The sequence below is a fragment of the Cetorhinus maximus genome, chromosome 1, assembly GCF_964194155.1.
Source record: "Cetorhinus maximus chromosome 1, sCetMax3.hap1.1, whole genome shotgun sequence".
In the NCBI taxonomy this organism is placed as follows: Eukaryota; Metazoa; Chordata; class Chondrichthyes; order Lamniformes; family Cetorhinidae; genus Cetorhinus; species Cetorhinus maximus.
In genome coordinates, this window is record NC_135879.1 from 188,614,640 (window position 1) to 189,768,072 (window position 1,153,433).

Below are 1,153,433 nucleotides of genomic sequence, written 5' to 3' on the forward strand. Positions count from 1 at the left end.
TTCATGAAGAAACAAACCAAAAGTGAATCAGGCTCTAAGAAGTCATAATTCTGAAAGGCAAATATAATCTAGGCTGGTTTTATTTTCAATGAACTGCATCACTGTATTTGTGAAACTTTCTATGTAAAACCAATTAATACCCCAAATTTTGCTTTCCCAAAAGGATTTCCAAAAGGATTTAATGTATAAAAGAGGCATAGTGATATCGTATTTATTCTGTGTAACACCATTCAATCCTACCATCCAACCAAACCGATTGTTTGATACTGAGAACTTTGAATACCAGTGAAAAAAGGGCTGCTCTTTCTTGTAAGATAATAGCAACCTTTAATAATAACAGGATTTTTGGTGTTTTCACATCATGTCATGTTTGGGCATAGTAGCATAGAAATTATATTGCTGGACTCTAATAATCCAGAGATATGAATTTAAATCCCACCATGGCAGTTGAACATTTTTAATTAAATCTGGAATAAAAACTAACCTCAGTAATGGTGACCATGAAATTACCAGATTGCGGTAAAAACCCAGCTCATGCATTAATATCCTTTAGTGAAGGAAACCTGATGCCCTAATCTGTCAGGTCTATATGTGAGTCCAGACCCACAGCAATTGCCTTCTGGCCTCATGAGCCATTCATTTGTATCAAAACCAGTAAGAATGACTGCAGCTATTCAAGAAAATGGCTCATCATCACCCTCCCTAGAGCAATTAGGGATGTGTAATAAATGTTGGCCTTGCCAGCAATGCTGCATCTTGTGAATAAAGAAATAAATAACAGACTGGTGACTCTTCCAGCCACTGTCCCCACCCCACCATCACCACCACGCCCCCCAACCCCTCAGATTCTTGCTCTTGTAATGGCAAGAACCAGATTTCACTCATACCTAGAGTGGTGGTGTAGCCTGCTAAAGAGTCCTCCCAGAATCGAGGAGCCGAAAGTGAGATTCACCTTTGCTCCAAGAGGCTCACAATGTCACAGCACTGTCAAGTGCCACTGGCATCACTGGCCCACAAGCATCACCATGGCACAGCACTAGGAGAGTTGAAGAACATGACAGAGAAGCACCGTGTGTAGGTATGATCATTAAAAGGCTAACTTGCTGCAAGTATATATATGTGCAGAGTAAAATTATTCTGTGATTTGTTGTTATGAAGCTTGATGTTCTGAAATTAGTCTGCTTTTTTGTTTTCTGTCTGAGAGGATTTTAGGATATCACTTTCCATATTGGAAATTATGAAAGGGTTCAATAGGGTGAAAGTGAAGAAATTGTTTCCACTTGTAGTTGCAAGATGGAAACAGGAAATAAAAGTAGGAGGGGGTTTGTGTGCTCTGTAAACACCAGTATGCAATAATTGGGTTGAATGCCCTTTACTGTGTTGTAGATTAAAAATAATTCTGACTATGTAATCGGAAGAATGGACATGCTATACAATTGTAATCTTTTATCCTTCATTCCCACTGGTCCAAGTCAACAGAGGAACAGCAGGCGAGGGCACATGGAGAAGTCAGAGGAGTAGGAGTTTGGAACTGCTTGCACCTAAATGGAGCTGAGACCAATGTCCTTGCAGGGAGGTTTGCTGATGGCATTGGGGAAGGTTTAAACCAATTTGGCAGAGGGATGGAAACCAGGAAGTAGCATGAGGAAGGATAAACAACGTGCACACAGGAATGAGGGAAGCAGGTAGCACTAGAAATAGTAAGGTATTAGGTGGGGCCTACTTAAGACGTAATGCATTAAGGTCTAAATTATTAACATTCTGGGGGTTACTATTGACCAGAAACGGAACTGGACCAGCCATATAATTACTGTAGCAACCAGAACAAGTCAGAGGCTGGAAATTCTGTGGCAAGTAACACATCTCCTGACTCCCGAAAGTCTTCCCATCATCTAGAGGACACAAGTCAGGAGTGTGATGGAATACTTTCCACTTGTCTGGATGGGTGCAACCCTGACAACACTCAAGAAGCTCAACACCATCCAGGAAAAAGAAGCGCACTTGATCAGCATCCCGTCCACCAACGTAAACCTCGGACGAACAATCTTCAGCTGCTTCATCAATGACCTTCCTTCCATCATAAGTTCAGAAGTGGGGATGTTCGCTGAAGATTGCACAATGTTCAGTACTTCACAACTCCTCAGATACTGAAGCATGTCCAAATGCAGCAAGAACTGAACAATATCCAGGCTTGGGCTGACAAGTGGCAAGTAACATTCGTGCCTCACAAGTGTCAGGCAATGACCATCTCCAACAAGAGAGAATCGAACCATCACCCCTTGATGTTCAATGGCATTATCATCACTGAATCCCCCACTATCAACATCCTGGGGGTTACCATTGACCAGAAACTGAACTGGACTAGCCATATAAATACTGTGGCTACAAGAGCAGGTCAGAAGCTAGGAATCGTGTGATGAGTAACTAACCTCCTGACTCCCCAAAGCCTGTCCACCATCTACAAGGCACAAGTCAGGAGTGTGATGGAATACTCCCCACTTGCCTGGATGTGTGCAGCTCCCATAACACTCAAGAAGCTTGATACTGTCCAGGACAAAGCAGCCCGCTTAATTGGCACCACATCCACAAACATTCACTCCCTCCACCACCGACATACAGCAGCAGCAGTGTGTACCATCTACAAAATGCACTGCAGGAATTCATCAAGGCTCGTTCGACAGCACCTTCCAAGACCACGATCACCATCATCTAGAAGGACAAGGGCAGCAGATAGATGGGAACACCGCCACCTGGAAGTTCCACTCCAAGTCACTCACCATCCTGTCTTGGAGATATATCACCATTCCTTCACTGTCACTGGGTCAAAATCCTGGAACTCTGTGTGTACCTACACCACAGGGACTGCAGAGGTTCAAGAAGGCAGCTCACCACCACCTTCTCAAGGGCAAGTAGGGATGAGCAATAAATTCTGGCCCCAGTCAGCGAAGCCCACATCCCGTGAATGAATTTTTAAAAAATTCACTCCCTCCACCGCCAGCGCACAGAGGCAGCATTGTGGACCATTTTCAAGATGCACTGCAGCAACTCACAAGTGGTCCTCGAGCAGCACCTTCCAAACTTGCAACCTCTACCATCTAGAAGGGAAAGGGCAGCAGGTGCATGGGAACGCCACCACCTGCAAGTTCCCCTCCATATCACTCACCATCCTGACTTGGAACTATATCCAACGACTGTTGCTGGATCAAAATACTGGAACTCCCACCCTAACAGCACTATGGGTGTACCTACATGATATGGACTGCGGTGGTTCAAGAAGGCATCTCTCTCAAGGGCAATTAGGGATTGACAACAAATGCTGGCCTTGCTAGCGACACCCTTGCTAGCAATGAAAGAATAAAACATATTAAGGTTACAGTGCATGTATGTAAACACATGAGATGTGGTCAATAAGGTTGGTGAACTGCAGTGAACAGAAACCTTAGAAGAATGACACAAAAACACAGAATGTTGAGACGTGAAGCCCATGAGAAGGAGAGACAGCACCATCATGCACTTGAAATGGCAGAAAAACACCTAACAACAGCAAATCCAGTATTTGATGGTACAAATAATTCACTCTGGAGGAATCTCTGCCAACTCCAGCGTGTTGCCACCACCAAACAGATCTTCCCCTCACCGCCCCCTGACAGCATTCCCATAGGGGCAGTTCCCTCCGGGACACCCTGGTCCACTCCTCTATCACCCCCAACGCCTCATCCCCTTCCCACGGTACCTTCCCATGCAATCGCAGAAGGTGCAACACCTGCCCCTTTACCTCCTCCCTCCTCACCGTCCAAGGAACCAAACACTCCTTTCAGGTGAAGCAGCACTTCACTTGCACCTTCAATTTGGTCTACTGCATTCGCTACTCCCAATGCCGTCTTCTCTACATGGAAGAGACCAAACGCAGACTGGGTGACCGCTTTGTGGAACAGCTTCGGTCAGTCTGCAAACATGACCCAGACCTTCCCGTCCCTTGCCATTTCAAAACACCATCCTGCTCTCATGCCCACATGTCCATCCTTGGCCTGCTGCAATGTTCCAGTGAAGCTCAACGCAAACTGGAGGAACAGCACCTTATCTTCTGATTAGGCACTTTACAACCTTCCGGACTTAACATTGAGTTCAACAACTTCAGACTATGAACTCTCTCCTCTATCTTCGCTCCTTTTACAATCCCTTTTTTAAAATTTATTTTTATTTTTTATCCACTTATTTTTATTTTTATTTATTTTTATTCATTTATTCATTGTTTTATCCCCCTTTTTATCCTCCCTTTTTTAATCCATTTTTCTATCCTTTTTTCCCTAACCACTGTCCCTTTCTCCCCACCCCACCCCAAAAAGGGCCATCTGTTACTTATTCCATGTTGTTCTACCACAGAGTGCTTATCCTTGTTCTGCTATTTACACACACTGCTTTCTTACCTTTATGCCACTATCAGCACCTCCTTTAGCCCTTACCACTACCATTAACACTCCCTTTGTCTTTTTGTCCATGACATCTTTGTCAATCTCTCCTTTGCCCCCACTTATCGCTAGCCTTGGAACCAGTTTCATCTGCTCCACCCCCCTTAAACAATATAAATTTCATCACATTTCTACTTCTCTCTTGAAGAAAGGTCATACAGACTCGAAACATTAACTCTGTTTCTCTCTCCACAGATGCTCTCAAACCAGCTGAGGTTTTCCAGCATTTTCTGTTTTTACTTCAGATTTCCAGCATCCGCAGTACTTTGCTTTTATATTATTGTTGTTATGTCTAATCTAATAATGGACCAAGTTTTAAAGAAGAAAACAGAACGAGAATGGAGAGTATTTGAAGCAGCTGATACAAAGAATTTGATTACATTTGTACATTTACTTTTAATAAATGAATGACCAACCAATAGGTTACGTGACACTGAATATATTCTTATACCCAAGTGTCTCTGATTTGCTTGTATGTCAGTTATTTTTCAAATCAACAGTTATTTAGATTCAGGAAGTCCTAGTATCTGTTTTAGTGGATATATAAGGAGATTTAACATTTTGAAAATGATTAAATCTGTTTGGAACTTGTAAGATATAAAGCACAGCTCCCTCTGTTGTAAGAAAACAAGAGGGAAAAAAGCACTGCCTGTGAAAGAACAGTATACCATTTAGATTGTCTTTTTTATTGTCTTCCTTTTGAGAAGCTGGACAGAAGAATACTGGCTATATTTATATATTATTGCTGTATATTTGTTCATGTTTTATTAAATAAATTTGCTTAATTGTTTGAACTTAAAACAACAACTGCTATTGTGGTGGTCTAATAATGTTTGGGAGAAAGATTGTGTGGAGCCATAAGGTAGTTCCAGCAGCTAAAATAATTGATGAAAAATTGTTTATTTCGATATCCCTGCCATGTTATCAAGGTTTATGTAGAAATATTCTTGAAGGTATAGAGATCGGAATTACAAAAGCCAAAAGATCTAGGGGAAAAGTTTAAAAGACCGAAAAATGTAACATGGACTACCCAGCAAGGATATATATATTTTTATTCATTCACGGGATGTGGGCTTCACTGGCTGGGCCAGCATTTATTGCCCATGCCTACTTGCCCTTGAGAAGGTGATGGTGAACTGACTTCTTGAACTGCTGCAGTCCATGTGGTGTAGATGCATCCACAGTGCTGTTAGGGAGGGAGTTCCAGGATTTTGACCCAGCGACAGTGAAGGAATGATGATCTATTTCCAAGTCAGGGTGGTGTGTGACTTGGAGGGGAACTTCCAGGCAGTGGTGTTCCCATCTATCTGCTGCCCTTATCCTTCTAGATGGCAGCGGTCGTGGGTTTGGAAGATGCTGTCAAAGAAGCCTTGGTGAATTCCTGAAGTGCATCTTGTAGATGGTACACACTGCTGCTACTGTGCATTGATGATGGAGGGAGTGAATGTTTGTGGATGTGGCAGCAATCAAGCGGGCTGCTTTATCCTGAAAGGTGTCAAGTTTCTTGAGTGTTGTGGGAGATGCACTCATCCAGGCAAGTGGGGAGTATTCCATCACACTCCTGACTTGTGCCTTGTAGATGGTGGACAGGCATTGGGGAGTCAGGAGATGAGTTACTCATTGCACGGTTCCTAGCCTCTGACCTACTCTTGTAGCCACAGTATTTATATGGCTAGTCCAGTTCAGTTTCTGGTCAATGGTAACCCCCAGGATGTTGATAGTGGGGGATTCAGTGATGGTAATGCAATTAAACATGAAAGGGTGATGGCTGGATTCTCTCTTGTTGGAGATGGTCATTGCCTGGCATTTGCGTGGTGCCAATGTTACTCGCCACTTGTCAGCCCAAGCCTAGATATTGTCCAGGTCTTGCTGCATTTGGACATGGACTGCTTCAATATTTGAGGAGTCACGAATGGTACTGAACATTGTGCAATCATCAGTGATCATCCCCACTTCTGACATTATGATGGAAGGAAGGTCCTTGATGAAGCAACGGAAGATGGTTGGGCCCAGGACACTACCCTGAGGAACTCCTGCCGTGATGTCCTGGATCTGAGATGACTGACCTCCAACAATCACAACCATCTTCCTTTGTGCCAGGTATGACTCCATGGAAACAAGAAGCAAAGGTACAGTTTAAGATAACAACTAAGACATAACTCTGTTAGCAAATAGGATTCAGGGCTGTGCAATTTACAAATGCACTAATGTAGTTTTGTGGGAAGTTGATGGGTGACCTAGATACACAGATGGTCAGCTCCTATTTAAAAATTATTGCTATGTTACATACTTCCTGTATCTATTTACTTGACCAATCTACATCCTCATTATCTGAGTAAATCTGCAGCTACCTTTATACCCCATTTACAACAATTTCAGTTCTCCTTAATGTGTAACAGATCGAGGGAATGGAAATTTATTTGTTTCTATAAGCCAAGCGTGGTATCTTTTTTTTAATGCCTTGATACCTTACACATTGAGTTTTCTTTCTAACTTATTCTCAGGACATAAGCACTACTGGCAAGTCTGAATTTATTGCCCACCACTTGTTAGTGACAAGGTAATGTTAGACTTTCTCATTAGTCCACTCACATCCTTGCATTCATAGTGCTCCCATGATGGTCACAGGCAGAGAATTCCAGCATATATAGTATGCGGGTAGCCCTGTGCTGTAGTTTTACTAGGATATTGCCTCGCTCTAAGGGATGCTTGGTGCTGTTCCCGCCATCCTCTTCTACTCTTCCTATTGAATCAGGATTGGTCTTTCCAGTTTGGTGATGTTGGATGTGTCAAATGTAACTAGTAACCAAGTGTGACTTAGGTGATGTTGAACATGTTGAAGAAGAAATCAAAATACAAATAATCAAAAGTTGTCTCTCCAATCAACTATGTCAAAAAGCATTCGAGAAAGACAGAAAGGTGTCAGAGCTACTGAAGCTGAGGCTGCCAACAGTAACTGCAACAACATGTTCAACTCCTGTGAACACTGTTTATCACTCATATGCCAGGAAACCATCTGCAAAGCAACAACAGCAGTCTCATAAGCAGAGTTGCGACTTGACCAAAGAATGTTTCCACTGTAGCACGCTGACAGAATGCCCTGCTGTTGCAAACAATGTAAAGCCTGTGGAAAACTCAATCACTTTGCTTGCATTTGTCAGTCATCAGAAGACCAATATCACCAGAAAGGTGCTGTGCACACATATCACAACAAAAAGGTAAGAGAGTGCAACCAATGTAGAGGCTAATAACCCTGAATATGTTTTGTGCTCTCTTTCCGATACATCAACCAGCTACAGTGTGACATTGGCTGCTCAGAGGTAAATGCTGTCATAGATAAAGGAGCATCTGTCAATGTCATGGGAGACAAAATGTTCAACAAACTTCAGGACAGCCCCGTTCTCCACAAACCATGGAATATGAAAATTTCCCCTTACAACCGTGACAAACCACTGAAGGTCCTTGAGACTTTTGAAAAGCCAGTGTTATGATCCAGTTAGGGGCCAGTAACCTTTTGTTTAAAGTAGACAAAGTTTGAAATCCCAGTTACCTACTAGGAAAATAAAACCACAAGGTTCCATGGCTTTAAACAAACAAAAATAAACTTTAATATGCAAAGTCAGGAAGGTAAAATAATCAACAATAAGTATCTTATACTCTAACATTCAGAATTAACATGAGGTAAATATGAATTAACAGGCAAACTGTGGTCGAACACACCACACTGCACACTAAATGGCATCTGAGACCACGACAGATCCCACAGATTTCTCAACAACCTACCCAGATGTCAGTGACCACAAAATCTCTTTAAAACTCTGTCACCTTCATGAGGGATTTCAACTTTACACTTTTGAAGATCCAGCTTCTGAATTCCCTCAAAAGCTGCACCAACTCGGACTTCCTTAATGACTGCTCACCTCCCAATGGTTCAATCTCTCCTCCTGAGTCTGTGTTCTACATGATTCACAAATCTGTGCTTCTGCCTCCAATTACCAGCATACTTCCAACTCTTTCACAGACCGCTAGCTTCACTAAGCTGACACTACCCCTGGGTTTCTCTAAACACCAGTCTCCTTGCTGCACCAAGTTATAAATGGCTCCCAGGTCTTCTTCTGAGCCCTAAATCTCTCCAGCATAGAACCAGTGACCTTCAACCACCTTCTCAGCTCCCCAGGACTTCTCTTGAGCCCTAACTGCACAGTACAGCTCCCAGGGCATCTCTGTGAGCTGCAGACAACACGAGGTCCAAACTGTAACCAACCCCCTCTCCTAACAAACACACAGATAAATTGAAACTAGAGAACCTTCTTAAGCTGCACACATCTCTGTGATGCTGTAGACTTTCAGAGTTCATTGCATGCTCTTAAACTAATTTAGCTCCAACTCCCAAAACAAATCTCTGGACTGCACTTCTTTGTAAGCAGTGTAAACATCACATCTCCAGTTCTCCAACTAAGTGAGCCCACCTGCTGTTTTATGGCTCCACCTCTTCTACTCTGACTCTATTAAAAACACGGGTAACCTTCTGAGCTGCTATTTTCTTTTGCTGTTTAGGTTTAGGTGTTCTGGCAATCTCCAAAGCACAGCATTTCAGTTACCTTACCTTCACAACAACAATCTTCCCAGAACTAAACATTACCTCAAACATTAACATGAACCATAAACTAGATATTTATTACATCAGTCTCATTCAAAGACACCAGAACAAATGTTGTATTCTATGTCATATCTGGAAAATATGACACACATAATCGGTTTCCACATCTGATGTCAGACAATACCCTAATCGTGAGAGAAGGAGTCCAACATACTTAACTGATTATGTTACAAAGTGAACTATTTTCAGTTGGTGAACAAATCTTTCATCTCACTGTATATCACTGAGTGTATTGTTAATTTAATAGAAATGCTAGAACATATAATAGTGTTACTGGTGAAGTTGAATGTTCACATTATGCTTAAGTTTATTGCTTACACTTTTGGAAACAAACCATTGAAACACACTTTGCCTCTCATTTACTAAGAAGGACAGAGATGTAGTGTATTGGAAATTACATTGTGCATTTCGTCCACTTAAAGCTACCATACACACATGTACCAGCAGAGGGAATCTAGAAGGAGAATGAAGGAATCCATATTTGAACAGCACATGCAGCAGTTCTGCTCCTTACTGAATCTCATTGTTTCTTCCCAAGAGCTTCACAGTGATGATATGCAATTTTGTAGCTGTGTTTGAAGGGCTAAACATTACCCAGTTTTGGCCTGCTAAAATGGTCCTTAATCTTTTCCATTCAGCATAGTTTCATCCTCGTTGTGAAGATGAGACTCAGGCAGCTTAGTCAGTGAAAGAAAAGAAAAAGAAGCCCTTACGTTTGTATAGCACCTTTCATGATCACAAACCATTCCAAAACAGTGGAATTACAGTCACTATTGTAAAGTAGGAAATGAGGCAGCCAATTTGTGCACAGCAGGCTCCACAAACAGCATCATGATAATGAACATACAAACAGTTTTTGTGATGTTGATTGAGGGATAAATATTGGCCAGGATGGCAGGGATAACTTTCCTGGTCTCCTTCAAAATAGCACCATGGAATCTTTTATGGCCACCAGGGAGGGAAAACAAGGCCTCTGTTTAACAAAAGATGGCACCTCCAAAAATATAACATCCCCTCAGTACTGCACTGGAGGATCAGCGTTGATGTTCATGCTCAAGTCCTTGACTGGAGTTTGAATCCACAACATTGTGACTTGGAGGCGAGAATGCTACCAAATGAGCCACGGCTGATATTGTACCAGTGGCAGTACCAGTGAGCCAATCTTTGTGGTGAACATCTTTTCCTTCCCTTGCTTCCCTCAGTGGTTCTACAAAATTAAGCTTCAACATGATTTGGCAGTTAACGCTATTCCATCACACTCCTGATTTGTGGCTTGTAGATGGTGGGCAAGCTTTGGGGAGTCAGGAGGTGAGTTACTTGCTGCAGAATTGCCAGGCACTGACCTGCTCTTTTAGCCACAATATTTATGTGGCTAGTCCAGTTCAGTTTCTGTCAACGGTAAGCCCCAGGATGTTGTTAGTGGGAATTCAGTGATGGTAATGTCATCGAATGTCAAAGGGAGATGTTTAGATTCTCTCCCATTAGAGATGGTCATTGACTGGCATTTGTGTTGTGTGAATGTTACTTGCCACTTATAAGCCCATGTCTGAATGTTGCCCAGGTCTTGTTGCATATGGGCACGGACTGATTCAGTATCAGAGGAGCCACGAATGGTGCTGAACATTGTTCAATCTTTCATGAACATCCCCACTTCTGACTTTATGATGGAGGGAAGGTCAGTGATGAAGCAGCTGAAGATGGCTGGGCCTAGGACACTACCCTGAGGAACTCCTGCAGTGATGTCCTGGGACTGAGATGATTGACCTCCAACAACCACAACCATTGTCCTTTATGCTAGGTATGACTCCAATCAGCGGAAAGTTTTCCTCTTGATTCCCATTGACTTCAGTTTTGCTAGGCCTCCTTGTTGCCACACTTGGTCAAATGCGGCCTTGATGTCAAAGGCTGTCACTCTCACCTCACCTCTGGAGTTCAGCTCTTATGTCCATATTTGGATCACAGCTGTAATGGGGTCATGAGCTGCGTGGCCTTGTTGGAACCCAAACTCAGCATCAGTGAGCAGGTTGTTTTGGAATAGGTGTCGCTTGATAGCACTGTCAACGACACCTTCCATCACTTTGCTGGCTTTGTCTTGCTTTATGTGGACAGGACCTACCTGGGCAGTTTTCCACATTGCCAGGTAGATGCCGGTGTTGTATCTATACTGGAACAACTTGTCTGAGAGTGCAGCTAGTTCTGGAGCATAAGTCTATTGCCAGGGCACATAGCCTTTGCAGTATCCAGTACCTTCAGCTGGTTCCTGATATCAGGTGGAGTGAATCGAAGTGGCCAAAGACTGGCATCTGTCATGCTGGTGACCTCAGGAGGAGGCCAAGATGGATCACCCACTTGGCACTTCTGGCTGAAGAATTTTGCAACTGCTTAAGCTTTGGCTTGCATCCCAAGTTGCTGAAGGAAGACGGGTTGCCATAATCTTCCAACCTTCCCAGATATGGAGAGCTGGCAGAGAATTGGAGAGTGGCAAATTTGACAATCTTTTTCAAGAAAGATCTAAAGCAATTACAGGTCAGTTAGTTTAACATCAATATTGGGTAAGGTTTTAGTAACAATAATCATGGAAAAAAATTCAACAGGCACTTCAAGAGGTTTGAGTTAATTAAGGATAACCAGCAAGGATTTATAAAAGGCAGATCATGTTTGACTAATGTCATTGAATTATAGATGAAGTAACGGGGAAGGTTGATGAAGGAAATGTAGTAGATGTTGTCTATATGGACTAAGTTTTTTTTTTTCATTCATGCATGGGATGTGGGCATTGCTGGCTAGGCCAGCATTGATTGCCCATCCCTAATAGCTGTCTTCTTGAATCGCTGCAGCCCAAGAAGGCAGCACACCACCACCATCTCAAGGGCAATTAGGGATGGGTAATAAATGTTGGCCTAGTCAGCGACGCTGGCACCCCATGAATGAATTTTTTAAAAGTACCATGTAAAAGATTGGTTGACAATATTGAGGCTCATGGAAAAAGAGGATCTGGATAAAAAATTTGGCTTAAGGACACAAAGCAGCAAGTCATGGTAAACAATTATTTTTCAGACTGGAGGATGGTAGACAGTGGTTTTCCCCAAGGGTCAGTGCTAGGACCACAGCTTTTAAAATGACCTATATATGAATGACAAGATCTTGGAGTACAGAGTAGAATTTCAAAATTTGCCAATAATACGAATCTTGGAGGAATGGCAAACAGTGAGGATGATATGAATCACCTGCAATATGACATAGATAGGCTAGCAGAATGGGCAGGCAACTGGCAAACGGAATTATTAATAGAGAAGCATGAGTTGATACATTTTGGCAGAAGGGGTTAGGGAGTAGCAATGTAGACTTAGTGGCACAGTTTTAAAGAGTATTCAGGAACAGAGGTATCTGAGGGTTCATGTGCGAAGATCTTGGAAGATGGCAGGACATATTGAGAGAGCAGTCTGTAAAGCATATGGGATCCTGAACTTCACAAATAAGGCATTCAGTACAAAAGTAGGCAAGTTATGCTGAAAACTTTATAAAGCTCTGATTAGGACTCAGCTGTAACCACATATATGTAACCTGAACTTCCCTGTGTCCATTTGCAAGTGATTGTTTGGGATGCCACTCCAGTCCCAAGCCAAAATTTCTATTTTCCTCTGCCTTTTTTCTTCTTTTCTCTCCTATATCATTCCTCCTTACATCTCTCCCCTCTCAGGTCTCCTGCTCTCTCAAATCCCTTCCCCAGCCCTTCAATACTCTTCAACTTTCCTACTCTTCTGCCATCATCCAAGGCTTGACTCCCTCTTATATACACCTACAACTTCCTTCTGTGCCCCTCTTTGCATTCTCCAAAGGGGCACTCGTCACTGCCTCCTCACAAACAGTAACCCTAGCTGCCCCGTCCTGTTTCTGACCTTCCAGCCAAGTGCATATGGAGGTGCCAATCTTGCCAAACACCTTCTCATCCCATTCATCCCTCCTGATGCTGGCCCTGTGCCCTTGCCAGCCATGAGTTTATTGTAGATAATTGGTTACAGATGATGCAATTGAACTAAATCTTAATGGTGAATGCCTGTGCTTTATTTTGCAATGGCTTCTCTTCCTGCTGTTACACCGTTATCTCTGAAGTATCTCAAGGATCAATTCTTGGCCACCTCATTTTTCTATCTACATGCTGTCTCTCAGCAACATCATCCAAAAACCCATCAGAATCCACATGTAAGCTGATGACACACCCTTCTACCTCACCAGCACTTGCATCATTTCTGATTTGTTACACTGCTTCTCCATCCAGCATCAGATGAGAAATTTCCTCCAACTAAATATTGGGACAATCAAAGACCTGTCATTGACTCCACTCTCTGACAACTTTTTGAGGCTGAAACAGACTCTTTCCAACATTGGTATTTGATTCTGCAGGAGCTTCTGACCACATATCCTCTCCATCATCAAGACCGCCTACATGCACCTCTGTAACACTGTTCAACTCTTTCCCTGGCTCAGCTAAGCTGCCACTAAAATGTTCATCCAATCCTTTATTACCTCTAGAATTCACTACTCCAATGCTCTCCTGGCTGGCCTCTCATCTTCCACACTACTTAAACGAGAGCTCATCCAAACCTCTGCTGCCTAAACCTTAACTCGCACCAAGTCCCATTCATCAATCACTCCTGTGCTTGCTGACCTAGATTGACTCCCAGTCTGACAACATGTCAATTCTCATCCTTGGTTCCAAGTCCCTCCATGGTCTAATCCATCCCTGGGTTTGTAACCTGCTGCAGCCCGACAACCCTTCCAGATGTCTGTGCTCTTCTGATTCTGTCCTCTTCTGCTTCCCCAATTTTAATCACTCTACCAATGTCTTCAGCTGCCTAGGCTCTAAGCTCTGGAATTCCCTAATCCTTTCCACCTCTCTACCACTCTCCCCTGCTTTAAAATGCACCTTAAAACCTACCTCTTTTGATCAAGCTTTAGGTCATGTGTTCTAATATCTCCCTTCATGGTATGGTATCAAATATTGTTGGATAACACTCCTCTGAGACATCTTGAATGTTGCATTACATTAAAGACACTATATAAATGCAAATTATGTTGTTGTTGCTACTGTAATGGGGGTAACTAACTGGGAGAGATTCCTATGACATTCTTTCCCGCAACCATGGTAGAGCCCCGCATGTGAGTACTGAAATATTGATAAGCATCTTCAGCTAATAGCTGCTGGGTGGGAGCTCCTTTCCAGCCTGCTTCAGACATCCCCGCTATGATAGATGGCAAAGCCAAGTCAATTTGCTTCACTCAATGTAACATTAATAATCGGTTAAGTGACATGGGCCTTGAAAACATCCCATTTTCATGCCGTTACCTGTGTTAAAACCTCTGACCAAGTTGTGTCCAGTATAGGTTTGACAATGGCATCTACCCAGCAGCGTTGAAAATATGCCATTTCCACAAAACAAAGATAAATTTAAACCTGGCCAATCAAAGTCCTTCCAACATCTAAATTATCAGTAAAGTAGTAGACAGTGTTATTAATAGTGCCATCAAGTGAATTCTACCCAGTAAAACTTTTATCACTTCAGGTTCTGACAGAACCACTTGGCTCCAAACCTCATCATAGCTTTGATTCAAACATGAAGCAAAAAGAGTAGCTCCCCTCAACATCAAGGCAGCACGCAAATAGTCCTAGCAAAACTGAACTCAAGGAGGGTCAAAAGAAGAACCCTAACCACAAAGCATGGTGGTTATGGGTGTTTGGGGACGATTACTACAGACTCAGGACTGCTGCAGTACTTCAAAGTCCAACCATCTTCAGCTGCTTCATCGATGGCATTGTCTCTGTGTTGTGATCTCTTTAGAGCTAACAACTTTTAAAAAGAGATATGGATTTTCCAGTGACCGGGATCCAAGGATCACATGACAAGATTCCATGTTTTAAGACTTTTACTGGAACAAACACACTAAAATCAACCCAAGCTAAACATAATAGGCAACAAATACACTAAACTACAGGTACATTCCCTAGTAACTTCTTAACAGAACCAAAAGCCCCTCAGCATGATTATACACTCTCTGCAGAATTGTAGTCTAGTGGTTAAAGTCCAAAGCTCCTCTTGCTTTAACAGGCTCTCTTCTCCTTGCTTCACCACGGTAAATCTTCCAGTGTCCTTTTAAATAAAGTCCCCTTCACTCAACCCTTTGAACATAACTGAATAGACTCCCCATTGCAAGGTACCCTCTGGTGATTCCATGTTCTTTAACTCTTCCTCAAACATTGCTTTCTTCCTCACCAGCCCTCTGTTAAGTGATTAAGCCAAAAGCAGTCATATTCTTCTGCCTGGCAGGGCAGCACCTGCTGTGGGTCTTCGTCCCCAAAACTCTTGGTCTGACTACTCCTGAGAGTCTATGGGCTGAATAATACGCTCCGGAGCGAGAGTGGGGTGGGATGGGGTGGGGAAGCGGGACCTGCACCCTGAAGTGGGCGCCGAATTCAAGGCCCGCCGTTGAAAGGTGCCTGATAAAGTGCAAATTGTACAAATTGACTTCTAAAGGCAGGTTTGAGATCGTCAGGTGGTGAGCAACCCACCCAATCAGTGTTGGAGTGCAGGTTGTCCAGTCTTTGGGGTCTTTGGTCAGTTACCCAGACTGAGGTCACAGCAAGTAGTTTAAAGGACCCCCTGGCACAGCGCAGTGTCAGGGGACCCAGCAAATGTCAGGACTTGCCAGAGTTGTGAAGCTCATTGGAACTTCAGAAATTTGCAGACTTTTAAGGTGAGTGTGCATTTTTGTGAGACTTGATGTGTCCAAACTTTGCCACTGAGCAGAGATAGCATTTTATTTGAACCTGAACAAGTTTTCCACATCTTTGTACTGAGGATTTGTCTAGTTGTTGCATATTTCCCTCCAGAGAGCCATTGGATTGAAGGGAGAGGCGGGGAGAAGGGCCAAACCAGCCCCTCGATTTAATGATGATTCCCTGAGACCCTTCCTCTACACAGTCTTGAACCAACGTGAGCTGCTCATGCCATACGGCTGGGAGAAACCCAACCAAAGCACGTGCTGCTTGGGAGGAGGTAGCTGAGGAGATCAGCAGTGTTGAGCTGGTGAGGCAAACCTGGCCTCGGTGTCAGAAGAGGCTCAATGACCTCATCAGGGCGGCCAGGGTGAGTAAATCCTCAGTATGTGTTATCTTGTGCCAGTGTGCTACAGGGTTTGGTCACGAAGGCAGGAGAAAAGTGAGTTCGGCTGGAGTTCCAAGGGATCCAAGGCATCAGTGTTAGCACCAATGTCAGTGTGCACTTATTATTTTGGTCCAGTTGGGGGATGTGAGGTTGGCAGACCGTGCAGATGAGGGATGCGCACAGCACTGAGGCTGCCAAGCCCACTGCTAATAATCTGTGGGCAGCCTGCAATCAAATAAACTGATGGTGCCATAAGTGCACTCTTACACATCTTTTCAGGAGAAGCTTGCCCACAATGTCAGAGAGCGAGGCCGGACTGGAGGGGATGTGCCAAACTTCATGGTACTGAGTCCATTTGAAGAGGAGGCATTGACACTCACTGACAGTGTCATCCAGGACCATTGGTAGAGGCGGGACTGGAGGAAGACCTGGGTCTGGTGAGATGGTAAGAGGACAGAAAGATAGAAAAGGGGTGGGGAAAAGCAGGGGGGTGGATGGAGGTTGGGCATGATGCAATGAAACGTGAAAATATATTGTTCCAAAGCTAAAACCCAGGGAAGCTTCAAAATCGGAAGCTTCAGATGTTGCCACAAGTGTGCATTGTGTCTGCATAATCTCATCTCTCATGTTGGGCATGAGCAATGTTGCAGAGCTTAGTAACTTAGTGCAGATGTGGGAAGGTTTGCAATGACCACTAGCCCCCTCGCTGTTGTCTCTCTGTCACAGGTGAGACCTCTTCCATGGACTCTAGTTTGGATGCTGGGTTGCCACTCTGCTCCGAGGAGGAGGAAGAACCTCAGAGGATGCAGCGTCACATCCTCTCTCTCTGTCCCAAGCACCATTGCAGATTCTGGCACCTCAGGGATTCACACATCAGACTGGGGATATGCACAGACTAGCAAGGGCACTTCACAGTCACACATGCAGCTGCTGGAGAGTGCGGTGGAGCAGGCCTCAGGGAGTGGGAAGAGTGTCCGGAGTGATCCAGGGACTGATTGCAAGTCAGATGATGAGCCTCCGGAGTTGTCCATAAGGCGGTAAATGCTGGATGTCCAGCGTGAGGTCTGTGAAGGTTTGGCAGGTATACCAGAGGGATTGCGTACTCTGGCCCAGACTGTGGAGGTGTCCATCCAGGCCATGTGCACTGCGATTACCCACTCTTTGGAACACCAAGCTTCCTCCATGGACAGGCTGGCAACTGTCCTGGAAGGGCAAACCGAACATATTGCAGACACAATCATTGGTATGTGCTCCAACCTGCACACCGTCGCCCTGGCTCTGAGCTCAGGGGCCCAGAGCCAGGGTCACAAGGGGACTGGGACCACACCAGTTGGCAGGGAGGACCAAACAGTCCTAGTGGCGGAGCATGAATAGCTGCTGTCGCCATCTGGAAGCAACTCTCAGGACACTTCTGATGGGGGCAACATCTCCTCCTCCATCCACCATTGACAGTCCTTGTGCAGTGCCACGGCGACTGAAGATTTTCCTGCCTCTCAGTAGGAGTCTTCTAAAGTGGCAGGCCACAGCTGCACAGAGGATGCCCGCCAAAGTCATCCAGGACAAGGGAGATGGCAGAATAGCAGCCCCTCTCCAATGCAGCAGCAAGGGGGAGCACTATGCCAGAGCACTCTTAAACGCATCATAAAAACTCCACAGTAGTCAACAAGAGGGTCACGTGAGTGAATGTAAGTAACCGTTGTAAGTTTGTAAATAAACTCAGACCTCATAGTCCCTCATGCTGATGTTTTTATACAATGTGCGGAATCGTCCCAGATTTGCACCAAGTGCGGGCAGGAAAAAGGATGTTTTACCCATGGGCCGCAATGGCGGCTTTTCATGCCATATCATCCCAATCCGGCCTCATTAATCATGCATTCCCGGGAAACACGCTGTTTCAATGGCGGGCAGGCGCTCATTTGCCCACCATGCCATCGCCTCACCACTTCCTCACGCCAAGTGCCATATATAAAGTGCAGCCGGGTGCACACCTCTCAGTGCCCAAGCAGCAAGAAGACTACAGCCCCCTGATTCAGTGACGCATCGCTGGGATGTCTTTTGGACACAGTGGAGGCCTGCTGCAATATCCTCTATCCCCGCCCTGGCCACAGGATGTCCAGCAACCTCACCACTCCAGCTTGGTAAGTGATGGCAGTGGTGATCAGTGCCAATGCTACAAAGAAGAGGTTGGTCATCCAATGCAGAAAGAAGATGAATAATCTCATCCGTGCCGCCAAGGTATGGCAGCCATCTCATCACCCTAAACTCACACAATCAAGCCAATCACACATTCACTGGCAACACACTCACTGCCAGCTCGAGGGACATCACCACTCACTCTGTCACACACACCCTCACATCTTCATCTGGCCTCATCTCCTCTGGAGACTGTCAGCCCTCACCATCTTGAGGCCTCTTGCAAAGATCAACATGTGCCCCCACACACACCCTGGGATACCCCCTGCCCCAGTACAGCCCTCGTCCTGCAGCCTCTTCCCTTGCCTGAGGCCACTTCTCCCCCTTCCCCAAGCAAGCCTTAGCCCTGCAGCCATTGAAGAGCCACCTCTGCCTTATGGCTGGTCTGGTAGATAGAGACCTGCCGTGAGCCCCCCTAAAAGTGATGTGGTGCTGTCGGTGAAGCCTGGCGCTGATGACCACGAGAGCTGCCCGAAGCAAGGTAGGCAAACAAATCTCGAATCCCTGAGCAAAGTGCAGTTCACCAGGTGCATGTTGCTTATGTACAGTTGTGAAACACTTTGACGTAAAATCACGCCAATGTGCCCGGATGATCCGGCGTGGGGGAATGATTCCAGCCAGCTGGGCTTATAATGATATGCAGGTGTATTACAATGAAGTTCCCGATGTCCAACGACAGGAAATGCGGACTGCCATTGATGGACAGAGCAAACAATTGCAAACAGGTTTCATGATGTCGTGAAACTGATTTTTGGCCTTTCTCGCCATATTGCCCACTCAAACTGCCAAACACGCCCGCTGCCAATGGGCACAGAAAATTCCGCCCTATGTTGCGGCTGTAGAACTTGTTTTGGGAGATAGAGGAAAGCTTGATAACATCGATGCATGGCAGGATGCTTTGGGTGTAAATATTTGGGAAGGGTAGGTGCATTGACATGACAGTGACATGAGTCGCACATTGCACATGGTAAAAGGTTTGGACAAATGCCATGAACGCATCTCTGCTTCAGAGACTATTGAAACCTCTGCCATATTAAGGCATCCCTGGTGACATGGCCACCCGTGTGATCATAGCCAGGGCCTTCGCCCTGAAAGTCACCGTGTTCCCTCACCTCATCTTTGCCCTCATCCTCTGGGAATGGCCCCTTTCTGCCATGCCCTTATCCTCCAGGGCATCCCCTCTTTAAATAGCGAGGTTATGGAGGGCGCAGCACATCACAACCATCAGGAGCACACATGAGGGAGCATACTGCAATGCCCCTCCAGGTCTGTCAGTACATCTGAATCTCATTTTCAAGGGACTGATGGTCTGCTTGATGATGGCCCAGGTGCTTCTGTGGCTCTCATTGTATCTCCTCTCCGCTTCTGCTCTGGGCATCCTGACAGGTGTCATTAGACATCTCTTCAATGGATACCCCTCGTCTCCTACAAGCCATCCAGCCAGGGCTTCAGCGCTACTCAATACATCTGGCACCTGAGAGTTTTGAAGAATGAGAGAGTCATTAAATCTGCCTGGGTACCTGGCACATACCTGCATGATCTGGAGATGGTGATTTACTATGACACAGCCGATGGTAAAGGCCAAGTTGTTCAAATCCCAGAGGGAAACTTGAAACAACTGTCATAGCCCATTTTTGCAATTTGTATGTTTCGAGATGCAGGCTTTGAATTCAGTAGTAATAAAACCACCGATTCTTGAGGTTTTTTATAAAACTAAATTAAACATTTATTAATACAAGAAAGATTGTAAACATATACATACGTCTACCAAATTACTACTATAATAAGTACAAAAATCCCCTAATTAATCTGACTCTCAATTACACCCCTGGTAAGGCAACAGTAAAACTCATAGATTTAACAGACCTCTGGCAAGGCACATCCTGGACAGTGTTATGGCACAGCAGCTGGTAAAGGTTGAGTTGTTTAAATCCCAGAGGAAAACTTGAACAACTGTCATAACCTATATTTTCAGTTGAAATGTTTGAGTCGCAGCTCTGAATTCAAGAATAAGACCACATTTATCTAATTAACATCTCAAAACTACTATACATCAAGGTACCCAGACTAGCTGGCTTTAACCCAATTAAGGCACACACATAGACACAGAGCTTACTACAATTCCATTTTAAAAATAATTTCCAATAACATTATGGACATTAATATATCTTCATGACAACAGTCGCATTGAAAATGAGTTTCTTTCAGCTCTGGGTCCTTGCAGACACGAGGCTTACAGGCTGGAGGTCTGGTGCAGCTCTGGCCCCTTCATGCACCACCAATGCATCCTGGACCTCCTACTCCGCCCTTCTTCCTCTCACTCTCAATCTCCTCTTCATCTTCCTCTTCTCCTCACTGGAGGTTGTGTCTCCTACCGAGACCACAATACTCATTTTTTTCAGCTAAATGGACTCAGCAGGAGGATAAAAGGCCTCTAATTAATATAAGTTTTAAAAGGAAACTCTACTTGTTGAATGAAGCACTCCCAGCAGTTACAGAACTCCGAACTGCTAACATGAGACTCAGGTCTCAGCTGAACCTTTTAAACCCGGCTTACCAAGCCACCTCATAAAAAAACGGGAACCTCACATGGCGTCAAACAGACTCTGCAAGTGTATTATTGTAGACACTGTATTATTCGAGTCAACAAGATCGTTAATGAGCTTAAACACCTACTTAAATAAAATTTGAATAACGCGGGGGGGCTCCCGATTTTTAAGTCCACCATCTTGCCGTATTATTTGAAACTGGCGTGATGATTTCGGGAACGCGACCCGATGTCATCACACTTGATAATACATTGGTGTGGGCAGGGAACGCTCCCAATTTAGGATCGTATTATTCAGCCCAATGTGTCTGGGCAGCAGTAAGGCCAACTACCTCCTCCTGCTGCCAAGGTGTTAAAGCTCGGACATTATTTTCAGTAGATTTTGACCCAGACCCCTGTCCCTATGGCAACTAAGTCACATGGGCTTGTGTCTGGGGAGACTCGGTATAAGGTCACACGGGCTTGCCTCTAGGCAGATCCCATAGGAGGTCCCATCCTCCCTCTCCAAAATATACAATTTTACCTTGAATTAAAGGAGACATCTTAAAAGATGACGATCTTATAAAGGCCAGCAAGCAGGCTGTTCAATGACAATTGCACAGGTTTTAGGTCTATTCACCATTCCTCCAGCAATGAAGGGCTCCATGCCAACCTGCTGCGGGACCTGGATAACATCCAGGCTTCGACTGCCATATGGCATTGTGGCATTCACACCACATAATGCCAGGCAACATCCATCTCAAACAATGAAAATGGCATTGTCACCACCACCACCTACACTGGAAGAGCTCAATAAAAAAGGAAGGTTCTTTTGGATGACCTTCCTTCTCTATATCCATCCAACAATTGGCACTCTTGACACCAGTGGCGGATTTACAGCTAGTGGGGCCCTGTGCTTAGCTTAAACTTTGGGCACCTCTCCCCATCCCCGGACCCCCTTCCTGGCCCCCCCACCCCCCTCACCCCTGCGCCCCCACATCCAGACCCCCCTCGTCCCACCCCCCCTCGTCCCACTACCACACTCTTCCCCCCTCCAGCAACTGGACCCCCCTGCCCAGCCAGTTTATTTTAAATGCATATTTTGTGATCTATAAGAAAATGAAAATTATATGGCTTTGCATATAGAAGCAATTCAAATGGTCAAGTGCTTTGTTGGATAATTTTAATTAAATGCTGTAAATGACCTGTACAGCTAGTGAAAACATTCCCTAGCAACTCTTTTTTTTAAAAGATTCATCCATCATAATTAGGATTTATTGAGAATGAGTGTGTGCAGGAGCAAATAGTCCAATGAACAAGATACATAGGCTGCCATTCACTGTACTTCACAGATTCTCATTAGTTTGAACAATAAAAGTTAATTTCCTCTGAAGAAATCAAAAAAGATATTGGCATAAATTCAGGTGAGTAGAGTTCAGTGAGTCCAAGTCCAATTTCAGGTGGCTTTGTCTGGCAGAAATCCATTCCTTGTCCAAGAGGAACTCGGTTGAGGCAGTTGAAGATGCAGCAAAGTATTTATTCTTGTGTTCTGGGAATTAGTCCACTTTGCAGGAGATAAACAGGATGCTTTCTGGAGACCAGTCTGGGAGAGAAATGGTGGTCAGAGGCAGACTGCTATCATGGAATTACCAACATGTGACCAGCTGCAGCCATTTTATCAGCCCAGCAATTGTCCATTTTGAAAAACAGAATTTAAACAAGAGGATATGGAAGAGTAACAGATTTTTAAGACTTCTTTTGCTTCATGCCTTGTTGGCATGGCAATTTAGATAGCTTTTTTGCCACGCTTTTTCTTTACAAAATCGTCAATTACATCATCTTAAGCAATATCTTGTAAAGAGGCACTTTCAATTGTCAATATTGCCGAACTTGTCAAATGTTCCTGACTCGCGGTACTTCACAAATAATTTTAACTCGCTTCAATACAGAAAAAGAGCGTTCACCAGGAGCACTTGTGATAGGTATTGTTCAAAATATTTACAGAATGATTTCTACATTTGGAAAGGTTGCCTGTAAACTGTCAAATCTATACAAATCAGCTGGTGATCTCAAAGCACAGACCTCATCAGTTTCGATAAAATCAGTGAAATGTTTCACCTCATCTTCACAAAGATATATGTCTATGTCCTCCCAGTAGTATTCACAATTTCTTACTGTAGTGGCTTTCAGCATTTTTGTCCATGCTTCTATCAAAAAACACACAAAATAAATCAACAGTTTTCGTCAGAAAAACCTCTACTCTGCAATTGCACCATTATTCTGTCACAAATAACATTGACGGTCTCAACGATGATCCTCCCTTTCTCTTTTAAATTCATTTCATTGTCTCTCATTTCATCAAAAGATAACTTCCTGCTTCTTATGCTTCTCATCAGATCTACCAGAGGAATCTATATTTTCTGTTAATGTTAGTGACTCTGCTTCCACTAAGTTGAAGTCATTTCAAACTTCCATGACAAAACTTTTAACTGAGGTTAACGATTGTGCAACATTCAATAAATTTATATCAATCTTTTGCAGCGATGTGCTGACAGCATTAATTTTTTGAAATAATCGGTTCCACAAAAGAGTAAAAACAGCAATATCATACTTTTCAAACTTTTCTGCTGAGGATTTCAGTTTTTGCACATGGTTTTTTTGAATTTGATGTGGCTATGTTTAATAATGTTTTCTTTATATCATCATAGCTCATTTTCAAAGCCACAACAGCATCTGCACGAGCAGACCACCTGGTGTCACAAATTGTTTTGACTGCCAAATGTTTTTCATTTGCCTGCTCCAAGCACGATTGTAGCATACTCCCCGATGCATGGAAACCGATAAAAAGACATACACATTTTTGCACGAAGCCAAAAAAATGTGTAGCTCCCTCACAAGATTTGGCTGCAGTGTTGCAGATTAAATTTAAGGGCTGGTTGGAACATGGAATGAATAAAGCAGAGGGGCTTGCATTGTTCAGTCTTGCCTGTAGACCTGAATATTTTCCTGCCATATTTGCGGCATTATCAAAGCTCTGCCCATGACAAATTTTGATGTCCAAACCTAAATTTGCGATGATTTCCAAAACAGTTGTCTCAGGTTAAAATTTTTTGATTTGACAACGATGACTCATCATGTCCTCTTAGGGCTAGTCCCAAAGAAGACAGCAGCTTGACCGAGGCAACAACACATTGCAGCACTTTCCTCCAATAGGAACACTCCTTTTCAAACTGAGCTGACAACACACAATCCATTCCTCCAGTTAATTTACACCTTTGAACGAACTTACACCCAGCATTAATATGAGCTTTGGAAGTTTCATGATCAGCAATATCTCTTCCAACGTTTCTCCAATTAGAGTGCCTGTCAACAAATGTTTGTTTTCCTTAACTAAGGCCAGGGAATAATTTGCAAACATAACCTTGGTGGTTTCCCAAAAAAATCAACCAAGTTCTCCTCATCCTCAGAAAATGGGACGCATGAAAGCCTCTAAATTGCTTTTGGCCTGCAACCTCATACTCTTTCCTCAAATGCTCCATATTGCCTATGTTTTCCAGTTTATTTAGTAAGAAATATTCTATCGTTTCCAATGAAACAGATTCAGGCCTTAAGGCATTGTGCTCAGGGTAGGTTTCTTCCCTTACTTCAATAAAATCACCAATACCTTGTAGTTCCATTGTCACTTCAGAGTACACTTGTTCAACTTTTGCAGTCATTGTGGTATCTCCACAACTTGGCAAGTGACCAGGTAATTCAGATCTTTCCTTCCCCATACGTTTTGATGAATACCCACTATTCAATACTTCAAGCATTTTAAAATAAGATGACAAATTGTCTTTTTGCTTAGCTTCGTCTTCTTGCCTCACCTTCGTTTTTTTGTGTTCTTGATTTCCAGAGTCATAGGGCTGAATGTTACGTGCACGACCCGATTGAGTGTAAAATCGTGTGGGAAGATGTCAGGCCTGCGACCCAGTGTCATCCCGCTCTGGTGCGATATTTCGCTCGGTGGGCACGCGAAAGTCAGAAGCGCACCCGCCGACAATTAAGACAGCAATTAAGCCCATTAACGACACAATTGAATCGGTCAGGCGGACTTTGCATTTTTCATCAAACCTCATCCAAGGGTAGGATGAGATCTCCGTTATTAAATAAAATTAAAATTAAAATCTGTGGACAGCACTTTTATCATCTATATATTCATGTGGCTGATTGTGATGCTTGGACATTTTTTTCTTGATTTTCAAAATTTTATTTCATGGTTTTCGGGTCTGCAGTTCCCTGAGGCAGCTCTTTGCCTTCAGGGAGCTTTCTCTCAGCTCTCGCTCACGCCCACAGAAACGTCATCGCCCGCCCTCCTCTCGCCCCACCCCAGTAGTGCTGAGTTTTTCAGTGCACGTTTCATGCTGGCTGACCGTTAATTGGCCAGCCAGTGTGAAATCACGGTCAACTGTCCGTTTCCTGACCGCTCCTGGGCCCGCCAATCTAAAAATTCAGGCCATAGTGTCACTCCATATTGCCAAAAAACTGACCTTGATTAAAAATATCTGACAGAGCAGGGTTTCACACAGTCGATCCCAAGTTTATATCAGGCTCTGCAAAAACGGGATTTATCTTTAACTATGAAGCTGTGATTTTGATCATGGATTTCCTACAGCACTCTCTCTCTCTCTCTCTCCCTTCATCACCCTCAAATTCCCTCTCTCCCACCTCATCTGGGGTCCATCCGCTGCCTTGCCTGGGCTCAGACCACAGCCTCACCTGGGCCCGCTGCCTCGCCTGGGGCCCGCTGCCTCGCCTGAGGTCCGCTGCCTTGCCCTCATTTGTGGCTCACTGCTTCGTGCTCGCCTGGGGCCTGCTGCCTCCCCTTCGCCTGGGGGTTGTTGCCTCGCCCTCGGCTGCTGGGGCAGGCTGCCTTGCCCTTGCCTGGGGTCCACCGCCTTGCCCTTGCATACTGGGGCCCGCTGCTTCACCGTCGCCTGGGGCTCATTGCCTCGCCCTTATCTGCTGGAGCACATCCTTTAGCTAATATCACTAACGTCAACACCCCTTTGTCCTTTTGTTTATGACATCTTTGGCAATCTCTCCTTTGCCTCCACCTATCACTGATCCTCTATCCAGCTCCACCTGTCCCACCCCCCTTAAACAGCATATATTTCACCACATTTCTATTCCTCTTTAGTTCTGATGAAGAGTCATACGGACTCGAAACGTTAACTGTGTTCCTCTCCACAGATGCTGACGGACCTGCTGAGTTTTTCCAGCTATTTTTATTTTTGTTTTAGATTTCCAGCATCAGCAGTATTTTGCTTTTATTTTGATTTCTAAGCATATTGTTTAAGGATGTCCCAAACTCACAATGCTCCATTAATTGCTTCAAGCTTGTCACATAGCTTGCAACTGTCTCCCCTGGGGCTCTAATTCTTGAATTAAACCTGAACCTTTGCATCATTACTGAGGGCTTTGGTTGGTGATGGCCCTTCACCAGGTCCACTAATTCATCAAAATTTCTCGAGTCTGGGGCACTGGGTGCTGTCAAACTTTGAATCAAACTATAAATCTTATTCCCACATGTACTTAAGAGGATCACCCGCCTCTTCTCTTCCCCCGAAATCTCATTTGCTTGGGAAAAGAACAAGAGATGCTTAATGTAGTGGGGCCAATCATCCGTTGCTTGACCGAAAGGAGCAATTCTTCCGAATTGCAGCATGCTGTGAGGGACTTACTTCAACGAATTGAACAGAACTTCTACTTACAATTGTTGCGCGAGGTACAGTGCTGATTTTGTTTCTCTTGCTTGCTTCTGTTTAACTTGTTTAATCCTCATCACCAGTTTGTCGAATCCTAGTCACCCTTTTGTTGGATCCTGTTCAAAAGCTAGCTGTAAATGGTGGCTGATTTGGTACTAATGACAGAGTTGAGTAGCAGACACTTCATAGGTAGAAACTCTGTGTTTCTTTACAAAGGTACTCAGCAGCAACTAAACATGTGCTTACACTTCAAACTCTATCTCTACACTCCTGCAACTACTAACTACGAACTACAGAGGTAGCCCGCGCTACTCTGTGATTGGATGCTAAGATCATGTGATCTTCCATTATAACATTCTTCTTAAAGGTATATTACACATCAGATTACCACAGTGATTCAATTAAGTAGGCAAGCTGAGACCAGGAGGTAGAACCGATTGGTAGTCAGGAGAGAGAGAGATACAGCCCAAATTCCAAAGTAACATTAAAAAAAGGAAAGTAGAGAGAAGGAGAGACATGTGGCATGAAAAGCAATTAAAGGCAGCAGCCCAGACTAGCTGGTGTGGAAGGGAACGGCACGGGCGTGGGATTTGGCCTGCCAATGGTGTGCAATACCATTGCTATAAAAAGGTTGGGCATTTTCAGACAAGGGGAGGAATCGTCCGTGCCCACTGGAGTCGGGTGTGCTCGGCGGCTTGAACGGACAATATGGCGAGAAGGCCAAAAATCGGTTTCACAGCATTGTGAAACCAGTTTCAATTGTCCTCTCGGCGGGCTGCATTTCCCACCATTGGACATTGGGAACCTCATTGTAATACATCAACATATCATTATAAGGCCAGCCTGCCAGAATTGTCAACCCCTGCTGGATCGTCCAGCACGTGATTGTACACCGATGTGTTTCACAACAGCATATGAAAGGCGTGCACTTGGTAGGCTGCATTTTTGAGGGGAACTCGGGGGTGAGTGCACAGTAACGTTGTGGAGCGCTCATAATGGACGCCTGTTGGATTTCAAGGTTGAGGCGCATTGTGGGGTGGGAAAAGGCTGTCCTGCAGGTGAGGCAACTTTGGGGGGGTTGGTGCCAAAGGCTGCCTTGCGTTTGAGGCGATTTTGGAGGGGGGGCGGGTCAAAGGCTGCCCTGCTGTTGAAGATAGTGCACAAGCATGTGTGAGGTTGGGGGGGACTGAGAGGGAAGCGGCCACGTATTAGGGAAACTTTGTATAAAGCCACCATTTCTCTGCAGCTGAGACAGTTCAGGTTCAGCCACATTGATACAATTGGAGTCAGGCCCCTAGCTTATCTGCCTACTCAAGCAATGCAGAAGTGCCCCCAAGTGCTCCAGAGCTTTTCACCCCTCAGGCACAGACTGCAAACGAATGAACATTTTAGTGGACTGCAGAACAGTTGGATGACTGGGCATGTTGTACAATCTCCTTGCTAAAGCTGGCCATGGAGCAGTCAGTAGTGGAGGCGCTCACAGCCCCTTGTAATGTCATCATCCCAGTTTGGACCAGTCTGCCCCATGGTTCATGCTAACAGTGCAGCCTTGCAGTGTGGGTTAGGAAAATGCCTGCGCCTGAGCTGAAAGCACCGCATGCAGTCCAATGGGCAAAGCTGCTGCCAATCGGTCAGGTGGAGCGGGGCAGAGGAAGATGGGGTTTCAGGCAGCCATGCAGCGTACTAATCTCAGACCATCCAAGTGGTGGCCAGCACTCTACGCAATGCATTAAGGGGCCTTCAGACTTAACCAAGAGAGGCTCTTCGTATATCCATGCTAACCCACTGTCTCTCTCTTTCATCCTGCAGGAGGAGTACATCTGGAGCATGGAGCCTGCTGAACTAGCTGTATGTCTTGTGGCTTATAGAGAGTGAAGACAATACAGAAAACAGCAACTGAGGTGCCTGGTTGTGCAGAGGGAGGAGCAGCACCCTTTGGAAGAAGGGGTGGCTGGGGCACCCGCACACGGCCGAAGAGCCACCGCGAGCCATTGCTAGTCAGTGCCTAGCTAGACCCAGCGTCTATAGATGCCGCCTTTCATTCCTGCAGAATGAAAGATAGTGTCGCTGAAGACTGCGCATGTCTAGGGAACTGGTCGGTCACACCTGCCAACTGCTGCAGGATTTGGCGCCATGTGGACATGAAGGGCATCCACTGCCAGTGGCTGTGAAAGTGACAGCAGCGCTCAATTTCTACACCAGTGGTTCTTTCAGGGCTCCACAGGTGACCTCTGTTGGATCACCAGTCTCCATCCGCAAATGCATCCATGCGGCCACCTTCGCAAGAGCACATAACTTTGTGCATTTCGCCCGGGACCAGGACAGCCAGGATGCAAGAGTGGCTAGATTTGCCCAGATCTCAGGTTACCCACAGGTGCAGGGTGCCATTGACTGCACTCTAGTGGCACTCAGATCTCCATCACAACAAGGAGTCAACTATGTCAACCTCAAGGGATTCCATTCGCTGAATGTGCAGCTGGTGCCCGACCACCACAAATGCATCCTGCAGGTCTGCGCATGGTTTCCAGGGAGTGTCCATGACTCCTACATTCTCAGTCAGTCACAGGTCCCTGATGTCTTCCAGAGTCTATAGAGGCGGCAGGGATGGCTCCTCGGGGACAAGGGCTACTACCCACAGAGGACGTGGTTGATGACACCAATGTGGCAGCCTCAGACTCCACCAGAGCGACGCTATAACGAGGCTCAAGCTGCAACTCGTAATTTGGTGGAGCAGACAGGAATGTTGAAACTAAAGTTCCAGTGCCTGGACCGGTCTGGAGGAGCCCTGCAGTACAGCACCACAGGCGGTGTCACGTGTCATTGTCACTTGCTGTGCCCTTTACAACCTGGCGCTGCAATGGGGAGAGGAGCTGGCTGAGGAGGAGATGGGGGAGCTGGAGGTCTCCTCCGATGAGGAGGCCGTCGACGGTGATGGGAGTGAGGAGATCCTCGAAGGTGACAATGACAGCGATGAGGGCCTCGCACTGGTCAGACGTGGCAGGTGCACTCGGGAGGCCCTCATAGCTGCTAGACTTGTGGAGGATGATGACGACATGCAGTGAGGGAGACACCATAAGATCCTTAAATTGCATCTATGAATGTTTGACTCCAGTCTGGCTTATAGCAGCGCACATGCCCTCTGTGATAACGCTCCTGTCAGGGAGACACAGTAGAGGCCCTAATAGTCGGTCAATTGCAGGAGGATGATGACGACATGCAGTGAGGACACTACATAGATCTTCACGTAGCCTCTGTGATGTCTGACTCCTGTCTGGCTGAGGGCAGCTCACTTGTGCTCTGTGATCAGGGCCATATCATAGAGACACAGCCATGAAACTTTAGAAGCATCTGATCCTTTGTCTGCCTTCAGCACCTGACCCCTTCAAGAGCACAGCGTCACTGGTCACAGCTGCTGAAGAGATGGGGGCCAGCCCCACCTTAAAGGTGCTGAGAGCACAGAGAGAATGATGGAACTCTGTGACGCCTGCCCATGACATTCTGACAGCAATGACAAGCACCATCAAGCTGTAGGCATCAGTAATGTTTCCAGGGAGTGTGAGGCTGGACCATCACTGTGGTCTGAAGGCCGCACAAAGCACAGGGAAGAGGCCCTGGACTGAGACACCTGCCTTTATCTTGTGCAGAAAGGTTTCACATCTGAGTGACATGAACACTGCTCATTAGAACAAAGAGCCATAGGCAGGGGGACATTCTTGGGAGTTCATTGATAATAGTGGACAGTATGTACAAGTGTTTACCACCCGTGCCCAGGCTGTGCAACCACATCTTCTTAACTTTTCTAACTCTGCTGCGACATCTTGGTGCTCCCCTACAGCGGAGGTGGAGGTGGAGGCAGCCTGCTGACTGCTACGCCCTGTCTGTAATGAGCTTGGTGAGCATCCTCTGGAGTGCTATGCCCTGGAGGGCCCCGGCCTGCTGTTTGGCAGTGGCACCCTCCTCAGCCTGTGGAGCGGGAAATCCACCTGCTGATCCTACTCCCTATGGGTGCCCAAGGGCCCCTGGCTGACTCCTTGAGGAGAAGGGGAAGCTGGAGTGAGATCAGACTGCCCCGCACCCCTCTCATGTATACACTGTTGGTGGCCAACTTTGGCGTCAGTGATGGAGTTCCGTCTGAGCAGCAGTACTGGAGCAACATCCTGGACTAAGATCTCCATGGTGGTCACTATCCTACCAATGTTGACCTCGGTGCATTGGCATGCTGGTGCTATCATCTCAGCCTAAAGGCAGACAGACTCCTCCATCGTGCCTTGCAATCTGAGGAATGCAGCGGACATCCCTTCCTGATGTTCCCAAGCTTGCCTTTGCAGCTCCCGCAACTGTGACATGACCGAATCCAGAGGCTCGTCAGCTGACTTGGACTCAGCAATTATCTGGTCTCCGGCAGTCCTCCGAGACTTGGGAAGTCCCTGCCGCTGCCTCCTGTGGATCAGACAGTGCAATGTGCTCACCAGATTACGATCCCGGGGCTACTCTAAAGCTAAGTCCCACCGAGGTGTGTATCGCTGAGCTGGTGGAGAGTGTGAGTGAGCGCTGTGACGGGACTTCAGGGAGGGTTTCAGCGGATTCCTCTTCTGAGCTTCCCTCAGGGCTTGATTGGAGGCCCTGGGTCATGGTCTCCCTTCGCAGTTTCCCAGATGTGCCTACAAAAGCAAGGGGAGATAGTTAGAGCATGGCAGTGGCCTGCGAAACAGGACACATCACTCACAGCATGGTTATTTGACAGATGTTGCACTGCTGGATCCTCACTTGGTAGAGCAGCGCCAACCTCACTGTTAGCACAGGAACAGTCCAGATCGTCGCCGGCCAGCTGGATGGCTCTGTTTTCAAAGTCCGTGAGGACCTTGATTTAAGGCTTTCCTTCAGCAGTCTGCAACCTCTCTCTCTTGTTGTGTACCAGCTGGTCCTGCATGATTAGAGATGGAGAAAGTGTAAGCAGGATGCCTGTCAGGCCAGATGGTAAGTATGCCTGGCATGTGTGGGTGGTGAGTGGTCCCATGGACGGGATGAGGACAATGATGGTGAGTGTGAGAGAGTGAATGGTGATGTCCATTGAACTGGCAGCAAGTGAAGCTTTGTGGATGTGTGATGGGTTTGTCAGTGTGTGAGTTGGGAGTGATGTGGAGAGTGACTTACCCTGGCAGAACGGAGGAGATTATTCTTGTGGGTGCCTGAACTCTTTTGCTGGGCGTTGGCGCTGACCACTGCTGCCACCGCCTCCCAAGGCAGATCAGTGACATTGTTGCCCATCCTGCGGCCAGGGTGGGGGTGGAGGACATCATGACGGGCCTCCACTGTGCCCAAAATAGCTCAAGGGTGGCATCATTGAACCTGGGAGCTGCAGCCTTCTTGACTTTCAGGGCCATGTCTTCTGTACAGCAGTCGCGGGCTGGAAGCACTGAGAGGTGGGCGCGCAGCTATATTTTAAATATGGTGCCCAGCCCGGCGTGATGAAGTGGCAAGGTGATGGCGTGGCAGGCACCTGCCATGGAAATGGCGTGTTTTCTGGGAATGCATAATTAATGCGGCGGGTTTGTGATGATACAGTGTGAAAAGTCATTTTACCTGCCTGCTACCACACTTAGTGCAAATCTGGAGCGATTCCGCCCAGTATGTCACAATAGAAAATACAAGCAGAACACTCAAAAAGACATTTTTTAAAAAGGAAACAGAGTCTGTGAAGTGAAAGATTCACAAGACATTGAGTTACCCTCTTTAGGAAAGGTTATAGAAGTAAGTGGAAACTATTGGGATGCAGAGATCCTGGTAGAAGGTCACAGGACACACTTTAAACTAGATACTGAAGCAGCAGTTCCAGTTCTTTCAGACACTGAACCATGGTTAAACAAGGGAGTTCTTCAACCATCCTACACAAAAATACAAGGACCAAGAGGAACAGGGCTGTAGGTTCTGAGAGAACTAACAGCTACTTTAAAGCACAGATAAAATGTAATTACTGAAGTGCTGTATGTAATTCAAAACCAAAGTTCTTCACTCTCAAGTCAAAAAGCATGTATGGAATTGAATCTAATCCACAGAATAGGAGAAATAAAGAATGGTGAAGGTCAATCAGGAGATTTCGGAGCAGAATTTCTGAAATTATTTACAGAATTGGGAGAACTAAGAACAGCATATCATATAACACTAAGCTCAGAAGTGAAACCAATATGCTTATATACACCCAGAAAGATTAAACACCCTTTAATTCCAAAGATAAAGAAAGAGATCAGCTCAATGGTAAGACAAGGAGTCCTTTCATCCATAAAAGAGCCAATGAGTTGGTGTCCAGTGATAATACTGGTTCCAAAGCCAAATGGTTACATAAGAGTATGTGTTGATCTCACACAACTCAAAGCTGTGGAAAGAGAAGTCCATCCAATGGCATCAGTAGATGAGAGTTTAGCTAAATTAGGGAGGAGCTCAGTATTCTTTAAATTAGACGCTAACAGAGGATTCTGGCAAATACCATTAGAAGAGGAGTCCAAGGATCTCACAACTTTCATAACACCATTAGGAAGATTCTGTTTTAATAGGTTACCCTTTGGAATAACATCAGCACCAGAGATCTTTCAACAATGTCAAATCTTTCAGAGGGCTCACACGGAGTTGGATGATGTGTTGATACGTGGGTCCACTCAAGCTGAGCATAACATGAGAGTGAGGGCAGTGCTGAGAAGATTACAAGAGGCAGGATTGACACTCAACAGTAAGTGTGAGTTTCACAGCCAACAATCAGATCTCTGGGTCACATAATGAGTGCATCAGGAATAAAGTTTGCTCCACTGAAGACCAGAGTGGCAAAAGGTTTTCCAGCTCTATGGAACATCATGGAGTTACAAAGGTTCAAGCAAATAATGAATCAAGTGGCAAAATTACTAAAAAACTTTACAGAGCTCAATGAGGCACTATGCCAATTGTTCTGCCAAGACAATGAATGGCGTTGGGAAGAAGCATACCAGAAATGATTTGTAAAAATCCAGGAGAGGATGATGTCATCAGAGATATTAACAGATTACGATCTGGGGTTACCTACAATAATAGCAGCAAACACATCCTCTACAGGATTGGTCGCAATATCTTACAGGTACAAAGAGATGGAAAACACAGACCAGTCTATTACACATCACAGCTATTGACAGATAAAGAGAAGAGATACGCAGTAATTGAAAAGGAAGCATTAGCAGCCATGTAGGCATGCAAGAAATTTGCTGACTATGTCTTAGCTTCAGATGTTACAATAGAAACAGACCATATCCTTTAGTCACACTATTGAATTCAGAAGAGCTTGCAGTGATGCTATCAAGAGTTCAAAAGTTTAAATTAAGATGGATGAGGTTTGATACACCTACAGTATAAGTGCAAGGGAAACAGTAGAGCGCAGCAGATGCATTATCACACATTGAAACTGAGAATCAAGAAAAATGTGATATTGAATTTATTGAGGAGTTTGCTATAATGACAAACCATATATTAATGGAAACTACACAAAGACTGATCAAAGATGCTGAAAAATAAGATGAAGAATGTAAGCAGATCAGAGAATTTGGCATTAGAGGATAGCCAACATATATACCACACAGTCCTATCTTGAGACCATATTTCGAGCAGCAAGCACATCTGACAGTGATCGATAATTTACCGGTATACCATGATAGAATAGTAATCCCAAGAGTATTGAAAACTTACATCTACATCAAGGTACTTTAGATATTACCAAGTGCAGAGCCAGTGCATGGTATTCGGTTTGATGGCCTGGTCTCTCAAAGTCATTGGAAGGAGTGATATCCAGATGGACCACACGCACAATTCGCAGACAGGAATCAAAGGAACAACTAATGTCATCTTCTTTTCCTACAAGGTCATGGGACCAAGGCACGGAGTTATTTGAGCATAGAGGGAAAATATTCATAATAGTAGTAGATTACTACTCAAGGTGGATTGAAGTGAAACAGTTACATGGTCACACATCAGAGGCGGTGATTGAAAGAACGTCATTGAAAGAAATATTTTTCACTCCATGGGATTCCTCATACTGTGATATCAGACGACGGTCCATAATTCGCAAATATAGAATTTCAAGAATTTACAGAATCATTTGGATTTGTTCATACACTAAGTTCACTGAGGTTTCCTCAGGCTAATGTAGAAGCTGAGAGAGGGGTCAGAATTGTAAAGGCATTACTATAAAAGAATGAGGATTTTCAACAAGTTACCGATCCTCACGCCTGCAGAATAGATTGGCTGCATGCGAGTTACTCATGGGAGGAGGTTGCAGACACGTATCCTTCACGTACATTGCTGCCATAGGTCTAAAACACAGACTTAGAGAAAGTATGAGAGAGAGAGCAAACTTACCGAAATAAACAGGTGAAATGCAATGATAGTCAACACAGAGCAAGAACATTATCGGATCTTCAGCAGGGAGAAGAGGTTTGAATCAGAGACCAATCGAAATTTGGAGAAATGGTGGAAAAATCATTACACCCGAGATTTTATATTGTCCAGAGGGAGCAGGGCACAGTAAGAAAAAACAGAAGAGCTTTGATTGCAGTTCAGCAACATTGTGAAATTCAGAGACCAAAGGGGTTGCAATCATCACAATTGAAAGAAGACACCAAAGCAGGTGATCCCAAATCATCCACTAGTTTAAATTGTGTTCAACGCTTCCAGAGGACCAACAGCTGAAGGAGAGTTTCTGCAAATGAGAGGTACAGTAGACTAGTGAAGATATCACAACACTTATCAGCGCAAGAGGTGAGAATCTCAAAAAAACAGAGGAAGGAGAAGAGAGAACAAGAGATTGTGGAAAGAGAAAGAAGAATGACATTTACATAAGAGAACAAAAAGAGGCTACATTTCCTACGAGACTTCAAAACACTGAAATGTTCAGAATGACTATAAGACTGAAGAATTGGGTTTCCAGGAACATCAGAGAATGTTGAAGTCTGAAGAACTGGGGAGATGCAGTATCATGGAGTATGTTAGACTAAATTAAGGGTTAACTGTAATAGTCTGTGATGATATACAAGGAAGTGACATATTCTCGTGTGATCTGAAAGTCTAGGAGAAAACAGCATGGAAAGAAGCTAGTGTAAGGGAATGTTCTCATAACTGTAAATATGTTACAATAAAGTTTATGTTTGCAGCTAGCAGTCTTTGAGAGTTATCCAAACCAACACAATATTAGAGCTACAACCTCTCTTCCATTACCTGATGGGGCTGCTCCTCAACTTACGGCTCACTCAGTCCCTCATTCCTGACCTTAGGCCACCCAGTGGAGGAGGTGGTGAGCAAGTCTGTTCTTTTTTCTCCACTCAGAATGCATTTCCTTCCTCCACTCTCCTCACAATGAGGAAAGAGAACAATCATCAATAATTAAAAGCTTTTGCAAAAAGCAATACTTCTAACCCACTTCACGCTCAGAAGGAAATGTTATATCTGCTCCTCATGGTTAGTGAGAACGACCTTTTCAGAGCACATTTCTCAAGTAAAAAACTACAGAAATGATCCCTAAAAGTATAGTCTTACTGGTCTCCTCCTGGGCCTGGCCAATTGACAGCCACCTATAGATTCAGTTGGAGGTAGTCTATGTGAATGGTTGATCTGGCTGCCTGCCTTTCTTTGACTGTCTTGTCAGTGCCTGTGTGGCCCTGGAGAGGGAGCACGCAGTGTCTGCCAGTAGGCTTTCTTGGCTGATGGGCAATGCAGGGAGTGGAGTGGATACTAGTAACATTATTATTTAAGTTTATAGGTTCCTCATTTATGGTTTAGTTATTTATTAGTTCTGCCCCTTTTTCTGTTTGCTGACACTAGGGCAACTCAGTGTCTCCTTACTGGTTTATTTTGAGAAAGCGAACCTCAAACTGACCCACCCAAATCCTCATGATGCAACTTTTGGCTGAACAAACTCATTCAATGTCCAGTTGCATCACTTGGAATTTCCCGCAGCCTCGTATTGTTCCGATGGAAGGAGAACAGGGTGATTGGCATCTTCCGGGGCTTATCCGCAAATGCAAACTCGCACTAAATAAAACCAACCAGGGCGGAGGAGAGGCGGGATTTCCAGCGATGGTGCAAAGCTGCAGGAAGCGAGTGGGCTGATGTGGCACTGGGAGGACAGGCGGCTGTTGCGAGCTGTAGTTTTCTGGCACCGTGTGATTTCTAGAAGTGAGCAGAGAGAGGGCGGGAGGGACTACAATACCCAGGGAGGCACTGCAGCTCCCGCAGTTCCGGGTACCTGATGTCATTTTTGCCCAGTTGGAATTTGCGGTCGGAGAGAAACATCAACAGCCGGAGAGCAGAACAGAACAGAGCGGATCGGACAGCAAGGACCCAGGGTAAAACAACGCAATCGGTACTCCGCATAAAACAGAACAGCCTGTCCCCGGGGTAAAACAGGGGAGCCTGTACCCAGGGTAAAACAGTGCAGCCTGTACCCAGGGTAAAACAGTGCAGCCTGTACCCAGGGTAAAACAGTGCAGCCTGTCCCCAGGGTAAAACAGGGGAGCCTGTACCCAGGGTAAAACAGTGCAGCCTGTACCCGGGGTAAAACAGTGCAGCCTGTCCCCGGGGTAAAACAGTGCAGCCTGTCCCCGGGGTAAAACAGTGCAGCCTGTACCCAGGGTAAAACAGTGCAGCCTGTCCCCAGGGTAAAACAGTGCAGCCTGTCCCCGGGGTAAAACAGTGCAGCCTGTCCCCGGGGTAAAACAGTGCAGCCTGTCCCCGGGGTAAAACAGTGCAGCCTGTCCCCGGGGTAAAACAGTGCAGCCTGTACCCGGGGTAAAACAGTGCAGCCTGTCCCCAGGGTAAAACAGTGCAGCCTGTCCCCAGGGTAAAACAGTGCAGCCTGTACCCAGGGTAAAACAGTGCAGCCTGTACCCGGGGTAAAACGGTGCAGCCTGTCCCCGGGGTCAAACGGTGCAGCCTGTCCCCGGGGTCAAACGGTGCAGCCTGTCCCCGGGGTCAAACGGTGCAGCCTGTCCCCGGGGTCAAACGGTGCAGCCTGTCCCCGGGGTCAAACGGTGCAGCCTGTCCCCGGGGTCAAACGGTGCAGCCTGTCCCCGGGGTCAAACGGTGCAGCCTGTCCCCGGGGTCAAACGGTGCAGCCTGTCCCCGGGGTCAAACGGTGCAGCCTGTCCCCGGGGTCAAACGGTGCAGCCTGTCCCCGGGGTCAAACGGTGCAGCCTGTCCCCGGGGTAAAACAGAGCAGCCTGTACCCGGGGTAAAAAAGAGCAGCGTGTACCCGGGGTAAAAAAGAGCAGCGTGTACCCGGGGTAAAACAGCGCAGCGTGTACCCGGGGTAAAACAGCGCAGCGTGTACCCGGGGTAAAACAGCGCAGCGTGTACCCGGGGTAAAACAGCGCAGCGTGTACCCGGGGTAAAACAGCGCAGCGTGTACCCGGGGTAAAACAGCGCAGCGTGTACCCGGGGTAAAACAGCGCAGCGTGTACCCGGGGTAAAACAGCGCAGCGTGTACCCGGGGTAAAACAGCGCAGCGTGTACCCGGGGTAAAACAGCGCAGCGTGTACCCGGGGTAAAACAGCGCAGCGTGTACCCGGGGTAAAACAGCGCAGCGTGTACCCGGGGTAAAACAGCGCAGCGTGTACCCGGGGTAAAACAGCGCAGCGTGTACCCGGGGTAAAACAGCGCAGCGTGTACCCGGGGTAAAACAGCGCAGCGTGTACCCGGGGTAAAACAGCGCAGCGTGTACCCGGGGTAAAACAGCGCAGCGTGTACCCGGGGTAAAACAGCGCAGCGTGTACCCGGGGTAAAACAGCGCAGCGTGTACCCGGGGTAAAACAGCGCAGCGTGTACCCGGGGTAAAACAGCGCAGCGTGTACCCGGGGTAAAACAGAGCAGCGTGTACCCGGGGTAAAACAGAGCAGCGTGTACCCGGGGTAAAACAGCGGCGTGTACCCGGGGTAAAGCAGCGGCGTGTACCCGGGGTAAAGCAGCGGCGTGTACCCGGGGTAAAGCAGCGGCGTGTACCCGGGGTAAAGCAGCGGCGTGTACCCGGGGTAAAGCAGCGGCGTGTACCCGGGGTAAAGCAGCGGCGTGTACCCGGCGTAAAGCAGCGGCGTGTACCCGGGGTAAAACAGCGGCGTGTACCCGGGGTAAAACAGCGGCGTGTACCCGGGGTAAAACAGCGGCGTGTACCCGGGGTAGAACAGCGGCGGGCAGCCGGGGTAGAACAGCGGCGGGCAGCCGGGGTAGAACAGCGCAGCCGGTACCCGGGGTAGAACAGCGGCGTGTACCCGGGGTAAAACAGCGGCGTGTACCCGGGGTAAAACAGCGGCGTGTACCCGGGGTAAAACAGCGGCGTGTACCCGGGGTAAAACAGCGGCGTGTACCCGGGGTAAAGAAGCGGCGTGTACCCGGGGTAAAGCAGCGGCGTGTACCCGGGGTAAAGCAGCGGCGTGTACCCGGGGTAAAACAGCGGCGTGTACCCGGGGTAAAACAGCGGCGTGTACCCGGGGTAAAGCAGCGGCGTGTACCCGGGGTAAAACAGCGGCGTGTACCCGGGGTAAAACAGCAGCGTGTACCCGGGGTAAAACAGCAGCGGGCAGCCGGGGTAGAACAGCGCAGCCGGTACCCGGGGTAGAACAGCGCAGCCGGTACCCGGGGTAAAACAGCGGCGTGTACCCGGGGTAAAACAGCGGCGTGTACCCGGGGTAAAACAGCGGCGTGTACCCGGGGTAAAACAGCGGCGTGTACCCGGGGTAAAACAGCGGCGGTTTCAAGTTTAAAACTTGATCTTCCTACAGGAGATTGTGCAATGCTGATTCCAGGAAGTACTCCGGCTCTAAATCTGCAAGGAATGAAAAGTTTCTCTCTGGCTTCCAAAGGGAGTTTCAATCTCTTCCTGTGCTATTTGAAATCAGGGTTCTTGTTTCCTTCCATGTGTACTTTGCTAAAAGGGATGAAATAGAGACGCAAGGTTGAAATTCTTACATATTTGTAGGTGAACAATACCCTGTTTGATCGACCTACAACATCTAGGTTATACATTACTTCACGTCCTGGTTAAAGCAATGAAAAGGAACTCCAGTGATATCTGTGTAGTTCTGCAATCTTTGAATATATAATTATTTTTCACTAGCAATTAAGATTTGGCTCCACATTTGTGTAACAGCGCTCCCTGGACCTTATCTATGCTATACCATTGTCGAAATAGTAGTAAGGTAATTGAATTGAGCACAATACAAATTTACAATGTTTACCCAACCCTTGGGTTTTCATTTAATATGCCCTGTTTCCTGTTTGTGCAATAGAGTGCTGTATGCTTTGAAGGATGTAATCCTGTCTTGTGACTGCAGGTAATTTCTGCAACCCCATGCTGGCTTTCAAAAATACTGTACTGCTCTGTTTCATTACTTTGGAATCTTTAAAGAAAGGAGAGAGTATTTGCAGATTATTGCTGCATGGGGGACCTGTGTGTGATGATTTAAAGTGTATCATTTTATTAAAAAGGAGAAGTTTCAAAATGTTTTTCCAGTGCAGATGTTGGGTCTAACTTTACAAGCTTTCTTTGTTCACCTCTTATGTTTTCATGGTGCTGTACTTATTTTAAAAAATAGTTGGTTTTTCTTTGTTCAAAGTAAATTCCTACCGACTCGAGGACAATAAAGTCATTATGGCACAGAAGGAGGTCATTCAGCCCATTCAGTCCATGCCAGCAGTAAGTTAGCAATGTTAGAAAACGTCAACATGCCTTCTAGCAGTGGGGGGCTTCCGAGCTAACTAAGACAAATCCTTTGCACAGTGGACTTCCACATGCAAGAGGAGTCATTGGGTAACAATCATAGGATGGGGCCTCTGTATGGCTCTACACTAATAGAAGAAAGTTTGATCATCTGGCTGCCTCATTTACTTCAGGGAATCAACAGTCCAGTTCAAACCTAAGGGGCTGCTTCTTAATCCCTATTCCTCTTCCACTCCCTCGTACCCTCCTTAGCTGAGGAAGAGCAAGATTACTGCTGATACATCCATCCACAGGAATGGCATTCACTACCTCCAATAGATCTATACTGATCTATTTGGCACTCAAACACCAGCAAAAGAATTGCAGCGACTTGAGGGTGGCAGCAGCTGGAGCTTGAAGGAAGGTTGTGACTCCCACAAAGAGGGCTCAAGTTTTAAGGCAGTTCATCCTCTGGTGCGTGAAAGTGCAGCTCTTCAGCGCCAAGGAGGTAGTCTTGCATTTGTCAAACTGCTTATTTATAAGAATCACCTAATAGTTTAAATTGCTCACTTCAGAAAGGGGAGCAGCATTTGCCTCTTATGGTTTGCATGTATTCAGGTGCAAGAAAACAAAGTTTTTTGTTTATCTGCCCCTTTTTAATTGCAGCAATTTAATTATAAGTAGAGCTTTGCATAAACAAGTGCAGAAATTTCCTGTGAAAGTAAAACGGCGATGTGGCAAGTACTATCTAAGGTGACAGATGTGCATTAGTCTGTGCAAATTTCTACATAATTATATACTTGTCCTGTATATTTCTCATTAGCCTTGTATTTTTAACTTTGTGTGATACACATATGGTCATGGGTCTTAAGATTCTACCGTAGTAGAATCGCTTCCCTGACCTGCATTTAAGGACAGTTTAAATTTCTTGTTAAAGTATACTCTTCTCCCCCTGTAGATGTCTCTTAGTGATGAGCTTGATAATGAGCTGCTACAGTTGCTGTTTCAGCAGCAGTCTGGATCACTTCCGGATGAGGAGTTTGGTGAAGGCACCAATTTCATGAAGGAGTGGGGACTGTGTGAACATGATGTAAGTGTTTAACCCTTATCTCATTTTTTTTCCTTCCTCTTTTCATTTGAAGGCATTGTGGTGTAGTTCCACATGTGTGCTGGCTGTCCTCTAGTTCATCAAGCCAATTCTTTGTGTGTGTCATTCTTGAGTGGGGCTAAAGGACCCCCTCCTACCGCATTGGCCTAGGGCTGCTGAGATTGTAGTACTGCAACTATGCTCTAACAAAGCAGCTAATGGGGTAAACAGTGATGTAGAGGTAATGTCACTGGGCTAGTAGTCCAGAGGCCTAGGCTGAAGATCTGGGGACATGGGTTCTAATCCCACCATGGCAGCTGGTGAAATTTAAATTAGTTAATAAAAAAATCTGAAATTAACCAGACTCAGTAATGGTGACCATGAAACTATCATTGATTGTTGTTTAAAAAAAAAACCTACCTGGCTCACTAATGTCAAGATGAGGCAGAGGTCAGACGCTTCTGTTTATACATCTTTTTCTAAGATCAACAATTTAGAAGCACCTCAGATGCTGGCCATGAGAAGATCTTGCACATTGGTTTGTTGTGGTACTGTGCCTTCATGTATGGTAGTTGTAAAATAAAATGTCCTTTAGGGAAGGAAATCTGCCATCCTTACCTGGTCTGGCATACATGTAACTCCAGATCCACAGCAATGTGGCTGACTCTTAACTGCCCTCTGAAATGGCTTTGCAAGCCACTTGGTTCTAAGGCCAATTAGGGATGGGCAACAAATGCTGACCTTGCCAGTGATGCTCACATCCCATAAAATAATAAATAAAAACAAATATATAAATCTAACCCGGGACCTTCTAAACAGAGCAACTGTTTACCAAATGGCGCATTTATCTACAGGTAATAAGTATTCAGGATAGTAATCACAATTAATTAATTGCACACACTAAAGCAAAGTTCAGGCAATTTTCTTTTTTTAAGAAACAAGTTGCGGGCAATTGCTGAGGCTGCTTGCCACGCTTCATTGCAGAAGGCATAGGGCCTGCTGCAGCCATTCGGCATCTCCTATTTCCATGCTGGCTCCTTGAAAAGAAATGGGAATGCTGCTGGGAGCCCATTAACAATGTTTACATTACCATTTACTTGGAAAGTCAGCCGTAGTCAGGGTTGGACCATTGGGACGGATAGTACTCCCAACCTGCCAAAGTTGTGGTCAGATTTTGCAAAGCCAGAATATTCAAAAGTTTAATGCCTAAATTGTAGGAATGTTTTGTCAAATGTCTGTTTGCCAGCAGTGGATCTAGAAGTTGCACCATCTGGTTTGGAAAGAAACAGCAGTAATGATCCAGTTATGGATAATGTGGGGAAACGATGTTTCCTTTTTCTCCTCACCTTCTCCCCAATGGTCTGTTAGTATTTTTCCACGCTCTATCACATAGTATTGTTGGTACAAACTTCCGTTCCCTGAGTTTGCCTATTGTATTTGCAGATGTTGAATGAACACGACACTGAGGATTTCATCAACTCCATCATTGGTTCTTTTGAAGATGAGGCCCCTAACGCAATGTCCTGGTCTCCATTGGGTAGTGACAGTGGAATATCAGAAGACAACAACAACTGCAACCATGAAGATAGTCCATCAGGCAGCGATGTTGCACTGTCTGATAGCCCATCATTTTTTGAAGTCATACATTCCGACCATAACTATTCACTTCATCAGGACTCACAGAATGAAGCCAATTGTTTGTACAGTGTAAGAACTGAGAACCCTTCAACAGAAGCAGACATCTCGATTGATTTAGGTTAGTGCCTACAGTTGTTCCTATATTGTAAATATTTAACCGTACATTGCTGTGGGCTTGTCTTTTTATTTTCAGATCATCCAGGGACACACAAGAATGTGGTAAGCGGTTGGACTAATGCTGCTTAGAATCAAATGTTTTAAAATGTCTGACAACAGTTGGTATTAACTCATCCTCTTTTGTTTCTTCTTTTCTTGTGTCTCCTTTCTAATCCACCACCCCATACCTCGGAGGTTGCTGTGATATTGGGAACTCAACACTATATGCAACCTGACCAGATGCCACAACATACTGCACTGTCCCAGTATGCTATAGTTTCTCAGTAGCTTTTATTTATGGTAATGACTATATATTAACCCTCAAAAAGGACTAACTGTCGAACTTATATGCTAACTTTAAGGGGTGCCTGTTGTTCAGTAATCAGGAGTGTAAAGGTATGCATTGTTACGTATAGAATCATATAGAATCAACAGCATAGAAACAGCTCATTCAGCCCAACAGTTCTGTGTCAGTGTTTATGCTCCACAACAGCCTCCTTCCACCTTACTTCTTTTTACCCTATCACCATATATGCTTCTATTCCTTTCTCCCTCATGTAATTTTCTAGCTCCTCCTTAAACACATCTGATATTCGCTGCCACTACTCGATGCGAAAGCAAGGTCCATGTCCTCACCATTCTTAGTAAAGATGTTGCTCCTGAATTCCTTATTGGGTTTATTAGTGACTATCTTATATTTATAGTCCCTACTCATGATCCCCCTATGTTTATATCAGGTCACCCCTTCGTCGAGAAAAGAGTCCTAGCTTGTTCAATTGTTCCAAATTGTTCTATACTGTCTGTTCTGGTATGATCTTTACAATTCTTTTTATGCACTTTCACCAGTGCTTTTATATAATTTTGGTAATATGGAGACCACAACTTTGCACTGTATTCTAAATGTTGTTCTATAAATGTAAATATTAGCTTATCATAACTTCTCTGCTTTTTGAATTTTATTCCTCTGGAAGTGAATCTCGTTTTCATTTTTTACTAGCTGTGTCAACCTGTGTTGCTACTTTTAATGATTTGTGAATCTGTAAACTTTGATCCTTGTGCGCCTTAACCCTTTTAGACTGTTATTTTCCAAGGACTAGGTAGCTTTTTTATTCCTCCTGCTAATATACCACCACATTTATATGACCAGGACTGTCATTCTGTAAGGCACTATAGAATCTGAAATTACCTAATGGATTCAGAATAGAATAGTAAAGATTCTCTTATAGCTATGGTGAGTAATCCAACAGGTTTTCTGCCATTTTAAAGATGTGCTTCCTGCTTAATTGTTCACTCAATTTCAAATTGGATCAGCAACAAACTGCTTTTCCAACTTCAAAAATACCCAAATTCTTATCTCCGTAAAGACAATATTATCTTTTTAAATGCATAAACATTTTTTTATTAATGAGTCGTGCTTGAAGCCCATAAGCAACAACAATGGAACTACACAGGCATTATCTAAAGTTTGAAAGAAGCAGTGAGAAAGAGTAGGTTAAAATATTTCCTCTTCAGTACATAGAAATTTTGACAATTAACTTTAAGTTTCATTCTTTTTAAACAAAATGAATGATCACTTGCTATAAAGGTACTCTGCAAAGATTTTATGGTTTTGTCACCACCTCCAACTTTATTTTATACATTTCACTTCTACAGCTTTTTTAAATCATATTTTTAAAATTAAGGTGTAAAATGGAAAAGGTGTATTTTGAAATCTTTAGCCCAAGTCCCATAAGACACCTAAAGGGATAAAATTAAAAATGTATGGTTGTTGATTTGGTGTTTTCAGCATTCACTCTGCAATATTGGCTACCATGTACCTTCCTGCTATCATAAGATCAGAAGTGGGGATGTTCGCTGATGATTGCACAATGGTCAGCACCATTCACCACTCCTCAGATACTGAAGCAGTCCATGTCCAAATACAGCAAGACCTGGCCAACATTCAAGCTTGGGCTGATAAGTGGCAAGTAATGATTCGTGCCACACAAGTACTAGGCAATGACCATCTCCAGCAAGAGAGAATCTAACCATTTCCCTTGACATTTAACAGCAATACCTTCACAGAATCCCCCAATATCAACATCCTGGCAGTTACCATTGATCAGAAACTGAACTGGACCAACCATATAAATATTGTAACAACCAAAGTAAGTCAGAGGCTGGGAATTCTGCAGCAGGTAACACATCTCCTGATTCTGCAAAGTCTGTCCACCATCGACAAGACACAAGTCAGGACTGTGATGAAATACTCTCCACTTGCCTGGATGAGCGCAGCTCCAACAACACTCAAGAAGCTCAACATCCTCCTGGACAAAGCATCTACAAGATGCACTGCAGCAACTCACCAAGGCTCCTTTGTCAGTGCCTTCCAAACCCACAACCATTACCATCTAGAAGGACAAGGGCAGCAGATGCATGAGACCACTACCACCTGCAAGTTCCCCTCCAATCCACACACCAGACTGACTTGGAATTAATTGCTCCTTCACTGTCACTGGGTCAAAATCCTTCCTTCCTGGAAGTTAGGAACTTCCTTCCTAACAGCACTGTCGGAATAACCACACCAGATGAACTGCAGCACTTCAAGAAAGCTGCTCACTGCCCCCTTCTTGAGGGAAATTAGGGATGGGCAACAAAAGCTAGCGACACCCATGTTTCATGAAAGAATGAAAAAACAAGGGTAATCTGTTAAGTGTTAGCAATTTATGTTCAGCCTGGTGGAATAGTGTCTAGTCTCACTCCTTTCTCGTGGGAGAAGGGTTCAAGTAATGAGCAGCCTTTGGATTTCAACCTGCTAAAATCTTCCTGCCTGTACCCCAGCCACCCCTCGCCCATGCAAAATATTTTTTTCTCTAGAAGTTTTCAATTTTGTCATTGTCCTTCTATTTACCAGGTGATTCAATTAGTGTTTATTTAGTGTGTAACAATTATTTTAACATAGCAAATGTCAATCTTTTTCATCATAGAAGACTGGGAACCTGATTTTTTGACTGAAAACCCACAAGTTATTCCTGCGGAAGAAAGCACTGGCCTTGTGACCCTCACCATTGAAGATCTGCAGCAAACCCGTAAAACAAATCAAGTAAGGGAATGCCTATGTTCATTTTCATAAATACATACTTTGGTTTCAGATTTATTTAAAGAAAGCACTTTTTTTTGGCTGGGAGTACAGAAGTGTTGTGGATCTTTATGAAAACAAGGTACGTAATTTTCTATCCCCACTTCCAGACATTATGCAATATACAGCTCATCAATGAGGTGGCCAAGTCCCTCTGTGAAGAGGTGAAGGCTGTACCGTGTGACTATAGGGCATTGTTGAAAAGTGCTCTGTTTGCTTGTCCTGGTATTTCAATTTAATTTGGTCCACTCCTCGAAGAAATAGTGTTTCAAGTGAGTCTTCATCTCCACCAGTCCAGGTCGTGGCGAGATGCAAACTATCATTTTTTTTATTAGTGTAGCACAGTGTATTGCATCAATATGTGAATGGGATAATAGAGGCATACTTCGCCTGCTGTTGTGTACATACGGCATAAATGAAGTAGCACTATAGGCAGGTTGGAAACAAGTTGTCTTCTTTATAGGATGATGGCAGTGCACAGGCTGGAAGTCTTGGTAGCTCTTTTAAGAGTAATGTTGACTGAAGTCTGGGAAACAGGCCTCCTGGTCAACTCTACACAAATGGTGTAGTTTGAGAGTGTACATGGTGTAGAATAAAATTAAAAATGAATTCAGCCAAGAGTGACTGGTCGAGGCAATTGAGTAGAGTAGCAGACATTTTCTTTGTAATAAAATGATACTGTTTCTTACTGCAATTTGAAATTTTCTGAGCTGTGCAGAGTTGCTGGGGATCAGCTTGAAGGTCAGTCGGTTATATTGATGAATTTTTGGAACTCACCCAAACTAGCTACAATCGTACCTAACATCCAGTTGTGTTTGGTTATGTCTGAGTAACCCAGTCTGAAGAGATAATTATAATTAAATAAGACTCTGTTCCTTGGATTTTGGGAGCCTTTTGAATTTAAAAAAATACTGCTGAGGTCCTGCTGTTAAACTTGGCAGCATCTCGCATTCCTGGCATTTTTGAATTTCCTGGCTGCAAACACCAGCCCTAATGTCGCCCCAAAATCCCATGGGAAAAATTTTTCCCCCACTGAGGGGGGAAAGTGCGGGAGCGGGCGGGTGCGCCTCCAATTGGGAGCGCGCCGCCATTTTACGTCATACGCGCGAAAGAGCGCACAGATCTCCCTGAGTCTAAGTGCTGCCTCAGGGAGATCAGTTCCGATTTAAAACTTTCATTAAACATGTTTAAAAATTTTCCCTGCCATGTCCCCATGAGTTGGGACATGTCCACAAGTTTTACTGAAACCTTGCTTAAAGATTTAAATACCCTCATGAGACCTCATCTCGCCTGTGAATGAGGTTTCATGCTTTTTCCGAAGCCTGCCAGGGTTCCCGGCCTGCCCGCCAACCTTAAGGTTGGTCGGGCAGGTCCATTAACAACCTTAATTACTTTTTCAATGGCCTCAATAGGCCGTTGACAGGTCGGCGGGTGCGCAGCTGACTCGGCTGCGCCCCCGCCGACCTGAAAATGGAAATGACGCGGGGTGACGTCGGGAGTTCCACTCGACAGCATCTTGCGTCGGCAAGCAGGCCACGCCCCCGCTCACCAACCAGAAGATCCTGCACCATGTGTCCACACGCTGGAAATGCTGATGTGATGCACTTGTAAATTGTCAGAAATATGTTTTCATTCATCAGAAACATTTGGTTGAAGTGTGTGTCAGACATGATCTCATAACATTTTCCTGTTCTTTTTTCCAGCTTTGCTTTGATGAACTGGTCTTGACTGATGAAGAAAGAAGACTTTTAGCCAAAGATGGTGTGGAGTTACCTACAAACCTACCCCTCACAAAGGTCAGAGCAACTTCATTGTGGTTTACCTACTGAAGAGAGAGAATTCAAATATTTTTTTTAATTAGTCCCCCTCCTTAGGCAGTCTGCCTGGATCGAGGGTGATTTGCTTCCACTCTGGTTCGAAGGGTGCTGAGATGGCTGATAAATCCAATGCGCGACCTGGAGACTCTGCCACATGCAGGGCATGTGGTGCTTGAGGGGTTGGGTAGATGGGTTATTTGGAGAGATGTGCGCTTTCTCCAAAGCCTCGCTTCTGCACGTTCCCAATGAAGTGCCTTGATGTGTTTGCTGCCTTCCCAAATGAGCCTTCTCTATTTTAGTCAGTCAAAGCCAGGGTCTACTATGAGTCACCAGGGATGTTTGACCACTTCAAGAGGAGATCTTTGAAGACATCCCTAAAGTGCTTCCACTGTCCTCTTGGGAGTCCCCTGTCGTGACAGAGTTCCGAATGGAACAGTTGCTTCGGGACCTGGTGACAGGCATAGGAACAACATGACCCACCCAATGGAGCTGGTTTTGAGTGATTAGCATCTCGATGCTCTACAAGTTGGCTTGGGTGAGAACACTGCTGTTGGACTGCCTTTCTGGCTCACGGATATGGAGGATCTGCAAAGGCGCCACTGGTGATACTTCTCCAGTGCATTACTGCATTAGTAAACTGTGTTGTTCAGTATTTATTTTTATTCTTCCATGGTATATGGGTGTTGCTGGCAAGGCCAGCATTTTTTGCCCAACCCTAATTGTCACAACTGAGTAGTTTGCTAGGCATTTCAGAGGGTATTTAAGAGCCAACAACATTGATGTGCCAGACCAGGTAAGAATGACAGATTTCTTTCCCTTAAGGATATTAGTGAACAAAATGGTTTTTACAACAATCAATGATGGTTTCATGGTCACCATTACTGAGACTAGTTTTCAATTCCAGATTTATTAATTGAATTTAAATTCTACCAGCTGTCAAGGTGGGATTTGAACCCATGACCCCAGAGCATTAGCCTGGGTCTCTAAAATACTATGCAATGACCTTACTACTACACCATCATCTCCCTCTTGATACGTTTTCTGTTTAAAATATTACATACTTGAACTTTTGACCATTAATAGCCAAATGTCTGATGATAATGAGTTTCATGTTGACAGGAATGTAATGAATGGAGCGTTGATATAATTTCTAACCTTTTGTTGAGCTCTCACTAATTCATCCAGGACACAGCTTTACAATTCAATTCTAATTTTGTTAAATAACTGCCTGAGAAATTGTACTATTCAGTTATAGCATTTGTTACCTTTTAACTGAGGGTGAGTTATTCATCTAGATTGAGTTTTTGTCCTTGAAGTCCTGAGTGGGTGTGAAGTGTTCAGCAATAGCAAAGGAAATGAACTACCACAAAGCAGCAATTCAACTGACAATTTCAAAACTGTGATGAATAGATTTTTGTTAGTTAAGGATATGAAGAGATATGGGACCAAGATGGATAAATGGAGTGTAGATACCCATCAGCCATGAACTAATTGAATGGAGGGATATTCTTGAGGGCTGAGTGACCATCCCTGCTTTCCTATGTTCTAAAGCTTCCAGCTTGCTGAACTGAAAGTTGGATTAAATGATCTGAGATGCTAAATTTTACAATCAGTCTGCATCAAATTACCACCTCACTTCTTGATGAGGGGTAAAAGTTAAACCGAAACAAATCCTTTTTCATTCAGGTAAAGGTTTACAATGCTGGAACCATGCAGTGTGCTAGGGCATTAACATGCAGCAATGCAGAGATGGAGAATGAAAACATTAGTCAACATCCTACAATGGCAATTTTCCAATGTTACCCTGTTTTACCTAGCACCTACTCCAGATACTTTACCTGCAGGCATTGAGGAGGAGAGAAAATTGAATTCAGCCGTTTCGACATGCTTCTAACAGCTCATTCAAGAATGATGTTGATAGAGGCCTGGGAACAGGTCTCATATCTATCCCTTTAGGCTGACTGTGGGCCTTGAACATGGGTGGACACGTGCATGTGGTGAAGGGGACAGATTAACACTATCCACTCACCTGTGGTCCAACTGATTGGTCCAACAGATTCCAGCTACTTTGTGTTGAGTTGAAATGAAAAGGAAGTGCCTTTTAGTTTGGTGGATGAGACAGTGTCTTGAATTGTTTCATGGAAGGAATAATTCTGAAAATACGAACATAAGAATTTGGAGCAGGAATAGGCCACTTGGCCCTTCGAGCCTGCACCACCATTCAATAAGATCATGGCTGATCTGAATATAACCTCAGCTTCACATTCCTGCCTACCCCGATAACCTTTCACCCCCTTGCTTGCCAAGAATCTACCTGCCACTGCCTTAATAATATTCAAAGACTGCTTCTGCCACCTTTTGAGGAAGCGAATTCCAAAGACTCACAACCCTCTGGGAGAAAAACTTTTTCCTCATCTCTATCTTAAATGGATGATGCCTATTTCTAGATTTTCTCACAAGAGGAAACGTCCTTTCCACATCCACCCTGTCAACTCTCCCCAGGATTTTATGGGTAGAATCTTACCGATTGTGGGCGGGCTGGGCGGGAGTGGGCAGGGGCAGGCACAGAGCCAATCGCCGTTCACAATCGGCTGCATGCCACCATTTTATGTGGGCGGGCCAATTAAGGCCCGCCCAGCGTAACACACGGCCGGTAGCGCTCTGTGCAGGCCAGGGGAGGAGGGACAGCACGGCAATCTCCCTGAGGCACGGAGCTGCCTCAGGGCAATTATGTGGATAATAAAAGTTTTTGAATAATAAAGTAAAAAATTATTTAAACATGTCCTCTCATATGACAATGTCACATGAGCTGGGACATGTTTATGAAGTGTACAAAATTTATTTATTCATTTTGTACCTTCAGGAAAACTCATCCTGCCCATGGATGAGGTTTCTTGGAAAACACGAAGGCCGCTTGGGCTCTTGGCCTGCCCGGGCAGCGTTGTTAATAAGGTTAATTGCTTTCTTAATGGCCTTAAAAACCCACTGAACGCAATATCAAAATGACGCGCGATGGCATCGGGACGCATGCCCAATGTCATCTCGCGTCATTTTACGCGTCAGCACGTCCGGCCTGCCCACGCATACCATCGGCAATATTCTGCCCTGTATGTTTCAATCAAGTCACCTCTTACTCTTGTAAACTCCAGCAGGCACAAGCATAACCTGTCCAACCTTTTTGCATAAAACAACCTGCCCATTCCAAATATTAGTCCAGTAAACCTCTGAACAGCTTCCAATGCATTAACATCCTTCCTTAAATAAGGAGACCAGTACTGTACACAGTACTCCAGATGTGGCCTCACCAATGCCCTGTATAACTGAAGCATAACCTCCCTACTCTAGTATTTAATTCCCCTTGCAATAAACTATAAAATTATATTAGCTTTCCTAATTACTTGCTGTACCTGCATACTAACCTTTTGTAACCCAGACCCCTCTGCATTTCAGAGCTCTGCAATCTCTCAACATTCAGATAATGTTTCTTTTTCATTCTTCCTGCCAAAATGGACAATTTCACATTTTCCCACATTATACTGGATTTGCCAGATCTTTGCCCACTCACCTTACCTAATTTATCTATATCCTTTTGTAGCCTCTGTATATCCTCTTCATAACTTACTTTCCTACCCATCTTCGTGTCATCAGCAAATTTAGCAACTATATCTTTAGTTCCTTCATCCAAATCATTTATATAAATTGTAAAGAGTTGAGGCCCCAGCACTGATCCCTGTGGCATAGCACTCATTACATCCTGCCCACCAGAAAATTACCCATTTATGCCTACTCTCTGTTTTGTGTTAGCTAACCAATCTTCTATCTGTACCAATATGTTACCCCGTACACCATGAGCTTTTATTTTTCGCAATTACCTTTGATATGGCACCTCATCAAATGTCTTTTGAAAATAGAAATACAGTACATCTACCGGGTCCCCTTTATCCATAGCACATGTTACTTCTTTAAAGGACTCCAATAAATTGGTTAAACATGATTTCCCTTTCACAAAGCCATGTTGGCTCTGCCTGATTACCTTGAATTTATCTGAGTGCCCTGCTATAACTTCTTTAATGATAGCTTCTAACAATGAAATTGTCTAAAGTTATCTAAATTGGTGGATAAAACAAACACCATAGTCTATTTCACAAACTTTCATTCAATTCTTGTTGCAGTCAGAGGAACGAGCTTTGAAAAGAATCAGAAGAAAGATTAGAAACAAACAGTCAGCTCAGGAGAGTCGCAAAAAGAAGAAGAATTACATTGATGGGCTGGAGAGTAGGTACGACTGAACAAATATTGTGCCTACTAGAAACTGATTTTTTAAAATTAACACCTTGAGCAACAGTCTTTATGCTTAGATTAAATGATGTGTCTGTAAGTTGTTCAGAGAATTTTGAAATGTTTTTGTATCTTTGTGTGCCTATTGCCAATGAATATGTAAAGAATTAGACCAATGTATTAATTACACTCCAGCAACTTATGGTCATGCAGGTGTTAGCATTCTGTACAGTATAACTGCTGCACTGTTTCATTATTAAGGTTCACAAGTCATAATTTATTGTATGGTTTTAAAATTAGTGTTTGTTATTTGCAGGAAATATACATAAATTTCAACTTGTTACTGCTCCTTGAACAGATTTCCTAGTTTCTGATTGCAAACTTGTATCGTGACTATTCTTTCATTTGTGGGTATTCTAATATAATTCTTGTGGTTTCTTTGCATTCTAGAGTTGTAGCATGCACCGTCCAAAACCAGGAACTGCAGAGGAAGGTGCAGCACCTTGAAAACCAAAACATGTGTGTAGCACCGTGCAGATAAGATTAAGATATTGATATATTTGTAAATGCAATGTTTATTTGTGCTATACCTAACATTGAAATGCTTGAAACTGACACTAGGTGGTTGCCAGCAATTGGAAAAATGAATAATTCACAGCACTAATACTCTTTACCTTGGCCAGAGAAATTCAGCTTTCTTTAAAAATAAAATTAGAAGAAGATAGTAATTGGCATTGAGGGGATAACATGACAAAGCAGCAGAATGAAATCTGAGGGAATCTAAGGGCAGTTGAGCCCCTTCATAAACTGCCTGAAATTACTTCCATCGAGCATTTTTATCCTGGTTCCTGTTTCCATTTTGTTACCCCTTGTACATGATGCCTATATGAGAAATGTAGGTCCATAAAGGTAAAGAGTATGAGTGCTGTGAATTATTTATTTTTCCAATTGCTGGCAGCCACCTAGTGTCAGTTTCAAGCATTTCTTAAACTTCAAGGCAATTATAAGGGCATGAAGACAGAGTTGACTAAAGTGGGCTGGGAAAATAGGTTAAAACGTAAGTCAGTGGAGTTGCATTGGGAGATATTTAAGGAGATATTTCATAACACTCAATAAAGATATATTCTATTGAGGAAGAAAGACTCTACCAGAAGGATCAACATCTATAGCTAACAAAGGAAGTTAAGGGTGGTATAAAATTGAAAAAAAGGTGTGCACTGCAGTGAAGTTCAGTGATAGGGCAGAAATTTGGGAAAGATTTAGAAACCAGCAAAGAATTACTTTTTAAAAAAATAAGAAAAGGGAGAAATTAGAGTACGAGAGAAAGCTGCCAAGAAATATGAAAAAGACAGTAAAAGCTTCTACAAGTGCACAGGAAGGAAAAGAGTAGCTAAATTGAGCATTTCTTAGAGGATGAGACTAGGGAATTAATAATAGGAAACAAGGAAATGGCAGTGGCTTTGGACAAGTATTTTGTATCCGTCTTCACAGTAGAAGACACAAAAAGCATCCCAAGAATAGGTGAAAATCAAGAGGAAAAGGAAGGGAGGAACTTGGAACAGTCACTATCACCAGAGAAACAGTAACGGGAAAACTTACGGGACTTAAGGCTGACAAGTCTCCTGGGCCTTGTGGCCTGAATCCTAGGGTCTTAAAAGAAGTGGCTGCAGAGACAGTGGATGCATTGGTTGTAATCTTCTGGAAGTGCAAATGCAGCACCTCTGATAAAGAGAGGAGGGAGACAGAAAGCAGGAAACTATAGGCCAGTTAGCCTAACATCTATCATTGGGACAATGCTCGAAGCCATTATTAAATAGGTAGTAGACAGAGTCAATATGGTTTTGTGAAAAGGAAATCACATTTGACAAATTTATTAGAGTTCTTTGAGGACATAACAAGCGGGGTGGATAAAGGGGAATCAGTAGTTGTAGGGCAGCATTTTATGTTCCCCACCGTTGGGTTTCCTCAGATGGCTTTCCCACTGGGCTCCCACCCGCCTCAACCTCTCTGCAATTTTACTGTGGGACAGGCAAGGCCTAGGCTGGCTGGCCCACCCACCTGCCCACCCTTCCCCAGTTGAGGCCCTTAAGACCACTTAAGTGGCATTTCCTGCCCAGCCTCAATTTTCAGGCTGGCAGGAGGAGTTCAGGAGCAGTGGAGAGACCCTGGAAGTGACCTTGCTCAGGCCTCAGGCAAGAATGAGGTGGACACCTCCATCAACAGCCTCCTTTCAAAATCAGGTGCCCCCCTCCTCGAGGTCTGGCTCCTGCGGGTGTTCCCTCCCACCCTGGCCTCTCCACCAACACCCCCCACCTCCCTCAGCCCAACCCCTAGGCCTCACCTCACCTCACCTCCCAACCCTGAGCCCTCCACACTTACCTGGTCCTGGACTCCGACCTTGGGGACTGCTTACAGTCCCAGTCCTTCCACTGCAGCTTCTGGCTCTGCTGGGACTAGAGAGCTGCTGGGCAATCAGATTGGCTGGCAGCTCGCAGAGGTGAGTTGTCTTCCCGAGTGAGGGGTATAAAGCCTGCCTCCAGCCAATTGACGTTTATTGGAGCGTTAAATGGCTGTGGGGCAGCTAATGTTAGTGGGCATGCATTCTCTGCCAACTCTTTGGATGACGGGAAGGGAAACACCTTCATCCTAATAATCCTGGTCGTAGTGTATTTGGATTTCCAAAAGGCATTAGATAAGGCGGGTAAAAGGTTACTACAAAAGATAAGAGCTTATTGTGATGGGATAATATATTAGCATGGATAGAGGACTGGCTAACTAACAGGAAACAAGAGAGTCGGGATAAATGGGTCATTTTCAGTTTGGCAAACTGTAACTTATGAAGTGCCATAGCGATCAGTGCTGGGGACTCGATTATTTATGATTCATATTAATTACTTTGATGAAGGGGCCAACTGTATTGTAGCCAAATTTGCTTATGAAGATAGGTAGGAAAGCAAGTTGCGAGGTGGATACAAAGAGTCTGCACAGGGACAAAAGTTGGCAGTAGGAGTATAATGCGGGAAAATATGAATATGTGTATTGCTGAAAAAAGACATTTTGTCGAAGCTTTTTGTCTTGCATTCATCAGGACAATCGCAAGAATACCAATATCGGGGAAGCAACAACTTTATTCGGCATGGGAAGAGAGTCTTGATTAATACACAATGTGGCGCGTTTGTGTGTACTGGAAGCTACATATATTAATACACAGGGCCCTGTTCTTTGCAGACAGAAATATTATGTACACGCATTGCACGTGTTTCAGCTAAACAAAATAAGTGATAGCCATTCCCTGATTCATTCCTCAGGACGATGCCTTAAACAATCAGAGTCAAGCTGTCTGATTTAAATTTTAAACGGTACTTGGCAGTTAACTGTCAGTCACTGTTAACTGGTGCATTCTATTATGACACAGCAGATGGTAAATGCTGAACTGTTCAAATCCCAGAGGGAAATTTGAAACAACTGTCACAACTAATTTTCAATTTGTATATTTTGAGATGCGGGCTTTGAATTTTTAAAAATTCAGTCACGGGATATGGGCCTTGCTGGCATTTATTGCCCATCCCTAGTTGCCCTTGAGAAGATGGTGCTGCCGCCTTGAACTGCTGCACTCCATGTGGTGTAGGTACACCCACAATGCTGTTAGACAGGGAGTTCCAAGATTTTGACCCAGTAACAGTGAAGGAACAGTGATATATTTCCAAGTCAGGATGGTGAGTGACTTGGAAGGGAACCTCCAGGTAGTGGTGTTCCCATCTATCTGCTGCCCTTGTCCTTCTAGGTGGTAGTGGTCGTGGGTTTGGATGGTGCTGTCTAAGGAGCCTTGGTGAATTCCTGCAGTGCATCTTGTAGGTACACACTGCTGCTAATTCAGTAATAAGACCACTGAGTCTTTGAGGCTTTTATAAAACTAAATTAAACATTTATTAATAAAATAAAAGATTGTAAGCACATACATATGTCTACAAATTACTACTATAATAACTTCTAAATCCCCTAATTAATTTAACTCCTAGTTACATTTTTGTTAAGGCAACAGTAAGCCACATAGATTTTTAATAACCCAAGCAAAGTAAACGATACCCGATACCCTGAACAGTCGGATTTAAAGTGAGCTCTCCTAATTTCAGTCCCTGGAGTCAGCAGTTTGGTACATACAGGCTGCAGGCTTTTTCACACTTGTTGGATTGTAAACTGCCTTCCTTTACACACTGCCTTTGCTCCTTTATACATGTTTTCCCCATTGAATGCAAATACCCATTGATTCATTATGTCTTTTGAACTTTACCTCTCTACTAATTAAAAAATCTATCATAGTACCAATTCCACCAGTAATCTTTGGGAAAAATGTTAAATATGAACCAATCCACTTTGGCAGGGAGAATAGAAAAGTAGAGTATTAATTAAATGGAGAGTGACTGCAGAGTGCGCCATACAGAGGCACCAGAACGTCCTTTACATGAACCACAAAGTCAGCATGCCAATGCAGCAAGTCATTAAGAAGGCAAACGGAATTTGATGTTTATTGCAAAGGGATTGAAGTCTAAAAGGAAGGAAGTCTTGCTACAATTGTACAGGGCATTGGTGAGGCCACAGCGAGTGTGTTTTTTTCATTCATGAGATGTGGGCGTCACTGGCTAGGCATGTACTTATTGCCATCCCTAATTGCCCTTGAGAAGGTGATGGTGAGCTGCCTTCTTGAAACGCTGCAGTCCATGTGGTGTATGTATGCCCACAGTGCTGTTAGGGAGAGAGTTCTAGGATTTTGACTTGGCGACAGTGAAGGAACGGCGATATATTTCCAAGTCAGGATTGTAAGTGGCTTGGAAGGGAACTTCCAGCTGGTGGTGTTCCCACCTGTCTGCTGCTCTTACCCTTCTAGATGGTAGTGGTCGTGGGTTTGGAAAGTGCTGTCTAAGGAGGCTTGGTGAGTTCCTGCAGTGCATCTTGTAGATGGTACACGCTGCTGTAACTTGTATGTTGGTGGTGGAGTGAGTGAATGTTTGTGGAAGGGGTGCCAATCAAGCAGTCTGCTTTGTCCTGTGTGGTGCTAAGCTTCTTCAGTGTTGTTGGAGCTGCACTCATCCAGGCAAGTGGAGAGTATTCCATCACACTCCTGACTTGTGCCTTGTAGATGTTTACAGGCCTTGGGGAGTCAGGAGGTGAGTTACTCGCTGCAGGATTCCTAGCCTTTTACCTGCTTTTGTAGCCACGGTATTTATATGGCTAGTCCAGTTCAGTTTCTGGTCAATGGTAACCCCCAGGATGTTGATAGTGAGGGATTCAGCGATGGTAATGCCATTGAATGTCAAGGGGCGATGGTTGTGTTGGAGATGGTCATTGCCTGGCACTTGTGTGGTGCGAATGTTACTTGCTATTTGTCAGCGATCATTAGCTAACATCCTCACTTATGACCTTATGATGGAAGGAAGGTCATTGATGAAGCAGCTGAAGATGGTTGGGCCTAGGACACTACCCTGAGGAATTCCAGCAGTGATGCCCTGAAACTGAGATGATTGACCTCCAACAACCACAACCATCTTCCTTTGTGCTTGGTATGACTCCAACCAGCAGAGAATTTTCCCCTTGATTCCCATTGACTCCAGTTTTGCTAGGGCTCCTTGATGCCTCACTCCGTCAGTTGCTGTCTTGATGTCAAGGGCAGTCACTCTCACCTCACCTTGGGAGGTCAGCTCTTTTGTCCATGTTTGAACCAAGGCTGTAATGAGATCAGGAGTTGAGTGGCTCTGGCAGAATCCAAACTGGGCGTCAGTGAGCAGGTTATTGCTAAGCAAGTGTTGCTTGATAGCATTGTTGATGACCCCTTCCATTACTTTACTGATGGAGAGTAGACTGATGGGGCAATAACCTGCGTAATTGGCCGGGTTGTATTTGTCCTGCTTTTTGTATACAGGACATACCTGGGCAATTTTCCACATAGCCAGGTAGATGCCAGTGTTGTAGCTGTACTGGAACAGCTTGGCTAGGGGCACACCAAGCTCTGGAGCACAAGTCTTCAGTACTATTGCTGGAATGTTATCAAGGCCCGTAGCCTTTGCAGTATCCAGTGCCTTCAGCCATTTCTGATGTCATGTGGAGTGAATCGAATTGGTTGAAGACTGGCATCTGTGATGCTGGGGCTCCCCAGTGGAGGCTGAGATGGATCATCCACTCGGCACTTCTGGCTGAAGATTGTAGCAAATGCTTCAGCCTTATCTTTTGCACTGATGTTCTGTGCTCCTCCATCATTGAGGATGGGGATATTTGTGGAGCTTCCCCCTCCAGTGAGTTGTTTAATTGCCCACCACCATTCACAACTGGATGTGGCAGGACTGCAGAGTTTAGATCAGATCCATTGGTTGTGCAATCGCTTAGCTCTGTCTATCACTTGCTACTTATGCTGTTTGACACGCAGATACTCCTGTGTTGTAGCTTTACATTTTTAGGTGTGGCTGGGGCTGCTCCTGGCATGCCCTCCTGCATAATTCATTGAACCAGGGTTGATCCCCTGACTTGGTGGTAACGGTCGAGGGGGGGATATGCCGGCCCATGAGGTTACAGATTGTTGTTGAGTACAATTCTGCTTTTGCTTATGATTCGCAGCGCCTCTTGGTTGCCCAGTCTTGAGTTGCTAAAGCTATTCGAAAGCTACCTCATTTAGTACGGTGGTAGTGCCACATAAAACGATGGAGGGTATCCTCAATGCCAATGTCATGAAGCAACTTCAACTCCACTGTGCGATGGTCACTTCTACCAATACTGTCAGTACCATATGGTAGTTCAGAACTTGAGTATTGGCCAGGGCAATGTCTTGACCAATCAGGGTCAAGCTGCCTGGTTTACATTTCAAACAATGTTTGGCAGTTAACTGTCAGTCACCAGAAGTGGTGCATTCTCCATGGCAACGCCGCTTGCCAACCAATCAGTACTCTCTTCACACACCATATAAATTGTTGTTTTCGCCCTTATATTCGTATTCTTGCTAGTGTCCTGATGAGTGCAAGACAAGAAGCTTAGACATGTCTCTTTTTTCAGCAATATTAGAATAACTTTCTATTCTTATCCCCCCACCTACCTTATTATGATATGTTAATGAAGAAAAAAAGTAAAACTTGATTTTTAATTTATTTTGCTATAGGTCTCTAATTGAACAGTTGAGGAAGCTGCAAGCATTGGTCAAGCAAACCACCACCAAAAATGCTAACATCAGTACTTGCATAATGGTAAGAATAAGCTATCAAACAGTTAAATTATATGTCGAGTGTGTCTGGGATGGAATTAACAATGTTATTTTGCTCTCTCAGTGGCTTAATACGTAAATATACTGCAAGGTAAAGGTTGTTTGATTATTATAATACATGCAATGTCATGCTGTTTAAAGGCAACAAAATCTCTGTGAGAGATTTACACAATAGGTAGAATTTTACAGACCCCCCACTGCAGGGTTTGCAGGCATGAGGTGGGGGTGCTGTACAATTCCTGGTTGGCCTTCCTGCTGCCCTCCCACCCCGTCCACCCTTGACCTGCCGCAATATTATGAGGGGCAGGTGAGGCCAAAGTCCTGCCCATACTCCTGTTGAGGCCCTTAATGGCTGTATCCCTCCTTGGCTTCAATTTTGCAGTTGACTGGCGGGATTTGGCAATTAGGGTAAACCTAATTTAGTTAAGTCTGTTCAGGCCCTAGATTGGGTCGGGGAGAGCCTTCGTTACTGACCCCTGGCCCCCTTTTAATATCGGGAGCCCCCGCCAACCTCCCAAGATCCCCCCCCCTCCCACTCTAGCATCCAGCCCCCTCTCCTCGACACTCCTGGCATTTATCTGCACCCTGGCTCTGAGGCTCTGACATTTTGACTCTGTGAACTACTTTAAGTCCTAGCATGGCCACCATTCCTGGGATGGGAAACCCCACGATCAGAAAAATTCTGCTGAGTTTCACCTGAAATGCGGTCACTCTTATGCAGGCAAACATGGCAATGCCTTACAAGCAGCCAATGGACATTTTTTTTTTTGTGGATAAGGGATGACTGTTGGGCAGGACACTGACTCCCTGCTCTCTACGTAGTGCCATGGGATGTGTTATGCCTAGTGTCTTTCTGAAACAGCAGAATAAGAAGGCCCTATTCTTTTCAATTTCTTGACTAATGGACAAAACCTGTACCAGTGTAGCAGTCCTTTGGTACTGCATTGAAGTGTTTACCCAGACTATGTGCTTGAGCCCACAGCCATGCGCTACCACATGACCCAGGAAAGTCCCAGTTTAATCTCCTGTTTTGTGGTGTTAGCTAGTAATAACAACAACTTATACGACACCTTTAACACAATAAAACATCTCAGGAGGAAAATATGAGGAAAATATAAACACTGAGCTACAGAAGGAGATGTTAGATCAGATAATCAAAATCTTGGTCAAAGTGGTAGATTTTAAGGAGTGTCTTAAGGGAGGAATGTGAGGTAGAGAGACAAAGCGGTGTAAGGAGGGAATTCCAGGCAACTGAAGGCACGGTCACCAATACTGAAACAATTAAAATCATGAGGCTGGAATTAGATGAGCACAGATGTGAGGGTTGGGGGCTGGAGGAGATTACAGAGATGGGGAGGGACAAGGCCATGAAGGGATTTAAAAATAAGGATGAGAATTTTAAAATCAAGATGTTGCTTGACCGGGAGCCAATGTGGGTCAATGAGCACAGGGGTGATAGGGTAACAGGACTTGGTCCAAGTGAAGACACAGGCAGCAGAATTTTGGATGATCTCAAGTGTATGAGGGTAGAATATGGGAGACCAGCCAGGAGTGTGTTGGAATAGTCAAGTCTGGAGGCAAAAAGGCAAAAATGAGGGTTTCAACAGCAGATGAGCTGAGACAGGTGAAGTTGTGCAATGTTACGGAGGTGGAAATAATGATGGCACGAATATGTGATCAGTAACTCATGTCAGGATGAAGTATGACTTCAAATTGCAAACAGATCATCAAATGTGACACTGAGGTTACGAACAGACTGGCTTAATCTCAGACTGTTGCCAGGGAGAGGGATGGATTCTGTAACTAGGGAACAGAGTTTGGGGTGGGGACCAAGAAAAATGGCTTCAGTTTTCCTGATATTTAATTGGAGGAAATTTCTGCTCATTCAGTGGATGCCAGATGAGCAGTCTGATGATTTAGTGACAGTGAAGGAGTCAGAGAGATGCTGGTGAGGTAGAGCTGGGTGTCGCTAGCCTACATGTGGAAACTGATACTTTGGTTTCAGATGATGCCACTGAGGGGCAGCATATAGATGAGAAATAAGAAGAGGTCTAGGATAGATCCTTGAGTGACACCAGAGGTAAAGGTGTGGGAGCAAGAAGAGAAGCCATTGGAGTTGATTCTTTGGCTACGAGGAGATAGAAGAGAATGAAGCCAGTCAAGAGCAGTCCCACAACGAACTGGGCAACAGTGAAGAGGTATTGGAGCAGGCTGACGTGATCAACTGTGTCAAAGGCTGCCTTCAGGTCGAGAAGGACAAGGAGCAAAAGTTCACCTTTGTCACAGTCACACACAAGATTGTTTGTGATTTTGATAGTTATTCATTGGAATTGTCCTAATTCATATGTTTGTATCTTGACTGACAAGGGAGTCAAAGGATATCAGGGTAGACAGGAAAGTAGAGGCCACAATCCGATCAGCAATGCTCTTATCAAATGGCGGAGCAGGCTCGAGGTGTCGAATGGCCTACACTTGTTCCTAACTCGTATGCTCGTATAAGAGCTGTTTTGGTACTGTGGCAGGGATGAAAACCTGATTGGAGGTATTTAGACATGGAGTTCTGGGAAAGATGGGCTTGGATTTGGAAGGTGACAGCACATTCAAGAACTTTGGTGTGGAGAGAGAAGTTAGAGACGAGGCAGCAGTTTTGTAAGGACAATGGGGTCAAGGGTTGGTTTTATGAGGAGAGAGGTGACGACAGCAGATTTGAAGGAGAGGGGGACACCTGAAGAGAGAAAACCGTTAACATTATCGGCTAACATGGGGGCCAGGAGGGGAATTTGAGTGGTCAGCAGTTTAGCAGGAGAAGGGTAGAGGGAGCAGGAGGTGGGTCTCATGGACAAGATGAGCTCAGAGAGGGCATTGGGGGAGATAGAAGAGAAACTAGAGCAAGGTATGAGTTCACGGCTAGGGCAGCGGGGAACTTCAGTGGGCTAGTGGAAAGGAGGCAGAGACATCTGATGGAAGGTGTAGATCTTAGTGACAAAGAAGTCCATGAGCTCCACACTCTTATTGTTAGAGGTTAGAGTGGAGGTGACTGGAGAGGGATTTAAGAAGACTGTTTGCAGTAAAGAAAAGAAGCTGGAGGTTTTCTTTACATTCCAGGATGAGAGGAGAAACAGCCAGGGTGAGAGAGAGTACTAGTTTTAATGGGGACAAAGGCATCAAAGCTGGAGGTGTGGGTGCAGTTGAGCAGATCAATAGCTGCAGAAGTGTGGCAAATGGAGGGTCCAAGGCAGACAGTTGGGATTTTTAAAGTGCGGTTGTAAGTAAATTGGGGAACAGTTTTTTTCCAGGGACCGATACAGAAGGTGGTGTGGAAGGTGGATGTGGGTGGAAGTGCTCAGAGATGGCCTTATCTGTAATTGATAGGGTGGGACTAAGAAAACTACGTTAGATGACAAGGTCAATTGCAGTAGGGGAGTTGTAGATGTTTTCTAGACTTGGATGAGGATCAGACAGCTCATATTCTTGTGCAGAGATCAATAAAGACAGAATTAGAACAGCTGTGGCACTGACTGTACATTCATGGATACTTTCCCACATGAAGTGTGGCACCAAGATGAAGTACCAAGTGACTGCTGGAATTGTGAAACTGCACTTAAGCATGATTCAATACTCAAAAGAGAGGAAAAAAATTGAAGTAGGAAATTATTCTCTACTTAAAAGTGCTTTCAGTTAAACATTTTCTTGCTGACCATTTCATTTTAGACCTACCCAGCTGTCATCAATATTGGGCCATACTGAAGGATGTATTCAGAGGGCTTTTAAATGGTTTTTTAAATTTCATTCATCTCTACCTCTCCATGTTATTCTCCATCCATTGATTGAACAGGACACTGGGACTTCTGGGTTTCTCATGGGTGGCTTCCTAATGGTGCCCATACCATGAACAAGTCAGAAGCTATCACTTACTCTTGGTTCATTTTATCTATATTGTATGTTTTCATTTATTAATAAACGGTAACATTAATTGCCTCTTTTTTTTTTCTAGGTCTTCCTGTTGTCTTTTACACTTATCATTTTCCCAAGTATCAACCCTTTTGGTGCAAAGCTGGGGGCCCAGGATGAGTCATATAGTGGTGAGAAATCTTTTTTAAATATATATATATATAAAAAGCACCAGTCCATATAGCTGAAGTGATGTAGATCTAAAATCTTGGGAAAAATCAATAAACTGTCTTTGAATTCTTGCTCTATTGATTAATGGTCATTTATTTAATGCTTTCCTGCTTAGACGTTCCCAAGAACACACAACTTTCCTAGTTTCCAAGGTACAGAGTAAAAAAAATGTTAATCTTCAAAACAGCATCATTTTAAGAATCAGCAGCAAAGTTATACTTTATATAAAATTAAATTGCTATGTATTCAATACTGAATTGTGTATATGAGCTAGTAACTTGCTGCTGGATACCTTGCAGTATTACCATACATGTCGTGTGATTTTGAGCATCAGAATCTAAGGACAATTTCAACAGCAACATCTCCCATTTTATATAGCCCTGTTAATGCAGAAAAAGAATCTCAAGGCAATTCAGAGACTTGAGGAAAAAAAAGAATTCTGAGCCAAAGAAGGGGTTATTAAGTGAGATGGCCAAAAGAGATTGGGTTTTAAGGGAGATCTTCAAGGAGGAGAGAAGTTTATGGGTGAAGTTTCAGAAAGTCATACTAATTAGGAGCAGAAGTAGGCTATTCGGCCTCTCGAGCCTGCTTCGCCATTTAATAAGATCATGACCGATTTGATTGTAGCCTCTACTTTCCTGTCCACCCTCTATCCTTTTTGACTCCCTTGCCTGTCAAGAATCTGTCTATTTCAGCAGTGTAATTTACCAAAATAATCCCATGTCTGAGGAGCCCTTTTCAGATCTGAGCCCTTGCACTTTGTTGATGTCAGCCACAATCATTGAGACTCCTTTTTTGAATCAGAAGGGATCGCTATCCTTTTCTAGATGCTGCTCTATGGCTGAGTGCTATATCTTCACCATAGGAACATAGGAGCAGGAGTAGGCTATTCAGCCCATCGAGCCTGCTCCGCTATTCAGTGTGATCATGGCTGATCATCCACTGCAATGCCTTTTTCCCACACTATCTCAATACCCTTTTGTCATTGGTGTTTAGAAATCTGTCAATCTCTACTTTCAAAATACTCAGTGACTGAGCTTCCACAGCCCTCTGATGTAGAGAATTCCAAAGATTCACAACCCTCCCAGTAAAAAAATTTCTCCTCATCTCGGTCCTAAGTGGCTTCCTCCTTATTTTGAAATTGTGTCCCGTGGTTTTACACTCCCCAACCAGCGGAAACATCTTACCTGCATCTACCCTGTCTATCCCTTTAAGTATTTTATAGATTTCAATGAGATCACCTCTCATTCTTTGAAACTCTAGAGAATACAGGCCAAGTTTCCCCAATCTCTCTCCATAAGACAGTCCCGCCATCCCGGGAACAAGTCTGGCGAACCTTCGTTGCGCTCCCTCTATGGCAATAATATCCTTACTAAGGTAAGGGGACCAAAACTGTACACAGTACTCCAGCTGGGTGTGGTCTAACCGAGGTTCTATACAATTGAAGCAAGCCTTCGCTACTCCTGTACTCAAATCCCCTTGTGATAAAGGCTAACATTCCATTAGCCTTCCTGACAGTTTATAAGTTGGTCTCAGAAGGCACACTATTATCCAAAATAAGGAAATTGCTTCAAACTGGCTCTTGCTAATTTCTCATTGATTATGATGCGAGTTCCTTTCCTCTTTTACAGTACTTTCCCGGACTTTACTTCACAGCGATTCATCCCATGTACGCGTTGTGCCAAACGCCCAGAATCTGGATGCTGATCCAGAGGTAGTGGAAAATGATCATGGATTGGATCGAGAAACTCCTGGAGCATTACTGTCAGGAAGCCTGAATAGCACACCTGAAGCTTCAGACTTGGGAAAGGCAGAATCTGCGTCAACACTAAATACCAATTCCTCTTCAGACATGGATCGAATAGTAAAATCTACTGTCCAAGATGATACAAGTGTGGGAAAGGCAGCTTCAGGAAATGAAAAGGGGGGCTATGGCATCTCGGCTTCACCAGTGAACAAGCCAAACTGGACAGAGCACACAGCAACGGTAATAATAAAAGCACATCCACGGTCGGACGAAATGTAACTGGTGTGCAGGGCGTTTCCTGACAGTGAATGATGAATTGTACGTCATTTGTTTTTTGAAATTGAGGAGAAAAGCGAGCATGTGTTTTTCATATACACAGATACAGTATAGGGTTGTTTTTCTGAATTATCTAGTCAGTGAAATAAACTCTGCATCATTTGTGGGAGTGGGCTGGCATAAAGAATTTTATTTTTTAAATTGTTACAAATTGTATAGCCTCATTTTTGTGAACAAGTGACAGTTACCAAAATCGAGTATTTTAAACCAGTACAAATAATTCAACCCTGCAATCAGTTTATAAGTTTGGCCAATCTGTTTAGAAACATTACTCCATATTTTGCACATACTGCTCCCTTTAACTTCCCCCCTCAAGTCCCTCTTAAAAGTAACCTCCCCAGTCCTGGTGGTGTTGATTCATCTTGTTGCACTACTCTATTTGAAGTGTAGCATGTGTTAAGAAGTTTCTTCAGAATTAGATTGTGCAGCTGGAACTGCATTTGGTTGAAGGGATCAAATGTCTTTTCTGTGCATCTCTCAACCAACCCTCTTTGCCTTTGTTACTTATCTCTTTGCCTATTTGTGATGTTTGCTACAGTTATAAACACAGGGCTTTGTGAAGCACGTCCCTATAACACATTTTTCTTCTCCTTTTATTCTTACATGATTTTCCTTCTGCCATATTTTCATTTCCTGTTCATCATCTGGCTAGTGTGATGGCTGGAGCTGGAGAAGGCAAGCCTGCTGTCTGCTCCTGATTTTATTTTTATCTAAGCCTCTTCTAATTAGGAATACAGAGTGCCAGAGATTACCAAGGCATAACTCCTCTCTGTTTTTCTCTTTTGCCTGCTGGGATGATCAATAGTCTCACCTTATGTTTGAGGTGGTTCAAATTGATCACTGAGCTAGGCAGAACTCAGACCTAATTTCCTATCTCTCCATGGCACTATTTGCTTACCAGTGCCACCTTTTCCTTGTTAAACCGGCTGTCTTGTAAAACAGTTCAACATGTAACTTGATGGCTGCTCACCAGGTTAGTTAACAATTGGGAAATGTGACAGTTGGGCAGCTGTCTACAAGAAAGAAGAGTGGACCATTCAGCCCCTCAAGCCTGTTGTGACATTCAGTTAGATCTTGGTTGGCCTGTGTTTTAAATGCATTTACCCACCTTGGTTTCATATTTCTTAGCACCTTGGCCTAACAAAAATCTATCAATTTCAATTTTGAAATTCCTAATTCATCTGCCCTCGACAGCTTTTTGGGGGAAAGTGTTCCAGATTTCTGCTACCCATTGTGTGAAGGATGCTCCAAACCTGATGACTCATGGCTCAATTGTTGAGTTAGGGGATTGATGGGTCACTAGTAATTTTAAAACATTCTGAAGTAGACTTTTTGAGGCAACAATCCATGCTGGCCTTCAAATCACAATTTCTTAGTTTGGTTGCCCTTCAGCTTTTTAGTTGCAGACTACTGAAGACTATTTGATATTCTCAGTGATTGCAGGTATCATTGTAACTGTCAAATAGATCAGACTGCAGCAAGTAATGTTACCATTTGGCAATTAATGATGAATGAAGAAAGACTGTTCCCTCTTGGTTACACTGATTTTGCTATTGCGCCAGTGGTAAATATGCAGTACAATACTTCTGGTTTTGTAGAAATATGAAGTTTGGCACTGGTAGTAAAACTGCTTTCAGAGGTGGTTTGGGGCCACTAGAAATTCAAGGCATCTGCAATGTTATTACAGACAATTCGCAACATACTACCAACTTTATTCTTTTTAGATTAAGCTACCTACTGTAGCTCAATAGATTTCTGAGATTTCCCAGGCTAAATCGGTTTCTCTCTGAGGTGCACCACCTTGTGTTGCAACTCCCATCCTTCTTCCCCCTTTTTCTCCCTCATGCCCCGCAAACACGCTGTTCACCATCAAACTACAGTCCCACATAGGCCTCACATAGCCCCTTAACAAGCCCAACTTCAACCTCCTCTTGAATTACTGCCCCATCTCCCTGCTTGGTTCCCATTATGAAGTATACCGTGGGTTGTTTTATTTTGTTAAAAGCACTATATAAATGTTAGTTGCTGTAGTAGTGTATGTAGAAGCATTATCAGGTGGATGGTTCTGAAGCGCACTGGACAAACTTTCAATGGGGGTGCATTCAGAATTAGTAGGTATCAGGGCTTGATGACTGGTGATGCCCATGATTGTGTCCTGATCAACCTGTGCCCCTAAATGAAAAGACAGAAAAGACTTAGTTTGGGATTTATCTCAATTGTAGAAGGGTCAGTAGGTGTAGGCAAAGGGGAAATATCTCAAAATTTGACTCCTTGCTTGCTGGCAGCTATTTAGCATGTAAATATATAGTGTATCTGTAAATAACAATTAAACTTTGTGAAAAGTACTGTATAGAAGTGCAGCGTACAGTTAGTTAAAGGCATACAGTGATTTGCATAAGTTGAAAATCTAAATAAATAAACTGTTACATTTCATTGTATTTACTTACGATCTGTTGCAGCTGTCTCAGTTGGAATATTTGAACGTTTTTTTTAGAAACTGTTTAATGTTTTACACACACAACTGTTCAGTTCAGCTTTTTATTAAATATAGCCATGTTATACCACTGTTTCCCATTCCATCATATTGGATAGTGTGGAACATTAAAATGCTTTAAAAACTGCATAACAGTAGTTACTAATTACTTCAAAATCATGAATAAAAAGCAGCACATATCAAAATGTTATTCTCAACTTTTAAACCTAGTTTATTTGTTCAAAGCTGTACCGTGACCACAGGGATTATTTCTAAAATGCTGTAGTCATACTGCACTGATGTCTTTCCTCTGCATTAATTCCTGCCTGAAGCTTTGGCTCAGCCCACTGAATATGCTGAAGTTTTTGATTATATCTGCATCGTTGCTCTCAGTTGATGAGACCTCTGTATATATTAGAATATAGTTTAGAAAATTTACATTTTAAGTAAATCTTTTGTGGTATTGAATATTTGCATTGCTCTATAATTTGTACTGTTCACATACAATGAACTCTTTCCATAAAAAGAACCAACTTGTGTTGTAACTTCCTATTAGTAATACAGTATTGTTCTGCATTGGCCACTGCCTATTCAGTGAACACCAAAACAGCCTTGCTTCAAATTGGTATTATTCTCCACGTAGAACTGATCTTGGGGCGCAGCACATCACTACGTTTTAACCAAAATAAAATTCTAAATTGCAGCAGCATTATGAATGCCATAATTGGCCTTACCACCTTGGGAAATATCAGCCAGGCTCCTATTCCTAATCGTTAACCAATGACCTTTGATGGAAATGAGTGCATGTGAATATTAAGTGGGGTGGGATTGGGTTCAGCTATAAAGTCCTGCGATAATACCTTGTCATTTATTGATTTGGCTTGCACGGTGATAATAGGCATTTGAATGAGGTACCTGCATTTGCAGAACTATATCTGAGCAACAGTTGGCGCTTTCTTTGGGGTTGTGGGAGAGAAAGATATATTCTGATTATTATAAATGTCAAAATGAGCCTACGGGATCTGGTAAATATTCCAGATCTATCTCTGCATTCTGATTACCATTCAGTTGTGCTCTCCGATTAACAGAACACAGGATCAATTTCAGCTCATAATTCCCTCCAGATTATCACCGCCTCCACCCACACACCTCCCATTTATTTTTAAATCTAAAAAAACACGGACTGTTTTCCTTACTTGAATTTTTTGTTTAAATAATGTCTCCTTGTTAAAATATTTATTTTCCTCTTGTAACAAGGCAAGGAAATGTAAGGAAAAGTAGAATTCCAGTGAACTGGAGAGTCAGAAAAGCAATAGGGTGCGAAAGCAGTAAGAGATGCATAAAGGGAATACGAATAAAGCTTGAAGGAGGTATCTAATCTAATAGTAAAAGTTTTTTATAAATATAGAGAAAGTGAATGGTGAGAAAGATTATGAACTCATTAAAGGTGCAGGTGATGCCATAATAACTAGGAAATGACAGATTTATTAGGTTAATCTTTTGTATTCGTTTTCATAGTGAAGGGGAGCAAAATGCTGGCGGTACAATGAGAATCTAAAAAATTAGTCAAGAGGAAGAACTTAGTGGATTTACTGTAAATAAAACGATGGTAATGAAGAAAATAATGGGATTCACGGTAGCAAATCTCCAGAACCGAATGGTATGGTAAGAATCAAGTGGAGAAATTGCAGATGTGTTGGTTATAATTTTCCAAAGCACACTAGGTTTACAAAATGTGCCTTTGGATTCAAACATTGCAAATGGCACTCTGTTGTTTAAGTCAGGAGTTATTGGATGGTTGGTGAAGAGAAGCAAATAAGAAACTACAGGCCTGTCCGTTGTGGGGAAGTTACTGGAATCTGCCAGCAGGGACAAAATGACTGAACAAGCATAAGCTGACCAAAGCATGGATTTTTTGACGGGTAGGTCATATCTAACTAATCTAGTTGAATTTTTTGAGGCAGTTATTAGGAAGGAGAAGAGGAGAATGTCTACTTATGCAATCCATATGGACTTCCACAAGGCATGCAATATTGTTCCGCAAAAGAGATTAACAGCAAAAATGAGAACACAGGGAATTCAAAGTATCCTTAGGACATTGATTGAAAATTGGTTGGGAGGTAGGAGATAGTATTGCTAAAGGGAATGTACAGAATGTGACAAGGGAACTGTATTAGGGACACAGCTTTTCACTATATAAATGAATTGCCTGAAACCATAGGGAGGTATATCTAAACGTTTTCCGATGACACTAAATTAGGAGGCAATACGTATGCTAAGAAGGCAAATGGAATGTTGGCATTTATTGAAAGACGAATAGGATATAAAAGTAAGTGAGTTTTACTGCAGCTGTTCAGGGCATTGATGAGACCATATTTGGAGTACTGTGTACAGTTTTGGTCTCCTTATTTGGAAAAAGATATAATTGTGTTAGAAGCAGTCCAGAGAAGGTTCACTTGGCTCATTTGGGATGAAGGGCTTATCCTATGAAGAAAGACTGAATGAGTTGGGCTCAAAGAATGAAGTGATCTTACTAAAATGTATAAGATCTTGAGGGGACTTGATAGGGTAAATACTGGGAGGATGCCCCCACTTGTTGGGGAGAGAAGAACTAGGGACACAGTTTAAGAATAAGCGGTCTCCCTTTTAAAACTGAGATGAGAAGTTTTTTCTCTTGGAGGGCTGTTAGTCTGTGGAATTTTCTTCCCCAGAAAGCAGTGGAAGCTGGGTCATTGAATTCATTCAAGGCAGAGTTGGATATTTGATAGACAAGGGAGTCAAATTTTATAGGGGACAGAGAGGAAAGTGGAAATAAGGCCACCCATGATCTTGGTGAAAGGCAGAGCAGGCTTAAGAGGCCGAATGGCCTACTCCTGTTCTTGTGTTCTACATAAGTGTCGCTCATTCACTTTGGATCCAAGAATGAAAATTCAGCATATTTTCTTAATTGACTAGATTGGCTAAACTAGATACTTGAATAGCAAGGGGTTTCAGGTGTCCATGTGCACAAATCACTAAATACTCACGTGCAAAAGGTAATCAAAAAAGATGAATGGAACGTTGGCTGTTATCTCAAAGGGGCTGGAATACAACGGAAGAAAATTTATGCTTCAGTTGTATAGAGCCTTGGTCTGATCCTATCTGGAGCCTGTGTTCAGCTTCGGGCACAGCATATCAGAGAGGCCATATTAACCTAGGAAAGGATGCAGCGCTAATTCACCAGAATAGTACCAGGATGTAAAGAATTATATTTTGAGGATAAGTAACATGTACTAGGTCCTTTGATTACTTTGAGTTACAGTCAAACAGTGATATAACTGAGATCTTTAAAATTCTAAAAAGGCTTCCATCGAGTAGATAGAGGGAAACTATTTTGTTTGTTGGTGTCTAGAACAGGGATTGTGGGTTTGGTGGGTGGGTGGGGGGAGGGGGGGCAGCACAGTCTTAAAATTAAAGCCAAGCCATTCAGGAGTGAAATTAGGAAGCACTTTTTCACACACAACGTAGTGGAAATATGGAATTCTCCCACAAAAGGTTGTAGATGTTGGATCAAATGAAATTTTCAAGACTGAGATTGACATCTTTAGAGTCATAGAGTTAATGGGAGTGGGAGGGCATTCAACCCATTGAGTCCATCCCAGCTTTTTGTAGAGGGAAGTTTAGAAAATCAAGAATAATCAAGAGAGCAGAGGCGTAGGTTAGTGAAGAGGCAAACGATAAAGTGTGATAGGAAGGGGCAGAAAATACAAGCAGAAGAGTGCAGCAGAAATTAGAACCAGAATGAGTGACAATGGTAAAAAGTCAAAGCTTAAGGCTCTTTATCTGAATGCACGCAGCATTCGTAACAAGATAGATGAGTTGACGGCACAAATAGAAATTATTGGATATGACTTGATAGCTATTAGAAAGATGTGGTTGCAGGGTGACCAAGACTGGGAAATCAATATTCAAAGGTATTCGACGTTCTGGAAAAATAGGCGAAAAGGAAAAGGAGATGGGGTAGCTTTGTTAATAAAGGAAAGTATCAGTGCTGTGGTGACTAGTGATATAGGTGCAATAGATCGTGATGTGGAATCAGTTTGGGTGGAAATGAGGAATATCAAGGGGAAGAAGTCATGGGTGGGAGTCATCTATAGGCCCCTGAAGAGTTGCCTCACAGTAGGACAAAGTATAAATTGGGAAATAATGGAGGCATATAAGGGTGCTACAAATGTCATGGGTGAATTTAACATGCATATTGACTGGACAAATCAGATTGGAGGGGTAACATGGAAGACAAATTTGTAGAGTGCATCAGGGATTGTTTCTTAGAGCAATATGTTGCAGAATCTACCCAGGAACAGGCTATTTTAGATCTAGTAATGTGTAATGAGGTAGGATTAATGAGCGATCTCAGAGTTAAGGATCCTCTAGGGAGTAGTGCTCACAACATGGTAGAATTTCAAATTCAGTTTGAGGGCGAGCAACTCGGATCTCAAATTAGTGTCCTCAACCTAAATAAGGGTAATTACAGAGGTATGAAGAAAGAGTTATCTAAAGTGGACTGGGAAAATAGACTAAATGGAAGGTCAGTGGTTGAGCAGTGGCTGACGTTTAAGCAGATATTTCATAATGCTCAGCAAAAACTTATCCCGGTCAAAAAGAAGGACTTGATGAGAAGGATGAACCACCCGTGGTTATCAAAGGCAGCCAGGGAGAGTATCCAATCAAAAACTAAGCCACACAAAGTGCTGAAAACTAGTGGTAGGCCAGAGGATTGGGAATATTTTAGGAACCAACAGCAGATGACTGAAAAGCAAACAAAGAGGGAGAAAATTGATTATGAGAATAAATTGGCAAGAAATATAAAAACAAACAGCAAGAGCTTCTACCAGTATATAAAAAGAAAGAGAGTAGCTAAGGTGAGCATGGGACCCTTGGAGGATGCGACTGGAAAACTGATAATGGGAAACAGGGGAATGGCAGATAATTTAAATCAATATTTTGCATCTGTCTTCACAGTGGAGGACACTATAAACATTCCAAAGATATCAGATAAGCAAGGAGCTAATGGGAGGAAATATCTAGTAATAGTCTCTATCACAAGGGACAAAGTATTTGAGAAACTAATGGGATTAAAGGCAGACAAGTCACCAGGCCATCAGGCCTGCATCCAAGGGTTTTAAAGGAAGTGGCTGCAGAGATAGTGGAGGCATTGATCAAAATATTCCAGAACTCACTGAATTCCGGGAGAGTCCCAGTGGATTGAAAAACCACTACCGTGACGCCCCTGTTCAAGAAGGGAGGGAGACAAAAAGCAGGAAACTATAGGCCAGTCAGCCTAATATCTGTCATTAGGAAATGTTAGAGTCTATTATTAAGGAAGAAATAGCAGGGCATTTAGAAAAGCTTAATGCAATTAAACAGAGTCAACATAGTTTTGCGAAAGAGAAATCATGTTTGACAAATTTGCTAGAGCTCTTTGAGGATATAACAAGCAGAGTTGATAAAGGGGAACAGGTAGATGTAGTGTATTTGGATTTCCAGAAGGCATTCGATAAGGTGCCACATGGTATTGGGGGTAATGGATCAAGGATTGGTTAACACACAACAGACAGAGTCTTTTTCAGGTTGGAAAGACGTAACCAGTGGAGTGCCACAAGGGTCAGGCCTCAATTATTTATTATCTATATTAATAACTTGGAGGAGGGGGCAGGGTGTAATGTGTCCAAATTTGCTGATGATACAAAAATAGGTGGGAAGGTATGTTGTGATGAGAGCATAAGGAATCTGCAAGGGGATATAGGCAGGTTGAGTGAGTGGGCAAAAACTTGGCAGATGGAGTTTAATGTAGGAAAGTATAAGGTTATGCACTTTGGTAGGAAGAATCAGAAGGCAGACTATTACTTACATTGAGAGAGACTCCAAAAAAGTGCAGCACAGAGGGATCTGGGTGTTCTTGCGCATGAAAAGTTAGCTGCATGCAAGTCATTAAGAAGGCAAATGTTATTTTGGCCTGTATTGCTAGGGGGTTGGAGTTTACAAATAGGGAAGTCTTGTTACAACTGTATCGGGTGTTGGTGAGGCCACACCTGGGAGAAATTTTTCCCCCCGTTGGGGGCGAAATGCAGGAGTGCGGGTGGGGGCGGGGGGGCAGATTTCCTCAGCCGAGAGTGCGCTCTTCTGCACATGCGCGCGAAAGAGCGCACTGGTCTCCCTGAGGCTAAGTGCTGCCTCATGGAGATCAGCTCCAAATTTAGAAATGGCAAGCAAATGATAACAACATTTCCCTGAGATGTCCCCTCATGTGACACTGTCACATGAGTTGGGACATGTCCATCACTTTTACTGAAACTTTTATTAAATATTTAAAAACCCTCATGAAATCTCATCCCGCCCATGGATGAGGTTTCATGCTTTTTCTTAAGCCCGCCAGGGCTCCCGGCCTGCCCACCAACCCTAAGGTTGGATGGCAGGTCCAGTAATGAGCTTAATTGATTTTTAAATGGCCTCAATAGGCCGTTGGCAGGTTGTCGCTGACTCAGCTGCGCCCCTGCTGACCTGAAAATGGAAATGATGCGGGGTGACGTCGGGAGTTCCACCCGCGTCATTTTACGTTTCGGCGAGCAGGCCCCGCCCCTGCCCGCCGACTGGAAGATCCCCGACCGGAAGATCCTCCCCCTGGAATACTGTGTACAGTTTTGGTCCCCGTATTTAAGAAAGGATATACTGGCAATGGAGGCAGTTCAGAAAAGATTCACTAGGATGATTCCTGGGATGAAGGGGTTGACTTATCAAGAACGGCTAAACAGGTTAGGCCTTCATTCATTGGAATTTAGAAGAATGAGGGGTGATCTTATCGAAACATACAAGGTTCTGAGGGAGCTTGACAGGGTAGTTGTTGAGGAGGTATTTCCACTAGTGGGGGAATCTGGAACTAGGGGACATAGTTGCAGAATAAGGGGACACTCATTTAAAACTGAGATGCGAAGGAATTTCTTCTCTCAGAGGGTAGTGAATGTCTGGAATTCTCTACCTCAGAAAGTTGTGGAGGCTAATCACTGAAAGTATTTAAAGGGGAGGTAGATAGATTTTTGAAATATTGGGGAGTTGAGAGCTATGAGGAGCTGGCACGAGAGGAGTAGATGCCTGGGGCAGATCAACAAGGATTTTATTGAATGGCGGGGCAAGTTTGAGGGGCCGAATGGCCTTCTCCTCCTATTTCTTATGTTCATACCAATCAGTACCATTCTCCTGCTCTATCCTGTAACTTTGTAAATCTATTTCACTCAAGTGCCCATCCTGTTTCCTTTAGAAATCATTGACCATCTCCACTTCCACCACCCTCATAGGCAACGAGTTCCAAGTCATTACCACTCACTGTGTAAAACATTTTCTTTTTCACATCCTCCTCCTGCATTGCTTGGCCAAACTTTAAATCTGTGTCCCCAATCCTTACCATCAGCTAACCACAGAATCACACAATGCAGAAGAGAACCTTTGGCCCATCGAGTCTACACCAACACGTGACAAACTCCTGACCTACCTACCTAATCCCATTTACCAGCACCTGTCCCTAATGGGAACAGTTTTTCTTTGCCCACCTGTCATAATATTGTACATCTCTATCAAATCTCCAATGCTTTGCTCCAGGAGAACAACCCCAGCTTCTCCAATCTAATCTTGTAGCTAAAATCCATTATCCTTGGAACCATTTTGGTAAACCTCTTCTGCATCCTTTGAAGGACTGTAACATCCTTCCTAAAGTTTGAGCAGAATTGAATGCACGCTTCTAGTTGTGGGCTAACCAGAACTTTGTATGGATTCAGCATAGCTTCCCTGCTTTTTTACTCAATACCTCTATTTTTGAAATCCAACATCCCATATGCTTTGCCAACCGCTCTCTCAATATGTCTTACCACCTATGAGCATCTATATGCATGAATCCCCACCCTTTTGAACTATGCCATTTATTCTCTATTACCTCAGCCTAATCCCTCCCAAAATGCATCAGCTTACACTTCTCTGTATTAAATTCCATCTTTTACTTGTCTGTGCATTTTGCTAGGCTATGTACTGTTGCAGTTGATTTGTATAATCCTCATTGTCAGCCACACCTCCAAGTCTGGTATAATCTTCAAATTTTTAAACATTATTCTGCATTCCAATATCCAACTCAAAGAATCATAAATTTAGTTGCTTGGTAGTACCGAACTTGAATATTGCTGAAACGAGAGATATTGCTGAACCTTTTTGTCTTGCATTTATCTGGACAAATGTGTCAAATTTCAAATTATCACATCAATTTATACTACAGAAGAAAAGCGCTGATTTGTTGTTGACTCTGATTGGCCAAGGCGTTGCTATGGAGAAAACAGCAGGGAACTATAGGCACCCAAGCTCCCGGGTAATTCAAGAAAAGTGCAAAGATTATTCAGCATGTGCTGCCCAATTGTGGAATCACATCGAATAGCAGGCGTTTTGTGTGGGGTTTTGCAATTGCGGGCTGATTGATTACAGTCTGTACTCTGCCTACTATGATCAACTGAAGGAACGTGCTAATATATAGCAAAATACTGTGGATTTTGGAAATCTGAAATAAAAATAGAAAATGCTAGAAAAGCTCAGAAGGTCTCGGAGCATCTGTTGAGAGAGAAACAGAGTTAACGTTTCGAGTCCATGTGACTCTTCAGAGCTGAAGAGAGGTAGAAATGTGATGGATTTTATATTGTTGAAGGGGAGCAGGGGGGTGCATGGAGCAGGTGGAGCAAAATAGAAGGCCAGATTTAGGTGGGAGCTCAGGAGAAAGTTGACAAAGATGTCATGGACACAAGACATAGGGAGTGTTAATGGTAGTGTTAAAGACTAAAGAAGGTTCTAATAGTGGCATAAAGGTAAGATAGCAGAATGTGTTAATAGCAGAACAAGGGTCAGCACATTGAAAACAAAACATAAGAACAAGTTACAGATGGCCCTGTGTGGGGAGGGGGTTTGGGAAAAAAGTTAAAGAAAGCAAAATGGAAGACAGAGTTCATGGTCTGAAGATGTTGAACTCAATGTTAAGTCCAGAAGGCGGTAAAGTGCCTAATCCGAAGATGAGGTGCTGTTCCTCCGGTTTGCTTTGAACTTCACTAGAACATTGCAGCAGGCCAAGGATGGAAATATGGGCATGAGAGCAAGATGGTGAATTGAAATGACAAGCAACGGGAAGGTAGGGGTCATGTTTGCTAACTGAGCAAAGTAACATGCTGTTTGATTCTATCAGCCAATCTCTGGGATGTACAGCCCATGTACCTGGCATCGTACCGGCGCTGAAACATGCTGTTGCTCAATTGTACAGTAAGCAGAATGTCTTTTATCATATAGATTCAGAGAATGGTTACAGCACAGAAGGAGACCATTTGACTCCTCGTGTCTGTGTTGACTCTCTGCAATAATAATTCACCTTACTTCCACTCCACCCAATTTCCTCCTAGCCCTGAAAACTTTTCTCTTCAGATAATGATCTAATTCTCTTACGAAAGCTGCAATTGAACCTGCCTCCACCACACCCTCAGGCAGTGCATTTCAGATCCTAACCACTTGCTGTGTAAAACAGTTTTTCCTCATGTTGCCATTGCTTCTTTTGCCAATCACCTTAAATAGGTGTCCTCTGGTTCTTGATCTTTACACCAATTGAAAGTTCTTCTGTATCTACTCTGTCCAGACCCCTCCAAATTTTTTATACCTCTATCAAATTTCTTCTCAACCTTCTTTTCTCCAAAGTAAACATCCCAACTTCTCCAATCTATCTACGTAACTGAAGTTCCTCAACTCAGGAACCATTCTCGTGAATCCTTTTGCACTCTCTCAAATGCCTTCATATTCTTCCTAAAGTGTGGTACCCAGTACTAGATGCAGTACTTCAGTTGAGGCTGAAGCAGTGTTTTATACAGGTTTATCATAACTTCCTTATTTTTGTACCTTATGCCCTTATTTATAAAGCTCAGTATCCCATATGCAATTTTAATCACCCTCTCAACCTGCCCTGTCACCTTCAATTATTTATGCACATATATCCTCCAGGCTGTTAAAAGAAGCCAGGGAGGAAATAGCAGATGCTCTAACCATCATTTTCCAATCCTCACTGGATGCAGGTCTGGTACGGGAGGATTGGAGGATTGCTAAAGTTTTACCTTTGTTTAAAAATGGAGCAAAGGATTGAACAAATAATTACAGGCCAGTCAGTCTAACCTCAGTAATGGGCAAATAATTGGAATCAATTCTGAGATGGGATAAGCTGTCACTTAGAAAGGAATGGATTAATCAAGGACAGTCAGCAGGGGTTTGTTAAGGGAAGATGGTGTTAGGAACTAGAGATAGCTTTAAGTAAGTTATATGTGTATTTGTGTGTGTTAGGAATAAGATATATCATTAAGTTTAATTTGTATTTCTGTATTTGTGTGTTAAGAAAGGGGGGAAATTGAGTTTTGGTTTCACTTTAAAAGGTGTCTGCATTCTAATGAAGTTTTATGACTCTTGAAGGGAAATTAAAACAAAGACAAGTTAGAAAAACCTGTGCTATTGCACAGCAACAGGGGTCCAGAGAGAGGGACCCACAGAGACAGAGAAAAACAGAAAAGTATTTTCAGTTCAGTTGAAAGGAGTTGCCAGGAGAAGCAGCATAGGAGAGGCACAGACAATAAATCCCAAAGTAAAGAAGAATCCAAAATCAGGATGTGGAACAGGAATCTGGAAAAGGTCCTGTTAAGTGAAGTTTCAAGTGAGGAGCAGAGGAAGGCTTAAAGGGAGAAAGCTGCAGGTTGCAGGCTTAAAGCAAAATAGGCTTGCGAGAAGCCTGAAGATTCAAGGACACAGCCAAAGGCTGGTGACACCTTACTGTGGGAATGTGAAGCAGTGGTGTTCTGTTGGCATGGCTGAGTATCTGAGACAGAGTGAGTAGAAGGCAAAGTTTGAATGCATGTGGCGATCCAGGGGAGAGGAACATCGGAAAGAGAGTTCAAAACCCTGGAGGTTTGTGGAAGGGGTGAATCATCTGGTGGGAGTTGATGAGAGATCCATAGCATCTGATTGGGGTTGCATCTGTCAGGTTTCAGAAAGTGGTGTGCCTGACTACAGGTCGCCCATTGATTTACATGGACTGTGTACTTACTGTGAACATTAGAGTATAAGATAGCTTTTATAACTTGTGTTATCCTTACGAATCTGCATAGGTATAGTTGTGGGAAGGAGCATTGTGATACAGTTCATGTTTTCCTGTTTAATAAATGTGTTATTCTTTTGTTATCAGCTGACTCCCATGACTCTGTTCAGTGGCCACCTTCAACGTTTCTAAACAAAAAATAAAAATTAGGATCTATCAAGCTGGGTTCCACCCTGGGATCTGGTTTGTCCAGTAGCAGAATCAGCTGGGATCATAACAAAGGTGTCTGTCTAACTTGATTTAATTTGTTGAGGAGATAATGAGGAGGATTGATGAGGGTGTTGCAGTTGATGTGGTCTACATAGATTTTAGCAAGGCTTTTGACAAGGTCCCACATGGCAGACTGGTTAAAAAAAAAGCCCATGGGATCCAGGAGAATGTAACAAGCTGGATATAAAATTGGCTCAGTGGCAGGAAACAAAAGGTAATTTTTGACAAGTGTTTTTGTGGCCATTTCCAGAGGGGTGCCGCAGGGCCCAGTATTATGTCCCTTGCTTAATGTGGTAAATGTTAATGATTTGGATGTAAATCTAGGGTGAATGAAAAAGAAGTTTGCAGGCGACACAAAAACTGGTCATGCGGTAGATAGCGAGGAGGATTGTTGTAGACTGCAGGAAGATATCAATGGACTGTTGGGTGGGCAGAAAAGTGGCAAATGGAATTCAACTCAGAGAGGTGTGAGGTGATGCATTTGGGAAGGTCAAACAAGGCAAAAAAATACAGAATAGATGGGAGGATACTGAAAGGTGTAAAGGAAGTGAGGGACCTTGAAGTGCGTGTCCACAGACCCCTGAAGGCAGCAGGACAGGTTGATAAGGTGGTTAAGAAGGCATATGGAATCCTTTCATTTATTTGTCGATGCATAGAATATGTATAAGTTATGCTGGAGTTATATAAAGCACTAGTTAAACCACAACTTGAGTACTGTGTGCAGTTCTGGTCATCTCATTACAGAAAGGATGTAATTGCACTAGAGAGGGTACAGAGGAGATTTACGTGGATGTTGCCAGAGCTGAAAAATTGCAGATATTAGGAAAAATGGGACAGGCCGGATTGTTTTCCAGGGAACAGAGGAGGCTGAGGGAAGATTTGATTGAGGCGTACAAGGTTTAGAGGGGCCTGGATAAAGTGGATGGGAAAGATCTTAGCAGAGAGGTCAGTGACTAGGGGGCATAGATTTAAAGTGATTGATAGAAAGACTAGAGGGGAGATGAGGGGAGAAAAAACAATTTTTCACCCAGAGGGTGGTAGGGGTTCTGGAATTCACTGCCTGAAAGGGTAGTAGAGGCAGAAACCCTCAACTCTTTTAAAAGATGTCTGGATGTGCAACTCAAGTACCATAACCTCCGGGGCTATGAACCAAGTGCTTGAAAGTGGGATTAGGTTGGTGGCTTGTTTTTCAGCCAACATAGGCATGATGGGCAGAGTGGCCTCCTCCTGTGCTGTAAATTGTTCTAAATATTTTCTAAATATCTGAAAAAGAGGAATGTGCAGGGATGTGGGGAGAGGGTGGGGAAGTGGCTGGGAGAACCAGCACAGACATGATGGACTGAATGGCCTTCTTCTGTGCTGTAACAATTCTATGATTCTATGATCCTGAGGGAAGATGGTGGTGTCGTGGTAATGTTACTGAACCATTAACCCAGAGGCCCAGGCTAACGCCCTGGGAACATGGGTTCAAATCCCACAGTATCAGTTGGTGGAATTTTAATTCTATTAATAAATCTGGAATATAATGCTAGTTTCAGTGATGGTGACCGCTTGAAACCACGTCAATTGTTGTAAAAACCTTTCTGGCTCACTAATGCCCTTTAGGGAAGGAATTCTGCCATCCATACCTGGTCTGCCCTACATGTGACTCCAGACCCAGAGCAATGTGGTTGACTCTTAACAGCCCTCTGAAATGGCTTAGCAAGCCACTCAATTCAAGGGGAATTAGGGATGGGCAACGAATGTTGGCCTTGCCAGTGACACCCACATCCCACGAAAGAATAAAGAGAAAAAAAAAATCCTCAGATGCATCTCATCTAGTCCTGGTGACTTATCAACTTTAACTACAGCCTGCCTATCTAATGCTTATAAACTTTAGACCCATTGAGTGTCTCAACTACCTCCCCTTCACCATGACAGCATCCCTTTCCTTGGTAAAGACAGATGTACTGTATGCATTTGGTACCTCAGCCATGCCTGCTATCTCCTTTGTGGTCCATAATCAGTCTCACTCTTCCTATTACCACCTTTTTACTCTTTGTATACCTACTGAAGACTTTGAAACTCCCCTTTATGTTAGTTGTCAGACTCTTCTCATACTCTGTTTGCTTCTCTTATTTGTTTTTTCAATTCTCCTCTGAGTCTTCTGTATTCTGCCTGCTTCTCAATAATATTATCCACCTGACATGTGTCATATGCACCCTTTCTCTGCTTCATTTTACTCTCTCTCCTTTGTCATCCAGGAGGTTCTGCAGTTATTTGTCCTACCCTTCCCCCTCATGGGAACATACCTTCACTGTAGCTATTAAAGACAGCCTATTGTTCAGATACAGTTTTGTGTGTCAATCTTTGATTCCAATTTATCTGGGCCAGATCTGTCCTCACCCCACTGAAGTTGGCCCTCCTCCAATTAACTATTCTTACTCTGGGTTGCTCCTTGTCCTTTTCCATAGCCAACTCCAACCTTATGATACAACTTGATGATACAATGATCACTGTTTCGTAAATGTCTCCTCACGGACAATTGATCCACTTGTTCCATAAAAAACAGTGGTCCTTGCACTGAACTTTGGGGAACATCACTGTTCATCATCCTCTCATCTGAGAAACAACCATTTACCGTGATTCGCTGTTCCTTGTCATCAGAAAATTTTTTATCCAAGCTGATACTGACCATCCTGTTCCATAAGCCTCAATTTCGTTAATCAGCCTTTTATTTGTTATGCACTTATATCGAAGGGTTTAGATCAAAGATGAGGCACATGGAGTTGAGGTGCAGGGAAACAATTATCTAACTGAATGGTGGGACAGGCAGGAGGTGCTGAGTGGACTATTCCTGTTCTTAGAACAAAAAAAGTGATAAATTTCAATTGCAGAAAAGAAGCCAGTTCCCCATTCGATTTTTCTATTAGCAGCAACTAATAGTCCTGGTACTGTCTGTGCTGGTGAGATTGTTAACTTGGCAGCAACCTGTTGTTCTGTAATTACTGCCCCCATTCCCAGTGGTAGCAGTCGGAAGTTGCTGAATCAGTATGCAGGCAGGGAAGGAATAGGTTAGCAGTAATGCTGAGTTGGTATCTGAATTTCCTGGCTGACTACCAGAATTTTTTATTTTTTTTGCTTTTGTTCCTTTTTGCCTGTGCTTCACCCCCAACCTTCCCAATTTTCTCCTTTGCTGAACATGCTGACTTCTGCAGTACAACCCTGAAAGTGCCAGCTGCCTGTAGTATCTTGATTAGCTATTCTTCATGTTGAATCACGGCAGTGAGCGCTGGCAGGTTTTTCAACTATGGAAGGCATTATAACTGATGTTATCAAGCACATTTTCCAGGAAGGATTACTGGGTAATGATTAGGAGCAGCTATACTGGCTAATTTCTTTCCCTCTGCAGCCTGAGAGAATGTTTCCTCTTGTAGGGCAGGGCATTACTAGAGGCCATCAATGTAAGGTAGTCACCAAGAAATCCAGTGCGGAATTTAGAATAAACTTCCTCACCCAAAGGATGGTAAGAATGTGTAGCTTGTTATCAAAGGGAGTCGTTGAAGCAAATGGTAAGGGAGAGGGGGAGGAAGAAGTGAATAGATGTTTGTGATAGTAGATTTGGATGAGAAAAGATGGGAAAAGGCCTGAGAGGAGCATAAACACCAGCATGGACTAGTTGGGCCAATTGGCTTGTTTTTGTGCCATATATCCGATGTAACGTAATCCTGGGAATGCTGAGGTTGCTTTTATTCCTCATTGCAGTAAAAACGCTCCAGAACACCTTAACGGGTGAATCTTATTTAAATGCAAACAATGTTCAGCAATTTACCACACAAAGTACATACCAAAATAATTTACACTAAGACATGCTCAAAGTAGAAGGAATGTATTTTGAAAGTTATTTTGTATTTTGTAAATGCTTTAAAGCAACTTTGAAATTAGTTTCACCATCACCTTTGCATCAGAAATAATAACTGTACAATCTTTCAATTCAAGTTAAATGATTGCAATTGGTAAACATGCTACTACATTTTGCTCTCTAAATATTGGTTATCTTTTGAACAATTTTGATTATAGATACGAAAGGGATCTGTTCCATTAGATTTTCAATCCATAACTTGTTTCTGGATGGTGCTCATTCCTAGTGCATCCTCAGTGAGGTGTCCGAAAGTGTGGCCAAACTGATATTTGTATCCTGGAAGTGTAATCAGAACAGGACCAGAGTTTGCATTACACTTACTTAAATCTATTAACCTTTGTTTTAAAGAAATGCATTAAACAGTTCAATCAAAATTGCAATGATGAAATGCTACTACTGCTTCAAACGTTCACCTTCTTCTCAATATTAAGGCCCAATGGACAATAAAAATAAGTATGTAATTATTTACTTTTACTTCTTTAGATTTTTGCAATACTTTCTATTAAGCAATTATACAGATGGGGACACACGGAAAAGTAAAACACTGGAGATGCTGGAAATTTGAAATCGAAACAGGAAATGCTGGAAATATCCAGCAAGACTGGCAGTCTGTGGAGAGAGAAACAAAGTTAACGGGTGGAATTTTCTGTTCTGGAGACTAAGTGCGGTGTTGGGCAGGTTCCGCAGCGCATTTACCCCTAGGCAGCAGGGTGGAAAATCACACCTGATTTCACATTGGCGAGTAGTTCTCCGAATCACATGGCAGGGCGGGCACTGATTTGTCCACCCCACCATTACCTAATGGGGTCAAAGGTCTGGGCACCATATTTAAACACCACCTGAACACACACATTACTTTCATTAGGCCAGCTGTGCACAGGAAACTTCTTGATATGGCTCCACCAAAGAGAAAAGCTGCTCCCAGTTTCAGCAATGGCTCCCTTGGGATCCTCATCCATGGAGTCTGCCAACACCGGGATGTCCTCTACCCGAGAGATGGCTCCAGGAGGCCCACCAACCTCACCTCACCAGGCTGGGAGGTGGTTGCAAGGGAGGTCAGCAGGTCGGGCACCCACCCAAGAAATGCAATCCAATGGGGGAAGAGGATGAATGATCTCATCTGCTTCGCCGGGGTAAGTCAACCTTCAGCTCACTCCAATTTCACGCTCTCATAATGGCATCTTGCACTTATTACACTGCTCAGGGATCTCACACAATATTAGTGGGGTTGACATCAGCACTGATTGTCTCACAGACACTTCAGCATCACCAGCATCTCACCTATCATGCTGCACAAACTCCACCCTCAGCCCCTACTGGGGAGGGCTCAGCACGCACCCTCTGCATGCTTCCCAACCTCTGCTCCATCTCTTCTCATCATGTTCCATTCCATTGATCTTCATGCAGGCCCAGACAGGAGGAGGGATGGCAGGTGTCCAGGAGCTGTCCCATTTTGAGCAGGATACGACTGAGCCAGCAGGCGAAGACAAAGATCGTTCCAGTGTGGAAGGGGAGATCGGTCTCTCCCAACAAGCCAATTTGGATGAGCCCTCCATGTGTTGATCACATCCTGATAATCACAGTGAGTGACATGCAATGTTGTATTCTGCCTGCTTATGACCTAAAATGACCTTCTCTCTCTCTTACAGGCACCAACAGGCCCAGGCAGAGCTCCAGGCTAACCATAAGCGCCAGCCCCCAGGCCACCTCAGAGGAGGATGCTGAGGATGCATCAGATAAAGAACCATCACTGCATTTACTCTCACACTCCACCAGCACAGAGACACACACCCCGGTGGGTTATGGATCTAGATTAGGCTGAGGGTCACATTCTGGGGAACACCTCACTGACACGTCTCCGCAGCAGTCAGATTCAGTGACGGCCCAGGTCCCTGGCACTCGGAGGACTGCTGGAGACCAGGCAGCTGCTGCGTCTGAGTCAGATTGTGACCCTCTGCAAGCGGCTGTCTCTAATTTGCTGGAGATGCAATGACAGGCAGCAGAAAATCAAATAGAATTACAAGAGGCAGTCAACAAATTAGAGCGAAGGATGGAAGAGTCCATCTGCTTTCTATCTGATGTCATGGCTCTGACATGCGAGCACCTTAAGGACTCTATGAAAAGGGTGGCGGCTGCCTTGGAGACCTTGGTCTAGCAGATCTGCCGGATTTGCGCTCGGGCCTGCATTCCATTGCTATAGGCATTGGTGGGATTCATCAATGGCTAGGCGAAAGGGGGGTGGGGCACCTTGACCTCCCTCCAGGAGCCCCTTCTCCTCAGGGAGTCAGGCAGGGGCCCTCAGGCACTCAGATAAAAGCAAAAAACTGCGGATGCTGGAAATCCAAAACAAAAACAAAAATACCTGGAAAAACTCAGCAGGTCTGACAGCATCTGTGGAGAGGAATACAGCTAACGTTTCGAGCCCGTGTGACCCTTCACCAGAACTAAGGAAAAATAGAGAAGAGGTGAAATATAATTCTCCTGTCCCACCCTACCTTAAACCAGCTTATATTTCACCTCTTTTCTATTTTTCCTTAGTTCTGGTGAAGAGTCATACGGACTTGAAACGTTAACTGTGTTCCTCTCCGCACATGCTGTCAGACCTGCTGAGTTTTTCCAGGTATTTTTGTTTTTGTTGCCCTCAGGCACTCATAGGGAGGAGGACCAGCAGTTGGATACACCACGGCCATCCACCCAGGTGACTCCGAGAATGTCCAGCCAATCCCAATTCCTTCTGCCTGTGACCCCATCACCTCCAGCTGCACAGGCCGAGGAAGGTGGACCTGCCCCACAGCAGGAGACCCAAAGCAGGCTGGAGCCCTCCAGGTCTCGGCCCTCTAGGGGATGCCCGTCAAAGTTATCAAGAACAACAGGGCGTAGCAGTCAGCGTGCTGCCACCACCTCTGCTGCAGATGTCGGGAATGCGGTAGGGTTAGAAAAATTACAAAACTTTGATATCACTTCAGGGTCATTGGTGTTCAATCACTGTTTATATCATGTACCTTTGGAAATACATTTGCTCCTCATGAGAATGGTCTCATCATTTGAAAGCATCGTGCATATGCATCTATGTGCCCTCTTATTGCAAGGATGAGCCATGCTCCAACTCCAAGATCGCCTCCTTTTGTGAGCCTCACATTCATGTGATGCATAGCTGAGTAGTGATAGTTACTCAGCCCTTGTGTTATGTCAGGGAGATGTGTCAAACTCTTTACTGGAAATGTTTATAAAATGCATTAGTAACCAAACTCCTTACAAGACAACGTGAAGTTAGCGCTCATCAGACTTGGAGAGGTAGCTGTAATTGTCTCTCAAAATGAGACGGCTGTCTTCATTGGTAGTGCCAAAGCATAAGATTTGCAGCCATGATGGTCTCTCTAGCTACATGTGCATCTCAGTGTCCGCTGAAGTTTCTCATTAAGGTGGCGATGACTGCATCAAGTCCTTTAGCACAGTGATTGTGCTGTTCTGTCGACTTTCACTTCCCAGAGCACACAGATACAGGGTTCACCGCTGACCTTTCCAAAGATTAGGGCCTTGTGGAACATGAGGCTTTAAGGTGCAAGTCTGAATACTGAACTTGCTCTCGATGTTGCTGGTTGTAATGGCCTTTCAGTGCACTGGCATGGCACTAAGGGACAGGAGGAATGTGACTGTCTCTTATTGCCTGTTCCTTAATCCCCCTGGAATCTTGTGGCTATCAATATGGTATGGGCATGTCTTCCACACCGTGCTTCTTCAATGGCAACCTCACGTCGTAGCTGACCCTCACCTCCTTCTTCAGGTTCCTGACCTTCCTGCTCTTCATCATCTGAGGAGCTCTCAGCCTCCTCCATGTCTCTCTTTGGGATCTCCCCTTTGAAGCGCCAGGTTGTGAAGCGCACAACAGACCACGATTATGAGGGACACCCTCTGTGGAGAGTACTGCAGAGCCCCATCTAAGCGGTCCAAACACAAGACGCACATCTTCAGGATGTCAATGGTCTGCTCGACGATGGATTGTATTGAGCTGTGTGCACATTGTATTTCTCCTCTAAGGCACTTTGAGGACGACACATGGGCGTCATGAGCCATCGTTCGAGCAGGTACCCCTTAATCCACAAGTAGCCAGCCTTGTAATCACCAAGGCCCTTCGAATATGTGAGGTACCTGGGAGTGACTCAGGATGTATGTCATGGGAACTCCCAGGGTACCTGGTACAAACATGCATGGTGAGCTTCTGATGATCGCACACCAGTTGAACGGTCAGGGAGTGGAACCCTTTCCTGTTAATGAACATCAGGGGCTAATGCCATGGAGCCCTCAAAGCCACATTTGTGCAATTGATTGCACCCTGTACTCTAGGAATGCCTGAGATAGCTGCAAACCCCAGAAATCTAGCAGCCTGGCTAGATTTATTGAGTGTGAACTTCACATAATGATGAGCCTTACTGTAGAGAGCATCTGTCACCTCCTTGATACATATATGTGCTGAAGACTGTGAGATGGTGCATAGTTACTCTATGGATCCCTGGAACAATCAGCAGACAAATAAATTGAGCACGGTGGCAACCTTCAGGGGCACTGGCAGGGGATGTCCTTCCAGTCCATGAGGAGTTAGATACTCCCGCAGAATATGGCAGATATCATCAGCCACGTCCGTGGACAAGCACAGACATGCGTGGCATTGTCTGTCCATTACCTCCATATAGGAAAGTCTTCATCGGTAGACCCTTGGTCGTGTGAGTCGCCTCCGTGGGATGGGTTTAAATCCTGATCCTCTGGGTGTTGCTGGGGCTCCCCTGGACCAAGGATCTCAGGCTAGGCCTCCTCTCAAAGCTGCGCTAGGCAGCACTGGGCCCTTCTCCTCTTCAATTGAATCACTGCCACCAAGAAGGAAACATTGAGTGCAGTCTCCATTATTCAATCCTCCTTCTCCCTGTGGACCAATAGATGCAATGGATTAATGAATACTGGGAAAATATTGTAGACCTTCCACTCGCAAAGAGAAAGCCACTGTCATGCCCTACAGTTGCGTCTGTGCTACTAACTTTTCGCCAATACAGCTTTGCAACTGAGACGCAAACTCACAGATCTAGGCGACCAAAATTCCAATCCTGACTCTTGACATCTCAGTCTTGCAGAGGTTGGAAGAGGTTTAGACGCATTCATGAAATGTGCCATCTTACCAAAGGCGCTCCTGCAAGCCCTGATCTGGTATACTGATTAAGTTCAACTTGCACTTCAGCAATTACTGGACAACCTTTGGCCTATTATCCATGCCAATTGGAGAAAGCACATTAGAGGCTTTCATTGATGATCTGGCAGAAATGCAGCAGCTGTGCTTCCTTAACTGGTGCCTGCATTTTCCATTCTCATGTTCCTCTCTGTTAAAACTCAAATGGAGCAACTGTATAGCGAAGCCAATGACTCCTGCAATCTCTTGTTAAAGTGCAACAAAAGGCAATGGCTCCAATTGCACTTCCTCAAGGACGTCTTCCTCTTTCCTCTCATCTCTGACTCTATTTCAATGCTGTGACTCTAAGCAGTTTGAGGGTGCCCCTGAACGGGCCCCTTAATCTAGCGTATGCTCCTCCCACACTGCCTCAGAACCCTCTTGTGCAGATTCTTTTCCAGTTTCCATTTTAAACTGCGCAATAATTTTGGGGTTTCAAGATGGTGGTGCTACATTTCTACTTCGAGACCAGCTTCAACCCTACCCCTAGGTCCCTCCAATCTTCTTGCAACCTCACAATGTGCAGGTAGACCTCCCTCGAGTTATTCTCCAGCCTTCCCCAATAACCCTGGATCCCATTGTCATTGTGGTGGACATTCCAGCCCTCTGCCCTGAACCCATCACTACTGAGGTCTCCTTGCCCCATGTGGATCTCACCCTTCCCCATCTCGAGGTTGTATGTACGGTGACATACAGAGGAGAACATCCGCAGGAGAGCTCCAAGCACCCCCTCCCCCACCCTGCCACACTTTATTACCTTTTCCCCATTCACAGGCTGCAGGTGCTTCCCCTAACCATGGCCATCCTATCTGCAAGTACCGAGCCAGGCAACCCCATCACCACCGACTGTACGACAATGAACATGCCCTGCACACCAAGCTGTGCCTTATCCCAATTGAGCACACAGGCCTTGCCCTCCATGAAGCAAGACTACAACATGCATGCCACGTATAGCCCTTAGCATGGCCCACAAAGCCCCAGGCCTGCCTTTAATCCCTCACCACGACTGTGAGGTGGACAAAGCCCCAGGACTGCCTTTAATCTCTCACTCCAACCTCTTGGCCACAGACCAGTGGCTATGGCTGTCTTTCAATGAGCTCTCCCATTCCTTCTTGACTGCTCGCTCCAGCTAAATCGTTTCTCAGGAGTAAGCCAACTCCATCTACGGGTAATTTCTGAACAACCCATACCGTCACTGTCCCAGGCATTAGATCACAGTCCAAGTGCACCTGGTACAAAGGTACGGGTATATACTCCCCACCAATACCATTTATTAAAACTTTGACTTTTAATGCACTTTCTGGTGGAAAAGTTATGCTTTCCCCAACAAAAGTGTTTGAATGACTCCTGTATATGATCATGGGTTTAACTGTCTCATTTGAGGGTTATGGGGTTACTTTTCCTCGCGATAAAAATTCTTTATAACTCTTGTGTATCGCATTCACATCTCCTGAACTCACAGCAGTGTTCACACTTGGTTTCACAGATGCAGTTAGTGCTACAACTTGATCTGTTGCAATTTCAGCCAGGGCTCCTTTTCCTGAGTTGCCCTTATGTACCCCAATAAGTCCCATGGATTTCCCATGCAACTTCCAGCAATCTGCACAAACATGTCCCAACTTGTTACAATGGAAACACTTAGGCCTTCGAATATCACTTCCACCCTCAGCACCTTCCTTACTGTCCTGAGGAGGAGTTTCTGGGGAATTCCCAGCTGTCCTTTCTCTTCCCTGGCTACTTGCCTTCCTTTTGCCTTCCCACCTTCCATCCTTCTCGGGTTTGTGGGGGTGATAGAAAAAGGGCTTAGATTTGTGGACCAGTGCATAATCACCAGCCATCTCCACTGCCTGTCTAGCTGTTGCAACCTTCTGGTCTTCAACATGGGTTCTAACTACTGGAGGGAGTGAATTTTTAAATTCTTCCAGGAGAATTATTTCCCTAAGAGCTTCAAATGTCTCTACCTTGAATGCCCATATCCAATGGTCAAAATGACTTCGCTTTACCCTCTCAAATTCAAAATAGGTCTGCCCAGGTTGTTTCCCTATGTTTCAAAATTTCTGCCTGTATGTCTCAGGGACCAACTCATACACACTAAGAATAGTCTTTTTCACTGCATCATAATCCATGTTGACGACAATTTGATTGACACTCGGGCCCTCAAAGCAATGCCTGTTCTAATCATAATGAGCATGGAGTGCCCCAGTTGTGTCAGTGATCCAATTTAAAGAAGAATGTTGGGTTTTTCAAATAAAAGCAAACCAAGATACATGAGTGGCAAAGGCTTCATATACCAAGAGACAGAAGTTAAAACATTTGGAAGTTAATATTAAGAATGGTGGTCCCCAGAACTTTTTGATCCACAGAGCATTTGTGGAATACGTTATCATGGAAGGCCATTGGTGAAGAGAATGGGCTCAAGAGGCAAATCAAATGTATATCTGGAAAATTGAGTTAGGGATATGGTGAAAAGAATGCTAGGGAGTTGAGATTTATCAAGGAATGAACTTGATTGCCCTAATAGAAGGTTCTTGTTTGTTTAAAAAAAAAAGTTCTTCTTATATGTTGCTATTCCTTTCTGTACTTTGTGCTAATGAGTAGGATGTTGGTTCACACCCTGATGTGCTCTTCCTTCAGTCCAATTGGCCTAACTTTTATGGGACTCTCTGGTTTCCGTAGTCCAGGGGGAGCGGCCCGCCCACAATCCCAATGGCTGCCATGCAGCAATTTAAAACCAGGAGCACCATTAATTGCTTTAAGGTGAGACTTCTGCCCTTACCTTGGGAGGAAGACCCGCCTTAGGGAGCTGCCAGCCAATTGGATGGCCAGCAGCTCTGTAGCCACAGTGTGCCAGCTGGAAGTGGTGGTCACTGCTGGGACTGCAGGTGTTTCCACCATGCCAAGAAACCCAGGTAAGTCCGGGGTCAGGCATCTCACCTCTGAGGGGGTGGGAGGGGCTGGGATCAAGAGTCTGGGGGAGAGTTTAAAGTGGGAGATGACCTTTGGGGGGTTGGGAGGGGGAGGCAGTGGTTGCCTCTGTTGGGCACAGGGGACCTGCAAAGGAGGTTCCCCTCCACCCTTGCCCAACACCAGCCTGCGTAGCTAAAGCTGCCGAGCTTCTCACATGGCGTGGGCTTCTCCACAGCTGCAAGTAAAATACCGGTGGGGGCTGGTTGAGGTTCTTAAGTGGACATTAATTGATCACCTGAAGGGCCTCAATAGGCCAGGGGCCGGCATGCAGCCTGACTCCTCCCCTGTCCACCCTAAAATATCAGAAAGGGGGGGGAGGCGCAGGTTGGTAGGCGGTGGGAGGGCCACTGGCTGGATTTTGTGTGCCTCCCTGCCTTCAAACCCACTGGCAGGAAAGCATAAAGTCCAGCCCAGCATGTGGGGGAAGGTAGCAAGTGGAGGTGAAACTATTCCTTAGACCCAGGGTTCTCACCTGGGGGCCCACCAGTCCCTAAGGGCCTGCCAGAAGGTTTCAAAGAATCTGCCACCACTACTGTCGCTGCCCTGTGGCTTCTCCCAACACCATCAATCTAACATAGGGTTTCAGTGTTCAGTTGAAAAGTCATTGACCTAAAACGTTAATGCTGTGTGTCTCTCCACAGATGCTGCCAGACCTGCTGAATATTTCCAGCATTTTCTGCTTTTTTCCCAGAATTCCAGCATCTGCTGTGTTTTGCTTTTGTACCATCAATCTAGATTCCAGATTGACCTCAGCACAGACCTCACACCTCTCTCTCATGAATCAGCAATTCACTCCCAAGTTCAACATTTAAACTAAACTACCAATAATATTTTTAATACGTTTTTTCATTGTTTTGATCTGATAACAAGATGTCATTTTACGACTGCTGGATGTTTGATTTATTACTCCTTCTCCCCTCTTTCCTGTTTTTCTGGATGGTGCAAACCAAGCATCCTGTTTGAATTACCAATCTGCATAGGAATAGAAATTTTGATAAAGAGACATCTCTGGGTATTGCGAGAGGTCTAGTTAGTGGGGACGGTGCAGCCTCTGGGTGTGGGAGGCAGCGAGGGCTCCGGGTGTGAATGCTCCAATGAATACAGCACTGTTTGCTCTGCAACACTGATAGTACTGGGCCTATTTATTATAACCGACTGATGCAAAACTGGATTTTCAGCAATGAGAGCAATGAATATAAAGTACCGAGCCAGGATAAACATTAACCACGGCTTGTGTGTGCTCTTGTCTAAGACATCTCCACGTCTTGATAGAATTGTTGCTCAGCACGAGCAACAAGTTTCACATTAAGTGAGTAAAACAATAATAAATATCTATCCATCACATGTTTATATACATTTAATTGTATAATTAATTTTTATATAGAAAAAATACTTGTCTTGTGTTACAGGGAGTCTGTGGAATTTTAAAACATAGAAGAGGAGCCTCAATAGGTTGAGATCCCTTGCTTTATAACTAAACAACAGAGATAACTGATCCCATAGGCTAACAATCACACAACTCCACTGACTAGAACGAAAGCAGATATCTGGGAACTTGTCAATGATTCACTTCCTCGGCAATGGTGAAGGACAATTGAAAGTCCTTAAGAGTTGGCATTTGAGTCTTAATGGAGGGAGTAGTGGGGCTGTAAGGAGGGATTTCTCTCTTGAAAATCTCTGGTTTACAAGCAGGGAAGTGCCTTTGAGTGTGCCAATGCCCTTAGCAGCAGGAATTCCCTTCACCCATTACCCTTGGCACTGGCAGAAATCCTCTTGAGAACCTGCCAACAATATTCAAATTATACTGACCCTGGGAAACCTGGCAGGTGATTCCTGACCCCTCACTTTCATCAAAGTAGTTGCTGCATGAGACAATCTAGGTCATAATGTCATCTTAATAGGCATCCTGCAAAATTAGTGTTTTCATTAGGTGGAGGACTTGGAGTTTGGAGTCAGTTTTTGCAAATTTTACCTTGCCAAATCTATGTTGCCTTAATTGTTTAATGGAAACTATCCAGTAGTGCACAACCCAGTGTGGTGGTGATGAGGGAGTGGGGAATACATAAGAAAACTGTATCCTGAGGCATCACACACATTGATGACCACCAGAACTTCACTGGAATAGGAGTAGGCCATTTAACCCATTGAGCTCGTTCCGCCATTCAATGGTACTTATCTGTGATCTATCTTCATAGAATTGCCTTTGCCCCACACCTCTTACTGCTTTTGGTTAACAGAAATCTATCAATCAACCTCATTTTTAAAATTAACAAGTAATCTAGCATCAACTGCCATTTACAGAAAGGAGCTCTAAACTTCTACTACCCTTTGTGTAGGAGTGTTTCCTAATTTTACTGCTAAAAGGTCTGACTATATACCCTAGTACTAGACTCCCCAACCATGGGAAATAGTTGCTCTCTATTGCCTTTTCTGCCCCCCTTAATATCTTGAAAACTTTGATCAAATCACTCCTTAACTTTTTAAATTCCAATTCCGGGTTTGTGTAATCTCTCCTCATAATTTAACACTTGAAGTTGAGATATCATTCTGGTAAATCTGCTCTGCACTCTCTCCAAGGCCAATATAGCTTTCCTAAGGTGTGGTTCCCAAAACTGCTCACAGTAATCCAGGTGTGGTCTCTTACCTGGTACATAGCCTGTATATTGGGGCATCATTCCCATTTCTGAGGGATATATGTGCCTAATCCAGGGCAGGGTTTCACCTTCTTTCACTGAGTTCCCAGCCGGAATTGATGCAGGTTTTGACTTATTAACCATCTGGCTGAATTCGATCAAGGCAGAGTGAGTAAGGGTAGGGAAGCTGGTTCCAAGCAGAAATCGGGCACGGGGTACATGCCCTTTGTACCCTGTGAAACAAACAATGTACAGATTTAAAATTACCTGCAACAAAACACAGTACTAAAGTATGCAATCAATAAATTGGCTGCATTTAAAATAGTCTAGATAGTATTTTGGAAGATCAAGTACCATATAGCTGACTGTTTGAATCACTTAGTGCACAATCTTATTAGAACATTCTGAAATGCAGTGTTTACACAGATAATTTTTTACTATTTATGTATATAATTTAAATAAAATTATACACTTTGAGGGCAATTTTAAAGAAGTCTAGGATTGAAGCTATCAAGGGCCAAGGCAAGTGAGAAGCTGTCAAACACCCTGCAGCATGAAGCTTGAAAGATTTTAACTTCCAGGCCTCAGCTACAAAATCAGAGTTAGTCTTTGGCCCAAACCTGCCAGTAAAACTGGCATCGCTGGTGGTCAGTGGCATGACTGGTGAATAGTCTTTCTTTTTCTTAAGGTTCGATTTACTCATGTTAACAAGCGAGGTGCAGTGTCAGAGCTATTTTACCCTCATCACCAATTGTAATGACTCAAGCAGACAGATTTCAACAAGAAATAGATAAACTTTATTACAGAGAGCTTTTCAGGTGCTACATGCTCAATCAGGACTCTCGTCCAGAAGCCCTGCCCCCCGGATTGCCTGCGCTTGCCTGTTGGAGCCTCCCAGACCATCACGTGACTCCTGATTGACAGCAGGAGGGGCAATACCCTCAATTACTACATTTGGGCAGTGAGTTGTGGAGCTGTCTCCTAGGTTGGATATGCTTTGTGGAGCCAATTCCTGCACATCTTGTCTTGCTCAATTGGTATGGGGCTCACTGTCATAGTCTCGAGCCACACATTTGATGATTTTTTATTTAATATTATAAATTATACTTAATAAATTGAGCAAGAAGCTCTTGGGCAAGGTAGTTTGGGCATAATTCTTTGGAAGATGGTTTGTTCCTTTACAAAATGTTGTAGCTGACCAGAAGGCATCTGAATTGAGCACCGAGGGAACCAATTATTGTTGCTGGCACTGCTGCTACTTTCTCACTGGTATTTCCCACCTCACTCTGTCATGGATTTGCTATCCTGCTTTTCAGGCATGCAGTACCTTTAGAGAGGTGATATGCAATAGTTGCAACACTTTAACTGCTGTCACTGCAACTGCATCTGCACATAGCAGGAAGTGTTCCTGGGGGTGTGTGCAAGAACTGTTGCAGCACAAATAAATACAACCAAATCCTAAAGCAGCAGAGGTGTGGTCTTCTGATATGCTGGCCAGGGAAGAACTGAAGCTGAATAAGCAGTAGAACCAGTGGTCTGACAGACACAGGCTCAGCAGGAGACTGAAATCTCTCAATCACAACAGTGTTGGGGGAAGGGCAGGAAACTGATCCAAGATTCTTTAAGTATTGCAAAATTTTAATTCTTGTGCATTGTATAACAGGCGGCTGATTTAATATCGCTCACTTTTCATCATTATCATAATTACCAAAGTGTCTTTGAGAGAAAGAGCTGATAAGGTAACTAACCATCCTACTGTTTATGGGATTATCCTGTAATTTTGCTGATTGTCCCGGATTCCGAATTTTTCTTCCCGGGATAGCATTTTGTCCCAAATTTCTAAAGCTTTGATTGGCCAGCAATCTGGGAGACTGCCTGAAGTCTCCTTTTGGAGCTCCCTGTGCGTCTTTGTTATTTGTACAGCCGCACTGCCACTGTTGGCTCTAGGTGGCACTGCATTGGACCGTCCCATTCCCCCCGCCCCGCCTCCCCCCCCCACCCCCGCCCCACCTCCCCCCACCCACCCCCGCCGCCTCCCCCCCACAGCCCCAACTGGAGATTAGTCAAATTTGAATATGGCAGGTTTGAATTCAATTGTAGTGTAAGGAACTTAAAAAACTATAACTGAGATAGGTTTGTTTGCTTATGTTCATCTTAAAATGTGACTTTGCAATTGCTTACAACTGCTACACCACATGGACTGCAGCGGTTCAAGAAGGCAGCTCAACACCACCTCCTTTAGCAATTAGAGGATGGGCAATAAATGCTGGCCTTAGCCAGCAATGCCCACTTCCCATGAATGAATAAAAAATAAACGGCGGTGTACTGGATCAGTAATCGACGTGGGTTCAAATCACATTACCGCAGCCAGTGGAATTTAAATTCAATCAATAAACCTGGAATTGAAAGCTAGTCTCAGTAATGGTGACCATGAAACTATCATCAATTGTTGTAAAAACACACAAGTTTCACTAATATCCTTTAGGGAAGGAAATCTGCCATCCTTAACTGGCCTGGCCTACGTGTGACTCCAGACCCACAGCAATATGGATGACCCTGAAATGCCCTCGCAAGCCATTCAATTCAAGGGAAAATAAGGATTGGCAATAAATGCTGGGATGGGCAAATAAATGCTAAAGATAAAAAGGCATTGCAAATAGTTTTTCAAAATTCTAAAACATATTAAAGCCCCCTCCCTCCTGCTCTCACATTCACTAGCACTGCCCGACGCCTCCCCTGGTCGAAGTGTCCCTTATTGTATTTCATAAGAGCTGCTCGCCCTGGAGATGGGGGGAGGTGATGGGTAGCAGTATTGTCACTGGACTAGTAATCCAGAGACCCAGGGTAATGCTCTGGGGACCTGGGTTCGAATCCTGCCACAGCAGATGGTGAAATTTGAATTCAATAAAAATCCTGAATTAAAAGTCTGATGATGACCATGGAATCATTGTCAACTGTTGTAAAAACCCATCTGGTTCACTAATGTCCTTTAGGGAAGGAAATCGGTCGTCCTTACCTGGGTCTGGCCTACATGTAACTCCAGACCCACAGCAATGTGGTTGACTCTAAAATGCCCTCTGAAATGGCCTAGCAAGCCACTCAGTTATAACAAACCGCCACAAAGTCACAACAAAGGGATGAAATTGGACGGACCATCCCAGCATCAGCCGAGGCACCAGAAATGACAACAACAATCTCAGCCCTATCAACCCTGTAAAGTCCTCCTTACTAACATCTGGGGGCTAGTGCTGAAATTGGGAGAGCTGTCTCACAGACTAGTCAAGCAACAAACTGACATAGTCATCCTCATGGAATCATACCTTACAGTTAATGTCCCAGACACCACCATCACTATCCCTGGGCATGTCCTGTCCCACCGGCAGGACAGACCCAGCAGGGGTGCCAGCACAGTGGTATACAGTCGGGAGGGAGGTACCCTGGGAGTCCTCAACATCGACTCCAGACCTCATGAAGTCTCATGGCATCAGGCCAAACACGGGCAAGGAAACCTCCTGCTGATTACCACGTACTGCCCACCCTCAGCTGATGAACCAGTGCTCCTCCATGTTGAACACCACTTGGAGGAAGCACAGAGGGTGGCAAGGGCACAGAATGTACTCTGGATGGGGGATTTCAATGTCCATCACCAAGAGTGGCTCGTTAGCACCACAACTGACCGATGCTGGCTGAGTCCTAAAGGACATAACTGCTAGACTGGGTCTGCGGCAGGTGGTGAGGGAACCATCAAGAGAGAAAAACATACTTGACCTCATCCTCACCAACCTGCCTGCTGCAGATGCATCTGTTCATGACAGTATTGGTAGGAGTGACAATTGTGCAGTTGTTGTGGAGACCAAGTCCCATCTTCACGTTGAGGATGCCCTCCATAATGTTGTGTGTCACTATCACCACACTAAATGGGATAGATTTCGAACAGATCTAGCAACCCAAGGCTGGGCATTCATGAGGCATTGTGGACCATCATCAGCATCAGAATTGCACTCGAACACAATCTGTAACCTCATGGCCCGGCATATCCCCCACTCTATCATTACCATCAAACCAGGGGATCAACCGTAGTTCAATGAAGAGTGCAGGAGGGCATGCCAGGAGCAACAACAAGCATACCTAAAAATGAGGTGTCAACCTGGTGAAGCTATAACACAGGACTACTTGCGTATCAAACGGCATAAGCAGCAAGTGATGGGCAGGGCTAAGCAATCCCACAACTAACTGATCAGATCTAAGCTCTGCAGTCCTGCCATATCCAGGCATTAATGGTGATGGACAATTAAACAACTCACTGGAGGAGGAGGTTCCACCAAATATCCCGATCCTCAATGATGGAGGTGCCCAGCACATCAGTGCAAAACATAGCATTTGCTACAACTTTCAGCCAGAAGTGCCAAGTGGAGGCACCATCTCAGCCTCCTCTGGAGGTCCCCAGCATCACAGATGCCAGTCTTCAGCCAATTCGATTTACTCCATGTGATATGAAGAAACGGCTGAAAGCACTGGATACTGCGAAGGCTATGGGCCCTGACAACATTCTGGAAATAGCATTAAAGACCTGTGCTTCAGAACGTGTCGTGCCCCTAGCCAAGCTGTTCCAGTACAGCTACAACACTGGTATCTACCCGACAATGTGGAAAATTGCCCAGGTATCTCCTGCACGCAAAAAGCAGGGCAAATCAAAACCAGCCAACTACCATCAATCTACTCTCCATCATCAGTAAAGAAATGGAAAGAGTCATCAACAGTGCTATCAAGCAGCACTTGCTTAGCAATAACCTGCTCACTGGCGCCCAGTTTGAGTACCGCCAGGGCCTCTCAGCTCCTGGCCTCATTGCAGCCTTGGTTCAAACATGGACAAAAGAGCTGAACTCCCGAGGTGAGGTGAGAGTGACTGCCCTTGACATCAAGGCAGCATTTGATCGAGTGGGGCACGAAGGAGTCTTAGCAAAACTGGAGTCAATGGAAATCAGGGGGAAAACTCTCCACCGGTTGGAGCCATAGCTAGCACAAAGGAAGATAGTTGTAGTTGCTGGAGGTCAGTCATCTCAGCTCCAGGACATCACTGCAGGAGTTCATCAGGGTAGTGTCCTCGGCCCAACCATCTTCAGCTGCTTCATCAATGACCTTCCTCCCATCAGAAGTGGGGATGTTCACTGATGATTGCACAATGTTCAGCACCATTCAAGAGTCTTCAGATACTGAAGCAGTCCATGTCCAAATGCAGCAAGACCTGGACAATATCCAGGTTTGGGCTGACAAGTGGCAAATAACATTTGCGCCACACAAGTGACCATCTCCAACAAGAGAGTATCTAACCATCGCCCCTTGATGTTCAATGGCATTACCATCACTGAATCCCCCACTATCAACATCCTGGGGGTCACCATTGACCAGAAACTGAACTGGACTAGCCATATAAATACTGTAGCTGTGAGAGCAGGTCAGAGGCTAGGAATCCTGCGACTAGTAACTCACTTCCTGACTCCCCAAAGCCTGTCCACCACCTACAAGGCACAAGTCAGGAGTGTGATGGAATACTCCCCACTTGCCTGGATGAGTGCTGCTCCCACAATACTCAAGAAGCTTGACACCACCCAGGACAAAGCAGCCCATTTGATTAGCAGCCCTTCCACAAACATTCACTTCCTCCACCACCGACGAACAGTGGCAGCAGTGTGTACCATCTACAAGATGTACTGCAGGAATTCACCAAGGCTCCTTCAACAGCACCTTCCAAACCCACAACTACTACCATCTAGAAGGACAAGGGCAGCAGATAGATGCAAACACCACCACCTGGAAGTTCCCCTCCAAGTCACTCACCATCCTGACTTGGAAATATATTGCCGTTCCTTCACTGTCGCTGGATCAAAATCCTGGAACTCTCTCCCTAACAGCACTGTGGGTGTACCTACACCACATGGACTGCAGCAGTTCAAGAAGGCAGCTCAGCACCACCTTCTCAAGGGCAACTAGGGATGGGCATTAGATGCTGGCCCAGCCAGTGAAACCCACATCCCGTGAATGAATATTAAAAAAAGCATGAAAGTTGAAATCTCTGAGGGGAGAGTGCATGGAAAAAGTAGAGTTAGAAATGCCAGCTATAACGATGCTCCTTGTACTGTCCCTACCACATCCCTGTTTCAGACCAGCCAACTCAAATTAGCCCATGGGCCCTACCTGAGATTTTCATGGACAGTACAGTCCAGCACCACATTAGGTGGTGCATTTATCCAATAAATTATCAGGACAGCCTCTAAAAAGATTCAATGCCACTTCAATCCTAAACACTACACCAATCAATATTAACACAAATACTTACACCTTCATTCATAAATAAGCAAATCTGAACCTCTCATACTCACCTGACATAAAATGTTTATTAGGGTCTTCATTTTGCATGAAGTATGGAGAGGTCAGTAATTTGTAAGAATGCAATGAGTGGTAAGGAACAGGGTTAGTAGTAATCGCTTTAAGAGGTGTCCTGTAGTTGACCGTTAAAAGCTGAGAAGAAAGAAGAAAATATTAGTTCCGAGTACAAACCCCATTAAAAGAACACAGGGAGAACTACATTTTACTGCAAACAAACCATCAGCCTCCAGCCTACACATGCATACCAGTCAAAGATAGCAAATTTATATGTTATCAAAGTTTTTAAAAGTTCACTAAATTTGGAAGCAATTCTTGAGAAGCGGAAAGATAGTTCAATAATTTTCAAAAGGTCAAAAGACTATCTAGAAACCTACCAGTGTTAACGTTAGTTTTCAAGGACAATCTTTCTTAAAAGATGTAGTGGGGGAAAGCTTGAGAAGGCAGAGCCTGTTAAAGAACCATCAAAGTGGATTCAAGAAGGGGAAATCATGGTTAAGGAACTAGCTGGAGCTTTTGTTACTGTCACGGTGAACAAATGGAATAAAGGATGTTTAAAAAGAGAAAAAACAGAAGTGCTGTAAATTTGAAACAAAACCAGAAAGTATCCGGGTCAATCATCTTCCATACAGAGCAAAGACATGTTAATGTTTCAAATTTCCGCTACTCAAAATCTTTCTCTTCACTACAATAGATGTTATAAACATAGATTTTCCAAATGCTTTTGATAGCATTCCACATTGGAGATTAGTGGCTAATCATTTAATAGGGTAAAATATAGGTAGAAAATAAAGTCAAAAATTGGAATGTTAGAATATTCATAAATGAATTTTTTTTAAGTGGGTAAGTAGTTATGAATGTGGTAGTCGAAGGCATAAATCTTGATCAACAAAGTTAGCGTTTCGAGTCCGTATGACCCTTCTTCAGAGCTGAAGAGAAGTGGAAATATGATGAAATTTATACTGTTTTAAGGGGGCGGGGTGGAGCAGGTGAAGCTGGATAGAAGGTCAGCGATAGGTGGGGACAAAGGAGAGATTGACAAAGATGTCATGAACTAAATGACAAAGGGAGTGTTAATGGTAGTGGTAAGGGCTAAAAAAGGTGTTGATAGTGGCGTAAAGGTAAGAAAGCAGAATGTGGTAATAGCAGAACAAGGATAAGACCATAAAACCATAAGACATAGGAGCAGAAATTAGGCCATTCAGCCCATCAAGTCTGCTCCACAATTCAATCATGGCGGATAAGTTTCTCAACCCCATTCTCCCGCCTTCTCCCTATAACCTTTGATCCCTTTACCAATCAAGAACCTATCTATCTCAGTCTTAAATACACTCAATGACCTGGCCTCCACAGCCTTCTGTGGCAATGAATTCCATAGATTCACCACTCTCTGGCTAAAGAAGTTTCTCCTCATCTCTCTTCTAAAAGGTCTTCCCTTTACTCTGAGGCTGTGCCCTCGGGTCCTAGTCTCTCCTACTAATGGAAACATCTTCCCCACATCCACTCTATCCAGGCCTTTCAGTATTCTGTAAGTTTCAATCAGATCCCCCCTCATCCTTCTAAACTCCATCGAGTATAGACCCAGAGTCCTCAAACGCTCCTCATATGTTAAGTCTTTCATTCCTGGGATCATTCTCGTGAACCTCCTCTGGACCCTCTCCAGGGCCAGCACATCCTTCCTGAGATACGGGGCCCAAAATTGCTCACAATATTCTGAATGTGGTCTGACCAGAGCCTTATAAAGCCTCAGCAGCACATCCCTGCTTTTATATTCTAGTCCTCTTGAACTAAATGCTAACGTTGCATTTGCCTTCCTAACTACCGACTCAACCTGCAAGTTAACCTTAAGAGAATCCTGGACTAGGACTCCCAAGTCTCTTTGCACTCCAGATTTCTGAATTCTCTTCCCATTTAGAAAATAGTCTATGCCTCTATTCTTCCTACCAAAGTGCATGAGCTCACACTTCCCCACGTTGTATTCCATCTGCCACTTCTTTGCCCATTCTCCTAACCTGTCCAAATCCTTCTGCAGCCTCCCCGCCTCCTCAATACTACCTGTCCCTCCACCTATCTTTGTATCATCTGCAAACATTGTGTAAAAGAACAACATGGAACAAGTAACAGATAGCCCTGGAGGGGATGGGATGGGGGGGAGGGGGCGGTGATGGGGAAAGAAAGGATAGAAAATGTGATAGAAGGGGGGATAAAAAAGAGGATAAAACCATGGATAAATGAATAAAAATAAGTGGATAAAAAATAAAAATGAATGTAGAAAAAAGGGGATTTAAAAAGGCATATGGATAGAGGACAGAGTTTGTGGTCTGAAGTTGTTGAACTCAATGTTAAGTCCAGAAGGCTGTAAAGTGCCTAATCGGAAGATGAGGTGCTGTTCCTCCAGTTTGCGTTGAGCTTCACTGGAACATTGCAGCAGACCAAGGATGGACATGTAGACATGAGAGCAGCTCTGAAGAAGGGTCATACGGACTTGAAACGCTAACTTTGTTGATCAAGATTTATGTCTTCGGCTACCACATTCATAACTACTTACCAGCTTAAAAAGAGTTCATTTATGAATATTCTATCATTCCAATTTTTGATTTTATTTTCCATCCACATTTTACCCTATTAAATGATTAGCCACTGATCTCCAATGTGGAATGCTATCAAAAGCATTTGAAAAATCTATGTTTATAACATAGATTGAAATGGCAAGCGACAGGAAGGTCTGGGTCATGCTTACGGACAGACCGTGGGATGTTCCGCAAAGTTTTCGCCCAATCTGTGTTTAGTCTCCCCAATGTAAAGGAGACCACATTGGGAGCAGCGGATGCAGTAGACCAAATTGAAGGAGGTGCAAGTGAAGCGCTACTTCACCTGAAAGGAGTGTTTGGGCCCTTGGACAGTGAGGAGGGAGGAGATAAAGGGGCAGGTGTTGGTCCTTCTGCGAATGCATGGGAAGGTTCCGTGGGAAGGGGATGAGGTGTTGGGGCTGATGGAAGAGTGGACCAGGGTGTCCCAGAGCAAATGGTCCCTATGGAATGCTGACAAGGGGGGGGTGAGGGGAAGATGTTTTTGCTGGTGGCATCATGCTGGAGTTGGCGGAAATGGTGGAGGATGATCCTTTGAATGAAGAGGCTGGTGGTGTGAAAAGTGAGGACAAGGGGGACCATATCATGGTTCTGGAAGGGAGAGGAAGGTGTGAGGGCAGAGATGGGCCAGACATGGTTGAGGGCCCTGTCAGCCCACAGTGGGTGGGAAACCTCGGTTAAGAGAAAGGAAAAAGAAGCGCTGTTTTGGAAAGTAGCATCATTGGAACAGATGCGACGAAGGTGAAGGAACTGAGAGAATGGGATGGAGTCCTTACAGGAAGCGGGGTGTGAGGAGCTGTAGTCAAGGTAGCTGTGGGAGTTGGTGGGCTTGTAATGAATATTGGTGGACAGTCTAACACCAGAAATGGAGACAGAGAGGTCAAGGAAGGGGCAGGAAATGTCAGAGATGGACCATGTGAAGGTGACAAGAACGGTGGAAATTGGAAGCAAAATTGATAAATTTTTCCAGGCCCAGATGAGAGCATGAAGCGGCACCAAAACAGTCATCAACATATTGAAAAATGAGTTGTGGGAGGGGTCCTGAGTAGGTCTGGAACAAGGAATATTCCACATACCCCATAAAAAGACAGGCATAACTGGGACCCATGTGGGTAGCCATAGCCACACCTTTTATTTGGAGGAAGTGAGACAAGTTTAAGTAGAAATTGTTCGGTAAGAGAACAAGTTCAGCTAGACGGAGGAGAGTGGTGGTGGATGAGGATTGCTCGTGCTTCTATCAATTTGATCACATTTCCATTTCTCTTCAGCTCTGAAGAAGGGTCATAGGGACTCGAAAAGTTAACTCTGTTTCTCTCTCCACAGATGTTGCTAGACCTGCTGAGTTTTTCCAACATTTTCTGTTTTTGTTTCAAATTTCCAGCATCCACAGTATTTTGCTTTTATCTTTGATATAAATCTTGACACCCCTTCTGTTTATGTCAATGTCCCAAATGAGGGAATAGAAATTAAAATCCCGCAGGCAATAAAATGGGAAATAGAAGGACTAATGTGGGAAATTGAAACCAGAAACAGTAAAGGTTGGATCATTAGATGACAAATTAAACCTAATGAATCCAAATTGTGGAGGCAGATGCAGTGAAGAGGAGGTGGAGAGGAGGAAGGGGAGAAATAAAGAAACGGGTTTTTCTTTGACGTCAATTCTAGTGTCTATAGGCTAACAGAAATGTTTACATTCCGTTCAAGCAGATAGAGATGAACAGAGATGCTGTTACTTTCTTCTCTTGCTCTGTCTGTGCCCTAGCTTTTCCAGTCTGCAATGCATTTATCAACTCCATCTCCTGCTTCTTTGAGGCAATCTTAAGCTGCTCTCTCTCAAAATCTGAAACAGCATCTGTACAGGTTTCTCTGTAGGTTTTTGAAAAGTAGATATTCCTCCTAGGAACAAAGCCTGTTTGCAAATACGGAAGAAAAAACACAAATATTAGCTAAAGTTCAGTATAAATTCCTAATGTGCACAGTATGATTTAAAAACTTAAAAGAGCAATTATGAAAGAATAGAATAATCATGTCATGTAACAGAAGATTGGAATAAACAAAAGCTCTCATAATTTGTACTGTAGACAGTGATATACAAGTTTCCCTTAATCACTCCTCAATTTAAACATATTTTACCATCTTATTATTCACTTCCAATCTTCTGTCAGACACCCAGTTTGGAGGTGGGAAGATGAGGGTTGGGAGGGGGGAGTGGGGGGTGGGGGGGGGGGGTGGGGGTGGGGTGGTGGTGGTGATGTTGCAGGGGCACTGTGGGGGGGTGGGTAACAGGAGAGAGTTTTCAGGTGAAAAACTGGTAAAACTTGGAACTGACTGGTACTGGTCCAAACTGGAGTTCTATTTTAAGGTATACAAGACCAGTACCAATCATTTCCAAGTTTTACTGGTTTTTCCTTATGGGTGGGTGGGGATAGGCAAGTGTTAGACTTTAGCACCAAGATTAATTTTAGGCTCGCACTATTTTAATTCCTGGGTTCCATTTACATCTTGAAATGAATGTAAAGAGAGAGCTACCTGGCCGCAACAGAGGGAAATGAAACAGCCTAAAGGCTGCTCTCTGCCACTTAGGTACACCATGTTTGGGATCTGGCAGGGTCTCACAGGTGGGAAGATGGAGAGTCCTAGGGCAGCAGAGACTTGTGGGGCCTAGAGGAGCATTTCTGCTAGGTATAAATCTTATCTTCTATGGCTTCCACCTCTTCTGTGGTAGGATTTACTGAGTGGGTGGCCATAATGGGTGTTCTGTTTAGCCAGTGGTTAAAATACATTCAGGGTCCAGTCATTGGACTTTGATTCATACATAATAATGAGACTGAGTCTCAGCCAGGCAGAAGCCATAGCTGCTTAAATAAAGGGCCCAATTAAAACAGCAGTGACTGTGAATGGAGTGGGAACTAGGCGCTGAGTTCTCACAGGCGATCTTAACTACATTACCATTGGCCACCTCTCCCACTCCATTCCTTAGCTGACATGTTATAGTGGTGTCATGCTCTTGGGCTTTTGCCAATGTTGCTTAGTGATTATTTATGAGGCAAGCAAAAATGGCCCACGATGGCCTCCTCTAATTTTCCCTCTCTCTTTAATATCAGGTCTTGAGTGAAAAAATGATAAAGGATATTCTACACAAACAGCATTTAGTGTGTGTGTGAATATATTATTGTCAAGAAACTATCATATTTTTCCTAATATTATTGTGGGATATTTTAAAGCAGGCATATGTGTGTGTGTGTATGTATGGTTCTGCGTGTGTGGCTAAATTAATTAAATTAGAGATGATTAGAGCAAGGTTTAAATTATCAAAGTAATGAGGTGTAAAACAGGCGTTTGAAATTAGGTGAGTAAAACTAGGGTAAAGTCTCAGCAGAGGCAGTGTGAATGAAATTTGCATTTTTAGATAAGTGGAGAAGTGTTTGATTTTCAGAAGGACATGGAAGATGTTTACAACTGGCAAGATAAGTATGGTAAAGTGATTACATTTATTTTCCCAAAAGTACTGGCCATAGTGAGAACATGAAAGTTTTTTATATTTTGGGAAAAGTAACTTCTAAAGCCAAGTTGAAGTAATGGGATTTACAGATCAAAAAGAGAGAAATATATTTAAAGAAGGATGGAAGGCTGTGTGAGGTGTGGCCGTGTGAGATCTTGAAAGGTGGTTGTGTGAAACAGACTTGAGAAAAAGCCTCGAGCCATCCTGCAGAAGTTTGCTGTTCCAGTAACCAAAACAAAACCAAAATTACCTGGAAAAACTCAGCAGGTCTGGCAGCATTGGCGGAGAAGAAAAGCAACTCTTTTGAAGTCACGACCCTTCAACAGAACTGAGTATAGTTAGGAGAGGGGTGAAATATAAGCTGGTTTAAGGTGGGGGGTGGGGGGAGAGAGAGAGAGAGAGAGAGAAGTTGAGGGTGGGGTGGTTGTAGGGACAAGCAAGCAGTGATAGGAGCAGATAATCAAAAGATGTCACAGACAAAAGGATCAAAGAGGTGTTGAAGGTGGTAATATTATCTAAGAAAATGTGCTGATTAAGAATGGATGGCAGGACACTCAAGGTACAGCTCTAGTGGGGGTGGGGTGGAGAGACTGACAAGGTATTAGTTGTAGATTTAAAAATAATGGAAATAGGTGGGAAAAGAAAAATCTATATAAATTATTGAAAAAAACAAAAGGGAGGGGGAAGAAACGGGGTGGGGATGGGGGGAGGGAGTTTAAAATCTAAAGTTGTTGAATTCAATATTCAGCCCGGAAGGCTGTAAAGTGCCTAGTCGGAAGATGAGGTGCTGTTCCTCCAGTTTGCGTTGGGCTTCACAGGAACAATGCAGCAAGCCAAGGACAGACATGTGGGCAAGAGAGCAGGGTGGAGTGTTAAAATGGCAAGCGACAGGGAGGTTTGGGTCTTTCTTGCGGACAGACCACAGGTGTTCTGCAAAGCAGTCACCCAGTTTGCGTTTGGTCTCTCCAATGTAGAGGAGACCGCATTGGGAGCAACGAATGCAGTAGACTAAGTTAGGGGAAATGCAAGTGAAATTCTGCTTCACTTGAAAGGAGTGTTTGGGCCCTTGGACGGTGAGGAGAGAGGAAGTGAAGGGGCAGGTGTTGCATCTTCTGCGTGGGCATGGGGAGGTGCCATAGGTGGGGGTTGAGGAGTAGGGGGTGATGGAGGAGTGGACCAGGGTGTTCCGGAGGGAATGATCCCTACGGAATGCCGCCAGGGGGGTGAAGGGAAGATGTGTTTGGTGGTGGCATCATGCTGGAGTTGGCGGAAATGGCGGAGGAACCAAAGTTGTGTTAAAAGCCTTTGGAAGTTCATTGTCTAGTGGGTGCTTATGGTAAAATTTCTGGATGACTTTATAAATTTGGAATCTATTTGGACTGTTGCTTTAAAGTGTGTGTGTAGTTAGGAGCCTGGTTAAGTATGAACTTTGGGAACTGTTATAGCTGTGTAACTGTAATCTTGTGTGTGTGTTTAAGTTTTTTATTCTTTTGTTAATAAATGTTTTAATTTAATCTTTAAAATCTCTAAAGGTGGTAGTGGACTCATTACTTCTGGCTTCAGTACACAAGCCTTCTCATAATAAATACAAATTGCAAGTTGTTGTGATAGAGTGGCCATGTTTCCCTTGTGGATTTGGTCAGCCTTGCAAATACCACCTGCCGTATCATCACATTATACACATGCATTGAATGTAAATGTAAAATCCTATCAAATATTGCAGTGATGTGGAGCCAGAATTTCATGGGTGATGACGTCTAAAGGAATGTGATTTATATATCCAAGCCAAATGATCCTTTATGCTGGTAATCACTACAGTTTTGCCAGTAAACTTGGGCCTGCGGAAGCGAAGATAGGCTGGATGCTTGGTGGTCTTAATGTTCTGTCTCATTCTTCAGTCACTCTTAATTTCATAAGACAAGAAACATGCAGGAACACTGTTAAATCATTTATTTACTTGTCAAGCTAATTTGTTATAAATTATACTGTTAGCTGTTTCCTGCATTAGTGATTACATTTGCCTAAAGAATTAAACCATGAGCTTCCATGAGCAAAATGCAGTAGGTAACTAACCAGTGTATCCGGAGACCATTAAGTCAGTCAGTTTCTGGCTTTTCCTGCTGACTTTATGATTCTGGTGCAGATTTTGATGTTGCTCAGGCCCCATATTATTGATAATTTCTTGATCCTGGTTTGGCTGGAGAAGTAATTGTCCAGAACGTGCTATTGCAGGATCTGTGAGCAGCTTAGAGGTCAGCTTCCCATAGCTTTGCCCAACACTGTACTTATACTGAGGACAATAACCAGCATATCTATAAAGATATCATAGAGCAGCTGTTACTTTTTCAGAAAGAAGGTATATGTTTGTTGGGAATTAAATCTCATTATAGTTGGACTACAGAACTCATCAGGCTCGTCAACCGGAAACATTGAGCTGAATCTTAAACCTAAAAAATGAGTGGTCTGGGGTCATGTCAGAAGTTAAAATTCAAAATATCTGAAATAAAAATCCAACCCATCTTAAACATGCCCACTTCCAGTTTTAACAAGGGAAGGGTGAGAGGCAGGGGGCCAATTCACTCGCGGGATGCAGTTGGTCATTTAAACATTATAATGAGTCTGCCTGCCTTCACTTTAACAGTTATTCTATTTTTGACACATGTTGACCAAGCTTCTCAGGCCTCTGGAAAATTGGCAGGTAAAAGGCGGCAAGAACAGTTGAATCCATGAGGTAAGTGCCTTTATAGCACTGCACGTGGGTCAGGTGGAACAGGAGCGTTTCGTCCAGCATCAACAAGCTACCCAGTAAATGGCCCACATGCAATATTTCTGCTTCCACCCCCCACAATCGGATCACACCCAACCACCATCGGATCACACTTTAATGCCACTGAACCCTGGACTACCATCATATGCACTGTGCGATCAGGAATTCCCTGTGATTGGGACACCCTTCCCCTCCCCAGATCCCTGGAATTGGGGCTCCCTACCTTCACTCAGGACTCCCAACCCAATCCAAAACTCCCCCCACCCTCATCACAACACTCTCCACCCTACCCCCTCCCCCCCAACAACCAGACCTACTGGCCTTGTTCTCCAGCTTCCTGGTCAACAGGCCTCCAGCCTGTCAATCAAGTTGCTTGTAGGCAGGAAACCGACATAAAAAATTTAAAGGAGCCCAGCAGTTAAAAACTTCTGGGTTTCCTGGCCTCAAAATAACAGCTCTCACCCCTTCCTCACCATTCACTGGATTGATTACTGGGATGAGAGGGTTGTCCTATGATAAGAGATTGAGTAGAGGGGGCTTGCACTCTCTGGAGTTTAGAAGAATGATGGATGATCTCATTGAAACCTATAATTCTCTGAGAAGGCTTGGTAAAGTTAATTCTGAGAGGCTGTTTCCCCTGGTTGGAGAGCTCAGCACTTGGGGGCATAGTCTCAGGATAAGGGGACAGCAATTTCAGTCTGACATGAGAAAAAATATCTGGATGCTCAGTCACTGAGTATATTCAAGGCAGGGATTGATAGATTTTTGAACAGCAAATCAAGGGATTTAGGAATCGGGCAGGAAAGTGGAGTTGAGGTCAAGGATCAGTCATCTTACTAAATGGTGGAGCAGGTTCATGGGGCTGAATAGCCTACTCCTGCTTCTATTTCTTATGTTCTTTTCCAAGGCAGTCCTGGCTGATCTCCCACATTCTACCCTCCATAAATTGAGGTCATCCAAAATTCTGCTGCCTGCATCTTAACTCACAGCAAGTCCTACATTGATTTCTGGTCAAGCAACATCTTGATTTTAAAGTTCTCATCCTTGTTTTCAAATCCCTCCATGGCCTTGCCCCTCCCTAATTCTGTAACCTCCTTCAGACCCATAACCCTCCTGTTCTTTTATTTCTGACCTCTTGTGTATTCCCAATTATAATTGCTCCAACCTTGGTGGCGTGCTTCCAGTTTCCTCGGCCCCAAGCTCTGGAATTCCTTCCCTATGGCCAGGATTTCCTGGTCGGCAAGCGGAGGGCAGGGCTCGCTCGCCAACACGTAAGGTGGCGTGGGGTGATGTCAGGCAGAACTCCCAACGTCACCCCACATCATTTTCATTTTCAGGTCGGCGGGGGCTCAGCCGAATCAGCTGTGCGCCCGCCAACCTGTCAATGGCCTTAAGGTTGGTGGGCAGGCCAGGAGCTCCGGTGGGCATTAGAAAAAGCATGAAACCTCATCCATGGGCGAGTTGAGGTTTCATGTAGGTTTTTAAAAATGTAATAAAAGTGTAACTAAAAATGATGGACATGTCCCAACTCATGTGACAGTGTCACATGAGGGGACAAGTCAGGGAATTTTTCTTTTTCTGTTTTTAACATTTTTTAATGTGGAGTTGATCTCCCTGAGGCAGCACTTAGCCTCAGGGAGATGAGTGCGCTCTTTCGCACGCATAGCGCTTCCTTGCGGATGTCACGCTGGTCGGGCCTTAATTGGCCTCCCCATGTAAAATGGGGACGTGCCCCCAATTATTGGAGACACGCCTCCATGCGCCCGCTCCTGAACTTCCCCCCCAATGGGGGGAAAAATTCTGCCCTATGTCTCCCAGCCTCTCCACCTCACTTTCCTCCTTTGAGACACCTCTTAAAACTACCTCTTTGACCAAGCTTTTGGTCATCTGACCTAATTTCTCTTTATGTGGCTTGGTGTGATGCTGTTTCATAATGCTCCTGTGAAGCATCTTGGGTTGTTTCATTATGTTAAAGGCACTCTATAAATATGTTGTTCTTATAGAATGCACTAAAATCCAGGCCATTAACTCTGTTTCTTTCTCCACAGATACTGCCTGACCTGCTGAGTATTTCCAGGGTGTTTTGCTTTTTGTTTCCCATCAGATTGCCTTTGTGAAGAACGTTTTGCATTAATAAAATCTGAATGACAAATGAAAGGTCAGAAATATCAGTGATGTATAATAGAGAGATGTGTGCCTGTATGTATGTCAGTTTGCAATGGTCACATTTAGTGTTATGATGTAGGTACTTTGTATACAGTGAGAGTATACACAGTGTGTTGTGTGGGAATGTGTTTGTTTCTGTACCTGTCTGTATGACTGTGGTGTGAGTGTGCAGCTGCGTGTGGTAGGTGGTGTATGAAGTTTGCTATAAAATGTATAGTCATAGACTCTGGAGCCTAAATTAATGAACACCCAAAACCAGGCCTGATCCATTACACATGGAGTCATTGTGCACCAGAATGGAGAGGCCTAAGGACTGTTCTAAATTTGTCCTCGAGCCTCATCATTACAAAAGTACTGAGCTCCTTATGTATATATTGTGTGTGATTATGTATACCCATTTACTGGATAAGTTATGTTGCATGTTTTGTGTCACTGTGATGTGCTTTCTGCATTTTAGTAGGGAAAATATGCAGTATAACTGAAACCAAATTGGGGTTAGTTTGGAACTGACCATTAGCTATGAGATACTGTAAAGGCCATAGTACACCAAGGGGCTGGAACATGTATAAGACCTCTCAGGCTATATGCACTGGAGAAAGTTTGAAATGAAATATGTATTGTAATTATAACCTGCAATTCTAAGTGTAGTGAGGTACCTCAGAATGCCAGGTACTGTATTGTGTTACGGACAGGGGATAGAGATAAACTGAAACCCCCAATTCCCCTTCCTTTCTGCCTTGTAGTCAGTGTAGTTTATTTTTGAAAAGGCTGCTGTGTGTGTTCCCAAATCTCTGGTAATGCACAGCCAATTTAAAAGTCACCAGCAGCAGACTTTCATGGATTTAAACAAGGAGTATTATTTATTCACACACTCATCCCAGAAAGCCTGCACTATTTCAATTACACAACATACATCCAAGAAAGATACAATTAAAGTAGACAGTGCACTTCTACATGTATTAAAACCAGAGTGTTTGGCAGTTCACGTGGCTTGGAGAGTCCAGTGAAGAACAAGCTTTTCCCACTCTGGAATTGATGTTCAGGTAAGATGAGTTGGCTGGGGTGGGGGGTTGGGGGTCAGATCCAAATTAACTGCAGAGTTCCTTCAACTGTTCAGCAGGTCATGTACATGGTCATGTATTGAGGCGGTTATAGTTGGAAGTTCCATTTCTTTACAGGTGAACTCGGAGCTTTTCAGAAACAGGCTGGAGGAGGCTTTTTAAAAGACTTAAGCCTCACAGTTCTTGGAAGGCAAGATGGCACAGCCTTTCTCTGCAGCTGTGGTATTGTTGATGTTGATGTTGGTCTGCAGACTGCCCCAGAGCAGGCAGGGTCTTAGAATAAAAAATTCTCAGTTTCAGAGAATAGTTTCATCACATGATACACAACAGAAATGGTAGTCTTTCAGTAGTAAAGAAGACGTTTCAGTAACATGGTCAAAGACCATTGATATTCAATGGAGGTAAAATGCTGGACTTTCACACCTCATTTGCAGACAACTGGTCTCAAAAGCGTCCCGACGTCAGCGCGCAGCCTCATGATATTTCGGTCGGCAGGCGTGCTATGCAGCGGGATGCGCGCCCACCATTAATTAAAGGCCTTGTTAAGGCCCTTAACTTGCCAATCATTGACGATTTTGGGGGCCCGTGCGAACTTTGGCTCGGCGCACGGGCCCCAACGGGCAGGCGGGTAGGTGATTTATTTTTACAAACCTCAACTAGTGGCGGGATGAGGTTTGATAGTGGTTTTAAAAAAGTTTAATAAGATTTTTGTTTATTTGATTAACATGTCCCATCTCGTCTGACATTTTCACATGAGGGGGTCATGTTAATGAATTTTTTATTGTTCTATTTTTTATATTTGCCAGCCTTTCAGCAATCTCCCTGAGACAGCACTTTGCCTCAGGGAGATGTGCGCTCTTTTGCGTGACACACTGGGTGGGCCTTAATTGGCCCACCCACTTAAAATGGCGGCGGGGCCCATTTCGGCGGCGGTGATCGGCTGCCCACCTGCTGCCGAGCCGGTCTGCCGAGCCGGTGGGGCCCGCCCGCCCATCAAGGGCAAAATTCTGCCCTAGGAGTCTATTGTCTCTATGGTTTGGAGTAAGCTTCAACAACAGCAGGTGTAAAAGTCCACAGAGTTAAAGACTCAGATGAGACATATTTTAGAGTTATGGAATAACAGATGAATCAATGGGCAGAATTTAAACGGTGGTGGAATTTCCCACCCCGCCATCGAAGAGTCAACGAGGAACGCATCCCCTCCGATGTCGACTGCCCCTCAGCCACTTAATGCACTGAGGAGTGTTAATTAGCTGCAGGCCAGACTGCCACCCTTCACTTGGAAGGAAGTCCTGCCTCAGAGGGCGGCAGGCCAATCTGATTGCTCAGCAGCTCTGCAGTCCAAGCAGTGCCACCAGAAGCAGTGGCCACAACAGGGACTACAAGCAGTCCCATGAATTGAAGACCCAGAGCCAAGATTCAGGCGATATCGTGGCAGGGACAGGAGTGGAGGCCCTCAGGGAGCAGGGGATGGGGGTTCTTCACAGAGAGATTAAGAGGGGAGGGAGCCCTTGTATTTTTCACCCGAACAAGCCCTGAAACGAGGAACGCAATTTTACCCACATACAGTAGCAAATGCCCCTCTTTCATGAGTTCAAAATAGCCTCTCTGGCTCACAGGATGCAAGTTTCACAGCAGACAAACCTGGGGCTCCAAAATTAAAATCAGCTTGCAGAGTCAAGAAATGGGCCTTTTTTTGCACAAAAAACTCTGTTCATTTGGATATTCTTCATTGAGAACTTTGCTTCAGAGCGTTTTGGAAAAAAATGGCAGTTCCCTCAGGTGCGAATGAATGCCTCCAGTTGCACTCGCTTCAGAATGGTGCCAATCGAGTCATGGGACTCAATGCTACATCAACGCAAAACGACAACGCAAAATAACGTGCAATGACATGTAAGGATGACGGCCAGTGACACAAAATGACATCACAACATCACAAAGCAACAGTAAATCGAAATCAAAATAAAAACAGAATTACCTGGAAAAACTCAGCAAGTCTGGCAGCATCGGTGAAGAAGAAATCAGTCAACGTTTCGAGCCCTCATGGCCCTTCAGCAGAACTGAAGCATAGTTTCAACAAGGGAGAAATATAAATTGGTTTAAGGTGGGTGGGGGGGAAGAGACACATTGAGGGTGTGGTGTGAGCAGATAATCAAAAGATGAAAACAAAAAGCTAAAAGCTACTGCGGATGCTGGAAATCCAAAACAAAATAAAAACAGAATTACCTGGAAAAACTCAGCAAGTCTGGCAGCATCGGCGGAGAAGAAATCAGTCAACGTTTCAAGCCCTCATGGCCCTTCAGCAGAACTGAAGCATAGTTTCAACAAGGGAGAAATATAAATTGGTTTAAGGTGGGTGGGGGGGAAGAGACACATTGAGGGTGTGGTGTGAGCAGATAATCAAAAGATGTCAGAGACAAAAGGGTCAAAGAGGTGTTGAAGGTGGTGGTCTTTGTCTGAGAAAAGTGCTAATTAAGAATGCAAGACAGGATATTCAAAGTACAGCTCTAGTGGGGGTGGGGTGGAAAGACTAAAGGTTTTAGTTTTAGATTTAAAAATAATGGAAATAGGTGGGGAAAGAAGAATCTATATAAATTATTGAAAAAAAGGCGGGTGGGGGGGGGAAAGAAACGGGGTGGGGATGGGGGGAGGGGGAGTTTAAGATCTAAAGTTGTTGAATTCAATATTCAGCCCAGAAGGCTGTAAAGTGCCTAGTCGGAAGATGAGGTGCTGTTCCTCCAGTTTGCGTTGGGCTTCACTGGAACAATGCAGCAAGCCAAGGACAGACATGTGGGCAAGAGAACAGGGTGGAGTGTTAAAATGGCAAGCGACAGTAAATCGAGTAAATCGAAATTGAAGGTGCAATTTGGGAATACTGGCCCTAAAAACTCCGCAACTTTAAAGCAAAATGACTTAAAACGGGGACCTACTGTACAAGATGGGAAAACATCAGACCTGCATTTCCCACAATTAATTATAATTGTGAGTTGGTAAAGATTTACTAATATTGGGTTTTTGTAAGGAATTTAAATATAGATCTGTCTATCAAAATGCTCTGAAAAATAAAAAAAAGTGTACTACTAAAGGGGCAAAGTCCTTTAAAAAATGCAATATTTTGTTAGAGCGGCATTGTCAAAATATATCATCGAATCATTTGTGTATAATATTAGTATGAAGACAGCGATGAAAATTTTTCATCTCCCAATAGGTTTCCAAATACTATGCTTACAAGGAACATAGGAGTGGAAGTAGGCCATTCAGGCCCTCAAGTTGTTATGCTGTTTAATTAGATCATGGCTGATCTGTACCTTAACTCTATCTACACACTTTGGTATCTCCATCATGACGGTAACCATATATCAAAAACAAATGTCCAAAACAATTGACTGAGGTTGTGAAAGGTGTTATTATAAACTGTGATGGACTAAGACTTCACACTGTATATTTTTATAAAATATATATAGATATTCTCATTGCTATTTCTAAAATTTTAAAACTGAACAAAGACCTTTAAAATGGCTGAACCTATGTCTGTCTACGACCCCTGAACAAAAGAAGCTACTTTGCTGTTTCAGGAAAACTCACACCTTGTTATCTCTGAGGAGCCACTACCAACCACCTGTGGACTCTACAGCCCAACTTCTAAGAGAGCTTTACAAAGGCCATCTGCATTTAATAACCCAACTAGCCAGAAGAAGATGGATTGTCTGCTAAGCAAAGGCCTGGCAACCTTCCTTTCAATTCTTAATGGCTGAGACATTTAACTGTCTTTGCAATCTAGACAACGATACACATCCTTTGTCAAAGGCCTGGTGGAGACGTGGCAGTCATGTGACATCATCTGGTTTGTGGAACTAGTAATATTGCCTTTCTGAACTGCATAGCTCAGCCTGCTGTTTACCATCTAACATTCAGCCTGAGTTCTGCCCAGGTGGAATACCTGACCCTCATCTACACTGTTTCTGCTGGAAATTCTGTATCATCAGCTACAAGACTGATTCATCTGTGAATTCATACCTCATCATGTGAAGTCAACACCACAGGAAAAGTGAATTATCCAGCATTGGTTTTAAGCCCACTGACCTCCATGAAGGAATACCTCATTGGACTTTGATTTGGATTCTGGAACTCATGTGAATCAATATTTATTTTCTCAGTGGTCTCTGTACTGTAAAACCTTCCTTTCTCCATCTCTCTCTGTACTGTCTGAGTGTGGAGACCGCTTTGTGACCCTCCTTTCACATTTTGAGCGCATGCAAATAAACTAACCCTTTTGAGTTCATCCTATCTCAAGTTTGCTGTGGGGTAGTTAATAGAAAATTGGATCACACCAAAACCAAGGAATTGGGAAATACTCCACCGTTTATAAATCAAAACACCTTTCTGTTTACGGATGGGTGGTGAGGAGAGAAATTAGTGCTGTTTAAATTAACCCCCTTCTGTCCATAACAAAACACAAGCCCTTCTTTCTTTTCTTTCTCATAGTTAACAAAATTCTATCAATCTCAGTTCTGAAACGTTCAATTGACTGAGCCACAACAGCTTCCTGAGGGAGAAAGCTTCAGGTATTTACTATTCTTTATGTAAATAAATTCTTCCTGACAACCTCTCTGTATGATCCGGTTCCAATTTTTATGCTATGCCCCTTTGTTCTGGAATTCCCCCATTGGAACAAATAGTTTATCTCCATCTGCCGTATCAACCATCAATCTGAACACCCCTGAATATTCTATACTCAAGGGAATACAACCTAATCTATGTAACCTATCCCCATAATTCAACCTTTTTAGCCCTGGGATCATTCTGGTGAATATGCACTGCACCCCTCCCAAGTGCAACAGAAATGAGTGCAGTACTCCAGATGCGCTCTAAACAAAGTTTTATATAACTGTGGCATAACTTCCATCCGTTTCTATTCCAGCCTCCTTGAGATTCTGCACAACACTCCATTAGCCGAACCCTGTGTAGTCAGCAAACTTGTAACTCTCTATTCCTTCGTCTAAGTCATTGCTAAATATAGGGAAAAGCTGAGGCCCCAGTTATAATAAGGACAGAGTCCGTCATTTTAGAAGAACAGTGACGGAAACCCCTCATCTCGACAGGTCCCGGGACCCTGAATTGGATAAAGTGGTTCTGGAAAAGTGAGTGAATCCCCTCATTGTTTTGATCTGTGTGCACTCTGCCAGTCTAGTTGCCATAGCAACATTAAACAGTATCGCCTCTGCTGTTGGGAATTAAAAAGAAGATAAATACGTGCGGAAAAGTTAATTTTAGCTAAATAAAACCAAATACATCTGTCCTTCTGTGTCTGTCCTCAGCCCGAGCAATGAAGCACAATTTAAAATATCCCTACACTGAGCCTCCTCCTACAGTGAACTCGGTGAAGCTCACTTAACTCATTCGCTCACCCAGGTATATAGTGCGGCTCCGGAGTCATCAACAGGGGGCTGCGTTTCGGTGGATAAATGTTTGCCATTCCGCATTAAGTGGCGAGACTCCGCAGCAATACGGTTAACAGAGAAAAAGCGCCCCGAGTGTCGGTGGTGGCTCTGGGCGGCTGCTCTCCGGGTGCCAGCCTGGCAATGGGGCGGAGATCAGCACCCCTCAAGGGGCAGGGACATCGCACACAAGCCTTTTGTATGGAGCGTATTCCAGGGAGGGGTGTCTCGGAAGGGCATCCCACACAGACAGAGACATCCTAAATGACAAGGACATTCCAAAAGGACAATTTAAAAGACAACCGGATCCCAGAGAGATGTAAGGGCGTTCAAACAACATTTCAATAACCTACCAGCAGGTGACATCTCGAGGGTTAGAAACATTTGACCCAACTAGCCAGCTCTGCATTTCTATCAGCCATGAACTGCTGTCTGTTCAATGCCAACTTCCTGAAGACCTGCCTGAAAAGGCACCTTTTTAATCAAACTTGGTCACCTTCTTCTTTGTCTTAATATTGAATTTTGTCTGATAGCATTGTGTCTGTAGCACCTTGGGACATTTTCGACATTAAGTGCTACAGGTTACAAGTTGTTTCAATGTATGATCTGCGTTTTCATAATTTGATAGTTTAAAGCAGTTGTATTGTGGTTGCTGGTTGTTGACTTGTTAATGTAACAACAATTTACAAAATATTAAATAATTTTTGGTATTCATTGTAGAAAATTTTGAAACAGTTTACACAACAATGTATTTCCATCATCTCTTAGCAATTTATTTCAATACCTTTTCAGAGCTGCTTCTTCTACATTACAACAGTGAACACACTTCAAAAGGATTTCATTGACTGTAAAGCGCTTTGGGGAACACCAAGGTTATAGAAGGTGTTATATAAATGCAAGTCTTTCTTTCCAGCATCAGGAACAGGCAAACGTATCTTTTGGAGAAAATTCTTTAAATTGTGGAGTGAATGTATATTTTTTAATTTTTTGAGTCTGATTCCACTTGTAGTTTGCTCAACCAGCAGCTCCAATAAATAAACAATAAACAATGACGATAAATGAGCTGCCATTACAATGTATCTTTTGTGCATCTTCTACAAAGTGCTTCAGGCTGTGCCTAATGCTTTTTCTTTAAAATTTAATAAAATTTTATGAGGCTGCGCCATAGTGGTATTGTCGCTGGACTAGTAATCCAGTGACCCAGGATAATGCTCTGGGGACTTGGGTTCAAATCCCACCACAGCAGATGGTGAAATTTGTATTCAGAAAACGTCTGGAATTAAAAGTCTAATGACGGCCTTGAAATCATTGTTGATTGTCATAAAAACCCATTTGGTTCACTAATGCTCTTTAGGGAAGGAAATCTGCTATCCTTAGCTGGTCTGGCATGTGACATTGTGACACCAGACCGACAGCAATGTGCTTGATTCTTAAATGCCCTCTGAAATGGCCTAGCAAGCCACTCAGTTGTAACAAACTGCTACAAAGCCTAAAAGGAATAAAATCGGACGGACCACCCGGCATCAACCTAGGCACCGGAAATGACAATGGCAAACTCAGCTCTGTCGACCCTGTAAAGTCCTCCCTACTAACATCTGGGGGCTAGTGCCAAAATTGGGAGAGCTGTCTCACAGACTACTCAAACAACAGCCTAACATAGTTATCCTCACGGAATCATATCTTACAGATAATGTCCCAGACACCACCATCACCATCACACCAGTGGTGGCAGCACAGTGGTATACAGTCAGGAGGGAGTTGCCCTGGGAGTCCTTAAAATCAACTCTGGACCCCATGAAGTCTCATGGCATCAGGTCAAACATGGGCCAGGAAACCTCCTGCTGATTACCATGAACCACCTCCCTGACCACCCTCCCCCACAGCTGATGAATCAGTGCTCCTCCCTGTTGAAAACCACTTGGAGGAAGCACTGAGGGTGGCAAGGGTGCAGAAAGAACTCCGGGTGGGAGACTTCAAGAGTGGCTCAGTAACACCACTACTGACCAAGCTGAAGGACATAGCTGCTAGACAGGGTCTGTGGCAGATGGTGAGGGAACCAACAAGAGGAAAAAACATACTTGACCTTATCCTCACCAACCTGCCTGCCACGGATGCTTCTGTTCATGACAGTAATGGTAGGAGTGACCACTGCACAGTCTTTGTGGAGACCAAGTCCTTTCTTCACATTAAGGATACCCTCCATCATGTGGTGTGGCACTACCATCATGCTAAATGGGTTAGTTTATGAACAAGCCTAGCAACTCAAGACTTGGCATCCATGGAGTGCTGTGGGCCATCAGCAGCAGCAAATTGTATTCAACCACAATCTGTAACCTCATGGCCCAGATTATCCCCCAATGCAGTTGACTCTTAAAAATGACCTCTGAAAGAGGGCAATTAGGGATGGGCAATGAATGATGGCCTAGTCAGTGATGCCCACATCCCATGAAAAAAAAACTCTACCATTACCAGCAAGCCAGGGGATCAACTCCAAGAGCAGCTCCAGGCATACATAAAAATGAAGTGTCAACCTGGTGAAGCTAATACACAGAACTACTTGCGTGCCAAACACATTAAGTAGCAAGTGTTAGACAGGGCTAAGCAATTTCACAACCAACGGATCAGACCTAAGCTCTGCTGTCCTGTCACATCCAGTCGTGAATGGTGGTGGACAATTAAACAACTCACGGGAGGAGGAGGCTCACAAATATCCCCATCCTCAATGATGGAGGAGCCCAGCACATCAGCGCAAACGATAAAGCATTTGCAACTCTCTTCAGCGTCAAGTGCTGAGTGGATGATCCATCTTGGCCTCCTCTGGAGGTCCCCGGTATCATAGATGTCAGACTTCAGCCAATTCATTTCACCTCACTTGATAACAAGAAAAAGGCTGAAGGCACTGGATACTGCAAAGGCTTTGGGCCCAGACAATATTCCAGCAATAGTACTAAAGACTTGTGTTCCAGAACTTGCTGCGCCCCATGCCAATCTGTTCCAGTACAACACTGGCATTAACTCAGCAATGTGGAAAATTGTCCAGGTATGTCCTGTACACAAAAAGCAGGACAAATCCAACCCAACCAATTACTGTACCATCAGTTTACTCTTGATCATCAGTAAAGTGATGGAAGGGGTCATCAACAGTGCTATCAAGCGGCACTTGCTTAGTAATAACCTGCTCACTGATGCTCAGTTTGGGTTCCGCCAGGGCAAATCAGCTCCTGACCTCATTACAGCCTTGGTTCAAACGTGGCCAAAAGAGCTGAACTCCAGAGGTGAGATGAGAGTGTCTGCCCTTGACGTGACTGCCCTTGACATCAAGGCAGCATTTGATCGAATGCGGCATCAAAGAGCCCTAGCAAAAATGGAGTCAATGGGAATAGTCATACCTAGCACGAAGGAGTTGTGGTTGTTGGAGGTCAATCAACTCAGCACCAGGACATCACTGTAGGAGTTCCTCAGGGTTGTGTTCCAGTCACAACCACCTTCAGCTGCTTCATCAATGACCTTCCTTCCATCATGTAGGCAGAAGTAAGGCCATTCGCTGATAATTGCACAATGTTCAGCACCATTCGCGACTCCTCAGATACTGAAGCAGTTCATGTCCAAATGCAGCAAGACCTGGACAATATCCAGGCTTGGGCTGACAAGTGGCAAACGACATTCGTGCCACACAAGTGCCAGGCAAAGACTATCTCCAACAACTGAGAATCTAATCATCGCCCCATGAAGTTCAATGGCATTACCATCGCTGAATCCCCCACAATCAACATCCTGTGGGTTACCATTGACCATAAACTGAACTGGACTAGCCATATAAATACTGTGGCTACAAGAGCAGGTCAGAGGCTAGGAATCCTGCGACTAGTAACTCACCTCCTGACTCTCCAAAGCCTGTCCACCATCTACAAGGCATAAGTCAGGAGTGAGATAGAATGCTCCCGACTTGCCTGGATGAGTGCAGCTCCAACAGCACTCGAGAAGCTTTACACCATCCAGGACAAAGCAGCCTGCTTGATTGGCATCCCACCCACAAACATTCACCCCTTCTACCACCGACGCCAGTGGCAGCAGTGTGTACCATCTACAAGATGCACTGCAGGAACTCACCAAGGCTCCTTAAACAGCATCTTCCAAACCCACTAGAAGGACAAGGGCAGCAGACACATGGGAACACCACCACCTGGAAGTTCCCCTCCAAGCCACTCACCATCCTGACTCGGGAATATATTGTCATTCCTTCATTGTCGCTGGGTCAAAATCCTGGAACTCTCTCACTAACAGCACTGTGGGTGTACCTAAAGCACATGGACTGCAGCGGTTCAAGAAGGCAACTCACCACCACCTTCTCAAGGGCAGTTAGTGATGGGCAATAAACGCTGGCCCATCCAGCAAAGCCCACATCCCATGAATGAATAAAAAGGAAATGCATCATAGGTGGAACGTCTGAGTTTCCTCAGCTGCATCATTGTCATTAAAAAGTTTGGCGAGGTTAAACACCCAATCATCCCGCTGCACAGGTGATGGCCCTGCCATGTTTTGTGAGTCAGAGAATATTATGGACAAGCTCCATCTTTTGGAAATGCCACCATCTTCCACAGAACTTTAATTTTTAAAAATTCTTTTTTGATGGGATATGGGCAACGCTGACTAGACCAGCAATCAGTACTCATTCCTAATTGGCCTTGAACTGAGTGGCTTACTAGGCTATTGCAGAGGGCAGTTAAGGCTCAACCACAATGCTGCGGATCTGGAGTCACATGTAGGCCAGACCAGGTAAGGATGACAGATTTCCTTCCCTAAAGGACATTAGTGAACCATATGGGCTTTTATAACAATCAGTGATCAAGGCCACCATTACTGAGGCTACCTTTATATTCTAGATTTTTAATTTTTAAAAAATCATCGTCTTTAAATTCCACCAGCTGTTGTGGTGGGATTTGAGCCCATGTCTCCCAAGCACTAACCTGGGTCTCTGAATTATTCATCAAGTGATATTACCACCATGCCACGATTTTCCCTCAAAAAAATCCTTTAAATACCTTGAAGGGCCAAGTGTTATTGTGGTAAAGCAGGGGATTGTTTGAAAAATACCAGATAAGTCTGCCCAGGGCACTAAGCAACTGCTTCACAGATATTGACTTAGAAGTGCTTCTCCAAGAGGTCAGGGGACCAGAGGGAGACACTTTTTTCACACTGGCGATGAGTACCCCTCAAAAAGAGCAGAGGAGCGGAAGGAATTTGTCACTTCCATTATTAGGTGCAGTTACTGCTGCAAAAAATGACTGAAGCAATAAGACTTAGCTGCTAGTTTTAGATATATTTTCAAGGTACTAATAAATAATTAGTCAGGGTATGTGTGATGCTTGCAAAAGCAAATTTACTGCCAACCCTAAATTTCTGAAAAAGAGGATGCGCATGTCCTTGAACCGCTGCAGTCCTTGTTTCATATTTCTCACACAATTTTGCTAGGTGGGGAAAATTCCTGAATTTTGACCCAGTGTCAATGAAGGAATGTTTATAAATGTTGAAGTTAGGATGGTGGGTGACTTGGAGACAAACTTAGAGGTGATGGGGTTCCTATGAAATTGCTACCCTTGTCCCTCTTGGTAGTAAGCGTCATGGGATGGGGAGATACTGTTGGAGGAATCTCAGTATCTGCGGTTCCTCCTGTAGATAGTACATACTGCAGCCACAATAATACATCAGCAGTGGAGGAGATGGATACTGAGTCTGCCTGAAAGTCTTAGGGAAAAAAATAAAACTATTACAAGCAACACCGCAATTTTATTAAGATGAGTTAAGTCTTCACAGAAATTACCAAGGAAGACATCAAAGAAGATCGGAGAGATAGATGTCCCATATCTGAAAGCCAATCCTTAATTTTGTGTTACTCTCTTATCAAACTCCGTGTGGGTTTGTGATCCCACATATTGCATATGCAACATCTTGGGATACAGTTTCCACTGGATGCTCAATTCACCTGAAACCGGAGCAGAGAGAAAGATTACAGAATTTCAAGCACAAGTCATGTCCAGTGCAAATCAATTTTCCATGATCTTCTATGCTGGTTTAAAAAAGCATTGCCTATGCAAATTGCCCCCCATCACAAAACTACCATGGCCTCCAATCAAATTAATGAAACTGGTGGGATTCCTTGAATTGCATTCATTTGCAACCCTTTAAAGAGGTTCTTCAAATTAAGCAATTTTTCTGCACTAATAGGTATCTTTTAAAACCTCTCAAAAGAACAGACTAGTGTACATCATTGAAACCAATAACTGGTTCCGTATAGTCCTTTAAAGTTATTTCACTTATTTAAAACCAGGTTGCCGACAGGTAGTTTTCTAGATATTTTCATTAAAATTATCACCTTTTGTGATAAACTCAATTTTAGCTGTATTAATAAATTACACAAGGTTACTATGCTTAAATATATCAAGGAGTTTTTTTAATGCCTGTGAAAACAATAAACAATTACATTTTAAAATGCTGCCCGATCACATTTGTGGTTATGCAAATGAGTATCATTGGAAACTTAAACCATAACTTCACTTCAGAAAATTAGCACAACTTCAAGGGAAAACTTGTGCCCAGATTGCTGATTGTACCCAAAGAGGTAATTCAACCCCCTTTTCTTGAAAATCACTCTCTGTACTGCATTCAGGGTGCTAACGATAAAGAGGGTTCATCTGATTCATCGAAGAACTGCTCTAATCCAAGAAACCAAGAAAAGCTACGAGTAGCATTTGCTGTACTGGTGGTTGAAAAGAGTAGACCGCTTTCCATTTTCTCAGACAAGTGTTGTTCTGTTTTGTATTATGTCTGCATTTCTATATTTTACAACCTCACCAAGGTTAGAAGGCTATTTTAGTTCTCAGAAGTGGCATGCCACCAGCAATCATGAAGAAGGTGTGCTGAGTAAGGGAGTAATTGAATCAGTTTATTTGTAAATACATCTAGAGAGTAGTTTAGCCTGTACAAAAGAGTTTGGTCTTTTGAATTGAAGAGATCTTGGGTTCTCTGATAAGCAATTTTAGCATGAATTGGGTTATTAGTTGGAGTTGAGCCAGCTTTGGCCCAGCCAACCAGCACCTAAGCTCTCTGGACTCCAAAAGGACAGTGTGTACACTCCATATCAGGCTAATAGTTGGATTACTGAGCTGTTTGGTTTGAAGACCCTGAAACATCTCAGAAGTTGCGACCAAGAAAATAACTGCTCAAAACTGTAATCAAGCCATTTACAAATGAAAAATTGTCAGATGAAGCCTTAATAATAGGACGTTTTTTTCTTGATCTGAATGGTATTCACCTGATACCAATTGCTTAATTCCCATAATGTTCTTCTTAGTTAACCAAATTGTTCACCTATCTCACTCAATTTTTCACTGAGTCACATGAGACAGTTGGTTAAGTGATAGCTAGCTCACTTGGTGATCTTTTGTTTAGCACTGCATGAGACACTCAGAGCCTGTGCAGGGAAAGTAGTTTAAAAGCCTTTACCAAGTTAGTAATAAGAAGTAAACCAGCCTTCCTCAGGTGCTATTTTGTTGCTTGAGGTTTCAGTGAGAAGAATGAGTTGTCGGATATACAGGAACCAACCAACATATTACTTTAAATAAAATTGTGTGAAATGGACAAGGGGACACAGGTTCAAACTAATAAAAGGTAAATTTTGGATTGACGTCAGGAAATTCTTCTCTCCACAAATACTAATCAATACATGGAATAGTACTTTATATCAGTGTAAACAAAAACCCTGGATCCACTTAAGAAACAGTTGGATGCTACAATGGGTGGGTATTAGAATCTTTCTAGATGGATAAAATAAGTTTGGTTAAATAGCCATCCTTATCTGCTGTTATCTTGTGAACTGACATCACATTCAACAATGTGTCTCTGCTCACTGGTACTTTGCAACTATACATTTTTCAGTAGAATGATCAGTCCGCTTTTCAGTTTCTAATTTGGTACCAGCATTTCAAATATCTGTCATGCTCATTCTCATACTTTGCTATCAGTTTCTTTAAATAAAAACTAGGTTATGGACGCTATGGATCTTAGACAAAACCAGACAAAAATGGTGACGTGAATTTTATTCAGACAGTGATATCTGTAAATGCTAATTACAGTTTGCTCAAAGCTGTCTTGGTTCGCTGCCTGCTGGTAAAATAGGCCTGGCTGAGCTGGAAGGAGGTCCAAGACGAGAATAGGATCCAGTACCACTAGTAATGGCTTGGTATGCGGTATTGTCCTCCTCATTCCCCGACAAGACTGCATTTCGTAAGTTGGGCATTTCTGCAAAGGGCAAGTAAGCTTCACCTGTAACCATTCCAATAATAAAATAAAATTAGGAGACACAAACATATTAGGGGTAATTTTACGAGTTCGTACCTGCGGTGGGAAGTCTCGCATACTGGCAGCGTAAACTGGAAATTTGTGTGCCTAATAACCAAGTGTTTCCGATTGTTCATTTTAATGGTTGGAAAGTTGCAGGCTTTTGGCATCCACATTTCCAACTTATACTACTGATGGGCGCGGTGTCCTCTTGACAGCATGGACCATAAAATTACACCGAATGTATCATTAAAACAAACTGTTACCCTTGTGACTGATGTTATAAGTAGCTCTCACTTAAGGCAGCAGGGAACAAAACATCAGAGGAAAATATATGGTTTTTGCAATTATAGTGTGGTGTGGCAGTGTACAAACACTACTGAAGAATATAAGAAATAAGAGCAGGAGTAGACCATTTGGCCCTTCAAGTCTGCTTCATTGTTCAATATCCTGCAGCATAATTACTAGGCCATAGAAAGGAATAACGTTTAGCCACTGGATGAGATCTTACCTTTACTGGCCTACTTGGAAGACCATTGCAGTTTGAGCCACTCTTTGAACTATTGTTTCCTGGGACCAACGCTGAATTTGCCTTATACCAGATTACAGCTGGTCTTGCTGCCCTGGTCCAAATTAAAATAGTTTTCAGGATTAACTTTTTCTATTTCACTTATATACAGTAAGTGAAATTACCTTGCATTGAAACTGCAGGAAAACCTCGTTGAATGGTTTACAATATGGGTGAAAGGTTGCTGCTGAACACCAAGCATGCAGTAAAGGGAGGGGAAATGGAAACCTAGCGTTAAGAGAAATAAAAGCACAGCTGAAGAACAGCATTTTGAGATGGTTTTTTGGAATGGAGGGAGGTAGTGATGTGGAGGAAATTGGACAGAGAATTACAGAGGGCAGGAGTGTCGTGGAGTGAGGGGCCAGGAGAAATCTCTGCACCTCACTCCTCCCATTCCACTACTGGTGGTGATCACCCATTCAACCACAATGTTTTCCTGCAGTTTCAATGCAAGATAATTTCACTTACTGTATATAAGTGAAATAGAAAAAGTTAATCCTGAAAACTATTTTAATATGGACCAGGACAGCAAGACCAGCTGTACTCTGGAATAAGGCAAATTCAGGACTGGTCCCAGGAAGCAATAGTTCAGTCAAAGAGTGGCTCATACTGGAATGGTCTTCCAAGTATACCAATAGAGGTAAGAACTCATCCAGTCTCAGCTCAACAATTCTGAGTTAAAGTTCCTTGAGATACATACACATGTGCTTGTCTGGTGACAGTCAATGCTCCCTCTAATGTGTGCAGGGTTTCTTTGATAACTCCTCTCAAATCTACAACCTCTACTACCTGGGATAATAAGGGCAGCAAACGCATGGGAACACCACCAGCTGCAAGTTGCCCTTCAAGTCACACATAAACCTGACCTGGAAATACATTGCCATTCCTTCAACACCACTAAGTCAAAACCCTGCATTATTATTGCTGGGTCAAAACTCTACCTAACAGCAGTGTGAGAATAGTTTGGGATTGTAGTGATTGTAGTTTGGCGGAAAGCTACTATTTTCTCAAGGGCACTTAAGAGATGGGCAACAAATGTTGCCCTTGCCAATGATGCCCACATCCAATTAAAAAAAAATCTTGAAGGATTCTTACTCAGATACCGAGGTCATGAACTTGGGCTCAATACCTTCTGTTGTTTGGGTAGTACAGACAATGGTCAGGGACAAAAATGGCATCCGCTATGTGTGTGCACACCTCTGCAGTGAATCGCGGTTGACACCATATTGATGAAGGTATTAATACAGACACAGCTAATGTCCACCAGAAGTATGCAGAGTATCTAGATCATGACATCAATCAATGTGTAAAGCAGAATTGACCAGTGCTGCCATTTTGTAGTTCCGCACTCCAGCCACTGCCTTGTCTGAAACTCATCCAGCAGATGACACATTAAGCAGCAAGAAGGATTTCCCTTACCAATGATACTTGAAAGGATTATCAACTGCTTACAGGTTAGTTGCTAGCTGATTTCTTATGCCTGTTGGTACAATTTTACAAGTATTTGGTGCTTTCCATAGTTGTTTCATTTTGCAAAAGTCTACAGAGAGTGGTTTAGCAGGTGATGAAGCATTTTTTGCTGACTCCAAGGCTTCTGCACAAGCCAGTTGCTGCCAGACATGGATGGTCTAGTTGGGCTTCCTTTAGACATGAAACATGACTCGGAGAATTAGTAGAGGCCATGCAGAGCAGGACAAGCTGCAAGAAGAGTAATCAGGGGGATTTTCCCACATGTCTTGGCTGATATTTACCTCTCAAACAAAATCACTAAAACAGATTATCTGGTCATTATCTTGTTACTATTTATGGGCCTTGCTGTGTGCTAATCACTTTTTTTCCAGTTGTCAGGTTATTTTTTGAGCTGTGCCAGCCTTTCTGAAGATGTTTGCCAGCTTTTGGAATTTTTCTATGTTGTCCTGTGCAGGCTTAATAGGTCAAATGGTTTGTGAGGAATGGCTTCTAGCTGATGCTGGGAGCTTGTGAGGCAAAGAAAGTCTTGGCCTACAAATATGTATTTTAATAAAACAGAACATTTGTTTCATAAAGACAGAAGAAAACTTCATTTTTAAAGCAGAAAAATATCATTCCTTTTTGACGGATTTCAACGTTACCTTCCCATATTCCTCACTCTCTCCAAAAGCATATCTAGCCAACTCTTGAATCTGTCATTGGCCTTCCAGAGGTGTGTCATTTTCTTCCTAACTTTCCTTTTTGGTTATTAATGTTTAACTTATGCACTAGTAAGCAATCCTTGGCCTCTGCGAACAATTTGCCTCAGTCAAGTTTGTCATTCCCCTAAATTACCATAGATCGTGGCTTGTAAGTTGATCCAGCATGTAAGACAACCCCATTTTTTCAGCACCAAAAATTGTGCTTTTGTGTGTACTCAGCTACAAAGTACTATACTCGCATTAGTCAGCCTCAATTTTTCACCCCAGAAATGCATGTTTTACTTTTGAAAAAGCACTGTGGATGTACCTACACCACATGGACTGCAGCAGTTTAAGAAGGCAGCTCACCACCACCTTCTCAAGGGCAACTGCAGGGCCTGCTTGCCGACGTGTAAAATGTCTCGCGGTGATGTTGGGCGGGCGTCCCGACGTCACCGCGCGTCATTTAGATTTTCAGTTCAGCAGGCGCACAGCCGAGTCAGCTGCGCACCCACCGAACTGTCACAGGCCTATTAAAATCTAATTTAAACAGTTAAATGAGCTGCTCATCCAACCTTAAGGTTGGTGGGTGGGTGAATAGCCCAAGCGGCCTTCGCGTTTTTCATGAAACCTCATCCACAGGCGGGATGAGGTTTCATGGAGTGTTTATAAATTCAATAAAAATTACTTTAAAAATCCATTGACCATGTCCCAGCTCATATGACACTGTCACATGAGGGGACATGTTTTAAAAGTTTTTAATTCCTTTATTTAGATGTTTAAAAGAGAGCTGCCTCAGGGAGATTTCTGCGCTCTTTCGCGCGCATGCGCAAAAGAGCACAGGGAACCACTCAGGGAATCCCGCCCCCTCAGCCTGCATAGCTCAGCGCTCTCGGGCGTGCATCACGCTGGACGGGCCTTACTTGGCCCGCCCACGTAAAATGGCGATGCAGCGCCAATTGGAGGTGTGCCTGCCCGCGCCTGCTCCTGCACTTCACCCCCAACAGGGGGAAAATTTTCCCCAATGAATTTGATGGATTTAACGCATTTCGATTATGGTTAAAAGTACCTTCGTATAATTAATTAATTCAATAAACCGTGCTTCATTTCAAAATGGCACCACACGCACCCATGCAAGCAGTTCACATTTTATACTTGTCATTTAAGTCAACCCCTGCTTTTGGAAGGATTTTTGGAGGCTGCAAAGGTCGACCTATACACCGTGATCTATGGTATCTCGAAAACTTTAATTTTGTCACTCTGGAGTTTCGAGAAAAATGAACATTTATCTTACAAATTTGAACCTTGTTTTCTTTTTAGTTCTACACTGATTCATGTTTCCATTTGCCTTATTACATGTCTTCTCAGATGGAACAGTCTTCAGTCAATTGAAACCGATACTCTGTAGTATCAGAAAACGTGAACAAATAAGGGCAACTTTCATGTCACCTTCTTACCATATGGGAGCCCATTTTCTTTTCTATATGCTTCTGTTTCAAAGAATGTATGATGTTGTTCCCAATGTTTATCACAGGCTGCACAGAGGAAATTGGAATCAAAACCTTGGCAAGAGCAACCTGTTTAAAAAGCATAGAGATTTAAAATAATATTAATCAAGTTTAACTCAACACTACAGTATTCTTGGAGTCAAAAACAGAGTTAATGTTTAAGCCCATATGACTCTTCTTCAGAGCTAAAGAAAAGTAAAAATGTGATGTAATTTATACTGTTTAGTTGGTGGGGGGGGGTGGGGGGGAGCGGGGTGGAGCAGGTGAAGCTGGATAGAAGGCCAGCAATAGGTGGGGGCAAAGGAGAGATTGACAGAGATGTCATGAACAAAAGGACAAAGGGGGTGTTAATGGTAGTGGTACTGGCTAAAGGAGGTACTGATAGTGGCATTAGGGATAGAAAGCAGAATAATAATAGCAGGACAAGGGCAAGTACTCTGAAGAGAACAACATGAACAAGTGACAGATGGCCCTTGTGGGAGTGGGGTGTGGGGAGGGGACAGTGGTGGGGAAAAAAGATCAAAAATGGGGGGCAACATTTTCCCCCCGTCGGGAGGGATGTGCGGGAGGGGGCGGCTTCCTGATCAGCGCCCCCGGTCAGGGGCGTGCCGCCATTTTACGTGGTCGGGCCAATTAAGGCCCACCCAGCGTGACGTCCGCCAGGAAGTGTACGCTCCCTGTGCGGGGGGAGGGATTCCCTGAGCTGGAAGTGCGCGAAAGAGCGCACAGATCTCCCTGAGGCAAAGTGTTGCCTCAGGGAGATCAGCTCAGGTTTGAAACATTAAATAAAGATGAGAAAAAATTTTGCTGCCATGTCCCGTCATGTGACACTGTCACATGAGTTGGGACATGTCCATAACTTTTATTTTGAAATATTCTGAGATTTGTAAATCACTCATGAAACCTCATCCCGCCTGTGACTGGCAGGTGGTCCATTGTACGATTGAAAAATCTGAGGAATGAAATGGGAAACAATACCAAGTGAGAGAAAAGATACATGATGACAGATGAGCAACTGAGATACCGCAGTGGAAGAATAAAGCAAGAATTTTGTTGAGACGACATTCAGTTAGCATGTGACAGAGAGAAGATAGATTCTAAAGCGTTAGAAAGACAAGAAGAAGTTGATGAAAGTCTGCAGAAATACAGAGATCATGGGAGAAGAGTACCTCTCTGCACTAAAATTAACAACTGTATAATAACTAAGAATTGTGCAAATCCAGAGAGAAGTACGCATGAAGAATGCTGAGCTGCAATTTTCTCTGATATCTATACTCCGCTCTGTAGGTTTAGTGAATTATAAAACACACAGCAGCACTGAACCCATTGGAGCCAATGTCCCAGACACCACCATCACCATCCCTGTGTATGCCCTGTCCCACCAACAGGACAGACCTGCCATAGGTAGCGGCACAGTGGCCCTACTAGCCCTAGGAGTCCTCAACATTGACTCTGGACCTCATGGAATCTCATGGCATCAGGTCAAATGTGGGTAAGGAAACCTCCTGCTGATTACCAGAGAATCTAACCATCGTCCCTTGATGGTCAATGACATTACCATTGCTGAATCCCCCACTATCAACATCCTGGGGGTTACCATTGGCCAGAAACTGAATTGGACTAGTCATATAAATACTGAAATTACAAGAGCAGGTCAGAGGCTAAGAATCCTGCGATCCTGCGATGAGTAATTCACCTCCTGACTCCCCAACCTGCCTGCCGCAGATGCATCTGTCCATGACAGTATCAGTAGGAGTGACCACTGTACAGTCATTGTGGAGACAAAGTCCTGTCTTCACATTGAGGATACCCTCCATCGTGTTGTGTGGCACTACCACTGTGGTAAATGTTAATATGGCAATCGCCTTGTTAAAACCAATTGCTAGTTAAACAGGTGATGGGCATTGATTATCCCATCTAAATAGAATAAAAAGAATAAATAGCTGGAACACTTTGTGTGGAAGCTATTTGGAAGACAGTAGCACTGAGGAGTTGTCTTGAAAATAAACCAGTTTAAACCAAAAGACCAGCCTGGATCAATTCTTCCACCACAACCTCTTATTGTGAGTAACACTAAATGGGGTAGACTTGGAACAGATCTAGCAGCTCAAGACTGGGCATCCATTAGGCGCTGTGGGCCATCAGAAGCAGCAGAATTTTACTTGAACACAATCTGTAACATGATGGCCTGGCATATCCCCCACTCTACCATTACCACCAAGCCAGGGGATAAACCCTGGCTCAATGAAGATTGCAGGAGGACATGCCAGGAGCAGCACCAGGCATATCTAAAATTGAGGTGTCAACCTGGTGAAGCTACAACACAGGACTACTTGTATGCTAAACAACATAAGCAGCAAGTGATAGACACAGCTAAGCGATTCCACAAGCAACGGATCAGATCTAAGATAAAAGCAAAATACTGCACATGCTGGGAATCTGAAACAAAAACAGAAAATGCTGGAAAAGGTCAGCAGGTCTAGCAGCATTTGTGGAGAGAGAAACAGAGTTAACATTTCGAGCCCGTATGACCCTTCTTCAGAGCTGAAGAGAAGTGGAAATGTGATGAAATTTATACTGTTTAAAAGGGGGTGGGGGGCGGGGGAGGGGAGCGGTGGTGGGTGCAAGGGGAGCTGGATAGAAGGCCAGCAATAGGTGGAGACAAAGGAGAGATTGACAAAGATGTCATGAACTAAAGGACAAAGGGAGTGTTAATGGTAGTGGTTAGGGCTAAAAAAGGTGCTGATGGTGGCGTAAAGGTAAGAAAGCAGAATGTGGTAATAGCAGAACAAGGATAGCATTATGTGAAAGAACAACATGGAACAGTAACAGATGGGGTGGGGGGAGGGGGTGGTGGTGGGGAAAGGAGGGATAGAAAATGGGATGGAAGGGGAGATAAAAAGGGGATAAATCCACAGATAAATGAATAAAAATAAAAATGGATATAAAATAAAAATGAATGTAGAAAAAAAGGGATTAAAAAAAAGGGGTGAGGATGGAGGTAAAGGTTCATGGTCTGAAGTTGTTGATCTCAAAGTTAATTCCAGAAGGCTGTAAAGTGCCTAATCAGAAGATGAGGTGCTGTTCCTCCAGCTATGCTGGGCTTCACTGGAACATTACAGCAGGCCAAGGACGGACATGTGGGCATGAGAGCAAGGTGGTGTGTTGCAATGGCAACTGGCCGGAAGGTCTGGGTCATGCTTGCAGACAGACCTCAGGTGATCCACAAAGCGGTCACCCAGTCTGCGCTTGGTCACCCCGATGTCCACTCCTCCAGCACCCCCAACACCTCATCCCCTTCCCACGGCACCTTCCCATGTAATCGCAGAAGGTGCAACACCTGCCCCTTTACCTCCTCCCTCCTCACTGTCCAAGGGCCCAAACACTCCTTTCAGGTGAAGCAGCGCTTCATTTGCACCTCCTTCAATTTGATCTACTGCATTCACTGTTCCCAATGTGGTCTCCTCTACATCAGGGAGACCAAACACAGACTGGGTGACCGCTTTGCGGAACACCTCCAGTCTGTCCACAAGCATGACCCAGACCTCCCTGTCACTTGCCATTTCAACGCACCATCCTGCTCTCATGCCCACATGTCCGTCCTTGGCCTGCTGCAATGTTCCAGTGAAGCCCAACGCAAACTGGAGGAACTGCACCTCATCTTCCGACTAGGCACTTTACAGCCTTCTGGACTTAACATTGAGTTCAACAACTTCAGACCATGAACTCTCTCTATCCTCACCTCTTTTTTTTAATCCCCTTTTTTTCTACATTTTTTTATATTTTATCCATTTTTATTTTTATTTTTATTCATTTATCCGTGGTTTTATCCCCTGTTTTATCCCCCCTTCTATCACATTTTCTATCCTTTTTTACCCCCACCACCGCTCCCTCCTTCCACCCCCTCCCCCTTCTCCATCTGTTACTTGTTCCATGTTGTTCTTTCACACAATGCTACCCTTGTTCTGATCTTATCACATTCTGCTTTCTTACCTTTATGCCATTATCAGCACCTTTTTTTTAGCACTAACCACTACCATTAACACTCCCTTTGACTTTAGTTCATGACATCTTGGTCAATCCCTTCTTTGTCCCCACCTATCGCTGGCCTTCTATCCAGCTCCCCTTGCCCCATCTCCCTTAAACAGTATAAATTTCATCACATTTCCACTTCTCTTCAGCTCTGAAGAAGGGTTATATGGACTCAAAACGTTAACTCCGTTTCTCTCTCCACAGGTGCTGCTAGACTTGCTGAATTTTTCCAGTGTTTTCAGTTTTTGGATCAGATCTAAGCTCTGCCACATTAATTCTAAGTCCTGTCAAATCCAGTCATGTATGCTGGTGGACAATTAAACAGCCCACTGGAGAAGGAGGCTCCACAAATATTCCCATCGTCAATGATGGGGGAGCCCAGCACACAGTGGAAAAGACAAGGCTGAAGGATTGGAAACCATCTTCAGCCAGAGGTGCTGAGTAGATGATCCATCTTGGCCTCCTCCTGGGGTCCCCAGCATCACAGATGCCAGTCTTCAGCCAACTTGATTCACTCAGTGTGATAGCAAGAAACTGCTTAAGGCACTGGATACTGCAAAGGCTATGGGCCCTGACTTCATTCCAGCAATAGTACTGAAGTCTTGTGTTCTAGAACTAGCTGTGCCCCGAGCCAAGCTGTTTCAGTACAGCCACAACACTGGCATCTATCCGACAATGTGGAAAATTGCCCAGGTATGTCCTGTCCACAAAAAACAGGACAAATCCAACCCGGCCAAGTACCACCCCATCAGTCTACTCTTGGTCATCAGCAAAGCGAAGGAAGCTGTCGTCAACAATGCTATCAAGCGGCACTTAATCAGAAATAATCTGCTCTGCTGCTCAGTTTGGATTCCGCCAGAGCCACTCACTCCTGGCCTCATTACAGCAATGATCCAAACATGGACAAAAAAGCTGAACTCCAGGAGTGAGGTGAAGGTGACTGCCCTTGATATCAAGGCCGCATTTGACCAAATGTGGTATCAAGGAGCCCTAGCAAAACTGGAGTCAATGGGAATCAGGGGCAAAACTCTCCACTGGTTGGAGTCATACCTAGCGCAAAGGAAGATGGTTGTGGTTGTTGGAGGTCAATCATCTCAGTCCCAGGACATTGCTGTAGAAGTTCTTCAGCAGAGTGTCCTAGACCCAACCATCTTCAGCTGCTTCATCAGTGACCTTCCCTCCATCACAAGGTCAGGAGTGGGGATGTTCACTGATGATTGCACAATGGTCAACACTGTTTATGACTCCTCAGAAACTGAAGCAGTCCGTGTCCATATGCAGCAAGACCTATACAACATTCAGGCTTGGACCAGATAAGTGGCAAGTTCCATTTATGCCACACAAGTGCCAGGGAATGACCAACTCCAACAAGAGAGAATCCAACCACTGCCCCTTGACATTCAATGACATTATCATCACTGAATCCCCCACTATCAACATCTTGGGGGTTGACCAGAAACTGAATGGCACTAGCCATTTAAATACTGTGGCTACAACAGCAGGTCAGTGGCTGGGAATTCTGAGGCAAGTAACTCACCTCCTGACTCCCCAAAGCCTGTCCACCTACAAGTCCAAACTAGTGACCTCTACCACCACAAGGGCAGCAGATGCATTGGAACATCAATACATGCAAGTTCCTCCCTTCTTAACAGCACTGTGGGTGTACCTACACCACATGGACAGTAGCTGTTCAGGAAGGCAGCTCACCACCACTTTCTCAAGGGAAGTTAGGAATGGACAATAAAAATAGTGGCTTAGCCAGCGATGCTCACATCCGGCGAAAAGAATAATAAAAAGGGCCACCATCAGATTTGAAAAGTGTAAAAGGTGAGGCCATAGGGGATCGGTTAGCTCGGTTGACTAGAACATGTTGGAAAATAACAACAACAGCATGGGTTCAATCACCATACCAGCTGAGGTTGTTCTAGTGGCCTCCATCTTTGCCTTGTTCCATGGTGATAACATGGCATGAGCCATGATTCGAACCATTAGACAATGAGGATGTGACATGGAGGGGGAGAGCAGATAAACTGTGATTATTTGATACCAATGCTGGATTTTAAAATACTACAAATATTAAGAGTAATGGAAGATAAGAAGTTGTACTATAAGATACTATCGATGAATGAGACAACAATGAATGAAAAGTTATGCATGTAGAAATGATGTAACTTCAACATGACTGTTTGGCATGAGACAAGGCTGAGTGGGAAAACAATTATCAGCAAGGGAAGAAAACAAAACATTCCCATTAAAAAATTAGGCCAAATAATCTTCCATATGATTTCTCTATCTTTATTTACCCCCCTCTCCCTTTATCCTTTTCTTTCTCCTCTTCCTCAATCTGTAAATACATTTATCAATCATCACTATATCTTTTCATTCAATTCTCCATCTAAGTAACACGTGCGCATGTGCGTATACATTATATTTAGATATATTAAAATTATAAATACATTTAGATTTAGATATACATATTTATATTATATATAATATTTTGCACACACATATATGAATATATGTATACATACATATTTGGTCATTTATTTTTAACATGAAGCTTTTATTTTTAGTTCGAGCTAATGGCACGGAAATGAAATTTCCTTTTTGATTTGAGCGAATATGTTCAAGGTTTTGCAAATACACAAACATACGAATTAAGAGTAGGAGTAGGCCTTTCGGCCCCTCAAGCCTGCTCCACCATTCAATAAGATCATGGTTGATCTGATTATGACCTCACCTCCACTTTCCCGCCTACCCCATATACTCTTTGATTCCCTTGTCAATCAAAATCTATCTAATTCAGCCTTAAAAATATTCATTGACCCTGCCTCCACCACTCTCCAAGGAAGAGAGTGCCAGACTCATGACCCTTTGAGAGAAAACATTTCTCCTCTTATTTTTAAACTGTGTCCCCTAGTTCTAGTCTCTCCCACAAGGGGGAACATTCTTTCAGCATCCACTCTGTCAAGTCCCCTCAGGATCTTAAGGGGAGAATTTTCTCCCAATCAAGGGGGTTGGGCTGGAGAGGGGGTGGGTGGGCACGCAGCCGGTTGCCACCCGCCATCGGCTGCTGGCCGCCATTTTATGTGGGGGGGCCAATTAAGGTCCGCCCAGCGTGATGCGCACCCGGAAGTGCTGAGCGCTCCCTGTGTGGGCGGGGGAGAAGACTGAGTCAGGGCCTGTGCTCTTTTGTACTTGCGCGCAAAAGAACGCAGAAACCTCTCTGAGGCACAGAGCTGCCTCAGGGAGATTAGTTTTATTTTTTAAAATTTTAATAAAGAAAAATTCTTTAAGATATGTCCTCTCATGTGACAATGTCACATGAGCTGGGACATGTCAATGAACTTTATTAAAAACTTTCATTCAATTTATAAACAATTCAGGAAACCTCATTCCACCCGTGGATGAGGTTTTATGATAAATGCGAAGGCCGCCTGGGCTCTTCACCTGCCCACCAACCTTAAGATTGGACAGGCAGCTCAGTTAATTATTTCAATTGACATTTAAATGGCCTTAATAGGCCTTTGACAGTTCGGCGGGCATGCAGCCGAATCCGGTGCACGCCTGCCAAACTGAAAATCGGAATGAGGCACGGTGAAGTCAGGACGCACGCCTGACGTCAGAGCATGTCATTTTACACATCGTTGAGCAGGGCCTGCCCCCACTCGCCAACCCAAAAATTCTGGCCTATATGTTTCAATAACATCACTTACCAATCTTCTAAGTTCCAACCTATCCAACCTTTCCTCATAGGATTCCACCCTCATTCCAGGAATCAGTCGAGTGAACCTTCTCTGAACTGCTTCCAATGCTTTCTTAAATAAGGAGACCAAAACTGTACACCATACTCCAGATGTGGTCTCACCAAACCCAAAACATCCCTACTTTTATATTCAATTCCCCTTGCAATAAGCCACAACATTCCATTTGCCTTCCTAATCACTTACTGTACCTGCATACTAACTTTTTGTGATTTGTGTACCAAGACACCCAGATCCCTCTGCACTGTAATGTCTGCAATCTCTCCCCATTTAAATAATATGCTACTTTTTTTTATTCTTCATGCCAAAGTGGACAAATTCACATTTTTCCACATTATTCTCCATCTGCCAACTTTTTGTGCAATCCCTTAACCTACCTCTATCCCTTTGTAGCTTCCTTATGTCCTCGTCACAACTTACTTTCCTACCTATCTTTGTGTCATCAAATTTAGCAACCATACATTCCATGCTGTCATCCAAGTCATTAATATAAACTGTAAATGGTTGAAGCCCCAGCACTGATTCCTGTGGCACTCCACTCGTTACATCCTGCCAACTCAAAAATAACCCGCTTATGCACACTCTCTGCTTCCTGTTAGCTAACCAATCCTCTATCATGCTGATATGTTACCCCCTACATCATGAGCTCTTAAAGAAAGAGAGCAAGTGAAGTGAGGGGTCGCAAAAGAGAGCCAGAGAGAAACAGAAGTGTGGGGGGGAGAGAGAGAGACAGACAGACAGTCAGAAAGAGACAGAGCTGAGGAAAGAGGGAGGAAAGAAGTGGAGACGAAGTGAATGGAAAAGAAAGTGAGGAAAGAAGGGGTTTGAGAAACAAAAGCAAAGAGAAATGGAAGGGGGGCAGAGACAGAGAAGATAGAGATAGAGAAGTAGATAAATAAGGCAACAAGGATGGGGTTTGAGAGAAAGGGTCCAAATTCCCCTTAACCTCAGGATCAGCCCCAGCAGTGCTTCACCTGAAGGCTGTACTTGGTCAAAACACCATGTACAACACCATAAAAATCAACTGAAAAGCTTAACTTGCGAATTCCCGTGCAGTTACCAGTTTTGGTGTGGATATTTTGGGTGCCACAAAGTGGAGAATAAGATTATTCCAAAATACAGGAAGCAGAGTGAAGTGGGAGAAAAATTAATGAGGCAAGATAAATAAACGTATACTCCTCTCATACTTTAAAAGTGGATAGTTCACAGGCTAGGTAACCTAGAAATTGGATGTCTGTTCATCTGACACAAGGAACTAATTCAACTAATGACTATTGTGATATTAAAGTCTGGATGGGTGCCTTTGTTGTTTTTACATGCTACTTTCTGACATTTCAATTTACATGTACACAATATGCATCAAAGTAAACAAAACTCCTACCAGCACTAGGCAATTCTGTTTCGCCAACAGTTACAGCTATAAATCTACAATTAAATTTATTAGTGTTTTTCATGCCAAAATAAGATGTCCAACCTTTTGGAGCGAGGGAAATTGGATTTATATGCCACACCCCATGAGAACTATAGGGTAGATTTTCCAATTACAGCACCTCTCAGGGTACATTGGGTAATTTTCCATCCACTAAAATTAAGAGGCAGAAAATTATAGGCTTCAGAACTGTTTCCAACCTGAAGCACCTAGAGGGCAGAGTTTCATACTAAGGAAAGCAATTGGAAATTTACCCTTACATGTTAAATTTTGTGTGTGACTCACAAGCATTTAAACAAAGTCCCATATCTGCAAAATAATCTGCATTAGTATGCAAAATGTTTGCAACACTGTTCTCTGCCTCACCACCAGTTTTAAAGCCAATTCTTAAAAGTCATTCTTCAAATATGTGATAACCAACCACTGCTGAAACCACTTATTCAGCTGTGATATAACTATTTTCTCACATCCAATAAAGAGGATAAGCGATTCTACTGATTAAACAGTAACATCCATTTCCCTAGTAAAAGAATCATTGCCTGCCTCACGGTATGGATGGATTTTGATGCATCCTAGAAATCTGACCCAACTCTACTGATGATAGAAGATGTTTCAGAACTATAAATCAACAAGGATAAAGATGCTCCTAAGCCTGTTGACCTACCACCAATCTTGCAACTGTGGCTTCCGCTGACATTGTGTTCTTCATGGTTATGTTTACAACGGCATTTGGCTCTCCAGGTGCTGGGATCAAAGTTTCTTCGTTTTCTCAGCCAGAATTCACCTATGTCTTCAGGGCGGGAAGGGATGAAAGCATAAGCTCTGCAATGGCAGCCAGCCACCACACAGGCCACTCGAACACTTGTACCTGTTGTGAAGGAATAAGGAGCACTAGTCAATTCAGCAAACCACAGGAAGCCAGTTGGGAGGTTCCAAATTGATAGATTCAACCTGAAGTTCAGGAAGTTCATTTATGGTGCAGTCTTAAGCAGCCAGAGTGCTACTCAGAAAACTGTCCACTGCAGGCGGTATATTCATTTTGCAGTGCTCCTAATTTCCCAGCCATGGCCAGAAGAATTGTGCAGGCTGATTTCCATGCCTGATTCTCCAATCTGCACTCCTGTTGATGTGCAACAACTTATATTTATATGGCACCTTTAAATTATAAAATATCCCAAGATACTTCACAGCAGCATTATTAGACAGAATACTAGAATTAGACAGAGCCACTCAAGGAGATATTAGGTCAGATGACCAAAAGCTTGATCTAAGAGACAAAGAGCAGTGTATTTTAGACCTTGTTTTGTATCATGAGAAAGGGTTAATAAGAGATTCTCTGGGTAACAGTGATAGAATTGCTCATGGAGTTCGAGAGTGACATACTTAAGTTTGAAACTTGAACTTAAATAAAGCCAATTACATAGTGATGAGGGATGAATTAGGTAAAGAAGATCAGGAAATCAGATTAAAATATATGACAGTGGAAAAATCTGAAAATTGAAATAATTTTAAAAACCAGCAAAAATAGAATACGAGAGTGAACCAGCAAGAGATATTAAAACAGATTGTAAGAGCTTCTACAAGTATATGAAAAGGAAGAGTTGTGAAAGTAAATGCGGGTCCCTTAAAGGTTGAGACAGGAGAAATGATAATGGGGAACAAGGAAATGGTGGAAAGGCTAAATAATTATTTTGTACCTGCCTTCATAGTAGAAAACACAACAAAATAACAGAAATCATAGGAAACCAAGGATTTTAAAAAGATGGAGGAACTGAAAATAATTAATATTAATAAACAAAAAGTGCTGGAGAAAATAAAGGGACTAAAAGTAAACAAGACCTGATGGTCTACAGCCTAGAGTTCTAAAAGAGGAAGCCGCAGAGAATGTGATGCATTAGTTGTAATCTTCCAAAATTCCCTAAATTCTGGAATAAACCCAGTGGATTCGACATTAGCAAATCTAAATCCGTGATTTAAAATAGGTGGCAATAGGTAAAATAGGAGAAAACAAGCAACGACAGGCCAGATAGCCTGACTTCAGTCATTCAGGAAAATGCTGGAATCTATTATTAAGGAAACGATAACAGGACATTTAGAAAATCATAACCTGATTAGGTAACGTCAACATGATTTTATGAAAGGGAAATCGTGTTTGACAAATCTATTAGAGTTTTTGAAGATGAAGTGGATGAGGAAGTGAGCAGCAGGGGTGTGCTCCCTGTGCCTGGAGACAGTGCATCGAGAGGGTCTAGGACCTGAGTGGGGCATAACAGCTGACTGACAGCACACTTACAGGTGCCAACACCCCCACTCTGCCTTTCCCAGCATTCCTCTGCACACTACTCCTCAGGACAATACACCTTGCAGTTCCACTTATTCCTCTCTCTTCAGGCATATCCTCACATCCCCATCTGAACAGCCAACACTGATACACACTCTTATCCTGTTGCCTCTCACACTTGTACCTCAGAGTCATCCTCCACAAATGTTGTCTTTCCCTCCCTCCCACATAAAACCATACCCTCCATCGTGTTGCGTGGCACCACCACCGCGCCAAATACGATAGATTTTGAACAAATCTAGCAACTCAAGACTGGGCATCCATGAGGCGCTGTGGGCCATCAGAAGCAGCAGAATTAGATTCAACCACAACCTGTTACCTCTTGGCCAGGCCTATCCCCCCACTCTAACATTACCATCAAGCCAGGGGATCAACCCTGGTTCAATGAAGGGTGCAGGAGGGCATGCCAGGAGCAACACCAGGCATATCTAAAAATGAGGTGTCAACCTGGTGAAGCTTTCAGCACAGGACTACTTGCACGCCAAACAGTATAAGTAGCAAGTGATGGGCAGAGATAAGCAATTCCACAGCCAATGGATCACATCTAAGCTCTGCAGTCCTGCCACATCCAATCTTGACTGGTGGTGGACAATTAAACAACTCATTGGAGGAGGAGGCTCCACAAGTATCCCCATCCTCAATGATGGAGGAGCCCAGTACATCAGTGCAAAAAATAAGGCTGAAGCATTTGCAACAATCTTCAGCCAGAAGTGCTAAGGGGTGATCCATCTCAGCCTCCTCCGGAGGTCCCCAGCATCACAGATGCCAGTCTTCAGCCAATTCGACTCACTCCACATGATATCAAGAAACAGCTGAAGGCACTGGATACTGCAAAGGCTATGGGACCTGACAATATTCTGGCAATAGTACTGAAGACTTGTACTCCAGAACTTGCCGTGCCCCTAGCCAAGCTGTTCCAGTACAGCTACAACACTGGCAATGTGGAAAATTGCCCAAGTATGTATGGGGAGGAAGAAAGCGGGGTACTATCTTAGAGGGGCAGCCCCTCGATGTATAATGGGCACCTCCTAAAGATAGTGCCCTCCCTTCCTTCCTGCCCTTTTAAAAGGTTTTTTAAAATAGCAGCCGACCCACTCCCACCCAACTGCCTATACCAACCGCTATGGTGTGGGCAGCTTGTTATTGGGGTCATTTGGCTTGTTAACAAGCTCAAATGACCCTTAATTACTTTTAAATATAGCGGGTGGGCTGCCAATTCAAGCATATTATGGGGGTGAGCTCGAGGGTGGGCGAGAAGGTGGTGGAGTGGGCACCCACCCTGTTTTCGTGCCCCCCTGCTGAAAACACGTCTGCCGGGGGCACATAAACTGCAGCCCAATGGTTCACCAGCACCTGGATTCCCGAGGCTGCAGCAACCACAGGAATGGAGAGGAGTTCTGGAAAGGGACTCCCTGGATCTCTCACTTACCTAGAGATCCTGCTAAGGGATTGGAGCACTGCAGTGAGGAGAGCTCTTGCAAGGACAGGAGAAACAGGACAATCTTTAGAACCAAGCAGGCATGGATGGGAGTGGATGAGGAAGTGAGCAGAAGGGGTGTGCTCCCTCCAGCCTGGAGACAGTGCATCGAGAGGGTCTAGGACCTGAGTAGGGCATAGCAGCTGACTGGCAGTGCAATTACAGGTGCCAGCACCCCCACTCTGTCTTTCCCAGCATTCCTCTGCACAGTACTCCTCAGGACAACACACCTTGTCGTTCCACTCATTCCTCTCTCTTCAGGCATATCCTCACATCCCCATCTGAACAACCAACACTGACACACCCTCATCCTGTTGCCTCTCATACTCGTGCCTCAGTTATCCTCCACAAATGGTGTCATTCCCTCCTCCCCACACAAACCATTACAAACATTCACACCTCTCTGCTTTCTCTCCTTGCAGGAGATGAGAGCACACAACTTGCTGAGAGAACCTGGATGGGTGGATGTTGGAGATGGACGTCCAGTAACAGGCACCTTATCGGACCCTGGCAATGCATTCCCACCTGTTCCACTGGGAAGGAAGTCTTGTTCCAGGAGGCTAAGGATGTCAGCAGTGATCTGTCGTGAAAGCCTGAAACTCCTGAGGCACTGGTGCTCAGAAAGGCATGGAAGGATGTAAATCCTGTGTTGGGTGGCCTTGCCTTCTTCCCACTGGATCTTGGTGTCCATTGCCTCTGCTCTGTGAAGGGACATGCAACTGAGGAGGTGGCTGCTGGTGTTCCTTCTGGTGGAGCTGCATAAGCTGTTCCCATGCTGTGGGTGAAGGCTGGCATCAGGGAATGTGCAGCTGAAGGTGAGTGAAGTGAGAACCAGATGAAGGGCCTTCCAAGAAATTGGCAATCACCTCTCACTCTCTCAGAGTAGGAGTGCTTTGAACAGCAGCCTGTCACCTGGCTATGAATGGAGCTCTTTAGTGCAATTGATCAAAGCCATCCCAGCTTGTCAGTTTCACTGAAGAAGCTCTTACTGCTCTACACTCACCTCGATAACCCTAACGAGTTGTTGATAGATAGGGATTTTGGTGCCCTGGCTAGGAAATCCAGAATTGAGGATTAAAACAATTCTTATCTGGCTTTTTAATTACCTTAATAACTTACCCGAATGGTCCAAGGGAATTTTTCGCTCGCCTTCAATCCCAGAAGAGGGCAGGATGACGTTGGGACCCTGACCAAAACCTGCCTCCCCTTGGCTGGGAAAATGCCCCCCCACAAAGAGTCTGCAAAGGGACATAAGGCAGGTTAAGTGAATGTGAAAGAAGGTGGCAGATGGAGTATAATTTGGGGAATGTGAGTATTTTCACTTTTGTAGGAGGAATAGAAAATCAGAATATTTGTTGGGAAATGGTGGGAAAGTATTAAATGCCGATGATCAGAAGGATTTGGGTGATCTTGTACAAGAAACATGGAAAGTTAACATGCCGGTACAGCAAACAATTAGGAAAGGAGATGTTATGTTGGTCTTTATTACAAGGGGGGTTGGAGTACAAGAGTAAGGCAGGCTTGCTACAATTGTACGTGGCTTTGCTGAGGCCACACCTGGAGTACTGTGTGCAGTTTTGGTCTCCACACCTATGGAAAGATATACTTGCTTCAGAGACAGTGCAATGAGGGCCCACTAGATTCTAGATTTATTCCTGGGATGAAGGTTTTTTAAATGAGGAGATATTGAGTAGACTGGACCTATACTCTCTGGAGGTTATAAGAATATGAGGTGATGCCATTGAAACATAAGATTCTGAGAACAATTGAGAAGGTTAGATGCAGAGGGGATGCTTCCTTTAATAGAGACTAGGGAGGAATATTCTCAGGATAAGGGGTCAGCCATTTATGTTTGAGATGAGGAGAAATTTCTTTACTCAAAGGGCTTTGAGTGCTTAGTCATTAAATATATTTGAGACTGGAATTTATAGATTTATGGGCTCTAAGGAAATCAAGAGAAATGTGGATTGAGTGTGAAAGTGAAGTTGAGGTCAAAGAACAGCCATTATCTTGATGAAGCCGGAGCAGGCTCAAGGGCTGTACGACCTACTCCTGCTCCTATTTCTTATGCTCTTATGTGCAGAGTTTAATTGTACTGAATTTAATTTGGGAATAAAACATGAATGAACAAATGAGGTTGTCATCCTTGTGGTTGGGATAAAATTTAAATGTGATTACTGCTAACAAGGAGGCATGCTGATAAGCATATAACCAAGTACATTCTAGAAGGAAAAGGTTCATTTATCCAATCAAACTGTTCCTTCTAGAGTCCATGTATGATTATTCCATCAAGGCCTTCAGTATCCTATCCATCAGCTGGTGAGTCTCTATATTGGAGAACCCAATTTTCCTATCCCTAGTTCTTGTGCAATAAACAAAAACTATTACTAACATCTCTAAAATCTTAAGACGTCAATGGTTTAACAACTGCTATGCTGAGAAATGTAGCGATTAGGAGTTGACCATTCGACTTGAGTCGAAGAAACAGAATTCAATGCATTCATGCCAGATTACTTATACATTCAGCCAAAAATAATCAACTTAGATACAAAGTTCAGTTCATACCGGTAAAACGTTCATGTTCAGCGAGGAAGTGTCCGCAAAAGCATTTTGACTTTACTCCAACTCGGATGCAATCCCATTTGTACTCAGGACATCGCCATCCAACATAGATCCCTTTCAAAGCAACGCAAGCACCCACACATTGGTTACAAATATAATAGCTGAACTATCTATGACGCACTTACAATGCAGGTGGTGAAAATGCCTTAAAGCAAGACTGAAATGTACCAAAGTTCCAAACGAATGTGAGAAAGGAAAAGAGGTATTCATGCTCACACATACTGAAAAATAATATATCTCTCTTTCACATGAAAAGTTGCAATATTAGTACTTATGAAAATGCAAGGCTGAAGCTGTTCTTTCTGGTTAACTTCAGTCAACTTCCTGCTACGCTAACCAAATACATATATTAGGCTAAGGCTTAGAACAAATACCTTCAGCACCAGTGTGATTTTCCATCTTCATATGCAGGGGAAGATTTGCTTTGTGCAGTGCGTGCAGCAAAATTTAGAATGTGTTTATTAAGTTGACAAGTTTTGAAATATAGCACTCAGAAATCTTTGCCTTTCTGAGGCTACCAACTTAATGTCAACAATGAACGTTTTGTGCTGTTAAGTGAATTGAGAGTGTCCAAACTCATTTCATACAGATCGTTTATAACTTGCAGAGGGAACAGTTCTCATTTCATCTGTTTGAATTCAAGCCCGGAGCATTGAGGTGAAAGGATAGTGTGCAATCTTACTGGACCAGTCATATTAAAATTAATGCCCAGGCTAAACAGTATCTGCATTTGCTTCTTGTTGCAATTTAGACACACTCTGGTTCAGTGAAACCAAACAGTTTTGTCTGGATATTTACAAATAAGGGAAAAGAAGCTGCCAGAAGATAAAATTATGGGTAGGGGATACTGAACTAATTGGAAATAAACAAAATAACTGGGTAAACATTAGTACATAGTACATTAGGTTTGCCCCATTCTAAAACCTCTGCTATTTGAATACTTATTCCTCTCAGCAGTGCGGTTGCATCCCATCTAGACTGCATATCTTTCAACTGAAGAGCCTTTACATTTGGCATAGAACAGTGCTGCATTGTCAGAGGTGCCATCCTTTGTGTGAGCTGAACACCCAAGGCCAGGACTGTCCATCTCGGTGGGTGTAAAAAATCTCGGTCTACATCTTTGAAGAACTGTCTTCTTAGTGTCCTAGTCAACATTGTTCCTCAACATCATTACCATCAAATAAAATACTGGTCATTCATCTAATTTTCTGTGATTGTACATTAAAAATAATTCATGGGTTTCAAATTCTTTGATCATAGGAAATAGGAGGAGTTGCAGGCCATTTGGCACATCAAGCCTGCTTCACCACTCAATAAGATCATGACTGATCTGATTGTGTCCTTAACTCCACTTTCCTCCCAGTCCTCCACAACCCGTGACTCCCCTATCAATCAAAAATCTGTCCCACTCAGCCTTGAATATATTCAATGACCTAGCCTCCACTGCTCTCTGGGGAAGAGAATTCCAAAAAAATAATCACCCTCTGAGAGAAGACATTTCTTCTCAATTCTGTCTTAAATGGGAGGCCCCTTATTTTTAAACTGTGACCCCCTAGTTCTAAATTCATCCATGAGGGGAAACATCCTCTCATCAGCATCTACCCTGTCAAGCCCCCTCAGAATCATATATATTTCAATAAAATCACCTCTTATTCTTCTAAACTCCAATCAGCATAGGCCAATCTGCTCAACATTTCCTCAGAAGGCAACCCCTTCATCCCAGGAATCAGCCTAGCGAACCTTCTCTGAACTGTTTCCAATGCAAGTATATCCTTCCTTAAGTAAGGATATATTTGCATTGGAAACAGTTCAGAGGAGGTTCACTAGGCTGATTCCTGGGAAGAAGGGGTTGTCTCACCAATGCCTCCTTTTATACTCCATCCCCCTTGCAATAAAGGCCAACATTCTATTTGTCTTCTTGATTACTATCTATGCCTCCATGCTAATTTTTTTGTCATTCATGTACCAAGACACCCATATCCTTCTGTACTGCAGCATTCTGCAGTCTCTCTCAATTTAAATAATATTCTGCTTTTCTGTTCTTCCTGCCAAAGTGGATAACTTCACATTTTACCACATTATACTCTATTTGCCAAATTTTTGCCCGCTCACTTAACCTATATATATCCCTTTGCAGACTCTTTGTATTCTCCTCACAACGTGCTTTCCTATCTATCATGGAGGAGAGTGTGAGAGGAGGGCCCTGGGACAAGCAGTCAGCAGCACCTAGAAGAGAGCAGAAGTGCTATAAAAACAGTGTAATAAGCGGCAAGAGTTTGAGAGCAGAGATGACTGAGGGAGTTCGGTGAGGAGGCAGGAGGTACTCCTTTCCATTTCTACCTTTCCTCAGAAAGAAGAGCAGTGGCCTTGGTAAGTAGGACCTGCTGAGTAAATTAGGAAAGTATAATATTATTAAACAAGTTGCTATGCTTGGATTATCTGAGAAGTGCTGTGTATAAGGGAAATTTAGGGCCAAAATAATAAAGTAATATAAATAATCTAAAGTAAAATAAAGTTAACGTAAGGGAAGTAGAGTTAAGACATGGCAGGGCAGCTCAGTCGAGTGGAATGTGTGTCCTGTAATACATGTGAAGTCATGGACGCTACCGGTGTCCTAGACGACCACATTTGCAGGAAGTGGGGTTCAGCTCCGGTTTCAGATCTCGATCGGTGAGTCACTATGGCGCATCTGCAAGGCTGAGAGCTCATGGATAGCATGTTCAGAGAGGTGGTCACACCGCAGTTTAAGGGCCTGGAGACAGAATGGGAATGGGTGACCATCAGGTAGTCCAAGAGAAATAGGCAGATAGTGCAGGAGTCCCTTGGGGTCCTGCTCACAAATCAGTTTTCCATTTTGGAAGCTGGTGAGGGTGCTGGTTATTCAGAGGAATGCAGTCAGAGCCATGTTTGTGGCATCACGAGCGACTCAGCTGTCCAGGTCAGGAGGGAGAAGAAAGAGCAATAGTGGTAGGGATTCATTTGGTAGAATCAGAATCACAGAATCACAGTGCAGAAGAGGCCCTTCGGCCCATCGAGCCTGCACTGACATGTGAGAAACACCTGACCTACCTACCTAATCCCATTTACCAGCACTTGGCCCATAGCCTTGAATGTTGTGTCGTGCCAAGTGCACATCCAGGTACTTTTTAAAGGATGTGCAAAGGATGTAAAGGATGAATCCGCCTCCACCACCCTCCCAGGCAGTGCATTCCAGACCGTCACCACCCTCTGGGTAAAAAAGGTTTTTCCTCACATCCCCCCTAAACCTCCTGGCCCTCACCTTGAACTTATGCCCCCTTGTGACTGACCCTTCAACTATGGGGAACAGCTGCTCCCTATCCACCCTGTCCATGCCCCTCATAATCTGGTGCACCTCGATCAGGTCGCCTTTCAGTCTTCTCTGCTCCAACGAAAACAACCCAAGTCTATCAAACCTCTCTTCATAACTTAAATGTTTCATCCCAGGCAACATCCTGGTGAATCTCCTCTGCACCCCCTCCAGTGCAATCACATCCTTCCTATAATGTGGCGACCAGAACTGCACACAGTACTCCAGCTGTGGCCTCACTAACGTTCTATACAACTCCGACATGGCCTCCTTACTTCTGTAATCTATGCCTCGATTGATAATGGCAAGTGTCCCATGTGCCTTTTTCACCAACCCACTAACATACCCCTCTGCCTTCAGAGATCTATGGACACACACGCCAAGGTCCCTTTGTTCCTCAGAACTTTCTAGTGTCATGCCATTCATTGAATACTTCCTTGTCAAATTACTCCTTCCAAAGTGTATCACCTCACACTTTTCATGGTTAAATTCCATATGCCACTTATCTGCCCATTTGACCATCCCGTCTATATCTTCCTGTGGCCCAAGACACTCAACCTCACTGTTAACCACCCAGCCAATCTTTGCGTCATCTACAAACTTACTAATCCTACCCCCCACATAGTCATCAATGTTGTTTAAATAAATAACAAATAATAGGGGACTGAGCACAGATCCCAGTGGTACGCCACCGGACACTGCCTTCCAGTCACTAAAGCAGCCTTCTCTCATCACCCTCTGTCTCCTACAACTAAGCCAATTTTGAATCCATCTTATCAAATTACCCTGTATCCCATGTGCATTTGCCTTCTTTATAAGTCTCCCATGTGGGACCTTGTCGAAGGCTTTGCTGAAATCCATATAAACTACATCGACTGCACTACCCTCATCTACACACCTGGTCACCTCCTCAAAAAATTCAATCAAATTTGTTAGGCATGTCCTCCCTCTGACAAAGCCATGCTGACTATCTCTGATCAAACCTTGCCTCTCCAAGTGGAGATAGATACTCTCCTTCAGAATTTTCTACAATAGTTTCCCTACCACTGACGTGAGACTCACTGGCCTGTAGTTCCCTCGCTTATCTCTACAAACCTTCTTAAATAGCGGAACCACATTAGCTGTTCTCCAGTCCTCTGGCACCTCCCCCGTGGCCAGAGAGGAATTAAAAATTTGGGGCAGAGCCCCTGTGATCTCCTCCCTTGCCTCCCTCAGCAGTCTGGGACACAAATCATCCAGACCTGGAGATTTGTCCACTTTTAAGCCTGCCAACACCTCCAATACCTTGTCACTCCCTATATCAATTTGCTTAAGAACCTCGCAGTCTCTCTCCCCGAGTTCGATACCTTCATCCTCATTCTCTTGGGTGAAGACAGATGTGAAGTATTCATTCAACACTCTAGCGATGTCCTCTGGCTCCACCCATAGATTGCCCCCTTCGTCCCTTATGGGCCCTACTCTTTCCCTGGTTATCCTCTTCTCATTGATATACTTATGGAATATCTTGGGATTTTCCATACTTATACCAGCCAGAGCTTTCTCATATCCTCTCTTTGCTCTCCTAATTGCTTTCTTAAGCTCCACCCTGCACTTTCTGTACTCCACTAATGCCTCTGCTGATTTGGTTCCCTTGTACCTGCTAAAACCTCTCTTTTCCTTCTCATCGTAACCTGAATATCTCTGGTGATCCATGGTTCTCTGGGCTTGTTACTCCTTCCTATCACCCTAGAGGGAACATGTTGAGCCTGTACCCTCCCCATTTCCTTTTTGAACACCCCCCACTGCTCCTCTGTAGATTTCCCCACAAGTAACTGTTCCCAGTCTACCTTGGCCAGATCCTGCCTTATTTTACTAAAATCCACTCTCCCCCAATCCAAAACATTTTTTTGCAACTTGTCGATTTCTTTGTCCATAACAAACTTAAACTGTACCATGTTGTGGTCGCTTTCGCTAAAATGCTCGCCCACCATCACCTCAGCCACCTGTCCGGCTTCATTCCCCAGAATTAGGTCCAGCACTGCGCCATCCCTTGTTGGACCCTCTACATATTGATCTAAAAAGTTCTCCTGTACACATTTCAAGAAATCCACTCCATCCAAGCCCTTAACACTATGTCTATCCCAATTAATGTTGGGAAAGTTGAAATCACCTAATATAATGACCCTATTGTTATTGCTTTTACACACCTCCGCAAATTGTGCACATATTTGCTCCTCAATTTCCCGCTGACTATCTGGGGGTCTATAATAAACACCTAACAATGTGGCTGTCCCATTTCAATTCCTAAGCTCTACCCACAAAGCTTCATTCGATGCCCCCTCCAAGATATCATCTCTCCTTACTGCAGTAACTGACTCCTTAACTAATAATGCAATGCATCCTCCTCTTTTACCCCCTCCCCTGTCTCGCCTGAAGATTCTATATCCTGGAATGTTGAGCTGCCAAACCTGCCCTTCCCTCAACCACATCTCAGTGATGGCTACTATATGACAATTCCACATGTCAATCCTCACCCTTAACTTATCCGTTTTACCTGTAATACCCCTGGCATTAAAGTAGAGGCCATCCAGCCTTGCCTTACTCCCTTGAAGCTTAATGTAGCTGTGCTCCCTCTGACTTGATTATTTTACTGTATTATGATGTGTCCCTATTCTGCTAACATTCTGTGTCCCCTCCCCCTGCTGAATTAGTTTAAACTCCTCCCAACAGCATGAGTAAACCCGCCCACAAGGATGTTAGTCCCGCTCTGGTTTAGATGTAGACCATCCCGCTTGTACAGGTCCCACCTTCCCCAGAAATGGTCCCAGTGACCCAGGAATCTAAAACCCTCCCTCCTGCACCAACTCTTAAGCGCTATTCTCCTATTTCTGAGCTCGCTAGCACGTGGCACTGGGAGTAATCCGGAGATTACAACCCAAGAGGTCTTGCTTTTTAGTCTACGGCCTAACTCCCTGAATTCTTGATGCAAGACCTCATCCCTCTTTCTACCTATGTCATTGGTACCAACATGTACCATGACCTCTGCCTTATCACCCTCCCCCTTCAGGATAGGGTAGGGGAGCAGACAGGCGTTTCTGTGGCCATAGATGTGACTCCAGGATGGTAGGTTGCCTCCCTGGTGTCAGGGTCAAGGATGTCACAGAACGGCTGCAGGACATTCTTCTGGGGGAGGGTGAACAGCCAGAGGTCATGGTCCACATTGGAACCATTGACTTAGGTAGGAAGGGGGATGTGGTCCTGCAATCAGAATTTAGGGAGCTAGGTAGAAAATTAGCAAGTAGGATCTCAAATGTAGTAATCTCTAGATTACTTTCATTACCAAGTGCTAGTGAGTACACAAATAGGAGGATAAGGCAGATGAATGTGTGGCTGGAAAGATGGTGTAGGAGGGAGGGCTTTAGGTTCCTGGGACACTGGGACTGGCTCTGGGGGAGCTGGCACCTGTACAAGCCGGACGAGTTGCATCTGAACAGAGCTGGGACTGAGTTCCTTGCGGGCCATTTTGCTAGTGCTGTTTTTTTAAACTAACTCGGCAGGGGTGTGGGAACCTAGAGAAAATATTAGAGAGGAATACCAGGGTGCACAAAATACTGGGAGAGACAGATAGTTCTAGTATAGAGAATAGTAAGTTAATAGGTGAAGTCGGGGTGAGGGAGAAAGCAACAAAATCTAAATCAGGGTTACTATGCATGGATGTGACTGCACGGAGTATAGTAAATAAGATTGGGGAGTTACAGGTGCAGATTGCTTTGTGGAAATATGATGTTGTGGCTATAACAGAGACCTGGCTCAAGGAAGGGCAGAACTGGGTGTTAACTACTCCTGGGTACAAGATGTTCAGAAGAGATAGGAAAGGAAGGAAAGGAGGAGGGGTGGCGGCATTGGTTAAGGAGAGCGTTGCAGTGAGAGGGCACCGATTTAAAGTGATTTGCAAAAGAAGCAAATGTGACATGAGAAAAAACTTTTTCACACAACGAGTGGTTCGGGTCTGGAATGCACTGCCTGGAAGTGTGGTGGAGGCAGGTTCAATCAAAGCATTCACGAGGGCATTAGATGATTATTTGAATAGAAACAATGTGCAGGGGTACGGGGAAAAGGCAGAAGAATGGCACGAAGTCATAATGCTCATTTGGAGAGCCGGTGCAGACACGATGGGCCGAATGGCCTCCTTCTGTGCCATTAAAATTCTGTGATTCTGTGATCAGCAAATTTGGCTACAATACAGTTGGTTCCTTCATCCTAATCATTAATACAAATCATAAATAGTTGAGGCCCCAGCACTGAATTCTTCGACATTGCACTAGTTACAGTTTGCCAACCTGAAAATTACCCATTTATCCTTCTCTCCGTTTTCCATTAGTTAGCCAATCCTCTTTCCATGCTAATATATTATCCCCAACACCATGAGCTCTTATTTTGTGCAGTAACCTTTGATGTGGCAATTTATCGAATGTGTTTTGGAAATCCAAATACATTACATCTACTGGTTCCCCTTTATCCACATGCTTGCCCTTGCCGCACCCTCACAGAACTCTAAGAAAATTATCAAACATAATTTCCCTTTCACAAAACCATGTTGACTCTGTCTGATTGTATTACAAATTTCTAAATGCCCTGCTACTACCTCCTTAATAATGGTTTCTTGCATTTTCCCAATGACAGATGTTAGACTAACTGGTCTATAGTTTCCAGCTTTCTGTCTCCCTCCTTTCCTGAATAGTGAGGTAACATTTGCAGCTTTCCAATCTGCTGGGAGTTTTCCAGACTCTAGGAAATTTGGAAAGATTATAACCCATGTATTCACACGATGGAATTTTCCGGCCCCATTGTGGTGGGGATGAGGTCGGAAAATGTGGCGAGCCAGTCAAACATCGAGGCACTTCAGCAGGGCTGGAAGATCTCACCGGCAAGATGGGCTAGAAAATTCCAGCCACTATCTCGGCAGCCACTTCCTTTAAGACCGTAGGATACAAGCCATCAAGTCCTGGGAGCTTGTCAGCCTTTAGTACCATTAATTTTCACAGTTTTCCTAGTACTTTTTCTCTAGAGATCGTGATTGTTTTAAGTTCCTCCCTCCCTTTTGAGCCTGGCATTTCTACTAGTCTTGGGATGTTTTTTGTGGATTCTACTGTGAAGACAGATACAAAATACTTGGGAAATGCTGTGGAGATGAATTTGAATGAGAAACAGACAAGTTCTTTTTCTTTTTTTTCTTCTGGAAATTTAATTTGATAAATCTGGCAATTTGTGGCTAGCACAAGAAAAATGACATGAAAGCTGCCATAATAAATCATAGAAACCCAACTGGTTCAGTACTGTCCTTCAGGCAAGGGAACCTGCTACCCCACCCTGGTCCGGAATCTATGTGACTCTAATACACATTGGCCACAAAATTCGATTCTGTAGCACTCTTAGATCTGGGTGCTATGAGTATCATTTTAGTCCTAAATGGTCATGTGTTCTAGAAGCATGCATCATGGTGTGAAGAGCAGGCAGATTGTGATGTCAGTCAGCATATAATGCAAATTTGGCGTCAGCACTGGAAATAATGGGCTCCAAGCTCTGCAAAAAGCCTGGTGCCAAGTCTATACTGGACTACTCCTTGCTCCTTAACAGTGACAGCAGGCTTTCTGGCAGACCTGCCAATGCACCAAGCAACTCAGTGCACATGCCCATCAGCCTTTTTCTGGACACCGCCCATCAAAGTCCACATCTGAGTGCTCTGCAGCAGAACTCGCATGCGGTCTGGCCCTCCTGTGAGCTGGCACCTGTGCTTCCCCTTCCCCATGTCCTGGCTGCAAGCCACTCATGCCTGATGATTCACCATGTGTAGATTCTGCCTCTATGGGACCATGTAAAGTTCACGCAGTGTTATTATCTGAACTGGTGGTTGCTAGTGTGAGATTCAATGATCATGTTTCTTTGTCAACAGTGTCCTGTTCCTCTTGCACTTCATGTTCCCACACCGGTACTTGACCAGGTGGAAGCTCATAGGTACCTGAAAGGAGAAAGGCCTAAGGGCAGGACTACGGTGACAGAAAGGTGCGTGCTTACACCTTTTACAGCTTGTATATCAAAAGACATTGTGAAATGAGGGGAAAGTGGGATATGAGAAAGTGGATTAAAAAGAAATAGGGCTCACATTTACATAGTGATTTTCACAACCACTGGATCTCTCAAAGTGCTTTCCAAAATTAAGTGGCTCCTTTAAGTGTAGTAACTGCTGTAACACAGGAAATGCAGAAGCCAATCACAGCAAACTCCCACAAACAGCAATATGATCATGACCAATTAATTTGTTTATTTGTAATGTTGATTGAAAGATAAACATTGGTCAGGGCACCAGTAATAACTCCCCAGCTTTTCTTCAAAGTATGGGATGGTTTATAGATTTAGAGTCATAGAGGTCTACAGCACAGAAAAAGGCCCTTTGGCCCATCGAGTCTGCGCCGGTCAAACAAGTACCTAACTATTCTAATCCCATTTTCCAGCACTAGGCCCATAGCCTTGTATGTCATGGCATCGCAAGTGCACATCCAAATACTTCTTAAATGTTATGAGGGTTTCTGCTTCTACCACCCTTTCAGGCAGTGAGTTCCAGATTCTCATCACCCTCTGGGAGAAAAATATTCTTCCTCACATCCCCTCTAAACCTCCTGCCCCTTGGCTTAAATCTATGCCCCCTGGTTATTGATCCCTCCACCAAGGGGAAAAGTTCCTTCCTGTCTACCCTATCTATGCCCCTCATAATTTTATACACCTCAATCATGTCCCCCCTCAATCTCCTCTGCTCCAAGGAAAATAACCTCAGCCTATCCAAACTCTCCTCATAACTAAAACTCTCCAGCCCAGGCAACATCCTGATTTGTCCTGCTTTATGTGTACAGGACATACCTGGGCAATTTTCCACAGCCAGGTAGATGCCAGTGTTGTAGCCGTACTGGAACAGCTTGGCTAGAGGCACAGCAAGTTCTGGAGCACAAGTCTTCAGTACTATTGCCGGAGTATTGTCAGGGCCCATAGTCTTTGCAGTATCCAGTGCTTTCAGCCGTTTCTTGATATCACGTGGAGTGAATCGAATTAGCTGAAGACTGGCATCTATGATGCTGGGGACCTCTGGAGGAGGCCGAGATGGATCATCCACTCGGCACTTCTGGCTGAAGATTGTTGCAAATGCTTCAGCCTTATCTTTTGTAATGATGTGTTGGGCTCTTCCATCATTGAGGATGGGGATATTTGTGGAGCCTCCTCCCCCAGTGAGTTGTTTAATTGTTCACCATCATTCACGATTGGATGAGGCAGGACTGCAAAGCTTAGATTTGATCCCTTGGTTGTGGGATCACTTAGCCCTGTCTATCTGTTGCTGCTTATGCTGTTTGGCACACCAGTAGTCCTGTGTTACAGCTTCACCAGGCTGACACCTCAGTTTGGTGCTGCTCCTGGTATGCCCTCCTACACTCTTCATTGAATCAGCGTTGATCTCCTGGCTTGGTGGCAATGGTAGAGTGGGGGATATGCCAGACCATGAAGTTACAGATTGTGCTCGAGTACAGTTCTGCTGCTGCTGATGGCCCACAGTGCCTCATGGATGCCCAGTCTTGAGTTGCTAGATCTGTTTGAAATCTATCCCATTTAGATTGGCAAGGGAGACAAGGGTTATAGGGGCGAAGGGGGCGGGCAGGCAAGAAAATTAGATTAAGGCTATAATCAGATCAGCCATGATCCTACTGAAAGGTGGTGCAGGCTCAATGGGCCGAATGGCCCACTCCCGTTCCTATTTATTCTGATTTTAGGTCATCTTCAACAAAGCTACTAACGTCAAAACGGTCTCAATGTTAATGCCAGGCCTTTGCCAGTTTCTAATCATAACCTCAGTTACATATATAGTCGTTTAGCTGATATAAATAGGTCCAGTAGCATGTTGTTTCCTGTCATTTAAATTGACAAGGGATATAATGAGATTTACTTGAATTAATAAACCCAGTATGACTACATCCACTTGAGCAGGCAGATGGGGCCTCGGTTTAACATCTCATCTGAAAGACAACACCTCCAGCAGTGCAGCACTCCCTCAGTAGGAGAAGAAAGGACCCCAAGGCCTTGGATCCCTGAAGCAGGTGAATCCAGGGTCTTGGGCTGGGAGGGTTTGAGTAGGTTAGGGAGATGGGAAGTGGGAGGGGAGTGGGTGGGTTTGAGGGAGGGAGCGGGTAGGAAGGAAGGGGGAGTTCAACCTAAGGGGGGGCTGCCCCACGATCAAAAAAGGACAGCCCTGAAGAGGGAACCCCCCCCCCAACCTTCTTCTTGCCCTTTAAGCATCTAAGGTAAAAGAATCGAGCTTCCCACTCTCGTCCTACTGCCCACACCAAACATTTTATGGCATGAGCAGCATATTATCAAAAGCCTAATTGACCTTTAATTGTTCATTTAAGTATGGCAGGCAGGCTGCTGATTTTGGCACCTGTCTGCCCACCACCCTCCCCTCCCCCTGTACTATGGGGGTGAGCTAAGGGTTGGGCGGGAAGGGCACTCACCCCATTTTATGTGCCCCCCATGGGAAACATGCTCGCCGGGGGCCTGTAAAATTCAGCCCCTGGACTGAGTTTTGAACCTGGGACCTTACACTTCAGAGGTGAGTATGCTACCAACTGCACCAAAGCTGATCCTCATCAGGTGGGAACATACCATCATTTTTTATGGCTTCAGCCCCACCATTGACCATGGCCTCAGTCATGGCTGCTCCAATAATGGCAAGCACAGTCTCCTCCTCCATGGGAATGATGGCATGTAGCTGTGCCTGTACCTTGCTGGTTAGGTGCTGCTACCTGCAGTTATGTGACAGCTTGCCTTGCAAGAGAGCGGAAAGTGTGTCAGTGGATAAGATGCACTATGTTTGGGTGATGTGCTCATCATGGTTAAATAGTTGGCAGTGTCTGCAAACTGCTAGATGTGGGTGTGGGGCCTGCAGCAGTGCTAAGAATGTCATGATCAGGTGAAGCTGCAAATGTTAGGTATGAGTCATACTTGATATAGATTGTTGTAGGTGAGTGAAGTAGGTTGGTGAATTAAGCAATTTGTACAGCTAATGGTTCATTTTATAAGGATATGGGATTTGAAGATGCATTTCCCAACCCTGACCACTCATGCGAGGTCATCAAACTTCTTCCTACACTGGATTCAGTTCCTCGGGAATAGACTGCTTTTTTTGTGATGGTTATCTGCTCTTAATGCCTTCACAATGTCTGGCTGGAGGGCTGCAGGTACCCAATGGGAAGAGGACCTCTCCCTTCCTGCCCAACTCCTGCACAAAGGTCTCCAGTGCGACACTCAGAGAACCTTGGAGCATGTTCTCTGCCTTATTGTGGCATTTTCACTCTTCTTCTTGCTCAGACTCCCTTCCACAATGACTTACAGTATGTTCTGCAGCCAGAATGCACCACCCCTTTAAGAGGTGCAGGCTACCTTACATGTAGCCACTGAGCAGTAGCCCATGTAGCACTGGGACACATGCTACTATCATATAAATTAGCAGGGAGCACAAAGTTTGCATCCTGTCTGGGTTGCAATGAACAGGCATGGGTTAATCGCACATTGCACTTTTAGGCCTTTTCTAATTCCTCCCCCCCAATGTTTTTGATACTTAATGTGCTTTGAAGTGGCTCAATAATCACTCTGCACTCTCAGGGTAGTGATGTGCAACAAGTGTGGCCTTGCCATTATCTCCCAAATCCTGCCAACAAATAATAAGAATTGAAATCACCTGTTTGAAGTGCATCCAGTGCTGCTTCTCTCTCAGGATCAAATAGTTCCTTTACCCGAATCCCAAATTCCTCTCTGTGCATTGCTTTGGCGACAGAGATGAGCTCGGCCTTTTTGGCTGGAACTATGGGTTTTACTGTATATCCTGCAAGAGATAAATATAGGAAACTGCTCAATAGATTATTTTTACAATAAACTATTTTTTTATTTTTCCTTTATTGGTAAGCAAAGGTGAAGGGCCAAGATCTATAGTGTCAAACACAACCAAGGTTGGAGAGAGGAAGAGAAAATGAGCAGAATTTAATGCTCCCCCAGCAATGGAGTTGGAGGCAGCTGGGCAGTTAATTGGGCCTGAGGGTGCCGGCTTCCACTGCCACCTTCCCACCTCTGCCCTGATGAAGTCTGGGGCAGGAAGGCTTGTTGATAGCCTGGATGCTAATTGAGTCCCTCAAGTGGGCAATTAATGCCCACTTAAGGGCCTCATCCTGCCTGCCACCAGCAGCAGGAAGGAGATATGCCATCTAGGGAGCCCTAATAGCAAACACTTGTCAGGTCTGCTTGCGGGCTCCTGGGAGCGGAGAAGGGGCAGTCCCTCATTTAAAGGCACTCAGTGCTTGGTCGCCTGACATCAGGAAGGGGGTGAGCAGTTGAAAGCCAGGCGTCTGCCCTTTCCTCTGACCCCGCCCCCTCCACCCATCTCCTGTGAACCCAAGCTTGTGGCCCCCAGCCTGCTCCCACTCACATTTGGCCTCAGGTTCCTCATTGATCCGGGGCCTTTTGTGCATGCATTGCTGGCAGCTGTCACCGCTCCTGGTGATGCTCTGCCTGCAATAAGCTGCAGGCCTCTAATTGGCCAGCAGCTCATGGGGAGAGGGATTTCTGCCCCTGGGGTCCGTAATCCCAGGGAAGGCCTGAAGGTAGCCAATTAGGCACTTAATACAGCAGGCATTGTTTTGTGGCTTGTCTCGTAGTCTAATCTATGCTGGGAAGGCTTTCCTCTACTCATAAGTAACTCTGGCCTGATGCAGGTAGGTTACTTCAGAACTACTTTGTTAACACTATATACAGAATAGGCTGGAAGACAAGTACATCTCTCTTCAGTACAGACTATTCCCCCTGCCCTACTGGGTCTCTAGCACAAGACTGCTGATATCACTGTTACACCATGATAAACATCACCATCTCATTACCATTACTATTAACTCATTATACTACAAGCCTTACCAACAGAGGCAATGTGGACCTCTCGCCAGTTCTCCAGCTGGTGAGCAAGAGCCCCATTGCCTGGATTAAATTCCACCCAGTATGGATTAAAAAATGAAAGGGTGATTATGTGACACCAAGCTTGGATTTTAAATGTCTGAAGGTAGAATGAATAAGGGAAGATGGGTTTCAAAACATTGGTACATTTTAATTTGTGTGGTTAAACATATTGTCCCCAAAATCCAACTACCTGTCATTAAAATCAAATCCATTTGTGAAAAGTTTAAGGCCATATAAACCGATTTGACATAAATATCCAGAGTTGGAATTTGTAGAAATCCATTAAAACTAATAATTTTCCAAAAATGTGGGAATATGAAGAGGCTTTCAAAGTTGCTTCAGTCTGTTCACTTTATCTTATTGGGTGAAAATTACCCCAAGCAGTCAGGGGACCACTGGGTTGGTGGAGAGAATGTCAATGAAAATGGCTGTGGATTTTAAGCTAGGCACTGACATGTGTTTTAAATTTCAATTCGTCACTCCCTCATTCACCTTCTATATCTGGGGAATAAACCAAATGTGGGGAATGGAGGCTCTGATAGGATTTCAAACTTTTTTAGGAGTCCAAAATATATAATGCGGGTACATTCCTTTAAGGAAGGGGAGGGAGGTGGTGGCATAGTGGTATTGTCCACGGGTGGGATGAGGTTTCCAACATTAATTTTAAAAAAACTAAAAATATTTTGACAGAAGTTTTACTATGTTTTCGTTCATGTGAGTGAGTCCTATGTGGGGACATGTTGTTCACATTTTCAAAGTCTTTATTCTTAATTTTAAAGTTCTTCATCTCCCTGAGGCAGCTCCCTGCCTTCAGGGAGCTTAGAGTGCGCACTCCCCCGTGCATGCGCAGACTTTGGGCTCGCACTCCTCCCGCCCCTATCCCGGCAGCGCTGAGCTTCTCAGCGCACTTTCACGCTGGATGGCCATTAATTGGGCCCACCCACTGCGCCTGCCCGACGACCTGAAAATCCTGACCAAGAAGGTAATGTAAGAGGCACACGCTGTTACCGCAGCTACACATTCATTTATCAAGGATACTGACGCGCAAGTCTCCTGCAATCTTCACAATAATGAGATTTTCAGAGATGTTTAATAGGACGCAGTGAGCAAAGACCATTCTGTCTCATTTTTAAATGAAGATGTACATGGAAATGGAGTTTGCAATGCTACTTTTTCCCCTTAATTTTTCTTTTGATTGTCCTTCCCATTTACTCTTCTCCTAAAGGCAAAGTTCCCATTAAGGTGCAGTGAGTAGTGCAATTGCAGCTCACCCAAGTGACTAGCAGATTCATAGTTGGTAAAATATAACCTTGGTGGGGATACAAAATGGGCAGTAGTGGGTTCACTACTTGTTATGCACCCTGTTGATTTTGTTCACCTCCTTCCATCTCAGAAGACAATGGTTTGCCCTGTGGTGGTCAAGCATCACTTGGTATGGCTTGGGAGCTCCACACTGGCATGGCAGTCTCTGCTGCATTTGCTGCAGAGGAAGTCAGTGGGCTGAGGAGGTGTGCGATTCACTGGCCTCTGTTTTCTCTGGACCCTCTTCTCGGCCAGTTGAGCTTTACATTTTTGCTCGCCTCTTCCAACGCCCTTCCAAATAGTCAACCTCCAGCGGTCATGGTCAGCGATGACTGTCTCCCAGTTGTCAGTGTCAATGTCCGCCATCTTCACATCTCGCTTGTAGCGGAGTTATGGACAAGCAGGAGGTCGTGACCCAGTGCCACAGAAAAGCTTTGGGTATATGGCTGCCTTCCATCCAATGAATATAGCCGAGCGAGTGTAGAGTTCGTTTGCTTAGCAATGAGTGTATGCTGATGGAATTAGCATGTTCCATGGCCTCTGAGTTGATGAGTTTATCCCCAAGAGAAGCCAAGGATACATCTGCAACAACGAAGGTGGAAAATGTTCAGCATTGTCTCTTGCTTAGCATGTGTTGTCCAGGTCTCACCACTGCACAGGAGTGTGATGAGGATGCAGGCTTGGTAGACTTGCTGTTTGGTGTTCTCAATCAAATTACTGTTGTTCCACACACTCTTACTCAGTTTGGACTTAACAGCTGCAGCTTTTGCAATGCTCGTTGTTGATTTCAACATCAAGTGACAGATTGCTGGTGATTGTAGAGATGAAATATGTGAAGCTATCAACAACCTCCAGGGTCATATTGTCAATACTGATAGATGGCGGTATGGCAACATCCTGGACCATGACATTTCTCTTCCTGAGGCTGATGGTCAGACCAAACTCTTTACAGGTGTGTGAGAGTCTGACCATTTGCTGCTGCAAGTGTTCTCGGTATGGAATGTTAGTGCAGCATCGCCACTGTAGACAACTTTCTGATGAGGACTTGGCGCACCTTCATCTTGGATCTCAGGCTGAACAGCTTTCTGACAGTTCTGGCATGTCTGTAGAAACCCTCTGTAGGTGACCTAAATCATATTAGAACAGCAAAGTAAAGAATATGCCAAACAGTGTCAGTGCCATAACACAACCCTGTTTGACCCCACTGTGGATTTCAAAGTGTTCTGATGTTTCCCTGTCATAGCTGACTTTACCCATCATGTTGTCATGGGAAGAGGAGATCACATTGAGCAGCTTCAGTGGGCAGCCAGTTTACTCCAGCAGCTTAAATAGACCACCTCTGCTCACATGGTCAAATGCTTTGGTGAGATCAATGAAGGCAATTTATAATGGTCTCCTTTGTTAATGGCATTCCTGTTGCAGCTGCCAGACTGAAATCACACTGGGATTCAGGATAGATGCATTCAACCAGGATCTGCAATCCAACAAGAGCAACATGGGCAAATGCTTCTCCCATGATGCTCAGCAGGGAGATGCCTCAATAGTTGTTGCAGTCATTGCAGTCGCCCTTGTTCTTGTACAGGTCACAATATTTGCATCATACATATCCTGGGCCACTGGCCCCTCCAGCTGAGACAAAGACCTTGGTGCTAATGCTGTAGGAGTACCGTTTTCCCATCCTTGATGCGTTCAGGCAGTACAGCACCTGGAGTACTGCTCGTGGCAAGCAAATCAATAGCTTTGCTGAGCTATCCAGCTCTGCCATGACAGGTAGGCTTTCTATTGAGTCAAAAGCTTCCTCAGTGACAATATTCTCCCTAGATAGAACTCAAGGCAGTGTTCCGCCCATCTTTCCAATGGTTTATTGCACTCGGTGATGACCTCCCCTGCCATTGTTTTCAATGGAGCCGTTTTCTTTGCCGATGGACCTGTTGCTGTTTTGATCCCTCCATACATACATGGCACATTCCCTGTGTCAAAGGACATCTGGATACTCAGGCAAAGTTGTAAGCAATAGTCATTGGTGCACCGCCCAGCAGTTTGTTGGACTTTACTTTGAGTGCCTCTTAGTGCATTCAAAGTCTTCTTGCTCGGATCTCTCTTGTGATTAATGAGAGCAGACCGCTTTGCTCCAATGACAGGTTCTATCACAGTGATGTTAGCCTCAAACCAGTCAGCATTTTCCACATATGTTGAGAGTGCAGTATTGTAGGTGGTGTCTTGAAGTATGTTCTATTCTGCCTCTGCCTCTGCACTCTGTGTGAGAATGCTGGAGAGCGCCTGTTCAATTGAGTTGAGGAACTGTTGGTTTTTATATGGGTAGGCAGCATGGCTGACATCGATACGAGGATGACATTCTACTTTGAAAGCAAAAGCTTTGAGGGTTGCATCCTAACCCTGGTGCACACCAGGGATTGGTCTGTATCACAGACAGTGCAGTGATAGCTGTGTGTATTGAGGATGCTACTCAGAGTCACGTCTGGTGATGATCAGATCCAACTGGTGACAATGCCCTGACCTTGGCTGTCTCCAGGACACCTTGTGGCATGGTTTCTTCTGAAGAAATGTTTTTGTTGCAAGGAAATTGCTCCAGAAGTAGAACATGAGGGACAGCTCAAATGGTGACTGTGGCCACCCGAGTCAGACCATTGCCCATATATACTGAACTGTCCTGAGATATCCATTCCTGGTGGCATCACAACCATTCTCACTGCACCAGCTGAAGCTGTTGAATGAGTTGTTAACTTTGACATCAAACTGTAAGTGCTTCCCCAGCAATAGGAGTAAAAAGCTTGTAGTTGTGGCATAGCTCAAGCAGTCCCTGTCCGTATCTTTCCCAGGCCATGATGTCTGAAGCAGAGGGGCCAGGTCTGCACCCACTCTTACGTTGAAAATCCCCCAGTAGGTAAAGCTGAATTAGAAATTCTGCTGAAGCAGTGTCAAGCTCCTCATAGAACTGGCCTTTTGCCTCTGTTGTGGAGCCATAGCATTGAAGCATTGATACTCATGAGATTAAGTGAAAAAAAAATTGGACTGGTACATAATGGGCAACCTGTTGTGTGTGCTGTTTGATGTTAAATTTCACCTCCATAGAATTTTACAGCATTGAAGGAGGTCATTTGGGCTGCTGTGCCTATGTCAGTTTTACTAATGTCCTTTCGGGAAGGAAATCTGCCATCCTTATCTAGTCTGGCCAACGTGTGACTCTAGACCCACAGCAATGTGGTTGACTCTTAACTGCCCTTTGAAATGGCTTCGCAAGCCACTCAGTTCGAGGGCAGTTAGGGTTGGGCAACAAATGCTGGCTTGGCCAGCAGTGCCCACATCCCATGAAAGCAAAAAAGAAAAAAAAGATATCCGCTTTGTTCCAGTGCCAGCCCTGTCCACATATCCATTTATTTTTTTTCCCTTTCAAAGCTAATATAGATTCTCTTTTCACCATTGTTTCTGGTAGATCAATCCATGCCCTGAGAACTTTTACATAACAATATTTCTTTTAACCTTACCATTCATTCCTTTGCTTGCCAGTGACCAAATCACTCACGTGCATTATCAAAACCCTCATGATTTTGAGCATAATCCTGTCTTAACCTTTTACTGCTTTAACAAAAAAAAGCCCGTTTTTCTTCATTGTCCTCATAACTAAAACTTCTTACCCAAAGCATTATCTTAGTATATCTTATCTGCAACCATTCCATGGATATCCTTTGTCGAAGGTGGCATAATCATTTCACTGTGGGCTAACTGATGAGTTTTGTAGGCTTAGCATCACTTTTTTGTTTTGCATTCTATATCCCTATTTATATAGGCTAGAATTCCATACACTTTTTATATGATTTCAGTAAATTAGTCAGCTATGGGAGAACTTACAGTTGCCCTAATTCTACCCTTTTCACTTGGTAGGTTTCCAGTGGGATTCACTTGATGACAATCAACAGCACAAATTTTGGCTCATTTTTCCTTTTCTTAGTTTGTGAGATCAATCCCAATACCTCAATTGCTAAGGTTGGATTGGTCACTTTTAAAAAATATATTTAAGAAACTAAGGTAAAAGATCTGAAACTTAAATATGAAAGTCTGCACTGGAGTGGCTGTAATCAATAATTCCAGACAAGCTATGTCTGGCCTCCGCTGTGCACTGCACCTCTTGCAGCAACAGCATGACAGATTGTGTTTTAAAGGGGTTGTTCCTGGTAACATCAGGAGGAAATGACACTACCCTGCCATACTACAATACACTATAATTCGACGAGGTTACCTCTTTGAAACACTTAGATACATTTCAGAGACTGTTGATGCTTGTGAAATCACTTGCACCTCATCAAGTGTCAGTCATGAAGTATGTGGAGCGGAAGAAAAATAAAACTCTCCAAAATTTGCGAATGGTGGGGTGCATTTGCTTTGCCTCCTTGGATTCTCATAACCAACAAAATTCTTTATAAACTGGAAATTTAAGTGGAAACAAGAAATTCCTGACAACACTGACTCTTTAAGACCCCAGTGTTCTGTGGTACTGTGGACAGTTTTACCACACATTCAGTTTTAGAGTGGGCAGGCTGTTTGTGTGAAAACTTCTGAAGTCTAAACACTAAAGGCCATGAAATAGAAGGCCACATTTTGCACATTTCTATTTCCTACAATAGAGATGCATTCATTATTAAGCTTCTTATGCTTTTAAAGGCTTTTCATCATCACAAAAGAAAACATTAGAACTTAATCCATGACATAACCCATCTCCAAACCTGATGGTTTGAAAAGCTCCTTCTGTGCTATGGTTCTATTGCTCCATTGTTTCCAGGACTGTTACTGACCTCATCTCCTCTGGAGATCTTCCTTCCACAGCTTCCAACCTCATAGTCTCCCAACCTCGGACGGCCCGCTTCTACCACCTACCCAAAATCCACAAACAGGACTGTCCCGGCAGACCGATCGTGTCAGCCTGTTCCTGCCCCAAGGAACTCATTTCTTGCTATCTTGACTCCATTCTCTCTCCCCTTGTCCAGTCCCCTCCCACCTACATCCGTGATTCCGCTGACACCCTACATCATATCAACAATTTCCAGTTCCCTGGCCCCAACTGCCTCCTCTTCACCATGAACGTCCAATCCCTCTACACCTCCATCCCCCGCCAGGATGGTCTGATGGCTCTCCGCTTCTTCCTCGAACAGAGGCCCAAACAATCCCTATCCACCACTACTCTCCTCCATCTAGCTGAACTTGTTCTCGCACTGAACAATTTCTCCTTAAACTCCTCTCACTTCCTCCAAATAAAAGGTGTGGCTATGGGTACCCACATGGATCCCAGTTATGCCTGTCTCTTTATGGAGTATGTGGAACATTCCTTGTTCCAGTCCTACTCCGGCCCCCTCCCACAACTCTTTCTCCGGTACATTGATGATTGCTTCTGTGCTGCTTCATGCTCTTGTCTGGACCTGGAAAAATTTATTAATTTTGCTTCCAATTTCCACCCCTCCATCATTTTCACATGGTCCATCTCTGACACTTCCCTTCCCTTCCTTGACCTCTCTGTCTCAATTCCTGGTGATAGACTGTCCACCAATATTCATTACAAGCCTACCGACTCCCACAGCTACCTCGACTACAGCTCCTCACACTCCGCTTCCTATAAGGACTCCATCCCATTCCCTCAGTTCCTTCGCCTCCGTCGCATCTGTTCTGACGATGCCACTTTCAAAAACAGTTCCTCTGATATGTCTTCCTTCACCGAGGTTTTCCACCCACGGTGGTTGACAGGGCCCTCAACCGTGTCCGGCCCATCTCCCGTGCATCCACCCTCACACCTTCCTTTCCCTCCCAGAGCCATGATAGGGTCCCCCTTGTGCTCACTTATCACCCCACCAGCCTCCGCATTCAAAGGATCATCCTCCACCATTTCCGCCAATCGCATGATGCCACCACCATCTTCCCTTCACCCACCCCGGCGGCATTCTGCAGGGATCGTTCCCTCCGGGACGCCCTGGTCCACTCCTCCATCACCCCCTACACCTCAACTCCCCCTCACGGCACCTTCTCATGCAACCGCAGAAGGTGCAACACCTGCCCCTTTACTTCCCCTCTCCTCACCGTCCAAGGGCCCAAACACTCCTTTCAAGTGAAGCAGCATTTCACTTGCACTTCCCTCAATTTAGTCTACTGCATTCGCTGCTCCCAAAGCAGTTTCCTCTACATTGGAAAGACCAAACGCTGACTGGGTGACCACTTTGCGTCCGCAAGCATGACCCAGACCTCCCTGTCGCTTGCCATTTCAACACTCCACCCTGCTCTCATGCCCACATGTCCGTCCTTGGCCTGCTGCATTGTTCCAGTAAAGCTCAATGCAAACTGGAGGAACAGCACCTCATCTTCCAACTAGGCACTTTACAGCCTTCCGGACTGAATATTGAGTTCAACAATTTTAGATCATGAACTCTCTCCTCCATCTCCACCCCCTTTCTGATCCCCCCTTTTCCCAATAATTTATATAGACTTTTCTTTTCCCACCTATTTCTATTATTTTTAAATGTATTTCCATCCATTGTTTTATCTCTACCTTTTAACCTATTTCAATCCCTTTCCCCTCACCCCACCCCCGCTAGGGCTATCTGTACCTTGCTTGTCCAGCTTTCTACCCTTAATGTCACCTATTAGCACATTCTTTAGATAATATCACCACCTTCAACAACTCTTTGTCCTTTTTTCTATGACATCTTTTGGTTATCTCCACCTATCACTGGCCCTCTATCCAGCTCTACCTGTCCCACCCACCCACCCCCTCCCCCCCCCACCCTTAAACCAGCTTATATTTAATCTCTTTTCTATTTTTCCTTAGTTCTGTTGAAGAGTCATACAGACTCGAAACGTTAACTGTGTTCCTCTCCGCAGATGCTGCCAGACCTGCTGAGTTTTTCCAGGTATTTTTATTTTTGTTCTATTGCTCCTGTTCTGTCAATATTTTGCTTGCTGTTTGGTTATGCACTTGACTAAAGATGGCAGCTCTTAATTTCCAGGGTGGTCATCCCAACTCCTATCACAACTTTGGTATTTTTGGGGGTCTTCTACCAAACTCCCTCTGAAAAGGCAAGAGATCAGCACAACCCCAGTGGAAATATTGAGCTGGCAAGTCTAGCCACAGTCCTTAGTCTTTGCCCTCTTATAACATTACATGCTGCCAGCCTGAACTGATAACTAAAGTGAATCTTAAAGGAAGAAGTATTTTTTGCATTACCTTTTGGAACAACCATTGTGTTTAGTTGCTGGGCTTGTGATGACTGATGTGGGACCAGAGCTTGACTAGCTCCAGATGGGTTGTCTGCCTTGCTTCCTGGCACGATCTGGTTGGATTCATGACCCGCAGCTTGTGGGGTAAAACCGCCCTTCTTTGCTATTTGCTTTCCTGAGCTGTGACCAGAAGACATTGTTTGTGGGTGTTTCAGCTGTACTCAGCCACTGCAGCCAGGCACTGAAACATTAACAATTGAAATTAAGTTTCCATTTTGGAAGGTACATTCAGAAAGTCATTTACATCAGCAACCATGCAATCAGTTTTCTTCAGAGCTTTGCAAAAAATAGCCCTGGTAAGGTTGTAAAGTCCTACCTGTCTGGAAATGTAAACATGTGAGGTGGTGTTAAGTGGCAAAGTTGCACAGTAACCAGGAAACAGTTTGTATTGTTAACAACAATGCAGACAGAGCAATGGGCGGTAAGACTCTCCTGGGCAGCACCGACACTGGAACATGCAGTGAAAAAGGAAAGCCAGTATTATTTTCTGCAGAACAAATTGACACTCTATGAGAGAAGTAGCATTCTAGTGGATACTTTGAGATACACGTTAAGATAGAGAATAAAACACAAAAAAGCTGCGCGGTAGTAAACCAGATACCAATGTGGATTAATGAAGGAAAGCCAGCATGGATTTGTTAAAGACAAATCGTGTTTAACTAACTTGATTAAGTTTATTGATGAGGGAAATGCGGTTGATGTGGTGTACATACACTTTCAAAAAGTGCTTAGTAAAGTACCACATAACAAGCTTGCCAGCAAAGCTGAAGCCCCTGGAATAAAAGAGACAGTGAAAGCATGGATACAAAGTTGGCTGAGTGACAGGAAATAGAGTGATGGACTGGAGAAAATATTCAGTGGGGCTCCAGGGGTGAGCACTAGGACCACCGTTTTTCTTGAACCAGGATTTTACTGCCCTTCCTGCCCAGTAGGATATTACGGCTCCACCAAATTGAATGGAGATTTAAATGGCTCGCCACATCTGCTGGGGGGAGACATGCTGCAGCGGGGACATAAAACCCTGGCCTTGATAGATATTAATGATCTAGACTTGGGGGTGCAGGGCACAAGTTCAGAATTTTCAGATGACACAAAGCTTGGAAGTATTGTGAACTATGATGAGGACATAGACAGGCTGGTGGAATGGGCAGACATGGGGCAGATAAAATTTAATGCAGTGAAATGTGCAGTGGTACTTTTTGGTAGGAAGAATGAGAAGAGGCAATATAAAATAAAGGATACAATTCTAAAGGAGGCACAGGAACAGAGTGACCTGGGAGTATATGTGCACAAATCATTGAAGGTGACAGGGCATGTTGAGAAAGTGGTTAAAGAGGAATATGGGATCCTGGGCTTTTAGTAGGGACATACAGTATGAACAATTATAAAACACCGGGTTGGCCTTAAATGGGGCTTTGTGTCCAATTCTGGGCACCACACTTTAGGAAGGATGTGAAAGTTTCAGAAGATGCAGAAAAGGTTAATGAGAATACCCCCACTTCTGACCATTTGATAGAAGGAAGGTCATTGATGAAGCAGCTGAAGATGGTTGGGCTGAGGACACTACCCTGAGGAACTCCTGCAGTGATGTCCTGGAGCTGAGATGACTGACCTCCCACAACCATAATCATTTTCCTTTGTGCTAGGTATGACTCCAACCAGCAGAGCGTTTTCCCCCTGAATCACAGAATCATAGAACTTTAATGGCACAGAACCCATTGACTCCAGTTTGGTTAGGGGTCCTTGATGCCACACTCAGACAAATGCTGCCTTGATGTCAAGGGCAGTCATTCTCACATCACCTTGGGATTTCAGCTCTTGTGTCCATGTTTGAACCAAGGCTGTAATGAGGTCAGGAGCTGAGTGACCTTGGCAGAACCTAAACTGGGCATCAGTGAGCAGGTTATTACTAAGCAAGTGCTGCTTGACAGCACTGTTGATGACCCCTTCAATTACTTTACTGATAATAGAGAGTAGACTGATGGAGTGGTAATTGACTAGGTTGGATTTGTCCTGCTTTTTGTGTACAGGACATACCTGGGCAATTTTACACATAGCCGGGTAGATGCCAGTGTTGTAGCTGTACTGGAATAGCTTGGCTAGGGGCACGGCAAGTTCTGGAGCACACGTCTTCAGTAATATTGCTGGAATATTGTCAGGGCCTATAGCCTTTGCGGTATTCAGTGCCTTCAGCCTTTTAGGCATATCACGTGGAGTGAATCGAATTGGCTGAAGACTGGCATCTGTGATGCTGGGGACCTCTGGAGGAGGCTGAGCTGGATCATCCACTCATCACTTCTGGCTGAAGATTATAGCAAATGCTTTTGCCTTATCTTTTGCACTGATGTGCTGGGCTCCCCCTTCATTGAGGTTAGGAATATTTGTGGGGCCTCCTCCTCCAGTGAGTTGTTTAATTGTCCACCACCATTCGCGACTGGATGTGGCAGGACTGCAGAGCTTAGATCTGATCCGTTGTTTGTGAGATTGCTTAGCTCTGTCTATCACTTGCTGCTTATGCTGTTTGGCACACAAGTAGTCCTGTGTTATAGCTTCACCAGGTTGACACCTCATTTTAGGTATGCCTGGTGCTGCTCCTGGCATGCCCTCCTGCACTCTTCATTGAACCAAGGTTGATGGTAATGGTAGAGTTGAGGATATGCCAGGCCATGAGTTTACAGATTGTGTTTGTGTGCAATTCTGCTGCTGCTTATGGCCCACAGCACCTCATGGATGCTCAGTCTTGAGTTGCTAGATCTGTTCGAAATCTATCCCACTTAGCACGGTGGTAGTGCCACCGTATCCTCAAAGTGAGGGCAGGACTTCATCTCCACAATGACTATGCAGTGGTCACTCCTACCGGACAGATGCATCTGCGAAAGGCAGGTTGGTGAGGATGAGATCAAGCATGCTTTTCCCTCTTGTTGGGTCCCTCACCACCTGCCGCAGACCCAGCCAAGCAGCTGTGTCCTTTAGGACTCGGCCTAGTAGTGGCACTACTGAGCCATTCTTGGTGATGGACATTGAAGTCCGCCACCCAGAGTAAATTCCGCACACTTGCCACCCTCAGTGCTTCCTCCAAGTGGTGTTCAACATGGAGGAGCACTGATTCTTCAGCTGAGGAAGGGCGGTGCGTGGTAATCAGCAGGAGGTTTCCTTGCCCATGTTTGACCTGATGCCATGAGACTTCATGGGGTCCAGAGTCAATGTTGAGGACTCCCAAGGCAACTCCCTCCTGACTGTATACCGCTGTGCCACCACTACTGCTGCCGGTGGGACGGGACATACCCAGGGATGATGATGGTGGTGGGGGTGTCTGGGACATTATATAAGGTATGATTCTGTGAAGATGACTATGTCAGGCTGTTGCTTGACTAGTCTGTGACAGCTCTCCATTCCCAGATGTTAGTATGGTGGACTTTGCAGGGTCGACAGGGCTGAGTTTGCCATTGTTGTTTCCAGTTTATGGTCGATGCTTGGTGGTCCGTCCGGTTTCATTCCTTTTTTGAGACTTTGTAGTGGTTTAATACAACTGAGTGCCTCGCTAGGCCATTTAAAAGTCAACCACATTGCAGTGGGTCTGGAGTCACATATAGGCACAACCAGGTAAGGACAGCAGATTTCCTTCTCTACAGGGCATTAGTGAACCAGATGGATTTTTACAACAATTGACAATGTTTTCATGGTCATCATTAGGCTTTTAATTCCAGATTTTTATTGAATTCAAATTCCACCATCTGCCATGGCAGGATTGGAACCAAGGTCCTCAGAGCATCACCCTGGGTCTCTGGATTACTAGGCTAGCAACAATGCTACTACGCCATCGCCTCCCCATTATCAACATTGCATTGGTGGTGGAGGGAGAGAATGTTCAAATTGGTGGATGGGGTGCTGATCAAGTGGACTGCTTTGTCCTGGATAGTGTTAAACCTCTTGAGTGTTGCTGGAACCACACTCATCCAGGCAAGTGGAGAGTATTCCATCACACTCCTGACTTGTGCCTTGTAGATGGTGGACAGTCTTTGGGAGTCAGGAGGTGAGTTACTTGCCTCAGAGTTCCCAACCTCTGACCTGTTCTTGTGGTCAAAGTATTCGTATGGCTGGTCCAGTTCAGTTTCTGGGCAATGGTAACCCCCAGGATGTTTATAGTGGGGGATTCAGTGATGGTAATGCCATTGAATATCAAGGGGAGATGTTTAGATTCCCTCTCATTGGAGATGGTCTTTGCCTAGCACTTTTGTGGCGTGAATATTATTTGCCACTTACCAGCTCAAGCCTAGATATTGTCCAGGCCTTGCTGCATTTGGACACAGACTGCTTCTGCACATGAGGAATTGTGAATGGTACTGAACACTATGCAATCATCAGTGAACATCCAGGAATGGATCCAAGGATGGAGAACTTCAGTTACGTGGATAGATTGGAGAAGCTGGCGCTGTTCTCCTTAATGTAGAGAAAGTTGAGAGGAGATTTGATGGAGGTATTCAAAATTCTGAGGGACTAGGGAGAAACTGTTCCCATTAGTCAAAGATTCAAGAACCAGAAGACACTGATTTAAGCCGAATGGCAAAAGAAGCAATGGCAACATCAAGAAAACTTTTTTCATGCAGTGAATGGTTTGGGTCAGGAATACACTGTCTGGAAGTGTGCTGGAGGAAGATTCAATCATGGTTCTCAGAAAGGAATTGGATAAGCACCTGTAGAGAAAACAAATTGCAGGTCAAAGGGAAAGGGTGGGGAGTGGAACGAGCAGAGTTGCTATGAGGCGCACAAACGCAATGGGCTGAATGGCCTCTTTCTGTGCTGTAACTATTCTATGATTCCACGATGTCCATTATGTGCTCCAAATGCAGGTCGTGCCTTGGGCACTGTCATTCCAGTAAACAGTTTGAGCATCTTACATTTAGGGTGTGCCTATATCGGCCAATACCTAATGATATAAGGTGTCACCCAGGATGATAACCATACTACTGTCTTGCCACCTGAACTTGTGTCTTATGCACACTCACCCACATGAGTCTCTTCAATCATCTCAAAGGTGGACTGAGAAAACATTTAGTAAACAAGTTAAGATGTGAATTGTTAAGATGTTTTACCTCATAGCAAATGAACACATTTATGATGAAACAAAAACAGAAAATGCTGGAAAAACTCAGCAGGTCTAACAGCATCTGTGGAAAAAAAACAGAATTAATGTTTCAAGTTTGTATCATACGGACTTGAAACATTAACTCTGTTTTTTCTCTCCACAGATGCTGTTAGACCTGCTGAGTTTTTCCAGCATTTTCTGCTTTGTTTCAGATTTCCAGCATCCGCAGTAGTTTGCTTTTATATTTATGATGAACATTTGTGATGAATAATAAATAAAGACAGAAAATGCTAGAAATGCTCAGAAATGTGGAGAGAGAAAAAGAGTTAAGGCAGAATCTTCTGGTCCCACCAGCAGTGGGAAGCTGGGCGCGGGAAATTTAATTGGGTGTGAGGCCTAAATACAGTTTTCCGATGGTTGGATCAACTTTGGGAATTCTGTTCTCTGGATTTGAAAAGCAGGTTCAAGGTGGGTCGAGCTTCCCAATAAGCAATGTCAGGAAGCTCTTTTGCACGCATTAACATGTCATGAATGTTCATTAAAAAGCCACCTCATCAGAATTAAGTTCCCCCTCCAAATTAAGTCCCCCACCAGTCAGAAGTTAGAACATTCACTTTTATGACTGCATATAAGTGGCATGTGTCTGGTGAGCTTGAATTCTTTCATGACTTTGGGGTGACTAGATGCTGCTTGGAAGCGAGGGTGGCTATCCAGGGATGGAAGAGACTGTCTGGGGAACAAAAGCAGGCTGTCAAGGGAAGGAAAAGACTGTCCAGGGAAGGGGGTGGGGGGTGGGGGGTGGTCAGCAGCGAGGGAATTCAAGGGTGTAGCGATGTGGGATGGAGGGAAGAACCTTTCTTGTTGGGTCTCGGGGTCCCGTGGCTGGGCGAGGGAGGAGGGTTCTGGGCAAGGATGGTGGGAGAGAGATGGTCCCAGAGGGTGGGGTCAGTGCTTTAGATGGTGAGGTCCTGGGGATTAAACTGAGGGTACTGGGCAGCAGGGGGAACAGACACAGTCAGAATGGGGAGTGGGGTGCAGGTCCAGGGTGATAGTCAGGGAGCTAAAGGTTTCATGGGGGGCATGGAAACGGACAAAACAGATGGCTCAGAAAACAGGGCGAGGGTGGGAGGGCATCAGGGTGGGCATGGGAACAGTAACAGGTGTAGGCTCTGAGAAGAGGGAGGCACATGGTGGGTGATGGTGCAAGAGTAATGGGGGTGGGGTTTAAGGGTGACAGAGGGGAGAGAAATGATGATATTGGGTGGGTCATGGGTGATGGGGAGAAGATGGTGGGTGACACGGGGAGGGTAGAAAGTGATGGAGCGAGTCTTAAAGGTAACATACACCATTTTTCGATTCTCAACAATGCAACACAGCTGATGTAAAGTGGAAGGAGGGTATTTTCAGGTGGGTGGAGTTCAAGGTCAGCACAAGTGGCCAACTAAAGGGACATCCTAATAGTCATGAGGCAACTAGATGAGAACCATGCTCAGGTGTGTTCTCCTCTCTATGGTGAAGCCCACATAGCTCCAAAGGGCACAGGTGGTAGACAGCAGCAAACTCCCGATCCAAACCTCCATCCTCCCGGGTAAATGGTCATGTCTGATAAGGGCTCATATGGTTAGTCTTTCTATGCTGCCAAGGCAATGGTCTCTCTATAGAGTCCTGAGGGCATTGGAGGCAAGCTGAATAGTGTCCGAGGGAGGCTTATCTCACATGGCTCTTTATCACCCCAGTGAAAGAGCAATGTCTCCACGTGCTGAATAGGAGGAGCAACTCTCTGGTCCTCAGAATGTCCTTCGCCTGGGAGGGGTGGGATGGGGATGCCACATCTAGATGGAAGCCAGGCACAGGGCTTAGCAATGGCTTGGTGACTCTGAGATGAAGGGAAACCTGTAAAGAATATGTTCACGACATTTATTACTTAATTCATTCACTGATCCACTGAGGCGTAGTTGACTCCAGGCTACCCTATCTTTCTGTTGGCTCTTATCCAGATGAGGGCCTGTCACAGGTTGGCAGAGGGCCAGGAGGAGAAATGGCCTGACCAGCAAGAGGCAGTGAGGCTTCAAGAAGGTCAGGATGTTGGCGAACAGAGTTCACTGCAATGGCGAGTACTGGCCCAACCATGGGTATCGCAGGTCGTGCAGTTATCTACAGATGAACGAAAGGCAATGCCAAAGGCACCTTAGGACGTCCTAGAATGTGGTTGCTCATATCTGCCAACTTCTCCACGTTGACCTGTGGCCACAAGGACTTGGAGGGAATCCAATGACGGTGGCATTGAAGGTCACTGTCGCCTTAAACTTCTTTGTCAGTAGCTCCTTCAGGGCTCCGCTGGGGACCTGTGCATCTCCCAGTCAGTGACACACAAGTGCATGTGGGAGGTGACAGATGACTTGTTCCAGGGAGCACACCAATTTGTCCAATTCCAGCTCGATGCCGAAAGACAGGCTGCAAGAGCATTGGGATTTGCAGCACTCTCAGCTTTCCAGCAGGTGCAAGGTGTTGTTGACTGCACACATGTGACCTTGAGAGCTTCCTGGAAAGAGCCATTCACATTCATCAATAGGAAAGGTTTCCACATTTTGAATGTGCAACTTATTGGGCGGAATTTTCCGGTCCTTCCAGGGCATCGTGGCTTGCAGAACTTGAAAATTCGGAGTGCGGCCAAAAGTCAATTTCCCCCCAGCATGAAAATGGATCACAATTTTCAGCTCCCAAGTGTCATGGCAGTTCGGGTTGCCCACTGTGCGATGTCGGAAACCGTATTTGCATGCCTTTGCATCTCATGAATGCTCATTAAAAACCCAGACAGCTGGAATCACACCCACTCCAAATCTAATGGCCAGGTCGGCTGCTATTCGTCGTGAATAATCGGATATAAGAGTCGTGCACCTGGCAAACTGTGCTTCACTTGCGACTTCAAGGTTTGTGTGTGCAGCTGTTACCTATCTTCCACTGCGCTGAGCTTGTGGCTGCACCCACTCTGTGCCAAGGCTGCTCAGATAAGGAAAGGGAAGGGGCTGGAAGGTGCACACTTGATTTAGGGGTTAGACTAGACAAAGGCAAAGGAAGATGCTGGAAGGCACATGCTCGATTGGGGGGCTGTGTGGCTGGAGCACAAAAGGTAAGGGTGGACAGAGACACATGATTGATGGGGGGGTTAAAGAAGCACAGGAGGGGGTATAAGTCTAAGGCAGTCCTGGGGATGCCACTCGGCCCTTCGAGCCTGATCCACCATTCAATAAGATCATGGCTGATCTTACTGTAACCTCAATTTTAATTCCTGCCGACCCCGATAACCTTTCACCCCCTTGTTAATCAAGAATCTATCTGGCCCTGCCTTAAAAATATTCAAGGACTCTGCTTCCACTGTCTGTTGAGGAAGAGAACTCCAAACACTCATGGCCCTCATCTCTGTCCTAAATGGGCAACCCTTTATTTTTAAACAGTGGCCCCTAGTACTAGAAAGGAAACATCCTTTCCACATCCACTCTGTTAAGACCCCTCAGGATCTTGTATGTTTCAATCAAGTTGCCTCTTGCTCTTCTAAACTCCAGCGGATACAAGACTAGCCTGTCTAATTTTTCCTCATAAGTCAACCCATAAACCTTCTCTGAACCATTTCCAACGCATTTACATCCTTCCTTAAATAAGGAGATCAATACTGTACACAGTACTCCAGATGTGGTCTCACCAATAGCCTGTAAAAACCATAATGGGAGTTATGTACAGGCCTCCGAACAGTAGTCAGGATGTGGGGCACAAGATACACCAGGAGATAGAAAAGGCAAGGTTACAATGATCATGGGGGATTTCAATATGCAGGTAGACTGGGAAAATCAGGTTGGTAGTGGATCCCAAGAAAAGGAATTTGTGGAATGTCTACGAGATGGCTTTCTGGAGCAGCTTGTGGTGGAGCCCACTAGGGAACAGGCAATTCTAGATTTAGTGATGTGTAATGAGGCAGATTTGATAAGGGAGCTTAAGGTGAAGGAACCCTTAGGAGGAAGTGACCATAACGTGATAGAATTTACCCTGCAATTTGAGAGGAAAAAGCTGGAATCAGATATAATGGTATTACAGTTGAATAAAGGCAACTACAGAGACATGAGGGAGGAGCTGGCCAGAATTGACTGGGAGATGAGCTTAGCAAGAAAGACAGTGGAACAGCAATGGCAGGAGTTTCTGGGAGTAATTTGGGAGACACAGCAAAAATTCATCCCTAGGAAGAAGAAGCATACTAAAGGGAGGACGAGGCAACCATGGCTGACAAGGGAAGTCAGGGACAGCATAAAAGCTAAAGAGAAAGCATACAATGCGGTGAAGAGCAGTGGGAAACCAGGGGATTGGGAAGCCTACAAAGACCAAAAGAGGACAACTAAAAAAGAAATAAGGAGGGAGAAGATTAAATATGAGGGTAAACTAGCCAGTAATATAAAAGAAGATTGCAAGAGTTTTTTTAGATATATAAAGGGTAAGAGAGAGGCAAAAGTGGACTTTGGGCCGCTGGAAAATGATGCTGGAGAAGTAGAAGTGGGGAACAAAGAAATGGCGGAGGAACTGAATAGGTACTTTGCGTCAGTCTTCACAGTGGAAAACACGAGTAACATCCCCAGAGTTCAAGAGAGTCAGGGGGCAGAGGTGATTATGGTGGCCATTACCAAGGAGAAGGTGCTAGGAAAACTGAAAGGTCTGAAGGTGGATAAATCACCTGGACCAGATGGATTACATCCCAGAGTTCTGAAGGAGATAGCTGAAGAGATAGTGGAGGCATTAGTGGTGATCTTTCAGGAATCACTCAAGTCAGGTAGGGTCCCAGAGGACTAGAAAATAGTTAATGTAACCCCCCTGTTTAAGAAGGGAGTGAGGCAAAAGACAGGAAATTACAGGCCTCGGTCGTTGCTAAGATTTTAGAGTCCATTATTAAGGATGAGATTTCAGAATACTTGGAAGTGCATGGTAAAATAGGGCAAAGTCAGCATGGTTTCATCAAGGGGAGGTCATGCCTGACAAATCTGTTAGAATTCTTTGAGGAGGTAACGAGTAGGTTAGACAAAGGATAGCCAATGGATGTTATCTACTTGGACTTCCAGAAGACCTTTGACTAGGTGCCGCACAGGAGGCTGCTCAGAAAGATAAGAGCCCATGGTGTTAGAGGCAAGGACTAGCACGGATAGAAGATTGGCTGTCTGGCAGGAGGCAGAGAGTGGGGATAAGGGGGTCCTTCTCAGGATGGCAGCCGGTGACTAGTGGAGTTCCGCAGGGGTCAGTGTTGGGACCACAACTTTTCACTTTATACATTAATGATCTAGATGAGGGAACTGAGGGCATCCTGGCTAAGTTTGCAGATGATACAAAGATAGGTGGAGGGACAGGTAGTATTGAGGAGGTGGGGAGGCTGCAGAAGGATTTGGACAGGTTAGGAGAATGGGCAAAGAAGTGGCAGATGGAATACAACGTGGGGAAGTGTGAGGTCATGCACTTTGGTAGGAAGAATAGAGACATAGACTATTTTCTAAATGGGAAGAGAATTCAGAAATCTGGAGTGCAAAGAGACTTGGGAGTCCTAGTCCAAGATTCTCTTAAGGTTAACTTGCAGGTTGAGTCGGTAGTTAGGAAGGCAAATGTAATGTTAGCATTTATTTCGAGAGGACTAGAATATAAAAGCAGGGATGTGCTGCTGAGGCTTTATAAGGCTCTGGTCAGACCACATTTAGAATATTGTGAGCAATTTTGGGCCCCGTATCTCAGGAAGGATGTGCTGGCCCTGGAGAGGGTCCAGAGAACGATCCCAGGAATGAAAGGCTTAACATATGAGGAACGTTTGAGGACTCTGGGTCTATACTCAATGGAATTTAGAAGGATGAGGGGGATCTGATTGAAACTTACAGAATACTGAAAGGCCTGGATACAGTGGATGTGGGGAAGATGTTTCCATTAGTAGGAGAGACTAGGACCCGAGGGCACAGCCTCAGAGTAAAGGGAAGACCTTTTAGAACAGAGATGAGGAGAAACTTCTTTAGCCAGAGAGTGGTGAATCTATGGAATTCATTGCCACAGAAGGCTGTGGAGGCCAAGTCATTGAGCGTATTTAAGACTGAGATAGATAGGTTCTTGATTGCTAAGGGGATCAAAGGTTATGGGGAGAAGGCGGGAGAATGGGGTTGAGAAACTTATCAGCCACGATTGAATGGCGGAGTAGACTTGATGGGCCAAATGGCCAAATTTCTGCTCCCATGTCTTGTGGTCTTATGGTCTTATAACTGAAGCATAACCTCACTACTTTTGTATTCAATTCCCCTTGCTATAAATGATAACATTCTATTAGCTTTCCTAATTACTTGCTGTGCCTTTTGTGATTCATGCACTAGGACCCCTAGATCCCTCTTAATCTCAGGGCTCTGCAATCTCTCACCATTTAAATAATATGCTTCTTTTTTATTTTCCTGCCAAAATGGACAATTTCACATTTTCCCACATTATACTCCATTTGCCAGGTCTTTGCCCACTCACTTAACCTATCTATATCCCTTTGTAGCCTCCTTGAATCCTCTTCACATCTTACTTTCCTACCTATCTTTGTGTCATCAGCAAATTTAGCAACGATACCTTTGGTGCCTTCATCCAAGACATTTATACAAATTGTAAAAAGTTGAGGCCCCAGCACTGATCTCTGTGGCACACCACTCGTTACATCTTGCCAACCAGAAAATTACCCATTTACGTCTACCCTCTGTTTCCTGTTAGCTAGCCAACCTTCTACCCATACCAATATGTTACCCCCTACACCATGAGCTTTTTTTTTGCAATAACCGTTGATGTGGTACCTCATCAAATGCCTTCTGGAAATCTGTATACAGTACATCCACCGCTTTGCCTTTATCCACAGCATTTGTTACTCCTTCAAAGAATGCCAATAAATTGGTTAAACATGATTTCCCTCTCACAAAACCATGTTGACTCTGCCTGGTTACCTTGAATTTTTCTAAGTGCCCTGCTGTAACATCTTTAATAATAGCTTCGAACATTTTCCCTATGATAGATGTTAGGCTAACCGGCCTGTAGTTTCCTGCTTTCTGTCTCCCTCCTGTTTTGAACAAAGGAGTTACATTCGCTCTTTTCCAATGTAAAGGAACCTTCCCCAAATCTAGGGAATTTTGGAAAATTAAAACCAATGCATCAACCATCTCAAATAAAAACTGAAAATGCTGTAAAAACTCAGCAGGTCCATGGAGAGAGAAACAGAGTCAACATTTCAAGTCCATATGACTCTTCTTTGGAGCTAAAGAGAAGTAGAAATGTGATGGATTTTATACTGTTCAAGAGGGAATGGAGCAGGTGGAGCAAAATAGATGGGAATAGATGGGGGCTCAGGAGAGATTAACAAAGATGCCACGCACACAAGACAAAGGGAGTGTTAATGTTAGTGTTAAAGACTAAAGAAGGTGCTTATCTTAAAGATAAAAAGTCGAATGAGTTATAGCAGAACAAGGGTCAGTGGTCTGTGAAAGCACAACAAAGAAACAAGTGACAGGTGGCCCTGTGCGGGGGGAAGTGCAGGGGGGTGCATGGGCGCGGTTGGAGAAAGGGATAAAAATATATAAAATGTATTAGAAAATGAATGAATAAATAAAAATTAAACTAAAAAATAAATAAGAATTTTAAAATTGGATTAAAAAAGGGGTAAATATGGAAGAGAGAGTCATGGTCTGAAGTTGTTGAACTCAATGTTAAGTCCAGAAGGCTGTAAAGTGCCCAATCGGAAGATGAGGTGCTGTTCCTCCAGTTTGCATTGGGCTTCACTGGAACATTGCAGCAAGCCAAGGATGGACATGTGGGCATGAGAACAATATGGTGTGTTGAAATGGCAAGCGACAGGAAGGTCTGGGTCAGACTGAGTGAAAGTGTTTCACAAAGCAGTCTCCCAATCTGTGTTTAGTCTCCCCAATGTAGAGGAGACCGCATTGGGTGCTGCTTCACCTGAAAGAAATGTTTGGGACTTTGGATGGTGAGGAAGGAGGAGGTAAAGGAGCAAGTGTTTCAACTTTTGCGATTGCATGGTAAGGTGCTGTGGGAAGGGGATGAGGAGAGGGGGTGATGGAGGAGTGGACCAGGGTATCAAGGAGGGAACGGTCCCTACGGAATGTGGCCGGTGGGGGAGGTGTGAGGGGAAAATGTGTTTGGTGGTGGCATCATGCTGGAGTTGGCAGAAATGGATGAGAATGATCCTTTGAATGTGGAGGCTGGTGGGGTGAAAAGTGAGGACAAGGGAGACCCTATCATGGTTCTGGGAGGGAGGGGAAGGGGTAAGGGCAGAGTTGCAGGAGGTTGGTCAGACAAGGATGAGGACCCTGTTAGGGGGAACCCTTGGTTAAGGAAAAAGGAAGACATGTCAGGAACGCTGTTGGAAGGTAGCATCATCGGAACAGGTGTGACAGACGTAGAAGAACTGGGAGAATGGGGTGGAGCCCTTACAGGAAGCAGGGTGTGAGGAGCTGTATCCAAGGTAGCTGTGGGACTCGGTCGGCTTATAATGAATATTGGTAGACAACTATCAACTATCCCACTCGCCACTTCTTCTAAGACCCTAGGATGAAGTCCATCAGGACCTGGGGCTTTGTCAGCCCGCAGCTCCTACAATTTGCTCATTACCATCTCCCTGGTGATTGTAATTCCTCCCTCCCTTCCAAATTCTGATTTACAACTATTTCTGGGATGTTACTTGTATCCTCTATACTGAAGACTGATACAAAATACCTGTTCAATTTATCTGCATTCTCCTTATTTTCCATTATTAATTCCCCAGACACACTTTCTATCGGACCAACATTCACTTTGTTAACTCTTTTCTTTGTTAAATAACTATAGAAACACTTACTATCTGTCTTTATATTTCTAGCTAGCTTTCTTTCATACTCTAGTTGTTCCTTCCTTATCAATCTTATGGTCATTCTTTGCTGTTTTTTATATTCTGTCCAATCTTATGAACTGCCACTCACCTTTGCGCAATTATATGCTTTTTCTTTAAGTTTGATAGTATCTTTAACTTTTTTAGTTAACCACGGATGGTGGATCCTCTCCCTGGAATTTTTCTTTCTCATTGGAATGTGTCTATTCGGTGTATACTGAAACATTCTTTTAAATGTCTGCCACTGCATCTCTATTGACCTATCCCTTAACCTCATTTGCTGGGGGCAAAGTCGGGGCCAGAAAGTAGAGACAGTCCTGGGGCAGTACGCACCATGTAGTCGGGACCAGAAAGCAGAGACAGTCCTGGGGTTGTACACACCATGCTACAAGGCTGTGCCTGGCATGTGCATGTCCTGGTCCCAGTCCAGGGAGGGAGAGGGCCTGTCTGTGCTGTGTCGGTCATGCACAGCATTGTGTTCAGTCCCTCACACATTTCAGTCCTGAGGATTGGTGGTTTGGTATTGGGCTGCAGTTGGCACAGTCACGTTAAGGGGAGGCATCTGCAGCCTGTGAATGGGGAACTGGTAACTAAGAGAGTGGCACTCGATGGTCTCATGGTGGGCGGGTCTCAGCAGGTCACTGTGTGCATAGGGCCTCAAGATGGGGATGAGTCAGGTCGATATGGGGCATCGGGACATCAACAGAAAATGGTTCGGGAGGGGTGGAGGACAGAGATATCTGAATCACCATGGGCTCCAGAGTAGAAAGGGAGGAAGGAAAGTGACCAGGGAGAGGGAAACTTGCACATGATGCTCTTCCAGGACTACAGGAGGGACTTGGATGGTCACGGGGTGGGGGTGGTGGGTGGGGTGGTATAGTTGGAAGCTGGTCTCATAATAGAAGTGGAGCAGTACTATTTCAACTGCCGATGGAATGATGCAGTTGAAAAATAACTTTGGAAAAAATCACCAGGGGAAGTGTCTGAGGGTGCGTGGGAGGAATCGACTACTGCATTTCTGGGCCAATTGAAGGGGCACCCTAATAATAATTGGTTCAGGCATGAGACATGTTAAGAAGACTCAAATGCCAACTGAAGGATTTTTGGCACCTTAATTCACGGTGCGCATTCTTTAGAGAATCCATTGCAACTTGAGGCCAAATGTTGATTGAGTTTGAATGAACATTCCTCTCACAGGAATGCGCAAAAGTCACAAGGATCGAACTGTAAAGGGGCAACAGCTAAAGAGCATATGCAAAAAGCTCCAAAAGACCCCTACACATCACAACTAAGAGGTTCAGGCTTCACATGCCTCAGTGATTACAGTCTTTATATTAGTTCAGGGTTGGGCTCTTGCCTACCCCAAAGGAGCCAGTGCCCTGACTGAGGCTGATGGCGCCTGGCTGTACTCATCCAGATCCAAACCTCTTTGTGAAAGTGCTGTCTTTCCTGGGGCATTTCAGGGGGGTGGGGGGATGTTCAGGATGTGTGACAGCTGTAAGGGAGGACCTGGGGATGGAATGCCTGGACCAAGGGCAGCCCAAGGGCTTCACAATGACTCCCTAGCTTGGTGATGGAAGGTGATCATTGCAGCGTTATGTTTAATCATGTCTCTGTTCAATCCTCCCACAGAGATGAAGGAGACATCAGGCAACATTGCCTTTTTCATGGCTCTCATGGAACTGAGGAGGAGAAGAATGGCCTGTCGCCGTCAGGCATGGCAAAAGGAAGAGCCTCACCCTGAGGAGCATGGGCCAGTGGGGCCCCATAAAGACCCAGAAGCTGAGATGGAGAGACCAATTCTACAGAGGCACTTGGCGCAGCCCATGGTGTACTGAAGACGCCCCTCATACTTGGAGATGAGCGAGAGACAGTGCCGCAGACACCTTCGCTTGTCATGGGATGTTGTGGCTCACATCTGCCACATTCTTCAGGAGGATCTGGTGCCACATAGACTTGGAGACTAACCGTCGCCAGTGGCTCTAAAGGTGACCTCCGCACTCAACATTTTTGCAAATGACTCATTCCAGGGCTCCACTGGGGACCTCTGCAGATTATCACAATCCTCCGCTCATAAATTCATCTGAGAGGTTACCAACACCCTATTCAATAAGGTACACAATTACATCCAGTTCTCGCTGGATGAAGCCAGCCAGGCTACCAGAGCAGTGGGATTTGTAGTGATCTCTGGCTTTCCACAGGTGCAAGGTGCCATCGACTACACGCATGTGGCCTTAAGAGCTCCCCAGCAGCAGCCACTACAATTCATCTATAGAAAAAGCTTCCACTCTCTCAACGTGCAGCTGATCTGTAACCACCAAAAGCAGATTATGCAGGACTGTGCAAGATACCCTAGCAGCTCACATGACTCTTACATCTTGAGTCACTCGCAGGTGCCACAGATCTTTGAGGGCCCTCAATGGGGCTAACCCCAAAAGATGCGGCTAATGGCGCCTGTTTGACGGCCACAGAGTGCTTCAGAGGATAGGTACAATGTGGCTCATTCCGTGACACATTCCTTGATTGAGCAGACCATTTCCGATTTCTGGACCAAGCAGGTAGCACTCTCCAGTACTCCCCTGAGAGGGTGTCCCGCGTCATCGTGCTTTGCTGCATTCAATACAACCTGGTGTTCCAATGGGGAGATGAGTTGCCGGGTGAAGAGTTGGAGGAGCTGCACATCTCCTCCAATGAGAAGAACGTTGAAATGGATGAGCTCAATGAGGGTGAGGATGTTGAGGCCCCAGAGGAAGAGGCCATAATATGGGCCAGACGTGGCAGACGTGCCCGCGAGATCCTTATAGCTACAAGGTTGAGGACAATTAAGACGAATAGCTCACATGAGCTTCTCTCACCTGTGCCCTCCATGCAGGCTGAACATTAACACCTTCTTTGTAATCCTCAGCATCTCAATGAAGGACATCAATCTCAGAATGAGTAGTCATAATCTTGCGTGGCGATGGCCTCATCCTTGGAAGATTAGGCAGCCTGTGGGGTGTGTGGCTGTTCCATTATGCGATAAGAGCTCCACCCACGCTCACTGTGACATGTTCCTGTGTTTTCAGACATCGCACCAACATTTCACTGCCTATGGCAGCCTTCAAAAGGCAGGAGCAGCACTGCAAACCTCAGTGCACCCATGGGTGTATGCCTGGAGGGTTGCAAGGCACCTCAAGGGGGACAATCATCAATCATTGGTTCTCGCGTGAACATCTGAGGACTGATCTGAATCTGGATTATGGCATCTCTCCACAGGCCATCCCTCATGCTAGAATAATGTTCTGGCCTCCTCCTCATACTGTGTCCCCAGCATGAGATCGTTCTTTAGGACGCAGTGATCTGTCACTCTCAGTCATGGCTGCGAGTCAGGTCACATTTGTGTGCACAGAAAGAGCTTCAGCAGCACTATCGTCTGATCATTGGTAAGTGCTCATGACCCAGCCTTCGCTTGGAACTTCCCAAGTTCATGTCCAGCATTGCCTTGACATCTGTGACCCAGAAATTGTCGACACTACATTTAGATGCTACTTAGTAGCTTCGTTGATAAAGCGCACACATCAGCTGCGGTGGAGCTTCGGTCTGATCCCAGTTGGAGCGCCTACATTTTCATTCCAGCAGTTTCAGATATACTGATGACATTGTCACAATCAGATAACCATGCCGATTGCCCATCGGAGAGCTGGCTCAGGGGTTATTTCAAGCCACGCTAGCCAGACCTTCAAATTCAAAGCAGCGTCCTACCATTTAAGAGTCCAGCATCTGGAGCATAGACACACACATAGATCTTGCATAGTTGTGGCCATCTAGCAGATGTTTTAGGAGTCACCAAATGGTAGCAAGGTACATAGCTCTTCATCATGCAGGTGAAGAGTGGGAACTACCATGGGGGTGATGTCTAGCTGTACACGTGGTCACGACATCGCGCTATGGGCCACCATGAGCGCCGACTATTACTTGAAATGTAACCCACACTTAATCCTGACAGACATTATATGGGGGCCTTTGAAAGATGCACCAAGTTAGACTCCAATGCAGGTAGCCATTAAAACTTATAGGACCCACATAGCCTAGTCTTCAGTGAAGCAGCATCAGGAGAATAAACCAAACTGCAAAATCTATACTCATGAGGCCGCATGATATGATCCTCTGACACAAGTCTAAGGTATGCATTGTTCAACTAGCGTGTTGATAGAGCAAGAAGCTTTGTTAATATTGGTGCTGTGGACAGAAAGGTGACCCACTGTACTGTGATTGAGCAAGACACCATAGACCTGAGACACATGATTGCCAATCAGTAAGAAAGGCAGGGGGAGGAGGCATCTGTTACATTTCTATGACCTCAGAGCTTTGCATCAATTAGAAGTGCCATTCACTAGATGAGACTTTCAGATAAGCAAAATATATGTACAGATGTGCAAAGCATGTACAGTGAGTGAACACCCATGCCTTTGTGGTCTCAATATTTCTTAATTTTTCTCACCCTACCGCTGTCTAGGTGCATCCCCAACTTCTGCAGTAGAGGTGGAGGCAGCCTGCTGACTGCTATGTCCTGTTGTCTGTGATGAACCTGGCAGGCACCCTCTGGAGGGGCGAGGCCTGGAGGGCCATGGTCTGCTTTGGGTCTCCTGCTTTGGGGCAAGTGCATCATCCTCAGCCTGAGCAGCTGGTGTTGCTGGGGTCACAGGCAGAAGGGGCTTGCAGTGGCTGGACAGCCCAGGAGGAACCTGGGTCAATTGCCCCGGGGTTTCCGGCTGACGCTCCTCCTCCCGGTGGGTGCCCAAGGCCCCACCTTGACTCCTTGAGGAGAAGGGGCTCCTGGAGGGAGATCGAAGTGCCCCATCCCCCTCTCACATAGCCACTGATACATCCCGCTCTTGGCTATAGCAATGGTGTGCAGGTCTGAGTGCATATCCGACACCAACTGCTGGACCAAGGTCTCCATGGCGGTTGCCACCCTTCCAATGGTGACCTTAATGCGCTGGCAAGTCAGCGCAATGACATCAACCAGAACATGGACGCACTTCTCCATCCTCCATTCTAATCTGCTGATGGTCTCTGACACCTCTGCCTGCTGTTCCCCTGCCTGTCTTTGGAGTTCCAACATCTCTCCAAGGACCGCTTGCAGAGGCCCATCATCGGACCCGGACTCAGCAGGAGCCTGGCCTCCAGCAGTCCTGTGAGTGTCGGTGGCCTTGGCTGTCACTGCCTCCGCCTGCTGTGGACCAGGCTCTGTGCTGTGCTCACCAGATGGTGACCCTGAGCCTGCTCTAAAACTAGGTCCCACCAAGGTGTATGTCTCTGCACTGGTGGAGAGTGTGGATAAACGCAGTGACGGCGCTACATCTAGTGGGTCTTCAGGAGCCTCATCCGAGGTGCTCAGGCGTCTGGTGCTGATGGCTTGCCTGGCAGTGTACCTCCTCCTTCTCTTGCTGGTGGCCGTAATAGAGAGAAAAGTTAACTAGTGATTGGCTAAATAGTCACCTACATTAAAGAGCACTCACAGTTTCAGCGGGTGGGCGAAGACTATCAGATGGACCCTCACTGGCTTGTTGGGAGACGCTGATCTCACCCTCAGCACAGTCCTCGGGAGCCAGCTCTGCCACCTGCTCCTCAAATCGGGTGAGTGAGCTGAGCTCCGGCATCCTCCCTCTGGCCTGGGATCTCTCCCTGTTGCTGTGGGCAATCTTTTCCTGAATAAAGGCAGATGGACAGACTGCAAACAGGACAGATGCCAAAGCATATGATAAGCATGCCACCCTGCTGTGTGCGCTGCGTGGACCTATGTAAGGGCTGAAGATGCAACATGTGCAGGATGTAATAAGAGATGAAGATGTAAAAGTGCTTTTGAGAGAATCAGTGCTGATTGTGCTGGTAGTGTGTGAGGTTCCCGTGGACTGTAACCCTACATATGCTTTATGAGAGTGTGAGTTGAGATTGAGGAGAAGGTTATCTTTCTCTGGGGGAGTGGATGAGATCATTCATCCTCTTCCTGCACTGGATAGCGGTCCTCTTCTGAGGACTGTAGGTGCTGACTGCCCTGGCAACCTGCTCCCAAGCCTTGGTGGTGAGACTGGTGGACTGGTTCCCATCATAGGGGTAAAGGATCTCCTGCTGGTCCTCGACTGCCTTGTCGTTGAACTTCGGAGCACAGCACTTGTCTCTTCTCAGGAAAGTTCCCGTGTTTGCCATGACAAGTCCTGGGCCGCAGAGAGTGAATGTGTGCACGGGTGCTATTTAAATATGGCGCCCAGAAATATGAACTGATGAGGTAACAACGGGGTGGATAAATCCCAGCCTGCCCCGAGATACGACATGCTGCTTGTTTATGCATACATAGTGAGGTGAAAAGCAGATGACCTGGCATGGAGACCTGTCACGCCAGCCAGTGGGAAGCGTGCTGGCTTTCCCGCCCACCACAGCACTTAGTCTCTGCAGCAGAAAATTCTGCGACTCATCTAGCAAATTTAACTCCCTTCTAGCACCCGTGGCATCCATCTACATCTCACATCAGGGCAGCAGCAGCAGGAGATGTAATGATGGCAATGGACACATTTTCAGAGGTCAGAACCTGGTGAGCTGCAAGCAATGGCTTGCATGATGTGTGGCTAGGCAGCACACTCACAAATGATGGCCAGTGCATAATCATGCACATGTGGGATTATTGACTAAGCACTATGTTGATAGTGTGGGAGAAGCCAATCTATAGAAGTTCATTATTGGACTCTGATGGGGGCACAGATTCCACACCCTTCAATGTCCCTTACCATTGAAGCAACTCACAGCAAGATGGAACCCCAGAAACTTTCAAACTGTGCAAGTGAACATATATTTACAAGTGACAAAATTTTTAAATCTTTTGTTGCCTCCCACTACATCTGGGTGCAGCCCCAACATCAGCAGTTTGAGGTGGAGGCAGCCTGCTTACTGCTATGCACTCTTGACTGTGATGAATTTGCCAGATGTCTTCTGGTGGCCCAAGGCCTAGATGGCCCCTGCCTGCTAGGGGGTCTCCTGCTCAGGTGCAGGTACACCCTCCTTGGCCTGACCTGCTGGAGGTGGTGGGATCACCGGTACAGGGGAGGTAGAGTGGTAGGGCACTCTTGTGTCCTGGACTGAAGCTCCCAGGATGTCTGGCTGGCGCTCCTCCTCCCTGTGGGTGTCCGATGGCACCTCCCTGACTTCTTGAGGAGAAGGGGCACCTGGAGGGAGGTCAAGGTGTTCTGTCCCCCTTTCGCCAAGCCACTGCTGCACTGCACCCATGGCTAGAACGATGGAATGCAGGCCCAAGTGTATATCCAACAGCCACTGTGTGTTCTGCTGGACCTGGATCTCCAATGCAGCCACCACCCTTTCCATGGAGGAAGCCAAACACTCGCTTGCCAGAGCCACAAAATCAGACAGAACTCATCCAGCCTTCGGTCCATTCTGTACATGGTCTCTGGCAATTCTGCCTGAGGTTCCCTCACCCGTCTCTGCCTCTCCATCAGGTCTGTTAGGGCCGAGTCCAGAGGCTCATCATCTGCTTGGAGCTGAGCAGGAGCCTGGTCTCCAGCAGTCCTCTGAGTGTCAGAGACCTCGGCTGTCACTTCCTCCACCAGCTGTGTATCTATGTCAGTGATGTGTTCATCATATTGTGACCCCGAATCTACTCTAGATTGTGGACCCACCGAGGTGAGTGTATCTGCATGGGTGGAGGGTGCAGGTGAACGTTGTGAAGGTGCATCCTCTGAGGCTTCTTCCTCAGAGGTGGGGTTGGACATGGAACTGTGTGTGGTCTTTCTTGTTGGCCTCTCCCTTTTTGCTGGTACCTGGAAAGAAAGAAAGAGAGATTTAGTGATTGACTAAGCAGCTCCTTAATTAAATAAATGTCTCACTCAGTGGGTCCAGCTGGATGCATCCTCACTGGCTTCCTGGGGAATCCTATGTCCTTTTCAGCACAGGCAGGGTCCTGCTGCTCCCTGTCTACCTCTGCGACCTGCTCCTCATACAGGGCGAGGACTCGAATGTCTGGAATTCCGCCTCAGGCCTGGGAGCGCTTGCACTCATTGTGGGCGTTTTTGCCTGGCAGAAAGATAGAAGGATTGCTTGTCATCCCAATGGTTGCATGAGCAGTTCCGGAGCGTGCATGCCTATGGCAGCTGCTGAGCCCTCCCCAGTAAGTGATTAAGAAGCAGGATGTCCTGCAGCTGATAGAAAATTGAGAGCTTGAAGTGGCTGGCACACACTCAGTGCTGATGTCCCATCTACTGGTGAGTGCTGCTACCCAAACTCCTGTCTGACATCCCTGTGCACTCGCACACTTACACTGCCTGATGCCCTGGTGAGTGTCAGTTTGCAGCGAGAGTAGACGGTGCATTTACCCTGGCAACGCACAGCAGTTCATTCGTCCTCTTCTGACACTGCTGGGCATTATTGTGCTGGGCCCTACAGGCGCTAACCTCCACTGCGACCTCTGTCTAGGCTGCTGTGGTCAAACAGGATGGCCTCCTACCTCCATCCCGGGGAAACAACATCTCCCAACTTTCCCGGATAGCCTGGAGCAGACTCTTCAGGGAGGCTTTGCTGAACTATGGGGCTACACATTGTTGTCCTCTCAGGGACATTAAGGGCCGCCAGGCTGAAGCTCCTGGCCTGCAGTGAGTGAATGGCTGTCTGGGTGCCCTTTAAATATGGTGCCCAGACCTATGACCCCCATGAGGTAACGGCGGGGATGGCAATTCCTGCCTGAACCGCCACAAGATTTGCCGAGCTCCTCATGGATAGATTGGTAATGAGCTGACCAGCGCAAGATCATGCATCGTCAGCCATTCCACCCCCCACCACCACCCAGCAGAAATCACTCTGATATCTGCTCCTGCCACCAAACTTAGACCCAGAATGGAAGATTCCAGCCAATGTTTCAGGTCATGGGCCTTTCATCAGAATGGGGAAAAGTTAGGTATTAAGCAAGTGAAGGGGGAGAAGGGAAAAAAGAGCAAAAGGGAAGGCTTGTGATATGGTGGAAGACAGGGGAGATTGAATAGCAAGAGTTGGTGGTTCAGGGCCAAAGAGAGCGGTAATAGGAAAAGTAAAGAAACAAAAGATGTGTCGAGAGGAATTGTGAGTGGCAGAATTGCGCCCGAATGCAAAAACAAGAGAAAAACAAGAGTAAAACCAAAGCTTGCAAAGAAAATGGAAACAAAATGGGAGCAGGCTTTACGCTCACATTTATGATTAGACTCAATCAGGAGAATTGTCACAACGTATCCTTGTGTAACAGCGCAAAAGTATTGCTGAGAAAAGAGACATTTTGGTGAAGCTTTTTGTCTTGCACTCATCAGGACATTTCGCAATAATACAAATCCAAGGGAGACAATAAATTTATATTGTATGAGAAGAGAGTGCTGATTGGTTGGCAAGTGGACTCTGATTGGTAGAGGCGTTGCCATGGAGAATACACCAGTTCTTGGTGACTGACAGTCAACTGTCAAGCATTGTTTGAAATTTAAACCAGGCAACTTGACTCTGATTGGTCAAGACATTGCCCCAAGGAATGAACCAGCGAATGGCTGTCACTTATTTTGTTTAGCTGAAACAGATGCAATACGTGTACATATTCTTTCTGTCTGCAAAGAACAGGGCTCTGTGTGTTAATATATGTAACTTCCAGTACACACAAATGCACCACATTGCGAGACCGACTGACAATCTTAAATTGGGTGTCAGCGTAATTCCTGGCACATTGAGGATTATTTAGCAAGTTTTGTCCAATTGCAGAATCACATCTAATGTTGTACACTGTGTTTTGAGTTTTGCAAGCACAGGCTAATTGGGTATGGCCTGTACCTTGGCCATTGTGAAGAGCAGAAGGGGCATGCTGTTTGATAAAATAAGCCAGTCTTTGGGACCCAAACTCACCAAGGCTCCTTAGACAACACCTTCCAAACTCATGACCTCCACCATCTAGAAAGACAAGGGCGGCAGACACATGGGAACACCACCACCTGGAAGTTCCCCTCCAAGTCACTCACCATCCTGACTTCGAACGATATTGCCGCTCCTTCACTGTCGCTGGGTCAAAATCCTGGAACTCCCTTCCTAACAGCACTGTGGATGCACCTACACCACATAGGCTGCAGCGGTTCAAGTCACACACCATCCTGACTTGGAAATAAGTAAAGTGATGGAAGGAGTCATCTACAGTGCTGTCAAGCAGCACTTGCTTAGAAATAACCTGCTCACTGATGCTCAGTTTGGGTTCCGCCAGGGCCACTCAGCTACTGACCTCATTACAGCCTTGGTTCAAACATGGACAAAAGAACTGAACTCCAGAGGTGAGGTGAGAGTGACTGCCCTTGACATCAATGCAGCATTTAACCAAGTGTGGCATCAAGGAGTCCTAGCAAAACTGGAGTCAATGGAAATCAGGAGTTTGGAGCCATACCTAGCACAAAGGAAGATGGCGTGGTTGTTGGAGGTCAGCCATCTCAGCTCCAAGATATCACTGCAGGAGTTCCTCAGGGTAGTGTCCTTGGCCCAACCATCTTCATTGTTTCATCAATGACCTCCCTTCCATCAGGTCAGAAGTGGGGATGTTCACTGATGACTGCATAACATTCAGCACTATTCGTGTCTCCTCAGATACTGAAGCAGTCCATGTCCAAATGCAGCAAGACCTGGACAATATCCAGGTTTGGGCTGACACGTGGCAAGTGACATTCGTGCCACACAAGTGCCAGGCAAAGACTATCTCCAGCAACTGAGAATCTAATCATCGCCCCTTGAAGTTCAATGGCATTACCATCGCTGAATCCCCACTATCAACATCCTGGGAGTTACCATTGACCAGAAACTGAACTGGACTAGCCATATAAATACTGTGGCTACAAGAGCAGGTCAGAGGCTAGGAATCCTGAGATGAGTAACTCACATCCTGACTTCCCTAAGCCTGTCCACCATCGATAAGGCACAAGTCAGGAGTGTGATGGAATACTCTCCATATACCTGGATGAGTGCAGTTCCCACAACACTCAAGAAGCTTGACACCATCCAGGACAAAAAAGCCTGCTTGTTTGACAGCCCATCCCTCCACCACCAATGCACAGTAGCAGCAGTGTGTACCATCTATAAGATGCATTGCAGAAACTCAGCAAGGCTCCTTAGGCAGCACCTTCCAAACCAACAACTGCTACCATCTAAAAGGACAAGAGCAGCAGATAGATGGGAACACCATCACATGGAAGTTTCCCTACAAGCCACTCACCATCCTGACTTGGAAATATATCACCGTTCCTTCACTGTCACTGGGTCGAAATCCTGGAACTCCCTCACTCACAGCACTGTGGGTGTACCTACACCACATGGACTGCAGTTGTTCAAGAAGGCAGCTCACCACCACCTTGCCAAGGGCAATTAGGGATGGGCAATAAATGCTGACCTAGCCAGCAATGCCTACATCCCATGAAGGAATAATAAAAAAAAACTTGCACAAGGAAATTTGTTGAAAAATCCAATATTTAAGTGTAATCCTTTTCTAAATCCTTTCTGTGAAAAAAAGACCAAACAACCTGAAACATATGAACATGTCCTATTGGATGGAGGATTTGATGTTAATTTCAATTTGTGCCTCGATTTTCTTCCCTAGTTTTGACCATGCGGAGTTAATAGTATAGCTTCATACACACGTGAACGCACATTCACACATACACAGGCTTCAGCTGCACCACCGGGGCAAGCCTATTTGATTAGAGACACTCTAACTAAGTGCAGTGCTCTTACTGGATCAGCTAACTCAACACAGAACTTAGAGCATAAACAGACATGTGAGGACTGCATTAACCCATAGGCAGACAGTGATATGTTACATTCCTTGATGCTTCCACTCAACATTTTGTGGTACTGCTTCAAGTTTACTTATCAGCTATCATTCTGCTAAAATAGAACAAAGTTAAATGATGGAAACAACTAAACTCTATCCTCTTTCTCTTCTGTAAAATTTGAATTTAATGGACCAGGAATTTTACTTAATTCATACCTTTTCCCATAGTAACATAAAAAAAAAATCAGAACCCCCTTGGAGCATAAAGATTTAGTAACATAAGCAAGGCTCCCTGATAATTCAGTTGTTAAAAGCATTCCCTACTGTACGAACTAAGAAAGTCCTAACTCCAATTCCACACCAGGACTGAATTAGCTCCAATGGCTGGAGGATTCACCCTCTGATTGGGGGAACTGCCTGCTTGGGCCAGCACATTAAATAAATAAGCTTACCTGGCCTTTGTTGAGATGGCCTCTCCTTTTCCTTGCAGCCTTAATAACAGCTACCTCCATTGGTGGCACTGCCAAGGCTGCTGAACCACCAACCCCCTGATTGGCCAGCAGCACTGAGAGGCAGACACAGTCTTCAATTGCACAGTCATAGCAGCGATCTCTTAATTGGCCACTGCAGGTAATGTCCCGCCTGGTGTTCCCCTGTCCATCCACGTGGGCTCGGGACCTGATTTCAATCTCGGTGGCAGGACAACCAAGGATTTGGGAAAATTCAGCCCATTGTCTCAAAACTTAGAATCTAAGATGGCATTGGATTTCACAATATTGCATTATTTGAAAACTGAAACATAAATGTTGAACTTCGAATTTGTACCTATTGTTGATATGAGTAATAAACTGTCATACTTCATGATCTATACCAATATTCTTGTCTATTGATATTAATTGTTCATATGACATTTTACACTTTTGGGGTAATTTCTTGTCTGACCAGGATGAAATTATACTTTTTTACTAAATGGTGTGACTTTCTGGTGTGGTACAGCTTTCATATTTGAACTGGTGGGGAGTTTTATCGAATTATGACTTTCTGAAGTGACATTGTTTCATCTTAAACAGGCTACATTAGGCAACTACTCTGTTTGCACAAGCTTTCTCAGGTGACAATACACACACATATGAATCTGCCAAGTATCAACAAACATTTCAAATAAACAATAAATCATTTAATAGTCCCTCCAGATCTTGTCACAATTCTCTATGACCTTGATTCATCATCAGTTTTCCCAATAGTGGCTCTTCACTCTCTGTCTGTGCTTGCTGAGACAATGGATGTGCGAGCTGAATTCTTTCATTTTTAAAAATTCATCCATGGGTTGCAGGCTTCATTGGCTGGGCCAGCGTTTATTGCCCATCCTTAGTTGCCTTTGAGAAGGTGGTGGTGAGCTGCCTTCTGTTCATTGCAGTCCATGTTACAACTGAGTGGCATGCTAGGCCATTTCAGAATCAACTGTGGGTCTGGAGTCACATTTAGGCCATACCAAGTAAGACCTGACCAGATTTCCTTCCCTAAAGGACATTAGGGAACCAGATGGGTTTTTACAACAATCATTCCATGGTTGTCATTAGACTTTTAATTCCAGATTTTTATTGAATTCAAATTCCACCATCTGCTGTGGCCAGATTTAAACCTGGGTCCCCAGAGCATTACCCTGCATCTCTGGATTACTAGTCCAGCAACAATAGCACTACACCATCGCCTCCCCAATACAAAGACAGCGGTAAAGTTTAGTTTCTCTTGGGGTTTTTGTTGGACGTCAAAGACTTTCTATTTAACACAGAAATTTTGGTGTATCTTGTTTTTTGACCTCTGCTTTCTTCCATTCTTTCCCATGACCAATGTTTATAACTTCACAATTATGGCACTGCTGCTTCAGAAGATCCACAATGACTGGGTTTTATATATATATATCTATATATATATATCTAGATATATATATTCACACACATATATATATATATGTATATATATATATACACTTTTAAAGGGACATGCTCAGCTTGTACACCACAAAATACCTTTCTAGAAATCTACACACAGTTAAATATTACATGCTTCAGCATAATGAGGTAGCTGTTCATTTCCTGCTAATATTCAGTCGCTATTAATCAGTGCTCTTGATTTAATACATTTTAATGCCATTCCACATGGCATTAACTGGCATGTTAATTTTGTAAACAGCAAATCCCTTAACTTATCATGAACAACAAGGTGAGAGATCAACAAATGGATGAAAAAATTAAAGCACTAATTTACCAAGTGGAAATGGAAGTAGCCCTGAAGAAATTCCCATCCAAAATTTTTTTGATTGTGTCCTGGGATGCTGAGATAACCATGCCTTTTTAAAGTGATGCACAATAACATAAAACAAAGATGGATACCGGTTGCAAAATATTTATTTTTACCAATGCCTAGTAATTAGGAGTCATTCTTACCATGTTTTGTGTTACTGATATGATATGAATTGAGATGAAGAACACTAAAGAGAGAAAGGTTAAGGGGATAAAACCATTTTGTTCTGATGTAAACAGATGGAGAAATCAATTTTAGGGTAGTTCTGCAAAAGCATTTTAACTGCAAATTAAACACACCTAAAAATAAGTGAAAATTATAAAAGTGATGCATCTGGAAATGATTCACACTGAAGTATGCCTGTACACTGTGAGTAATTTTGTGACCTTTTCTACCCAAGTAAATGTAATAAAATTCTATTAGGCAGACTTTGGAAATTTGGACTCCCAGGGCGGGCTTTTTTGAAGTAGGTCGGCTGGTGACCGACTTTCACAACGTGGGGGAGAGAAATACGCTGCCCCACAAAATTCAGCTCAATATTTAGGTTCTTTGCTGGTGGGTTTCCACTCTTGTTCTTGCTATTGATTTAATTTCTCTACTTCTTGTCATGGTTTATTTTTTGAAAAGTAACAGTCTGCCCTTTAATTATCAATTGTTTTTGAAAGTAATTCCATTAGCTTTTTTTTATTGCTGTCAGTAATAGCGTTTGTATCTCAGTTGGAAAGTTGTGGTTTCAAGTCTCACTTCATGGCAGATCCCAGTACTTAGTGGGTGATGCAATGTCTCAAATGCTGCCTTTGAAATTAAATGTTAGACGGAGCTTCATCTGCCCTCTGGTGGATGTGAAAGATTGCAAGGCACTAACTGAGAAAGAGCAAAGGAGTTCTGCTGGTATCCTAGCTAATTTCAATAAACATATTAACTGCCACTCATCTTACCATTTGTGGGATGTTTCTGTGTACAAGTCGGTGCTGTGCTTGCCCATTTAACAATAATAACTGCACTTTAAAAAGCTGTGAGGAGTATGTATAGAGGATTTGGGGCAAAAAAGTCAGTGTACTCAGTAGAACGTTCCTCTGGGAGCACAAAATTTACACTATATCTTTACTATTTGAGGTTAAAGAACATCAATCCAGAGATGCAGGAGTCAATTAATTGTACGGCCAACTTCACCAGCATGCTAATCACATGTCAGATCAAGTGACAGCTTGTGTCACAGGACATGAATGAAATTCTGGACTCTACTAAATGCAAAAAATTCTGATATCCTTGCTTTTTCAAATAAAGTTGTTGGTTACTTCGAGAGACCACGTGTTTGACCATGAGGAGAGCAAAAGAGTGAGTTTCAAAACAAAAGTAACCCGAGGGGCAGGATTTTGCCTTTGTCGGGCGGGTTAGGCAGGAGTGAGTGGGAGCGGTCGGGAAGCTGACCGCTGACCGCGATCGGGCGGTGACTGTGATTTCATGCTGGCAGGCCAATTAAGGCCCACCCAGCATGAAACGCGTGCTGCAATGCTCAGCGCTGCCTGTGTGGGGGAGGGAGGAGGGCGAGCAGGGAACTTCGTGCATGTGCACAGGTGCGCGCAGGAAAAGCTCCCTGAGGCACATAGCTGCCTCAGGGAGATGAAGATATAAGAAATCAAGAATAAAGAATTTAAAAGTGTTACAAAACATGTCCCCTCATATGACTACATGAGCAGGGACATGTTATTAATGAAAAGTTAAAATTTTTATTTTACTTTTAATGGCTGTTGGAAACGGCATCCAGCCTGCGGATGAGGTTTCCTAAAAAATGCAAAGGCCACTCGGCCTTGTCATCTTCCCACAAACCATAAGGTTGGACGGGCAGCGAAAACTTACATTTAATTGGTACTTTAATGGCTGTACTAGGCCTGTTAATTGTTGGCGGGTGTGCTGCCGACTCCCATGTGTGCCGAAGTATCATGCGAATGCATGATGACATCAGGACGCTCGCCCGACGTCATCTCCTTCAGGTTGGGCCTGATGATGTAAAAATTCTGGCCGAGATAAATTATTTAACCAAAACTTACAGTAGTTCAAAACTATTAAAATAGAAATATATGAGCACAATCTGCATAGGACTGAAAACAGTGGAGAGAATTCCATGTTAGGGTGCAGAAGATAAATAAGTTAATCGCAAAAAAACAACAAAGCAAAATTAATACTAGATGAACATTTCCAAAGTTCTACAAGGAAAAGCTTTGAGCTTTGTGTCATAGTATTCAGTATAATTCTTACTAAAAAGACATTGCCATTTAAAAATAATCTGTTTAGGACACACTTTATTTTCACTGGCTGACGATTGAAGGAATTAAAGAATATGTCTCCTCTGTAGTTTTAAAAATAAAAAAATGCATTTACATAAAGCCTTCCTGGGTCTTAAAACATTTTACATCCAATGAAACACTTTTAAAGTGCAGTCATTGTCGTTAAATAGGCAAGCGCAGCACCAATTTGTACACAGAAACATCCCACAAATGGTAAGATGATTGGCAGTTAATATGTTTATTGAAATTAGCTAGGATACCAGCAGAACTCCTTTGCTCTTTCTCAATTAGTGCCTTGCAATCGTTCACATCCACCAGAGGGCAGATGAAGCTCCGTCTAGCATTTAATTTCAAAGGCAGCATTTGAGACATTGCGTCACCCACTAAGTACTGGGATATGCCATGGAGTGAGACTTGAAACCACAACTTTCCAACTGAGATACAAACGCTATTACTGACAGCAATAAAAAAAAGCTAATGGAATTACTTTCAAAAACAATTGATAATTAAAGGGCAGACTATTACTTTTCAAGAAATAAACCATGACAAGAAGTAGAAAAATTAAATCAATAGCAAGAACAAGAGTGGAAACCCACCAGCAAAGAACCTAAATAATGGGCTGAATTTTGTGGGGCAGCGTATTTCTCTCCCCCACATTGTGAAAGTCGGTCACCAGCCGACCTACTTCTAAAAAAGCCCGCCCTGCTGCAATAATCCACTGCCAGTGGGTTAAACGAGCAGAGTGGGATTTCCGTTCCTCAGTGGGAGGAACTCTCGCCCTCGAGAGCTGACGGCCAATTAAAATGACTGGCAGCTGCAGCAGTCCCAGCAGCACAGGATTCAATAGGGGGTGCGGCTGGAACTGCAAGTGGGCTGCGAGATGAAGACAGCCATGGCATCTGGACCCAATCTGTCTTGGATTTTAGGCGGTCAGGGTTCAGGAGCCTTGCGGAGGTGTCAGCTGTGGCTCAGTTCATAGCACCCTCGCCTTTGAATCAGAGGGTTGTGGGTTCATGTCCCACTCCCGGAAACCAAGAACTGTGATTGTACTCGAAAGAGTTGCAATCTGTGACTGTTGATAACTTGAAAGAATTTTTTTTTCAGGAGCCTTGCGGTGGGGGGGGCTGTCGGGGAGGTGGAGGCGAGAGGGGTAGGCATGAGTTTTGGAGGCCACACAGGAAGGAACAAAGGGGTGGGGGGTAAAATCTTGGATGGGGTGCTCCTGATGTGCACAGGGCACCCCTGAATGATGTGCCCCCCTTCCTTCCCATAGTTGTTTTAAAACTGAGTTTCTCACTCCCATGTGTCCGCTCAGGTTAATGGTATTATGGCGTGGAGAGGATATACTTGGGTCAATTAGCTTGTTAACAAGCTTAATTGCCCATTAATTATAATTTTAAAATTGCGGGCAGGCTACCTATCATTTTATGTGGACCAGTTCGGCTAGCCACCGTTATGAGTGGTGGCCGAGTTGGTACTATTGATAGAGTTGATCAGCAGACACTTCTTGGGTGGAAACTTAAAGTTTATTTACAAGGAACTCAGAAGCAACTATATGTGTGCTTTCAACTTAAACTCTAACTGTACAATACTAAGGTAGCCCGCACTACTCTCCTATTGGGTACTAAAGATCATGTGATCTTCCTTAACAAGCATTATTCTTAAAGGTATATTACACACTAAATAAAACCATAATTGCTACATCCCTCCCCATTTACTCAGATATACATATTATATTTACAACTACAAATTTCTCAAGGCAACAAATTATTTACACTGGGCAGCGAATTTACAAATTCAGTCTTTCTGGTGGTTTCCTTATGTGTGTAGAACTTCTCAGCTCTACAGCTTCAGATGCTTTGTCAGGTACCTCCTTTTCTGGAGTTGCCTGAACATCAGGTGCTTTGGTGGGAAAATGCAGTTCTGTATCCTCAACCCTTACAGGAACATCAGACATGTCTGTACTAGGTTGAGTACTCTCAACAGGGAACACCGACCTGGTCATGAACACTGGTGGAATCACTGTTCTTGGTGATCTGTTTTTCACTTCCTTAAATGGTCCACATGTCTCCATATGACTTGGCCTTCCACTTCCACGAGGTAAGATAGAGGTCCAGTCACGGCACTTATTTCAGCCGGTAACCACTTTGGTCCTTCTCCAAAGTTCTTCTCCCACTGTGAATTTTATCTCATGACTATGTCTATGTCTATGACTATGCTAGTTGCGTCTAGTTTTCTGGCTTCCCTGACTTCTTTTCAACTTCCCCTCTAAATTTGACAATATTAATCTCAATCTCATTCTGAGACGCCGTTTCAACAATAACTCCACAGGTATGGCATTTGTTGTTGTGTGAGGGGTGGCCCTGTAATGGAAAAGAAAGTATACTAGCTTGGCTGCCAAAGAATCTCCAGTTAGATTTTTCATGCCTGTCTTGAACATTTGAACTACCCTTTTGGCCAGTCCATTTGAGGAAGGGTGGTACGGTGAAGTTTTTACATGAGTGATACTGTTGAGGCTTATAAACTCAACACTCGTAAATGCGGTGGCATTATCAGAAACGACCACTTCCAGTAGTCCGTTAATGGCAAAACTTTGACTTAGCTTCTCAATTGTAGGAGTCGATGTTGGTGACTTCACTTCATATATGTCCAACGATTTTGAATGGGCATCAACAATGAGCAGAAACATTGTTCCCAAAAAAGGTCCCACATAGTCAATGTGTAACCGCACCCAAGGTCTACCTGGCCACTCCCAAGGGTGTAACAGAGCTGTTCAAGGTAACTTTTGCAGTTGCTGACATTGCACACAATTCTTCACCAAACTCTCTATTTCGCCATCCATCCCAGACCACCAAAGTTAGCTGCGTGCTATGGTCTTCATTCAAGAAATTCCTGGATGGACACTGTGTAGTTCAATTAAAAGTGGCTCCCATCCCTTTGGAGGAACTATCACTCATGCTCCCCACAATAAGATGCATCCTGGCTGGTTATTTCATGTCTTCTGTTGAAGTACGGTTTCATTTTGTCAGATACAGGCTCTTGTGATCAACCATGTCACACTTGTTCTCGTACTTGAGATAGGACTGGGTCCCGACTTGTCCAGTGTCTGATCTGTCAAGCACATACCGACGAGGAATCTAAGAAATTTAAAAGCAAAACAAATTCCTGTGGAACTGGGACGTCATTGTTTTCATGTAACGACTAAGTGTTTCGGCGTTTGCGATTTGATTGCCAGGCCTATATACGAAAGTGTATTCATATGCTGCCAGGATTAAAGTCCTATTAGAATTTCTGTTTCTTCTTTTTACGTGCCTTCTTCTTTCTAGCGCAGACTCGGCCTCCTTTTCAACTTCACTATTAGCAAGACTTCTCTCAGATGCAAGATCAATTTGAGTCAGCTCAGTTGTTGAGTCTCCCAAAATTTAATCATCTGTCTGCTTCTTAGCTAATTTTGCGACTTGTGCTTCCAAAGCCCCTTTGGCTTCATTTAGCTGATTCTTCAGCTCTTCCATCTCTTTTTTGTATTTGTTTGCAGCCTCCTGGAAAATTGAGTATTGTTGAGTCTGCTTTGCCAACTCATCCTTCAGTTTGTTCAGAGAAGTGCTGAATTCTTTCTGTTTCTCTTCATACTTTTCCAGAGGTACAAGCTTTGACATGAGAGAATCTTGTAGTGTGTGAAGGTCTTTCAACAGGTTTTCTTTTTCCTTTCTAAGATCGCCTCGAACTCTGTCATCAAGCAGGGTCTCTTCGAGTTCCTTCTGCTGTTCAACCAGGTTTTGGCTTAAGACAGCCGGCGTTTCTTCAGGTTGTTAGGTCCTTACGCCCTCCTTTTTCAAAACAGGAACACTTCTGTCTTCCTTTTGGAATCTCAGTGGCCAATCAAGGTTGATTTCCCTTAACCAATTTTGCCCTAGGAGGCTGGGCCCTCTGCCTCTCAATACTAACACTGGTAGCTTTGCTGATTGGCTTCCATAATGTACAGTTACTCTGCTTATGCCTTTTACTTGAATGTCTTCACCCATGTAGGTTTTTAGTTTGGCAGCTGTTTCTTCTAAACTTAGTTGATGTTCACCATTATTCAGATATCTGAAAGTATGTTCCCCAGTTGGAAGCTCCCGTGTCCACTTCCATTTTAACAGGTTTACCATTTACTTTCACTGTGACAAATATTGGTTCTGTCTTTCCAACTTTCAGATTAAACAATGAATAAATGTCTGAATTTATTGTTTCAGGATCTTCTACGTTGTAGATTTCATTGGGCTTCTTCTTTTGTTTAAAAGCTGCTTGAATCTTTCCTTGCACTGACTCATATGTCCATTTCTGTGACAAAAATAGCATTCGATTTTTTTAAATTGCCCATCGTTAAAAGACTGCTTGTTTCCACCTCTATTAAAATTATTCTTTGATTTTGCCACTAAGCTTTTTTTTAATTCTTCGGCCAGCAGTGGCTGTTTCCCACTTCTCAGCATTTTCACACCCTTTTCATATTGGGGTTCCCGCCCGATGTGGAGGACAGCGCCATTTTGTGCACCATATATGGCTTTTGAATCTTTTACTGTGCTTTCCATGGCCAGCGCTATCTCTAGTGCCTTTTTGAAATCCAAATTCACTTCGGACAATAATCTCTTCTGAATAGTGTCTTCATTCACACCACACACTAAGCGATCTCTGAGCATATTGTTTAGCGATGTACCAAACTCACTATGTTCCGTTAACTGCTTTAAATTTGCCACATAGCATGCAGCTGTCTCACTTGGGGCTCTATTTCTCAAATTAAACTTGAACCTTTGCACCGTTACTGAGGGTTTTTGGTTGATATTGACCCTTCATGGAGTCCACCAATTCATCAACATTTTTTGAATCTGGGGCACTGGATGCCACCAAACATCGAATCAAGCTGCAGCTTTTATTCCCACATGTACTTAAGAGGATCGCTTGTCTCTTCTCTTCCCCCATAATCTTGTTCATTTGAAAAAAGAACATGAGGCATTCAATGTAATGAGATCAATCATTCATGGCTGGATTGAAAGGATCAATTCTTCCGAATTGCAACATTTTAAGAGGGAATATCTTCATTAATCTAACGGAGCTTTCTACTTGGCGAGGTACAGTGCCGATTTCTTTTCACTTAATTTCTTCTGTTAAACTTGTTTTATCCTCGTCACCAGTTAGTGGTGAGTGGTGGCCGAGTTGGTACTATTGATAGAGTTGATTAGCAGGCACTTCTTGGGTGGAAACTTAAAGTTTATTTACAAGGAACTCAGCAGCAAGTATATGTGTGCTTTCAACTTAAACTCTAACTGTACACTACTAACCACTAAGGTAGCCCGCACTACTCTCCTATTGGGTACTAAAGATCATGTGATCTTCCTTAACAAGTATTATTCTTAAAGGTATATTACACACTAAATAAAACCATAATTACTACGTTTCCCCCACCCCGCCAAAAACACACCTGTTGGGGAGCTGTAAAATCCTGCCCAATGCCTTAATTGTAAACATATACATTTTGTATTAGAGAATAAAAATCAAGTGGACTGTTAAGAACATAACAAAATGAAATAGATTTTGGCCTGAATTTCATGCATGGCCTGTGCGCCAAGTTGGCGGGAGTGGAAGCAGATGTGGTATCTGCTCCCGGCCACAGTCGCGATTTCACACTGGATGGCTCGTTACGGTCTGCCCAGTGTGAAACGTGTTTTCTCAATGGTCGGGAAGGGCTGGGCCTGGGGTGGGGGGTGGGATGGGGGGGGATGGGTGGTGGTGGGAGCCGGTTGGGCACTGGGTCCAAGGCGACCTGGCAGGTGGTTTAAAACCAGCAGAAGCAGCTGCCAGGGGAGAATCTTTGGAGTCTGTCCAGAAAACCATTTCATTTGAACAATGGCCTCACCACCGGCTGGAGACATCAGCGGGAGGGCAAGTCAGGTGGGCACTCGGCCCCCTGTTTCTCGGACGAGTGTCTCACGGACCTTGTGGAGCAAGTCGGTATCAGGCGGGACACCCTAGTACCCGGAGATGGCAGGACGGGGACCACTGCACCTGACCAGAAAAGCCTGGGAGGAGGTGGCAGCTGAGGTGAGTGGCCACGACATTGTGCAGCGCACATGGGTGCAGTGCTGCAAAAGATTCAACGATCTGCTGTGCTCAGCAAGGGGAGTACCAAGTTGGCATGCATCAGTGTGGAGAAGTGTTAAGGGCTGGCTGAACCCTGTGGAGATCAGGGGTGTGAGAGTCTGAGTGCCAACTGTCACTGACATTGGCGCCATGCCTCTCTGTTGTGGAGGAGTCCATGCGGAGCATGAGCACTATGTTGACCCTCATTGCTGAATGCACTGCCTCCTCCAGTGAGAGAGTGGTGACTCTCATGGACAGCCAACTCCAGGGACAGAACCACGGGTTCCTGGGGATGTGCTCGGACCTGCAAGCCCTCTTACACAGGCACTAACCTCAGGTGGTCAGTGCCAGTGTGGGAGATGGATGAGGCACCCAGTATCCCAGCTAGGTGCCCATCCATCAATGGCGAGCAGGGAGGTCCAGAGCAACCTCAGGTTGGCGCATGAGCTGCCTGTCATCTCTGTGGGCTCCTCTCAGGGCGTTCTGGATGATGGCAGTAGCTTCTCCGTCCCACTACCAATGACTGTGGCACCTGGTGAGGCTGTGATGACTGGGGAGATGCCAGCTGTGGCACTGGCCGCTCCCTCCCAGGTGGGGCCAGCACAGGCTTCACTGGCCAGAGGACAACCGGCAAGGTCATCAAGGCCAACAAGACAGCGGAGTCAGCAGGCTGCCTCCAGTGCAAGTGCCAGTGAGGTGGTCGGGTGGGCACCAAGACACAGCACTCACAAACATAAGTTTAAGGCACCATGAGAACAAGAGGGACTGTTCACGGGTGATCTTCTGTTCTGCTATGTTTTGTTAATATGTTTACTGGTGTGACCATTAACACCATATATTGTTATGTTCATTTGATTTGAGTGCCAACATGGTATGAGTTTTGCTTTTGCCTTAATGGCCTGAGTATGCTTCACTTGTTTTGTAGGTGCAGGGTACGCCAGTATGTAATGCTGGACATGAGTGGCTCTAACCTTTATTGCACAGACACTGAGTGGACTTTGGGTTCAAAGGAAAGGGTCATTTCAGACGCCTGGGATGGAGGTGGCAGCCCTGGCGTGAGTTGGAAGCAATGCCTTGGCAGCTTGGCTGAAGGAGCATTGGACCTAGGCGTCTCTGGTGTACCTGCCTTCCTGAAGGATCCAGAGGCCTGCCTCCACATTCTCGCTGTGCTCCTCACCAGGCTCCCCTTCTGACTCACCACCTGTGGCTTGTGGAGCTGTCTCTTCCTCCTTGCCAGAGCCAGATTGTGGAGAGCGCAGCATGCAACCACTATCACTGACACCCACTCTGGAGAGTATTGGAATGCACCCCCTGAAGGGCCCAGGCATCAGAAGCGCACCTTCAGAAGACCTATGGCCCTCTATTTCACTGCCATTGTGGAGGCATAACTCCTATTATAATGCTGCTCTGCCTCTGTTCTTGGGTGGCGGAGAGGTGTCATAAGCCACCTTTTCAATGGATAGCCCTTGTCACCCAGCAGCCATCCATCCAGTCGGGCTGGAGCACTGAATAGCCTCGGCATCTGGGAGTGTCTCAGGATGTAAGCGTCATGGGAGCTGCCAGGGTACCTTGCACAGACTTGCAGAATCTGCGTCCTGTGGTCACACACTATCTGGACGTTCATCGAGTGGAAACCCTTCCTGTTGACAAAGGCTCCCAGCTGAACCACTGATGCCTTGATGGCCACATGTCTGCAGTCGATTGCACCCTGGATGTGGGGGAATCCAGCAATCGCTGCAAACCCTCTGGATCGCTCAGCCTGGCTGGCCTCGTCCAGCCTTAACCTGAAAAGTGTGAGGTGATACACTTTGGAAGGAGTAATTTGACAAGGAAGTATTCAATGAACGGCATGACACTAGGAAGTTCTGAGGAACAAAGGGACCTTGGCGTGTGTGTCCATAGATCTCTGAAGGTGGAGGGGCATGTTAGTGGGGTGGTGAAAAAGGCCTATGGGACACTTGCCTTTATCAATCGAGGCATAGATTATAAAAGTAGGGAGATCATGTTGGAGTTGTATAGAACCTTGGTGAGGCCACAGCTGGAGTACTGTGTGAAGTTCTGGTCGCCACATTATAGGAAGGATGTGATTGCACTGGAGGGGGTGCAGAGGAGATTCACCAGGATGTTGCCTGGGATGAAACATTTAAGTTATGGAGAGAGGTTGGATAGACTTGGGTTGTTTTCGCTGGAGCAGAGAAGACTGAGAGGCGACCTGATCGAGGTATACAAGATTATGAGGGGCATGGACAGGGTGGATGGGGAGCAGCTGTTCCCCTTAGTTGAAGGGTCAGTCACGAGGGGACATAAGTACAAGGTGAGGGGCAGGAGGTTTAGGGGGGTGATGTGAGGAAAAACTTTTTTACCCAAGGGATGGTGACGGTCTGGAATGCACTGCCTGGGAGGGTGGTGGAGGCGGGTTGCCTCATATCCTTTAAAAAGTACCTGGATGAGCACTTGGCACATCATAACATTCAAGGCTATGGGCCAATGCTGGTAAATGGGGTTAGGTAGGTAGGTCAGGTGTTTCTCACCTGTCAGTGCAGACTCGATGGGCCGAAGGGCCTCTTCTGCACTGTGTGATTCTGTGATTTTGTACGGAAATTAATAAATGTCATTACCCACCTGAACGGAGCTTCTGTCACCAACTTGACATAACTGTGGACAGCTGATTGGGACACTCCACACAGATCCGCCACTGACCCCGGCAAGAACCAGAGGCATAGAAGTTGAGGGCCACTGTGACCTTCAAAGCCACTGGCATGGGATGTCCACCCACACAATTTAAGGTGATCTCAGCTGCATTGCTGCCTGTAAACCCTGGCAGCAGGATAGTAGCCCCTTCTGCGGCCCCTTCCGCCCTGGACTTCCTGCTGGCCCTGTGCCCCTTGTGCCTGCGCCTCTCCTCCCACAGGTCGCTCCCCTGGAAGCTGCATTGGGATACCTGGCCTCCTCTCCCTTCTGCCTCTCTCTTCCTCCTCAGAGGAAGTGCCACCAGTTTAGACCACAATCCCCATTACCAAGGTAACAGAAGGCTGTCTGGTGCCTGGAAGGGTCCACATGGTCAAAATCCTCCAGGGGCCTTGGAGACACCAATGAGTCCTGGAATGAAGCCTAGAAATGCTAAGACTTAAGCTCTGAATAGAGATGCAGTTGTCAAGTTCAAATAGGCAACCAACAACTAACTATCTCCTAAACTCCTCAGTACTCACAATGGCAATGTGGCAGACCCTTTTTATTCTGCCCTTGGATGAGGTTTCGTTAAAAGTGGACTGCCTGCCTGTCTGTTTTGTCCGTGCGACTAGCGTAAAATCGCGCAGGCAACATAAAATCAGGATCAATTGCCTTTTTAATGGCCTTAAGTGGCCCTCTAATTGTTGGTGGGTACAGCTCCGACACTCCGCGGTTGCCCGCCAACCTGAAGATTGCTCGCGTGCGGGATGACGTTGCGCTATTTCACATCCATTCAGGTCAGGCGTGCGCCTGCCCTCAAGATGTAAAATTCTGGCCATGGAATTCAATAACAGGAAATATAATCAATTAAACATCCATGTAATTCTGATTTAGAATAGCTACATAATTCAATTTCAAAAAGTTGGAAATGTAGAGATGCTAAAATACTGATTCATTTTCCCCAAACTCAAAACAAAACTGCCATTACTTTTAGGGAAGTACGAATATTTAAACAAAAAAAAAAGCACGAGTAAGAATATCACCAAGACAGACTTTTCTGTTGAGCTTCCCTTCGGAGATTCCCACTCTCTTTTTATGAACGAATTTGCGTGAAATTAGTCTTTGTCAGTTATGTGGTTTAATACAATTCTGATGCTACTGATGGCCCATTTTGCCTCCAGTATGTCCAGGTCAGCACTACCACATCTGTTCTGAATCTATCCCACTTAGCACAGTGTTCGTGGGTGTGACAGGACATACCCAGAGATGGTGATGGACAAATCTGACAGCTGAGCTTTAAGGTATGATTCGGTGAGTAAGGCTACATCCAGCTGCTGCCTGGCTCATCTGTGGGAAGCTTTCCCGGTTTTGGTACAAGTTCTCAAATATTTGTGAGGGGGACTTTGCAGGGTTGCTTGGACTCAGTGTGCCTTTGTTGTGCTCAGTGTTTAGATTGATGTTGGGTAGTTCGCCTGGTATTATTTTTACTAGCCTTTTTTTTATAGCAGCTTGACATAACTGAATGGCTTGCTAGGCCATTTCAGAGGGTGGTTAAGAATCAATTTGATTGATATGAGTCACATGTAGACCAGACCAGGTAAGGGCAGCAGATTTTCTTCCCTAAAGGATATCAGTAAACTATCTAGCTTTTTATGACATTCTGGTTGTTTCATGTTAACTATTACTGATACCTGCTTTTTAAAAAATTGTTTTATTTCATTAACTGTATTTAAATCCACAGCTTGAAATGAGACTTGAACTCCTGTCTTTGGATCATTAGCCCAGGCCGCTGAATTACTAGTCCAGTAACATGACTAGTATTCTAGTGTATCCATGGCGGACCTCCACAGAAGCAATGTAAAAAGGGGAGGAATACAGAAGAGAACCAAGTACAGTGTTTTAGCATTGATGAAGGATATCATCACGCCACAACAATCCTTGTATGTGTCCATAGACCCAGATGATCTCATGAGGGTAGGAACACACCATTATGCCTTTACAGACTTTGATTCGCAAAGGAAATCCTAGAAACCCTGTGCAAATCTCAACACACATACCTGCTACTTAGATCAATTTCCCAAACAGCTCTGTTAGTGACTGTCACAGTGGAAAACCTTCATACATTGGCTCATGAACAGAAAATGAATAGCTTGTGGGAGGTAGGGTTGGATGTTGTGTAGACTGAAGAAGCTGAAACTCAACATCACACATCTTGAGCACCTTAATTTGCAGGAAGCTAATGTCCCAGCTCCTGCCAACATTTTCTGTGAAATTATTCACCACTATCTCCCCAATTTCAGGCAGGTTCATAGCAGTGGATGCCTCCTCCCTGCTAGTGTCTAATTCCAGAGAAAATCAACTATTGTTACATAACCAGTGAAGAAACTAAGCTTTTATAAAGGAAGATCATTTTACTTGTTCCAAGAGCCCAAGAGAGGAAATCTTTCCTCGTAGTGTTTAAGACTGCAGTCAGAGTCTAGGGTGCAGTCAGGTTTAGTGATGATTGTAATAAATAGTTTCAACAAAATCACACTCAGGATGTTAACAAGCCTGCATAGTGAGAAAAAAGCTCTGTCCAATTATTCCATCAGGGAACCTCATTCCAAGTAATATTGTTTGTAACTGTTTATAAATGTATTAGCAATAGCACACAGAGGAAAATATCAGGGTTAAGCTGAGAATAGCTAAAGGTTCAAAGCACAAAAACTCTGTGGTATTCCATTTCGAACAATATGGTGCTCGTGGCCATAGCTAACTTTGAGTTACAACTTGCAGAGAATTCTCTATGAATCAATATTTATGGCTTCCCCTTAAGTTAACCCTAAATCCAGCTAGTTCCTTTCTCTATCATGCTTTTAAACCTAACTCTCTCTCACCCTCTCTTTTCTGCTACCATTATTTTTTTCCATAACTTCATACCTTTGTTAAGTCTTCATTTTCACCTTTTTGATCTTAGCTGAATTGTTTCCACAGCCTCTAACAGCTAATCTGTATAAACAATGTCTTATTTCCAGACCTTTATGACATCATTATGGTTTGTGTTAATGACTCCATAGAAACTCCCAACTCTTCAGCTACACCCCACCAGGCAGCAACAATCTTTCAGTACCTCACTTGAGATAGCACTGGATGGCTCTTTGAGCAAAGGTGGTGCCTGATATTGTTCACTTTCAACATACAAATTTGCAGTTTTCATGCAGAGTCAATGGAGTCAGATCTGGCACTAAATCTGGTTTATTTTCTCCTCACATAGGAGCACTTCGTGCAATTAAGGCTTAAGTTCCACAACACCAAAATCCTGGAAAATGATGCAGGTATGAGGGAGGGAACAAGTTAATTTTAAAATCATAGCCAAGGAAAGAGAATAGGGATAATTGGAATATAAGGGATCAGCACTTAGGGCAACATCTCTCTACTGATAGAGAATGCTCTGTGCAGCTGCACAGAGTTACACTCCATTTTTTATTTATGTATTCTTGACATGTTGATGATACTGTCAAGGCTGCATTTAGTGCCTATCTGTAGTTGCTTTAAGATGATGATGGGCCTTTCGCCTTGAGCTGTTGCAGTCATTGCGCTGATAGTGCCGCCCATGGTCTTAAGTGAGGAATTCTAAGATATTGATCCAGCGTTATGACACAGCAGTTGATAAAGGCTGAGTTATTTAAAATCCCAGAGGGAAATTTTAAGCAATTGTCATAACCTATATTTTCAATTGGTATGTTTTGAGTTGCAGCTCTAAATTCAGGAATAAGACCACCAGTTCTCGAGAGGTTTTTATATTAAACTAAATGAAACATTTATTATTTTACAGCAAATTAAACATATACACATGGCTACAAATTACTACTATCATATCTTTTAACAAATTCCCAAATTAACCTCCACTAAGGCAACAATAACCAATAGTCTTAACCAGACACCAGGCAAAGCATTTTCACCTTATGAATTCAAAATGAGGTACCTTTCGATTTGGTTCCTTTGCAGACAGTTTTAGGCTTACAGTTGCTTTGATGTTACATGCCTCTGCCTTTCACACACAAACACCTCTCAGGTTATAACCAGCACTTCTGTGATTCTATGATTCTCTTTGAATGTAAACTTTCATTGTATCACCAGGCCCTTTAAACTCCTTTCATAGTACCAATTTTATTAGTAATATAAACATTGCTTTGTGTCCCCTAGCTAGGTGCAAAACTTCACTCCCCCTCTTGAATGCTCTATTCAACAAAATGCAAATGTACCTCTACCTCTGTTTACATCTCAAAACTACTATACATCAAAGCACCCAGACTAACTGGCTTTAATCCAATTAAGACACACAAAGACACATTCACAGACTGAACCTCTATTTTAAAAAAATTCCAATAACATTCTATACATTAATAGGTTCATGACACCCAGCAATGTGATAACACTATGGCCTGGCTTTTTGCCAAGTTGGGATGACTCAAGAGCCTGGGATTCTCAACCCCATTCCCAGGCTGTGTGATTTTGAGGAGTTCCTTTTAAGGGTGCAGACTGGTTCTGGTCGTGTGCCTGTACTATGCACTTGTGACCTGGCCAGCTCCAGCACTGGGATAGGCATGTCCTAGTCCTCCGCAATTATCATGGAGTGGGCCAGGTTTTTAAAGAATCGTAGTTCATGGCACCTCAGAGGAGTCATGAACCGTAGCTTGAAGGGACCTTTTAAAAGGTGAGTTCAAAAAGTCCTCCTCATACTCCCATGCCAAGCTATGCCCTCCCACCTACCCTTCATGGCCCCTCATTCCCCATGCCAATCTATGTCCCCCACCCACTCCCAATGGCCCTCATGCCCCCTATGTCAAGCTATGGCACTTCCATGCCCATTCACTTACCAAACACTGTTTGAGAACCAATGAGCCCTATGGTGACAGTAGGATGTGTAAAAAATAAGCTTGTAAAAAGTATTAATTCGTTACTTTCCACTGTGTTAAAAACAAGGCCCTCCACTACTGACCAATGAAATTGTCAATCAGCCAGGTGCTTTAAGGTTAGCAACAGAAACTGCAGACACCCGAAACCTCTTTAACCTTGTGTAAATAAACATCGTGAAAGAAGGCTTTAAATTCCTGGAACATTGGGACCAATTTTGGGGAGATCAGACCTGTACAAACTGATGGATTGTACTTCACTGGGCCAGAACCAATATCTTGGCAGGGTGGTTTACTAGTGCTGTTGAGGAGGGGTTAAACTGGTTTGGCGGGGGATGGGAATCTGAGGCTAGATTTATAAGAAAGAGAAGCTAAGCTGGGTGGGGGTAGGGGGCAGAAAATTAGTAAGTAAGTCTGGAAGATATCAGTAAATAAGGTCCATGTAAAGAATAGTGGTAACATTTATAATTAAAGGCTCTTTATCTGAATGCATGAAGTATTCAATTAAGATAGATGAATTGGTGGCACAAATAAAGATAAATGGGTTTGATATAATCACCATTACAGAGACAAGGTGACTAAGATTGGAAAATAAATGTTCCAGATATACAACACTTCAAAAAGACAGACAGAATGGAAAAGGAGGAGGAGTCACCCTGATAATAAAGGATGACATAAGGACAGTATTAAGAAAGAATTCTGACTCAGAAGATCAGGAAATAGAAACAGTATGGCTGAAGATTAGAAATAACAAGTGCCTTGTAGATGGTGGACATGCTTTGGGGAGTCAGGAGGTGAGTTACTTGCTGCAGGGTTCCTAGTTTCTGACCTGCTCTTGTAGCCACAGTATTTATATGGCTAGTCCAGTTCAGTTTCTGGTCAATGGTAACCCCCAGGATGTTGTTTGTGGGGGATTCAGTGATAGTAATGCCATTAAATGTCAAGGGGCGATTTTTAGATTCTCTCTTGTTGGAGATGGTCATTGCCTGACACTTGTGTGGCGCAAATGTTACTTGCTACTTGTCAGCCCAAAACTCGATATTGTCCAGGCCTTGCTGCATTTGGACATGGACTGCTTCAGTATCTGAGCAGTCACTAATGGTGCTGAACATAGTGTAATCAGCAGCGAACATCCCCACTTCTGACATTATGATGGATGGAAGGTCATTGATGAAGCAGCTGAAGATGGTTGGGCCTAGGACACTACACTGAAGAACTCCTGCAGTGATGTCCTGGAACTGAGATGATTGACCTCCTACAACCACAACCATCTTCCTTTGTGCTAGGTATGACTCCAATTAGTGGAGAGTTTTCCTCCTGCTTCCCATTGACTCCAGCTTTGCTAGGGCTCCTTGATGCCACACTCGGTCAAATGCTGCCTTGATGTCAAGGGCAGTCACTCTCGCCTCATCCAGAATAATTGGAGCTTGTAATAAAGGCAATGCAATAATCATGAAGGACATTAACCTCATATAAACTGGACCAATCAAATTGTCAAAGACAGATTGGGAAATGAGTTTTAGAATGCTTTAATGACAGCTTTCAAGAAAAAAATACCTTGTGAAACCAACTGGGGACAAAGAAAAATATCGTGGATGCTCGAAATCTGGAATTAAAAACAGAAAATGCTGGAAATATTTAGCAGGTCCAACAGCACCTGTGGAGAGAGAAACAGAGTTAACATTGCAAAGGCTGTTGACTTTTCATCAATTCTGATGGAGTAAGCAGAGAGGGACATTTTCATGTTGACAGGCTGTAACGCTGTAACTAGTAGTTACATGGATTTCACTCCCCTGCTGGCAGGTCTGAAGTGGGGGGTGGGGCATGTAAAATCCAGTGGGTGGCCCTCCTATCATCAACGCATCCACTCCCAACCTATCTGAAATTTTAGGGGTGGGCGGGAGAGTTGTCACGCAGACCACCCACCCTTGGGCCTACTGAGGCCCTCAAGTGGCCAATTAACGGCCACAGAGATGCTGAGGATCTCTGAATACAGGTCAGTAATCCATGCCTCTAGGAGGGAAATTCTTGGCTCATCATCCCTCTGAACATGTGCTCAAGTGAAATGAACTGCTGATTAGAGAGTTGCATGTCTCCTTGCCACATATGTCAGTGTCCTGTTGCCTGGACCTCCGATGGTGCCACCTTCATTGAGTGGCACCTCTCAAGTCCAGAAGGCTCTAAAGTGCCCAGTTGAAAGCTTAAGCACTGTTCCTCCAGCTTACATTGAGCTCCACTGGAAAACTGCACCAGACCATGGACAGAAAGGTCACAGTGAAAGCAGAGTGAAGCACTAAAATAACTGGCGACTAGAAGCTCGGGGCCATGCTTGGAGACTGAACGGAGGTATTCAGCAAAGCAGGTACCCTTTCTGCATTTGGTTTCCCCACTGTAGAACAGACCACATTATAAGCAGTGAATACAGTAGACTACATTGAACAGGGTACAAGCTAATTGTTGTTTCACCTGGAAGAAGTGTTCATGGTTTTGGACGAAGACCAGATATTAATGAAAACTGGCTTGGCAATGGAAAGCACAAGCTGCTTATAAATGGGAAAAGCTCTGGCTGGGGTGTAACTCTGCCGTGGAAAATAGGTCCCGATTGTGCTATTTGTAAACAATATTAGTGTCAGGGCAAGTAATGTAAACAGCATTCAGAAGGAACTGAATAAGTAAACAAATGGGTTAAGAATGTGTCATGGACAGAGTTTATGTGTTTTATTGCACTCCATGATCAACTTTAGTGCGCTTTCTTACCCTCAGAGTGATTTCTCCCAATTTAAATGATATCCAGCAGCAAGTTTTTGTGAATTTAAAAATAAACAATTCACCAAGGCTCCTTAGACAGCACCTTCCAAACCCATGACCACTACCACCTAGAAGGACAAGGGCAGCAGATAGATGGGAACACCACCACCTGGAAGTTCCCCTCCAAGTCACTCACCATCCTGACTTGGAAATATATCGCCGTTCCATCACTGTCACTGAGTCAAAATCCTGGAACTCCCTTCCTAACAGCACTGTGGGTGTACCTACACCAGATGGACTGCAGTGGTTCAAGAAGGGACCTTCTCAAGAGCAACTAGGGATGGACGATAAATGCTGGCCCAGCCAGCAAAGCCCACATCCTGTGAATGAATTTCAAAAAAAATTTAGAAGCACACACTTGCTCCAGAGGTTTAAACGTAATGTCTTAAAGATACCATCACACAAAAAGATTAGACACAGACGAAGAAAAAAAATATTATTACAATCTGGAATTATTTCAGTCTTTTCCATAACAGGCATAAATAGGTGGGAAAGTAAGTTGCAATGAAGAAATAAGAAACTTACAAATGGATATGGACAGGTTAGGTGAATGGGCCAAAATTTGGCAGATGGAGTTTAACGTGGATAAGTTTGAGGTTATCCATTTTGCTCGGAGGAATAAAAAGGTGGCTTATTATTTAACTGGAGAGAAACTTCAGAATGCTTCAGTGCAGAGGGATCTGGGTGTCCTTGTGCATGCATCGCTGAAAGCTAGTATGCAGGTACAGCAGGTAGTAAGGGTGGCAAATGGAATTTTGGCATTTATTGCTAAAGGAATAGGGTATAAAAATAGGGAAGTGTTGTTGCAACTGTACAAGGCATTGATGAGACCACACCTGGAGTACTCCGCACAGCTTTGGTCCCCTTACTTGAGGAAGGATGTAGTTGCATTGGAGGATGTTCAGAGGAGGTTCACTAGATTGATTCCAGAGATGCGGGGCTTGTCTTATGAGGAGAGATTGAGCATTAATTGAGCCTAAAGGCTTATACTCACTAGAGTTTAGAAGGATGAGAGAAGATCTAATTGAGGTATATAAGATGCTAAAGGAAATAGACAAAGTAGACATGGAGCGGATGTTTCCCCTTGTGGGGCATTCTAGAACAAGAGGCCATAGTTTTAGGCTAAGGGGTGATAGATTTAAATCAGAGATAAGGAGGAATTACTTTTCTCAAAGGGTCATGAATTTGTGGAATTCACTACCTCAGAGTGCAGTGGATGCTGGGATGCTGAATAAAGTTAAGGAGGACATAGACAGATTTTTAATTAGTGACGGGTTGAAAGGTTATGGGGAGAGGGCGGGAAATTGGAGTTGAGGCCAAAATGAGATCAGCCATGATCATATTGAATAGCGGGGCAGGCTTGAGGGGCTGAATTGCCTACTCCTGCTCCTAGTTCTTATGTTCTAGGCCTGTAGTTTCTTGGATGAATTGATGCTTTAGCTGGAGTGGAGGTTTTGTAAAAGCAAGGATTCCCAGCAACCTGCAAAGCTTCTTGCAGAAACATAGAAACAGAGAACTAGGAGCAGGAGTGGGCCATTCGGCCCTTCAAGTCTGCTCCGCCATTCAATATGATCATGGCTGAGCATCTATTTCAACGCCATGTTCCCACTTTCTCTCCAAACCCCTTGATGCATCTAATATCCAAAAAATTATCAATTTCTTTCTTGAATATACTCAGTGACCCTGCCTCCACAGTCTTCTGTGGTAGAAAATTCCACAGGTTGAACACCCTCTGAGTGAAGAAATCTTTTCTCAACACAGCCCTAAATGGCCTGCTCCATATCCTGAGACTGTGGCCCCTGGTTCTAGACTCCCCAACCAGGGAAAACATCCTCCCTACATCTAGTCTGTCTAGCCCTGTTAGAATTTTATACATTTCAATCAGATCCCCTGTCATTCTTCTAAACTCTAGTGAATACAGGCCCAGTCGAACCAATCCCGCCTCATACGACAGTCCAGCCATCATCGGTATCAGCCTAGTGAACCTTCACTGCACTTCCTCTATGGCAAGTATATCCTTTCTTAGTTAGGGAGACCAAAACTGCATGCAATACTCCAGGTGAGGTTTCACCAAGGCCTTGTATGACTGCAGCAAGACATCCTTACTTCTGAACTCAAACCCTCTTGCAATGAAGGCCAGTATACCATTTGCCTTCCTAATTGCTTGCTGCATCTACCTATTTACTTTCATTGACTGGTGTATAAGGAAACCTAGATCTCTTTGTACATCCACATTTCCCAATATATCACCATTTAAATAATACTCCGCCTTTCTGTTCTTCACACCGAAGCATATAACTTCACATTTAACCACATTATACTGCATCTGCATGTGTTTGCCCACACATACAACTTGTACGTGTTGATCTGTGCAAGTGGCCTCAAGATGGTAAGTGCTGAGGAGCAGAATTTTTCCACGGAATATTAGGTACAGTTCGCCCATTGTCTTTGGGGAGCGGGGCACATTGGTTTATTCATTCGGATAAGTGGGGATAAGAAAGGAACAAGAAACAAATTGTGAGGGAGAGGTTAGCTCAATCTAGGCTTTCCATTTAAAATACCATTACTCACTCAGCTTGGCTGTTCCCCCTAATATAGCCTTCATCTCACCAAGCCTCCTTCAACATCACCTTCCAAGCCTGCAACCTCTACCACCTAGAACGGCAGGGGTGGCAGATTCATGGGAACATCCCCACCTCCAAGTTCCCTTCCAAGCTACACACCATCGTGACTTGGAACGGTATCACTGGAGTGCTGCTTTGGGCTGCAGTAGAGTGCTTTAGTTGGAGTTTGGTGACGAAGGGAATTTAAGTGTTGATTTCTATCTAAAGTCTAGTCTTTCTTTAATTTAGTAATTAACTAAAAGTTGCTGTTTGGGTTGGAAGAAGGTGAGTTTTAGGCCAGCTTTAAAACAGGGTTTTTACAGGCTCTGCTTGCAGATACAACAAGTTAATTAGATAACTGGCTTAAACAGGTTTTCAGAGGCTAGATTCAGAGAGTACAAAAACAGGCCATCTTACAGTGCTGACTTTGCCTGCACTGGAGTGCTGTTTTGGGCTGCAGTAGAGTGCTTAAGTTGGAGTTTGGTGACTGAGGGAGTTTGGTGAGGAGGGAACGAGGTGATCCTTTGAGTACCGTGGGTACGGTCAGGTAAGTATTTACTACTTTTATTGCTTATAGCTTTTAAGGTCTTATTTTGTGGTTCATCGTTTGTAAAGGTGATATTCTGTAACAACGAAGAGCAGGGAAGAAGGGCCCTAGAGTAATTGATATTATTTGATATTAAGTATCTTCCAAAAGGTTTAATTTAATTTAAAGGGGTAAGTCATGGCAGGAGAGCTCAAAGCCATGGTGTGCTCCTCCTGCTCTTTGTGGGAAGCCGGGAACATTTCCAGTGCCCATGGCCAGCATGTGTGTGGGAAGGGTCTCCAGCTGCAGCTCCTGGAAGCCCGGGTTTCAGAGCTGGAGCGGCAGCTGGGGACACCGTGGAGCATCTGTGAGGCGGAGAGAATCGTGGATAGCACATATAGAGAGGTGGTCACACCGTAGGCTAAGAGTCCACAGGCAGGAAGGTAATGGGTGACCACCAGGCAGAGCAAGAGGACTAGGCAGGCAGTGCAGGAATCTCCTGTGGCTATTCCCCTACAAAACAGATATACCGCTTTGGATACTGGTGAGGGGAATGGCCTCTCAGGGGAAAGCAGCAACAGCCAAATTCGTTGCACCCTGGTTGGCTCAGCTGCACAGGGGAAGAATAGAAAGTGTGGGAATGAAATAGTTAAAGTGGATTCAATTGTAAGGGGAATAGATAGACGTTTCTGTGGCTGCAAACAAGACTCCAGGATGGTATGTTGCCTCCCTGGTGCTAGGGTCAAGGATGTCTCAGAGCAGCTACAGGACATTCTGAAGGGGGAGGGTGAACAGTCAGTGGTCGTGGTACACATTGGCACAGACGACATAGGTAAAAAAAAGGGATGAGGTCCTAAAAGCAGGATATAGGGAGTTAGGAAGTAAGTTGAAAAGTAGGACCTCAAAGGTAACGATCTCAGGATTACTACCAGTGCCACATGTCAGTCAGAGTAGAAATAGCAGGATATATCGGATGAATATGTGGCTGAAGAGATGGTGTGAGGGGGAGGGTTTCAGATTCCTGGGGCATTGGGACTGGTTCTGGGGGAGATGGGAACAGTACAAACTGGACGGGTTACACCTGGGCAGGACCGGGACTGATGTCCGAGGGGGAACATTTGCTAGAGTAGTTGGGGAGGGTTTAAACTAAAATGGCAGGGGGATGGGAACCTATGCAAGGAGTCAGAGGAAGGGGAATCAAGGCCAGAACAAAACACAGAAAGGGGAATAAGAAAAGTGATAGGCAGAGAAATCAAGGGCAAAAATCAAACAGGGCCTTAGTGAAAAATAGTGGGAACAGGACAAGTAATGTTGAAAAGACAAGCCTTAAGGCTTTGTGCCTTAATGCGAGGAGCATTCACAATAAAGTGGATGAATTAACTGCACAAATAGATGTAAACAGGTATGATATACTCGGGGTTACGGAGACATGGCTGCAGGGTGACCAGGGATGGGAACTGAACATCCAGGGTTATTCAGTATTTAGGAAGGACAGGCAAAAAGGAAAAGGCAGTGGAGTTGCATTGCTGGTTAAAGAGGAAATTGACCCAATAGTGAGGAAAGTTATTAGCTCTGACGATGTGGAATCTGTATGGGTGGAGCTGAGAAACACTAAGGGGCAAAAACGTTAGTGGGGGTTGTATATAGACCCCCAAATTGTAGTGGTGACATTGGGATTGGCATTAAACAGGAAATTAGAGATGCATGCAATAAAGGAACATCTGTAATTATGGGTGACTTTAATCTGCATATAGATTGGGCAAATCAAATTAGTAACGATACTGTAGAGGAGGAATTCCTGGAGTGTATACGGGATAGTTTTCTGGACCAATACATTGAGGTACCAACTGGAGAACAGGTCATCCTAGACTGGGTATTGTGTAATCACAAAATCACACAGTGCAGAAGAGGCCCTTCAGCCCATCGAGTCTGCACCGACACATGAGAAACACCTGACCTACCTACCTAATCCCATTTACAAGCACTTGGCCCATAGCCTTGAATGTTATGACATGCCAAATGCTCATCCAGGTACTTTTTAAAGGATGTGAGGCAACCCGCCTCCGCTACACTCCCAGGCAGAGCATTCCAGCCCGTCACCACCCTCTAGGTAAAAAAGTTTTTCCTCACATCCCCCTTATACCTCCTGCCCCTCACCTTGAACTTATGTCCCCTGGTGACTGATCCTTCAACTAAGGGGAACAACTGCTCCCTATCCACCCTGTCCATGCCCCTCATAATCATGTACACCTCGATCAGGTCGCCTCTCAGTCTTCTCTGCTCCAACGAAAACAACCCAAGTCTATCCAACCTCTCCTCATAAATTAAATGTTTCATCCCAAGCAACATCCTGGTGAATCTCCTCTGCACCCCCTCCAGTGCAATCACATCCTTCCTATAATGTGGTGACCAGAACTGCACACAGTACTCCAGCTGTGGCCTCACCAAGGTTCAATGCAACTCTGACATGACCTCCCTACTTATGTAATCTATGCCTCGATTGATATAGGCAAGTGTCCCATTTGTCTTTTTCACCAACCCACTAACATGCCCCTCCACCTTCAGAGATCTATGGACACACATGCCATGGTCCCTTTGTTCCTCAGAACTTCCTAGTGTCATGCTGTTCATTGAATGCTTCCTTGTCAAATTACTCCTTCCAAAGTGTATCATCTCACACTTTTCAAGGTTAAGTTCCATCTGCCACTTATCTGCCCATTTGACCATCCCATCTATATTAGCCCAAGACACTCAATCTCACTGTTAACCACCCGGCCAATCTTTGTGTCATCCGCAAACTTACTAATCCTAACCCAACATAGTCATCTACGTCGTTTATGTAAATGACGAATAATAGGGGACCAAGCACAGATCCCTGTGGTACGCCACTGGACACTGGCTTCCAATCACTAAAGCATCCTTCTGTCATCACCCTCTGTCTCCTACAACTAAGCCAATTTTGAATCCATCTTATCAAATTACCCTGTATCCCATGTGCATTTGCCTTCTTTATAAGTCTCCCATGTGGGACCTTGTCAAAGACTTTGCTGAAATCCATATGAACTACATCAGCTGCACTACCCTCATCTACACACCTGGTCACCTCCTCAAAAAATTCAATCAAATTTGTTAAGCATGACCTCCCTCTGACAAAGCCATGCTGACTATCCCTGATCAAACCTTGCCTCTCCAAGTGGAGATAGATTCTCTCCTTCAGAATTTTCTCCAATAGTTTCACTACCACTGACATGAGACTCACTGGTCTGTAGTTCACTGGCTTATCTCTACAACCCTTCTTAAATAGCAGAACCACATTAGCTGTTCTCCAGTCCTCTGGCACCACCCCCGTGGCCAGAGAGGAATTAAAAATTTGGGTCAGAGCTCCTGCGATCTCCTCCCTTGCCTCCCTCAGCAGCATGGGACACAAACCATCCGGAACTGGAGATTTGTCCACTTTTAAGCCTGCCAACACTTTCAATACCTTGTCACTCCCTATATCAATTTGCTCAAGAAGCTTGCAGTCTCTCTTCCAGGTGTGATCTCACCAAGGCCCTGTAATTTTCCTGATCCTCGTTACTACAGAATATACAAACTATAAACCACAAAAAGACCTTAAACTATAAGCGATAAAAGTAGTAAATATTTACCTGACATTACCTATTACTTACCATTTATTCCTCCCCTTGTAGCCTCTACTGCTGCAGCAGGGCAAGACCACTCTCTGAAGATTTAAGAAGTTGGATAGCAAAGAAAAAATGCAAAAAGCACCTCTTCCTCTCTGCACCGAATTCCCACTGTGCACCAAATTGCCAATACCCACACTCAATCTGGCTGTGTCTCACTCAGGATGAGGTCTCTCTCCTGCTCGTGTGCAAGCACACAGATGAGAAAGGAATAATTGGCAATCTAGTTGTGCGAGGCCTCATCCTTGGGGATGAGCGACCATACTATGATATAATTCTTCATCAAAATGGAGAGTGACATAGTTGATTCTGAGACTAAGGTCCTGAATCTTAAAAAAGGAAACTATGTTGGTACGAGGCGCAAGATGGCTATGATGGGTTGGGAAACGTTATTTAAAGGGATGACAGTGGATAGGCAATGGCAAACATTCAAAGAGCGCATGGGTGAACTGCAACAATTCTTTATTCCTGTCTGGCGCAAAAGTAAAACAGGAAATGTGGCCAAACCATGGCTTACAACGGAAATTAGAGATAGTATTAGATCCAAGGAAGAGGCATACAAATTGGCTAAACAAAAAACAAGACCTGAGGATTGGGAGCAGTTTAGAATTCAGCAAAGGAGGACCAAGGGATTGATTAAGAAGGGGAAAATAGAGTACGAGAGTAAGCTTGCAGGGAACATAAAAACTGACTGTAAAGATTTCTATAGGTATGTGAAGAGAAAAAGATTGTTGAAAACAAATGTAGGTCACTTACAGTCAGAAACAGGGGAATTTATAATGGGGAACAAAGAAATGGCTGACCAACTAAATACATACTTTGGCTCTGTCTTCACAAAGGAGGACACAAACAACATACCAGAAATGTTGGGGAACACAGGGTTTAGTGAGAGGAAGGAACTGAAAGAAATCAGTATTAGGAGGGAAATGGTGTTGGAGAAATTGATGGGATTGAAGGCCGATAAATCCCCAGGGCCTGATAATCTACATCCCAGAGTACTGAAGGAAGTGGCCCTAGAAATAGTGGATGAATTGGTGGTCGTCTTCCAAGATTTGATAGGCTCTGGAACAGTTCCTACAGATTGGAGGGGAGCTAATGTAACCCCACTATTTAAAAAGGGAGGTAGAGAGAAAACAGAAAAAAGATTTAATAGCTGAGCACTTGGAAAACAGTGGCAGAATCGGATAGAGTCAGCATGGGTTTATGAAAGGGAAATCATGCTTGACAAACCTACTAGAATTTTTTGAGGATGTAACTAGTCGAGTTGATGAGGGAGAGCCAGTGGATGTAGTTTATTTGGACTTTCAGAAGGCTTTCGACAAAGTCCCACATAAGAGATTAGCATGTAAAATTAAAGCGCATGGGATTCGGGGTAGTGTATTGAGATGGATAGGAAACTGGTTGGCAGACAGAAAACAAAGAGTAGGAATAAACGGGTCTTTTTCCGAATGGCAGGCAGTGACTAGTACCACAGGGATCGGTGCTGGGACCCCAGCTATTCACAATATATATTAATGATTTAGATGAGGGAACTAAATGTAATATCTCCAAATTTGCAGATGTCACAAAGCTAGGTGGGAGGGTGAGCTGTGAGGAGGATGCAGAGATGCTTCAGTGTGATTTGGACAAGCTGAGTGAGTGGGCAAATGCATGGCAGATGCAGTATAATGTGAATAAATGGGAGGTTATCCACTTTGGTAGCAAAAACAGAAAGGCAGATTATTATCTGAATGGCTATAAATTGAGAGGGGGGAATGTGAAACGAGACCTGGGTGTCTTCGTACACCAGTCGCTGAAGGTAAGCATGCAGGTGCAGCAGGATTCCAGAGGATTCGAGTACAGGAACAGGGTTGTCTTGCTGCAATTATACAGGGCCTTGGTGAGATCACACCTGGAATATTGTGTGCAGTTTTGGTTTCCTTATCTGAGGAAGGATGTATTTGCTATAGAGGGAGTGCAGCGAAGGTTTACCCGACTGATTCCTGGGATGGCGGGACTGACATATGAGGAGAGATTGAGTTGGTTAGGATTATATTCGCTGGAGTTCAGAAGAATGAGGGGGGACCTCATAGAAACCTATAAAATTCTAACAGGGCTAGACAGGATGGATACAGGAAGGATGTTCCCAATGGTGGGGAGTCCAGAACCAGGGGTCACAGTCTGAGGATACGAGTTAGACCATTTAGGACTGAGATGAGGAGAAATTTCTTCACCCAGAAAGTGGTGAGCCTGTGGAATTCGTTTTGAGGCCAAAACATTGTATGTTTTCAAGAAAGAGTTAGATATAGCTCTTGGGGTGAAAGGGATCAAAGTGTACAGGGAGTAAGCGGGAGCAGGCCATTGAGTTAGATCATCAGATCATAATGAATGGCGGAGCAGGCTCGAAGGGCCGAATGGCCCACTCCTGCTCCTAGTTTCTATGTTTCTATGACTAGGAGTAACTCATCTCAGTTAAGGTTTTTTAAATTATTTTTTCATGGATTGTGGCTTTGCTGGCTAGGCCAGCATTTATTGCCCATCCCTTCTGAAGGTGGTGGTCATCCACCTTCTTAAACCATTGCAGTACATGTGGTGCAGGTACACCAACAGTGCTGATAAGAAGGGAGTGCCCGGATTTTCCAGGACCCATGCTATGGCATGGCAGATGATGTGTGCCAGGTGGATCAAATCCATGAGGGAAACTTGATCCCGCTATCACAATGGTTTTGCAATTTGTATTTACTTTGAGATGCATGCCCTGAATTCAAAAGTAATCAGTCCACCAAAACTTCAGCGGTTTGTTTTAGAAAGTAAATTAACCATTTAGTAACAAAAGAAAAAATTTCAAACATTTATATAAATCTACAAATTACTACTATAGTAACTTCTAAAATCCCTAATTAATCTGGTTTGCAGTTACACTCCCATTCAGGCAACAGCAAAAAAAGATTTTAAACAGATCCAGCAAGTTAAACACAATACCCTGGGCGGTGGAATTCAAAGTGGCTTTTCCCAGCTTTGGTTTCTGTTGACAGCAGCTTAATGTAGTGGAGGCTTTTCACACTTCTGGTAGATCTTACAATGTCTTCTTCCTTTTCCCATATTCTCTCTTTTAATGTGTAAATACCATTGTACATAAGTCTTTGGAACTTTACCTTTCTCATAGTATTTTCACGTTGTCACTATATTGTCAATAAGCCTTGACAACAAAAAAAAACACATTCCTTAACTTGCTGGTCTGGCTATTTGTAAACAGACTGAGATCCCTTTGAAAACCCAACCCCCCTTTCTATCTAAAAATGCAAACTCCCTTTACACCTTACATGCTAAGACCCCAACCATGTTTACTCATTAACATATTAAAGACACATCTTACTTCTTTTGATAACTTCAATCTGCAGTCCGCTTGGCTACAAAATGTAATTAAATTATATATCCAGACAGGTAACACAACCCCACTACTAACCTGCTTTTACAATAAATCACAATAATATTGTGAGAATTATTATACTTTCGTGACATCCAGCAACAGTGAAGGAACGGTGATATATTTTCCAAGTCAGGAGGGTGTGTGGCTTGGAGGGGAACTTCCAGGTGGTGGCGGTGTTCCCATCTATCTGCTGCCCTTGTCCTTTTAGGTGGTGGAGGTCACAGGTTTGGAAAGTGCTGTCAAAGCAGCCTTGATGAGTTAAGGTGATGTCCTAAGACCTTGCAAGGAGTTGAGTGCTGCTGCTGAGAAGAACAAACCCTTATTTGCAAACATCACAGAGCACTACACAGTGTCACTATCTTGAGGGACAATGCCATCTTCAATTATCTCTCCTGGCAGCCCACCCACCCTCACACTCTCTCCCTCATACTCTCTCTCCCTCACAATCTCTTTTTCTCCCCCCTCACATTCTCTCTCCCCCACACTCTCTCACAGTCTCCACCCTCTCATGCTGACATGTGGACCCCGCCCTGGCTCCCTCATGCCCCGCCCTGGCTCGCTTGGGCCCCGCTCCGGCTCCCTCGTGCCCCACTCCAGCTCCCTTGTGCACCGGGCCCTGGAACTTACCTTCCCACTGTTTGCTGCTCGTCCAATCACAGGCTGATTTCTCTCTGCTTTTGCTGCTGATAGGCTTTTAGTGCAGCTTCACAGCACTTTTCAAATAGAAGTCCAACAAGTTTGGCAGGCGGAATCCAGGGGCCACATTGCAGCCGGTGGGCTGTGAGTTGGGCGAGCCTGCTCTACAGCGATCTGGCAAAGTCTTGATGGGCCAAATGGCCTCCTTCTGTGCCGTAAATTATGCTATGATTCTAAGGCTTTTGCTAGGTTGGATAAAAGGTCATCAATCTGAAATGTCAACTCTGTTTCTCTCTCCACTAATGCTGCCTGATGCGTGAGTATTGCCAGCATCTTCTGTTTTTATTTTAGGTTTCCAGCATCCAGAGCATTTTGCTTTTGAGTTATATTATGTTGGATAAAAGGAAAATATAGATAAGCCAATTAAGCCCAAAAAAGAGTCGCAGGGCCTGATGAAATAATTCTAGGATCCTAAAAGAGATGAGTGAGGGAGTTGATGAGGCCCGAAACATTATATTTCAGGCCTCTATTGAATGTGGATGCACACTGGAGAACTGAAGTTTTGTGGTGCAGTGGGTAGCATCTCTGCTTCTGAGCCAGAAACTCCAGGTTTGAGTCCCAGGCCTCAATAGCCAAGGTAGGTGTGTCCATAATGTGGCCAACAGCTTGAGTATCAATCTGTACATCCGTCCAACACCTGTCAATGGCTGGTGGTAAGAGTGGGTGAGGTTCCTGGTCAGCCATGTGATGGAAAAAATATTGGTGCCTCTACTGTCACTGTCCATATCTCCAAAGTCCATGTTGGCACAACTACTCAGACTTCCTGAGTGAACTATATCACTGGAAAATGGCCAATATAATACCTATATTTATAAAAGATGACAGAGCTAATCAGGCTAATTACAGGTCAGTTATATTAACAATCATTGTAAGAAAAAAATTAAAGTCTTTAATATCTAGATAAAGAGAAAATTGAAGATGCCAGCACTGATTTAAATAGAGACCATCATGCTTGAAAAACTTGTTGGAATCCTTTGAGGAATTGGCAAACATGGTAGATGGGGAAAGACTGTGGGTGTGGTGCAGATGAACTTTAGAATTGCTTTTGATAAGGTGTCGCATTGCAGTTATCAGAGAAGATTACTGGATATGGAAGTTAGTTAGAAGGGACTTAAGGGCTGTTTTTTTTTCCAGCGGTGCTCTTCAGGATTCAATTCTTGGGGCTATTTCTGTTCACACCATTTATCATTGGTTTGGATATAGTTCTAGAGGCAGTGATTTTGAACTTTGCAGATGATTTTTTAATTCATTTACAGGATGTGGGCATCGTTGGCTAGGCCAGCATTTATTGCCCATCCCTAATTGCCCTTGGGAAGGTGGTGGTGAGCTGCGTTCTTGAACCGCTGCAGTCCATCTGGTGTAGGTACACCCACCGTGCTGTTAGGAAGGGAGTTCCAGGGTTTTGACTCAGTGACAGTGAAGGAACGGTGATACATTTCCAAGTCAGGATAGTGGGTGGCTTGGAGGGGAACTTCCAGGTGGTGGTGTTCCCATGTATCTGTTGCCCTTGACCATCTAGATGGTAGTGGTTGTGGGTTTGAAAGGTGCTGTCTAAGGAGGCTTAGTGAGTTCCTGCAGTGCATTTTGTAGATGGTACACAGTTGCTACTGTGCGTTGGGGGTGGAGGGAGTGAATGTTTGTGTATGGGATGCCAATCAAGCGGGCTGCTTTGGCCTGGACGGTGTCAAGCTTCTGGAGTGTTGTTGGAGCTGCACTCATCCAGGCAAGCGGGGAGAATTCCATCACACTCCTGACTTGTGCCTTGTAGATGGTGGACAGGTCTTGGGGAGTCAGGAGGTGAGTTACTCGTCGCAGGATTCCTAGTCTCTGATCTGCTCTTGTAGCCACAGTATTTATATGGCTAGTTCAGTTTAGTTTCTGGTCAATGGTAACCCCCAGGACGTTGATAGTAGGGATTCAGCGATGGTAATGCCATTGAATGTCAAAGGGTGATGGCTAGATTCTCTCTCGTTGGAAATGGTCATTGCCTGGAATTTGTTAGGCACAAATGTTACTTGCCTCTTGTCAGCCTAAGCCTCAATAATGTCCAGGTCTTGCTGCATTTGGACATGCACTGCTTCAGTACCTGAGGAGTCACGAATGGTTCTGAGCATTGTGCAATCATCAGCAAACATTCCCACTTCTGACCTTATCACAGAATCACACAGTGCAGAAGAGGCCCTTTGGCCCATCGAGTCTGCACCAACACGTGAGAAACACCTGACCTACCTACCTAATACCATTTACCAGCACTTGGCCCATAGCCTTGAATGTTATGACATGCCAAGTGCTCATCCAGGTAATTTTTAAAGGATGTGAGGCAACCCACCTCCACCACCCTCCCAGGCAGTGCATTCCAGACCGTCACCACTCTCTGGGTAAAAAACCTTTTCCTCACATCCCCGCTAAACCTCCTGCCCCTCACCTTGAACTTATGTCCCCTTGTGACTGACCCTTCAACTAATGGCTGCTCCCTATCCACCCTGTCCATGCCCCTCATAATCTTGTACACCTCGATCAGGTTGCTCCTCAGTCTTCTCTGCTCCAATGAAAACAACCCAAGTCTATCCAATCTCTCTTCATAACTTAAATGAAGGAAACATCCTGGTGAATCTCCTCTGCACCCCCTCCAGTGCAATCACATCCTTCCTATAACGTGGCAACCAAAACTGCACACAGTACTCCATCTGTGGCCTCACCAACGTTCTATACAATTCCAACATGATCTCCCTACTTTTGTAACCTATGCCTCGATTGATAAAGGCAAATGTCCCATATGTCTTTTTCACCACCGCACTAACATGCCCCTCCGCATTCAGAGATCTATGGACACACACGCCAAGGTCCCTTTGCTCCTCAGAACTTCCTAGTGTCATGCCATTCATTGAATGCTTCCTTGTCAAATTACTCCTTCCAAAGTGTATCACCTCACACTTTTCAGGGTTAAGTTCCATCTGCCACTTATCTGCCCATTTGAACATCCTGTCTATATCTTCCTGTAGCCCAAGACAGTCAACCTCTCTGTTAACCACCCGGCCAATCTTTGCGTCATCCGCAAACTTACTAATCCTACCTCCCATATAGTCATCTATGTCGTTTATATAAATGACGAATAATAGGGGATCAAGCACAGATCCCTCTGGTACGCCACTGGACACTGGCTTCCAGTCACTAAAGCATCTTTCTGTCATCACCTACAACTGATGGAAGGTCTTTGATGAAGCAGCTGAAGATGGTTGGGCCGAGGATACTGCCGTGTGGAACCCCATTGGTGATGTCCTGGAACTGAGATGATTGACCTCCAACAACCACAACCATCTTCCTTTGCACTAGGTATGACTCCAACCAGTGGAGAGTTTTCCCGATTCCCATTGACTCCAGGTTTGCTAGGGCTCCTTGATGTCACACTTGGTCAAATGCTGCCTTGATGTCAAGGACAGTCATTCTCACTTTACCAGATGATATGCCAGAAGTATTTATGGCATCTGGAGGGAAGTGGAAATGCCAACTCCCCCACCTACCCTTTCTCCCCACCTACCCAATACTGCAGCAGAGCAGCGCTGTAAGTGCAGTTACTTGACTACAGTAAGCCAGGTAATACACTGGTTTTGCTTCCCTTTGTAGTATGAAGGGTTAACAGAAGGAATATGCAAATCTATAACATCGATGAAGGTGTATCACTGAGATCATGTCCAGGAGCAACATGCCTACTCCGTAACCTGTTTAGATGTAACACTAATAAACAAGTGTTAAGCAAAAACCAGAGTATGACTATAGTCTGTCCAATAACCAAGAACCATGCCTAGAGTCCATGGATCAGAGGGACCTTCCAAAATGCCTTTTGTTCCTTGGGTATCTTCTTCCTTTCAATCTGCTCATCCTAACAAAACTACTCTTTAGGTTAGAAGCTTCTGTGTTGTGACATTGACCTGTTTCATCTGTGATACCGTGGTCAGTTGTGGTTGTCAGTCATAAGGGTTAGTCAAATTTCTTGAGAGTCAGATGCTAGACATTTGAGCCAGGAATGACTTACAGTAGAAACAAAAGATAGCTCACTTCTGATTTCCTTCGATTAAATACCGAGAAAACCAAAGCCAATGTTTTCGATCACCACCACAAATTCCATTTCCTAACCACCAAGATCATCTACTTTCACATTCATAACACCATCCACCTCCTCCCCTGCTTCAGGTCATCTCCTGTTGAAACACACAAGTTAATTCAAGATGTGACAAATCCAATTTTCTCCCAGTTGGCTTCCCACCTTGAGAGCCCTCCATATTCTCAAGCTCTTCCAAAATTCTGCTGCTCATATCCTTATTCTCACCAAATGCCATTCACCCATCATGCTTGTGCTCACTGAACTACATTTGTCTAGCAACACCTTGATTTTAAAATTTTCATCTTTTTGTTTTTAAATTCCTCCATGGTCTTGTCCCCTCCCTATCTCTGTAATCTTCTTCAGCCCCTGAACTTTCCAAGATCTCTGTACTTATCCAATTTTGACCCCTTGCACATCCCTAATTTTCACCAATCCATTATAGTTGGTTGCGCCTTCAACTGCCTAGGTACTGAGCTCTGAAACTGCCTCTCCAAAATGTTCCACCTCTCTCTCCTCGAAGACGATCCTTGAAACCTACTTCTTTGATCAAGCATTTGGCCATCTACCTTAGTATCTCTTTATGTGGCTGGGTATCAAATTTTGCTTGATACGCACATGTGAAGGGCCTTGGTATGTTCTATTATGTTAAAGACATTATATAAATACAAATTATTCTTAATAAATCAGCTTAAAAGAAACACAGTTCCAGTTACATTAAAAAATCCCTTGGATGTTCTTGAGGTCCTTGAGCAGTTTGTTGAATTTTTTTAAAATCTTGCTGGATTTATGAGAACGATTTTCAGCACCAATTTGCAAATACGCAATACCATTAATAAAGTAAACCATCCCAATGTGCCTCAATCAAAAAAAAACCTGAACCACAGAAGATGTTAAGAAGGATGACCAAAAGTTTTAAAGAAGTGGATTTCAGGGTCTTAAGATAATGAATGAAGAGGCCGAGGGGTTTAAGGAGAGAATTCCAGCACATGCGGTCTAGGCAGGTGAAGGCAAAGCTGAAAATTGGTGAAGTTCACCAGGAGGCATGAGGCCAGGAGACAGAAAATGTGGGTTGGCGGAGAGTTGAAGGACTGGAGGAAGTCACAGAGATAGGGAAAAGCAAGGCCTTGAAGTGATTCAAACAATAGGATGATCATTTTAAATTTGAAACATTGTGGCATCAGGAACATCGGGATGATGAAAAGTACAGTAATGGAAAGGGTCATCAACAGTGCTATAAAGTGGCACTTGCTTAGCAACAACCTGCTCACTTACACTCAGTTTGGGTTAGCTTCTGACCTCATTACAGCCTTGTTCCAAACATGGACAAAAAATCTGAACTCCAGAGGTGAGGTGAGAGTGACTGCCTTTGACATCAAGGCAGCATTTGACTAAGTGTGGCATCATGGAGCCCGAGCAAAACTGGAGTCAATGGGAATTATGGGGAAACCTCTCTGCTGATTGGAGTCATAGCTAACACAAAGGAAGGTGGTTGTGGGTGTTGAAGGTCAATCATCTCAGCTCCAGGACATCACTGCAGGAGTTCCTCAAGGTACTGTCCTCGGCCCAATCATCTTCAGCTGCTTCATCAATGACCTTCCTTCCATCATAAGGTCAGAATTTGGGATGTTCGCTGATGATTGCACAATGTCCACGGCCATTCACGGCTCCTCAGATACTGAAGCAGTCCATGTCCAAATGCAGCAAGACCTGGACAATATCCCGGCTTGGGCTGACAAGTGGCAAGTAACATTTGCGCCCACAAATGCCAGGCAATGACCATCTCCAACAAGGGAGAATCTAACCATTGCCCATTGCTGTTCAATGGCATTACCATCACTGAATCCCCCACTATTAGCATCCAGGGGGGTTACCATTGACCAGAAACTGAACTGGGCTAACCATATAAATAATGTGGCTACAAGAGCAGGCCAGAAGCTAGGACTCCTGCAGCAAGTAACATACCTCCTGACTCCCCAAAGCCTGTCCATCATCTACAAGGCACAAGTCAGGAATGTGATAGAAAACCTTCCACTTGCCTGGATGAATGCAGCTCCAACAACACTCAAAAAGTTTTACACTGTCCAGGACAAAGCAGCCTGCTTGATTGGCAGCACATTCACAAACACTCACTCCCTCCACTATCAGCGGACAGTAGCAGCAGTGTGTACCATCTACAAGATGCACTGCAGGAGCTCATCAAGGCTCCTTAGACAGCACCTTCCAAACCCACAACCACTACCATCAAGAAGGACAAGGGCAGCAGATACATGGGAACACCACCACCTGGAAGTTCCCCTCTAAGTCACACACCATCCTGACTTGGAAATATATCGCTGTTCCTTCACTGTCGCTGGGTCGAATCCTGGAACTCCCTCCCTAACAGCACAGTGGTCGTACCTAAACCACGTGGACTGCAGCGGTTCAAGAAGGCAGCTCACCACCACCTTCTCAAGGGCAATTAGGGACGGGCAATAAACAATAAATGCTGGTTTCCAGCGATGCCCACACCTGTAGATGAATTTTTAAAAAGCTGACCAAGTGAGAATTGGAATTGTTGAGGTTGGAAGTGACAATGGCATCAGTGAGGATTTCACCGTTCACAGGAAGATGGGTTGAGGTAAAGATGGAGCTCATGCTGAGTTTTTTGTTATGGGATGTGAGCATTTGTTCGCCATCCCTAATTGCCCTTGGACTGAATGGCTTGCTAGGCCATTTCAGAGGGCAGTTAGGAGTCAACCACATTGCAGCGGGTCTGGAGGTACATGTAGGCCAGACAGGGTAAGGACAGCAGATTTCCTTCCCTAAAGGACATTAGTGAACCAGATGGGTTTTTATGACAATTGACAATGTCTTGGTCATTATATTCCAGATTCCACTGGTTGAATTTAAATTCTATCAGTTCCATGGTGGGATTTGAACTCATGCCCCCACAGCATTACCCTGGGGCAGCCACATTATCACTACCTTACCATCTCCCCAAAGTGGAAGCAGATGTCCTTTGTGATGGTGATCACTTGGGTAAGAAGCTTAGTTTGGGGTTAAATTGGACATCAAGACTGCAAGTCGGAGACAGTGGTCAAGGAATGGATGGCAAGAACATGGAGCTGGCAGTAGAGATTCATTTTCATACCGGCCAGTCTGATTAACCGAGAAACCAGGGAGGTGACATTGACTGGGTTCAGGGTGTCCTATTAAAAAAGGAGCACAGTGATTAAGGCAGGTAAGGATAACGTTAAACTTGTTTTTAAAATCTAAAATAAATTGAATCACTTCAGGCTTTTGTATTTAATTCGCTCTATATGTCTGTCCATATAAGGATTATTGAGAGCCCAGGCCGCAAAAACAAGTATGACAAGACAGAAATGACGTTTTGAAATGAACCAGTTTCTTTTTCATTACGTAGAAAGTCTAAATATAAACCCGCCTTAAGATAAGCGGCCAGCTTCCTTGTTACATTGATTGAGAGACAGCTTTGCGTGACTGCCGTTGCTTGGGTGCTGTGTCTCTGGGATTCCCCGGCTTCAAGGTACTTTTAAAGGCACTAAAGGCCCTGAGTGTGTCTCAGCAACACAGGAGAAGCCATCGAGCAGCGCGCTTCACATTGCCGCCCGTCCGACACAACTGAAATAGTCCAGACTCCACAGACAGAATGAAAGTTCGCCTGGGCTCCGCAGCAAAGCACCCTGGCCGCCCGCGGCCCACTCCCTGCAAGGGTAAGTGTCCTCAGATCAGCCCCGTTCGAGGGTAAGAGGGATTCACTGGCCTCGCACTGTAAGCGATAGTTGTGAGTTGAGCTGCTCCAGTCGGAGTTGACGCTGGGGCAAAGTAAAATCCGAAGCGCGTCTGCTCGCATAAACATTTCTAATTGCGAAACAAATATCTTTAATAATGAAACCAAGTCGCGCGAACAGCGATGGAATAAGCTGTAGGGGATTTTAAAAAAAATATATGCAGTGCCTCAATTACTGAGGTTTAGTTAAAAATGATTGATTTTGGACAGAAAATTAAACCAACCTGCTATTGTTTTTGCTGCTTTCAGATCCCAAGGCTGTCAAGGAATGTGCATTGGAGCTGAGGAATATTGGAGATGTGTTCAACTTCCTCCAGCTCATGTTGAACACGTTCAAAGTGTTTCAACAGTCGACCTGAGCGGCCGAGCCGAGGCACATCGGAATTAACCCAAGGTTACAACACCAAAAATGGTTTTTAAAAAAAAAAACGTGGTCTCAGCTCTCTTTACCGGCTTTCTACACTGAGCTCGGCTCACTCAAATAGGATTCGTTTGGCCCTTGGAAGAAGTCAAGTCCGGGCATGCGCGGATGGCACCGCTTATAAAGAACGCATATGGTCGTCAAATGGGGAAGGGTTAATAAATAATAGCTTTGAGAGGAACTTGTTTCATGGGATGAATGATCAACCTGCTGGAGGATTAGACTGAATACTACACGCTGGAGAGCAAAAGGTGCGAAACATTGTAAAACGAAGGTTTATGTTGGTATCACACGTTTGTAAAATTGCAATGGCTGAATGTTAAATTGTAAAGTCGACCATAACAACACCTTTCTTGAGCCCAGTGGACAAAGGTGAGATTTTTGCTTGTGGGGGAAAAAAGTAGCAAATACTAGATAACATTTGAAATAAAACAGTTAACTCTGTATCTAGCAGATCTGTTGTGGATTTCGGGAATTTTACGTTTCATCTGAGATATTTTATACTCATTGAATAAGATGTTTGAATTTAAATTATTGTGCTGCATTGATACTAATGTGAAATGTTGGTTTAATGAATCAGATAACTATTTTGACTTTGTATGAACTAAAAGTAGCTATTCATGAGGAAACGTATACTGTAAGCAAACTTTTAAGTGTACAAAGAATCGCCAGTAAAAACACTTTTTAATATTTCATCCTCTATGAATGCCAGGTTATCTTACATATGTATAACAATTCTACTGTGAATAAACCTTGCAATAATTCTGAGTTGTTTGATACTGTAATTCTCTGCAGTTCGAAATAAATGTTTTTAAATCTGCACAACTGTTGTGGTCTGATTTGTGATCTCTGTCTTTATACCTTAGCCTCATTGATATCAAAACCCTAGCTATGGTTACCTCTAGACAGAATGGGGGAAAATTTAGACTTCCACTCAAAATGAATGGATGAAGCCTATGTGGCTGTGCTGTCTCAGTCAGAGTCAAGGAGATCTCTGATTTCTTTGTATCCCTCGGCACTCACAACTTTAATTGTTCTAAACCCTTAGCCCCTCTTGCTCATCACTCCTTCCCACAGTGAATACTTTTTAAAGTACAGGGCAAAGCTGAAACTTATGAATGAGGAATATTTGCTGTGGAAGGCAGGTCAGGGTAGTATAGCACCACTTTTCAGATTTTCAGAGTTGAATGGTTTATGGAAAAAACCATATCTGTAATGGCTGAACAAAAAAACATAACACAGTGCCTTTTGGGCACTCCCTACCCTTCCAAACATCCCATAAAGTTCCGTACCTAAGCCAGTGTAGTTGTAAGATTTGGCCTGGGAGTCACAGGTTACTCAAAAGGGGAGGTCGAAGTCTGGGGTGAATTTAAATAATTTTATTAAGAAGCCACAGTTTAGACATGATATATAAGCTAAATAGGTAGAAAAGACAACAACCCATACAGGTGAGAACAGTTCACTGGTCCTGGATCAGACAAATGGACAGATGAAGCGATTGATGTTGATCTCCATAGCTGACAGTGGCAGTCTCCTCAGAATGTTTCACTGGTCCTGAACTGGACAAACGGAGGGAGGAAGCAGGGGGATGCTGATCTCCATAGCTGGTGGTGGCAGTCTCTTCTTGAGCTAACCAAAATGGCATGGATCCCTATAGAGAAGCTCTTTTGTCTGAAGTAGTTTATGTTCCTCCCAAAAGCCCATTTATATGCTTTATTTCTAGGGGCTGGTGAATGGTGTGAGACAATCACATTGTTCGTTAGGACAGGTTTTCAAAGCAGATCCTTCCCATTTCAGTCAGAAGCCCATGAACTTATCTTGTGGTTTATGGCATGTTACGGCATCCTGTTTAACCTTTACTCAGACAGTTGGTTTAGATATGGGACATGAGATCCAACTTTATCAGGATTGTGCCAGGGCCTGTGCTAGAGCCATGTTCTTGGCAGAGAGGATTATACTGACCTGTGCCAGCCCAGCAGACTGGTATAGAATCTTTCTTAATAAAACAGCTTAAGATTTTATAAAAGCAAAATGCAGCAGGTGCTGCAAATATGAAATAAAAACAGAAAATACTGGAAATAGAGTATTTCCAGCATTTAATGATTTTATTTAAGGTTTTATAAGGTTATTAGACAGCCATTTCGTACAACAAGTACAAATCAGCCATGATCCAATTCAATGGTAGGTCAGGCATGAGTAGCTGGGCAACCTACTCCTGTTCCTATGTACTTGAGTGTTTGCAACTTATATGACCAGAGTTTACATTTCATATTCCCATACATCTTTATATATCCTCTGTTTAATAGAACATTGAGGGAGTGTGATAAGAGCGGGGCCATTAACAGTGAGAGGTGTCTGAGAACTTGTGTGGCGCAAATGTTACCTGCCACTTGTCAGCCCAAGCCTGGATAATGTTCAGGTCTTGCTGCATTTGAACATGGACTGCTTCAGTATCTGAGGAGTCACGAACAGTGCTGAACATTGTGCAATCATCAGCGAATATCCCCACTTCTGACCTTATGATGGAAAGAAGGTCATTGATGAAGCAGCTGAAGATGGTTGGGCCAAGAACACTACCCTGAGGAACTCCAGCAGTGACGTCCTGGAGCTGAGATGACTGACCTCCAACAACCGCAACCATCTTCCTTTGTGCTAGGTATGATTCCAACCAGTAGAGAGTTTTCCCCCTGAATCCCATTGACTCCAGTTTTGCTAGGATCCCTTGGTGCCACACACTGTCAAATGCGGCCTTGATGTCAAGGGCAGTCACTCTCACTTCACCTTGGGAGTTCAGCTCTTTAGTCCATGTTTGAACCAAGACTGTAATGAGGTCAGCAGCTGAGTGGCCCTGACGGAATCCAAACTGGGCATCAGTGAGCAGGTTATTGCTAAGCAAGTGCTGCTTGATAGCACTGTTGATGACCCCTTCTGTTACTTTACAGATGATCGAGAGTAGACTGATGGGGCGGTAATTGGCTGGGTTGGATTTGTCCTGCATTTTTTGTCTACAGGACATCCTTGGGAAATTTTCCACACAGCCGGGTAGATGCCAGTGTTGTAGCTGTACTGGAACAGCTTGGCTAGGGGCGCGGCAAGTTCTGGAGCACAAGTCTTCAGTAATATTGCCGGAATATTGTCAGGGCCCATAGCCTTTGCAGTATCCAGTGCCTTCAGCCGTTTCTTGATATTAGGAATTGAATTGGCTGAAGACTGGCATCTGTGATGCTGGTGACCTCTGGAGAAGGCCGAGATGGATCATCCACTTGGCACTTCTGGCTGAAGATTGTAGCAAATGCTTCAGCCTTTTCTTTTGATGTGCTTGGTTCCTCCATCATTGAGGATGGGGATATTTGTGGAGCCTCCTCCTCCAATGAGTTGTTTAATTGTCCACCACCATTCACGACTGGATCTGGCAGGACTTAGGAGCTTAGATCTGATCCGTTGGTTGTGGGATTGTTTAGCTCTGTCTATTGCATGCTGCTTATGCTGTTTGGCACACAAGTAGTCCTGTGTTGTAGCTTCACCAGTTTGGCACCTCATTTTTAGGTATGCCTGGTGCTGCTCCTGATATGCTCTCCTGCACTCTTCATTGAACCAGGGTTGATCCCCTGGCTTGATGGTAATGGTAGAGTGGGGGATATGCCAGTCCATAAGGATACAGATTGTGTTCGAGTACAATTTTGCTGTTGCTGATGGCCCACAGTGCCTCATGGATGCCCAGTCTTGAGTTGCTAGATCTATTCAAAATCTATCCCATTTAGCCTGGTGGTAGTGCCACACTGGATGCAGGGTATCCTCAATGTGAAGGTGGAACTTCGTCTCCACAATGACTGTGCAGTGGTCACTCCTCATGGACAGAGGCATCTGCGGCAGGCAGGTTGGTGAGGATGAGTTCAAGAATTTTTTTCCCTCTTGTTGGTTCCCTCAACACCTGCTGTAGACCCAGTCTAGTCGTTATGTCCTTTAGGACTCGGCCAGTTCAGTCAGTAATCACTCTTGGTGATGGACATTGAAGTCCCCCACCCAGAGTATATTCTGCACCCTTGCCACCCTCAGTGCTTCCTCCAAGTGACATTCAACATGAAGGAGTACTGATTCATCAGCTGAGGGAGGGCGGTATGTGGTAATCAGTAGGAGGTTTCCTTGCCCATGTTTGACCAGATGCCATGAGATTTCATGGGGTCTGGGATCGATGTTGAGGACTCCCATCATCCTCAATGAGTGTATACCGCTGTGCCGCCACCTCTGCTGGGTCTGTCCTACAGGTAGGACAGGGCATACCCAGGGACAGTGAATGTGGTGTCTGGGACATAGTCTTCTTCACAGAATCATAACTTAGAGACAATGTCAGGCTGTTGCTTAACTAGTCTGAGACAGCTCTCCCAATTTTGGCACCAGCCCCCAGATGTTAGTAAGGAGGACTTTGCAAGGTCAACAGGGCTGAGTTTGCTGTTGTTGTTTCTGAAGCCTGGTGGTCCGTCGAGTTTCATTCCTTTTTTGAGTAGTGGATTGATACAACTGAGTGGCTTATAGACCATTTCAGAGGGCATTTAAGTGTCAGCCACATTGTTGTGGGTCTGGAGTCACGTGTAGGCCAGCCTAGGTAAGGATGGCAGATTTCCTTCCCTAAAAGGATATTCAGAATCACAGAATCACACAGTGCAGAAGAGGCCCTTCGGCCCATCGAGTCTGCACCAACACGTGAGAAACATCTGACCTACCTACCTAATACCATTTACCAGCACTTGGCCCATAGTCTTGAATGTTATGACATGCCAAGTGCTCATCCAGGTACTTTTTAAAGGATGTGAGGCAACCCGCCTCCACCACCCTCCCAGGCAGTGCACTCCAGACCGTCACCACTCTCTGGGTAAAAAAGCTTTTCCTCACATCCCCCCTAAACCTCCTGCCCCTCACCTTGAAATTATGTCCCCTCGTGACTGACCCTTCAACTAAGGGGAACAGCTGCTCCCTATCCACCCTGTCCATGCCCCTCATAATCTTGTACACCTCGATCAGGTCGCCCCTCAGTCTTCTCTGCTCCAACGAAAACAACCCAAGCCTATCCAACCTCTCTTCATAACTTAAATGTTTCATCCCAGGCAACATCCTGGTGAATCTCCTCTGCACCCCCTCCAGTGCAATCACATCTTTCCTATAATGTGGTGACCAGAACTGCACACAGTACTCCAGCTGTGGCCTCACCAAGGTTCTAAACAACTCCAACATGACCTCCCTACTTTTGTAATCTGTGCCTCGATTGATATAGGCAAGTGTACCAGTGAGCCAGATGGGGTTTTACAACAGTCGACAATGCTTTCATGGCTGTCATTAGACTTTTAATTCCAGATTTTTATTGAATTCCACCATCTGCCGTGGCACGATTCAAACCCGGGTCCCCAGAGCCAGGTCCCGTGGGTCTCTGGAATACTAGTCAATGACAATACCACTATGCCATCGCCTCCCCATTTACCAGTCATGGTTCTGTAGCCTGAATTTCGAAAGTTTCAGTTGACCTCAACAGCTTCGTGGGATGGCAAGTTACAGATTTCTATTACCCTTTGTGTGAAGAAGTGCTTTCTGACATCATCCCTGAACAGTCTAGCTCTAATTTTATGTCCCCTTGTAGTGAACTACTCCATCTGAGGAGATAGATTCCCTCTAGATATCTACCCTATCAAATCCATTAAGCATCTGAAACACCTCAAATTAGATCACCCATTAAACTTATATATTCAAGAGAAAATGAGCATAGTCTCCATAGTCCCCATTGCGAGCCGCAGTGACCACATCTGCATCAAGCGTTGGTTGCTGGAGGAACTCCAGCTCAGAATTGATGAGCTGGAGTCCGAGCTCCGGACGCTGCGGCACATCCGGGAGGGGGAGAGTTACCTGGATGCTTTGTTTCAGGAGGCGATCACACCCGGTAGATTAAGTAACTCAAATTCGGTCAGTGGTCAGGGTCAGCAGGGTGTGACTGCAAGTGAGGCAGGTAGAGGGATCCTGTGTTCAGGAACAGAGGAGCCTCAGCTCTTGATCTTGTCCAACAGGTACGAGGTACTTGCTCCCTGTGTGGATGAGGAACAGGGCTGTAGGGAGGATAAGCCAGCTGACCACGGTACCGTGGCACAGGAGGCCATTCAAGAGGGGGGAGCAAAAAGACAAGAGGTAGTTGTAGGGGATTCTATAATTAGGGGAATTGATAGCATCCTTTGTAAGCAGGATCGAGAGTCCTGCATGGTATGTTGCCTGCCCGGTGCCAGGGTGAGGGACATCTCTGACCGGCTTGAAAGGATATTGGAGAGGGAGGGGGAGGATCCAGTTGTTGTGGTCCACGTCGGGACAAATAACATAGGTAAGACTAGGAAAGAGGACCTGTTTGGGGATTATCAGGAATAGGAACTAAATTAAAGAACAGGTCCTCAAGGGTTATAATCTCCGGATTACTACCCGAGCCATGTGCAAATTGGCATAGGGACGCGAGAATAAGGGAAGTAAACATGTGGCTAAAGGAGTGGTGCGGGAAAAGAGGGGTTCCATTTCATGGGGCACTGGCATCAGTATTGGAACAGGAGGGATCTGTACCGTTGGGACGATCTCCACCTGAACCGATCTGGGACCAATGTTCTAGCGAAAAGGGTAAATAAGGTGGTCAACAGGACTTTAAAATAGAAAGAGGGGGGAAAGGGAAGGGTAAACTCCAAGAAGTATGACTAATGGGAAACAAAGCAGCAGGTTAGCGTGTGGAGGGGTAGATTCAACTTCATGGAAAATTATGAAAAAACTGAAAAGAAAGGAGAGCCCAGGAGAGGGTATTAAATTCTCCAGAACACAAAATAGGACAGAGTGTTTGGAAAGGGCTACGAATCTAACTTCAAGCACATCAGATAAAGGGACGACAATGAGAAAGGGGACGGGAAATACAGGACTGAAGGTGTTGTATCTGAATGCACGCAGTATACGAAATAAGGTAAATGAGCTTGTGGCGCAGATTGAAATTGGCAGGTATGATGTGGTGGGCATCACGGAGACATGGCTACAAGGGGATCAGGACTGGGAGCTAAATATGCAAGGATATACATCCTATCGAAAAGATAGGCAGGTTGGCAGAGGGGGTGGGGTTGCTTTGTTAGTAAGAAATAAAATTAAATCGATAGCAAGAAACGACGTAGGGTCAGATGATGTAGAATCTGTGTGGGTAGAATTGAGGAATCGTAAAGGTAAAAAAACCATAATGGGAGTTATGTACAGGCCTCCGAACAGTAGTCAGGATGTGGGGCACAAGATACACCAGGAGATAGAAAAGGCGTGTAAGAAAGGCAAGGTTACAGTGATCATGGAGGATTTCAATATGCAGGTAGACTGGGAAAATCAGGTTGGTAGTGGATTCCAAGAAAAGGAATTTGTGGAATGTCTACGAGATGGCTTTTTGGAGCAGCTTGTGGTGGAGCCCACTAGGGAACGGGCAATTCTAGATTTAGTGATGTGTAATGAGGCAGATTTGATAAGGGAGCTTAAGGTGAAGGAACCCTTAGGAGGAAGTGACCATAATATGATAGAATTTACCCTACAATTTGAGAGGAAAAAGCTGGAATCAGATGTAACGGTATTACAGTTGAATAAAGGCAATGACAGAAGCATGAGAGAGGAGCTGGCCAGAATTGACTGGGAGATGAGCCTAGCAGGAAAGACAGTGGAACAGCAATGGCAGGAGTTTCTGGGAGTAATTTGGGAGACACAGCAAAAATTCATCCCTAGGAAGAAGCATACTAAAGGAAGGACGAGGCAACCATGGCTGACATGGGAAGTCAGGGACAGTATAAAAGCTAAAGAGAAAGCATACAGTGCGGCGAAGAGCAATGGGAAACCAGGGGATTGGGAAGTCTACAAAGACCAACAGAGGATAACCAAAAAAGAAATAAGGAGGGAGAAGATTAAATATGAGGGTAAACTAGCCAGTAATATAAAAGAAGATTACAAGAGTTTTTTAAGATATATAAAGGGTAAGAGAGAGGCAAAAGTGGACATTGGGCCGCTGGAAAATGATGCTGGAGAAGTATTAATGGAGAACAAAGAAATGGCGGAGGAACTCAATAGGTACTTTGCGTCAGTCTTCACGGTGGAAGACCCGAGTAACACCCCCAAAGTTCAAGAGAGTCGGGGGTCAGAGGTGAGTATGGTGGCCATTACCAAGGAGAAGGTGCTAGGAAAATGGAAAGGTCTGAAGGTGGAGAAATCACCTGGACCAGATGGATTACACCCCAGATTTCTGAAGGAGATAGCTGAAGAGATAGTGGAGGCATTAGTGGTGATCTTTCAGGAATCACTGGAGTCAGGGAGGGTCCCAGAGGGCTGGAAAATCGCTAATGTAACCCCCCCTGTTTAAGAAGGGAGTGAGGCAAAAGACAGGAATTTGCCTGACAAATCTGTTAGAATTCTTTGAGGAGGTAACGAGTAGGTTAGACAAAGGAGAGCCAATGGATGTTATCTACTTGGACTTCCAGAAGGCCTTTGACAAGGTGCCGCACAGGAGGCTGCTCAGTAAGATAAGAGCCCATGGTGTTAGAGGCAAGGTACTAGCATGGATAGAAGATTGGCTGTCTGGCAGGAGGCAGAGAGTGGGGATAAGGGTGTCCTTCTCAGGATGGCGGCCGGTGACTAGTGGAGTTCCGCAGGGGTCAGTGTTGGGACCACAACTTTTCACTTTATACATTAATGATCTAGATGAAGGAACTGAGGACATCCTGGCTAAGTTTGCAGATGATACAAAGATAGGTGGAGGGACAGGTAGTATTGAGGAGGTGGGGAGGCTGCAGAAGGATTTGGACAGGTTAGGAGAATGGGCAAAGAAGTGGCAGATGGAATACAACGTCGGGAAGTGTGAGGTCATGCACTTTGGTAGGAAGAATAGAGGCATAGACTATTTTTTAAATGGGGAGCGAATTCAGAAATCTGGAGTGCAAAGAGACTTGGGAGTCCTAGTCCAGGATTCTCTTAAGGTTAACTTGCAGGTTGAGTAGGTAGTTAGGAAGGCAAATGCAATGTTGGCATTTATTTCGAGAGGACTAGAATATAAAAGCAGGGATGTGCTGCTGAGGCTTTATAAGGCTCTGGTCAGACCACATTTAGAATATTGTGAGCAATTTTGGGCCCCGTATCTCAGGAAGGATGTGCTGGCCCTGGAGAGGGTCCAGAGAACGATCCCAGGAATGAAAGGCTTAACATATGAGGAACGTTTGAGGACTCTGGGTCTATACTCGATGAAATTTAGAAGGATGAGGGGGATCTGATTGAAACTTACAGAATACTGAAAGGCCTGGATAGAGTGGACGTGGGGAAGATGTTTCCATTAGTAGGAGAGACTAGGACCCGAGGGCACAGCCTCAGAGTAAAGGGAAGACCTTTTAGAACAGAGATGAGGAGAAACTTCGTTAGCCAGAGAGTGGTGAATCTATGGAATTCATTGCCACAGAAGGGTGTGGAGGCCAGGTCATTGATTGTATTTAAGACCGAGATAGATAGGTTCTTGATTGGTAAGGGGATCAATGGTTACGGGGAGAAGGCGGGAGAATGGGGTTGAGAAACTTATCAGCCATGATTGAATGGCGGAGCAGACTCGATGGGCCAAATGGCCTAATTTCTGCTCCTATGTCTTATGGTCTTACGGGCTATAGTCATTTGTACTTATAATTCAACCCTTTTAGCCTAATAAAATCAAAATTCCTCCTGCCTCTGGTTTTTGTTCTGTGAATCACTCCCTCACTTTTAGTTTCCCTTCTTTCCCATTTTTGGTTTCTTTTCTTCACGTGTTCTCGGATTGCTTCCTGGTCCTCACAATTTCTCACACATGTGCTAGCATAAAAACACAAGTAAGGACACTCAACTGCAGGAGCCCCAACCCTCATAAGGTACACGCAATAACATTTGCAGATGCCATATGATTGATGCTATGTGAGTGGGTGTCATGTGAGCAGATGTCACATGATCAAGTTTCTACAATATCTAAACAGTGTTAAAAGCCGAAGTTGGGTCTGGACGTTGACGGGTTGTGTGACTAAACTAATGACTAGTTAAAGTTGCTGAGCCAGTAAATACAATCCTTGTTATGTTTTCACTGTGGTATTTAGGCGCCACCATTCACTATTTTGAAGGAAATGTGCATTAACATCAGATCATTGTTTTCCATCCTTGCCATTTTGTTTCCTAGTCACCGACTCCATAAGGGGAATTTTACGGCCCCTCCCAGCGTATTCGAAGATGGCAGGGGCACGTAAAATAAAAAGAGAAAGGAAAAGGGCATCTGGCCCACCGCCTTCCTGCCCACCCCTGAGCGGTCCCCATGTTACAGTGGGCATTGTCAGCCGGCCTTAGACCCACCGAAGCCCTTAAGCTGCCTGTTTCTGCCTCCACCGCCAGAACACAATGGGCAGAAGGCAGAAAGAAAGTGGCCAGCCCACTACTTTCACAACTTGGGGTAAAAAGCAGGAAGGGGAGTACCTCTGCTGTAGGCGGGGAGCGATCTCCTGTGACCCTCTCCCCTTATCGAACGTACCCCCACCCCTCCCCATGCAGCTCCCTTGTTCGGGTCCCGATCCTGACCAAAAATCCCGCTTGCCTTTCAGTGCAACGTCCATGTTCGTGCGTCCCGGGACTCTCCTGCAGTCCCAGCGGGGAGAGGAACTGAGTACTGAAACTGCGGTTTTACTGGAAATACTCGCTTGCTGTGGTACTTTCCCAGTCACAGGGATACACAGAACTCTTTGCACATTCGTAATAGCTCCCGTGCCACATGCTATATAAATTCTGCCAAGAGTTCAAAGCTCCATTCAACCCCAGCCAACTGTTCGAGCAAGTGGACTCCTACTGCTGCGTACTTCTTGACTGCTTTATATCCCACTTGGAACAGGAGCAAAGATTAATGAAGCCAGTAACGCGGACAAACTTCAAAGGATCGGAGTGTCAGGAATTCCCTGCAGGTGAGCGCACTTTGCGCCGTCGAAAGATTCAAATATGATCGTTTATCTGCCGATTACGACGCCAATATTGGCAATGGTAGTCCAGGCCTTTACTACGCTTTCTGCAGTCTATATGAGTTAGATTTTCTTTCCTTTAGGAGTTAAGATTTCTTTACTGGTATTGTATCTCATGCAGATATACTTACTACAATTGTATTCAATTCTTTTCTGTGCAGTATTCGCTGTAATGACTAACCCGGACAGCCTGAATTCTGGAGGGTGATCAGGATTAAATACAGTTTTTGCTGGGGGTTCTCCGGGTGATAGGCGCGGTGCGTCAATACAATGCTCTTTTATTTCTGAGACTGAATGGCGTGAAATTCTCTTGTCTGTTTATTGAGGGAGCTATCTGAAATTAGTTTAATTTCCCCACAACGAAGCTCTCTAAATGCAAATTGTTGTTAAGTTTGGGTAGTCATGAGAGCCCAAAACTACACAAAAGGAGGCTGGTGGCAGATGTGGAGAAATTGGCACTGATGTAACAGTTGGAGCAGAATAGTGGAAGTTTAACTCTGCGCATAATCTGCATTACACCAGATTTATTGATGCCAATAATGAGTAACAAAAGTAGAAAAAAATGCAAGTCTTCAGAAATGAAATCCCTAACCCTAATGAACATTATATAAAAAAAAAGAAACAAAAACAGAAAATGCTGGAGAAACTCAGCAGGTCTGACAGCATCTGTAAAGAGAGAAACAGAGTTAACGTTTCCAGTCTGTGTGACCCTTCTTCAGAGCTGAATTTTCTGTTTCTGTTTTTGTTTCAAATTTCCAGCATCGGCAGTATTTTGCTTTTATTACAGAAAAATACTTGATTTAGGGTCAGAATAAGGTTTTATATTTTAGAGTCAAATATAATAGCAATGATGTGTTTATTCTAGATCTAAAAGTCATGAAGGAGTTGGCACAACAGATGAGGAAGATGGGAGATTCCCTGCACCTGAGACATATAATACTCAACTCTCTCCAATCTGAACAAAGCCACAAGAAAACCTGCAGAAAAACAAGAAAAAAATGAAACAATGGCTAAATAAGGTCATTTAATGACTGCTTTCTTGGAAAACAATAATGAATTGATGCCATTCTTGAAGATTGAGAGAAAGTGGGACAGTCAGATTCCTGGTACGTTCAAACCATGCGACTGTAAGGGGCCAGGGGGTGACAGCATTAGACAGCCAACGGAACTGTGAGCGGCTCCAGAGGAAAACCGGATAAAATAGGGCCATGAAAAACCACTTAAAATAAAGACAACATTTTACATCTTACTGTTAAATAATGAACATGATTGTAAAATGATCATAAAATGGAGTCAATTTCTGCACTTGTGGGACATGGGCTTAAATTAAAAAGCTGTGTGTGGATCCTGTGTTAAGTGCTTTAAATAACCCAGGAGACTATAACATTCAGTACAATACCAAGCATGTTGTAAAATTAATAAAATTGAGAGTTGGATGAGTACATGAAAGAAATCAAGTATTCGTGTATCTTGGAACATGCTTTAAAATACGGAAACATATGCACATGTATAATGCAAAAGCTGCATTGTCCTTATGTTTCACTTAATTTATGTAGTGCTTGATTTCATTGTAAACTTAGATTGCTATTATTATTACCTAGTGATTATTGACCTTGGCATGAAGTTGTCTTCATAACTTTCAAGTTGTCAATGCATTAACTTACCTAAAAAATTAAAATCCACAATTCCTATGATTACCTCACATCCTGCTGCCTTGTATTAAGAAAATACTGTAAGGGGAGAATCTTGTTCACTTTTTAAAAAATGAGGATTGGGGCTATTTCCAGATCCCAACAATGCAATGGGTGTCAGGGCACCCACCTTGGAAATCTTCCTGGAGATGACCAATTAAGACCACCTTCAGGACTGCCATCCAATTAAGGATGATGGGTATGCTCCTGTGGCTGCAGGCCAATCAGAGGGCCCGTAGCCTTGGAAGAGGAGCAGCACCACCAGTGGAGGGGCGTGGTGGGGGGCTGCTACTGCAGGAAGAGGAACTTGAGGCGCCCTCTGCAGTGGTGTTCAACACCTCAATATGATGGCCAGCAGCCACAGCTGTGATCCACTGCTGGCTGCGACTCCAGCGGGGTTGCGGGGAGGGTTGAAGGATGAATCATGCCAGTTCACTGCAACTGCCGCCAGGCACCTGCTGGGCTAGACCTTCAGTGGGTGATCCCTCCACAACCGGGCAGATCTCAGCAGTGACCTGACCTGACACTAATACCTCTGACTCTCCTCCCCTTTTCTGCCTTCAAGCCTGTGGGACTGGCCGGATTCTGCCCCAAGGATCATCAGCAGCCTTAAGTACAATCTTCACAGGATCACAAAACAAAAACAGAAACAGAAATACCTGGAAAAACTCAGCAGGTCTGGCAGCATTGGTGGAGAAGAGCACAGTTGACGTTTCGGGTCCTCATGACCAACTTGTTCTCTTGAACAGCTCTCCTCCATTTGGCTGAACTTGTTCTCCTTCCTCGAACAGAGGCCAGAACAGTCCCCATCCACCACTGCTCTCCTCCGTCTGGCTGAACTTGTTCTCTGCTCCAACAACTCATTGACACCAACACCCATCCAGGACCCTCCACCCCTGCCTGTCCCTCTGTCCCCATCCCGTCTTCCAATCCCAGCCCCGGCCGTGTATTCACCATACCCCCTGACCTTCCCCTCTCCGACGCTGAACATTCAGTGCTCAGCAAAGGACTTAGTTTCATACCCTTACGCCCTCATCTCAATGAATTTCGGGCTTGGCACGATGCTGAACTCTTCTTCTGCCGCCTTCGTCTCCGTGCTCACTTCTTTGGGCAGGAGTCCTCTCCCCGTTCAACGGATCCTTTTACCCACCTCCAATAATCTCCCTCCACCTGGACCCCTCCCTCTGGATTCTTATCTTCTCTTGATCTTTTCATTGAGAACTGTCGGCGTGACATTAGTCATCTCATTTTCTCTGCTCCTCTCACCCATTCTAACTTGTCTTTCTCTGAACTTACTGCACTACGTTCTCTCAGGTCCAACCCTAACATTGTCATCAAACCTGCTGACAAGGGTGGTGCTGTTGTTGTCTAGCGCACTGACCTCTACCTCGCAGAGGCTAAGCATCAACTCGCAGACACTTCCTCCTACCTCTCTCTGGACCATGACCCCACCACTGAACATCAAGCCATTGTTTCCACGACTGTCACTGACCTCATCTCCTCTGGAAATCTTCCTTCCACAGCTTCCAACCTGATAGTCGCCCAACCTCGGACGGCCCGCTTCTACCTCCTACCCAAAATCCACAAACAGGACTGTCCCGGCAGACCGATTGTGTCAGCCTGTTCCTGCCCCACGGAACTCATTTCTCGCTATCTTGACTCCCTTCTCTCTCCCCTTGTCCAGTCCCTTCCCACCTACATCCGTGATTCCTTTGACACCCTACGTCACATCAACCATTTCCAGTTCCCTGGCCCCAACCGCCTCCTCTTCACCATGGACGTCCAATCCCTCTACACCTCCATCCCCCACCGGGATGGTCTGGTGGCTCTCCGCTTCTTCCTCGAACAGAGGCCCGAACAGTCCCCATCCACCACTGCTCTCCTCTGTCTGGCTGAACTTGTTCTCAGGTCATGAGGACTCGAAACGTCAACTGTGCTCTTCTTCACTGATGCTGCCAGACCTGCTGAGTTTTTCCAGGTATTTCTGTTTCTGTTTTTGTTTTGGATTTCCAGCATCCGCAGTTCTTTGCTTTTATCTTCACAGGATCACACTTCACTTCCCAGTAAGTGTTGAGCAGATCATCGCTGACACCTTAAAACAAAAGAAAAATATTGTGGATGCCGGAAATCGGTAATTAAAACAGAAAATGTTCATATTTCAGGACTGGTTCTGACGAATGGTACTCCAACTGAAACTTTGGAGGGAACTTTTACTGACCTGACCTGGAGGGAATGGATCAGTCAGAAGGTTGTGGGGAACCCACAATTTAGTATTTCCCCACAGCCTGCCAATATTGTCGTTGATCATTTCCCCACCCGGAGGCTGGTCCGATTAACAGTCTGAGTCTCCAGTCGGCCGGGGAGTCTGTCACTAAAGGCCACAGCAGCAGATAAGTCCCAGTCTGGGATGGGGAGATGGGGGAGTATTTGGGGCTGGGTGTGGGCAGCAGTGATTGGGTCAATCATGTGGGCTGCTGATTCCAGGGGAGAAGTTGGGGGATGTCTGAGGGATGAGGTCTAAGGTCTCCTGGTTGGGGGTGTGGTGTGGACTCAGATATCTGACAGGCACATTGGAGGCTTAGGTGGGATGGTGGTGCAGAGTCGACTGGGCTGAGTGTGCCTTTTTCGTGTCCAATGCTTTGGTTGATGCTGAGTGGTCCATCCATATTTCTTTGTTATCAGTCTTTTCGTAGAGGTTTGATACAACTGAGTGGCCTGCTATACAATTTCAGAGGGCTTTTAAGAGTCAACCACTTTCTTGTGGGTTTGGAGTCACATGTAGGTCAGAAGGGATAAGGCTGGAAAGATTTCCTTCCCTAGAAGGCATTAGTGAGCTAGACGGGGTTTTAATGAAAATCTGATAGTTTCATTGTCATGTGGAGTTTTCAATTCCAGATTTATTTAATCAGTTAGATTTAAATTCCCCAGCTGCCATGGTGGGATTTGAACTCATGTCTCTGGGTCATTAGTCAAGGGCTCTGGATTACTAGTCCAGTAAGCACTTCTCTCAGAAAGTACTTCCACTGCTTGACAGGTGATTGACAGCCTCTTGGAAGGCACTTCACCTGTCTTGCACTTCATTCACCTTCAGTTGCTCTTTCCAGCCGTCAGCCTTCAAAACAGCACAGGAGCAGCTCGTGGAACTTCTAATTCCACCTCTGCTGAGGGGCAGGGGGAGAAGCAGCACCAACATCAACTATACCAGCAGCAGCAGCAGGAGCACCAGCTGCCTCCTCTTCAACTGTATGGCCCTTCACAGAACACAGGGGATACGATGATGTAGTGGATTTGTCACCAGGTTCGGGGACCTGGGTTCAAATCCTGCCAAGGCAGAGGGTGGAATTTGAATTCAATTAAAGTCTGGAATTTAAAGTACATTGTTGATTGTTGTAAAAAACCCATCTGGATGTGATTCAGCCACTCAGTTGTAACAAATCATTACGAAGTCACAAAAAAAGAAATGAAACAATCCACCCAGCATCAACCTCGGTACCAGAAATGACAACAGTAATCGCAAAGTCCTCCTTACTAACATCCAGTGCCAAAATTAGGAGAGCACCACTACTGACAGAGCTGGCCGAGTCCTAAAGGACACAGCTGCTAGACTGGGCCTACAGCAGGCGGTGAGGGAAGCAACAAGAGGGAAAAACATACTTGACCTCATCATCACTAACCTGCCTGCCACAGATGCACCAGTCCATGACAGTACTGGTAGGAGTGACCACCGCACAGTCGTTGTAGAGATGAAGTCCCGCCTTCACATTGAGGATACCTTCCATTGTGTAGTGTGGCACTACCACTGTGCTAAATGGGATATTCTTCTTATCTTGTCCACGGACAGTCTATACATGGCCCAGCCAGAACTGGACATTTTTTTGCGTCTTGTTGTTGAACCCTGCAACAGTGCAGGGTTCCTCTAGCAATAGACATTGCAGGAGATGTTGCATAGTCTGTGGCTCAGTTCCACATTCACAAGTTGTCAGGCAGGTTGTATATCCCCATTTGCTTAGTGACACCTTTGAACGACCTACACCAGTCCTAAGTCTGTTAAGGCACTTCCAGGTTGCCCAGTTGCAATTAGCTCCTGGGGGAAGGCTTTCATCTGGTAGAATTTCCATCGCTGGGGGTTGTTCGAGACTGGCGAGCCGGTCTTTCCACATAGCAATGCGGGCTTCAGATGGGGTATTTAGAACAGATCTAGCAACTCAAGACTGGGCATTCATGAAGCACTGTGGGCCATCAGCAGCAGCAAAATTGTACTCAAACACAATCTGTAACCTCATGGCCCAGCATATCCCCCATTCTACCATTACCATCAAGCCAGCGGATCAACCCTGGTTCAATGAAGAGTGCAGGAGGACATGCCAGGCATACTTACAAACGAGGTGTCAACCTGGTGAAGCGTCAACACAGGACTACTTGCATACCAAACAGCATAAGCAGCAAGTGATAGATAGAGCTAAGCAATTATACAACCAACGGATCAGATCTAAGCTCTTCAGTCCTGCCACATTCAGTCGTGAATGCTGGTGGACAATTAAACAATTGACTGGAGGGGGAAGCTCCACAAACATCCCCATCCTCAATGATGGAGGGGCCCAGCACATCAGTGCAAAAGATAAGGCTGAAGCATTTGCAACAACCTTCAGCCAGAGGTGCCTAGTGGATGATCCAGATGATCCTCCAGAGGTCCCCACCATCACAAATGCCAGTCTTCAGCCAATTCAATTCACTCCACGTGATATCAAGAAACGGCTGAAAGCACTGGATAGTGCAAAGGCTATGGGCCCTGACAATATTCCGGCAAAGGTACTGAAGACTTATGCTCCAGAACTTGCCACGCCCCTAGCCAAGCTGTTCCAGTACAGCTACAACACTGGCTATGTGGAAAATTGCTCAGGTATGTCCTGTATACAAAAAGCAGGACAAATTGAACCTGGCCAATTACTGTCCCATCAGTCAATGCTCCATCATCAGTAAAGTAATAGAAAGAGTCATCAACACTGCTATCAAGCGGCACTTACTTAGCAATCACCTGCTCACTGGTGCCCAGTTTGGGTTCCGCTGGGCCACTCAGCTCCTGACCACATTACAGCCTTGGTCCAAACATGGACAAAAGAGCTGAACTCCCAAGGTGAGGTGAGAGTGACTGCCCTTGACATCAAGGCAGCATTTGATCGAGTGTGGCATCAAGGAGTCTTAGCAAAACTGGAGTCAATGTGAATCATGGGGAAAACTCTCCACTGGTTCGAGTCATACCTAACACAAAGGAAGATGGTTGTGGTTGCTGGAGGTCAGTCATCTCAACTCCAGGACATCACTCAGGGTAGTGTCCTCGGCCCAACCATCATCAGCTGCTTTACCAATGACCTTCTTTCCATCATAAGGTCAGAAGTGGGGATGTTCGCTGATGATTGCACAACTTTCAGCACCATTCGCAACTCCTCAGATACTGAAGCAGGACATGTCCAAATACAGCAAGAGCTGTACAATATCCAGGCTTGGGCTGACAAGTGGCAGGTAACATTTGTGCCACTGGCAGGGGGAACTGCATATACAAAACTCAAAATGAGCCACGCTTACCAGCAAGTCAAGCTAGAAAAGGCCTCTCGGGATTTTGTGAATATCAACACACATAGGGGGTTATACCAGTATACCAGGTTACCCTTGAGAGTCTCATTGGCTTGTGCCATTTTTCAACGGGCTATGGAAAATTTGCTCGAAGGTCTACCCCATGTGGTGGTTTATATCGATGGTGTCCTAGTAACAGGACTAACTGATGAAGAACACCTGGCTAACTTGGATGAGGTATTGAAGCATTTCTCACAAGCTGAAGTGCAGTTGAAAAGGGAAAAATGTATCATCCAAGCTAAAGAAATGGTTTACCTGGGTCATAGGGTCGACTCGCAGGGCCTTCACTCAGTAGAAGACAAGGTGAGAGCTATTGGCGAGGCGCCAGCCCCAAAAAACGCCACAGAACTCAAGTCCTTCTTGGGAATGGTTAATTATTATGGTCATTTTCTCCCAGATTTGTCGACACTTCTGGCTCCATTATACGGGTTACTCAAGAAAATCGACAGGTGGACTTGGCAAGCTCCACAACAACAAGCATTTACAGCAGTGAAGCAGTTACTACAGTCATCGGCCCTATTGATACATTTCGACCCAAAGAAAGGATTGATTTTAACATGCGATGCACCCCCTTATGGAGTAGGGGCTGTACTCTCCCACCGGATGGCGGATGGCTCCGAACAGCCCATTGGTTATGTCTCAAGAACACTCAGTGTGGCAGAACAAAGATACTCACAAATAGAGAAAGAAGGCTTATCCACTGTATTTGGCGTTAAGAAATTCCACCAATACATCCATGGTCACCACTACACCATAGTATCTGCCCACTAGCCACTACTAGGCTTCTTCAGGGAAGATAAGGCAACACCCGCAATTGCCTCGTCACGCATCCAAAGGTGGGCACTGATTCTAACTGCTTATAAATATACTTTTATCCACCGGCCGGGAAGGCAGGTTGCCAATGCTGACGCACTGAGCTGATTACCTCTAGAGGACAGCAATGTGCGTGTCCCCAACCCTCAAGAATTTGACTTAATATTAAACTTTCTGGGTTCATCACCAGTGAATGCCAAACAGATCAGAGAATGGACCAACCGTGATCCAGTTTTGTCTCATGTCAGGGAACAAGTCTTGCAGGGATGGTCTAACGAGCCAAAGTTGGACGAATTGAAGCCCTATTTTAACAGCACCTGCCAGGAGGCATCTTACTGTGGGGAGCAAGAGTCATTGTGCCTCCCAGAGGAAGACAACCATTATTGAGAGAATTGCATAACTTTCACCCTGACATTTCCAGAATGAAAATGTTGGCATGCAGTTAATTATGGTGGCCAGGGATGGACACTGAAATTGAAGACATGGTCAAGAGCTGCATGCAGTGCCAACAGGTGCAGGAATTGTCTCTTTCTGCTCCACTGCATCCTTGGGAATGGCCAGGAAGGCCATAGCTCTGCCTCCATGTTGATTACGTGGGACCTTTTTTGGGCACAATGTTCCTCTTACTTAACGACTCTCACTGCAAATGGATGGATGTATATGAGGTGAGATCACCCACATCTGTCACCACCATAGACAAATTGCATTAGGGTTTCACGATACATGGTTTACCAGAGATGATAGTGTCTGATAATGGAACAGCATTCGCTAGCGGGGAATTCCAAAGATTTATAACTCTCAACGGCATAACACATGTTAAGACCTCGCCATACCACCCTGCATCCAATGGGTTGGCTGAGAGAGCAGTCCAGACCTTCAAGGCCAGACTGAAAAATCTAGAGGGGGACTCTATAGCAACAAAGTTATCACGCTTCCTGCTCAGCTACAGAACCACGCCACATATGACCACTGGTATTGCTCTCGCAGAGTTATTAATGAAGAGACGTCTCAGGACACGGTTACGCCTCATAACGCCAAATTTAGGGAGGAGGATAGAGGGAAGATAGGAGGCCCAGAAAAATGGACATGTTACCACAGTGGTGAAAGAAGCTTCACTGTAGGAGAATGAGTTTTTGCAAAGAACTTTGGAGATGGGCCCAAATGACTATTAGGTGAAGTCAGTGCAGTGACAGGACCCTGTCTTACCATATATCAGTTGAAGATCGGATAATCAGGAGATAATTAGATCACCTCAGGAAACGGGAAATGGATCCACAAGAAATTTCCGTTGGAGTCTACACCACAGGTAGAAGGAACTCCTCTTGCTTTGGAAGTACCTGCAGAAGGTTGACCCTGAGACAGTTGAAGAGGCAAACTTACAGATTCCTACTGGAGTGCCTAGTGGACAGATAACTTCTGAGAGGGAGGCCTGAGATAAACCATCCAAAGTCGTAGAACTAAGACAGTCGACAGGTTTGAAAAAGCCTCCTGAGAGACTGAATTTGTAAATAGTTCATTTTTGTAAATAGTTAATATATTGTAAAATGTACTTTCAAGTAAAGGGGGAGGGGTGTGGTAATCTGAGGTGTGATACACATTTAAGAAACTGTGAGCAGATTGGCCACGTGACTGTAAGGCCCAATGGCTGTGTAGCGTGAACTACCATGTTAATGTTAGTCTAGAGTAGGGTCTGTTTGGAGAAGAACACATCGTGTTAGTGCTCTGTTGTTTGTGTAAATAAATAGCACGTGCTTCATTTCATATTGGTCTCTGAGTCTGCAGTACATTGTAATCTACTCACTTGCTGACAGATAAGCCAGGGGCAATGACCATCTCCAACAAGAGAGAATCAAACCATCGCCCCTTTATGTTCAATGGCATTTCCATCACTGAATCCCCCACTATCAACATTCTGGGGGTTATCATTGACCAGAAACTGAACCGGACTAGCCATATTAATACTGTGGCTAAAAGAGCAGGTCAGAGGTTAGGAATCCTGTGATGAGTAACACTCAAGAATCTTGACATTGTCCAGGACAAAGCAGCCCACTTGATTGGCACCACATCCACAAACATTCACTCCCTCCACCACTGATGCACAGTGGAATTCACCATCTACAAGATGCACAGCTGGAATTCACCAAAGCTCCTTAGACAGCACCCTCTGAACCCATGACTACTACCATCTAGAAGGACAAGGGCAGCAGATAGATGGGAACACCACCACCTGGAAGTTCCCCTCCAAGTCACTCACCATCCTGACTTGGAAATATATTGCTGTTCCTTCACTGTAGCTGGTCAAAATCCTGGAACTCCCTCCCTAACAGCACTGTGGGTGCACCTACACCACAGGGACCGCAGTGGTTGAAGAAGGCAGCTCACCACCACCTTCTCAAGGGCAATTAGGGATGGGCAATAAATGCTGGCCTAGCCAGCAAAGCCCACATCCCATGAATATATAAAAAAGCGTGCAACTGGGTCAGGAACAAAGCAGCCCCATAGTAAAACTCGCCTTTAAAAATCTGCCAAAAATATCGTGGACTTTGGTCACATCTCTCCTGATGTACGGGTTCTGTTGCCCTGGTTTTTTTTTGTGGTAAAGGTGCCAAATAACTGTAGCTTGTTGTGTATTAAAATTTATTTGAAGCTGTTGACAAATCTGCAGCTATGTAACCAGGATTGGAGAGAGGTTAGGTCATGTTTACAGCTGCAGCAAAACAAAGGGAATTTCTCTTTTGAAATGACGAGCGTCGTTTATTGAAAGGGCAGCGTTTACAACAAGGAAGCACAGATACTCTGCGTCATCACAGATGGTTTGCTTGGATCGTGTGACCTTCTACACGCAGTTCCTCAGACACACCCAGAGGAAGGAGCGCTCTTGGGACTTTAGCTCCAAAAGGTCGCTCAGTCTAAATCTAGAAGGTCAGCATTGACCCAAAGTGGGGTAAATTATAAAAATAATCAACAAATACAGCAATAAACTCAGCAGCAACTCTAGAGGAAGTATTCCGTGTTATGAAGGGAGATTGCCGTATAAATCTCTACGCCCTGCTGCAAACCCCTTCAGCCCGGCTGGCCTGGGAGAATTGGGGAATGTATTTATTTCTCTTCTTGCTTTTGCTTGGAAAGTAAAGAAACGCATCAACAAGTACGTACTGGAGCAGAGAAAAATAGTACATCCGTGGGACTCAACACATTAATCAGGAAACGACCAAAAACAGAAGTTAGAAAAACATTTGCAACCGTCAGCCTTATCGACACTCCATATGAGTCAGAAGGTTTGTTGTGAAGACTCGCATTCCAGAGATTCGATCACATAACCTAGGCTAAATTAGTATTTTTTAAGTAGCTTTTCTTTTAAGATTTAGACCTTGACCCTGGACTGGAGCCTCAGGTAGAAGCCATTGTACCGGTTGGCAATACAACTAGTCCCACTGAAGCGACGGGTAAAGGCTCCACACTCCCAAAGGCCACATGCATTTCTCACTATGTTGGGACCAGCTCAGTTTCCTACTCTTATCATGTACTCTTGCTGAAGTTGAGGGTCGGGACGGGGTTGTGGTCCCAGTGCTCCTGGCTCTGAAGAAGGGTCATATGGACCTGAAACTGTTTCTCTCTCCACAGATGCGGCCAGACCTGCTGAGTTTTTCCAGCATTTTATATTTTTACTCCTTGGCAAGTACTTATATGGCCACAAAGACAAAAGCTTGGACACCTTTGCTCTAGGTGATTTCATGCCAGCTATTCTCTTTTAGGCACGAGGGAGTTGTCTGGAGTGTAGGTTTTCAGGGAAGTTCTTTTTCCATTAATGAGGGAATTCAGAATATTTTGCCAGGGTATTTTTTTCAAACAAAACTGCTTCACAACAGGGCTGTTGAAAATCCACAGGACACAATGCTGCCATCCACTGTTGCACGCAATGTGGTGACCTCACTGTAGGCCTCTAATTTGCATAATATGGGTACAAGTGTCACTGCTGGCACATGTCCATTACCTACCTGTCCATACAGCTCAATAATCAGCCTGCTGATTCCTGGAAAGATCTCCTTTCCAAATCTCAACATTGTTCACTTTAGCCCCATGTATGCTCAAAACAAATCAGAAAAAGATCTTTGTGACTTCAGCCTGCTTGCTTAGCATGGAGCCTCTCCCTTCCCTTCCTACATTGGAGCCCATTAACATCCATTTGGGTAAAAGCAAAATACTGTGGATGCTGGAAATCTGAAACAAAAACAGAAAATGCTGGAAAAACTCAGCAGGTCTAGCAGCATCTGTGGAGAGAGAAACAGAGTTAATGTTTTGAGTCCATATGACTTCTTCAGAGCTAACATCCATTTGGAGGTAGGTACGGCTCATCTCACTGGGTGTACTGGCCTCCATTACTACACTATGGCCTGAAATTTCACAATGCAAAAATGGTGGAAGAGGCTGAAATATGGAAGACCTGACCCCAAACACAGTACCTACCATTTTTGCGGGGGTTGGAATGGGCCCAGGTCGGGATTTGCACATGCGCATTTTGTGGAGGCAGCTGCTGTTTTACATGGGCAGCTGCCTCCAATCATGTCTGATTTTCATTAGCCTGGAGTGGGCAACATGATGTGTGCAGGTTAGACCTGGTAGGGAGGTGTCAGCTGTGGCTCAGTTCATAGCACCCTCGCCTTTGAATCAGAGGGTTGTGGGTTCATGTCCCACTCCCGGAAACCAAGAACTGTGATTGTACTCAAAAGAGTTGCAATCTGTGACTGTTGATAACTCGAAAGAATTTAGACCTGGTAGGAGCATGTCTAAACTTTATGCAGTCTTTGGAGAGGTAGGGTATCCCTTTGGATATGGTTCCAGGATACCTTTGGGAGAGGTAAGGTGCCCTTTGGGGTCGTTATAAGTGAACATGAAAGATGGCAGGTAGGGTAGTATGAGTTGGTACTAAGTTGGCATATGGGCCATAAAGAGCTGTGAGAGTGGCTAGAGGAGCGTAGGTTGGTATGGAGACTATGGGATGATGATGGGGGGGCGGGGGAGCTGTTATGGGGTCAGTTAGACGGCATGGATGGGGCATGGGGAGTGTTTTGGGGGTGAAGGAGTGAGGGCTGAAGGGATGTTTTTTGTTTTTAGAAAGCTTTGACAAAAGTGCTGCTGCACCGAGGCAGGCCTCCGTCCAGCCGGCCTCCGCACCTGGCAGCCTCCACACTCATTCCGGGGTCACCCAGCTCGACTCCCAGAGAACCCCGCCATCCCGGAATGAAAATCACAACATTTCAGGGTTGGGTTTGTGGAGCAGGAAATGTCCTGACTCTGCGCTCCAGACCCGGGCGCGAAAATTCAGGGCCGTGTTTCGAACGAATGAGGGAAGTGACAACTGTTTATCAGGAGGAATCTCCATGGTTGGCTACACGTGATTTATGATATTTGCCTTGTTGGCTGGGAGGAAATCCCTCCCCTTGCAACGTAGGCTGGAAAACCCCAGTAACAGTGCAATTCTGCTGCTAATAGATCCTGTCACACCGGCTGCTACAAATCCCTGGCTGAGGGGATTTCCATTGATTTGCTGGTACAGTTTGACCCTTGGGAGGAGTATCGAGAAGCAGGTTCAGGTGTTTGGGTTGTAGGTTTTCCTGGAGGTTTGATCACATGATGATCTAAATCACATGATACCTGATCATGTCATGTCTGATCATGTGATACCAGGCCACGACTTCTGGAAATGTTAATGCATTTATCTTATAAAGGACAAAACAAAAATAAAAATACCTGGAAAAACTCAGCAGGTCTGGCAGCATCTACGGAGAGGAGCACAGTTAACGTTTCGAGTCCGAATGACCCTTGGGCTGGTCCCCTGTGGTTGAGTAATTTTCATTGTGATTTTTCACCAGCAGCTATTGTATGAGAAGGTTGTCACCCATGAGCAGCTGAAGGTGGGAAATTGAGGGCAAGAAAGAGGGTAAATTAAAGGTGAGGAGTTCACGGTAAACAACAGGTGGGAGAAACTCATTCCACCAGTAACTAATAGGTCATTTAAGTTACAGCAACTAATACTAATGACACTCAGATCAGTATTAATCAGCTTTTATCCAAAACTCATTAATAATCTTTATGTAAAAACAGTAATAATAGATAATAATACCTTGCTATTGCACCCTTAATTCAACAACCTGCTGATACTCACTGAAACAACAACCAGATTCTCCCTGCACCATATACAGTGCAATCAGGCTCTCCAGTCAATGCCATGTTTGATAATCCTGATAATAATCCTTATTTCTTTGGATTCTGGCTTTGACCCAGATTGTGTTGGAAGGTGGCAACTCTGAACTGGAAGCCTCAATCACAGCCCATCTATACTTGGACTTCACATGGCAAACCTGGCTGGCACAGACCGACCTGTGGGCTCAGTGTTTAGGCTACTTCTCACTGGGCACATTGTCCCAACACCAAAATTTCTAAAGGTCTCCTGAGGCACAAGCTCAGTTAAGTAAAGTTACATAGAATGACAGATATTTCAGCACAGGAAGAGGCTATTTAACCCATCTAGGCACATTGGAAAACTCAAGACATTACAGCTAGTGGCTGGTGAAAGAGCCACTCCATGAATCCATGAAGTTAGAGGAGTAAACAGGTACTGGGCACCAAACAATTCAGTGAGTAAAAATATCCATTAAACATAAAAGAATGTGGAGTGAGAAAGGACTACAATATATGATTAGGATGCATTTTTATTTCATAAAATAGTGTTTTGAATCAATATAAAACCTTGTTTACAGATTTTTCAGCTTTAAATAATGAGCGCAAAGCCACTTTAAAAAATATACAGTCCATTTAGTAGTATTGCACTCTTTTATTCCCCCATATTTCATGTAAGTCAACTGTTGACAAAGCAGTCATATTCTTACACAAATGAAAAATATTTTTACAACAGTATTTTACAGTTTGTGCACCATAATGTTTTTTGTTGAAACATAAGCAGATTGGTCTAAAATTCTCTATCTATTAGATGTTACTTTTAAATGATTTATTCATTGGTAATTCAGTACTTTTGCAGATTTAAAATGGAATCAATGAGAAGTGTAGAGTTTAATTTGTGCAAGTTGTAATGCTAGAATATGTTAAGTTTACAGAACTATGTTGCAATCCATTTGTAATTCCAATGACTGTCTTTAAATTACAACCAATAATGGTCTCAAAAAAAGTGAGTGAATTCATTACATGACCAAACAGATGCTGGCAATTTGAACTCTTAAACAAAATAATGAAGATAAATAGGGATGGGATGGAGGTTTGAGGTTGTGAATGTTCTTATGTGGCATACACCATGAAATCTGGTGTTCGTTGTTGAGGTCTACATTATGTTTTCTAAATGCAGACAAATGAGCTATTCACTAGTCTCAAATTACACCAGCAGGATTTCTAGGAATACCAGAATAAGTGCGCAATTTAAACTGAAGTGGGATTTATACATTCGGAGTTTTCTGTCTTTGCTAATTTTAGGAAAAGAAATTGACATGAGTAAAAAAATTTCGTCATTGTGGTCCGGATACTCACTTTCATAAATCTCATTTTCTCCATTACTAATACTGTTAATATTATATTAAGATATTCTTAAAATAATTTGGGCAGAGAGGCAGATTCTGGTTAATGTATTGTCCACATCAGCTGTTTGAAACAGTCTCTTCCAAATTTTCAAATCAACAGAGCATACCAGGACGAAGAGAACAAACAGTCTGGAACCTGAAACAGAAAATGCTGAAATACTCAGCAGTTCAAGCAGCATCTGTAGAGAAAGAAACAGAATTAACATTTCAGGTCAATGACCTGATGAATAATCAGAATTAAAAATTTTTTAAAATTAATTTATGGGAGGTGGACATCACTGGCTAGGCCAGCATTTATTGCCCTCAAGGAGGTGGTGGCGAGTTGCCATCCTGAACCGCTGTAGTCCGTGTGGTGTAGGTAGAATTGTTGAAAGCTTATTGACCTGAATTGTTAACTCTGTTTCTCTCTCCACAGATGCTGCCAGGCCCAGAGTATTTCTGGCATTTTATTAGATTCTACCATGTCTTCATTCATAACAATACACACATCTCCTCATCTGATCTTTCTTCTCAGCCTTTGCTAAATTTAGTTTCTTCATTCTTGGAAGCAGTCTGGTTCAATGGCGACGTTTGGGTTGACATGGGTTAAAATACAACAGTTTAAACCAAAATTTAGCTGTAGTACCTTCCTGTGAATGCTAACTTAAAACAAAGGTCATAGGTTTCAATGAAAAATGTTTTGACTGGGTTCAGCTAATTACTTTTTAGAAGCGCAGCTTACTGGCATATTAAATCCTACTTTTAAGTGATGTATCTTTATCCTTTGTAAATGCACCGAGATGTATTCCTGCATGTAAGGGACAATACATAAATGCAATGTGTAATTAATGACCATATTAGGTACAGGGGTAGGCCATTCAGCCCCTTGAGCCTATTCCAACATTCATTTAAATCACGCCTGATGTTTACCTCATCCCTATGAGAAGATCTTGATATGTTCAGTGGGATAGCAGCAGACACCCTACAGAAATGGCAAAAACAGTTGGAAGAATCCCTGTAGAAATCCAAGCTGGTTATATTTATGTGGTTTTGGAATGGTATTTTCTCATTACTTGTTTGCCAAACTCTGGAATACCCTCTCTAAACTTGTCTGCCTCTTTGTCCTCTTTTTAAGATGCTCATTAAAACCTAACTCTTTGACAAAGCTTTTGGTCACCTGCAAGTATCCCTGGAAAACGTTGTCTGGTAAAGTTCCTGTGAAGCGCTTTGGGATGTTAACGCAAGTTGCTGCTGTCTTAATACTGAATACGCTTATGGAATTGTTGGACTTGCTACATAAGACCATTGCAGAAGCTCTATTACCATAAGGACTGTAGCAGTTCTATAAGAATTATGAAGGTAACAAGGGATGGGCATTATATGAAGCCTTGCCATCGTTGTCCAAATCCCATAAAGAATTTCAAAATGTTTGTTATCTTTATAAAGGGAATTATAGCTCCCTTGGCAGAAATGTTTGCAATGACAAAGCATCTGGTACTACTGTCACCTACAGGGAAACAATCTAGTGACATGGCCCCAGGTGCAGAGAAAACTATTGAATATTCAATTGGCTGTTGATATGGAAGGGCTGGTTGCTTATTAATTCCTTTAGATCCACTAGTTGTGTAATTGACTCACTAATGACATGAAATTGTACAGGTGGTATGAGTTACGAATGATTGCACTTCCAAATGAGATTGCTATTCTACTATATTAGCTATATTAGCCAATTTATCTTAATACCTTTTGCATCATATGCTAATGGCAATGAGCATAATTCCACCCCATATGTTTTATTTGCCTTTCTACTTTCATCCTCAAAGGCAGATTGGAATTATACTTGTTGCTTCAGTCAGGTAGCTTGCACAGTGCAGGCTGTTGGTTTCTTCACACCCTGCTCTTGGATCCACGTTTTTTCACTATCAAGTGTGGAGGAGTGAGAGCTGTATTAGATTGTTAGAAGATTTTTTCTCATCGCTACCTGGTTTATGAGGTCTGCCCATGCTGGATACTGGGTGAGTTGGCATAGAGGATTTGAGAGGACAAGGGGTGTGGGTGGGAGGGCATGTGTTGGCATTGAGTTAGCATGTAGGGTATGAGGGGCCAAAGGGCTGGGTGGGGGCATGAGGTGGCATGGAGAGTATGAGGGGCCAAAGGGAGTAGGTGGTGGGGCATGTGTTGGCATTGAGTTAGCATGTAGGGTATGAGGGACCAAGGGGTTGGGTGGGGGACAAGAGTTGGCATTGAGTTGGGTGGAGGTTATGAGGGGCCATGGGTGGAGGGGTATGAGTTTGTGTGTTTCGGGATACTTTTTACTGAAGCAGGTCTGGCAAGTCGAGAAATTTTCCGACTCAAGCTACCCGCTTCAGTAGCAAAACTTCAGCTCTTCATATCACACTGTGATTAACCAGTTTGAAGAAAGAGTCAGGGGAAAGGTGTGACACACAATGCTAGTCTGAACTCCCTTTCATCAATGAAGCACCTCAGAGGACTGCCTATCAAGCCCTGATCTGAAAATTGCAGGATGAAAAATGTAGTAAATTTAGCCTGATTGCAGTGATAAGCAATTGGGGCCTCATAGCGCAGGGTCATGAGCAAAGGAAGAACAGCCTTTTCTCCTTTCAGACCCTGGAGCAGGTTTTCCTCTTCAGCATTCAGGCATAATCACAGCAGGGTCAACCACTAATCACATTAACTGGGCATAAGCTGCTGATGCTATACTGCCCATTAGAATAAATAGGTGGAAGATTGTGAGCAACTGGTATGGCAATTTGCAATAAGTGCTTCCATCTCACCAAGTTCTTATGCCAGGGTCCTAAAGAGGAAAACAGACACACTGTTCTCAAAACAGACACTTAACAATTGATTTTAATAAAGAGAGGATTAATATTATTTGAGAATAGATCCACTTAATACTGCCAATACATGATGCTTTCTTTACACGCAGAGACAATAACGAGGAAACCCTGAGAATTGGAATGACTGTTGCTGGAAGGTGTAACCTGTCCTAGTGGATGAACAAGAGAATGTATGCCCCAAGGTTTGTTACTTCCAATGATTGAGGACAAATGGGTTGCAGATAGACAAGCGACTCCTGTAAGCTTCACATTTCCAACCGGTGGAATCACAGTGCTCTGGGTATGGTGTATGCCATGCTAGGGACAATGCGGTGGCAGAATGTTGCTCATTAGTACTCCCTGGTACCTGCTGCCTGTGTAACAAAGTCTCAAGCTTGTACTTGGCTGATGAATAAAAAACTACTAGTGACTACTATATCCTTCGGGTGCGGGGAGGTAAGCAGAATCACATTGGGGTTGAGAGGTCTAAAAGATAATGTGCCAGCAATGAAAGATTGGAACCAATTCAATTGTCTGCAGCAGAATCGATACTCTGATACGTGAGCCAAGCAGCTCTGCAGTATTCCGGGAAACTCTTGATGATTAGGCAGCCAGTCTAGGATCTGGAAGGATGGACCTCTAACATAGATTGCAATTCTTCCTCCTTAGCTCTAGGTAATTCCATACACCAATATCCTAACTGGCAGGATGGTCCTGGTTGGGTAAACAGCAGGAAGTGCTCCAGTGCTCTGTTAGTAAACTCCTCTGTTTTAGTTAAGTAAACTCTAGCGGTATAACTGTTCACAACTGGAGGCCTTTTAGGCTTTGGATTCTTACCATTGTGCATCTAAATTCTATAAGAGTTGGATAAGTCTCTATATAGAGAGAGTATACACTTCATTTCAGGCAATGAATTTCTTAGCTTGATTTGGAGATCCTTAAGCGTCGTAATGGACTTGTGCAAGCATCAGTGCTGAGTTTAGCAAAGTAAATCCTTGGTGTTGGATTATTTGAACATCATTTGAATTCCATTGTCTGCCCTGGAATACAATTAAAAAATCTGCAAATGCTTTTTTCTCTAGCCTTTTCTTGTAAAACAGATTTATTGTAATGAAAAGGCCCCTGACTCTGAAAGATTCACAATTCTTTGTTATTTTATCAATTCTTATCTTTTCAAGACAAATTTTGGTACAGGTAATTTTGTTGGGATTTGAGAAAATTGCCAACAACTCCTTGGGTTATCACTTCACTTTGGTATGGTGATATTATTGGTTATGCTCTAATGCACCAATAAAACCTCAATCATCAAACTGTTTTAATTTTCCGGATCAGTAACTGGACGGGTCCTTCAGGGACAGACTTGATGATGTTCCAAGCATCATAGTGCATGAGGCCATGCAAGAACTTGCCATTGATTGCGAGCAATTCATCCCCAACGTCGATCATTCCAGACTGCTCAGAAACACCACCTGCAGGTTACAACAGGTAAAATTTAAGATGAATAATGTCATGGAATTCAGTTCTAGTGAAAGATTTGAAGGATGGAATGGCCTACTCCTGTTTCTATTAAAAATCTGTTTATTTTTAAGCGGCTTTGGCCGTTCTACAATAGAGGCAGGGCAGCCAGAACAAAAACCTTGTGTGGTGATATTAAAGGGAGTAACACAGTACCAATTTCACAATTTGCATGCCTTGCGTTAATGATTAGATGAGAACTCTGATGTGCAAACCTGCCAAAATCCTCAATGATTTTGACAATGAAGAACACCAGGGATTCCACCGTATCATCAGAAGATCCAGTGACAAACCTAGAATGGACAGAAGTGCTCTACTGAGCAGAAACACTGACAATTGGGAACTGTTAAGAGGTGGAATTGAGTGATCAGACATTACTGGGCTCCTTCTATGGGAGGAATTTCATGGTTATTAACACCACTCCCTGAGGCCCATTGGTACCAACCCCACGGAGGCCTCAAGGTGGTGATAGCTGGGGAAGACAAAAATCTAAATCTGCTGGGGAACTCTCGCCACCCTACTACTTACATCTGACAGATGGGGAAGGAGCAGGCAGTGGCAGCCTCAGCAGTGGTGGTGGAATCCTGATCAGAGTGGTAAGGCAGCAATAGGTTTAATGTCCCATAATTCCACCATGAAAGAAAATGCTTCCCCCTAGCCCGTAAAAAAATTATTTCAAATTGCGGTTCTTTATTGAAAAGCAAAGGCCTTCACCATGATGAGGAGCTCCATCTAGTGTCCTTGTTGGCAATGTACAGCTTATAAGAGGCAAGCTTTGAATAATCTGCAGCCATGCTTAATTGGCCAGGAGATGAAGCATTATTCTGCCTATGTTATTGAACCACTGGCATTTTCACCCTTCTAATAACATGTTAATGATGTGTTATGATCTGGCTAGGGTCCAGTAAATCTTTTTAGATAGGCAAAGTTTGAAATCCCAGTTGCCCACTAGGATTCCATGGTTTTAAACAAACAAAGCAAATTTTACCATACAAGGTCAGAAAAGTAAAATAATTTACAATATCTATCTTATACTCTAGCATTCAGAATTAACAGGAGGTAAATCTGAATTAACAAGCAAACTGTGGTCAAACACACCACACTGCACATTAAATGGCAGATGCAACCAAGACAGATCCCATGGATTTCTTAGCAACCCACCCATATCAGTGACCACTGTGAACCTCAAAATCTTGTTAAAACTCTGTCTTCCTCACGAGAGATTTCATCACATTTTTGAAGATCTAGCCTCTGAATTCCTTCAAAAGTCACTCCGACTTGGACTGCCTCAATGACTGCTCACCTCCCGATGGTTCAACCTCTCCTCCTGAGACTGTGTTGCGTGGGATTCACAAAGCTGCACTCCTGCCTCTAAGTACTAGCACACTTCTAATTCTTTTGCAGACTGTTAGCCTCACTAAGCTGGCACCGTGGGTTTCTCTGAACTCCAGCCTCCTTGCTGCACCGAGCTATAAATGACTCCCAGGGCTTCTATGAGTCCTAATTTCCATGCACAGAACCAGTGACCTTCCACCTTTGCAGCTCCCTAGGATTTCACTGAGCCCTAACTGCCTGGAGCCTGCTAAGAGCTCCCAGGGCGTCTCTCTGAGCTGCAAACCATACTAGGCCCAAACTACAACCAACCCCATCTCCCAGCCAGCAAACACACAGATAAATTGAAACCAAAGAACCTTAAGCTCCACCCATCTCCATGATCACATGGTCTTTCAGGATCACTGAATGCTTTTAAACTAATTTAGCTTAAACTCCCAAAACAAAACATCTCTCTGGACTACACTTCTTTGAACTTGATTCTTCCCAGGACTAAGCATTACATCTAAAATACTAACATGAAACATGAACTAGATATTCATCACAGATCTACCAGGGGGTGATGCCATATCAGGTGCACTTCATCCTGACTAGAAATCTAGATTTTATTTGAAGGCTAACCTTGCTGGACTTCAGGTAACTTAAATAATTATAACATCAACCCATGTAATTCAGAGCTTTTTGCTAAGATTGCACAGCAGGAAAGAGCTCACCTAACTGGCTGGGTTAGTGGTGGTTGCTGGGGTGGGGGGTAGTACTGGGGTGATGGGGACACAGAACAAAAGGCTACTGCTGAAACTTATTGTGGTAAGTTCTTGTGGGAAATTAGGTTAAGGGATAAATCAGTAGAGATGCAGTAGAAGACATTTAAGGAGATATTTCAGAATACTCAGAAAAGATACATTCCAGTGACAAAGAAGTACTCTAAGGGAAAAACACACCATCTGTGGCTAACTAAAGAAGTTATGGATAGTATCAAATTGAAAGAAAATAAATGGCAGGTCAGAAGACTTCTGCAAAGGAAAGCTTCCTTTCTATGTTGCATTCTTAGTAAGAATACTTACCTTGAAATATTCGCTTAATATACAGGGGCCTGTCTCCATGAATTGAAGCCTTCCCACCATCTAGGCTGAATCCTAGGCCAGCAGAGGTCTTCAGCAGCTCTATGGTGATGGCCCCTCCAAGGTCCACATTCATGCCTGGAATAACCAAGATAAATGCAACTTTAACCGGGTAACATGACACTTTATCCTATTCCTGCCCCCAGTAACATCACTGAACTTTGCCCATGTCAGCTCATAGTCTGGTGATACTCTCATTAATGCCTTTCTCACCTCTACACTCGACTATTCCAATGTACTCCTGGCTGGCCTCCTACATTCTACCCTCTGTAAACTTGAGGTCAGCTAAAACTCACAGCTCTGTCTTCCCCTGGGGAATGGACAAGTCTGCTTAGTGCTGCCTAAAGCAGCAATATATAAACAAATTTCCCTCCCACTAAAAATGGATTGGTGCAGTGCCCATATTCAAAAAGGGTGAATGAAACAGACATAAGCAACTACAGATCTAACAGTCTCAAATCCATTTCATGTAAAATAATGGAATTGATTATTAGGAATAAACTTGAGTATCTGCACAACATTAGCATGGTAAACAGCAGCCAATATAGATTCAGAAAAGGAAAATCATGCATAACTAACCTCCTAAACATTTTGAGGAATTATCCCTAATTCACTCTGGTAACCTCTATGACATGATGGGCTAAGAACTGGATTAGGCACTTTTTTGGGTGTGGGAATCATGATGTGCAATTTCTCTGTGATTAGTGAAGTTGAGGCAAGCAGCACACAAACTTTGTGCTTCTTGCTCATTAACATGATTGCAGTGTGCAGTCCAGCATGAAACATGCTCAGCAGGGGGACCCAGTTGTGTGCATGGCCAGCACAATGTACAACTAGCCTGCACTTCTTAAAGGCAGCCTGCCTCTCTTAAAGACAGGTGCATTCAGGCTACAACAGGAACTGTTTCAGCAAGTCATTGAGTGAAGGAAGGAGACTGCAAATGAAGCAAAATCTTAGAGAGAGTGCTCCTAGTTTCTCTGATGTGGTACTCGGGACTTTAGTGTAAGGGGTCAAGAGGAAGAGAAAATGGTCACGTTTCCAGAGGGGTCCAGGAGATCTCATGGCTTTTCATCTTAAGGGAACGGGGGTAGGTGACCAGGAGGTCAATTTCCAGAGCCTGGCCCTGAGGAACTGGCTGCAGTTCTGGAAAAAGTTCAATGATATCACATGGGTCATCAAGGTCTGTGCATGCATTTTCAAGGACAAATCCTGAACATTGTACCACTGACTCTCACACTGCTCAATGATTCACAGCCCCCTCACTCGACCATCAGCAATAAGGATTCAGATGAAACGTTCAGATGCTCCATCTTATCTTCACATAGTTAACCAAATGCTGCAAGCCTCACACTAACCTCTCGTGGCTTCCATATATCTCTAGCTATGGCAGACATATCACTCAAACACATTACAACATACTCACTGACATTCCTTCCTCTCTCTTGCAGAACAAGTCTACACAGGATCACAGAGATTGGGGTTATAGAATCATTTAATTGTAGGTTATAGCAGACTCACAGAACACCACAAACTTGGAGGGCCCCCTCCTTGAGTAGTCCAGGTATTTGTTTCAGAACGCCAATTGTTTGCTCCACAACGTTTCTGGTGGCAGCATAGTTTTCATTCTAGGTGCCCTATCTGTGTGTGATTGGCTGGTGCAGGGGTGTCAAGAGCTAGGCCTAAAGCAGGTGGGCCTTTTCACCAAGCAGCCAGTCTCTGGTTCATCATGGTGGCTCGAAATTAATGGGCACAGCTGACTGGTACAGTGTCGATGCACCATGGGTGCTGCCAGGATAGCAGGCATTCAATGACACGGTGTCCTGGGCATGGTCATACACCCACTGTACTTTCATGGAGAGGTATTCCTTGCAATTGAGGTACATCTCCCCATTAATCTATGGGGTCCTCGTACCTGCATTCGAGGCTCCCTGCATCACTGGAAATCTCACTAGCCTGGCAAAGCCACGTGCTGTCTTCTGCTTCTATCTGGTAGGATGGAAGATGATAAATTTCCCTTTCCTGGTGGACAGGGCCACTGGCACCTCCGTCATGCGGTGATGCATGGTGAACTGTGAAATATTGGCAATGTCACCTGCTCCTGCCTGGAAGGAACTGAAGGTGTACAAATTGAAGCCATGATGATCTTCACAGCCACTGCCAGTGCTCTCCTCTTGTTGTGTGGATGTAGATCCAGTTGTAGAAAGTGGCAGAGTTCAGTTGCTGTGTGAGACATTGCTCCTGGTTGAGGCGGAAGTAGGAGAAGCGCTCTCTGAAAGCCTTCTCCCTCTGTGAACAGCGATATCTCTGCTGACTATGCTCCATCTCCAAATCATGCTTTAGCCTAAGTATAGGTTCCTTTATTGAAAACAGGCTTTCTACCTACCCTGCATGCTTATGGTACATGCATGACACACTTATTCTAGCATCCTTACAAGTATGGCTAGCACACAGGTCACATCGGAAGTGGTCAGGCCAACATTTCTGGACTTCCCAGCTTCCATAGGGTGTCAGCAACAGTGTTATGGAGCCAGATTTTGCAGCCAGCCTATCTTGGTTTCGAAAAGGAATTTGAAAAAGCATCACAAGAAAGGCTATTAAACTCAAAGCTGCATGTTTTCAGGTTGCACTCAGAGTTGGTAAGAAAGTGGCCAATGAGTAAGGAGGTGGCTGATAACAATGAGTACTGTCAGAGTGGATGAGTTAAGTGCCCCAGGTCTTTGTGTTAGGACTACTTTCTAAAATGATTTGGATCTGAAAACTCAGTGGACAAATTTGATGATGATACTAAAGTGGAACTGCAAGAAGCAGCTCAGAAATGACACAGTGAGTTGGACTAAGTAAGTATAAAGGCTGATTAATGGCAGGTGAAAATGATTGCAAACATGTGCAAGGCATTGTACATGAGAAGGAAAAATAATTAACATACATACTTTCCGAATTGGGGTGATTCCCACTCCAATTTCCCCTTCCTATCTCTGGTAATTTCAGCACTCTGCTTACTCTAAAGAAGTTGCCATGTAGAGGACCAATGTGCTTTAGTCTATGTCCTGTATCATTCTGTCATCCAAGGAGAAGACACTCTTCAAGCTTTAATTTCATTTTCTCAACTTCAGGATTTGTATTTTTTTTTAATTATATCTTTTAGTTAAATTGTATGGTATTTTGTATTTTTATAGCTTACAGATCTGCATCATGAACTAAAATATTCACTCACTTTGATGTAAACTAATTAATTTAAAGAAGATTCACTTTGCTACTACAACCATTGTCACTTATTAATGAGACGAGGTGAAATGCCAGAAAGGAACCAAATTCTTGTTAAAATTTTAGTGAATAGACAAAAATTCAGGACGAATTCATCAAAATGTCTTTTTCCATATTTTGCACACATCAAAGTTGAAGTTGACAGCAGTGTTGGATAGAACTTGTCATTTGATTCCCTGGGTACTGGCCATCCTCTAGTACTCAAAGCAACCATTCATCATGGGGGAACCTAGATAGTGATCACTGGCAGGTTATTCCACCACAGTGGAGCCTGATGTTGTTCTCACCTGAACTCCACACTGGAGTGACCATGGCTGACTTTTCCCCTCTGCAGTCCGGAACACTGACAACCAATCGCAGCACACCACTACTGTGAGGGTTGTTACAAGGTTACTCAATGCAGAATGTAAATGAAGTCTGAGGTATGACTCAGTAATTATACTGGTCAGTGCCTTTTAGATATTAGACTATCAGGGGAGCTGCCGACATGTTGTCAAAAGGCTGTTATTTAATTGCATTACAATGTTACTTATACCTGCCTGCGTGATGGACCCCTACCTGTTCCTGCTGTTTCTGCAGTAGCATCTCTTCCAGCTGGGAGATGGTTTCCTTTAGGAAGCGATAAATCTGGCTTGGAGAAAATTTCTTCCCTTTCCTTTCCTTTTTTAATTACAATGATGGCCTGTTTAGGTAAGCGGGCCTGGTGAAGTGCATTCAGTGCATCTCCATGTGTAGTGCCTATTACAGAGATTCCATTGATGGATAAGATGTAATCACCCCGCTGAATGGTGCCTTCTTGAGCTGCCACTCCTCTTAAAAATACTCTGTGAATCTGCAAGGAAAAATTGTGATTTAAAGGAATGACTTTTGTAATGTATTGAACAAAAAGTACAACATATGCTTTATTTGCAATGTATTTAAGGGACATTTTCAAAACCAATATTTTACTACTAACATTTCCATCAGATGGTAGATTGCTTTGCTTTTTATTTTTTTTAAATTGTTCCTTCAGATTTTAACTTTCAGTTGGGATTTCCCACAATCCACACTACAACAATAGCTCTGCCTTTCTAAAGACCCCCTCAGTGAACTGTAAAATCATTAATAAAAAAACGATGCAGAGCATTAGGTCACATACATAGCACCACGAAGTCTGGAGTGTGCTTTTGGTGTATAACACTTTAAACAGTTATGATTGGCCAAGATCTTCCTGCCTCCGGAGCGTCGGAGACCAGACATATGACTCAGATGTACATTGCGACCTTGTGGAAGTCTTGACACACTGAGCTCCATGGGAATTGTCTGAGAAGTCTGAACTTCTGTTGGGCAATTTCCTTACTCCCGAAGGCCTCTACAAAAGTCTCCGACCCAGAGTTAGAGTCAGAGACTTTGGACTGTTCCATGAGACTTAACTGAATAGTTACTCAGGAAACATTAGACAGAAAAATCCTAGTCTAATTCCTGGGTAACTACACAACTGAACCCCCAACCACTTACACTGACCCCCACCGCCCCCCCGCACCCCCCCCCCCCCCCCAAACAAACATCCTGACTACACACACCACCACCAATCCCCTGATTATCTCCTCTCTGAGAACCCAACTACTCCCATGACTAGCCCCCCCGAACTCACCAGGCGAAACCCTGACCACCAACCCAACCTGACTAGTCTCCGACCTGACTACCCCTCCTGACCTACCTACCCACTCAGCTACCTACCCACTTAACCCACCTGCCACCCTACCCACTTGTCACTCTACCAGCTGCCATCTCACCCATATGCCCCCTACCCACCTGCCAACCTATCTACTTATCACCTCACCCACCTGCCACCTCACCCACATGCCACCTCACCCACATGCCACCTCACACCCTACCCCCCTACCCACCTATCACCCTACCTACTTACCTCACCCCCCTAACCATTCACTCGTTCTTCCACTCACCCATTGATCCATTTACTAATATTCACACTGGACATTTAAACTGACCTTACGGCAGCTAGTGCTGTAAAAAGCTGGGGGGGGGAGGGGGTGCGAAGCTTGTCTTCCCCCAATGATTCAGCGCTGCGATGGAGTTCTTTATGGGACTGTACGCTCCGCATTTCTGAAGAAGCTGCACTCGGGCTTTGAGAGGGAAGTGGTGGGTGGCACCTCCCTCAAAGGCCCTCTTTTCACATCAGGTGCTCCCCTCCCCCGCGACCCCAAAAAGGTCTGCTCCCCACGGGTGCTCCCTCCCCCGCGACCCCGAAAAGGTCTGCTCCCCACGGGTGCTCCCTCCCCCCCAACTCTCCATCCTCAATCCCCATCGGAAAAGTCCTGCTGTATGTTTCCCACTCTCTTTGTATGCCTTTTATAGATCCCTGTATTCCTTCACTGTTTTCCTCAGTCTGTAACTTTAACCTTTCTAAAGTCCAGGTAATACAACAACTTGGGTTGTCATCTATCTAGATCCTGAACTAAACCATCAACTATAAACAACCTACATATTTTCATTATCAACATATATAAAAATACACTGAACTTATTCATTTTAAAATACTGCCATTTGGTTTTGCTCATCACTTCTGGATTCTGTCTTTCTTTGTTTCTGCCACACTTCCATTAGGGCCTGTGCTGATCTCAGCTCTGCTTCTCTCCTATTTCTATCAGTTCTTGTCAGGCTGTTTCCCATTTCCATTCCACTTAGCTTTTTGCCCCCTCTTTAGGAATCATCCTGTTCTGCTCCACTTAAATTTTTATGTGCTCACTTTCACTATCATACTCTCTCAGCTGTGCTCCCCTACAATGTTTCATAGAACCATAGAACACTACAGCACAGAAAACAGGCCATTTGGCCCTTCTAGTCTGTGCCAAAATATTATTCCGCTAGTTTTTATTTAACATGAAATACATAAGTAAATTGTTTTCACAGTGTGATTCATTTATTCCCTACCAATCCTTGGATGTGTTAATCAATAAAACACAATTCTGCGTCTGATCTAAAACAAAGGGGACCATCCATCTTAATGGCCGATGATGTTTCCTTCATGATTCAATTATCCATACCTTTGTTAATTCTAAACTTGACTATTCCATCACAACCCTGACCGGCCTCCCACATCTTACCTTCCATAAACTTGATGTCATAAAAAACTCTGCCGCCTGAGTCCATACTCAGACCAAATCTTGTTCACTCGCCACCCATGTGTATTGAGCTACATTGGCTCCCAGTTCAGCAATGGCTCAATTTTCAAATTCACATCTTTGTTTTCAAATCCCTCTGTGGCCTTGATCCTCCATATCCCTGTAATCACCTCAAGCCCGACAATCCTCTGAGATATCTGTGCTCCTCTAATTCTGGCCTCTTGAGAATCCCCGATTTTAATCATTCCACTATTGACGGCCATGCTTCCAGCTGCCAAGGTCCTAAGCTCTGGAATTCCACCTCTCCCTAAAACTGTCCACCTGTCTTAATTCCTTCAAGATGCTCCTTAAAACCTACCTCTTTGATCAAGCTTTTGGTCTCCTGCTCCAAAATCTCCTTAAGTAGCTCAGCATCAAATCTTGCTCTATAACACTCCTTTGAAGTGCCTCATAATGTAACTACAAACATACATACAAACATATGAATTAGGAGCAGGAGTAGGCCACTCATCCTCTCGAGCCTGCTCCTCCATTCACTAAGACCGTGGCTGATCTGAATGTAACCTCAACCCCACATTTCTGCCTAGCCCCGATAACCTTTCAACCCTTTGTTAATGAAGAATCTATCTAGCTCTGTCTTAAAAATATTCAAAAACTCTGCTTCCACCGCTTTTTGAGGAAGAGAGTTTCAAAGACTCTCAGTCCTCTGAGAGAAAAAAATTCTCTTCATCTGTCTTAAATGGGCGACCCCTTATTTTTATACAGTGACCCCTAGCTCTAGATTCCCCCACAAGAGAAAACATCCTCTCCACATTCACCCTGTCAAGACCCCTCCGGATCTTAAAGATTTGCATTAAGTTGCCTCTTACTCTTCTACATTACCGGTGCAATGTGACTGCAGGCTGTTGTTGCTAATGGCCTCCTGGATCATGACATCGATCCAGGCAAGTGCAAAAAGAAACCACTGGGGCAGCATTAAGAACTTCACATCATAGGCTGTGGAGTAAAGTACATTACTTGGGAGGAGACACAACTTAGGCAATCCCTGTTGCCAATCGATGCTGCGTGTGTAGACTTCAGGCCAATGGTGTGGCTTGGAATTGTAGCGGTATGATGAGTGGAACCTCATCCAATGCCCAACCCTTACTGAAAATCTTTAAAGAGCTGCAACCCCACCCAACCGCTGAAAAACTTATCATCCTGCACCAAACTAATAAGATTCCTGAAGACAAATTTTACCCTCTGCACTATTTCCCAATTTAAAAAAAAATTATCATCTGTCACAGTGCAGCTGCTTTCACTAATTCGATCTGATTGTATGGGTGGAATCTTGTTAGTTGTGTCGGGTGTCCCAGCGGTGAGACCGGAAATGCGTGGGACTTCCGCTCGCAGGGGGAAAGGCTGGCCAGGCACAATCATGGGGTGCCCAGCCAATTAGATATTCAGAATCAAGGGGCCTGGCCAATCGTGTGGTAGGGACAGGAAGGAGGTCAACAACCCCGCCATTACTTGGACAAGCTGATACTTTCAGCAATCCTGCAGCATGAGTCTGGCTGAGTGAGTGGACAGTTTGAAAGTTCAACTGCTGCACCAATATTGATTTGACGCCCACTGGAAAATTGCAACTGCTGCTGCAACCACCTGCTGTTTTTGAATAATGTCTCAGCTCAGAGAATGAGTGGCCCCCCCAGTTGCCTCCCTGTAGGTTCTCCTCCAGGCTGTCCAGAAATGCAGGAGGTCCTGTTGCTTAGCGATGGCAATAGGAGACCCTCCAGCCTGACCAAGGTGGTCTGGACGGAGATTGCAGCGGTGGTGAGCAGCCGTGGGATCCATAAACAAAACTGGGTCCAATGCTGCAAAAGGGTCAACAAACTCCTCCGCTCCTCAAGGTTAAATGGCACAGTGTAGTCACTGCAAAGTGGCACTCATTATGGCATCAAACAATGTAAATGTGCAAGTGGAGAGGAATTCCAGGCAGGAGTCTGGGCTCCTGGCCTCAGCACCAGATGGAACATGTGGATTGAATGTGTGGGAGCCAGTTCATGCTGTGAATGTTGTACCAGTTGTAGGACAGTGCGTGTGTGGAACACTTTCTAGGGAGGTGATATTAACTGCCATAGGCCTGCGTGATGTTAAAAGGGTTTGCTGTCCATTGAGATAATTCTCAATCCTTCTGTCTGCCTGCAAAGAGAGCTAATAACACCAGGAAGTGTTGGAAGACTGGCAGTGGCGTCCCTGACATCCACACATTGACCCCTGCAGAGGAAAAGGTGGTCGACTTGGTTGGGGTGCAGGGCAGACGCTCAATTGAAGACGGCGAGGCTGGAATGTCAACACAACAGACTGATGATGTCTCCAACCTGGTGTCGAGGACTGTGCATACAGGAGACACACATGATACAGCGCTGGGAAATGGCATTGTGCATTACCTCAAGCTTTGCATTCTCCACTACAGGTCATTGCGGTCAGGAGACATGTTACCCATAGTCTGCTGCAAGCCAAAAACGCTTCAGACAATGATGACACAATACTCAGAGGATGCACTGTCACATCATTCACTCATAATATGCACTTGGACCTGCATTCCATCGATCTGGCCATGTGCTCTACACACCGTTGGCTAGGTGAGATGTGGACGAGGCACCTTGACCTTCCTCCAGATGTTTGTTCCCCTCCTGGGGTCAGGGAGGTGCCACAGTGCACTGAAAGGGAGCAGGAGCACAGCAATCTGCCCGGCGGGCATCATCTCAGGGCACTGCAAGAGTGAGCTGCCGCTTCTCCTCCCCTTGCCAGTGATTCGAATGCTTCCAGTAAGTGAGGCTGACGAGAGTGCACCTGCAGCAGTGCAGAAGATCCTCAGCAGGCCAGAGGCCTATAGGCCACAGACCACCATAAGACAGCTGCCAAGGTTATCTCAGATAACAGGGCATAGCACTCAGCCGGCTGCCTTCACATCTGCTGTAGATATCAGGATCACACCAAGGTGTAGTGGTAGAAAACATAAGTGCAAAATCTTCTAATGGCACAAAGATGGTCTGCAATCATTCGATCACATTGGAAGAGTTTATGTGTAAATGCATAGTTTGAGCACTTTATTCACATAGTGTGTTGAATGGTCATGTTGTTGGGACTTTTGAAACCAGATGAGGGCTTTTAAGGGCTTGGTACTTCATTAAAAATCAATTATGTCTGATGTCGGGGTTATGGACACACCACTTATTGTTGAGCCTCCTAGGTAGTGGCAAATCTAAGCTTCGTGACATATAGTGGTTTCTATGTTTGTCAAATTTTTAGGTTGGAACCTCATTGGCAAGCCAGCATATGCTGCTCACCCCCTTATCACTTCTCAGAAGCTGTTGTCACAGCAGTGACTGCAGCTGAGGCAATCCATGTTTTGCAGGTGAATGCACAGAGTTCTTAGCAAGGCCTTGGAATGTGTGATTGAATCACATGCGACCTCCTTCCAAGCTGTGTGCGCGCGCGTGTGTGCGTGGTTTTTACGGGCCTATGCATATGGGCTTGTTCAGGCCAAGCATCTGCAGCCTTTTCCCTTCTGGTGCCAGAGGTCATGGGCCTGCAGGTTAGTCAAGAGGGAGTAGCGCCGGATACGGTGGAACTTTCACAGCAACATTTCTTGAGGTAGAAATCAAGAGATATTGCAGGGGCCTCATTCTAACTGAAATCAGGATTCATTGAGGGTGTCATAGGCCTGTCTGGCATCGCTCCTCCACCCTGGCATCTGCAGCTGGAGGTGCACTATGCATCACCTCCAGGTCATCTGATTCTTCCCCTTCATCTATTTTGGACTGTTGCCTTAAAGAGGGTGTGCAGTTGGGAGTCAGGTTAAATAAGAATTTTGGGGTTTGTTATTGTGTTAAGTAACCGTAATCTTATGTATGTGCTTGAAATCTTTTGTTAATAAATGTTTTAATTTTTAAAAATCTCTAAAGGTGTTAGTGGACTCATTACTTCTGAATTCAGTGCACGAATCTTTTCATAATAAATACAAATTGCAAAACTGTTGTGATAGTATAGCCAAGTTTCCCTTGTGGATCTGGTCCACCTGGCACACATCACCTGCCACGTCATAACACTACTCACTCCAAACCCACCAGAAAGATTAAAATTAAAGCAAAATACTTCAGATGCTGGAGATCTGAAATAAAAACAGAAAGTGCAGTCTGGCAGCATCTGTGGAGAAATAGATTTACAGAGTTTTGAGTCCAATATGGAACCACCAGAAAGGCTGCTGCACATCACCTTTAATCAGTCGTGAATCTAAAGCCATGTGTTTCTCTCTTGCTGCTGACTTACTCGCAAAGATACAATTTAAACTGGCAACCATGTATTTTAATGGGTATGCATGACATGCCAATGTATTAAAAATAAGTTCCTGCTGCTTGCCATTGGGTCCCATCATCTGCCTTTAATCTGTCACCAAATTAATTCCTAACTTTCATCCTGCCCTCGAGAAACTGACATTCTGCTTCCCACACAATTGCCTCATTTCCTGCTCCTGGGAGCTTGACTGAATTCCACCCTGTATGTTACCTTCACAGCAATGTATTTGTAATCCTGTAGATGGCGCCAGCTGACATTTTCATTGCACTAGGTAGTATTGACAGAAACCTTACACCAGCAGAATTCTCCCTTCGGCAAGTGGGGGTGGGGCCCACTTGCCGATGCGTAAAACGACGCCAGCGGGCGTTCCGACAGCACCGTGCGTCATTTAGATTTTCAGTTCAGCAGGCGCATAGCCGAATTGGGTGCGCGCCTGCCGACCTGTCAACGGCCACTTAAGGCCATTAGTGAGGTACTTAAAGCGCTTAATGGACCTGCCCGTCCAACTTTAAGGTTGGTGGGCAGGCGAAGAGCCCGGGCAGCCTTCAGAAAAAACATGAAACCCCATCCACGGGCGGGATGAGGTTTCATGAGGGTTTTAAAATCTTAACATACTCTTCAAATAAAAGTTATGGACATGTCCCAGCTCATGTGACAGTGTCACATGAGGGGACATGTCAGTAAAATGTTTTCTATTCTTTAATCTGGTTTTCACATTTGAGCCGATCTCCTTGGGGCAAAGTGCTGCCTCAGGGAGATCTGTGCGCTATTTCGTGTGCATGCCCTCCTTTAATTACCTCCTCCTTCCCTGGAGCCACAGGTGCCAAAAGGCCACAGCTGCGGCCACTTGGCATCCTCCCGGCTCAGGGAATCCCACCCCCCTGCACAGGGAGCGCACAGCGCTTCTGGGCGCACGTCACGCTGGGCGGGCCTTAATTGGCCTGCCCACATAAAATGGCGGTGTGCCCCCCCAAGCGGGGGCACCGATCGGGAACCCGCCCTCTCCTGCCCGCTCCCGCATAACCCCCCCCGACGGGGGGAAGATCCTGCCCCATGGTTGCTCTGCGAGGCAAGACTAAGAACTGATCAAATAAGACTAACAATATTTGTGTTAACAGACTGCATTAAAAGAAAATGGTTTCACATGATACTTACAGTTACAGATTTATGCTCCTGGTCCACCCCTCCTGCAACACTGAAACCCAGTCCAGCACCTTCTTCTTTGGTCAACACTATGATATAAATGTCTTCTTTACTCTGTTGTCACAGAATAAAACAAAAATAGTGTTCACCTAATTTTGCATGAAAAACAAACAATGCAACATTCTCCCTTAACGTAAGCAAGTGTCAGTCATGGAATTCCACATGTCCAATTCAAGGAAGTACTGTGTAACCAAACACTGGATTTTCCCTCATTTTATTTGTTTAAAACTCTGGTGATGGTTAAGGCAAAAACCTAATAGGTTTGGAAGGAAAACTGGGTGATATATTACATGAAAGGCATAGAAAAAATGGATACGTGGCTTCCATGCTGTTCATTAAGTCCCCACTTGGGGTCAAATTGTTGACGTGGCTGCGAAGATCCCCACAGTTGATGGCCCACCTCCCACCTTCTCAACCTCCTGCTGAGACTGAATCCCAACAGGTGCCTGGAGGTGGCCTCCCAGGGGCAGACTTGGAGGAGCCAGCAAGCCCTCCTTTAATTACCTCCTTCCCTGGAGCCACGGGTGCCAAAAGGCCACAGCTACGGCCACATGGCAGCCTGTGCAAGGGTTCCCCTTCCAAAATGGTGGTCTGACAGCTTTGGCAATGCTTGTTTCTAGCAATTTAAGAAATCTTCATAGGTCTCCCACCTCTCCAGGTTGGTCTGCTGGCTGGCCCTCAGCCTTAGGCACTCTGATTAGCCTGCCCGCCATCCCTAACTGGATAGGGATCCCAGAAGTGGCCTGGTTTTTGGCTACCTATGGGAGATGGGCGAGACTCAGACACCATCGGGGTCAGGACCTGCATGTAGCCCTGATGCCGAGTATCTTCTAAGAGGTGAAAATTCTGTCTATAGTGTCATAGAATGATAACAGCACAGGCGGCCATTCAGCCTGTGGTATCTGCGTCTGCTCTCAGAAATAGCAAATCACCAAGTCTCACTCCCCAACCTTTCCCTGTAGCCCTGCATTTCTTTATATTCAGATCCTGATCCAATTCTCTTCTAAAAGCCTCGATTGAATCTGCCTCCACCTCACTCTCAGGCAGTGCATTCCAGATCCTAACCATTCACTGCTTTGAGGTTTTTCCCTCATATCACCATTGGTTCTTCTGCCATTCGCCTTAAATCTGTATCTTCTAATTCTCAACCTTTCCACCAGTGGTAACAGTTTCTCTCTATTTACTCTGTCCAGATCCCTCATGATTTTGAACTCCTCTATCAAATTTCCTCTCAACTTTTTCTTCTCCAAGGAGAACAACTACAGCTTCTCCAATCTATCAATGTAACTTAAGTACCTAATACCTGGAACCACTTACGTAAATCTTTCCTGCACCTTTTCTAATGTTTTCATGTTCTTTGTAAAGTGTGATGCCCAGGCTGGGATTTTCCAGTCCGCCTGTCGCGGGAATTGTCGCAGGTGGGATGGAAAATTTGACAGACCAGTCAACGCTCCATTGACTTCAGGCAGGAATTTCCGGTCCTGGGGCGGGTGAGCAGAGCTGGAAAATCCCGACTGGAAATTCCAGTTGAGGCCCAACCTGTGTTTTATAAAGCTCAGGATCCTATATGCCCACTTTCTTAATCTGCCCTCCCACTTTCAGTGATTTGTGCGCATATACCCCCAGGTGTCTCTGTTTCTACACCCCATTTAGCTTCATACCCTTTATTGAATATTGACTTGCCTCATTCTTCCTACCAAAATATATCATTTTACAGTTCTCTGCATTAAATTTCATCACCATGTGTCTACCCATTCTACCAGCCTGTCTATATCCCCTTGAAATCTGTCACTATTCTCCTCACCATTCATAATACTTCCAAATTTTGTGCCATCTGCAGATTTTAAGTTGTGCCCTGTACACCCACATCTAGGTCATTAATATAGACCGAAAAAAGCAGTGGTCCTAACACTGGCCTCTGAGGAACCCCACTGTATACCTTCCTCCAGTACAAAAACAATCACTACAGGCTAATATTTAACAGTAAGATGATTAAACCATCTGCTGAATTACTCCTGCATAAACACGGACTTGGCATAATTCATTTCAAGAACAGCAACAGAAAAACAGAAACTAGAAGGTCTGACAAAAATATAAATAATTCCACTGAAAGTTCCTGGCGGAGCCTTGCTTGACGACCACCCAATTTTCCAGTCATTTACATTAATTCTGTTCGTACAGCCTCTGAGAATGTATCATTTTATTTTCCTCAGTTAATGAAATTCAAACCCTTAGGAATCAAACTGTTGCTTCCAGTACTTCACAGTGTTATCTCCTGCAGCAAGAGGCAGAATTATTTTTATTGGTTAAAGAATTCATGGCATAAATGCAACTAGTAATCTGCTGAATCCTCAGTGATATAATATAAAAAGTATGCATATTACTGTTTCCCCTTTTCTCAATATTCTTTTATTGCCCAGGGCACACTGTTGGTGGGGCAAACTAGTAGTGTGCACTGTAACGCAACTGATCAAAGTTGCATCTGCAACAGTACTGCTACTAGAAGCAGCATGCATGCTCCTTTCAAGGCTCTTGCAGGAGAAATGATGCGACCTCGCCATGTGGGTGCCATCTATAATGACCTGGATGGGAAGTGAGATTTATGACATCACTATGTTGTTGCTATCTTATTTAAATATGCCTGCCCTGTTTAGATACTCACTGGAAAATCTTGGTTTCAGTTTCCAGGCCTGCTTGTTAATCAGGCAGCATTCACAGGAATCCTAGGTTTAGATTTGCAGCCATTCTTGGGTTAATCGGGGTAGTGCACTCAGTTTAAGAGAAGGAAAGGAGAGATTTGGAAGACTGGACAAGGCAGTGAGATAGATATGGGACTCTCACCACTGTGACTTGTATTTGAACCCAGTTAAAATTATGTGATGGAAATTTTGTTTCTCTGAAGAAGTTATATCTGAAAGTCATTAGGAATATTCAATCTGTGTCCCTGTATACATGGACCCAGAGCAAAGAACTGCAGTGCCTTATTGCTGTGCCACTATTGTTGGGATCACCATCAGCACAGGAAAGTACAGGCACAATGTGAGATTCCATTCCCTGTCCTCAGGGTTGAATTAATCTTAAGGCAGACACAATCTTAAAAATTTATTTGAGTACATGGTAAAATTCCTTATGCAAGAGACTGAAGAGAGAAGATTAAAGCACCTGCTGAATTATTACTGCGTAAATATGAAAAAGTAACTCAGAAAGGCCACAAAACATATTTGTTGGATAAAAGGAAAATGTTCCATCTTCTGAGGTTGGGGCAGGCCAAAACAGACTGTTGAGGTATAGAAAGAGCTTTACCCATTCGCTTTCTGTGTAACATAAGAAGGAAAAGGAGGAGGAAAAAAAAGTTGAAAAAAAACAGTTGCTGCAGCAAAAAAAGACACTGCTGCACTAAGCTGTTGTGAAAGCTGTTTCAAATTTAGCTGCTGTGCACTGGCCAGTGTAGTCAAGTGCAGTAGTTTAACTAAACTGATCCATATTCTAATTGACAGTGAGTCATTTATATTCCATCTATATTACAGAACTTCTTTGGCTAGGCGTTCCCTGCACTCCAAATTAATCCAGATTATACAGAGGAGCAAAGTGCTGTTCAACAGCTCATACTCACAATTTCAATATTCTAACACAAACCTTCCACAACATTGGTCTGGAAAGCCTAGCAATTTTCAGGACATTATCTTTGGCCTGTACAGGCTGTGAGGTCAACCTGCCTGCGGCTAGAATAAAATGGCTGACCTGACAGTGGGTCTGTAATAGGAATGAGATTACATTTTCATTCAGTGTGACTGAAATGGCCATCGCACATCTTGGTGTCATTTGCAATCTCAGCAAACTCAAAACTGACTTGACAAGATCAGGCTACATTTAATTTAGAGATTTCACTTAAGTGGCAAAAGCAGAGAGCAATCAGTTTAGGTTGCAGAATTGGAGAAACAAAATTCTATTATCTTCAGCCAATCACTTTTTTTAATATTAAGATTCTTTTATCTGTTGCCAGTCATTCATAAATCAGATTCATTAGAAATAGTTCCCTTTTTTTAATTATTGGAAATAAATCAAAGTGCCATTGGCATTGCAACAGCTGTTAAAATACACAGTAAGAAAAGTAAAATTCTATAATATCATTGCGCTGCAAGCCAGTTACAGCTGCAGTGAACAGGACCATCTACCAATGTTGAATATTAAAACTCATTTTTCTATTAAAAATGTGAATGGTATTGTTAGCACAGAATTGACTATGACTGAGGAAGGATTGTTATGAGACTTGGACCGGGTGTGGAAAATATTATTGCATACCCACAGATTTCAAGAAAGGACACAAAGTGGATGAAATTCGTTTTCATTGGTAATCAGGCAGGGTTTAAAGGCCCATTCTGTGCTATCGCCAAAGACCAACTTCACCCCACAAGACAATGGTAGGTAATAAAGTTAGCTGCTGGAATAGTGCTACTATAACATAAACTGTCATTCCTGATGGACAGGCATACAAACTGAGACACAAGGGTCTCCTTCCCTGCTGTTAAATTTATGGTTCAATATTAAACAGTTGGCATAAAAATGACAAACGTTATTGCAAATAGTTACTTTTTCCTGAAAGAATTGAAAACCTTGAATCATGCTAAAATTGGCAACTGATGCCACCCACATTTTTTCAAGTTTTTGCTTCTTGTAATGCCAACCTGGATGGTACAAGCACCAGAAGTGTACCTGCTCGTAAACAATAGGAACCGCACAGAAATCTGCAATGTTTTCCTGCAGCCCTAACTTCTGGTGATTTAGAATGTTTGATTTTCTCACCTCAGCTACTGTCTTGGCTTCCTGAATTATTTTTGTGATATCTGCTTTAGCCATTATCGAGGACAAAACAGCTTGTACTTTCTGTTTCTCCTGGGTGGAATGGGATAAATCTTCCAGACTGAAAAACAGATTTTAAAGGCTTAATCATGCTGTGGGTCAAGTGACATGACAAAATTACTCAAATCTACAATGCAGTTTAACAGAAGTATCTTATCCAACAAAACAGTTAATTTCAGCTCAAACGTGATGCAGCCAGAATGGTTGGTTGCATGTTTCTGGCCAGGACTTACCGGTTTCAGAAATGCTGTTGTGTGGAGACTCAGAATGGAGGTCAGAACTCTGCCCCACAGGGAGAGTGTGCTGTGGAGAACAGACAGGGAGAAGAAACTACCTCAGAAAAAAATACACACACCAACTCTGACTTTGCATCTAGTGTGGAAAGTTTAGTTCTTCTTAGAAGAAGGCAGCTCACCACGACCTTCTCAAGGGCAATTGGGGATGGGCAATAAAATGCTGGCCTAGCCAGCGATGTCTAGATCCCATGAATGAATAAAAAAAAGAGTCTCCACGTGTGATGCAGTATAGTGGAATTCTGGAAGAATCGGAATTCTGCAAAAGGAATGCATCTCTCTGTCTGAGCAAGGAGCTGAAAATGAGCCCCTGCATCTGGATATGTGGTACTCTCCCAATGGATAACTTGAGCCCTTGGCAGCTGCTTAGAAAGGATAATCAACAATTAAAATATATAATAGTATAGAGCTGGCTTTTGTGTAGAATGAGGTTTTGATTCTGACAACCTTGTCACTAGGAATGATAATATGCATCTGACACATCCTCCTTTGTGAAATCCTTCCCTGTATAGGCCTGAGTGATCAAATAAACAATCAAAACAGTCAAGGTGGTTGCTTACAGTCACTCGCCCCAACAAAAGTAAGGCCAGTAACATTTAGTGCCACCCGACAGATGTGGATTTCAAGCCAGATAAACAAAGTCTGCAGTAAATATAATGAAAATGATTGCCAGAGTCTCATTTACATAGTTATATATAGGAATGATTTTCATGTACCTGTATTAGTCATTCCTAAATTATTAATAACTGGTGCACATTGCATCAGAATGGTAATGTGCTAATAGCATTAACACAATTATTCACAGCTCCAAGCATGGTGTTAGATCAACGCAGGGATGTAGAATAATAGTGGAATTGCAAAATTAAGTTTATGGGAAATTTAAAGTCATGTAGACAATTAAAGGGAAATGGAAGAGTAGGGGAGCAAAAAATCCCTTTTGACTTTGCAACGGTTCAAAAGATGTTTCAATTTGGCAGCTTTTGCCTTTTCCAGAAGTGCTAGAGTTCTAAGAAGTGGCAGGTAAAAATAATAAACTTGCCATTTATATAGAGCATTTCACAAACTTTAAGCACTTCACAGCAACTTTTGAAGTGCAATCATTGTTGTAATATCAGCAAGTGGAATAGTCAATTTGTGCAAGCAAGGTCCCAGAAATCACAATGACTTAGATAATCTGTTTAGTAAGGAATAAATATTGGACAGGACACCAAGAGAACTCCCCTGCTCTTCTTCTGCATCTCATCTGACAGATAACCTAAATGAAAAGGCGTGGTGCTGCATAAGGTGTTGTGAGAAGGATAGCCCTGTTTGCCAATTCCACACGGCTGGGTCAGCATTGCAGAGTAGCTGGAAGAAGGTGGAGGCAGGGTCACAGCTGGTCAGGACGTTCATTGGTTGTGACGAGGCCTTGCTGTATGATAGGTTTTGCTACAGGTGTTTTAGTTAGCTATCTAAAACCTGGACCTTGTAAAGGCAGTTCCCCACAGCTGTTATCTCACGGACTTAATAATGTTGGGTAATGGTCGCTGGATGTTTTTGAGAATGGAAAGCGGTTTCCAGTGGTGTTCCACAGGGCTCAGTGTTGGGGCCCTTGCTGTTTGTTGTATATATTAATGATTTAGACTTAAACGTGGGAGGCATGATTGGGGATATTTGCAGATGACACAAAAATTGGTCTTGTAGTTGACAGTGAAGAGGATAGCTGTCGATTCCAGAACTATATCAATGGTTTGGTTGAGTGGGCAGAGAAGTGGCAAATGGAATTCAATCCAGCAAGTGAGGTAAGGCATTTGGGGAGAGCAAACAAAGCAAGGGAATGCTCAATAAACAGAAGTTACTGAGAGGGGTTGAGGAAGTGAGAGACTTTGGAGTGCATGTCCTTGAAGGGACAGGTGGACAAGGTGGTCAAGAAAGCATATGGAATGTTTTCCTTTATTGAGTGAGATATTGAATACAAAAGCAGGGATGTAATGATGGAACTGTATAAAATGCTGGTTAGGCCACAACTGGAACTTTGTGTACAGTTCTGGTCATCACATTACAGGAAGGACAAAATTGCTCCGAAGAGAGTACAGGGGAGATTTACAAGAATGTTGCTAGGGCTTAAAAATTGCAGCCATGAGGAGAGATTGGATAGGCTCGGATTGTCTTCCTTAGAACAGAGGAGGCCGAGGGGTGACCTAAAAGAGGTGTACAAAATTATGAGGGGCCTAGATAGGGTAGACGGGAAAGATTTGTTTCCCTTAGCTGAGAAGTCAATTACCAAGGAGCATAGATTTAAAGTGATTGGTAAAAGGATTAGAGGGGACATAAGGAAATTTTTTTCATCCAGAGGGTGGTGGCCGTCTGGAATTCACTGTCTAAATTGGTGGTTGAGGCTGAAATGCACAACTCATTTAAAAGGTACCTGGATCTGCAACTGAAGTGTTGTAACCTGCAAGGCTACAGACCGGGTACTGCAAAGTGGGATTAAAATGAGCGGCTAGTTTCTTTTTTCTCTTTTTGGCTGGTGCGGACATGATGGGCTGAATGGTCTCTTTCAGCACTGTAACTTTTCTCTGGTTCTATGGTTAATAAATTTGATGGTAATTTGGTGCAAGCAGCCAATTACTGATTGTTACATAGAATATACAGCACAGAAACAGCCATTCAGCCCAACCAGTTCATGCTGGCGTTTCTGCTCCACTCGAGCCTCCTCCTATTCTTCCTTATCTAACTCTATCAGCATAACCTTCTATTCCTTTCTCCCGCATATCTTTATCTAGATTCCCCTTAAATGCATCCATGCTATTCGGCTCAAGTACTCCCTGTGGCATCGAGTTCCACGTTCTCATCATTCAATTTCTTGATGACTATCTTATATTAATGTCATCTAGTTTTGCTCCTCCCCACAAGTGGACACACTCTGTTTATTCTACCAAAAGCTTTAATGATTTTTGAGACCTCTATTAAATCTCTGCTCAACCGTCTCTTAGACCCAGCCAATTGGTCACCTTGCTATACATTCTTTCAACCAGTGCTACAAAAAGCATGGCACACTGTGACTGGGTGCTTCTGAGGGAGTATCCACTTGCAAAAAGCACATATATATTGTAAGGGACAAACTTAGTTTCTGTCCCACTTTCCCATCATCATATAAATACTGTGGCTACAAGAGTAGGTCAGAGGATAGGAATCCTGTGGCGAGGAGCTCATCTCCTGACTCCCCAAAGCCTGTCCACCATCTACAAATCAGAAGTCAGGAGTGTGATGGAATACTCCCCACTTGCCTGGATGAGTGCAGCTCCAACAACATTCAGGAAGCTTGACACCATCCAGGACAAAGCAGCCTGCTTGATTGGCACCACATCCACAAACACTCACTCCCTCCACCACTGAAGCACAGTAGCAGCAGTGTGTCCCATCTACAAGTTGCTCTGCAGGAATTCACCAAGGTTCCTTAGACAGCACCTTCCAAACCCTCGACCACTACCATCTAGAAAGACAAGAGCAGCAGAAACATGGGAACACCACCCCCTGAAGTTCCCCTCCAAGTCACACACCATTCTGACTTGGAAATATATTATTCCTTCACTGACACCGGATCAAAACCTTGGAACTCCCTCCCTAACAGGGTGTACCTACACCACATGGACCACAGCAGTTCAAGAAGGCAACTCACCACCACCTTTTCAAGGGCAAATAGGGATGGACAATAAATGCTGGCCTAGTCAGCAATGCCCACATCCCATGAATGAATAAAAAACACTGAGTTGATAACACCTCTATCTGTTATACATTAAATGTTTTCCATTAAAAACTCATTCTAAGTACCTGCAATACCCATCACTCCTGTAAGTGGCGCTATGATAGTTATTTGGAATGTTAAGGGTATTGCACACAAAGGTGCTTGTTCAATAGTGAGCTTAGATTAATCTGCGATTGTGCATCATGGTTACTGGGTTTACACAGATTGCTCAAATTCCTTCTGAAAACGTTTTTCCCCATAACTGAAAGTTATAATGTCCAAAGTAATGGCTTAAGCAAAATACAAGAACAAAAGAACTAAAAAATAAAATTACATAGTTCACGTTAACACGATGATATTTATCCATTGGATAATGTTGAGTATTTTTAATGCCTTTTTTAACGTTTTTTACATGATGGCACCAGCCATTCCTAAAAGCCTGAGCTTTGTCTTGATATTTTTGCCCAGAGTTGTGCCTCTGAGCCAATGTGGATAGCAAAGTTGGAGAGGATGCAGAAGAGATTTGTGAGGATGCTGCCAGAAATGGAGACTTTCAGCTAATTGGATACAGTGGGCTTGTTTTCTATGGAACAGAGGACGGTGAGCAGAGATTTAATTGAGGTATATAAAATTAAATTTATGAGAGGCCTAGACAGAATGGATATTAATTGGGTCGTATTTCCATTAGCAGAGACACATGCTGGGTTTTACGCTACCCACCCCCCCCCCCTGGCAGGTTTGAAAGGTTTGAAGTCCAGAGGGTGGTCTTCCTGCTGCCTATCTGTCCTCCCCTGAATGTCTGACATTTTACAGGGACCAAAAAAAGGAGGAACCCAGGGACAGAAGTCCCATGACCTCCACCCCCAAGAGTTCCTGTCCAATCAGAAGCCAGCAGCTGTGCACCATGGAGGTGGTGGCTGCTGCTGGTAATCCACACACCTCAGGCCCAGGGTTGTTGAAGGACAGAGGTCACAGGTGAGTGACAGGGGGATTGTGGGGTGGGGATTGTGGGGGAGGGGGGTACCTGCCACCCTCGGACCTGATTAAATGGTGTAGATGTAGATTACAGCTGTTTATGAATTTTGGTTAACTGGTATAAAGTGAGAAATGTTGATTTACAATCACCTGTATATCTTGCTAAAAATGGTCAATAGTGGAAATTATACCTGAAGCTTTTCAAGACTTGGTCTCCCTGTGAGCTTTGATAGGTTTGGACCAGGTTCACCTAAGACTAATCATCTCAGGGGAGTCAATTCACTGTTCCATAATAAGAAAGTCTTTCAAGAGTCACAAAGAGTTATTGAAATAATGTGTGTGCATTGTTCCTTTAGACATTTGCCTGCTCTTGACATTTAGGGGATAACAATGCGTTATAGAACTTCTTTACTTTGAAATCATTGTAATTCAGTACATAGCTTCAGATATTATTGTTACTAACCTGACAGACCAACTTCTACACTTGTTTTCGGACAAATTCTTACTATTTGCCAGCTCATCATCAGACCAAGAATCTAGTGCTCCAGTGCTGCTTTTCCAGGTACTCCGTGATCTGAAATTAGATTTTCCAGATCTATAGATTTTCACTAAACCTGAACCATTAGTAGCAGAAGAGGTTCCAGAAGAAATATTTGTAAGGCTTTCAGCAGCAGGGCCAATTGATGTTCTTGGCTTGACTTCCAGTTCAGTTTTAAAGCTTTGGGTCATTGGATCAGTAGAATAATCACTGCACAATTTGTCAAGGTCTGGCATGCTTAGTGCTCTCAGTTCCCGTAGCTTGGAGCGCGACAAAGAATTTGGTCGATGGTTGACTGATGATCTACTTTTACTATTGTTAACCTTGCATGAAGTGAAATCCTGCTCATGAGACCTTTCACTGTTGGAATCACATTCATTGGTCTTTTTAAGCTCCTCAGTATTGCTCACAGAATGATTTGTTTCAAAGTTCAGAAAAGCTATGCTAGATGGAGACTTTTCTAATTGCGGTGATAGGAAGGCAACCTCAGAACTCCCTTCTACGTAAGAGCTCAAACTACGCCTCAATGCACGTGATGCATCAAAGTCTCGATTAGATGAAATATTAGATGTCATTAGAGGTATTGCACTTCCCGATATTCGCCTTCCTATTGCTGGCTTGGTAGAAGAGCTGGCATTGCAAGTAACAAAGGACGAGTCTGGAAACTGCGTGTCTATTTTCTTGATTACTGGCTTGTCAAAGCTAGCTAGGCTCTCAAAAGACTTAATTCTCTGTCTGACAGAAAAAGAGCCACACTCTGGTGGACAATTCAATTCATTTGTAAAGCTTCCCATATTTGATTTGTCCTTATCCCTTTGATAGAAGATAAAATCAGTGCTAGAGTGTTTTTCTTCACTCAAAGATTTCCTTAAGATTCCATTTGCCTCGATTTTTGGTTGAACATTATCCATATCTTTAACAGAGGTGTGTAATTGTGATGTGTCAAATGATTTTGCCTCTCTTTCCAGTAGCAGTTTCTGTTTTTGAGAAGAAGATTTAATTGCATAGTCAGGTGGATACTTATCAAATGGTGTATCGTCACTACTTAATTGGTCTGGTGTCTGCTCTAACCTCGCAGAAGGTTTTGGGGCTATCTTTGGTTTCTGGGCATTATCCTGTATTACAGAGGATTTGGTTAACTTGTGGTCCAAAAAGCCTGAAGGAGTAGCCATGTTACTAACTTCTTTCCGCTCCAAAGCAGGTGACGTTAGTTTTAGTTCAATAAAGCTGCGTCGGGTTGACACGCATTCTCGATCATCTTCATGCAATGAAGTAGAAGAGAGTGCAGGACAGTCTTTCAATGGTTTAGATCCTGAGGGTGGCAAATGTTCATCCAGCTGTCCTTTATGTAATGGTTTCTGCTCTACTTTCTGTGCTACTTGTGACAATTTCCCCCCGTTTTTATTGGCCATGTTAGCATTTGCACACAGTTCCGATTCTGTAGAAGTTGTGATATGTAGTTCAGTAGATATTTCACTTGACATTTGTGCAATATTTTCTTTACTTTCATAATTTTCTGATTCCCCAAATGGCTTTTGAGAGTTTTTAATCCATGCATTTTTCCTGATATCTTTGTGCATTTCTTTGGGCTCTTCCTCTTTTAGTTTGTGATCCAGTGTTATTTGTTGATCAGTCTCTTTTTGGTCTTTAGATTCTTCTTTCAACACTTGTTTTTGCTTTCCATTGCTCAAATCCATTTCATCAGTGATATTAGGTGTCTTTATTTCACCTTTATTTTTCTGTCTTGTTTGGGGTCTAGTGTCTGCTGCTAAATGAATTGGAAACTGCTCTCCTGACGAATGTGCAGGAACTTTACTGATTTCATTCTCAAGCTTCATTTCAGATTTATTTTTCTCAGCATGTTTGTTTGCTTTTAAATTACAAATTAATGATACTCTTTTGGTGAAGAGCTTTGATGATAGATGATCACAAACTGGTGACTTTTCTGGACATTTCTGCAATGACTCTGATTTTTTGGATCCATCGGGTTTTGTTGCATTCTTCTCACTGGTTTCTGACGATGGTTTGTTTTTACTTTTAATACTGAGCCCCTTTAGTTTTGGTGCGGAATAGAATTTATGGGTTTTGTCTTGAAATTTAGATCTAGTACATATCTGAGATGCTGCACCACTTTCAGGTTGCCCTTTAACATGCATGAGGGGTTTCACATTTTGCACTCCAAATGATTGTTTGGATTGATTTTGTCTTTGGGGCTGGGGACTAGATGTTCTTACACCACCTGACAAAGCCTGTTTTTCCTTTCTGTTGTGAGTCATGGATGAGGCTACATCCTGAGCACCCAGGTTTGACTTATTTGTAGCAGACAGGCTAGACTTGGGCACTGGATACTGCGATGAAAGGCTTGTTTTTATAATTTCTGCATTTTTAGTATGCGTCAAGGCATCTACTGATGAAGAAAAATCATGGTCTGTTCTGCTCAATTCCAAACATGATTCTGTCTGAAGTCTTGATGCAGAAAAGGTAGAATCACTGTGATGTTCTAACTTTTCACCAAATTCCCTGGCAACTTTTCCCACAAAATGGCCCCTGTCTGACTCTTGGTTATGAAAGGTCATCAAATCTGTGCCTTCCACAGAATTCATTGGCAGATCCTCCTTGAAAGCAGGATCAAATCCTACATGTTTGATTTGTGAATCATCTACATCTGTAGCAGTGAGGACACTTGTGCTTTCAGATTTGGTCGGTTCAGAAGGCCTACCATCCACAGATTTTGGCAATGGGCTCTGCTGGGCAATCTCTATTCTATTCTTATCAAAAATGGAAGGCAGAGAGGAAGCAGTTGTCTCTTTACTTGCTTCTGGAGCAAGCTCAGCCATGGATAAATGGCTCTTATGCAGAACATCTTGGTTCAGATTTGTTGGAAGGAGCACAAATTGCTGTGAAGTTTTAGTTTGATCACTAGGCTGGTAGCAGATTTCAACCTCTTCAGTATCTGAATCTGCAACACTAAGGCTTTCACACTGAGTGAAACTAACATCTCCAGGCAAAACCACTGCCACTTTAGTACAAGATAATTGAGGACTATCCAAAGATTCAGTCTCTGAATCAGTGTCCACTGCAGCAGCATACATGGACTGTTGTTTACTTTTTTCTTTGATGTCTGTTAAACTCAATGATTTTTCCTCCTTCTTGGTGCTTAAATTTCTAGAGTAGTTAGTCAGACATGTTTTGTTCACTGAAAATACTTTGCCTGTGTTGACTGAATTCAGAACAGAATAGTCGAGAACTTCCTGTTTGATGTCTGTTGAATAATCACCTTTGTTACTTGTACCATTTGTGTTGTTGGTAGCTTTTATTGGATGAGCAGTAACATCAACTTGGTTCTTTTCCGATTTCAGAGACAAAGTATTTGTAATTTCTTCCTCAGCAGAATTTAGCTGATTGATGACATCATCAATGTCTGTAACTGGGATGTCAGATTTGTTACTCTGCAGTGAGTTATTGTAGGAATCCTGTGAAACTACTTTGTTCGTCTCCAGAGTGTCTCCAGTGGGTTTTCTTTGGGGTTGCACTTCCATACCTGTCATTCGGTTCTGCAGCAAGTCTTCAATTGTTTCCTCACTGCTTTCGTTGGCAGTTAAGTTTCCATCAGGTTCTATGTTGTCAGGTTCTAGCAAATTCGGATTGGTCGAAGATGATGAGATGATACTTGACAATCTGTCTACAGCTGTGGAAAAAAACATGCATTAGAGAATATGGTCATATTTCAAATCTAGATACACAGGTGACTATGAGTCAGTGTTAACTGGATGTGCACACTCCAATTTAGCAGAACCTCTGCCAATCAGCCTGAGAGGCTGCTTGATTTCACAATCTGCCCAACATGAAACTTCTGGCACAGGCATTTGGTAATAAAGGCAGCTTACATTTATACAGCACCTTTCCCAGCCGCAGAGTATGCCAAGGCATTTCATGGTCATGGTGTTATAGTGTAGGAAAACACAGCAGCAATGTGTGCACAGCATGGTCCCACATAACCCGTTTTAACAATATTGGTTGAGGGTTAAGTGTTGACCTGGACACCCAGCTGCACTCCGCTGCTCATCTTCAAATAGTGCCTGGGATGGGATTTATTATGCTTTTTTGAGAGAGTAGATTTTGGTTTAACATCTCACTTGAGGGACGGCATCTTTGACAGTGCAACACTCCCTCAGTACTGCACTGAAGTGTCACCCTGGGTTATGTATTTAATTCTCTAGAGTAGGACTTGAATTTTCTGACCCAGAGATAACAGTGCTACTATCACTGAGCCATGGCTAACATCTATTCATATCCCAGTCCTCTAATTTTCCTTGCTTCTTTGTGGAGAGTACTTGATTTTTCCTATGGTAAGAGTAAGGAATAGCTGCAGAAAGTAGTCAAAATGTGAACCAAGTATGAATCAAAATGACTTCACAGCACATTCTGGTAGTACTCAATTTATGCTACAGTCAGCAGATTCCATTGGTTTACACTGTAACTTTGATCTCAAAACACTTAAATAAGTAACTTAATAGCTTAACTCAGAACCACTACAGTTCACTTAAAGGGCTCTTTCTTTCTCCTTGACTAATATGTGGAATGCAGCACCATCCAGCTATGTGAGTGGATGAGTTTGGATCCCTGTCCTCTGTTTATACCAGGAATAGCATAAGACCAGCGATGATTCATTTTCTCCTCATCCATGTCACGATGATGTGACTTTACATGAGTGATATAAATCTGTAATTTCACTGGCTGATCAAACATATATTGAACTGTTTAAAAACTACTTTTTAAAAGCAAGAAAAGGCACTAACTTAAGATGGCTACCACAAGTCACCTGACATCTAGTGTTGCAGGTTGGCCAGTTTTCTGGAAAGTTCCAATGTGAATTATAATTCATACATGCCACGGCATCCTGCTCTGGAATTTCACACCTGCTGATGTCAAGAACGCTTTCAAAAGGATTTACTCAAAATTGCACTGGGCCTTATATTTGCATTTCTATAAGGCTACCTCTCAAGCAGAGACGGAAAGTCTACTAGGACAATAGCTACATGGAAAGGTGTTTTTCCTGTCTCGTCAAGATGGATAATGGATCTTCAGGAGTTAATGGCTGGGACATTACAGAATCTCATCACCTTGGCCATGAAACTAAAAGCCACAGTCTGTCCAAGTATCATCTAAACAAATGCTTTCTGAAGTCATCATGCGGAGAGAGAACATGTGATGGGGTAGCCATTTTTGAAATCTCTTGAATACTGCACACAATCTGCTAAAGTAGCAATCTAGAAAAACCTGCCAGTAGGGCAGTAATATTCTCCCCCTTCCTTTCTCCCTCAAATCAAGGTCCAATCTCTATTAAAGTTAAAAATCCAGTATAGAGATAGAGGTTAGGATTTTCCGTGCCTGCTGGCAATGGGCGTGTTCAGTGGTGTAAGCAGACAATATGGCGAGAAGGCCAAAAAAAATCGGTTTCTCGATGTCGTGAAACCAATTTGCGATCGTCCGCTCTGCCCACCGATGGCGGGATGCATTTCCCGCCATCGGAAGTCAGGAACCTCATTGTAATATATCTGCATATCATTAAAAGCCCAGCCTGCCAGAATCGTCCCCCACTGCTGGATCGTCTGCCCATGTTGGTATGCCTTTCACCACAGCATATAAAAGGCGTGCACTTGGCAGGCTGCACTTTGAGGGGAATTCGGAGGTGAATGCACAGTAACATCGTAGAGGTGCATTTGTCGGGGGGTGGGTGGGTTGGTGGGGACAAGGGCTGCCCTGTGTGCCCTGTGGTTGAGGTGACTTGGGGGGCAGGGCTGCCCTGTGGTTGAAGGTAGCGCACAGGAACGTGCATGGGGGGGACGTTGAGGGAAGTGGGAAGTAGCCACACTGTAGGGAAACCTTTTATAAAGTGACCATTCCTCTGCAGCTGAGACAGTTCAGGCACAGCCACATTGACATACGTGGAATCGGGTCTCTAGCTTCTCTGCCCACTCAGGCAACGCAGAGGCATGAAAGTGTCTCCAAGTGCTCCAGAGCTTTTCACCCCTCGGGCACAGACTGCAAAGTAATGAGCATTTTAGTGGACTGCAGAACAGTTGGATGATTGGGCACGTGTACAATCTCCTTGCTAAAGCTGGCCGTGGAGCAGTTACTGGTGGAGGTGCTCACAGCCCCTTGTAATGTCATCATCCCAGTTTGGACCCGTCTCCCCCATGGTTCAAGCTAACAGGGCACCCGTGCAGCGCACTAATCCCTGGCCATCCAAGTGGTGGATCTGAGAGCCATTGTTGGTCGGTGCCTAGCCTGATCCATGGTCTATAGATGCTGCCTTTCATTCTTGCAGATGACTGAGAACCAGTGTCGCTGAATACTGTGCATGTCTAGGGAGCTGGTTCGTCACATCTACCAGCTGCTACAGGATTTGGCGCTACGTGGACATGGGGGGCATCCACTGCCAGTGGCTGTGAAAATGACAGTGGCACTCAATTTCTACTCCAGTGGCTCCTTTCAGGACTCCACAGGTGACCTCTGTGGGATATCATAAGCTGCCACCCACAAATGAATCCATGAGGTCATGGATGCCATCTTTGTGAGGGCACACAGCTTTGTGTATTTTGCTCAGGACCAGGACAGTCAGGATACAAAAGCAATTGGATTTGCCCAGATCTCGGGTTTCCCACAGGTGCAGGGTGCCATTCACTGCACTCACGTGGCGCTCAGATCTCTGTCACAATACGCGGTCAATTACAACAATCACAAGGGATTGCATTCGCTGAATGTGCAGCTGGTGTGCGACCACCACAAACACATCCTGCAGGTCTGCGCATGGTTTCCAGGGATGTACACAACTCCTACATTCTCAGTTGGTCACAGGTCCCTGACGTCTTCCAGGGTCCACAGTGGCTGCAAGGATGTCTCCTCGGGGACAAGGTCGTGGCTGATGACACCCACACAGCAACCTCAGACTGCAGCAGAGCAAAGGTATAACGAGGCTCATGCTGCAACTCACAACTTGATGGAACAAACCATCGAGCTGCTGAAGGTGAGGTTCCAGTGCCTGGACCGGTCTGGTGGAGCCCTGCAATAAAGTCCACAGAGGGTGTCACTCATGATCATCGCCTGCTGCACCCTTTACAACCTGCCACTGCAATGGGGAGACGAGCTGGCTGAGGAGGTGATGCAGGAGCTGGATGTCCTCTCTGATGAGGATATCAACAGGGATGAGGGTGAGCAGGTCCTTGAAGGCGACGATGACAAGGATGAGGCCCTCGCACTGGCCAGACAAGGCAGGAGTGCTCGGGGGGCCCTCATAGCTGCTAGATTTGTGGAGGATGAACATGCAGTGAGGAAACGCCATAGATCCTCACATTGCATCTATGAACGTTTGACTCCAGTCTGGCTTAGAGCAGTGCACATACCCTCTGTGATAATGCGCCTGTCATGGAGACACAATGGCAGCCCTAATACTCGCTGGATTGTAAGAGGATGATGGCGACATGCAGTGAGGACACTCTATAGATCTTCATGTAGCCTCTGTGAATGTCTGACTCCTGTCTGGCTGAGGGCACCTCACTTGTGCTCTGTAATCAGGATCATATCATAGAGACACAGCCATGAAACCTTACAAGCATCTGATCCTTTGTCTGCCTTCAGCTCCTGATCCCTTCAGGAGCACAGCGTCACTGGTCACAGGTGCTGAAGAGATGAGGGCCAGCTGGACCATCACTTTGGTCTGAAGGCTGCACAAAGCACAGACAAGAGGCCCTGGACTGAGACACCTGCCTTTATCTGGTGCAGAAAGGTTTCACATCTGAGTGACACGAACACTGCTCAACAGAACAAGGAGCCATAGGCAGGGAGACATTCTTGGAAGTTAATTGACAATAGTGAACAGTATGTACAAATGATTAACACCCGTACCCAGACTGTGCAACTACATCTTTTAACTTTCCTAACCCTACCGTTATGTCTTGGTGCTCCCCAGCCATCCACAACAGAGGTGGAGGCAGCCTGCTAACCGTGACGCCGTCTGTGATGACTTTGGCAGGTGTTTTCTGCAGGGCCGAGACCTGGAGGGCCCCGGCCTGCTTTCGGGGTCCTGCTGTGTGGCAGTGGCATCCTCCTCGGCCTGTGGAGCTGGAACTGCTGAAGTCACAGGAAGAGGGGATTTGGATGGGCTGGACACTCCCAGAGTTACTTGGATGGATGGCTGCAGGTGGGTAAACCTATGGAATCCCAAGGGCCCTTGGCTGACTCATTGAGGAAGAAGGGGTAGCTGGAGTGAGATCGAGCTGCCTTGCATCCCTCTCGCATACACACTGTTGGAGGCCAATTATGGCATCAGCGATGGAGTTGAATCCATGCAGCAGTGCAGGAGCAATGTCCTGGACAAAGGTCTCCATGGCAGCCGCCATCCTACCAGTGTTGACCTCGGTGCATTGACATGCCGGCACTATTATTTCAGCCTGAAGTTGGACGGACTCCTCCATCGTGCCTTGCAATCTGAGGAGTGCAGCGGACATCCCTTACTGATGTTCCCGAACTTGCCTTTGCAGCTCCAGGAAGTGTGACATGACCAAGTCCAGAGGCTCGTCATCTGATTTGGACTCAGCAAATTTATGGCCTCCAGCAGTCCCCCAAGTGCCAGACATCTGGAAAGTCCCTGCCACTACCGCCTGCTGTGGATCAGACAGCGTGCTATGCTCACCAGATTGTGATCCTGAGGCTACTGTCAAGCTAGCTCCCACCAAGGTGTTTGTCTCTGCGCTGGGGGAGGGTGTGGGTGAGCGCTGTGACAGGACTTCAAGGAGGGTGCCTCCAGATACCTCTTCCAAAGTATCTTTGGGGCTTGATTGAGGCCCTGGGCCATGGACTCTGTCGGCTGTTTCCCAGATGTGCCTGTAGAAGCAAGGGGTGATATTTAGTGCATGGCACTGCCTGTGAAACAGGACACATCACTCACGGCATGGTTGATTGATGGATGTTGCACTGCTGGTAGAACACTGTTGACCTCACTGTCAGCACAGGAATGGTCCAAATCCTTGCCGGCCAGCTGTGTGGCTCTGTTATCAAAATCTGTCTGGACCTTGATTTCACGCATTCCTCCATTGGTCTACTACCTCTCCCTCTTGTTGTGTGCCAGTTTGTCCTGCATGAATACAGATGTAGAGAGTGTAAGCAGGACACCTGCCAGGCCAGATGATAAATGTGCCTGGCATGTGTGGATGGTGAGTGATCCCATGGATGGGATGAGGACAATGATGGTGAGTATGAGAGAGTGAATGGTGATGTCCCTTGAACTGACATTGAGTGAGTGCCCGGTGGATGTGTGCTGGGTTTGTGAGTGTGTGAGTTGAGAGTGATGAGAAGAGTGACTTACCCTGGCAGAACGGAGGAGATTATTCATCCTCTTGTGACACTAGGTGCCTGTCCACATTTTTGAAAGGCGTTGGCACTGACCACTGTTGCCACCGCCCTCCAAGTTGGAGTAGTGATGTTGCTGCCTATCCTGCAACCAGAGCAGGGGTAGAGAACATCACGGCGAGCCTCCACTGAGTCCAAAAGGTGTTAGAGGGACATGTCATTGAACCTAGGGGCTTTTTGCCTTTCAGGGTCATGTCTTCTTTGCAGCAGTCGGGGGCTGGAAGCACTGTATGCACGGTTGGACTTTAAATATGGTGTGCTGAAGCAGTGAGGTGATGGTGAGGCAGGTGAATGAGAGACCGTCTGCCATGGAAGTGCCTTGTTTCTCAGGAATGCATAATTAATGCGGCGGGTTAGAGAAGATACAGCGTGAAAAGCCACCAGTGTGGCCGGCGGGTAAAACATCATTTTGCCTGCTGGCTATTGCACTTAGTGCAAATCTGGGACGATTCCACCCATGGAATTTCTCATCCAAGGGAATCTCAGATGAATCGTCAACTTTTTTGGAAAACATGGATTACGTTTTAAAAAGAAATTTTCTCCAGCAATTACAGTTTTACATGGGCTTCAACTCCACTCTTGGAACTTTAAGATCACCGCGAACTGTCACAGTCACAGATACCACAGCAAAGGACTCATAAACAGTGAACTATCAATTATTTTACCTTTCAGCATTGAATTTTAATTTTGCTAAGAAACTAACTACTTACATGATAGCTTATAAACTTTGCATGCTTGTGTATGGTGAGTGTGGGTTGCGAAGGTTGAGATGTGGGTTTACCTTTTTGAATATTTTTATATCATTATCTGGGTGGGTTTTAACTTAATAAAAATGAAACCCTTTTTGTTTTAAAAGAAAGCCTGGCAGACTCGTTTCTTTGCAATCAGCACACAATTGGCTAAGCACAGAGAGTGAGTAAATATCTTCATCCTGCTAAATTCACAAAAAACCCTGTTATGGTCAGACTTGGAATGTTAGGATAGGGGATTCATATCTTACCCTTCCTCATGTGGCTGTAACACCCTGTATGGAAGTAACAAATGTCTGATTTGATCTGGGTCTTTTTAGTCAAAGGCACAAACGATGGGACACTGATGCACTCTGCCATCAGGCTGCCAAATGATCTAAAGACCACTATTACTTTGGGTATACTACATAGAAACTTATTAAAGCCTGATTTTACCTTGGGCCAAGGAGCAAGCATGGGGCTGGATTAGGGATGACAGAGTGATTATCCCACTTGGTCCCATTTGCTGATGTGAGGCCTGGATCATTTTAACTATTGGCCTCATTTCCTTAATCCAGGCCCAACTCTAACTTGAATCCAGCGTTAATAAAAGGAAGAAAGACAGCACTTTTCACAACTGTCAGATGTCTCAAAGTGCTTTACAGACAATGAAGTGCTTCTGAAGTGTAGTCACTTTTGTAATCCAGGAAACCTGCCAGCCAAATTTGTGGCAAACTCCCACAAACAGCAGTATGATAAAGACCAGACGATCAGTTTTTTGTCTCCCTCCGGGACACCCTGGTCCACTCCTCCATCACCCCCTACACCTCAACCCCCTTCCACGGCACCTTCTCATGCAACCGCAGAAGGTGCAACACCTGTCCCTTTACTTCCCCTCTCCTCACTGTCCAAGGGCCCAAACACTCCTTTCAAGTGAAGCAGCATTTCACTTGCACTTCCCTCAACTTAGTCTACTGCATTCGTTGCTTCCAATGTGGTTTCCTCTACATTGGAGAGACCAAACGCAGACTGGGTGACCGCTGTGCAGAACACCTTCGGTCTGTCAGCAAATGTTACCCAAACCTCCCTGTCGCTTGCCATTTCAACACTCCACCCTGCTCTCATGCCCACATATCCATCCTTGGCTTGCTGCATTGTTCCAGTGAAGCTCAACGCAAACTGGAGGAACAGCACCTCATCTTCTGACTAGGCACTTTACAGCCTTCCGGACTGAATATTGAGTTCAACAATTTTAGATCATGAACTCTCTCCTCCATCCCCACCCCTTTCCGATTTTCCCCCTCCTTTTTGTTTTTTCCAATAATTTATATAGATTTTTCCTTTCCCATCTACTTCCATTATTTTTAAGTGTATTTCCATCCATTGTTTTATCTCTACCTTTCAGCCTATTTCGATCCCTTCCCCCGACCCCACCCCCACTAGGGCTATCTGTACCTTGCTCGTCCTGCTTTCTACCCTTAATTAGCACATTCCTTTAGATAATATTACCACCTTCAACACCTCTTTGTCCTTTTGTCTGTTACATCTTTTGGTTATCTCCACCTCTCACTGGCCCTCTATCCAGCTCTTCTTGTCCCACCCCCTCCCCCCACTTAAACCAGATTATATTTCACCTCTCTTCTATTTTTACTTAGTGCTGTTGAAGGGTCATTTGGACTCGAAACGTTAACTGTGCTCCTATCCGCAGATGCTGCCAGACCTGCTGAGTTTTTCCAGGAATTTTTGTTTTTGTTTCAGTTTTTTGTGATGTTGATTGAGAAACATACTCACTGGCCAGGACTCCAGGGATAACTCACCTGCTCTTCTTCAAAATAGTGCCATGGGGTCTTTTACATCCACCTGAGCAGACAGATGGGGCCTCAACTTAACATCTCATACAAAAGATGGTGCCTCCAACAGTGCAGCACTCCCTCAGTGCTGCATAAGCAATCAATGGTGACAGACCAATGGGCAGTAGTTAGGCGAGTGCAGCAGGTGGACAGAAGCAGAGATGGTGTCTGGTAGTCAGGTAAGTGGTTCGTGGCGAGTGTAAGAGATCCCAGTCAGGAGGAAGCCCCGATGCTCTAGATTTGTTCAGTGAGGCCTGCAGGAGCACACCTGCCCACAAGGCATGCAAGGAAACTTTTGTTTTTAAACTACTCATCTTTTTGACCTTCTGGGATTGTGCTCCTTCTTGCCAGGTTTTCTCAGTGAGATGGTGGTAGGTGCCAATCCCCCAATACAAAGCTAAAATAGTCTTGGGGTGTGAGTGACATTATCAGACCCTCACTTCTGTATTTCAACGAGGCACTCAGCTGCTTGCTGCAAAAGCCTCATAAACATTACAATACACGGGTGTTAATAGGCTGACTGTTGTCCATGCGGCATCAAACCGGAGAGTAAGACACTCCCCCATTTTATCCTCTGCACAAACAGGCTAGAACATTGGGCTGAATAATACATGCCGCCGCAGTGCATGGGCTGAGCATCTGGAAGCAGCCAGCATTCAGACTTTCAAGCCCACCACCTAAAGACGCCAATTAACGCATCAATTGGGCCAATTAAGAGTGTAGGGCAGGTTCCGGGCTGCAGACTGAGAGGATCCTGCCCAATCAAAGCAGTAAGGCAGGATATGTAGTGTTAGAGCTCATTGACCATGACCCAGATCGTGGTCACGGCCTGTAAGTTAAAGGGTCACTCTGGCCCCTTTAGCAGCACAATGCAGAAATGGACCTCTTTGCATGAGGTCTCAGGTTCTTAAGTCATGAATTTAAGTCAACATACACCTAATTCTTCCATGAAGCACTTTTGGCCACCAAAGAACACGAACAGCCAAGATTTAACTCTGCCCTCAGACAACCCACCATTACAGCCTACCTGATGTAAAAACGGGAAATATGGCTGGCGTAAATCTCACTCTGAAAGTGTTTTATTCCATTCTGCATGTATTCTGGCAGTCAATTGCCTTTTTAATGAGCACAACTAGCCTATTGTCTTCAATTTCCATAGTGTGGGCAGGCTCCCGATTTCCAGATCCACCCGCTAACCGTATTATCCCAGACTGGTGTGATGCTGCTGGGAACCCGACCCAATGTTTTTGCGCCCGATAATACGTTGGTATGTGTGTGTTTCGCTCCCATTTTCGAAGTGTATTATTCAGGCCATTGTCTTTCTCCATGTATTGACTGGATTTACATAGAAACATAGAAATTAGGAGGAGTAGGCCATTCGGCCCTTTGAGCCTGCTCTGCCATTCATTATGGTCATGGCTGATCATCCAATTCAATAGCCTGCTCCCGCTTTCTCCCCATACCCTTTGATCCCTTGCGCCCCGAGAGCTATATCCAACTCCTTCTGGAAAGCATACAATGTTTTGGTCTCAGCTACTTTCTGTGGTAACGAATTCCACAGGCTCACCACTCTCTGAGTGAAGAAATTTCTCCTCATCTCAGTCCTAAATGGTCTACCCCTTTTCCTCAGACTGTGACCCCTGGTTCTGGACTCCCCCACCATTGGGAACATCCTTCCTGCATCTACTCTGTCTGGTCCTGTTAGAATTTTATAGGTTTCTAAAAGATCCCCTCTCATTCTTCTGAACTCCAGCAAATATAATCCTAATCGACTCAATCTCTCCTCATGTCACTCCCGCCATCCCAGGAATCAGTCGGGTAAACCTTCGCTGCACTCCCTCTATAGCAAGTACATCCTTCCTCAGATAAGGAGACCAAAATTGCACACAATATTCCAGGTGTGGTCTCACCAAGGCCCTGTACAATTGCAGCAAGACATTCCTGTTCCTGTACTCGAATTCTCTGGCTATGAAGGCCAACATACCATTTGCCTTCTTTACCGCCTGCTGCACCTGCATGCTTACCTTTAGTGCCTAGTGTACGAGGACACCCAGGTCTCATTGCACATTCCCCTCTCTCAATTTATAGCCATTCAGATAATAATCTGCCTTCCTGTTTTTGCTATCAAAATGGATAACCTCACGTTTATCCACATTATACTGCATCTGCAATGCATTTGCCCACTCACTCAGCTTGTCCAAATCACACTGAAGCATCTCTGCATCCTCCTCACAGCTCACCATCCCACCCAGCTTTGAGTCATCTGCAAATTTGTAGATGTTACATTTAATTCCCTCATCTAAATCATTAAAATATATTGTGAATAACTGGGGCCCCAGCACCGATCCCTGCGGTACCCCACTAATCACTGCCTGCCATTCGGAAAAAGACCCGTTTATTCCTACTCTTTGTTTCCTGTCTGCCATCTCAATACACTACCCCCATCCCATGGGCTTTAATTTTACACGCTAATCTCATATGTGGGACTTTGTCGAAAGCCTTCTGAAAGTCCAAATAAACCACATCCACTGGCTCCCCCTCATCAACTCTACTAGTTACATCATGGAAAAATTCCAGTAGATTTGTCAAGCATGATTTCCATTTCATAAATCCATGCTGACTCAGTCCGATTCTGCCACTGTTTTTCACGTGCTCAGCTATTAAATCTTTTGTAACGGACTCTAGAATTTTCCCCACTACCGACGTCAGGCTGACTGGTCTATAATTCCCTGTTTTCTCTCTGCCTCCCTTTTTAAATAGTGGGGTTACATTAGCTACCCTCCAATCTGTAGGAACTGTTCCAGAGTCTATAGAATCTCAGATGATGACCACCAATGCATCCACAATTCTAGGGCCACTTCCTTAAGTACTCTGGGATGTAGATTATCAAGCCCCAGGGATTTATCAGCCTTCAATCCCATCAATTTCCCCAACACCATTTCCCTACTAATACTGATTTCTTTCAGTTCCTCCCTCTCACTAAACCCTGTGTTCCCCAACATTTCTGCTATGTTATTTGTGTCCTCCTTTGGGAAGACAGAGCCAAAGTATGTATTTAGTTGGTCAGCCATTTCTTTGTTCCCCATTATAAATTTCCCTGTTTCTGACTGTAAGGGACCTACATTTGTCTTCGCCAACCTTTTTCTCTTCACATACCTATAGAAACTTTTACAGTCAGTTTTTATGTTCCCTGCAAGCTTACTCTCTTACTCTATTTTCCCCTTCTTAATCAATCCCTTGGTCCTCCTTTGCTGAATTCTAAACTGCTCCCAATCCTCAGGTCTGTTGTTTTTTCTGGCCAATTTGTATGCCTCTTCCTTGCATCTAATATTAAGTCTAATTTCCGTTGTAAGCCATGGTTTGGCCACCTTTCCTGTTTTACTCTTGCGCCAGACAGGAATAAAGAATTGTTGCAGTTCACCCACGCGCTCTTTGAATGTTTGCCATTTAATCTGGTCATCTAAGTAACTGGCAACAGCTTCATAGACAGGCTTTTTGTGAAGGTGTTTAAGAGATGAGCAGAAGACTAAGTAATTTCTATTGGGTGTCATAGAGTCATAGAGGTCTACCGCACAGAAAAAGGCCTTCGGCCCATCGAGTCTGCGCCGGTCAAACAATTACCTAACTATTCTAGTCCCATTTTCCACCACTAGGCCCATAGCCTTGTATGCCATGGCATCGCAAGTGCACATCCAAATACTTCTTAAATGTTATGAGGGTTTCTGCCTCTACCACACTTTCAGGCAGTGAGTTCCAGATTCCCACCACCCTCTGGGTGAAAAAATTCTCCCTCTAAACCTCCTGCCCCTTACCTTAAATCTATGCCCCCTGGTTATTGATCCCTCCACCAAGTGGAAAAGTTTCTTCCTGTCTACCCTATTTATGCCCCTCATAATTTTATACAGCTCAATCATGTCCCCCCTCAATCTCCTCTGCTCCAGGGAAAATAACCCCAGTCTATCCAATCTCTCCTCATAACTAAAATGCACCAGCCCAGGCAACATCCTGGTAATTAAACACAATGGAAAGCAATGAAGGTGAATCCTGGTAAACATCCTGGTAAACCTCCTCTGCACTCTCTCTAGTGCAATCATATCCTTCCTATAATGCGGATTCCGGAACTGCACGCAATACTCTAGCTGTGGCCTAACCAGCGTTTTTTACAGTTCCAGCATAACCTCCCTGCTCTTATATTCTATGCCTCGGCTAATAAAGGCACGTATTCAGGATATAATTAGATGGCTGTGCAAGTAATATGAATCTGTACTGGAATGCATAATGTCCTTGCTTGTTTGCTTGCATACACCATTTTCATGAAGATAGCGACAATTACAATCACAAACAGAAACTCTAAGCAAACCCCAACTCTTTGCTTACCTGATACTGGTTTTCGTACTTCGAGTGTGATGGAGGGTGGGAGGTCATACATAAAGTTACAGGTCTCTTGGTAAGACATGCCGAAGACTGGTGAGCTATTAATCAAGATAATTTCATCTCCAGGACCAAGCTTTCCCTTAGATTCCTAGAAAAGTAATGACACATTTATGTGTGTAACTGGAATGTCTTGTTACAAGTGGGCAAAGTGTAAAGTCTATGTATTCAATGGTGAAATTCTAGAAATTCAAACGTCACAAAGTTCAAAGTATACCATAACATGATTCATAAATGAATAATCTGGCTGAGCTTTTGAGCTGTGTGTGGTGCTGACTTTACTGGCCACAAGTGAAACTTCTCTTCTGCAACAGCAAACACAAAATTTATATATGGAAATGTAAGTTCTCCTTATGGGTCAGGGTGTGCTGCTGAAGCACACAATTCAAGGATGTCCCAGGTTCAACTCTGAGATGAGTTACCTGATTTCAGCCAAGATGAGGAGAAGTAAAGCTGGCCTCCATGTCTCAGGTTAATTGTTGGGGATGGGTGGGGGGAGGGTAAGAGCTGGGCTTCCCTACTTGTCCTCCAGTTAACTCAGCCAGCAAACGCTGGATATTGATGAGCAGAGAACCGGATTCAGCTGTGATATTCCCTCGCCTGCTCAAATAACTTGCCAACATATCCTGTTTTGGCTCACAAATGAAGAAAGGTCACTCAAGTGAAGGTTACCAGTTTCTGTGGAAATGTAGCCCAGTAAGGAGTCAATCCCTCAAAGGGGGCCAGAAAACAGAGGGAAGAAAACATTCTATCATACACAAGAACAACATACACTTACTGTAAGCAACTGCTCAGGCTACTGAATTTAAATATATGTTAGCTTCAAGGTTTTTGTTCTTTACACGAGAATTATTTTAGGGTTCAGTGTCACTGGTCACTTCCATAAGGAGACCTCATATCCTCTGTGATCCACTATAGATTGTTCTCTCCATGGCATCTCAATAAATGATAACAATGCCCATAGATTATAACCAAAAACTGATATCTGCATACTTGGCTACCACGACATATCACATGCCACCAAATGATTCTCCTTTTCAAAAGTAGACAGAATACGCACTCTATTTTGGCTAAGCCTTGAGTCAATAAATAATCTTATTTACAAGAGATACAGGAATGAACCCAATAGCACATAGAAATACTCCCCTCTGTTATATGCAATAATACAAATGCCACTCATTTTCTCTTTGAATGTAAACTTTTAACAGAAGTTTACTTGCTAGGGTCTCAATCTGGTCCGAATCCCTTGCTAAACCAACATAAAACTTACAACACGACTGCAGGTGTTGATTCCGAAACCTAGTCATTCCAAACTGCATGTTGAACTACATGTGTATTCCAATATAATCCATAATTAAAGAACTATGGCCACTGAGCTGTCCATCAAAGAAGACTACAGCTAATCATTGACCCTGTTCCCCTCTCAAAGGTCTCAGGCATGTCTGTCAATCACATCCACTACCCAGCCAGAAACTGATTCTATCACAGGGACATGTGACCATTTCTTTGAACGCCACTGGGTGCAGTGGCCACTGCTGAGACTTCAGCCAGCTCACAGGGTGTAGCAATGGATGCCACCCTCAGAACAAACTGAGTGGTGTCAGGGGTCACGGGGGCCAGTCAGGCATCGGCGTGGGGTGGAGTTGCTGTCGTAGGAGTGGCCATTGCCGCTGGGGGCTCCTCCGGGTTCACCAAGTGGTCTCCCCACACGATAGAGGGCCCACCTGCTGCTGCTAAAACGCGAGCAGCAGCGGGAAGAGGTCCTAAATGGGCCACTTAAGTGGCTCAATTGGTCTGTGGGCAGGAGGGCCAATTTCCACCTTCCCCACTGCTGGCAGCATGCCATGGCACAGGGAAGATGATGGGCACTCCACACCTGCTTTCCCTCACCATTTTATAGGACCCCCACCTCCTAGTCCATCTCTAGAGGGCTGGTAAAATCCAGCCCTTGATCGCTGTTGTGAATGTTACTGACTTGGTGCTTCCAGCTTTCACCACTCTTAAAATCAGTCTGTTGAAAGACCAGAGGGTGAAGTATAACGACAACATGAAACAACGAACATCTCTCCAGCAAACACTGCCGGTTCTGTATTTATAGTCCTTCGATCATGTTCATTGCACTATTCTTAATATAAACTAAGGAGACAGGCCCATATTTGCACCATCTCATTGTAACTTAAATTTGCAAAGTTCACGGGCAAAGAAGGTTTGAGTGTTATTTCCAGTTCATCTGCTTAAACATGACAAACAATGATTCAAACAACTGAATTTTACAACTTACTCTCTCAGCAGCTCCACCTGGTTGTAAACCTGTTATCAGAACTCTCAGGGGAGAAGCCTTGATTTCCAAGTCCAATCCAAATGATTCTGATTCCTTACGTGAGAGATGTACTGTTTCTGTACAGTACAGTCCAGAGGTGTCTGTGGTTTCAGCCTTTTTGCTATGAGGCAGTGACCTTGCAATAGGCTTGGTGGAGTGTAAATGAGGCTCATCATTCTTCTGCTTCAGGAGGGTTGGTGGGCACTCGATGCTCATCATGCTTTTTACTCTAGTGACAGCTTTGTGTTCAAGTTTGGGTGATCGTTTGGACTCTACCTGACCCTCCTTGACACCAAGGTTGCTGTGGTTAGTGTCAGTAGAGCTGGAAGATTCAAAGAATTTAAGCGGCATGAAGGGCGAGTCAACCATTTGCTCCATTGAGCTGTCCTCAGACTCTAGTGAGCTGCTATACACAGGTGTGGCTCCATCACTGCTGATATTTCTTAGCAACTCACCATCTTGGCTTTCATCGTCTACTTCGACAGAGGACGTGGCCATAATAATCCCTGAATCTTCCTCAGGTACCTTCTGTGCAGTGTCCCTTTGAGGCCGTTTGAGTCGAACGTTATCCTTGGGCTTCACAAAGTCCTCATCGTCGCTGATGTCATCATAGCAAATGACCCTCCTCTGGCGTAGAAGAGGGCTGCGGATTGATTTGGGACTGTCACTCAGGCTGGCCTGTCGAACAACTTCCACGTGTTTGTTGATAGGTACAACAGGTTTCCCATTGTTGAGGGAGATGGAGGATACTTCTGGCTTAGGCACTCCAATTTCTTTAGGAATTAAAAATACACAAGTAATTTTTTTTTGTTATATCCAAAAAAGAAGACAAATGAAGAAAAAAATTACTGCATGCACTAATGAAACTGCCAGTCAGAGGAAGGCCACGGTTCAAACCCCACTACCAGCTTCTTGGCACATCTCCAGGGCTGTAATAACAGAAGGTTGCTTTACTAATATTGACAGGATAAGCCTTTGAGGATGCTGGTCCTCATCCATCCTTCAAGTGGAGCCCCGCAAATCTTGGGGCAACATTATGGAGTAACTGTTCTTCCTCTCTTTTTCGTGATGTTTGTATCTGGGAAATAGGCATTCTCTGGGAGGGGTGGGGGGGGCGAGGGTGAGGATTGGGGTGGGAGAAGTCAGGAAAATTTGTCCCATCTGCTCTGATATTTTTAAAATTCTTTCATGGGATGTGGGCATCATTGGCAAGGCCAGCATTTGTTGCTTATCCTTAATTGTCATTGGTGGTGAGCTGCCTTCTTGAACCGCTGCATGTGGTGTGGGTGCACCCACAGTTCTGTATACGAAGGGAGTTCCAGGATTTTGACCCAGTGAAAGGATGGCGATATAGTTTCAAATCAGGATGCTGAGTGACTTGGAAGGGAACTTGCAGTTGGTGGTGTTCCCATGCATCTGCTGCCCCACTCATTTATTTTAAAAAAGGCTAATTCCAAAAGCAGCGGAATTTCAGGTAAATGCATTAAATATTCATACTCTAGTATCGTACATAGCAATTTCAATATCTTTATTAAGGTCAGTCACTTAAGTTCTGATGACAGGTCTCTTCTGAAACTTTAAGCTTTTTTCTCTTTCAGATGTAGGCAGGGCTGCTGTGTATTTCCAGCAATTTTTGTTTTATTGCTTCAATAGAAAGAAGTTATTTTTCAGCCGAGAAGTAAAGCAATAGCTTTCTGCTACAATTCCATTGATCTATTTAAAATAACCTAGGAAATACCATTGGCAATATTGGCAAATGAACCTTTAACACACATAAGAGACATTCTCCTGTTCCCTACTTCCCTACACTGCTGCTGCCATTAAAGATGGCCGCCGAGATCACTCTGGGCATGCGCACTGGTTCACATTTGTGCAGAGCCTATGCTGACATAATTCTGAAGGACACAATTTCAAAATTTGCAATGACCTACACCTTGGAAGTATTGCGAACTGTGAAGAGGTTTGTGATAGACTTTAAGAGGACATGGATAGGCTGGTGGAATGGGCAAACACGGAGTAGAAGGAATTTAATGCAGAAAAGTATGAAGTGATACACTTTGGTAGGAAGAATGAGGACAGACAATACAAAATAAAGGGTACAATCCTAAGTGGGGTTCAGGAGCAGAGGGACCTGGGTGGATATATGCACAAATCGTTGAAGGTGACAGGGCAGGTTGCGAAAATGGTTGATAAGGCTTATGGGACTCTAGGCTTTATAAATAGAGGCAGAGAGTACAAAAGCAAGGCAGTTATGGTGAACTCTAATAAAATATATGTTCAACTTCAACTGGAGTATTGTATGCACTTCTGGGCACCACACTTTAGGAAGGATCTGAAGGCTTTAGAGAGGATGCAAAGAAGATTCACGAGAATGATTCCAGCAATGAGGGATCTCAATTATGAGTTTAGATTGGAAAAGCTAGTGCTGTTCTCCTTAGAGGAGAAAAGGTTGGGAGGAGATATGATAGAAGTGTTCAAAATAATGAGTGGTCTGGACAGAGTAGATATGGAGAAACTATTCCCATTGGTGGAAGAGTACCAGGGGACACCAATTTAAGGTGAATGGAAAAAGAATCAAAGGCGACATGAGGGAAAGCTTTTTCATGTGTGGTTAGGATCTAGAATGCACTGCGGTGGTGGAGTTTTTAAATTCTTGTTTTTAAAAAAGGGAAAAATTTGCAGAGCTACAGGGAGAAGACAGGAAGTGGGACTAGCCGTGTTGCTGTTGCGGAGAGCTGGCATGGACACAATGGACCAAATGGCCTCCTTTTGTGCTGTAACCATTCTATGATTAAATTAGAAGATGCAGTAATGGCACATGAGTATGTTAGGTGTTCATCCACCAATATCACTCCTGGTAATTGCTAGGCTAATATTTTTCATTCTCATGAGATATGCAGTAGATACAGAATGTCATTTTGAAGTTGAATCCTCATCATCTGATTCTATCCTAGCACCATCAAGAAACAACACCAGTTAGTATGAGTCAAACCTGGATTCAGAGGGGGAACAACACCATCATCCAATGAGTTACTTGTGCTCTTCTGCCGCAGGTGTTCTTCCTCACTGGCCGCTGTTACCATCGTGTCTGAGAGTGACGAATGGTTAGGAATGTTGTGGGAAAAGTACTGGGAGAGTTCCGTTTCTGAACTCAGTGACCCTTGCTGAAAGAGAATAGAATTAGATGGAATTTTACATTATAGAAACAGGCCATTCAGCCTAACAGGTCTTTGTTGGTGCTTATGCTCCACGCTAGCCTCTACCCACCTTGCTTAATCTCACTCTAATAGATAGCAGTTTAATTCTGACATTGATCACTAAATTCAGGACAAAATTTTGCGAATCTAGCTCATGACTTAGGAAGAGTACTTAAATTATCAGAGCCAGTGGAGCAACTTCATTACTGGGAAAAGCACTAGTGCATTTGGTATTTTTGAAAGTTATTAATTGAGACAATAGAGAAGATTCTCAGTAGTAACTCATCAGCAGACATTCTTATGATCCCTGTACAGACCGATAACTTTAAAAAAAAGAAATCTGAACTTCCAGTCAATAGCTTAAAGGATAACATGCCAAGATTTCACATTTTCAGATCTTTACTGTAACAAACTGACTGAAAACACTTTTGACTAAACACTGTTTTTGTAAGCAACTTATACTTTAAACCACACAAAATTTTCAATACCACCGAAAAAACTCACTATCAGGTATATTTTATACTGTCATTTAGGCAGACATTCAATTCCCCAGATTTGGTCCAAAATAATTCTTAGCTCCTAAGGGTTTACTTCCGATCTTTTCTTTTCCCAGCCTGGAAACATTTATCTCCAGAAATGTCTTTCACAATGTAAGTTTTCCTGGAGACTTTTCCCTCTGCTAAAGCTAGACAAATCATCCAGCCTCATTTTAATTCCCCACAAACTTGGTCTTTCCAATCTGAGCATGAGGTCCCACCCACATTCCTATGGGGTGAACCATAGAGACCGTCGGCCTCTAGCTGCTCTTTCTTTCCTGAACCCTGGCAGACTAACTGGGCAGGACTTTTTGGATGGCAGGGTTTCCCAACCTACCACCCAAAGAGCTGGCAGGGATAGCAAATGCACCGATACTGGCTGCCCCACAACCATTTAACGTTTGGTGGGGTGTTAATTGGCTAAGAGCAAGTCTTCTGAGGAACTGGTCAATCCAACTGGCTGGCAGCTCTGTCGTCTCAGCAGCACCAGGTTCGAGTGGTGGCCACTGCTGGGATTACAGCCAGTTCCTGATGAAGAGGAGCTAATGGAAGATGGACTGAAGATAGGTCTGGAGTATCAGCAGGGCCTGGCTGGCAAGCCTCAGTGAGGGGAATGAAGGGGTTGGGGGGCTGGGCTTGAAAGGCCGGGCTGGAGGGGGGGGGGGGGGCGAGGGTTATGACATTGGAGTGAGGGGGCGGTGCGTCTGATGGGTACAGGAGCACCCCTTGCCCGACACCAGACCGTGCATATGAAGGACCAGGTTTGCCACATGCGATGGGCCTCCCTCTATACCAGGTACAATAGTGGTGGATGCAGGATGAGGCACTTTAATTGGTCATTAATTGGCCACTTAAGGGCCTCAATAGGTCCAAGTGTGGGCGGGCTGTCCAACACCTCCACCAGCTCCCATAAGATGGGAGACAGGTTGAAGCTGGGTTGGTAGGCAGTGAGTAGGCCACATGCTGCATTTTAAGAGACCCCTGCCTTCAAACCTGCCCTGGGCCACCCTGGCCCACCCACTGCTGGGCCTATAGGTTGTGGAAAGCAGCCAAGCATTAACAACGACATGATGATAGACCTTACAAATATGTCAACAAACAGCTATTGTAACAGCTAGAATAGAGAATTTTTCGACTCTCACTGACACAGGCAGCCTAGTATTTTTAATTTTAAAGAACTGGGGATTTGAATAACTTCACAGCTGGGTTTTTTTCTCCCCCCTCACTGGCAGAGGGAGGTTCTTAATGTTTAAATAATTTCACAGCTTGACAGTTCTACAGACCTTCTCCACCTTTCCTGAGCATTTACTCTAAAAAGTTGCGACTCCTACACTGCAAGTTAAGGCCTTTAGTACAGTGAAAATGAATTGAGTTCAAATTACTCTGTTGAGCTTGGGTTTCCTTTACGTACGAGTCACTTCCCACCCCCTTTCCTATATCAGTGAAAATGGGGGTGGGACTTCCACATCTGGGCCCCGCAGGCTCCACAAAAATCCGGGCCTGAGCATCACTGTCTGATTGTACTCACTACTGTGCTGTTGGTTCAAGGGAGTTTGTTGCTATTAAAAAAATTGTATCCGCCTCCATCGGCCAAGTGTCTGAATGAATAATGAATTGGATGATTCAAAGCTTGCAGGTGTTAATAAAATAAAAGAGACAGCATCAGAAATATGGTTCATCTTCCCTTGTTACCCCATTCCCCACGCCACCTATTTCTTAATTTCACTCATGAATCTCTTTAGGTCTTTAGGCCACTTATCAATTTGAGGACAGCAAACTTCTCCCAGGCAAATATTGTTCTTTTGTGCCTATGGCTGAGCATTTGCTGCAGTACCTTATTCTCGCTCTTTGTTGGGATTGTATTCATTTATTGCTTGGTACCACCCCCTGATCCCCCTCATTAATCCGTGGCCGAGATCTGGAACTCACAGGCCCTGATGTTTATGGGGAAGGTTCAGGGGAACACAAAACAAACCCTGCAAAGTCAGGGATGCTGTCAGCAGGACTTCATTATTGTTAGTTTCTTTCATTTCCCATAAGAATTTCAACGTGTGTGTTTCATTTAAATGAAGTGGCCCAAAGTTGAGGATGCGTTCATGATCAATAATTTTAACCCCCTCAATAAACTCCTACCTGTCAATGGTGATGGACAGGGAAAGAACAGTTAAATATTGAGCCTATTGTGTCCGATAATGTGGTCTGTTATACCCAAAGCATTGTAACATTTCAGACATTGGAGCTCTCTATTATCAGGCAGAGGCCTGAGGCTCACCCTGCACTTGATGCACTGAGCACGGGGAAATGAAGGCATAAGTGACTTTGGTGCTAGGGGCATTTATGACTTGCATTCAGAAAATAATGCAATTTGGTTAAAATTGAAGGTGATATCAAAATAGTTTGATTTTAAGAAGACAGCTCAGGGAATACAAATTGAGTTGGACAAAATATTTATGTGGGGGGAACTAATGGCAGGTGAAATAATACAAGCAAAGGAAAAATGGACAGCTGGTATACTCTATGAATGGTGTCAAGATGAAAAGGTATGAAATTTAAGGAGATCTGGGGATCTCAACAATAAACATGGCCAAACCACTGCAGAGCTGCAAACAGAATACACAACTGTCTCTCCAGAACAGAAGAATACAAGTTAAAACTAGCCATGCTCATATTCAAACCACACGTTGAGTAGTGTCCAATTATGGTCCAAGACACATGGGAGACAATCAAGCACTAGAGGTAGTTCAGAGGAAAGCCAAAAAGCTGATTCCTAAGGTTGAAGTTTCAGGCCCAGAAAGGCAGAATAACAGGCAGGTAGACCCGTAAATTGAAGCACCGTGCCATTGGCAACATGCCCGCTGTCAGTTCACCCACACTTGCCCATGCCACAATTTTACAGGCAATGGGGGAGGTGTTGGGTGGGCCGCCTGCCCGTAACACAAAAGAGACCATTAAGTGGGCAATTAATACCCAATAAGGGCCACATCCCACCATCACTTCGACTTAAAGGGGAGGGGGCAAGCCTGCACCCATGTAGCCCTGCTGCACAGTGAAGGAGGTTGGAGGTTGGGGCAGCGTGCCTCCTTCCCAAGGGGGGGGTTGCCTCCTTCCCAAGACTCCCCGTGCCAATCGGTAGCTACCCGCACCTCCCCGACCCCACAGTTTTGCTTCACCGCATTCACCCTTCCACCTGCCCTGTCTAATGAGCTGCCCACCCACCTCGCTAGGGCCTGCCAATTGTAGTGAGATTGCGGACTTACCTGGGTTTCGAGCATCCATTGTTCCTCTTCCTCTTGGGCCTCCTGCAGTACTGGCAGTGGCCACTGATCTTGGTATGGCGCAGAGCTGCTGGCCTCTGATTGGCTGACAGCTCTATGAGGAAGGACTTCCTCATGGAGACAGACGGAAGTCCTGCCTCATACTAATTGGGCCATCACCCAAAAAATTAAAGTGGGGTGAACTGGCCAAGCAAAGGCGGGCTTGCCCCTGAAATTTACGCTGGGGTGTGGGGAGCTGTCCTCAGAGTACATTCCAGCCCCTAAAGTCAGAGGTTTGAGTTATGAGGAAAAGATGGAAAAATCTAGACTTCTCAGATTTGGGGTGTGGTGTTATGGATATGTAGAGGACAACAACTGGTATGGAAAAGACATATCACAAATATTATTTCACATTTGATAGAGTTATTTAAGATCATGAGGAGTCTGGACAGAGTAGATAGGGAGAAACTGTTCCCATTGGTGGAAGGATCAAGAACCAGAGGACAAAGATTTAAGGTAACTGGCAAAAGAAGCCATGGTGACATGAGGAAAACCTTGTTTATGCAAAGAGTTGTTAAGATCTGGAATTCAGAGCTGCTAGAGTCTGGAGGGTTCAACTGAAGGGAAGTTTAAAGAATCAAAAAGAAACGAGAGAGCAGATGTGCAGGGTAGTGAAGAGGCGAACGATAATCAAAGTGTAACAGGAAGGGGCAGAAAATATAAGCAGAAGAGTGCAGCAGAAATCAGAATCAGAATGAGTAATAATGGTAAAAAGTCAAAGCTTAAGGTGGTTTATCTGAATGCACGCAGTATTTGTAACAAGATAGATGAGTTTACAGCACAAATAGAAATAAATGAATATGACTTAATAGCTAGTACAGAGACGTAGTTGCAGGGTGACCAAGATTGGGAAATCAACATTAAAGGGTATTTGACATTCTGGAAAAATAGGCAAAAAACAAAAGGAGGTGGGGTAGCTTTGTTAATAAAGCGGTGGTGGGTAGCGATATAGGTGCAGTAGATCGTGATGTGGAATCAGTTTGGGTGGAAATAAGGAATAGCAAGGGGTAGAAGTCATGGGTGGGAGTTGTCTATAGACCCCTGAAGAGTTGACTCACTGTAGGATAAAGTATAAATCAGGAAATAATGGAGGCGTGGAAGAAGGGCGCTATAATTGTCATGGGTGATTTTAATCTGCATATTGACTGGACAAATCAGATTGGCAGGGCGAACATGGAAGACGAATTTGTAGAGTGCATCAGGGATTGTTTCTTAGAGCAATACGTTGCAGAACCTACCCAGGAACAGGGTATTTTAAATCTAGTAATGTGTAATGAGGTGGGATTAATAAGAGATATCATAGTTAAGGATCCTCTAGGAAGTAGCGATCAAAGCATGGTAGAATTTCAAATTCAGTTTGAGGGCGAGCAACTCGGGTCTCAAACCAGTGTCCTCAAATTAAATAAGGGCAATTACAGAGGTAAGAGTTGTCTAAAGCGGGCTGGGAAAATAGACTAAGGGGAAGGTCAGTGGATGAGCTGTGGCAGACATTTAAGCAGATATTTCAAAAAGTTCAGCAAAAATTTATCCCAGTCAAAGAGAAAGACTCGATAAGAAGGGTGAACCACCCATGGTTAACAAAGGCGGTCAAGGAGAGTATCCAATTAAAAACTAAGGCATACAAAGCGACGAAAACTAGTGGTCGGCCAGAGGACTGGGAATCTTTTAGGGGCCAGCAGTGGATGACTAAAAAGCTAATAAAGAGGGAGAAAATCGATTATGAAAGTAAATCGGCAGAAATATAAAAAACAAACAGCAAGAGTTTCAACAGTTACATAAAAAGAGAGTGGCTAAAGTGAGCCTTGGAGGATGAAACTGGAGAATTGATAACGGGGAACAGTGAAATGGCAGATAATTCAAACCAATATTTTGTATCGGTCTTCACAGTGGAGGACACTATAAACATTCCAAAGATATCAGATAAGCAAGGAGCTAACAGGAGGAAAGATCTTCTAACAGTCTCTATCATGAGGGACAAAGTACTTGGCAAACTAATGGAACTAAAGGCAGACAAGTCACCAGGACCTGATGGCCTGCATCCAAGGATTTTGAAGGAGTGGCTGCAGAGATAGTGGAGGCATTGGTCGAAATATTCCAGAACTCACAGGATTCCAGGAGGGTCCCAGCGGATTGGAAAATTGCTAATGTGACACCCCTGTTCTAGAAGGGAGGGAGACAAAAAGCAGGAAACTATAGGCCAGTCAGTCCAACATCTGTCATTGGGAAAATGCTAGAGTCCATTATTAAGGAAGAAATAGTAGGATATTTAGAAAAGCTTAATGCAATCAAACAGAGTTGACATGGTTTTGTGAAGGGGAAATCATGTTTGACAAATTTGCCAGAGTTCTTTGAGGATATAACAAGTTGATAAAGGGGGAGGGTAGAGGTAGTGTATTTGGATTTCCAAAAGGCATTCAATAAGGTGCCACATAAAAGGTTATTGTACAAAATAGGAGCTCACAGTATTGGGGGTAATGTATTAGCATGGATTGAGGATTGGTTGACACACAGAAGACAGAGAGTCAGGGTTAATGGGCCTTTTTCAGGTTGGAAAGATGTAACTAGTGGAGTGTCACAAGGATCAGTCCAAGGGCCTCAATTATTTACTATCTATATTAATGACTTGGAAGAGGGGGCAAAGTGTAATATATCCAACTTTGCTGATGATTCAAAAATTGGTGGGAGGGCATGTTGTGATGAGGGCATAAAGAATCTTCAAGGGGTTATAGACAGGTTGAGTGAGTGGGCAAAAACTTGGTAGATGGAGTCTAATGTAGGAAAGTCTGAGGTCATGCACTTTGGTAGAAAGAATGAAAAGGCAGACTATTATTTAAATGGAGGGAGACTCCAAAAAAGTGAAGCACAGAGGGATCTGAGTGTTCTTGACACCCAAAAAATTAGCATGCAGGAGCAGCAAGTAATTAAGATGGCAAATGGAAGTTTGGCCTGTATTATAGGGGGTTGGAGTTTAAAAATAGGGAAGTCTTGTTATAACTGTACAGGGTGTTGATGAGGCCGCACCTGGAGTACTGTGTACAGTTTTGGTCCCTGTATTTAAGAAAGGATTTCCTGGAGGTAGTTCAGAAGAGATTCACTAGGCTGATTCCTGGGATGAAGGGGTTGACTTATCAAGAACGGCTAAACAGGTTAAGTCTTTATTCATTAGATTTAGAAGAATGAGGGGTGATCTTATTGAAATGTATAAGATTCTGAGGGAGCTTGACAGGGTAGATGTTGAGATGTTTCCACTAGTGGGGGAATCTCGAACTAGGGGACATAGTTACAGAATAAGGGGACAGTCATTTAAAACTGAGATGCAAAGGAATTTCTTCTCTCAGTGGGTAGTAAATGTCTGAAATTCTCTACCCCAGAGTGTTATGGAGGCTAGATCACTGAAAGTAGCTAAAGAGGAGGTAGATAGATTTTTGAAATATCGGGGATTTGAGGGCTGTGAGGAGCTGGCACGAAAGAGGAGTTGAGGCCTGGGACAGATCAGCTATAATGGCCTACTCCTGCTCCTATTTCTTATGTTCTTATGCACTGCCTGAGTGAGTGGTGGAGGCAGATTCAATCAAAGCATTCAAACGGGAATTGGATTATTATCTGAAAAGGAAGAATTTGCAGGGCTACAGAGAAAAGGCCATGAATGAGACTAGATGAATTGCTCCTTCAGAGAGCCAGCACAGTAATGATGGGCCAAATGGTCTCCTGTGCTGTAACTGCTCAGTGATCCTGTGATTAAATTGTGGGAGTGGAACAAGGAGATACAGATTCAATACAGTAAAAAAAAAGTTTGGAAATTCTTCACACAAAGTGTGATCAATATATGGAATGGGTTTCTGGTGAGTAATTATGACAAAACCACTGCAATCATTTAAGAGAAAAACATTAGAGGCTGCAATGGGATGAAGATGGTGGGGGTAGGAGGAGGGGTGGTTAGAGATGAATGAACTAGAGAATGAACAAATATGGGATAAGAATATTTATGTTGTAATCATGCGAGCCGACTATATCCCAAATGGAGCTCTGTACCTCAAATGTTATTTAATTACTTAAATTATTTTAAAAACATTTTTGTCAGTAACTTTTTTTCTACTCATCAATGGTGGGATGTCAATGCTGAAGAATGCAACATATCTCGAATGTGGGCACACAGTGTCAGCATTGAAAACCTCTAGGTCATGTATAAACTTGGAACTACTTGCAAATGAAAGCTCCTGCTTCTGTGTTTAAACAATGTGCTTTTAGTCCAAATATAGCAGCTTTCCATTGTGTCCGTGCAGACCATTCCATTTTGGCTATGTTTGCTGCCCCAATGCTGTGCATGTGCAGTTGTATGCTGATGACAGGCCCGGGATAATGGCTGCCATATTTATAGGTGACAATGTGCAGCAGGGTGTATGCGTGGTCATCACTGGCCCTGGCAGCAAGAACGGAAAACATGTATTTCCATCCTGGACTGACACTGATGGATTTTGGATATTCCTTTTACAGGGGGTTAGAAGGGAAAGAATCCTAGAAATGTAAGTAGATTGTAGGTTGCTGTGAGTGTTAGACTATATTGCCTCATCTAACACTCACATCACAGGGATAGTGAGACAGAGTTTAGAAACACTAACCAACATGACTGCAGTAAAATATCCCAGAAGGAAAAGATTTTAGTTTCGCATCTGCAGATCCATCCCTCCCACTTCTGCCACTCTGAGTCCCACGCTGCAGGCTCCAGCAGTGCTGTCAGTCGATTTCTGAGCATGTGCGGACTAGTGTGCATATGCAGATGGGTACCGTTGGCCATATTGCATTGGCAGGAGACACAGTGATTCTGTTTCACACATAATGGCCTCTCCAAATAGGTTGCTAATTTGAGTTAGACTTGTGAATAGTTTGTACTGTGGCTAGATACCCACATGCAACTGTCATTTTACATAGCTTTCCTACAGTCAGCAGGGAGGAAAAGTTTTCACCCCATCAGTTCATACTGGATATAATCTAAGCTTCCAGAGGTTAAAAATGTTAAACATCTAGTTAACCAGAAGTTAAAACAGGAAGTGCTGGAAATGCTCAGCAGGTCTGGAAGCATCTGTGGAGAGAGAAACATATGACTCTTCCTTGAAGAATATTTGAACAATAAGAAGAATAATTGAAGAGTATTTCCAGCACTTGGGGCAGAATTTTCTGCCTGTCTGGTGGGTGGGCCCGACCCGACCCAATCTCCGGTGGGCGGGGAGCCGATCCCCACCGGAGAAGCGGACCCTGCCGCCATTTTAAGTGGGTGGGCCAATTAAGGCCTGCCCAGCCTGACGTCCACTGGGAAGTGCTATGCACTTCCTGTGCGGGCGGGGGGGATTCCCCAAATACGAGAGTGCTGCCTCAGGGAGATCGCTGACACTTTTAAAAATATTAAAAATAGAAAAAAAAAATCCTTAACATGTCCCCCTCATGCGACAATGTCACATGAGATGGGACATGTTCATAATTTACATAATAAGTTTATTAAACTTTTTTAAACCCTACATGAAACCTCATCCTGCCGGTGGATGAGGTTTCATGTTTTGTCTATTTCCCGCTGGGGCTCCTGGCCTGCCCACCAACCTTAAGGTTGGACGGGCAGGTCCTTTAATTGTTTAAATGATCCTGTCAATGGCCTCAACTGGCCATTGACAGGTCGGCGGGCGCACAGCTGATTTTGCTGTGCCCCCGCCTTCCTGAAAATTTAAAAGTGCCGGGATGACGTCGGGGGTTCCGCCGGATGTCATCCTGCGTCATTTTACATGTCGGTGAGCAGGCTCCGCCCCCCGCTCGCCAACGGCAAAATTCTGCCCTTGCTGTTTTTTATTTCAGATTTCTAGCATCTGCAGAATTTTGCTTTAATTCTGTTTAACCAGCCCTTTTCTTCTTATTTAAATTTAATATTGTAATATGTAAACTGGATAAACATGCCAATTAATTAAATGTGGGTATCAAATGCACTGCAAGATTTACTATGAAGATTTACTAAAATCTTACTAACCATGATACAACAGAGTTGATTTACTGTGCCCATTTTTATGGTAAAGTTATAGTTGTAAAAGTCCAATAAAGTTTGTCATGTTATAACAATATATGGATCAATATGAGGCGCAATATAATTATTGTTATCTTGAAGAACTATCAAACAGGAATGTTCAAAATGAAACTTTTTACTGCCCGGATGCCTTACCCATCATCATTTATAGCATCAAGTGATAGGTAATTTAATGGGGCTTTGATCCAGAAACAAATGTCAGTCCAAGATCTGAAGACTGCATCATTATACTCTACTTTTGTATGATTAAAAAATTTTAGAAACCTGTTTTCCTTTTACAAACAACATGAATTTTTTTTTTCTTCCTGCCCCTTCCTTTCCTGATGTCTCTAAGTTACAATAGGGTGTAGTTCCATTGGGCGCTGGCATCTTTGCAAAAGGCATGAGTCAATTGGAATCAGCAAGGAGTAAGGCCTCAACTGACTGCTTTTCACCTCCCCATCTCATCAATACTCGAGGCCAAGTGTAACACCATTACTGAGCTCAGCTGAGGTTAGCCAACATAACACAGACCAGTGATCAATCCAGATACCTTCTTGGTCTTTCTGGCTCAAATCCAAATAGGATGTTGCACTTATCCACAGAAACATTGTGGAGTTCCAATTAATTTGTTTCATTGGACATAAAGTGAGTGGGGTTGTGATCCAGATTTTTAAAATATTGGGAAGTATGAGGAATGAAATAGAAGGAACTTACATAACGTATGTATCTAACTGCATAACTAGTGCTCAAGTGAAATTCTGATAGTCTTCAAGTGAAACTGAGAGACTTGGATAATCTTCAAGTGAAACTTAGTCCGGAATTTTCCAGCCCCTGACACTGGTGGGATTTTCCGTTCTCACCAGTGTGAACGGAGATTTCAATGGCTCGCTGGCCCCACCGCGGGAGGGCTGGAAAATTCCGGCCTTAGAGACTGGGGTACAAATCCCACAAAAAAGGATGTATGATATTGGTGAATGACCAGATGCACAAAGATGCTGTGAGTATTTGTATCATAGACTGAATATTTTTCTTTTCATCTGTCAAACATACAAGTAGTCAAAGCAAAACATACAACTGAATTCTATTTCAATAGTATCAGAATCAGACTTTGCATCTTTTTGACTGTAGTCTGGAAAAATGTATAACACTTTTATTCTGCACTTCTCTTTAATGCCTAATGGGAAGACAGGACTGACTTGGCTGTGATGACTTTCTCAGCTATTGAATTGCCTGTGAGCTAGTTCACCCTCTGCTGCTGCCATGTAGTGCTAATTCTGAATTGGGCTCCTTATTCATGGTATCAGCTGTAAATGTTCATTTCTTCTTCACAGACCAGTGATTGAAGAAGCTGTGAACATCTGCATCCTACTAGCACAGTAAAATTATACAAAATTGCAACTCAGCAAGAAACTTTAATTACGTTTTCAGATTAATAATGAATGGAACCTTAAGGTGAAAAGCTTTTGCAGAGATACAATCTAGCAAATAGAAACTTAAGGATATATTACAGTAACTATCACCCTGCCAAACTATAGAAAATAATTTGCTTACCCGACTTGTGGGTTCCAGAAAGCGTTTCATAGTCCAACTGAGAGAAGATCCATCACCCTGCTTGGATTTCACACTAGGTGATGGGCTTTTTGATGATAACCCTGTGGGAAAAGGACAGGAACAACCATATAAATATTATGGCTATAAGAGCGGTTCAGAGGCTGGGAATTCTGCAGTGAGTAACTCACCTCCTGGCTCCCCAAAGCCTGTCCACCATCTACAAGGCACAAGCCAGGAGTGAATGGAATACTCTCCACTTACCTGGATGAGTGCAGCTCCCACAACACTCAAGAAGCTTGACACCATCCAGGACAAAGCAGCCCACTTGATTTGCACCCCATCCACAAATATTCACTCCCTCCACCACTGACGCACAGTAACAGCAGTGTGTACCATCTACAAGATGCACTGCAGCAACTCACCAAGGCTCCTTCAACAGCACCTTCCAAACCTACGACCTGTACCGCCAACAAGGACAAGAACAGCAGAATCATGGCAACACCACCGCCTGCAAGTTCCCCTCCAAGCCATTCACCATCCTGCCTTGGAAATACCATCACCGTTCCTTCACTGTCACTGGGTCAAAATCCAATTAAGGCCCGCCCAGCGGCCTGCCCAACAGGAAGTGCTATGCGCTATGCACTTCCTGTGTGGGGCGGGAGGGCGGGGGATTCCACATCTGTCAAAGTGTGCTCTTTCGCGCATGCACGCGAAAGAGCGCACTACTCCCTGGGACCAAGTCCTGTCTCAGGGAGATTAGTGACATTCTAAAAAAATTAAAAAGTAGAAAAATAAAAATATTATTAACATGTCCCCTTCATGTGACAATGTCACACAAGATGGGACATGTTAATAAATATAATTACATTTATTAAAGTTTTTAAAAAGGAACATGAAACCTCATCCCGCCAGTGGATGAGGTTTCATGTTTTTTCAGAAGCCCACTGGGGCTCCTGGCCTGCCTGCCAGCCTTAAGGTTGGACGGGCAGGGCCTTTAATTATCTTAATTACTCTGTCAATGGCCTCAATTGGCTGATTTCATTGTCCGCCCACCTTCCTAAAAATTTAAAGGGACCGGAATGACGTCAGGGGTTCCTCCCGACGTCATTTTCCTGTTGGCAAGCAGGCCCCACCCCCAAATCGCCGACAGGAAAATTCTGGCCTTTTTGTCTGCCACTAGGCGCGATTGTGGAGCACTGGTTTTCTTTCTGTTCTAGTTGTGATGTATTTTGTATGTTATGCCCATCCGTTGCTTTTAAAATTTAATCTGTGCTAGCAAGAATCATAATCTATGCAAGTTACAGACATACAACAGGTTTAACGTAGCACAGGGATAGAAGCCTAGATTCCTAATGGTTTAAAGAGTTAACCATTGTCCTGTATGGCACTAAGCTAAACAGTGCAGGAAGGTGCCAGTTTTGATCTTCAGTTTATTCAGAATTAGTTGATCTCAGCTCGGATGGCAGTAAGGACAATTGCCCTCATCATCCTTGGGCTACAGGAAAAGGGAAAAAAATAAAGGATTTGTGTTCCTTACTACAATCCAGTGGTCACTACTAGAAAATATACATGTATGAATATTAGGTGAGCAGAGGAATCAAGTTTGGCTGGACTGTCCTGCAAGGTAGGATAGCACGTATTGAATGTTTCGTGTCTATGCAAATACCTGAAGAATGATCACTGGATCTGGGGACTAACGGACACTTAACATGAGTCAGGACGACTTGGGGTGAAAAAAATTGATAAAAGATGAATGACTGCAAGAATTTTTCCGCCTTCCCAACATTACAATGTGAAGAGTTATAACTGGGTTGACTTCTGGAAAAAATTAACAAATTTTTGTAAGAATAAAACAAGAAGGGAAGGGCTGCTCAGTCACAGGTGCTGCTGCCCAAAGATACCTCTGTCCCAAAACTGGTGTCCAATGACCTTCATGCATCTATTGCCAACGTGCAGATTCTTGACTAGGGATTCCCAGGTTCACAGCTATGTCCCTGTCGCCAATTCTCCATTGCCACAGGAGTTAACTGATGGATCCTGGTAGAAGCCTGCGTGTGACTTCATTTGAAGTGTGGACCTTGGAGCGCTGTCATTGTCCACACAATCTTGGCAGGTTGGTGATCTGATTTCAGTGATGCGACAAGCCCCGATGACTGGGACCATCTTGCTGCTGCAGCCTTCTTCCGCTGTTGCAGCCAGTGAGACGCACAGTCTTCCTTCGCCTGTTACACCTTTGAGGACATTTTGGACCGCAGTTTCCCTGGCACCACCCCTGACCTTGTCACCATGGGTGGCCCTACCAGGAGCAAGGACCTCCCGATGGCAACACTTAAGAGATCGTCAGGATACACAAGCCTGTCAAAGTGACGATCCACAGAGCAGAAAAGATGGGAAGGCAGTAGATGCAGCCAAATGTATTGTATAATCTTGAAAATTATGAAAACTACACCAACGCCTTGTTTTCCTTGGTATTCAAAGTAATATCAATCTTCACAAGATTTGCCCTTAGCTGTACTAACTGTATGAAGTTGATTTCAGCAGGATAAGGATCTACACAAATTTGATGCTTCCAATGAGTGTCATCTATGTAAGGGTATTTGTAAATATACTGACACTAAGCTTTTAAAAGGTTAGGGTTTATGCAATGAGGTACTTCCATTGAGCTTCATCCTGGAAAGGTGTACTTGAATGTGAACTTCCACTGACCATCAGCCAGGTCAGGTGTACATGATCATGGTAATTAGATTGAACTTCACTAAAGATTCATCAGATAAAATTTAAAGGTTTTTCCTTCCATCAAATGACATGATAAATGACTCACATGAATAAGGGAGTGGAGGTCAAAAATCTTTTGAGAAAAGTTTGGAATAGACAGAGCAGCCAAGGATCCAGGGAAATATTTTTCAAATGTTCAATTAAGTTACAGTTACAGTTCTCTAAATATGTCAGCTTTACCAAACCATGTATGGTAATGATCAAAGATACAACTCCGTATATCAGCCTTAACACAATTCAAAGTTTGTTTTGAATATAGTATGTTGACAAGAGGAATTTTTTCACCCTGCAACATTTAAATAAATTAACATTAAACTTTAGGAAGAATGTGAAGGCATTTAAGAGGGTAAAAAAAGATTCATGAGAATGGTTTTCAGGGATGAGAAACTTCAGCCATGTGGAGAAGCTGGGGCTGTTCTTCTTGGAGAAGAGAAGATTAGGGAGAAATTTGATAGAGGTGTTCAAAATCATGAAGGGTCTGGGCAGAGTAGGTTGGGAGAAACTGTTCTCATTGGCAGAAGGATAGAGAACCAGGGGACACCGATTTAAGGTAAATGGCAAAAGAAACAATGCCTACATGAGGGAAAATATTTTTTTAAGCAGTAAGTGGTTAGAATTTGGAATGCACTGCCTGAGAGTGTGGTGGAAGCAGGTTCACTCAAGGCTTTCAAAAGAGAATTGGATTATTATCTGAAAAGAAAAAAAATGCAGGGTTACGGGGAAAAGGAGAACGTAGGATCAGGTGAGCTGCACTTGCAGAGAGCTGACACAGATTCAATGGATGGAATGCCTCCTTCTATGTTGTAACCATTCTATGATTCTATAAAATACTTCTTACTTTTGAAAACCCAGACACTTTAAAATGTCAATTGGTCACACATCTAAAAACTCAGTTATTGTTAATACATGAATATGATTAAATATTATATATTAGAAACTCTACAGAAGCATGGAATTTCTTTAATACACTAGCAAATATAAGGAGTTATTTGGGAAATGGGACGCAGTTTTTGATAGTTGATTAACACCACCAATAACAGATTGTCTGGTGATTCATTCATCTGCTGTTAATGGGATCTCACTGTGCAGAAATTGGCCGCTATACTTGCCTACATAAAGTAATACATTAGTTCATCTGATGTCCTTTGGATGTGTTAAGGAAGCCTTGTATATAAAACACACACATACAAACTCTTCATTTCTCCTTTACCATAGCCCCTCTGCAACCTAAACAAGACAGTGACCCACACATCAACGCTTCAAATTTCCTGAAGCAATGTACCAGATGTCTAATGAAAAATAATAAAAATATACGCCTTACTGAGACTGAAAGATGCAGAACCTCACATATTTGTAATACTATTTAACCTCTGCTTTAGAAATCTTGCTTAAATAAATGCTCTAACTCCCAATATGTGAATTAAGATCCAAATACTTCATTTGTTTATTCTTTTCTCATCTCCCCGTAAAACCTTCCTTCTTCTCCTCAGTTATTTCTATGATTATAACAAATATTTCTCCCTCTTTGTTTCCTATGGTGTACTTGTAGTTCTGGATGAAGCAGTTTTTTGTGCAAAGTTCACCAGGGAAGTTTGTCTCACCATTGTGCATTGACTGATCAACACTAATACATAGGCTGGAATTTTCCGTTCCCATTGGTGTGGGTGTAATGGCGGGTGTGAGTGGACAATATGGCGAGAAGGCCAAAAATCGGTTTAATGCCGTAGTGCAACCAGTTTGCGATCGTCTGCTCCACCTGTCAATGGCGGGCCATGTTTCCTGCCACTGCAAGTAGTGAATGTCACTTTAATATATTTGCATCTAATTATAAGCCCTGCTCGCCGGAATCAACCCCCATGTCAAATTTACCAACCACGTTGATTTGACTTCAGAACAGTGTGCTTCACAACTGCCTTTAAAAGGTGTGCACCTGGCGACCTAAACTTTGAGGGGAACTTGGAGGTGAGTGCACACAACCTTGCGCAGAGCTTGCGAGCAGTGCCTGTGGGACATCAAGGAAGAGCTGCTGTGCATTTGCCAGGGGCACAGGCAAGTCACTTTTTCCCGGCTGACTTTCAGTGCGGTGCCAGGGCAAGGGATCCAGTGTGGGTCACACCTGGGTGGGGGGCTGGTGCAAGGCAGCACAGACTGAAGGAAATACTCAAGCACTTGTTGGAGGGGGGGTAGGGTGGAGGGAGGGGGTGAGCGGGGAAGGGGGGAGGGGGTGAGCGGGGAAGGGGGGAGGGGGTGAGCGAAGCTTGGAAAAGCTTGTCAAAAGTGAGCATTCTTCAACAGCTGAGACTGTTTAGCTGCAGTTCCATTGACATGCTTGGAGTTGGGTCTCTGAAGCTTTTCTGCCCACTCAAGCAACGAGAAAAGCATTAAAGTGTCACCAAGTGATGCAGAACTTTTCACCCCTCTGGTGCAGACTGCAAATTAATGTGTGTTTTAGGGGGAAACAGAGCAATTGGCCCACTGGGCAATTTGTACAATCCCCTTGAGAAAGGTGGCTATGGTGCAGTCACTGGTGGAGGCTCTCACAGCCCCTAACAACGTCTTTGTTAAGGTTTAGACTAGTACCCATTATGGTTCAAGCTAACAGCGCAGCCTTGCAGTGAGGTTAGGAGAATGCCTGCACTTGAGCTGATAGCACAGCATGCAGTCCAATGGCCGAAACTGCCGACAATCAGTCAAGTGGAGTGGGGCAGAGGTGGACGGTGTTTTGGACAGCCAAAAAGCGCACTAAACTCTGGCCATCCAAAGCCAGCACCCTCCTGCATGTGTGAAAGGGCCTTCAGATTTAACCAAGAGAGGTTCTTAGTACACCCATGCTAACCCACGTGTCTCTCTTTTTGATCCTGCAAGAGAAGAACATCAGGACCGTGGAGCCTGATGATTTAGCAGTATGCCTCATGGCTTACAGAGATCAGAGAAGAAGAGAGCGGCAGAGGTGCCTGGCTCAGCAAAGGGAGGAGCACCAGCCTCAAAGCTGGGTGGGAGGGTGAGCTGTGAGGAGGATGCAGAGATGCTTCAGTGTGATTTAGACAAGCTGAGTGAGTGGGCAAATGCATAGCAGATGCAGTATAATGTGGATAAATGTGAGGTTATCCATTTTGGTAGCAAAAGCAGGAAGGCAGATTATTATCTGAGTGGCTATAAATTGAGAGGGGGGAATGTGCAACGAGACCTGGGTCTCCTTGTATACCAGTCACTGAAGGTAAGCATGCAGGTGCAGCAGGCGGTAAAGAAGGCAAATGGTATGTTTGCCTTCATAGCCAGAGGATTTGAGTACAGGAACAGGGATGTCTTGCTGCAATTATACAGGGCCTTGGTGAGACCACACTTGGAATATTGTATCCAGTTTTGGTCTCCTTATCTGAGGAAGGATGTACTTACTATAGAGGGAGTGCAGTGAAGGTTTACCCGACTGATTCCTGGGATGGCGGGAGTGACATATGAGGAGGGAATGAGTCGATTAGGATTATATTCGCTGGAGTTCAGAAGAATGAGGGGGGATCTCATAGAAACCTATAAAATTCTAACAGGACTAGACAGGGTAGATGCAGGAAGGATGTTCCCAATGGTGGGGTTGTCCAGAACCAGGGTTCACAGTCTGAGGATACGGGGTAGACTATTTAGGACTGAGATGAGGAGAAATTTCTTCACCCAGAGAGTGGTGACCCTGTGGAATTCGCTACCACAGAAAGTAGTTGAGACCAAAACATTGTATGTTTTCAAGAAGGAGTTGGATATAGCTCTTGGGGGCGAAAGGGATCAAAGGGTATGGGGAGAAAGCGGGTGCAGGCTATTGAGTTGGATGATCAGCCATGATCAAAATGCATAGTGGAGGCTCAAAGGGCCGAATGGCCTACTCCTGCTCCTAGTTTCTATGTTTCTGCATTGCTGCGCATGCAGCTGAAGGTCCACAGCAAGCCGTCGCTCATAGGCACCTCATTAGTCCCAGGGTCTATAGATGGCGCCTGTCATTCCTGCAGGTGACTGAGAACCAGTGTTGCTGAAGACTGCGCATGTCTAGGGAACTGGTCGGTCACATGTGCCACTGCTGCAGGATTTGGCGCTACGGGGACATGGGGGGGCGTGCTTAGATCTCCATGGCAACAAGCAGTCAACTATGTCAACCGCAAGGGCTTCCACTCGCTGAATGTGCAGCTGGTGTGCGACCACCACAAACACATCCTACAGGGTCTGTGCATGATTCCCAGGGAGCATCCACAACTCCTACATCCTTAGCAGGCAGCGCTACATCCATGGCAGCGCACATACCCTCTGTGATAGGGTCATATCATGGAGACACAGCCGTGAAACTTTAAAAGCGCCTGATCCTTTGTCCGCCTTCAGCACCTGACCCCTTCAGGAGCACACCGTCACCGGTCACAGATGCTGAAGAGATGGGGGCCAGTCCCACCTCAAAGGTGCTGAGAGCACACAGAGAGAATGAGAGAACTCTGTGACACCTACCCACGACATTCTGGCAGCAAATGACAAGCACCATCGAGGTGCAGGCATCAGTAATGTGCCAAGTGAGTGTGAAGCCAGGCTATCACTTTGGTCTGAAGGTTACACATTGCACAGGGAAGAGGCCCTGGACTGAGGCAACTGCCTTTATTTTGTGCAGGAACCAAGGTTTCACATCTGAGGGACATGAACACTGCTTATTATAACAAGGAGCCATAGGCAAGACGACATTCTTGGGAGTTTAAAACAAAAACAAAAATACCTGGAAAAACTCAGCAGGTCTGGCAGCATCTGCAGAACGGAACACAGTCAACGTTTCGAGTGCAAATTACCCTTCAACAGAACTGTTGAACGGTTCAACAGTTCTGTTGAAGGGTCAACAGAACGGTTCAACAGTTCTGTTGAAGGGTCATTCGGACTCGAAACGTTGACTGTGTTCCTCTCCGCAGATGCTGCCAGACCTGCTGAGTTTTTCCAGGTATTTTAGTTTTTGTTTTGGATTTCTAGCATCCGCAGTTTTTTGCTTTTATTCTTGGGAGTTTATTTACAATAAACAGGCTGTGCAACTACATCTTCTTAACCTTCTGAACCCTGCTGCTACATCTTGGTGATCCGTTGACATTGTTGACGGAAGTGGAGGCAGCCTGCTGACTGCTATGCCCTGTCCGTGTTGACCTCGATGGGCGTCCTCTGGAGGGCTGAGACCTGGAGGGCCCCGGTCTGCTTTCGAGGTCCTGCTGTGCGGCAGCGGCACCTTCCTCAGCCTGTGGAGCTGGAGCAGCTAGGATCACAGGAAAAGGGGATTCGGATGGGCCCTGCACTCCCGGAGTCACCTGGGTGGATGGCCCTGGGGGGTTTGGGGGTACACCTGCTGATTCTCCTCCCTACGGGTGGCCAAATACCCCTTGCTGACTCCTTGAAGAGAAGGGGAAGCTGGAGTGAGGTCGAGCTGCCCCGCACCTCTCTTGTGTTGACACTGTTGGAGGCCAACTATGGTGTCAGCGATGGAGTTCAGCCTGCGCAGCAGTGTAGGACCGAAGTCCTGGATCAATGTCTCCATGGCAGCCGCCATCCTATCAGTGTTGACCTCGGTGTGTTGGCATGCTGGCGCTATCGCTTCAGGCTGAAGGCGGATGGACTCTTCCACCGTGCTTTGCAACCTGAGGAGTGCAGCGGACATCCCTTCCTGATGTTCCCGAGCCTGCCTTTGCAGCTCCAGCAACTGAGATATGACCAAGTCCAGAGGCTCATCATCTGACTCGGAACCAGCAGATTTCTGGTCTCCAGCAATCCTCTGAATGCTGGAAAGCTGGGAAGTCCTTTCCTCCACCTGCTGTGGATCAGACTGCGCAATGTGCTCACCAGATTGTGACCCCGAGGCTACTCTAGAACTCGGTCCTACTGAAGCATGTGTCTCTGCACTGGTAGAAGGTGTGGGTGAGCGCTGTGACAGGTCTTCAATTAGGGTGTCATCAGATTCTTCTTCCAAGTTGTCTTCGGGGCTTGAGTTGAGGACCTGGGTCGTGGACCCCTTTGGCTGCTTCCCAGATGTGCCTGAGAAAGCAAGGAGAGATAATTAATGCCTGGCAGGGGACTGTGGAACAGGGGAAGTCACTCACAGCATGGTTGTCTGGTGGATGTTGCACTGCTGGGTCCTCACTTGGCTAAGCGCCGCCAACCTCACCGGCAGCACAGGAACAGTCCAGAGTGTCACCGACCACCTGGCTGACTCTATTTTCAAAGTCTGTGAGGATCTTGATGTTGGGCAATTCTCCACCAGTCTGTGACCCCTCCCTTTTGTTGTGTGCCAGCTTGTCCTGCATGAATACAGATGGAGAGAGTGTAAGCAGGATGCCTGCCAGGCCGGATGAGAAAGATGCCTGGCATGTGTAGGTGGTGAGTGGTGCCATGGATGGGATGAAGACACGATTCGCAGGGCAGATGAAGGTGTGTGTGAGAGAGTGAATGGTGATGTCCCTTGAACTGACAGTGAGTGAGATCCCTGTGGATGTGTGATGGGTTTGTGAGTGTGTGAGTTGAGAGTGATGAGAAGACTGACTTACCCTGGCAGAATGGAGGAGATCTTTCATCCCCTTTTGGCACTGGGTGGCTGCCCTCTTTTGTAGGGTGTTGGCGCTGAACACCACTGCCACCACATCCCATGCTGGATCGGCGGCCTTGCTTACTGATCTTCACCGAGAGCTGGGATAGAGGGCTTCAAGGCCGCCCTCCATTGCGTCCAGTAGGCGCCTGAGGGAGGCATCGCTAAATTTGAGGGCAGTATAGAACCATAGAACAATAGAAAAGTTACAGTACAAAAGGAGGCCATTTGGCCCATCTTGTCCATGCCAGCCCGAGGACACCCAGGTGCCCTTTCTAATCCCACCTTCCTGCACCCGGCCCATAGCCCTGCAGCTTACAGCACTTAAGGTGCAGATCCAGGTACTTTTTAAAAGAGTTTAGAGTTTCTGTCTCTACCACCAACTTGGGCAGCGAATTCCAGACACCCACTACCCTCTGCTTCAAAAAGTTCTTCCTCATGTCCCCCCTACACCTTCTGCCACTTATCTTGAATCTATGTCCCCTGGTTCTAGAATTCTCCACCAAGGGAAACAATTTTATCCTGTCTTTCTGTTGGTTAGCCAATCCTCTATCCAAGCTAATATATTACCCCTAACTCCGTGTAACGTGGTAACCAGCAGGAGGTTTCCTTGCCCATGCTTGACCTGGTGCCATGAGACTTCATGGGGTCTGGAGTCAATGTTGAGGACTTTCAGGGCAACTCCCTCCTGACTGTATACTACCGTGCCCCCACCTCTGCTGGGTCTATCCTGCCGCTGGGGCAGGTCATACCCAGGGATGGTGATGGTGGTGTCTGGAACATTATCTTTGAGGTACAATTCCTTGAGTATGACTATGATAGGCTGTTGCTTGACTAGTCTGTGAGACAGCACTCCCAATTTTGGCACTAGCCCCCAGATATTAGTAAGGAGGACTCTGCAGTATCAACAGGACTGATTTTGCCGTTGTCGTTTCTGTTGCCTATTTCGATGCCAGACAGTCCATCCAGTTTCACTCCTTACTGACTTTCTAGTGATTATGATACAACTGAGTAGCGTGCTAGGCTATTTCAGAGGGTATTTAAGAGTCAAGCACATTGCTGTGGCTCTGGAGTCACATGTAGGCCAGACTGGGTCCCCAAAGTATTACACTGGGTCTCTGGATTACTAGTCCAGCGACAATACCATTATGGCACCGCCTCCCCCATTAGTCTATAATAACCAGATTTATCCTTTGCTTTGTCTTAAACAAAGGGGTTACCTAATCTTCCTGTCCTGATTAATCTTATCTTCTTTCGTGAAACTTTACTTCCTACCATTAACAAATTCAAATGTTGTAATATTGACCAATGCATTGGTTAAACAGTGCTTTGCATCTCTGGCACCTGGGTACCAATCCAGCCTGGAATGACTGTGGTAAAATTTGTCTCCTGTTTGTTGGCTCTACTTGTGCTACATGAAATAGGTTTGTGTTTCCACAATCCAGTTTGTGGTAAACATAAGCCTGCAGTCCAAAAGGATCTATTGCCACTATATATCAGGGAGAGATGGTAATGTCACTGAACTAGCAATCCAGAGGCCCAGGCTAATCTTCTGGAGGCATGGGTTCAAATCCCACCATGGCAGCTGGTGGAATTTAAAATTCAATTAATAAAACCTGGAATAAAAAGCTAATCTTAGTTCTAGTGACTATGAAACTATCATCAATTCTCGTAAAAACCCATCTAGTTCACTAATGTCCTTTAGGGAAGGAAATCTGCCAACCTTACCTGGTCTGGCCCATATGTGACTGCAGACCCGCAACAATGTGGTTGACTCTTAACTGCCTTCTGAAATGGCCAAGCAAGCCACTCAGTTCAACGGCAATTGGGAAGGGCAACAAATGCTGGCCTTGCCAGCGACGCCCACATCCTATGAAAGAATAAAAAAATTATTTGGCAGGCTCAATGAGATGGTTTAGGGCAGCTGGTACAGGAAATGGAAAAATAGGTTAGGATTGAGGTACATTGTTATGCCAGGATACTCTGCACTTAGCTTTGCTATAGCTGACGTAGGAGTGCTTCCTGCTGACCCAAGATGGCAGACTTTAACATCGGGCAGCTGACTGGCGCAGTGTGTCAGCTGTCCGCCTGACAGCGCAGATGGGACGCCCTCATTTTAAGGACGGGCATCATTATCATACCACTGGCAGGCTGCAGATTACAAACAGCCAATATTGCATGGCCCGGAGGTTGACAAGGCCATCAGCAAGTTAGGAACCCAAGCAGCACCCTTGTTTTTCCTGGCTCCTCAAAAATAATTTTAAACTTTTCATTTTGGTTTCCATCAGCTGCACTGCCCTACACTGGTACACCCTGTTGTTTACCAGACAAGCAATCAGAGTCCTACATACAAATGTAGAAACGCAGATCACACGTTAAAAAGGCCTATCATCTGAAACAGAGGGGTTCTTCGGTTCCTCTGTGATACATTTGCCAGCTCAGAAATGAGCATGAGGCAGTAATTTTTTTCACATGATTTTCGAGCTATCAGGGCATAACACCATTTCCACCAAGCAGATTCGGCGAAAATTTTACCAGGGTGCCAGAAAAGAGAACTTTTACATTCCCCAGTTTCCTATCCTTCTAAGAGCTTATTTCACAAGAAGAAGAAAGCTAAAAGAAAGAGGGAATTGAAATGCTGTTGGTACCTGGGGTGTGTGATAGTTGCCCATCTTTGCTTATGCTCTCCCGATGAGTTGTCCGTGATATCACCTCATCCATTTCCTGTTCCGAGACCTGTATTGAACAATAGAACAGAAGAAATAAGTTTTTGTAATTAATGTAACTACGTACTGTCTCATTATCAAAACAATTGCAGGATTAACATGTGAGAATCCACTGTAGGATTCATACGCTATTACAATGTGAGGTTTGTGTTCAGAATTTTCAGTGTAGATTATAGGGCAGATTTGACTAAATTGTGCTCCCGCCTAGAGCTTCATGCATCAGGAATGCACATCAGAAATCTGGATGGGGTGCTCCGTGGGTACCACTGGTTTCCATGGCTGAATTTCCAATATGCATTTATCACTGAACAGATGGATTCAATCAGATTCTAAAGTTACATCTGTCAATCCCATTGCATTATTTACTCTTGATTTATTGCCTTCAACTTTTCCAGATACTAACAACTATAAAAATTTTATTTGTGACTCCTGAATAACGTACCCATAGCATGTCATTTCTTCTCAGCATCGGCCTTGTCACTTTTCTTTTGCTAGTTTAAGGATCTTCTCGTTAGTTAGTCTTTGTGACTATCAAGATCTGTAACACCAGGGGCTGGGTTTTCAACCCAAACCTTGCCTGGATCACTTCAGGGTCCCAACCCCGCATTGCGATTCTGAAATGTAAAGGGTCTATTTGATCTGGGGGCGAGTTTGCCACCCAATTAGTGGTGCCAGGAGCGGCCTAGAGGTAAGACCCAGTAACGGAGGGCCCTTTCAGATGAATGCAAGCCATGGCTGTGCTTGCTGTTCACAGAAGCAATGGAGCAGCAGAGACCTCCGAGAGCTAGCGCTAGTCTGGGCAAGGCATCCCCAGGTGGCTCCATACTTTTCGGATGTCCCCCTCAAGGCTTTAATGGATACAGTGTTTAACAGGGGAGTTGTTCTGTTCCGAAAGAAGAAACCCATCAAGAGAGGGCATGCATGGAAGTGGCAATGAAGATCCGCAGCCAGGGAGTCACCAGGAGGACGTAAGCCCAGTGCAGAAGGTGTTCAATGACCTGACCTGATGCCCTGCAATGTCTGTACCTCAGACTCCAGCTCAGCAACTCTAAGCCAAAGTTGCCCAAGCTGCAGACATCCAGATATGACTGCCTGGGATTGTAATGCATTCCAGATTCTCACAGCCTTCCCATGCCCGTCTAATCTTATTTATTTATCTGATTAGGTAATCAGTTATTAATTTAGTCAGCTAATGTAAATTGCAGTCTCCTAGCTTGGAGAAAGAAGAACACTCAGCAGCTACTGCAGGTAAAACAAAAAGAATAAGGAAGTCTTAACAATGCACCTGGAAAACCATGGCATGATCAGGCAAAGTCAACATGGTTTTGTGAAAGGGAAATTGCATTTGACCAACTTATTAGAGTTTTTGAGGATGCAACTCTTTGGGTAGATAAAGGTGAACCATTAGATGTAGTATATTTGGATTTGCAAAAGGCATTTAATAAGGTGCCACATGAAAGGTTAATGGACAGGAAGCAAAGAGTAGGGCAGGACATTCTCAAGTTGGCAGGGGCTGATGGATGGAGTGTGCAAGGATAAGTGCTGAGGCCACAGCTATTTACAGTCTATATTTATGATTTAGACAATGAGGCAGGAAGGGCTGTATCTAGGTTTGCTAATGTTACAAAGCTAGGTGGGAATGTCAGCTGTAAGGCCACAAAGATACTGCAAAGAGATATAGATAGGTTAAGTTGGTGGGCAACAAAGTGGCAAATGGAGGACATGTAGGAAAGTGTGAGCTTATTCACTTTGGTAGAAAGAATAGAAAAGCAAGAGTATATTTTAAAAGGTACGTAACTTATAAATGTTGAAGTTCAGAGGGACTTTTGTGTACTCATATAATGAACACAGAAAGTTAGCATTAAGGTATAACAAGCAATTGGAAAGGGAAATGGTATGTTGGCCTTTATTGCAAGTTAATTCAAGTACAAGAATAAAGAAGTCTTGCTACAATTGTACAAGGCTTTGGTGAGACCACACCTGGAATACTCTGCACAGTTTTGGTCTCCATATTTAAGGGAGGATATACTTGTATTGGAGGTGGTACAGCGAATGTTCACTAAATTGCTCCCTGGGTTGACAGGGTTGGCCTATGATGTGGTGGAGTAAATTGGGTCTATACTCTCTGGAGTTCAAAGGAATGAAATGTGATCTGATTGAAACAAACAAAATTGGGAAGAGGCTTGATAGGGTAGACACAGAGAGGTTGTGTCCCCTGGCTGGGGAATCTAGAACATGGAAACACTGTCTCAGGATAAGGATTCTAACATTTAGGACTGAAATGAGGAGAAATATCTTCACTTAAAGAGCTGTGAATCTTTGGACTTCTCTACCAAAGGAAATGGATACTCCATCATTGAATATATTTAAGAGTGAAACATATTTTTGGTCTCTCAGGGAATCAAACCATAGCAAGCATTGGGCAGGAATGAGTGGGAATGAGTGGAAGAGTGGAGTTGAAGCCAAAAAATTGGCCATGATCATATTGAATGATGGAGCAGGTTTGTATGGTCTGCGCCTGCTCCTATTTCTTACGTTCTTATGGAAAAGTGAGTGGCAAGCGACACTCAGGTGACAGGTCTCTAAACTCTGCATACATCAGCATGGACATGAACTGAGCATACTGAGTGTTAATAGTTCACCTTACTTTTGTCAGATCAAGTGGTCAGTTGCACCACTGAGCTGTCAGCAACCCTAGCAAAATGGGCACAAATGAACAGCGAGCATCACTGAGGAGCACAACATCTCACGTGAATGTCACGTTGGAATAGGTGAGGGAGGGCAGCCTTCTCATAAATCTGTCTCTGCTCATCCTGCAGGAGAGGAAAGCACATCATTTGGGGAAATGTATCAGATGAGATGGTGTGCTCGACCTTCAGACTTTGACCTGATGGAGCTTGCAGCGGTGGACATTGAGACGATGCCATTGAGTCGGGACTAGGGCAATGGCAAGATGGGAAGTTGTCCAGAGCACGGTCATTTATTAGCTCTATCTTCAGGCAAAGGGCATACGGGATACTCCTGCCCAATGCGTGCTGTGGCTGTTCAACTGCTGTCATCCACGGGGTTGGTTGTGCTGAGTGTTTCCAATACTTTCTGCTTTTATTTCAGATGACCCTATAACTGCCTCCCTTTAAAGCCTCAGGTTCTGGGGGATCTGCAGTCTTTTCACCACCCGGCAGCTGTGGTTGGGCTGATGTCCAACATGTAGCATAACAATGACTCTGGATAGTGTGTCTTCAGCACTAAGTTAAGTCCCTGACAGCTCACTTCTGCTCCTGCCAGAAGAGCAGGGCAGTTGAGTTATCCCTAGTGTCCTGCTCATTATTTATCTCTCAATCAATGTCACACAAAAAAACCCAGATGATCTGGTCATTATCACACTGTTTGTGAGACCTTTCTGTGTGTGACTTGACTGCATTTCCTACCTCACAATAGCGATTACTCTTCAAAATTATCTCACTAGCTGTAAGGCAGTTTGGGACATGCTAGCCAGTGACACCCACATCCATGAATGAATAAAAAAATGTTGAGGTCACTTTCACTTTCTCCTCTACTGCCATGGGAGCATTGAAAACAATTCCCATACAGTAAAGCTTTTTCTGTTAGCTGAGAAAGAATGAAATGGCAGTTCCTTCCACATTCCCGAAAGGTGCAATCCCAGGTCACCTGCAATATTATTTTGTATGGGTGGTAACAGCATATCACACATACAATGGGCAGAATTTTGCCGTCGGCGAGCAGGGGGCGGGGCCCGCTCGCCGATGCGTAAAATAACACGGGATGACGTCGGGCGGAATCCCTGACGTCATCCCACCCCATTTAAATTTTCAGGAAGGCGGGGGCGCAGCAAAATCAGCTGCAGGCCCGCTGACCTGTCAATGGCCAATTCAGGCCATTGACAGGATCATTTAAACAATTAAAGGACCTGCCTGTCCAACCTTAAGGTTGGTGGGTAGGCCAAGAGCCCCGGCGGCAAATAGAGAAAACATGAAACCTCATCCACCAACGGGATGAGGTTTTATGTAGGGTTTTAAAAATTTTAATACAGATTTTCTGTAAATTATGAACACGTCCTATCTCATGTGACATTGTCACATGAGGAGGACATGTTAGGGAATTTTTTTTTTTCTATTTTTAATATTTTTCAAAGTGGAAGCGATCTCCCTGAGGCTGCACTTAGCCTCAGGGAGATGTGCACTCTTTCGTGCGCATGTGCGAAAGAGCGCACTCTCACTTTTAGGGAATCTCCCCTGCCCACACAGGGGGCGCATAGCGCTTCCCACTGGACGTCACACTGGGTGGGCCTTAATTGGCCTGCCCACGTAAAATGGCGGTGTGGCCCACTTCACTGGCGGGGATTAGCTCCCCGCCCGCCGGAGATTGGGTTGGGCCCGCCTGCCCGACAGGCAGAAAATTCTGCCCAATGTGTGAAGACTGTAATTTGGTGTGCTAGCCAGTAACAATTAGCACAACACATCCTGTATATGGTTTAACATAGCGCTGCAAGCCACCCTTAAAACCTCCGCAGCAACTTTGCAGGAGATAGAAACTGGGCAGTAAGCACATGAAATCCTACCCTTTCCAAACTCCGGTTTACACCGACAGCAATTTTCAGGCTATGTTTTTGATTTCTAATTGGAATTTATGGTATGTCACATTTACACTGGCATTCTTGTGCAGAACCAGCTGCATGACTGAATTCATTGAGATTCACAAACAGCCCTTATGTAAAGCTATGAAAACTGAACAACATTACTACTTTATCCACCTGCACAAACTTAATTTAATGAAGTATAAAAGGACAAGTAATTATTCAGTACTTGAGCCACCCATTATCCTTTGTGAGGATAAGAGTTGCATGCTTATATTCCTTAAAGGTTGTGTTGGGTGGGGAGGGGGGGTTGGTCGGGAGGGCTATATTAAAATGTCTGCAGTGGGGTTCTGTCATTTTGTTGCCAGTATGCCCAGTTGGCTTAGGAAACTGTTTCTCATTTATCTTTAATGGTATGTACAATGATCGGATTTCAAATACATTGCAGTCTTGCTCCAGTTATTTCCTTCCAGCCAGACCCTTTGGATTCTGCCCAGTAAAGGAATAACTGCCAGAAGTTATGCAAGAGTGACTTGTTCTTTTTTTAAGGAGTTCCTGTCACCACGAGACCCTCAAAAACAAATCAAAGTCCACTGCTTCGTTCTCAGGAAACAAAAACCACCACTTCACTTTAGTTTTTACTGGCAATGAAAGATCAGAACAGGGTCCCAAGGGGGGAAGCTTAAAAGAGCAACATCTTCAATTAAAGTATCTTTTCCTTTGGTTGCAAACACGGATTATTTGAATCATGCTTAAAAACATTCTGCGTGAAATCACTGGTCCTAAAGTGACATGTGGTTCTGTGGCTCATCTCTACAATGAAACAATTTTGAGCTTTTAAGAAGATTGTGCTCCTTTAGGACACAGACAGGATAATTGTTAATTCCTGTTAATGTCCATTAGATAGTTTGTTATGTAACAAGATGGCAGCTGTAATCTTGATGCCGATCTACAGGTCATTAAGCCAGCAACATCAACTTAATTATCTTTTTAAAAGTTTGGGGAATGTTCCAGCATGAGGGTGATCCGTGCTAGGGAAGGGATCAGTTTTGGCAGCCACAATCAGTTTCCTCTAACCCAATAATGAACCTTAACCTCCGCACAATACCAGTCTCTGGCAGAAGTGCAATCTTTGCATAATTAATCCCAATGTATAGGGAAAAACAAGATACACAGAGGGACGGTAGTTTGATCAAATATATTTCTACTAATCATATGCAGGTGAAAAAGAGTGAAAAAAAGAAGCAAATTGAAAATCTATTGCTGATTTAATGGGTAACTGGATCACCATTGAGCCATAGAGAGCAGCAAGTTCGCAGGTTCAATCCCTCATCTCTGCTAAATTAGTTGAGAAATGCTACCTGTGTCCCAAGCTGAGAAGGAGAAAATAAACAGGCAGAATTCATGGTCCTGATAACTAACCAGTGAGACTTCCTGGGAAGTGTATGGATGTGTATGTCAGTTAAAGATATAATCAGAATTCTCCACAGTCAAGCAGCTTGCTGACACTAAAAGCTGGATTCTCCTTCACTATCCACTCCCAAATCAGAAAACAATGGAAAGTAATATCAGGCAGTGAGGTCTGCTGCTCTTTCCCTACCGTGGCCTCAATTTTTCTTTCCCCTGCCCTAGTTTGGGAGGAATAAATTCCAGCAGGGAGACAGAGCAAGGCAGCCATCTGATTTCCCTAGTTACTTCTGCTGTCTGAGCCAACCCCAAAGGTCACCTGGAGAAGGGCGGTGGTAGTCAGAAGTAGCAGTGGCAAATCAGGCTCCTGTTGCAACTCCATCACATTTCACACCTGCCCAGCAGCAAGCTTCCTAACAGTGGGAAAGATTCTGCCAGAAATTCATCGCGTGAAGCCCAGAGTGCTGATCTGGCCAGGAGCACAATGGGGTTGGGGTAAAGGGAAGATTTGAGAAAATCCAGCTCTATTTTTGAAGAAGGGCTGTTCTGGCATAGCGTTGGAAGCACTTGGTTGTTGTGGAACTGTTTTCAGAAGGGAAGAAAAGAAAATAGGGGGAAAAAACACAACCAAACCCATTGCTTCTTGACAGCTTAAATCATTTCACAACGTACTGTTTTATCTGGAGGACTTTGGCTTCATTAGCAAAAGTTCCATAAACATTTGAAATATGTTTTTTACTAGATTGCCAACATTTATTTTTTAAATTTCAAACAAATAATTCAAAACTATTATATCTTTGTAAAAAATGTTCATTTGAAACACTCTTTAATAAACAGCCAAATAATATGTATATATTACATATTTTAATTGTTCTTCATGTTGGAATGGAAACTATTTTGGATCAGATGCTTAAAAGGCCTTCTTTGTACTTTGAACCTAGCTGTAATCTTTTGGGACTGAAAAAAAAACAGTATTTGGTTTCCTGATGATTCACATAACATTTTTTGGGAAAACTATTTATAATAATTTAATTCTTGGATTGTTCATGGAAGAACTAAACTATTATATTCCGAAAGCACATGGGATTTTACCCTCATGATTTCTCCCTAAAAAGAAACCATTTCTGCTACATTATTTTTTTGCTCATGTTACTAAATATGAGCTCCTGTGTTTCATAACCATTAATAAACATGTTACTGAGGTAAAATAGCAACCTGACCTCCTCTGCAAGCGTTGGTGAGTAATCACACCTCACCTCATGATCTTCAGATTGTCTGTAGCCTGAGCTTCAAGCAGGCCCTAACTACTCTGAAGAATAGTGTGGCTCAGTGCCATACCATAATATACCTGTGCCAGTTCTCTCTGCACCAGTTACATGGAAATTTACAGTTGCAATTTGTATAACTCTTTGAATCTTTTATGTGCTTTTATGCTTTCCATGAAATATATTGAATGATGAGTTCACTAAAGAAAAGTTAGAGACAATAGACCATTTCCAAACTCATGACAGACTGAATCCAATCGGAGAGCAGCAGAAGATCCCTCTGGTCTGGGTGCAGCTAGTTGCTGCAAGTGGCCCATGTATTGCTGGGCTGGAAGAAAGGAAGCATCAGAAAATATTCCTGCTCTTGATTTCTATTTGGTGATGCATGCCTGAAACATACACACGTGCATATAGGGGAAGATAGATTTGGGCTTTAGCTGTGCTGCCACTTACAGTGCAACAGCATCCAAATACCCACACACGAATAATGATCCCTTGTTTTCCTACATTACAAGTGACTACACTTCAGAAGTATTGAATTGGCTGTAAAGCCCTTTCAGATATCCAGGGTCATGAAAGGCACTATATAATTGCAAGATTTTCTTTCTTTGTGGTTCCTCCACTTCGGAAATTTATCGGTGGAATGATACTAAAATATATATATGCAGGTTCCCGCACCATTACTCTAGTGTTCCCCAAGAATCTACCCATTGCCCCCTCCTATTTCTCATTTATGTGCTGCCCCTCAGCTGCATCATCTAAGAACACAGCATTAGTTTCCACATGTATACTTAAGATACAAGGCCTTTGTGAGACCACATCTAGAGTATTGCATGCAGTTTTGGTCTTCCTACTTAAGAAAAGATATACTTGCCATAGAGGGAGTGCAGCGAAGGTTCACTAGGCTGATACGGGGGATGGCAGGACTGTCGAATGAGGAGAGATTGGTTCGACTGGGCCTGTATTCCATAGAGTTTAGAAGAATGAGAGGGGATCTGATTGACACATACAAAATTCATACAGACAGGCAGACTAGATCCCCTGGTTGGGGAGTCTAGAACCAGGGGCCACAGTCTCAGGATATGGGGCAGGCCATTTAGGGCTGAGATGAGGAAACATTTCTTCACTCAGAGGGTAGTCAACCTGTGGATTCTCTACCACAGAAGGCTGTGGAGGCAGGGTCACTGAGTATATTCAAGAAAGAAATTAATAATTTTTTGGCTATTAGGGGCATCAAGGGTATGGAGAGAAAGCGGGAATATGGTGTTGAGGTAGAGGATCAGCCATGATCATATTGAATGGCGGAGCAGGCTCAAAGGGCCAAACGGCCTACTCCTGCTCCTAGTTTCTATGTTTCACCATCAATGTCCCTTCTAAATCATTTTCATTGTGCACAGCATGTCCCTTTGAATCGGTGGGATCTTTAAATTTTTTGCACAACTGCACATGCTCTGTATCTTAAAGGGATTAACCTTGAGTAGTCTGTGCATTATCTATTGGTGTTGCATGGCCACACATCTTAGCAGAAACATTACTCACCACAACTTCTCTCAAGCTCCCCACTATCACTAAATTGTCAGACTGCTTGTCTGACTTCCAGTACTGAATGAACAAAAATTTTCTTCAATTAAATATTGGAGAGGATGAAGCTATTACCTTTGGTCCTTGCTACAAACTCTGTTCACTAGCCATCGATTCCATTCCTCTGGCAACTGTCTGAGGCTAAACCAGACTGTTCGCAACCTTTGTGTCATATTTGATCCCAAAATGATCTTCCCACCACATATCTGAGCCATCATCAAGACCACATATTTACACATTGTCAGACTCCGCCCTGGCTCAGCTCATCTGCTGCTGAAACCCTCATCCAAGCCTTTGTTACCTCTTGACTTGTCTATTCCAATACACTTTGTAGGGCTTCCACTTTCTACCCTCTAAATTTGAGAACTTCCAAAAACTCTGCTACCTGTGTCTTTGCTTTCACAAAGTCCTATTCACCTGTCACCCCTGTGCTTCTTGACCTACATTAACTTGGTTAAGCAGTGCAGTGATTTTAAAATTCTCATCCATGTTTTCAAACCCCTCCATAGCCTTGCCCCTCCCTATCTCTGTAATCTGTTCCAGCCTCACAACTCTCCGAGATAGCAGTACTCATGGTCTCTTGATAGGGTGATCAGATTTTCAAAAGTCAGAACCAGGACACGTTGAAAAGCCTTGGGCAGGTGCTGCTCCATGATGATAGATATGTTGGGCGACCAATGGCAGGAGTTTGGGGGAGGGGCAGTTGAAAGTAGATCATCATGTGACGACATCTTCGAGAATATATCCAGCCAAAGTTGGCAGCCCTTTTAAGACACCCAATTGTTGAAGATAACAGTTTTGAACCACAGGCTTATGCAATGACATTTCTGCTTCATTTTCTTAAAAAACTGAACCAAGGCTTCGTTTCTCACAAGATCCCAGAATCCTCTATTCTGCTCTAACTTTTGCTGTGCACAGTAAGACCAGTCTCCATTTTATAGCCTTGTTTATTTTCATTTGCAATCTGGGTTCTGACAATAGACGTTTTCAGCCAGAAGCTGAATTTTAAACTAGCGAACATTCCTCAAGAGATTTTGTTTGCACCCAGAGGTATATAAGCTGGAAAGGATGTGATCTTTCAACAAGAAGTTTGGTTGAATGTGCCATGGCTCAACCAAACTTGCCTTCCACTTTCTGCAATGCTGATTGGTAGTTTACCAACGGGCACCGTCCGGCTACGTCTTCAAGTGTGACTTGCGGACTTGTCAATCTTCTGCTGTCACTCAGGGGCTGATTCCCTCCTGGCTCCCGAGTGGTCACAATGTTAATTTATAGGAGGTCGTGGGATAAATTACTCCCATTACCTCCTATAAATTTCCCCCAGTTCCTCCTTTAAATTATTACCAGCACTATTTCCCCCAATTATTTCACAAACATTTTGCGTTCCAAGTCGATTTCAGAGCGCTTTTTTTTCAGAGCTGATTTTCCCCCCAAATAGTTCAAACAGTGAGATCGGATTTCAAAGAGTTTGGTAAAAGATAAACTCTTCCAAACAGTAACCTCCAATAGGCCACGCATGTGCCTTCACACCAGCACATTCTGTGAAATCCCTGATTGGCCAACTGGAACATTCTGACGGGATGTCCAATCAGAGCACTGAAAGGCGAACAAAGGGGGAAAAAAAACTGCACCCAACTCTGGTTGCCGGTGAGAAGGATTTCGGTGCATACGAGATTTTCTGGTGCAGCATTCCAATTCCTAGGGTGCAGCGCAGCATGAGAAGGGTCTTTTTGGGTTTGCTGATAGCAATTGGAACACAAGGGGCAGGATAAAGGGGAGGGAAAGTGTGGAGACAAAACCAGGACATTTGAGCAATTTGGAGAAAGCTGTCGGGACACTGGTACGTCCCGGTTCTGGTCACCCAACCTCTTGAATGTTCCCAATTTTAATTGCTCCACCATTGGTGGTCATGCATTCAATTGCCTAAGCTCTGGAATTTCTCCCTTCACTTATCTGCCTCTCTAAGATGCTCCTTAAAACCCACCTCTTTGGCCAAACTTTTGGCCATCTGCCCTAATACCACCTTATGTGGCTTGATGTCAAACTTTGCCTTATAATGCTCCTGTAAGTGCCGTGGGGTGTTTTATTATGTTAAAAGTGCTATATCAATAAAATGTTGCTGTTCTAGGAATGATTCTGGCATTGTGATAAAGTGTGTGATCTCCTGGAGATGGTGACTCGTGTAGAAGTTCAGTTCCATGGGTACCAGTAACTAACACACCCCCAGTTTATAGATACTCTCAGGGTGGAAGCGTCCCAGATTTGCACAAAGTGCAGTAGCGGGCGGGAAAAAGGATGCTTTACCCGCCGTCCGTGGTGGTGGGTTTTCACCGTCCCAGAGCACTGCTGACCTGGAACAGTCCAGATCATCGCCGGCCAGCTAGGTTACTCTATTTTCAAAGTCTGTGAGGACCTTGATGTCAGGCATTCCTCCAGTAGCAACCTCTCCCTTTTCTTGTGTGCCAGCTTGTCTTGCATGAAGTCAGATAGAGAGAGTGCAAGCAGGATGCCTGCCAGGCCAAATGAGAAGGATGCCATGTGTGTGTGTTGAGTGGTGCAGTGGACGGGTTTAGGACACAGTCCGCAGGACAGATGAAGGTGTGTGTGAGAGGGTGAATGGTGACATCCCGTGAACTAGCAAAGAGTGAGGTCCCTGTGGATGTGTGGGTTTGCGAGTGTGTGAATTGAGAGTAATGAGAAGAGTGACTTAGCCTGGTGAATAGAGGCGTCCCGCCTCATTAAAAATGCAATCCCGGGAAACACACCGGATTGCTGGCGGGGCAGCCTCTGATTCACCTGCCCCATGTCACCTCTGGCCTTCAGCAATCCAGGCGTCAAATTTAAAGGGCACCCCTACACAGAGCTAGCACTCTCCAAGTGGTTGGAAGCTGCTGCAAAATGGATGCCAAATGGAGGAAATGTGCCACTCCCAAATTTAGTGATACCTCCCTCGGGCGCTTACTGGACACAGTGGAGGCCCACTGTGAAGCTCTCTACCCCTGTTCTGGGTGAAAACCAGCAAGCAAGGTCACCAACCCAGCATGGGAGGCAGTGGCAGCGGTGGTCAGCGCCAACGCCCTCACAAAAGAGGACAGCCACACAGTGCCGCAAGAGGACAAATGATCTCCTCCGTTCCTCGCCAGGATCTGTGACCGGTGACGCTGTACTCCTAAAGGGAGTCAGGTGCTGAAGGCTGACAAAGGATCAGGTGCACTTAATGTTTCACCACTGCGTCTCCATGATATGACCCAGAACACAGAGCGCAAGTGAGCTGCCTTCAGCCAGACAGGAGTCAGAAATTCACAAAGGCAATGTGAAGATCTGTGAAGTGTCCTCACTGCATGTTGTCATCATCCTCCTGGAATCTAATGACTATTAGGGCCCCCGCTGCACCTCCACATGAACCTGAGCACTGAGGGTTTGTGCACAGCCATCAGCCATGCAGGAGTCAAAAGTTCATAGATGCCAGATGAGGATATCAGGACTGTCCTCATTGCATCTCGTCATCATCCTCCATGAATGTTGCAGCTATGACGGCCTCCCAAGCACGCCTGCCTCCTCTGGCCAGTGCGATGGCCTCATCACCAGCATCCGCGCTTTCGAGGACTTCATCATCAAGTGTTTTCAGCAGAAGTGCTGCATAGAGAGCATCCTGGATTGTTTCCAGGTTGTGTGATAATGAGATCAGGCTCATAGATTGAAACAAGAACAGGAAGTTCAAAGGCAGAGGGAAGGTGTGGAAGTCCAATTAGCTGACACTGTGTTTGATAACATTGTTCAGGAGGAAAGAACAGAGGACAGTTCAGCTGAAGTGTTTAATTCAAGGAGATTAGTGGATTTACAGAAAAAGGATTCGCAAATAAAACACTTATATCAGACAGCTTACTCAGAAACAGGCAAAATGTATTCCAGAATGTTATTACCTTCAGGGTAATGTTTCAGTGAGGCCTTATCATGTTTCAGCAAATGACAGCTGGAGGGAGGTGCATCAGATTGTTATACCATTTAGATATAGAAATGAGATTCTGAAGATAGCTCATGAAATTCCAATGGGGGACCATTTAAGAATTAGAAAGACACAGGCAAAGGTACAAAAACATTTTTTTTTGGCCTGGTTGCATAGAGATGTAGCCAAATTCTGTAGAACATGTCACACACATCAATTGATAGAGAAACCACAAGCAGTGATGAAGCCAGCACCTGAATTCCCATTCCAGCATTTGAAGAACCTTTTATTAGGGTCATGATTGATTGTGTAGGACCCCTCCCTAAGACTAAAAGTGGAAATCAATACTTACTGACAATAATGGATATGCCTACCAGTTTTCCTGAAGCAATATGTTTGAGAAATATTACTCACCGGCCTGACCTGCACTGGAGTCCTTGCACACTGAAAGCCAGCTTGGAAAAAGCGACTTGCTTGTGGCCCATGCAAATGTGCGGTGCCCCTTTCTTGATATCCTACGGGCGATGCTTGCCAGCGCTGCACAACGCTGTGTGCACTCACCTCTGAGTTCCCCTCGAACTTCATGTTGCCAGGTGCATGCCTTTTAATGGCAGTCATGAAGTGCGCCATTCTGAAGTCACGCCGTTGTGGGGTAAATTTGACGTGGGGGGATGATTCCGGCGAGCAGGGATTATAATTAAATGCAAATGTATTAAAACGATGTTCCCGACATGCGGTGGTGGGAAATGTGGCCCACCAATGACGGGTGGAGCAGGTGATCGCAAACTGGTTTCACAATGGCGTAAAACCAATTGTTGGCCTTATCGCTATATTGTCTCCCCCTCTCACCACAACGCCTGATGCCAATGGGGCCAGAAAATTACGGCCCTCATGTCTGAATTTTAAAATTAGTGTTTCACTCCTCAATCCTTGAGCAACATAATTCAAACTGATCTGTACCATTCCACTTTACAAAAGCAGCCACTGAGTACCATAAATTTGGCTGATATGCCTCACTTTCTATCGTTCCTTAACCCAAGAGGTTTATGTAAAGCTCTGTAAATCAGGTAGAGACATTCAAAGGAATTGTAAAAAGAAACGTTCCAGTGCCTCAGTGCCAAGAAATATAACAAATAATTTAAACTATGATATTCTCATATATCAACTCCAAAGCATGGTAGTAAACTAAAACGGCATCATAATAAGACATTAGCACTTCAAATGTAGAAATCTGCCAGTAAAAGCTTTTTTCAAATTCATATTTATAGGGACTACCACCGTTTTCCAAGGGCCACTTAGTAAACTTTCTTTTTGTTGGAGTATTTAGCATGTGTTTTTCCTTTTCCTATTGCTTTTATCGGTGCCTTTCCCATTCAGCTAGCCTGACATATCTGGAACCAAGACGTGTGGAATGCCTCCTCCTCGGCTGTCATCGATAGCTCCGTAGCCGGTGATTAGGAATCAGCAGAGATGCTGAAGTTTGATTTCTCTGATTTTGTCATCCCCAATGGGAATTGCCACAGTCTTTGTTGGGAATCTCCCTGCTCAAGATAACTAAGATTAGGAAGTGAGTGGAATGGTACTAAGATCTGTGTCTTGCTTGTGACCATTTTAAATACTTGGAAATGGTGTAGATAGATTAAAATAGACACTGTGAAATGACTACAGCTTTCATAGTTATGACAGCACCAAACAACTATGCATAGTTACAATGCTTAACAATGTTCCAGTTGGATCTTAAATCAGACTAAAGTGTAATATAAATTAAAATGTTCAATACCAGAATGTGAAAAATCCATGGTAATAGTTTATCCAGACTGAAATGTCTCAATCTTGTGCAGTGGATGGAAAAATAGATCAGGAATACTTCATAAAGTTGAGGTCATGGCTACATATGGAGCTTATGCTGTGATGAATTTAAATACGTCTTTAGAAAGCATTTATAGTTTAAATCATTTGTTATATTTCTTGGCACTGAAGCACTGGAACATTTCTTTTTACAGTTCCTCTGAATGTCTCCACCTGATTTATAGAGCTTTTACTTAATATGGAATGGAAGAGGAGTTACATACCAAGTAAGTTGGGAATGAATAACAGGTATGAACAGTGCAAGTGAGACATGTGCTCTATCACTGATTTTATGGGGCACCGTGGTCCCTGCCAGTCCTGGCTAATATGTTGTTGGGGAGCCTACCCACAGAAAGAATGGCTGCCCAATTGTCATTTGGCCATTAATAGGCTGAGGATTTCCACGCCTCAGGTACAGGAAGTCCTGCCACAGAGAGCTGCCAGTCAATCAGATGGCTGGCAGCTCTGTAGTACCAGCAGTGCCAGGCGGGACCGGTGGCCACTACTGGGACTACAGGCAGTCCCTAATGGAGACCGTTGCTGGATCCGGACACCAAGGTTAGTGGGGGGGGGATTTCACCGGGGTCAGGCTGGCACATCCTGGCAAGGGGTTTGAGGGGGCTGGTTTCAGAGGCTGGGGTAAGGGTAAAGGGGGAAGTGTGATCTTAATGAGGAGAGGAGTCCCCCCCACCTTGCTTAACATCAGCCCAGGCAGCTAAATCTGCCAGGCTATCCACTAAGCGTGGGTCTCCCCATGCCATGGTAAATAGTGATGGGTGAAGGATGAGGCCCTGAAGTGTCCATTAATTGGCCCAAGGACAGGAGAGCCACCTGACAACCCCATCCCACTCCCATAAAATTTCATACAGATTGGGGCAGATGGATGAACAGTGGGAAGGCGACGCACTGGATTTTACGAGACCATCCCCCCACCCTGACACCTCACGACTTCAAACCCACTGCTGGGGGGAGTATAAAATCCAACCCATGGAAGAAGATATTAGCCCTACCCACATGATGGAAATGGCGTTACTGATCCACCGGAAAGCCACCTGGATCCTACTATGTCTGGCAGGGCTAAACTGACATATGCAGGTTGGAGTCCAATGACATCGATTGGACACAGACGATATTTTAAACTTAGGCTTGAGCAGGGAAACCACGGTGGCTTTCCAACTGTGGCAAGCCCAACAAGGATTGGGATGAAAATGCCCAGAAAGACAAGTCTTTTATCCACTTTCTTCTAGCTGATCAAGAGGAGCGGGGCTGCTCATTCAGGCTCTGCTCCATTATTTCCTGCATCGGCGGTCCCTCGGAATCGAGGATGATGTCAGTCAGGCTTGGTGAGACTTCAGATGACTGAGGAGCCAATTCTGGATCCACATGTTCTTCCACACTGGGGGCACGTTGTTGCGCAGGGGAGTGGAAATCGCAGCCCCGGGTTGGTTTCCCTTTCCTTCCTGTGGCTCCGCCTTCCGCCTCGCTGTCACGTCGCCGAGCCTCGAAGTGGCTCGCGCCTAGATGGAACAGATGGTGCCATCCTGAGCGATCAGCAGCATTCTCCTCCCAGCCAATGGTATTAATGCCTCCATGCTTTAGGGTAACCTTGAACGTATTTTTGTACCTTTTCCTTTGGCTGCATTTTGAGCATTGGCCAATGGAGAGCTGTGAGAAGAGAGCCTGCCAAGGGAGGTGGTTTTCGGGCATTCAGAAGAAATAGCCCGACCCTCAGAGTTGGTTCCGCAGAAGCAGGGCTTCGGTGCTGGTAGATGCAGCTTCATGGAGGATGCTTGCGTTAGTCCAGTGGTCCTCCTATTTGACCTCCAGCATTCGATGCATGCACCGCTGATGAAAGCTCTCAAGGATCTTAATGTGGTGTCAGTAGACAGTCTATGTTCCACTGCAGTAGAGGAGGGTGGTCAACACAACGGCCTTATAATCCAGAACGCTTGTTGATTTGCAAAGGTCCCTGTTGTCAAAGACATGTTGGCGCAGCTTGAAGAAGGCGGCGCTGCACAGTTGACTCGGCGTTGGACTTCCTCATCTATGGTAGTCCCAGATAAGGGAAGTGCTGCACATACTCCACAGCCACTCCATTGATGTGGATGGTGTGGGGGGTGCTCAACTGGCCCAGGGAAGGTTGGAGAAGGACCTTCATCTTGATGATGTTTAAGGACAGGCCAAGCCTCTTATACAAGGTGCTGAAGAGGTCAAGCGTCCTGTGCATGTTCTGTACAGAGTAAGCGATCACGCAGCAGTCACCCGCAAACTGAAGATGGTGGATGTCCATGGTGGTGAGTTCTGTTTTTGCCCGGAAGCGACCACGATTGAAGAGCTTCCCGTCTAGATGACACCGAATGCTGACATCAAGTGGAAGGTCATCTCAGATGATGTGGACGATGATGGTCAGGTAAATGCTGAACAAGGTGGGAGAGATGACAGAACCTTGTGTGACCCCAGTCCGGATGTGAAAGGTTTCAGATCCACCACTTAGGACGGTGGCGGTCATGTTGTCATGCAGGAGTCTCAGGATGGTGGCAAACTTCAACGGGCAACCAAAGCGTTGGAGGATGATCCATAGAGCTTCATGGTTTAAAGAATCAAACGCCTTCGTCAGGCCGATGAAAGCGAGGAACAAATCTTGATTTTGCCCCTACATTTTTCCCAGATCTGCCTAGCCACAAAGGCCATGTCCACAGTGCCTGGGATGGTCGAAAGCCACACTGGGTTTCCGGAAATATCTCCTCAGTGACCGGGCGAAGGCGGCTCAGGAGGATCTTCCTGTAAGTCCCAATAGAAACCCTCCTTACCACATCTAAATACGTGGCCGTGGGCAACTACAGGACAGTTGATTTCCAATAGACAAACAGTCACACCCCACTAACTACTTGTACACCCGATCCATCAGCATGATAATGAGGCCCAACAGTTAAAATTGCATCATTCTGCTGCCGGGCAGTTCATAAGCTACCTGGTTTCTTTACTTTCTCACTAGAAATATGCTTGGAGTTAAAATCGACCATAGAGTTCCCTCCAGTTCAATCATGTTGGACAAAAAACAAGCCTTTAAAGATTCTTGCAGCCATCAACCATTGGCCAAGACTTTGTTGGAGTGGTGCATCTCACGGTGTACCCTGTACTTGGTCATATGCATTTAGGTTTTAAACTTTTTTGCCCACAAAGCTGCTTGCAATGCGAGCTGATAACAGTGTGAAACTGAAACATATGGTATCCGGGACATTGATGAACAGTGAGCCAAAGCATGCATCTTCTTAAGCAATAAGATTAAACGATTGAGAAATAAACAGTGGAAGGACTGAGAAGAAGGTTGCATTAGAGTGGATGGATTCAATGTCAAATCAGGTACAGAAAGAGAAATAAAGAGAGGGAAAGAAAGATTGCATTAAGAGTGAGAAAAAAATAACAGAAAAGTAAGAAAATAAAATTATAAAATCTCCAACAATTTACAACCTGAAGAAATGAGACTGTATAATTTTAATTTTTCACATGATGTCTACTTCAGTATTTTCTGTTTTCATTTAATTTCAGAATCCATTGAATGGCTGGACTTTGTTATGTTTCTTACCTTTGGGTTTGGATGACGGCTAATAATAAGGCTGATAGGACCTGGACCACACTCACTTAGAATTGCATATGCTTCACTCAGAGCTGCATGTCGCAGGCTTACGGAGTCCACCTCCAAAATTTGATCACCTCGGCTGGAATGAAAGTAAAAGAAAATTACTTATTCTAGCTCAGTGTGTGAAACAAAATGAAGAGGTTATGGTGCCTTGCTGTGATGTATGTAGTTGTGTCCATTTCAAAAGTGCAAGCCCTGGTAAATGGCATGATGGGGGGGGGCAGGGGTCAGTATCTTCCCACAAACACTGCCCTTGCTGCCAATGAGGCCCTCCATTGGGCGCAGGGGCGAGGGGGAGGTGACAGCATAGTGGTATTGTCGCTGGACTAGTAATCCAGAGACCGAGAATAATGCTCTGGGGACCCAGGTTCAAATCCCGCCAAGGCAGATGGTGGAATTTGAATTCAATAAAAATCTGGAATTAAAAGTCTAATGATGACCATGAAACCATTGTCAATTGTTGTAAAAACCCATCTGGTTCACTAATAGCCTTCAGGGAAGGAAATCTGCCAGTCCTACCTGGTCTGGCCTACATGTGACTACAGACCCCACAATAATGCGGTTGACTCTTAAATGCCCTCTGAAATGGCCTAGCAAGCCTTCAGTTGTACAAAACCACTACAAAGTCTCCAAAAATGAACGAAGCTGGATGGAGCACTCGGCATCGACCTAGACATGGGAAATGACAATGGCAAACTCAGTCCTGTTGACCCTGCAGAGTCCTCCTTACTAACATCTGGGGGCTAGTGCCAAAACTGGGACAGCTGTCTCACAGGCTAGTCAAGGAACAGCCTGACATAGTCATCCTCACGGAATCATATCTTACAGTTAACTATTCCCAGACATCACCATCCGTGAGTATGTTCTGTCCCACTGGCAGGACAGACCCAGCAGAGGTGACAGGACAGTGGTATAAAGTCAGGAGGGAGTTACCCTGGGAGTCCTCAACATTGACTCTGGACCCTATGAAGTCTCATGGCATCAAGTCAAACATGGGCAAGGAAACCTCCCGCTGATTACCACGTGCCGCCCTCCCTCAGCTGATGAATCAGTGCTCCTCCATGTTGAACGCCACTTGGAGGAAGACCTCAGGGTGGCGAGGGCATAGAATGTACTCTGGGTGAGGGACTTCAATGTCCATCACCAAGAGTGGCTTGGTAGCATCAATACAGGCCAAGCTGGCCGAGTCCTAAAGGACATAGCTGCTAGACTGGGTCTGCGGCAGGTGGTGAGGGAACCAACAAGAGGGAGAAACATACCTGACCTCAACCTTACCAACCTGCCTCCCGCATTTGCATCTGTCCATGACAGTATTGATAGGAGTGACCACCGCACAGTCGTTGTGGATACCCACCATCATGTTGTGTGGCTCTACAACTGTGCTAAGTGGGATAAATTTCAAACAGATATAGCAACTCAAGACTGGGCATCCATGAGGCGCTGTGGGCCATCAGCAGCAGCAGAATTGTACTCGAACACAATCTGTAACTTCATGGCCTGGCATACCCCCCATCCTACCATTACCATCAAGCCAGGGGATCAATGAAGAGTGCAGGAGGGCATGCCAGGAGCAGCATGAGTACCACCTAAAAATGAGGTGTCAACCTGGTGAAGCTATCACACAGGCAAGCAGCAAGTGATAGACAGAGCTAAGCGATCCCACAACCAATGGATCAGATCTAAGCTCTGCAGTCCTGCCACATTCAGTCATGAATGGTGGTGGACAATTAAACAACTCACTGGAGGAGGAGGCTCCACAAATATCCCCATCCTCAATGATGGAGGAAGCCCAGTATTTCAGTGCAAAAGATAAGGCTGAAGCGTTCGCTACAATCTTCAGCCAGAAGTGCCGAGTGGATGATCCATCTCAGCCTCCTCCGGTGGTCCCCAGCATCACAGATGCCAGTCTTCAGCCAATTTGATTCACTACATGTGATATCAAGAAATGGCTGAATTCACTGGATAGTGCAAAAGCTATTGGCCCTGACAAAATTCCAGCAATAGTACTGAAGACTTGTGCTCCAGACTTGCTGCGCCCCTAGCTAAGCTGTTCCAGTACAGCTACAGCACTGGCATCTACCCGGCTATGTGGAAAATTGCCCAGGTATATCCTGTGCACAAAAAGCAGGACAAATCCAACCCAGCCAATTACCACCCCATCAGTCTACTCTCGATCATCAATAAAGTAATGAAAGGGATCATCAACAATGCTATCAAGCAGCACTTGCTTAGCAATAACCTGCTCACTGATGCCCAGTTTGGGTTCCGCCAGGGCCTCTCAGCTCCTGACCTCACTACAGCCTTGGTTCAAACATGGACAAAAGAGCTGAACTCCAAAGATGAGTTGAGAATGACTGCCCTTGACATCAAGGCAGCATTTGACCAAGTGTGGCATCAAAGAGCCCTAGCAAAACTGGAGTCAATTGGAATCAGGGGGAAAACTCTCCACTGGTTGGAGTCATACCTAGCACAAAGGAAGATGGTTGTGTTGTTGGAGGTCAGTCATCTCAGCTCCAGGACATCACTGCAGGAGTTCCTCAGGGTAGTGCCAAGGCCCAACCATCTTCAGTTGTTTCACCAATGAATTTTCTTCCATCATAAGGTCAGAAGTGGGGATATTCATTGATGATTGCACAATGTTCAGCACCATCCGTGACTCCTCAGATACTGAAGCAATCCATGTCCAAATGCAGCAAGACCTGGACAATATCCAGGCTTGGGCTGACAAGTGGCAAATAGCATTCGTGCCACACAAGTGTCAGGCAATGACCATCTCCAACAAGAGAGAATCTAACCATCGCTCCTTAATGTTCAATGGCATTACCATCACTGAATCCCCCACTTTCAACATCCTGGCGGTTATCATTGACCAGGAACTGAACTGGACTAGCCATATAAATACAGTGGCTACGAGAGCAGGTCAGAGGCTAGAAACCCTACGATGAGTAACTCACCTCCTGACTCCCCAAAGCCTGTCCACCATCTGCAAGTCACAAACCAGGAGTATGATGGAATACTCCCCACTTGCCTGAATGAGTGCAGCTCGAACAACACTCAAGAAGCTTGACACCACCCAGGACAAAGCAGCCAGCTTGATTGGAACCACATCCACAAACATTCACTCCCTCTACTACCAATGCACATTAGCAGCAGTGTGTACCATCTACAAGATGCACCGCAGGAATTCACCAAGGCTCCTTAGACAGCACCTTCCAAACCCACGACCAATACCATCTAGAAGGACAAGGGCAGCTGATGGATGGGAATACCACGACCTGGAAGTTCCCCTCCAAGTCACACACCATCCTGACTTGGAATTATATCGCCGTTTCTTCACTGTCGCTGGGTCAAAATTCTGGAACTCCCTTCCTAACAGCACTGTGTGTGTACCTACACTGCAGGAACCGCAGGGTTCAGGAAGGCAGCGCACCACCACCTTCTCAAGGGCAATTAGGTATGGGCAATAAATGCTGGCCCAGCCAGAGAAGTCCACATTCCATGAATGAATAAAAAAACAGGAGGGCGCCCCCACAGTCCACAAGCAGACTGCCCAAACATAATTGGCAGTCTGCCCACATGGTGTGCACCCCCCCCGCCCCCACCAACAGGTAGCATACTAGTGGCAGCAGGATAAGGCCCTTAATTGGCCCTTTAAGAGCGAGAAAGCCGAAATTGATCTTCCCACTTCAAACTTAATTGGGGAGAGTCTCCACCCCACACCTTCCTGCCCAGTTAAACAGCACCCCATGCTTTTCCAGTGTGACATTAAATTTCATCCATCCAATGCACTACTCCCACTCACTTCAGTGTGTACAACTCGTATGCTCCATTTGATGCCAAGTGCTCCATTTTAGCCTTTTATTGGTTCTATTTTGCACTTCATGGATATTTTCTGGTTGAGCACAATGTTTTTTTTAGAAAAGAGCATTCTCTGTCTTAATAAAGTTGGCACAAGATCACCCCAAAACTCAAATGCTGCTCTCAGTATCAACTTTCCTAGCACAGGGCAGGAAAAAAGCAATATTGGCACAAATACTTTTTGAAACAACACATTTTTCAATTTAATGCTGCCATTTGCCCTCCTTTATTCTGATGCAAAGTGAGGGTCTTTTGTGAAGTTTTGCCCATTGCTTCCCTCCTCTGCTCTCTGATCACGGGTGAATGGGGACTATTTAATTCCTCTGATCTCTGGATCAGTTGACTTCATTGAAATTCAGAATCTAGTTGGCAAATGGCCAAGACTGCGAAACGCACAGGAACTTTAAACTGCAACTCAGTGCACATTGGAAGATTGTTTCAAGGTACACCACTCCAATTCAGAATACAAGGTATTGCTTATCCACTATTTAGCATTTAGCTACCACTTATCATCCATCTAGTTTAAAATCAGGTCAACACACTGCTTTTGACTGTTTAAAAAGATTTCCCCCTAATAATCCACTGTTTAGCATCATTTTTATACAGCATTTAAAACGTTTTTATGATGTCGAGATTGAGATGCTTCAGAACCTTAGACAGATTTGTTGCAAAATCTGCAATCTCATGCTACAGGATTTGGTTGGGGTTGCTGAAAGAATTGGCTATGAACACCCTAGAATTCCAGAGGACTTGATTATGGCAAAACATTGCTGGGATACAGTTAGAGCAGAAGCAGAAAATGCAACTCCCATTAAGCATTGCTCTCACTGAACATACTGAATCACAAAAACTACTTTTTTTTATCTGAGTGAGTCTGGGTCTTGCTGAAGGGATTAGTGTGCATGCAACTCCTACCTTTCCTGGTGAGTGGGAGGGTGGGGAGACTTGTATGGTGAGAAGCTGAATTTGGATGCAACTGAGGTTAAGTGGAAGCTCTGTTAGGAAAACAAGGTGGAGCAGTAGACCTGGGCTGAAGTGGAAAAATCCATATTTCACAGGGAAACAGTACGAACTTCCTCTTAATTCAAAATCCCTGTTGCTGATTGTGATAGGTAATAGTTAAAACTCTCAGAGATACTATTTTCTCTAGCTCAAACATATTACAAAGCGAAAGTTTTCTGGATGCCTCAATAAAATAAATACAGCACATAATAATGAGCTATGTAAACATGATGGTCCACATTCAATTTCCAGTCTGTGCCAAGTCACCTGAACTCTGCCATTGTGGTAATCTGATGTGTAATATACCTTTAAGAAGAATGTTATAATGGAAAATCACATGATCTCAGTAGCCAATAGCAGAGTAGCACGGGCTACCTCAGTAGCCAGTAGTAACAAGGGTTTGAGTTGAAAGCACACAAGTGTAGATGCTGAGTTCCATTGTAAATAAATAGAATGTTTTCTACCTAAGAACTATATGCTGATCTACTCTGTCTATGGTACCGACTCGGCCATCTTGAAACAAGCATGCAACCTGGGTCCGTAAGACCAGCCAAACTAATGACTAGGATCTAACAAACTGGCGACGAGGAAAAACCAAAAGGACAAGAAAAAGCAAGAAGAAAAAGCGAAGATACAGAAAGCTGGCTTTAAGAATAAAATAAGTTAATGAAGGACATCAGGGCCATACCTCGCACGGTAACTGTAAGTAGAATTTCCGTCCTAATCGTCGAAGCAATCCCCTCAAAGCATAGTGCAATTTGGAAAACTTGATCCTTTCAATCTAGCCTCGGACAATTGGTCTCATTATATTGAACACCTCACATTCTTTTTCCAAGCGAACGACATTGCCAGGAAGGAGAAGAGGCGATCGATCCTCTTATCCACGTAAGACCTATGGGTTGATTCGAAGTTTGACGGAACCCAGTGCACTTAATTCGAAAAGTTTTGATGACTTGGTGAACCTCATAAAGAGTAATTACCAGCCAAAGCTCTCGGTGACGATGCAACGGTTCAAATTTAACTCAAGGAATAGAGCCCCAGGGGAGACAGTTGCTTGTATGTGGCAAGTCTAAAACAGTTAACAAAACTTTGCAAGTCTGGTAAATCTATAAATGATATTTTTAAAGATCATTTGGTGTGCGATGTAAATGAAGGTACGATTCAGAAGAGATTACTGTCCGAAACAAATTTGGATTTTAAGAAGGCGCCAGAGATAGCACTGGCCATAGAAAGTGCAGTAAGAGATTTGGAAGCTATACAAGGAGCACAAAATGGTGCTGTCCTCCACGGTGGGCGGGAAGCCCAGGCCAAAAAACGGCACGAAAATGCAAGGGTCTGCTGAGAAGTGGGAAGCAGACACAGACAAATAAAAAGAAATGACTTAGCAGTGAAAACATCGAATGATGGTGGAAGCAAAAAACCTTGTAATTAATGGAAGTTTAAAAAAATCAAATGTTTTTACAGTCATTGAAACAGACATTGTAATGATAGACAAAAACAGAATTACCTGGAAAAACTCAGCAAGTCTGGCAGCATCGGCGGAGAAGAAATCAGTTAACGTTTCGAGCCTTCATGGCCCTTCGGCAGAACTGGAGCATAGTTAGAAGAAAGGAGAAATATAAATTGGTTTAAGGTTGGGGGGGGGAGGGGGGAGAGACACATTGAGGGTGTGGTGTGATGATTGTGGAGATGAGCAGATAATCAAAAGATGTCACAGACAAAAGGGTCAAAGAGGTGTTGAAGGTGGTGGTCTTTGTCTGAGAAAAGTGCTAATTAAGAATGGAAGACAGGATATTCAAAGTACAGCTCTAGTGGGGGTGGGGTGGAAAGACTAGAGGTTTTAGTTTTAGATTTAAAAATAATGGAAATAGGTGGGGAAAGAAGAATCTATATAAATTATTGAAAAAAAAAGCGGGGGGGGTGGGAAAAGAAACGGGGTGGGGATGGGGGGAGGGGGAGTTTAAGATCTAAAGTTGTTGAATTCAATATTCAGCCCGGAGGGCTGTAAAGTGCCTAGTCGGAAGATGAGGTGCTGTTCCTCCAGTTTGCGTTGGGCTTCACTGGAACAATGCAGCAAGTCAAGGACAGACATGTTGGCAAGAGAACAGGGTGGAGTGTTAAAATGGCAAGCGACAGTGAGGTTTGGGTCTTTCTTGCGGACAGACCGCAGGTGTTCCGCAAAACGGTCGCCCAGTTTGCGTTTGGTCTCTCCAATGTAGAGGAGACCGCACTGGGAGCAACGAATGCAGTAGACTAAGTTAGGGGAAATGCAAGTGAAATGCTGCTTCACTTGAAAGGAGTGTTTGGGCCCTTGGACGGTGAGGAGAGAGGAAGTGAAGGGGCAGGTGTTGCATCTTCTGCGTGGGCATGGGGAGGTGCCATAAGTGGGGGTGGAGGAGTAGGGGGTAATGGAGGAGTGGACCAGGGTGTCCCGGAGGGAACGATCCCTACGGAATGCCGTCAAGGGGGGCGAAGGGAAGATGTGTTTGGTGGTGGCATCATGCTGGAGTTGGCGGAAATGGCGGAGGATGATCCTTTGAATGCGGAGGCTGGTGGGGTGATAAGTGAGGACAAGGGGGACCCTATCATGTTTCTGGGAAGGAGGAGAAGGCGTGAGGGAGGATGCGCGGGATATGGGCCGGACACGGTTGAGGGCCCTGTCAACGACCGTGGATGGAAAACCTCGGTTAAGGAAGAAGGAGGACATGTCAGAGGAGCTGTTTTTGAAGGTAGCGTCATCAGAACAGATGCGACGGAGGCGAAGGAACTGAGAGAATGGGATGGAGTCTTTACAGGAAGCGGGGTGTGAGGAGCTGTAGTCGAGGTAGCTGTGGGAGTCGGTAGGCTTGTAATGGATATTGGTGGACAGTCTATCATCAGAAATTGAGACAGAGAGGTCAAGGAAGGGAAGAGAAGTGTCAGAGATGGACCATGTGAAGATGATGGAGGGGTGGAGATTGGAAGCAAAATTAATAAATTTTTCCAGGTCCCGACGAGAGCATGAAGCAGCACCGAAGTAATCATCGATGTACCGGAGAAAGAGTTGTGGGAGGGGGCCGGAGTAGGACTGGAACAAGGAATGTTCCACATACCCCATAAAGAGACAGGCATAGCTGGGGCCCATGCGGGTACCCATAGCCACACCTTTTATTTGGAGGAAGTGAGAGGAGTTAAAGGAGAAATTGTTCAGTGTGAGAACAAGTTCAGCCAGACGGAGGAGAGTAGTGGTGGATGGGGATTGTTGGGGCCTCTGTTCAAGGAAGAAGCTAAGGGCCCTCAGACCATCCTGGTGGGGGATGCAGGTGTAGAGGGATTGGACATCCATGGTGAAGAGGAAGCGGTTGGGGCCAGGAAACTGGAAATTGTTGATGTGACGTAAGGTGTCAGAGGAATCACGGATGTAGGTGGGAAGGGACTGGACAAGGGGAGAGAGAAGGGAGTCAAGATAACGAGAAATGAGTTCCGTGGGGCAGGAACAGGCTGACACGATCGGTCTGCCAGGACAGTCCTGTTTGTGGATTTTGGGTAGGAGGTAGAAGCGGGCCGTCCGAGGTTGGGCGACTATCAAGTTGGAAGCTGTGGGAGGAAGATCTCCAGAGGAGATGAGGTCAGTGACAGTCCTGGAAACAATGGCTTGATGTTCTGTGGTGGGGTCATGGTCCAGGGAGAGGTAGGAGGAAACGTCTGCGAGTTGACGCTCAGCCTCCGTGAGGTAGAGGTCAATGCGCCAGACCCGCTTCTACCTCCTACCCAAAATCCACAAACAGAACTGTCCTGGCAGACCGATCGTGTCAGCCTGTTCCTGCCCCACGGAACTCATTTCTCGTTATCTTGACTCCCTTCTCTCTCCCCTTGTCCAGTCCCTTCCCACCTACATCCGTGATTCCTCTGACACCTTACGTCACATCAACAATTTCCAGTTCCCTGGCCCCACCCTGGTCCACTCCTCCATTACCCCCTACTCCTCCACCCCCACTTATGGCACCTCCCCATGCCCACGCAGAAGATGCAACACCTGCCCCTTCACTTCCTCTCTCCTCACCGTCCAAGGGCCCAAACACTCCTTTCAAGTGAAGCAGCATTTCACTTGCATTTCCCCTAACTTAGTCTACTGCATTCGTTGCTCCCAGTGCGGTCTCCTCTACATTGGAGAGACCAAACGCAAACTGGGCGACCGCTTTGCAGAACACCTGCGGTCTGTCCGCAAGAAAGACCCAAAACTCCCTGTCGCTTGCCATTTTAACACTCCACCCTGTTCTCTTGCCCACATGTCTGTCCTTGACTTGCTGCATTGTTCCAGTGAAGCCCAACGCAAACTGGAGGAACAGCACCTCATCTTCCGACTAGGCACTTTACAGCCCTCCGGGCTGAATATTGAATTCAACAACTTTAGATCTTAAACTCCCCCTCCCCCCATCCCCACCCCGTTTCTTTTCCCACCCCCCCGCTTTTTTTTTCAATAATTTATATAGATTCTTCTTTCCCCACCTATTTCCATTATTTTTAAATCTAAAACTAAAACCTCTAGTCTTTCCACCCCACCCCCACTAGAGCTGTACTTTGAATATCCTGTCTTCCATTCTTAATTAGCACTTTTCTCAGACAAAGACCACCACCTTCAACACCTCTTTGACCCTTTTGTCTGTGACATCTTTTGATTATCTGCTCATCTCCACAATCATCACACCACACCCTCAATGTGTCTCTCCCCCCTCCCCCCCAACCTTAAACCAATTTATATTTCTCCTTTCTTCTAACTATGCTCCAGTTCTGCCGAAGGGCCATGAAGGCTCGAAACGTTAACTGATTTCTTCTCCGCCGATGCTGCCAGACTTGCTGAGTTTTTCCAGGTAATTCTGTTTTTGTTTTGGATTTCCAGCATCCGCAGTAGCTTTTAGCTTTTTGTTTTTATCATTGTAATGATAGAATCAAGCAGACTCAAAGAAAAGAAAATACCCCGTGAGATCTACAACATAGAAAAGCCTGAAATAACAGATTCAGGTATTTATTCTTTGTATAATTTGAAGGTTGGAAGAACAGAACCAATCTATGCAACAGTGAGAGTGAACAATAGACCCATTAGAATAAAGGTGGACATAAGAGCTTCCGCTACGTTAATTGGTGAACGTACTTTCAAATGTTTGAGTTATGGGGAATGTAAATTAAATTTGGACGCAACAGATGCCAAATTGAAAACTTACACAGGAGAAGACATCAAAGCCAAAGGCATAAGCAAGGTTACTATACAGTATGGAAGCCAATCAGTAAAACTACCCTTGATGGCGGTAGCAGGCAAGGGGCCAAGCCTCCTTGGACGAAATTGGCTTAAGGAAATTAAGTTGTAATGGGCTAAAATCTTCCAGCTGAGAGTCAGTGGGCTTCGTGAGCTACTACAAAAATACACCTCAGTCCCTCAAGAACTCGTTTTATTATTGAACTTCTTAGATTCATCACTGGTATGTGCTAGACAGATCAGAGATTGGACAAGTCAAGACCCAGTCTCATCCAAAGTACATGAACAAGTTCTTCATGGTTGGTCACAAGAGCAGGAATCTGATTAAATGAAATCATATTTTCACAGAAGATATGAAATAACCAGCCAGGAAGGTATCTTATTGTGGGGAGCACAAATGATTGTTCTTCCAAAAGGATGAAAGTCATTGTTAACTGAACTACATAGTGCACATCCAGGAATTTCCCGAACGAAGACCACAGCATGCAGCTATCTCTGGTGGCCTGGGATGGATGGAGAAATAGAGAGCTTAGTGGGGAGTTGTATGCAGTGTCAGCAAGTGCAAAAGTTACCTCCAACAGTTCTGTTACACCCTTGGGAATGGCCAGGAAGGCCACGGTGCGATTACATTTTGACTATGTGGGACATTTTATGGGAACAATGTTTCTGCTTATTGTTGATGCACATTCAAAATGGATGGACATATGAGGTGAAGTCACCGACATATTTTGCTACAATTAACAACCTATGCCAAAGTTTCGCCATCAATGGACTACCAGAAGTGGTCGTATCAGATAACGGCACAGCACTTATGAGTGCTGAACTTCAACGGTTTATCAGCCTCAAAGGTATCACTCACGTAAAAACTTCACCATACCACCCTTCCTCAAATGGACTGGCCGAGAGAGCGGTTCAAACATTCAAGGCTGGCATGAAGAAATTAACTGGAGATTCCATAGCGACCAAGTTAGCACGATTTCTTTTCCATTATAGGACATATTATACAACAACAGGTGTCACACCTGCAGAATTGTTGATGAAACGCTGTTTCAGGACAAGATTGAGCTTAATAATGCCAAATTTATGTGGGAAGGTGGAAAGGAGTCAGGGAAGTCAGAAAACTGGACATGACTGGCATAGTCATGACAGGAAGTTCACCGGAGAGACGGTATACGTGAAGAATTTTGGAGAAGGACCCAAGTGGTTATTGGGTGAAATAAGTGCAGTGACTGGACCTCTTTCTTACCATGTGAAAGTGGAAGACCGCGTTATACGGAGACATGTGGATCATATCAGGAGGAGAGAAACAAAGTAGCAAGAAATTATACCACAAGTGTTCATGACTGAGTCAGCGTCTCCTGTTGAAAGAACTCAACTGAGTACAGATGTGTCTGAAGGGTTGGCTGTACCTGCAAGAGTTGAGGAAACAGATCTGCAGGTGCCCACCAAAGAACCTGATGTTCAGACAATTTCAGAAAAGAAGGTTCCTGACGAAGCATCTGAAGCTATAGAGCTGAGATGTTCTACATGCATAAGAAAACCACCAGAAAGACTGAATTTGTAAATTATTTATCTGTGTAAATAACTTGATATTTTGAAAAAAATTGTCACTGTAACTGTAAAATATATTTGAGTAAAGGGGAGGGATGTCGTAATCTGATATGTAATATACCTTTACGAAGAATGTTATAATGGGAGATCACATGATCTTAGTATCCAATAGCAGAGCAGCGCGGGCTACCTCAGTAGTCAGTAGTCTATAGTTGGAGTCTGTAATGTAGAGACAAGGGTTTGAGTTGAAAGCACACAAATGTAGATGCTGAGTCCTTTGTAAATAAATAGAATTCGTTCTATCTAAAAACTGTCAGCTGATCTACCCTGTCTATGGTACCAACTCGGCCATCCTGAAACAAGCATGCAACCTGGGTCCGTAAGTCCAGCCAGACTAGTGACTAGGATCTAACAGCCATTGTGGCAATAGGGCAATGCAAAGAGTTCAACACCGTGAGGCTTGTAAAAGAAAACAATGTTGCTATTCCTGATCACAATCCTGATGGAAAGCATACATTTTAGAAGTTGGTTAAGAGGAGAATTGAGTTCCTCTGTGATCATCTCCTTGGTTAAACAGCTTTATTCAAGGGTCATACCTAAACAATAACCATTGTCAGCACCATGTGGAACTGTATCGCAACATGAGTCAGCACTTTCACAGTGGAGAGAACACTGGGAAAAACAAATTTATACGAATGAGTTCCTGAAATGTATTGACACTTTATCCGACCTACGGCTTCCTTTAACAAGGTTTCCAAACAAAGGCATATCACCTGTAGAAAGTAGCACTCTACCTGTTACCTTCAGTGAAGCGCTGAGCAGTTCACAATTTCAAGAAAAATATTTTCACCTTAATCTGCCATCCAGTTTGGCAACGGATCCTGGGGCAAGGCTGTGGATGTAGATTCCTGGGGTTCCATTCTCCAATGTAAGGCAACAGGCACCAATCCCTAACCCAACTCCAGCTTCTGGAATGAAACAAATAACAGTAGCAATGTTTACACTGTGGTTGTGGTAACATAAAAGGAATAAAATCTTGAAACTTGCAACAGCTGGCTAGAAGGGCAGATCAGTTACAAGGTATTTTGGATATTTTAATGGTATATAGCAAGAATTTTCATCTTATTGGGAAGAATTTGTAGCTCGCTGGGTGAGCGTGTGCCCAACCCTACCGAGCGTAAAATGACGCACAATGACATCGGGCAAGCGTGCCAACATCATCGCACGCTCGTGCAATATTTCGGTTGGCGGGCGCACGCTAGAGTCGGCAGCGCACCTGCCAAACATGAACAGGCTTATTAAGGTCATTAAAGTTATAATTGAAAGAAAATTTTCGCTGCTCGTCTGACCTTACGGTTGGCAGCAGGCAAAAAGGCCAAGCGGCCTTTGCCTTTTTAAGAAACCTCATCCATGGGTGGGATGAGGTTTCCAACAGCAAATAAAAATAAAATGAAAATTTTAACATTTAATTTATAAAGACCCTGTCACATGAGTAGGGACATGTTTTATAACATTTTAAAAATCTTTATTTTTAATGTTTTAAACTATTCACCCCCATGAGACAGCTCTGTGCCTGAGGGAGCTTTTCGAGCGCGCACTCGCACGCATGCGCGAAGTTTGCACTCACCTCCCCCACAGGCAGTGCTGAGCAATGAAGCACGCATTTCACACTGGGCGAGCCTTAATTGGCCCATCAACATGAAATCACGGTCCAGCCTGATCTTGGGTGGCGGTCAGCTTCCTGACCGCCCCCTTCGAACCTGCCCGACGAGGGAAAAATCCTCCCCATTGTATCAAAGTTCCTCGAATTCTCATATGGACCTCCTCTGAAACTTGGCTGAAATTTAAATAAAGGAGGACATTGGCCCTACTAGTTCATTAACTAAATATCTAAAATGTTAAAGTACAGCCTATTCCAGTAAAGAGTACGTTAGTTAAACAGGAATTTATCTCACTTCTCGACAGACATAACTGTTATACAAAACCATTCTCTATACTTGCCCCCTTCATCCCAAAAGCAATCTACTCTACATGCTGGGAAATACAGACTGTCTTGATGTTTGTGAAGTCTCATCATGCTAAATTGGTCAGTAGATTTCAGGCTGAATAAGGTGTGGTTGCAATCTTGCAGGCAGATGGTGGTATTTAATTGAAGCAACTTTCTATAGGATCCAGTTGCAAGTGGAGTCCCAAAGCTGGTTATGTTGGAAATGTTGTTCTTCAACAATTTTATCAACCTTCTGAAAAAATGCATGATGACAAAAAGGAATGTGGGCCGGGATTAGTAATCTAGATATAATATATAGGCTAGAGGCTGAATCAAATATATTGTGGGAGTGGACCCATGTGTGATATATGTCCTTGTAAATGCAATGTGCTGGTTTAAGATCTGGATAATTTCAAGCATGTGCATACCATGCAAGATTACAAGTTGAAGATTCCAGAGCAGGAGAAGGTCATAATAGATAATTTTTTTTTTAAAAAGCAGTGTAGAAACCTTAGGGATAGCAAATAGGATATATTGTTAGCAGTATAATAAAGAACTAGGAATTTTTCATTTTTAAAAAGCCTTGGCACAGCTAGATTTAAAGTTGAGTATCGATTCCAGTTTTGGTCCAGACACATAACAAGGGAGATTGAGGAGAAAGCCCAGGAAACAGAATGTTACCTCATCTTTTGGAACTTAACTATTGGAATAAGTTCAAGAAATTAGGGCATTTTCATTGAAAAAATATAGGCCCCAGTAGTTACAGAGAGTGAGGTATTTAGCACCCTGCACACATGGAAAAACAGACGCTCTATCAAATGTAATAGCAGAACTTCAATTCTTGTCCACCATTGTTCACTTGACGGCTGGCCAGATGAAGAGGCTGACCAGCTGACAGGCTGGAATACCTTCCGAAAAAGGCTGCAGCTGAATACTGGAAAGAGGGAGAAAAAGATCACGGGCGGAGGAGATTGTGATGAGGGAGACCATGTGGACTGATGAGCGGATTGTGACAGGGCTGTTGTTTGGTCTGTAGCGTGACTGAAGTTTGGATTGAAGTGGAGCTGAAGTTTGGATTGAAGTGGGACTGAAGTTTGGATTGTAGTGGAGCTGATGTTTGGGTTGTTGTGGAACTGAAGTTTGGACTCTTTGGACTAGTGTGAGATTGAATTTGTATTAGGACTGAAGTTTGGATTGTAGTGGGACTGAAGTTTGGATTGCAGTGAGGTTAAAGATTGGATTGTAGTGGGATGGATGTTTGATTGTAGTGGAGCTCAAGTTAGGATTGTTGTGGGACTGAAGTGTGGATTCTAGTGGAGCTGAAGTTTGGACTGTAGTGGGATTAAGGTTTGGATTGCAGTGGAGCCAAAATTTGGGTTGCAGTGGAGTTGAATTTTGGATTGTAGTGGGATTGAAGTTTGGATTGTAGTGGGATTGAAGTTTGAACAGTAGTGGAGTTGAAGATTGGATTGAAATGGGACTGAAGTTTAGATTGTAGTGGAGCTGAAGTTAGGATTGTTGTGGGACTGAAGTTTAGATTGTAGTGGAGCTGAAGTTAGGGTTGTTGTGGGACTGAAGTTTAGATTGTAGTGGAGCTGAAGTTTGAACTGTAGCGGGACTGAAGTTTGGATGGTAGTTGCACTGTAGTTGGCTTGTAGTGGGTCTGAGCTTCGGATTGTAGTGGGACTGAAGTTTGGAAGGCAGTGAGATATAAATTTGGATTGTACTAGAGCTGAAGTTTGGATTGGGGAATGGTCAACTGATTCTGGAAGGGAGACAGATTGCAGCAGATAAGCTTGGAGACACTGCAGGAAAGTACTCCTGCTCTGCCTGGCCCACAAGCCGTGCTGATTAGAAACCTTCTTGCTGAATTCAACAGTTCTCACTTCCCTTCAGATACCTGATTTCCTAAGGCCTGGGAAAAGCAAATCTACATGATTGCTAAAATCTGAGTAGTGTGGCCTCATTTAAAAATTATGTCTTCTGATCGGCTTCTTGGGAGCAGGTAACTCACCTAAAACCCAACCTGCCTGCTTGAACCAGAAGTAGACATTTTTCCAGTGGGTTGGTGTTGGGTAATCCACATTTAGGGGTAAGAATAATTTACCCGAATTCTTTCTGAAGTAGTCTAAGGTATCCTTTGGAATTGGCATGTATTGGGAAGATAGGCTGAGTATGCATATTGGCTGCACGATGCCTGCAGGGGACTTGTTTGATGGACCAACTATCCTTTTTGTGTTTTCATTTTTGTTTATTATTCCTTTATTCACAACATTGAGAGAGGAAGTCCTGGCTAATGGCTGGCAGCTAATTAGAAAGGATTTCTATTTTGGAAAAAAGAGCTTCCCTTTAAGCAGTTCCAATTGGTCAATTATTTCTGAATGTCAAACAGAATAGCCTTTGTGTTCAATGATACTTACGGAATAAATATTGTGAGGGCCTTGCTGACCTGCATGCTTGAATTTCTGATATGTATTCCCGTTGGGTAAAATCTGCACAAATTTGTAAAGTTCTCATTTATATTTACCATACAGGTAGAATAACAGAAGTTTTCGGTTATATTTATGGGAATTGGTAAAGGTTCACTGATACTGTTGTATAAACTATACCCCCTGGCTCACAGCCAAAACAACTCTGTGTGAGGGCCACTTTACAAGTCAGATATATTGGTGTCTTCCCATGTCAAACTACATAAGATCAGATACATGTACAACTGAAAGGTAATTTCCCTAATTCACATTCCAGTGTCGAGCTTCATCTAGGTGAGCACCTAATGGGAATTATGGGCATTCATTGCAATTCTCTGGCCACTAATTTTAAGGAATAGCAAAGAACGGGAGCATGAGCTTGAATTTCTTATATTCAGCCCTAGCAAATGATGCTCACTGTCAGCAACATGTATTCAGGAAAGCACATCTCAGTACACCTCAGTTATCTGCTCGTTGCTAGCATGACCTCCTGAATAGAGCTTTCGCAGCTTCTCTTATATCTCACCTATTCTTTTGCAGGGTGAAGCCGATATCTTGACACCATCTGAGATTGGGACGGTTAAACAAAATCATATATTTATGATTAGGACTACATTTACAACCTTTATCCTTTCTCTGGTGCTTGTCAGTCCTCAGGGTTCGTGTAACTTGTGCAGTTTTAGCCATTCTGTTGACCCTCTAATCATTAGCATTACCTTTCTTTAATGTCACCTCCATTATGATACGATCTTTCGGCCCTGGTCCTTTGCGAGAGCAATCTCCCTCTTCTGAGCCCGGCACTGGAGTTCCACCACTGGTATTGGAATTGGGAGAGCTGGACCGGCTCATTAATGTGGGAGTGGGACAAGGAGTAAGGCTAGGACTGCGCAACCTTGTACGAACAGTTAGGGTCACAACTCCTTTCTTCAGTTGCTATTGGGAAAAAATATACATATTAGAATAGATAGATGACTGAATCAATAAGCAGTTAAATATTTAAGGGTAAATTCTGTGAGACTGTGCTCCCAGTGCAAGGTCTCATTCAAATGGAGTGTGAAGTAGAACATCTGCCACGGAGGCCAAGGTACCTGATTTAGAGCATCCCCAATTTGCCAGTCTTTGCAATTAAAAAATGACTTTTAAACACAAACTCAAAAAAGAGGTAATTTTATTATAAGCCAGTACGTTTGCATGGAGATAAAGGCCTCGATTTTTGCTGAGTCAGGATGACTTGGGAGACCTTTAAAAATGGTGGGTGGGTTCAGATTGCAGGATTCCTGACCCCATTCCCAGGGTTTCCAATTTTCAGGAGTGCCTTTTAAGGGTGCGGGCTGGTTTGAGTCACAAGCCCGCATCCTGCATCCTGACCTGACTGGCTCCATTGCGGGAATAGGCATGTCCTAGTCCACCACAATTTTCATGGAGTCGGGCCAGCTTTTCAGAGAGTTGTGGTTCACGCCGCCTCAGAGAAGTTGTGAATCATAGTCTGCATGAGGGAAGCTTTTAAAAGTAAGTTCAAAGGTCCTCCTCATGACCCCCATGTCAAGATATGACCCCCCCCACAACCTACCCACCCCTATGGCCCAGGGCCAGGGAGAGAAAGCACGGGCCCTGATGCTACTCCTGTTTCTGAGCCCCTTATCTACTCACATCATCGTCCCTGCCACCCTTTTAACCCTTGACAGCTCTGTTGAGTGCTCTCGCACTGCGCTTTGGGGCCTATAGAATAGAATAGTGCAGCACAGAAGGAGGCCAATCAGCCCATTGAATCTGCACCAGTTCTTTCAAAGAGAAATTTAGTCAGTCCTGCCATTGCAACTCCCCCCTACACATTCTTTGCCTATTTTTTTTTTTAAATCGAAGTATTTATTCAATTTCCTTTGGAACACTAATTTGAATCTATCCACCACAATATCAGGGAGGTGGTGCATTCTAAATCCTAACACTCTGTGGAAAGGATTTTCTTCGTGTCGCCTCTGATTCTTTTGCCAATCAACTTAAATGAGGTTAAATCTGAGCCATCTGATTTCCGAACCTTCAGCCATTGGAAACAGTTTCTATTTATTCTATCGAAACCCTTCAGAACTTTATACATCTCCATCAAATTCCCTCAGGCTTCTTGGCTCGAAGGAGAAAAACCTCAGCTTCTCTGGAATCCCTCTGTTCTAGTAAATCTCTAGTAAATCTCTTCTGAACTGTCTACAAAGCCTTTACATCTTTCGGGTGACCAGAATTAGAAACCATAGTCACAGTGGGGTTGAACCATATAGGTTTTATATAGGTTCAGCAAAACTTCTTGGCTTTTGTACTCTATGACTCTATTGTAAGCTCAGGTTTCAGTATGATACACTATGTAACCACAGTGACAATTGCACACAACTTGGTCATTCATATTATGTAACCAGCTCTGCATCTTTGAACCTGGCCCCTTGCAATATCCAGGCAACAACATCCAACAGACTTGAACCTCACAAGCACCACAAACAATAATTTAATGTACAAATGAGAATATCTTGAACTCACAGTGACATATTCTATTAGCGCATGACTCTTGGTTTCAATTCCAAGTTTAAAAATGGCAAAACCTTCCAGTAAATAAGCACCAACCAATTTACCTGCAATAATGTGCTATTTCTATTCACACACAAGAGAGCCTTCACAAAAAAAATACACTTTGCATTGAGTGATAAATATTTTCTCATTTTAAATTGAAACTAACCACACTTACAAATGCCCAGCGTGAAGCATATAATAGGAGAGCAAAGTACTGCAGACGCTGGAGATCTGAAATATAAACAGAAAATGCTGGAAATACTCAGTAGGCCAGGCAGCATCTGTGGAGAGAGAAACAGAGTCCACACTTCAGGACCACAATCTGCACTGGTTCTGATGAAGGGTCACTGATCTCTGTTTCTCTCTGCACAGATGCCACCAGGCGTGCTGAGCATTTCCAACAAATCCCATTTCTATTGCAGCAAAAATAACCCTTTTTGCCAGCTGTCCAAAAAACAAACTGAGAACTAAGTTCTACCCTCTCACGTGGTTTGTGCAGGAAGCTGCTTAAGTTTTTTTTTGTTTCCCAGTCTCAAGACATCTTTCCCTACTTTCTCCAGTACTTTGTTAATATTACTTACGTACATGTCAACCGTCAGCATTTTACAGCCTTATGCAATATATCATTACAATACAACATAATAAAAAATTTCTGCTTTAAGAGTGAAGCTAAATATTTGTAAATAACTTTTAAATGAAGAAGAAATTCTTTCCTTTCAATTTCTTCCCAGCATTGGAGCCTAATTAATCTACACCTTTTTGGAAGCTCAAGCTGATTTTTCTCCCTTTCAGCAGTTTCAAACTGATCAACTGTTTTCAATCTTGTTCCTCCAACAAATGGGGCTAAAAATGGAGTCTTGTGGTTTTTGAATTGGGGTGGGGTGGGAGGGGGGAGGTGTCACTATTCGTGACTTACCAGCAGCCATGCAGATCGAGGTGGAGGAGGCCATGCAGTTTTTGTGTACCCACTTCATCTGCATCATTGTAATACCGGCCCAAGGCAATTGCAGCACTGCAGCCTCTTCATCTGAGCTGCTTGTGGGCTCTGCACAAGGCCCAGGAGGGGGGGTGGGGAGGGGGGAGGTGGGGGGGTACACTGGCACTGGTGCATCCAATTAGGATATTGAATAAGGAACAACGGACCCTTTCAGAGTTGGGATGTTCAGTGCGGCCTGTGGATATGGCAATCTGCTGCCTGCACAGAGGGGCGGTGCTGTCAGTAGCAAGAGCTGAGAGGAGCCCCGAGGGCACATGTCACTCACTCACCACCCCTGGGGCGCATGGCGGCCACTTGAGAAGGAGATGGTACTGCCCAAGTCTGGGACCTCCCCCCGAAGTCATGAGGCCCGGTGACTAGCACCATCTGGACCCCCTCTCCTGGGCCCTACCATGACCCCCCAGACCTATGCCAAGGCAAACCCCCAAACAATCCCAAAGGTCTCTCATGCCCACTATGCCTGGATATCCCTACCAAACACCTATTGCCCCTCATGCCCTGTATGCCAAGGTATGCCCCAAACAACCCCTATAGCCCTTATGCCCCCTATGCCAAGCTATGCCCCCAAACAGCCCCATAGCCCCACATGCTCCCTATGCCAAGCTACAACACTTTCATGCCCATCCACTCACTATACATTGTATAGAAGCAATGAACCCAATAGTGACAGTAGGATATGTAAAATTAAGCTTTTAGCAAGTCATTCATTCATAAAATAGCTTTTATTACAGCCAAAAAAAGTGCGGATCATCCAGACCCTCTAAAGTTTCAATGGTTGAAAATGTAAGCACTTGAAACCTCTTTATCTTACTTAAATAAACATTGTGACAGAAGAGATCAGAGAGCCAGAGCTGTCAATCAACCAATGTTTTCTCTGGGGCTCAGGTGTTTCAACAGGCTAATGGATTTATGGGTTCTAAGCCAAGCCTCATTATGTATTCTTAACTGAGAGCCCAGAAATCCATTTTTATACAAATTAGAGTAATAGAGTCGTAGGGCAGAATCTTGCCCTTGTCAGGCGGGCTCGAGGTGGTGTGGGGGCGGGGGGCGACGGTCGGAAAGCTGGCTGCTGCCAGTGATCGGGGCCGGAAGGCGATTTCATGCAGGCCGATTAAGGCCTGCCCAGCATAAAAACGCGAGCAGCAGCACTCAGCGCTGCCTGTGTGGAGGGTGGGTGAGGAGGGCAGGTGGGACGATCGTGAACTTCACGCATGCGTGCGAGTACGCGCTTGATAATCTCCCTCAGGCACAGAGCTGCCTCTGGGAGATGAAGAGTTATAAAAAAAATAAAGAACTTAAAAATGTAATAAAACATGTCCCCTCATGTGACTCTGTCATGCGAGCAGGGACATGTTATAAATTAAGTTTTAAAATTTTAATTTTATTTTTATTTGCTTTAGGAAACCTCATCCCGCCCGTGGGAAAGGCACTTGGCCTTTTCGCCTTCCCGCCAACCGTGAGGTTGGATGGGCATGAAAAATTTAACTTAATTGATCATTTAATGGCCTTAATAAGCCTTTTAATTATCGGTGGGCTCGCTGCCGACACTGGTGCTTGCCTGCCGAAACACCGTGCGACTGTGCGTTGACATTGGGGTGCCTGCCCGACGTCAACACACGTCATTTCACGCTCGAGTGGGTCAGGCATGTGCCCACCCGCCAAGCTAAAAATTTTGCCCACAGGGTTATACAGCACAGAAACAGGCCCTTCGGCCCATCGTGTCTTTGCCAGCCATCAAGCACCTATCTATTCTAATCCCATTTTCCAGCACTTGGCCCGTAGCCCTGTATGCTATGGTGTTTCAAGTGCTCATCTAAATACTTCTTAAATGTTGTGAGGGTTCCTGCCTCTACCACCCCCTCAGGCAGTGTGTTCCAGATTCCAACCACCCTCTGGGTGCAAAAAAATTTCCTCACATCCCCTTTAAACCCCCTGCCCCTTATCTTAAATCTATGCCCCCTAGTTATTGACACCTCCGCTAAGAGGAAAAGTTTCTTCCTATCTATCCTATCTATGCCCCTCATAATATTGTACACCTAAATTGGGTCCCCCCTCAGCCTTCTCTGCTCTAAGGAAAACCCTAGCCTATCCAGTCTCTCTTCATAGCTGCAACGCTCCAGCCAAGGCAACATCCTGGTGAATCTCCTCTGCACCCTCTCCAGTACAATCACATCCTTCCTATAGTGTAGCGATCAGAACTGCAAACAGTTCTCCAGCTGTGGCCTAAATATACAGCTCCAACATAACCTCCCTGCTCTTATATTCTATGCTTCAGCTAATAAAGGCAAGTATCTGAAATTCCCTCTTAACCACCTTATCTACCTCATCTACACAACTAAGTCACCTCCTCGAAAAATTCAATCAAATTTGTCACTATAGGGTTCATTGCTTGTATACAGTGCATAGTTGGTGAATGGGAATGAAAGTGTTATAGCATGGCATCGGAGGCATAAGGGGCCATAGGGGTTGTTTGGGGGGCATACCTTGGCATAGGGGCATGAGGGGCCATAAGGGGGTGGGTGTGGGCATTAGCTGGTATGGATGGGGCATGGGGAGTGTCGGGGTGGGTGATGGATTGTGAGGGGCGAAGGCTGGAGGGCCTTTTTGTTTTTAGTTTAACTGGGACGAAGTCCAACAGCACTGAGTTGAGTTGAGGAATGGGAAATTGTGTAAGTCAGTAATCCTTAATGGCTACTGGGTAAAAAAAAGGATATGGCTTCTTAAAGGAAGTCATCACCATAAGGAGTCAAAAATTGTTTTCAGCTGCAAATATTTACATTGCACTCTTTAAACCTTTGCAAATGTGCAAAGGAAGTCCAGAAATGTGTACAAAAGGTGTACAAAATTATGAGGGGAATAGATAGAGTGGACAGGATAAAATTGTTTCCCTTGATGGAGAATTCTATAACCAGGGGACATAGATTCAAGATAAGTGGCAGAAGATGTAGGGGGGACATGAGGAAGAACTTTTTTACGCAGAGGGTAGTGGGTGTCTGGAATTGGCTGCCCAAGTTGGTGGTAGAGGCAGAAACTTTAAACTCTTAAAAAGTACCTGGATCTGCACCTAAAATGCTGTAAGCTGCAGGGCTATGGGCTGGGTGCAGGAAGGTGGGATTAGAAAGGGCACCTGGGTGTCCTCAAGCTGGCATGGACAAGATGGGCCGAATGGCCTCCTTCTGTGCTGTAACCTTTCTATGGTTCTAAATGATCAAATTTATGTGGAGAGAGGAAATGGCATCTGTGGAGTGACAAAGCTTCTAAATCCCTTGTTTGATGGCTAGTAAAACATGAAGGATATTGTCTTGTTTGACATTTTAAGGCACGATCACCAGAGAATACGAGTGCAACATACTTAACAGGAGGTGATGGCCAAGCTCAAAGTTGTTTCAATAAGTACATGACCTGGGAACAAATCTGAATCAAGTCAGCATACCTTAAGGGAGCTTCCAACAGACTGCACAACAGTACAGTCATCACATAGATAACCCAGGTAGGTCCGTATGACACAAAACTCTTTTTTATTCTTTCATGGAGTGTAGGTGTCACTGGCTAGGCCAGCATTTGTTGCCCATCCCTAACTTCTTTTGAGAAGGTGGTGGTGAGCCACTACCTTGAATCACTACAGACCATCTGTTGTTGATACATCCCCAGTGCTGTTAGGGAGAGGTTTCTAGGATTTTGATCTAGTGACAATGAAGGAACAGTGATGTAATTCCAAGTCAGGTTGGTGTGTGGCTTGGATGAACTTGCAAGTGGAGGTGTTTCCATGCATCTACTGCCCTTTTCTTTCTAGTGGTAGAAGTTGTGGGTTTGGAAGGTGCTGTTGAAGGAGCCTTGGTGAGTTGCTGCAGTGAATGTTGTAGATGGTACACACTGCTGCCACTGGTGGTAGAGGGAGTGAATGTTTAAATTGGTGGAAGAGGTGCCAATCAAGCGGGCTGCTTTGTCCTGGATGGTGTCAAGCTTCTTGGGTGTTGTTGAAGCTGCACGCATCCAGGCACGAGAAGAGCATCCTATCACACTCCTGACTTGTGCCTTGTAGATGGTGGACAGGCTTTGGGGAGTCAGGAGGGGAGTTACTTGCTGCAGAATTCCCAGCCTCTGACCTGCTCTTATAGTCACAGCATTTATATGGCTAATCCAGTTCAGATTCTGGTCAACTGTAACCCCCAGGATGTTGACTGTGGGGGGTTCAGCAATGGTAATGTCGTGGGGAGATGGTTAGATTCCCTCTTGTTGGACATAGTCATTGCCTGGCACTTGTGTGGTGTGAATGTAACTTGCCACTTATCAGCCCAAGCCTGAATATTGTCCAGGTCTGCCTTCACATGGATACGGACAGCTTCAGTAACTGAAGAGTTGCAAGTACTGAACATTGTGCAATCATCCGCAAACATGCCGATCCAAAACATACCGCTGGTCGGCATGCAATAATTCAATTACAATGTAATTAGGCCAAATATTAGATATATTTTCAGGGTCATGAGGCAAGACATGAAAGCTTAAAAAAGTCTTGCACGGGAAAAACAGAACTTCATAGAGTTGCTGATACTCTTAGATCAATATCTGAATGTGTGTTGCTGGCAGCTGACCTCTGCAAATATTCTTCTTGTTACATTTTAGATCATGGGGAATGTACCTGTGAGTTCACGATATTCGCTGCCAGCATGTGAGGTTCTTGACCTGGAGCAGGAATTTGTAAGATTGGCCTTTCATAAAAACATAGAAACGTAGAAAATAGGAGCAGGAGTAGGCCATTCAGCTCTTCGAACCTGCTCCGTCATTCATCATGATCATGGCTGATCATCTAACTCAATAGCCTGCTCCCGCTTTCTCCCCATGTCCTTTGACCCCTTTCACCCCAAGAGCTATATCTAGCTCCTTCTTGAAAACATACAATGTTTTGGCATCAACTACTTTCTGTGGTAGTGAATTCCACAGGCTCACCACTCTCTGGGTGAAAAAATTCTCCTCATCTCACCTAAATGGTCCACCCCGTATCCTCAGACTGTGACTTCTGGTTCTGAACTTCCCCCACCAACATGAACATCCTTCTTGTATCTACCTTGCCAAATCCTGTTAGAATTTTATAGGTTTCCATGAGATTCCCCCCTCATTCTTCTGAACTCCAGTGAATATAATCCTAACCGACTCTATCTCTCCTCATATGTCAGTCCCGCCATCCCAGGAATCAGTCTGGTAAACCTTTGCTGCACTCCCTCTATAGCAAGAGCATCCTTCCTCAGATAAGGAGACCAAAACTGCACACAATATTCCAGGTGTGGTCTCACCAAGGCCCTGTACAATTGCAGCAAGACATCCCTGTTCCTGTACTCGAATTCTCTGGCTATCAAGGCCAACATACCATTTGCCTTCTTTACCGCCTGCTGCACCTACATGCTTACCTTCAGCGACTGGTATACAAGGAGACCCAGGTCTCGTTGCACATTCCCCTCTCTCAATTTATAGCCATTCAGATAATAATCTGCCTTCCTGCTTTTGCTACAAAATGGATAACCTCACATTTATCCACATTATACTGCATCTGCTATGCATTTGCCCACTCACTCTGCGTGTCTAAATCACACTGAAGCATCTCTGCATCCTCCTCACAGCTCACCCTCCCACCCAGCTTTGAGTCATCTGCAAATTTGGAGATATTACATTTAGTTCCCTCATCTAAATCATTAATATATATTGTGAATAGCTGGGGTCCCTGCACTGATCCCTGCGGTAACCCATTAGTCACTGCCTGCCATTCGGAAAAAGACCCGTTTATTCCCACTCTTTGTTTCCTGTCTGCCAACCAGTTTTCTATCCATCTCAATACACTACCCCCAATCCCACCCGCTTTAATTTTACACGCTAATCTCTTATGTGGGACTTTGTCGAAAGCCTTCTGAAAGTCCAAATAAACCACATCCACTGGCTCCCCCTCATCAACTCTACTAGTTACATCATGGAAAAATTCCAGTAGATTTGTCAAGCATGATTTCCCTTTTGTAAATCCATGCTGACTCAGTCCGATTCTGCCACTGTTTTCCACGTGCTCAGCTATTAAATCTTTTATAACGGACTCTAGAATTTTCCCCACTACCAACGTCAGGCTGACTGGTCTATAATTCCATTTTCTCTCTGCCTCCCTTTTTAAATAGTGGGATTACATTAGCTACCCTCCAATCTGTAGGAACTGTTCCAGAGTCTATAGAATCTCGGAAGATGACCACCAATGCATCTACTATTTCTAGAGCCACTCCCTTAAGTACTCTGGGATGTAGATTATCAGGCCCTGGGGATTTATCGGCCTTCAATCCCATCAATTTCCCCAACACCATTTCTCTACTAATACTGATTTCTTTCAGTTCTTCCCCCTCACTAAACCCTGTGTTCCCCAACATTTCTGGTATGTTATTTGTGTCCTACTTTGTGAAGACAGAACCAAAGTATGTATTTAGTTGGTCAACCATTTCTTTGTTCCCCATTATAAATTCCCCTGTTTCTGACTGTAAGGGACCTACATTTGTCTTCACCAATCTTTTTCTCTTCACATACCTATAGACACTTTTACAGTCAGTTTTTATGTTCCCCGAAAGCTTACTCTCGTACTCTATTTTCCCCTTCTTAATCAATCCCTTGGTTCAAACTCTAATAATTCATCAAGTGTATCAATTAACGAGTTAACTCAGTTTATCACACTGGGCATTTAAAAATGAAAACTTAACACCAAAAGTTGATCAAAGGAATCGACATGTTAGAAGTTTATATCGGGAATTCTAGCACGGAGGTTTGCAGACGCTGAGGAATTTCTGCCCACTATAGGTGTAAAGCTCACGCCACTGATTGTGACGTCCAAGTTCTTAGCATGTATATGATCTCAGTGTATAAAATTCTGCACTTAGCTGCAAATTTGTAAAGTCTATCCTTTGGTACTCGGTTTATATTTTACAAATTTCTAGACAGCCTACTTGGGAAAACACTCTTGTTCATTTTTAGCTTGTGCTCAAATTGCAGCAAGAAACAAACCTAACATCAATCTCCTTGGAAATTACTTAAGAGAAAGCACTGTTTTGTAGAGAACATCTTACCTTGAAGGTCTGGATGGCCTGCTGATGGGTTAACCCCTGCAGAGATTCCCCATTAACTTCGAGAATTTCATCCCCTGTTGAGTACAGGATGGGTCTATTAATCCTTAGGAGCATTTACATCCTTTTAAAAATACACCATCAATGATTTATTAAAAGTTTCACTAGCTTCACTATTAATTTAAACTTTTTTATAAAACAGAAAAGTCAAGTCACAATGATAATGTTGAAGTGAAGAAACAATGACGAAGTGTTGAAAGCACCAGTACAACCAGTTATCAACCAATAAAACAAGATGTGCTCAAGAGTCAAGAAATATGTAAATAAAGCAATTTTGCGCAAGAAATTTTAAAATTGCTTCCAAAAAACCTGTGGGACTGCCATCCATTATAATCCCTGGGAACTACCATTCACTACAAACACGGCGAACTGCCATTCATTACAATCACGGGGAACTGCCATTCATTACGATCACGGGGAACTGCCATTCATTACAGTCACGGGAAACTGCCATTCATTACAATCACGGGGAACTGCCATTCATTACAATCACGGGGAACTGCCATTCATTACAATCACGGGGAACTGCCATTCATTACAATCACGGGGAACTGCCATTCATTATAATCACGGGAAAGTGCCATTCACTACAATCCCTGGGAACTGCCATTCATTACAATCCCTGGGAACTGCCATTCACTACAATCCCTGGGAACTGCCATTCACTACAATCCCGGGAAACTGCAATGCCGGGGGACTGCCATCCATTCTGGAGATCTGAAATCCCAGGGAACTGCCATCCACTATAATTCCGGGGAATTGAGAAATGAGGGACAGAAATGAGGGACACTGTCAATTACAGTGTAAAAAATACATAAAGCTACGTAAACATTGTAAAGCTGTACTTTTCTATCTGTTCATTTCCCCTCACCCAATAACAACATTGCCACATGACTAAAACATGCTGAAATTGGAATTATGCCAACTGGAGGGTTATATTCCTGTTCAAGAAAGAAATCAATCTGGAAATCATACATCAATTAGCCTTACCTGAGTTCTGGGTAAATCTCCAAAGGACAGATTCACTAATTAATGCTCTGAAAGTGAAATTCTCCACACCAAAGCCGGTCTGGTAGGTCGGGTGAGCCGCTTAAACAGATGGGAAGGTGCAGGATCGAGAACTTCTTGCCTTCCCAATTTCCCCAACCCCCCACCGATTAAGTAAGGGGTGGGGGTAGGTTAAGGTGGGCCTTCCCCCCACCAGGCCAATTGAGGCCCTTAAATGGCTAATGGTATGTTGCCAGGTAAGTTGCCCTGGCAGCCTGGCTGCGGGCCCAGTTAGGGTGTCCTTCTTATTCAGACAGCATTTGGCCACAAAGTACACCACCACCGGCAAAGGCCACCCTCACGGGAATGTCCAAGCCCTTCACACCAACCCCTCTCCCCTCCATATCCAGGCCTGCCTAACTGGACCCAGTGAGGCTGCCTTACCTCTCCTCCGGGCCTCCATTGCTGCTTCTCATCTTGGGTCTCCTGCAGTCCCAGCAGTGGCCATTGCTCCCAGTGGCGCTGTTGGAGCAGATGAGTGGCCTACCTCTGATTGGCCAGCAGCTCATGGAGTCAGGTTCTTCACCTCCAACGGCCTGGGAACCCAGACAGGATAAGTGTCTGATTCGGATTTAATCCTATTGCAGCTCCGGTAAATGGCTATGGTGGGGTTGCCACCAGCTCTCTGACCAGTGGATGGGAACCACTGCCGTGACTGTTAGATTCAGCCCCAAGAATACATATCAGGAACTCGGGTGTGGGTGTTGATGGATACCATTATAACTATTATAACAATGAACAGAATATCTGCAGGGGCCTCCATTTCCAAGCTAAATACCTAACATGCTCTCAATGCCCTAGTTCTGCATTACCACCTGATCCACAATATGGATGAAACTGTGTAGACAGAGAATAGTGAGGTTTCATCAGGGACTGTCTGCGTGGATTTTCAAAGGGAAGGGCATGTTTAACTATTTCATTTTGTTGCAGAAAACACACAAACATGATAATTATTATACATTGCTGTATAAATTAATTTCCAAAGGCATTTGATTCAGATGCCGTATAAGAGACTTGCCATGAAGGTAGAGGATATTACAGGGAATGTAGCTGCATAGAATGATGGCTAGGGGACAGATAGAGGAAGGTAGGAATAACTTAACATTTTTAGAGTGATTGGGTATGGGCCATCGGGTGCCCCAGGTATCTCTGTTGGGACATCTTTTGTTTCCATTTATATAAATGATTTGAATAAAGGCACGTGGAGGAATTAAATACAGGTTAAAGCCCTGAACTAAAAAGTTGTGAATCCAACCCTAGCTTGGCAGGTTGTGAAAATAAATTCAATAAAGCTGATAATTTGCAACCATGAGCACTGCCAGAATGTCATAAACCCCAACTGTTTCACTAATGTCCATCAGGGAAGGGAACCTGCCCACCTGGTCTGGTTTACACTGGGCTCCAGTATCACATTATGTGGTTGTCACTCAAACCACTATGTTCATATTGAATGTCATAAGACATTCAACTGCAGCTGTTTTCAAGTATACATTTATATTTAATCTATTTGTGTTTATGTCAAAGAGGGAATCACTAAATTTGTGACTCTTGAATATCAGTTTTGTAGTTTAATTTTATTCCAATTTTATATAATTTCATCGGCCTTCTAAAGTTCTAAACTATTGTGTCTCTTATGACTCCTACTAAGAGCTGCCTGACACTTTTCCATCTATCAAGGCAGCATCAAAGTTTCACATTTCTTTTACTGCAGTAGCAGTTGTGTTTCCCTTCCAGCTGCCAAATTTATGCCCTTCTCTGCTGAAGGCTGCAACCCCTCCTGGGATAGGTTCCACAGATTCTGGTCACCATTCAGTACCCCTTTCTACATGTCTGAACATTGGCTGGTTATTTGATTGGGGCAGGCTATTAGAGTCAAACCCCATCCTAAACTTGTTCAATATCCATACATGTGAAATATAGATTCACTGGATTATAATCAGAAATGGGAACTGTGTCAGATCTTACCCTTAGGAAATGTGAGACCAACTGTAGTGCCCCAATTGCTGCCCAGGCTGAAATCATCTAACACAGCACACACCATCAATCAAACCTGGAACTAATCTGGTTTGTACACCACATAGTCCATTAATCTTATCAGCAAATTAAGGATCTTGAACTAATCCTTCCATTAACAGGAACAACATTTGCATTTTGATAGTAACTCTGTTCAAGATAAACTAATTTCATTTTTTCTTGTTTGTAGCACTAGGTTTTACTGCAATTGAGACAGAATAGAAAACAAACCTTGTTGCCAAGTTGCATTGCCTTCACATTCTGCCAGTGTTTATACTCTGAAAGTGATATGCAGTAATCCTGGGGAGGTTAGTGGGTTTCACTGTGTGCAATAAAGTTAACTGATGCCAAGATAAAATGATTTTTTTTGTGTGGCAATTAATAATAAGCCCCTCATGCTGATGCTGACACCATTCAGGTTGAAATGGGTTTGCTCATTAATTTATACAATCAATAACACAGTTGGTCAAAGGAATTGCATCTTAAGGATAATGAAGTGCAGAAAGTTTTTAGTGATAGCAGTTATGTGGAACTTATTACTACTACAGCTCTCGCTATCTGCCTATACATTCAGGAAGAGAGCTGAGAAATATCCATGTACGAAGTTCCATCAACATGATAATAAAGCCAAGTTCAAAGAGTAAATTGGCTTTGACAGAAAAGAAAAGAAAACTCACATATTTGACTCTAATATTCACTGTGATTATATTGCAGAGAAAGACTAGATTTATACAAGCTGTGAAACATTACACAAGCATCCCTCCTATTCATTTCAGAATTCAACCATAATAAAATGGTTTACTGCACTATTGCCTGATATCAAAGCCAGCTTTTCATATTATTTTTTCCCTAAGTAAATTGTTTATTGTCCCAAGCCAGGGCTTTCCATGGCACAGATAGTGCCAACTCTGAAAAAGGGTCATTCTTAGGTTGCTGAGAGTCTGCAAATCATAACACAAGTGGTTTCACATTTAATTGAAGCACCTGAGAGGCATGAATATAATTTTTAAAATGGTTAGCACTCTGTTTTATTGGGTTCTCTTAATGAGCCAAAAATAACAAGCTAAACTGAATAAGACAGTGCAGCGTAACGGAAAGCTAAATCTTAAATTATTTTAAAGCTGATCTTTGGAAGGGACTGCACAAATAATGGGGTCACCAGATTTGGCTCAATATCTTGTCTGCAGTATCAGCCATTGAAGATTTGGTTGCAAGCCACAAAATATGTTTTTAATGTTGTGATACCTCAGCCTCTTTCTTCCCCTTGACCTCCCTTGGTGGAAGTTATTTTCTTTCCCTGTGTTTAAATAACAAACCTGGGGCAGGATTTTACACGTCGGCAAGCGGGGACGGGGCCCATTCACCGACGTGTAAAATGACGCACGGTGACGTCGGGGGGAACTCCCGACGTCACTGTGCCCCATTTAAATTTTCAGGAAGGTGGGGGAGGGGGGGGGGGGGGGGGGGGGCGCGCAGCGAGATCAGCTGTGCGCCCGCCGACTTGTCAATGGCCAATTGAGGCCATTGACAAGGCCAATTAAGTAACTAAAGGACCTGCCCGTCCAACCTTAAGGCTGGCGGGCAGGCCAGGAGCCCCGGCGCGAACTAGAAAAGGCATGAAACCTCATCCACGGGTGGGATGAGGTTTCATGTAGGTTTTAAAACATTTTAATAAAGGTTTTGTAAAAATTATGGACATGTCCCAACTCATGTGACATTGCCATGAGGGGACATGTTAGGGAAATTTTATTTTTCTATTTTTAGGTTTTTAACATTTTGAGCCGATCTCCCTGAGGCTGCACCTAGCCTCAGGGAGATGAGTGCGCTCTTTCGTACGCATGTGCGAAAGAGCACACTCTTGATTTTGCGATTACCCTCCCCCCGCCCCGCCCACACAAGGAGCACACAGCGCTTCTGTGTGGACGTCACGCTGGGCAAGCCTTAATTGGCCCGCCCACTTAAAATGGCGCCACGCCTCCGATCGGGGGCGCTGATCGGAAGCGCACCTGTGCACACCCGCCATTCAACTTCCCCCCCAACGGGGGGAAATTTCAGCCCTTGATGTGCAGTTTGTAAACTATCCTAAAAAGCCTCAAAACCAAAAGTGACCAGAGCCCCTCCCCACCTTTGGTCAGTGACACAGGCTGTTCATGAGAATGATATTTGGAATCAACATAGTTTCAAAGATTGCTACATCAGAAAAGTTACTAAAGTCAAATCTTGTGAGTCCATCTTATTTCAGGGTAATTTAATATTAATGTAACTTTAAAACAATTGACGATTTGGCTTCTTGACTAACTCTTATCACCCAAAAGAAAGCCTGGATTCTTGCCATCCTCCCAAATACTGACTGTCATCCTACCTTCTCCGATTAGGGCCTAGCTGATGAAATCATTAACAAAAAAAAAAGTTAAATGTTACTGTACATTCACAGTTACAGGTGTAAAATAGATACTGGTTGGCAGGAAGACAGACATCAGATTATGGACTTAATCCAATGGTAAATGGAATCTGAAACTCTGGATCGAACCCACGAATGGCAAGGTCAATTAAACTTTGGCAATTGCTTGTACTTTGCTGAAATTTAAAATAATCAATGACAATCGGTCCTTGTAAAATTGCATTGCTCTAATCCAATAAATTAATCAGTGAGGCTCAAAGAATCAAATTTCAGACCTTCCTTCAGTCTCCCATCGGCAGCAGCTGCTCCATTTGGAAAAATAGTTTTGACAAATATTCCCATTCGCCCTCGGGCAGAATCCTGGCCACCAACTATGCTGAAACCAAGTCCCTGGAAAATACAGTTAAAATGAAATAATTAATCTTGCCACAATCTCAACACTTATTCTGATTAACTTTTGAAGTTCTCTCAGAAACTCTTCAGCAGTTCCTTTCTTCTGCCCAGGTAGAATACACCCAGGGAGGCAGCATTTCCAATTAACAAAGTTTTTAAAAGAAATTTTTGAGAAACTAAAACGGAAGGTCAAAACTCGTGAAAAGATTAGGAGTAGAAAGGAGAAATCACAAAGTTTCTAAAATGTTGAAGATATCCCCTCTCACTGGAAACACGGCCAACTGTCAATCTTAAAGATTAAACTACACATATTTCAAAAATGAAATGCTGCAAATATACACACAGCTTAACTAATATTTCTGGTGGAACTCTGCTTCAGAATGCTGTTTTTCTCTTTCAGGTGCTGACTTCTTAGACCATAAGACCATAAGACATAGGAGCAGAAATTAGGCCATTCGGCCCATCGAGTCTGCTCCGCCATTCAATCATGGCTGATAAGTTTCTCAACCCCATTCTTCCAGCACATTTAGTTTTTATTTTGGATTCCCAGGATTTCCTTTCATCTCTACCATATGTAACACACTGTATTTAATGGGGATGTTTTTACTGAACCTCTCCTGTTGCTAAAAAGTCATGTGCTCTTACGCTGATATATATTGCCAGAGCAACACCAGGGGAAAGAAATCGAAACTTTGCTGTAGCATTATCTGTACCAGTATTATCAGGTCACTGTTTTCAAATTGTCGTGGTTTGAGAATTTACATCCACTACCAGTCAGCTAGCTCAGTGGCACAACTGTAATCTGGGAAGAGTATTTTTATCTATCTCACAGCCACCAGACAAATTATTACAGCTTATGACTCAATTCTTTAAAACTGACGAGAAACTTGGATGATGTGAATGTAGGTGGGTAATTTAAGCTGGCACGGGGTTTTGAGAAGTCAAGAATACACCATACAAAATTAGCAAGACTAGAGGAAATGCTTTGTACCACAGAGTGGTGGATTCACAGAGTGGAGGTCTAGCTGATTGTTAATGATGTTTTCAATTAATTTCTTCAGAAATCAGAAATATTTCCAGCTCTTCAGTGGTAGACTGAAGGTTATAAACCTACATTCATATCACCCAAGTTTCTCATTAGTTTTAAAGAATTGAGTCATAAACTGTATTAATTTGCCTGGTGGCTGTGAGATAGATAAAATTGCTCTTCCCAGATTACAGTTGTGCCACTGACTGGTAGTGGATGTAAATTCTCAAACCAAGAAAATTTGCAAACATTGACCTGATATTACTGGTACAGATAATGCTACAGCAAAGTTTCAAATTCTTTCCCCTGGTGTTGCTCTGGCAATATATATCAGCATAAGAGCACATGAATTTTTAGCAACAGGCGAGGTTCAGATGAAGAAATCATGGTCAGATGTGCAGTAGCAGATCAATCCTTCATTATACACCCTGCCCAACTTAACATTCCATTGACATCAATGGAGGATAGTGGGCATCCAATCTGTTACTGTCATTTTTTCGTCCCCTCTGGGGCTGAAAGTTCTGCCCGTGATTTTCTTATCTGTATCTATCCTTATACCCAATCCAGTACTATTCCAGTACAAATGGAATACTTTGTTCATGCACTGCTTAGTTACTTAAGGAATGCATCCAGTGAGAGTTATAGTTATTGGTTGTAAAGCTGAATTCTGGAGGCTACCTTTTAGGAACTAAGAGTAACTTCAGAGATTTTTTTATCCACCTAGTGACTGCAGTCTTTTATAGTCCTGCAACCTCCCATCTCCCTACTTTTCTGTAGGTTTAATTTTGGTGTCCTTAGTACTTTAGGTGCATGAATCTACATTACAACTTATACACAGTAGGGAACAGACTTGGTGGGCTGAATGGCTTTCTGCTATTCCTTAATTTCTTATAGAATCAATATTATGTGAAGAGTTTATTTACTCTCCAAATTTTTCATCTGTCTCTTGGGGATCACCTTGATATACTGGAAGCCTAAATTAAGGTTTCTTACATGAAAAACCATTGATGGTTTAGTGAGATATGCATATGAGAAAATGTCCACATTCAATCATTGATCTATGTTGAATTAGCTGATCTTAGTTGGGTTAGCACCATGGACCACAAGTTGTCTCAGTTTCCTGGGGCTAGATTAAATTAATTTACTCTGCTTGCGCAGGCATTGGCATTAGGCACAGCCCAATAAGGCAGAACATACAGCACATCAACTGGGATGGCCGGATTGTCTTATGAGGAAAGATTGAGGAAACTTGGCTTGTGTTCTCTAGAGTTTCAAAGAATGAGAGGTGATCTCATTGAAACTTACAAAACTCTTATGAGGCGTGACAGGGTGGATGTAGATAGGATGTTTCCCCTGGCTGGTGAGTCTAGAACCAGGGGACGCAGTCTCAGAATAAGGGGCAGGCCATTTAAGACTGAGATGAGGAGGAATTTCTCCGCTCAGAGGGGGGTGAATCTTAGCAATTCTCTACCCCAGAGGGCTGTGGAAGCTCAATCATTGAGCATGTTCAAGACAGAAATCAATAGATTTCTGAACACTAATGATATCAAGAGATATGGGGATAGTGGGGAAAAATGGCATAGAGAGGTTAATGATCAGCCATGGTCTGTTTGAATGGCAGAGCAGACTTGACAGGTCGAATGGCCTACTCCTGCTCCTATGTTCCTACGCTCCTAAACTATACAGGAGAAAAATGAGAGAAGTCCAAGTAGCCCTTAACGGAGTAGACGCTTACCTTTCCTTGTCCTTTCATTAAAACAATGTTAGAGATGATTGAAGGCTGGGCTAGTCGCCATGGTGATTCCACTTGAACTGTGCTTAAGGAACGCGCTGACTTTTTAACTATTTGATACTCCTGAAAATGATGTATAAAGAACAAGAAGGTATGTTGTGGACATAATATCTCACTCAACAGTTTACAAATCATCCTATAACTGAGATTTCTGGAGGGCTAGTAACTCACTTTATCAAGATGCAGTGCACACTATGGGCTGAATAATACGGGGTATGGGGAGTGGACGGCTTGCCACCCCACCAACAACCCCCGCCGCAGGCAAAGTTGGCGTGCAGCTGACATGCTCCACACTGACCCGCCCCGCAGCTAAATGAGGGCCAAGTGCGATTTCCACCCCTCACTGGGGAGGAAGACCCGTCCTCTGGAGCTGCCAGCCAATCTGACTGGTCGGCAACTCCATCAGTCCCAGCAGCGCCAAGAGTGCATCAGTGGCAGCTGCCAGGGCTGCAGGGGAAGAAGGAAGAAGGCCCATGGATCCATGGAGAGTAGGTAAGTCTGAGAGGGTTTGGGTAAGTCAGGGAGTAGGGCAGGGTTGGGGGGAGGGTTGGGTTTAAGGCTGCTTATGGGTAGGAAGGAAGGGGAGGTTCACTCATAGGGGGGCCACTCCTCCGATCGGCAAAAGGCAGCCCCTAAGAGCAAACACCCCCACTTCCTTCCTGCCCTATTAAAAAAATCTGGCTGCCCACTCATGCCTACGCAAAACATTTTATGGCGTGGGCAGCATATTATCAGGGTCAACTGGCTTGATAACAAGCCTAACTGACCCTTGATTACTTATTTGAATATGGTGGGCGGGCTGTCGATTTTGGCGCCTGCCCAACCCCTGTATTTATGGGGGTGAGCTCTGGGGTGGGCAGGAGGGCGGGGGTGGTTGGGCACCCGCCCTATTTTACATGCCCCCTGCACAAATCACACCCATCAGGGGCACGTAAAATACAACCACATATTAGAGTGTTGGACTCCCAACTGCAGAATGACCTGGAAGGATAAATTTTACACAGAAGTGCTTCTGGCATGGTCCTACATGCAATGGGAGCATAGATCAGTAGTTTTTGCATTGAGATCAGCATGTTCCATATGATTTTCTATCCATTAAAATTAACCATTGGAAAATCATACCGGTCTCCAGAATGGAATTCTCAATATGTAGCCATGAACCATAAAATTAACCCTTAAGTCAGCCTTAAAGGATAAGTTTGCCAATCTCAGCTGAGTCTTTAAGGAAAGAAACAGCAAGAGTGTGTTCACTCTGAAACTAAACAAGTATGATCCCAAGACTGAGAGCCTGACTACCCCAATCAGACGAGGCCAAAACTTTGGTTGTGGGTTTGAATATAAAAAGGAGGGAATGAAAATAGAAGTGGATAAAATTATGGTCTCATCCTCCAGAAGGACAGAAGTTATTCACACTGAAAATTGCATTGCAAACCGAACCATTCGCCTCAAAAGATATACTGTTGGCAGAATGGAGTATCTCAGGAAAGCTTCTCCGAACGAACCCTCCCCTGCTATCCTCAAAGGTTCCTAAATAATGATGACAAAGGCATCAAAGCAAGTTACCTTTACTGCTAAGCAAATATTTGGTGATGTTCTGTGAATTAATGAGTAATTTGCTATTCTGACCAAGTTACCGCTCATGCATTCAAATTCAGAAGGTCTGGAGAAAAACCATTTGGTAAAATTGTTACCATCTTAGCTGTAGCATACCTGATGGCTCAGCTAGATATAGAAAAGAGCTGGGCACACACACACACCTGTCTGATACCAACTGCATCCAGCTGTTGGGGAAGGGAATGTTTGCGGCCTCCTCGTGCTGGCTTTTCTGCCATGTCACAACTTGCTTCACCATTTTCCACAATTAGCTCATCATCTTCACCAACAGATTCCAAGCGGCTCCCTCCGCCTGTCAAAGGAAGCAGAAGTGGGAATCAGAGGGGAAATTGTACACGTTTTCACTGGGAAGTTTGCTCATTAAGAGTATATGTCGGGCATTTGGGTTTGACCCCTACAATTTGTCGGCCATTCATTTATGCAGTTCCATGCCTGAATTCATACAATGCATTCCTGACAAGAAAGGTTATATGTCGGGGCAGGTGCAATAATGCAGTTAAAACATTGCTGCTTCACAGTTTACAATTTCAGGCAATGTCAGCCCAACTCTGCTAGTCTGTGAGGGATCTCTTAACTTTCAAAGAACAACTTTAGACCAGACAACCAACCTGCAATCCAGAATAATTCCAACTAGGAAAAATTCCAACATTCAGGAATGGATCCAACAATAAACCAAATATGAATACTGTTCAGCACTTGTTCTCAAAGCAGATGCTGACAAAACAGAACAAGTGACTCAATTTACACATTTCTTAAATAGGCTTTTCTTTACTGTTAATAAATATTACACATTAGGAAATGATGAATTTATACAAGCCAATCTGTTGTGACATTGTATCACATGATGAAGTTTCAGATAAATTAACTCAGTTTTAATTCAGATTTCTTCCACTGTATGCCCTGGGAAAATTCTTTTTTTATTCATTCATGGGATTTGGGCGTCATTGCCTAGGCCAGCATTTATTGCCCATCCCTAGTTGCCCTTGAGAAGGTGGTGGTAAGCTGCCTTCTTGAACCGCTGCAGTCCATGTGGTGTAGGTACACCCACAGTGCTGTTAGGGAAGGGGTTCCAGGATTTTGACCCAGCGACAGTGAAGGAACGGTGATATATTTCCAAGTCAGGATGGTGAGTGACTTGGAGGGAAACTTCCAGGTGGTGGTGTTCCCATCCATCTGCAGCCCTTGTCCTTCTAGATGGTAGTGGTCGTGTATTTGAAAGGTGCTGTCTAAGGAACCTTGGTGATTCTTGCTGTGCATTTTGTAGATGGTACACACAGCTGCCACTGTTTGTCGGTTGTGGAGGGAGTGAAAGTTTGTGGATGGGGTGCCAATCAAGTGGGCTGCTTTGTCCTGGATGGTGTGAGCTTCTTGAGTGTTGTTGCAGATACAATCACCAGAACAGAATGACATGTGAACCAGGGTGTCATGGGCTGAGGTGAGAATTATTATAATTATCATACTCTTCTAGTCTGTAGCTGAATTTGAAATAAGCATTAGGATTTCCTCCATTAGACATCTCTAAAGCTCGTGCCAAGCAAAATGTTAGCCTGTACATATATTTCAATGCCAGTTCTTAGCCAGGAAATTAATCCTCAGTCACTTGTATAGAGGAAGATTTTTAAAATTATCCATTCATGGAATGTGGGCTTCCCTAATTTCCCTTGAGAAGGTGGTGGTGAGCTGCCTTCATGAACCGCTGCAGTCCATGTGGTGTAGGTACACCCACAGTGCTGTTAGGGAGGGAGTTCCAGGATTTTGACCCAGCAACAGTGAAGGAACGGCGATATATTTCCAAGTCTGGATGGTGAGTGGCTTGGAGGGGAACTTCCAGGTGGTGGTAATATCATGTGTTTGAGGCAACTTTCTTTTATAAAATTGCATGAACACACATTGGAATAGACATTTTTTAGCATTCGGTTACATGTACAATTTGAGGTATACTAGAAGAGGTCATAACTCTATTTTTTCCCAATTTTCTCTTTTCCCCTGCCCTAAAAAAGACCCTGTGTGGAGTACAGTTCCGTGCTGGGTGCTTTCTTGTACTTTAACTAAAATGTTAGCCTTGACACTGAGTGTTGCAAGGCTATTTGACAGTGGAGGGCATCAACAGAATCTGAGCCTATCTTCAACTGATGTCCTCAAACCAGCATTAGCATAAGTAACAGTGCATTGGCAAGTCTAAACTCAGGCTGATTTTACCAAATTCAACACAAATGCCTTAGGATTTGGCTAATATAAAGAAAAAACTTTCATTATACAACATCTTTCAGAGATATTCAGGTTACGATGAGAAGGAAAAGAGAGGCTTTTAGCAGGTACAAGGGAAGCAAATCAGTGGAGGCATTAATGGAGTACGGAAAGTGCAGGGAGGAGTTTAAGAAAGCAATTAGGAGAGCAAAGAGAGGATATGAGAAAGCCCTGGCTGGTAAAAGTAGGGAAAATCCCAAGATATTCTATAAGTATATCAATGGGAAGAGGATAACCAGGGAAAGAGTAGGGCCCATAAGGGACCAAGGGGGCAATCTATGGGTGGAGCCAGAGGACATCGCTAGAGTGTTGAATGAATACTTCACATCCATCTTCACCCAAGAGAATGAGGATTACTCGGGGAGAGAGACTGCGAGGTTCTTAAGCAAATTGATATAGGGAGTGACAAGGTATTGGAGGTGTTGGCAGGCTTAAAAATGGACAAATCTCCAGGTCCGGATGATTTGTGTCCCAGACTGCTGAGGGAGGCAAGGGAGGAGATCGCAGTGGCCCTGACCCAAATTTTTAATTCTTCTCTGGCCACGGGGGAGGTGCCAGAGGACTGGAGAACAGCTAATGTGGTTCCGCTATTTAAGAAGGGTTGTAGAGATAAGCCAGGGTGCTACAGACCAGTGAGTCTCATGTCAGTGGTAGAGAAACTATTGGAGAAAATTCTGAAGGAGAGAATCTAACTCCACTTGGAAAGGCAAGGTTTGATCAGAGATAGTCAGCATGGCTTTGTCAGAGGGAGGTCATGCCTAACAAATTTGATTGAATTTTTTGAGGAGGTGACCAGGTGTGTAGATGAGTGTAGTGCAGTTGATGTAGTCTATATGGATTTCAGCAAAGCCTTTGACAAGTTCCCATATGGGAGACTTATAAAGAAGGCAAATGCACATGGGATGAGGGTAATTTGATAAGGTGGATTCAAAATTGGCTTAGTTGTAGGAGACAGAGGGTGATGACAGGAGGATGCTTTAGTGACTGGAAGCCAGTGTCCAGTGGCGTACCACAGGGATTTGTGCTGGGTCCCCTATTATTTATATAAACGACATTGATGACTATGTGGGGGGTAGGATTAGTAAGTTTGCAGATGACACAAAGATGGGCTGGGTGGTTAATAGTGAGGTTGAGTGTCTTGGGCTACAGGAAGATATAGACGGGATGGTCAAATGGACAGATAAGTGGCAGATGGAATTTAACCCTGAAAAGGTGTGAGGTGATACACTTTGGAAGGAGTAACTTGACAAGGAAGTATTCAATGAACGGCATGACACTAGGAAGTTCTGAAGAACAAAGGGACCTTGGCGTGTGTGTCCATAGATTTCTGAAGGCTGAGGGGCATGTTAGTGGGGTGGTAAGAAAGACATATGGGACACTTGCCTTTATCAATCGAGGCATAGATTACAAAAGTAGGGAGGTCATGTTGGAGTTGTATAGAACCTTGGTGAGGCCACAGCTGGAGTACTGTGTGCAGTTCTGGTCGCCACATTATAGGAAGGATGTGATTGCACTGGAGGGGGTGCAGAGGAGATTCACCAGGATGTTGCTTGGGATGAAGAGAGTTATGAAGAGAGGTTGGATAGACTTGGGTTGTTTTCATTGGAGCAGAGAAGACTGAGGGGCGACCTGATCGAGGTGCGCAAGATTATGAGGGGCATGGGCAAGGTGGATAGGGAGCAGCTGTTCCCCTTAGTTGAAGGGTCAGTCACGAGGGGACATAAGTTTAAGGTGAGGTTTTGGGGGGATGTGAGGAAAACCTTTTTACCCAGAGGGTGGTGACGGTCTGGAATGCGCTGCCTGGGAGGGTGGTGGAGGCGGGTTGCCTCACATCCTTTAAGAAGTACCTGGATGAGCACTTGGCATGTCATAACATTCAAGGCTATGGGCCAAGTGCTGGTAAATGGGATTAGGTAGGTAGGTCAGGTGTTTCTCACGTGTCGGTGCAGACTCGATGGGCCGAAGGGCCTCTTCTGCACTGTGTGATTCTGTGATCTTTCATGACCTCAGGACATCCCAGAGCATTTATTGCCAAAGAAGTATTTTTGAAACAAAAACAGAAAATGCTGGAAAAACTCAGCAGGTCTGAAAGCATCTGTGGAGCGAGAAACAGAGTTGACGTTTCTAGTCCATATGACCCTCAAATCAACAATATCATAGTTTGCTATAATATATCAAAAAAAGTAGGTAAAATTTTTCTTCTTTCCTTCAGATTTAATTTCCTCAGAATCGAGTCACTTAAGGATAAATCACATGCTGTGTGAATTTATGTCCACACTGATGAGCGCAGGAAAGAAAATCTGACTGGGAGAGCACACACCAGAACAGAACCCAGTTGATTTTTTTTTTCCACTGAAATTAATGTAAGTAAAATCAAGTAGGGTCTGCAGGAGGGAATGCAAAACTCCACACCAGACTTTCCTTTCAATTCTCTGGCTAGACAATGCAGCATCCAGGCGGCAATGGCAAGAATCAAATCCACTACCTCAGAAACCTCAGATGGTTCCAAACGAACATTTTATTTCTACGGAAACCAGTTTGGCTTTTGATTTGCTTTGTGCTCTTCTATGTTTCTCTGATATTTTGTTTGAAATGTGTCTTCTTTTTGGAAAACCATTGAGGAATATATGGACTAAAAGAAAAACATGGTTAGCAGGATTTTGACAACAGCATTAATTATACTGCCTACCTTGGGACCTGCTCCTGAATTTCATTACACTACTGCCTGGTGTTGGACTTCGACAACAGTGCTGAGGTGCTTCCACACGGTCACGGTCATCGCTCTTCTCAGTTTCTGAAACCTGCAACACAAGGTCAAACAATACAAAAGTAATTAGAAGTAAAAGAAAGAAACACTTGGTTTTATGTAGCGGCCTTCACGACCTCAGGAAATCCCAAAACATTTCACAATGAAGTGCTTTTGAAGTGCAGCCACTGTTGTAATGTAGAAAGTACGCTAGCCCATTTGCGCTCAGCATGCTCCCATAAAGAATAATGCAGTAATGGACCAGATAACCTGTTTTTGTAATGTTGATTGAGGGATAAATATTGGTCGGGACACCAGGGAGAACTCCCTAGCTCTTTGAAAACTTTTATGTCCATGTGAGAGGGAAGATGGTGCATCAGTTCAATGTCTGATCTGAATAACAACACCTCCAATATTGCAGCACTCCCGCTGTACTGCACTGGGATGTTAGCCTTGATTTTTGGATTCAAGTACCTAAAGAGGGACTTGAACCCACAACCTTCTGACTCAGAGGCAAGAGTGCAACCAACTGAGTGATAGTTGGCACATAATGGCTGCTGATCTTGAACATAATCATGCTTCTCAACCTTCCTCCCTCGTACCATCTATAATTAAAATAAAAACTTTTAGAAAAATTAACTGCTAAAAATAGATCCTTATTGATATCCAGTGTTAATAAAAAATACTTCACACATTTTGAAGTTTGTGATTGGACTAAGCATCCTCTTTCCAGATGGATCATCCTACATAATGATGTCATGAGTCAAGACATTGCATAGATACACCCAATAATCCTGAAAGGAACAATCGATCAATTGTAATGTCCTTTTGATGGTAAATTTAAATGGCGAGACACCTATTTTATAGGAATGAAGAATATTTTTATTGGTAAATTGGCTGTAATAGGGCTGTAATGGAAAACGTTAGAAACCACAATGGTCATGGCATTTTATAATGATTTACTAATGCAGTGTTTATATTTCAACTTGAAGCCAAACCACAGGAACACTTCTATTACAGGAGCTATTTTCTGACATATTTATTGAGTTTATAATATTTTACTTTGACCAGTTTACTTTATATCTGTAAACATCACTATATTCATAGTAATGAGGAGGCAGTCGTGTAGTGGTATTGTCGCTGGACTAGTAATCCAGAGACCCAGGGTAATGCTCTGGGTTTAAATCCCACCACAGCAGATGCTGAAATTTGAATTCAATAAAAATCTGGAATAAAAAGTCTAATGATGACCATGAAAAACCCATTTGCTGTCATTACCTGGTCTGGCCTACATATGACTTAGACCCACAGCAATGTGGTGGACTCTTAAACACCCTCTGAAATGGCTTAGCAAGACACTCAATTGTATCAAACCATGAAAAAGTCTCAAAGGAATGAAACCAGATGGATCACCTGGCAACGACCTAGGCACTGGAAACGACAATGGCAAACTCAGTCCTGTCGACCCTCCAAAGTCCTTCCTAACATCTGGGGGCTTGTGCCAAAATTGGGAAAGCTGTCTCGCAGAATGGTCAAGCAACAGCCTGACATAGTCATACTCACGGAATCATACCTTACAGACAATGTCCCAGACACCATCCCTGGGTATGTCCTGTCCCACAGGCAGGACAGACCCAGCAGAGCTGGTGGCACAGTGGTATACAGTCGGGAGGGAGTTGCCCTGGGAGTCAACAACATCGACTCCGGAACCCATGAAGTCTCCCCCCCGTACTGCCCACCCACAACTGATAAATCAGTACTCCTCCATGGACACCACTTTCAGGAAGCACTGAGGGTGGCAAGGTACTCTGGGTGGGAGACTTCAATGTCCATCACCAAGAGTGGCTCGATAGCACCACTACTGACCAAGCTGGTCAGGTCCTAAAGGACATAGCTGCTAGACTGGGTCTGCGGCAGGTGGTGAGGGAACCAACAAGAGGGAAAAGCACACTTAACTCCATTCTCAACAACCTGCCTGCCGCAGATGCATCTGTCCATGACAGTATCTGTAGGAGTGACCACTGTACAGTCATTGTGGAGACAAAGTCCTGCCTTCACATTGAGAATACCCTCCAGCGTGTTGTTTGGCACTACCACTGTGCTAAATGGGATAGATTTCAAACAGATCTAGCAACTCAAGACTGGGCAACCGTGAGCTATCGACAGCAGCAGAATTGTACTCGACCACAATCTGTAACCTCATGGCTCAGCATATCCCCCACTCTACCATTACCATCAAGCCAGGGGATCAACCCTACTTCAATGAAGAGTGCAAGAGGGTATGCCAGGAGCAGCATCAGGCATACCTAAAAAAGCGGTGTCAGCCTGGTGAAGCTATAACACAGGACTACTTGAGTGCCAAATAGCATAAGCAACAAGTGATAGACAGAGCTAAGCGATCCCACAACCAACAGATCAAATCTAAGCTCTGCAGTCCTGCCACACCCAGTCGTGAATGGTGGTGGACAATTAAACAACTCACTGGAGGAGGACGCTCCGCAAATATCCCCATCCTCAATGATGGGGGAGCCCAGCACATCAGTGAAAAAGATAAGGCTGAAGCATTCGCAGCAATCTTCAGCCAGAAATGCCGAGTGGATGATCCATCTCGGCCTCCTCCGGAGGTCCCCAGCATCACAGATGCCAGCCTTCAGCCAATTTAATTCACTCCATCTGATATCAAGAAACAGCTCAAGACACTGGATGCTGCAAAGGCTATGGGCCCTGACAATATTCCGGCAATAATACCGAAGACTTGTGCTCCAGAACTTGCTATGCCCCTAGCCAAGCTGTTCCAGTACAGCTACAACACTGGAATCTACCTGGCAATGTGGAAAATTGCCCAGGTATGTCCTGTGCACAAAAAGCAGGACAAATCCAACCTGGCCAATTACTGTCCCATCAGCCCACTCTCGATCATCAGTAAAGCGATGGAAGGGGTCATCAACAGTGCTATCAAGCGGCACTTGCTTAGCAATAACCTGCTCACTGATGTTCAGTTTGGGTTCGGACAGGGCCACTCAGCTCCTGACCTCATTACAGCTTCGGTTCAAACATGGGCAAAAGAGCTGAACTCCAGAGATGAGGCAAGTTGACTGACTTAACATCAAGACCGCATTTGGCCGAATGTGGCATCAAGGAGCCCTAGCAAAACTGGAGTCAATGGGAATCAGGGGGGAAACTCTTTGCTGGTTCTAGTCATGCCTAGCACAAAGGAAGATGGCTGTGGTTGTTGGACATCAGTTATCTCAGCTCAAGGGCATCACTACAAGTGTTCCTCAGGGTGGCGTCCTCGGCCCAGCCATCTTCAGCTGCTTCAGCAATGACCTTCCTTCCATCATAAAGTCAGAAGTGGGGATGTTCGCTGATGATTGCACAATGCTCAGCATCATTCGCAACTCCTCAGATACTGAAGTAATCCAGGTCCAAATGCAGCAAGACCTGGACAAAACCCAGGCTTGGGTTATCATTTGCGCCACACAAGTGCTAGGCAATGACCATCTCCAACACGAGAGAATCTAACCATCGTCCCTTGATATTCAATGGCATTACCATCGCTGAGTCCCCCACTATCAACATCCTGGGGGTTACCATTGACCAGAAACTGAATTGGACTAGCCATATAAATACTGTGGCTACAATAGCAGGTAAGAGGCTAGGAATCCTGCAGCGAGTAACTTACCTCCTTACTCTCAAAAGCCTGTCCACAATCTACAAGGCACAAGTCAGGAGTGTGATGGAATACTCCCCACTTGCCTGGATGAGTGTAGCTCCAACAACACTCAAGAAACTTGAAACCATCTAGGACAAAGCAGCCCGCTTGATTGGCACCACATCCACAAAAATTCGCTCCCTCCATCACCGACGCATAGTGGCAGCAGTGTGTGCCATCTACAAGATGCACTGCAGAAACTCACCAAGGCTCCTTACACAGCACCTTCCAAACCCACAACTACTACCATCTAGAAGGACAAGGGCAACAGTATCATGGGAACACCACCATCTGGAAGTTCCCCTCCAAGCCGCTCCCCATCCTGGCTTGGAAATATATCGCCGTTCCTTCACTGTCACTGGGTGAAAATCTTGGAACTCCCTTCCTAACAGCACTGTGGATGTACCTACATCACATGGACTGTATCGGTTCAAAAAGGCAGCTCACCACCACTTACTCAAGGGCAATTAGGGATGGGCAATAAATGCTGGCCCAGCCAGTGATCCCACATCCCGTGAATGAAGAAAAATTGTCCTATATGCGATTTCAATAATTTCCTAAAGCATATTCAACAGGAAATTATGTTAGATACCCTTAATGAAATACTAGGGCCAATGCAATTTGTAGACTAGAGAATATGTCAATTTTAATAATTTCTTTATAGAAAATGAGATACAAAATGTATTTATAGAATAAAATAATATTCTGCAATTGTCATTGGGGGTGGGAAATTTGATATCGGCTCAATATTAAGCTACCAGATGCACCATGCATTTGCAACACTTTCTCATTTTAGATCATATTTCCCACTTTTACTGTCTCTTTTATGGTTACAAAATGTTTACATATGTTTTATTTATTAGCCCAACAAAATGGTTCAACATACAGAGAAGATTTCCTTCTATCTATCACAAGCCACTATCCATCAGCTGAGAAATGTAAGAAGAGGAACATGTCACAGATGAAATAGCCAATTATATTCAACTGAAAACAGCCTGTTCCTATGGTTACCATCCTTGATTAGTCTCAGCACTTCAGCATAATGATATACTCATTTTCGTGTGATAAATGAGAGAGGCAAGTTAGTTCGCAATGTACAACTTTTTGAAGAGGCCTGTATATTATTTTCATAGAAGTATTGAATTTACAATGATGAAGAGAATCACACTTTATAATGTTTCTGCATTCAAGTGGTTAAATCCAGATACAATAAATGTAAGTATTACATATTTTTAAAATGTACTCAACACTAAAAGTACTTTCATAAAGATAAATAAGTAAATTACTATTATTAACAGCAAAGGTCCAAGACAGATCGGAATAGACTCAACAGGTTGAATGGCCGACTCCTGTTCCACTGTAAATTCTTAAGGTCGCAGCTGCTACATTAGAATTGTTGCCATTGATAGCTACCTTCTGTTTCCCATTAGGCACCCAATTAGTAATCCAGTTTATCACTCCTTCCTGAATCCCATGGGTTTCTTCCTGAACCAGGACGATTCCGAGAATCATTAAGTGTCATAATCACCAACTCCGTTATTTCCTCAAAGAATTCCAGTAAATTTGCCAGTCACAATTTGCTTTTCGTAGTTTCTGCTGATTTGGATTCTATGAACTTATATTTGCATCGTGCCTTATCATATGTCTCAAAAACACTGCCAGAAAGACAGCGGGGCAAGACTACCTCAGCAGCAGCCAAAGTAATGAAGAACTCAGCTGGGTCCTCTGAGGCTTGAGCACCCATTGAGGTTACTGCCAAAAGCATCAAAAGGGTCTCACATGGCAGCAGCATCATTATACCAGCTCTACTAAGCTCCTTTTAGGACTTATCGAGTTAGTAAACCTTATACAAAAAGCACGTTGATTGGTCAGTTACGGTGATAAACAAATTCATTACAGCATTGTGTTTGAAATTAAAATTAATACCTCCTTTGCAACTTTTTGATGGGGGTTAAATGATGGGGTTTTGTGGGAGCTAGGCTGACAGGCCCCGGTGAGGAGGATGGAGGACCAATTTCAGCAGGGCTGTTGGAGGGGTGGAATATACTGGGAGGGGGATGGATTACCTTGGGGGATGGGTCCTCTGTTGGGCACAGGGTGCCACAACGGGAGGGACGCCTCTCTTAGACCACAATATATCAACAGTGGCGGGAAGAGGCTCTTTAGCGACCATTAATTGGTCACTGAAGGGGCTCAAATGACCCAAAGGCAGGTAAACAGCCTGACGTTTCCCCTGCTTCTGGTAAAATACCAGAGGAGGCGGGCAGATGGCAGGCATGGCACCATCAACATAGCAGCCAATCTTATGGCCCATCTGCCAACCCACTCTCAGGCGGGCCGTAAAATTCCACCACAGGTTTGTTGCTACAAGGGTTTCATAAGATGTTGCCAAAGCCCTTTTTAAAATTATTCAAGAGGTACTTGTCTGTTTCTGGTGGCAGCATTTCTGATTTGTCACCTCCTAGGGTGCAGATTGCCACATGGAAATATAGGCCAGAATGTTTCGCTCAGCGTGCAGGCATGTGCCTGACACGCTCGAGTGTAAAATGACGCACGATGATGTTGGGCAAGCATCCTGACATCATCATGTACTCACGTGATATTTTGGTTGGCGGGCGTGCACAGGAGTGACAATTAACAGGCCTATTAAGGCCATCAAAGTAACAATTAAATGCAATTTTTTGCTGCCCGTCCAACCTCACGAATCGGCCAGGTGGCCTTTGGATTTTTCATGAAACCTCATCCACGGACAGTGTGAGGTTTCCAACAGGAATTAAAAATAAAATTAAAATGTTGAAATGTCATTTATAACATGTCCCTGCTCAAGTGACAGATTACCATGAGGGGATATGTTTTTAACATTTTTAAATTCTTTATTTATGTTTTTAAAAATTTTCAGCTCCCTGATGCAGTTCCGTGCCTTCAGTGAGCTTTCAGAGCGTGCACCCGCATGTATGCGCAAACTTCCACACTCGCCCTCCTCCCGCCCCCACCCCCGCAGCGCTCAGCGTTGCAGCACGTGATTCATGCTGGCTGGCCAATCACGGTCGGGGCCCGATCGTGGGCAGCGGTCGATTTCATGACCGCTCCCAGGCCCGGCCCTCGAGCCCACCCAACAAGGTAAAACTCCTGCCCGTGATGTTGTGGCAATAACGGAGTCCTGGCTAAAAAAAAAGGGCAGAAATGGGTATTGAATATTCCTGGATACAAGGTGTTCAGGAAAGATAAGAAATGACATAAAGGAGGAGGGGTATCAGTATAGTTTAAGGTGAACATTACAGTGCTAGAGAGAGAGGATGCCCCAGAGGGGTCAAGGGCAGAATCTATTTGGTTAGAGCTCAGAAACAATAGAGGTACTATCACACTGCTGGGTATATTCTACAGGCCACCATTTAGTGGGCAAGATATAGAGGGACAAATTTGCAAGAGAAGTACAGAGAGGTACAAGAATTATAGAATAGTTTTAATAGGGGACCTCAATTATCCTAATATAGGCTGGGATAGTAGTAATTCTAGGGTGTGTTCATAGCATTTCCTACATCAATATGTTTCTAGTCCAACAAGGTAGGAGCCATTGCTGGATCTGGTTCTAGGTGGGTCAAGTGGATCAAATATCAGTCGGGCCACAGTCTTACGCTGATTGGGCAACGCACGTGAAATTGCGCAAAATTATGTCGAGCATGTTTCCTGACGTCATTGAGCATGCGAGCAATATTGAGGTCGGAGGGCGGGCGCAGGAGTCGGAGTTGCGCCCGCCAACAATTAAAGGACCAATTAAGGCCATTCAAAACCCTATTGTCCACGATTTTACATTGTCCTTGCAATTCCATGCTCGTTGCATGGGCAAAGTGGGCAGGTGGGCAGCCTGTTTTTAACGAAACCTCATCCAAGGGTGGGATGACATGTCGGGGGTGAAATATAATAAAAAATGATATCTGCGGATTGATGTTTTTTGAGTTCTGTCAGGTGCTTGAATGTGCTGCATAGACACAGTTTGGTGTATTTTTTTCTTGTCATTTAATCTGTACAGCTCCACAGCAGCTGTCTGCCTTCAGGGAGCTCACCAGAAGTGCCCACTTGCGCCCCCACTTTTGTCGGTGCCTGCCCTCTTCCCACCGCCCCCTCAGCAGTGCTGAGGTTTTCTCGGTGCGTGTTTCATGCCGTTAATTGGCCAGACAGCATGAAATTGCATTCGATGGCTGATCGCGGGCCGAAGCACATTTCACGTCCGCTTCCAGGCCTGCTGACTTGGTGCCCACACCAAGCGTAAAATTCAGGCCTAGAAGAACATTGAGGGGACAGTGATCATAATATCTTTAGGTTTAGGTTGGCTATGGAAAAGGACAAGGTGCAATCTAGAGCAAAACTAATTTATTGGTGGAGGACCGACTATATTTGGGTGAGAGCAGATCTGGTCCAGTAAAACTGGAATCAAAGACTGGCAGGCAAAACTATCAGAACAATCGGCTGTCTTTAAAAAGGAGATTGTTTATGTACAGTCCAGCTACATGCCCACATAGGAGACAGGCATTGCAAACAAACCCAGAGCTCCCTGGATGAGGAGTGTGTAAGATGAAAATGAAAATGGGTGCATATGACAGATGTCAGGTGAATAATATAATTGTGAACCAGGCTGAATATAGAATGCTCAGAAGGGAAATGAAGAAACAAATAAGAGAAACAACGAGAGAGTATGAGAAGATACTAGCAGCAAGCATAAAAGAGAATCCAAAAGTCTTCTATAGGCATAGAAATAGTAAAAGAGTGGTAAAAAGAGGAGTGGGGCTGATTAGGGACCTAAAACAGGGTTTACACATGAAGGTAGGCGACTGACACACTAAATGGGCTGAATTTTGCCGTCAACGGGCAGGGGGCGGGGCCCACTCACCGACGCGTAAAATGACGTGGGGTGTCATCGCGCCCCATTTAAATTTTCAGGAAGGCGGGGGCACAGCGAAATCAGCTGAGGCCATTGACAGGATCATTAAAACAATTAAAGGACCTGCCTATCCAACCTTAAGGTTGGCAGGCAGGCCAGGAGCCCCGGTGGAGAATAGAAAAAACATGAAACCTCATCCACCGACGGGATGAGGTTTCATGTAGGGATTTAAAAAGTTTAATAAAGTTTTAGTGTAAATTATGAACATGTCCCATCTTATGTGACATTGTCGCATGAGGGGGACACGTTAAGGATTTTTTTTTCTATTTTTAATGTTTTTAGAACTGTCAGTGATCTCCCTGAGGCAGCACTTAGCCTCAGGGAGATGTGCGCTCTTTGTGCGCATGCGCGAAAGAGCGCATTCTCACTTTTGGGGAATCCTCCCCTGTCCGCACAAGAAGCGCATAGCGCTTCCCACCGGACGTCACGCTGGGTTGACCTTAATTGGACCGCCCACATAAAATGGCTGCAGGGCCCGCTTCTCCGACAGGGATCGGCTCCCTGCCCTCCGGAGATTGGGCTGGGCCCGCCCGCCCGGAAGGCAGAAAATTCTGCCCAATGAGTATTTTGCGTCTGTCTTTACCAAGGAAGAAGATGCTGCCTAAGTCTTGGTGAAAGATGAGGTAGCTAAGACACTAGAAGGGCTAAAAATTGGGAAAGAGGAGGTATTAGAAAGGCTTACTGTACTTCAAGTTGATAAATCAGCAGGACCAGGGGAGATGCATTCAAGATACTGATAGAAGTAAGGGTGGAAGTTGCAGAGGCATTGCCATAATCTTCCAAAAACTCAGGGGTGGTGCCAGAGAACTGGAGAATTGCAAATGTTTCACCCTTGTTCAAAAAAGGGTGTAAATATAAACACAGCAACCACAGGCCAGTTAGTTTCACTTCGATGGTGGGAAACTTTCAGAAATAATGGACAGAATATTTCGCTTGTCGGGCAGACTTGCGCCAACCTGAACGAGCGTGAAACGACGCGCGATATTTCAGTCGGCGGATGCGCGTGGGAGTCGGTAGCCAACAATTAAGTGGCCTATTATGGCTATTAAAGTCATAGGGCAGCATTTTCCTGTCAGCAAGCGGGGGGCGGGGCCCACTCGCTGACACATAAAATGACATGTGGTGACGTCAGGCGTGCGTCCCGACGTCACCGCGCTTCATTTAGATTTTCAGGTCGGCGGACGTGCAGACTTAATTAAGGCCTTTAAAAAAGTAATTAAACCAATTAATTGACCTGCTCATCCAACCTTAATGTTGGCAGGCAGGCGAAGAGCCCAGGTGGCCTTCAGAAAAAACATGAAGCCTCACCCGTGGGCAGGATGAGGTTTCACGAGGGATTTAAAATGTGTATAAAATTTTTAAATAAAAGAAATTGACATGTCCCTGCTCATGTAACAGTGTCACATGTCCCTGCTCATGTAACAGTGTCACATGTCCCTGCTCATGTAACAGTGTCACATGTCCCTGCTCATGTAACAGTGTCACATGTCCCTGCTCATGTAACAGTGTCACATGAGGGGACAGGTCAGGAATGTTTTTTTCGCCCTTTAATAAAGTTTTCAAACTTGGGCCGAGCTCCCGGAGGCAGCACTACGCGTCAGCGAGATCTATGCGTTCTTTCGCACACATGCACGAAAGAGCGCACTCCCGGTTCAGGGAATCTCCCCCCCGCCCGCACAGGGAGCGCACAGCGCTTCCGGGCGGAGTTCATACTGGGCGGGCCTTAATTAGCCCCGATCGGAAATCCGCTTGCCTGTGCCTGCACCCGCACAACCCCCCTGACAGGGACAAAATGCTGCCCATAATTAAAAGAAATTTTTTGCTGCCCAGCCAACCTTGTGGCCTTTGGATTTTTTGATAAACCTCATCCACGGGTGGGATGGGGTTTCGATCAGTGATTAAAAAAAAAAAAATTTTCAAACTACTTTCTAACATGTCCCTGTTCATGCGTCAGAGTCACATGATAGGACATCGCTGTGCCTCAGGGAGTTTTTACTGCACGCATGCGCGAACTTCCACTCTCGCCCTCCTCCGCGCACGCACTTTCCCCCCCACCCCAGCAGCGCTGAGCACTGCAGCACGCGTTTCACACAGGTTGGCCATTAATTGGCCAACCAGCATGAAATCATGGTTGGGACCGATCGAGGGCAGCGGGCTGTTTCGCGGCCACTCCCGCCCGCCTCCGCTGAGCCTGCCCAACGACCAGAAAATCCTGGCCAATAATTCAAAACACATTTAACAGACACTTGAACAAAAGCTGGTGAATTAAGGAAAGCCAGCACAGATTGGTTAAGGACAAATCATATTTAACTATCTCGCTTGAGTTTTTTGATTAGGTAACAGAGAGGGTAGATGAGGATAGTGCGGTTGATGTGGTGTACATGGACTTCCAAAAGGCATTTGATAAAGTTCAGCATAACAGCAAGTTAGGGCTCATGGAATAAAAGGGCCAGTAACAGCATGGATACAAAGATGGTTGAATGACAGGAAACAGACTAGAGGTGAATGGTTGTTTTTTGGCCTGGTGGAAGATAATATGGTGGAGTTTCCCAGGGGTCGGTGTAGGACTGATGCTTTCATTGATATGTATATCAATGACCTAGAATTCAGTGTCGGGGCACAATTTCAAAAGTTTCAGATGACACAAACCTTGGAAAGATTGTGACTTGTGAAGAGGATAATGATAAACTCCAAGAGCTCATACACAGGTTTGTGGAATGGACAGACAAGCGGCAGATAAAATTTAATGCAGAGAGGTGTGAGGTGATTCATTTTGGTAGGAAGAACGAGGAGAGGCAATATAAAATAAAGGGTACAATTCTAAAGTGGGTAGAGCAGCCAAGTTGTGTTAAAATTGAGGCCAAAGTATTGAACACAGAATGACTCACAATGTGCAGCTACTGTTGTGAAATAGGAAAACATATATTATCATTACTCATTAGAATGTGTATTCAACAAAATGAAGAATTCAATCTGCAGCTGCCTGAAGCAATCTATGTCCAAATGCAGCAAGACCTGACAATATCCAGGCTTGGGCTGACAAGTGGCAAGTAACATTCATACCAGGTAAGTAACAAGTACCAGGCAATGACCATCTCTAACAAGAGAGAATCTAACCATTGTCCCTTGACATTCAATGGCATTACCATCGCTGGGTGACATAGACTGGGACCTGAATATTGAAGGATATGTGACATTTAGGAAGGACAGTAAGTTAGGAAATGGTGGAGGGGTGCCTCTGTTAATTAATGATAGTGTTAGCACATTAGAGAGGAATGACTCAAGTTCAGAAACCAGGATGTAGAAACGGTTTGGGTTGAGATGAGAAATGATAAAGGCAAGAAGACAATTGTGGGAGTGGTGTACAGGCTCCCTCATTGTAACTAAATAGTAGGATAGAGTATAAAGGAAGAAATAATGGGAGCTTGTTCAGAAAGTTATGGTGATCATGATGGGGGATTTTAATCTACATACAGACTGGAAAAATCAGATGGGTACAGGTAGTCTACATGAGGAGTTCATAGAATGTTTTTGGGATAGTTTCTTAGAACAGCATGTTCTGGAGCCGACCAGAGAGCAGGCTAAACTAGATCTGGTGTTGTGCAACAAGGTAGGATTAATTGATAACCCCATAGTGAAGGCACCCCTAGGTAACAGCAATCATAATATGATTGAATTTTACATTCAGTTTGAGGGGGAGAAGAGTAGGTCCAAGACTTGGATTTTAAACTTAAGGGCAATTATGAGGGGCATGAAAGCAAAGCTAGCTAAAGTGAACTGGCAAACAAGGTTAAGGGATAGATCAATAGAAGATGCAGTGGTAGACATGGTAAGTGTTATTTCAGAATACACAGAATAGATACATCCCAATGAGAAAGAAAATTTTCAAGGGGAGAACCCATCATCCGTGGTTAAAAAAAGTTAAAGACAGTATCAAACTTAAAGAGAAAGTATATAATTGCACAAAAATGCGTGGCAAGTCTGAAGATTGGGCAGATAATAAAGAACAGCAAAGAATGACAAAAAGATTAATAAGGAGGAAAAAATTAGAGTACAAGAGAATGCTTGCTAGAAATATAAAGATGGATAGTAAGAGTTTCTATTGATAATTAGAACCATAGAACACTACAGCACAGAAAACAGGCCATTCGGCCCTTCTAGTCTGTGCCGAAATATTATTCCGCTAGTCCCATTGACCTGCACCTAGTCCATAACCCTCCAGACCTCTCCCATCCATGTATCTATCTAATTTATTCTTAAAACTTAAGAGTGAGCCCGCATTTACCATGTCAGATGGTAGCTCGTTCCACACACTCACCACTCTCTGAGTGAAGAAGTTCCCCCTAATGTTCCCCCTAAACCTTTCCCCTTTCACCCTAAAGCCATGTCCTCTCGTGTTTATCTCTCCTAATCTAAGTGGAAAGAGCCTACTCGCATTTACTCTGTCTATACCCCCCACAATTTTGTAAACTTCTATCAAATCTCCCCTCATTCTTCTACGCTCCAAGGAATAAAGTCCTAACCTGTTTAATCTTTCCCTGTAACTCAACTCCTTAAGACCCGGCAACATCCTAGTAAATCTTCTCTGCACTCTCTCAATCTTACTGATATCCTCCCTGTAGTTAGGCAACCAGAACTGCACACAATACTCCAAAGTTGGCCTCACCAATGTCTTATACAACCTCACCATAACATCCCAACTCCTATACTCAATACTTTGATTTATGAAGGCCAGTATGCCAAAAGCTTTCTTTACAACCTTGTCTATCTGTGACGCCACTTTCAGGGAATTATGTACCTGAACTCCCAGATCCCTTTGTTCCTCTGCACTCCTCAGTGCCCTACTATTTACTGTGTGTGTCCTACCTTGGTTTGACCTTCCAAAATGTAACACCTCACACTTTTCCGCATTAAATTCCATCTGCCATTTTCTGGCCCATTTTTCCAGTTGGTCCAGATCTCTCTGCAAGCTTTGAAAGCCTTCCTCGCTGTCCACAATGCCTCCAATCTTAGTGTCATCAGCAAACTTGCTGATCCAATTCACCACATTATCATCCAAATCATTGATATAGACAACAAACAACAATGGTCCCAGTACAGATCCCTGAGGCACACCACTAGTCACAGACCTCCAGTCTGAGAAGCAATCATCCACTACCACTCTCTGTCTTCTCCCACACAGCCAATTTCGAATCCAGTTTACAACCTCTCCATGGATTCCAAGTGTTTGAACCTTCTGAACTAACCTCCCATGTGGGACCTTGTCAAAGGCCTTACTAAAGTCCATGTAGACAACATCCACAGCCTTTCCTTCATCTACTTTCTTGGTAACCTCCTCGAAAAACTCTACAAGGTTCGTTAAACACGACCTACCACGCACAAAGCCATGCTGACTATCCTTAATCAGCCCTTGGCTGTCCAAATAATTATATATCCGATCTCTCAGAACACCTTCCAATAATTTACCTACTAATGACGTCAGGCTCACTGGCCTGTAATTACCTGGTTTACTTTTGGATTAAATAAGAAAAGAGTTAACAAAGTGAGCATTGGTCCTATAGAGCGTGATTTTGGGAAATTAAAAATGAATAAGAGGATGGCAGATGAACTGAACAGGTATTTTGCATTGGTCTTCACCAGAGAAGACAAGTAACATCCCAGAAATTGGTGTAAATCAGGATTTGGAAGGGAGGGAGGAACTCAAGAAAATTACAATCACTAGGGAAGTGGCACTGAGTAAATTGTTAGAGCTGTGGGCTGACAATTCCCTGGGTCCTGATGGACTTCATCCTAGGGTCTTAAAATAAGTGGCTAGTGAAGAAAGTTGACGCGTTGCTTTTAATTTTCCAAAATTCCCTAGATTCTGGGAAGGTTCCAGATTGGAAAATAGCAAATGTAATTCCTTTATTCAGAAAGGGAAGGGGACAGAAAGCAGGAAAATACAAGCAAGTTAGCCTAACATCTGACAGAGGGAAAAATGTGGAAGCTACTATTAAAGATGTTATAGCAGGGCACTTAGAAAAATTCAAGGCAATCAGGCAAAGTCAACATGGGGCAGAATCTTCGGCTCAGCAAGTGGGGGCGGGGCCCGCTCACCGAGGTGTAAAATGACGCACGGTGACACCGGGCATGCGTCCCGACATCACAGCATCATTCAGATTTTCAGTTCGGTGGGCACACATCCGCTCCCGCTCCCGCCCAACCAAACAGAAAATTCTCCTCATGGTTTTGTAAAAGAGAAATCATGTTTAACCAATTCAGTAGAGTTCTTTGATGGAATCACACATTCTTTTAAATTCATTTTACAGGATGTGCACAGCCTGGGCACGGGTGTTAATCACTTGTCCTTAATGTTCACTATTGTAAATTAACTCCCAAGAATGTCCCCTTGTCTATGGCTGCTTGTTATGATGAGCAGTGTTCGTGTCATTCAGACGGGAAACCTTGGTTCCGGCACAAGATAAAGGCACGGAGTCATAGCCCTTCACATAGATTTCCCAATTGAAGATAAAATGATTGACTCGCCTGCCAGCGCATGCAATCTAGTCACTCAGGTAAAGAATCTTGGTTTGGTTGAGATTCTGGAGGACTGCTAGTGCCTGTGAGGAAGAATTTTTTCACCCAGAGGGTGGTGGAAATCTTGAACTCACTGCCTGAAAGGGTGGACGAGGCAGAAACCGTCATAACATTTAAGAAGTGTTTGGATGTGCACTTGCGATGCCATGGCATACAAGGCTATGGGCCTAGTGGTGGAAAATGGGATTCGAATAGTTAGGTACTTGTTTGACCGGCACAGACTCGATGGGTTAAAGGGCCTTTTTCTGTGCTGTAGACCTCTATGACTATGACTCTATGATAAGAAAACTAGTTATAAAGTGCATCATAAAATACACTGCATAAAACATTTCACTACACAAAACACCAGTTTACAAAGGTCAGCAAGCTTTAAACAAAATATACTGTATTTTTATTTTCAAACAACCTGGTCAAAAACTTGTGCTATTTCAATTATTACACATTTGAATCTTGTGTCACTCTTATCTATTAATGATACTAAGTGGTCTTGCTCATGAGGTCTGCCTGCCATTTTGAACTGGGTTTTTTAATGTTGTAATTGTGGTGCAATGAGGGGGAAGGGCTCTCTAATGTGAGCAATTAGAATGAAAAGTGTACTTTGGTATGATAGTAATTGTGAAGACTTCACCTAATAAGTAAAACATTGAAAAAAACTTCTGTAAAACAAAAATATTGCGGTTGCTGGAAATCTGAAATAGAAACAGAAAATGCTGGAAATACTCAATAGGCCTTGCTGAATCTGTGGGAAAATTCAGCTTGTGAACTCTGTTTCTCTCCCCTCAGGTGCTGCCAAGCTTGCTGAGTATTCCCAGCATTTTCTTTTTATTAGAAAAAGAGTTTGTATTTACCCTTCACATCCTCAAGATCCTGCAGTTAATAAATTGCTTTTGAAGTGCATACATTGTTGTTGTATATACAAGTGCAGCAGCCAATCACGGTTCCACAAACAGCAATGAGATAAGCTGTGAATTAATATGTTTTATCTGGCATTGCTGATTGAGGGATAAATGTTAGCCAGGATACCAGAATAACTCCCTTATTCTTCTGCCAAGTGTGCCACGGGATCTTTTGTATCCACCCAAAGGTAGCACCTTTGACAATAGAACACTTCTTTAGTACCGCACTGAAGTGTCAACCCGGGTGGTGGACTCAAATTCCTGGATTCAACACGTGACCTCCTGGCAGCAAGAGTGCTGCTACTGAGTCAAGTTACCACATACCCAAAGCAGTGGCTGCAAAGTAAAAGTTGGAACTTGAAACAAGTTATTTCATTTTTATGATTATCTATATGGATTACTTCAAAACAAATAGTTATCATCATCTATCTTTTTCTCCAGAGATTAGCAAACTTCTCAACCTGCAAACTTGCAGGCCTTAAGTTACAGAATGATAGAATGTTATAGCACAGAAGGCAGCCAGTCCTATTGTCTGCTCTCTGAAAGAGCATTTCAATCAGTCCCACTTTCTTGCTCTTTCCCCATAATCCTGCAGATTTTTTCTTAAGTATAGATCCAATTCTTTTTTGAAAGTTACTAAAGAATCTGCTTCCACCACCCTTTCAGGCAATACATTATAGATCATAACAGGCAGGCCCAGCTCCTGCTCTGTTCATCACTAATCATCTTTGATAAGGGAACCAAAAATGGGCATTACACCCCTTGTGAATCCAACCAGGGATCAAGCTATTTTGGATCTAGTATTGTGCAATGAGACAGGTTTAATAAATGATTTCAGAGTAAAAGATCCCCTTAGAAACAGTGACCATAACATGATGGAATTTAGCATTCAATTTGAGAATAAGAAACTTGGGTCGGAAACAACTGTGCTGAACTTAAATAAGGGTAATTACAAAGGAATGAGAGCAGAGTTGGCTGGAATGGACTGGGAAAGGAGATCAGCAGAAAAGACAGTTGATGAACAATGGCAAACGTTTAAGAAAATAGTTCATGACTCACAACAAAGGTATATCCCAGTGAGGAAGAAGGATTGTAGGAAGGGGATAAGCCAACCATGGTTAACAAAGGAAGTTAAGGTTAGTATCAAATTGAAAGAAAAAACATACAATGTGGGAAAAATTAGTGGTAAGCCAGAGGATTGGGAAAGTTTTAAAAACGGACAGAAGATGACCAAAAAATAATAAAGGGGGAGAAAATAAACTTTGAGGGTAAACTAGCAAGTAACATAAAAACAGACAGCAGGAGCTTCTTTAAATATATAAATAGGAAGAGAGAGGCCAAAGTCAATATAGGTCCCTTAGAGAATGAGGCTGGGGAAATAATAATAGGGAACCAGGGAATGGCAGAGGAGTTGAATAAATATTTTGCATCAGTCTTCATGGTAGAAGACACTAATAGCATACCAAAAATATTAAATAATCAAGGGGCAAAAGGGGGGAAGGAAAGAAATACAATAACTATCACTAGAGAAGAAGTTCTCGGGAAAACTAATGGGGCTAAAGGCGATAAGTCCCCTGGACCTGATGGGTTGCATCCTAGGATATTAAAGGAAATAGCTGCAGAGATAGTGGATGCACTGGTAGTAATCTTCCAAGAATCCTTAGATTTTGGAAAAGTCCCAGAGGAATGAAAAACTGCCAATGTAACACCCTTATTTAAAAAGGGGGGAGACAAAAAACTGGTAATTATAGGCCAGTCAGCTTAACATCCATCATTGGGAAAATGTTAGAGTCTTATAAAGGATGTAATAACAGAGCATTTAGAAAAGCACAATATAATCAAGCAGAGTCAGCATGGCTTCATGAAGGGGAAATCATGCCTGACAAATTTATTAGAATTCTTTGAGGAGGTAACAAGCAGGATAGATAAAGGGGAATCAATAGATGTAATATGTTTCGATTTCCAAAAGGCATTTGATAAGGTACTGCACATAAGGCTACTTAATAAGATAAGAGCCCATGGTGTTGGGGATAGTATATTAGTATGGATAGAGGATTGGCTAACTAATAGAAGACAGAGAGTTGGGATACAGGGGGCATTTTCAGGATGGCTACCTGTAACTAGTGGAGTGCCACAGGGATCACTGCTGGGGCCTCAATTATTTACAATATATATTAATGACTTTGATGAGGGAAATGAATGTACTGTTGCCAAGTTTGTGGATGACACAAAAATAGATGGGGAGGCAAGTGGTTAGGATGACATAAAGAGTCTACAGAGGGATATAGACAGGTTAAATGAGTGGGCAAAAACTTGGCAGATGGAATATAATGTGGGAAAATGTGAGGTTATGCACTAGTTAGACCACACCTAGAATATTGTGAACAGTTTTGGTCCCCTTATCTAGGGAAAGATATAGTGGCATTGGAGGCATCTAGGGAAAGATGTAGTGGCAAAGAAGGTTCACTAGGCTGATCCCGGGTATGGAGGGATTTTCTTATGAGGAGAGGTTGAGTAGGTTGGGCCTGTATTTATTGGAGTTTAGAAGAATGAGAGGCAACCTTATTGAAACATATAGGGCAGAATTTTACATTCCGCGTGCGGGCGTGCACCCGACACACTGGAACATAAAATGGTGCACGACGATGTCGGGTATGCATCCCAACGTTATTGTGAACATGCACCAGAGTCGGCTCCATGTCCGCCGATAATTGAGAGGTCTATTAAGGCCATTAACTACGTAATTAAGTTGAACTTTATGCTGCTCGTCCAATCTTACGGTTGGCGGGCAGGCAAAAAGGCCAAGCGGCCTTCACATTTTTTAGGAAACCTCATCCATGAGCGGGATGAGGTTTCCTAAAGCTAATACTGATGAAATAAAAACTTTATTTAGAAAATAAAAACATGTCCCATCTCACATGACATAGTCACATGAGGGAGCATGTTTCATTAAATTTTTAATATCCTAATACATTTTTTCAAAAAGCGCTTCAATCTCCCTGAGGCAGTCCTGTGCCACCAGGATATTGAAGTGCTCTTTCGCGTGCATGTGCAAAAGAGCACTGGACCTGACTCCCCCTCCTCCCTCCACCCGCACAGGTATTGCTGACTGCTCGCAATCCACGCAGGGTGGGCCTCAATTGGTCCGCCCATGTGAAATCGCGGTGTGGAGCCGATCACGGGCGGCCGTCGGCCCCGCAACTGCCCACACCCACCGAGCCTGCCCAATGACTGGAAAATCTGGCCATAAGGTTCTTAGGAGACTTGACAGGGTAGATGCTGAGAGGTTGTTTCCCCTTGTGGGAGAGTCTAGGACCAGAGGGCATAATCTCAGAATAAGGGGTCCCCCATTTAAGACAGAGATGAGGAGGAATTTCTTCTCTCAGAGAGTAGTGAATCTGTGGAACTCTTTACCGCAGAGGGCTGTAAAGGCTGGGTCATTAACTATATTCAAGGCTGAGATAGACAGATTTTTAATCAGTAAGGGAATCAAGGGTTATGGGGAAAAAGCAGGAAAGTGGAGTTGAGGATTATCAGATCAGCCATGATCTCATTGAAAGGTGGAGCAGACTCGATGGGCTGAATGGCCTACTTCTGCTCTTACGTCTTATGGTCTTATTTACATATGAAAAATGGACCTGATAAGTTTATCAGTGGCCCAAACACGCACACAGATTTGTCGTGAACGGTCCTACTGCTAAATTTCTCATGGTTGAGGCCATTTAACATCTCAAAAATAAGTGCTATAAATACCCTGTGAATCTACTTCAACAAGCAGAGTTTGTCAACAATTAGAACATTCTCCTGCATTGGAATAGCTGAAGTGGTTAAGAGAAACAGTGATCCACCCTTGAACAATAATGACTTTATCAGGGTCGCACAACACATTGGGATCAGCCCTCATGGCCTAAATCTAATAGCATGCCTGAATGCTTCTAGACAACTCCATGGAAAACCATCTCTGCTGCTTCTGTCAAAAGAAATTGATTGAAGCAGGATCTCCATACAACATCCCATCAATCCACTGGCCAGTCATTTGCAGAACTATGCTTGACTGGAAACTCTGAATGAGGCTCCTAATTTGTACAATACTAATTTCTGATGCTATTCTTCACCAAATAGGCAAGACAATGATGACAAAACATACACTGACCAACAATCCTGAGGTAGGCCATCTAAAGTTGTCAAGGATTGCCTACATTTGCTTTGCCAGCAACCAGCAGACAACCCATCATCTTTATTTCCTGCCCAACAATTAATTTCAAAGATTCTAAGGTTTCTGCTGAGCAATAGTGATGAGTGGTCATGAGAAAATTTAACCAACCTCAACCTCCTCTGAAAAAAACCAAAAGCTTCCATTTCCATTTGCTTCCATAAAAGAAATACAATGATGAATCGTCACTTGGAAAGTTTATGGCCATGGGTCCAACGGAAGAGCACCTGAACTGCTACACCATAGGACACATTAGGAACTGGAGATAGTTTAAATAAGTTATATTTATATTTGTGGGTGTTAGGAATGAAGTTTGATTTGCATTTCTGTACTTGTGTGTTAAGAAAAATGGGAAGTTGAGTTTTAGTTTCACTTTGAAAGATGCCTGCATTTTAATGAAGGTTATACGACTCTTGAAGGGAAAGTAAAACAAAGTAGAAAAAAAAATGCTGTTGCCTAGCAACAGGGGTCCAGACAGGGGGCCTCCACACAGGGACAGAGAAAACCAGGAAAGCAATTTTAGTTCAGTTGAAGTCAGGATTCCAGGGAGGCTGGACACAGGAGAGGGAACTGCAAGGAGCAGGTTCCAAAAAAACTAAAGAAGAAAGTCCCCAAATCCTGGGGAGTGGTACAGGAAAGGTCCCAAGAGGTCAGTCTAGTCAAAGGACAGGGGCAGGAATCTGGAAAAGGTCCTGATAAGTGAAGTTAAGAGCGAGAGACAAAGAAAGGCTCCAAGTTTAAAGGGAGAAGCTGCAGGACACAGATTTAAAGCAATATAGGCTTGCGAGAAGCCAGAAGATCCAAGGAGACAGCTGAAGGTCTGTGGCTATTTAGTATGGGCATGTGAAGCAGTGGTGTTCTGTTGGCATGGCTGAACATTTGAGAGCAAGTGCATAGAAGGAAGCTTGAATGCACATGGCGATCCAGGGGAGAGGGACATCGGAAGGAGAGTTCTGGAGGTGGAAAGCGTCTGAGAGAAAGCATCTTTTGGGAGAAGATTGCAAAGTGAGTTCTTTGAGAGTGGAGATTGGAAACCCTTGTGTGAAAGACGGAGTTCAGTGAGACCAGTTGACTCAAGGTGTGACAAGCGTCGAGGGGGGAGGAGCTGGGGGGGGGGGTGGTGGAGGATAGTTGATGAGGGATCTATTGCATCTGTTTGAGTTGGCATCTGTCACTTGGTTTCAGAGTGTGGTGTGCGTGATCACAGGTCACCTACTGGTTTACATGGGCTGTGTACTTACTGTGATCATTAGAGTATAAGATAGCTTTTGTAACTTGTGTTATCCTTACGAATTTGTATATATCCATAAAGGTATAGTTGTGGGTGAAGGAGTGTTGTAATATAGTTAATCTTTTCTTGTTTAAAAATGTTTTATTCTTTTATTAAAACTTCATCAGCTGACTCCTATGACTTTGTTCGGTAACCACTCTCCACATTTCTAAACAAAAAAGAAGTTAGGATCTATCAGTCCGGGTTTCACGCTGGGATCGGACTGTGCAGTAGTAACATCAGCTGGGATCATAAGACACAATAGAAAATCATCATATTTCTTGATCAGTGATTTGAAAATCATGAGTTTTATATTACATCTCCTGGATGATGCTCTTTATACCACTTTAAACTATGCCAAAAATATTACTGTCACTTTTTTGTGAGGTAAACATTGATATTTGTAGAGATTTTTGCTCTAGATAAAGCTTATTTTTCTTCTTCTTAGAACAGGGGAAATATGGTATACTGATTTAGTCCACTTCTTGTACCTAGCAATAGCACAGTCTGATCAATGACTTCAATAACAGGTTAGAGGCAGCAGAAAGGGGGATTTCTGCCTGAAGTCACGATAAAGTTAACCTGCAGGAACCAGTCAAGTGGAGACTATGCTGTGAGAGATGTTCGAACAATGTATCTGAATTATTCTAAAATGAGGGCAATACATTGCGCCTGTATCCCTGGGCTAAGAAGGAGAAATTCATTCCCCAGAATGAGGTTAGGATGTGATGGTCCCATCAATCCTTATTCTATCGGCTTACACATGAAGAATGGCTGTCCGGATGATGTACCAGAAGTAGCCAGGGTTTGGGCAAACAAGAACTGATCATGGATCACTACCTTCAGGAGAGGAAGGGTGGTGTCAACAACAAAGAAAGAATCTCATTCCTTAGCAGAGAAGCTAAAATTATAGAATTACCTGGAAAAACTCAGCAGGTCTGGCAGCATCGGCGGAGAAGAAAAGAGTTGACATTTCAAGTCCTCATGACCCTTCAGCAAAACTAATCTGCTGAAGGGTCATGAGGACTCGAAACGTCAACTCTTTTCTTAATTCTGTTTTTGTTTTGGATTTCCAGCATCCGCAGTAGTTTTTTGTTTTTAGCTAAAATTATGGCTGATGATTCCAGGTTAAAGATCACTTGCTGGTTTCTTCAGGTTTGTGTTGTTCTACAATTCACAGGAAGCAAAATGCAACTTCTGATATAAAGTGGAGCACAGACAAAGCAACAGATAGAACATCAGCACACTTGCATAATAAACCAATACCTGTCAGAAAATCTGCAAGTATGATAATCCACAATAAATTTCAAATGACATATCCATACAATCTGAAGTTTTAACAGAAATAACTTAAAAATCCTACAATGAAGGAATACAACTGCAATTATTCGGAGACACACATGTCTGATTCAACACTCATGACACACATTCCCGCTTTTCCATGCCTGAAACATTTGTTGGGTTTCTAAACATCTGTTTCTACAGTTTAGATGAAAGTAGAATGTCACAGCTAAAATTGAGAAACTTTTAAACATTGCCTGGGCTGAAGTACTGGTGATCCCAGTGTGAGTTACAAAAGGTAGAAGGATATGGGAGCTGGAACTCTTGCTGTAACAAAAGAATGCCTCTGTTACTTTGCAGTCAACAAGCCACTAATGAAATCCACATTTTCAGAAATTAATTCAGAATTGTGTGTTCCCATGATTTCTGCCAGTAAGTTGTAATCATGGAGAACAATGAGTAATTTTTTAAATTCTTTCACGGGGTGGAAGGGGTCAGCAACAGTGCTATCAAGCAGCACTTGCTTAGCAATAACCTGCCCACTGACACTCAGTTTGGGTTCTGCCAGGGCCTCTCAGCTCCTGACCTTATTAAAGCCTTGGTTCAAACACGGATAAAAGAGCTGAACTCAAGAGGTGAGGTGAGAGTGACTGCCCTTGACATCAAGGCAGCATTTGATCGAGTGTGGCATAAGGAGCCCTAGAAAAACTGGGGTCAATGGGAATCAGGGGGAAAACTCTCCGCTGGTTGGAGTCATACCTAGTACAAAGGAAGATGGTTGTGGTTGTTCAGGGTCAATCATCTCAGTTCCAGGACATCAGGAGTTCCTCAGGGTAGTGTCCTATACCCAAACATCTTCAGCTGCTTCATCAATGACCTTCCTTCCATCATAAGGACAGAAGTGACGATGTTTGCTGATGATTGCAAAATGCTCAGCACCATTTGCAACTCCTCAGATACTAAAGCAGTCCATGTCCAAATGCAGCAAGACATGGGCTGACAAGTGGCAAGAAACGTTCGTGCCACACAAGTGTCAGGCAATGACCATCTCCAACAAGAGAGAATCTGACCATTGCTTCTTGACATTCAATGGCATTATCATCGCTGAATCCCCCTCTATCAACATCCTGGGGATTACCGTTGACCAGAAATTGAACTGAACTAGCCATATAAATACTGTGGCTACACGAGCAGGTCAGAGGCTAGGAATCCTGCAGCGAGTAACTCACCTCCTGACTCTCCAAAGGCTGTCCACCATCTACAAGGCACAGGTTAGGAGTGTGATGGAATATTCTCCACTTGCCTGGATAAGTGCAGCTCCAACAACAAGAAACTTGACACCATCCAGGACAAAGCAGCCTGCTTGATTGGCATCCCGTCCACAAACATTCACTCCCTCCACCACCGACGCACATTGGCAGCATTGTGTACTATCTACAAGTTGCACTGCAGGAGAGTTCCTGGTGAGTACCAATCCTCCTTTGACAGCATGTTCCAAATGCACGACAGCATCTAGAAGGACAACAGCAGCAGACGAATGGGAACACCACCACCTGCAAGTTTCTCTCTAAGTCACTCACCATTCTGACTTGGAACTATATCGCCATTCATTCGCTGTTGCTGGGTCAAAATCCTGGAACTCCCTCCCTAACAGCACAGTGGGTGTACCTACACCACATGGACTGCAGTGGTTGAAGAAGGCAGCTCACTACCACCTTCTCAAGGGCAATTAGGGATGGGCAATAAATGCTGGCCTAGCCAGCAAAGCTCACATACCATGAACAAATGAAATAAAAGGATGTGGGCATCGCTGGCTAGATCAACATTTGTTACCCATCCCTAATTATCTTGAGAAGGTGGGTGAGAATGTCTTCTTGAACCACTGCAGTCCATGTGTTGTAGATACCCACAGACCTGTTAGGAAGTGAGTTCCAGGATTTTGACAGCAATAGTGAAGGAATGGCAACATAGTTTCAAGTCAGGATGGTGTGTGAATTAGAGGGAAACTTGTAGGTGGTGGCATTCCCATGCATCTGCTGTCCTTGTCCTTCTAGGTGGTAGAGGTTATGGGTTCGGATGGTGCTGTCATAGGAACTTTGGTGAGTTGCTGCAGTGTATCTTGTAGATGGTACACACTGCTGCCACTGTGTGTCAGTGGTGGGGGGAGTGAATGTTTCAGATATTCTCCTATTTTCTGTTGAGATACAAATTTTGAGCCCTCCAAATGATCACTTCAAGCTATTTTATTGTGCAATATAGTCAGCATGTTGAAGTTTTTGCCTAAAATATGTTTTCTTTGGTTTCTGCTATAATTGTAGAACTGTTTAAATAATAGCATATTAGTAACATGATTGTTATCTGGATAATATAGGTTTGTTCTGAATAATTACAAGCCATTAATACCTAATTAAAACAGATTCCTAGTGGCAATGTATGTTGCAGGAAAGTAGAAAGTGTGCAGAGCAAGCAGACCATGATGCTTAAACAGCGTGCAATGCTGATCTGACACCAGTGGTGCCATTTTGCAGCTCAAAGCACCAGCTAACGCCCTCTCTAAACTTCATACAGCTGAATGTGCATTCAACCGGAAGGAATGATTCTCCCCCAACCCCACACCCCTCCCCAGCTGGCACCAGCACTCCATTCAGGGATCATCAACTACTTACAGATTAGTTTCTGGTTGATTTCCTCTAGCTGCTACTTCAATTCTGTAGCTGTTTGGTGCTTTCCATAGTTGTTTGAAGTTGAAAAAGTCTGCAGTGAGTGATGTGACAGCTGAGAAGGTTTGAGGAGTTAGGGTTCAAATTAAAAATTGCAGAACCTCAAAACTAATAATCTCATTACTGAAGCCATGCACCAATTGGCATAGAGATAAACAGATCTGAATGTTGAATGTATGGAAGAGTGGTGTGGGATGCAACTGTTTTGTTTCATAGCTACTGGCATCAATGCTAGGGAAAGTGAGAGCTGTTCCATTGGGACAGGCTCTACTTAAATCGAGTTGGGACCAGTGTCCTAGCGAGCTGAATAACAAGAGCAGTAGACAGCCCTTTAAATTAATAAATGGAGATAGGCAGATTCAGGAAAGAGTAAATTCAAAAGCAGCAAAGGGAAATGAAAAGGCTCTAGAGCAGAGCAGCGTTTTCAGTAATAAGAAGCAAAGTGGGTCAGGAAGGGATGGTGAGTCTAACTGTCTCCTCAGCTCCTCAGGCTCCTTGCATTAAGGAGACATCAGGGAGAATTGCAAAAGTGCAAAAAGCACTATATCTGAATGCACAAAGCATCACAAAAAATTAGATGAATTAATGGCACAGATAGAAATTAATGGCTTTGATCTAATAAACATTATGGAGACACAGTTGCAAAGAAGTTTGGGAACTAAATATACCAGGATATTTAACTTTTAGAACAGATGTGCAAAATGGAATAAGCAGATGTAGCCCTGTCAATAAAGGATGGGATAAAGAAAGTAGACAGAAAGGACCTTAGATCAGCAAATCAAAAAGTAGAATCAGTTTGGGTGGAGCTAAGAAACAGCAAGGGACAGAAAACATTGGTGGGAATTGTTTGTAGGCCATCCAACAGGAATTCACCGAGGCTCCTTCGATAGCAGCTTCCAAACTCATGACCGTTACCATCTAGAAGGACAAGGGCAGCAGGTAGATGGGAATACCACCAAATGGAAGTTCCCCTCCAAGTTACTCACCATCCTGACTTGGAAATATATCACTATTCCTTCACTGTCGCTGGGTCAAAATCCTGGAACTCCCTCCCTAACAGCATTGTAGGTGTACCTACACCACATGGACTGCAGCGGCTCAAGAAGGCAGCTCACCACCACCTTTTCAAGGGCAACTAGGGATGGGCAATTAATGCTGGCCCAGCCAGCGACGCCCACATCCCATGAATGAAAAAAAACAATAGTTGTAGAATAGGGCAGAGTCTAAATCAGGAAATTAGAGGCATATGTAATAAGAGTAAGGCAATAATCATGAAGGACTTAAAAATCTTCACTTAAATATGGCAAACTAAATTTTTAATAATAGTGTGGATAACGAGTTCATAGAATGTATGAAAGATAATTTTCTAGGCCAGTATGAGGAACCAACTAGGGAACAGGTTACTTTGGATCTAGCATAATGCATTGTGAAATGTATAATTAATAACCTTATAGTAAAGGGGTCTTGAGGGAAAAGTGACCATAATATGATAGAATTTTATACCAAGCTGAATTTTATGGGTCACCTGTTGGCAGAAACAGGTGGGTGGATCTGTAAATTTAGGCACTGTGCCATCAGTGGCGTGCCTGCTGCCGGCCGGCTGGCCTGCCCCTGCCCCCCACCACAATTTTACAGGCGGCAGGGGAGATGTCAGCCCAACCGTGGCCGAATTGAGACCTTTAAGCGAGCATTGGGCCTCAGCCCGGCGCTGCGCCAATCTAATGCATGGTGGAAGAGGCCTATGCCCAATGCGTAGTCTGGCAGCACCGCTGTGGGCTGCTGGTCAGTGAAAGGAGGGGTTCCTCCTCATTGAAATTTATTCTGGGATGGGGTACCTGCCCTCAATGTATAATCCAGCCCATTAAGTTTGAAAATGAATTCATTAAGTCTGAAACTAGGGTCTTAACTCTAAGCAAAGTGCGGGAAGGTGGATTTGAGGTAGAAGGTCAGCCATGGTCATGTTGAATGACAGAGCAAGTTGGAGGGGCCAAAAGGCCTGCTCCTAATTTTTTTCATATGTTCTTATGTTAGTGAATTGCCCAGAGCAGCAAACCTGGAAGCAGCTCAACCGGACCAGTTCCAATTTCCATTGAAAATTAGGCCTATTGATAACTGATTTTTCCTCCTGGGATGTAAAAGGTTGTATGCCATTCCATCCCTTTGCACATATAAATATTCTTGATTGGTATAGTAAACCACACTCATAGATAAGACCATGGTCCACAAAGCTATTATTTACTTGCCATAACTTTTAAATGTCAAATGTATGTTACAATCTGATGGTAAACCAGGCTCCCCAATGCAGCAGGAGGCCAGCAAGTCAGCTGGGACTTGGAATTAAGAAATGCAAAACAAAGTTCTAGTGATTCAAGAAATAATAATTTATGTGTGGATTTATTTTTTCCATCTGCACTGATAACAATGACACTCAACACACACTAAAATAATCATTGCCTCTTACTAACAGATTAATATCCCAACAACCAGAAATGTTATTTTTTTGCAGAACGTTGAGTCCAGTCTGTTTGACCATCACCCTGGCCTAGCAGAAATTAATAAAACTCACCTAAACCATCCATCTAACTAGGTTACAAGAGTACAGAAGTTAACAGCAATCAGCTTCCAGTGAACCACAAAAGACAATAATCCACCCTGAAGGACCCTTCATTATGTCTGCAAGACTGTTAAAATTCTCTTGATCCAGTCAACCATCAGTTACCACTTTATCCCAACCCTTCAACTGTACAAAGGCAAAATACTATAGATGCTAGAAATCTGCAATAAAGATAGAACATTCTAGAGACACTCAGCAGATCTGGCAGCATCTGTGGAGAGAGAAATGGGCTGTAGTTGTTCAGTATATTTTGAGGTAAACATTCCCCAACTCCAGTGATGCTGGCTTTAACAGCTTCTACCAACCACCCTGGGGTCTTGTCATTCCTCATCTAATCTGACCTGAGAAAAAAGCTGCTCTATTGTGCATCATGTAGGATGTAAGGTTGATGAGATATTCTGTGTTTTTGCCAGAAATATCTTGCAGGGGGGATAGGAAGGAAATCTTCAGGAGATTAAGTGGGGGTCAGGAGAATAGAGTTTGGAACAAAGCAAACTTTTTTACAGAGGGAGAAAAGAAACCTGGAAAATACAAAGCAGCTTGTTCAAGATTGAGCAAAACGGGTTAAGATTTCAGGCAGAGCTTTTATCAGAAGGGTTTGGGGGCATGAAGAGTCAACATCTGAACCTGTCGATTCAGGTTATATGGATCGCCAGCTTCCACAATGGTTCTCTCTTCTGCTCACCCATGCTGAAGTTGATGTCAGCCATTTCCCTTCACTCTCTGCTGTGTCCTTGCACTGCTCTTAACTCTCAGACAATGAACAATTCTAAGTATGGTTCTGGACATGATTCAGGATTCTGACATGCTCTGGAAAGCATATGATTATGTAAGAAAGACTGTTCAGATTGCCCTGGTGCAGTTGAACCCTAGTAGCTGTTTACAATATTAATAGTGTCATTAATAAAGTCTCTGCAACAACTTCATTAAAATACTGAATGGAGGAATTTCACTCGAATTCATTAACCAATTTCTTCAAAATAATGCACGGAAGAATTTCTACTTTTTTGTCGTACTTCTGCCTTTAATGTTTTAAGTAACACAGCACATACATTTATACATCAGCACTTACACTTTCTGGACGGTGGTGCACATGGCAGTTGGCTGCAACATCTTCACTGTCTGGCTTTACATTCTCTTTATTTTCCGTAGGAGAAGGGGAGTTATCAGCAACCACAAAGTTAGTCACTAAATCAGGTAAACTTGTGGAGGGGAATTTCTGGAAATGGATCTCAGATTCATCCTGTAAGAAGGAAAAAAGTATAATTAAAAATGGTTTGTTTTGATACTGGTACTGTTTTCACACCTCCACAATAATGCATTTGTCATCTTTGCATTATTAAGAAATATTTCAAAATACCATTTTTTTTGTCCAGTTTATTTTATTTTCCTTAATTTTATAAACAATCTCCTGAGCACTACTTTCAGCCTTGAGAGCAGGGAATCAAGGACATAGGAGGGATGTGAGGAAATGCAGGGGATTTCAAACCCTAAAACTTAAGGGTGGAATTTTCCATTCTGGGGATTGAGTGGAGTGGTGGGTAGGAAATTTGGCATGATTCCTGCTGGGGCAGGTGAACACATGCAATCTTCTGCTTTTCAGCTCATTAAGTATGTGTCAGCAAGGAGCTCAGAAAATTTCAGGGAGGGGTGAGCAGGAAGTAGCCCACCCCACCATTACCTCATGGGGTCGAAGGCCCTGGTGCCAGATTTAAAGGGACAGACATTCACTCATTGTAGGCCAGGAGCTCCACATTGCTTCTCCAGAGTCCTTGCGCCGCAACTCGTACCCAAGAAGCTCGCAGATGTGGGCCTCCGGCATTGCCTGTCACTCATCTCTAGACAAGAGCACCACCGGTGATACACCCATGGTTGGGCCAATGCTCTCATTACTGGTCCATATTCGTCAGCCTCTTGACCTTATAGAGGCCCTGCTACCTCTTGCTGCTCAGGCCCTTGCTCCTCCTGGCCCTGTGCCAACCTGTGATGGGTCCTCCATGTCCTCATCTGGATGAGAGCCATTGCCAAGGCATGGCTGCCTGCAGCCTTTATTATTGATGCCTCAACGGCTGTTGTGAATGAATTGAGTCATAGAGTCATAGAGTTATACAACATAGAAACAGGCCCTTCGGCCCATCGTGTCCATGCCGGCCATCAAGCACCTATTTATTTTAATCCCATTTTCCAGCACTTGACCTGTAGTCCTGTACGCTATGGTGTTTCAAGTGCTCATCTAAATACTTCTTAAATGTTGTAAGGGTTCCTGCCTCTACCATCCCCTCAGGCAGCGTGTTCTAGATTCCAACCACCCTCTGGGTGAAAAAGCTTTTCCTCAAATCCCCTCTAAACCTCTTGCTGTTTACCTTAAATCTTAAATAACCCCCTGGTTATTTTCCGCTAAGGGGAAAAGTTTCTTCCTATCTACCCTATCTATACCCCTCATAATTTTGTATACCTCTATCTTGTCCCTCCTACCACCAGTATCCTGAGTTCTCCCCCCAGGACCCCATCGTCGACACCACCGACCCTGCCTTCTAAGACACTCTCTCCTGTCTCGGGACACCCCATTAATTCACATATACCCATTATTTCTCGATTTACCTTGTCTCCTCTCCTATCCCACAACCAACAGATCAGATCAAAGCTCTACAGTCCTGTCACATCTAGTGGTGGGCAATTAAACAACTAACCAGAGTTGGTGCATTTGCAACTACCTTCAGTCAGAACTGTCGAAAGGATGATACAACACAGCCTCCGGAGGTCCCCATTATCATAGATGCCTATCTTCAGCCAATTCGATTCACTCCACGTGATATCAAGAAATGGCTCAATTCTCTGGATACTCCAAAAGCTATAGGCCCTGACAGCATCCCTATTATAGTACTGAAGACTTCTGCTCCATAATTAGTTGCACCCTTAGCCAAGCTGCTCCAATACAGCTATAACTGGCATCTACCTAACAATATGAAAAATTGCCCAGCTATGTCCTGTCCACAAAAAGCAGGACAAATCCAATCCAGCCAATTACCGCCCCATCAGCCTACTCTCAATCACCAGTAAAGTAATGGAAGGTATCAATGACAATGCTATCAAGTGGCTCTTGCACAGCAATTACCTGCTCAGGGTCCTGGGTTCTGCCAGGGCCACTTGGCTCCAGATCTTCTTATGGTCTGAATCCAAACATGGAAAAAAGAGCCAAATTCAAGGGGCGAGGTGAAAGTGATTACTCTCGACATCAAGGCAGCATTTGACCAAGTCATCAGGGAGCCTTGGTAATATTAAAGTCAATAGGAATCAATGGGTAAACTATCCCCTGGTTGGAGTCATCCCTATCACAAAGGATGATGGTTGTTGAAGCCAATTATCACAGGCTCAAGACTTCGCTGCAGGAGTTCCTCAGGGCGGTGTGCTAAGCCGAACCACCATCAACTACTTCACCTTCCCACCACCATAAGATTAGAAGTGAGGATGATTGCTGGCGATTGCACAGTGTTCAGTACCATTCACAGGGAGAGAGTGGGTGGAGATAAAAGGTATGAAATTTTTTGTGACAAGGAATTATATACACATTGTAGCATAAAGCAGCATGATGGCCAGAAAATTATTGCACTTGTTATGGTGTATAATTAAATGCAAACTGTTCTAGAGCACTTCAAATGGATGGAATTATTAGATTTCAAGTAGGAACACTAGTTTTCCCTTTGTTTACTTTCTATTCCTGTCAAGACTGTGGACCAGTGCATTTGTATAAAATCACCCAAGTGACCTCAGCATTTCAACGTTTCAGCATTCAATGCAATTAGTGCATGTAATACAGGATGAAGACCATACTAACAGAACATGACCTTGCTGGATTATGTATATGTGACATGAAGCAAAGGCTACGGAGAGGGAGAGGCTGAGGTTGGGAAAACATTTCAAAGGGCAATGTTCTATAATTGAAAAGTCAGAATTCCTCCAAAAGGCAGAAATTTCTCATCCCTTCATTCACGGCTGCTCTGGTACCAAAGCAGTCTGTGCCCGCATGCAGAGACCTGACAACATTCAGGCTTGTTTGTACCAAATGCCAGGCAATGACCATCTCCAACAAGAGAGAATCTAACCATCTCACCTTGACATTCAACAGCATGATCATTACTGAATTCTACACCATCAACATTCTGTGGTGGGGGGGGGTTACCACTGACCAGGAACTTAACTGGACCAACCATATAAATGGCTACAAGAGCAGGTCAGAGACTGGGAATTATGTGGCATCCTGCTCCTCAAATCCTGTCCATGATCTACATGGCACAAGTCAGGAGTGTGATGGAATACTCTCCACTTGTCTGAATGAGTGCAGCTCCATCAACACTCAAGAAGCTTGACACCATGCTTGATTGATACCCTATCAACCACACTCTCCACCAATGCACAGTGGCAGCAATGTGTACCATCTACAAGATGCATCACAGGAACTCACCTAGGCTCCTTGGACAGTACCATCCAAACGCTCTACCTCTAGAAGGATAGAACCAGCAGACAACATGGGAATACCACCACCTGCATGTTCCCCTGCAAGCCACACACCATTCTGCTTTGGAAATATATTGCTGTTCCTTCACTGTTGCTGGGTCAAAATCCTGGAATTCCTTTCAGCACTGTGGCTGTTTCCACACCACATGGACTGCAGTGATTCAAGAAGGAGCTCACCACCACCTTCTCAAGGGCACTTAGGGAAGGGCAATAAATGCTGGTCTTCACGGCGAAACAACTCCCAGGAACGAAAAAAATTATTTTCAATCTTGGTGGCGCCTTGCAGTGTATACCTTGATCCTTCATTTAAATTTATAAATTAAAAATAATGCTTTAAAATATCTGGTTTAATATCTATCAGGCTTTATCAAGGTTTTCCAATGGCATCAGGCTACATGGCCAGGATTTTCAGCTCAGCATGTGGACACGTGCCCGACACGCCCGAGCATGAAATAGCATGCGATGACGTCGGGCAGTCCCAATGTCATCGTGCACTCGAGTAATACTTTGGTCCGCGGGAGCGCACAAGAGTTGGCAGCGCGCCCGCCAACAATTAAGAGGCCTATTAAGGCCCTTAAGCAGGTAATCAAGTAGAATTTTTCGCTGCCTGTCCAACCTTACAGTTGGTGGGCGGGTGAATAGGCCAGGCAGCCTTTGCATTTTTTGCGAAACCTCATCCACGGGCGGGATGGGGTTTCCTAGAGTGAATTTAAAAAAAAGAAACATTTTTTTAAACTCATTTTTTACATATCCCTCTTCATGTGATTAAGTCATATATGGGAACATGTTTATATTAATTGTAGATTTCTCATTTTAAAAATCTTCAGCTCCCTGAGGCAGCTAGGTGCCTTCAGGGTGCTTTCAGTGAGCGCTCCCCTGTGCATGCGTAAACTTCAGCGCTCGTGTTCCTCCTGCCCCCACCCCGGCAGCGCTGGCTAGCTGTTATTTGGGGCCCAATCGCGGGCGGTGGACCATTTCACAGCTGCTCCCGGCCCCGCCGCTGTGTCCGCCCGATGAGGGGAAAATCCTGCCCTATGAGCTGTTGTTTTCAATTTATTCTTTGAAAATGTTACAGAAATAGCTATTTGTTCAAAAAATAGAATGGATCCACAAATACCTTCCCTTGTAGAATTGTGATCTCCAGGGGGTAATTAGTTCTGAAAACCAAATCATGTACAGAATTCACAGAATCACAGTGCAGAAGAGGCCCTTCGGCCCATTGAGTCTGCACCGACACTTGAGAAACACCTGACCTACCTACCTAATCCCATTTACCAGCACTTGGCCCATAGCCTTGAATGTTATGACGCGCCAAGTGCTCATCCAGGTACTTTTTAAAGGGTGTGAGGCAACCCGCCTCCACCGCCCTCCCAGGCAGTGCATTCCAGACTGTCACCACCCTCTGGGTAAAAAAGTTTTTCCTCACATCCCCCCTAAACCTCCTGCTCCTCACCTTGAACTTATGCCCCCTTGTGACTGACCCTTCAACTATGGGGAACAGCTGCTCCCTATCCACCAAGTCCATGCCCCTCATAATCTTGTACACCTCAATCAGGTCGCCCCTCAGTCTTCTCTGCTCCAACGAAAACAACCCAAGTCTATCCAACCTCTCTTCATAACTTAAATGTTTTATCCCAGGCAACATCCTGGTGAATCTCCTCTGCACCCCCTCCAGTGCAATCACATCCTTAAAATCTAATATTCAAGTCATGAAGTAAACATAATATCATTGTTCATCAGCACAGCTTTAGCTTTGAAGATATTTTAAACATACATATTTAAGAATAATTCAACATTAACGTAAGGGCACTAATACAAAATGATGCCTATGCAGCCTAATTTGCTCCGATTAAGGCAATGACCGGAGTATCAAATGAAACTTGCACATGAATATTTCATTTTTTAACAAGGATTATTTGTAGAATTAAAAGGTCACACGCCAAACATCCACAGACAGAAGTGTCAGGTTATAAGTGCACCACTCCTCCAGCATTGTGATCGTAAGGTAATTATAGTTAAGGAAGGATATTCAGCCAAGCTTAGTGCATCCACATTTTGAAAAGCCTGCAACTGCATTGCTTCAAATAGGAGATTTAGGCCTCATTTTATTAACTTGAACTCCAGGAAGGTGAGGCACCCAAACAAGATTGCAAATTTGAAACCAGAACCCTTGATTGCTAAACATACAAACATATGAATGAGGAACAGGAGTAGACCATTCAGCCCATCAAGCCTGCTCCGCCATTCGATAAGATCATGGGTGATCTGACTGTGGCCTCAAATCTACTTTCCTGCATATTCCCTTTACTCTTTGACTCCCTTATCAGTCAAGAATCTATCTAACTTAGCCTTAAAAATATTCACTGATCTTGCCTCCACCACTCTCAGGGGAAGAAAGTTCCACAGACTCACGACACTCCGAAGAAAACAATTCTCCTCATCTCCATCTTAAATGGGAGATCCCTTATTTTTAAACTGTGTCCCCTAGTTCTAGTCTCTCCCATAAGGTGAAACATCCTTTCAGCATCACCCCGTCAAATTCCCTCAAGATCTGATATGTTTCAATAAGGTCACCTCTCATTCGTCTAAACTCCAATGGATACAGGCCCAACCTGCCAACCTTTCCTCACACGATAACCCCCTCATCCCAGGAACCAGTCGAATGAAATTTCTCTGAACTGCTTCTAATGCAATTATGTCCCTGCTTTTATATTCCATTCCTCTTGTAATAAATGACAACAATCCATTTGCCTTCCTAATCACTCACTGTACCTGCATTCTAACTTTTTGTGATTCATGTGTCAGATCTTTCCGTACCTCAGAGTTCTGCAATCTCTCCCCATGTAAATGATATCATGCCTTTTTATTCTTCCTGCCAAAATGGACAAGATCACATTTTCCCACGTTATAATCCATCTGTCAAATTTTTATCCACTCACTTTACCTATCCATATCCCTTTGCAGTCTCCTTATGACCTCTTCACATCTTACTTTTCTACTTATTTATGTCATCAGCAAATTTAGCTACAATACAGTCAACCCCATCATCCAAGTCATTAATATAGATTGTAAATAGTTGAGGCCCCAGTACTGATTCCTGTGGCACTCCACGCTTTACATAGTGCCAACCCAAAAATGGCCCATTTATGCCTACTCTCTGTTACTTGTTAGCTGATTGTTAGTATGATTAGTCAATAACTCCATTATTGTTGTACCATGTGACTACTAGGATGGTAGATGGACCTCGGTCACTTTTATCTAGCAATTCCTAGGTTCCTGTACATCTCAATTAATATACTATTTAAAAACAATTTACAATATTCTTACAGGATCATCCTAGAGTGGCAAATTGGACAGTGGCACTGCTCTATGTGTGATTGAGAGTCATGGCCCTGAATTTCTGCAGTGGCGATCCTGATCTCCTTCCATAACTTAAATTTAATCTGCTTGGTCTGCCAAATTCAGACAAGTAAGCCTAGCAGCATAAGCAACAACCCTGCTGGAGTCACCTCTCCCATCTGACATCCAAATTCAGTACAGATTTTTGATGCTGACTTAAAATTAGAACCAGCTGTGATAATACATACCTAGGGAGAAGATTTAAAACCAGCACAGGCACTAGGACTGGAGTCAAGTGGGAGACTTGCTATTGAAATAAAGCAATTAGAGAGAGATTCAAACAAATACATCGTTTTTCCAGGGGTTCTGTTGATCTCTTACTAAGCTTCGACAGGCCAACGGGACAACTTGCCTTTGGAAATTCAAGGCCCAGATTTTTAATGCTACCTATTATGAGGTTCAGGAGAGCACCATTTACAATGGATCAGGTGCACAATCATGTTACCTCTCCTAAAAAGGACCTTCTTCACCTTGGCATGGCATATAGAGGAAAACTGGGCAGTGACAATTGCACACCAGTAATGGAACCTGCCCAATTTTCTATTCATTTAAATGGATGGATATAAAATTTAGTGGGCTAAATAATAGCATGTGATCCTCCTGCCTGATTTCCCACTGTACGCTGCACCCACGTAACCCTTCACTCCCAATCCCAATAAAAAGAACGGATGGAATTTAATGCCCCCAGCCCCAGAGGCGGGTTGGGAGGCATGGGCCATTTAATCAGGCCGAAGGGTGCAGGGTTGGGACCCAGCCACATTGCCACCCACCCCCCGATCAACTCAGGGTGGGAAGGCTGGATGGAGGCCTTCCTGCCCGGAGGCTAATTGAGGCCCTTAAACTGAAGGGCCTCACACCACTGCCAACCAGCAGATGTGGGGGCCTCAACATGTGGGAGATCTGCCATGTGGGGAGACCACAGCAAATCCTGTTGGGTTTGCCTGAGGTCTGGTAGGGGTGAGTTCCTTGTTATAGGCACTCTGTTGGTGGGGGAGGGGTTGGGGGTGGTGGGTGATGGCAGTGAAAGCCAGCCCCTGGTCCTTGCTGTCGACCTACCTTCCCCACCTCCACCACCCTATCCCGGCTTCCCCCTTTCTGCGATGCCCTTCATGTGACCCAATCCAACCCACAATCACTTCTATCTGGGGATCCAGCAATGATCCTCAAAGTAAGCCCAAGTGTTGTACCAGCAGTAGTCACCGTTCCTGCTGGTGCTGCTGGTACTGAAGAGTTTTTCAAAATTTATTCTTTCACAGGATGTGGGCGACACTGACAAGGCCAGCATTTATTGCCCATCCTGAGTTGCCCTTGAGAAGGTGGTGGTGAGTTACCTTCTTGAACCGCTGCAGTCCATGTAGTGTAGGTACACCCACAGTGCTGTTAGGGTGGGAGGCCAGGATTTTGATAATGACAGTGAAGGAACGGCAATATATTTCCAAGTCAGGATGGTGTGTGGCTTGGACAGGAACTTGCAGGTGGTCATGTTCCCATGTGTCTGCTGCCCTTATCCTTCTGGGTGGGTGGCTCTGATTGGCCAGCAGCTCTTGGGGGATTTCCGCCCTGCTTGGGGCTTGATTGTGTGGGAGGCCCGATGCTGTCTAGGTAAGTGCCTGATTGCCTGTTGGGCCTCCCAGCAAGAAACAGTGTGGGGTTCCCATTGGTTTTCCAAAAGATGGGCAGAATCCCCCTTGCTGACATTAAATTCCACCCAGCATCTGCTGCAGTGCTTTGAAGACAAAAGGACAGAAAACTGAAAAAACCTTCCATCCAAAATGGAGCACCTACCCTGCTTGCAACAACTAGCTGTACAAGTCCTGCTGCTGATCGAAGTAAGGCAACTGCCTCCTGGTGTGAGAGTCCAACCAGTGACTGTCCATTAATCATTAGCAGCTCATCACCGGATTTCAGTCTTCCATCCCTGGTAGAAGAAAGAGATGAAACTATCAGACAAGTGATCAGATTAGGCTGTGATTTTAGAGAGCAGACATGATGCATGACATCCCAACATTACAACAATGTGTCTACACTTCAATGCAATTCACTGGCTATAAAGCACTTGGGACACCCCGGGGTTGTGAAAGATGACATATAAATTCAAGTTCTTTCTGTAAGAGCATTTGGAAATAAAAAATGGCACATGAAGCCCTCTCAACAGCAGCAGCCATCTTAGAATTTGTGACATTGAAAACAGAAAATGCTGGAAATACTCACCAGGTCTGGCAGTATCTATAGTTAATGGCCTGGATCTTCTTCTTCGAGGCAGATAGCAGGAATTGGAAAAGATCCTGGCTCAGCCCGCCTGCCTCGGGAGAAAGTGCATGCAAGGACAGGATTTTCATTGTTTGGGGTTCGGGGGGGCGCGGGGATGGGCTGCTGTCAGGCCAGTGACCCGGGACACAGTTTGGAGGCAACCACAGGGGCTACCAAGTGCAGAGGCAAGTTGTTTAAAAATCCCATCTTGGTGCTATGGGGCTTCGTCCCAGTTATACTAAAAACAGAAAGGCATTCCAGCCCTCACCATCCACATGCTACTCATGCCCCATCCATTCCACCTCATGCCCCCACCCACTCCCTATGGCTCCTCATGCCAAGGTATGCCCCAAACAATACCTAATCCCTTCATTTCCCCATGCCAAGGTACGCCCCCCAAAGAATCCCTATGGCCCCTCATGCCTCCATGCTGAGATATTTTCCCCCAAACAATCTCTATGGCCCCTCATGCCAAGCTATGGTATTCCTATGCCCATTCACCCACTACACAGCATATAGAACCAATGAACCCTATAATTACAGTAGGACATGTTAAAAAAAGCTTTAAAAAAACTCATTCATTAATAACTTTCTACTTGTGTCAGTCATCCAGACCCTTTAAAATATCGAAAGCAGAAACTGCAAGCGCTTGAAGCCTCTCTATTTAGTGTAAAGAAACATTGTGAAATTGACAGCATAAATCAGAGGGCCAGAGCTGTCAATCAAGCAACGTTTTCCCTAGGGTTCATCTGTCTTAATACTCAAATGGTTATCTGGGCTCTCAGCAAAGAATGCATTATGAGACTAGGCTGACAGTCCAGAAGTCCATTAGCCTGTTAAAACACCAGAACCCCAGGGAAAACATTGCTTGATTGACAGTTATGGTTCTCTGCTCTATACTGTCAATTTCACAATGTTTATTTACACAAGATAATGAAATTTCAAGTGCTTACAGTTCTGCTATTGAAACTTTAAAGGGTCTGGATGACTTTGGCTTGTAGTTAAAAAGTTGTTCAGAAGTGGAAAATTATGAATGAATGGCTTTTTTAAAAGGTTTTTTATACATACTCCTGTCACTATAGGATTCATTGGTTCTAGACAGTGTATAGTGGGTAAATGGGCATGGAAGTGCCATAGCTTAGCATGAGGACCATGAAGGGCCATAGTGGGTGGGTTGTGGCATACTTGGCATGGAGGGCATGAGGGGCTATAGGTGTTGTTTAGGTTGCATACTTTGGCCTGCGGTACACGAACAGCCATAGGGGTTGTTTCCGTCAGAGCATTTGGAAATAAAAATGGCGCATGAAGCCCTCTCAACAGCAGCAGCTATCTTAGAATTTGTGATAATGAAAACAGAAAATGCTGGAAATTCTCACCAGGTCTGCATAAGGTTCATGAGGAGAACATTTTGAACTTACTTTTCAAAAGTTTCCCTCATGCAGACTATGGTACACATCATCTCTGAGGTGCCGTGAACCACGGTTCTTTGAAAAGCTGGCCCAACTCCATGAAAAGTGCTGAGGGCTGGGACATGCCTGTCCCTACAATGCAGGATGAGTATGCAGGGTGTGGGCTCACGACCTGAACCAGCCTGCACCCTTAAGAGGCACTCCTGAAAATCGGAAACCATAGGAATGGGGCCCAGATTCCCAGAATCGGGACCCGCCTGCCAGTTTCAAAGGGCTCCTGAGTCATCCCAGCTTGGTGAATACCAGCCCTACATTTCAGGTCAAGGACCTTTCTTAGAATTTGTGTCGCTAATTGTAAGCATTGTCCAAAAAAATGTTAGATACAAGATGAAGCTACAGGTTTCATACTTTCGCACCACAAAATTGTGAAAATCAGTCGAAAATTTAGGTTTCGAAATTTGGTTGTCTTGGTTTGCCTGTGCACACTGGAAATGTTCCTTATGTTGAATCAGAAAAGGAGCAGGGTGTTTATTATAGGCACTCAAACAATGAGGAAATAGAGGCACAAATCTGTCATCAAATTTCAGAGAAATGTGAAAGTAATGGAGAAGTAATTATAGAGGACTTCTAAAAACTCTGACTAAAATGGGGAAAAAGAAAGTATAAAGGGCAAGGAAGGTGAAGAATACCTAAAATGTGCACGGGAGAACTTTCTTAACCAGTATGCTTCTAGTCAAAAAAGGAAAGGTGTGCTGCATTTAGTTCCAGGAAATGAAGTAGGACAATTGGAGTGGGTTTCATTGGGAGAACATCTGGGTAATAGTGATCCTAATAAAATTAGGTTTAAAGTAATTACACAAAGGGACAAAAAAGTCAATGGCGAAAACACCCAACTGGAGAAAATCAAGCAGAATGCAGAGTGCAGGGGAAACTGATAAAGGAAATAAGAATGTCACAGGTCTATAACATTTGTAACCCTCTAGTCCTCTGGTACCACTTCCATAGCCATGGAGGACTGAAAGATTGTGGTGAGAGCTTCTGCTAGTTCCACCTTTCCTTCCCTAATTAACAGAAGAGAACATGAGAAAAAAAGTGAGTAACATAAAGGGGATGCCAAAAATCTTTTATAAACATATACAAAGTGAAAGGGTAGTTAAAGAAATGGTGGAATTGATTTGAGGCAAAAACAGAATATGCTTGGGAAGGTAGAGGGCACGACTGAGGTACTGAATGAGTATTTTTCATCTGCAAAAAAAGAGAGGATGAAGTTCATGCTGCAGTTGTGGAAGAAAGAGTATTGATATTGCAGAAGATCAAAATAGATAGAAGGGAGGTGCTAAAACATCACTCAGATGAACAAGTCACCCAGCCCAGATAGAATGTCTCCTCGGTTGCTGAGGGAAGGAAAGGTGGAAATAGCAGAAGCTCTCACCATGGCTATGGAAGTGGTACCAGAGGACCAGAGGATTGCAAATGTTACACCCCTGTTTAAGAAAGGGGACAAACATGGTAACTACAGGACAGCCAGGCTAACATCAGTTTTTGGAAAACCATTGACATCTCTCGTAAAGCACAAATATAAATCTCACTTGGAAAGGCATGGGTTAATAAGGGGCAGTCAGCTGTTAAAGACAAATCATGTTTGAGTAACTTCATTGAGTTCTTTGATGTATCAGAGAAGCTTGATGAAGGTAGTGCAGTAGATATTATGAGCAGGATTTTCCCTTGGGGTGGGAGATGGAGGACAGGACTGCATCTGGGTCCCGAACCTGACCCTGAGGGTAACAGTCACAAACTGTGATTTTCATGGGGGTAGCCAATTAATGTCAGGAGGGCGGGGGTCACCATCCAATTAAAGATGACAAATGGGCTCTCAAAGGTTGAGAGCCAGTCAAAGGCTTTCCAGCTTCAAAGGAGAAGCAGGCTGCAATAGAGGGTAAATAAGAGAGAGAGTGTTTCAAGATGAAAATGCCCTCTCTCCAACTTTTTAAAATCTTAAATTTAATAAGTGTGCAGCCAGGTCACCAATGTGAGTTGGGGTGGGTTGGAGGTGGAGGTGGTGGGCAACCCCTCTACCCAGGCAGGCAGGGAGAGCCTCTTGGCCACCTACCTGGAGCACTGGCTCCCTGGCCTGCCACCGGGAAGCCACCTCCAGGCTGGTAAACCAGTCCTCACCACCTGCGGGAATCTGGAAACCACCTGGAAAATTCCAGCCAGCCTCCTTTAATAGGTGTCAATTGGTCCTTACTGAGCGGTGTCGGCTTCCCGCCAGGTGTGGGCAGGTAGCCCTGCTGGCCTCCCATCACACCTTTGCCAAAAGGGCCTAGAGATGGGATGGAGCTGGGGAACCAGCATGTGGACAGTGGGGCTATTTTTAGCTCCCATCCGATTCAGTACCCAGTCCCAGTGGGAACTGAAAATCCTTCCCTGCACATATAGACTTGCAAAAAGCATTTAATAAAGTCCAGACAATGGACCTTTTAAGAACATAGAAGCACAATGAACTAAAGGGACATTTGTAACTTGGGTGTGTAATTGGCTTGTGGGTAAGAGGCAGAGCGCAGTGGTGAAGGGATGTTCTGACAGGAGAGAAGTATGCAGTGACTCCAGGAGGCCATGAGGATCACTGCTTTGCTTGTTATATATAAATAGCCTTTGTTGCGGTACAGGGAGTACAATTTTGAAATGAACAGGACAGCAGGTTTCAATAAGACATGAGCAGACTTGTGAAATGGATAAACACATGGCAGATGCAATTTAATGATGATAAATGTAAAGTGATCCATTATGCAAGATACAACAAGCGGAAGCAATATAATCTAAATGGTGTTATTTTGAGGAGAATATAACCTAGGGGCACCTATGTATAATTCGTTGAAGGTGGCAGGGTAAGTTTATAAGGTGGTTAAAAAACGCATGGGACACCTGGTTTTGTAAACAGGAGTATTGAATACAAATACCAGGAAGTCAATACTAAACTTTTACAAATCACTGGTTAGGCTTTAAAAAAAGGTTTGCTTTTTTATACCGTCTTTCACAATGTCCCAAAGTGCTTTATAGCCAATGCAGTACTTGTTAAGACCATAAGACCATAAGACATAGGAGCAGAAATTAGACCATGTGTGCACAGCAGGCTCCCATGAACAAGAATGCAATAATGATCAGATAACTTGTTTTTGTGATGTCGATTGAGAGATAGATATTGTCCAGGATATGGTGGATTACTTCCCAGCTCTTCTTTGAAATAGTGCCATGGGATCGCTTATGTCGATTTTAGAAAGCAGACAGGGCCATGATTTAAATCTCATCCAAAAGACAGTACTTCCAACAGTGCAGCACTCCTTCAGCACCAATGATCCCTATTAAGCTGCACAAATGTGCAGTAACCCAGAAGTCTCTGTGCAGTCCATGCACCACTTAACCCTTTAAAGTTACTGCACAAGTGTGGCCATGCAAAAACATTTAAAGCAACTGTGCACTTAAATAAATCACCCGCATGCTCCAAAATGAAAATTAGGGGGAACATTGCTCAGTACATCACTGGAACATCAGCCTAGATTTTGTGCTCAAGTCTCTTAAGTGGGACTCAAACCCTCAACGTTGTAACTCAAAAGCAAAAATGCTATCAACTGAGCCACAGCTGGCACCATGGAGTATTGTGCATTATTCTGCGAAAGATACTTGAAGACGGCTGTCAAGATCCTGGCGAGCATACAGAGGAGGTTTACGAGGACGACAGCAGGGATGAGAAACTTCAGTTATGTGGAGAGACTGGAGAAGCTGGGATTATTCTCCTTAGAGCAGAGAAGGTTAGGGGAAATAGTGGTGTTAAAAATTATGAGGGGGTTTGCTACAGCAAGTAGCAAGTAGCTTGATAACTAGAAGTCATAGATGTAAAATAAAGAACTGGAGGGGAAATGAGAAAAAAATTTCAGATGCATTGTTAAGATCTGGAAGACATGAGGTGAAAGGGTGATAGAAGCAGATTTCATAGGAACTTTCAAAAAGCAATTGGATATATGCATAAAGTGGACTAATCTGCTGTGTTATGGGGAAATAGCTGGGGCTTTGGACTAAGCTCAACTGCACTTTCAAAGACTGAATGGCCATCTTCCATGTTGCAAGATTCGATGATTCTATGTATCGCCTCACATTTACTGATAGCTCCAAAGAAATTCTAAGCTTAATTTGCTAAAAAGTGAGTGAAAGTTTGATGGTTTATACCTCAGGCTCCTGATTTGCTACTTCTTGTTGATTAATATTATTGCTGGCAGCACATATTCAGGTAATCTCACACTCTGGTTTTGAAATGAAAAGTAAACTCTCTACTCAAGGGGCAGAATTTTAAGAATATAGTAACACAAAGGGAAACAGCCTTTTGTTTAACCCTTTAGTTCCCTCACATAAAAAGGCACAAGGAAGTTTGAACTGAAATATTTAAATTCCCATAGAAGAAGAAATATGCAGATAGATTTTAAGAATTTTCTCTCCTGCTGTGGAACTTCACACCTTGGATATGATTGTCAAGAACATGGGTGTAAAGGTTAGTGGTTCTGTGGATGCTCCCCCATTGAAATGATGGATGAAATGTGTTCAGTTACTTGAATAATCGGCACAACCTCAGAGGTATTCCTCTGTGAGCCATTGCTATTTTGGAAAGACTTAAAATGGTGTGTTTAATATGTATTCATAATAAACAATAACTTCAAGTTATATCTTTAAGTAATGTGGATTTTTGTGCTTAGGCTCTGACTCATCTCCTGCACCAGCAGTGTCTGTGCTGTCCATAACAATGAACGTGGAATTGTATTCACAATCCAGAGTCACTCAAAGCTGGCTGATTAATCTAAATTCACTGAACGCTCAGGTCTTGAAAATTCAAAATCCTTCAGCTTCACCTTTGGACCTTTTAGCTTTAAATGAAATGCTATGAACAGTGCTGAAATTACAGCATCACACCTGCCTCAATCCACAAGTACCCCTCATTGTAGTTGCCAGGTGACTGAATGCCTTCTGTTGATGTAGGCAGAATGTCAAACATAATTTTATTTTGCACTTTTTTTTAAATGTAAGAGTTCATTTGGGGCCTTGTAATCAAATGAAGAGGGGCAATGCTGCCTCAGATTGTGTGATTAGTCTCTTGGGGTAATCTTGTTTGGATGGAGTTTCAGCCCTGGTGGATATGTATCTTTCCTTACACTGGAATAACAGGAATCAGGGTATGTATCACGACAGTTGAATGGGTAGGGGATATAATGCTCCACTGTTGCTAGGGCCCCAATATTTACCTTGGTGGAATTTCCAAGTTGGGGGAATGATTCTAGTGCGTGTCATGGAGATTTAACTCCACAGCTCCTGTGCCTTTTATTTTAAACAGGTTCCCAGCCTAAAGGCCTGTTTGATTGACAAACCTGACCTCATATATTGGGCAAGGAATGATGCCAAGAGGAGGCCGCAGCCTAGGACCGAGTAGGTTACCCACTGCTGAGATACACACCGCAAGAGGGGGTGAGGGTGTGGTGGGTACAGCACAATATTGAGAGTTGGAGGATGATTGCAGAGGGTCAGAGAGAGTGATTGATAAAGTTCCAATACCTGCTTGAAATAAAGATAAAGATTAAGACTGGCTTCTTCTATCAGAGTTTTATTTTCAGTCCATAAAACTCGACAGAGAACTTGTCGCACCTGTTTTCTCTTTTATACATTCAAATTGGTACTTAGCTAGTTAACTGATAATTGCCAATTGAACTCCTTGTGAGTTAACTGTTTCCTTCCCCAACAGTGAACAGGTGTCGGAGGAAGAGATGGGATTCAGGAGGATCAGTGATCATGGAGTGTGGTCCAATCTTGGGGAAAGAAGCAGGTTACCTGGGGTTGTGGGTGTGGGTGGAAAGCACTGTTTCATCCAGCAGCCCTTAACCTGCAGGGTTCCTGAGGCCCAGGAAACCAGGCCAGTCCGTGCTTAAGCTGAAAGATCAAATACCAACCCTCTCCGTGGGTTCAACCATGCTGAGCGACACATAGGTGGGTATTTCCCTCAGCGCAAAATATTAGAAAATTTGGGTGGTGAGGTTTATCGTTGCCTCCTGACTATAACCAACACTGGCTGCTCCGTCCCCATCTGCTGCATGCAAATTTCAGGAGAGGCCACAGATTCCAAGTGAATTTTCCTCCTTTCCACCCCGGTTACCACCACGTCCTGGGGCCACCATATGGGAAGTGGCGATAGGTTCCATAGCAATGGTCAAAGCCCAGAGTTCCTCCAATGGAGGAACAGAACCACGAAGCAGCTTCTTCTCCTTCCTATCAGCATCAGACACTTAGCTGCTGAAGGTTTCATTCTCAGATGAAGCCTTCAGCGGGTTTCTTCTGTCTAACTTATGGGGGCATCACTGCTCTCGCCACCTCTTCTGCTGCTGTATCCCCAGCACATTCTCACATACACTGTTAGGCTTCCTCCTGACAGTGGGAATCCCACCACAAATCCACTCGGCATTTACAATGAATCCTGTTGCAGGAAGCGGGTTGAGGCAAAGACATAAATGAAGGGGTGGGTGAATCCACCTACTCCAACAAGGAAACCACCCACAAGTAGGCAAATCTGATGGATTCCTAGATTTACATAATGATCTTCAGCTAAGTTAAACAGTTCCACAACTATAATTTTAATACAGCTCTTTCACTTGCTAAGGCTGGTGATATAGGTGCACTTCCACTGCATCCTCTTACTTTCTGTAAGTGCTCAGTGACACATAAAGGATTGATATATGAGAAATAAACTACTTTTTGATTGAGCAACTAACATTAAAGTTGGGGACTTTCAAACGGTAGCTTTTTCTGGATGAAGTAAAGGGGTTGAATGACCTTTTCTCAGACTGAGTAGTATTTCTTATGTACATCAAATTAATCAATCTTTTGAAATATAAGCAACACCAGATCATTGTTGGCAGAAATTCTATCTGGAAAATCCAGATATTTTCTTCCCATTTATATCGATTAAAACAAAATAGATCAAGATTTGTTTAAAAATTTGCTAAATAATTAAATATCTGCAATATGTCACCTGGCGTTCAGAGCGATCATGGTGTAAGGCTGATGAAGGTAATTTCCCTTTGATTTAATTGATATGTATTCCATCGTCAGCCTCATCATTGAGAAAACAGGCACTTGTTATTGTTACCAACTTTATTCAGGTTATCAGGACACACAACCGACATAGTTGCAGATAAGCTAGAATTTAGGACTTTGTATCAAACCAGAAGCAATTGAAAACCGCAAAAGCAACATGGGGAGACATTAAGAAGACTGTGGATTAATGTAAACTGAGGGGAGGGGTGCACATCATTAAAATCACACCTTTAGTTACTGAACTAAACATTCCAATATTCTCGATCTAGTGATATTTATTGTCTGACTCCAAAAACAATTTCCTCTGATGTGCTCCTGTTTCACCTCACTAATTGGATGCTTGTGCCTCAAAAAACAGTTAGTTACACTGTCAATTATAATTTCCATGTTGCTGTTTGTTTTATAGCCAAGAAAAGGACAAGTGCTTCACAGAGGTCAATGCAAGCTAGTTAATTGATTTCCTGTTTGAATCGAAGGGCCGTTTGGCTTTCTGGATTTCATTTAACAACTACAAGCAAATCAAGTAATCTATTGTTTCGCTCCAGGAGCTGAGAAAAGAGTCAAAACCACAGTTGGCTTCAAACCCGAAAGGAAAAAGGCACCTAACAAAATTATCGTATAATTCAGGCTGACAATCCACTGCAGTACTGAAGAGAAGTTAAACTGGTAGACATAAAAAGTCCAAAGACACTATTAAATTGTCCTGGACAACTTTCGTCCCTCAACTAACATCACTTAAAACAAATTTTGTGCTTATTTATCTCATTGTGATTTGTAGGACCTTGCTACCACAAATAAGCTGCTGCACTTCCTCCATAACAACGGCGACTACACTTCAAAAATACCTCTTTGGTTGTGAAGGGCTTTGGGATATCCTACAACTGTAAAAGGCACTTTATAATTGCAAACCCTTTCTTTCTTTCAATCTTGCACTGAACAAGCTCTGAACAAATTCTGTTCGTTTCTGAACTAGAGGCCTGGCTGAATTTTATCACAGGCAATGGGATCCCTATATTCAGGTGAAAAGCAGGTTCTGAGCCCATGCTTGCCAGCTGGCTTGACAACTTTACCACAGATGGTCTCCCCTCCATCCAATTCAGGATGAAATGCAGGCTCCTGATGCTGCCACCCAAATAGAGAACCGACAGCTCTGAAGCCTCAGTAGCATCACCGGGAGAGGTGGTTGCTGCTGAGGACTGCACCTCAGTAGCTCAGACCGGTAAGTTTTTAAAAAGCATAATAAATTCAGGGGGGCTGAGGGTTGAAGGAAAAACCCCTCTGAGAAGATCGCTGGTGCTGCAGAGGTTGCAGAAGCTGCCTTCCCTGTCCCAAATTCTAGTTTACATCTAATTGTGTGTCCTGATAACCTGAATAGTGGTGGTAAAATTGTCTGTTTTCTCCATGATGGGGCGGACAATGGAATACACATCAATTAAATCGAAGGGAGATTACCTTCATCAGTCTTATATCATGATTGTTCTTAAAGGCATGTGGCATATTGCAGATATTAAATTATTTAGCAATTTTTTAAAAACAAATCTTGATCTATTTTATTTTAATGGCCATAAATAGATATGATATATCTCGATTCTCCAGATAGAATTTCTGCCAACAATGATCTGGCATTGTCTATGTTTCAAAAGATTGATTAATTTGATGTATATAAGAAATACTATTCAATTTGAGAAAAGGACATTCAACCCCTCTCATTGGGCCACTGACCATCCTGCTTTGATGGTTCCCCAGGATGTCACAGAGAGGACACCTCCATTAAGCTGGTGACCTTCCCACCTGACAGGAGTACTCTGCACAGTCGACAAAGTGCCAGTGGCCCTGTAAAATGACTCCTAATAGGGCTTTTAGCTATGCTCATCATCTGCCAGCCTCCTTTGACCAGGCAGCCACTCACATCCGGTACCCTTGCTGGTAAAATACTCCAGCGACAGGATTGCATCAGGGAGTTGTCTTGATGTGACTCTCGGTACTTTACCGTTACCCCTTCCTCCTGGCCTGGCACCCGGGACTGGTAAAATTCTGCCCAGAATGGAGTCAAAATTATTCAGCCAAACATGAGCTGTAGTAAAAAGGCATAACTAGCTCTTATTTCTATTTCTCTTAAATTACAACTACTTCATGCATGTTTGTGAATGAATAACCTAGCAAAGAATGCAGGATAATGTTTATTCTACGAAAGATGGTGATATATTTGCTATTGACCAGATACTGTCACTTACCTTTGCGCTGCTCCTCCTTCTTCAACATATGTCACGATGATGCCATGGGGTGAACGCTTGGATCCTCGGCCTCCGGTAATCTGAATACCAAGTCCGTCCGAACCCTTCACCATGTGCATCTTCCATATTTGGCAACCTTCCCGCTGGAGGGGGGAAAATTAGATAAAAGTGTCTACAATGAATAAATATCCATCGCAATACTTCATTTAAAGAAAGAATATATTGTGCACCAGTATTAATGTGCGCCACCTTCATATCTAGCCCGCTGGTGCCCTTGTAGCAGAGGTATGCTCGCCCAGGAGGTTGACCCAATGGTCAGTTCACCATACAGAAGGTCATTGGGTATACAGCTGTCATCCATCCGATGAACATGGCCGAGCCAGCGCAGACATCGTTGGCTTAGCAACGAGTTTATGCTTATGAAATTAGCATGCTCCAGGTTGGTGATCTTGTTCTGCCAAGACATTCCGAGGATACGTCTGAGGAAGCGAAGGTGGAAACTGTTCAGTATTTTCTCCTGCCCAGCATATGTTGTCCAGGTCAAACGAGATATGAAGATGGCGGACAGTGACACTGACAACTGGGAGACAGTCACTGCTGGCCATGACCTCTGGAGACAGTCACTGCTGGCCATGACCTCTGGAGACAGTCACTGCTGGCCATGACCTCTGGAGACAGTCACTGCTGGCCATGACCTCTGCAGACAGTCACTGCTGGCCATGACCTCTGGAGACAGTCACTGCTGGCCATGACCTCTGGAGACAGTCACTGCTGGCCATGACCTCTGGAGACTGACTATTTGGAAGGGCGTTGGAAGAGGCGAGCAGAAACTAAAAGCTCAGCTGGCTGAGAAGAGGGCCCCGGAGCAAACAGGGGCCAGCGAATCATGTGCCTGCTCAGCCCACTGTCTTCCTCTGCAGCAAGTGTGGCTAAGACTGTCATGCCAGAGTGGGGCCACCATGGTGCAAACTATCATTTTACAAGACGGAAAGCTACCACAAGATATTGTGCATGTTGTTCATTACGGCACTTTTTCAGGTATATGCTCCTAGTCCACTGCCTCACTGACAGACTTCTGCCAGTAATAAGCTACTTCTGCTTTTAAGTTTAGTTGCTCGTTGAAGAAGATGATTTATTCACATTAAATATTAATGTTGATATCAAATTCTGAAAGAAGTAAATTTTCTGATTGACTTTGGGGGGGGGGGGCGCGGCGGTGGGGGTTAGGCAGGAGCCGGCACACAGCTGATTGCCGCCCGCGCTCAACTGCACACCACCAATAATTACATTATTAAAGCAACAGATCAATCTTATCTTCTAGTGAGAAATGAAACATTAATCTAATAATTCTAATTGAAGAGATATTTTAATCAGCAATTTAACTGCAAAAGAGAATTTTCTATCTGTGAACAACTCAGGCAATACAGGGTATCTAAGAAAGTGGGAGAATTCTCTCCACAACAAGTATTAAAATTACAAAGTTTACAAAGTTTAGAAGTGTAAAAGTATCCTTTACATTGAGAGGCATCTATATAAACTCTGCACATCATAAATGCTTCAATGGTTATTATTAAAGGTACAGCAAAATGGTCATCATATGAAAGATAATGGGTGGAATTTTAACTGTAGTGCGCTGCTCCACCTTTAAACAAAATTCTCCTGCTCTGCTGACTTTATCATGAAGGCAGGATATGATTACAAAAACTCTTATTCAGAGTATTGATGGCATGCAAATATAGGAATAGGAACAAGTAGGAACCTGTCACAGAACAGGCCCGACCGGCCACACACACACCGCTGGCCTAATCTCTAAATTTGAACCCGCCATTGGGGAAGTGAAATTTCAGTTTCCACCCCACCCATCACATATGCAGGCCCCATTTACTGTCTCTCCATCTACTCAAATGTCAATCCTATTCTTTCAGATTCTGATTAATACATTACTTTTTTCTAACATTCTCTATGTTTATTTTAGAGTCACTGATTGTCATTTAAATCTACCCCAGCAGCGGGTTTGGAGGCTGCAGGGCATTTAATCAGCTGGGAGGGTGCGTGTTCACGAACCCGCCGCCTTCTCGCCTCCGCCCGATTAAGTCCAGGGTGAGAAGGGTCATGGACGGCCTTCCCACCCAGCTGCTAATTGAGACCCATAAGTGGGCAATTAATGGTATTCAACCAGTGATGGGCAGGGAAGTCGCGACGTGGGAAGCCCAGAAAGCAGACCCAACACCGGCTCCTGGAGTGGGTCCCTCATTCAAAGACACTCAATGCTTGAATGAGGGACCCAACATCGGGAAGGGGAGGACCAGTGAGAACCACCTTGTCCTTTCTTCTGATCCCCCTCCCCACGGCACCATTCTGCCATTTTTTTTTTATTCATTCAGGGGTGTGGGCCTCTGCAGTCTTTCACCATCTAGATAATATGCTTCTCTTTTATTCTTCCTGCCAAAATGGACAATTTCCCACTTTCCCACATTATACTCCATTTGCCAGATCTTTGCCCACTCACTTAACCTATCTACATCTTTTTGGAGCCTCCATATCTCCTCTTCACAACTTACTTTCCTACCTATCTTTGTGTCATCAGCAAAGTTGGCAACAATCCTATCCATCCCTTCGTCCAAGTCATTTATATAAATTGTAAACAGTTGAGGTCCCAGCACTGATCCCTGTGGCACACCACTCGTTACATCTTGTCAACCTGAAAAGACCCATTTATGCTTACTCTCTGCTTCCAGTTAGCCAGCCTATCTTCTATTCATGGCAACGTTATCCCCTATACCATGAGCTTTTATTTTCCACAATAACCATTGACGTGGTACTTTATCAAATGCACTATTGGCATCCAAGAAACCAGCTAACCTAAATCGGCCACAACATTTACAATCAATGCCTCAAGGACAATCAAAGGACACTTAATCGTATATTCTTTTACCTTTTTTATTGGACTCTAACTCCCCTTATTTCTGATATATGTGTTTGTGTGCGTGTGCATGTGTATGCGTGTATGTGTGCGTGTATGAGGGCCAAATGCTTGACGTACATTTTTTTTCTAGGGTTTAGTGGTTACCAAATTTACTCTGATTCCAGAAAACCCTGTTTGATTGGCAACTTATTGCTCACAGCTCAAATAGTTAAATACATTCTGATTTGGAAAGGGCATACCCTTGTAAGAAAGAAACTTAAACTTTTGTTGTGACCAACTGAGCAGGTTGAATAGAGGGGAGCCAGTTCACCCCTTCTCACCTGGTCGTAACAAAATAACCACTTAAAAGTAGGTGGATGGTAAAACAAAATCTGTAAGCAAGAAGTTTCAGCCTAGATGGTGCGATGCAGAATTCAAATCATCAGTTTAATGGGTGGCTAAGTAGAGATGCTGCTTCATGAGCTGAGCGCAAAGGCGAATTGCCTTTTTGGCACTACAGAGTGTCCTCCCTGAAAGACAAAAGTGCACTCTGCCTGGCAGGAGATTTTTTTTTTGTAGAGTCAAAACAATTAACTAAATTAACAATAACAAGGGAGAAATCAAGCACAGCCCCTAATTCAGGTCAGCTGTAAAACCAAGGACAAAGTTTAAAGGAAACTTACAAACATTAAACCAAAATGTGATTAAAGGGGTCAACAAAACACCTCAGTCCCTGCGGTGCCTAGTAACATTTGCATAAGAATCTTAGAGACCTTAATTGCCAAAATGTATCCACACAATTAATACATTCCAGGTAGATGGTGCCATAAAGTCTGGGATACTCCACTCTGATTTTCTGGACGTGAATGCCTAGCAAGTGGGTATTCGGTGCATAAGGAGAAAGAGGTGCATTAGGTAAGGTTTATAGCAATAGGAGATAGGTAATTGTTTTTGTAAGGTTGATGTGGAGCCAGAGGGAGCAGCAGTGAAATTCCAAGAGCCATTGCTGACTTGCGATTGTATCCTATTGTCCTCTCACTCCCCACTATCTAGGGTTTATTTCAGAGATGTTGCCAACAAACCAAGCTATCCAAAATTCATTTGCTTCAAATAGCTGCATAAGGTGTGGCAGGTGAAGGCTGCTCACCTCAATAATGGAAAAGAGGCCACAGGCCCAATTCCAGGCCAGCTTTCGACCTTCCATTTGTATACTGTCGGTTTTGGGTCCTTCTTTATGCTTCTTCAATTGTAGCGCCTCAGATCTGCTTGTTTGCTTGCAGGACAACATAGCACACAAAACAATGAGTGGAGTGTCCCAAACCCAACCATCTTCAGCTGCTTCATCAATGACCTTCCTTTCATCATAAGGTCAGAAGTGGGGATGTTCGCTGATGATTGCACAATGTTCAGCACCATTCGTGACTCCTCAGGTACTGAAACAGTTCATGTCCAAATGCAGCAAGACCTGGACAATACCCAGGCTTGGGCTGACAAGTGGCAAGTAACATTTGTTCCACACAAATGCCAGGCAATGACCATCTCCAACAATTGAGACTTCAACCATCACCCCTTGATGTTCAATGGCATTACCAACACTGAATCCCCCACTATCAACATCCTGGGGGTTACCATTGACCAGAAACTGAACTGGACTAGCCATATAAATACTGTGGCTACAAAAGCAGGTCAGAGGCCAGGAATCCTGCGACGAGTAACCTCACCTCCTGACTCCCCAAAGCCTGTCTACAATCTACAAGGCACAAGTCAGGAGTGTGATGGAATACTCCCCACTTGCCTGGATGAGTGCAGCCCCCACAACACTCACACCGTCCAGGATAAAGTAGCCCGCTTGATTGGCACCACAGCCATGAACATTCACTCCCTCCACCATCCACTCACAGTAGCAGCAGTGTGCACATTCTACAAGATGCACTGCAGGAATTCACCAAGGCTCCATAGACAGCACCTTCCAAACCCACGACCAATACAATCTGGAAGGACAAGGGCAGCAGATAGATGGGAACACCACCATCTGGAAGTTCCCCTCCAAGCCACTCAACATCCTGACTTGGAAGTATATCGCTGTTCCTTCACTGTCGCTGGGTCCCTTCCTAACAGCACTGTGGACATACCTACACCACATGGACTGCAGCATTTCAAGAAGGCAGCTCACCACTACCTTCTCAAGTGCAACTAGGGATGGGCAATAAATGCTGATGACCCAGACAGCGAAGACCACATCCTGTGAATGAATAAAAAAAAACAATGAAATGTATCCAAAATTAAGGATGCCCTGAAGTATCAAGCCCTGGGCTCTGCTGGTGGATACCGCCCTTGATACCCATTCCAATAACAGCACAACAGAAGCAGGGAAGGTTGCAGCTGCAGACCTTCCCAAGGTGTTGAGATGTCAACTTATTTTGGGCCACTAATACTGGCAAGGCCTAGTATCCAAGGCCTAGAATTACAGCAAATGCCAACTTCAAGAAGCCTCTTCAAACAGCGCTTGTATTAGCTTGTGTGATGTTTTTGTTGTTGTGTACGTGCCTGTGTGAATGAGTGCAAAGATGGATAAGCCATAATAAGAACAGGTTAACACACCTCTGGGCAGCCTGATCCAGAGGCAGAAATATTGAGGATCATGCTGGCATCGATTGCCAATGGCAGTCGTACATTGCAGTTTGATGTTCGTGTCCTTGCAGTAGATGGCATGGCCTTGAAACTGCCTTTTTGTCAACCTTGAGCCAACTATCTTCGATTATTGCCAGGTTGATAGTATAATAGCAGGTGCAAGTATGAACCTGGCTCAGGTATCAGGTAATCTCCCTTATATGCTTTCTTTTCACTTGGAACACGCAATATTTCAAGTGCTTTAGAGCAAATTCCGTCATTAACTTGGCAATTAGCATGAGATTCCATAAACAACAGCAAAAGACAAATAGCCTATCTTCTATTGATGTGCCTGTTCTTTTGATGTTTCAATTACAGTGCCCTTTCTAATAATTTTGTAGACAATATTTAGCTGATTTTGTTTTACCATCAAAGTTCTGTACATATCCAGCTAAGCAGACTCCCCTCAAAAAAAGAAAAAATGAACTAGCACAAAAAAGGCGTAGGAGTAAAGAGAAAAATATCTTACACAAAGCCTCTGCCCTTTTAGAACTCCTTTGTGCATAAAACTTCCCTTTAGCCAAACACACATCACAAACCACCTGAAAATAAATTTAAATGTAAATCTCATAGCTTAATAGGAATGAAGTCCTTGTACATTCTACATGACAGCACTTTAAGTCAGCTGGAAAATATTGCATGTTGAAATAATGAGGATTTATTAAAACAGCTCCCAACTAAATTACTCAACACTACAGGGAAGAACTATCTAGCCAGCTGGAAAATCCGTCCTTATATCACTGGGACATGGTCATCACTAACTAGCATTGAATGCAGCTTACATTAGACCAGTCTACTGTAGAAATAGTTTTAGGAACATAAGAAATAGGACCAGGAGTAGGCCATTTGGCCCCTTGAGTCTTCTCCGCCATTCAACTTGGCTGATCATGGTTGATCATGGCTGATCTTCTACCTCGAATCCATTTCCCCACGCTATCCCCATATCCCTTGATATTTTTAATAACTAGAAATCCATCCATCTCATTCATGAACATACTCAATGACTGAACCTCCACAGCCCTCTGAGTGAAGAACCCTCTGAGTGAAGAAATTCCTCCTCACCTCGGTTCTAAATGGCCTACCTCTTATTCTGAGACCGTAACCCCTGGTTAGACCATAAGACATAGGAGCAGAAATTAGGCCATTCGGCCCATCGAGTCTGCTCCACCATTCAATCATGGCTGATAAGTTTCTCAACCCCATTCTCCCGCCTTCTCCCCGCAATCTTTGATCCCCTTACCAATCAAGAACCTATCTATCTCAGTCTTAAATATGCTCAATGACCTGGCCTCCACAGCCTTCTGTGGCAATGAATGCCATAGATTCACCACTCTCTGATTAAAGAAGTTTCTCCTCATCTCTGTTCTAAAAGTTCTTCCCTTTACTCTGAGGCTGTGCCCTTGGGCCCTACTCTTTTGAGCCCTGTAAGAATTCCGTATGTCTCAATGAAGTCATCTCTCATTATTCTAAACTCTAGAGAATACAGACCCAGTCTCCTCAATCTCTCCTTATAGGACAATCCTGCCATTCCAGGAATCAGTCTGGTGAACATTCACTGCACTCCCTCTATAGCAAGTATATCCTTGCTTAGGTAAGGAGACTGAAACTGCACACAATACTCCAGGTGCAGTCTCACCAAGGCTCTATACAACTGCAGCAAAACTTCTTTACTCCTGTACTCAAATCCTCTTGCAATAAAGAGCAATATACCATTTGCTTTTCTAATTGCTTGTTGTACCTGTGTGTTCACGTTCAGTGATTTATGAACAAGGACATCCAGGTCCCTTTGGACGTCTACACTTCCCAACCTCTCACCATTTAAGAAATACTCTGCATTTCTGTTTTTCCTACCGAAGTGGATAACTTCATGCTTTTCCACATTATATTCCATCTGTTATTCTTGTCCATTCATTTGGCTTGTCTAAATCTCCTTGAAGCCTTTTAGCATCCTCTTCACAACTCACACTTCCACCTAGTTTTGTGCTATCAGCAAACTTGGAAATAGTTATTTGGTAGTACAGAACTTGAGTATTGCTGGAAAAAAGAGACATGTCGAAGCTTTTCATCTTGGATTCATCAGGACACTTCGCATGAATACCGATACCAGGGGAAAACAACAATTTATACTGTATAACAAGAGGGTGCTGATTAGTTGGCAAGTGGACTCCGACTGGTAGAGGTGTTGCCATGGAGAATGCACCAATTGATGGTGACTGACAGTTTGACAACTGCCAAGCATTGCACTAGCTGTCAGTCACCATCAATTGGTGCATTCGACATGTCTCTTTTCTCAGTAAAACTTGGAAATGTTACATTTGGTCCCAACATTCAAATCATTGATACAGATTGTCAATAGCTGAGGCCCAAACACTGATCTTTGTGGTACCCCACTCGGCACAGCCTGCCAACCTGAAAATGGCCTGTTTATCCCTACTCTGTTTTCTGTCGTTAACCAACCCTCAATCAATGCCAGTATATTACCCCAATCCCATGTGCTCTAATTTTTGCTTACTAGATGCAAAGGAAAAATTGCTTGCTGCTACTTTGTTCGTCTTTCTTCCCCACTGAGTACAAAAAAGGAAAAGGCCAGCAGACAAGTTCATACGTGATGCCAGAGTAAATATTCATGAAAATAAATTAAAAGCAGCTTTACAGGAGAATAAGTTTTAAGGTTACAGAGGGAATTAACAAAGTTGTTCCAAATAAATTGTTCACTTGTTGAACAATATCAGGGGATACGGTACATGTAAAAGTGAGCAAGGGAAATCATAAGGAGGTTTTCATTCAAAGTGTAATAGAGACTGCTGGAATAAATTATCAGGGAAGACTATTGAAATTGAGAGCGTAAATGGATTCAAGAGGCAATTAGATATGTTTCTGGAAGATAAAACAGATTCAAAGATATCACAAGAAGCTGGGTGGGTGAGGCTGAGAAACAAAAAAGGTTTGAGGGCCATCTCCCAGTCTTAATTTTTTTCTCTTTCATTTGCTGGCCATTCATTTTCTCATAGCATGCAAGTGTCAGCAGGGATCGAGGTCTATTTCCTACCTATTTGTCCCAGGGGCAGAATCTTCTGGTCGGCATGCGGGAGCGGGCCCGACACACCAACGCATAAAATGACGCGCGATGACGTCGGGCGTGCATCCCTACGTCATTGCACGCCATCGCAATATTTCGTTCAGCGCGTGCGCACCGGAGTCGACTGCACGCCCTCCAAAATGTAAACGGACTATTAAGGCCATTAAGAAATGAATTGAAGCACTTGTGTACGCTGCCCGTCCAACCTTAAGGTTGGCGGGCAGGCAAAAAGTTTAAGCGGCCTTTGCTTTTTTCAGGAAACCTCATCCACGAGCAGGATGAGGTTTCCCGAAGCTTTTATTACATAAATAAATACATTTTCATAAATATAAAAACATGTCCCCACTCATGTGACACAGTCACATGAATGGACATGTTTATATAAATGTTTAAATCATTTCTTTAATTACTTCAATATCCATTCAATCTCCCTGAGGCAGCTCCGAAAGAGTGCTGGCCCCAACTCTCCCTCCTACCCCCACCTGCACAGGTAGCGCTGCTGGTCGTGTATTACACTAGGCGGGCCTTAATTGGCCTGCCCGTGTAAAATGGCGGCATGGAGCCGATCGTGGGCAGCGATCGGCTCTGCGCCCGCCTCCACCTGCTCCCACCCACCATATGAAAAACCCTGCCCCATATTACGCCAGTGGAGAAAAAGGGCCTGATAGCTGCATCCTCTCACTCTAAGTCAGGACCATGCTGTGGTCCTTGGTTTTGACTGAGGTCTTCAATGGGAGCCACAATGCCCTCTTTGGAGGGAAGGGTTGCAGTTACCCCTTTAAGGTGCTGAGGTACTGTCCTGGCCACAGCATTTTGCATCCTTGCACTCGTGCACTTCCACCTGATAGCAGGAATCCCACTGAAGGATGGGGTGGGAACAAATTCAGATGGTGAGTGGAAGTCCTTTCCCAGCCCTGCCACTGGAACTCTGCCCTGAAGAGGTGAAACTCAATATTTATTTCCTAAACATTGGAGTGGGAAAACATCAAAGCAAATGAGCTTCCTTGATTTGATATAAAAAGCCACATGTTTCTCAGCCCCCCTCTGAATATCCAAGGAGATAAGCCTCTAGCTTAGACCACTATATTTAACAACCACACAGGAGTCACCTTAACCATTCGCTTCCTGACACCAGGTGTTTTGGCATTGATACAAATGAACTCATGCAGCGAGACTTCATAGACACAGAATTAAAATTTTATTTGCAAGAGCTGTTTATTTTTAGTCCATCAGCATATGGAAAGCACATCTGAGCTGCTTAGCATTTCTTATTCAATTATTTTCCCCTTGTTATATTAGGTAAATATGTCTAGAATCCCTGTTGATAATCATACAGTACAAAATACCCTTCAATGACTGAAAATTAAAAGTAAATGATTCTAGATTCTTGTAATGTTCCAGGACTTACTTCCTTTGTTTTAGCCCTTTTGTATTTCTTTGGCTGCTACACTCACTCATTTCATTGGTGTTAGCTGACCTCCACTCCATTGTTCAATTGGCCTCTCTTAAACTGTAAGACAGCTGAATGCTTCGGTGGTTTGATGGTGGCAGACATTACAGCCAAGGTATGTTCTTACCCATTGTTCACATGCTAACAATTTCCCAGCAGGTTATCAGATACAGAAGGCGAGTGAAGGCCCTGTGATTTTTTTTCTCCCCTCTGCCCACTACCTCGCCAAGGATTGCTGAGCTCAATTACAGATACAGGTCATGTTGTCAAAAAAAACACAGCTTCAATTTGAAGCTCGTAAGATGAATCATGGAAGGGAAATTCCTTATTCCTAAAAAAAAACAGATTCTCAAGTTACACTGACTTACTCATCATGCCTTAAACGTCAAGTGACATTCCTGCCTTCCTTCCATTCTGATGACTGTCATTTGTTTGCACAAATTCATTTTGCCATTGAAGTAAACTGAAGAATCTCCCAGGCTTTCACCCAGAGTGAGCAGAATATGACAAGTTGTTCCAATTCTGTTCCCAGCTGGTTGACAGTATAAGCAGTTGATTTATACCGGCCTATACGCATTTCCTGGTTTTGTTTCCAAGGTGAAGGTCTGCACAAATCTTCACTTGTACAGATTACCGCCATTGAAACTCCCAGCTAATGGCCAAGCTGGGACAAGGTAAAGTCATATGCCCCCATTTTTGCTATCTAGGTGGGTAGCTCAGGTTGGAAAATTTCCTGGATCCGCTTCAGAAAAAAGGCCCCAGAAAGCCGTGATTTTCGCTCTGGAGGGAAAGGGAGTCAGGCCAGTCAACCATGGAAGCAGATTCTAGGCAGCCCCGGGGGTAGCTGATTGCCGAGGCAGGCTAGAAGGTCTTCTTGGTTCTCTGGTACTTTGTCCTAGTTGTATTATAAGCTTTTGGGCCCCCTAGCCCTCACCCCTCACCCAACTCTTCCCTATGGCCCCTTGTTACCTATTGGAATGGAAATGGATGCATCTCCTCAGCTAAAAATGAATTGACAAACATCCAATACTGTATGCCACCCATTTGCAATTTGCTAATACATATTGACCACGGCAAACCCTGATAGCAACATTAAAAAAAAGTTTGCTAATGGGCCTTTATTCACATCACTATCATTTTTAACTTAATGGTATAATACTACTGTTATTTACATTGTGCTTTATGGGTTGCCAACTCTCTAGGAATGTCCTGGAGTGCCACAACCAATCATCAAGTGAATTAGTAGCTAACCATCTCAACAATGAAATGTCATTGTGGACTGAGGACAGTGCACCCTTTCTGTTGTCATCTGCAAAGTATACCTTGAACTGCTTTAAAATCTCCAAAGAAACATAAAACTCATTATCAAAAATACCAGCTATCAGGGAGGAAATTGTTTCTTTAAAAGTCCATTGTAATGTGAGGTCCTCTTCTCCTCTGTATATAAACACAATTCTGCAATGATCTGCCAAATTTTCACACATATATCACCATAAGTGTAATTCTGGAAGTATAAAGTGGCACTTTGTCATAACAACAAAATCTATCCTTTAGTATTCTGTATACTCAGCAAGCATGAGCCTTTATTAGACTGAACAAGTTGTGTCTCAGATTTCATTTCATACAGCTGCCTTCAATTGTCACTAGGGGTTAATTTTGAAGTCTGCACCCCATGAAATTCAATGGCAATTTCATCGGCAGGTGCTCTGATAGTGCTGAGTGTCAGCAGAATAATGTTGAACGACTTGGGTTGGGGAAAGACTCGGGTTGGGGAAAGACTCGGGTTGGGGAAAGACTCGGGTTGGAGAAAGACTTGGGTTTGATTTTGGCTCCACTCAACTCCCATTATGAAGTAAGTCTAGCAGAAGTTCCAGCAGGGCGCAAGGAAAACTAAACTCTTGGGGCAGAATTTTACGTCCTGAGGGCGGGCGCACGCCTGACCCGATCGGGCGTAAAATAGCGCACAATGATGTCAGGTGAGCGTCCCGATATCATCGCACACTCGCGCGATATTTCGGTCAGCAGGCATGTGTGACAGTCGGCAACGCGCCCGCAACAATTAAGAGGCCAATTAAGGTCATCAAAGTTTCAATGAGCAGGGATTTTCCACTGCCCATCCAATGGGTGGGCGAATCGGCCTGGCGGCCTCTTCATTTTTGAGGAAGCCTCACCCAAGGGTAGGATGAGGTTCTGAGATTCATTTAAAAAAAGATTAAAATGTTTGGGCACAAATTTCAGCATCCATATGTTTAGATGACTCATTCTCATACGTGGGCATTTTTTCCGGATTTTAAAATCTGTTTTTATTGAGTTTAAATTCTTCAGCTCCCTGAGGCAGCTCTCTGCCTTCAGGGAGCTTTCATTGCGCGCTCCCCTGCGCCGGCGCTGGCTTCAGCGCTCGCCCTCCTCCCGTCACACCTCAGAGGCTCTGAGCGTTTCAACGCGTGTTTCATGCTAACTGGCCATTAATTGGCTAGTCAGCATGAAATCGTGGTCAGGGACCGATCAAGGGCAGCGGGCCATTTCCCCGGCTGCTCTCGGGCCCGCCCACCACGCCCGATGACCTCAAAATTCAGCCCTTGGTGCATGGCCAGCTCGATGAAAGAAAATTATACAGTTTGATCATTGGAGCTTTAGTAACAAGTAGGGATGGGTATGAGAAATTGTAAGACTGCAATTAATTTCAACTCAGGGCAGGATTGGTCTGCGGGGAGAGGGTCACAGCGACAGTGGACCTGGGAATCTGAAAGTTTGAGAAGTTTGGCTGATTTTAATTTCTAGATCTCACTTTAATTTCTGAAATCCTTCTGACTTTCATTCTATCATAAGGTCAGAAGTGGGGTGTTCGCTGATGATTGCACAATGTTCAGCACCATTCACGAATCGTCAGATACTGAAGCAGTCCATGTCCAAATGCAGCAAAGCCTGGACAACATCCAGGCTTGGAATGACAACTGGCAAGTAACATTCGCACCACACAAGTGTCAGGCAATGACAATCTCCAACAAGAGAGAATCCAACCATCACCCCTTGACATTCAATGGCATTACCATCACTGAATCCCCCACTATCAACATCCTGGGGGTTACCATTGACCAGGAACTGAACTGAACTAGCCGTATCATAGAATCACACAGTGCAGAAGAGGCCCTTCGGCCCATCGAGTCTGCACCAACACGTGAGAAACACCTGACCTACCGTTCATTGAATACTTCCTTGTCAAATTACTCCTTCCAAAGTGTATCACCTGACACTTTTCAGATTAAATTCCATCTACCACTTATCTGCCCATTTGACCATCCCGTCTATATCTTCCTGTAGCCCAAGACACTCAACCTCACTGTTAACCACCCGGCCAATCTTTGTGTCATCTGCAAACTTACTAATCCTATCCCCCACAGAGTCATCTATGTCGTTTATATAAATGACAAATAGGGGACCCAGCACAGATCCCTGTGGTACACCACTGGACACTGGCTTCCAGTCACTAAAGTATCCTCCTGTCATCACCCTCTGTCTCCTACAACTAAGCCAATTTTGAATCCACCTTATCAAGTTACCTTGTATCCCATGTGCATTTGCTTTCTTTATAAGTCTCCCATGTGGGACCTTGTCGAAGGCTTTGCTGAAATCCATATACACTACATCAACTGCACTAGCCTCACCTACACACCTGGTCACCTCCTCAAAAAATTCAATCAAATTTGTTAGGCATGACCTCCCTCTGACAAAGCCATGCGGACTATCCCTGATCAATTGCCTCTCCAAGTGGAGATAGATTCTCTCCTTCAGAATTTTCTCCAATAGTTTCCCTACCACTGACGTGAGACTCATTAGCCTGTAGTTCCCTGGCTTATCTCTTCAACCCTTCCTAAATAGTGGAACCTCATTAGCTGTTCTCCAGTCCTCTGGCACCTCCCCCGTGGCCAGAGAGGAATTAAAAATTTGGTTCAGAGCCCCTGCGATCTCCTCCCTTGCCTCCCTCAACAGTCTGGGACGCAAATCATCCAGACCTTGAGATTTGTCCACTTTTAAGCCTGCCAACACCTCCAATACCTTGTCACTCCCTTATCAATTTGCTTAAGAACCTCACAGTCTCTCCCCGAGTTCGATACCTTCATCCTCATTCTCTTGGGTGAAGATGGATGTGAAGTATTCATTCAACACTCTAGCGATGTCCACTGGCTCCAGCCATAGACTGCCCCCTTGGTCCCTTATGGGCCCTACTCTTTCCCTGGTTATCCTCTTCCCATTGATATACTTATAGAATATCTTGGGATTTTCCCTACTTTTACCAGCTGAGCTTTCTCAGATCCCCTCTTTGCTCTCCTAATTGCTTTCTTAAGCTTCACCCTGCATTTTCATATAAATACTGTGGCTACAAGAGCAGGTCAGAGGCTAGAAATCCTGCAACGAGTAACTCACCTCCTGACTCCTCAAAGCCTGTCCACCATCTGCAAGGCACAAGTCAGGAGTGTGATGGAGTACTCCCCACTTGCCTGGATGAGTGCAGCTCCCACAACACTCAAGAGACTTGACACCATCCTAGGAAGAAGAAGCATACTAAAGGGAGGACGAGGCAACCATGGCTGACAAGGGAAGTCAGGGACAGCATAAAAGCTAAAGAGAAAGCATACAATGCGGCGAAGAGCAGTGGAAACCAGGGGATTGGGAAGCCTACAAAGACCAACAGAGGACAACTAAAAAAGAAATAAGGAGGGAGAAGATTAAATATGAGAGTAAACTAGCCAGTAATATAAAAGAAGATTGCAAGAGTTTTTTTAGATATATAAAGGGTAAGAGAGAGGCAAAAGTGGAGATTGGGCCGCTGGAAAATGACGCTGGAGAAGTAGTAGTGGGGAACAAAGAAATGGCGGAGGAACTGAATAGGTACTTTGCGTCAGTCTTCACGGTGGAAGACATGAGTAACATCCCCAAAGCTCAAGAGAGTCGGGGGGCAGAGGTGAGTATGGTGGCCATTACCAAGGAGAAGGTGCTAGGAAAACTGAAAGGTCTGAAGGTGGATAAATAACCTGGGCCAGATGGATTACACCCCAGAGTTCTGAAGGAGATAGCTGAAGAGATAGTGGAGGCGTTAGTGGTGTTCTTTCAGGAATCACTGGAATCAGGGAGGGTCCCAGAGGACTGGAAAATCGCTAATGTAACCCCCCTGTTTAAGAAGGGAGTGAGGCAAAAGACAGGAAATTACAGGCCGATTAGCCTGACCTCGGTCGTTGGTAAGGTTTTAGAGTCCATTATTAAGGATGAGATTTCAGAATACTTGGAAATGCATGATAAAACAGGGCAAAGTCAGCATGGTTTCATCAAGGGGAGGTCATGCCTGACAAATCTGTTAGAATTCTTTGAGGAGGTAACGAGTAGGTTAGACAAAGGATACCCAATGGATGTTATCTACTTGGACTTCCAGAAGGCCTTTGACAAGGTGCCGCACAGGAGGCTGCTCAGTAAGATAAGAGCCCATGGTGTTAGAGGCAAGGTACTAGCATGGATAGAAGATTGGCTGTCTGGCAGGAGGCAGAGAGTGGGGATAAGGGGGTCCTTCTCAGGATGGCAGCCGGTGACTAGTGGAGTTCCGCAGGGGTCGGTGTTGGGACCACAACTTCTCACTTTATACATTAATGATCTAGATGAAGGAACTGAGGACATCCTGGCTAAGTTTGCAGATGATACAAAGATAGGTGGAGGGACAGGTAGTATTGAGGAGGTGGGGAGGCTGCAGAAGGATTTGGACAGGTTAGGATAATGGGCAAAGAAGTGGCAGTTGGAATACAACATCGGGAAGTGTGAGGTCATGCACTTTAGTAGGAAGAATAGAGGCATAGACTATTTTCTAAATGGGGAGAGAATTCAGAAATCTGGAGTGCAAAGGGACTTGGGAGTCCTAGTCCGGGATTCTCTTAAGGTTAACTTGCAGGTTGAGTCGGTAGTTAGGAAGGCAAATGCAATGTTGGCATTTATTTCGAGAGGACTAGAATATAAAAGCAGGGATGTGCTGCTGAGGGTTTATAAGGCTCTGGTCAGACCACATTTAGAATATTGTGAGCAATTTTGGGCCCCGTATCTCAAGAAGGATGTGCTGGCCCTGGAGAGGTCCAGAGGAGGTTCACGAGAATGATCCCAGGAATGAAAGGCTTAACATATGAGGAACGTTTGAGGACTCTGGGTCTATACTCGATGGAGTTTAGAAGGATGAGGGGGGATCTGATTGAAACTTACAGAATACTGAAAGGCCTGGATAGAGTGGACGTGGGGAAGATGTTTCCATTAGTAGGAGAGACTAGGACCCGAGGGCACAGCCTCAGAGTAAAGGGAAGACCTTTTAGAACAGAGATGAGGAGAAACCTCTTCAGCCAGAGAGTGGCGAATCTATGGAATTCATTGCCACAGAAGGCTGTGGAGGCCAGGTCATTGAGCATATTTAAGACCGAGATAGATAGGTTCTTGATTGGTAAGGGGATCAAAGGTTACGGGGAGAAGGCAGGAGAATGGGGTTCAGAAACTTATCAGCCATGATTGAATGGTGGAGCAGACTCGATGGGCCGAATGGCCTAATTTCTGCTCCTATGTCTTATGGTCTTATCCAGGACAAAGCAGTCCACTTGATTTGCACCAATTCCACAAACATTCAATCCCTCCACCACCGACACACAGTGGCAGCAGTGTGTACCATCTACAAGATGCACTGCAGGAATTCACCAGGCTCCTTGGACAGCATCTTCCAAACCCACGACCATTACTATCTAAAAGGACAAGAGCAGCAAGGAAACTTCCTGCTGATTACCACATACCGCCCTCCCTCAGCTGATGAATCAGTGCTCCTCCATGTTGAACACCACTTGGAGGAAGCACTGAGGGTGGCAAGGGCACAGAATCTACTCAATGTCCATCACCAAGAATGCCTCGGTAGCACCACTAATGATTGAGCTGGCTGAGTCCTAAATGACATAGCTGCTAGACTGGGCCAGTGGAAGGTGGTGAGGGAACCGAGAGGGAAAAACATACTCACCAACCTGCCTGCCACAGATGCATCTGTCCATGACAGTATCAGTAGGAGTGACCACCGCACGGTCCTTGTGGAGATGAAGTCCCACCTTCACATTGAGGATACCCTCCATCGTGTTGTGTGGCACTACCGCCACACTAAATGGGATAGATTTCAAACAGATCTAGCAGCTCAAGACTGGGCATCCATGAGGCACTGTGGGCCATCAGCAGCAGCAGAATTGTACTCGAACACAATATGTAACCTTATGTCCCGGCATATCCCCGACTCTACCATTACCATCAAGCCAGGGGATCAACCCTGGTTCAGTGAAGAGTGCAGGAGGGCATGCCAGGAGCAGTACCAGACATACCTAAAAATTAGGTGTCAGCCTAGTGAAGCTATAACACAGGACTACTTGTGTGCCAAACAGCATAAGCAGCAAGTGACAGACAGAACTAAGCAACCAACGGATCACATCTAAGCTCTGAAGTCCTGCCACATCCACTCGTGAATGGTGGTGGACAATTAAACAGCTCACTGGGGGAGGAGGCTCCACAAATATCCCCATCCTCAATGATAGAGGAGCCAAGCACATCAGTGCAAAAGATAAGGCTGAAGCATTTGCTACAATCTTCAGCCAGGAGTGCCAAGTAGATGATCCATCTCGGCTTGCTCCGGAGGTCGCCAGCATCACAGGTGCCAGTCTTCAGCCAATTCGATTCACTCCACGTGATATCAAGAAAGAGCTGAAGGCACTGGATGCTGCAAAGACTATGGGCCCTGACAATATTCCGGCAATAGTACTGAAGACTTGTGCTCCAGAACTTGCCACGCCCCTAGCCAAGCTGTTCCAGTACAGCTACTACACTGGTATCTACCTGGCTATGTGGAAAATTGCCCAGGTATCTCCTGTACACAAAAAGCAGGACAGATCCAATCCGGCCAATTACCGCCCCATCAGTCAGTAGACATCATCAGTAAAGTAATGGAAGGAGTCATCAGCAGTGCTATCAAGCAGCACTTGCCTTGCAATAACCTGCTCACTGCCACCCAGTTTAGGTTCCACCAGTGCCACTCAGCTCCTGACCTCATTACAGCCTTGGTTCAAACATGGACAAAAGAGCTGAACTCCAGAGGTGAGCTGAGAGTGACTGCCCTTGACATTAAGGCCACATTTGACTGAGTGTGGCATCAAGGAGCCCTAGCAAAACTGGAGTCAATGGGAATTGGGGGAAAACTCTCTGTTGGTTGGTGTCATACCTAGCACAAAGGAAGATGGTTGTGGTTGTCAGTTACCTCAGCTCCAGGACATCACCGCAGGAGTTCCTCAGGGTAGTGTCCTCCGCCCAACCATCTTCAGCTGCTTCATCAATGACCTTCCTTCCATCATAAGCTCAGAAGTGGAGATTGCACGATATTCAGCACCATTTGCGACTCCTCAAATACTGAAACAGGCACATGTCCAAATGCAGCAAGACCTGGACAATATCCAGGCTTGGGCCGACAAGTGGCAAGTAACATTTGCGCCACACAAGTGTCAGGCAATGACCATCTCCAACAAGAGTGAATCCAACCATCGCCCCTTGATGTTCAATTGAATTACCATTGCTGAATCAACATCTTGGGGGTTACCATTGACCAGAAACTGAGCTGGACTAGCCATATAAATACTGTGGCTACAAGAGCAGTTCAGAGGCTAGCAATTGTGTGACGAGTAACTCACCTCCTGACTCCCCAAAGCCTGTCCACCATCTACAAGACACAAGTCAGCAGTGTGATGGAATGCTCTCCACTCGCCTGGATGAGTGCAGCTCCAACAACACTCAAGAAGATTGACACCATCCGGGCCAAAGAAGCCCGCTTGGTTGGCACCACATCCACAAACATTCACTCCCTCCACCACTGACGTACAGTAGCAGCAGCATGTACCATCTACAAGATGCATTGCAGGAATTCACCAAGGCTCTTTCGACAGCACCTTCCAAACCCATGTCCACTGCCATCTCGAAGAACAAGGGCAGCAGATGGATGGGAATACCATCACCTGGAAGTTCCCCTCCAAGCCACTCACCATCCTGATTTGGAAATAAATCGCTGTTCCTTCACTGTCGCTGGGTCAAAATCCTGGAACTCTCTTCCTAACAGCACTGTGGGTGTACCTACACCACATGGTCTGCAGCAGTTCAAGAAGGCAGCTCACCACCACCTTCTCAAGGGCAACTAGGGATAGGTAATAAATGCTGGCCTAGCCAGCGAAGCCCACATCCTGTAAATGAATTTTAAAAAATCAGTCTCCTTCCCGAAGCTAACGGAAATAACACCAAGGCTGTTGGACGGTTGGAATTTAGGCAGGAGGTGGCTGCCAACAGGAACCCAAGAAAATGGTTCCCAGTATAAATAGGACAATCTAGAATTAAAAGGTGCATCACTGAAGGAGGGCTAATTTCAGCGAAGTGGTGAGGGTTCTGGCCTGAGTAAACTGAAACCAGAGACTGGGAGGCAGAAATGTAATGGAGCAAAGGGCAGTGCTTAAAGTGGAGATGATCCAGGTACAGTCTAGATGCATTCCCATAAGTGGGAAAGGAAGGGAATCAAAACCAGTGCACAGTAGATTTCAAATGAGTTAGCGAGTAGGAAGAAGCAGAAAAAGGGGGTGAATGACAAAGATCAACTTAAAACACAATGGAGAATCTGGCTGAACATAAAAACTACACAGGACAAGTGAAAAAAGGAAATAAGAGGGTGTAACATTAAAGGGATTCCAAAGGTGTTCTATTGGAATATTAACAGTAAAAAGGATGTCAAAGGAGCAAATGGCCGATTAGCAAACAAAATGGAGATCAATTTTTGTGGGCAGAAGCCATGGCTGATGTACGATGTGAGTATTTTGCATTGATGCTTACCAACGAACAGCACTTTGCCAAATCTATAGTAAACAAGGAGGTTGCCTGGATACTGCCTAGATACAATGGATAAAGAAGAGGTACTAGAAGGCAAGCCGCACTTAAAGTAGATAAATCACTTAGTCCAGGTGGGATGCATCCTGGTTAGTTGAGGGAAGAAAGAGTATAAATCACAGACATGCTGGGTACAATCTTTTCAATCCTCCTTGGATACAGGGGTAGCACTAAAGGACTGGAGTATTACAAATGTTAAACCCTTGTTCAAAAAATCGGAGAAGGGTAAACCTGGCAACTATAGGCCAGTCAGTTTAACATTAGTGATGGGGATATTTTTAGAAACAACAATCTGGGCGAAAATTAACTGCCAATTGAACAAGCATGGGTTAATAAACGAAAGCCAATCATATTTGTTAAGGGCAATTCATGCTTGAGTTTGTTGATGAGCTAACAGAGAGAATGGAAAAGGGTAGATTCAGTTCATGTTTTGTATATGAACTTTCAAAATCACCTCTGAACGTACCTCATGCCATGTTTGTTAGCAAAACTGAAGCTCATGGGTACAAGTGTTTCCTTTTCTACCATTGAATCTTCAAAAAGACTGTGATGTTTGTTCACCAGAGACAACTATATGGAGTGAATTGAGCTTTGAAGAGATGCCTTTGACAAAGGAACCTCAATGGAAGGGTCAGATCGAATTTCCAACTCAAAATTGATCACATTCCCAACAGAGTATTCCAAAGGCTGGGATGCCATTTGTGACTTGCGAATGTGCTACAAGCACCTAATTTGCACGCCTTTGTTAAATTCTCATTTAAAGTAATGTAGAATGTAATCAAATAAAGCTCTTGTTATTTTTTAAAAAGGGGCAGTAGCAACATGGATACAAAATTGGCTGGGGATTAGGAAACAGAGAGTTGTGGAGAATGGTTGTTTTTTTGGGCTGGATGGAGGTATCTACTGATGCTCCCCAAGGTTCAGTACCTGAACCTTTGCTGTTTTTCATATACTTATTCATGTTTATTCATATTCATGCCTTAGACTTGGATGGGGGGGAGGTTGGTGGTATTGGGCACAATTTTGAAATTTGTAGATGACAAAAAAAATTAAATTGTAGTAAGCATTGAGGAAGGTAGTAATAAACTTCAAGAGGACATTGACATGCAGATGGAATGGATGGACACGTGGCAGATGAAGTTCAATGCAACGAAGTGTGAGGTGACACATTTTGGTAGGAGGATTGAGGAGAGACAATATTAAATGGTACAATTTTAAAGGTGATGCAAGAACAGGGGGACCTAGTGGGGTGTTAATGCACAAGCCTTTGAAGGTGGCAGGACAGGTTAACAAAGCAATTAACAAATCATATGGGATTCCAGGCTACATGCATATGCTAGTTTGGGCCCCACCTGAAGTATTGTATCCAATTCTGGGCACTGCACTTTTTATATGGAGACTTTGGAGAGGGTATAGAAGAGATTTACTAGAATAGTTTGAGGGATGATGGATTAATTACACGGCTGCGGGAGCTGGAGCTGTTCTCTTAGAACAGAGAAGGGGAAGGGAGGTTTGATACAGGTGCTTAAAATTGTGAAGGGTTTAGATAGAGTAAATAAAGAGAAACTGTTTCTAATGGATTAAGGGTAGGAGGGCATAGATTTAAAGTGATTGGGCAAAAATGAGAGGCAACATGAAGAAAAACTTTGTTACATGATGAGTGGCTAGGATTTGGAATGCACTGCTACATAGGCTGGTGGAAACAGATTCACTTGTGGTTCTCAAAGGAAATCACATAAATAGTTGAAGGAAAAGTTCCATGGATATGGGGAAAGAGAGGGGAATAGGACTAACTAGACTGCTCTTCTATGATTCTATAAAGTGCTTGGGAAGGATGTCAATAAGATACTGATGTAGGGAGAGCTAGGGAAAGGGAGGCCCCAGGATTCCTTCAGGAGTTCAGAAGAGGACTCCTAATCCTCCTAGCCCTCAAATAATCCTCCTGACGAATGAGAAGTGTTACTTATCTTGGTATTTTCTAATCACTCTCTTGTACTCTGTTGATTTCTCGGGTGGGTGTGACACTGTGCAGACCTCCCCCCTCAGATCTTGGTTCTATAACATCATGGTAGTGTTGATATCATTTTCCCAACATTTAGGTTTGAATAGGCCCCTGTCTGTTTTCAGTCAGAGTCTCGGCAACTTCAATGACAAGCAAGATAAAGTACTGCCTGGTGGAAACGATGCTGTGTAGACATCCTTGCACTGGCAGGAGGTTCATTCCGAAAATCCTGCTAAATCCGCCAAAGAGAGAGTCATGTCCTGTCAGTCTAGTATAGTGAATAAGCTCATTGGATGGAGTTTCCAATCAACCCCATTATTCTATTTGAATTCCTACAGTATTTGCATAGATTTTGTCCCTTTCAGTTGGAGTTGGCATCTTGAGGTGTTTAATACTAAGGTGAAATACTGATGTCTGTCAATGATGGTGATGGAAGAAATTTGAGATGATGAATTAAGAGTATCATGTAAGAATTGTGTTACTCAATATTCTTATTCAATGGCCTAAGTGAAATTTATTCCAATCATGTATGTGGTCTAGTGACAACACCGAGACAAAAATAGGAAATAGAGAAAAATCAAACCAAAAATCAATATAAAGATCTTTTTAGCATCTTTTTAAATTACATAAATAAAAAAGCAATGTTCAGAGAATAGCCCAAAAAGCTTGCTTGGTAAAAGGAGTAGATTCATCTCAAGTTCCAACCATATGCCTTTTTACAAATAATGAAGGATAGTATGTTCTTCCATTGTTGTTTGGAACTAGAAGCAAAGAAGACAGAGGATGGTACAACAATGTCCAACTGATAATGGAGCGGCATGGTGATTATGGGGGCAATTTTCAAATGAGGTGCAAATAAAATGACACCTAATAACACAAACTCATGATACAAAGGGTTTACAATTATTTGAATTGTTTTGTACCCATACTTAATGCTGTGATCGAGAACTACAAATAAGTTCTTCTGTTTGTAACATTAACTTTAATTTCCTTTTACAAAACAAAATCAAGCCCTGGATTTTTTTGAAAAGTAGGAGCATGGGTCTTACACAATTTTTGGGTAGGGTGCCAATCCTGGTTGGATGTATTCCTGGAGGTTTTATCACATGACCCCCCACTGCCAACAATCCCATCAAACTGTTCTTCTATTCCCTTCTCCACTGTTTAATAATAAGTAAATTGAACTGCTCAAAAAAAATCAGAAAGGCGCACAATTGTTTTTTAATTCTCCTATGATTTTACTTCTAGACTTCTTGCAACAGTGTCCAGGCGATTGCTCTTTAATTCCTGGAAACTCCAGGACAATCCTGAAGCCTTGGCAAATCTATGGTAGGGAATGTGGAGTTGGAGGGACATAAGGAGGGGGATCTGGAAGCCCTACTGTCCACTTACACTACAGTATGCAACCTCTTCTGATGGGACTGGTCACGCACACCAGAGGTCAGTTTTCATGGAATTTCCTGACAGCACAACTTTGACAGGATCGATGTCTACAATTTGCACCAGAGTGCACTTCCTTATATTTTTGGGGCCCTTTTCAGCAACGTCCACGTAGCATCATTGCTGAGAATAAATGTACGTGTTAGACTTCATCCTATGTAATCCTGACTGAAATAAACCAGTTGTTTTCATTCCAAGACTTCCCATTATAAAGGAAGAAGAACAATAAGAGACATTGGCCGGGATTTTCCGGCCCTGCTGTGGGCGGGCCCTGCTGTGGGCGGGACCCGCTGCGGGTGAGGCGGCGCCCCGGCCAGAAGCCCATTGACTTGCGGCGGGACCGGACGATCCCGGTGGCAGGCGGGTGCGGAAAATCCTGCCCATTGCTTCAAATATAGAGATCAGCAGGACAAGCACAGGACACAACTGTTAACACAGAAAGTAGTTATCATAGAGAATAACAGTCCTAACAAAACAATGGGTCTGCAGAAAAATATAATCACGATTCAAATTTCATTTGAAATTGAAATTATAATAAGCTGAAATTTCAGTCCTGCTAAAATATGATATATTCCTATCCAAAGACCATTTAGCATCAGTACCAAGGCAATATATTTCATTCCATTTCCACTATGCATAATCTCCAAAATCACAGTATAAAAATAAATTACCTGAGTAGAGTGTTCACTCTGTTTAGAGTCTGTCTTCCCAGTTTCTGAGAGTTGGGTTCTGTACAGTGCTGTTGATAGGGTAGAGGTTCCATTAGCAAGTTGCTCCTCTGTATTCCAGTCAACAGTTGCATCAGAGTCTTTGGGGTCAGAATGAGAGTCAATGGCTTCTGTTTTTGAACACTCTGCCTCCATGGAGACGTGATATCCATTCTCTTGCTCAGAGCTATGACTCTCCCGACTGTCCAGGCTATCCCGATTGAGGGAAGAACGGGAGATGACACCAAACTTCCGAGTTCGTTTGCCATTTTGTGAGGGACTTTCACTGGGCTCAGAGCTGCCGCTGCTTGTCCTGAGTTCACTGTTGCTGCCATTAGAAGGAGGAAGAGGGGCTTTGCGTTTAATGCGACGCAGCATGATCAGGTAGATACATCCGCCATTCCAGCACTGGTCAGCCAGGTAACTGTAATACAAACAGACTGCCTTCATCAACTAGATGCTTAAAATGTTTAAGGATAGATTAAAAGAAGCATTCTGTATTTAGCAGGGATAAAATTCTTCCTTTCATGAATTTAGCCAAATAGTCAATTTGAATTAAGACTGGGGGCCGAATTTTCTTCTCTCAATGGAGGTGCAGATCCAATTGCAACATGCTAAATTTAGTCTTTTTTTGGCTGAAAAACAAACTTCCTCTGTCTTTTTGACCCCACACCATTTTCGAGTGGCCTTTCTGCAGGTTGGAAAGGTATTGGGTGCAAAACGTGTACCTTTTGTATTTCCTCCTGCACACTATTTTCATGTGCTGGTGATGGTTGAGTGATCTGAGGGGGGATGGGTGGCATGATGGGGGGGTGGGTGGCATGATGGGGGGGTGGGTGGCATGATGGGGGGGTGGGTGGCATGATGGGGGGGTGGGTGGCATGATGGGGGGTGGGTGGCATGATAGGGGTGGGTGGCATGATGGGGGGGTGGGTGGGGTGAGTGTGGGGTAAGATTTGGGGGGCTTTTAAACAAGATTGAAAGCTGGGCTGCTCTCAAGGTTGGAGAACAGAGGTGGGCTTTCTAACCAGGCTGCTCTGCACCCACACTCTTCCTGCACTTTCTCATGGCTCGCAAACTGCACTGTGAACCTGAATCCTGTGTGAGAAAACAAAAATCCCGTACAAAGTCATTCATTGGTTGGGAGTGTGATTCGGAATCTGTGAACATGCACAAAACACGTTTTCCCGAACCTACATGAGAATCCAGGCTGGATTTTGTGCCCAAGCTGATCTTTCCACTAACATTATCAACACTAACAATATCAACACTAACATTATCAGCACTAACATTATCAGCATTAACATTATCAGCCCTCACTCACAAGGAATCACAATCGTCACTGTTCACAAGAATGCATTTCAGGAATTCAGGTGTACTTTCCCCACAATTTTGATTCATTAAAATTAATGAACAGAAAATCTTTGGGGATTGTGCAACCAAAGGAATATGCACCTATATTCTTGCCACATGTTCACACCATGGAAAGTTCCCCATCAGCAGTGAAATTGGATGAAAGGTTAGGAAGACGTATAAAAGCGTAAATGTTATACTCACACACCCAGCAGCCACACTTGATGGAAGCATGGGGGATTGTGCCTCAACATTACACCAAGCAACGTCTTTCATTAACTTTATATATATATGCAGGCAACACTACTGCAATAGATGACCACTACTTAATTTAATTAGTAACATTTCATGGTACACCTCAGTTCAACAACAACTTCCATTCATCCAGCAAGATGTCCCAAGGTATCTCGCAGGAGCTTTGTCAGATAAAATTTAACACCAAGCAACCAAGGACAAAGCTTGGTCAAAGAAGTAAGCTTTAAGGAGTGTCTTAAAAGAGGAGAAATTGAAAAAAACAGATGGATAGGTTTAAGGAGGGAATTTCAGAGCTTCAAGCCTCGGCAGCTGAAAGCCTGTCTACCAATGATGGGAATCATAGATGCAGATGCATAAGAGATCAGAGTTAGAGGAACGCATCGATCTCGGTGAAATTTACAGAGATAGGGAGAAGGCCACAGAAGGCCATGATCACATGGATAAAAATATTAAATGCGAGGTACTACTGGACCAGGAGCCAATATACATTGGCAAGCACAGGGGTGATGAGTTCAAAGGTATAGCTACCTTTCAATGAATAGAGGTATTGGCTCAATTAATAGTACTATCACTTTTGAGTCAGAAGGCTGTGGATTCATGCCCCATTAAGGATGTGGGCACATAATTTAGGTTCACATTACAGTTAAGGACTGAGGAGTTTTGCCTTCTTGGAAGTTTCACCTTTCAGGTGAGATGTTGAACTGAGAATTTTCTGTTTTGGGGATGTAAAATATGTCATGGCACTATTTGACTGACTTGGCAAAATTCCTTGCTCGACAAACAACACCAGAAATCAATTATTGTTTGATCACCCGCTTACTGTTAATGAGGCCGTACTGTGTGCAAATTGGCTGTTAATTTCCTTCTATTACATTCACTATACTTCAAGAGAATTGCATTGAATGTGAAGCACTTTGAGATGTCTTGATGAATAGAGCTGGAAATTTGCTCAGAACCACCACAGAAACTTCACTAGAAATATGGTGGAAACCCTGTTCACTCGCTTAAACTCCAAGGAAGCCATGGTAGCAAAATGGGAACAGCTCCGAGGAAATATCCAGCTATTGCAGTGCTATATAAATAATTGAAATGATCCTGTAGATTATCTGTTAAATGGTTCTAGTAACAAAATCTGATTATAAAAAGTAGAGGACATGCTTCTCCCATCCCTCAGTACTCAATACTCCCAGTTGTTAGACCATTCCCTACACTGAAATATCTACCTAGATACAAGGTACAATTAAACACAATTGGGGTAACTACAAAATCTGCCTCACAAGTGATCCTTTATGGGCAAAAAAGGGGCGAGAAATCAGTGCTGCACACTGAAAATAATTGCATTTAAAAACAATCAGCATAAGTTAATTAAAATTGAAATGTAGGCACAACTTTTTTGTTACAGAATTAGGAACTATTTGTTTTTTTAAGTAACACCTCCCCAAGATAATAACATATACACACAAGGACAGATGCTTCTAATTTTGTTAATGCATTTGCAAAGGCAGCCTGAGTAAGCCTGCTGTGGCAGTACTTTGAAATGTTTCTGTTCATTATGATGATTAACTCAAGGTCTGACTTTCGATTAAATACTTTTTAATTTTCTTCACCCAATGCCCTGTGTATTCTGCATGCAATGAAATTTTAACAAGTGGAAATTAACTTATTCTTCTCAATTTGCACTAATTTCAGTAGAGATGCACTAAACATGAACAAATAGTTCACAGATGTACACACTTTTTAAAAAAAATAACAAGGCTATTATTTTTGAACAAAAATGATCAAACATCAAAAAGTCCTGGTGCTCTGCACAATTCCCATCGAGTTAGAAGGTATGAAAGTTGATTGTCCTATTGTGAAAACCAGAAATGCCTAAAAAGTGTGGAAATTAGTTCATATTTGATATGCTCCACTGTTTCCTTAGAGTTGCCTTCTAGGTGCATCAGCTCCAATGCAGAACTACCAATGTCCAATGCTGACAGTGATCATGTTAACTTCAATAGACATTGTTCAATCGCGTAACCCATGGAATTGCATTAATGTATTGAGTCGTACAAACTCCCATTAAGGAATCCCCAGTATTTAAAAGCAGCTTTGTGATACTCTTTCGAGTTATCAACAGTCACAGATTGCAACTCTTTTTTGAGTACAATCACGGTTCTTGGTTTCCGGGAGTGGGACATGAACCCACAACCCTCTGATTCAAAGGCGAGGGTGCTATGAACACAAGGATCATTCTATCATCCTCATTGGCTCACTAAACACTGTGCTAACAGTAAATCATTATCCACTGCATATGACCATAAGGAAAACTATCGCCCCCAATAAAATAGATGACACAATGCAATTTGATTAGAACAAATGAAAATTCACATCTTACATGTGAACAGGTTTGCCACTGCCTGAAAAGCTGGCACAGCAGAAAACCATCAATTAAACTAGACATAATGTATTTCCATGATTAGTTTTTATCACTTCAGTTACTTTCTTCTCAAGCTCATGAATACCACACACTGCTGACTGAGATTACGCAATCAGACATGTTACCTATCAGTCGGCACCTTTACCACAATATTACCATAACTCAAAGATAATTTACAAACACACATATTATGCTACAGACACTCATGCACAGTCAACACTTACTGAATATTTTTTGTCTTACCTGCCTCAACATCAACAAAACAGATGCAATATTAATTTTTGAAAGAGGAGTAAAGGAGTCTATTTTGAGAATAAAGTATTAAAGAAATGGAAACAAGAAAACAGCAACCACAGCTAACAGCTTCTCTTGCTAAGAGAGAGAGGTGACAGGTGTTCATGAAGCAGTACAGAATCTCGCACCGAAGCTCTTACTTGTATAGCCAAAAGGAGTCTGTACAAAGGCTTTACAGTATTAGCATTTGAAACACCACTTCTAACCTTCTATAAACCCCTTACTCTTGTGGGCAGGCAACTGAATTAAAACTCAATGGATATTGGTTGGCTAAGGGATAGCGTACTATCAGAAGGCTTTTTGTAGATATTCAGTGCATCAATGAAAACATTACGCAGCAGCACAAGAAGAAAATTTTGCAAGCTTTCGTCGTCTTGAGGGCTTCCTCGAGGGAGAAGGTGGGAATGCAAATAAGAGAATGAAGCACTTCACGTCTGTCATCAAACACATGGTTATATTTTACAATTCATGAACATTGACTAACAGAAATTGGAATTTCTATACAAAAGTCCTTATTCTAACATAAACAATAATTAATATAATTAAGTAAAAATGTTGCTTGTTAACATATTTCTGTTCTTTGTTGGAATTAAGCAGCACTATCGGTAAATTATGTGCTCAGCTTATCTGCCAATGTTGCAAACTTTTTTTTAGCTTGTCCATTGTCCCCCACCGTACAAATGTCCAAGTTACCCTTATGCTTAGCAAAATGCAGATATAAAGCCCCAAATCTGATTACCCTATTTATAGAGAAAATATTTGCAAAAATAACCCATTGACATAACCTTAGAAAAACATGAGCAGAAGTGTAGAGTCATAAGTGGAATTCACCACCTAACAGGTTTGTCAAGCATGACCTCTCTCCCTGCTTTTTGGATACCTCCGGGGCTTTCTGCCAGGTGGTCACATAGTTTTGGGTGAGGTGAATAGTGGATATATTGTGATACGTTAGAAATCACAATTGTGTGCTAAAAGCTGAATGGATCAGAGGGTTTGTTTCTGTCCATCATTGTTTGGGTGTTCCGGTATGCCAGAAAGCCAGCAGATTTTCAAGGCTATGTTCACATACTGTAATTGCTGACATACAAGTGGACTGTGACTGTAAAACGTCTGGGGGATTAAACACTAATTCAGAATCAAAAATAGATTAATACAGCAGAAGACAGCAAGTAAAGAGAACATCAGAGGCAAGGCCAATTTTAACTAGCAATTAATTTTAAAATGCCCATATTCTGTTTCTCTCAGTTTACCGTTGAAATGAGCTACCATCTGGTTCCTATAATACCAGACAATCAGTCAGCAAGCACTCAGCTCACCTAAACAGGACTGTTCAAAATTAGTTTGGGTTAAATTGCTGGTTAATGGAATGCATCCCAACTTTAAAAGCAGCTGTTAAAATAACCAGCTGGAAATGTCCTTAGCTCATAGCTCATGAAGGAAGCAGAGCACAGGTAATTTAAAACATAATGGCCTGAATTTCACGCTCCCCCACTGGTAGATTTTCAGACGGGGGTGAGCGTGAAATTGAAGAAACAGCATTCCCCCTGGGCTCCCACCCGCCCCGACATCACAGTGATTTCATGCTGAGGTGGGCAAGGCCTCCAACAGGATACCGCCCTTGACCTTAAGTGACCAATTATTGGCCAGTTATTGCCCATTTAAGGACCGTTTCCTGCCCAGCTTCAATTTTTAGGCCGACGGGAGGATTTACCTGGCATTGGGGAGGCCTAAAAATGAAAGGGCTTAGATCTCAGTTGGGAAGCTGGGGGAAGGGCACCTCCATCAGACTCCCGCTTCTGGCTTTGGGTGCCGCCCCGACCCTTAAGGTCCAGTGGCCGCTGAACCTCCTTTCCCCGCCACTGCACACCCCGCCTGGTCTCTTCCCCGCACACTCCATTCACCAACTTCTCCCCGTCCAGGCCTTCCCCACCCTCCCGGCCCTTGAGCCCCTTCAACTAACTTTGCCGTCCGGTCCTGGGGATTTAGGTTCAGGTATCTTCCTGAAGTCCCTCTTCTGTCCACTGAAGCTCTTGTCACTCTAGGGACTAGAGAGCTGCCAGCAGTTCCCTAAGGTGGAATTCCTCCCAAGTAAGGGGCTGGAGTCCTGCCTGCAGCCAATAGATGCTCATTTGAGTGTGAAATGGCTCCGGGACAGTTGGAGTCAGTGGGGATGTGTTCCCTGCTGACCCTTCAGATGGTGGGAAGGGAAACACTGCCATCTGAAAAATTCAGGTCAATGTTGATTAAAAGTTTCAAGGTATAATGCTCCTGTTACTGTATAAAATGCATACCCTCTGCTTTATCATGAACTATACCTGTGTGAGTCAGCCATAACTCAGTGAAAGCACTCTTGCCTTTGTTCAGAAAGTTGTGGGTTCAAGTCCCACTGTAGAGGCTTGGGCACATAATCTGACCTGATACTTCCATACACAACTGAGGGGGTGCTACACTGTCAGAGGTACTATCTTTTGTATAAGATGTTAAACTAAGGCCTTGCCTGCCCTCTCAGGTGGACATAAAATATCCCATGGTACTACTTGGAAGAAGAGCAGGGGAGTTCCTCACTTATATTTATCCCTCAGCCAACATCACTAAAATAGATCATCTGGTCATGATCATATTGTTGTTTGTGGGGTCTTGCTTTGTTTTATTTGGCTGCTAAGTTTCCTACATAAAACAGCGACAACACTTCAAAAAGTGCTTCATTGGCTGTAAATCACTTTGGGGCATCCTGAAGTCATGAAAGTGTTATGATGTCGGATTTTTTTGGAAATCCAAAACCCAGGTATTTACTAAAAAAATGAAGCTACGTGGTTCATGGTTTAAAACAAAATAATTTTACTACACTAAAATCAAATAATATGAATATTAATAACTACAGTCAGCTGTATAAAGATATTAAAAGTACAAAGAATGCAGCAACTTAGAATCAAAGCTGAACTTCTTAACTCAAGTCTCTGCACCCATTTGACTTATACCTTCAAAAAACTCAAGTCAGATACCTGTCAGAATTTGGAAGATTAACTATTTGGTATGAGTACTGCTTCGAAGATTCGTACAAGGATTGTGATTTCTTGGGTCTAATGCTTATTTCCAACAAGATTTTCCCTTCAAATCTCTTCCAGCTGAAGATTTCCCTTCAATACAGGTATCACTAGTGTCTTAAGCATAGCCACTTCGGGTTGGGATTTTCCTGGTTTTAATGTTCTTTAACTCTGGAGTCTTGTATCTTCTCAGCTTGGCTATCCCAGAATTCCAACTCGTTGTTAGTAGAGTCCTTCAGTTATCAAGGTTTCTAAAACCCTTTCAGCCAACCCTTTCAGTCAACTAAATCCCGTTTGAAAGGGATTTTCACTGCACCCAGCTTGTTCTAACCTAAAACTGAACAGCTTGAACACAGAACCACACCCAGAAATCTATTCACCTTTATAATTAACTTCTGACTGATCTTTTTTTTTCCTGTTGTTTCTCTCCCAGGCAGTTTGGTCACATGATCAGTTACAAGAAGCAAGCTCTTTTTACATGAAATCTTCTTTCAGAGAAACCTAGGGAAGTATTATCCCCCCGTCGGGGGTGAAGTGCAGGAGTGGGCGCGCCTCCGATCAGTGCTGCCATTTTATGTGGGCGGGCCAATTAAGGCCCACCCAGCTTGACGTCCGCCAGGAAGTGCTATGTGCTCCCTGTGCGGGTGGGAGGGAGATTCTCTCAGCCGAGAGTGTGCTCTTTTGCGCATACGCACGAAAGAGCGCACTCATCTCCCTGAGGCTAAGCGCTGCCTCAGGCAGATCGGTGCCAAATTTAAAAATGGTGAAGGGGCAAAAATAAAATTTTCTTGACATGTCCCCTCATCTGACACTGTCACATGAGTTGGGACATGTCCATCACTTTTAATCAAACATTTATTAAACTTTTTAAAACCCTCATGAAACCTCATCCCGCCCGTGGATGAGGTTTCATGCTTTTTCTGAAGCCAGCCAGGGCTCCTGGCCTGCCCACCAACCTGAAGGTTGGATGGGCAGGTCCATTAATGAGCTTAATGACTTTTTAAATGGCCTCAATTGGCCATTGACAGTTTGGCGGGTGCACAGCTGATTCGGCTGCGCCCCCGCCGACCTGAAAATTGAAATGACGCGGGGTGACGTTGGGAGTTCCGCCCAACATCATCCCGTGTCATTTTACGCATCGGCAAGCAGGCCTCACCCCCCGCTCACCGACCTCAATATCCTGGTCCTAGTTCTGAAAAGGATCGTCACCTTGACATAAAAATAGTGTTCTTTCCCTCAAAAGTACATGGGCCATCACAAAATGTAATGTTTATTTGCAAGTCCATCTTTATTTTCCTTTTCTTTTCACTTGATAATTTTTAGGAACAGGGAAAGATTATTATACTCAAACAATTTTCTACATTATCAGCCAAACTTCTGTCTGGTAATTAATCAAAAGCCTTGCTGAAGTCTAGACAAAAAATACCCAAAAATAAATTACAGTTAGGCCCAACATATCCTCTAATTTTATTTTTTGTAATGTGCAGCTGATTTGTTTAAGTACACAGGCCATTTAAATTTATTTGCACACTAACTTAAAGGGGTTGACTTGTGCATGGCCTGCACAGGAACCTTTGGGTGGTGTACATGCAACTGGGAGGAAACATTGGTTTAGGTACTTTAGCAGTGAAAAAAGGAAACATTTCTTCACATAAATCTGGAACCCTCTTCCCCCAGAAAACAGTGGAAGTCTGAGGCTCTCTTTCCTCAAAAGACTAACGGAAATCTGGAACTCTGTTCACCCAAAAGACAGTGTATGCTGGGTCATTTGAAACTTTCAAGACCATGATTGACTGAGTTTTGCTGCATATGGATATGAACCTATAAGGAGCAAAGTCAGGTAGAGTTAAGATGCAGATCATCCATAATCTAATAAATGGCAGAACAGATTCAAGAGTCTGAGTGGTTTACCACTCTTCCTATGTTCTTTTGTAACAAACCCATTCCTTTAGGAATGATATCACACTACATGCCCACCTTCTCAACATAACTCTCAATCCCTTCTCTCTCCAGAAACATATCCAGCGGCTCCTTAAAACCATTTCTATTGCTCACTTCAATATCTGCAAGGGTCACTCAGCTCCAGACTGTACTACATCTCAGTTCAAACATGGACAAAAGAGCTGAACTCAAGAGGTGAGGTGAGATTAACTACCTTTAACATCATGGCAGCATTTGAATGAGTCAAGGAACCCTAGCAAAACTGAAATTAATGGGAAATAGGGGAAAACTCTCTGCTGGTTGGAGTCATACCTAGGACAAAGGAAGATAGTTGTGGTTGTTGGAGGTCAATCATTTCAGCCACAGGATATCACTGCAGGAGTTCTCAGGGTAGTGTCCTTGGCCCAACCATCATTGCTTCATCAATGACCTTCCTTTCATCATAAGGTAGAAGTGGGGATGTTCATTGATGATTACACAGAGTTCAATGCTATTCACAACTCCTCAGATACTGAAGTAGTTCATTCCCACAAGACCTGGAAAACAGTCAGACTGAGTAGGTGGCATGTAACATTCACGCCACACAAGTGCCAGCCAATGACCATCTCCAACAAGAGAGAATCTAACCATCGCCCCTTGACATTCAATGGCATTACCATTGCTGAATTCCCCACTATCAACATCCTGGAGGGTTACCATTGACCAGAAACTGAACTGAACCAGCCATATAAATACTGTGGCTACAAGAGCAGATCAGGGGCTAGAAATCCTGTGATGAGTAACTCACCTCCTGCCTCCTCAAAGCCTGTCCACCATCTGCAAGACACAAGTCAGGAGTGTAATGGAATACTCCTCACTTGCCTGGATGAGTGCAGCTCCCACAACAGTCAAAAGGCTTGACACCTAGGAATCGTGTGACGAGTAACTCACCTCCTCACACCCAAAGCTGTGACTAGTGGAGTTCCGCAGGGATCAGTGCTGGGACCTTTGCTGTTTGTGGTATACATAAATGATTTGGAGGAAAATGTAAAACAAAAACAGAATTACCTGGAAAAACTCAGCAGGTCTGGCAGCATCGGCGGAGAAGAAAAGAGTTGACGTTTCGAGTCCTCATGACCCTTCAACAAAACTGAGTAATATTAGGAGAGGGGTGAAATATAAGCTGGTTTAAGGTGGGGGGAGAGAAGTTGGGGGGTTGGGGGTGGGGTGGTGGTCGTAGGGACAAGCAAGCAGTGATAGGAGCAGATAATCAAAAGATGTCACAGACAAAGGAACAAAGGGGTGTTGAAGGTGGTGATATTATTTAAATGAATATGCTAATTAAGAATGGATGGCAGGACACTCAAGGTACAGCTCTAGTGGGGGTGGGGTGGAGAGACTGACAGGGCATTAAAGGTATAGATTTAAAAATAATGGAAATAGGTGGGAAAAGAAAAATCTATATAAATTATTGGAAAAAACAAAAGGGAGGGGGAAGAAACGGAAAGGGGATGGGGATGGAGGAGGGAGTTCAAGATATAAAGTTGTTGAATTCAATATTCAGTCCGGAAGGCTGTAAAGTGCCTAGTCGGAAGATGAGGTGCTGTTCCTCCAGTTTGCGTTGGGCTTCATTGGAACAATGCAGCAAGCCAAGGACAGACATGTGGGCAAGAGAGCAGGGTGGAGTGTTAAAATGGCAAGCGTCAGGGAGGTTTGGGTCTTTCTTGCGGACAGACCACAGGTGTTCTGAAAAGTGGTCACCCAGTTTACGTTTGGTCTCTCCAATGTAGAGGAGACCGCATTGGGAGCAACGAATGCAGTAGACTAAGTTAGGGGAAATGCAAGTGAAATGCTGCTTCACTTGAAAGGAATGTTTGGGCTCTTGGACGGTGAGGAGAGAGGAAGTGAACGGGTAGGTGTTGCATCTTCTGCGTGGGCATGGAGATGTGCCATAGGTGGGGGTTGAGGAGTAGGGGGTGATGGAGGAGTGGACCAGGGTGTCCCGGAGGGAACGATCCCTACGGAATGCCGCCAGGGGGGTGAAGGGAAGATGTGTTTGGTGGTGGCATCATGCTGGAGTTGGCGGAAATGGCGGAGGATGATCCTTTGAATGCGGAGGCTGGTAGGGTGATAAATGAGGACAAGGGGGACCCTATCATGTTTCTGGGAGGGAGGAGAAGGCGTGAGGGCGGATGCGCGGGAGATGGGCCGGACACGGTTGAGGGCCCTGTCAACAACCGTGGGTGGAAAACCTCGGTTAAGGAAGAAGGAGGACATGTCAGAGGAACTGTCTTTGAAGGTGGCGTCATCAGAACAGATGCGACGGAGGCGAAGGAACTGAGAGAATGGGATGGAGTCCTTACAGGAAGCGGGGTGTGAGGAGCTGTAATCGAGGTAGCTGTGGGAATCGGTAGGCTTGTAATGGATATTGGTGGACAGTCTATCACCAGAAATTGAGACAGAGAGGTCAAGGAAGGGAAGGGAAGTGTCAGAGATGGACCATGTGAAAATGATGGAGGGGTGGAGATTGGAAGCAAAATTAATAAATTTTTCCAGGTCCCGACGAGAGCATGAAGCAGCACCGAAATAATCATCGATGTACCGGAGAAAGAGTTGTGGGAGGGGGCCGGAGTAGGACTGGAACAAGGAATGTTCCACATACCCCATAAAGAGACAGGCATAGCTGGGGCCCATGCGGGTACCCATAGCCACAACTTTTATTTGGAGGAAGTGAGAGGAGTTAAAGGAGAAATTGTTCAGTGTGAGAACAAGTTCACCCAGACCGAGGAGAGTAGTGGTGGATGGGGATTGTTCAGGCCTCTGTTCAAGGAAGAAGCTAAGGGCCCTCAGACCATCCTGGTGGGGGATGGAGGTGTAGAGGGATTGGACGTCCATGGTGAAGAGGAAGCGGTTGAGGCCAGGGAACTGGAAATTGTTGATGTGACGTAAGGTGTCAGAGGAATCACGGATGTAGGTGGGAAGGGACTGGACAAGGGGAGAGAGAAGGGAGTCAAGATAACGAGAAATGAGTTCTGTGGGGCAGGAACAGGCTGACACGGTCGGTCTGCCGGGACAGTTCTGTTTGTGGATTTTGGGTAGGAGGTAGAAGCGGGCCGTCCGAGGTTGGGCGACTATCAGGTTGGAAGCTGTGGGAGGAAGATCTCCAGAGGAGATGAGGTCAGTGACAGTCCTGGAAACTATGGCTTGATGTTCAGTGGTGGGGTCATGGTCCAGGGAGAGGTAGGAGGAAGTGTCTGCGAGTTGACACTCAGCCTCTGTGAGGTAGAGGTCAGTGCGCCAGGAAAATGTAACTGGGCTAATTAGTAAGTTTGCAGACAACACTAAGGTTGGAGGAGTTGCAGATAGTGAAGAGGATTGTCAAAGGATACAACAGGATATAGATCGGTTGGAAGGTCTAATACAGGCAGGAATTATACAGTAAATGGCAGAACCCTTAAGTGCATCGATGGGCAGAGGGATCTGAGTGTACAGGTTCACAGGTGGATAAGGTAGTCAGGAAGGCATATGGCATGCTTGCCTTCAGTGGCAGGGGTATTGAGTATAAAACCTGGGAAGTCATGCTGCAGCTGTATAGAACCTTGGTTAGGCCACATTTGGAATATTGCGTGCAATTCTGGTCACCACATTGCCAGAAGGATGTGGAGGCGTTGGAGAGGGTGCGGAGGTGGTTTACCAGGATGCTGCCTGGTCTGGAGGTTATTAGCTATGAGGAGAAGTTGGAGAAACTCGGATTGTTCTCACTAGAGCGACGGAGTTTGAGGGGTGACTTGATAGAAGTTTACAAAATTATGAGTGGCATGGACAGAGTAGATAGAAGCTTTTTCTCAGGGTGGAAGAGTCAATTACTAGGGGACATAGATTTAGGGTGAGAGGAGAAAACTATAAAGGAGATGTGCGGGGCAGGTTTTTTACGCAGAGGGTAGTGAGTGTCTGGAATTTGCTGCCAGAGGAGGTGGTGGAAGCAGGTACAATAGTGGTGTTTAAGAGGCAGCTTGACAAATACATGAATAGGATGGGAATAGAGGGATACGGACCCCGGAAGTGCAAAATGTTTTAGTTGACGGGCAATATGATCGGCGCAGGCTTGGAGGGCCGAAGGGCCTGTTCCTGTGCTGTATTTTTCTTTGTTCTTTGTTCAAAGGCTGTCCACCATCTACAAGGCACAAGTCAAGAGTGTGATGGAAAACTCTGCACTTGCCTGGATGAGTGCAGCTCAAACAACACAAGAGTTCGATACCATCCAGGACAAAGCAACCCCCTAGATTGGCACCCCATCCATCTACACCACCAATACACAGTGACAGCAATATGTGTACCATCTACAAGATGCACTAAAGCAACTTGCCAGCTTTTTTCAACAACAGCTTCCAATCCGGTGACCTCTACCACCTACAGAAACAAGGGCAGCAGGTGCATGGGACTACCACCACCTTCAAGTTTCCCCAAGTCACATACCATCCTAATTTGGAACTATATTGCTGTTCCGTTATTGTTGCTGGGTCAAAATCCTGGAACAATTCCTAACAACACTGTGGGTGTTTCTACGCTACATGGGCTGCAGTGGTTCAGGAAGGCAGCTCACCACCACCTTCTCAAAGGCAATTAGGGATGGGCAATAAATCCTGGCCTAGCCAGGGATGCTTGTACCTGATGAATGAATACAAAAATTCTTTCCCAATCCAATATTAGTGCTATGCCTCTGTGCCTTCTCCTAACTCAAGTATTTTAAAGATGTGGCTTGACACAAAGAACGCACAAAGAATTTCCTTTTTAAATTGTCTTCATAATCTTGAAAACTCAAACTAGGTCACCTAATTATCATAACAGGTCTGTAAACGGAGGTTGGAACATTGAACAGCAGCAGGTTACAACAGCATCATGTCACCAATAACATCTGCTCAGAAAATAGAAGTAAAACAGAGACACAAATTAATTGCAAATTTATGCACCATAACGCAAAGCAAATCTGTTATGGTGCAAACTTTCCATGTTGTCCAATCTGGTGAGATTTCTGCACTGTTATGATTTTTTTCTATCTGGGTATTTAGCTCATCTTGAAACCTGCCAGTACAGTGACACTTTCCCTTTGGAGATACACTCCAACGGATAGAAAGCAGAAAATAAATTTATTTTAATTTTTTACGACAGCTTTATGCCCTCCCATGGGAGTTCCAGTTTTATTCAACTTGAAATTTGATGAATCTCCAGCTGATTCTCCTCTTGAACGATATTAAATTCACCAAAAGTTAAACTCAGCATGCAGTGGTCAATGGTTCAATTGTTCTGTGTTTGATTATGAGAGTCTGGTAACTGATCTATGCTCACTGTGCTTGGTTGGTTAAGCCTGGCTATTGACTCAGAGAAAAGTAAACAGACACCACAGAAGCTACGAGAAGCTGAGCTGAAGGGATGATATAGACATTTCAAGCACTGTGAAAAAGACTCTGTTAATATAGTTCCTGCACACTTAGAAACTAGTGCCACCTCTGCATTGCTTTGAGGCAAATCAAGTAAGCAGAACACTAATCTCATCAGAAACTCTTGACAACTCATTGCAAAAAATGCAAAAGAAAACACTTCTTTGTTTTACAAAGCATCTTTCAAAGGTGGAGCTGAGGAAGTGTTACAATGTGAAAGCAAACTGTGGAAGTGCAAATATTTGGCACAACTCCACAACCAGTCATGTAATTCCAACATATAAGAAAACTGATTCAGACAAAAAGCTTGAAAAGTGTTGTGACGAATGATGCCATTTCTGATGCCCTAATGTGGTTCTGGTGGAAGTTTTACCTTAATCATTACAAAGGTTTCTCAGCAGACAACGCACCATTATCAACATATTTTACAATCACTTTATCATAACAAATGTAATTCAGCAGACATTGCATTGTTATAAACTTGACTTACAGAAGAACATAAGAAATGGGAACAGGACTAGACCATTCGGCCCCTCAAGCCTGCTCCCTGCTCCGCCATTCAATAAGATCATGGCTGATCTTCTTGTATTTCGATTTCCACATTCCCATCTAACTCCGATAACCTTTGATTCCCTTGCCTAACAAGAATCTATCTACCTTTGCCTTAAAAATATTCAATGATCCTGCCTCCACCACCTTCTGAGGCAGAGATTCCTTACCATTAAAATTAGCTTAAGGACAACATAAAGCTGTTGTTATTCCCCAGGCCCCAGCTGCCAAATGTGTACTGCACCTGTGAGGAGACTCAGTTTTCCTAATCCAGTCATTTTCATGGCCCTGTGCTGGGAGTGAGGGGAAGAAGGCCTATAGCTGAAATCCAGCCGCCAGCCCTCCAGGGGCTTTTTAGCTAATAATGCACAATGGTAGCCAGAATGTCCTGAGACCTGAAGATCATCTGAGGGGGTAATGAAGATGACACCATAGCCAAGAATTTTAACCTCCACCCAAACAGGCAAGAAAGAGTTGTGGGGGGTGGTGTTGTAAGGGTGGCCGAGTTGCTACTGCAGACACTTCTTAGGTGGAAACAAAATTTATTTACAATATATTCAGCAGCCACCACATGTGTGCTTTCAACTCCAACTCCATCTCCACACTGTCTGCTGAGGTAGCCCGTGCTACTCTCCTATTGGTTACTACAGACCATGTGATCTTTCCTAACACGTATTATTTTTAAAAGGTACATAACACACTAAATAAAACCATAATTACTACATTCCTCCCCCTTTAACTCAGCTATACATATTATATTTACAAGTACATGTTTTTCAAGACAGCAAAATATTTACACTGGGCAAGGAATTTATAAGTTCAGTCTTTCAGGTGGTTTCCTGGTACATGTGGAACGTTGCAGCTCCACAACTTCAGATTCTTTGTCAGGAACCTCCTTTTCCAGAGTTGCCTGAACATCAGGTGCTTCAGTCGGAACTTGCAGTTCTGTTTCCTCAACTCTTACAGGAACATCAGACATATCAGTCCTGGGTTGAGTATCCTCAACAGGAAATGCAGACCTGGACATGGTCACTGGTGGAACCAATTCTTGGTGATTTGTCTCTCTCTTCCTTAAATGGTCCACATGTTTCCAGATGGTCTGGCCTTTCAACTCCACATGGTAAGATAGAGGTCCAGTCACTGCACTTATTTCACCCAGTAACCACTTTAGTCCTTCTCCGAAGTTTTTCACATATACTGTCTCTCCCTTGGTAAATTTCCTCTCACGACTATGCCAGTCATGTCTAGTTTTCTGGCTTTCCTGACTCCTTTCCACCTTCCTCTCTAAATTTGGCATTATTAGGCTCAATCTTGTCCTGAGATGGCGTTTCAACAAAAGTTCTGTAGGTGTGACACCTGTTGTTGTGTGAGGGGTAGTCCTGTAATGAAAAAGAAAGCATGCTAGCTTGGTTGCTAAGAAATCACCAGTTAGCTTTTCCATGCCTGCCTTGAATGTTTGAACCGCTCTTTCGGCCAGTCCATTTGAGGAAGGGTGGTACGGTGCAATTTTTACATGAGTGATACTGTTGAGGCTAATAAACCGTTGAAGCTCAGCACTCATAAATGCTGTGCCGTTATCGGAAATGACTACCTCTGGTAGTCCATGAATGGCAAAATTTTGACGTAATTTCTCAATTGTAGTGGTCAACATTGGTGACTTCACCTCATAAACGTCCAACTATTTTGAATGAGTAGAAACATTGCTCCCAGGAAAGGTCCAATGTAGTCAATGTGTAACCGTACCCAGGGCCTACCTGGCCACTCCCAAGGGTGTAATGGAGCTGTCGTTGGCAACTTTTGTAGTTGCTGACATTGCATGCAATGCTTCATTAAATTTTCTATTTCGCCATTCATCCCAGGCCACCATAGATAGTTGTATGTTATGGTCTTCATTTGGGAAATTCCTGGATAGGCACTGTGTAGTTCAATTAAAAGTGGCTCCCTTACCTTTGGAGGAACTATCACTCATGCTCCCCACAATAAAATGCCATCCTGGCTAGTTATTTCACGTCTTCTGTTGAAGTACAGTTTTGTTTCATCAGATATGGGCTCCTGTGACCAACCATGTAGCACTTGTTCTCGTACTTGAGATAGGATTGGGTCCCGACTTGTCCAGTCTCTGATCTGTTGAGCACATACTGGTGAGGAATCTAAGAAATTTAACAGTAAAACAAGTTCCTGTAGAACTGGGATGTGCTCAGCATTTTCTCGTAAAGGCAAATTATTAAGTGCATCGGCATTTGCCATTTGATTGCCAGGCCTATGTAAGGAAGTGTATTCGTATGCTTCCAGAATTAAGGCCCATTGTGTATTCTTGCTGAGGCTATGGGTGGTATAGCCTTGTCCTCACTAAACAATCCTAGCAATGGTTTGTGGTCTGAAATGATTGTAAAATGGCGGCCGTGTATCTGCTGGTGAAATTTCTTGACACCAAAGGTGATGGACAGGCCTCCTTTTTGATTTCACTATTGGCCAGACATCTCTCAGATGCAAGCTCAACTTGTCTGAGCTCAGTGGCTGAGTCTCCCAAAATTTCATCATCTGTCTGCTTCTTGGGAAATTCTGTGACTTTTGTTTCCAAAGCCTCTTTGCTTTCATTTAGCTGATTCTTCATCTCTTCCGTCTCTTTTTTTGTATTTTTTTGCTGCCTCCTGGAAAATTGAACATTGTTGTGTTTTCTCTGCCAACTGATTCTTCAGTTTGTTCAGAAGTGCTGAATTATTTCTGTTTCTCTTCATACTTTTCCAGAGGTACAAGCTTTGACTTGAGGGAATCTTGTAGCATGTGAAGGTCTTTCAACAGGTTTTCTTTTTCCCTGTGAAGGTTGCTCACCTCGTCTCAAACTTTTGTCATCAAGCAGGGTCTCTTCAAGTTTCTTCTGCTATTCTTCCAGGGTTTGGCTTAAGACAGCCTTCATTTCTTCAGGTTGTTGAGTCCTTACACATTCCTTTTTCAAAACAGGAACGCTTCCAGCTTCCTTTTGGAATCCCAGTGGTTAATCAAGGTTGATTTCTCTTAGCCAATTTCACCCTAGAAGGCTTGGTCCTCTGCCTCTCAATACCAACACTGGTAGCTTTGCAAAATGGCTTCCTCAATGGACAGTTACTCTGCTTATACCTTTTACTTGAATGTCTTCACAGAATCACAGTGCAGAAGAGGCCCTTCGGCCCATCGAGTCTGCACCGACACGTGAGAAACACCTGACTACCTACCTAATCCCATTTACTAGCACTTGGCCCACAGCCTTGAATGTTATGACGTGCCAAGTGCTCATCCAGGTACTTTTTAAAGGATGTGAGGCAACCTACCTCCACCACCCTCCCAGGCAGTGCATTCCAGACCGTCACCACTCTCTGGGTAAAAAAGTTTTTCCTCACATCCCCCCTAAACCTCCTGCCCCTCACCTTGAACTTATGCCCTCTTGTGACTGACCCTTCAACTAAGGGGAACAGCTGCTCCCTATCCACCCTGTCCATGCCCCTCATAATCTTGACCCGTGTATGTTTTTAATTTGGCAGCTATTTCTTCAAAACTTACTTGAAGTTCACCATTATTCAGGTATCTGAAGGTATGTTCCCCAATTACTACAGTGGAAGTTCCCGTGTTCACTTCCATTCTAATAGATTTGCCATTTAATTTCACTGTGACAAATATTGGTTCTGTCTTTCCAACTGTCAGATTAAACAATGAGTAAATGTCTTAATTTGCTGTTTCAGGCTCTTCTACATTCTGGATCTCATTGGGCTTCTTCCTATGTTTACAAGCCTGTTTGAATCTTTCCTTGAATCTGCCTCATTATATGTCCATTTCTGCAACAATAGTAGCATTTGATTTTTTTAAACTGCCAATCGCTAAAAGATGGCTGTTTCCACCTCTATTAAAATTATTCTTTGATTTCGCTGCTAAGTTATTTTTCTTTATTCTTCGTCTAGCAGGGGCTGTTTCTCGCTTCTCGGCAGAGTCTTGCATTTTCGCGCCCTTTCTGGCTGGCGTTTCCTACCCGATGTAGAGGATGGCGCCATTTTCCGCGCCCTGTATGGCTTTTGAATCTCTTACTGCGCTTTCCATGGCCAGTGTTATCTCTAGCGCCTTCTTGAAAACGAAATTCACATTGGACAATAATCTTTTCTGAACAATGTCCTTGTTCACACCACACACTAAATGATGTCTGAGCATGTCGTTCAGAGACGTACCGAACTCACAGTGTTCCGTTAGCTGCTTCAAATTTGCCACATGGCATGCAATTGTCTCACCCGGGCTCTATTTTGTGAATTAAACCTGAACCTCTGCATCGTGATTAAGGGCTTTGGTTGATAATGACCTTTCATAAGGTCCACCAATTCATTGAAATTTTTTGAATCTGGGGCACTGGATGCCATCAAACTTTGAATCAAGCTGTAGGTTTTGCTTCCCACAATTACTTAAGAGGATCGCTTGCCTCTTCTCTTCCTCCCCTAATCTCGTTCGCTTGAAAAAAGAACATGAGGCATTCTATGTATTGAGGCCAATCATCTGTGGCTGGGTCAAAACGATCAATTCTCCTGAATTGCAGCTTTTTGAGAGTGGATAACTTCTTCAATTCTAACGGAGCTTGCCACTTACAATCACTGGGCGAGGTACAGCGCTGATTTCTTTCTAACTTCATTTCTTCTGTTCAATCCTGCTTTATCCTCATCGCCAGTTTGTTGTAAGGGTGATCGAGTTGCTACTATTGATAATAGATTTGAACTGCAGACACCTCTTAGGCGGGAACATAAAGTTTATTTACAATATACTCAGCAGCTAATGTTCTTTCAACTCCAACTCTATCTCTGTACTGTCTGCTGAGGTAGCCCGCACTATTCTCCTATTGATTACTACAAATCATGTAATCTTTCCTAACAAGCATTATTCTTAAAGGTACATTACACACTAAATAAAACCATAATTACTACAGGGGGTGAGGGGAGTAAAATACCAGGATTGATCAATCTGATCCCAACACAACACAATTCCCATGCAATTAAACTTTTAGAGAACAAAATTAGGCCATCAATGAGGCTCCCGCAAAAGGTAAACAGGGCCTTAATTAACATTCAAAAGGCACAGGCCATCAACATTGTCAGCTTCGTCACTTAAACATACTGTAGGTTTTGGAGGGGCACACACTGTCGGTTGCCCAGCTGCGGATCCAAGGCAAGTAGTACCTACTGCCTAAGGAAAGTGCAGATAGTCAGCTCCATTTAGGAACCCTTGCGAACCAAGAGGGGCAGTGGTTCACCTAGGCCTCACATGGAAGACTTCTACCACCACCACCCGATCCCCCTAACACCAAACCTCAATCTGCCTCTCTGGATAATGGCCCGGAGCTTCTTCATGGAGTCTTATCTACTGAGTGACCTCTGGGGACCATCCATCTACTCTAATTGTGACAGATTCCAGCACAAAGTCTACTGCCAGAGAAAAGAGAAGTGGGGGGCCAGGGATGTGCCTTCGCACCTCAACTGCATTGTTACACTGGACTAGGACCTACTGCCTATTTATGCTGTATTAGGCACACCCCAGAGATCTGTGGTGGTGGGGGCAGGGGGATTTTAGGAGATGTGACACAACTGATTTGCCCCATCTAGGAACAGAACATTCCCTGGGTACAACAAAAAAAAAACCTGTCGTCATTTTCTAGTAAGGTAATTTTGAAAACAAAGATTTGTATATTGTACAATATCTGATTTATTGCAAGCACAATCAACAAATATAGAAATTGGACCATGAACAGGTGTGGTTGGTGAAAGAGCCCACTTAGTGAGAACAATTCAGGATGCGTTTTTAGGGTGAATTTAATTCCTGGTTGGAAAGCCAGCTGGATGCACAGTGGGAGGCCCCGTCCATTTAACAACAGGGCCTCATTAACATCCTGCCACCCAGCTGCAAACCAAAAGAGATGTCCAGAGACTAGTCAAAGGCTTTAGGCCCAGAAAGATCAGGCAGCTCTCAGTAGTCAGCCAGGTGACTGGGGTTTGTGGGAATTAAGGTGATTTTGTATATAAGGAGAGAGGAGAGGAAGCCTGAGTGACTATCACCCAAGAATCCTGCTCCTCCCAGCCAAAAACAAGTTTTACATTTGCCAAAAAGGGCCTGCATCAGGTTCTCAATAGGTTTAACAGAGCAGAGCTCCAAGCAGATGGTCTGTTCAGTAGGCGGTTAAAATTTCATCCAGTCAGAGGAGGCTGGTGTTTTCCAGTACCATTTCTCTGCTGAAGACATTGGCAATTCGGGAGGGTTGGGGAAAAGGTGGAGAGGAGCCCAGAGATTGTAGGTCCAGGCAGTTCCAATGTATCCTATCGGAAAATTCCAGATCCTGGCACCTGCTACTTTCATATAAGAGGGTTCCTTAAAAAAATTGTCTCCTCACCACCTACCACCACATCCAGTCTTCTGTGGCCCCGGTCACAATCTGGTCTCAAATTTGTAACCCCAATGCTACCCTCTGTCGGCACCACAACACTTATGCTCTTCAGAAAACCAGTGCTCCTCAGTAAGCAGCATTTAACACGGCATACCAGATTCCACACATTTTGCCAGGTCTCTTTGAGGCCAAGGATGCAGAAATTCCCAGTGTAAGAGGTCCCCATGTTCAATGTTTGTCGTGATTAGAGATCCTGCCCAGGAAATCCTATTGCACAATATCTGGGTCCCAAGAAAAATCCTACTGGAGTTACAATGGACAATTATTTAATGGAGAAGGTGCTGAATCTCATTTCTAAAATAATGAGCTACCTTTTAGTACCATTTGCCTGATATAGGAAGCTGCCAGTACTAAACGTGGGGAGTGTAAGTGATGGTGCACACTGATAATATGACAGTCTTTCTGCTGGTCCCGAGGGTGCTCATTAAAGTGACTATAGTTTATAAACTTATTTTCCGGATATTCCACATGTCTTAGTTATATTTTCTAGTCAGATGAAACATTTCTACAAGACGGTGTTCCAAACACATGTTGCAGAATTATTACATTTATACATGACAGCCAATGTAACAAAAGAACACAAGAGATAGGAGTAGGAATAGACCATACAACTCATCGAGCCTGCTCCACCATTCAATACAATCATGACGGATCTTCAGCTTCAACTCCACTTCCCCCACCCCCACCACCCTTCTCCTATTATCCCTTGATTCTCTGAGGGACCAAACATGTGTCCATCTCAGCCTAAAGTATATTCAATGATGGAACATCCATAACCCTCTGGGTTAGAGAATTCCAAAGATTCATGAGTCTTTGAGTGAAGAAACTTATCCACTTTTCAGTCCTAAATGATCGGCCCCTTATCCTGTGTCTGTGCCCATGTGTTCTAGATACCCATCCAGGCAAAACAGCCTCTCAGTGTCTTCTTTGTCAAGCGCCTTCAGAATCTTGAATGTTTCAATGAGATCAGCTCTGATTCTTCTAAACTCCAGAGAATATAGGACCAGTTAACTCAGCCACTTATCATAAGACAACCCTCTCATCCCAGGGACCAATCTAGTGAACCTTTGCTGGACTGCCTCCAATATAAGTCTATCTTTCCTTAAATATGGGAACCAAAATTGCACAGCATGCCAGGAGTGGTCTCACCAAAGCTCTAGCAAGTCTTCTTTATTCCTGCACTCCAATCCATAAGGCCATAAGACGTAGGAGCAGAAGTAGGCCATTCAGTCCACAGAGTCTGTCTGACATTCAATGAGATCATGGTTGATCTGATAATCCTCAACTCCACTTTCCTGCCTTTTCCCCATAACCCTTGATTCCTTTACTGATTAAAAGCCTGTCTATCTCAGCCTTGAATATACTTAATGACCCAGCCTCTACAGCCCTCTGCGGTAAAGAATTCCACAGATTCACTACTCTCTGAGAGATAAAATTCCTCCTCATCTCTGTCTTAAAGTGGGTGACCTCTTACTCTGAGATTATGCCCTCTGGTCCTAGACTCTACCAAAAGGGGAAACAACCTCTCAACATCTACCCTGTCAAGCCCCCTAAGAATCTTATATGTTTCAAGAAGGTCCCCTCTCATTCTTCTGAACTCCAATAAGTACAGGCCCAACCTACTCAACATCTCCTCATAAGAAAATCCCTCCATACCCAGGATCAACCCAGTGAAGCTTCTCTGGACTGCTTCCAATGCCAGTATATCTTTCCTTAGATAAGGGGACCAAAGCTGTTCACAGTATTCTAGGTGTGGTCTAAGTTTCTTGTATAGTTTTAGCAAGACTTCCCTATTTTTATATTCCATTCCCTTTAAAATAAAGGCCAACATTTCATTTTCCCTCCTTATTATCTGTTGAACTTGTATGCTAGCTTTTTGTGATTCATGCACGAGGGCCCCTAAATCCGTCTGTGCTGCAGCTTTCTGCAGTCTTTCTCCATTTAAATAATATTCAGCTCTTCTATTCTTCCTGCCAAAGTGCATAAACTCACATTTTCCCACATTATATTCTATCTGCCAATTTTTGCCCACTCTTTTAACCTGTCTATATCCCTCTGTAGACTCTTTGTGTCATCCTCACCACTTGCCTTCCCAACTATTTTTGTGGCATCCGCAAACTTGGCAATAGTACATTCACTTCCCTCATCCAAGTCATGAATACATATTGTGAATAATTGTGGCCCCAGCACTGATCCCTGTGTCACTTCACTAATTACAGGTTGCCATAGTGAAAATGCCCCCCTTATTCCAATTCACTGTCTTCTATTAGGTAGTCAGTCCTCTATCCATGCTAATTTACTACCCCCGACACCATGTGCTTTTATCTTATTAAGTAGCCTTATATGCAATCAAGGCCTACATGCCCTTTGCCTTCCTAATTGCTTGCTGTACCTGCATGCTAACTTTCTGATATCCTTGTATGAGCACACCAAATCTCTCTAAACAGCAACCTTTACAAGTTTCACACCTTTTTAAAAAGTATTTTGCTTTTAGTCATTTTTTTAGTACAGGACCTGAGTATTGCTGATAAAAGAAGCGTCTAAACTTTTCATCTTGCACTCATCGGGACACTTTGCAAGAATACCAATATAAAGGGAAAACAACAATTTATACTGTAAGAGAAAAGAGTGCTGATTGATTAGCAGGTGGACTCTGATTGTTAGAGGCATTGCCATGGAGAATGCACCACTGATGGTGACTGATAGTTAACTGCCAGGCATTGTTTGAAATTCAAACCATGCAGCTTGACCCTGTTTGGTCAAGGCACTGCTCTGAGGGATGAGTCAGCGAATGGCTGTCACTTATTTTGTTTAGCTGAAACAGGCGCAATGTTTGTACATGTTCTTTTTGTCGGCAAAGAACAGGGCCCTTTGTATTAATATATGTAGCATCCGGTATAGGCAAAAACATCATACTGTGAGCCTGACTAACAATCTTAAATTGGTTATCAGTGTAATTCTTAGCACACTGAGGATTATTTAGCAAATGTTGTCCAATCACGGAATCACATCTGATGTTGGACACTGTGTGATTCCGTGATTGGACAACATTTGCTAAATACTTACTGCCCCATCAGTCTCCTCTAGGTCATCAGTACAGTGATGGAAGGGGTCATCAACAGTGTTATCAAGTGGCAATAGCTTAGCAATAAACTGCTCACTGATGCCCAGTTTGGCTTCCGCCGGGGCCACTCAGCTCCTGACCTCATTACAGCCTTGCTTCAAACATGGACAAAAGAGCTGAACTCCCGAGGTGAGGTGAGAGTGACTGCCCTTGATATCAAGGCAGCATGTGACCAAGTGTGGTATCAAGGAACCCTAGCAAAACTGGAGTCAATGGAAACCAGGGGGAAAACTCTCCGCTGGTTGGAGTCATACATAGCGCAAAAAAGATGGTTGTGATTGGAGGTCAATCATCTCAGTTCCAGGACATCAAGGCAAGAGCTCCTCAGGGTAGTGTCCTAGGCCCAACCATCTTCAGCTGCTTCATCACTGACCTTTCTTCCGTCATAAGGTCAGAAGTGGGGATGTTCGCTGAGTGCAGCTGATGTGGTTTATATGGATTTCAGCAAAGCCTTTGACAAGGCCCCACAAGGGAGACTTATAAAGAAGGCAAATGCACATGGGATACAGGGTAATTTGATAAGATGGATTCAAAATTGGCTTAGTTGTAGGAGACAGAGGGTGATGGCAGAAGGATGCTTTAGTGACTGGAAGCCAGTGTCCAGTGGCGTACCACAGGGATCTATGCTCGGTCCCCTATTATTTGTCATTTATATAAACGACATAGATGACTATGTGGGGGGTAGGATTAGTAAGTTTGCGGATGACACAAAGATTGGCCGGGTGGTTAACAGTGAGGTTGAGTGTCTTGGGCTACAGGAAGATATAGACGGGATGGTCAAATGGGCAGATAAGTGGCAGATGGAATTTCACCCTGAAAAGTGTGAGGTGATACACTTTGGAAGGAGTAATTTGACAAGAAAGTATTCAATGAATGGCATGACACTAGGAAAGTTCTGAGGTAAAAGGGACCTTGGCGTGTGTGTCCATAGATCTCTGAAGGCGGAGGGGCATGTTAGTGGGGTGGTGAAAAAGGCATATGGGACACTTGCCTTTATCAATCGAGGCATAGATTACAAAAGTAGGGAGGTCATGTTGGAGTTGTATAGAACCTTGATGAGGCCACAGCTGGAGTACTGTATGCAGTTCTGGTCGCCACATTATAGGAAGGATGTGATTGCACTGGAGGGGGTGCAGAGGAGATTCACCAGGATGTTGCCTGGAATGAAACAGTTAAGTTATGAAGAGAGGTTGGATAGAGTTGGGTTGTTTTCGTTGGAGCAGAGAAGACTGAGAGGCGACCTGATCGAGGTGTACAAGATTATGAGAGGCATGGACAGGGGGGATAGGGAGCAGCTGTTCCCCTTAATTCCCCTTAGTTGAAGAGTCAGTCACAAGGGGACATAAGTTCAAGGTGAGGGGCAGGAAGTTTAGGGGGGGTGGTGACGGTCTGGAATGCGCTGGCTGGGAGGGTGGTGGAGGCGGGTAGCCTGACATCCTTTAAAAAGTACCTGGATGAGCACTTGGCACGTCATAACACTCAAGGCTATGGGCCAAATGCTGGTAAATGGGGTTAGGTAGGTAGGTCAGGTTTTTCTCACGTGTCGGTGCAGACTCGATGGGCCGAAGGGCCTTTTCTGCATTGTGTGATTCTGTGATAATTGCACAATGTTCAGCACCATTCACAACTCCTCAGATAATGAAGCAGTCCTTGTCCAAATGCAGCAAGAACTAGGCTTGGGCTGACAAGTGGCACGTAACATTCGCGCCACACAAGTGTTAGGCAATGACCATCTCCAACGAGAGAGAATCTAACCATTGCCCCTTGACTTTCAATGACATTAACATCGCTGAACCGCCCCCCAAACTATCAACATCCTGGGAGTTATCATTGACCAGAAACTGAACTGGACTAGCCATATAAATACTGTGGCTACAAGAGCAGGTCAGAGGCTAGGTATCCTGTGGCGAGTAATTCAGCCCCTGACTCCTCAAAGCCTGTCCACCATCTACAAGGCACAAGTCAGGAGTGTGATGGAATACTCCCCATTTGCCTGGATGCACAGGCTCCAACAACACACAAGAAGCTTGACACCATCCAAGACAAAGCAGCCTGCTTGATTGGCACTCGCACAAACATTCGCTCCCTCTACCACCAACATACAGTAGCAGCAGTGTGTACCACCTACAAGATGCACTACAGGAACTCACCAAGGCTCCTTAGACAGCATCTGCCAAATGTATGCCCAGTACCTTCTAGAATGACAAGGGCAGCTGACACATGGGAACACCACCACCTGGAAGTTCCCCTCTAAGCTACTCATCATCTCGATTTAGAAATAAATCGCCGTTCCTTCACTGTCTCTGGGTCAAAATCCTGGAACTTCCTCCCAAACAGCACTGTGGGTGTAGGGTCTGCAGCAAATCAATAAGGCAGCTCACCACCACCTTCTCAAGGGCAATTAAGAACGGGCAATAAATGCTGGCCTAGCCAGCGATGACCTCAGATCCCATGAATGAATACAATAAAAGTAATGTGACTGTGACAAAAGTAAACTATTCCTCTTCATTCTTCTTAACCAGTCTTTGATACTGTGACCACAACATTTTCCTCCAGTGCCTCTCAACCATCAGTGTGCTGGGTGGGACTGTTCTCACCTGGTTCTGTCCTTATCTATCTAATCATAATCAGGAAATCATTTGCCATGGCCTTCATTGCCCCTCACACACCATGACTGCTGGTGTTCCTAAGGATCTATCCTTGGCCCCCTCCTATTTCTCATCTACATGCACCCCCTCAGTGACAAAAACAGAGGGCTGCAACTTCCGAGCTCCAGGGCAGCATATCTGGGGGCTACCCCAAAGTTGTGCTGGGGAATCCAACCTCCCCACCCCTGCCCCGCTGAGTTTTTCCAGCATTTTCTGTTTTTATTTATGGAACTATCATCGAATGTCTTAAAAACTCATCTGGTTCACCAATGTCCTTTAGGGAAAGAAATCTGCCATCCTTATCTGGTCTGGTGACTCTCGACCAACAGTAACTGCTCTTGACGGCCTTCTGAAAGGCCTAGTGAGTCACTCAGTTCAAGGACATCCCACGAAAGAAGAAATTACCCGCAAGATATCTCTGCTCCTCTCATTCTGGCCTCTTGAGCATCCCTGATTTTAATCCCTCCAACATTCATGGCCCTGCCTTCAAATACCTGGGCTATAAGCTCTGGAATTGCCTCCCTAAAATTCTTTGCCTCGCTTTTCTCCTTTAAGCCACTCCTTAAAACTGACGTCTTTGAGCAAGTTTTTGGCCATCTTACCTGACACCTTCTTATGTGGCTCAGTGTCACAGTTTATTTTATAATGCCCTTGTGAAGCACCTTGTGACATTTTATTACATTATGGGCACCATATAAATACAAGTTTAGGTAGAGACATTTGCCTTCTGATACCAGCTCCGGTTTCTACTTGACTCAGGATTATGTCTTTGTGATGCACAATATATACTGGGGAAAGGAATAGTGCAGCAAAACAGTAATCTCTTGTTATAATCCCCATGGAGACCGGTAACTTTAAAAGAAAGTTCAAACTTCCAGTTGATAGCTGAAAGGATGATACAAGATTTCACATTTTAAGACTTTCACTGTAACGCTATTGACAAAACACTATTGTTGTAGGCAACTTATACTTTAAGCTATAGAACAGAACTTTTCCCTTTTAAAACAACCAAGAAATCCACTTCAAAGGTATATTTTATACTGTCCCTTAAGGAGTCATTTGATTTTCCTGGACCCAGTCCGAAGTGATTCTCAGCTCCAGAGGCTTTCCTTCCATTCTTTTCCTTTCCCAGCCTGGTAACTTTTAATCCCAGAACTCTCTTTCACGGTGTGGGTCTTTCCTGGCGATTTTCCCTTTAGCGCCAGCTAGGTGAATCTTCCAGCCTCAATTCAAATCCTCATGAATCCAAGCATGAGCTCCTACCCGCATTCCTGCACAGTCCCTAGCAGCTCCCCCTCTCCCAGATCCTGGCAGATTGCCTGTGATTGTGAGCTTCAGGGGCATCTTAGAATGCCTCCTCCACTCAAAGTCCATCTTCATGGCAACGTGAATCACTTGGGCCTTGTATCCAGGTAGAAATGCTGATTAGATATCCTTGAGACCCCAACTCTCTTTTATCTTGGAAATAAATGGACCAGTTCAAGGCATAACTGTTTGTAACCCAACATTCTCAACACCTTCCTGGGTTGAACAAACTACACTAAACACAGAGACTCTACCACTGTTTTCCAGTGTGAACACCTTTTACATTCTTTCCAGCAAACAACCCAGGCTCCCTTTAACCTTTAAAAGCCATATCACCCAGACCTGTTGTCAGGCATGCTTCAGAACAAGTCACAAGACCCTGTTCAGTTTATCTAAATCAAAGACACAGTCCCAGAGCCTCTTATTTGTAACACACTATATACCCTGTCTTCCCTCAGGGAAACATAGCCCTTCATCATTATTCAGTATTATATTATTTGGCATTATAGTTAAAAGGATAGTCTTCAAATGAAATGATTGCAGTCAAAAAGAAGTTAGGCCTCTTCATTAGAGATTTTTGCAGTACATTTTTAATGGGTTGAAAATGAGCCCCATATGGCCAATAAAAATGATATAAATTCTGATTAAATGACTCTGGTGGAATAACCTATAATCTAGATTTGAAAGAACTGCTTCCTGCCTTGGATAAGTCTGTACTTACAACTGTATGTCTTATTCTACAAAAATGACCCTTATAAACAGTCCTATACAACTGAGCATCAGAACCAGTCTTTTGAACTTGCTCATTTGTGCAAAGTACTGGAAGACACTTAGTGGCCAAGGGATCATGTCCCAACCAAGACTCAACAGCTATAGGAGATATGGGAAAGGGAAAAAAGTGGAGAAAACTAAAAAGAAAGAAACATTTTACTGAGTGCTGCTCTCTCCGTGACCATGGAAAGATTATTGCTTTATTCCTTTTATCATGTCTGCTAAATTAACAAGAAACAGATTGCGGTAATATAGATATTTCCTGTTCTTCAGCTGTAAATCTTGAACTCTTTTTGCCATATCTTTTACACAGTGTTTTTCTTTTATAGATTTTAGATATTTATTCTTTCATGGGATATGGGCATCACTGGCAAGACCAGCATTTGTTGCCCATCCCTAATTCCCCCTTGAGCTGAGTGGCTTGCTAGGCCATTGCAGAGGGCAGTTAAAAGTCAACCACATTGCTGTAGGTCTGGAGTCACATGTAGGCCAGACCAGGTAAGGACGTCATTTCCTAAAGGACATTAGTGAACCAGATGTGTTTTTTACGACAATTGATGATAGTTTCATGGTCAACATTACTGAGACTAGCTTTATATTCCAGGTTTTTATTAACTGGTGGAATTTGAATCCATGTCCCCAGAGCATTAGCCTGGGCCTCTGGGTTACTAGTCCAGCTAGTAACCATTACTATTATGCCACCATCTCCTCCATTTAAGATGTTTTTTTAGCAAGACCACTTTAGTTCTTCCATAGGTTCACTCTATGTGCACAGATAGGGTAAGGAAACAACAATCTAAACTTTATACTCTTGTTACCTTTGCCTTTTGTTGCTTCAATGTTTAATCTGAAATTTAAACTACTTAGTGCTAGTTTTACCTTGTACAAATCCATTAAATTTAAACATTTGGGGTCACCTAACCAAAAACAAAATCCACATGGGTGCATTAAGAGGCCTCTCAGTTTCTTTGCTGCAACAAATCACTAAATGAAAGTTGAGCCATTGAATTACTTAACAGTGCTTCAACCCAAAAACTGTTCTGTTTCCTGGCATAAACTACAACTAAAGAAGTTTACTGAGCATGCAATATTTAGCTTCAATTGTTGCAGTTTCCTAATTTTCTCTCTCTATCATTCATTGTCTTTGCTGAAGACACTGGCGGAATCGTCCCAGATTTGCACTAAATGCGGTAGTGGGTGGGTAAAATGATGTTTTACCCACCGGCCGCAATGGTGGCTTTTCATGCCATATCACCCCAAACCCACCGCACTAGTTATACATTCCCAGGAAACACGCCATTTTGATGGGCTCTCATTCATCCACCACGCCATCAGCTCGCTGCTTCATCATTCCCAGCCCAGCGTGACGTCCGCACGGAAGCGCTGTGCACTCCCTGTGCAGGCGGGGGGTAATCCCTAAACCCAAGAGCGCACTCTTTCACGCATGTGCATGAAAGAGCGCACTCATCTCCCTGATGCTAAGTGCTGCCTCAGTGGGATCGGCTCTAATGTACAAATTATTAAAAATAGAAAAAGAAAAATTCCCTGACATGTCCCCTCATGTGACTGTCACATGAGTTGGGACATGTCCATAACTTTTTAAAAGACTTTAATTAAATTTTTAAAAACCCTACATGAAACCTCATCCCGCCCGTGGATGAGGTTTCATGCTTTTTCTAATTCACGCCGGGGCTCCTGGCCTGCCCGCCAACCTTAAGGTTGGAGAGGCAGGTCCATTAATTACTTTAATGACTCTGTCAATGGCCTCAGTTGGCCATTGACAGGTCGTCGGACGCACAGCTGATTTTGCTGCGCCCCAGCCTTCCTGAAAATTTAAATGGGGCGCGGTGACGTCAGGAGTTCCGCCCGACGTCATCCCGCATCATTTTATGCGTCGGCGAGCGGGCCCTGACCCCTGCTCGCCAACGGGAAAATCCTGCCCCAAGTCTTTTTATTTTTAAACCATCTCCAGGCCGAAATTGATCCAGCCAATTTTCATCCTTGAATTGCCCACTGGCTGAGTCAGCACAGACGGGGATCAAACCAAATTATGAGCATGAAAGTGGCAGACATGAGGAGGACAGACTTGTATGATAGAATTTAATGGAGCCCACGGGAATCAGGAAGGAAGGGGGGGGATAGAGTGCCCATTGCTTCCCAACGCCATGCAATTCTCCCAGTGGCAGGGATGGTCACGGTCAGCCTTCCTGCCCAGAGGCCAATTGAGGGCCACAAGAGCCTTTTCCCACAACCACTGGTAGATCGCCCAAGTAAAAGCTGCCGCCTCCCTGTGGGACTGGGGGCGTAGCCCTCCTTATCAGGCATTCTGCGCCCCATGGAGAGACTCCCTCAGCGGCAAGGCCCACACCCACAAAACACCCTAACCTACCCTCACTAATGAGTCCGCTCCTCGTCGGACCCTGCCTGCCTGGCCCCAACGACCCTGACCTCACTCACCTGGGTTCCAGGACAGCATCCATGATGCTTCTCTGGGCCTGATCCAATCCAAACACTGGCCATTGCTGCTGGGACTGAAGAACTGCTTGTCCTCCAATTGGCCGGCAGCTCTTGGAGGCGGGATCTTCACCTTTAAAGAGACGGGAGCCCCGACGCCAGGCAGTTAATTGCCTGATTAACACAGAATCAGGTCAGGGCTCCCAGAAGTAGTCAAAGCGTGGTTGCCCTAGGCTTTCTGGCCTGTCATGGGGCCACCGCTTCCTGCAATTCAACCCATGAGATGGGTAGACACATGGCAGGTGCAATTTAAAGCGAATATATATGGATTGATGCATTTTGGGCAAAACAGCATGGGAGAGGCAGCAGCATGTTCCAAATGTTCTAATTTGAGAAAGCTTCGCATTCACAAATCTTTGAAGGTGCCAGGGTCTGTCGATAAGGCTGCTAAGAAAGTGTATAGGATATTTGGTTTGTAAATAGAAGCACTGAATAAAAAAACAAGGAAGTCAAAGTAAACCTTTACAAATCTCTGGTTAGGCTGCAGCTGGAGGGTTGTGTACAATTCTGGGCACTGCACAGACTCTGAGGAGGGTTACCAGGATGATATCAATAATTCCAGGGTTGAGGGAGACATGCCACGGAGTAATGGCATCAGCTTTTTATTCAATTATCGTTCAGCAACTCCCGAAGCCGCCCATTATAATCACAACCGTCTCTGGCCCGATTTTTATGGTGTTTTTTTGTTTTCTTTCGTTTGACTCTCCCTTGCTCGCTATCATTCCAGCCCACGCCCTGGTCACTTGCCTTTCCCAACTGGTCCTCCCGACGCGCTGTCCCACTCACGGAACTGACAGGCTGTGTGCTGCAACCTCACCACAAGGGATCCACCTGCTTACCAGCTCATTACTTGAGCACTAGCTCAGCGCTGTCTCCAAAGCTTTTCTTAGCCATCACCAGTCTGCGTTTTCAACACTGTCTGAGCTGCAACTTCATTGCACTCTGGCCAAAACGTTGAGGATTTTCTTATTCCATGTAGCACAATCTAAGACTGTTCACCCTGTTGTACCTGTACCTAATCTTTCTGCCACCTGTCTTACTACCACTGATCACCATGTTGTGTTATTACAATGCTATAATACCTTGGACTTATTTACAAGGCACAAGGCACCAATCACTCAAAAGGGATTGGGTAAACACTTTGTGGGTTCATTTATTAAGACTAGCCACATGAGAACAATTATACATAGATATAAAGCTTGAAGGCATCAGAGCTGTGTGTGTGTGTGTGTGTGTGTGTGTGCGCTCCGCTCAAAGCTAAAGTGAAACTAAGACTGGATCACATGACATATTTCCCTTCTAGTGATGTCATGCCACTATCCCTTAAAGGCACACTACAACAGCGAGTAGCATGAGTACATTTAATAGAAAACGTGTGTCCAATTGTCTGACCAAATCATTTGAGAGCCATCTTCTGTAGTCATATTTCATAGTAAATACTGCTATGGCTAGAGCAGAGTGGCCTTAACAAAGTCAAAGAATTAGCATTCTGTATTGGCACAATAGCCCTGGACTGCAACATTTTGTGATATAACTGCATTGTTTATAGGCTATTAATTAATCGAGAAAACTTTTGTTAACTTTCCCCTCACTATAGCGCTTTATATATATCAACAACTTATTTTTATAACAACTTTATAGTAAAATGTCACCAAGGCACTCCCCAGAGGCATTATTAAACAAAGTATCACACTAAGTCACATTAGGAGATATTAGATCAAATGACCAAAAGCTTGGTCAAAGAGGCATGCTTTAATGAGTGACTTAAAGGAGGAAAGTGAGATAGAGAGATGGAGAGGTATTTGAAGGGTTTTCCAGAGCTTGGGGACTAGGCAACAGAAGGCACAGCTATCAACGGTGGAGCAATTAAAATCGGGATGCACAAGAGGCCAGAATTAGAGGAGTGCAGATATCTCAGAGGGTAGTGAGGCTGGAGGAGATAACAGAGATAGGGAGGGACAAAGCCTTGGAGGGATTTGAAAACAATAATGAGAATTTTAAAATCAAGACGTTGCTTAACCGTGAGACAATGCAGGTCAACAAGGACAGGTGTGGTAGGGGAACAGTGCTTGGTGCAAGTTAAGATGTGCAGCAGAGTTTTGGATAACCTCAAGTTTATGGACTGTAGAATGTATTTTTTTTTATTCATTCATGGGATGTAGGCTTTGCTGGCTGGGCCAGCATTTATTGCCCATCCCTAATTGCCCTTGAGAAGGTGGTGGTGAGCTGCCTTCTTGAACTGCTGCAGTCCATGTGAGTGAACAGCCCGGAGTGCATTGGAATTGTTAAGTCTAGGGGTAATGAAGGAATGAATGAAGGTTTCAGCAGCAGATGAGCTCAGACAGGAGTGACGCCAGCCAATATTATGGAAGTGGAACTAGGTGGTTTTAGCAATGGCACGAATATGAGGTCAGAAGCTCATCTCACGGTCAAATGTGACAACAAAGTTGCTAACTGTTGCCAGGAAGAGTGATGGAGTCAGTAGCTACAGAATGGAGTCTGGAGTGTGGATCGAAACAATAACTTCAATATTCCCAATATTTATTTGGAGGAAATTTCTCCTCATCCAGGACTGGATGTTGGATATAGGCAGTCTGATAATTTAGCAACAGTGGAGGAGTCGCAAGACATGTGAAAACTAATGCTGTACTTTTGGATGATGTTGACCAGGCAGCAGCATGTAGAAGAGAAATAGGAGGGGGCCAAGGATAGATCCTTGGGAGATATCAGAGGTAATGGTTCAAGAGTAGGAAGAGAAGCTATTGCCATAGAAGCCATGGATAAGAAAGGAGCCAGGTGAGAGCAATCCCACTCAGCTGGACGACAGTGGAGAGGCATTGGAGGAGGATGGTATGGTCAACTGCATCAAAGGCTGAAGACAGGTCAAGAAGGACAAAGAGGGAAAATTTAACTTTGTCGTAATCACCTGGGAGATCACTTGTAACCTTGATAAGAGCTGCTTCAGCGGAAATCTGATTGGAAGGATTCAAACATGGAGTTCCAGAAAAGATGGGAATGGTTTTGGGAGGCAGCAACATGTTCAAGGATTTTGGAGAGGGAAGGGAGGTGGGAGATGGGACAGTAGTTTGCAAGGACAGTCTCTCAGGTAGTGGAAATCTGTAACTCGCTCCTTCAAAAGCCTATGGATATTGGCTCAATTGACAGTTTCAAGTCTGGGATGACTGGATTTTTAAGTAAGGGAATGAAGAGATTATGGTACAAAGGCAGGCGATTGGAGTTAGGTATAGATCAGTCACAGTGTAATTAAATGGCGAAACAGGCTTTAAAGTGCTGATTGGCCAAAACAAGTTTCTGTGGTTTTTAAATTTAACATTTTGTGTGGAAGTATGGCCTCAGACCTGCACCCACACAACTTCTCAATCTGCAGCAGTTTCCAGGCAACCTGGAGCTACATTAAGTCGGGTGCAGTATACCGGGACATTTTGCCAACTTCCCTTGTCTGCAATTGTAGCCTCAACAAAAAAGTTTGTGATTAATACCAGAGTAAAGAAGTGACAACCCAAAAATCAGCAAAACAAACTCCGCTTAATGTCTCATTCAAATCTCTCTCCAAGTACGTGTCCCTACTTTCAAGTGTTGCAATACAAAGAACAAAAGTAACCAGTGTCCTGGAGAATAAAATTAGCTGTTGCATTTAATTCTCTGCCGCTTCCTTTACCTGCACGATGTTGCTTTAATCCTTAATCTATTTTAATTGCTTCAAAGACTGCTGCACTGTATTCAACAGACATTTCTGGCCAACCAATCACTTAGAATGATTATAAGTTGCTGAATGTCAGCAGGAGCACATTTATCAGTTCCAGACAGATGTCTGCCCCATCTGGTAGCCAAATAATACTTTTTGAGGGCAGAGTGCGTGGGCAGGATAGAGAATAAAAATAAGGTTTTGTTTCCTATTGAAAATATGAACTGATTAATATTAGAAGCTCTTTACTACCAAATATACTTCAATGATCTATAATGTTAAATAAAACCCTCTCTGTACTCCAACACGAAGGGAATGTTTGCTAAATAGAAGCCACCAAGTAAGGAGGAAAGTACACTTCAAAGAACAGAAGTCTGAAAAATACCCACCATAACCTTATCTGCGCTGGTGATAAAGAGAGTGAGCCAGTCACAGCACTAATTCAAACGAGCTGTCATAGAGCACAATGAGAACAATCCACTTTTCCAGCTTTTACGCGTCAGGAACAAAAGACCAATATTCATACACGTTCTCATTCAATGGCAGTTTCCATGGCAACCTGGAGCTACAATATGCCCTAAGCTGAATTTTAAAACCTGTTGAGCCTCTTGCAGATTTATAGTGACATGTTGCTTTTACAAAGTCACTAATAATACGTAAACAGTAAATGGTAACAGATGGTTGTTATTGCGTGGAACAATTAGCAGCTAAAATGTCATATGATTGAGGTGACAAGATGGGACAATTCTGGAGGAGACATAAGATAATTTAGCCTGTAACAAAATCACCATCAAAAACACACTTTACTTTCCAAAGTATTTGTTTCTGGAATTTTTAAAAGGTTTTTCTTTGGCTTTTGGCTCCAGATGGAGAAGCTCTGAATACTTCATTTGACTACATTTATGACAAGTCAAGTTTCCAATCCCATAATACTTTATCCTGGGATCCTGGCCAATTTAATAATTCCAAAATCCCACAATTCACAGCCTAAAACTACTAGAACTTCACTAGAAGTGACACCACAACCACAACAGGAAGAACAAAATTCACCCAAATAGCAACTTGGTAGGAAAGAGAAACAGCTGAATTAGAAAATGAGATTGAAATAAGGAGAAAATGACGAGGGAGAGAGAAACTGGGACAGAAGGGGCAAAATTTAAGAATTGTCAGAGGGCAAAGTGGAGAGCAGCAATGGTGAAAGATTGGTACCCACTAAGGAGTGTCAGAAAGTGGAGCAATATTAATATGCACCACAGGCTGCAAAACTGATCAAGACCCCGCTGTATAGAATCCTGCACAACAGTATTCATGTTCACACTATACAACTCAGAAAGGGAACACACTCTTAGAAAAGTGAAATAAGTCAGTAACTACCAGATGCTTTCAGTGAAGCATTAAAACAGATATAAAGTACTTGTGGATGCCATGAACATGTAACTTTATATGTAAGCTGACATACAGAGAGATAGACTGAGGGAGGGGGAAAGAGAGAGACGAGTGAAATAATGGCCAGAATTTTTCCCTCGTCGGGCGGGCTCAGTGGGAGCAGGTGGGGACGGTCGGGAAGCTGACCACCACCCGCGATTGGCTCCGCCCCGCGATTTCATGCAGGTGGCCCAATTAAGGTCCACCCTGTGTGGATCGCGAGCGGCAGTGCTCAGCGCTACCTGTGCAGGTGGAGGGGAGGAGGGAGAGCAGGCCTGACACACAGTTCACGCATGTGCGCGGAAGAGCGCTTCAATCTCCCTGAGGCATGCAGCTACCCTCAGGGAGACTGAAGCGCTTTTTAAAAAAATTATTAAAGACAGTAAAAATTAAAAAAAACATGTCCCCTCATACGACTCTGTCACATGAGCTGAGACATGTTTTTAATTCAAAAATAAGGTTTTCAGTTAATTTGCTTTAGGAAACCTCATCCCGCTCGTGGATGATGTTTCCTAAAAGATGTAAAGGCCGCATGGCCTTATCGCCTGCCCGCCAACCATTAAGCTGGACAGGTAGCGTTAATTTGATTTTAATTAGCTCATTAATGGCCTTAATAGGCCTTTGAATTATCAGTGGACGTGCAGCCAACTCCGGTGTGTGTCTGCCCAACGAAGTATCGTGCGAGCGTTCGAAGACGTTGGGACGCATGTCCGACGTCATCGTACGTCATATTACGCTCAGGTGTGTCAGGCGTGCACCCGCACACTGAACGTAAAATTCTGGCCAATGTGGGGGAAGGAGGGGGTGGGGGGGGCAGAGAGAGGAGTTGGGTGTTCCTAGGATTTTATAACCCTTTAATTAAATTTGCACTGCTCTACCCTGTAAGATCTCTGTGGAATTCTATAATGCAGTTGAGGAATAATCAGATATGGAAATATGTACAAAACAGAATCAATGGCTGCTTTATGAAATACCACAGAGATCTTAAACATTTTGATCTTAGACATTTCAGCATTTTAGTTAAGAGCCTTCACACCAATGTGTATTTCTAGCATGTTCTGTTTTCATTTGAAATTTCGAGCACTTGAACTTTTTCCCCTCTTTTACCTTATAGGTGCTTGCTCAGCTGAAGTGAAACAACCCATAATGCGCAACTTATTTAGTATATCACAGAACCAGTGATATTACATTGTGCACAGGTAGTCCAGGTTAGTGCTCAGGTATATGTACAACAGCGTAGTCAGCTGAGCCTAATTCTCACAGCTTGGTCTCAATATTTATGAGAAGGTGGGGGGTGGGGGGGCATAAGGGAATCTGAAAATGACCAAAAAAGTTGGGGATGCAGAGGTCTTAAGTCCTCTTTACCATTTTTTAACTCCATTTCCCACCCAGTAGATAACCAAATGGATAGCCTGAGCCTGGCTGGCAGGAAACAGGGAACACCAGCAACAGGAGACTGCAATCTGGAGCCCTTGGAGACAATCCCCAGCAATTGAGAGGATGGGCAGTTCTGCAATCAGGAGGTTGGGGAGAGACCTCAATCAGGGCAGGAAGGAATGCCCGTGAATGGAAGAAGAAAGTTTCCTGCGATTGAAGCTGGGAAGGGGTTGACAACCGGGGCTGAGATAGATCAAAGGTTTCCCTGCACTGAAGGTTTCCCAAAGGTTGGGAGGTCCTCCTGCTCCTCATGGCCCACAAGGAGCACTTACATGGAAAGCCTGGATGTTACGATCAGGTGAGGAGGGGTCAAATGGCTTCCCTCTTTTCCCTCTCCGCGTTTGACCGCAACAGGTTTTTTTTTGAAAAGGATATACTTCCCAATTCAGTAGGTGTTTAACAATTTACGTGCTGCGAGCATAAAAGAGACAGGGTGGAATTTTCCACTCCCGTTGGCAGCGGGTGTCATGGCAGGGGTGAGTGGACATTATGGCGAGAAGGCCATAATCGGTTTTATGCCATTGTGAAACCAGTTTGTGATCGTTCACTCAAACCATCAATGGCATTTCCCACCAGTGCACATCGGGAACCTCATTTCAATACTTTAGCATCTCATTATAAGCCCTGCTCTCCGGAATCATCCCCCCACTCTGGATCATCCTGGCACTCACGCCAATGTGTTTCACAGCTGTACATAAGTAACATGCATCTGGCGAGCTGCACTTCACTCGGGACCTCAAGGTTTGTTTGCCTACCTTGTTTTGGACAGCGCTCGTGGTCATCAGTACCAGGCTTCACAGGCAGCACCACATCACTTTTAGGGGGGCTCATAGGCAGGTCTCTACCTACCAGACCAGCCATAAGACGGGGGTGGCTTTTCAATGGCTGCAGGGCTAGGGCTTGCTTGGGGAAGGGGGAGAAGCAGCCACAAGCAAGGGGAGAGCCTGCAGGGCAAGGGCTGTACTGGGGCAGGGGGGTATCCCAGGGTGTGTGTGGGGACACATGTTGATCTGTGCAAGTAGCCTCAAGATGGTGAGGGCTGAGGAGGCAGTCTCCAGAGGAGATGAGGCCAGATGGAAATGTGAGGGTTTGCGTGAGGGAGTGAGTGGTGATGTCCCTTGAGCTGGCAGTGAGTGTGTGATGGGCTTGAGTGTGTGAGTTTAGAGTGATGAGATGGTTGCCTTACCCTGGCAGCACAAATCATTCATTCTCTTTCTGCACTGGATGGCCAACCTCTTCTATGCAGCATTGGCATTGATCACCACTGCCACCCCCTACCAAGCCGGAGTGGTGAGATTGCTGGACCTGCTGTGGCCAGAGCAGAGTGGAGGACATCATGGCGGGCCTCCAAAAGGCATTCCAGTGATGAGTCACTGAACTCTTCTTGGCTTTCAGGGCCATGTTTTCACTGAAGCAGTCCTGGGCTGCAAGCATTGAGAACTATGTACACATCTGCGGTTTAGAAATGTAGTGAGGAAACAGTAAGGTAACAGCGGGGTGGGAAATTCAGAGGCCGCCCACTAGCGAGACAGCATGTTTTCTGTGGCAGCATAAATAATGAGGCCGGAAGCGGATGATACGGCGGAAAAACCCACCACTGCAGCCGGTGGGTGAAATGGTGTTTTTCACACCTGCTACCGCCCTTGGTGCAATTCTGACACAATTCCATCCACAATCAGGCAGACTTTCATGCGTTTTAACAAAGAAAGAGGCTAGCTTTATTATACTTAACCCAATCTAAGTAAAAATAATAAAATACACACATACACACACACTCAAAGTTTATATACACACATACTCAAGGTTAACACACACACACACAAATAGATTACAGAGTGGGGAAGGATAGATTAATCAAATTAGGGTCCAAAGAAAGAAAAGAGGTATACAGTCTGTGGGACTTGGTGGCTTGGTTAGCTTCAGGGTCATGCAGATGTGGTGCTTCCATCTCAGTCGACAGGAATGTGGAGGGTACAGTGATGCAAACTGAGTAGCCATCTTTGGTTGCAAGTTCAAGTCATGCCTTCAGCGGGATTTTGTGGTCCCACCAGCGGCAGGCCACACCGCAGGTGGGATGGGAAATTTTGGAGCGCAGCCAAAAGTCAATTGACTTTTGGCCACTCTCCAAATTTTTCCGTCCCACTCGTGACTTTGCCCGCCACAGGCAAGGCCAGAAAATCCCAGCCTTAGTCTCTGTTTTTAAAAATTCACTTTGGGTTTCCAGCAGGTAGGATTAAAGATCATCATTTGCCATAAAGCATGTTTTCATGACACTGGAGTTCTCATGTCCCATTTACTACTGGTTTTTCTAACCTTGGGAAAGGTGATGAGGTTGACTCAGGATGCTATAAGGTGCTGGTTTAGGCAGAGATACATTTATGAATGAACTTAGTCTTTGCAAGCCATCAAAAATAAAAGAGGAGTCACTGTTAAATTTTCAGGTTTTGCACTAAATATTTTCTCCAGTTCAGTGTCACTATTCACTCCAATAGGTGGACTGTGGTCTGTGATCTAGAGTGCACCTTAGCTGCCTAAGTCTAATTAAATGATGAAGTGATCTGGGAATTGTAACCTTTGCAATGTGTGCTCTTTACTGTAATCTTGAACATGCTTTCTCATGTGTTTTCCTGGCTTTACAAGACTGGAAAGCACTCGAGTGAAATAAGACACAATTGAAAACCAGAAAGTTGGTGTATTTTACAGGAAGTACGTGAACAGAATGAAATGTTCACTGTAAGATCTGCTAATGTTCCATGAAAACAACAAAAACATAAAAACCCCTTTGGCACTCTGAGGTGGAAACTCAAGTTAGCTAAACACAAACGAAAAAACCTGTGTTTGGACATCCAGTCTGATATCTCTGTGTGAGTGATCTAAATCTATGTGCACAAATGCCTTTCCTGATTTAATTCTCTCGATGGATATTCCACCCACATTGACTGAAGACAAAAGATGGTAGGAAAGGCTTCCCAAGGATAATTAGCTAACTGATGGCTAGGTCTCTAAGCTACAGAAGCTCATGGAGAAACTGTTTTATGGCTGTCCAGCAATAGGTGGGTAGCTAACTAACACTTCAAATTACCATGACCACCACTGTTATTTAATGTCTGCTGATTAATGATAAATCAAAAAATGCTGCATTCCCTTGAGTGTTCACCCCTTATAAGCTAACAGGAAGACTGGAGATTATGGGGCAGAGTTCTCCTAAATAAAATTTCAGCTACTAACAATTAACTCTAAATCATGCACCTAGAGCATTTTCTATGATGTGTTTTAAGCAGCAGCAGGTGGTAATGGTCACTCAGAGCTAAGTACCTGCTTTCTTCAAGCAGCACCATTTCCTTGGAGTGCTTTGACAGCACTATAGATGTGTTAGGGCTGGAAAATTCCAATCACAAGCCAGAGGCTGGATACTTTCCAATTTCATTGAACTGAAAAACAAAGTGAGTTGCCAGCTTGTGTTTCTATATCTGTGATCGTCTATGGCTTGTCGCCATACACCAACTCCACATCTGTACCCAAAAAAAATATACTTCTCAATTTAAGCCAAAATGCTGGAATTGCACAGCAGCTCAGCTACCATTTCCAACAACAAGATAGGCAGTGTAAAATCTGATGCACACACCTGGTGCAAATAGTGCCAGATGCCATATTGGCGAGCTAACGAATGTCTAATGGGTGTATGGAGAATAGGCAGGTTATGACTTCAGTCAGCATGTAGCGCTGATTTTGATGCCAGCGCTGCCATTTTGGAGCTCATTGCTCCAGCCAACATGATGATCTCTTAATCATTCACGGCTTATCATGCGTTTATCAGCAGAAGGACCCCTCACCAGCGCTATTTAAAGGGATTCTGAATTATTTTCAGGTCAGTTGCTGATTTATTTCTACCGTCTGTTGCTCAGATTGTACAAGTATTTGGCACTTTCTAGTGTTCTTTAGAGTTACTGAAGTCCACAGGGAGTAGCGCGGCAGGTATTTAATGGATAAAAACAAAAAGCTACTGCGGATGCTGGAAATCCAAAACAAAAACAGAATTACCTGGAAAAACTCAGCAGGTCTGGCAGCATCGGTGGAGAAGAAAAGAGTCGACGTTTCGAGTCCTCACGACCCTTCAACAGAACTCAAGTTTCGACTCGAAACGTCGACTCTTTTCTTCTCCACCGATGCTGCCAGACCTGCTGAGTTTTTCCAGGTAATTCTGTTTTTGTTTAGGTATTTAAAGGAGTTGGTCTTGCCTTCAAGGTTCTGCACAAACCAATTATTCCCAGATATGGGTGCCACAGTATGCATTCTCCTTGGAATAAAGGTTCATTGCTAAGATTACTTTCACAGCCATTGGCAATGCCATCCCTGTCCTGCACTAATGCTGCAGTTGTGACTCAAGCAGGTGGCAGATTTCAGTGAGGACGTTCTTTATTGAAGTACAGACATCACACACATTGGGCGGAATTTTATGCTGACAGGATTTTACGGTCTAGCTGAAGTCAATAGCCTTTTGAACGGCTCGCCACATTTTACGGGGCTGTATAATTCTGCCCATTGTTCCTTGCTGAGGCTCATGTAGGAGAATTGTTTCCTGAACAATTCTGCTGCTGTACGCATTCTCCTTCGAATAAAGTATGACTGGGAGAAAGAGCAGGAAGCACACAGAGCAGGCCAAGCTGCTACAGGAGGAGGAGGAGAAGAGTTATCTGCAGGAGGCCATATCCACTCACAATGTTCAGGAAACAATTCTACATGGGCCTCAGCAAGGAACAATGGGCAGAATTATACGGTCCCGTTTCAGCGGGGGAGGAGCCGTAAAATGTGGCGAGCCATTCAAAAGGCTATTGACTTCAGCTAGACCGTAAAATCCCATCAGCATAAAATTCCGCCCAATGTGTGTGATGTCTATATTTCAATAAAGAACGTCCTCACTGAAATCTGCCACCTGCTTGAGTCACAACTGCAGCATTAGTGCAGGACAGGGATGGCATTGCCAATGGCTGTGAAAGTAATCATGGCAATGAACCTTTATGCATCACGCTCCTTCCGGGCTGGAGGCGAAGACATTTGTAACATCTTGCAATTTTCCATCCACTGTTGCTAAAGGGAAGTCAATAAGGCTCTCTATTCAAAGTGAGCTAATTACATCTCATTATCTCTTGCCTGAAGGCAGCAGGCAGAGTGATCACATGGCTTCATGAGGGTTGCAGGCTTCACGGTGCAGGATGCCAGAATTGCCTTGACAGCATTTTGAGGGAACTGCATGTCAACTCTGAGATGTATTGCAACCGAAAGGGAATCCACTCCCTCAGCATCCAGCTGGTGTGCAACCACACGCAACTAATCATGCAGATCAATGCTCTGTATGCTGGCAACACTCACGATGCCTTCATTGAACAGCAGTCTGTTGTGCAAACTATATTTGAACCTTGGCATCAGAAGCAACGGACACAGATTAATTCCACATCCTGATCCCAGTGCATGTTCTTGGGGACCATCAAATTTAACCCCCAGGGTGTTCTAGAGATGAGAGCGATCGTCAACATTTTGAGCAGGTCTGATGATGAGTCCTAACCAAAAAACAACATTTTGTGTTTTAAATGTAGGTTTCCAACATTTGTAAAGAAGAATCATGCTCCACTAGATGACTTTGTTGATTGTTAAGAAATTTCCCTCAGTTAAAATTCAACCCCCCCTTTTTAACTTGGCATAAGCGCTGTGTGCAGGGAGCCAAGGCATGGGGGAGGACTTCATGACTCACTGCACGTGGTCCCAGAGAGATTTTAACACCAGGGTCTCATTTCCATGTTCAATGTCAGGCTCCTGTGTGAACCCAGCAGGAATAAATCCCGAGTCGGCACGCGGGAGCATGACATGTTACATTTGAAACATGTTGCTTCTGCGACATTTTAACGTCCTTTAAGACAATGTCATTCCTATAGAACTCTGACTGGGGATAAGTTGGGAGTTTCGTAAAGAAGAATTCTTTGTTTTCTGTTGGGGATTGTCTCTTTGTCTAGCCATTAAACAAGCTTTTCCCCTTCTTTGACTGAAAGGAGTATCTTGGAAATTTTGGCGGTGAGGGTGAAATCTACTGTTTAGCAGTTGACTTAGAAACAGTATTACATTTAACAGACAGAAAACAAACTTTTGTAGTCTGTATTTCTCTGGCTGATGTGGTGCTACTGGTTATAATCAACAGGAACTTTACAGCAAAGAAAGGCTTGACTAATGCTGTGGTATTAAGGTGCTGGATGGTTGCCCAGCATTCTGTTTGCCCACATACTGTTCAGAAATAGCTCATTGTCGGTTCCAGTACAGCAATGTTAACCTTTTACTTTCCCAACACATGAAATGCTGGTTTTCCTCTTATTTATCCCTAGTTAACCACAGTTGTGTGAAGTATGCAAAGGGACTTGATTATTATTTAAGCTTGTCCTTCTGCACCCCGGGCATTGCAATGCTTTTTAAAAATTCATTCATGGGATGTGAGTTTCGCTGGCTGGGCCAGCATTTATTGCCCATCTCTAGTTGCCCTTGAGAAGATGGTTGTGAGCTGCCTTCTTGAATCGCTGCAGTCCATGTGGTGTAGGTACACTCATAGTGTTATTAGGGAGGGAGTTCCAGGATTTTGACCCAGTGACAGTGAAGGAACAGCAATATACTTCCAAGTCAGGGTGGTGAGTTACTTGGAGAGGAACCTCCAGGTGGTAGTGTTCCCATCTATCTGCTGCCCTTGTCCTTCCAGGAGGTAGTGGTCATGGGTTTGGAAGGTGCTGCCGAAGGAGCCTTGGTGAATTCCTGCAGTGCATCTTGTAGGCGGTACACGCTGCTGCTACTGTTCATCGGTGGTGGAGGGAGTGAATGTTTGTGGATGTACTGCCAATCAAGCGGGCTGCTTTGTCCTGGATGATGTCCAGCTTCTTGAGTGTTGTGAGAGCTGCACTCATCCAGGCAAGTGGGGAGTATTCCATCACACTCCTGACTTGTGCCTTGTTGATGGTGGACAGACTTTGGGGAGTCAGGAGGTGAGTTACTCGTCACACGATTCCTAGCCTCTGACCTGCTCTTGTAGCCACACTATTTATATGGCTAGTCCAGTTCAGTTTCTGGTCAATGGTAACCCCCAGGGTGTTCATAGTGGGAGATTCAGCAATGGTAATGCCATTGAACATAAAGGGGCAATGGTTGGATTCTCTCTTGTTGGAGATGGTCATTGCCTGACACTTGTGTGGCATGAATGTTGCTTGCCACTTGTCAGTCCAAGCCTGGATATTGTCCAGGTCTTGCTGCATTTGGACATGGACTGCTTCAGTCACGAATGGCGCTGAACATTGTACAATCATCAGCGAACATCCCCACTTCTGACATTATGATGGAAGGAAGGTCGTTGATGAAGCAGCTGAAGATGGTTGGACCTAGGACACTACCGTGAGGAACTCATGCACTGAAGTCTTGGAGCTGAGATGACTGACCTCCAACAACTACAACCATCTTCCTTTGTGCTAGGTATGACCCCAACCAGCGGAGAGTTTCCCCCCCGATTCCCATCAGCTCATTTTGCTAGGGCTCCTTGATGCCACACTCGGTCAAATGCTGCCTTGATGTCAAGGGCAGTCATTCTCACCATTACCTCGGGAGTTCAGCTCTTTTGTCCATGTTTGAACCAAGACTGTAATAAGGTCAGGAGCTGAGTGGCACTGGCGGAACCCAAACTGGGCATCAGTTGAGCAGGTTATTGTTAAGCAAGTGCTGCTTGATAGCATTGTTGATGATCCCTTCCATTACTTTACTGATGATCAAGAGTAGACTGATGGGGCAGTAATTGGCCTGGTTGGATTTGTCCTGCTTTTTGTGTGCAGGAGATACCTGGGCAATTTCCCACGTAGCCGGGTAGATGCCAGTGTTGTAGCTGTACTGGAACAGCTTGGCTAGGGGTGCAGCAAGTTCTGAAGCACAAGTCTTCAGTACTATTGCCCGAATATTGTCAGGGCCAAAGCCTTTGCAGTATCCAGTGCCTTCAGCCATTTCTTGATATCATGTGGAGTGAATCGAATTGACTGAAGGCTGGCATTGTGATGCTGGGGACCTCCAGAGGAGGCCAAGATGGATCATCGACTTGGCACTTCTGGCTGAAGATTGTTGTGAATGCTTCAGCCTTATCTTTTGCACTGATGTGCTGGGCTGCTCCATCTTTGAGGATGGGGATATTTATGGAGCCTCCTCCTCCAGTGAGTTGTTTAATTGTCCACTACCAATCACGACTGGATGTAGCAGGACTGCAGAGCTTAGATCTGATCTATTGGTTATGGGGTCGCTTAGCTCTGTCTATCGCTTACTGCTTATGCTGTTTGGCAAGTAGTCCTGTGTTATAGCTTCACCAGGTTGACACCTCATTTTTAGGTATGCCTGGTGCTGCTCCTGGCATGCCCTCCTGCCCTCTTCATTGAACCAGGGTTGATCCCCTGGCTTGATGATAATGGTAGAGTGGGGGATATGCCAGGCCATGAGGTTACAGATTGTGTTTGAGTACAATTCTGCTGCTGCTGATGGCCCACAGTGCCTCATGGATGCCCAGTCTTGTGTTGCTAGGTCTGTTCGAAACCTATCCCATTTAGCACGGCGGTAGTGCCACACAACACGATGGACGGTATCCTCAATGTGAAGGCGGGACTTCATCTCCACAAGGACAATGCGGCGGTCACTCCTACTGATACTGTCATGGGCAGATGCATCTGTGCCAGGCAGATGTGTGAGCCACTCTTGGTGATGGACACTGAAGTACCCCACCCAGAGTACATTCTGCGTCCTCGTCACCCTCAGTGTTTCCTCCAAGTGATGTTCAACATGGAGGAGCACTGATTCATCAGTTGAGGGAGGGCAGTACGCGGTAATCAACAGGAGGTTTCCTTGCCCACATTTGACCTGATGCCATGAGACTTCATGGGGTCTGGAATCGATGTTGAGGACTCTCAGGGCAACCCCCTCCTGACTGTATACCACTGTGCCACCACTTCTGCTGGGTTTGTCCTGCCGGTGGGACAGGACATACCCAGGGATGGTGATGGTGGAGTCTGGGACATTATCTGTAAGGTATGATTCAGTGAGGATGACTATGTCAGGCCGTTGCTTGACTGGTCTGTGAGACAGCTCTCCCAGTTTTGGCACTAGCCCCCAGATGTTAGTAAGGAGGATTTTGCAGGATCATCAGGGCTGACTTTGCCATTGTTGTTTCCGGTGTGTAGGTCGATGCCAGGTGGTCCGTCTGGTTTCATTCTTTTTTTGTGACTTTGTAGCGGTTTGTCACAACTGACTGGCTTTCTAGGCCAATTTAGAGGGCATGTAAGAGTCAACCACATTGCTGTGGGTCTGGAGTCACATGTAGGCCAGACCAGGTAAGGACGACAGATATCCTTCCCTAAAAGACATTAGTGAACCAGATGGGTTTTTACAACAATCAACAATGATTCCAACAATGAATGAGGACTCGAAACGTCAACTCTTTTCTTCTCTGCCGATGCTGCCAGACCTGCTGAGTTTTTCCAGGTAATTTTGTTTTTGTTTTGGATTTCCAGCATCCGCAGTAGTTTTTTGTTTTTAACAATGATTCCATGGTCATCATTAGACTTTTAATTCCAGGTTTTTATTGAATTCAAATTCCACCATCTGCCAAGGCGGGATTCGAACCCGGGTCACCAGAGCATTACCCTGGGTCTCTGGATTACTAGTCAGTGACAATCATGTCGTCGTCGTCATTGCAGTCGCTGACGTCCCTGCACCTGCTCCTACCTCTCCATTCTTGATCCTCAGGTGCTCCAAATATCCTGTCTTATCCACTTATTCAGCTCCCAGCAGTCTCTATTATGAACTCATGACTTTCACAACATTTTTTTACCCATTTATAAGAACCTCAAAACTATTATTTCTTACTACCCTCAGTATTCTCTCCCTCCTCCACAGTCTACAAGCTTTTAAATCCCAACCTCAGCATTATTTAACCAAGACTTCTTGATTAACCTTGTATTCTCCCCTGTTCTTTTCAATCTTGATGATGGCGTGCACTATGGGCTTGGCTCTTCACAAAATTTACTGGCACAGCACATTCTCACAATGGTTATTGTGGTGAAAATAAGCCAATAAACCCTAAGTAAAGAGGGTTTTTTTGAACAACAGTGACCTTTTGTTCACGCCCTGCTGTTAATAACAGGAATAAACATTTTGGCCCTGTTTTTCTTCCCATTATATACTGCAGGATATAAATATTTTTTCACAAATGTTCTTTACAATAATGAATGGAAGCTTGAAATATGCTTTGTTAAAAACTGCCAAAATCCACGTTGCACACTATGTAACACATCCAGAAACGATGATTGTTAAAATGACTTTTGTTTGTTCTAACAATACAAAACTGTTAGATTTTTGTTTTTCTCTGCTCCCTTGTTTCAGGACATGGCAAACCTTGTTTCTTTCCTCTCTTAAGGGCTGAGCAAGCATTCTGTAATTGTCAAATTCTGTTTGGTAATGCTCCTGTGAAGCACCTTGGGACATTTTGCTACCTCAAAGGTGCTATACGAATGCAAGTTGTTGGTATTGAACTCTGGCATCTCAATCAAGTGGCAAATACTCATTCTGGGGGGAATGTTTGACCCACAACCCCTGCCCTCCCCACCATGGGTGGAGGGGGTCAGGGTGATTAAAAACTACACAAGACAATCCCAACCAACAACATATGTGCCTGCTGCCATGTTTTACAGTAGCAAACTGCATGGCAAGCCTGTGTTTTGTTCATGAGAGGCGGGACACCTCAGGATAATTTTGAAATCAGAATCCTCTGCTGCAGTTAGGAAACTGATTTAAATGTAATGCTGGCCAGCCGGGAAACCCAGCAGGCTAAAGGGGGAAGGGAGAGGACAGATTCAGTAGGTAAGTGCTTTTCAGAGCACTGCTTGGAGCAGGGGTACTTCTCCCGGTGCTTCAAGCAAATCTTCCGCCGTGACCGGCTGATCCCTCCTCATCGCCGGCTCCCACTCCAAACTGCAACCCCAAAATCTCTCCTCGTCATCCCCCCACCACCGACTGCTGATCCAACACCCCTCCCCAACCTCCAAACTTGCCCTGTTGCTGGGGATCATCCTTAACAGTCTCCAGCTGCAGCCTCCGGCTGTTATTTTCCCAGCCGGCAGCCATCCTGCCTCTCGTGCTGGCTGGCTGCCGAGCAGGAGCCAGAATAAAACAATGATAACGAGGTCTAGCCATTAAAGCTGGAGGAACCTCCGTGTTCACAACCTAATCAGGTTTCCCCCCCTCCCCCAACCCCGGACAAATATGCTCCCAAGCTGCTTCCTCCCCACCGCGCCATAAATATTGATGCCTCTGCGTTTACAGAAATAAGGGGCACCACAAGTGAGCCTTTCCATATCTGACACAAACATGCGCAGACTTTCCAGCAAATGTTACTGGAGAGGGATCAGAACTGGGAACACTTGCTGATCGATCCTTCCAAATCTGGGGGCACAGAGGTCAATGGTATACCTGCAGATGCAGCCCTAGTTGAAATTGTGACTCATCATGGCCTGGGAATTAAACATAGGGTTTTCCTCATCAGACAGTACATTTACCCATTAAGCCACTTGGGAATAGTAAATTTAGGTTTTCATTTTCTCCCTTATCTTTAGGTTTCCCCCTAAGCCATATTTCATTTCTTGGCGAGAAAGTAGCAAGGTGAAGTAAGAGTGACTGCCTTTAACATCAAGGCCGCATTTGACCAAGTTTGGAATCAAGGAGCCCTAGCAAAACTGGAGTCAATGGGAATCAGGGAGAAAACTCTCCACTAGTTGCTGTTAGGCTCAGCACAAAGGAAGATGGTTGTGGTTGTTGGAGGTCAATCATCTCAGTTCCAGGATATCACTGCAGGAGTTCCTCAGAGTAGTGTCCTAGGCCCAACCATTTTCAGCTGCTTCACCAATGACCTTCCTTCCATCATAAGGTCAGAAGTGGGGATGTTCGCTTATGATGACACAATGTTCAGCACCATTCGCAACTCCTCATGTACTGAAGCAGTCCATGTCCAAATGCAGCAAGACCTGGATAACATTCAAATATAGGCTGATAAGTGGCAAGTAACATTTGTGCCACACAAGTGCCAGGCAATGACCAGCTCCAACAAGAGAGAATCTAACCATCACCCCTTGATGTTCAATGGCATTAGCATTGCTGAATCTCCCACTATCAACATCCTGGGGGTTACATTTGCCCAGAAAATGAACTGGACTAGCCATATAAATACTGTGGCAACAAGAACAGGTCAGAGGCTAGGAATCGTGTGATGAGTAACTCACTTCCTGACTCCGCAAAGCTTGTCCACCGTCTACAAGGCACAAATCAGGAGTGTGATGGAATACTCTTCATTTGCCTGGATGAGTGCAGCTCCAACAACACTCAAGAAGCTCGACACCATCCAGGATAAAGCAGCCCGCTTGACTGACACCCCGAACACCTTTAACATTCACTCCCTCCTCCACCAATGCACAGTGGCAGCAGTTTGTACCATCTACACTACAAGATGAACTGCAGTAACTCATCAAGGCTTCTTCGACAGCACCTTCCAAACCCACGAACTTTACCACCTAGCAGAACAAGGGCAGCAGATGCATGGGAACCCCACCGCCTGCATGTCCCCCTCCAAGGCACTCACCATCTTGTCTTGGAAATATATCGCCGTTCCTTCACTGTTGCTGGGTCAAAACACCAGAACTCCCTCCCTAACAGCACTGTGGATGTACCTACACCACATGGACTGCAGCAGTTCAAGAAGGCAACTCACCATCACCTTCTCAAGGGCAATTAGGGATGGGCAAAAAATGCTGGCTTTGCCAGGAACGCCCACATCTTGTGAAAGAATAAGTTTTTTAAAAGTCAAGGCTTTTACCAGTGCTTCTCTAGAGTCACCTCTTTGGAAATGCACAAAAGCAATTTGAGATGCAACAGCTTTTGATTTTCTCTCACTCATTCACAGGCGATTAAGTGGTCCTGAGATAGCTCTCCCAACATGGACAATAATCGGCACATGTCAGTGAGGAGAATTTTCCAGTATCAGCTAGCTGGAATTGCCTGAATTTTCTCTTCATTGGATTACTGGGTCATTGCTAGACCAATTAAGATGATGTTAAGGGCCGGATATTCCTGTCTCAAACTGAGATGGAATGGAGGCGGGAAGGCAAAATAAATAGCGCAAGTGTCCTGGTCTGCCGTGTCCATTCCCAGCTCTATTGACTTTCCCATGGGTGGGGGTGGAAGTGAAGTCATCTGCCTCACTTATTGGGCATTTTGAGGTCATTAGGGACCTCGTTAGGAGCTCGCCTCCTGGCTTCCTGAGATTTTCATGGAAGCAGGCAGCTCTTGGAAGCTCTGTGGAGCTGACCAACTCCAGCCTGATAATCACACACAGCAATGCTGAAATAGTCACATTTAATGGCAAAAAGTGCAGGTTGAGACAAAAAGAACTACTGAACTGCAATAAGATTTTAATAATCAACCTTTCCCTACCCTCTCTATTCCCAGCTCACCATTTGCCCTGGCCACTTTGAAGATGAAGATCCTCTCGCTTCTTTTTTAAGACCACACAGACAACAGCCACAGGAATGGCACCCGATCCGGACCAGAACGCAGCCAACTTCCCTGTGTTCCGCCTCCTTTCCTGCCATCACTCACGGCCACTAACTGGGCAGCAGATCCATCTTTAGGGTTATTAAGACGCTAACCCTGTGAAAATCCCACCACCTGGCAGGCTGCCAACAGCGACAGGAATGCATCCTGGATTAGTCCTGGTCTCCCAATTCCCTTCACGAACAGGAAAATCAGGCCCCTAAGAGTCAGCCACAAATTGTGAAATTGGAGTTGGGTGTCGGGGTAGTAGGTTTTCTTCCTCCAAGGACATTATTTAGAATAGGCAGTTGGTTACTGTATTACAATAATATAGCAGCTTTCACAATAGTTTTCCTGATGTTAGCCCATAAATGATCAGGTTTTTTTGCACGTTCACATGCTGCATGGTGGTCTTTAAGCTCACATTCTCCTGGCTGCTAAAAACTATACTGCCATTCTTATTGCTCCACCCCATGGCAAAATATATAACTGTGCTACCTCTCCACCACTATTTTTAGCATACTATTATCTTCAGATCCCTGAGATAACCCGTATTCTCTGTGTTGGCAGACACGTCAATATTGTACTCCAAGTGTTTTTTTGAACCCATCAGAGTTGGTGCAAGTTTTAGTATGCCACATACTGTATAGGCAGAAGGTGAAAATTCTTATCAATACAACGTAAACATCAACAAAATGGAATTCTATAGAAATTTATTGGCATCAATGCCACTAACCATGGTGTAGATGATGGCGTAATGGTAATATCACAGGGCTAGTAATCTAGAGGCCCAGGCTAATGTTCTGGGGACATGGGTTCAAATCCCACCACAGCAGCCAATGGATTAATAAAAAATCTGGAATATAAAGCCTGTCTCAGTAATGGTGACCATGACCAACCATCATCAATTATTATAAAAACCCATCCGGTTCAGTAATGTCTCTAGGGAAGGAAATCTGGCCTATGACTTCAGATCCACTCTTAACTGCCCTCTGAAAGGGCTGAACAAACCACAAGAGCAATTAGGGATGATGGGCAACAAATGCTGGCCTTGGGAGCTACACCCACATCCCACGAATCCCAATAAAAGTTCATGGCGTAGGGGGTAACATCTTGGTATGGATTGGCTAGCTAACAGGAAGCAGAGAGTTGGCATAAATGGGTCATTTTCTGGTTGGTAGGATGTGACGAGTGGTGTGCCACAGGCATCAGTGCTGGGGCCTCAACTTTTTACAATTTATATAAATGACTTGAATGAAGGGACCAAAGGAATGGTTGCTAAATTTGCTGATGACACAAAGCTAGGTAGGGAAGTAAATTGTGAAGAGGATATAAGGAGGCTACAAAGTGACATAGTTAAGTGAGTGGGCAAAGATTTGGCAAATGGAGTATAATGTGGGCAAATGTGAAATTGTTCATTTTGGCAGGAAGAATAAAAACAAAGTGTATTATCTAAATGGTGAGAGATTGCAGAGCTCTGAGATCCAGAGGGATCTGGGTGTCCTAGTGCATGAATCACAAAAGGTTAGTATGCAGATACAACAGGCAATTTGGAAAGCTAATACAATGTTATCGTTTATTGTGAGGGGAATTGATTACAAAAGTAGGGAGGTTATGCTTCAGTTGTACAGGGCATTGGTGAGATCACATCTGGAGTACTGGTCTCCTTATTTAAATGGGTTTGAAGCAATTCAGAGAAGGTTTACAAGACTAATACCAGGAATGGGTGGGTTGTCTTATGAGGAAAGGCTGGACAGATTAGGTTTGTATCCACTGGAATGTAGACGAGTAAGAGGCAACTTAATTGAAACCTTTAAGACCCTGAGGGGTCTTGACAGGGTGGATGTGGAGAGGGTGTTTCCTCTTGTGAGAGAATCTAGAATTAGGGGTCACTGTTCAAAAATAAGGGGTCACTTACTTAAGACAGAGATGAGGAGAAATGTTTTCTCTCAGAGGGTTGTGAGTCTTTGGAACTCTCTTCCTCAAAAGGCAGTGGAAGCAGAGTCTTTGAATATTTTTAAGGCACAGCTAGATAGATTCTTGATTAACAAAGAGGTGAAAGGTTATCGGGTGTAGGCAGAAATGTGGTGTTGAGATTACATTCAGATCAGCCATGATCTTATTGAATGGCGGAGCAGGCTCGAGGGGCTGAGAGGCCTACTCCCGGTCCTAATTTGCATGTTCGTATGAAAGAATAAAAAAATATATAAAAGTTCATGAATTATGTTTATGTTCCTGAAATTCTCAAACAGTGTCTTTAACAACATTGGTCCCCAAATCCTATTCTGACAAAATTTCCAATAGGAGACTGCCAGAACTGGAAATTAGGCTAGAATGACTGGGAATTAAGCTGTAGCCTATTCTTGCACTGACGTTTCTGGAGTAACTCTATGTGCCACTCAAAAGGCCGTTAACTTGAGGATTTAGAGCCCAGAGGTTCAGACTACCTTCTTTGGGACACAGCATATGACCAACACACACGTGATCAGGCATTCCAGCTGACTGACATAAGGATAGGATGTGGAGCCTACCAGGATCATGGCCTGGACATGTGAAGATGAAAATATTGTTAAAATAATAATTGTATGGCAGTTCCCTTAGAAAGGGACCAGCTGGAAGTTGTTTCAGGGGTGGGGTGGGATGGGTTAGGTGGGTCAGCAACAGAGAACTGAAGCCGGTACATCTCAGCATTTGCACCAAGATAATCTGGCCCAAAGATTTTCATGGTCTGTGTCACTGTTTTGGGCGATGGGTTAAGGTTAGCAATTTTATTTTCAATCCTGTAACATGTGAGATCACTATTCCCAGGTACTCTGCCATAATTCCACCTGAAGCATATTTGTCATGTTGTGAAAGCCATCAGTTATTCAGTACTACTCACTATTCAGTCAGATAAACCAGTTTTTAAAATCTCTGTGGTTATAATAGATGCAAACACCTTTAACAAAATCCTGCCTCTGTCGAATTTATAATAAACCAAGCTGAGCCTCGAAACCCTTCTTTATTTTTGTGCTTTTTCTGCACAACACTCTGGTGTTAGTTTTGACAGGTTGAATTCAGTCACTGGTAAGAAATCACTAATAAACATTTCATAGTTTTCAGCAGGTGTTCTCAGCAGACATTTCTGGCTTGCCACTGGGCACTTCCTATGAATGAACTGCAGCCAAGTCTAACGGCAACAGGGTTGAATCATTCTGTGCGGAGCTGCTGTTATCATCATGGATTTAGCACTGTGGGAATGGAATCCCACAGATTTCAATGAGGCTCACAGATGCTCCGGCACAGAATGAGTTAGGTCAGCGTTCTACATATGATTCTCCACAAAGCATATTCCTGATCTGACTACTGTCAGGGTACAGTGTACGGTGCATCATGCAGATGCCAAAGGCCTGCTCCACAAGGGAGTTAAAATCCAGACAACGCAGAAGCTCCCATGATCATTTAATTGGGAAAAGCACAGCCCAGTCTACCACTAGACCATAGAAACTGGAAAGCTCTCCAGTTTTATCTCTGGTGTGTGTTGAGTTAGGTGTTCTTAGCCGGGGCAATATTGCCATTTGGCTACAACGTGGCTCAGCGCATACAGCCTAGGGAAGAAGAAAAATCAACCAACATTCCCACTTTTGAATGCAATCCAGTTATTCCTGCAATGTTAGATGAGGATTGGATTCAACGGTGCTGCTTTCTGCAAGTACAAACAAGCAGGCGTGACGGGTGAATAGGGCCCCAGTTCTCCATCCCTGTCCCATCCCTATTTTCACCACTTCTCAGTATCACTGAGTGAACCAAATGCTGCAAATGGGAGAGAGAAGGTCTAGCAACAGGCTCCTCTTGCTGCTGAATGCCTAAGGTCAGGATTTTCTGGCTCCATTGTGGCGGGACCTGCCACAGGAGATTTGGTGGCTCAGCCTAAAGTCCACTGACTTTTGGAGGGACTGGACGATCCCAGCTGTGGCAAAAAATCCTGCCCTAAGTCTCAGGGGATAAGTTGTCCAGTCTTCAGGTCACTGGGGCCCCTTTGAAGGCTCTAATGGATTTTTCTGGTTCTGTGGAATAACCTCACTACTGCATTGCCTGGATCTTCCTGCGGATGCTGAGAGGCTCACATTTGCTGACAGAAATGCCCCCACACCAGCATGGATAGACTAATGACCCCTGACCCAGGAAACTCAGCATCAGAGAAGATTCTGGGCAGAGCTGACCTTGTAGGAGTGGGATAAAGAAATTCCAGTCTTTATCGTGCCTTAGCAGGATGACTTTGGTAGTCATACAAAAATGTTAAAAGTTAAACTTGAGGTTTCTTTTTAATTTGGATCTTCTACTATTGAGGAAGCTGCAATTCATGATAAATTAATCAGTGTCACGGTGCCAACCTGATAAGACACTAAAACTGGATTTTCCTTATCCCGCTTCCATTGGGTAGGGATCAGAGAACTGGGGTAATCAGCAACCTCTATTACTTCAGTTAAGTAAATGTTTTCATTTTATGTGGAACAGAGCTTCACTAAAGGAGTAAAGGTCAGCTGGCTGCTATTTCTAACAAGCACTAGCATGCCAAAAAATGCTGGGAATTTTCCTTGCTACAGCTGCTGTACATAATGGGGTAGAAATTAATCTTGGGGTAGCAGTTTATTGAAAACCTGTTAGAGGCCCAGTTTGTTATTCCGGTGAAGCCAATGGAACTGAATATCAGGTGGGAAGTATAACAGGCAGGAGATTCAGTACTTCTCTTTCTCCACTACTGTCCAACCCAAGATCAATTTGTAACCCACTGTTTGTTTCATCAGAGGTCACATAGGCTTCTGGTGCTCTGGCATCGTAATTAAAGCAAGAGGAAAGCAGAACTAGGCCAGGATCCATGTATGGTGGTTGCTGCATTTCATGTCCACACCATGCCTGTTCCCCCAATCAGAGGGCAGGAAGGGTTACCTGATTCTGGGAGTGCCTATATCACTGACCTCAATAGAATCTATCAAAAATTGGGAGCTGGTGACACAAGGTGTACCAGCCTCCAGAAGTAGGCAAGTGGGCCCCATTGGGAGGGAGGGGAGGCGCTCAAGCTAGGGAAGTGACATGGACCCCAAAGAACAGGAAGACGTTATATATTAAAAGAATATTATTGGCTTAACAGAAGCAAAATTCATTTTTCCAGGAGGAGACTGGGCACCTCCTTGCTCTGGAATTTTCGGGCTATGCAGCTTAGGGTGATCATATGGCCGGTTTTCAGGGGCAACCCCTAGATCAGGTATTATGTCCCTGGGCAAACAACGTCCCTGGCAAAGCCCTGGCTCACGAAACCCATCTGAATTCACCATACAACTGGATTATTAGCTGAGGCCTCTGCAATTCCAGGAACATAACCACTACACTACCATAACCCCTAGCCCCACATGAGTTGAAAATAACTTCGATGTGTGTGGGTAATTGCTATCTTCCAGCAAAATAGTTTTGTTGTATGGTGAACAGCTGACTAGTCTTAATATCTAATGTCCTTTAGGGAAGGAAATCTGCTGTCCTTACCTGGTCTGGTCTCCATGTGACTTCAGACCCACAACAATGCGGTTGATTCTTAAATGCCCTCTGAATAAGGGCAATTAGGGATGGGCAATAAATGCTGGCCTAGCCAGCGATGCCCACATCCCGTGAACAAATGAAAAAATTCCCAAGCCTTGCATGTTTCAGCTAAGGTACTTAAACATGGAAGAAAGTTGGTTATCAAGGGAAATCAGAGTGAAAGTGACAGCACATTGAAGTCACACAGATGAATACAGAGGCCCCAGGCTTGCCATAAATTGTCCCCCAGCTTCACTGTTATATTGGCAGTGAGCTGCAGATGGCAATGGGTCATTCTGATGAAGCTTGCCAGTTGGGATATCCTAAGAGCAAGAGGACTGTCCTGACTCCACATCAATTCTTCTGAAAACCAAAAACTTACTTCTTCTTCAGTAGCCTCCAACAGGACCTTCAAGGAGCCCTGGCAAAGGTAGCTATAGATCTAGGAAAACTAAGCAAAGCAAGTTCAGTACGTGCTCCAACCAGTTTCAGCACAATTAAGCATCAGGGGCCTGACGTAAGCATTAAGCCCCGATTCGTTTATTCAATGAACCTGGGACCTATTTCAGGTGGTGACCTGGGTGACAAAAAAGGTCACATGATCCAAAATGGTGGCTGCTGAACTACAGGTGTGACTCAGTGTGGGAGATCCCAGGTGTGGTTGTGTAAGCTTTTACCTTCTTCATGCCCAAAATAACAGGAAAAATGAGACTGAAGTTTTCCTCCTGTCTAATCTCACAGACGTGGGCAAAGTATTGCTGTAATGGCTTTGGAAGAGGAAGGAAAAAATGGGAGGAGAGCAATAATTATCAAAAATGGATATCCCTACATATAGTCAAATGATGTACAATTCAAATCAATTGGACAAGTGTTCCTCATCTTTTATATAAAAAACAGAGACTGAGGAAATGTGGAAAGAGCAAGTTGTATTGAAAGAACTGCTAAATCCCTGCAGGTTCTATGAAGTTAAAAAAAAACATTCCTGAGACAACCTACTGACCCTGAAGCAACCCCAAGTTACTGTCAATCACAATATAAATCAGAAGAATCTTTTCAGATGCAACTTCAGGAGCTGGAAATAACTTGTGTGCAGGTAACTGTTGTCATCCAACAAAATGATTTGGTTCTGTTGTGAACAGCTCATTATGTTCAGTGAAGGGTTTGCCAAGTCTTGTGTGTTTGAGGTAAAACTCATCCATTTGTTTCCTTCAAAAGACATATTTCATTTTGCGACTGAAGCACAAGAAAATCAGTTTAATCCATGAGAAATAAATAGCTTCAACCGTTAAAATGCCACATGGGATTGTGGATTATGGAAGTCTGCTTCTTGAATAGGAAGTTCAGTATCATGCTTTTCTCCATGCAATAGTAAATTTTTAGACATATAGGGGGGGTTTTAATTTCAAAAAGTGGCTGGGTTTGGGTCAGGTGGTGGGGGAGGGGGTTAAAGTGTCAGAAGTCTGAATCCGACCCCAATCTGCCTTTTTCCAGTTTTAATGGAGGTGGTGTGTAGGGGTGTGCAACCAACTTGCACCAAGGAGGCGAGTTGGCATTTTGAATAATATAATGAAGGCTATGTGTCTTATTTTTATTCATCATTTGAAATTGAACACTGGATAATCAAGGAAATCTGCCAGTTAAACCAAGGTGACTGACTGCTACGTAAGTGCCTTTCCAGTTAACTGCGGCTTCCAGCATAATAGCCTGGCCAACTGCTGTGATTAGATGTCAAACCCTTCCTCCAGAATCCTTCCAAATCTCTCATGAGGTCTCCAATCACCCCAAGGTCTCGGTTGGCGCCTGCAACCCCCCTGGAAAAAGTCTGCTGGTAGGCTCTTTGAATCCTGCAGCTGGGCCTGGGGCTGCTGTGTAATACTGAGCACTTGGCTAATCAGGGATCTGACCCTGGACTCCAAACACTCTGGCTGGGTTTTCACTGGGTGGAGCCCAGCACTTATGCTGAGCTTAATGGTCCATAGAGATTTGGGAGCCAAGCTTGTAATTTTACCACCAATTGCAGAGGGGAAATCTTCCACAGCGGTCTTTAAAGTCACTTGTCCGGGGTTCGGGGAGAAACTGTGCATTCCCAACCTGTAATTTTCTTTTTTAAGTTTACACCCAATGATGAGAGATGGTGGGATAAATTCTTGACTTTCTGTATAACAGTGATAGCCAATCAATAGCCTGTTTTACATCTCTTCCCATTTTTATCATTGAAGTCAGTGGAGATAAAAAAAATGGAAGTGAATTAAAAGGAGCTGCCAAATTCATTATCACCCATTTTACACGATTTCAAAATATCAAATCTGCCCTAGTGATGTATTCAATACAGATGTCCAGTCAGCGCTAAAGGGCAATCAGTGAAGGCACTGACTGTGATGGCACAGACAGTTGGTTATGGTATATGGCAGAAGACAGGTGATCAGTGAAAGCACATAACGCACGTGGCTCAGTGAGGGTAACACAGCGTGAAATGGACAGGGAATGAGAACACACAGAACAAATGAGCATGAAGCTGTCAGCCTGGAGGAAACAGCACAAGATGGACTTGAGCCAGCATCCATTGAGACAGTGAAGAGAAACAGGGGATGACACAACTTTCTGTTCTGACTTGCATCAGCTGCTCTTTTCCAGTGGGAAGTAAACAAAACAATTTTGTTCAGCTTCTCTCCCAGTTGATAGTTAAGAATTTGTTATTTGATTGAAAGGGTATCTCTGCTGATTCTGTTGGCAGTTAGGAAATTGGATTTGATTCTTTGAATACATATCCTTTCAAAATTCCCCAACACATGAGCTGCAACAATTTCTAATGTTTGCTTCAATTCAAATGTCTTACCTATCAAATGATGCAAGTCTTTCATTCATCATGTAGTACAGAGATAGCGCATTTCTCCTTTGATGCCAGTGAATATCTCTTCTTTCATATGGTGTGGAATAGCTGGATTTCAAAGTCTTAAAGTATCACAAATATGTATTAACTGTCTCATTATTCTACTGACATGTAGCTTCTGAGAGAACCTAGGGAGATTCATAAAATGTCACTGTTTCTAAACCTCTGAGATATGTGAAATTATTACAATGTTGGAACAAACTTTCAAATTCACTTTCAAATTTAAAGTGTCCCTGCCCCAATAATATTCATTTGTAAGAAGAAATTAAGAGAGATTAGAAAGCTTGGTTGGAAAGACAGTCTTTGAGCAGGTGTCTAAAGGTGGAGAAACAATGGAAAGGCAGGGGGGTTTTGGGAAGGAATTCCAGAGGGCAAAATGGAGGCAATAATGGAGTGAAAAGAAGGGAGGGTGTATAAAAGGCTAGAGTCACATGACAAAGGGTACAGGGAGAGAATGTAAAACTGGAGGAGGTTGCAGGGTTAAAGTGATGCGAGGCTACACAGATTTGAAAACAAGAACAGGGATTTTAAATTTAATGGGCAGGATTTTAACAGCTGGCAGGGTTTTCTATCCCGCCAGCAGAGGAGTCAGCAGGTAATGCATCCCCATCACTGCCGGCTGCCTCTCTGCCTTTTAACACTCGAAGGAGCGTTAATTGGCTGGAGGCAGGACTTCTGTCCTTCACTTGGAAGCAAGGCCCACCTCAGAGAGCCGCTGTGAGCAGTGCCCACCATTGGGACTACAGGTGGTCACCAGATTCTATGTCTTGGAGTCCAGGACCAAGTTAACATGGGGGGTAGAAGGCCAAGAGGGGTGGGGGAGGTGGAAGGGTCAAGGGGGTAGGGATCTTTATGGAGAGGACATGTGGGAAGGGAGCACTGTTGGGGGAGGAAGGGGGCAGACCTTGGGGTCCCAATTGTGAAAGAGAACCTGCGATGGAGGGCCCCCTTTTCCCACCCAAGGCCCGAGCAGGCTAACCTACTGGGCTTCCCCAACAGCCCCCTCCTCCCTCACACCCTGTCCCTGACCTTCTCCTGTCAGCCTCAAAATTGAGGCCAGGTATGAAGTGGCCCTAAGGGCCACAACTGGTATGAGGGTGGGTGGCCCTTGATGTTATGTTCAATTATTGGTACTGCTGATAATCTTTTAGAGATTGATAAATACTCAAGAAAGCACAGGGATGGTTGAACAAGGCGCTTCGGTTATTGACTGCAGTAACTGAACTAACAAATAAAACATGGACTCTGTGGTCCCACAATGCACTAGCTTGCAAAGTACTGCAAGCTCAACAAGACATTCAAATGACATTCAATACATAATAAATTCCTCCCCCCCTTATTAAAAATGTCAGTTTAACAAAATATTTTCTGAACTAGGGAAAGAGGGTAGGCTGCATCTATGCCCACTGAACCCACCTCAAATCTCTGACTTTATAAATTCAGACGCTCAGGAGGTTTTCTCTCCCAGTGTGGGTTACGGTGGACTTCTGTTGCTTTGATACAGCAAACTGGCGACAAGGATAGGATCACCTCCTGAGTGTCTGAAGCGAACGCGTCTGAGCGTCCTTGAAGGCTCTCCACACCTGAGGGTACTATGTGTGAAACAACTCCATAAGGTGATGCATCATATGCAAGTTGTAGAGGTAATGGAGGAGTCAAAGTGTTTCAGTACCCTGGAATCTGTCAGCGCTGCTTTAGCCTTCTTGAACGTAGCGTCACTGGCTTCTGTCCATTTCCAGGCTTTGTTCTGACACAGAAGCTCATGCAGGGTTTCAGCTGTGGAATAAATCTCCCGTAATAATTCAGTAGCCCTAAGAACGAATGAAGCTGGCTGATATTTTGAGCAGCTGGACCATCTATAATAGCCTTGACCTTGGAAGCCCAACAGCATCAATGATGTGCCCCAAATATTCCACAGAGGGCTGAAAAAACTCGCATTTGTCTTTGTGAACCTGTCGGCCATACTCCTCCAGGGTGGCATCCAAGTTCTTGAGATGATCTTCATCAGTCATCGCCCATTACTAAGATGTCATCAAGGTAGCACTGAACTCCAGGCAAGCCACTCAGCATCTGGTCCATGGCCCTCTGAAACAGGGCCGGAGCTGAGGTTATTCCAAAGGCAAGCGGCAATATCAGTACAGTCCCGTGTGTGTTGTGATGGTAAAATGTTCTTGTGACTTCCCATCAAGGTGCATTTGTAAGTAGGCCTGCAATAGGTCTAGTTTACTGAATTTCTGCCCACCAGCCAGGCCAGCAAAAAGGTCCTCAATATGAAGAAGTGGATATTGTTCAGCACATAACACTGGGGGGTAGGATTTTCCCTTCCTCGGGTGGGCATGGCAGGTGAGCCCGGGAGCAACCATGAAGCGGACCGTCACCAGTGATCGGGCCCCGACCGCAACTTAACGCTGGTGGGGTGTGAGCAAGACACCCTAGAGCTTGAGAACCGGCATGCCCCACATGCAACTGGGCGTGGAGAGGTGGTGGTGCCAGATGAAGGTAAGAGTGCAGTGCAGAGGTGAGAGTTTCAGTTTGTGCAGTCATTCTAGTGTAGTCTCTTCATTGATGTGAGCCTTGTACCTGGAATCCCCATTGATCATTGAAAGACGATGGCACTGTGATGCAGATCTCCATCGTCTCACCAGGGTGCCTGGCATACACAGTGACAGTGTGATGACTTTAACTGACATGACCTCCTTTTCTCTTTTAGGTTTGCCAGCAGGCATCCGCTCTCCAGGCCCCGAAGGGCCACCCCTGAAACTGGAGGACCACCGGATGTCATTTGTGCCTGTGTCACACCCGCTCTCTAAAGCAGGCACCAGCACAGAAACCAGCACCTAGGTGGGCAGTGGAATGGTGGCTAGTATCTTGGTGCATATAGGTGCATATTCTCAAACGCTTGAGGAGTAGGTGGAGGCAGAGAGTGCCCAGGACACCGGCAGTTGGAGGATTGCTGGGGACCAGGACGATGTTCAGGCAAAGGCTTATGATGAGCCTCTGGAGTCGTCCATTAGATGGCAGATGCTGGATGTCCATGGAGTCAGTGTCGGTTATTATGGGCAGGATTGATGTGCAGACAGCTCATGGTGCAGGATAGAATCAGGGTATTGTGTTCTGGACAGGCTGAACCCTTTAGAAGGTGAAGGCTGGTTGACAAATAAGGAATACATGATAGAAATCAAGACTAGAGGTGACAAAAGTGGAGATAAGGATTTCCGTATCAGGGCGTCTAATGTTAGGGTGGAGTGAAGGGTTTATTGAGGTTGTGGAAATAAATAGTTTAGGTGATGGATAGAATGTATGCAAGTTAGCTCTGGGTTGAAAAGGATACAAAGGTTACCAGCCTTAAGTATGTAGCTGAGGAATGGAAGAGGGATGGATAATCAGCAAAGGCAAGCAGAGTTCATGGCGCAGGTCAAAAATGATGGTTTAGGCCTTCCCAATGTGCTGTTGAAGCAAAGTGTGACTCATCTATGACTTCATACCAGACAGGTAGTCTATGAACACAGAGGTGATCTAGGAGTTAAAGGGGACAGGGATGGTGGTTGACCCTCTTGCCCCAGTGACTTTGAGCCTAACTGTGGTGGCTATCGTGGTGCTCTGGCTGAGACCAACCAGCTCAGCAAAACTGACTGAAAAACTACATTGTACAGAGTGTTTCTGTACACAGCCATTGCGAGAAAGGGATGATAGCTGAGAATTTCCTAGGAGATACTTTCACTCCAATGTCCTAACTGTGCCAGTGAAAACCCTATTTATACTCATAAACAATAGCTGGAATTTTCCCCTCCCACCATAAGTTCTGTGGTGGGAGAGGGAACCCAGAATGTTCCCTGCCAATGAGTGAGGCAGGTGGTTACACACAATTGTGCGCTCTTCATCTAATTAATTTGCATGCACGTGGTTTGCAATGCTTCTCATGGTGAAGCGGAAAGGAAGTCGCCCACCCCGCCGTATTGTCTGGGTACTATATTTAAAAGGCACCCAGGTAACCAGTGAATCAATGTGCCAGGACTTCAAAGCACTGAGATGACCTCGAGAAGGCGCCAAGCACCAGCCCCATGCTTCAACAAAGTCTTCCTGGAGACTCTCCTCTGGGCCGTGGAGGACAAGGGAGACATCCTCTTTCCCAGGGATGGAAGCAGGAGGCCCACCTGACTCACCATACCGGCCTGGGAGGAGGTCATCAGGTGGTCAGTGCCAGAGGAGTGCAGAGGAGGACCACCCTGTAGTGCGGGAAATGGATGAATGATTTAATCTGCACCACCAGGATGAACCTTCTACTCTCTAAGCTCATCTCACCATTTTTCGGAAACTAGCATAGGACATGGGCATCAATGGCAAGGCCAGCATCTGTGTTGCTCATCCCTAAAAGCCCTTGAGAAGGTGCTGGCATGCTGCTCAGTGCCCCACGGCAATCCATGTGATCTGCTGGTAGGGAGGCAACTGCGGGTTGCTGACCCAGCCACACTGACGGCACAGCAATTGCCATTTTGGGTGGGAGACAGTTGGAGTTCAGGGCAACTTGCAGATGTTGCTATTCCCTTGCCTCTGATGCCCTTGTCCTTCTAGCTGCTAGAGGTTGTGGTTCTGGAGAGGGTTGCCGAAGTAGCCTTGGGGACTAGCAGCAGTGCATCGTTCACATAGCACACATAACTGCCACTATGGGTCGGTGGTGGAAGGGATATTGAGGGTGCTGGATGGGCTGTCAGTCAAGCAGCCTGCTTCATCCTGGATGCTGTCCAGCTTCCTGAGTGCTGCTCGAGCTATGCATATCCAAGCAAGTGGACAGTAGTCCCTCAAACCCCTCATTTGTGCCTTGTGCACGGTGCACAGGCTTTGGGGATTCACAAATTTGCCACAAAATTAGCAGCATGTGACCTGCTCCTGCATCAGAAATGCTCAGAGTCCATCTAGATATCCTTATACAGGAGAAGACAGTGCACAACAAGCAAGAGAGGGAGAAGATGAGAGGGGGCATGCCCGAGATCTGGCCCCTCACACAATTTGAGCAGCAGGCTGCCGAACTGGCAGGGGAGGATCATGACATTGCCTGAGCCAAGGGGAGATCGGCCTCCCCCAGCATCCAGTGAGGAAGCATGCTTAATCTCTGAAGATCAGAACCTGAGGGTGATGCTGTGTGCAATGTAGGAGCCAGCCTACAGATTCCAAATCAGGCTCTTCATGAGTGGAGATTGGAAACCATCATGTGAAGGACAGAGTTCAATCAGACCAGTTGGCTTACGGTGTGACAAGCATCTGGGGGGAGTTGATGAGGGATCTATAGCATCTGTCTGAGGTGGGATCTGTCACTTGGTTCCAAAGTGTGGTGTGCCTGACCACATGGACTGTGTATTTACTATGAACATGAGAATAAGATAGCTTTTATAACTTGTGTTATCCTTACAAATCTGTATATATCTCTAAAGGTATAGTTGTGGGTGAAGGAGTATTGTAATATAGTTCATCTTTTCATGTTTAATAAATGTTTTATTCTTTATATAAAAGTTCATTAGCTGACTCCAGTGACTCTGTTCAGTAGTCACTCTCCACGTATCGAAACAAAAACTAAAAGTTAGGATCTATCAAGCTGGGTTCCACCCTGGGACCTGACTTGTCCAGTAGTGAGTGACATCTACTGGGATCATACCAGAACCCATTTCAGCGATCAGCAGGATATCGGGCTGCATCTTGTCAACAGTTGCTGTCGGGGCTGCTGTTTCTGTTAAGGCTGACGGCCTGCCCCTCAGAGCTGTGGCTAATCAGAGGGACAGCAGCCCAGCAGCGCCACCAGGAGCGATGGCCCCTGCTGGGGCTGCACCTGGAGCAGGAGGGCAAAGCAATGGCCATGCACCCTCACAACCAGCTAAATTGGGTCTGGAAGCTTCAGGGTGAATCAAGGTGGCCCTGGCGAGGGGGTGGGAGGGTGGTAGTTGGTGAGGACAGGCAGCACTGTTCCTGTGTGGGTGGCCATCGCCATTGGGGTGGGACTGCCTAAAAGACCCCTATCCCTGGAGATGGCTGAGAGACCACTAGGTTTTACCTAGTGGTCTCCCTATGTGGCAGAGAAACCCCTTGCCACTGGCTACTTACCACTGAATGTAGGAAGAGGCTCTTAATTGGCGTCATAAGTGCTTCAATTGGGCTATGAGTGGGAGGGCCTTCTGCCACCTTTCCCATTACTGGCAAGATGGCATGGCAGAGGGAAGGTGAATGGCACGACACCTGTTGTCTTCCCATGCCATCTTGCCACCCTTCCTGCCTCCCAGCCTCTCCCCAAAGGGCGGGTAAAATCCAGCTCCATAGATTTTTTGAAAATGCTAATAACTTAGCATTATTATAATGTGTACCACTAAAAAGAAAAAACAAGAATTGCTCCAAGAATGAAGACCTTCAGTTACACAGAAAGATTGGAGAAGTTGGGACTATTTTCCTTACAGACGGCTGAGAGGAGATTTGATAGAGGTATTCAAAATCATAAGGGCTCTGCACAGAGTAGATAGGGAGAAACTGTTCCCACTCATGAAAGGACCGAGGATGACAGGGCACAGGTTTAAAGTAATTAGTAAAAGAAGCAAAAGTGTTAGGAGGAAAAACCTTTTCAAACTGCCTGAGTGGTGGAGGCAGGGTCAATCAAATAGCACTAGGTAAATTGCTCATTTGGAAAGCTAGTGAAGATACAATGATGGCCTCCTCTTGTGCTGTAACAATTCTGTGATTCTGTAATAGTTCCCAGATGGGAAAAGACTGTGGATTATGATAGTTTTACTTCTTTCACTTCAGTCTGAGTAACATTTAGTATCCCATAGTAATACAATGTTAAACTCCAACAGACTGTCTCACAGAACAGGAGATTGTTGATCCTTGCCAATGATTCGCCCACACGATGAGCTTCTTAGTTCCCAAAAGAATATGCAGAGCAGGACCTGTGTACAGGCAATAAAGGGAACGAGAAACAATTGGCACGTGAGTCAATCAGCACTCTCTCCTAAACCTTTGAAAGCCAATTACAGAAGTGACATTAACAATCCTGGGAGTGGGCGAGCTAACCAACCATTTGTTACAGGAATGATGCTCAGTGGGGATAAAAAAGCTTTAGAAAAAAATATCATGAGATAGTTTTTGTGAATTTACAGTCCAAACACGGAGCTTTAGCTACTGAGAGCTCATATAAAGGTAGACCAGTCAGGCCTCACAGGAATTTTCCATCATAAAATGCATAACCTGTATCCAAAGTTAGCTGTTCAGTGATTTTTAAAAAGACTTGCATTTACATAGCACCTCTGATAACCTCAGACTGCCCACAGGACGTTAAGGTTGACTAGTTACCGTTGAAGTCACTGTTATATTGTAAGAAAGTCTTGTACTGTCCATGGATGAAATGGCGGAGGTCCAATCTGCCCCCTCCAGTGGATGTAAAAGATCCTTTGGCACTATTTTGAAGAGCAGCAGGGGACCTATTCTTGATGTCTTGGCCTATATTTATCCTCAACCAACAGAAAAAAAGATTATCTCATCATTATCCCAATGTTATTTGTGGAACCTTGCTGAATGTAAATCAGTTGCTGCATTTCCTACAAGTGACTACATGCCAAAAAGTACTTAATTGGCTGTAAAGTTGCAAAGCGTCCTGATATTCTGAAATGTGCTTTAAAAATGTGTCTTTCTTTTCATGTCTCACCAAGTTTATCTAGGAAGTAGCTCAGTGACAGGCCAGGAAAGTCCCAAAATTAATCTCCAAACTGTCGGGTTAGCTGACTGTCACTAAGATCATTAACGATTGGCCACAGCTGGAGGGGGGGGGGGAAATGATCCAAAGTTTCTACTCTTGGTTGTGATGTCCAGTGGCTGCTACTGGAAATGCATCTGTCTAAATATCAGGTGAGAACACTATTTCAACTGTTGAACAATGTGCTGCCATTCATAGTGAAGGCTGTCATGTGGATAATGACTTCTTTAACAAGGTTTCAGGTGATGGCTGGCACCAATGCAACTGTACCCCAGCAGGATGTCAATGCCTTCAGGAGGAGGGGAGAATAGAGGCAAGATCATTTTTCAATAAAACATAAATGTTATCATTGTAATCTTAATCTAATCATTTCATGCTTACGTGAAGCTTGATGTGTAATCATTGCCCAAAGCATGCCAAGAATTTCACACTATGGAGATGAAATCCACAATACTCAAAAAAAGCAAAACCTAAATGACAGATCTGTGGCCAAGTAGGTAATTCCATTTTAGCAAACAACGTTAATAGGCACCCAAGAGACAGGCTCACTCAACACGATGCTTTGTTTGCTATTTGATTTTTAAATGCAAAATTTTCTGGGGCCCTGTTAAAACCATCCAAGTAATTTTTGTCAAGAAGTACCAAAGTAAATGAGAAAACATTGAATTCCTATCACAGTTATAGATGTAAATGACCTGAGTCAGTTTAAGACAAGCAACAACAGCTTCCCTAATGATTCAATGGGTAATTCTCCTCCTGGCCCACCAACAGTGTTGGAAAGGCACTTTTGTGAGGGGACTAAGACCTCACCCTGTATAATTTTTATAAAATAGATATAGATATCCTCATGCCTATTTCTAAAATTTTAAGAACTGGGCAAAGACCTTTTAAAATGGCTTATGCTATGTTTAGCTGTGAACCTTGAACAGAAGGAGCTAACATGGCACTACCACAGAAACTTATAACTCGTTATCTCTGAAGAGGCACTAACGGCTCCCATGAGATGCAGAGACCAAATTTAAAGGGAACTATACAAAGTCCAGCTGCATTTCATAAGCCAGGTTGGCCAACCAGAGTCTACTCGTCTGTTAGGAGAAAGGGCCCTGCAGCCTTCCTTTCAATTCATAATGGTTGGGATATTTATCCAGCTCGGGAACTCAGACGAGGGATACACATTCCTTGTCAAAGACAATGTGGCTGGGTGGGTGTCAAGTGACATGGACCTCCAGCTTGCATAACCAGAAATATTGCCTTGCTATACTGCAAAATCTCAGTCTGCCATTGTACCATCTAACCAGCAGCATCACAGAAAAGGGGCTATGCCTAGAGTGAATAACTGACCCCCATCTACACTGTTTCTACTGGAACTTCTGTACCATCGCTTACATGGCTAATTCATCTCTGCATGCCTACCTCACCATGTGAAGTCAACACGACAGGAAAAGAAAATTATACAGCATCAGTTTTCAGTCCGCCAACCTCTGTGAAGGAATACCTCATTGGACTTTGATTCTTGACTCTGGACCCACGTAAAACAATATTTCTTTTCTCTCTGGTCTCTTCACTATAAATCTTTTTCTCTATCCCTCTTTTATTGTATGAGTATAAAGGAGGCAATGTTGTGACCTTCCGGTAATTTAAACTAACCCTTTGAGTTCATCCTATCTTGAGCTTGCTGTGGGATTATTAATAGAAAATTGGATCACATCAAAACTGAGGGGTTAGGAAATATGCCACCATTTACCAAGGGGGAAGTAAACCAAAACACCTTTCTGTTTGCAGGCGTGTGGTAAGAGGAGAAATTAGTGCTATTTAAATTAACCCCTCCTGTCCGTAACAACTTACATTATGAAGCCAGCTCTTCTTGTCTCCTTTTGCCCACGAGGTTTTCCAAGGCCTCCTTAAATGACCTACCTGCCTTCTGAGAGCAGATTGGTCACTTGACCCCCCATATCCACCGCCTCCATTAAAACCAGAAGTGGGCAGGTTTGAAGTGTGTTTGGCTCAGGTTCAAAATTTTTTAAGTTTATATTTCCCATTCAATCCAAATTCACCTATTTTTGCGGGGTTAAAATTCCCCCCATGATCTGTGTTGAGTTCACCATATCTGATGGGGCAGCGGCTGGGAAAGTACAATTGGCCTCAGGGCTCCAGGGCACTGGAGGAACCAGCCCACTCTGACTATTATTCTGTAACCTCTCCCAATGCATATGTGTTGACATTGGATAAAGATATAATTGGGTTGACTACAATGCCCCTCCGTACCACTGCTCCGCCATTGTCAAGTATCTCACTAGCACTGACTGCCTTTGATCACACATGCACACTGGCAATTTGAATATCTGAAGGATGCTGGCCTTTGTCGAACTTTACCCAGCCAAGAATCATATGTCTTCAGACAAGGGCGGAAAACTGGAAAAAATATTCAGGCAACAACAGTTCATTCTCTTCTTAATTTAAGTTTAGTTAAAAAAAAAGCTCCGAGCCATAATTGACTCTGGGAGAAAAAAGAATCTGTTTGATAAAGTCACCATGAGCAGAGGTAGTACTGGAGGTCACGGTGACAATCTGCTAATTAGATTTTCATATCAGCCGAAAGAGTAAGTATAGACCCTTCTAAACTTAAGAAAAACATATGATCTGAAATTCTGTTTGTCAGAGACTAATTTATTTTGGTCTGAAGCCTGCGGATCAGAAAAAAATGTAAAGAATTTCCTGCCATTAAAGTATGATTTGAGTGCGAAGAGCAGCAGAATGAAAAAAACAAAACACACAGGAAAGAAAAGTCCAATTCTCAAGCCGAGGTTCTATTGATGGATTTCTTTTATGAATAAATTCAAATTAATTTCAAATTTAACTGCAAACAGCTACCAGTATAAGAATAAGCTGATATTCAGCCCACCATGTGTAATAAACACAGAAAATGCTGGGGTTAAGCTTGAGGATTTTCCTACTGACTTCAAGACCCTGACGCTAGGACCAAATGGTGGCCCTGAGCCTGCACTTGCAAGGAGCCAGACCAGGGCAGCTAATTTCCTGGAAGTGGCGTTCCATCCCTGCGCTAACCGTCCCATTAAGGATTGTGACTGGGCTCCCAATGTTGCAGGTCCAATCAGGGAGCCAGTAATTCCGGAGCCTCGGCGGCTCCAAAGGGCGAGGTGGGTGATATTGAGTCAGGCCAGGCACCACGAGGACACCTCAACGTGGTGGAGCCCTTGGAGCCATAAAAACAATTAAATATTTTAGATGGGGAAGGCAGCAGGCCCCCTCAGATCAGAATGGGAAATCCCTCCAGAAGCAATGGTTGGGCCGTGGGTGCAGCCTTTCATGCCTGCAGCCCCCTCTTTGGGGAATGCAGCATCTGGTCCCGATGGTCCTGAACTGCCGCAGTGAGGTTGCCTCCATGGAGCTGGCAGTCTCCCCACAAAGTGGGGGTGGGAGGTCATTCCCCCAGAAGTGCCGCAAATTGCTCCGAATTGGGCTTTAACTATTAAAATTGCCTGCACGCCTCCATACAGCAGACATGTGATCTGCTTTCCAGGTCAGCCCTGAGAAATTTCCAAACTGGTGGGAAGGAGTTGGGAAGCTGTCCAAATGCGGCTCTCCCCTATTCTCCCGGCACTCCGCCTCCACGTCCATCTCCAGGGGGGCCGAGAAAGCTCAGCACTTGAGGTCAATTAGCAGTGAATAATAGAAGACATGTTAATGTTTCTAGTACAGAATAGATCTCAGAATAATACGGCTTTTTTCTTCAAAGGTGCTGATTGACTAACTGAGTATTTTAACCTTGCCCAGCTTGCAGAAATCAGGTAGGTAGGCAGTTCAAATTGCAATTTTAATGTCCTTTTGAGCGGGCCCAGAGGAACAAATTTTAAATGGCAACAGGTCCTTCTTTAAATATGCGAATTGTGCTCCAGTGACTGAAATTTGAACCCGCGTCCTACAAAGGGTAGTCATCGAGGTTTCACCAGAGCATCCAAGGCCAGAAGAAGGTTTTATCTTTTGTTGCTTCCTCAGGGAAACATTGGTTCTCCTCTGCCCCAGGTTTCTGTTTCCATCCCCTGAACATGATGCCCTCTTACTCGAGTAACGAGGGCTGTTCCTTCAGGTACCCGCCACCTAAAATCCCAATCTCGCCCATTGGCTAGCACCGTTTCACACTGGGTGCGGTCACAGATGAGGCCCACGGGTTAAAATCATCCAGCCTCGTGCTGGATTAGGTTGGGCAATTTGCTGTCCAACTCAGCCCCCACCCTCAAGACCCCCATTGGAATGTTTTTTCAGGTTTTCAGTTTCTTCTAACATATTTCCTTTATCAGATGTGGACATCACAGGCTAGGCCAGCACTTATTACTCATCCTTAATTGCCCTTGTTCAGAGGGCATTTAAGAGTCAACCACATTGCTGTGGGTCTGGAGTCACATGTAGGCCAGACCAGGTAAGGACGACAGATTTCCTTCCCTGAAGGGCATTAATGAACCAGATGGGTTTTTAACAACAATCAACAATGGCTTCATGGTCATCATTAGACTTTTAATTCCTGATTTTTATTGAATTCAAATTCCCACTATCTGCCATGGTGGGATTTGATCCCAGGTCCCCAAAGGTCCCTAGATTACCAGTCCAATGACAATGACAATACCACTACACCACCGCCGCCACCACCTCCCCTTCATGTATGTTTAACATCACTAAGTATGGTACAAATGTTCCAATATCTTTCCACATAACCCCTGGAGGAAAATTAAAACTGCTTTGCTCAAATCCTGGATAGATCCAGAGTTCCCAGAGCATAGCTTTCCTAAATTTGCAGACATCAGAGGACAACATGGATCCTGAATCATTAAGCAGCAACAATTTGCATCTATGTAGTACCCTTAACATAGAAAAACATCAAGGCATATCAGAGGATCATAAAAAAAAATTGGATGCTGAACCAAAAGTGAGGTTAGGTTGAGTTACCAAAACCTTTATCACAAAAATGGGTTTGAGGGAGGTGTTAAAAGTGGGGGTTGGGGTTGAAAGTAGAATGACAATGGGGTTTAGAAAGGGAAAGGGAGAGCTTGCAGCCTTAGCAGCTGTTGCTATGACCACCAGAGGAGGGGTAAAGGGAGGGCTTGCAGAAGAGGCCAGAATTAGAGGAATGGACAATTTAACTAATACTGGAGAATGGTTAAAAAATCAAAGCCCCTGGATGTGTTGGCATGGAGGGAATTGCGGAAGGTAAAGCATCAGGCCTCTTCCCAAAGTAAAGGCTAGTATCACCCTGCTCATATTCCCTTTTTCATTCATTCACAAAGTCATTGGTGTTAGGAGAAAAGGCGATTGATAGCTAAAGGAGTATGTTTCCAAAGGATTTAAGAGATGGTGGAAGAAATGGGGAGATGGAAGAATTTAGTAAGAGAATTCCAGAGTATTGTAGTGTGTTGCCTAATTGCAAAACAGTAAGAGGGGAGAACAGCAACCAATTTAAATGTACAAATGTAGAAGTATCAGATGAAGAAGTTCAATAGAAAAGCTTTAACTGCACTGCTGTCATTTTGTAATGTCAGATTTTCAAAACCTCAGTGGTTTTGTCCCAACAATAAGCTGTTGTTATACGTTGTCTACAGCACCGAATAAAAACCAATCAGAACATCTTGGAATGGAATTTATCTTTCATTAAATAGGTACATTACTGATTCTGGCAGAAAACAATCCCTATAAAACAAAGCTAAAAATAACAAGGGCAGGGTAGGTCAGCTGTCAGATTTGTGTCTTGTGGTTTGATGTGGCAGGAAACCCATACTTGATGGTGTTGAATGTAAGCATAGCTTACTGGGCCCGACTGAGGCAGGAAGCTATCTGAAACTTAGAATAAGGCTGATCAGAGAAAGGAAAGGTATGGGGACCAGGTGAGAGATGACACATGGGGTAGGATTAAAATCATACCACACAATTCAGCTTTTACAGTCCTTACTCATGAAAGTTGAGATGTTTCATCTTGGCTTTATTTCTTTCTGTTCTCTAAATGTCTCTAATTTCCTCCTGAAGGTAGCGATTCACCCCTGCTCCTAATTCTTATGTTGTCAGGTACAGTTTCACAAGCATTAGCAGCCCCTCTAACTTCTTGCCAAGACCATGAACCTTACTAGTAGCTACTCATAGATAATTTAGCAGCAGGGGATGTCACAACCAAGCCTGATTGTGCCCTCACAACTCAAACGTACATCCACTTTCCAACAGGGGCTGGAATGCAGAGCGAGAGCTCTGGCTGATAGTTCAACTTTCTCAGGGATTTGACACACAGAGACCTGTTTCCATTTGAACATAAAGGCCTGGATCTTCCTCCTTATTGACTTTGCCACCAGAGAGTGAATTTCTATTTGCCATCTCATGGCATCCGATTTTCAAAACCAATTCATTGTCCTGCGTCAAGGACAATGCTCCAAAGAAAGATCCCGCCATAACATCCAGAAGTACTGTCGGTGGTACTCACTGCAGCACCAGAGAACGGAGGTACTGTTGCTAAAGGATGCACCAGCCCCCTGATGATGCAAAAATCCATGGGCTGAACCCAGGGCTCACGCAGCCACTAGGCAGTCGCCTAGGGTGGCAAGATTTGGGGGAGCAGCAGGCGTAGCTCTCCAGCACCGGCACCGTAGCAAAAATCTTAAGTTTGAATTCTGAAACTTTAAAATAATATTGATATGACCGAGTGCCGGGGGCAAGGCACTAGGCAGTTTTAGTTCAGTCCCTCTGTGCTCCCTCCCTGTCTCTCAGGCGTTTTTTTAGCAGGCAACAACAGTGAGCAGCTCTTTCCCGGCTCCACAAATCAACCCCCAGCCCATGTTCACAGTCTTCCTACCATTTCCCTTCACATTCACGTGCTTGTTAAACATCCAATTGCTTTTCCTTCCTTGCACCCTTCTGGGTGATGATCTCGTGATACGGGTTGAGGTCTCAGGAGCGGTGCAGGAGTGGAACACTTGAATCTAAATGGCGCCAAGGGAACATGGTACTGAAGAAGCACAGCAGTGGGGTTGGACTCGGGAGGCTGAGACCGGAGAGAGGACTGAGAGCAGGCCTTGAATAACAGCTACCCATGAGTTTAACAATTTTTAGATGTTGTGTGATAGTGGGACAGTTTTACTGTATTCATTTTCGAAAGTAATTTGGGGGTAGAGGCGGGGGGGCGCCAGACTGAAGGTTCACCTAGGGAGGCAGGCACCCTTGTGCCAGCCCTGGCTGAACCAACTCGGTAAGAACCCTAAAGCACTCAACATGCAGAATGATTTGAAGACATAGACAGAAAGGTGGCCAAAAACAGGTCATTCAGCAATCTTTCCAGCTCTGCTTGAGCAAAGTACCTTTATCCCTATTCTGTTCATAAAGCGTGCCAGCGGTGCTGCATTGGGAATGCAGGGAAATTGGTTATTTTCTCAGGTCCTGTCTGCCTGTTTTAGGAATGCAGATTTGGCTCGTTTCGCCTGCAGCATCAGTCATTGCTATACCATGTGACTTTGGATGGTTTAGCCAAGGGAAATGCCTTCAACATTTCACACTCACATCAGCAATTTAGGGACCTGGGTAAAATGTCAGCATTTTCTAACAAAAATCAGTGCAGACAGGGTTCCTTTCCACCACACCTTCTTGTAACCGAGTCTAGTCAATAATACATCGAACAAACCCCTACCTGCATTCTTCACATTAATGCAGGGATCTTGATCTTTGCATGGTGAGGGCATGGGCTCTTACAAGGGCAGAGGTTGCTGTCTACAGCACAAAGAGGCCACAATTCTAGCCAACAGGTTTGGGAGAAGTATAGGAGAGAGCAACCCACATTAGAAACTATACTCATGTAAAAGGACAAAGCAGGCATAAACAAATGGGCGGAAATCAAGCATGGAGATTCTCTTGCTCTGGCTCCTCTGAAGATATAAATTGTAATCACTGGTAGGTATATGCAAAGTTCTAAGCAGGCAACTCTGGAGTTCCAGCCAGGAAACACCAGTATTGAACAGCTGGAACCCAAACTGCAGCCACCAACCTCAGACAGCAAGTACTGGAAAAGAACTGCAACAACCTTCAGCATTCCTGTCTGGAACAGTGAACTATCAGCCATGGCTCTCACTCTTGATTGCTAATGTTGTAATGTGGATGTGTATTTGGGTTGAGTGAGGGCACAATCAGGCTTGGTGTGACATCCATTGCTGTTAAATTATCTGTGAGTAGCCACTGGCAAGGTTCACGGATATAAAATGGCCACTTGGCAAGAAATTGGAAGGGCTTCCATTGCTTGTGAAACTGTACCTGAAGGTGAAGAGCCACCTTCAGGGGGAAATTAGAAACAATTAGAGAACAGGAAGAAAGAAAGCCAAGATGAAACATGCCAGCTTTCATGAACAAGGGCTGATACTTATTCATAATCTATGTAAAAGCTGAACTGTGCCGTGCGATTTTAACCATAACCATCCAGCGAAATCCAGGGGCAGAATCTTTACCTCGTCAGGCAGGCGCGGCGGGCAGACCCGGGAACGGTCACGAAACCGACTGCTGCCCGTGATTGGGCCCCGACCGCGATTTCACACTGACTGGCCAATTAACGGCCAACCAACATGAAATCATGCGCTAGGAGCCTCAGCGTTACCTGGGTGTGGGGTGGGGGGAGGAGGGCGAGCATGGACATTTGTGCCGCACTGAAAGCTCCCTGAAGGCACAGAGCTGTCTCAGGGAGCTGAAGATTTTTAAAAACATAAACAAAGTCTTTAAAAATGTTAAAAACATGTCCCCTTCATGTGCCTCTGTCACATGAGCAGGGACATGTTATAAATGAGATTTCAACATTTTATTTTTAATTCCTGTTGGAAACCTCATCCCACCCGTCGATGAGGTTTCATAAAAATCTAACAGCCTTTTCGCCTGCCTGCCATCCAAACCATTGTGAAAAATCAGATTTAATTAATTGATTAAGGGCCTTAATAGGCCTCTTAATTGTCAGCGGGCACGCTGCCGCCTCTCACATGCGCCCGCCGACTGAAATATCGTGAGAGTACGTGACGACATTGGGGCGCTTGCCCAACGTCATCGCGCACTAATTTACTCTTGTTCAGGTCGGGTGCGCGCCTGCCCGATGAGAGACAAATTCTGCCCCAGGATTCTGTCATCCACAATCTTAACCAGCTCCTCTTAAGAGGAGACTAGGACAATGACCCAAAGCCAGCATGGTCATTCTTTACATAAGCATGTTGGGACCCAATGACATCTTTGGGACTGGACTACTTTTAACTCAGGCCTGAGTGGGTAAGTTGCTGCTGTTTCTCCACAAGACAAACTGGGATGAAGAGGGTTGGTCTCAGAAGCGGCCAAAAAAGCTAAGTATTTTTCATTCCTCGTGAGGTCAGGAGAACCACTTCCAGGAACCACAAGAATAGCTTTGGCCTCCCATATTCCAAGCGTGAGACTTCAATGAGATGCCCCTTTCAGTCCGATTCCCCTGCCTCCACTATCCATGTTGCGTTGGAGGGTAGCCTCTAGGCCACACGAGGTTTTGCCGCTTCTTGCCAAACTAAGTGCATAAGTGACATGTAAATGAGGCATGAGATTTGAAATAAGCTGGGCCTGATTTCTACAGCAGTGAGTTTGGTATCTCAGTGGCCCTCGAGTGTTATTGCAGCATACCCAGAAAACCAAGATTTTGCTGTCCACTTTACACTAAAAATAAAAAAATTCAACAGCCTGCTCAAAATGCAGACAGTGATCTTAACGAACAGAGAAAATGTTTCAGAAATACAGAAACCATAATAAGAAAGAATGTGTGAGAGGGAAGGGGAGAAAGAAACATAGGGAGGAATCATCCCAGAAATCGGCAAAGTCTGATACTGGGCGGGGAAAGCAGCGTTTGACCTGCCGATGGCAATAGCAGCTTTTCCCACCGTATCATGCGGCACTTTGTTTCAAAAATGCAGAGGCACAGGTTTCACATCAGATTGCTGGTGGGGCAGCCTCTGATTCACCCGCCCTGCCGTCACCTCAGACCTTCAGTAATCCTGATGCCATATTTAAAGGGTGCACCTGCACAGAGCTAGCTCTCTCTCAGGAAGCTGCTGCAAAGTCATGGCTGCCAAAGGGAGGAAACACACTGCCCCCAAATTTAGAGTCACCTCCCTCGAGTGCCAACTGGAAGCCCGCCGCGGTGTCCTCTACCTCCACTCTGGGCGAAGACTCTGAGCAAGCAAGGTTACCAATCCAGCATGGGGGAGTGACAGCAGTGGTCAGCACCAATGCCCTGCGAAAGAGGACAGCCACCCAGTGCCGAAAGAAGATGAATGATTTCCTCTGTTCCGCCAGGATAAATTATTCTTCTCATCGCTCTCAACGCACACTCACAAATCCATCACACAGGGATCGCATTCGCTGCCAGTTCAAGGGACATCACCATTCACTCTCCCACACACACTTTCATCTGCCCTGCAAATCATGTCCTTGTCCTGTCCATGGCACCACTTGGCACCCACAAATGCCAGGCATCCTTCTCATCTGGCCTGGCAGGCGTCCTGTTTACCCTCTCTCCATCTGTCTTCGTGCAGGAAAAGCTGGCATACAGAAAAATTAAGAGGTCACAGACTGGTGGAGGAATGCCCGACATCAAGGTCCTCATAGACTTTGAAAACAGAGCCATTCGGCTGGCTGGTGACAATTTGGACCGATCCTGCGCTGATGGTGAGGTTGGCGGTGCTCAAACAAGTGAGGATTCAGCAGCATAACAGCTATCAGACAACCATGCTGTGAGTGAGTTCCCCTATTCCACAGTCCCGTGCCAGGCACTAATTACCTCTCTTTGCTTTTGCAGGTACATCTGGGAAGCAGCCGAAGGAGTCCATAAGCCAGGTCCTCAACTCAAGCCCCAAAGACGCCTCAGAAGAGGAATCTGATGACATCCTCATTGAAGACCCATCACAGCGCTCACCCACACCCTCCAGCAGCACAGAGACACATACCTCGGTGGGACCTAGTTTTAAAGTAGCTTTGGGGTCACAATGTGATGAGCACATCATACTGTCTGATTCATAGCAAACGGAAGCAGGGACTTCCCAGGCTTCCAGCACTTGAAGGACTGCTGGGGGCCAGAAATCTGCTGAGTCCAAGTCAGGTGATGAGCCTCTGGACTCGGTCATACTTCAGTTGCTGGAGCTGCAAAGGCAAGCTTGAGAACATCAGGAAGGGATGTCCGCTGCACTCCTCAGATTGCGAGGCACAATGGAGAAGTCCGTCCGCCTTCAGGCTGAGGTGATAGTGCCGGCATGCCAAAGCATCATGGTCAACACTGGTAGGATGGCGGCCACCATGGAGAACTTGGTCCAGGACATTGCTGCAGGACTGCACTTCATTGCTGTGGCACTTGCAGACATCCATCAGTGCCAACGCAAGAGAGGGGGCGGGGCATCTCGAGCTCACTGCAGCTGCCCCTTCTTCTCAAGCCAGGGCCCTTGGGCACCCGGAGGGCAGAGGATCAGCAGGTGCACACTCAGGTGACTACGGGAGTGCCCGGCCCACCCAAATCCCCTCTTGCTGTGACCTCAGCAGCTCCAGCTCCACAGGCCGAGGAGGGTGCCACTGCCAAACAGCAGGACCCCAAAAGCAGATCGGGGCCCTCCAAGTCTCAGCCCTCCAGAGGATGCCGCCAAGGTCATTACAGCAGGCTGCCTCCACCTCCGTTGTGGGTGTTGGGGAAGCACCAAGATGTAGCGGAAGGGTTAGAAAGGGTCAAGAAGATTCAGGTGCAGAACGTGGGCACAGGTGTTAATCACTTGTACTTAATGTTGACCATTGTAAATACATTCCCAAGAATGTCTCCTTGTCTATGGCTCCTTGTTATGAGCAGTGTTCATGTCAATCAGATGTGAGGCCTTGTTTCCTGCACAAAATGAATGCTAGTGTCGCAGTCCAGGGCCTGTGCAGAGTGTAACCTTTTGAGCACAGTGATTGTCCGGCTTCAAAGTCACTATCCAGATTAGTGATAAATGCACCTCCATGTGGTTTTTGTTTGCTGCAAGAATCTCATACCCAACCATCACTGGGTACTGTGATGTTCTCTGTGAGCTCTCAGCACCTTTGAGGCAGGGCTGCTCCCCCCATTCTCAACACCTTTCCGGACAGGTGAAGGTGTGGTGCTGAAGGGAGCAGGTAATGAAGCCTGCCAAAGGATCAAGTTGTTTTAAAGTCCATGTGGCTGCTGTTCTCAGCAGCCTCTCGATGATATGAGCCTCTTCACAGACCGTCTGTGCACTGCCCTCAGCCAGACAGGTGTCAGACATTCCCAGGTGCAATGTGAAGATCTCAGGAGTGTCCTCACCGCATCTCGTCATCATCCTCCTGGAATCTTGTGGCAATGAGGGCCTCACGACTACGCCGGCCTCGTCTGGTCAGTGCAATGGCCTCATCGCCTGCACCCTCGCCTACCAGGCCCTCATCGCCTTTGACTTCCTCCTCATTGGAGGAGACATGCAGCTCTTGCATCCCCTCATCATCCAGGTCCTCCCCCCTTTGCAATGCCAGGTTGTGTAGTGCACAGCAAACCACTATGATGTTCGATGCCCTCTGGGGAGTGTACTGGAGTGCTCCGCTAGATCTATCCAGGCACCGGAACCTCATTTTCAGGATGCCAGTGGCTGCAGCATGAGCCTCTTTGTACCTTCTCTCACCAGCAGCATGAGGCCGCTGCACGGGCGTCATCAGCCACATTCTTTGTGGGTAGCCCTTGTCCCCGAGGAGTGAACCCTGCATCCTGTCTGGTCCCTGGAAGATGTCAGGGGTCTGAGACCTGCTGAGGATGTATGAGTCGTGGACGCTTCCGGGGTATCTTGCGCACACCTGCACGATCCGTTTGTTAAAGTCACAGACCAGCTGAACATTGAGAGAGTGGAAGCCTTTGCATTTCACACACTGGATTGCTTGTTGCCAGGGAGATTTAAGAACCACACGGGTGCAGCCGATGGCACCTGTGGGAATCTGGAATCTGAGCAAATCCCAGTGCTCCTGCTTCCTGGCTTGCCTGACCCCTGTTGAAATTGACAAAGGTGTGTGCCTTGGCAAAAAGGGCATCCATGACCTCCTGAATACACATGTGTGTGGAGGCTTGTGATTTCCTGCAAAGGTCCCCAGCAGTGCCCTGGAAGGAGCCACTGGCGTAAAAATTGAGCGCGGCGGTAACTTTAACTGCCAATGGCAGTGGGTGCCCTCCGACTCTCTGTGCTGCCAAATCCTGCAGAAGGTGGCACATGTGCATGACCAGTTCCCTTGACATGCGCAGGCATCGACGACACTGGTTCTTGCTCACCTGCAGGCAGCACATGGGCCATCAGTAGACCCTGAGTCTAGCGATGTGCCTATGAACGATGGCTCTGTGGGGTTCATCCTCTGTGTGCGAAGGAGGCCGTGCTGCCCATTGGTCTTCAGGGTCCTGCCCCTCCCTTTTGCGAGCCAGGCACCTCCATCACATTCTTCTTCTTCTCTCCTGCTTATAAGCAATCAGGCAGACAGCGAGATCACCAGACACCATGTCCCTGATGGTCTCCTCCGCTGCAGTAGGAAAGACACAAGGGTCAGCAATTGCCTCCTTGGTCAAATCATTGCCAGCGGCTGCCTCTCAATGCCCCTTAACGCATGCAGGAGAGTCCAGGCCACAACATGGATGCCCAGTGTTTAGTGCGCATGATGGCTCACCTTGCCCACACCCAGCACCACCCCACAACACATGACCGAGTGGTGACAGTTTCAGCCACTCGGCTGCACCCTGAACTCTCATCTCACACGCAGGCATTTTCTTAACCTGGACTCCAAGGCTTTGCGGTTTGCTTGGACCATGAGGGTGACATTTCAATGTCAACTTAAACAAATTGCAAGGCACTAGGAGCGCACCCGTCCATCATGGCCACCTTTCTGAAGTGTTTTGTCACTTCCTAACAATTAAGATAACAATTAAGAATACATACACACACACACACACACACACACGTCCGTATTTTACACCAGTGGGCAATATATTCGGGCCTACTGGCAGCTTCTTTATAAAACACTTCTTTTTAGCTAAAATGTCCTTTTACAAAAAAGCGTCAACGTTAAACACAAACATCACACTTTCCCAACAGGATCCTCGGGCTTGCCCAGTCATGCAAAGGCTCTGCAGCACCACAACACTCATTCAAGCTTAAAGTGTACACATGTGGGGTTAACAGCAGAGGAACAATCATTGGCACTGTGAGGAATTACTGCTGTTTGAGTGGGCACAATTGTTTGACAGGGCTGACTCCAAGTATGTCACTTGAGCTCAAGTTAAACACTCTCAGCTGCGGTGGAGTGCTCATCTTTGACATGTTTTGCCATAATTATGGCCGTTTTCACCCCCCACCCACCCCACCTCACCGCATGTGTTTGCGCTCAAACTTCAGTCAGTGCTGCCATAACCTCCCCCTTTGCACTGATACCCGAGGTTGCCTTCTCCCCCTTCCCATTTGCCCCGTCATCCTTGCCCTGGCACCACAAGCCAGCCACGAAGAAGCTGCTGCAGAGACATACCTATGCCACGCCTGAATCCACAGGCCTGCTGGGATCACCATGAGCGCTACAAGGTTGTGTGCACTCACCTCCGAGTTCCCCTCGAAGTTGAAGTCACCAGGTTCACGCCTTTTAAAGGTGGTTGTAAGTCACATCAATGTGAAATCATGCCAACGTGGGATTTTAATTTGAGGTTGGGTGGCGGGGGATGATTCTGGCGTGTGGCCACAATAATGAGATGCTAATTTATTACAATTAAGTTCCTGACATTTGATGGCGGGAAACGCAGCCTGCCATTGACAGGGGGAGGGGACAATTGCCTCCTGGATTTAAGTCGTCAGGAAACGTGACGAGGGCCATCTTGCAAGATTCTCCAATCTCGCCACCGAACACACCCGCCATGAATAGGGGCGGAAAATCCCAGCCTCAGTGGAAAATAAACACAAAAACAGAGAAGAGAGACACAGAAAGAATTACAAAGTGGTAGAGAAACTGTGAAACATTTACAGGAAGCAAAAGGTTTTTATTTTGTCCATGACTCATAGAACAGAGCTATGCTAAGTGAGCTTCATGCTTATGTATTTAACAGCTCACTAGAGTCTGGGATTGTTCCCATTGCCTAATGAGAGGGTAATATACTATTAGTCAAATGTAGCACTAGTCATTTATCTGCTGTTTGTGGGACCTGACTTGTTGTTTTGTTTCAATGATGCACACAGGCCGTCGACGTTATAGCTGAGCTAACTTTATTGTTAATACATTTTCCTAACATGAACACATATCGGCAGTAACTGAGTTCTATAAAGACAGGCTCTAACATGTGCCATCTGGCCTTCAATCCCCAGGTCAGGTAACCCCATATCTAGTACAGAGTACCGTATATTGTCTAATACTGGAGTCCACAACCACAATCAGCTATTATCATGACAAGACCTGATTATGCATAAATTGCCCACTATGTTACAACAGTTATTACACTTCAAAAAGTACTTCAATGAAATACTTTGGGACATTGTGAAATGTGCAATATAAATATAAGTTTCTCGTTTCCACCCAAACATTCTCTACTTTTCTCCCATCCTCCTATTTATTTCATTACCATAAACCAGAGGCTTGACTTTTATTAATATTCTTCAGTGCAGCTGCACGTCCTGTTATTCTTGTGGGATCAAAATGTTAATTTAGTTTACACTGTTGTTACCTTACACTGAATTAATTGTCTCCAGTATTCAGACTTACCTCTGCCACAAAATAAGACATGCCTTGGACAGAATGGAATTGTTCGCCTTACAGGAAACCAATAAGGATTCAGTCTGTCTACATGAGTCTAGTTCAGTCATTTGCTCTCAGTCCTTCTGGATTTGGCAACAAAGGGCCGGGGAGACAATTCTCACTCTTATCAGAATGAATTTATACTGTTAGCTCCCTTTAGTTTGATTCAATACAGCTGTTAGTATGGAACCAGTCTTAACATACAGCTGGACAGTAAGTGGGAATTTAGATAAGAATTTCCAGGAATATCAACTCCGAAGTCAGATGTTATGAATTCCTGGTTCATGGTTCATAGTCATATTTTAGAAGTAAGTTTTAGTTCCAGGAAGTTTAATGTTTAACTGTAGAAAATGGGATAAATGCAACTAAAGCAGCTTGAAGGCTTTTTACACTTAAAAGATTGGGGCCATCTACACTGGTTGCAAAGAAATGCAGCCCAGAGAGTTGTTTTGTTTCGGGAGTTAGAATTACAATTAATTTAAAAGCTTTCAGTGAGCCCTGGAAGGTTATGTCGTCATGGAGATGGGTGCAGCTTAAGAAAGTTCTAGGGTTTCAATTTATTGATGCATTTGCTGGGGGTGAGCATTCTGCAGCAGGGGACAAGGTACTGCTATTAGGTTCCAGGCTGAAGAAGTATTGCTGTTAGCTGGTCCTGTGTAGTTGGGACTTCAGGAGAAGTCCCAGGAGCTGTTTGATAGCTCTGTGCAGTAAGGGCTCAGGAGAAGCCCTGGGATCCATCTGTAACTTGGTGTAGCTGAGGAGATTGGAGCTGGGTGAAATCCAGGGGCAGTGCCAGCCCAGTGAAGCCAGCCGGCTATTAAAGAGCTGAAATTGCGCCAGTAAGTAGAGGCTGGAATGCAGACTCAGAAATCCAAGGGATTGAAGCCTCAGGAGACGAGATTGAAACACTGAGGGGGTGTGCAGTCATTGAGGCGGTTCGAGTTGGAGCGGCTTCGAGAGAATTCAGAGGCTTGATCTTCAAAAAGTGAAAAATTTAGAGAGCCTCATGAGGGAGACAAGAGTTTCAACGAGATTGGTTGTCTCACAGTGTTTACTGACATCTGGGTGGGCTGCTGAGAAATCTGTGGGATCTTTCTTGGTCACATTTGCTATTTATTGTGTAGTGTGGTGTGCTCGACCACAGTTTGTCTGTTAATTCATATTAACCCTGAATGTTAGAGTATAAGATAGATATTGTACGTTATTTTATCTTTTTGACCTTATATAGTTAAGTTTAATCTTGTTTGTTCGAACCCCATAGAATCTTGTGGCTTGAATCTCAAACTTTGTCCACCTTAAACAAAATGTTATTGGTCCTTAACCGGATCTTACCAAAAACTCAAGGGTTGGGTCTAGGATTAGAACACAGGGTTAGAACAGAAAAGGTAACAGGCTGTCTGCAAACATAAATATGCACAGCCTACTGGGGCACATGTCTGAATTCCCAGGGAAATGTGGGAGAGCCTCCAGAAATGCCCCTGAAGTATATAAATAAAGTAAGGGGAACTGAAAGAAGAATCACCTCTTCCCATGGACAATTTACCTTAAAGGGGAAAATTGTGCTTGGGGAAGAACAGGTCTTTCATCTTCCAATTTCAGTGTTAAATTCCAAATCCCTCTAAGAACACCCTCAAAATTACACAAAGATATGGTGCTTCTTTTTTTATTCCTTTATGGGACGTGGATGTCACTGGCAAGGCCAGCATTTGTTGCCCATCCATAATTGCCCTTGAACTGAGTGTCTTACTAGTGGATCTGGAGCCACATGTAGGCCAGAACAGGTAAGGACAGCCCCAAAAGGGCATTAGTGAACCAGATGGGTTTTTACAACAATTGACAATGGTTTCATTGTCAATATTAGTGAGACAAGCTTTTAATTACAGATTGTAATAATTGAATTTAAATTCCACCATCTGCTGTGTTGGGATGTGAACTCCTGTCCCCAGAGCATTAGTCTGGGCCTCATGGTGGCAGCAGGATTAAGCCCTTAAGTGGGAGTGAATTGCCCACTTCAGGGCCTCAACTGGTCCACTGGCTGGTGGGCCGCCCAAAATCAACCCCAGTGCAGGTGGGTAGGTGGCAAGGTGACTGCCCCTGGATTTAACGAGCCCCTCCTCCTTCAAACACGCCAGGGTAGGAGCATAAAACCCAGCCTATGGTCACCAGGATGCACCAGGTACTAAAATATTCATCACCAATTAATCATCGCTGCACAGCAAAATTTTCTGATGTTGACATTCTCCACATGAATCCAAATTTGACTATGTTTAAACTGACCACTGTTCTTCTGAAAAGACTATATTTGAATGCAGCAATTTAGAATCACACAGAGGTTGTCACTTTTGAGCAGATACCAACATGTGAATTTATCAATCAATCTCACTTTACTTTCAGCTGTCGACATTAATTGAGGGAAGTTCTCCCTGCTGTATGACACATGGTTTTCATTACAGCAGCAAGAAATAACTTCATGATTACTTACATGCATTGCTCTTGGAGGAGACTGGGTTTCTATCGATTAAAATACATTGTTCAGAACCAAAGATGGGCAGCTTCTTTTAAAATGAGAGTTTGTTTGCCTTATGATCCTTTCTGATGCTTGGTAAACACTAAAAGCACAATCACGTCAGCAGAGAAACGGGAATAACCTTACAGCATTTTATATATCTGAGGCATTCTTTGTGTTTTTTGTGCTATCGCACTGATGTTTTCCACCAGCTAGTCAGCAGAATTTATCTCTGTTAAACACAGAGTCAAGTTAAATTGAATCACTCATCACCTTACCTCTATACATCACATGAACCACTAATTACTTTGACAGCTTTCTATTTCAGGAAACCATTTCAGACAAATCTATCATATACAGTATTATCAATTTCAGGTTATTAGTGCTGAGCTATGTATATATTTACAGTCTGTTATGACACAGCAGTTGGTGAAGCTGAGTTATTTAAAAATCCCAGAGGGAAACTTTAAACAACTGTCATAATCTATATTTTAAGTGATATGTTTGAGATGCAGCTCTAAATTCAGGAATCAGACCACCAGTTCTCGAGAGGTTTTTATATTAAACTAATGAAACATTTTATTAGGTTACAATACATTAAATACCTACACACGGCAACAAATTACTATCATAACTTTTCACAAATTCCCAGACTAATCTCCACTAAGGCAACAGAACCCATAGGCTTAACCAGACACCATGCAAAGCATTTTCACCTAATTAATTCAGAATCAGGTTCTTTTCATTTTGGTTCCTGTACAGACAGTGGTAGGCTTACAGCTGCTTTGATGTTACATGCCTCTGCCCTGCACAGATAAAACTGCTATCAGTTGTATCCGGCAATTTCCCACTGAATGTAAATTCTCATTGTATCACCAGCCTCTTTGAAATCCACCTCTTCTAACAATAAAACCCCTTTCATGGTCCCAATTTAATTAGTAATATAAACAGACTGCTTGGTCTTTGCTGACTAGGTGCCAGACTTCACCTCACTTCTTGAATGCTCCATTCAAAAAATGCAAATGCATTCTACCTCCCTTACATCTCAAAACTAGTACACATCAGACTAGCTGGCTTTAATCCAATTAAGACACCCCCACAGACTAAACCTCTATTTTAAAAGAAAAATATTTTCCAACAATAATATATACATGAATAGCTTCATGACACAGTCATACTGATCTTTTATTTTCTAACTGTAAAGAGATTTATTTCTATCTTTCATCTTTAGAAAGCTGACCTGTTCCTTCTAAAAAACTCCAGAAACTGCCTGATGTTTTTTCAGTTATGGGAATTTTGTTCAGGTCATGGTATTGAACCTGATTTTCCTTCACGAGCATTGTTTCCCCCTATCTTTTCTCCTCGTCTAACCTTCTGAACATGTTGTCTTGTGCTGGGTGACAATTCTATGGGTAGCAGGCATCCTCTTGTGCCTTGAGGTACAAGTCATCAGTCTTGTACTGTCATCAGTCTCGATGTTCGAGCCAAGACAGATAATATCGGGAAGTAAATCAATGATCAGGAGGTTACTTGGTCAAGATCAATCCTGGCCTCACTTATCCACCAAGTGTCACAAGATAACTATCAGAAGTGAGAATCTTCCCAAATCTAGTCGAACTGAGGCTAATTGCAGTCTTCTAATTGCCCCCAGAAGTAAAATCAGCTGTGGAATCTGTAGATGATCTTCCTGAAGAACTGTCAGCTGATGAAAAGTATCACATCTTATGAGAAGACTTGAAGATTTGCATAACCCTCGAGATCTTGGAATGCTCACAAGATACTGACTTCCAAACCTTTCAATATACACACCTTTTTTCTTATGACAATGTTCAACTTTTCTAGCTGGAAACCAATAGCTTGCAATCATTGATAAATGGAATTCCACAAAGTATTCAATGGAATATAGAAATGTTCAAGCTTTATTAAATGTAAGACTGCCCAGACATTTTTTTATTCTGTGTGTACATGAATTTTAGCGCTCGAGGTAAGGGATAACAATGCTAATTTCTACTCAGCATCACAACACTTCAAAATACCTTACCCATTAAGAGGTAACTGGGGACTTATGGCAGTTGGAAAGACCCACAGAAGTGTGGGTTTCCAATGCTGTTGTCAGCTTTATACAAGACAGCGTCACTGACAGCAAAGAAACCACATTTCTGCCATTAATGGTTTACTCTCGACATAAAAATGTCACCGCATAATTGGGCTGTAATAGTTCTTTCCATGTCTATGGGTTAGATGCAAGATAAAGCTCCTTTCACTCTGCTCCAGCAGTATGCCAGGATGATATTTCCATGTCCAAAACCAGCCATGTCTGTGATCTCAAAGTGAGATTTCTAGTTAGTGCCAAGTTCAGAACAGTTTTTGGATAGCTCACATTGAAGGGAATGAGTCTGCTCAGGCAAATGCAGATGCTCCAGGTGACAGGACAGTAGCAATTCCAAGTTATTCCATTTCTTTATTCTACAAATCCCAAGGATTAAAGCTGCAGGAACATTGCAAAAAGTAAATAATTATATTGCTGAGAAAGTGAAAAACTCTCACAGTTCAAGCTTGACACAGACCCATGCTTATAGCTATGGCAGACTGAAACAACTAAATGATATCAAAGGAAAAAACCACAGATGCTGGCAATCTGAAATAAAAACAGGGAACACTGGAAATACACAAGAGGGTCAGCAGAAAAAAAGAGTCAATAGCTGGAATTCAATGGTCAAGAGGAGGGCCTGTCCACTGGCTGGACAGCTGGTGGCAGCCCTGCATTGGCCACTTCCAGGAGGCCCGTTGAGATTTAATCCCAATCAGGCGGTCTGCTGACTGCCGTCGAGGCTCACAGGTCTGGAGGGGGAATTTCCTGCCTCCTAGAGCTGCCGGCCAGTCAGAGCCCAGCAGCTCTCCAGCCACTGTGAGCGGTGACCACTGCTGGTATGGCAGTAAGCTCCAGGAGGGAGATTCTTGCTGGAGACCCGGATCACAGGTAAGCAGGGCGGGCTCATTTGGGCCAGTCGCTCGGTGTAGTGGTGGTGGTGGTGGGGTGGGGGGGGGTCAGTGTAAGGGGCAGCCCTTGCTGCCATTCGGGTCCTCCGTTGGGCAAGAAGGAGAGATCAACCCCCCACCCCCGACCACCAGGCTGCAGGCATGCCTGCCAGGTTTATCTGGCGGAGTGCCCCTATGGCGTGGTCCCCATTAGACACTAGTGGAATACCAGTAGTGGTGGTTTGAGGCCATGTGGCCCTTAAATGCCTCAATTGGCTTTCCAGGTTTGAAGTTTGTTATCAACGCCTCCCCCCACCCCCTTCACCCCCCCCCCCCCCCCCCCCCCCCCCCCACCCAACCGTGGATTTAATTGGGTTGAGTCGGGAAGGTGACAGGTTTGCCACCCTAAGCCTACCTGCCCCATTATATGCTCCCATCAGCTCCCAGCCTGCTCTTGGCTGATGGGTGGGATGGGAGGGGACATTAAATTCTGTCCAATATTTCAGTTCAATGACCTTCCTTCAAAACTGGAAAAAAGGTAAGAGATTTAATGGGTTTTAAGCAAGTACAGAGGCAGGGAAAGGGGAGGGAGAAGAACAAAATGAAAGGTTTATGATAGAGTTGAAGGCAGGGTAGAAGACAGCAAAGATTAACTAACAAAACTGATGATGGTGCAAGGCAAAAGGGGATGGTAATGGTTATCCTTTTGCCCTCCACTACCATTCCTTTTGTCATTTAATCTTTACTGCTTTCCGGCTTATCACAGTCCTTCCCTTTTGTTCTAACTCCCTTTCCCCTATCTCTATCCTTGCTTAAAACCTATTACCTTTCTAACTTTTTCCATTTCTGACATAAGCTCATTGACCTGTAACATTGACATTGTTTCTCTCTCCAAAGATGCTGCCTCACCTGTTGAGTATTTCCAACATCCACCTTTTTATGCTACATTACATATACATGTTTGTTAGATGGGGCCAAGCAATCTCACAATCAATGGATCAGATCAAAGGTCTGCAGTCATGCCACATCCAGTTGTGAATGGTGATGGACAATTAAACAACTGACCAGAGGAGGCTTCATAGACATTCCCATCTATGATGATGGGGGAGCACACCACAAGAATGCAAGAAACAGGATTGAAGCACTTGCAACTATCTTGAGCCATAAGTGCTGAGTGGATGATCCATCTCAACCTCCTTCTGCGGACCGGGCCATCATAGATACCAGTCTTCAGCCAATTTGATTCACTCCCTATGATATCAAGAAATGGCTGAAGGCATTGGACACTGCAAAGGCTATAAGCCCTGACAACATATCAGCAATGATACTGAAGACTTATGCTCCAGAGCAAGCTGCATTCTTTCCAAGATGTTCCAGTTCAGCTACAACACTGGCCATCTACTTGAGAATGTGGAAAATTACCCACATATGTTCAGTCCACAAAAAGCAAGACAATCCAATTCATCAGAATACTGCTCCATCACTCTACTCTCAATCATCAGTAAAGTGTTGGAAAATGTGGTTAACAGTGCTATCCAGCAGCACTCACACTGAAAATACCTGCTCACCAAGGCTCAGTTTGGGCCACCTGGCTTCAGACCTCATAATGGCCTTGTTCCAAATATGGACAAAAGAGCTGAGTTCCAGAAATAAGGTGAGAGTGACTGCCTTTGACATCAAGGCAGCATTTTACTGAATGTGGCATCAAGCAGCCCTAACAAAATTGAAATCAATGGGAAACAGGAGGAGAACTCTCCATTGGCTGGAGTCATACCTAGCACAAAGGAAGGTGGTTGTGGTTGTTGGAAGTCAATTAGCTCAGCCCCAGGACATCACTGCAGGAGTTCCTCAGGGTAGTGTCCTAGGTCCAACCATCTTCAGCTACTTCATCAATGACCTTCCTTCCATCACAAGTTCAGAAGTGGAAATGTTTGCTGATGTCATTGTCAGAAGCTGAGAGTTCTTCAGCACGTAACTCCTCTCCTGAATCCCCAAAGCCGGTCTACCATCTACAAGGCACAAGTCAGGAATGTGATGGAATACTCCCCACTTGCCTGGATGAGTGCAGCTCTATCAACACTCAAGAAGCTTGACACCATCCAGGACAAAGCAGCCCATTTAATTGGCAACCCTTCCACAAACTCTCTGCACCACTGCGCACAGTGGCAGCAGTGTATACCATCTACAAGATGCACTGCAGCAACTTCACCAAGGCTCCTTCAACAGCACCTTTCAAACCAATGACCTTGACCAGGTAGTAACACAAGGACAGCAAACATATGGGAACACCACCACCAGCAAGTTCCATTCCAAGTCACACACAACCTAACTTGGAACTAAATCAGAAGTCCTTCACTGCTGCTGGGTCAAAATCCTCAAATTCACTCATAAACAGCACAGTGAATGCACCTACACCACATGAAGTGTAGTAGTGCAAGAAGACAGTCACTGCCACCTTCACAAGGGCAATTAGGATGGACAATAAATGCTGGCCCAGCCAGTGACATATAAGAACAATATTATTTCAGTTATTTGCAGTTCTAACTCTCTGGATAAAAGAAGAAACACGCAGATATTTTGCAGACTGGACTTCTTTCAAGGTGACTGGTCGAAATTTGATCAACCTCCAAATCTGTCATAGGTATGTTTACAGGTGGATAGATCACATGTAGTCTTATGGATCTGTAATGAAACTGAGTTCCACAAAGATTATACAAGACCCATTTAGATGTTGTCCAGAAGTTTAATCTCATATGAATTTTAGATTTTCCTTATCTATCTTACATCCTCAAAGAACTCTAACAGATTTGTTAAACACAATTTCCCTTCTATAAATCCATGTTTACTTTGCTTAATCGTATTATTTTCTAAGTGCCCTATTACCACATGCCTAAACAATTGATTCTAATATTTTGCCCCTTCTGATATTAGGTTAACTAGCCTACATTTCCCCTGGTTCTACAATTCTACATTTCCCAATCTCGCTTCCTACTTTCTTAAATAGACGGGTTATGTTTGCTACCTTCCAATCAAAGGGAACTCTTCTAGAATCTAAGGAATTTTGGACGATTAAAACCAATGAATCCACTATCACTATAGTTACCTCTTTGAAAACCCCAGGGGCAGGATTTTCCCATTGGCGAGCAGGGGGCGGGGCCCGCTCGCCGACGCATAACATGACGTACGGTGACGTCGGGCAGAACTCCCGATGTCACCGCGCCCCATTTAAATTTTCAGGTAGGCGGGGGAGCAGCAAAATCAGCTGTGCGCCCGCCAACCTGTCAATGGCCAATTGAGGCCACTGACAGAGTCATTGAAGTAATTAATGGACCCGCCCATCCAACCTTAAGGTGAGAAAAAGGTTCATAAAAAGCATGAAACCTCATCCACGGGCGGGATGAGGTTTCATGTATGTTTTTAAAAATTTAATTAAAGTTTTTTAAAAAGTTATGGACATATCCCAACTCATGTGACATGAGGGGACATGTCAGGGATTTTCTTTTCTATTTTTAATATTTTTTATTGTAAAGCTGATCTCCCTGAGGCAGCACTTAGCCTTAGGGAGATGAGTGCGCTCTTTCGTGCGCATGCGTGAAAGAGTGCACTCTCAGGTTTAGAGAATCCCCCCCGCCCGCACAGGGAGTGCACAGCGCTTCCATTCGGGTGTCACGCTGGGCAGGCCTTAATTGGCTGCATTAAAACCCTGCATCAGCTTCAGCCTGCTAACCTCTGAAGGAATACACCATTGGACTTTTGATTCTGGACTCACATGAAACTATAATTTCTATCTTCTCTGTAGTCTTGCCCTATTTCTCTTTCTTTCCCTTATATCTCTTTTATTGCGTGAATGTACTGGGATTATATTGTGACACCCCTTCCCTGTGTTTTGTGTGTTTGTAAAATAAACTATCCTCTGGTTTTACCCTATTGGATAGATTAGAGTTGGATAGATTAGAGATAGATAGAACTTGGATAGATTAGAGAAGCAGAGGTTGCTGTCTTTGGAAAAGAGAAAGTTAGGAGATGTTCAAAATCATGAAGGATCTGGGCAGAGTAGGTAGTGAGAAATTGTTTCCATTGATGGAAGGGTTGGGAACCAGAGCACACCGCTTTAAGGCGGTTAGAAAAACTTTTTTATGTGGTGAATGGTTAGGGTCTGGAATGCACTTTGGTAGAAGCAGACTCAACTGAAGCCTTCAAAAAAGAATTGGATAATTATCTGAAGAGAAAAAAATTGCAGGGACAACGGGAAAAGGCAGGGGAGTGGGACTAGTCGAGTTGCTCTTTCAGAGAGCCAGCACAGACACGACAGGCTGAATAGTCTCCTTCTGTGCTGTAACTATTCTATGATCCTATACTATTAGGGGTTGTTAGGAAAAATCAAATCATTGTCCAATATGGCTAACTACAACACTGAACAGTAATTCATCCAATGAGCTACTGGCCCAAGGTTGTGAAAATGTTTTCTAATATTGTTAGTAATGAATTCAAGCATTATTGTGAATTAATGGAGAAAATACAGGTTCAATTTGACAGATTTAAAAGGCTTCTGACACTCTTCACAGTCACACTTGTGCAGTGATAGCCAAACAACTGGACAAAGCTGGAGGTTTACATCTGTGCTCAACTGTACTGTAGGTAGTTGTTCCCCACTGCATGGGTGATGAGGGATATAACCGACTTCAGTGCTCCTGGTGTGGCAACGGGAAAAAAAAATGGCCCAAGTTCCTGCTACTGATTACTATCCAGTAACTCCTTCAAGAAAGTGCATATGTGCAGACATTGGATAAGGACGGGATCAGAATCAGCAATTATGTGTTATTTGGCAAATAAGCAATCACTCAATACCTATGTCCATATATAAAAAATAGTCACTTTAAAAATATTTTACAGTGTTGTGAAATCATACTTCAATCTCCCGACCCCCAAAAAGTCGATGAAAAATGGAGTAAAAAATTAAATATTTGCTCAGCAATGTATTCTAAACAAAGGCTATCTGATAGATAATCTTGAAGTTAGGCAGCATATGCTGTAATTAGATTCTGAGAAAAGTAACAATATGCTTCAAACCAGGCACTTGGTATTTAGCAGTGATTGGAGGTGTCTCCTTTGCTGAAAGAACAAGTGGCCTGGACACTGACAGCACTCATTGTCAATTTGGTAGTACAGAACTTGAGTCTTGCTGAAAAAACTGACATATTGAAGCTTTTCATCTTGCACTCATCAGTACACTTCGAAAGAATATCAATACAAAGGAAAACAACAATTTATACGTATGAGAAGAGAGCACTGATTGGTTGGAAAGCGGACTCTGATTGATACAGGCGCTGCCATGGGGAATGCACCAACTGACGATAACTGAAAGTTAACTGCCAAGCGTTGTTTGAAATTTAAACCAAGCTGCTTGACCCTGATTGGTCCAGGCATTACCCTGAGGAATGAGTCAGTGAATGGCTGTCACTTATTTTGTTTAGCTGAAACAGGCGCAATGTGTGCACATGTTCTTTCTGTCTGCAAAGAACTGGGCCCTGTGTATTAATATGTGTAGCTTCCAGTACACACAAATGCGCCACACTGCGAGCCCGACTGACAATCTCAAATTGGTTGTCAGCATAATTCTTAGCACACTGAGGATTATTTCGCAAATATTGTCCAATCGCAGAATCACATCTAATATTGGACACTGTGTTTTGAGTTTGCAGGCACGAGCTGGTCAGGTACGGTCTGTACCTTGCCCATTGCAAATAGCGGCTGGGCATGCTGTTTGATACGATCCACCAGTCTTTGGCCTACATATCTAGCATCACACTGGCACTGAAATTCACATACCACATTACTCATTTGTGTGATAGGCAGAACGTCTTTTTGGCTTGATGGCAGTTAGTGGCGAATACCACTCGTGGTGCTACTGCGTAGTGGCAGTTTGAAACAGTCCTGATGAGTGCAAGACGAAAAGCTTCAATATGTCTCTTTTTTCAGCAATTCCCTGTCAATGTCTTAATTATTGCCAGCAGCTTAAAATGATTCCATAGTTCTTAAACAGTCAATACTGGACAGAACTTTGAAATTGTCCTTGGTTCTATTTTTACTTCCAACACAGTTTCAATTTTATGCAATGCTCACTGTAGATTTATGCAGAAATTAATTCCTGGGAAATTCTGGGGAATGTTTTATAAATGAGCTTTCCCTGCATGGAGCCTAGCCTGCCTGGAGCAATCATTGAGAATTCACAGAGCTCCCAACAATTTTCCATTCATTAATGTTAGTGGAGAGGAAACATGACCTGCATGCCCATGATTTCCTGATATGCATTTCCAGTAGGCAAGATTCTATGTCAGATGTGAATGTTTATAAAATATACTCTTCAATGCCCATCATCGAATTTCACAGAATTGCATGGAAATTACAACACAAAAATGGGTTGATTGGCTCAACCAGCCTGTGTTGGTGCTTTTCCTCCATAGCTGCAACAGTCCTAAGCCCATATACCTACTCTGTTCCTATATCCTTTCATTAACCTTTCCTTCAAACACATAGGTAACCTATTCTTAAATGTATCTGCTTCAATCACTAACTCTGGTGGTGAATTCCACAGCTTCACAATCCTGTGAAGAAAACGTTTATCCTGCTGTCTGTCCTAAATCTCTTTGCCTTTAAACATGTATTTATGTCTCCTCATTCTAGATGCTTCAATCATTTGTCTGTCCCTTCATCATTTTAAATACCACCTGTGAAAGGTGCTTTAAGGCATGACTCAGCATTCTTTTTTACACTCAATCACCCTGTAATCTCCTGAGTTCTAACAAAAAGAGCCCCAATTTTTAGCACTTTTTATCCATCCATCCATCCAATTGTGATCTTACAAAGGTTTATCTTATGTTTTCACAATTATTCATTTTAACTTTTCTATATATCTTGTTAAAACATCCAGTAGGCCATCAGCTTTCTTTTTAGCCTTAGCCACTGGAGCTGCTGTTTTGCAGATCCTGTGAATCCAATATTGACAAAGCTGCCTACAGGGCAGTGTGATTCCAACAATGCCTGGCAGAGGAAGCAGAGATGAGCCCAGTAACCTGTCCCAAAACTGACTGGATCAATAAGTTGATACCAGGACCTCCTGTAAATCATATTAATATTAATTATATGTAAACATTTTAAAGATATGTTCTGGGAAGCTCTTTTGACTCTGTTCACTCGACTCCTGCCATCCCCATCAAAAAAAACCTTTGAAAGCTGCCTTTTTGGTTAAAGGAACATTCCTACTTTTTGTTTAAAAATATACATTGGCAGCTTACATGAAATTAAATCAAATCAGATGTCCACCAATTTTTATTAAACTCTATCACCATAGAAGTAGTTGGCTGGTCAGTATTCATTTCAAATTAAAAATATAAATAAAAATTGTCCGGATGAGTGCATAAGTTGACTGAGAAATAATTCAAACCTCATTGCCATACTGGTACGTGCCACTTAGCTCCCTTTTAATACATTTGGTTGTGTGTTTCCTATAACACACATGCCTGGAAGATTGCTTAACAAATCAGGAGGGCCTCAATCATAACTGCTGACCATGTTTTCAACATGCTGAGGCAAATCTCAACAAAGCATCTGCACAAACAAAGCTGACATAATGACAGGAATTTCATACTCAGATTTTAAAAAGTTCAAAATAAAATAGGCTGAAAGTACTTGTTTCAGACCAGATGCTGCACAGAGGAAAGTGGAACCAAAAGACATGCATTATACAGTCTCCAGCACTTTAATAAAGTCACCAGGATGTAAATTACGTGAAATTTTATTATAACATTCAAAAGATGAAAAGTAACATTTTGAAAGAGACGGCATGGGAACTTCTTCAACTTTGCTTTGTACCAGTTGCCGTGATGCTGTTGATGCAATGCAAGTCTAAGAACATAAAGACATAAGAAGTAGGAGCAGGAGTAGACCACACGGCTCATTGAGCCTGCTCCGCCATTCAATACGATCACAGATGATCTTGGGCTTCAGCTCCATTTTCCCACCTGCTCTTCATATCCCTTAATTCCCTGAGGGACCAAAAATCTGTATATCCCGGCCTTAAATATATTCAACGATGGAGCGTCCACAAGCCTCTGGAGTACAGAATTCTAAAGATTCACAACCTTTTGAGTGAAGAAATTTCTCTTCAGCTCAGTCCTAAATGATTGGCCCCTTATCCCAAGACTGGAGACTGACCCTGTGTTTTAGACTCCACAACCAGCGGAAACAATCTCTCAGTGTCTACCCTGTCAAGTCCCCTCAGAGTTTTGTAGGTTTCAATGAGGTCGTCTCTCATTCTTCTAAACTCCCGAGAATATAAGCCCAATTTACTCACCTCCTCATCCCAGACACTAATTTAGTGAACCTTCTCTGTACCACCTGGAACTGCATCTTCCGGTCGGCGAGCGGGGTACAGGGCCCGCTCACGTTAAATGACGCAGGGTGATGTCGGGCGGGCGTCCTGACGTCACCCCGCGTCATTTATATTTTCAGGTTGGCAGGCATGCAGCCGACTCGGCTGCGTGCCCGTCAACCTGTCAATGGCCTATTAAGGCCATTAAAAAAGTAATTGAAATCATTAATGGGCCTGCCCATCCAACCTTAAGGGGTTTTGAAATTTCAGAATATTTTAAAATAAAAGTTATGGACATGTCCCAACTGATGTGACCGTGTCACATGAGGAGGCATGGCAGCAAAATTTTTTCTATTGTTTAAACTGCTTTTCACATTTGAACCGATCTCCCTGAGGCAGCACTTTGCCTTAGGGTGATCTGTGCGATTTTCATGTGCATGCGCGAAAGAGCGCACTCCCAGCTCAGGGAATTCCTCCCCCCGCCGCCCGCCCGCACAGGATGTCACGCTGGGCAGGCCTTAATTGGCCCGGCACGTAAAATGGCAGCGTGCTCCCAATTGTGGGCGCCAATTGGGAACCCGCCCGCCCATGCCCGCAAATCCCCCCGACAGGGGGAAAATGTTGTCCTTGGATTAATGACTAGATATTTACTTAATTCCACTTCTTGACCTAAACTGTACAGTCAAATTTAATAATCCTTATAAACTCACTTGGGTAGGACCAGATAGCAGCCAATCGTCCATAGATTTCTTTCAAGCAACCACATGACACTTTCACTGAAGCAGTCTTGAAAGATCAAGATTCTGTACCACAGAGCTATGAACAATGCATTGTATTACAATGGGCAACTTTATGAGTGAAGTAATCAAAAGAGAGGCTGACAAGCCCAGTGAATAATGTGAAGGTCATACTCTTTGCGTTTATTTAAGATTGGAAAAAGAAATGATCAGGCATAGAAGGGGAGGATAATTCCTAACCCATCCCAGGGACAAGTGGGGTCTCTAAAGGGATGCCAAAGAAAAAGTCAAGTAGGTCAAAATCCAACAAGTCTCCATGATGGTTCTAATTCTCCTAACCATAACTTCCAAATATGGCTGAATCAGTGGACAGGTACCAAAGGTAGCAAGGAGATTGCTGATCCATCCACAGCTTGCTGAACCATTTGAGAATGATTTGATAGTAACCATTTGATGATAAAACCATTTGTATCTTAATTTGTATTTTCTAATTCAAAAACTGAGAAATTTACCTCTCCATGGTCCTGCATTTTCACATCTTAACACACAGCACTCCATTGTTTGTCGGACTTTGCTGTGCACAAATTGGCTACTGCCATTTCCCTGCATTATATCAGTGACTTCAAGCATTTCATTGGCTATCGAATGCTCTCACTCATCCTGACATGGCAAAACACGCTATATAAATGCAAGTTTTTTCTTTCTGTAGGTTTAGAAAGTATCACTCATTGGCATTACTTAGATGGACCATAGGTAAACCAGAGATGAGGAAGAGATAGGAAAATTGGTTTATTGGGTGCTATATTTGAGCAGTCCATGTGATCTGCTGGCGTTTAGAGGACTGTGCCTTGGTGGACCAGCTGTCTAGGTGCACCTAGAAGGGCAGAGGAAAGGAGAACCTGGAGGCAGTAACCACCACCTGGAAGAGCGAGCAAAAAGAGCACCAGAGGTAGTAACCACCACCTAGAAGAGCCACCCAATCCAGTCCAGCCTATAGCTCCAGAGCTAAGTGGCCATGCTCTGAGAGAAATCAAAGTGTGACATCATGGGAAAACAGATAAGTGATTGGTTGGTGAATATTTTGCTTGTTAATCTTCAAAACTCATGTACTTTATTAATAGTTACAAGGTTTATTACTAGTAGTAAAGATTATTGGGTAGCAGCGTTTATTAATTATAAACTAATCAAAAATAAATGAATTAACACATACTAAAGATGGCAGGGTAGGCGATGTGTTGCAAAAGCAGAATGTGAAAGTTCCTGGACACCAGGGTGATCCAGGGCAAACATGTCTGCAGTACATGTCTGTGGCTTGAGGAGCTTTGGCTCAGATTCATTGAGCTGGAGGCTGAGCTGCAGACACTGCAATGCATCAGGCAGGGGGAAAGTTACCAGGACAATTTGTACCAGAGGCAGTCATACCCCTTAGGATAGGGTCTTCTGATTTGGTCAGTGGTCAGGGACAGGAGGGTGTGACTGTGAGTGAGGCACGTATGGGAACCCAGAAGGTAGAAGTGGAGGAGCCTCAGCCTTTGCAATTGTCCAACAGGTTTGAGGTTCTTGCAGCCTGTAAGGATGAAAGTGTTGGTTGCAGGGTAGATAAGTAAATTGACTATGACACCATGTTACAGAAAGCCATTCAAGCAGGGGGAGTTAATAGGAATGTAGTGGTTGTTTGAGACAGTATATTCAGGGGCATAGACACAGTTCTCTGCAGCCGAGAGCGGGAGTCCAGATGGCTGTGTTGCCTACCCGGTGTCACAGTTTGGGACATCTGCTTAGGGCTAGAGAGGAACTTGCGGTGGGAGGGGGAAGATCCAGTGGTCATGGTCCAAGTAGGTACCAATGACATCAGTAGGACTCGGAAAGAGGTTCTCCTGAGGGAGTATGAAGAGCTAGGGGCTAAATTAAAAAGCAGGACCTCAAAGGTAATAACCTTTGGATTACTACCTGAGCCATGAGTAAATTGGGATAGGGTAAATCAGATAAGAGAGTTAAATGCATGGCTCAAAGATTGGTGTGGGAAAAATGGGTTTCGATTCATGGGGCACTAACACCAGTACTGGGGAAAGAGGGAGCTGTACTGTTGGGATGGTCTTTACGTGAACCGAGCTGGGATGAGTGTTCTAGTGAGTCATTCAACTAGGGCAGTAGAGGGGGATTTAAACTAAATAGTGGGGGAAAGGGATCAAGTTTGGGAAGATATGATAAATTAAATGGAGAAGGCAAGGCAAAAGAGCAAAGTAGGAATAAAGGAAATGATGAACAGTGTGTGCTGGGAAGGGACAGAGTGTACAAACTAAAGAATGCACCAGCAGATAAGGCTAGAGGTTACAATAAAAGTAAAAAGACATAACTAAAGGCTCTTTATCTGAGGAATTGACAGCACAAATTGAAATAAATGTGTATGATCTGATAGCCATTACAGAGACATGGCTGCAAGATAATAAAGTCTGGGACCTGAAAATGTAAGGGTACATGACATTTAGGAAGGGCAGGAAGCTAGGAAAAGATAGAGGGGTAGCTCTGTTACTTAAAGATGACATTGGTACGATAGAGAAAGATGAGTTCTGGAGGTCATGATGTAGAATCAGTTTGGGTAGAGATGAGAAATAGTAAAGGTGAGAAGTCACTTGTGGGAGTGGTTTATAGGCTCCCTAAAAGTAACGACACTGTAAGATGGGGTATACAGGAAGAAATATATTATTGAGGCTTGTGAGAAAGGCACAGCATTAATCATGGGTGACTCTAATCTACAACATGGTAGAATTTAGCATTCAGTTTGAGAGTGAGAAACTTGGGTCAGAAACAACTGTGCTAAAATTAACTAAGGGTAATTACAATGGAATGAGAACAGAGTTGGGTGGAGTGGACTGGGAAAGGAGTTTAGCAGAAAAGACGGTTGATGAACAATGGCAGACATTTATGAAAATAGTTCATGACTCACAACAAAGGTATATCCCAGTGAGGAAGAAGGATTCTAGAAAAGGAATAAACCAACCATGGTTAACCAAGGAAGTTAAGGATAGTATCAAACTGAAAGAAAAACATGCAATGTGGCAAAGATTAGTGGTAAATCAAAGGATTGGGAAAGTTTTAAAAACAGACAGAAGGTGACCAAAAAAGTAATTAAGAGGGAGAAAATAAACTTTGAGGGTAAACTAGCAAGTGATATAAAAAAGGATTGTAAGAGCTTCTTTTAATATATAAAAAGGAAGAGAGAGGCCAAAGTCAATATAGGCCCCTTAGAAAATGAGGCTGGGGAAATAATAGGGAACCAGGAAATGGCAGAGGAGTTGAATAAATATTTTGCATTGGTCTTCATGGTAGAAGACACTAATAGCATTCCAAAAATACTAAATAATCAAGGGGAAAAAGGGGGGAAGGAAATAAAAACAATAACTATCACTAGAGAATAAGTACTAGGGAAACTAATAAGGCTAAAGGCTGATAGGTCCCCTAGGTCTGAGTAGCTACAGAGATAGTGGATGCACTGGTAATAATGTTCCAAGAATCCTTAGATTCTAGAAAAGTTCCAGGGGATTGGAAAACTGCCAATGTAACATCCTTATTCAAAAAGGGAAGGAGACAAAAAATATGTAACTATAGACCAGTTAGCTTATTGGGAAAACTTCAGAGTTTATTATAAAGGATGTAATAGCAGAGCATTTAGAAATACATGATCTAATCAAGCAGAGTCAGCATGGCTTCATGGAGGGGAAATCATGCCTGACAAATTTATTAGAGTTCTTTGAGGAGGTAACAAGGAGATAGATAAAGGGGAACCAGTAGATGTAATATATTTGGATTTCCAAAAGCGTTCGATAAGACTACTTAATAAGATAAGAGCCCATGTGGTTGGGGATAGTTTATTAGCATGGATAGAGGTTTGGCTAACTAATAGAAGACAGAGAGTTGGGATAAGGGGGGCATTTTCAGGATGGCAACCTGTTACTAGTGGAGTGCCACAGGGATCAGCGCTGGGGCCTCAATTATTTACAATATATATTAATGACTTGAATGAGGGAAGTGAATGTACGATCACCAAGTTTGCGGATGACACAAAAATAGATGGGAAGGCAAGTGGTGAGAATGACACAAAGCATCTACAGAGGGATATAGACAGGTTATGTGAGCGGGCAAAAAGGCAGATAGACTATAATGTGGGAAAATGTGAGGTTATGCACTTTGGCAGGAAGAATAGAAGAGCTGAATACTATTTAAATGGAGAAAGACCACAGAAAGCTGCAGCACAGAGGGAACTGGGGGACCTTGTGCATGAATCACAAAAAGCTAGCATACAGGTTCAGCAGGTAATAGGGAAGGCAAATGGAATGTTGGCCTTTATTTCAAAGGCAATGGAATATAAAAATAGGGAAATCTTGCTAAAACTATACAAGGCACTAGTTAGACTACACCTAGAAAACTGTGAACAGTTTAGGTCCTCTTATCTAAGGAAAAAAATACTGGCATTGGAGGCAGTCCAGAGATGGTTCACTAGGCTGATCCCAGGTATGGAGGGATTTGTCATGAGGAGAGATTGAGTAGGTTGGGTCTGTACTCATTGGAGTTTAGAAGAATGAGGGGCAAATTTATTGGAACATATAAGATTCTTAAGGGGCTTGTCAGGGTAGATGCTGAAAGGTTGTTTCCCCTTGTGGAAGTGTCCAGGACAGGGGGCGTAATCTCAGAGTAAGGGGCTGCCCATTTAAGACAGAGGCGAGGAGGAATTTCTTCTCTCAGAGGGTAGTGAATCTGTGGAATGAGGTGTACAAAATTATGAGGGGAATAGATAGAGTGGACAGGATAAAATTGTTTCCTTTGGTGGAGAATTCTAGAACCAGTGGACATAGATTCAAGAAGGTAGTGCAGTGGATGTTGTGTACATGGATTTTAGCAAGGCATTTGACAAGGTCCCACATGGCAGATTGGTCAGGAAAGTAAAAGCCCATGGGATTCAGGGTAATGTTGCAAACTGGATAAAAGGTTGGCTTTGTAACAGGAAACAAAGGGTAATGGTCGATGGATGCCCTTGCGAATGGAAAGATGTCTCAAGTAGTGTTCCACAGGGCTCGGTGTTGGGACCCTTGCTGTTTGTGTTATATATTAACGATTTGGACGTGAACGTGGGGGACACGATTGGGAAATTTGCAGATGACACAAAGATTGGCCGAGTAGTGGATAGTGTAGAGGATAGCCATAACCTCCAAAACGATATAGATGGGTTGGTGGAGTGGGTGGTAAAGTGGTAGATGGATTTTAACATAGAGAAGTGTGAGGTCATACATTTAGGGAGGTCAAACAGTTACAGGGATTACACAATAAATGGGAATATATTAAGTGGGGTAGAAGAAGTGAGAGTTCTTGGCATACAAGTACACAGGTCCCTGAAGGCAGCAGTTCAAGTAGACAAGGTTGTAAAGAAGGCATATGGAATGCTGTCCTTCATTGGCAGAGGTATAGAATAAAAAAGTAAGGATATAATGTTGGAATTATATAAAACACTGGTGAGGCCACAACTGGAGTATTGTGTGCAGTTCTGGTCACCACATTACAGGAAGGACGTAATAGCTCTGTAGAGAGTGCAGAAGAGGTTTACAAGAATGTTGCCAGGGTTAGAAAAGTGTAGCTACGAGGAGAGATTGGATAGGTTGTGGTTATTTTCCTTCGAACAAAGAAGGCTGAGAGGTGACTTGATTGAGGTGTACAAAATTATGAGGGGACTAGATAGAGTGGACAGGATAAAATTGTTTCCCTTGATGGAGAATTCTAGAACCAGGGGACATAGATTCAAGATAAGTGGCAGAAGGTGTAGGGGGGACATGAGGAAGAACTTTTTTACGCAGAGGGTAGTGGGTGTCTGGAATTCGCTGCCCAAGTTGGTGGTAGAGGCAGAAACTTTAAACTCTTTTAAAAAGTACCTGGATCTGCACCTAAAGTGCTGTAAACTGCAGGGCTATGGGCCGGGTGCAGGAAGGTGGGATTAGAAAAGGCACCTGGGTGTCCTCGGGCTGGCATGGACAAGAAGGACCGAATGGTCTCCTTCTGTGCTGTAACTTTTCTATGGTTCTATGGCTGTAGAGGCTGAGTCGTTAAGTATATTCAAGGTTGAGATAGACAGATTTTTAATCAGTAAGGGAATCAAGGGTTATGGGGAAAAGGCAGGAAAGTGGAGTTGAAGATTATCAGATTAGCCATGGTCTCATTGAATGGTGGAGTAGATGCGATAGGCTGAATGGCCTACTTCTGCTCCCACATCTTATGGTCTTATATAGATTGGACAAATCAGATTGGCAAAGTCTTGATGAGGAATTCATAGAGTTTTCTCAGGACAGTTGTTTAGAGCAGCACATTTTAGCACCAACCAGAGAGCAGGCTATAATAGATCTGGTAACGCGCAATGAGACAGGATTAATGAATTACCTCATAGTGAAGGCGCCCCTAGGTTGCAGTAATTATAAGATGATTGAATTTCACATTCAGTTGAGGTAGAGAGAAGTGAAAAGTAAGAGGGAGATTCGTATTTTAAACTTAAATAAGGAAATTATGAGGGGATGAAGACAGAACTGGGAAATTAGGTTCAGGGATAGGTCAGTAGAGATGCAGTGGCAGGTATTTAAGGAGACATTTCAAAACACTCAGAAAAGATACATTCCAGTGAGAAAGAAAGACGCTATGGCCAGAAAGTTACGTCCCCCAGGCTGGTGCGTGCCCGACATGTCCAGCTGCAAAATGACGTCGAGTGAGCACGCAATATTTTGCTTGGCGGGCACGTGCGGCAGGCGGAAGCGCGTCCACCAACAATTAAGCGGGCAAACTAAGCCCATTAAAGGGACAACTGAAAGTGATTTTTTTGTGGCCCATCCACTTTGACAGTTGGCGGACGGGCCAATCGGCCAGGCGGCCTTCACATTTTTGCTCAAACCTCAATCCTGAGATAGTAGATGCATTGGTTTTAATTTTCCAAAATTCCCTAGATTCTGGAAAGGTCCCATCAGATTGGAAAGTAGCAAATGTGACTTCTCTATTCAAGAAAGGAAGGAGACAGAAAACAGGAAACTACAGGCCAGTTAGCTTAATATCTATCATAGAAAAATTACTGTAATCTATTTGAAGAAGGCTACAGCTGGACACTCAGAAAATCTCAATGCAATCAGGCAGTGTCAACATGGTTTTGTGAAAGGGAAATCATGTTTGACTAATTTATTTGAGTTCTTTGAGAAACTAACAAGCAATCAATAAACAAGTGGATCTTTATCTTTACCTGTGAATGTGCTGATTTCCAGAAGGCATTTGACAAGTTGCCACATCAAATGTTACTACACAAAATAAGAGCTATTGGTATAGGGGATAACATATTAGCATGGGTAGAGGATTGGGTAGCTAACAGAAAGCAGAGAGTAGGGATAAATGAGTCTTTTGGGTTGGCAAGATGTCACAAGTGGAGTGTTACAGGGTTCAGTTCTAGGGCCTCAACTATTTACAATTTATATCAATGACTTGGATGAAGTGACTGAATGTATGGTTGCTAAATTTGCTGATGACACAAAGATAGGAAAGTAGGTTGTGAAGAAGAAATAAGGAGTGTGCAAAGGGTTAGGTTAAGTGAGTGGGCAAACATTTGGCAGATGGAGCATAATGTTGGAAAATGTGAACTTGTCCACTTTGGCAGGAAGAATAGAAAAGCAGCATACTATCTAAATGGAGAGAGATTACAGAGCTCTGAGGTAGAGAGGGGTCTGGGTGTCCTGGTACATGAGTCAGGAAAAGTTATTATGCAGGTGCAACAAGTGATTAGGAAGTCATTTATTGCAAGGGGAATGGAATATAAAAGTAGAAATGTTTTGCTACAGTTGTACAGAGCGTTGATGAGACCACACCTGGAGCACTGTGTACAGCTTAGGTTTCCTTTTTTAAGAAAGGATATAAATGAAGCAGTTCAGAGAAGGTTCATTTGACTGATAACTGGGATGGGGTTATCTTATGAGGAAAGATTGGACAGGTTGAGCCTGTCTCCATTGGAGTTTAAAAGAATGAGAGGTGATCTTATTGAAACATATAAGATCCTGACAGGGTGGATGCTGAAAGGATGTTTCCCCTTGTGGGAGAGACTAGTACTAGGGGACACAATTTGAAAATAAGGGGTCTCCTTATTTTAGACCGAGGTGAGAAGAAATTTTTTCTCTCATCGTCAGCCACTGAGATCAAGTAAGAAGAATGGTCAATTGGACAAAGTACCAGAGAGCCTGTGGGTTTATACTTCAACATGAATGAGTGAACCTTATCCTTTTAGAAGGATAAGGGACAAAATCTGGAAGGCAAAGTGAAAGAACAGTCTGGTGGTGAGAAGAGCCAACGGGGAACCGATTTACACATGCCTGACAACAGGAAGGTAGCAGCAAGGGTGGGCTGGGTGTGGCAGGAGAATGAATAACAAGGCACTACATGATGGATAGTAGCCTGGTGTTCTGACAGAGCAAGCCCTGGCGTGTAGGAGATCCTGCAGGGTACATGAAGACCAGATTTCTATCTAATAAACTGTCAAATGTAAAGTTATATCCTCTTTAAAGGGGCTGACTATTCATGAAACAAGTCTGGGAATCTTTTTCTTTACTTAGGGAGGGAGATGAGATGAAGAGCATTGCACAATTTTTAAACAATGACACTCTTCAACGTAATTAATGTCAATCCGCTGTATGTTTATTAAACAAATGAAAGAGATTTCCCACAAAGACAATGGCCCTTTGATGTACAATTTGGTTTTCTTAACCTCATTTTTTGCATTATAGATGCTGTAGTAATTTTAGCAAAAATTCTCACAGTACTAGATGTGACTATAAGAGCTGGCAAGACAATTTGACTGTGAGAAGTCTCCAGTCACTGATAAATGGAGTTGTTCTAAAATGATAATTCATAGTTTGTATTTTCTTCAAGTGGAGTGATGAACGGAAGGATAATGCTGTATTTTACGACGTAGTAAATGGTGATGAAATTATTAACCACTGTCAGTTGGATGGATCATTCTGTTTCATGACTGAAACTGATAATGGAATGCATGGATGGAATTATATAACCATGGAAGCCTTTCTTACTTTTCCACACCCTCATTCAAAGTAGTCAGTGCTTCTGGCTTTGAGACATATTCTGTGTCTCTTATTGCTTCACTTTGATTTGGGCACTGTAGGGAAAGACAGCTTGGAGTGACTCAGCACTGCTTTTTGTACTCTGAACAGAATTGAAAGATAGCTTAATACTAGTATGTCCCAAAATGGTTGATAGTGAAAATTGTTATTGTGATAATGGGGGAGGACCATGAAGGAATCTTGACCATGGTTTGGATGAGCAAGAAAGGTCTTTATCCTTTTAAGTACCAGGGGAATTGCAAAATAGTTCCTTCAATTCCTATGATTAAAACAGCTGTAAAGACACAGTCATCATCGGTGGCTGTCCCTCGATTCGAGGATGATGTCTACTCAGGGTAACGAGTTTCTGCCATGGGTCTTCATGTGACTGAACAGGCCGATTCTCAACTCATAGATCTTTGACCACATGCAGTAGGAGATCCCATGATGTAATAGAATCCAGATTGCAGATTTGCTTCCTTTCTTTTTCTTCTCTGCCGCTGCTGTGCTTCATCATTAAGACATTGGGACTTAAAGCGTAACGCAGCTTCATTTTTTAAAAATTCATTTACGGGATGTGGGCAACCCTGGCTAGGCCAGCATTTATGACCCATCCCTAATTACCCTTGAGAAGATGGTGGTGAGCCGCCTTTGATGCTATACTTGGTCAAATACTGCCTTGATGTCAAGGGCACCTCTGGAGTTCAGCTCTTTTGTCCATGTTTGAACTAAGGCTGTATTGGGATCAGAAGCTGATCCTGGCAGAACCCAAACTGATGGACAAGCTGTCACCACTCTGAATGATTGAAAGCAAGCCCCTGCCAGTTATTAATGTCAATGCTGCTGCCATACTTCAAGGAGAGCTTCAAAGTGTCTTTGAAGCTTTTTTCTTGTCTTCTTGAGAAAACAGGAGAGACAGTTTTCAACCATCCAGACAAAGTGTCCAGTCCATTACAAGAGTTTTATCTGAATGCTTGTGGAGCTGGCTTCAAGAAGGACACTAACATTTGTTTGACGGTCCTCCCATTGAATCCGCAGAATGCGGCAGAAGCATCTGTGGTGGAATTTCTCTAGTGCTCTTATGTGTTGCTGATACACAGTCCAGGTCTCATTGCAGTACAGGAGTGTGGTGATGACAACCGCTCTGTACATTAGAATTTTTGCAGACTTGTGGAGGTCTTTGTTGTCAAACATTCACTGCCAGTTTGTAGAAACCCAAAAGTCCAAGAGGAAGAAGATCAATGTCTCAGCCCTAAAGCAGCCCAGCCAAAGAGAGAAATTCCAAGTGCAGCTCATGATCAATCTGGGAAATCTTCACACATGCAACTCAATTCCAGAACATTGGGATCAAATAAAGCCAGCTGTACTAGACTCCTGTACCTATACCATTGGGTTTGAGTATCATTGTAATTAGGCCTGGTTTGATGAAAACATTGCTGAAATACGTGACCTCCTGGAACAAAAACAAACAGCTTTCACTGCCAGGCAGAACACTAGTCGCAAACCAAGGAGGCAGTATTCCATCAGCTCAAGGCTGATGCCCAGATAAATCGGGAAGATAAAGGTATGTGGTGGGAAGAGAGAGCCCAAGAGATCCAACAATATGCAAAGCTTTTCTGAAGCCACCATGGCCATCTATAGACCAAGGTCAAATGGACAAAATCCCCTTCACTCACAGGATGGTTTTCTCTTCTTAACGATGACAATGCCATCCTTCAATGCTGTAAAGAATATTTCCAACAACACCTTAACCATGAATCCACAATGACAGCTGATATACTTCAGGCTATCCCCCAGTACCCTGTAGTAGAATCCATGGGTGAACCACCATTGACGGGAGAGCTGCAACAAGCAATCAAACAGATAAAAAACAATAAAGCCTGAGCCCCCGATGGTATCTCAGCTGAGGTCTTCAAAGCTGACGGACTTTTGTTCACATCAAGGCTACATGCACTCATCCGCATATGGGAGGAAAAACTCCAAAGGAACTCCAAAGGTACATTTGTAATTAAATTCAAGGACGGAGATAAATCTTGCTGTGGAAACTATTGAGGTATTTCCATCTTGTCCACAGCAACTAAAATCCTGACACACATTCTCCTGAATTGCCAGCTTCCTATGGCTGAGGAAATCCTCCCAAAGACGTAACGTGGCTTTAGGCCTTCCAGAGGAACCTCTGACGTGGTCTATGCTGCCTGACAAATCCAAGAAAAATTGTTTCTGTCAAGAACACCAGAATTCCTCATTGCATTCATCGACCTGGCCAAAGCATTTGACTCAGTAAATCATGAGGCTCTGTGGATTGTGCTCCAAAGGTTTGGATGTCCAAGAAACTTCATCACAGTTCTGCCATTGCTTTATGGTTATCAGACAGAGGGAGATCTGAAACAGATTGACCAAGGTCAAGCAAGGCTTTGTGATAGCCTCCCTAATACTTACAAACAATCTGACAGTGGCTACTCATCTCATCAAAGATCAGCTGCCCTCTGGTGTCAGGATTAAATACCATCTAGATGGAAAACTCTTTAAACTCAGCCACCTCAATGCCAAAACCAAACTAGGAGCCATAGACATACATGATTTCCAGTTTGCTGATGACTGCAGGGTTGTTGCCCACTCTGCACCAGATTTACAAGCTATTCTTGCTCTCTTCAATTCTGCATATAAGAGACTCAGCCTGTCCTTAAATGTTCCCAAAACTAAACTCATGGGCAGAATTCTCCCTTTGGCGAGCAGAGGCTTACCGACGCATAAAATGACGCGCAGTGAGGTCGGGCAGGGTACATCCAGATTTTCAGTTCGGCAGCCGCACAGCTAAGGCCTATTGAAAAGTAATTAAAAGAGTTAAAGGAGCTTCCCATCCAATCTTAAGGTTGGCAGGCGAAGAGCCCAGATGGCTTTCAAAAAAAGCATGAAACCTCATCCACGGGTGGAATGAGGTTTCATGAGGGATGTAAAATTTGTTACATTTTTAATAAAAGTAATTGACATGTCCCAGCTCATGAGACAGTGTCGCATGAGGGGACATGTCAATAAATTTTTCTCATCGTTTATGATCTTTTTAAAAGGAACACTGATCTCCCTGAAGCAGCACTTTGCCTCAGGGAGATCTGTGCACTCTTTCGCGCTCCCAGCTCAGGGAATCCCCCCACTCGCCTGGTCAGGTTACCCTTCAGTCTTCTCTGCTCCAACGAAAACAACCTGAGTCTATCCAACCTCTCTTCATAACTTAAATGTTTCATCCCAGGCAACATCCTGGTGAATCTCCTCTGCACCCCCTCCAGTGCAATCACTTCCTTCCTATAATGTGGCAACCAGAACTGCACACAGTACTCCAGCTGTGGCCTCACCAAGGTTCTATACAACTCCAACATGACCTCCCTACTTTTGTAATCTATGCCTCGATTGATAAAGGCAAGTGTCCCATATGCCTTTTTCACCACCCCGCTAACATGCACCTCCGCCTTTAGAGATCAATGGACACACAAGCCAAGGCCCCTTTGTTCCTCAGAACTTCCTAGTGTCATGCTGTTCATTGAATACCTCATTGTCAAATTACTCCTTCCAAAGTGTATCACCTCACACTTTTCAGGGTTAAATTCCATCTGCCACTTATCTGCCCATTTGACCATCCCATCTATATCTCCCGGTAGCCCAAGACACTCAACCTCACTGTTAACCACCTGGCCAATCTTTGTGTCATCCGCAAACTTACTAAAGATGACATAGTCATCTATGTCGTTTATATAAATAACAAATAAAAGGGGACCCAGCACAGATCCATGTGGTACGCCACTGGACACTGGCTTCCAATCACTAAAGCATCCTTCTGTCATCACCCTCTGTCTCCTACAACTAAGCCAATTTTGAATCCACCTTATTAAATTACCCTGTACCCTTTTGCCTTTAAAAATGGTGTTGCGTCACTGATTGCTAACACAGCATGGCGTTGTGACCCAGAAATGATCCAGCCATCGGGATCTCAACCCCAGGCTGAAAATCCAGCTCCCTGTCTCTGCAGGACTAACTGTCTCATGTCCAGGAATAATTTTCCCTATTGTGGGAATAACTCTCCACTGTCAGAATTACTCTCTCCACTGCAGGAATAACTCTCTCCACTGGCAATAAGCTTAACGGGCCATTTCTTTCCAATACTTCAATGAAGAACGGCAGTTAGCAAACTGCTCAGTCATTGGTATTTCAACTTTGCTGTAAACCAAACAGCTGTATAAAGAACAAAAAACTGAAGCAGTGGCCAACCATTGCCAAAAAACATTCAATTTTCCTCTTGAGAATACTATGTGGAAGTTAATGATTATCAAACATCATGACCACAGCCTTGTTTCATTGGACACTCAGGCAAAAGTAACATATCTGTGGCCCGTCTGGACAATTCAGATTGCACATTAGTGTCCTAAACCATGTGAACATCATGGTTAATCTGTTCCCAGAGTATTCACAAGACACCCTAAAATACAACTGTTCCTACTTACTTCAGATAGTCCTTCCTGATACAGGAGTTAGGTCAGAATCCTATTCAGAATTTTTAAATGTTCAGAAGACAAAAGTTTTTGTCATTTGATATTCAAACTATTATTTTTCTGTGATAAAAAATGCAGAAAAGTTGTGGAAATCACAACAGTGCAGGAAATCCCCCAGGATCACCACAAATTAGACAGCAAAGCATGAAAATGAGCAATGCCTGGTCCTCTGCAGGCAAAAGGAACATGTCCAGGCAATGCAGCTTTTTTGAATGAAACAAAGTGTGGGAGACAATAGTACCCTGGTACATTCTCCATGGCAACACCTCGACCAGAGTTGACTTGCCAACTAATCAGCACACTTTTCTCATGCAGTATAAATTGTTGCTTCCTTTGAAATTTGACATTCTTGCATCTGTCCTGACAACTGCAGGATGAAAAGCTTTGACAGCATGCCTCTTTTTTCAGCAATACAAAAGCAAAATTCTGCAGATGCTGGAAATCTGAAATAAGAGAAAATGTTGGAAATACTCAGGTCAGGCAGCATCCCTGGAGAATGAAACAAGTCAGTGACCTGAAAGGTTACCTCTTTCTCCCTCATAGATGTTGCCTGACCTGCTGAATATTTCCAGCATTTTTTGTTTATATTACGTGAAACAGTGTCATTTGAGGGAGGTACTCACTGGTGACCCGAGTCAATGTGTACAGGGGAGCAGAGACAGCCCATTTCTGAACTCCAGCATACAGGGGAGGGTATGAGAAAATTGGGAAAAAAGCACGAGGACACTAAGAACATTTGTAGTAGCCATACCACACCTCCAGCTATAACCGGTGCACTAAACACTGGTCGAAAGTAAATTCCAGAGGCCTTTCTGGTTAATATGGCTCAGGTGGTCATTGACTCATTGGGGCGAAGAGTGTACAGTCTGAGGGGGTACTATCCAAAATAAAGCATTCTTCCCATATGCTGTACACTATTACCTTGATACTCAGCTGCAAATCTCTGATGGCACACATGTCCTGCAGCTCAGCAACCAATCATTAAGCAGTAGCCTTGGAAATGGCCACACCTCTGGTCCTTATACTATCCAGGCACAGAGTCAGGTGTTCCAAGGAAATGAAACTAGTGTAGAAAAAATAAAATCCACACTAAAGCTAACAAAGTACCACAGTGCCCAAGCATAGTAGCAGCCTTTCTCCATACAGAGTAAGTTCACCACCATAAGGAGAAGAAATTGGGTAGGTTGTCTGTACTTAGAGTTGATAAGACAGCAGGACCAGATGAGAAGCACCCAAAGATACTGAGGGAAGTGAGAGTGGGAATTTCAGAGGCACGGGCCCTAATTTTCCAGCCTTCTTCAGTCTCAGGGGTAGTGCCAGAGGTCTGGAGAATTGCAAATGTTACACCCTTCTTCAAAAAATGGTGTAAAGATAAGCCCATCAAATACAGGCCAGTTAGTTTAACTAACTTGCTGGAGTTTTTTGATGAGATAATAGAGATGAAGGCAATGTTGTTGATGTGGTATACATGGACTTCCATTTAGAGTTTGATAAAATGTCGCACCACAGACTTGTAGATAAAGTTATAGCTCCTGGAATAAAAGGGACAGTAGCAACATGGATACAAAATTAACTGAGTGACAGGAAACAGAGAATAGTGGTTAATGGATGTTTTTGGGTCTGGAGGAAAGTTTGTAGTGGAGTTCCCCAGGGGTTGATGTTGGGACTCTGGCTCTTCCTGACATACGTTAATAACATAGATCTTGATGTATAGGGCACAATTTCAAAATTTGCAGATGATCCAAAACTTGGAAGCATTGTGAACAGTGAGCTTCAAAAGGACATAAGTCGGTGGAATGGACAGACATGTGGCAGGTGAAATTTAATGCAGAGAAGGGTGAAGTGGTTAATTTTATTAGGAAGAACGTGGAAAGATAATATAAAATAATGGGTACAATTCTAAAGGAGGTGCAGGAGCAGAGGGACCTGGGTGTATATGTGCACAAATCATTGATGGTGACAGGACAAGTTGCCAGAGTGGTTAATAAAGCATGCGGCCTTAGGGGGAGGCAGTGGTGCAGTGGTAATATCACTGGGCTAGTAATACAAACATACGAACAGATGGACAAGGAGCAAGAGTAGGCCATTCGGCCCCTCGAATCTGCTCCACCATTTAATAAGATCATGGCTGATCTGACAGTAACCTCAAATCTGCATCCCACCTATGCTCGATAACCTATCACCCCCTTGCTTACCAAGAATCTATCCACCTCCGCCTAAAAGATATTCAAAGACGCTGCTTCCACCACCTTTTCAGGAAAAGAGTTCCAAAGACTCACAACCCTCTGAGAGAAAAAAATTCACCTCATCTCCGTTTTAAATCTCCCCGTCAGAGGGGTCGTGTGGGATTGGCTGGGCATCGCCATTTTACGTGGCCGTGCCAATTAAGGCCTGCCCAGCGTGCCACACGCCCAGAAGCACTGAGCGCTCCCTGTGCAGGCAGGGGAGGGGAGGAGGGGTTGTTGCCTGATTCGGGGCCTGCGCAAATCTCCCTGAGGCACAGAGCTGCCTCAGGGAGATTAGTTTAAGTTTAAAAAATTTTAATAAAGGAAAAAGAAAAATTTTAGGGCATATCCCCTCATGTGAAACTGTCACATGAGCTGGGACATGTCTATGAATTTTATTAAAAATGTTTTCAAACCTTTAAAAACCTTCATGAAACCTCATCCCGCCCGTGGATGAGGTTCCATGAAGAATGTGAAGGCCGCCTGGGCTCTTCGCCTACCCGCCAACCTTAAGGTTGGATGGGCAGCTCAGTTGATTGTTTTAATTGATAGTTAACTGGCCTTAATGGCCTTTGGCAGTTCGGTGGGTGCGCAGCCGACTCGGGTGTGCACCCGCCGAACTGAAAATCTGAATGACGCGCGGTGACGTCGGGACACCAGCCCGATGTCACCGTGCGTCATTTTATGCCTCGGCGAGTGGGCCCCGCCCCCCGCTCGCCGAGCCATAGATTCTGCCCCTAGTTCTAGATCCTTCCACAAGAGGAAGTACCCTCTCCACATCCACCCTAACAAGACCCCTCAGGAGGCCCAGGCTAATGCTTGGGGGACATGGACTCAAATCCCGGCAGCCGATGGAATTTAAATTCAATTAATAAAATCTGGAATTGGGAAAGAAAACCAGTCTCATTAATGGTGACCATGGTAACTATCATTGATTGAGGAAATCTGCCATCCTTACCCGGTCTGGCCTACATGTAACTCCAGACCAGCACAATATGGTTGACTCTTAAATGGCCTAGCGAGCCACTCAGTCAAGGGCAATTAGGGATGGGCAATAAATGCTGGCCTTGCCAGCGAGGCCCACAACCCATGAAAGAATAAAAAATGACATTCTATGCTTTATTCATAGGTGCATGGAACGTAAAAGCAAAGAAGTTACGTTAAACTTGTATAGAACATGAATTCGACCACAACTGGAGTATTGCATTCAGTTCTAGGTGCCACACTGTCAGAAAGATGTGAAAGGCAACAGACTGCAGTAAAAATTCACAAGAATGGTCCCAAGAATGAGGAACTTTAGTTATGAAGATAGATTAGAGAAGTTGGGACTGTTTTCCTTAGAAGGGAGAAGGTTGAGAGGAGATTAGATAGAGGTATTTAAAACCATGAGGGGCCTGGACAGAACAGACAGGAAGAAACTTTTCTCATTGCTGGAAGGATTTAAGGTAATGGGCAAATGAAGCAATTGTGACATAAGGAAAAACTTTTCCATGTAGAGAATTTTTAGGATCTGGGATGCACTGTCCGAGTGTGGTGCAACAAGCTTCAGCTGAGGCATTTAGGGAGAATTTTGTTGTTATCTGAAAAGGAAGAATGCGCAGGGCCACGGGGAGAAGGCAGGGCCAGACACTAGGTAAATTGCTCCTACGGAGAGCCAGTGCATAGGGGCCGAAGGGCCACCTTCTGTGCTGTAACTAGGCTGCGCAGCACAGTCCAAAGTCGAAACCTTGGCATAAATATATTACCCTCCCCTCACTCAGAGAATAAAGCCATCAACCTCACACCACACCCAAAACATGAACCTATCTTTTTTCATAAGCTGACCTAGCTACTGTGTACTTACCGCATATTCTCATTTTACTTTAGGAGAAAATGAAAACGAAATTAAAACTGAAAGAAGCAGGCCCACTTCCACAGTGAGTCACAATCTTGCAGGTTATGATGGTCAATTTTCCTCTCTCCCTCACACCTGCATTAAGTCAAACAGAATAAGTTTGAAATCTGCCCTATGTGGGCATGACTCGAGTTGGCTGATTTTCTGTCTTCGGGTTATTTACACTCACTGTGTGACTGACGGGAAAGGTAGTCACCTCAGATAAGGAGAGGGGTGTTAGCATTGCTGAGGCTGAAAGGTCTGCACCAGCACCAATCCTTTAGAAACAGCAGCCAGATTGCCCCAAGCTCAGTTATTTTTTTTTTGCTATCTTAAATAAATCTAAAACTTATCTTTGTTTGGATCCAAAAAGATTTCTGGCTGAACATGTACAGATCAATCCATCTGAAGGGGCTGGCTGCAACCAGTAATACCCACTTTCTCTGAGTGGGAGTCATGGTAATTTCTCATCCATGTTACTGACATGTCCAATGTTGGGAAAGCCTCTGGTTGTTTACCTGATTTTCAACAGAATGTATAATTTTTATAGCAATTCTTTATAGTATCTCATTAGATTTTCCTGTTTTACTATCCTGCGACCTCCTGAAAGCCATATGAACATATTCACTTTCAGGGCCAGATTTTCGCCATCGAGGCAGGAATCTCTTCCTGACTCGACGGACACGTCTCCTTTAAAAAGCAACCCCCACCCCCATCCTCCATATTTTCATTCCAGGCAGGTGGAGGTGGGATGGAATCGAGGTCACCACCTCTGAAGGCAGTTCTGAGGTGGGCCACGGAAGTGGTTAAGCGCAGCAGCGAGCTGGTTAGAAAGATCGCCTTTGTTCTCTGAGACTTTGGCCCAGTTGTACTAAAGGCTGTCAGGTCCTCTAGCCTTCACCCCAACATGCCACCTCTATGCTCCCCATACCCACCTATGCCCTGCATGCCCACACCATAGCCACTCACCCAGTATCCTTGTACACTCAAGGCTGAGACAGACAGATTATTAATCAGTAAGGGAATCAAAGGTTATAGGGAAAAGGCAAGAAAGTAGAATTGAGGATTATCAAATCAGCCATCAGCACTGAATGGCAGAGCAGATTCGATGGGCTGAATGGCCTACTTCTGCTCCTACATCTTAGGACCTTTCCACTCTGGACAGACCTCAGGAGCCACACGGAGATGGAAAAAATAAACTGCTGACAAACTAAGAGAGCTCTCACTCATTAATACATGATACTGAAAAAAACCCTCACATTCATGAAACCCATTCAAAAAAATTAAATCTCATGGTCAATCTGTTATAAAAACAAACCAACTTCTATTCACTAACCACATCAAAGATCGCTTATCCTTTAATAACCTCTTAAAACTGTTAATCAAAATGTGAACTCAACCCCTTGCAGAGCTAAGTGGTTTTGAACTTTTGAAACTCAGCCAAACATTCATAATAGGCTCAGCTATAATGGCAACCATTGGGAAATGTCAACTACAAAAGCTATTGAAACTGCAGGAACAGATAGCCAATGTTTTATTTCTAAGCTACAGCAGGTGGCTCATCAATTAATGCAATCTAACAGCAGGTTTCTTTTTTCTACTCTAACTGAAAGCTGCAGTTTTTTTTTATTTTCAAGGGCTGAGGATTTAAATTACTTCATATCATGACACTTAAACAAACCTTAGCCATTCTTCACAAGTATTTATGTCTGCTCCATAAAATTGTGGTTCCCAAAACTCTGAGTTAAGACCCTTGGAACAGGAAAAATAGCGTCTGTTTGAACTCCCCACTAATTTCAAATGGCCCTGCTGAGCTCGGGTTTCCCACCTGTGTGAATCATGCCCCTTCCCCTTCTCCCACCAACAAAATAGGATCTGCTGGAAATGGGGGCAAGACATCCACATCTGGTCCCACCGGCCATTTTAATGGACTCTGGAGTCAGCCCACTGCCGTGAAAATCTGGCCCTCAGTCCTTTTTGTTAGCATCATTACACTAGAAGCAGGAATAAATTCAGAAGGATGTTCAACCAATGCAGTATCAACATATGCTTCTGATGAAAAGTCATTGAGCTGAAACATTGGGCGGGATTTCCTGGACCCGCCTGCCAAGCGATTCATCGCGGGTGGGACAGGAAATTTGATGAACCATCAAAAGGTCCGCTGACTTTAGGCAGGAATTTCCAGTCCCACGGCAGGCGGAACCAGGAAATCCTGCCCTTTAATTCTGCTTTCCTCTTCACAGATGCTGCCAGGCCTGCTGAGTATTTCCAAATTTTCTGTTTTTATTTCAGATTTCCAACACTCACAGTGTTCTGCTTTTCAATCAACATATGCCAGCCTGTTTCTACAACAGCATACTGAGTGAATAGGAAGTCTAATCTGCACCAACCACAAGCAGTTGGAGCAGCACTCCATTTGGGAGTGCCAGAGTAAGAAATGGGCTCTGCTATTTCAACTTCAGCTACATAATGCCTTCCTATTGTGAGGAGGTGGAGATGAGACACTCTGAGGTAAAAAATTCACACCGCCTTCAGGTATTCTCCCAGCAACTCTGGCCAAGGATCCCCAAAACTCAACAAAGCATTAGCTGGAAAAACCCCTTAAGTCAAAACAGAAGGGCGACAACCTGTGCCTTCAGCACTTTAAAGAACAAGCTTATAATTCAGTTGAGAAAACCCACTCACCTATTCTAGGATATAATTTTCTATCAACCAGAGAGTCAGCCCCAAAGATAGAGTTGATTCAAGGACAATTCATTAGCAGATCAAGAAGTAAGCTTTATACGGTTGATCTTGCCTTGTTTTGCAGTTGAGGTAGTGGTTCAAGTATAATGCGAATACAACCCCATTCAAATAAAGTTAAATCCTTACGCACAAAACTGAAATGCTGTGAAAGTTTGCTGAATCAAGGCTGTATATGCACTAGAATTTAAAAATGACTCATTGACAGCAATTAGAATGCAATGCATGTGAATAGATTCTGGCACATTGACCCCTGTGTGCTGACCTGATCTATTAAATCTGTTGTTTGCTATGAATCAGCTGCCAATGTTTATACAGCTTCCGCTTGCTACACTGGTCCCTCAGAAGATTTCAATTTATTACATTGACCAGAGTCTCATTATGCACTGCTCATAAAAGCTTGGAAATTCAAACAGATATGAAGCTCCTTCCACAGAAATCTCATCAATCCTTTTACTGTCCAAATCAGTTGAATGTCTTGCAGGGAGAATTTATACAGCAAAAATGCCAATAACATTTGGTGCCCAGGTAATGATGCTAAATCTTTAGTTCATTTCACAATTTCATTGAAAACATCTGAAATCTCAAGTGATTTTCATAATTGACTGCTACTAAAGCCAACTTTGTATCAGTATCTATGGAGTCTGAAATTCCTCAATCCCAGCTATGTGGGGCAGCTCCATGCCTCAGGGAGATTTCTACGCTCTTTCGCACGCAGCTGCCTCAGGAAGATTAATTTTAGAATGAGAATTTTTAATAAAGAAGGTAAAAAAATAATTTATACATGTCTCCACATGTGACAGCGTCACATGAGCTGGGACATGCTTATGAAATTTATTTTTAAAAAGTATTAATTTAATAAACCCTTCATGAAACCCCATCCTGCCCGTGGATGAGATTTTATGAGAAGTGCGGAGGCCGTCTGGGCTCTTCACCTGCCCGCCAACCTTGAGGTTGGATGGGCAACCTTGTCAAATTGCTTAATTGTTTTATTAATGGCCTTAACAGGCCTTTGACAGCTCGGCAGGTGCTCAGCTGACTCCGGTGCACATCTGCTGAACGAAAGATCGGAATGACGTGCAGTGACGCTGGGACGCACGCCCGGGGGGACGCACGCCCGGGGGCCCGCACACCGAACAGATGATTCTGCACATGATGAAAATTCTGTCCATACATTTTAATTTTTTAAAATTTAACAACGGAAACCTCATCCTGCCATTGGATGAGGTTTCATCACAAATGCTAAGCCAGCCTGGCAGATTCACCTGTCCGTGGACCATGAAAAATTGGGGACAATGGGAACTTTAATGGGTTTAATTGCCCTCTTAATTGTCAGCGAGAGCACTTCTGTCTTTTGCGCGCGCCTGCCAACCCAAATCTTGCACGAGAGCGGGATGATGTCGGAACGCTCGCCCGACATCATCATGCGCTATTTTATGCTCGACTGGGTCCGGCACGCGCCCACTGACCTAAAAATTCTGCCCACCGTCTCCGTTGGCCGGAGCTCTGCCTTAGAAATGGAAAGGGTGTGGGTGCATTTCCTCGGTATTTGATAGTCGGCAGTCACAGAGAGTATTAGCACCTCTTTAAAGATAATGAGGTCCCTGCTGGTTTCTGAAGGTTAGAAATTCCTCTTGGCTAGTCAGGGTAAAGCTTTGTACATTTTTAAAATAAAAATAATAATTTTATAAGGTAGCCAGGTTGACGTAGATATATATATATATATTTGTATATATATTTTCCTCCCTTTCTTCTGGCTGGGACAGCATTTATAGCAGTGGAATATGAATCTCATTCCACTAATGACCTGGGCTGTAGTTTTTGAGCCTGTCAGGGTGTCCAGCACCAAGGTACTAACACTTGATTTAAATAAATTATCAGGCATCCATGCCAAAATTGTTACATTTGGGCAGCCCCTGTACAAGAGAGAGTGCCACTGGAAGAATAAGCCAAAGGAAAGTGGCTTTGGCTTTAAAACTGCCCCTCTTTATAAAAGAGCTAATTTGACTGCTGGTGCATCTAGTCATCTGTGATGTCCCAGGCCAAGATCTAGGCTTGGACAATCCCTGTCTGCCTTGCCCCTGGTGCTCCATGGACCTGGATACCAGTGTCCTGCACAGAGCAAAGGAGGCGGAAGCTGCAGGAAGCCTGCTGGCCCCTAGCCTCCTTACTTATCTGCAGTGGATGGAACTATCACCTGCCCTGCTACTGTCTGAGTGGGAAATCTCAAGGAGACATCATCAGGGTAGAGATCAGTGTTTCTCAGTCCCACCTAATGCCAGGGCCCCACTGCCGTCAGTTTTGTGCTAGGCTAGGGCCCAATTAAGCAAATTCAAGACCATCGTTTCCTGCAAGGCGTGGTATTTTGTCCTACACTTGGCTCTCCCTCTAAGCCACAACATGGTGTCAGCAAACACCCCGCAGCCACATCCATGTGACTATGCTTGCTGTGTGCACATTGTATAGACATTGCAAACCCATGATGTAGGCATCGCAGCCAAACCACACCCTGTTTATATGCTAAGTCAATGCATTAACATTTCCAAGAAATCATGGAGTGAAAAATGTATGTCCCTCCCACTGTGAAATTTTGATAAACTTGTGGTGACCCTCAACACTGTTCTAGTGAGATTAACAAAGTGGGCACACTGGGCTTTCTGGTCTGTGTCATTCCAAACCATGCAAAATGGCACTGAGCCACTGAGGATACAACAGCATTGTGTTTTTTTTCAGGGTACTGTCTATTTAATCTGCTCATACCTTTGTAACAAAAGCCTTGGTTAAATAGACCAACAATTCCTTGAAGAAAATACAATGACAATGTATTCTTTTCAATTCCTGCAATATCTTCAGCTAAGATCTGTAATCTACAATGGATGGGGAGTTTAGTAGCCTGTGAGATTACTGTATCTGATATTAATTGAAAATTCACTGAGATAAAGAAGAAAGCTACTTCATCAGCTATCTCTGAACAGAACATCAGGGTCAGAGTACCTGTCTCATACAATTAGTGCCTGAATTCACTATCAGCAATTAAATCTGACATTCCAGCTGATGTAACTCAAAGTAAATAATCCTTTGCTATTATTAACAGGTGTGCATTGACCCTTCAAAGCCTGGAAGCATTTCTATGTTTGGTCACTGCGGTTTACCTCACATCTTTATGACTTTAGAAGCTTAAAGCATTTCTAAAACTCACTGATGTTGCAGCAATGCCTTTATAGCTATCTCCCTTATATGTAAGAGGTAGCAAATATGTTTGCAAAGAGACAGGACTTGTAAGATATACCCTAGATAGGGTAGTAACGTCCAATTCAGGAACTTAAGGGCAGGATTTTGCCCTTGGCAAGGGTGCTCGGCGGGGGCAGGTGGCCCGACCACCGCCCATGATCAGCTGCGCGCCAATTAAGGCCCGCCCAGCGTGGAACGCGAGCGGCAGGACTGAGCATTGCCTGTGCAGGCAGGGGAGAGAGGGAGAGCTGGGCCTAGCACGAACTTCGCGCATGCGCAAGAAAGAGCGCCTCAATCTCCCTGACGCACGGAGCTGCCTCAGGGAGATGAAGCACTGTTTAAAAAAAAAGAAAATAAAAATGTCATAAAACATGTCCCCTCATGTGACAGAAGGGACATGTTTTTAATGCAAGCATTAGATTTTTATTTTATTTTTATTTGCTTTAGGAAACCTCATCCCTCCCATGGATGAGGTTTCCTAAAAAACGCAAAGGCCGCTTGGCCTTTTTGCCTGCCTGTCAACCGTTAGGTTGAACAGGCAGTGAAAAATTCAATACAATTATTAGCTTAAGGGCCTTAATAGGCCTTTTAATTGTCAGTGGGCGCACTTCCAGCACTGGTGCATGCCCGCCGACCTAACTATCGCGAGAGTGCGCATTAATGTCGACACGCTCAGCCAACATCAATGTGCTTTATTTCACGCTCCAGCGCGCCTGCACACCAAGCATAATTCTCTACCCTTAGACTCAGACTAATGGCCAGGATGGCTGACTGCTGTGCTAATAACTAAATGGTATGTAGTGCAAGGGAAGAGGGCAATAAAGAAAGAAACTCTGCAGTCAAAATATTCCAGTCAATGAATAAGAACAATGACAGTCGTCACATGATGTCAATAAGTAGATTGACCTCATCTAACAAACACACTCAAAGCTCAAATTGAGCCTAGTTTTAAAACACCTTTTGGACAGTGTCTTGCTTTTTTCTATCTTTTTAAAGATCTCCCTTTTCCTAATTATAAATTTCCCGTCTTCCTTTCTGTGTACATTTGATTTCCCTTTATAAGATGGGCTGACTTGTGCAGTGATAAAAATATAGGGGTTTATTTTCCAACCAACAGACTTGGTCCCACCATTGTGGGACATGCAAGTAGGGTGCTGGGAAATCACACAGGGGACTTCTAAAGTGCTCTCACACAAAGTGCTAATTTAAATACTAAGACTGATGGTAATGAGTACTTTGCAACTTCACAATCTTCTTGCAGAGAATTCATACATGCTCAGGTCACCCATGTCAACGGGTTCCTTGAAGGTCAAGGTATAGGCATTCATCATATGAGGGCTTAAGTTCTAAAAACAGGCTCAATATCTATTTTATATTAAAACATTAGGTGGGATTAACCAAAGTAACTGATTGATGGCAAATGTCTGTTCCATAACTCAAGACAAGGAGCTATTTTGGCAGCTACATTCTGTAAAATATCAATGAAAGCTATTGATCTATGCAGGTATAAACACAGCTTGTAATCAGTCTTGTATATACAGTAACACCATTCTATAATGGATATTATTTGTACTGGCATGAATTGCACCTTACAGATTTGTGTTGGAGTCACAAATGTATCATTTTGGTGCGACACCTGTGCTTTGGATGTTTTTATGCCATCTTAAGACAGCTGAAAAAAAAGGAAATAATGGAAATGCACAAGTCAGACAGGATGTGCAAATGATTTGACGCGTTTCAAATAGGACCCTTCATCAGAACTTCTTCAGAATGTTCTGTTTCTATTTTAGATTTGCATCATTCAAGTTGTTTCTTTTTATCTCTGTCCACGTGAGATACAGTTCACCCATCACAAACACGGTAGATATCCACATTCAGGAAGTCATGACGATTATTTCTGGGACATTGCGACCAACACAGCTTGAGTGGTTTTCTGTGTTAGCACGCATTGAACCTCCTGATGTCTGCAGGAAAAACATCCTCCCACAAAGAACACTGCCGGCTGACAGCTAATTGACACTCCCATTAACACAGGACAACAAAAAAACACCCTCGAGCTCTCGTCTGAAATTGCTCAGCGCCTACTGGAACACACTCCACACCCTACAAACTGACAACAGCCCCACCTCTCAACGGCACCCCTCCTAGTTGACTGCAAACATCACCAACTGCATCCTGGTAACTGACCCAAATGATGAAATCCCAGTTTTCAACCTCCCTCGTAAAATCTAGACAACCCTCAACCGCTTGAGGATGGGCCAGTGAAGATTTGACCACTTGCTCCACAAGTGGAACATCAGGAACAGCTCATATTGTGACTGTGACCATCCAAGTCAGATCATTACCCGCATACTGAACTTCCGCCCTGAGTGATCACTATGTCAGCTAAAGCCATTGGATGGATCGTTAACTTCAACATCAAACTGTAACTGCTTCCCAAGCTGTAGCTCAGTTCATAGCACCCTCGCCTTTGAATCAGAGGGTTGTGGGTTCATGTCCCACTCCCGGAAACCAAGAACTGTGATTGTACTCGAAAGAGTAGCAATCTGTGACTGTTGGTAACTCGAAAGAGTTTCCCAAGCCATGTGGTTAAACCAATAAGTTCACCTGTTTATCATTGACAGGTTTCAAGCTCAGTCCAACCAAAAAGTTAATCATAAAAAAAAGCAGATCTGCCTGTTTTTCCCTGTTTTGAAGAGCTGCCAGCACCATTAAATTGCAGAAATCGCTCATTTCAAAATTGTGTCTTTCTGCGGTTTAATTTGCAGGTTATTAATTAAGGAAAAACAGGCTCTCTTCTGTTAGTTGGAAAATCAGCCTTTAGTCAGGAACAAATTTGAATTTAACTCAAAATAAATTATCTTTATGTAGATCCTTTAAACATAGTAAAACACCCCGAGGTGCTTCGCTTGGAGCATAATCAGACAGAAAATTTGAACCAAAGAAGGAGACATCAAAACAAATAAGTGATATGTTTTCAGGAGTGTCTCAGAAGAGGAGGAAGAGGTGGAAAGGTTTAGGGAGGGGGTTCAAAAGCTTCGAGCCTAGAGCTTGAAGCAGTAGCACCAATGGCGGGGCGAAGAAAATTGGGATGTGCAAGATGTCAATATTGGAGGAACACAGAATATTGTAGGGCTGGAGGAGGTTATTGACAAAGGATCCTTGGGAATTGTTTACATCAGATTTCTGTAAATCTATAGGAATCTTGATACATTTTGGTTTTCTAGTACACATTGAATTCAACAAGAAAATCATAGTATTAACTGCCCGTTAGTGGGTCGAACTGGATAAAACACTGCTGCTTATGTCCAGCAGACCAAGAGGTTTAATTTCCTCTGTGAAAAGTTGACGATAGCTTCTCTTAAACTGACATTGGTTTCATAAAAGAATTTCTCCTTAAGTTTACACAGCAAAACTCAAGTATATATAAATAAAATACATATCTTGATTCAGAGTACTGTAATTTGTGCTTAGTACCATATGTTTATATTTTTGGAACCGACCTAGCCAAAGGGTGTATAATGTTCTGAGAAAAACAAAGATAGTGATCCGTCGGCCTTGCACTTTCCACAGTTCCCTTTCATTGGAACCAAATTTTACTGGTGTTACTGATGGGACCGAGCCTGGTTGCCTGATTGCTAGCTGTGATACACGTCCTCAATCTTGCTGACTGGGTTTCCTGTTTACAAAAACTGAAAGCAGCACTAAAGCCTCTCCAATCCTTGATGTACAATGCATTACTCTGGCGGTTCTTAAATCACCCCCCAAACAGGGCAGTGACTACCTTTGACATGTCCTCTTTATCCATCAATGCTACACTAAACAAGGGTGCAGCTGCCCCATAACTTCATTGCCATACCAGCTAAGGTCATTGCTCATCATTCTGACACAATTGCTAAATTAGCCAGGGGCACAGATCAGTTGCTTTTGCAGTTTTATACATACCCAAAACTTACAGCACACGCAGAACGACTTTTGTAAACCAACCCAAATGTTTTAGAATTTAAAATTATTTTACTTTGGAATTCATTACCCCTTTGGCTAAGCTGTATTCACAGTCACTCACTCACATGTTCTGCATACCATGGTAATTAAAAATATGAATGTTATATTTGTTTTGCCTGGGGTCTGGGGAGGACATCTTTTTTGGAGTTGAGGGTCTGACCATGATATGTGTCTCACACACTACTGTTGGATCTCACACTTGCCAAGCTGGCATTTATCATATTACTGTTAGAAACATTGCATTCTTCATTACCCAGTAATGTTATTCATCTGCACATATTTACTTTTCTGCTAACATTAGCAAATAAATGAAGGTATACCTAATAGTCAGTTTCTTCTCTCTGAATGACATTTCTACTTGCTAATACTAGAAAATTTTCTACCTCTCGTAGTTTGGTAGCTCAGTAATCAAAGGTCCCTCCCCCAGTAGATGAGTTATTGATGTTCACTCTGCAACATGCAGGTGATGAATGGCCATTTACATGAGATACTTGCACTTGTGCTGAAGCACGGTTACACAAGTCACAGCCTGGGACTCTTGATCTTAGCACGAGAACCATAGATGCTTTAATATTGGGTTATGTGCTATGTTACAACTATTATACAACAATTTTTTATTGTTTGACTGGTGTCTTACAACTCACCACTATAATTAATTAAAAGATTAATAATGGAATACAAGAGTTCATGTTTTCTTCATTTTCTCCTTAAGTTTTCATTGGCACCCTGCAGCCATCCTCCATTTGCTCGGCCAAATTTGATGCTAGACTGAGCAGCCACTTGTAGTCCCTTTAAGGTACACATTCTGCCCACTGGCCTCTGAAAATTGTAAGCAGCTTGATGGACTTGAGTATCTAATGTAGGCTGACACTCCAGAACTGAGGGAACATTGCTCTGTCAGAGCTGTCGCTTTTGGATGAGATGTTAAACTGACATTCCATCTGCCCTCTCCGGTCAATGTAATAGAATACAACAGCTATTATTTTTCCCATTTTCTCCCGAAGGTTCCATCAGCATTAGTAATTCTCCCTTTCCTCAACCGAGTAACTTTCCTCCCTTCACCCGAGATTCCCGTATATTCTTTCCAAAAGGATCACTGGATAGTGATCAAGAAAGGGAAAACTGGCACATTTCTCCTTTCTTTCTCAAGGGTACAACATGGTTGTTAACCAGAACAGTAATTGATATTTCCTGAATGGCATCAAACTCCAATAACAATTTTCTCGTGCTATTTATTTGGAGATAGCACCTGGCACCTGGACTTCTCACTCATTCAATTAGGGAAGCAGAACAGTCTGTATCATTACTCCATGGTTACTATCAATGGCACTCTGATTGGCCAACAACTTGTCCACGAGCTGCCAAAACTCACCCAGCTGAAGCAAGCAAGTTTCTTGCAGCTTGGTTAAACAACCTTCTTTTATGAAGTTCAGCACTCAGTCCCCTAATCACTCAAGCAGGCTGTGCAACCCACTGTGATTATTCCTGGGAGAGAATGCATGTCAAACGTCTCTTTTGTTCTCTCCCTCTGAATATAGTACCTCATATTGAGGCTGCGTCGAAATCCACCACAAAAATACAGCAAGCTCATATTCTGGCGTTAAACTTCTGAAGTTTCTCTGTAAAAATCAAAAACAAAGCATGCACACTGACAGTGTGTTTCAGTCTGAAATCAACACTGCTGTGAAATGCGCAAGGGTTAAATATATCTTTGGAAACTTTTATTTATATACCAGTATAAGAAATCAGTAAAATTAGCTCTAGATAATGTTCCAACTATGGAATTCCATGCATTTATTCACTTCCCATTTTGTCCTTATACAGCCCCATGAAATTTCATTTGCCTAACATACCTCTCATTTCCACTCACTCACAATTCCTGACCCCAGGTATTCTCATCACTAGTCAACATTGAGCTTTGCCAGTCAAACACATGCCAGGCACTTTTCTCTCCATGGTGTTTTACAAGGGATCATATCATGCCATATAAAAGCCCAGATTTTAACTCCTGGGAGTATATACAGGAGGGACTCAGGTGGGTGACAAATAGCCTGGACCCTACAGCTTGAGGCTTGGGAGATTGGCTGTCCAAACCCAGCATGAGGTATTAGCATAGAGTGGAGAGAGCTAGCGGGGGAGGGCGGGGGGGAATTATTCTACAACAAAAACAGAAAATGCTGGAAAAACTCAGCAGGTCTAGCAGCATCTGTGGAGAGAGAAACACTCTGTTTCTCTCTCCACAGATGCTGCTAGACCTGCTGAGTTTTTCCAGCATTTTCTGCTTTTGTTTCAGATTTGCAGCATCCGCAGCATTTTGCTTTTATCTTAGGGAATTCTTCTATGCTGCCTGGTTCTCCAAAAACCAAACAAAAAAATCCCCTCTGACCCTGGATCAGCTTGCCACACACTTGTCCTGTTAGTGATACCTTAGCGCCTTCGGGCCTCATTAACCTCAGAACCCTATCTGCACAATTAAAGCAGCTGCTTTCCATCAGATTTTCCCAATGCTTGCTAAAAACAGGTTAAAATTACTTCCAGCGGTATCAGAGGACATAAGCTGCTGTCCCAATTTTAACTGTGCACTCAAGTTTCTGCCAAGTACATAGAGTTAAAATTGGTGCTAAGATATTGTAAATACATCATTTTTGTATTGAGTCATTTGTAAAAATCCTGATGTAACCATGACATATTTACACTGATATACTTGGGAGAGTGAGCCACATCAAGAGTGTTATAGCAATGAGAGGCACGCATAAAATTCTCCTAGCTAATAAAAGAGTAACCAGACAGAAATCAATTTATGGCAAGCAACACAGCTTAAATATGGAAAATATCTATTACATCATTTCAACTTTGATTTTACTTTTCCCTGTGGTTAAACAGCTCCTCTGAAATGCTGTGGGAATTGAAGCTTTAGTTGAGGTAACAAATACTTTCCATACTTAAACAGACTGTCATATACCTGGACTGATTAGAATTCTTTACATATGGGCATGGCATAAACGTCAAGGAATTCACTCGCGATTAATGCAAACACGTCAACTGTCCAAATATTTCTCACAGTTTGCAAAGTTTTCCTTGTACCTGCTGTTTTTTCGGGAATCTCATGCTTCTTCTTTTCTCTCAGTTCACTTCAGTATTCACTGCTTCCTTGGAATCTCCGTCCAGGGCAGCTGGTGCCCTGAGCTGGTCCTGTCTGAGAAGGTTATCATTCCCATGTGGCTGTTAATTGGTGTAATCACCTTTCACTGCAGCGGCTGTGGAGGTGGGGGAGGGTAACTGTTGCCTGAAGTGTGCAGCCCAGCTGCTAACTGACTGGAGCGTACTGCCCCACCAAGCTCCTCGACAAGCACTGTTTTCTATTTTTTCTGGCATCTGCCTGCATGTGCTTGGCTGCTGGGTGCTGCAATCTTATTTGCACTTGGCTGTTTTCTTGCTTGTCACATGTTACTGAGAGGAGGACCCTATCCCTGCCCAGATACATGAGAAGTTTTTTCTTCTACTGTTTTATTTCCACTAATCACCCTCCCCTTTCACTTGCTTCCTCCCATCTTACTTCAATCAGCCTCCAGCCTCTGAAGGAAAATACAGCTCGCCCGCTCTAGATTAGAGGAAAAGCTACTTTATGGGCCACCCATAAGAAGCCTAATCTGGGCAGTGAAATTGTTTATAACACACCCATTTAATGCTTCCTGCCTGGAGTTAATGGGAACATAAATAAAACAGGAAAAGAGTGTTTTACTTTGGAAGGCAAGGTCACACGCAGTACAAACTGCATCTTATTAATGTCTTTAAAAAATTCTGAAACAAAAATAGGTTCTTCATTTTAGTGACCGAAATTAGAGAACTTTTTTCAAGAAATGTATATATGTATCATATAGAGTTACAATGGGCCTACAGCACAGAAACGGCCATTCAGCACAACTGGTATGTGCCAGTGTTTACACTCCACACGAGCCTCCTCCCACCCCTCTTCATTTAACCCTATCAGCCTAACTTTCTATTCCTTTTTACCTTTTCACGGGGAGATAGTGTCACAGTGGTAATGTCACTGCACCAGTCATGCAGAGGCCCAGGCTAATGCTCTGGATTTGTGGGTTCAAATCACACCATGGCAGCTGGTGGAATTTAAATTCAGTTAATAAAATCTGGAATTGAAATCTAGGGCTAAATCTTCCCGTTGGTATGTGGGGGCAGGCCAAACATGCTGACAGCATAAAATGTTGCATGATGACATCAGGCATGCACACCAGCATCATTTTGTTCAGCGGGCGTGCGCCGGAGGCGGCTGTGAGCCGGCCGAACTATCAACGGCCTAGTAAGGCCATTAAAAAAGTAATTTAACTTGTTAACAACGCTACCTAGCCAACTTTAAGGTTGGTGGGTAGGTGAAGAGCCCAAGCGACGTTCGCATTTTTCAGGAAACCTCATCCACGGGCGGGATGAAGTTTCCTGAAGGTTTTATAAAATAAATAAATAAATTTTACTTACTTCCCAAACATATCCCAGCTCATGTGACACTGTCACATATGGGGACACGTTTAAATAAATTTTCACTTTATAAAAAGTTTTCACAACCATTCAATCTCACTGAGGCAGCTCTGTGCCCAGCTCCGTGCCTCAGGGAGATTGCTGCGCTCTTTAGCACATGTGCGCGAAAGAGCGCAGGCCCCGACTCTCCCTCCTCTCCCCCCCGCCCGCACAGGTAGCACTGAGCGCTACCGGCTACACATTACGCTGGGCGGGCCCTTAATTGGCCCACCCACATAAAATGGCAGCACACAGCCGATCGCGGGCAGCGATCGACTCCATGTCCGCTCCTGCCCAGCCCACCCACCATACGAAAGATTCTCCCACTAGTCTCAGTAATAATGACCATGACAACTATCATCAATTGCCCTTTAGGGAAGGAAATCTGCCATCCTTACCTGGTCTGGCCTATATGTGACTCCAGACCCTCAGCAATGTAGTTGACTCTGAACTGATCTCTGGCTGGAATTTTACGGCCCCGTGGAGGCTGGAACAGGGCCATTAAATGCAGCAGGCCATTCTGAACTCCATTGACTTCAGCAGGGCCGTAAAATCCTACCCTCTGAAATGGCCTAGCAAGCCACTCAGCTCAAGGGCAATTAGGGATGGGCAACAAATGCTGGCCTTGGCAGCGACACCCTCATCCCATGAAAGAATAAATAAAAACAAACCCCGCATGTGTTTACCTAGTTTTCTCCTCTCAGAATAGAACTGTTTTTGTTTAAACAGTATCTTCCTCCTATATTGCAGGGATATGGACAGCTTGGGCCTGGGTTTTCGGGTTTCTGTAATGATAGGAGTTGGGGAGTCACGCACCTAACAGTTTTGTATGCTAGCTCTGTGTAACTTTCCAAAGTCAGTTAAATGGAATAATAAATGACACTTCCCTCTACAGGGTAGGAAATCCCATGTCACTGTAGGCCTCAAAAGACATAACACCAATTTATCCATTTATGCCTTTACCATAGTACCGCGTTCCAAGGGTGGGAGATATGTGGTTAACAGATTAATTTGACACCAAGCCAGGTCAGGTAAACAAAAGCTTGCTCAATGAGATAATTGGCATTGTGCGTCAGGGCGGGCAGGGGGGTACAATATCGTGAGAAGGTCCGCCTTTGTGGCCAGCGGGTAAAAATACTTTTTTTCCTGTCTGCTACGACACTTTGTGCAAATCTGGGATGATTCCACCCATAGGTTTTAAGAAGCAACCTAAAGGAGAGAGAGGTGCAATAAGGTTTAGGGAAAAAAATTCCAGAACCCAGGGCCTAGACAGCTGCCAGTCACCAATGGTGGGGCAAACAAAATCAAGGATGTACAAGGTGCCAGAATTTCAGAAGTGCAGCAATCTCAAACATAAGCAGTTCAAAGAGGCTCAGATCTTTTTCTAGGAATTGAGGAATGATACAACTGCATTACAGCAGCCAGGTGTACAGCAAATACCTATTTCAGTAATAATGGCACTTCAGCAGCCGCTACTTAACATATTCTTTGATGGCTATCAAAATGGAAGAAACATTGGAGGGCTACAACATCAATGGCAAAACCTCAGGAGGAATAGAAGGAAGGATAAGCATTCCTTTTAGAGGGTTTAGTCATCACATCCACAGGGATAACCTCAAGTAGGTACAAGCATGGTACCACACAGCTTATGCTGTCAAAGTTAAAGATCCATCCACTTCCCAGCAGCTCTCCTTCCAGCACACCACCTTGGACCTAGATGGGTGCCACACAGTTGTATCTACAACCAGATGGAGAGGACTGAGATGCATGATACACAGAGATGACCATTAAGAGTATGCTTTGCATTTTTAAACAAGTTAACTGTGCTTTCAAGGAACCCTTGGATGAGGAGTCCTTGTTGAGAAACCCATTCTGACAGCTGTCCAAATGATTCTTGTCACATTCAGAGAGCTCAGCTTCATCATTAATAACAAGAAGCCTTCATTCCAGCCAACTGAAGAGAGAATATTTCTAGTCCACCCATGGTTGGATAGTACAACTGAAAATATCCAACAACAACAGGTATTTCATAAAAACTCAGGGAAAAGGGAAAGCAGATAGGGCCAAACAAGCACTGTAAATTACAGCAACCTGGAATTGATTCTGAAGAGTTTTCTGGAAGATTGTTGAATAACCAAAGGGACTTGGGTGTCCCTGTTTACAAGTCACTGAAAGCCAACATGCAGTTGCAACAAGTAATTAGAAAGGCAAATGGTATATTAGATTTAATTGCAAGAGGATTGGAGTACAGAAGTAAAGAAGTGTTGCTGCAGTTGTATAGAGCCTTGGCCTCCTAACCTAAGGAAGGATATACTTGCCATAGAGGCAACAAAGGTTCACCAGACTGATTCCTGGGGTGGTAGGATTGCCCTATGAGGAGAGATTGAGGAGACTGGGTCTGCATTCTCTAGAGTTTAGAAGAATGAGAGGTGATCTCATTGAAGCATACAAAATTCTTACAGGGCTGGACAGAGTGGGTGTGGGAAGGTTGTTTGCCCTGGCTGGGGGTGGTCTAGAACCAGGGGACACAGTTTCAGAATAAGAGGTAAGTAGAGGAGGAATTTCTTCACTCAGAGAGTGGTGAATCTTTGGAATTCTCTAGCTCAGAGGGCTATGGGGGCTCAGTCATTGAGTACGTTCCAGACAGAAATGGATAGATTCCTAGTTATTAAAGATATCAAGGGATATGGGGACAGTGTGGGAAAATTGATTTGGGATGGCTTGAACCAGTTGGTATGCAGCCATGCACTCAGGTCTTGCAGAGGGGGTAACGCTTGCTAGACTTTCTGGGGTCAATATGAGATACAAAATGGCCATGAGAAGAATCTCCAAGTCACTTTGAAGCTTTCAGAAACTGACTTCCTCTTTTCACAAGTGGTTGGAGATGAATGTAGCACTGTATCTTGGAGCTCATTAGGATGGTTTGCCACAGACGAGTGAAAGATACTGATTATTCATGAGGCAGTTCCAGAAAATGGAATGACAGGTGTTCAAATAGTTAAATTTTGAATGCAGCTCTTACAAATGCCAGATATTCTCTGACCTCCCCACAATGTTAAGACCCTTCTCTAATCTTCACGAAGACTTTGGACTTTATTCTTCCTTAAATTGCTTGAGAATTCTCACGGACCTCAGAATTTTCTCCAATTTCCCAGTATACCCAAGGTCCTCCAAGCTTCGTATTATCTGCAAACTTGGATCTACTGCTCTCTATTCCCTTTAATATGCACAATAAGAACTGAGGACCCAAAGTCAATCTCTGGGGAAAGCCACTTGTCATTCACTACTACTCCAACAATGTCCCTCTTATTGTAATTCTGCCTTCTGCTTTCCAACCAATTTAACACTTGTGCCATGAATTTGGGTCTAATGCACTGCCTTGATGTTAGCTACAATAGCATAGTGCTTATGTTACTGCACAAGTAACCCAGAGACATGAGTTCAAATCCCACCATGGTAGCTGGTGGAGCTTAAATTCAATTAATAAACCTGGAGCTGAAAGCTAGTCTCAGTAATGGTGGCCACAAAAAACTACCAGATTTTTGAAAAACTCCATTCAGTTAACGAGTGTGCTTTCAGGAAGGAAACCTGCCATCCTTATCCAGTGTGGCCTATACGTGACTACTAGATCCCCAGAAATGTGAATGGCTCTTAACTGCTCTCTAGGAACATAGCAGCAGGAGTAGGCCATTCAGCCCATCAAGCCTGCTCCACCATTCAATACAATCATGGCCGATCATCCATTTCAATGCCTTTGAAATAGCCCAACAAGTCACTCAGTTGTACCGAATCATGCCAACCAAGTTTAATAGGAATAAACCTAGATGGGCACCTGACATCTACCTAGGCACTGGATACAGTAACAGCATACTCAGCACAGTTCACCCTTGAGTCCTCCTCACTCATCTCTGGGGGCTTGTCCCAAAATTGGGAGAGCTGTCTGACCGACTAGTCAAGCAACAGTCTGACATAGTCATCCTCACTGAATCATGCCTTCCAGCCAATATCCCAGACTCCTCCATCACCATCCCTATGTAAGTCCTGTCCCACCTACAGGGCAGACCCATCAGAGAGGGTGGTACACTGGTGTATGGTCTAGAGGGCAGGGGCCTGTAAGTCTTCAACATTGACTCCAGATCCCATAAGGTCTCATGCCTTCATGTTGAACATGAATATTCCTGTTAATTAGCACCTACTACCTTTCCTCTATTTTGAAATAATGCTCCTCAATGGAAGAAGCAATGAGCATAGCAAGGGCATAGAATGTATTGTAGGTGGGGAGGACTGCATTGTCCATCACCAAGAGTAGCTTGGTAGCATCAATACTGACCAAGCTGGCTGAATCCTGAAGGACATGGCCATTAGACTGAGCCTGTGGCAAGTGAAGTGTAAAAATAATATGGTATTAATAAAAGTGTAAAAATAATAGGGTAATAAAATTGGATGGTAATAGTGGGGGATTTCAACTTCCCCAACATTAACTGGGTTAGTCATAGCGTGACAGGTTTAGCGGAATTCTTAAAATGCATCCAGGAGAGCTTTTTAAGCCAGTTCGTAGAAGGACCTACAAGAGAGGGGGCAGTCCTGGACTTAATTTTAGGGAATGAAGCCAGGCATGTGGTAGAGATATCAGTGGGGGAGCATTTTGCACATAGTGATCATAATGCCGTTAGATTCAAGGTTGATATGGAAAAGGACAAGGACGGGCCAGAAATCAGAGTTCTAAATTGGGGGAAGGCTGATTTTAATAAGATCAGATATGATTTGGCCAGAGTGGACTGGGAGCAGCTACTTTTAGGTAAATCTGCGTCAGAGCAGTGGGACTCATTCAAGAAGGAAATAGGGAGAGTACAGGGCCAACATATTCCAGTAAAGATAAAAGATGGGATCAACAAATCCAAGGAACCCTGGATGTCAAGGGATATACAGGATTGGATAAAGAGAAAAAGGAAGCCTTATGGCAGATACCGAAGACTCAAAACAGCGGAAGGCCTAGAGGAGTATAGAATGTGTAAGGGAAAACTTAAAAAGGAAATTAGGAGAGCAAAAAGGGGGCATGAAAAGACATTGGCAGGGAAAATAAAGGAAAGTCCGAAGGTATTTTACAAGTACATTAACAGTAAGTGGATAACTAAGGAAAAAGTAGGGCCTATTAAGGATCATAGCGGTAATTTGTGTGTGGAGCCAGAAGATGTAAGTAGGATTCTAAATGAATACTTTGTGTCGGTGTTCACAAGTGACAGGGACGGCGTGGGTATGGAAATCAGAAAGCAGGACTGTGATATAATTAAAGAAATCAGCAAAGAAAGAGAGGAGGTTCTAAGTGGTCAGGCAGGCTTAAAATTAGATAAATCTCCAGGCCCGGATGAAATCTATCCCAGGCTGTTGAGTGAGGCAAGGGAGGAGATAGCAGGGGCACTGGCAATAATTTTCAATACTTCTCTGGCCATAGAAGAGTGCCAGAGGGCTAGAGGACAGCCAATGTGGTACCGTTATTCATGAAGGGAGGAAGGGATAACCCAGGGAACTACAGGCCAGTCAGTCTAACCTCAGTGGTGGGGAAGCAATTGGAAGCAATTCTGAGGGACAAAATTAATCTACACTTGGGGAGGCAGGGATTAATCAAGGACAGTCAGCATAATTTTGTTAAGGGGAGGTCATGTTTGGCCAATTTGATTGAATTTTTCAAAGAGGTAACCAGGTGTGTAGAAGAGGGCAATGCATTTGACGTAGTCTACTTGGACTTCAGCAAGGCTTTTGATAAGGTCCTGCATGGGTAGAAGGTAAGAGCCCATGGGATCCAAGGCAATTTGGCAAATTGGTTCCAGAATTGGCCGAGTGAAAGGAAGCAGAGGGTGATGGTTGAGGGGTGTTTTTGTGACTGGATGCCTGTGTCCAGTGGGGTTCCACAGGGATCGATGTTGGGTTCCTTGCTGTTTGTGGTATATATAAATGATTTAGACTTGAATGTAGGAGGATTGATCAGTAAGTTCGCGGATGACACAAAAATCAGAGGAGTGGTAAATAGTGAGGAGGATAGCCTTAGATTACAAGAGGATATAGACGGGCTGGTAAGAAGGGTTGATCAGTGGCAAATGGAATTTAATCTGGATAAGTGTGAGGTGATGCGCTTGGGCAGGACAAACAAGGCACGGGAATACACAATGAACGGTCGGAACCTGGGAAGTACCGAGGATCAGAGGGTCCTTGGTGTGCATGTCCACTGGTACCTTAAGGTGGCAGGACAGGTAGATAAGGTGGTTAAGAAGGCATATAGGATACTTGCCTTTATTAGCCAAGGCACAGAATATAAGAGCAGGGAGGTTATGCTGGAACTGTATAAAACGCTGGTTAGGCCACACCTAGAGTATTGCGTGCAGTTCTGGAATCCGCATTATAGGAAGAGTGTGATTGCACTAGAGAGAGTGCAGAGGAGATTTACCAGGATGTTGCCTGGGCTGGAGAGTTTTAGTTATGAGGAGAGATTGGATAGACTGGGGTTATTTTCCCTGGAGCAGAGGAGATTGAAGGGGGACATGATTGAGGTGTATAAAATTATGAGGGGCATAGATAGGGTAGACAGAAAGGAACTTTTTCCCTTGGAGGAGGGATCAATAACCAGGGGACATAGATTTAAGGTAAGGGGTAGGAGGTTTAGAGGGAATGTGAGGAAGAATTTTTTCACCCAGAGGGTGGCAGGAATCTGGAACTCACTGCCTGAAAGGGTGTTAGAGGCAGAAACCCTCTTAACATTTAAGAAGTATTTGGATGTGCACTTGCAATGTCATGGCATAGAAGGCTATGGGCCTAGTGGTGGAAAATAGGATTAGAATAGTTTGGTACTTGTTTGACCGGTGCAGACTTGATGGGCCGAAGGGCCTTTTTCTGTGCTGTAGACCTCTATGATTCTATGATGAGAGAACCAACATGAGAAAAGAAACCTACTTGACCGCATGCTCTGGTTTTAATTTTCCAAAATTCCTGAGATTCGGGGAAGGTTCCATTGGATTGAAAAAGGGCAAATATAACTCCTTTATTCAAAAAGGGAGGGAGACAGAAAGCAGGAAACTATAGGCCAGTTAGCCTTACATCTGTCATAGGGAAAATGTTAGATGCTATTATTAAAGATGTTCTTGCAGGTCACTTAGAACAATTCAAGGCAATCAAGCAGAGTCAACATGGTTTTGTAAAAGGGAAACCATGTTCAACCAATTCATTGGAGTTCTTTGAAGGAATCACATGTGCTGTGGATAAAGGGGAACCGGTGGATGTACTATACTTTGATTTCCAGAAAGCATTTGATAAAGTGCCACATCAAAGGTTATTGCAGAAAATAAAAGCTCATGGTGTAGGGGGGTAACATATTGGCATGGATAGAAGGTTGGTTAGCTGTAAGGAAGCAGAGAGGGTGGATGTTTCCTCTTGTGGGAAAATCTAGAACTAGGGGTTACTGTTTAAAAATTAAGACAGCGATGAAGAGAAATTTTTTCTCTCAGAGGGCTGTGAGTGTTTGGAACTGTCTCCCACAAAAGGTGGTGGAAGCAGAGTATTTGAATATTTTTAATGCATAGATAGATAGATTCTTGATTAACAAAGGGGTGAAAGGTTATCAGGGGTAGACAGGAACGTGGGGTTGACATTACAATCAGATCATCGATGATCTTACTGAATGGCGGAGCAGGCTCAAGGGGCTCAGTGGCCTACTCCTGCTCCTAATTCGTATGTTCGTATGTATGTTCGTACAATCCTTGTGGAGACCAAGTCCCATTTGCACACTGCGAGCATCCTTCATCATGTTGTGTGGAACTATCACCATACTAAATGAAGTAGATTCAGAACAGATCTAGCAGCTCAAAACTGGGCATCCATGAGCACCTCATGGGCCATCAGTAGCAGCATTGTATTCCACCACAATCTGTAACCACATGGCCTAGCATTACTATCAAATCAGGGGTTCAATCTTGGTTCAACGAGGCCTGCACACAGCATGTCAGGAACATGACGAGGCATGCCTAAAAATGAGATGACAAACTGGTGAAGCTACAACACAGGAAAGCATGCATGTTAAATAGCAGAAGTAACAAACTTTCTATAAAGCTAAGCAATCCCATAACTAACTGATCAGGTCAAAGTGTGGCTGTCCTGCCACATTCAGTCATGAATGATGGTGAACAAGTAAACTAATGCGAGGAGGAAGGTCCATGAACATTCCCCATCCTCAATGATGGCAGAACCAGCACTTGAGTGCAAAAGACAAGGCTGAAGCATTTGCAACCAGAAGTGTCGAGTGAATTATCCATCTCGGCCTCCTTTTGACATTTCCAACATCACAGATGCCGATCTTCAGCTAATTCGATTTATTTGACATGATATCAAGAAATGGCTGAGCAGCATCCCAGCGATAGTTCTGATGACTCATGCTCCAGAATCACAGAATCACAGTGCAGAAGAGGCCCTTTGGCCCATTGAGTCTGCACCGACACCAGATCTAGCTGCCCCCAAACCAAGCTGTTCAAACACAACAACAACACTGGAATTTACCTGACAATGTGGAAAATTGCCCAGGCATGTCCTCTACACAACAATCAGAACAATTCCAATCCGACCAATTACTGCTCACTCAGTCTATTCTGAGTCATCTTAAAAGTGATGGCATGTCAATATCGGAGCTAACAAGTGACATCTGCTCACCAATATGCTCATCAATGCTCAGTTTGGGTTTCACCATGAGTAATCAGCTCCAGACCTCTTACAGCCTTGATCCAAACATGGACAAAAGAGCTGAATTCCAAAGGCAAGGTGAGAGTGAAGGCCCTTGACAATTAGGCAGAGTAAGGAAACAGGCGACTACGCCAGAGTGAGACAGAGACTGAGTGAGTAGTGAAATAGGTTCATGTGGTAAGTCCTGGTAAATCCTTTTCAGGTTTTAATTATAGCTTAAGAATCAAGATCTGACATAGTACTAGCCTTCGGGTAAGTTAGGTTAGCTTGTTAAGTAGAGAACTGCCTGGAGTGGCAGTTATCTGTCAATCACTTGAAAGCATTTGGTTCAAGTGATGTTCATTATTGTAGCAGGAAGCAAAACTAGCTAGTGACTCATCAGAGGGTCTATAAAAGAGACAGGCTTTTCAAACCGCACCATCAGTAAGGGGTGCACAAGGAGACAGGTGACTCCTTTGGAGTGAGATGGAGACTGAGTGAGTAGCGAATAAGGTGCATGGGGGAAAAAGGTGTAGTAATATATAGGAATTATTCTAAGTTAGTTAAGTGAGGAATTAAATTAAGTTAACTAAATAACATAAATAACAGTGGCAGGACAGGTGCTATGTTGCAGCTATGGAATGTGGGATTTTTTTTGGATGCCAAGGCGATCCATGACAAACACATCTGCAACAAGTGTAGGCAGCTTGAGGAATTCTGGATCAGGATTATTGACCTGGAAGCTGAACTACAGACACTGCGCAACATAAGGGAGCAGGAGAAATATTTGGACACTTTGTTCCAGAAGACAGTCACACCTCTTAGAATAGGCTCATCTGTTTTGGTCAGCAGTGAGGGACAGGAGAACATGACCGTTAATGAGGCAGGTAATTGGTCCGAGCAGGCAGTAGTGGAGGAGCCTCAGACTTTGCAATTGTCAAACAGGTTTGAAGTTTTCACAACCTGTATGGACGAAAGCGAGGTCTGCAAGGTGGATGAGCAGGCTGGTCATGGCACCATAATACAGGAAGCTGTTCAAGCGGGGGGAGCAAACAGGAATGTAGTGGTGGTAGGGGGCAGTATAGTGAGGGAATTGACACTGCTCTCTGCAGCAAAGAGCGAGAGTCCAGAAGGCTGTGTTGCCTGCCTAATATGGTGTTCAGGGCATCTGCTCAGGGCTGGAGAAACACTTGGAGTGGGAGGATCCAGTCGTCATATGTACCAAGAACACACGCTGGACAAGCAAGGAGGTTCTGCATAGTCAGTATTAATTAGGAACAGAACCTCAAAGGTAACAATCTCTGGATTATTACCTGAGCCACGAGAAAATTGGCATAGGGCAAATAAGATTAGAGAGCTGAACGCGTGGCTCAAAGACTGATGTGGGAGGAGTGTGTTCCAGTTCAGTTACTGCCACCAGTACTGGGGAAAGTGGGAGTTGTACGGTTGGGACGGTTTACATCTGAACCTTGCTGGGGTGTATGTTCTTGCGAATTGCATAACTAGGCAAGTAGAGAGGGTTTTAAACTAAATAAGTGGAGGGTGAGGGCTCAAGCTTGGGTAGTTGGGGAAAATCATGGGGTAGATTCAAGTCAGGAGACCATAACAGTAATATGGGAAATGAGGGTCATAGAAGGAGCAGAGAGATAAAATCTAAGAATACACCAATAGTCATGACTAGATGTTACAAAAATAACAAAAAGACAAAACAAAAGGCTCCGTATCTGAATGCACATAGAATGCATACCCTCACCCTTTACTTCCATTCTACCTTAATCTCTTTTCTATTGGATCTCTTCTTTGCCTTATTTAAGCAACTTTGCTGTTACTTCCCATCACAAACCTCTAGTTTTCTCCGTACCTTTGTTATTGCATCCTCCTTTACTGCAAAGACCAAAGCAAAAGATTAAATTAACAATTCCATCATAACCAGGCTGGACAGGGTAGATATAAAGAGAATGGGTTGAATTTTCCAAGTCCGCGGAGACAGGTTTAGAGGCATGACCAGAAGCAAAGTGAGAGAACCTCACATCAGGGCATCTTCCCAATGCAATCCCGCTTCCGTATGATCTAATCAGAGGCAGGGTCTGACTGGCACTGACGACCTGCCTGGCAGCCGTGGCTAATATAGTTATTAGATAATTATAATCAATTGGGATCAAATTGGTGATGCTGCATGGGACTTCCTGATGGTGGTCAGGCTGAGGCTGAGGCCGAAGCCCAGCTGCTGCCTGGAGGCAGCCTCCCAACTGCAGGCCAGGGGGAGCCAGCAAGGCCTCCTTTAAATTCCCTAGAGCTTTGAGTGTCAGAAGGCTACAGTTGCAGCCACAGGTTCCCCCTCCACAACGATGGCCTGGCAGCTGTGGCAACATCTATTCTTTACTTTTTTATATTTCTTCAGAGGATACATCTTGAGGACCCCTTGCGTTCTCCTACTATATTGGCAGTGCTCACCTCTCCCGGTGGGGCTGCCAACCAGATATCATTGTGGGCCGTCCTATTGGTCCTGTCTGCCTGCTATATTTAATTGGATGGGAGGCAGTTTCATGTATGTCCGCCTCAATTGTCCAGCCCTGTATTTCCAATTGTGGGAGAATCTAAAACTAGGAGCCATCAATACAAGATAGCTGTTAATAAATCCAATAGGGGAATAAGGAGGGATGTATTTACTAAGAGCAGTTAGAACGTGGAACTTGCTACCGCTGGAAGTGGTTGAGGCAAATGGCTTGGATGCTTTCAAAAGGAAACTAGAGAGTATGGGAGAGAAAAGGGAATAAAAGGATATGCGGAAAGGCTGAGATGAGGCAGCTGGAATGCGAGCAGACTAGTGTCATATAGAAACACCAGCAGAGATTAGTTGGGCTGAATGGCCTGTCACTGTGCTTCATATCCTATGTAATTCCATGTAACATTACCGTCCACCACTGCTGCATCAAAAAGACAGATTGTGGGAATTGCTCTCAGGCACTAGTTAAAAGACAAGAGTGTCCTTCAAGTCAGCTCCCTTCCCCCCTTCCTCCCCAAATGACACTCAAATGTGTATCCCCCTCATTGATTTAGTCATCCATACAAAAAATTAAAGTGCTCAGAGCAGGAGGATGCCATAAGAATCCACCTCATACATCAATAAATTACAGTTTACAGCTATAACAGTATGGTTGGTCCTATCACTCTATGGTATTCTGCCTCCTTGGTGCCAGGGTCAAGGATGTCACTGAGCTGCTGCAGGACATTCTGAATGGGGAAGGTGAACAGCCAGACATTGTGGTCCATATCAGTACCAACAACATAGGTAAAAAAATGGATGAGGTCCTGAAAGCAGGACATAGGGTGCTAGGAAATAAATTAAAAAGCAGGACCTCAAAGGTGATAATCTCAGGATTACTTCCAGTGCCATATGCTATTGAGATCAGAAATAGGAGAATAGACCAGATGAATGTGTGGCTGGAGAGATGGTGCAGGACGGAGGGATTTAGATTCCTGAGGCATTGGGACCGATTCTGGGGAAGATGGGACCTGTACAAGATGGGTGGGCTGTAGCCCAGCAGGACCAGGGCCAATATCCTTGCAGGGGTCTTTGCTAGTACTGTGGGGGCGGGTTTAAACTAGATTGGCAGGAGGATGGGAACCTGAACAGGGAGACACAAGAGTCATAGAGGTATACAGCACAGAAAAAGGCCCTTTGGCCCTTCGAGTCTGCGCCGATCAAACAAGTACCTAACTATTCTAACCCCATTTTCCAGCATTAGGCCCTTAGCCTTGGATGCCATGGCATCGCAAGTGCACATCCAAATACTTCTTAAATGTTAAGAGGGTTTCTGCCTCTAACACCCTTTCAGGCAGTGAGTTCCAGATTCCCACCACCCTCTGGGTGAAAAAATTCTTCCTCACATCCCCTCTAAACCTCCTGCCCCTTACCTTAAATCTATGCCCCCTGGTTATTGATCCCTCCACCGAGGGGAAAAGTTCTTTCCTGTCTACCCTATCTATGCCCCTCATAATTTTATACACTTCAATCATGTCCCCCCTCAATCTCCTCTGCTCCAGGGAAAATAACCCCAGTCAATCAAATCTCTCCTCATAACTAAAATGCTCCAGCCCAGGCAACATCCTGGTAAATCTCCTCTGCACTCTCTCTAGTGCAATCACATCCTTCTGATAATGCAGATTCCAGAACTGCATGCAATACTCTAGGTGTGGCCTAACCAGCATTTTATACAGTTCCAACATAACCTCCCTGTTCTTATGTTCTATGCCTGAAATATTCTATATGGACAAGCTGAGTGAATGGGCAAATGCATGGCAGATGCAGTATAATGTGGATAAATGTGAGGTTATCCACTTTGGTAGCAAAAACAGGAAGGCAGATTATTATCTGAATGGCTATAAATTGAGAGAGGGGAATGTGCAACGAGACGCCTGGAATATTGTGTGCAGTTTTGGTCTCCTTATCTGAGGAAGGATGTTCTTGCTATAGAGGGAGTGCAGCAAAGGTTTTCCTGACTGATTCCTGGGATGGCGGGACTGACATACGAGGAGAGATTGAGTCGTTTAGGATTATATTCACTGGAGTTCAGAAGAATGAGGGGGGATCTCATAGAAACCTATAAAATTCTAACAGGACCAGACAGGGTAGATGCAGGAAGGATGTTCCCGATGGTGGGGGAGTCCAGAACAGTCTGAGGATACAAGGTAGACCATTTAGGACTGAGATAAGGAGAAATTTCTTCACCCAGAGAATGGTGAGCCAGTGGAATTCGCTACCACAGAAAGTAGTTGAGGCTAAAACATTGTATGTTTTCAAGAAGGAGTTGGATATACCCCTTGGGGCGAAAGGGATCAAAGGATATGGGGAGAAAGCGGGAGCAGACTATTGAGTTGGATGATCAGCCATGATCATAATGAATGGTGGAGCTGGCTCGAAGGGCTGAATGGCCTACCCCTGCTCCTATTTTCTATGTATGTTTCTATGTAAGCCAAACTCCTGCGATTTAAGCACATAATCCAGACTGAGACATCAGCCATTTCTCAGAGGGAGCGTTAAAACGAGGACCCATCTGCCCTTTCATATAGGAACCAAAGACCCCATGGCACTATTCAAAAAAGAGTGGGGAGTCATGCTTTATATAGGACCTTGCTGTGGCTTCTGTTTTTCCATACATTGTAACAGTGCCTTCACTTGAAAAGTACCTCACTGGCTGAAAAGCACTATATCAATAAAAGTCGGAGGCAATGGCATAGTGGTATTGTCGCTGGACTAATAATCCAGAGACCCAGGGTATTGCTCTGGGGACCCTGGTTTGAATCATGGCAGATGGTGGAATTTGAGTTCTATAAAAATCTGGAATTAAAAGTCTAATGATGACAATGAAACCATTGTCGATTGTTGTAAAAACCCATCTGGTTCACTAATGTCCTGAATCTGCTGTCCTTACCTGGTCTGGCCTACATATGATTCCAGACCCACAGCAATGTGGTTGACTCTTAAATGCCCTCTGAACAAGGGCAATGAATGAATAAAAACATAAAAGTATCTATTTTCCTTCTTAGCTTCAAATTAAGATTGAGCTAATAATGTCGAGGATTACGAGATGAAGGAACTTCAGGGAATGGCAAAAAATAAACTCACCTTACATCTCAGTTTTTAAAATGGCCTACAGAATGCTTTAAAAGTGACAGTGAAAGGAACCTGAAACAACTCAATGTCCCATACCTAATCTCTTGCCAATTGGGGAGGCTTCTGCGGTCCAACAAAGGGTTGTCATATAATTAGCAACACAGAGTATATCTAGTATGAGACTCAACTTTTTCTATACTGCATTTTCACAAATAAATAAAATTAAATTCTGAGGATACTTAAATGCTAAGAACTTCTAGCCATTTCCAACTTCAAACTGCATCAGAGAACCTGAACCTTACAAACTAATCATATTGGCATTAAAATGCTAATGTCAGAAGCTGACCTATTCTACACCATTTTATAGGTGACTGGGTTGCAATTTTTGGATCAAGATGAGTTGATATATTTAAATTCAGAAAATGATAATGAACAATACTTTTATTCTTTATTAGTCAATCTCCTGGGGTGCTACTCATTGTAAGTCATGGGGACACATTGATTTATAAGTACAGGAATGTTATACCAAGTAAACACAATAAGGTGTGTGCCCCATTAAGGTTTGAGGTTATAATTGTTCTGGATTTTAAAATTAACAGGTCAGGCTTCAGATAAAAATAATGGCTTTGTTTAGTTGACAAGTCAATTAAGAAAGAGGCATTGGGGAACTAGTATGTTCTTGGAGAGAGTCCTTTGAAATACACATTTTAAGATTGTCTTGTATTTACAAGAAAGAAAGGTAAGTTGTAAAGCGTGAATTGCAAGAATGATTGTTTAAAGAGTTTAAACTTTCTTATATTAAAACCTAGCTTGGAGGTGTTCAAAAAGCAAAAAAACTGCAATTGCTGGAAATCTGAAACAATATCAAAAAATGCTGAAATTACTCAGCTTTAGTGGAGGGAACACAGATCAGGATACTCCTCCCTGGTCAGACAACAACTTATGGGTGGAATTTTGCCCTTGTCGGGCGAGCTTGGTCGGGAAGCTGACAGCTGCACACGATTTCACGCTGGCGGGCCAATTAAGGCCCACCCAGCGGGAAACACGAGAGGCAGCGCTCAGTGCTGCCTGTTTGGGACTGAGGAGGGCGATGAAGAGTTTTAAAATTTAGAAATAAAGATTTTTTAAATGTTAAAAAGCATAAGTAGGGACACGTTGTAACTGAAATTTTAAAAATTTTATTTTATTTTTCTTTGATGTTGGAAGCCTCATCCTGCCCGAGGATGAGGTTTCCAAAAAAATGCAAAGGACACTTGGCCTTTTTGCCTGCCCGCCAACCATAAGGTTGGACGGGCAACGAAAAATTTGTTTCAATGACCTTGTTAATGGCCTTAATAGGCCTTTTAATTGTCGGTGGGCACGCTGCCAACCAAGAGATTGATTAAGGGGGGAAAATAGAGTATGAGAGTAAACTTGCAAGGAACATGAAAGCAGACTATAAAAGCTTCTATAAGTATGTAAAAAGAAAAGGATTAGCGAAGACAAATGTAGGTCCCTTACAGTCTGAAATGGGAGAATATATAACAGAGAGCAAGGAAATGGCAGCGCAATTAAACAACTACTTTAGTTCTGTCTTCATGGAGGAAGACACAAATAACTTCCCTGAAATACTAGGGAACCAAGGGTCTAGTGAGAAGGAGGAGTTGAAGGAAATTAGTATTACTAAAACAATAGTAAACGCTGGAGAAATTAATGGGACTGAAAGCCAATAAATCCCCAGGACCCGATAATCTACATCCCAGGGTACTAAAGGAGGTAGCCTTGGAAATAGTGGATGCATTGGTTGCCATCTTCTAAAATTCTGTAGATTCTGGAATAGTCCCAGCAGATTAGAGGGTGGCAAATGTAACCCCACTATTTAAAAAAGGAGGGAGGGAGAAAACAGTGAATTATAGACTGGTTAGCCTAATGTCTGTAGTAGGAAAAAACTAGAGTCTATTGTAAAGGATGTGATAACAGGACACTTAAAAAATATCAACGGGATTAGACAAAGTCAACATGGATTTATGAAAGGGAAAGCATGTTTGACAAGCCTACAGGAGTTTTTTTGAGGATGTAACTAGCAGAATAGATAAAGGAGAACCAATGGATGTGGTGTATTTAGATTTTCAGAAAGCTTTTGATAAAGTCCCACATGAGAGGTTAATGTGTAAAATTAAAGCACATGGAATTGGAGGTAATATGGATTGAGAATTGGTTAGCAGACAGGTAACAAAGTACGAATAAATGAGTCTTATTCGGAGTGGCAGACGGTGACCAGTGGGGTACTGCAGGGATCAGTGCTTGGGCCCCAGCTATTCACAATATGTATCAATAATTTGGATGAGGGAACCAAATGTAATATTTCTAAGTTTGCTGACAGCACGAAACTTGGTGGGAATGTGAGCAATGAGGAGGATGTTAAGAGGCTTCAAGGCGATTTAGACAGGTTGAGTGAGTGGGCAAATACATGGCAGATTCAGTATAATGTGGAAAAGTGTGAAGTTATTCACTTCAGTAGGAACAACAGAATGGCAGAGTATTATTTAAATGGTGATAGATTGGGAATGTTGATGTACAAAGGGACCTGGGTATCCTTGTACACCAATCACTGAAAGCAAGCATGCAGGTGCAGCAAGGAGCTAAAAAGGCAAATGGTATGTTGGCCTTCATTGCGAGAGGACTTGAGTACAGGAGCAAGGATGTCTTATTGCAGCTGTACAGAGCCTGGTGAGACCACACATGGAGTATTGTGTGCAGTTTTGGTCCCCTTACCTAAGAAAGGGTATACTTGCCATCGAGGGAGTGCCACAAAGGTTCAATAGACTGATTCCTGGGATGGCAGGATTGTTGTATGAGGAGAGATTGGGCCGACTAGGCCTGTATTCACTGGAGTTTAGAAGAATGAGAGGAGATCTTATTGAAACAAATAAAATTCTGACAGGAATGGACAGACTGGATGCAGGGATGATGTTTCCTCTGTCTGGAGGATCCAGAACAATGAGTCACAGTCTCAGGATACAGAGTAGGCCATTTGGGAATGAGATGAGGAGAAACTTCTTCACTCAGAAGGTGGTGAACCTGTGGAATTCTCTACCACAGAAGGCTGTGGAGGCCAATTCACTGAATATATTTAAGAAGGAAATAGTTAGATTTCTGGACTTTAAAGGCATCAAGGGGTGTGGGGAGTGCGCTGCAGTACAGCTTTGAGATAGAGGATCAGCCATGATCATATTGAATGGCGCAGCAGGCTTGAAGGGCCAAATGACCTGCTCGTGCTCCTATTTTCTGTGTTTCTACCAGGTACTAGTGCAGGGCATGTCAATGCATCTTTGGACCATCAATTAGGACAGTTAGGTGGAAATGCTTTTCAGTCACTGGTTCACCCTTAGTTGGAGCATTGTGTCCACTTCTGGGCACCACACCTTAGGAAGGATATGAAGGCTTTAGAATGTGTGCAGCAAAGACATACAAGAATCGTTCTGAGGATGAGGGACTTCAGTTATGTGGATAGAAGCTGGAATTGTTCTCCTTAAAGAGAAGATTAAGAAGAGATTTGATAGAGGTGCTCAAAATCATAAGGGATCTAGACAGAGGATATAGAGAGAAACTGTTCCCTTGGCAGATGGGCCGAGAACAAGAGGACACAGGTTAAAAGTGATTGGCAAAAGAGTTTTAAAGGTGACATGAGGAAAAACACTTCTACATGGCAATTGGTTAGGATCGGGAATGTGTGGTGAAGGCAGAGTCAATTGTAGCTTTCAAAAGGGAATTGGATAAGCAAATGAAGAGAAAAAAATTGCAGGGCTATGGGGCAAGAGCAGGGGAGTGGAACTAGCTAAATTGCTCTTGTGGAGAGCCGACACGGGCTTGGCAGAACGAATGCCCTCGCTCTGTGCTGTAACCATTCTCTGATTATATTAAGTTTTTCTGTTGAAATACACTACCACTAGCCCATTAGTGCCTGAACATAGGGTGGCATTCTTCATAAAATTAATTCGGGGTGAACAAACCAAACTGTACATGGCAATTCTAGCACACATGTCCAAAATTCACGCTGAAAGACTCCACACTACCCAGCACTAGAAATGATATGTCACTGAACAATCAACATCTTACATGCACTCTCTCTTGAATGAAAATCAGTTTACTCTAGACTTCAGATGTCTTTTATTTTCCTGGGAATGCAGTTTCTCTTCAAGTTCCTCTTTTTTCTCTTATTAACCTAAGGGATTCTCTTAACTCCATATTGATCTTGCAAATTGTATTTCCTGAAATCCTGGAATTAAATAATGTCCACCTAATTTCCCTACTTTAAAAAAAGACCTCTTTTAACTAGCAAGCTAAATTTTGTACTTGGCTTCAATAGACTTTGAGACGACTCTCAACTCAGGGACATTTGTCTTCAGTAATTAACATACTATTAACTTCACAGAAACTGTCAACAAACTGTGTACAACTTCAAATAGAAGGCGGTGCTCCAGTAGTAATAAAAACAAAAAACTACTGCGGATGCTGGATCCAAAACAAACAGAATTACCTGGAAAAACTCAGCAGGTCTGGCAGCATCGGTGGAGAAGAAAAGAGTCGACGTTTCGAGTCCACATGACCCTTCAACAGAACTGGTGCTCCAGTCGTGTTCTTTGAAAGACCTGAATCTCCTTACTTGTTAGATTCAGCAACAACACATAGTATCGAATATACGAGACCTCACTTTAATTCTGTGGAAATTCATGAAATTCCTTATGAGTTTGTAAACGTGTGAATGTGTAACAAAATATCTCACATGCAACATGGCATAACTAATAGTTTCACTATGCAGATTTTGCAAGGTACAGGTTTACTCGTTGATCAGTCATATACCAAAGTTCTGACAGAGGTCATCTTTCTTCATACATTATTCCCTACATTCATTTTTTTTTCTTGGTAACACACAGTAACACTACCAATTGCTGGTGGTGTGGCATACTGGGTAACTCTAAGGTATTATTCACTTGTAACCCCTACAACAATGCATTATGTAGCTTATACACCAAACAAGCATAGAGCTCCAAACCACTTACCCTCTACCAGGCACTCCACAACGTCATTACATAAATGTATCCACATTCGAGTACCTAAAATGGGTTTACAGGAATGTTGATTGGTGAATAACAGATACTGCAGACTCTTAAGCCGTACAGTTCATAAAAAAGAATATTTTAATTTAACACAGATGCATTAAGCAATGCTATTATCTTCATATGACGTTCAGACCCAGTAAATAAGGAAGAAAAAGTCAGGCAGCAGACACTGAAGTCAGCTGTTTACACTGAGGCGTGCTGTATGCAGATGCTTATGAATAATTATAAGCTAACCTGGCGAAACTAGATGAAACATGTTCAGAATACGATATGAAGACAGGTCTCAGTGACTAGGCACCCAGATAGGCAAGCAGTTACATGTTCACAATCGGGGGGAAAACCATTAGAGCATTTTAATGATTTCTGCCTCAAGAAGACAAGAGAACTGAATAAGGAAATAGACAAACAGAAATGCACAGAGGAAACAGAAATGCACAGAAGAAACCAACAGTGATCCTGCGAAAAGTTTATAAAATCAGGCCTCCTTCATGCGCTCTTGTGAAGAGGTTCTATAGTTACTCATTTCAGAATGGATTTGTGAGATTTTTTTCTCTCATGCCAGTATTGTTTATTTTGGCTATTTATTGGTTATTTTGTAATCATGTGAAGGTTATCTCTCAGGAATTGCTTCTGATATATCAGGATAAATTTTATAAATGGATGATCCTGGCACCAAGTCTTGACCACTGGGACAGGATTAAGAAATCCAGGAATGTGCAGCACAATTCTTCACCTGTAAAAGATGGGAAACCGTGGGAGCCGTGCCTACCACTTCCAATATACACTTTCAATGAGTGAAGCTCAATGCCATCAGCCTGTATTCAAATAATTTATCCAATCATGTTGCCATTGTGCCAGTTGTACCCATGTTGAATGTCATAAAAGCGTTTAACTATAAAATGTAAATTTAAGAACAGGTTCCCCAGATAAAGAATAAGGAATAATCTCTGTCCCCCCTTTCGCCATGGAAGGTAACACTGCACTATAGGATCAGCTCTCCAATGGATAAAGATGATAGCTCAACACTAGCTCATTTTAACCTTACTTCGGTTCCTCCAACATTTGCAGAAATTGGCATTTATGGTGTTGAGGCCAAGTGCAGCAATGCAACTGCTATTCCTTTTAGTTCACCACAGCCTAGGCCTGTATGATTCAGTACTGCAGCAGACAGTGCTTTTAATCACGACACTACCAGAGGAACCACAATCCCACTGTTAAATTCACTAGGCAGCTGCTGAGCCTAATCTCTACATTTACTATTAATGCTAGAGATGTAATTAATGTTGTGCAACCACAACATAAGTTTCTTATTCTATTATGTATGCCATTATGTATCACAACATGACATAAAATGAAGAAGTGTGGTGCCATTGTGGGGGCGGGGTGCATATTTGTTTAGGCCCGTTTTCTCTCATGTACTCATATTCCTTTTGAAAACGTCTAACTTATATGATACCATGTGTGCACTTTGCAGTAAGATAGTGTTACAACCAGGGGTGAGAAGGGGTGAACTGGCTCCTCTCTATTCAACCTCCTCGGCTGGTCACAACAAAGGTTTAGGTTTCTTTTTCATGAGGACATGCCTTTTCCAAATCAGAATGTATTTAACTATTTAAGCTGTGAGCAATAAGGAGCCAATCAAACAAGGTTTTCTTGAGTCAAAGAAAGAGCATAATTATTAACCCCTACGCAGCCCTCATGCAGTCAGTTGAGCCCACACACAAACACACAGACACACACACAGACACACACACAGATTCCAAAAGAGAGAGCAGCCTTCAGCTTGTTTCCTCTGCTGAAGACTTTCTGGACACCACCTGCATCACTTGCAATCTCTCTCGAGTGGCTGGGCAGCCTTGCCTTGAAATACTTCACCCATTGTGTTTTACCAAGAGGTTTTAGGCGTGTTTGTGGCAGCCATTGTTTCAATATCTAGTACTTTGCATTTTTATTGTCTCTTCCCTAGACAGTTACGAATTACGATGGGTGTCTGGATTATAGGAAATGTCTCTCTCTTCACACTCCCCTGAGGGCGATTTGTTTGTTTCTCACATTCACCTTGTAATGTGCCCTTGCATTTTTAAGCAATTTGCTCTGTCTCAGTTCAAATTGCAAACTTTCCAGTTGGTTGAAAGTTGAAAAATCATATTTTCAAACATATAGGGGCATAGCCCCGTGACAATAGTGACAAGGACTGGGAACCCAAGTTGATATTTCCAGACCCTAAACAACTTTGATTCCACAACTTCTGCTGAGAATAATGGAGAGTTGAGAAGGGCTAGAAGGCAATATTGCTTAACGTGCAAATTGAAGTTTAACCTTAACGATTGCTAGGAGCTCACAGCTGTATTTTTCAGTAACAACACTAATAGCAACAGTTTAACAAATGTGCACTTCTAGCAGAGAGCCTTGTCCACCAGGAGAGCATATCAGAAGCTGCACACATGCTCGGAACAATTTTCCAGCTAATATAATGAACTGACAGGAAATCATCTGGACTACGCCCATAGTTTCCTGATACGTTAGGGGAGCCAGTGGCACAGTAGTAACATCACTGGGCCAGGCTGATATTCTGGGGGATACAGGTTCAAATCCCACCACAACAGCTGGTGGAAATTAAATTCAATTAATAAATCTAGAATATAAAGCTAGTCTCATTAATGGTGCAATGAGACTATCATCAATTGTTGTAAAAACCCATCTGAAACACTAATGTTCTTTAGGGAAGGAAATCTGCCATCCTTACCTGATCTGGCCTACATGTGACTCTTAACTGCCCTCTGAAAACGTCTAGCAAACCAGTCAGTTGTATCAAACTGCTACAAAATCACAAAGGAATGAAATGGGGCATACCACCTGGCATCAACCTAAACACCGGAAACGACAACCACCCATTGAGCTCTGTCGACCCTGCAAAGTCCTCCTTACTAACATCTGGGGGCTTGTACCACAATTAGGAGAGCTGTCCCACAGATTAATCAAGCAACAGCCTGACACAGTCATACTCAGCAAATCATACTTTATAGATGACATCCCAAACACCACCATCATACTTCCTGGGTATGTCTGACAGGACAGACACTAGAGATGATGGCAGATGGGAGGGAATTAAGCTGGGAGTCCTCAACATTGACTCTGGACCCCATGGCACCTCATGACATCAGGTCAAATACAAGCAAGGAAACATCCTGCTGATTACCACCTACCACGCATGCAACCAACACCCCTCCCGCCCAACCCCACCACCTCCTCTGCTGATGAATCAGTACTCCTCTATTTTGAACACCACTTGGAGGAAGCATTGTGTACCATCTACAAAATGCACTGTAGCAACTTGCCAAGGCTCCTTTGACAGCACCTTCCAAACCCCCTACCACCTCTACGGACAAGGGCAGCAGATGTATAGGAATGCCACCACCTGCAAGTTCCCCTCCAAGCCACAAACCATCCTGACTTGGAAATACATCGCCGGTCCTTCACTGTCACTTGGTCAAAATCCTGGAGCTCCCTTCCTAACAGCACTGTGGGTGTACCTACACCACAGAGACTGCAGCAGTTCAAGAAGGCAGCTCACCACCACCTTCTCAGGGGCAACTAGGGTTGGTCCAGCCAGCGAAGCCCACATCCCATGAATGAATTTTTAAAAAGTGCTTCTTTCTGCAATTGGACCAGGCAGATCTTCTTCACAGAACAGGTACTTCTAGGAACTCCACTCTTACAGGACAGCACTTGAAACTTTGAGGGATTACTTTGAAACCGCACACACTATGGCCTCCATGATGAGGCCTGTGTGGTGGTGGCAAAATAGGTTACATCTGTGCCTGGCTACATCGATTACAAACAAAGATGCAAAAAAACTGCGATGAAACTACAGGCCGCCCCAAATTTTCAGAGTTCCAACATGCATAGGCATCTGACACAGAACTGGCCTTAAGATTGATAACTAAACCTCCTTACTCAGTCTGTTAAACTGACCTTTGTCAGCTGTGGGCTGACAAATCCCCAGGTCCTGATGAACATCAACCTAGGGTCTTCAAAGGAGTGGCTAGTGAAATAGTTGATGCACTGGTTTTAATTTTCCAAAATTACCTAGGTTCGGGGAAGGTTCTACTAGACTGGAAAGTAGCAAATGTAACTCCTTTATTCAAAAAGGGAGGGAGACAGAAAGCAGGAAACTACATGTTAGTTAGCTTAACATCCGTCAAAAGGAAAATGTTAGAAGCTATAACTAAATATGTTATAGCAGGGCACTTAGAAAACCTTAAGGCAATCAGGCAGAGTCCACATGGTTTTGCGAAGGGGTAATCATGTTTGCCCAGTTTATTGGAGTTCTTTGAAGGAGTCACATGTGCTGTGGATAAAGGGGAACTGGTGAATGTGTTGTACTTAGATTTCCAGAAGGCATTTGATAAGGAGCCACATCAAAGGTTATTGTGGAAAATTAAAGCTCATGGTATAGGGGTAACATCTTGGTATGGATAGAAGATTGGCTAGCTAACAGGAAACAGAGAGTAGCTATAAATGGGTATTTTTCTAGTTGGCAGGATGTAATCAGTGGTGTGCCACAGGGATCAGTGCAGGGGCCTCAACTTTTTACAATTTATATAAATGACTTTGACGAAGGGATCTAAGGTGTGGTTGCTAAATTTGCTAATGACACAAAGATAGGTAGGAAAGTAAATTGTTAAGAGGATGTGAGGAGGTTACAAAGTGACATAGATAGGTTCTGTGAGTGGGCAAAGATCTGGCAAATGGAGTATAATGTGGCAAGTGTGAAGTTGTCCATTTTGGCAGGAAGAATAAAAAAGAAGCATATCTAAATGGTGAGAGATTGCAGAGCTCTGAGATTCAGAGGGATCAAGGGGTCCCAGTGCATGAATCACAAAAGGTTAGTATGCAGGTACAGCAAGTACTTAGGAAAGCTAATAGAATGTTATCATTTATTGTGAGGGGAATTGAGTACAAAAGTAGGGAGATTATGCTTCAATTGTACAGGGCATTGGTGAGACCACATCTGGAATACTGTGTACAGTATTGGACTCCTTATTTAAGGAAAAATGTAAATGCATTGGAAGCACTTCAGAGAAGGTTTACTAGATTAATACCAGGAATGGCCAGGTTGTTTTATGATGAAAGGTGGGACAGGTTAGGCTCGTATCCACTGGAGTTTAGAAGAGTAAGAGCTGACTTGATGAAAACCTTTAAGATCCTGAGGGGTCTTGACAGGGTGGATATGGAGAGGATGTTTCCTCTTGTGGGAGAATCTAGAACTAAGGATCATGCTTTTAAAATAAGGGGTTGCTCATTTAAGACAAAGATGTGGAGAAATTTTTTCTCTGAGGGTTGTGAGTCTTTGGAACTCTTTCACAAAAGGCAGTGGAAATGGGGTCTTTGAATATTTTTATGGCAAAGCTAGATAGATTCCTGATTAACAAAGGGGTGAAAGGTCATTGGGGGTAGGCGGGAGGTTACAGTCAGATCAGCCATGATCTTATTGAATGGTGGAGCAGGCTTGAGGGGTTAAGTGGCCTACTCCTGCTCCATGTTCGTATGTTTGTATGACCCCCATATATACACCTGAAGACAAAGCAACTCTTTTAAGTTTGTTCTAAATCAGCGGGGCTACAAGTATTTTACCAGTCTCCCATATCCTAGGAAATACAGTAACTCATCCACTTTGCTAAAAGAAAACAACCAGGTACTATAAAATTCCACAACTGTGCTGACATCATACTGAGATCTACATTAAAATATTGATAGCAATACAAGTTTGGACCTTCCAGATCACCCACATACAATACCAGTTTACTTTGTCAAGGAAAAGTCAGAGGGTGGAACCGTCCCAGGTTTGCATGAAGGGCAGTAGCGTTTGGGAAAAAAGTCGTTTACCTGCCGGCTGCAATGGCGGTTTTTCACACTATATCATCCCATTCCCGCATCATTAGTCACAGGAAACACGTCATCTCGCTGGCGGGTGGCCTCTAAGTTGCCGACTGCGCCGTTACCTCGTCGCTTCCTCATGCAGGGCACCATATTTAAACTGCAGCCGCACGCACACTTCTCAATGGTTGCAGCCCAGGGCTGCTCCGGTGAAGACATGGCTTCAAAAGCCAAGAAGAGCACAGCCCCCCGACTCAGTGACACATCCCTGGGACACTTTCTGGACACTGTGCAGTCCTGCCACTCTGACCACAGGAGTCTCATCACTCTGGCTTGTGAGGCACAGGCAGAGGTGGGCAGTGCCAATGCTGCACACAAGAGGTTGGCCATCCAGTGCAGAAAACTGATGAATAATCTCATCCATGCCACCAGGGTAAGACAACCATCTTAGCCCTCTCACATGCTCACAGGGCCATCACACATTCACTGGCATCTCACTCACTTACAGCCAGCTCAAGGGATATCACCATCCACTCTCTCACGTACACCCTTACATCTCCAACTGGCCTCTTCTGCTCTGGAGACTGCCTCCTCAGCCCTCACCATCTTAAGGCCACTTGCACAGATCAACATGTGCCCCCACACACACCCTGGGATACCCCCTGCCCCAGTACAGCCCTCGTCCCTGCAGCCTCTTCCCTTGCCTGAGGCCACTTCTTCCCCTTCCCCAAGCAAGACCTAGCCCTGCAGCCATTGAAGAGCCACCTCTGCCTTATGGCTGGTCTGGTAGGTAGAGACCTGCCTGTGAGCCCCTCTAAAAGTGATATGTTGCTGCCTGCGAAAACTGGCGCTGATGACAGTGAGTGCTGCCCAAAGCAAGGTAGGCAAACAAACCTCTAAGTCCTGAGCGAAATGCAGCTCGCCAGGTACACGTCGCTTATGTTCAGTTGTGAAACATGTCGGCGTGCAGTCACGCCAACATGCGCGGAAGATCCAGAGTAGGGAAATGATTCTGGCGAGCTGGGCTTATAATGAGATGCTAAAGTATTGGAATTATGTTCCCGACTTGTGGAGGCGGGAAATGTGGCCGGTCATTGACGGGTGGAGTGAACGACCGCAAACTAGTTTCACGACGGCGTGAAACCAACTTTTGGCCATCTCGTCATATTGCTCCATTTCCCGCCCCCCACCACCCCCCCAACCACCCACAATGACGCCGGATGCCAAAGGGGCTGGAAAATTCCGACCAGAGAATTTTGCTTTAGCAAGTCAGGCCACTAAAAGCAAATAATATCAAAGAAGTGAAGAAAGCATTTTCACAAGATGTGTTCTTCAGTGGGATGTGTGAACGTGACACCATCCCTCTGTCCCGTGTTCTTTGAAGTCCACAAAATATATTCAGCAGTGGCACTCTTGCTCGACCAATGACTCCGTGGGTACCTACAATACATGAAAATCAAAATTTGTCTCCGTGCACTTTTTATGGGGTGAAATGGATTTCCGCTGAGTTTAGGTTAAGTGCACATTTCCTTTTAACAATAAGTTCGGCTGCAAGCCATTCTCACCTGAAGTAGGACACAGCTTCATTGAAAGGCTAGAATTAATGATTAATGACATCATTTCAATGTGCTACTAATTTCCCTATTTCCAGATAAAGGCAAAATACTGCGGATGCTGGAAATCTGAAAGAAAAAAAATCTCCCTATTTCCATTGTGCATTACACCATCTCAATTATGCCTGATGGGCATCTAATTGACTGCTAACAGCGCACTATATGTGGGAGTAAGTTTAACAGGCTGAGTAAGGGGGCTAACTTATCACTCTTCAGGCCAATTTTGTATTATCTTCCATCACTTCTAGTTTTATTTCGCTACTTCTTAAATTTATAAGAGCCTTTGAGGCAATTATTTTGCTGCAAACATATTGTTTTTCATACAGCTCTATATATTCCCATATATCAGAGGTTTTTGGAGAAAGAAGAGGACCAATGAAAGGATACCAAGCAGATGAGGCTGTACCAGCAAAGTTATGCATCTGCCTACCACCCACATCTATAGACACAGATCCACATAATCACTACTTTGGCTTTGTGAGTGGTAAGTCATATCTAACCAACCTAATAGAGTTCTTTCAATGAGTGATCAATGGATATCAGATGCACTGAGTTTCAGAAGGAACTGCTGCCCCTGTCCAATTTTCTGCTACCCTGTCAAGTGTGCTATAGGTCAAACTCTTTAGAGAAGCTCTGTATGTGCTACTAGCATATTCAAATTATAGGAAGGGAATCCTTCAGTGAAGTTCCAATAACGCCTTCCCCTGATCTGCTGGCACAGGTAATTAACCAACTCATCTTCATTTTTCTTATTCTCACTAAAATCGCACCTCACTACATCAGTCCTCTGTCACTGCCAGCTTGGAATTCTTGCCTCTCATTAAGACGGTATTAGACACAAACATTCCTTGGGCATACAATCTGGGCTGACACACCAGTGCAATACAGAGGATGTGCTACATTGTTGGAGGTGCTGCCTAAGGAAAGACGTTAAAACAGAGGTGAACATAAAGATCTTCCTTGGCACTTATTCCAGGAAGAGCAGGTAATTCTCTTGGGGTCTTGTTCAAAATCAATCTCTCATCCAACACCAAAAACAAATAATCTGGTCATTTATTTCATTGCTCTTTGTGGGATCTTACTGGGCACAAATTGACTGTCAAATCTGCCTACAAAGCACAGTCATTACATTGATTTCAAAAGGGCTGGACATGCTTGACAAACTTCATAGAATCCTTTGAGGAAGTAAACAGATATGATTGATGGTGGAAATACAGTGTTGGTGCAGTGAGTATGGACGTTGACAAGGTATCACGGTGCAGCTTACAAATTTAGAAATCAATCAGCATAACCTGTTTTGCCTTCCATAATGTGGACTTGCTCTGCTTCGAATGGCTTTGTGGTTTCTCTTCTGACACAAAAGTACTCCAGCTGGTCTTCATGCCTGCACACCTCAGTTGTAGCATTGTCACCTCTGAGTCAGAAGATTGTGGGTTCAAGTCCTACTCCTGACACTCGGGCACATACTTTAGGTTGATATTCTGGTCCTGAGGGAGTTCTACATAGCCATTTGTTAGACAAGGCACTAAAGCAAGAACGTGTCTGTCCTTGCAGATGGACGTAGAAAATCCTGTGGCACTATTTTGAATAAGAGCAGGGGAGCTCTCCAAGTGTCCTGACCACTAATTAACCTCAACCAACATTACTAAAAAAATCCAAGATAAAAGCAAAATATTGCAGATGCTGGAAATCTGATATTAAAACAGAAAATGCTGGAAAAACTCAGCAAGTCTGGCAGCATCTGTAGAGTGAGAAACATTTTGAGTCCATATGACTCTGAAGAAGAGTCATACAGACTCAAAAAGTTAACTCTGCTCCCCTCTCCACAGATGCTGCCAGACTTGCTGAATTTTTCCAGCATTTTCTGTTTTTAACACTAAATAACAGATTGTCTGGCCTTTATCATATTGCTGCCGGTATGGCCTTGCAGTGTGCAAATTAGCTACTACGGTTCCTAAATTACATCAGCGACTAATCTTCAAAAAGTACTTTGTTGGATGTTAAGTACTTTGGAATGTCCTGTGTTCATGAGAGGTGTTATATAAATGCAGGTTTTTCTCTTTTAATACAAGCACACTGCAAGCTATATCAGCTGCACATGAAATGCACATTTAAATGGGCAATTTTCCAACTCTGAGCTGTCAGCCAGGAGCCTTGTAGCACAGATCTGACTTTCTACAGTGTGCTACCAACAAGAAAAGTTTTCGTTTCTGAACACCTTTTGAAAGCTGTATTTCTTTTTTATAAGATTCCTAATCCTAAAGATTATGATCGCAATGTACACCCAGAAGCTGGTATGAATTTGAAAAATGAACAGTAAAATAGTAATGGTAGCCCTTAGGACAGAAAAAGATGATAGATTTAGGTTTAAGGAACATATTGCTGCAGGGTACTATGCTTTCAATGTAAAGTGAATCCTTTGTCTAATTAAGACGTGTCACAATATTTCTGCTGTGTTTATAGGGCAGAATCACCCCAAGCAGAACAATTCTGCAAAACAGTCGCTTGGTAGTACAGAGGTTGAATATTGCTGTAAAGAGAGACATGTTGCCCAGGTGCAAGGTTTGGACGTATTCCTTTTGTTGGCAGAGAACGAGTCTCTGTGTATGAATGTATGTCGCCTTGCACCTTTTTTTAATTATCCAGGAGCCTGGGGAGCTTATAGTTCCCTGTATTAATGGCATGACTTGCCAACCAATCAGCACCCTTCTCCTGCAGTATAAACGATTGTGATTGTTTGAAATTTGGCATTCTTGCATTTGCCCTGATGAGTGCAAGACAAAAAACTTCGGCAACAATTCTGTAAAAAAGGCCTTTTTGCTGGTGCTTGAGAATCTGCCAGTTTATACTGAGGACAGAAATCCACATGTCAACGGCAAAAAGCAGCTGTGCTTATAAAGGTTGGCATAGCCACAATTATTTGAGAACTGGAAATGTATTTTCTAGTCACTAGACCCTATCCCAAAAGACGAGGAACAAAACTGCACCAGCAGGCCACATAGCTGGACTCAGCATTCAGTGTACCCCACCTCAAGACAAATGGCACCTGGCAACGCCAGAGACTCAGCTTGCTTTGATATCCCAGTATTGCTGGCTCCAGAGATATTGGAGAAAACCAGCCACCTCTTCAAGTGTTCTTGATGCTTCTTTGGCCCTTAAACAGGCAGCAGCGCCATCTCATTTACTTTTCCATGTCATTGCTATAAACATGCCTGGTCTCAGTGACAGTGCGGTAAAGTTGTTGCACCAACTCTCTTCCCACGTATCTGCATGCGCTCAACATCATAAAGAAGAAAACTAGCACATAATTCCACTGGTCCATTTCCTTTACTGAGCAAAATAATGGTAAAGTTTGAAAATATTTTATCATGAAAATACTGCCGCTTTAAATGAACAAATGAATGAATGGGAAACCATGGGGTGAAAATTGGTTTAGGCCCATTGCAAGGATACGCAAGAAGATGAGGTCCAAGGGCCACCTGCAATTGGGCCTTTTGTTTAATAACAGAGTCAAACTGCCAGTGCACGTCATGCTTCCAAAGGCAACTCACCCAAAGCCAGGGATTGAACTAGGCCTCTTGCCTTGCCAGCAGCCCTCAGTTTAAGTATGTGGCAGGTGGTGAAAGTGCAGGAAGGTTGAGCAGTGGTGGTCTGAAGCCGGACACACCTACTCCATAGGAGCGAAATAAATAAAACTTTCCCTACTATATGTTCAGTGGACCCCGGCAGTCCTTTTGCTGCAGTGGAACTGGAAAAACTAGTCGGACCGTTCATGTTTTCCAACTCCTGCAGCGGTCTCTTCTTTACATGTTAACATTGATCCAACATTGGTGTCAGGTGGTTGCCAGGGACGTCCAATATGGCAGCCATACAATCGATGCAGATCAGGTACAGGACTTTGCCTCCAGTAAATAGTGTGCATTGCACCTGCTTTATGCCCAAAAATGGGCAAAATGCATATTAATTTTTATCCCCCTGTGTGTATCTATTCAAATTACATTTCAGGTGAACTACAAGTATTATCTTCCAGCTTTGTGCTCTAGACTGAATGAGACTCTTTGTCAGGAACACAATGTCAAAAAATCACCCCCAACATCTCAACTTATTGCCACACATTGGCACTATGGGCAAAATTTTATGTCACGCGGGGGGGCGTGCGCCCAACCTGATTGGGCGTAAAATCGTGCGAGAAGATGTTGGGCAAGTGTCCCGACATATTTGAGCACTTGTGCGATATTCCGCTTGGCGCACGCGCACAAAAGTCGGAAGCGTGCCCACCAACAACTAAAAGGGCAATTAAGCCCATTAACGCCGCAATTGACTCCAATTTTTCGTTGCCCGTCCAACCTTACGGCCAGGCGGACTTTGCAATTTGCACCAAACCTCATCCAAGGGCAGGATGAAATTTCTGTGATGAAATAAAATAAAAATAAACTTTTATGGACAGCATTTTTATCAGCTATATTTTCAGGTGATTGATTATGATGCATGGACACTTTTTTCAGCTTTTAAAACATTCATTTTAGCTTTTTCAGGTGTCCAGCTCCCTGAAGCAGTGGTCTTGCACCCGTGCCCGCCCTCTTCCTGCCCCCACCCCATCAGCGCTGAATTTTTCAGTGCGCATTTCACACTGGCTGCCAGTTAATTAGCCAGCCAGCGTGAAATCGCGGTCGGGGGCCGATTGCGGTTGGAGGCCCGTTTCCCGACTGCTCCCAAGCCCACCGATCGGGCATTCCCGCCAAAGGTAAAATTCGGGCCTATGTGGCAGCACAGCATATATTTTGAAAATTAGCATCTTTGTTAAATTGCAAAAGCCACTGCTTTATTTGGCTAACCACATCAATGGCTACAGAGTTATATAAATCCTCTGAGAGAATATTCCAAACACTAAAACGATTAGGTTCAAAGTCTGCAGGATTTGGCACCTGAGAACTGCAATTTCTTTGACAAATCAAATACAGGTTGCTATCAGTGATTACCCAGCAGTGCACTAAATTCTGAAAGGGCGTTTTTCCAGTTTGTTATACCTCTAGTCTCACAAGGCTAATGCAGTTAAGATCATGTGGAAATCTCGGGCAGCACTTTACTAACATAGAAAAAAAAGACTTGAAATGGGGTTCAAACAGAATATCAAGTATCAGAAGTGACCCATCGTGTTTTAAACTTGGTTTCTCTGGCCAGAATCTTCGGGCCCTGCTTGCCGACACGTAAAATGACGCACGGTGACTTCGGGCGTGCGTCCCGACGTCACCGCGCGTCATTCAGATCTTCAGTTCGGCTGCACGCCCGCCGAACTGTCAAAGGCCTATTTAGGCCATTTAAATACCAATTTAAATAATTAACATAGCTGCCCGTCTAACCTTAAGGTTGGCGTGCAGGCGAAGTGCCCAGGCGGCCTTCGCATTTATCACGAAACCTCATCCACGGGCGGGATGAGGTTTCATAAAGGTTTTTAAACATCAATAAAAAATTTTCATAAAATTCATAGACATGTCCCAGTTCATGTGATACTGTCACATGAGGGGACATGTCTTAAAATTTTTTTTCTTTCTTTGTTTAAATTTTTAAAAATCAAACTAATCTCCCTGAGGCAGCTCTGTGCCTCAGGGAGATTTCTGCACAGGTAGTGCTCAGCGCTTCCGGGTGCGCGTCACGTTGGGTGGGCCTTAATTGGCCCGCTCATGTAAAATGGCGACGCGCAGCTGATCGCAGGCAGCTATAGGCTGTGGCCCGCCCGGACCTGCTCCCACCCAGCCCCACCCCCAACGGGGAGAAAATTCTCCCCTCTGTACTATCAACTTTTGCATCTGTGTGATTCACCAGGGAAAAGTCACTTTTAAATACGCCATATAGTTAGATATAATGACCAGGATTCAATTCTAGTGACAGGGTCCCTCCACCGGTTGGAGCCCCAAGTCGCTTCCATGGGGATGGCCCAACGCTATTTAGGTGCCCTGAACTAGTCAGTGTTGGGCCTTTCATGCAATCAAGTTCCCAATGGGGTGAAAATCCCACCCCCACCAAGATCTCCCAGCCAATCAGGGGCCTGCAGCTCTCCTTTGCCTGTAGTAGCAGTGGCTGTTGCTGGTAATGCTCAGAGGCCTACCCAGAGGATTGCCACTGGATCTCTAGAGACAGGTGAGTGGGCCAGGAGTTTGTAGGGAGGAGCCACCAGAGAGAGGAGCTGGAGTTTGGGGGCAAGGGTGGGAGGATATTTTTCAGTGGCATCTCTCCCTTCCCTATGCCAAGTCCCTCGATCAAGCGCTGAGTCGCTGAGTTCCTCACAATGAGGAACCCTCCCTAGGAGGCCACAGGTAACCTGACAGTGTTTTCTGAGCAGCCTTCGGGAGGCATGGGACAGCCATGCGACTTCCGTTAAATCCCTGAGCCACCATTAAATCCTCGTGGGCCCACGGATAATTGATGACAAGTGTTATACCCCTAATATCCAATTGGTGAAGGAAGAATCCAAAACCAGTCTTTACTTGGGATAGATTTACTCAGAGTAAGACATTACAGGTATATTTCTTCTGACTCCACTCAACTCTGGCATCAATGTGTCTCTTAATATGTGTTCAAGTAACCATCCAATCAATACCCTCCACCTGTATGAATTTCAACTGATGCAATTAACATCAAGTAGCGCATTAATGAGACTAACTGACAACCTGCCACCAGTATGTAGGATTTGAGGTGTCAGCTGTGGCTCAATTCATAGCACCCTCGCCTTTGAATCAGAGGGTTGTGGGTTCATGTCCCACTCCTGGAAACCAAGAACAGTGATTGTACTCGAAAGAGTTGCAATCTGTGACTGTTGATAACTCGAAAGAGTTTCCCACATTCAGCCCTCTGCCCCCAACTTAATTGGAGACAGTTTTCCCAACACCTGGGACGGAATTGTCTCAGATTTGCATTAAGTGCAGTAGAGGGCGTGAAAAAGGACGTTTCACCCACTGGCTGCAATGGCATGATTTCATCCCAAACCCGCCTCATTAATCATGCATTTCCGGGAAACACGCCGTTTCTCTGGCGAACGGCCTCCAATTCACCCACCACATCATCATCGCACCGCTTCCTCACCCCTGGTGCCATATTTAAAGTGCAGCCGCACATACACCTCTCAATGCTTCCAGCCCAGGACTGCTGCACAGAAGACATGGCCCCAAAAGGCAAGAATACTGCAGTCCCTGGTTCAGTAATGCATCGCTGGGATGCCACCTGTACACCGTCGGAGGCCGCCACGATGTCCTCCATCCCCGCTCTGGCCGCAGGAGGCTCATTAGTGTCACCACTTCAGCTTGGGAGGCAATGGCAGTGGTGAACAGTGCTAATGCTGCTCGGAAGAGGTTTGCCAGCCAGTGAAGAGAGAGGATGAATGGTCTCATCCATTCAACCATCTCATCACTCATCACTCTAAACTCATAAGCCCATCACACATTCACTGGCATCTCACTCTCTGCCAGCTCAAGGGACATCACCACTCACTCTCTCACACACACCCTCACATCTCCATCTGACCTCACCTCCTCTGGAGACTGGCTCCTCAGCCCTCACCATCTTGAGGCCACTTGCACAGATCAACATGCATCCTAACACACACCCTGGGATACCCCCCTTCCCCAGTAATGCCCTAGCCATGCAGCCTCTTCTCTTGTCTGAGGCCACTTCTTCTCTTGTCTGAGGCCACTTCTTCCCCTTCCCCAAACAAGTCATAGCCCTGCAGTCATTGAAAATCCACCCCCGCCTTACAGCTGGTCTCGTAAGTAGATATCTGCCTGTGAGCGCCCCTAAAAGTGCTGTGGTGCTGCCTGTGAAGCCTGGCGCTGATGACCATGAGTGCTGCCTGAAGCAAGGTAGGCAAACAAACCTCAAAGTCCCGGGTGAAGTGCAGCTCACCAGGTGCACATCGCTTATGTACAGTTGTGAAACACACGACGTGATGTTTGGATGATCCAGTGTGGAGGGGTGATTCCAGCGAGCTGGGTTTATAATGATATGCGGATGTATTACAATGAAGTTCCTGACATGCGGTGGCGGGAAGCGTGGCCTGTCATTTACGGGTGGAGCGGGACGATTGCAAACTGGTTTCACAAGGTTGTGGAACTGATTTTTGGCATTCCAGCCATATTGTCTGCTCACCCGCCATGGTGCCCGATGCCAATGGGCACAGAAAATTCTGCCCCTGGAATCGAGTCCAATTCTTCTGGAGCCCCCGCCATCATGCTTGCTCTGGCAGGTTCAATAATGAAATTCCACCGTGTGTGTGTGTGTGTGTGTGTGTGTGTGAGGGTGATTGTGTACGTGGTGTGTGTGTGTGTGTGAGGGTGATTGTGTATGTGGTGTGTGTGTGTGTGTGAGGGTGATTGTGTACATGGTGTGTGTGTGTGTGTGAGGGTGATTGTGTACGTGGTGTGTGTGTGTGTGTGAGGGTGATTGTGTACGTGGTGTGTGTGTGTGTGTGTGAGGGTGATTGTGTATGTGGTGTGTGTGTGTGAGGGTGATTGCGTATGTGGTGTGTGTGTGAGGGTGATTGTGTATGTGGTGTGTGCGTGTGAGGGTGATTGTGTACGTGGTGTGTGTCTGAGGGTGATTGTGTACATGGTGTGTGTGTGTGTGTGAGGGTGATTGTGTATGTGGTGTGTGTGTGTGAGGGTGATTGTGTACATGGTGTGTGTGTGTGTGAGGGTGATTGTGTACATGGTGTGTGTGTGTGTGAGGGTGATTGTGTACGTGGCGTGTGTGTGTGAGGGTGATTGTGTACATGGCGTGTGTGTGTGTGTGAGGGTGATTGTGTACGTGGTGTGTATGTGTGTGAGGGTGATTGTGTACATGGTGTGTGTGTGTGAGGGTGATTGTGTACATGGTGTGTGTGTGTGTGTGTGTGTGTGAGGGTGATTGTGTACATGGTGTGTGTGTGCGTGTGTGTGAGGGTGATTGTGTACATGATGTGTGTGTGTGTGTGTGTGTGAGGGTGATTGTGTACATGATGTGTGTATGTGTGTGAGGGTGACTGTGTACATGGTGTATGTGTGCGTGTGAGGGTGATTGTGTACGTAGTGTGTGTGCGTGTGTGTGAGGGTGATTGTGTACGTGGTGTGTGTGTGTGTGTGAGGGTGATTGTGTACGTGGTGTGTGTGTGTGTGTGAGGGTGATTGTGTACGTGGTGTGTGTGTGTTAGGGTGCTTGTGTACGTGGTGTGTGAGGGTGATTGTGTACGTGGTGTGTGTGTGTGTGTGAGGGTGATTGTGTACGTGGTGTATGTGTGTGAGGGTGAAGGTGATTGTGGACGTGTGTGTGTGTGTCTCCACCCTCATTTATCACTACCACCAGCTGAACTTGCGCCTTAATTATTATTTTCCCATTATTTTCCATCAAGTACCTTTTTAATATAAACAGATTTTTAAAAATTTCCTTCTGAATTTCACTCTTCCTTCCCTGGGCTTTCCACATTATTCTGAAATATGAAAGGCTTAAAGGTTGAGACAAGGTAGATGGAATAAAAGGAGGCTCATGTTGGGTATAAACACATACATAGATTAGCTGGGCCAGATGGTCTGTTTCTGTGCTGTATATTCTGTATGCGCTGTATTGTAATTTATGTAATATAGCGCTGCTGATACATACTTCATCCAGATTCCCATTCTTCCCATGTGAGCCTGGGCGGTGAGTTCTGGCAGGCTCACCTGATCTCCACACATATAGGGGAAACTGGCCCTCATCACATCTGTTTTCTGGTTGTTAATTGAGCATTGTGAGGATGAATTGTGGTCAGTGGTATCTCATGTCCGATCTCTGCGACAAGCGATTTACCTGCCTCCACACTATGCTGTCGGCCTGCATCTACACACCATCACCCCATCCAATGTACTACCCTTTGAACTGGATCAACATCTGAGCGGGCTGATTCCCTCTACAGCTCACCAGTTTTATGGAAATTAGACCCACATTGGAGTGAGCCTCAGGCTGATTTCTATGAATGCACATCTAGGCTGTTTCCATCAGAAAATCAATTTGTCAGCCATATGTTTTGGCAGAAACCACTGTATACCAATCAGGATTGGAAATCCTAAATAATGTTTCCTCTCTCCTAAGCTCAGCCACATTGAGACCAAATGTAGCTCTCGATCGCCACCCCATTAATTCAAAGATCAAAGATCTCCTGGACTGCATAGGGCCAGTTTTCCTGACCTCTGGCCCCCAGGGATGGCCATTTTCCAGATGTAAAGTTCAGGAAATGGTACCGGGACCGAAATTCAGCAGGTCACTTCCTGGGCCTTCTGAGGAGCAGAGGGAACTGGGTCTGCACCTGATCTAGGTGCAAGCTCAGTGCAGGAGTGCAAGTGTGGAGCAAAGGGCTTTCCCAGTCTGGTTTTTCATTATGATGGTCCATTGGTTGCTCAGTTGGAGGCACACTTCAGAAAACTAGGCATTGGAGCATTGAATCGGAGGTTCTGCAGAAACCCTGGCCGGGGGTCGGTGGAGGAAGGGGGTCTTGCAGCTACATATCTCTATTTAATGCAACCCTTCCCCCAATCTTAAGGCTTGGGGCATTCTGAGCACTAGCCAGTCATGTTGTTCCATTCACACAGTGAGGTTCAAACATCCTCCCCTGTTGCCTATATGAGGCAGGTCTGTGCTGGGGGCACCACTGCACTGCACCGGAACAGGAAATACTGGTGCTTGGGGCATCAGGATAATCACATCCAATTGCTCAACCCCATACTGGGTGGTACATTTATAACTAGACCATCAGGGGTGTTCCAAACACAATTTTAATTAAAATCAGCAGCCAAAAAAAATCAAAGCAAAATTGTTCACAATTTTTAGTGCCATCTTTTCAGAAGCACATGTAATAAAACAGAGCTTCCTGTTCAAACCATCGACCCTTTCATCTAAGTAGTAGTCGCATAAAAATATATACTACTGTACTCTAATTCTTGTCACTACATGTGCCTCAAGGAATCGACACTGTTGTTAATACTTAAAATATTTACCACTCCGTATCCACACAGAGTTCTTGTCTATTCAGGCTTGCATGAGCAAGTTATAATTATGCTTCACTTTACAGGAAGATGCGCTCCTGAGGGGAGAAATCTTTCAGTTCTCTTAAATCTGTGTTGCAGTTGAGTGTTCGTCTGATGTTCACCAAATATGGTGAACACATGTCAAATAATTTATCTTCCTTTTTCAAGTGACATGCATCAAGTGTTTTTGTAGTCTGGTTCTTCCCGTTGATCAATTTTTTTGGGATGTGCTTTGGATTTTATGTTCATCAAAGTGAAGAATATCTATACTGTACCCATACAGATATTCTTCACATTTTGGCATAAGACTCTACCAATTTCGTCACCCGGCCCTAAATTCCATTTTCTGTTTTTATTCTGAATCCCAGGGCTAGACTATCTGGAATCACAAACACAATGTGGCATCTGAAGTGATGTCTGGACCAAAAGTACTGTCATACAGTGTAAGTGCACGTATTCAGGCGATGGGGCAGTCAAAATGAATAAAGAAAAACCTAAATGTTTGTTCAAAGATTTCTTATCAAACATCATTAATTGAGACCATTCCTATTCCCAGCCCCGCAGCTTTGTGCCTGTCCTATATGCCTGTCCTATACACTACAGCCTTCCATTCAGTAATGATTGTGTGTCATGCAACACAATAATTTATATTACTTAACGGTAAATGTAATTTTATTTTGTTTCAGATATTTACAAAAAACTTTTAATTTATCTGACTGTGTGAAAACATTCACCAAGAAAGCAAATTAAAACCATTGTAATTAATCTCATATTTATGTTGCATTAAAAAGTATTGAGAATGTCATGGAGCCTTCCTGGATATGTTCCAGCTACAAAAGAGAAGCCAGGTTTGTAGAACTTAACTCTGAAAGACAGTTGGCATCAGACCATTGACCCCTGAAGGACCAGAGTCACATATAATCAACTGCATGCGGGTTTAACTAATGCTCTTCAATTCGCCTGTTCCTTTGGCAAAAAAAGTTGTTTGAGATCTCTGAAATTTAATTTCTGGGGCAATTATTGAGGCAAAATCAATGCTGCAATTTAAGATTTTGGATAGTTGGGCGAAGGAAAAGAGAATAGAGATAGGTGGGCAATTGTGATCGAAATTATTTGTTTGCATGGAGGATGCACTCTGCCATAGAGTGCTCCACATGGCCTCTTGTCCCATAGTGGGCAAGGGGAAGGGACATCCTAGATGGAGCAGTGAAAGGACGGTGGGTCTCACTATCCAAATTTTCCTGCATCCTCTGCTGAAAGCCCACCTGATTTTGTGTAGGACTGTGCAGCAGTATTTCCCCAGTGTGTGTAATTTTGAGAAGCCAATATTCAAAAATACATTGATGTATTGCAGAGGATTCAGAGAAGAATGACAAGGAATATTCTAGGACTTTAGGTTATTGGGCTATGAGAACAGCTTTGCAGAGTTCAATTTGTTTTCAATGAGATAACAAGGATTGAAGGTTTGGAAATGCTGACAAGTGACGTAAATGCAAATAAACTATCTGTCACAGACAGTGAGTGCAGAACTAGACTTGAGCTGATTAGACCTTCAAATGTGTTTGATGGGCATCCAGACCATCTTGGCTGCCTGCCGAAGGACAGCAGGCAGGACATGTGCCTCCCAATGGTCCCCTGCGGCTACAATGGCTAACACTTTGGAACTTTGGCTAACACAGCTGGAAGCTTCCTGGTCTCCAAAGTCCAATACTCACTGTATTAATCAGCTGAGCCTGTGGATGAGCCCAGTGTTTAGATTGATCCCCCATTAACCAATCATCTCCCTGCAAATTCATTCCTGCCAACTGGAAACTCTGAGAAAGCAAATGGATAAAGTTCTTCAGATGACCAAAACATTCTACACCAAGGTCAATAATATAAAAAGACGCTTTCTCCAGTTATTGGATTAGTTAATGACATTTTTCATCACATCACAAGGAAGATCATATAATTGTACTTGTTACATTCCTGCCAACCACGGATGCAGTTATAATGGATCCAGCTGCAAGAAATCCCTGACAGCCCCGTGGAAATCAGAGCCTGAAATACCTGTCACCACCCATTATATTCTAGTTAAAACAGAAACAGCTGCTGTAGCTTTGAGAAACACGTGGTATCAGGTCAACTGCTTTGAAGATTTTATTTATCATGATGCTGTGCAGTCCTGTGCTCAGCTTGCTTATGCCACCATTAGGAAATAAATAAACAAAGATATGGCCTCCTTTGTTCATAACACTATTAAACAAAATTATTGTTTCTCTGAAATGTACTCTGATTAGAAAACTCAAGTACTGCACATACTTGCTTTGAAATGCAGAGAGTGTTGTGCAGGTAAATACAGCAGCCCACTCTGCACACAGGTGAAAAATTGGGCTTGATAACAACTGTTTCTTTGGATGCGATGAGTGCCCTTAGAGCTACAAAATGGTGTCTGCGCATGCACACACATTTGGGGTAAATGGCACCGGGCGCCATATTGCTGCAGCTGTTAAAGTGTGCAAAGTGGACGTCTGCCAGAAGTATGCACAGCAGGCAGATAATGATGTTAATTAGCAAGCAATGCTGATTTGACAACAGAAATGCCATTTTAGAGCTCAATGCTGCAGCTAACACCCTCTCTTAACCTCGCACAACTGAGCACTTGTTCTGTGGCAGGAAGGACACCCCAGCAGTGCTATTTAAAGGGATCATCAACTATTTATTTGTAGATTCATTTCTTCTTGCTGTTGCTATGATTCTACAAGTGTATAGTGCTTTCTATAGTTGTTTCACATTGCAGAAGTCTACAGGCAGTGGTGTGGCAAATGCTGAAGCACTTTTTGCTGACATCAAGGATTCTGCACTAAGTAGTTACAAACAGACTTGGGTGCACTAATAGGACATTCCCCCAAAACAACTTGGAGAATGAATAAAGGCCATGCTGAGCAGGACAAGCAGCTGGAAGAGGGAGGAAGGTGAGAAGGGTTCTCAGCAGGGGACCATATCCGCCAAACATGTTTAGGGAGCAATCCTCCTACTTGAACCTCAGCGAGGAATAATGTGCAAGATGTAGAAATCTTCTGCCTACCACAGCCATAACTCCACTCTGTGGGGGTGACTGGTGCTCTTTTATGCATCTGGCTCCTTCCAAGCTGTCTTCGTTTTGTATTTTTCCCCTAATGCCATTCTGTAGCTTATTCTCATGTTTTGCTTTCAGACAGCACTGACCTTTATTCTGCTGTTAACACCTACTCTGGACCAATGCTTTGTTCCTTTACTACTACTATTCCCGCTCTCCTTGCCTTTTGTTCCATGACAGTTTTGTAATTTAATCTCACCCCGCACTCTAACCTATCCCTGGCCTTCCCTTTTTGCTCCACCTGCCCCTCCCCATTTTCCAACAGCATAAAATCCATCACATTTCTGCTTCTCTTTACTTCCAAAGAGGAGTCATATTGAACTCAAAACGTTAACTCTGTTTCTCTCTCCACAGATGCTGCCAGCCCTGCTGAGCTTTTCCAGCATGTTCTGTTTTTATTTCCTTCCAAGCTGGAGCTGGAGGTATCTGGAACATCTTCCAATTTGCCATCCATTGTTGGGCAACAGAGGGCATTGAGGCTCTCTATTCCATGAGAGCAAGTTACATTTTATTCTAACTTGTTAGAGAGCAACAGGTAGCTAGGATTACACACTTTCCTGTGGTTCATTCATGAATCATGCTCATTCTGTTCACTGGCCATGTGTGTTTTGCCATATCGTGAAGCTATTGTCATGAATGTGACAAACCGCAGAGGAAGGTCTGTGAACTTATTCCTTGCCCCATTAACATTTGAGCAAATCCCTCAACCTTACAACCCAGCTTATCTGCATTCCGCAAGTGCTCAGCACCAGGACTTGTGTGCATGATCCACGGTGATCCACGGTCTGGTCTTGGTCTGGATTGCTGGGGATATCAGTTGGGATTTTCCTTCCAATGATAGAAAGCCAACAAGATGGGAACACAACAAGTCATCTGACCATCTCCTGGGTCAGGGGTTCGTTGCAGATATATTGTGCTCACAGTGGAATTTCCCACCACTAAGAGGGAACCTCTCTAGTCACAAAATCCCAGCAGCGGTCCGCCAGGATTGTCCCTACATGACTACAAGAAGAGACCAAGCAGTGAAAGAGGCAGAAACAATCCAAAGACTGGTGGAGCTGCAGCCTTGAAGGCCTCGAACAGAGAGCAAGGCATTGGTTGGAAGTAGGGGCGGGGACAAGGAGTCCTGGTCGGGGTGGTAGGGCTGACCATGCAAGTATTACTTCATTTGTGACCCATGATCCCAACTGAAGATCACAGAGGAGAATACAGAACGTCATCTCCTGAATGATATGAACTGAAACCCCATCTGCCTACTCTAGTATTTCAGCTGTATGGAACTACATTCAAAGAACAGCAGGACGCTTTCCTGATATCCTGGCTGACATTCTTGCCTCAAACAAACATCACAAACAACTTATTAACAGGTCATTCGTCTCATTTGCTCTATGGGATCCTGCTGTGAACAAATTAGTTGCGGCATTTGTTTACATAAGAGTGACTTGCATTTATCTAGCACCTATAATGTTTGGGTTCCACTAGGCTCCTCAGCTCCTGAGCTCATTAAAGTCTTGGTCCAAACATGAACAAGAGACTAAATTTCAGAGTGAAGTGAAAGTGACTGTGTAAGCTTGATATCTAGAATGAATTTGATCAAGTGTTACATCAAGGAGCCCTAGTAAAATTGAAGTCAATGGGAATTAGGGAAAATTCTCCACCAGTTGAAATCCTACTTAGCACAAAGGAAGATGGTTGTGGCACAAAAGCCAAATACTTCAGATGCTGGAAACCTAAAAAAAAATTTTAAAAACTGCTGGAAATACTCAGCAGGTTAGGCAGCATCTGTGGAGAGAAACAGAGTTAACATTTCAGGTCGATGACCTTTCATCAGAACCTGGTGCTGACAAAAGGTCATCGAAATCGGAAATGTTTACTCTGTTTCTCTCCACAGATGCTGCCTGACAAGATGGTTGTGGTTGTTGGAGGTCAATCATCTCAGTTCCAGGACATCGCTGCAGGAGTTCCTCGGGATAGTATCCTAGGCCCAACCATCTCAGCTGCGTCATCATTTGACCTTCCCTCCAAAATAAGATCAGAAGTGGGGATGTTCGCTGGTGATTGCACAATGTTCAGTGCCATTTGCAACTCCTCAGATACTGAAGTAGCCCATACCCGCATGCAGCAAGACCCGTACAACATTCAGGCTTGGGCTGATAGAAGCAAGTGACATTTACACCACACAAGTGCAAGGCAATGACTCATCTCCAACAAGAGAGGATCTAACCATTGCCCCTTGACATTCAATGGCATTACCTTTGCTGAATCCTCCACTATCAACATCCTGTGGGTTACCATTGGCCAGAAGCTGAACTGGGCTAGTCATATAAATATTGTGGCTACAAGAGCAGGTCAGAAGCTGGGAATTCTGTAGCAAGTAACTCACCTCCTGACTCCCCAGGGCCTGTCCACCATCTACAAGGCACAAGTCAGTGGTATGAGGGAATACTCTCCACTTGCCTGGGTGGGTGCAGCTCCAACAACACTCAAGGAGCTCGACACCATCCAGGGCAAAGCAGGTTGCTTGACCAGCACCCCATCCAACACCTTAAACTTTCACTTCCTCCACCTCTGATGTACAGTGGTAGCAGTATGTGCCATTTACAAGGTGCACTGCAGAAACTCACCAAGGCTCCTTTGTCAGCACATTCCAAACCTGCAACCTCTACCACCTAGAAGGACAAGGGCAGCATATAGATAGGAACACCACCACCTGGAAGTTCCCCTCCAAGTAACACCATCCTGACTTGGAAATATATTGCCGTTCCTTCAATGTCACTGGGTCAAAATTCTGAAATTCCTTCCCTAACAGCACTCTGGGTGTACCTACACCACATGGACTGCAGCGGTTCAAGAAGGCAGCTCACCACCATTTTCTCAAGGCCAATTAGGGATGGGCAATAAATGCTGGCCTAGCCAGCGATGTCCACATCCCAAGAATTTTAAAAAAAGATCTTTAATGTAGCAAAAAGTCCTAAGGTGCTTCAGAGGAAAGTTACCAAACAAGGTTTGACACCAAGCCACATAAGGAGATAATGGGGCAGGTGATGAAGTGATAGGTTTTAAGGAAAATCCTAAAGGAAGAGAGTGAGAGAGGTAGAAGACAGGGAGTAATCTGTGCTGAGGATCTTACAAAACAACATCAAATTATGAGCTTTCCCTTCTTTTGTACTTGGTATCTATTATTGCCAGTGCCGGGTCACGTAAAAAAAAACTGTTCCTGTGTTTGTGTTAACCTGACCAAATGGGAACCTGAGGGCAAATTCAGAGCAGGGAATGGGAGATGGAGAATTAGTAAGTGACTCTGAAAGACAGAAGTAGCACAGGCTAGGGTTAAAAAGTGTATCACACAGGAATTTGGCAGTGTTAAAAGGTATTTATGTAAATTCAAGGAGTAGAGTAAATAAAGCCAATGAGCTGAGGGTACAGAGAGACACATGGCAGCATGATATCATCGCTATAACGAAACTTGGCTTAAGGAGGAGCAAAAATGGCAGCTTGACATCCCTGGATATAGTTTTCAGAAGGAATAGGGAGGGGATATATTAAATGAAGCATCAAATGAGGCATGGGTTGAACTCAGATATAAAAAAGGGGAAGCCACATTGCTAGAAGCGTACTATAGACCACCAAATAGTGGAAGTGAGTTAGAAGAGAAAATATGTAGACAGATTTCTGATTGCAAAAACAATAGGGCAGTAATCGTTGGGGACTTCAACTACCCTAATATCAACTGGGATACGAACAGTGTGAAGGGCACACAGAGGGCACAAAATTCTTGAACTGCATTCAAGAGAATTTTTTTAGTCAGCATGTAACAAGCCCAACAAGAGGGGGCACAATTCTAGGTTTAGTCTTAGGAAATGAAGCTGGGCAAGTGGATGAAGTAGCAGTGGGTGACCATTTTGGAGGTAGTGACCATAATACAGTTAGATTTAGCATCATTATGGAAAAGGACAAAGATAGAACAGGAGTAAAGTTCTAAATTGGGGGAAGCCAAATTTTACAAAGCTGAGAGGTGAGCTGGCGAGAGTGGACTGGATACAGCTATTAGAAGGAAAAACTGTGTCAAATCAATGGGAGGAATTCACAGGCGAGATTCTACAGGCACTTTGTCGACATGTACCCACAAAGAAAAAGGGTGGTACTGCCAAATCTAGAGCAGTTATCCAGAAGCGTATAGGCCAAGATAAAACAGAAAAAGAAAGCTTGTGACAGTCACAAAATACTTAATACTGTAGAAATCCTAGAGTATAGAAAATACAGGGGTGAAGTAAAAATGGAAATTTGCAAAGCAAAGAAAGGATACAAAAAATATTGGTAGGTAAAATCAAAGAAAATCCTAAGACCTTTTATCAGTACATTAAGAGCAAGAGAATAACTGAGGAAAACGTAGGGCCCATCAGAGATGTACATAGTAACTTGTGGGTTGATGCATAAGATGTGGGCAGGGTTCTCAATGAGTACTTTGGGCAGAAATTTTCGTCCCGCGGGCAGGCGCGCGCCCCACCTGAACGGGAGTGAAATAATGCACGATAATGCGAGCATCCTGACATCATCGCACACTCTTGTGATCTTTTGGTCGGCGGGTGCGTGTGGGAGGCGGCAGCGCGCCTGCCAACAATTAAGAGGCCTATTAAGGCCCCTAAGTAATTAATTAAACTGCATTTTTTGCTGTCCGCTCAACCATTTAGTTGGCGGGTGGGCAAATAGGCCATGCGGCCATTGCATTTTAACGAAACCTCATCCATGGGTGGGATGAGGTTTCCAGTGCTTTTAAAAAAAAATTTTTAACATCCCTTTTCACATGTCCCCCTTCATGTGACTGCATCACATGTGGGAACATGTTTATTTCATATGTTAAAGGTTTATTTTTCATTTTAAAATCCGTCAGTTCCCTGAGGTGGCTCTGTGTCTTCAGGTAAGTGCGCGCTCACCTCAGCGCTCGCGCTGCCCCCGCCCCAATCCCGGCAGTACGTGTTTCATGCTGGCTGGCTCTTAATTGGCTAGCCAGCATGAAATCGCGGTCGAAGCCCAATCGCAGGTGGTTTTGCGGCCACTCCTGGGCCCACCCACCGCAGGAAAAATTCTGCCCTTTGTCTCTGCCTTCACTAAGGAGATGGATAATGCAGACATTCTAGTTAAAGAGGAGTTGTGAAATATTAGATACAATAAGCGTAGTGAGAGAGGTAGTACTGAGGGGACTGGCATCCTTGAAGGTGGATAAATCACCAGGGCCAGATGGATTGTATCCCAGGCTGTTGAAGGAAACCAGGGAGGAAATAATGGATGCTCTGAGGATCGTTTTCCAATCCTCACTAGATACAGACGAGGTCCCAGAGGATGGGAGGTCTGTGAACGTTGTACCATTATTTAAAACGGGTGCAAGTGATAAGCCAGAAAATGATAGGCCAGTCAGTCTGACTTTGGTGGTGGGCAAATTATTGGAAGCAATTCTGAGAGACAAGGTAAACTGTCACTTAGAAAGGCACAGATTGATCAGGGATAGTCAGCATGGTTTTGTTAGGGGAAGATCATGTCTTACTAACTTAATGGAATTTTTTGAGGAAGTAACAAGGAGGATTGATGAGGGTCGTGCAGTGAATTTTGTCTACATGGATTTTAATAAGGCATTTGACAAGGTCCCACATGGCAGTCTGGTCAGGAAAACGAGATCTCATGGGGATACAGTGGAAGGTGGCAGGTTGGATCCAAAATTAGTTCAGTGACAGGAAACAAAGGGTAATGGTCGATGGATGTTTTTGTGAATGGAAAATGGTTTCCAGTGGTGTTCCACAGGGCTCAGTGTTGGGGCCTTTGCTGTTTGTTGTATATGTTAATGATTTAGACTTAATTGTGAGAGGCATGATTGGGAAATTTGCAGATGACACAAAAATTGGCCGTGTAGTTATAGTGAAGAGGATAACTGTCAACTCCAGAATGATATCAAATGGTTTGGCTGAGTGGGCGGAAAAGTGGCAAATGGAATTCAATCCGAAAAGTGTGAGATAATGCATTTGGGAAGGGCAAACAAAGCAAGGGAATGCTCAATAAATGGATAGTTATTGAGAGGGGTTGAGGAAGTGAGAGATCTTGGAGTGCATGTCCACAGGTTCTTGAAGGTGGCAGGATAGGTGGACAAGGTGGTCAAGAAAGCATATGGAATGCTTTCCTTTATTGGACGAGGTATTGAATACAAAAGTAAGGATGTAATGATGGAACAGTATAAAACACTGGTTAGGCCACAGCTGGAATTTTGTGTACAGTCCTGGTCACCACATTATAGGAAGGATATAATTGCTCTGGAGAGAGTATAGAGGAGATTTACAAGAATGTTGCCAGGGCTTGAAAAGTGCAGCTATGAGGAGAGATTGGATAGGCTAGGGTTGTTTTCCTTAGAACAGAGTAGTAAGTAGTGACCTAATTGAAGTGTACAAATTTATTAGGGGCTTAGATAGGATAGACAGGAAAGACCTGTTTCCCCTGGCTGAAGGGTCAATTACCAGGGGACATAGATTTAAGGGGATTGGTAGAAGGATTAGATTTCTCTTTTTGGCCAGCGCAGTCACAATGAGCTGAATGGCCTCTTTCTGTACCGTAACTTTTTTATGGTTCTATTGTTCTCAATGGTCCTCAATGGTGTGAATCCCATATTGCACAAGTCTTCAGTTCCCTTTTGTTATGAAGAAAATTGCTGGATCAATGCCAGTTAGGGCTGAATTTGTGGTTTCCAATTCATTAAATGAAATGAGGCTGTTCAATCTTGTTTGAGCTCAGATCCAAACACTAGGGAGACATTAGGGTTGGATTTGAACTCCGGTCTCAGTTGTGTTGGACTGCATGACAATACTCTGCTCCTAAAGCGCAGCTCTTCAAATTAGAATTTCACCCATGAGGTTCTTCAATAATTAGCAATGTTTTTAGCCTATTAAGTTCTACTGTCAGCATTTGGTGAAGCAACAGTAATTTATTTCTAAGGCTGAAGCAGTTTTAAGGCCAATATTCCTTTTCCCAGTTCTAACTGGGGGTAATGAAGGTGCAGTACATCAGTACACTTGTGCTATGTTCTGGGAAGCACTTTAGCACAAAGATTTCCTGGGTGTCAGATGCTGGGTCAGGAAAGTCAGGAGATATTCAGACCTTAAAGGCTGCAAAACCATTGAAGATATAGGTGCAGACAAATCTTCTTGAGAACGGCAGATATTGGAGTGGGGGGAGATGAGTGGAGGTTGCAAGAAATTAACTAAGATATTTGAAGGACATATGGTACATTTTTCATTTATCTGGTGCCAGAGCTTTAAAATATACTTCAATGGCCTTTACATAACTTAAAAATGCTGTCTACGATGAATGAGTTTATGGTGATGTGCTATGGCTAGAAGTGGTAGCAGCACCGAAGCAGGACCTTTAAAAAATTTATTCTTTCACAGTGACAGTGGCTAGACCAGCATTTATTGCCCATCCCTAATTGCCCTTGAGAAGGTGATGGTGAGCTGCCTTCTTGAACCACTGCCATCCATGTGGTGTAGGTACACCCACAGTGCTGTTAGGGAGGGTGTTCCAGGATTTTGACCCAGTGACAGTGAAGGAACGGCATATATTTCCAAGTCAGGATGGTGAGTGACTTGGAGGGGAACTTGTAGGTGGTGGTGTCCCCATGCATCTGCTGACCTTGTCCTTCTAGGTGGTCAGGGCATGGGTTTGAAAAGTGCTGATGAAGGTGGCTTTGTGAGTAGCTGCAGTGCATCTTGTAGATGGTACACACTGTGTGTCGGTAGTGGATGGAGTGAATGCTTAAAGTGGTGGATAGGGTGCTAATTAAGCGGGTTGCTTTGTTTTGGATGGTGTCAAGCTTCTTGAATGTTACTGGAGCTGCATTCATCCAGACAAGTAGAGAATATTCCATCACACTCCTGACTTGTGCCTTGTAGGTGGTGGACAGGCTATGGAGAGTCAGGAGGTGAGTTACTCGATGCAGAATTCCCAACCTCAGAACTGTTCTTGTAGCCATGGTATTTATATGGCTGGTCCAGTCAAGTTTCTGATCAATGGTAATCCTGAGAACGTTGATAGTGGGGGATTAGCAATGGTAATGCCATTGAATATCAAAGGGAGATGGTTAGATTCTTTCTTGTTGGGGACGGTCATTGCCTGGCACTTGTATGTGTGAATATTACTTGCCGCTAATCAGCCCAAGCCTGAATGTTGTCCAGCTCTTGCTGCATATGGATACAAACTGCTTCAGCATCTGAGGATTCGCAAATGGTGTTGAACATTGTGCAATCATCAGTGAATATTCCTACTTCTGACCTCATGATGGAAGGAAGGTCATTGATGAAGCAGCTGAAGATGGTTGTGCCTGGGACATTACCCTGGGTAATGCTTTCAGTGATGTCCTGGGGCCAAGATGATTAGTCTCCAACAACCACAATTATCTTCCTTTGTGCTGGATATGATTCCAACCAGCAGAGAGTTTCCCCCATGATCCCTATTGACTTCAGTTTTGCTAGGGCTCCTTGATGCTACACTCGGTCAAATGTGGCCTCTGGAGTTCAGCTCTTTAGTTCATGTTTGGACCAAGGCTGTAATGAGGTTTAGAGCTGAGTGGCCCGGGCGGAATCCAAACTGAGCGCCAGTGAACAGGTTATTGCTAAGCAAGTGCCGCCTGATAGCATTGATGCTTACCCCTTCCATCACTTTGCGGATTATTAAGAGCCAAATGATGGAGCGGTAATTGGCTGGATTGGGTTTATCCCACTTTTTGTGGACAGGACATACCTAGCAATTTTCCACATTGTTGAGTACATGCCAGTATTGTAGCTCTACTGGAACAGTTAGCTGGGGGCACAGCTATTTCTGGAGCACAAAGAGTAGGAGCATCCCAGCATCAGCTTTGTAGGGAGCTGGTGAAGAGGGCAGCACTGAGGTACTGAACAATAGGTGGAACAACATGTGAAATAAGCAGTGGTAGGATCAACAATGCTACAGGAATTATTTGACTGTGAATCTTCTATTTTAAGTACACTAGGCCTAAATTCCCTAGAGTTGATCTCAAGAATGAGAGATGATCTCATTGAAACATACAAGGAGTGAAACTGGTCTACACCAGCACATGAAACAGGCTTAGAGAGAATCAGCAACTGATTTTTCACCGAGCCAATCTTCCTTCCACTGAAGTTCAAAGAACAATAGTTCAGACTCTTTTTGGAGACTTGTTTCCTTGTCTCACTTTTACTTGGTTTGAAATTAAAAAACATTGCAGTATTCTCCAAGGTAACGGAAAATAAAAAGTGACGCAGTGGCTCCCAAGTCTATTTCCCACTAGCGGCATAGACACGTTTTATCCTAATAAAATTCTCAAGGGGCTTGACAGGGTAGGTGCTGGGAGGATGTTTCCTCTGGCTGGAGAGTCTAGAATAAGGGTCAATGAATTAGAATAAGGGGTCAGCCATTTATGATTGAGATGAAGAGAAATTTATTCACTCAAAGGGTTGGGAACCTTTGGAATTCTCTACTTCAGAGAGCTGTGGATGATCAGTCACTGAGTACATTCAAGCCAGAGATTAATAGATTTTTGTGGACTTGGGAAATCAAGAGGGATAGAGCAGAAGGTGTAGCTGAGGTAGAAGATCAGTCATAATTGAATTGCGGAGCAGGCTTGAGGGGCCAAATGGCCTACTTCCACTCTTACTTCTTATGCTCATATTATAGATGGCATTGAGTAAATGCAGTGGGAGTGATTCATACTCTCTGGTGGGGAAACGGTTCTTCATAGCTCAGGAGAGTGGCTTCAGCAATATTGAAGTTCCTGTTGTTCTTTCCCCCTTGTCTACTTCCAAATACGTCACACAGAATAGTGAGGGAGGCAAGTTCAGGGGGATTGGGAGGTGTCACATTACTGAACACAGCCTGAATGTAAATGCTAATGACGATCTACAGCAAATATGGAAGCAGCGATAACACCTTTATTCAAAAAGTCCAAAGTAAGGGCATATCTTGTCAATACCGTTATCCCTTAGGCCTGATAACAATGAAATAGCAATACAGGAATTGTTATGATCAGGTTTCTATGAGGGCAATTTTTCTCCCACTGCAACAACTTAGCATTTTTAATTTTTTTATATTTGTTCATGGGATACGGGCACCACTAGCTAGACCAGCATTTATTGTCCATCCCTAATTGCCCTTGTTTAGAGGGCATTTAAGAGTCAACCACATTGCTATGGGTCTGGAGTCACATTTAGGCCGGACCAGGTAAGGACAGCAGATTTCCTTCCCTGAAGGACATTAGTGAACCAGATGGGTTTTTATGACAATGATTTCATGGTCATCATTGGGCTTCTAATTCCAGATTTTTATTGATTTCAATTTCCACCGTCTACCATGGTGGGATTTGAACCCAGGTCACTGCATTACCCTGGGTCTCTGGATTACCAGTCCAGTGACAATCCCAATATGCCACCGCCTCCCCATGTAATGAAACACCCCAAGGTGCTTCATTGGGACATTATAAAACAAATGTTGAAACAGAGCCACAAAAGATGATATTGGGCTAAATGACTAAAGATTTGATCAAGGATACAGGCTTTAAGTAGTGTATTAAAGGAAGAAAGAGAGGTAGAGACTCAGAGAGGTTTAGGGAGGGAATTCCAAAGCTTAGAGACAAGGGAGCTGAAGGCACAGCCACCAATGGTCGAGCAATTAAAAACCAGGATGTCCTGGAGGCTAGAATTAAAGGAGCACAGATATCTCACAGGGGTGTTGTGCAGCTGGAGGGGATTACAGAGATACTTGAGGGGAAAGGCTATGGAGGGATTTGAAAGCAAGGATAAAAATTTAAAAATCAAGGCATTACTTAACTGGGAGCCAATGTAGGTCAGCAAACACCCAAATGTGATGGGTGAATGGGATTTTGTGCAAGTAAGGTTATAGGCAGCAGAGTTTTGGAATGACCTTGAATTTATGGGGGTAGAATATGGGAAGTGGCCAGCAGTACTTGGGAATAGTCAAATCTGTAGGTAATAAATGCATGCATGAGGGTTTCAGCAGCAGGTGAATTGAGGCAGGGGCAGCATCAGGCAACTTTACAGAGGTCAAAATAGGCAACCTTAACAATGGTGCGGATATGTTATCTGAAGCTCAACCCAAAGTCATATACGACACCAAGGTTGAGAATAGTCTGGTTCAACCTCAAAGTGGTGTCAGGGAGTGAGATGGAGTCAGTAGCTGGAGAACATATTTTGCAATGGGGATTGAAGACAATGGCTTTGGTCTTCCTCCAATATCTAATTGGAGGAAACTGCTGCTCATCTAGTGCTGGATGTCAGACTGTCTGATAGTTTAGAGGCAGTGGAGAGGTTGGGAGAGTGATGGCGAGGTCAAGCTGGGTGTTAGCAGTGAAAGCTGACACTGTGGCCTGGAGTTTCATCCTTGAGGTGGGAATTGCGAGTTGAGCCCTTTGCCAATGCCCTGACCGCACCCCCTGTCCAGCAATGCCCACCCATGCTATGTTCATCACAGGATTGTGGCATCACGCTGGAGTCGGGGCTGAAGTAGGACATAGGCAGGAATGGAGGAGGGTGGATGCCAAGGCGGGCAGTGCACCACCGTTCGCTGGACATTGGCTGAGTACTCTACCCCTCATCCCCTCACACCCCACCCAACCTCACGCCCCCTCCATACCCCATGACCTCTCATATCCCCCATGTCTGCTCCATACCCCACATGGTCCCTAATATCCCCCTTGGCCTCTCATAACCCCCATGCCCCCTCAATTACCCCAATGCCGTCTCCATTCGCCCATGCCCACTCACCCAGTATTCGCTATGGACAGAACTCATGAGCCCTATTGGGACATTGGGAAATCTTTGAGATGCTTAAGAAACTGTCACATTAAACAAGTAGCCATTCAAAAACCTCTTCAAAGAACCACAGAATTGTTACAGTGTAGAAAGAAGCCATTCAGCCCATTGTGTCTGCACTGGCTCTCTGAGCATTTTAACTCAGTGCTAATCTTCCGCTTTTTCCTGTAACTCTGCACATTGTTTCTATTTAGATAATCATCCAATGACCGCTTGAATGCCTCAATTGAACCTGCCTCCACCACTCTTCCAGACTCTGAATTCCAAACCCTAACCACTCACTGTGTGAAAAAATTTATTCTCAACTCACATTTGCTTCTTTTGCAAAACACTTTAAAACTGTGCCCTCTGGTTCTCAATCCGTTTATGAGCAGGAACACTTTCTCCCTAGCTACTCTGACCAGACCCCTCATGATTTTGAAAACTTCTATCAAGTCTCCTCTTCACCTTCTCCTCACCAAGGAAAACAGTCCCAATTTCTCCATTCTTTCCTCATAACTGAAGTGTCTCATTCCTGGAACCATTCTCGTAAACCTCTTCTGCATTCTCTCCGATGTGTTCACATCCTTCCTACAGTGTGGTGCCCAGAATTATACACAATACTCCAGCTGAGGTCTAACCAGTGTCCTATATAAGATCATCATAACCTGCCTGCTCTTGTACTCTATGCTCTTATTAATGAAGCTTAGAATACTGTATGCTTTAGAAACAGCTCGCTCTACCTGTCCTGCCACCTTTAATGACTTATGTACATATACACCCAGGTTTTTCTGCTCCTGCACACCCTTTAGAATGGTACCCTTTATTTTATACTGTCTCTCCATGTTCATTGTATCAAGTGTATCACCTCACATTTCTCTGCATTGAACTTCATCTGCCACCTATCTGCCCACTCCACCTATGTATCAATGTCCTTTTGAAGTTCTACACTGTCCTCCTCATAGAATACAATTCTCCCAAGTTTTGTGTCATCTGCAAATTTTGAAATTGCACACCAAGATCTAGATCATTTATATATATCAGGAAGATCAAACGGTCCCAATGCCTGGGGAACTCCAATACAAACCTTCTTCCAACCCCAAAAATACCCATTGACCATTACTCTCTGTTTCCTATCCCTCAGCCAATTTTGTATCCACATTGCTACTGTCCCTTTTATTCCACGACCGATAACTTTTCTCACAAGTCTGTTGTGTGGCACTGTATCAAACGCCTTTTGGAAGTCCATATACATTACATCAACAGCCTTGCCCTCATCAACCATCTCTGTTACCTCTTCAAAAAATTCCAGCAAATTAATTAGACACGATTTTCCATTAACAAATTCATGCTGACTCTTCTGAATCAATCCACATTTTTCCATGTGACTAGTAATTCTATCCCAAATAATTGTTTCTAGAAGATTCCCCAGCACCGAAGTTAAATTGACTGGTCTGTAATTGCAGGGTGGACCTTTACAACCTTTTTCGAACAAGGGCGTAATGTTTGCAATTCTCCAGCCCTCCAGCACTTCCCCAAATCCAGGGAACATTGAAAGATTATGGCCAGTGCCTCTGCAATTTCCATTCTCACTTCCTTCAATATTCTTGGATGCAACTCATCCGGTCCAGGTGCCTTATAAGTTCCAACTTTAAGTACCGACAGCTTATCCAATACCTCCTCCTTATCAATTTTAAGCCCTTCTAGTGACTGTGTTTCCTCCTCTGTCTCCATGGCCTGGGCAGCACCTGCCTCATAGGTAAAGACAGATGCAAAGTATTCATTTAACACCCGGCCATGACTCTTGCCTCTATGTGTAAATCCCCTTTTTGGTCCCTAATCGACCTTCCACCTCCTTTTACCACCCTTTTACTATTGATGTGCTTATAGAACACTTTGGGATTTTCTTTTATGTTAGCTGCCAGTCTTTTTTCATAATCTCTCTTTGCTTCTCGTATTTGCTTTTTCATATCCCTTCTGAACCTTCTGTATTCAGCTTGGTTCTCAATTGTAATTGCTACCTGATACCACACTTTTCGTTAATTTAATTTCTATCTCCTTTGTCATCCAGGGAACTCTGGATTTGTTTGTCCTATCCTTCCCTTCTGAGGGATCATACCTTGACTGTGCCCAAACCATCTCCTCTTTGAAGGGAGCCCATTGTTCAGCTACTGTTTATCATGCCATACTTTGGTTCCAGTTTATCCTGCCCAGCTCCGTTCTTGCCCCATTGAAGTCCACTCTCCGCCAGTTGATTATTCTTACTCTGGATTTTCCACCGAAATCCTAAACCTTATGATACAATGATCACTGTCCACTAAATGTTCCCCCTCTGTCACTTGATCTACTTGGCCCACCTCATTCCAAAGAACCAGTGGCCTCTTTCTTGTTGGACTGGACACATACTGCTGTGGGAAATTCTCCTGAACACAATCTAGGAACACTTGTCCCTCACTGCCCCTTATACTACCATTACCCCAGTCTATATATGGCTAATTAAACTCTCCCATTATAACTACTCTATGATGTATACACCGCTCTGTAATTTCCTTGCAGATTTGTTTCTCTATATCCTTCCTGCCTTGGAAATATATCGCCATTCCTTCACTATCGCTGGGTCAAAATCCTAGAATTTATTTAAGGAAGGATGTAAATGCATTGGAGGCAGTTCAAAGGAGGTTTACTAGATTTATACCTGGAATGAACAGGTCTAATGAGGAAAGGTTGAACAGGCTGGGCTTGTTTCCACTGGAGTTTAGAAGAGTGAGGGGTGATTTGATTGAAGTATACAAGATCCTGAACGGCCTTGGCAAGGTGGACATCAAAAGGATGTCTCCTCTTGTGGGTGCGTCCAGAACTAGGGGGCATTGTTTTAAAATCAGGGGTCGCCCTTTTAGGACAGAGATGAGGAGAATTTTTTTCTCTCAGAGGGTTGCGCGACTTTGGAATTCTCTGCCTCAGAAGGTGGTGGAGGTGGGGGTCATTGAATATTTTTAGGGCAGAGGTAAATATATTCTTGTTGGGAAAGGGAATCAAAGGTAATCAAGGTTAGATGGGAATGTGGAAATCAACACGATCAGCCATGATATTTTTGAATGGCGGAGCAGGCTCGAGGAGCTGAATGGTGTACTCCTGTTCCCATTTCTTATGTTCTAGCTCCCAACCGAACAGCACTGTGGGTGTACCTACCCAACATGGACTGCAGTGGTTCAAGAAGGCAGCTCACCACCACCTTCTCAAGGGCAACTAGGGATGGCAAAATGCTGGCCCAGCCAGCGAAGCCCACATCCCATGAATGAATGAATGAATAAGTAAAAAAATCCATCACCTTCACCAATATCTGGAATGGAAAATCGATTAGTGAGCAGGACCTCTGAGGACTCCTGCACTACCTGCCTGTTTCTCTTGGACTGCCTGGAGGTCACCCATTCCCTATCTGCCTGCTTGCCCCTAACTTGCGATGTGACCACCTCTCTGAATATGCTATCCACAAAGTTCTCTGCCTCACAGATGCACCTCAGTGACTCCAGCTGCTGCTCAAGCTCTGAAACACAGAGGTCAAGCTTGTGCAGCCGGTGACACTTCCTGGACATGGGCTCGTCTGGGTCACGAGAAGTGTCCACAACTCCCCACATGCCACAGGACGGGCATTCCGCTTGGCTGAGCTGTCCTGCCATTCCTTAACTTTAAACTTTTAAATCACTTTATTTACTTTAACTTTAGTTACTTTTACTTTAATTTACTTTAACCTTTTTTTTTTATTCATTCATGGGATGTGGGCTTCGTTGGCTGGGCCAGCATTTATTGCCCATCCCTAATTGCCTTTGAGAAGGTGGTGGTGAGCTGCCTTCTTGAACTCATCCAAGCACTGGAGTTGAGTAGAGAGTAGAAATTCTTCGCCCTTAATCACATATCAACTCCCTCTCCTGTGCCTATAAATGCTACTTTCCTTGTGCTAGTTTACAAATTTACGTTTTTCAAAATTACTGGGGTTGAAACATAGACCCTATCAGCAGCTACTCAAGAAACAATCAACTCATGACTTTCCTGTGATGTCGCTCTCACACTTTTTTCAAATCCACCACGGAGCTAAGGAAGGGTGCTCCCATGCAGGTCCGACTGCTCTCAACCCCGGGAGGTAAGCCCTTTAATCCAAGAACTTTAATCCTTTTAGGAGTTTATGAAACTGTCAAACACAAAGATATCCAAACCCCCCTTGAGAAAAGTTCCTTGCACCTTGGCTAAAATGTTGTGGCTGGTATGGTGAGTTGTTGGGGCGAGGCTGCTGAGGGGCTCACCTACTGTCCTGCAGCCATTTAACAGCCAGTTGGCTATTAATAGGCTGGAGGCAGGATTTCTGCCCCCTTTAACAGGAAGTTCCACCTCAAGACGGTGCTGGGTCCAGAATTTGGATAAGTATTTGAGGGTCTCACTAGGTGTCAGGCTGGCAGACCCCAACGAGGAGGATGGGGTGGTGGGTAAAATATTGGTGGGGTGGGGAGGTGCCATTTTATGGGCCCAGGCAACCTGTTAATGAAGGACTTACCCATCCGCCGTTAGCATGCACAGGGGAACTTGCTGGGTTGGCCGCATGGCATGGCCTCTCCTGCTGCTGGGATTTAATTGCCCACTTAAGGGCCTCACTAGCAGATGGGCTGCCCAATGCCACCCCACCACTGGTACAATTGCAGTGGGGCAATGGCAGGTGTTTAAGTGGTAGGCAGGCTGCCCACTGGATGTAACAAGCGACTCCACCTTCAAACCCACTGGCAGGAAAATGTAAAATCCAGCCTTAATTTCAAAGCTGTGGGAAACAGAAGAGCACTTCATCCATGATAACATATTCTAATGCATCTGAGCACTTCCGCAACTCTAGTCAATGTAATGGTCATTTATCTTTTAAGAACAAAGCCCTATCATTAGTCACGTATTTAACTCAATATACAGCATTAGATTATGACATGTGAAGTTGTCAACACCTTTTGAACTTACCTGTCAAAGGTTCCCTGCTCTAAACTAGGCTTCCCCCATGGTGCACTCTTCCTCTAGGCTGCTGCGAAACATGTCCCCTAACAAAACGGGCCTGACTCCATGGAAATAGCGGGGGTCTAAAATGCCCAACCCCACAATGGAGTAGGCAAGGGTGGGATTGCTGCACGTGGGCTTGCTACCCACACCTTTACCCTGGGGCCATAAAAATGCCACATGACGCGAATGGGTGCAGGAAATCCAGAATTATGTCCCATCTGCCAATTTTAAATCCGCTCTGCCTTCATTTCAACATGGATGAAGGCATGAAAATCCAGCCATGTGTTACCAAGAGGCAGCATGTAGATGAAACCTATTGCAGAAAATCTGTGTGCACAGCCGTCTGATATTTACTTGCATGAAATTTACTTTGCTTTGCCCTGCGTCAGGTGCGGACATCAGAAAAGTGATGAAGAAAGTTTATATGCAATGCCATACAGGAGCAAAATGGACCCTTTTCTGTTTAATATCCTTGAGGCAGTAATTTATAATTTGTCCTGGGTTGAGGTGTTCCTGAGCACACAGTGAATAACACTTCTTCCGAAAGAAGCTTTATACAGCAATCACTGCATTAAGGTTATGCTACACTTATGAAAAAGTCTGTCTCAAAAGACAATTTAAATTTAAAATGTATATATTCATAAGAAATTGTTTGGATAATTTGCAGCATTCCCTTTAATAACCCCCTTGTTCTGAGTGAAGAATGATTGTTAAAGAGAATCTAAAGCTCCCTCTGGACTGGGGAAGAGTGAGCTCTCTTAGAGGTGGGGGTTCATAAATGCACAACATCAAGCTGCATCTCAACTTACTTCATCTAACCCTATTAACATATCTTTCTAGTCCCTTTTTCACACAAGTGTTTTCCTAACATCTGCTTAAAACATCTCCGCCATTTGCCTCAAATTACTCCATGGGGAGAATTTTCTCCCCGTCGGGTGGGTCGGTCGGGAGCGGGCGCGAAGCCGATCGCTGCTCACGATAAGCTGTGCGCCGCCATTTTGTGTGGGCGGGCCAATTGAGGCCCACCCAGAGTGATGCACACCTGGATACACTGAGTGCTACCTGTGCGGGCGGGGGGAGGAGGGAGAGTCGGGGCCTGGACTCTTTCGCACATGCGCACGAAAGAACGCAGAAATCTCCCTGAGGGACGGAGCTGCCTCGGGGAGATTAAGTTCAGTTATAAAGGTTGCAAAAAAAGAAAAATAAAATTATTCAGACAAGTCCCCTGATGTGACAGTGTCACATGAGCTGGGACATGTTCATGAGTTTTCAAGAAAATTTTATTAAATGAATAAACACTTCATGAAACCTCATCCCACCCGTGGATGAGGTTTCATGAAAAATGCGAAGGCCGCCTGGGCTCTTCGCCTGCCCGCCAACCTTAAGGTTGGACTGGCAGCCCAGACAATCACTTCAATTAGTTTCTTCATGGCTTAACAGGCCTTTGGCAGTTCGGCGGGCGCAAAGCTGACTCTGGTGTGCGCCTACCGAACTAAAGCTTGGAATGACGCGCGGTGACGTAGGGACACACACCCAACATTACCGTGCATCATTTGACACGTCAACCAAAAGATTCTGCCCCATGTGGTACCTTAAGTTGCACATTAGAACCACTCTGACTTTTCTTTATCTCTTCAAAAATATTCAACTTGGGACTTTTATTAGTTTGTAAACAAAAGTATCTGGTAAAATATTACTATGATAAGCAATAAAGAATTACTTTAATCATTATGTGCATTATTGAGAAGTAAAAAACAATTAATATTAGAAAAACATAACTTTTAAACACACCACAGAAGTCATAAAGACAAATGGCTGAAATCCAAAGTATAGGAAATTTAGTTTTAAACAAAGAGAGCAAATTAGATGTTGAAAGATATTTTTGACTCCTTTTCTAACTAGATGCAAAATAATGTTTTCACACATGTCCCTTTCTTCATAATCGACACCCCAGACCCACACATGCGGCAGAAATGTGAGAACCACTCTATTGCTCAGGCTCAAATCACACACCATAGATAACATGTGAATTACTATCTTTTGAAAAGGTTCAATATGGTTGTAGGATACCTATATATAATTAAGAGAAACTAATGCTTTTGATAAGGTCCCGCATGGGAGACTGATATAACATAGGTAAGAGCCCATGGGATTCAAGGCAATTTGGCAAATTGGATCCAGAATTGGCTGAGTGGCAGGAAGTAGAGGGTGATGGTCGAGAGGTGTTTTTGTGACTGGAAGACTGTGTCCAGTGGGGTTCCACAGGGATCGGTGTTGGGTTCCTTTCTGTTTGTGGTATATATAAACGATTTAGACTTGAATGTAGGATGGTTGATCAGTAAGTTCACAGGTGACACGAAAATTGGTGGGGTGGTAAATAGTGAGGAGGATAGCCTTAAATTACAGGAGATGGGCTGGTCAGATGCGCTGATCAGTGGCAAATGGAATTTAATCTGGATAAGTGTGAGCTGATGCACTTGGGCAGGACAAACAAGGCACTGGAGTACACGTTGAATGGTAGGATCCTGGGAAGTACCGAGGATCAGAGGGACCTTGGTTTGCATGTCCACTGGTCCCCTAAGGTAGCGGGACAGGTAGATAAGGTGGTTAAGAAGGCATATGGGATACTTGCCTTTATTAGCCAAAGCACAGAATATAAGAGTAGGGAGATTATGCTGGAACTGTATAAAACGCTGGTTAGGCCACAGCTAGAGTATTATGTGCAGTTCTGGAATCCGCATTATAGGAAGGATGTGATTGCACTAGAGAGAGTGCAGAGGAGATTTACCAGGATGTTGCCTGGGCTGGAGAGTTTTACTTATGAGGAGAGATTGGTTGGACTGGGGTTATTTTCCCTGGAGCAGAGGAGATTGAGGGGGGACATGATTGAGGTGTATAAAATTATGAGGGGCATGGATAGGGTAGACAGGAAGGAACTTTTCCCCTTGGTGAAGGGATCAATAACCAGGGGGCATAGATTTAAGGTAAGGTGAAGGAAGTTTAGAGGGAATGTGAGGAAGAATTTTTTCACCCAGAGGATGGTGGGAATCTGGAACTCACTGCCTGAAAGGGTGGTAGAGGCAGAAACCCTCAGAACATTTAAGAAGTATTTGGATGTGCTCTTGCGATGCCATGGCATATAAGGCTATGGGCCTAGTGGTGGAAAATGGGACTAGAATAGTTAGGTACTTGTTTGACTGGTGCAGACTTGATGGGCCGAAAGGCCTTTTTCTGTGCTGTAGACCTCTATGACTCTATAATTACATTAATACTTACATTAATTTCTCTTCATTGTTGCTCTCTTCTCTTTATATTCTGTATGTTTATACTAAAAACTTAAAGGTGATTTTAAATCAGCTTAATCCCCAAATGTTATATAACTGAATGGGCAGATATAGTTCAAAGATCTCCTAATCCATATTTCTAGGATATACAGTGCTTACCTGGCACCTGCAACATCAACACCAACCATCAACTGTCCATTCAACAACAACACTTCATCTCGGATTTTAATTTTCTCACACTTTGCAGCAGGACTGTGCTTCTCGACTTCTGTCACCCAGATATATCCAACATCCAACACAGGGCCTTTGCTACATCTCTTTTTCTTTCTGATTTTCCTGCTCTCTTGGTCACTTGGAGAATCCCAATAGATTGGGACATTCCCAAAACGTATTCCAAGATTATCTTTGTCTCCCTCTGCTCTGATCAAGTGAGCTGTACAAATCTCAAAATCTTCTCTTTCCTTTTGGTCAGGTTGTACAGCACTTGCTCCCACTCCAAAATTCAAATGTATGTATTCACATAGCATCTGAATGGCTGAATGGCACAGCTGAAATCCTGGAGTTTGCTGTTCTTCCCTCAGCATGATATGGAGCCAGCGTTCTAGAAGAGGGAGATAGAGCTTAGCACTTTCTGCAGTTATTGGCATTGTAGGTCCCCCAGCATTTCCACATTATCTAAAATCCCAGCCAATGGTAAACATGTTGCTGATACACGGATCACAAATCTTCAGATAACTGTAGATGGTCTCTTGAGCCTCTCTCACTTTAAGTTTAAGTTAACAAATCATGCCTTAGGCTTAAATGTCATCAAGGATGAGCAAGAAATCTTTTTCGGTGTGTCTTGGCGTTCTTTCTTGATGCTGGTAAAAAAAAACATTGGACAACAGAATGAATATGTTGGTGTTGCAGAAAACACGTGCAGAGAGAGGTAGCTCTTAAACCTGGACTGATAAAATACACTCACTGATGTTGTGCAGGATGCGATTTGGAACATCATGGAAGAAAAAGGCTGGTCATCCTTAGCTTTGTCAAGGTCGTCTTCAAAGAAAACGAAAGAAAAGCACCATTAAGGGAACAGTTCAGAACAGTAGACATAATTCAAGAAAATAATTTAAGAATTATTTTGGCAATAATAACAATTCCTTCATCAGAAAGAATAATACACTTTATTACTTTTGACAACCATTTTTTTCTCTATGCAGCTAAGAGTCCCGAACTGAAGAACGACTAATGTAATATCTACTTTCAAAAGGAGCTCACCTAGGTAATCTCACATTGGGATCAGAAAGTTGCGGGTTCAAATCCCACCTGGGGCAGAATTTTCTGCTCTTGGGTGGGACAGTTGGGGGCGGAGGCGGAGCCGATCACCGCCCGCGATTGGCTGCGTGCCACCATTTTACGTGGATGGGCAAATTGAGGCCCGGCCAGCGTGATGCATGGCCGGTAGCCTTGAGTGCTACCTGTGGGTGGGGATAGGAGGGAGAGTCGGGGCCTGCGCTCTTTCACACATGTGCGCGAAAGAACGCAGCAATCTCCCTGAGGAACGGAGCTGCCTCAGGGAGATTAAGTTCATATTGAAATATTTAAATAAAGATAGATAAAAATTATTTAAACATGTCCCCTCATGTGACAGTGTCACTGTCACATGAGCTGGGACATGTTTACGAATTGTGAAAAAAATATTTATTAATTTAATAAAACCTTCAGGAGACCTCATCCCACCCATGGATGAGGCTTCCTGAAAAATGCAAAAGCCGCTCGGGCTCTTCGCTTGTCCGCCAACCTTAAAGTCGGACGGGCAGTGTTGATAATTACTTTAATTGTTTTTTTAATGGCCTTAACAGGCCTTTGACAGTTCGGCGAGGGCGCAGCCGCCTCCGGTGTGCGAAAGATCTGAATGATGCGCGGTGACGTCGGGCCGCACACCCGACGTCACCGCGCATCATTTCATGCGTCGGCGAGCCAAGCCCCCCACGCTCCCCCCCCACCGCGTGAAAATTCTGGCCGTGAGCAGAAAATCTAGGCTGACACTCCAGTGCAGCATTGAGGCTGTGCTGCTCTTGTTGCTTTATCCCATAAAATAGTAAGATAATGCCCTGACTGCCCTCTCAAACAATATTTATCCTTCAACGAATGTCACTACAACAGAAGATCTGGTCATTATCACATAGTGCTGTGGGGAGTTTGCTGTGTACAAATTGGCTGCTGCATTTCCTATATCACGACAGTGACTACATTTCAAAGGCATTTCATTGGCTGTAAATCACTTTGGGACATCCTAAAGTTGCGAATAGTATTGTATAAATCTTTAGAAGCTCCAAACTGTGTCATTTAAAAGTAAAACTCTGATTCAGTGACTGTATTATAATGTCAGTGTCACACCACTGTCAGGTCACTTACAACATGATTTTTACATACATGTGGTAGTAGCTGGAAATTGGCTTAAATGCAGGAAAATGGCAATCACCATTGATTTCAACTGCAAGAGGGGCTACGATAAATATCTTATAACTATTTTCAGTGTTGATTAATGGTGGAGTGGCAATAAAGCCCCAGGAAAACAAGGAGTGGCATAATTAATTAAGTCAGTTACACTATAATTTCCTCTTTATGTGCTGTTCAAGAGTCCCTCTGTCATAGGTGCATCATTTCTATAGTCCAATCTCCAGAAGAATCCCAGCTGTAAATTAATTTTGAAAAAAACTATCCTTTTGACGGCCAAATAAGTCATTAGACTTTATTTTTATTTATTTATTTTTTAAAATTATTTTATTCTCTTATTTATTTGTTCATTTTTTTATCCTTTTTCCCCAAACCCCTCCCTCTACAGGGCCATCTGTCACTTGTTTTTATGTCTTGCTTTCACAGAGTGCTGACCCTTGTTCTGCTATTAACACATTCTGCTATCTTCTCTTTATGCCACTATCAACACCTTCTTTACTCTCTACCACTATCATTAACATTCCCTTTGTCTTGGATCCATGATATCTTTGTAAATCTCTCCTTAGCTATCACCTATCCCTGACCTTCTGTCTTGTTCCACCTGCTCTACCCCCTCTTAAACTGTATAAAATCCATCACATTTCTACTTCTCTTTAGCTCTGTAGAAGAGTCATATGGACTCGAAACATTAACTCTGTTTCTCTCTCCACAGATGATGCCAGACCTGCTGAGTTTTTCCAGCATTTTCTGTTTTTCAGTCAGTGGACTAATGTGCTATACCAAAGATGACAGTGCATGGCTGCCCCTGAGTCCCCACACACATTTATTCAACATCTGTCAGGACATTGGCACCACATCCACAAATATTCACTCCCTCCGCCACCGACGCACAGTAGCAGCAGTGTGTACCATCTACAAGATGCACTGCAGGAATTCTCCAAAGCTCCTTCGACAGCACCTTCCAAACCCATGACCTCTACCATCTAGAAGGACAAGGGCAGCAGATAGATGGGAAAACCACCACCTAGATGTTCCCCTCCAAGTAACTCACCATCCTGACCTGGAAATATATTGCAGTTCCTTCACTGTCACTGGGTCAAAATTCTGGAACTCCCTTCCTAACAGCACTGTGGGTGTACCTACACCACATGGTTCAAGAAGACAGCTCACCACCACATTCTCAAGAACAACCTAGGGATGGGCAATAAATGCTGGCCCAGCCAGCGAAGCCCACATCCCATGAATGAATTAAAAAAATATTTGGGGAAGGCAATATATACTAGGAGTCAGAAGGAAAGCAAGAGTGTTCATCCCGCACCACTTCAATTTATAGAAACTGGTTCAAGAATACAAAGGGAAGTGCTTAGTGTGGCGATCTGGACAATGATATTTCACTGAAAAAGGCAAGTCACTGTATTCAATGCAGCAAGTTGGCATCCCCGTAGAACTGACTTGGAGTCAGTGGAAGATTGAAATGGATTGTTCATTTGCACATCAAAATTTAAGCAATTTTCCCCCTGTGAGCACAGAATCCCTTAGAACAGAGATGAGGAGAAACTTCTTTAGCCAGAGAGTGGTGAATATATGGAATTCATTGCCACAGAAGGCTGTGGAGGCCAGGTCATTGAGTGTATTTAAGACCGAGATAGATGGGTTCTTGATTGGTAAGGGGATCACAGGTTACGGGGAGAAGGCGGGAGAATGGGGTTGAGAAACTTATCAGCCATGATTGAATGGCGGAGCAGACTCGATGGGCCGAATGGCCTAATTTCTGCTCCTATGTCTTATGGTCTTATCCAGGAGCAAGAAAATTCTGAAAGGAAGAGTAATTAATTTTAAGTAAAAGCTAATAGTGGAGTTTACAATTGAGGGAACTCCAAGCTATTTGACACTCAGATGACTGAATTAGCTCATAATTTATGTAAACCTGAAGCATGGAAATGTGTGCAGCACGTTACAGGAAAGATACTGGCTGCCTCATTAGTGGAGAATATCCCCTAATGCAAACAGGATGCAAAGTGAAGACTAATGACTGTATCAATATCCCGTAGGTTTCATTTTAATTGCCATTTATGAAATTCAATGGATTTAATTTCCAAACTCCTTTTCATTTGGTTTACCATGAAAAGAATACCATTGCCTTATATGTGGGAACACAAACAAATTCCTAACCTCTAACACCATATGAAAGCAATTTATGCATCCAAGAATCTCTGCTGTGATGCTTAACAAGCTGATAATGATTTCTATACTTTCCTGTGCTGTTCTTCAACGTTATCTATTTGTGATGCATTTTTATTACCATAAATGATCACATTGAACTGGTTTTTATTGTTTTGCTGTCTTCAGGCTATCTGGTACAGGTGTTTTTAATAAAGGGGCACTCAATTTGACTTCATAAAGTCGTAGCTGGTGTTTCCGTTAGTGTAACCCAATTTCTCTTTCACCCTACTGGAATGCACAAGTCATATTTTATACTCTTTTTGTACCATTTTCAGTAAAGCTTCCAGTCTATCAGTGTATAGAAACTGACTTGTAAGCACCAGGATTGTTTGACAGGCATTTTCCAGATCACTCCAGGAAGTGTATACACTATACATCTCTGCTGATCTACCTGGGAGAACCTGTATTGGCATCTGACTCCTGATAATACAGACAAATCAAACTCAGCTGCTTTCTGAGCATTTCTGTTCTGTCCATAAGTGTCACTGTGACTTGCCACTATAACTCCCCCTCCCATTCCCACTCTGACCTCTCTATCTTTGATCTCCATACCGTTCTAATAAAGCTCAGTGCAAGCTTTAAGAATGGCATCTTTCTCCTGGTCACTCTGTAGTCACCTGGTCTTAACATTGACATTAGTAACTACAGAACTTAGCTATACCCATCATTCTCTTCACAGCAGTAGACATTGTGATATGATAAGTATTAGTTGGTGTCTGGGAGCAATGGTTTTGACATGAGAGTTAGTGACCCCCCCCTTCATCAGAGTGTAGCACGACTGGGGCCTTAACGTAGGCCCATATTTTTCCCCTTTATGCGACTGGCAGATTTACTATTTCTTGTTGAATTTTGTATTTTCATTTCTCATAGACTCATAGGGCAAAATTTTCTGAGTGATGTGCAGGGGCGGGCCCCGCACGTCAGTGTGTAAAATGACGCGAGGTGACGTTGGGCGAGTGTCCCCACGTCACCGCACACCATTGTGATATTTCATTGGGTGGGCGCGCGATGAAGTGCGACGCGTGCCCGCCATTAATTAATGGGCTACTTAAGGCCCTTAAACCGATTTTCAGGTGCCCGTGTGATCTTCGGCTCGGTGCACGGGCGCAATGGGCGGGCGGGTAAGTGACTTTTTAATAAAACTCATCCATGGGCGGGATAAGAGGGCTCAGTGGGGTTGTCAATCCGGTCTCTGAAGTATTTATTGCAGAAAATGTTTTAAACTTGCCTGTGTGATCTGTAGCAGTTCAGAACGAATTCCAACAGCTTTCTGTGAACTTTGAACCTATTGCTCAGCACTCTGCAGTCAGGAATCTTTATTGGGCCTGCAGCTTTCCGGAGGCCTCCATTTAGCCTGGGTATGGGTTCTGACATGTCCATTGGAGGCAGTTCCTCTGAGGAGGAAGGGAGGGATAGAATAAGGAGGAGGTCAGGAGTGGACAATCAGCCTCCAGGGGAGCCACCTTTGGGAGGCCAGACGCAGGCTCAAGGGACGCAGGGCCAAGAGGTTGTCCAAGGTGGAAGGGGCCGCAGAAGACACCACTATCCTGCTACCAGGGTATACAGATGGAGAAGCAGCTACCTCAGTATGACTGAGGTGCAGTGCCGAAGGAGGCTCTGAGTGTCAAGGGAGATAGTCAACTATGTCTGCCAGTTGATTGGCTCTGAGATCTCCCCTAACTGTGTGGGTGGACACTCCATGCCAGCGGCTCTGAAGGTCACAGTTGCCCTCAACTTCTATGCCTCTGGCTCCTTCCAGGGCTCGGTGGGTGATCTTTGCGGTGTCTCCCAATCAGCTGTCCACACTTGTGTCAAGCAGGTTACAGATGCTCTGTTCAGGTGGGCATTGACCTTCATCCACTTCTGCTACGACCAGGCAAGTCAGGCACAGTGAGCCAGAGGCTTCGCGGCCATTGCTGGCTTCCAGGGTGCAAAAGAGAGCACACATGTGGCCATCAAGGCGCCAGCAGGTGAGCCCGGTGCCTTTGTCAACAGGAAGGGCTTCCATTCGATGAACGTGCAGGTAGTGTATGATCACAGGTTGCAGATCTTACAAGTCTGTGCAAGGTTCCCAGGCAGCTCCCACGACGCCTACATCCTCAGACACTCTCAAGTGCCGGGGATCTTCAGTGCTCCGGCTCGACTTGATGGTTGGCTGCTGGGTGATAAGGGCTATCCCCTCAGAAGCTGGCTCATGACGCCTCTCCGCCATCCAAGAACAGAAGCTGAGCAGTGATATAAAAGGAGCCACGCCTCCACAAGGGCTGTGGTGGAGAGAGCCATCGGTCTTCTCAAGATGCGCTTCTGATGCCTGGACCGCTCAGGGGGCGCACTCCAGTACCCCCTAGATCTCTGTGATTTTGGTTGCAAGCTGCGCTCTGCACAATCTTGCACTTGAAAGGGGGGATTCAGTGGACGACGATGACATTGGATGCGGCTGCACACGATGAGTTCAGCAGTGGTTCGGAGGATGAGGAAGCACAGGGCAATGATGAGGGGCTGAACGCTGACCTGGTACTACACCAAGGAGGCAAGGACACCCGGGAGACTTAAATCCAACGAGCCTTCAGCTAGCTCCGCACAAATGGATCTGGAGGACCAGCATTGCCTGGCACATCCATACGCGGCACTTAAGTGCTACATCTGCCCCTTCATCAGCTGCAACTAAGGGCTTTGCACATAAACCTTGATGTCCACTCAAACACTCATGGCATGTCTGTGAAACATACAAATGCAGCACAAAGGAGCCACCCTCAGCCATGGTAACACATGTGGATTTTATTTTGATCCATCATATGGTCCAGCAAAATGAATCCCAAATGTTTTTACAACTGCAAAAAATAACAATTCCCTAATCTAGGGCCAACACAAAAGCACCAGTGAGAAACCTGTGGAGTGCCTAACGTGCTTTATGCTTACGTTTGCAGGTGCTATGTCTGGGTGCCACCCCATCGCTCGGAGTGGCTTCTGAGACAGCCTGCTCACTCTGCTGTACTGTTGGCCTCGATGACCTTGGCGGACGTCCTCTGGCCCGTGGAACCTGTGCTGGCCCCGCCTGGGAGGGAGTGGCCGGTTCCACAGCTGGCACCTCCCCAGTCATCGCAGCCTCAACGGATGTAATGGTCACTGGCAGAGGGGCGGAGGAGCTGCTGCCCTCATCCAGAGCGCCCTGAGAGGAGCTTGCAGCGACAACAGGCAGCTGCTGCGCCGACGTGAGGTCGCTTCGGACCTCCCTGCTCACCGTAGATGGATGGGCACCGAGCAGCGACACTTGGTGTCCAGACCACCTCCCACATTGCCAATGACCAGCTGTGGCCACTGGCGCTGTGAGGGCTTGCAGGTCCGAATGTATCCCCAGGAGAAGCTGGTTGTTCTGCTGGAAACCCCTCTCCAGCAGAGTCGCCACTGTCTCCATGGAGGAAGCATGATGCTCTGCCATGAGGCTCATGGCATCACTCATGCTCCATGTGGATTCCTCCACCACGGACACCAAGTGAAGCACAGCCTCATGTATCACTTCCAGATGGTCCCGCACACCCAGCCACATCTCCTGCAGCTGCTGTGTCGCGGACGACTCCAGAGGCACATCATCAGGCACCAACTCAACATGTGCCTGGTCCCCTGCAGTCCTCCGGCTGCTGGTGCCATCAGTACTCTCTGTCTCTGCCAGCTCCTCCAGCGACTGTGAAGTGCCCTCTCCACTGTGCCCCGGGACATTAGCCGATGTAACAATTCCCACTGATGTGCTAGTCTCTGCGCTGGTGCCTGCCTCGCTGAAATGATGTGATGCAGATGACAGTTCAGGCCCCTCAGGTGTGAGAGGGGCATCTGCAATTCCTCCTGGTGGCCAGGCTCTCATGATGCTGAAATTAACAACAAGGACAGTGGATCAGTTAGTATGCACACAGTGACACACTTCATCCCTTTCCCCCAGGCTCATTATGCGCTCGACCTTCTAGAACCTAAGGAGACGAAAATTGGTGGGGTGGCAAATAGTCAGGAGGAGGCCCAAACATTACAGGTGGATACAGACGGGCTGGTCAGATGGCTTAAGGAATGACAAATGGAATGTTATGTGGATAAGTGTGAGGTGATGCACTTGGGCAGGACAAACAAGGTATGGGAATACACGAGGAATGGTAGGACTGTGGAAAGTAAGGATGATTAGAGGGATCTTGCTGGACATGTTGACAGGCCCGTTAACGTAGCGGTACAGGAACGTAAGGCGTTTAAGAAGGTAAATGCCATACTTGCCTTTATTAGCCGAGGAATAGAATGTAGGAAAAGGGATGTCATGTTGCAAGTGCAGAAAACGCTGTCGAGGCCACAGCTACGCTTCTGCATTCAGTTGTGATCAGTGCTTCATGGGAGGGATGTGATTGCAGTGGAGAGTGTGCAGAGGTCGCTGACCAGGATGCATGCTGGCCTGGAGAGTTGGAGTTATGAGGACACATAGCATAGACTGCGGATATTTGCCGTGTAGCACAGGAGATTGAGGGGTGACATTATTGAGCTTCATAACGTTATGAGGGGCATAGATCGGGTGGACAGAAAGCAACATTTTCCCGTGGCGGAGGGATGACTAACCTGGTGCCATTTATTTAAGGTTAAGGGCATGAGGTTGACAGATGAGGTGATGAGGAAGCTTTGCACAGAGTAATGTGGGACACACTGGCTGAAAGGGTGGTGGAGGCACAAACCCTGCTGACATGTAATAAGTATTTGGATGAGCAGTTTTGATGCCATGGCATACAAGGCCATGGGGATAGTGGCCGGAAATGGGATAAGGCGACTTTGGAAGGTGCTTGGCACACGCACCTTCGAAGGGCCGCGGGACCTTTGTGTATGACCCACACGTCTGACTGTATCAGCCTGTGAATGAGCAGTGTTGCTGCATTAACGATTGCAGCAACCATCAGTGCTTTGGATGGTGGGAAGACAGAGTGGATGGGACTGTGGACCTCAAATACCTGGCTGCTGCACCTCAGCCTCACCGACATCTATCGACCTGGGCACATGGTGCCTTTCAAGCTCCAGGGCCTCCTGCTCAAAACGGGTCAATATTACGAGCTGGGACTGGCGGCCTCCAGTGTGCGAACATTCATACACATTATGCGCATTTTTCTCCTGCTGAACGGAGAAGACCATTTATTGGGGCTGATCGCTCATGTACTCTTTACGCGCACGCCGCACCCCAACCACAGTGGCCCATCTGAGGCCTCCAGTGCCTCCTGTCCACTCTACTGGTGATCGATCACAAAAATTTGAATGGCTGCTCCCAACCCCACCCCCCCCTTGGACACATTCTGCATCCATCACTTTCAGAAACACACGGTCATAGCTCCCATGGCAAAGAGGCGCAAGTAGGTGCAGCTCTGAGGGCACCAGATGGCTCTTGGCCACGAGCCCTTGAGGCTCCCCTTCCACCATCTCATCACCATGAATAGGATATGTGTTGCAGTTCTGAGCATGCGCCTAGCTGCATCTCCTGCAGGTTGCACCCAGACTACTCATGTGTGACTAAGAGCAACACGTGGTGCAGGAGAGAACCCATCTCCTCATGAACCACTCAGGCTGATGTAAGTATGGTCACTTTCTGCTTGCCCACCCAGTGTGCGACAAATGCCCAACATGACTCAATGCAGTCTCTGGGGGGAGGGCCCTCAAAGGCTAAGGCTACCTGCTGGGTTAAATACCCAATGCCAAAATGGTACTCACCCTTCCAGAGTGCAACAAATCGTTGAAGTGCTTACAGCACTGGATCCAGGTGTGCCGCACCACGTCCCGGGAGCTCACCACCTCCGCCACCTCCTCCCAGGCGCGCTTCGTCATGTGGGGGGCCCTCCTCCTCCCATCCTGGGGAAACAGGACCTCTCGCCGTGCTGCCACCTCCTCCACAAGGGCTGAAAGGCAGTCATTGGAAAAGCGAGGGGCACATTGGCCCCCCGCTGGCCTACCCTGCAGCCTGCCCTACTCATGGCCCACACCCTGCAGCCTGCCCTCCTCCTCTGGCCTTCCCTCTACACTGGCCTGCTGTGCAGACCCCCTGCGGTGCCACCTGCAGCTGGCCATAGTGAACAGCCTACAGGAGGTTGCCAGGCCTTTTTAATACAGGCTGCCGGGTCACCATTGGACCTGGTAGTCTGTACACGCCCGCCGCAAACTTAAGACTCCTGCTCTCCCGGGAGTCGAAAATGCGCTGGGCAGGCCTTAATTGGCCCACCTGCGCAAAATGGCAGCGTGGCCACCCGCATCAGGATCAGCTATGCTCGCCCGCCTAACGGAAAATTTAGGCCATAGACTCAGGAGTTTACAGCACAGAAGGAGGCCATTTGGCCCATCATGTCCATACCGGCCAACATAGACCTGACTACACTCATCCCATTTTCCAGCGCTTGGCCCAAAACCCTGGAGGCTATGGCAGCGCAAGTGAATATCTAAATACTTCTTAAATGTTACAAGAGTTTCTGACTCAACCGCCCTTTCAGGCAGTGAGTTCCAGACTCCCACCACCCTCTGTGTGAAAGAATTTCTCCTTAACTCCCCTCTTATCCTTCTACCTCTTACTTTAAATCTATGCCCCCTGGTTATTGACCCCTCTACTAATGGAAAAAGTGTCTTCATATCCACCCTAACAATGCCCCTTATAATTTAGTACACGTCTATCAGGTCCTCTCTCAACCTTCACTGCTCCAAGCAAAACAACCCCAGTCTATCCAATCTTTCCTAATAGCTCAGACCCTCCAGCCCAGGCAGCATCCTGGTAAATTTCCTCTGCACCCTCTCCAGTGCAATCACATCCTTCCTATGATGTGGTGACCAGAACTGCACGCAGTACTCCAGTTGTGGCCTCACCAGCGTTTTAAACAGTTCCAGCATAACCTCCCTGCTCTTGTACTCTATGCCTCAGCTAATAAAGGCAAGTATCCCATATGCCTACTTAACAACCTTATCTACCTGCTCTGCTACCTTCAGGGATCTGTGGATATGCACACCAAGATCCCCCTGATCTTCAGTACTTTCCAGGGGCCTACCATTCATAGTGTAGACCCTTGCCTTGTTAGCCCTCCCCAAGTGCATCACTTCACACTTTTCTGTGTTGAATTCCATTTGTCACTGCTCTGCCCACCTGACCAGTCCACTGATATCCTCCTGCAGTTTACGGCTATTTCATTTCTGTTGCATTTGCAGCTTTTTAAAAATACATTTTTCCTCTTCTTAATTGTTTATTTCTCATGCTGTCATGTACCTGGAATTCTCCTGTCTTTCATGTACATGGAACTGCCTTGTGTCTTAAGCACCCCCTCCTCACTATTTGCAAACTTGTGTTCTTTCTATATGTCTGTGTTACCTCACTGATTTTTTTAAAATCACCTACCTATTTTTATTCAGCAGTCTGCAATTAATTTAACACACTCTCTCCATCTCTGTGATTGTTGTATCTATTGATTCCCCTCAGTACCTCTGCTTCCCCCTTCTCTCTTATTTCCATTCTTATTGAAATCCTTGTAGTCTTCAGTCTCCATCTTGCAGAGAACATGATCTGCCCCATAATCTGTAAAACCCATGGCAACCTGGAGCTGATCAGTAAGGAACCCTAATCGATGCAACAAAAACAGCAATACCAATGAAGAAGGATCCTGAAGGTGGCACTGTTCTATTAGTCCAACACCTTATTAGTTCTATTCACTCAAAGTACAGACTCAGGAGTTACTAACAGTAAGATACGGCTCAAAGAAATAAAGGTCAGGAATTTCTCGAAGCTGAAATGGCTGTTATGCCATTGGAACAGCTGAAAACTGCAAATCCTGTTCACATCAGTAAATGGTGTTATCGCCGCACGTCTAGTGAAGGTATGATGATTGAGCGATAACAGCCCTGAGAAAAGTACTGGCCAACGACATCAACTGTGTGAAGATTGAAATCCATCAACTCCTCAAACTGCAACTGAGAAGATGGAGGAAATTTTCAGGAGGGAGTGCCATCAAGTTTCAACCTCACCAACCTGCCTGTCACAGATGCATCTGTCCATGACAATATCAGTAGGAATGACCACCGCACGGTCCTTGTGGAGACGAAGACCTATCTTCACACTGAGGATACCCTCCATCGTGTTGTGTGGCACTACCGCCTTGTGAAATGGGATAGATTTCGACAGATCTAGCAACTCAAGACTGGACATCCATGAGACGCTGTGGGCCATCAGCAGCAGCAGAATTGTATTCAACCACAATCTGTAACCTCATGGCCCGGCATATCCCCCACTCTACCATTACCATCAAGCCAGAGGATCAACTTTGGTTCAATGAAGAGTGCAGGAGGGCATCCCAGGAGCAGCATCAGACATACCTAAAAATGAGGCATCAATCATGTGAAGCTATAACACAGGATTACTTGCATGCCAAACAGCATAAGCAGTAAGAGATAGACAAAGCTAAGAAATTCTCCAATCAACAGATCAGATCTAAGCTCTGCAGTACTGCCACATCCAGTCGTGAATGCTAATGGACAATTTAATAACCCACTGGAAGAGGAGCCCAGCACATTAGTGCAAAAGATAAGGCTGAAGCATTTGCAACAATCTCAGCCAGAAGTGCCGAGTGGATGATCCATCTCGGCCTCCTCCAGAGATCCCCAGCATCACAGTTGCCAGTCTTCAGCCAATTCAATTCACTCCACATGATATCAAGAAATGCCTAAAAGGCACTGGATACTGCAAAGGCTATGAGCCCTGACAATATTCTGGCAATAGTACTGAAAACTTGTGCTCCAGAACTTGCCACGTCCCTAGCTAAGCTGTTCCAGTACAGTTACAACACTGGCATTTTCCCAAACAATGTGGAAAATTGCCCAGTTATGTCCTTTACACAAAAAATCAGGACAAAACCAACCTGGCCAATTATCGCCCCATCAGTCTACTCTCCATCGTCACTAAAGTAATGGAAGGGGTCATCAATAGTGCTATCTAGCGGCACTTGCTTAGCAATAACATGCTCACTGATGTTCAGTTTGGGTTCCGCCAGGGCCACTCAGCTCCTGACCTCATTACAGCCTTGGTTCAAACATGGACAAAAGAGCTGAACTCCAGAGGTGAGGTGAGAGTGAGAGAGACTGCCCTTGACATCAAGGCAGCATTTGACAGAGTGTGGCATTAAGGAGCCCCAGCAAAACTGGTGTCAATGGAAATCAGGGGGAGAACTGTTACGACCAGGATGGGAGGAGTACATGAATTATCAAGCCCCACTACTCCCCAGGCTGTACCATTAACTTAAGTGTTTAATTTTCTCACCGAAATGGCCAATTGTGTACCTATATCTCTGCAGCCCAGAAGAAAAGAGACTCTGACCAGGCTTCTTTCAAAAACTCAGAGTGATTAATTTATTTTAAAACAAAACTTCTTTTAATAAGCTGCAAGTACTGGTTAACACACAATTGTAATTGGGAAGAATAACTATCTATCTCTTACTAAAGAATTTCCCCAGCACACACAGACACACACACAGACAAAGGACAAACAGATAGACTCTCTGCAGAGATGAGCTTTAGAGGATGGGAGTTATAAAATAAAAGATAAACTCCGCAGGGTCTCGACACTGTTGACCTGGAATTCTCCCGTGTGCAGATGGGCCACTGGTCCCAGTGGATGCCTGGAAATTCTCACCACTTGTCTCAACTTTGCAGGTCCAAATGCAGAATCCAGAGGTCCCCAGCATCACAGATGCCAGTCTTCAGCCAATTCAATTCACTTCACGTGATATCAAGAAACGGATGAAGGCACCACCTACAAGGTGCACTGCAGGAGTTCACCAAGGCTCCAAATCCATGACCACTATCAACATCCTGGGGGTTACCATTGACCAGAAACTGAACTGGACCAGTCATATAAATACTGTGGCTACAAGAGCAGGTCAGAGGCTAGGAATCATGTGACAAGTAACTCACCTCCTGACTCCCCAAAGCCTATCCACCATTTACAAGGCATAAGTCAGGAGTGTGAAGAAATATTCCCCACTTACCTGGATGAGTGCACAACAGACAGGAAGCTTGACACCATTCAGGACAAAGCAGGCCACTTGATTGACATCCCTTCCACAAACATTCACTCCCTCCACACAGTAGCAGCAGTGTGTACCATCTACAAGATGCACTGCAGGAATTCACCAAGGCTCCTTAGACAGCACCTTCCAAACTCATGACCACTACCACCTAGAAGGACAAGGGCAGAAGATACATGGGAACACCACCACCTGGGAGTTCCCCTTCAGGCCACTAAACATCCTGACTTGGAAATATATCGCCGTTCCTTCACTGTTGCTGGTCGACATCCTGGAACTCCCTCCCTAATAGCACTGTGGGCATACCTACACCACATGGACTGCAGTGGTTCAAGAAGGCAGCTCACCACCACCTTCTCAAGGGTAATTAGGGATGGGCAATAAATGCTGGCCTAGCCAGTGGCACAAACATCCCATGAATGAATAAAAAAAAGGATTAATTGCTCAAAGGGGTCTGAAGCCAAACAATATTCGCTGCCCTCCTTCTTTGCAATTAAATGAAAAGGCCTTAGTGAACGTTTGTCAAATGCAGCTACAGCAATAGCTGCCGATCCTTGCCACCTTTTAAATAATGGTAAGACTCCAACCTGCCCCCCTTCCCTCCCTACCCCACTGCTTGAAAAATTTTGAGGGGGCTCATAGAATTGCTGTGAATTGCCCCCTCAACCACATTAATTAACCTTTAATTGCTTGTTTACCAATTTGAGAGTGGAAAACCCAATCGACTTGCCACCCATCCCTGGTGAAATCACATTGTGGCATGATGGCCCAACCAAACACCACAATCTTATGCTCCCCCCATGACCCCACCTCCATCCGTGTCCGTCTTGCAAAGGTAAAATCCAGGCCTGTCTCAGAGTGAACAAATCATGGCAGCTGTAAGGGAATCGTGCACATACTTGCGTGAAGCATTTATTGTGGTTGCATATTAGCTGCATATTGAGGGAATGGAACCTCTTCCTCACAGAATCACAGAATTGTTACGGTGCAGAAGGAGGCCATTTGGCCCATCACGTCTGCACCGGCTCTCCAAATGAGTATTATGACTTAGTGCCATTCTTGTGCCTTTTCCCGATACCCTTGCAGATTGTTTCTATTTAAATAATCATCCAATGCCCTCTTGAATGCCTGGATTGAACCTGCCATCATCACAATTCCAGGCAGTGTATTCCAGACTCCAACCACTTGCTGTGTGAAAAAGTTTTTTCTCACATTGCATTGGCTTCTTTTGAAAATCACTTGAAATCTGTGCCCTCTCGTTCTCCATCCTTTTACAAGTGGGAACAGTTTCTCCCTATCCACTCTATCCAACCCCCTCATGATTTTGAGCACCTCCATCAAATCTCCCCTTAGACTTCTCCTCTCCAAGGAGAACAGTCCAACCTCTCCAATCTATCTTCATAATTGAAGTTTCTCATCCCTGGAACCATTCTCTTCTGCGCTCTCTCCAATGCGTTCACATCCTTCCTATAGTGTGGCACCCAGAACTGTACACAATACTCCAGGTGAGGTCTAACTAGTATCTTATATAAATTCAGCATAACCTCCCTGCTCCTTTACTCTATGCCCCTATTAATAAAGCCCATGATACTATATGCTTTATTAACTGCTCTCCCCACCTGTCCTGCCACCTTCGATGATCTATGCACATATACCCTAGGTCCCTCTGCTCCTGCACCCCCTTAAGAATTATACCCCTTATTTTATATTGTCTCTCCATTTTTTTCCTACCAAAATGCATCACCTCACACTTCTCTGCACTGACCTTCATCTGCCACCTATCTGCCCACTCCACCAATTTGTCTATCTCGTTTTGAAGTTCTACACTGTCCTCCTCACAGTTTACAATGCTTCCAAGTTTTGTATCATCCGCAAACTTTGAAATTGTCCCCAGCACAGCAAGATCTAGATCATTAATATGTATCAGGAAAAGCAAGGGTCCCAATGCCAACCCCTGGGGAACTCCACTACAAACCTTCCTCCAGTTCGATAAATATCCATTGAGCATTACTCTCTGTTTCCTATTACTCAGCCAATTTTATATCCACATTGCCCCTGTCCCTTTTATTCTATGAACTATAACTTTTTTCACAGGTCTGTTGTGTGGCACTGTATCGAATGCCTTTTGAAAGTCTATGTACACCACATCAACAGCATTACACTCATCAACCCTCTCTGTTACCTCTTCAAAGAACTCCAGCAAGTTAGTTAAACATGATTTCCCTTTTAGAAATCCATACTGGCTCCGCCTAAACAACCCACATTTTTCCATGTGACTACTAATTCTATCCCAGATAATTGTTTTTAAAAGCTTCTCCTCTACTGAAGGTTAATTAACTGGTCTAAATTGCTGGGCTTATCCTTACAACCTTTTTTGAACAAGGGCATAATGTTTGCAAATCTCCAGTCCTCTGGCACCTCCCCTGAGTCTAGGGAAGACTGAAAGATTATGGCCAGTGCCCCTGCAATTTCTACTCTCACTTCCTTCAGCATCTCGTCCGGTCCCGGTACCTTGTCAACTTTAAGTACCAACAGTCTATCCAACACTTCCTCCTTATCAATTTTGAACCCTCCTAGTGACAGAGCTTCCTCCACAGTCACCGTGGCTTCGATAGCATCCCATTCTTTGGTAAAGACACTGCTGCTCCAATAGGCCTAGGCCATAGTCTGTAAACTCTCTGTTGAGGGTAGGGCCCTCTTTTGCATGCAGACTCTCGTCTAATACATCTGCAGCGCTCTGCTGCTTACCAGGCTGCTCCTCTTCCTTGGTCCAGCCAAGTAGACCCCATATCCACTAATGCCACTCACCACTGTGGTCTGCTCAGCCCAGTTTTCCTGGTAGATTAAGTTGGCCCAAGACAACCTAAATTATCAGCCCAACACATATTACAGCAGTAGCTGAGCAATCATTTCTCCATGGAAGGCTCTACCAATGCAAGGGATCATCCCTGCTGCCTCCTCTCTTCATAGTGAGAACTGCATGTAAATTGCATTGCAAAATGGCTTCCTGCTGAGTTGCCAAGGTGCTGACAGAACATAGGGCCCATGCAACATTCACAAGATATCATAGCAGTCTCTGTATGCTACTTAATTGACATTTGACCCTAATTGCCTACTCGACACTGCCAGGCAGGTAGACACTGTTAGGTTGATTCTGCCTCTGCCAATTCACTCGGAGTTGGAAGATGTTGGGGAGTCGACGCATCCTGGAACTTTCAGATTTTTGCTCCCGGTCCCACCTCCAAACCTGCCTCGGTGGTTCTATCCATCTTGTCTATGATGTTATTAACAGCAGCCAATCGAGAATTTTTAATGCTTTTGCAACATTGCATCATTACATAACTGACTGCAAACCTACCATCGCCAAAACTAAAAGATCTAAAACACAGAGTGCCAGCTTTCCCCTAAAAATCATTTGGCTCCACATTCTTCAGTGTAAATGGAGTTCAACATGATCACCAGCAATATCATCAGGTTCAAGTTTACTAATTGTCAGGGACTACTGCATGTTCCAATATGTACCCCACTCCAGCTGTGTTTCAGAACTGTCAAGCATCAAACATGAAGCAAAATAACAACTACTGTACCTTCTCCATTTTGTAAGATTAATTGATGTTTTGTACCTCTCATATCACTTTCACCCATTCCTATTGAATATATCATAGCACTTACAATAGCATCTAATAACAAGGCCCCTATTGTATCCCGAAAGCTAACCTAGTTGCTCTACAGTATGTTACAGTGAAAGACCTGATATTATGCAGTCCTCCTTTAAACTGGCAGCACTTTAACATGTGCTCACACACAAGAAAGGAGAGCTTCAAGTAAAATAATGACACAGCTATGCAGTGGATTTCTCAGGTGAAAATCTCTTTAGTCAGCAACAGCTTACTATTAAATTAAAAACACCAAGTTGCTGGAGATCCCAAGTCTCCCAGGATGTCTAGGAATCACCCAGTTTGAAGTATGTTTCCTAGCATTCTGACAATGTTGTCTTGCAACAGATTTCTGTCCACACCTGTTGCCAGGGGAAAAAATTGAATATAAAACAAAGTATCCCTAAAATCTTCAGCTTCACCCTTGGCTCAATGACTTATGCCAGTTTTTGAGATTTTTTAGCCTTTTTTTAATCAGTTGAATATCACGTGCACTGGCAATGTAACAAGGCTGCTCTGTTTTTAATAAGTGAACTGCTGTAAGTGAACCATGAATGAGCTCACTGAGTGTAGCAAGACAACCTTGCATTATTGTAAATGTGAAATTTCCTAAAATTCTTATTACAACACCAAAAACTGCTTCATCCAGTGCAACCATTTGTCTATAAAGCAATATATAAAATATATACAAACCTTTCATGTGAACACACTTACAGTAAAAGGCTGCGTCTCATTTTCTTCCTATTCATGTCACTGTCACACCACAAAGATTCACCTTAACCTGTTATTCTCACTCTAACTGTCACTAAGTAATGCAGCAGGAGTTCACAAGGAGAAACTTTGATTTAAATGAAAACTTTCTCATTTTCATTAAAAATAAATATGTTGTGCGTGCTGTACGATAAATAATACTGGCTTGGATCATCGGTTAAAGTCTGCAATAAAAACAGTAGTAAAACCTTCAGATTTCAACTGGCTTTCATCTTGTGATTTATGGCATCCTTTGAAATTATTGAGAGTGTTACATTGTACATGTCAACATGTAACTAAATACATACACACGTATGCACAAGTGGATTTCCCAGTAGTGTTTCAATCTCTTTTCTACGGCAATTATTTGCTGGCAGAGCACACATATAGTTTCCACAGCAAACATTGTGCACCATCGACTGTGCATGTTACAGTGTAATGGAAGTGAGCCTTACAGAGTGGCTTGAAGACAGCCCTGGTGACTAGTTGTGGTGGGTGAGTGGTAGCTGCCTTTGGATTTACTTCTCTCAGTACTCATGGTACTGATGTCTGGTTAATTTTGCACAATGCCACCACAGCTTTGCGAGTTTCAAGTGCAAATATTATTTGATTCTCTCTTGCCAGGATCCTAACCCTTGCTGGGTAACATTTCCTGGGCCTTGGCAGCATCTAGCAGCTCATTCAAGTGATCAGCCTCATTATAATAATGTCAGGCTTCAGCCAATATTCCTGCCATTGCAATGAAGCTTGCCTCAGGTAGGGTGGGATATGGGTGCCACAGGACCGGGGAGCCCGCAACTGTGAAGCACAGGCTGGTTCCTTTTGGCCAACTGAATAAGGGATCCGCTTCTTTTAAAATTCATTTGTGACTATAATTGATCACCCTTCAGCATTTATGTGACAGCAATGAGTCTAAATATGTCATATGACCCATTACCACGTTATTTAAATATGCCTTCCTATATTCGGGCATATGTGTTCTGGGGCAGTGCCAGTACCAGAGAGGCAGAACAGTCCAGGCCAAGGAGTTAGGAGCCAGTTTCAGCCAGATTCTTGGAATCAAGAATCTTACAGCACTGAAGAATACCATTGGCTCGGTCATGCCTCTTTGAAAGAGCAGCCATGTTTAGTCCCACATCCCTGCTTTTTGTCAATAAATCTCCAAGGTCCTCATCCTCAAGTACTTGTTCAACCCCCTTTCAAAATTATTTATAGAAGCAATTTCTGGCACCTTTTCAGATAGAGCATTCCAGACCTGACAACTCTCAATAAAAAGCTTTCTCTCTAACTCCCCTCTAGTTCTTTTGTCAATAATTTTAAATCTATATGATCTCTAGTTATTCACCTTCTTGTCAGAGGGAATAATTTATCCTATATAAAAGCAAAATACTGCAGATGCTGGGAATCTGAAATCAAAACAAGAAAAGCTGGAAAATCTCAGCAGGTCTGGCAGCATCTGTGGAGAGAGAAACAGAGTTAATGTTCTGAGTCCTTGTGACTTCTTATTTTTCTTACTGTCTCTATCAAACCTTGTATCATCTTGAAAGCCTTTATTAGGTCACCCCTTAATCTTCTCTGTTCCAAGGAGAACAGTCCCAACTTTTCCAACCTCTCCTCATAATTGAAGTCATTCATCCTTGGTAACTTCCTGGTAAAATTTCTCTGTACCCTTTCTAAGACTTCTACATCTTTCCTGAAGTGTGGTGCCCAGAATTGTCCATGATACGCTAGTTGAAGCCAAACCAGTAACTTATAAAGTTCTTGCATGATCTCTTTGGTTTTATATTCTATTTCTCTATTTATAAACCTAAATAACTCATATGTTATTCGAATCACCTCATCAACTTTCCCTGTCGCTGTACCAAGCTTTATTTGATAGAAATATTTCAAGCTCCTTTCACTTGTTTACAAAACTTGAGGGAGGAACTAATCTACCTTCAAAGAAGCGCAGTCTGTATAATTTGTTCAATTTTATGTATGACTGGCAACTATTTCATATTACGCTCCACAGTTATTCAGTTCGAGGAAGTGCCTGTAAATGTTTTCAGGTACAATGAGAGAGCTGTAAATCTTCGAATCATTGGGTCAATTTTAAATTCTCAACAGGACCATTTCACAGAATCACAGAATTGTTACGGTGCAGAAGGAGGCCATTCAGCCCATCGTGCCTGCATCGGCTCTCTGAGCATTTTAATTTAGTGCCAATCTCCTGACTTTTCCCTGTAACCCTGCACATTGTTTCTATTTAAATAATCATCCAATGCCCCTTTGAATGCCTCAATCAAACCAATTTATGCCAGAATAAGTTTCAGCCATGGTAAGAAATACCAGGGGAAAAAACATTGCTTATGTTAAAGTAGGTTACCTATCAGTATCTTAGTATTAGATGTTGACTGTTTATTATTTTCATGGCAAGGGGCTAGATTGTGGGATTCCTATTGTAAAGTATATGTATACTTCCACTGTTAGTCACTTACATCATGGGCAGGATCGTCCCAGATTTGCACTAAGTGTGGTAGCGGGCAGGTAAAGCGACATTTTACCCGCTGGCCGCAATGGCTGGTTTTCACGCTGTATCATCCCAATCCTGCCACATTATTTATGCGTTCCCGGGAAACACGCTGTTTCCATGGTGGACAAGCTCTCATTCGCCCGCCCGCCATCACCTCGCCACTTCATCACGCCAGGCGCCATACTTAAAGTCCAGCCACATGCACATATCTCAGTGCATCCAGCCCATGACTACTGCAAGGAAGATGTCCACTAAAGGCAAGAAGACCGCAGTGCCCTGGTTTAGCGACGTGTCACAGGAATGCTGTTTGGATGTTGTGGAGGCCCACCGCGATGTTCTCTACCCCTGCTCTGGCTGCAGGATGGGCAGCCGCATTACCAATCAGGCTTGGGAAGTGGTGACAGTGGTGGTCAATGCCAATGCCCTGCAAAAGAGGACAGCCACCCAGTGCCACTACAGGATGAATAGTCTCATCCGTTCCACCAGGGTGACTCACTCTTCTCATCACTCTCAACTCACACGCTCACAAACTCATCACACATCCACAGGGATCTCACGCTTCAAGGGACAACACCACTAACTCTCACACACACCCTCACATCCCCATCAGGCTCATATCCTCTGGAGCTCACATCCTTGTCCTGTCCATGGCTCCACTCACCAAACATTCCATGCAGTGCCACGTGTCCCGCTCACACTCCCTCCATCTGTTTTCAAGCAGGGGAAGCCTGCTCACATCAGCAGGGAGAGGTCCCAGACCGGGGGTGGAGTGGCCCACATTAGGCCCCTCACTCACTTTAAGGAGCGTGCCATCGTGCTGACTGGTGAGGATATGGAACATGCCTGTGGTGACAGTGACTGTGACAGTGAGGTCGGCGGCGAACTCAGGATCCTGCACCACATCATTCCTCCCCGAACGCAACTGTGAGTGCTCTCTCTCCTGCTTTTGACTCTGCTGCCATTCACTAATTATCTCTACTTTGGTTCGCAGGGAGCTCTGCCAAGTGACTGACACCCTCAGCCAGCCAGTCCCTCAGCTCCATCCACGTTCTCAACTGCAGCCAAGAGAGCGCCTCCTATATTGAAGAGGTGGAAATGAACCACCTGGAAGACCTGTCACTGCAGAGGGAGAAGCCGGCCTACAAGTGATTCTGGAGGGAAAAGTGTGTGCGTGGCAGGGCCTTTCGTAGCTTCGTGCAAGCACTCTCACACACACGCAAATCCTTCATGTTTCACACTCATCTCAATGTCGTGAGCATTTTGAATGCTTCCTGCTGGGGTTCACTTTCAGGTGTCCATCTGAGCTGACCTGCATCTCCGCCCACCCACTGACCGCACTCCCATGCAGCACCTGATCTCGCCCACCACGACTCTCGTTTCACTTTCAGTTTAGCAAGCATGGTCTGGTTTCACTGCATTGTGCGCTCCCCCATTTTTTCCCCCTCCCCCAGTCACCCATTTCCTCTCCCCAATCACAGTTGACTACTGCCCCCCCAGCATCACCTTCCACCTCCCATCCGTTATCTAACAGCCACAGCCTTTTCCCTTCAGGGCTGTCCAGGTGAATGTGCACATTCCTTTCCCTCCCGAAAATCCCACCCCCATCCACATTCACCTCCTCCTTCCCACTCCCAGGGTCCGTGTCTGCCTCCGAGTCCCCAGAAACCATCCTCGCTGTCTCTTCTATCTCTACCATCGAACACTCACCCTCACACCCTACTGCCCCACTCTGCCCTTGGTCATTCTCATCCTTCCTCCATACCACGCCCACCCTCAGGAGGCAGGCATGGACCTATCTAACCCCTCCAGTGCACGTTCACCTGCACAGCATGCCCCCTGCACCCCTTGCCCCCCCACGCACCCCTTCCTCCCCGGAACCCTACCCCCCTCCCCCCCAAGTCCTCCCACTCCCCCCCAGATTCCTTCCTCAAGCCTCAGTTCTTCCTCCACCCTTGCTCCCTCCACTCTCCACATCCCTTTCTCCCCCCTCGGGCACCCTCCCCTCTCCGCGCCCCCTTCCCACACCCCCCAGACACCCTCCCCTCTCCCCACCCCTTCCCATGCACCTTCCATCCCCCTTACACCTACCTCCCCAGTTGCCTTCATCTCCCCCGTTACAGCCTCCTCCCACCACCGTTCTCCCTCCCCCCAACCTCCCCCACCAACAGCTTCATTTCCCCACCTCCCAACCTTACCCCATCCTGACACCTTAATCCCCCCTCACAATCTCACCCCAACCTGATACATTCGTTACCCCCTTCCAACCTCACCTCCCCGCACCCCCCCCCCCCCACCCCCGCCTCCCCCCCCCCCCCCCCCCCCCCCCCCCCCCCCCGGACACCTCTTCCTCTCCGAGCTGATCCTGGTCCTTTCTCTCGCAGCCCCTTGACCATTGTGAGCATCAATGATGACTTTCCAACTTCCATGGGCTGCTTTGCACCAGAGTCATGTCCATGAGAATCCACCCAGCATGCCATGGACACTCCTCCATTGTGCCGTTGCTGCAGGGCTTCAACATCTTCTGCTCCTCGGATGTCTGCAATGTGAGCAAAGGCCAGGCGGGTAGGTCCCGGCTTCTGCACATTACAGTTGTCAAGATGTGCGTGATTTCCTGCCAATGTGGATGGACGATCCAGCGGGGGCGGGCGGGGGAAACGATTCCGGCGGACAAGCCTAATAATGATATGCTGATGTAGTACAATGAGGTTCCCGACATCCGGTGGCGGATTACACAGCCTGCCATTGGTGGGCTGAGTGGACAGTCGCAAACTGGTTTCACGCCGTCGTGAAACTGGTCACGCCATGTTGTCTGCTCACATCACCGAACAAGCCCAACGCCAGCGGGCATGTAACATCCTGGCCCATGTTTTAAAAAATAAATTTGCACAATAATTTAAATCTGAATTTAATTAGGATTTTTTGTTATTTGTTCGCAGGATGTGAGCATCACTGGGAAGGCCAGCATTTGAAGTTCATCGCTAATTGCCCTCGGAAAGGTGGTGATGGGCCCACCTTCTTGAACCGCTGCAATCCATGTGGTGTAGGTACACCCACAGTACTGTTAGGAAGGGAGTTCCAGGATTTTGACCCAGCGACAGTGAAGGAACAGCGATATATTCCCAAGTCAGGATGATGAATGACTTGGAGGGGAACTTCCAGGTGGTGGTGTTCCATGTGTTTGCTTCCCTTGCCCTTCTAGATGGCAGTGGTCGTGGGTTTGGAAGGTGCTGTCGAAGAAGCCCTGGTGAATTCCTGCAGTGCATTTTGTAGATGGTACACACTGCTGACACTGTGCTTCAGTGGTGGAGGGAGTGAATGTTTATGGATGTGGTGCCAATCAAGCGGGCTGCTTTGTTCTGGACAGTGTCAAACTTCTTGAATATTATGAGAGCTGCACTCATCCAAGCAAGTAGGGAGTATTCCATCACACTCCTGACTTATGCCTTGTAGATAGTGGACAAGCTTTGGGGAGTCAGGAGGTGAGTTACTCGTCACACGATTCCTAGCCTCTGACCTGCTCCTGTAGCCACAATATTAAATGGCTAGTCCAGTTCAGTTTCTGGTCAATGGTAAGCCCAGGATGTTGATAGTGGGGGATTCAGTGATGGTAATACCATTGAACATCAAGGGGCGATGGTTGGATTCTCTCATGTTGGAGATGGTCATTGCCTGACACTTGTGTGGCACGAATGTTACTTGCCACTTGTCAGCCCAAACCTGGATACTGTCCAGGTCTCGCTGCATTTGGACATGGACTGCTGCATTTGGACATGGACATGGACATAAAACAGCTCAATAGCACCAATCTGGAGTTCAGGATTAGATGGGTTGACTTTGATTGCTTTCTTCCAGATTCCTTGCAGGTTGTTTGGCTGACATGAGGTGGTCTCTCAGCACTTACAGTCTGTGGTTCTCTGGTTGAAACTTGCTTTTAATGTCTCTATTGGTGATTTTTTTTCCCCCTTTTCCTCCTGACAGGGGTTTCTCAAAGAAAGTGGGATACAGCGATGTGGGGAATAACCAGCTAGCTACTATAGCAGGATTACTGGAGTCTTACAAAACACAGGAAAGAGAGGTTTCAGGTCTTTCCTCTTTTCAGGCTAGGAGCAGATCTACTGTACTATCCTCAAACAGAACCTGGTCACTTGGGCAGGAGCCAATCAAAACACCATCGCTAGGCAGTTCCCTCTTAAACCAGGTCTCCTTTCCAGCACCATTCTGTCCAACCTGACACACGCTGTTCCAGAAGATAGCAACATTGTAGACTTTCTTCTTCGTGCTCAAGTGAACATCTCTTTTACACTGCAGCCATGATAGTTTTTAAAGCCACAGTCCAAGAAACAATAAAAATATCATCTTTACATGACCTTAAGTTCAGCTCTTTTGTCAATGCTAGGACCAAAGCTGAAATGAGGTCAGGAGCTGAGTGCTGCTGACAGATGCTGCTTAATTGAGCAGGTTATCGCTAAGTAAGTGTTATTTGATAGCACCGTCAATGACACCTTCCATCATTTTGCTGATGCTTGAGAGTAGACTGATGGCCACTAATTGTCTGAATTAGATTTGTCCTACTTTTTTTTTCAGATGAGGCCTTTCATTATCAGAGCTGGCACCTTACTGCACTTTCACCAACCTAACCATATTTTCATATTGCAACTAGTTGCAGGGTGACAAATAATTGACAATGCCATGAGTAGCTTTGGTTAATATTGCCTGTCAAAAAATGACAGTAATACAAATTGGGTTATTGACTTCTTTCCTGTGCTCAAGTACTCACAAGGTGGGTAAAGAAATAACTAAATGCGTAACTAAATGGGGTGCTTTAGTACAGTGGTTATGTTACGGGAATACTAATCCAGATACCTGGATCTGGAGACATGGGGCAGGATTTTCCCCTTGTCAGTTGGGCGGGGTGGGCAGGCCGGGAACAGCCGCGAGACTGACTGCCGTTTGCGATCCGGCTCCAACCGCGGTTTCACGCTGGCTGACCAATTAACGGCCAGCCAGTGTGAAGCGCACGCTAAGGGCCTCAGCGCTGCCGGGGTGGGGGTGGGGGTGGGAGGAGTGCGAGCGCGGAAGAATGCACATGCACAAGGGTGCGCGCACTGAAAGTTCCCCGAAGGCACAGAGCTGCCTCAGGGAGCTGACGAATTTTAAATACAAAAATAAACTTTCTACGAATGATAGAAACATGTCCCCACACGTGATTCAGTCACATGAAGAAGGACATGTAAAGATGGATGATAAGAATTTTTTTTACTCTTTTTTACAGTTACTGTTGGAAACCTCATCCTGCCCGTGGATGAGGTTTTGTGAAAAATTCAAAGGCCACCTGGCCTATTCGTCCACCCACCAACCAAACTATTGAACAGGCAGCAAAAAATGCAACTTAATTAATTGCTTAAGAGCCTTAATAGGCATTGTAATTGTCAGCGGGCAGGCTGCCGCCTCCCACACGCACCCACTGACTGAAAGATCACGAGAGCTCGCGATGACGTTGGGACACTCGGCTGACATCACCGCGCACTATTTCACTCCCGTTCGGGTCAGGCATGCGCCCGCCCACCCGTGGGACGAAAAATTCTGCCCATGAGTTCAAAATCCACCATGACAGCAAGGGAATTTAAATTCTAATAAATAAATCTGGAATGAAAGGCTAGTATCAATAATGGTGACCATGAAACTGCCACATTGCTGTAAAACCCCAATCTGGTTCACAAATCTCCTTTTGAGGGAAGGAAATCTTCTGTCCTTATCTGGTCTGACCTGGAGTGGTACATTTTGAACATACAGTAGTCCCTGGGCACCCATGTCCAGTGAACAAATAATATTAAAACAATGCAAATGTGTGCCACGTTACCCCAATGACACAGCATAGGCTTTTGGAGGTCACTCACATCATGCTGTGATGGCTTTCTCACTTTTAGTGCTTTATCCCTAGGTCAGCAGAGATTGGGAGGCTATTTGATTAATGTAACTAAAACAGAATTAAGTTTTCAGGCTATTTTTGTGTTGTCCATTAACAACACCGAAGGTTATGAAACCAAAGGATTCACATGTGCGCCTATATATCTGTGCAGACTAAAACTACGGTTGTTGAATTTGGAGATGCATGTTTATAATGTGTGTCTCAGTAATAAAAGCTTAGGATGTTTAGTGTTAAGATTAGGTTCTAGTTCTATACTTCATTGCCTGGCTTTCCAGGACAGACCAGACAGCTGAAAACACCACCATCATTGGAGGGGCAATGGGAGATGCACAAGAAGCCAGAATTGGAGGAATGTAGAGTTCTTCATAAGATCATATCCATAAGATCATAAGAAGGTTCTAAGGCTGCAGAAGGTTGCATAGTTATGGTGGGGTGAGGCCATCAAGGGATTTGAACAAAAGGATGAGAATTTTAAATTTGAGCTATTGCCAGCACGCAATGTTGAGCAGCAAGCAGAGGGATGATAGATGAACAGGGCTTGGTGTGTGTCAGATTATGAGCAGCAGTGTTTTGGACAAGCTGAAATTTATGGAAATTGGAGTCTGGCCAGGAGACCATTGGAATAGTTCAGTCTATTCCAAAAGTAATTGGCTTTTTAAAAAAAAGTCATGGTTAAACTTTGCATCAAACTTAAAGGAGAATGCAAATGTCAAAGAATCATAGGGTTATTTTGTATAAGGTACAGATCGTGAACTTTCATTTCCCTTCCCAGGCCTGATGCAAACACCGGGAGGATGGTTTGCAGCAGTTTTCTGTTCTCATTTTTCTTCTGCTGCTAATTCAAATGTGAAGATTGGCCCTCTGATGTCTACAAGGATTTTCATTTCAAAACAGAGAAGTTAAATAGGCAGTAAAGTGGCATTAAGATAAAAGAGTCATACGGACTTAGCTGTATTCCTCTCCGCAGATACTGTCAGACCTGCTGAGTTTTTCCAGGTGTTTTTGTTTTTGTAGTACAGTGGCATTGTTGTCTTGAAACCCCGCTCCACAGAGTGCAGTCTGCAATCACAATGGCTCACATGCTGAGTTCACAAACTGCCAGAAAAAGGTACTGAAAAAGGAGGAAAAGCACTGGCGATCATTTGGCTTGAACCAGTCCCAGCTACCATCAAAATCCGCAACTGTGGTGTAAACGGGATTTTTAGAGAGAAAAAAATGAATGGTAACTCCAGAAACCTTGACGTATAAAAGTTTTAGGACTTGTACTGATAGTTTGGGAAAACCTTTTACAATTGTATTCTCTGTGATGTGAAATTTCGTTACACCCAAAATTTTCGTTATTCTTTTCAATATTATAAAGGTGAATTCAATACAAAGTATGGTATCTTGTGAAAGGAATTGGTTAATAATCCTAAGAGGGAATAATTATCTATAGAAGCACAGGCTGCATATGTCTGCCTCAGAACTCTTTCACTGCTGTTGCCATCTTGTTTGCAAAGAGCCAAAAATCTCCAATACTTGTGCCAACCTTCCTTAAATATATTGGGCCTGTAACAGTGTTAAGTTCCAATTGTTTTCCACTGCTTCTGGTCTGCAATATACCAGTCTCGATCCAGTTCCTCATGCTTCTAAGGACACAACACTAAAATGCACAGAAACCCCATAAATTGGCATGAAATAGGATATGGAAAAAAGTTGTGTTAGCCACAGTAGGGGGGCTACTCACAGGTTGATGTTAAGGCACATTGTTGAAGTAGCATGGAGAAAGTTTTAATCTATCATGTTATACTCAATGGAAGCACTCCTGCCTCCTATTTATAAGGTTGTGGGTTCAAGACCCTATCCAGAACTTGATCACAGGACCTAAGCTGACACTTCTGTGCATCCTGAGGAAATGATGCAGTTGGAGGTACTAACTCTCAGATCAGATGTTAAATTAAGGCCTCACCTACTTGCTCAGGGACATATGAACAATTCTATGGCATTTATTTTAAAAGATCAGGAATTCATCTGGTATTCTAGCCAAATTTATCACTCAACCAACATCATCAATACGGTGGGGAAGGCGGGCAGACAGCACGACCCTCCAGAAACCACGGCGGCATGAAGTCGACATGCTCCAAGCCAACCCGCCCTGCAGCCATAAAGCACTGTGGGGCTGATTAACAAGGCTAAGTGTGACTTCCAGGTCCTACCATCTGGAGCTGCCAGCCAGTTGGATTGGCTGGCAGCTCCATCAGTCCCAGCAGCGGCAGGATACATCAGTGGCCGCTGCTGGGACTGCTGGTAAAGAGATGTCCCCAAGGCCTTGGATCACTGGAGCAGGTAAGTCTGGAGTCTTGGGCTGGGAGGGTTTGGGTAGGTTAGGAAGAGGGGAAGTGGTGGGGGAAAGGGATGGGTTTAAGGGAGGGAGCAGGCTGGAAGGACAGTGAAGTTCAACCTATGGGTGGGTTCTGTCCCACGATCGGCAAAGGCCAGCCCCTGAACAGTCACGCACCCCCCCAGCCCTTCCTTCCCGCCCTTTAAACAGTTAAGTTTATAAAATGGGCTTCACGCTCTCGCCCTGATGCTCACACAAAACACTTTATGGCATGGGCAGCATATTATCAGGGTCAATAGGCTTGATAACAGGCCTAATTGACCACTAATTGTTCATCTAAATATGGCAGGCGGGCTGCCGATTTCAGCGCCTGCCTGACCCCAGATTGTGGGGGTGAGCTCAGTGCCCACCCCATTTAACGTGCCCCCCCCCCCCGCCGTGGGAAACACACCCGTCAGGGGCACATAAAATTCAACCCATTAACTGACTGTCTCATTGCGGCTCATGGAACCTTGCTATGTGCAAACTATCTGCTATCTTTGCTTATGTAACGGTCACCACACTTTGGAAGTAATTAAGCTTTGCACCCAATGGAGCACTTTGAGATGTCCTGTGGTTGTGAATGGCACTTTGACGTTCAGTTCTTCTGTAGTTGCATTTCAGGAGCATGGTATCCACAAATCAGCTCCCAAGCTATGATCCCTTCAGCAAAAGGGAGCTAGTTTTAGCAATGGAAATTCAGGGAAGCACTATATGTAAAAATGACTTACAATTAACCCATACTGAATCAGATCTGGAAACACTTAAATGCTAGCAAAATGGAAAGTGTTTTATTCTCCATCTCTGACATCATTCATTTTATACAAAAAGAAACACCCAAGGGGAGTTTTTTAAAAAAGAACTTGAACCAACATTCTATCAACTGTGAAGTAACCAGAAAACTGCTCAAGCTGAAAATCTTAAGTTAAAATGAAAGACAAAATAGGGAATGCTGGAAAACTTCAAAATATTAGCAATTCTTTTCTCTTCAGCTGTTAATGGAACTGCTAAATATTTCTAAGCCACTTGCCTACATTATACAAAAAGAGCTTTATAATCCCTGAGCTATATAGTTCCAGAATTTGCAAAATGGACATAAAGAAGGATTCTACAGCAATAGACTTACTCTAACCTTAGCCGATGGTGTTAATATTGACGGTGTTATCAAGAAATGATCCAAGGTATGCGATCCAGAGTGAGGTTGTCAATGTTGATGGAAGGTGGAGTCTCTACCTCTAGGCCCATAATTTTGGTCTTCTGACACTGATTACCAGTCCAAACTCCTTGAAGGCCCAGGAGAACTGATCTACAAGCTGTTGAAAGTGAACTTCAGTTTCAGATGCAACTGTCATGTCAAGGTTGTGAAGTTGAGTGTGGACCAACAATGAACTAACCCAAAATACAAAGCTCCTTGATGTACCAGGCATGTGTTCTCAGCACCTTCCTTTACAGTAACGAAGCATGGATGGCTTACGCAAGCTAAGAGAAACAGTTGAGCGGCTTCCATCTCCGCTACCTCAGATGAATACTGGGCACCTTGTAACAAGACAGAGTGCTAAATATGGAAGTATACCAGTGTGCAGGCATCCCCAGCATGCTTGCCCTCCTGAGCCAGCCGACGCACTCATGCGAGCCAAATGCATGACGGCTGCATCCCCAAAGATATGGCAAGCTTGCTATCAGCAGGAGACCAACAAGTCACCTACATCTGAAATACAAGGATGTCTGCAAGCTTCAAGTTGACTGGGATTGGAGTTGATCGATGGGAAGTCCTCACTGCTGACCGGAATACTTGGAGACAAGCAGTCAGGAAGGGTGTGGAAAAAGCAGCGGGCAAGAGAAAAGACCGGATGGCAGAAAAGAGAGCCTGCCAGGAAGAAAGAAACATCAGTCAACCTTGGGCTAATGCTATTCCTCTGTGCCAGCTGTGGAAGGGACTGCCACTCATGAATTGGTCTTTCCAGCCACAACAGACGATGTTCAATCCAGAAGTGGCATACATCCTGGGCGCAGTTCGTCGTCTCCTAAGATGGATGAATGTCTAACTAATTAACTAATAATAAAGAGCTGCGATGTGTGCTTACTTTTTAAGAACTTTTAGAATCTTGCTTTATAGTGTACATGTTAAAGGAGCAGGAATAGGCTATTCAGCCAACTGAGCCGGCTCCACCACTCAATCAGATCATGACTGACTACTTACTTAAAAGCAAATGGATATCAATAGCAATCAAAGAGTTAATTAAGGTGGGAATAAAATAGTCTTGCTTTTCTTCAGGTTGGCATTATTCCAAGAATAAGAAATTGCCCAATGTCTGTTAACACCTGATAAAAATAATTGCTGCATAAACATTTGTGAATGGAAACATTCAGCACTTTCTTATGAGTGTTTTCCTGTACTGTACAACCACAGTTCACCTGGGTGATGTTACTAATAAAGAAGTGTTTGTTATACAGGCAGCTTAGTTAATCAGCAGTAAACCATTTCCCTCAAAGAACCAATTCTCCCAGGATGGTGGAGCTGAATTAGGGTTGTGTTGTGAACATAATTGGCTCTTTGGAATAAACTTTAATAATAGTCACGTAGTGGGAAGAGAATGATGAGATTTTTCCTACCATTTCTTATATATAAATACAGATTATATATATTTACACTATTTGGAACACAAGATGGAGCAATTGTACCTGCAAGTATCTCTATGGATCTAGTTAATGCTGTTCTTTACTTAATCACCAGGAGGCATGCTTGAGAGATGTAGAAAAAAATTGATTCTGGGGCTAGTTTTTTCTCACTCCCTCCCTCCAGCAATCCAGGCACTTTTGCCAAAAATCACCTCCAGGGTAAGCCAGTGTCTAAATGTCATTCGAAACTAGATTCAAACTCAGGTACGTCAGCTGAGACTCTAAAACCCGCATTGTGTATACCCATCTATGGGTCCACCGTCAACAATCGCTAAGAGTAACGGTGCTAGCCATACACAGGTCGTCACAGATGTCCCAAAATTGTAAAGAGAAAAGTAAAGCACTCAAAAAAAATAAAGTGAAGATTTATTTTCAACAACTCACACCTAAATTGCTAGAGATACTAAGGGTAGTGCCATATACTAGTAATACTAGTAAGTTCCCAGAATAAAAAAAACAGTTAACACAGGGAAATAAGAATACTGGTCCGAACTGGTCTTGTCTACCTTAAAATGGAACACCAGTAAAAACTGGGAAATAAAAGTACTGGTCCAAGCTGTTTTTTCCTTCTGGGTTACCATATGAGCAACATAAAAGAGGGTTTACTAACATCAGATGGATATATTTAAATGATCTTCTGGCATACTTTCACCCAACATGAAAATGCCAGTGCACCATGCAGCAATGGGCAATTAGATCAATGGCACTGAAATAACACCAAATTTAATAATGTAATGAGATGGTAATATCTATGGCCAGACAATTTCTTTTGACATCATTTCTGCCTGTGGTGGAAAGCCTGTTGTCAGGTGGGCGGGTGGTGGGGTGGTAGGGGGATGGTGGGTGGGGTAGGGGGATGGTGGGTGGGGGAGGCAGGGTTGGGGGGGTGCAGGGTGCGGAGATGGTGGTTCTGCAAACTCTGGTTCCTGTAGCAGCTTAACAACAACATCAACTCACATTTTTATAATGCCCTTAACATAGTAAAACATGCCAATGTGCTTCATAGAATTGTTATCAAACAAAGTTTGACACCTAATCATATGCATAGATGACCAAAACCTTGGTCAGAGGTTTTAGGTTTTAAGGAGGCCTAAATCAGATCAGCCATGATCTTGTCAAATGGCAGAGCAGGCTAAAGGGGATGAATAGCCGACTCTTGCTCCAATGCACGTACGTTCATATTACTGTCTTGAAGGAGGTGAGAGAAGAAGCAAGGTAGAGAGGTTTATGGAGGGAATTTCAGAGCTGAGGATCCAGGCAACTGAATGCATGGCTGCCAAAGATGGAGCAATCAAAATCTTGGATGTGCTTGAGATTAGAATTGGAGGAGCTGAGATATCTCAGTAGGACTGGGGGAGATTATGCGGATATGGAGAAGCAAGGCAATGGTGCGATTTGAAAACAAGGTTCAAGATTTTAAAATCAAGGTGTTGCCAGGGACAGACCAGGGGCTGCTACAGGTCAGTGACCACAGGGGAGATGTGTGAATTGGACTTAGTGCAGGTCAGAATTCAGGCAGCAGCGTTTTGGATGAGTTCAAGCCTGTGAAGGGTTGAAGATGAAAGGCCAGCTAGGACAACATTGGAATAGTCAACAAAGGCATGGATGAGGGTTTCAGCAGCGGATGATCTAAGATAGGGGCAGACCCAGGCAATGTTACAGAGGTGGAAGTAGGTGATCTCGGAGATGGAGTGGATATGGGATCGGAATCACAGCTCAGTTCAATACAACACCAATCTTGCAAACGGTTTGGTTCCAGCCTTAGAGACTAGCCAAGGAGAGAGGGCCAGTCGTTGGCTAGGAAAATGAGTTGGTGGCAGGGACTGAAGATAATGGCTTCGGTCCTCCCAATGTTTAGTTGGAAGAAATGTTTGCTTATCCAACAGTGTGACAAATCAGAGATGGTGGAGGGGTCGAGAGTGGCAGCTTTAAGGACTTCCTCCGGCCTGGAAAGAGCTACTGTCTCTTCAGAATCTAACATAGAGTGGACGTAGGGGAAATCAAAGCAAGAAACCCATGATTCATTTCCCTTCCTTTTTCAATTTTTAAAGTCTCCACCCACCCTAGCAATCCTGAACATCACTTGTATACAAGTATTCATTACATTCGGCATTATTACAGTGGTAATGATGGAAAATACAATGTTTTTAACCATCTTATTTGTTATATTCAAGCATTTCTGGATGGATGCATTCATGGTCTGGCAGAAGGTCAGTAATGAGATCCAGCAGTCAAATGACCATCCAATTTCCTGCTCCTGCCTGAATTGCATTAAAAAAAACCCGAGAAACATTATTGAAACAGACCCCCTCACTAATTCCAACTTGGCTTTCATGGGGCTTTGGACTTCATCCCATGTGCACCAACAAAAAATATACAAACAAATCTGGCGTCACAAGTTGTATGATCATATTACTAACAAAAAACAAACAGCTGAAAATACCGCAAGTCTGAAACAACAACAGGAATCACTAGAAACACACAGCTGATCAGTCATCATCCGTAGAGACAACAGAGAAATTGACTTTTTCAGCTGGACCCTTCCTCCGAACCCCTGCTAGCTGAGAATGTAAATACATCACACAAAAAGAGATGGTCATTCAGGTCAACAAAATTCGAGCTTCTTTCTTGGACCATGGTAAGTTGGATGACTTCAGTCGGTACATCAGTTGTGGTGCTACCACTGTAAAATCAGACAAAGAAAAGAAAATGCAAGGTACCAGAATTAACACTATTTACCCCCTCCTTTTCCCTCCATAATGCAATGAAATTCTGCCCTGTAGCTAATGTCAGACGAATCTTGCGTATCATTAAGTAATAGTTGCGGCGTGCACTATATTAACCATCTTAATCTGTGATTTTTCTTTGTTTATCTCTTTTGGTTTTCAGGTTCCAGTAAATTACTAAATACAGCTGCATTTGAGCTCCCCCAAGTGGCTAACATCGATACTGGACTAGATATATACTGACAATAATATGAACTGACCAGTATTGGGACTGGCTGGAAAAGGAACTGACCAACATAGGACTGGCCAACATAAGGATAGGCCAACATATGAACTGTGGGGAGGATTTTCCCCATGTCGGGCAGGGCGTGCGGGAGCGGGCGTGGGCAGTCGTGGACCTGATTGCCACTGGTGATCGGGACCGCGCCACCATTTTACGCGGGCGGCCCAATGAAGACCCGCCCAGTGTGTTTGGCGACTCCCAGGGATGGCGGGAGTGGGTGGGCGGGGGCGGATCGGCAATTATCGACGGGTCGAATGGCGGCCTGTTTAAAGGCCAAGCTGCAGCCGCGCCAAGGCTGCTGTATATGGCCAGAGGTCGGGGCCAAGGCTAGCCATGCAGGAGGGCAGGGAGGGTGGTCACTGTGCGCCCAGGTTTTCAGACGAGTGCCTTGATGCCCTCCTTGAAGAGGTGTCAGTACGGCGGGATGTGCTTGTCCCTGAGGACAGGAGGAGGAGGCCACCCCACTTGACCAAGCGTGCGTGGGAGGAGGTAGCGGAGGTCATGAGCTCCCACGACGTGCTGCGGCGCTCATGAACCCAGGGCCGCAAGCGCTTCAACAACCTGCTGCACACGGGAAGGGTGAGTTGTATGTTGACATCGTTCACTTCACCCATCATGTAAGCTTCTCCCCCGCTGGTGCCTCACCCATGTCTGAGTGGCCTGAGTGCAATGAGCCATTGACGGCATGTGTCCTTAGCTGGGCGGCCCAGCAGATATTCCCTATGGGTTGGTCAGCCTGAGAGGGCGGTGATGAGATGGGTTCTGCACCTGCAGCATGTGGTGGACTGATACCCACATGACTGTGGTGGGGGCAACCTGGAGGATCTGCACCCAGGCGCACTGCTCGAACTCCAGGACATGTCGAAGTCAGGGTGATGTCATGGTGGGAGGGGATGTCCAAGGTGGCATGGCACAGATCGATCTGCTGCCCTCTGCGCTCCATGTCACTGTGCCTCCTTGCAACGGCAGGTACAACTGTGTGCTCCCAACTGTGATGAAGGCAGCATGTGGCCAAGGGGGGAGGTGAATGACACACCTGGCAGATTTGTGTGAGTGCTGGTCAGCAGGGGGTAAGGATGCACTGCACCCCTGCAATGGGCAACTGGGCTTGGGGTGGGCTGGCCGCCAGGAGATTGACGGTACAAGTATCACTTATCAATGCTACTTTTTTCATTTCCAGGAGACGAATTTTCATAACAACACCGAGCGTCTGAGGACTGGCAGTAGACCAGGCCAGATTTTGCTGCTTAGCCATTTTAAGCAGGAGGCCCTCGACCTGGAGAGGCGCCATGCACCCAGGTCCACTGGAGCCGGAGAGGCTGGGGTTCCACTGGCAGGTATGTGTGGCCAGCACTCACATCACCAGTAGTCTCCCAACATCCATGGCAGTGCTGATTGTTGAGTGAGTAACATAACCAACATGGCTTGCCCGTTGCGTGTAGAATGATGAGCACTTGATGATCTGGGAGACAGGCATGTACATTGACATTTCCCGCAGGCTAACTGATCAAATGCCCTTACTCTTCCTTTCAGCATCAGCGGCGCAGGACCGGGACCCGGAGCAGCAGGGGCCCTTCTGACACCTGAGGGCCATGAAGTTTCACCATCGGAAGTGTCACACCATCTCTGCCAAGCAGGCACCAGCGCAGATACTGGCACCTCGGTGGGCATCATATCTTTGGCTAGCGTCCCGGGTCACAGCGGTGAAGGCACTTCACAGTCGCTGGAGGAGCTGGCAGAGACAGGGAGTGCCAATGGCGCCAGCAGCCGGAGGACTACAGGGGCCCAGGCACATGCTCAGTCCGTGGCTGATGATGAGCCTCTGGAGTCATCAGCAATGCAGCCAACTGATGAAATGTGGCCGGGTGTGCAGACCATCTGGTGGAGATACATGAGGCTGTGCTTGGCTTGGTGTCAGTGGTGGAGGAGTCTACATGGACCTTAGCCAATGCATTGAGCCTCATGGCTGAGCACCAAGCTTCCTCCATGGAGGGAGTGGCGACTCTCATGGAGAGGCAGCTCCTGGGACAGGATCAGGGGTTCCTGGGGTTGCGCTCGGACCTGCAATCTCTCACAGCGGCATTGACCTCATGTGGTCAGTGCCTGTGTGGGCGGTGGCTTGGGCACCAGGTATCTCACCTCGGTGCCCATCAATCTACACTGAGCAGGGAGGGCTGAACGGACCTCACGTCGGTGAAGCAGCTGCCTGTCGTCTCTGCTGGCGCCTCTCAGGGCACTCTGGATGAGGCCGGCAGCTCCTCCGCCAGTGACCGCGGCACCCAATGACTGCAATGAATGGGAAGATGCCAGCTGTGCCACTGGCAGCTCCCTCCCAGGCAGGGCCAGCACAAGCTCAACGGACCAGAGGACGTCCACCAAGGTCATCGAGGCCAACAGGACATCAGAGAGAGAAGGCTGTCTCAGGTGCCAGTGCCAGTGAGGGGGCACCACAAAGACGTAGCACCCACAAACATAAAATGAAGGCACCTTAGGCACACCACGGATTCCTCAATGGTGGTTTTTGGTTGGCCCCCCCGAGTTCCTTCTAATTGTCTGTGAAGTGCAACACCATTTTGTTTCTGTTATGTCAAGAGACTTTTGTCACAGTATTAAATTTATGTCTTCTAAAATGGCTGGGGGTGACTCTTTTCTTGGGCAGGTGCATAGATTCCTGACTTTTGATGAGTGATTTGTGTGTCATTTACATTTATTGACTGGACCCATCGCCAATTCTCCTATCCAGACAGATTTTGCACTAAGGTCTCCAGGATGGAGGCTACAGGCCAGGCTTGTGTTGGAGATCCATATGTGCTGTGCTAGCTAAAGGTTCCTTGAATTAGAGCATCCCGGTGTCCCTGCCTCCCTGGAGTAGTCCCGGGTCAGTGTGTGCCCCCTTATCATTTCCCTGTGCGTGCTCATCCTCAGACTCACTGCTGGACTCATCGTGTTCAGCTGCAACCACTCTGTCTACATCTTCTTCGTCCACAGCGTCCCCCCTTTGCAGCTCAAGATTATGGAGAGAGCAGCATGCAACCACTATCAGTGACACTCGATCTGGGGGGTACTGCAGTGCACCCCCAGAATGGCCCAGGCATCTGAAGCGCATTTTGAGAAGACCAATGGCTCTCACCACTACAGCTGTTATGGAGCTGTGACTTCTATTATACCACTGCTCAGTTTCTGTTCTTGGATGGCGGAGAGGGGATAGCCCTTGTCATCCAGCAGCCATCCATCCAGCTGAGCTGGAGCACTGAAGAGCCCCGGCACCTGGGAGTGTCTGAGGATGTAGGCATCGTGGGATCTGCCTGGGTACCTTGCACAGACTTGCAGAATCTACATCCTGTGGTCACACACTATCTGCATGTTTATGGAGTGGAAGCCCTTCCTGTTGACGAAGGCACCGGGCTCACCTGCTGGCGCCTGGATGGCCACATGTGTGCAGTCTATTGCACCCTGGACGTGGGGAAAGCAGCAATGGTCGTGAAGCCTCTGGCTCGCTGTGTCTGGCTGGCTTCATCCCAACGGTAGTGGATGAAGGTCAATGCACGGCTGAACAGAGCATTTGAGACAAATGTGGACAGCCAGTTGGGAGACACCGAAGAGATCACCCACCGATCCCTGGAATGAGCTAGAGGCATAGAAGTTGAGGGAAGCTGTGACCTTTAGAGCCATGGGCATGGGGTGTCCATCCACACAGTTAGCTGAGATCTCTGAACCAATCATCTGACAGATATAGTTGACTGTCTCCCTTGAGAGACGGAGCCTCCTTCGGCATTGCACCTCAGGCATATTGAGGTAGGTGCTTCGCTGCCTGTATACCCTGGCAGCAGGGTAGTGGCGTCTTCTGCGGCCCCTTCCATCTTGGACTACCTCTTGGCCCTGTGCCCCTTGTGCCTGTGCCGGTACTTCCAAAGGTGGCTCCCCTGGAGGATGAATGTGCACTCCTGACCTCCTCCCAATTCTAGCCCTCCCTTCCTCCTCAGAGGAGGTGCCTCCAGTTGAGATCACCGCCCATTCCCAGGCTCAGGGAAGCTTCCTGAAAACTTCCAAAACAAATCCTCACTGAAAAGCACTGGCCTGAAGGTTATGAGTCCAGTCCAAGCAGCTGCTATGCATTTGCAACTTTTCCACCTCACACAGGCAGGTTTCACTAACTTCTGAGCAGTAACTTTTAAACGTCTGGATTCGTGAACCCACTGAGCCCTCTTCTCCTGCCCGTGGATGAGCTTCATGCTTATTTCTGATACCCGCCTGCCCGTTGCGCCCGTGCGATGTGCCGAAGATTGCACGGGTGCTTAAAATCCAGGTTAATTGGAGCCTCAAGGGCCTTAAGTGACCTGTTAATTAATGGTGGTCGCGCAATGGACATCGTCACACGCCCACCCACCGAAATATCGCGATGGCGCACGGTGACAACAACTTCTTTTCAAATTGTATAGTCTAGCTCCTATCCATCTTTACTACCTTCACCAATCCGCAACCTTCCAAGATATGTGCACTCCTCCAATCCCACCCTCAAGAATCCCTGATTTTAATCACTCTACCACTGATGCCTTCAGTAGCCTAGTCCCTAAACTCTGGCATTCCCTTCCACAACCCCCTCTGCCTCTCTTTCTGTTTCTTCCTTTAAGATGCTTCTTAAAATCTACCTCTTTGACCATGCTTTTGTCCTATGTGACTTGGTGTCAAACTTTGTTTTATAGTATTCCTCTGAAGTGAAAAATGCTATATAACAACAAATTATTGTACTGATTCATGCCAGGATTTGATACTATGGCCCCAATGGTCCCTTGTTCATTAATATGAGCCTTGAGAGCAAGGGTCAACAGGTTATTCAATCCTTGTGAGCCATCACAGCCAAGATCACTCCTGCCCTCAGCCAGCATCCACCTATGTAGTTACAACATGGGTTACTGGATAGCAAACAGGAGAAGTAGCCTCATGAAGTTTACCTCTCCCTAGGTCAGTGTGCTGTAACCAACTCAATAATGTCAAGCAAAGGGAGGCAGGAAGGGGCAGAGAGTTCAACTGAATAGCGCATCAGTGAATAAGTTCCATGCAAAGAATGGTGGTAAAAAAATTAAAGACTCTTTTTCTGCAACAAGATACATGAACTAGCAGCAGGGATAGGAATAAATGGGTTTAATTTAATTGCCATTACAGTGATATCAGGGTTATCAGGGTGGCCAGGGTTAGGAATAAATATTCAGCTTACACAACATTTTGTAAATAAAGGCAGAATGAAAGAGGAAGAGTAGCCCTCATAAGGGGAGGCGATGGCATAGTGGTATTGTCACTGGACAATTATCAGGGTAATGCACTGGGGACCAGGTTTGAATCCCACCTTGGCAGATGATGAATTTGAATTCAGTAAAAATCTGGAATTAAAAGTATTATGAGGAGCATGAAACCATTGTCGATTGTGGCAATAAACCCAACTGGTTAATGAAACCTAAGATATCTGCTGTCCTCACCTGGTCTGGCCCACATGTGACTCCAGATCCATGACTCTTAAATGGCCTGGCAAACCACTCAGCTGTATCAAGCCAATAAAAAGGAACAAAACTGGATGGACCACCCAGCATTGACTGAGGCACCAGAAATGACAACAGCAACCTCAGACCTGTTGATTCTGCAAAATCCTCCTCACTAAAATCTGGGGGTTTGTGCCAAAATTGGAAGAGCTGTCTCACAGACTGGTTAAGCAACAGCCTGACATAGTCACACTCACAGAATCATACATCACAGATCATGTCCCAGACACCACCATCATCATCCCTGGATATGTCCTGGGCAGAGGTAGCGGCACAGTGGTATACAGTCAGAGGGAGTTGCCCTGGGAGTCCTCAACATCAATTCCAGACCCCATGAAATCTCATGGCATCAGGGCAAACATGGACAAGGAAACCTCCTGCTGATTACCACGTACCGCCCTCCCTCAGCTGATGAATCAGTGCTCCTCCATGTTGAACACCACTTGGAGAAAGCACTGAGGATGGCAAGGGCGCAGAATGTACTCTGGGTGGGAGACTTCAATGTCTATCACTAAAAGTAGCTCAGTAGCACCACCACAGGCTGCGCTGGCCAACTCCTGAAGGACATAGCCGCTAGACTGGGTCTGCGACAGGTGATGAGGGAACCAACAAGTGGGAAAAACTTGACCTCATCTTCACCAACCTGCCTGCCGCAGATGCATCTGTCCATGCCAACATATGTAGGAGTGATCACCGCACAATTATTGTGGAGACAAAGTCCCATCTTCACATTGAGGATACCTCCATCATATTGTGTGGCACTACCACCATGCTAAATGGGATAAATTTCGAACAACTCAAGCAACTAAAGACTGGGCATCCATATGGCCCTGTGGGCCATCAGCAGCAGCAGAATTGGACTCAACCACAATCTGTAACCTCATGGCCTGGCACATTCCCCACTCTACCATTACCACCAAGCCAGGGGAATCAACCCTGGATCAATGGAGAGTGTGGGAGGGCATGCCAGGAGGAGTACCAGCCATACCTAAAAATGAGGCGATAACCTGGTGAAGCTACAACACAGGGCAACTTGCATGCCAAGCAGCAAGTAATAGACATAGCTAAGTAATTCCACAACCAACGGATCAGATCTAAGCTCTGCAGTCCTGCCACATCCAGTTGTCAATGGTGATGGACAATTCAACAACTCACTAGAGGATGAGGCTCCACAAATATCCCCATCCTCAATGGTGGAGGAGCCCAGCACATGAGTGCAAAAGATAAGGCTGAAGCATTCGCAATAATCCTCAGCCAGAAGTGCCGAATGGATGATCCATCTCAGCCTCCTCCGGAGTTCCCCAGCATCACAAATGCCAGTCTTCAGCTAATTTGATTCACTCCACGTGATATCAAGAAACGGCTGAAAGCACAGGATACTGCAAAAGGTTTGGGTCCTGACAATATTCCAGCAATAGTAATGAATACATGTGCTCCAGAACTTGCCGCGCCCCTAGCCAATCTGTTCCTGGACAGCTACAACGCTGGCATCTACCTGGCTATGTGGAAAATTGCCCAGATATGTCCTGAATAAAAAAGCAGGACAAATCTAAACCAGTCAATAACTGCCCCATCAGTCTACTCTCAAACATCAGTAAAGTGATGGAAGGGGTCATCAACTATCTTCAGCTGCTTCATCAATAACTTTCCTTCCATCATAAGGTCAGAAGTGGGGATGTTCGCTGATGACTGAACAATGTTCAGCACCATTCGCAACTCCTCAGATACTGAAGCAGTCCATGTCCAAATGCAGCAAGACCTGGACAATATTCAGGCTTGTGCAGATAAGTGGCAAGTAACATTCGCGCCACACATGTGCCAGGCAATGACCATCTCCAAGAGAGAATCTAACCATCGCCCCTTAACATCCAAAGGTATTACCATCACTGAATCCCCCACTATCAACATCCTGGGGGTTACCATTGACCAGAAACTGAACTGAACTAGCCATTTAATACTGTGGCTACAAGAGCAGGTCAGAGGCTAGGAATTCTGCAATGAGTAACTCACCTCCTGACTCACCAAAGCCTGTCCACCATCTACAAGGCACAAGTCAGGGGTGTGATAGAATACCCTCCACTTGTTTGGATGAGTGCAGCTCCAACAACACTCAAGATGCTTGACACCATCCAGGACAAAGAAGCCCACTTGATTGGCACCCCTTCCACAAACATTCACTCCCTCCACCACTGACAAACAGTGGCAGCAGTGTGTACCATCTACAAGATGCACTGCAGTAACTCACAAAGGCTCCTTAGACAGCATCTTCAAAACCCACAACAACTGCTATCCAGAAGGGCAAGGGCAGCAGACACGTGGGAACACCACCACCTGGAAGTTCCCCTCCAAGTCACTCACCATCCTGACTTGGAAATACATCACTGTTCCTTCACTGTCACTGGGTCAAAATCCTGGAACTCCCTTCCTAACAGCACTGTGGGTGTACCTACTTCACAGGGGCTGCAGCGGTTCAAGAAGGCAGCTCACTACCACTTTCTCAAGGGCAATTAAGGATGGACCAATAAATGCTGGCCTAGCCAGCGATGCCCGTATTCCATAAATGAATAATAATTTAATAAAATAGAATGGCATAGGACAGTGCTAAGAAAGGTCTTTGGCTTAGAAGATCAGGAAGTAGAATCAGTATGGATAGGGACTAAGAATATCAATAATCAGAAAACGTTGGTAGGAGTCGTTTATCGGTCCCCAAAAGCAATTATACTGTTGGATAGATCATTAAGCAAGAAATAATTGGAGCTTGTAACAAAGATAATGTAATCATGATGAGGGACTTGAATCTTCATATAGATTGGACAAATCAAATTGGCAAAGGGAGCCTGGAAGGTGGTTTTGTAGAATGCTTTTGCAACAGCTTTCTAAAGCAATATGTTGCGGTCCAACTAGGGATGCAGCTAATTTAGATCTAGTATTATGTAATGAGGGAGGGTTAATTAGTTATTTCCTAGTAAAAGATCCTCAGTGAAAAAGTGATCATAATACAATTGAATTCCATATTAAGTTTAAGTCTGACATATTCAAGACCAAAACAAGATTCTTAAACTTAAACAAAGCCAATTACATATGTTTTTATTTGTTCACGAGATGCGAGTATCGCTGGCTAGGCCAGCATTTATTGCCCATGCCTAATTGCCCTTGAGAAGATGGTGGTGAGCTGCCATCTTGAACTTTTGCAGTCCATGTGGTATAGATACACCACAGTGCTGTTACGAAGGGAGTTCCAGGGTTTTGACTCCACGACAGTGAAGGAATGGCGATATAGTCAGGATGTTATGTGATTTGGAGGCGAACTTGCACGTGGTGGTGTTCCCATACATCTGTTGCCCCTGTACTTCTTGGTAGTAGGGATCATGGGTTTGGAAGATGCTGTTGATGGAGCCTTGGTGGGTTGCTGCAGTGCATCTTGTAGATGGTACACACTGCTGCCACTGTGCTTCAGTGGTGGAGGGAGTGAATGTTTAAGATGGTGGATGGGATGCCAATCAAGTGGGCTGCTGTGTCCTGGATGGTGTTGAGCTTATTGTGTTGTTAGAGCTGCACTCATCCAAGCAAGTGGAGAATATTCCATCACACTCCTGACTTGTGCCTTATAGATGGTGGACAGGCTTTGGGGAGTCAAGAGGTGAATTATTCGCCACAGGATTCCCAGCATCTGACCTGCTCTTGTAGACACAGTATTTATATGGGTGCTCCTGTTCAGGTTCGAGTCAATGGTAATCCCCAGGAAGTTGATAGTGGGGATCCAGCAATGGTAATGCCATTGAATATCAAGGGGAGATGGTTAGATTCTCTCTTGTTGATGTTCATTGCCTGGCACGTAAGGGGCCACACATTAGCCCAAGCCTCAATGTCATCAAGCTCTTGCTGCAAGTGAACAAGGACTGCTTCAGTATTTGAGGAGTCATGAAATGTGCTGAACATTATGCAATCATCAGTGAACATCCCCACTTCTGGCCTTGTGATGGAGGGAAGGTCATTCATGAGGCAGCTGAAAATCGTTGGGCCTCGGACACTACCCTGAGGAACTTCTGCAATGATGTTCTGGGACTGAAATGATTGACTTCCAACAACCATAAACATCTCCAACCAGTGGAGAGTTTTCCCCTGATTCCCATTGACTCCAGTTTTGCTAGGGCTCCTTGATGCCACACTCGGTCAAATGCTGCCTTGATGTCAAGGGCAGTCACTCTCACCTCATCTCTGCAGTTTGGCTCTTTTAGCTATATTTAAACTAAAACTGTAATGAGGTCAGGAGCTGAGTGGCCCTGGTGAAACCCAAACTTGGCATCAGTGAGCAGGTTATTTCTAAGCAAGTGCTGCTTTATAGTACTATTGATGATGCCTTCTATTACTTTACTGTACAAAAGGACCTGGGTGTCCTTTTACACCAATCACTGAAAGCAATGATTGAAAGCAATCTAACTTCACACTTATTCACATTATATTGCATCTGCCATGTAGTTGCCCACTCACTGAACCTGTCTAAATCACCTTGAAGCTTCTTAACACCTTCCTCAATGCTCACATTCTCACCAAGTTTTATGTCATCAACAAACTTGGAAATATTATATTTGGTTCCCTCATCCAAATCATTGATACATACTGTGAATAGCTGGGGATGAAGCACTGATCCCTGCGATACCCCACTAGTCACCACCTGCCACTTTGAAAAAGACCCGTTTATTCCTACTCTCTGTTACCTGTCTGCTAACCAATTCTCAATCCATGCTAATATATTACCAGCAATCACATGTGCTTTAATTTTACACACTAACCTCTTATGTGGGACTTTATCAAAAGCTTTCTGAAAATCTAAATACATCACATCCACGAGTTCTCCTTTATCTATTCTGCTAGTTACGTCCTCAAAAAACTCCAGTAGGTTTGTCAAACATGATTTCCCTTTCATAAATCAATATTGACTTTGTCTAATCCCATTGATATTTTCTAAATGCCCTGTTATCATATCCTTTATAATAGAGGGCAGTTAAAAGTCAACCACATTGCTGTGGATCTGGAGTCACATATGGGCCAGACCAGGTAAAGTTGGAAGATTTCCTTCCCTAAAGGACATTAGTGAACCAGGTGGGTTTTTACAAGGATCAACAATGGTTTCATGGTCACTATTACTGAGACCAGTTTTCAATTCCGGGTTCATTAACTGAATTCAAATTCCTCCAGCTGCCATTCAAACCCGTGTCCCCAGGGCATTATCCTGAGCCTCCGCATAGTCCAGTAACACCACCACCTCTGCTTAATAGTAAGAGTGAGGAACTGAAGGTGTTTAATATGAGCAGAAACTTTAGGACAAATCCCCAGTGCCTATGGCCTACACATCTTAAGATTCTAAAAGAGGGAGCTACAGCAATATTTGATGCACTGGTTATGATTTTCAAAAATTTTCTGGGCTCTAGAATAGTCCCCAGCAGGTTGGAAGTTAGCAAATGTGACACTGCTATTCAAGAAAGGAAAGAGAAAACAGGGAACTACAGGCCAAATAGCCTGAGATTAGTCATTGGTGAGTGCTGGAATCTATTATTAAGGAAGTCTTAGTAATTCATTTAGAAAATCATTGTATGATCAGATAGGGTCAACACAGTTTTACAAAAAGGAAGTCAGTTTCACAGGTTCATTAGAGATTTTTGAGGATAGAACTAGTAGGGTAGAGAAAGAGGAGACGGTGGATGTAAGTATACTTGGATTTCTAGAAAGCACATGATAAGCTGTCACACAAATGGTTAATATACAAAATAAAGACTCATTCAGTTGGAATAATATATTAACATGGAAAGAGGATTAGTTAACAGACAGGAAGCAGAGAGTGGGAATAAACCAGGCATTTTCAACTTTGCAGGCTGTAACTGGTGGAGTGCCACAAGGATCGGTGCTGCAGCCTCAGTTATTTAAAGTCTACATTAATGGTTTGGACGAAGAGACCAAAAGTAATGAATCCAAGTTTGTTGATGAAAGCTAGGTGGCAATGTTAGCTGTGAGGAGGGCACAAAGAGGCTACAAAAGAGATATAGACAGGTTAAGTGAGTGGGCAACAAGGTGGAAGACGGAGTATAACGTGAGAAAGTATAAGCTTGAAGACTTTGATAATAAGAGTAGGAAAGGAGAATTTTTGTAAAAGATGTGAAACTTTTAAATGTTGGTTTTCAGAGAGACTTGGGTGTGTTCATACAAAGAACACAAAGTTAGCATGCAGGTACAGCAAGCAATTCGAAAGACAAATGGCATGTTGACCTTTATTACAAGGGGACTGCAAAGTCTTGCTAAAATTATATAGGGCTTTGGTGAGACCACACATGGAGTACTGTGCGCAGTTTTGTTCTCCATATTTAAGGAAGAAAATAACTGCATTGGAGGCAGTACACCGAAGGTTCACAGTATGGCCAGTATGGGTGAGATGTGTATTAATTATGGTTTTATTTAGTGTGTAATGTGCCTTTAGAATATTGCTTGTTAGGGAAGATCACATGACCTGTAGTAACCAATAGGAGAGTAGCGCAGGCTATCTCCACAGTCAGTGTAGAGATAGAATTAGAGTTGAAAGCACATGTGTAATTGCTGCTGAGTATATTGTAAGTAAACTTAGTGTTTCCACACAAGAAGTGTCTGCAGATCAACTCTATTACAAAAAGGCAACTCAGCCAACCTACAACAAACTGGTGACGAGGATAAAACAGGATCGAACAGAAGAAATCAAGTTAAAAAGAAATCGGCACTGTACCTCGCCCAGTGATTGTAAGTAGCAAGCTTTGTTAGAATTGAAGAAAGCATCCTCTCTCAAAATGCCACAATTTGGGAGAATTGATCATTTGAATCAGCCACAGACGATTGGTCTCAACACATAGAATACCTCACGTTCTTCTTTCAAGCGACCGAGATTATGGGGCAAGAGAAGAGGTGAGCGATCCTCTTGAGTACTTGTGGGAGCAAAACCTACAGTTTGATTCAAAGTTCGATGGCACCCAGTGCCCCAGATTTGAAGAACTTCAATGAGTTTGTGGACATCATGAAGGAACATTTTCAACCCAAGCCCTCAGTCATGATACAGAGGTTCAGGTTTAATTCGTGAAATAGAGCCCTGGGTGAGACAATTGCTTGCTATGTGAAAAATTTGAATCAGCTAATCGAACATTGTGAGTTCAGTATGACTCTGAACGACATGCTCAGAGATCATAAGAACATAAGAAATAGGAACAGGAATGGAACATTCGGCTCCTTGAGCCTGCTCTGCCATTCAATAAGATCATGGCTAATCTTCTTGTGTTTTGATTTCCACATTCCCATCTAACCTTGATAAGCTTTGATTCCTTTGTCTAACAAGAATCTATCTATCTCTGCCTTAAAAATATTCAATGACCCTGCCTCCACCACCTTCTGAGGCAGAGAATTCCAAAGTCGCACAACCCTCTGAGACAAAAAATTCCTCCTCATCTCTGTCCTAAAAGGGCGACGCCTCATTTTAAAACAGTGTCCCCTGGTTCTGGAGTCACCCACAAGAGGAAACATCCTTTCCACTTCTAACTTGTCAAGGCCATTGACGATCTTATACACTTCAATCAAGTCACCCCTCACTCTTCTAAACTCCAGTGGAAACAAGCCCAGCCTGTTCAATCTATCCTGCTCATTCCAGGTATTAATCTAGAAAACCTCCTCTGAACTGCCTCCAATGCATTTACATCCTTCCTTAAGTAAGGAGACCAAAACTGCACACAGTATTCGAGGTGCGGTCTCACCAATGCCCTGTATAACTGAAGCATAACATCCTCACTTTTATGTTCAATCCCTCTTGTAATAAAGGATAGCATTCCATTAGCCTTCTTAATTACTTGTACCTGCATACTAACCTTTTGTTAGTATGTACTAGAACACTTAGATCCCTCTGCACCTCAGAATTATGCAGCCATTCTCCATTTAAGTAGCACTGCTTTTTTGTTCTTCCTGCCAAAGTGAACAACTTCACATTTTCCCACATTAAACTCCATTTGCCAGATCTTTGCCCACCCATTCAACCTGTCCATATCCATCTGCTACCTCCTCATGTCCTCTTCACAACATACTTTCCTACCTTTGTGTCATCTGCAAATTTAGCTACGATGCCTTCACTACCCTCATCTAAGTCATTGATATAAATTGTAAAAAGTTGAGGCCCCAGTTCAGACCCCTGTGGGATACCACTCATCAGATCCTGCCAATCAGAAAAAGACCCATTTATGCATGCTGTCTGTCAGCCAGCCAATCTCCTATCCATGCTAATATGTTACCCACTACACCATGCATTTTCATTTTCCATAATAATCTTTGATCAGGCAGCTTATCAAATGCCTTCTGGAATTCCAAGTACAGTACGTCTACAGGCTCCCCTTTATCCACTGCACATGTCACTCCTTCAAAAAAACTCCAATAAATTGGTTAAACATTATTTTCCTTTCACAAAACCATACTGACTCTTCCCAATTGCCTTGAGCTCTTCTACGTGCCCAGCTACAACCTCCTTAATGGTCGATTCTAATAACTTCCCCAAGACAGATGTCAAGCTAACTGGCCTATCGTTTCTTCTTTTCTGCCTCCCTCCCTTCTTGAATAGAGGGGTTATATTTGCTACTTTCCTACTTCCTAATTTGCTATGTTTAGTGTGTGGCATGAAAAAGGATGATATTCAGAAAAGATTATTGTCCAAAGTGAATCTGGATTTCAAGAAGGCACTAGAGATAGCGCTGACCATGGAAAGCACTGTAAGAGATTCACAAGCAATGCAGGGTGTGCAAAATGGTGCCGTCCTCGGCATTGGGCGGGAAACCTCAGCCGAAAGTGGCGTGAGAAAGCAAGACTCTGCCGAGAAGCAGGAAACAGTCCCCGCTAGTTGAAGAATGAAGCAAAATAACTTAGCAGCGACATCAAAGAATAATTTTAATAGAGGTGGAAACAATCAGTCTTTTAACAATTGACAGTTAAAAAAAATCGAATGCTACTATTGTCACAGAAATGGACATATGATGGGATGCAAGGAAAGATTCAAGCAGGCTTGTAAACAAAAGAAGGAGCCCAATGAAATCTACAATGTAGAAGAGCCTGAAACAACAAATTCTGACATTTACTCGTTGTTTAATCTGAAAGTTGGAAAGACAGAGCCAAAATTTTTCACAGTGAAAGTAAATGGCCAACCTGTTAAAATGGAAGTAGACACGGGAGCTTCCACTATCGTATTTGGGGAACATACTTTCAGATATTTGAATTATGGTGAACATCAATTAAGCTTGGAACAAATAATTGCCAAGCTAAAAATGTAACCAGGCGAAGGCATTCAAATAAAAGGCATAAACAGAGTAACTGTCCATTATGGGAGCCATTCAGCAAAGCTACCAGTGTTGGTATAGAGAGGCAGTGGACCAAGCCTTCTAGGGTGAAATTCTAGGGAAATCAAGCTTGAATGGCCACTGAGATTCCAAAAGGAAGCTGAAAGCATTCCTGTTTTGAAGTGTAAGGACTCAACAACCTGAAGAAACGCAGGCTGTCTTAAGCCAAAACCTGGAAGAACAGCAGAAGAAACTCAAAGAGATCCTGCTTGATATCAGAGTTCGAGACGAGGTGAGCAACCTTCGCAGGGAGAAAGAAAACCTGTTGAAAGACCTTCACACATTACAAGATTCTCTCAGGTCAAAGTTTGTACCTCTGGAAAAGTATGAAGAGAAACAGAAAGAATTGAGTACTTCTCTGAACAAACTGAAGAATTAATTGGCAGAAAAGACACAACAATGTTCAATTTTCCAGGAGGCAGAAAACAAATACTAAAAAGAGACGGAAGAGCTGAGGAATCAGCTAAATGTAGCCAAAGCGGCATCGGACGCATAAGTCACAGAATTTCCCAAGAAGCAGACAGATGATGAAATTTTGGGTGACCCAGCTACTGAGCTCAGATAACTTGAGCCTGCATCTGAGAGAAGTCTGGCCAATAGTGAAGTCAAAAAGAAGGCCAAGATTAAAGTCTGTGCTAGAAAGAAAAAGGCACGTAGAAAGGAGATACAAAAATACTAATAGAGCCTTAATTCTGGAGCATACAAATACACATTTGTACATAGACCTGGCAATCAAACAGCAAACACCAATGCCCTTAGTCGTTTGCATTTACAAGAAAATGATGAGCACGTCCCAGTTCTACAGGAACTTGTTTTACTGTTAAATTTCTTAGATTCCTCACCGGTATGTGCTCGACAGATCAGAGACTGGATAAGTTGGGACCCAGTCCTATCTCAAGTACGAGAACAAGTGCTACATGGTTGGTCCCAGGAGTCCATATCTGATGAAATGAAACTGTGCTTCAACAGAAGACATGAAGTAGCTAGCTAGGGTGGCATCTTATTTTGGGGAGCACAAGTGATAGTTCCTCCAAAGGGAAGGGAGCTACTTTTAATTGAACTGCACAGTGCACATCCAGGAATTTCCCAAATGAAGACCATAGCACACAGCTGCCTATGGCGGCCAGGGATGGGTGGCGAAATAGAGAGTTTAGTAAAGCACTGTATGCAATGTCAGCAACTGCAAAAGTTGCCAGTCGCAGCTCCATTACGCCCTTGGGAGCGGTTACTCCTGGGTGCGGTTACACATTGATTACATTGGGCCTTTCCTGGGAACAATGTTTCTGCTCATTGTCGATCCCATTCAAAGTGGTTGGACATATATGAGGTGAAGTCACCAACACCGGGTGCTACAATTGAGAAACTATGTCAGAGTTTTGCCATTCACGGACTACCAGAGGTAGTCATTTCCGATAACGGCATGGCATTTACGAGCGCTGAGTTTCAACAGTTTATCATCCTCAATGGTATCACTCATGTGAAGACTGCACCGTACCACCCTTCCTCAAATGGACTGGCTGAAAGGGCAGTTCAAATGTTCAAGGCAGGTATGAAAAAGCTAACCGACGATTTCTTAGCAACCAAGCTAGCACGCTTTCTTTTTCATTACAGGACTACCCCTCGCACAACAACAGGTGCCACACCTGCGGAGTTATTGTTCAAACGCCGTCTCAGGGCGAGATTGAGCTTAATAATGTTGAATTTAGAGGGGAAGGTGGAAAGGAATCAAGAAAGGCAGAAAACTAGACACGACAGTCATAGTCGCGAAAGGGAATTTACCATGGGAGAATGGGAAAAGTGAAAAACTTCGGGGAAGGACCAAAGTGGTTACCGGGTGAAATAAGTGTGATGACTGGACCTCCATCTTACTACATGGAGGTTGAAAGCCAGATCATCCATAAGCATGTGTACCATTTAAGAAGAGAGAGACAAATCATCAAGATATGGTTCTACCAGACCCGATCACGATCGGGTCTGCGTTTCCTGTTGAAAATGCTGAACCCAGGACTGACATGTCTGATGTTCCTGTAAGAGTTGAGGATACAGGACTGCAAGTTCCCACCGAAGAACCTGATGTTCAGGCAACTCTGGAAAAGGAGGTACATGACAAAGAATCTGAAGTTGTGGAGCTGTGACATTCCACATGTACCAGGAAACCACCTGAAAGACTGAACTTGTAAATTCCTTATCCAGTGTAAATACTATGTTGTCTTGAATGTAAGTATAGCCGAGATAAAAGGGGAGGAATGTGGTAATTATGGTTTTATTTAGTGTGTAATGTGCCTTTAAGAATAATACTTGTTAGGGAAGATCACATGATCTGTAGTAACCAATAGGAGAATAGTGCGGGCTACCTCCGTGGTCTATGTAGAGACAGAGTTAGAGTTGAAAGCACACGTGTAGATGCTGCTGAGTGTACTGTAAATAAACGTAATGTTTCTACTCAGGAAGCGTCTGCAGAGTAACTCTGAATAGGCAACTCAGCTACCCTACAACAAGAGGGTTCTCCTATGGCGAGAGGCTGAGTAAACTGGATCCATGCTCTCTAGAGTTTAGAAGAATGTGAGGTGATCTCATTGAAACATACAAGATTCTGAAGGGGCTTGACAGGAAGATACTGAGACATTATTTCCCCTGGTTGGAGGATCTAGAACATGGGGCACAGTCTCAGGATAAGGGGTCAATTATTTTGATCTGAGATGAGGTGATGTTTCTTCACACAGTGGGTTGTGAACCTCTAGAATTCTCTACTCCAGATGGCTGTGGATGCTCTGCTGTTGAGTGTATTTAAGGCCAAAATAGACAGACTTTTGATTTCTCAGGGAATCAAGGGATTTGAGGAGTAGACAGGAAGGTGGAGTTGAGGTAGAAGATCAGCCATGATCATACTGAAGGGTCGAGGGGCCAAGTGGTCTACTTCTGATCCTATTTCTTCTTATGTTCTTGTGTCCCCACCCTGCTACAGCATTTACCCGGTATCGGTCACAGAATCTTTCCTATTTATATAGCTAGGTGCCCCTTTGGGCAGTTCCTCTACACCAACCCCTCAGCCCTGAACAAAGGTCCTTCCACTGTTGAAACTGTGCTGCACAATATTAGTAATAATGGTCAAATGAGGGAAACCCTCATTGCTTGAAATGCTTTCTTATAACTGAGGAGCCCATAAATAATTGCTGTTGTGTCCAAAGTCACAGCAGATCAGCTTTTTTTTATTCTTTAAAGGAACGTTGCTTGCTAAACCAGCATTTGTTGCTCATCCCTAATTGCCCTTGAGAAGATGGTAATGAGCTGTAATGAACTGTAATGGTTCCTTCTATCTAGGGGTACGTGGAGCAGCAAAGTTTTTACTTCACTGTTCTGATTATGAATTGCAGTGTTTTCAGTGGCCAGCATGAACGTTAATTTATGGCACACAAATCAAGTGCTGTATCTCCCAAATGAACTTGTCACTTGGTCCTACAGGAAGGGGTGAGTGGTATTCTTTTGGAGCCTATATACATTTTCAGAGCCTCTGCCACCTCAAATTTCCCATCTGAGAACAATGTAAAAGTAGTGTCACTCTGCCATTTCAATTAAATACCAGCTGAACCGCTGCGGCCTGGCCGCCTGGGCTCTCTGGGCTCCAGACCACTGTTTTAACATCCAGTTCCCAACCTGACCTGTCTAGTTAAATGTTCCTGCTCAGATATTTCCTGTGGGAAAGTGCCCTGAATAGTTTCTGAAGTCAACTAGGGTGTTGGTAAGTTTCCCTTCAATTGCAAGCCTTTCTCTCTTTCATTAGTTTGAAGTGTGACATCTGGCATCTGGAATGTGATAAATGCTCTCCAAACATTTACATCAATAAGATGGAAGAAAATAAATTAATTAATTTACAGGCCTTGACCAATAGGTCAGGAATTCTTAAACAGCCTTGTATCATTTTCTTCGGTTGTTACACTTCATATAACAGGACTAGAAAGGAAATTACACCATTATTAAACTTCCTATGCTATGTTTAGACCAATTCCCCACCAGAGGAAGTGCAAAGATATCCTGGAGGAATGTTAAATAAATCAATAAACGTTACTAAATAATGCAAAATACTGAATGCACTGCTAAACAGGAAAATCTTAAAAGTATATCTGCATTGCAGCCTATTGTAAGGAACATAAATATTTTACTTTAAATCTCCATATGATTTAGTTAGAGCTGAACGAAAGCTCTGTATTGTTCAAATCTAGAAATGTTAAAAAAACCGTGAAATACATATGAAAAAAGATGTCTCCTTAGACATTGGAAATGCAATGTGAAATGTGAAGTCCATCAGCACTTCTATTCGACAGTTTGCATTTATATAGTGCCTTAATGTAGTGAATCGTCCCAAGGCTCTTCACAGGGGCACTATCAAACAAAATTTGACAGAGCCACACAAAGAGATATTAAATTATTAAATTAAATTGTCGAAATTTGGAGTTTATCAATTATACTGTAGGTACAAATACCAGTATAAATAGAGACATATGAAAAATACAAATATCAATATACCTTTCATCCTGTTCCTATGTGCTGTGCACACTTCATAAGATTACTAATGAACTGATCAGCTTTGTTGAATAGCTTTAATTTTCATTTTTTTATTTAATTAGTTTGACAGAAAAATTCACTTCTATTTCCAAACAAATAAGATGCTGCAAAAGTTTTATTAAAAAAATGATTACCAGAAATTTCCTGGGGAGTTCTTTTGATCAACTGCCATAAATACAACACTCTCCCAGCAGAAACCAGTTTCCGCATCTGTCTCAAGTTTTCTCTGAAATTACGCAGCTTGCTTGGAAGAACCCCTTGGAAGAACCCCTCATGGCTGATCTGATAACCCTTAACTCCACTTTCCTGCCTTTCCCCCATAACCCTTGATTCCCTTACTGATTAAAAATCTGTCTATCCAGATTCACTACCCACTGAGAGAAGAAATTCCTCCTCATCTCTGTCTTAAATGGGGGACCCCTTACTCTGAAATTATATCCTCTGCTCCTAGACTCTCCCACAAGGGGAAACAACCTCTCAGCATCTACCCTGTCAAGCCCCTTAAGAATCTTACATGTTTCAATAAGGTCGTCTCTCATTCTTCTAAACTCCAGTGAGTACAGGCCAAACCTAGTCAAACTCTCCTCAGAAGAAAATCCCTCCATACCCAGAATCAAACTAGTGAACCTTCTCTGGGCTGTCTCCAATGCCAGTATATCTTTCCTTAGATAAGGGGACCAAAATAGGATTCTAGGTGTGGTCTAACTAGTGCCTTGTATAGTTTTAGCAAGACTTCCTTTTTTTGTACTCCGTTCCCTTTGAAATAAATGCCAACATTCCACTTGCCTTCCCTATTACCTGTTGAACTTGTATATTAGCTTTTGGGATTCATGCACAAGGACTTCCAAATCCCTCTGTGCTGCAGCTTTCTCGATTTAAATAATATTCAGCTCCTCCATTCTTCCTGCCAAAGTACATAACCTCACATTTTCCCACATTATATTCCATCTGCCAAGTTTTTGCCCACTCACTTAACCAGTCTATATCCCTCTGTAGACTCCTTGTGTCATCCTCACCACCTGCCTTCCCACCTATTTTTGTATCATCCGCAAATTTGGCGACAGTACATTAACTTCCCTCATCTAAGTCATTTATATTGTAAATAATTGAGGCCCCAGCACTGATCCCTGTGGCACTCCACTAGTTACAGGTTGCCATCCTGAAAATGCCCCTTTGTGCCAACTCTCGGTCTTCTATTACTTAGCCAAACCTCTATCCATGCTAGTATACTACCCCCAACACCATGGGCTCTTATCTTATTAAGTTGCCTTACGTATGGTACCTTATCAAAGGCCTTTTAGAAATCCAAATATATTACATCTACTGGTTCCCCTTTATCTACCCTGCTTGTTACCTCCTCAAAGAATTCTAATAAATTTGTCAGGCATGAATTCCACTTCATGAAGCCATGCTGACTCTGCTTGATTAGATAATGTAATTCTAAATGCTCAGCTATTACATCCTTTATAATAGGCTCTAGCATTTTCCCAATGACAGATGTTAAGCTAACTGGCCTACAGTCACCTGTTTTTTGTCTCCCTCCCTTTTTGAATAAGGGTGTTACATTGGCAGTTTTCCAATCCTCTGGGACTTTTCTGAATCTACGGATTCTTGGAAGATTACTACCAGTGCATCCACTATCTCTGTGCTATTTATTTTCATATCCTAGGATGCAACTCATCAGGTCCAGGGAACTTATCGGCCTTTAGCCCCATTAATTTCCCTAGTATTTTTTCTCCAGTGATAGTTATTGTATTTAGTTCCTCCCCCTCTTTTTCTCCTTGATTACTTAGTATTGGAATGCTATTAGTGTCTTCTACTGTGAAGACTGAAGCAAAGTATTTATTCAGCTCCTCTGCCATTTCCTGGCTCCCCATTATTATTTCCCCAGCCTCATTCCGTAATGGGCCTATATTCACTTTGGCCTCTCTCTTCTTTTTTATATATTTAAAGAAGCTCTTACTGTCTGTTTTTATATTACTTCCTAGCTCACCCTCAAAATTTATTTTCTCCCCCTTTATTTTCTTTTTGGTCATCTTTTGTTGGTTTTCAAAACTTTCCCAATCCTCTGGCTTACCACTGATCTTTGCCACTTTGAATGTATTTTCTTTTAATTTGATACTATCCTTAACTTCCTTGGTTAACCATGCTTGGTTTATCCCCTTCCTTGAATCCTTCTTCCTCACTGGGATATATCTTTGTTGTGAATCATGAACTATTTTCTTAGATGTCTGTCATTGTTCATCAAACGTTTTTTCTGCTAAAATTCTATACCAGTCCACTCCAGCCAACTCTGCCCTCATACCTTTGTAATTAGCCTTATTTAAGTTTAGCACAGTTGTTTCTGACCCAAGTTTCTCACTCTCAAACTGAGTGCTAAATTCTACTATCTTATGGTCACTGTTTCCTAGAGGATCTTTTACTCTGAGATCATTTATTAAACCTACCTCATTACACATTACCAGATCCGAAATAGACTGATCCCTTGTTGGATCCACAACATATTGTTCTAGGAAACTGTCCTGAATACACTCTATGAATTCTTGCTCGTAGCTACCTCTGCCAATTTGATTTTCTCAATCTACATGAAGATTAAAGTCACCCATGATTAATGTACTGCCTTTTTTACATGCCCTCATTATCTCCTGATTTCTTCTCTGTCCTACAGTATAGCTACTGTTATGGGGCCTATAGACTACACCCACCAGAGTCTTCTTCCCCCTCTTATTTCTCATCTCCACCCACATGGATTTTACATCTTCCAATCCAAGATCATTTTTTGCCACCGTACTTATTCCATCTCGTACTAACAAAGCTACCCCAGCACCTTTTCCTTCCTGCCTGTCCTTTCGAAAAGTCACATACCCCTGAATATTTAGTTCCCAGCTTTGATCTCCTTGTAACCATGTGTCCGTAATGGCTATAGCATCATACCCATTATTTGTGTTGTTAATTCATTTATCTTGTTCCGAATACTATGGGGAGAATTTTCTCCCCGTCCAGGAGATTGAGTGAGAGTGGGCGCGCAGCTGATCGCCGCCTGCGGTCAGCTGTGCGCTGCTATTTTACGTGGGTGAGCCAAGTAACACCCGCCCAGCGTGACGCGCACCTGGAAGTGCTGAGCGCTCCCCATGCGGGCAGTGGGAGTAGGCCGGGTCAGGGCCTGCGCTCTTTCGTGCGTGCGTGTGAAAGAGCGCAGAAATCTCTCTGAGGCACTAGAGCTGCCTGAGGGAGATTAGTTTCATTATCAATAATTTAAATAAAGAAAAATAAATTTAAAACATGTCCCCTCATGTGACAGTGTTTCATGAGTTGGGACATGTCAATGAACTTTAATAAAAAAACTTTTATTCAATTTATAAACACTTCATGAAATCTCATCCCACCCGTGGATGAGGTTTCATGATAAATGCGAAGGCCGCCTGGGCTCTTCGCCTGCCCACCAACCTTAAGGTTGGACAGGCAGCTCCGTTAATTATTTTAATTGATATTTAAATGGCCTTAAAAAGCCTTTGACAGTTTGGCGGGCACACAGCTGACTCCAGTGCACGCCCGCTGAACTGAAAATCGGAATGATGCGCAGTGACATCAGGACGCTTGCCCGATGTCACCGCGCATCATTTTACATGTTGGCGAACGGGGCCCGCCCCCACATGCTGACCCGAAGATTCTGGCCCATGCGTATTTAAGTACAGAGCCATTAATTTTGCCTTTTTACCATCTTTTCCCCCTTTGACCCTATTTGCTGCTTTTTTTTTATGTTTGTACACTCTGTCCCTTCCTGTCACACTCTGGGTATCATTACCAAAATAGCTGCCCTGCAAAGCTGCCATATCCTTTTCCTTTGGAAATTAATGGGGCTAAAGGCCGATAAGTTCCCTGGACCTGATGAGTTGCATCCTAGGATATGAAAATAAATAGCACAGAGATAGTGGATGCACTGGTAGTAATCTTCCAAGAATCCGTAGATTCAGAAAAGTCCCAGAGGATTGGAAAACTGCCAATGTAACACCCTTATTCAAAAAGGGAGGGAGACAAAAAACAGGTGACTGTAGGCCAGTTAGCTTAACATCTGTCATTGGGAAAATGCTAGAGCCTATTATAAAGGATGTAATAGCTGAGCATTTAGAATTACATTATCTAATCAAGCAGAGTCAGCATGGCTTCATGAAGTGGAATTCATGCCTGACAAATTTATTAGAATTCTTTGAGGAGGTAACAAGCAGGGTAGATAAAGGGGAACCAGTAGATGTAATATATTTGGATTTCTAAAAGGCCTTTGATAAGGTACCATACGTAAGGCAACTTAATAAGATAAGAGCCCATGGTGTTGGGGGTAGTATACTAGCATGGATAGAGGTTTGGCTAAGTAATAGAAGACCGAGAGTTGGCACAAAGGGGCATTTTCAGGATGGCAACCTGTAACTAGTGGAGTGCCACAGGGATCAGTGCTGGGGCCTCAATTATTTACAATATAAATGACTTAGATGAGGGAAGTTAATGTACTGTCGCCAAATTTGCGGATGATACAAAAATAGGTGGGAAGGCAGGTGGTGAGGATGACACAAGGAGTCTACAGAGGGATATAGACTGGTTAAGTGAGTGGGCAAAAACTTGGCAGATGGAATATAATGTGGGAAAATGTGAGGTTATGTACTTTGGCAGGAAGAATGGAGGAGCTGAATATTATTTAAATCGAGAAAGCTGCAGCACAGAGGGATTTGGAAGTCCTTGTGCATGAATCCCAAAAGCTAATATACAAGTTCAACAGGTAATAGGGAAGGCAAGTGGAATGTTGGCCTTTATTTCAAAGGGAACGGAGTACAAAAAAAGGAAGTCTTGCTAAAACTATACAAGGCACTAGTTAGACCACACCTAGAATCCTATTTTGGTCCCCTTATCTAAGGAAAGATATACTGGCATTGGAGACAGCCCAGAGAAGGTTCACTAGTTTGATTCTGGGTATGGAGGGATTTTCTTCTGAGGAGAGTTTGACTAGGTTTGGCCTGTACTCACTGGAGTTTAGAAGAATGAGAGACAACCTTATTGAAACATGTAAGATTCTTAAGGGGCTAGACATAAACACAAACTAAAGAACTTACTTTTATTTTAAAGTCTAAAAATACTCACTAATCCTACCTACCAATCAGCTGCTTTCCCTACACTTATGTCACGTTATGGTTTGTGACATCACTCCACCACTGGTACCACATGAATTCTCCCCATTCTTTTTAAAATGAGCTCTCTCCGCTCTCCTTAAAATGAGGACTCCCTGCTCTCCGTGCTCTTTTTAAAATGAAGTCTCTCTTATCTTGGCACTCTTTTTAAAATGAACTCTCCTCGCTCCCCACGCTCTTTTAAAAATGAAATCTCCCCACTTCCTGCGCTCTTTTTAAAATGAAGTCTCCACACTTTTTTTTAATTGAGGATGAGGGTATTCCTGTCATTTTTCATGGCTTGTCCCATAGACTTTCTCCTCATTTCTCCTTTCTTTTAAAAGCATTAACTTGCATTGGGGTACAATCCATGAATGCCGAGGTGTGAGGCTATGGATTCTTGGATCTAGTTACGTAGATGCCAGGATACAGTCCCATTGGTGTTGGGGTTTATTTCTATGGGAGCTGTGGTATAGTTCTGTTGGTACTGGGTATCGACCCATAAGTGTGGGGGTGCAGTGGATGTTGTGGAATAATTCCATTGGAATATATCGTATCAGTGCCATCTGCAATCCTGCACATCACCCAAATGACTATCCTTGATCTGTCAGACCATTCAAGAAGTGTCAACAAGCTATTCAATAATAGAGGTATCACAGGGAAAGTTGAGTGCTTAAATCTAAAATATTAGTCCTACTCTCATCAGACAACTTAGCATCGAGCAGGTCAGTTTGAACTCTGGGCTTTTCCAATCAGCATACAGCTGATGAGCAGAATCTTCTGCTCTTAGAACATTTGGAGGTGTTGGGACCCTTTCTGGGTCCTGACCCCATAGGTGTCAGAGGTGAGTCAAAACAAATCGACTGGGAGGCAGCCAATTATGAGGTTGCCTCTGCATTAGCGCCCAATAAAGGATGGTGGGTTGAATTGGCAGGTATGATATGAAAGTTGCTCAGCTCATTTAAAGGATGCCTGCCAATCTGAAATGTGGCAGCATGTGGCTTTCCATTGCTGATGGAGCGGGTCAAAAGAAAGGAGCAGAATGGAGGGCTGGCATAGAAGAGCAGCTCCAAGGTTCACTGACACTTCCCTTGAGATCGTGGTGGAGGCAGTGCAGGCATGTAGCTATATGTTGTTTCCATAAGTGGGAGCAGGAAGAGGCCAACAGCTATGATGAAGCAGGCTAGAGGTGGCACAGGAGGTCTTCAGCCACAGCATTGTTGGATGGACCTGGATCCAGTGTCACAAGCGGTTCAATAACCTGTTGAGGTCTGGAAAGGTGAGTGGCACAAGCTCTCTAGGTACCAGACATAAAGGGCTGTGATGCATCTGCACTGCAAAAGTCCCAGCATGAAGGCAGCCTGGAACACTCTTTTACGCTTCACTTTGGACCTAGGCAGACCCTCTTTTCTTGCCTCTGGTAGGCGTACATTTTTGGTGAAGGTGGTTCCAGAGGCAGGACACGTGGGAATTACAATAAGTGGCATCATCTCACTGGTCCCATCTCCTTCCACAAAGGTGCAGATGCAATTGCTACCCAGCCTGGTCCCTCCACTAACCCCACAGGAAATGCCAGCATCAGTTTCTTTGGGGCAGAGGCTCTGCCATGGCAGGTACAGTCCCATTTACCATCCCCACTTATCCCTACCCATCCGATTTCACTGGTAATCCAAAGAAACTCGAGGCTCAATTGTGTAGACAAACATTTGGCAACTTGGGTGAGGCAGCAGAGTGCGTGCAGTCAATTTTCTGATTGTGCACTCCCAGCACGGAACTTTGCCCAACGGCAATAAGTGGAGAAAGCATTAACCAATGTCACTGTCCCGAGAAACTATAACATATATCCTTCTTACTGCAAAGGCATTTCACTCTTAATTCAGCGCTATTAGAACGTGGAAGTTTAACAGTTGAGGCAACTCGCATGGATGCTTTTAAGAGGAAGCTGGGTAAGTACATGAGGGAGACAGGATTAGAAGAATGCATAGATAGGATGAGATGAAGTAATGCAGGAGGAAGCTCATGTTACAGAATCAAAGAATAGTTACAGTAGAAGCAGGCTAATTGGCCCGCTCTGTCTGTGCTGGCTTTCTGCAAGAACAACTCAGCCTTTTCCCCATTGCCCTGCAAATTATTCCTCTTCAGATAATTTTCCAATTTTCTTTTGAAAGCCATGATTAAATCTGCCTCAACCACACTCATAGGAGTGTATTCCAGATCCTAACCACTCGCTCCAAAAAAAGTTTCTTCTCATGTCACCATTGCTTCTTTTGCCAATCACCTTAAGTTGGTGTCCTCTGCTTCTCAACCCTTCCACCAATGGGAACAGTTTCTCCCTGTCCATTCTGTCCAGACACCTCATGATTTTGAATGCCTCTATCAGATCATCTCAGTCTTCTTTTCTCTAAGGAGAACAGCTTCTCCAATCTATGCACATAACTGAAGTCCCTCATCCCTAGATCCATTCTCCTGTATCTTTTCTGCACCCTCTCTAATGCCTTCACATCCTTCCTAAAGTATGATGCCCAGAACTGTACACAATACTCCAGTTGAGAGCAAACCAGTGTTTTATGCAGGTTTATCATAACTTCCTTGCTTTTGTACTCTATGTCCCTATTTAAAAAGCCTAGGATTCCAAATGTTTTATTAACCACTTTCTCAACTTTTGTGTCATCTGCAAATTTTGAAATTGTGCCCTGGACACCCAAGTCTAGGCCACGAATATATGTGGAGCATAAACACGGGCGTAGAATTTTTTAAGCCGAATGGCCTGTTTAAGTACTGCAAAATTTGCGTCATATTACTAGTCTTATTAATGTCAGCATGGAAGTATTCTTATAAGGATCCACTCCCAGAGGTAAGAGTTCATTCACACATTTCATTCTTCTCAAACTCTCCTGTGCTTCCCTTTGGCTGCATGCTAAATCTCCAAAATTGTTCAAGAGCAGTTATGTGCTGTGACAATGTGATTATATGCTTCTTTAAAATATTCTTTCAGGGAAAGCCAGCATTTGTTGCCCATACCTAATTGCCCTTGAACTGGCAAACGGAGTGCAACTGAGGTAACGAGTGAAGACTTGGAGTTTGGTGAGAGGAGGAGTTCGATGAATGGAAGGTGGAGTGGCGGGAAGAGGTGTTTGTTTCCCTTTCCTATCTTTCTCACCCTGTAGGAGTTGGTTCTTGCTGTACTACAGGGAAAGAAGCTAGCTGTTTGGTGAGTATCTGCTAAGTGGGTAAATTCTATTCTATCTCTAAGGTTTAAAATAGTGCACATTTTGGTGGTAACGTTAATAAAACATATAAAAGAGCAACATAAATAAGTGGTTAATATAATTAAGTAATTATTTAAAACACATTAAGGATGGCAGGACAGGTGCTGTGTCAAAGCTGCAGCATGTGGGAGCACCTGGATAACATTGTGATCTAGGGCAAACACGTCTGCAGTAAGTATTTGCGGTTTGAGGAACTTTGGCTCAGTCACTGAGATGGTGACTGAGCTGCAGACTCTGTGACACATCAGGGAGGGGGAAAGTTACCTGGATACATTGTACCAGGAGGCAGTCACGCCACTTAGGATAGAGTCTTCTGATTAGGTCAAATGCCAGGGACAGGAGGGTGTGAGGCAAATAAGGGGACCCAGAGGGCAGGAGTGCAGGAGTTTGAGCCTCTGTAATTGTCCAATAGGTTTAAGGTTCTCTCAGTTTGTTTGGATGAGAGTGGGGGCTGCAGGGTGGATGAGCAAACTGACCATGACACCATGGTACAGGAAGCCATTCAAGCGGGGGGGAGCAAAAAAGAAATGTAGTGGCAGCAGGGGACAGTATAGTGAGGGGGATCAACACTGTTCTGTGCAGCAAGGGGCAAGAGTCCAGGCGGCTGTGTTGCCTGCCCAGTGCCCGGGTTTGGGACATCTGCTCAGGGCTGGAGAGGAACTTATAGTGGGAGGGGGAGGATCCAGTTGTCCTGGTCCATGTAGATACCAATGACACAGGTAGAAATAGGAAAGAGGTTCTGCGTAGAGAGTATGAGGAGCTAGGCACTGAATTGAAAAGTAGAACCTCAAAGCTTATAATCCCAGGATTATTACCTGAGCTGTGTGCAAATTGGCGTAGGGTACATAAAATTAGAGAGGTGAATACATGGCTGAAAGACTGGTGTGGGACAAGTGGGTTCCAGTTTGTGAGGCACTGGCACCAGTCCTGGGGGAAGTGGGGGCTGTAAGTGTTGGGATAGTCCACACCTAAACCAGGCTGGAACCAGTGTTCTTGTGAACTGCATAACTAGGGAAGTAGAAGGGATTTTAAACTAAATAGTGCGGGAAGGTGATCAAATGTGGAAATATGTGAAATATCAAAGAGTAGAGACAGGTAAGTGAGGAAGATAGTAATATAGGAAATGAGGATCGGAGAATGGAAGGAAGGGAGAGGGTAAAAACCTAAGAATGTGCAAAGAGTCAAGGCTAGATGTCACAAAGATAACAAAAGGACTACACTAAAGCCTCTATATCTGAATGTGCATAGCATTCATAACAAAGTAAACGAGTTGAGAGCGCAGATTGAAGTAAATAAATATGATCTGATAGCCATTACAGAGACCTGGCTGCAAGGTGACAAGGATTGGGTCCTAAATATTAAGGGGTATATGACCTTCAAGAAGAATAGGAAGCCAGGTAAAGGTAGAGGGGCAGCACTGTTAATCAAGGATAACATTTGTGCAATAGTTAGAGATGACCTTGGTTCAGGGGGTCAGGATATAGAATCGGTTTGGGTGGAGATGAGGAATAGCAGAGGAAAGAATTCACTAGTGGGTGTGGTCTACAGGCCCCCTAACATTAACCACAATGTAGGACAAAGTATATAAGAAGAAATATTGAGTGCTTGTGATAAAAGGGCGGCAATAATCATGGGTGACTTTAATATATGTATAAACTGGAAAAATCAGATTGGCAGTAGTAGCCTGAATGAGGAGTTCATAGAATGCTTTCCAGATAGTTTCTTAGAGCATCATGTTCTGGAACCAGCCAGAGAGCAGGTTACATTAGGCTTGGTATTGTGTAATGTGACACGATTAATTAATAACCTCAGAGTAAAGGCACCCATAGGTAGCAGCAACCACAATATGATTGAATTTTGCATCCAATTTGAAAGAGAAGAGCGGGCCTAAGACTAGTATTTTAAACTTAAATAATGGCAACTATATGGGCCTGAAAGCTGGGCTAACGGAAGTGAACTGGGATACTAGCCTAGGGGAAAGATCAACAGAGAAGCGGTGGCAGACATTTAAGGGAATACTTGAGAATACTCAGAATAAGTATATTCCTACTATAAAGAAAAATCCTAAAGGGAGGACCCACCATCCGTGGTTAACTAAAGAAGTTAGGGAAAGCATCAAACTTAAGGAGAAAGGATATAACTGTGCAAAGATGAGTGGCAGGTCAGATGAAATAAAGAACAACAACGCATGATTAAAAGGTTAATCAGGAGAAAGAAATTAGAGTATAAGGGGAAGCTAGCTAGAAATGTCAAGATGGATATCAAGAGTTTCTACAGGTATTTAAAAAGGAAGAGTAAGTAAAGTGAGTGTTGGTCCTCTCGAGAGTGAGAATGGGGAGTTAATATAGATAATAAAGAAATGGCAGATGAAATGAACAAATATTTTGCTTCCAACTTCACTATAGAGGATACAATAAACATTCCAGTAATAGCTGTAATTCACGAGGTGGAGGGAAGAGAGGAGCTTGGTGAAATTACAATCACCAGGGAAGTGGTACTGAGCAAACTGATGGAGCTGCGGGGTGACAAGTCTCTGGGTCCAGATGGACTTCATCTTAGGGTCTGAAAAGAGGTGGCTATTGAGGTAGTAGATGATTTGGTGTTAATTTTCCACAATTCCCTAGATTCTGGAAAGGTTCCATCAAACTAGAAATTAGCAAATATAACCCCTCTATTCAAGAAGGGAGGGAGGCAGAAAACAGGAAGCTATAAGCCAGTTGACGTCTGTCGTGGGGAAGGTGTTAAGAGTTGATCATTAAAGAGGTTATAGCTGAACACTTATAGAAAGTCGAGGTAATCAGGAAGAGTCAGCATGGTTTTATGAAAGGGAAATCATGTTTAACCAATTTATTGGAGTTGTTTGAAGGAGTAACATGTGTGGTGGAGAGAGGGCAGCCTGTAGATGTGTTGTATTTGGATTTCCACAAACATTTGATAAGGTGCCCCATCAAAGGTTATTGTGGAAAATAAAAGTGCATGGTATAGGGGGTAACACATTAGCCTGGATAGAAGATTGGCTGGCTGGCAGAAAACAGAGAGTATGCATAAATGGGTCTTTGTCTGATTGGCAGGATGTGACGAATGGAGTCCTGCAGCGGACTGTGCTGGGGCCTCAACTTTTTACAATTTACATCAATGACTTAGATGATGGGAGCAAAGGCATGGTAGCTAAATTTGCAGACAACACAAAAATAGATAGGAAAATGTGTTGTGAAGAAGACATAAGGAGTATGCAGACAGATATAGATAAATTGAGTGAGTGGGCAAATATCCAGCAGATGGAGTATAAGGTAGGAAAATGTGAAGTTGTTCACTTTGGCAGGGAGAATAAAAAAGCAGAGTATTACTTAAATGGAGAACTATTGCGGAATTCCAAAGTGTAGAGGGATCTAGGTGTTTTCATGCATGAGTCACAAAATGTTAATATCCAGGTACAGCATGTAATCAAGGCAGCTAATGGAATGCTATCCTTTATTACAAGAGGAATTGAACATCAGTTATACAGGGCATTGGTAAGACTGCATCTTGAATTCTGTGTGCGGTTTTGGTCTCCTTATTTAAGGAAGGATGTAAATGCGTTGGAGGCAGTTCAGAGGAGGTTTTCTAGATTAATACCTGGAATGAGCAGGATAGGTTGAACAGCTGGGCTTGTTTCCACTGGAGTTTAGAAGAGTGAGGGGTGACTTGATTGAAGTGTATAAGATCATCAATGGCCTTGACAAGTTGGAGGTGGAAAGGATGTTTCCTCTTGTGGGTGAGTCCAGAAGTTAGGAGGCACTGGTTTAAAATTAGGGGTCACCCTTATAGGACAGAGATGAGGAGAATTTTTTTCTCTCAGAGGGTTGTGCAACTTTAGAACTCTCTGCTTCAGAAGGTGGTGGAGGTGGGGTCATTGAATATCTTTAAGGCAGAGGTAGATAGATTCTTGTTAGGCATGGGAATCAAAGATTATGGGGGGTAGATGAGAATGTGGAACTCGAAACACAAACAGATCAGCCATGATCTTATTGAATGGCGGAGCAGGCTCAAAGGGCCGAATTGCCTACTTCTGCTTATATTTTATATGTACGTATGAACATTTCAGAGGGCAGTTAAGAGTCAACCACATTTCTGTGGGCCTGGAGTCACATGTAGGCCAGACCAGGTAAGGACGGCAGATTTCATTCTCTAAAGGACATTAGTGAACCAGATTGGTCTTTACAACAATCGATGATAATTTTGTGGTCATCATAACCGAGACTAGCTTTAGATTCCAGATTTATTAATTAAATTTAAATTCCACTAGCTGTGGTGGGATTTGAACCCTTGCCCCCAGAGTATTAGCCTAGGCCTCTGGATTACTAGCTCAGTAACATTAGCACTATGCCACCAGCTCCTCCTTCCCCCTTCCTTCAATGGAAGGAAGAGCTGGGTGGGCTAAAATGGACTTTAGCATCCAAACCAATCTTTGTGTAAATGAAGTAACTATTCCTATGGAGCCAACTATTTGCGTAGATATGATGGTACTCTAAAATGATGTTACTATAGCAGCATGTTAAAAAGTTTATTCAAGAAGAATACATCAATTATAATCCAGTAACTGCTTGCAGTATATGGTACAGCACACTGAACCACACTGACTGGAAATGTGTTCAAAATCTTTATTCAGTAAACAGTAGAGTAGAAAGATGAAACGTTCTTAGAAAATATCTCGTCCAATTTTGTCCCTTGCAATTGTGTGATGAAGTACAACTGTCATTAGTATGGTTAAAGGTGAACTACCATCTCCAAACAGCAACTGTAAGGTGCCACGTATTACAACTCAAGGAAAAGGACAGGGTAATAGAACGACTGCATCATCAACCATCACTGATTTATTACATTCTAGCATCAGTAATGGCAGCACAATTGAATCCAAACAGAGGTCGGTCTTTCAGCTAACATCATCAGAAAACTCATCTCCTTGGACCATATCAGTAATATCAAGGCCCAAGTCCTGTCCTCAATTTTCTGCAACTTTGACTTCAAGAGGAGAAATCTAAATTCTTTTCACAAATCCAATGATATTATCTGGACTGTATAGGGAAAACCCACGCTGTTCGCCTGATGGATTAGTAGCAACGCAGCGTGTTCAGTGTGATATTGAGATAGGATGATTTCCAGTTCAGTCCCTGTTCTCCGCTTGCCTTAGGCTATGATGTTCTGCACTGTTAGACATCCTGTTGACACTCACTGGTTGGGCTGGCAAATGATAAATTCTTCAAGTCAGTCACCACCACCAAGAAGTGACTGACCCCAATTTCTATAGACGTCAACTCATCTATCTAAAAATTACCAGAAAAGGCACCACATTAAAAAGGTAACAACTATAAAATGTGAGAACTTAAACAAAATCCAGCTTCCATGTTGATAACCATTTGACAAACTGCAAATCTGTCAAACTGGAGTTAAGATATAGGTAAACCATGTTCTATCTGGCAAGCTCAAGGGGCTGAATAGCCTGCTCTTGCTCCTATGTTCCTTAAACTAAACAATGTCACAGAAACAGCAGAGGCATCATAGCTGAATCTGAAACAAAAACAAAAAATGCTGGAAAAACTCAGCAGGTCTGACAGCATCTGTGGAGAGAATGATGGAGTTAACATTTTGAGTCCGTATGACTCTTCTTCAGGGCTGGATCTGAGTTTGGCAGGTAGAAAAGACAGAAAAAAGACAGAAAAGAGAAATGATTTGATTTGAATATTGATAACCAGCAGATGGCATCCAGGCAACGTGAAGCTGTTCCAAACAATGTAAATTGATCAGATTAGAAGATGAAACCAGACTAGAGGCAGCTGAATCTTAATAACCTGCAGGCAAGCTCTTGACCATAGAGAAATCACAGTTAAGCCTGAAAGTGCCCTCATTCGCTGTACATCCCTGCACCCTGGCTGAGTATAAGCACCATGGCCAATTTTCTGCTCAGTAGCCTGGGATGTGATATTGCAGCTCTCCTAAAGTCACTCTAGCTAAGATCGATGAACTTAGCCAACAGGAAGCCATTGGATGTCCAGTACCTCTACACGTCCATCCCCCACCAGGACAGTCTGAGGGCTCTGTGCTTCATTAATGAATAGAGACCCAGCAAGCCTCCATCCACCACCACTCCTTCCACTGGCTGAACTTGTTTTCACATTGAACAACTTCCCCTTTGACTCCATTCATTCAATCCAAAAAAAAGGTATTGCTAGAGGTCCTGGCTATGCCTGCCTTTTTGCGGGATATGTGGAACATTCCTTGTTCCAGTCCTACTCGAAGCCCCCTCTCTCACCTCTTTTTCTAGTACATTGATACATTCACTCTACACTGAGTGAAGAAATTCTCCTAATCTCAGTCCTGAATGGCCTACCCTGTATCCTCAGACTGTGTCCCCTTATTCACTGTGGTATAGTATGCCATTTCGTACTAATATTGAATCACAGAAGCCATTTTGTACTCTCTACTTTTTAGTCATTCACATGTATTAATTCATTATATTGTATGATACTATCCAGTCAGAAAGAGATGATCGAATAAGTAGTGAGCCTCAATATATAATTGAAGGAAAAGTAATTAATCAAGTAGTTATTAAAGGCTGGATAATGTACTAATGTTTGACATTTAATGTATTAATTTGCAGTTTTAAGCACTATTGGAACAGAGAGCACTCAGCGTTCCTGTCCTTTACAATTTGAAGCAGGTACAAGAGAATGAATGGAGACTTACTCAAGCTCAGATAAAAGAAAGTCCATCAAAAGTCCCATTGTTCCATGGAAAAGAACAATGTGCGTAAATGGTCAAATCCAATAAAATTAACCCAGTAACAACAATGACCAATATTGGATAATTACAACAAAACTGATTCGAGATGAGGTAATGCTTATTCAAGGGTTAAAAGTGAGTTTCAAGAACCATCTTGTTGCTTGAAAGTTCGACTGTAGTTGTGGAGCATCAGGTGCTCCCTGGGCAAGATTTGTGAGAAATCACTGTTACCAAGGGAACCTGGGAACAATTGCACTTTAACCTGGGACAATTGCCCAAATAAAGGTGTAAAAACCGGTCATGTATTGATAAGTATATCTTTTCCTTCCTTTTTAAAAGAAACTTTGATATTACTTGCTATTGTGGAGTCCACTCTTTCTTTATGGTTCTGTCTCATTCGAACTAATCCATTTTAGAGGGTCAATTCAGAACTGTTTAATTAGTCTGTGCACAACTAACTTAAACTGGATCTAAAATGTAAATTAAATACCCCTTTAAAACTCACAGTTCCCTGGCAACCATGAAGGGATGAGATTAAAAGGCTGGACGCCTGACTGGTAAAAATATCCACAGCGGAAGTTAGGTCCTGTGGAGTTAACAGCTCAAACTGGGAAAGATCATTTGGACAAATAAGGAGGGGACGATAGTCATGGAGACAATATCCTCACAGTATGCAGGGGAGCTTGACAGCATCTCTGGTGAAGAGCGCCTAACACTACAGGCCAAATGTTTGGTGAAATACGACAAAGTCTGCTTTCAGGATGTTGTCATGTTAATCAATGATAAGGTGGACAACAAAGAGTGGAAGCCAGTGAAATGTAGAGACCTTCTGGTACATAGTGCTTGCTATTGTGCACTGCGGGATGGTGAATCTGTACGGGAGATGGAAAAAAAGATCTTAGAGTTAAAACAGCTGTTACAAAAAGATAAGGAGCTTCCTACAAAAGAAACAACTGATCTTCATCTCCGGGTCTGAGATCTTCAGTGAGGTGCTACAACATCACTGTTGCTTCAGCAAAGTTATGCAAGCTTGGCTAGCGCTGAGGCATATGAGAATAACCAAAGCTTACTGAATGTTAAGATCCAAGTTTTTTTCTTTATTATTTTACAGGATGTGGCATCACTGGCAAGGCCAAAATTTGTTGTCCATCCCTAATTGCCCTTGAACTGAGTGACCTGCGAGGCCATTTCAAAGGGCAGTTAAGAGTCAACCACATTGCTATGGGTCTGGAATCACATGTAGGCCAGGCCAGGAAAGGATGGCAGATTTCCTTCCCTTTGTGAACCAGATGGGTTTTACAAAAACAAGACGTGAGGGGTGCTTTGAGAGAGTAAATCGATAAGCAAAAGACAGCGGCAGACCATTCGCATTGTTAGCTCAAAACATACGATTTGCAAGGAAAGTTGAAAAGGCAGAATGCATTTATTTCTGCATTAGCGAGGGGAGAACCCACCATGGATCTGCCCCTATACTCAGAACCAGAACCCTGCCGGCAAGAGGTGTGTGTGCCACATTGGGAAAGATCAGAATCAGCTCCAATGATAGAGATGGTTGAGGTAATGTGAGCTTCCCCCTCTGCACCAACATGTGTTGCCCCTCCAGCCCAACAGGCCCCTACTGGGGGAGGGCATCGTAGGGGTGCGGGGGAGGCGGTGGTGTGGTGGTATTGTCGCTGGACTAGTAATCCAAAGGCCCAGGGTACAGCTCTGGGGACCTGGACCCGGATTCGAGTCCGACCACAGCAGATGGTGAACTTTGAATTCAATAAAAATAAATCTGGAATTAAAAGTCTAATGATCACCATGAAACCTTTGTCGATTGTTGTAAAAACCCATCTGGTTCACTAATGTCCTTTAGGGAAGGAAATCTGCCATCCTTACCTGGTCTGGCCTACATGTGACTCCAGATCCACAGCAATGTGGTTGACTCTTAAATGCCCTCGAAATGGCCTAGCAAGCCACTTAGTTGTATCAATCCGCTACAAAGCCAAAAATAAATAAAACCAGACGGACCATCTGGCATCGACCTAGGCACCAGAAACAACAATGGCAATCACAGCCCTGTCGACCCTGCAAAGTTCTCCTTACTAACATCTGGGGGCTTGTGTCAAAATTGGGAGAGCTATCTCACAGGCTAGTCAAGCAACAGCCTGACATAGTCATATTCATGGAAGCAAACCATGCAGACAATGTCCCAGACACAACCATCACCATCCCTGGGAATGTCCTGTCCCAGAGGCAAGACAGACCCAGCAGAGGTGGCAGCACAGTGGTGTACAGTCAGGAGGGAGTTGCCCTGGTTCTCCACAACACTGACTCTGGACCCCGTGAAATTTCATGGCGTCAGGTCAAACAAAGCTGAGGAAACTTTCTGCTGATTACCACATATTGCTGATGAAACAGTACTCCATGATGAACACCACTTGGAGGAAGCACCGAGGGTGGCAAGGGCGTAGAATGTACTGTAGCACCACTACTCACTGAGCTGGCCGGGTTCTAAAGGATATAGCTACTAGACTGGGTCTGCAGCAGGTGATAAGAGAAACAACAAGAGGGAAAAACACACTTGACCTCATCCTCACCAACCCGCCTGCGGCAAATGCATCTGTCCATGAGAGTATCGGTAGGAGTGACCACTGCAAGTCCCATCTTCACATTGAGGATACCCTCCATTGTGTTGTGTGGCACCATCACCGTGCTAAATGGGATAGATTTCAAACAGATCCAGCAACTCAAGACTGGGCAACCATGAGGCACTGTGGGCCATCAGCAGCAGCAGAATTGTACTCAACCACAGTCTGTAACCTCATGGCCCGGCATATCCCCCATTTTACCATTAACACCAAGCCATGGGATCAACCCTGGTTCAATGAAGAGTGCAGGAGGGCATGCCAGGAGCAGCATGATTTTTTAAATTCATTTATGGGATGTGGTCCCTGGCTAGGCAAGCATTTATTGCCCATCCCAAATTACCCATGTTCAGAGGGCATTTAAGAGTCAACCACATTGCTGTGGGTCTGGAGTCACATGTAGGCCAGACCAGGTAAGGACAGCAGATTTCCTTCCCTAAAGGACATTAGTGAACCAAGACCAAAAATGAGGTGTCAACCTGGTGAAGCTATAACACAGCACTACTTGTGTGCCAAACAACATAAGTAGCAAGTGATAGACAGAGCTAAGAAATTCCACAGCCAACAGATCAGATCTAAGCTCTGCTGTCCTGCCACATCCAGTCATGAATGGTGGTGGACAATTTAACAACTCACTGGAGGAGACGGTTCCACAAATAGCCCCATTCTCAACAATGGGCGAGCCCAGCATATCAGTGCAAAGGAGGAGGCTGAAGCTTTCATGACAATCTTCAGCCAGGAGTGACGAGTGGATGATCCATCTCAGCCTCCTCTGGAGGTCCCCAGCATCACAGGTGCCAGCCAATTCTACTCACTCCATGTGATATCAAGAAATGGATAAAGGCACTGGGTATTGCGAAGATATATTAGACCATAATACAGTAAGACGCAGGAGCAGAAGTAGGTCATTCAGCCCATTGAATCTGCTCCGTCATTCAATCTGGTAATGATCTGATAATCCCCAGCTCCACTTTCCTGCCTTTTCCCCATAGCCCTTGATTCCCTTACTGATTAAATATCTGTCTATCTCAGCCGTGAATATACTTAACGGCCCAGCCTCTACGGCCCTCTGCGGTAAAGAGTTCCACAGATTCACTATCCTCTGAGAGAAGAAATTCCTCCTCATCAATCTTAAATGGTAGACCCCTTACTCTGAGATTATGCCCTCTGGTCCTAGACTCTCCCACAAGGGGAAGCGACGTCTCAGCATCTACCCTGTCAAGCTGCCTAAGAATAAAGGGGAACCAGCATATTAGCATGGATAGAGGATTGGCTAACTAATAGAAGACTAACTAATAGAGAGCTGGGATAAGGGGGGCAGTTTCAGGATGGCAACCTGTAACTAGTCACAGGTATCAGTGCTGGGGTCACAATTATTTACAATATATATTAATATCTTGGATGAAGGAAGTTAATGTACTATCGCCAAGTTTTCGGATGACACAAAAATAGATGGGAAGGCAAATGGTGAGGATAATACAAAGAGTCTACAGAATGATATTGACAGGTTAAGTGAGTAGGAAAAAACTTAGCAGATGGAATATAATGTGGGAATATAATGTATGAGGTTAGGCACTTTGACAGGAAGAATAGAGGAGCTGAATATTATTTAAATGGAGAAAGCTGCAGCACAAAGGGATTTGGGGGACCTCGTGCATGAACCACAAAAAGCTAGCATATAAATTCAGCAGGTAATAGAGAAGACAAATGCAATGTTGGCCTGCCCATTGGCTGCTGCTGATGGCCCACAGCACCTCATGGATGCCCAGTCTGGAGTTGCTAGATCCGTTCAAAATCTATCCCATTTAGCACCGTGGTAGTGCCACACAACATGATGGAGGTTATCCTCAATGTGAAGCCAGGACTTTGTCTCCACAAGGACTGTGCAGTGGTCACTCCTACCAATACTGTCATGGACAGATGCATCTGGGGCAGGTAGGTTGGTGAGGATGAGGTCAAGTATGTTTTTCCCTTTTGTTGGTTCCCTCATCACCTGCTGCAGACCCAATCTAGCAGCTATGTCCTTTAGTTCAACTTTTCATACCCTTGGTATTGGAAATATAAATCTGAATGAAAGAATAAACACACCTAAACAACGTCCAAACAAATCACCTGCACCTTCATTAATTGATTGCATGATATGTATGAGTGCTCCTAGCATGCAACCCCTTCCAACTTTGGTTGGGAGATCTCGCCTATACAAGTGATTTGCCACTGCATATGAATTTACCATTGGGAGTAGGAATATAGGGAACTGATATTAGGTCGGTGCAGTGCTATGATTGACTACAATGATAATTGTTTTTGGTTACATGCAGAAAATGAGAATACAACGGTAGTTTTAAATGTTTACTCTTTTTTTGGTCAGAATGGCGTATGATCCTCCTAAACATGAAGATGTTTGGGTGGAATGGTTAATTCAGAAATACCTCTCTGTCTTTGTCACCAATAAGCATGATTGCGAATGGAGGGAGAGGAGACTATCAATGGATCTCTTAATTCCTTAGTTAAGCGGGGTCTGATCCCAAAAGAAAGTAATCCCTATATCAGAAATGATCCAATCTTTTATTAAACGGGGTGTTGCGAGTATTATGATCCGTGACCAAATCTCCAAATCGTTGGTAATATCGGGTTTTGGACCAATAACATTTTCTTTAAAGTAGACAAAACTTGAGATTCAAGCCACAAGATTCTACAGGTTTTGAACAAACAAAAATAAAAACTTTACTATACAATGCCTGAAAGATAAAACAATTTACACTATCTACCTTATACTGTGATTTTCAGGGTTTATATGAGGTATGTGTGAGTTCACAAGCCAACTGTGGTCAGACACACCACACTACACAATAAATGGCAGATGCGACCAAGACAGAGCCCATGGATTTCTCAGCAACAACCCCTACCCAAAGACATCAGCAACACTGAGTCAACCAATCTCACTGAAACTCTGTCTCTCCCACGAGGGATTCCAGCCTTCATATTCCGAGGTTAACCTGGGAATTCTCCCCAAAAGCGTCCCAGCTCGGACAGTATCAACGACAGCCTACCTCGCAGGGTTTCAATCTCATTTCCTGAGATTCCGTGCCCCTGGATTCCCGAATATACACTCAGGCACCAACTCACAAGCACAACTTTAGCTCTCTGGCATGCCGAGCAGAACAGTATTGCGCCAAAGGGGCATCTTTGCCCCAACGGCCTGCAGCATGGGGTCACCAACCTTCGGCTGCCTTCTTAGATCTTCAGGGCTTCTCCTGCAAGGGGCAGGGAATACCTATTCTGCATGTAAACATCATCTACTAGCTACATTCTGGGCGGTACAACAGTTTACATACATCACAGGTTTGCAACGCATCATTTTACACTCACCACATACCCCAATGAATCTACTAATGAAGCCTAGAACTTCTTTAGCCTCCTCACAGCAATTGAGTATGTGGACCTTGTAGTTATTATGGACAGCCATTGATATCACAACAAAAAGGACAACATTACTGCCTCATTTATTGTCTTAAGACCCTCATAAGTATACACTGCCTTTAATTTACTTCAAAACACATCCAGTTATGAAGGAACCCATCAAGGATGCGACATATCTGTATGTGAACAGCTCCTGTGCCAAAACAGTTATGTGATTTGTGGATCACCACATGCAAGCTATGCTATGACTCTGCTTGAAAAAGTTTTTAAAAGACAGTTATGAAACATTATTAAAAGGCCAAACACTCTTCCCAGTATGCAGAGATACTTGCCCTCTTAACTGCTATCAGAGAAACTTCTTATCAAACAGTCAATATTTGCTCTGGCGGTGCCCATGCTATCCATGTCATGTTAGCTCTTCCTTTAAATCACAAAAATGCATATTGCACCAGTGAAAGAAAACCTTTAATTCATGGTACCTTTTAGAAAAAGGTATGGGAAGCATGCCATTCTGTCTTCACTATAGAGGATACAATAAACATTCCAGTAATAGCTGTTAACCAGGAGGTGGAGGGGCGAGAGGAACTTGGTGAAATTACAATCACTTGGGAAGTGGTAATGAGCAAACTGATGGAGCTGCGGGCTGACAAGTCTTCAGGTCCAGGGGGACTTCACCCAAGGGTCTTAAAAGAGGTGGCTAATGAGGTAGCAGATGCACTGGTGTTGATTTTCCAAAATTCTTTAGATTCTGGAAAGGTTCCAACAGACTGGAAAAGAGCAAATATAACCCCCATTTAAGAAGGGAGGGAGGCAGAAAACAGGAAACTATATGCCAGTTAACTTGACATCTGTCATGGGGAAGGTATTAGAGTTGATCATTAAAGAGGTTATAGCTGGGCACTTAGAAAAACACAAGGGGCAAAATGTCCCCCCATTGGGGGGGAAGAGCGGGTGCGGGTGCAAGTGGGCAGGTTCCCGATCAGCTCAGTTGGGGGCGCGCTGCCATTTTATGTGGGTGGGCCAATTAAGGCCTGCCCAACTTGACATCCACCAGGAAGCGCTATGCGCTCCCTGTGCAGGATTGGGGGGATTCCCTCAGCTGGGAGTGTGCTCTTTCGCGCATGTGCACGAAATAGCGCACAGGTCTCCCTGAGGCTAAGTGCTGCCTCAGGGAGATCGGCTCAGATTTTCAACTTTTAATAAAAGAGTTTAAAATTTTTCCCTGCCATGTCTCCTCATGTGACACTGTCACATGAGTTGGGACATGCCCATAACTTTTATTTAAACCTTTCAATAAAATTTAAATACCCTCATGAAACCTCATTCCGCCAGTGGATGAGGTTTCATGTTTTTTCACAAGCCTGCCTGGGCTCCCGGCCTGCCCACCAACCTTAATGTTGGATGGGCAGGTCCATTAATGAGCTGAATTGGTTTTCTAATGGCCTTAATAGGCTGTTGACAGGTTGGCGGGCGCGCATCCGACTCAGCTGCGCCCCCGCCAACCTGAAAATAGAAATGACGCAGGGTGACGTCAGGAGTTCCACCCGACGTCACCCTACGTCATTTTATGCGTTGGCGAGCGGGCCCCGTCCCCGCTCGTTGACCAGAAGATCCTGCCCAAGGTAATCAGGAGAAGTCAACATGGTTTTGTGAAAGGGAAATCATGTTTAACCAATTTATTGGAGTTCCTTGAAAGAGTAACATGTGGATAAAGGGGAGCCTGTAGATGTGCTGGATTTGGATTTCCAGAAGTGGGCCATCAAAGGTTATTGCGGAAAATATAAGTGCATGGTATAGGGGGTAACATAATAACACGGATCTCTTTTGGTTGGCTGGCAGAAAACAGAGAGTATGCATAAATGGGTCTTTGTCTGATTGTTAGGATGTGATGAGTAGAGTCCAGCAGGGGACTTCAATCTTTTACAATTTACATCAATGACTTAGATGAGGGGAGCAAAGGCATGGTGGCTAAATTTGCAGATGACACAGAGACAGGTAGGAAAGAATGTTATGAAGACATAAGGATCTAGATAAATTGAGTGAGTGGGCAAAGATCTGGCAAATGGATTATAACGTGGGAAAATGTAAAGTTGTTCACTTTGGCAGGAAGAATAAAAAAGCAGAGTATTACTTAAACAGAGACCAACTGCAGAATTCAGAGGTACAGAGGGATCTAGGTATTCTCGTGCAAGCGTCACAAAAGGTTAGCAAGCAGGTACAGCAAGTAATTAAGAAGACTAATGGGATGCTATCTCGAATACTGTATGCAGTTTGGTTTCCTTATTTAAATGGGGATGTCAATGTGCTGGAGGCAGTTCAGAGGAGCTTTACTAGATTGATACTTGGAATGAGTGGGTTGTCTTATTGCTTATTATTATGTTGCTTATAAGTTAGACAAGCTGGGCTTGTTTCCACAGGAGTTTGGAAGAGTGAGGGATGATTTGACTGAAGTATACAAGATCCTGAACGGCCTTGACAAGGTGGAGATGGAAAGGATATGTCTTCTTGTGGGTAAGTCCAGAACTAGGGGCATTGGTTTAAAATTAGGGGTCGCCCTTTAAGGACAGAGATGAGGAGAATTTCTTCTCTCAGAGGGCTGTGCGACTTTGGAACTCTGCCTCAGAAGGCAGTGGAAGTGGGGTCACTGAATATTTTTAAGGCAGAGGTAGATTGATTCCCTTGCCTAACAAGAATCTAAGGCTAAAAACAAAAAGCTAAAAGCTACTGCAGATGCTGGAAATCCAAAACAAAAACAGAATTACCTGGAAAAACTCAGCAGGTCTGGCAGCATCGGTGGAGAAGAAATCAGTTAACGTTTCGAGTCCTCATGACCCTTCGGCAGAACTGAGTATAGTTAGGAGAGAGGTGAAATATAAGCTGGTCTAAGGTGGGGGGGCGGGGGGAGAGAGAAGTTGAGGGTGGGGTGATTGTGGGGATAAGCAAGCAGTGATAGGAGCAGATAATCAAAAGATGTCACAGACAAAAGGATCAAAGAGGTGTTGAAGGTGGTGATATTATCTAAGAAAAGTGCTAATTAAAAATGGAAGGCAGGATACTCAAGGTACAGCTCTAGTGGGGGTGGGGTGGAAAGACTAACAAAGTTTTAGTTTTAGATTTAAAAATAATGGAAATAGGTGGGAAAAGAAGAAACTATATAAATTATTGAAAAAAAAAGGGGGGGGGAGGGGGAGTTTAAGATCTAAAGTTGTTGAATTCAATATTCAGTCCGGAAGGCTGTAAAGTGCCTAGTCGGAAGATGAGGTGCTGTTCCTCCAGTTTGCGTTGGGCTTCACTGGAACAATGCAGCAAGCCAAGGACAGACATGTGGGCAAGAGAACAGGGTGGAGTGTTAAAATGGCAAGCGACAGGGAGGTTTGGGTCTTTCTTGCGGACAGACCACAGGTGTTCTGCAAAGCGGTCGCCCAGTTTGCGTTTGGTCTCTCCAATGTAGAGGAGACTGCATTGGGAGCAACGAATGCAGTAGACTAAGTTAGGGGAAATGCAAGTGAAATGCTGCTTCACTTGAAAGGAGCGTTTGGGCCCTTGGACGGTGAGGAGAGAGGAAGTGAAGGGGCAGGTGTTGCATCTTCTGCGTGGGCATGGGGAGGTGCCATAGGTGGGGGTTGAGGAGTAGGGGGTGATGGAGAAGTGGACCAGGGTGTCCCGGAGGGAACGATCCCTACGGAATGCCGCCAGGGGGGGTGAAGGGAAGATGTGTTTGGTGGTGGCATCATGCTGGAGTTGGCGGAAATGGCGGAGGATGATCCTTTGAATGCGGAGGCTGGTGGGATGATAAGTGAGGACAAGGGGGACCCTATCATGTTTCTGGGAGGGAGGAGAAGGCGTGAGGGCGGATGCGCGGGATATGGGCCGGACACGGTTGAGGGCCCTGTCAACGACCGTGGGTGGAAAACCTCGGTTAAGGAAGAAGGAGGACATGTCAGAGGAGCTGTTTTTGAAGGTAGCGTCATCAGAACAGATGCGACGGAGGCGAAGGAACTGAGAGAATGGGATGGAGTCCTTACAGGAAGCGGGGTGTGAGGAGCTATAGTCGAGGTAGCTGTGGGAGTCGGTAGGCTTGTAATGGATATTGGTGGACAGTCTATCATCAGAAATTGAGACAGAGAGGTCAAGGAAGGGAAGAGAAGTGTCAGAGATGGACCATGTGAAAATGATGGAGGGGTGGAGATTGGAAGCAAAATTAATAAATTTTTCCAGGTCCCGACGAGAGCATGAAGCAGCATCGAAGTAATCATCGATGTATCAGAGAAAGAGTTGTGGGAGGGGGCCGGAGTAGGACTGGAACAAGGAATGTTCCACATACCCCAGAAAGAGACAGACATAGCTGGGGCCCATGCGGGTACCCATAGCCACACCTTTTATTTGGAGGAAGTGAGAGGAGTTAAAGGAGAAACTGTTCAGTGTGAGAACAAGTTCAGCCAGACGGAGGAAAGTAGTGGTGGATGGGGATTGTTCGGGCCTCTGTTCAAGGAAGAAGCTAAGGGCCCTCAGACCATCCTGGTGGGGGATGGAGGTGTAGAGGGATTGGACGTCCATGGTGAAGAGGAAGCGGTTGGGGCCAGGGAACTGGAAATTGTTGATGTGACGTAAGGTGTCAGAGGAATCACGGATGTAGGTGGGAAGGGACTGGACAAGGGTAGAGAGAAGGGAGTCAAGATAACGAGAAATGAGTTCCGTGAGGCAGGAACAGGCTGACACGATCGGTATGCCAGGACAGTTCTGTTTGTGGATTTTGGGTAGGAGGTAGAAGCGGGCCGTCCGAGGTTGGGCGACTATCAAGTTGGAAGCTGTGGGAGGAAGATCTCCAGAGGAGATGAGGTCAGTGACAGTCCTGGAAACAATGGCTTGATGTTCTGTGGTGGGGTCATGGTCCAGGGAGAGGTAGGAGGAAGTGTCTGCGAGTTGACGCTCAGCCTCCGCGAGGTAGAGGTCAATGCGCCAGACAACAACAGTACCACCCTTGTCAGCGGGTTTGATGACAATGTTGGGGTTGGACCTGAGAGAACGGAGTGCAGTAAGTTCAGAGAGAGACAGATTAGAATGGGTGAGAGGAGCAGAGAAATTGAGACTCTAAGGCTATCAGGAGTAAATCGGAATGTAGAACTTGAAACACAATCAGATCAGCCATGATCTTATTAAATGGCAGAGCAGGGTTGAGAAGCTGAATGGCCTACTTCTGCTCCTATTTCGTATGTTCATATGTCCACAATCGTGCTGAACCATGAAACATAGGTAAGGTACTGCCCATAAACCATGACAACTCCATTGTGAAGGTAATGCAGAAGTTGATAAGGGAGCCAAGATGCTTCAGTATCTGAACAACACACAGAAACTTCAAACGAATCTGAAGTAGCAGCAATGACAGTAAGTGATTCAATCGACTTGGTCACACTGCAACAACAGTATAAACCCTACACTATTATTATTGAGTGGGAAAAGCAGAATAAATCACTCCCTGAACTGCCCTTGGGCTGCAGATATCATCTTGTCTCAAGTATTAAATAAAAATCAGCTACTGATGCATAAAACAAAAGATAAAGCTCCAACTGTGTGTGTTCCCCCTGATGTGTGACAAGGATTGCTATACCTATTCCACTCATCCAGTGGTGGCCACTATTCAGGTGATGTCACTTATCGGAAGATTGCCGACATAGCATGGTTGCCAGGAATACGGGATGCAGTCAATCTGTATGTATCATGTTGCCTGTCTTGCCCTCAGAAAACCCTCCCGCATGTTCCAAAAGGGCCCTCTGGAAAGTGTGCCACCCTCAGAAGGACCAAACCCACTAATGGATTCAGCTCAGCGGGCTTGCTGACACAGCTGTCAAGGGGAATGGAAGATTTGTTATATTGACAGATTTATGAGCTGTTAAGAGGATTATGGTTTTTTTATGGGGATAAGGAGCGTGTGAGGGGAATGAGGGGAGAGTCAGAGGTGTAAGGGTACATGTGGGTAAGGGGAAGGTGAAGGGGGTGGTCAGGGGCTCTCACACTCATCTCCAGAACTGGGCTGATGTCCCAGCAAAGAGGTAGCCGTTTTAACCTGACCGCCTCAGCATCCACCTGCCTCCATCTCGGGCCTGCTTCAGGAAGCGGCAACCCCAACTCCAGCCCATCCCCGCCTCCCACCCTGAAGGTAGTGTGGGCAGCATTGCCAGTCAAGAGGCAGGCTTGCAGCATCAAGAAATCTCCCAACTTCCACCTCCAATACCGCCTGATGTATTTTTGTGATATAGCCCCCTAGATTAAAGCAGACTGGAGGAAATTAACTGTTGAGAGTAATTCTACCATTGCTATGCTCCATCCCACCAAACCAGAGTTCAGATCTATGGGACAAATTTCTAGAGGCAAACTGGCCTGACTAATTTTCCATACATCCCTGAACTAGTGTCACTGAAGGGAAAGTGGGTTTTTTTAACCCAGAAGATAACGAGCCAGGAAATGCATGGGAGAAAACCTTGGCACTAATCCAGGCACACATGCTGGAGTGACCGAGTCCAGCCCAAGACATTTTCTTACAACAGATTTAGACAGAATATTACCCCTGCTACATGGATTTATCATAACAAATTCTATCCTTCATGACTGTAATAAAGGTAAATTATCCCTTCTCATCTTTCTGGACCAGTCTGCAGCCTTTGGCATGGTTGACCACACCATCCTCCTCCAACGCCTTTCCTCTTATCCAGCTGGCTGGGAATGGTCTCACTTGGCTCCATTCTTATCTATCTAATCATCACCTGCAAAGGCTTCTCCCGCCCACTCCTGCACCATTACCTCTCAGGCCCCCAAGGGTCTAGCCTTGGTCCTTATTTGGCCTTAATTTCTCATCTACATGCTGCCATCCATGATATCATCCAGAAACAATGCATCAGTGTACACTGACAACATTCAACTCTACCTCACCACTGCGTCTCTCAGCCCCTCCACTGTTGCTAAATTTTCATACTGCCTGTCCAACATCCATTACTGGATGAGTAGAAATTTCCTACAATAAAACATTAAGAAAACTGAAGTCATTGTCTACAGCTCTTGCCACAGTGTAAACCCTACACTATTATTATTGAGTGGGAAAAGCAGAATAAAACATCACACCCCAAGCTACCGACTCCATCCGTCTTCCTGGTGACTCTCTGAGACTAAACTGGACTATGAGCAGCCTTGGTGTCATATTTGACCCTGAAATGAGTTTCTGCACCATCAGTAAGACTGCCTGGCCAGGATTTTGCTGGCACGAGTTAAGTTCCGACATCAGGACACAATGCAGGACCCAAACACGGGCAGGTGGACTACAAGACCACAGCGGCAATCAGCCTGGCACCAGCCAACTAAGGGGACGCTGTCAGGGCTGCCATACATAGCGATGGGCTGCCTCTCCAGGCTGCCGACCCATTCAGAGGGGCCAGCTCTGCAGCCTTGGCAGCGCCACCAATTGAGAAAACACTGCTGAGGCTGCAAGGGAAATGAGGGGACAGCTCCATTTTGAGATGCCCTCAAAGGGAAAATGAGGAACTTATTGCAATTGGAGAGGTAACCCCTCCAGCACCATCATCAAGGTCACCTCCTCAGGCCACAGTGCCTCTGGAAACCAAGCCCCCCCCCCACCCCGCCCCAGAAGCCACTGAGAGACCACCTCCATGTAGCTTGCAGCCTCCCTCCCAGCATAGTGCCACAGGCCAGGAATAGGGCCTCAATTAGCCTCTGAACAACATAAATTGGCTGTCTGCTGCCCAGAGGTGGGCAGCAAAGCCACTGCCGTTCCACCACAAAGAAAATGGCCCAGTGGCAGGACTGCATCAGAGAGCCATTCCCCGCCATGTTCCTGCCCCTTCCGCCTCCAAAGCAGCAATAAAACCTCAGCCCCTATTTCCAACTCCCCGCCGCCTCAGCTCATCTACTGCTTAAACCCTCAACCAGACCTTTATTACCTCTGGACTAGGGGTTCTCAACTGGGGGTTCGTGGCCCCTGAGAAGTTTTCAAAGAATCTGCCAAACCAGCATTTTTTAAGAATAGAGTCTTTTTAAGAATCCCAGTTGGCAAGTAGGATCAACAAAAAAAATGAAACTGATCAGTATCGATGTCAGTAGTGCCCTGTTTATTACTAAGAATGAGACCTCGAAATTGGCAACATATATGTGTTACCCACCTCCAAGAACGAGGAGTACCGTATATATTCACGTAAAAGTCAAATTTTTGAGACTCACTTTTTGAATAAAATGTTAAGGGGTCGACTTTTACACAAGTGATGTTTCTGAAGGGCTCCCTTTCAACCAAAGCACATTGCCTGGCACACTTAACATGGCTCTCAAAAGAATCCACAAGGTAATGGGGAAAGCAGTGCCCACACCACTCTCTCTCTGTGCTTTTATTAAGGAGCCTCCCCATTTCACACACCTGGGAAAGGAAGCAGTGACTGCTCGGGTTCAGGGGAAGGGAAGGAAAGGGAAGGGCCGTGCTATTGGAAAATGTCACACTGACGGCTCCCGGCCCTTGACCTGAGCTTGGTGCAGGGGAATTGTACTGAGTCGGCACTCGCAAGGGCCCAACTGTCCAGGCCTGAGCCTCCCTTCCCCAGGAAGGCTGAGGGCAATGATTGAGGACACAAGGTCCAGGATTCACTTATTTCAAGTTTGCTCTGGAAGTTGGTGCTACATCCTGTTTCCATGTGCACTGTTTTTTACTCTTCTCCGATCTGTTCTTTTCTCCCACCAAAAATCAAAACCAATCTACATTCTTCCAGCCTCAATTGACAAGCATGAACTGGAGGAATTATGGTGAGTGTAGCTGTTTTAGTGAATGATGAATTGAGGTTTCTGATGTGATTATAGAGATTATACTATGGTTCTGAAAATTTTGGGCTTTGATCCCCAAAAAGACTTTTACATAAGGTATATGAAAAGCTAAGGATTTTTGGCCAAAAGTTGGGGGGCCGACTTTTACACAAGATCAACTATTACACTCGAATATATATGGTATTTAATTCAATCCACTGATTCGAGGTTGGACCAATGTGCTGTCACCGCTGTCCTTGGGAGCTCTAGGTCATGGTATCAGAGCCCCAGGGTCATCATTCATACAGGTTGTGGGTGGCCATGAAAGTTAAACTTTTATATTGGGAAGTGAACCTTAGATGGAAATCATATATGACGATCCAGGGGAACATACCCGATTTTCTGTTGTGGAATCTTGTGTGCAAATTTGCTGCTGGTTTTTAACCACCTGACAGGGGTCAGTCTTGAAAAAATAATTTTGTGCTATTGGGGATCTATAGAAATGTTATAATTCCGGTGGAGGTCCTCAGAAACAAAAAGGTTGAGAATTCCTGATCTAGGCTATTTCACCACATTCCTGTTCTGCCTTCTATTTTTCACCCTCCATAAACTTAAGTTCATTCAAACTCTGCTGCCCGTTTCCTAACTTGCATCAAATCCTGTTCACCCATTGCCCCTGTTCTCCTTAAGCTACATTGGCTCTTTGTTAAGCAACACCTCCATTTTAAATTCTCATCTTTGTTTTCAAATCCTTCCATGGCCTTGCCCCTCCCCATCTCTGTAATCTCCTCCAGCCTTACGAACCTCTGAGATATCTGCACTCCTTTGATTCTGGCCTCTTGGGCATCCCCAATTTTTTTTTTTCCCACAGTCACACAAGTTTAATCATCAGAAACACAACTAAATAAAAATCAAAAACACACAAGAGCCTTCAGAGCTGCAGAGAATCACCACGTGATGCTTCCCAAGGTCAAACAGCCATCAAATTTCACAAGGCCTGAGATCCAAGGAGGTGGCTGAAAAAGCACATGCAGGGGAGTGAGGGAGTGGGTACAGGGCGATTCCAGTAGGCATCATGCCACACCTCCCCCCACCATCACACCAGCCTATGACACCAGGACGCCTGTGCCCCCCAGCTCGGGAGTAAGACTCGCTCTCCTGCGCCGCCTTCTCGTCCTCGTTCATCAGCCAGATGTTGTACTTCTCCCGGTACTCGTTCAACCCGCGACCTTTACTCTGCATCTGGGCATTCAGGTTCTCACTCAGCTTCACCAGCTGCTGTTTGTTACTTTCCAGAGCTGGCAGAACCTCTCTCACAGTCCTTTCCACCAGCGCTCCTCCAACCATCGGGAAGCACTTGCGTCCTGGATCCACCTCTGCCAGGGTGTCAATCACAAGCCCGAGCTCCGCCACCTCCTGCTCCAGCTCAGCCCCTTTCCCCGCCAGTTCGCGCTGCTCCTGCCGCAGTTTGTTGAAGTCAGCCAGCACTTGCTCGGGGCCTGGCTGGCCCGACCAGCCGGTGCTGCCCCATCTCCTACTCCCTCCATCCCACCGCAACAATAATTGCTGCAGCAATGACGGTTGTGCCCTCAGCTGCTGAAGATCTAACCTCTGAAATTCCCTCTCTAATCCCTTCCACCTCTCCTTCCTTCTTTAAGATGCTCCTTAAAACCTTGCTCTTTGACCAAGCTTCTGATCATCTACCCAAATATCTCCTTCTGTGGCTCGGTGTCAAATTTTATTTGATAACACTCCTGTGAAGCACCCATGGACATTTCACTATTATTGGGTCCAGCTGACATGAAAGGTAACCCAAAACTTTATTCTTCACCACGTTTAGAAAATGGACTTTCTGCTAAACCAAAAAGATGGCTGCCACAAGGCACATGATCACAGGACTGACCCTTTATTCTGGGAGCTACTGTCAGGGGCTACAAGAACAAAATATTTCCTCTCTCAGCCTGTGGAATCTCACACCTCATTGTATACACCCCTTGTAATCAACGAAAGCAGACGGAGTGCAGGTGAACTTGCTCCTAGCAACCTGAACAATCACAAAAGTGAGAGATTGAAGCAGATTATACTGGAAGAGATGCTAATCTCACCTCCCTCCTAAAAGGGAATAATGAAATCCTGGTCAGGAGCACAGAAACTGATTGTTAAGCTGCATTTAACCATTAATGGACATGTCACATGATTCAAGCCTCTGGCCTTTTCAACAGTTTTAACATTACATCTTTGGCCTCACAGGCAAACTGCTGTTTTAACACCAACTGGAAAGGACTTCAACTGCTTGCTTAGCCAAGCAGCTGATTACTACCTCTCAACTCCACACAGCCTGCGTGCATAGTGGAGTGGGAAGTTGTGAGCACTCCTTCCCCAGTTTTTGAATGAGGAATAAACTGACCTTCTGAGTTAATCATAACACGGGTTTGCTGCGAGTTATTAGTAAATTGGATCACATAAACCAAGGGTTTGGGAAACATGCCACAGGATGTTTTAAAAATAATTCATAAACGCCTTCTGCTTATGGGCTGTTAGTGAGAGGAAATAAGTTTTGCATGTCTCTCTCCTGTCCATAACACTATGTTAAAGGTGCTATATAAATGCAAGTTAGTGTAGTGCTTGACTTAAGGTGTTCTTTCTGGTTGGAAGTATGGAACTAAAAAATTACCCCAGTTTGAATTTTGGTTTTATCTAACTAACCTCAGCCCCAAGCAAAAGAAAAAAAAATGACTTGCATTTATATAGCACCTTTCATGACCTCAGGACATCCACAGTGCTTCACAGCCAATGAAACATTTTTGAAGTCTAGTCATTCTTTTAGGAAACACAGTAGGCAATTTGTGTACAACAAACTCCCACAAACAGCAATGTGATAATGGACAGATAATATATTTTTGTGATATTGATTGAGGGATGAATATTGATCAGGACACTGGGGATAATTTCCCTGCTCTTCTAAATGTTCTATTCTTTCATGGGACGTGGACATCTCTGACTAAGTCAGCATTCTTTGCCCATCCCTAAATGCCCTCAAGAAGGTGGTGGTGAGCTGCATTCTTGAACCGCTGCAGTTTGTGCGATGTGGGAACACCGTCACTGCTGTTAGGGAGGGAGTTCCAGGATTTTGACCCAGCGACAGTGGAGTGCCATGGGATCTTTCACATCAATTTAAGAGGGCAGAAGAGGCCTGCACGTGATATCAAGAAACAGCTGAAGGCACTGAGTACTGTAAAGATTAAGGGCCCTGACAATATTCCGGCAATAGCACTGAAGACTTGTGCTCCAGAATTTGCCACGCCCCTAGTCAAGCTGTTCCAGTACAGCTACAACACTGGCATTTTCTCAGCTATGTGGAAAATTGCCCAGGTATGTCATGAACACAAAAAACAGGACAAATCCAACCAATTACTGCACCATCAATCTACTCTCGAGCTGAACTCCAGAGGCAAGGTGAGAGTGACTGCCCTTGACATCAAGGCAGCATTTGACCGAGGGTGGCATCAAGGAGCCCTAGCAAAGCTGGAGTCAATGGGAATAGGGGGGAATACTCTCCATGGTTGGAGTCATACGTAGCACAAAGGAAAATAGTTATGGTTGTTGGAGGTCAATCATCTCAGTTCCAGGTCATCACTGTAGGATTTCCTGAGGGTAGTGTCCTAGGCCCAACCATCTTCAGCTGCTTCATCAATGACGTTCCTTCCATCATAAAGTCATAAGTGGGGATGTTTGTTGATGATTGCACAATATTCAGCACCATTCACGACTCCTCAGATACTGAAGCAGTCCATGTCCAAATGCAGCAAAACCTGGACAATACCCAAGCTTGGGTTGACAAGTGGTAAGTAACATCCGTGCCACACAAGTGCCTGGCAATGACCATCTCCAAAAGAGAGAATCTAACCATCGCCCCTTGACATTCAATTACTTTATCATCGCTGAATCCCCCAACTGAACTGGCCAAGCCATATAAATACTGTGGCTACAAGAGCGGGTCTGAGGTTAGGAATCTTGCAGTAAGTAACTCACCTCCTGACTCCCCAAAGCCTGTCCACCATCTACAAGGCACAAGTCAGGAGTGTGATGGAATACTCTCCACTTGCCTGGATGAGTGCAGCTCCAACAACACTCAAGAAGCTTGATGCCATCCAGGGCAAAGCAGTCCACTTGACTGGCACTCCTTCCACAAACATTCACTCACTCCATCACTGATGAACACTGGCAGCAGTGTGTATCATCTACAAGATGCACTGCAGAAACTCACCAACCACATAGGTGCCTTAGGCAGCACCTTCCAAACCCACAACTGCTACCATCTAGAAGGAAAAAGGCAGTAAATAGATGGAACACCAGCACCTGGAATTTCCCCCAAAGCCACTCACCATCCTGACTTGGAAATATATCGCCGTTCCTTTACTGTCGTTGGGTCGAAATCCTGGAACTCCCTCCCTAACAGCACTGTGGGTGTACCTACACCACAGGGAATGCAGCGGTTCAAGAAGGCAGCTCACCACCACCTTCTCAAGGGCAACTAGGATGGGCAATAAATGCCTGCCTAGCCAGTGATGCACACATCCCATAAAAATGAATTTTTAAAAAAAGTCTCATCCAAAGTACGGCACCTCCGAATGCAACACTTCCTCAGTAGTTCACTGGAGTGTCAAGCTTGATTTTTGAGCTTAAATCCTAAACTCTCTAAAATCAAGCACTAAAATTGCGAAGTCAAAATTACAAAGTGAAACACGGTACAGCTCTAAAATTGTTTACTCCTTGACTTGAAGTTCTGGCCTGAATAGATAGTCCAAATCTGGACTACCATGAATTCTTGTTCATCCCCCAATAATTACCTTAACAATTCCTTTAAGCTCCAACAAATACAGGATTATTAGTTTTGACCCACACCACAACCACACACAAGAAATTATTCCATTACAGTAACTCTCTGCAAGAGAAAGATAGCGTCACTAAGATCACTTCATTTTTTTCTTATTATCTTAGAGCCTTTCTAATTTCCCTAGGGATGAACTACTTCCTGCAGTTAGTGACATTCTATGGATAAGTTAAGTGCTGAACACTACAAATTAGTTAATCAAATGTAAGGAACAGTGGGCTTTTGCTTGGACAGTTTCCCTTCCATATCCTTGGGATACCTGGATCTGGGCCAATACTGCACTCAGCAATATAGGCAGATCCCCAAAGCTTCTTTTCAAATCAATTAGACAAGAGGCCATCAGCAGAATGTGATGCATTTTGGCAGTCAGGTCTTGTACCACCAGTGCCAATTGTAGCCTTTAGCGTTAACACTCCAGCTTAAAATGCTGATTCAATTGTAAGCAAATTTTTAGGATCTGTTTTCATTGTAATTGTGTCATACTGTAAACCACACTATTGTTAGTGATTCCACCTTCCTCTCCAAATGACTTGAGTTCAGAACAGCCAAAACAGCTTCAAATTTAGATCATGATATCACCTTGCTTACCAAGTAGGAAGTCGGCTTCAGGAAGGAATGTAAAATGCGTGACAATCAACACAGTTTAGTTTCTTGTCAGATATCAAAGCTGAACAATATACTCATTAAACATAACTGATTTGAGTCCTGTGATTTAAAACATAACAAAAAATGATACTCATGCCAGAGGAGTGTATCTACAAGCTGAGGTGCTTTAGTCATGAGTATTATGTTGTGGGCAAATACTTTAGTCCAATAACATGCACAGATTCAACTGGGAGATATTCACTTACACACATTATAACAGGTCAACCAAGGAGTGTATTATAACAGACACTAAAGAGCAAATCAGGGTTCAATTGATAGTTATAAATTTATCTGAAAATTTCACTTTGATTTCGCTGCCCATAACAATTAATAATTCTAATGTTTTGCATGGATATGCATAGAAAACTTCCAACTAAAGGGGTTAAGTCTTCTGGCAATAGTACTTGTAGTGTAAGGGTCTGGGACATTTAGGGTTAATGTGGGACTGAGTGCAGTACGGCCCCCACAGTGACGTAACAGAACACATGACCCGCACCTAGATGTCAGTCTAGTACTGGACAGAGAAGTGTGCACAAGCAAGCATGGGATAGCTCCTAGTTTACTGTATATATGTACATAGTTCTTGTAGTCAATAAATACATACAGTTAATCTACTTAAGATTACAAAGGCATCATTAAGCCCTACCAAATGGTGTCTAACACCCTATAACAGTACTGAAGACTTGTGCTCCAGAACTAGCTGCGCCCCTAGCCAAACTGTTCCAGTACTGCTACAACACTGACATCTATCTGGCAATGTCGGGTATGTCCTGTCAACAAAAAGCAGGACAAGTCCAACCCTGCCAATTGCTACACCATCCGTCTACTCTGAATCATCAGCAAAATGATGGAAGGAGTAGGCATCAGTGCTATCAAACAGCACTTGCTCAGCTATAATCTGCTCACACTCAGTTTGGAATCCGCCAGGGCTACTCAGCTCCTGACCTCATTACAGCCTTGGTCCAAACATGGACAAAGGAGCTGAACTCCAAAGGTGAGGTGCCCTTAACATCAAGGCAGCATCTCACCAAGTGAAGTTTAAAGGAGCCCTAGAAAAACAATGTCAATATGATTCAGGGGAAAACTCTCCACTGGTTGGAGTCATACCATGCACAAAGAAAGATGGTTGTTCTTGTTGAGGTCAACCCTCTCAGTCCCAGGATATCACTACAGGAGTTCCTCAGTACAAATGTCCTAGGCCCAACCATCTTCAGCTGCTTCATCAATGATCTTCCTTACATCATAAGGTCAGAAGTGGGGATGTTGGCTGATGATTGCACAATGTTCAGCACCATTTGCGACTCCTCAGGTACTGAAGCAGTCTGTGCCCATAGGCAGCAAGACCTGGACAACATTCAAGCTTGGACTGATAAGTGGAAAGTAACATTCTTGCCACACAAGTGCCAGAAAATGACCATCTCCAACAAGAGAGAATCTAACCATCACCTCTTGACATTCAATGCATTACCATTACAAAATCCCCCACTATCAACATCTTGGGGGTTACCATTGACCAGAAACTGAACTGGACCAGTCATATAAATACTGTGGCTACAAAAGCAGGTCAGAGTCTGGGAATTTTGCAGAGAGTAACTCACTTCCTGACTCCCCAAAGCCTGTCCACCATCTAAAAGGCATAAGTTAGGAGTGTGATGGAATATTTTACACTTGCAGCTCTAACCCAACTGCACACGGAATGCACTCAAGAAGCTCAACATCATCCAGGACAAAAGAGCCCACTTCATTGGCACCATAGCCACCAGCTTTAACATTCACTTCCTGCACCACCGACAAACAGTGGCAGCAGTGTGTACCATCTACAAGATGTACTGCATGAACTCACCAAGTCTCCTTCAACAGCATCTTCCAAACACACAACCTCTACCATCTAGAAAGACAAGGGCAGCAGATACATGGGAACACCACCACCTGCAAGTTCCCCTCCAAGCCACTCACTATCCTGACTTGGAGCTATACCGTTCCTTCACTGTCACTGGACCAAAATCCAAGAACTTCCTTTCTAACAGCACTCTGGGCATACCTACACCACATGGATTGTAGCGGTTCAAGGCAGCAGCTCACCAAGTGAAGCATAAAGGAGCTCTAGAAAAACCAATGACAACCTTCTCAAGGGCAATAAGAGATGGGCAATAAATGTTGGCCTAGCCAGTGATGCTCACATCCCGCGAACAAATACATTTTAAGGAAGGGTTGGTAAATGTCTTTATGAAAAGAACTACAAGAATATCTGGTTAGATAAGTAGATAGCAATGATCAAATGCCACGTAGAGCATAATGAAATTTAATACAGAGAAATATGAGGTCACATACGCTGAGAGAAAGAAAGAGAGGAAATATATACTAATTGGTAAAACTTTGAAAGGAGTAGAGGAGACTTAGTGGTTCAAATACACAAACCTTTTAAAGTAGGACAAGTTATTAAAAACATAAATGGGATCCTACATTTCATAAATAGTGGCATGGAGTACAGAATTAAAGAGGTATTGCAAAATCTATATAACCCATTGGTTAGGCTACACTTAAATTATTCTGTCCTATTTTACATGTCATATTTCAGGAAAGATGTCAAGACGATTGAGAGGATGCTGAAAAGATTCACTAAAATAATACTAGCGATGACAAACTAGGGAAAGAGGAGTTTTTTTATTAGTAGAGTAGACAAAGTAGATAAGGAGATCTAATACAGATGTTTACAGTTATGAAGGTTTTAAAAGGTAAAGAGGGGAAAAGCTGTTTCTACTGGCTAATGAGTTAATAACTATTGGTTATATGTCTAAGATCAACATTTACACAGAGGGGTGACAGGACATGGAATGGCCTTCTTATTACGTTATACTAACTAAGTACATCAGTAAAGTAATATTGAAATGTCAAAATGGTTAGGACGCACAAACTCAATGGCATTATGAGAACAGTTTTGCACTAGTCTGCCTTCAACCATCATGAGTTTTGTGCCACTTGACCCAGTTGCACACTCAGTAATGTGCATTACAGTGATTCAAATTGCAGTAAAATTGACATACATCCTTTCCAAAAACTCAGCTGATAAACTCACAACCTAGAATATAAGTGAGCTGTACACACCAGGAGCAATCAATCAATCAGTGGCCATATTCAAATAACTCACTCTTCTGGATCTCCAAATCATTTTATAGCCACATTCCTTTCATGCAATATGTAATTTATTGATTCAGAAATGACAGGATCACATTATAGAGCAGATTTTCTTGTTCTGGCTATATTGGATACCCTATCATAGCTCGCACAGCCTGCCCAAGAAAATCAGACAGACTTCCATATCGCATTTGATTCTCCCCAAACAATTTTCCTCTCTGCATTGCACTCAGGTGACCCAATACACTCAGCCACACAAGTAGAAAAATCTATACCCATACATTCAACTTCCCATCATTTCTGTCTGAACTGCCCACAACAAAAAATACATTTGTATATTTGTTTGGCAGGAGCACTGATCCTGAAGGAAGTGTTTTTAGGCCATTTCAAGAGTGATTGCATAATTTGTTTTTCTCAGAAACCTGAAACCTGCTGAGTATGTCTTTATCTTGTTTCTGCCTAACCATTTTTACGGGCAGATTTTAACCCTCAAACAACAGCACTATGGGTTTTCCTATCGCAATTCCTTCACTTAAAATTTTTAAAGACCAGCTGACGTGCAAAGAACAGCACATTCAACAGCATCATACGTGAGTGAGACACTCCCCACAGAATGAGTGTACAGATCTCAGTGCTCATCTGAGCTTAAGGGTAAGGAGTGTTGCCAAAGAAGGCTAGCTTCAGCTGGAAAACACCTTGTTCACAATGTGTCACCTGTTGAGGACAGGCCAACATCACAGCTTCAATGTGCGCACAGCCCTGACAACAGTCAAAGTGACAACAGATCTAAAAAGATTTGCAACTGGTCCTTTCTAAGGCTGTACCCAATAACAGCCATATATCCACCAAGCAAATTGTAGACCTGCCAACTGCAAAAGCAAGACATGAATTTGACATGACTCCATGTCAGCAACCATGTAGAGCGATACATTTTTACAATGTCTTTCCCCAAGGTGCAAGATCAATGGCAGCCATGTCACTATACAGGTCCCAACTATGAAGCCTTTGAATTTGCTTGATGGAAAGCGGATCAAGACCTCAGGAAATTCAGGTCAAGCTCACTTAAACATTGGTTGAAGACAGGCAGACAGCCAGTAGTGAGTCAGCAGAGACAGCGAGTTTTCTGCTGCTGTCTGAATTTCAACATCAAACCCTGTAAGCTGCAGAATAACAAGGAAAGTGCCACAAATGGTGTCAGAGAATTTATAAACAGCAGGCTAATTGCTGGCTGAGGGGCCACAGAAATTGGAGGAATTGCTTCCTTTGGCCAGTAAAGAGTTAGATAGGACAAAAACAGAATTACCTGGAAAAACTCAGCAGGTCTGGCAGCATCGGTGGAGAAGAAAACAGTTGACATTTCGAGTCCTCGCGACCCTTCGGCAGAACTGAAGTATAGTTAGGAGAGAGGTGAAATATAAGCTGGTCTAAGGTGGGGGGCGGGGGGAGAGAGAAGTTGAGGGTGGGGTCGTTGTGGGGATAAGCAAGCAGTGATAGGAGCAGATAATCAAAAGATGTCACAGACAAAAGGATCAAAGAGGTGTTGAAGGTGGTGATATTATCTAAGAAAAGTGCTAATTAAGAATGGATGGCAGGACACTCAAGGTACAGCTCTAGTGGGGGTGGGGTGGACAGACTAGCAAAGTATTAGTTGTAGATTTAAAAATAATGGAAAAAGGTGGGAAAAGAAAAATCTATATAAATTATTGAAAAAAAAGAAAAAAGGTGGGGGGGGGCAGAAACAGGGTGGGGATGGGGGGAGGGGGAGTTTAAGATCTAAAGTTGTTGAATTCAATATTCAGCCCGGAAGGCTGTAAAGTGCCTAGTCGGAAGATGAGGTGCTGTTCCTCCAGTTTGCGTTGGGCTTCACTGGAACAATGCAGCAAGCCAAGGACAGACATGTGGGCAAGAGAACAGGGTGGAGTGTTAAAATGGCAAGCAACAGGGAGGTTGGGATCTTTCTTGCGGACAGACCACAGGTGTTCTGCAAAGCGGTCGCCCAGTTTGCGTTTGGTCTCTCCAATGTAGAGGAGACCGCATTGGGAGCAACGAATGCAGTAGACTAAGTTAGGGGAAATGCAAGTGAAATGCTGCTTCACCTAAAAGGAGTGTTTGGGCCCTTGGACGGTGAGGAGAGAGGAAGTGAAGGGGCAGGTGTTGCATCTTCTGTGTGGGCATGGGGAGGTGCCATAGGTGGGAGTTGAGGAGTAGGGGGTGATGGAGGAGTGGACCAGGGTGTCCCGGAGGGAACGAACCCTACGGAATGCCGCTATGGGGGGTGAAGGGAAGATGTGTTTGGTGGTGGCATCATGCTGGAGTTGGCGGAAATGGCGGAGGATGATCCTTTGAATGCGGAGGCTGGTGGGGTGATAAGTGAGGACAAGGGGGACCCTATCATGTTTCTGGGAGGGAGAAGGCGTGAGGGCGGATGCGCGGGATATGGGCCGGACACGGTTGAGGGCCCTGTCAACGACCGTGGGTGGAAAACCTTGGTTAAGGAAGAAGGAGGACATGTCAGAGGAACTGTTTTTGAAGGTAGCGTCATCAGAACAGATGCGACGGAGGCGAAGGAATTGAGAGAATGGGATGGAGTCCTTACAGGAAGCGGGGTGTGAGGAGCTGTAGTCGAGGTAGCTGTGGGAGTCGGTAGGCTTGTAATGGATATTGGTGGACAGTCTATCATCAGAAATTGAGACAGAGAGGTCAAGGAAGGGAAGAGAAGTGTCAGAGATGGACCATGTGAAAATGATGGAGGGGTGGAGATTGGAAGCAAAATTAATAAATTTTTCCAGGTCCCGACGAGAGCATGAAGCAGCACCGAAGTAATCATCGATGTATCAGAGAAAGAGTTGTGGGAGGGGGCCGGAGTAGGACTGGAACAAGGAATGTTCCACATACCCCATAAAGAGACAGGCATAGCTGGGTAGTTAGACAGGCATGGTTCTATAAGGGTATAGAATACTTAATTAATATTTATTTACTTATTTATTTGTTTATCCTTTTTCCACAGACCACCCCCCACTCCCCCACCTCCCCACAGGGCAATCTGTCACTTGTTTCAGTGTTGTGCTTTCACAGGGCACTGACCCTTGTTCTGCTATTAACACTTTCATTTCTTACCTGTATGCCACTATCAGCACCTTCTTTAGTCTTTGCGATTACCATTAACACTCCCTTTGTCTTGTGTCCTTGACATCTTTGTCAATCTCTCCTTAGCTCCCTGACCTTCTATCTTGCTCCACATACTCCACCTCCTCTTAAACAGTATAAAATCCATCACATTTTTACTTCTCTTTAGTTCTAAAGAAGAGTCCTATGGACTCAAAATGTTAACTCTTTTTCTCTCTCCACAGATGCTGCCACTCTTGCCACTCCTGAGTTTTTCCAGCATTTTTGTTTTTATTTTAGATTTCCAGCATCCACAGTATTTTTATTTTATTGTAGAATGCTTTTGTATCATCAAAACCTGATTACACCATTTGTCGACGATGAATTTTCTACAATCAATCTTCTGCTAATGTGCAGGCAGTCACTCATGATTGCTCAATTGTTAAACACTTACACTCATTACTCAGCCACATGAGGACAGACCTTTGAAACAAGGTGAACAATCGAGACTGCAAGGAGAATGTTTACATCTTGTGCAGCTGGTAAAACACAAGAGCAAATCTATCAGAAAGATGGATTTGTGTCATCCAGCAAATAACTAAATGCAACCAGACCTTATTAGTTCAAGGTGACAAGAGCAATGATAAGACTTATTTTATAAAGGTTCATCTCCCATTAGGTTTCACTACCTCTACAGATTTCAAATAGCTGCAAATGTGGCCAGAGAAAAGTCCAAACAGCAGATTTGTTATAGATACTAGTAGCTCTCCCATGACATTGTTCATGGTGACTCAGAGGAGGTTGGTTCACTAAGTACTGTAAGTGACTGCCCCTTCCACTTCCTGGACACCTAGAATTGCCACCCCCACACAACATTGCACCTTCTCTCTACCAACTCTCAAGTGCTTTTGCTCGTCACCCCCACTACAGGATTTCCTCTATCTCAACAGGATAGTTTCTCTCTTTCTCTCATCCTCTAGAACAGGGTCTCTTTCCTCACTCCAAGGTGTTGCCTCTCTCTTTCTGTTCCCCTAGCGAGGTCCCTCAGGATCACTCTACTCCCCGCTTACCACAATAAGATTCCACGCTCTGCTCTCCACGTCCCCACAGCCCCGAACCCCACACCTCCAACCCCAGCAGTGTGCAGAGTCAATGATTCTTATCTTGCCTTTCCTGTGTCATACTGCTGCTGGAATAAAGAAATAAAACTCATCAGTGATGGATCCCTGCACATAACAGTGATATCACTAATTATGCACATAGGGCAGAATTTTCCCGTTGGTGTGCGGGGGCAGAACCCACGCGCCGACACGCAAAATGACGCGAGGTGATGTCAGGCAAGTGTTCCGATGTCACTGAGCGCCATCCCGATATTTCATCGGGCAGGCACGCGATGATCTCCGATGCACACCCGCCATTAATTAATGGGCTTCTTAAGGACTTGAGGCTCCAACTGACAACGATTTGTCGATGCCCGTGCAATCTTCGGGTCGTCGCGCAGGCGCAATGGGCAGATGGGTAGGACGGGTATAAACCTCATCCTCAGGCGGGATAAGAGGGCTCAGTGGGGTTGTGAGTGTGCTCTGTCAAATATTGATTTTTCAAAGTAACTGATACTTGCCTGTGTGAGCTGCAATACTTCAAAACGCATACCAGCTGCTTGGACTGGACTCACAACCTTCAGGTCAGCACTCTGCAATGAAGAATCGTTTTAGGGCCTGCAGGTTTCAGGAAGTCTTCCCTTAGCCTGGGAATGGGAATTGAACTCTCCACTGGAGGCACCTCCTCTGAGGAGGAAGGGAGGGCTAGAAGGGGGAGGAGGCCAGGAGTGCACATTCAGCCTCCAGGGGAGCCACCTTTGGGAGGAGGGGTGCAGGCACAAGGGGTGCAGGACCAAGAGGTAGTCCAAGGCAGAAGGGACTGCAGAAGATGACACTATCCTGCAGCCAGGGTATACAGGCGGCGAAGCAGCTACCTCAATATGTCTGAGGTGCAGTGCCGAAAGAGGCTCTGTCTCTCAAGGGAGACAACTATATTTGTCAGATGATTGGGCCTGAGATCTCCGCTAACTGTGTGGGTGGACACCCCATGCCAGTGGCTTTAAAGGTCACAGTTGCTCTCAACTTCTATGCCTCTGGCTCCTTCCAGGGGTTGGCAGGTGATCTTTGCGGTGTCTCCCAATCAGCTGTCCACACTTGTGTCAAGCAGGTTACAGACGTTCTGTTCAGCCATGCACTGACCTTCGTCCACTACCGTTGGGACCAGGCAAGCCAGACACAGCGAGCCAGAGGCTTCGTGGCCATTGCTAGCTTCCCCCGTGTCCAGGGTGCAATAGGCAGCACACATGTGGCCATCAAGGCACCAGTAGGTGAGCCCGGTGCCTTCGTCAACAGGAAGGGCTTCCACTCCATGAACGTGCAGATAGTGTGTGATCACAGGATGCAGATTCTACAAGTCTGTCCAAGGTTCCCAGGCAGCGTCCACGACACCTACATCCTCAGACACTCGCAGGTTCCAGGGCTCTTCAGTGCTCCAGCCCGGCTGGATGGATGGCTGCTGGGTGACAAGGGCTATCCCCTCAGAAGGTGGCTCATGACGTCTCTCCGCCATCCAAGAACAGAAGCTGAGCAGCGGTACAATAGGAACCACGGCACCACAAGGGCTGTGGTGGAGAGAGCCATCAGTCTTCTCAAAATGTGCTTACGATGCCTGGACCGTTCAGGGGGCGCACTGCAGTACCCCCCAGATCATGTGTCGCTGATAGTGGTTGCATGCTGTGCTCGCCACAATGATTGCATTGGAAAAGGGGGATGCTGCGGACGAAGAAGATGTAGGCGCATCTTCTACACACAAGGTGGCTGCGGCTGCACACGAGGAGTCCAGCAGTGAGTCTGAGGATGAGCACACACAGGGAAATGCTGAGGGGGTAGACGCTGACCCGGGCATACTCCAGGGAGACAGGGACATCCGGGAGGCTTTAATCAAACAAATCTTCAGCGAGCACACCACATATGGACCTCCAGGTCAAGCCTGGGCTGCAAGCTCCATACTTGATACCTGAGTGCAAAATCTGCCTGGATAGGAACATTAACTATGGGCCATGTCAGTAAAGCTGAATATCCCACAAATCACTCATAACATTATTGGTAACCATTTACCTGCAGAAGAAAAGAGGCACCCTCAGCCATGGTGACATGTCTGAATTTAATGGTATAACACAAAGGACTTAAGAGAACAAAATGACAAAGGTGTTCAACATCACACCAACTCATAAAGACCTCATTGCGGGCCAACACAAAAGCACCAGTTATAAACTCATGGTGTGCCTAAGGTGCCTTACGTTTACGTTTTAGGGTGCTACGTCTTGGTGCTGCCCCCTCGCTGGGACTGGCATCTGAGACAGCCTGCTCACTCTGCTGTCCTGTTGGCCTCGATGACCTTGGCGATCGTCCTCTGGCCCGTGGAGCCTGTGCGGGCCCTGCCTGGGAGGGAGTGACCAGTAGCACAGCTGGCATCTCCCCAGTCGTCGCAGCCTTACCGGATGCAACGGTCACTAGCAGAGGGGCGGAGGAGCTGCCGTCCTCATACGGAGTGCCCTGAGAGGAGCCTGCAGAGATGACAAACAGCTTTTGCGCCGACGTGAGGTCGCTTCAGACCTCCTTGCTCACTGTGGATGGATGGGCACCGAGCTGGGAAACTTGGTGCCCAGACCATCTGCCACAATGGCAATGACCAGCTGAGGTCAATGCCAATGTGAGGGCTTGCTGGTCCGAGCGCACCCCCAGGAAGCCCTGATTGGTCTCCTGGAGGAGCCTCTCTTCAAGAGTCACCACTCTCTCCATGGAGGATGCATGGTGCTCGGCCATGAGGCTCACTGCATCGGCGATAGTCCACGTAGACTCCTCCACCATGAACACCAAGCCAAGCAGAGCCTCATGTATCTCCACCAGGTGCTCCCGCACACCCGGCCGCATTTCCTGCGTTTGCTGCATCGCGGACAACTCCAGAGGCACATCATCAGGCACCGACTGAGCATGTGCCTGGTCCCCTGCAGTCCTCCGACTGCTGGCGCCATGGGTACTCTCTGTCTCTGCCAGCTCCTCCAGCGACTGTGAAGTGCCCTCACCGTTGTGCCCTGGGACACTAGCCGATGTTCTGATTCCCACCGAAGTGCTGGTATCTGCGCTGGTGCCTGCCTGGCAGAGATGGTGTGACGCTGGTGAGTCCGAGACTTCAGGCCCCACAGGTGTGAGAGGGGGCCTCTGCTGCTCCTCCTCCCGGCCCTGCTCTGCTGATGCTGAAAGGAAGAACAAGGACATTGGATCAGTTAACGTGGAGACAATGTCAATATGCATCCCTGTCCCCTGGACCATGCGCTCATCCTTCCATAAGCAATGGTCAAGCCATGTTGCAAACTTCAATCACTGAACATTCAGCACTGCCATTGCTGATGGGAGAGCAATGGTGACCTCACTGCTGGGCAAACACATCTGCCCGTGGCACCCCAGCCTCGCCAACACCGATGGACCTGGGCGCATGGCGCCTCTCCAGATCTAGGGCCTCCTGCTCGAAGCGGCTGAGCATTGCCACCTGGGCCGGCCCTCCGTCAGTCCTCACCCGCTCGGCGGCATTATGTGCATTCTTCTCCTGAAAAGGAGAGAAGAGCGTTGATTAGTGCTACTTGTACCTGGATTCTCTTCGCGGACGACCCACCCCAACCAGAGTGGGACATTGCAGGGCTCCAGAGCCTCCTCACCCCGCTGCTGCCGAACACTCACACAAAGATGCCAGGCCTGTCCGCACCCCACCAACTCCCCTTGGACAAATGCTGCCTACATCACATTTGGCACCTCACGGTCTAACCTTCCATAGCAAGGAGACACAAGCACGTGGAGCGCAGAGGGCAGCAGATCGATCGGTGCCACGCCAAGCTCCCCTCCCAGCATCTCATCACCCTGACTTTGACATGTCCTGGAGTTCCAGCACTGCGCCTAGGTGCAGCTCCTCCAGGCTGCCCCCAGAACAGTAATGTGGGTTCATATGCTGCGGGTGCAGAACCCATCTCTTCACCACCCTCTCAGGGTGACCTCAGCATGGGCAATAACTGCTGGCCCACCCAGCGAAGGACACCTGCCGTCAATGCAGTCACTGCACTCAGACTTGGTGAGGGGTGGGGGGGGGGGCGGTGTGGCCGGCCGGAGGGGGGAAAGCCAACTCGCTGGGTTAAGTGACCAATGCCAACATGGTCCTCACCCTCCCTGAGCGCAAAAAGTCATTGAAACGCTTGTGTTATTGGATCCATGTACATTGCACCAGGTCGTGGGAGCTCACGATCTTCGCCACCTCCTCCCAGCCACGTTTGGTCATGTGGGGGGGCCTTCTCCTCCTGTCCTGGGGTACGAGGACCTCCCCCGGTGCTGCCACCTCCTCGAGGAGGGCAGCAAAGCAATCATCCGAAAAACGGGGGGCACTGTGGCCCCCCTGCCTGGCCTGCTCACCAGCAGTGCTCTGGGGAGCCCTTCCAGTAGCCGTGTTTCACAGCCTTTGCAAGGCTGCAGGAGCTTTTTTAAACAGGCCGCCGGGTCGCCATTGGACCCGGCAGCCATTGCAGTCCCGCCGCCGCCCGCCCACTCCTGCTGTCCTCGGGAGCCGCGTTTCATACTGGGCGGGCCTTAATTGGCCCACCTGCATAAAATGGCAGCGCAGACCCGATCACGGCTTTCGCTCCGCCCACCCGCCAGCCAGAAAATTCTGTCCATACTTTGGAACCCTGGCCCCTGGTAATACCCAGCTAGGAGATATAGGCAATTGTGGAGAAGATATCAGAAAATTACAAAAGGACAGAGATCGATCCTGACAGTATCGAAGAAGTTTGCAGGTGCGATGTAACCTAACAAAGTGTGAAACGGTACATGTTGGGTTGGAATACCAGCTTGAAAGGGGATGCAAAGGGAGTGGGAAATGAACAAATTCATTCATAGTTAACTCACAAGTGAGAAAAGTGATCAAGAGAGCCAATGGATATTGAATTTCATCACATCTTCCTGTACCAGACTTGTTAATTTGTTACAGCTACCCTATAGAAAATGAAGCAAAAAGTACTACTGCTGTTAAATGCAACACTGGGCAGTCACAACAAGCAGACAACAGTGAATCAGCTGCCTGTTTTTCACTCTGTTCAATCTTCCTTTTCATTTTCATTGAATGGGTTGCCAATTCACTTTTGCCCATTTTGCACTATTGCCCAAGACAAATTTATGCCTCATTGTGTTCAGTCCAGGCGCTTTACCTTACAGAAGATATTCTGGTGCTGGGGGAGCGGGGGATGGCCCTACATCAAGGGATCGTCTCTGATGGAGCTCCTGGGCTACTGTAAAAATTTCGCCCTTTACATAGCATTATATAGAATACACAGCACAAGGCCATTTGGCCCAACTAGTCCATGTCAGCAATTATGCTCCATTTGAGTCTCCTGGTTTCCATCCTTCCTCATCCAACTTTATTAGCATAACCTTCTATTCTCATCTACCTTCCCTTTAAATTCATCTATACTATTCACTTCAACTGCTGCAGGGTAGAGAGTTCCTCATTCTCTTAGAAGACAAAGAAGTTTCTTCTGAAGTCCCTATTTGATTTCTGGGGCTTTTATATTGATGGCCTGTAATTTTGCTCTTTCCTCTTTCCTGCAAGTGGAAACATACTTCTTGTGTCTACTCCATCAAAACCTTTCAGAATTTTAATCTCCCCTCAGCCTCTCTTTTCAGTTGAAAAAAGACTTAGCCTATTCATCTTTTCCCAATAAATACAACCTATAAATAGGTATCTGTGGGCTTAGAGGCTTCAAAAAAGCACACAATGGCTAAAAGCTGTCTTGTTTTCAGTTGAAACCTTAACTAAATTAAGGTAATTGATCCTGAAGAGGATTAAGGATTACCTCACGACCTAGGTATAAAAGCTCTCTGGAGAAGGCGACTTTTATTCTTCAGCCCAGAGGGCCTCGGGTGATGTAGCCTGTCCTAACATGGCAAATGACTGCAGCCATACATTTTGGAATATATCCATCATCATTGTGGGCACCCAAGGTAACCACTGGCAGGGTGCAGCCCCGAGAAGAGGGTATATGGTGCAGTGAGTGAGGAACCACAATGCCAACTGTAGCTTGTAAGCTTTCTTTTGGCTAGAATGTAATGGGGAAAACGCCGTAGTTGAGAAGGAAAGTTTTGTACAATATGATTAGTAAATAAGTAATATAGAAAATGAACAATGAGCAAGGAGAAAAACACAGGGACTTAACCAGCAAGAATGAAAATTGACAATTAAGCATTGCAATCTCCATGTAGGCAACCATTCCCACAGAATGGGCGTAGGGCAGGGACAAAATTTTAAAATTCAGAAATCAGCCACCAACCCACCTCCAATGCTTTCACTTTTGTTTTGAACATAATTTAATTTAACCTCCTCAGAAGTGGGTCAGTCACTTAAATATGAAAATGAAATTGTGCGCTTCAAATCTTACCTGGCCTTTGAGTCCACTGCACCAATCCCTAAACACTTCCTGCCCCTGTGCGCCCCCCCCCCCCCCCCCCCCCCCCCCCAACCACCATAAATATCAGGGCCAGTGTCCAGAATCTCGAAATTCTGCACCTTCTTGGGGTGAAATTCAGAAGGATTAACAAAGAATTAGCAAAGTAAAGTTGGGGAGGAATCTGCCCCTTTTAACAGCTAACAGCAAATGTCAACTGAGGGGGTGCAGGGGCTGCTTCTTCCTGCCTCCTACATCCAACTGCAGTTGGGAGGCTTTCTGGGCTACCCCAGAATCTGACCGCGTTTGTTTACGACAGATGCGGTGGTACCCACGTCTGCTAAGAGCAGGTGCAGATGTCCACATGGGGTGCATATTGGCTGCAAAACAGAGTTGCATGGTAATTAATTCCAAAGGAAGTAACTCTTTGGCCCAGCCAGCTTGTCGCTTCTCTTCTCAGTATGCCAGGTTACCACTCAGATTCTGATCGCTGTGCTGCTTGAGTTCTCCTGTTGTGCTGCTACTAGTGTGCACATCTGCCTCATCACGTTAATAGTCCTAGCCCTGGAATTCTGAATGGAGTTATGGGGAGGACAAACAGGTTCTGTTCCACCACACTTCTGGAGGAGCAACAGCTCTTCTGGAATTTCTACCCTGAAAAATGTGACAGACATAGGAATTTTTATTGTAAAGGTATTTCTGACTCCAGTTTTCTCTTCTATTCTGAAAACAATGGCCAGGAAATTGGATCATGCCCAAATTGGTATAGCACATGCTGCACACGCCTAATGAAGCCTGCAGCAGGACCACAGCAAATTGGTCTGTCGGCCTCATTAGGATTGTGCCAGCGAGCTGCAGATTCTAGTCGCGGCACCTAAAGCAGCTCGCTGGTCACAGAGGGAGCAAAACCAGCTGGCTGAGTGTGGGGTGGTGTGGGGGGACCTAGGCAAAGGTAAAGGCATTGGAACAGGGGATAAACAGTGATTGATATCAATCTGCAAAATTAACATGGAGCTGGGTAGGGGGCGGGGTACTGCTCCACCAGCTCCACTTTCAGCTAGGTATTTTTAAAAAGCTTGCCCTTTTTGCTGGTGGCCTCCAGCGATCCCTGTCAGGACCATTGGTTACGTTACGCATGGACCAGGTAATCCTGAACAGAGCAGGCCTGAATACTGCTGCTTTCAGGGTAAACCAATTCCCAGTTTGTGTCTTAAAACATACATTGGATCCTTTATTATCATACACAAGAGGCCTCACACCTGGTTTAGGTGGCACCTAGGTCACCTCTACAGCAATCAAATCAACCTGGTGTCAGACATGTCTCTAACACTGTGAGAGCATGGGAGGCTATCCCCTCAAATTGGACAACATTACAGCCTTTTCCAACTGGTAAGCAGGCACATTGTGGTTGAACTTCACCCCTCAGTGGCTCACGCTATGTCATGGATCCACAGGCCGAGGCAGCCTTCAGCTATCTCACCCAACTCAGAATTCTTCATGAGTGAACCTCAAAAATTAAACACTGGAGCATTTAAAAGAAAAGATCTTGCTCTCACCAGACACAAACACACATTTATGAATCACTGGATAGAGAACAGGGGTGGGAATTCGGCTGAATTTTTCCTCTCCTTTCTCCATTAGCATCAAAGTCAATTGTACTGATCCTCCAACTTTTTTTAAAATGAGCAGGTTTCTTAAAAAGAATCACTCTGATGCCCTCAAGCTGAAACTTCTTGTGCATTAACATCCCATCAGTTGAAAGAGGCAAATTAGTCCCACTCAAACCTGCAATGAGAGTTGCTGAGTAAGTTAATATAGTATTACTGGCCATCTCTCTAAAACATTAGATGAGACTAAAGAAAGTTCTTAAGTACTTAAAATGCCTACACATTAGGGTTTTCTCAATGTCTTAGTGCTGATCGATCAAAATTGAATTTAGTGCAATCAGGCAGTGATGGATTAAGTCATACACAAACTTCCTAGAATATTGTTTGCCATTAAAAGCCAAATGAAGGTATCTATGAAATTCAATAACTATTAAAAGAGGTTGGGCACTGAAAAGACTAGTTTTTCTCATTTAACCATAGGCATTGATTATTCTTTATTGTATTTATTTCTGACAATCTCATATGTATCTACTCAGGTTCCACAGTGTCAATCATGCCCTTCAGCATTCACTTTACCTGCTTTTTTTTAAAAACAGGAGTTGGCTCTCACTGCTCTGTATCTGTTAGCACAGTGGCAAGACCCAGGAGTGTAACAATGAAACTTCCTTATCATCTGGATCAGACCTCTGTGTCTCAAGTGGGAGTATTCCTTGAATTTATCTGAAGGTTCAAGTTAGCACTAGGTGCGGCAATGTTTGGCTCAGTCTGTAATCTGCTTCATTCTACAATAGACAAAACATACAGGACACTATGTACAAGAGATTTACATCAATCAGTTCAACTTCTGTTCACATGCTAATACAAAAATAAAGAGCACACATACACCAGTCACCTTGAGAGGATTCTTACTTAATGCAGAACGACAAATTCATACCGCTTTCTGTCCTGACAACAGTGGGGAGGTTACATTTTCCATGGAATCTTTCTGCTGTTACTTTTTCTTTTAACCTTTCCGCTACCTGTCATACCTCACTGACTTTTCATGTCTGCGTTGATTATTAAAATGTCTTGATTCATAGGTCTGCAAAAATCCAAGTCGTTTGTCAACAGCAATGAGCTAGTGTCTCTTGAATGGCTAGACATTACCAACAACTTGGCTATTGTTTGGATCTATGCAAAAGAACTGCCCGTCCCACAGTTAAATCACCTCTTCCCTGTCTATATCCTGCAATGAAGTTATCTGGCGAAAGTACTCCATTTTAGTCACATTTTGTCCAAAGCACATTAAAATTCCTTATATCGAAGTCCTTCCATGGAAAGAATCCTGAACGGTGGTAGCAATCAAAATCCACCTTGGACCTTTTTGTCCTTACTACAACCTCATCTTCAACTACCTTTTCCTCTTCAATGTCCTTGAACTGTTTGCTCCTCCCAGGTACATGCCCATCTTTCTTGAAATTCTGTTTGATTCCCTCCAATCAGTTTTCTTGCCCTCCAACAGCACTGAAATAGCCCCAACTGAAGTCATGGAAGACTTTTGATGTGGCTATAACCATCGAGTAATATCCCTCCTCATCTTTTCTGCAGCCTTTGATATAGAATACCATAACATCCTCTTCCAATGCTTTTCCTCTACTGCCCAACTTGGAGGGATTATCCTCACTGGGTTCCACTCTGCCCCATTGAAACATACCACAGAATCACAGAATTGTTACGGTGTAGAAGGAGGCCATTCGGCCCATCGTATCTGACTGGCTGCATGGCCAGTGTTTCTTGCAATGGTTTCTCTTCCCACCTCTGCACTATCAACTCCAGAGTCCCCTAATGTCCTCCCTTAGCCCCCACTTCTTCCTCATTTGCATCCTGCTTCTTGACAACATTAGTCACATATACATGGCATGCATGTGGAAGCTTGCCTATGACACCCAGCTCACTGCTCCAACATCTCTTTCAACACCTCCATTGCCTCGGTGCTGTCAGACTGTCTGAGTCACATAAAGAGATATACAGTTGAGGCAAGGTGGCCAAAAGCTTGATTAAAGAGGTAAGCTTTAAGGAGTGTTTTGATGATCGGTGGGTGGGAGGGGGAAGAGACAAAGAAAGAGAGAAAGAAAGAGACAGACAAAGAGAGACACATAGACAGACAAAAAGAAAGAGACAGAGAGGGAGAGAGAGAGAGGGGAGAGAGAGACAGAGACAGAGAGAGGGTGAGAGAGAAAGACAGAGAGAGGGAGAGAAAGACAGACAGAGAGAAAGACAGGAACAAAGAAAGAGAGAGACAGACAGACAGACAGAAAGAGACAGACAGAGACAGAGAAAGACATAGACAAAGGAAAAGAGGTTTAGGAAACAAATTCCAGCGCTTAGGGTCTAGGCAGCTGAAGACACAGTCACCAGAAGGGTGCAGGAAATTATGAGTGCACGAGAAACCAGAATGGGAAGAACAAATGATTCATGGTGGTGGTGGTGGTGGGGGGTGGGGGATGGCCTGGAGGAGGTTACCATGTTAGAGAGAGGTGAGGGCATGGGGAGATTTGAACACAAGGATGAGGATAAATTTGACCAGGAGCCGATATAGGTCAGCAAGTACTGGATGATGGGAGAATGGAACTTGTTAGGGTGTGGGTAGCAGAGTTTTGGATGAGTTCAAGTTTATAGAGGGTGGAAGATGGAAGGTTGGCCAGAAGAGCACTGGTATAGTCAAGTTTAGAGGTAACAAAGGCATGGATGAAGTGGAACTAATCAATTTTGGTGATGAACAGGATAATGGTTGGAAGTTCAGCTCAGGGTGAAATAGGATGCCAAGTTTGAGAATAGTCTGGTTCATCCTCAGAGAGTGGCCAGAGAGAATGAGGATTAAAATAAACAATTTTGCTCGAGACTGAAGATAAGCAAGGGACTGTGAGTCATGAGTGTTGACCCAGATAATACAAAGAAAATGTATAATTTCTTTAAAGTCTGTGGAATCTGTAACTGTTTTTAAGAATGTTTGAAAAGGACTCTTAAGAGTTTGCATAAATTGTATCAGTTGTAATTTTCTTGGATAATAAGAAATACTGGTCTGGTGACCCTTGACCTGGAAGCAGTACCAATAGGAAGGCAGTTACAATATATACACCATGTAACCAGAGACAAAGAAGCTGCAGCAGTTGAACAGAGAAAGCACATTTACAAGGAGCTGTGTTGTAATTCAGTTAAAAGGGACAGATAGCTGAAAACAGGGTTAGAATAGGGATTGTGAATTGGACAATTCCCCCACTGCTATGCTTCAGTTTTGCCAGGACCAATCAAATTGTTCAATGAGGTTTATTAAAGGAGTCAGCTAAAGAAGTTTTTGGAGAATTTGTGCTATCCAGGCTGTTGTGAACCTAGCTAAGGAGCTTCTGCAGGAGTGTGCAGTTTCCAGGGACCTCAGACTGAATGTGATTCGAGGGCCAAATCAACTGAGTGGGAAAGTGAGAGATCCTATGTATTGGAGGCTGAGTTAGAGTACTTTGGAATTGCATGTGGTGCCACATGTCTGAAAGGAGTGATGCGGTTACTGTAGTCATGTAAGGTGTATCTTTGTTGTATCAACTATTTAAAGGGAAACTTCATTTGAAGTATCATTTACTTGTTAATTCATATTTAATTTGCACTGGTTCTGATTCGTGTTAAAATAAAAGCTACAAAACGTGGAATTTTGTTGGTAATTTCTTCATGGGAGGTATTCAGTAAATTTAGTTATTTTGGCTTATGGTTCAGGGATCGTAACAAAATCTTCTTACTGATTACTACCTCCAAGTATTCACAAGGGAAGACATTAACAATATCTCTCCCAAAAATGTGAGTTGCTAAATTCAATTCAATACACTTTAATGACCTTACAGAAATTTGCTGTGAGTACAATTGCTTATGCATAACCAATAAGAAAGAAAGAATTGCATAGCGACAACCCTTGTTGCTACGGTTTAGCGCCAACATCACAGCCAAAGAGAATAAAAAAAGATAACGATAAATACCGGCACAGGCACATCCAATAACTACATCTAAGTTGATGATATGACTGTGCCCCCTAGACAGTCTTCTGTACCAGGAATTATTGGCATATTGAGGGGAACGGAAATGAGGCAAATACAGGGTTTTAGGAAGTTCTCCAAACCCACGTAGTCACAGTCCATCGGTAGACACACGGCCATCTTTAATATTCTGCTACCTCTCTGCTACCCATTATAAATTCTCCTGACTGCCTGTAATGGACCCACATTTGTCTTAGCCAAACATGTCCTTTTTATGTACCTATAGAAGCTTTTACAGTCCGTTTGTATGATTTTTGCTACTTTACATTCATATTCTATTCTCCCTTTATCAGTTTCTTGGTTCTCCTTTGCTGTATTCTATATTACTATTTCTGGCAACTTTATAGGCCTTTTCTTTTAATCTATGCAATCCTTCACTTCCCCTGTTAGCCACAGTTGACTGACTTTTCTTTTTGGGTTTTTCTGCCTTGAAGGAATGCATAATTGCTGTAAACCATGTAATAATTCTTTAAAGACTATCCTCTACCTGTGTATTGTCATGCCTTTTAATGTATTTTCCCAATCCACCTCAGCCAATTTGCCCCTCATACCTTCTTAATTTCCTTTGTTCAAATTTAACACCCTGGCTTCAGATTGAACTACCTCACTTTCAAACCCAATGCAAAATTCTATCATATTATGGTCACTCATCCCTAAAGGTTCTTTTGTGACAAAATTATTAATTAGTCCTTTTTTGTTACATAAAACTAGATCTAAAATAGCCTGTTCTCTAGTCGGTTCCTCAACATACAGTTCTAGAAAATCATCCCTAACACACTCCAAAAACTCATCCTCCACAGCATTAGTGCTTATTAGATTTACCCAGCCAATATGCAGATTGAAATTACCCATAATAACTGTATTACCCATGCTACATGCCTCTCTAATCTCTAATACCATACCCCACATTACCACTACTGTTTGGTGGCCTATAAACAACTACCAATGTTTGCTGCCCCTTGCTGTTTCTTAGCTCCACCCAGGTTCCACATTTTGTTCTTCTGATCTGAGATCTTCCCTTACTCATGCACTGATCCCATCCCTTATTATCAGCGCAACACCATCTCCTTTTCCTCTTTGCCTGTCCTTCCTAAATGTTGAATATCCTTGAATATTCAGTTCCCAGTCTTGGTCATCTTGCAGCCATGTTTCCGTAATGGCAATTAGATCATACCCATTTACCTCTATTTGTGCCTTTAAATCATCTACCTTGTTGCAAACGCTGTGTGCATTCAGGTAGAGTGCGCTTAACTTTGTCTTTTTAACATTATTCCACATTCTAAACTTAGTTGATGCTCGCCTTTATTTCGCTTGCTACTTTTCTACTTCCCATCACCAGCTTTAACTCCTTCCAATTTGAGCTGCCCCTCAGGTTCCCACCCCCCTGACAGGGTAGTTACATCCTCCCCAATAGCACTAGCACATTGATTAGATAGATGATTGATTACAGACAAACAGTTGCACTGAAATTAACTCTATCTCTGTCCATCAGATCATCAATGAAATAAAAGTAAAATACTGAAAATGCTGGAAATCTGAAATTAAAAAAATGAAGTGCCCTGGAAAAACTCAACAGGGCTGGCAGCATCTATGGAGGGAGAAAAACACCATTAACATCGAGTCCAATGGCTCTTCTTTGGAACTGAGTTCTGGAGTCATATTGGGCACAAAATGTTAACTCTGGGCAGAATTTTGCCCTTGATGGGCGGGCGGGCCCCACCAGCTCGGTGGCGGGCGGGCAGCTGACTGCCACCGCCTATATAGGCCCCGCCGCCATTTTGAGTGGGTGGGCCAATTAAGGCCTTCCCAGTGGGCTGGCCGACGGGAAGCACTATCCGCTTCCTGTGCAGTGGGGGGAGGGATTCCCCAACTGTCAAAGTGCGCTCTTTCATGTACAGGTAGTCAGGACTAAGTGCTGTCTCAGGGAGATCACTGACAGTGCTTCAAAGTTTAAAAATAGAAAAATTAAAAAATTATTAACATGTCCCCCTCATGTGACAATGTCACACGAAATGGGACATGTTAATAAATATGACTAAAGTTTATTAAAGTTTTTTAAAGTAGACATGAAACCTCATCCCGCCATTTTTTCTCTCAATAAGTCTGTCTGTGTCAGCGTTTCCATTCTCTGCCTAATACCCCGGTTTCTCTATGATCCTCCATTTAGCGACTCAGACATATTTTGGGAAAATTTGCCAACAAACTTAAAAACTTAATTTTCAAAATCCTCCCTAAAATCTTAGTGAATAAATATACCATGTTGTCTGTTATTGCATTACGGAGACTCTAGGACAAAAGTAAAATCCTGAGGATGCTGGGAATTTAAAATATAAACAGAAAACGCTGGAAATACTCAGCGGGTCTGACAGGAGCTATAACGACAGAAGCAGAGGCCTGGATTTTTTGGTTGTCGGGCACGTGCGATCAGCGGGCCTGGGAGCGGCTGGGAAATGGGCCCCTGATCTCGATCGGCCCCCGACTGTGATTTCACACTGGCTGGTCAATTAACGGCCAGACAGCGTGAATCGGGCACTGAAAAGCTCGGTACTGCCAGGATGGTGGTGGGCGCCGACGTCGTCATGGGCGCGGGTGAGCACTTCCACTGAGCTCCCTGAAGGCAGGGAGCTGCAGACCTCCAAATAATAAAAGAAAGCTCAAAAATGCTGCAAAAAAATGTCCATGCAGCGCAATCAAGCACCTGAAAGCACACCTCAAAAAAATGCTGCCCCAGATATTTCCTTTTATTTTATATCCTAACGAAGATTTCATCCTACCCTTGGGTGAGGTTTCATCAAAAATGTAAAGGCCCCCTGGCTGATTGGCCCATCAGCAACCATAAGATTGGGCAGGCCATGAAAAATCCCTAGAGATAAAAACAAAAATCTAAAAGCTACTGCGGATGCTGGAAATCCAAAACAAAAACAGAATTACCTGGAAAAACTCAGCAGGTCTGGCAGCATCGGTGGAGAAGAAATCAGTTAACGTTTCGAGCCTTCACGGCCCTTCGACAGAACAGTTCTGCCGAAGGGCCGTGAAGGCTCGAAACGTTAACTGATTTCTTCTCCACCGATGCTGCCAGACCTGCTGAGTTTTTCCAGGTAATTCTGTTTTTGTCATGAAAAATCCCTTACAATTGTCTCGTTAATGGGCTTAATTGCCTGCTTAATTGTCGGCGGGCGCTCTCCCAACTGCTGTGCATGCCTGCTGAGCACGGTGACACCGGGACTCTCGCCTGATGTTATCTCAGGCGATTTTATGCCCGTTCGGGTCAGGCACGCGCTCCCCTGCAGAATGTAAAATTCTGCCCAGAGTTTCTGACAAGCTTTCATCAGAATGGGAAAAAGTTAAAGATGTAATAGTTTTTGAGTACAGAGGTAGGGAAAGTGGGAAGGGGAGGGAAGACCAAAAGGGAAGGCCTGTGGTAGGGTAGAAGATAGGAGAGATTAAATGACAAAAAGGGATGATGGTAATAGGACAAGTAAAGAAACAAAAAGATGAGTCTAGAGGTGGTATAAATAAATGACAACAGTAGGATCATTACCAACAGCTGCTGTCGGTATAAATTGGAGACATGTTTATGATTTGAAATTGTTCAACTCTGATTCCAGAGGCTGCAATGTACCTTTGTACTATAATACTGTATATTGCAGCAGTTAAGGTGCTACGGTTTTCCTCAACATTCCTGGACCGAGCAGGGGAAATTGAGCCTATTCTGAATCAAGTGACTTCTGCTAGGACATGTACATCTGTGCATTGTATGACCCTCCCTCTTTCATGTTCTACCAACACTCACTGGCTATGCTCATGCATGAAGGTCACTTGACATTGGAGTGCTGTCAGTGCTCATTGAACTGTCAGTGCCTTCAGGACCTGAGAGGAGAAACAAAAATTGGGGGAAAAGTCTCATGAAGCGTACAGGTTGTCTTGGACTGTGTCAGTCGGATTTATATACAGCCAAAGATGCGACCTCTCATTGATCATGTCTGTTTGGGTGCAGTATTTGGTAAATTAGAACAAAAACAAAAGATGCAAAAATCTAAAGAAACCTGACCAACAACTCAACCGCATCTGTTAATATTCACTGAGGGCTCTTTTCAGTACTGAGGACATGTTGCTGTTCTGTTGCACATTCATTTTCTTTGCAGCTGAAATGAAGAGCTCTAATTTAAATACATAGCCTAGGAAGGAAACCACTTAGACAGCCTAATTGACATATGTCAGCAAAAGCTTCAAACAACCGTAATTAGAAGTAGTGCAGATGAAAGCCATTTCTTTCTGAGTAAGATTATCCATTGAATTCTGTTTTTTTGTTGCTTTGGGTTTATTATCACTCACAGTGTACTGTATTCCAGTGACTTCAACAAATAAAAGGAACAAATACAATGTGACCTCAGAAAATTACAGTCACCACCCATGCAAAATATTAGATATGCAGGAAAAAATATTAAAAAATAAATGTACTTTCAAAATCCAAATAGCTGAAGGTAACCTGCCAACATTTCCTGAAAAAGAGGAAACAGCTCTGAAAATCTACACTGTGATCTGACAATTGCATTACAACATGTCTGCTCCTGCTCTCCAACACTAGCACTGGTCAATGTTTGCAGGGTGACAATGAGGACTTCATCTGCAGGTAGCCTCTGGGGATCAGTGCCATTTGGGGCACTATTTTGGTGTTCGATTGCCCCATGCATTCACAAACTAGGATTCCCCGGCTAGTTGGTTGTCAAGGTAGTGTCTTTCCCAGATCACCCTACCCCAACACCAGATCATTAAAATGTCATGGGCAGGTCCAAAAAATAATCAAAAAGGCTAATGGACCTTTATAACTAGAGGACTAGAATACCAGGGGTTGGAAGTCATGGTGCAGTTATACAAAGCCACACTGGAGTACTGTGCTTAGTTCTGGACACCACACCTTAGGAAGGATATATCGACCTTGGAGAGAGTGCAGTATAGTTTTGCGACAATGATACCTGGACTCCAAGGGTTAAATTAAGAGCGACTACAGAAACTAGCATTGTAATCCCAGGAATTTAGAAGATTAAGGAGTGATTTGATCAAAGTTTTCTAGATATTAAGGGGTAGATAGAGAGAAACTATTTCCACTGGTTGGGGAATCTAGAATTAGGGACATAGCCTAAACATTAGAGCCACGACTTCAGACAGTTAAGAAACACTCCTACATGCAAAAGGTGGTAGAGATTTGGAACTTTCTTCCATAAAACAGGGATGATGCTGGCTCAATTATTAATTTTAAATCTGAGGTTGATAGATTTCTGTTCACCAAAGTATTAAGGGATATGGGGCAAAGATGGGTATATGCAGTTAGGTCACAGATTAGCCATGATCACGCTGAATAGTGGAACAGGATCCAGAGGCTAAATGGCCTACTCTTGTTCCCATGTTCCTATGTTCTATGTTCCCAACTGACCCCTGCTTGGACCCCACTGATGACCACCACCCCCCGCCAAATAATACACAACAAACGACAGTGATCTAAATTTCTAGTTCTATAGACAACTATACGCAATATCTTATAATAAAATGATTTTATTATATTTGATCTTAAAAAGGCTTAGTTCTCCTTTTGGCTGCTGTTTGCTACTTCAAACATAGGCTGGGATTTTCTGAGCACTTTGAGGACAGGGTCAGAGGTGGGAAGGCTGGTAAAGTGGCATGAGAAGGCATCAGGTGGTGCAGCTGACATCCAACACCCCCCTCCCCCAGCCATGTCATTTTGCCAGTGGCGGGGATGGTGGTAGATGGCCCACCTGCCTGAAACTCAACTGAGTCACTTAAGCGGCTAATTGAGGGCCTCTTTCCACCTCCTCAACATCAGTGCCACCTTCCCTCAGCGATTTCCACCAATCCCCACACAAAAACACTCGCTGGCGCCTGCCTGACCAGCCCTGATGCCCACTGGTTCCACTTGCCTGGTTTTGCGAGAACACGTCCAACAACATGCCCTCTTCATCCAGGTGCAGCCCAGCAGCGGCCACCGCTCCCGATGGCGCTTCTGAGCTGCTGGTCTTCTGATTGGGCCGGCAGCTCTCGTGAATGGGCCACCGCCCTTAACTGGATGGCAGGCACAGCAGCAGTCACTTAATTGGCTACCACCCATAAAATGCAACCCTGGGTCCCACCATCTAGAGCAGATCTCAACCCCCACCACCCCCCCACCCCGCTTCCAGCCCCGGATGCTACACCACTGCTGCTTGAGAAAAATCCCAACCATTGGATTTCTTTCCTGTCTTCACCCAATGAACACATCATCCAAAATTAATCACGTTTACAGATACAGATTTTTCCCCGTTATTTGAATTTTACAGTTAAAAATTTGTACCCATGCTTTGATTTTAGAAAGACAGAAAGACCTACAATCCAACCTCCAGACCGTTCACACTTTGAATTATAGCAAAAAGGGCAAAATGCCAGAACTACAATGATGAAAATATAAACAAATCACAAAGTCCATCAATAAATTACAGCATTAGCTATATTTATGTTGCAGATAGTTTGAGAGTTATTAATTCTGTAAGAGCAGTTAATCAGATAACAATGAATTCAGCTCCAAATTACCCTCTAGCGAGCTCCCCATAAATATGTTAACACCTCTCATAAATGCCAACCACAAAGCATTTAAAATCCCACCCAACATCCTCATTCATCCTCTAAAAGGTTTGTAATATTATCAACCTGACATCCTGTTAAATCAAATTTATTGTTATTTCTGCATTTTACCACTGATGTAACTTTTGGAAAAGTGTTGATGGTGTAATAAATAAATAAATGTGGGACTTTGCAGCTCAGAATGTAAATCTTATTAATCAGGAATTTGAACAAAAAGAAAAACAGATTTTATTAAGTGAGATCATTGAGTGTTATGTATCTTGTTTAAACACTTAGGGAAAAATTCTGCCCCCCGTGCAGGAGCGGGCACGGGCAGATGCGCCTCCAATTGGCGCCCTCGATTGGTAGCACGCCGCCATTTTAAGTGGGCGGGCCAATTAAGGCCTGCCCAGTGTGACGTCCGCCAGGAAGCGCTATGCGCTCCCTGTGCAGGCCGGGGCGGGATTCCCTCAGCTGGGAGTGCGCTCTTTTGCACATGCGTGCGAAAGAGCCCACCAATTTCCCTGAGGCTAAGTGCCGCCTCAGGGAGATCGGCTCCAATTCAAAAGTTGACAGATAGGTAATAAAAAAATTTCCCAGACATGTCCGCTCATGTGACACTGTCACATGAGTTGGGACATGCCCTTAACTTTTATTTAAACAGTTGGTAAACATTTAAAAGCCCTCATGAAACCTCATTCCGCCTGTGGATGAGGTTTCATGCTTTTTCCAAGGCCCACCTGGGTTCCCGGCCTGCCCGCCAACCTTAAGGTTGGACGGGCAGGTCCATCAATCAAGTTAATTACTTTTTTAATGGCCTTAATAGGGCCTTAATAGACATTGGGACGCACGCCCACCATAACCCCGCATCATGTGATGCGTCGGTGAGCGGGCCCCGCCCCTGCTCGCCGACCAGAAAAACTTGTCCTTAAACTTTCTTTAAAAAATGGCTATTTTTCTTGTCCTTATTCCTCCCCTCTTTCCTATACCATCTTGGGAAGATGGAGTGGGATAGTCAACATAGAGGAAGACTGCAACAAGGGAGACATTAATAAACAGCAAATGAAGTTCAACACGGGTAAATATAGAGGCAGTGCATTTTGGTAGGAAGAATCGGGAGGTAGCTTATTATTTGGAAGGTGCAAGTCTCAGCGAGGTAGAGGGACAAAGGGATCTCTGAGTGCAAATACACCAGTCACTAAAAGCTGCACCACTGGTAGAGCAAGGCCAGAAAAACCATCAAACCAAGCACTAGGCTTTATTTCTAAATGGACAGAATTGAAAAGTAGGGAAGTTATCCAAAACCTATATCAAACCTTGGTTAGATCCCATTAAGAAGAGCGCTGTGTGCAGTCCTGGTCACCATATTAAAGCAGGTAAGGGCACTGGAGTGAGTGCAGAGAAGATTTACAAGGATGATATCAGAAATGCATGGATATACATGTCAGGAAATGATCAACAGACTGAGTCTCTTTACTCTTGAAAAAAGGCTGAGCAGTGACCTAATAGAGGTCTTTAAAATTCTGGGGAAGAGCATAGCTAAAGGCCATCAATATACAATAGTCACCAAGAAATCCAATCAGGAATACAGAAGAAACTTTACCCAAAGAGTGGTGAGAATGTGGAACTTGCTACCACAGGGAGTAGTTGAAGTTAATTGTATAGATGCATTTAAGAGGAAGCTATACAAGCATTTGTGGGAGGAGGGAATAGATGGTTATGATGGTAGATTTGGATGAGAAAAGATGGTACAAGGCTCAAGTGGAGCTTAAACACCAGCATGTACTGGTTGGGCCGAATGGGCCCTTTCATAGAGAACAGGATTGAACTGACCTGGGAATACTGCTTGGCTAAGCTATAAAAGATCATGGAGGACTGAAACATGGTGCATAACCTCATCCCACAAGGAGGCTCTGGGGCAGGAAGCTACCTAGCTATGGAAGAGCAGGAGAAGCTTGAAGAGGCTACAGAAAAGAACACATTGCTAGCTATCAGAGCCACTGACATAGTCACATAAAGAAGACTTTCGCTGAAAGTTAAAAACTTGCCACTACATTACATAGTATGTACAACAATACAGAAACCATTCAACCCAACCAGTCCATGCCAGTGTTTATGGTCCACTCAAGCCTAACCGTCATCTTTTCCACAGCGTCCACTAATATGGTTTCACATGCCAACTCTCCCAGCCAACTCCCAAATCATAGAAACATTACAGCCTTGGCCCAAAACTGGTCACAAGACCTGAATTACAGAGGTGGGATAAGAGTGACTGGAATTGACATCAAAGCAGCATTCAACTGAGTGTGGCACCCAGGCACTCCATTAAAACTGAAGTCAATGGGGATCAAGGAGAAAACTCTCAAGGTGCTTGAGTCCTACCTAGCACAAAGGAGGTTGGTTTTGGTCTTTTTTTTCTTTATTCTTTTATGGAACATAGGTGACGCTGACAAGGAATGTTGCCCTTGAACTGAGTGGCTTGTTAGGCTATTTCACATGGTAATTAAGAGTCAACCACATTGCTGTGGGTCTGAAGTCACATGTAGGCCAGACCAGGCAAGGATGGCAGATTTCCTTCTCTAAAGGACATTCGTGAATTAGATGGGTTTTGATGATAGGTTCATGGTCACCCACTCTGAAACTAGCTTTATATTCCAGGTTTATTAATTTAATTCAAATTTCATCAGCTGCTTTGGTGGGTTCAAATCCCCAGAACATTAGCCTGGGCCTCTGGATTATTAGCCCAATTACATTACCACTACACCACCATCTTCCCCAATGGTTGAAGGCCAACCATTGCAGCCCAGGACATCACTGCAGGAGTTCCTCAAGACAGCATCATAGGACCAACCATCTTCAGCTGCTTCAAAAATGACCTTCCCTTCATTAGAAGGTTAAAAGTCGGATGTTCACAGATGATTGCAAAGTGTTCAGATAATGAAGCAATCCATGTCTGCATGCAACGAAACCTGTACAACATCCAAGCATATAGGCTGGTAAGGGTCTAAGGATTTTAGTCATGTAATGTGCAAAGAGGGCACTTTCTAGAGTGTGTTCAGGAGAATTTTCTACAGCAAAATGTTTCTAGTCCACTGAGAAAGGAGGCACTGTTAAGCCTGGTTCTTGGGAAAGAGTTAGACCTAGTGGATCAACTGTCAGCAGGGGAACATTTAGGGGACAGTGACCATAAGATTTAGATTAGTTGTGGAAAAGGACAAGGAGCAATCCAGAGTAAGGATAATTAACTGGGAGAAAGCCTACTTCAATGAAGAATGGATCTGAAGGTTGGCAGGCAATACTGTAACTGAACAATGGGCTACCTTTAAAGAAGAGATAGTTCAGGCACAGTCAAGTTATATTCCCACAAAGGGGGAAAAGATGGGGCAAAGAAGTCTCCCTGGATGACAAAAATAAATCAGAGATTAAAATGAAAATTAAAAATAAATTTTTTTTAAAGTATGCTTATTACAGACAGGTGGATAATACAACCAAAAACCAGGTTGAATTTAGAAGGTTCACGTGAACACAAGAACTAGGAGCAGCTGTAGTCCATTTGGTCCCTCAAGCCTGCTCTGCAATTTGATAAGATCATGGCTGATCTGATTGTGGCCTCGACTCCACTTTTGTGTCTGCCCCCATAACCCTGGCCTCCCTTGTCGAACAAAAATCTGTCTAACTTTGCCTTAAACATATTCAATGACTCAGTCTCCACTGCTCTCTGGGGTAGAGAATTCCGCAGACTAACAACCCTCAGGGGGAAAAAAAAATTCTCATCTCAGTCTTAAATGGGAGACCCCTAATTTTTAAACTGTGTTCCCAAGTTCAGAGGGGAAGTGAAAAAGTAAATAAGGGAAGCAAAGAAAGAGTATGAAAAGAGACTGGCAGCTAACACAAAAGGGAATCCAAAGTTTACTATAGGCATGTAAATAATAAAAGAGCAGGGCCAATTCGGGACCAAAAAGGGGGTTTCTACATGGAAACAGGGTGCATGGCTGAGGTATTAAATTAATACTTTGCATCTGTCTTTACCAAGGAAGATCTGCCCAGATCATGGTGAAAGAGGAGGTAATTAATACATTAGAAGGATTTAAAATTGATAAGGCAGTGGTATTTGGATAGGCTGTCTCCACCTAAAGTTGATAAGGCTCCAGGACCAGATGAGATGCATCTAAGGATGCTGAGGGAAGTGAAAGTAGAAATCGAGGAGGCACAGGCCATAATTTTCCAATCTTCCTTAGACTCAGGGGTGGTGCCAAAGGACTGGATAACTGCAGATGTCTCACCTTTGTTCAAAAAATGGTATAAAGATAAGCCCAGCAACTACAGGCCAGTCAGTTTAACCTGGGTAGTGGGGATGGTTGTAGAAATGATAATTTGGGACAGAATCAACAGTCACTTGGGAAAATGTGGGTTAATTAAGGAAAACCAGCATGGATTTGTTAAGGGTAAATCATGTTTAACTAACTTGCTGAAGTTTTTTGAAGAGGTTTTTGATGAAAGTAATGCAATTGATATGGTGTGCATTGACTTCCAAAAGGCATTTGATACAGTACTGCATGACTTGTGAACAAAATTAGAGCTTGTAGAAAAAAAGAGACAGTAGAAACATGGATACTAAATTGGATGAGTTACAGGAAAGAGAGATTAGTGGTTAATGAATGTTTTTCAGACTGGAGGAAGGTTCATAGCGGAGTTCCCCAGGAGTCAGTGTTAGGACCCTTGCTCTTCCTGACATATATTAATGACCTAGACCTTGGTGTGCAGGGCACAATTTCAAAACCTGCAGATGATACAAAACCTGGAAGTATTGTGAACTGTGAGGAGGGTATTATAGAACTTCAAAAGGACATAAATTGGCAGACAAATAGCAGACGAAATTTAATGCAGAGAAGTGTGAAATGATTCATTTTGGATGAAAGAATGCAGAGAGACAATATAACAAAGTGTATAATTCTAAAGGAGCAGAAGGACCTGGGTGTATGTTCAAAAATCAGTTAAGTTTGCAAGGCAGGTTGAGAGCAAGATTGAATGAGGCATACAGCATCCTAGGCTTTATAAACAGGAATATAGAGTATAAAAGCAAGGAAATTATGACAAACCTATATAAAACTAGTTCAGCCTCAACTGGAGTATTGCATCCAATTATGGATACCACACTATAGGAAGAATGAGAAGACAGATAGAGGATGCAGGAAAGATTCACGAATAGCTCCAGGGATGAGGATCTGTAGATAGTTCCTCATAGTTCCTATGTAAATGAGTTATGTAGACAGATTGAAAGAAGTTGGGACCATTCTCCTTGGAGAAGAAAAGATTGAGAGGAGATTTGGTAGAGGTATTCAAAATCATGAGGGGTCTAGACAGAGTAGATAGGGAGAAACTGTTCTCACTGCTAGAAGGATAGCAAACCAGTGCACACCAATTTAAAGTAATTGACAAAAGAAGCAATGGGGACATGAAGAAATCTTTTTCATGAAGCGAGTGGCTGCCTGAGAATATGGTGGAGGCACAGTCAATCAAGAGGAAATTGGATTATCTGAAAAGGAAGACTGTGCAGGACTACAAGGAGAAGGGGGGAGTGACAATAGGTAAATTGCTCCTTCAGAGAGCCAGCATAGACATGGCAGGCTGAATGGCCTCCTTCTGTGCTGTAAACATTTTGTGATAGGCTCCGCTTATGTCTATTATCTGTTGCTCTTCTTTGATCTGTGGAAAAGATATGAAAATTTCTAGATCTAGATCTTCTCTCAAACTTGGCTTCAAATTCCTGGGCTTCTCTCGACATCAAGATGATACTTCTATTCTGGACTACACTGTCTCTACCATAAAACCCAACTCCTGTCTCTGATTTGCTGCTCTGTGATATTTAAAATCACTTTAATCGGCCCTTCCATTCAATCAGCGCTTCCCCCACTGCTGTTGTGATTGAGAGATTTCAATCTCATGCTGAGCATGTGATTGACTACAGGCGATATTTGTTTTTCAGTTTCAGTCTGTTTCTGGCCAGATAACTACTCACCTGGGCTGAGAACAAACCTCTGCTACTTCTGGATTTTATGGTGTCCTCCAACTTTGCCATCACCTTTCTATGCTGCAACTGACTCTGTACACCTGGATCTTCATTCCCATGAAAATACGTCCATCAGTGTTAAGTACAAGTAAATCGCTGATTCACCTGGAAGGAGTTTGAATGGTTAAAAGGTAGGAGGCAAAAGGGCAGTTGTTGCATCACCTATTCTCACATGGGAAAGTGCTGTGTGAAGAGTGGAGCATGTGGAGGGTGAAAAGATGAAGTGGAAATGTGGAAATCGAGAGACCTTACAAGGAGCAGGCTGTGAGGTGTAGTGAAGGTAGCTGTTGGAGTCAGTGATAGGTTATCCCCTGAAATGGGGGCACAAAAGTCAAGGAACAGAAGGAAAGAGTCGGAGATGAATCATGTGAAAGCGATGGAAGAGTGGAAATTGGAAGCAAAGTTGATTAAATTTTCCAAGCTCTTATAGAAGTCACAAATGACATTCTATGTCAATATGGTAATGATAAATCTTCCCTCCTTGTCCTTTTTGGCCTGTCTGCAGCTCTGGCGATGTTGACCACACCATCCTCCTCCATTGCCTCTCCACTGTCATCCAGATGGGTGGGACTGTTCTCGCCCAGTTCCATTCTTAACTATCCAATTATACCCAGAGTTACACTTGTAATGGTTGCTCTTCTTGCTCCCACACCATTACCTCTGGTGACCCCAACAATCTATCCTTGCACCCCTCCTATTTCTCATATACATGTTGTAGCACCTTGGCATCATCCAGAATTAGCTCTCACACAAACACTGACAACACCCAATTCTACCTCACTACCACCTTTCTCGACTCCTCTACTCTTGCTAAATTATCAGACTGATTATCCAACATCTAGTACTAGGTGGGCAGAAATTTACTCCAACCAAAAAACGTGAATACTGAAATCATTGTTTTCCATTCCTACTCCAATCACTCTCCTCAAGCTACTGACATGTTCCCTCTCCCTGGCAACAATATGAGATTAAACCAGGCTGTTTGCAACCTTGCTGTCATATCTGGTCCTGAGATGAGCTTCCAATCACATATTCACACTCTCACTTAGGCTGCCTATTTCCGCCTCCATAATATTGCTTGACTTCACCCTTCCCTGAGCTCATTTGCTGCTGAATCCCTCATGCATGCCTTTGTTACCTCAAGACTCAACTATTCCAATGCATTCCTGGCAGGTTTCCCACATTCTACCCTCCATAAACTTGAGGTCATCCAAAATACTGCTGCCCATTTCTTATAGAGCAAGTCCCATTCATCTATCATCCCTGTATTCTCTAACCTACATTGGCTCCTGGTCAAGATCAGCTACAGGATGCACTGCAGCAACTCAACACTTCCTCAGGAGCACTTCCCAAATCCACAACCCTCCATCACAAGAGGGAAAGGGACAACAGATGCACGGCGACACCATGCTCTCATCCAAGTCACAAAGCATTCTCTTTGGACATACATACCTGCTCCTTTTTTGTTGTTGGGTCACAATCTGGAACTCCCTGTGCAACAGTATTGTGGATGCACTTTTGCCAGAAGAACTACAGCACTTCGAGAATAAGGTCCATCACCACTATCAACTTCTTAGGGTAACTAGGGATAGGCAATCAATGCTAGTGTGCTAGTGTTGCCAGCAACACCCACTTTTCGGTATCACTCTAACTCCTACAAGTTGTAGTCCTAATTGAAATTCTGTAGCCTGTGTTCAAGATTGTTCAATTTCTTCCATATTCATTGCCACTCAATCAAAATCGTAACCAATTAAAATACCAGAAATGTCCAAAGGTTGTATATTTTGCACAAACGGTTTAGTCAATTTTCCAGCAGCAAGCAGGGGCCATCTTGAGGCTGGTCTCATTCATAAAAGAACTTGTTTTTAGACACATAATGTGATACACAGAAACAAGCTATGGAGAAAAACATTTCACTGCTGTCACTAAAACCTCCCAACCTCCCTGTGCTACACTTTTAGAGGTCCTGTGGTGCCGACTGCCAAAGAGAGCCCTCCTTCTCTGCCTTACCTCGAATTTCAATGAACCATTGTAGAAATAGACCATTCCGTGGGTTGGTGAATTCCTTCCAGGTGTTCTTTTGCCAAAGAATCTTGCCGCTTCAATGACAAGCATCCTGAATGTCGGAAGCTCATCCATATTAGGCTAATGAGATTGACGTCAGAAATATGCATAGGATAAACACACTAGTGGTTTTGAGGAGGTTCTTGTACCTCCTGATTTCTGGTTGAGCATATGCCCAATGGGAAAATCTATGCTACTACATTAACTATTTCAAATAGCTTCCAAATGTGTAGCCCTCGCATAGTTTACTATTTGTCCAAGAGTTTTAAATCCTTGCATCTTGCATTACTTCTAAGCATATATTAAGATTCACGGGGAGATTCTCCATTAATTTAAATGAAAAAAAATTGTATGAGTTCCTTTGCAGGAGTGCACTCCAGCCCACAATTATCCAATGTTTTCCTGATCCAGGATATCCAGCACTCCAGGAAAGTCTGCCCTTATATTTTGACTGCATTGGTCTGGCATTCAATCATTTTACCTTTTGATCTTATTATGGAGCTACAAAAAGCTCAAGGATAAAAGCCAAAGGTGAATAAGTGTAAAAAGCGTTTTAAATTATTATCCCAGTTTTATCCCCCCAGCATTCCATTTGCAGTCAGTAAGCTGCAGACAGGCAATACAAGCCCTCGCTAGAGAATAAAAGAGCTATTAGCCCTTACTCATTATTTATCTTTGTCAGTGTAATTTATTGTGTTCACAGCACATGTACACTATGGTTATAATCAATGAAAATGAACTGTACTGTGTGTTCCTTTAGATATGTGCAAAAGTGCCCCATTTCAAGCTTTAACTTGTGCACATATCAGAACTCAGCAACTCCATGTTTATTCCATGTACATAGAGCAGTACCTGGCTGTCTCAGTGGTTCAGGGGAATATAAAATATTCACTCGGATAATTCAGTGGAGAAATGTTCTAGCCAACAACCCTTCCTCAATCAAAATCACCAAAAGCACATTAATTAATCATTCATTTAATTTGGAACTTTCTGCCTGTATATTGGCTGCCATGTTTGATTACATTTCAAAAAGTAAACTTTTTCTTCACTTAATTCTCCCTTTCACTTCCCTTCCTATTCACTTGTACGATTCCCTGTTCATCTCCATTTCTTGCTCTCGTCCCTCACTTCTGACTCTCTGCTTCTTCTTTTACTCTTCCTCTTATTACATCTCATCACTTTCCTCCTTTCTCCTTTTACCTTTTCCCAATTTGTCCATCCCAATGGATGAGAAGAGTGGCAGCATCAGGGCTCAGAGACTCAGGTAAACAGGTAGGAAGCAACCGTATCATTCTTCTCCTCAAGTCCTTTGCCCGAAGAAAGGTCTGACCCATGTTGCCACAACCAAGGCAAGGTGGCAGGTCCCAAATCCGCCCCAGCCAGAATGGAGATCGAACCCCATGCTGTTGGCACCAATCTGATCCACAATGGCTGTCCAGCCAACCAGCCCCCCAAAGAGTCTGAGTTGCTGTCACTTTTACATTCATGTTGTAGTCTGGAGCTATGAATAATGATCATAGAAGTCCCAATTTTCTTTCCATCACATACCTGACCAGGAATCTCTCCTGCTTGTACCTCCTGTGACTGGGTATATTGGAAGTTAATACTCAACCTAATTGGGCATGTTATAAACATCCTGGACTTGAACCCAGAGCTTCTGGCTCAGAGGCAGGGTTGCTACCCACTGCGCCACAAGACCTCCCAACAGTATCATTAGTCATTGTATTTGGAATGCAATGCAAGTGGGTGAGGGAGATGCTGCCAAATGCTGAGGGACTATTTGTTGGTGACTTTCTAATCTGTAGAAGGGCAGGATTGCTAATAATCTCAGATTTTTAAGCCATATTCTTCAGTCCAGACCTCTCTGGCAGCAGTCTGAGAAACAATGCCAAAAGCCATGACTGCCCTTAGGGCTTCATCATAGTGAAGCACCTCCTAGAGGTCCATGGCATTGCCACACATTGGCTTCACAACACTGCAGTCCATTCAGAATAGTACTGTATGCACAGGAAGCGGACTCTGCGCCCAAGCTGCCATCTCCATCACATTATTTTGTGCACCTCTCAATGCCTGCAACAATGCTTAGAAAGCCTTTATTCAACTTAGTTTCTGTCAGATCCACATCCCCAGATTCTTCTGCCAACGTTGAATATAAGCTGGCTCTCTGGGCATTAGCTTCTCCTTCTCTGTCATCACCAGCTGTCCCTGCCTACTTATGTTGTGTGTCTCACCCATTGCATTCCCCTCTAGCTCACTGGTTAATCAACCAGGATGCATGCATCAGGATGGAGACAGCCAGTGACGCTGTATAATATGAAATCTTGGCAAGGCCAAATATACAAGGGACTTACTTTTCTTGGACAAACCTAAAGAAATGGAAAGCAAAAGCCAGAAGTGGTTTGACAAGCACGTTGCACAGCTAATTTACAGAAGTGTCATGATGTATTTGCTGACGGTTAGAGGGGAAAAATGAGATAGAAAGAAAGGCTCTCAGAAGTTCCTCATAAACTCAATGCTGACTGCTGCACTCCATTTCTTCATCTCCAACACATTAGTTGAACTCCTTCCCCAGGATTTCTCTCCAGAGTTATGGTCTGTTTCTTCCTTCAGAAAGAGATGTAATTTCAACATTTGGCAATAATGTAAACAAGCAATATCAGATTGGCTGAGTCGCAGAAACACCCGCACAAACATCCTTTCTACCATGGAAAGGAAAATTGGGGCTGTGTGTCTAAATGACAGTCAATCCAATATTCATTGCCTGTTTTACACTACGATATTCAGTAATACTTGTTACAGCATGTTTCTTATAATGGGTGGAATGACACATGTATGCAACAGGCAGCTACATTCCATCGAATGTTCCCTGTGCAGTGAATCCATACGAGTTAATGAACAGTTCCACATGAGACTGAGGTTGCTAAAAGCAAACCACGTGTCACACAATCTCAGTTTTAGCTTTGCCTAGACTGAAATGTAAGCTTGCACCTTGTACATTAGAACAGTGATGACACATTAAAAGTGCTCCACCAGCTGTAAAGCACAGATGTCTGGTGGTCACGAAAGGCACTACATAAATGTAAGTATTTCTTTCTTTTCGGAAGTTTTTGGAAGAACATCACTTGGAGGCTGTAGCTCATGATACTCTATTTGCATAGCACATTAATTTACAGCTGTAGCCACCACTTTGTGTTTGAATTTTATACAACATCGCAAATATTTTGCACATCTTTATTTGGTTATATAGGAGGCAACAGCAGAATAATCAACACATCTGTGTTTCTCTCATCTGGAGTCAGAACACTCAAGCATTTCAAAGTTTCCTTAATGAATTCAATTTATCAAAATATAACAACTGACCAAATACAATATTCAAATGACAAATAATGTTAAATGACAGTTCGTATGTTCTATATTCCATTGCATTTGAAAAAGCAACATTACTGTTCTACAATATTTTTTGTAAATTTAATGATAGGAAAATTACAGGACAACTAGTTTTAATTTTCCCATCATCCATCAGGAGCTTGGGAGAAACCCAGCTCTTTGACTCTGTCTTCTTGATGTTATGATTTTCTGTTCAATATCCAGTTCCATATTTAGTATAAAGGGCCTTTTAGGCTGCACTTATTATTTATTGTTGAAATATCTTTGTTTATATGGCATAGCTCCTACTGCCTATCAAAATTGTATTTAACTGCTGAGTTATCTGCTCTGTGCCTCTTCTTCACACTTGGTGTTATTTGGTGAGCCCACAAATTGTAGACCTTCTATATATAAAATGTAGTATCAGGGTCTGGGGGTTTTTCCATTCGCTGCCACCATGTTGTAGGGTTTTGGATACCATTCAGTCAGTCTTAATGGGCTAAATTTTCCATTCGGCGGGTGGGCGGAGCTGAAGTTATCACGGGCCACGCCGCCAATTTGCGCGGGCGGACCAATTAAGGCCTGCCCAGCGCATTTCACACTCCCGTGGAGAGCAGGACTTTTAAAATTGCGGCGGGCGTGTACAGACTGCCAGGTCCAATGGGGAACCATCAGTCTGTATAAAAAAAGGCCAGGCAGCCTCCTTTAGGCTGTTCACCATGGCCAGCTACAGATGGCACCGCAGGGGGTCTGCACAGCAGGCCGTCGTAGGGGGAAGACCAGAGGAGGATGGTGGGCTGCAGGGTGTGGGCCATGAGTAGGGCAGGTTACAGGGTAGGCCAGCGGGGGGCCAATGTGCCCCTCGCTTCTTTGATAACTGCCTTGCTGCCCTTCTCGAGGAGGTGGCAGCACGGCGTGTAGTTCTGTTTCCCCAGGATGGGAGGAGGACAGCCCCCCCATGTGACGAAGCGTGCCTGGGAGGAGGTGGTCAGTTCCCAGGATGTGGTGCGCCAAACGTGGATCCAGTGTCGCAAGCGGTTCAACAATTTGTTGTGCTCTGGAATGATGAGTACCATGTTGGCCTTGGCCATTTAACCCAGCAGGTAGCCTTAGCCTTTGAGGGCCCCCCCCCCCACGTCTTAGTGTCGTGACTGCATTGACTCATGTTGGACATTTGTCGCACGCTGGGTGGTCAAGCAGATAGTGACCATGCTTACATCAGCCTTAGTGGTTAATGAGAAGATGGGTTCTTCCCCCATGTCTTCATTGCACATGAGTAGTCTGGGGGCAACCTGCAGGAGAGGCAGCTAGGCGCATACTCATAACTCCAACACAGGTCCTATTCACGGTGATGAGATGGAGCAAGGGGAGCCTCAAGGTATCATGGCCAAGAGCCATCTGGTGGCCTTGGTGACGCACCTACTTGTGCCTCCTTGCCATGGGAGCAAAGACCCATGTGTTATTGAAAGTGATGGACGCCGAATGTGTCCAAGGTGGCTGTTGGGGGAGGGATTTGGGAGCAGCCGTACTATATTTCGGTGACCGATCACCAGTAGAGTGGACAGGAGGCGCTGGAGGCCTCGGATGGGCCACTGTGGTTCGGGTGCGGCGTGTGCGTGCAGAGTACACGAGTGATCAGCCCCAATAAATGGTCTTCTCTGTTCTGCAGGAGAAAAATGCGCACAACATATACGAGCATTCGCTCACTGGTTGTGACCAGGCCCAGCTTCTCATCCTGAACCGTTTCGAAGAGCAGGCCCTGGAGTTGGAAACCCGCCATGCATCCAGGTCGACAGGTGTTGGCGAGGCTGGGGTGCAGCAGCCAGGTATTTGAGGCCTACAGTCCCATCCACTCTGTCTCCCCACCATCCAAAGCACTGATGATTGCTGCAGTCGTTAATGCAGCAACACCGCTCATTCACAGACTGATACAGTCAGACATGTGGGTCATAGACAAAGGTCCCTCAGCCCCTTGAGGATGCGCGTGTCTAGCACCTTCCAAAGTCGCCTTATCCCATTTCTGACCACTATCCCCACGGCCTAACATGCCATGGCATCACTGCTGCACATCCAAATCCTTATTGCATCTTAGGAGGGTTTGTGCCTCCACCACCATTTCAGCCAGTGTGTCCCACATTACTCTGTGCAAAAGGTCCTCATCACCTCACCTGTCAACCTCATGGCACTCAGCTTAAATAAATGCCACCAGGTTAGTCATCCCTCCGCCAAGGGAAATTGTTGCTTTCTGTCCACCCGGTCTATGCCCCTCATAATGGTATGAAGCTCAATAATGTGACTTGTCAACCTCCTGTGCTCCATGCAAATGTCACCAGTGTTTGTTATGTTTCCTCATAACTCCAACTCAACAGGCCAGCATGCATCCTGATCACAAACCTCTGCACTCTCTCCACTCCAATCCCATCCCTCCCATGAAGCACAGTTCACAACTGAACGCAGAAGTGCAACTGTGGCCTCGACAGCATTTTCTGCACTTGCAACATGACCTCCCTTTTCCTACATTCTATTCCTCGGCTAATAAAGGCAAGTATGGCATTTACCTTCTTAAATGCCTTATGTTCCTGTACCGCTACCTTAACGGGCCTGTCAACATGCCCAGCAAGGTCCCTCTAATCATCCTTACTTTCCACAGTCCTACCATTCCTCGTGTATTCCCGTACTTTGTTTGTCCTACCCAAGTGCATCACCTCACACTTATCCACATAACATTCCATGTGGCGTTCCTTAGGCCATCTGACCAGCCCATCTGTATCCGCCTGTAATGTTTGGGCCTCCTCCTGACTATTTACCACCCCACCAATGTTCGTCTCCTTAGGTTCTGGAAGGTTGAGCGCACTATGAGCCTGGGGGGAAAGGGATACTGAGTGAACGCTAACTGATCCACTGTCCTTGCTGTTAATTTCAGCATCATCAGAGCAGGGCTGCCATGAAGATGTCCAGATGCTCCCTCTCACACCTGATGGACGTGAATTGTCACCTGCGTCACACCATTTCAGCGAGGCAGGTACCAGCGCAGACACTAGCACATCTGTGGGAATTGTAACATCGGCTAGTGTCCCGGGGCACAGTGGAGAGGCCACTTCACAATCACTGGAGGAGATGGCACGGACAGAGAGTGCCAATGGCGCCAGTAGCCAGAGGATTGCAGGGTACCAGGCACATGCTGAGTCGGGCAGTGATGATGTGCCTCTGGAGATGTCACCAATGCAGCAACTGCAGAACAAGCAGCAGTTTGCGCGGGAGCATCTGGCAGGGCTGCATGAGGGTGTGTTTCAGTTGGTCTCTGTGGTGGAGGAATCCAGGCAGAGTGTCAGTGATGGCATGAACCTCTTGTCAGAGCATCAGACTTCCTCCTTGGAGAGATTGGCAACTCTCATGGAGAGGGGCTTCCAACGGATTGATCAGCTTCTGATGGGGTGACGCTCTGACCTGCAAGCACTCACAGCGCTACTGGCCTCAGGTGGTTATTCGCAATGTGGGAGATGTTCTGGGCACCAAGTGTCCCAGCTTGGTGCCCATCCATCTATGGTGAGCAGGGAAGTCTGAAGTGACCTCACGTCGGCGCAGCAGCTGCCTGTCGTCTCTGCGGGCTTCTCTCAGGGCACTCCGGATGAGGGCAGCAGCTCCTCTGCCCCTCTGCCAGTGACCTTTGCATTCGTTGAGGCTGCAACAACTGGGGAGATGCCAGCTGTAGAACTGGCCACTCCCTCCCAGGCGGGGCCAGAACAGGCTCTAAGGGCTGGAGGACATCCACCAAGGTCATCGAGGCCAATCGGACAGTAGTCAGCAGGCTGTCTCACAAGCCACTCCGAGCGATGGGGCGGCACCTAGACGTAGCACCTGCAAACGTAAGCATAAGGCACGTTAGGCATCCCACGGGTTTCTCACTGGTGTTTTTCTGTTGGCCCTAGATTAAGGAATTTATATTTTTTAACATTGGAACAACGTTTTGATTTGATTTTGTTGCACCATATGATGGATGAAAATAAAATCCACATGTGTCACCATGGCTGAGGGTGTTTCCTTTGTGCTGCATTTGTATGTTTCACGGACATATCATGAGTGTTTGAGTGGACATTTCGTTTATATACTAAGCCCTTAGTTGCAGCTAATGAAGTGGAAGATGCCACTTAAGTGCCAGGCAATGCTGGTCCTGCAGATCCATGTGTGTGGAGCTAGCTGTAGGTTCATTGGATTAAAGTCTCCCGGGTGTCCCTGCCTCCTTGGTGTAGTAGCGGATCGGCGTGCTGCCCCTCATCATTGTCCTGTGCTTCCTCATCCTCAGAGCCACTGCTGGATTCATCGTGTGCAGCCGCATCCACTGCGTCAAGGTCTTCATTGTCAACTGCATCCCCCCTTTCCAGCACAGGATTGTGCAGAGCGCAGCATGCAGCCACTATCACAAAGACACGATCTGGTGGGTACTGGAGTGCGCCCCCTGAGCGGTCCAGGTATCAGAAGCGCATCTTGAGAAGACCGATGGCCCTCTCCACCACAGCCCTTGTGGAGGCGTGGTTCCTATTGTACCGCTGCTCAGCTTCTATTCTTGGATGGTGGAGAGGCGTCATGAGCCACCTTCTGAGGGGATAGCCTTTGTCACCCAGCAGCCATCCATCCAGCCGAGCTGGAGCACTGAAGAGCCCCGGCACCTGGGAGTTTCTGAGGATGTAGGCATCGTGGGAGCTGCCTGGGTACCTTGCACAGACTTGTAGAATCAGCATCCTGTGATCACACACTATCTGCGCGTTCATGGAGTGGAAGCTCTTCTTGTTGACGAAGGCACCGGGCTCATCTGCTGGCGCCTTGATGGCCACATGTGTGCAGTCAATTGCACCCTGGACGCAGGGGAAGCAGCAATGGCCACGAAGCCTCTGGCTCGCTGTGTCTGGCTTGCCTGGTCACAGCAGAAGTGGATAAAGGTCAATGCCCATCTGAACAGAGCGTCTGTGACCTGCTTGACACAAGTGTGGACAGCTGATTGGGAGACACTGCAAAGATCACCCACCGAACCCTGGAAGGAGCCAGAGGCATAGAAGTGGAGGGCAACTGTGACCTTCAGAACTGCATGGAGTGTCCGCCCACACATTTAGGAGAGATCTTAGGGCCAATCATCTGACAGATGTAGTGTACTGTCTCCCTTGGCAGTCGGAGCCTCCTTTGGCACTGCACCTGTTATATTGAGGTAACTGCTTCTCCACCTGTATACCCTAGCAGCAGGATACTGGCATCTTCTGCGGCCCCTTCCACCTTGGACTACCTCCTGGCCCTGCGCCCCTTGTGCCTGTACCTGTCCTCCCAAAGGTGGCTCCCCTGGAGGCTGGTTGTCCACTCCTGGCCTCCTCCTTATTCTAGCCCTCCCTTCCTCCTCAGAGGAGCTGCCTCGAATGGACATGTCAGAACCCATACCCAGGCTAAGTGGAGGCCTCTGGAAAGCTGCAGGCCCGATAAAGATTCCTGACTGCAGACTGCTGAGCTGAAGGTTCAAAGTACAGGGAAAGCTGATGGAAATCATTCTGAACTGCTACAGATCACACAGGCAAGTTTAAAACACTTTCTGCAATAAATGCTTCACATAAAACATTAACAACCCCTGAGCCCACATATCCCACCCATGGATGAGTTTTGTTAAAAAGTCACCTCCCGCCTCCCTGTTGCGCCCGTGCGCCGAGCCGAAGATCGCACAGGCGCCTCAAAATCAGCATCGATTGCCAAGTTAAGGGCTTTAACAAGCCTTTAATTCATGGTGGGCACGCGTCGCACTTCATTGTGCGCCCGCCCAGCTAAATATCGCAATGGCGCGCGCAGACGTCGGGACGCTCGCCTGATGTCACCATGCGCCATTTTAAGCGCTGAACATGCAGGGCCCACCCCCCACACGTCACCCTGAAAATTCTGCCCAATGAAGTCTTTGTGTTCTTAAGTAGATTAACTGTATGTATTTATTAACTACAAGAACTATGTACATATATACAGCAAAGCATTCAAGCAAGGAGCTGCCTCCATGCTTGCTTGTGCACATGGCTCTGTCCGACCCAAACTGACTCCTAAGTGCGGGTCATGTGTTCTTTTATATCACTGTGCGGGTGATAATGTACTCAGTCCCACGTTAGCCCTATATGCCAGATCCTTATAGTACAAAAAAAATCTGAAATGCACAGAAGACCCAAAGCTGATTCATAAGGTCAAGACGGCAACAAAGAGGACACACAGCCATGTTTCTTGGGTGCGGTCAAAGATCTTGGATTATCATTTTGGAATGTGGACGTTTTGGTTAAAGGCCACTTCACACACTTTAAATTGGACACGGCAGCCAGTGTTACGATGCTGTCAGAGAGAAAACCATGACTCGTGACCCAGTGGCTGATGCCACCCACAAAACACCTAGATGGAGCAGGGGGCATAAATCTCTCGGTGAAAGGCAGCCTTGCATGTGACACTGAAGTACAAGGCTAAAAGAATCTGAGGGACCCTGTTAATCATTTACAACCAGGACTGTTCATGACTAAGCAGCAAAGCCTGTGTCAAATTTAACCTCCTACAAAAAAGTGGTATAAAAGTGGGTTCCCAAAGCTCATTGCAGGACTGTGGTGACTGAAAAACGCATACAAGATCACACAGTACGGGGATGCCTATTCACACCATGAAAAATTCCCCACCTATTCATGAAGCAGCTACAACAGCGGCTAGGCAGGATGACAAACATGGGAATCATCTCCCCAGTCACACAACCAACTGCATGATGTCCCAGGATGGCCCCAGTCCCTAAACTGAACGGGTCCATCCGTATTTTCGACAACCTGACACAGCTCAATAAAGCCGTAGCCAGAGAAGAAACCATGTCCTCCAGTGGACGAAAGGCTGACTAAACTCTCAACAAGCACGGTATTTTCAAACATGGATGCCTACAGCAGCTTTTGGCAACTTCCCCTTGATGAAGATTCCAGGCTGCTGACCACATTCATTACCTGCTTTGGCAGATCCTGCTTTAACTGTCTGCTGTTTGGAATCCCTTCAGTGCATGAAATATTTCAACATACGACCTTGGCCATTTTGCAGGGCCTACAGAGGATCATTTTCCATATGGACAGTGCATTGGCTCACGATACAACGGTGAGGAACATCACAAGAGACTCACAACAGTCTTAGACCACCTGCAAGAAGCAGGGCTGATGCTGAATGCAAAACGTGAGTTCTCCAAAACCTCAATGTGGTTCCTGGGCCACACCGTTAGCAATAAAAGCATCACAGTGGACCCACAGAAAACTAAAGCTATTAGGCAGTTCCCAACCCCATCCTCAGTTCTGGACCTCCAACAATTCTTGGGGATGATGAACCAGTTGGCAAAATTTTAACCTAATTTGGCACACTTCATAGAACCTTTGAGGCATCTGCTTAAGACAGGCCAGGCATGGCGCTGGGACAACAAGAGCAAGTATTCACTCGCATCAGGGCGATGCTGCTCTCTACTGACATTCTGGCTCACTAAGGCCCATCCTTGCCCACCACCATAGCAGTACATGCTTTGTCCACAGGTCTTGGAGGGTCCTATTTCAGGAACAACTAGATGCAAGTGGCCAGCCGCTGTATTACACTTCCAGAGGGCTGCTGGACACTGAGACGAGACACACCATCATAGAAAAGGAAGCCCTCGCCGTCACGTGGGCATGCAAGAAGTTTACAGACTCTCTCATTGGCTTCAAGGTCACTATTGAGACAGGCCATAGGCCATTAGCCTCATTACTGGATGAGAAGGAGCTAACAAAGATGCCTCCCAGAATCCAACGATTCCGCCTATACCTCATGAGGTTCGCCTATGAGACGATATACGTTCAGGGCAAAAACCAAACAATGGCAGACGCACTTTCCAGGGCCGCAGTAGGCCTTTTGACTAAACAGGATGTTAATCTCATCAAAGAACTGGAAATGTACTCCTAATTGACAAGGAGACACCTGCCAGTGACCACAGCCAAACAACAGATTCACCAGGAACAAATGTGTGGTGAGGAGTGTGCCCACATCTGCCATTACTGCCAACAAGGGTGGCCACAACAGACCAAGCGATGGTACCACGAAAGCTTGGTTCAAACAAGAAAAACACTTCACAGTCATAGACAATCTCCTGGTCTACAATGAGCGGCTGGTCATCCCAGTTTCCCTGTAGTCGGAGATTCTTCAAAAAAATACACTAGAGTCACCTGGGCATCACCAAGTGCAGGACACGAGGCCAATGTGTTGACTGATGGCCAGGCATTTCCAAGGCGATTGAAGACACCAAACAAACCACCAGGTGTGTGCGCTGCACAGGCAGAACCAAAGAGAGCCCCACATCCCCATACAGTTCCCTACCAGGCCATGGGAGAGTCTAGACATTGACATATTTGTCTTCAAGAGCAAATTGTTCCTCACAGTGGTGGATTACTTTTCCAGGTGGATTGAGGTGAAGCAATATATACAACTACCACAGATAGTAATTAAGGGACTGAAAGATGTTCACGAGCCACGGCATCCTGGTTGAGATCGTCCAACAACAGCCCACAATTTTCAAATGAGCACTTTGCCACCACATCTGGCTTCCACCACTGCACCAGCTCCCAGAGTTACCCACAGTCAAATGGGGAGGCCGAAAAAGGGTCTGCACTGCAAAAACCCTCCTAAAAAAGAATGAGGACTTCCCACAGCACTGCTCACATACAAGACCACCCCTTTACAATGCACCTGGCCCCATCCAAACTCCTGATGGGCAGGAAACTCCGCACACAACTTCCAATCCTGCCGGAGAAACTAATAACAGGGTTGGTATTACCAGGCTATCCAAGCAAGAGAGCAGTCCTACAGGCAGAAGCAGGCCGTGAGATCCTTGTGCCAAGGGACGGGAGGAGGAGGCCCAAACATTCCTGGGAGGAGGTGGCAGAATGGGTCAGCTCCCATGATGTGGTGCGACACACCTGGGTGCGGTGCCACAAGCGGTTTAATGACCTCTTGTGATCGGGAAGGCTGAGTACCGTGTTGGCATGGTTCACTTAGCACAGCAGTTAGGTTGGCCCCACCCCTCTCAGCAACCCCCAACTCAGAGTTTTGTTATTGCATTCAATCATTCATGGGATGTGGCCTTTGCTGGGTGGGCCAGCATTTATTGCCCATCCCTAGTTGCCCCTGACAGGGTGGTTCTGAACTGCCCTCTGTATCTGCTGCATGTGGTGCAGGAACACCCACAGTGCTGTTTGGGGACGAGCTCCAGGATTTTGACCTAGACGCAGTGCTGGAATGCCAAAAAGATTTCAAAGTCAGGGTGCTGAGTGACTTGGAGGGGAACTGGAGGGCAGGTGGCAGTGTACCCATCTATCGGTTGCCCTTGTCCATCTGGGTGGTAGTGCTCGTGGGTTTGGAACGGTCTTAGAGTGTGAGTGGCAAATGTGATGGAGGCAAGGGGGTCAGCCCTGGCTGCTTGGAGTGAGTGTATGGTGGCTCCAGGGTCACGAATCGGATGAGCCCTGCAAGGTTTTCTTCAGGTGGGGGTAGCAAGGCTGCAATGGCAATCCAGGTACAGGGTGGACTAATCAATGCTCCTCTTTCCTTTCAGGGAAAGACCGCACACAATAATGCTGAGCGGCTGCAGACTGGCGGAGGGCAGCCCCACCTACTCATACTCACCAGATACGAGCAGGAAGCTCTCGAGCTGGAGAGGCGCCATGTGCCCAGGTCTACCGGCAGCAGTGAGGTTGGGGTGCCAGGAGGTAAGAGTGCTGTGCACTGAGGTCACAATGTCTGTCAGTGCAAACATTCCACTGTTGACTGTTTATTGAATTCAGCTTCCAACCTGGGTTTCCCATTGATTATGGAAGGAGGAGAACATCCTGATCCGGGTGCCAGGCACACACATTAACAGTGTAACAACTTCAACTAATCAAATGTGTTTGTTCTTCCTTTCAGCCTCTCTGGAGCATGCCCGGACTCAGGAGATAGAGGGACTGCTGCTATCACCTGAGATTCCTGAAGATATACACGCACCAGCGTCACACCCTCTCAGCCAGGCAGGCACCAGCGCAGATACCAGCACCTCGATGGGGATAAGATCATCGGCTAGTGTCCCGGGACACAGTGGTGAGGGCACTTCACACTCGCTTGAGGTGCAGATGGAGACAGAGAATGCCCAGGGCGCCGGCAGTCAGCACAGGCTCCACAGGTCAGAGGACACCCGCCAAGGTCATCAAGGCCAACAGGACAGCAGAGTGAGCAGGCTGTCTCCAATGCCAATGCCAGCAAGGGGGGAGCACCTAGACGTAGCACTCGCAAACGTAAGCGTAAATCACCTTAGGCACAATATGGGCTTATTACTGGTGGTTTTCTTTGGCCCCATGTTTAAGTTGTTTTTAAGTAGGTGTGCTGTTCAACACCTTTTAATGTACTTTGATTTCTGTATGCAAGTTTGCAATCATTAAATGTTTTGGTTCTCAACAAGCTTCATTAGGGTGCTTCATTAGTTCTGCAGGTGAACGGGAACTTGCTTGTCATTGAGCTTTATTGACAAGGCACATAGTTAATGTTCCTGACCAGGCAAATGTTTCTCTCAGGTATCGAGCATGGAGCCTGCAGCCCTGGCATGTGTTAAAGGTTCATCTTTGGTAAACTAGCTGAAAGAGCGTTGGATCAAAGCCTCCCCGGTGTCCCTGCCTCCCTGGAGGTTGCCTGGTTCAGCATCGATCCCCTCAGCGTTCTCCTGAACGTGCTCAGCCTTGGACTCACTACTGGACTCATTGTGTGCAGCCAGAGCATCTACATCTACATCTTCTTCCTTCACTGCGTCCCCCCTTTCCAGTGCAAGATTGTGGAGAGAGCAGCATGCAATCACTATCAGTGACACAGGATCTGGGGGTATTGGAATGCACCCCCTGAACGGTCCAGGAATCAGAAGCACATCTTGAGAAGACCGATGGTTCTCTCTACCGCAGCCCTTGTGGAGGTGTGGCTCCTACTGTACTGCTGCTCAGCTTCAGTTCTTGGATGGCAGAGGAGCATCATAAGCCACCTTTTGAGGGCACAGCCCTTATCATCCAGCAGCTATCCATCCAGCCGGGTTGGAGCACTGAAGAGCCTCGGCACCTGGGAGTGTCTGAGGATGTAGGCGTCGTGGGAGCTGCCTGGGTACCTTGCACAAACTTACAGAATCTGCATCCTGTGGTCACACACTACCTGCACATTGATGGAGTGGAATCCCTTCCGTTGACAAAGGCTCCCGGCTCACCTACTGGCGCCTTGATGGCCACATGTGTGCAATCGACTACACCCTGGACACGGGGGAAGCCAGCAATCACTGCAAAGCCTCTGGCTCGCTCTGTCTGGCTGGCCTCGACGGAGCGGTAGTGAATGAAAGTCAATGCGCGCCTGAACAGAGCGTCTGTCACCAGCTTGACACATCTGTGGACAGCTGACTAGGAGAGTCCACAAAGATTACCCACCAATCCCTGGAAAGAGCCGGAGTTATAGAAGTTGAGGCCAGCTGTGACCTTCAGCGCCAATGGCATGGGGTGTCCACCCACACAGTTGCAGCTGATCTCAGGGCCGATCATCTGACAGATGGAGGTCACTGTCTCCCTCGAGAGTCGGAGCCTCCTTCGGCATTGCATCTCAGACATATTGAGGTAGCTGCATCGCCACATGTAAACCCTGGCAGCAGGATAGTGGCGTCTTCTGCGGCCCCTTCCACCTTGCACTTCCTGTTGGCCCTGCGCCCCTTGTGCCTGCGCCTATCCTCCCAAAAGTGGCTCCCCTGGAGGCTGAATATGGACTCCTGGCCTCCTCCCCTTTCTGGCCCTCTCTTCGTCCTCAGAGGAGAAGCCTCCAGTGGAGAGCACAATCCCCATTGCCAGGGTGAGGGAAGGCTGTCTGATACCTGCAAGGCCCCAAGTGTTATGGTTCCGCCAGAGTCCTCAGCTGAAGCCTGTTTTTTCTGTCAAAGCAGCTCTGAAGAGAATTGAAGTTGTCCTGTTCACACAAGCAAGTAGCAGTAAGTTTAAAACCTAAAGTACTAACAACTCACATTAGCGAGCCCACTCACCCCTCTTAACCCGCCCATGGATGAGGTTTTTAAAAATGTGGTCTACCCGCCTGCCGTGCGACGCACTGAAAATCACACGGGCTGCGACAAATCATTGCCAATTACTACCTCAAGAGCCTTAACTGGCCCGTTAATTAATGGTGGGCGCGCCTCGGAACTCATAGCGTGCCCGCCCACCAAAATATCACGATGGCGCGCGGTGACTTTGGGATGAACGACCGACGTCATCACGTCATTTTACATGTCGGCGTGTTAGGCCCACCCCAGCACGCCAACAGCAAAATTCTGCCCAGAGACTTGAAGGGGCTGATGGAGTAGTAATAATGATGTAAATACATGGAGTAAACTAGAATGACTTGAAGTACATTGGATAAAGACTTGGGGAAGGGTAGTATAAGGGTCTGGCACATGTAGGGCTAACGTGGGACTGAGTACAGTATCAACCACACATTGATGTCAGAGAATTCATTGAGAAAGTATTTATTGGCCTGAGGTGTTGGATACCATTTGGTAGCTCCTAATGAAATCTTTGTATTCTTATGTAGGTTAACGTAACTACAAGAACTATGTACATGTATATGGTAAAGGGTTCAAGCTGGGAGCTGTCTCCATGCTTGCTTGTGCACACGGCTCTGTCCAAGACTAGACTGATCCCTAGGTGTGGGTCATGTTCCTGACCAGGCAAATGTTTCTCTCAGGTATCACAAGCAAGCATGGAGACAGCTCCCAGCTTGAACCCTTTACCATATACATGTACATAGTTCTTGTAGTTACGTTAACCTACATAAGAATACAAAGACTTCATTAGGAGCTACCAAATGGTATCCAACATCTCAGGCCAATAAATACTTTCTCAATGAATTTAGGTTTACTGGATACTTTTTGAATTCCTTCAATAAATGTTACTGTTGCCATGATGTCAATGTTGGATGTAAAAGGTGACAAGGGTGTAATTTCTGCTGCATTAACTAATTATTGCACCACCAGAGAAAAGGCTCTTTTATACTCACCAGCTGTATTTTTGATGTGAGGCTCTGCTATTAAAATTGACCGAAAATACGCAATGGTGTTTTCCCTCCAAAATACATCTGAAAAATTTTTCTAATAAAAATAAACTCTGCCCCTATCATATCTATTTGTCAAGCGATATAAATAGGGGCCTGATTTTAACTCGGTGTAAGTGATTGGGTTCTGAGCGAGTTAAAATCTCACCCATTGAATGGAATCTTGTGGTGGCGATGGAGGCTTGGTCCCCCATATTGCCTCTTTTCAGGATGATCCATCACATCTTGTGCCACTCAGGCACTGAACAGGCTAGCGGCAGGCCTACCCCAAGATCAAGGACCAGGGGGAAGAAGTTCCACCCACTGAAAGCTGCTGGCCAATCAGAGGCCATCAGCAATTCCGTACTCACCAGCAGCATCGAGGGGGGGCAGTGGTTGCTGCTGGTACAACACCCACTTAAGGCCTCAGATCGAGGAAGGAACCCAGGCACAGGCAAGTGATGGCAGGAAGGGGATCGCGGGAAGGGGGGAATAGGGGTTGTCAGCAAGTGCTGGGGTGGGTCGGGGGGTGGGCGGGGATTTTCTATTCTAGGGCACCCCACTTCTCAATGCCAGGACCCTTGATCAGGCATTGAGTGCCTTTGAATGAGTTAATACCAGCAGCAGTGGAATGAAGCCCTTAAGTGGGCATTAATTGTGGCAGGGCAGGAAGGCCATCTACGGGCCTTCTTAGAAAATAGGAACATAAGCCTTATTAGGAAGATTAGGTCATTCAGCTTTTTGAGCCTGCTCTGTCATTCAATAAGGTCATGGCTGATCTAGTTGTGGTCTCAACTCCACTTATCTGTCTGCTCCCCTTTAACCCTTGACGCCCTTATCCATCAAAAATCTGACCCACTCTGCCTTGCATAAATTCAATGACCCAGCCTCCACTCCTTTCTGGGGATGAGAATTCCACATACTAAGACCCTTTGAGAGAAAAAAATTGTCCTCATCTCCATCTTAAACAATAGACATCTTATTCCTAAACTGTGTCTCCGGTTCTAGTCTCCCTCACAAGTGGAAACATCTTCCCATTATCCACCCTATCAAATGCCGTCAAGATCTTATGTTTTAATAAGATCACTTCTCATTCTTCTAAACTCCAATAATCAGAGGCCCAACCTGTTCAGCCTTTCTTCATAAGATAAGCCCCTCATCCCAGGAATGAGTTGAATGAACCTTCTCTAAACTGCTTCTAACACAATTTTATCTTTTTATCAAATAAGGAGACCAAAACTGTACACAGTATTCCAGATGTGGTCTCACCAATGCCCTGTACAGCTGCAGTAAAACTTCCCAACTTTTGTGCTCCATTCCCCTTGCAACAAATGCCAACATTCCATTTGCCTTCTGTTATGACACGGCAGATGATGTGTGCCAGGTGGATCAAATCCACAAGGGAAATCTGATCCTACTATCACAGCAGTTTTGCAATTTGTATTTATTTCGATGCATGCAATGAATTCAGAAGTCCACCAAGACTTTAGAGATTTTTTTTTAAAGTAGAATATTTATTAACAAAAGAGAAGATTTCAAGCACATACGTAGAACTATAAATTCCTGCTATAATAACTCCTACAATCTCTAATTAACCTGACTCCCAGTTACACCTCCTTTAAGGCAATTGTCCAAAAATAGATTTTTAGATTTTAAACAGATCCCGCAAATTAACACAATACCCTGGACAGTGAAATTCAAAATGGCTCTCTGCAGCTTCAGTTTCTGTAGACAGTAGGTTTATGCACAAATGCTGGAGGCTTCTCACACTTTTGTTAGATCTTACAGTGCCTTCCCCTGACACATAGCCTCATTCTCCTATATATATGTTGCACCCTTTTTAATATGTAAATTCCATTGTTCCCATGTCTATGGAACTTTATCTTTCTTATAATATAAACCTTTTCATGTTGCTACTATTCTCATTAACTTCTTTGAAATTCAAATGCCCCTTCATCCATCAAAAATGCAAATTCCCTTTACACCTTACATGCTAAGGCCCCAACCATGTTTACTCATTAGCATATCAAAAAGGCACTTCTACACCTTACTTCTTTTGATAACTTCAACTTGCAGTCTGCTTGGCTACAAAATGAAATTCCAAAGACATATGGAACAATGGAATTTACATATTAAAGAGAGAAACATATATAAAGGAGAATGAAAGGCTATGGTGGGGCCCATGTAAGATCTAACAGAAGTGTGTGAAACAGCCTTCAAGAAGCCTCCTGCCATTTACGCACAAGTCTGCTATGTCCAGCAATTAAAGTTGGAGAAAGCTATTTGGAATTCACTGTCAAGTGGGTACTATGTTAACTTGCTTTTTTTTAAATCTAAAATTTATTTTAGACCATTGCCTTAAAAGGGGTGTATAACTGGGAATCAGGTTAATAAGGAATTTTTGGATTTGTTATAGTATTAAGTAATTGTAGTCTTATGTATGTGCTTGAAATCTTTTCTTTTGTCAATAAACATTTCAATTTAATTTTTAAAATCTCTAAAGGTCTGAGTGGACTCAGTATTTCTGAATTCAGTGTATACATTTTTTCCTAATAAATACAAATTGCAAAACCATTGTGATAACATGGCCAAGTTACCCTTGTGCATTTGGTCTCCCTGGCACACATCATCTGCAACTGCATCTCCACTGTCCTACCCTTTAATCTACTTTCTTAATTCATTTCAGCTAGAGATCTGCTTTTATACCCTTATAGTTACCTTTATTCAGAGTTAAAACACTAGTCTTAGACACACTTCTCCCCTTCAAACTGAACATGAAATTCTATCATGTTATGTTGATCACTGTCACCTAGAGGTTATTGATTAATCCTGTCTCATTGCTCATTACCAGGTCCAGAACAGCCTGTTCCCTGGTTGGCTCTAGAACATACAATGGTTTAATGAAGAGTAAATCGTGTTTGACTAATTTGCTAGAGTTCTTTGAAGATGTGACAAGCAAAGTGGATAATGGGGATCCTACAGATGTAATATATCTGGGACAGAATTTTGCCGTCGGCGAGCAGGGGGCGGGGTCTGCTTGCCAATGCGTAAAATGACGCAGGATGACGTCGGAAGAACCCATTTAAATTTTCAGGAAGGCGGGGGCGCAGCAAAATCAGCTGCGGGCCCGCCAACCTGTCAATGGCCAACTGAGGCCATTGACAGCATCATTTAAACAATTAAAGGACCTGCCCGTCCAACCTAAAGGTTGGTGGGCAGGCCAGGAGCGCCGGCGGCAAATAGAAAAAACATGAAACCTCATCTACCGGCGGGATGAGGTTTCATGCAGGGTTTTAAAAAGTTTAATAAAGTTAAGGGGGACATGTTAGGGAATTTTTTTTTCCTATTTTTAATCTTTTTCAAAGTGGAAGTGATCTCCGAGGCTGCACTTTGCCTCCGGGAGATGTGCACTCTTTTTCGTGCGCATGAGTGAAAGAATGCACTCTCACTTTTGGGGAATCCCCCCCGCCCGCACAGGAAGTGCATAGCGCTTCCTGCCGGACGTCACGCTGGGCAAACCTTAATTGGCCCGCCCACGTAAACTGGCGGCGTGGCCCGCTTCTCTGGTGGGGATCGGTTCCCCGCCCACCGGAGACTGGGTCGGGCCCGCCCGCCCGACAGGCAGAAAATTCTGCCCCTGGACTTCCAGAAGGCCTTTGATAAGGTGCCGCACAAAAGATTAATACACAAGATAAGACCACACGGAGTTAGGGGTAATATATTAGCTTGGACAGAGGATTGGCTAACCAACAGAAAGCAGAGAGTCAGGATAAATGGGTCTTCTTCTGGATGGCAAGCTATAACTAGTGGGGTGCCACAGGGTTCAGTCCTTGGGCCCCAACTATTTACAATCTATATTAATGACTTGGGCTCAGGGATAGAAGGTACTACAGCTAAATTTGCAGATGACACCAAAATAGGTGGGGAAGTAAATTGCAATGAAGAAATAAGAAATTTACAAATGGATATAGACAGGTTAGGCGAATGGGCCAAAATTTGGCAGGTGGAGTTTAACGTGGATAAGTGTGAGGTTATCCATTTTGGTCAGAAGAATAAAAAGGTGATTTATTATTTAAATGGAGAGAAACTTCAGAATGCTTCAGTGCAGAGGGATTTGGGTGTCCTCGTGCATGAATCGCTGAAAGCTAGTATGCAGGTACAGCAGGAAATAAAGAAGGCAAATGGAATAGAGTATAAAAATAGGGAAGTGTTGTTGCAACTGTACAAGGCATTGGTGAGACCGCACCTGGAGTACTGTGCACAGTTTTGGTCCCCTTACTTGAGGAAGGATGTAGTTGCATTGGAGGCTCAGAGGAGGTTCACTAGATTAATTCCAGAGATGCGGGGCTTGTTTTAGGAGGAGAGATTGAGCAGTTTAGGCCTATACTCGCTGGAGTTTAGAAGGATGAGAGATCTAATTGAGGTATACAAGATGCTAAGTACAAAGATACAAAGTAGATGTGGAGCGGATGAATCCCCTTCTGTTGCATTCTAGAACGAGAGGCCATAGTTTTAGGCTAATGGTGGTAGATTTAAATCAGAGAAGCGGAGGAATTACTCTTCTCAAAGGATCGTGAATCTGTGGAATTCACTACCTCAAGAGTGCAGTGGATGCTGGGACGCTGAATAAATTTAAGGAGGAGATAGCCAGATTTTTAATTAGTGACGGGTTGAAAGGTTATGGGGAGAGGGCGGGAAATTGGAGTTGAGGCCAAAATGAGATCAGCCATGACCGTATTGAATGGTGGGGCAGGCTCAAGGGGCTAAATTGCCTACTCCTGCTCCTAGTTCTTATGTTCTTATCCTGCTCTATGAACTCATTTTCCAGGCTACCTTTGCCAATCTGATTCACGCAAACTACATGTAGATTAAAGTCAACCATGATTATTGTGGTACCTTTTTTACACACCCAGTTTATTTCTTCCTGTATACCCTGTCTTACCATGTAACTACTGTTAGGGGGCCTATAAACTACTCCCACAAGTGACCTCTTACCTTTCCTATTTCTTATCTCTACCCAAACTGATTATACATCTTGCTCTTTTGAGCTAAGGTAATCTCTTGCTACTCTACTAATGACATCCTTAATTAACAGAGCTACCCCACCACCTTTTCCTCACCTCCTATCTTTTCAAAATGTCAAATACCTTTCTAAATTCAGGTCCCAGCCTTGGTCACAATGCAACCATGTCTCTGTTATGGCTGTCAGGTCATACATTTTTATTTCTATCTGTGCTAACAATTCATATATTTTGTTAAGAATACTGCATACATTCAAATATAAAGTCTTTAACTTTGTCTTTTTACTATTTTTGCAATCTCTAGCCTTATTTGCTGGTGTACTCTTAGTTTGTATCCTCTGTCCCTTCCTATCACACTCTGGTTATCATTACTCAAATTGCTACTCTGCTCTATTACCTTGTTGTTTCCCTTTGATTTACCATATCTCCTCTCACATGATCCCTTCCCCCACTATTTATTTTAAAGCCCTCTCTACCAAAAAGTCCGATGATGACCATAAAACCATTGCTGATTGTCATAAAAACCCATCTGTGCACTAATGTCCTTGAGGGAAGGAAATCTGCTGTCTTTACCTGGTCTGGCCTACATGTAATATCAGACCCACAGCAATGTGGTTGACTCTTAATGCCCTCTGAATAAGGGCAATTAGGGATGGGCAATAAATACTGGCTTAGACAGTGACACCCACATCCTATGAACGAATAAAAAAAACAGTCTAGTTATACAACTCACCAGAACACTCATCCCAGCGTTGTTCAGGTGAAGACCATCACAACAGTATAGCTCCCACTTTTTGTAGTACTAGTGCAGTGCTCCATGAATTGAAAACCATTTCTCCAACATTAGAGCCACGCATTCATCTCTCTAATATTATTTACCCTATGCCAATTTGCTCATGACTCAGGTAATAAACCAGAGATTGTTACCTTTGGGGTTCTGCTTTTTAATTTGGCCCCTAGCTGCTCATAATCCCGAAGCAGAACCTAATTCGAAGTCCTACCAATGTCGCTGGTAGCCACGTGGACCATGGCAACTGGATCCTCCCCCTCCCACTGAAAGTCCATCTCCAACCCTGAGCAAATGTCCCGAACCCTGGTACCGGGCAGACAATACAGCCGACTGGACTCACGCTTTCGGCTGCAGAGAACCGTGTCCATTCCTCTGACTATACTGTGCTCTATTACCACTATATTCCGATTAACTCCCCTAGTTTGAATGGCTTCCTGTATCATGGTGCCCTAGTCAGTTCGCTCATCCACCCTGCAGTCACCATGTTCATCCATACACACTGCAAGAACCTCAAACCTATTAATCAATTGCAAAAGCTGAGGCTCCTCCACTTCAACCTTCTCAATTGCCTTAGTTGTCCCTGACCAAATCAAAAAACCCTATCCTAAGGAGTGTGACTGCCTCCTGATACAAAGTGTCCAGGTAACATTCGCCCACCATAATGCATCACAGTGTCTGCAGCTCAGCCTCCAGCTCAATGACTCTGAGTGAAAGCTCCTCATGCCGCAAACACACCAGATATCTGTGCCCTGGATCACATTGGTGTTCAGAAACCCCACATTCTGCAGTCGCAACACGCTGTCTAGGTCAGGGATGCCCACAACCCATGAATGAATTTTTAAAAATAAAGATGGCAGGACTGGTGATGTTTTATTTATTGCCCATCCCTAATTGCCCTTGAGAAGGTGGTGGTGAGCTGCCTTTTTGAAGCACTGCAGCCTATGTGGTGTAGGTACACCCACAGTGCCATTAGGGAGGGAGTTCCAGGATTTTGACCCAATGACAGTGAAGGAACAGCAATATATTTCCAAGTCAGGATGGTGAGTGGCTTGGAGGGGAACTTCCAGGTGGTGGTGTTCCCATGTGCTTGCTGGGATATAAGGAAAGAGCTGAAGGGTGGGGCAAATTGGGGCAGCTTTTCAAAGTACCAGCACAGGCATGACGAGTCAAAAGACCTCTTTGTGTGCTTTAAGATTCTAGGATTCTATGAAGCATCTTGGGAAGTTTTGCTATGTTAGAAGGAGAAAGGTGATCTCAATCCCACAACCATCTTGTAGAGAACAAACAACCAACAATCTTCCATAATTTAAGTTACACCTAGGAAATGTCCTAGAACGGATGAAAGAAAGGCAAATGTAGGCCCCGAGGGAAAGTATCGTTTTAAGAAAAAGTAGGTTGGTTTCTGTTCACTTTGGACTTCTCTATTAAAACAGCATGTGCATAGACATCGCACTTTGGCTCTCACGGAGGCAAAGAAAGGTTGCATCTATTTACTGCGGACTGATGATTATTGGCACGTCTTAAGAACTTAAGAAATTGGGGCAGGGGTAGGACGTTTGGCTCTTCGAGTCTGCTCCACCTTTCAACAAGATCACAGCTGATCTTCTACCTCAACTCCATCCAGTTAGGGTGGGAAGATGGAGTCCCCAAAGATCTGTCAACTTCTGTCTTGAATATACTCAGGAGATTGTGCATCCAAAGCTCTTTGAGGTAGAGAATTCCAAAGAGTCACAACCCTTTGAGTGAAGAAATTTTTCCTCTTCTCAGTCTTAAATGGCTGACCTCCTATTCTGAGACTGTGACCCCATGCTCTAGATTCCTCAGCCAGGGAAATAGTTTTCTTTGTGTCTACCCAGTCAAGCCCCTTATGTTTCAATTAGTTCACGTAGGAACAGAGCATTGGTGTGTTGCCACGCTGCCAAATGGATAGCGGATTGAAGGAATGTTCCTTTATGCGAAAGTGGGGAGGAGGAGGTAACACTCTGGTGACAAACATAGACTGTAGCACAGAAGGGAAAACTTCAGTGATGTAATGTGCTCCCTTACCCCTTGCAAGAGACTCAGAGGAATCCTCTAGAAGGGTTTCAAAAGGGAATTTTAACAGAGATGGTCACAGAGCTGGGAGATAATGACACATTCAAGAGAGGAATGAGAATTTAGAAATGGACCGGGGATTTTAGAGAAGGGGAATGACAGGGAAGGGAGCACTGCCCTAGGAGAGGGTATCATTGATAATGTCATCTAGCATGGGAGTTCTGAACAGGAGCCCTACCTCCTTAGAAGTAAGCGCAAGGCAGTCATGAACATCCTTGTCCCCAAAAATAGAGAACGTACACTTAGCTTTCTCTGCTGCCCCACCCCTCTCCATTCCTTAGGCCCACCAAACCAAACTTCCCCACAGCATCCAACCCAACTCTATTCAAAATCCCTGTACTTCTCTAGTTTCTATGCACTCTTACCAATACTGACTCCAAGCTTATTTCATCAATACTTGCCCTTTGCTCACTACGATCAGATGCTTATGCCAACTAGTGCTGGTGATACCAGGCTAGTTTTGCAAATAAAAGATCATTCCCATCTGACATTGTTGAGTATAAAAAGGAAAGGGTGGGGAATCAACAGAGCAGGTGGTGGATCTCATGAACAAGGTGAGCTTAGAGAGGGCAAGGGAGATGAGGGATAACCTGCAGAAAGTTAAGGTTCAGCATTAGATTAGAAGGGAATTTAGTGGGAGGTGGGAGATAAGAGGAAGGAAAGAGCACAGTAGAGGATTGGAATGTGGAGATCCATGAATTCCTCACATTTGATATTTGAGAGAAGGGTGGAGAATAGATAAATCCCCAGCACCAGATGGCACAGCAACACATTCCATTTCACACCTTACTTGCTAGTAATTGAAATTTCACCCATGAGGAATATCAACAGCTAAAAAATAAAAGTGGAGATTGATATTTTTAAACAAAGCAATCATGTGTAACCTTGTAGGTACCCAATTGTTTTCATATTTCCAATGATGTAGAAACCACTCTGGAATAAAACTGAAGCATGATCCATGTATTGCAAGTCAGGATAAACATGAATTTTTAAATATGCTTCTGTACAATAAAAAATGCAATACTTTATTTAATCTTATTCTTAGAAAGCTAAAGTTATCAAAGCAGATGCCGATTATTCTTGCACAGTGACAATTTCACTTTGGAAAATCAACTTGGTACAAATAAATTTATCAGATAGAAAAATACATCTATCATTCACAGAAATTAAATTCTCAAACCTTAATCAAAAGAGCAGAACGCTGGAACAAATCCTACCTGGTGAAAAGAAAACTCTAGTGCTATTAAAGTAACTCTTCCCACAGTTTGTGTTTATAACAAGTAGAAAGAGTTGAGAGTAATCTCCCTGTTCCTAAGCGACTATCAGTCTTTAGACAGAAGTGACCTGTCATTGCTAGCTCTCTACTCAGGAGTTTGTAAGCAACGACCAACCTGTTTCAGAAAAGGTAGCAGAAAGGGGAAAAGGGTGAAAACATTATAAAATGGGGTCAAAAAGCTACATATATCATGTCTGACACATTTTGATTGATCTACCAAAAAATGATGGCATTGAACTTGGTTTTGCTGATATGAAACTGACACCAAAGCATCAACATTCACATTCCGCACCAGAAGGGCTGCTATATTAATAAAGGCAAAAAACAAAATGTCCTGGGTTTGTGCCTGAAAAAGACTTTGTACATGCAAATAATAAAGGGTCTGATGGAGACCTATTGCAAAACTAGTCTGGTATCACTAGCACTAGTTGGCAAAAGCAACTGATCATAGTGAGCGAAGGGCAAGTATGGATGAAATAAGCTTGGAGTCAATATTGGTAAGAGTGCATAGAAACTAGAGAAGTACAGGGATTTCGAATTGAGTTGGGTTGGATGCTGTGGGGGAGTTTGGTTTGGTGGGCCTAAGGAATGGAGAGGGGTGGGGCAGCAGAGAAAGCTAAGTGTACATTCTCTATTTTAGGGACAAGGATGTTCATGACTGCCTTGCACTTACTTCTAAATAGAAATGGCAACACAAACAGGCCATTCGGCCAACCAATCCATGTTGATATTTACCCTCTTAGCAATCAAATAGTACTAATCACATTTTGCCATGCATTTCCTACATCCTTCCAACCCCTTTTCTATCATTCACCTATTTAATCTAACCTTCAATATTGACACAGCTTGGGCCTCAACCATTTTCTTACTTGAATTCTGTTGATACTGGGAAAGGAACTCTCTGTTCTCTATTCAATATGCACTGAATGAATAGGTAAGTTATTGGTTCATGCACCATGTTGTCCAGTATGTGCATGACCATAAGTGTTTAGGGTGTGTGAATTAAGAAAATTTCTGTTTAGCTTTGTCAGCTAAATATCAAAAACTCTACAGTTTTAAAAATTGCTTTGTATATAGGATGACCAGGTCTAAATCTTGAATATGATCGATAATGGTGTGCATTTCCAGATATCCATTTACTTTCTTCAAAAAGAAATCTGAACATTTCAGTGGCGGTGGCAGTGCCGGGGGGAGGAGGATGTGGAATCATCTGGGTCGGTGCACTCACCTGCGGAGGTGCCCATCTGATTTTCAATTGTTACTTTAAATGGAAAAGGGTAGAGTGACCTTTTGCAGGCATGCCCTGTATTCAGCCCAATTTGCCTGTGACCTGAATTTTACAAACCCCATAGGTCCCCGCTGCAACCCCCCGCTAAAAAGTCGAGGGGAAGCTCACCCATGATCCCGACGGGTGCCCCACAGCCATTTAACACTGGGAGTTTTAAGGTGAGACTGCCACTACTTTCTCAGGAGAAAGTCCCACCTTAGACTGCTGCCAGCCAATTGCAGCTCTGTAGTCACAGCAGCGCTAGCCAGAAGCAGCGGCCACTGCTGGGCCTACAAGCAGTTCCCAGTGCCAAGGAGCGTGGACTGACAGGCAAGTCCAAGATTGGGAGTCTCAGTGAGGGTGGGGTGGGGGATGGTGAGTGTTGGGTGTTGGAGGTGGTGAGTGTTGGGGGGGGTGTGGCAGGTTCGAAAGGCCAGGGGGGTGGATCAAAGGGCAGGGCACCTCCGATGGGCCCAGTGGACTCCCAGTGAATGACACCACCACCCCACCACCCCCAAGCCCGCCCACCCATCCCACCCCCACCCCGCCCCCGCCAGCCCACGCAGCTATAGTGTGGCCTCACCTTGCTGCAGATAAAATACCAGCGGCAGCAGAATGAGGTCCTTAAGTGGTCATTAATTGGCCAGTTAAGGGCCTCAATTGGCCCAACAACAGACAGGCTGCCCTACACCTCTCTCGCCAACACCCCCACAACCCACATCCCCTCCCCGCCAGTAGAAGTGGTGGGCAAGCCGCCTGCTGGATTTTACGTGTTCTCCCTCCCCACCACCACCTTCAAACCCAGCGGTGGGGCAGCATAAAATCCAGCCCCATGTTTGTTCTGCCTGGGCTATCCATTGTGTCTGGGAACACCCTCCCTATATTCTCCACAGTATGATATGCCTGTGTGACCATTATTCCTGCTTTTACTACGTAACATCAAGATCCTATAGTTTAATCAAATACATTGTTATCATTAGCTTTATTTTGCATAGTATTGATACCTTTTTTTTCCAGGAGCAGTAGCCAGCAAGGAGTTTTGAAGGAGAGGCAAGAGGGATGGAACAGGGTGAGGTACAACAGTTGTCAATAGGAGGTTAATAAAGTGGAACAATATTTAAAAATATGTCATTGTCATGGAAGACTCCTGTCAGAATTACAGTATTCATAATATAATGGATTAGTGAAAAATTAAATATTAATAGCAAAACAAAGTAGTATATTAAAGATAATAATGCTAATGCAGAAAGTGAGTTGACCTAATGCAAATCCAGAGAGTTAAACCCAAAAGCTTCAGCATCCGTAGGAAAAGTCAGCAGTACCAGTAGAAGAAATTCTGTGAAGAAAAACTTGCACAGAATCCTTGAACATAAATCTTTGATTATGCTGTATTAAGGGCATATGCCTTTCGCTGGCTAGCATTGCTAAAAAAATTGTACTTTTTAAAATTCATTCATGGGATGTGGGCTTCGCTGGCTGGGCCAGCATTTATTGCCCATCCCTCGTTGCTTTTGAGAAGGTGGTGGTGAGCTGCCTTCTTGAACCCCTGCAGACCATGTGGTGTGGGTACACCCACAGTGCTGTTAGGAAGCTACATTTTCCCCCATCAATTTTCTCCCTTTGTCTCTCCTTCTCCAAAAGACTCTGAATCGTGCCTGGAACAGGGTATTCCCTTTATTTTTACAAGTGATTATTCTTCATGTGTGATTGACCTTTAGACATGGGCATAAGTGACTATTCAATTATGGTGGGCAGCATAGCTGGACCCAAACTTTCAAGGAGACAATTATTGATAAAAGTCAGAAGCAGTTAACTCTGATTTATTCTGCCTATTCCAAATAATGAATCCAGTACAATCCATTCATCCTTAATAATCCCCTCACCTTGTGTATCGACGATTCCTCTACTCTCGTCTCTAAGACATTGGTTCTGCTTCCATATGTACATGAAAAACAGCTAGCTCAACTTATCCACGATCCATCACGACCTTTCCACTGCATCAGTGCTTTCAAACTGCTTGTTGGATGAGCATTTTGGATGAGCTACAATTTCCTCCATTTAAACATTGGAAAATGAAGAAAAAACTTGCATTTATATAGCTTCTTTCAATGTCCCAAAGTACTTCACAGCCAAAGAAATGCTTTTTGATGTGTAGCTTCTGTCTCTGGAATGAGGCCTGAACCTATAGTCTTCAGACTCAGGGCAAAGAATGACCCACTCCCATCTGTTCCGCCCAACGTCATCCCACATCATTTTACGCGTTGGTGAGCGAGCCCCGCCCTTTGCTCGCTGACCTCAATATCCTGCCCTATGTCTCCGTAGTCCTATGGTTTCTCCACAACTCAGTTCCTCAGATTCTGGACTTTTGTATCCTTCCTCCATTCACTCACACTTTGGCCTACATGCCTTCAGCTATTTAGATCCCACCCTCTGAAATTACTCCTCCAAAACCCCACCTTCCTTCCTTCTTTGAGATCCTCCTACCAGCCAAGTCTTTGACCAAGCATTTGGTCACACCTGCTACAATCTTCTTCTTTGGTTCAACGTACATTTTTGTCTGATTACACCTCTGTGAAGCACCTCAGGACATTTTTTTTTACGTTAAAGCTCCTATTTAAAATGAATTAGTTGTTAATACAACCTCTCAATCTTTCTGATTAAATTTTGCCATTTATTCTCAATTTAGTGGATTTGACTTTTTCATGGCTGAATGTCATAAAAACAACAATATATATTTATACAGCATATTTGACATGGTAAATTATCGCAAGGCACTTCACAGGACTAAGTGCTTTCAAACATATTTGACACTGAGCCACATAAAATGATATTAGGTCAGGTAACCAAAAACACGGTGAAAGAGGTGGGTTTTAAGGAGCATTTTATAGGAATTAGAGCTCAAGAGGTTTATAGAGGGAATTCCAGAGCTTAGAGCCTAGGCAGCTGAAGGCATAACCACCAATGGTGGAATGATGAAAATTGGAGATGCACAAAAGGGCAGAATTGGAGGAATGCAATGTTCTTGGAGGGTTGTAGGGCTGAAAGAAAGTGTTTACAGAGGTGGGACAAGGTGAGGTCATAAAGGAATTTATGTACAAGGATGAGAATTTTAAAATCACAGAACAGCATATATGTGGAGACAACATGAGTGATACAATGAAAGGGTTATTGGAGTTTTTTTATTCTTTCATGGAATGTGAACATTGTCTAGGCCAGCATTTATTGCCCATCCCTAATTGCCCTTGAGACGGTTGTGATGAGCCATCTTCTTGAACCGTGGTACTCCCACAGTGCAGTTAGGGAAGGAGTTCCAGGATTTTGACCCAGAGACAGAAGGGACAGCAATATCGTTCCAAGTCAAGAGGGCATTAGATGACAAGTTTACAAGAATGGTTCCAGGGATGAGAAACTTCAGATACGAAGGTAGATTAGAGAGGCTGGGACTGTTCTCCTTGGAGAGAAGGCAGCTAAGAGGAGATTTGATAGAGATGTTCAAAATATGAGGGAGCTGGACAGATAGGGAGAAGCTGTTCCCACTCATAAAAGGATCAAGAATGAGAAGGCACAGATTTAAAGTGATTTGCAAAAGAAGCAAATATGACGTGAGAAAAAACTTTTTCACACAACAAGTAGTTTGGGTCTGGAGTGCATTGCCTGCAAGTGTGGTGTAGGCAGGTTCAATCGAGGCATTCAAGACGGCATTAGATGATTATTTGAATAGAAACAATGTGCAGGGGTACGGGGAAAAGGCAGGGCATTGCCACTAGGTAAAAATGCTCATTTGGAGAGCTGGTGCAGACACAATGGGCCGAATGGCAGCCTCCTGTGCTGTTAAAATTCTGTGATTCTGTGTGTGGCTTGAAGGGGAGCTTGCAAGTGATGGCATCTCCATGCATTTGCTGCCCTTGTCCTTCTAGGTGGTAGAGGTCGCACATTTGGAAGGTGCTGTCAAAGGAGCCTTGGCAAGTTGCTGCAATGCATCTTGTAGATAAACACCCTGCTGCCAATGTGCGTCAGTGGTGGAGGGACTGAATGTTTAGTGGTGGATGGGGTGCCAGTCAAGCGGGCTGCTTTGACCTGGATAGTGTCAAGCTTCTTGAGTGTTGTTGTAGCTGCTCTCATCCATACAAGTGGAAAGTATTCCATCACACTCCTTACTTGTGCCTTGCAGATGGTAGACAGGCTTTGGAGAGTCAAGAGGTGAGTTATTTGCTGCAGAATTCCCAGCCTCTGATCTGCTTTTGTAGCCACAGTATTTATAGGACTGGTCCAGCTCAGTTTTTGGTCAATGATAACCTCCAGGAATTTGACAGGAGAGAATTCAGTGTAAGTAATGCATTGAATGTCATGAGGAGATGGTTAGCTTCTCTCCTGTTAGAGACAGTCATTGCCTGGCACTTGTGTGGCACAAATCTTACTTACCACTTAGCAGCCCAAGCCTGAATGTTGTCCAGGTCTTGCTGCATATGGACACGGATTGCTTCAGTATCTGAGGAGTTGCAAATGGTACTGAACATTATGTAATCATCAGTAAGTATCCCCCTCCACTTCTGACCTTATGATGGAGGAAAGGTCATTGATGAAGCAGCTGAAGGTGGTTGGGCCTAGGACACTGTACCCTGAGAAACTCCTGCAGTAATGCCCTGGGGCTGATATGATTGCCCTCCAACAACCACAACCATTTTCCTTTGTATTAGGTATGACTCCAGCCACCGGAGAGCTTCCATACTGATTCCCATTCACATACCACTAAAAGAAATTCTCAGAGACACATTTGCCATGAATCGTACCCACATGATTTAAGATGCAGTCTCAAATTTTACACAATCCACCAGTGCCAACCCTATTACTAGGTATTTTAGGTAATGCCCCTGTAATATCTATTCCTGCTAGTAGATTTTTTTTAGTTGATTGTTTTTTCAACACTGACTTCATTTGCCAATGGCTATGGGGAGACCAAGAGGGGGGCTGTTGTCTGGACTTGTCAGGTCCACAATACAATTACATATCTCTTATTCAATGTGAATACCACCATGAGAGATTTACTGATGCTTCATAATGCCATCTATAAATTTGTTATTTTCGTTATATTAAGAAAACTGAGTGCAGATTGAAATTCATGCTCAATTGAGCTGATTCATCTGATACAGAAACCATCACAATGTGAACCAGCAATTTGTCCAGTTCTAATGGCCACACTTGAGAATTGTGGCAGCACAGCTGACTGCCTTAGACACTTTTCCAATTGACAATATTATACAAGTAGATTCTGTTTATGAGCTGACTTAGGTACAGGTGCAGAATTCACCTTCACTTTACTGCTACTTCCAAATGGAAAGGAGGACTAGTGCTGGACCAGCAGGCTAAAGTAGAATTACTTGTAGGATAGCAACATTTTAAGAGAATTTAGCTGGCCAGGTTAGTGTGAATGGAGGGTAAGGGGTTAAACATTATTTCTGGAGCTGAGGCTAATGAGCTTGTGACTACCTGAATGTAACCTAGCCAGGCTAGCAAACCGTAACCAATTCATGCACCACTAGGGCTAAAACAAACTGATGCCAAAGGTGGAACTAAATCAACAAGAACAAATGCAAGAAATAGTTAAAAGTGACAAAGAATGTGAAATATAGGTCATTCTATTAGCAGATACCTAGTACTTGCTTCCATGACCAGGATCTTGAAGGCTACGCCAGCACATTGCTTGCACATGCATTGTAAAGTTTGAGGGGTGGCAACAGTTTTCCAGCTGTGTGCTTTATTCAAAAATAAGAATAATTTAATCTTCTGGTCATCTTTAAAGAGCAACAACCTTATCACAATGTTCCAGGTGCAAAGAACATAGGACCTGTGAAAGAATTGAGAGAGAATTCTAATGTTTCATATTTTACAAGTCACAACATAAAGATGCCAGTTAAGAGTCAATTTTGCAAGACTCCACTCCAGGCATGGAGCCTTCCCAGAGCCAACATGTGAATACAAGAAAAATGGTATCACATTACACAGCCCTGATTCTCTGACTCTTCCTCACCAAGAGCAGTGGATTGCAACATCCACCTTTTAGTTTGAGTTCTTCATAGTTTCTGTCATCAGTGTTCCTATTAACCCACCTTTCAGAATATGCTACTAATACCCCTATACTCCTTTGTCTTCATAGAATCATAGAAATTTACAGCACCAAAAGAGCCCATTCAGCCTATTATATTTGTGTCAGCTAAAAATTGCTTCCCAGCCTCATTCCACTTTACAGCTCTTTGTGGTAATCTGATGTGTAATATACCTTTAAGAAGAATGTTAAAATGGCAGATCACATGATTTTAGTATCCAATAGCAGAGTAGCGTGGGCTACCTCTGTAGTTAGTAGTCTGTAGTCAATAGATAGTAGTTGTAATAGCGTAGAGGTAGAGTTTGAAGTGTTAGCACATGTTTAGTTGCTGCTGAGTACCTTTGTAAATAAAAACAGAGCTTCTCCCTATGAAGTGTCTGTTACTCAACTCTATCATTAGTACCAAATCGGCCATCCCTTACAATAAGTGTGCAAACAGGATCCAACAGACTGGAGGAAAAACTCAGCAGGCCTGACAGCATCTGTGGAGAGAAAGACAGAGTTAACGCTCAAGTCCATATGACTCTTCTTCAACAAAGTCATACGGACTCGAAATGTTAACTCTGTCTTTCCACAGATGCTGTCAGGCCTGCTGAGTTTTTCCAGCATTTTTTGTTTTTGTTTCAGATTTCCAGCATCTGCAGTATTTTGCCTTTATCCAACAAACTGGTGACTAGGATCCAACCAACTGGTGACTAGGATCCAACAAACTGGTGACTAGGATCCAACAAACTGGCTACGAGGATTAAACAAGTTAAATAGAAGCAAGCAGGAGAAATGAAATCGGCACTGTACCTCGCGCAACAATTGTAAGTAGAAGTTCCGTTCAATTCGTCGAAGTAACTCTCTCACAGCATGCTGCAATTCAGAAGAATTTTGATCCAGCAACGGACGATTGGTCCGACTATATTGAGCGTCTCTTGTTCTTTTTCCAAGCAAATGAGATTTCGGGGGAAGAGAAGAGGTGGATGATCGTCTTAAGTACATGTGGGATAAGACTTATGTCTTGATTCAAAGTTTGACAGCACCCAGTGCCCCAGACTCGAGAAATTTTGATGAATTAGCGGACCTGGTGAAGGGCCATTACCAACCAAAGCCCTCACTAATGATGCAAAGGTTCAAGTTTAATTCAAGAATTAGAGCTCTGGGGAATACAGTTGCAAGCTATGTGACAAGCTTGAAGCAATTAATGGAGCATTGTGAGTTTGGTTCATCCTTAAACGATATGCTTAGAGATCGTTTGGTGTGCAGTGTGAATGAGGACACGATTCAGAAGCGATTGTTATTTGAAACAAATTTGGATTTTAAGAAGGCGCTAGAGATTGCACTGGCAATGGAAAGTGCAGTAAGAGATTTGAACGCCATACAGGGCACACAAAATGGTGCTGTCCTCCACTTCGGGCAGGAAGCCCCAGCCAGAAAGGGCGTGAAATGCAATACTCCACTGAAAGGTGGAAACAGCCCCCGCTAGCAGGAAAATGAGAAAGAAACGACTCAGCAGCAAAAACAAGGAGTAATAGCAATAGAGGTGGAACTAAACAATCCTTTAACAATTGGCATTTTTAAAAAATAGAATGTTTTTATTTTCATAAAAATGGTCACATAATGATACAGTGTAATGAGAGAGTCAAGCAGACTTTTAAACAAAAGAAAAAAACAGTGAGATCTACAATGTAGAAAAGCTCGAAGCAACAGATTCAGATATTTATTCGTTGTATAACTTGAAGGTTGAAAGAACAGAACCAATCTATGTAATAGAGAAAGTGAATGGTAGACCTGTTAGAATGGAAGTGGACACAGGAGCTTCCACTACAGTAACTGGGGAACATACCTTCAAATATCTGAGTAATGGGGAACATCAATTAAATTTGGAAGAAACAACTGCCCAATTAAAAACATATGTGGGTGAAGGCATCCAAGTCAAAGGCATAAGTACTGTAACTGTTAATTATGGGAGCCAATCGGTAAAGCTGCCCTTGATGGTAGTAGCAGGTGAGGGGCCAAGCCTCCTAGGGCAAGCCTGGCTAAAGGAGATCAAGTTGGAATGGGCTGAAATTTTCCAATTGAGAGCAAGTGGGTTACCAGAGCTACTACAAAATCACGCCACAATCTTCAGGGACGAACTTGGGACGATCCTGGGGCTGCAGGCAAAAATTCATGTGGATCCAGAGGCCATACCCTGAATCATGAGGTCCAGACCAGTACCTTATGCTTTGAGAGAAAAGGTCGACACCGAATTAGATAGACTAGAGAAACTGGGCGTTATACAACCCATGCAGTTCTCAGAATGGACAGCGCCCATTGTCCCTGTCCTTAAACCCGACCAGAGCGTCTGTATTTGTGGAGACTACAAACTGATGGTTAATAAAGTAGCTAAGCTAGACACCCCATACCAAAAATTGAAGACCTGTATACCAAGCTGGCAGGTGGAACCACCTACACAAAACTTGATATGAGTCATGCTTATCAGCAATTAGTTAGATAATGCCTCCCGGGAAATTGTCACAATTAATACCCACAAAGGGTTGTGCCAGTACACGCGATTGTCTTTCGGCGTCACCCCAGCTTGCGCCATCTCCCAGAGAACAATGGAAAGTTTACTGCAGGGACTGCCTTAGGTTGTAGTCTATTTAGATGATGTTTTGGTGACAGGGTACACTGAAAAAGAGCACATGGTAAACTTAGGAGAAGTCTTAAAACGTTTCTTGCAGGCTGGAGTGCGTTTAAAAAAAGAAAAGTGCACATTCCAAGCGAGGGAGGTAATTTATTTGGGTCACTGGGTAGATTCACAGGGCCTCCACCCAGTTGAGGAGAAAGTGAGAGCCATAAGAGAGGCACCTGCGCCAAAGAATACTTCAGAACTCAAATCTTAGGAATGATCAACTATTATGGACGGTTCTTACCAAATTTGTCTACAGAACTGGCACCTCTGCATTATCTACTCATAAAGAACCAACATTGGTCTTGGGAGGCCCAGAAAGAAGCTTTCAAGAAAGTCAAATAATTGTTGCACTTGTCCAACCTATTAGTACATTATGACCAGAAGCAAGAATTAGTGTTAACTTGTGGCACATCCCCCTACGGGATGTTTCTACCATCTGATGGATGATGGCACGGTACGGCCTATTGATTACGTACCAAGAATGCTCATCAAAGCGGAAAAGGGTTACTCACAGATAGAAAAAGAAGGCCTGTCAATCATCTTTGGTGTTAAGAAATTTCATCAGTACATACACGGGTGCCATTTTATTATTGTTTCAGACCACGAGCCATTGCTAGGATTGTTCAGCGAAGACAGGGCTATATCAGCCATAGCCTCGGCAAGATTACAATGATGGGCTTTAATCCTGGCAGCATACGAGTATACTTTCGTACATCGGCCTGGTAATCAAATTGCAAACGCCTATACACTTAGTCGTTTGTCTTTACAAGAAAAGGATGTGGAAGTCCCAGTTCCATTTCTTAGATTCATCACCTGTATGCACTCGACAGACCAGAGACTGGACAAGTAGGGACCCAATCCTATCACAAGTACGAGAACAAATATTTCATGGTTGGTCACAAGAGCCTGTATCTGACAAAATGAAACTGTACTTCAACAGAAGGCATGAAATAACCAGCCAGGATGGTATCTTATTGGGAGCAAAGTAATAGCACCTCCAAAGGTAAGAGAGCCATTGCTAATTGAACTATACCGCACATCCAAGAATATCCAGAATGAAGACTATAGCTCGCAGGCAGCTACGGTGGCCTGGGATGGATGGTGAAAAACAGAGTTTAGTGAAGAATTGTGTGCAATGTCAGCAATTGCAAAAGTTACCTTCAACAGCTCCATTACACCCTTGGGAATGGCCAGGAAGACCATGGGTAAGATTATACATTGACTTTGTAGGACCTTTCAGGGAAACAATGTTTCTGCTCATTGTTGATGCCCACTCAAAATGGATGGATTTTATTAGGTGAAAATTCCAATGTCTTCTGCTACAATTGAGGAGTTACGTCAAAGTTTTGTCATTAACGGACTACCACAAGTGGTCGTTTCTGTTAACAGCACGGCATTTACGAGTGCTGGGTTTCAACTGTTTATCAGCCTCAACAGTATCACTCATGTACAAACTTCACCATACCACCCTTCCTCAAATGGCCTGGTCAAAAGAGCAGTTCAAACGTTCAAGGCTGGCATGAAGAAATTAACAGGAGGTTCCTTAACAACCAAGCTAGCATGCTTTCTTTTCCATTATAGAGCCACTCCTCATACAACAACAGGTGTCACAACTCCAGGATTATTGATGAAACGCCATCTCAGGATGAGGTTGAGTTTAATAATGCCAAATTTAGGGGGGGAAAGTGGAAAAGAGTCAGGGAAGTCAGAAAACTAGACACCACAGGCATAGTCGTGAGAGGAAATTTACCGTGGGAGAACCAGTATACACGAAGAACTTCGGAGAAGGACCAAAGTGGTTATCGTGTGAAATAAGTGCGGTGACTGGACCTCTATCTTACCACGTGGAGGTGGAAGGCCAAGTCACACAGAGACATGTGGATCATTGAAGAAAGAGAGAAACTGTGCACCAAGTGTTCGCGACTAGGTCAGCGTTTCCTGTTGAAAGAACTCAAACCAGTTCAGACACATCTGTTGTTCCTTCAGAAGTGAAGGATACAGATCTGCAGATGCCCACCAAGGCACCTGATGTTCAGGCAACTCCGGAAAAGGAGGTTCCTGACAAGGCATCTGAAGCTGTAGAGCTGAGACGTTCTACACGCATAAAGAAACCCCCAGAAAGACTGAATCTGTAAATTACTTATCAGTGTAAATACTTTGCTATTTTGAGAAGATTGAAAATGTAAATATAAAATGTATTTCTGAGTAAAGGGGACGAATATAGTAATCTGATGTGTAATATGCCTTTAAGAAGAATGTTGTAATGGAAGATCACATGGGGCGGAACTTTCCCACGTCGGGGGGGGGGTTTTGTGTGGGGGCGGGCGGGAGCGAGCGCGAACATGGTTGGCGCCCCTGATTGGGTCCATACCGCCATTTTATGTGGGCGGGCCAATTAAGGCCCGCCCAGCGTGACACTCGCCCGGAAGCTGTGCGGGCGGGAGGGGGGGGATTCCCTGAGTCGGGGCCACAGAGGTGCTTCTGGGCGATCAGTTTAAGGTTTTAAAATTTAAATAAAGGAAAGAAAATCTTTTAAAACATGTCCCCTCATGTGACAGTGTCACATGAACTGGGACATGTCAATGAATCTTTTTAATAATTTTTATTAAATATTAAAATACTTCATGAAACCTCATCCCGCCCATGGATGAGGTTTCATGAAAAATGCAAAGGCCGCCTGGGCTATTCACCCGCCCGCCAACCTTAAGGTTGGACTAACAGCTCATTTAATTGTTTTAATTAGTTTTTAACAAGCCTTTGACAGTTCAGTGGGTGCGCAGCCAACTTGGCTGTGCGCCTGCTGAACTGAAAATCTAAATGACGTGCGGTGACATCAGGACGCCTGCCCAACGTCACTGCCCGTCATTTTACGTGCTGGCGAGCAGGCCCCGCCCCCACTCGCCAACCGGAAAATTCTTCCCATGATCTTAGTATCCAATAGCAGAGTAGCGCGGGCTATCTCTGTAGTTAGTAGTCTGTAGTCAGTAGTTAGTAGTTGTGGGAGCATAGAGGTAGACTTTGAAGTGTTAGCACATGTTTAGTTGCTGCTGAGTACCTTTGTAAATAAACACAGAGTTTCTACCTGTGAAATGTCTGCTACTCAACTCTATCATTAGTACCAAATCAGTCACCCCTTAAAACAAGCGTGTGAACAGGATCCAACAAAATGGTGACTAGGATCCAATATTCTTGCTCCGTAGCCTGGTAGCCCATGCATGCCTAAGTACTTTTCAAATGCAGTGAAAGTTTCTGCCTCTACCAGCCTTTCAGGCAGCCATGGTAACTAAGGGCCTTAGAACTATCAATCTAATGGTGCTCCTTTGAACCTTTTCCAGGAACTAATTCTCATACAAAGTACATGAAGGATTACCTAGCAATAAAAGCCACGTTACATTCCAAAATAAACATGATACAAGTGACAGGAATGTTTTATATGCAGCATTTACACATTTATCAGAAAAGTCAGGATCAGCGTGACATTTTAAGTGAATTTACTGATCCCATGTTCTTTGGGCCAGCCAATAAGTCTTGCTGATAGCCTAGTTGATGAATTTGTAGATATTTTGCCCAGCAGCAAAATTTTTATTGCTGAAAAAGGAGACGTGCTATTGCAACACAAACTCATGAATGGGCCTAAGGCCACCACTTTCGGTCCTGAAAAGTGCCCAGTTTAGCTCAGCTTACCCTGGAAGGGCAAGTGTGTCTCAAAAATCTGAGCAACAGATGAAGCTAGCCATTGCACTGTGCTTGTCAGGAAGATATAATAATTCTCATAACGTTATTGGAATTTATTGTAAAATAAAGGTATCTGTGTCTATATGTGTCTCTCGGCGTGCATGTGAGATTTAATTAGATTAAAGGCAGCCAGTCTGAAGGCTTTGATGTAAACATGGCTAACATGGGGAAGTTTAGAAACATAGGTGTCAAAGGGAATATGTGCATTTGTAAATAAACCAGACTAGATTGTTTTCAAAGGAGGAGTGAAATGTGCCACCTAGCCAGGTGAAGTTTAGAAACAGTGTGTTTATTTTTCCCAAAGTAAAATTTAGTGCTCTGAGAGATTTTTATTATCAGAAAGATAAAGTCCAAAGACATAGTGAAACAATGGGAATTGCATTCAAAGGGGAAAATATATATAAAGTAGTGAAGGTTGTGTGTAAGGGAAGGCAATTTTAAGATCTAACAAGTGTGAAAAGCTTTCAGCATCAATGCCTCAAGCTGCTGTTTTGAAAGAACTGAAGTTAAGAAAGCTTTGAATTCAACTGGTTCAGGGTATTGTGTGTCACCTTGCCTCGGTCTTTTAAAATCTATGTGTCTTACTGTTGCTTTAACAAAAGTGTAAGTGGGAGTCAGATTAAGTAGGGGATTTAGAAGTTATCATAGTAGTAATATGTAGATCTATGTATGTATTTAAAGTCATTCCTTCTATTAATAAATGTTTAATCTAGTTTCGTAAAAACCTATAAGACTTGATGGTCTTATTACTACTGAATTCAAAGCACGCACCTCGAAATTTATACAAATTGCAAAACAAGTTGTGGCAGTTGTTTCAAGTTTCCCTTTGGGATTTGAACAACTCAGCATTTACCATCGGCTGTGCCATAACATAGTTGGTGGCATGTCCAGAATATATTTGAAATTCCTTGATTGGGCTGAAGTTGGTGAATCTTAAGGTAATGAGTATGAGAAGCACTTTGAATTCAGGAGTTGGTGTGAGATTTTTTTGAACTGGTAAGGCTGCAATATGGCTTTGGCAGTTGCTCAGACTTGTCTAGGAGTTGGAGTTATAAATTTGGCTGGTTTACAAAAGGTAACTAAGTTAATGGAATTGATTGGATAAATTGCAATTGGGGTTACCTGTAGGAGTGAAGAAAGCAGATACAATTGAAGGTATAGCACAGCATTTAAAGTTGGAAGTGATACCTGACACTAGTGAGTCACAGCTAGAGGTAGTGAGGCTTCAGCTAGAAGAGGCTTGAATTTGAACAAGCAAAGGAACTGAGAAAACTTGGGTCATATGTCCCAATGATTGGTGGATTGTATCAAACAGCATGTCTCTTCAGCTGTTCGCAACAGCAACCATACTCGACCAGCTTGTACTTGCAAAACTCAGAACATAGTGTCCAACATTAGATGTGACTCTACGATTGGACAACACTTACTACAAAACAATCCCGATTGTGCTAAGAATTACACAAACAACCAATTTAAGATTATCAGTCAAGCTCACATGTGGCTCACTAATGTGTGCTAGAAGCTACATATATTCACACACAGGGCCCTGTCCTTTGCAAACAAAAAGAACATGTCCATGCATTGAGCCATTTTCAACTAAATAAATGCTTGGGGGATAGCTATTTATTCCCTGCTTCATTCCTCACATAATGCCTTGACTAATCAGAGTCAACTTGCCTGGTTTGAATTTAAACAACAGCATGGCAGTTAACTATTCCCTGGTGCATTCTCCACAGCAACACCTCTACCAATCAAAGTCCACTTGCCAACCGATCAGCACCCTCTCCTCATGCAGTATGAATTGCTGTTCCCTTTGACATTTGATATTCTTGCATCTGTCCTGATGAGCACAAGGTGAAAATCTTTAACAGCATGCCTCTTCTATCAGCAATACGCAAGTTCTGTACAACCAAGTGACTAAAAATCATATCTAATGTTACCAACTTTACCAAGTATTACTGAGATAATAAACATGAAGCTCTGAATGATAAATTTAGGTACAGTCAGAAATGTTGTGACTTCTTTAATTGTTGATTCATCACCTGATGCTCTCAGGAAACAGCAGCAATTTTTATTATTTCATTGTAAAGAAGCATGGCTTAGGTTAGCAGACCTGAATTCCATCACTGTCACTAATAAAGAGATGGTTGTTAATGGCTGGACACAGAATCGTCCCACATTTTCACAAGGTGCGATAGCAGGTGGGACGGCCGCAACGTCAGCTTTTCACACCAACCAAAACCCACCGCATTAATTATGCATTCCCAGGAAAAGTGCTGTTTTGATGGCAGGGGGGCTCCGATTCACCCATCACGCCATCACCGCGCCGCTTCATCACGCCAGGCGCACACCTCTCAGTGCTTCCAGCCCAGGAATGCTTCAAAGAAGACAAGGCCCCAAAAGGCAAGAAGACTGCAGCCCCCAAGTTTAGTGACGCATTCCTCTAGCACCTTTTGGACACCGTGGAAGTCCACTGTGATGTCCTCTACTCACACTCTGGCTGCAGGAGGGGCAGCAACATTACCACTCCAGCTTGGTAGGTGATGGCAGTGGTGATCAGTGCCAATACTGCACAGAACAGGTTGGCCATCCAATGTAGATAGAGGATGAATGATCTCATCTGTGCCTGCAGGGTAAGACAACCATCTCATCACTCTAAACCCACACACTCAAGCCCATCACACATTCACTGGCATCTCACTCACTGCCAGCTCAAGGGACAGTGCCACTCACTCTTTCACACACACCTTCCCCCTTCCCCAAACAAGCCTTAGTCCTGCAGCCTGTACAAAGCCACCCCGCCTTACGGCTGGGCTGGTAGGTAGGGGCCTGCTCATCAGCCCCCCTAAAAGTGCTGTGGTGCTGTCTGCGAAGCCTGCCCCAATGACTGCGAGTGCAGCCCGAAGCAAAGTCGGCAACAAGCCTTGAAGCAAAGTGCAGCTCGCCAGGTGCACGTCACTTATGTGCAGTTGTGAAACACGTCAAGTGTGCAATTACGCCGACGTGGGTGGACGATCCAGCGTTGGGAGTCCGACAGGCTAACCTTACAATGATATGCAGATGTATTACAATGAGGTTCCCGATGTCCGATGGTAGGAAACGCAGCCCGCCATCGATGGGCTGAACGGACGATCACAAACTGGTTTGCCGATGTCATGAAACCGATTTTTGGCCTTCATGCCGTATTGTCCGCTTACACCACTGAGCATGTCCGTCGCCAGCAGGCACGGAAAAATTCCGCCCATAGAATGGTTACAGCACAGGAGGCCATTCAGCCCATCATGGATATGCTGGCTCTCTGAAGGATCAATTCACATAATGCCACTCCTCTGTATTTTCCCCATAGTCCTTCAATTTTTTTTTCAGATAATGATCCAATTTACTTTTGAAAGCCTCAATTGATCCTGCCTCCAGCAAACTCTTAGGTAGTGAATTCCAGATCCTAATCGCTTGCTGCATGAAAAAGCTTTTTCTCAAGTTGCCATTGCTTCTTTTGCCATTTACTTTAAATCTGTGCCCTTTGGTTCTTGACCCTTCCATCAATGAGAACAGTTTCTCCCTATCTAGTCTGTCCAGAACCCTCATGAATTTGAATACCTCTATCAAATCTCCTCTCAGCCTTCTTTTTTCCCCAAGGAGAACAGTCTGAACTTCTTCAATCTATCGACGTAGCTGAAATTCATCCCTGGAACCATTCTCATAAATCTTTTCTGCACCCTCTCTAATGCCTTCACATCCTTCCTAAAGTGTGGTGGCCAATGCAGGCTGCCTGCATTGCCAAATAGAAATCCCAATTGGCACAAAAACAGAGCCTTCATAGGCCTGTTATTAAATCTAACAACCTCATTTGGCTACCTGCTGCTTGCCGGCAGGCAGTCAATCTGGCCGCCCTCATGTATAATGGCTCAGGATCAGGATATGGCAGGGAACCGGCATGTAGGCCAGCAATGCCAAATTGTGTGTCCGCCCACTTCCAAAATGGACCCCAACCCCTTTTTTTTAAAAATCACAGCCATGTGTGCAATATGAGCTTTAAAACAAACAGTGATCTTACATGGCAAGAAATAGCATCAATGAATTCAGGTTCAGCTGTTTGATCTACAAAGTTTGTCAGCACTGTGAATCTAAATGGCAGTACATATTGATGGTCATTACATTCCCAGCTCAGTCTGTTGCTGTTTCACATGCATCAGATATTATGGAAATGGCTACCATGAAGCAGTTCCTCATTCCCATTGATGCTACCTTCAAGTATGTGCACAATGTAGTTAAAGAACAAGCTGCAAAGTATTTATAAAGATTGATAGCCCTCACACAAGAATTATCCAGCAACACAATTACAAATTCTGCCCTTCCAAACTTTGCTCCTATCTGGAGAAAGACTTTTGATCCATAGATAATTCTGGAGTAAAATACTGGTTCTTAACACATCTTACACTGTGGCACTAGCGAATGAATCACCTTGGTTGGATGCATGATAGGCTACAGTGAGATGATGAACTTAATGCCACAAATTGGTTCACTTTACCAAGTGAATATCCATTCGAGGAAACATAAAAGAGAATCCAAAATTCTTCTATGGGCTTATAAATAGTAAAAGAATGGTAAAAGGAGGAGATAGTGGGTGGTGATTATCTTTCACAATTCTATTGATTCTGGAAAGGTTATGGCAGACTGGAAAGTAGCAAATGTAACCCCACTATTTAAGAAGGAAGGGAAAGAGAAAACGGAGAGTGACAAACCTCTTAGTTTAACATCAGTAGTAAAGAAAATATTAGAATCTATTATAAAGGATTTGATAACTAGATACTTGGAAAATAATGAAATGATTGGGCAGAGTCAACATGGATTTATGAAAGGGAAATCATGTTTAACAAACCTGTTGCAGTTTTTTGAGGATGTTACTTGTGGCATAGATAAAGGAGAACCAGTGGATGAGGTGTATTTGGATTTTCAGAGGGCTTTCGATAAAGTCCCACACAAGAGGTTAGTAAACAAAATTAGAACACACGGGATTGGGGGTAGTATACTGCTATGGATTACGAGTTGGTTAACAGACTGAAAACAGAGAGTAGGAATAAACAGGTCTTTCTCAGGATGACAGACTGTTACTAGTTGGGTACCGCAAGAATCAGAGCTTGGGCCACAGCTGCTCACAATCTATTTAAATGATTTAGATGTGGGGACCAAATGTAATATTTCCAAATTTGTTGATGACACTAACTACAAACTAGGAGCAGAAGTAGGCCATTCAGCCCCTCGAGCCTGATCCACCAATCAATAAGACCATGGCTGATCTGTTTGTGTTTTGAATTCCACATTCCCATCTACCCCCCATAACCTTAAATTCTTGTTAGGCAAGGGAATCAATCTGCCTCTGCCTTAAAAATATTCAATGACCGCATCTCCACTGCCTTCGGAGGCAGAATTCCAAAGTCTCACAACCCTCTGAGAGAAAAAATTTCTCCTCATCTCTATCCTAAAAGGGCAACCTCTAATTTTAAAACAATGCCCCCTAATTCTGTACTTACCCACAAGAGGAAATATCCTTTCCATGTCCACCTTGTCAATACTGTTCAGGATTTTATATACTTCAATCAAGTCACCCCTCACTCTTCTAAACTCCAGTGGAAACAAGCCCAGTCTGTCTAACCTTTCCTCATAAGACAACTCACTTATTCCAGATATTAATCTAGTAAACATCCTCTGAACCACCTCCAACGTTTTTCCATCCTTCCTTAAATAAAGAGACCAAAACTGCACACAATATTCGAGATGTGGTCTCACCAATGCCCTGTATAATTGAAGCATAACATCCTTACTTTTATGTTCAATTCCTCTCATAATAAAGGATAGCATTCCAATAGCCTTCTTAATTACTTGCTGTACTTGCATACTAACTTTTTGTGACTCATGACTAGAACTCTTAGATCCCTCTGCACCTTGGAATTCTGCAGTCGTCCTCCACTTAAGTAATGCTCTGCTTTTTTATTCTCCCTGCCAAAGTGAACAACTTCACATTTTCCTACATTATACTATCTCTAGGTGGGAATGTGAGTTGTGAGGAGAATGCAGGGAAGCTTCAAGGGGATTTGGACGGGCTAAGTGAATGGGCAGGAACATGGCAGTTGGAATACAATGTGAATAAGTGTGAAGTTATCCCTTTGGTAGAAAAAACAGAAAGGCAGAATATTTCTTAAACAATGAGAGGCTGGGGAGTGATGATGTCCAAATGAGAGTCACTAAAAGCTAGCATGCAGGTGCAGCAAGTGATTAGGAAGGCAAATAATATGTTGGCCATCATTGTAAGGGGATTGAGTACAGGAGTAAAGGTGTCCTGCTGCAATTGTACAGAGCCTTGGGGAGACCATACCTAGAGTATTGTGTACAGTTTTGGTTTCCTCATCTAAGGAAGGATATACTTGCCATAGAGGGAGTGCAATAGAGGTTCACCAGATTAATCCCTGGGATGTCAGGATTGTCTTATGAGGAGAAATTGGGGAGACTGAGCCTGTATTCTCCAGTGTTTTGAAGAATGAGAGGTGATCTCATTGAAACTTACAAAATTCTTACAGGGCGCGACAGGATGGATGTAGATAGGACGCTTCCCCTGGTTGGTGAGTCTTCTAGGTTCTACCAGGGGACACAGTCTCAGAATAAGGGGCAGGCCATTTATGATTGAGATGAGAAGGAATTTCTTCACTCAGATGGTGGTGAATCTTTGGAATTCTCCACCCTAGGAAGCTCAATCATTGAGCATATTCAAATAGAAATTGATAGATTTCTGGATACTAATGGCATCAAGGGATATGGGGATAGTGGGGAAAAATAGCGTAGAGGTAGATGATCAGCCATGATCTGTTTGAATGGTGGAGTAGACTTGATGGGCCAAATGGCCTACTCCTCTCCTATTTCCTATGTTCCTATGAGTTTAGAGACCTAAAGGGAATTTATGTATAGAGGTGGAAGTACTAAATGAGTACTTTACATCTGTTTTCACGAAGGAAGAAGATGCTGTCCAAGCCGTAGTGAAAATGGAGGCAGCTGTGATACTGGAAGAGCTAAAAATTCATAAAGGGGAGGTATTATATAGGCTGTCTGTACTTAAGAGTTGATAAGTCACCAGGACCAGATGAGATCCATCCAATAATAGAGGGAAGTAACGGTGGAAATTGCAGAAAGACTGGTCATAATCCTTCAACCTGCCTTGGACATGGGTGGTGCCAGAGGACTGGAGCATTGCAAATAGAAATATAGAACCATAGAAAAGTTACAGCACAGAAGGAGGCCATTCGGCCCATCTTGTCCATGTCAGCCCAAGGACACCCAGGTGCCCTTTCTAATCCCATCTTCCTGCACCCAGCCCATAGCCCTGCAGCTTACAGCACTTTAGGTGCAGATCCAGGTACTTTTTAAAAAAGTTTAAAGTTTCTGCCCCTACCACCAACTTGGGCAGCGAATTCCAGACACTAATGTTGCACCCTTGTACAAAAACAGGTGTACGGTTGAGCCCAGTAACTACAGGCCATTCAGTTTAACCTCAGTGGTGAGAAGCGTTTTGAAATGATAATTTGAGGCACAATTATCAGTCACTTCGACAAATGTGGATAAATTAAAGAAAATGAGCACGGATTTGTTAAGGGTATTTGTTAATCGTATTTCCTGAACTTGCTTGTGTTGACTGATGAGGTAACAGAGAGGGTTGATGAGGGTAAGGCATTAGAGGGGGTGCAGAAATGATTAATGAGAATGGCTCCAGGGATGAAGAACTTCAGTTACGTGGATAGACTGGAGACATTGGGGCTGTTCTCCTTGGAGAAGATTTGCCTGAGGTGTTCAAAATCATGGGGAGTCTGGACAGAGAGAGAGAAACTGTTCCCGTTGGCAGAAGAATCGAACCAGAGGACACCGATTTAAGGTGATTGGCAAAAGAAGAGAAAAACATTTTTATGCAGCATATTGTTGTGATCTGGAATGCACTGCCTGAGAGTGTGGCGGAGGCAGATTCAATTATGTCGTTCAAAAGAGAAAAATGATTTTCTGAAGAAAAATAATTTGCAGGGCTACAGGGAAAAGTCAGGGAAGTGCGACTAGGTGAGTTGCTCTTCCAGAGAGCTGACTCAGACATGACGGGCAGAATGGCTCCTGTGTTGTAAACATTCTATGAATCTATAACCCTGATCAATGTTTCCCCAACAAATAATATTTCGGTGGATCCCTTAACACAAGAACTCATGCTCTATAGCATGCTTACCTATAATCGTCTACATAATCCAAATAAGAACACAGAAAATACAGAACCCATTTAAAGACAGTCTAATAATTCTCACCCATGACTCCGATCCACCCACCCAGAAATTCTGTGTCCTCTACGTGTGGTGATCCAACAGCTGCTAACCGTGCTGCCCCATTGTCCAGTGCCTTGATCTGCTTCTTACATGTATTTCTGGAAAATAATTTTTTTCAACTTCCTCAGGTTACCCTAAAGACATGAATCATGGAATAAGATAAACTGGAAGCCCTTGCACTGGGCACAAGATTTATTCAATGAATAGACTCCATCATGATACACTTGCAACTTTTCCATTCCTGTACTATTTATTTTGTTCCCTTTACTTGGAATTATTACTTAATCCACTGGAATCTTATTGTATTTGCTGCATTGTTCACCTTTGAAGGATTGCTAACAAAACAAAAACAGTGCATGGCCAAAACTGGGTGGGCCTGAAACTCCTCAGGGGTTCTGATGGGTCTCCCACTGTAAATCTAGGTGGAACCCCTGAAAAAAAATGACTAAAACCCAGTTGTGCCACATCTTTGACATTACTGAAAGTTTCCTGGCTGTCTTGTAAGAGATGCGGTCCTCCCTCCACCACTTACAAGGCAGTGAGACCAGACATATCAGTAAGTGCCAGTACGCCAAATTAATGAAGGTATACAAGCCTTCACCACAGAACATGTGGGTCCTAGATGAGGGTAGAGTCAGGGAGCCTCCCCCAAGGTGAGCCACAAGTCAGCAGAATTTTCCCCGCCTCCTGGAAACAGTTTTGGAAGTGGGGTTGGGGGGGTGGGGGGATGGGTGGGAAGCAGCTGGAAAGACGAGGACAAAGAACATTGAGCCAGCACCCTGATAAGTTCCCACCTCCTCACACTTTCCCCTGAGGTGGGCTCACAGCAACACGGCCGGCAGCAGCATGAATATTCCTAATTAAGGAGCCATTTCATGGTAAGTGTTGCAAAAGCATAGCAATTTTGCTGGTGTCACACGGGCACACCTGGCAAGCGGGAGGAGGTGGCCGCAGAGTGGGAGGTCAAGGCTGTGTTACAGCTGTAACGGATCTAAATGATTCCGAAAGAAAGTGACAAAGCTCCTGTCTTCCCATGTTGCGGCCTTGCCTTTGAGTGGGAAATTATTGGAGATAGTCATGGGCCAAAAGAGGTCTCCATTACTCCCCTGATATTGATGGCAGCTCCAATGTTTCCCTGCTGCTCCAGTTGCTTAGTCCTCAGCAGCACTCCCACTGGTCTCACAGTGCGGGCGGCTGGTCTCCTTTACAGTGGCCGTGTTGTCAGTAGCTCCCGCCTTCGGAATACACATGCCATCCTTAATTGGACAGCTAACATGGGAGTCAACCTACTAATTGGCTGCCTCCCATAAAATTCATCTGGAAGGCATTCTGCCACCTCGAGCGGATTCACAGCCCTAAAACGACCCCAATGTTGGGTGTCCAATGCCCGTGGCAAAATTCAGCCCAGAGTACATGGGTAACCTGAAGTAGCCTTGCATTCATCTGTTCCATCAAAAATGCACGCCCACTGACACCCCACAAGCTTTGCAGCCGCCAGTATTCTGCATTTTCTGTGTTCCAGTCAGAAGCAAAAGTCGCCTCTAAGGAACGTTGTGGACCAAGCTGCTGGCTGCCCTTAATATGGCCACTGGTATAGAGGAGCGGTACTGCAGGTGGGGATGCCAAACGTCATATTTCTTGCACCCTAGAACTTCATGAAACCAAACATATTGTGAGACCAGGTGTACCTTTATAACATGGATACGTGTGGCTTACTTTGGTCCCAGGTTGGCCTCAAGATCTTGAACTCCAATGAAAGGAGTCATTTCTTTGAAAAAAAGGAACAGGTTTCAAAAACATAACCCAAAGTGTCACTGGGGCAGCTCTGTTGGTGGGCATTCCCTTCCCCCTTACATCACACTTTCTGGCTTCTTTTACATGGTTTGTGCCTTAGATGCATCCTAGTGGTGTGGGTACCTGCCACCTTCAGGATAATTACAGAACACTTTCTGACTTCAAAAGCTCAATGGGGTTAGAAGCGGAAGTTCTCAATGAAGCCAATCCCAGGCCAAGTGCTGAGATCACTGTCCTGCAAATTTGCATGGCCATATATTTTACAATGTAAAGTTTTTCATGTAATTTGTGTGTTAATCAAGGTGAGGGATATTTATTCTAGAAAGAGGAACAGCCTCCCCAATTACAGACACCCAGTATCAGCATCAAACACGCGCACAAAACATTTAGCACACAGTAAAGTTTCCTTTACTTTGCCCAATGCGCCTCAGCCTCAAACTCAGAGGGCAGAATTTTGCCCTTGGTGGGCGTGCGGGTCCCACCGGCTCGGCGGCAGGCGGACAGCCGACCCCCACCGCCGAAACGGGGCCCGCCGCCGTTTTGAGTGGGCGGGCCAATTAAGGCCCGCCCAGCAGCCTGCCCAACAGGAAGCGCTATGCGAATCCCCAGCTGTCAAAGTGCGCTCTTTCGCGCATGCGCACGGAAGAGCGCACTGCTCCCTGAGACTAAGTGCTGTCTCAGGGAGATTAGTGACAGTGTACAAAACTTAAAAAATAGAAAAATAAAAATATTATTAATATGTCCCCCTCATGTGACAATGTCACACGAGATGGGACATGTTAATAAATATCACATTACATTTATGTGGATGAGGTTTCATGTATTATCAGAAGCCTGCTGGGGCTCCTGGCCTGCCCGCCAGCCTTAAGGTTGGACGGGCAGGGCCTTTAATTACTTTAATTACCCTGTCAATGGCCTCAATTGGCCATTGACAGGTCGGCAGGCGGACAGCTGATTTCGCTGTCCACCTGCCTTCCTAAAAATGTAAAGGGACCAGGATGACATCGGGGGTTTCTCCCAACGTCATCCCGCGTCATTTTCCTGTCGGTGAGCGGGCCCCGCCCCCAAATTGCCAACGGGAAAATTCAGGCCAGAGTATCCCCTATCACAGCGGTGTAGCATTGGGGAGGCGGTGGCGTAGTGGTATTGTCACTGGACTGGTAATCCAGAGACCCAGGGTAATGCTCTGGGGACCCGGGTTCGAATGCAATAGAAATCTGGAAATAAAAGTCTAATGAAGGCCATGAAACCATTGTCGATTGTCATAAAAACCCATCTAACAACCTTTAGGGAAGGAAATCTGCCATCCTCACCTGGTCTGGCCTACATGTGACTCCAAATCTGCAGTAATGTGGTTGACACTAAAATGCCCTCTGAAATGGCCTGGCAAGCCACTTAGTTGTATCAAACCGCTAAAAGTCAATAAAAAGGAATGAAATCAGAAGAACCACCCAGCATCGACCTAGACACGGGAAATGACAAAGGCAATCCCAGCCCTGTCGACCCTGCAAAGTCCTCCTTACTAACATCTGGGGGCTTGTGCCAAAATTGGGAGAGCTGTCTCACAGATTAGTCAAGCAACAGCCTGACATAGTCATACTCACCGAATCATACCTTATAGATCATACCTTACACCACCATCACAATCCCTGGCTATGTCCTGTCCCACCAGCAGGACAGGCCCAGCAGAGGTAACAACACAGTAGTATACAGTCAGGAGGGAGATGTGCTGAGAGTCTTCAACGTAGACTACGGATCCCATGAAGTCTCATGGCATCAGGTCAAACATGGGCAAGGAAACCTCCTACTGATTACCACTTACCATGCCTCCCTTGCTCCCCCCTTCGGCTGATGAATCAGTACTCCTCCATGTTAAACACCACTTGGAGGATGCACTGAGGGTGGCAAGGGTATAGAAAGTACTCTGGGTGGGGACTTCAATGTCCATCACCAAGACTGGCTCAGTAGCACCATCACAGGCCGAGCGCTAAAGGACATAACTACTAGACTGGGTCTGCGGCAGGTGGTGAGGGAACCAACATGAGGGAAAAACATACTTGACCTAATCCTCACCAACCTGCCTGCCACAGATGCATCTGCCCATGATAGTATCAGTAAGAGGGACAATCGAACAGTCCTTGTGGAGATGAAGTCCCATCTACACATTGAGGACACCCTCCATCATGTTGTGTGGCACTACCACCGTGCTAAATGGGATAGATTACAAATAGATGCAGCAACTCAAGACTGGGCATCCATGAGGCACTGTGGGTCATCAGCAGCAGTAGAATTGTATACCACAATCTGTAACCTCATGGCCTGGCATATCCCCAACTCTACCATTATCATCAAGCTAGGGGATCAACCCTGGTTCAATGAAGAGTGCAGGAGGGCATGCCAGGAGCAGCACCAGGCACACCTAAAAATGAGGTGTCAACCTGGTGAAGCTACAACACAGGACTACTTCCATGCCAAATAGCACAAGCAGAAAGTGATAGAGCTAAGCGATTCCACAACCAGCAGATCAGATCTAAGCTCTGCAGTCCTGCCACATCAAGTCGTGAATGGTGGTAGACAATTAAACAACTCACTAGAGGAGGAGGCTCCAAAAATATCCCCATCCTTAATGATGGAGGAGTCCAAAACATCAGTGCAAAAGATGAGACTGAAGCATTTGCAACAATCTCCAGCCAGAAGTGCCGAGTGGATGATCCATCTCGGCCTCCTCTGGAGCTCCCCAGCATCTCAGATGCCAGTCTACAGTCAATTCGATTCACTCCATATGATATCAAGAAATGGCTGCAGGCACTGGATACTGCAAAGGCTATGGGCCCAATGACAATACTACGGCAATAGTACTGAAGACTTGTGCTCCAGAACATGCCGCGCCCCTAGCCAAGCTGTTCCAGTACAGCTACAACACTGGCATCTACCCAGCAGTGTAGGAAATTGCCCGGGTATGCCCTCTACACAAAAAGCAGGACAAATCCAACCCAGCAAATTACCATCCCAAAAATCTACTCTTGGTCATCAGTAAAGTGATGGAAGGGCATCAATAGTGCTATCAAGCAGTACCTGCTTAGCAATAAACTGCTCACTGATGCTCATCTTGGATTCTGCCAGGGTCACTTAGCTTCTGATCTCATTACAGCCTTGGTTTACACATGAACAAAAGAGCTGAACTCCAGAGGTGAGGCGAGTGTGACTGCCCTTGACATCAAGGCAACATTTGACTGAGTGTGGTATCAAAGAGCCCTAGCAAAACTGGGGTCAATGGGAATCAGGGGGGAAACTCTCTGCTGGTTGGAGTCATACCTAGCACAAAGGAAGATAGTTGTGTTTGTTGGAGGTCAGTTATCTCAGTTCCAGGACATCAATGCAAGAGTTCCTCAGACTAGTGTCCTAGGCCAACTATTCAGCTGCTTTATCAATGATCTTCCTTCGGTCATATGGTCAGAAGTGGGGATGTTCGCTGATGATTGCACAATGTTCAGCAGCATTCACGGCTCCTCAGATACTGAAGCAGTCCATGTCGAAATGCAGCAAGTCCTAGGTAAAATCCAGGCTTGAGCTGACAAGTGGCAAGTAACATTCACATCATACAAGTGCCAGGCAATGACCATCTCCAACAAGAAAGAATCTAAACATCGCTCCTTGACATTCAATTACCATCACTGAATTCCTCACTAACAACATCCTGGGGGTTACCATTGACTAGAAACTGAACTGGATCAACCATATAAATACTGTGGCTACAAGACCAGGTCAGAGGCTAGGAATCCTGTGGCGAGTAACTCACCTCCTGACTCCCCAAAACCTGTCCACTATCTATAAAGCACAAGTCATGAGTGTGATGGAATACTCCCCACTTGCCTGGATGAATGCAGCTCCAACAACACTCAAGAAGATTGACACCATCCAGGTCAAAGCAGCCTGCTTGATTGGCACACCTTCCACAAACATTCACTCCCTCTAACACTAACGAACAATGGCAGCAGTGTGTACCATCTACAAGATGCATTACAGAAACTCATCAAGTCTCCTTAGGCAGCACCTTCCAAACCCGCAACCGCTACCATCTAGAAGGACAAGGGCAGCAGATACATGCAATACCACCATCTGGAAGTTCCCCTCTAAGCCACTCACCATCCTGACTTGGAAATATATCGCCGCTTCTCCACTGTCGCTGGGTCAAAATACTGGAACTTCCTCCCTAACAGCACTGTGGGTGTACCTACACCACGGGGACTGCAGCAGTTCAAGAAGGCAGCTCACCACCACCTTCTCAAGGGTAATTAGGGATGGGCAATACATGCTGCCCTAGCCAGTGATGGCCATTTCCTGTAAATGAATAAAAAGAACATTATTTCAGATTCCAGCCTCTTTGTGAGTAAGAACATGAACTTAGTGGAAAGCAATTCATTTTTATCCAGTTATTGGTTGGTTTTTGACATAACAGAGGTTATCAAGTTAAATGCTGACTACCAGGTTCTGATGCCATTTTCATGCACTCTAATAAATTAATGGTAACAATGTTATTGCTGTAAATGTTTTGAGAGATCAAAAACCTTGCTGTCCATCATAAGGCGATTCTATTGCTGATATCTATTCATTCTCCAGTTTCAATTTTGGGGTTAAGATGCAAACTGGCGGAACATCAATTTCTGACGAGGGAAATATTGATAGAAAAGAAATTGGTGGACAACTCTACTGAAATGGATTATTCCTACCTATATATGGAAAACATTCAACAAATTTGAATTACCAAAGAGTATGCTTTTGTAGATTTTCAATAACATGTTTTTGTTTATTTGTGCTCAGGATGTGAGTGACACTAACGAGGCTGTATTTATTGCCCATCCCTAGCTGCCCAACAATAGAGGCACTGTCTCTTTTATAATAGGAATTTTTTTGTCCAAATTATAGCACGAGTTCAAATACCAGGCATATACTGTTTTCTTACAATCAAATCACTGAGCCAGCTAACTGCTGGATTAGAGGTTTAAGCATTTAGGTAGCAAATAAATAGCCGATGACGAGGCAAATGAAATACAGTTGGTGCTGTGTTTGCTGCTAAAAGATTCAAGTAGCTGATATTCAGCTTGTTTGTCTGAGTAGGAGAGATACAGCTGACCCAATATCATTACTAGCATTAGCACCATGTTCATTTCTGATTTTCGAGAAACTTTGCTAATCCGCAGAAAACCTTCCAGCAATACTCAATTACTGGTGGTGAACTGTTCCTGTAAAAAGAAGCACCTTCCATCTCTAAAATGGCTACTTGATAAGCGCGCTGTTTGGTGTAAAAATGAGCCATAGAGATGAATATTTAAGAATCAATCCAGTGTGGACTGAAATTACACAGATCATGGCTAGGCAAGTGGTAAGGCTACCACACTGAGTCAAATCACATTCAGATTGGGAGGGATGAAATTTCTATTAGTAATGTAAGAGCTCCAGCTAAGAGACAGAGATAGGCCTAACAGATAAGTTATGTGCTACTCAGTGGAGAAACAACCTGTCAATGTAGATACACAGAAGCTGAAATATCTCAGTGGGCCACTTCGGGGTCTTGATCCATCTCCTGACAGGGTTTATCCCGGCAGAGAAACTGCCACTGTTCTGCAGCTCAGGTTACCAGCAGGTCAGGTGAGCCTAATCAGCTTATTTAAGGAGGATCCCACTGGCTTGAAATAGGTGGCCTCAGCTCCTGCAATTTTAAACTGCAGCTGATCAGATTCGGGTGGAAGTGGAGGGATTCATGTCCTCTGCTGCCAAGTCCTCTACCCCCATTTCTCCCTTCATCCTGGTTTCTGCTGGGCAGAGAAATTAAAACATAGCCAGAGAGGTCTTAACTGTTTGTCAGAGAGAGAAAGATGCAGCATGTAACAGTGAGAAACCAGTTAGCTTGGGAATAGTAAGCTTGAGATGTTATGTATGATTTATTATTTTAATATGTACAGAGTAGAAAATACATGTATTTCACTGGAAAACAGTATTCATGTATTCATATATATGTAAAATAAATCAGTTCATTAGTTTATAATTGTGCCTCCACTCAGTTAAATTTTTAATCTACTTTCCATAAAAGCAGGAGCATGTATGAACAAATGTAAAGAACAAGAAGGAAGTGACTAATTGGTCCATCAAAAACAGAATTACTTGGAAAAACTCAGCAGGTTTGGCAGCATCGGCGGAGAAGAAAAGAGTTGACGTTTCGAGTCCTCATGACCCTTCAACAGAACTGAGTAATATTAGGAGAGGGGTGAAATATAAGCTGATTTAAGGTGGGAGTGGTGGTGGGAGAGAAATGGGGGGCGGTGGTGTGGTTGTAGGGACAAGCAAGCAGTGATAGGAGCAGATAATCAAAAGATGTCACAGACAAAGGAACAAAGAGGTGTTGAAGGTGGTGATATTATCTAAACGAATGTGCTAATTAAGAATGGATGGCAGGACACTCAAGGTACAGCTCTAGTGGGGGTGGGGTGGAAAGACTAACAGGGCATAAAAGGTATAGATTTAAAAATAATGGAAATAGGTGGGAAAAGAAAAATCTATATAAATTATTGGAAAAAACAAAAGGGAGGGGGAAGAAACGGAAAGGGGGTGGGGATGGAGGAGGAAGTTCAAGATCTAAGGTTGTTGAATTCAATATTCAGTCCGGTAGGCTGTAAAGTGCCTAGTCGGAAGATGAGGTGCTGTTCCTCCAGTTTGCATTGGGCTTCACTGGAACAATGCAGCAAGCCAAGGACAGACATGTGGGCAAGAGAGCAGAGTGGAGTGTTAAAATGGCAAGCGACAGGGAGGTTTGGGTCTTTCTTGCGGACAGACCGCAGGTGTTCTGCAAAGCGGTCGCCCAGTTTGCGTTTGGTCTCTCCAATGTAGAGGAGACCGCATTGGGAGCAACGAATGCAGTAAACTAAGTTAGGGGAAATGCAAGTGAAATGCTGCTTCACTTGAAAGGAGTGTTTGGGCCCTTGGACGGTGAGGAGAGAGGAAGTGAAGGGGCAGGTGTTGCATCTTTTGTGTGGGCATGGGGAGGTGCCATAGGTGGGGGTTGAGGAGTAGGGGGTGATGGAGGAGTGGACCAGGGTGTCCCAGAGGGAATGATCCCTACGGAATGCCGCCAGGGGGGTTGAAGGGAAGATGTGTTTGGTGGTGGCATCATGCTGGAGTTGGAGTAAATGGCAGAGGATGATCCTTTGAATGTGGAGGACTCCATCCCATTCTCTCAGTTCCTTCGCCTCCGTCGCATCTGCTCTGATGATGCTACCTTCAAAAACAGTTCCTCTGACATGTCCTCCTTCTTCCTTAACCGAGGTTTTCCACCCACGGTTGTTGACAGGGCCCTCAACCATGTCCGGCCCATCTCCCGCGCATCCGCCCTCACGCCTTCTCCTCCCTCCCAGAAACATGATAGGGTCCCCCTTGTCCTCACTTATCACCCCACCAGCCTCCGCATTCAAAGGATCATCCTCCACCATTTCCGCCCACTCCAGCATGATGCCATCACCAAACACATCTTCCCTTCACCCCCCCTGGTGGCATTCCATAGGGATCGTTCCCTCCGGGACACCCTGGTCCACTCCTCCATCATCCTCTACTCCTCAACCCCGACCTATGGCACCTCCCCGTGCCCACGCAAAAGATGCAACACTTGCCCCTTCATTTCCTCTCTCCTATTTCCATTATTTTTAAATCTATACCTTTTATGCCCTGTTAGTCTTTCCACCCCACCCCCACTAGAGCTGTACCTTGAATGTCCTACCATCCATTCTTAATTAGCACATTCGTTTAGATAATATCATCACCTTCAATACCTCTTTGTTCTTCTGTCTGTGACATCTTTTGATTATCTGCTCCTATCACTGCTTGTTTGTCCCTACAACGACCCCCCCACTTCTCTCCTTCACACCCCCCCCCCCAACCCCACTTTAAACCAGCTTATATTTCACCCCTCTCCTAATATTACTCAGTTCTGTTGAAGGGTCATGAGGACTCGAAACGTCAACCCTTTTCTTCTCCGCCGATGCTGCTAGACCTGCTGAGTTTTTCCAGGTAATTCTGTTTTTGTTTTGGATTTCCAGCATCCGCAGTTTTTTGTTTTTATAATTGGTCCATCAAGCCTGCTCAACACTCAATGATTGAAGCATCACTTTCTACCATACCTTGCACCCAAGCCCCTCCCCTCCCCAGCCATGTGAATCTCCTGAGAAGGGCAAGAGGAGAAAAACCCAGCGATATAAGAGAAACAAAATACTCTGAAAAAGTCCTCTCCAACCTCCTCAGGAGAACAAAACCAGTCAAGAAATCACATGGACCATGTACTCGTGATCTCTCAAGCCACTTATTTTTAAATAACGCTATCTCTTTCACATTCAAGAACCTGTCCAGCACCCTCTTGAAAATGTGCAGAGAGTTAGGATCCACCATACCAGCCAGGAACGCAATCCAGAGGCTCACTACTCTTTGAGGGAAATAAACACCTAACATCTAGTTTATTCCTAGTTTTACATAATTTAAACACATATTCCCTGGCCCTACCATCTGGCCCTACCAATCTGTTAAACTGGAATACTCTATCATGCAATCTTGTCCTTTCATTATTTTATAATATCAGATTGACTCTAAATCTACCCTGGTGTGGGATAAACAGACTCAGCTCTTTAAGTCTATGCAGTAACTAAGGTTTATTAAATTAAAAATCATTTACATAGTTCTCCTCCGAACATTTCTCAAGGCCATTATATAACCAACTCAGGCACAGTATACCAGATGTGGCATAACCAGTTTGTGTAATGACATACTGATGTCTTTTGATTTGCACTGAATAGTTCTATAAACGCAACTCAATGTCCTATGAGCTTTAGCTACTGTCAAGAAAACAAGAACTTGTAAGATTTTTCATCTGGTAGTATCACTGTCATATTTCTTAGGTACTGGAAGACAAGCTGTTGGATGTTTGTAAATATGTTAATTGGAGTAACAGAGAGTGACTGCAAGAGTCTAAAACCAACAGTAAGAAGTGGTTTGATATGTTAATGAACCAAGAGGAACTTCAATCAGAGTTTTACATAAAGCAATAATAGGAGTGGTTTTGAATCGAGTTGTTTTAGTTTGAAGAAGGATGTATGCAGGCTGTAAAAATGTGTAAGGTAAAGATAGGTTTATTAAAAACAAACTTACCCTAAGAGCTAAAATAAAGAAGCGTCTAATCAATTCTGGGAAGAAAGCATTTCTGAAGAGACTGGTTGCAACAATAGAGAGATCAAAGGGAAGGCATTTAAGGAAATATTGAAGCCTGGGTGGGGGTAGCTGCTTGGATCTCCCAGAAGGCAGCAGGATAATTGGTCAGAACTCCCAGAAGATGGTGTGAACAAGGCCAGACCAGGAGGACCAGGTGCTGTCAGCCTCAGAGGGCACCCCAAGGAAAAAAGGCACTGTGTGGTAAAAATTACTCAAATTCTATAGATTTTGAAATCTATAAGGATAGTTGCAGAAGGGAAAAGGGAAATGCTAGCTCTGAGGGTAGTTAAGTTAAGATCTTGCAGAACTGTTTTAAAGTACTGTTTACTATGTGAAGCATTCTTGTGTTGAAGTGTAATTGTGGGTTTTTTGCTTTATTCTTTTAATAAACGTTTACATTACTATATATAAAATCATCACAAGTAGTCAGAGACATCATTTCCTGATTTCAGAACCTCTCCTCATACTATACTGTCATGATTCACTGGCGATTGTGCGCTGTAATATCAAGCCCCACTGTTCCCTGAGCCACAACAAATGTGAAAAGTTTGACCATACCACCAGATTGCCCCAATTCTACCTAACTGTTTAATTCAGGTTAGCAGAAAGCGAGCACCAGGTTTATAAACTTAACAAGTAAATAACTGGTTATTGAACAAAATGTCATTAACCAGTGGTAAAAGAAAGAAATATGAATTGCTAACTTCTAACTCTATAACCTAAACTCTACCCCTTCTTAAATCCCTATACACACTCACACATACAAGACACATAAGAGACACGAAAACATGGATTTTAAGGGTGGGATGAAATAGTTCAACAGTATCAATTTCAGAGTACAGGATTCGATGGGTTGATTTTGATCGATGCCTTCCAAATTCCTTTCAGTTCTTGTTGATGACACGAGGTGGTCTTCCAGCACTTTCAATGTCTCTAACAGTGATTTTCCCCTTTGCCTCTTGACAGAGGTTTTCAGAGAAAGAGCAGGTTATAGAGATATGAGGAGAAAAAGCCAGCCAGCTATTATTATGGAATTACTGGAATCTTCCACACTCACAGGAGAGAGATGTTTTAGGTCTTTTTTCTTTCAGGCTAGAACCTATTCTGCTGCACTGCTCTCATACAAAACCTAGTCACCTGGTCAGGAGCCAATTAAAGCATTGTTGCCAGGCAGCTCCCTTGGTCCAGGACTCCTTTCCAACACCTTCTGTCTTTCATGGCACACTCTGTTCCAGGACTGCAACATTGTATATATCTCTCATCCTGTTCCAGTGGACGTGTCTTTCAAACTGCAGCCATTGTAATTTTAATTCACAGTCCAACAGAAAATAAAAAGATATGTTCTTTACAACAGTCCAACAGAAATAAAAATATATGTGCCTTACATGCCTCCACCCTTAAAAGAGGTGAAACGCCATTTCAAAATGCATTTCATCACGAGGTATGTGACACATCAACAACAAAATATGTAACTTACTTTCATTCATCATTCACCCTTATACAATCTTCAGCATTTCTTACCCTGTTAACTTATTTTAGTATTTTACACCTGGGACAATGAATACGCGATCATATTATTTTTTTACTGGCAATGTGAACAATCTTTACACTGAATGGTTGAAACAATAGACTCCGCTTAAATAGTTTCACATTTCGAGTTTTAAACTTTTCAATGAATGCCAATGGATTATGGTCAGTGTAGATTAGTGTTTATTTATTATCGTGTCGGACATAAACTTCAAAGCGCTGAAGGGACAGTAACAGTGCTAGAGTTTATTTTTCTACTGTAGAGTACTTCCTCTGATACTGATTTAGTTTCTTGGAAAATTACCCCACCAGCTTCTCTATCGCTAATTTATCATCTTGTAATAGGACTGCACCTACCCCCAAGTCACTAGCATCAATTGCCATCTTAAAAGGTTTGGTAAAGTCAGGAGCAGCCAACACTGGTTCATTTATTAAGATTGCCTTCAGCATTTCAAAGGCTGCTTGGCATTCTGCTGACCTGACCATACCACTTTTGCCTTTTTTCCTAACAAATTGGTGAGAGGCACAGCTATTATGCTGAAGTTAGGCAGAAACTTCCTAAAATCCCACACATGCCTAAAAATTTCAGGATTTCTTATTTAGTTTTAGGAATGAGAAATTCTATCAGAGCATTCACTTTTACTGCTCTTGGCAACACTTGCCCTTGTCATACAATGTGACCGAGGTAAATTACCCTTGCTTTTGCAAATTCGCTTTTGGCCCGATTTATGATTAAGCCAGCCAACTACAATTGCTTAAACAGATCCTCTAATTGCTTTACATGTTCTTCCCATGTGTTACTACATATTATGACATCATCTAAATAAACCACACAGTTAGGTACTTCAGCTACGACTTGATTCATAAGTCTTTAGAATGTCGCTGGAGCGTTTTAAAACCCAAACGGTATGACTAGACATTGATACAACCCACTTGGTGTAACAAAGGTGGATATTTTGTTAGCCCTTGATGTTAATGACACTTGCCAGTACCTCTGCAATAAATCAATTTTAGAAAGAAATGAGGCACTGCCAACTCTATCGACGCAATCTTCTAACCGAGGAATTGGGTACGAATCTGTCCTCGTTACCGCATTCACTTTCCGGTAGTCTATACAAAATCTAGTGAATCCATCCAGCTTAGGAACCAATACTACCGGTGAGGTCCAGCCACTAAGGCTAGGTTCAATCAATTGATTGTCGAGCACATATTGGATCTCTGTTTCTAACTGAGCTCGTTTTTCTGGGCTCAACCGATAATGATGTTGTTTTATCAGCACTGAGTCTCCTACTTCCACATCATGTTTAGCTAACGTAGTACATCCAGGTGTATCCCTACAAATTCCCTTATACTTCCTAAGTAACCTTATTAGGTCTTTCCTTGATCCTTCCTCTAAATATGAGAACACAGTGTTTAACTGTCCCAGTATTGTCCTATTGGCTAGTCGAATTGTAGGAGGTTCACTTTGGGCACTGTCAACTTCTCCTTCTATCTTGCCCTTACCGTCTCTATCATCCTCCATTACTCCTACCACCTGGTACACTTGCTCTGTCTTATCATCTTCTCTGCAATGGTATTGCTTCAACAGGTTTATGTGACATAAGCGTTTCTTCTTCCTATGTTCAGGAGTATCTATCAGATAAGCCACTTTACTAATGTCCTAACCATCTTGTATGGGCCACTGAATTTCACTTTAGGGGTTTGCCCTGCAAAGGCAATAATACCAATACTTTGTCTCCCTGCTTGGAACGTTCTAGTTGCAGCATGTCTGTCTGCCCATTCTTTCATCTTGGCTTGGAAAATTTTTAAGTGCTCTCGCGCTACTTTGCGTTTTACCTGTGAGTCTTTCTAGAAACTTTCTAGAAACGTGGACATGTAATCCAAAATGGAGGATTCATCTTTCTGCTTAATCACTTTTAATGGACCTTTTATTTCATGACCATAGATCAATTGAAATGGACTAAATGCAGTAGATTCATTCAGAGAATCTCTGGTAACAAATAGTAAGAAATCTAATCCTTTGTCCCAATCCTTTGGGTATTCACGGCAATTGGTCTTAATCATGGCTTTGAGAGTCTGATGGTATCTCTTTAAAGCCCCCTGTGTCCGTGGGTGATTGGCGATAGACTTTAGTTGTTTGATACCCAAATTGATGACTATGTCCTGGAAAACTTTAGACATGAAATTAGAACCTTGGTCAGTTTGTATTTCAATTGGTAGGCCACAATAAGTGAAAAACAGAATTAACTTTTCCGCTACCACCTTAGCTGTAATTGTCCTTAAAGGAATAGCTTCTGGAAATCGGGTTGTCATATCCATGATTATAAGGATATACTGACGTCCTGCTTTCGTTTTGGGTAATGGTCCTACACAATCTACTAATACCTGACTGAATGGTTCTTCAAAATCTGGCATGGGTATTAAAGGTGCAGGTTTGATTACATATTGAGGCTTACCTACTACCTGACATGTATGACACATTTTACAAAATTGCACTACGTCCTTATGAAGTCTTGGCCAGGTAAAATGCCTGTTTATAGATGCTTGGGTTTTCCATATTCCTACATGTCCTGTCATAGGGATTTCATGTGCTACTTGCAATATCTCCTTATGATATTTGGGCAGTACCACTATCTGATGAACAACTGTTCATTCCTCATCTACAGGTTTGTGAGGGCATCTCCACTTCCTCACCAGGACTCAGTTTTTAATGTAATAGCACTCTGGAGCTCCTTCCACCTCAGCTTCAGTGTGAGCTGACTGTGCTAACTTATTTAACTCTGGGTCTGCTTTCTGAGCCTCAATTAATGAAGACTTACCAAACACTTCCTTTGAATTATCCTCATCCTTAAGTCAAGTTTCAGTGCTCTAACATCTGCTAGTGGTATTCCTTTGACCTCTGGTGATGGACTTTTCTTTAGCCATAAACAAAGACATACCAGAAATGTTGGGGGACACAGGGTTTAGTGAGAGGGAGGAACTGAAAGAAATCAGTATTAGTAGAGAAATGGTGTTGGAGAAATTGATGGGATTGAAGGCCAATAAATCTCCATGGCCTGATAATCTACATACCAGAGTACTTAAGGAAGTGGCCCTAGAAATAGTGGATGCATTGATGGTCATCTTCCGAGATTCTATAGACCCTGGAACAGTTCCTACAGATTAGCGGGTAGCTAATGTAACCCCACTATTTAAAAATGAAGATAGAGAGAAAACAGGGAATTATAGACCAGTCAGCCTGACGTCGGTAGTGGGGAAAATTCTAGAGTCCATTATAAAAGATTTAATAGCTGAGCACTTGGAAAACAGTGGCAGAATCTGACATGGATTTACGGAAGGGAAATCATGCTTGACAAATCTACTGGAATTTTCCAAGGATCTAACTAGTAGAGTTGATGAGGGGGAGCCAGTGGATGTGGTTTATTTGGTCTTTCAGAAGGCATTCGACAAAGTCCCACATAAGAGATTAGCGTCTAAAATTAAAGTGCATGGGATTGGGGGGTAGTGTATTGAGATGGATAGAAAACTGGTTGGCAGACAGGAAACAAAGAGTAGGAATAAACGGGTCTTTTTCCGAATGGCAGGCGGTGACTAGTGGGGTACCGCAGGGATCGGTGCTGGGACCTCAGCTATTCACAATATATATTAATGATTTAGATGAGGGAACTAAATGTAATGTCTCCAAATTTGCAGATGACACAAAGCTGGGTGGGAGGGTGAACTGTGAGGAGGATGCAGAGATGCTTCAGTGTGATTTGGACAAGCTGATTGAGTGGGTAAATGCATGGCAGATGCAGTATAATGTGGATAAATGTGAGGTTATCCACTTTGGTAGCAAAAACAGGAAGGCAGATTATCTGAATGGCTATTAATTGAGAGGGGGGAATGTGCAACGAGACTTGGGTGTCCTCGTACACCAGTCACTGAAGGTAAGCATGCAGGTGCAGCAGGCGGTAAAGAAGGCAAATGGTATGTTGGCCTTCATAGGGAGAGGATTCAAGCACAGGAGCAGGGATGTTTTGCTGCAATTATACAGGGCCTTGGTGAGACCACACCTGGAATATTGTGTGCAGTTTTGGTCTCCTTATCTGAGGAAGGATGTTCTTGCTATAGAGGGAGTGCAGCGAAGGTTTATCAGACTGATTCCTGGGATGGCGGGACTGACATATGAGGAGAAATTGAGTCGGTTAGGGTTATATTCGCTGGAGTTCAGAAGAATTTGGGGGATCTCATAGAAACCTATAAAATTCTAACAGGACTAGACAGGGTAGATGCAGGAAGGATGTTCCCAATGGTGGGGAAGTCCAGAACCAGGGTCACAGTCTGAGGATACGGGATGGACCATTTAGGACTGAGATGAGGAGAAATTTCTTGACCCAGAGAGTGGTGAGCCTGTGGAATTCGCCATCACAGAAAGTAGTTGAGGCCAAAACATTGTATGTTTTCAAGAAGGAGTTGGATATAGCTCCTGAGGTGAAAGGGATCAAAGGATATGGGGAGAAAGCGGGAACAGGCTATTGAATTGGATGATCAGCCATGATCATAATGAATGGTGGAGCAGGCTCAAAGGGCCGAATGGCCTACTCCTGTTCCTATTTTCTACATTTCTATTGCTCTGGTCACCACACATGATGGAAAAATACCAGGAACTTGTTCTTGTAACTGCTTCATTTCTTTAGCCTCTCTTGGACTTTCCGTAATTATGGGCGAAGCTATAACTTTTACTCTCACCAAATCATTCCCCAGTAGTAAATCAACTCCATCCACTGGTAATTTAGTGTTTACCTCCAGACCCTTATTTGTAGTTAAAGCTACAATTTGATCCATGGCATTTTCTTTTTTAGTTCACTTTTCAGACTCACTCTTATGAACTCCAGTAAGTCCCATGGGCTTCCCTCACAACTTCCAGCATTCTGAACGAATGTGTCCCACTTATTACAGTACCTTCCTTCCTGATCTGGGGAGTAGATCTCAAGGTATTCCCAGCTATCTATTCTTTACCCTGGCTACTTAACTTCCTTTCACTCTCCCACTTTCTACCCTTTCAAATTTATGGGGGTGATGGAAAAAAGGTTTATTTTATGGATCAGCTCATAATTGTTAGCCATTATTGCTGCCTGTCTAACAGTTGCAACTTTTTGGTCTTCAACATGGGTTCTTATTACAGAAGGTAGGGAGCTGTTAAATTCTTCCAGAGAATGGTCTCTCTGAGAGCTTCATTGGTAGTTTCAACTCCTAATGCTCGTGTCTGCCTGTCAAAACTACTTTGCTTAATCCTTTCAAATTCAATGTGAGTTTGCCCTGGCTGTTTTCTTAAATTTCAAAATTTTTGTCTGTATGCTTCAGGGACCAACTCATATACACTCAAAATAGCCTTTTTCACCACATCATAATCCTTAGAAACCTCCTGACAGAGAAGCATAAATTTCCTGTGCTCTACCTGTCAATTTGCTCTGCATGGACAATGTCCAATTTTCCTTTGGCCAGTTCATCTGTTTAGTTATCTTCTCAAATGAAATAAACAATGTTTCGACATCTCTTTCTTCAAATGTTGGAAGAGCTTGTACAAATTTAAACATCTCATCACTGGGTTTTGATCTGGAAAAAAGTCCCCCCTCACCTTCTGGTGTCTCTTTTTTAACTGCCAGCTTTTTAAGCTGGAATTCTCTGTCTCTTCTTTTTCCCTTTCTTCCTTTTCTAACCTCACCATTTCTAATTCCCTTTCCTTCTTCTTTCTTCTCGTTCTCTTGTCTTTTCTCTCTTTTACTTACTTAGTAAGAAATTTGGACATTGCTATTACAGTCTAGGTTGATGGGTAGAGCTAATGAGGTATATGCATTGCTGTCAGAAGAAATATCTGGGGAATGTGATGCAGTGAAGAAGGCTATTTTAAGTGCCTATGAATTGGTTCCAGATGCCTACAGACAGAAATTTCAAAATGTGAGAAAACAGCCTGGACAGACTTATATTGAATTTGAAAGAGTCAAACCAAGTAATTTTGACAGGTGAATAAGGGCATTAAAAATACAGGGAACCTATGAAGCCCTGAGAGGGGTAATTCTTTTGGAAGAATTTAAAGATTCACTTCCTTCAGTAGTGAGAACCCATAGAACCATAGAAAAGTTACAGCACAGAAGGAGGCTATACGGCCCATCTTGTCCATGCCAGCCCGAGGACACCCAGGTGCCCTTTCTAATCCCACCTTCCTGCACCCAGCCCATAGCCCTGCATCTTACAGCACTTTAGGTGCAGATCCAGGTACTTTTTAAAAGAGTTTAGAGTTTCTGTCTCTACCACCAACTTGGGCAGCGAATTCCAGACACCCACTACCCTCTGCGTAAAAAAGTTCTTCCTCATGTCCCCCCTACATCTTCTGCCACTTATCTTGAATCTATATCCCCTGGTTCTAGAATTCTCTACCAAGGGAAACAATTTTATCCTGTCCACTCTATCTATTCACCTCATAATTTTGTACACCTCAATCGAGTCACCATGTGGAGGAACAAAGGGTTAAAATTTCTGGGCAGGCAGCAGAGATAGTAGATGATTATGAGCTGGTCCATAGACCTAAATTTATTTTCGACACCCTTTTAAATCTGAGAAGGATGGAAAATGGGAAGGTGAAAGGAAGTCAAGGAAGGGAAGGAACAGCTGGAGATTCTAAGGAGATTTCACCTCAGACAAGGAAGGAGCGTGCTGAGTGTAAGAAAACTTAAATATTTTCATTGTAATAAAATTGTCCATAAGAAGTCAGTGTGCTGGGGGTTACATGGGAAACGTTTTGGATTAGTAGGGACTACGAAAGATGCTGTAAAGTCAGAGGTTTTAGAACAAGACAAACTGGTAGGATTTATTCAAGTAGAAAAGCAAGTGCAAGTATTAGCCAAAGGTGTGAAAATCGGTTCACAATCTATTTAAAGGAATGTTGAAAGGCAGGTTGCAGACATGTTTAAAGATTTCACCTGTGAGGGAAAAGTCTTTTCATGTGTACAAGGTGAAGTTGGCAAAGATATACAAATTTTAAGGGATACGAAAGCTAGTCAATTCTTAATGTTATGGGATACTGATGTTTGTTATCCAGAGGAAATTTTGCAGGAAAATATATTAATAAGGGGGATTCATGAAGAAACAAAAGTATTCCATTGTGTAAGGTGAATTTGAAAAGTAGCTTGAAAACAGGTGAAGTGGTTGTAGTAGTGGAGAAATGACCTATTTCAGGGGTTCAGTTTATTTTAAGAAATGATATAGCTGGGTCACAGATGTTGGTGATGCCTACTGTAGCTGAACAGCCTGTGGAAAAACAATCCACAGAAGGGTTGCAAGAATAACATCCTGGTTTGTTTCCAGACAGTTCACAGAATCATAAGTTGAGACAGGAGAAGGAGTCTAGAAGACAGGGCAAAGAGACTGAGGTGCAATTAGCTGATACTACCATTGATAAGATTGTTCAGGAAGAGAGGATGGAGGCGAAGTTAGTGAGTAAGAATTCAGAAGCCACACTCTTGGACTATGTATCAAAGTTATGGGAAAGTTTGAACAAAACATGTGAGTTAGCTAAAGAGCATTTAAAAATATCATAGCAGGTGATGAAAACAGAAGCAGATAGGAAGGCAAAGACTCCTAGCTTTGTAGCTGGGGGAAAGGTGTTAGTTTTGTTGCCAGTATTGGGTGAACCATTAAAAGCCAGGTTCAGTGGGCCCTACCAAATTAAAAAGAAATTAAGTCAAGTGCATTATTTAGTGAGAACTCCAGTACCCCAGAGGGTATGTCATATAAATATGCTCAAAAAGTACTTCGATAGGGAGGATAACCAAAAAGAAGAAGTATTAGTAGTGATGACTCAGGAAAAGGAAGTAGGGGATGAAAGGTTCTGAAATTGACTTTCCTTGAATTCAATTGGACAATGAGGAAGTGCTTAAAAATTTGAATTAAATACTGAGTTATCTTCCAGATAGAGAGCTATTGCAGTCATATAAAACTATGGGGATAAATTGGGAAAAACAAAGGTAGCTGTACTTGATGTAGATGTGGGGAATTCGGTTCCAATCAAGCAACATCCTTATAGGTTGAAGCCAGTAAAATTAGCACTAGTGAAAAAAAGAATTGAATTTATATACAAGAATGACATTATTGAGTTGAGTCACAGCAATTGGAGTTCACCTATTGTGATGGTACTGAAGCTAAGTGGAACACAAAGACTCTGTGTGGATTATCGAAAAGTAAATACAATGATGAAAGCGGATTCATATCCTACTCATGGTTGGAAGACTGCATTGAGAAAGTGGGACAATCAAAGTTCATTACAAAGATTCACCTGCTGAAAGGAGATTGGCAAGTACATCGATTAGAAAGGGCGGAAGAAGTTTCAGCTTTCGTAACACCAAATGGGCTCTATCAGTTCAAAGTCATTCCGTTCGGTATGAGAAATACACCAGCAACCTTCCAGAGACTAAGAAATAAGGATATTGCTACACACTGAATCACCGTGCTGTGTACATTGATGATTTGGTGGTATTCAGTTGAACAGCAGGGGAGCACTTCGAGCATCTGGGAAACTATTCAGTCGTCTACAAGAAGCTAATTTGGTGGTGAACTTGGCTAAGAGTGAATTTGCGAAAGCACAGGTCACATATTTAGGCCATACTGTTGGACATGGTAAGATGGCCCCATGAGATGTAAAAATAAAGGCAATTGACAAGTTCCTAGCGCCTTCAACGAAAAGGGAAGTTTTATGATTTCTGGGCATGAGTGGTTTTTACAGGAAGTTCATGCAAAATTTTAGCGTGTGGTTGCTCCATTGACTGAACTCTTAAAAAAGAACAAGTAGTTCAACTGGATGTCAGAGTGCCAAAATACATTCAAAAATCTGAAAACTGTGTTGACAACAGCACCAGTTTTAGCAACACCGAATTCTGCCAAGGAGTTTAAATTGGCTATTGATGCAAGTGGTGTGGGTATTGGTGCTGTATTGTTGCAGGAATATGACGCAGGTATTGAAAAGCCTGTGGGATAGTTTTCAAAGTTAAATATTCATCAACAAAAATACTCCACCATTGAGAAGCAAACACTGAGTTTTGTACTTGCATTGCAACATTTTGAAATTTATGTTGCCAACAATTCATCAGAAATAATTGTTTACACTGATAACCCATTAAGATTTTTGGAAAAGTTTTGAAACCGGAATGCCAGGCTGATTAGATGGAGTCTATTGTTATAACCATTTAACTTACAAATTATACATGTGGCTGGACAAGAAAACCTAATTGCAGATGAATTATCAAGGGTTTAAGGTGTAAGGAAGATTGGACATGTGAAACCTGGGAAAAAATTGACTAAAATGGATTCTAATTTTATTGAAACCTTGGGTATATTATCACGTTAATGCATGCATCTTATAATGTAATAGTATAGTGTATGGAGTTAAGTAGTAATTAATAGGAAAGAGGTTGAGAAAATGAAACTGTCTTTTTGAATTATAGTTGTTCATTTTCTTAAAAAAGGGGGGAAGGTGTCAAGAAAACAAGAAATTGTAAGATTTTTCATCTGGTAGTATCACTGCCATATTTCTTATGTACTGGAAGACAGGCTGTTAGGGGTTTGTAAATATGGTAATTGGAGTAACAGCCAGAGTGACTGCAAGAGTCTAAAACCAACAGTAAGAAGTGGTTTTGATATGTTAATGAACCAACAGGAACTTCAATCAAAGTTTTACATAAAGGAATAATAGGGCCACGATTTTTCCTATGTTGGGCGGGCTGGGCGGGAACGGGTGCGGAGCTGATCACCGCCCACGATCGGCTCTGCACCGCCATTTTACACAGGCAAGCAAATTAATGCCCACACAGCATAAATCGCAGCTCCCGAGATCAGCGGGAAGGGGCAGGTGGCCGCAGAAGGCCAATGACCACCAGGTCCAATGGCGACCTATTCAAAGATGGTGCGAGCAGCTGTCCTAAGGCTGCCACTGATGTCAGACAGTAGGATGTCGGATAGTGACCTCGGAGAGCAGGCCAGGCGGGAGGGCAGGTTGGCAGGGCAGTCGGGCCCGAGGTTTTCGGATAAGTGCCTCGCTGCCCTCCTCGAGGAAGTGGCAGCTCACCGCGAGATCCGGGTGCCAAGGGACGGGAGGAGGAGGCCCTCGCCACATAACAAAACATGCCTAGGAGGAGGTGGCAGAACAGGTCAGCTCCCATGATGTGGTGCGACACACCTGGGTGCAGTACCGCAAGCAGTTTAATGACCTCTTGCGATCGGGAAGGGTGAGTACCGTGCTGGCATGGGTCACTTAGCACAGCAGTTAGGTTGGCACCCCTGCCACCCCCGCCCCCACCCCTCTTCCCCCTGCAATGGCAATGCAGGTACAGGGTGGACTAATCAATGCTCCTCTCTCCTTTCAGGGGAAGACCGCACACAATAATGCTGAGCGGCTGTGGACTGGCGGAGGGCAGCCCCACCTTCTCATCATCACCAGATACGAGCAGGAGGCTCTCGAGCTGGAGAGGCGCCATGCACACAGGTCAACCGGCTGTGGTGAGGTTAGGGTGCCACTGGGAGGTAAGAGAGCCGTGTACTGAGGTCACAATGTCTGTCAGTGCAAACATTCCACTGTTGACTGTTTATTGAATTCAACTTCCAACCTGGGTTTCCCATTGATTATGGAAGGAGGAGAACATCCTGATCCAGGGGCCAGGCACGCACATTAACAGTGTAACAACTTCAACTAATCAAATGTCCTTATCCTTCCTTTCAGCCTCACTAGTGCACGCCTGGACTCAGGAGGCAGAGGGACTGCCACTATCACCTGAGATCCCTGAAGATATACACGCACCAGCATCACACCCTCTCAGCCAGGCAGGCACCAGTGCAGATACCAGCACCACGGTGGGGATAAGATCATCGGCTAGTGTCCCGGGACACAGTGCTGAGGGCACTTCACACTCGCTTGAGGTGCAGGTGGAGACAGAGAGTGCCCATGGAGCAGGCAGTTGGGGGACTGCTGGGAACCAGGAACACGCTCAGTCAGTGGCTGATGATGTGTCTCTGGAGTTGTCCCTGAGGCAGCAGATGCTGGAAGTCCAGCAGGGTCTGCGGGAGGATCTGGCGGAGATACATGAGCAATGCGTGTCATGGTCTCCGTGATGGAGGAGTCCATGGGGAACATGAGCAATGTAACGACACTCATGGCCGAGCACAATGCCTCCTCCATGGAGAGTGTGGCAACTCTCATGGAGAGGCTCCTCCAAGAAAACAATCAGGGCTTCCTGGGGATGCGCTCAGACCTGCAAGCCCACACAGTGGCGTTGACCTCAGCTGGTCAGTGCCAGTGTGGGAGATGAATTGGGCATCCAGTATCCCAGCTAGGTGCCCATCCACCAATGGTGAGCAGGGAGATCCAAAGTGACCTCACGTTGGCGCACGAATTGCCTGTCGTCTCTGCGGGCTCCTCTCAGGGCGTTCCGCATGACAGCAGCAGCTCTTCCGCCCCTCTGCCAGTGACCGTAGCATCTGATGACGCTGTGTGACTGGGGAGATGCCAGCCGGGCCACTGGCCGCTCCCTCCCAGTTGGGGCCAGCGCAGGCTCCACCAGCCACAGGATGCCCGCCAAGGTCATCAAGGCCAACAAGACAGCACAGTCAGCAGGATGCCTCTGATGCCGGTGCCAGCTAAGGGGGGAGCACCTAGACGTAGCACTCGCAAGTGTAAGCATAAATCACCTTAGACATAACGCGGGCTCATCACTGGTGGTTTTCTTTTGCCCCATGTTTAAGTTGTTTTAAGTAGGTGTGCTGTTCAACACCTTTTAATGAACTTTGATTTCTGTATGCAAGTTTGCAATCATTAAATGTTTTGGTTCTCAACAAGCCTCTGGGTGGTTCATTAGTTCTACAGGTGAAGGGGAACCTATGATGTTCTGAGTGACTTGTTTGTGATTGAGCTTTATTGACAAGGCACATAGTTAATGTTCCTGACCAGGCAAATGTTGCTCTCAAGTATCGAGTATGGAGCTTGCAGCCCTGGCATGTGCTGAAGGTTCATCTTTGGTAAGGTAGCTGAAGGAGGATTGGATCAAAGCTTCCCGGCTGTCCCTGTCTCCCTGGAGGTTGCCTGGGTCAGCATCGATCCCCTCAGCGTTCTCCTGAGCGTGCTCAGCCTCGGACTCACTACTGGACTCATTGTCTGCAGCCAGAGCATCTGCATCTACATCTTCTTCCTTCACTGCATCCCCCCTTTCCAGTGCAAGATTGTGGAGAGTGCAGCATGCAACCATTATCAGTAACACACGACCTGGGAGGGGTATTGGAGTGTGTCCCCTGAATGGCCAAGGCGTCGGAAGCGCATCTTGAGAAGACCAATGGTTCTCTCCGCCACAGCCCTTGTGGAGGCGTGGCTCCTATTATACCACTGCGCGGCCTCTGTTCTTGGATGGCGGAGGGGCATCATGACCCACCTTTTGAGGGAATAGCCCTTTGTCGCCCAGCAGCCATCCATCCAGCCGGGCTGGAGCACTGAAGAGCCTCGGCACCTGGGAGTGTCTGAGGATGTAAGCGTCGTGGGAGCTGCCTGGGTACCTTGCACAGACTTGCAGAATCTGCATCCTATGGTCACACACTTTCTACACGCTGATGGAGTGGAATTCCTTCCTGTTGACGAAGGCTCCCGGCTCACCCGCTGGCGCCTTGATGGCCATGTGTGTGCAATCGATTGCACCCTGGACGTGGGGGAACTCAGCGATCGCTGCAAAGCCTCTGGCTCACTCTGCCTGGCTGGCCTTGTCCATGCGGTAGTGAATGAAAGTCAATGCGCGCCTGAACAGAGCATCTGTCACCAGCTTGACGCAACTGTGGACAACTGACTGGGAGACTCCACAAAGATCACCCACCGATCCCTGGAAAGAGCTGGAGTTATAGAAGTTGAGTCCAGCCGTGACCTTCAGCACCAATGGCATGGGGTGTCCACCCACACAGTTGGAGATAATCTCAGGGTCAATCATCTGATAGATGGAGGTCACTGTCTCCCTTGAGAGACGGAACCTCCTTCGGCACTGGACCTCAGACATATTGAGGTAGCTGCATCGCCACCTGTAAACCCTGGCAGCAAGATGGTGGCGTCTTCTGCGGCTCCTTCCACCTTGCACTTTCTGTTGGCCCTGCACCCCTTGTGCCTGTGCCTGTCCTCCCATAGGTGGCTTCCCCGGAGGCTGAATATGGACTCCTGGCCTCCCCCCTCAGAGGAGGTGCCTCCAGCGGAGAGCACAGTTCCCATTACCAGGGTAAGAGAAGGCTATCTGATACCTGCAAGGCCCCAAGTGTTATGATTCCTCCAGACTCCTGAACTGAAGCCTGTTCTTTCTGTCAAAGCAGCTCTGAAGAGAATTGAAGTTGTCCTGTTCACATGAGTGAAAGAGCGCACTCCTGACTCAGGCAACCTCCACCCTGCCCACACAGGGAGCGCACAGCGCTTCCGGGTGCCCGTCACACTGGGCGGGCCTTAATTGGCCCGATTGATGCCCCGATCGGGTCCATGCCTGCTCCGCCCGCCCAACAGGCAGAAAATTCTGCCCCATGGGAACATGATAATTTACTCAATAACTATTTTATTTTGTTTAAATGTTAAACGCATTTAGTAACTAAAATCACAGTTAAAGCTCCCCAGTGGCTCAGTGAGTAATTTGCGTTATCTGTTGTAGCACTCAGCCATACTAACCAGGAAGGTCACAGGTTGATTCTTCAGTTTCTGATGGGTTAGCTGGCTTTGGCTATTGCAATAGAATTACAATTCACTTTTCAATGCTCTTTGGCTAAGGAGAGGAAACTAAGCCAGGAATTGGCTTTGATGCCCCTCTGGTGTTTGGATAATTTGTTGAAATCATTGGACATTAAGAGTGTGAAAGCAAAGAAAGGATTTTAGTGAGCCCATACCTGGAGTAAGTACTGTATACAGTTCTGGTCTCCTTCCCCATGAAATCTAAACTTGCCTTAGGTCAATCAATCACTAGATTGATTCTTGGCATGAGAGTGATGTCCAATAAGGAGAGATCGAATAGAATGGGCCTATATTCTCTGGAGTTTAGAAGAATGAGAATTGAAACATACAAAAGTCTTAGACAACTTGACAGGATAGATACTGAGAGGCTGTTTCCCTGGCTGGAGAGCCTGAAAATAATGGTCATAGTCTCAGGTTTAAAGGTCAGCCATTTAAAGGTCAGCCATCACTGAGATGAGGAAATTTCTTCACTCAGAAGGTGAAGAATCTCTGGGATTGTCTATCCCAGGGGGTCGTGGATGCTTAGCCATCAAGTATATTCAACACTGAAATCGATAGATCGTAGGACACTAATAGAATCTAGGGGTACGGGGATGGGGAGGAAAGTGCAGTTGAGGTAAAAGTTTAGATACAATCTAACTGAATGGCAGAACAGGCTCAAGGGGCCAAAAGGCCTACTTCTGCTCCTATTCCTTATGCCTTTATGTTCTTATATACATATGGATGGACTAATGAAAACTTTAGAAGCGTGGACAACCAAAAATCACAGTAGTGGACAGGAAAAATATTGGATGAAAAAGGATCTTTAGAAATGGTGTCTGATAATAATCAATTTTACAATCTTCCATTTTATTTTGTCCGGCACCAAAACAAACATACTTGGGATAAATTTTCATTGAGGTCCTCCCACACAATCCACCATAAATTGGCAGAAAGTGTTCAAAAACACCGGAACAGCAGATTTCCCAGAGATTCAACAGCTCTGCTGCCCAAGTTACAGCTTACAGGCGGAAGAATCTCTGAGAAAACTGAGTGGGCCAGACATCGGAAGTGAATCTTCAGAAGACCTATGATCCTTTCTAACACGACCCTTGTGGTGGCATGACTCCTAGTATAATGCTGCTCTGCCTCTGTTCTTGGGTGGCGGAGAGGCGTCATGTGCCACCTTTTCAATGGATAGCCCTTGTCAACCAGTAGTCATCCAGCCAGCCAGGCTGGAGCACTGAACAGCCTTGGCACCCGGGAGTGTCTCAGGGTGTAAGCGTCGTGGGAGTTGCCTGGGTACCTTGCACAGACTTGCAGAATCTGCATCCTGTGATCACACACTATCTGCACATTCATGGAGTGGAAGCCCTTCCTGTTGACGAAGGCACCGGGCTCACCTGCTGGTGCCTTGATGGCCACACGTGTGCAGTCTATTGCACCCTGGATGCGGGGGAACCCAGAAATCACTGCAAAGCCTCTGGCTCGCTCAGCCTTGCTGGCCTCATCCGTATGGAAATAAATGAAAGTCAATGCCAGCCTGAACAGAGCATCTGTCACCAGCTTGACGCAACTGTGGACAGCTGAGTTGAGGGCCAGTGTAACCCTCAGAGCCACTGGCATGAGGTATCCACCCACACAGTCAGAGCTGATCTCAGGCCCAATCATCTGACAGATGGAGGCCACTATCTCCCTGGTGAGGCGGAGCCTCCTTTAGCATTGCATCTCAGGAATATTGAGGTAGCTGCATTGCCGCCTGTAAACCCTGGCAGCAGGATACTGGCGTCTTCTGTGGTCCCTTCCACCTTGGACTGCCAGCTGGCCCAGCGCTCCTGTACCTACGCCTCTCCTCCCACAGGTCGCTCCCCTGGAAGCTGCACAGGGACACCTGGTCTCCTCTCCCTCTCTTCCTCCTCAGAGGAGATGCCTCCAGTGGAGAGCACAATCCCCATTACCAGGGTAAGGGAAGGCTGTCTGATACCTGGAAGGATCCACACTGTCTGAATTCTCCAGGGTCCTTGGAGACACCAAGGAGACCTGAAATGAAGCCTGGAAATGCTAATAATGAGGCCTCGAACAGAGGTGAAGCTGCCATATACCAATAAGTCATCAGCAGCAAACTACATACCAAATTCCTCACTACTCACTCTGGCAATGCTGCCGACCCTTTTAATCCTGCCCGTGGATGAGGTTTTTGAAATTGCCGGCTGGTCGCCTAACCGTTTTGCCCATGCAACGAGTATGAAATCTCATGGGCAATGTAAAATTGGCGTCAATTAAGAGGCCATTAATTAAGAGGCCAGTTAAGGCCATTAAAAAGTCAATTAATGGCAGGCACAGCTCCAGCACCTGTGCACGCCTGCTGAGCAAAATATCGTGCGAGTGCGCGATGACATCGGGACGCTCACACGCACTATTTTACGCTTGACCGTGCCGGGCGCGCCCACATGCCAAGCGAAAAATTCTGCCTTCTGTTTCTATTATCGATCCTTTTCCCACTGACTTCCACTGTCCAGGTTTACTGATCCTAGAACAAAATTCTAATTTCCAAACCACTTTCAATTTATTCAGGGGAGCGTGCGAGAGGAGGATCCTGAGCCAGGCAGTCAGCAGCACCTACAGGGGAGTGCAGGAGGAGGACCCTGAGCCAGGCAGTCAGCAGCACCTACAGGGGAGTGCAGGAGGAGGACCCCGAGCCAGGCAGTCAGCAGCACCTACAGGGGAGTGCAGGAGGAGGACCCCGAGCCAGGCAGTCAGCAGGCGGAAACGACTCTCGTTCCTCCGGCCTGGGTATTCTGCTGCGGGGAGGCAACTTCACCGTCTCCGAGGTCAAGGAGGTGGTGGGCGGGCGACTCCTCGTAGCAGACGTAATGTACAAGAACGCTCCACTCCGGTTAATTAACGTGTATGGCCCGGCACAAGGGGCTGAGCGGCTGGAGGTTTTTCAGCAGCTCCCACTGCTGCTGGCGACCTCCAGGCCGGTCATTCTGGGCGGGGACTTCAACTGCATCATCGATGCGGCTGGACGATCCGGCAGGGCCGGCAGCAGATTGGACGCTACGTCCAGATCCCTGATGGAAACAGTTAAGGATGCCAAGCTGCACGACGTCTTCAGCAACCCTGCAGACGGAGCGCAGCGTAGATACACCTGGTCGCGGCCAGACGGGTCCATTCGTTCCAGGATAGACTTCCTGTTTGTGTCCCGTGCATTCACAGTCAGATCCACCGAGGTCAAGCCGGTGTTCTTCTCTGACCACTGCCTCCTACTGGCGGACTGCCACTTGGAGAAGGACCTGAGGGTGGGCAGGGGGGCATGGAAGCTAAATGTGCAACTGCTGACCCCAGAGAACATTGAGGAGCTCAAGAGGGATTACAAAGGTTGGAGAACCGTGAAACCCCTCTTTGAGTCCCTGACACACTGGTGGGAAGCGATCAAGGGAAGCATCAAGAGGTTTTTCATCCGCAAAGGCACCCAGAAAGCTAGAAAGGAACAGAGGGAAATGTCCCGACTCCAGAAAAAGATGCAGAATCTGCTCCGGCTGCAGTCGATGGGGGTCGATGTCAAGGAGGAGCTCCAAGAGGTGAAGGGCCAGCAAGCCTCGCACTTTGCCTCGGAGGCCTCCAAGATCATCTTCCGTTCCAGAGTCCGCTCCGTGGAGCAGGATGAGACGTGCTCACGTTTCTTCTTCCAAAAGGTACACAGAGAGCGCTCTGTGATCAGCAGCCTGAAGGAAGAAGACGGCTCAGTAAAGTCATCACGGTCCGACATTCTGAGGATCAGCAAATCCTTTTATGCCGGATTGTATGACGTGAAGCCCACGGACAGCACGGCCTCCCAGTCCTTCCTGTCCTCTATCACGGAGGTCTTAGACCACAGTACGCGGGAGAGCCTGGACAAACCGCTAACTCCTGATGAACTGACTAAGGCCCTCGAGTCCTTCGAGAAGAGTAAAACCCCCGGAAGCGACGGCTTGCCGGCGGAGTTGTATTCGGCTCTGTGGGACTTGATCGGCCCAGACCTGCTAGGAGTGTACGAGAGTATGCTCCTGGCCGGTAGTATGTCAGAATCCATGAGGAAAGGCATCATCACCCTCATCTACAAGCACAAGGGGGAAAGGGAGGAAATTAGAAATTGGCGACCCATTTCACTGTTGAATGTGGACTATAAGATTCTGTCCAAGGTCATCGCCAACCGGGTCAAATCCGCTCTGGAATTGGTGATTCACCCTGACCAGACCTGCTCTGTGCCAGGCAGGAAGATCTCTGACAGCCTGGCGCTGCTCAGGGATACGATTGCCTATGTACAGGACAGGGGTGTGGATACCTGCCTCATCAGCTTGGATCAGGAGAAGGCCTTTGACAGAATATCGCACACCTACATGGGGGATGTGCTCTCCAAAATGGGGTTTGGGGAGGGAATTCGAAATTGGATCCAACTGCTCTACACTAACATCAGTAGCGCAGTCTCAATCAATGGGTGGGAAACAGATAGCTTTCCGATTAAATCTGGAGTCAGGCAGGGCTGTCCTCTCTCGCCTGTCCTTTTCGTGTGCTGCATAGAACCCTTTGCCGAGTCCATCAGGAAGGATCCGGGCATAAGAGGAGTGACGATCCCAGGCAGTGGAGGCACTCAGGTAAAAGCCTCCCTGTACATGGACGACGTCGCCGTCTTCTGCTCGGATCCGCTGTCGGTGCGCAGACTGATGCACATCTGCGACCAGTTCGAACTGGCCTCGGGAGCCAAGGTAAATCGTGGGAAGAGCGAGGCCATGTTCTTTGGGAACTGGGCTGACCGATCCTTTGTCCCCTTCACTGTCAGGGCTGACGGCCTGAAGGTGCTGGGGATATGGTTCGGAGGGACCGGGGCATGCGTTAGAAACTGGAAGGAGCGAGTGGCTATGGTGAAAAGGAAACTGGGCATGTGGGAGCGACGCTCCCTCTCCATTGCGGGAAAGAACCTGGTCATCAGGTGTGAGGTACTCTCGCTGTTGCTGTACGTGGCGCAGGTCTGGCCCATTCCAGACTCCTGCGCGACGGCGATCACTCGAGCCATCTTCCGCTTTATCTGGAGGTCGAAAATGGATCATGTCCGCAGGGACGCGATGTACAAGCCTCTAGATAAAGGGGGAAAAAACGTGCCCAACATCGCCCTCATACTGATGGCCACCTTTGTGTGTGGCTGCATCAAGCGGTGCGTAGACCCTCAGTACGCAAACACCAAGTGTCACTACGTGCTGAGGTTCTACCTGTCCCCGGTGTTGCGAAGGATGGGTCTGGCCACGCTGCCGCGGAACGCTCCAAGTAGTTGGACCGTGCCGTACCACCTGTCCCTGGTGGAAAAATTTATGCAGAAAAACACCTTTGACCACAAGTCCATCAGGCAGTGGTCAGCACGTAACGTCCTAGAGGCCCTGAGGGAAAAGGAGAGGGTGGACCCTGTGGGATGGTTCCCCGAGCAGACTGTCAAAGTCATTTGGCAGAATGCCTCATCGCCAGAACTTTCCAACAAGCACCAAGACGTAGCTTGGCTGGTGGTGAGAAAGGCCCTCCCCGTCAGATCCTTCCTACACGCCAGGAGGCTCACCCCCTCTGCACGTTGCCCTCGAGGTGGCTGTGGTGGGGAAGAGACCGTTGTTCACCTCCTTGTGGATTGTGCCTTTGCAAAGAAAGTCTGGAGAGAGATGCAGTGGTTGCTGTCGAGGTTCATCCCGAGCAGTTCTGTGACACAGGACTCTGTGCTCTACGGGCTGTTCCCAGGGACACACACCGAGACAAACATCAACTGCAGCTGGAGAATCATCAACTCGGTGAAAGAGGCGCTTTGGTCTGCCCGAAACTTGTTGGTCTTCCAGCGCAAAGAGTTGTCCCCGACCGATTGTTGCGGACTGGCACAATCCAAAGTCCAGGACTACGTGCTGAGGGACGCACTAAAGCTTGGGGCAGCTGCCACAAAGGCGCAATGGGGAAGGGTCGCTGTCTAAGACCTTTCTACCACAGCGCACCGAGAGACTGGGAACTGTTTAGAGCCCCTCGGGCTGTACAGATCAAAATGAAAGGCTGTAAATGATTGTAATATTGTTTGTACTGATGCACCTGGTGATACATTTTGTAAAAGTTTAACCTGGATTGTACCCTTGTAATGTTGTTTTTGAAATGGTTTGGAATGTGATTGAAGATATTTTATGAATAAAGTATATTTTTACAAAAAAAAAAAATCTGTTAGAGATGCAGTGGTTGCTGTCGAGGTTCATCCCGAGCAGTTCTGTGACACAGGACTCTGTGCTCTACGGGCTGTTCCCAGGGACACACACCGAGACAAACATCAACTGCAGCTGGAGGATCATCAACTCGGTGAAAGACGCGCTTTGGTCTGCCCGAAACTTGTTGGTCTTCCAGCACAAAGAGTTGTCCCCGACCGATTGTTGCGGACTGGCACAATCCAAAGTCCAGGACTACGTGCTGAGGGACGCACTAAAGCTTGGGGCAGCTGCCGCAAAGGCGCAATGGGGAAGGGTCGCTGTCTAAGACCTTTCTACCACAGCGCACCGAGAGACTGGGAACTGTTTAGAGCCCCTCGGGCTGTACAGATCAAAATGAAAGGCTGTAAATGATTGTAATATTGTTTGTACTGATGCACCTGGTGATACATTTTGTAAAAGTTTAACCTGGATTGTACCCTTGTAATGTTGTTTTTGAAATGGTTTGGAATGTGATTGAAGATATTTTATGAATAAAGTATATTTTTACAAAAAAAAAAGTCAGCAGCACCTACAGGGGAGTGCAGGAGGAGGACCCCGAGCCAGGCAGTCAGCAGCACCTACAGGGGAGTGCAGGAGGAGGACCCTGAGCCAGGCAGTCAGCAGCACCTACAGGGGAGTGCAGGAGGAGGACCCCGAGCCAGGCAGTCAGCAGCACCTACAGGGGAGTGCAGGAGGAGGACCCTGAGCCAGGCAGTCAGCAGCACCTACAGGGGAGTGCAGGAGGAGGACCCCGAGCCAGGCAGTCAGCAGCACCTACAGGGGAGTGCAGGAGGAGGACCCTGAGCCAGGCAGTCAGCAGCACCTACAGGGGAGTGCAGGAGGAGGACCCTGAGCCAGGCAGTCAGCAGCACCTACAGGGGAGTGCAGGAGGAGGACCCCGAGCCAGGCAGTCAGCAGCACCTACAGGGGAGTGCAGGAGGAGGACCCCAAGCCAGGCAGTCAGCAGCACCTAGCACCTAACCTAACAAGCATAAATTCATTGGTTGGTGAGAATCTGTTGTTAGGGAGTGTCATCAAGTAGCTGAGAATTAGAAAAGCACATTCTTTTTAAAAGATGGGGCTACTTACATTTAAGAAACATTAGCAATAGGGAAATAAAGTTAAGTCGAGGCCAGGTAAAATAAAGTTGCCAAAGTAGACCAAAGTCAAATAAAGTTAACACAAGGAAAATAAATTGAAGCCATGGCGGGACATCCCGGTCATGTGGAATGTGTGTCCTGTAATATGTGGGCACTACCAGTGTCCTAGATGACCACATGTACAGGAAGTGTCACCAGCTGCAGAACCTTGAGCTCCAGGTTTTGGAGGTTGAGGGGTGGCTGGAGTCACTGTGGCTCATCCGAGAGGCTGAGAGCTACATGGATAGCACGTTCAGAGAGGTGGTCACATTGCAGCTTAAGAGCCTGGAGGCAGACAGGCAGAGGTCGTCACCCATTCCAAGAAAATTAGTCAGGCAGTGCAGGAGTCCCCTGGGGTCCCGCTTACCAATCAGTTTTTCATTTTGGATACCGGTGAGAGCATTGTTCTTTGGAGGAGTGCAGTCAGAGCTAAGTTTGTGACACCACAATCATGTCTATGGCTACAGAAATGCCTGCCTTTTCCCCTAACTAATGAACCCCCTATTACTACTGCTGTACAGGAGGTGAGAAAGAAGAGGGAACAGCAGTAGTAATAGGGGGTTCATTAGTTAGGGGAAAAGACAGGCATTTCTGTAGCCATAGACATGACTCCAGGATGGTATATTGCCTCCCTGGTGCCAGGGTCAAGGATGTCATGGAGCTGCTGCAGGGCATCCTTCTGGGGGAGGATGAACAGCCAGAGGTCGTGGTCCACGTTGGTACCAATGACTTAGGCAGGAAGGGGATTAGGTCCTGAAAGCAAACTTTAGGGACCTCGGAAGGAGATTGAAAAGCAGGACCTTTAAAGCAGTAATCTTAGAATTACTCCCAGTCCTACGTGCAAGCGAGTATAGAAATAGGAGAATTGAGTGAATAAACACATGGCTGGAAAGCTGGTGTAGGAGAGAGGGTATCAGATTTCTGAGGCATTTTAACCGGTTCTGGGAAGGTAGGGCCTGCACAAGCCGGACGGTCTACACCTGAACAGGACTGGGAGGAATATCCTTACAGGGAGATTTGCTAGTGTTGTTGGTGGGCGGTTTAAACTAGATTGGCAGGGGGAATCTGAGGGCAAATTCAGAGCAGGGAACGGGAGATGGAGAATTAGCGAGTGGCTCTGAAAGACAGAAGCAGCACAGGTTAAAAAGTGTACAGCACAGAAATTTGGCAGTGTTAAAAGGTATATATGTAAATGCAAGGAACGTAGTAACTAAAGCCGATGAGCTGAGGGCACAGAAAGACATATGGCAGCATGATATCAGTGCATTAACGGAAACTTGGCATAAGGAGGGGCAAAAATGGCAGCTCAACATCCCTGGATATAGTTTTCAGGCAGGATAGAGAGGGGGATAAAAAAGATGGGGGTGTAGCATTATTGGTTAAAGAATCAATTACAGCTGTGAGGAGGGATGATATACTAAATGAAATATCAAATCAGACCATATAGGTTGAGCTCAGAAATAAAAAAGGGCAGCCTTCCTGCCAGGAGTGTACTATAGAGCCCCGAATAGTCAAAAGGAGTTAGAAGAGCAAATATGTAGACAGATTTCTGAGTGCAAAAACAATAAGCAGTATTTATTCAGAACTTCAGCTACCCTCATATCAATTGGGATATGAACAGTGTGAAGGGCGCACAGAGGGCACAAAATTCTTGAACAGCATTCAAGAGAACTGTTTCAGCCAGCATGGAACAAGCCCAATGAGAGGGGGCACAATTCTAGATTTAGCCTTAGGAAATGAAGCTGGGCAAGTGGATGATGTAGCAGTGGAAGAACAATTTGAGATAGTGACCATAATATAGTTAGATTTAGCATCATTATGAAAAAGGACAAAGATAGAACAGGAGTAAAAGTTCTATATTGGGAGAGGACACATTTTATAAGGCTGAAAGGTGAGCTGGCGAGAGTGGACTGGATACAGCTATTCGAAGGAAAAACTGTGTCAAATCAATGGGAGACATTCAAAGGCGAGATTCTACGGGCACAGTGTAGACATGTACCCACAATGAAAAAGGGCAATATTGCCAAATCTAGAGTCTCCTGGTTATCCAGAAGCATACAGGCCAAGATAAAGCAGAAAAAGAAAGCTTATGACAGTCACAAAATACTTAATACTGTTAGAATCCTAGAGTATAGAAAATACAGGAGTGAAATAAAAATGGAAATTAGGAAAGCAAAGAGAGGGTACAAAAAGTACTGGTAGGTAAAATCAAAGAAAATCTTAAAATCTTTTATCTGTACATTAAGAGCAAGAGAATAGCTAAGGAAAACGTAGGGCCCATCAGAGATGTACATGATAACTTGTGAGTTGATGTAGAACATGTGGGCAGGGTTCTCAATGAGTACTTTGTCTCTGTCTTCACAAAGGAGAGGGATGCTGCAGACACTCTAGTTAAAGAGGAGGAATGTGAAATATTAGATACAATAAGCATAGTGAGAGAGGAGGTACTGGAGGGACTGGCATCCTTGAAGGCGAATTAATCACCATTTTCCAATCCTCACTAGATACAGTCAAGGTCCCAGAGGGTTGGAGGTCTGCGGACGTTGCACCATTACTTAAAAAGGGTGCGAGGGATAGGCCAGAAAATCATAGGCCGATCAGTCTGACTTCAGTGGTGGATAAATTATTGGAACCAATTCTGAGAGACAGGATAAACTGTCACTTAGAAAGGCACAGATTGATCAGGGATAGTCAGCATGGTTTTATTAGGGGAGAATTTTCTCCCCGTCGGGCAGGTCAGGAGCGGGCGCAGGTGGGCACGGAGCCGATCACCGCCCATGATCGGCTGCGCCGCCATTTTATGTGGGCAGGCCAATTAAGGCCCGCCCAGCGTGACACGTGCCCTGCAGCGCTCAGTGCCACCTGTGCGGGCAGGGGGAGGAGGGAGAATCAGGGCCTGCGCTCTTTCACACATGCATGCAAAAGAGCACAGAAATCTCCCTGAGGCACGGAGCTGCCTCAGGGACATTAAGTGCAGTTGGAAAGTTGGAAAAAAAAAGAAAAAATAAAATTATTCATACAAGTCCCCTCATATGACAGTGTTACATGAGCTGGGACATGTTCATGAATTTTCATTAAAATTTTTATTTAATTAGTAAAACCTTCATGAAACCTCATCCTGCCCATGGATGAGGTTTCATGCAAAACACGAAGGTTGCTTGGGCTCTTCGCCTTAAGGTTGGACGGACAGCCCTGTCAATTTGGTTAATTGGTTGATTAATGGTCTTAACAGGCCTTTGATAGTTCGGTGGGCATGCAGCTAACTCCGGTGAGTGCCCGCCGAACGGAAGATCAGAATGACGCATGGTGACGTTGGGACGCACGCCTGACGTCACTGCACATCACTTAACATGTCAGCACGCAGGGCCCGCCCCCGCACACCGAAGAGAAAATTCTCCCCCATGTCTTACTAACTTAATATAATTTTTTGATGAAATAACAAGAAGGATTGATGAGGGTAGTGTAGAAGATGTTGTCTGTTTGGATTTCAGTAAGGCATTTGACAAGGTCCCATATGGCAGACTAGTCAGGAAAGTGAGATCATAGGATACAGGGGAAGGTGGCAGGTTGGATCCAACATTGGTTCAGTGACAGGAAACAAAGGGTCGATGGACGTTTTTGTGAATGGAAAACGGTTTCCAGTGGTGTTCCACAGAATTCAGTGTTGGGGCCCTAGCTGTTTGTTTTATATATTAATGATTTAGACTTAAATGTGGGAGGCATTATTTAGAAATTTGCTGATGACACAAAAATTGGCCATGTGGTTGATAGAGAAGAAAATAGCTGTCGACTCCAGAATTATATCAATGGTTTGGTTGAGTGGGAGGAAAAGTGGCAAATGGAATTCAATCCGGGAAAGTGTGAGGGCACAAGAATGGTTCCATGGCTGAGAAACTTCAGTTACAAAAATAGATTGGAGAGGTTGGGACTGTTCTCCTTGGAGAGAAGAAGGCTTAGAGGAGGTTTGATAGAGATGTTCAAAATCATGAGGGGTCTAGACAGAGTAGATAGGGAGAAGCTGTTCCCGCTCATAAAAGGATCAAGAACGAGAGGACACAGCTTTAAAGTGATTTGCAAAACAAGCAAATGTGACGTGAGAAAAAACTTTTTCACATAACGAGTAGTTCGGGTCCGGAATGCACTGCCTGGAAGTGTGATGGGGGCAGGTTCAATCAAGGCAATCAAGAGGGCATTAAATGATTATTTGAATAGAAACAATGTTTCCCCGTAGAGGGGCATGGGGAATAGGCTGGGCAATGGCACTAGGTCATAATGCTCATTTGGAGAGTCAGTGCAGACAGGATGGGCCAAACAGCTTCCTTCTGTGTAAAATTCTGTGATTCTGTGAATGCTGGCTAGGCCACAGCTGGAATTTTGTGCACAGTTCTGGTCACCACATTACAGAAAGGATATAATTGCTCTGGAGAGAGTGCAGAGGAGATTTACAAGAATGTTGCCAGGGCTTGAAAATTACAGCTATGAGGAGAGATTGGATAGGCTAGGATTGTTTTCCTTAGAACAGAGGAGGTTAAGGAGTGACCTAACTGAGGTATACAAAATTATTAGGGACCTAGATAGGGTAGACAAGAAAGACTTGTTTCCCCTAACTGAGGGGTCAATTACCAGGGGGCATAGATTTAAGGTGATTGGTAGAAGGACTAAAGGGGACATGAGGAAAACCTTTTTCACCTAGAGGGTGGTTGGCATCTGGAATTCACTGCTTATGTTGGTGGTTGAGGCTGAAATGCCCAACTCATTTAAAAGGTACCTGGATCTGCATCTGAAGTGCTGTAACCTGTAAGGCTATGGACAGGTGCTGTAAAGTGGGATTAAAATGAGTGGCTAGTTCCTTTTTTCTTTTTTTTGGCACGATGAGCTGAATGGCCTCTTTCTGCACCGTAACTTTTCTATGGTTCTATTGTTCATTCCCACTGATAGAATTCCAACTTACCAAGCCATTTCTCATGCACACCCATTGTCCAGGTTTGTTGGCATAAGTGTCAAACTTAAAACTTATAGCTCTCCTGTTTTGTCATGGTTACACCCTTGTAAATCACTCTCAGATACTGTTAAATAGCCAATCTACTACTAGCTTTCCTCTAGGACAGTAACACAATTTTAACTCAAATCAATTCTTTAGGATACATTTTGAAGAGTTGTTATCCATTGTTTTATTTTTAACATTGTTTTTGAATGAATGGTGTATAAACACGGCCGAATCAGATTACTGTCATTTATCTTATTTGCTATTTGTGGAATCTTGATGTGTACAAATTTGTTGCCATGTTTGCCTACAAAATAACAGTGGCTGCACGTCAAAAGTAATGTATTTCTGTGAAGCACCCTGAGAGGTACATTATAAATGTAAATTCTCTCTTTAATCTTTCTACCCTAGTCATTTTAATTAGGAGAATTTATTTTTATTCTCCTTCATTATACTTAGAACCAAACCAATATATGCCAAATGAAATCAGCCAACAATGACACATAGCTAAAACATTCCCATCTATAAAAAATAATCACTTATGCAAGTACTTACTTAAACTTTTTCCACTATACCTTCCTAGTTCCACATTTAAAATGAAAACTGCCTATGTAAATTTATTAAGGAATCTTAGAATGGTTACAGGAGCTGGTTAGCTCAGTTGGCTAGACAGATAGTGTGTGATTCAGAATAATGCCAACAGTGCAGGTTTGATTCCTGTTCCAGCTGTGGTAGACTTGGGACCTGCCTCCTCTCCCTACTCCTGAGAGTGGAAGCAAACCACCATTGACAAAACTGCCCAGAAAAATGCTCAGGATGAATGAAGCCTCAGCAGACAATGAGCCAAGGACCTGCCTTCAGGCAGAGCACACATGAATGCACGAAGAATGGTTACAGTATAGAAGGAGGCTGTTTGGTATTAGGCTACGTTTATATTCCTCCTTCAGTGGAGGCACTACAGATCCTCTAGGAGCAAGTATAGTTACAGATGAATAAATTTACCAAGAAATACACAGAAATTACAATACCGAAACAGTTACTCCATGTTGGCATTTACTCACCAACAAATAGTGCTAATAACATTATCCACCTTATTCTCAAATACCATAAACCCCTTTTCCTTTATTTATATATTCAACCTAATCACCAATGTTGACACAGTTTTTGCCTCAACCACTAGCACAATTTCACATCCTCACAACCTTATGTGAACAGATTTCTCCAGCCCTCTATTTCAAATCTAATATTTAATATTGTATCCATGGCCTTCATATTTGACCATATAACCACTGGAAACAGTCTTTGGATTTACTCAGTCCCATCTTTCATAATTTTAAGCACTGTATCATCACGCAGTCCATGGTTTCAAATGAAAAAGGACCAATTGCATTTTTCAAATCTTTCTTTGTAGTTATATTTCCTCATAACATGATCGTAATGGATCTGCGTTGTAAAGCCTCCTTCCTTTAGCATGACACTGAATACTACACACACATTCTAGCAGAGGTCTAGTTTTGTTTTTTTAAATACAGCCTGGCCAATCCTGAAATTTATTTAAAAATCAACTTGGAATACAATTTTAATGTAAGTTAACCTCTACAAACAGGTGCTGCATTTATCAGGATTCAAATTTACTTCAGGTATGTTGTATGGTTCTATACGTGATTCTTACATTCTACAAGTGGTTTTAGTCTGGAAAACTTTTGATGATTGCAAACAGTTTCTTGTTTCAGCTTCAAAGCATATCTACAACAGGATGTTCCCAGCTGCTATCATGAACCTTTGTCAACTTCAGTTAAACTTCACGCCTGCTTGGTTTAACTGACGAAGATCCAAGATCAGGGAGCGAAACGTCCTGAAGTGTGTACTGTGCGTGCGTGTTCAGTGACACTGAAAGCAAAACAAAACTAAGACAATATCACTCTACGCAATAATTCTGTTGCTTGCATCAAGAACTGTTATTTTTCCTGCTTCCAGGAAGTGTTTCACCACTGCAGAAGTAAAAACTATTAAAGGATAAGGAAAGTGTACTTTCTTCAAAGTACGGCACAAAATGTCTGTCTGTCTGAGTAATAATATATATCTGGAGAAAGAAAATCCTAGAAGGTTGGATTTCCAATCCTATAAGAACCTTCATTCCAGACTCCAGTGATGCCAGAGACCCTGTGAAAACATTTATCCACTCTGACTTAAATTCCACCTCAGAATGCAATACCCCACTATCAATTTTCCATTTCCCAAATCACATATGTTTATAACCTCTCGGGGCAGAATTTTCTGGCTGGCGGTTGGGCGGAGCGGGAGCAAACCCGATTGCCGCCCGCGATCAGGTCCACGCCGCTATTCTGCGCGGGCGGGCCAGTTAAGGCCTGCCGAGCGTGATTCGCAGCTCCCGAGGACAGCGGGAGTGGACGGGCAGCGGTGGGACTGCAATGGCTGCCGGGTCCAATGGCGACCCGGTGGCCTGTTTAAAAAAGCTCCTGCAGCCTTGCAAAGGCTGTGAAACATGGCTACTGGAAGGGCTCCCCAGAGCGCTGCTGGTGAGCAGGCCAGGCAGGGGGGGCCACAGTGCCCCCCGTTGTTCAGATGATTGTCTTGCTGCCCTCCTCGAGGAGGTGGCAGCACCGGGGGAGGTCCTCGTACCCCAGGACAGGAGGAGGAGGCCCCCCCACTTGACCAAATGAGCATGGGAGGAGGTGGCGGAGATTGTGAGCTCCCACGACCTTGTGCAACTCACATGGATCCAGTGGCGCAAGTCCTTCACTGGGTGGGTCAGATATTGCCCATGCTGAGATCACCGTGAGAGAATGGTGAAGAGATGGGTTCTGCACCCGCAGCATATGAACCCACATTACTGTTTTGAGAGCAACCTGGAGGAGCTGCACCAAGGCGCAGTGCTGGAACTCCAGGACATGTCAAAGTCAGGGTGATGAGATGCTGGGAGGGGAGCTTCAAGGTGGCGTGGCACCGATCGATCTGCTGCCCTCTGCACTCTACGTGCTTGCGCCTCCTTGCTATGGGATGTTAGACCGTGTGATGCCAAATGTGATGTAGGCAGCATTTGTCCAAGGGGAGTTGGAGGGGTGCAAACAGGCCTGGCATTTTTGTATGAGTGTTCGGCAGTAGCGGGGTGAGGAGGCACTGGAGCCCTGATATGTCCCACTCTGGTTGGGGTAGGCTGTCTGCGAAGAGAATCCAGGTACAAGCAGCACCAATCAATGCTCTTCTCTCTTTTTCAGGAGAAGAATGCACATAATGCCGCCGAGCGGGTGAGGACTGGCGGAGGGCCAGCGAAGGTGGCGATGCTTAGCTGGGTCGAACAGGAGGCCCTAGATCTGGAGAGGCATCATGCACCCAGGTCCACCGGTGTCGGCGAGGCTGGGGTGCCATGGGCAGGTGTGTTTGCCCAGCACTGAGGTCACCATTGTTCTCCCGACAGCCATGACAGTGCTGAATGTTCAGTGATTGAAGTTTGCAACATGGCTTGACCATTGCTTATGGAAGGATGAGCACATAATGATTCGGGGGACAGGGATGCACACTGACATTGTCTCCACGTTAACTAATCAAATGTCCTTGTTCTTCCTTTCAGCATCAGCAGAGCAGGGCCAGGCAGAGGGACAGCAGGGGCCCCCTCTCACACCTGAGGGCCCTGAAGACTCAGTCTCACTAGCATTACACCATCTCTGCCAGTCAGGCACCAGGGCAGATACTAGCACCTCAGTGGGAATTAGATCATCAGCTAATCGGAGCATCTGGGGGAGATACACTTGGCTCTGCTTGGCTTGGTGTTCATGGTGAAGGAGTCTACGCAGACCATCCCCGATGCAATGTGCCACATGTCCAAGCGCCATGCGTCCTCCATGGAGAGAGTGACGACTCTCGTGGAGAGGCTCCTCCAGGAGACCAATCAGGGCTTCCTGGGGATGCACTCGGTCCAGCAAGCCTTCACGTCGGCATTGACCTCAGCTGGTCAGTGCCAGTGTGGGAGATGGTCTGGGCACCAGGTTTCCCAGCTCGGTGCCCATCCATCTACGGTGAGCAAGGAGGTCCGAACCGACCTCACGTCGGTGCAGCAGCTGCCTGTCATCTCTGCGGACTCCTCTCAGGGCACTCCGGATGAGGGCGGCAGCTCCTCCGCCCCTCTGCCAGTGACCGTTGCATCCGTTGAGGCTGCGACGACTGGGAAGATGCCAGCTGTGGAACTGGCAGCTCCCTCCCAGGCGGGGCCAGCACAGGCTCTATGGGCCAGAGGACGGCCGCCAAGGTCATCGAGGCCAACAGGACAGCAGAGTGAGCAGGCTGTCTCAGATGCCACTCACAGTGAGGGGGCAGCACCAAGACTTGGCACCTGAAAGCAGAAACAAAAGGCACCTTAGGCACATCACGGGTTTGTAACTGGTGCTTTTGTGTTGGCTTGCAATGAGGTATTTATGAGTTGGTGTGATGTTAAACACCTTTGTCATTTTGTTCTCTTAAGTTTCTTTTGTTATACCATTAATTTCAGACATGTCACCATGGCTGACGGTGTCTCTTTTCTTCTGCAGATGGATGTTTACCAATAATATTATGAGTGATTTGTGGGACATTCAGTTTTATTGGCAAGGCCCTTAGTTAATGTTCCTATCCAGGCAGATTTAGCACTCAGGCGTCGAGCCTGGAGCCTGCAGCCCAGGCTTGTCCTGGAGGTCCATATGTGGTGGGTTAGCTGAAGGTTCGTTGGATTAAAGCCTCCCGGGTGTCCCTGCCTCCATGGAGTATGCCCAGGTCAGCGTCTACCCCTTCAGCATTTCCCTGTACCTGCTCATCCTCGGACTCACTGCTGGACTCATCATGTGCAGCCGCAGCTACTCCATCTACATTTTCTTCGTCCACAGCGTCCCCCCTTTCCAGTGCAAGATTGTGGAGGGAGCAGCATGCAACCACTATCAGCAACACACGATCTGGGGAGTACTGGAGTGCACCCTGAGCAGTCCAGGCATTGGAAGCGCATCTTGAGAAGACCGATGGCTCTCTCCACCACAGCCTTTGTGGAGCCGTGGCTCCTATTATACCACTGCTCAGCTTCTGTTCTTGGGTGGCAGAGAGGCGTCATTAGCCACCTTCTGAAGGGATAACCCTTGTCATCCAGCAGCCATCCATCCAGCCGGGCTGGAGCACTGAAGAGCCCCAGCACCAGGGAGTGTCTGAGGACATAGGCGTCATGGAAGCTGCCTGGGTACCTTGCACAAATTTGTGAAATCAGCAGCCTATGATCACACACTATCTGCACGTTCATGGAGTGGAAGCCCTTCCTGTTGACGAAGGCACCAGGCTCACCTACTGGCGCCTTGATGGCCACATGTGTGCAGTCTATAGCACCCTGGAAGCGGAGGAAGCCAGCAATCGCCATGAAGCCTCTGGCTCACTTTGTGTGCCTTGCCTGGTCCCAACGGTAGTGGTTGAAGGTCAATGCAAGCCTGAACAGAACGTCTGTAACCTGCTTGAAACAAGTGTGGACAGCTGATTGGGAGACACCGCAAAGATCACCCACCAAGCCCTGGAAAGAGCCAGAGACATAGAAGTTGAGGGCAACTGTGGCCTTTAGAGCCACTGGCATGGGGCGTCCACCCACACAGCTGGCGGAGATCTCAGGCCCAATCATCTGACAGATATAGTTGACTGTCTCCCTTGAGAGACGGAGCCTCCTTTGGCACTGCACTGCAGGCATATTGAGGTAGCTGCTTCGCTGCCGGTATACCCTGGCTGCAGGATAGTGGCATCTTCTGTGGCCCCTTCTGCTTTGGACTATCTCTTGGCCCTGTGCCCCTTGTGCCTGCGCCTCTCCTCCCAAAGGTGGCTCCCCTGGAGGCTAAATGTGCACTCCTGGCCTCCTCCCCCTTCTAGCCCTCCCTTCCTCCTCAGAGGAGCTACCCCCCATGGAGAGTTCAACTCCCATTCCCAGGCTAAGGGAAGGCTTCCTGAAACCTGCAGGCCCAAAAACGATTCTTCACCGCAGAGTGCTGACCTGAAGTTTGTGAGTCCAGTCCAAGCAACTGGTATGCGTTTTGAAGTATTGCAGTTCACACAGGCAAGTATCAGTTACTTTGCAAATTAAATATTTGACAGTGCACACTCGTAACCCCACTGAGCCCTCTTATCCTGCCCGTGGATGAGGTTTATACAAAAGTCTCCTACCCTCCTGCCCGTTGTGCCCGTGCGCCAACCTGAGGATTGCATGGGCATCGAAAAATCGCTGTCAATTGACGCCTCAAGGGCCTTAATTAATGGAAGGCGCGCATCAGAGATCATTGTGCGTCTGCCCACCGAAATATCGTGATGGCGCACAGTGACGTCAGGACGCTCGTCCGAAGTCACCACGTCAGCGTGCGGGTCCCACCTCAGCACGCCAACGAGAAAATTCTGCCCTCAGAGTTTGACAATTCGTGCAAAATGGTGGGCAATTTAGTACTGTCTATTCATGGCCATTAGAAACTGTGCTAAGGCTGTTGAGAAATGTTTCAGCTAGGACCCTGCCTGACAGTAGCCTTTAATCTTATCATGTAGGCTGGAACAAATCCAGGGGTGCCAGACTGAAATGATAGTTTGCTAATCCATTTGGCCATTGAAACGCCATTAAAATAACTGCCTCAACAGGGTTTAGTTTATTAAAACAAAGAATCTTTTTGGCTAGTTTAAGACAAGCTAACTAAAGAATAATATAGACTGATGTCCTATTAAATTTTCATGAGAAAAGTTGCCACTGTCACAAAAAAATTAAACACCTTATCGGAAGATGAGCCACACATGGAGAATGATGACAAGCCACTGTATATGTGATGCTAGCAGAAGAACAGAAATGAAGCAGTATAACATCAGACAGTGAAAAAAAACCCAAATTCTGTAAATCTGAAATAAACGAATCAGCCAGTAGATCTGTGCCTCAAAGAAAATATCATCTCATTCTCTGGATGTCACCTGAGCTGTTAGCCTGATTTCTTTTAGCTGCTGATTAACCTTCGGTGCATTTTCAGTTTTTTTTCTTTTTATAACAGGAAGTCAACTACTATGTGCTATACAAGAAACTTACATTTATGTAGCACCTCTGCAACCTCCAGATGTGCCAAAGCAAATTATAGACAATTAAATACTTCTGAAGTGTAGTCACTGCTGTAATGTAAGAAATGCAGTAGCCAATTTGCATGTAGCAAAGTTCCATAACATCAAATGTGATAATCCATTTAGTGATTTTGGTTAAAGGATAAATACTGGCCGGAACAAAGGGAACAACTCGCTTACTCTTCTTCAAATAGAGCCATGGGATCTTTTATGTACCCAAAAGGCCAGACGGGGTTTCGGTTTAACACCCTGTTCAAAAGAAGCCTTCAACAGTACAGCATTCCCCCAGTTCTGCAAGCTTCATCTTTGTAAATTATGGCATCTCGAATATAATCTCTAGGCTGTCTACCCCCACTAACATTGTGATATGCATCAATTCATGGGTTAACATTCTAGTGAAAAGTGAAAATAGAAAAGCTAGCTAATCACTCATGGGATAGTGATTCCCAACTTGATTTGAGTTAGTTAGCTAACGCGTTGTTTAAGTAGGCAACCACTAAGTAACCTGTTAATGAACAATTTTACTGCTAAGCAGTCCACAAAAGTCTAACCGACAAGTATGACCTTTGTCTTTGTTCGGGAACATTTTGTGAGATGTCTGTCTCAAGCCCTTTTAGACTCTACAACTTGTGCAAAACAGGTCCTATGTTAATGTTCTTCTATCTATTCACCTTTGGATCTGCACTGGAGGCTGTAAACTAAGGAATTACTTGACCCTGTTTATCGAGTTCAAACGGCACCAAAGCATCCATTTAACTCAAGCAATCAACAGACTAGCTCCACATTGCTACAAAATTTGATATCCAACTTGCCTCAGCACAAAAAAAGCACTTAAACAAATCATTCATACAATCCAAAATAAAATTAGAGGGCAAGTTGTTTGGGAGGGGGGGAGAGTCCTCCATCACTTTCAGCATGATGATATCACATGCAAATGATCCAATAATACAATTTAAATCATGTTTGCAAACAAATGAAAATATATCTACAAAACACCTTTCCATGAAAAATCTACCTTTAAGGTCACAATTGACACTCCCTCTTTACATCCCCATATAACAACATATCCCTGGTTTCAAGGCCTTGGTCACTCTACCATAGCAGCTAAGAAGTGTGTAACCACATTGCAAATTGACACTATCTTTTTCAAGCGGTGCATCCCATGGGTCTGACTGGAAATTCATTGTGGAGAATCCCATCAAGGAAACCTGTTACTACCTTTCTGGCACAAAACACTAATGTGTCAAGCCACACAAACATAAACCAATTCAAATCACAGATCAGAAATGATTGTTACGATCCTCGTAGAGACCCATTGGTTCTAAAAAAAAAATTTGAACTTCCAGTTAATAGCTGAACAGATGACACAACAAGATTTTACATTTTAAGACATTTCCTGTAACTAACTGACTATAAGCGCCATTGACTAAACACTTTTGTTGTAGGTAGCTTACACTTTAAAATACAGAACACAACTTTTATCACAACCGAGTAAAAAACACCATCAGGTAAACGTTACACTGTACTTTAAGTAGACATCCATTTCTCCCAGAACCAGTCCAAGGTGATTCTTAGCTTCTGAGGTTTCTTTCCCTTTCTCAGCCTGGGAACTTTTAATCTCAGGACTGTCTTTCACAGTGAAGGTTTTTTTCCCCCTGGAGATTCTTTAGCGCAAGGTAGATGAATCTTCCGGTCTCATTTTAACTCCTCACAAATTTGGTCTTTCCAATGCAAGAGTGAGCTCTCGCCCACATTCCTTCATGATGAATCACAGTATCTTACCTATAGCTACTCTTCCTCCCCTGGAACCTGGCAGACTAACCTTGTCTGAGAATCTTCAGGGATATTTTTGAAGTTTTGCCTCTCAAAACCCATCTCCAGGGCAATACATCTCACATAGAGCTTGTATCCAATTAGAAATGCTAATTAGCTATCATTGAGCCCCCAACTCTCTTTTATCTTGGAACTAAATGGACAGTTTAAAGCACAACTGTTTAGAACCAGACATTCTCAAACTTTTCTGGGACTTTGGAGACTCTCAGTGTATCCATTGTTAGCACACAGGCCACTGCCACTGTCTTCAAGTGTAAACACCTTACAACTTCTTCCCAGTAAAACAATCTGGGCCCCCTTTGATCCCTAACATTCAAACAACGCATGCTGCTGTCAGGCAGACTTCAGAACAAGTCACATGACCCCCTTCATTTTAACTTAAAGACATTGGTCCAAAATGTAATCTTATAAATCTCATAATTGTGACACCTCCACCCCAAAGAATGAAAAGTTATCACCACAGTAATGAGGTTTCATAAACATTTTCCAAAATATAACAACTTTCAACATTTTATACTCTTTAGCAACTAACTTACTACATACAACTAATATTCATCCCCCATGCTGTCACATTTTCCATTGAACAGTCCATCTTGGCATTATTCCGAAGCCTGTATCAACCAAATGCATATAACAGTTAGGAGTCCCAGTCTACTTTAAATAGGGACAGAAAATGCTGGAAAAACTCAGCCGGTCTGACAGCATCTGTGGAGAGAGAAACAGAGTTAACGTTTCAAGTCCACATGACTCTTCTTCAGCATCCGCAGTATTTTGTCTTTATCTACTTTAAATAGACTTTTAAGATAGAATTTTCACTTCGGTGGGCGGGCGCACACCCAACCCACTCGAGCGCGAAATGACATGCTTTGACATCGGGCAAGCGTCCTTACATCAACGCATAGTCGCACGATAGTTTGGTTGGTGGGTGCGCATGGGAACCCACTGACAATTAAAAGGCCTGTTAAGGCCATTAAAGTATCAATTACGTTAACTTTTTCACTGCCTATCCAACCTTACGGTTGGTGGGCAGGCGAAAAGGCCAAGCAGCCCTTGCATGTTTTTGGAAACCTCATCCATGGGTGAGGTTTCCAACATCAAATAAAAATAAAATAAATTTTTTTAAATTTCACTTATAACATGTCCCTAAAAATGTGACACAGTCACATGAAGGGGCATGTTTCATAACATTTTTCTAATCTTAATTTTTTTGAAAACTCTGCATCTCCCTGAGGCAGCTCTGTGCCTCAGGGAGATTCTCAAGCACGCACTCGCACGCATGCGAAATATTTGCGCTCAACACCTTCCCCTGCACAGGCAGCGCTGCCGCTCGCATTTCATGCTGGGCGGGCCTTAATTGGCCCACCAGTATGAAATCACCTTCCAGCCTCGATTGCAGGCGGTGGTCAGCTTCCTGACCGCCACTGTCTACCCCCGCCAAGCCCGCCCGCCGAGGCCAAAATTCTGCCCTTAAAGTTATTTAGTCAACTTTAAAGGGAGTTAGTATTTTTGCTAGTGACTTCACCTTCCAAGATGCATCATAGTAAATCTCCTTTTTCATGATGATTAAAATTCATAGGGAGATGGTAGTGTAGTGGTAATGTCACTGAACTTGTAATCCAGCGGCCCAGGCTAATGCTCTGGGGACATGGGTTGAAATCTCACCATGGTAGCTGGTGGAATTTAAATCCAGTTAATAAAATCTGGAATATAAAGCTAGTCTCTGTAATTGTGACCATGAAACTATCACTGATTATCATAAAAACTCATCTGGTTCACTAATGGCCTTTAGGGAAGGAAATCTGCCATCCCTATCTGGTCTGGCCTACATGTGACTCCAGATACACAGCAATGTGGTTGACTCTTAACTGCCCTTTGAAATGGCCTAGCAAGTCATTCAGTTCAAGGGCAATTTAGGAATGGGTTGGCCTTGCCAGTGATGTCCATATCCCGTGAAAAGAATTTTCAATAAAGTTCACATACTTGGTTAAAAGATGGCACAATTGATTCAGTCTAGGAAACTTTACCAAGACTGTTACTTGCAGACAGTCCTTGTCGTTTTCAAATTCCATTAGGTGTAACCTGTACAGAGGCAAAATCCTCTGTCAAAATTCCTCTTCGCATATAGTTTTCGTATGTCCTGTTGTTTTTCTTTAGAATTAATCAGTGAACTACTGTAAGATGTATAATTTTTTGGGCATATGGCTGCAGCATTAAACTCCAATGGAACAGTTTGAGATTTTTAATCCAGAATTTCTCAAAAAGCACCAATGGGTTATGGTCAGTATAAACAAATAATTTCTTTTAGTTACATATACCTCAAACTGTTGAAGAGTCAATACAAGGCACAAAGCTTCTTCCTCAATTGATGAGTACTTCTCTTGGTACTTCAGATTTCTAGAGAAGTAACTGACCAGTCGTTCTATACCAGTATCATCTTGGTGCAGTACTGCTCCTCCCCGTGTCACTGGCATCAATAGGCACTTTGAATGGCCTAGTAAAATTTAGGGCAGCCAAAATGGGTTCATTTACTAAGATGGCCTTTAACATTTCAAAGACTGTTTTCACTTTTCAGTGATTTTCACATTTTTCCTAAACAGATTTGTCAATAAAGTGACTACTGTACTGAGGTTAGGGACAAACTTTGGGTAGAACCCACACATCCCAAGGAATCATAGTATTTCCTTTCTCATTTTGAGGACAGGAAAGTCTATTATTGTCTGTATTTCAGCTTCTCTAAGCAACATTCAACCTTGACCTACAATATGCCACAAATAAGTAACTTTGGCCTTGGCAAACTCACTTTTTGTCATGTTTATCACTACATCTGCCTTTTTTAGTCTGTCAAACAGAGCTCTCAAATGTTCTTCCCTAGCATCACTGTATAGCAATAGGTCATTAGTACACAAAACACAATCCAGAAATCACTTGGTTAGTTAACCTCTGAAAGGTAGTCGGTGCATTCTTCATAACAAATGGCATGACTTTACATTGAAACAGTCCATCTGAGGTTATGAAAGTGGAAATTTCCCTGGTCTGATCTGTCAGAGGAACTTGCCAATAACCTTTGAGCAAATCAGTCTTGTTCACAACGACTGAGCTCCCAACACTATCAATATAATCCTCAAATCGTGGGATTGGATAGAACTGGTCTTAATAACAGCATTAACTGTTCGACATAGCACTGCACAACCTTGCGATCGTTCAGGTTTTGGTGCCAGTATACTGGAGAACTCCAGCTACTTTGACTTGGTTCAATGATATCACTGTTCTAAGGTTTCCTTTCTGGCCTGGGCCAATTTACCGAGATTGAGTCTATAAAGGTTCTGTTTAATGGGTATAGTGTGCCCTATGTTAACCTCATGAATAGCCAGAAAAGTCCAATCTGGTCTATCTATGCACACAGACTAAAACTCTTCAACTATGTCTTCCTTATGTTTCTCGGGAAGATGGTGTAGTACCTTATCTAAACTCTTCATCAACTCTGCATTAGCTAATTTTATCACAGGAGGTTCAAATTGAGAGTTCTCAGTCTCCAACTCATCATCCAAATTGTCAGGTGTATCCCTATCATCATCTCCCTCCCTTATCGTTTGGAATACATTCAATAGTTTGGGTTTGACAGGGTAAATGGAGCTTGACAGGGATAGATGCGAGAGGATGTTTTCCTTCATGGGGGAATCTAGAACTAAGGGTCACAGTTTCAAAATAAGGGATTTCCCATTTAAGATGGAGATGGGGAAGAAATTTCTTCTCTCAGATAGTCGTTAGTGTTTGGAATTCTCTTCCCCAGTGAGCAATGGAGGCAGGGTCATTGACTATATTCAAGGCAGTTCGACAGATTTTTGATTGACAAGGGAGCCAAGGGTTTTGGGGTTAGGCAGGAAGGGAGTTAAGTCCACATCAGATCAGCCATGATCTTATAAGGACAGAGCAGGCTCGAAAGGCTGAATGGCCTGTTCCATGGTCTTATGCTCCTGGTAATAGTATCTTCTTAATATATTTACATGACACACCCAATGATTTTTTGTGATGACCTTTGACCCAGTAAGGAAAATTTGCAATTTCTTCAATTTAATTGTTTTTAAGAATGTTTGAAAAGGACTTAAGAGTTTCGATCAATTCTAATTTTCTTAGATAATAAGAAATAATTGTCCACATGACCTGGCGACCATTGAGCAGGAAGCAGTACCAACAGGAAGGAAGTCAAGAAAAAAGCAGTGTGGCTGTCAAACACAAAGGAGAGCTGCAGACAAAAAGGAGAGCTACAATCAGAGGGGCTGGATGGTGATAGCAATCATTGCACAGATGTAGATACAAAGAGAAAGCAAACAGAAACAGAAAGAGGAACGCAGAATTCTTGTGCGAAGATGAAACAAACCATTCTCAGAAACAGGTCCGTTTTTCTGTTTGGCAGAAAAGGAGATAAGAGCTCTTGGAGGCATTGTGAGCTGGCCAAAAAGGTTGAAAACCTGGAAAGCTGTGTGAATAACCCAGGGATGCTAAAAAGCTAGGCGTTTTCCCAAACCATGAACCAGGGTAGTATTGGTTGATCAGTTGAAAGGGAACTCTGGAAAGCTGCAAAATCAAGATTGCCGTGTCCCAAGGGTGAGAGTGTTCATAGAAGTGTGCCTTGCTGAGGATAATTATACAGTGAAACTGAAAGGTGAAAGCTGTTGTCGGATAGGACTCCTGACCTACCCTGTGAGAATAAAGAACAGCATATTGTGTAGCTACGTAGTGCCACACAATATGCAGGGAGCAGTGCAAATATTTATGGCTGTGTAAGAAGTATCTTTGTTGTAAGAACTATTTAAAATGAAATTTACCTTTTTATTTGAAGTATCATTTTCCTGTTAATTCATGAGTAAAAGCTTCAAAAACTGCCAACATGCCATTTGCCTTTCTAATTGTTTGCTATACCTGCATGCTTTCTGCATTCCTTGTATGATCACATCTTAGTCCCTCTGAACATCAACATTTACAAGTTTCACACCTTTTAAAAATATTCTGCTTTTCTATCTGCTTTTCTTCAGATATCTAAACTTTTGTCTATAAGCTTCTGGAACTGAACTCATATATGTTAAGCATATCAGTCTTAAATGCATCATAGTCTGCAGACTGTTCATCCAAAGGGTTGAATAAACCTCCAATGCTTTTTCTACTAAACATTTCAGGCAGGATTTTTCACATGCCGGGGTTTTCTACCTCACCTGCCAAAGAGTCAGTGGGGAATGCATCCCCACCAATCACAGCAGCCCCACAGCCATTTACCACTCCGAGCCCCTCACTTGGAAGAAGTCCTGATTCAGAGAGCTGCTGGCAGCTTTGTAGTCCAACAGCACCAGTGGCAGCAGTGGCCAAGACTGGGACTACAAGCAGTCTGCTGATTCTCAGTCCTGGAATCCAAGAGCAGGTAAGTACTGGGATGTCAGAGGGGAGGGGCGGTGATGCCTGGGGGCTTTAGCAGAGAGGGGTGATGTTCTTGATGGAGAGGCCAAGGGGACGTAGGAGTGGAAGGGCGGGAGGGGGGGGAAGATGGAGCACCAGTGGGATGCAGACCTTGGCAGGTGGGGGGTGGTGGGGAGCCCGATGTGGAAAGGGGTCCCTTAAGGGAGTCAATACCCTTCCTGCCCAAGGTCCGTGCAGACCTTCTGCCAGGTTTCTCCCCTGATTCTTTGAAACTCTTTTTTCCTATTGCTGTCCTCACTTTCTAATTTTTCTCTTTGGAACTTATGTTTAAGTTTGTGCATTAACCTTTCCTTTTCCTCTCTCTTGAGTTCAAGCTTTTTCATTTCTTTCTTAAATTAAATTTTTTGCTTTTCTGACTCCAATTCCAGTTTTTTTTTTGTAACTGAATCCTGGTCAACTCAACCTGTGTTTATATTGAGTACCTTTTTCTTGCTCAAGGTTCAACTGTTGAGCCAACAGCTGCAAGGACAGGGCTTGCCATAGGGGGCATGAGGGGATATAGGGGGTAGTGGAAGGGCAGAGCTGGGCATAGGAGGCATGGAGGGGATAGGGGCTGGGCGGAAGGGCAGAGTGGGCATAGGGGGCATCAGGGGACGAGGTGGCATGGATGGGGCATGGGGAATGTTGGGGGTGAAGGAGATGTGAGGAGTGAGATCTTGAGGGCCTTTGTGTTTTTTTGTTCACTGGGACAGAGTCTCACAGCACCGAGGCGGGCCTTTTAAACAGCTCGAATCCACACCAAGTAGCCCCTATGGCTGCCTCTGCACTTCTCCCTGGCACAACTCCAGCTCACACCCAGCTCCCAGCAATGAAGATCCCGCCTTTGCGGGCACTTTCTCCCGAGGTGGGCGGGTTGCCCACGATGACAAGAACATTATTTCTGTAACGTTAGCTGAATAAACCAAGAATACCAGAGCCCCACAGATCTGGTATCATCCTTGTAAATCTTTTTTGCACTTACTCCTGTGCCTCTATTTGTTTTTGTAATATAGCAACAGGAACTGTACAATGTCAAGTAAAATCATTTATATAATGTTATACTCTCGAGATTAGTGTCCAAAAATTAGAGCCTGCCCTTTCAGGAGTGAAATTAGAAAACTCTTCTACACAAAATGGTGGTAGAAGTTTGGAACTATTTTCCGCAAATGGCAAATGACGCAAGGTCCATTGTTAATTTTAAATATGAGAATGTTAGATTTGTGAACCAGATAAGCTTGCTTGAAGTGATATATTTTTCCAGAGAAGATCTTCTAATAAAGAATACCACAGTGTGACTTTTGAAAGATTTTGGCTTTTGAATGAAGTTGCAAGAGATGATGTTTTAACAAACTTGACTTAAATGGAACATTTATCAGGAACAGATATAATTTGGATCTTGAAATGAAATTCATTAAGATTTAACATGATTTTGTCACCGAAAATCACCAGGAACAGTTTTGGAAAGGGATCACTTGAATTTGAGTAGGAAGCCCGCAAATCCAAGTCCCGGTAATTTCAATCAACAGCTGCAAACAATTTTCTAAAAATCAGATGCTACCAATACTGCCAACTGAGAATACAAACACAGACTCACTAGTTAGTCTAAGTCTCAGGTGTCCCTCCAACTTCATGCACAAGACTGACAGCTGTCTTAATTAGAACTAGACCGTCTGGTTTTTGAGTCCAGATGTTTTTTAGCTGGACACAAGAAGTCTTTTTTTTTAAATAAAAACACTGAAGTCCATTTTCTACTCACTTTTATCTTTTGGGGTTTTGCAAATGTTTAAGGATCTTAGGGAATTTTTGTCACAAGCACACGCCAGAACTCAAGCCACATCACCCATACCCCCCGCTCTGCCTCATTCAGGCCCCACCTAGTTTTCTACTTAATAAAAACTTCTAAACATTTGTTCATAAAATTATTATAAATTATTCATAATAGCATCGAATGTGAAATATAATCCCTCACATTCATTCCTAACTATCATACCTTCCTCTCAATGGGGCAATAGCTCTAACTGATGAGTGACATTCTTACAATGACAGTAAATCTGGACAACAAAAGCTGATTGTCTCTTCTTTATTGCCTGAGAAAAATTACTAACTTTACAATTAGGGCCTGGTAGTACACAAGAACTTAATAAGCTTACTTGTTACCCATCCCTGGCAAAGAAGCACAAGCACTTAGAAATCTGGCAACTGCTGTAGGCCTCCAAAAGTCAGAAAACTAACCAGTTTGAAAATATTGTGCAAACCAACTATAAAATCTTTTTTAAAAGAAATCTGCCGACCTCTGGCTTTGGTCAGAGATATCCACCTGCCATGCAGCAGGTGTTTTAGTGTCCTCCATAAGTGCGGTGCAAGCAAAGGCCCAGAAGGGGGTCACATGCCTGCAACTCTTGGTTGCAATTGCTTTGTATAGGGTAGGGTCTAAAAAAAAGACTTGCATTTATAATATGCCCTTCACGACCTCAGGACATTGCAAAATGCCTTACAGTACATTTGAAGTGTAGTCACTGTTCTAATATGGGAAAAAAGGAGAAAAGAGTGAAAAAATAGTAGAGGGAGAATAAATTAAATTAGTTTTGCAGACGAGGTTTAGGAAATAATAAGGATTAAATTAATTTATGTGTAGAAAATTGTATAGCTACAATTGATACATGCATCCTTACAGAAGCACCCATAATGTTAACAGGCTGGAGGCTTCAAAAGTCTTTATGTGGGCTGTTACTTTCAGGAAGAGCCTCCACTGGTTTTGTGAGTACATAGCTGCATCATTTACCATTGCAGAGATTTAAAATTTCCCCAGTTAGCTCAGCTCAGTAGGAGACAGATTTCTGTTATTTCATATTCTTTGGCTACCAATGCAAAAAGCTGCATTGAACTCCTACCATCATGCAAATTTTGGAACTGTTTCTCTCTGAGCTCAGCAGCTTGGTTTAGTAATTTCTCAACAGTGGGAGGGAATCAAACAGCAAAATAAATAATGAGATACGAGAACCAGAACTGGGAAGCCCTCACCGAATATTTGATAAAAGAGATGGACAAATATCATTTGCCTTTTTTGTTCAATCGTGCTTACTATTTCTTTACATGGGACTGACAACCCTTACGTGATGAGAAAATAGTCTGTGAAAATGTTAACAATAAAATAAGTTCAGGTTGAAAAAGATGCAAAATTCTGAACCTACACCTGCACTTCTCCAATTCTAGCCTCTTGCACATCCCACATTGTAATTGCTCCACATTTGTGCACCTTCAGTTGCCTTGGCTCAAATCTTCAGAATTCCCTCCCTAAACCCCTCCAGCTTTCTTTCCTCCTTCATGATGTTTCTCAAAACCTTCACCTATTGGTCATCTGTCTTAATATATTCTTATGTGGCTTTGCGTCAAACTAGGTTTCGTAACATTCTTGCGAAGCACTTCGGGGCGTTTTATTACTTAAGGCGCTTTATAAGTGAAAATTATTGTTGTTGAACCAAAGCTGACCGGAAGGGTTATGGGGGAAAAGCAGGAAAGTGGAGTTGAGCATTATCGGATCAGCCATGATCTCATTGAATGACAGAAGTGACTCAATGGGCCGAATGGCCTACTTCTGCTCCTATGTCTTCTGGTTTTATGATCATCAATTGCCATTCTCAAACGAAGTGCTGGGGAAAAGGTTAATTTACAAGGTGCAGCAATCTCGACTATCATCTTGCGGATCCTAATCAAACCCAAAATTTCTGCTCTAGAGTTTGTGTTACTAGATAAGCAGAACATCCGTCAACCAGCATGCAGCAACAACCAAGGCATGCAGGAAAATCTCAGGGATGAAACGAAGTTGCCCAACAATCACTTACCTGAATTAGCACTTCTCTTTCCTTTCTGTTATTCGGCTCCAGTTATGTTTTTCCTCAAACACTTGGCATTTCTTGATCTTTACCCATGTCACCCACGCTTACACATTTTAGGTATTTTCACCCCAGTTAATATTATTTCATCAGTGGCTGTGGTAAATGGAGGGAAGGCAGGGAGATGGGAAGGCACTGCTGAACTTTCCGCGGCTTGTGTGAGCAGTTCTTGTTGGCGATCCCCAGTTTTCGACTACTCTCAAACTCCTTCTCGCTCCCTTTTCGCTGCCGTGTCTGAGTAACCCTGAGTCTCTCCAACAACCACCCGACCAAAACCTGCTGATTGACAGCTCGCTCTGCCCAATCAGCTGCTGCGGCTGGATGGTGTTTTGCCCAATGAAAGCTGCGGGGCGGGGCGGAACTCGGAAGACCAAATTGGGATTGAATGGTTGCACAGTGTGATGATAGTGAGGTGGACAGTCTAATTGTGATGGGCCAGGATCTGCAACAGTTTATTTTGCCCTTCCCGAGGATTGTTACGAACTGAAGAATGGCTATTAGCAAGTATAGTCCAGCTGTCTAGCCACATTCTCTGTGCAATAAATAACAGCCAGCCCATAATTTACTGTAACAGATCATTTTATTTAGGAAGACAAAACGTTATAACATTTCAGAGTCGCGTTTTAATGCACCAAGTAATAATTATTAACGATCAGAAACTACGCAAGGATTAAGTTTTTAGATATCTGTAAAGACACACATTTGGGGGCGGGTTGGTGGGGAGTTTAAACAGACTTTCAGAAATGACCAGCTGGAACTGTAAATTTAATCGACTGATTCGTAATCCCCAGGCAGTCAACTACAAAACCTGTCACTTCAGAAAACAGCATGAAACAGCGTGTTGTCTTAGCTTTAAAACTGCGTCTTTATTTGCCAAACTGGGTGGGCTTCAGTTAACAGCCCTTGGTAGATAATACAATTATGCAACAGCCTTTAAGAATGGAAGGGCGACGTCTCTAGTGGATATAAACTTCATAGAATGTGTCACTGTGCAACGAACTTATTTATTTTGCAGTCACACATTAAAGAGCCAGTTGCAGACCCAGAAGAGCCAGAGAGGTGCGCAGATGAGGACTTGTGGTAAAACTGTTGCCGTGAGGACAACTGGAGGATTGCGGCAGGATATTCGTTGCAAAATAGCTGCGGGGACTCGCGCGTTGCTTTTTTTTTAAAGAGACTCAACGCCAGCAGCAAGGAATGATATGGAAATATAGTATAAACTGCTGGCGTAACAGAAAATACAAACTCCACCCGCCCTTTGGATATTTCACTGCAAAATAGATTCAACATCATGACACTTTCCACAGGTAGATCCAGTAGAAGTGCTGCGTTTTCAAAACTTTAGTTCTTAAAACCAAATTTCACCACAGCTTATGTACTACATTACAAAAAAAATCCCACAACCGTCATTTAGTCAGAGGCGGCACCAATCACAGAATCACAGAATCTTTACGGTACGGAAGGAGGCCATTCAGCCCATCGAGTCTGCACTGCCTGGCTGAAAGAGCAATCTACCTAATCCTACCCCCTGCCTTATCCCTGTAACCTTGCACCTTCTTTCTTTTCAGGTGGCAATCCAATTCCCTTTTGAATATCTCGATTGAACCTGCCTCCACCGCCCTCTTGGGAAGTTCGCTCCAGGCTCAGGGTGAAAAAAATTTTCCTCACATCACTTATACTCCTTTTGCCTATTATTTTGAATCTGTGCTCTCTAGTTCTTGATGTTCTCTTGAGTGAGAACAGATTCTCACTAGTTACTCTGTCCATACCCCTCAGGATCTTGATTACATCTATCAAGTCTCCTCTCAGCCTTCTTTTCTCCAAGGAAAACAGACCCAACCTCTCCAATCTATCTTCATAGCTACAGTTGTTTATCACTGGAATCATTCTTGTGAATCTCCATTGTGCTCTCTCCAAAGCCTTCACATCCTTCCTCATGTACGGCACTCAGAACTGGACACAGTACTCCAGATGAGGCCTAACTAGTGTCTTATACAAGTTTAACATGACCTCCTTACTCTTGTACTCAATGCCCCTATTAATAAAACCTAGGATACCATATGCTTTATTAACTGCTCTCTCAACATGCCCTGTCACCTTCAATGACTTATGCACAAATACACCAAGGTCTCTTTGTTCCTACATCTCCTTTAGAGTTTCTCCCTTTATTTTATGCTGTCTCTCCACATTCTTCATTCCAAAATGGATCACTTCGCACTTCTCTGCACTGAGCTTCATCTGCCATTTGCCTGCCCAATCCACCAATATGCCTAAAAGCAAAATACTGCGAATGCTGGAAATCTGAAACAAAAACAAAATTCTGGAAAAACTCAACAAGTCTAAGAGCATCTGTGGGAGAAGCTCTGAAGAGTCATACAGACTCGAAACATTAATTCTGTTTTTCTCTCCACAGATGCTGTTAGACCTAAGATAAAAGCAAAAAACTGAGATGCTGGAAATCCAAAACAAAAACAAAAATAAAAATACCTGGAAAAACTCAACAGGTCTGACAGCATCTGCGGAGAGGAATACAGTTAACATTTCGAATCCGTATGACTCTTCAACAGAACTAAGGAAAAATAGATGAGTGGTGAAATATATAGAAATACATTTAAAAATAATGGAAATAGGTGGGAAAAGAAAAATCTATATAAATTATTGGAAAAAAGGGGGATCGGAAAGGGGGTGGGGATGGAGGAGAGAGTCCTGCTGATTTTTTCCAGCATTTTCTGTTTTTGTGCCACCAACATTTTTTGAGATCATTTTGAAATCATGCCCTGAACACCACAATTGAGATTATTAATATATATCAAGAAGAGCAATGATCCCAGCACTGACCCCTGGGGAACTCCACTACAAACTTTCCTCCAATCTGAAAAACAATCATTTATCACTATCTCTGTTTCCTATCACTCAGCCAATTATTATCCAAGTACCTACTTTCCCTTTTATTCCATGACCTAGAATTTTGCTGACAAGTCTGTTGTGTGGCACTGTATCAAATGCTTTTTGAAAATCCATATACACCACATCAACAGGATTACCCTTATCAATCTTCTCTGTTACCACCTCAAAAAACTCCAGCAAGTTAGTTAAACATGACTTTCCCTCAATGAGTCCATACTGGCTTTCCTTACCTATCCCACACCTGTCTAAGTGACTACTGACTTTGTCCTGAACTATAGTTTCCAGAAGTTTCCCTACCACTGACGTCAAACTGACTGATCTGTAGTTGCTGGCATTATCCTTGTACCCCTTTTTGAACAAGGGTGTAACATTCACAATTCTCCAGTCCTCCAGCAACACCCCTGTGCCTAAGGAAGACTGGAAGATTATCACCAGTGCCTCTGAAATTTCCATTCTCTCCTCCCTCAGTATCCCTGGATGCATCTCATTCGGTCCAAGTACCTTATCAATTTCAAGGAAGGATAACTTTTCTAACGCCTCCGCCTTCTCAAATGTACACTCCTTATGTGTACCAGTTACCTCTTCTCTCACCTCGGCCTGGGTATCATTCTCTTCCTTTGTAAAGATGGATGCAAAATACTTGTTTAATACATCCGTTACTTCTCCTGCCTCCACATGCAAGTCTCCTTTTTTATCCCTAATCGGCCCTACTCTTTCTTTTATTATTTACATGCTTTTGAAGACTTTGGAATTCCTTTTAATGTTAGCTGCTAGTCTCTTTTCATGCTCCCTCCTTGCTTTCCTGATTGTTTTTTTCACTTGCCCTTGAGTCCTTCTTTATTCAGCCTGATTCTCCGTTGTATTTTCTAATTGACATCTGTCATACATGTACTTCCTCTTCCTTTTCATCTTCACCTCTATTGCTCTGATCGTCCAGGGTGTTCGAGATATATTTGTCCTACCTTTCCTTTTCAAGGGAATATACCTTGACATTGCTTGCAATACTATCTCTTTGTTCAAACACCGTCTTTTCCGCCAATATTTGATTCCAACTCACTCGATTCAGATGCATTCTCATCCCATCGAAGTTGGCTTTCCCCCAATTAATTATCCCTGCTCTGGATTGCTCCTCACTTAACGGTGTCCAAAATGTAAAAGCAGTTAGAGAACGAGTTAGCCTCAGGGGATTCCTGCATTACCTGCCTGTTTCTCTTAGACACTCTGGTGGTCACCTATTCCCTCTCTGCCTGCGACCACCTCTCTAAGCGTGCTATTCAAATAATCCTCAGCCTTGCAGATGCAGCACAATGACTCCAGCCACCGCTCGAGTTCCACAATCCAAAGCTCAAGTTTCTGCAGCTGGTGACACTTGCTGCGAATGTAGTCATCGAGTGCGCTTTGTGTCTGCACGACTTCCCACATCCCATAAGATGTGCATTCCACATGGCAGAGCTGCACTGACATACCTTAAACTTCATAAAAAGTGTTTACTCACCAGTCACTCACCAATCGTCTCCTCCTCTCAGTCTCGCACCTCTTTATGAAGTCTCGCTGCTCTCTTTCTCTCTCTCACACCTCTTTATGCAACCTCACTGCTCTCTCCCTCTTGTGCCTCTTTATGAAGTCTCATTGCTTTCTCCCTCTCGCGCTCTTTATGAAGTCTCGCTGGTCTCTCCCTCCCGCACTCTGTATGAAGTCTCGCTGCTTTCTCCCTCTCGCGTTCTTTATGAAGTCTCCAATCACTATTTTATTACCCTGCGTGTTCAATCCCTGCAGGACATTCTTTTTCTTGAGGACTCATGTTGACTTCCCCGCAGTGTTGACACCCATTTAGCAGCTGAGTAAACTGGAGTTTACTTGAGTCCTTTGGTCAACAAATGCTTGGTGGTGAAGAGAATTGAAAGCCCAAAATCTAACCACTGTAGCACAGCAGTCTCCAAGATATAGCAGTATTTACAGTATTTAGTATTTTTGATTTATTTCATAGCTATGAATTAAATTAATCTTAGTACTAATTTTCACAAATGAAAATCTGAAACATTACTCCATATGTGTGGAATAATACATGCAGTTAGTTGCAGATTACAGCCTCCCTTTCAGAATTCAATTATCCTGACATCCAAGTGAGCTCCAGGGATATGACTTATCTATGTACTTGCCAATAATTTTTAATAAAATCCTCTACCATAAAGAAAAATAGATATTCTAGTCCTTATTTGAAGCTGGATTCATATCTGAAAACCCAACCATTACATGAATTATTGATCGAACGCATTTTGAATCATATTATGTTAAACAATAATCACATATTTTCTGTTTTACCCTCCAATTTTTCTTCTGTCAGGTCCTGCTTTTGTCTGCCAAAACTGGTCACTATTCCAGGATTATCTTGGAATACAAACATAATATTCTTTTCTACCACAAACCATGTTCTAAAATCTTTCTACCCTGTTTCCTCCACCCTCATTTCCAACAAGTGCAAGGAATTCATAGGCTTCTTTGTCACTAAGGTTGAGATCATCTGATCAGCTGCCTCTGCCATTTCCTACCCTTCCCCTACCCCACTGGGCTAAACTTACTTTAAAGAACCCCCTGCCCTAGGTCTGAACTAGCAACTTTCTCTAATTTCTCTACTATCTCCATTTATGTCCTCTCCGAGCTCACCTTGGCCATAAGAACCACCTCCTGCTCCCCTGGCCCAGTTCCTTCTAAACATCCGACCAGCCAACTTCCATTCCCTGTGCCCATGTTAGTTCTCACTCATTGGGTACTGCCCCGCTCACCTTTGAATCTGCCATCATCACATCTCTCCTAAAAAAACCTTGCCCCATTAATCCTTGCAAACTATCATCCCATCTCCAACCTCCATTTCCTCTCCAACGTCCTTGCATATGTTATGGTCTCCAAAACCCATGCCCATCTTTCCCGGAATTCCATGTTGAATCAATCCAAACAGGCTTTCACCCCTGCCGTAGTACAGAAACAGCTCTTACTAAACTCACAAATGATATCCTATGTGACTGACAATCCATTCTCATCCTTCGAGACCTGTCCTTGACCTAGTGCAATAATCCAGTGAAGCTCAATGCAAGTTCAAGGAATGGTGGCTCATCTTTTGATCAGGCACTTTACAGCCTTCTGGGCTCAACATTGAGTTCAAAAATTTCAGATCATGAACTCTGTCCCCCACTTTGATTCTGTTTTTTGGTCATGTGCTGGTCTTGATTTTGTTTTTCATGTTTTTGCTTTCAGACAGAGCTGTTCATTATTCTGCCATTCACACTCAGTCTGCACAAATGCTTTATTTCTTTCCTACAATCATTACCACTCCCTTTGCCTTTTGTCCCATTACATATCTGCCATTTAATCTCTTCTGCCCTCTACCCTATCTCAGACCTTCCCTTTTGTTCTTCTTCCCTTTTCCCCTCTTAAACGGCATAAAACTCATCAGATTTTTACTTTCTTTAGTTCTGAAGAAGTCATGTTCAACTCAAAACTTTAACGCTGTTCCTCTCTCCACAGATGCTGCCGGACATGCTAAGGATTTCCAGCACATATTTTATATATCAGTTTCTGCACATATGTTACCATGAGGCTGTACCTTATGTCATGCTGAGAAGGCGTGAAAAAAAGTCTTTAAAATTTTGTTTCTCTTCCATATTCTCCTGTTCTTCTGTTTCTAAAAATGTGCACAGGCTAACTCATCAATCTCCTGGAATGTGACACCACTAGCTTTGTATGAACATTCCAGCCAAGGACTAGTAGGTGTGATGTCTGCACCAGCCAGCTTTGGACAAAGGCAGAGCTATTGTGACTCCTCATCTCCAACGTTGTGCTAATGGTTCCACAGTTATCTGCCCAAAATACAATGGGTTTTAACCAGGGTCCTTAAAGTACATCGTTAGCTGAATTGCTCAACCCAAAACCACCCTTTCTCATGACCGAGACTTGAGCTGTTTGAATTCCTTTAATTATACAGCTTCTGGATTCTGTCTTTAGCTGTGGTTTAACCTCAGAAGAGAAAATCAGACTCCAGGCTAGCAGCCTGCCTCTGACCTCCATCCCTCTCAAAGTCAGATCCCTACAAAGAATCCTTTCTTTTGCCTCCAGAGTGAACTAATTCCCACAGTACAAGAATGCTTTGCTATATCTTCAACTGCCTCAATGGAGTTCCTAGGAAAAAGACCAGGAATTTTGCCAGACAAAGCTACCTGAAAGAACTTTCATTGGACATTGCCTTACTGGACTCTATTCATGTGAATTAATGCCAATACCTTTTTGACTTTTTTCAAGTAACTTGCAATTTGTAACTTCTTTCTCTTTCTTCCTCCGCCTTTCTATCTTGTCTGCTCATGAGTATGAATGGGTGTCACGATCCATCCCTCGGCTTTTGAATGTGTTAATAAATCCTAGTTTTGTTTCACCTTAAAGAATTTCCTGTGGGTTTATTTTTAACATTGGACCTCATAAACCGGGATTCGGGAAACACACCAGGGCCCATTTCAGCAAGGGAAAAGATAATAAGGGAAACAAGTAAATTAGAAATGAAAACCATCGCTGTCATGGGCAGAATAGGGGAACAGTAATAATAATTCAATCCACCTCGCCCTCGTGTCTGTAATAGAAATGGGGGCTCATCTAGGATTGATCCATGTATATGAACTAAAAATTTGATCAAAGTGCATGAAAATCTGACCAGAGTCCAAATTTTAAATTGAGCCCAAATCGGATACTGAAACAAACTGCTGAGAAACCAAAGACAGAAAATTCAGTGGCTGAAATTATCAGTAAGACAAATACACATGCCACAGCAAATTCTTTTAATCTCACATTAGAGTAACATGGTAAATTATACTACAAAGATGGGTATGGAAAAGGAAGCACTAACTAGTGAAACCTTAGTCTCCCTAAGTCAGGGACAATTGAGATTATTAACCTGGAAAACACAGGTAAAAGTTCATCCTGAGGCCAAAAAGCCTAAGATACTCCAGGGGCAGAATTTTACATCCCACAGGCAGGTGCGCGCCTGACCCGACTGGGCGTAAAATTGCACACGATAACGTCGGGTGAGCGTCCCGATGTCATCACACACTCACGCAATATTTTATTCGGCAGGCGACTGCCATTAATTAAGAGGCCACTTAAGGCCCTTAACAGTCCAACTGATGGCAATTTTTCCTTACCAGTGTGATTTCACACCCGTCTCACGGGTAAAATGGGCTGGCGGCCAGACAACATTCTCAAAAACCTCATCCACAGGATGAAAAGGGTCAGCAGCATTGCCAGTGCGAGTAGTGAGGATATTTGGAGATAGTTTGCTGCTGGTTGCTTACTGGTACTTGTCAGCCTCATCCCTGCTTGGGGCTTCATTCTTAGCATTTCCAGGATTTGTTTCATGGTGTCTGCAAGGACCCCGGAGAATTCAGACAGTGTGGACCCTTCCAGGTATCAGACAGCCTTCCCTTACCCTGGTCATGGGGATTGTGGTCTCTGCTGGAGGCACCTCCTCTGAGGAGGAAGAGAGGGGCAGAAGGGAGAGGAGGCCAGGTGTCCCTACGCAGCTTCCAGGGGAAGGACCTGAGGAAGGAGAGGCGCAGACACCAAGGGGCACAGGGCCAGCAGGTAGTCCAAGGCGGAAGGGGCTGAAGAAGATGCCACCAACCTGCTGCCAGGGTTTACAGGCAGCGATGCAGCTACCTCAATATGTCCGAGGTGCAATGCCAAAGGAGGATCCGCCTGTCAAGGGAGATCGTGACCTCCATTTGCCAAATGATTGGACCTGAGATCAGCTCCAACTGTGTGGGTGGACACCCCATACCAGAGGCTCTGAAGGTCACAGTGGCCCTCTACCTCTATGCCTCCAGCTCTTTCCTAGGCTCAGTGGGGGATCTGTGTGGATTCTCCCAAACAGCTGTCCGCAGTTGTGTCAAGCTGGTGACAGAAGCTCTGTTCAGGCGGGTACTGACCTTTATTCTTTACCGTACGGATGAGGACAGCCAGGCTGAGCGAGCCAGAGGCTTTGCAGTGATTGCTGAGTTCTCCTGCATCCAGGGTGCAATAGACTGCACACATGTGGACATCAAGGCACCAGCAGGTGAGCCCGGTGCCTTTGTTAACAGGAAGGACTTCCACCCCATGAACGTGCAGATAGTTTGTGATCACAGGATGCTGATTCTGTAAGTCTGTCCAAGGTACCCTGGTAGCTCCCACAACGCCTACATCCCGAGAAACTCCAAGGTGCCGAGGCTCTTCAGTGCTCCAGCCCGACTGGATGGATGGCTGCTGGGTGACAAGGGTTATCTATTGAAAAGATGGCTTATGACGCCTCTCCGCCACCCAAGAACAGAGGCAAAGAAGTATTACAATACGAGTTGTGCTTCCACAAGGGTGGTGATAGAGAGGACCATAGGTCTTCTTAGGGTGCGCCTCCGATGCCGGGACCATTCAGGGGAGCACAACAATACATCCCCAGAGCAAGTGTCAGTGATAGTGGTTGCATGCTGCATTCTCCACAATCTGGCACTGGCAAGTGGGGACCCACTGGAGGAAGAGAATGTTGACACAGCTGCATAGGCCACAGATGATGAGTCCAGTAGTGAGTCCAAAGATGAGCACAGTGAGGAGAACGCTGAGGGCATGGAGCCAGACCTCGGTAACTTGCAGGGAGGCAGGGACACCATGGGCGCCTTAATCCAGTGCTCCTTCAGCTAGGCTACAAAGATCAGCTTCAACTGCTGCCAGGGCTGCCGCCTCCATCCCAGGTCTCTGAAAGGAGCCTTTCATTGAACACAAAGAACACTCAGTGCCTGTGCAATAAAGTTCAAAGCTACCTATGTCCAGCATTAGATATTGGCATTCCCCACACCAATTAAATAAAAAGGTGAAGCATACTCAGACCATGATAATAAAAACCGGTATCCCAGCTAGATGCCCTCCATCAATGGTGAGCAGGGAGGTCCAGAGTGACCTCACATTGGCACACGCGCTGCCTGTCATCTTTGCGGGCTCCTCTCAGGATGCTCTAGATGACGGCAGCAGCTCTTCTGCCACTCTGTCAGTGACTGTGGCATCTCTGATGAGAATGCAGCGACTGGGGAGATGCCAGCCGTGGAACTGACCGTTCCGTCCCAGGCGGGACCAGCACAGGCTCCACTGGCCTGAGGACAACCGTCAAGGTCATCAAGACAGCACTGACAGCAGGCATCATCCATCTCCCACATGCACACTGACCACCTGAGGTCAGTGTCTGTGTGAGGGCTTGCAGGTCCAAGCGCAACCCCAGGAACCCCTTCTTCTGTTCCTGGAGCTGCCTCACCATGAGAGTTGCCACTCTCTCAGTGGAGGAGGCAGTGTACTTGGCTATGATGGTCAGTACGGTGCTGATGCGCCACATGGACTCCTTCATCCACGGAGACCGTGGCATGCATACCCTCATGGATCTCCCGGACATCTCACTGGGCACTCAGCTCCTCAGCTCCTGACCTTGTTACAGCCTTGGTTCAAACATGGACAAAACAGTTGAACTCCCGAGGCAAGGTGAGAGTGACTGCACTTGACATCAAGGCAGCATTTGACAGAGTGTGTTATCAAGGAGACCTAGCAAAACTGGAGTCAATGGGAATCAGGGGGAAAACTCTCCGTTGGCTGGAGCCGTACCGAGCACAAAGGAAGATGGTTGTGGTTGTTGGAGGTCAATCATCTCAGCTCCAGGACATCACTGCAGGAGTTCCTCAGGGTAGTGTCCTAGGCCCAACCATCTTCAGCTGCTTCATCAATGACCTTCCTTCCATCATAAGATAAGAAGTGGGGATGTTCGCTGCTGATTGCACAATGTTCAGCACTATTTGTGACTCCTCAGATACTGAAGCAATCCATGTCCAAGTGCAGCAAGACCTGGACAATATCCAGGCTTGGGCTGGCAAGTGGCAAATAATATTCACGCCACACAAGTGCTAGGCAATGACAATTTCCAGGGAGAGAATCCAACCACTGCCCCTTGATGTTCAATGACATTACCATCACTGAATCTCCCACTAACAACATCCTAGGGGTTACCATTGACCAGAAACTGAACTGGACTAGCCATATAAATAGTGTGGCTACAAGAGCAGGTCAGAGGCTAGGAATCTTGTGACGAGTAACCCACCTCCTGACTGCTCAAAGCCTGTCCACAAGGCACAAGTCAGGAGTGTGATATTCCCTACTTGCCTGGATGAGTGCAGCTCCTACAACACTGCAGAAGCTGGACACTGTCCAGGACAAAGCAGTCCACTTGATTGGCACCACATCCACAAACATTCACTCTTTCTACCATGGACGCACAGTAGCAGCAGTGTGTACCATCTATAAGATGCACTGCAGAAATTCACCAAGGCTCCATAGGCAGCACCTTCCAAACCCATGACCACTACCATCCAGAAGGACAAGGGCAGCAGGTAGATGGGAACACCACGACCTGGAAGTTCCCCTCCAAGTCACTCACCATCCTGACTTGGAAACATATCGCCGTTCCTTCACTGTTGCTGGGTCAAAATCCTGGAACTCCCTTCCTAACAACACTGTGGGTGTACCTATACCACATGGACCGCAGCGGTTCAAGAAGGCAGCTCACCACCACCACCTCAAGGGCAACTAGGGATGGGCAATAAATGCTGGCCCAGACAGCGAAGCACACATCCCGTGAATGAATAAAAAAAGACATCCAGCATCTGCTACCTAATGGACAACTCCAGAGGCTCATCACTTGCTTTTGACTCAGCATCATCCTGGTCTCCAACAGTCCTCCGACTGCCGGTGCCCTGGGCAATCTCTGCCTGCACCTTAAGTGAGTGTCAAGTGCCCTCACCAATGTGCACTGAGATACTAGCCGCTGATCTAATGCCCGCCGCTCGGCCCTTCCTGGCCGGTGCAGAGCCATGTTTCACGCTGGGTGGGGCTTAATTGGCCCACCGGCATGAAATCGCGGACCGCAGACCGTTTCCTGGCCGCCCCCAGGCCCACCCGCTGCACCTGCCTGACAACCTCAAAATCCTGCCCCAGATGCTTTTTGAGACTTCAGACCGCAGTCCCTATCCAGAACAGAATGAAGAATCAGAGGCAAAAACTGACTGGAGACCTGTATTCAAAATAGCTACTCTAGCCACAAAATGGCTGTTAGAGATAGAAAGGAAGAGACTAGAAAGTGTGTTCCAGGAACGAGAAAGAGAGAAAAGCGAGTGAGAGAGAGAGAAAACAGGCTCACAAGCAAAAGATGCTGGAGAGGAAATTAAAAGCTCCAGAAACAGAGAGGGAATTCCAAAGGGAGATGGAAAAGAGGCAGAGGGAATTAGCTATATTACACAGAAATGACTCGGTGAAGTCCCAAACACTGTTCCCCGAGAAGCCAGAACAGTCCAGAGAGGCTGGGTAAACCGAACGATTTCAGCAAGGCTCTGGAGTGTGGCAGGAGGCTGAAATAAGTTCAGAGGCCCTGCAGGGGGCGAAAGAACCCACCAGGGATAAGGTGGCTCAGGGAAAGCTACCTGGATTTTAAAAAGGCTGAGTTTAGGCCAGTAAAATTAAAAAAGGGTCAGGAAAATGGATTTCAAAAAAGATGAAGCAAGGGAGCCAGAGATTGAACTGGCCGACACCTTCTTTGCTAAATTAAACAAGGAACAGGGCCATTCCCAGGCAGTAAAACTGACAGCGTGGGAGTTGCCTCACACAGTCAAAGTGCCACTTGGCAAAGCAGTAGAAGCTGGCCAGCCCCATGTGAGCCAGAGTGTCTCAAAGAACATGGGACCAAATGGGGACCAGCCCACCCCTACAGTAACTAAATTGGGGAAGTCACTATCCTGTGAGCAAGTCCACGTTTGCCATCGCCTAAACGGCAGAGCAAGTGTTTCAGTCAACTCTCAGGCATCCAAAACAGTGGCAGTGGCAACTGAAGACAATGGCTTCGGTCTTCCCAGTGTTTAGTTGGAGGAAATTTGGAGGAATTTGAAGACAGGCAGATTGAAAATAGCACGAGAGGAAAGGCAGTCGGGAGTGTGAAAACAATGCGAGTGGAGAGATAGTCTTACCTTCCGGGGTCGCAAGGAGTTGGACCTGCATTGGAGCACTTTCCAGAGATGTGAATAAAGAGAGGCCAGGGCTGGGAGCCTTTCACTTACCTTCCGGGGTTGAAAGCAGTCGGACCTGCATGGGAGCACCCTTCCTGAGCTCCTCGGTGGATTTGAAAAATAAGTGTGAGAGCGACATCACAGGAAAGCCGTGAGTTGATTGTTTCTTGAGCAGCTGCTGTTAGGGTCTGTGTTTCAACCACAGTAATTTTGAAAAACAAATTTTCTGAACAAGCACAGGGAAAGTAAGAATTTATAGGCACAGGAGAGGAAGCTGGTTTGTGAGAAAGGGTGAAGATTTTCTACTTTCTACTAATCTCCAGCTTATAGTTAATACTTCAAGAATAAGGTTAAAGTAAGTAAAAGTAACTAAAGTTAAAGTAAATAAAGTGATTTAAAAGTTTAAAGTTAAGGAATGGCAGGACAGCTCAGCCAAACGGAATGCCCGTCCTGTGGCATGTGGGGAGTTGTGGACACTTCCCGTGACCCAGATGAGCCCATGTGCAGGAAGTGTCACTGGTTGCACAAGCTTGAGCTCTGCTCTTCAGAGCTTGAGCAGCGGCTGGAGTCACTGAGGTGCATCTGTGAGACAGAGAACAACATGGATAGCACGTTCAGAGAGGTGGTCACACCACAAGTTAGGGGCAAGCAGGCAGATAGGGAATGGGTGACCTCCAGGCAGTCCAAGAGAAACAGGCAGGTAGTCTAGGAGTCCCCAGAGGCCCCGCTTATTAATTGGTTTTCCATTCTGAATATCAGTGAGGGTGATGAATCCTTGGAGGAATGTATCAAGAGCCAAGTTCGTGGCACCATGGGTGGCCCAACTCAACAGGAGGGAAGAAGAGCGAAAGGGCAGTGCTGATAGGGGATTCTTTAGTTAGGGGAGCAGACAGGTGTTTCTGTAGCCATCAAAGTGACTCCAGGATAGTTTGTTGCCTCCCTGGTGCCAGGGTCAAGGATGTCACAGAACAGCTGCAGGACATTCTTGTGAGGGAGGGCGAACAACCAGAAGTCGTGATTCACATTGGTACTAACGACATAGGTAGGAAGGGGGATGTGGTCCTGCAATCAGAATTTAGGGAGCTAGGTAGAAAATTAACAAGCACGACCTCTAAACTAGTAATCTCTGGATTACTCCCAGTGCCACATGCAGGTGAGTACAGAAATAAGAAGATAAAACAAGTGAATGTGTGGCTGGAAAGATGGTGCAGGATAGATTCCTGGGACACTGGGAATGGCTCTGGGGGAGATGGCACCTGTACAAGCCAGACAGCTTGCACCTGAACAGATCCAGGACTGAGTTCCTGGCGAGACATTTTGCTAGTGCTGTTGGGAGGGCTTTAAACTAACTCAGCAAAGGTGTGGGAACCAGGAGAGAATATTAGAAAGTAACACCAGGGTGCACAGAATGCTGGGAGAGGCAGATAGCAATAAAATAGAGAATGATAAGTTATTTGTTGGAGTCAGAGTAAGGGAGCAAGTAATGAAGTCTAAATCAGGGTTACACTGCATGTATCTGAAAGCACAGGTATAGTTAATAAAATTGGGGAGTTTCAGGCACAGATTGCCTTGTGGAGATAACGGAGACCTGGCTTAAGGAAGGGCTCATCTGGGTGTTAAATATTCCTGGTTACAAGGTATTCAGAAAAGATAGGAGAGGGAAAAAAAGAGGAGGGGGGCATTTTTGGTTAAGAAGAGTATTGTGGTACTGGGGAAAGAGGATGTGTCAGAGGATTCAAGGACAGAATCGATTTACCTAGAGCTAAAGAATAAGAAGGGTGCAATTACATTGCTCGGTGTAATAATTAGACCACCAGCTAGTGGGAAGCATATGGAGGAACAAACCTGCATCAGATACATCATAGTTATAATGGATGACTTTAGTTACCTGTAAATATACAGGGATAGTGGTAGTGTAAGGGGCAGTGAGGGACAAGCATTCCTAGATTGTGTTCAGGAGAATTTCCTAAAGCAGTATGTGTCCAGTCCAACAGGAAAGGAGGCACTGCTAGACCTGGTTCTTGGGAATGAGGTGGGCCAAGTAGATCAAGTGACAGAGGGGGAACATTTAGTGGACAGTGAACATTGTATCATAAGGTTTAGGATGACGGTGGAAAATGACATTGGTCAATCCAGAGTAAGAATAATCAACTGGCAGAGAGACACTTCAGTGGGGCAAGAACGGAGCTGGGCTGGATAGACTGGAACCAAAGGTTGGCTGGAAAAACAGTGGCTGAACAATGGACAGCCTTCAAAGAGGAGATGGTTTGGGCACAGTCAAGGCATGTTCCTTCAAAAGGGAAGGGTAGGACAAACAAATCTAGAGCTCCCTGGATGACAAAGGAGAAAGAAACTAAGTTAAAGAAGAAAAAGTGTGCTTATGACAGGTGTCAGGTAGTAAATACAATTGACAATGAAGCTGAATACAAAAGGTTCAGAAGGGAATCGAAAAAGCTAATACGAGAAGCAAAGAGGGATTATGATAAAAGACTGGCAGCTAACATAAAAGGAAATCCAAAAGTATTCTATAAGCATATCAATAGTAAAAGGGCGGTAAAAGGTGGAGTAGGGCTGATTAGGGACCAAAAATGGGATTTACACATAGAGGCAAGAGGCATGGCTGAGGTGTTAAATGAATACTTCGCATCTGTCTTTACCTATGAAGCAGGTGCTGCGCAGGCCATGGTGACAGGGGAGGAAACTCAGTCACTAGAAGGGTTTAAAATTGATAAGGTGGATTGGATAAGCTGTCGGTACTTAAAGTTGATAAGGCACCTGGACCGGATGAGGTGCTTCCAAGAATATTGAAGGAAGTGAGAGTGGAAATTGCACAGGCATTGGCAATAATCTTTCAATGTTCCCTGGATTCGGGGGAGTTCTGGAGGACTGGAGAATTGCAACATTATGCCCTTGTTCAAAAAAGGTTGTAAACATCTGCCCAGCAATTACAGACTAGTCAGTTTAACTTCGGTGGTGGGGAAACTTCTAGAAACAAATATTTGGGATAGAATTACTAGTCACATGGAAAAATGTGGATTGATTCGGAAGAGTCAGCATGGATTTGTTAATGGAAAATCAAGTCTGCCTAACTTGCTGGAGTTTTTTGAAGAGGTATTAGAGATGGTTAATGAGGACAACGTGGTGTATATGGACTTCCAAAAGGCATTTGATACAGTGCCACACAACAGACTTGTGAAGAAAGTTATAGGTCATGGGATAAAAGGGACAGTAGCAACGTGGAGACAAAATTGGCTGAGGGATAGGAAACAGACAGTAATGGTTAATGGGTGTTTTTCAGGCTGGTGGAGGGTTTGTAGTGGAGTTCCCAGGGAGGGGTCAGTATTGGGACCCTTGCTTTTCCTGATATATATATATAAATGATCTAGATCTTGGTGTACAGGGGACAATTTAAAAGTTTGTGGACGTCACAAAATGTGGGAGAATTGTAAACTGTGAGGACAACAGTGTAGAACTTCAAAAGAACATTGACACATTGGTGGAGTGGGCGATGGGTGGCAGATGAAGTTCAATGCAGAGAAGTGTGAAGTGATTCACTTTGGTACAAAGAACATGGAGAGACAGTATAAAATAATGGATACTATTCTAAAGGATGCAGGAGCACAGAGACCTGGGTGTATATGTACATAAGTCATTAAAGGTGGCAGGACAGGTAGAGAGAGCTGTTTCTAAAGCATACAGTATTCTGGGCTTCATTAATAGCAGCATAGAGTACAAGAGCAGGGAGGTTATGGTGAACTTATGATGAACATCGCACAGTCGTTGTAGAGATGATGTCCCGCCTTCACACTGAGGATACCCTCCATCGTGTTGTGTGGCACTATTACTGTGCTAAATGGGATAGATTTTGAACAGATCTAGCAACTCAAGACTGGGCACCCATGAGGCGCTGTGGGCCATCAGCAGCAGCAGAATCGTACTCAAACACAAACTGTAACCTCATGGCCCGGCATATCCCCCACACTACCATTACCATCAAGCCAGGGGATCAACCCTGGTTCAATGAAGAGTGCAGGAGGGCATGCCAGGAGCAACACCTAAAAATGAGGCATCAACCTGGTGAAGCTATAGCACAGGACTACTTGTGTGCCAAACAGCATAAGCAGCAAGTGATAGACAGAGCTAAGCAATCCCACAACCAACAGATCAGATCTAAGCTCTGCAGTCCTGCCACATCCAGTCATGAATGGTGGTGGACAATGAAACAACTCGTTGGAGGAAGAGTCTCCACAAATATCCCCATCCACAATGATGGGGGAGCCCAGCACATCAGTGCAAAAGATAAGGCTAAAGTGTTTGCTACAATCTTCAGCCAGAAGTGCCGAGTGGATGATCTATCTCGGCCTCCTCCAGAGGTCCCAGCATCACAGAAGTCAGTCTTCAGGCAATTCAATTCACTCCATGTGATATCAAGAAGTGGCTGAAGGCACTGGATGGTACAAAGGCTATGTGCCCTGACAATATCCCGGCAATAGTACTGAAGACTTGTGCTCCAGAACTTGCCGCATCCTAGCCAAGCTGTTCCAGTACAGCTACAATATTGGCATCTACCCACCAATGAGGAAAATTGCCCAGGTATGTCCTGTACACAAAAAGCAGGACAAACCCAGCCTGTTCAACTACTGCCCCATCAGTCTGCTCTCGATCATCAGTAAAATAATGGAAGGGGTCATCAACATTGCTATCAAGCAGTACTTGCTTAGCAATAACCTGCTCACTGACGCCCAGTTTGGGTTCCACCAGGGTCATTCAACTACTGACCTCATTACAGCCTTGGTTCAAACATGGACAAAAGAGCTTGAACTCCAAGGTGAGGTGAGAGTGACTGCCCTTGACATCAAGGCCACATTTGACTGAGTGTGGCATCAAGGAGCCCTAGCAAAACTGGAGTCAATGGGAATCAGGGGTAAAACTCCACTGGTTGGAGTCATTCCTAGCACAAAGGAAGATGGTTGTGGTTGTTAGAATTCAGTCATCTCAGCTCCAGGACATCACTGCAGAAGTTCCTCAGGATAGTGCCCTCGGCCCAACCATCTTCAACTGCTTCATCAATGACCTTCCTTCCATCATAAGGTCAGAAGTGGGGATGTTCGCTGGTGATTGCACAATGTTCAGCACCATTCGCGACTCCTTAGATACAATCCATGTCTAAATACAGCAAGACCTGGACAATATCAAGGCTTGGGCTGAAAAATGGCAAGTAACATTCGCACCACACAAATGTCAGGCAATGACCATCTCCAACAGGAGGGAATCTAACTATCGCCCCTTGACATTCAATGGCATTACCAGCACTGGACCACCCCAACTTTCAACATCCTGGGGTTACCATTGACTTGAAATTGAACTGGACTAGTCATATAAACACTGTGGCTACAATAGCAGGTCAGAGGCTAGGAATCTTGTGATGAGTAACACACCTCCTGGCTCCCCAAAACCTGTCCACAATCTACAAGGCACAAGTCAGGGATGTGATGGAATACTATCCACTTGCCTGGATGAGTGCAACTCCCACAACACTCAATGAGCTTGATACCATCCTGGACAAAGCAGCCCACTTGATTGGCACCACATCCACAAACATTCACTCCCTCCTCCACTGACACACAGTAGCAGCAGTGTGTACCATCTACAAGGTACACTTCAGGGATTCACCAAGGTTCCTTAGACAGCACCTTCTAAATCCACGACCACTACCATCAAGAAGGACAAGGGCAGTAGATAGATGGGAACACTGCCACCTGGAAGTTCCCCTCCAAGCCACTCACCATCCTGACTTGGAAATATATCGCTGTTCCTTCACTGTTGCTGGGTCAAAATCCTGGAGCTCCCTTCCTAACAGCACTGTAGGTGTACCTACACCACATGGACTGCAGCAGTTCAAGAAGGCAGCTCACCACCACCTCCTCAAGGGCAAATAGGGATGGGCAATAAATGCTGACCCAGCCAGCGAAATCCACATCCCATGAATGAATATGAAAAAGCTTATATTGGACACTGGCTAGACCTCAGATGGAGTATTGTGTCCAGTTCTGGGCACCGCACTATAGGAAGGATGTGACGCATTGGAGAGAGTGTAGAAGAGGTTTATGAGAATGGTTTCAGGGTTGAGACGCTTCAGTTATGAGAAAAGATTGGAGAAGTTACAACTGTTTTCCTTGGAGAAGAAAAGAGAAAGAGGAGACTTCATAGAAGTTTTCAAAACCATGAGGGGTCTGGACAGAATAGATGGGGAGAAATTGTTCCCACTTGTAAATAGAGGGAGTAAATAAAGAACCAGAGGGCACAGTTTTAAAGTGTTTTGCAAAAGAAGCAAATGTGAGGTGAGAAAAAATGTTTTCACTCAGCAAATAGTTAGGGTTTGGAATGCACTGGCTGGAAGTGTGGTGCAGGCAGGGTCAATTGAGACATTCAAGAGGGCATTGGGTGATTGTTTAAATAGAAACAATGTGCAGGATTACGGGGAAAAAACAGGAGATTGGCACTAAGTTAAAATGCTCAGACAGCTGGTGCAGACACAATGGCCGAATGGCCTCCTTCTACACTGTAACAATTCTGTGATTCTGTGAAATTTCTGTTTATTCGGAACTGGATGTCAGACAAACTAGTGTTATATGTAAGTGGCCATTCTTGACTTATGAGTTTATCTGTAGGTCAGACTACTATTCATTTGTAGATGATAATGGGGGGCAGGCAATCATTATTGAATGACGGAGCAGGATTGAATGCCAGGATTGAAAGTCCAGCAGAATGGATGGCATTCAACAGCAGGAAACCTGACAAATTTTCCCCTCTCCAGGGGTGCTAAAGTCAGTTGTAGCACCTTAATTACAACCTTAACAACAACAAAGTGCATTTATAAAGTGCATTTAACATAGAAAAAAAATCCCAAGGCACTTCACAGAATCATAAGGAAAATATGAATGCTGAGTCAAAGATGAAAGGGTGACCAAAAGCTTAGTTAAAGAAATGGCTCTTAAGGGAGATTTTAAAGGAGTAGAGGGAGGCGGAGATGAGATAACTAATCACAGGTTCAAACCTGGGGCTTGTGGTCTGTATGGTTTTGTACTGATTTGGTCAGTCCATTTAGCCTGTACTGAAATTAAAAGCCCCATGTTTAAAAAAACCTAAATAAACTGGTTTTATTTACTTAATGCTGGTGAGTATGTCTTAAATATTAAAATTCTTACAGCTTCTCTTAGTGTTTGCCAGGAAAAAATATTGTGACATTAAAATGGACTTTTATTTACTTTTTGAATAAGACGTCCCTTGTCTGCTAAATGAGGTAAACAATGCATTCGGCCATCTGAGGAAATCCATATGTCAATCACTGGGGGAGAGGGGTGGGGTGGGGTGCATCTGGCCTAACTGGTTTAGCTCATAACCTTAAGATGCCAATGTATGCAAGGCTGCCAGGTTGGAGAAAAGACAAAATACATTATCTTTGATTGCTGAACTATTAAAGTTTCACACCAGTTACCCTACCAATTTTGAAATTTTTTTTAAAAAGAAAGACTTGTATTTATGTAATTACATAGCTTTTCAAGTTGACCAGACATGTCAAAATGCTTTGCAACCAATAAAGTACATTTGAAGTGTACTCACTGTTGTAATGTAGGCTCTGGGTAGGTATCATGAAGACATAAACCAACAAACAAGGGGGAGACTGCTATTCACACCTATTCTACCTGAATAAATATAAGTCTATAGAGCAATAGTCCTGTTCACTCTGCTCTATGCATGTGAGACTTTGACTTGAATTAAGTCTCAATGAAGGTCTCAGTTACATTCACCAGTTTTCTAAATAATCAATGCTGTACAATTTGTGTTGAGGCATTTAGTAGGTGTCCTTAAGATCAAGGTCAGCACAAGGTCTATGTAAACAGAATGCAGGCTAATAATTTTTATTTAGATCTCAACACCCAATATTATCAGAATACTAATAACTGTTACACTTAGACATGAACAATGATATAGGATGCCCCAAACAAGCACTCTCTTCAAGTATCCTTGTTAAGGAGTGGGTTAATTTAATTTAAACAGCCCTGATTTCTCCTCTCACCACCCGTTTGTAAACAGAAAGGCATTTGATTGTGATTTCCCCCTTTGTAAGCAATGGCATATTTTGTAACCCCTCAGTTTTGGTGTGATTCAATTTCTATTAATAACCTCACAGCAAACTAGAGATAGGATGAACTCAAAGGGTTAGTTTATTTGCACAAACTCAAATGCAGGATGGTCGCAACGTAGCCTCCTTTTCACTCATACAATAAAAGAGAGATACAGAAAAGAAGGATTTACAGGGCAAAGGCCCAGAGAAAATAATTATTGTTTCACATGTGTCCAGAGCCCAGAATCAAAGTCCAATGGTGTATTCCTTCACAGAGGTCAGCAGGTTGAAAACTGATGCTGGATAATTCACTTTTCCAGTAAAGAGCTGACTTCCACGATGAGATAGGTGCACGGAGATGAGTCAGTCTTGTAGGCAATGGTACAGAAGTTCCAGTAGAAACAGTGTTGATGAAGCCAGGCATTCGAACCTGGACAGAGCCCCTTTTCTGTGCTGCTGCTTGGTAGATGGAAAGTTGGCAGAACTAGCTTTGCAGCTCCTCAAGGCAATATTACTGGTTTCACCAGCTAAGGGGGGCATGTCACAAGACTCCCACCTCTCCAATTTAGCTTTGACAAAGGATCTATATCCCTTTATCTGGGTTCCTGAGATTGTTAAGTTCCAACCATTAAGAATTTGAAAAGAAGGTTGCAGGGCCCTTTGTCCTAGCAGACTAGTAGACTCCAGTTGACCAGCCTAGGTTCTGAAATGCAGAATGCCTTGGTATTCCCTTTGTTGTCAAAGTTCCCTTTGAATTTTGTCTCTGCAACCCAGCCTCTGCAGGGGTCAAAACAAAAACAAAAATACCTGGAAAAACTCAGCAGGTCTGGCAGCATCTGCAGAGAGGAGCACAGTTAACGTTTCGAGTCTGAATGACCCTTCAACAGAACTAAGTAAAAATAGAAGAGAGGTGAAATGTAAGCTGGTTTGGGGGGGGGTGGGTGGGACAAGAAGAGCTGGATAGAGGGCCAGTGATAGGTGGAGATAAGCAAAAGATGTCACAGACAAAAGGACAAAGAGGTGTTGAAGGTGGTGATATTATCTAAAGGAATGTGCTAATTAAGGGTAGAAAGCAGGACGAGCAAGGTACAGGTAGCCCTAGTGGGGGTGGGGTGGGGAGAAGGGATCGAAATAGGCTAAAAGGTAGAGATAAAACAATGGGTGGAAATACACTTAAAAATAATGGAAGTAGGTGAGAAAAGAAAAATCTATATAAATTATTGGAAAAAACAAAAAGGAGGGGGAAAATCAGAAAGGGGGTGGGGATGGAGGAGAGAGTTCATGATCTAAAATTGTTGAATTGTTGAAATTTGCTCGTCCTGCTTTCTACCCTTAATTAGCACATTCCTTTAGATAATATCACCAGCTCTTCAACACCTCTTTGTCCTTTTGTCTGTGACATCTTTTGCTTATCTCCACCTATCACTGGCCCTCTATCCAGCTTTTCTTGTCCTACCCGCCCCCCCTTAAACCAGCTTACATTTCACCTCTTCTATTTTTACTTAGTTCTGTTGAAGGGTCATTTGGACTAGAAACGTTAACTGTGCTCCTCTCCGCAGATGCCATGTTACCATTTTTGGACTGGAGAATGGTTTATAGCGGGGTTCCCCAGGGATCAGTGTTAGGCCCCCTATTCTTCACGATATACATTAATGACCTAGACCTTGATGTACAGGGCACAATTTCAAAATTTACTGACGATATGATATGATATTGGAAGCCTTATGAACTGAGGGGAAGATAGTGTAGAGCTTCAAAAGGCTTGGTGGAACGGGCGGACAAGTGGCAGATGAAATTTAATGCAAAGAAGTGTGGAGTGATTCAACTTAGTAGGAAGAACACAGAGAGGCAATATGAAATAAAGGGGACAATTCTAAAGGAGTTGCAGGAGCAGAGGGACAGATGTATATGTGCTTAAAACATTGAAGGTGGCAGGTCAGGCTGAGGGCACAGTTAATAAGGCAGTAGTGGCATGGATTACAAAAGTAGGGGTATGGAGTACAAAAGCAAGTAAGTTATGTTAAACCTATACAAAACACTGGTTCGGCCTCAACTGGCATATGGTGTCCCACACTTTAGGAAGGATGTGAAGGCATTACAGAGAGTGCAGAAAAGATTCACAGGAATTGTTCTAGGGATGAGGAAGGATCAGGAAACAGAGGGCACAGATTTAACATAATTGGCAGAAGAAGCTTTGGTGACCTGAGAAAAAACTTATTCATGCAGCAAGTGGTTAGGGTCTGGAATGCACTGTCTCAAAATATGGTGGAGGCAGGTACAATCAATGCATTCAAGAAGGAATTGGATCATTATCTGAAAAAGAAGACTGTGCAGGGCTACAAGGCAGGGGGGTGACACAAGGTGGATTACTCCTTCAGAGAGCCAGCACAACTACGATGGGCAGAATGGCCTTCTGTTCTGTTATGATTCTATGTTTGTTTCCTTAATTGCTCTGATTGTTGTGGTCTAAACATTAATTCCTCATATGAAAAAACTTAGGTAAAAAATGAAACAAAATACTTCCTACTAATGCTTTACTATATTCTTGATTAAAAGTTCAGATGAGATATTTCTTGTAACCACATCTTACAGGGACAGTGGTAGTTAAGGATTCTGACCTGTTCCTAGGATTTATTTTGTTCGATGACTGCATTCCTGCTGTTGCTTCACTATGGACTGACACATGATCACAGCTAATACTTGCACTTCGGCTTTACAGTTCATCATGTTTCACTCTTTGTAAATTGCAATTTCAGCTGTGGAACTGAATGGCTTAGCCCTTGTGCAAAGTAGCCTGAATGAGGCAAATACAGAGCTAAATTTCAATTTCAGCTTAAAGAACTTAGGAATTTCTAGCAGAATTCGTATAATTTCTTGTACCTCAGTTTTATCCATTAAAGCTTTAGTCTGCACTTTGAATATCAGTCAATTGTTGGTGAGTTTCACAGTTGGAGTAAGTCGGTAAGTAGTTCACAATTCTAGACACAAATCTGATTTTGGCAGAACTGCTTAATATGCAAAACTAGCTCTTCACTCCACTCTCCAATCATATGCAAGTGGAAGATTGGCAAGGAGAGGTTCTTACTTAATAAAGATGCGTTGGTGTCAGTAGAATATCATTTTGCACAGTAATCACTCAAGAGAAGTGTTCCAATACAAAAAAGCACTGCAAGGTGAACTGTGTTTTGTCTGTGTACTGGTTATCCCTTTTGTTTTGGGAACACCCGCAAGATCAGGAGGACTAATTACAGTGACTAATTTCTCATCAGCTGGTATTTTTAGTTAGCAGTTCTTAGTGCAAAATTCAATGGGAATTTAAAGAATGCATTCAGTGAAAGTAATGGTGCAGATTTTGCTGTCAGCAGTGAAGTGACGGCACTTGCTACTGACCTCAAAGGAAGCTGCCACAAAGATCTAGTGATCTCTGTGACATGGATTTCACTTTTTCTGGCATTAATTAAGTTCTGGTGCTGGCCATGGGACATCTCTGGTGTTCAGCAGCCAAGCAAACATTAAAGAATTCTCATAGACAGCAAGCCAATAAAGTAATTGAAGTTTTATTGTTCACCTTTTAGAATTTCACAGCAAGCTAAATAAAGATTAGGAAATACAGAATTAAGATAGAAACTAAAATATTATAAGAAAACTTTAAAAAAGGTTGATTATTTCAAAAATCTATGGAATTTTTAGCATGGAATGGAGAAATTTAACATTCCAGAAACATAAATTTACTATTTCAGGGCCAGAGAGATTATTCAGCACAGGGGGAACAGTGTTGGCTCCTTCTACAACTTTCATCCAGTTTGCTCTAATAATACTCTTAACTGAAGAGTATCCTTCTATCCCAAATAAGTTCAACTTTCTCTCCAGAAGGGCCTTAACAAGATCATTTAGAAATGATGCTGTTCTGTCTTTTTGCTCTATCATATTGTTAGTTTGCAGCCAACTTCCTACTTTAAGGTTTTATTTGCATGGTTGGGGAAGCAGTTCAACGTCAAAGTTAACAATCCATTCAACAGCTTCAGCTGATGCATTGTGAATGGTTGTGATGCAACCAGGAATCAATCTCCCAGGGCAGAAGCATATGGGCGATGGTCTTACTTGGATGGCCACAGTCATAATTTGAGCTGTTCCTCAAGTTCCACTTGTGGAGCAAGTAGCCACATCTTCCTTGGCCCGTCCTCAAGCAGCTGAAGGTTGTCCAGGCTTTCTTTGGAAGGTTAAAATCTGGGGCTTCACCCCAGGTCAGTTACCAGGTTGCCGTTGGTGATGTTTGCAGTGAACCAGGAGGTGAGCCATCAAGAGGTGGGGCTGTTGTCACTTTGTAGAGTGTGAAGCATGTTCCAGTAGGGGTTTTGGGATTTCACACAAGTGAGCTTTTTTTTGAGGTCCTATGTCAATGGGAGTGCTTCGTAAGCTGTCAGCCTGTAGGGTTCTTTGTGAAGGATGTTTTTCCTGCAGACATCAGGATGTTCAATGTGTGCTAACACAGGAAGCCACACAAGCTGTGTTGGTCTCAACATCTCAGAAATAATCCTCAAGAGGGTGATCAATAGCTGTTAGGGGCTGAATTTTTAGGTCCCATTGGGGTGAGCACAGAGGCATACCAGAGTGTAAATCTGGCTGCCAGCCAGCCAGCATCCCAGCTCTCCTGCCCCATCCTGCCACCCAGCCATTTTTCAGGAAATGGGATGGGATGCCAAGCAGCAGATAACCAACTGGCATCATTAAAGCCTATTAAGGCCCATTGTCAGAGGTTGACTGGAAAAGTCCCTGAAGGGGGTGGGGGACAGTATTGCTGCCTGGGGGCAGCTTCCGGGCAGTAAACCGAGGGCCCAGCACTCCAGGCAAACTGAAAAGCCTCCTTGCCCGCCTGGCTTCAAGCTGCGGCACTTCCATCTTGGGGTACCCTCTCCCCCATTTAGCTGTAGAGCATCCTGTTGTTCCATCAGTGCTCCAAGGCCTCCTACTGGCCTTTCAACTTCAAGAGCCCATCCTCTGGTCATTAATTTCCCAATTTGGGGAAAACCACAGCCAGGTGACAGTTTTTCACACAGTATGGGCTTCAGGCCCCCATTTGAACATGATGGTGGTTCTGAAGCCCATGGGGAAAATCCTGCCCTAGGTGTCAGCCACAGTTCAGTTGGCAGCACTCTTGCCTCTGAATCACAAGGTTGTGCATTCAAGTCCCACTCCAGGACCTGAGCACAAAAATCAAGGCTAACACTCTACTACAACACTGAGGTAGTGCTGATATTTAGATTTGGCGTTAAAATGAGGGCCCCTGTGCCCTCTCATGTGAATGTATAAGACTCAATGGCACTATTTTGAAGAAGAGCAGGGGACTTATCCCTGGCGTCTTTGTCTATTTTTATTCTACATTTCCTAGATTGCAACAGTGACTAGACTTCAAAATTACTTCATTGACTGTAAAGCACTTTGAGATGTCCAGTGGTTGTAAAAAAAAGGAAAAAAGACTTGCATTCATTTATCACCTTTCATTACCTCAGGGCATCCAAATGTCTTATAGTCAATGAAACATCTTTGAAGTGTAGGCACTGTTGTACTGTAGGAAACACAGCAACCAATCTGCACACAGCATACCTTCAAAAACTGCAATGTCACAATGACCAGATAATCTGTTTTTGCAATTTTGATTGCGGGATAAATATTAAAGATGCTATATAAATGCAAGTCCTTATTATTTATGACTTAAGCCATTTAAAAATCCAATTACAACTCACTCAACAAGGTGTAACATATTTTCAAGGGTTTTTACAGCTAGACAAATAGTGTAAAAAGTGGAAGTTCATTTCAAATCAGTGATATCTAATTGATTCCATTAATGATAATTCCAACAGCGCACACCGATTCCTCGCTCCTTCACAATGACAGCATCTTCTAGATCTCCACATATAACTGCGTATGTGCAGATGCTACAAGTTGCTATAATAAAAGCAAAATACTGCAATGCTTGGGGACCTGAAATAAAAACAGAAAGCGCTGGGAAAAAAGTCACATTGGACAAAAAATGTTTCTCTTTCCACAGATGCCGCCAGACCTGCTGAGTTTTTACAGCATTTCCTATTTTTATGCCAGAAGTTGCTGTCAGTTTCACAGAGTAACGACAGTGAATGTTGACAGTTTCATCATCATTACAACCATAAAATCCAGTCCATTGATAATCTATACATTTTTTTTGCACAGAAGATTGTGATTTGTCTTAAAATCTAAAACAACCATGAAACTTCTTTTGGCTCTTTTTATATTTAAAAGACATGAAAAATCTCATTGTCAAGAATAGCAGCCATTGCATTTCATCTGCTACTCAAACCTATATTCTCACACAAAATGCAATCTCACAAGCGATGGAACAACTGAACTGTCACTGCTTTATCTCATGACATTGAAAGTTAGTACTTACACCTATATAACAGTAACAACTAACCTTTCAAATAAGTAGATCTTATGGGAAAAGAAAAATAATTTGGTATTTTTTTGAATCTCTACGTTTGACCTGCATGAAAGAGAAAACAAATTATATTTTGAAAAAGGGCCAAGAAAATGCAGGTAAAATAAATGATTTTTAAAAGCCTGAAGCCATAAATAACTATCTAAAACAAATAATAGAAAGTAATTGTCTCAATAAAACGTAGGGGGGTAGGAAAAAGCCTATATTGTTTTAAACTGGTGCCACATTTCACTCATAGTAACCTTTTAAAATTAAGAGCAAAGACTGGAGAATGTCCTTTGACATCATTGATGGAAGCAGCAAAGAGACGCAGGTTCAACCTTGCAAGTACTTATTATCCAGTCTACACAACAGTCAGCCTTCAGTGGCTGACAGCACAGAACAGCACTTCTCAGCTGTGTAGCTTAACAGCCTGAAACATGTACTATTCCAGTACACAAACACACACACCTACTTCACACTCCAATCCAGGGGTTTTATGTATATTTCAATAGTAGTCATTGTCCACAGTGAGTTGGAGGATAGTCTTACGCACATGCAGCTGCTGTCCTGTAGAGATACTGACGGTACTGCATTAATTTTTATTATGTCCTTCTCTATTGTATCATGGTCTAAATCACTGGGATGGGGTTCTTTTTTCTTGTGATCTTGAATATGTTAACCTATTATTAATTAGCAAGAATATAAAGTGATACATTTTAGATAAAATAATAAATGGAATTCATAATTACAATTTAGCTAGCCTTGCTGATAAAAATATTAAAATCCTGGTTATGCAACGTGAGACAGTAGAATATTAACTATGCAAAATCTATTCGAACTGAAGAAAATGCAAAGCATTTTTCACATTAATCAGCAGTGAGGGGCAGAATTTTTCCGTCGGCGTGCAGGGGGCGGGACCTGCACACCGACATGTAAAATGACTCGTGGTGATGTCGGGCGCGCGTCCCAATGTCACCGCGCGCCATTGCGATATTTCGCTGGGCGGTCGCGTGTCAATGTCCGCTGCGTGGCCACCAGTCATTGCCAGGCCAGTTAAGGTAGCTGAGACTCCAATTGTCCTGGATTTTAAGGCCTCCGTGCGATATTCGGCTCTTCGCACGGGCACAACGGGCTTGCGGCTATCCAAAACGTTAATGAAGCTCATCCATGGGCGGGAAAGAGGGATCATTGCTTTTGCGAATCCAGACATTGAACAGTTAGCGCTCAGAAGTTATTGAAAGTTGCGTGTGTGAGGTCGAGAAGTCTCAAACGCATAGCTACTGCTTGGACTGGACTCATTATCTTCAGGTCAGCACTTTTCAGTGAGGATTTGTTTTGAGGCCTGTAGGTTTCAGGAAGCCTCCCTGAGCCTGGGAATGGGAGGTGATCTCTCCACTGGAGGCACCTCATCTGAGGAGGAAGGGAGGGCTAGAAGGGGGAGGAGGCCAGGAGTGCACATTCAGCCTCCAGGGGAGCCACCTTTGGGAGGACAGGCGCAGGCACAAGGGGTGCAGGGCCAAGAGGTAGTCCTAGGCACAAGGGGCCGCAGAAGATACCACTATCCTGCTGCGAGGGTATACCAAGCACAAACTACCTACCTCAATATGTCTGAGCTGCAATGCCAAAGGAGGCTCTGTCTGTCAAGGGAGACAGTCAACACTATCTGTCAGGTGATTGGTCCAGAGATCTCAGCTAACTGTGTGGGTGGACACCCCATGCCCGTCTCTCTGAAGGTCACAGCTGCCCTCAACATTTATGCCTCCGGCGCTTTCCAGGGGTCGGTGGGTGACCTTTGCAGTGTCTCCCAATCGGCTGTTCACACTTCTGTCAAGCAGGTTACAGACGCTCTGTTCAGGCGTGCATTGACTTCATCCACTATCGTTGAGACCAGGCAAGCCAGACACAGTGAGCCAGAGGCTTCACAGTGATTGCTGCTTCTCCCGTGTCCAGGGTGCAATAGACTGCACACACGTGGCCATCAAGGCACCAGCAGGTGAGCCCAGTGCCTTCGTCAACAGGAAGGGCTTCCACTCCATGAACGTGCAGATAGTGTGTGATCACAGGATGCAGATTCTACAAATCTGTGCAAGGTACCCAGGCAGCTCCCATGACGCCTACATCCTCAGACACTCCCAGGTGCCGGGACTCTTCAGTGCTCCAGCCCGGCTTGATGGATGGCTGCTGGGTGACAAGGGCTATCCCCTCAGAAGGTGGCTCATGATGCCTCTCCGCCATCCAAGAACAGAAGCTGAGCAGTATAATAGAAGTCATGCCTCCACAAGGGCTGTAGCGGAGAGAACCATTGGTCTTCTCAAAATGCACTTCAGATGCCTGGTCCATTCCGGGGGCACACTCCAGTACCCCCCAGATTGAGTGTCGCTGATAGTGGTTGCATGCTGCGCTCTCTACAATCTAGCTCTGCAAAGGGGGGACGCTGTGGATGAAGAAGATGTAGAAGGTGTGGCTGGGGCTGAGCACGATGAGTCCAGCAGTGAGTCCGAGGATGAGCACGCACAGGGAAATGCTAAGGGGGCACACGCTGACCCGGGCATAGTCCATGGAGGTAGGGATACCTGGGATGCTCTAATTCAAGGAACCTTCAGCTAGCACAGCACATATGGATCTCCAACACAACCCTGGCCTGTAGCCTCCATCCTAGAGATCTCATCTGTCTGGATAGGAGGATTAGCGATGGGCCCCGTCAATACATCTGAAAGACGAACAAATCATTCATCAGATCTCAGGAATCCATGCACCATTCCAAATAAAGAGGAACCCACAGCCATTTGAGACAACATTAATTTAATATTGTTACAAAAGTCTCATCAAATTACAGAAATCAAAATGTGCTGGACTTCACACAAAGTTCTAATCAACTCATGGGCGGGGGTGGGGGTGACAGAAAACCACCATTGAGGAACCCGGGGTGTGCCTAAGGTGCCTTCATCTTTCGTTTGAGGGTGCTACGTCTTTGTGGTGCCCCGTCGCTGGCACTGGCATCTGAGACAGCCTGCTCTCTCTGATGTCCTGTTGGCCTCGATGACCTTGGCGGACATCCTCTGGCCCATGGAGCCTGTGCTTGTCCCGCCTGGGAGGGAGCTGCCAGTTCCACAGCTGGCGTCTCCCCAGTCATCGCAGCCTCATTGGGTGTCTCAGTCGCTGGCAGAGGGGCGGAGGAGCTGCTATCCTCATCCGCAGCACCCTGAGAGACACCAGCAGAGACGACAGGCAGCTGTTCCGCCAACGTGAGGTCCATTTGGCCCTCCCTGCTCACCGTAGATCGATGGGCACCGAGGTGGGAGACCTCGTGCCCAAACCTCCACCCACACGAGCACTGATCAGATGAGGTCAATGCCCCTGTGAGGGATTGCCGGTCCGAGCACAACCGCAGGGACCCCGATCCTGTCCCAGGAGCTGCCTCTCCATGAGAGTCACCACTCTCTCCATGGAGGAAGCTTGGTGCTCAGTCACGAGGCTCAATGCATCAGCCACGGTCCTTGTAGACTCCTGCACCACTGACACCAAGCCAAGCACAGCCTCATGTATCTCCACCAGATGGTCCCTCACACCCGGACACATCTGATGAGTTGGTTGCATCGCCAACGACTCCAGAGGCTCATCATCAGCCACGGACTGAGCATGTGCCTGGGCCCCTGTAGTCTTCCAACTGCTGGCGCCATCGGCGCTCTCTGTCTCCGCCAGCTGCTCCAGCAACTGTGAAGTGTCTTCACCGCTGTGACCCGGGACGCTAGCCAAAGATATGATGCACACCGGGGTGCCAGTATCTGCGCAGGCAGAGATGGTGTGATGCTTCTGATGGTGAAACTTCATGGCCCTCAACTGTCAGAGGGGCCCCTGTGGCTCCCGGCCATGCGCCGCTGATGCTGAAAGGAAGAGTAAGGAAATTTGATCAGTTAGCTTGCGGACAACGTCAATGTACATGCTTGTCCCCTGGATCATCATGTGCTCATCATTCCACACGCAATGGGCAAGCCATGTTGGTTATGCCACTCACTCAACAATCAGCACTGCCATGAATGTTGGGAGACTACTGGTGACGTGAGTGCTGGCCACACATACCTGCCCCTGGAACCCCAGCCTCTCCGGCTCCAATGGACCTGGGCGCGTGGCGCTTCTCCAGGTCCAGTGCCTCCTGCTCACAGTGGCTGAGCATCAATATCTGGCCTGGCCCACCGTCAGTCCTCAGCCGCTCAGCGCTGTTATGAGAATTCTTCTGCAAATGATAAAATTGCATTGATAAGTGATACTTGTACCGTCAACCTCCTCGCGGCCAGCCCACCCCAAGCCCAGTTGGCCACTGCAGGGGTGCAGTGCATCCTTCCCCCCCTGGTGGCACTCACACAAATATGCCCGGTGTGTCCTTCCCCCTGCCACCCCCCTGCCCACATGCTGCCTTCATCACAGTTGGGAACACACAGTTGCACCAGATGTTGCAAGGAGGCACAATGATGTGGAGAGCTGAGGGCAGAACATCCATATGTGCCACAGGACCTTGAAGATCCCCTCACACCATGTCGTCACCCAGACTTCCACATGTCGTGGAGTTTGACCAGTGTGCCTGGGTGTAGCTCCTCCAGGTTGAACCCACCACAGTCATGTGGGTGTCATTGCACCACATGCTGCGGGTGCAGAACCCATCTCATCTCAACCCTCTGAGTGCATAGGCAATATCTGGTGGGCCACCCAACTAAGGACACATGCTGTCACTAACTTATCGCACTCAAGCCACTCAGACATGGGTCGTCCGCCAACGTGGGAGAAGCTTACATGATGGATGAAGTGAACAATGCCAACATGCTACTCACCCTTCCCATGTGCAACAGGTCATTGAAGCGCTTGCGGCATTGGGTCCATGAGCGCCAGACTGTGTCATGGGAGCTCACAACCTCCGCTACCTCCTCCCACGCACGCTTGGTCAAGTGGGGTGTCCTCGGGGACAAGCACATCCCGCTGTGCTGCCACCTCCTCAAAGAGGGCAGCAAGGCACTCATCGGAGAACCTGGGCGCACACTGTCCACCCGCCCTACCCTCCTGCATGGCTCTTTCTGATTTGCCTTGCCCCCAACCTCTGGCCATGTACAGCAGCCTTGGTGCTTTAAACAGGCCACTGGTTCGCCATTAGACCCGGTGGCGATTGCCGTTTTGCCTGCGCCTGCTCACTCCCGCTGTCCCCAGGAGATGCCAAACACGCTGGGCGGGCATTAATTGACCCACCCGTGCAAAATAGTGGCACCAGCACCCGCACCTGCTCTCCCCGCCCAATATGGAGAAAATTCTCCCCGAGGAGTATTTACCTTGCATTGAAATTTAAATGCATATAACTATATTAATTGAAAACCATGAAGAAGTTGTTATTTGGCAGAAAGAAGCCTTAAGAAATTATGAAAAACATTGAAAGTTTATAGAAGGGTAATAAAAATAATTCAGACTCTAATATATACATGGGGAAGGCCGAAGATGTGGCGAGAAAGGACCTTGGATCTAAACAACTGATATAGATCTAGAGACCCAGTTTTGGGGGTGGGGGGTGTGGTGAAAGAATAGTCAAATAAGTTAAGAATATATTTATACGATAGGTAAAATTAAAAATGTCATTATGCCTCTAATATCCTGGCAGGGAAGATGCAAGGTTGATGGTGGCTTGGGCCTGTGGGTGTTCTCAATTTGTACAACAGTGAATTAGCAATGGAATGTGGAGCAGCTGAAGCTCCATTTGTTGCTAAAGGTGGATCTGCCAGCTGGATTGGAAAATCAAGACTACAACTGCAATGGAGGTCGCGAACTATCAGAGACCCGTACGTTAGAACACTTAGGTCTCTCTCTGGCTCAACAGAACTCAGCACAGTACACATAGCATTAGCCTTACTCATATACAAAATACTAGATTTATCTACATTTGATGAAATAAACAACACCCACAAAAAGTTGTGGTATGTGGTGTCAAGGGACACATCAGAGTTAAGGTACTCATCTGGAGAGTAACAAGGCAAATGTCCTCCTAAACCTGACAGCATAAATCTTAATATTTCCTCTCTGATATGTGCTGAGGAAGTTGCACAAGTCTTTTGATTCAGGCTATGGGCATAAACAATAGGAATTAGGTAAATTTTCTTACAGATAAGTTAAGAATAATGAAGCTCTAGGCAAGAATATTAATATGCAATAGCTTTTTGTGTTTAGTTGAATTGCTTCATATGCTCCTAACATATAGATTGTCTGGAAATGTAATAATGTACTTATAAACATTCACTGATCTCTGCTCATCTTCTGTACAAAATTAATACGAATAGATTAACATTGTAATTGTTATAAATTTGTTTATATGAAATTCTGCAATGCCTAGTAAATTATTTATTTTTGATGTGTTTAGTTTGAAAAACGTACCAAGCATTAAAGAAAAGGGCAGTTTCTACATGCTTTCTTAAATTACATCGAGACAAGTATCATCACTTGAAAGGGATAAAATAACATTCACATAGGCTAACGGATCTCCTTGGGTAATTCTCAACGAATTGGGGATAAGCTGTTTTATAAGGAAAAGGTATTAGATCATGTAATATAAGATGCTTTCTCGTTGTATTCAACTTTAATATACAGATATGGTAAGGCTTAGGAAACCTTCATTTATGACATGCTGTCATGTGTACTTCGGCAGAACACACAGAAGTGAATCGTGCCTCAAAGACACGAGTCTGATCTCTACAATCACATCATTTTGGGGCTTAACAACATATTCCCATCATACATTGAAAGCTTTCTTTGAGTGGAGCAGTAAGCACCTAGAGAGCATTCATGGGCAGAATTTTGCCCTTGTCGGGCGGGCTCGGCGGGGGTGGGTGGGAGCAGTCAGGAAGCCGAACGCCGCCCGCGATCGGGGCCGGATCGCCACTTAAGGCCCGCCCAGCGTGACTATGGCTGGAGAACATCCGAGAAGGGGCGGGCGGGAGCGGGGGCGGGGGCCTGTTGTCTGCCAGGTCCAATTGCAGCCAGGCAGCCAGTTTAAAAATGGTACAGGCAGCTCTAGGGAGGCTGCCCACGTCGGAGTTGCAGCAGCAACATGGCTGCAAATGAAAATGCATAGACCAAGTGGGAGGTGAGGTTGGCTGGGCATTCGGCCCACCATTTTTCGAATAAGTGCCTCGCTGCCCTCCTGGAGGAGGTGGCTGCCAGAAGGGACACCCTTGTCTCCAGAGATGGGAGGAAGAGGCCACTGCACCTCTCAAAGAGAGCATGGGAGGAGGTGGCAGCCCAGGTGAGCAGCCACGTCGTGGTGCTGCGCACCTGGGTGCAGTGTTGGAAGCATTTCAATGACTTGCTGCACTCAAGAAGGGTGAGTACTATGTTGGCATGGGTCAGTGTGTTGAATTGTTTTTGGGCTGGCCATCCCCCCATGGAGCTCAGGGGTGTTAGAGTCTGAGTGCTAACTGTCAATCATGCTGAAGCTAGCCAAGGGGCTGAGCCTAGCACCTCGGTGGGCATTAGTTTGGCGGCTAGTATCTCAGTGCACATTGGTAAGAGCACTTCACACTCAATTGAGGTGCAGGCAGAGGCAGAGTGCGTCCAGGGCACCTGCAGTCAGAGGACTGCTGGAGACCAGGACGATGCTCAGCCGAAGGCTGATGATGGACCTCTGGAGCTGTCCATTAGGCAGCAGATGCTGGATGGCCAGTGGGATGTGCGGGAGGATCTGGCGGAGATCCATGAGGGTATGCATGCCATGGTCTGTGTTGTGGAGGAGTCCCTGTGAGCGTGAGCACTGCATTGACCCTCATGGCCGAGCGCAATGCCTCCTCCATGGAGAGTGTGGGGTTCCTGGGGTTGCACTCGGACCTGCAAGCCCTCACACAGGTGCTGACCTCAGCTGGTCAGCATCCGTGCGTGAGATAGATGGGGCATCCAGGATCCCAGCTAGGTGCCCGTCCATCAATGGCGAGCAGGGAGGTCCATAGCAACCTCACGTTGGCACCCGGCTGACCTGATGCCACGTGTGCAGTCAATGGCACCCTGGAGGTGGGGGAACACAGGAATCGCTGCAAGGCCTCTGGCTCGCTAAGCCTGGCTGGCTGTCCTCGTCCGTACGGAAATGAATGAAAGTGAATACCTGTCTGAAGAGAGCTTCTGTCACCAGATTCACGCAACTGTGGACAGCTGATTGGAACTCCACACAGATCTCCCACTGAGCCATGGAAAGAGCAGAGGCATAGAAGTTGAGGGCCACTGTATCCTTCAGAGCCACTCTCTTAAGTTTCCACCCACACAGTCAGAGCTGATCTCAGGCCCAATCATCTGACAAATGGAAGTCGCAGTGTCCCTGGAGACGGAGCCTCCTTCGGCGATGCATGTTGAACATATTGAGGTAGCTGCATCGCCGCATGTAAACCCTTGCAGCAGGATAGTGGCATCTTCCACCTTGGGCTACCTTGGTCCTGTGCCTCTCCTCCCATAGGTCCCTCCGCTGGAAGCTGCATTGGGACATCTGGCCTCATCTCCCTTCTGCCCCTCTCTTCCTCCTCAGAGGAGGTGCCTCCAGCAGAGACCACAATCCCTATTACCAAGGTAAGGGAAGGCTGTCTGATACCAGGAAGGATCCACACTGTCCAAATCCTCAGGGGGGCCTGGAAGACACCGAGTCCTGAAATGACGCATGGAAATGCTAAGAATGAAGCCGCAGTCAGAGATTAAGCTACTAAGTGCCAATAAGCCACCAGCAGCAAGTTATCTCCAAAACTCCTCACTACTCACATTGACAATACTGCTGACCCTTCTTATCCCACCCGTTGATGAGGTTTTGCAAATTGTGGGCTGCCTACCTGTTCGTTTTGCCCACATGACAAACGAAAAATTGCACAGGCAATGTTAAATCGCCGTCAGTTGGGTTGTTGAGGGCCTTAACTAGCTCTTAATTAATGGCGGGCATGGCTCCGACTCTCGCGCATGCCCAAGCAAAATATTGTGCCGGTGCACAATGATGTCAAGATGCTTGCTCGAAGTCATTACGCATCATTTTACGCTCGTTTGGGTCGGGCGCGTGCCCACCTGATGAATGAAAATTTCTCTCCCATATGTGTGATGCATCAGCCTGATGGTCCATAGCGTGGAAGCTGACAAATATTCTGCTGCCTGTATTTGTTCTAAGTCATCTGGATACAGGAAAATAGGTACATTCTTAGAGATCCAGTTGGTTTCTCATTGAGCTTTATCATTACTTTCCCTGTCTTTGATTAGTTGGTTTAAAAATGAAAAATAGATTGGCAATTGGCCATTGCACTCAAGATCCCTTATGTAGAGATAAAAGCAAAATACTGTGGATCCTGGAAGTCTGAAACAAAAATAAAAATTGCTGGAAAAACTCAGCAGGTCTGACAGCATCTGTGGAGAAGAAGACAGAGTTAACATTTCGAGTCCGTATGACTTCATCAGAACGTGCCCTTATGTAGAGAGCTAGGTAGGGGTGTAGCACTCCTTGGGGGCAAGCAGGGAATTGACACTCCATGTGACTGAATAGGGAAGTTTCTCACATGGAGAGTGAAGGTGGAGAGGGAGCACACCATGTAGGAAGGTGGAGTGATAGCGCACCATGTGGGAAGGTGGAGAGATAGCACGGAAGGGATGAGGTTTCCAAAAGCAAATAAAAATAAAATAAAAACTTTAATTTTTCATTAATAACGTCCCTGCTCATGTGACAGAGTCACATGAGGGGACATGTTTTATTACATTTTTTTTTATATCTCTTCATCTCCCTGAGGCAGCTCCGTGTCTCAGGGAGATTATGCAGTGCTCACCCGTGCACATGTGCGAAGTTTGCGCTCGGCCGGCTTGCACCCTGCCCTGCACAGGCAGCACTCAGCGCTGCTGCTCACGTTTCACATTGGATGGGCCTCAATTGGCCTGCCAGCATGAAGTTGCAGTGCGGTGCCGATCGCGGGCGGTGGTCAGCTTCACAACCGCCCCCACTGAGCACCCCTGCCAATGGCAAAATTCTGTCTTACAGGTCTAGCTTGAAACAAATTTGTGGAAAGCCAAGTTTATTTCTTGTACAATTTTATTTTAGAAATATTATTTTAAGGACTAAATGCTCAGGCCACTAAGAAATTGAGATGACAGTAAAAATCACTGATAACCGTTTTAAACAATTTAATTTGTTGGCTTTGCAGTGCTTCCTCATTGGTTGGTTTTATTTTTGAAATTTGTAGTTTTGCTTGGGTTTCTCCTTGATGATACGAATCCTGCAGTTATTTTACAATGCAAAAATAGATTTTAAAAAATGAAAGGTGGAGGGAGAGTTCTTATAACATTGTTCTGAAAACCACAACCACGCTCATACCATTTCATCTGTTATTTTTAAAGACTTCATTTAAAGTACAAGAGTTATGCTAATTATACTCAGAACACAAATTTGGTAAATACCATAACCTTATTCTCTCAATCCAAACTACCTATACCAAATTAAAAATTCCATAATGGAAGCCTCTGTGGATTACAAGATGTAGGCAGCTTCCAGCTATTTAAACACAACTCTGTACTAGTCAACTGCCAGGAAGTCTGTGCATGGAATTCAATACCATCATGATCAAAAAGTAAAATAGTTGTAACTTGCATTGTTTGATTAAGTTGTTCACAGGAAAATATTTTAAACACTATAGTTGAAAGACAGTTTTTTTTTGTTACGGGGGAGGTTGTAACTTCCTTTCTGGCTGCATGAATGTCAATTTGTGAAATAGAAATAAAAAAACAAGCATGGAAATTCAGTTAAAATTGTTATCTCAAATGTTTACAGAAATAGGAAGTTGATCTTGAGAAAAATAGCCATATTTCAGATAAACCAGAGTAAAGCCCCAACAAATGACACATAACATTCCCTAAAAATGACCAGTTTAAATGCCACCATTCTATATTTTAGAATAAGATCACCATGTCTGAATTCCCAAGTTAAGAACATATGGGCCTTTGCATTCTCCACAGCCATCATTACTGCCATAACAAGACAATAAGATGAGAGCAGCTTTTGTTCCCATCAGTTTCTCCTAGTACAGATAGAGTATTCCACCATGTCAAAAGATACCAGCACATCTTGGTTATGGACAGTGGAGAAGTTCAATCCCACTTTAAAACTTAGATCTCTAGAATGAAGATCAAAGATTCAATTAGAGCTTGTACTTCTGCATAATGCTTCCTTGCATGACATGTCAAAACAGTGCCCACCTATATAAATATTACTTATGAGAATGAATAAATGCATAAATGATGTGCTCTAGTTCAGGCACTTTCAAAATCATAGTTTATTAACTGAAAGGTAAAAAGCTAGTATACAGATCAGGGATCCCTTTAATTTCAAGTCTACAGTTCTACACCATCTAGTATTTTTGCTTTGAATATTTAAACAAAAATAATTTCCAAACACCTGTAAGCCCCATCATTAGTATGCGGTATATCTTGAATCACTGTATTTCTAATCATCTCCTTGTTATATATACATCTGGTGAAACCAGCAGCAGTGAAGCAAGCAATGGAAAGAGCTCACAGGTTAAAAAAGCCAATAATTTCATAAGATAATATGCTAAATCAAATTATATATAAAACTAATAAAATCTGTGCCATAATTGGAGTATTTGCTATCCAACAAAAGGAACATCCTTAATAATTACAGTGGCTGTCATTGCTACAAACAATTCACATGCCATGCCTATAAAGGAACATTTCTAAAGCTGGTATTAATTAAAAGTTAGTAATATTTGCAGAAAACAAAAAAAAAGTGATTTCACATCCTATTTCAATGTACAAAGAACAGAGAAATGAAAAAATTGCACTCAGCTTGCCATTGGTCACAAGCGTTCTTTGACATGAAATATATTCTTTACAATGACATAGAACCGACTCTTACTGTACATTGAATAACATAATAAAAGGCTATGCATAGGTCAAAGTACCGGCAAGGTACTTTTCCACATACATCAAAATCACATACAAGAGTTTTGCACATGCTTTACAGAAGAAGCCCCTTTCCACCATAAATCAGTGGCTAAGCACAGATGAGGTCAGGTGTAGAATTCATTGTGTCTTGCAAAAAATCAGGATGGGGTAGGTAAATATACAAGTTGAACTATATACATGATATACTGGAATGTTGGCTATCCCAGAATTGCTTCCATTTAAAATTGTGAATTGATGGACCATTGTTAGAAGGCACCCTCTGCCTACTAAGTTGATGTAATAATTTAAAAACAGAGATGCCTTACAAAAAAGTATATATGTAACAAAAACATATAAACTTACAAAAACTAACAGAAATCTTCAAACTTTAAAGAGATTTATTCTTCTGTTACTGGGGCAGGATTGCAAAGGGGGAAGAAATGCACACTCAATCTATTCTCAATGGAGGAGAATCTCCCTAAGGCAGGAAAACGCAACTATATTGTGACTATATAAATACTTTCCCATGTTCCTTTAAGACATGAACCAGAAAAATAATGCCATTTCCTGATCATGTATCATAATTTATCAGACTTGTGCAAGTTATTTAATGTTTGAAGGTTTTATTAATTTACATGCGCACACCTTTTTTTCCAATGCCCATTGTGAGCAGTATTGTCACAATAGATTAACAGTTTCACTGCTGTCATCGCAATGAACACTTAGTTTCAATGGAATGAAAAGATAACTTCTGGTAGCATTTTACAATTGATGCCACACACAAACTATAATATAATACTGCAAAGCATTACTTAAACTTCTAAAATGTAGTGTGCATGGAACCCCTAAATTTGTGTAACTGGTTTTAAAATGATGGTGGGAAGGAGTTGAAACAAAAACACTAGATATATTTCTCTTACATACCTCACCTTTAGAACAATATTGACATTTTAAACTAGCAGAAAATATTGCAGTAAAAAGGCAGATCTTTAATGTTTTACACAGCAGCACTTTGATTTTTTTTAAAAAAGTAACTGCGTATGGTAGTCGTTCTAATTGGCAATGCAGTTTACAGTCCAGATAAATACATACCTGATCCAAATTTAAAATCTACCATTTACATTCATTCCTATTACATAAAAATGCTGACACAGACATAAAATATCTTGGTAGATAGTTTATGAATTTATCAGGAACAAACTGCATTTGCTTTTCTTTTGACACTATGAATCAATTAAATGCACGTGGGGGTAGAGAACTTAGACAGGCCACAAAAGAAAGTTTACTGTATTTCTTTGGCTGTACTAAATGCAGTGTTTCATAGGCCATTTATAATCTTCCTGGATTTATTGGAATCAAAGCATTTAGCAGCTTTGAAAGGAAAGGACAAAATTCATGGATTAAAAAAACTACAGTTTAGGGAGGGCATGAATAATAATGGGGGAGAGGGAAAAGAATATACTTCACATAATTCAATAAATTTTACTTAGTAAAGGCTGCCACTACAGCCCAAAGCAATTCATTTGTATTAGGCTTCATAGATTCAACTTCAGGATCCAAGTCCAGTAACTGTCGTACTCTTTTCATGGCCAAGTCATAATGTTCATCCAAGAGGGGAGCAAAAGCATTCTCCAGTACATCCGAGGCATGGGCTAAGTAAATGAGGGCAAGCAAGCGCTTGTCCATCCGGTGAGGGTCATTCACCCACTTATCCAGCACTGCTTCCTGCACTTTTTTGATGAGGCGCTGCTTGATGACGTTGTTGGTAAGTGGGTGAGTTGTCATGTCGAACAGCAGGAAGTTCTGTTTCTCTGTAGTCAGTACACCTTTCTCCACCAGGTTTTTAGCCAACCGTTCACGGACATTTCGCAATTGATAATGTAGTTTTAATGGATTCCATGTTTCACCTTAGGGTGCGAGAGAAAAGAAAAAAGAAAAATGCTTAATTAATGCACCAGCTTTGTGCATAAAAGAGTTAGAATAAACTGTGTAACTTTCAGAAATTTACAACAAACTTGTCAAATTATTTCTTCTGTAAATCTGAATGATGTCACAGGACCCAACTATCCACTAACATTTTTTCTAAGTATAATGTTTATAAAATAACTAAAGTAAAGCAGGAACAAAGTAAAATTGAATATAGAGATTAGTCTCTCAAATAGGCCCTACAATTTAGATAATAAATGCTTCAAACATTGTAAGGAACCTTGGGTTGTGCAATGAAATAGCACATACACTGGCCTTTAAACACATGGGGCTGGTTTCTAAATCTGCTCCAACTAACAAAGCAAGTTTCCTCTTTGCTGGCTGGAAATATCTTTAAATAATGAGTTACCATCTCATATGGGCTCCAACAAGTGGCTTCAAGCACCAAAGAGATTGGTTTGTATGAACAACAGGAAAAAAAATCATATAGGTGCAGTGAGGTGTCCTTCCACAGTTACAGTCAAGGCATAGTGGAGGAGGTAGTTAGTTTTTGCAACGAGCTGCATTACTACTCATCAGATAGTAATTGCTGTCAACAAAAAGGTGGAGAAGTGATCCATTCATCAGCATAAATATAATTCACCTTCATCAAAAATATAACTACAAAATTAAAAACTGTATTTCACTGAATATTCAAAAGCAGGAAATTAGAACCAGTGTAAAATTCAATGGAAATCAGCAAAATACCAATTAAGCCTTTGAATGTCACAATAATCAAACTTTATCTGTAAATGATTAGAGTTCTAAAAAGGAGACATGTGGTATATATATTTTTCCCAACGTTCAAAGTTTGAAGCAGTGAAATACATCACATGAAGTTTCAAAGACTATGGTTTCCAAAACTACTGTCCAGTTTTAAACTGTAACGGTGAAAACTTCATAGTTGTGAGGTAGAGCATTTTGCAATTCCAACAAGCTAAGACAATGGCAGATTGCTAGTTTGTGCTCCTTATTGACACAGCAAGCTACTCATGTTATTATGGAAAGGTGGCAGGAGAAGGCCACCAGGTGGGGCAAAAACAAATTCAGCAGGAGGATCAACCAAGTCATACTCACTCCGCCAGAGAGGCAATGTGAGGCCTGCTGATTAATAACTCATTTTAACATTGGAATAACTATGAACATTAAACAAATCAGGGTGAGGATAGGGAAGTTAGAATGGGAAAAGGCCTTTCAGCCCAAAGCTCATTCCTTTACTGTGTGAATCTAGTCTTTTTTTAAACTAACAGTCGTCATCTCCTTAGGTGGTTATTCCAAGCACTTATTGTTCTCTAAGTAATAAACTTTTACATAATATTAATTCAAAATTTACTTTGCACTAATTTTTATCTATATCCCTTGGACTTACTTAATATAGTGTTATTAGGTTTCAGTCAAACATCACGATGAGCACATGAATATTTCCTACTACAGTCCCCATCGCTTAGAGAGGACACATTGGCATCAGTGCAATTTGCCTGATATAGCTGGTGAACACTGAGCTGGATTTAAAGGGTAGAATGTACTGCTCGCGCCTCCGGAAGGAAAGTCAGTTCCTAGCCAATTGACTTTAAAAAAGGCCACCTCGCAGCGATAATACACCACTGGCAGCCTTAAGTACCGGAGAGTGGGACTTCTGCCCCTCAGTGGGAGGTAGTCCCGCCCTCTAAAGCTGCCAGTCAATCATCTAGCAGTCCCAGCAGCACCAGAACTCAGTAGTGGGTGCTGTTGGGATTGCAAGGAGGCCCTCTTCAATTCCACCTTTTCAAAAAAGTTGATTAAAAAACAGCCTTCTGACTCTTTCCCGCCTACCAGTGCCCAACATTTTATGGCAGTGGAGGGCCTTAAGTGAGCAATAATTGACCAGTTAAGGGCCTCAAAAGGCCTAAGGGCAGGTGACCAAGAGGGTGCCTTACCCACCCCCTGTATTATGGGGACGGGTCAGGAGTGGGCAGAAAGGCGGTGGGCTAGCACCCAACATATTTTACATGTCCACTCCTGCTGAAAATATGTCCACTGGGGGCTGTAAAATCTAGCCTACTGTAACCAACAAAGCCTGTACGAAAGCCAGAGTGCCATGGTCTTCGCACCGACAAACTTTGTTTCTCATTAAAAGCAAAATTTTAAAAAGGTTCAGCTTGCTATTGATGGGTTGAAAATGGTCATTGTTTCCACATTTTGAATTGGAAAATGTCAGTCTTAGCAAAGCCAAAGCTGTGTCAACAGTCCCCTAGAATAAACAGCTAACCATGCAAAGCAGCCCATGTGTAAAATGGGCAACTGATTCGTTAAGTACGTTTCATGGTACAGGTACAGATTAGCTTCACCCGCAAAATTTTTCACAACTTGACATTTGATTCACTAAATAACAATTTATTCCAGCCCAATAGTTTAAACATGAAGAAGCAGAGCCTTACTTCAATGAACACATATCAAGGCCAAATCCTCAAATTGAAAACAGAAAAACTATAATTTTTTTAAACTGTAGCCTCAGGTAGATTACAATCTTTTCTACATATATTTTCTACAGTTTATATACGGTAAATCTTATCAAATTGCTTTTCATTAGTACTTGATAAGCTAAAGTGAAAGATTTCATTTTAAGCTGAAATTTCAATTTCACAGGGATACCTTAGATCACAGCGTATAAGTTGACCTGGTGTATAAAAAGACCCCATCTTTTTGGCTCCATGTTTAGGCCTATAGTAGGTACATGTCGGCGTTAGTGAAAAACTAGTGCCAGAATGGAATCCGCCCTGAAGAAGATGCCAAAGACCAAATGCTCCATGACCAGCCACTGGCCTGATCTTGAGAAGCATGTAATGGGAAGGGTCCGCAAAATCTTCAGAATCATTACATCATCACCAGGGATACAATGCAAAGCACAAAAGTGGGCCAAATCAAACCCCGGGTTCAGCAAAGGTTTCAGAGCAACAGCTAGCTGAAGCTGCTTTACGGAATGAAAATTACTCAGGCTAAAAGACTCAATGCCAAAATTACTAGTTTCTAGCGATTCATCATCAGACAGCAGCAAAAACATGAGTATTCATTAAGTAACATTGGCAACGTGGATGAAATGCCTAGCAACCAAACTGCTAGGCGGGCAGGGAGCCAATCCCCAACGGAGAAGCGGGCCCCGCCGCCATTTTAAGTGTGTGGGCCAATTAAGGCCTGTCCAACGTGACATCCGCCGGGAAACGCTATGCACTTCTTGTGCAGGCGGAGGAGGGGATTCCCCAAATGCGAGAGTCCGCTCTTTTGCGCATGTGCACGAAAGAGTGCACATCTCCCTGAGGTTAAGTGCTGCCTCAGGGAGATCGCTGACAGCTGCATAAACTTTAAAAATTGAAAAATAATAAAATCCTTAACATGTCCCCCTCATGTGACAATGTCACACGAGGTGGGACATGTTAATAAATTTCACTGAAACTTTAATAAACTTTTTTAAACCCTACATGAAACCTCATCCCGCCGGTGGATGAGGTTTCATGTTTTTCCAGAAGCCCACCGGGGCTCCTGGCCTGCCCACCAACCTTAAGGTTGGACGGGCAGGGCCTTTAATTGTTTTAATTATCCTGTCAATGGCCTCAATTGGCCATTGACAGGTCGGAGGGCAGACAGCTGATCTCGCTGTGCCCCGCCTTCCTGGAAACTTAAATGGGGTGGGATGATGTCAGGGGTTCCCCCTGATGTCATCCTGCGTCATTTTGCCGTCGGCAAGTGGGCCCCGCTCCCTGCTCGCCGATGGCAAAATCCAGCCCAGGATGTGAGAAGACAAGGTTCACAGTGGTATTAGCCTGTATCGCTGATGGGTCAAAATTAAAGCCTGCTGGTAATTTTCAAAAGTAAAACCGTGCCGAAAATAAGTTCCTTCCAGGAGTTTTTGTGCATGTCCATTACAATGGTTGGACGGATTAGGATAGCATGGATTGTGGATCGATAATGTGTGGAATACGCATTCCGGTGACCTACACAAAGAGCACAGCCAATTAGTGTGGGACATGCTCAGATCCCATGAGATCAAGAGGTGCGTGTGAAGAAATAACGCCCAAATTGCAGTTATACCAGGCAGTCTAACATCCATATTTCAACCTTTGGATGTGTGTCTCAACAAACCATTCAAGGTCATGCTAATACCAAATGGAATAGGTGGATGGCTGAGAGAGAAAAAACCTTCACAAAGAGTAGAAATATGCATTCTGCCCCACTTGATGTTTTTTGTGTTTCATCATCAAATTGTGGGATGCTATTAATGCACAAACTGTCATCAGGCTGTTCGATAAATGCGGAATATCCAATTCAATGGATGGAAAGGAAGATGATTTGTTGTGAAGGGATGATTCTGAAAATGAAATGCCAAACCTGATCCAGAGTGGGGTCCTTACACGACGCCAAAGTGACTCAATGAATTTGATGAACACTTTGCGTTGGATGCCGGAGACAATGAATTTGACAGTTTTTAAAATGTTTTGACTGTGGTTAAAGGTATTCCTGTAGAATTCATTCATAAAATGTGTCACATTGATTTAATTTGAATTACCAGTGTTTTTTTTTTCACATTTCAAAATGGCGGGCACTTATAGCAACACTGACGGTTCACTACTTAGCATATAAGTCAATCCCCATTTTTAGGAGGATTTTTTGAGGATTCAAAGGTGGAGTTATATGCTGCGGTCTACGATTCTTAAACCACCAGTGTTTTTTTTAATCACATTTCAAAATGGCGACCACTTACACCAACACCGACGGTTCACTACTTAAGCATATAAGTTTTTGGGAGGATTTTTTGAGGATTCAAAAGTGGAGTTATACACTGCGATACTTTCAACAAACTACTCTGCCTCAGATACTCCTTTGCAACTTACAGTATACTATATACCAAGGAAAACCTTCTGACATATAATTCATCGGAGGCATAGTTTAATTATTTGAGTAACGGCAAGTTTCTCTTGGTGCGGCACAGAGGCATAGTGCATCGGACCATAATTTACTTGTAGAAATTTTTGTACATTAGAAAAATAGTTGTCTTGGTTTACTACTTTCCAGCAGAATATGCATAAAATTGAGAATAAATTAACTAAAATTAAAAATGAAATGGATTTATGCATTCAAGTTTTCAGTGTAATAGAAATAATAATTGACACAAACATTAAATTGTCAAGAAGAAGTACTAACATAAAACATATTCTCTGGCTGAATATTTTCCCACATCACCAGGACAAGTTGGGTACAGGAAGTTTGCAAATGACAATTGCTAGAGGAAGCCCCACCCCAATACTTGAGATCTAAAGGAGGGGTAGGTGACAAGTCAAAACAAGCATGTGTTTAATTTAGTGTTCAATTCTGGATACTATTTGTAAAATGAATGCAGAGAATTGTGCTTTGAATTTGGCTATTGTTTGCTCCCCACCTTTAAATGGGTGGCTCTTATGCAGACATTTTAAAAGGCAATGGTAGTTTTGTACATAATAAATTTTATTTTAAACCTAAATAATAGTAGAGAAGTATTTCCACTCAATTCCAATCTCAGCAGAGAAATATGACCCACTTTCAACTGTAGATGGTTGAGTTTATTGTTTAAAAATCGAGTGTTGGATAAATTCAGTTCAAACTGTGTACATAAAAGCCTCAAGAGGTATCCAGTTTTTAAATTGGCTCTATTTATTCAGGTCTTTGTTAAATATTCCCCACAGCAAGCTACTTATAAGCTGATGATAATTTTGTATGAAGTTATTATTTTATTTTATTTCAGATCCACTCATAATATTTCATAACTAGCAGAGGCCCACAAAATATTTTGCAGTGAAATTAATACCTTTATTGCAACTGTACTTCCTTAAATCCCCATCTCTTGCCATTCCAACGTTCCCATGCTATCCCCACTCCATTCCCCACCTCATCCTTTCTTCCTATGCTATCCCCATTCCATCACATGCCTTTCGTACCAACCCAAATTCCATCTACCCTCTCCTCCCATGCAGTCCCTGTTGGCCCCTCCCCTCCCCATTCCCTCCAGCCAAGGTAACTTTTTTCTTGGGCTCCCCTTACCTTCTGTTGCTTTTTTTTCCACAACCAACTCCCACCCAATACTGCTGTCACCAACCATTGGTAGAAGCACATGCGCCACGTGCTTCAATCCTCCTCATGCTCCACCTGGTGCTGCCCACAATCAGAACTGTGTGGACAGACAGAAACCATATATTATTATAGATTGACATCTAACTAATGCAAATTCTGGATCAAGCTTTGCAGTTCATATCTTCCAAGCAGAAATATTGCATAATTCTAATTTATCAAATGAACACAACCACTCAGATCAGAGCATTTTTCAGAATTCGCCCTAACCTTTCTGTATTTATACACATCCATGCCAGCTCTGTCCCATTCAACTCGTAAGGAAAGTGGAACAAAAAGAGGGATCTTCTTTGATATATTTGTTCTTCTTAATATCATACAAGATAGTTTGGATAAGAATTTTATACAAAATCATCATCAGCTTATAAGTAGTTTGCTGTAGAGAATATTTAACAAAGACCTGAATAAAAAATAATAATTTCTCTTGAAGCTTTTGATGTACTCAGTTGGACTGAATTAATCCAACACTCAACTTTTATCTGGTGCAAAAGCCTTTCATAGAACTGTAGATAACAGAAGGAGCCCAAACTTAAAATAGCACTGGAAAAAACTTCAACTAGAATGCAGTGGAAGTTCTCACCACAACACAAAGTTTTTAGGGTTTTCTGGACAAGATGAGGTTTATTTCATCTGTAGAACGCCACAAAGAATTATGGTCAGGCCTTATATTGAGAAACATAGGGGACATTCAAGTGCTAGAAGTAGTACAGAAAAAAGCCAAAAGGCTGACTGCAGTGTCAGAGGTCGGCTTTATTAGGAAAGGCTGAAGAACACTGAGCTCGCAGCATGGAAAGAAGGCATCTGAGAGTTGGCCTGAAAGACCATTATTATAACAGTAAATCCTGTGGTAAATGTCAATCCAGAATACTATTTTAAAATTAGTCTGTTGGAGTAGGACAATGATAAATAAATTCAAACTATCAAGAAGTAATTTTAGGATTGATATCAGGAAGCAGAGTAGTGGAAGTGCAAGCCATGGAGCTAGATGCAGTCAGAGAAGGATGGAGGAAGAGTCTGTCCCAAATAGATGCATTAAGAATCAAAACCTTATTTGTCCATAAATATCATGTGAAACACAACTTAGTTGGAGGCTCCATCTGAGGCCTATTGTGGAATTTCAAACAGAAAAAACAATATTTTGAGGAGGTCTCAAAATTCCACATAACAACGAATGTTTTCAATAAGTAAGCTCATACTAAATTTGTTTTTTCAGTAACTTTGGTTTGTTTCATTCCTGCTCCTGATTCCCCATTCCCCAGCTGTGTTTTGACAGAGTGGCAGCAATGCATGCATCAAGCAGAATGCATTAAAGTCAAAGTTTCTGCTTTTTGAGAGGCAGTCATAGCAGCAATTGGGGGTTCTCTGAGATGCATGAGAAATTAGTTGAATGCATGCAGACTACTCTTCACATCTCTGTGTTTAATTGACTGCCACTCCTCTTCAAGAAATGCCTACCTTGAAGAAGTATTGCTCTGCTCTCCGACAGGATTTCCGCCTGTCTCTTCTGCCTTGATATATTTCACCCCTCTCCTAACTTTACTCAGTTCTGCTGAAGGGTCATGAGGACTCGAAACGTCAACTCTTTTCTTCTCCGCTGATGCTGCCAGACCCGCTGAGTTTTTCCAGGTAATTCTGTTTTGTTTTACTCTTCACATTGACTGGCCGTGCATAAACCTAATTAAAAAGTGAAGACCTGTCGCTGCAGAGAGGTAGTGGGACACCAAAAGCCAAAGATAAGCAATCAGAAGACTGGTAGAGAGTCCAGAAAAGACAGAATAGTGGGGTCAGGCTAGAAGTGGGTGAATGTACTCTACAAGTGAGTTGCAGTACCATCTAGAACAATGCCTCACAAAAATATCACAACATTAATTTCAAATGCACAACAACCAGATTTCTAATTATGTTTGCGTATCCTCCCTGTAGCCAGCCACTAGGAGCCACCCATCCCAGCTGTCTGTCCAATTTGCTAAGATACTAAGCCTTCTGTTCAATGCAGTTCAGGTTAGTGACTAAGCACAGTACAACTTGATTGCACTTCCTCTCTGCTTTGTGGAGCTGAATATTCAGAGTGCTAATGTGTAGTACCTACACACTATTCTTACTCAAAAAAGTAAGTACATGTCACCCTCCAAATCCTATTCAGGAAAAAAAAACTTTCATTTAAATATCACCTTTCATGACCAACAGGTGTCCCAAAGTGCCTTACAGTACTTTTGAGGTGCAGTCACTACTGTAAGGTAGGAAATGTGGCAGCCAATGTGCGTAATTAATGTGATCATGACTAAATAATCTATTTCAGTGAGATTGGTTGAAGGATAAGTATTGGCCAGGATACCAGGGAGAGCTCCCCTGTTCTTATTTGAAATAATGTAATGGTATTTTTTATGTCCACCAAGAGGGTAGACGGACCCTCGGTTTAACGTTTCATTTAGAAGACAATATCGCTGCATTTCCTCAGTACTGTATTGGAGTGTCAAGCTAGATTATTGCATTTAAGTCCTAGAGTGGGACTTGAACCCACAGCCTTCTGACTCAGAAGCCAGAGTGCGACAAACTGAGCCATGGCTGACAACTTAATTACTGATACTAAAATGGGCCAGAAAATGCATGTGATCAGCCTCATTACCTTTTCTTCCTATTTTTTCTTCTTCCACGAATGGCAGTACCTCCCCAAGACCCAATCAAGATTAGGAACTCAGAGATTCAAACCCACTTCTCTCAGCACCACATGTTGACATTTCAATAGTGAGGAGATGGTGGCGTATTGTTAAGTTCACTGGACTAATACTCCAGAGGCCCAGGCTAATGCTCTGGGGACAAAAACAAAAATACCTGGAAAAACTCAGCAGGTCTGACAGCATCTGCGGAGAGGGACACAGTTAACGTTTCAACTCCGTATGACTCTTCAGCAGAACTTTTATCTTAATGCTCTGGGGACATGGGTTCAAATTCCACCACGGCAGCTGGTAGAATTTAAATTTGATTAATGAATCTGGAATTGAAAGTTAGTCTCAGTAATGGTGGCCAAATCATCAATTGTGGTAAAAACTCATTTGGTTCACGAATGCCCTTTAGGGAAGGAAATCTGCCATCCTTACCTGGTCTGGCCTACATATGACTCCAGGTCCACAGCAATGTGGTTGACTCTTAACTGCCCTCTGGAATGATCTTGCAAGTCACTCAGTTCAAGAACAATTAGGGATGGGCAACAAATACTGGCCTAGCCAGCAAAGCCCACGTCCAAAGAAAGAATAACTTTGTGCTATTGTAGTACACTCAAACAAGTGGTAAGTATTTCACCACACTCCTGGCTTGAGCCTGGTAGATGGTGGAAAGGCTTTGAAGACTCAGGAGGTGAGCCATGCATTGCAAAATACCAAGTCCCTGTCCTGCTCTAATAGCTAAGTTTTCTGATATGGCTGGTCTAGTTCAGCTTCTGGTCAATGGTAACCCCAAATGGTGATGTTGAAGAACTTGAGTGATGATTGTTCTAGCGAAGTTCAAAGGGAGATGGTTGAGCATTCTCTTGTTCAAAATGATAATAAGCAGGAACAAAGATGATGTGAATGTTATCTTCCACTTGGCATCACATGCTCTAATGTTAGTCAGGTCCAATTATAGGCTGGCATTTGCTAGTTCGTCATCAGTGGTGTTACTGGAATAAACAGCCTTATGCCTAATCTATAACAGAAACAATATTATTGACAAAATAGCTGAAGTTAGTTGGGCCAACGCTGCTTCCCTGAGAAACTCTTGCAGTAATGTCTGTAGGCTGTGATGATGTGGTCTCACACAGCCAAAGCCATCTTCATTTGCATCAGTAATGGCTCCAGCCACCAGAGGATTTTCCCTTTGGCCCGCACTGGCCTCAGTTTTGCCAGAACCCTTAGTATCAATACTCATAAATTCAATAAATCAAAGTATTGAGTATAGGAGTTGGGATGTTATGGTGAGGTTGTATAAGACATTGGTGAGGCCAACTTTGGAGTATTGTGTGCAATTCTGGTCGCCTAACTACAGAAAGGATATCAGTAAGATTGAGAGAGTGCAGAGAAGATTTACTAGGATGTTGCCGGGTCTTAAGGAGTTGAGTTACAGGGAAAGATTAAACAGATTAGGACTTTATTCCTTGGAGCGTAGAAGAATGAGGGGAGATTTGATAGAAGTTTACAAAATTATGAGGGGTATAGACAGAATAAATGCGAGTAGGCTCTTTCCACTTAGATTAGAAGAGATAAACACGAGAAGACATGGTTTTAGGGTGAAAGGGGAAAGGTTTAGGGGGAACATTAGGGGGAACTTCGACAGCGGTGAGAGTGTGGAACGAGCTACCATCTGACGTGGTAAATGCGGGCTCACTCTTAAGTTTTAAGAATAAATTGGATAGATACATGGATGGGAGAGGTCTGGAGGGTTATGGTCTAGGTGCAGGTCAATGGTACTAGTGGAATAATATTTTGGCACAGACTAGAAGGGCCGAATGGCCTGTTTTCTGTGCTGTAGTGTTCTATGGTTCTGTTGAATGATGTCTTGGCAGAGAGCATCTACTCTTCCTTCCAGCTTGCATGCATGTCTAGATCAAGGCACATGTTAGACCAGGAAGCCAAACTAAACATCAGTGACCAGGTTATCGTTACGGTGTTGTTTGACGGCAATACTGACTCCCAGAGCCCAGAGGCACGATGGTGAATGCCAACACAGCTCATCAAACACAGATAGGGGATTAAATTTCAAACTTGCTGGTCCCTGTGATTTAGCCCAACACCGAGCCATTAAAAAGAAAAAATCTTGTCATTTACATAGTGCTTTTCACAACCATAGGACGTCCCAAAGTGCTTTACAGCCATTGAAGTACTTCTGAAGTGTGGTCACTGTTGTAATGTAGGAAAGGATGCAGCTAATTTGCACACAGCAAATTCCCACAAACAACAATATGAAAATGACCAGATGTTTTTGTTTTTGTGATGTTGATTGAGGGATAAATATTGACCATGAAACCAGGAATCACATCCATGCTCTTCTTTAAAATAGTGCCATGGAATTTTTTTTATGTCCAACTGGGGGGGCACACAGAGGCTCAGTTTAACATCTCATCTGAAAGACGGTGCTTCCAAAAGTGCAGTACTCCCTCAGTACTGTGCTGAAGAGTCAGCCTTGATTTTTGTGCTCAAGTTCTGAGACTTGAACCCAAAACCTTCTAACCCAGGGGTGAGAGTGCTACCACCAAACCAGGGCTGACATCTAAGATCATAGAGATAAACCTATAGAAATTTATAGTACAGAAGTCATTCAAGCTCATCATATCTGCGCCAGCTTATTACTGATGTAATCCAAAACCAAACCTGTTGCACTGCTCCCTCCCCATAGCTCTGTATCTTCTTCAGTTTCAAATATTTATCTAACATTTCCTTAAAAGATACAATTGTCTGACCTTAATCATTCCCTGCAGCAATGTATTCATGTTGCTACATCTCTGTATAAATAAAATTATCTTCACCTTTCTCTTCGCTCTCAACAACAATTTTAAATCAATGCATCCCACCCTCTGTCCCAAGCACCAACTTCCCAAATAAAGTAAAAGCAAAATACTGTGGATGCTGGAAATCTGAAACAAAAACAAAAATTGCTGTAAAAACTCAGCAGGTCTGACAGCACCTGTGGAAAGGAAGACAGAGTCATCAGAACTCGAGTCATACGGACTCGAAACGTTAACTCTGTCTTCCTTTCCACAGGTGCTGTCAGACCTGCTGAGTTTTTACAGCAATTTTTGTTTTTGTCCCAAATAAAGCCATGGGAACATGCTATTCAGCTTTATGTTCATCTAGACACTTCCAGGAATGGTTAAATTACTTTCCAAAAAAGCAGTTTGGAAGCACTCAAATACATTTCATTACTAAATATCCCAACACTGCAGGATATTGGAAGATTACTATGCAAGAGGGATCCCATAGCACAATTTCTGTAGAATCTGTTTCTAAAGTTCAATAACAGTGTGATCTGTAGGATATAAATTTATATATGAAAATGTTAATTCACAATTTCTATAAAATTATTTTAATGTACAAAAAAATGCAGAATTAAATCCTTTGGTTTCTGTACAAGTAGCATTTCAGAACTCCAGGCTGGAGTATTGTGTATAGTTTTGGGTGCCACACTATATGAAAGATGTGATTGCATTGGAGAGAGTGCAGAAGAGGTTTACAAGAATGGTTCCAGGGATGAGAAGATGAAGATAGATTGGAGAAGTTGGGACTTCTCCTTGGAGAGGAGAAGGCTAAGAGGAGATTTGATAGAAGTGTTCAAACTCATGAGGGGGCTCGATAGAGTAGAAAGGGAGAAACTGTTCCACTCGTCAAGGGATCAAGAACGAGAGAACAGATTAAAAGTGACTTGCGAAACTTGCAAAAGCAAATGTGAAGCGAGAAAAAGCTTTTTCACACAGCGAGTGGTTTGGGTGTGGAATGCACTGCCTGGAAGTGTGATGGAGGCAGGTTCAATCGAGGCATTCAAGATGGCAATAGATGATTATTTGAATAGAAACAATGTGCAAGGGTACAGGGAAAAAGCAGGAGAATGACACTAACTCATGATGCTCATTTGGAGAGCTGGTGAAGACATGATGGGCCGAATGGCCTCCATCTGCACTGTAACAATTCTATGATTCTGTCATTCTGTAATTACTATCAATACTGTTCGCTTACATTATTATAGCTTGCTGAATAACATGTTTACTGTTGAGAAATATTAGTGATATTTTAAAAACAGTAACATAAAAGCAAAATAAATCCCACTTGAGACATAATTGCAAAAATGGTGCCTGAGCCACCAGTTCACCTTGGTTTTGAAATAGAAACCTGAGAGTTTGAGGCCTTAAGGTGATTTGCCTCAAATCTGTTGTCAAATAGAGGGGACCAGGATAGGGAAGTATTCAGAATCAACAGGATGGGCTCAGATAGACTATTGACGGAGGTCTCAGGTGAGCTGGATGAAGCATTCCTAGCAATGAGGGGAGGAGATGGCGTAGTGGTATTGTCGCTGGACCAGTAACCCACAGACCCAGGTTAATGCTTTTAGACCCTGGTTCAAATCTCGTCATGGCCAATGGTGGAATATGAATTCAATAAAAATCTGGAATTAGAAGTCTAACGATGACCACGAAACCATTGTCGATTGTTATAAAAACCCATCTAGTTTACTAATGTCCTTTTTCCATCCTTACCTAGTCTGGCCTACAAGTGATTCTAGACCCGCAGCCCGACTCTTAAATGCCCTCTGAAATGGCCTAGTTGTATCAAACCACTACAAAGCCTCAAAAAAGGAATAAAACCGGATGGACCAAACTCAGCCCCGTCGACCCTGCAAAGTCCCACTTACTAATGTATGGGGCCTAGTGCCAAAGGTGGGAGACATAGGGCTCCCCCATCGTTTCGGATGGAGATATAGGGCAGGGTTTTGCCCTTGGCCAGGGTGCTCGGCGGGGGTGGTGAGGCAGCCGACCGCTGCCCACGATTGGCTCCGCACCGCAATTTCACGCAGATAAGCCAATTACGGCCTGCCCTGCGTGGATCATGAGCAGCAGCGCTGAGCGCTACCTGTGCGGGCAGGGGGAGGAGGGAGAGCCGGGCCCAGCAAGCAGTGCGCCAAAGAGTACTTCAGTCTCCCTGAGGCACAGAACTGCCTCAGGGAGATTGAAGTGCTTTTTAAAAAAATTAATAAACACAGTAAAAAGTTAATAAAACATGTCCCCTCATGTGAATCTGTCACATGAGATGGGACATGTTTTTAATTCCAAAATAAAGCTTTTATTTAATGTTTATTTGCTTTAGGAAACCTCATCCCGCTTGTGGATGAGGTTTCCTAAAAAATGTAAAGGCCGCTTGGCCTTTTCGCCTGCCCGCCAACCATACGGTCGGATGGGCAGTGTAGATTTGAATTTGGTTAGCTTGTTAATGGCCTTAATAAGCCTTTTAATTATCGGCGGGCACGCAGCTGACTCCAACGCGCGTCCGCCCAATGAAATATCACGTGAGTGCGCGATGACATCAGGATGAAAGCCCAACGTCATCGTGCGTCATTTTAAGCCCAGGCGCACACCTGCACACTGAGCGTAATATTCTGCCCATAGTCATCCTCAGATAATGTCCCAGACACCACACCACCATCACCGTCCCAGCAGAGGTGGGAGGGAGTTGCCCTGGAGTCCTCAACATCGACTCCGGGCCCCATGAAGTCTCATGGCATCAGGTCAAACATGGGCAAGGAAACCTCCTGATGATTACCATGTGCCACCCTCCCTCAGCTGATGAACACAACTTGGAGGAAGCACTGAGGGTGGCAAGGGTGAAGAATGTACTCTGGGTGGGGGACTTCAATGTCCATCACCAAGAGTGGCTCAGTAGCAACACGACTGACCGAGCTGGCCAAGTCCTAAAGGACACAGCTGCTAGACTGGGTCTGTGGCAGGTGGTGAGGGAACCAACAAGAGAGAACAATATACTTGACCTTATCCTCACCAACCTGCCTGCTGCAGATGCATCTGTCCATGACAGCATGGGTAAGAGTGACCACCTCACAGTCGTTGTGGAGATGAAGTCCCGCCTTCACACTCCATTGTGTTGTGTGGCGCTACCACTGTGCTAAATGGGGTAGATTTTAAACAAATCTAGCAACTCAAGACTGGGCATCCATGAGGCACTGTGGGCCATTAGCAGCGGCAGAATTGTACTCAAACGCATTCTCTAACCTAATGGCCCAGCATATCCCCCACTCTACCATTACCATCAAGCCAGGGGATCAACCCTGGTACAATGAAGAGCACAGGCGGGCATGCCAGGAGCAGCACCAGGCATACCTACAAACGAGGTGTCAACCTGGTGAAGCTATAACACAGGACTACTTGCGTTCCAAAACAACATAAGCAGCAAGTGATCGACAGAGCTAAGTGATCCCACAACCAACGAATCAGATCTAAGCTCTGCAGTCCTGCCACATCCAGTCATGACTGGTGGTGGACAATTAAACAACTCCACAAATGTGGTGGCTCCACAAATATCTCCATCCGAAACGATGGGGGAGCCCAGCACAACAGTGCAAAAGATAAGGTTGAAGCATTTGCTACAATCTTCAGCCAGAAGTGCTGAGTGGGTGATCCATCTCAGCCTCCTCCGGAAGTACCCAGCATCACAGATGCCAGTCTTCAGTCAATTCAATTCACTCCACGTGATATCAAGAAATGGCTGAAGGTACTGGATACTGCAAAAGCTATGGGCCCTGACAATATTCTGGTAATAGTACTGAAGACTTGTGCTCCAGAACTTGCCGTGCCTGTAGCCAAGCTGTTCCAGTACAACTGCAACACTGGCATCTACCTGGCTATGTGGAAAATTGCCCAGATATGTCCTGTACACAAAAAGCAGGACAAATCCAACCTGCTTACCGTCCCTTCAGTCTACTCTCCATCATCAGTAAAGTAATGGAAGGGGTCAACAGTGCTATCAAGCGGCACCTGCTTAGCGATAACCTGCTCACTGATGCCCAGTTTGGGTTCTGCCAGAGCCACTCAGCACCTGAACTCATTATAGCCTTAGTTCAAACATGGTCAAAGAGCTGCACTCCCGAGGTGAGGCGAGAGTGACTGCCCTTGACATCAAGGCAGCATTTGACCGAGTTTGGCACCAAGGAGCCCTAGCAAAACTGGAGTCAATGGGAATCAGAGGGAAAACACTTCACTGGTTGGAGACATACCTTGCACAAAGGAAGAGGGCTGTGGTTATTAGGTTAAAAGCAAAAAACTGCGGATGCTGGAAATCCAAAACAAAAACAAAAATGCCTGGAAAAACTCAGCAGTTCTGGCAGCATCTGTGGAGAGGAGCACAGTTAACGTTTCGAGTACAAATGACCCTTCAACAGAACTAAGTAAAAATAGAAATGAGGTGAAATGTAAGTTGGTTTAAGGGGTGGGGGGGGAGCTCGGTAGAGGGCCAGATAGAGGGTGAAGATAACCAAAAGATGTCACAGACAAAAGGACAAAGAGGTGTTGAAGGTGGTGATATTATCTAAAGGAATGTGCTAATTAAGGGTAGAAAACAGGACGAGCAAGGTACAGATAACCCTAGTGGGGGTGGGGTGGGGGGAAGGGATTGAAATAGGCTAAAAGGTAGAGATAAAACAATGGATGGAAATACACTTAAAAATAATGGAAGTAGGTGGGAAAAGAAAAATCTATATAAATTATTGGAAAAAACAAAAACGGGGAAAATTGGAAAGGGGGTGGGGATGGAGGAGAGAGTTCATGATCTAAAATTGTTGAACTCAATCTTCAGTCCAGAAGGCTGTAAAGTGCCTAGTCGGAAGATGAGGTGCTGTTCCTCCAGTTTGCGTTGAGCTTCACTGGAACAATGCAGCAAGCCAAGGTCGGACATGTTGGCATGAGAGCAGGGTGGAGTGTTGAAATGGCAAGCGACAGGGAGGTCTGGGTAACGCTTGCGGACAGACCGATGGTATTCTGCAAAGCAGTCACCCAGTCTGCGTTTGGTCTCTCCAATATAGAGGAAACCGCACTGGGAGCAACGAATGCAGTAGACTAAGTTGAGGGAAGTGCAAGTGAAATGCTGCTTCACTTGAAAGGAGTGTTTGGGCCCTTGGACGGTGAGGAGAGGGGAAGTAAAGGGGCAGGTGTTGCACCTTCTGCGGTTGCATGGGAAGGTGCCTTGGGAGGGGGTTGAGGTGTAGGGGGTGATGGAGGAGTGGACCAGGGTGTCCCGGAGGGAACGATCCCTGCAGAATGCTGCCGGGGGGTGGGGGGGGGGGGGGGGGGGGGGGGGGGGAGGTGAAGGGAAGATGTGTTTGGTGGTGGCATCGTGCTGGAGTTGGTGGAAATGGCGGAGGATGATCCTTTGAATGCGGAGGCTGGTGGGGTGATAAGTGAGGACAAGGGGGACCCTATCATGTTTCTGGGAGGGAGAAGAAGGTGTGAAGGTGGATGCGCGGGAGATGGGCCGGACACGGTTGAGGGCCCTGTCAACCACCGTGGGTGGAAAACGTCGGTTAAGGAAGAAGGAGGACATGTCAGAGGAACTGTTTTTGAAAGTGGCATCATCAGAACAGATGCGACGGAGGCGAAGGAACTGAGAGAATGGGATGGAGTCCTTACAGGAAGCGGGGTGTGAGGAGCTATAGTCGAGGTAGCTGTGGGAGTTGGTAGGCTTGTAATGGATATTGGTGGACAGTCTATCACCAGAAATTGAGACAGAGAGGTCAAGGAAGGGAAGTGTCAGAGATGGACCATGTGAAAATGATGGAGGGGTGGAAATTGGAAGCAAAATTAATAAATTTTTCCAGGTCCAGACGAGAGCATGAAGCAGCACCGAAGTAATCATTGATGTACCGGAGAAAGAGTTGTGGGAGGGGGCCGGAGTAGGACTGGAACAAGGAATGTTCCACATACCCCATAAGGAGACAGGCATAGCTGGGGCCCATGCAGGTATCCATAGCCACACCTTTTATTTGGAGGAAGTGAGAGGAGTTTAAGGAGAAATTGTTCAGTGTGAGAACAAGTTCAGCCAGATAGAGGAGAGTAGTGGTGGATGGGGATTGTTCAAGCCTCTGTTCGAGGAAGAAGCGGAGAGCCATCAGACCATCCCGGTGGGGGATGGAGGTGTAGAGGGTTTGGACGTCCATGGTGAAGAGGAGGCGGTTGGGGCCAGGGAACTGGAAATTGTTGATATGATGTAGGGTGTCAGAGGAATCACGGATGTAGGTGGGAAGGGACTGGACAAGAGGAGAGAGAATGGAGTCAAGATAGCAAGAAATGAATCATCAATGTACCAGAGAACGAGTTGTGGGAGGGGGCCGGAGTAGGACTGGAACAAGGAATGTTCCACATACCCCATAAAGAGACAGGCATAGCTGGGGCCCATAAGACCATAAGACATAGGAGCAGAAATTAGGCCATTCGGCCCATTGAGTCTGCTCCGCCATTCAATCATGGCTGATAAGTTTCTCAACCCCATTCTCCCGCCTTCTCCCCGTAACCTTTGATCCCCTTACCAATCAAGAACCTATCTATCTCCGTCTTAAATACACTCAATGACCTAGCCTGCACAGCCTTCTGTGGCAATGAATTCCATAGATTCACCAAACTCTGGCTGAAGAAGTTTCTCCTCATCTCTGTTCTAAAAGGTCTTCCCTTTACTCTGAGGCTGTGCCCTCGGGTCCTGGTCTCTCCTACTAATGGAAACATCTTCCCCACGTCCACTCTATCCAGGCCTTTCAGTGTTCTGTACATTTCAATCAGATTCCCCCTCATCCTTCTAAACTCCATCGAGTATAGACCCAGAGTCCTCAAACGTTCCTCATATGTTAAGCCTTTCATTCCTGGGATCATTCTTGTGAACCTCCTCTGGACCTCTCCAGGGCCAGCACATCCTTCCTGAGATACAGGGCCCAAAATTGCTCACAATATTCTAAATGTGGTCTGACCAGAGCCTTATAAAGCCTCAGCAGCACATCCCTGCTTTTATATTCTGGTCCTCTCGAAATAAATGCTAACATTGCATTTGCCTTCCTAACTACCGCGTCAACCTGCAAGTTAACCTTAAGAGAATCCTGGAGTAGGACTCCCAAGTCCCTTTGCACTCCAGATTTCTGAATTCTCTCCCCATTTAGAAAATAGTCTATGCCTCTATTCTTCCTACCAAAGTGCATGACCTCACACTTCCCCACGTTGTATTCCATCTGCCACTTCTTTGCCCATTCTCCTAACCTGTCCAAATCCTTCTGCAGCCTCCCCGCCTCCTCAATACTACCTGTCCCTCCATCTATCTTTGTATCATCTGCAAACTTAGCCAGGATGCCCTCAGTTCCTTCATCTAGATCATTAATGTATAAAGTGAAAAGTTGTGGTCCCAACTCCACTAGTCACCGGCTGCCATCCTGAGAAGGACCCCCTTATCCCCACTCTCTGCCTCCTGCCAGACAGCCAATCTTCTATCCATGCTAGTACCTTGCCTCTAACACCATGGGCTCTTATCTTACTGAGCAGCCTCCTGTGCGGCACCTTGTCAAAGGCCTTCTGGAAGTCCAAGTAGATAACATCCATTGGCTCTCCTTTGTCTAATCTACTCGTTACCTCCTCAAAGAATTCTAACAGATTTGTCAGGCATGACCTCCTCTTGATGAAACCATGCTGACTTTGCCCGATTTTACCATGCACATCCAAGTATTCTGAAATCTCATCCTTAATAATGGACTCTAAAATCTTACCAACGACCGAGGTCAGGCTAATTGGCCTGTAATTTCCTGTCTTTTGCCTCACTCCCTTCCCTCCCATGCGGGTACCCAAAGCCACTCCTTTTATTTGGAGGAAGTGAGAGGTGTTTAAGGAGAAATTGTTCAGTGTGAGAACAAGTTCAGCTAGACGGAGGAAAGTAGTGGTGGATGGGGATTGTTCGGGCCTCTGTTCGAGGAAGAAGCGGAGAGCCATCAGACCATCCCGGTGGGGGATGGGGGTCCATGGTGAAGAGGAGGCGGTTGGGTGAGTTGGTTATTAGGTTAGTCATCTCAGTTCCAGGACATCACTGCAAGAGTTCCTCAGGGTAGTGTCCTAGGCCCAACCATACTCAGCTGCTTCATCAATGACCTTCCTTCCATCATAAAGTCAGAAGTGGGGATGTTTGCTGATGATTGCATAATGTTCAGCACCATTCACAACTCCTCAGATACTGAAGCAGTTCATGTCCAAATGCAGCATGGCCTGGACAATATCCAGGCTTGGGCTGACAAGTGGCAAATAACATTCACGCCACACAAGTGACGGGCAATGACCATCTACAACAAGAGAGAATCTAACCATCGCCCCTTGACGTTCAATGGCATTACCATCACTGAATCCCCCGCAATCAACATCCTGGGGGTTACTATTGACCAGAAACTGAACTGGACTGGCCATGGATTTGTTAAAGGAAGGTCTTGCCTCACAAATTTGATTGAATTCTTTGAGGAAGTGACAAGAAGGGTTGATGAAGGTAGTGCAGTGGATGTTGTGTACATGGATTTTAACAAGGCATTTGACAAGGTCCCACATGGCAGATTGGTCAGGAAAGTAAAAGCCCATGGGATTCAGGGTAATGTGGCAAACTGGATAAAAGGTTGGCTTTGTAATAGGAAACAAAAGGTAATGGTTGATGGATGCCCTTGCGAATGGAAAGTTGTCTCAAGTAGTGTTCCACAGGGCTCGGTGTTGGGGCCCTTGCTGTTTGTGTTATATATTAACGATTTGGACGTGAACGTGGGGGGCACGATTGGGAAATTTGCAGATGACACAAAGATTGGCCGAGTAGTGCATAGTGTAGAGGATAGCCATAACCTCCAAAACAATATAGATGGGTTGGTGGAGTGGGCGGTAAAGTGGCAGATGGATTTTAACACAGAGAAGTGTGACGTCATACATTTAGGGAGGTCAAACAGTTACAGGGATTACACAATAAATGGGAATATACTAAGAGGGGTAGATGAAGTGAGAGATCTTGGCATACAAGTACACAGGTCCCTGAAGAGAGCAGTTCAAGTAGACAAGGTTGTAAAGAAGGCGTATGGAATGCTCTCCTTCATTGGCAGAGGTATAGAATATAAAAGTAAGGATATAGTGTTGGAATTATATAAAACACTGGTGAGGCTACAACTGGAGTATTGTGTGCAGTTCTGGTCACCGCGTTACAGGAAGGACGTAATAGCTCTGTAGAGAGTGCAGAGGAGGTTTACAAGAATGTTGCCAGGGTTAGAAAAGTGTAGCTATGAGGAGAGATTGGATGGGTTGGGATTATTTTCCTTAGAACAAAGAAGGCTGAGAGGTGACTTGATTGAGGTGTACAAAATTATGAGGGGAATAGATAGAGTGGACAGGATAAAATTGTTTCCCTTGGTGGAGAATTCTAGAACCAGGGGACATAGATTCAAGATAAGTGGCAGAAGGTGTAGGGGGGACATGAGGAAGAACTTTTTTACGCAGAGGGTAGTGGGTGTCTGGAATTCGCTGCCCAAGTTGGTGGTAGAGGCAGAAACTCTAAACTCTTTTAAAAAGTACCTGAATCTGCACCTTAAGTGCTGTAAGCTGCAGGGCTATGGGCCGGGTACAGGAAGGTGGGATTAGAAAAGGCACCTGGGTGTCCTTGGGCTGGCATAGACAAGATGGGCCAAATGGCCTCCTTCTGTGCTGTAACTTTTCTATGGTCCTATGTCAGGAGTGTGATGGAATACTCCCCACTTGCCTGGATGATTGCATCTCCCACAACACTCAAGAAGCTTGACACCGTCCAGGACAAAACAGCCTGCTTGAATGGCACCACATCCACAAACATTCACTCCCTCCACCACTGAGGTTTAGTAGCAGCAGTGTGTACCGTCTACAAGATGTATTGTAGGAATTCACCAAGGCTCCTTAGACAGCACCTTCCAAACCCATGACCATTACAATCTAGAAGGACAACGGCAGCAGATAGATGGCAACACCACCACCTGGAAGATCCCCTCTCAAGTCACTCACCATCCTGACTTGGAAATATATTGCCGTTCCTTCATTGTTGCTCGGTTAAAATCCTGGAACTCCCTTCCTAACAGCACTGTGGGTGTATCTATACCACATGGACTGCAGCAGCTCAAGAAGGCAGCTCACCAGCATCTTCTCAAGGGCAACTAGGGATGGGCAATAAGTGCTGGTCCAGCCAGCAAAGCCCACATCCCACGAATGAATTTTTAAAAATGAATTTTAAAAATTGATCAATTAACATAAAACACAGAAAATCAAACTAATATTGCCTTTTAAAACTTCCCAAGAAGCATTTCTGTATACTTAAATGCTCAATGGCAGATTTCATAAAATCAGAGGATTCTGAAATACATCGGCTAATATAAACAATAATGTATAAATGCTATCAATCAGAAGCATTCGAAAAGTCAATTGGCTATAACACATAATTTGCGCGACCAGTCACAAAATAATAAATTTCAAAAATTCCCCTGGAATTGTCAGTGCACTGCATCAACCATTGGACTGTCTCCAGTGAAGTTTGCAATATTTCACACATTAAAAAAGGATTTGTACAAAATAACAGTATAAAACCATTTATTATACAGCCAGCTCCAAAACATTAAGAACAGTATCTTTAGTACATTTGGACAGAGAATCTGGAAACCAAGGAACTCGGCAGGCTACAATAAGGACCTCCTGTGAGACAAGTTCAAGTTCAAGCCAGGACATCAATGCCAACATCCCTAATAAAATTATGGGGTGGCAAGGATCTTGTTCATGAGTAAATGGACATTTTGGCGGGAAATGAGGGGTGTGTTAATCTCCTGGCATCAAACAAGGGTGCAGTAGGTGGTGTGGTGGTAAACATAAGGAGGTAAGAATGTTAAAGAGGGTAACTGGTATGCCTATTTACAGTGGAATAAAAGTGCCTGACATAATGTGAAATCATATAGTATTCCACTTTGAAAATAGATGACACAAGTTCAAATTGTAATTATAATGCATCTCAGCTCTCCTAATTAATAAATAAGGTTGAGATCTGAACAGCTTCTAACAGTTAATAAATTGGCTTATGATGACACCATGTGGACACAACTGCAAAGTGCAGAATACAGTGCACTGTATTGATCTCCATCAAGCCATTTTTTCCAGGACTGTGACCTCATCTCCTCTGGAGATCTTCCCTCCACAGCTTCCAACCTCATAATCTCCCAGCCTCAGACAGCCCGCTTCTACCTCCTCCCCAAAATCCACAAACAGGACTGTTCCGGTAGACCAATCGTGTCAGCCTGTTCCTGCCCCATGGAACTTATTTCTTCCTATCTTGACTCCGTTCTCTCTTCCCTTGTCCAGTGTCTTCCCGCCTACATTCGCAATTCCTCTGATGCCCTAAATCATGTCAACAATTTCCAGTTCCCTGGCCCTAACCACCTCCTCTTCACCATGGACGTCCAATCCCTCTACACCTCCATCCCCCACCAGGATGGTCTGAGGGCTCTTTGCTTCTTCCTTGAACAGAGGCCTGAACAGTCCCCATCCACCACCACTCTCCTCCGTCTGGCTGAACTTGTTCTCTCACTGAACAATTTCTCCTTAAGCTTGTCTCGCCTCCTCCAAATAAAAGGTGCGGCTATGGATACCTGCATGGGCCCCAGTTATGCCTGTCTCTTTATGGGGTATGTGGAACATTCCTTGTTCCAGTCCTACTCAGGCCCCCTCCTATAACTCTTTTTTCGGTATATCAATGACTGTTTCGATGCCACTTCATGCTCTCATCTGGACCTAGAAAATTTTTTATCAATTTTGCTTCCAATTTCCACCCCTCCATCACTTTCACATGGTCCATTTCCGACACTTCCCTTCCCTTCCTTGACCTCCCTGTCTCCATTTCTGGTGATAGACTGTCCACCAATATTCATTACAAGCCCACCGACTCCCACAGCTACCTCGACTACAGCTCCTCACACCCTGCTCTCTGTAAGGAGTCATTCTCTCAGTTCCTTCGTCTCTGTCGCATCTATTTCGATGATGCCACCTTCCAAAACAGTGCTACTGACATGTCTTCCTTCTTCCTTAACTAAGGTTTCCCACCCACAGTGCTTGACAGGGCCCTCAACCGTGTCCGACCCATCTCCCGCACCTCTGCCCTCCCACCTTCCTCTCCCTCCCAGAACCATGATAGGGTCCACCTTGTCCTCACTTATCATCCCACCAGCCTCCGCATTCAAAGGGACATCCTCCGCCATTTCTGCCAACTCCAGCATAATGCCATCTCCAAACATACCTTCCCTTCACCCCCCTGTCGGCATTCCGCAAGGACTGTTCCCTCCAAGACACCCTGGTCCACTCCTCCATCACCCCAACAGCTCAACCCCCTCCCACAGCACCTTCTCAGCAATCGCAGAAGGTGCAATTCCTGCCCCTTTACTTCCCCCCTCCTCACCATCCAAGGACCCAAACACTCCTTTCAGGTGAAGCAGCGCTTCACTTGCACCTCCTTCAATTTGGTCTACTGCATTCGCTGCTCCCAATGCAGTCTCCTCTACATTGGAGAGACCAAATGCAGACTGGGTGACCGCTTTGCGGTCTGTCCGCAAGCATGACCCAGACCTTCCTGTCGCTTACCATTTCAATACACCATTCTGCTCTCATGCCCACATGTCCGTCCTTAGCCTGCTGCAATGTTCCAGTGAAGCTCAACGCAAACTGAAGGAACAGCACCTCATCTTCCAATTAGGCACTTTACAGCCTTCTGGACTTAACATTGAGTTCAACAACTTCAGACCATGAACTCTCTCCTCCATCCCGACCCCTTTCTGATCCCCCCACCGCCGTTTTTTCTTATTCATTTTTCTTATTTATTTATTTATTTTCTTCCCCCACTTATTTTCATTATTATTATTTTTTAAATTTATTTCCATTTGATTCATTGTTTTATTCCCAGCTTTTAGCCTATTTTCGATCTTTTCTCCCACCACCGTCTTCTCCCCCCCATCCCACCCCCACTAGGGCCATCTTTCACTTTCCAGAGTGCTTACCTTGGTCCGGCCATTATCACATTCTGCTTTCCGCTCTCAGCATTAGCACCTCCTTTAGGCAGAACCAACACTATTAACAACCCTTTGACCTTTTGTTTATGACATCTTTCACAATCTCCCCTTTGCCTCCACCTATCGCTGGCCTTCTATCCAGCTTCACCTGTTCCGTCCCCCCTTAAACATTATATATTTCACCACATTTCTATTTCCCTTCAGCTCTGAAGAAGAGTCATACGGACTCGAAATGTTAACTCTGTCTTTCTCTCCACAGATGCTGTCAGCTCTGCTGGGCTTTTCCAGCATTTTTTGTTTTTGTTGCAAAAAAAAAGTAGTCACTTAAAAAGGGGAAGAGAGAGAAAGAACAGCCATGAGATATAAATTCATTTGCAAAAGGATAATTGCATAAAGGCCACTGTGTGTCATTGGCCCCTATCTAAACAGGCAAGATGTTCAGGCAAAATTAGGTGAAGCCAGTTCTGGCAGATTTTCCAATTTCCCAAATAAAAAAAGAAAATGCTGAAATACTCAGCAGGTCTGGCATTATCTGTGGGGAGAGAATCAGAGTTAACAGTTTAGGTCTGTGACCCTTTATCGGTCCTGAAGAGCATATCTGCCAGACTGGACCTGCGCCAGGTGGTTAGAGAATCAAGAAGGAAAAACTTACTTGAACTCAGCCTTACCAATCTACCGGTTGCAGATGCATCTGTCCGTGACAGGCTTGGTAGGAGTGACCATCACACTGTCATTGTGGAGAAGTCTCAACTTCACACCACTGACACTCACCTTTGCGCTATCTGACACTACCACAGTTCTAAATGGGATTCAGTCAGAAACGATCTCGGAGCTCAAAACTGGGCATCCATAAGGCACTGTGGACCATTAGCTGCAACAGAATTGTATTCAACCACAATCTGTAATCTCACGGCTCATCACATCTCTAACTGTACCATTACCATCAAACCACAGGACCAACCTGGTTTAATGGGAACTGTAGGAGGGCACACCAGGAGCAGCAGCAGGCACACCTAAAAATGAGATGCCAGCCTCATGGTGAAGCTACAACACAGAACTACATGCATTTTAAAAAGCAGAAGCAGCATGCTACAGATAGCACTAAGCGGTCCCACAACCAACAGGTCAGATCAAAGCTCTGCACCCGTGCCAAGTCCAATGAAAGGTGGTGGAAATTTGAACAACAAACGGGAGGAGGCAGCGCCACAAAAATCCCCAAGTTCAATGATGGAGAACCCAGCAAGGCACTGACAGGGCATTGCAACAATCTTCAACCAGGAGTGCCAAGTGGATGATCCATCTATGCCTCCTCCTGAGATCCCCATCATTTGTGCCAGCATTCAGACAATTCGATTCACTTCATATAATATCAGGATATGGCTGAAGGTGTTAGAAGCAACAAAGGCTATGGGCCCTGACAACATCTCAACTGTAGTACTGAAGACTTGTGCTGCAGAACTAGCCACACCCTTAGCTAAGCTATTCCAGTATAGCTACAACACTGGCATCCATCAATGTGGAAAATTGCTCAGTTTGTCCTATCCACAAAAAGCGGGGCAAATCAAATCCGACCAACTATTGCTCCACTAATCTACTCTCAGTCATCAGTAAAATGATGGAAGGTGTCATCGACAGTGCTATTAAGGGCATTTACTTAGCAATAACCTGCTCACTGATGCTTGGTTTGGTTTCCACCAGGGCAACTCGGCTCCAGACCTCATTACACCTTTGGTCTAAACATGGACAAAAGAGCTGAATTTAAGAGGTTGGATGTGAGTGACTGCCCTTGACATCAGAGTAGCATTTGACTGAATATGGCACTAAGGAGGCCTAACAAAACTGAAGTCAATGGGAATCAGGGGGACTTCTCTCTACTGGTTGGATCATACCTAGCACAAAAAAAATGGTTGCACTTGTTGGAGGACAATCATTTTGGCCCCAGGATATCGCTGCAGGAGTTCCTCAGGGTAGTGTCCTAGGCCCAAACATCTTCAGCTGCTTCATCAATAACCTTCCCTCCATCATAAGATCAGAAGTAGTGATGTTCACTGACGATTCCAGTACCATTTGCAATTCGTCAGGTGCTGAAGCAGTCCGTGCCCACATGCAGCTGAACCTGGACAACATTCAGGCTTGAACTGATAAGTAGCAAGTAAAATTTGTACCACACAAGTGCTGGACAACAATCATCTCCAACAAGAGATAATAGGACCATCTCCTCTTGACACTTAACGCCGTTACCATCACTAAATCCTCCAACATTAACATCCTGGAGGTTACCATTGGCCAGAAACCTAATTGGACCAGCCATATAAATAGTGTGGCTACAAGTGCAAGTCAGAGGCTGGGAATTCTGTGGTGAGTAACTCACCTCCCGACTCCCCAAAGCCTGTCCTCCAGCTATAAGGCACAAGTCTGGAGTGTCGTGGAATACTCTCCCACTGGCCTAGATAAGTGCAGCTCCAACAACACACAAGAAGCTTGACAAGGCAAAGCATTCTGCTTGATCAGCACCCCATCCGCTGCTTTAAACATTCATTCCCTCTACCACCGGTGCACAGTGGCAACAGTGTGTATACCAGCTACAAGATGCATTGCAGCAACTCACTAAGGTTCTTTCAACAGCAGCTTCCAAACCTGTGACCTCTATCACCCATAAGAAGAAGGACAGCAGATGCATGAGAAACCCATTGCCTGTAAGTCCTCCAATTTATACACCATCCTAACTTGGAATTATATCGCCATTCCTTCATTATTGCTGGGTCAAAATCCTGGGACTCCCTTCCTAACAGCACTGTGGATGTACCAACACCCACATGGACATCAGACGTTCAAGAAGGTGGCTCACCACTATCTTCTCAAGGGCAATTAGGGATAGGCAATATATAACAGCCTTGCCAGCGAGGCTAATATACCAGGAATTAATGAAAAAACCTTTAATGTAGTAAAACTCCTATGAAACATGGCCTTCATGGGACTTAAACCTGCAGACAAAAAAACAGCCTATTATATTTTTACAACATTTTTGACACTAAACTTGTAAGTGATGGATAAGCTATATTATTTTCCAAATAGGTTTTAGGTAAAACTCACTTGTAACAATTACAAAACAGTAAAGTACCTTCTCACATTTCTAATAAAATCACCAAAACAAGGAGTACACATTGACAAGCATTCCCTCATTTCTTGCTGTAATGTTAATGGACACTCCACAGAGACAGTGCAAACAGCCTCCTTTCTCCAGAGACTCATCCAATATTCTGAAGTTGTGGCAAATAATCAAGAAAGTCTTTGTGGAAAAATAGTTTTTTTAAGTATACTGTTGCATTAATTAAAACATACTTCTAAAAACAATTCAAGTTTAGCTGTCTATCTTGTGGAATATTTGAAATTATTGTTTTATATTTCTATGAATTTTGTTTTACATTAGAGTGCTTGTCATTTGTACCCTTCTGGGCTCTTTTGCTCACTCACCACTGAGAAGTTCAATCCAGCTTTGCACTGCTTCTGGTGGCTGTGTTTCCTTAATATGTTTCAAAGCTTCATCGAGTAAAACATCTCCAGTAGGAGTATCTGACTTACAGATGACCTAAAAGAAACAAGAGCAAAAAAGCTAAATTTTTAAAATTAATTTCCAAAGCTTATATATAGCTTAATAATCCGCTGCGTCAAATGACAGCAACGTTTTGTAGTTTGACAATCACACATTCACAAATATATATGAGTGGGTGTGAGGAGAAAATGGATTGCAGGCAGACCTAGGTGTGGTGAGGAATGCACCCTTATCTGGCAGATATCTTTTAATATAGATAAATGGAACATTATACAGTTATCGGGGGCATGTTCATACTGTACAGAGTTGCATGCTCATCCTTGAGAGCTGAGCAGGAGAAGGATTTGGTGTTATAGTGCACAAATCATTGAAAATTCATGATTGTGAGGCCATTTCCAAAGTGAGTCAAATGTTGCATGTATTGCTAGGACACAAATACAAAACACAAAAAACCTTATTCTGTCATTGTCAAACCTAATCTAGATTATGATGTCCTGTTTTTGTTTACTCGTGGTGAGTGCGATAGGGGGATTACATTAGAACATAGGAATAGGAGTAGGCCAGGGAAGGGCCTCCCTCAGAGAAGAGATTGCATGTTTCCCACTGGTCCTCCAACTGGTGGGCGGGACCCACATTGGGAACATAAAGCTCCTCCCCTTGAATCCTGTATTAAATTTTACTGTTTTAATACAGGATGAAGGATTTCAATTAAAAAGTAAATGCATAGGCACCCCAAGAAAAATGAGAAAATGATCTGCAATTAAATTTGATAAAGGAACGGAGCTCTGGCCCTTGTTCTGCTATTAATACATTCTGCTACCTTACCTTTATGCCACTATCAGCACCTTCTTTAGTTTTTAACACTACCATTAACACTCCCTTTGTCTTATGTCCATGACATTTTTGTCAATCTCTCCAGATCTCCCACCTATCCCTGACCTTCTATTTTGCTCCACCCCTCTTAAACAGAATGATATCCATCACATTTCTACTCTTCAGCTCTGAAGAAGTCATATGGACTTAAAATGTTAACACTGTTTCTCTCTCCACAGATGCTGCCAGACTTTTTCTTGAGTTTTTCCGCCATTTCTTGTTTTTATTTCACATTACACATACCTTGGACCATACCAAAATGATCATTTTCTAAGTAAAGTTCCAAATCAAATCTCACAAATTCTTGTATCCAGAGATGGTTGTCCCCTTCTTCCTTTAGAAATCCACAAGTTTGCCTTCAAAGAAGCTCCCTTGTTGCCTCGGGATAACTTCCCTGTTCTTCTTTGAAATAGTGTCATAGGATCTTTTACATCCAACTTGAGAGGACAGATGGGGCCTCAGTTTAACATCTCATCCGAAAGACAGTGCAGCACTCCCTCAGTACTGCACGAGAGCCTCAATCTAGATTATTATGCTTAAATCCTGAAGTGGGACTCGAAATTGCAACCTTCTGACAGAGGCAAGAGTGCTACCTATTGAGCCACAGCTGACACTTGAGAATGAATGCATGCAGTGGCTTCTTTTTCCAAAGGAAGCTGGAACACCAAGTTGCAATGACAAATCAATACCCATGCCTTAAATAGTCCTGCATGAAAGAAGTTGTGCCAAGGTAACCAACAGCTAGTGTAGCCTGACTAGCCATACATACCAAGATAGAAGTATGTCAAGACACAAGATGCTAATATGCAAGCACTGTATCTTCACTGCAACCAAGTTAAATACGAGACTACCACTAGGACATGTGCAGGCATCAGGCAACAAATCTGGGTACAGCTATGACAATAATGGTCAGCTGTAGACTCAAGCCCAACACCACCTCCTCCCAGGCACCCTGCAATCATATTTGGTAAAGGGGATATGGAATAGCAATCAGGAACAACTATGTCATGCTAAATTAACTCCATTTCAGCAGACAGAATGCTGAGCTATTCTGTCATTTGCATGCATACTCATGCCTACAAATAGATTTCCTTTCCTCTTTTCCCATTATGTCCTGGTCTACTGATAGTATTTGTCATGGTTGAAAGGGGAAAAGGTTGAGTTGCCTTCTGAACTTTATTATAATTTTTGTGCTGTTGCAATTGTTCGCTTTGCATTTCACCTATATGCAATTTTCTACTCCTGTTAGACTGCTCCATTCATCCAGAACTGTCAATAATTACTCGAAATTGAGTGCTATTGGCAGATGAATATTTTGATAACATTTGCACCCATTCTCAGCCCTTTAGAATTGGAATTTTTTTATTCATTCATGGGATGTGGGCATCACTGGCTTTTGTTGCCGATCCGTAATTACCCTTGAGAAGGTGGTGGTGAGCTGCCTTCTTGAACCGCTGCAGTCCCTGGTACACCCACTGTACTGTTAGGGAGGGAGTTTCAGGATTTTGACCCAGAGACAGTGAAGGAACGATGATATATTTCCAAGTCAGGATGGTGAGTGGCTTGGAGGGGAACTTCCAGGTGGAGGTGTCCCCATGTGTCTGCTGCCCTTGTCCTTCTAGATGGTAGTGGTCGTGGTTTTGAAAGGTGCTGCCTAAGGAACCTCAGTAAGTTGCTGCAGTGCATTTTGTAGATGGTACACACTGCTGCCACTGAGCATCGGTGGTGGAGGGAGTGAATGTTTGTGGATGGGATGCCAATCAAGTGGGCTACCTTGTACTGGATGGTGTCAAGCTTCTTGAGTGTTCTTGGAGCTGTACTCATCTGAGCAAGTGGAGAGTATTCCAACACACTCCTAACTTGTGCCTTGTGGATGGTGGACAAGCTTTGGGGAGTCAGGAGATGAGTTACTCGCCACAGGACTTCTAGCCTCTGACCTGTTCTTGTAGCTACAGTATTTGTACGGCTAGTCCAGTTCAGTTCCTGGTCAATGGTAACCCTCACGATGTTGATAGTGGGGGAGTCAGCGGTGTTAATGCCATTTAATGTCATGGAGAGATGGACGGAATCACTTTTGTTGGAGATGGTGATTTCCAGGCACTTGTGTGGCACGAATGTTACTTGCCACTTATCAGCCCAAGCCTGGATATTGTCCAGGTCTTGCTGCTTTTGGACATGGACTGTTTCAGGACCTGAGAAGTCACAAATGGTGCTGAACATTGTGCAATCATCAGTGAACGTTCCTATTTCTGACCTTATGATAAGCGAAAGGTCATTGATGAAACAGTTGAAGATGGTTCAGCCTAGGATACTACCCTGAGGAATTCCTGCAGTGATGTCCTGGAACTGAGATGATTGACCTCCAACAACCACAACCCTCTTCCTTTGTGCTAGGTATGACTCCAACCAGCGAGGAGTTTTCCCTTTGATTCCCATTGACTCCAATCTTGCTAGGGCTTCTTGATGCCACACTCCGTCAAATCTTTGACATCAAGGGTTGTCACTCTCACCTCACCTCGGGAGTTCAGTTCTTTGATCCATGTTTGAACCAAAGCTGTAATGAAGTCAGTAGCTGAGTGACCCTGGCAGAACCCAAACTGAGCGTCAGTGAGCAGGTTACTACTAAGCAAAAGGATAAAAGCAAAAAACTGCGGATGCTGGAAATCCAAAAAAAAAAAAAAAATACCTGGAAAAACTCAGCAGGTCTGACAGCATCTGCGGAGAGGAACACAGTTAACGTTTCAAGTCTGCATGACTCTTCAACAGAACTGTTCTGTTGAAGAGTCATACGGACTTGAAACGTTAACTGTATTCCTCTCCGCAGATGATGTCAGACCTGCTGAGTTTTTCCAGGTATTTTTATTTTTACTACTAAGCGAGTGCTGCTTGAGAGCACTGTTGATGACCCCTTCCATCACTTTACTGATTATCAAGAGTAGACAGATGGGGGAATAATTGGCCGGGTTGGATTTGTCCTGCTTTTGGTGTACAGGACATACCTGGGCAATTTTCCACATTGCCGAGTAGATGCCAGCGTTGTAGTTGTACTGGAACAGTTTGGCTAGGGGCTCGGCAAATCCTGGAGCACAAGTCTTCAGTACTCTTGTCGGAATATTGTCAGGACCCATAGCTTTTGCACTATCCAGTGCCTTCAGCTGTTTCTTGATATCACATGGAGTGAATCGAATTGGCTGAAGACTGGCACCTGTGATGCTCGGGACCTCCAGAGGAGGCCGAGATGGATCATCCACTTGGCACTTCTGGCTGAAGATTGTTTCAAATGATGCAGTCTCATCTTTTGTACTGATGTGCTGTGTTCCCCCATTATTGAGATGGGGATATTTGTGAAGCCTCCTCCTCCAGTGAATTGTTTAATTGTACCACCATTTACGACTGAATGTGGCAGGTCTGTAGAGCTTAGATCCGATCCATTGGTTTTGGAATCACTTAGCTCTGTCTATCACTTGCTGCTTATGCTGTTTGGCACGCTAGTAGTCCTACGTTGTAGCTTCACCAGGTTGACACCACATTTTTAGGTATGCCTGGTGCTGATCCTGGCATGCCCGCCTGCACTCCTCATTGAACCAGGGTTGAGCCCCTGGCTTGGTGGTAGAGAGGGGGATATGCCAGGCCATGAGGTTACAGATTGCGGTTGAGTACAATTCTGCTGCTGCCCCACAGGACCTCATGGTTTCCCAGTCTTGAGTTGTTAGATCTGTTCGAAATCTATCTTATTTAGCATGGTGGTATTGTCACACAACACGATGTAAGGTGGGACTTCGTGTCCACAAGGACTGTGCGTGGTCACTCCTACCAATACTATCATGGACAGGTTTATCTGTGGCAAGCAGGTTGGTTAGGATGAGGTCAAGTATGTTTTTACCTCTGTTACTGACCTCATCTCCTCTGGAGATCTTCCTTCCACAGCTTCGAACCTCATAGTCTCCCAACCTCGGACGGCTCGCTTCTACGTCCTATGCAAAATCCACGAACAGGACTGTCCCGGCAGACCGATCGTGTCAGCCTGTTCCTGCCCCATGGAACTCATTTCTTGCTATCTTGACAGCATTCTCTCTCCCCTTGTCCAGTCCCTTCCCACCTACATCTGTGATTCCTCTGACACCCTACATCATATCAACAATTTCCAGTTCCCTGGCCCCAACCGCCTCCTCTTCACCATGGACGTCTAATCCCTCTACACCTCCATCCTCCACCGGGATGATCTGATGGCTCTCCACTTCTTCGTCGAACAGAGGCCCAAACAATCCCCATCCACCACTACTCTCCTCCGTCTGGTTGAACTTGTTCTCTCACTGAACAATTTCTCCTTAAACTCCTCTCACGTCCTCCAAATAAAAGGTGTGGCTATGGGTCCCAGTTATGCCTGTCTCTTTCTGGGGTATGTGGAACATTCCTTGTTCCAGTCCTACTCCGCCCCCCTCCCACAACTCTTTCTCCGGTACATCGGTGATTGCTTCGGTGCTGCTTCATGCTCTCGTCTGAACCTGGAAAAATTTATTAACTTTGCTTCCAATTTCCACCCCTCCATCATTTTCACATGGTCCATCTCTTACACTTTCCTTCCCTTCCTTGACCTCTCTGTCTCAATTTCTGGTGATAGACTGTCCACCAATATTCATTACAAGCCTACCGACTCCCACAGCTACCTCGACTACAGCTCCTCACACCCGGCTTCCTATAAGGACTCCATCCCATTCCCTCAGTTCCTTCGCCTCTGTCGCACCTGTTCTGATGATGCCACTTTCAAAAACAGATCCTCTGACATGTCTTCCTTCTTCCTTAACCGAGGTTTTCCACCCACGGTGGTTGACAGGGCCCTCAACTGTCTCCGGCCCATCTCCCGCGCATCCACCCTCACACCTTCCTCTCCCTCCCAGAACCATGATAGGGTCCCCCTTGTCCTCACTTATCACCCCACCAGCCTCCGCAATCAAAGGATCATCCTCCGCCATTTCTGCCAACTCCAGCATGATGCCACCACCAAACACAGCTTCCCTTCACCCCCCCCGGCGGCATTCCGCAGGGATCGTTCCCTCCAGGACACCCTGGTCCACTCCTCCATCACCCCCCTACACCTCAACCCCCTCCCACGGCACCTTCCCATGCAACCGCAGAAGGTGCAACACCTGCTCCTTTACTTCCCCTCTCCTCACTGTCCAAGAGCCCAAACACTCCTTTCAAGTGAAGCAGCATTTCACTTGCACTTCCCTCAATTTAGTCTATTGCATTTGCTGCTCCCAATGCTGTTTCCTCTATATTGGAGAGACCAAATGCAGACTGGGTGACTGCTTTGTGGAACCCCTTCGGTCTGTCTGCAAGCATGACCCAGACCTCCCTGTCGCTTGCCATTTCAACACTCCAACCTGCTCTCATGTCCACATATCCGTCCTTGGCCTGCTGCATTGTTCCAGTGAAGCTCAACGCAAACTGGAGGAACAGCACCTCATCTTCCGACTAGGCACTTTACAGCCTTCCGGACTGAATATTGAGTTCAACAATTTTGGATCAATGACTCTCTCCTCCATCCCCACCCCCTTTCCAATCCCCCTTTTTTCCAATAATTTATATAGATTTTCTTTTCCCACCTATTTCTATTATTTTTATATGTATTTTAGTCTATTTCGATCCCTTCCCCCCACCCGACCCCCACTAGGGCTATCTGTACCTTGCTCGTCCTGCTTTCTACCCTTAATGTCACCTATTAGCACATTCCTTAGATAATATCACCACCTTCAACACCTCTTTGTCCCTTTGTCTATGACATCTTTTGGCTATCTCCACCGATCACTGGCCCTCTATCCAGCTCTACTTGTCCCACCCCCCCTTAAACCAGCTTACATTTCACCTCTCTTCTATTTTTCCTTAGTTCTGTTGAAGAGTCATATGGACTCGAAACGTTAACTGTGTTCCTCTCCGCAGATGCTGTCAGACCTGCTGAGTTTTTCCAGGTATTTTTATTTTTGTTTTGGATTTCCAGCATCCGCAATTTTTTGCTTTTATGTTTTTACCTCTTGTTGGTTCCCTCAACATCTGCCGCAGACCCAGCCTAGCAGCTATGTCCTTTAGGACTTGCCTAGCTCGGTCTGTAGTGGTGCTGTCGAGCTATTCTTGGTGATGGACATTGAAGTGCCCACCCAGAGTACATTCTGTGCCCTTGGCATCCTCAATGCTTCCTCCAAGTGGTGTTCAACATGGAGGAGTACTGACTCATCACCTGGGGAGGTTGTGTCAGTGGTGGTTGGGTGGAGGAAATACGTGGTAATCAGCAGGAGGTTTCCTTGCCTATGTTTGACCTGATGCCAAGGGACTTCAAGGGGTCCGGAGTTGATGTTGAAGAATCCCAGGGCAACTCCATCCCAACTGTATACCACCGTGCCGTCACTTCTGCTGGGTCTCCCCTACGGTGGGACAGGACATACCCAGGGATGGTGATGGTATTATCTGGGGCATTATCTGTAAGATATGATTCCATGAATAAGACTACATCAGGCTGTTGCTTGACAGCCTGTGAGACAGCTCTCCCAATTCTGGCACAAGCCCCCAGATGCTAGTAAGCAGGAATTTACAGGGTTGACAGGGCTGAGTTTGCCGTTGTCATTTCCAGTGCCTAGGTCGGTGCTGGGTGGTCCGTCCAGTTTCATTTGTTATTGACTTTCTAGCGGTTTGATACAACCGAGTGGCTTGCTAGGCCATTTCAGAGGGCATTTAAGAGTCAACCACATGTAGTCTAGACCAGGTAAGGACGGCAAGTTTCGTCCCTAAAGAGCACTAGTGAACCAGATGGGTTTATACAACAATCGACAATGGTTTTATGGTCATCATTAGCCTTTTAATTCCAGATTTTTATTAAATTCAAATTCCACCATCTGCCGTAGTGGGATTCGAACCCAGATCCCCAGAGCATTACGCTGGGTCTCTGGATTACTAGTCCAGTGACATCTGACCTAATATCTCCTTATGTGACTTGATGCCATCTTTTGTTTCATAATGCTCCTTTGAAGCACCTTGAGAACTTTTATAATGTTAAAGGTGTCAGACAAATGAGTTGTTGTTGAAAGATAGAAAAGAAAAACCTGTCCAATTTAGTAACTGGATACTCTTCTTAGGTTTTAATAGATTAACCAGGGGTGGATTTACAATGAAACACACCATGCCATGGCATGGGGTGCCCAAACAACAGGGGGGGCCCAAAATGATGAGTGAATGCTCAGGCAGAGAGTTGCTGCAACTATGCAATGAAGACTAGTACTGGGTCTACTGAGATTCTCCCAAGAATATCAGTACCATATGCATGGGCGAGCAGGGGCACTGGATATGGGTGTTCAAAGCCCTGAGTGTCAGAGCTCCCAGTGTGTAGAACAGGTCTGAGTGTGTTACGCCACCCTTTATTAGAATTATCAGCTCTTGCAATACTCTCACACTGGCTCCATTTAAATGAGAAACAGTAACCTTTGCAAAAGCGCCTTTCAATTACCAGAACTAGATACAGCAGTGGAATTTTATCCTTCTGAATGAAACTGTGAAAACAAAACAGCTCAACTCCCAGCCCTAACTTCGATAAACAATATGCAGCGATTCCTTGAAAAAAATTAACATCTCTGAGTAACAGTCTGCAAATAACGATACCCTCAAAATTCTCGGCAGGATTTTGTTTTAAACAAAGGTCTCAATCTCATAATAGAGCCAGTACTATACTGAGCAATGGATCTCTCTGTATCTCTCTCTCTATTGTTAGGAAGTAGAGATAGTTTAAGTAAATTATATTGGTATTTGTGGGTGTTAGGAATGACTTTTAGCTTTAAAATTTAAGTTTGATTTGTATTTCTGTATCTGTGTGTTAAGAAAAGGTCAAATTGAGTTTTAGTTTCACTTGAAAAAATGTCTGCATTTCTAATGAGAGTTTACGACTGTGAGAAGTTAAGCAAACACAAGAGTAGAAAAGCTGGGCTGTTGCCTAGCATCAGGGGTCTAGAGAGATAGGTCCTCTAGGTAGGTCCTAGAAGGCTCAGATTGCCAGTTCCAAGCTAAAGTTGGTTGAAAGTAGCTGCCAGAGAGAGACTGGAGCAAAGGGGACAGATAGCCAGTCTCAAGCTAAAGAAGAAGAAAGTCCCCAAGAATCCAGGCGAATGGAACAGGGGAAAATCCCAAGCAGACCTTCTAGTTAAAGGAAGGACAGAACAGAGTTCTGTTAAGTGAAGTTAAGAATGAAGTGCAGAGAAAGACTCCAAGCTTTAAGCTTAAAGCTCCAAGCTCCAGGAAGCAGAGTCAAAGCAATATAAAGGCTTGTGAGAAGTCAGAAGGTCCAAAGAGGCAACTGAAGGTCTGTAACTTTTTGCAATGGGCATGTGAAGCAGTGGTGTACCATTGACAGCTGCGTCGGTGAGAGAGAGTGCGTGGAAGAAAGCTTGAATGCATGTGGTGACCCAGGGGAGAGGAATATCAGAAGGAGAGTTCGAAACCCTGGAGGTGAAGCCTTGCGGAAGGCGTCTGAGAGAAAGCATCAGTTTGGGAGAAGATTCCAAGGCAAGTTCTTGGAAAGTGGAGATTGGAAACTCTCGTGTGAATGACGGAGTTCAGTGAGACTGGTTGGCTCACGGTGTAACAAGCTTCTGGGGTGGTGGGGGGGTGAGGGGGGCGCGGGGCATTGAGGAGAGATCCATAGCATGTGTCTGGGGTGGCATCTGTCACTTGGTTTCAGAGTGTGGTGTGTCTGACCATAGGTTGCTGATTGGTTTACATGAACTGTACTTACTGTGAACATCAGAGTATAAGATAGTTTTTTTTTAAACTTGTGTTATCCTTACAAATCTGTAAAGGTTAGTTGCGGGTGAAGGAGTATTGTAATATAGTTCATCTTGGTTAATAAATGTTTTATGCTTTTGTTAAAAGTTCATTAGCTGACTCCAGTGATTCTGTTCAATAGCCCCTCTCCTCGTATCTAAACAAACAAATAAAAGTTAGGATCTATCAAGCTGGGTTCCACCCTGGGATCAGGCTTGTCCAGTGGTAACCTCAGCTGGGGATCATAACACTATACCCTCATCATCCATTTCTGTAATCCTGAGCACAGGATGGTGAGGATGGATTGCTGCATTTTGTCTTTTGTAGCGGTGAGCTGGGCTGAACTCGGTCTCTCCGCCGGCTCTGTACCTACTCGTTCCTCAACACCGCTTTGGATAGAGGAGGGTTAGCTTCACTGCCAGCACGTTCCCAGCGCACAGCGAGAGAGCCCATGCACCCCCAGCACAGAGAGAACAAAAAAATCCTTGTTCTGGAAGGTGGAGCAACAGGCAGCTTGATCAACTAGCTCAGCATCAGCAGCAGCAATCTCAGGCAGAGCTGAGTGATCCCTCTGGTGGAGCGGCTCCAGCTTGGAGTGGTCCTGTTTACTGTTGCAACTTTTAACAGGAAAACTGCGATCTGGTGTTCCTGACAGTGAGAAATGTGCAACATGACTTGATTATCAATTTACTCAGAGATGGGCCTTTCCCCAACAAATGGAAACGGGAGGTTCCAGGGATTAAAGATTAAAGTTTTATTATACATTTAAAAAAAATCTCATTGCAGGTATTTTCCATGAGAGAGTTCGTGGTGAGTTCAGGATTATAAAATCAACGAAGACACAAATACTCTGCTTGTGAACTAAAGTTATGTGATAGTGATGTGACCATGAAAAAGCCGATGAAATAACCAATGCCCCGTAGTTTTGGGTTGTGTCTGGGGTGGGGGGAATCCCAAAAATGAAGCTGACACAGGGCCCCGCTAACTATAAATTGGTCACTGAGATTAACCCACTTAACCCACCAAATATTTGATTAACAATTTCAGTTGTGTAAAGGAGAACTACTAGAAGCTAATCTGTACTCAACTCCATATGGCACAAAAATAGGGATATCATACAATCCTCTCGGTTACATCAGGTTGATTTAAGGGACATTGAAAACAACAACCTGAAACAAAGAAATATATTCAAGTAGTGTCTTACAATACTGGAAAAACATTTCAAGATTAAAAAAATGAATAAATTAATGTATTATCTAGGCAAACTGAGCAGTCAATCCATTGTCCCTGGATGGAAAACTAGTTTTTTTTTGTCGATTCTGGTAAAGGAGGAATGTTGGCTAGTAGAGAGAGAACTCCATATTTATCTTTCAATAATGCCACAATATCTAGGACACCTATGCAAACAGAGAACCTCAGTTTCAGCTTAAGACTTCATATGAAGGGCAGGCCTATAGGCTGGCAAATGTTATACTCTGATATGTCATGAGGGCACTTTGTACATGTCGAGATATATAGATACAGCAATGTAACCTATAAATGTAGGTCACGTCCTTTTACTTAAAAATGGTACACAAGATGGACTCAGTTTGAAGTACTGTTCGTCTTTACCAAAAAAACTACTAAATTAGCTTCAGGAACATCATAGCTACAAAATAGAAACAGAACCAACACCTCTAAATGAAATGCAGCTCAAATTGAAAAGATGCATAGATCAAAATACTTTATTGTTATACATGTTGGAAACATGCTGGCATGATTATTTTTCTTGCAAAACAAACTCTGCATAAGTTGCAATGCTACCAATACTGTACTTACCTTTCTCGTTAGTAAACTTTTGCGTCTCATCCCAAAAGATTCCAACTGCAAACGTCCTCTAAGTGCTAATTCAATCAGCATGCATCCACGTAACCCAGATGAGATGCAGTCATTCCAAAATGATGTGTAACCCTGCAACACAAGCAAAAATCTTAATGTTAGCTACCTGTTAAGAAACTAAGTGTATATGTATTTGCATATTCAATGATATATTGTTCCATATATCCACAAAAATGGAGGGAAAAAATGCCACTTTTGAGGCTTGTAAATTTTAAACATTCACCAGACACAATCCAAGTCAAACAGTTTGCTTACACCTAAATTCTCTAGTCCCCTCAGCATTTCAAATACTTGGATTGATGTGCCATCTCAGTCTCCAATGCAAATAATTTCAGATTTGAAAGTATCTCCATTAAAGCTATATTTTTTGATGCTATTTGTTCTGGGAAACCTATTCATTTGCGACTTACAAAATGAATAATTAGCTTTTACTTTGACTCAAAATAGGCTCCCCTTCAGTTTGCACGCATTTTATGTTTCCTTTTCCAATATACATTACCATTTAGGTTGAAGTCCATCCGCAATTCATCTGCTTAACAAGTTCACAGCTCTTCAATGCCAATTCTCCTCACAAATTTGTCTTATCCGTGCAACTTTGTATCAGAATATGGTATATTCTGGAATTCTAATATTGGAATTTTGTATTTTGCTGCAAGTGCTAATTATGAATAGGATAAACAGCATGGGGACAAATCTTTGCCGAACTAACCTCAATCACTATGTCCCAGGAACAGCCCATTTTGAAGTTATTAAGCTTTTTACACAGCTGCATGGTTTCATGCAATTACAAAGGCCCCTTGAAAAAAATTAAATGCAAAATAATCATGCCTATGCCAGCAATTTTGGACTGAAGCAGCAGGATTTGTTTTTATTCACACGCACGATGTTGGTGTCGCTGGCAAGGTCAGCATTTGTTGTCCATCCCTATACAATTGAATGGTTTGCTAGGCCATTTCAGAGAGAAGTTAAGAGTCAACTATATTGCTGTGGGTCTGGAATCATACATAGGCCAGACTGAGTAATGACAGCAGATTTCCTTTACTAACCTAAAGGACAGTGCATCAAATGGTATTTACAACAATCCAGCAGTTTGATGGCCAGCATTACTGATACTAGCTTTTGGTTCGCTGAATTTGAATTCTCCAGCTGCCATGATAGAATTTGAACTATCTCCAGATCATTAATCCAGGCCTCCAGGTTACTAGCTGAACAATGTAACTAACATGCTACTGTACCCTCTTCATCATTCAGATAAAAGATAAAAACAATTTAACTCAGCTGGATAAAGATCCCAGTTGTTAATGTAGAAAAATCAGCCAAGGATGAACTACTGAGCTAAATAGAATCAATAAAAATAACAGACTGATTAAATAACCCTTGACAATGAATTTTGGGTACATTCTCCTTAGCTCCCCTCCCCAAAAAAGCTGCTAGGCGCTGCTCTTTCCAACATTGCCAGATCCCAAACTCTTGCCCCGGGGCTCTATAATCTCCTGCTCCTCAAACAGTTGCTTAAAGTTAATTAGTCACCAGGAAGGGATGGGATCTGTGAGGATACCAAGGGAAGTAAGGGTGGGTACAGACAATCATCTTCAATTTTCCTTAGATACAGTGATGGTGCCAGAGGACTGGATAATTGCAAATGCTACACTCTGGTTTAAAAAAGGTGTAAGGTGGGAAAGCTTTTAGAAATGATAATGTGGGACAAAATTAACATTCACTTGGGCATGTGGGGATTAATTAAGGAAAGCAAGCAAGATTTCTTAAGGGCAAATTGTGTTACCTAACTTGGTTGAATTTTTTGAAGAGGTAAGAGAGGGTTGATGAGGGTAATGCAGTTGATGTGGTGTACATGGACTTCCAAAAGACATTTGATAAAGTGCCACATAATAGGCTTATCAGGAAAGCTGAGGCCTATGGGACAACAGGGCCAGTGGCAGTACGGAAATGAAGTTGGCTGAGTGATAGGAAACATAGTAGTGAACGGTTGCTTTTTGGACTAGAAGTAGATATACAGTGGAGATCCCAGGGGTAAGTATTAGGACCACTGCAGATGATACAAAGCTCGATAATATTGTGAACAGTGAGGAGAATAGTGTAGAACATCAAAAGACTGGTGGAATGGGCGGATATGTGACAGGTGAAATTTAATGCAGAGACATGTGAAGCGATACATTTTGATAGTAAGAATGAGTTGAGGCAATAAGAAATAAAGGGTACAATTCTAAAGAGGGTGCAGGAACAGAGAGATGCAGAGATATATGTGCACAAATCGTTGAAGTAGACAGGGCAGGTTAGAAAGTGGTTAAAAAGGCATACTTGATCCTGGTGTTCATAAGTAGAGTACAAAAGCAAGGAGGTTATGGTGAACCTTTAATAATCACTGATTCAGCCTCAGCTGGAGTAGTGTCCAATTCTGGGCATGGCACTTTAGAAGAATGTGAAGACTTTATAGAGAGAGTGCAGAAAAGATTTACTAATTGTTCCAGGATTAAGGCCAATTACCTGGTTAGATTGGGAAAGCAAGGTTTGTTCTCCTCAGAAGATTTAACAGATATTCAAAATCATCAGGGGTCCAGACAGAGTCCTGCCCCTGCTTGTAGCTACTCCTCCCAGGCCATCTACTGTCATGGTATGTCTTGCAACAGCCATCCTCACACATCCACTGTAGCTTGTCTGCAACCGCTCTGTGACGTCCATTATCGAACTACGCCTAGGTTGGACCTTCTTTGTTGCCCTCTAGAAGAGATCTCTGAAACATTTCATTCTGACATAATAGCCAAAATACTGACACTTCCTTTCTAGATGTCACTTTTTAGCTCTTGCAATTTCAAGCACCTCTTTGTTTCACAGAATCATTGATTTGTTATGGTGCAGAAGGAGGGCATTCGGCCTATTGTGTCATGAGCAATTTACTTAGTGCCATTCTCCATGTAGCCCTGCACATTCTTTTCAGATAACAGTTTAATTCACTTTTGAATGTTTCAATTGAACCTGCCTCCACCACACTTTCAGGCAGTGCTTTCCAGAACTTAACCACGAAGTTTTTTTCCCAAAACAAAAACAGAATTACCTGGAAAAACTCAGCACGTCTGGCAGCATCTGTGGAGAAGAAAAGAGTCGACGTTTCGAGTCCTCACGACCCTTCAACAGAACTGAGTATAGTTAGGAGAGGGGTGAAATATAAGCTGGTTTAAGCTGGTGGGGGGGAGAGAAGTTGAGGTGGGGGGTGGTGGTTGTAGGGACAAGCAAGCAGTGATAGGAGCAGATAATCAAAAGACGTCACAGACAAAAGGATCAAAGAGGTGTTGAAGGTGGTGATATTATCTAAGAAAATGTGCTAATTAAGAATGGATGACAGGACACTCAAGGTACAGCTCTAGTGGGGGTGGGGTGGAAAGACTGACAAGGTATTAGTTGTAGATTTTAAAATAATGGAAATAGGTGGGAAAAGAAAAATCTATATAAATTATTGAAAAAAAAAACAAAAGGGAGGGGGAAGAAACGGGGTGGGGATGGGGGGAGGGAGTTTAAGATCTAAAGTTGTTGAATTCAATATTCAGCCCGGAAGGCTGTAAAGTGCCTAGTCAGAAGATGAGGTGCTGTTCCTCCAGTTTGCGTTGGGCTTCACTGGAACAATGCAGCAGGCCAAGGACAGACATGTGGGCAAGAGAGCAGGGTGGAGTGTTAAAATGGCAAGCGACAGGGAGGTTTGGGTCTTTCTTGCGGACAGACCGCAGGTGTTCTGCAAAGCGGTCACCCAGTTTGCGTTTGGTCTCTCCAATGTAGAGGAGACCGCATTGGGAGCAACGAATGCAGTAGACTAAGTTAGGGGAAATGCAAGTGAAATGCTGCTTCACTTGAAAGGAGTGTTTGGGCCCTTGGACGGTGAGGAGAGAGGAAGTGAAGTTTTTTTCCCATATCACTTTGCTTCTTTCACCAGTTACTTTAAATCTGCACCCTCTCATTCTCCATCCTTTCACGAGTAGGAACACTTTCTCCCCATCTATTCTGTCCTGACCCCTCATGACTTTGAATACCTCTATGCAATCTTCTCTCAGCCTTCTTTTCCCCAAGGAAAACAGTTCCAATTTCTCCAATCTGTCTTCATAACTGAAGTTTCTCATCCCCGGAACCATTCTCATGAATCTTTTCTGCACTCTTCATAAGACATAGGAGAAGTAGGCCATTTGGCCCATTGAGTCTGCTCCACCATTCAATGATATCACATTACCTGCACACCTGAAAACTACTGAAGTTGTACCTACCAGCTCCAGTGAATGTTTATTCTCATTGTATCAACAACATCTTTGAACTTTACCTTATAACAATGAAACCCCTTTCATAATACCAATTGTATTAGTAATACAAACATATTGCTTGGTATCTGTTAGAACGGTGTCAATTTTCACCTCACTTCTTGAATGCTCTATTCAAAAAAATGCAAATGCACACTGTCTCTCTGTTTACATCTCAAACTAGTACATCAAAGCACCCAGGCTAGCTGGCTTTAATCCAATTAAGATATACCCGCAGACCAAACCTCTGTTTAAAAAAAATGTTTTCCAAAATATTATATATATTACTAGCGCTTCATGACAGTGACTATTAATTTTTTCCCCGAATTATTGTTTCTAGAAGTTTCCCCACCGCCAAAGTTAAACTGACTGGTCTGCAGTTGCTGGGCTGATCTTTACATCCTTTTTTGAACAAGGATGTATCTTAGTAATTCTCCAGTCCTCTGGCACCAACCCTGATTCTAAGGATGACGAAAAATTAAGACCAGTGCCTCCGCAGTTTCAACTCTCATTTCCTTCAGTATCCTTGAATGCATCTCATCGGGTCCTGGTGCCTTATCAACTTAAATGCAGATAACCTATCCAAATATAGGTTATCAATTTAAAACCACTCTAGTGTCTGAATTACCTCTTCTCCTTTCACCATTCCTTGGCAGCACCTTCTTCCTTGGTAAAGGCAGATGCAAACTCAAGAAATAGGAGCAGGAGTAGACCACATGCCTGTTGAGCCTGCTCCACAATTCAATATGATTATGGTTGATCTTGGGCTTCAACTCCATTTTCCTGCCTGTTCGCCATATCTCTTAATTCCCTGTGAGACCAAAAAGTATTAATTTAATACTTCAGCTATCCCTTCTGCCTCCATGCATAAATCCCCTTTTTGATCCTTAATCAGCCCTACTCCTTTTACCATCGTCTTACTATTTATATGCCTATGGAAGACTTTGAGATTCCCTTTTATGTTAGCTGCCAGTCCCATTTCATACTCTCTTTTTGCTTCTCTTAAGTGCTTTTTCACCTCCCCTCTGAATCTTCTATATTCAGTCTGGTTTTCAATTGTATTTTCTACCTGACATCTGTTATAAGCACACTTTTTCTTCTTTATCTTGACAAAATAAATAGAAATTATCTAGGGAGCTCTGGATTTGTTTGCCCTACCTTTTTCTTTCAAGGGAATATGCCTTGACTGTGCCCAAACTCACTCTTCTTTGAAGGTTTCAATTGTTCAGCTACCATTTTTCGTGCCAATCTTTGACTCCAATTTATTCGGCCAAGATCCATTGATCCATCGTTGAACTAAGGACTAACTTTCATTAGTTCTGACGAAGAGTCATATGGACTCGAAACATTAACTGTATTCCTCTCTGCAGATGCTGTCAGACCTGCTGAGATTTTCCAGCTATTTTTGTTTTTGATTCAGATTTCCAGCATCCACAGTATTTTGCTTTTATATTAAATTAGCATTCCTTATTCTAGTGCTATCTATCTCTTCCATATTCTGTGCACTTTGGCATTCCTCTCTGATATTATCTCCAGGTCCCTACACCCCTGCCAAGTTAGTTTAAACACCCCCACCAACCCCCGCACTCCCCCACCCCCCCCCAAACCCGGCCACTGGTTTGTATATGGAATTACAAGCAAATGTCTTAGCGTACACATTTCAAAGGTCTTTATTTTCTTCCACAGATCTTTATTTATTGTCCAGGTTTCTAAGGCATACAGGTGAGTGGATAGAATGGAGCATCTTTTGACAGAATAGATAGAGAGGAACTGTTCCCATTGGCAGAAGGGTCGAACACCAGAGGAAAACGATTTGAGATGACTGACAAAACAAGGGTGAGGAAGAACTTTTTTTATAAGGTAGTGAGTAGTTAGGATCATGAATGCACTGCTTGAGAGTGTGGTGGAGGCAGATAAAGTTGTGGCTTTCAAACAGGAATTAGATAAGCGCCGCAAGAAAAAAATTTCAGGGATACAAGCAATGCATATTGCATAATGAAGCTTGACTGACAGCCCAGACATCCTAATATAGTCTGTTGAAACAGCTGCACCCAAGGGAAAACACTGCTTGATTGACAGCTTTCTCTCTCAGATCAATTTCTCAATTGCTCAGTGGTTATTTTAAAAAAAGTTATACATTCATGCATAAAGCCTTTGCATGCATGATGTTGTTACTAAAGAATTCATTGGTTCTGTACAGACTGTATACTGGGTAAATAGGCATTGAAATGCCATAGATTGACATAAAGGGTATGAGGGGCCATTGGGGTGGAGGGACATAACATTGGCATGAGGGGCATGGGTAAGGCCATTTGAACTTTCCTTTGAAAGGTTTCCTCATTCAGACTATGGCTTACAATACCTCTGAGGGGCTGTGAACCACAACTTATTGAAAAGTTAACCCGGCTCCACGAAAATTGTGGAGGGCTAGGAGATGCCTATCTCCACAATGGAGCCGGCCAAGTCAGGATTGTAGGATGCTGGCTCGCGCCCGCACCCTTATCTCGCACTGATGAAAACTGGGGCCACTGGGAATGGAGCCAGGAATCCCAGAATTGTGTCACGGCCACTATTTCTAAATATCCACGCAGTATCTATGACTCTACGAAAATCCAGCCCAATATCTCTGTTGCAGCTTGAATAATGGCTGCCAAGGTTTCTGTGCCTTGAAGGGATGTCTAGACTGCTGAACAAGAGATGCGAAAGCCTCAGCAAAGGTCCCCAAACTAGGATCCACCCTACCGTAGGCTGACATTTGTTTGCTTAATCAGAGCTATGAATAGAGCTCAGGTATTATATTACAGTCAGTGAACATACTCACTCCTGGCCTTAAGTGACAGGGAATGTCACTGATGAAGCTGCTGAAAATTATTTGACCAAAGGGATGCCTTGTTACTTCTACCTGGCTCGTTGCCACTGCTGGGTGACAATGGACTTCACTCAATGTGGTGATGCTCCAATTAAGCTCTACACTATAGTTCATGATTCCATTGATTCTGTAGTCCTGAATTTAGGCAAACACACCACAGCTACAGTAGGGAAAATAAAGGAAGCATAGTTTGATGACCAAACCAGAGATGCTAACAGTGAAGTAAAAAGCAAAATACTGCAGATGCTGGAAATCTGAAACAAAAACAAAAATTGCTGGAAAAACTCAGCAGGTCTGACAGCCTCTATGGAGGGAAAGACAGAGTCTTACAGGCTCGAAACGTTAACTCTGTCTTTTTCTCCACAGATGCTGTCAGACCTGCTGAGTCTTTCTAGCAATTTTTGTTTTTGTTTCATGCTAACAGTGAAGTTACCTAGGTAGTGGAAGACAACCACAATAGAGAAAAGTTGAATGTGCATTTTTGCAGTTGCTAAGTTTCTCATTTTTGGGGCCAAATATTTATTTAAGTTTTCACAGAAAGAACATACAGAATCAAAGTTTGAGATTTTACAGCAAGACTGCCCAAAAGAAGAGTGAAAATATTAATTTATATCAATTACTAGGAGGAACTTTTATTTAGTTTCAATGTTTTAAGTTGCAAAAAAACTCATATCAGGACAATAAAGTACATTTACCAAACTCAACATTGGAATCCATAGGAACAGGAGAATCAATTAACATTCCTCTACAGACTCTCACTCCCTGAACATTTTTTAAGCCCATTAATAGATTGAACCATATGTACGCCAGAGATCTTTTCATGTTTATTAACCCAGAATTAATACAGTTACTCAGGCTGTCACAAAGACCATAAGACGTAGGAGCAGAAGTAGACCATTTGGCCCATCGAGTCTGTTCTGCCATTCAATGAGATCATGGCTGATCTGATAATCCTTAACTCTACTTTCCGGCCTTTTCCACATAACCCTTGATTCCCTTACTGATTAAAAATCTGTCTATCTCAGTCCTGAATATACTTAACAACCCAGCTTCTACAACACTCTGATTCACTATCCTCTGAGAGAAGAAATTCCTCCTCATCTCTGTCTTAAATGGGTGACCCCTTATTCTGAGATTATGCCCTCCGGTCCTAGACTCTCCCACAAGGGAAGACAACCTCTCAGCATCTACCCTGTCATGCCCCCTAAGAATCTTAAACAAAAACAGAACCACCCGGAAAAACTCAGCAGGTCCGGCAGCATCGGCGGAGAAGAAATCAGTTAACATTTCGAGCCTTCATGGCCCTTCGGCAGAACTGAAGCATAGTTAGAAGAAGGGAGATATATAAACTGGTTTAAGGTGGGTGGGTGGGGGGGGGGGGGAGAGAGAGACATTGAGGGTGTGGTGATTGTGGAGATGAGCAGATAATCAAAAGATGTCACAGACAAAAGGGTCAAAGAGGTGTTGAAGGTGGTGATATTTGTCTAAGAAAAGTGCTAATTAAGAATGGAAGACAGGATATTCAAAGTACAGCTCTAGTGGGGGTGGGGTGGAAAGACTAACGAGGTTTTAGTTTTAGATTTAAAAATAATGGAAATAGGTGGGGAAAGAAGAATCTATATAAATTATTGAAGAAAAAAGGCGGGGGGGTGGGGGGGAGAAACGGGGTGGGGATGGGGGGGAGGGGGAGTTTAAGATCTAAAGTTGTTGAATTCAATATTCAGCCCGGAAGGCTGTAAAGTGCCTAGTCGGAAGATGAGGTGCTGTTCCTCCAGTTTGCGTTGGGCTTCACTGGAACAATGCAGCAAGCCAAGGACAGACATGTGGGCAAGAGAACAGGGTGGAGTGTTAAAATGGCAAGCAACAGGGAGGTTTGGGTCTTTCTTGCGGACAGACCGCAGGTGTTCCGCAAAACAGTCGCCCAGTTTGCGTTTGGTCTCTCCAATGTAGAGGAGACCGCATTGGGAGCAACGAATGCAGTAGACTAAGTTAGGGGAAATGCAAGTGAAATGCTGCTTCACTTGAAAGGAATATAGGAATATAGATTCTTCTTTCCCCACCTATTTCCATTATTTTTAAATCTAAAACTAAAACCTTGTTGGTCTTTCCACCCCACCCCCACTAGAGCTGTACTTTGAATATCCTGTCTTCCATTCTTAATTAGCACTTCTCTTAGACAAATATCACCACCTTCAACACCTCTTTGACCCTTTTGTCTGTGACATCTTTTGATTATCTGCTCATCTCCACAATCACCACACCCTCAATGTCTCTCTCTCTCTCTCCCCCCGCACCCCCCCCCACCCACCCACCTTAAACCAGTTTATATATCTCCCTTCTTCTAACTATGCTTCAGTTCTGCCGAAGGGCCATGAAGGCTCGAAACGTTAACTGATTTCTTCTCCGCCGATGCTGCCGGACCTGCTGAGTTTTTCCGGGTGGTTCTGTTTTTGTTTTGGATTTCCAGCATCCGCAGTAGCTTTTAGCTTTTTGTTTTTATCTTTGTGTTTAATTGACTGCCACCTCTCTTCAAGAAATGCCCTCTTTGAAGAAGTACGGTTCTGTCCTCCGACAGGATTTCCGACTGTCTCTTCTGCCCTGCTCACCTTCATTGCCTTCCATTTCTCTCCTGGTGTTTGACAAGGTGTTTACTAAAACCCGCTTTCACAGCCATATCTCCTTTCTCAGTGACTGTCTCCGTCTCCGACTCACCCCACGTGGATTTCAACTGAAATTCCATCCCTCTTGTTTCGAACCCACCCAGGACTACAGGTATCTCCGGGACATAAAACGTTTCTCGGACTGCTGTTCCCGTCGCATTCTGAGATCCACACTCAGTGCCATGCGCCGCCATATGAACACACTCGACCTCTCCCTCCAGCAGCACCGCCGCACCCTTTTTCAAAGCTGCGCGTGCCCCCAGTTTCATTTTATTCTTCGCCTCATCCGTCGCCTCAACAAGAAACTTTTTCTCTTTCTCTCAAGTGCTAAGGAACGCAAGCTCCAACAACTCATCGACTCCAACACCCATCTGGGACCCTCCACCCCTGCTTGTCCCTCCGTCCTCACCCCATCTTCCAATCCCAGCCCCAGCCGCGTATTCACTATACCCCCTGACCTTCCCCTCTCCGATGCTGAACGTTCAGTGCTCAGCAAAGGACTTAGTTTCATACCCTTACGCCCTCATCTCAATGAATTTCGGGCTCGGCATGATGCTGAACTCTTCTTCCGCCGTCTTCGTCTCCGTGCTCACTTCTTTGGGCAGGAGTCCTCTCCCCGTTCAACGGATCCTTTTACCCACCTCCAATATTCTCCCTCCACTTGGACCCCTCCCTCTGGATTCTTACCTTCTCTTGATCTTTTCATTGAGAACTGTCGGCGTGACATTAGCCGTCTCAATTTCTCTGCTCCTCTCACCCATTCTAATCTGTCTCTCTCTGAACTCACTGCACTCCGTTCTCTCAGGTCCAACCCCAACATTGTCATCAAACCCGCTGACAAGGGTGGTACTGTTGTTGTCTGGCGCAGTGACCTCTACCTCGCGGAGGCTGAACGTCAACTCGCAGACACTTCCTCCTACCTCTCCCTGGACCATGACCCCACCACAGAACATCAAGCCATTGTTTCCAGGACTGTCACTGACCTCATCTCCTCTGGAGATCTTCCTCCCACAGCTTCCAACTTGATAGTCGCCCAACCTCGGACGGCCCGCTTCTACCTCCTACCCAAAATCCACAAACAGAACTGTCCTGGCAGACCGATCGTGTCAGCCTGTTCCTGCCCCACGGAACTCATTTCTCGTTATCTTGACTCCCTTCTCTCTCCCCTTGTCCAGTCCCTTCCCACCTACATCCGTGATTCCTCTGACACCTTACGTCACATCAACAATTTCCAGTTCCCTGGCCCCAACCGCTTCCTCTTCACCATGGATGTCCAATCCCTCTACACCTCCATCCCCCACCAGGATGGTCTGAGGGCCCTTAGCTTCTTCCTTGAACAGAGGCCCCAACAATCCCCATCCACCACTACTCTCCTCCCTCTGGCTGAACTTGTTCTCACACTGAACAATTTCTCCTTTAACTCCTCTCACTTCCTCCAAATAAAAGGTGTGGCTATGGGCACCCGCATGGGCCCCAGCTATGCCTGTCTCTTTATGGGGTATGTGGAACATTCCTTGTTCCAGTCCTACTCCGGCCCCCTCCCACAACTCTTTCTCCGGTACATCGATGATTGCTTCGGTGCTGCTTCATGCTCTCGTCGGGACCTGGAAAAATTTATTAATTTTGCTTCCAATCTCCACCCCTCCATCATCTTCACATGGTCCATCTCTGACACTTCTCTTCCCTTCCTTGACCTCTCTGTCTCAATTTCTGATGATAGACTGTCCACCAATATCCATTACAAGCCTACCGACTCCCACATCTACCTCGACTACAGCTCCTCACACCCCGCTTCTTGTAAAGACTCCATCCCATTCTCTCAGTTCCTTCGCCTCCGTCGCATCTGTTCTGATGACGCTACCTTCAAAAAAAGCTCCTCTGACATGTCCTCCTTCTTCCTTAACCGAGGTTTTCCATCCACGGTCGTTGACAGGGCCCTCAACCGTGTCCGGCCCATATCCCGCGCATCCTCCCTCACGCCTTCTCCTTCTTCCCAGAAACATGATAGGGTCCCCCTTGTCCTCACTTATCACCCTACCAGCCTCCGCATTCAAAGGATCATCCTCCGCCATTTCCGCCAACTCCAGCATGATGCCACCACCAAACACATCTTCCCTTCACCCCCCCTGACGGCATTCCGTAGGGATCGTTCCCTCCGGGACACCCTGGTCCACTCCTCCATCACCCCCTACTCCTCAACCCCCACTTATGGCACCTCCCCATGCCCACGCAGAAGATGCAACACCTGCCCCTTCACTTCCTCTCTCCTCACCGTCCAAGGGCCCAAACACTCCTTTCAAGTGAAGCAGCACTTCACTTGCATTTCCCCTAACTTAGTCTACTGCATTCGTTGCTCCCAATGCGGTCTCCTCTACATTGGAGAGACCAAACGCAAACTGGGCGACCGTTTTGCGGAACACCTGCGGTCTGTCCGCAAGAAAGACCCAAACCTCCCTGTCGCTTGCCATTTTAACACTCCACCCTGTTCTCTTGCCCACATGTCTGTCCTTGGCTTGCTGCATTGTTCCAGTGAAGCCCAACGCAAACTGGAGGAACAGCACCTCATCTTCCGACTAGGCACTTTACAGCCTTCCGGGCTGAATATTGAATTCAACAACTTTAGATCTTAAACTCCCCCTCCCCCCATCCCCACCCCGTTTCTCCCCCCCACCCCCCCGCCTTTTTTTTTTTCAATAATTTATATAGATTCTTCTTTCCCCACCTATTTCCATTATTTTTAAATCTAAAACTAAAACCTCGTTAGTCTTTCCACCCCACCCCCACTAGAGCTGTACTTTGAATATCCTGTCTTCCATTCTTAATTAGCACTTTTCTTAGACAAATATCACCACCTTCAACACCTCTTTGACCCTTTTGTCTGTGACATCTTTTGATTATCTGCTCATCTCCACAATCACCACACCCTCAATGTCTCTCTCTCTCTCCCCCCCACCCCCACCCCCCCACCCACCCACCTTAAACCAGTTTATATATCTCCCTTCTTCTAACTATGCTTCAGTTCTGCCGAAGGGCCATGAAGGCTCGAAACGTTAACTGATTTCTTCTCCGCCGATGCTGCCGGACCTGCTGAGTTTTTCCGGGTGGTTCTGTTTTTGTTTTGGATTTCCAGCATCCGCAGTAGCTTTTTGTTTTTACCCTAAGAATCTTAGATGTTTCAATAAGGTCGCCTCTTATTCTTCTAAACTCCAGTGAGTACAGGTCCAAACTACTCAACCTCTCCTCAGAAGAAAATCCCTCAATACCTGGGATCAACCTAGTGAACCTTCTCTGAACTGCCTTTAATGCCAGTCTATCTTTCCTTAGTTAAGGGGAACAAAACTGTTCACAGTATTCTAGGTGTGGTCTAACTAGTGCCTTGTATAGTTTTAGCAAGACTTCCCTATTTTTATATTCCATTTCCTTTGAAATAAAGACCAACATTCCATCTGCCTTCCCCATTACCTGAACTTGTAGCCATGGGTTCTTATCTTATTAAGTAGCCTTATGTGCGGTATCTTATCGAACGCCTTTTGGAAATCCAAATATATTACATCTACTGGTTCGCCTTCATCTATCCAGCTTGTTACCTACTCAAAGAATTCTAATAAATTTGTCAGGCATGACTTGCCCTTCATGAAGCCATACTGACTCTGTTTGATTATATTATGCATTTCTAAATGCTCTGCTTTTAAATCCTTTACAATAGACTCTATCATTTTCCCAATAATGGATGTTAAGCTAACTGGCCTATACTTACTTGCTTTTTGTCTCCCTCCATTTTGAATAAGGGTGTTACACTGACAGTTTTCCAATTCTCTGGGACTTTTCCAGAATAGAAGGATTCTTGGAAGATTACGATCAATACATCCACTATCTCTGTAGATACTTCCTTTAATATCCTAGGATGCAACCCATCAGGTCCAGGGGACTTATCAGCCTTTAGTCCCATTAGTTTCCCTAGTACTTTTTCTCTAGTGATAGCTGTTGTATTTATTCCCCCCCGCCCCAACTTTTGCCCCTTGATTTGCTTTTTTGGAATGCTATTAGTGTCTTCTACTGTGAAGTGATGCAAAGTGTTTATTCAACTCCTCAGCCATTTCCTGGTTCCCCATTATTGTTTCCCCCACCTCATTCTCTAAGGGGTCTATGTTCACTTTGGCCTCTCTCTTCCTTGTTATACAGCTAAAGAAGCTCTGTCCGTTTTTTTATTACTTGCTAGTTTACCCTCAAAGTTTATTTTCTCCTTTTTTTGGGTCATCTTTTGTTGGTTTTTAAAACTTTCCAAATCCTCTGACTTACCACTAATCTTTGCCACATTGTATGTTATTTCTTTCAATTTGATACTATCCTTAACTTCCTTGGTTGGTTTATCCCCTTCTTAGAATCCATCTTCCTCACCTCCTCTTTGTTGTGAGTCATGAACTATTTTCTTAAACGTCTGCCGTTGTTCATCAACCATCTTTTCTGATAAACTCCTTTCCCAGTCCACTCCACCCAACTCTGCCCTCATTCCTTTGTAATTACCCTTATTTAGGTTTAGCATAGTTATTTCTGACCCAAATATGTCACTCTCAAACTGAATGCTAAATTCTACCATGCTATGGTCACTGTTTCCTAAGGGATCTTTTACTCTGAGATCATTTATTAAACCTGCCTCATTAAACATTAGCAGATCCAAAACAGCCTGATCGCTTGTCGAATCCACAAAATGTTCTAGGAAACTGTCTCGAATACACTATGAATTCTTGCTCATAGCTACCTCTGCCAATTTGATTTTCCCAATGTACATAAAGATTAAAGTCACCCATGACTTTTTATGCTTTTTTTACATACCCTCATTATCTCGATTTATTCTCTGTCCTACAGTTTAGCTACTGTTAAGGGGTCTGAAGACTACTCCCACCAATGTCTTCTTCCCTTGTTATTTCTTACCTCCACCCACATGGATTATACATCTTCCGATCCAAGATCATTTCTTGCTATCGTACTTATTCCATCTCATACTAACAAAGCTACCTCACTACCCTTTCCTTCCTGCCTGTCCTTTCGAAAAGTCACATACCCCTGAATATCTAGTTCCTAGAGTTGATCTCTTTGTAACCATGTCTCCGTAATGGCTTTAAGATCATACACATTAACCTCCATTTGTGCCGTTAATTCATTTATCTCGTTCTGAATACTATGTGTATTTAAGTAAAGAGCCATTAACCTTGTCTTTTTACCATATACACTTTGTCCCTTCCTGTCACACTCTGGGAATCACTACCTAAATAGGTGCCCTGCAATGCTGCCATATCTTTTTGCTTTGTAAGCCTACATATCCCAACCCCACCTCACCATCTATTTGGTTTAAAGCCCTCTCTACAGCCCTAGTTATTCGATTCACCAGGACAATGGTCTCAGCACAGTTCAAGTGAAGCCCGTCCTGCCGGAACAGCTCCCCACTACCCCAGTACTGGTGCCAGTGCCCCATGAACTGAAACCCATTCGTCCCACACCAATCTGTGAGCCACGCATTTAACTCCTTGACTTTATTTACCCTATTCCCATTTGCCTGTGGCTCAGGTAGTAATCCTGAGATTATTACCTTGGAGGTTCTGCTTTTTGATTTAGCTCCTAACTGTTCTTTCAGCAGAACTGCCTTTCCAGTCCTATCAATGTCTTTGGTACCAACATGGACGACAACGACAACTGGATCCCTCCCCTCCCACTCCAAGTTCCTCTCCAGCCCTGAGGAGATGTCCTTAACCCTGACACTGGACAGGCAACACAGCCTTCGGGGCTCACGCTCACGGCTGCAGAGATCAGTATCTATCGCACTAATTATACTGTCCCCTATGTTCCTATTTCCTCCCCCCACTTGAATGGCTCCCTGTACCACGGTGCCGTCATCAGTTCACTCATCTTCCCTGCAGACCCCGCTTTCATCCACACAGCTTGCAAGAACCTTGTAATTGTTGGACAACTGCAGGGGCTGAGGCTCCTCAAACGCTACCCCCTTGGTCCCCATACCTGCCTCACCTGCAGTCAAATCCTCCTGTCCCTGATCACAGACCGAATTTGAATTACCTAATCTGAGGGGTGTGACTACCTCCTGGAGCAAAGTGTCCAGGTAACGTTCCCTCTCCCTGATGTGGTGCAATATCTGCAACTCGGACCCAAAGCTCGAGCTGCAAACACTTACTACAGATGTGTTCGCTCTGGGTCACTTTGGTGTCCATCAGCTCCCACATGCTGCAGCAGCAACACATCACCCGCCCTGCCATCAGTATCATATTTAATTTAATTTAATTTATGAATTAATTACTCGAGTATCCCCGCTCTTTACACTTGAAGAATCCCTCGCTCTTTATACTTTATTGTAATTATTTTTTTTACACCAGTATTGATCTGATACTTAAGATATTTTTAAGAAAAAGAGAGAGGAAAAAAGACTAGAGATCTAAACACAAATTAAAGACCTTACTTTTTCTTTAAAGACTAGGGGCAGAATCTTCTGTTCCGTGTTGGGGGGCAGGCCCTGCATACCCGCGCGTAAAATGATACGCGGTGATGTTGGGCGCGCCTCCCGACCCCCCCTCTTTCCCCCACCCGCGCAGGTAGCACTGAGCGCTTCCGGGTGCATGTCATGCTGGGCGGGCCTTAATTGGCCTGCTCACGTAAAATGGGGGCGTGCAGTCGATTGCGGGCAGCGAACGGCTCCGCACCTGCTCCCGACCGGCTCGTCCGACGGGGAGAAAATTCTCCCCTAGAAATGCTCACCAGTCCTACTCACCAATCAGCTGCTTTCTCTGCACTCGCGTCACTTGGTTCATGATGTAATTCGGCATACTGGTCTCACATGAACTCCCTGCTCTTTTTAAAATGAAGTCTCCCCACTCTCTTTAAAATAAAGTCTCCCGCTCTAAACCTTTATATACCAAAACAAGCAATATCTAGGTCCCATTTAACAATGACGTGCATCATTTTGAGTGCACACCAGAGTCGGCTGCATGCCCACCGAACTGTCAAAGGCCTGTTAAGGCCATTAATTAACTAATTAAAGTGATTGTCAGGGCTGCCCGTCCAATCTTAAGGTTGGTGGGCAGGCGAACAGTCCAGGCAGCCTTCGCATTTTTCATGAAACCTCATCCACGGGCGGGATGATGTTTCATGAAAGGGTTTATTAATTCATTAAAATGTTTCATGAAAATTCATAAACATGTCCCAGCTCACGTGACCATGTCACATGAGGGGACATGTCCGAATAATTTTTTTAATTCTTTTTTTCAATTTTTCATTCTGAACTTAATCTCCCTGAGGCAGCACTGTGCCTCAGGGAGATTTCTGCGCTCTTTCGCACGCATGTGCGAGAGAGTGCAGGCCCCGACTCCCCTCTTCCCCCCACCCGCACAGGTAGCGTAGATCACTTCCGGGTGCACGTCACGCTGGGCGGGCCCTAATTGGCCTACCCACGTAAAATGGCGGAACGCAGCCATTCCTTTCGCTGCACTCGCATCACGTGGTTCATGACATAATTCGGCTGGTCTCACATGAACTCTCCACTCTTTTTAAAATAAGGTCTCCCTGCTCTCTTTAAAATAAAGTCTCCCGCTCTAAACCTTTATATACCAAAACAAGCGATATCTAGCTCTCATTTAACATTGATAAATTCTCACCCCAATCTATTCAGTGATCTATTCAGAATTTAACAATGCAGAACTGTAAACACATTTCTGTGCAGAACACAACATTGATAAATACCCATCCCAAACTATTCAGGAAGTGTCTGAATTAAGATGTAAAACAGCCAAAGTTTCTTCCATTTCACCAATTTTACCTTGCTGTATTCAGTACAGTATTCAGTAATTGCAGAAGACATGGCAAGTATATTGGTAATGCTTCAAGTGAATTGGCAGAATCTTCTAAAGAGGAAAAGGATTTACTACACAGGATATATGGCATTGAAACAAGCCATTTGGCCTTATCAGTCGATGCCGGTGTTTATGCTCCACTTAATCTTCCTCCCATCTTGCCTCATCTAAATCTATCGTTGTAACCCTACATTTCCTTCTCCCTCATATACTTGTCTAGCTTCCCCTTAAATGCACCTGTATAATTCACTTCAACCAATCCCTGCGGAGCGAGTTCCACATTGTCAGCATTCTTTGTGTGAAGAAGTTTCTTCTGAATTTCCTTCTGGATTTCTTGGTGACTATCTTTCTTGATGGCCTCTAGGTTTTCTCTTCCCCACAAGAGGAAACATCCTCCCTATATTCCTTATCAAAACCTTTCATAATTTTAAAGCCCTCTAGATCACCCCTCGGCCTTTTTACAAGAGAAAAGAGGCCTAGCGGGTAAATCCTTTTTGAATACCCGTGCATTTCTTGTAAATCTTCTTTGCACCCATTCTAGTGCTTCTATATTGCTTTCTTAATATGTCAACTAGAACTGTACGCAGTAATCTTTTGTGGGATCTAACCAAGGTTTGTAATAGTTTAGCATAACCCCTTTTTTTTTTACAGTTCCGTCCCTCTAGAACATATAAAATAGGAGCAAACGTAGGCCAATTGGCCCTTCGAGCTGCTCTGTCATTCAGTAAGATCATGGCTGATCTGTTTGTGTTTTGAATTCAACATTCCCAAAAATAAAACCTAGTGCTTGGTTTGATTTTTTTATGGCCTTGTTAACCTCTGATGCCACTTTTAGTGACTGGTGTATTTGTACTCTGAGATCTCTTTGTTCCCTTACCAACCTAGACTTATACGTTGCGGGTAATAAGCGACCTCCCTCTTCTTCCTACCAAAATGTACTCCTTCTGTTTTGAATCTGTTTTGAACTCCACTTGCCCATTATTTGTCATTGTGCAAGTTTAATAATGTCCTCCTATAATTTGTTGCAGTCCTCCTCATTATTGACTACCATACTACCACTACACTGGTTATCTACCCAGCAATGTGGAAAATTGTCCAGGTATGTCCTGTCCACAAAAAGCAGGACAAATCCAACCGAGCCAATTACCGCCCCATCAGTCTACTCTCGGTCATCAGCAAAGTGATGGAAGATGTCACCAACAGTGCCATCAAGCAGCACATACTCAGCAATAACCTGCCCACTGACGCTCAGTTTGGCTTCCGCCAGGGCCACTCAGCTCCTGACCTCATTACAGTCCTGGTCCAAACATGGATAAAAGAGCCAAACTCAAGACGTGAGGTGAGGGTAACTGCCCTTGACATCAAGGCAGCATTTGACCGAGTGTGGCAACAAGAAGCCTTAACAAAACTGAAGTCAATGGGAATCGTGGGGAAAATTCTCCACTGGTTGGAGTCATACCTAGCACAAAGGGAGATGGCTGTGGTTGTTGAAGGTCAATCATCTCAGTCCCAGGACATCACTGCAGGAGTTCCTCAGGGTAGTGTTCCTAGGCCCAACCATCTTCAGCTGCTTCATCAATGACTTTCCTTCCATCATAAGGTCAGAAGTGGGAATGTTCGCTGATGATTGCACAATATTCAGCACCATTCGCGACTCGTCAGATAAGATACTGAAGTAGCCTATGTCCGTATCCAGCAAGACATGGACAACATTCAGATTTGGGCTGATAAGTGGCAAGTAACATTTGTGCCACACAAGTGCCAGGTAATGACCATCTCCAACAAGGGAGAATCTAATCATCTCCCCTTGCTATTCAATTAGCATTGCTGAATCCCCCACTATCAACATCCTGGGTTTCCATTAACCAGAAACTGAACTGGACCAGCCATATAAGTACTGTGGCTAAAAGAGCAGGTCAGAGGCTGGGAATTCCGTGATGAGTAACTGACCTCCTGACTCCCCAAAGCCTTTATCCCACCTACAAGGCACAAGTCAGGAGTACGATGGAATACTGTCCATTTGCCTGGACGAATGCAGCTCCAATAACAATTAAAAAGCTCGACACCATCCAGGGCAAAGCAGCCCACTTGCTTGGCACCCCACCAAACACCTTCAACATTCTTTCCTACACCACCAATGCAGAGTGGCAGCAGTGTGTACCATCTACAAGATGCACTGCAGCAACTCACCAAGGCACACACACATCTGAAACCGCTACCACCTAGAAAGACAAGGGCAACAGGTGCATGGGAACACTACCACCTACAAGTTCCCCTCCAAGCCACACACCATCCTGACTTGGAACTTTTTCGTTATTCCTTCACTGTCGCTAGGTCAAAACCTGGAACTCCCTCCCTAACAGCACTGTGGGTGTTCCTTCAACACATGGATTACAGTGGTTCAATAAAGGTGCCTTCTCAAGGGCAATTAGGGATGGGCAATAATGCCCACATCCCATGAAAGAATAAAATAAATTCCCTACCAATTTGGTGTCACCGACAATTTTAGAAGTTGTTGGATGAGTAATTCCGCGGCACCAAGGATGGGCTCTGCACCCGACTTCAGGGCCCACCCTCAAAACATGGCGGATAATGAGTTAATTGAATTTGCAGGGCAGGTTTGAGGTCTTCATCTTGCCCAGTGACGGAGGGCAGGGTGTCCGGCCTCCGAGGTCGTTGGCTGTGTCCCGGAACCCAGCAAATGCCGGCATTGTACAGAGTTTGGAAGGTCACTTGGACATCAGGTATTTCCAGGCTTTTAAGATGAGTGTTTATTTATATGAGATCTGCTGTCTCCAAACTTTGCCACTGAGCAGAAGTGGCATTTTTTTTAACCTTAACAAGTATTCCACATCTTTGCATGGAGGAATTGTCCAGTTGCTGCATATTTCCCTCCAGGGAAGTGTGAGCCATTGGAGCGAGAGGAGGCGGTGAGAAGGGCCAAACCAGCCCCTCGATTTAATGAGGACTCCCACAGAGCCCTCCTATGTGCAGTGCCCAACGAATGTGAGCAGCTGATGCCATCCAGTGGGAAGAGCAGGAAGCCGAGCCAAACACAGGCTGCTGGAGGTCAGCAGTGTTGGGCTGATGAGGAGAACCTGGTCTCAATGCCAGAAGAGGCTCAATGACATCATGAGGGCAGCCAGAGTAAGGCCTCAGCAGATGCAATCTTGTGCCAGTGTACTACAGGGCGTGGCTATAAAGGAAGGATGAAAGTGAGTTTGGCTGGAGCTCCAAGGCATAGAGTCATTGAGGTCTACAGCATAGAAAAAGGCCCTTCGGCCCATCGAGTCTGCGCCGGTCAAACAAGTACCTAACTATTCTAATCCCATTTTCTAGCATTAGGCCTTATATGTCATGGCATCGCAAGTACACATCCAAATACTTAAATGTTATGAGGGTTTCTGCCTCTACCACCCTTTCAGGCAGTGAGTTCCAGATTCCCACCACCCTCTGGGTGAAAAAATTCGTCCTCACATCCCCTCTAAACCTCCTGCCCCTTACCTTAAATCTATGCCCCCTGATTATTGATCCCTCCACCAAGGGGAAAAGCTCCTTCCTGTCCACCCTATCAATGCCCCTCATAATTTTATACACCTCAATCATGTCCCCCCTCAATCTCCTCTGCTCCAGGGAAAATAACCCCAGTCTATCCAATCTCTCCTCATAACTAAAACTCTCCAGCCCAGGCAACATCCTCTGCATTCTCTCTAGTGCAATCACATTCTTCCTCTTATGCAGATTCCAGAACTGCACACAATACTCTAGCTGTGGCCTAACCAGCATTTTATACAGTTCCAGCATAACCTCTCTGCTCTTATAACCTATGCCTCGGCTAATAAAGGCAAATATCCCATATGCCTTTTTAACCACCTTATCTACTTGTCCCGCTACCTTATTGGACCAGTGGACATGCACACCAAGGTCTCTCTGATCCTCGGTACTTTCCAGGGTCCTACCATTCATCGTGTATTCCCATGCCTTGTTTGTCCCAGCCCAAGTGCATCAGCACACACTTATCCGGATTAAATTCCATCAGCCCATCTGACCAGCCCATCTATATCCTCCTGCAATCTGTGGCTATCCTCCTCACTATTTATCACCCCACCAATTTTCATGTCATCTGCGAATTTACTGATCAACCCTCTTACATTCAAGTCTAAATCATTTATATATACCACAAACAGCAAGGGACCCATCACCGATCCCTGTGGAACCCCACTGGACACAGGCATCTAGTCACAAAAACGCCCCTCGACCATCACCCTCTGCTTCCTGCCACTCAGCCAATTCTGGATCCAATTTGCCAAATTGCCTTGGATCCCATGGGTTCTTACCTTCGTTATAAGTTTCCCATGTGGGACCTTATCAGAAGCCTTGCTGAAGTCCAAGTAGACTACGTCAAATGCATTGCCCTCATCTACACACCTGGTCACCTCTTCGAAAAATTCAATCAAATTGGTCAGACATGGCCTCCCCTTAACAAAACCATGCTGACTGTCCTTGATCAATCCCTGCCTCTCCAAGTGTAGATTAATTCTGTCCCTCAGAATGTCTTCCAATAGTTTCCCCACCACTGAGGTTAGACTGACTGGCCTGTAGTTCCCTGGTTTATCCCTTCCCCCACTTCTTGAATAACGGTACGTCATTGGCTGCCTTCCAGTCCTCTGGCACCTCTCCTGTGGCCAGAGAGGTATGGAAAATTATTGCCAGCGCCCCTGCAATCTCCTCCCTTGCCTCACTCAACAGCCTGGGGTACATTTCATCCAGGCCTGGTGATTTATCTACTTTTAAGCCTGCCAGGCCACTTAGAACCTCCTCCCTTTCTATGCTAATTTCTTTAATTATATCACAGTCCTTCTGCCTGATTTCCATACCCACATCATCCCTCTCACTTGTGAACACCGAAACAAAGTACTTATTTAGAACCCTACCTCCGTCTTCCGCCTCCACACACAAATTACCACTATTGTCCTTAATGGGCCCTACTCTTTCCCTAGTTCTCCTCTTACTCTTAATGAACTTGTAAAATAACTTTGGATTTTCCTTTATTTTACCTGCCAATGTTTTTTCATGCCCTCTTTTTGCTCTCCCAATTTCCTTTTTTAAGTTCCCCCCTACACATTCTATACTCCTCTAGAGCCTCCGCTGTTTTGAGCTCCGGTATCTGCCATAAGCCTCCCTTTTTACCCAATCCTGTACATCCCTCGATATCCAGGAATCCCTGGATTTGTTGGTCCCACCCTTTGTCTTTGCTGGAATATGTTGGCCCTGTACTCTCCCTATTTCCTTCTTGAATGAGTCCCGCTTCTCTGTTGCAGATTTACCTTAAAAGTAGCTGCTCCCAGTCCACCCTGGCCAAATCATATCTGATCTTATTAAAATCGGCCTTCCCCCAATTTAGAACCCTGATTTCTGGCCCATCCTTGTCCTTTTCCATAACAACCCTAAATCTAACAGAGTTATGATCACTATCTGCAAAATGCGCCCCCGCTGATACCTCTACCACTTACCCGGCTTCATTCCCTAAAATTAAGTCCAGAACTGCCCCCTCTCTTGTAGGTCCTTCTACATACTGGTTAAAAAGCTCTCCTGGATGCATTTTAAGAATGTCGCTCCCTCTAAACCTATCACAATATGACTAACCCAGTTAATGTTGGGGAAGTTGAAATCCCCCACTATTACTACCCTATTATTTTTACACTTTTCTGAAATTTGCCTACATATCTGCTCTTCTATTTCTCTCTGTTTGTTTGAGGGCCTATAATACACTCCCAGCAATGTGATGGCTCCTTTTTTTTTATCAGTTCTATGGCTTCATTTGAGGAGCCTTCTAAGATGTCATCCCTCCTTACTGCTGTAATTGATTCCTTGAACAATACTGCGATACCCCCTCCTCTTATACCTCCTTCCCTGTCTCACCTGAAGACCCTATATCCTGGAATACTGAGCTGCCAATCCTGCCCCTCTCTCAACCATGTCTCTGTGACAGCAATGACATCATACTTCCATGTGTTAATTTGTGCCCTCAACTCATCTGCCTTATTTGTCAGACTCCTTGCATTAAAATAAATACCATCCAACCTTGCCAAACTACCTGGTGCCTTAACTGGCCTATAATTTCTATGCCTTCCAGACTCACTTGCTTGCTCTTCAATTTTGGCTGTGCATCTCCCCCTGCTGAACCTCCTCTCAGGATCCCATCCCCCTGCCAAGTTAGTTTAAACCCTCCCCAACAGCACTAGCAAACCTCCCTGCAAGGATGTTGGTCCCATTCCGGTTCAGGTGCAACCCGTCCGCCTTGTACAGGTCCCACCACCCCCAGAAATGGTCCCAGCGTCCCAGAAATCAAAAGCCCTCCTTCCTGCACCATCTCTCCAGCCACGCATTCATCTGGACTAACCTCCTATTTCTATATTCACTAGCACGTTGCACCAGAAGTAACCCAGAGATTACTACTTTTGAGGTCCTTTTTTAAATCTGTTTCCTAGCTCCCTAAATTCTGCTTGCAGTACCTCATCCCTCTTTCTACCTATGTCGTTGGCAGTGTGATGTAATAAAGACTTAGCTATCAGCGATGATGTCAGTGTACTCTTAAAGCTTTGGTCCAATTGGAGGTGGGGGGGGGGGGGGGATTGGTGGAATGTGCAAATGAGGGGTGAGCACAGCATCCAGGCTGCCATGAGCTTTGCTAATAAAGGGTCAGCAGCATGCCATTAAAAAAGGTGAAATTGCCAATGAGTGCAATCTAACACATCTTTACAGGAAGAGAGCCCACAATGCCCGAGAGCAAGGCCGGACTGATGGGGGTGTTCCAAATCTAGTCGTCCTGAGTCCATTTGAAGAGGAGGTGTTGACGCTTAATGATAGTGTCATCCAGGACCATTGGCAGAGGCGAGACTGGAGGAAAGCCTGGGTCTGGTGAGATGGTAGAAGGACAAAAAGATAGAAACGGGGTGGGGAAAGTGGGAGGTGGATGGAGGTTTGGCATGATGCAATGAACCTCACTGACCTAGTTCAGACACAGAAACCCTGGCGAGCTTCATAAGTGGAAGCTTCAGGTGTTAGTACAACTGTGCACTGTGTCTGCATAGTCTCATCTCTCATGTCCAATATGGGTAACGTTGCAGAGCTTGGTGTGTTTGCACTGATATGGCAAGGTTTGTGATGCCAACTAACCCCCTAACTTATGTCTTTATTTGTCACAAGTGAAGTCTCTTCCGCAACCCTCTTCCAGATATCATGCTGCCAATTCCCCTCCAAGGGGAAAGAATTCTTGGAGGATGAACCCTTGGAGGATGCGGCATCACATTCTCTTTTTGGTCCAAACACCATTGCAGATACTGGCACCCCAGCAAGGATTCGCGCGTCAGACCGGCAATATGCACAGACTAGTGAGGGCACTTCACATTCACACACACACCTGGCGGGAAGTGTGGTGGAGCAGGCCTCAGGCAGTCAGAGGAGCATCTGGGGTGATCCAGGGACTGATTCAGAGCCATCCGGGAGGCAGCAGATGCTGGATGTCCAGCGTGGGGTCTGTGAAGGTTTGGCGGGTATACCAGAGGGATTGCGTGCTCTGGCCTGGACTGTGGAGGTGTCCATCCAGGCCATGTGCACTGCGATTACCCACTCTTTGGAACACCAAGCTTCCTCCATGGACAGGCTGGCAACTGTCCTGGAAGGGCAAACCGAACGTATTGCGGACACAATCATCGGTATGCGCTCCAACCTGCACACCGTCGCCCTGGCTCTGAGCTCAGGGGCCCAAAGCCAGAGTCACAAGGGGACTGGGACCACACCAGTTGGCAGGGAGGACCAAACAGTCCTAGTGGCGGAGCATGAATAGCTGTTGCCGCCATCTGGAAGCAACTCTCAGGACACTTCTGATGGGGGCAACATCTCCTCCTCCATCCACCATTGACAGTCCTTGTGCAGTGCCATGGCGACTGAAGATTTTCCTGCCTCTCAGTAGGAGTCTTCTAAAGTAGCAGGCCACAGCTGCACAGAGGATGCCCGCCGAAGTCATCTAGGGCAAGGGAGGTGGCAGAATAGCAGCCCCTCTCTAAAGCAGCAGCAAAGGGGGAGCACTATGCCAGAGCACTCATAAACGCATCATAAAAAAACTCCACAGTAGTCAACAAGAGGGACATGTGTGAGTAACTTATTCCTGTGTTTGTAAATATTCATTGCACGTTTGTAAATAAAACCACATCTCACACACCCTCATGCTGATATTTTAAAACTATGCTGTGGCTGTAGGACTTGTGTCAGGAGATAGAGGGAAGCTTGATGATATTGATGCAGGACAAGACACCTCATGTGTTTATGTTTGGAAAGGATCAGTGTGTTGACATGATGATGTCAGGATTCGCAGTGCACGAGGACAAATGTTTGTACCCATCGCGTCCATGCATCTCCAATTCTGGAGACTATTGAAACCTCTACCTTATTAAGGCACCCCTGGTGACACAGCCATCCATGTGATCACAGCCAGGGCCTTCGACCTGAAAGTCACTGTGGTCCCTCAACTCATCCTTGTCCTCATACTCTGAGGAATGGCCCCTATCTGCCATGCCCTCATCCTCCAGGGCATCCCCTCTTTGAATAGCGAGGTTATGGTGGACAACACGCCCATCAGGGACACATGTGAAGCAGCATACTACATTGCCCCTCCGGATCTGTCAAGGCATCTGAATCTCATTTTCAAGAGATCGATGGTGGCCCAGATGTTTTTGTGGCTCTCATTATACCTCCTCTCCGCTTCTGTTCTGGGAATCCTCACAGGTATCATTAGACACCTCTTCAATGGATTCCCTCATATCCCAGGAGCCTTCCATCCAGGGCTTCAGGGCCACTGAATAGGTCTGGCACCTGAGAGTTTTGAAGAATGAGGGAGTCATTGCTGCTGCCCGGGTACCTGGCACATGCCTGCACGATCTGGAGATGGTGACTACAGACCAGTTGAACGTTCAACGAGTGGAAGCCCTTCCAGCTGATGAAGGTGCAGGGCCGTCCAGCAGGAGCCTTTGTGCTGACACGAGTACAATCAATGGCTCCCTGCATCCTGGGGAAAGCTGCAATCGTCACAAATCCTCTGACTCTATCCAGTTGATTCTCCTCGTCCAATGTGAAGGAGATGTAGTTCCCTGCCCTTTGAAACATTGGAGCAGTGAAGATCTTGCTGCAGTGGTGTGCAGCAGGATGTCTTATGCCACTGAGATCTCCACAGGCTGCCTGAAAGGAGCCTGTCGTGAAGAAGTCAAATGCGACAGCGATCTTCAGAGCTACAAGCATCGGGTGCCCCATGATGCAATTGGAGGAGATCTCTTCTGCAAGCATGTCACAGAATGATGTGACTGTGGCTCTTGATAGCCTGATAGGCTCTTGCATTGTGTCTCTGACATTTGCAAATAGCTTACTCTCTGCCTGTATACTCAAGGGGCTGCATAAGACCTTCTCCGCCTCCGCTGAAGATGTATGATGTCTTCATGGCCCTCAAGGTCTGCCGCAGCTCTTCATGCACCACCAATGCACCCTGGACCTCTGCCCTTCTTCCCCTCATTCTTCTCCTTCCCCTTATCCTCCACTATTCCCCAGTGGATGTTGTGTCTCCCACTGAGATCACAATGCCCATTTCTCTCAGCTACTTTATAGCACTGGATGATGGACAAGAACGAAATAGAGCAATCAGCAGGCAAAGAAAAGGCCTCCAATTAAAAGCAAAAAACTGCGGATGCTGGAAATCCAAAACAAAAACAAAATATTTTTGTTTTTGTTTTAGGCCTCCAATTAATGTATGAAATGGAAACTCTGTTCCTTGAATGAAGCACTCCCAGCAGTTACAGATCTCTGAACTGTGAAGGATAAGACTCGAGGCTCAGCTAAACCTTTTAAACCCATCCTATCAAGCTTTTCTCAAAAAAGAACTGAAATCCCACACGGCGTAAATCATACTCTGCAGGCATATTATTGTTGACACACCATATTTTTGCAGTCAATTAGGTTATTAACAACCTTAAATGCCCACTTAAATTAAATTTAAATGACATGGGCAGGCTCCTGATTTTGAAGCCTGCCTGCCTGCCATATTATACAAAACTGGCGTGATGATGTTGGGAATGTGACCCATTTAGGAGCATATTATTCAGCCCTGTGTTTTTGATTCAAAAGTCCAAATCATTAATATAAATTGTGAACAGCAGTGGTCCCAGCACTGATCCTTGTGGAACACCACTTCCAACCCCTTGCCACTCTGAATAACTACCCTTTACTCCCCCACGCTGCTTTCTGTCTTGAAGCCAGCTAGCAATCCATCTGCTTCCACATTCTCTCACTTACTTCATTAGTCTATTGTGGAGCACCTTTTCAAAGTCCTTTTGAAAATCTAGATAAGTTACATCTACTACATTACCACTATCTATTCTGTCATCGGCTCAAAAATTTCAATAAGGTTTGTCAGGCAAGATTTTCATAAGGTTAGCCAAGCAGGATTAATAAATCTGTACTATATGAGTTAGAAAATTACCTTTTTCACAATTCAATTGAGCATTATATAGGTATATTAAAGATTTACTTCAGAATTTATATTCTATAGTTTAAAGTTATAGTAACCAAGTCCAGATTATTTTTCTGCCATTTAAAATAGGATAGAGTAGCCAAGCACTGTGCATGGTGCCAAGCACAAATAAACCAATGTAGGGAGAAGACTGATCTTTCAATCCTGGCCACCCTCAAGTTAGATGCACTGAGCTACAGATATCAAAGGGACAACTCTATCAAAGTTCCAACTGCAGCAAGAGGTGGGACAAAAGGAAGTAAATTTGGTCAAAGAGGCAGCCCAATATGTATTCAGGAAGACTGAATACCACCTGATACCCCAGCACAATTCAACTGCATTCAGGTACAGTACAATGTCATATTTTCACCAGCTACACTAAGTGGCCAGGCCTCTGTTACAGAATGTACTCTTGCACGAGATTGCACACACAATTGGCCCATGAAATTTAGTACCTGAAAATAAAGGCCTGAATTCTTCGAATGGCAGGGTCTCACTTCCTTAAATCCGAAGAGTCGGTGGGGGACACATCCCAACTCCAAGTGCCCTACAGCTATTTCACGCTCGAATGAGTTAAGTGGCTGTAGGTGGGACCTTCGCCCCTCACTCAGGAGGAGGTTCCACCTTAGAGAGCTGCTGACTAATCCGATTGGCCGGCAGCTCTCCCAGTCCCTGCAGTGACCAGAGTTGCAGGACTGGTGAGGAAATGCAGGAGGACGCCTGAAACTAAGGGTCCCAGGGCGAGAAAAGTAGGGAAGGCCTTTGGTGGGGGTGGGGGGGGGGGGGAGGGGGGGGGCGCGCAACGGGAGGCTAAGGGGGAGCAATTGGGCTTTCGGGAGAAGAGGCGAAGACAATGGGGGGGCGGACGGGCGGGGCGGAGATTCAGAGGCCACCGGATTGAAGTTGGTCGGGGGGTGGGCGGGCACTCAACTTCAAAAGGGGGCTTCTGTTAAGAGGCGCTGCCCGCCCTCGTCCCAGCCTAAAATCTGTGTGGTGGGGTGGGCAGGAGCCCGGAGAGAATCCCATCCCTTCAATTTCATGCTGCCCCCACCTAAAAACCAGCCGGTGGGGGGCATAAAATTCTGGCCCAAGAAAAAGAGAAAGACAAAAAGAAAGTGAGAAAGACAAAGACAAAGAAAGATTTGCATTTATATAGTGTATTTCATGATCATGGATGGGCCCAAAGCCAATGAAGCACATTTTAAGTGTGGTCAATGTTGTAAAGTAGGAAATGCACAGCTAATTTGTGCACAGCAAGACCCCATAAACAACATGATAATGACCAGGTTTTTTTTGTTAATATTGGTTGAGGGATAAATATCGGCCAGTACACCGGGGAGAACTCCACTACTCTGCTTCAAGTAGTGCCATCAGATTTTTATGGTTGCTTCAGGGGACAGACGAGAACCTTAGTTTAACACCTAATCTGAAAGAAGCAAATCCGGCAGTTCAGCATCCTCACAGTACTGTACTGGACTGTCATTACTGTCACCACACCCCCCCACCCCTCAAGTCCCTGGTGTAGGCCTTGAGCCTAAAACCTCTTGACTCAAAGGCGAGTGTACCACCAATAAGCCACTGATGGTAGTGGAGGGTTAGTGGATGTACCTTCAACAAAAATAATACAACCATGCAGTTTGGATAGTTGAGCACATGGTAATAATATTAGGGGCTTTACACAATGCAATTTTTAAAGAACATGAGAGAGGCAATGTGTGACACTTGGAGTCAAATGAATTATCTTACCTTCAAACACAACTCTTTGATTCTACAACCCATATGAATAATTTATATTGCTAATGGAGTTTTATGATCCTTTCTGCAGACTCCCTGGGTCCATGAACAAACTCCATGTTTGCAAAGCTGCTTTCAGCTTCCTGTTATGAATGAGGGAGGGTTAATTCAAATAGCCCTGATTTCCCCCGATTACTCCTCTCATCACAAGTCTGTAGACATCAAGGTGTTTTGATTTGCTTCCCCCTTTATAAGTGGTGGCACATTTCCCGACTCCTCAGTTTTGGTGTGATCCAATTCTCTACTAATAACCCCACAGCAAACCCGAGATAGGATGAACTCAAAGGGTTAGTTTATTTGTACACTCTCAAACCACAGGAGGAGGGTTGCCACATTGCCTCTTGTGCACTTATACAGTAAAAAAGGGATAGAGAAAAGAAAGATTTACAGGGCAAAGACCACAGAGGAAAAGAATTATTGTTTCACATGGGTCCCAGAGTCCAGAATAAAAGCCTAATGAAGTATTCCTTCAAGGTCAACAGGCTGAAAACCAGTGCAGAATAATTCACTTTTCCAGTGGAGTTGAGTTCACACGATGAGATAGGCACACAGAGATGAATCAGTCTTGTAGGGCAGAAGTTCCAGTAGAAGCAATATAGATGGGGCCAGGTATTCACTCTGGGCAGAGCCCCTTTTCTGTGAGGCTTCTTGTAGATGGTGAAAAAGCAGACTGAGTTTGCAGTCCAGCAAGGCAATATAACTGGTTCCACCAGCTAGAGGTTTGCATCACTCCCACCTTTCCACATTGTCTTTGACAAGGGATGTGTATCCCTCATCTGGGTTCCCAAGATGGTTAAACGTTCCAACCATTAAGAATTGAAAGGAAGGTTGTGGGGTCCTTTGTCCGAGCAGACAAATAGACTTGGTTGGCCAACCTGGGTTAAGAAATGCAGATGGCCTTTGTATAATTCTCTTTGAATTTGGTCTGTGCAGCCCACAGGTGTGTCACTTGTGACTCTTCAGAGATAACAAGGTGTGAGTTTCCCTGATACTACCAGAAAGCTCCTTTTGTTCGAGGGTCACAGACAGACATAGCTTCAGCCACTTTGAAAGGTCTCTGTCTAGGATTTTTTTAATTTTAGAAACAGCCGTGAGGATATCTACGCCTATTTTATACAAGATAGAGGGTGAGGTCTTAGTTCCCTCACATCTCTTCCATCTGAAATCAACACACATAATTTAAATCTTTTATTGAAGTAAGGGCAGACCTTCTGGCTCAATTAAATTAAGATAGGAGACCCTCTGTTGCTTATTGCTTTTGCAACTCTACCCATGACGTTATAAGATAAGCATAGGTTAGCTTTTAACTGTAATCAACTCCAAGCTTGTTTGAATTGCATTTACTTCAGGTTTGGTTATCAGTTTCTCAATCAGATATCCCTATTTATCTACAGTTAAAACTTTAATTCCTAAAAGTTATATTCTAAAACACACAAAGCATGAAGATTTTTGCAACAGCATTCATTAAATATTCTAGCCCTGCCCTGCGCCTCCAAGCATATATCATCCTTTCTGCCCCCAAAAGACCCCAACTCTTGCTACCAACTTACTACTAACTTACTACTTACATACTAGTATGTATTCCTTTTTTGTTAACTGCCGTTCTATCCTCAAATTCTATCTTCACCAGTCTTATTTTCCTCTTCATTTCCCCTCTCAACTTATTGCATTTTGCTTGGTTCTCGCTTGAAGAATTCATCTGACATGCATCATACCTGCAGTTTTTGTGTTTCAACATTTTCTCCATCTCCTCCACCATCCAAGGAGCCTTAGCTTTGGTGCCCTTACCTATCACCTTTGCTAGAACATACCTAGCCTGTACCCGAAATGTTGCCACCTTAAAGATTGTCCATTGCTCGTAGACATTTCTTTAATAAAAGTTAATGCAATTACATTGTAAAGCTGCAGTTATATTTATTGGTCTTATAAAGTTGGAGGCTAATCCAATAAATACCATTTTTAATGTTCATATTTAACCACGTATTCAGCACAGATATATTACAATTTAAATGTTAGAAAGTTTCTACCATTAAATGATCTAAATAACTAAAACTCTATCACTAGCTCAGATATCAAACAATATGAAATCAATTAAGAAGGTCAGTATTTACTAACTTGTAACCTGATCCACTGAACACTCCATTACCACTTACAAAATACAGGTCTCCACAGCACTGACAAATGGAAAAGAAATTGGCAGGAAACTTACTCAGCAAGCAGTACTATTTCCAAAATATATTAACACTTGTACCGATCAAAATGTTATCCAATAGACCTTCATTTTGAAGCACATTAAAAAAGAATTATATGTACAAATCTGCCTTCTCCTGCACCTGAAATGTTGCCACCATAAAGAATATCCATTGCTCATGGGCATTTCTTTAATAAAAGTTAATGCAATTACATTGTAAAACTGCAAAGTTATATTTATTGGTTTTATAAAGTTGGAGGCTAATCCAATAAATACCATTTTTAATGTTCATATTTACTTATTCAGCAGATATATTACAATTTAAATGTTAGAAAGTTTCAACCATTATATAGATTTGCCTTCTCCTGCATTAACACCAAGCCTGTAATATACAATGAAGCGAATAGTTAAGTGCTTGTGTAATACAATGAAGCATAACATTTTTAAACTGTTATATTTTGGATTAAAACTATAGCTACAGAATTCGATGCGTGCTTTTTACGGGGTAAACGTGAGGCTGGCAGGCTGCCTTCCCTGTGGGACATGGCACACAATGTTACTGAACAAATTTATTAGCTTCTGTGCCTTCTAGGGTTAGGTTATGTGCTTAAAAACAAAGATATTTGAATCAGATGACTAAAGTCAGTTTTCTCCTTGGCTCATACCTGGATGCAACACAAAGATAGTATTAAGTCAGAGGACACACAATAGTGTTCTTGTTCTCATTATTAATTTAAATTCCTGATACATTAAGAAGAGAGGAAGTTATAGACAGGTTACTAATAGATAGAGAAGATACACTAAAAAGATTAGCGTTACTGAAAGTTAAGTCACCTAGTTCAGAAGATATGCGTCCTAGGCTACTGAAAGTAGCAAAGGTAGAAGTAAGGAAGCTCTCATCGCAATCTTTCAATCCTCATTGGATACAGGAGTGATGCCAGAGGACAGGAGGGTTGCTATTGTTATACTACTGCTGAAGAAAGCGGGAGAGATAAAGCAGGAAGCAACAGGCCAATCAGCCTAACATTGGTGATGGGAAGTTATTGGAAACCATTTCAGGGACAACAAACTTTCATTTGGAAATGCATAGGTTAATCAAGCAGAGTCAGCACGCTTTGTTAAAGGCAAATCATGTCTGACTAACTTGATTGAATTCTTTTGAGTAGCAGAGAAGGCTAATTGAGCTAGTCCAATAGATGTTGTATAAATAGACTTTGAAGGCATTCGATGAAATGCCACACAGGCGGCTAATTAGGAAGATGGAACCCCATGGAATTAAGGGGAAAGTAGCACTATGTTTACAAAATTAGCTCGAGGTGTCAGCTGTGGCTCAGTTCATAGCACCCTCACCTTTGAGTCAGAAGGTTGTGGGTTCATGTCCCACTCCAGGACTTTGAACAAAAAAAAAGTCAAGAACTGTGAATGTACTCGAAAGAGTTACAAAATTAGCTCAGTAACAGGAAACAAAGGTGGTGGTGGATGAATGTTTTAAGATTGGTGGTGGTTTGTAGTGGTGTTTCATCAAGTTTGAGTTTTGGGTGTAACTCTTTTTGATTTTTAGAAATGATTTAGGCTTTCAGTGTAAGGAGCAGTATTATGAAGTTTGCAACTGATACAAAACTTGGCAAAGTAGATAATGAGAATAATTATGTGTGGCGCTTTAAAAATAGTTCTTAAAAATCCATTTAAACCGTATTCATTGCATTTCCCTTATCTATCCTCTATTTCTTCACAGCATTCTTTGAAATGATTAGGTGTATTCTGCTTTTTAGCAATCCACGTGCGCTGTTGTACGCTGTACAAGAAAACCATCTCCAACTGTCTCTGTGAACTTATTTATTTTCTTACCTCCCCCTTACAGCTTGATTCTGATGTGTTTTTAATAATTAATTCTTGAGATGTGGGCGTCACTGGCAGAGAATTTATTTGCCCATCCCTAGTTGCTCTTTTGAAGATGGTGGTGAAACATTTGAGCTGCCACAGTCCATGCAGTATTAAGGTGTTGAAATCCTCCATGAATTAATATGTTGTGATGTTCTGTAGCCCTTTTTCTCCCATCTGCTTTCTGGAGTCAGGGAGGGTCCCAGAGGACTGGAAAATCGCTAATGTAACCCCCCTGTTTAAGAAGGGAGTGAGGCAAAAGATGGGAAATTACAGGCCAATTAGCCTGACCTCGGTCGTTGGTAAGATTTTAGAGTCCGTTATTAAGGACAAGATTTCAGAATACTTGGAAGTGCATGGTAAAATAGGGTAAAGTTAGCATGGTTTCATCAAGGGGAGGTCATGCCTGACAAATCTGTTAGAATTCTTTGAGGAGGTAACGAGTAGGTTAGACAAAGGAGAGCCAATGGATGTTATCTACTTGGACTTCCAGAAGGCCTTTGACAAGGTGCCGCACAGGAGGCTGCTCAGTAAGATAAGACCCCATGGTGTTAGAGGCAAGGTACTAGCATGGATAGAAGATTGGCTGTCTGGCAGGAGGCAGAGAGTGGGGATTAGGGGGTCCTTCTCAGGATGGCGGCCGGTGACTAGTGGAGTTCCGCAGGGGTCACTGTTGGGACCACAACTTTTCACTTTATACATTAATGATCTAGATGAAGGAACTGAAGGCATCCTGGCTAAGTTTGCAGATGATACAAAGATAGGTGGAGGGACAGGTAGTATTGAGGAGGCGGGGAGGCTGCAGAAGGATTTGGACAGGTTAGGAGAATGGGCAAAGAAGTGGCAGATGGAATACAACGTGGGGAAGTGTGAGGTCATGCACTTTGGTAGGAAGAATAGAGGCATAGACTATTTTCTAAATGGGGAGAGAATTCAGAAATCTGGAGTGCAAAGGGACTTGGGAGTTCTAGTCCAGGATTCTCTTAAGGTTAACTTGCAGGTTGAGTCGGTAGTTAGGAAGGCAAATGCAATGTTGGCATTTATTTCGAGAGGACTAGAATATAAAAGCAGGGATGTGCTGCTGAGGCTTTATAAGGCTCTGGTCAGACCACATTTAGAATATTGTGAGCAATTTTGGGCCCCGTATCTCAGGAATGATGTGCTGGCCCTGGAGAGGGTCCAGAGGAGGTTCACGAGAACGATCCCAGGAATGAAAGGCTTAACATATGAGGAACGTTTGAGGACTCTGGGTCTATACTCGATGGAGTTTAGAAGGATGAGGGGGGATCTGATTGAAACTTACAGAATACTGAAAGGCCTGGATAGAGTGGACGTGGGGAAGATGTTTCCATTAGTAGGAGAGACTAGGACCCGAGGGCACAGCCTCAGAGTAAAGGGAAGACCTTTTAGAACAGAGATGAGGAGAAACTTCTTTAGCCAGAGAGTGGCGAAATCTATGGAATTCATTGCCACAGAAGGCTGTGGAGGCCAGGTCATTGAGTGTATTTAAGACCGAGATAGATAGGTTCTTGATTGGTAAGGGGATCAAAGGTTACGGGGAGAAGGCGGGAGAATGGGGTTGAGAAACGTATTAGCCATGATTGAATGGCAGAGCGGACTCGATGGGCCCAATGGCCTAATTTCTACTCCTATGTCTTATAGTCTTTATGGTCTTAATTTCTGTTGGTCTATAATACCTACCTTTGCCACCCTTTCTGTTATTCAGTTCTACAACTTCTTCATCTCTGCACGAAACAATTTCTTACATGTCTTAATGAGCTCCATCCTGTGCTCAAATTCATTTGACTGCTCCATTTCATATGTGAACTCCCCTTCCTTGATATACTAGTCGAGAAATCTGCCAGGGGATTCTCTACCATGGTCTACTGCTAGCCTACCTTCACTGGTCAATATATGCATTGGGATTCTTACAGTTCCACATGCTATAAGATTGGTCTTAGTGAAAGCCTTGTAAGGCCTAAGCCATTTGCTCACATGCAAGTTTGATGCTGAAATGGGGTGCATCAAAGACTTCCTGCGGGATAATGGCTACCCTGATCAGATCATTTTGCATTGTATATCGCACAAACTCATGAATAGGCCTCAGGCCGTCACTTTAGGCCCTGAAAAGTGCCCAGTCTACCTCAGATTACCCTGGAAGGGCAAGGTATCTCAAAAATTTGAGCAACAGGTGAAGCTAGCTGTTTAATGCTGCTACTATGCAGTAGCAACACGAGTCGTATTTGCCACAAACAGGATGCTGCTGTCAAGCCAAAAAGACATTTGCCTATCACACAAATGAGTAATTTGATATATGAATTTCAGTGCCAGTCTGATGCTAGGTATGTAGGCCGTACATCCCAAAGACTGGCAGATTGTATCAAACAGCATGTCCCAGCCGCCATTCGCAACGAGCAGGGTATAGGCCGTACCCAACCAGCCCGTGCTTGCAAAACTCAACAGTGCCCAACATTAGATGTGATTCTGTGATTGAGGATTATTTAGCAAATGTTGTCCAATGTGCTAAGAATTATGCTAACAACCAATTTAAGGTTGTCAGTCGGGCTCACAATGTGGTGCATTTGTGTGTACTGGAAGCTACACATATTAATACACAGGGCCCTGTTCTTTGCAGACAGAAAGAACATCTACATAGACTCATAGACATTTACGGCACAGAAGGAGGCCATTCCGCCCATCGTGTCCACACTGGTCAGCAAAGGTCTGACTACACTAATCCCATTTTGCGGCACTTGGCCCATAGCCCTGGAGGCTATGGCAATGCAAGTAAATATCCAAATACTTCTTAAATGTTACAAGAATTTCTGACTCAATCACCCTTTCAGGCAGTGAGTTCCAGACTCCAACCACCCACTGGGTGAAACAATTTCTCAACTCCCCTCTTAGCCTTCTACCTCTTATCTTAAATCTATGCCTCCTGGTTATTGATCCCGCTACTAATGGAAAAAGTGCCTTCCTAGCCACCCTATCTAAGCCCCTCATAACCTTATACACCTCTTTCAGGTTCCCTCTCAACCTTCACTGCTCCAAGGAAAACAACCCCAGTCTACCTAATCTTTCCTCATAGCTCAGACCCTCCAGCCCAGGCAGCATCCTGGTAAATCTTCTCTGCACCCTCTCCAGTGCAATCACATCCTTCCTATTGACCAGTGCACGCAGTGCTCCAGTTGTGGCCTAACCAGCGTTTTATACAGTTCCAGCATAACCTCCCTGCTCTTGTATTCTACACCTCAGCTAAAAAAGGTGAGGATCCCATATGCCTTAACCACCTTATCCTGCTACCTACAGGGATCTGTGGATATGCACACCAAGGTCCCTCTGATCTTCAGTACTTGCCAGGGTCCTACCATTCATAGTGTAATCCCTTGCCTTGTTAGCCCTCCCCGAGTGCATTTCCTCACACTTTTCTGTGTTGAATTCCGTTTGCCACTTCTCTGCCCATCTGAGTCCTGCAGTTTAAGGCTATCCTCTTCACTATTAACCACCCTACCAATTTTCCTGTCATCCGCAAACTTCTTGATCATATCCCCTACATTTAAGACCAAATTATTTCTGTACACCACAAACAGCAAGGGCCCCAGCACTGAGCCCTGCCGAACCCCACTGGAAACAGACTTCCAGTCACAGGAACACCCTTCTACCATCACCCTCTACTTCCTGTCTCTCAGCCAATTTTGGATTCAACATGCCACTTTGCCTTGGATCCCATGGGCTCTTATTTTCTTGACAAGTCTGCCATGAGGGACTTTATCAAAAGCCTTGCTAAAGTCTATGCAGACCACATCAAATGCATTACACTCATCAACACAGCTGGTTATCTCCTCAAAAAATTCGATCAAATTTGTCAAACACGAACTTCCCTTAACAAATCCATGTTGACCATTCCTGATTAATTCATGTCTCTCCAAGTGCAGATATATTCTGTCTCTCAGAATTCTTTCTAGTAACTTCCCCACCACCGAAGTTAGACTGCCTGTCCTGTAATTTCCTGGTCTATCCCTTCCTCCCTTTTCTAATAATGAGACAATGTTATTAGTCTTCCAGTCCTCTGGTACCTCACACGCGGCCAGAGGGGATTTGAAAATTACTGCCAGGGTCCTGGATATCTCTTCCCTCGCCTCCCTCAACAACCTGGGATACATCTCATCCGGGCCTGCGGATTTATCCACTTTTGAGGCCGCTAAACCCGCTAGTAGCTCCTCCCTCTCTATGCTAATTACCTCTAATATTTCACAGTCCTCCACCCTGATGTCTATACCTGCACCGTCCTTTTCCATTGTGAAGATTGACACAAAGTATTCATTGAGGGCTGTACCCACGTCTTCCAGGTCCACACACAGATTACCTCTATGGTCCCTAATTGGTCCTACTCCTTCCCTAATTATTCTCTTGCTCTTTATATATTTAAAAAACCCCTGTGGATTTTCCTTTATTCTACCCACCAATGCTTTCGCATGCACTCTCTTAGCTTTCCTCATTTCCTTTTTAAGTTCCCCCCTGCATTTTTTATACTCCTCTCGGGACTCTACTGTATTGAGCCCTTGGTATTTTCCATAAGCATCTCTTTTTTCCTTAATCCTAACCTTTATGTCCCTTGACATCCAGGGTTCTCCGGACTTGGTACCCCTCTTTCTCTTCACAGGAAGATATTTGCCCTGTATTCTCACTATTTCCTCCTTGAATGCACTGTTCTGACACAGTTTTATCTGCAAGTAGCTGCTCCCAGGCCACTTGGGCCAAATCGTATCTCATCTCAGTAAAATTAGCCTTTCCCTAGTTTAGAACTTTTATTCCTGGCCCAACTTTATTCTTTTCCATAAGTATCCTAAATCTAACTTAATTATGATCACGATATCCAAAATGCTCCCCTACTGATATGCCTTCCACCTGCCCGGGTTCATTTCTGAATTTTAGGTGCAGAACTTCCCCCTCCCTTGTTGAGCTTTCTCCATGCTGGCTAAAAAAATTCTCCTGGGTGCAACTTAAGAATTTTGTTCCCTCCCTACCTTGCACATTAAAACTATCCCAGTTAAAATCTGGAAAGTTAAAATCCCCTACTATTACTATCAGTGTGCTTGCACACGAGCAGGAGAGAGACCTCATCCTGAGTGAGACACAGCCAGAGTGAGTGTGGGTATTGGTAATTGGGAAGAGGTGTTCTTTGCATTTTTTCTTTGCTATCCAACTCTTAAATCTTCAGAGAGTAGTCATGCCCTGCTGCAGCAGTAGAGGCTACAAGGGAGAGAAATGACTGGTAAGTAGTGGGTAAGGTCAGGTAAGTATTTACTACTTTTATCGCTTATACTTTGAGGTCTTTTTGTGGTTTATACTTTGTATATTCTGTAGTAACGAGGATCAGGAAAGGAGGGCCCGAGAGTAATTGATTTAAAAGGTTTAATTTAAAGGGATAAGTCATGGCAGGAGAGCTCAAAGCCGTGGTGTGCTCCTCGTGCTCCATGTGGGGAGCCGGGAACATTTCCAGTGCCTGGGACCAGCATGTGTGCAGGAAATGTGTCCAGCTGCATCTCCTGGAAGCTCGGGTTTCAGAGCTGGAATGGCGGCTGGGGACACTGTGGAGCATCCGCGAGTCTGAGAACATCGTGGATAGCACGTTTAGAGAGGTGGTCACACTGCAGCTGAAGGGACTTGAGGAAGGAAGGGAATGATGACCACCAGGCAGTCCAAGAGAAACAGGCAGGTAGTTCAGGAGTCCCCTGGGGTCCCGCTCGCAAATCAGTATTCCATTTTGGGAGGAACCAAGCTTCTGGCATCACAGGCAGCCTGTCTGTACAGGAGGAGAGGAAGAGCAATAGTAATAGGGGATTCTATTATCCCTAATAAAATATAGGCGCTACTGTGGCTGTCAACGTGACTCCAGGATGATGTGTTGCCTCCCTGGTGCCAGGGTCCAGGATGTCACTGAACGGCTGCAGGGCATCCTGAAGGGGGAGGTTGATTAGGCAGAGGTCATGGTACATGTTGGTACCAATGACATAGGTAGAAAGAGGGATGAGGTCTTGCATCAAGAATTCAGGGAGTTAGGCAGTAGGACTAAAAAGCAAGACCTCTCGAGTTGTAATCTCTGGATTACTCCCAGTGCCACGTGCTAGCGAGCACAGAAATAGGAGAATAGCACAGATGATTATGTGGCTTAAGAGTTGGTGCAGGAGGGAGAGTTTTAGATTCCTGGACCACTGGGGCCATTTCTGGGGAAGATGGGACCTGTACAAGCGGGATGGTCTACATCTGAACCAGAGCGGGACTAGCATCCTTGCGGACGGGTTTGCTAGTGCTGTTGGGAGGAAAATAAACTGATTCGGCGGTGGGGGGGCGGGGGGGGGGGGGGTGACGACACACAGAATGTTAACAGAATAGGGACACATCATAATACAGTAAACCAATTAAGTTAGAGGGAGCACAGCTGCATTAGGTTTCAGGGGAGTAAGGCAAGGCTGGATGGCTTCTACTTTAATGCCAGGAGTATTACAGGTAAAACGGATGAGTTAAGGGTGAGGATTGACACGTGGAATTGTGATATAGTCACCATCACAGAGACGTGGTTGAGGGAGGAGCAGGACTGGTAGCCCAATACTCCGGGATATAGAATCTTCAGGCGAGACAGGGGAGGGGGTAAAAGAGGAGGAAGCATTGCATTATTAGTTAAGGAGTCAGTTACTGCAGTAAGGAGAGATAATATCTTGGAGGGGGCATCGAATGAAGATTTATGGGTAGAGTTTAGGAATAAAAAAGGGGCAGCCACATTGTTAGGTGTTTATTATAGACCCCCAGATAGTCAGTGGGAAATTGAGGAGCAAATCTGTGCAAAATTTTCGGAGGTGTGTAAAAACAATAATAGGGTAATTGTATTAGGTGATTTCAACTTTCCCAACATTAATTGGGACAGACATAGTGTTAAGGGATTGGATGGAATGGATTTCTTGAATGTGTACAGGAGAACTTTTTAGGTCAATATGTAGAGGGTCCAACAAGGGACGGTGCAGTGCTGGACCTAATTCTGGGGAATAAAGCCGGACAGGTGGCCGAGGTGGTGGTGGGGGAGCATTTTAGCAATAGTGACCACAACATGGTACAATTTAAGCTTGTTACAGACAAAGCAATAGACAAGTTGCAAAAAAATGTTTTGGATTGAAGAAGAGCGGATTTTAGTAAAATAAGGCAGGATCTGGCCAAGGTAGACTGGGAACATCTACTTGTGGGGAAATCTACAGAAGAGCAGTTGGGGGCGTTCAAAAAGGAAATGGGGAGGGTACAGGCTCAACATGTTCCCTCTAGGGTGATAGGGAGGAGTAACAAGCTCAGAGAACCATGGATGACCAGGGATATTCAGGATATGATGAGAAGGAAAAGAGAGGCTCTTAGCAGGTACAAGGGAAGCAAATCAGCAGAGGCATTAGTGGAGTACAGAAAGTGCAGGGTGGAGCTTAAGAAAGCAATTAGGGGAGCAAAGAGGGGATACGAGAAAGCTCTGGCTGGTAAAAGTAGGGAAAATCCCAAGATATTCTATAAGTATATCAATGGGAAGAGGGTAACCAGGGAAAGAGTAGGGCTCATTAGGGACCAAGGGGGCAATCTATGGGTGGAGCCAGAGGACATCGCTAGAGTGTTGAATGAATACTTCATATCCGTCTTCACCCAAGAGAATGAGGATGAAGATATGGAACTCGGGGAGAGAGACTGCGAGATTCTTGAGCAATTTGATATAAGGAGTGACAAGGTATTGGAGGTGTTGGCAGGCTTAAAAGTGGACAAATCTCTAATTCTGGATGATTTGTGTCCCAGACTGCTGAGGTAGGCAAGGGAGGAGATCGCAGGGACTCTGACCCAAATTTTTAATTCCTCTCTGGCCATGGGGGAGGTGCCAGAGGACTGGAGAACAGCTAATGTGGTTATTTAAGAAGGGTTGTAGAGATAAGCCATGGAACTACAGGCCAGTGAGTCTCACATCAGTGGTAGGGAAACTATTGGAGAAAATTCTGAAGGACAGTATCTATTTCCACTTGGAGAGGCAAGGTTTGATCATGGATAGTCAGCATGTCTTTGTCAGAGGGAGGTCATGCCTAACAAATTTGATTGAATTTTTTGAGGAGGTGACTCGGTGTGTAGATGACGGTAGTGCAGTTGATGCAGTTTATATGGATTTCAGCAAAGCCTTTGACAAGGTCCTACATGGGAGACTTATAAAGAAGGTAAATGCACATGGGATACAGGGTAATTTGATAAGGTGGATTCAAAATTGGCTTAGTTGTAGGAGACAGAGGGTGATGACAGAAGGCCGCTTTAGTGACTGGAAGTCCGTGTCCAGTGGCGTACCACAGGGATTTGTGCTGGGTCCCCTATTATTCGTCATTTATATAAACGACATAGATGACTATGTGGGGGGTAGGATTAGTAAGTTTGCGGATGACAAAGATTGGCCGGGTGGTTAACAGTGAGGTTGAGTGTCTTGGGCTACAGGAAGGTATAGACGGGATGGTCAAATGGGCAGATAAGTGGCAGATGGAATTTCACCCTGAAAAGTGCGAGGTGATACACTTTGGAAGGAGTAATTTGACAAGGATATATTCAATGAACGGCATGACACTAGGAAGCTCTGAGGAACAAAGGGACCTTGGCGTGTGTCCATAGATCTCTGAAGGCGGAGGGACATGTTACTGGGGTGGTGAAAAAGGCATTTGGGACACTTGCCTTTATCAATCGAGGTATAGACTACAAAAGTAGGGAGGTCATGTTGGAGTTGTATATCACCTCGGTGAGGCCACAGCTGGAGTACTGTGTGCAGCTCTGGACGCCACAGTAGAGGAAGGATGTGATTGCACTGGAGGGGGTGCAGAGGAAATTCACCAGGATGTTGCCTGGGATGAAACATTTAAGTTATGAAGAGAGGTTGGATACACTTGGGTTGTTTTCGGTGGAGCAGAGAAGACTGAGGGGCAACCTGATCGAGGTGTACAAGATTATGAGGGGCATGGACAGTTGAAGGGTCAGTCACAAGGGGACACAAGTTCAAGGTGGGGGACAGGAGGTTTAGAGGGGATGTAAGGAAAAACTTTTTTACCCAGAGGGTGGTGATGGTCTGGAATGCACTGCCTGGGAGGGTGGTGGAGGCGGGTTGTCTCACATCCTTTAAAAAGTACCCGGATGAGCACTTGGCGCGTCATTACATTCAAGGCTATGGGCCAAGTGCTGGTAAATGGGATTAGGTAGGTAGGTCAGGTGTTTCTCACATGACGGTGCAGACTCGATGGGCCAAAAGGCCTCTTCTGCCCTGTGTGATTCTGTGATTACTGCTTTATTATTCTTACACTTCTCTGAAATTTGATTACATATTTTACCCTCTATCTCTGCAATTGTTTCGGGGCTATAGTACACACCCAACAGCATGTTTGCCCCTTCTGTGCTTTTTACTTCTACCCATATGGCGTCATTTGATGATCCTTCCAAGATATCATCCTTCCTCACTGCTATAATTGATTCCTTGATCAATATTGTGACCCCCCTCCCACTCTATCCCTCTCTCTGTCTCGTCTGAATACCCTATAACCAGGAATGTTGAGCTTCCTGACCTTCTTTTAGCCAAGTCTTGGTTAAAGCTATGATAATGTACTCCCGCATGCTTATCTGTGCCCTCAGCTCGTCTGTTTTATTCCTCAGGCTCCTTGCAGTAAAATATATTCCATTTAGCCTTGCTAAATTCACTTCTTTCGTATCTAGCCTATGTTTCCTCTGCTTTCCAGACTCACTCGCATTTTAATTTCTAATTCCATCTCAGTTTCTCTCCCCTCTGAACTACTTTTCAGGATCCCACCCCCTTGCCAATTTAATTTAAATCCACCCTATCAGCATTTGCAAACCTCCCCACGAGGATTTTGGTCCCATTCCTGTTCAGATATAACCCATCCAACTTGTACAGGTCCCACCTCCCACAGAAACAGGCCCAATGCCTCAGGAATCCAAAGCCCTCCCTCCTGCACAACTCTCCAGCCACACATTCACCTGCTCTATCCTTCTGTTCCTATACTCACTACTGCCTGGCACCAGGAGTAATCTGGAGATTACTACCTTTGAAGTCCTGCTTTTCAATTTCCTACCTAACCCTAAAGTCTACTTGCAGGACCTCATTTCTCTTTCTTCCTATGTCATTGATCCCAACACGGACCACGACCTCTGACTGTTCACCCTACCCTTCAGAATGCCCTGCAGCCGTTCCATGACATCCTTAACCAGGGCACCTGGGAGGCAATATACCATCCTGGAGTCGTGTCTACGGCCGCAGGAGCGCCTGTCTACACCCCTCACTAACAAATGCCCTTCCACACTTCTTCCTCCCCCACCCTGAGCAGCTGGACTACCCATAATGCCATGGCCTTGGCTCTGGTTGGCCTCCACTGCTCTCTCACTCTCACTGCTTTCCAAAGCTGAAAAACGGTTTGCAAGTGAGATGCACTCGGGGGGTTCCCTCACTACCTGCCTGGTGGGGACCTTTGTCTAGCGCTCAACCATTCCCTCTCTGCTTGCATTTCTTAAGCTGGGGGTGACTATGTCCTGAAAAGTGCTATCCACAAACCTCTCAGCCTCGTGAATGCACTGTAATGCCCCCAGCTGCTGTTTAAGCTCCAAAACCTGGAGCTCAAGTTGCTCCAGTCGGAGGCACCTTCTGCACACATGGTCATCCAGATTGCGAGGAACGTCTAGGGTTTCCCACATAGCGCAGGATGTGCAAATCACAGGACTGAGCTCCCCAGACATATCTGAACTAAATAGAATATGGACGCTTGCTTTTATTTTACCCTTACTCTTACTTGAGTATAGGCTAAATGCTAGATCCTCTAGCTGTTGATGACTGCCTGTCCCAGGGTCCTCCTCTCGCACGCTCCTCTAGGTGCTGCTGGCTGCCTGTTCCAGGGTCCTCCTCTCGCACTCTGCTCTGCGCCTGTTTCATCTAAACAAGTGACAGTCATTCGTTGACTCATTACTCAGGGCAATGCCCTGACCAATCTGGTCAAGCTGCCTGGTTTAAATTTTAAACAATATAGTTAACTGTCAGTCACCATCAGTGGTGCATTCCCCATTGCAACGGCACTTGCCAACCAATCAGCGCTTTCTTCACATACAGTATAAATTGATGTTTTCCCCCTTATATTGGTATTCTTCAGTGTCCTGGTGAGCGCAAGACGAAAAGCTTAGAAGTGTCTCTTTTTTCAGCAACACCCAACTCTCTTTATAGGTCATTTTATACTCTCAGCTCCAGCTTTCTGCCATCTTCTACTCTCAGTCACGTTTCTGAGGTGACAATATTTCACTTGCGGACACTTCTAAATTCAAAAACCCAGCAAGAAAGACCCACCCGTGGCTTGCTAAGGAGGTTAAGGATAGTATTTGAATATAAGAGGCTTATAAATGTTGCAACAAAGAGTAGTGTGAGGATTGGGAGCGTTTTAGAAACCAAGGAGCACCAAAAATGTTGGTTAAAAAAAGTGAAATAAAAGAGTAAACTAGCTAGGAATATAAAAATTGACAGAGTACTTTTACAGGTTTTTAAAAATTCATTCATGGTATGTGGGTGTCACTGGCTAGGTCAGCATTTATTGCCCATCCCTAATTGCCCTCAAGAAGGTGGTGATGAGCTAGCTTCTTGAACCACTGCAATCCATGTGGTGTAGGTACACCCACAGTGCTATTAGGGAGGGCTTTCCAGGGTTTTGACCCAGCGACAGTGAAGGAACGGTGATATAGTTCCAAGCCAGGATGTTGAGTCACACGGACTCAAAATGTTCACGTTTCTCTGCTTAAGGTGCAGGTTCCACTAACATTCATCTCTTTTGCTCCCTCAATTCAGTGAGCTGCAGCTGTCTCTGTCTTTCCCTAAACTAAACTGCTGACTGCCTCTGTAAGCAAACACACACACACACAATGATAAATTAAACAAAGGAATCTCCCTAAACTCACACCCCCTCTCTATGGCAACTTGGCATACTTGTGATGCTCCAAACAAAAATGCAAATTCATCATTTTGACCTTCAAAACCAGCTCTTTGATTCTGTGGCTGATATGAACATTTTATATCATTAATGAAGTTTATGACCATCTTTACTAGAATTGTGAGACTGACAAAGGAACTCCTTTGATTACCAATTGCTTTTAGGTTGCTTTCATCTGGGAACTACATAAATAACTTAAATCTTTTATTGAGATAACAGTAGGCACGCTGGCTCTAACAAGAGGTCCAGAGATGGGTTATCCATTGTTTCAAGTTTTCTCACTTCCAAATGTGATCTTGTAACATAAACACAGGTTATCCTTTTAACTGTAATTAACCCAGGCTTGTTTGATTTGCATTCACTTCAGGGTTGCTTACTAGGTTCTTAATTAGGTTTTCCATTTATCTTACATTTAACACTTTAAATTCCAACCTAAAGGTTATACCTCTAAAACACGTGAAGTATGGAATAAGATCTTCACAAGAATATCAGTCAAGGAGACCAAAACTGTGCACAGTACTCTAGATGTGGTCTGTCCAATGCCCTGTGCAGTTGCAGTAAGACTTTCCTGTTTATACTCTATCCCCCTTGCAATAAAGGCCAACATTTAATTTGCCTTCCTAATTACCTGCTGTACCTGCATGCCAACTTTTTGTGATTTGTGTAAGAGGACAGCCAGTACCTGTGTGCCACAGCATGCTACAATCTCTCTCCATTTGAACACTATTCTGTTTTTCTATTCCCGACAAAATGGACAACCCAAATTATACTCCATCTGCCAAATTTTTGTCCACTTACAACCTATCTAGATCTCTTTGCAGTCTTTGCGCTGTCCTCACAACCTCCTTTTCTACCTATATTTGTATTGTAAGCAAATTTGGCTATAATGCACTCGGTCCCTTCATCCAAGTCATTAATACAGATTGTAAATAGTTGAGGCGCCAGCATTGATCCCTATGAAACCCCACGAGTTACAGCTTGCAGCCTAAAATGACCCAAATGCATATCCTGTTAGTTAGTCAATCCTATTTCCAAGCTAATATATTACCAACCAACACCATGAGCTCTTGTCTTGTATAGTAAGCTTTTATGTGGTACCTTATTGAATGTCTTTTGGAAATCCAAATACACTACATCTACCAGTTTCCCTTTATCCACCCGGTTTGTTATATCATCAAAAAACTCAATAAATCTGTCAAACACAATTTCTCTTTCATAATACAATCAAGCAGAGTCAAAATGGTTTTATGATTTTCAAATGTCCTGCTGTGACAGCCTAAGTTCAGTGGGAATGAATTCCATTTCACTGCCCTTACATCATTAGAGTAGCCTTCTGTCTCGTAAGATGATGGTTTGCGTCATGGTGATCAATTTTGTGTTAAGCATCGCCTGGTATGGCTCAGGAGCCCCACTCTGGCATGGCAGTCTCTCCCACGTTTGCTGTAGAGGAAGACAGTGGGCCAAGGAGGTGCTTGATTCGCTGGCCTCTGTTTTCTCTGGACCCTCTTCTTGGCCAACTGAGCTTTACATTTCTGCTCGCCTCTTCCAATGTCCTTGCAAACAGTCAACCTCCAGAGGTCACAGCCATTAGCAATCGTCTCTCAGCTGTCAGTTTCAACACCTGCCACCTTTATGTTTCGTTTGTAGGTGTCCTTGTAGCAGAGGTATGGATGCCAAGGTCATGACCCAGTGACCATTTAACCGTACAGAAGGTCTTTGGGTATACAACCATCATCCATCCAATTAACGTGGCTGAGCCACCGAAGATGTCATTGCTCAGCCAATGAGTGTATGCTGATGGGATTAGCAGACTCCAGGGCCTCTCCAAGTTGATGATCTCTTCCTGCCAAGAGATGCCAAGACAACGAAGGTGGAAACTGTTCAACCTTGTCTCTTGCTTAGCATGTGTCATCCAGGTCTCGCCACTGTAGAGGAGTGTGATGAGGATGCAGGCTTGGTGGATTCACTGTTCAGTCAAGTTGCTATTATTCCACACACTCTTACTCAGCTTGGACATAACATAACAGCTGCAGCTTTTGCGATGTAGGTGTTGATGTCAGCATCAAGTGACAGATTGCTGGCAATTGTGGAGCCTAAATATGTGAAGCTATCAACAACCTCCAGTATCACACTGTCAATGCTGATAGATGGTGGTATGGCAACATCCTGGACCATGACATTTGTTTCCCTGATGCTAATGGTCAAACCTCTTTGAAGGAGTGAGAGTCTGTTCATTTGCTGCTGCTGCTGGTCCTCAGTATAGAATGTTAGTGCGACATTATCAGTGTTAAGCAATTCTGACGAGGACTTGGCACATCTTTGTCTTGGCTCTCAGGTGAGCAAGGCTGAGTCAGTTCTGGTACATAAGTGGATGACCAAAAGGCATAGGACAGCAGCAAAGAGAAGAATATGCCAAAGAGTTTTGCTGTCAGAACACAACTCTGTTTGACCCCACTGCAGATCTCAAATTGCTCCAATGTTACCCAGTAAAAGATGACCTTACCCATCATGTTGTCATGGAAAGAGCAGATCACACTGAGTAGCTTTGGTAGGCAGCAAGTTTTCTCCAGCAGCTCAAACAGACCACCTCTACTCACGGTCAAACGCCTTGGTGAGACTAATGGAGACAATATATAGTGGTCTCTTTCGTTCACGGCATTTCGCTTACAGTTGCCAGACTGAGAAGATCATGTCAATTGTAGCTCTTCCAGTTCTGAAGCAACACTAGGATTGAGGATAAATGCATTCAGCCAGGATCTGCAGCCTGACGAGGGCCAATACTCACAGGGAGATGCCTAAATAGTTGTTGCAAATGCAGAGATTACTGTTGTTCTTGTACAGGTCACAATCTTTGCATCATACATATCCTGGAGCACTGGACCGACCCTCCCTCCAGCAGAGACAAAGGCCTTGGTGCTGATGCTGTAGGAGTGCCGGTTTCCCATCCTTGATGTGTTCAGGCAGTACAGCATCAGCACCTGGAGTACTTCTCGTGGCAAACAAGTCAATAGCTTTGCTAAGCTCCTCCACTGTGGATTCAATATCCAGCTCTGCCATGGCAGGCAGGCTATGATGTCTAGAGCTTCCTCAGTGACAGCTGGCAGCACCTCCCAAACCTCGGATTCCCATCAGCTAGGAGGACATAGGCAATGTGTTCATGAGAACACAATCATCTCCATGGTCCCCTAAAAGTCACACACTCCTTGACTAGGATATATATCACCATTTCTTCAGCTTTACTGTGTCAAGCTCCTAGAACTGTCTACCTAACAGATTTGTTGAAGGTACTTTCCCAAAGTCGAGTGTGAGAGTGAGCGAGCACTTACCTGCTGAGTGAGAAAATCAATTTAAAATAACCCAGCAGCAAAGCGTTTTTACTGAAAAAGGTAAAGGTTAGTTTAATTCACACTACTGCTTTGGAACTTACTCAAAGGGAAATAAAGTTACTAACATATAGACACACAAAGATTAGTTACGAATCAACTTAAAACAATACTTATAAACATAAATCAAGATTAATCCATATTCGGTGCAGGCCTGATTGGTTTTGAAGTCGAGGCATTGCGTTCTCTGAAGTGAAGGTCTTGAGGTTGTAGATGTCTCTGAAACTGCGATGGCTTCCACTGTCAAATTGCCAGAGGTTAATTTAACATGTGAGCTTAGTTGGTGGAATTAGGATTTACAGGGAGGACAGAAGGTTCCTTTCATCTGGTTCTGCAGGCGTGGCGGTTTGAAACTGCCTAGTTACTTACAGCAGAAGCCGTGGCTGTTTCTGGATGTCTCGCCCTCTCTCCCTGGTTGAAGTTTCTTCAAGATGGATCTGCAACTACAGGTTGAATTTTGTGAGATCTTTAGTGGACAGCCAAGATGGCTGTTGTTTCATTTGACCTGGACAAAATGCCAAGTTATCTTCCAAATAAAGTAAGTGGTAATCCCATTTAGCCATCCGAAGGCTCCTCATCAATTGCAGTGTTCAAATGGGCCAACCTTCAGGGAAAGCCATTGTCTGTTTGAAGACTCATTGAATTTCAAAAGTCTTTTCATGTCTGGGTACGTCAGCTTGTAATCCACTTCCGGAAGCTTGACAACATTGCAGTTGCAAATCAGGTGACCTGTGGCAGCCTTCTTAAAGATCACTGTCCCTTTTAAAGAAGGTATACAGGCTTTTAAAAATTTGTAACGTTCTCATGTTTGCTCAGCATGAGCTTCCCCTCCCCCCACCACCTCTCCCTGGAAAAAAAATGAAGTTCTTGTTCACTTTTTTTTTATGGTTTCTTTGTAAAGCAAATGTAAAGATGTATACATTCATTCTTCCATTTACAATGGAGTCTTCAAACAGTTGGCTGATGCATTACAGTTTCCTTTCTCTCTCAACATTTCCCAGTTACGTGTTGTCTGATGAATGGCTTTTATAATTAGGTCACAAAAGTTCAGAATTTTGAATATCAGCCATTGGATTATTAAAACGGTTAGCATTTGAGGAAAATTTAGAATTCATGCTGGCTGTTAAAGCAGTGTCAGACGTAATGAGATTACTTTTGATATGAAGGCTTTTAATGAGCAAATTAAGTTGACCGATTGGAAGGTGTTGTTGTAAAGCCTTTAGCCCTTGCTTAACTTATCCAAAATCCGGGAGCTTGTTAGTTCAGGTCTCAGCTCAATGAGGATTTAAATTTCTAGGGTGACGGAGTGAGGTACATTATTTTCAGATCCTTGGGAGGTGTCAGCACATTTGACTTCCTTTTGGGCTGTTACAAGCACGGTTTGGCTTAAGTTTCCCCAGTTTGGTTATTATGGGGTTGGATTTGTCCCCAATCTGCCCCATGGCTTTTGGGACATCCCTGCTCACATGTGGTTGGGTATCTTCAGCTGCCCTGCGGCTCTTCAACTGGCTGAGATGTTCTGTTGAAGGGTCATGAGGACTCGAAACGTCAGCTCTTTTCTTCTCCACCGATGCTGCCAGACCTGCTGAGTTTTTCCAGGTAATTCTGTTTTTGTTTTGTCTTCCTTACTACCTGTTTGTCTGTTTGGGAACTCCCTTCATCCCTGTTTAATTCTGAGAAGGAAGTAACTGTCTACTGGCTTTCTGGATCACTCCCTTCATATCTTTTAAATTCCAAGGGTCCTTCCTTGACCACTTCTAATTCTATTGGCCTGTTCTTGGCCTCTTTCAAATCAAATGGCTTCTCCTGAGCCTCACTGGTTCCATTGCCCCCTGCAGGGCCTCTGAACCTTGGTGAGGCCACAGCTGGAGTACTGTGTGCAGTTCTGGTCGCCACATTATAGGAAGGATGTGATTGCAATGGAGGGGGTGCAGAGGAGATTCACCAGGATGTTGCCTGGGATGAAACATTTAAGTTATGAAGAGAGGTTGGATGGACTTGGGTTGTTTTCGTAGGAGCAGAGAAGACTGAGGGGCGACCTGATCGAGGTGTACAAGATTATGAGGGGCATGGACAGGGTGGATAGGGAGCAGCTGTTCCCCTTAGTTGAAGGGTCAGTCACAAGGGGCCATAAATTCAAGATGAGGGGCAGGAGGTTTAGGGGAGGATGTGAGGAAAAACTTTTTTACCCAGAGGGTGGTGACGGTCTGGAATGCACTGCCTGGGAGGGTGGTGGAGGCGGGTTGCCTCACATCCTTTAAAAAGTACCTGGATGAGCACTTGGCACGTCATAACATTCAAGGCTATGGGCCAAGTGCTGGTAAATGGGATTAGGTGGGTAGGTAGGTCAGGTGTTTTACACATGTCGGTGCAGACTCGATGAGCCGAAGGGCCTCTTCTGCACTGTGATTCGTGATGTAAATTTAGAGTCATGGAGGTCTACAGCACAGAAAAAAGCTCATTGAGTCTGCGCCGATCAAACAAGTACCTAACTATTCTAATCCCATTTTCTAGCATTAGGCCTTGTATGCCATGGCATCACAAGTACACATCCAAATACTTAAATGTTATGAGGGTTTCTGCCTCTACCACCCTTTCAGGCAGTGAGTTCCAGATTCCCACCACTCTCTGGGTGAAAAAATTCTTCCTCACGCCCCTCTAAACCTCCTGCCCCTCACCTTAAATCTATGCCCCCTGGTTATTGATCCCTCCAACAAGGGGAAAAGTTCTTTCCTGTCTACCCTATCTATGCCCCTCATAATTTTATACACCTCAATCATGTCCCCCATCAATCTCCTCTGCTCCAGGGAAAATAACCCCAGTCTATCCAATCTCTCCTCATAACTAAAACTCTCCAGCCCAGGCAACATCCTGGTAAATCTCCTCTGCACTCTAGTGCAATCACATCCTTCCTATAATGCAGATTCCAGAACTGCATGCAATACTCTAGCTGTGACCTAACCAGTGTTTTATACAGTTCCAGTATAACTGCGCTGTTCTTATATTCTATGCCTCAGCTAATAAAGGCAAGTATCCCATATACCTTCTTAACCACCTTATCTACCTGTCCCACTACCTTAAGGGACCGGTGGACATGCACACCAAGGTCCCTCTGATCCTTGGTACTTCCCAGGTTCCTACCATTCATCATCTAGTCACATGCCTTGTTTGTCCCAGCCCAAGTGCATCAGCTCACACTTATCCGGATTAAATTCCATCAGCCCATCTGACCAGCCCGTCTATATCTTCCTGTAATCTAAGGCTATCCTACTCACTATTTACCACCTCACCAATTTTTGTGTCATCCGCAAACTTACTGATCAACCCTCCTACATTCAAGTCTAAGTCGTTTATATATACCACATACAGCAAGGGACCCAATACCGATCCCTGTGGAACCCACTGGACACAGGCATCCAGTCACAAAAACACCCCTTGACCATCACCCTCTGCTTCCTGCCACTCAGCCAATTCTGGATCCAAATTGCCTTGAATCCCATGGGCTCTTACTTTCATTAACAGTCTCCCATGTGGGACCTTATCAAAAGCCTTGCTGAAGTCCAAGTAGACTATATCAAATGCATAATTTCTGCAATGTTTGTCACTCAGAAGTAAATGAGATTTTTTTTCTGCAACTGGCCTCTGGATGCTTCATTTGCTCTGTAGGTGCGGGGTAAGCCATGATGTTATGATGGGCGTGCGACTTCTTAAACTTTATTGCACTGGCACATAGTGTATGTTGTTGACCAAGGAACTGGTCCTGTCAGAGATGGAGCCTGCAGCCCTGGCATATGGTGGTGCTTCTTATTTGGTAGGCTAGCTGAAGGAGCGTTGGATCAAAGCTTCCTGGGTGTCCCTGCCTCCTTGGAGGCTACCCAGGTCTGCATCAATGCCCTCAGTGTTCTCCTGAACGTGCTCATCCTTGGATTCAGTACTGGACTCATCGTCTGTTGCCTGCGCAGCTGCGTCAATATCCTCTTCCTCCACTGCGTCCCCCCTTTCTAGTGCCAGATTGTGTAGAGCGCAGTTTGCAACCACTACCAGTGACACACGATCTGGAGGTTATTGCAGTGCGCCCCCTGAACGGCCCAGACATTGAAAGCGCAGCTCGAGACCGATGGTTCTCTCTAACACTGCCCTTGTGGAGACATAGCTCCTGTTGTACCCCTGCTCGACTTCTGTTCTTGGGTGGTGGAGAGGCGTCATGAACCACCTTTTGAGCGGATAGCTCGTCACCCAGCAGCCATCCATTCAGCCGGGCTGGAGCATTGAAGAGCCTCAACACCTGGGTGTGTCTCAGGATGTAAGCGTCATGGGAGCTCCCAGGGTACCTTGCACAGACTTGCAGAATCTGCATCCTGTGGTCACACACTGTCCACACGTTCATGGAGTGAAATCCCTTCCTGTTGACGAAGGCTCCCGGCTCACCCACTGGCGCCTTGATGGTCATGTGTGTAGTCGATGGCACCCTGGATGTGGAGGAACACAGCAATCGCTGCAAAGCCTCTGGCTCGCTCTGCCTGGCTGGCCTCGTCCGTATGGTAATGAATGAAAGTCAATGCATGCCTGAACAGAGCTTCTATCACCAGTTCGACTCAATTGTGGACAGCTGATTGGAAGACTCCACACAGATCTCCCACTGAGCCCCGGAAGGAGATGGAAGCATAGAGGTTTACAGCCATCGTGACCTTCAGAGACACTGGCATGAGGTATCCACCCACACAAGTCAGAGCTGATTTCAGGGCCAATCCTCTGACAGATGGAGGTCACTGTCTCCCTCGAGAGACAGAGCCTCCTTCAGCACTGCACCTCAGACATATTGAGGTAGCTGCATCACCGCCTGTAAACCCTGGCAGCAGGATAGTGACGTCTTCTACGGCCCCTTCCGCCTTGGCCTTCCTGTTGGCCCTGCGCCCCTTGTGCCTGTGCCTCTCCTCCCACAGGTCGCTCACCTGGAGCCTGAATAGGACACCTGGCCTCCTCCCCCTTCTGGCCCTCTCTTCCTCAGAGGAGGAGGAGGTGCCTCCAGCAGAGATCCCCATTACCAGGGTAAGGGAAGGCTTCTGAATCCTGGAAGGCCCCACGCAGTGTGAATCTTCCGGGGGCCTGGAAGTCAACACTCAGTCCTGAACTGAAGCCTCTAAATGCTCTGAATGCAGCGGTGAAGCTCAATGAAGCTGTCCTGTTCACAGAAGCAAGCAGCAGCAAGTGAGATCCAAAATGACTCACTATTTGCTTTGTGAAGCCCACTAACCCCTCTTATCCCGCCCGTGGGTGAGGTTTTGCAAATTGTGGCCTGCCCACCTGCCTGTTTTGCCTGTGCGACGGCCTGAAAATCACTTGTGGCTTTGTAAACTCAGTCAATTGGTCTCTCAAGGGCCTTAACTGGCCACTTAATTAATGGCAGGCAGGCCTGCGTCTTCATGATGCACCCGCCTAGCAAAATATCATGAAAGTACGCATTGACATCGGAATGCTCGTCCGGCATCAACGTGCTTTATTTCACACAGGGGCGTGTTGGGCACGCGCCTACGCGCCAAGGGTAAAATTATGCCCACTGTTGTGTTTGCACAAGAGACTTATAACTTTCATGACCATAGACATGGGCTGTGCCAGAATGTTTTCTGAAGAGGACTCATATGGACTCGAAACGTTAACTCTGTTTCTCTCTCCGCAGATGTTGCCAGACCTGCTGCGTTTTTGCAGCATTTGCTGTTTTTATTTATAATTAATCATTACCTTAGGGTACAGTGTGGTATAGATTTCCCGGGCCTTACCTGACAGCTAACCCTCTATCATAAATTTCCACAATTCTTGTGACCAATGTAGCTGATCAGCTACCTTCTCAAAAGTGATAAAAATGGATTCTACATCTTCTTCTTAAAACTTGGGAACAAATTTGGAGAGCTTCTGAGTCATGGGGATTTGGACTGTTACTAGGCAGAGAGAGATTTTTGCTAGCAGCCACAATCTGTCTTAGGCCTGTCTCTTTCTGTATCTGAAACTCCACCTCTAATTTTCAGAGCTAGAAAACCCTTTATCTCGGCTTCCCTATTTTTCTCTTTCCTGAAACTCTAGCACTATTTTCAGCTTTTCCAGCTGTATTTTGACAAAAGTAACCTGGGCTGGTTCCAATTCTGCTTCTTCTACCTGTTCCGACTCTGGACTGAGTGCCAATTGCTTGGCCAGCATCTTAAGAGACTCATGTCTCTTTCTCTTATTTGGTATTTTATGTCCTACCTGTTTAGCTAAGGCTTTAAGCTATTGTGTTTAAGGACGTTAATTTTGGCCACATTAAAACCTCCTGTTCTATAAACATCTGTGCATCAAGATCTTCTATTGTTAGTAGTTTTCAAAAAGCTCACTGTCAATTGATTTCAAACAATTTTGGCTCTATGTTACTTTCCCCTTCTACTTCCAATGTCTTTAAAGTTCAAATTTGGCAGGTTTGCAAATGGATTTAATTCCAGGCCCAAGTCCCCAATTGTCACAGCTTTAAAGATGTTTTGCCAAAGTTGCCCATGAACAATGTATTTGTATGTGTGTATGTAGTTACTTACCCATGGAATGAGAAAATCAATTTAAAATAACCCGGCAGCAAAGCCTTTCTATTTAAAAAGCAAAAGGTTAGTTTATTTCACACTATGGCTCTGTAAGTTACTTAAGGAAAGAAAGTTACTAACATACACACACAGCGAATAAAGATAAAACAATACTTCTAAATGTAAATCACGATTAGTCCATATTCGGTGTGGGCCTAATATGTTTTGAAGTCGAGGTGTTGCGTTGTCTTGAGGTTGTAGAACTGTCTCTGTAATTGCAATGGCTTCCACTGTCGAAATGCCAGAGGTTACTTTAACAGATAAGCTTAGTAGGTGGAATCAGGATTTACAGGGAGGAGAGAAGGTTCCTTTCTTCTGGTTCTGCTGGCGTGGCACTTAAAACTGCCTAGTTACAGCAGAAGCCGTGGCTGCATCTGGATGTCTCTCCCTCTCTTCCTGGGTTGAAGCCTCTTCAAGATGGATTTGCAACTACAGGTTGAATTTTCTTGCTAGATCTTTAGTAGACAACCGGAGATGGCTGCTGTATCATGTGACGTGGACATAATGCCAAGTCATCTTCCAAATAAAGTGAGTGGTAATCCCATTTAGCTATCTGAAATCTCATCAACTGTAGTGTTCAAAAGGGGCCCAAAAAAGGACCAAGGTTTTCACACCTTCAGGGAAAGCCATTGTCTGTTTTAAGACTCATTGGCTTTCTGAAGCCTTTTCATGTCTGGATATGTCAGCTTGTAATCCACTCGGAGCCTTCTGGAAGCTTGACAACATTGCAGTTGCAGCATCAGGTGACCTGTGGCAGCCCTCTTAAAGATCAACACTGTCCCATTTAAAGAGGGCATATAGGTTTATAGAAATTTGTAAAGCTGTCATGTCCACTTGTCATGACACTAACCATCTCAAGGTCAACTTGCAATGGTCAACATCCAGATTTTTTTTAACTGAAAAATTAACTTCAATGCAATCTTTTACAATATCCAGAAACAAAAGTCCAACAAAAACCCCCGTAAGAGAGATTTTGACATGGAATTGGGTGAGCGACAAGAAACAGAGTAGTGGTTATTGGATGTTTTTTGGGCTGGAGGAAGGTTAGTAGTAGAGTTCCCCAGGGGCCAGTGTTGGGACCCTTGCTTTTTCTGATATATATTAATGACCTACACCTTGGAGGTAGGGCACAATTTTGAAGTTTGAGGAGGACACAAAACTTGGAAGCATTGTGAATTGATAGGAAGATAGCGTAGAACTTCAAAGGGACACAGACAAGTTGGTGGAATGGGCGGACAGGTGGCAGAGGTTCAATGCAGAAAAATGTGAAGTGATTCATTTTGGTAGGAAGAACTTGGAGAGAGAATATAAAGTAAAGGGCACAACTCTTAAAGGGGTGCAGGAGCAGAGGACCTGGGTGTATATGTACATAAATCATTGAAGATGGCAGGACAGGTTGAGAGAGCAGTTAATAAACCATTCAGTATCTTGGGCTTTATTAATAGGGGCATAGAACACAAGGGCAAGGAGGCCATGTTGAATTTTAATAAGTCACTAGTTCGTTCTCAGCCTTTGTTTCTTAATTCATTCATGGGACATAGGCATTGCTGGCTAGACCAGAAATTATTGCCCATCCCTAATTGCCCTGGAGAAAGTGGTGATGAGCTGCCTTCTTAAACCACTGCAGTTTGTGTGTTGTAGGAACATCCACAGTGCCGTTTGGGAGGGAGCTCCAGAATTTTGACCCAGCAACAGTGAAGGAAAGGCAATACAGTTCCAAGTCAGGATAGTGTGTGGCTTGAAGGGGAACTTCACAGAATCTTTACAGTGCCATAGAGTTTGCACTGGCTCTCTGAAAGAGCATCCACCTAGTCCCACTCCTCTGCCTTATCCCCATAACCTTGCACATTATTTCTTTTCAGATAGCAATCCAATTCCCTTTTGAATACCTAGATCATACCACCCTTCCACCATCACTCTCCACCACCCTTTTGGGAAATTCATTCCAGACTCCAACCACCCTCTGGGTGAAAAAATATTTCCTCACATCACGTTTACTCCTTTTGCCAATTCCTTTGAATCTGTAGTCTCTAGTTCTTGATGTTCTCTTGAGTGGGAACAGTTTCTCACTATTTACCCTATCCATACCCCTCAGGATCTTGAATATCTCTATCAAATCTCATCTCAGCCTTCTTTTCTCTAAGGAAAAGAGTTCCAACCTCTCCAATCTATCCTCATAGCTACAGTTCTTTACCTCTGGAATCATTCTTGTGAATCTCCTCTGTATTCTTTCCAATGCCTTCACATCTTTCCTCAAGTATGGCGCCCGAACTGGACGCACTATACAAGTTCAACATGACCTCCTTGTCAATGTACACTGCATGGCAATCACCTTGTTAAAGACAATTGCTTGTTAAACAGATGATGGGCATTGATTATCCCATCCAAACAGAATAAAAAGATACAGCTGGAACACTTTGAGGAAGTTATTTGGAAATCAGTAGCTGTCTTGAAAAATAAACCAGCTTGAATCAAAAGACCAGCCTGGACTAATTCTTCTACTAAAACCATGAGTAGTTTCTACTAAAACATGGTAGCAGAGGATGAACTTTAAGCTTTGGTGATTGATTGCTGTACTTGAAGCTTTTTGTCTCAATCCTGTGAAGTAAAAGAAGTGTACTGTTGCTGCCAATTTAAATAATGGGATTGTGCAAAATTGCAAGCTTTGACTATCCACCAATTTTTTTCTGACTCAACCTTATCAGCAATGGAAGGCTGAAGTTGAAATGTGGACCTGGGTTACTTCCATGCCCTAGAAGAAGCAAAGTATAGCTTTGGTGTTATCATTACCAGTCAAAAGTAAGATAAGGAGCAAGGTATTTTCAGAGTGGAAAGTGGATGATTTGGTTCATGAAGAGGGATTGAACCTTCTGTTACAATCTTTGGATAAGTTTTTCAAAAAGGATGAATTATTAGAAGTGTATGAAGCTTGGATGATCTTTGATAGGTTTAGGAAATCAGATGATCAGTCCATGGAAGAATACATCCTGGATTTTGATAAATGGTACAGGAGACTACAGAGATTTGAACTTGAAATTCTGGAATCGGTATGGGCATTTAAATTACTGGACTGTGCTCGCATTTCCTGTGTCTTTTTATTTCTAATGGGTTCAATTCTGGGTGAAAGGATCTCAACCTAGATCAAATGGCTGCTGCCCTGAAAAAATTTCAGGGGAAAGTCATTCCCCACCACTTTCTTAGCAAATGTGAACAACTATGCTATGAAACAAAGGACAGAGGATTCAATGGTGGCTGAAATTTGAGGTCTACCAAATATTAGATGAAGATTTCAATACAAAGAGGGGATTAATGGCAAGAGGTCTGAAAATGTTTGTAACCCTAGCCAATTTGAGAGTCGGGACAAAAAGTGTGTCTGGGATGGTGACTGTAGGTGTTTTAACCCTAAAAATGCACAGGGAACGGTTAATCTGTGTGATTCCCAGTATCATTATGCAATGAACTGCCCACAGCGAAGGAATCGTTTCTGAAGTGACCCATGAGACGGATTCATCTGAAACGGAAAATGATGGCGACTGCGATGATGGAATCGTATTGATTACAAGAGTTTGAATCCAGTGATGAGTATCTTGATGGTAGATTCCTTCAACTGTGCTGTTCTGGACAGTGGCTGCACTTCTATGGTGCGTGGCATGGACTGGCTTGACTGCAATCTGGAGTTTCTAGCGAGATGCCGCTATTGTTAAGTCGATCTGCGATGAAGGCCCAGATGATCCTGGATATGAAAAATGATGGAGCAATTCTGTTTGGGGAAAAAACGTGGATCTACATTTTACTCGGTCAGGCCATTACTGCCTGCCACTAAGGAAGCCAGAGACTTATCATCAAGAAGTTCATGAAGTTTTGTTAACTGCTGAGAATAAGAATTTGGTAGACAAAAAGATCATTTGGAAATTACATAGACAGTTTGCACATCCAGCGCCACAAACTGAAGCCACCACCACGTCCTGTTGTGAGCTTGCCACCAGCCAGGGAGTTTAATGATGCAGTGGCAATGGGCTTGAAAGTTTGGGGCAAGGATAGGGGTGTTTTTCATCACACTTATGGCACTTAGAGATATGGCAACCAGGTTTAGCCTATCCACTGTAATACATAGTAAAGACAAAAGGACCATTGTTGATAAAGTCATGGAAAAATGGGTAGGAACACCAACGAAGTTCCTCCTGTAATGGTGGGGAGTTCGCTAATGAGGACTTTTGAGATGTGCGAAAATTTAAATACCATAGTTATGCACACAGCAGCTGAGAGCCCATTTAGTAATGGTCTTCGCAAAAGAAACCATGCGGTTATAAACAACATGTTAAATAAAACTGGCTGATCAACCAGATTATGAATTGCAAATGACGCTAGCATGGGTGGTGCACACAAACAACTCTCTGAAAATAGTTGAGGGGTACTGTCCATACCAGTTGGTGTACAGAAGAAATCCAAAGCTGCCTTCGGTATTATTGGATGCTCCCCTTGCTCTAGAAAGGACTAGCATTAGCTCCACCTTTTCTGCTCATCTGAACGCTCTGTATGCGGGCAGAAGCGCTTTCATTAAAGCGGAGGTTTCAGAGAAAATTTGGCGGGCCCCAAGGCATAGCATAAGACCATTGAGAATACAGTTTAGACAAGGAGACATGGTATATTATATAAGGGAAGGCTGGAAAGAGTGGAAAGAACCTGGCAAGGTAATAGTGAGTGATGGGAAAGTAGTAATTGTGCAACACTACAATCAAACTGTTAGGGTACATTCTTTGCGGTTAATTGGTACTGACTATACCTTTACAGGTTCTGAACAGGACATAGAACGTGAGGAGGCATCACACACAGACAGATGCAGACACACACACAGAAAGATGCAGACACACACACACATTATGAGGAACAGACTACGGCAGATACAGGGTTGACTATGAACAACGTAACACACACACACGTTATGAAGAGCAGACTATGGCATTATAGGGTTGTCTATGAACAAAGTATCACTTGAGGTACAGGATAACACTATTCATCCAAAAGGGCAACTACCCAAAGCAGAAACAAAGGTAACATACATGCCAGAAGAGACCAGTGTGTGGAGGGATGCCACCATCATAGGGAGAGCAGAGAAGGCCACTGGTAAATACAAACATTGGCTAAATGTGCAGGATGAAGGAAGGAGACAAGACCTATCGATTGGCAAACCAAGCTGAAGATGTGGAAACCCAGAAAGTGCAGCAAGAAATGACAGTGGACCAGAAAGTAGTCGTGACCCTAGAAAAAAATCTCAGACTTGCGAATGTGGTTCTCCTCGCATGTGAGTAAGATCGTACAGTAGTAGTCCAGAAAGGGAGAGGAATGTGAGTAGAGGCCGTCCAGAAAGGGAGAGGAATGTGAGTAGAGGCCATCCAGAAAGGGAGAGGAATGTGAGTAGAGGCCATCCAGAAAGGGAGAGTAATGTGAGTAGAGGCCGTAGCTTAACAAGAACGGGGACTAGAGAGCAAGCTAGGAATCTCAATAGAAGTAAGTCCTTATGACTGAGAGATTTTAGTAGCTGCTAATAAATTGGAAAATAAGCTGATAAAGGAAGCCAAACGGAAAGAGTTAGAAAGTTGGAAGGAATTTGGGGTATATTCTGAAATATCTGACCAAGGACAGCCAGCTTTATCTCACAGATCGATCTGTACAGAAAAGGTACTCCCAGACAGCGCAAAGGCCAAAGCGGGATTAGTAGCCCAAGGCTTTGGAGAGACTAGCGGATCAGGATGTCAGAGTGGACTCTCCTACTGTGGGAAAAGTGAGTTTCAAAGGGAAGTTTTTTTGAAACCGCCCAAAGAAGCCGGTGATGTAGAAGGAAAGCTATGCAAATTGAACAAGTGTGTTTATGGGTTGAATGATGCGTCAGGGGTATGGTATTTTTCTGTGAGGTCTGTCCTGTTGAAAACGGGTTGCATTTAGTTAAAGGCAGACCCCACAATGTTCTACTGGTACATAAGGAGAAACCAGCTGGAATCTTAATGATTTCCTGTGGGCAGGCTCTGTAGAATTTGAACAATGGGTAATCGAAGATAGTAGGTTTAGACATTAAGTAGAGCAAGTTAGGATTTCACATTGAATTGACAATCTTATCCAGAAAATGTTAATCATTTCCCAATAACTCTGGTTGGATCCTCACAAAGAGGATCCTGCTACCAAGAAAGAAACAGAACAGTTGAAGTTTGATTGGGCAGTTGAACTGGTTGTGCACTCAGACTAGGCCTGACGCTAGTGATGTCTTGAAGCTGAATATCATGATGAAACATGCTACAGTTGAAGTTCTGAGCACAAATAAAACACTAAAAATTAAATTCTGAGAGATGCATGCTTAAGTTTCCAGCCTTGGGTGATACGGAAGATGCTTCACATGCCAACCTTCCAGGTGGGTACTCTAGCACAGCAGGGTTTATCATATTCTTGGTGGGAAAGAATAATAAATGTTGCCTGCTGGCTTGGGAGGCCAAGAAAATAAAAAGGATAGTGAAAAGCACCTTAGCTGCTGAAATGCCAGCCTTAGTAGAAGCATTAGATATGGGGGCTTAATTGTCCAATATACTGAAGAAATAAAAACAAAAAACTACTGCGGATGCTGGAAATCCAAAACAAAAACAGAATTACCTGGAAAAACTCAGCAGGTCTGGCAGCATCGGCGGAGAAGAAACGAGTCGACGTTTCGAGTCCTCATGACCCTGAAGGGTTCTGCTGAAGGGTCATGAGGACTCGAAACGTCGACTCTTTTCTTCTCCGCCGACGCTGCCAGACCTGCTGAGTTTTTCCAGGTAATTCTGTTTTTATACTGAAGAAATATTATATTAGGGAGCAAGGTGAGAAGTTTGCCCATAGAATGTTATGTTGATAACCCGTCTCTTTGCGATAATGTTCATTCAACAAAGTGTCACTGAAAGGCTAAGAATAGACCTGGCCAGCATAAAAGAAGTGTCAGAGAGAAGAAAGATCTCTAAGATACAATGGGTTGACACAAATCACCAACTATCGGACTACTTTATGAAAACAAGTGCCTGCTCTAAGAAATTATTAAACGTATTGGAAGAGGGGTGTCTTATGAAATGAAAAAAATTCTTTTTTTGTTTTGTTTATATATATTTGGTAAAGAAAATGCAGGATGTGGAAATGTGTGATATTATTTACTTTGTTTCAAAAAGAATGTTAATTTTTTTTCAAAGCTTTAATTAAATAGGGGTATCTGTCAATGTATAAATAATCACACCACATGGCAATCACCTTGTTAAAGACAATTGCTAGTTAAACAGATGATGGACATTGATTATCCCATCTGAACAGAATAAAAAATACAGCTGGAACACTTTGTGGTGAGTGCTACTGATTTCCAAGTAGCCTGAGGAGCTGTCTTGAAAATAAACCAGCTTGAACGAAAAGACCAGCCTGGACTAATTCTTCTACTACAACCTCTTATTGTGAGTAACACTCCTTGCTCTTGTACTCAATACTTCTATTAATAAAGCCTAAGATACTATATGCTTTATTAACTGCTCTCTCAACATGCCCTGCCATCTTCAATGACCTATGTACATTCACAACAAGGTCCCTTTGTTCCTGCACCTCCTTAGAGTCTCACCATATTTTTCCTGCCAAAACAGATCACCTCCCATTTCTTTGCATTGAGCTTCATCTGCCATTTGTTGGTGGATTGGGCAGACATGTCTATGTCCTTTTTTGAAGTTCAAGACTACCCTCATCACAGTTCACATCATTTCCAATCTTTGTAAAATCTGCAAATTTTGAAATCATGCCCTGCACATCATAATCTAGGCTATTAATATATATCCAAAAGAGCAAGGGTTCCAACACTGACCCCGAGGGAACTCCACTACAGACCTACCTCCAATCTGAAAAACAACCATTTATCACTGCTGTCTCCTGTCACTCATCCAATTTCTTACCCAAGTGCCTACTTTCCCTTTTATTGGACCTAGAATTTTGCTCAAGTCTGTGGGGCACTGTATCAAATGGACTTTTGAAAGTCCATAAACACATCAACATTTCCCTTATCAACCTTCTGTTATCTCAACTCCAGCAAGTTAGTTAAACATGATTTTCCCTTAATTAATCCATGCTGGCTTTCCTTAATTATTAGCACTTTTTATATTCGTTCACAGGATGTGGGCATCACTGGCTAGGCTGGCATTTATTGCCGATTCTCTAACTGCCCTCATTCAGAGGGCATTTAAGAGTCAAACACATTGCTGTGGGTCTGAAGTCACATGTAGGCCAGACCAGATAAGGATGGCAGATTTCCTTCCCTCAAGGACATTCGTGAACATTCGGCATGGTCTCATCATTAGACTTTTAATTCCAGATTTCTATTGAGTTCAAATTCCACCATCTGCCATGGTGGGATTCGAACCTGGGTGCCCAGAGCATTACCATGGGTCTCTGGATTACCAATCCAGTGGTAATACCACTATACCACTGCCTCCCCACTTGCTTAAGTGACTATTGATTTTATCATGAACTATAGTTTCCAGAAGTGTCCCTACCACTGAGTTCAAACTGACTGACTGGTCTGTAGTTGCCAGAGTTATCTTTGTACCCTCTTTTGAACAAGGGTGTAACATTCGCAATTCTCCAGTCCTCTGGCACCACTTTTGTCTAAGGAAGACTGGAAGATTATCACTAATGCCTCTGCAATTTCCACTCTCTCTTCCCTCAGTATCCTTGGACACATCTCATCCAGTCCTGGTACCTTAAACTAAAATGAAAATTTAAATGAGACAACGCGTAGCCCACTTTTATCCTCAATTCAAGTATATATTTGCCATGTTTCTGGAACAACACAGGATCACACATTAACAAGAATGTGATTCTTCTCAAAGCAAATTTAGTACTCTGTTTTATAGTGATCGAATCAGTTAGTGGGATCCAGAGTATACAAGACAACAGCAGCAATCTCTGCAAAAAATAACTTTCCGTTTGACACAGTTTTTTATTCATTCACAGAATGTGGGCTTCGCTGGTAGGGCCAGCATTTATTGTCCATCCCTAATTGCCCTTGAGAAGGTGGTGGTGGTGGTGAGCTGCCATCTTGAACCGCTGTAGTCCATGTGGTGTAGGTACACCCAAGTTCCAGGATTTTCACCCAGCGACAGTGAAGGAACGGCAATATATTTCCAAGTCAAGATGGCGAGTGACTTGGAGAGGGACTTCTAGGTGGTGGTGTTCCCATCTATCTACTGCCCTTGGTAGTGGTCGTGTTTGGAAGGTGTTGTCTAAGGAGCCTTGGTGAATTCCTGCAATGCATCTTATAGATGTTACACGCAGCTGCTACTTTATGTCAGTGGTGAAGGGAGTGAATATTTGTGGATGTAGTGCCAAGCAAGCAGCTGCTTTGTCCTGGATGGTGTGAAGCTTCTTGAGTGTTGTTGGAGATGCAATCATCCAGGCAAGTGGGGCGTATTCCATCACAGTCCTGACTTCAGCCTTGTAGATGGTGGACAGGCTTTGGGGAGTCAGGAGGTGAGTTACTCGCTGCAGGATTCCTAGCCTCAAACCTACTCGTGTAGCTACAGTATTTATATGGCTAGTGCAGTTCAGTTTCTGGTCAATGGTAACTCCTAGGATATTACAGCCACGCACATAGTGATGGTTAAATGAGTTTTAATGCCACTCTGGCCCAAGAGAAAAGGATTGGTGGACTCTCCCATTCAGAAATTAATGGATGAGAGCCAAGCCTGACATAATTAATCAGGTGGAATTAACAGCCGAAATTCACTCATCAGTTCTTGGAGCCTGAAGCTATGACTCAGCCTGACTAATGCACAGCAGCTGATTCCCTAAAACTAAATAGCAAGCAGATGCCCTCCTGAAATCTTCAGCCCCCACTCTGGTAGGGAGGCAGAGTGCAGGAGGAAGGCAGCAAGCGAGAGGGTTGGTAAAATGCAGAATCTCAAAGCTGCAGAACTGAAACTGACCGTAGACTGATATTAATCTATAACTATAGACTTCTGGCCACTGACCTGTCTCTTACTGTTTAAAGAGCTGTTGTCTGTCAAGAATTAAGATTCTATTGCAGAATCTTTATAGGAATTGGTGCGGTCACTCAAGATAATGCAGAGGCTTCGGGGACCTCGTGTTACAAATTCAGTCACAGAGCGACTTAACTCCTGGAACTTCCCTAATTTCCTTTGTTTTCATTCATTCCTGAATGTGAATGTTGCTGTGAAGATCAGCATTTATTGCCCAACCCAACTGTCCTTGAGAAGGAGGTAGTGAGTTACCTTCTTGAGTACAAGTGAGTGGCTTACTAGGCCAGTTAAGAGGGCAGTTAAGGGTCAAAGAGCTGTGAGTCTGAAGTCACATAAGCCAGACCAGGTGAGAATATCAGATTTTATTTCCTTAAAAGGAAGTTAGTGAACCAGATAGAACCATAGAAAAGTTACAGTGCAGAAAGAGGTCATTCGGCCCATTGCATCTGCACCAGCCAAAAAAGAGAGAAACTAGCTATTTTAATCCCACTCTCCAGCACCCGGTCTGTAGCCTTGCAGGTTACAGTACTTCAGATGCAGATCCAGGTACCTTTTTAAATGAGTTGAGCGTTTTAGCCTCAACCACCAACTTAGGCAGTGAATTCCAGACGCCCACCACCCTCTGAGTGAAAAACATTTTCCTCATGTCCCTTCTAAATCTTCTACCAATCACCACCTTAAATCTATGCTCCTTGGTAATTGACTCGTCAGCTAGGGGAAACAGGTCTTTCCTGTCTACCCTATCTAAGCCCCTCATAATTTTGTGCACCTCAATTAGGTCACCCCTTAACCTCCTCTGTTCTAAGGAAAACAATCCTAGCCTATCCAATCTCTCCTCATAGCTGCAATTTTCAAGCCCTGGCAACATTCTTGTAAATCTTCTCTGCACACTCTCCAGAGCAATTATGTCCTTCCTGTAATGTGGTGACCAGAACTGTGCACAAAATTCCAGCTGTGGCTTAACCTGAATTTCATACAGTTCCATCATTACATCCCTGCTTTTGTATTTTAATACACCCAATAAAGGAAAGCATTCCATATGCTCTCTTGATCACCTGTCCTGCCACCTTCAAAGACCTGTGGACACGCACCCCAAGATCTCTCACTTCCTCAACTCCTCTCAATAACTTCCCGTTTATTGAACATTCCCTTACTTTATTTGCCCTCCACAAATGCATTACCTCAGAATTTTCTGGGTTGAATTCCATTTGCCATTCTCCACCCACTCAACCAAACCATTGATGTCATTCTGGAGACAGCAGCTATCCTCTTCACTATCAACTACACGGCCAGTTTTTGTGTCATCTGCAAATTTCCCAATCATGCCTCCCACATTTATGTCCAAATCATTAATATATACAACTAACAGCAGGGGCCCCAACACTGAGCCCTGTGGAACACCACTGAAACGGTTTTCCATTCGCAAAAACATACATCGACCAATACCCTTTGTTTCCTGTCACTGAGCCAATTTTGGATCCAACCTGCCACCTTCCCTTGTATCCCATGAGGTCTCACTTTCCTGACCAGACTGCCACGTGGGACCTTGTCAAATGCCTTACTGAAATCCACGTAGACAAAATCCACTGCACTACGCTCATCAATCCTCTTTGTTACTGCCTCAAAAAATTCCATTAAGTTAGTAAAACACGATCTTCCCCTTCCAATCCTCTGGGACCTCATCTGTATCTAGTGAAGATTGGAGAATGATCCCCAGAGTATCTGCTATTTTCTCCCTGGTTTTCTTTAACAGCCTGGGATACAATCCATCTGGCCCTGGTGATTTATCCACCTTCAAGGATGCCAGTCCCTCCAGTATTTCCTCTTTCATTATGCTTATTATATCTAACATTTCACATTCCTCCTCTTTAACTAGAATGTCTGCATCATCCCCTTCCTTAGTGAAGATAGAGAAAGTACTCAGAGAACCCTACCCACATCTTCTGCATCAACCCACAAGTTACCATCTATATCTCTGATAGGCCCTAACTTTTCCTCAGTTATTCCCTTGCTCTTAATGTACTGGCAAAACATCTTAGGATTTTCTTTGATTTTACCTATCGATATTTTTTCACATCCTCTCTTTTTGCTTTATTTCCATTTTTACTTTACCCCTGTACTTTCTATACTCCTCTGGGCTTTCTACAGCAACTGTTATAAACTTACTTTCTTCAGCTTTATCTTGGCCTGTATGCATCTGGATAACCAGGGGCCCCTAGATTTGGCAGTACCATACTTTTTCTTTTGTTAGGACATGTCTGTACTATGCCTGTAGAATCTCCCACTGATTTGACAGTTTTTCCTTCTGTAGCTGTATCCAATCCACTCTTGCCTGCTCCCCTGAACTTTGTAAAATTTGTTCTCCCGCAGTTTATAACTTTTACTCCTGTTCTTTGTCCTTTTCCATAATGATGCTAAATCTAACTATACTATAGTCACTATCTCAAATTGTTCCTCCACTGCTACATCATCTACTTGCCCAGCTTCATTTCCTAGGGCTAAATCTAGAGTTGCACCCCTCTCGTTGGGCTTGTTCCATGCTGGCTAAAACAGTTCTCTTGAATGCAGTTCAAGAATTTTGCACCCTACGTGCCCCTCACACTGTTCGTATCTCAATTGATTTTAGGGTAGTTGAAGTCCCCAAAGATTACTGCCCTATTGTTTTTGCAGTCAGAAATCTGTCAACATATCTGCTCTTCTAACTCCCTTCCACTATTTGTGCGTCTATAGTACACTCCTAGCTGTGGCTGCCCCTTTTTTACTTCTGAGCTCAACCCATATGGCCTCATTTGATGCTTTGTTTAGTATTTCATCTCTCCTCACAGCTGTAATTGATTATTTAACCAATTATGCTACACCCCACCTTTTGTTTTTATTCCCCTCCCTATCCTGCCTGCAAATTCTATACCCAGGGATTTTAAGTTGGATGGGTATTTACAACAGCCTTGTAGTTTCATGGTCCACATTACTGATGCTTTTTCATTCCACATTTTACTTGATTGAATGAATTTTAATTCCCCAGCTGCCATGGTGGATTTAAACTCATGTCTCAATCATTACCCCAGACCTCTGAATTACCAGTCCAGTAACATGACCACTGTCAATCACACCCCTAAACAGCTCTTAGAATGAATTTGCGCCATGACGGTAATTCTTGATTTTACAGCTAACTTATTTCAACTCATCAGGCCAGAAAGTGGGTTTCATAACAAGAGCTGTCATTACAGTAAAGTTAAACATATAGGCTCAAAAGTTGCTGTCAAAATAGTAGTGTAGCTAATACCAATCCCCGTTATTTACATGCAAATACTCCAACAATTTATGATGAGAGGAAATGCATGATTAAATGCAAAAATAAAAATAACGCTATTGGAGATGCACTGTTCTGCTGTTAGCTTCGAGAAAACAGCATCTCGTCTGGTTTGTCTTTCAGATGTGTTGAATGTCAGGAAATTCCTGTGCTTGCATGGAAGGTATGAATTGAACTTGCCAGAGGGTTAAAATCAAGTCATTTCAAGTTTAAGCACTCTTTTAAAAGAGTGATAATTGCTAAACTTCCATTCAACTCCCCTAGCACTGAAATTAACTATTAATTAATATATTAATTATTAATATATTAATATATATATTATATATTAATTAACTGCTGAAATAGAGACATTCACTGGTCATTACATGCACTGGGATTCTTACAGTTCCACACACTATAAGATTGGCCTTATGGGCAACCTTGTTAAATAGGGCCCGAGCCATTTGCGCACCACGCAAGCTTGATGCTGAAATAGAGTGCATCAAAGGCATCCTGCGGGATAATGACTATCCTGATCAGATCATTTCACTGCATATAATTGCACAAACTCATGAACAGGCTCGAGGCCATCACTTTTGGCCCTGAAAAGTGCCTAGTCTACCATAGGTTACCCTGGAAGGGCAAGGTATCTCAAAAATTTGAGCAAGTGAAGCTAGGTGTTTCACGCTGCTACTACGCAGTAGCAACACGAGTGGTATTCACCACTAACAGGATGCTACCATCAAGCCAAAAAGAAGTTCTGCCTATCACACAAATAACTAATGTGGTGTATGAATTTCAGTGCCAGTGTGATGCTAGGCATGTAAGCTGTACTCTCCAAAGACTGACAGGTCATGTCAAACAGCATGTCCCTTCCGCTGTTGGCAATGGGCAAGGTACGGACCCTACCCAGCCAGTCGTGCTTGCAAAGCTCAAACAGTGTCCAACATCCGATGTGATACCGCAATTGGACATTTGCAAAATAATCCTCAGGGTGCTAAGAATTACAGTGACAACCAATTTAAGATTGTCAGTCATGCTTGCAGTGTGTACTGGAAGCTACATATATTTACACAGGGCCCTGTTCTTTGCAGACAAAGAACGTGTACACACATTGCACCTGTTTCAGCTGAGCAAAATAAGTGACATTGCCTAGGGCAATGTCCTGACCAGAGTCAAGCTGCCTGATTTAAATCTCAAACAATGCTTGGCATTGTCAACTGTCAGTCACCATCAACTGGTGCACTCTCCATGGCAATGCCTCTACCAATCAGCACTCCAAGTATATGTTATTTCCCAACATTGGTATTTTCTTGTGAATTGTCCCGATGAGTGCAAAACAAAGCTTCGACAAAAAAGAGTCGTCTTTTTTTCAGCAGTACTCAAGTTCTGTACTACGAAACGACTATTACAAGTGCGCAGATTAATTCCCTCAGGTTTAACTGTTGTCTGCGATTTAAAATATTTTTAAAAAATCTTTCCCTTTCTGTACATTTGACATTGAATTCTAATTTACACTTCCTTGCTTAGTCTGTATGCTGTTAATCTCACAATCCTTCAATCCAAATGGTTAAAGAAATATAACATTACTCTCTCTGTTCCCTCAGACTCCAGATGCCCTGTAGAGGGCATGTGCTGTTTTCATTTTGCACTTTCAGCAACTTGCAGACAAAATAATATGGAGACCAACAGCAGGTACCATTCAGGTGTGGCGCAGCAATTTTTAGGCTATTGTCACCAAACAGATGTATCTATTTGAAATTTAGAACTACCAAGACTATATTGTATGACAACAATAAGTAGAACCTTGGAGATTAGAGCCAATTTGTTGGCCTTCCACAGATGTCAACTACTTCAACAGAGAGAAACAGAGTGTAAGCAAAAGTGGGTCATTTTCTAGTTGGCAAGATATAATAAGTGGTGTGCCACAGAGATCAGTGCTGGGACCTCAACTTTTCCAATTAATATCAATGACTTGGATGAAGGGACCGAAGGTATGGTTGCTAAGTTTGCTGATGACACAAAGATAGGTAGGAAAGTAAGATATGAAGATGACATACAGGAGGCTACAAAGGGATATAGATAGGTTAAGTGAGTGGGCAAAGGTCTGGTAAATGAAGCATAATGTGGGAAAATGTGAAAATGTCAATTTTGGCAGGAAGGTTAAAGAAGCATCTTATCTAAATGGTGAGAGATTGCAGAGCTCTGAGATTGCAGAGCTCTGAGATTGCAGAGCTCTGAGATTGCAGAGCTCTGAGATTGCAGAGCTCTGAGATTGCAGAGCTCTGAGATTGCAGAGCTCTGAGATTGCAGAGCTCTGAGATTGCAGAGCTCTGAGATTGCAGAGCTCTGAGATTGCAGAGCTCTGAGATTGCAGAGCTCTGAGATGCAGAGCTCTGAGAGGTTTCTGCTTGTCGTAGTGTATGAACCACAAAAGGTTAGTATGCAGGTCCAGCAACTAATTAGGAAAGCTAACAGAACAATATTGTTTATTGCGAGGGGAACTGAATACAAGAGTAGAGAAGTTCTGCTTCAGTTATACAGGGCATTGGTGAGACCACATTTGGAGTAGTGTGTACGCTACGTTGGAAGTAGTTCAGAGAAGGTTTACTAGACAAATACCTGGAATGGGCGGGTTGGTTTGAGGAAAGGTTGGACAGGCTAGGCTTGTACCTGCTGGAGTTTAGAAGAGTAAGAGGTGACTTGATTGAAATGCAAGACCCTGAGGGGACTTGACACAGTGGATATGGAAAGAATGTGTCCTCTTGTGGAACAATCTAGAGCTAGGGGTTACTGCTCAAAAATAAGGGGCCGCCCATTGAAGACAGATGGGCAGAATTTTTTGAGGGCTGTGTTTTTGGAACTCTCTTCCTCAAAAGGAGATGGAAGCAGAGTCCTTGAATATTTTTAAGGCAAAGCTAGGTAGATTCTTGATTAACAAGGGGGTGAAAGGTTCTCCGGGTAAGCAGGAATGTGGAGTTGAGGTTACATTCAGATCGGCCATGATCTTACTGAATGGCAGAGCAAACTTGAGGGGCCGAGTGGCCTACTCCTGCTCCTAATTTACATGTTTGTATGCAACAGATTCTGAAAAATTTTAACTATAAATGGGGTCTTGAGCATAAAATGGATTCTTTAATAATTTTTCTCCCGTCAGCATTCCTAACATTGCCTGTCAAAGAGGACTGTAGTCAATCAATAGCCCTATTGCCTACTCAAAGACCTCAGATACAACTAGCAATCAAATGCATTAGCAAGAACTGGTACTAACTCTTTGACCCTCTGAAGCCACACAGAAATAAACAGCAGTATATGACTGCAATGCTCATAACTACATTAGAATCTCACAACCATTCATCAACATTGTCAAATTTTAGCTTTTCATCCAATGATAAAAAATATTTGTATCATCTGGAGCCATTCAATCACAGTTAACACATCAGGCATCAATAACTCACATCTTCTGGATGTCTTGTAGCTAAACAATCTTGTTTAAGCTGAAAACTTTGCTGTTGAGAAAATAAATTGTGTGGCATACTTTTCCTGGGAACACAAATTAAAAATTCAAAAAGACAAAAATCCTTTTTTTCTGTTAGAGAAAGGAAGGAAAAAGAAAGCCTGTTAAGAGTCAGCACTGAGGGTGAAATTTGCCAATTGCCCCATAACATATGGCTGGAAAAGATGGTTCAAATGGGGAGTTTAAGTTCACAAAGCGATTTAAAGACAAATACAAGGAGGAACATAGAGACCTGATAAAGATTGCTTGCCAAGATTTGGGTTGATCTTTATGAATGGTGGTGGCAATGAAAGCACCATATCAATCCTCGAGGTGAAAAAGGTATGGATTTAAATTTCAGTAGGCTGATCCACAGCCCTTACAATCTTCCAACTTTACTTTCCCAATCAGCTCCTCCAACACACTGAAGAGAACTCCAAAAATAAAAATGGCCTGAATATTACTGGGGTGGGAACGGGCAGGGAGCCGACCTGCTCCATGCCGGCCCACCCTGCATCCATAAAGCACTGCAGGCAGGCTTGGTAGGACTCAATGTGGGACTTCCGCCCCTCACTGGAGAGAAAGCGCATCCTTGGGAACTGCCAGCCAATCAGATGGGCTGGCAGCGCCAAGAGCGCATTAGTGATCATGCCAGGACTGTAAGAGGAGGAAGGAGGCAGCCCATGGATCCCCAAAGCCAGGTAAATCTGGGGTCTTGGGCAGGAAGGATTTGGGCAGGTCAGGGAGGAGGGGTTCTATCTTAAAGGGGGGTCAATCCCATACGGCAAAGGACAGCCCCCAAAGATAGATCCCCCCCCCTCCCCACCACCTTCCTTTCTGTCCTTTGAATAATTTATTTCAAAAAAACTGGGATGCCCTCTACTGCCCATGCCAAATGTTTTATGTCATAGGCAGTGTATCATCAGGGTCAATTGGCTTTGACCATATTATGAGGTTGAGTAGGAAGGTAATGGGGTGAGCACCTGCCCTATTTTACATGTCCCCTGTCGGAAACACATCTGGTGGGGTCAGAATATGGAGTCCATTAGCTTCTCAGGGGTATCATTGAATATCATAGAATCACAGAATGATATAGCACAAAAGAGGCATTCTTCCCTTTGGGTTTGTGCTCACTGTGAACTATCCAGCTAGTACCACTCTCCCTCTCTTTCCTCATAGTCCTGCAAATTCTTTCCCCTACAAGAATTTATCAATCTCCTTTTGAAAGTAATACTGGATCTGCTTCACTACCCTTTCAGGTGGTGCATTCCAGATGTCAAAAATGCATGGTGTAAAGAAATGTTTCCTCAGGTCGCCTTGGTTTTTTTGCCAATCACAAATCTTTGTCTTCTGATTACAGACCTTTCTGCCACTGGAAACAGCAATTAAAGAGAAACTATCAAAACCATTTGTTTTTCAATACTTCAATCAAGTATCCTCTTAACTGTTTCTATTACAAAGAGGACAAAAACAAGAAGTTTTATTTATCTAGTGCCTTTAACATCATAAAACATTCCAAGATGTGCTAAGGCAGGGAGCTATTATTCCCATGCTTTTGTTTACTCAGGAAAGGTTCAATGTCTGGACATTTTCCTTCTGCCTGCAGAGGACAGGTCCCTGCGTGTGAATCTATGCAGCTTCTAGCAAGCACACCATTTGCCATGGCATCATCTAGACCAATTAGAGCCAACTGTCCTGCAGGATAGCTTTGATGCACTCTAACTCTGCATCAAGCTTGCAAGGTCAGCAAATGGTGAGGGCCCTATTCATAAGATTGCTGATCAGGCTAATCGTATAGCATATGGAGCTATACGAATCCCATCCATGACCAGTGAAGGCAGACTTGCGGTAGAAAGTGGTGGAGAACCCATTAGTGGATTTCTCAACCAATGGGTGGACGAAAGTGAGCACAGTAGGCTGCTCAATCTCAAAGTGAATCTGAGCATGGGATGGAGCGTATTAAGGTGTCTACAGCTGTAGATTCAAAGATCATGAACGTATCATTTATGTTTCAGAAACATGCACGGGGTAGGAGGTTAGGGCTCATTCCATCAAAAACGCGTTTCTCATGGAAACCGATGAAAATGTTAGCCAATGCTGGACCTAGAGGGAATGTCGTGGCTACATCATCAATTTGGGCACACATGGTATCATTCAAACTGACAAGCTGCATGAGGACAGACAAACTGGTGAAATGGGCAAACGCATGAGAGATGACATTTTTTGTCCTTTCACAAGATGTAGCCATCGCTGGCTAGGCCCACATTTATTGCCCATCGTCAATGAGCCACCGTCTTGAACTGCTGCAGTCCACGTGGTGTAGGTACACCCACAGTGTTATTAGGGAGTTCCAGGATTTTTACCCAGTGACAGTGAAGAAACGGTGATATAGTTCCTAGTCCAGATGCTGCAGAGAAGAGTGGAGTGGTGCATATTTGGATGGAAAGATGAGGATATATAAATTAAATGGTACAGTTTTAAAAGGGGTGCAGGCACAGTGGACAGTTTGCATCTGCATGTTTAATTTTAAGAGCAGAAAATGTTAAAGGGATATTTAATAGAGGTGTTCAAAATTATGAAGGGTTTTGACAGAGTAAATAGGGAGAAACAGTTTCCGCTGACAGACACAAATCTAAAATAATTGGCAAATGAATCAGTGGGCAGATAAGAATTTTTTTTGCATTAAGTTAGGATCTGGAAAGGTGGTGGAAGCAGATTCAGTCTAAACTTTCAAAAGGGAACTGCACAGATACTTGAAGAGGAAAGATATATAGGATTATGGGGAATGAGACTAATTGGTCAGTTCTTTTGAAGAGCCACCACATGTTGAGTGGCTGTCTACTATGCTGTATGGTTCTTTGATTTTGTCTTGTACTACCAGTTTTGTCAGTTACGTACTGCCTTCCACCTCTTCCTTCTCCTGACTCCTGTTCCCTTGTGCTGCTCCTCCCAATGAGCTGTTCATCTATGTCATCTGGTTCTGACAAAAGATTAGCTTTAACTCTACTTTCCTCCACCCACAGATGTTGCCTGACCTGCTGAATGTTTACAGAACTTTCTTACATAGTGTTTACAGCACAAACAGCCCAACTGGTCCGTGAATCTGTTTATATGCGTTACACAAGCCTCCTCCCACTTCTCTTCATCGAACCTCATCAACACACCCTCCCATCCCTTTCTCCATGTGTTATCTAACTTTCTCTTAAATGCATCTATGTTCCTCCTCCTTCAGGTATCATGCCCTAAGAGGGCACTGGCAACCATGGACCATTGGATCAGTCCATGATTGTGCTTGGCAAAGTATTGCTGTGGTTTGCCATTGCATTCTGCAGTATGGCTGACCAGGAGACTCTCCAGCTCTTACTGCCTGTCATCAGGCGTACTGGATGGAGTTACAGACTGATCAACCTGCTTGGCAACATTATGAATGCACCTTCTGTGACCATCAAGACCTGTAGTGGGACTTGAACTCAGAGCTTCTGGCCCAGAGGTAGGGACACTACCACTGCACCACAAGACCTCTTGCATCTATGTTAGTGGCCTCACCACCACAAGTTGTATTTAAGTTCCACATTCTAACCATTCTTTGGCTAAAGACGTTTTTCCTGAAGTCCCTATTGGATTTATTAGTGACTATTATACACTTATGCCCCCACCCTGCCGCTTCCCAAACGTGGAAACATCTTATCCATTCTATCCTATTAAATCTTTTAATAATCTTAAAACACTTCTGTCAGGTTACCCAACAGCCTTCTCTTTTCTAAAGAAAAGAGTCCCAATCTTTTCAATCCTTCCTGATAGGTATACCATCAGTTTTTCACTCTTTACCTAACTCTGTTATACTTAAACTCAAGAATACCTAAATTTGATACTGGGTGTCCAAAATGGAAAATATTCTATCACCAAGTACCAAAATCCCTCACCTACTGAGCACAAAAATTCAGAAACAAAAAGTAAAAAAAATAAAATAGCACCTCCAAATGTATTTTTGTTTTTGTTTTGGATTTCCAGCATCCGCAGTTTTTTGCTTTTATCTTAGTGTTTAATTGACTGCCACTTCTCTTCAAGGAATGCCTACCTTGAAGAAGTATTGCTCTTCTCTCCGACAGGCTACTTGTCCCACCCTCCCCTTAAACCAGCTTATATTTCACCTCTCTTCTATTTCTACTTAGTTCTGTTGAAGGGTCATTTGGACTCGAAACATTAACTGTGTCCCTCTCCGCAGATGCTGCCAGACCTGCTGAGTTTTTCCAGGTATTTTTGTTTTTGCCTCCAAATTATGGGTTTCCTGGACTACATGAGAACCTTTAGCAAACACATTTGCTCACACAAATGCAGATAAATGCTCTAAATCCTATATTTACCTAATTTAAATTACAGAATCCATGGCAATTTTGAGAAGTTATTTACTTAACATGACTAGCCTTGGACTCCTTTGGTCAAACAGCATTTTACAAGGTAAAATAAGTTCTGATTTCACAATAACCTCATCACTGAGCTACCTATCAAGAGACCACCATAAACACTTTCTGTACCAATCTCAATATCCAAAAATCAAAACTATTAATTAGTATGACATTCTTAAATTCCAGGAGGAATGACTTTTCACATGGCATATTAGCCAAATTAAAAAACACCTACTAACCTACTAAGTAATCTAGCATTGTACCTAATGACAGATATTTAAAATCAATTTCACCACAAATCTCCCGTTAGCAATAGATTACTGCAATGAGTAAAATGGGGTTTGCACTGAATTAATCACTCACAGCTACAAGTGTATTAAAATAATTGCTCCACACCTTTTGTTCAATTAACCAAGCTAAAATGTATCATTTTTTTTGTCCCATTCCTTCCCCTCCACCCCAGATTTTAAAACTATCACATAGTATTTGGATTTTGCTAATCTTAAGAATTTGATCACGATCCACTTCAAGTTAAGATCTTACCAGTCTTATAGGTGACCAAAATGCACAAGAGGATATATTATGTATCAATGACTCATATATTAAAAGCCTTGCATACAATAAACACCAAAACATTTTCTCTGTCACACTTCATTGATTACTGCTGTTTAACCTGAAGCCAAATCAAAACTGATAGGATAAGGAATATAACTTCAAAATCACAAAAATTTGAGAAAACTGTAAATGATAAACTAACAAATTATAAAAACAAGAACCCTGAATGACCAGTCAGGAGACTCATCAAAAAAATGAGGTAAACCAGCAAATTAAACACTTTAAAAAATTATCCACCTTTTTTCCCTCAGCAACTAAAAAAGGTTGAAACAAATTAAACAATTACCCATTTCATGACATAACTAAATTTGCCTAGTAAATGATTTTGTTTTTTTAAATACCTTCAAGATATTTATTTGAAGGCATCCACCTTTACCTGTAAAGCCTAGGTTTCAACTTGATATTTCACAAATTAACTCCTGTTGAATTGGGTTGCCTCTTAGAATATGCAATAAATCTGAGATTATTCCCATCGACTGACATGAGGTCCATGAATTGCCTATATGCAAATTGCCAGAACTGGAGAATTATTGGCACATTCATTTAACTTCAGTTATAGGCAAGTTGTCAAAGTGGATCATTACAGTTATAGAGAAAGGGCTAATACAGAATTTCAACAATGCTGCTCCTAACCTGCTAGAATGAGTAATTTATTAGTTTGGTGGATTTTGGTAGCCTGGTCAATTAACTGGTCAGTATCTTGACTGGCCAAAGGCCTTTTACAGAGTGATGCACAAAAGGTTACTAAATAAAAAGTTGCCTTCTGTAAGATTAGTAGGCTGATTGTGTGTTTTACAAAAGAAAAGGTTTGCATTCGTGGACAAAAGCTAACTATTATTAGCGGTTGTGCAAGGCTATCCAGGACAGTGTGTTCAGTTTTGGTTCCTTCACATGTTGGCTGCGATAGAAGCCCTGGAAAAGGTTCATATGCAGTTTAAAGTCCTTATTTACAGAAGTGGGTTAGAGAGCTACTGCTTTCTATGCAAGAAAAATTTCTAAAGGGAGATTTGACTTGAGGGCTTTAAAAGAACAAAAGGATTAGGCTAAATCCATATAGGTAGACTATTTGAGCTAAATAGGTAAGGGAGGATCAGGTGACATGTTAAGCAAGCATAGAACTGTTAGATTTTAGGAAGTACTTACTTTCACAGAGAATCATCAAACTTCTTCAACAAATTGCAGGTGCATGCCATGCAGCGAGTACAGATTTACTGCAAGTATTCAAGAAGGAGCTGGAAGAGTTCCTGAGCTGGCCAACCTAACCCAATATAAAATTTAGGTTGGTATTAGAGAAGTCAAACAATTACAGCATAAAACATGCTCGTGGGCCAGCTAGTCCATTCCTGGCTTTAAATGTCATAATGTCAATAAAGCAAACAGGATACGTGATTGCATAAAAAGTGTAGACAGCCAACAGCCCTCCTTTTGTCACAACATCTCCACAACTGGCAATCTGCTCATGCTCCCAGTAGATCTCGATCTCTTTCTCTGTCAGCTGTTCATAGGATTACAGCACAGAAACAGGCCATTTGGCCCAACCAGTCATGCCGGTGTTTACGTTCCATTTGAGCCTCCTCCCTTCTTTTCTCATTTACTTATTCATTCATTGCCAGATCTGGCAGAACCAGATTAGAACAGTTGGGCTCTTCCCTAACAAAACCATTCACTTCTCCAGAATCATAGTGGAATGAAAAGATGACCCTTAGCTTCATATCTCCACTACTAACTATTCCTTTTCCCCTGTCCTGGTATTCCTTGTAACTAAGTTTGGGACCATCCATTCAGCCAACTCTTCCACTTCTCCTCACCCATCATGTCAAACATCTGCATCCAAATTTTTCTCTAGTTTCTCTCATGTTGACCCCAAGCTCATCTTGTTCAAGACACACACCTCTGGCTCTCTCAAATCTGTACTCACTAAACATACCATACATTGTTCCCTCCTCAAAAAAAGAACACCCGTAACCCCTTTGACTTTGCAAATTAACCCCTAATGTCCAACCTCCCTATCCCTTTTCAAAGTTCTTGAATATGTTGTTGCTCCAAAATCCTTGCTTATTTCCCCCCCAACTCCATATCTGAACCTATCCAATCAAGCTTCAGCCCTGCCACAGCATTGAAACAGTCCTAATCAAAGGCAGCAGTTACAGGTAGTCTGTGGCTATGACTGCAACGCAGTAAACTGCCTCATCCTTTTCAACCTCTGCAGCCTTTGACATAAGCAACAACTTTCCTCCTCGAATGCTTCTCCTCCATTTCACAGCTAAATGATTCTGCCTTTGCTTGGTTCAATTCTTACCTATCCAGTCATATGTAGGAGACCACCACTATTACCTTTGGAGTCCCCCAAAGACTTAGGCCCATTCCTATTTCTCATTTACACACCTCCCCCAGCAATATCATCGAAAGGCATAGCCTTTTTCCATCAAAAAGCTTGCTTTCTTCCACCTCTGCAACATTGTCCATCTTTGCCCCACCTCAACTCGTCTGTTGCTGAAACCTTCATACACATCTTTGTTACCTCCCAACTATTCTCATGGCCAGCCTTCTGTCCTAACTCATTCTAAACCCCATCCCATACTAAAACTCCCTTTAAAATTTAGTTCCTATGCATAGCCAGCTTTTTCAATATGCAGTCCCTTTAAATTTTTTGCACAGCCACACAAATAGGTTAGTTAGCATGGAGGAAGGCCTGCAACCCTCAGAATTCTGCATTCCTCCAATTCTTGCCTCTTGAACACTCCCTTTGTGATACCATTGGTAGCATTCAATATCTCCTTTGGTTTAGTGTCATACTCCTCTGAAATGTTAAATGCTCTGTATAACCGGAAATTGTTATTGTACAGAGGATGTCGCCCTGCCATAATATAGAGCGTTGGCCATGTTGCACCCGAGAGTACTGGGTGCAGTTTTTGAATTGTCATAGCAGGAAGCATGCAGGGAAAAGAGAAAAAGCAAAATATAAAGATGAGCTCACAAAGCTCAAGCTCCTCTTGCGTGACAAAACTGGGAACAGTTGTGATGGCTCAAAGATGTGCAGGCTGAATCATACAGACAAGGTAAAAACAAAGAAATAGATGCAAGAAAGCATTACTGCCCCAGAGTGTCAATTTTTAGAATAACTTTTCAGTTCTGTTGAAGGGTCATGAGGACACGAAACGTCAACTCTTTTCTTCTCCGCCGATGCTGCCAGACCTGAGTTTTTCCAGGTAATTCTGTTTTTGTTTTGGATTTCCAGCATCTGCAGCAGTTTTTTTGTTTTTATTTAGATTTTAGAAGTGGTAGTTTTTATCTCAAGATAAAATTGGACAAGCATCTGGAAAAGTAATACATCATTTGCAACTACTAGGACAGCAGGGAAATAAACTAGAAGGACCTACTCTCTTCTGGCCATGAGATTTTATTTCTTCCATTCAGGTCAATCAATGCAAAATGAATAAGAATGTAAAGTTCTGGGGAAATCAGTTTCAGGGCACTAAAAGTAATCATTTTTTAAAAAATGTGTTATATTATTCTATTAATCAAAGGCAAGGCAAAGTACAAACCCTTCCAGCCTTTTCCTGAGCTAACTTTCCTGAAAAAGAAAATGTATATGAAATCGAAGAGTTTGCTTTTCCCCTATTATGTGCAAACATTAATGCAACTGTGATTATTTGTATATCTGCATGAGGACAGAAGATGCTACTTATTTTGTAAGAAGTAATTATAACATATTTAGTTCATTATTTCCAAGGATTTCTTACAAGCTTTTTGCCCAATTTCATTCATTGCTTATATACACCCCCACATCCCCATAACACATACAACTAATGCTCGCCAGCAACATGCACATATGACACAAACAAACTTTTTAATTCATTCACATGGTGCAAGGCAAGGATGTATTACCCATTCTTAATTGCCTTTGAGAAAGTGGCGGTGAGCCGCCTTCTTGAATACAACTGAGTGTCTTGCTAGGCCATTTAAGAGTCAATCACATATGTATGTTTTACACACACACACAACTGTATATACACACTCAGTTGGCTCAAATTTAATGTTTACAAGTCAACAATTCTAAAGAAACAATGTATGCAGCACTGGAAACAACAAAGGCATGGCCTGCTAGTCAACCCTGCAAAGTCCTCCTCACAAACATCTGGGGGCTTGCCAAAATGGGGAGAGCTGTCCCATAGACTAGACAAGCAACAACCTAACCTGGTCAAACTCACCAAATCATACCTTACAGCTTATGTCCCAGACTGCTCTATCATTGGAAGGACAGATCCAATAGAGGTGGCAACACAGTGGTATACAGTTGGGAGGAAGGAGCCTTGGGAGTCCAAAAGCTTGACTCCAGACACCATGAAGTCTCACTGCATCAGGTCAAACACAGGCAAGGAAACCTCCTGATTATCACCTCCCGCCTCCTTCAGAGGATGCTAATTTATTAGCTATGTGGAACACCACTTGGAAGAACAGAGGGTAGCAAGGGCACAGAAGGTACTCTGAAGTCCCTCACCCAATGTCCACCACAAAGAGTGGCTCAGTCCTAAAGAACATTTCTGCCTCACAGGGCCTATGACAGGTAGTGAGAGAACCAAGAGGGAAAAATCTATTCATCTCAGTGTCAGAACCTCACTGCAGAGGTTCCTCAGCGCAGTGTCAAGGGCCCAACCAGCTTCAATGAACTTCCCTCCATCATAAGGTCAGAAGTGGGGATGTTTGCTGGTGACTGCAGTGTTCAGTAACATTCACAACTCCTCGGATACTGAAGCAGTCCTCCATCGCATGCAGCAAAACCTGGATAACATTCAGGCTGGTAAGTGGCAAGAAACATTCACATCATACAAGAGCCAGGCAATGAACAAGAGAGAACCTAACCATCTTCCCTTGATGTTCAATGGCATTACTACCACTGAATCCCTCAACATCAACATCCTGGGGATCAGTTCGCAAGATCAGGGCAGACCCTGTGTCGAGATTGACACTGCAAGATTCGGGAAGGTTGATTAGGGAAGGTTCTTCAAATTGCACTGCACTATTTTTGTTTTAGGCACACAGGCACTAGCAGAAACACAATTACTAAGAAATTGACTAGTGTACACCAATGAAACTAGTAAACAGCTCAACAGTTTTTTTTGTAGAAGTAATTTTTAGTAATTTTAAAATCAGGTTAATCACTGTTGGTAAGGACCAAACATTTATTATAAGAGCATATTTTTGTGATGCACCTATTTTCAGCTGCAATCTATAAAACTGGACCGGCTTACCACTCTTACCATCAATACTTTCAAATTCAAAGGAATAAAACAATTAGGTTCTATTAAGATGCCCAAATATGCCGATTCACAGAAGATTTTACCTAATTACACAAATCATCATCAGAAACTTGAATTGTAATCTAACCAGCACAATTCTGAGTGAATGTAGACACAATATCACGATTGGGCTCAAAGCTAAATTCTACCCCTATAGACTTTTATACTCGAGGTACACAATACAAATTCCAAGTACCACTTTTCTCAAACTGCTATTCAGCATAGTGTTTCAGTAGAACATCAGAATAAAGCAAAATTTGACCTCCTTTATAGTATACTATTTGATGTATAATAACCAGCTTTCTTTAACCAACAAAACAACAGACAACTTTTTTAAAACAAGAACAGAATTACCTGGAAAAACTCAGCAGGTCTGGCAGCATCGGTGGAGAAGAAATCAGTTAACGTTTCGAGTCTTCATGACCCTTCGGCAGAACTGAGTATAGTTAGGAGAGAGGTGAAATATAAGCTGGTCTAAGGTGGGGGGGCGGGGGGAGAGAGAAGTTGAGGGTGTGGTGATTGTGGAGATAAGCAAGCAGTGATAGGAGCAGATAATCAAAAGATGTCACAGACAAAAGGATCAAAGAGGTGTTGAAGGTGGTGATATTGTCTAAGAAAAGTGCTAATTAAGAATGGAAGACAGGATACTCAAGGTACAGCTCTAGTGGGGGTGGGGTGGAAAGACTAACAAAGTTTTAGTTTTAGATTTAAAAATAATGGAAATAGGTGGGAAAAGAAGAATCTATATAAATTATTGAAAAAAAAGGGAGGGGGAAGAAACGGGGTGGGGATGGGGGGAGGGGGAGTTTAAGATCTAAAGTTGTTGAATTCAATGTTCAGCCCGGAAGGCTGTAAAGTGCCTAGTCAGAAGATGAGGTGCTGTTCCTCCAGTTTGCGTTGGGCTTCACTGGAACAATGCAGCAAGCCAAGGACAGACATGTGGGCAAGAGAACAGGGTGGAGTGTTAAAATGGCAAGCGACAGGGAGGTTTGGGTCTTTCTTGCGGACAGACCGCAGGTGTTCTGCAAAGCGGTCGCCCAGTTTGCGTTTGGTCTCTCCAATGTAGAGGAGACCGCATTGGGAGCAACGAATGCAGTAGACTAAGTTAGGGGAAATGCAAGTGAAATGCTGCTTCACTTGAAAGGAGTGTTTGGGCCCTTGGATGGTGAGGAGAGAGGAAGTGAAGGGGCAGGTGTTGCATCTTCTGCGTGGGCATGGGGAGGTGCCATAGGTGGGGGTTGAGGAGTAGGGGGTGATGGAGGAGTGGACCAGGGTGTCCCGGAGGGAACAATCCCTACGGAATGCCGTCAGGGGAGGTGAAGGGAAGATGTGTTTGGTGGTGGCATCATGCTGGAGTTGGCGGAAATGGCGGAGGATGATCCTTTGAATGCGGAGGCTGGTGGGGTGATAAGTGAGGACAAGGGGGACCCTATCATGTTTCTGGGAAGAAGGAGAAGGCGTGAGGGCGGATGCGCGGGATATGGGCCGGACACGGTTGAGGGCCCTGTCAACGACCGTGGGTGGAAAACCTTGGTTAAGGAAGAAGGAGGACATGTTGGAGGAGCTGTTTTTGAAGGTAGCGTCATCAGAACAGATGCGACGGAGGCGAAGGAACTGAGAGAATGGGATGGAGTCCTTACAGGAAGCGGGGTGTGAGGAGCTGTAGTTGAGGTAGCTGTGGGAGTCGGTAGGCTTGTAATGGATATTGGTGGACAGTCTATCATCAGAAATTGAGACAGAGAGGTCAAGGAAGGGAAGAGAAGTGTCAGAGATGGGCCATGTGAAAATGATGGAGGGGTGGAGATTGGAAGCAAAATTAATAAATTTTTCCAGGTCCCGACGAGAGCATGAAGCAGCACCCTCCACCTTAGACCAGCTTATATTTCACCTTTCTCCTAACTATACTCAGTTCTGCCGAAGGGTCATGAAGACTCGAAACGTTAACTGATTTCTTCTCCACCGATGCTGCCAGACCTGCTGAGTTTTTCCTGGTAATTCTGTTTTTGTTTTGGATTTCCAGCATCCGCAGTTGCTTTTAGCTTTTTGTTTTTATCACTTTTTTAAATGGTCTTCCTTTTTGGGAACACTTAAACTAAGACCAAAGGCAAACAGTGTACAGTAACTGGCCTAGCAAGATGCATCAGTAATCCTGATGACCTTGGCTTTCATCCCCATCTGTTTCTTGTGTTACACTAGATGATTTGATTACAATCAGGAATTCATCACATAAGATTAACATGTAATATCCCAAATCGCAACATCATTTTCTCCACTAATGAAAACAAAAGATGCTGGGAATACTTAGCAGGTCACAAAGCATTTGTGGGTAGAGAAACAGAATTAATGTTTCAGATCAATGACTTTTCATCATGTTTTGAAATCTGAAATGTTGGGCCAGATTTTTTCTACCAAGGAGGATAGTTCATTTCCCAACTCAACTCGATATAAAGAGTCTTGTCACATGCAATTTTTGCTCTGGGGAGGTGGGGTTATCAAGACAGGTCCACCAACCTCAGGTACCAAGGCAGGCTAGTTAGTACTTGTCCCAGTTGCTTTAGGTCCTCTAGCCCTCACCCCCACACCAGATGTCCCCTCTTTGTCCACTCACCCGGTATGCACTATGTACAGATCCAATGAGCCATACAATAATAATGGCAACTCTTGAAATGCTGAGAAAAAAAATACCCATTCAGAAATCAGCTTTGAAAGAAACTATTGTTCTTATAACCCTATGAAAGAGTCAATCAGGTAGAGCCATAGTACCAACAACAGAAGCTTTTCCTCACTCCACATTTCTTAACCTTGTCCAAATAAACATAGATAGTTACAAACAGAAGTGAAAAAATAAATTATAACCTCAAATATTTCAATCAAACACTTCAATTCCACCTGTCAAAACAGAACCTCTGCTGAGCTAATCCATTTGAGTCTTGGAGCTCAACCAAGCATTCACAATGAGGCCATCTGGGAACTGTATCAACGGAGAGATGGCCAGACATCTTGTTTCTTCAAATGCTATTATATGGTTCATTGGTTCTCTACATAGCACATACTAGGTGAGTGGGCACGGAAGGGTATGGAGGCCATGTTAGGGCCATAGGGAGCAAATTTACCTTGCCTTTTAAAAGGTTCAGGAATACAGACCATGGTTCACGACTATTCTGAGGGGCCGTGAACCACGAGTCATCCAGAACTTCTTCTGATTCCACAAAAATTGCGGGAGTATGGGATGTCTCCACCCACAAAGGAGCCAGTCAGGTCAGGCATGTAGGGTGCAAGCTCGCTACCCACTGGCCCAACTCCATGCAAATGCGGGCCTTTAATCCCCTCGCAGATGCCGCTAGGACTGCTGAGTATTTCCAGCATTTTTTTATTTCAGATTTCCAACATCCAATGTATTTTGCTTTTGTATCAGTCTTCACATTAAGTTTTCAAATCAGCATTACAAAGGAAAGTCTACAAAAGAGAAAGATTGAACAAGATCCTGAGTACACCAAATCTCCCCTTTTTTTTGTAGTTAACATTCCAAAACTGGTTTAAAGGAGCAGTTTCCATGGAAGCACCGTTATGTGCAGCTGTTACACTAAAACAGAATGGCAACATATGTTTGGCTCAGCTTCATGGCTCTGCCTTTGACTTACCCTAGAAGACGATAATATCCCAATGTCTCAGCACATTCATTGTAACTGTTCAACACTACTACCAGTTTGCCTATTTGCTAACTTCTTTTAGCACCTAAACAAGCCCCTAATTCTTTAAGATGAAATAGATATTATAAACATTGGGTACCAAAATTGTAATATCACTGCCAATTATGTCTTCTCTATACCCAATCTCTGCTAAGAATTCCAGCAACCCACATACTCAAAACTCTTTTCTAGTTCCAATCAAATTCCTGTTAGGAGATTACAAGTACATAATTTCTCAAAAGGTACTACAAATGAGCAACCATTTTTCAATTAAATAACAACTTCCATGGCTTTGGCTGATGGATAAGTATAAAGAAAGATGTCTGAAGCGGCTCAGTTAATTAAAGCTGTGCCTTATAAGCCAGATTTATTTTAATGACTGTCAGATGATCCATCAGGAATCAGTCTATGGAATTCTTTTCCTCAGAAAGTAGTGGAGGCTGGGTCTTTAAATTTATTCAAGGCTGAGTTAGATAGATTTTTGTTGGATAAGGAAGTCAAGGGTTATGGGGTGCAGGCAGGAAAGTGAAGTTGAGACCACATCCAGATCAGCCATGATCATATTGAATGGCGGAGCAGTTTTGAAGAGCCAAATTGCCTCCTCCTGCTCCTTAGACTTATGTTCCTATGAATCACTAGGTCTGGGACAAGAAGGAAGTGAGACTAGTTCCCCTGACTGATTGATAGCCGGTGACCCCTGTTGGAAATACACAATTGGATGTTGTGTCATGTCAGGACAGGATCAGGCTGAACTTCAATCCAACAGTTAAAATATTCTGATACTTGTTGACCTATATTTACGTATGAAAAATCGACATTGGACCAAAATATCAGAGTTACCAGTGGCCACAAAACTGCACCCCAGCAAGGAATCAACGGCATTAGCACAGAAGCAAGAAAATTAGCTGGAGTGACAAACTTAGTTGAAGAGAAAAATGTGAATTCTGTAAAATGGATCACAGCAACTACAAATACCGGATAGGGCCACAGTAACAATATAGTGGCACCAATTTATTTTTTATCTTATTGTTCAGGAGCACAATTGCCTTGTGTTTTTAATTTCTCAGGATGCAGACATTGTTGGCAAGACCAGGTTTATTGTCCATTCTTAGTTGTCCTTCAGGAGGTGGTAGTCAGCTTTCTTCTTTAACTGCTGAACTGTTTGGCAAAGCTACTCCTACAGTGTTGGTTGGGAAGAAGCTCCAAGATTTTGACCCAGCAACGAAGAAGAAATTACATTAGGACTTGGAGGGGAATCTGGAGGCGATGCTTTCCCTGTGCACTTGCTGCCCTTGTCCTTCTAGGTGGCGGAGCTCATGGGTTTGTTGGTGTTGTCAACGTCAAGGTGAGTCATTGCAGTGGATTTTATCTTAACTATCTAATCCCAGGCTGAACAGGCTCAGGTTTTATTCAGCATTAATTGTTAACATTATTCTACCATTGTAGAACTTTATTCACATCATAAAGTTATTACAATTTTAGTTACACGGAATTAGTTGCACTAATTGGTTTTAGACTGGACATTTTTAAAATTTCAGTCATGGTAAATTTGAAATGTGTTATGTACTAAAATATTCTATGTTAGATTGTAATTGACTAATATATATTAATGGGCTTATCGGTACAAAAGCTTTCCATTTGTAGGTTCAGAAACCTACAAATGGAAAGCTTTTGTACAGATAAGCCCATTAATGAACAAACTTGTATTTATGTATAGCACCACATCAAACCCTCAAGTAATTCCAATGTTCTTTACATCCAATGGGTTACTTTTGAAGTACAGTCACTTATGTCAATAAATATAAGCAGCCAATTTGCATACAGCAAATGATCAGATAATATGCTTTTGGTAGTACTGGCTAAGAGGAGAATGTTAGCCACGCAGTGCCAAAGAATCATATGCATCCAGGTGTTTAATATAAAAGATAACATCTATTGGGGTTAGATGGCAATGTGGAAATCAAAAGACAAATTGATCAGCCATGATCTTATTGAATGGCGGAGCAGGCTCAACAGGCTGAATGATTTACTCCTATTTCTATTTCTTATGTTCTTATGTTCTAATCTGCAGAATTCCCTCTGCATACAGTAAAAGTTGGAAATAAGATGTTTCCCTTTAAAAACAGCTGTGCAAAAGGACAGTTCAAACATGTAAATGTGAGATATACATGTAATGGAAGACAACATTAATCACTAAAGATGTACTCGATCAAATCCACAAACATTGAATCATTGCTACAGCATGGAATATTGCCTGAATCAGTTAAATTCCTATTTTAACAGATCAAGTGTGGCTCAGGTTTACAACGGATTTCAAATAACCTCAAACCTATATTACTTTGCCCTCAAACAGAGTTATTGTGGTGTAAATGGAGTTTTCTAAATTTACATACAGAAGTTGTGCAAGAAAGATACTTAATAAACAGAAAAATGTAAACACTATCAAATCAACATTTTTATAAGCAAACTTTGCTGTGGGCATGTCCTTTATTGAGCAACCATTTAAAGGGACAAAAGGAATTTAAATCGTTCTGGAAAATCAATAAGCATATTTTTACACACATGAAGATTTGACTTCATTCTTGGATTTAGATTAGGACTATTCTAAAAATTCAGTTAATAAACACTCTGGACTAAATAATTTCTAGAGCATTTTTACTTAAAAATATAAACTTTCATTGAACAGTTCTGAACAGCCAACATTCAACAGCCTTCACAGGTATTTTTTAAAGCAAGGTAAGCCATGTAGACATGTTCAGAAAATGTAAAAGCTAGTAAAAAAAAAGTATTTTTAAACTATACTTGACTCCTGTATCAAGGCTCAAGAGCTTTTACAAAATTAAATGCAATGGCAAGCTCTACAGACATATCAAGATTTCAGCTGCCGAGTTGTTATACTAAGTGTATATTGTAGTAATTATTATGCATGCTTTCCTTGGTACCAAAACTCTGACATTTCTTAAAAAAAGAAAATTAGTATATGAAAGTCCACAGCATGTCCATCAATATATGAAAAGAAAAAAGTTAGTCTAACATTTCATGAAAAGGCTGTTGTTAGCTATGTTCTCATACGAACATACAAATTAGGAACAGGAATAGGCCATTTGGCCTCTGGAGCCTGCTCCACCATTTAATAAGATCATGGTTGATACAACAGTAGCTTCAACTCCACTTTCCTGCCTACCACCGATAACCTTTGATTCCCCTGTTAGTCAAGAATTTATCTACTTCTGCCTTAAAAATATTCAATAACCCTGCCTCTACCATTCTCTGGGGAACTCACGACCCTCAGAGAAAAAAATTGTCAAGGTCTCTACCAAATATGTGCCAATCCTTCTGGGAGTTTGACATTTAAGTCTTCATAATCAGGTTTCTGCCTATGCCACAGTATTGAAATAGCTGCTATCAAAATCACAAATTTTATGACTATGAGAAACGCAAATTATCCCTCCAAATCCTGTCTACAACCTTCGACCACATCATCCACCTCCAACATCTCTCCACCATCATCCAGCTTGATGAGAATGCATTCAACTGGTTCCATTCATATCTGAGTGGATCCAGAGACTCACCATAATGGCTTCTCTTCCTGCTCCCACACCATTACCTCTGGTGTCCCCCAAGGATCTAACCTTGGCCAGCTTCTTTTTCTCACCTACAATGCTGCCCAAGATGACATCAGCTGAAAACACGTCAGTTTCCACACGTATGCTGACAAAACCCAGCTCTACCTCACCATTACTTCGCTGGATTTCTCCACTATTTCTATTTCTACATTGTCTGACACTTGTCCAACATCCAGGACGAGATTAGCTAAATTTCCTTCAATATTGGGAAGACCAAAGCCATTGTCTTTGGTTCCCACCAAAAATTATGTTCCTAACTCCAGCCCTCTCCCTGTCAAGGCCAAACCAGATTGTTCACAGCTCCAGCATCTTATGTGACCCTTAGTTGAGCTTCTGACCACATACTACACCATTAAGACCCCTTTTTTCCACTTCCATTACAATTTCCAACTCCATCCCTGCCTCATCTGCCATTGAAACCCTCATCCAAGTCTTTGCTACCTCTAACCGTGATGATTCTAATACACTTTTGGCAGTCTTCCACATTCTACTTTCTGTAAACTTGAGATCATCCAAAACTCCGACTTGCACTAACGCATGAAAATGCCACCATTATTGCTTTGTTTGTTGTCCAATACTGGCTCCCTGTTTAAGCAATGCCTTGATTTTAAAATATGCATCCTGGCTTTCAAATCCCTCCATTGTCTCATCCTTACCCATCTGTCATTTCCTCTAGCCCACTACCATTCAAGGTAGCTACGCTCCTCCAATTCTGGCCTCTCGAGTATCCCTGGTTTTAAGTCACACCACCGTTGGGCAAACGGAGTGCAGCTGACTAACTGAGTGAAGACTTGGGAGTTTGGTGAGAGAAGTTCAGTGAAAGAGGAAAAGGAGTTGTTCATTTCCCCTTTCTATCTTTCTCACCCCATAAAAACTGCTTCTTGCTCTACTACAGGAAAAGGAGTTAACTGTTTGGTGAGTATCTGGTAGGTGGGTAAGTTCTATTCTATCCCTAAGATTTAAAATAGTACACAATTTGGTGGTAAAGTTAATAAAAATATATAAGAAAGCAACATAATTAAGTGATTATTAAGTGATTAATATAATTAATTATTTAAAACAAATTAAGGATGGCAGGACAGGTGATGTGTCATGCCTGCAGCATGTGGGAGCACCTGGATATCATTGTGATCCAGGGCAAACACGTCTGCAGCAAGCCTTTGCGGCTTGAGGAACTTCGGCTCAGTCACTGAGCTGGAGGCTGAGCTGGAGACTCTGCGACACATCAGGGAGGGGGAAAGTTACCTGGATGCTTTATACCAGGAGGCAGTTACACCACTTCGGATAGGGTTTTCTGATTTGGTCAGTTGACAGGGACAGGAGGGTGTAACTGAGAATGAGGCAGGTAAGGGGACCCAGAGGGCAGGAGTGCAGGATTGTAGGCCTCTGCAATTGTCTAAAAAGTTTGAGGTTCTCCCAGCTTGTTTGGATGAAAGTGGGGGCTGTAGGGTGGATGAGTAAACTGACCATGGCACCATGGTACCAAGGTACAGGAAGCCATCCAAGTTGGGGGAGCAGAAAGGAATGTAGTGGTAGTAGGGGACTGTATAGTGAGGGGGATTGACCCGGTTCTCTGTAGCAAAGAACGAGAGTCCAGGTGGTTTTGTTGCCTGCCTGGTGCCAGGGTTCAGGACATCTGCTCAGGGCTGGAGAGGAACCTGCAGTAGGAGGGGGAGGATCCAGTGGTTGTGGTCCATGTAGGTACCAACGACATAAGCAGGATGAGGAAGGAGGCTCAGCATAGTCAGTATGACAAGCTGGGCACCAAATTAAGAAGCAGAACCTCAAAAGATATTAACTTCTGGATTATTACCTGAGCCACATGTAAATTGTCATATGCCAAATAAGATTAGAGAAATGAATGCGTGGCTCAAAGACTGGTGTGGGAGAAGCGGGTTCCGGTTTGTGGGACACTGGCACCAGTATTGGGGAAAGTGGGATTTGTACCATCGGGACAGTTTACACCTGAACCATGCTGGGGCTGGTGTCCTTGCGAGCTGCCTAACAAGGGAAGTCGAGAGGGTTTTAAGTGGGGGCAAGGGATCAAATTTTGGAACATGTGGTAAACCAAAGAGTAGAGACGAGGCAAGAGAGACAGGTATTAATAATAAACAGACTGTGACAAGAAGGGACAGAGAGAATAATTCTAAGAGTAAATCAGCAGATAAGGCTAGATGCTACAAAAGTAATAAAAGCTCAAAACTAAAGGCCCTGTATCTAAACAAATGTAGCATTCAAAACAAAACAGATGAACTGATAGCGCAAATAGAAGTATGATCTGATAGCCATTACAGAGGCATGGCTACAGGATGACATAGATTGTGATCTGAATATTGAAGGGTATGTGACATTTAGGAAGTACAGGAAGTTAGGAAAAGGTGGAGCGTGGCTTTGTTAATTAATGATGGCATTGGCACATTAGAGAGGGATGACCTAAGTTCAGGAAACCAGGGTGTAGAAGCGGTTTGGGTTGAGAGGAGGAATGATAAAGGCAAGAAGTCACTTGTGGAAGTGGTGTACAAGCCCCCTAATTGTAACTACACAGTAGGACAGAGTATAAAAGACAAGATAACGGGAGCTTGCCAGAGATGTACAGCAATCATCATGGGGGATTTTAATCTACATATAGACTGGAAAAATCAGATGGGCAAAGGTTGCGTAGATGAGGAGTACATAGAATGTTTTTGGGATAGTTTCTTAGAACAGCATGTTCTGGAGCCAACCAGGGAGCAGGCTATGACCTGGTATTGAGCAACGAGATAGGATTAATTCATAACCTCCTAGCAAAGGCAACCCTAGGCAGCAGCGATCATAATATGATTGAATTTTACATTCATTTTGAGGGAGAAACTAGTGCCTCCAAAATTAGTATTTTAAACTTAAATAAGGGAAATTATGAGGGCATGAAAGCAGAGCTAGCTAAAGTGAATTAGCAAATGAGGTTAAGGGATATGTCAATAGAGGTTTAGTGGCAGACAGTTAAAGGGATATTTCAGAATACACAGAATATATACATTCCAATGAGAAAGAAAAATTTCAAGGGGAGGATCCACCATCTGTGGTTAACCAAAAAAGTTCAAGACTGTATCAAACTTGAAGAAAAAAAATGTAAAGAACAGAAAGAATGACAAAAAGATTAATAAGGAGGGAAAATTAGATTATGAGAGAAAGCTAGCTAGTAATATAAAGATGGATAGTAAGAGTTTCTATAGCTATTTAAATAAGAGTTAACAAAGTGAGTGTTGGTCCTAAAGAAAGTGCGTGGGGAATTAATAATGGAAAGTAGGGAGATAGTGGATGAATTAAACAAGTATTTTGTTTCAGTCTTCACTAAAGGGGACACAAGTAACATCCTGGAAATAGCTGTAAATCAGGAAATGGAAGGGAGGGAGGAACTGAGGAAAATTACATTCACCAGGAAAGTAGTACTGAGCAAATTGTTGGGGCTGCAGGCTTGAAAGAAGTGGCCAGTGAGATAGTTGATGCACTGGTTTTAATTTTCCAACATTCCCGAGATTCGGGGAAGATTCCATTACATTGGAAAATAGCAAATACAACTCCTTTGTTCAAAAAGGGAAGGAGATAGAAAGCAGGAAACTATAGGCCAGTTAGCCTGACATCTGTCATAGGTAAAAGTTAGAAGCTATTATTAAAGATGTTATAGCTCGGCACTTAGAAATCAGGCAGAGTCAACATGGTTTTGTAAAGGGAAATCATGTTTAACTAATTTATTGGAGTTCTTTGAAGGAGTTACATATGCTGTGAACAAAGGGGAACTGGTGGATGTACTATACTTAGATTTCCAGAAGGCATCTGATAAAGGGCCACATCAAAGGTTAATGCAGAAAATAAAAGCTCATGGTGTAGGGGGTAACAGGCTAGCTAACAGGAAACAGAGTTGGCATGAGGTTTTTTTTCTGGTTGGCAGGATGTGACGAGTGGAGTGCCACAGGGATCAGTGCTGGGCCTCACTTTTTACAATTTATATAAATGAGTTGGATCAAGGGACCAAAGGAATGGCTGCTAAATTTGCTGATGACACAAAGATAGGGAGAAAGGTGAATTGTGAAGAGGATGAAAGGAGGCTACAGAGTGACATAGATAGGTTAAGTGAGTGGGCAAAGATCTGGCAAATGGAGTATGATATGGGCAAATGTGAAATCGTTCATTTTGGCAGGAAGAAAAAAAAACATTATCTACATGGTGAGAGATTGCAGAGCTTTGCGATTCAGAGGGGTCTGGGTGTCCTAGTGCATGAATCACAAAAGGTTAATATGCAGGTACAGCAGGTAATTAGGAAAGCAAATAGAATGTTATCATTTATTGTGAGCGGAATTGATCACAAAAGTAGGGGCGTTATGCTTCAGTTGTACAGGGCATTGGTGACACCACATCTGGAGTATTGTGTACAATACCAGTCTCATTTAAAGAAAGATGTAAATGTGTTAGTAGCAGTTCAGAGGTTTACTAGACCGATACCAGGAATGGGCTGTCTTATGAGGGAAGGCTGGACAGGTTAGGCTTGTATACACTGAAATTTGAAGAGTAAGAGGCGACTTACTTGAAACCTTTAAGATCCTGAGGGGTCTTGACAGGGTGGATGTGGAGAGGATGTTTCCCCTTCTGGAGAATCTAGAAATAAGGGTCACTATTTAAAAATAAGGGGTTGCTCATTTAAGACAGATGAGGAGAAATTTTTTCTCTCAATCTTGTCTTTGGAACTCTCTTCCTCAAAAGGCAGTGGAATCAGAGTCTTTGAATATTTTTAAGGCAGAGTTAGATAGACTCTTGATTAACAAGGGGTTGAAAGGTTCTCGGGGGTAGGCAGGAATGTGGGGTTGAGGTTACATTCAGATCAGCCATGATCTTATTGAATGACGGAGCAGGCTCAAGGGGCTAAGCGACCTTCTCCTGCTTCTAATTCGTATATTCATGCCTTCAGCTGTCAAGGACCTAAGCTCTTGAATTCTCTCCTTAAACTTCTCCACCTCTCTTCCTTAATCTCCTCCTTAAAACCTACATCTTTGATTCAGCTTTTATCCATCAGCCCCAAACAAGGGGCAGGCTATTTAGGACTGAGAACATATTTCTTCACTCAGAGAGGGGTGAATCTTTGAAATTCTCTGCTCCAAAGGACTGTGTAGGCTCAGGTGTTGAATATGTTCAAAGCTGAGATTGATAGATTTCTACATATTAGAAACATCAAGGGATACGGGGATAATGCAGGAAAATGGTGTTGAAGTAGATCAACCATGATCTCACTGAATGGCAGAGCGGGCTTGAATGGCTGAATGGCCTACTCTTGCTCCTATTTCTTATGTTATTCTCTCATGTGGCTGGGTGTCAAATTTTATTTTCCAACGTTGCTGTGAAGCGCCTTGGGAGGCTTCACTACCTTAAGAGGTGTTTTATAAATAGAAACTGTAATTGTCTCGTGTTATCAGCAGTCGACAGTCTTGGGTTTTATCTTAATTTCAGATTTCCAGTGTTTTTATCAGGATCCTATCCAGTTTCCCGCCCTGTCAGAAAAGTGACAAGGTCTGACCATTTAAACACTCCACATTTGGTACATTTGTTGTATTATTATTCCTATCACCAATAGCTGGCCCTCAGTCAACCTGCTACCGGAACTGAGCTGGTATTCACTCAGTGGGGGTATTGTGTACTTTTGGAAACAACTATACTTGATGTGCGGAAGGAGCCGCCCTCCTTTAACTCCTATTGGACCAATTCCATCCCACCTTCTAGTCCAACAGTCAATCCTTTCACTATTGGTTAACGAAAACGTCAATCATCTCTAAAACCTGCCTCTCCCCCTGAAGTCCTTCCGTTCAGGTTAGGTTGACTGCTACAATTCTGGAGACTTGTACTTTCATATAAATCAGACCGTGTATTTTCTAAAGAGGCAGAAATGATTATTTTATCACATCTCATGGAAACGGAATAAAATAAATCAGACCTCTCGGTCCTTCAGGCCCAAGAGCAGCACCTCCTCCATCAGGGTCAGGCGAGTTTCTTTCGAGTCGCCTTTCTCGTCCTCCTGGTCCTGCTCAGCCCTCCGGTCCTCGTCGTCGTCGGGGATTTTCTCCGCGTTCCTCGAAGCTTCGGTTTTCCTTTGGACGAGGCCGGAGCTCCTCTGAGTGAGAGTCGACATGGCTCCAGGAGGATCGAGGGGCAGCCGCTAGTGCTTCTGTCTTGTCAGCAGTGAGGCTTCATAAATTTAACACGGAGGGGGAGCGGTTGTTTTCGCTCAATGCCGGTGGTATAGATGAAAACTCCGGGTGGGGGGAACCGAGAATCCCGTCACTAGATTACTTTCCAGCAATATGGCGGCAGCGGCGAGTCGGCCCCGGTGACGTCACAGTGGGATGTGACAGACACTGCTGAGTTCTTAAAGGCAGCCGCAGGGGGGCGCTCGAGCCGGAGGAGGGGGCGGGGCGGGAGCGCGGTCCGGGAGGAGGGGGCGGGGCGGGGCGGGAGCGCGGTCCGGGAGGAGGGGGCGGGGCGGGAGCGCGGTCCGGGAGGAGGGGGCGGGGCGGGAGCGCGGTCCGGGAGGAGGGGGCGGGGCGGGAGCGCATCCGGGAGGAGGGGGCGGGGCGGGAGCGTGGTCCGGGAGGAGGGGGCGGGGCCGCGGTCCGAGGGGGGGAGGGGGGCGGGAGCGCCATAACCTTGTCTTTCAAAAATCTAACTCTGCCTTGAGTAAATTGAATGGACCAGCCTCCACATACTAACGACCCTTTGAGAGAAAAAATAATTCTCCTCATCTCAGTCTTAAAAGGGAGACCTCTTATTCTTAATTCTTATTCATTGGAGAAACCAAACGCAGACTGGGTGACCGCTTTGCAGAACACCTTCGGTCTGTCCGCAAGCATGACCCAAACCTCCCTGTCGCTTGCCATTTTAACACTCCACCCTGTTCTCTTGCCCACATGTCTGTCCTTGGCTTGCTGCATTGTTCCAGTAAAGCCCAACGCAAACTGGAGGAACAGCACCTCATCTTCCGACTAGGCACTTTACAGCCTTCCGGGCTGAATAATGAATTCAACAACTTTAGATCTTGAACTCCCTCCTCCATCCCTACCCCCTTTCCGTTTCTTCTCCCTCCTTTTTGTTATTTCCAATAATTTATATAGATTTTTCTTTTCCCACCTATTTCCATTATTTTTAAATGTATTCCACCCATGGTTTATTTCACCCCACCCCCTCTAGAGCTACCTTGCTTGTCTTGCTCGCCACTCTTAATTAGCACATTCTTTTAGATAATATTACCACCTTCAACACCTCTTTGTTCTTTTGTCTGTGACATCTTTTGGTTATCTCCTCCTATCACTGCTTGCTTGTCCCAACAACCCCCCCGCCTGCCTTCCCCTTAAACCAGCTTATATTTCACCCTTTTCCTATTTCTACTTAGTTCTGTTGAAGGGTCATGAGGACTCGAAACATCAACTTTGCTCTTCTCCGCCGATGCTGCCAGACCTGCTGAGTTTTTCCAGGTATTTCTGTTTTTGTCCTCTTATTCTTAAACTGTGTCCCCTAGTTCTGGTTTCCCCAACAAGTGGAAATAAGTCCCCTCAGATTTCAATAAGGTCACCTCATTCTTCTGAACTCAAGGGCCAAAGATACCTATTCGTAAGTAATTTTAATGTAGATCATTAGGTTTATTAAGAAGTAACAGTTTGTGACTCCTAGCTTCACTTAATAACTATTCCATGTGTGTTTAACTACAATCTAAGACTGTTACTTCTCAAATTTCAAACCAATGACACCTCAACTACTGTAGATCCCACTTCTGACACCAATTGGAGTAACATCAGGGTATTTGCATTGATGCAGCATAAAACACAATTCATAGCATAACTTCTCACCACAAATTGCTGTTTCTTTTACATACCCATTGACCGTGTGCATGTTGAACTTAAGTTTTTGTCCCATCATTTGCTGGAAAAATATTTTTCAGCACTTTGATTCAGAAACAAAAGTTGCAATACCCTGTCCAGAGAGCTACCAGTGCAAATGAACTTGTTTCCCAGGAGTAAAAGTGCTGAAAAATATTTCAAATATAACTTGGCATTTTGTGCTTATGCTAATGTAATTTAAACCTCTGTTGAGCTCTTGATTAAAGAGAATGCCATTCTTTTATAGGATATAATAACCCAAGCAAGACTGTCTAAATACTGGTTTTGCTTGTGTGTTTATTTTGGAACATCTTATTAGGGACAATGACACAGCAATACTGAAACAGGGCTCCTTTGTATTGTACTTAAATCTCCTGTGCCCATTATCAATTACCCAAATTTCACTTTTTTTCTATTTTTTTCCATTCTTTCAATGTTTTTAAATTTGACATATTTCTGTAGATTTATCAGCACTGTCCATGCAAGTGCCTGCTGTTCTTTTTCAAATTATGAGATGCATTTTTTCTCAGCTGATTAAATTTTGATAGTGTTCTACCTGTTAGAGTTACATCTATTTTATTACATAATTCTGAAACTCTTTGCAACCATGGAAGAGATCAAAAGAAACACATTATTCTTTGTTGTCCAAACTTCCAGGTAGTAGCACCTGGTCACTTAAATCAGTTTGTACTAGACTTATTTTACTTTTCACTTTTGATCACCTATGACTAACCAGACCCTGCTGAGAGGAAGGCCAAAAATGTTGTCATTTAATACATTTATGTTGCTACAAATACTGAACAGGAAATGTTAACAAGTCACAGTAGATTCATGAAAGGCTGGTCATCACAGGGGTTAACAAGTTATACTTTTCATACTGTTTGTCCACTAGAACTCGCAAGATCTTTTCTACAATAGTTGCTAACTTACCAGTTTATAGTTTCCAGGCATGTGTCTCAATCACAAATAAGAGTTATGTTAGATTACCAGGGCCAGGAAAGCAGCTATCTCCAATTTAGCAAACTTACAAAAGATAAAGGAATTTGTATTGTATAGTGCCTTTTATCATTTCAAGAAGTCACAAAGCACTTAAAGTACAGAAGATTAGTAGGAATAGGCCTGCTGCACCATTCAATAAAATCACAGTTGAACTTCTACATCAACTCCACTTTCCTGCCCCATCCCCATATCCATTAATTCCCTTAGTGCCACAAAATCCATTGACATCAGTCTTAAACGTACTCATCAACTGAGCATCCACAACAGAATTACAACAACTCTGAGGGTTAAATGTGATTTGTGTACATGGACACAATTGCTCCCAATACTAATACTAACTAGTATCTCGTCTTTTAATCAAATATTCTGCTTTTCCATTCTTCCCACTAAAGTGGATAATTTCAGACTTCTCTATATTATATCCATTTGCCACCTTCCTGCTCAATAAATATCCATTTGCAGCTTCTTTACATCCTCCTTGCACTTTTCTTTCCCACCTAGCCTTGTTATCATTGGCAAATTCGGATATATCACACTCCATCCTTCATCTAGGTCATTGATATAAATTGTAATTAAATGCAGTCCAAGTGCTGATCCCTGTGGCGTTTCACTAGTTACACCCCATCATTCTGAAAATAACCAAATGGTTCTACTGTTTTCATCTGTTAATTAATCCACAGCCCATGCTAACATGCTATTTGCAATCCTTTTGAGTCCTAATCTTGTGTAACAACCTCTCGTATGGCACCTTATTGAATATTTTGCAAATCCAAATCTACATTAACTAGAGCCTCCTTATCTATATGGCCATAAGACGTAGGAGCAGAAGTAGGCCATTTGGCCCATCTAGTCTGCTCCGCCATTCCATGAGATCATGGCCAATCTGATAATCCTGAACTCCACTTTCCTGGCTTGTCCCCAAAACCCTTGATTCCCTTACTGATTAAAAATCTGCCTATCTCAGCCTTGAATATACTTAACGACCCAGCCTCTACAGCCCTCTGCGGTAAAGAATTCCACAGATTGACTACCCTGAGAGAAGAAATTCCTCCTCGTCTCTGTTTTAAATGGGCACCGCCTTACTCTGAGATTATGTCCTTTGGTCCTAGACTCTCCCACTAGGGGAAATAACCTCTCAGCATCTACCCTGTCAAGCCCCCTAAGAATCTTATATGTTTCAATAAGGTAGCCTCTCGATCTTCTAAACTCCAATGAGTACAGGCCCAACCTACTCAACCTCCAAAATCCCTCCATACCCGGGAGCAACCTAGCGAACCTTCTCTGGACTGCCTCCAATGCCAGTATATCTCTTCTTGGATCAGGGGACCAAAACTGTTCACAGTATCCTAGGTGTGGTCTAGTTTTAGAAAGACTTCCTATTTTTATAAGAGCAAAAATAAAAGCCTATACTCCATTCCCTTTGAAATAAAGGCCAACATTCCATTTGCCTTCCCTATAACCTGTTGAATTTTTTTTGTTAGCTTTTTGGGATTCGTGCACAAGGACTCCCAAATCCTTCTCTATTTAAATAATATTCAACTCCTCTATTCTTCCTGCCAAAGTGCATAACCTCACATTTTCCCACATTATATTCCATCTGCCAAGTTTTTGCCCACTCACCTAACCTGTCTATATCCCTCTGTAGACTCTTTGTGTCATCCTCACCACTTGCCTTCCCACTTAATTTCATGTCATCCATAAACTTGGCAATAGTATATTCACTTCCCTCATCTAAGCCATTAATATATATTGTAAATAATTGTGACCCCAGCACTGATCCCTGTGGCACTCCACTAGTTACAGGTTGCCATCCTGAAAATGCCCCCCTTATCCCAACTCTCTGTCTTCTATTTCCACAGCAGTGAATGCTCGGCGCTTATAGTCTGATACTCTTTCGAGTTATCAACAGTCACAGATTGCAACTCTTTCGAGTACAATCACAGTTCTTGGTTTCCGGGAGTGGGACGTGAACCCACAACCCTCTGATTCAAAGGCGAGGGTGCTATGAACTGAGCCACAGATGACACCTCCTCTTGGTCTTCTATTAGTTAGCCAATCTTCTATCCATGCTAATTACTACCCCCAACAGCATGGGCTCTTATCTTATTAAGTAGCTTTATGTGCGGTACCTTATCGAAAGCCTTTTGGAAATCCAAATATATTACATCTACTGATTCCCCTTTATCGATCCTGCTTGTTACCTCCTCAAAGAATTCTAATAAATTTGTTAGGCATGATTTCCCCTTCATGAAGCAATGCTGACTCTGCTTGACTATATTATGTATTTCTAAATGCTCTGCTATTACATCCTTTATAATAGACTTCAACATTTTCCCAATGACAGATGTTAAGCTAACTGGCCCATAGTTACCTGTTTTTTGTCTCCCTTTTTGAATAAGGGTGTTACATTGGCCGTTCTCCAATCCTCTAGGACTTTTCCAGAATCTAAGGATTCTTGGAAGATTACTACCAGTGCATCCACTATCTCTGTAGCTACTTCCGTTAATATCCTAGGATGCAGCCCATCAGGTCCAGGGAACTTATCGGCCTTTAGCCCAATTAGTTTCCCTAGTACTTTTTCTTTAGTGATAGCTATTGTATTTATTTCCTTCCTGCCTTTTGCCCCTTGATTATTTAGTATTTTTGGAATGCCATTAGTATCTTCTACTTTGAAGACTGAAGCAAAGTATTTATTCAACCCCTCTGCCATTTCCTGGTTCCGCAATGTTTCTTCCCCAGCCTCATTCTCTAAGGGGCCTATGTTCACTTTGGCCTCTCTCTTCCTTTACTCTGCTGGCTACACCCTTAAAACCCTTTAATAAATTTGTCAAACATTATTACACTTTCTTAAAACCTTGTTAACTCTACCTAATCATATTGCATACTTTTGAACATATAGTTGCTGTTATAATGTAGGGAAATGCAGAAAACAATTTGGCAGGGTCCCCAAAACAGCAATGAATTAAATGACCAGATTAACTGTTTTTGGTGTTGTTGATTGGTTTTTGTACATTGTAGTGATGTCTGCTGTTGGAGTGGAGAAATGGAAATTGCACTTTAAGATGAAATACAAGGCAGAGCAATTAATGAGTGGAAAACAAAAGAATAAGTCAGCATAAAAAAATCAGGACTGATTTAGAAAAGTTAATGAACAAACAGAAAAATTTAATTTGCTAACAAATAGTTCAAATAGAAGAATAAAAGGAAATATAGAATTATTGGCCAGGACATTGAGAAATTTCCCTGCTGTCCTTTGGAGCAGGTGGGTCCTCGGGTTAATGCTTTATCCATAATAAATTATTGCTGAAAAAAGACATTTTGTTGAAAATTGTCTTGCACTCATCAGGACAATCGCAAGAATACCAAAGTCAGGGGAACCAATAACTTTATACTGTATGAGAAGAGAGTGCTGATTTTATGGCAAGTGGACTCTAATTGGTAGAGGTGTTGCCATGGAGAATGCACCAGTTAATAGTGACTGACAGTCAACTACCAAGCATTGTTTGAAATTTAAACCAGGCAGCTTGACTCTGATTCCTCAGGACAATGCCTTGACCAATGAACGACGATCATTTATTTTGTTTAGCTGAAACAGGTGCAATGTGCATACATGTGTGCCAAACTACGAGCCTGACTGACAATCTTAAAATTTGTTCTCAGCGTAATTTTTAGCATACTGAGGATTATTTAGCAAATGTTGTCCAATCACAGGATCACATCTAACGTTAAGACACCGTTTTGAGTTTTGCAAGAACGGGCTGGTTGGGTACAGTCTGTACCTTGCCCTTTGTGAACAGCAGAATGGTTATGCTGTTTGTTACGATTCGCCAGTCTTTGGGATGTATGCCCTACATACTTAGCACACGCTGGCACTCAAATTCATGTACCACATTACTCATTTGTGCGATAGGCAGAACATCTTTTTGGTTTGATGTCAGCATCCTCTTAGTGGCGAATACCACTCATGTTGCTACTGCATAGTAGCAGCGTGAAATAGCTAGCTTCACCTGTTGCTCAAATTTTTGAGATACCTTGCCCTTTCAGGGTAATCTGAGGCAGACTGGGCACTTTTCAGGGCCGAAAGTGACTGCCTTAGGCCCGTTTATGAGTTTGCGTGATCTACAATGCAAAATGATCTGATCAGGGTAGCCATTATCCTGCAGGATATCTTTGATGTGCCCCATTTCAGCATCAAACTTGCATGTTTAGTTTTGGCTTGGGTCCTATTTACAAGGTTGCCGATAAGGCCAATCTTTTGCATGTAAGAATCCCAATGCGTGTATCGACCAGTGAAGGTAGACTGTGGTAGAGAACCCCAGGTAGATTTCTCAGCTAGTACATCAAGGAAGGGGAGTTCATTTGACTGCTCCATTTCAAAGGTGAATAAAAGTGCAGAGTGAAGCCCATTACGTCATGCAAGGAAATTATTACATGCTGCTACGAATTTAAATATAGTAAATGTATCATCCACATATCGGAAATATGCAAGTTGCAGAAGTTCCATCAAAGACACATTTCTCATGGAACCCAACAAAGATGTTTGCGAGAGCTGGGCCTAGAAGGGATCCCATGGCAACACCAACTATTTGGGCATATATGGTGTACTTAAAACTGAACTCAACTGCATAAGTTGCTGAGTTAATAAACTCAATGAATACTGATTCACACTACAGTGGCAGGTCTAGATCGCCATGATATACTGCTGCAGCACAAATATCTATGGCTTCCTTCAGTGGAAGATTGAATAGGCTAGCAATATCACCGAATGACCATATGGACACAGCATTGCTAGCGGTATGGGAATCCTGTATGGTCTCCACAAATGTGAAGAAATCCTTCACTGTGTATCTGGAAAACTTGTTCAAAACTGTTTGGGCAACCTCTACATACATGGATGCAGCGAGCTGTAAGGATGGACCCTGTCGTATATATCATGCGGCAGCTTCACGTTCTTACACAAATCCAGCGTGTTTTTTTTTAATCTTAGCATTTTTTTTAAAGCTTACTTTCGAGAAAGCCTGTCCAGTCATATTGAGCGACAGGTCCAACGGATACAAATTTGGACCTATCATTACGAATGGTGTGAATTTTTTTTGATGTAGTCACGCTTGTTAAGGATGACTATTCCCGTCCCTTTGTCAGGTTTACTGATGTGTATGTCTGGGTTGGTCTTAAGGCTTCGCAACGTTGTAAGACATTTACGTTGATTAAGCATCAGGGAAGTAGAAAATATTTGAGTGTTTATCTTCTTGGTCAGGCAGCATTGAATCTCACAACTTAAATAAAGGTTTAAAATAGGTATTTTTGATTTAACTTAGCAGGTCTGACAGCATCTGTGGAGAGAAAGACAGAGTTAACGTTTCGAATCCATGAGTCTTCTTCAGCTGCTTTGTGTTTGTTTCAGATTTCCAGCATCCGCAGTAGTTTGCCTTTATTTTGATTTAACTAATTGATATGAAAAAAGGGACATTAATTTTTGATTGATACTGAACATCGTAAAGCTACAATCCCAAGACAGAAAATAACTAGGCTTAGCAGGATTTACTTGTATATTGACAAAATAATCCTTTCTAGCAGCAACAATGCTACATGTTAACTATGTTGTACAAGATTAGTTCAAATGGCCTTAGGTTTGGTTTATTTCTTCCTCCATTTTAAAGTATTTTCTTTCTTTCCCATCACCACGTACCACAAATATCTGATGTAACAGGTAAATGTCTGCTTCTAGGCATTCACCAGTGCTATTTTAAAATGCAGTCAGAGTTCCACAACAGTAGAGCTCTCAATATTTTCTTCTTTTCCTCCCTGACCCATAGAGATGAGAGTGCTACCAGCCAAACCAGGTTGACATTTTAGGAGAATGACAGCCTTACCCATGATTTGGTCCAAGGGATCTACAATGGTTAGTTGAGAGAAGTGATTCAATGTGACTGGACAAAGACTCCTCTCTAAAAATTAACTAGAAGTATGAATCCAATTCAATGTAACCAAGTGGGCATGTAGGGGAGGGGTGGTGTGCACAGGCAAGGAAACATCTCCTTATGTGGGAAGCTGGAGCATCCAAGCCAGATTAATGATCATTCCCCATTCCAAATGAAATGAGAGGTCAGTTGAATTCTTTGAACCCGGTTCACAGGATATTAACTCAGAGATTCAAAGAAGTCTAGCCCAGAAATCATTGTTTGTTGCGATTGAGGTTAACTTTTCAGACCGGTGACCCTTGATCAGAACAATGGATTTCATAAATGAATTCCATCAGATTTAAGCAACATTGAGTATTTATTTGTAATTGTTTGGAATAATGAATGAAGCCAGGAACTGCAGAGGACATAGGTTTTCAAATCAGGACCCTGGAGTGTTATCAGGCTTCTATATTTGGAGAAAGGCAAAATGCTGCAGATGCTGGAAATCTGAAACAAAACAAAATGCTGGAAAAACACAGCAGGTCTGACAGCATTTGTAGAGAGAAAGACAGTTAACGTTTCAAGGCCGTATGACTCTACCAGCTATGAAGAGTCATCCAGCTCTGAGGAGGAGTCATATGGACTCAAAACATTAACTCTGTCTTTCTCTCCACAGATGCTGTCAGCCCCGCTGAGTTTTTCCAGCATTTTTTGTTTTTGTTCTATATTTGGAAATTTTGTAGTACAGCATTTGTCAATATACAAAATATCATCTGCATTAAGTGCTTCTCTTTAGGTACCTTTTTGAAGTTAGGTTGGGCCAGGGCCTGAAAGTCCCAGCAGGAGGTCCCCCACAGAACTGCTTAAAGGCAGCCCAAACTAATTCTGCATCAGTTCTTCCAGTAAACAGAAATATGGCCACTTTCATCCCAGCAGACTGACTGATTTTGAAGTCAACTACCAGAGACAAAAGGATAGCATAGTAATCTACTGCATCACCATGCTTCTTTTTCATTTTAAAAGGAAGATATCCATTTTCACAAATGGCATGATCTAGCTATCCATTCTCATTCACTCAAGAGAAGTAAGTCCCATTCCCCCATCACCCCATGCTTGTTGACCTACATTGGTTCTCGGTGAAGCAACATCTTGATTTCAAAACTCTCCTCCTGGGTTTTCAAATCCCTCCATGACCTTGTCCTTCCCTATCTCTGTAATTCCTTCTAACCCCATAACCCTCTGATATCTGCATTCATGTAATTGTGCTTTTTTGATCATTTCTGATTTTAATGGCTCTACCATTAGTGATTATGCCTATGTCTAAGCCCAGGAACATTCCCCCCGCCACCTCTCCGCTTCTCCACCTTACTTTCCTCATTTAAGACAGCCTACCTCCTTGACCAAGCTTTTGATTATCTAACCTAATATTTCCTTGTGGCTTGGTGTCGTCTTGGTTTTATGCTCCTATGTAGTGCCTTGGGACGTTTCATTACATTAAAAAAGGTACAATATAAATACAAGTAGTTGTTGAGACATAATGGACCAAATGTCACCCTCCTTTGCTGTAATTTCTATGATTCTAGTAGCATGTCATAAAGCCATTTTGCAACATTTTCTCTTGAAAGAGACAATCAAGGAGGTGGTCATTGATCTAGAGCCTGACATTGAGAAGTCATTAAATCTGCACATCAGCAGTTGTAACACTTCCACGAGAATGCCTAAGGAGAGCAGTTGTTTATGGCAACAGGACATCGTCAATGATGCTCAAAACCACAAGTAAATCTCACATGAAAATCTTCTAGTTTAAGGAAAACAGCAGAAACTTCATTTTATTCATCTGTAACATGAGCACAAAATGTTTGGTATTGAGCCCACACCCACCATTGTGTAAGAGGCTACCTAAAGATACATTTAAATCAAGGTAATATTATTTAAATTAAGGTAATATTAACAGATTTGCTTTAGAACAAGTGATATTATTTGTAACAAAAACATTTATAGATGCAACATTTAGATTATGCAAAAGAAACACAAATGTTGAATTTTATGCTTTAATTGGGAAAACATTGTCAACAATCTTTGAATAGCAACAGGGCCAAAGATTAAAATGAATATGGTAGCAAAGATACTGTAAGGTTTCCACCAAAATACACTAGAAATGGTAACACCCATTATATACATTTAGTTCTGATATCAATGCCACAATATAAAAAAGTACAACTCACTTTGCAGTGTGCTTAAATTACAATTTTGTCACTCAGTTATATTAACAAGGCACAGTGAAGCAATTTGATATAATTTACAGTATCATACAGTATAGTTAAGGCTGTTCATAATCAATTCAGTAGTCAAAACCTCAATTTAAAAAAGATTGAAAAATTCAAAGATTGATCAATGTATGGAAACATAGAAGTTGCACATTGAGAACTACCATATACCTCTTACAACCAATGAGACACCAATCACATTGCCTATCCAAAAAAAAACTCTTGTTGTATATAAACAAACAGGTTTTTATGTGATGTAGTTCAACTGAAATGGATGAGAATTTTTAAAAAGGCAAAAGGTTTATTATACTTTCCGTAAATACATAATGGAGGGGAGAGGTTACTCTCAGATGTCCTCCATTTCTAAAGAAAAACAAGATGTTCTTGGTTCTCTAGTCTGTATACATGTGTTTTCTTAGAGAAATAAAAACAAGACAGCTACCTAATTTTCATTTTTTTCCAGGTATTGTAATATATTGACAAAGTTGAATAAACACAGATGAACTCCTGTTAACCCATTTCCTCCATGCACGTCTATTGTATAAGCACACCCGAAACCCTAAAAAGAATTGAATGATAACTTTTTGGTGCATTATATGGTCAGTATACTAAATTCATTCAACCTATAAAAAGTAGTGACATAATCCAGCTACAGTTTGTATAAAAAAGGTGACTCACTTGTTGATTATAAAGTGATTTTCTGATTGTAGACCACTTTATTTGCATTTATACAAGCTCAAACTATGCATATTCAGCGGATTCAACTGAAAGATGGAAGATATTGCAACCAAAAATACTTCATATTTCAGTTTATCCAGATACATGGAAGCTCCCCAAAAGGTAGATGTTGTTCATGCAAGTTTGAATGTTTCCATGCAAAGTTGTGTTATTTTTCCAGTGTACTATAATATTCAAAAGCACATCTTAGAAAAAAAGGTTGAACAATTAAACAGGTCTTCATTTGGCAAAAATCAGCAGAGAGAACAAACTTGACAAATACAAAAAATAAATTAAGGAAAAAATAGTGATATACACTGCAAAAATCAAAAACATTTCCAGTTTCCAAAAAAAATTGGGTCAACATTTCTGCTTACTTTCCTGGTTTCACAAAAATATTAATGCACATTGAGATTTTATACCCAAATTAGAAATATAACAGGCACCCAAACAATGATTCTGGCAACTTTGATCTAATCTGCCAAAAATTGAATCTGAGCAATAATTACAGGCATAACAAAAAAATCTACTTCACATTTTCCTGTATGTATAGACTACAATTTAGAAGGGGCAAGAACATGTACTAATGTAGATAGTGTAATAGAGATTGAAGTGCTGAACAGAGGAATTATTAAATACAACAGTTTACTCTTCAGGTATTAAGCAGCTCAGAAATTTAAAATATCACAAACTGCAGCTTTGACAATAAAGCTCAAATATGCCTCCTAGTGGTGGGTTTTAGAGCAGTGTATACAGACAGTCAAAGCCCTGGGAGGAGGTTACCTACCCCCCTCTTTAGGACAAAAAAAATGCCCATAAGCAAAACAAAATAGGTACAATGTTAATACAGATGTATCATGTATTTTGCTTCTGTTTGAGACCGCAGGAGCCATTCAAAGCACGTTTTGCTAACACTTAAAACTTTTCAACTCCTGAGCAAGCTAATTAATATTAATTTTACATGTAATCTTCACAAGTAAGTTGATGAAATTGAAATGTTGTCTATTCAATGTTTCATCTCAAGGTAACTGCAACCTGGATTTAGAACTATAAATCACTCATTAGTTTTATTTATTAAATACAAATTTAATAGCTTCAGTGCCTTCCCTCTGGCCAATTTAGAAATTGGACCAACACCAAAAGTGTTCAACTTAAAATGTTACAGTAATTTAATATTTTACAGTAAAAAATCAGAAATAGACTTATGGCAACTTTAAATATCTTAACTATATGGTACAAGAGAATAAGTCAGTAGTCAAGATTCTGCCCATCACAGAAGGCTATTCAGGATCAAATAGAAAATTAGTTTTAGCCAACAACTGTGTTGAATCCAGAATACACACATGCAAAACTAACTTTCAGGAGAGTGAGACACTTCAAAAATGCCCAATGAAATACTTACTTGGATGTAAAAAAAAAAATCTAATTTTCTTCCCTGGCCTCCTGAAGGGAATGAAATACCCAAATACAGAATCATGGAAGAAGTCAGCAACCCATTCATTCAATGTCCACACAAAATCTCTCCAGCAGGGCTTACTGGATAGCAATCAGGACAAGAATTCTAATTGATTTTTCTCTCCACCTCAGTAGCACTAATTGGTTCCCCAGCTGATATTAACTTGCTCAACACAGATTGGTAACAAAATTTAATCTATAGGACCCACTGCTGAAGATTCATGGCAGAACCTACTAGGCCAGGGGTATCCAAGCCCTCGTTTTAGTAGGTGACCTATATTTATGCCAGGATTTTGGGAGACCTTGTATGAAGTTTTAACATCTATATTCTCATACATGTACATATATCACAAGTTGCTGAAACTACTAGATCATGATGTGTTGATGGGAAATTATTCCAATGATGAGGCAATATTGCTAAAAAAAAACAATTAACTGTTACAAAATTCAAACATAAAAACAAATTTTAAAAATTAGAACAAATAGGATAAATATTCCAAGGCTTTGAGGGTTGCATTTCCAGAGGTCAGTAGCTGCAAGTATCACTACGGTTAGTTTAGGGACATCACTGCAGTAGGCCAGAGAAGCTATCAGTCGGTTTAAATGGATCTTATCCTACCTGCGATTTCAACTATTATTTGATTAATTTTTCACCAGTGGAGGTGCAAATCTATTTGAAAGCTTGTACTTTTGTCATTTATTGACAAATTGTAAATCCAGTCCATTTCCTAGTTTTTTGTTTTTTAGTTCTTATTAAATGGGGGAGGAAAATGGGGTTTGCAGTACACCCCATTAAGGATGCAAACCCAAATAAGCTTTCATTATGCTAGAGAAACATTAGTCAAACATGTCTTTAGGTAATGTTAATTATGAGTTTAAACCCCCAAAACTGTTGTAAAATATCTAGAAGGAATTCAGCCAAACTGAGTCATGCCATTTCCCTCCACCATGTGAAACTCCTATAATATAAACAGCACCAATAATAAAAGGAGATGGTTTGTTTTTACTATACGTTTTGGCAAAATCAACACTGGTACTTAGCTTTGGAATTACTTTGCATCAACTACCCTGCTAACAAGTACACATGCTCATAAGCAGCCAACTTTAGGCCAAAATAACTCAGGAAATCAAGATCACTGATCCAGTGGTTTGGATTTTATCCTTCCCAACATAGACACAGACTTTTTGGTTAAGAGATTAATTGCAGTTTTGAATTTTTGCTAAACAAAACTGGAAAACAGGAGTATAGAAAACAAAGCAACTTAAACTCATGAAGCTGGTGTCATAGGCATGCAAAAACTTTTGAACTAAAGACTTGCAACATTATTTTGGTAAAGACTCACAGCCAAAAATAAAATCAAAATGTTGTGGTTGTAGGGGGGTGGAAATCTACGCTATAACAAACCTAGATCCTCCTCGTCATCTGGCAAGTTCTCCATTGATCCAAAGCTCATTGAGAGATTTGTTGAGACTGGAATGCGAGGCTTTATAGATTGCCGACGTAACGTACCAAATGGAAAAGTTGAAGAAAGACGGCTGCTCTCATGAAATGGTGTGAAGATATCAGTGTTTGGAGAACTTGGTTGCCTTTTGAGTATCCTCTGTGATACTTTTGTCTGTAAGGTTTTTATCTCATCTATAATTTCACAGGCTTTGTTCAGAGCGGTTATTGAACCACCACCTGGTATTTGAACCTCTGGAATCCAACGCAGGTATCGCTGGCCCCAGATTTTTAAAGCAGGACCATCATGCAAGGGAAGGAGCAGTCCGTGGTGATCAATTGGTTTACTGCGCCAATTTTCATAGAACAGTCTGTAGCTAACTGAATGGTCTTCAGCTGTGAGTGTCCACCTGCTTATCTTTTTACCTAGAAAAGTCTTTATTAAGTGATCCGTCTCCTCCCTGAAAAACCCTTTTTTGGGTGAAGGCCTATTGTGATAGGATGGACTTGATGGCAGAGACATCTGGCGTTGTGGCTGAGAAAAAAAATAGCATAATGAAATCATATATATAAAAAATCTACCAACAAAATATTTGCTTTTCTCCAAGAAAGTGTAACTGAAATGGACAGTAATAATATCAAATAGTAAAATCCACATGCAATAGTAATAGAGATGACTAAGGAACAGAAAATCTAGAATTGCGCAGAGTATAGATATGTGACATGAAATTATTTAAGCTGTTGAGCCATTCAGTAACACAGCAGATATTTGCATTTTCCTTTTAAGCAAATCAGCCAAAAAATCAGCATGGCATGCACACAGGCAAATTTTGTGGGGTGGGGGATGGATTTTCACTTCCAGGTAGATATGGCAAATCATAGCATTAAGCCCCAACTGTCACTTGAATTTCTAAGTAAACAAATGGTTTCCATTTCTGCCCAATGCTATACTCCCATCAAGTAGTTCAGAAAGCTGGGGATATTAGAAGTTATTTAAACTAATCCAAAACTGAAGTTACACTTTCTGCCATGTGGTTTCTGTGCATCTATTTTGCAGTATCAACATGATGTTCTCCTTCTCTCCCCTCTACAAGATTGGTCCACCATTTTTCTTCAATCTGATTCCAGAGATACTATCAGTCCTCCAAAACCTTGAGCAAATAGCAAGCAGCCATTCTTTCTGTGCGAGGCTAGGCTAGTGTTGATAGGATATCTAACTGGGATGAGACAGGAGACAAAAGCAGTCAAGACTGTTCCCCTCGTAACCCATCCAAGGTCGGCTAATCAGCACAGCTCACAATACAACCTCGAAGTTTTCTGATCCATTTGGCAAAATTCTACATTTATTTAGGGAGTGCGAGAGTCAGTGCAAGTGTGTGCACACGCGTGTTGGGGAAGAATTCATAAAATACATTTATATGTACTCATATATTTTTTTCTCCAGTTTAAAATAGATTAAGCTAAGGAAAGGTAAGTGTTCTAGTTTTTATTCAAAGTACATAAATAATTAAACTTTTTTTTACTGTATTAAGTTAAAGGGGTTTTTTTTCAACTAGAGGCATGGCAGGGCAGCTCAGTCCCATGTTGTGTACCGCCTGAAGCATGTGGGAAATCCTAGATGCTCCTTACGCTCTGACCAACCATGTGTGCAGGAAGTGCCACCAGCTGCAGCTACTTGAGCTCCGAGTTTCGGAGCTTGAGCGGCAGCTGGAGGCACCGAGGTGCATCTGCGAGGCTCAGAATTTCTTGGATAGCATGTTTTTAGACGTGGTCACCCCACAGCTTATGGAAGTGCAGACAGAGAGGGAATGGGTGACCAGTCAGAAGAAAGGTGTCAGGCAGGTAGTCAGGAAATCCCCAGGGTGCATCTCGCTCGAGAATCGTTTTTTTGTGTTAGAAGACGATGAGAGTGACGGTTCCTCTGGGGAGTGCAGCCATGCTCATGGCACTGTGAGAGGCTCAGCTGCACGAGAGGAGGTGGGGAGGAAAATGAAGGGAAGAGCAATAGTGGTAGGGGACTCGATACTAAGGGGAACAGACAGGCATTAATGCTGCCGTAGACGTGACTCCAGGATGGTATGATGCCTCCCTGGTGGCACAGAACGGCTGCAGGACATTCTAAAGGGGGAGGGCAGACAGACAGAGATCGTGGTACATATTGGTACCAACGACATAGGTAGAAAGAGGGATGAGGTCCTGCAAGCAGAATTTAGGGAGCTAGGAAACAGATTGAAAAACAAGACCTCAAAAGTAGAAATCTCTGGATTACTTCTGCTGCCACGTGTTAGTGACTATAGAAGTAGGAGGTTAGTCCAGGTGACTGCGTGGCTGGAGAGATGGTGCAGGAGGAAGGGCTTTAGATTTCTGGGACATTCGGACTGTTGCTGGGGACAGTGGGACCTGTACAAGGTGGACGGGTTGCACCTGAACAGGAATGGGACCAACATCCTTGCGGGGAGGTTTGCTAGTGCTGTTAGGGAAGGTTTAAACTAACTTGGCAGGGGGATAGATTCCTGAGAGGAAGTTCAGCAGGGGGAGATGCACAGCCAAAATTAGGAGAGAGAGCAAGTGAGTCTGGAAGGCATAGAAATTATAGGCCAGTTAAGGCACAAGGGAGTTTGGCAAGGTTGGATGGTATTTATTTTAATGCAAGGAGTCTGACAAATAAGGCAGATGAGTTGAGAGCACAGATTAACACATGGAAGTATGATGTAATTGCTGTTACAGAGACATGGTTGAGAGAGGGGTAGGATTGGCAGCTCAATGTTCCAGGATATAGGGTCTTCAGGCGAGACAGGGAAGGAGGTAAAAAGAGGAGGGGGTATCGCAATATTGATCAAGGAATTAATTACAGCAGGAAGGAGGGATGACATCTGAGAAGGCTCCTCAAATGAAGCCATTTGGGTAGAACTGAAAAACAAAAAAGGAGCAATCACATTGCTAGGAGTGTACTGTAGGCCCCCAAACAAACAGTCAGAGAGAAATAGAAGAGCAGATATGTAGGCAAATTTCAGAAAAGTGTAAAAATAATAGGGTAGTAATAGTGGGGGATTTCAACTTCCCCAACATTAACTTGGTTAGTCATAGTGTGATAGATTTAGAAGGAGTGAAATTCTTAAAATGCATCCAGCAGAGCTTTTTAAGCCAGTATGTAGAAGGTCCTATAAGAGAGGGGGCGGTCTTGGATTTAATTTTAGGGAATGAAGCCAGGCAAGTGGTAGAGGTATTGGTGGGGCAGCATTTAGCAGATAGTGATCATAACTCCGTTAGATACAAGGTTATTATGGAAAAGGACAAGGATGGGCCAGAAATCAGAGTTCTAAATTGGAGGAAGGCTGATTTTAATAAGATCAGATATGATTTGGCCAGAGTGGACCGGGAGCAGCTACTTTTAAGTAAATCTGCGTCAGAGCAGTGGGACTCATTCAAGAAGGAAATAGGGAGAGAACAGGGCCAACATATTCCAGCAAAGACAAAGAGTGGGACCAACACATCCAGGTAACCCCAGATGTCAAGGGACATACAGGATTGGATAAAGAGAAAAAGGGAGGCTTATGGCAGATACCGAGGGCTCAAAACAGCGGAAGCCCTAGAGGAGCATAGAATGTGTAGGGGGGGAAACTTAAAAAGGAAATTAGGAGAGCAGAAAGGGGGCATGAAAAAACATTGGCAGGTAAAATAAAGGAAAATCCAGAGTTATTTTACAAGTACATTCAGAGTAAGAGGATAACTAAGGCCCATTAAGGACCATAGTGGTAATTTGTGTGTGGAGCCGGAAGACGTAAGTTGGGTTCTAAATGAATACTTTGTGTCGGTGTTCACAAGTGAGAGGGGCGATGTGGGTATGGAAATCAGGCAGAAGGACTATGATATAATTAAATAAATTAGCAAAGAAAGGGAGGAGGTTCTAAGTGGTCTGGCAGGCTTAAAAGTAGATAAATCTCCAGGCCCGGATGAAATGTATCCCAGGCTGTTGAGTGAGGCAAGGGAGGAGATAGCAGGGGCGTTGGCAATAATTTTCAATACCTCTCTGGCCACAGGGAGGTGCCAGAGGACTGGAGGACAGCCAATGTGGTACCGTTATTCAAGAAGGGAGGAAGGGATAAACTAGGGAACTACAGGCCAGTGAGTTTAACCTCAGTGGTGGGGAAACTATTGGAAGCAATTCTGAGGGACAGAATTAATCTACACTTGGAGAGGCAGGGATTAATCAAGGACAGTCAGCATGGTTTTGTTAAGGGGAGGGCACATCTGACCAATTTGATTGAATTTTTCAAAGAGGTGACCAGGTGTGTAGATGAGGGCAATGCATTTGACGTAGTCTACTTGGACTTCAGCAAGGCTTCTGATAAGGTCCTGCATGGGAGACTGATAACAAAGGTAAGAGCCCATGGGATCCAAGGTAACTTAGCAAATTGGATCCAGAATTGGCTAAGTGGCAGGAAGCAGAGGGTGATGGTCAAAGGGTGTTTTTGTGACTGGATGCCTATATCCAGTAGGGTTCCACAGGAATCGGTGTTAGGTCCCTTGCTGTTTGTGGTATATATAAAATATCTAGACTTGAATGTAGGAGGGTTGATCAGTAAGTTCGTGGATGACACGAAAACTGGTGGGGTGGTAAACAGTGAGGAGGATAGCCTTAGATTACAGGAGGATATAGATGGGCTGGTCAGATGGGCTGATCAGTGGCAAATGGAATTTAATCCGGATAGAAACTAGGAGGAACAGGCCATTCGGCCCTTCGCGCCTGCTCCACCATTCATTATGATCATGGCTGATCATCCAACTCAATAGCCTGCTCCTGCTTTCCCCCCCATATCCTTTGATCCCTTTCGCCCCAAGAGCTATATCTAACTCCTTGAAAACATACAATGTTTTGGCCTCACCTACTTTCTGTGGTGGCGAATTCCACAGGCTCACCACTCTCTGGGTGAAGAAATTTCTCCTCATCTCAGTCCTAAATGGTCTACCCCGTATCCTCAGACTGTGACCTCTGGTTCTGGACTCCCCCACCATCGGCAACATCTTTCCTGCATCTACCCCGTCTAGTCCTGTTAGAAGTTTATAGGTTTCTATGAGATACCCCCTTATTCATGAACTCCAGCAAATATAATTCTAATCGACTCAATCCCTCCTCATATGTCAGTCCCACCATCCCAGGAATCAATCTGGTAAACCTTCACTGCACTCCCTCTACAGCAAGAACATCCTTCCTCAGATAAGGAGACCAAAACTGCACACAATATTTCAGGTGTGGTCCCACCAAGGCCCTGTATAATTGCAGCAAGACATCCCTGCTCCTGTACTCGAATCCTCTCGCTATGAAGGCCAACATACCATTTGCCTTCTTTACCACCTGCTGCACCTGCATGCTTACCTTCAGCGACTGGTGTATGAGGGCACCCAAGTCTCGTTGCACATTCCCTTCTCTCAATTTATAGCCATTCAGATAATTACCTGACTTCCTGTTTTTGCTACCAAAGTGAATAACCTCACATTTATCCACATTAAACTGCATCTGCCATGCATTTGCCCACTCACTCAACTTGTCCAAATCACACTGAATCCTCCTCACAGCTCACTCTCCCACCCAGCTTTGTATCATCTGCAAATTTGGCGATATTACATTTAGTTCCCTCATCTAAATCATTAATATATATTGTGAATAACTGGGGTCCCAGCACCGATCCCTGCAGTACCCCACTAGTCACTGCCTGCCATTTGGAAAAAGACTCATTTATTCCTACTCTTTGTTTCCTGTCTGCCAACCAGTTTTCTATCCATCTCAATACACTACCCCCAATCCCATGCCCTTTAATTTTACACGCTAATCTCTTATGTGGGACGTTGTCGAAAGCCATCTGAAAGTCCAAATAAACCACATCCACTGGCTCCCCCTCATCAACTCTACTAGTTACATCCTACAAAAATTCCAGTAGGTTTGTCAAGCATGATTTCCCTTTCATAAATCCATGCTGACTCTATCCGATTCTGCCACTGTTTTCCATGTGCTCAGCTATTAAATCTTTTATAATGGACTCTAGAATTTTCCCCACTACCAATATCAGGCTGACTGGTCTATAATTCCCTGCTTTCTCTCTACCTCCCTTTTTAAATAGTGGGGTTACATTAGTTAGCCTCCAATCTGTAGGAACTGTTCCAGAGTCTACAGGATCTCGGAAGATGACCACCAATGCTTCCATTATTTCTAGGGCCACTTCCCTAAGTATTCTGGGATGTAAATTATCAGGCCCTGGGGATTTATCGGCCTTCAATCCCATCAATTTCTCCAACACCATTTCCCTAATACTGATTTCTTTCAGTTCCTCCCTCTTACTGAACCCTGTGTTCCCCAACATTTCTGGTATGTTATTTGTGTCCTCCATTGTGAAGACAGAACCAAAGTATGTATTTACTTGGTCAGTCATTTCTTTGTTCCCCATTATAAATTCCCCTGTTTCTGACTGTAAGGGACCTACATTTGTCTTCGCCAATCTTTTTCTCTTCACATACCTATAGAAACTTTTACAGTCAGTTTTTTATGTTCCCCACAAGCTTACTTTCGTATTCTATTTTCCCCCTTCTTAATCAATCCCTTGGTCCTCCTATGCTGAATTCTAAAGTGCTCCCTATCCTTAGGTCTGTTGTTTTTTCTGGATAAGTGTGAGGTATTGCAATTGGGCAGGACAAACAAGGCATGGGAATACACGATGAATGGTAGGACCCCGGGAAGTACTGAAGATCAGAGGGACCTTGGTGTGCATGTCCACCGGTCCCTTAAGGTAGCGGGACAGGTAGATAAAGGTGGTTAAGAAGGCATATGGGATATTTACCTTCATTAGCCGAAGCATAGAATAGAACAGCAGGGAAGTTATGCTGGAACTGTATAAAATGCTGGTTAGGTCACAGCTAGAGTATTCATGCAGTTCTGGAATCTGCATTATAGGAGGGATGTGATTGCACTAGTGAGTGCGCAAAGGAGATTTACCTGGATGTTGCCTGGGCTGGAGAGTTTTAGTTATGAGGAGAGATTGGATAGACTGGGGTTATTTTCCCTGGAGCAGAGGAGATTGATGGGGTACATGATTGAGGTGTATAAAATTATGAGGGGCATAGATAGGGTAGACAGGAAAGAACTTTTCCCCTTGGTGGAGGGATCAATAACCAGGGGGCATAGATTTGAGGTAAGGGGCAGGAGGTTTAGAGGGGATGTGAGGAAGAATTTTTTCACCCAGAGGATGGCGGGAATCTGGAACTCACTGCTTGAAAGGGTGGTAGAGGCAGAAACCCCCATAACATAGAAGTATTTGGATGTGCACTTGCGATGCCATGGCATACAAGGCTATGGGCCTAGTGCTGGAAAATGGGATTAGAATAGTTAGGTACTTGTTTGACCGGCACAGACACGATGGGCTAAAGGGCCTTTTTCTGTGCTGTAGGCCTCTATGACTATGAATATGACTATGATGATGTAAAAAAAAATGTTTCTTCTAAGGAATCCAATTTTGGCCCTACATTTCTCTTCATCAGCTGAGCTTGAACAAAGGTAATTATTTTGAGTTTTATAAATAGGAGCACAGAGTACAAAAGCAAAGAGGCTATGATAAATTTGTGTATGCCACTGAGTATTGTGTGCAGTTTTAGGCATCCTTCTGAAGAAAAAGCATAAAAGCCATGGAGTGTGTTTGTGGTGTCGATCCGTCAGGATGATACCAAGGTATATTTTTTTTCTTATATTCAGTTACGGGATGTGGGCATCGCTGGCTAGGCTAGCATTTATTGCCCATCCCTAATTCCCTTGAGAAGGTGGCAGTGAGCTGCCTTGAACAGCTGCAGTTCACATGGTGTAGGTACACCCACAGTGCAGTTAGGGAGGGAGTTCCAGGATTTTGACCCTGGAACTGAATAAGAAACAGGACTTCAGATACTGGAACTATTTTCACTGGAAGAGAGAAAGCTAAAAATAGAGTGATAGATTTTTTAAATGATGAAATAATTTCAGAAGGTAAGTAAAGAAAGTTTACTTCCTCTGGTGTGAAGTCAACGCTGGAGAGCTAGAACTGAATAATGGGCTGAATGTCCTTCTGTCCTGTAAGCATCTTTGGAAGAGATTTTTTAAAAGGTTTATTGATGCTGTCTACGTTAATAACTACCACTGCTAATAATACAGGTTTAAATAGGATGATTACATATCTGAAAGCAATGGCTTTCTTAAGAATTTAGGCACCACTCTACATGAAACCGAAATACAAGCTAACCCCAACATGCACCCTCCTAGTCAAGTTAGTAGATGGGTTTGGTCAAAAATTGAAGACCTTAAAATACCTCTGGTATATCCAGAAAATTTTCCTGAACAATCTCCAAGCAGTTCAGTGTAGGGTCCTTTGATGATATGAAGAAGGCAGATTTACTCAAAGATGACAAATATAGTTTCTGTAAGAACATTCACTACTCCCACTGTTAATTCATATGTGGCTACTTTATGGCAGAGCATTATTGTAGCAAGAAAACATTATTGCAGGTATATCTAATTAGGAAGCAACATACTTGATGTCAGCTCTTTTGCTAGGCTTTTCACTGTAGGTATGGCGTCACACACACACAAATGAAATTATCGCTACTACCATATTGTTCAAGACTTCGATATTTATCCCATTTACTTTATCTATTGTGGTTTTAGTTTTCTTTTCGAATCTCTGGCTTTTTGCTTACACTTGCAATTTCTCCAGGCATGCTCTCTGTTGCAGCCAAGTTAAAGAACTGCGCTGGTGGACAAACTATGAGAAGTCAGTAGTAGTCATTTTTAAAAATAAAATTTCTACAATTTGAAATTAGAGTTTTCACATGCTTTTGTTTCAGGAGTCTAAGTTGATCCTGGTCTCATGTGACTTACTGATGGATGAATCTTTGTAAACACCCATTTTATAGAAAAAAAATAACAAGCAAGTTTTCTTTTATGAATTGCAGACAGTATTTAGCTCATCTACTTGACTAAAGCTAGTCAGCGAGATGCACACCACCCTCCCCACCCCCAACAACAGCCCCTATAGCAAAGAGACTTGGACTAGGTCGCTCACCAAAAATACTTTTCTACAGCATTGAGCAAAACCACAGGATGTTATCTAGACTTTTTCTAATGTCCCTATGCAAGGATATTAACTATATATTAAAAATACACGATCCAAAATTTAAACGAATTACCTTAACACGTTGGGTTCTTCTAACGTTATCCGTTTTTGGCTTTCCAATGTAAAGTGGATTATAAAAGAGTGCTTGAACAGAGTTCTCAAACTGCACAGACCATTCCCAAACACTGGGAAGTTTCAATGACCTGTTTACCATTCGCCGATCTTCATCAAGCTACAAAAACAAAGAAAACAGACTGTGACCTGACTGGCAAAATAACACATCTTCAACACAAACAATTTGGATGAGGACAGAAATAAAGGTTCATCCTAAGACAGTATCTCTTTATACTGCTCTGCAGCACAAAACAAAATAACAGTGCAAAATATTGGCATTTGCACTAAACATATCTCCTAAATTCTAAATGTTAACATCTGTTCTAACAGTTGCAAAATTAGGAATTAAGTGATATTTTTATTATAGTGTTACTTATTGAAAACATTGAAGTTCATAATTGTAGTTGTGGATAGGAAGGTGAGGATGATATTGATTTTTTTTTAAATGTTGCAATTTTTTTTACTTTATAGAATTAAAGTTTTCCAGCACTAAAAGGAGAATATTGGATCCAACGAGTCTCTGAATAGCTATCCACCTCCAGCATGATGCTACCACTAAACATTTCTTCCCTTCTCCTTTCAGCTTACTAAAGAGACAATTTCCTTTGCGATACTCTGGTCTACTCCTTGGTTACCCCAAACACCACCGCCCATTCCCACATCACTTCTTTCCTTCTCTGTCCAAATACTCCTTCCAGGTGAAATAGCAATTTACTTGTACTTCTTTCAACTTGTATTCACTACTCACTATCCAATTCCCTCTACATTGGGGGAGACTAAATACGGATTGCGTGATCACTTTGTGAAGCACCTTCGTTCAGTTCACAAGCATGAGCTTTTGGTCACCTGTCATTTAATTCTTTGCTCCACTCCCACTCTAACCTTGGCCTCCTAAACTGTTCCTGCATGCAAGCTTCAGGAATAGCACCTCATCTTTAGATTAGGCATTTTACAGCCTTCCAGATTCAATGTGGAGTTCAACTTCAGATCGTAACCTCTGCTCCTATTTCTTCCATTTGGTTTTGGGCAGTAGTTGTTAGTAATAATTCTGCATTTTCCCATTAATACGTCCTCTAGACACATCTTTTGTTTCTTTACTTGTTCCATTATCACCCCATTTGTCTTGTACCAACATCCCTTGTCATTTAATCTGTCTTCCACCCAATCACAGACCTTCCCTTTTGTCCTTTCCTTTCTTCCCCACTTTCTTTGCCTCTGTACTTGATAAAACTTGTTACATCGCTACTTTTTCCAGTTCTGATAAAAGGTCATCGACCTGAAGCATTAACACAGTTTCTCTCGCTGCAGATGTTGGCAGTCCTGCAGAATTTTCTGCTTTTATTTCAGATTTCAAGCACCTGCAGTATTTTGCTTTTGTATGAGATAATTGATATCACCTTAACATGCTCGAAGATTATAACTTCCCTTTAGCATTGTAATGGAACTCAGAAGCAGATATCCATTTATGTCGGCTTTAGAAATACATTTTACTAGTAAGGAACCATAATCAATATTCAGATACATCAAATCTAGCAAGTCGATAGTGATTCAGTAACAAGCAAATACAAAGAATCTAAAAGACATTTTGTAACAACTAGAACACCTACCATTTGGTTATTATCCCTTTGCCATGGTGAATTGAACAGGAAGGTGCTAAAGATAGGGATGAACATGCTGTCTGACAATATAGTCATGTAGGTCTCTGTAAACTCAAAGGCTGGTGGATATTGCTGAAGTAACTGCCACACACATTCCAGGAAGAGAAGAAATACTGGTGCCTTCAATTTAAAAAAAGGTTGCAAAAATGGTATTACTTTTGTCAAAGCTTATGCCTACTTTACAAACAAAATTAAAATAATGACGTAATGACTATTTTTGGTCATTATAAACTCATTTGATTCTGTAGATAAGACAAATGACTTCACATTTCACAGCTTCTCCAAAAAAGTGTTGCTATGGGAACACACAAGGGACCTTGCTATGTCTGCTTTTAAATGACAAGTAGAACATCCTTTGTTCTAATCCTACTCATATCATCTCCCTTACCCCTCTTACTGGTACAATGATAATGTATTGGTGCCACTTCATGCTCTCATTCCAAACTGCAAACTTTGCTTCTAACCTCCATCCAACCAGTCCCCACATTCAGTGGATCATCTTCTGGTGGTGGTGTCATGGAGGTGGCAAACATCCTCCTCCTCCTGCCCTTTCAGCATTCCAATGGAATCATTCCCTCCATTACACGTTGATCCACTCTTCAATCACCTACAACCTCAAATCCCCTTCAAAGCAAGCAGGGGATGCAACATTTGTCCTTTCACCTCCTCCCTTCCCACTGCTGTGGCCCCAAATACTTGCCTGGGTGAAACAACAACTTGCTTGTACTTCATCCAACTTAGTATATGTATTCGCTGCTTACAATGTGTTGTCCCATACCTGGCAAATGAAATGCAGACTGAACGATCTCTTTTGAACATCTCTATTGGAGTCCTCAACTGCGACTAAGCTTCTGGTTGCTTGCCATTTTAATTCTCCATTACACCCCACCTCTCTGGCCTCGATGCAAGCTCAAAGTACAACACCTCATCTTTCTAATAAGCATGCTACAGCTTTCCGGCCTGGAGTTTAATAACTTTGGACCTTAACAGGTGTCTTTTGGACACTAGATGCTGTTAATAGTGGGAAGGCTGCACCACTTCCACTCAGTGGTTCTGATGTGAGCTGGCACTTTGGGTGGGGGTTCCCCTATCGGTACATGGCTAGGTGATCCACATTTCTGGGGTCGAGTTTCTTCACTTCCGCCACATTCCTGGGCCATGGGAGCCTTTCGCTACATGACATTTCACTTGCTTGCCTCTTGCACTGCTGCTGTCCTGTAACCATTTACACCTCCTGTGAGCCCATCTTTTGTTTTGATACTTGTCATTACCATCTCATTTTGCAATTTAATCATTCCTGTACTCACCCCATCAGAATTCTATTTTGTTCTTTCCATGTCCTTTTTCCTGGCTCTGTACTTACTTAGCGACTGTTTCTCCTAACTTTTTCCAGTTCTAATGAAGCATCATAAACCTGAAACATCAACTCTGTTTCTCTTTGCAGGTATTGCCAGACCTGAGTGTTTCCAGTATTTTCTGTTACTTTTGATTACAAGCTTTGTTTAAAATACATGGTAACTGTGTTGAAAACAAAGCATTTATTAAAGCAAAATTTCTCTGCGGAGTCATCTGTCCTGTTCTAGTTATTAAAAATTCTCATTGTTACTTTGGCTGAAGGTTATGATTCAGGTTCCTTCCACTAATACAGAAAACTGCTTTCTACAGGGGATGGTTACTACAGATCTAAAAATGATGCCTTCAGCGCAGGGTTGTAAGAGAGCAGCCCTGAACATACTCTTCCTATTTCCCTGGTATCTCCTCCAACATACACCCTAACTGAGGTCATAGACTCATGTCACTTGGGAAGAAAGGGTGCAAGGAAGAGGAAGCGGTTGTAAATCAGTTTAAAAAAACTTTTCCTCCAAATTATATAATATCGGTACATCACTTCACACCACTAGGCAGATGTTACGAGTAACTCAATTAAGTCATTTAGCAAGTCACAAATTATGCAGAGATAGTACTCAAAGTAGCCATTATAATATTGAGGATTAATTTCCCACTTAGCATAGTATACACAAAATTGGATGAACTATTGACTTAATCCCATAAACTGAGATGCAGCAACACACTAACATTAAGCTTTTTATCTATGTCTTGCCTGGCAGTTACAGAATCTACTGGAAACAATTTTCCCAGAAAAAGAACAAATTCCACATTGTACACAGCTATCCAATTTAAAGTTAGCAGTGGAGAGCAATTACTCGTGTCTCTTAATTGTTTCAACCTTACCTCTTTATCATTGCTTCGCAGAAGATTACATCGATCCAGAAAACAATGGCAGCCCATCACCCACTCCTTCTGAATTAAACTCTGGAAGCCAGATATTGTTCTAAAATGTGGGTCTATGATCACCTGGACTAGACTCGCTATTAGACAGCACAAATCAGAGCAATTTTCTTCTGTGTGGGGAAAGGACAAGAACACACTCAAAATGAGTTCTCTAATGTGAAGGCGAAGCAGTTATAACTGGGGAGTGGGGAAAGAAATGGAAGAGAAAAATGAGCAACCTCTTGACACAATCCATTAATTCCCCCACCCACCTAGTTAAAAGTTTTATTTCAGACAGAAAGAGATTCTGATTAAATAAAGTGGATAAAAATGGTTAACAGAAAGTAAAATAATTTGTTCCACATTATATTTTGCTTGATCTTAAAATATGGCAATGTTGCAAGAACTCAATATGTAGTAAAAGAAAAAATAATCTAACTCTTCCTTACCCACAAGCACCACTGATGTGTTTCTTTGTTCCAGGCATTCAACAATATCCAAGGCTTTCTTCAGACATTGTCTGTAAAGAAACGCAGCCCACATCTCATGTACTAGAAGAACTTATGTCAAGATTACTGCTCATAAGAAAATCTAAAAATCAATGCCATCTTCCAGCTATCCTTCAATTATTTTACTACCAAGGAATGGAGGGCAGAAAACTGTCTGGGTACCACTTGTGGGCACACTGAAATGAAGACATGAAAGCCAGCCCAATATTGGGCCACAGGCCATATTTTCTACATGAGGTGTCAGCACCTGTAACTCCAGAGGACACACTCGCATTTGGAAAGCAGGAATGTTGCTCTGCTTGCCTGGCCAGCAGCACCAAAGGCAAGTCTGGGAAAGGGGATTGGGGGTGGAGGAGGGGGTGCTGGTGTGGAAAAATGGCGATGACTGATGAGTCAGGAGACCATTGGTGCTGCTCCTGCCTCCACAAAATGTTGTTAAAAATTTGCATTAGGAAAACAATTTACTTTTTTACTTTAGTTGGTAGTCACTAAACAATCCCGAGTGGTGCAGGCTTGATGTTTGCCTTGCTCCATTTCTGCAAGAGCTCCCAAAACAGATATAAGGCCTCCAATTTACATACGCAGAGGACCCATGCCCTGTTTTAGCATCCTACCGGGGACTCCTGAAAAACAGCCTGACAATTTCACCTTGAATATTTTTCAAAATGTTCTGGGGAAGCAGGATGTAGGTCTGCAGAATTGGTTCTTTTGCTGCCTCTTTATGATGTAAACCAGGCCCTACATGGTCCAATTTCTACATGTTTCGCTTTGCATCAGATAAGCAGTTTCCTTGGATCACCAGTATGAGACACAAGCATGATGAAAGAATAATGTATTTTGCTCATGCAGACTGAACCTAATTACCCCAAAAACTCAGGGAGGGAAAACTAAGTGGCTTGTTTTCTGGTTGGCAGAATGTGACGAGTGGTGTACCACAGGGATCAGCGCTGGGGCCTCAATTCTTTACAATTTACATAAATAATTTGGATGAAGAGGCCAATGGTATGGTTGCTAAATTTACGGATGACACAAAGATGGATAGAAAAGTAAGTTGTGAAGAGGAGGCTACAAAAAGATATAGATAGGTTAGGAGAGTGGGCAAAGATACGGCAAAAGGAGTACAATGTGGGAAAATGTGAGGCTGTCCATTTTGGCAAGATGAATTTTTTTTTTAAAAAGGCATATTATCTAAACAGAGAGAGATTGCAGAGCTCAGAGTAACAGAGGGATCTGGGTGTTCTAGTGCATGAATTGCAAAAGGTTAGTATGTGGGGGCAGCAAGCAATTAGGAAAGCTAATAGGATGTTATCGTTTGTTGTTAAGGGAATTGAATACATGAGTAGGGAGGTTATGCTTCAGTTGTAGAACATTGGTGAGACCACATCTGGAGTACTGTGTACACTATTGCTCTCCTTATTTCAGGAAAGATGCAAATACGTTGGAAGCAGTTCAGAAAAGGTTTACAAGATTAATAGCTGGAATGGGTGGGTTGTCTTATGAGGAAAGGCTGGACAGACTAGGCTTGTATCTGCTGGAGTTTAGAAGAGTGAGAGGCGACTTGATTGAAACATGCAAGATCCTGAGGGGACTTGACAGGATGGATGTGGAGAGGATGTTTCCACTTGTGGGAGAATCTAGAACTTGGTCACTGTTTCAAAATAAGGGGTGGCCCATTTAGGACAGAGATGAGGGAAAACTTTTTCTCTCAGAGTTGAAACACTTTGGAATTCTCTTCCTCAAAACGTGGTTGAGGCAGAATCCTTGAATATCTTTAAGGCAGAGCTAGATAGTTTCTTGATAAGCAAGGACATGAAAAATTATCAGGGATAGGCAGGAATGTGAAATTGAGGTTAAAATCAGATCAGCCATGCGGAGCAAGCTTGAAGGGCCTAGTGGCCTACTCCTGCTCCAAATTCGTATGCTCAAATGTTAAACTCTCTATAATTTCAATGTGAATTTACAGACTGAAAGCTAAAGTTTTAGCAAAAAATTTATTACAAAATTTAAAAATCTAATTTATGAAATAATTCTACCTTCTGGGCTTAAATATTAAGAAATTAAAATTACCATTTCAGTGAAGTGCAAGAGTCTGTATGAAAATGAAACCCTACTACCAGTCCAAACTTTCAGGTTAGGAGTAGTAAAGAGAAAAATCAGAGAAAAAAAATCATTGCGAGATTAAGTGGTTTATTCCCATATGCCTCCATGCAATTGTTCAGTCTCGGAGGTGATTGTAATATAAAAGGTGTAAGGTTGTTCAGGTTAGTAAAAGGTTATTTGGGACTCGAGAAAAAGTACTGCCCACATTATGATTTAGAGAGTCACATGTTGGTAGACTGTGTAGAGGTAGTCCGAGAGAAATCAGCATGAAGATATCTCCAAGGTATAGGCCTAACTAGGTGCTATGTATTTTTTTAAAAATTCATTCATGGGGTGTGGATATCACTGGCTACGCAAGCATTTATTGCCTATTCCTAATTGCCCTTGAGAAGGTGGTGATGAGCTGCCTTCTTGAACTGCTGCAGTCCACATGGTGTAGTTAGGAAGGGAGTTCCAGGATTTTGACCCAACGACAGTGAAGGTACAGCGATACGTTTCCAAGTCAGGATGGTGAGTGGCTTGGAGGGGAACCTCCAGGTGGTGGTGTTCCCGTGTGTCTGCTGCCCTTGTCCTTTTAGGTGGTAGCAGCCGTGGGTTTGAAAAGGTGCTGTCGAAGGCATCTTGGTGAGTTCCTGCAGTGCATCTTGTAGGCGGTACAAGCTGCTGCTACTGTGCATCAGTGGTGGAGGGAGTGAATGTTTGTGGATGGGGTGCCAATCATGCAGGCTGCTTTGTCCTGGATAGTGTCTGGAGTGTTGTTGGACCTGCACTCATCCAGGCAAGTGGAGAGTATTCCATCACACTCCTGTGCCTTGTAGATGGTGGACAGGCTGTGGAGTCAGGAGGTGAATTACTTGCTGCAGGGTTTCTAGCTTCTGACCTGCTCTTGTAGCCACAGTATTTATATGGCTAGTCCAGTTCAATGGTAACCCCCCAGGATGTTGATAGTGGGGGATTCAGCGATGGTCAGATTCTCTTTTTGGAGATGGTCATTGCCTGGCACTTGTGTGGCACGAATGTTACTTGCCGCTTGTCAGCCCAAGCCTGAATATTATCCAAGTCTTGCTACATTTGGACATGGACTGCTTCGGTATCCGAGGAGTCATGAATGGTGAACATTCTGCAATCATCAGCGAACATTCCCACTTCTGACCTTATGATGGAAGGTCATTGGTGAAGCCGCTGAAGATGGTTGGGCCTAGGACACGACCCTGAGGAACTCCTGCAGTGATGCCCTGGAACTGAGGTGATCGACCTCCAACAACCATAACCATCTTCCTTTGTGCTAGGTATTACTCCAACCAGAGTTTTCCCCCTCCCTATTCCCATCGACTCGAGTTTTGCTAGGGCTCCCTGATGCCACACTTGGTCAAATGCTGCCTTGATGTTAAGGGCAGTCACTCTTGCCTCACCTCGGGAGGTCAGCTCTTTTGTCCATGTTTGAACCAAGGCTGTAATGAGGTCAGAAGCCGAGTGGCCCTGGGTGGTATCCAAACTGAGCAGGTTATTGCTAAGCAAGTGCAGCTTGATAGCACTGTTGATGGTGCTTTTCATCACTTTATTGATGATTGAGAGTAGACAGATGGGTCAGTAATTGGCGAGGTTGGATTTGTCCTGCTGTGTGTGTACAGGACACACCTGGGCAATTATCCACATTGCCAGGTAGATGTCAGTGTTGCGGCTGTACTGGAACAGAATATGCCGTACCCCTAGCCAAGCTAGAGCACAAGTCTTCAGTACTATAGCCAGAATATTGTCAGGGCCCATAGCCTTTGCGCTGTCCAAAGCCTTCAGCCATTTCTTGATATCACAGAGTGAATCGAATTGGCTGAAGACTGGCATCCGAGATACTGGGGACCTCTGGAGGAGGAGTGATGGATCATCCACACAACACTACTGGCTGAAAATTGTTGTGAATGCTTCAGCCTCATCTTTTGCACTGATGCGCTGGGCTCCCCCATCATTGAGGATGGGGACATTTGTGGAGCCTCCGCCTCCAGCAAGTTGTTTAATTGTCCATCACCATTCATGACTGAATGTGGCAGGCCTGAGAGTTTAGATCTGATCGATTGGTTGTGGAATCGCTTAGCTCTGTCTATCACTTGCTGCTTATGCTGGTTTGTGCCCTTGCCACCCTCAGTGCTTAATCCAAGTGATGTTCAACATCTAGGAGCACTGATTCATCAGCTGAGGGAGGGCAGTATGTGGTAATCAACAGGGGCTTTCCTTGCCCATGTTTGACCCGGTGCCATGAGACTTCATGGGTCTGGAGTCAATGTCAAGGACTCCCAGGGCAACCCCCTCCTGATTGTATACCACTGTGCTGCCACCTCTGCTGGGTCTGTCCTGCCAGTAGGACAGGACATGCCCAGGGATGGTGATGGTGGTGTCTGGGACATTACCTGTAATGTATGAATATGACTGTGTCAGGCTGTTGCTTGACTAGTCTGTGAGACAACTCTCCCAATTTTGGTACTAGCCCCCAGATGTTAGTAAGGAGGATTTGACAGGGTCGACAGGGCTGAGATTGCCATTGTCGTTTCCGGTGCCTAGGTCGAGGCTGGGTGGTCTGTCTAGTTTCATTCCTTTTGTACTTGTTTTTAGAGGTTTGATATAACTGGGTGGCGTGCTAGGCCATTTTTAGAGGGCATTTAAGAGTCAACCATGCTGCGTGTTAACAATAAACAATTTATGGTCAACCACACAAGCCTCCGGACCTCTTAGCAAGACAACTAACAACCTTCCAACATGGCGGCAGCTAAAGAAAGAACCTAGTACCTCCAAGCAGCATGTGAAGAGGGTCAAATTTCCAGAGAATAAAAAAAGTTAAGAAACTACAGTCCGACCTGAGTGAAATGCACCCAATTCCAAGACACGGTTGGAGATCACCTTAAAAAAGAAAGCTCCGCTGCAGGCACAGAGTCTCAAGTGGCAGAAAAAAGATCCGCTGTGCAACTGAAAAGGACTCCACCAGAGTATGCATTGGGGGCGGTTCAAAGGAAGTTTACTAGAATGATACTGGAATGAGTGGGTTTCTTATGAGGAAAGGTTGGATAGACTGGGCTTGTTTCCACTGGAGTTTAGAAGAGTGAGGGGTGATTTGATTGAAGTATACAAGATCCTGAATGGCCTTGACAAGGTGGACGTTGTTTCCTCTTGTGGGTGAGTCCAGAACTAGGGGGCACTGTTTTAAAATTAGGGGATGCCCTTTTAGGACAGAGATGAGGAGAAATTTTTTCTGAGAGTTGTGTGACTTTGGAATTCTCTGCCTCAGAGGTGGTGGAGGCGGGGTGAGCAAAATTCACTAAAAGACTGAAATAACCTTTTAAAAATAATAAGAGCACCAATCAGGCAGAGCATATTGATTGTTTAACCAGCGCAGCTAAAACAACACGGCAGCCAGGTCTGGAGTCAGCACCATAGCATGTGGCAGCTGAGCTCAAATGGAAGGAAAAAAAAATTAAAACAGAATGCAGAGCAAGAAAACTAAACGCCTTCAAGTTGATTTTCCAAACTCAGAAGCAAATTGCTAGCGAAAACAATTAGTTTAAGAGGTTTCCCGCAGAATAGCAACATTTTAAAGATGGCTCCAATATCACAACGGGAGCCCGTTGTAACCCGACAAGCACGGGAAGAGGAGAGAAAGAAAAAGGTTACTGCTGCATCATCTTGAAAACAAATACTCCTGTTATGAAAAACAGCCATGGATAGTAAATTAAAACTATTAGAACAATGAATTCAGCAAGGGCCAAACCAGATGCAAACTTGTGCATCATTGAGAAGAAAATTTTTAGATTACAGGAGTACGTCGGAGTTAAGTAGGAAATCAGAGGAAGTGCAAGTTATTACATTCTTGAATAAAAGCAAAAAAACTGCAAATGCTGGAAATCCAAAACAAAAACAAAAATACCTGGAAAAACTCAGCAGGTCTGACAGCATCTGCGGAGAGGGACACAGTTAATGCTTTGAGTCCGTATGACTCTTCAACAAAACTAAGGAAAAATAGAAAAGAGGTGAAATATAAGCTGGTTTAAGGGGGGTATGGGACAGGTAGAGCTGGATAGAGTGCCAGTGATAGGTGGAGATAGCCAAAAGATGTCATAGACAAAAGAACAAAGAGGCGTTGAAGGTGGTGATATTATCTAAGGAATGTGCTAATAGGTGACATTAAGGGTAGAAAGCAGGACGAGCAAGGTACAGATAGCCCTACTGGGGGTGGAGGGGGGGGAAGGGATCGAAATCGGCCAAAAGGTAGAGATAAAACAATGGATGGAAATACATTTAAAAATAATGGAAATAGTTGGGAAAAGAAAAATCTATATAAATTATTGGTAAAAAGGGGGATTGGAAAGGGGGTGGGGATGGAGGAGTGTGTTCATGGTCTAAAATTGTTCAACTCAATATTCAGTCCGGAAGGCTGTAAAGTGTCTAGTCGGAAGATGAGGTGCTGTTCCTCCAGTTTGCGTTGAGCTTCACTGGAAAAATGCAGCAAGCCAAGGACGGACATGTGGGCATGAGAGCAGGGTGGAGTGTTGAAATGGCAAGCGACAGGGAGGTCTGGGTCATGCTTGCGGAAAGACCGAAGGTGTTCCCCAATGCGGCCACCCAGTCTGCGTTTGGTCTCTCCAATGTAGAGGAAACCGCATTGGGAGCAGCAAATGCAATAGACTAAATTGAGGGAATTGCAAGTGAAATGCTGCTTCACTTGAAAGGAGTGTTTGGGCCCTTGGATGGTGAGGTGAGGGGAAGTAAAGGGGCAGGTGTTGCACCTTCTGCGGTTGCATGGGAAGGTGTCGTGGAAGGGGGTTGAGGTGTAACCCTTAGTAAGGGTTAAAGTGGGACTGGGGAAGCAGTACCACCCACATATGGAGAGTCACATGATAGTCAGCATAAAGATAGCACCTAGTTAGGGCTTTACCTTGGAGACATGCATATAATTGTGTTAACAATAAATGGTTTATGTTCAATCACACAAGCCTCCAGACCTCAGATGAGGCACCTTACAACAGTGATCTTTCTGTTGTGTTATTTTCTGCCCTTACACCTAGAAACTCCATATAGCAGGTCATCAAAATGTCATTATACCTTGAATGGATGAAAGCTGAATGATGGGGTAAACCAGAGAGATCTGGGAGTTCATGTCACCCACCTAACTCTCGTGGTGTTCCTACATTACAACAGTGGTAACACTTCAACAGTATTTTATTGGCTAGGAGTGATTTGTGTAAAGAACCTATCTTTTTATTTTCTGTTGGACTATGGATTAAAATTACAATGGTTACAGTTTGAAAGACATGTCCATTGGAGCAGGATGAGAGATATATACAATGTTGCAGTCCTGGAACAGAGTGTGCCATGAAAGACAAGATGGTGCCAGAAAGGAGTCCTGGACCAAGGGAGCTGCTGACAACAACGGCCTGACTGGCTCCTGACCAGATGACCAGGGTTTTATGTGAGAGCAGTGCAGCAGAATAGCCTGAAAAGAACAAGACCTATAGCCTCTTTCTCCTGTGTGTCAAAGGTTCCATTAATTCCACAATTGCTAGCTGGCTTTTTCTCCTCGTATCTCTATAACCTGCTCTCTCTCTGAAAACCCCTGTCAAGAGGCAAAGGGGAAAATCACTATTAGAGACATTGAAAGGCAAGTGCTCAACCAGTGAACTAAATACTGGAAGTGCTGGAAGATCACCTTGTGTCATCAACAAGAACTGAAAGGAATTTAGAAGACATCAATCAAAATCAACCCATCGAATTCCGTACTCCGGAATTGGTGCTGTTGAACGGTTTTATCCCACCCTTAAAATCCACGTTTTTGTGGGTCTTGTATGTGCGCGTATAGGGATTTAAGAAGGGGTAGAGTTTAGGTTATAGAGTTAGAAATTAACAGTTCATATTTCTTTCTTTTGCCACTGGTTAATGACAGCTTGTTCAATAAAAAGTTATTTACTTAAGTTTACAAACCTGCTGCTCATAATTCTGTTAACCTAAATTAAACAGTTAGGTAAAATTAGGGCAATCTGGTGGTTTGGTCGTGGTCACACTTGTCGTGGCTTGGGGAACAGTGGGGCTTGATATTACAGCGCACTATCCCCGTGACATTTGAAAGGACCTGAAGTTGTGAAAGGCTTTTTTCACAAGCAAGTTCTTTTTTTGATGAACTTGTACAAAATCAAAATGATAACCATGCATTATCTTTTTTGGGTTAACGGACATTAAATTGCCACAAAATAGCCAGTTATCCAGGGATTCAATTTAAACAAAAAAATGTAGAGAATTATACATAATTTCCATGATCTAGAAATTGCAGAGCTATGAAGTGTCTCCAATTCAGTATCAGTTGTGACTGTACTGTATCATTAGTGAAACACAAGATTGATATCCCCATTGCTCAAAATTTTAATAACCTAGTAATATCACTCAACACTAACATATATATGGCTCAGTACTTCCAGAGCCACTGGTTCAGTCCTGTACCACAGGAGTATAATTTTTATAAATGTGAAATTTTGCAACGGTGAAGAATTGCACCATCCAAGCCTCAGACGCCAAACCACTTTTTGCAATTTCATAAATTATGAACACAAAAGCAATAAAAATGTGTGTGTTGAAACAAAATAGGAAAGGTTAAACAAAAATCCAATAGGAAGTTGAAGCAATGTGTTGAAAGATACTGCCGCCCAATTCCATTAAAAAGAAAATCTTTTTCTTTCTGGTATGCAGCAATTGAAATACTATACACTTCTGTAGCAGTCAGATAAGCATCCAGCTCTTGTTTATGACTTCATTTCTTGCCAGCATTTTACATTGCAAGAAACTAAATAATGGGAAGTTTCTCACTTTTGAGGCCTAGCATGTCGAATAATGAAATGCTAAGTGTAGAGTGTTGAAAATACAATATTGTGGTGTTTAATTAATGTTCTATATTTTGCATATTGGAGTTTTGGGATCATTTGAACGACAACTGAGTAAGGGGTGCTCCAAAACTACCTCTTATAGAAGGGGGTTAAAAGATTAACTTTGTAAATACTAAAATGCAAAATGAAATGAACTGAACAGGTGAACCAAGATTTTCCTAATTGACAGCCACAGAATAAGAGAACTAGGAAAGTTTTTGTTAAAAAAGGGCTTTCTTTAGCTTTTTAATGCTCCTGTAGCAGACCAGAGGCAAAAAAAACCCCACAAAGTTTTGCCTTCTAGCATTTGTTTCATTTGATGGCATTATACTTTCAACGTAATCTCACTATTAAGAATTTGTTCAGAAAACGAAAACAAGAACTACAATGAAAAAAATTAAACGCACTTCAATTATGACAGGATTAAATCAAACTTCATTGCTGCAGTGTTAAATATTTCCACTGTCAGCAATTCCATCCTATATAACAATGGATTCAAGAAAAACTACAGTACACTAAAAAGAAATGATTTAACAAGAATGCATTAAAGATGCACAAACCTGATGACTTCTAGCCAGTTTGTATTCTCTAAAACAGACAGCCATTTAATGTCAGACTCCCAGAATTCAGCAGCATTATCTGGTCAAGAACAATTATTATTATTATAATGCTGAATATATCTAGATCAACACACAATGAGTTAATCAGACTGAGCCAAGATTGGTTCCAGACTACAGCTTGACCTCATTCATGAGTTCTGTACATAAAGTTGAAAGATCTAAGGCTTTTAGAAAATAATTCAAATATAGAGCTAGTTTGAATCAATTTACAGGTTGCTTATACTAATAACAATACTAAGCCTGTATTATTTATGACTCAGTCTATTAAAACAGCAAACATTCTCCAACTAAATTTACATATGTATGTAAAGCACAATTGCTCCATAATACGTTGGAATGCAAAAGGACTGCCACACACTAGATTCAATATATTTACCAGAAGTCAACAGTAGCTTCAAGTTTCCAGAATGGTTCAAATTTACCCCAATTACAAACTAACTAACTAATAACATAAGGCTAGACAACATACACACTTACCCAAATATTAGAAACAACCCATTAGCACAATCCAAAAGGTTCAAATCAGTATTACTTCCCTACACAATTCTACCGTGAACTGATCAGTATCATTTGTTTACAAACAAAAATCAACATTTTTGATATTAATGACTACCACTCCATGAAGAAAATAGGTAAAATTAAACCTCAAAAGGTTCTTTGTTTACAAGGCTCAAAAATAAAAGATTATATTTTTTAAAATTAGTCATGGGGAAGTTAAGGTAATAACCATTTTCAAGCTCAGAATATGAAATTTTTAAGGGTCATTTCAATGAAAAGATCCAAATGCTTTTAAACAGAGTTACATTGCTCCTCACTAAATAGTATAACTTATGTGGTTCCTAATGTACAAAATGAGTTTACCCGGCAAGAACAGCTGCTTAAATCTGCTGTATGAAGCCTGTATTTCTTGCACAGTTGGGAGAGTGGCTGAAAGGATCTCAGTCCTGATTGTGTGATTCAAGGGATGGTTTTCTCCGAGAAGTTGGGGCAGCCTGTAAATCAAAAGTAGCAGCCATTAGACTGTAAAAGTCACGTAAGCCATAGGTGCCAACAGAACATTTTAAATTTTATACACACCTTACAAATGCTGTAAGGAGTGGGGAAGAGATCCTAGGGTAGCCTCCACCGGAGAATATTTAAACATTACATTGTTATGTTTAAAGAAAAATCTAATCAACAAACAGGAAATAAAATTGATTTGAAGTTTCATGGTAATCATGAGTTTGAACTCAGGCCAAGTGCCAGTCCTTTTAATTGGCAAATCAGTATTTCATGTTGACCACTACTAGAGAGAAGCAAAAGCAGAGAATATATTCCTGAGATAAAAACAAAAACAAAAAACTGCGGATGCTGGAAATCCAAAACAAAAACAGAATTACCTGGAAAAACTCAGCAGGTCTGGCAGCATCGGCGGAGAAGAAAAGAGTTGACGTTTCGAGTCCTCATGACCCTTCAACAGAACAGAATCAGTTCTGTTGAAGGGTCATGAGGACTCGAAACGTCTACTCTTTTCTTCTCCGCCGATGCTGCCAGACCTGCTGAGTTTTTCCAATGTATTCCTGAGGTTGGGAGGACAAGGTTTTAAGGGACCTCAAGTGACCAAAATAAATAGTGGCTCGAACCCAAGTTGGCCAAATCCTGAAAGGACAGAGCTGCTAGACTGGGCCTGCCAGGCTGTGTAGTTATTCAGAGGTGCAGAAGATGGGGAATGATTTTCCACAAGAATCAGAGCTGGGCTACTGATGTTCACAATCTACGTTAACGATTTGCATTTTGGAATCAAAAACACAGGCCAAAACTTTTTCCTTGATGGGCGGGCGGGTCCCACCGGCTCGGCAGCGGGCGGGCAGCCGAACTCCACCGCCGAAACGGGGCCCGCCGCCATTTTGAATGGGCGGCCTGCCCGACAGGAAACGCTATGCGCTTCCTGTGCGGGGAGGGGAGGGGGGGATTCCCCATCTGTCAAAGTGCGCTCTTTCGCGCATGTGTGCGAAAGAGTGCATTGCTCCCTGAGACTAAGTGCTGTCTCAGGGAGATTAGTGACAGTGTAAAAAACTTGAAAAATATAAAAATTATTAACATGTCCCCCTCATGTGACAATGTCACACAAGATGGGACATGTTAATAAGAAGCACATAAACTTTATTAAAGTTTTTAAAAAGGAACATGAAACCTCATCCCGCCAGTGGATGAGGTTTCATGTATTATCAGGAGCCCACTGGGGCTACTGGCCTGCCCGCCAACCTTAAGGTTGGATGGGAAGGTCTTTAATTATCTTAATTACCCTGTCAATGGCCTTAATTGGCCAGTGACAGGTCAGCGGGCGGACAGCAGATTTTGCTGTCTGCCTGCCTTCCTCAATATTTAAATGGACCAGGATGACGTCGGGGGTTCCTCCCGACGTCGTCCCGCGTCATTTTCCTGTCGGTAAGTGCGACCCGTCCCCAAATTGCCGACGGGAAAATTCTGCCCACAATTTCCAAATTTGCAGATGACACCAGCTTTGTTTGGGGGGGGAGAGGAAGAGAGAACAGGACGCGCAGTGGGAGGTGGTGGTGGGATAGTCAATACTGAGGACTGTAACAAATTACAGGACAACATTAATAACCTTGCAGGTTGGACAAATTATATTAATCATAGATAAATATGAGGTAGCACAGTTTGGTTAGAAGAATAGGGAAGTCAATTATTATTTGGAAAGTGCAAGTTGAGATGGGGTAGAGAAACAAAGGGATCTCAGGGTAGTAGTGCATCAATCGATCATTTAAAGTTGCACCACAAGTTAGTAAGGTCATAAAAAAAACATGGTAAAATGGGGAAGTTAAGCTAAACCTGTACTGAACCTTGGTTACACTACACTTGGAGGACTGCTTGCAGTTCTAGTCACATTATAATAAAAAGGGACAGAGGCGCTCCAAGGGTGATATCAGAAATTCTTGGCTATACATATCAAGAAATGATTGACAGGCTGGATCTCTCTCTTGAAAAAACGGCTGAGGAATGACCCAATTGAGGTCTTTAAAATTAATGAATGGTTTTGATTGAGTGAACGCAGAGAGAATGTTTCTTCCTGTGGGGAAGAGGTATAAGATAGTCACTAAGAAATCCAATAGGGATTTCAGATGCAGCTTCTTTACCCAAAGAGTAGTGAGAATGTGGAACTCGCTACCACTTGAGTGGTTGAAGCAAATAGCATAGATGCAATTAAGGGGAAACTAGACAAGCATATGTGGGAGAAGGAAATAGAGGGTTACAATGGTTGATTTGGATGAGGAAAGATGGAGGAAGGCTCAATTGCAGCATAAACACTGGCATGGACTAGTAGGGCCAAATCACCTGTTTCTGTGCCTTATATCCTGTAATCCTATGTATGCATTGGGAGGCAAGGAAACCAACAAGAGTGTGCTACCTATTTGACCTGCATCTCATTTATCTACCTGAGTGGTAGAACAGCCCTTGAAGTCCAAATCCTTTTCTTGTAGAATTGAATTATAGAGTGGTTACTGCACAGGAGGAGGCCATTTAGCCAGTCATGTTTGTGCCCACTCTGCAAAAGCAACTCAGTCCCACTTCCCCCTACCTTTTCCCCTTAGCACTGCAAATTTTGTCTTCCAATAATTATCCAATTCCCTTTCGAAAGCCACACTGAATCTGCATTTGAGACCCTAACCACTCAGAATGTAAAAGATTTTCCTCATGTTGTCTTTGGTTCTTTTGTCCATCACCTTAAGTTGGTACCTTTTGGTTCTTGACCCTTCTATCAACTGGAACAATTTCTCCTCATCTACCCTGCCTAGACACCTCAATCAAATCTCTTCTCAACCTTCTCTGCTCCAAGGGGAACAGACCCAACTTCCCCAATCTATTCATGTAACTGAAGCTCCTCACCCCTGGAACCATGCTCAAATCTTCTTCGCACCCTCTTAAAGCCTTCACATCTTTCCTGAAGCATGGTGTCTAATGGACACAGTGGGCTGGATTTTCACTGTGGGGGTGGGAAATGAAAGAAGGGGTCACTTCCGGGCCATTCCTCAGTATAATTCTCAACTTCTGCATCATTATCAACAGGTTTCCCAACATTAAATCCCCTAAAGGGTCACCATTGACTATATCAATTACATATATAGAACAGAGGCACAAATAAGAAAAAAAATGACTCATCTCCTAAATCACAAATCCTTTCTACCATCTACGGGACTCAATCGGGAGTGTTGATCACTCAGTTGGGTAAGTATACCTGCAGCATGTGAAGCTCAGCATCATTCAGACATGGGACAGGGCTCTGATGGGAACCTGAAACTCTGCTTCTCTCTCTCTCTCCACAGATGTTGCCCACCTGCTGAGGAACCAGCATTTTCTATTTATCTAATTCAGGACAAATCAGTTCGCTTGACTGGCGCCCCCTTACACTGTGGCTACAGCATACACTGCAGCAACTCTGTGAGGTTAATTATGATAGCCTCCAAGACCCATTGTCTCTACCACAAAGAAAGTCAAGAGTAGCAAAATCACGAGAACGCCATCACCTCCAAGTTGCCCTCCAAATCACATTATGACTTGGACAAACATCACTGACCCATTACAGCTACTGGATCAAACTCCTGGAATTTCCAAGGCAATGATCACAAAAATTGCAGCAATTCAAAACAACGATGACCAGCTTCTTGAAACAACTAGAATCAGCAGCAATGTGACCTTGCAAGCATTGCCAACATTCCGAGAACAAAATTTCAAAAATTGATGCGAAGCATTGAAATCAATTTTAAATTTATTTGAAAAACTTGCAGTGTTTTATGAAAATGCCCTTTCATTAAAGTCTGCACAAATGCAAAGTTACGTTATGCCAATTATGATTCCATTCCTCTTTCTAAATGAAATTTTAAAAAGCAGTAATGCACCAAGGTGTTGGCATGTCAAATTACAATAACTTTGCTCAGGCAGAATATCAATGACATCTTAATCTCAATGTAGCATTAACAAGTTATTGCTCTAATATGCTGCAAACTGTCATAGAAATGATTATCTGGTTCTTGCAAACCATGTAAAATTGACAACTTTCAACTTGGATGAGCAGGCCATGCCTCTCACATGGATGACTACAGAATCCCCAAGCAGATCTTCCATGGAGAACTGTCTCAGCAAACGATATCAAGGTGGTCAGTACAAATGATACAAGGGCACCTGAAACAAGAGCCTTACAAACTTCTACATTGCAGACCACCTCTCTTGGGGAAACACTGCAGCCAGCCAACCCACGTGGAGGTGAGCACCGAAATTTGGTTCAACATGTTTCAAGAGCCATCTATGCCAAACTCTCAACATCCAACATGCCCAGAGGAAGGCCAGAGGTGATGCAGCTGCAGAAGATCCCCCAAAAGCAATAGGAACAGCCAGTTCTGTGGACATACATGCTGATCCTGCATTGTACTCTCAAATCACGAGGTGACCCACAGAAGGTGATGAAATAATTTACAGCTTGGACATGCTTGAATAATGAGGAGTCTCCAACGACCATGTAAAGTTGATTAGTTTTCCCCCCAAGTATTATGGGGGACAGGAAGTAAAAAATTAAAATTATAGGTCACAGCAAAAAAAAAACAGCCTTCCCGGTTTAAAGCCCAGCTGCCTATCTTTACTGACACTTTAACAAGAGTAGCTACTGACCTGTCAATCCAACCTTTGTCCATTTGAGAAGTGCTGTCGTCAGCTATTTCAGGGAGAGCTGCCATCTTCAACAATGCACAACCACTGGAGTGAGACCAGCACCAAAGCTGCACATGGGTAATTTAGAAACATTGTAAAAATGAAATATATATAGAGAACCAACCTGCACCACTCTCGCAACCAGAACTAGGATTGCACATGTCTGAAGCCCACCTCTCAGGAGGAATCTGACATTTATACATGACCTTGATTGCAGGAAAACGTTCCTTGGCATTTCATTGTTATAAAGGAAAACAGACATCAAGCTAAGTGGTGATAAATTAGGGGATTTGATGAAAGGTCACAAACATGAAATGTTAACTCAGTCTCTCTCTTCAAAGATGCTGCCTGGCCCGCTGAGAATTTCCAGCATTTTCTGTTTTAATTTGAACGTTAAAGGATGGTCAAAGAGGCGGGTTTAAGGAGTGAATTCCAGAGCGCAGGAGGACTTGGTAGTTGAAGGCATATCTAACAACAATGGTTAATAAGGGAGAGGAAAATGCACAAGAGCCTGGCGTCAGAAGGACAGAGTTCAGAGTGGAAGGGATTGCAACCAGCAAGTTACTGATTGGGGATAGGGTCTTCTGTGACGTTTGGATCAGAGGCAGCCAGGCCCTCATCTCATGCCGCCAGGATGCCAAAATTCCCACAAGCCTTTTTTTTTTTTAAATAGGCTAGATTAGGATTAGAATGGTGACAAACCACATTGATTCAGTTCTTGTAAATTATCACCAGTTGGGCTCCACCTTCTCAGAGGACCTCCAGCTCTCCCTTACTTTGCAACGGGCACTCCCTGCCAGTCGAAATGATTCCTCTTGCTGCACCATCCCCCAGACACAATTCATATGTTCATATTGAGAGCAATTAAGGGGCCTTTTCCGCACCTACTGGGATTTCCAGTTGTCATGCGGGCTTTGCACCTAAAGACCAAAACACGGAGAGTGCATCAAGGCAATCTCAAGTCAAGAAACTGGGGGCGAGGGCACCAAGATTAATCCCACGAGGGATGTCACACTCATGCTATCATGGCTGCTGAACCACACTGCAGCCTCTGGTTCTACCATGGTGGAGTTGCCCCATCAATTGTAGCTCCTTTAAATTTAAGAGGGGAAAACTGACCTTTTATTAAAAGAGCTCAAGTTGAGATGGGCATTTTAGGAACACGCTGTGTGGGGCTGGGACCTGAAATTGGTCCCAACATCAGGTTCCTGACCATGGAATGGAAATCCTGCACATGGTGTGGCAAGGCCATGAAGTGATTTAAACACCAGGGTAATAATCTTAAATTTGAGATGGTAGGGGAACAAGGGCCAATGTAGGTCAGCCAAGTGTATCAAAATGGAAACTAGTAGATACTTTAAACATTGATCACTGCAAGATGATCAGTGTGAGAATCTGTGAGAAGCAATGAGGGTTAAAAGCGCAGAGAGTGTGTGGGGCTTCAGTGAGAGAATCAGCGAGAGCAGCAGCAGGAGTTAAATGTCAACAGGAGCCAGTCAGAGCCTAAAAAAAGAGGTGCGACATCACAGGGAAGCAGGCCGGTGATTGGCTGGTGAGTATTTCCCATTTAAACTAAGCATTAACTGGTATGGCTGATTTTTTTTTTCCAAAGAAAGGCTTAGTACTACATGTACGGCGTATTAAGTATTAATAGGATTTATAAATATACGAGTAAGATTTACAGGAAAATCATAAGTTGGTCAGTGAGTAACTGCTGATAGGGTGTGTATGTAAAGAGCTGAAATTTAGGGAAACTAAAAAGTTTTTTTTTAAAATAACCCTTAATTAATGATAATTATAAGGTAGGTCCTTAAGAAACACCAGCAGAAGGGAAGAAAGAATCTAGTGAGCCCATTATTTGCTTATTAATTGGTAGGGTTTATTGAATTTCTAAGGTTTCAATTAGTACAGAAAGTGATGGTAAGAAGAGGTATTAACTTAAAAATAATTAAGAAAATAATTAATTACTTAAGACACCAAGGATCGGAGGGCAGGTGATCTGTTGCGGCTGCAGAATGCGGGGCCTCCTGGGTGCTATTATGATCCAGGGCAAACACATCTGCAGCAAGTGTCTGCAACTCGAGGAACTTTGGCTCAGAGTCATTGAGCTGGAGGCAGAGCTGCAGACACTGCGACATCAGGGAGGGGGGAATGTTACCTGGACCTTTTGTTCAAGGAGGCGGTGATATCCCTTAAGCTAAGGTCTTCTGATTTGGTCATTTGTCAGGGACAGGAGGATGTGATTCCGAGTGAGGGGATCGAGAAGGTAGAAATGGAGGTGCCTCGGCATTTGCAATTGTCCAACAGTTTGAGGTGCTCACAGGGGGCTGCAGGGTAGATAAGCAAACTAACCATAGCATCATGGTACAGGAAGCCATTCAAGGGGTGGAAGTAAATAGGAATGCAGTGGTAGTAAGGGACAATTTAGTCTGGGGAATAGACACAGTTCTCTGCAGCCTAGAACGAGAGCCCAGAAGACGGTGTTACCTGCCCAATGCCAGGGTTCGGGACATCAGCTCTTGGCTGAGAGGAACTTGCAACGGGAGGGGGAGGATCCAGTGGTCATGGTCCACATGGTACCAATGACATATACAGAACTAAGAAAGAGGTTCTGCTTAGAGAGTATGAGAAGCTAGGGGCTAAATTAAAAAGCAGAACCTCAAGGTAATAATCTCTGGATTACTATCTGAGCCACGAGCAAATTGGCGGGCGGTAAAAAAGATTAGAGTCAAATGTGTGGCTCAAAGATTGGTGTGGGAGAAATGGGCTTTGATTCTTCAGGCGCTGGCACCAGTATTTGGGAAGGTGGGGACTGTAACATTGGGACGGTCCTCACCTGAACCATGCTGAGACTAGTGTTCTGGTGGGTCATATAACTAGGGCAGTAGAGGGGGCTTTAAACTAAAATAGTCGAGGTGAGGGATAAGGTTTAGGAAGATGTGATAAATTAAAGAGGGAAAGGAGAAAGCAAGAGAGCAAAGTAGCAGGAAGGAAAATGGTGGTCTGTGTGACAGGAAGGGACAGAGCATACAAACTTAAGTGTGCCAGCAGATAAGGCTAGGGGTTGAGAAAATAATAAAAAGACAGCATTAAAGGCACTTTCTGAATGAACGCAGCATTCGTAACAAGGTAGTTGAATTGACAGTACAGATAGAAGTAAACAGATATGACCTAATTGTTATTACAAAGACATAGATGCAAGGTGACCAAAGTCAGAAACTGAATATCCAAGGGTATTCGACAATTAGGAAGGTGGACAAAAATGAAGAGGTGGTGGGGTAGCACTGTTAATAAAGGATGGGATCAGTATATTAGTAAGAGGGGATCTTAGATCAGAAGATCAAGATGTGGAATCAGTTTGCTAAGAAACAGCAAGGGGCAGCAAACATTAGGAGGAGTTGCTTATAGGCCACTAAATAGTAGTGGTAAAAAGGGCATGGTATAAAATCAGGAAATTAGAAGTGCATTTAACAAGGGTAATACATTAATGGAGGACTTCAACCTACATATAGATTGGATAAACCTAATTGGCACTAATGTTGTGGGGGGCAAATTCCTGGAATGTATATGAGATGGTTTTCTAGAACAATATGTTGAGGAACCAACTAGGGAATTAGCTATTTTAGATCTAGCATTGTGCAATGAGGAAGGGCTAATTTATAATCTCATTGTAAAGGAACCTTTAGAGAAGAGTGCCCATAATAGAATTTTACATTAAATCTGGAAGTGATGTAGTTCAATCTGAAACTGATGTAGTTCAATCTGAAACTAAGACCTTAACTCTAAACAAAGGAAACTATGAAGATATGAGGGGAAAGTTGGTTGTGGTTGACTGGGAAACTACACTAAAAGGTACAACAGCAGACAGACAATGGCAAGCATTTACATAATTAATATATGGTCTACAACAAATATACATTCCTTTAAGGCACGAAAACCCAGCGGTAAAAGTGATCCAACTATGGCTAACAAGAGAAGAAAAGGATTGTAGTAAATTAACAGAAGAGGCTTATAAAGTTTCCAAAAGAAAAATAGCAAGCCTGAGGATTGGGAGAATTCTACTCTATTACACTTTCAATGTTATGCAAACTACTATCCATTCGGTGTACATGCAATAAGAGAGGTTCAACCTACTCAATTTCTCATAGGCTTTGAGAAAAAGGGGACAACTGTCAAGGGATTTGCAGAACAGACTACGTGAAGGAAGGTACTAGTGGCATTAAAGGTGGATTTAGGGGTGGGTCGGTAAGTTGAAGAAAAACAAAAAGCAAACTTACAGGAATTCCTTTTCCTTTGTATTTCTTAATGTCATCATCAGCAACAGTTGAAGGAACAGCAAAGAACTGTGGAAGTCTGGAAGCAAAATAACCCAGCATGTATTGGAAATGTAAAACTTACTGATAAATTTAACAAAATGTGTCGCATTTGAATGATGCCCCTTTACCTCAGGGAAGTGCAAGGCATTGCAAAGTTAAAACATTCTTCTTTCTCTTTAACATAGTTTGATATCCAATTCCCCCAAATATTTACAATCATAGAATTGCACAGCTCATTGCAACTGAGCAGGTTCTCAGCTATCCACCTTGTCTTCTGACCTTTCCCCAGTATTTCACTTCCCTTTTAAAAGCTACCATGAATTCAGCTTCCATCCTTACCCTAACAAACTTCAACTCAAACTGCAGAAAGAATCATTCCTAAATTACATCATTAAAATCTCTCAATTTTGAACCTCTCAATCAGGTTTCCTTTGGACCCCTCTCTACCAAGATCCACCGTCCCTTCTTAACTAAAGCCTCTTTTCCTGATATTAGGTTATACGTTCTGCACAGTTTCTTTGGCATCTTGATTAAAAGCAAGACACCCAGAACTCAATACAATATTCTAAATGTGACCTAACCAATATTTAGTACAGGTTTAGAATTATCTTAATTTTTTTAAAAAAAGAGCATTTCCCATCCCCTCGCCATATTTAGAAAATCTGGGGTCATCTGCTTTCTAAAAAAAACTTATGATTAACTGTCCCTCCCACTTTAAACATATGGATGTGAACATCATATTTAAATATTTCCAACAATAGATATCATTACCCTCCAAATTTTATTTCAATTTAGCCAAAAAAAATATCAAGATCCCACTACCTTGCAAAATTCAGAATTCTGATTTCAGCAGTACAGAATCAATCACTAGAAACACTCCTGCAAGATTCCCAAAACAAATGTTGCATTGGGAATGGCAAGGAATTGTGCAAAGTTTATTTTTAAAAAAAACAGAGTCCTTCACCCAACCACACATTTTAAACTCAAAAGCACTTTAGGGGAAAAAAAGAAATGAGTTTTGATCTATTTTAAGCTTTGGTCTGGGAGCAGATCATTCCCCTGCTTTCTCAGCTGTTGGAGATCCTTGACTAGCGAGGAAGGAAGGAAGGGAGAGGCAAGGGGAAAGAAAGAGGGGAAAATTGCATATCAAATTAATAATAATCTGACCAATTAAACCAAAAAGCCTTTTCACAAAACACACAGGACTTTAGTCTGCATCTGGCCATAACATATCGAGCTGGGAGTCTGGAGCTGAAGTGCAAAGTGGAATAAACTGAAAAGGCACTTCATCTCAGCATCATCCACTTTAAATGTAAATTCCAAACAAAGTAGGCACAGTTTTTAAAGTCTTCACATGGGACTACAAAATATGGTTATTGTTTTTTAATAGAACATGCACAAAATGCATAAAGTACAGTTTGGCCAGCAGGACTATATTTGGTATGGTTCAAATTTAATATCTTACATAAATAGAAAGTCTCCTTCATGTAACTTTCAGTGTCAGATGTATCGAGGTCACTTGAAATTTAGTTAAGATCCAATGAGTCAAAAAGCACTGAATTGAGGTCACAAGTTCCTTTTTTTTTTACATAAAAAATGTGCAAGAACAATCACCAGCTTAAATTTTAAAAGGAATGGAGTTTGGCAAAAGGCAAGTGACATTTTTAAAATGAGGAATTACATTGGTACTTAGTAATAGCAACATGGAGACAGTGGTGTAGTGGTAATATCACTGGATTAGTAATCCAGAGGCCGAGGCTAATGCTCTGGGGACACGGGTTCAAATCCTACAATCGCAGCAATTTAGATAAAAGCAAAATACTGTGGATGTTGGAAATCTCAGAACTCAAGTCATACAGACTCGAAATGTTAATTCTGTCTTTCTCTCCACAGATGCTGTTAGATCTGCTGAGTTTTTCCAGCGTTTTCTGTTTTTGTTGTGGAATTTAGAATTCAGTTTAAAAAGAAATCTGGAACTATAAGCTAGTCTCAGTAATGGTGACCATGGAGCTATCTGAAAAAAATCATCTGGTTCACGAATGTCCTTTAGGGAAGGAAATCCACCATCCTTACATGGCCTGGTCTACATGTGACTCCAGACCCACAGCAATGTGGTTGACTTCTAACTGCTCTCTGAAATGGCCTAGCAAGCCACTCAAGGGCAATTCGCAATGGACAACAAATGCTGGCCTTGCCAATGATGCCCACATCCCATGAAAGAATGAACCAAAAAAAACTTTCCCTTTTCATTTCCATGATGGAATAGAGGGTTACAATGTCAAACATAATTGAGTAGTATACCAACAGAAAGCAATTAAGTGGAGAAAACCAATGTCACAAGCAAAAGAACACAAGTGTGATTCCTGACTTAGAGCTCATCTTAACCACAATATTCAGGAAACACATGCCAGCGAGATAAAAGGGGTCAGGGAGGAAAATGACTCACATATTAACAGAAGGGAAGACATTTTAGAAACCAGCTAAACACAGCAGTGGCAGAGCTCTTAGTCCATATCTGTCACAGCTAGTACGTGGTTCAATAAGTTCAAAGAGCGACTAAATGCAAAAATATAAATGAGGGACAATGAATGAGCTGAGAGTCCCATCAATTCTAAATTCCTGGTAAGTCTGCTTCACTATAGATCAACTGAAAAAAAAATATAAATACTGCAAGTGTTTCACATTATATTGAAACTTAATTATGTTGATGGCAGAATGTTAAAATGTATACTTGCTTAGGCAGCTCAGCTCGATCATATGCTCTAGACTATCAAGTTACAACAAGTCTATTTTCTTTGCTTTTAACTGACAGAAACTTGCTTGTTTGAATGTATTTCCGAGAATAAACATTTATGGTTATAACATTCAAAAGCATTTTTAAAAAGTTACTAATCCCAACCAAAGCTAAGCAGCAATCAGAATGGCCAGTAGAAACTTGAAATACATAGCTAAAACATACAAGATACAAGTCATAGGAAGTTATGACCAAACTGTGTAATCAATTCACACCTTGATATCTGTGTCCTGTTCTGATCATAAACACAAAGGAAAAATTCAAACACTGAAGGCAGTGGAGAGGAAAAACCAGGAAAAATGATCTGAATAATGAAAAAAAAGACTGGAAAAATCTGGAGTTTTTCATCCTTGAAATGAAGTGACCAAAAGGCGATCTTAAGAGGTAGGGAAAAACAAACCTGTACTTATTTAGTACCTTCACAACTCAGGATAGTCCAAAGCACTTCACAAATAAATTGCTTTTGACATGTAGTCATTGCTATATTGTAGGAAAACACATCAGCCAAATTACACAGTGAGCTCCCATAAAACAGCAATAAGATAAGCGACCAGGTAACCAGTCACTGGTGGAAAGATATACATCAGCCAGAATGCTGGAAAAATTCCTGTTCTTCAAATGATTCTAAGGGATCTTATACATTCGCAGGGGGACATACATAGCATTAGTTTAGCATCTCATCCAAAAGATGGCTCCTCTAACAGTCCAGCATTGTCAATTCTGCACTAAAGTTAGAAAATTATATAGGAAAGGGCAAATCTTTAAACTGCATAAAGACAAGAGAAAACATGTTCAAATTATTAAAGGCAGATGATCACAAATTAGTTCTTCACACAAAGAACAAATATAGGGAATTAAGTCCTGGGCACAGCAGTGGAAACAAGTACCTTAGAACCAATTTTATGTTGCAATAGTAGGATTTTAGGTTTATTTGCATAGATAAACACAAGCAGTTCTCCTAATCAAAATAGAAATAACTGCTGGAGACTTGAACCATTTAGAGTTCAGCATCTTAGTCAGTCTCTGCTGTTTAAGATATCAATTCCTAAACAGCAGCAAATATTTTCAATCAAGAGGATAGAGTATAATTTAGAGAAGTTTCCTTCATTTTGCAGACCTACATCTAGGCTACGCAGCACTGAGTTGCTATGTTGTCAGAGCTGTCAACCTTTTAAACGAGACATTACATTAAACCCAATCTGCCCTCAAGTGGGCCTAAACCACTCTATGGCACTATCTGAAGCAATGAGGGGAGTTCTCTTGGTGTCCTGGCAAACTTTTATCCCTCGAATAATTATCTAGTGATTTACTGCATTCCTTTTTTTTAAACAAAGGATCATGCTGTGCATAAATTAACTGCTGGATTTCCCTACAGTGCACTGACAGCACCTCAGAAGTACTTTATTAGCTGAAACACTCAGGGACATCCTGCAATCATGAAAGATGCTATATAAGTCCTCTCCAAGATCTTTGATTGAATGAACAAGTTATTGAAATGTAGGCAACATTTTGGTAGGGTGGTGTCAGGAATGGGACTTAAAGTGTACCTTTCGTGGAGACATCTTTTGTTTTGCAGGGGACAGAAGTAGGATAGTCAGGCCTTCTGGTGCCATGTATTCCCAGTAATTAACCAGTATGATCCACAATATCCAACTGTTGATTTCTCACCTGGTGCTGATTTTGTAATTTTCATTGCTGGAAATTATTCTGTAAGTTAGTAAATCTCCAGTGCGGTCCAGCTCTACTTTCCAGTCATTTTTAGTTTCAAACATTATGGTCGAAGGCTCCTCTTCTATTCCTAAAGGACCCACTGAAAAGAAAACAACTTCTCATTGACTGAGACACAAACTTTTGCAAACTAAATACCTCCGTGTACATAACCCATCACTTACCCCATGTACAATTTAATTGCTATGGATAGACAGATATTAGCATGGAAAGTGCTGTGGAATTCACTCAACAAGTAAGTGTTTTTTTAAAAAAAGAAATAAAAAGTGAGAAATGGATTAAGATGCAAGGAGCTGTCAAAAGGTTTCAAAGCCATTAGATTTAGCATGATCCAAAGGAAGCAACGTTTATATATAAAGGAACAACAGGCAGTGTTATTTGTGACTGAATGAAAATTAAACAAAGAAAGTTCATCAAAGCAAGTTGCCTCCAGTTAATTTGCAAATAGAACTGTAGCCCAGTGTGCACACTTCATACCTTTGCACAAATTTTTTGTTTTATTTCGGTCATGCGTTGTTGGCTAGGCCAGAATTTATTGCCCATCCGTAATTGCCCTTGAGAAGATGGTGGCGAGCAACCTTCTTAAACTGCTGCAGTCCATGAGGTGCAGTTATACCCACAGTGATGTTAGGGAGGGAGTTCCAGGATTCTGACCTAGCAACAGTGAAGGAATGGCAATATATTTCCAAGTTTGGACAGCGAGTGGCTTGGAGGGGAACTTCCAGGTGATGGTGCACCCGTGTGTGTGCTGCCCTTATCCTTCTAGATGGTACAGGTCGTGGGTTTGGAAGGTGCTGTCTAAGCTAGGCTTGGTGAGTTCCTGTAGTGCATCTTGTAAATGGTGCACACTGCTGCCACTGAGAGTCAGTGGTGGAGGGAGTGAATGTTTGTGGGTGGGGTGTCAATCAAGCAAATTGCTTTGTCCTGGATGGTGTCAAGCTTCTGAAGTGTTGTTGGAGCTGCACTCATCCAGACAAGTGGACAGTAATCCATCACATGCCTGACCTGTGCCTTGTAGATGGTAGACAGGCTTTGGGAAGTCAGGTGGTGAGTTATTCGCCACAGAATTCCCAGCCTCTGACCCTGCTCTTGTAGTCACAGTATTTATGTGGCTAGTCCAGTTCAGTTTCTGGTCAATGGTAACCCCGCTCAGGCTGTTGATAGAGGGGGATTCAGCAATGGTAATGACATTGAATGTCAAGGGACAATGGTTAGATTGTCTCTTTTTGGAGATGGTCATTGCCTGGCACTTGTGTGGCACAAATGTTACTTGCCATTTGTCAGCCCAAGCCTGAATATTATCCAGGTCTTGTTGCATTTGGACATGGACTGCTTCTGTATCTGAGGAGTCGCTAACGTTGCTGAACATTGGGGATGTTTGTTGATGATTGCACATTGGAAGGAAGGTCATTGATGAAGCAGCTGAAAATGTTTTTCTTTTAATTAATTCATGGGATGTGGGCATCGCTGGCTAGGCAAGCATTTACTGTCCATCCCAAATTGTCATTGTTCAGGGGGAATGTAAGAGTCAACCACATTGCTGTGGGTCTGGAGTCACATGTAGGCCAGACTAGGTAGGGACAGCAGATTTCCTTCCCTAAAGGACATTAGTGAGCCAAATGGGTTTTTACAATGGTTTTGTGGTCATCATTAGACTTTTAATTCCAGATTTTTATTGAATTCAAATTCTACCATCTGCCGTGACAGGATTCAAACCCAGGTCCCCAGAGCATTACTCTAGGTCCCTGGATTACTAGTCCAGAGGCAATACCACTATTCCATTGCCTCCCCTGGTTGGGCCGAGGCCTCTAACCTGAGGAACACCTTACAGTGATGTCCTGCCGAGATGACTGACCTCCAACAACCACAACCATCTTCCTTTGTGCTAGGTATGAATCCAATCAACAGTTTTACCCCGGTTCCCATTGAGTCCAGTTTTGCTGGGGCTCCTTGATGCCACACTCAGTCAAATGCAGCCTTGGTGTTAAGGACTGTCACTTTCACCTCACCTCAGGAGTTCAGCTCTTTGGTCCATGATTGAACCAAGGCTGTAATGAGGTCAAGAGCTGAGTGGACCTGGTGGAACCCAAACTGGGCATCAGTGAGCAGGTTATTGCTAAGTAAGCGCTGCTTGATTGCACTGTTGATGACCCCTCCATCACTTTACTGATGATCGAGAGTAGACTGATGGGACAGTAATTGGCTAGGTTGAATTTGTCCTGCTTTGTGTGTACAGGACATACCGGGGCAATTTTCCACATAGGTAGATTCCAGTGTCATGGCTGTACTGGAACAGCTTGGCTAGGGGCGCAGCAAGTTCTGGAGCTAGTCTTCAGTACTATTGCCAGAATATTGTCAGGGCCCATAGCCTTTGCACTATCCAGTGCCTTAGGCCGTTCCTTGAGATCATGTGGAGTGAATCGAGTTGGCTGAAAACTGGCATCTGTGACTGGACCTCTGGAGGAGGCCGAAATGGATCATCCACTCAGCACTTCTGGCTGAAGATTGTAGCAAATGCTTCAGCCTTATCTTTTGCACTGATGTGCTGGGCTCCCCCATCATTGATGATGGGGATATTTGCACGGCCTCCTCCTCCTCCAGGGAGTCTTTTAATTGTCCACCACCATTCACGACTGGATGTGGCAGGACTACAGAGTTTAGATCTGATCCATTGGTTATGGAATTGCTTGGTTCTCTCAGTTGCTTGCTGCCTAGGCTGTTTGGCATGCAGTAGTCCTGTGTTGTAGCTTCACCAGGTTGACACCTCATTTTCAGGTATGCCTAGTGCTGCTACTGGCATGCCTTCCTGCACTTTTCATTGAACCATGGTTGATTCCCTGGCTTGGAGGTAATGGTAGAGTGGGGGATGTGTCAGGAGGCCATGAGGTTACAGATTGCGGTTGAGTACAATTCTGCTGCTGCTGCTGATGATGGCCCACAGAGCCTCGTGGATGCCAAGTCTGCAGTTGTTAGATCTGTTCTAAATCTATCCCCTTTAGCAGCGGTAGTGACACACAACACGTTGGATGGTATTGTGGGAGACAGTGACCTAGTGCTACTGTTGCCAGACTAGTAATCCAGGAGAATCAGGGTAATGACTCTGGGGATCCGGATTCAAATTGCACCATGGCAGATGGTAGAATTTGAATGCAATGAAAATCTGGAATTAGAAGTTTAGTGATGACCATGAAACCATTGTCGATTGTCCAAAAAACCCATCTGGTTCACTAATGTAAGCAGAGGAAATTTGCCGTCCTTACCTGATCTGGCCCACATGTGACTCCAGACCTACAGCAAATGTGGTTGATTATTAAATGCCCTCTGAAAAGGCCAAGAAAGCTAACTCAGTAATGTCAAACTGCCAGAAGTCTAAAAGGAAAGAAACTGGATGTATCATCCGGCATCTACCCAGGCACCAGAAACAACAACAGCAAACTCAGCCCTGTCAACCCTGCAAAGTCCTCCTTCCTATCATCTGGAAGCTTGTACCAAAATTGGAAGAACTGTCTCACAGACCAGTCAAGCAACAGCCCTACATAGACATGCTCTCAGAATCATACCTTACAGATAATGTCCCAGACATCACCACCAACATCCCTGGGTATGTCCTGTCCCAGCAGCAGAACAGACCCAGCAGAGGTGAATCTGTACTCCATATTGAACATTCCTTGTAGGAAACACAGAGGGCGGCAAGGGCGCAGAATGAACTCTGGGTGGGGGACCCAGTGTCCATCACCAAGAGTGGATTGGTAGCACCTGTACAGACCAAGCTGCCAAGTCCTAAAGGACATAGCTGCTAGACTGGGTCTGTGGCTGGTGGTGAGGAAGCCAACAAGAGAGAAAACATGTATGCAGCATGGGTCATCAATATCAAGAGCAGCAACAATATAATGCAGTGTTAGTTTGCATGTGCCCTACAGGTGATCTCACTGCGACTATTAAACAAACCAAACAGCACAAATTTTAGTTTAACAGCATCATGCAATATAGTTAATTGACAGGAAAATATCCCATTAGTTATTTATAACACTGTGCAGACAATAACACCGATTTCAGTGACTTCCTCATTAATGTGTTCTGCGCATTGCACCAAATGACTTCTGCACTTCTAAATAAGAGTCAAATTGAACTCGAAACATTAATTTGGTTTCTCTCTCCACAGATGCTGCCAGGCCTGCTGAGTTTTTCCAGCACTTTCACTTTTTATGTCAGTATGTGTGGGTTTTCTCTCAACTCAAAGTTCTACAGAACTTGCTCAATACTGTTAGAAATGGCTCGTCAGAAAATCCAAAAGGATTAAAAATATAATTAAAAGCTTTGGTGCTTTCTAATGAATACCATTATTAATACAGCAACATTCTTTTTGCTGTTGCAGAGTGCATTATTTTAATCTTTCCCAAATAAATTATTACTCTAATATTGCAGAGCTGAACCTTTTGTAAACATTAGGAGCGGCAAAAATGGCCCGATTAAAATTCTGCAATTTAAAAAAAAGGCCACTAGGAATTGACACAGTTGTTATATTTAACATATCTATCATGCGAAGATGGACAGTGCTTCTATTTTGTCAGATAAATCTTAGCTAAAAAGAGCAAAGTAAAATCTCTTAACCGTTTAGGCCTGTGAATTTGATGCCGCAGGAAGCCCTAATTATTTATAATAGGTGTACAAAAGATTTCTTCCATCAACAGAAATGCCATTCTGCGGATCTCGCCTGGCGCTGGTCTGTCAAGAATATTCATTTTATTTTAATGTAGTTTAAGTTCAAAAACTCGACTATTTATTTGATTCCATTTCAATCGAAACCTTAGACTAGTTTTGATTCCAGCTGTTTTAACCACCCCTCCCCAAAGGATACCTGCACAATCTGAGAGCCCAAGAAATCTTTGCTGCTTTGCCTCTTGTCCATCTCTAGATCACCATGGCCAATGAGATTATAGACGGAGGTTTTATTTCCAATCCTCCTTCTGGCTCTCTTTCTCCCCACCCCCATCCCACTCTGCCCTGGCCTCACCATCTCTAAATGCACATCCTATTTCCTGATCACCCCCGTTTCCTTTTTTATCCCCATAGGTCGAATGCATAAATCCCAGAGTAATTGATTTAAACAGATAAATAATCTATATTCACTGTAGGTTGAAGAATTTGAGGCCACTGCACAAGTGGGAGAAGCAGGATCGTCACTGGAGGAGCAACTCTGTCTTTCCCGCGCCTGCTATCCTCCAATCACTGCTCTGCTGTCAGGCTGACCTTTTGGCACCATCATGCTTAACTGGCTTAAAAAAACAACAACAAAGCCACCCAAAGGTCGGGAGCAGCAGCTCAGCTCCTCAGTGAAACTGACCTGCAAGACAGGCTGTGAGGCTGACAGTTCCAATTCTTTTTTTAAGCCGGTTTTTCAGGTCTGCAGCTCTGCCTCTGGCTGCTCAGGCTGGGCGAACTCAACACCAAGCCCAAGCCTCACCTAGCCCCCAGGCGTTTTGTACTAGATGCATCCCCCTCCCCCAGGCCCTGCTGCCCACACAGGAAACCCATAGGACACAACATGGGATATCAATTTGGGGGTACTGGTGGATAGATCACTGAAGCCTTCAATACACACTGCAGTGGCAGGTAAAGACAGCAAGTAGGACTGTAGGCCATATAACTATAGGGGGAAGGCACAAATCTCAAGAGGCCAAGCCATTTGAACAGAACGCTGGTCCAGCACCACCTGGAGTAGTGTGTGCAATTTTCTTTACTGTATAAATGAGTCATTGGTGAGGGAGCATTGATAGCACCCAAATTATTGGGAAAAACTGCAGAAACTGGGAACCTTTACAATGGGAAGGACCAAGAATGATCTTATAAAAGTATTCAAGATTCCAAAGGGTATGGACAGGATAAATATCAATGTGTTTAATATACAATCACAGATTCTACAGGAGGCATAATCTCAAATTTAGAAGAAGGGTGAGAAGACAGTTTAATTTATGCAGATGGTGACGAGTGGATGTGACGGCTTGCTATGGGAGACAATGGGCAGGGGTCAATTTTATTTTCCCCCCATCAGCAAATTGAATAAATACCGGCAAAGAAAAATGATAGTGGGGGACTTGACAAGCATTGTGGGGTGTGATGTGACATTTCCTAGACACTGGAACCAGGCAAATGGTCTACAACAGTCTTTTCTGGTCTTATACATTCTCTTGTATACACCCACATTTTAAGAGTGTGGAAATTTTTTATACAAGAGAAGGGCTATCTATACTGAGGATATGAATAGCACACATGCACACTTTTAGCCTCCAAAGTCACCAAGTACTTTCAGGTCAGGTCAAAGTGCCTTGGAGAAACATCCCTTACTACAGCAGTGAGAAGGTCCCATGTCCCATAACAATCACCCTTGTTACATTGAAGCAAGATCATTAATATAGTCTTAATTAATACATAATTATGGACGTTGAAACTTAAGCAGAGATAGATACCATTTGACTGGTGCCAACACTTTGTTGCATCCTTTAATATTCTTCCTTTTCTAAATATATGTCCAATTCGTTGTTTAAGGGTTAATAATTTGAATCAGTAGCCTCTGCAGTAAACCAACTGATGATTTATTAACCTTCTGAACTTTCTTTTTCCTGAAACTTTCCTCATGCCCCTCATTAACAATTTTGATGATCTCTAGAGATACCTTCTTCAACATATAGGTTTCTGAAAAGGGCACACATTTCAGTCCTTCATAACTTAATTATGAGTCTTGGCTTTTGGCATCATTCCACCAAATGGTCCCAGCTTGGTCATGCAGAGGCAATTTTAACAGGACCAGGCTGGGTACATTCAAACTCAGGCCACAAAAATGAAAGGACAAGGGAAACTGGCTGCAACAATGGCCAGAACATACAAGAATACTTTCAAGGTCAAGCATCTGTTACAGTAATTCACAAATGAATCAAAGCAAAAGAAAAGAGGAGGGAGAACAGAGGATTTATGTGGCATTACCTTTAAGACCACCTGCTGCACCAACATAAGAGAAAGCAAACAAACATTTTAAAGATGTTGGATTCAAACAATGGTGAACTATCCCCCGGATCAGCTGAAGGAAAAAGAAAGAAAAGGAGTTGTCAATACATGTGTTAAATTTTAATGTCTTTTATTTGGTGTTGGGGGCAGGGGTTGGAGGTTGAGGGGTCGATAAGTGGGAAAAAGGTTAACGATTAATTTATCCATTTTCACCTCAGCGGGTAAGATACATACACAAAATGATCAGAGGCTCAATTTCCCAAAATCTCTCCCTTCCCCCACCTCCCCACTTTGCTCTCACAAATCTGACCCCCCAGCTCTCCCAACTCTACCTCCCACCCAGCATGCAGTCTGGGGTCACAGCAATTTTCAAGCCTCAAAACAGGGTCACAGTTGGAAAAAGCTTGGGAAGTTTCTTTGGGAACTGCTCCCATCAGCAATCAATCTATTTTTGGCTCTCCCCTAATCACCTTAGTACCCCACTTCACTATTTATAATTTGTAATACTCTACAGCAAGGTCTGTTGCAGTACATTAGTCATAGGTCATGTCAGCTCAGCCCAAAGTGTAAGAAGGCATATTTTAGTAGGAGAAAGTAGGTCACACTCTCTTTACAGAGTAAGTGTCTAAGGGCAGGGTTTTCCGTTTTGGGTCAGGACTAAGATTTCAGGGTCAAATGTGGGTCCCAATGCTGCACCATGTCAGGAGCAGTAACCAGACATGACTTTTGGCCAGGTTGGCCAATCAGTGGCCAGAGGACATCGAACTAAGGGCAGCGGGCAGGGTCGAGGCTGGAGATCCAATCGGAGGTGATGCCAAGGAGCTGCATCAAGTCATTGCAGGCAAGGAAGAGAGAGGAGAGAGAGAGCCTCCATCTTGAGCTGCCCTTTCAGCACATTTAAAATATTTGAAGAAAATAAAAAGTAATGGTACTAACTGCCAGACCACCACTGCGGAGGGGTTTCCCCTCCATAGGGCAGTCCAAGGGCACAGCTGTAATCAGGCAAGTGGGGGACTAAATGTTATCCTGGAGTGCTGGCCACTGTTCTGCCACCAGAAGTCCACCTCCAGGCAGCTGCTGTCCTACCGAAGCCTTGGGGGAACCAATGGAATTTTCCAGTCAGCCAGTCTCTGATCATTGGCCTTAACACTACCTTAACAAGCTATCCACTACCAGCAGGCAAGCAGCATTCCAACCCCAATCCAGCCTCCAGGAAAATAGCTCGAGGATAGGATGCCAGCCAGTGGCACAAAATTACATGCCTGCCCACCTCAGGTCTAGCCCCCATACCAGGGCTAAAATCCTACCTTAAGCATGATAGAGGGGCAATGCAAGTTAAAAAGGACATAAAAATGCAAACAGATTACAAGTCCATTTCTAGATGAATAGAATTTAAAAATCAGGGAAGCTATGTAAACTTGCATTGAATTTTGGTTAGACTCTCTTGGGAGTATTGTACAGAGTTCCAGTTTCCAGATTACAACAAGGTTTAGGGGCACTGGAGAAGGTGCTAAAATATTTGCAAGGATGATACCAGAACAGGGAGGGTATAACTAACAACTTGCATTTATATAACACCTTTAACATAGTTAAATGACTCCGGGTACTTCACAGGAGGGTTAAACCAAATTTGACCCTGAACCACACAAGCAGATAAGGGATTATCCAAGAAATGGATTTAAACATGAAGATGAGGTTTTAAATTGAGCGCGTTTGTAACTAGGATCCAATGTAGATCAGCAAATCCACAATGATGGAATAATGGGACTTTGTGTGGCACAAGATACCAGGAGCACTTTTGAATGAGCTGAAGTTTGTGAAGGGGAAAGGATGGGAGGCCAACCAGGAAAGCACTGGAATAGTTGAATCTGGAGGTGACAGGAGGTGACATAGGCATTTAAAAGAAAAATAGTACGCGGTGTCACCGGTCAGCTGTCATTTATTAACCAGATTGAACGAGGCTTTGATTTACAATGAAAAGTATATGCGCACGAGCGAGAGAGCGAGCATTTTTTTATTCATTTACAGGATGTGGGCATCGCTGGTTGGGCCAGCATTTCTTGCCCATCCCTAATTGCCCTCGGGAAGGTGATGGTGAGCTGCCTTCTTCAACCGCTACAGTCCATGTGGTGTAGGTGCACCCAGTGCTGTTAGGGAGGGAGTTCCAGGATTTGACCCAGCAGTGAAGGAACGGCAAAACAAAAATAAAAATGCCTGGAAAAACTCAGCAGGTCCAGCAGCATTTGCGGAGAGGAATACAGTTAACGTTTCGAGTCCGTATGACTCTTCAACAGAACTAAGTAAAAACAGAAAAGAGGTGAAATATAAGCTGGTTTAAGAGGGGGGTGGGACAGGTAGAGCTGGATAGAGGGCCAGTGATAGGTGGAGATAGCCAAAAGATGTCATAGACAAAAGGACAAAGAGGTGTTGACGGTGGTGATATTATCTAAGGAATGTGCTAATTAAGGGTAGAAAGCAGGACAAGCAAGGTACAGATAGCCCTAGTGGGGGTGGAGTGAAGGGAAGGGATCAAAATAGGCTAAAAGGTAGAGATAAAACAATGGATGGAAATACATTTAAAAATAATGGAAATAGGTGGGAAAAGAAAAATCTATATAAATTATTGGTAAAAAGGGGGGGAAAAATCGGAAAGGGGGTGCGGATAGAGGAGAGAGTTCATGATCTAAAATTGTTGAACTCAATATTCAGTCCGGAAGGCTGTAAAGTGTCTAGTCGGAAGATGAGGTGCTGTTCCTCCAGTTTGCGTTGAGCTTCACTGGAACAATGCAGCAGGCCAAGGACGGACATGTGGGCATGAGACCAGGGTGGAGTGTTGAAATGGCAAGTGACAGGGAGGTCTGGGTCATGCTTGCGGACAGACCGAAGGTGTTCTGCAAAGCGGTCACCCAGTCTGCGTTTGGTCTCTCCAACGTAGAGGAAACCGCATTGGGAGCAACGAATGCAGTAGACTAAATTGAGGGAAGTGCAAGTGAAATGCTGCTTCACTTGAAAGGAGTGTTTGGGCCCTTGGACAGTGAGGAGAGGGGAAGTAAAGGAGCAGGTGTTGCACCTTCTGTGGTTGCATGGGAAGGTGCCGTGGGAGGGGGTTGAGAGGTAGGGGGTGATGGAGGAGTGGACCAGGGTGTCCCGGAGGGAACGGTCCCTGTGGAATGCCGCCGGGGTGGGTGGGGGTGTGTGTGTGTGTGTGTGTGTGAGAGAGAAAGGAAGATGTGTTTGACGGTGGCATCATGCTGGAGTTGGCAGAAATGACGGAGGATGATTCTTTGAATGCGGAGGCTGGTGGGGTGATAAGTGAGAACCCTATCACAGTTCTGGGAGGGAGAGGAAGGTGTGAGGGCGGATGCGCCGGAGATGGGCCGGACATGGTTGAGGGCCCTGTCAACCACCGTGGGTGGAAAACCTCGGTTAAGGAAGAAGGAAGACATGTCAGAGGAACTGTTTTGGAAAGTAGCATCATCAGAACAGATGCAACGGAGGCGAAGGAACTGAGAGAATGGGATGGAGTCCTTACAGGAAGCAGGGTGTGAGGAGCTGTAGTCGAGGTAGCTGTGGGAGTCGGTAGGCTTGTAATGAATATTGGTAAACAGTCTATCACCAGAAATTGAGACAGAGAGGTCAAGGAAGGGAAGGGAAGTATCAGAGATGGACCATGTAAAAATGATGGAGGGGTGGAAATTGGAAGCAAAATTAATACATTTTTCCAGGTCCAGGCAAGAGCATGAAGCAGCACCGAAGCAATCATCAATGTACCGGAGAAAGAGTTGTGGGAGGGGGCCGGAGTAGAACTGGAACAAGGAATGTTCCACATACCCCATAAAGAGACAGGCATAACTGGGGCCCATGCGGGTACCCATAGCCACACCTTTTATTTGGAGGAAGTGAGAGGAGTTTAAGGAGAAATTGTTCAGTGCGAGAACAAGTTCAGCCAGACGGAGGAGAGTAGTGGTGGATGGGGATTTTTCGGGCCTCTGTTCGAGGAAGAAGCAGAGAGCCATCAGACCATCCCGGTGGGGGACAGAGGTGTAGAGGGATTGGACGCCCATGGTGAAGAGGAGGCGGTTGCAGCCAGGGAACTGGAAATTGTTGCTATGATGTCAGGTGTCAGAGGAATCACAGATGTAGGTGGGAAGGGACTGGACAAGGGGAGAGAGAATGGAGTCAAGATAGCAAGAAATGAGTTCTGTGGGGCAGGAACAGGCTGACACGATCGGTCTGCCGGGACAGTCCTGTTTGTGGATTTTGGGTAGGAGGTAGAAGCGGGCTATCCGAGGTTGGAAGACTGAGGTTGGAAGCTGTGGAAGGAAGATCTCCAGAGGAGATGAGGTCCGTAACAATCCTGGAAACAATGGCCTGATGTTCAGTGGTGGGGTCATGGTCCAGGGGGAGGTAGGAAGAAGTGTCTGAAGGAACGGCGATATTTTCCAAATCAGGATGGTGGGTGACTTGGGAGGGGGAGCTTCCAGGCGGTGGTTTTCCTATGTCCTACTGCCCTTGCACTTCTAGATGGTAACGGTCGTGGGTTTGGAAGGTGCTGTCCACGGAGAATTGGTGAGTTTCTGCAGTGCATCTTGTAGATGGTACATACTGCTGTCACTGTGGAGGGAGTGAATGTTTGTGGATGTGGTGCCAATCAAGCAGGCTGCTTTGTCCTAGATGGTGTCAAGCTTCTTGAGTGTTGTCAGAGCTGCACTCATCCAGGCAAGTGGGAAGTATCTGACTTGTACCTTGTAGATAACGGACAGGCTTTGGGAAGTCAGGTGGTGAGTTACTCACTGCAGGATTCCTAGCCTCTGACCGGCTCTTGTAGCCGCAGTATTTATATGGCTAGTCCAGTTCAGTTCAGTTTCTGGTGAATGGCAACCCCCAGGATGTTGACAGTGGAGGATACAGCGATGGTAATGCCACTGAGTGTCTGGGGCAATGGACAGAATCTCTCTTGTTGGAGATGGTCATTGCCTGACACTTGTGAAGTGCAAATGTTACTTGCCACTGGTCAGCCGAATCCTGGATATCGTCCAGGTCTTGCTGCATTTGGACATGGACTGCTTCAGTACCTGAGGAGTCGCAAATGGCGCTGAACATTGTCATCAGCGAACATCCCCACTTCTGACCTTATGATGGAAGGGAAGTCATTAATAAAGCAGCTGAAGATGGTTGGGCCATGGACACTACCTTGAGGAGCTCCTGCAGTGACGTCCTGGAACTGAGATGATTGACCTCCTGGAACTGAGATGATTGACCCCCAACAACCACAACCATCTTTCTTTGTGCCAGGTATGACTCCAACCAACGGAGAGTTTGCACATTGATTCCCATTGACTGCAGTTTTGCTATGGCTCCTTGTGCCACACTCGGTCAAATGCGGCCTTGATATCAAGGGCAGTCACTCTCACCTCTGTAGTTCAGCTCTTTTGTCCGTGCTTAAACCAAGATGGTCACAAGGTCAGAAGCTGTGATTTTGGCAGAACCCAAACAGAGCATCAGAGAGTAAGTTATTGCAAAGAAGTGTCACTTGATAGCACTGTTGATGACCTCTTCCAACACTTTACTGATAATGGAGAGTAGACTGATGGGGCGGTAATTGGCCGGGATGGATTTGTCCTACTTTTTGTGTACAGGACATACCTGGGCAATTTTCCACATAGCCGAGTAAATGCCAGTGTTGTTGCTGTAGTGGAACAGCTTGGCTAGGGGCGCGTCAAGTTCTGGAGCACAAGTCTTCAGTACTATTGCCAGAATATTATCAGGGCCCATAGCCTTTGCAGTATCCAGTGCCTTCAGCCGTTTCTTGATATCACGTGGAGTGAATCAAATGGGTTGAAGACTGGAATCTGTGATGCTGGGGACCTCCGGAGGAGGCAGAGATGGATCATCCACTTGGCACTTCTGGCTGAAGATTGTTGTGAATGCTTCAGCCTTATCTTTTGCACTGATGTGCTGGGCTCCCCCTTCATTGAGGATGGGATATTTGTGGAGCTTCCTCCTCCAGTGAGTTGTTTAATTATCCACCACCATTCACGAGTGGATTTGGCAGGACTGCAGAGCTTAAATCTGATCCGTTGGTTGTGGAATCGCTTAGCTCACTTGCTGCTAATGCTGTTTGGCACACAAGTAGTCCTGTGTTGTGGATTCACCAGTTTGACAACTCATTCTTAGGTATGCCTGGTGCTGCTCCAGGCATGTCTTCCTGCACTCTTCATTGAACCAGGGTTGATCCCTTGGCTTGTTGGTAACGGTAGAATGGGGGATATACAGGGAAATGAGGTTACAGATTGTGGTTGAATACAATTCTGCTGCTGCTGATGGCCCACAGCGCCTCATGGATGCCCAGTCTCAAGTTGCTAGGTTTGTTTGAAATCTATACATTTAGCATGGTGGTGGTGCCACACAACATGGACAGTATCCTCAATGTGACAACAGGCATTTGCCTCCACAAAGATTGTGCGGTGGTCACTCCTACTGTGTGTGTGTGTAAATATTATAGATATAAAAAAAGAGAAATATTAAACATAGAAATGTTTAAGTCTAGCCATCCTCCATACTGCGACAAAGCTTATGCACGACGTTTACCACATAGCACTGAATAATTTCAAACATAGCCCCAACGATTTACACCATCTAACGGGCAGGCACTTTCCAACTGGAAAGAAAGATAGGGAACATGTGCAAAGAATCCATAATGTGCAAATTGCATGTAGGGCAGAAAATTAGATTTTTGTTAATTTTTAGTTCTCATTTACCCTTCTAGCATCCTCTTCCTTAGTGTATCTTAACCCAAAGTGAAAGACCCGGAAGTCTTTACAGTAAAGTAGAAGCTTCTCAGGAATTTTGTTCTTTACAGCACCAGGCAGCAGTGGCTTCTTTTTATCATCATACACTACAAAGAAAACCACAAAAAGTTATGAGCTCCTTATACATGAAACAGAAATATAGGAAGGTTGTGGATATTCTTGTGAAAAGTAGCAGTAAATTACATATTTCCTGTCTCAACATCGCCATTGCAAAATATAATAAAGTTTAGTCACCAATTCTGTAATCAGCAAATCAAGAGACTGGAAGTTTGATTATATCAATTTAATCCAATTTAACAAAACGAACAATATTTTTCAAAATACTCCTTTATAACGAAGGAACACCTAACATTCCAAATAGCTACAAACCTTGTCACTCCTAAATTCCCCAGCTTGTTTTACTGCCATGAGCTGAAAACATAGGTCGACAAGCACAAAAACGGAAAGCCCCAGCTAAAGAATCTACATGTCAATAGGCAGGAGTAAAGAGCAAGCTACATTTCCTTCACTAAAATTGAAGCCAATTAATAAATTATCATTTGCAGGGAAGTTAAAATTATATATTAAATACCTACCAAAATGTTAATTTGGCTCAGTTAGTATCTCTCACCTGAAGAGTCAGGTGGTTTTGGATTTCAGGCCCTTGAAGACTTACAGGCTGACACACCAGCACAGTATTGAGAATGTTGTATTGCGGTAGGTGGCACCTTTTAAAGGAGGACATTAAGCAGAGGCCACATCTGCCTGTTCAGGTGGATAAAGATCCCCCGGTACTATTCAAAGTTCCAGTGAAGTCCAAACAAACATCTCTCCCTCAACCAACACAGCTTAAAAAAAAAATCATTTGCCTTACTTGCTCTTTGTGCAATCCTGCAGTGTAAAAGCTGGATCCTACATTACAGTAACTGAAATTCAAAAAATTTGATTCTGGAGATTGAGACAATTACTGAAGTTGAGTCTTAGAGTCTTTTCTGTTATTTGCATTATTCTTCCATATGCCATTGGATATATTTTACAAGTTATAGTTTTGGCATCTGATGAACATTGCCACCATGAACACATGCAGATCAAGATAAGTGACACTATATTTATGTGCCTATTTAAATAGAATCCACTGATCTTTTATTTTTATAACAAATTGTTACATTTCTTGTTTGGCTGCACATAAACAATTTAATGGGTCTAAGTCAATTACTGCAGTCTTTCCTATTAAAGCCATTCCCCAAAAGCATTTACTCCTTGCAGCAACCCTACAATACTTTCATGAAAAAGACCACTATAAATATACGAACTTCAGCAAGGAATGACAATAGGCAGGTGAATGAAGTTAAGTTCTAGATCAGTAATGATCTAGCTGAATGGCAGAATAGCTCAAGGAGCTGAATGGCCTATTCTTGTTCCTTAACTCCTTTGGATTCAGTTTCAGAGTAGGCCATTTAGCCCCTCCAGTCTGTTCTCCCAGTCGATTAGATCATTTGCGTGTGTTACAATCAGTACTGCAAATCAATAAATACATGCACCAATAGAAACAAAACTAGAAAAATCAAAGACTCCATGCAACTTTGCTTGTTACATTACCTCCAAAGATCTGGTCCACGCAATGCAAGGATATGTCATTTTCACCCATCAGTTTATTCCTATATGATTGCTCCTGAAATGCAATGACAGGGCAAAAGAAATCCAAATAAATATACAACAAAGATAACTGATCACTCATTTGAAGTCAATGTCGAGATCATATTTATTCATGCAGCAATCTAAAATGTAGGTCTCAATGATACTGGGCAAATTCTACAAGTGTTTCAAGTTACAGAAAACAAATTGCTCATGACATTGCTTTCACATAGTCTGAGATCTGGCGTGTAGTTTATGACGACTTTTTAAAAATCATTCATGGGATGTGAGTGGCACTGGCAAGACCAGTATTTGTTGGCCATCCCTAGTTGCCCTTAAAGTTGATGGTGAGCCGCCTTCTTGAACCACCACAGTCCATGTGGTGTAGGTACACCCATAACGCAATTAGGAAGGAGGTTCTAGGTTTTTGACCCAGTGACAAAGAAGGAGTGGCAATATATTTCCAAGTCAGGATTCTGTGTGACTTGGAGGGGAACATGCACATGCTTGTGTTCCCACACACCTGCTGCCCTTATTCTTCTAGGTAATAGAAATTGCAGCTTTGGAAGGTGCTGTTGAAGGATTAGCACTGCCCATTTGCAATTCATACATGGCAAAGGTTCCCATTCCTTCAACAGCAAGTGAACTGAAATATCACATGATTGAAGTCCCAAAAAAGCATACCCCGCTATTGCCTCATAGAAACTTGCCTTTTATTCTCAATGAATTTGCAGTGTTTGTACAAGATGCAAGTTGTTCACACTTTATGTCTTCCTGCCCAAGGACTTCCATTATTCACAAGATTATTAAAAGGAGATTTCCCTCTACTCTATTCTCTTGTAGATTTAGATTTGTAGATTTTATTACAGATACCATTGACATAGCAGCCAATTCAATATTCTCCATTACCATTATCTGCAGTAGTCAACACCTTGATCAGGTTGTATAACTACAACTGACCAATGAGCAATGACCAATCTCAGCAACCAAATGCTTCAAAGATCCTTGTTTGGCCCTTGAAGGATCATCATTTACAAAACAGTCATGGATAATTCGCCCCATCTTCATTCTTGCATCCAGAAAGGTCCCAAAGCAGCCACTGATTTTTTTTCCAAATATTCCAGGGCTATCGCTGCAAATTCTTCCAAGAATATATTGATCATTCATGTAAAAGAAGAATTTTCTGAAACCAGCATTAAATATAGCTTGAATTGTCTCTCTGTCTTACTCTCTCTATTTAACAAAAGTAATATTCTGGATTCGCCAATTCCATTTTCTGAGATTACCGCTCAGATTTTCCAATCTTTCATCAAAAGCAGCAGCTATATCTAGGGATCATCCTCCCAAGAATGGACTCTGTACCTTGATTATCATATAAGAATATTTTAAACAACCTTCTCCTACCCAAATATAAAGTAACATTTTCATACGGTTTCTCGTTTTCTCTGAAGCAATTGATCTAATAGAGAGCATCAATTCCTTTCTTACCTGTAGGATTTGTTTGTTCTCAAAACTTGTTTTGCCTCCAATGTCAAACCATGAACCCATTCATTCTTCCAGCACAGACCTGCTTTCATTCTTCAAAACTACAATTCCACTCAGTGTTCCAGCCAACTGCTGATCTCAGTTGCCAACTTAATTCTGGCCTCATCCCTCAATCTCCAGAAAGCAGAAGTGCAGTTTAATTATGTAAACTGGAGCGGTCAGTATACATAGAAATTTTCAGCACAGAGAAAGCCATTCAGCTCATTGTGCTTGCGTCAGCTGTAAGAGAGCTATCCAATCTAATCCCACTTTCCAACTCCTGGTTCACAGCCTTGAAGGATATAGACTTGAAGTGCTGTAACCAGTACATATGGGTTTCTGCCTCTACTACCCTTTCATACATGGAGTTCCAGACCTCCACCACTTTTGTGAAAAATTGCTCCTCAGCTCCCATCTAATCTCTCTACTAATTACTTTAAACGTATATCCCATCCTGGCTATCGATCTCCCACAGCCTCTTCTGTTCCAAAGAAAACTCTAGTCTATCTGATAAAAGCAAAATACTGCAGATGCTGGAAATCTGAAACAAAAACAAAATGCTGGAACAACTCAGCAGGTCCAACAGCATCCTTGGAGGGAAAAACAGAGTTAACGTTTCGAGTCTGTATGGCTCTGACGAGGAGGAGTCATACGGACTCGAAACGTTAACCCTGTCTTTTTTTCCCACAGATGCTGTTAGACCTGCTGAGATTTTCCAGCGTTTTCTGTTTTTGTTGTCTAGTCTATTTGAGCTTCATTATAACTTAAATTCTTCAGTCATGGCCACATCTGAACAACAAAGAGAACAAAGAACAAAGAAAAGTACAGCACAGGAACAGGCCCTTCGGCCCTCCAAGCCTGCGCCGATCATATTGCCCGTCAACTAAAACATTTTGCACTTCCAGGGTCCGTATCCCTTTATTCCCATCCTATTCATGTATTTGTCAAGCTGCCTCTTAAGCACCACTATCGTACCTGCTTTCACCACCTCCTCTGGCAGCAAATTCCAGACACTCACTACCCTCTGTGTAAAAAACTTGCCCGGACATCTCCTCTATAGTTTTCTCCTCTCACCTTAAATCTACGTCCCCTAGTAATTGACTCTTCCACCCTGGGAAAAAGCTTCTGACTATCTACTCTGTCCATGCCACTCATAATTTTGTAAACTTCTATCAAGTCGCCCCTCAATCTCCGTCACTCTAATGAGAACAATCCAAGTTTCTCCAACCTCTCCTCATAGCTAATAACCTCCAGACCAGGCAGCATCCTGGTAAACCTCCTCTGCACCCTCTCCAACACCTCCATATCCTTCTGGTAATGTGGCGACCAGAATTGCACGCAATATTCCAAGTGTGGCCTAACCAAGATTCTATACAGCTGCAGCATGGCTTCCCAGCTTTTATACTCAATACCCCTGCCAATGAAGGCAAGCATGCCATATGCCTTCCTGACTACCTTATCCACCTGCGTTGCCACTTTGTGACCTGTGGACCTATACACCCAGATCCCTCTGCCCATCAATGCACTTAAGGGTTCTGCCATTTACTGTATAATTCCTGTCTGTATTAGGCCTTCCAAAATGCATTACCTCGCATTTGTCCGGATTAAACTCCATCTGCCATTTCTCCGCCCAAGTCTCCAACCGATCTATATCCCGTTGTATCCTTTGACAATTCTCTTCACTATCTGCAACTCCTCCAACCTTAGTGTCATCTGCAAACTTACTAATTAGCCCAGTTACATTTTCCTCCAAATCATTTGTGTATACTACAAACAGCAAAGGTCCCAGCACTGATCCCTGCGGAACTCCACTAGTCACAGCTCTCCATTCAGAAAAGCACCCTTCCACTGCTACCCTCTGTCTTCTATGACCAAGCCAATTCTGTATCTATCTTGCTAGCTCACCTCTGATCCCGTGCGACTTTACCTTCTGTACCAGTCTGCCATGAGGGACTTTGTCAAAGGCCTTACTGAAATCCATGTATATAACATCCACCGTCCTGCCATCGTCGATCATCTTTGTTACTTCCTCGAAAAGCTCGATCAAGTTAGCGAGACACGACCTCCCCTTCACAAAACCATGCTGCCTCTCACTAATACGCCCATTTGCTTCCAAATGGTAGTAAATCCTGTCACAAAAAGTCTTCTCCAATAATTTCCCTACCACTGACGTAAGGCTCACCGGCCTGTAATTTCCTGGATTATCCCTGCTACCCTTCTTAAACAATGGAACAACATTGGCCATTCTCCAGTCCTCTGGGACCTCACCCGTAGCCAATGAGGATACAAAGATTTATGTCAAGGCCCCAGCAATCTCCTCCCTTGCCTCCCTCAGTACTCTGGGGTAGATCCCATCTGGCCCTGGGGACTTATCCACCTTAATATTCTTCAAGATGCCTAATACCTCCTCTTTTTTGATCTCAACATGATCCAGGCTATCTACACACTCTTCCCTAGACAAATCGACCGCCAAGTCCTTCTCTTTGGTGAATACTGATGAGAAGTATTCATTTAGTATCTCTCCCATTTCTTCTGGCTCCACACACACATTCCCACCTCTGTCCCGGAGTGGGCCTACCCTTTCCCTGGCTACCCTCTTGCTTTTTACATATGCATAAAAGGCCTTGGGATTTTCCTTAATCCTGGTTGCCAGTGACTTTTCATGACCCCTTTTAGCCCTCCTGACCTGCCCTGTGTCATCTGCCTAAATCTCCTCTGTACCTCTTTAGTACCATCTTTCTGTAATGTAGTGACTTTATACAATATTCTTGCTGTGACCTAACTAATGTTTTATACAGTTCTCATATAACCTCCCTGCTCTTATTAACAATGCCTTGACCAATAAAGTATCTCATATGCCTTCTTAATCACCTTATCTTCCTGTCCTGCTGCCTTCAGGAATCTATGGACATGCGCTCCATGGTCACTCTGCTGCTCAGAATCCAACTATTTGTGTGTTTCTTTGCCCTGTTTGCTCTCCTGAAATGCATTACCTCACACTTCTGCAGATTGAATTCCATTTGCCACTTTCCTGCTCATCTGACCAGTCCATCTTACTACTGTAAACAGCTTTCTTCCTCACCATCACCTATGGGCCAATTTGTGTGTCATCTGCAAATTTCTTAATCCTACATTTGTCTAATTTATTGAGCTATATCATGAAAAGGTACCGAGGACTGCAGCATCCCACTGGAAACAGCCTTCCAGTCACAAAAAATACCCATCGACCATATCCTTTGCTCTCTGCTATTGAGCTAATTTTGGGTTCAACGTGCCACTTGCCCTTGTGGCTTTTATTTTTCTGATCAGTCTGCCATGTGAGATCTTGTTAAAAGTCATGCAAAATCCATATAAACTGCTTCATTTGTTACCCACATTGGCCATCTTGGCTACCTCCTCAAAAAAACTCAAGTCATCAAACACAGCCTTTCCTTCGCAGAATCATAGAAGTTTATAGCACAGAATAAGGCCATTCAGTCCATTATGTTGACATGGTATGGACACAATGTACAATGGCACCCAAGTTCTTTCTTATCCACTTTATCTAGGTCAATTCATATCAACAGTCCTTTATCAAATTGTGCCTTTCTAAATGATGATTAATGCTACCCCTCAGAACGTTTTCCCCAATAATTTGCTGACTGGCTGTAATTACATGATATATCCCTTTTTCACATGTTGCTATTTTGGGTCTACTTGAGGTTTGCTCAGTCACACAGGCACTGCCCTAGGAGCACAGCACTCACCTGCCCCTCAATCTGAAACTCTCCACAGGACTAGGAGAAAAATATTCATATTCACCACACATACAAAATATGTTCTTAATGATACTTACCACTTCATCCAACAACTGCTCAGCACTTAAAAAGGAAATCTTGAAATTTGTACAGACAAGCTTTCCATAAAAGCCCCGTTGTAAAGAATCTTCTCGACTGTATTTCACCACAGTGTTTGCTTCGCAGATTACAAGCTCCCCTGTGAGAGATGGAAAAGGGAAGTGAGGAGCGGGAGAAAGAAAAAGGAGAACTACTGAAATCAATTATTCGTATTGGTGTGTGAAATGTGGAAGATCAAAAAAACTAACCAGTGCTTATCCCAGCTTCTCTCATCTCTCTGTAGAACTGAAGTGCCTCGCCCATTCTGGTAAATACCCTCCGTACTCTGTTAAAGGTCTTGACACCCTTCTTAAAGTGTGGTGCCCTGACTAGACATAATACTTGACCTGAGACCCAACCAGTCTGTGCCAGTGTTTATGCTCTGGTCAAACTTCCATCCATCTTTCCTCATCTAACTTTATCATTGTAACCCTCTATTCCCTTCTCCCCCAAAACTTTTGTCTAGTTTCCCTTTAAATGCACCTATATTATTTGCTTCAACTCATGCCTTTTGGTAATGAGTTCCACATTCTCAGCACTTGAAGTTTCTTTGAATTCCCTATTGGGTTTCTTTGTATCTATCTTATACTGATGGCCTCTAGTTATGTTCTTCCCCACAAGGTGAAACATTCTCTCTGTATCCAATCTATCAAAATCTTTCGGTCACCCCTAGGTCTTTTTGAGAGAAAAGAAACCCAGCCTGTCGATTGTTTTCTGATATATACACCTACACATTTCTGGCATCATTCTTGTAAATCTGCACCCTCTCTAGAGCCTCTATATCTTTTTTATAATATGGTGATCAGAACTGCGCACAATCTAATCACAGTTTGATATAGGTTTAGCATAATTTCTCCAGTTTTCAATTCTACTCCTCTAGAAATAAAGCCAAGTGCTTGGTTTGCTTTTTTTTAAAAAATGGTCTTGCTAACCTGTGGTGCAACTCCGTGACTCCGAGACCCCTTTGTTCCTCTACCAACCTAGACTTGCACCTTGCAAGGAATAAGTGACCTCCCTATTCTTCCTACCAAAATGCACGACCTCACATTTATCTATGTGGAACTTCATTTACCAATTATTTGCCCATTCTGCAAGCTTATTAATGTGCTCCTTTAATTTGTTGCAGTCCTTCTCAATATTGACTACTGCCCCCAGTTTGGTGTTCACACCAGCCACAGCATCAAATGGCCCTAATCAAAGTCACAAACAACATCTTTTGTGACTGTTTGGAGCACTATCCTTCCTCACCCTCTTGACCTCTCTGCAGACTTTGGCGCAGTCAAAACACCCTTCGCCTCCAAAGCCATCTCTTCAACTATTCAGCTGAATAGGGCAGTTCTTGGTTGATTCCACTATTACATACTCATAGGAAAAATTAGGCCATGGTAGCCCAAGATTGCTCTGCTATTCAACCAGATAATGGTTGATCTGTATCTCAACTCTATTTATTTGCCATTGCTCCATATCCATCGATACCCTCACATAATAATAAAAAAACAATTTCAATCTTGAAAATTTCAATTGACCCAGCAATTCCCCTTTTGTAGGGGAAAGGAGAACAAGTTCCAGATTTCCACTTATCTGAGAAAGTGCTACCCAATTTCTCTCTCAGTTGACCAAACTCTAATTTTCAGATCAGGCCTCTTTGTTTTGTCTGACCCCATCAACAGAAATAGTTTGTCTATCTACCCTAAGCCCTTAACAATGCATCAAATTAATTGATTGCCATCAGGGTGCAGTAAATACTGACAGGTTCAAGTATTAAAAAGAAAACACAGGTGAATTCTTGGCCCAAAGAGCACAGGGACACTAGCTTGCCACAGAAAAGAAAATATTAAGTTTGTGTTCTGAGATGATACAGCATGCTCAGTAGCCTTCTCACACCTTTTCCCCACTTTACCCCTCCCTGCAGGTACCAATTCATGTTGGTCAGATCTCCATTCCTCCAGAATGTTCAACTGGATGGGCATCACGGCCTTACTCGATTCAGATGAAAGTACATTTTCCAACAATGATCACAATCAAGAGTGGAAATTCTTGACTGACTTTCTTTCGCCAACACTCAAAAAAAACATTTACTGCACAAATCTTTTAGAAGGATTTTTTTTTTACCTGGTAATAAGTATGGCTTCAGGTCATCATTAACATTTTCCTTTTTAATTTCCTGAAACGAAAATGAAATTTCAATCATGGATTAACACAAATCGTCTTGAGGAAAAAGTGAACTGGAGTTGAAGAAAAATGAGACCTGGATTTAGCCTGGAATATATAATCTGGATTGAGATTACATGGAATTAAATTGCGCAAAATTCAGATTATATATGGGATTATATGGCATTAAATGGTGCAATCATTCTACAGTACAGTACATTCCACAAACTTAACATATTTCTCCAACATGAACAATATGATGACCATTACAAAAATGTATCCTTGGCATTTAGAACAGTATCATGGTCTTCCTAATGTTGGCATTAACAATCAATCATTCTTGGACAGCCAATTTAGGAAGTAGAAAGGACATTTTTCCCCAATTATGGAAAAGAAATGATAGGAGGAGAAAAACAAAAGAATTTACTCCTAGACACTTTCGCTCTAACAATTTTTCACAACATCTCCTGAAGTATTGACTCCTTCTGCATCGCAGACTTTCATGGCACTGGACAACCCTTTAGTATCAAAGAGGTGGGCATTCATAATGGGTTAGCATAAACACACTACTTGATTTCCAAAAATATCAGACACACCCAATCCCATTCTTCAAAAATCCACATGTTCTGTTATTTTCTAGATAATTATCAGAAGCAGGAATTCGAGATAATTTCCCCTATCCAAGTGCTGACGTTTTGAGACCAATTCTTCTGTGTAAAGGAAAGAACAGTTCCACACTGGAGTGAAAACAGTTTGGAGACCGAATGGTATAGTGTTCTTACACTGTGCAACACTGACTCTGATCCATCCCAAACTAATTGAGCTATTAGCCAGTCTGCTGGCTATTTGGGTACAATTTAGAATAAGCTATACTCAGTTTCTTGTGGGTCCAAAGTTCCAGCACAAAACTGACTTCATTCACTGCGAAAATTCTTTTCTCACCCTTTTCTTGAGGCTTCATGAAACCACAAGTGTGAGAAATGAAAATATCCATGGGTAGATACTGGGTGCATGAGGTGGGTAGATGCTAGGTGTGTGGAATGAGAAAGTGTTCCACTACACATCATTGGTGTTCTCCATCTTGAAGGGCACATAAATTTTTACCAAAGATATTTGAAGAAATTGAGTGTCCTTAGAAGGGTAATGTGAATCCAGTATACAACTTGAAGGTATCTCAATTCCTTCGGTTTAGATTTTAATGAAAGTGAGCAAGAATGAAATAATAGCAAGAACTGGAATTATGGGTCATTTTACTGTACTTAGTGATGTTCATGTGCATTTTAGAAACTATTTTTCAGCCAACTAATATATACAAAAGAATCCAATAAGTCCACAAATACATGCCAGCACTTTTTGTTTTTAAAGAAGAACAAAACACTGACTCGATTGGCCAAATAGCCTCCTGTGCCATAGCGACTAAGACCTTTTTCTCCCTTCCCTCACATTCTCATTGCTGAGCTATGGTACATCATACTGAAGAGATCATTAGCAATGTGCAACTCTTGGACTGTTAGGAAGTGAGTTCCAGTCCATGTCCATTAATCAGTTCATATCCAAATGCAGCAAGGCCTGGACAATATCCAGGCTTGGGCTGACAAGAGGCAAGTAACATTCACACTACACAAGTGTGAGGCAATGAACATCTCCAACCAGAGAGAATCCAACTATCACCCCTTGATGCTCAATGCCATTACCATCACTGAATCCCCCACTTTCAACATCCTGGAGGTAAAAATTCACCAGAAACAGAACTGGATTAGCCATCTAAATACTGTGGCTACAAGAGCAGTTCAGAGGCTAGGAATCATGCAGCGAGTAACTCACCTCCTGACTCCCCAAAGCCTGTTCACCATCTACAAGGCACAAGTCAGGAGTGCGATGGAATACTCCCCACTTGCCTGGATGAGTGCAATTCCCAGAACACTCAAAGCTTGACGCCGTCCAGGACAAAGCAGCCCGCTTAACTGGCACCACATCACAAACATTCACTCCCTCCACCACCGATGCACAGTAGCAGCAGTATGTAGCATCTACAAGATGCACTGCAGGAATTCACCAAGGCTCCTTAGACAGCACCTTCCAAACCCATGACCACTACCATCTAGAAGGACAAGGGCAACAGATAGATGGGAACACCACCACCAGGAAGTTCCCCTCCAAGTCACTCACCATCCTGACCTGGAAATATATCGCCGTTCCTTCACTGTTGCTGGGTCAAAATCCTGGAAATCCCTTCCTAACAGCACTGTGGGTGTACTTACATCACATGGACTTCAGTGGTTCAAGAAGGCAGCTCGCCACCACCTTCTCAAAGGCAATTAGGGATGGGCAATAAATGCTGGCCCAGCTAGCGAAGCCCACATCCCATGAATGAATAAAGAAAAAGCTCGTGGAAAATGCTAGCATGCTATTCAACTGAAGGAGCACCAAGGCCACGTTCAATTCTGTCCTTCTCCAATGTCCACAAACACAGTCTCAGCAGAAGCAAAAATCCTAAAGAATGTTCCCCTCCTTGCCCGAGGTGAACTGTGGCATGGTTAATGTCATCCTGACCAAGTTCAGCCTATATATGGGGCCTTCTTGCTCTGTAGAGTTGTCAACCCACCCGGAATGGCCAGGAGCCTACCAGAATTGGCATCAATTAGCCAATGGCCAAAGAAAGCATTTCAGGAGATTTTAAAACAGAATTTGAAACAAATCAGTCCCATAATTCGTCATCAGCAGCCATCAAGAAGGAAAGGAAACTACAACTTCCATCATGAGGCACTATCTTGCAGTGACATCACAATTGCGCAGCACTGCCCAATCATAGTCAAACCTTAAACTGAAAATAAAAGCCAGGTGGACTCAGATTGGCTGGGATTTTGATGGGCTGTGATAGCATTGGTGTGAATTTCATTGAAGGATCGAGTGCGAGCAGCAAGCATTAGTCCAAATGCGATTGGCTTGAGCGGGGGTTCGATTATTTCATTTCATTAAAAACGCAAATGGAGATTCCTGATAATTTTGGTGCAGGTAATACATCACAACTACTGCAATGTCTTTGCTTTCATGCCTAGCCAAAGATTCTTAGCCAACTCTACCTTAGCAGTAATCTAGGAAGCTGCCCTGTTAAGCAATTCTTCAGTCAAATGAATTCAGGTTGCCAACTCTGGCTGGACATATTTCTAGGAAATGTTGTTTGTGCTGTGATGTCACTTCTGCCTAGTTGAGCCAAATGACCTCATCTCGTGCTGTATATTTTATATATTTCACATGTATCACATGGTCCAATGAACTTTTCCGTCAATTTGGTCATCTGGTCATTTTTTAAAAAAATTTGTTCATGGGACATGAGCATCGCTGGTCAGGCTGGCATTTATTGCCCATCCCTAATTGCTCTTGAGAAGGTGGTGGTGAGCTGCCTTCTTGAACTGCTGCAGTCCATGTGATATAGGTACACCCACAGTGCTGTTAGGGAGGGAGTTCCAGGATTTTGACCCAGTGACAGTGAAGGAACATCTCAAGTCACATTGGCTGTTTCTGCTGATGGAGTCACACTGAATCAATGCTCAGAGAGAGGGAATGAACCTGTCTCCATTAAATTCCACTACCAAGTCTGAACAATTCCTTCATCTGCTAGTTGCTCTCAGGAGACAGAAAGCCGCAGCACACCATAGTCCGCCCGGTCACAACCAATTCAATCGGATACTCATTAATAACACCAATTCATCACTATACCAGTATCCAGCCAGTCTCAGCTGGCCCCAAACTTGGCTCATAAGCAGCACCCTTTCCTCCAGCTCTACAGGTTGAGTCAGCAGTGCCTCAACTGATCGGAGCACTGATCATATGGTCTGTAGGCTGTTCATCAAATTGAGCTTTGTCGTGGGTGAGGAGTAGGTTCCCGGCATAGCAAAGGTCAGCTGGTACCTGAATGCTGGCTGTGATTGGCTTACAGCTGATCCCTGATGTAAGGAAGGTTAGCTGATACCCAAGCACCAGCTGTGATTGGCTAGCAATCGGTCCTGGCCGGTGGAGGGTCAGGTGGTATCAGAGCATGTGCTGTAATTGGCTGGCAGCTGGTCCTGGCCGCCAATGCCGAGAGCTGATGTGCTCCTGGAATGCTTTGTATAGCCAGAGGCAGATTCCGGGAGGGTTGGCGACCCTAAATTGCTCAGTGTACAAACAAGGTCAACAGGAAAGGAATGCTCCAGGGTGGACCTAAGACCCTTGTGCAAGTTAGCTGATTTAATCTCAGGTAGAAGAGGCAGTACTAATGGTTTTAGTGCTCCTAGACTAGGGGGGGCGGTTAGACTAGTATTCCCATGACTCTTGCTGGTAATCGTGTAGATGTGTGGACATCTGGCAAGGTCAGGATCGGACTTAGCTGTCTGTGATGCTTCCACTCCCTGAAACTCGGGAATTTTAATCCCCACCTGCCTGGTGCGAGCAGGTTGCTTCAGGGGTTAAAAATCAGACTAGCATACTTGCTGACCCTTTGATGCGTACTTCCTACCCAGTGCCCATACCATTTTAGCTGTATACATTTCACAACCGACCAAGGATCCCGTTAGAGGCAGGCGGGAACCTCAATAATGTCATGCAAACCTTGATGCAGTGAGAACCCAAAGGGATATTAATTGAAAAAATGTGGCAGTTGCACCCATCACCCAGCCTGCTAGATAGTCTAGCCAGATTGATTCCAGACAGCAATGGAGATAGAAAAAAAATTCTTCTCAGTTTTAGCAGCTTTTAATATCCCTGTTAGAAACCATGGCATCCGATCTTGCATCGAGCCCCTTAAGAAGGAGTAAAGATTTTTCCCCTCTAAACTTTAGCCGTTACTCACCCTTGTTGCAAATTCGTCCTGTTTGCCTCTTGAAAGTTGGTTTGTTTTTCCCTCTCGCACTCCCTCGGAACCTGCTCACACCACCTCACTGGCTTTCCGTGACATCACTTCCATCAACATCTCCCAGAATATGTCCAGCCAGAGTTGGCAACCTTATTGGTCTGTCCCATTGAACTACTTACTGCATAAGATCATAGCGAGCCTGGGTTTTTTGTTAAATTTCTGGTTACCATCCCAATGTACATTCCCACCATACTTTTCTTCAATTTTCACATATAAACTTACAGACTCTGAAATTACAGACACACTTCATGATCTGTAGGGCAAGGTATGTACAAGGCACGTAAAAGTGGCCAATTCCCTTTCTCCCAAGAGAAAGCCAAACATTTTTGGTGACAGGTGCTTTGGGTAGGCAAGGTACAGCAGAAAAATTGGATTATGTTTAAACATCATTCATAACTCCCATCATGGTTGCTTCTGCTTAAATGCTGAATATATTACTTTCTTGCCACATAAATATCTTGGGGTAGAGTTTCCGTTCCATTGTGCTGGTGTTTCCAGCTCAATTTACCAAAAGATTGGAGAATTTTAAGCGCAAACTGCATTAGACAAATTGATTTCCTGTATACTTACTTCTGCACTAGCTTAAAACAAAACATTGCTAAGTTTGTCCAGCTCACAAAACACACCATGCCAAGATGAATCAATCAACCTTGGGAGTGTGCATTAATTGTGCTCGTGATTAGCCATGCTTATTTTTTTTTGCGATAAACCCATTTTCAGCTATATTAATCAAACTATACCAAATCCCCACACTTAAGTAAATCAAGGGGCATGTTTTTTTTTTAAAAAGTGTACATTTAAAATTATTTTAACGTTAGGCTTGGTAGTATTACGCAAAACATTGAGCAGAAATGAGAGAATACAAAAAAAAATATTTCTCAAAATGGATATAAATTTTGTCCAGGTCATCAATTGGCCCAAAGCAAAAACTCTACTTTAATGTATGAAAAGCCCAAGGAGGTAGGAAATGACTCACAGCAAATCTAGCACAGCCAAAGAAATCCTTAAAATTAACAAATTTGAAAGCTTGCACTTTTTAAAAATTTACAGTTTCAGTTAGAGATTCCCTTCCAATTTATTGTTCCTCTCCATCTCTCTCCACCCTTCCATGCACCAGCAGAGGCTACAGCCCTGGTTCCAGATGTCTGTTGCTATACTGTATTGTAGTGTAGTCAATCATGACTAAACACATGGTAGCTGCTTACAGTGACTAATTCTTTTTAAACAAAGGACATAGCTTCAGCTTACATTTTTCTACAGCATTAGGTAGAGGGGAATTTACAGAGGAGGTATGAAACTGGAACCTTCCTGTTCAACTCTCCAGTGGCACTAGAATGCTTAATCACTAAAAATCTTGTGTATGGTGCAAACTTACTACACAGAAACTTTACTTCATAATCAAGTCATGTTTGTATGTCAACATTTAACCAGTTCATGTCAATATTTATAATGAAAATGGCATGTAAACACACCTATATAAATTGTTGCTGTATGTGTAATTGCACACCATGGCCATTGTATTGCACTGTGACAAGAATCTCAGTTGTTTCTTCAACTCTGCCCCTCAACTCTGCCTATTAAATGATTAAAATTCAATTAATGATAACTTGAACACCTCCAACATTTTTGGCCAATCATTTTCAGGCAGAGGCTTACTAAATGTTATGCTACTGGATAAGGATTCTGGAGCTCATGAGTTCAAATCCCAACACAGTAGGTTATGAATTTGAATTCAATAAAGCAGAAGCTGAACATGAAAGTTTCTGGAACAAAAACAGAATTACCTGGAAAAACTCAGCAGGTCTGGCAGCATCAGCGGAGAAGAAAAGAGTTGACATTTCGAGTCCTCATGACCCTTCAGCAGAACTGAGTAAAGTTAGGAGAGGGGTGAAATATAAGCTGGTTTAAGGTGGGTGGGGATGGGGGGAGAGAAGTGGGGGGGGGGGGGGGGGGGGTTGTAGGGACAAGCAAGCAGTGATAGGAGCAGATAATCAAAAGATGTCACAGATAAAGGATCAAAGAGGTGTTGAAGGTGGTGATATTATCTAAGAAAATGTGCTAATTAAGAATGGATGGCAGGACACTCAAGGTACAGCTCTAGTGGGGGTGGGGTGGAAAGACTGACAGGGCATTACAGTTATAGATTTAAAAATAATGGAAATAGGTGGGAAAAGAAAAATCTATATAAATTATTGGAAAAAACAAAAGGGAGGGGGAAGAAACGGAAAGGGGGTGGGGATGGGGGAGGGAGTTCAAGATCTAAAGTTGTTGAATTCAATATTCAGACCGGAAGGCTGTAAAGTGCCTAGTCGGAAGATGGAAGTTTCTGGGCTGCTACAAAAAGTTCAACTGGTTCATTAATGCCCTTCTGGAGAAAACCTGCCACCACTAACCCATTTGGCATACACACCCTTTCGAGCCTTCAAACCACTCAACCGTAAAAACAATTGCTACCTAGAGCCACCAAGCACATGCCAAAAATCTTGATCATTCTTATTTTAAATGTCCACTTG

At 44.1% G+C, this 1,153,433-nt stretch overlaps 6 protein-coding genes, 3 long non-coding RNA genes, 1 other non-coding gene and 1 pseudogene across 16 annotated transcripts; 4 read left to right on the forward strand and 7 right to left on the reverse strand.

Moving 5' to 3' along the window:
* Nucleotides 1-36,086: 36,086 nt before the first annotated feature.
* LOC144689018 (small nucleolar RNA U3) lies at nucleotides 36,087-36,303 on the reverse strand. Its single transcript, XR_013578545.1, has one exon. It is a non-coding gene; the product is annotated as a small nucleolar RNA U3 (small nucleolar RNA).
* Nucleotides 36,304-36,818: 515 nt separating this feature from the next.
* On the forward strand, nucleotides 36,819-66,146 carry creb3l3l (cAMP responsive element binding protein 3-like 3 like). The gene is made up of 10 exons (XM_078550999.1): nucleotides 36,819-37,114; nucleotides 41,417-41,548; nucleotides 42,989-43,301; nucleotides 46,306-46,421; nucleotides 48,161-48,253; nucleotides 52,447-52,553; nucleotides 53,003-53,071; nucleotides 59,694-59,778; nucleotides 63,790-63,877; nucleotides 65,549-66,146. The coding sequence occupies exons 2-10, from the start codon at nucleotides 41,417-41,419 to the stop codon at nucleotides 65,941-65,943; spliced, it is 1,398 nt and encodes a 465-aa protein (XP_078407125.1). The 5' UTR covers nucleotides 36,819-37,114; the 3' UTR covers nucleotides 65,944-66,146.
* A 17,571-nt stretch (nucleotides 66,147-83,717) lies between these two features.
* cimip2b (ciliary microtubule inner protein 2B) lies at nucleotides 83,718-118,808 on the reverse strand. The gene is made up of 6 exons (XM_078558303.1): nucleotides 118,458-118,808; nucleotides 109,129-109,367; nucleotides 105,287-105,462; nucleotides 100,962-101,100; nucleotides 94,593-94,814; nucleotides 83,718-84,042 (listed from the first exon to the last, which is right to left on the reverse strand). The coding sequence occupies exons 1-6, from the start codon at nucleotides 118,523-118,525 to the stop codon at nucleotides 83,954-83,956; spliced, it is 933 nt and encodes a 310-aa protein (XP_078414429.1). The 5' UTR covers nucleotides 118,526-118,808; the 3' UTR covers nucleotides 83,718-83,953.
* Nucleotides 118,809-126,521: 7,713 nt separating this feature from the next.
* LOC144678822 (protein FAM221B-like) lies at nucleotides 126,522-169,779 on the reverse strand. The gene is made up of 6 exons (XM_078538813.1): nucleotides 169,590-169,779; nucleotides 159,801-159,944; nucleotides 146,659-146,769; nucleotides 140,940-141,143; nucleotides 131,000-131,119; nucleotides 126,522-126,809 (listed from the first exon to the last, which is right to left on the reverse strand). Exons 1-6 carry the CDS (start codon nucleotides 169,777-169,779, stop codon nucleotides 126,625-126,627), a joined length of 954 nt encoding a protein of 317 aa, XP_078394939.1. The 3' UTR covers nucleotides 126,522-126,624.
* Nucleotides 169,780-234,973: 65,194 nt separating this feature from the next.
* Nucleotides 234,974-420,009, forward strand: LOC144686088 (uncharacterized). Its single transcript, XR_013577849.1, has 3 exons — nucleotides 234,974-235,250; nucleotides 235,577-236,519; nucleotides 419,931-420,009. It is a non-coding gene; the product is annotated as an uncharacterized LOC144686088 (long non-coding RNA).
* LOC144690663 (uncharacterized) lies at nucleotides 246,538-248,472 on the forward strand. The gene is made up of 2 exons (XR_013578932.1): nucleotides 246,538-246,724; nucleotides 247,644-248,472. It is a non-coding gene; the product is annotated as an uncharacterized LOC144690663 (long non-coding RNA).
* Nucleotides 261,609-892,911, reverse strand: pdzd2 (PDZ domain containing 2). Of its 6 annotated transcripts, none has more exons than XM_078551140.1 (26): nucleotides 892,630-892,911; nucleotides 664,086-664,159; nucleotides 663,281-663,981; nucleotides 470,763-471,222; nucleotides 446,583-446,725; nucleotides 435,347-435,479; nucleotides 426,720-426,890; nucleotides 397,370-397,481; nucleotides 392,577-392,725; nucleotides 390,763-390,882; nucleotides 387,883-387,997; nucleotides 382,090-382,163; nucleotides 372,171-372,387; nucleotides 367,850-367,967; nucleotides 355,302-355,434; nucleotides 336,997-337,084; nucleotides 324,997-325,097; nucleotides 313,345-313,516; nucleotides 310,314-311,125; nucleotides 307,979-308,123; nucleotides 291,538-295,300; nucleotides 286,023-286,140; nucleotides 281,172-281,273; nucleotides 273,109-273,382; nucleotides 269,230-269,364; nucleotides 261,609-266,787 (listed from the first exon to the last, which is right to left on the reverse strand). In XM_078551140.1, the coding sequence occupies exons 3-26, from the start codon at nucleotides 663,766-663,768 to the stop codon at nucleotides 266,624-266,626; spliced, it is 8,307 nt and encodes a 2,768-aa protein (XP_078407266.1). In that variant the 5' UTR covers nucleotides 663,769-663,981; nucleotides 664,086-664,159; nucleotides 892,630-892,911; the 3' UTR covers nucleotides 261,609-266,623. The 6 variants fall into 6 exon arrangements, with proteins under 6 accessions (XP_078407266.1, XP_078407275.1, XP_078407284.1 ...); XM_078551149.1 differs by lacking the exon at nucleotides 892,630-892,911 and adding an exon at nucleotides 821,783-821,829; XM_078551158.1 differs by lacking the exons at nucleotides 663,281-663,981; nucleotides 664,086-664,159; nucleotides 892,630-892,911 and adding exons at nucleotides 512,761-512,876; nucleotides 600,473-600,820.
* LOC144688731 (prefoldin subunit 2 pseudogene) lies at nucleotides 749,349-788,029 on the reverse strand (annotated as a pseudogene).
* Nucleotides 892,912-893,067: 156 nt separating the features above from the next.
* On the forward strand, nucleotides 893,068-899,952 carry LOC144690710 (uncharacterized). Its single transcript, XR_013578942.1, has 4 exons — nucleotides 893,068-893,184; nucleotides 893,696-893,987; nucleotides 894,249-894,328; nucleotides 899,110-899,952. It is a non-coding gene; the product is annotated as an uncharacterized LOC144690710 (long non-coding RNA).
* A 31,599-nt stretch (nucleotides 899,953-931,551) lies between these two features.
* Nucleotides 931,552-1,070,899, reverse strand: golph3a (golgi phosphoprotein 3a). The gene is made up of 4 exons (XM_078551240.1): nucleotides 1,070,497-1,070,899; nucleotides 973,923-974,054; nucleotides 962,351-962,465; nucleotides 931,552-934,107 (listed from the first exon to the last, which is right to left on the reverse strand). The coding sequence occupies exons 1-4, from the start codon at nucleotides 1,070,689-1,070,691 to the stop codon at nucleotides 933,683-933,685; spliced, it is 867 nt and encodes a 288-aa protein (XP_078407366.1). The 5' UTR covers nucleotides 1,070,692-1,070,899; the 3' UTR covers nucleotides 931,552-933,682.
* Nucleotides 1,070,900-1,081,136: 10,237 nt separating this feature from the next.
* Nucleotides 1,081,137-1,146,498, reverse strand: mtmr12 (myotubularin related protein 12). Of its 2 annotated transcripts, XM_078551197.1 has the most exons (16): nucleotides 1,145,988-1,146,498; nucleotides 1,143,836-1,143,975; nucleotides 1,138,441-1,138,513; nucleotides 1,136,812-1,136,948; nucleotides 1,130,030-1,130,123; nucleotides 1,122,989-1,123,130; nucleotides 1,118,488-1,118,563; nucleotides 1,114,172-1,114,278; nucleotides 1,109,369-1,109,499; nucleotides 1,108,448-1,108,526; nucleotides 1,098,835-1,098,905; nucleotides 1,098,347-1,098,516; nucleotides 1,096,064-1,096,234; nucleotides 1,094,416-1,094,574; nucleotides 1,093,540-1,093,596; nucleotides 1,081,137-1,085,749 (listed from the first exon to the last, which is right to left on the reverse strand). In XM_078551197.1, the coding sequence occupies exons 1-16, from the start codon at nucleotides 1,146,064-1,146,066 to the stop codon at nucleotides 1,085,168-1,085,170; spliced, it is 2,268 nt and encodes a 755-aa protein (XP_078407323.1). In that variant the 5' UTR covers nucleotides 1,146,067-1,146,498; the 3' UTR covers nucleotides 1,081,137-1,085,167. The 2 variants fall into 2 exon arrangements, with proteins under 2 accessions (XP_078407323.1, XP_078407332.1); XM_078551206.1 differs by lacking the exon at nucleotides 1,093,540-1,093,596.
* Between the last annotated feature and the right edge of the window lie 6,935 nt (nucleotides 1,146,499-1,153,433).

What these genes read in the sequence shown, in the direction of transcription:
- cimip2b (XM_078558303.1), bottom strand. Translation starts at nt 118,525, where the DNA reads ATGGCAAACATTTATCCACCGAAACGCAGCCCCCTGTTGATGACTCCG. An exon ending in GAGCCGCACTATATACCTGG is followed by an intron (nt 109,368 to 118,457) that starts GTGAGCGAATGA and finishes ATATCTTTATAG; the next exon opens with ATATGCTGGTTATTGTCCTC. An exon ending in AGACAGAGCAAGAGAAGAAA is followed by an intron (nt 101,101 to 105,286) that starts GTAACAGCATCT and finishes CTTTCTTCTCAG; the next exon opens with CTTTTAACGGTCAACTACAG.
- pdzd2 (XM_078551140.1), bottom strand. Translation starts at nt 663,768, where the DNA reads ATGCCAATAACTGCAGAAAGTGCTAAGCTCTATCTCCCTCTTCTAGAA. An exon ending in GGAGGTGACATTAAAGAAAG is followed by an intron (nt 367,968 to 372,170) that starts GTAATGCTAATG and finishes GTTTCATTCCAG; the next exon opens with AAGCTGGAGTTGGGTTAGGG. An exon ending in GCCGTCATCCAAACCCAAAG is followed by an intron (nt 337,085 to 355,301) that starts GTAAGAAACATA and finishes TGTTCAATACAG; the next exon opens with GTCTCGGAACAGGAAATGGA.
- LOC144678822 (XM_078538813.1), bottom strand. Translation starts at nt 169,779, where the DNA reads ATGTCTTCTGGTCACAGCTCAGGAAAGCAAATAGCAAAGAAGGGCGGT. An exon ending in ACTGGATGCACTTCAAACAG is followed by an intron (nt 146,770 to 159,800) that starts GTGATTTCAATT and finishes TTGCTTTGAAAG; the next exon opens with GGATCTATGTTGGATGGCGA. An exon ending in TGAACATGAACGTTTTACCG is followed by an intron (nt 141,144 to 146,658) that starts GTATGAACTGAA and finishes CCTTCACAACAG; the next exon opens with GTACAAGTGTTCGAGTGGCC.
- golph3a (XM_078551240.1), bottom strand. Translation starts at nt 1,070,691, where the DNA reads ATGTCGACTCTCACTCAGAGGAGCTCCGGCCTCGTCCAAAGGAAAACC. An exon ending in TGGGCCTGAAGGACCGAGAG is followed by an intron (nt 974,055 to 1,070,496) that starts GTCTGATTTATT and finishes CTTGTGTTGCAG; the next exon opens with GGTTACACATCATTTTGGAA. An exon ending in AAAGTTTACTAACGAGAAAG is followed by an intron (nt 962,466 to 973,922) that starts GTAAGTACAGTA and finishes TGTTTCTTTTAG; the next exon opens with GTCATCTGTAAGTCAGATAC.
- mtmr12 (XM_078551197.1), bottom strand. Translation starts at nt 1,146,066, where the DNA reads ATGATTGAAATTTCATTTTCGTTTCAGGAAATTAAAAAGGAAAATGTT. An exon ending in AGGAAGAGGATGCTAGAAGG is followed by an intron (nt 1,130,124 to 1,136,811) that starts GTAAATGAGAAC and finishes TTTTTCCTTCAG; the next exon opens with CTGATCCGGGGGATAGTTCA. An exon ending in AACTGGCTAGAAGTCATCAG is followed by an intron (nt 1,098,906 to 1,108,447) that starts GTTTGTGCATCT and finishes GTTTCTTTACAG; the next exon opens with ACAATGTCTGAAGAAAGCCT.
- creb3l3l (XM_078550999.1), top strand. Translation starts at nt 41,417, where the DNA reads ATGTCTCTTAGTGATGAGCTTGATAATGAGCTGCTACAGTTGCTGTTT. An exon ending in GGGGACTGTGTGAACATGAT is followed by an intron (nt 41,549 to 42,988) that starts GTAAGTGTTTAA and finishes TTGTATTTGCAG; the next exon opens with ATGTTGAATGAACACGACAC. An exon ending in ATTGATGGGCTGGAGAGTAG is followed by an intron (nt 52,554 to 53,002) that starts GTACGACTGAAC and finishes TTTGCATTCTAG; the next exon opens with AGTTGTAGCATGCACCGTCC.